Raw genomic sequence first — 1,153,433 nt, 5'->3', positions numbered from 1 at the left:
AGATGATGGATCAATTGAAATATCTAATGTCAGGTACTGCTCTTTTCCTCCTTTCCTTTTTTCTCTTCACTTTTATCAATTGACCTTCTATAACTTATACTAATATAGTGCATTTATATAGTGCTTACTGTGTGCCAGGCACTGTGCTAAGTGTTTTGTACTTATTATCTCATTTGATCCTCACAACAACCTTGTGAGCTAGATGCTAGAATTACCCTATTTTACAGAAGAGGAAATGGAGGCAAATAGCGATGAAGTGACATGCCCAGGGTCATACAGCTAGGAAGTATCTGAGGTTACACTTGAATTCAGGTCTTCCTGAATACAGGATATGCACTCTACTGCGCCACCTAGTTGCTAAAATAAGGAGACTGTTTTCTCTATTCATCATTAATTTCTGATATACTTAAATCATAATACACATAAATGTAGATATTCCTTGTCCCTACTACCTTCTCATTTCTGCCAGCTCTGGAGATTGAAGCAATTTTCCTTCTAGAATTCTAAATAGGAAGGGGAGAAGGGAAAGGAAGGAAACAGACATTTATTAAGCACCAACTAAGTGCCAGGCACTGGGATAAGTACTTTACAAATATCATCAAATATCATTGGATTCTCACAACAACCCTGTGAGGTAGATCCTATTATGAGCCCCATTTTACAGTTCAGGAAACAGTAGTAGACAGAAGTTAAGTGGCTTGCCCAGGGTCACACAGCTAATAAGTATCTGAGGGCAGATTTGAACTCTAGTCTTCCTGACTGTGGACTTAGCACTCTAGCCACAAAACCCCTAGCTGTCTTCATAATAGAATATATTTATTTTTTCACTGACATAATTAAGTTCCTTGAGATCAATAAATGTGCTAGTCTTTGGGAATACAAAGACAAAAGTCAAACAATTCCTGCCCTCAAAAAGCTTATATTCTAATAAAGGAGGCAACATGAATATGTATATATGTATATATACACATATATTATATATACAGAGAGAGAAAGAGAGAACACAAATACATAAAGTGAATAAAAATTAATTTGGAGAGAGAGTGGGCACTAGTATAGTATAGTATAGTATGGTATAGTATAGTATAGTAGGTAACACTTGAGCTGAGTCTTAAGGGAAACCAGAGATTCCAAGAATTAGAAGTGAATATGTCATTCAATCCAGGTATAAGGACTGGCATGGAAATGCAAGATGGGGTATCATATGTCCAGAAAAGTAAATAGGCTCGTTTGACTGGACCATAGAGCACATGGAAGTGAAAATACTTGAGAAGCCTGGGAAAACAGGAAGGGAGCAGGTCATAAAGAGTTTTAAATGTAAAACAGAGTTTATTATCAAGAGTTAAATAGGGAGCCACTGGAGTTTATTGAGTAAGGGAAATGGGAAGGACATAGTCAAACCTGAACTCTCGAAAGTATTTTAAAGTCTAAGTGAAGAGCTGAATTGGAATGGGGAGAGGCTTAGCATAGGGAAACCAAAGGAAGCTATTACAATAGTTCAGGCAAGATCTCTAGTTTCTAAGCACAGTATCTGGCACTTAGTAGATCATTATGGGCAGCTAGTTGGCACCATAGTGCATTGAGTGCCAGTCCTGGAGTCAGGAAGACATCTTCCTGAGATCAAATTTGGCTTCAGACATTTACTAGCTATGTCATTCTGGACCAGTCACTTAACCCTATTTGCCTAAGTTTTCCTATCTGTAAAATGGTCTAGAAAAGGAAATGGCAAACCACTCCAGTATCTTTGCCAAGAAAATCCCAAGGGGGGCAGCTAGGTGGCACAGTGGATAGAGCACTGGCCCTGGATTCAGGAGGACCTTCGTTCAAATCTGGCCTCAGACACTTTACACACTTAGTAGCTGTGTGACCCTGGGTAAGTCACTTAACCCCAATTGCCTCACCAAAAAAAAAAAAAAAAATCCCAAATGGGGTCATGAAGAATTGGACATGATTGAAATGACTGAACAACAAGAGTAGATGATTAATTGCATACTTTTTTTTTTGTTGTTTGATGCAATTGTCCCCTTTATCCCCCCTCAATATACCTCATCCGAGCAGAGAATAGCCTTAACCCAGGAGTTTGGTGATCTCTGCAAAGTTCCCTATAGAATTTCCCCATTTTGTGTAGAAAATTGTCCAAGCTATTACTATTAAGGTCAGTAGCTCTTTGACCAGAAGAATGCTTAAATATGGTTTCAGTCCTCTACCACCCTCATCCATATCCCCAACCAGGATAACATGTTAACATTCCTGTCTAGTGTCCTGATATTTTAGTGTATAAACACAAAAGGGAAAAAGCATCTTCCCTGGCCTTTATATCAGATGATCCAAACCCCTAACCCTAGCCTCCTTTTTTTTTTTTTTTTTTTTTTTGGTGAGGCAATTGGGGTTAAGTGACTTGCCCAGGGTCACACAGCTAGTGAGTGTCAAGCGTCTGAGGCCGAATTTGAACTCAGGTCCTCCTGAATCCAGGGCCGGTGATCTATCCACTGTACCACCTAGCTGCCCCTCTAGCCTCCTTTTAAATTGAAGATTTTTTTTCATGATCTGCCTGAATTGTTTCTTTCAAAAAAGTCAGTTCCCCTACAGAAATTTGTTGCTAAACTCTTTCTCTTCAGGACATTTCTATTTCCCTAAACCAATTTATAATGTGATTTCTCAAAAATTCTTTCCCACTATTTTTGTTTTCCTTTCCATTTTCTTTTAAATTCTAAATTTTGTTTATAGACATGTTCCCCAAAGTTGACTTTTGCCTTTAAAACTTCAATTTATTTCTTCCTATTGCAAGTATCAAAACATAAAAGCTATACATACCTTAGTTAATGCCTCTACCTTTTGAACCCCAAAGAAGTTATCCCCCAAATAATATAACAACTTGTTTAATAGAGTACAAACTTGCTGTATTGTTTTCTTCCATATTTAATCTGGTTTGTAAATTCCCATTACCCCTAAGATATGTACACCATCCTAACTGATACATGTTAGTTTTTGTGATATATAACTTCAAAGTGCCTCTGAAGGCAAGGAAAAGGAATCCACGTGAATAAAAAACAATAAAAGTTGATGGAATTTACAAGTCTAGACCTGAAAGTTATCTGATGTTTCTGGAATGCTTTAATACCATTAATTTTTTAAATGTGTTTCTCTAATTTCTAAGCAATGAAATTTTTTTGTGAGAAATTGCTATAATCTGACAGCTTAAGTATATAAAATCTGATTGGATTAGTTCTCTATGGACAATTATTTGTTAAGTCTTTAGGCATTGAAAATTTTAAACCTTATTTCCATATCTTTTTTTAAATTACACTAGTTTGTCATCAGCAGAACACTGTGAAGTTTCCTAAGGAGACAAGAGCTTCTCTACATGTGAAATTTCTCAGAAAGAAATGTTTTTAATTACATTGGCATTTTAGAGCCTATGCTGGGGGTAGGAGATGACAGCATCTGTAACCCTTATTACAATGTTGTATCTTCTGGTAAACTTGAAATGTTTTCCTACTTTAGAAATCATTTTGTGTTCCATTTTTGCATTTTCATTCTATTTTAGGTTATTGTCACATAGAATCTTTCAAGCTTAAGAAATCTGTGATTAATACGTGCAAGGTGTTTGTTTGTTTTATTGACACCACCTGTAGATATGAGAAGAGAAAGTGCTAAGAGCATGCATGCTGTGTCCTACCTAATAAATTCCCACTATCTACCTTAAATCTCAGGTCTTCTGTTTCTTTCTTTCTTTCTTTCTTCTTTTTTTTGGGGGGTGGAGGTGGGGATGGGGCAATGAGGGTTAAGTGACTTTCCCAGAGTCACACAGCTAGTAGGTATCAAGTGTCTGAGGTTGGATTTGAACTCAGGTCCTCCTGAATCCAGGGCTGGTGTTTTATCCACTATGCCACCTAGCTGCCCCCTGTTTCTTTATTTATTAAATAATTTCTTCCTTACTAGCCAACTCATCCATAATCTGTTTGCATGGTCTTTTAGAATTTTACCAAGTTTCACCAAATTTCCTTCCTAGGTTTAAGGAGGGGAAAGCTTGTCTGTGAATGCAGAAATGCCACCAGAAGATTCAACACTTGTGACATCTCCTACAAACCTCTACTGCCCTTACATCACCCTGCTTATGCCATTTAATATGTGTTTCCTTAAATGATATAAGAAATGATCAAAGTGATGGTTTTGGAGAAACCTGAGAAGACTTTTAAGAACTTATACAGAGTATAAAATGAGCAGCAATATGAGAATAATTTCCATAAAGACATTGCTAAAGATAAACCACCTCAATAGAATAGGAATTCACATCAGCACAATGACCAACCATAATTCCAAAGAACCAATAATGAAGCATGCTACTGGACCTCCTGACAGACAGAAGATGGTTTTCAACATGTAGAATGAGGCATTGTTTTGTACGTGGTCATGAGGCAGTTTGTTTGCTCATAGTACGTATTGGTACAAAAGTGTTTCTCTTTTCATTTTTTTAAGAGAGGGGAGATGGGAAAAAGGGATAATAGATTGTTGTTCATTGAAAAAAGGAAGTGTGACTGCACATGGAAGGAAGGAAGGAAGGCAGGAAGGAGGGAGGGAAAGGAGGGAAGGAAGGAGGAAGGGAAGGAAGAAAAGAATGAAGGAAGGAAGAAGGAGAAACATTTATTAAGCACTTATTTGCTAGGAACTCAGTTACTCTTAGGAAATATTGTTATACCCATTATACAAAAGGAAATGGGTTCAGAGAAAATAAGTGAGTTGCCAATAGTCACAACAGTATTGAGTATGGAAAGTGACCCCAAATTTAGTACCCTCCAGAACAACATGCTGCCTCACAAATTCCAATGTCTTCTGGATCCAAAAAACTTGGATCCATTCCCAGTAGAAAGGAGGTGGATCAGACAATCCCTGATCAAATAGTTTTCCTAAACAACCCAATAATAGAGTATAAAAGGGTTTCCTAAACAACATGATAACATAATTGGGAATTAACCATTGTACAAAAGCAAACAATGAGAAACGGGAAACTACTAGTTATTGACTAGCTGAAGATAAGTCATGCCTATGGTGACCTTTAAAAAGCAATCTGATCCCGGTCTGCAATCAATCAGCTCCAGGGAAAGTGCTGTCAGTTCTGGAAGAAGGACCTAGTTCTTGAGGACAAGCCCTTGGCTCTTGAGGACTTGTTCTTCACCTTTTCTCTTGTGCCTCATCCAGAGTATAGCAAAGAAGAGGGATGGGCTGAATTTTTGCATCACTCCCCCAACAAGAAGCAATAACAGTGACTTGTAGCAGAAGCGCTCAACCACAGTAGTGCTTTCATTCAGCAGGACGTTGCTTTCTGAACCCCAAACTTCTGGGTAGAGGAAGAGCAATTATGAATTTCCTACACAGTGTGATCCTGGAACCAAGCCTTCTATCAGAAAAAAGCTCTCAGGGGCAGCAACAATCTTGAGCATAGCCTCAAATTAATTCCATGTTTAAGAGTACCTAAATTCAGGTAAATTCCAAGCATTGGATCTTCTACCCTAAAGAAAGATTTCCTGATGCATCCTGCTCCTTGGAGAAGGAAGATGAAAGTCCACATCATTCCTGAAAAGCATCCTACTTGAAGTATAAAGCCACAGGCAGTTTCAGGTGAGCCAGAAGCTGAAAACAGCGAAGATTACAGATAATCATCTGAAATGACCTCTGGAGGATGTCTGGCAAAGACTGAAACACCAGGCACAGAGGGAGTGGTAAGAGGGCATCAGTGGCTCTGTGGCCTTACAGTATCAAATGCATGGGTTGCCTCTCCCCATGTGCTCCCTGGCCACAGGCATTCCCTTCATAAATGACTCCCTACCTATGACTTCTATGTGTGATTACTCTCCCCACTAATGTTGGGAATATTTTCAAGATAGTGTTTGGTAGGTTTGTGGGAGGGTTGGTTTTTTTGAAGGGGGGGAGGGAAGTTCATTTTCTTATCAAACCACTTCAGTCAATATCTTTGCTTTGAGATAATTATGTCCTCTGGATGAGTATTGAAAGGCAAACATGCTGATGAGGGCTCATGAGCCATAGTTTTATAGGCATGACCCCATAAAATCTCAACCATGGGGCTGCAGTCCTCCAGAAGATCTATCCTGTGAATCAGAGGGTGTCCATTGAGTACTACACCAGCAACTGAATAAACAGAAGATATGCAATCCACCTATCTTCTTTATTCTTCCTGTTTGGAAAGAAACTTTAGATTCAAGGCCAGTGATGTTTATTGGACAACCAGAGTACAAACAAGGAAAATGTGAACAAACAAGCTAGCAATCATTTCAAAGCAAGAAAAAATTTCTTCTTCCACATGATGAACCAGACAGCATTTGAGGACATCTACCATATCAAATGAGCAGCTAGGTGGTGCAGCGGTTAGAACATCCAGTCTGGAGTCAGGAAAACCTGTGTTCAAATCTGGTCTCAAATACTTACTAGCTGTGTGATCTGGAGGAAGTCACTTTAACCCTCTGCCTCACTTTCCTCATCTATAAAGTAAACTGGAGAAAGAAATTGCAAACCACTCCAGTACCTTTGCCAAGAAAACCCCAAATGGGGTCATGAATAGTTGTGTGATGTTTAAAATCTAAATGTGGGTCCTAACCTGCCCCCCCCAAAGTTTTTGGAGGGGGAATGGATAAAATCACTGATAAATTCAGCAAGAGTTTAGGCTTTTAAGTATTTATTAAAGTGTATTAGAAGTTAGTGAAGAGAGAGTCGGTATAGCCAGAGAGAAACCCTTGCTTTTCCTAGCAGTCCACGTGAAGTCCCTCACCATGCCAAAGTCCTGGACAGAAAGGGGGACCCTCCTGTTCTCCATCTGCCTCCACCAAGCCAGTTCCCAATGAAAAGAGAGAGACTGCTCCATCAAGCCAGCCTCAACTTCCTAGTTCGTGTCTCCCTCCCCAAAAGGGGAGGTCCTTCAAACTGATTGGTTGAGGGTCGTTCCTCCTGCTGACATCAGTAAGTCCACAGCCTCTGAGAACAACACCCCACTCAGGGCCAGCCGGGCATGGTCCGATTTAGTCATTCTAAGTAAGTACTCAGTCAGTTTCTCAGTCTCACCCAATTCAACTAATTCCAAATAAATGTTCAGGTGGGGCCCCTAGACATTCCTGCCAAATCCCATTATTTTATCACATGTGGACACAACTCTCAATAACAAAAATACATATTGTGGGGTGCTTATCATTTTCTAAGTCTTTTCTTTTTCCAGTTACCTCAACCATTTCTCATGTGACATTGTTTGAAAGCCCTAGTTATCTTGTTCATCCTTTCTACCATGTCACTATACCTCTTTAAATTTGATGCCTATAATTAGACAATAGCTTCATATGGTGGCTCATCAACAAAGACTATAGCAGCACTATTATTGTCCTTAATCTTGCGACATTTTTCTATTCAATTCAGCCTAAGGGTGATGTTGTAGGCCTAGCATACCCCAGAAGTTCTCGAGTAAATCAAAGAACCTTCTCCTTGAGAAACTAAATCAAGGACAGACACACCTAACCAATCTCCCCCCACCCCTCTGGGAATAAGTTTTAGGTGGTGGCGCTGATTTTTGTGGCTTGAGGAGGCAGAGATGGCTTGAGAGATCCAGAGCCACCCCTCACCAACTTCCCCCCGCCCACACCATTGGGGGATGGTCCTCCCCCAAGAGGGAAACTTTCCACCGTAGACGATCACACTCATCGGAACCACGATCAGTACCTCTATAAAAAGAATCTGCCTGTCTTCTGCCAAGGAGATAAGTATCTCAGAGTCCACGCTTCTTGCTATACCTTCTCTCCATGGAAGTCCAAGGATTTCTCTACGTGGTTTCTTTCCCAGCACACCTAAATAAACTATTATTTTATTCTAATTGGATTTGTGTGCAAGAAGGGTGTAGATTCTGTAAAGAGGAATTCCTAAGAACCCCTATCTCAAACCCACCTACCCCTTTCACAAACCCCCACCTATTTCCCCCATAACAGTGACATAGGTTAATAATTAGCAGACGTATCTTTGACTTGCAGACTAATAATTTTTTCTCACATGAACTGTTATCAGACCATATCTTTCTCATCCCATACTAAGGCCATTAACTCTATGATTATAATATATGAATTCACTTTTTTTGTTGTGGTTTGTTCAGGCCTATAATTTCATTGGCATAGGAAACACAGAGAAGAAAATTCCTCTACCAATTGTAAATCAGTAACTTGACTATAACTTATAGAAGTAGTTTTGCAAAGTGTGGTCTGCAGACCCCAAGGGGGTGGTCCTCAAAGCCAAAATTATTTTCATAATAATACTAAGATATTATTTGCCTATTAAAATAGCCCTCTCTTTTCCAACTACATATCTATATGAGACTAGATTTTCTTCATAAGATTCAACCAAAAAAACATATCACAATGGATTGAATACAGAAGCAGACATGACATTTATAATAATTATGACATTTATAAAAGCTGGCATTTATATAGTGCTTTAAAGTTTACAAAGCATCTTACATATGTTAATTCATTTGTTAATGTAATGAGTAATTGCTAATAATATTAGCTCGTATGTTAAGATTAAAGAAATTTGCAAAAATATGTAAAACAATGCCATACTTCTCACTAATTTTTTTTTCTGTTTTGGAAAATGTAGTTGTTTTTTTTTTCATAAAATGCTATGTTAACATTTTGTTGCTGTTGTTGTTCAGTTATTTTAGTTCTCTCCATGACTCCATTTGGGGTTTTCTTGGCAAAGATACTGAAGTGATTTATCATTTACTTCTCCAGCTTATTTTACAGATGGGTAACTGAGGCAAACAAGGTTAAGTGACTTGTTCAAGATCACACAGCTGGTAAGTATTTGAAGGCAGATTTGAACTCATGAAGATGAGTCTTCATGAATCTAGGCCCAGAACTCTATCCACTGCACCACCTAACTGCCCTTTATATTACCACACCATGGGTTTATTATTGTTTTGTTTGTTTGTTTGTTTGTTTGTTTGCAGGGCAATGAGGGTTCAGTAACTTGCCCAGGGTCACACAGCTAGTAAGTGACAAGTGTCTGAGGTCAGGATTTGAACTCAGGTCCTCCCTGAATCCAGGGCTGGTGGTTTTATCCACTTCACCACCCCACTACCCCCTATTATTATTTTTAATAAATGAATAAATATTTTTAAATGTATCAGCTTCAATTTCTAATGCTATAAATATCAACAGATATAACCTGTATAAACAAAAGCTCTTTAGAATTGGGGTCCTCAATAATTTGTTTTTGTTTTTGTTTTGCAGGGCAATGGGGGTTAAGTGACTTGCCCAGGGTCACACAGACATGTATAGTGTAAAGTGTCTGAGGCCGGATTTGAACTCAGGTACTCCTGAATCCAGGGCCGGTGCTTTATCCACTGCGCCACCTAGCCGCCCCTGTCCTCAATAATTTTTGAGGTTGTAAAGGGACCCTGATAACAAAAGTTGATAGAACCGCTGACTTAGAGTGTTAAAAAGGTTTCCTGTGGATAGAAGGCACTGGCCCTGGAGTCAGAATACCTGGGTTCAAAGTCCGGCCTCAGGACACTTACATCTTACTAGCTGTGTGACCTGGGCAAGTCACTTAACCCCCAGATTGCCTCACTAAAAAAAAAAAAATAAAAAAGTTTCCTAAGGTACAGCCCAGTCCTTGAACCCAGGGCCTTCCTGACTCTATTGCCTATTCCTCTAGCAGTGTATATTTCGTACCCTCTCATATACTGTATTTTATATTAAAATTCATCTTTTTCAGGTCATTGGAATCTTAATTCTGTCATCCATTTTAATTAGTTACCCTTTTGAGTCACCCACAAATTAGGAAGCCGGCCTTCTGTAAGGGTCCCTTAGTGCCTGACTACCAGGGTTCCACAACCTCTGATACAAGCACACCCAGAAAATAGGGGAGGTGTTGTCATGGATATAATTCTCTCTGACCTTGTGGCACTGAACTGTCACCGTGTCATCCCTTTGGGTCACACCAAAAAGATTTCCCCTGTGGACTACAGAAGCACAAAATGCAGACAACATGGAAAAAAAAACCCTCTACCAGCCGCATGCCTGGATACTCTAGCATACAGAGGGGCTCATGCGTTCCTTCGGTAACACACAGCTCCATCACCAGAGTCTAATGGGCCAGCCTGCAGCTGTTACGTCTTTCTTGCGTTTTCATACATGCCTATAGGAAAATCCAGAGTGGGAGAAAAATCAGAGGCTTTCCTAAGATCTACTGACATGATTCTTGCCTTTCTGGTCCAACAGATCAACTGTTCTGATTGTGGTGATAACATTCACCCCTTACATCTTACACTTCTCACTTCATCAAAGGATCATAGATTTGGTCATCTAGTCCAGCCCCCTTGTTTTGCAGGGTGAGTGAAACTGAGACCCATGAAGTTGAATGATTTGCCCGAGGTCACACAAGTGACAAAGCCCCCCTCCCTGTCTCACCATGTGTTCTAAGATTCTGTGGTTTTGGATATACCTAATAAAGTTGGATCTGAAAAAAATCCTTCTTCTTACCTGTCACACCAGGTTGGTGCTGATTCACTGGCTTCTTTTCAGCCAGAGGTTGCGCATATGTGCATATTTTTACCCTATTTCATTACATCCCTGCCTAGGACTCGTACTTGTTTTCTTTCAAACCTCTTTGCTTTCTTATAGATGGAATCCGCTATAGGAATAGAAGTCCTTGTTTACCTTAAATGGGCCAGTCAAATTAATCCCCTCCCCTGTTTGTACCTTTGGGGGGTCTGCTGGGAGGGAATAAACAACCAACACCTGCACCTTTTCCTTTTCTCAAGGCTTTCTAATCCCGGGCAGAGGCTTGGGTTTTGTTTCAGGCAAGGATTAGATCTGGAGCAATGAAGCACTCGAAGTCTAGGTACAAAAGCAAGCAGGTGCGTTAATGAGATACAAAGGATTATAGTTCTCAAGCATGTGGGACAGTTGTCCATAGTGTGAGAAATGATCATTTGTAACCAATATCTTGGGGAGATTCAGAGCTGCCCCCTTCTTCAAAAGCCCTGACTTTTAGAGGCCCATTTTCTCCATAAGATTGCATTGAATCTCTTAACCTTAGTCAAACCCATCCCAAACTTGCAAGGAATCTAGGGTGGGGAAGCCCATTGTGTTCTGGAGTGGTCTGAGTAGAGATAACTTGGGGGGTGGGGGGGAGGATTCTGGTATAGCCCATTCATTTTAATATAGCCTTCCTCCAAATTGAATTAGATTTGGACTGCTGTTTGATGAACCCACATATTGTTTTAAAGAGGATATAGCTAAGGGGGCAGCTAGCTAGGTGGTACAATGGATAGAGCACTGGCCCTGGAGTCAGAAGGACTGAGTTCAAATACATCCTCAGACCCTTGACACTTATTAGCTGTGTCGACCCTGGGCAAGTCACTTAACCCCAATTGCCTCACCAAAAAAAGGGTGGAAAGACAAAGAGTATATAAGCTGTTAGCCTCACCCCACCATGATTGTCTTTGTTCCTGAGAGAGGGGGCCAATGATCATGCTGGCCTTAATGATTAAATTATCCAGAAACTTTATCTCTCAAATTTTTAATCATCACAATAGGTACAATTGTGAAGACTGATCTGGTGGTCCCAGCTGAAGGCAGAAACTCATATTCCTCCAGATTCTTCTCCTTCTGAGATACCCCAAAGGCTCAAACTTGGACATGGGTGATTCACCTGGGAAGGTTCTTTATTGGTTCCCAGAAGTTGCTTTGCATTGGCCTCCATGCTCAACTCAGTTCCAGGCCTACATCGCCTATCTGATAGTTGTTATGGATGTTGAATGGGAGAACTGCACTGACTGCAGGGCCATTTATGCCATGATGGCAATCAGTGGCCCTGGCCTCCCAGGCTGTGGAGGGTTGGTTGGTGGATAAGTGGGCTAATTGTGGTAGGCTAGGAGTTGAGTTCAATGATTCCTGAAATCTAAAAGCAGCAATTCTACTCCATTTCTATTCTCTGACATTCTAGTAACTATCCAAAAAGGAAATGAGATTATTTAGCAACCTTCTCAAAAGCCATCTGATTAATGACACAATTTAGTATTTTGCTGCAGATCAACTTAATGGTCGACAGTTTCAGAATGTGCATTTTACCCCTTTTGTAAAACTGGGGCAACGTTTGCCTTTCTTTAGTCTCCTTTCTAATTTTCCATGATTGGCATTACAGATTGCCACCAGTAAACACATCTGCCAGTTCTCTTTCAGGGCCCTATATGGACCTGCCTGTTTAATGAAAATCTATTCTGGTCCTAAGTGAAGCTGAGAATTCTAGAATTTCAAAGTTGGAAGAGATCATGGGGTCAGACTCTAAGTCAATTTTACCTGAATAAAGAATCCTCTGTATCACAAAGTCAGAAAGTAAGTGCTTCACACAGTCTTTGAACACCTAAGTGAGAGGAACCTACTTTGTCTAGATGGAGCTTTATTCCCTTCTTGGACATCTATATTTTTTTAGGAAGTTGTTTTTTTCTCTTGTCAAACTTAAAGTTGTCTTTCTTCAACTTTTATCCATTGCTCCTATTTAAGCTTTCTGGGGCTAGTAAAGGACCAACTGATCCTACGATAGCCCATTAAATACTAAAAGATAACAGACATGTCCACCCTAAAGCTTATCTTCTCCAGGCTGAACACCTCCAGTTTTTTCATGTGATCTTCATATTAACATCAAGTTGAAAATTTTCCTCATCCTGGTTGGCTTCCCTGGAATATTCTACCTGCATACCATCTATCACTTTCTCTCTACTCATACAGCCACAACCCTAGTGAACCACCTCACTCCTGGACTATTGTGATAACCTTCTGATTGGCCACCCTACCTCAAATTCCTCCCTGATTATCTCAGTTTTGTTTTAAATGGAAGAAATGAGAAAGGAGGGATACACTGTGATAAGGAGGAAGGAAGAGGAAGAATTGGAAAACAAGGAGACACATGAGGAAGAGCTTTTACAGTCATGGGAAAATGGTGGATTAGTGACACTGAAATCACACTCTCATCTAACTTGTTTCAAAGACAGGTGTGTGTGTGTGTGTGTGTGTGTGTGTGTGTGTGTGTATACACACACACATACAATGTATACATTGTATATACATATATATATTCAATGATAACTACAAATTTACTAAGAACTGGCTGATCCCCTCTTACATGCTCCCCATTCCCAGGCCAATGAAATGCCTGGGGCTAACCAATCTTTGTCAATTCCCAGACTCTTGATCGATATATGGACCTTCCCCCAAGCAAAATAATCCCCCACTTTACTCCCTGGACTTTTTGTTATTATATAAACATTATGTTATTATATAAAAACTACATTAAGTAGTTTCTATTTAGAGTTAAGTAGTGTCTATACTTAACTCAGGAACAGTTCTTTAGTTTTCTTTTGTTACATTAAGTAGTTAGTAGTTTCTGTACTGGAGCAGTCTTTGGTTCCTTTTGGTTCTGTTACTCCTAAAAAACCCTGTCCTTGGTTCCCATCTTTGGTATTCCTAGCTTCTTGCTTTGTGATACCACAAACTATAGTTCCTCTCTTATATCTCCTATATTGTTTCCTTGATTTCCAAGTTAACAACACATATGTGTATGTGTGTGTGTATATATGTACAACATATACACATGCATAAATATATACACATACACCCATTACACATACATGTACAATACTTGAGTATAGAAATCTAACTTACTCAACAGGGGAGTAGGGAGAAGAAAGGGGTAAGAAAAGGGAGAGAGGAAATGAAATGGAGATGTAATTAAGGGTCAGTAGTCAGAAGTAAGACTTTTGAGAAGGGACAGGGTAAAAAGAGAAAGAGAAGGATAAAGAGAAGAAAATTGGATGGAAGGAAACACAATAATCATAACTGTGAATATGAATGAGATGAACTGATCCATAAAACAAAAGTAGAATGTATTAGAAATCAGAAATCAACAATATGTTGTTTACAAGAGACAAGTTTGAAATGGAAAGACACAGAGAATTAATTTAATAATACATTATAATTATATATAATTAATGATATTAATAATAGGATCTATTATGCTTCAACTGAAGTAAAAAAGGGCAGGGGGTAGCAACCATGATCTTAAATGAAGCAAAACCAAAAATAGACAATTAGAGAGAAAAACAGGAAGACTATATTTTTGCTAAAAGTTGTCATAGATAATGAAGCATCTCTCTCTCTTTTTTTTCTTTTCTTTTTTTTTTTTTTTGTGAGGCAGTTGGGATTAAGTGACTTGCTCAGAGTCACACAGCTAGTAAGTAAGTGTCTGAGGTTGGATTTGAACTCAGGTCCTCCTGAAACCAAGGCTGGTGCTTTATCCACTGTGCCACCTAGCTGCCCAGTAATGAAGCAATATCAAAAAACTCTACAGCAAGTTTCTCTGATAAAGGCCTATTTCTCAAATATATAGGGAACTTAGTACAATGTGTAAAAGTAAGAGTCATTCCCCAATTGATAGTCAAAAGATTTGAACAGGCAACTTTCAGAAGAAGAAATCAAAGCTATCTCTAGTCATATAAAAAAATGCTCTAAATCACTAATGATTAGAGAAATGCAAATTAAAACTATTCTGAGGTACCACCTCATACCTATAAGAAATGACAAATGCTGGAAGGGACACAGAAAAATAGGTACACTAATGAATTGTTGTTGGAGTTGTGGACTGGTTCTAACCTTTCTGGAGAACGATTTGGAAGTATGCTCAAAGGGCTATAAAAATGTGCATACCTTTGATTCAGCAATACTACTGCTAGATATATATATATATATATATATATATCTCAAAGAGATCAAAGAAAGAGGAAAAGGACCTATATGAATAAAAATATTTATAACAGCTCTTTTTTTGTCATGGCAAAGAATTGGAAACTGAGGACATGCCCATCAATTGGGGCATCAATTTGATGGTGATAGAATATTATAATGCTATAAGAAATGATAAACAGGATAGTTTCAGAAAAATCTATATAGAAAGACCTGTATCAACTGATTAAAAATGAAGTGAACAGAACCTGGAGATCATGGTAAACAATAACAGCAATATTGTAATAATAATCAGCTGTGAAAGACAGTTACTCTGATCAATGTAATGAACAGACATTCCTTTTGGGGGGGGGGGCAATGAGGATTAAGTGACTTGCCCAGGGACACACAGCTAGTAAATGCTAGGTGTCTGAGGCTGAATTTGAACTCAGATCCTCCTGAATATAGGGCCAATGCTTTATCCACTGTGCCACCCAGCTGCCCCATAAACAGACATTCTTGATGGAAAATTCTATCCATCTCCAAAGAAAGAACTGATGGAATCTGAATCAAAGAATTATTTATTCACTTTATTTTTCTTGCTTTTTGTGACATGGCTGATATGGAAATGTTTTGCATGATTTCACATTGATATCATATTGCTTGCCTTCTCAGAGGATTGGGGAAGGGAGAAAATGTAGAACTCTTTTTTTTTTTTCAAAAAGGACTGTTATAAATAAATAGTAAATAAATAAGAAAAAATAATTAAAATTCTCCCCATTGCAATTCATCTTCCCCTCAGTTGACAAAGTGATTAAGACTAACCATGTCATACTCCACCCTTCCTCTATTCCCACTGGGCTCCCACTCAAACCCCAGTGGTTCCTTATTACCTCCAGGAACAAATATAAAAATCCTCTGTTTGGCTTTGAAAGCCTTTACAACCTGCCCCCTTCCTGCTTTTCTAGTTTTCTTACACTTTACCCCTCCTTTATTCTTCCCTTCCAACCCCAGTATTCTATGATTTTTCATATTATTATTGTTCCTCTTATATATAGATATAATATGATATATGTATACACATACATATACCTATACCTATGCCTTATATATAGATATAATATGATATATTATATGTATACCTATACCTATACACATATATATACATATACATATATACATATGTATATATATGATATAAATATATATAATTGTTCCTCAAACAGGACACTCTATTGCCCAAATCAATCTTTTTCATTGGTTATTTTCCAGGTCTGGCATGCTTGGTCTTCTCACCTTGTTTGGGGGGACTTGATGCCTGAATGGGGTGGGGGAGGTAGCTCGCCCAAAGAAATGACGGCTCATCATGAATCTTGTAAAATAAAAAGAGATTTATTAGGAGAGGAATATATGGCTGGGGAACATATCACCTTGGTGACTGTCCCACTGGAATAAGTGAAGATTGGTCTCTTGTATTTTTACCAGACAAAAGGAAGGGAAGGGCATTACAAAGAACTGGGAGGGAATTACAAAGCAAGAAGAAACCCAAAATAAACTGGGGCCAGATAACAAAGAGGGGGTCTTTGATAATGGGGTATCAGTAGAGTTTGCAACATCCATCCTGATCTTGTCTATAATCTTGCAGACCTTAGCATTGTTCATCAGCATACTGGGGCCATGCCCTACCACACCTAATTCCTGAGATGGGAGAGAACTGTTTTCCCCTTGGCCTAGGGGGTTCGAATCTTTTGGATTTCTTGGGGTACCACTATAACCTCAGCCTCCTGCCTTCCCTGGCTTCCTTCAAGAATTAGCTCAAGTTCTATCTTCTATAGTGCCCTTTCTCATTCCTCCTTTCAAAATCCCACCACCCACCATCCCACCTCACCTACCTACAAGCACAGACACACTGCTACTACTGCTAATACTTTGCCTGAGCTTACCTTCCATTCACATTATGTATAATTTGTTTGTACATTTTTTTCTTTTCTCCACCATGAGAATGGAAGGTCTTTCAGAGTGCAAAACATATTTTTGTCTTTCTTGGTATACTCAATGCTTAGCATAGTGCCTGGCATATAGTAAGCATTTAATAAATGCTTTTCAACTGTCTGATTGACTCTTGAACTTACTAGTGACCCTCCTGAAATGGTGGTGTCCATACCTGAACGTGATACTCTAATTGGGGCCTGACCTCCCTAGTCCTAGACACTGGGCCCATGGAGCCTAATTAACTTTTTCATTGTTATACCATCCTTTCAACTTAAATTGCACTGGTGATGGAGGAAGCAAAAGGGGGTTAACAGATAAACTCAGGCTTGAGTCCTTATCAATAGTACCTAAAAGGGTTAACAGAGAAACTAAGGTTTGTGTTCTTATAGTAACCAAGAAGGTTTGTCTCTATCAACCCTCAGAGACAGGTCACAGAGACCCTAACTGGTAATCAACAATTGAAATGTTTAAATTAGATGACAGGTCACCTAGAAACCAGGCCTAAGTAAAGAGAGATCAAAAACACACAGACACTCTGACCTTGGCAAGTTGAGGTATGTTTTTAGGAACACTCGCAGAAAGGACCAAATGTGTCCTTAGGTTCACCTTGGACACCTAAAAACACACATCCAGGGTAAACATACCAAACTTGGGGGTTGACATAAGCCCCCAGGAACTCCAAATTAGGATAGGCCCTCCCCTGTGCCTCCTTAAGGTGGAGATTAGGATAATGATATGATCAATTTTTTCTAATTAATAAATATACCCATTTTCTCATCTCCTCTGTGGTCACTCACAGTATTGCAATAAACACGGGAAACCGAGTCCACTGAGTCTTGGGATGCTTCATGATCAATTTGATCACCTTAATTCCATCCCATATCACTGGGAGTCCACTAAAACCCATAGATCTTTTTTTCTAAACAAATTGAATACTTAATAAACTTTTGATAATGTTAAAAGTATCAGGATGACAGTGCTTGGTTCTGAATGGTTTGGAAAAAGAGCTCTTGATGGAAAATAAAGCAGCTTTCCTCTGGTCTCCTGTTCTTGTCCTTCAAAGGGAAAGTGATATCCTGAAATATCAACCCCTTGACCTGAACTGGGGAAAAGCCTGAAATGTATAACAGAAAATAAAATCTCACTCCCAAACTCTCAAGAAAAAAGCTGAAGAGAAATGAGAAACAATAAGGAAGAAAATCATTATATTATTTAATAGAAATCCATCAAATTTAGTAGTGCCATTCCTGGACATCTCTATTTATTAGATAAATCTGTCTTGGGGCCAGAGAAAGAATGGGAGTTCTTTCTCATCTTTCCTCTGGAGTAACAGCAAAAGATAGCAGAAAGATTTGTTAACCTCTGAGCCAGGGACACTGGCCCAGAATTTGGGAGGAAGAATGAGACCTTTTATGTATCAAAAAAGTGATTTTTGCCAGGCCAAAATTTAGTAGGAGTGAATGGAAATGACAGAAAGACATCAGTATGAGGAGGATGACAACGATTTTTAAATATATGAAGAATGTAGACGATTTAACTACTAGGATACTACCTAGTTGGCTTCAAAAGAAATTGAAAAACCAATATGTGGAAGTTATAAGAATATAGATTTTTGCTCAATCTACCAACTTCCAAAATATTAGAACTGTCCAAAAATGGAATGAGCCACTTAAAGTGACAGTATTTTTTTTTTTTGTCAGTGGAAATTTTCAAGCCAAGGCTGGATGAGCCTTTGCTAGGGATTTTGCACATAGGATTTGTGATTTGAGTAAGGGGTCGATTAGATGAACTCTAAAGTCACTTCTAATCTAATCCAATTCAACAAGTATTTATTAAGCAGCATCTACTCCATCCCAGATATTGTGCTAAGCACTGGAGATACAAAGTCAAAGTTAAAAATAGTTCTTGACTACAAGATGCTTGTGTTCTTGGCATGTAGAAGTGTTGGGGGGATTTTTAACTTGGATCGGGGGGCTAAATCACCCAAAGAATTGGAGGCTCATCACAGATCTTGTAAAATAAAAAGATTTATTAGGAGAGAGGAATATTTGGCTGGGGGACAGATCACTATGGAAAACTATCCTACTGAAGTAAGAGAAAACCTGGTCTTTTTTATCTTTACAAAACAAAGAAAGGGGAGGGATTTACAAAGCAAGAAAAATGCAAAAACTGGGGCCAGGTAACTAAGAGGGGATCTTTGATGGGGGGGTGGGTATCAGTAGACTATGCAGCATCCATCCATATCCTGCATTATCATCTTGTAGACCTTAGTATTGCTTATCAGCCTACCAGAGTTATGCTCCACCAAACCTTATTCCTGAGATGCTTTTACCTTGGGAAAATTTTAAGGATTCCTTGGGGGTTGGGATCTTTAGGTTTCTTGGGGTCCCACTGCATTCCCACAATAGAAGCACTGCTTAATAAATGCTTCGTGGTTCTACTGGGGATGGGCAGCAATAAGTACAAAATGTATACACAGTAAACGATTTGTGGAGATAAGAGCTAATGACTAAGAGGATTAGGAAAGGACTCTTTTTGAGATGATCCTAGAAAGGCATGACCAGAGATTTAGGTGAGAAGGGAAAGCATTCTTACTATGGGGAATACCAAGTCTGTGATTGAATGTCCTATATCACAAAGAACAAGTAGGCTTGACTAGCTGGAATATAAAAAGCATGAGGGACAGCTAGGTGGTACAGTGGATAGAATGCCTGACCTGGAGTTAGGAAGACTCATCTTCCCCAGTTCAAATCTAGCCTCAGACACTTACTAGCTGTGTGACACTGGACAAGTCATTTAACCTTGTTCTCCTCAGTTTCCTTATCTATAAAATGAGCTAGAGAAGGAAATGGCAAACCATTACAGTATCTTTGCCAAAAAGAAGAAAAAAAAAAACTCAAATGCTGTAATGAACGATTTGGACACAACTGAAACAATGAATACAACAACAAAGGAAGCATGAGGGGGAAATCATGTGAAATATAGTTTGGATGATAGGCTAGAATGAAATTGTGAAGTTTTAAATGGCAAAAGGTGAAGTTTGTTTTTTGTTATATAGGCAAAAAGAAACTAGTTCCACTTTTTTAGCCCTAAGATGGTCTCTGAGCTTTAGGAATTGCAATTTGAAAAGCTATATGAATGAAAACATTAGAGAGAGGGGAAAGACTAATGAAGCAAGGAAATCACTAGGGGGAATATTATGTTTCCGTAGGCAACAGGTTATGAAGGCAATGGTAGTGGAGATCAGGGTGATGAAGAAATGTGTAGGGCAGAATTCAACAACACTTGGCAACAAATTGGATATGACAGAGGGGTAGAGTCAAGAATAAACAATGAAGTGAGGGACTGGAAAGATGATGCTACTTTATACAAAAATAAGGAAGTTAGAAAAAGGGGTGGTTTAGGAAGGAAGATTATTTAATTCCATTTTGAATTTGTTGATTTTCGAGATGCCTATAGAAATCTAAGTGGAGATTCTAACAGGCATTTAGAATATGGTTGAATAAAAAAACTGGTAAAAGTAATGGGAGTTGGATTTGATTGGCTAAAGATGATATATGAAACTATAGGTCCAAATGAAATTACAAACCTAGGATGTCAAGAGACAAGAGAAGAAGTCCCAGGACAGAGTCTTAGGGCTATACCCGCATGGAGTGTTAGTCATGGATGATGATAAAGCAAAGGGAATGGAAAAGGAGTATTGAGACAATCAAAATCACAAGAGAACAGTGTCTCTAAAACTCAGGTAGATGTGTGGGTCCAGTCAATGTGTAGTCAACAATGCCAAATGCTACAAAGCAAACAAGAAGTATAAGGACTGGGGAGGGGAAGCCATTGAATTTAACAATGGTAGGGTTCAAAGATAGGTTGTAAGAAATTAAGAAGCCAACATGAAATGTTAATGAATAAAAGCAATGAGGGTGGACAACCCTTTCTAGAGATGCTAGAAAAGCAAAGGATTTAACAGGTAAAAGCAACAAGTGTAGACAACCCTCTCTAGATTGAAAATTTTAAAGGGAACAATTAGGATAAAAGGGTCAAGCTCCTGAAGAAGACAGGATGGGATCAAGAACCCAAATAGAATGATTGACATTGACAAGGAGAAAAACCACTTCTTCCTCAGAGACTAGAGCAAAGAAAGGGAGCATGGTGATGGTATTAAGGGAATTTAAGGTCGAAAACAAAGGAAAAGAGGAGTACCAACTACAGAGGAACTCACATAAATGAGAAGAGAAGAGGTTTGGAATAGCTCCTGAGTCAATTAGGGAGAAATAAAAGGATTCTCATGCAAAGATGTGGGCCCACTTGAAAATGGATAAGAAATTCATAGCAGACCTAGGGAATATAATTGTATATGATGTGATGCTCAGCAACACAAGATTAGAAATAGAGAAGGCAGATTGTGGGAGTAATCCAGAGCTAGGTTTAGAAAGTAATGAAAGGACAGAGTCAAGAAGTTCAAGGGTAGAAGACTAACCAAAGGGTCAAGCTTGCAAGTGGAGAAAGGAGTGATGGATGGGAGAAGCAGAGACATCACAGTAAGTAGGAAGAGTAGGTTTAGGAGAGGTGAAGCACAGGAAGAGAAGGCAGGATGAGAGGTTATGTATGATCAGACAGAAGAATTTCAAAGTTTTGGACCATAGAAGGATATGGTCCATCCTTTTGTGTGGTTGAGTTGGAGTAAAGTTATAGGTTAGGAGAAGTAGGAGGAGTTTGATAAACTGGGAGGCTAGGAGGGTTGAGAAGAATATCAACTTGAATATTGAAGTATATAATGATAAAGGGAATTTCAGTTCTGAAATTTTGTGATTATATGAAGTGTACTCAATATCAGGACTCCTCTCCAGATCTGATCAATTCAACCTGTCAATGTCCCTCCTACAACAAAACTGACCATTCTACTTGGAATAGATCCTCATCAACTCATTTGTATGTTCATGACACTTAGAGGTGGAAAAGGACCTTACATGTCAAAGAGTCCTAACTCCATTTTTACAAATGAGGAAATTGAAATTTAGAGACATGAAGAGACTTGTCTGAGGTCACACAGAGAAGCAGCAAAGCCAGACCTCAAACCTGGGTCCTCTCAAGTCAAGTCAAGAGGCATTTATTAAGTATCTACTATGTACCAGGCACTGTGCTAAGCACTGAACATACAGAGATAGGGGAAAATAGTCCCTGCCTTCAAAGAGCTCACAAGTATAATAGGAGGAGATGACATGGAAACAATTATATACAAACAAATTATAGAGAGGGGTGTGTGTGTGTGTGTGGTGTGTGTGTGTGTGTAGGCAGAGAAGAAAAAGACAGAGAGAGTAAATTGGAAGCAATCTCAGGAGGGAAGACATTAGGGAATCAGGAAAGGCATCTTGAAGAAAGTGTGTTTTTAGTTGAGACTACATGGAAGCTAGAAAAGCTAAGTTGCAGACAAGGAAGCAAAGTGTCTTAGCATGAAGGATCACCATAAAATATACACAGAGATGGGAAATGGAGAGTCTTGTGGGAGAATCCAGTGTCACTGCATGGTAGAGTCAGTGGCAGGGAGTAAGGTATAAAAATTCTGGAAAGATAGGAAGGGGTTGAGATCCAGTGCTCTCTCCATAATACCATGCTGCTTTTCATTGATTTCATGTTTTAATTTATTGGCCGTACAATAGTCATCTGAAACACTTAATGATCGTTCCCATCAATGAAAGCTAACAGAGCAATAGATCTGACAATTAATGTCTAAGGACTATAAATTTTTGTAAATGTTATAAGAAATTAGCAGTATTACTTGATATTTAAATGCTAATTTTTAGCACTCAGACATTCTCAACCCTTTAACTCTTGTAAGAAATTTCCAGGTACCTTCTTCATTGAGGTATCTTAGCTCCTAATTTGAAATTAGTTATACAGATGCAAATTCCTTAATTTCTTCACAAAAGGAAAGAAAGAAATCAGATGTCTCCTATTCTGACCTTTGCCTTGGCAATAGTTAATTATTGAGTTGGCTAACTTTCCTTTATTGCCCTGCTAAATTTAGTTAGGATTCAGTCTTTTGGGTAAGGTAATACAGTTCAGTGACTGCAGTTTGGGTTCTGGGGATCAGAGCTGGAAGGGACCAGGGAGGCCATCTATGCCAAACCCCTCATTTTAAAGATGAGAAAACTGAGGTCCAGGGAATTTAAATGAATTTTTCAAGGTCACGCAGGTCATAATCATGAAACCCAGGTCTTTGACTCTAAAGCTAGTATTCTTTCCAAGCTTTATTTACCTAGACATAAGACTAACTTGGGTTTGGTAAAAATCCAATCACATTTGTGGCCTGATAGAAAGCTATCATGGAGATACAGCTGGACAGACTGTGTTAAACCTTTCTACCAGTCTTATGTTCCCTACCCTGCCAAACCAACACCACATTCCCTACATTGAAAACTGTATTAGCAATGAGAGACACACCAATGGGTGCATTACTAAATTTGAAGGGTCACTATGCTAATGAGAATCTACCCCACCCATCGTGAGAAGAACTTGCATTGTGGATATTTGTGGATAGAATCATTCTCTTCTATAAGCCCCATTTAAAAAAATAACAATAATAAAGTAAGATAGCAAAAAAAAGAAAAGAAAAGAAAAAGATAAAGCCAAAATTTAGAGGGAAAAAAGAGTATATGCAATTGCAACAGAGGAAATAGAAAGGTAGACCAGTCTTCCTCCAGTGGTGTTTTTCTCTGTGTGTTAGATTGGTCTGATTCCTATTGTTCAGTCTAGCCACCGCCCTGTAGCAATCTTATTCTGAGAAAAGACTGCCACGCCCAGTCATAGGGACAAAGGCAAGGGATATGGGAAGAGTGCAGAGAGACCTGGGCTTTACTTTATTTATAGTTATATGATAAATTGGGCCCCATGACTAGGAAGTGTAAATCAATTGCTATCTCTATAAACAGACACATAAAAAGGGGGCTTAAAATGTATGTCTGTTCCAAATACCATCTGATAAAAAGAGTTCTTTTTCCTAGAAAGAAAGGGTTGTGGCCAAAGGTCTCTCATTTTCAGAAAAGGGAGAATGTCGCCCCCTTTTGTTCAAGAATAAGAGTTGCATGCAGTGCCATGAAACTATATTTGCAGTATTGAATTAGAATAGCTACTTTTAAAAAATTAAAAAGGAATGAATACATTTCTCTAATAAGATATTGGCTAAAATAATAAATGATAGAATCCTAGGATTGGGAAGAGACCTAGAAATCATGTAATCCGACCTCCCACTCAATGAAGGAAACCCTTCTACTTCATTTGAAGCAGGTGGTCACCCAGCCTCTGTGAACAGTTCCTGGAACAGGGATCTCACTGCCTCACAAGGAAACACATTCCAATGTTAGAGAGATCTAATGGTCTTCTAACTTGCATCTAATGATATTCACTCTAACTTCTGGAGCCACACAACTAAGTTACTCCCAACTTCACTCTTCATTCTTTGGATTTCCAGTTCTAGCAAGGAGCTTTCTCCAGGCAATGACATCTGTGCACTCCAGCCCTCTCTGCTCATTGGTGAATCCTTTACCTGGACCACTATATCTTCAGCACTTCTCACTTTCCTGACTTCACTTTTCTGAGTTTCCTGGAGTAGTTAGGTAACACAGTGGAAAGAATGGTGGGCCTGTAATCAGGAAGACCTAAGTTTAAATCTGGCCTCAGACACCTACTAGTTGTCTGACCCTGGACAAGTCATTTAACTTCTTCCTGCTTCAGTTCAGTTTCCTCAGCTGTACAGGGGGGAATAATCATAGCATCTACTCTCTCAGCATTGAGAGGATAAAATGTGACATTATTTGCAAAGCACTTAGCATGACGGCCAGGCACAAAGTAGACACCTTTTTTTTTTTGGTGGGGCAATGAGGGTTAAGTGACTTACCCAGGGTCACACAGCTAGTAAATGTCAAGTGTCTGAGGTCGGATTTGAACTCAGGTCCTCCTGAATCCAGGGCTGGTGCTCTATCCACTGCACCACCTAGCTGCCTCCAAAGTAGACCCTTGTTATATAAATGCTGGTTTTCTTCTTGGGCTACTTAGTTATCCTCCTTCAGTCTGCCCATAGTTTTCTAATTCCTCTTTATGTGTTATCTTGCCAAAATAGAATGTAAGCTCTTTGAGGGTAGGGAATAATTTGGGGGAAGAGGGGGACTTCTATTTGTATGCCCAACATTTAGTACAATTCCTGGCACATAGTGAACTTAATAAATGTATTATCTATCTATCCCATTTTCACATTCATTCAAAATACAACAGATATTTATTAAATATCCTCCCTGTAAAAAGTCCTCTACTGGTGTCCTAGCCCAGTGTCTAATTATGGGGTCTAATAGGCTTTGTCAGGAGACTGAAAATTCTAGGAGGTCTTACTAGGCTGGCAAATCTTCAAACGTGGGTCTGATGAAGGGCTGTCTGTTTGTTATCCACAGAACAGCTTAGCTAAGGTCACTGGCCAGAGAAGCTCATGAAAGTCATCTATTAGAAAAAGGAGTTGTGGTCAGCTTTGGTGGAGAGAAGAGCCATATGATGAAATCTGAGCTTCTTTGAAGCACTAAAGCTTGAAGAATTCACTCTGCTAGGAGCAGGATCAAAACAGAAGAGACATTCTCAGGGCCAAGCTGGGGGTATACATGGTTACCTAACTAAGGTACAGTCTATGCCTTTAAAGCACCTACATGACAGTCTTTCATTTGTTTCTCCCCACCCCAAGTACACATGGGTACATATGGCTGTACACACACACACACACACACACACACACACACACACACACACACAGCTGTTTTCCAGGTTAAAGATTCCCAGTTTCTTCAATCATTCTTCAAATAGCATGATTTCCAGCACCTTCAACATCCAAGTCATCTTCCTTAAGACATACTTCAGCTTGTCAACATCACCTTTAAAATGGTATGCTCAGGGGGCAGCTAGGTGGTCCAGTGGATAAAGCACAGGCCCTGGATTCAGGAGGACTTGAGTCCAAATACAGCTTCAGACACTTCAAACTTACTAGTTGTGTGACCTTGGGCAAGTCACTTGTCCCTCACTGTCCTACTAAAATAAATAAACAAACAAACAAACAAATAATTAAATAAAATGTTACCCCCAGCATCTCTTCTACTTCTTTACAAAGGTGTGGAATGCTGAATATAATACCAGACTTTTTCATGTTAGTTGGGCTTTCTGAACTGTTTCTTTTGTATTCTTTGTTATGGTAGGGGGAAGACGATTTATAATGCATGCCTCCCCCACCACCCATGAACAAAAATGCTGGTCTTTCAACACTGGACAATAGAAAATTCATTGTCACTGGAGTTAGTTAGAGGACCTGGGTTTGAGATGGCTCTTACCTATATAACCTTAGTCAATTCACAAAGCATCCCTGAACCCCAGTTTCCTTATCTATGAAATGAGGGGTGTTGGACTCAATGGCATAAATTGTAAGTTGGACATATCTGGATATATGGATTACTTCTAGGAGTGGTATTGGGTGGTGCCAAGCTAACCATCTTTAATGTCTTACTGGTCCTCAGAAGAAGACCAAAGCAAAATTGTAAAATGGGTGGGTGGAGTTTGGGTTTTTTTATATCTTTCTATCTCCCTCTTTGCCACTGATAAAGGACCTGCTGTAGATATTTAGGGATTGTGGTGATGGGAAATTACCTATATTTTTGAGGGAAGGGGCAATGACTTAAGCAAGAAGATAGTAAGTGATCACCTCATCTGGAATTGTGACAGTAGGATATCAAAGCCCAGCCAACGAGGTGGTGACTATTCCCAACTGACCAAGGGTACAGATCCAGTCTTTCAACTGAAAAATGTCACTGTTCAGGGAATCAGAAGCTAGGTGAAAAAAAACCTAGCAGCATCTTAGAGCATGCCCAGAAGAATTTATATTCCCTGGGCAAGGAATCAATAAAATTTGAGCATTCAACTGGCTCTCCAGGCCTGGTGGGGAGATAATAGGCAGAAAACATGTGGCAAGACCTGGTGAGAGGGTCAAAGGGACTAGTTATACTAGAATAGATATATAGACATAAAGATATATACTTTAGAGCTCTCCAGTCAATCATACATTAGAGGAAAAATATTTTTGTTAGTTCTCTAGTTACCCCATGTGCAAGTAGTGAATACCTTTGTAAGTAAATATGCTTGTGAAACATATTTCACACCTCAAGGTTGGGAATGATGGGTACAAAAAGTTTAATACTGTCAGAGTCTGTGTCTATAACTTCTGCTCAACTATTTCTCTTTCTGACAAAGAGGGTTCTCTGGGAGAAGGGATTTTTCAGGAAATAATTGTGGTACAAAAACTAAAGGCATCAATAAAACTTTAAAAATAAATTCATAAATACTTTGGCTCTGCTAGGAGGAAAAAGAAGGTGGATGCTGGATTAAGGCCTGCGGAGGGCGGCAGCAGCAAGGGGAAGGGAAAAGTCAACCTATTAACATCAAAACGACAAAGCAGGTGTCAAGGCAAAACTAAACACAGGAGCCAGGAGGTGGAATCTCAGGGGGAAAAGCAGAATGAAGATAAGGTTCCTGCTATAGAAAAGAGGCATCATAATCTGGGAGCCCTCCCCAATAGTGGTATAGTAGAGGAATACTGTTCTAGCCAATGTTTTTAACTCAACAGAAAAAAAAAAAAAGCATTTTTTTAAAGGCTTAGAATATGCCGGGCGTTGTGCTAAGGGCTAGAGATGCAAAAATTTAAAAAGAAAGAGAACTTGCTCACATACTTACAGAGGAAGGCAAAACATATAGGGGACAGGGAACCAGGGAAGGGAGTTTTCCTAGGCAAGTCCCTCAGGCTCACAACCTAGGAAGGAGTCATCCGGGATTCCTCTCTATCTCTCACCCTCATATCCAGGCTGTCACCAAGGCCTGTGGATTTCATCTTGAATATGCCCCCTTCTCTCTCATCTGACACTACTACCACTCCATTGCAGGTCCTAATCACTTCACACCTGAATGATTACAATAGCTTGTTAGTAGGTATGCCTGCCTCAAGTCTTTCCTCACTCTAATCCATCTTCCATTCAGCCACTAAAGGGATTTTAGCACAGTGATTTAGTGATTTCTACAGGTCTGATTATGTCATCACCCCTACTCAATAAATTTTTGTAGCTCCCCATTACTTCTAGGATCAAATACAAAATGGTCTGTTTGGCATTCAAAACTATGGTGTTTAGAAGGTTCAGAGTCATAATTTCTGGGTAATTTAATCATTTTATTAATAATGTTAGTATTTTAGTGAGACAATTTAAGTGACTTGCCTAAGGTCACACAGCTAGTAAGTGTTAAGTGTTTGAGGCCGGATTTGAACTCAGGTCCTCCTGACTCAGAGCTGGTACTCTATCCACTGTGCCACCTAGCTGCCCCAATGCTAATATTTTAATAAAAGGATAGTCATTTGGCATTTCTTTCTTAGACCAAAGATAACCATGAGAGAGATGGAAAGGACTTCATAGTTTATATACCCTTCAAAGAGTAGATAGGTGTGTTTACCAGGGTGGGAATCAACACTGATTGATTAACAATTAATGAGAGAATAAATATTACAATGAGATGCTAGACCAGAACTTTGATTAAGCCATTTAGTTCTTAAGATACCCTCCCAACTTTAGGCAATCTATTCAAAGAATTAATGTCCCACCCAAGCCTGAGCAGAACACAACAGCTACCCTACCTGGGTGGGATCTGAACTAGAAAGTTAGTCCAATCTCATTATTAGCAATGTCCTTCAAGAAACTGAACTTTTAAAATCAATACTTTAGAAAACGGGGGAAAACTCTGGATCTCCCCAAATCATTGGTTATTAATAACCATATCTCTCAGAACCCTCCATAACCTAGCCCCCTCCTGCCTTTCCCGGCTTCTTATATCTTACCCCCTTCCATGGACTCTTTGATAGACTGACACTATCATCCTCAGAATGAGGCAAAAGACACTCCATTTCTCAGTTCTGGGCATTTCCTCGGGTTGTCCCCCATGCCTGAAATGCTCTCCCTCTTCCACTCCAACTACCGATCTCCCTGGCTGCCTTTAAGTCCCAATTAAAATCCCACCTCCTACAAGAAGGACCCCATTTCCCCCATTACACCTTTCCTAACCCTTCTTTATTCCTCTGTTAATTATTTCCTATTTATGCAGTTAAGTAACCTGTCCAAAGTCACACATCGAGTCAATGGCAGAGTCTTGGCTAGTATCCAGGACTCCTGACTCTCAGCCTCCTATTCTTTCCATTACACCTTGCTTTCTTGCCAGAGGTAGCAGGTACTACCATGGTCTCCTCCCCTATAGCATGTCTTCCCACCCAGGAGTACCTTCACTATGCTACTTCTCCTTACTTCTGATATGGGGGGAAAGCATGTGGGTCCTTAGGATTCCTCTGTAAAGAATTACACTCTCGTACAAGTCCTATTTAGGAATAAAAGAACAGGTTTATTGGGGTACCAGAGAAACTGGCAGGGAGGAAGGTTTAAAACCACTTTCCTCCCGGACTAGCCTGGGGAACGCCCTTTTATAGGGCTCAGATGGTGTGGATAAAATGTCCCTTGTTGGGTGATGGGTTGGAAGTAGTCTGGAGGTGAGTTGGGGTAGTTTGAAGATGGGTCCTGGGCAATCTGGTAATGGGCGTTAACTCCATCCTGGTGAGTCCAAGCACCTGCTGGTGGGCGGTTTCTGTGTCCCCTTCTGGTGCAGCCACGCCTAACAGGATTGCCTCATAGAGGTGGTGAGGAGGACTGGAATGCAGGGTGTCCTCGAGCTTGCTCAGTTCTATCCCGGTACTGCTTATCTCTTTGGGTGTGTCTTCTGTCCTCTGGTTGAGCTCAAGGAGAAGCTGCCTTGATCTCAAGAGAAAACTCCTGGGGTTTCAAGGAAAAAGTCCCTTGACCTCCTCAGACAACTTCTGGGGGTAACTGGGGCTCATAATACTCCCATAACATTTCTTGTCTTGTGACGCAGTGGAAATTACAGTCATTTTAGAATCAGATGACCTGGATTTGAATCCCGTCTCTGCTGTTTACTGTATGACACTGGGCAGGTCACTTAAGGTTTCTGGGTCTCAATTTCCTTATCTACAAAATTAGAGGACTGGACTAGAGGCCCTTTAAGGTCCCTTTCACCTTTAAATCTATGCTCCTCAGCAGTGATCATTTGCAATTTTTTCTTTAAACCCTGCCTCATAAAAGCCTGAAACCTCTGATTCAAAGGAATTTATGACTAATAGTACAAATTCAGTCACCATAACAAAGATTGAGAGATATATTTTAGGAATGGGAACAGCATTCCTGTATCTACCAGATAAAACTACATAGCCAAAAAATACTTCTTTGATATATTATGTAAATTAACCTAGAAGTATAATACTACCCCCCCTTCCCTCCCAAAACAAAATACCTCCAATAGGTAGTTGATGTTACCCAGATGGCTTGACAAATCTCTAGTTGCTTTCTTTGGTTTTCACTTAAAACTTTAGTAATATAATCTCCTATCTGTCCTCTGTTCCTTTTAATTTGTTGGGCTATGGTCATAAGATCATTGGCTCATAGATTTAAAGCTGGAAAGGATCTTTTTTTTTTTTTTTAAGTGAGGCAATTGGGGTTAAATGACTTGCCCAGGGTCACACAGCTAGTAAGTGTTAAGTGTCTGAGGCCGGATTTGAACTCAGGTACTCCTGACTCCAGGGCCCATGCTCTATCCACTGTACCACCTAGCTGCCCCTAGAAAGGATCTTGATGTGAATAGGTAGCAGAATGGATAGAATGCTAGAGGTAGAGCCAAGAAGATCTGGGTTCAAATCCCGCCTCAGACACCAATTAGATAACTGACAGTAGTCAAGTCTCTCTCAGTCTTATTGTTATCTGTAAGATGATAATAGTTCAAATGAGATAACACATGTAAAACAAGTGTTATATCAAATTTTAAGGTATTACATTTATCCTAGCTATTATTTGTTATTGCTTCATCATTTTTTCAGTCATGTCCAACTCTTGGTGACCCCATTTGGGGTTTTCTTGGCAGAGACACTGGAATGATTTGCCATTTCCTTCTCCAAATCATGTTATAGATGAGGAAACTGAAGCAAACAGGGTTAAGTGATTTGTCCAGGGTCACGCAGCTAGTAAGTGTCTGAAGCCAGAGTTGAACTCAGGAAGATGAGTCTTCCTGATTCCAGGCCCATCACTCTATCCATTGTTCCTCCTAGCTTCCCTTAGCTACTGTTATTGTTGTTGTTGTAGTTGTTAATCTATTCTAATCCTCTCATTTTACAGATGAGGAAACTGAGACCCTAAAAGATTATGCTGCCTGAGATAATTAATAAAAGGTAATAAAATACCTATTAATATAGTTAATAAGTATCAGCATTGGGAATCATACTCTGATGTTGTGCTTTGCTCTTGTGTTTTTCTATGTTGTAGTCTAAGACACCAAGAAACTTTGAGCACCTTTGGAATGATTGATTGATTAACCACAGTGGCTGGTTATGTGTCCTGATACCAATTGACAGCAAGACAAGAGCAGGAGGCTGTCTGGCCTATGCATAAAAAGGCATCAGGGCAAGAGGGACACATTAAAAAGGAAAAATGGCAAGCAGTTACTTAAATGGGAGATGTTTCTGTGTAGAGATGATCTGTGAGACATTTTAAGCAGAAAAAGGTCAGCTGACAACTCAGCAGGCTGGGATCATGAGAATAAGAAAGAAAAGGCAATTATGATCTGGCTTTTAGAAGACAATAAGTTCATCCAGACAGGGAAAGCTAGACACAGTCAGAATTATGTGGACTGTGCTCCAGAAATTACATAAATACACAAACCTAAATAACAAGTGATATTTGTTGTGTAAAGTGTACAAAAGGAGACTGGAAAGGGGAAGGAGGATCCACAAGCCAGTGGACTCTGTGCTCCATGCTCCAGAATAGCTGCTTGAGATCAGGGAAGAAGCTGAGAACAATCCTCTAATTACATACTACTGATGTGTGGTTTTCAGTCATCAAGCATCCTCATTAATGCTCTCTAGACAAGACCAGAGTCAGAGATAACATGGGAGGGTGTAACCGCAGACTGGGGGGGGGGGTGATAATAATTGCAGAAAATAAGCTTGAGAAGGAGAGGAAAGCTGCTCTCAAAGCCAACAAGGATAGGAAAAATCAGGACCTGATACAATGGTGAAAAGTAGGACATCTGCAAAGGGCCAGGTCATCCTGTGGATGTCTAAAGAGTGGAGGCAAATGACAGGAACATAGAAAGAGAAGGCAAAGGTTTTGATAACTGATATGGTAGCAAACATTTGGGATAATTGCTCCAGGGAGGCAGCAAGCCCTGGATTGAGAGCCAGAAGATACAGCACTGAGCATAGTATCTTATACATAGTAAGTGTTTGAAAAATTGCATCGACTGAAAGAGAAGAACTGAGTTCAAATTTAAGGTATGCCACTTAGTATCTGGGTTACACTAAGCAAGCCCATTCATCTCAAGGGCCTCAGTCTCATCATCAGCAAAATGAGAGGGCTAGATTAAATCCTAGGTTTTTCTGGGTCCTTACCAATTTCTTTTTTTTTTGCGCGGGGCAATGGGGGTTAAGTGACTTGCCCAGAGTCACACAGCTACTAAGTGTCAAGTGTCTGAAGCCGGATTTGAACTGGGGTCCTCCCAAATCCAGGGCCGGGGCTTTATCCACTGCGCCACCTAGCTACCCCCCCCCTTACCAATTTCTATCATTGTGTATGTGTGGTCTTTGAGTAATCTTCTGTTGCTAAGTTCCTAAGTCACATGGATTATAGGATATAATAATAATAGCAATAACTAAGACTTTCAACTTTACAAAGGATATATCCATATATATGAGGAAATTATACATTTCTCTCACCAAAATGAGAAAATGATCTCTACATATTTATGTATATTTTAAATTTTATAAACACACATGAGTAAATGTACAGGTATGTGTATATGTACATAAATGTGTGTATTATATATATATTTTTTTTTCTCATTTGATCCTCACAATAACCATGTGAGTTATGTACTATTATCCCCATTTTACAGTTGAGGAAACTGAGATAGAAAGAGGTTAAAGTGACTTGCCTAAGGTCACACAACCAATAAGAGTCTAAGGCAGAATTCAAACTCAGTTCTTCCTTACTCCCAGGTCCATCTCTCTAGCCACTATGCTACCTATTTGCCCATATCTGGCAAGGGCTGAAAGATCATCTGGGAGACCACATTTGAGACTTGCCAAAGGCATTGTAAATACACTGCAATGCCATTCAGATAATGCAATGCATCCAAGGCACTCCAGCCATTCTTGATTAAATGTGAAATCTTCTGGGTCAGCTAGTGATCATCTGTCTCCATGACAATTTGCTCTCTTCTCAAGACCCAAGCTGCACACATCTGGCTAGTGCTGGCCTGCCTCCAGCAGTACAAGTTATATATCTACCTAGAAAAATGCACACTCAAAGTCACTAAAGACAAATTCCTGGCATATCTATTCTCCCTGTAGGGCATCTGACTTGATCTACAAAAAGATGAAGCTCAGCAGTTATCAACTAGTAAGTCTCCTCATCCCCTAAGGATGAGTCTCCAGTGGGTTTGCTACTCATGGTTTGTGAACTGTTATTAGCAATTCATGCCTACTTCTTCACCATAAACACAGCACTCACCAACCTATTGAGAAAGGCAATTTGTTGTTGTTGTTCAGTCATGTTCAACTCTTCATGATCCCATTTGGGGTTTTATTGGCAAAGATACTAGAGCTGTTTGCCATTTCCTTTTCCAGCTCATTTTACAGATGAGAAACTGAGGCAAACAGGGCTAAGTGATTTGCCCAGGGTCACACAGCTAGTAAGTATCTGAAGCTGGGTTAGAATTTAGGAAAATGGGGCAGCTAGGTGGCACAGTGGATAGAGCATTGGCCCTGGAGTCAGGAGGACCTGAGTTCAAATTCGGCCTCAGACACTTAACACTTACTAGCTGTGTGACCCTGGGCAAGTCACTTAACCCCAATTGCCTCACCAAAAACAAAAAACAAAACAAAACAAAAAAAAACCAAAGAACTTAGGAAGATGAATCTTTCTGACTCCAGGCCCAGCACTGCATCCACTGTGTTACCTAGCTGAAAAACAATGTCTTCCAATAATTGCCCTCTTTTCTTTTCTTTTCTTTTCTTTTCTTTTCTTTTCTTTTCTTTTCTTTTCTTTTCTTTTCTTTTTTTTTATAGGGCTTATTTTAGATGAACTCTTTTGGGGGGGAGGGGGAGAAGCTTGCTGCTGAGAGTGACATCTTTCAGCTTACATCAGCAACTCTTTTATTTATTTATTTGGGGGGGGGGGCAATGAGGGTTAAGTGACTTGCTCAAGGTCACTCCAGATTTGAACTCAGGTCCTCCTGAATCCAGGACCAGGACTTTACCCACTGTACCACCTAGCTGTCCCCTAATTGTCCTATTTTCAAAGAATTGTTGTTGTTGTTGATGATGATGGTAATAATAATAAAAACTAACAATATAGCACTTTGAAGTTTACAAAATACTGTTAAATTAATGAAACAATCAATATAGGAGAAAATAAGGTCTTTAATATAAGTGGCAGAGGAACTATAGCCCATGGTATCACAAAGCAAGAAGCTAGGAATACCCGAGGATGGGAACCAAGAACAAGGTTTTTATGGGGTAACAGAACAAAGGGAACCAAAAGACTGCTCCAGTACAGAAAGTACTAACTACTTAATGTCACTGAACCTTTAACAAAAGAAAGTATAGCTGCTACTTAACTCTAAATAGAAACTACTTAATGTAGGTGGATCCTTTTACATAATAACAAAGTCCAGGTGGGGCAATCATTTTGCTTGGGGAAAGGTCCATAATTGATGAAGAGTCTAGAATTGACAAAGCCCCAGGCAATTCACCACCTGGGTAGGGAGACTGGGTGGGAAATCAGTAAGTTCTCATTAAATTTGTAGTTATCAGTACTTTATATAAGTTATATCTTCTTGAACCTCACAATAATTCTGAGAGGTAGGTGTTATTATTATCCCCACTTATAAGTTAGGAAACTGAGGCACACAAGTTAAGTAATTTACCAAGGTTCATCTAGCTAGTAAGGGTTTGAGGCAGTGATCAAACTCAATTCTTTCTAACTTTCAGCTTTCTAGTCACTATGTTACCTATTTGCCTAAATCTAGCAAAAGGTAGAAGATTATCTGGAGTGATTACAAAACCAAATCCTAAAGCATGATTCGATCTCTTAACTTCAAGTCCAGCAATTGGTTCCATATGTCACCCAGCTGCCTCTTGCAACCAACTAGGGAGAATAAATGTATGAATATCAATACGGTACAAGGCAGAGTATAAAAAAGAGCAAAGAAAAGATCATTAAATGCTATAAGAAATATCAATACAGAGGGATCACTCTGTCTTATATACCCACAAATTTATCAGTGGAGGTTTGGGAGCCAAGATGGCAGAGTAGGATGTAAGAAAATAATGGGCTTTGCCAATGCCCAAAGGCCCCAGATTGATTGGATTGACTGAGATTGACTGACTTTGCTGATAAACATACTTAAAGTTAATTCACTTAAAGTTGAGTCAATTGAGAACACACCTGCCTGACTCTGAAGAGGGTATGTTCTCAGAGACTGTGGACTTTGACCTCAACATGAGACCACCCTCAAGTCCAGTGAACCAATAGATTTGGGTGATGCTAGCCAATTAGCTTGAATCAGTATAGAAGGACCACCTCTCCTTGGGAGGCAGAGGAAGCTTGGACTCTCAGTTCATTGCCTGAACAAGCTGGTGGTGGAAGAATTGAGGATGCTAGGCTAGACAGGTTTTTTTCTTGGTTTTCTGGCCCAGGTATTCTCTTTTTCACTAACAAATGCTTAATACCCAAAACTGGTGCTAAAGCTTCTAACTTATAAGTAAACCCTAGCTAGTTTCCCCTACACTTGGGACAGGAATATGGCAACCACACATTAGATTTTAAACATCACAAGGAAGAAACAATACATCTGAGCTCCCTTCTGCAAAATTCCTCCAAACATACCTGAAAAATACTAAACTGAATCCTGATGGGGAAATCCAGAAAAAGATACAGAGAGCTATTTATCCAGCCCAGATAGGCATAGGGAGAGAGACAGAAGTCAGGGGATGCTAAGAACAAGAGCATACTGTGTTTGGAACATTCCAGGGCCTAGGGAGAATCTGTGCATAACAATGGGGAGAATACTGTGATACAGATTGGTGCTAACTGGCAGCTTTGTCATTTACTACTCAGTTCTGAGATGCAGATCCAAGTCAGAGTAAGAAGGGGACCAGTACTCAGCAGTAATATTCCTGGGGCCCAGGGCTAAGAAAGAAAAAAGATCAGTAGCAAACAGCAATGATATGTTCAGCCCCCAATAGCAGAATATCAACTACAGTTCCAGCATTTAGCTCAGCCTGCAGAGAAATAAGCTAGATGGGAATACCAGACCAAAGAGCAGCCTACAGTTCTGTCACTCAGAAATAACAATGATTTTCAGTTAGCCATTAGGGCTAGACTCTAGCTGCAATCCAGTACTACTTAGAACCAAACCCAGGTTAGGAACTTGCAGAGCTCAGACCATAAGAGGAGGTGGGGAGCAGTGTACAACAATCAAATTTTGCACTAGATGCTTAGGGATGTGATGTTTAAAATCTATATTGTGTGATCACCTCAAATTAGAAGCTTCAGCACCAGTCTTTGGGCATTAAACATTTATTAAAGCACACAGGTATTAACATGGAGTTCAGAAAGTTAAGAAAAAGTCTTTCTAGCCTAGAGTTCCAGCCTGGTTGGGTTCTTCCTCAAGTCCTCTGCCACAAGCCTGCTTCAATCAGGAACTCTCCTCCAAACTGATTGTGGAAGCTTTTTATAGGTCTGGAACAGAGGCAGTCCTTACACACTACTTGAAGCTGATTGGTTGGAGTCATCCAAATCCATTGGTTTTGAAGGTATTCTCAAGTTGAGTTCACAGTCTAGCTTCTGAGAACAATACCTTCTTAAGGGCTAGCCAGATGTGATTACAATCCAGTTAACTTGAAGTAGGCTAATCAGCAGTCAATCACTCTCACTTGATTCAATCATTCTAGATTAATCTCCAGGTGGGTCTTTGAGTATTTGCTAAATCCCATTATTTCATCACATTGAGAACTGAAAGATTTCAGGTCCCCACTCTGATCCCGAGATCTTGGAATAGCAATACCCACCCACCCACCCATCCAAAAGCAACAATATTAGTTTATACCTTCTCCCTAGAAATGCTCCTAACATCAAGTCTGAAGTCAAGGAAATAGGTTGAAAGAATAAACAAATGAAAAAAGAACCCCACCATAAAGAGCTATTATGATGGCAAAGAAGCTCAAGACACAAACCAAAAAAAAAAAAAGACTTCAAAATATCTACAAGAAATGCCTCAGAGAAAAATATATCTTGGGCACAAACTCAAGCAGAATTCTTCCTCAAAAAAATATGAAGCAAGACTTTTTTTAAGAGTTAAAAGGGATTTTTTATCATTTAAATGAGAATACTTAAGGAAAAATTTGGAAAAGAAATGAGAGTGCTGGAAGAAAGAATTATATAGGGAATTAACAGTTTAGCATAATGGGGACAAAACCTTGTATAATCAACAAATTCCCTGGAAATTTGAATGGACTAAATAGAAGCCAAAAACTCCAAGAGACAACAACAAAATTTTTTTTTTAAGTCAAAAGACTGAAAAAATAGAAGAAAATGTTCTTATAACAAAAACAATTGCCCTGGAAAACAAAATGAAAAGGAAAGTTTTAAGACTCATTTGACTATCTGAATGCCATGACAAGGGAGAGGGAGGGGGAGGGGAAAGGGGAGAGTGGGAGAGGGAGCCTTGGCAATGGTTGGGAGTGATTTTATATCTTGATGATCTTAAGAGAAGAATGGAAAGAGAGGGGAAGAGAAATGCAATGGGTGGGAAAAGGATGCCATTATCTCACTTAATTACAGTGTGCACACTATACAAGTAAGAAGGAGGAGTTGTGTGAGCAGCTGACACCTCAACCTCACTCTCATCTAAATTAGTTAAAAAGTGAGGAAGTGCATATATATATATATATATGTGTGTATATGTATATATGTATATATATACATATACACACACACACACATAGGGAGTTGGGTATAGAAATATACTTCACTCAACAGAGAATAGAAAGGAAAGGGAAGAAGGGAGAGAGAATTAGAAGGATAGATTAGAGGAGGGATTAATCCTAAGCAAAACAAAACTCAAAGGATGAACAAAAAATATTTTTAGCTCTTTTTGAGGTGACAAAGAATGGGAAACTGAGAGGGTGTCCATAAATTGAGAAATGTGTGAACAAGCTGTGCTCTATAGTTATGTGTGCACGTGTGTGTATGTGTATGTGTGTATCAGATAGGTATAAATATATGTTTGTGTGTATATATATATGTGTATATGTATATATGTGTGTGTGTGTGAGTGTGTGTGTGTGTGTAATGGGATAATGGGGTATGGGGTTTGGGTTCTTAGGAATTCCTCTTTAAAGAATTACACCCTCTTGCACACAAAAGTAGTTAAAATAAGATGGTAGTTTATTTAGGGGCAAGGGAAGGGAAGTGGGGGGAAGGGAAACCATGAAAGAAATCCTTGACTTCTCATGGGGAGATGGGCACAAAGCACGGCTCAGAGGTACCAATCCTCCTCCAGCAGGAGACTGGCAGGTACTTTTATAGAGGACCGATGGGGTGAGGGGTGACCATTGACTGTAGAAAGTTCCTTTAGTGAGGGAGGACCATCCCTCACTGGTGGTAGCTGGGGGAATTGGGTGAGGAGTGAAGGACCATGCCCCACTGGTAGTGACTAGAGGAATTGGGTGAGGGGTCACTATGGATCTCTCTTCAGGACACAAAGGCTGCAGCCACACCCAAATTTATCTCCCCAGGGGTAAGGGAAACCAGAATGAAGGGTGGAAGTCCCAAAGCTAGTTCAGTCCAAACTGGTTCCACTTATCCTTGATGTGCCCCAGAGAACTTCTGGGGTATGCTGCACCCCATGACATATACATACACATTTATGTACCATATATACATGCATACACACCAATGGAACACTATCATGCTATAGGAAATTATGAAAGAGATGGTTTCAAGGGAAACAATGAAGAGACATATGTGATCTGATGCAGAGTGAAGTGAACAGAATCAGAGGAACAATTTATACCATGACAATAATATAGTAAAGACAAACAACCTCCAATCAGCATAATATCCAACTATGATTCCAGAGGACTAATGATGATACAAGCTACCCATCTCCTAATAGAGTGCTGAAAAATTCAGAGTACAGAATGAGACAATTTGTTTTGGAGGTGGCCAGTGCAGACATTTATTTTCCTTGACTATACCTGTTTGCTTTCACACATTATTTATTTATTTTATGTTCTTTTTTAAAATGTTGAGTTTCAAATCCTTTCCCTCCTTCCTACCCTTCTCCCACCTATGCTGAAGGCAAGCAATATGATATCAATTATGCATCTGAAATCATGCAAAACATTTCCATATCAGCCATGTTGCAGGAAAAAAAAGCAAGAAAATAAAGAAAGTGAGAAAATTATACTTCAATTACCCTCAGAGTTCATCAGCCCAATCTCTGGAGGTGGGTAGTATTTTCATCATGACTCCTTTGAAAATTGTCTTGGATCATTGTATTTATCAGAGTAACTAAGTCTTTCATGGTTGATCATCGCTATAATATTGTTGTTACTATGTACAATGATCTCTTGGTTCTGTTACCTTAACTTTGTATCATTTCATATATATTTTCCTGTTTGTTTTTTCTGAAACCATACTGCTCATCATTTCTTATAGTGTAATAGTAATCCATCACAATCATATACCTCAACACAGCCATTCCACAATTAATGAACATCCTTTCAATTTCCAATTCTTTGCCGCCACAAAAAGAACTGCTATAAATAATTTTGTACATATAGGTACTTTTCTTTTTTCTTCTGTCTCTTTGGGATACAGATCTAGTTACTGGTATTTCTGAGTCAAAGAGTATGCACAGTTTTATAGTCCTTTGGGCACTGTTCCAAATTGTTCTCCAGAATGTTTGGACCAGTTCACAACCGCACATTAGTGTCCTTGCTTTTCCACATCCCATCCAGCATTTGTCATTTTCCTTTTCTATCATGATTGTACATGCTTGTAATGGGTTTTTTCCCCTTTGATTCTCAATCCTTTATAGGATTGATCTGGTAGGGTGAGAAGATGGACTTTTCCTGATTATATTATTTTAAAAGACCAGTTACATAGAAAACTGAATACTTATGGTCACATTATCAAAATCACAGAATTAGAATTTATGAATTGGAAGAGAATTCAAATACCATCTTGTACAACCCATTCACAAAAAAATTTTTCATTATAACACATCCAACTAGTGGTCAAGTACTCTCTGGTTTAAGGTCTTCAATAAAGAGAAACAACACCTTGCAGAGATCTATTCCACTTTTGAATAGTTCTAATAGTCACGAAGCTTTTCATTACATTTAGTCTAATTCTGTCTCTTTTCTACTTCCACCATTTGTTTCTTGTTCTTCCCTCTGGAATGTTGCATTTTGGATACATGTCCTAGGAAAAGCAAAAGGATATTTTTACCAGGGATGAAAAAGAACAAGTCAAATCTCTTCTCCACAGGTAGCCCTTCAAATAATTAAAGACAGTTATTATGTCTCCACCATTTTTTCTTCCTTTCTCTGTGGCCAAAAAGTTTCTCTCCCCACCCCCCCCCCACCCCCCCATGAACACAGTGAAGTCGATGATAGACTTTAGCCATAGAGCTAAAGTTGGAAAAAAAAAATAATTCTTAGTGTGGTAGCCAGGGAGAGAATGGAAATATCAGGCAGGGCCACCTTCCTTCATGGCGTTTGGTGGATACTTTTCTTGGCCTTGACAAACCATAAAATCAAAAGTCTTATGTGCAAATGAAACAAAGGCAACGGAGCCTTTAAATGAGCTGCCATGGAATGGCATAGAAAGATAAATGAAGTGATCCCCAAAGAAGCATTCACATTAAGCAGACCTATCCATGCTTGTACTCCAGAAACCAAGGCAACAGATGGATATACATTCTAATTTATGTCAATGACATAATTATCATCTTTGAGCAAGAAGATAGCAATGGAATAACATAGAAACTGTACTAGGATTTTAAGATGAAGGGACTAGGAACCATTACACACTTTCCTGGTATTCAAATAAGAAAGAAAATGGGGGCTAGCTTCAATCAAAAAACAAAACAAAAAAAAAGAGTTGAAAGGTTGAACCTGTTTGGCCTAAGGCCTAAGGGATGCGAAAACAGGCTGTTTGAAACTAAGGCAAGCCTGAACCCAATAAAATATTATTACAGTATATGGACTATAGTAACGTCCTCCTAATTGGTTTCCCTACTTCCAGTCTTTCCCCTCTCTAATTTAGCCGCCTAAATAACTTTTCTAAACAATAAACTGCATCAAGAAGGCCCTGGAAAATTATTATATACCATAAGAAAAACAGATATTGCTGTTGTTGTGGGAATTCTGTGTAGAAAAGTCTTGGCACCAAACCAAAGTAATTAGAATGCAGTGAAAAAAGGAGTGTATAAACATCAAAGAGCCACACATTCAGAGCTGGAAGAAACCATAGCGGCCATCAAGTCCAACCTTTCATTTTTTAGATGAAGAAACTGAGGCCCAGTGGAGTTAAATTACTTGCCTCAGGTCTCTTATAGCTAGTAAATGTCTGGAATGGGATTCAAACCCAGATTTTCCTGACTCTAAGACCAGAGTCCTATCTGCAATATCTTCCAGTCTCGTTGCCTCAATTTACAGATGAGGAACAAGAATAATCTAAGTACCTGTAATGATCTAAGTACCTGTAACATGTCCCTTCACCTACTCATAGTGTCACTGTCCCAAGGCTTCCAACCAAGCATGGGACATTTTGCCTGCATCAGGAGAAAGCAATGTGATTCCAGATTGGTGGAGAGAATGCTAATAGGGTCATGGCATAGTGTAGGGACAAAGCTAGTGTCAGAGCTTCTTGGGAGAGAAGCATGGATGATGACAGAGACTAATCAGAAAAGAGACACATGGATGGAAAATACTCCAAGGAGTGAAAGGAAAAGATTTTGGCAGCTGCAGACATGTAGGGAAAGCTGGCCCCTCAACATGTCCCTGATTTCCAGTTTATCTCCCTAGAGTGGTCAAAGAGAGAACTTCTCCTTGGGTAAGATAAGATCTTCTCTTCCTCTTTTGATTTGAGCTCCCTCTCATCTACAGAGCTCATTCACTTTTATCTCTTTACTTGTACATTTTAACTTGTATAACTTCTCCAATTTCTGTTTGGTGTTTGAAATCTGGCCACAATGTTTATCCCAGTGTCTTCCAGTGCTCAAAAAGGGGTATTAAACTCAAATAGAAATGGGGACCACTAATCTATACATATTGATAACTGCAGTTTACTAAGAACTGACTGATCCACACCTACTCCCCATTCCCAGGCCATTGAATTGCTTGGAGCTAACCAATCTTTGTCAATTCCAGACTCTTGATTGACTTATGGAACTCCCCCCCAAACAAACAATCCCTTCCAAATGATTTCCCACCTTAAATCCAGGACTTTATGTTATTATGTAAAATGATTAATTTACATTAAGGAGCTTCTATTGAGAGTTAAGTAGTTTCTATACATGACTCCAAAGCAGTCTTTTAGTTCCCTTTGTTCTGTTACCCCATATAAACCCTGTCCTTGGTTCCCATCTTTGAATATTCCTACCACCAAGAGCTATTATAGTTCCTCTGCCCCAATTAAAGACCTTTTTTCTCCTATATTGATTGTTTCCTTAATTTCCAGGTTAACAATATAAAAGATGGTGGCAGCTAGGTGGTGCAGTGGATAAGGCACTGGCCCTGGATTCAGTAGTACCTGAGTTCAAATCCGGGCTCAGACACTTGACACTTACTAGCTGTGTGACCCTAGGCAAGACCCATAGCCCCGCAAAAAAAAAACAAAAAACAAACAAACAAACAAACAAATATATATATATATATATATATATATAAAAGATGCAGCTAGGTGGCACAATGGAGAGAGTGCCACGCCTGGAGTCAGGAAGACCTGATTTCAAATCCAGTCTCAAACACTAGCTGGTGTAGCCCTGGGTAAATCATTTAACCCTGTTTGCTTCAGTTTCCTCATTTATAAAATAAGCTAGAGAATGAATAAACTAGCAAACCACTCTAATATCTTTGCCAAGAAAACCCCAAAAGGGGTCACATAGAGTCAGACACAACTGAAAAATGACTAAATAATAACAATCTATATGTAAGAATCCCTGTGGACAGAAAAATTGATTTAGTTTTAAAGTATTATCTATGTAATGCTGTATTTTATTTATTTTGTTAAACATTTCCCAATTACATTTTCTTTTTTCTTTTCTTTTTTTAAAATAAAAGTATTTTATTATTATCCAGTTATCCCAATTATATATATATATATATATATATATTTTTTTTTTTAGTGAGACAATTGGTGTTAAGTGACTTACCCAAGGTCACATAGCTAGTAAGTGTTAAGTGTCTGAGGCTGGATTTGAACTCAGGTCCTCCTGAATCCAGGGCCAGTGCTCTATTCACTGCACCACCTAGCTGCCCCCCAATATATTTTGATATAGTCCTCCAGCACTTCCTGGTTTTGCAAGCTTCCTTTAAGTTCCAACTAAAATCCCATCTTTTCCAGGAAGCCTGTCCTAATCCTTCTTCATTCTGGTACCTTCCCTCTAATTCTAATTTAACCTGTTTTATAGCTTTCTTTGTACATATTCCTTTGTGAGTTGCCTCTAGAGGGCAGGGACTGTCTTTTGCCTCTTTTTGTATCTCCAGAGCTTAGCACACACACTGTTTATTGAATGATTGACTAATCGATGGATTTGGGGCTGCTGACCTCATGTTTGATACCTCTACCCTAGTTCATCACCTCTCCATCTCTAATTTTCAGCCTCTTCTGCCAGCATCTTTCCTAATGATTACAAACATAGGGGGCAAAACACCCAGGATATATATTGTACTTGACAAAGATAGGCCCAACATAGCAGATCTAGTGAACCCCATCTTGTAAGTATCAGACCCAGTGAAAGCCACATGATCACATAACCAGAAAAGATCAAGGGTCTACCAGAAGACAGCCTATCAGAAGGCATCCTAAAGCATTGAAGGTATGAGTTGCCCTTCCACATGTATTCCCCTTGTGGAGACTGCTAATGCATAATCCCTATGCATTCTCCCTCTCCCAACTAATGGTGTGCATATTTGTGAGAGAGTGTGCCCTAGGTTTAGGGAAGGAATGTTCTAGTGGAAATCTTTGTATTATGCTAGTTCATTAAATGCCCTTGCTTTGAACTAACTAGTTTATGGATGGAAAAAAATGAACACATCAGCCTCATGACCCACCCTTTTGAGTTGGGGCAGTACTAAAAAGCACTCTGCACCTGAGGGCCTCACATATGAGAAGGGGGATGCTCTAGTTACTCCATAAACATGGTCTCCCTCAGCCTAAGAAAATGTGCACTTGATCCTGCCATCCCCTCGAGCTATGATGAATAAATAATCTCGAAGTTCCCTTATAATACTAAGATTCTGTGAAATTCATGAACTAAGGCAAAATATAAAACATCTGCTCTAACGTGACTTTAACAACTATTAGACTAGTTTACTATAGATCAAAATGGAGGTCTTTTACCAATCCTTAAGAATAATCAAGAACACATCAAGTTGCCACAAACTTCAAGGACCAACCTACATGTCAAGCATATTTATGTTAAATATTATCTTTCAAGAAACATGCAATATATCAGCATCTGAAGAAACAGGAAGAAGCTATCAGCTATGACTATTGGCTGCCATCAATCAATTTAAAAAGCACTTATTGGGGCAGCTAGATGGCGCAGTGGATAGAGCACCAGCCCTGGAGTCAGGAGTACCTGAGTTCAAATCTGGCCTCAGACACTTAACACTTACTAGCTGTGTGACCCTGGGCAAGTCACTTAACCCCAATTGCCTCACTAAAAAAAAAAAAAAAAAAAAAAAAAAGCACTTATTAAATATCTAATACAAGCACTATGCTGAGAACTGAGGTTAAAATGACAAAATTTAAATTATACATTCCCTTAGGGCTGCTAGGTGGTGCAGATAGAGCCCTGGGCTTAGAATCAGGAAGACCTGATTTCAAATCTGGCCTCAGACATTTACTATCTGTGTGATATTGGGCAAGTCACTTAATCCTGTTTGCCTCAGTTTCCTCATCTGTAAAATGAGCTGGAGAAGGAAATGGCAAATCACTCTAGTAGCTTTGCCAGGAAAACCCCATGGGGTCACAAAGAGTCAGACATGACTGAAATGATTGAACAACAACAAAATGTTCCTTTGAGTAGCTTGCATTCTAATGGATATATATGTGTGTGCAAATACGATAGATAAAGTAGGACAGAGCACACTAGTTGTTTGGAAGGATGATAGAAAGCTTTCTGAACAGAATAGTTTTTGAGCTGAATCTTGAAGGAAACTAGGAATTACAAAAAGTGGAATTGGAGAGAGAGTTCATTCCAAGCATGGAAGGCAGCCAGTGCAAAGGCACGGAAACAGGGGTCAGTAAGGCAATGAGCACTGATTCAGGGCCAGGCATCATGCTAAGCACTGGGGAATACAAAGAATGGTGAAAGTCTCTTCTCTCAAGATGCTCACTGTCTTAGAGAGGATCAGCATGGAAATAACTATGTCCAAAGAAGCTATGTACAAGACCAAGCGGAGATAATCAACAAAGAGAAGGCATGAAAATTAAGAGGGAGGGTGAAAGTCTTCCTGTAGAAGGTGGGATTTTAGCTAGACAGGAGATGGAATGACCTGTGTGTGTAACAACAGTAAGGAAGCCAGCATGGCTTGATCATAGAATAAAAGGAAAGGAGTAAAAAATAGAAAAAGTCTGGAAAGGTATGAAGATGCCAGGTTGTGAGGAGCTTTAAAGGTCAAAGGAGTTTATATTTGACCCTCAAGGCAATAAAGAGACACTGGAGTTTGTTCAGTAGTGGGAGCCACAGGATTGGATTTATGCTTTAGGAAAACCACTTAGGCAGCTATGCAGAATATGGATTAGAGTGGGAAGAAGCATAAGTGATTTAGCCAGATTTGTTCTTACACTTTAACAAAAAGTAGTCTATCACCTCTATAATGTGACTTGAGGCCTCTGAGCTTTTAAACTCTCTCTCCCCCACTTCCACTTTGTCAAGAGATACCTGAAATCCATCATTGGAAATTCATTCCTTTACATTTAATAATAGATGGAATTTATATAGTGCTTTAATGTTTACAAAGTACTTTACATCCATTATCTCATTTGATTCTTATAACAACCCTGTGAGGTAGGTGCTACAGGGATTATTATCAGTTTTTTACAGATAAAACCAAGAGGAGTTAAGTGATAGACATGCAGTCCTCCTAATATCACATCCAGAAACTTTCTACTAGATCACTCTTTCCTTAAGGCATTATTTCTCTTTTTTACATTTATATAAGTGTGTGAAGGCAGGTTTATGAATGTGTGTGTGTGTGTGTGTGTGTGTGTGTGTGTGTGTGTGTAAATCCTGGGAAAGGTTACATATTATAGTTTTGTCTCCAACACTTTAAAGTGAATTAATTTATCTTTACCATTCCTTCTTTTTTTTTTTTTTGGTTTGTTTTTTGTTTGTTTTGTTTTTTTTTAGTGAGGCAATTGGGGTTAAGTGACTTGCCCAGGGTCACACAGCTAGTAAGTGTTAAGTGTCTGAGGCCGGATTTGAACTCAGGTACTCCTGACTCCAGGGCCGGTGCTCTATCTACACCATTCCTTCTTGAAAGCTGAAATATAGGCACTGAAGTAATAGGGATTTTAAGGAAAGAAAAAAAAGATTAATTGTGGATAAAGGCACTCACTGCTCTAGGAGAATAGCTGCCTGGGATCTACAGTGCTCAGGAGAAGCGCAGTGAAGAAACATTTGACTATTTTAAAGTTTTGCTTAGGGAGGGGCCAGACCAGCCCTTCTTCTGCCTAGTGACTTTTGCTTCAACATCTATTAGCATTGCTGAGATTAGCTTTTCTAGTTTTCTGGTAATGCCTGTGCCTGGAAGGAGGTAGAATACCCTCACAAGGGTAGCAGTAGCCAACATGACTAATGGTCCTGGTAGCTCATGGGGAAGATGGCTCTAGAAGAATGAGCTCGAGTATCCATGTTAGGTCTCTTTGAAATTTCTGCCCATTGCTCCTAGTTTTGTCTTCTAGGACCAAACACAACATGACTAATTCCTCTGTCACATGACAGCCTTGTATTTGAGGACAGCTATCACAAGCCTCTTGAGCCTTTTCTTCTCCAGGTTAAACAACATCTCCAGAATGAATGAATGCATGTCTCCTAGTTCCTGTTTAATGACTAATGTCATCCTCTTTCTTCAGTAGCTAACATGAGAATTTTATATCCATAGAGTGTTTATAGAAAACAATCTACCCAGTCTCCATAGGCATATAAGTGAGAAGACAGACATCTCCTTTATCCCACTTAAAGTAATCCATGCTGTGATGGGATTGAGACAATTCCCTATCTGATACTCCTTGAATATCACTATCTCCAGGAGACCTTGCTCTGTGGGACATAGTCATTATAATGAAAAGAGCATTGGATTGGAAGTTAGGAAATACAGTTTTGAATCCTGGCTCTGTTACTTACTACATGTGTGACCTAAACAAGCCATTTCATCTTTCTAGATCTGAATTTTCTTATATATAAATTGAGATTGGACAAGATTGTCTCTAATGTCCCTTCCAGCTCTAAGTTCTATGACAATACAGGTAGCTATGAGTATCCAACATTTTGAGCCAGTTGGCTGCTCCCAGAGGGTACCAGTGGGTGCTCTCAAGTCTGTCTCCTCTGTATAGATCTCCACATGTCCTGGCCTGTCCTTCCAGGGTCTTGGAGGAAGCAGTGTACAGTGGAAATTGTGTTGAATTTGGAGTCAGAGGAGGACCTCCATCTGCTGGAAGAGAGATGAATTGTGGAGAGAAGCATCAGAAAGCAAATGGGGGACAGGTACCATCTGTTGGAGGAGAGATGAACTGCAGGTAACAAAGTTGAGGAGCCGGAAATAGGGACTGGACAAGCAAAAGGATCATCATCAGATGAATGCAAAGACTAACAATGGAGTAATGAAGATAGACAGTGAATGAAGGCATCTAATGAGTGTAGTAACTAGCACCTACTGGGAGCAGAGGAAAGTTGTAGGAAGCTGACCTCCTATGTAGGGAAATAAACATTGACCATTCCCTGCTGTGGCTCTGTTCAAGGCAGTAGTATTATAATCACAAAGGTCACCCAAACAATTTTTTGTTGTTCAGTCATTTCAGTTGTCTGATTCTTTATGACCCCATTTGGGTTTGGGGGGGGTGGCAAAGATACTGGAGTGGTTTGCCATCTCCTTCTCCAGCTCATTTTACAGATGAGGAAACTGAGGCAAACAGTGAAGTGACTTGTCCAGGGTCACATAGCTAGTAAGTGTCTGAGGCCAGATTTGAACTCTGGAAGATGAGCTTTTCTGACTCCAGACACGGCATTCTATCCACTGCGCCACCTAGTTGCCCTTGTACAGACAATGGGAGCAAAGCATTCACTGAAAGATATCATGTTTTCTGTGGTCTTGGTTGTACCTGTCCCCATGAACTTGTAAACGAATCTATTCATTTTGCGGGGCTTCTAGTTTATGCCAAGTGAGGATCCATTGAAGGAGATATACATACAGATGTGATTTTATCCATGGGAACATCATTTTAAAAATGCATAACTGCAGCTTTGCCACTGCCCTCTAATAAACATGGGAGTTTGAGGAGTATTTCTATCTCACTTGAAGCTGAAACCTCTACTATCACTGCCTCCAATTTTCTGTGGCTTTCTTCAGTGTTTCTTGCAGTGCATTTAATAAATGCTTTATAAAAATCCATTCATTGGTTCATTCAAGGAGCTATTGTTTAACCTGGAGAAGAGAAGGCTTAGGATGGACATGTTATCTTCCACTACATACCTGAAAGGTTGTCATGTGACAGAAGAATTAAACTAGAGGTTTAATGGTCCCAGAAGACAAAAGTAGGAACAGAGTGGAAATTTCAAAGAAGTTTAGCAGGGAGGCTCTGGCTCACTCTCCCAGAGCCAGACTACTGCATATGTGTCTCAAGGTTTCAGGAGTAACCCTGAAGAGATGAGATGCTTCCTTCTCTAATTCCATTGACTCAAGACCCCACTGGCTATATCCATTCTCCATTATTAAGGACCTGTGGCTAGCATTTGCTTCCATTTAACAACTCAATATCAATTAGCTATAATAAAGAGAACTTTACTTCACAGACATAGCAAGAACAAACATTCAAATATTTCCCCCTAAATATCTCAGAGCTCTACTTGCTCCTGTACCACCTTAGTCTTTAGGGGAGTAAGTTCAAAACTTAGCTCAGTTCCTATTTAACATTATTCCCATCAAAGTCACATTTAAAGGCGGTATCGAAGTCAGGTGAATACTCATTTCAGCTTTTACTGGCAGGTTGTTCTTTGCTTCTTGAATCAAAGATATTGAACTGGCTACAAAGCTGGCCTACAATGCTCTTCAGACTCACAAGGTCTTGGAAGCTCTATTTCCTTTAGCTAGAAGTGAAAGGTACAAATGCAGAGGCCAAAGAATAAGAACTTCCTTGGGAGCTGGAGGTAAGGCCGTTCACCCTTATAGTATGGTCTATTACCAGATGTCATGGGTGAAGGAGATAATGAGATTCCCTCTGTGCCCAAAGAGCAAGTGAGGCAAAAACAAATAAACAAAGGCATGGCAGATACTAACAGCTCCAGCTATGTAGCCTTTCATAAATGTCTATGTCTGTTCCACATTCTCTCCATGGCAATTCTCTTACATAGCATCATGAGTCTTCTGGAAATAAGTTCTCTAATGTCCTCCATGTGGAATGATTGAATCAGCTGAACAAGCTTATACTAGACTCCCATTACAAAAGAAAACTAAGATTCAGTGTAAGGAAAAACTTCCTAACAATTAGAGCTATCTGGAAGTAAAATAAACTGCCTTGGGAAGCAGTAGGTTCTCCCTGACTGGATAACTTCAAGTAAAGTGGAGATGACCACCTAGCAAGTGTGTGGTCATTGGGATTCCATTCAGGTATAGGTTGGATTGGATGACCTGACAGTTAAGGCCTTCCACATTCACATTCCAGTACATCTTTTCCATCTTATCTCTTTACTTTCACAGAGAGACTCTGTGTTCCAGGCACACTGAACTATTCCCCATTCTCTAATCTTCTCTCCACTTCTACTTTTGTGTAGGTCATCTTTCAGGTCTGATAGGGAACCTTCAAAATATCTGTTTTAATCCCTCCCTTCTTTTAAGGTCTTTCCCAAACAGCATCCCTTTCATGAAACTTTTCATAGTTCCTGTAGTTATAAATCCTATCCCCCTCCTCAAATCTCTCATATCGATGAAACTTTCCTTTGCACTTACTTTGGGGGGGGGGCAATGAGAGTTAAGTGACTTGCCCAGGGCCACACAGCTAATAAGTTTCAAGTGTCTGAGGTCGGATTTGAACTCAGGGAGTCCTGAATCCAGGGCCAGTGCTTTATTTACTGAATCACCTAGCTGCCCATGCACTTACCTTCTAACATTTTTTTATATTTAGCTATGTTTTCCCCTCCATTTTACTTTGGTTGATTGTTGGTTAGTTGTTGTCCTTCATTCTCAAAGAGAACCAAAATGACATCACTACATCGGGGCCAACATACAGTGTGTCTAACTGTGGCTGATCAGACCAATGTGAACTCAGAAGGCTCTACCATAGGTCTGGAATAAATAGTATGTGTAAACATTTGGAGTAAAGACAGCTCTAAATTTGCACATCTCATATTTCTTTTGAGCTACTGAAATTCTGCTTTGCTCATAGAGCACAGTGCTTCTTTCATACAGGAAATTCCATACTGGACAGTCCTGAGCCAGTGTCTCCCATGTCCACAAAAGTTCTTGTACTTTTTGTATGTTTCAACCACAGATGGGAGCTTTGCCTGCTGTGGTAAGTGGGTCAGGGTTGGATGAAGCCGACAATTTTTAGGGCACCTTTTCTAACCCTTTGTGCACACTGGGAGGTAAGCAGTATAGTTCTGTTAAAAGGCTACTCAGAGGGGCAGCTAGATGGCGCAGTGGTAAAGCACCAGCCTTGGATTCAGGAGTACTTGAGTTCAAATCTGGCCTCAGACACTTGACACTTATTAGCTGTGTGACCCTGAGCAAGTCACTTAACCCTCATTGCCCTGCAAAAAAACAAAACAAAACAAAACAAAACAAACAAAAATAGTATAAAAAAAGGCTACTCAGATACCCAGAGGGCTGCCAAATTCCACTACTGCTTCAGTCCAGTGAAAGGACAACCCTATGGCCTGGGTACCTTGTATGCAGGGTTGTGACTACAGCTCCCAGCATATCTGTAGCTGTTGCTCTATCACTTGTCTGTTGCCACAGGACTTTGCAATAGGTAAAAATGATAAAATACTCTAAGCACTCCACAATGCCACTATCGTGGCCATTGGAACAAATTGTTCTCATCTACCTATTTCAACAGAAAAAGTCTTCACATGGTTGAGGTGGATACCCCTGTAATTCTAATATATGTTTTCCCAAATTATAAATCAAAACAATTTTTAAATATTTGGGTTTTAAAAAAAGTTTTGGGGCAGCTAGGTGGTGCAGTGGATAAAGCACCGGCCCTGGAGTCAGGAGGACCTAAGTTCAAAATCTGGCCTCAGACACTTGACACTTACTAGCTGTGTGACCCTGGACAAGTCACTTAACCCCAATTGCCTCACTTAAAAAAAAAATAATGTTAAAAATAAGTAAATAATTAAAAAAAAATTTCAGGGGCAGCTAGGTGGAGCAGTGGATAGAGCACTGGCCCTGGATTCAGGAGGACCTGAGTTCAAATCCGGCCTTAGATACTTAATACTTACTAGCTGTGTGACCCTGGGCAAGTCACTTAACCCCAATTGCCTCACTAAAAAAAAATGTTTTGAGTTTCAAATTCTATCCTTCCTTCCCTCCCTGAGACAGTAAGCAATCAGATATAGGTTATACATGATACCCCCATAACTGAATGATGGCTTTGAGGCCCCTCAGTTTCCCCCAACCTGGATTAGCCCATCTGCCAAGATAGTTTGCTAGGGTGCGGTCCCTGCTACAGCTTCTTAGAGCCACAGGTGAGAGCCACAGAAGAGACACCAAAGGTTGATGAGAAGCCCTCACACCAGAGGTGTTAGTCTTCCCTGAACATCCATACACCCCTAGTTTATTTTAAGATTATTGAGAATGGCTGGTTTTATCATTTTTTAATCAACATTTTGTTTCCAACATCATGTCAAATAGGCAATTGCCAACTACAGCTTATAAGACCTGGTTTTTTCCCTGAGGAAGATTTTCCTCTATATATTCTTTAATAAATAATATTAACAATGTTGCTTCTTCTGTTCAGGTGTCTTTCAGTTATGTATGACTTCATGACCCATTTGGGGTTTTACTGGCAAAGATACTGGAATGGTTTGCCATTTCCTTCTCCAGCTCATTTTATAGATGAAGAAACTGAGGCAAAGAGGGTTGAGTGACTTTCCCAGGGTCATACAACTAGTAAGTGTCTGAAGCCAGATTTGAACTCAGGAAAGTGAGTCTTCCTGACGCCAAGCCTGCCATTCTGTCCACCACACTATCTAGCTGCCTTCTCAAATGAGATAATAATTTCTTGAATTCTGAGTCTGGTTCTCCAAACTACTGATTTAGAGGTTTAGCTCATACCAGCCTCCTCAGGAAAGCCTTTCCACTGAAGTGTACAAAGGGAGGAAGGTAGTTATTCCCATGTGTGGTTTCTCTGCACCCTAGCCTAAAGCATGATTTTCGAGGTACCTAGATGTTGTGGAAAAAAAGCAGAAGTAGTGATGTTCATGGCTCAGTATCCCCTGAAACATATATTACGTTATTACTGCATCACACCTGTTACAACAATTTCCTACCAGCCTTTGAGAAGCACTTAGGAATCTTTGTGAGCTAATGGTCACACAGACCACAGGCTAAGAGCAAAATAATTCTCTGCTTGAAGCAGGAAGAAACTCCCTTCAGGTTGAGAATGCAAAATAGGAGAGGTTAAGCAAGACTTTCTCTCCTTTTTTGGCTCGATGGGAAATAGTGCCTTGTCTGAGAAGGGTACCTTCCTTCTTATCAGTATTTATACTGTGTGAAGCTAATTGTTTACATGTTGTCTTCCTCACAGAATGTAAGCTTTTAGAGGGCAGGAACCATTTGGGGTTTTTTATCCCCCCTTTCTCTGTATCCCCAGTGCTAGCATAATTCCTGGCCCATAGTAAGCACTTAATAAAGGCTTGCTGATTGACCGACTGATTGAAATGAAGCATTATAGTATCTTTCAAAGATGGAAAAGGAAGATGTCTCATTTCCTTCATCTGTAAAATGAGATTGGCCAAGGTAGACATTAAGATCCATTATGGCTCTAAAATACTCCAATTCTGTGACCTGAGCAAATTGTAGCACTTCCTAGGAGGGCAACTAGGTGGCACGGTGGATAGAATTCTGGGCCTGGAGTCAGGAAGACTCATCTTCCTGAGTTCAAATTTGGTCTCAGACACTTACTAGCTGTGTGACCCTGGGCAACCTTTGTTTGCCTCAGTTTCTGCATCTGTAAAAATGAGTATCTTTGCCAAGAAAACCCCAAATAGGGTCAGGAAGAGTTGGACTCGACTAAAATGACTGAACAACAACAAAACACTTCCTAAGTAGGCATGTAATTCTCAGTGAGAACTTTTTGTGGGTCAACTCTTGTTAGCTTCATTGTGGAAACAGTGAAATTGAATTACAAATGGGGACAGCTAGGTGGTGCAGTAGATAAAGCACCAGCCCTGGATTCAGGAGCACTTGAGTTCAAATCTGCCCTCAGACACTTGACACTTAGTAGCTGTGTGACCCTGGGCAAGTCACTTAACCCTCATTGCCCTGAAAAGAAAAAAAAAAGAAATTGAATGACAAATAATGTTATTTAGAATAACCTCAGAGGGGCTAAATTCATGAGCTTAAAGCATATCTCTTTGTACCCTCTAAGGCTTCCTTCCATTACACCCCATTACACCTAAGCATCACACTAAGCTTCTTGTTATGGGTCCTTAATACTTTTCAGAAAGGTCAAAGGTCACCTTTGATGCGAAGTGCAGTGCCAGGTATTGTTACTTATAATATATGCCATTCATTCTTTCAGGACTTTTCGTTTTCTTGTTCTGATTGTGTCAGAAATTCTCTAAAGTACTCTTATTCACACCACCCAACTGCTAGGTTGCTTAGAGCTCTGCATTTACCAGCACTCTATTTTTGCTAATTTTTCTGTCATACTTTTATGACAAGGTTCTTTGGAGTTCACACCATCTACTTGTCACTTAAAAATAGGTGATAGGAGTGACAATGGAATTCATGAATATTAATGCCATAATTTGAAGGAAACATCTCCATTTTATTTGATGGAGATCCCCTTTTGTAGTTTGCCTAAAAAACCACTGTTTACATGAATTGGGGTCCTTTGAGCTTGACTGTGTGTCAGCACTGTGATCCAAACACACCCAAACGAATACGGTCATGATTTTAAATGCCGTAGCTATGTACCCTCAGGTTCCCTGAAGTATTCCTTCGACCCACTAAATCATCATCAAGAACACACATTTACCAAGTATGTACTATGCACAGAGCACTGTGCTAGGCTCAGAGGAAGATACAGAGTTTAGATACATTGTCTGGAATCTCATTATCCTTCAAGAGCTCATCAACTTTGAAACTCAAACCTTCTCAGAACCCCCTGTCCCTGGGGCTCCTCCCTCCCTCTGGTTGGAAAGGGTGGAGGGTGGAGAGTGGAAAGCTCTTCCCAGATCCTCCATTTAAGAAATGTCTTCATTTCCCAACTGGTTGAACTTCCTTGAACGTCATCATACCCAAACCCTGTGCATCCCCCGCCAATATCATTTTCAACTCCTTTTAATACATTGTATTGTGGTCTTCCCTCATTAGATTGTGAGCTCCTTGGAGGCAGGGACTGTCTTTTGCCTTTCTTTGTATCCCCGGCACAGTGCTTGGCACATGGTACCTCCTTATTGACTGACTACTAGGGATTGACTAGGGATTGAGTCTCTATGCTCAAGAAGCCTGCAGTCTAATCACAGGTTAAGACACATATACAGATAGCTATAATACATAATTTCATATGATAAGTGTAACAGATAGTGACAAAATAAAACGTTTGTGAGGACTAAGGTAGAAAGTCACTAAAGAATGGGTTTTCAGGAGGAGATTCATTTGAATTGGACTAAGTGCCACAGCACAGAACATGGCACATAGTAAGCATTTAATAAATGCATTATCTATCTTCTTTTTCTGTCATCTATCTTTATCATCTTTTTGTCTATATGCCTGTCTATCACTTATTTATTGTCAATCTGTCATTTATAATCTATGTCTATCTATCTATCATCTACCTACTAGCTGTGGTTTATCTGTCATCTATTTATCTGCTATTTATCTATCATCTATCTAGATATGATCTATAATCTGTGTTTATCCATCTATATATCTGTCTGTCTCATCTAGCTATCGTTTATCTTTTTTTTTTTTAAGTGAGGCAATTGGAGTTAAGTGACTTGCTCAGGGTCACACAGCTAGTAATTGTCAAGTGTCTGAGGCCAGATTTGAACTCAGGTCCTCCTGAGTCCAGGGCTGGTGCTCTATCCACTGGGCCACCTAGCTGCCCTATCATTTATCTTTAAATTTAACTTAAGGAATAAGATGCAATGTGAGAAATGGCATAGTCTTGGACACAGAGCAGATTTGGGGGACAAGCCTCTAGTCCAGTTTGGTTAAAATGTTGGAGCTGATTGATATGACAGGACTGAAAACAGAAGCTGGTACCAGATGCTGGAGGGCCTTCTCATCATCCCCAATAGTCATTCTCCCAGTGGTAAATTTGAAGAAAGTCTTTCAATTCTCAAGTATTGGTTAGCATCCAGTAGCCCATGACAACCTTGAATTCTGAAGCTGGTTTTCCCATCAGCATCACTTTTACTCTTGGAGTTAATGTGCTTTAGATCTAGAAGAAACTTTAGAGAGCTAGATTAATCTCACACAACCCCTTCATTTTACAGATGTTGTTGGGAAAGGGAAAGTGCCTAGTCTAAGATGGCACAGGTAATAAGGTCCTCTGACTCCAAATTCAAAGCTCTTTCTACTACAGTATGCTGCCTCCTCAAAGAGGAATCACTGTCCTTTGAGCCAGATTCAAACAAAATTTATTATATGTGTTCATCTTTACTGCTTCCCATAAGATCAATTCAGACTCCAAATGCTTCATACTGAATTATATTTTGACAAGGATGCAGCTTAACTATTATGTATTTTTAAAATTCATGTAAATATTTTCTTCTATTATGTTAGCATGCACAAATTAAAAGGAGAGAGGCTACCTAAACTTACATAGAGATCACAAATGTTGATCTCCCCCCAAAATAAAATAAAAGTGTTCATTTAGCATAGTGTCTGGCACATGGGTGTTTAATAAATGTGTTTTGGCTGATTAAAAGATCACATAAGAAAAAATGAACAATTTAGCCTTTTACTTGTCATTTTTTATAAAGAAATATAAAACAATCCATTCAATTGCTTTAAATATTAAGAACAAAATACTAAAATCCAATAAGTATAAGAAATAATAAAAGCTATACTTCAGTTCTATATTATATCCATTTAAGGAAGAGACACAGAAAAGATTACAGCTATAAATACATAGGTACAGAACACCCAGAGAAAACCCAGGATGGGATTTGTAAGGAAAGATAGAAAAAGAGAGAATTTCACAATTGTATATGTATAGATACATACACAGAGGCAGTTAGATGGCACAGTGGATAGAGTGTTGGGCATGGACTCAGGAGGATTCCTCTTTCTGAGTTCAAATCTGGCTTCAGACACTTACTAGCTGTTATGATCCTCGACAATTCACTTAACCCTATTCACCTCAGTTTCTAATCAGTAAAATGACCTGGAGAAGGAAACGACAAACCACTCAAGTATCTTTGCCAAGAAAACCCTAAATGTAGTCTTAAAGATTAAGACTGGATTAAAACAACCAAACAACAACAACAAAAGACACACACACAGACATAAAAATACAAACTAAAAAATAAAAGTAATTTAGACATAGACTTACTCATATAGATGCAGAAAAGATATATGGAAAGATACACATAAACAAATACATAAAACATGAGAATTTCATATCCACATATACAGGATAGAAATATATAAAGACACAATACCATAAAGAAGGACTAAAAAGACAGAAACATACACAGATCCCCAAAGAAACCCACAGAGAAACAAAGAAGCACTGAGGAACACATCACTCAAAAAATATTGAGAAGGAAGCAGAATAACACAGGGAGAACTATTCAGAGAGACAGATACAAGAACTTCATAAGATTAAAAACTCTGTCTTATGACTTTTAGAATATTGGTTTTAAAGCATATTGCAGGGTTTTTTCCAAATGTTGACTAAAACAGAGATAACATGTCCTTGGTAACTGCTCATGGCCAAGTGAAATTATGCCAAAGATCAAAAGCAGTCCAGTGGCCTGAGATTCTCCACTCCTAATCTAGGGGTCAATAATTCAGTATCAAATGAAAGAATTAACTGGTTTTTGATATTTCAAATATATTCCTCCAATACATGATTAGTTTTATTCTTTGTTTAGCTAAAGTCAAGGTTAAGTAAAGAAAAGAAAAGGAACTTTTAAAAACATTATTATAAGGCCTACATATAAGATTTATAGAAGTTACCTCTAAACCACTAAATAAAATCTGTGCCATTCTGACAACTACTAAATTGATCATATCTGGCTCATAACTTTTGTGGGGGTTGTATTATGCTATTGGATTAACAACCCTTGATAGCTTATATATTTCATCTGTAAAAAGGGGATAATAACATTTATTGTCAGCTGATTGTTAAGCAGCTGATGGGCTCACCATATGGTTGATCCAATTTTTTTATTAAAACTGCATCATCAAGAAGCCACCTTAATGTTAAGTTAATTACATCATCTGGGTATAAATCTTATCAAATGGTCATCCATCAACTATTATAAATGATCAAAAACAAATAAAAAATCAACTGAAAGAAAAACCCATCAATCCAGTCATGCTATATAGACACAGCCAAAGTATTGCAAGGATGCACAAATATTTTGAAATATGCTTGAATAATGTGTCCTGACTGCCAGTGAAATTTTTCCAAGCAAATGTTATTGAAAATGTTTGGGCTATTCACAAATGTTTTTGCACACATTCCTAACTAGATAGTTACTGAAGTCTCACAAGACTTTCTGGCCAATGGTAAAACTCATAAGGAAGGAGGGCTGAGTAAATGGAGACCAAAGAGAAGTTAAAAAGCAGAAACAGTTGAGCTGTTAAGATGGTACAAAAATAAGTTCATGTTTCATCACAGCAACCGAAACAAATAGTTCCAACTAAAAACAAACATTTGGACAGTTAGGACGCGCCCAACTAAAATGTTTGTTTGCTGATACTAACATTTTATTTGGCACATATCTGCCAGAGCAGAAGTGGGCAAAAAGGAAGATAAATGCAAACATTTCACAGAAGGCTAAATTACAGTAAATTTATAAGTGCAAAAAAGATGGGAACATTTGTTTACTGAACACAAAGCAAAAATAGATATTTATGGCTTATTTAGAGTACTAACATTCTTACCAGCATAAGATCAGAAGCACAGAAAAAAACCCTAAATATTAATTATGTTAAACATATCTGTAGCTTTTATATTGGCAGTGTGCTATACAGTTCTTTCCAGTTAACTCTCACAGCACTTCTCTAAGATAAGTTGATGACAACCATATTATCTCCTTTTTGCAGATAAAATACACAAACTACTCAATGTTGCCCATTCAATTAGTGCAAGAGCCAGAATTATGATTCATGCTCCTGATTCTCAGGCCTGGTTATCTCATCATTGTTTCATATCCTCACTTAAGGCAGGGACTCATCCTTACCTCTATAGTCTCAGTAATAATTAGTAACATACTTTGCAAGTAATAGTGCCCAGTTAATATTTGTTGTTGAATTGAATCTTATGAATATTGTGTGTCTTAAGATAACACTTCCTCTTTCTTTTGGGGAAGATAATTTGTGGCATTGATATTAAGAAAACAATTATAGGGCATCTAGATGGTGCAGTGGATAAAGCACTGGCCTTGGATTCAGGAGGACCTGAGTTCAAATCCAGCCTCAGACACTTGACACTTCACTAGCTGTGTGACTCTGGGCAAGTCACTTAACCCTCATTGCCCTGCAAAAAAACTAAACTAAACTAAAAAAAAAAAAAGAAAACAATTATACAGGGTAGGGTAGAAATATGAAAAATAGGAGGACCTAGAAAATTAAGACAGGAAATAGAAGTTCAAATTAATCTATTTATCCACTGATTTCTTCAACAAATCTTTGTTGAATATCTATATAAGCTTTGTATTTAACAATACTTAACTGAACTGTTTCCCCCTCAATTCCCCTTCACTATTTATTTTTCTTCTCTGGTCATTGAAAAAGCCTGACTGACATACAGGCAATTGTCATCTTTCTGCTTGTTCCATGTTTCCTAATGAAGAGTTGGTATCACATCTTGTTTTTTTCTCATTCATTCATTCATTCATTCATTTGTATTAATTGGGTACAGGACAACCTTTATTTCATCTCATAGAAAATGTAGAAAATAACTAGCTGATAAACAATCAACAAAATTCTCCTTCTTCTCTGATGGAATCCATTTTTCCACATGGTCCTAAAGTTCTCCAGACTCAGAACCACATTATGGTTTGGAGTCCCTTAAGAAGGAAGCTGAATTTAACTTTAGGCAACTGCTTTTATAGTCATATTAAATGTTATAGTGTCAAAGCACTATAATTTTCAGATTAAATCAATTGAACTTGCATTTATTAAGGGCCTACTATATGTCTTGCCTCCTGCTATGTGCTGGGAATAAAAAGGCAAAAATAAAACAATCTTTGACCTCAGGGAGTTTGCCTACAACTGGGAGAAAATCACATCAACAGATACATTTATGCAAAATATAGTATAGAAATAGAGATAGGGCCTGTGATTTCATTGGTACAGAAACTCCCAGGTAAAACTCCATCTGCCAATGAAGAGATATAAATCTACCATTTATATCCTAATCAGGAAATCTGTTAACTTGTTAGAAGGAAACATCTCTGCCCTCAAGAGCAATATACAAAAGTCTCTTGAGCAGAATAGGAACATAATCTGTTCCATGAAGTAGGTAACAAAGATATTAATTATTATTATTACCACTTTAGAGCAACTGAGGCTCTGAGATGGAAAGGACATATAGTACTATGCATGAATTGGGAAACAAATTCATGGATCTGAATCAAAGCCCAGTGCTCATTTATGAAAGTCCATTGATTTTTTTTTAATTAAGAAAAAAAAGACAAAGTCAGCAGCATACTGGCAGTTAGACTATAGTATACACACACGTAACTTACCTTTGGAAATATGTGTTAAAAAAACAAAAACACTACCTATATAATGCCTTTAAGTACCTATAGGATCAAATTTTATTTTTCCAGGGAGGTAAGAGTAATTAGAAATTGAATTAAATATTCTTAACTCATTCTCTTGTAAAGTCTAAAATTCTAGCTGGAGGGTGGGGGAGTGGGGAGGGGAGCTAGGTGGTACAGTGGATGGAGGACCTGAGTTCGGATCCAGCCTCAGACACTTGACACTTACTGGCTGTGTGACCCTGGGCAAGTCACTTAACCCCTATTGCCCCCCTCCACACAAAAAAAACAACCAAACAAAAACAAACAAATTCTAGCTGTGATGTTTAAAATCTAATGTGTGATTTGACCCCAGTGAGGGTGGGGGTGGGGGTGGTAAACTAGCTAAGATTTACTGATCAATTCAGCCAGAGTTTAGGCTTTTAAATATTTATTAAAGTGTATTAGAAGTTACTGAAGAGATCGAGAGAGGAAAACCCTAGTTTGGATCTATTCGGTATAGCCAGAGAGAAAATCTTGCCTTTCCCTAACAGCCCACATGAAGTTCTCTGCCACCACCCTAAAGTCCAGACAGAAAGACCTCGCTTCTCCGCGGCTTCTCCCAGAAGCCCCCTGTGAAACAGGAAATAGAGCCATCCACACACACAGCTCGAAGTTAATTGGCTGGTAACTTTGATAGACACATGCGTTAGACATAACTTACAGACGCCAATCCAACCTTTGACACCCCAGAAAAGTCACTTCATGCTTTTTCCTCATGGTGGAGCCTCCCTGAAATATCATTCTCAGCAGGTTGGTAGTGCTCTGATTTTCATACCCCATTATTACTAGTTGTGGTGTGTTTGTCTTCTTGTTTTCTCTTTTCAGGGAGGAATGGAGGGACAGATATGACTGTGATTTTACTGATATAGGCAATTTCCAATAAAGAAACTTTTCTCCTTTGATGTAAATATACAATTCAACAATCAATCATTTACTCAACAAGCATTTTTTTTCTCTGACACTACCTAATGGCATATCATAGTTTGAAGAATGGGCATTCTTTTTTTTTTTTTTTTGAGGCAATTGGGGTTAAGTGACTTGCCTAGGGGCCACACAGCTAGTGTTAAATGTCTGAGGTCAGATTTGAACTCAGATCCTCCTGACTCCAGGGCTGGTACTCTATCCACTGTGCCACCTAGCTGCCCCTCAACAAGCATTTATAAGAAAATCCCATGTGCCAAATACTGTGCTAGGCCCTGGGGATACAAATAGAAAAAATGAAACAATCCTTACTCTTAAAGAGCTTACATTTCCATCTGTAATCTGCAGTCTTGTAGGGTTGCTTCTAGAAAGTAAGAAGGTAAGTGACTTGACTAGGGTCATATAGCTAGTATGGATCATTGGCAGGAATTTAACACAGGTCTTCCTGACTCCAGTGGCCAACTCTCTATCCATTAATCTTTTCCTTAATTGGACACTCCCAGAACTGTCATCTACTTTTCTCAAGCTCCTATTGTCATCCTCTCAATATGCTTTCTTTTTTGATTAATGTTTTTCTTCCAGATTTAACTAACACCCCAGAAAGTCCTGACATATTTTTAAGAAGAAGAAAGGACATGTAGTTTAGATGGAATATAGAATTTCTCAGTAACACATATAAGGCATGCATTGAGATATATCAGCATTATACAAACTACCAATGGTGGTGGTGGAGGGTGGTGATTAGATGAGAATAGAATTCTGGAGGAAAAAAAAAGGAATACATAAGTTTCTTTGTTTAAAGATGTTGGACTGTGAACATTAACATTGTATTCAAGGCAACTGGTTTCTATTAAGTATAAGCTACCATATTCTAAATACTTTTATGTCCAAATTGTAGTTTTTCTAGTCAGTTAAGGGTTGTTAGGAAAGGAAAGGAAATATTCTAGTTCAAGAGTCCAATTTCCAAACCACCCACAATACCCCCTTCCCACATTTAATAGACAGCAGGAAGTGCTATTCTCTCCACTGTACACATGAAGAAATTGAAGCTCAGAGGAAGGTAAAGTTATGTGCCCATGATTCCATGCTAGTAAGAACAGAGCTGGGATTCAAATCCAAGTAGACTGGCTCTAAATGTTGTTGATGTTGTTCAGTCATTTCAATCCTATCTGACTCTTCATAACCCCGTTTGGGGTTTTCTTGTCAAAGATATTAAAGTGGTTTGCCATTTCTTTCTCTAGCTCATTTTATAGATGACGAAATGAAAGCAAACAGGACTCAATAAATTGCCCAAGGTCACACAGCTAGGAAGTGTCTGAGGCAAGATTTGAACTCAGGAAGATGAGTCTCTATCCGTTGTGCTACCTAGGTGCCCCTGGGTCCATGTACAGGATTCTTTTAGATGATAGGTCATGGAACTGTAAGAAATCTTAGAGAGCATGTCCAACCCTTTCATCTTACAGATGATGAAACTGAGGCCCAGGAAGTGACTTAAGATACATAGGTATCAAGAAGGGCCAAGATTCTAGATTTTCAGATATTCCAAAATCCAGTATCTATTTGGTGTCAAACTGCCTAGTAGAATTAATAACAATAATGGTATAATATCTTAGAATTTGCAAAATGTCTTATATGCTTTATTTCATTTGATTCTCATAATAACCCTGTGAATTAGGTGCTGTTTTTATTCCCACTTTACAGAGAGGTAAACTGACCTGTCCAAGGTCACACAGATAGCAAGTGATTAAGAGAGGATTTGAAGTCAGGTCTTCCTGACTGACACCTGCATCCACTGTAATACCTCACTACCTAGTATACCATGCTGTCTCCCACTCCTTAAAAAATGCACAAGAGCAAGACATTCTTCACTGATAGACATACAAATAGATAACTAAATAGGACATTAGGGGACCCATCAGCAAAGAAAATGATACTGTCAGTGCTGTCCTCACCACCATTTGTCATTCAGACTAGTACATCTAGTCCTTGTAGTTGGAGCAGAGAAACCCAATCTATAACTTACCATCTTAGAAAATTATCTGACACTCACATTATTAATAGTGTCAGAGGCAGGATTAGAACCTAAGTCTTCCTGAGTCCAAATCCAGTTATCTACTTTCCATGACACATGCTTTTCTCTGTAACTATATCCTTTGCAGACTTTACATTCCCATGCCCTAGTCGAACCTTCAGGAGACCAGAATTCAGCAGGAATGACTGCAAAGTGAAATCACTTCACTCAGGGGCACCTTCTAATGGTGCCTCACTAGAGCTGTGAAACAGAAATATGCAGAGGTCTTCTCCAATATGGTGGCTGAACATAGCACCTGATCAGAGAGAAAGGTTTGCTCCAGTAGAAGACCTAACTCTCCTTGCTGGATACAGCACAGGACTACAGGAGTCATGATGGAAATCAATGCCATAGGTACCTAGGGCTACAAGGTGGTGTCTTCTGGGAGTTCTACATAATTGTGAGTAGACCCTGAGCTGCTAGGAACTAGAGGAACCAAAGTTCTTAATGTCCCAGAAGCCAGAATAATCAGAAGAACAACACTTCAGTGGTCCAGAGTACCAGAGATCCAGAACCGATAAAGAGCCTCCTAACTTAGTCAAGCAAGTATTCTGCATATATTTTGTTATCCAATATCTTGGGATTTGGCCCAGGAATAGACTAGTCCTAAGGACTTGAACATTAACTATTTACTGATGGAGGATACAATTTCAGAAAAACCTTGGAAGATTTGTAAAAACTGATATAGATTGAATTGTGCAGAACCAGAACTAGTTATACAATAACAATAATATTGTCAAAATAAATGACTTTGAAAGGCTTGAGCTCTGATCAATACAATGAACAAGCATACTTTGAGAAGATTCATGAAAAAAACCTATTTTTCTTCCTCTTGTTAGAGAAATGATGGACTCAGGATACAGATTTTGGCATGACCAATGAGGCAATTTCCTCTCCAAGGGGAATGGGGGTGTGGGAGAGAGAAAAAAATAGAATGTTTTTGTTAATTTTTCAAAATAAAATTTAAAAAAAACAAAATTAAGGCCCTTCATTTAAGGTCCCTTATGATTTTATGTTCCTAAGCTCCTGTAATCCAATCATGTCACTCACCTGCTCAAAAATCTTTGTTGTTTTTCAGTCATTTCAGTCATGTCTGACTCTTCATGATCCTATCTCTAGGCTGATGTTTCTCAAATCTAACCATCCAATCCTGTTGTCACTCCCGAATTCTACCCCTGCTTCATCAACTGCTTGGGGGACACCTCTTATTGAATGAATGCCACATAAGAACCTCCAATTAAACAGAACCGATCGTCTTCTTCCTTTAAAGTGCAGTTACTGTACATTTCTCTGTTTCTATGGAGGTCACTACCATCATCTCAGTGGAGTCAAGCTATAAGCCAAGTTTTCACAAAACTGCTGTAGTTTGCTCAGTGAGTGTGATGTACTCCAATGTGAAGAAGCATGTTTATATACAAAGAAACATCCTATACCTTTAAACCTTTTGCTATAGGTAATTCTTTACTTTAGTTTTCTGTACCATCTATCACCTATATCCTTCTTGAGAGCTGCAGCTAATTGTCTCTACTATATATCAGTGACATTTTAAAAGTATACATTATTTATTTATTTAACTGTAAAGTGTTATTGGGGTTTTTTTCTATACTCCCATGTATTATTGTACCATACTAGTTGTTGTCATTGTTGTTTGTCCTTCCTTCTCAAAGATGTCGATGATGTCAAGACTTGCAGTGAATTGTATTTGTGAGATACAGCTGTGCAAAGTGACCAACCTCACTCTCTCCTGTAGAGCCATCTGGATCCACAGGAAAGATATATATCAGGATGATTGGAGATGGCCCCAGATGTTTAAGGCAATTGGGGGTAAGTGACTTGCCCAGGGTCACACATCTACTACTGACTACAGTCATACTACTATTACCATTCAGAATAGAGTGAGCCTTTCCTTTTATCTTGTTGCTTTTCTTTATTAAAGAAACCATATATAGTAAAATGGCATATCTGAATTCAGATATATTTGTTGAAGTACATCTCCCACATCTCACTAATTAAAAATCTATTGCAAGCAGATATAACTCAGCATTTTTTTCTTTCAAGTACAACACCAGCCACTCAAATTTGTAATCTCAAAGCCAACCTGGATGACTCTTTATGTCCAATCAGTATCTGAATATCTCCACAACTTCTGTCTTATCTGTCCCCTTTCATATATATACATTTATAAATTTGTGTGTGTATCTTGATAAATTCTTGTTAACTTGAGTTGAATCAAAGTTGAATGCCTCTTCATCTGTATACTAGTGTGCCCTGTTTTAAACAAGTATCACCTAATAGGGTGAAAGATATAATAGTGATAAATTATTCACTTTTCATGGAATTCTTCCCATTACAGCTGAAAATGCCCTCATAATTATAAAGGATATTGTTTTGTGTTATTTTTAATTAGTACTAAAATTAGGATTGCTATATACTATATTGATATTTAGGATGCTTTTTTGGAATACAGAGGAGAGAGCAATCAGAAGATTGGCAACTTCTTTGATTTGTTTTGGGGCCAGTAGTTCAATAACCTTTCCAGAAATAAATTATGAAAGTTATTACACATGAAAATCCCACAAAACCATAGTGAAGCGTGTGATACTTATCTAAAAGTGGTTTTGAGTTAAGGCCTAAGCATGGGTAATGGTTTGCAGAAATAAGCTGGGGAAAATTCTAATTATTCCTATTTGTCATTATAATAATGACAAAGTCTACGATTTTATTGGTTGTTAATTTTTCTATGTATTTATAATTGTTTTAAATTAGCATTCCAGCTCCTTCATTCTATTAAGCATATGTTGCTCGAATTTGCACATGTCTAGTCTGTTTCAACATTGCTACCTTCATCTGGAAAAGGATAAACTCTTCATTTGCTTTCCTCTGTTGATGGCATCGCATAGATAAAAGTGCGTTTAGAAAATCTTCCCAAAACATTTTCAACTTTAACATTTTCCGTTACCATTTTTAGAAAATGCCCATACTGGAGAGAAGGAACAATAACATGCTATCATTCAGATTTTTACCTACATTAAAAAAAAACCTTAAAGAAATGAATGCTTTTTTTAAAAAGGTATTCACAATTCACAACAACCAAAATGGCTACTTCTGCCAGTTTTAATATTATTTTGTAAAAAGAAGGTCCTCTACAATTTCCCCACAGAATTTTCTTTCTTTAGTGTCCCATTAATTGGCAATCTGTAAACAAGAACAAAATAAAGCAAATGTGAGTACATTGAAGAATAACTGGTGATCACTATACCCCAACATTACTATTTATTCAGTCAGGAGCATTCCCTCCATAAATATTTGTTAAGAACCTAAGCTTATTAAGAGGGGCATGCCTGTCATAGGGGAATGAAGAGGGGCCTTGCTTGTAGCTAGGAAAATCTGGGTTCCAGGCTCTTCTCTGACCAACATTGGATGTGTGACTGAGCAAAATCATTTAGCCACTCAGTGCTTTAGGCCAGGGTTTCTTCAACTTTTTCCACTCACAACCCCTTTTTGCCTGACAAATTTTTACACAGCCCTGGGTGTATAGGTATACAAAATAGGTATAAAACAGGTATATCAATCAAACATTTACTGCCAAATTTTTTGCAACCCCCTCATTCAGTTACTCCACTGACACACAGTTTAAGAAACTTTGCTCTAAGGAACTCTCTGAGACTCTAAAGTGTAAAAAGAAGGTACCCTCATTGGTAAAGAGAGAATTTTCTCATTCTGGAGTTCACTCATACTGGTAAAATCACAAGCCCAGTGATTATCTAAGAACATATTATACACAATTCACTGTAGCTAGACAATAGGGGAAGATAGAATGAAATGTCCCTGCCCCCAAGAGAAATATATTCAGTCTTACTCCAAACAATCTGCTACTGTAATTCCCTAAACTATTATTGCTATAATTCCTTAAACCTCTATCTAAAATAATCATTACTGTATGGCTTATGTGGTTATCCAAAAAATCAGAATATCCATTTAAAATAAGTTTGATGTCAATCCTTTTGTATTAAGTGGGATCTGCTCAAAAGGGCCCACCTTTTACATATTAAAAACAATTAGCCTATCAAGTTATAAGGATATCATTTGCAGGTTTCTATAAAAAGTACTTTTTCCTTATCCATGCCCAATTTGTTCCCTTAAGAATTTCCAATTAAGTAGAAATAAAAGACACTTTGTGATACTGGGCAAATATTTTTGCCATTAGCTAGTAGGAAATTAATAAATTTGTTAATATTATTTTAAGTTGAAATACTATGATTTTGTATTTCTATTTTTTTAAACTTTAATTTAGAGTTCATTGCATGTAACAATTAAGAAACACCAAAATATATTTATGCATTATTTATCAACTTTCTTGGGCTATCTGCTGGGTGATTCATAAGCAATCAACATGATTTTATTGCTGTATTCTGTTTCTTCATTTGTAAAAAGTGAGGCTCTCTAAGTGATCTGGGTGATCTGAAAGCTCCCTTCTAACCTTTAACTTCATAGGTCTCTGTGACTTGCCTTTTTCTGGTCCATTTTAAAACATGCAGCTATTCTTATTCTTACCAGCAGGTGGAACCCTTTAAATTAAGTTTGTTTCTTAGTAAAACCTGGCAATGTGAAAAGCTTTGATTTATTTTCACTTTGAAGAAATCTTTTTTTCTTTGATTTAACGTTTATTTCTAGAATAGAAGATAATGATAGTAGGAGAGCTGGCCATTTCATATCACCCCCAAAAAACCCACATTAATGGATTTCACATCAGTACATTAAATTAAAGGCACAGGAAATTTGTCATAGAATAGCTGTCACTGAGGACATTCTGAAATGAAATTTGTACTTCAAGGAGAAGAATGTCTGAGTTTAAAATCAAGAATAGCCTAACCTCTATGCTATATTTTGCCTGCTCTATAGCCTCAGTTTTGGGAAACATTTTTTAAAATAGGCTGAAAACAGCCTTGTTCTTGATGGAAACGCTGTGAGATTTCCTTAACAGTTATGTTTTAAAAATAAAAAGTAAGGCCTTTATTGTGGGCTTTCGAGTATTGCTATCTACTTCCTACAAAGAAAGTAATGCAGTATTTTATATTTTAAGATTCTGCAATTACCGAGATTACTTGCTACACATATACTGTGTGTACTATACTACAATCATCCTCTTACCTGCCTGGTGGTGTTTTTAACACTGGCAAAATGTAGAATTAGACTATAATAGGCTTGATTCTGTCATATAAGAAAAATGGATCCCAAGCTCTGAGTCAGAAGAGTCCTTAGAGATCATCCAGGCAAACTCCTTTTTTTTTTTTTTTTTTTTTTTTTTTTTTTTTTTTTGCGGGGCAATGGGGATTAAGTGACTTGCCGAGGGTCACACAGCTAGTAAGTGTCAAATGTCTGAGGCCAGATTTGAACTCAGGTACTCTTGAATCCAGGGCCGGTGTTTTATCCACTGTGCTATCTAGCTCCCCTCCTTTTTACAGATGAAGAAACTAAAGCCAAGAGAAGTTAAATAATCTGCTCAAGATGGTATGACTAGTACATACCATAAGCACCATGAACCTAAATCCTCAAAGGAAATGTCTGCCAAGCCCTTTATGACTCTATGCTGATGTGAACTGGTCATATTGTTCTTTTGACTGAACCTATGATTTCATTCATTGCAGGAAATCTCAATGAGGAAAACTTCTACCACTTCAGCTTCTACTACTGGGATTGCTCTGCAACTTTTTGACGCAAAGCATTTATGGAGCACTGAGATGTTAAGTGACTTCCATAGGATGTTACAGCCAGTATGGGTCAGAGGTAGGACAGGATCCCAGGTCTTCCTGGCTCTGAAGCCAGTTTTCTATTCATTATGCCTTCATCATCATTATCACCATTACCACAACAATCATTATTTCATCATTTTGCTTGATGGCATTCAGAGAGAAACAGTCCTGAGATGAGTCATTGTGTGGTTATTAGTCTTCCCCCACCCCAGGCAATCTAGGTTAAATGACTTGCCCAGGGGCACAGTGCCAGTAAGTATATGAGGCTGGATTTCCCACCCTCCTGACTCCAGGGCTGGTCCTCTATCCACTGAACCACTTAGCTGCCCCATTATTCTTTCATATTTAAAGTTCTGGAGGCTACTGAAGAAGCACATAAAGCAACTATATATAAAGATATAGGCAGGATAAATTGAAAATAATCTACACAAGGAAATTAGTGCCATGTACTAGGATTCGGGGAGATGGAAAAGATTTATCAAAGGTGGGATTTTAGCTAGGACTTGAAGGAAGCTAGGACAAGGAGATAAAGGAGAGAATTCCAGGAATGAGGGATAGTCAGTAAAAATACATGGAGTAGAAGAGATGGAATGTCCTATGTAAGGAGCAGCAAGGAGGCCATTGTAATTGGACAATAGAATCCCATAGGGAAGGAAGTTAGGAGAGAATGAGGTACAAAAAGACTGGGAAAATAGGAAAGAAGCAGTTTATGGAAGGCTTTAAATTCCAGAGAATTTTATATTTGATCCTGGGAGATAGTAGGGAGCCACTGGAGTTTATTGAATAGGGAGGTGATCTGGTCAGACATGTGCTTTAGGAAGATCTATTTGAACAGCTGAGTGGAGGATGGATTGGAGTAGGGAAAGACTTGAGGCAAGGAAAGCAATCAGAAGGCTACTGAAATTGTCCAGCCTTGATTTGAAGAGGGATGGTACCAGGTTAGTGGCAATATCAGAGGAGAGAAAGGGGTGTATATGAGAAATGTTATGAGCACAAAATTAAGAGATCTTAGCAACAGATTGGATATTGGGGGGAGGGTAGATGAGAAGGAGTAAGGACTCAAGAATACCTGGGTTGGGAGACTGGATGACTAATACTGTACAATGCTAATTTAATACTATTCTACTCTGTATACATTACAATCCAGCAAAAGTGGGCTATTCACCATTCTGTACATGTGTTGGTCTTGGGAGATTGGGATAATGTAGGAATGGGAGAAGAACAAGGTAAAGATCCTGATTTGGGAGCAATAATTTTTTTCACAGGTCTTACTACTGGTGATAAATGAGAAAGGGAATATGTAGGGGTATCAGAAGGTAGACATTTGTCTAGAGTATTATGAAAACTGCTGGATAAGAAGTCAGCCTGTGGGGCAGCTAGGTGGCGCAGTGGATAGAGCACTGGCCCTGGAGTCAGGAGTACCTGAGTTCAAATCCGGCCTTAGACACTTAATACTTACTAGCTGTGTGACCCTGGGCAAGTCACTTAACCCCAATTGCCTCACTAAAAAAAAAAAATAAGTCAGCCTGTGCAGTAAATGATAGCACTGCAAGAGACTGGTGAACTGTGTGTTACTTGGCATGAGGATTAAATGAAGGGGAGCACAGAGGTTGGAAAGCATGACTGCAGTGGTAAGGACCTACACTAGGATGGTAGCCCTCTCATTTTAAGAGAAGTAACAACATAAACAAGAGATACTATTAAGGTAGAATTGACAGGACTTGGCAACAGGTTGGATATGAGGGTAGGGAAGTAAGAGAGAGTGAGAAATCAAGGATGTCTTGGCTGCCTAGAGAAGATCAAAGTATTTCTATAACATCATTCTCACCATCACCATCACCATCACCACCACCACCACCATCAATCATTTTCAATTCTATCAAGCTACTTTGGCCCTATTCCTAATTCTATACATCTTGCCCTATGAGTCAAATACGACATGCAGTTATATTAACCATATCTTTGTATTGCTAGAAAAATATTTTTGCATGGTTAATGTTATTTATAATAAAAGTCCTCCACCAGAAAGGAAATTTTGGCAAAATGCCAAATGAACATGCTTTCCAAGTCAGTACCAAATATTCCTAATATGATAGAAACATAATCCTTACCTTCAAGGAGTTTATGGTCTAGTTCAGAAGGAAAGACTAATTCATTTTCACTTAAATGTGATAGTTCAAATGGCACAAGGCAGAATATAATTAAGTACCAAACTGTTGACATCTTTCACACAAAAACAAGTACACAGAAAAAGGAAATAAGTGGTGCTAAAAGGGTTTCATGGAAGATGCAGTATTAGAGGTGGGATTTAATGTAAAAATGGGTAACAAAGTAGAATAAGTTAACAAGTTTAGGTATCTTTTTTGTCCCCACAAAGCCTAACACATTGCTGAGTACGTAGTAGGCATTCAGTAAACACTAAACTGATTGATTTAAGTGGCAGTTGTACATTAATTCAGTGTTTTGAAGCTTTAGAATTCAGATAATTTTCTCCAAAATGACTACATTTATTGAAAGAGAACTTCAGCTCACTATTGACAATTAAAACCTGTGGTGTGCTGGAGCCAGCTTGTACTAGATTGAGAAAACTGATTGTTAAATTGTCAGTATGAGCATTTACATCTTGGAAATCAGCAAATTCTATAAACCAGGGCTTGATTCATTATTTTATTGATTGTCTAGATTTAAGAAAGTGATGGAGAAAATGTTAATGATGCAGATTAAACTTAAGAATGTCATGTGTACATTTCTTTTTCTGGAGATCCAGTTGTTGACTATTTCCCAGTACCTCCTTCATTACAATCCCCTAATTCTCAGTTTAATAAGCATTCTTTCTTTCTAAGACCATTATTTAGCTGGTTGATGGCTTAAAGAATAAAGTATAACTCACAAGGAGGTTCTTTGTTCAGTTAACTGACCATTTTCAGTGAGAAATATCAAGTGTATGTTCCATCCAACACCACACTTGGGAAGAATACCAATCTCTTATGGTTCTCAGAGAGCTGCTACCTCAATTCTGAAGTTTTGCCCTTTGGGGGGGGGAAGGAGAGACACAGGGTAGGTGGTCCTCTTGATAGTCTGGAGAGATGTGCTCTGTGAATATTATCTAATTAGAATTTTGGCTCAAGTCTCCACTAACCAGGAAAATTCCCCCTCATCCTTGGTGTGCTATATTTCAATAAACCCTATTCATGAATATATGGCTAAATGGAGTCAATCACACACACACATAAACACACACACATGATGCAACTTATCAAGAAATAAAAGAAATACAATGTAAACATATTAAAGTAACTACTGTAGAAGCTATAGGCCCACCGCTTCTCCTAGACTCAAGTTGCCCATAACCAATTTAAATGTACTCCCTAAATTAGGGTCACTCCCTGCAGCAATTGGAATTAGGACTCCATGGATTTGAGGAGTTTAAAAATGAGGAGGAAATTTATCAGTTTTTCCTACCCATTGCAATTCCTTAATTTGGCAGCAAATGCTTCTCTATATTTTAGTCACTATGTGGTTACCCCAAAGAGTGATTATGTGGAGGGTAAAAGGGAAACTTACATATAAGACTTAGATGACTCAAAAAGGTTTATTGAAAAATATTCTTTTCAGCCAATGAGACAGGAATGGGATAATGCAGGCATCCAAATCTGCATCCAGATTGGAATGAAATAGTTTGACAATTACTCAGACTAGGGTGGTTGCAGCACTTAGAGAAAGAACTTTCCTGTTTTTCCCTTTCTATATAGGAAAAGCCCCATCTCTTATAATTTTCTCCTTATCAGGAGTTCCAGGATGGTAGTCAGTGGGGAACAAGGTGTTATCACTAAATTCTATATCTACTATATTCTATATCTAGATTATGTATTATGTCTGCTCTATTATGCTATTACTCTATTCATATGTCTGCTTTTGGCTCTTTGCGCTCAGTAATTGTTTAAGGCAGATGAGAGTATGGGGCTGGACTGCTCCTTGATTTGTACAAGGTTAGCTAATAAGGGGATTATGAAGGCTCCTATCTGTTAAGTGACATCAGGTTCCATAGAACTCTCTGAGCTTACATGTGAACTATTATTGGAAAAAAGAGATCTACTTATCTGGGTTTTTGTTTTGTTTTTGTTTTTGTTTTTTTAGTGAGGCAATTGGGGTTAAGTGACTTGCCCAGGGTCACACAGCTAGCAAGTGTTAAGTGTCTGAGGCCAGATTTGAACTCAGGTACTCCTGACTCCAGGGCCAGTGCTCTATCCACTGTGCCACCTAGCTGCCCCAACTCATCTGGTTTTAAGAGTAAAAGCAACAGAGAAAAGGACAATTCACATTATAGGACATATAACAAATGATATTGGCGTGAATCTTCCTAGGGAAGTCTGTCTCTTACATTATCCAACAAGTGCTGGAAGAAAAGCTTTGAGTTATTTTCTCAAGTGAAGATTCAAAGGCCTTATATAGGTACTTATGGTGGTTGTTGTTTTTCTCCCTTTGGAGTTGTAAGTGTGAAATGCTAACTCAGATTTCATAAAGGAAGAAAAATAAACTTCCTTTTCACAAAGATCCCAAGAAAGCCTTATTTATTGACATAGTTATATATAAAGTGTGTATGCATATCTAAGTTTGAGAGGTTATTGCAAAACACATGGGGACTGGAGTACTGTACTTACTCCCTTTCCTGTACACAGTTACTGCTTTGGACCAGGTTCAGTCCCAGAAGGAATAGCCTTTAAAGAGAGCTGTCCTCACACTCTTTGGCTCTTTAACCCTAGTCCACCCCCACCCCGGGGGTCTGACTCTTCATGACCACTTTTGGGATTTTCCTGGCAAAGATCCTGGAGTGGCTTGACATTTCTTTCTCCATATCATTTTATAGATGAGGAAATTGAGGCAAGCAGGGTTAAGTGACTTGCTCAGGGTCACACAGCTAATAATTATCTGAGACTGGATTTAAACTCAGATCTTCCTGACTCCAGGATTGGCACTATCTACTGTGCCACCTTGTTGCCATTAGGTCTTCTAAGCATCTTAAATCCCATTAGCTTTCATACTCATATTCTATAGGGAACTATGACAGAATCCATTGGGAAATAGTAATATCAATGATTTTTCCACTCACCAGTCCACCAGTGGCAGAAACCTAAGACCCAACTCTCTAAATGCTTCTTGGTGTGGCTACTCATTGACAAGGTTATATAGTGTACCATTTACTCTTTGCGGCTTGTTTCCTGCCAATAGAATAGTATATGCTAGAGTATTATATAGTATATAATGGTATGGTATGGTATGGTATGGCATGGAATCAGGAAGACATAAATTCAAATCCAGTCTCAGACATTAGCTATGTGATCATGGACAAGTCATTTAATCTCTATTTTCTTCAGTTTTTTCCTCTGTAAAATGAGAGTGAGAATAAAAAGAAATAATATGCCTATCATAAAGCACTTTTCAAACCTTAAAGCACTATATAAATGCTAGCTATTTTGTTATTAATGGTGATGGTGATGGTGGAGGAAGGAGGAGGAAGAGGAAGAGGAAAAGAAGAAGGAAGAGGAGGAAGAGGATAGGGAAGAGAAGGAGGAGAAGTAAGAAAAGGAGAAGGAGGAGGAGGGGGAGGAGGAGGAGGAAGAAGAAGAAGGAGGAGGAGGAGGAGAAGAGGGAGAAGAAGGAGAAGAAGTAAAAGGAGAAGAAGAGTATGAGAGTAGTAGTAGAAAGGGGCAGACAGGGCAGACAGTAAAAGTATTTTGGCTGCCATTTCTCCTTAATCTTTAAATACTAGTCTTCTAATGATACTTTTCACTGCTTTTCTCTGGTTTTAGCCCACACCTCATTAAATTGAGCATTTATATAACCCCTTGATAACTAGGTATGAGGGAAGAGATACCTCCTGCCAGATAACTTCTTTTCCTCCCCTCTATCCAGAGATATAAACACTACACAGTAAGTCTCTTCATTAAGTGAAACTATAAATCTATTTTACAATTAAACTTTTGCTGCACACCTTGAGGTTTCAGTATTCATCTTATGTCACTGTATTGCCATTTGAGGTAATGTATTTAAATGAAAAGTACCTTTAATCATTCCTCTGTGACACACCAAGGATATTTTGAAGATTCACCATGTGAGAATGAACTGCTTAAAATACTTATACCTCAAACTTAAAATTTAAAGTAAAGAAACAGAAAATCTAAATATAAAAACTTTACATTTCATTCAGCCCAAGGTCAACCCTGGGCAAAAAATGTGAAGAAGCATAATGAGTTTATTTCTATAGTCTCTTTATAACTAGAATTTATATAGCATATTAAAGCTTGCAAAGTACTTGGCAAATATTATTTCATTTTATCCTCACAACAATTCTGGGAGGTAGGTGATATTTTTATCCTCATTTTACAGATGAAGAAAATGATAGAAGGGAAAATGACTTGCCAAAGAACATATAAGGAGTCAATGAGTCTGCATTTGAACTCAGGTCTTCCCTGACTTTAGGCTGCTACCTCATTGCCTCTAAATACTATGATTTCATGATCCTAAAGAAGTTATTGATCAGATCTGATGGTATAGTTGCCACCTTGATAACTTGTATAAACAGTGGCTCACATAGGTTTTTATACTCAATATTATCTGCTTGAACTGAGCTGTGAAGGAGAAATACACACAGAGACCACAGTAGCATTTTCAAGCTCACATTAACTTTTTATAGTATATAGAAAATATTATTTTCTACTTTAAACCAGACTTTTTGCATAATTCTAATAATTCTGCAAACTTTAAGAAAAGCAACTATAGTCAATAAACTAATTAAATTATGTTTTTTAATGTGTGGGGGGAAATAGTAGTAGTAGATTTAGTAGTAGTATATAGTATAGTATATAGTACTACCCACATTACTAATATAAGGAGAGTCAAAAGAGAACTTTCTCATAGATTATAACAATTTCATATATATCAGATTTGGTGCCTAAAACTTATTCATAACCTGTTTCTCTAGAAAAAAAGCCCTTTCTGTATTACCTACAAGTTTAATATTTTCAAAGAAAATTACATTTACCATCATAAAAATACAATAGATTAACAGTAATAATGTTTGATTGTCTGACTCAGACCTATATGTCTTCACTTATTCAATCATATTACTGTGTAATACTCATAAATTAAAAGACTTTTAAAGAATTAATAGGACAGTTTGTCCTAGAAGTATTATATGGTATACTGCCCCTGTAATATTTACTGATTTAACTGTTAAAATGAAAATTCAATTCTGTTGTAACATCTTTCCCTTCATGATGCCAACTTATATTTTACAGAGGTATTAGAGTTAGACTTCCTTATAAAGTCCCTCACCTATCTAATATTTTTCTACTTTAACCCTTTCATTAGCTCTAAATTGTTCTCCAAGTGGTTTGTGTGTAATGGTTGTCTGTAATTCAGGGGTGTTCATTTTTTTGTTTGTTTCTTGGATTCCTTCGGCAGTCTGGTGAAGCCTATAGACCCTTTCTCAGGTTAATGTTTTTACATAATTGAAGGAAATGTTAAATCTCAGTTCAAGGTTAGCGGAAATAAAGATGCAATTTTTTCCCATCTTAGTTCACAGACCCTCTGAAATCTGTTCATGAACCCCTTTATGTCTTAAGCCAGGCTAGGAATCCACACATTTATTTTTTTTTTTAATTTTGTGGGGCAATGGGGGTTAAGTGACTTGCCCAAGGTCACACAGCTAGTGTCAAGTGTCTGAGGCCAGATTTGAACTCAGGCACTCCTGAATCCAGGGCCAGTGCTTTATCCACTGCACCATCTAGCTGCCCCAGAATCCACACATTTAACTAGAATACAAACTACTAAAAGGTATAATGCCTTGTAGATGATACTTTTATGACCACAAAATATGCAAAAGTCCTTGGCCTTTTATAGGCTTATCCCTATCTTTGAGCACTTGCTGAAAAAACTGCTTTTATATGACCCACTAGATCTAACACTAATATTTCCTCTCTACTTATAAGGATTGCAGCCAAAATGTAACCAAAGGAAGTGTCATGAAATTAAAAGAAAATCAAAATATAGTAGCTATTGTGCCACAAATTACTGTGTGTAAACGCACACACATAAACACAGCTATGGACATATACAAATATTTATGGTGTATGTATTGCTATTTATATTCACCTGAAGATTTAACTCATGCATATAAAACATATGCTACCACCCCCTCCCGATGCTTTAACCTTTTATCTAACAAAGATCCTATAACAACTGCTTATGGGAACCAAAGGACCTACCATTTTAAAAAATCTTACTTATGATTTTATTGACATAGGGAAGTCCTGATGAAGAAGTATTTTCTACCAAGGCAGATGAGCCCCTAGTCTTTGAGTAGTTCCTACCTAAATAGACTAATTCTCAAAAATCTCTAACCCTAGTTATCAGGTTCTATCCCTTTATTATTAACTGAAGTATTATCACTACCACTCATTCCCCAAAAGCAGGGTTGGTAGGAGTTGGAGGATATAGTAATATTTTTTGTTCCTGTGAATGAAAGGAGACTCTTTCAACATAGGCTGCCATGTTTGTGACATCAATAATTATTATTAATAATATTATTGTTATATTATATAATTATTATATATTATATAATATATTAATATATTATTATATTGTATAATTATTAATAATATAAGGATTGCAGCCAAAATGTAACCAAAGGAAGTGTCATGAAATTAAAAGAAAAACATTTCTAGAGCTCTTATTATACACTAGAACTCAGAACATTTCTTCCCATGGAGACAATGTCATAAAGAATGGTTAGGGTGTTTTGTTTTGAGTTTTTTTGTGGGGAGTATTAATATTGTCCTTCTGTAATGTTATGGGCAAAACAGTCTTCCATAGGTTAGTCCAAAAAAATCTATTCCCCATTTATAGCACTGTTTCTAAGGGAGAGAGCTGGGTAGGTGGCACAATGAATAGAGCACTGGGCCTGGTGTCAGGATGACGCATCTTCCTGAGTTCAATCCTGGCCTCAAACACTGACTAGCTGTGTGACCATAAGTAAGTCACTTAACCCTGTTGTCTCAGTAAAATGAGCTAGATAAGGAAATGGCAAACCACTTGAGTATCTTTGGAAAAAAAAATGGGGTCACAAAGAGTTGAATGTGACTGAAAAGTGACTAAAGAACAGCTTCTAAGGGAAAATCATTGCAAGTTCCAGGAAAATCACAAAACCCATGATTTTGTAAAATATATCCTAATTCAAAGTTAGAAATTTTCTATAATTGAAAGATATATATATTTTATATATAGAATATAATATATAACATCACAGAAAAATATTCAAAATGAGAACAGAAAAATAAATTAATGTCTTTCTGAGTAATATACAAATCTATGTATTTTTATATAGTTGAAGTAACTGTGAAGGCTTAGATAAGAATCTTGAAACATTGACCTTTAAGGTTCAGTGATATCACCCCAGCTGGTGTGATGAAGCTGCACCTGTGAATCAAAGAAATAGATTTAAGTGGCATAGGGTTTCAGAAAAGAAGAGCCAGCTATATTCCTTCATGTTCTGGTACCACAAGAAGTCAAGATACATAGGAGTAAATCAAAATGACCAATTCCTCACCTGATGGAAATACTTTATTGATAATTATACTGACCACTAAAACAGAGAAAGCATAAGTAGAAATAAAATGAACTGCAGGCATGAATATTTACAGGATACAATGGTCCTATGTTATAGCTATGCCATGATAAAATTGGAAAAGTATCTCACCTGTTATATGTAAGAATTTCATGTTCTTTTTTTTATTGGTACCCTCATCTTCAAGTCATACAACATTTTATCAACTAGTTCAGTGTAATCATTTTTTTTTGTTTTTTTGTTGTTGTTGTTGTTTGTTTGTTTGTTTGTTTGTTTTGTTTGGGCAATGTAACGATTGGAATGACGCCACCTGCTGGAGACTTACTGTAGAAGAGTTCCGTCCATGAAGCGAAGGTCTTTGAGGGCAAGACCAGGAGTTTTTTCTTTGGCATCAGGAAGTGACGTTGGCTAGTGGGAGGAAGAAGGAAGAGACTGGAACTCGGTCTCACTCTCTTTCCTGAGGACGCTGGTAGAGAAGGGAGCTAGAAATGTGCTCTCCCTTTAATAGATAGGAATCTAAGCCTTTTCTTTTCTCTTTACCAAATTCTTATTCTCCTTAATAAATGCTTAAAAGTCTAACTTGCTAAAGCTTATAATTTATTGGCGACCACTCATTAGATATTTTAGACAGCTTAGCTAGAATTTTAGCCCTTAACAGCAATGAGGCTTAAGTGGCTTGCCCAAGGTCACACATCTAGTAAGTGTCAAGTGTCTGAGGCCAGATTTGAACTCAGGTCTTCCTGAATCCAGGGCCGGTGCTTTATCCACTGTGCTGCCTCGCTGCCCCAGTGTAATAATTTTTAAAAGCTTCATTTCAAAGCCTAGATTAGATGAAATAAGAGGTGAAATTTAAGAAATACTAAAATCTAAAGAGGAAAAGTTAAAGACCATAAGGTTTTTAAAATGGTCATTTAATGCAGTCTCTGGAAATTTTACTAAGAACAACAAAAACACCACCAATAACCCAAATTGTTTTTGAAAAGAAGATGAGAATGCTTAAACTAGAATTCAGATAAAGCACTTTTAAAGTTTGATGGCATCAATGCAAAAGCAAGGTCTTTATTTGATATAACCATAGTGAGGGCACATATTTTTCCACAGTATTTTCCCCAAATTATACAAACATGTCAGAACCTGAACACAGGAGCATGTATGAACATTTGTAGCTCAGGTGAACCATCAAGAAATACAGCTAAGGTATAAAGAGAGGTATAACGGTATGGAAAGATAACAAGAGAGTTACTGAAGATCTGTGGATAATCATATTAATGTTGACAAAATATTAGGAGACCCCCTGTTTTCTGGAGCTAAGGCCTAGCAGGCAAGCTGTGCACAAAGTTTAACAGGATAACAATCCTTTGCAATCCCTCTCTGGATGATCTCATTCTCTGGGTTAGTCACATAATCATCAGGTATTCTCTGATCAAAGACAAGCACAGGACAAACTCAGAAAGACCTGCAATGAATCAAACTTGTTACATTCTTGCTGTTACCCCTCATTGTCAGGGCTACTGCTCATTGTGCAGCCATTAGTATGAGGATTGAGATCTCCCCACACTGCCTTGGTCTCCCCACTGTGGGCAGGGCCCTGGCATGTGTCTATAGCGTGTCCTTGCTTGCAAGCCTTTTTCCTCACTTTGAAAATCAAACTTCTCTCTAATTCCTGACTCACCTGCTCTTTTCAGCTCTGGCTATTCAGAGGTTAGAAGTCAATATTGTCTAGTTGACAACATCTAGCTGGTACATGCAGCAGAGAATATGAATACCATATTACCCAATTACAGGCAACCTAAAAATGTGGAAGAAAACATGAAAAACCAAAGCATATCAGAAGTTCTAGATTTATTTAATCATCAATTGAAAGGAAAAGTCAAAAGGTTAAGGCAATAAAAATAATCAGGAAAGTACAGGGAACAAAATAAACAATATTTTACTTTATTATAATATTTTTTATAAACTTTACTATAGAAGCTTGAGAAGGAAGGGAGGAAGGAAGGAAGGAAACCCAAGGCATGTGAGGACTCCCTGAGGAAGAAAAATATCAAAAATTTCTGCTTGTCTTTATGGTCCCTTGAAATCCAACACAATGAGAATTCAAGTTAGATCAAATGAGAGAGAAAGCTTGTACATTGTTATTATAATAAATCACAGTATAGTTATGCTAAGGAAGGTGACTGAAACTCTGGCTTTACAAAATTGGTAAGATGCTGAGGTGGATGAGATCCATAAATATTGACTCAAACATTTCACAGTGACACATACATTACCAGAAAAGCATTTAACAGCTTCTTCTCAAATGCAAGCCAAATCTCACCTTTCTTGACAGAAGACATCATGTATCTATTACCAAAAGATGGGAATACCAGCAATACCTTCAAATATAGGCCAATTATGTTGTTTATATACTTTATATTTGTACATTCACAGCTTGTACAGCTAAAAAAAATCTATAAGCACTTAAAAGAAAACACTACATTGGCTGAGGGGCAAAAAATGTGTGCCAAAAAGTCTTGGGGTTATAAAGAGCAATTTATTATTAATTTAGTAATTATTGAACAACAAGTTTCCTGAGAGCAACAGAACATTTGTACTATTTTTGTTGATTACTGGAAAGCACTTAGTTCTGAACTCATGCATGTACTCATTCATGTACTACAAATGTATAACATAGACCCAAGTACGATGAGAATATTACAGGATTCGATGTCAACATGGAAAACTGTTCTCAATTTAAAATATTCTACCAGCACAATAATGTCAAGAACAATTGATATAAAGTAAGCTGTTTTAAAAGGACACAGTTTGAGACCATTATAATTTTATCTAATCTTAAAACCATGACCATTTCTCCAAAATTCCCCTGTTCCTGGCTTTTTGTACTTCAAAACAATGTCTCTGCTGCTGTCTCATCCTGGAATTTCCCTCAGTGCCTAGAGCCTCCTTCCTCTGGAATAGCCTATTATTCCTGTAGCCTACTCCCCCTGGAATATACTTGGTGAATCCTGCCCTGTCCCATCCCATTGGTGAGTTCCTCCTGGAATCTCCATTTTGTGGAGGAGCCCAGACTAGATTCTCTTCATTCTCCTCATGGTTCTGTATCTAATTTTCTAGACTTCAAAATCCTGCCCCTGTTCCAGTTATCTTTTTTGTGTTTTCTTCTTCCATTAGAATGTAAACTCTATCAGGGCAAAAAAATGTTTTTCTTTTTGCTTATATTTGTACCCCCAGTGCTTAGCATGGTATCTGGCAAATAGGGCTTAATAAATACTTTTATTATTCCTTCTATCCTAAATAGCAATAAGTATGGCTTTCACATTAAACAGGAAGTTGAACCAAAATATCTAATTAATCATTTGATATACCTGTATTGCATCAATATATGGCTCTACCAAAACAAATAATAACAACAGTAAAAAACAACACAAACATTAAGTACCACCTTCATTTCATGGAATCTTTTATTAATGATTTTTAAATGTCATTTGGACTTGATGTTTGCCATGAAAAGATAGAGACTAAAGGCTTCAAGCTTGAATTTGAATGTTATATTGAACCAATGGATGGAGTTGACAACTACAAATACCTTGTTCTTCCCCAGGCAATAAACTTCAAGCATTAAGATATCAAGAAGAAGGCTGTGGTTTAAAATGGTAAGATCCTTACTGACATCCTGAAATAAGCTGAATGGGAAGAATACAATTAAAGTATTTAGCACCTACATAATACCAATAGAAGATAGACTACAGAATATTTGGAAAGTATAGTAACAAAAATATGTACAATATTAATAAAACACAGGGTTTATCCAATCAAGAAAACTATAGAAAGATCAATACTTCCTCATCTAAAGGAGCCAGAATATTTATAGACTCTTTTGTAGCACATAAAAAACAGATAAAAATCTACAGAAATATTTTTGAGCCAAAGAGCTATCACTTTACTAAGCAGTGGTAAAGGTTGATAACATGTGTACTGTAGGAGTTGTTGAACATAACCTAAATTTATTTAAATGTATATGAAAATTTTGAAATGGCTAAGATCCATGGACAACACGAACTAAACAAAGAATACATCTACAAAGAAGGATCAGACAAATAACCAAGATATGCAAATTTGTTTGTGGAAAGAGAGGGAGTTTATGATAGGAATTAGGGTCCAGATTATTGCCACATGAAATTAAAAACATCACCCTTAAGGAGCCCAGAATTAGAGATCTCTATAGATTCAGTGAGGAAACAATGCAAACTACAATTCATCAATACAGGCTGAAAAAAATTAATATTAAGTAAATAACTAACAAAACATGACCTAAAATTATTTATGATGTAACAGTCACATATAGACAGACAACAAATCCACATACTGTAAATAATAGACCTCAACATATCCTAAAGAACTCAACCAATGGTCTGTGCTTGAACTATATCATTAACCTAGACACTGTTGTTCATAATCACCCAGACCTAACATTGGTCCATAATAATTTAAGAATAATAGATGTTGCTATGTCAAGCTGCAAGAAACAAAAAGCTTTCAAAATATGCCTATCAGAAGAGGTAAAATCATATGGGGACCCAGTAGGTTGCATATTATTTCTGTTGTGCTGTCTGCTACTGGAATTGTACTAAGAATGCTTTCCATTAATTGACAAAGAATAAGCTCACATTGTAATATCTTTATTCAATTATGAAGAGCAGTTATTTCATTCAATAGTCCATAAAACACTAAATACAAAGGAATAGCATAATAGCAACTTATCCTAGGACCATTTCTATCTGAACTCAATCCCCCAAAATGAAAAGAATGAGAAATATTCTTTTAAAAAAGAAGCAAAGATGATACTTAAAATACCTTGTGTCATATAAGCAAAAAAAATTTGGACATGAGTCTGTCAATGAAAAAACTGTTGCTATGTGCATTAAGACTGGTATTCTGAAATTTTTTAAAAAAGAATGGAAAACCATATTTAAAGCAATTAATACTTATGTAATATGTACATATATACTTTTAGAGACATAATATATACACAAGTTTATATGTGTTTATATATATGTATATACACCTACATACACATATATTAATATAAATATATGCATATGTATGTATGTGCTTTTAGAATTATAAAATAGAGTTGACAGATTTGGGAACTATCCTAACAAAAACTCATACAATATAAATAAAATAAAGCTTCTATCACTGTAAGACAGCTTTGGAAAGATTAATAATTCCTCACAGAAAAGGAGGAGGAGGATTGATAGATATTTTCAGTCCACATAATAAACTGGTTTAAAATGTCCAGAAATAGTATTGGAACAAAAAGAAATCACTTCACCAAACCATAGTAAACATTAAAAAATAAGTGCACACCATTGAATTTGAAATGGCTCTGACCAAGAGTTGGATAAAAAGGTGATGACCACATGAATATAACTAACAATATGTAAACAAAGAAGTGTCAAATTACTCTCATATGGATTCATTTATGAAACAAAGGGATTTATAATGACAATTCAAGAACTTGTCATCACCACAAAAAATTAGAAAAGGGTTATTGTTAAGGTGCTTGGACTTTGTTGACAATGCAGATTATGCAAAAGAAAAAGACAGTAGAAGATGCAACACATTACTTCATATTGCAAAAATAGACCTGCTGAATACCCTACACAACATGATATGTTAGCTAGAATTTTGTGTCAAAAGTTCACTATATTTCATAAACTAATAGACAACATATGCCCATATTACAAATACAGATCTGAAAATTTCTTAAGACTTCAACCAACATGGGGCACTTAGGTGGCACAGTGGATAAAGCACTGGCCCTGGATTCAGGAGGGCCAGAGTTCAAATTTGGCCTCAGACACTTAACACTTACTAGTTGTGTGACCCTAGGCAAGGCACTTTACCCTCATTGCCCTCGTCCCCCCAAAAAAAGACTTCAACAAATAAATTGTATTGCAACTGAACCATTATCACAAACGGAACTATCACCTACAATTGCCCAGATAAACATGAATTGAAAAAAAAATTTTAAACAATATTTAATGGATATCACCACACTTAGTACTTTAACTTCCCAAGCTGCATGGAATAAAAAAAAAAACATCCAAAGTATAGAAACTAAGCAGAAGAAATAAATGGTGTCTCTTCTATGGCTCTAGGCATGTAAGAGAAAGATACATACTATATATAATATTATAATATATATTATTATACTATATATGTATATAATTCTCATTGCCTGGTTTGCTTCTGAAGTTTTCTTTTCTTTTCTTTTTTTTTTTTTTGGCAGGGCAATGGGGGTTAAGTGACTTGCCTAGGGTCACACAGCTATTAAGTGTTAAGTGTCTGAGGCCGGATTTGAACGCAGGTACTCCTGACTCCAGGGCTGGTGCTCTATCCACTGTGCCACCTAGCTGCCCCTGAAGTTTTCTTAAAGATGGATGCTTTCATTTAGTCTAAAGAAGATGAGCTTACATCCCAATTCTTTTATTCAATTACAAAAATTAGTCATTTTATCTACCTGTACAACAGTTGCCAGTTTATTAAGAAAAAAATAATAGCAGAATAATAACTTCTTCCAGGACTATTTCTATCTGAACCTCATAGGAAAAGATGAGAAGTGCAAGCAATCAACAAACATTTAACAACTACTATATGCTAGTCATTGTGCTAAGCCATGGGGACACAAATACAATGAATGAAAGAATTACTACTTGTTAAGTGTTGTTGTTCATCCTTCATTTTTGTTTTTTGGGTTTTTTTTAGTGAGGCAATTGGGGTTAAGTGACTTGCCCAGGGTCACACAGCTAGTAAGTGTGTGTTAAGTGTCTAAGGCTGGATGTGAACTCAGGTACTCCTGACTCCAGGGCCGGTGCTCTATCCACTGTGCCACCTAGCTGCCCCCATCCTTCATTTTTGAAAGGAACCAATGACATCACAGGGTGATGTCTTGACTTACATGTGAATTGGTTTTAAATAAGGCAGAATTGCACAAAGCTATCAACCTCATTCTCTTCCAGAGTCATTAAAGTCCATTGGCAAGACGAATATCAAGATGACTGGGTATGGCCTGGGATGCAATGGATGATATTGGCATCTTGAATATCTGATAAAATTCTAAGTGCTCCTCAGTGCCGGTTTCAGCCACCTTCATGACCACTGGGACAAACTCTTCTCATTCTTCCATTCTGTCAGAAGAAGACTTCACATGCTTTGGTTAGACATCCCCCCAATTCACCAATGGTATTGAGGCCTATCAATTATCCTTAACCTGGGTTAACCCATCTGCCAAGAAGATTTTACCAAGTGTGATCACTGTACACAATAAAGATTCTTGGAGCCAGAGGTGAGATCTGGGTGATAGGTAGACAGCAAAGATGGAAAGGCAGTACTGAAAAGGGCTCAGCAAGTCTTCATACCAGAGATGTTAATCCTCCATGAACACCCCATACACCCCTTGAATGTGCTTAAGTTCTAATAGAGAAGTTTACATGAATAGCAACAATAATAGTTATGTCAATAGTAATACAACAACATAATCATACCACTATAGGATTTGGGGCATCAATCCTTTTTGTAATGACAAAAAGTCAGTTATTTTATCCATTTATTAAAGACCAAAGAATATGAACTATAAAAGGATAATAGGAGGATAAGAACTCATCCTAGGAATATCCCTATCTGAAGTCCATCAAGAAAAATTAAAACTATATAATAATAATAATTTCTATTCATGCAGCAATTATATTGATAGGGGTCTACAAAAATACTTTACCTATACTATTTTATTTGATTCTTACAATAACCTTGTGAAGTAGGTGTTATTATTATCCTTTACAGACATGAACACTGAGACTATGAGACTAAGTAATGGAAGGAGGAAAGAGGCAGCTGCATAGTACAGTAGTTAGAATCCTAGGCCTAGAGTGAAGAAGACCTTAATTCAGTTGTTTGCAAACACTAACTAGCTGTATGATTGTAAGCAACTCATTTAAAGTATTTGCCTCATTTTCTTCAACTGTACAATGGGGATAATAATAGCACCTATCTCCTAGAGTTGTTGTGAGGATCATATGATATAATTTTTGTAAAGAGCTTAGCACATGAGTGAAGTGAGCAGAATCAGAAGAGCACTGTACACAGTATCAACAACATTGTGTGTTGACCAACTGTGATGGACTTGGCTCTTCTCAGCAATACAATGGTCCAAAATAGTTACAAAGGACTCATGATGGAAAATGCTCTCCAAATCCAGAAAAAAAAAAGAACTATGGAATCTAGATGCAGATTGAACCATACTATCTCTATTTTTTTTGTTTTTCTTTTTTGAGGTTTTTCCTTTTTGCTCTGATTCTTCTTGCACAGCATGACTAATGCAGAAATATATTTAATGTGTTTGTACATTTATAACCTATATTGGATTGCTAGCTATCTTGGGGAGGGGAGAGGGAAGGAGAAAAAATTGAAACTAGAAATCTTATAAAAACAAATGTTGCAAACTATTTCTACATGTAACTGGAAAATAATAAAATGCTTTTATGGAAAAAATAAAAACATGCCATCAGCCACAGGAAAAAAAAAAAGACCTTAGCATAGTGCTGCTTAATAAAGGTTTATTTTCTTCCATCCAAATCTGTCACATAACTTATGAATACCTGAGTAAGGATTAAAATCCAGATTTTCCTACTTCCAGTTCTTTATCCACCATGCCTTGTTGCTTCTGCCAATGTCATTCATGGTCCATCGATAAGCTTCCAATTTATAAGCACACTTTCATATGCTCTCTGAAACAGTATTGCTAAAAAAGTTTTTGCACAAACAAAATGCAGCTAAAATGAGAAGAAAAGCATGAAATTGGGAAAAATATTTGCAGCAAGTTTCTCTGATAAATGTTTCTTTTCTAAGATACATAGGAATCTGAGTCTAATTTATAAAAATAAGAGCCATTCTCCAATTAAAACATGGTCAAAAGCTATAAATAGGCAGTTTTCAGAGGAAAAGAATCTAAGCTATGCATTCCCTTGTGGAAAAAAAGTTCTAATTGGTAATAATTAGAGAAATACAAATTAAAATGTCTCTGAGGTACCAACTCACATCCAATAGATTGGCTAAAATGATAAAAAGGGAAAATGGGAAATGCTAAAGGGCATATGGGAAACTACGAGGGACACTAATGTATTGTTGGTATAGCTGTGGACTAGTTTAACCATTTTGGAAAGCAGTTTAGAGTTATGCTGAAAAAGCTATTAAATTGTGCATACCGTTTGGCCTGGAAATGCACTTACTGTATCTATAGCCCAAAGAGATCATAGAAAGAGGAAAGGAACCTATATATACAAAAATATTTATAGCAGTTCTTTTTGTGGTGGCAAAGAATTGGAAACTGAGGGGATGCTTAACAATTGGGGAATAACTGAATAAGTTTTGGTATATGAATACAACGGGATATTATTGTACTATAAGATATGATGAAGGGGTAGTTTCAGAAAAATCTAAGAAGACTTACATGAACTGGTGCAAAGTGAAGTGAGTAGAATCAGAAGAATAATGTATATAGTAATAATGATATTATAAATATAATCAACTTTGAAAGATTTAGTAACTCTGTTCATCACAATGACCAACCAAAATTCCAAATGTCATCTACCTCCAGATAGAGAGTTGATGGAGAGAGAATACAGATTAAAACAAACTTTCTTTTCTTTCTTTTTTAACATTTAAAAAAATTATTTCATGTCTATACATAATTATAGTGAATTCTTTCTTTCTTGCCTTCTGAATGGGTAGAAAGGAAGGGTGGTGGGAGAGAATTTGGAACTAAAAATAAAATAAAATTGATTTTTTAAAAAATGGTAGCGCTGCTTCAGTTGTCTGTTGCCATGCCTAAAACAACTGCTTCCCCTTTAAAGGATGCTGAGGGTGGGTTGGACAAAGTAGCAGCATAGTAGAAAAATCAGATATTTGGGGTGAGTCCTACACACTCCCTCTTTAAAACCAATAGGATTTCTCATCTCACTGAACATGATAAATTCTTTCCCATATACCTCTGCCAATATCTATCCATAACCTTGGACCTCATCTTAAAACTGAAGTAGAGAACTGCTAAGAGTAATTACTCTAAGCAGCATGGCCCTTCATTGAACAGTCATAGGATGATCAATTTAGAGCTAGAAGAGACCTTGGCAGTCATCAAATCCAATTCTATCATTTTACAGAGGGAGAACTGAAGCCTAGAGAGGCTTTAGTGACCCAACGTCATATGACCCAACTCATGTCTCTAACATCCAATCTAGCCTACATTTCATTGTACCATTTCAGGGCTATAGGATTCTGTTCTAGGATTGAACCATAAGTCACTCCTAATGCCTATGTGTCACCTCCTCTTTCTAAAATCTCCAAACTGTCTCATAGTATCTGACGACAGCTTTCTCTTTCAGAGGCATTGCTTTGTCTTAAATGAGGCATGGAAACTTAACCTGATCCTACTAGATAACACCCCTTCAGCAACATTTCTGTTGCATTAATTAACTTAATTAATTAACTTTTCCTTCTGAGTTTCCTCCAATAGATTGCATCTTGACTGTATATGGATGTCTCAGCCACATCTCAGAGGCCAGAGATCTGAAGATCAGTGTGTCCTCAACTGTTTTTTTGTTCTTAGTTATATGTCAGTGTCACTGACTCTGTACTCAGGATCATTAATTCCTCACCTCAGACCTGATGTCATTCCAATGACACCTAGCACAGGGCAATGAGGGTTAAGTGACTTGCCCAGGGTCACACAGCTAGTAAGTGTCAAGTGTCTGAGGTCGGATTTGAACGCAGGTCCTCCTGAATCCAGGGCCAGTGCTTTATCCACTGTGTCACCTAGCTGCCCCCCTTTTTTCCTGTGGTAACTCTTGAAGCATATCATTGATTTCCTAAAAATGTCAGAGAGTTCACCACTGCCTTCACCAAGTGAGTTACAGATCCTGCAGAGCAAGCCAATCCAAAGTTACATGTGCTCTGCTTGTATAAAACATTTTGAAGATCAGTGCTCAGGGTTCCTGTTCTAATTTGAAGGGGTTCATTCAAAAACATATTTTTCTTTCCATTTCAAAATTTAGGGAGATGCATATTATGTTCCATTTGGTTCATTCTATAAAGGAAACTTGGGATATAAATTCTTTAATCGAATTATAATTTAAGGTGCTGCTTCAACAAGTACCCCAAAGATTGAAAACTCTTCCATGTTTTCTCATCTTTCAGTTTTTGATGAGTCCTCCATGAGAATCTGCCAAATGTGTTTGGGATTCTTGTATAGAATATGCTTTAATGTGTTTCAGATACCACTGCAAATTCAAAGCTATCCTTTCATTCATGCTACATTATTCACTCATCTCCTTTTCCAGTCATACATGTTTCTAATAATTTACTTTATATGGATTTAGGCATGAATATATAAAATTTTTACCAAATTATTAAATGGAATTTATTACTACCATAATAAATTTGCTTCAATGAATCTTAGTTACTTATGACAAATAAGATTTAAAGCCTTATTGTCTTCGAGCAAGGGAAAAGGAGAGAATGTGCTACCACCAGAATTATTCAAAAATTACTTAACTAATAGGAAATGATTTTTACCAAATTGTGCATTCAGATTAACAGTAAAGGTATTTTCCCCCTGCTAGATGGAAATACATCGCTTCCCTCTTATTTAAAGGGGCAGCTAGTAGAAACTATGAAACAGTTATCCAATAAGAATTTAAGTTCTAAATCACATGGCAAACATGTATTGAACAAGCCAAACAATTAGGAAAAATTCAACACCTGGGCTTCAAATGGCAACAATTAATATTTAATCATGGCTTCATAAGTACTGGATTGGAATCTTACCTCCTGCCTCAGTTAAGCAAATTAAAAGGGTTTTCAACTATGTTTGAGAGGTAATGGAATAGAAAGAGTTCTGGCATTAGAGTCAAGTAGGACCTGAGTTTAAATTCCCACCTCTCACACTTACTATTAGTGTGACCATAGACAGGTTATTTAACTTGTCTAAAGTTTATTTTCCTTATCTGTTAAATGGAGATAATAATACTTATCTCCCATCATTGTTATAAGAATCATATGAGAAAATGGGTCTCTAAGCACCAGAGGGAATTCATGGACTAGTAATTTTCCACCTACTGGAATAAACTTACTGTGGTTCTCAACTATGTCCAGTTGGTGCCCTCTAGCTAGGCCACAGTTCCTACATTCCATGCTCACCTCCCCCTTCTCTTTAGCATTTATGCTTTTGAAGTATCCATGGGAAAGCTAGCTGTTCCAAAACTCTCAGCAGTTTTTCTTTTCCTCATAGTATGTTGCTTCTGGTTTGCTGTCTTTTTATGAAAGGGAAAGAATATCATTTCAGGATTCTATCTTTCTATATTTAGTCTCAGACACACTTTTGCAAGACTTGTGGAAGATAACACCAGCTCCCTCTCTCTGCTACTGCAGTTCCAACCCAGAGCCCAGCATTAGTGACAAAAATGTCTTTTGTCCCTGAATTGGGGAATTCATCTTCTTCCCTTTTTTTGCTATCTGTGCATTAATTAATACATGAAACAGCCTGGGTCTTTTGTTGGCTTACACTTTATCACAATGTTAATGACTTAAACAGAAGTAAACATTTGGGAAAAGAACAAAGCTTACAAAACCTTGGCTGCCTATCAAACAGCCTGCCAGGGTCAAATGGAAGTAGGAAGTAAGAAAGAGTGAATACAATATATAAATACTTAGTTTCTCCCCTGAGAGAGAAAAAGAGAAAGGGAGAAGGTCATTATCTTTTTCTCCCAAATCAACTAGATCTGGCCTCTTAGATTCAGACTAACTTGTAGTTCATGCTCAGAACATCTCCATTGTCCCTTGTCTTGGACTATCACTCTAATGTACTCTCTATAAGTACATGCTGCCCTGACCTCAGGCAAATCCAAATCTCCTCCCAGCAGCTGTTCATCCCAACTCCTGAAATTTTTCATCTTCATGCCATAGGGTCTTTCCCTCTCTCTCTTTTTTGGAGGTGGAGGTGGAGAGAGTTTATAGGATATTTAGGGAGGACTAGCACCTCTGGTGTGAGGGCTTGCCGAGCCCTTTTCAGGGCTGCTCCTCCACCTTTGGTGTCTAGTTGACATTCAGTTCTTGCCAGTGGCTCTGAGAAGCTGTAATATGCTCAGCAGCCACACCCCAATAAACCAACTCAGCAGGACTAACTCAGGTTGTGGGTAACTGATGAGTTTCAAATCCAGTGGAGGATGTCTATCCTAAACATGTGAAGATTTCCCTTGACAGAATGGGCAAATGAGAACCATTTGTTCCAATGGCCATGAAGAGAGCTGAAGCAGGTACTTAGAAGTACTTAGAGATTGGTTGGACATCGAAGATACCAAGATCATGCACTGAACCAGGGCCATCACCAGTCATCTTGATTTTTGTTTTGTCACTGGACTTCAGTGACTCTGGAAGACTGAGATTGACAACTTTATGCAACTCTGTCTCACTTAAATCTAATTCAGACATGGTCCTCTTCAAAAACAAATGACAAACAACACCACCATAATAAGCTCTTTCTAGTTTAGGGTTAGAGAAGACCCTGTAACTAGGGAATGCTGGGCTAACTACTGAGCCAGGAAGTCATTTCCCTCTCCTGTGTCTTGAGTCTGCCCAATGAGAAACCTTGTAAACCTTAAAGAACAAAACTGAATGTAGCCCCTGTTCCAAAGTTCATGGTATAGAACTCTTTCTTTATTTGTAAAAATGTTATGTCCTGCACTGAGTGAAAGGTGTGTCAGATTTGGCAAAAGCAGGAGAGCTCCAACATTCTTTAGTCTTCAGGAATCTTCAAGCTTCAAGTCACTTCAGGCATTTCTGCCTTCCAGGTTTGAGAGGGAAGCGGTCTATTGGGTCTATTGAAGGGAAAAACTCTGAAAAGACATGAGAGGAGTTGACATTCTCTATCACAACCCTATTCCCAACTTGCTATACTAGAAACTTTGGTGAGGTTCCCCTTGGATGAGATCTAGGACATTCTATCTCTTGACTGAACAGTTACCTTCCTCCCAATGGGAGAGCTTCTTCACTCTGCATTATCTGATATATATGTATATATATATATTTTTCTTATATATGCCATCTCTGATTTTTCTTTTGCTATAATTTACAAAAATGGGTTTCTTTGCTATTCATTATGTGTATTCATTATGGAACTGATATTTGGTAGGAAAAGGGTCAAGGCTTGGATTTAAAGCTTGGTATTCCCCTTCCCAGTAATGACACACCAATCAGATGTTAGCTTGAATCCAATCATATCCCTTAGACTAACCATATTTAGGATATAAATTTAGACTGATACTCCCTCTTTCTGAGCATTGCAGAGTGGTCTAAAGTTCCAACTTCCCACTTTCCCTCCTGGTAGGAATTAAAGTCTCCCTTGGAGAAGAGTGGGGGGAGAAGAGGATAGAGTTGTTTATTCTGCCTCCCTTCAAACCACATAGTGACAGCCTCATGCTACAGGTAGGGGGGACAATCCTTGTCAAACATGAGCCTTGGTACATGTGGGGCTCTATCCTTACATATATAAATATCCAGTATTTACTTTCTGAAGGGAGCAAAAATAACCTTCACTGCCATTTCAGAAAAAGTAGAGGACACAGAATTGTTCATGTAAATCTGTGAAAGATTTTCCTCTGTCAGTCTAAAAATGTCAGAGTTCTTTTTAATGTAGGGAGACTAATACCATGGTATTGGAATGATTGGAATGATGCCACCTGCTGGAGAGCTACTGTAGGAAAGCTCTGCCATGAGGAGAAGGCACCTGAAGGCAAGCCATGAGGCTTTTCTTTGGCAGCAGGAAGTGACATTTGCTGGTGGGAGGAAGAAGGGGCAAGGCTGGCTCTCTCTCTCTCTCTTTTGCCAGAACTCTCGTGGAAAGCAGAGCAGGAGAACTGTAGCTCCCCAAGATAGATAGCTGAATCTAGGACTCTTTCTCTCTCTTCACCAAATACTTATTCTCCTTAATAAATGCTTAAAAGTCTAAACTCTTGATAAAGCTTATAATTTATTGGTGACCACTCATTAGATATTTTAGATAGTATAGCTAGAATTTTATCCCCTTACAGTATTATTACAATAATGAGTAGAGAAGCAGCCACAATTTATGGAGACAGTTTTTCAAGTCAAAACAGAGGTCGAGTAGTTAAAAATTTTAAAACAACAACTTTTCTAACCATAGGTGTACTTTAAATGATTAATTTCTACTTTCTCCATTATTTGACATGTAAAACAGATTTCACAAATTTAGTATTATACATTCACAGTTTGAGAACAAACTATCATCAAATTCACTCTCTTTTCATTTAAAGAGAATAGTGTCTATGTCATTTTTTCCATGGACAGTCTCAAAATTAATCAAACTCTAATTCCATATTTCCAATTGTTTTGAAATGTTTCTACTTGGATGTCAAACTCAACATGTCCAAAACCAAACTCATCATCTTCCCTTCAAAAATAGCTCCCTCTTCCAACTTCTCTGCTTCTATCAGTAGCATCACTATGCTTCCCATTATCTAAGCTCAAAATCTTGGGGTTTTCTTTAGCTTCTCCTTTGATATCTAGATTCATTTTGTCAATAAGTACAAATGAGTGTTCACTCAAAATAAAACTTGGGTTTATTCCTTCCTTTCCATACCCATTGCCACACTCAAATTGAGGTATTCTCACATGCCTAGATAGTTCAAGTAGTCACCCTCCCTGCAGTCTATCCTCAACTTGATATATCTTATTTATGCTACTATTAATTTAAAAGATTAATAATTTTAAAGAGGTAATTTCATATCAATATACCTATATTAAGAAATTAATTGATTCATATCAAATAATGTACAAACTGCTTATTCTAGCTTTCAAGGTCTTCCATAATCTAACCTTACCTTACTGATCCAACATTATCTTCCCAATATCACCCTCTGCTTCAGCTGAACTGATCCCATTCCACAGTATGTACATGATTATTACCACCATGCTCTTCACCTTCCTGTCTCCTACAGGAATGACCTCTCCTCTACTTTCTATCTATTAAAAAAAAAAACCCAAACCAAAAAAACTCCTTATCCTGCTCATGTTAGTGACTCTCTGATTTTATTTCCTATTAGTATTTAATGTACATGTTTTGATATTTGATGATGAACTATATCCTGTCTCCATAATGAGAATGTAAAATATGGGCAGGAATTTTGCTTTATATTTATATATTCTTTTGTATTTCTCTACCATCCTAGGTACATAGTTAAGAGAGACTCAAGAAACACTTGTTGAATTTAAATTTCATTGAATTAGCAGCCAATCCCAAGATTATCTCTAAAACCAATTTTTCTTCTTCCCTGAATATGGCAGTGAATCCACAGATTCTAAGTAATTCCTTAGCCTTCAAAAGATCTCTAGGTATGAGAAATAGCTGGGGGTTTTTCTTCAACATGAAGAAACACTAACAGCCTGCATTAGCTAACTGTATTTACCTAGTCTTAAAGCATTGGTGTCCAAATCTTGATTGTGAAACCCCATTTGTCCCAGAACTTTATCAATCCCCATTGAAGGCTTTCTGACCACAAACATCCTCCTAGACTTCCTGGCAGGATCACTCCTTATTATAAAAATCAAAGGTAGGATGGATTATGCACACCATTTAGCCAGTTCACTCACTGGCTAACAGGGATGTACTGGGGATGCATCTGGAGGGTAATGGCGCTGATATACCAGGAAATTAATAGCTCCAATACTTATTGCAGTAACTTCCAGAAATCCCCTTGCCTGATTTGGAAAATTATCAGCCTACCTTAAGACCCAGATAAGCTTTAAATGTTCTGGAACTTGAATGTCTGCATTTCTGAGTGAGATGCATCAGCAACATAAGTAAGGAATCTTTCTACCCAAAAGTAATGGACATATCTATTGCTTTAAGTACCCATTAGAACAGAGCTTCCCCTAGGATGCTGAGAATACTATTCCATCTACATATTAGATCAAAACAATTTAGCTTTATTCTCTTTTTTCAAATTCAGAAGGAAATGTACAATATGTTCTACCTGGCAAGAAAAGGGTCCAGAATATCAAATCCTTCCTGCATTCTCTTATGAATCTGGGTTTCTATCTAGATAGAGATGCAGAATTAGCCATGCCCACTCTGTCAGAAGCCCCATTCCAGGCTGTGCATGAACTTTCAGGTGGCTACTAGATAAACTGCCAAGTGCTCACTTCTTTACATAAATTGAAATGAGAATATGAGCACAACTTTATACAAAGGCACAAAGTCAATGGGGAGTGTGCCCCTGCCCTCCAGGGAATGCTGGGTGAATGTTTGGTCCTCTCTTCTACCAGTCACAATCATTTTGAAAAATAGTGCTATTAGAACTGCTGCTTTATGCCAGCTACTAAAAGAAGGTAAATCAGGCTTACTACAGGTAACTGTACACAGTAATTCCTCAAGTCTTATTTTTTTTTCTCAAGGCTATGCTGTTTTGACATCCGAAGCTAGCCATCTTTAATGAAAAAGACAAATCAAAGTTCGGTTACCTTAGAAGTATACTATTTAGCAATATTCTCAAATTATACCTCATAGCCTTCATCTTGTACAGAATCTAGACTTTAACCTGAAACTGAAAGAATTTAAAAAGTCTGTGTTGGAAAGAATATTTTTAAATCTCAAAGAGATACAATAAAGTTTCAAGAAGGTGTGTTAGGAGTTCAACTTTCAGCCTGCTTTTTTTTTTCCTTATTAAGAAAAAAGAAACAATCATTTAGGAGGCCTTTCCAACCCCAGAAAGGAATCCTATGTATCATTGCCCACCTGATACAATGCTTCTTTGTTATTCCAAGTATCATTCTTTATCACTGTCATTCTGTCCTTCAAAAAGGATACTATTTCTCTCATTTCATGAAAGGAGTCAGGGAAGGCAGTGTCTCTCTCTGCCCATCTCTCATAAAGCTTGTTTTATTCTCTTTATACCCTCTCAGGGGGAAAAGGAATTATTTTGCTCTTTATCTATGCCCCTTTAAATGAATGTTCAGTGTCAGGAGCTTCTAGCTACTGCTATGTATCTTCTTTTCTTTCTCCCATCGAAGGATGCTATCTGATCTTTCTTGTACTCTAAATCCAAAGAGTATTTTACTCTCAATCTACTGTTTCTCATATTTGAAGTAATTTCATTAGTATCCAAGAGTTATCAAAGTTAAAACATTGCCTGTGTGTCCATAGAAGCAGACAATTCCAACTGCCATCCACTGGCACCATTTCTGAATTATGAATTATTTCTGAATTCACTCATGGGTGAATTGGAAACATGGTAATGCAGATACATTTTGTATTGCTCGTTATGTGGCAGTTTTATGGTTCTAGATTAGGATTATTAGCACATTCAAAGAGTCATTGATGTGATCATAGTTATCTAAATGCTAGTCAAGGAAACTCAATTTTTAATTTCTAGCCAGAAAGAGTCCATTTAACTATTTTTTTTGCCCAATGAAAAACACATTCTTCTTATCTGGTAACTTTGGTTTGATGGTGGAATGAACATTTGATATCCGTGTTATATTAACTCTGCTTCAGCAATTTAGAATTAAGACCCTGCTAGGTGGTACAAGTGCTCAGCTCAGTGGTACAGTGGATAGAGTGTTGTACCTGGAGACAAGATGGGAAGACTCATCTTCCTGAATTCAAATCAGGCCTCAGAAACTTGCTAGCTGTGTGATCCTGGGCATGTCACTTAACTCTGTTGGCCTCATTTTCCTCATCTATAAAATGAGCTGGAGAAGGAAATGGCAAATCACTCCAGTGTTTCTGCCAAGAAAACCCCAAATGGGATCACAAAGAGTCAGACACAACTGAAAATTGAATGAACAACAGAATGGTGATAATATTGGAAAGGAAATGATCAATAGCTACTCCATGTCTGCTTGTAACTTAGCTATTCAATGTTTTCAAGAGGTATACAAAATGGAGAACGTCCTATTTCAAATATAATAAATTCACTCATTCTACATTGCATTATTAAGAATTAACTCTTGTTGATTTTATTCATTCATAACATGGCTTCTACACAAAGGTAATCATCCACAGTGAGGATACTATATAATCTCATTTTTAACTTAGTAATTCTATTAAAAACATTTTTAAAGTCCATATTAATTGACTATTGCTTATTTTTAAGGCTTCCCAATGCAATATGAAATACTCAAATAGCTTGTCAAAAAAGTGCCAAGCATTTCATGAGATATTATGAATGTTCTTTGTCATTTTTATTCCTAGTTTCATTTCTATACTAGATACATTATAGTCTGGGCATTATAAAAATTAACATACAAAATTTTATTTTATTGGAAAGTGTGATGAAATAATGGGATTTAGCAGATACTCAAAGACCCACCTGGAGATTAATCTAGACTGATTGAATCAAGTGAGAGTGATTGACTGCTGATTAGCCTACTTCAAGTTAACTGGATTGTAATCACACCTGGCTATCCTTTAAGAAGGTATTGTTCTCAGAAGCTAGGTCGTGAACTCAACTTAAGAACACCTTCAAAACCAATGGATTTGGATGACTCCAACCAATCAGCTTGAAGCAGTGTGTAAGGACTGCCTCTGTTCCAGACCTATAAAAAGCTTCCACAATCAGCTTGCTAGAGAGTTCCTGATTAAAGCAGGCTCATGGAGGAGGACTTGAGCAAGAACCCAACCAGGCTGGAACTCTAGGCTAGGTAGGACTTCTTTTTCTTAACTTTCTGAACTCCTTGTAAATATCTGTATGCTTTAATAAATGTTTAATGCCCAAAGACTGGTGCTGAAGCTTCTAATTTAAGGCAATCACACAATATAGATTTTAAACATCACAAAAGAAAATAGTGGAGGAAGGAGAAGGTGATAGACATTTTCTGAGGTTATAGGACAGAGAATTTTCTACAAAAGTGTTCTGCTCAAACCTTATTTGAGAGACCAGTTAGACTGAGAGAACCATAAAAGTAGGACCATCTGTTTCAGGCATGATAAAATAGTATTTAACTTTTTTTTTTTCAGGCAGCATTACTTTGCTAAGAAAGTACACTTGGCAATTTTGAGTAAGCTCAGGAAATATGAGAAAATTATTGGGAGAAATTCTAGGCCAGTCATTTTATTAAAAAAAAAAAAACCCACAACCCTTTGTTGTCACTATCATCAACAGCAAGCATTTATTGAGCAACTATTACTTTGAGTAGAGTTTTAAAATCAGTATAATGATTTTGAATTACTTCTATTGCTTCTAGGAAAATTGATCAAGTGAAAAGGAAAGTTCAAATCTTTTTGAACATTTTTTTCCCTTAAAAAACCTCTCCCCCCAAAATAAATCTAAATTGTAAGAAAGTCAAAATTATTGTCAATCATTTAGAATGTCTCTCGAGGTTTACAATGTTATATGTCAATATATTTTTGGAAATGATGATTTATTTGATAAAAATGTCTTGTTCAAATATAGAACACCCTATTATACTATATTTTCAATATGAAAAATATTTCAGATTCCAGAAATATGGTAGCCAAAAAAAGTTTAAATATTGTATCTATGACTATAATCATCATCATCCCATTAATGTATGTAAATACCTATTACTTTAATTAAAAAGCATAGTCCTTATTTCATGATGCTATATTTAAATGTTAACATAATATTTTAGAGAGTTTTGATTGTCTATAAGTAATTAGTTATGCCTGAATAAACTACTAGAATTCTTGAGGATAATAAGCATGTGAACAAAAATTATATTTCTAAAAAAAAAAGTGGTGTTTGGTTTTTTGGGGGTTTTTTGGGGTTTTTTTTACAAACTTTTATACAACTGATAAATCCAGTAATATTGTAGGAAATAAATAAGAGATTGGAATATAGACAGAGAATTGGCTCTGGAGTCAGAGGGCTTAGGTTCAAATCCTACCTCTGATGCTTACTAATTATGTCCTCAGGAATATCATTCAATAGCTTTAGGCCTCAGTTTTCTCATTTGTAAAATAAAGAGATTGAATTTAGATGACCTCTAAGGTTCCCTCCAGTTCAAAATACATGAACCTATGATCTTTTCTTCCCTCTTTATTAGTTTTGGAATACTCTTAATTTTTTATTTTGCTAATTTGATTTATCTGTCTCCCTTTAAATCAATAAAATTAGCTAATTATATGCATTTTAATGTTAGTAAAATTGGATATTTTTATTTTTCTTAATTTTTTTCATTCTTTTCAATCTTTTACATTTTTTTTTGTGTGATTATTCCTTGTGGAACTTTAGGTAGCACAATGGATTAGAGTTCTAGAAGTCAGGAAAACCTAAGATCAAATCTTGCCTCAGTACTTACTAGCTATGTGAACCAGAACAAGTTATTTAGACTATCTATATTTCAGTTACCTTGTTTGTAAAATGGCAATAATAACAGAACCCACTTCCCAAAGTTTTTGTAAGGATAAAATGAGTTAATATTTATGAAAAAAACTTTGCAAAATTTAAAGTATTATATAATGTGAGGCAGCTAGGTTGTGCAGTAGATAAAGCACCCACCCTGGATTCAGGAGGACCTAACTAGCTGTGTGACCCTGGGCAAGTCACTTAACCCTCACTGCCCTGCCCGCCCCCAAAAAAGTATTATATAATGTGAGCTATTGCTATTTTCTAGATATTTTTAGGTGTCTTTTCAGTTCATTGATATTTCTTTCTGTCTTCTGTTGGCATATATGTTTAGAGGAATGATTTTCTCCCTAAGAATCCTTAATCCTTTTTACTTCTTCAAAACTTTTTTTTCTAGTTTTTTGTTTTGTGGTTTGTTTGTTTTTGTTTTTGTTTTTTTGTTTTTAACACATAAGCCCTAAATTTATCTTACTTTATTTCCTTATTGACCCTTAGAAGGATTGGTAAAGGTCAATAATGTCTTCTCCTTTTAGGTAGTGAATACTTGATCATCACTGAGCCCTTTCAAGTTTTTTAAACTTGCTTATCTTTCTAAATATTATTGTCTGACATATTTGCCTTTAGAAGACTTTGCCCAGTTCTAGTTTTCTCAATAGAAATGCTTGTAAGTTTCAAATTCTGTTAAAAATTCTTTTTCCCTCATTGGTTTGTTTTACTTTACAAGATGGATTTGTGGATGAAAGGAATTATTTTATTTGCCTTTCAGTATATCATAGCACCATCTTTTCTTCCATTTCTGTCTTTTTTCTTTTCTAATATTTTTTCTTATTTCTATTTTTTCCATTTCTAATATTAGATTGTGAATATATGATTCTGTCAGGGGTTTCTTGATTCATGAACTATCTCTTCCTCTCTGCTTAAAATTTCGCAGCCCCCTCTCCCTGGCCTAGTGCTCTCTAGTTTGAAAATCAGTCACCTGTGTGTGTTAAATTTGAGGTTTCTTTCTGCTGATAATCTATGGATCCTATTTTAACAATGCCCTATAGTTTTAATACTACTGAATGCTCTTATTTTGTCATTTCTCAAAATATAGAGTTTAAAATTATTTGATTCTTTATGGTTTTTCTAGAAGCCCAGTTATTTCAAAATTGTTTCTCCATTCCTTGTTTCTAGGACAGTTGTTTCTTATAGAATATATCTCATGTGTTCTTTCACTTCTGCTGGTGGTTTTGAATATTCTTTTATATTTCTTGTTTTATTGCATTTTAACATCTATTTCATTCACTCTTAGATGGGGGTATCCACTATCTTTGATAAGGTTTAACAGCTTTAATTCTATGCTGTTTATTTGCCTTTCAGTTATTTCATCAAGAGCTCTAATTCCATTATATATCCATTCCTCTTTCACCTACCCTCAGGGTATTTGGGCTAATCCATTCTCTTTTTAAGGATTATCCTTTTATTCTCTTATAGTATTTTATCCTAGGATTCTCTTAACCCAAAATATTACTTCATTATATTAGGAAGTATCTTATACTTGCTCATTTCTACCATTATTGTTGTTCTTTCTTCTCTATAGAATCTTAATTTCGGAACTTTCCCCTTTTGATCGTTAGAGGGCTGTGACTGAATCATTTCTGATAAGCAACTCTTCTAGAGATGGCTGGTAGAGGTGTGTTTTCCCTATTGTTACTGCCATACTCTTCCTGCCTTTGCAGAAATTTTTGCCACTGCCAATTCCTAGATAAGGAAATTTCACTACTGTCTCTTCATGGTTGCTGTTGGATCCAGGACCTCTTTCATGTGCTTAACTCTTCTCAGCATTCAGGTCTGATTCATCTACTTGATTTCCTCACATATACTTTTTTTCCCTTCATAGGTCCAAATGACAAGAATGTGGCTCAGATATTCAGTAACTTGACCAAACGAAACTGTTCTCTCTGTTCTAGGAGTCAATTATCTTCAAGGAGGAATGAAGGTATCAGTAGATAACCATGTTAAGAGTGTTCCCTTTCCTTATTAAGCAAAGTCCCAGATGAAGTCCTTCTAGGGATATTCCAAATCTATATAGGAGAAATAGTAAAAATTTTCAACAAAGGCCTCAACCTTTACCCTAATCAAGTTAAGCAGACTGTCCTTATCAAAGGGAATATACCAGTCAAAATTGTTCCTAACCTCTGGTCTTCTAATTAAAGGACAGAGTTTTTGCTGGGCATTGCTTGACTTAGAGATTGTCTCATAACCCAAGATTCCAGAGGTCAGTATTGAAATCTATGAGAAAAAAAGAATTTCTGAGTGCTGTGTCTCTTGGCAAGAGATAAGGATTGCACATATGGCAGCTTGTTCTGGGAGTAGCTGCATCAAGAGGAAGAACAAGAATCATGGACTTTGAACTCTGCTATTAAAATTAGTTATTCAAATTATTGCCTTATTAGCAACTCAAGTATCTTTCACTTCTAGGGAAAGTCTTAGTTATATGAAGGTCTTTGTGATGCTCAAGTCCTGTTTAGCAGCCAAAATTTCAGTTCTTTTCTTTTGGAAGTTCAAAAATGGTGAGGTGTTAAATATGGAGACTTAGTACCTTGAGAAAAGTTGGACCCACCAAAAAAAGAATTGTTGTGGGACTGTTGTGAGTTTTTTCCCTTTAAATCTATAAAACTTCTTATGTTACTGAAGTCTTTAGTTTTCTACTTCCCCTACTCAGCAAACATTCTCTTGTAACAAAGATTGTAAAGGAAATAGGGAAAAAAAGAAATTCAGCAAATCCAACTAACATATCACCCATGTTTAACAGTATATGCAATATTTCATATCCAGAGTCCCTTAAAACTCTCTCACTCCACTATCCTAAATGGATTTAGCACTCTGCTATTATAGTGAATTGCTTACATGGTTGCTTTACTGTGTTATGGAGTGCATTTTATCAACTATTCTCTATAGATAAGCTTGGTTATTATTGTAAAATAGACCTCAGTTAACTTTTTTGTCCTTTCTTGTCATATTATTTTAGCCATTAGGTATGTTGTTATTCCAGCTCTGCTATTTCAATCTCCATTAGTTTATATACATCTTCCTATGTTTCTCTGAATCTTCATATTTATTGTGTTTTATGACACAGTATTAGTAAAGATTTTGTATTTCATATAATTCATATAATTTCATATTTCATATAATTAAAGTTATGTACTTTATCTTTTCTGACTTCTATCCTTTGTTTAAGTTGTTCCTCCTAATCGTTGTTTGCTTTAAAAAAAAAAACTACATTCATTATCCTTTTATTTTTTTTAAATCATGAATTTGAGGTTTAAATGAAGCATTCATGGAATTTCTTGTGATATGTGGTATAAGATGCTGCTCTAAAACTTTCTCTTTTTTCACAAACTAATTTCCAGTTTTTTAAAGCAATTCTTATCAAATAAGGACTTCCTCGACAAATTTATATTTTCAGGGTTTTTTTTCCTACACTGGACTGTTGAGAAGTTGTTTATGATTACTGAATATCTAGTTTGTTCCACTGATCTACTTTTCTATATTTTTTAAACAATACCAAAGAGTTTTTTTATGATTGCTGCATTCTAATATATTGTTATCTGTAAGTATAATGCCCTCTCTTTCATTCCTACCTCCCTTTATTTCCATTCAAATTTAACAATTCCTATTTTTTCCCAATTGAATCTAATCATTCCTTTTTCTAACGTACCTCCTTGGTAGTTTGATTAATATAGCACTACATCTATGAATTCACTTAGGAAGTATTAGAATTCTTATTATATTAGCATGAACCAACCATAAGCAAAGACTATTCCTCCAATTATTTAAGTCATTTCTTCAAAGAACATTTTATAATTGTATTACATAAATCATGTTATTTAAATGGTATTTCTTGTTCCATTATTTGTTCTTGAATGTTATTATTGCTATTCAGAAATGTTGAAAATTTACTTTTTATTCTCCTACTTTGCTGAAGCAATTAATTATCTCAATTATTTTCTTTTCTGAAACTCTGATTTACTTTTCTAAGTGCAACACCCTTTCTGGGCTTACTTCCTCCAAACCATAAAATCACTGACAGGTTTCATCTTCATCAAGAAGGCTGCTACTCTTCCCAGCATCCTAGGAACATCACTTTGGGTAGCTATCCTTTTAACCAGTAGCTCATGGGCTTAATTATCAGCCCAGTGGATTCAATTCTTTAGCACATATTCAAATGGCATTAAGATGGTAGTTTAAAAGTATTTCTGTACACTCCCACAAATATACACAGAGTCCATAGGATGAAGAGTAGGTATAAATTATATATACATAGGTAGTGAGACTCATATGTAGGGAACACATATGAACAAGAGAACTTAATTTAGTAACTATATGGTATTCAAGGCTTTTCTTTTCCCCAGAAGATCCTCATGTAGTTCATTATTGGTTGTGAGGTATCAGCTGAGCTGGCTCCTTGAAGGTATCTCAGATAGCAAGGAATAAAGATCTTTGTGAGAAAGGAAGGAAACAAACAAGCATTTCTTTATACCTACTATGTGGTAGGCACTATGCTAAATACTTTACAAATATCACCTCATTTAATCCTCATTGCAACCCTGTAAGATAGGTGCTTTTATTCTCCCCATTTTGTGGTTAAGGAAACTGAGGCAGATGGAGGTTAAGTAAGTTGTCCAGGGTCACACAGTTCATAAGTGTGTGATGGATGTCAGATTTGAATTTGGGTCTTCCTGAGGGCAGGCCTAGAGTCAAGCATGTAAGGTTTGTTAAGTCTACTCGTTGTGCCACCTAGATGCTTCTCAGATGGTCAATCCATTACTGGCCTGGGTCAGGCAGGTTGTTTAGCTGTGGAGCTGACTCTTCATCCATCTCAGCTGGCACTGGGCTGGACTAGGCAATTTGTTTGGCTGTTGTCTATGGTTGCTTCTAAGCACATATAGGCAGAGTGCTTGGTCACTAGATGGCAGCTTTCTGAGTTAGGCTTGACAGATCTTCTCAAGGCATGACATCTCTGATTGAGAAGCTGAATTCTCTTGGCTTTCTCTTTGATAGGCAGTTGCAGTCTTTCACCATCTTTAGCCACTAATTTGGCTGAGTGGTACTGAACTCTCTTTGGAGGGATTGCTAGAATGCTCTTTTTAGCTATATTACTACAGTGCCCTTTGAGCATCCTTAGAATAAGATTGGTAGGAACATCTACTTTGACATCCTCAGAACCTTAGCACTAAGGCTTGTCACCTCTAACAAGAGGTGGGAGAGGTCAAGGATCTCCAGTTCAATAGTCCTTCCTAGATCACAGCAAGTTCCCTAAGCAAGGGTCTCCTCTATTGTTTACAGCAATTATTATCCATTTGGCCAGTATATTGTCCAGACCCTAGTTGAGATCTTATGCAGGTGAGCATCTGGGGACAAAAGTATGAATCCCAACCTTTGTCCCAAAAGTAAGTTCATTGTCTCTCTTGGCTTTTTCATATCAGTTGAGCTATTGATATGGACCCTTTCTAAGGTCTATAATGTTTCTTTGACATCTGAAAGAGCTTCCTCTTTACATTTCTATTTTTTGCCTTTTCTGACAGTCAGCTATGCTAAGAATTTTCCAATTGCATATAATACTAGCTTTTGGTTTCAGTTCCATAAGTTTATCTGGGCATGGTGTCTCATAACAATAATCCTAACTAGCAGGATGCTGAGGCTGGTGGAATGTCTGAGGCATTTGCAAATAATGCAAACTTTTGGTTTTAGATATATGTCTAAGTTTTATCACCAAAAATGGCTTCATATCATTGTCTATAATTTTTAGGGATTTTTACAGAAATTGATATAATCATGTGGTTTTGGTGTTTTTCTTTTTTTTATATCAACTATAAATCCTTATTAAGTGCCTACTTTGCTCCCAAAAACACTGTGCTAAGCACTCTGAATGCAAAAAGAGGTAAAAATATGATTCCTGCCCTACAGGAGCTCATAATCTAATGAAAAAGATAATGAGCAAACAAAAATATATACAAAAAAGCTATATACAGTAAAAAATATGAAATAACAGAGGAAGGCACTATAATTAAGAAGACTGACAAAAGAGTTCCTATAGAATCTAGCTTCTTCAACTGTGGGTTGCAACCCCATATGGGGTCATGTAACTGAAGGTGGGGGTCACAAAAATTTGGCAACACTGAAAGGTTATGTATACCTATTTTATATACTTATTATACCTGGCATTATGTAAACGTTTCTCAGACAAAAAGGGGTCACAAGTGATAAAAGTTTAAGAAGCCTTGCTATAGAAGATGATATTTGAATTGGGAAGTAGAGAAAGTTAGAGAATCCAGTAGGCAGAGAGGAGGAGGGAGAGCATTAAATGTATGGGGGGAAACAGAGAAAATGCCTGGAGCTGAGAAATGAGAGTAATGTTCATGGAACACCAAGGAGGCCAATATCACTAAATCAAAGAGTACATGTCAGGGAATATGGTCAGAGAAAACTGTAAAGGTAGAATGACACTATATTATGAAGGGCTTTGAATGCCAAACAGCACATTTTTGTATTTTGGAAGCCACTGGAGTTATTGAAATGGGAGGTAAAATGGTCATGTAATGGGGAAGAATTTTTATTTCCCTAATGTTACTATTCAGAAGAAATAAAAAGTCGTTCAGATTTAACTTCTTTAACATTTTGTTTTGTTCTATATCTTACTTTTTGTCCTTTTTTCTGTTAGATTTATCCACCTTTGAGAAAGCAACAGCAGTTTCCAATAATTGTGTACTATGTTTTTTAATGCAGTTAACATTTCCTTTATGAAGTTAGATTTCATGTTCCTAGAAGCATATTCATTTACTATTAATATTATTTCATTGTCTATGGTTCCTCTAAACATAATTTAGTTTTGCTGTTTACTCCTCTTGACATTTTGAAATTTTATTTGGGCTTTGTCTGATAGTATGATTTTAACTCCCATTCTTAAACAATCATTTGATTCAGAGTAAAGTTTGTTCAGTACTCTTATTTTTATTGTAAACATGTCTTTATCTCTTAGATGTTTCTTGTATACAACAGTTTGCTGGATTTTGTTGTCTTATTCATTCTACCTCTTCTCTTTCATTTTCTTAGATTGTTTCATTTGTTCCCAGTTAAGGTTATAACTATTAAGCTCATATTTTATTCCCTTTTTAGGCTTGCATTTATTTTGACCCCCTTCATCTTTTAAGTTAATATTTTGTTCCTATGATTAGTTTTGCTTCCACTACTTCATTGTAAATCTATCTTCACAAACTGTTAATCCTATTTCCTTTTATTTATCCTATCCCAAGTTCCTTTAATTTACTTAAGTTGTTAACTTCACTTTCTATCTATCAATGTCTACTATTCATTTTACCTTTCTCTTTCTCTGCCTAACTAAGCATATGGTTAAAAATGCTGTTTTTTGGGCAGCTAGGTGGCACAGTGGGTAGAGCATCAGCCCTGGATTCAAGAGGACCTGAGTTCAAATTCGGCCTCAGACACTTAACACTTACTAGCTGTGTGACTCTGGGCAAGTCACTTAACCCCAATTGCCTCACACACATGCAAAAAAAATTTTTTTTAAATGCTGTTTTTCTTCCTTCCCTCCAAATTCTTGTTTTAAGTAATATTATTTTGCTGTGTTATCTTACAGTAAGTTTTTCTTTGCTTTGTCCTCTTTCATATTTCTCTTCCCTTCTAGACTATTCTGAATTCTCTGCTCTGATTAATGGGCTTTTCTCTTACTTTTCATTATATGCACACACACCGTTTCCTTCATGAACATGAAGATGAACTCTCTCCTCAATCCCATTCCTATATACTTTTGTACAATATAATAAGAACTGCATTTTCATTAAAAAAAAACATTTTATCATTTTTGTATGGCGGTGAGCCCTGGAGTACCATTAACATTAAGGATTTAAAGATGTATATTACATGAAGGACAATGGAATCAGTATATCCAATGATTACTTTAAAAAACTAATAGCACAGGAGGCAAGCTAGATGGCACAGTGGATAAAGCACCAACCCTGGATTCAGGGTAATCTGTGTTCAAATCTGGCCTCAGACACTTGACAGTTACTAGCAGTATGACCCTGGACAAGTCACTTAACCCTCATTGCCCCATTCCCCCCAGAAAACCTAATAGCAAAGCATATCATAAAAAATTGTAAGAAAGATAAGATCAACTGTTTACATATTTAGTCTGAGAAAGATGGACATCCAGAGTATTCTAGTGGTACCCTCATGACACCTGAGTAAAAAGCAAGGAAGGCCTCCAGAATGTTGGGTACTCACTGGGGTGAACTTTGGGGAGGACATGGAAGAGAATTGCATAGGACAGGCAGTCGTATTTTGGTTGCAAACTGCACCTGAATTGATAAGATAACACGTACATTTGAGTATTTCAGAGCATATTTGTAGATCTTACCTCCTCCTTTCTGTTTTCTGTCTGCCTTACTCTTAGACATATCAATTAATTAAGGAGGCAATGTTGAATGGAAGCAGTATTATATAATGGAACCACCCTGGATTCAGAGTTAAATTATACTCTATTCCTTTACCATGAATATTCACCACTCCTAAAGCCTATTTATCATATTATGGTTCTCTGTTGCCCTAATGCAAGATTGTTGATTGCCCTTGAGAATTCACATCTTTTTTCATGGTATGGCATACAGTCTTAGTATATACAACCCTTTCTAATAAAAGGTAGTCTCTCAGTTTTCAAGAATGTTTAAAATGCCTCTCTTTTTTGAAGGCCTATTTTTTTTTTTTGCTGTTATTGATGGTGAGATTCAAGTTTGTATAATGTTATTTAGGATTGCAGATTAATTTCCTTTGCTTTTGGTACTAGTCTATTCCCTTCTCTCCTCTGATTTCTCATGACTACAGTAGAATCCTGGAGTTTTCAAAACGGCATTCCTCCATAATGGAAGGTTGTTTTCCAGGCACTTTACAAAATTTGTTATTGAAATTATGAGATTTAAAAATTTTTAAGTGTAGGGATGTCTATGATCTATGGAATCAATATATTGGTGTTTTATTGTCTTTATCCAAAGTTTAAAATATATTTTTAAATAAATAATTTGCTGAAGCATAACAGGATTTTTAAATTTGTGATGGCCTAGCATTTTTAGAACATCTTTGTCCATTCTTTTCTTCAAGATCAGTGATTTCAGCTTATATAGAATTTATGTGTTCTTTAATTATAGAGCAAAGTCTCCAGCCCCCAGGCCATAGCTATCGATCAATTAATGTGTAACTATTTAATGAATCCCTATTACTGAACCCTTTAATTCTCTCTGGGCTTTTCCCTCAAAGGGTTTACAGGTGTGTGTGTGTGTGTGTGTGTGTGTGTGTGTGTGTGTGTGTGTGTGTGTGTGTGTGTGTGTGTGTTATAAGAACTACACAAATAGCTACAGTATACCATCATACGCGTGAATCAGAGAAAGCAAAGTAAACACATGTACAGAGCAAAATTCTCTACCAAAAAGGGAAATCAAAAACTATTTCCTGGATAAAGTGACATTTGAGCAAGTCCATACATAATGAATAGGAATTCAGTAGGGAAAGGTAATATCTACTAAATGATGGGAAAGGGATTAGATTTTTTTTGCTCTACTCCACTTTTACCCTCTAACCTTCATTTCTGATTTTCCTTTCCATTTTATGTCTTCCACTTCAACAAAGATGTATCAAGTACCAACTGAGAAATAACTTGAAGTATTGGAATGAACACTGGACTTTGAATCAAGATCTGATTTTTAATTCTGTCTCTGACTTGTTAACTGCATGACCATGTTCATGTCAACCTCTCTAAGACTCACTTTTCTCATCTGGAAAATGTGGGTGACAGTATCCATAATACCAATTTCACAACATTGTTGTTTAGGTCATAGGATAATAGACATATAATTGAAAGGGGCATTAGATACCATTTAGTCTAATTCTCTCATTTTATACATTAAAAAAAAACAGGTTGAGAGAAATCAAGTGAGATAACATATGTAAAGCACTTTGTAATCCTTAAAGGCTTATGCAATTATTACTCTGTACAAAATATTTTTGAGGGGGATAAAAGGATTAAATAAAATCATAAGCTAGTGGTTAGATAGGTCTGGAAATGACTACACTATACTTCAACCAAATCACTATAACCATACTACCAAATGATACCCAAAAAGGGAAAACCAAATACTATGTCCCTATTTTGAAAATGCCAAACCCTACACAGGTGAAACAAGATGTATTTTTTTCAGTACTGAAGATAATCTTAGTTTTAAAAAATAGGGAATTGATGGGTGTGAGTTGAATATGATGGGATGATTATCCAAAAAATAAAATTAAGGGGTTAAAAAAAAGAAATGCACAGGAAGAAGAAAGGGAGAGACAGAATGTGGCAAATTATCTGACATAAGAGGCTCAAAAGAGTTTTTACAGTTGAGGGAGAAGATGGGGGACATGGGAAGGAGCATGTGTACCTTACTTTCATTGGGATTTGCTCAAAGAGGGAATAATATACACTCTGTTGGGTACAGAAATCTATCTTACCATACAGGAAAGTAGAAGGTGAAGGAAACAATAGAAAGGGGTGCTGATAAAAGGGAGGGCAGAATTAGAGGAGGTAAAAGTCAAAAGCAAAACACTTTTAAGTAAGGACAGGGTAAAAAGAGAGAGTAGAATAAATAGGGGGAATATCAGATGGAGGGAAATACATAGTAATCATAATTATGAAAAAGGTTTTGCAGCAAGTTTCTCTGATAAAGACCCCATTTCTCTAGTATATAAAGAACTAAGTCAAATTTACAGAAGAAAGATCCATTCTTCAATTGACAAATGATGAAAGGATATGAAAAAACAGTTTTCAGATGAAGTAATAAAGGTTATCTGTAGTTATATAAAATGTTTTAGATTACTATTGATTAGAGAAATGCAAATTAAAACAACTGAACTACCATCCCATACCTATCAGACTGGCTAATAAGACAGAAAAGGAAAATGACAAATATTGAAGATGATGTGGGGAAACTGAGACACTAATGCACTGTTGGAGTTATAAATCGATTCAACCATTCTGTAGAGCAATTAGGAACTATGCCCAAATGTCATATAAAACCCTTTGACCAAGCAATACCACTACTAGGTCTGTATGTGAAAGAGATAAAAATCAAAAAGGAAAAGGACCTATATGTAAATATATATATATATATATATATGGCAGTTATTTTAGTGGTGGCAAAGAATTAGAAATTGAGGGGATGCCTATCATTTGGAGAATGGCTAAAAAAGTTGCATATGATTGTGATAGAATATTATTGTGTTATAAAAAATGATGAATAGGATGCTCTCAGAAAAACCTGGGAAGACTTACATGAACTGATACAAAGTGAAATGAGTAGAACCAGGAGAATATCATATACAGTAAGACCAATATTTAAGACTATCAACTATGAATTACAGCTATTCTCAGCCATCCAATGAAGGACTTATGGTGAAAAATGGTATTTGTCTCCAGAGAAAGAACTGATGAAGTCAGAGATAAAGATAAATATACAGAATATATGTATATCATATATATGCACATATGTATATATATTTCTCATATGGATGTTAAAATATTTTAAAAGTAATTACTTAAGTCAGAAATATTTTTTTTCTTGCCCAATAAAAGGGTACAGGCAGTTTAATAACTCTTTGGGCATAATTCCAGATTGCTCTCCAAAATGGTTGGATTAGTTCACAGTTCTACTAATTAGTGTCCCAATTGTTTCACATCCCCTCACACATTTTTCATTTCCCCCTTCTATCATTTTAACCAATTTGATAAGTGTGAGATAGTATATTAAAAGTTGTTTTAATTTGCATTTCTCTAAATTCTCTAAATCCTTTGGGGGTGGATTGTTTTTCTTTTTAAAATTTTTTTTTTTGGCATTTCAGTTCTAAGCTGTTTTCCTCCTTCACTCCCAACCCCACACTAGAGAAGGCAAACATTTGGCACAGATATAGGTATATCTATATCTATATATATGAAGCTATATAATACATAGTTCCATATATAAGTTCTTTCTCTGGAGGTGGATAACATCTTCCCTCACAGGTCCTTTGTAGTTGATTTGAATATTCATATAACTCAGAATAGCTTGGCCATTTACATTTACTCTCCACATAGTGTTGCTGTTACTGCATACAACATTCTCTTGGTTCTTCTAGTTTCACTCTTCATTATTTTATGCAAATCTTTCCATGTTTTCCTAAAATCCATTTGCTCATCATTTCTTTTGTTTTTCTTTTTTTTTTTTCATCATTTCTTATACCACAGCAGTATTCCCTCACAATCATACACCACACCAACTTATTCAGCCAATCCCCAATTGATGGGCATCCACTCAATTTCCAATTCCTTTCCACCACAAAGAGAGCTGCTATATTTTAGAACATAAAGGTTCTTATCCTTTTTACCCTGATCACCTTGGGAAACAAGAACTAATAGTGATAATTACTGGTCAAATATAGGCATTTTAATAACTCTTTGGGCATAATTCCAGATTGCTCTCCAAAATGGCTGGATCAGTGCACAGTTCCAACAATAGTGTATTAGTGTCCCATTTTTTCACATCCCCTCAAACATTTTTCATTTCCCCTTTCTATCATTTTAGCCAATCTGATAGATGTGAGATTCAAAGTTCTTTTAATTTGCATTACTCTTATGAATAATGGTATAGATTTTTTATATGACTATATAGGGTTTTGATTTCTTCCTCCAAAAACTGCCAGTTCATATTCTTTGACCATTTATCAATTGGGGAATGACTCATATTCTTATAAATTTGACAAAATTCTTTATGTAAGATATGAGGCCTTTATCTAAGAAACTGTATATAAATTTCCCTTCAATTTTCTGCATTCTTTCTAATCTTGGCTACATTGGTTTTGTTTGTACAACCCCTTTTAAATTTAATACAATCAAAATTTCATTTTACATCTCACAATGCCCTCTGTCTCTTGTTTATTTACAAATTTTTCTCCTATCCATAAATCTTATAGGTAACATATTCCATGTTCATCTAATTTATTTGTGATAGTTCACTTTATGTCTAGGTCATGTATCCATTTTGACCTTTTCTTGGTAAATGGTGTAAGATATTAGTCTATACCTAGTTTTGCCAGATCACTTTCCAGTTTTCCCAATAATTCTTTTAATCAAACTGATTTCTTACCCCAAAAGTTTAGATCTTTATGTTTTTCAAACATAAGATCACTATAATCATTTACTACTGTGTATTTTATAAGCACTCTATTCCACTAATCTACCATTCTATTCCTTAGTCAGTACCAGATGGTTTTGATAATTATTGCTTTATAATACAGGTTATGATATAGTACTGCTAGACCTCCTTCCAATGTTTTTTTATTAATTCTTTTAAGAGTCTTGACTTTTTGTTCTTCCAAATCAATTTTATTATTTTTTTTACCTCAATAAAATAATTTTTTGGTAATTTAATTTGGATAGCACTGAATAAGTAGATTAATTCAGGTAGAATTGTCGCTTTATTATATTGATTCAGCTCACCCATGAACAGTTATTATTTCTTCAACTATTTAAATCTGACTTTATCTATAGAAAAAGTATTTTATAATCATGTTCATATACTTCCTGAGTTGTCAGGTTAGGTAGACTCTCAGGTAGTTTATATTTTCTAGTTTTATTTTAAATGAACTATCTCTTACTATCTCTTCTTGTAGGGCTTTGTTGGTGATATATAGAAATGTTCATGATTTATGTGGATTCATTTTATATCCTGCTACTTTGCTAAAACTATAAATTCTTCCAACTAGCTTTTTATTGTAATCTCTAGGATTTTCCAAGCATATCATCATATCATCTGCAAAAAGAGATAGTTTTATTACTTCATTGTCCATTCAGATTCCTTAAATTTCTTTTTCTTCTATTGCTATTGCTAGCATTTCTAGTACAATATTGAGTGATACTATTAATAATGGGTATTCTTGTTTCAATGCTGATCTTATTGGGAAGGTTTCTAGTTTATCTTCATTGCAGATCATGTTTGCTGATGGTTTTAGGAAGACACTTCTTATCATTTTAAGGAAAAATCCACTTATACCTATGCTTTCAAGCATTTGTTGTTGTTTTTTATAGGAATGAGTTTTGTATTTTGTCAAAAGTTTTTTCTGCATCTATATAATTGTGATTTTAAAAATTTTGTTATTAATATAATCAATTATATAAATAGTTTTCCTTATATTGAACCAGCCCTCAATTCCTGGTGTAAAAACCAACCGGTCTTAATGTATAATCTTTGTGACATATTTAGGATTTTTGTATCAATATTAGTGAAATTGGTCTATAATTTTCTTTCTCTGCTTTTGCTCTTCCTGGTTTTTATATCAGCACCATATTTGTTTCATAAAAGGAGTTTAACAGAACTCCTTTGTCTATTATTCCAAATAATTTATTTGATATTGGAATTAGCTGATCTTTAAATGTTTCACAGAATGTACATGTAAATACATCTGGTCCTGATGCTTTTTTCTTAGGAAACTCATTTATGGCCTGTTAAATTTCTTTTTCTAAAATAGGTTTATTTAGATATCCTATTTCCTCATCTATTAATCTGGTCAATTAATATTTTTGTAAGTATTCTTCCATTTCATGTTTACTTTTTTATGTTTCTCCTGATTCTTGTAAGTCAAATTTTCCATTCAATTCTGGTCTTTTCCTCAAGAATAACTGAGTCCTTTAATTTATGAAACATCTATTTTTCCCCTGCAGGATTATACTCAACTTTGCTGAGTAGGTTATTCTTGGTTGTAACCCCAGATCCTTTGCTCTTTGGAATATTATATTCCACACTCTTCATGTTTTTTAAATCTTAAAAATTTTTATTTATACTTTGGAGTTCCAAATTTTATCCCTCCTTCCCTCTGTTCCCTGTCCTCCACCCCTCCCTGAGGCAGTAAGCAATCAGATGTGGGTTATACATATGCAATTATGTAAAACATTGGCATATTAGTCATTCTGTATAAGAAAACATGAATAAAAGAAAAAAATGAAAGTGAAAAATAGCAGGCTTCAGTCTCTGTTCAATCAATATCAGTTCTTTCTTTGGAGGTGGATAGTATGTTTTATCATTATTCCTATGGGATTGTCTTGGATCATTGTATTGCTAAGAATAGTTAAGTCATTCATAGTTCTTCATCAAACAATAGTGCTGTTTCTGTGCACAATGTTCTTTTAGTTCTGCTCACTTCATTATACATCAATTCATACAAGTCTTTTCAGGACTTTCTGATATCATCCTGCTTGTCATTTCTTATAGCACAATAATATTCCATCATCATCACATACCACAGTTTGTTTAGCCATTCCCCAATTGATGGGCATTCCTTTGATTTCCAATTCTTAGCCACCACAAAAAGAGCTGCTATAAATATTTTTGTACAAATAAGTGTTTCTCTTTCTTGGGATGTCTTTTGGATATAAACTTAGCAGTAGTGTTGCCGGATCAAAGGGTATGCACAGTTCTATAGCCCTTTGGGCATAGTTCCAAATTACTGTGCAGAATGGTTGAAATCAGTTCACAACTCCAGCAACAGTAGATTAGCATTCCAGTTTCCCCACATCCTCTCCAACATCCAATATTTTCCTTTTTTATTATGTCACTTACCTTTCAGTTTTTAAATGTAGAAGCTATAAATATTGTGCTATCCTAATTACAGCTCCACAATATTTAAACTGTTTCTTCCCAGTTGCTTGTAACATTTTCTCCTTGACCTGGGAGCTTTGAAACTTAGCTATAATGTTTCTGAGAATTGTCATTTTGGGATCTTTTTCAGGTGGTGATTGGTGAATTTTCTCATTTTCTATTTTGTCCTCCAGTCCTAGAATTTCAGGGCAGTTTTCCTTAATATTTCTTGAAGTATAGTGTCTAGACCCTTTTTCTTATCATACCTTTTTAGATAGTCCAACCATTTTCATATTATCTCTCCTCAGTCTGTTTTCTAGGTCTGTTTTTCTAATGAGATGTTTCATATTCTCTATTTTTTCATATTTTGATTTTAAACATTATTTCTGGATGTCTTATGAAGTCATTACCTTCTCCTTGCCCAATTCTAAATTTTAAGGAGTTATTTTCTTTGGTAAGTTTTAAAAATGTTTTTCCATTTAGTTGAGGTTTTTTTTCATAATTTGATTTAATTACTCTTCTTTTCCCAACTTTTCCTTGTCCTCTCATAATTGAGGGGGTTTTTTTGGTTTTGGTTTTTGCATGGCAATTGGTGTTAAGTGACTTGCCCAGGGTCACACAGCTAGTAAGTGTCAAGTGTCTGAGGCCAGATTTGAACTTAGGTCCTCCTGACTCTAGGGACAGTGCTCTATCCACTGTGCCACCTAGCTGCCCCTCATAATTTGAGTCCTTTTCAAGCTCTTCCAAAAACTCTTTTTGAGCTTCTGATCATTTTATATTTTTCTTTGAAGCTTTATAAAAATCTGCTTTGTCTTCTTCTGAGTTTGAACTCCAGTCTTCCCTATCACCACAGTAGGTATCTATGGTCAGGTTCTTTTTCCATTTTTCACTCATTTTTTTCAAAAGCCTTTTTTTTGGCTGTTAACTTTAGTTTAGAGTCTGGCACTATTCCTGTGGTGCAGGGCATAATGTTTTAGGCTTAAATTTTTTTGTGCTATTGTTTTCTGAGCACTATCTGGGGGCCTTTAACCTCTTGGTTATTTCAGTGTTCTATAATCCAAGTCCAGTTGCTGACACTGCTCCTCTGGCTCACATCTTGTTCTATAATTGACTTCAGGTACTCCTCTATGACCCTGAGCCATGACAAGGGCCCCCAGCACTGCTGCCACCACAATCATTCTTGTTCCCTGCAGTCCCTCAGGTGGCTTCAAGGGTCATCTTGCCCCTCTGCTCTGGAACAGACACCAAGGACTTTACTCTCCTGCAAGTGATCACAACCAGCAGGGCCCCTACCCCTCTGCCACTGTATTCACCAGCATGTATTCACTCCTCCTCTCCCATAGCCTGGAACCATGTCTAGTCAACATACCTGGGCCTCACACCCAGCCTCATTAAAGGGCTCTCATAATCTTAACCTGACTAGCTGCTGGACCCCCACACTTTCTGTGGGGCAAAAGTTCAGGAAGCTAAGGTTACCACTTATACAGCTGTCCCTGGGACTTGCTATTTGTTGACTTATTAGTATCTGCACTTCAATCAGTTCAGACCACCACTTCATGAAGTTACATCTTTTTTAATGTCTTCCCAAGTTGTTTTAGACTGGATGACTATTTTACACTGACTTTTAATTATTTTTGGTGCTCTAAAATTTACTTTGAGGTATTATTTTAAGTTATTTGTGGAAGAATTTGGGAAAGCCAGGTAGTTTCTTGCCTTATTCTACTATCTTTTCTTTGGGAGTGGATATTAATACTATAGGTGATTTTTTCCCCATTCCTTAATATCTTCCTTTCCCTGATTTATCTTGTAAAGTAATTCCTCAGGGGGCAGCTAGGTAGCACAGGGATAAAGCACCGGCTCTGGATTCAGGAGGACCTGAGTTCAAACCCAGCCTCAGACACTTGACTAGCTGTGTGATCTTGGGCAAGTCACTTAACCCTCATTGCCCTGCAAAAAATAAAAATAAAAATAAAGTAATTCCTCAGTGTTGTCAAAATTGTGTCATCTTCATCATAAATTTTGCCAGTATTTACTTATAGCCTATTTAATTTCTCTGACTGCCTTCATTTCCTAAGTGCCATTCCTATTTTTTGGTATAGCACTTCAAGGATTTAAGTATTGAGTTCAAGTGTGGAAATGTGGTGATCTGTTAATGATGGAGAAAACAGGTTGTTATTGAAACTTATTACATTTGATATCTAACATCCTCTTGCTAGTTTCATCTATGAATGATTTTGTAATGAGGTAATTTAGAACTCATGCCATCCTTTAGTTTTTAGACTTTACTTTTGGGTCCAAACTGGTCATTTCATTTACGTAAAATACTCTCCTTGAGAAAACTCTATGAATACAGGTCAGTACTGTTCTATGGTTTGTAGTCTTAGAGAGTCATTTGGGACATGGAAAGGTGAGGTAACTTGCCCAGGGTCACATGGCCAGTATGTCTCAAAAGCACAAACTGGACTTAGATCTTCCTAACTCTCAGTCTGGCCCTCAATCTATTATATTTCTAAATTCCCTAGAATGGTTTTCATTACTTAACTTTTCATGGTTTTATAAGCTGGTACTGCTCATAATTTTCTACCATCCTCCTCCATAGTAATTTGCAAATGAATCTGTATTCAATTTCTTGGCTGACATTTCTCTTCATTTGGCAAAAGCAAGTGTTTTCTGGTTATGGTATTTTCTGGGGTCTTTTGGCTTCCTCCTTATAATGAATGCTTTACATTGGCTAAACCTCCAGGAAGTGGTAATAAATATCTCTAATTACCATTTCCACTTAAAAAAAACCTGTAGCTCATTTGTATAATTCAGAATGAAGCTGGAATAGTTGTTCTAAGCATCTTCTTGTTTTTAGTTTTTACTTAAATTCAGTGTTAATTTTTATCATTTCTCTATCAGGCAGGGCTGACTGCACACAGAAAGTTGACTCTGATATAACTCATACATCAGTAACCAATAATTTTCTTCCTATTGAAATATAGGCTGTGTGTGTGTATGTGTGTGTGTGTGTGATGATTTCTGTGCTTGCCATGGAGAGAGTCCTCTGATTTTCTTCAGGTACCAAGTAGTCATGGAATATAGTAGTGAGGCTTCTGAGTAACCTACAAATTCTCAGCCCAAATCATATTTTTTTGCCATCCTATTTTGTGCTCAAAGGAAATGCTTTGGAATATCTTGTTGAGATTGTTTTGAAATTTTTTGTATTAATTTGAAATGATTTTTCATTAATTTTTACACAGATATTTACTTACCTATGTACACTGTGCATTTCTCCCTGTGGAACATAAGATCCCTGATGGTAGGGAAGATTTTATTTTTATATTTTCATCCCCAGTGCCTTGAGCAGTACCTGGATTATAACAGCTGCTTAATAAATATTAAATTTTGTTGAATTAAAGATTTTTTTTCTACTTCATTCTCTGTAATACATATTTATGCATAAACCAGGTATTTTAATGGTAGACCTTTACATGTGTTTATCATGAGTGGTACAAAATACAATGATTACTCCATGGAATGATGTTTCTCGTTGACTTAGTTTAGATGGACAATGAAAGTAATTCTGTCAATTCCTTTGTTTGTCACTCTGAGGGAGAACTTGCGAGCAATCCTTTCATTTAGTTGCATTTTTCAGGGGGAGAGGTTGTCATAAAGTGATCAGTATTGATGTGGGGCAATTCTTTCAATACATGTTAATTTAGTAGTGATTAGAGAGAGATCTAAAACTTAGAATTATCTGTAGTTAATGTTTATAAACAATAAAAAAAATAGTGTGATTCTTGGTACCTTCCACCCCCCCGCCCCCAGCCCCACCTTTACCACACACATTGGCACTCTACCACTGCCACTGTAGAATTGAAAAGACTGGGGGACCTTGTAGGATGACAGTGTCCCAGGGTTCTCAAATGCTATGCCAAAACATCATAAATTCTCACAGGTCCTATGCTTGAATGTTTTCAGGTACAATTGTGGTAAAAAATGAAAGCTTTTAACTAACATTTAAGAGTTGGCTAAACAATAACTGAAGGACGCCAGTTTTTGAAGGACTGCCCTTTCGGGGAGGAGACCATGAAGAACAGCCATGCACCTGCTGATACTCGGGAGAGTGTGACTGAGCACTCCACTTCTGGGGTGAGAGCTTAAAAGCAAGGAGAGAATGGAAGTGGTCTCGCTCTCGCTCTCTCTCTCACTCTTGCTCTGCACACACATGCTGACTTAGGTTTGACGGTGTGCTCTGGTGATTGGCCCTGGTCCTCAGTAACAGCACGTGCTTGATGCGGTTCTCAGCCTCAGAGGTGGCCTTGGGATTTGGTGAGTTTTATAAGGAATATAGACTAAGCTTAGATCTAAGACTATTTATTTGTATTTCTACTTTCCTATTTCTCTAATCAGCATCACCTTGTTTGTTGGCTAATTAATTCCCAAACAATAAAAGCTAAGTAATCCATCTCTAACTAAAGCTCAGAGGCTTTTTTCTCTTACTTGTCTGGGATATATATATATATATATATATATATATATATATATATATATATGGGAAAGGTTAAAGGGGAGTTTAATGCTCTTATATCCAATTTAAAATCTTAGTTTGGTGACTGAGAAAGGGACCTTAAGGACCCTCCCATCCTCCCTAGTTTGGCCACAAGCCAGCTAATTTGGTGGATTTTCCAAATACCCCCCCCCCCACGGACTTTCCCTTTGCCTAATCCCCCTTAAAGCCTTTAAGCCTCTAAAAGCCTTGTTTTAAAGGGGAAAAGCTAGTCCAGTTTAAAGGGCAAAAATGTTTGAATATCTTGCTTTCCCTTTGACTTTTTTTTATTTTTCTCATTGGAACATGTTGGGGTAGCATACTGTCCCAACTTAAACATCTAACTTACTCAATATTCCTTCATTGTGTTATCGGTTTCCTCCTCATTCACATAGCAAAAAATTTTGGGTATAATGGTATGGATGTGACTATCTCCACTGAGAATGTGTTTAATATTAGTAGAAATTTTATGCCTGCAGTTGAAATAAATTCTAATACCATATTCATGATAGTTCACATAACTATAACTCTCATTATCATTACTATCATTGTTGTAATGTGGAACGAAATTAAAGGTATACCATGTGGCGAGAGAGATGCTAAGATAGCTCCCTCTGCTGGAGATAACCCAGCTTCGGAAACAGATATTGGCCAGTCTTTAGAATCAGATCAGCAGAAACTGCTCCCCCTGCAGGAAGCTATAGAACACAGTAAAAAAGGAGTGCCAATTCAGGTTAAAAAATATAACCCCTTTAAACCAGGTGACTTGAGCACATGGAAATCAATCGTCCCTAGTTTTGAGAAACATCCAAACATTGTAATTTCACAGTTAAGGACTATATTTAATACATATCAACCCACTTGGGCTGATGCTACTTGCCTTATGGAAACTTTACTGTCCCCAACTGAGATTACAGATATTATCTCAGCAGGAAATGCCCTTGTTGAGAAGGGTCAGGCCGTTATGGTGTGACCTCTAAGGGATCCGGAGTGGAATTATAATAATGACAGGGAATTCTAAGAATTAAAAGATGCTAGGGAAACACTTCTGAAGGGAATGGAATTATGCTCTAGAAAACCCAAAAACTGGACAAAATTTATAAGTACATTTCAGGAGGCTAACGAAAGACCAAGCAGATTTTACAATAGGCTTTGTGAGGCCACCAGGCAATATACCAGATTGGATCCAATTGATTTAAGAGATTCTTATATTGTCCTCAACATGTTTATTTGTAATTCACTGCCAGAAATACGCAAATATTTTCTGATGCAATGTCCAGATTGGAGGACCTTCACAGCTGATAGAATTAAGGACCTTGCAAATTATGTCTTTGACTCACATGAGGAAAGTCCAGATGGCCCTAAACAGAGCATTCTGGCGCTGGCAATTCCTAGTCAGCCATCTGAACACCGGAACAAGGGCACTAAGGTGTGTTATTACTGTGAAAAGGAGGGGCATACATTGAGGGAATGTAGGACTTTGAGAAGAAAATTTAATTATAAGCGAAATCAAAATAGAAATAGATCTTTTCGGAGGACCCTATCAGAGGAATACAGAAAGGCAGTACTAGAATAATGGTAACCAAGGTCTCCCTCAGAGGAGGGCACAGGAATAACAGGGCCATGGGGAGGAATGGAACATAGATAATGAAAGCCATATATCCAGATCCAGATTTTTTGAATGCCCTTGTACCAGTCCATTCACCTCCCCAGAGTAAAGAACTGCATGTCACCCTAAAAGTGGGGGAGACATTAAGATTGTCTGCTAGACACAGGAGCTTCTAAATCAGTATTAGTAAGCAAACCAGACCCTGGGTGTAGACCTTTAGGATTTTTGAATGTAGTAGGAGTCTCAGGAAAAGCCCAAAGAGTGGCAAAATTGAACCCTCGCATGGGATCTATAGGGCCCTTAACAGTGGAACATTCATTCTTACTCATGCCTGATGCCCCTGTAAATTTATTAGGTCCTGATCTCCTTTGCAAGCTTAGAGCAACCGTATCTTGTGCTCCAGATGGGGCTGTCTCCCTACAATTGCCAGAGGATACTGTTCATTTATTACCAATTTTACTTACAGAGTTAAGGGGGGACCACCCCCCTCCATTCCACAGTATCCATTGTCTAGGGAAGCAATAGAAGGGATCACCCCTATAATTGAGGACTTGAAAAGCCCAGGGTATTATTATTCCATGTCATCACTCTCCATGCAATACTCCCATTTTGCCAGTTAAAAAACCCAAGCCTGGGCCAGATGGTAAACCTGTTTATCATTTTGTGCAAGATCTTAGAGCAATTAATGATTATGTTATTCCTAGACATGCTATAGTGCCTTCTCCTTCTATGATAGTGTCCTCGATTCCATGCGAGGCTACATGTTTCACAGTGGTAGACCTCTGCTCTGCCTTTTTCTCCATACCAGTACATGAGGACTTTCAATATTTATTTGCTATCAGCCATGCCTGTTACCTTTAAATGGCCTGGTTTTCTGGCCCACCTCAATCTCCCTCACCTTTTCCCCTCCCTATACCTAATTTTTTTTTTAATCCTTTTTGGTTTTGGTTTTGTTTTGGTTTTTGAAAGGCACTGAAAAGACCTGGAATTCACCATACCTTTAAGTTCTTTAAGAGCACAAAAGAGTGCTTAGCAAATCTTTTGCTTTTTATTTTGTTTTTGTTTTTGCTTGTTTTTTGACTTTTGTTTCTTTTGCTTTTCTTTAAAACTCAATTTTGTAAACTAAGTGACTTTTCAAAGACATTTTAAGTATATGTGGGTGAGGCCATTGGGCCTCAGAAGCTACCAAAATTCTTTTTTTATTCTTTCTTTTTGAGAGAACCATGAGTTTCCAATGAGTTTTTTTTCTCTTTTCTCTTTTATGGTATTCTGTTTTTTAAAAAAAGAGGATTATTGAACCCTATTGCTTGATACCTCAATGAACATATTGAATATTGAATCTTGCTAATAGAAGTCTTATTTCTTTTTGATAAATTGATCACCACTTCAAGCATCTGCTATTGTTATACTAGAGAATTCATGTATAAGATGATGTGGTTTACTTGCTAAAAGAAGATTATGTAATAATGTCTAATATAATCAGCTATTTACATTCATTTATATTTATATGTCATTATACTCTGAGTATGGTTTGGAATTATTGTATATATCACTAGTATATTCTCAGTTATGCAGCATAACATGCATTTTTACCATCATACTGTTTTTGGTGAAATTAATATGAGATTTAGGAAGTATGGAAACTGATCATTTCAGAGACTAACTTGCTGTGAACTTTGATGCAGGCTCTGGAGAGAATATATGTGCAACAAAAGGAGAGACAGGTATACGTAAGTCCATGGTTTGCTTATGATGGTGACTATGTAGAGCACAATTACTAGGCACAGCCCAGTTTCATCCTCTCTCCCTCCTAATAACCTAACTTAACTGAACTTATTTTTCTTTTTGTCTCACTCAGTCGAACTCACCTGTGGCCTAGCACAATCACTGGCTGTCTAAGAACCATTAGATATGGTATGATAATCTTTCCATAACATTTTCAGGTGTCATGAACACATACTAAATTTGGCTTTGATCCAGACACATGGTGGTAAAAAGTGTTATAGATTGCATAACTACCTCAATGCTAAGGTTTAGTAAGAATCCAGCTTTCCAGACCAGAGTCCAGAATCCAGTTTTCCAGACCAGAATCCAGCTTCCTCCTGATGACATCTTACCACTTCAAGAAGACAAGAGGGGCAGTTAGGTGGCGCAGTGGATAAAGCACCAGCCCTGGATTCAGGAGTTCCTGAGTTCAAATCCAGCTTCAGACACTTGACACTTACTAGCTGTGTGACCTTGGGCAAGTCACTTAACCCCCATTGCCCCGCAAAAAATAACCCCCCCCCAAAAAAAGAAGACAAGAGAAATCAGAGACTCTATATGAACAGTTTTGTTTTGTTAGTTTTTACTATCTCCTTTCTGTTATTATACGTCATCTGTAACATATACTCTCTGCAGAGGCCCTCCCTTGGCAAGACCAATGTCAAAAAAAAATGTTCATGAGGACAAAAAAAATTGCCCCTCTGGACAAAACTTTCTTCTCTTCCTTTTCTATATTGTTATTAACATATTGTTAGTTAGCATAGGTTATTATATTCTGTTATTTTTGACTGTTTCATCAAGAAAACGTCCCGCTTCTTGAGGAAGCAAAGGGGGGAAATGTGGTAAAAAATGAAAGCTTTTAACTAACATTTAAGAGTTGGCTAAACAATAACAGAAGGACGCCAGTTTTTGAAGGACTGCCCTTTCGGGGAGGAGACCGTGATGAACAGCCATGCGCCTGCTGATACTCGGGAGAGTGTGATTGAGCACTCCACTTCTGGGGTGAGAGCTTAAAAGCAAGGAGAGAATGGAAGTGGTCTCTCTCTCTCTCTCTCTCTCTCTCTCTCTCTCTCGCTCTCGCTCTCGCTCTCGCTCTCGCTCTCGCTCTCGCTCTCGCTCTGCACACACACGCTGACTCAGGTTTGACGGCGTGCTCTGGTGATCGACCCTGGTCCTCAGTAACAGCACATGCTTGACGCGGTTCTCAGCCTCAGAGGTGGCCTTGGGATCTGGTGAGTTTTATAAGGAATATAGACTAAGCTTAGATCTAAGACTATTTATTTGTATTTCTACTTTCCTATTTCTCTAATCAGCATCACCTTGTTTGTTGGCTAATTAAGTCCCAAACAATAAAAGCTAAGTAATCCATCTCTAACTAAAGCTCAGAGGCTTCTTTCTCTTACTAGTCTGGGAGATATATATATATATATATATATATATATATATATATATATATATATATATATATATATATATACATATATATATATATATATATATATATAAGGGAAAGGTTAAAGGGGAGTTTAATGCTCTTATATCCAATTTTAAATCTCACACAATCTTGGTTACAGTATGATTCTACTGTTTGAGGACCAATTTCTTTTTTTTTTTCTTTTTCTTTTTTTGCAGGGCAATGGGGGTTAAGTGACTTGCCCAAGGTCACACAGCTAGTAAGTGTCAAGTGTCTGAGGCCGGATTTGAACTCAGGTACTCCTGAATCCAGGGCCAGTTTTTTATCCACTGCACCACCTAGCTGCCCCTTTGAGGACCAATTTCTAAGAATGGAGCAGGTTAGGTATTAAGTGCTCCAAGTTCGGGGCAATTACAATTTCTTTTTAAAAAAAGTTTAAATAAAATAATTTATTATTCTTCATTTAAAGTTCAATATTTTATTCATTGGATTTGGAAAGTTTCAGAATCACTGATTCTTAGGGAGTTGTAAATCCATGACACAAAAAATGAGTAACTTAATCATGATACAACTAGGTATCTCAAATTAAAAACAAATCTGTCCACCACTCTCCATTCAAAGGGGAGTGTAGACTGCCGTGACTATAAATACTAGCCTCAGATGTACATGGATTAAAGTAAATCAGGGCAAACTCAATTAAAAATCAGGAGTTAGGCTAATGATTTATTGTAAATTGCCTCTCCTTTTTGTCTTTTAAGGAAATTTTTGACTACAGAATTACTCTAGCTTACTTTACATAATTATTCCAGTCCTCCAAATTACATGGGGCAGAGTCAAAGTTGGCAAGGACTTCTGTGGGGTAGAAAGGATGGCCAATACTCTATATACTCCAAAACTTTTTGCAGTTCTCAAAGATAGAATTACTACCTCTTACCTTCCCCTTTCTCCACTCAACCTAACTGAATCCAACCACCTCTTTTAAACAAGTAATCATAGCAGACTTTTAATTAAGTGATTGGTGTTTTAGGGTAAATTCTTTATCCATTTAAAAACTGAGACTTCTAGCTTGGAGGGATCCAGGAAAAGCTGTAGCAAAGCCCAGCACCCCTGACAAATACCTAAGAAATGATGAAGAGAAACAGATGAAACATTCAATAAAACCAAAAGGAAATACCAGTGAGTTCCTTCATCCAGTCCCCAAAGACCCAGACTACTGATGTGGGTAGGACATGGTCCCAGTTCCTCATAGCAGGTGTGGAAGGAGGTAGGGCCTGGCACTAGTATGGTCAGAGAAGATGAGGCTAGGACTCAGCCATGTTATCCAGAACTGTTGCAAAGCATCATATGTGAACTGCAGAAAGGGTAGGGCCTAGTTACTCCATCCAATATTGCAGCAAGGGATAAGGGCTGCTCCTGAAGCAAAATTTTAATATAGAAATTATGGCTAAAGACATGAGTATACAGAAGAAAACTGTTAGTAGAGTAAAATGAATACACAAAATAAAGTATTCGCCCCCTTTTTTGGGGGGTGGGGCAATGAAGGTTAAGTGACTTGCCCAGGGTCACACAGCCAGTAAGTATCAAGTGTCTGAGGCTGATTTTGAACTTAGGTCCTCCTGAATCCAGGGCTGGTGCTTTATCCACTCTGCCACCTAGCTGCACCCTAAAATAAAGTATTTCCAAGATAAAATACCAGGGAAAAAAATTGTCACTATTACAAGAAGAATGCCAGAAAAAAATGTATTAACTCAAAGATCTCCAAAAGTTGATGGAAGAATAAAATTATTACACTTGGAAAAATAATAATAACTTAGAATAGAAGGCAGATAATTTTACGCAAGTAGCAGACACCTTAAAAAACTGAATAGAGCAAACAAATCAATAAGTTAAACTATACAAGAAATATTATAACAAAGTCAAAAGACTGAAAGATGAGAACTTATAAGTTATCTATCAAAGGCAACTGACATGAAAAACTGGAAGAAAAAAGTGAATTTAAAAATCACTGGACCCTAAAAACCACAATCACATAAAAACTAGGATTCAATATTTCAAGAAATCATAACAGACAACTGGAAAGGAAAGTGAAAATAGATCCATTGAAGTCCCTGAGAAGTTATATTTTAAAAGTCACTATATTAAAGGTTGACCATCTATGAGCTACAATTTAGCCTTACCCTTAAGAAAGCAATGGTAAACTTGGTTGGAGCCACTGAATTTTTCAAGTGGATAATGGGCAAAATGGTATAGTGAAAAAAAATGAACTAAGCAGGAGACATGGGACCTAATACCAGCTCACCCACCACTTAAACTTTATTTATTTTGGTTTTATTGAAACTATGTGTATTTGGGTAAGCCACTTAACCCAAGTCTCAGTTTCCTTATATTTAAAATGAATGACTATATTTTCAACTTAACTTTTAGCTCTAGAATAAAAAATTCTATGAAATACTAAATCTGTATAATTGTGATTTTTGAGATTTATTTGCAAGGCTTGTATGTATGAAAGTCCAGAGAGAGAAAAGAAAAAATGGTGAGGTTTTTTTTTTTTTTTCTCAATTACTTTTTATTAATCTAAACTCCGGAAGAAAAAAACTTAAAAAATTTCTCCCCACTCCTTCCTTCACCCCAGGCCTTTAGATTTACATATAAATATACTAAACACAATACTTTTATGAACAAAACAAGTTAGTTCTAATACAATTTTATGGCATAAGGGATATCATTAAGAAAATGAAAAAAGGTCACATTGCAATAGTAAAGTATAATAGCATATACATAGCACAAGTACTCCAGCGGTATCCACAAAATTTAATAAGTCAAAGAGGAAAATCTTGTGGAGATCTCTCATGGAGTAACTATGGAAGCATATGGCCAACAGCTTGTTGTTGTTATTTGTCCTTAGTTCTTGAAGAAGACCATGACATCGGAGAGGTGATTCTGTGACTTGTAGTAAATTGTATTTAAGTGAGGGAGGGCTGTGCAAGGTCACCAACCTCACTCTCTCCTCCAGAGCCATCTGGGTCCAATGGCAAGATACAGATCAGGATGACTGGAGATGGCCCCAGATGTTTAATGTAATTGGGGTTAAGTGACTTGCCCAGGGTCACCCAGCTATTAAGTGTCTGAGATGACATTTGAAGTCAGGTCCTCCCAAATTCAGGAACAGTGCTCTATCCATTGCGCCACCTAGCCATTCCTGGCCAACAGGTACACAGAACGAGAAAGGAATTAATAAAATACAATTTTCCTTGTGGGGAGAAAGGAAGATACCAATGCTGATAAGATCCCAGATCCATTTAAATATCCAAATTTCTAAATTATATTGGTAACATCCCCTCCAGCTTTCCTCACTGCAATCCTGCAAAGTAGATAATCGCTACTGGCTAGGTGGTATAGTGAACAAGACACTGGACTGAAGCCCAAGTTCAAATCTTCCCTCAGAAACTAACAGCATTTTCTCAAGGATCATACAAAAAATATTTATAGCAACTCGTTCTGTGGTAGCCCTGAACTAGAAACTAAAGGGTTCTCCTATTTGAGAATAAACAAATAGTGTTATATTAATGCAATGGAATATTATTCCATAAGAAATGATGAAAGAGACAATTCCAAAGAAAACTAGAAAGAACTTTATGAACTGATGGAAGTAAGAAGAAATAGCACAATTTACACAATGATATTACGAGAAAAGCAACTTTGAAAGACTATAGAACCCTGATCAAAACAATGATAAATCAAGAGTCAAAACACCACTCATTTCCTGATAGAGATGAACTTAAAATGCAGGAGACTTCTTTTTCTCTCAGAACATTTAGCTATGTGATGCAGACTTTGATTTTCTGTTGTTTTTAAATTTGCTTGGCAGAGGAGAGGAGTTAGTGGGAGAGTACTAAGAATATTTAATTGAAAAATTATATATAAAAAAGAATGGTCTTTTTTCAATCTTTGTCCTTCAGAACTCCGTATAACATTTGACATTGTTGATCTCCTTATCTTCCTGGATACACTCTTCTCTATAGATTATTATGACACTGATTTCTCTTGGTTCTCCTACTTATTTGACTGTTGCTTTTCAGTCTCATTTGTGATTATGCATCCATGTTGTGGCCACTAATTACAGTTGACTGCCTAAGTTTCTGTCCTGGGTGGGCCCTCTTCTCATTTCTTTCTACATTGTCTCATTTGGTGATCTTATCAATCACTATGGGATGAACTCTCATCTCTTATTCTCAGATTTATATAGCTGTTCATAGTCTCTCTTCAGAGCTCTAGTCCTGTATCAACATCTAACTGCCTACTGAACATTTTGAACCAGAAATCCCATAGGTGTCTAAAATTCAACATGAATAAAAAGGAACTCACCTTTTTCCCAAAATCACCTTTCTTCTGAACTTCCTTATTTTTTTTCTTTTTCTTTTTTTGCAGGGCAATGGGGGTTAAGTGACTTGCCCAGGCCTGGATTTGAACTCAGGAACTCCTGAATCCAGGGCCGGTGCTTTATCCACTGTGCCACCTAGCTGCCCCTGAACTTCCTTATTACTGCCAAGGGCACTGCCATCTTCCCAGGCTCCTCCTCAGAACCTGTGTCATCCCTGACTTCTCACTGTCATTCATCCCACATATCTAATCAGTTGACAAACCTTGTCCTTTTTTGAGGGGTCCCCATCATAACTGATATAGCTCCCCTTCTCTCCACTCACATAGCCATTACTATCAACCTAGTTCTGTACCCCATCACTTCTGAAACGGACTATTTCAGTAAATAGTTTTCTAATTGTCTCTTAGCCAGCCTCTATTAGCCTCAGTTTCCTCATTTATAAACTGCAGATAATAGCACCTGCCTCACAAGTGAGGATCAAGTGAGATAATATATGCAAAGTACTTTTCAAACCTTAAGCACTCTGAAAATGTCAGTTATTTTCTTTCACTATTACAAGTTGAATCCATTCATACATTTAGAGTTGACACTAGAGATGCCTTCTAATCCAACTGCCTCTTTTTGCAGATGAAAGAGAAAGGGGGGAGGGAATTGGCCAATAAGAGCCCAATCCTGGGATTACGAACAATAGACTCAGTTTGGTGTCAAATCTCTTTAAGTCTTCAGGAGCCTATTTCTGGAAATGCACCATGATGCAGAATAGTGAGGACATGTCTCAGATTGAGAGCATGGTCATACATTCTGTGACTGTTTCATGTCCACTTACTGTCTGGCTGCCTAGCCAGAATGCAGGAAAGGAAAGCAAGGACAAGAAAAATCCAGCTCTCTTCCCTGGTGAATTAGAAACTATTCAAAGCCTTTGCACTGGGGAGCAGACTACTCCCCTCAACTAGGCTGCAAGGTGTCCCTAAACTCATGACACTTTTTCTTTGTTCTTTCTTGATTTTCGGTGAAGGAACACCCTGCCTGAGAGCGAGGCTGGAACCACGGGAGCTTCACAAGATTTGGGGGAACGTCAGAGATGCATTAACTGGAGAGTCCCCAGAGGGGCAGAGGCCGAGTGGTGGTGGTGGTGGGGGGGTTGAGCAGCATCTGCAAGTGAACTGATGGGAGGAACCTCTGTAGCAATCTTTTCCAGTTTGATCCCACTTTCCCCAAGATAGTAGAAAGGGGATGCGTTTCCCATTTACAGGAGGTCTGGGGTGTTTGTATTTCAGTTCTTGCTACTTTTTCCTCAGTAATCACCCCTTTGGAAAGATCTGTGTTAACTACTTTAGCGATGATACCCACTGGTTATATGATACTGGGGAGATATAACTGGCACTGGAAAAATGATATTGGGAGAAACAGGTTATACTGGGGGTGGGGTGAGTCTGATAGAATTAGACAAACCCTCGGGGGTACCCCACAGAATCCTGAGGAAACAGAGTCGGGGAGATGGGAGTCCAGAACCTCTATTTATTATATTAAGTAAACTGAAGCCCACAGAGAAGTGGCTTTGTCCAGTGTCACCCCTGTAAGGGGCAGAGCCCGGCCTGAGGAAGAACGACAAATGTTTGTTTGTGTGTGTGTGTCCCGAAGTATTTTTATAAACTTTTCCCCCTCCTCTCTTTTCTTAAAACGAACTTTCTCGTTTGCGCCTCCCCGGATTCCCGACAGGGGGCGACAAAGGGATGAGGGCGAGCCGGGGTCGCTCGCGCAGAGGCCGTGGAAGGTGACGCCACCTCCTCCTCCCGGGCCCGGGGTGAGGCGAAGGGAGAAAAATTCTCCAAGGTGTCCGACGCTTTCAGCACTACACATAGCTAGTTCCCCTGGCCGCCGCCGCCGCCTGCTCCTCTCCCCCATCCCCCCACAGCAGCTTCCATCCAGTCGCCGCCGCTGCCGCCGCCACCACCACTCTATGTATGGCGACAGCACTTCTCCCCCCGCCCCGTCCCTCCTCACACACAGTTCACCGCGCCAGACGGTGGGTAACCGCCGCCTCCGCTGGGGCTTTCCAGCCCGATAGGACTAGAGTAGCCCCAGACACCTGCCTCTCACTGGCCACTTTCGCTGCCCCTCAGTGCACATCCCCCTTGGCGATTGGTCCTGTGCTCCCGTCCGTCACCGTCAGCCTCCGCCCCGCGTCCTGCCTCCACCGCCGGGTCATTTAAGTTTATCACAAATAAATAAATAAAGGAGGAAATAGAAATGCGTAGAAAGTAAAAGCAGCTGAGAAAAGGATGGGGGGGGGGGTGAGCGTAGGGCGGGGGAAAGATGGGGGAAATAGACAACCAAACTTGATGGTGTCCATTCTGGCCAATCATAGTCCGGTCCCATGCTGTCTGACAGCTTCGCTCAACCAATAACCCCCCGCCTCGGGGATCACTGAACAACGAGATGCGCCTGACCTCTCCAGAGTGGGCGAAGGCGCCTCATGGGGGAAGGTGGAATGAGCCTTGACCAATCCCAGATCAGACTAGTTAAGAGTGACGTCGGTCTGCGCCAATGAGTTTGTGAAATAGCGGATTGGGTCTCTATTTACCCAATAGATGGTGGTAGGGATGAGGAAAGCGACGGCTGAAAGGCGGGGAGATAGCGAGAGGGAGGAGGGAGGAGTAAAAGAGAAGGAGGTAGGAGGAGGGGGGGGGGTGTGCATTTTGTTTATGGGCGTCACCCTCACGCTGGTCCTTCCGTTATCATTGGCTAAGCATGTTCGGAGTGGCATGAAAGCTAGCCCATTGAGGGGAGAAGTGGAGGGTTCTAGTCTTCCAGTGGCCAATGCGTGGTGTTTACTGAAAAAGTAGGGGCGGGGGTGGGAATGGGGGGGGTAGTTTAGGAGTTGAGGAAAGAAGATTAAAGAGCGCGAGGAGGTAACGCCACGAACTCTCATTTGTTGGGGAGTGGGGAGGGGGAGTGGAGAGCGGTCCTTGAGGCACTTTCTTTAGCAAGAGGTGGGGCGCAGGAGGGAGGGAAGGGGATGAGGCGGGGTATGTGAGTGTGTGTGTGAGTGAGTGTGTGTGTTGGTGGGAAAGAGTTGCGGCGGCCTGGGGGGGGGGCCGTTGGGAGAGTGCGCGCGCGCCCCTCACCCCGCCCCCCTCCGCTCCTTGTCCCCCTTCCTCCCTCCTCTGTGCGCTTGGAGCTGCTTCCCGAGGTCGGGAGGGGGGAGGGGCGCTGCCTGCGGGTCTCTAAGAAGAGGGAGGGGTCTTTTTCCCAGCTGCAAACTTGTGGCTTGTTCCTTCTGCTGTACTCCCTGCATCTGGAGCTGCCTGTGAGAAGAAGAGCAGAGAGATGGGGGGAGGGGGAGACCGGGAACTACACCCAGTATCCTGAAATCAAGAGCTGCTAGAAAGTGTCTGCCTTTTTTAATTTTTAAAAAACCCTTCTCCTCCCCTCCGCCTGTGTCCCCCCCCTCCTCTCTCCCTCCCTCCCTCCCTCCCCCCACCCTCTCTCTCCTCCCCCCCCCCCTTCGCCTTCTCCTGGGTTGCACTCAGTCCCTGGAGCGCCTCGCCTTCATAGAACTTGGGTGCGGGAGGGCCCCCCCCCTTTTAAAAAAAAGCAACTGGAACCTCACCAGATAATGGAATCACCAGCCTCGGCTTCGCTTCTACGACTAGAGTGGAATAATAGGTCTTTCCTACTTTATTCTTCTGTATTTGAATCTTTGGAAGGCACACACATATGCATATATATGACAAGTGTATGCAAAATTTGCAATTTTATTACCCGAAATGTGACCTTTTGGAAATTAATACTCTTCTTTTTTCTCTTCCCTTAATACATTTCTAACTATTTATGTCGCTGATTTCTATTCTCTCTCCCCACCCTACACACAAACACAAACACACACACAAATTCATCCCCCCCCCCATCCCCGAAGCTGTTATCCCTTTTAATGATGCTGGGAAAGGCAGGAGGCAAGGATTTTATAAAAAGTTCTATTGATAAACACACTTGCACAAACATATGCTAGGCATACACATAAACTATAAACATAAACGAAAAACACAATATGGCCTACATCGACACTACCTAATGCAGTAATCCATCAATCTCACATGCTGTACAGGGTTGAATGGGGTCAGTCGCCAGATGACAGTTCTCCAGTTTAAAAAAAAAAAGGTGAAGCAGGAAGTGGTTTGGGAGCTTGAAAGTATTACTTTCTTGTGAATCAGTACTGACTCAAGTTGAGCCGAACATATACACAACTACAGTATCATAGAGTTAGAGGTGAAAGGGACCTGAGAATTGATCAAGTCCCTGCCCTTTCCCACCCTACTCCCCTTACCCCCCCCTCCATTTTACAGATGAGGAACTAATTCCTAGAGATCTTAAGGAAGCATTTTTTAAAAAATAATTTTGGTTGCCTAGCTAGTTAAAACTCTCATACATTTTTACAAAAGTTAAGATTTCTCATCAGTATCATTATTTGCTTTCAGCTGAGCAAAGAAAGCCACCAAATTCAACCCTGAATTTTAAATGTTTTCATAGTCTATAATTAATGACTTGCCTTGAATATGACATTTTAAAAAGAATGCTACAAAAAAACACGAGAAGTAAATTTTTGAAATTATTCTCTTAATTTCTTTATGCAATTTAGGATCTGTATAATTTAAAGTATTAAATGTATAACAGTTAAAATTAAAAATACTGAATACTGGCATATATAGATACAAACAAACATTTATAGATGATGAATAAGGTTTTCATAGGGATCTATTTTACATTCTACTTAATCCTAAATATCCTGCGTGTGCTTCAGGGGTCAGGATTTAGTGTTCTCTTTTCATTTTTGCATTACTACTTTAGGTGAAATTATAATTACAGGAGAAAATACAGTTTTAGTGGTCTTAAATGATAGTTTTTGACTTATATTAGTCATACACTTTGAAAGTTTTGATGTTAATTCTTCCCTACCACTCTGCCCTCAAAAATAGTCTTTTCTTTAGAAAACTTGGAACTGTCCTTGGCAAAATTGTTGATCATACACTTCAATCTTCAAGGTTTCAGTCTTAAAATAGTATATTTTCCATTGAATTTTTTATTTATTGTCTGGGAGTGTTATGCCAGGAAAAAAAAATAGGTGAAAGAATGAATTTTGCAGAAGCTTTTTGTTCAGTTAGAGTATTTGGGCAAGTAGGGGTTCTGATGTTAGATTTTATCTCTAAAAAACTATGGAATTCCGTTTCATGTGGAGAACAGGTATCATGTTTTTGAGTATCCATACCCAAAAAGTTCTTGTAGAGGAGACTAGTTTTAGGAGTTAAAAAAGTGGGAATACTTAAAGCCGTTGAGATTGTATTCTAAAACAGTTTTCTAAAATGTGTTTGCCCATCTTATCTGTGCCCAGGAAGAAATCTCTGAACTTAGAGGGACTGGCCAGCTGAGATGCCAGTGCCTGAAGACTGCTACTAATAACAAGAAAATTCAAAATTGCTCATTTTAAAATTAGAAAAGCACTGTTGGGTATTTCAACATATGTTGACTCTATTTGCTGAAGATCAGTATTTAAGGGAAGCAAGGGAAATAAAATACATCTGCCTAGTAGTTGATTTTGAAAATTGAACTGCTGGCTGATGTGTTGCCAATATGCCAATGTCAGGAAGTTAGATATTCTTTTTGAAGCACACAAGTATTTCAACAGTTGGATCTGTTGTTTATGACAGTTTTTGGCAGTAAGGAACATCTTTGGACAAAGTAGTTTAAAATAAGTTATTTCATTCACACAGTCTGAATCTCCAGAAAACCTTCAAGTTAAATCGGACCTCTTGAGAAAAGATTAGAGCAATTGAAAATAATTAGTTTATTTTAATAAAACTGTAGAAACTTCACTTAAGTACATAAAAAGGACTTTAATTGTAAAAATGGATTATGAATGTATGAAATAGAACTACTTCAGTATGAAAATTAATGGAAGAATTCTTTAGAAATCATTTAATTGAGATACCTGGATAAAGCTTAATGAATTAGATCTCTTGATTTTGTGGAATCATTTTCTATGTATATCTGGGGTACCTAGTGGAGTAAGATTTTAGGCAAGTTCTTTGCTTTAGAAAATGCTATTCGAAAAATCTTGAGATTGAAGTTTTACCATTTGCCATGTAGTTTATTCCTTAAATACATCAGCGTTTTATTCTATTAAAGTTTTTAGAATGTCTCAGTAGTTCATTTTGACTGACTGATAGACTTTTATTTATATTTTAATGTGTATTTCAAATGAATAAAATGTTATTTTTATATAAAATTCCTTGTGTCTTGGAATTTACTGTAGAGCCTTGTGGTTTTAATAGAGATACAATTAGAACCAGAATATCATATTTTTCTCATTAGAATTTGTTATTGAAACTTTTTCTGAAAAATTAGGTTCTTAAAAACTTTTCAATGATGGGTTTATCTAGAAAAGATAGAAGCACGTGGTAATTAATTTATAGATGACACTGACTAGAGAGGAGAAAAAGATGAGGCCTTCAAAAATGCTTTGTTATTTAAACTTTTTTTTTAAATTAGAAAAGTATTTGGTACTTCACTGATTTAATAGTCCATTTGTAATTCAGGATGAACATTACAGATGATTGTAGCATCACTATAAATCTAATAATTTACTCTGTAGGTATAAAAATCCCAGTTTTCTATCAGAAAGAAACTTTCTGATGACTTGCATATCAGAGTATATGATTTAATACTAAGTTTGTTGTTTAAAGTATTGTGTGCCCTTTCTAAAGCAGTTCATGGATTTCAAATTTAAGGTTTAATTCTTAACTGTCTTTTTCTGTCACAGTAAATCTTGTTTTGGAAATACTGAGTTACTTAGTTGCATATATTTTCAGCTTTTTGGTTACCTAATTTTATTGCATCTCCCTGCTGTGGAGAACTTGTATTTTTGTACTTATATGAGATCCCTCTTTTTGCAAATTTAGAAGTAATCACTTCTTCCAGAAAGAGTACATATTAATGTAATTTAGAGCATATTGAGATTGCCTCTGGATATATGTATACATTTTCACCAACATCTGAAAGCTATAAATAGGAAGATTTGGGGAAAAAAGACATTCTAACTTTATTGGGATATCTTGATGAAACAGTAGATTTTTTTAAAGCACAAAGTGAAAGAATATTTAGTATATAGTTAAATAGGCACTAGAAACCACTTCTGCCATATATAAAGTTGATTGATCTATATGCATATTAGGAATTAGAAAATAAAAAGAGTTTTCAGTACTGATAAATAATTCAGATCCTGCCCTCTGATCCATGACATGGAATATAGTCAAAATTCCCAGGTGACTTTGTTTAGCTCATTTTATCAGTATTAAGACCTTCATTTGAGCAGTATAAAGATACAATAATTTAATCTTTTAAAAATGTATGATAATGATTCTTTTTTTGGCTAAAATGTTTCTTTGGGATTTTAGAGAGGGGAAAAAAGAGTTAGCCAATAAACTTGCACTCCTCCCCCCTTCCAAAATGAAACCTAAAGGACATAGAACCTAGAATACACTTAATTCATAAAAGATTTTCTAAGAAAGAAAGATTCAGAGGACCCAAGAAAAAATCCTTATGAGATAGAAGTAAAATATTTGTCATTTTAAAAGAATGATAAACTAACAATGGTCAATTTTATTGCATTAATATCACTATTTCTAAGGTAAGTGTAAGAATGTCTAGAATGTATTTCAAATCAATTTTTGGGGTGTTGCTGGCTAGAACACAGTAGTTCCTTTGCCAGAGATACTAGGCTGTGTGAGGGCTAACCATCTGTCAAGTGATACAGACAAAGAAAGGTTTAATAACTAGTCCAAAATTTCCACAAACTTGTTGTGAATTACATTGTCATTTTGTTTTGCCCATCAAATTTTTTGTATTGAATTTGCACTGCAACACACACACACACACACACACACACACACACACCTCTGTTTTATGAATGAACCTTCCTAAATTTAAATAGGGTCATTATGACATGATTTGATATAAAGAAAATATTAAAGTAAATTGGAGTTTTTCATCATGTAAATTGTACAAGTACCCCATTTCCTAGAAATTCTATGAGTAACTATACATTATGAGTTTTGGATGTCTTAATTCTTTTGGTTTAAATGTTCAAACCTTATATTGAAAACCAAATCCTGAGCTGTTTGAAAAAATGTAGCAACAGGAATCCAGATTGCCTGTTTTAGGTACAATATGGTGTGATGTGAAATTGAAACAGCAGATTGGTGAGAAACTTTAGTTTCAAACAAATATAAACTAGTTTGTTTAATGGAGTCATACACAAAACAGTATTCTCTATTGACAGGGCAACATTGTTCAGTAACTTCCTTAGTATAGGAGGTCATTTTTGGGTTTTGGAGTCATAGGTCTGTGTTTCCAAGACATTGTACTAAAAAGGAAACCCTAATATTTCTGATTGTAATGATATACTTAGATATGGCAGGCTTAGGTATTATTTATAGCGGTGCTAATTATATCAGTAAAAATAGCAATATTAATACTGTTGAGTGTCAAAATCCATACTTGACAGCATGAGGTAAACAGAACCATAGTGAAATAAAGCAGCCAGCCTGGCTCTACTGTCAGCTCATGAATATGCACTTCAGGAAAAATATACACAGTTTGGGATTTGGATGTCCTAATTTAATGTTTTTCTTGCTAACTCGGTACCTCTGATTTTGTTTTTAAGTGTTTACTATCCTCAACCCAAAGATAATATTGAGAGGCAATGCCGATTTTTATATTGGAAATTTGTGGTACCTTTTTTCCCCTTGCACTATTATTAGTAAGAGCTACCAGAAATGTACTCATTCATAGCTAAGTGCTTTGCTGTTTATCAGAAACCTTTAATGTAAATGTGTCATCATTTTGGTAATACAGATTACTGTAACAAAAGAAAATTTTAAAAATGTAACAGCTCACCATATTAAAAAAAAATCCAGCAAAAGTGAATCAAGAAAATTTTTCTGGCTTCTTTACATTATTCTAAAATACTTTAATGTTTTCCATATTGTTTTAATTTAAGTGAAAGCTTTAAGTTTGGTATAAAATTGGATTTAGAATGACTAGGAATGAGTAGGAAGTCCTTGGTTCAAATCCCACTACTGACATGTTAGTTGTATGATGATGGGTAAATCATATAACTTCTCTGAGATTCAGTTTCCTCATCTGTAAAATAATTAAGGCTTTTTTAGTTTAGAAGGTTTATAAAGTTTCTTCTAGCTCTAAATATAATTCCTATATTTCCTTAGAGTTTTCATTACTTTTGTCTGATCCTTTTGACAGTACAATAGTTTAATCTTGTTTTAATTGGACAAAACTTTAATATCTCAAGTAGTTTAATTTGGGGGGGAAACTTTTTTTTTAAGTGAGGCAATTGGGGTTAAGTGACTTGCCCAGGGTCACACAGCTAGGAAGTATCAAGTGTCTGAGGCCGGATTTGAACTCAGGTACTCCTGACTCCAGGGCCAGTGCTCTATCCACTACGCCACCTAGCTGCCCCAGGAAACATTTAACATTTCACGATATTCAACAATGGAATACTGATACATTTTTACTTATTTATTGCCATCCAATAAACATATAACTTTGTGTTAAATGTCATGAGAAATATTTGGAACCTCAAGAAACTGTTTCAAGCCATTATGCTTTCACCAGTAATACTTTATAAAAAGTTTTGTTACATCCTCTTTCAAATTTCATACACATACATGTTATGTATAATGTAACCATATAAATAAATGTACTTCCTAGTTCAAAAATAATAGTTCTCTTCAGTTCAGCAAATGCTTATTTGTAGGGTGTTATGCTACGGCTAGGGATACAGTAATAAAATTATTCAGTCCCTGCCCTCTAGAAGTTGAGCATCCAAAAGTTATGTAACATTTACCAAGTCCTATCAATTCTACCTTTGCAGTTCTCCTTTCTTTTCCACTTTTCTGTTTTTACTTACACCATCCTAGTTAAAGGCTTAATTACCATCCACCTGGACTATTCCAGTATTCTACTAATACTGCTTCTTGCCTCTATTATTCTCTTCAACGTATATTTCATTGCTGCTAAAATTATCTTCCTTATACACAGATCTAGCCATGTCACTCCTCTGCTGAGTTATCTTTCCTGGCTTCCTTATTGCATGTACAATTCAAACTCCTGTGCCTGGGATTCAATGCTTTCTATAGTGTGGTGCCCCCTAACCTTTCCAGCTTTATCACATACTTTGCTTTGTTGTTTTTTCTAGGCTCTAGAAAAACTGGACCACATTCTGAACAAGCAGTTATCTTTCCTTCCTCTGTGCCTTTACTTGTGCTGCATAACGTGGCCTACCTGCCGCTACTCACACTTTAAATTCCTGCTCATTTTTTAAAGCCCAACTCCCATGCCAGCAGTTCTGTGAAGCCATCTATGACCTCTACTCTGTTACAATCTTGCCTCTCATAACCTCACAAAGCACTTTTTCATTTTTGTCCTTGCATAATATGTTACATTATAGTTGTCTATCATTCCCCATTAGAATGTAAGCTCCATTAGGACAGAGTTCATCTCATCTATGCTTTGTCCTTAGTATCTAGCGCCTACCATAGTGCTGTATACCCTGTAAACACTTAATGAATATGTGTAGAATGAATGAATATGCATGTCCAAAACTGAGTATGCTATAAGATAGAATGTAATAAGGACAAAGGAAAAATCCAGTGTCACAATGATGTTTTTGACAGAAGTGATGATTTGAGGCAGGGGATCTGTTAGGAAGAAATGTTCAAAATCTATTAAAATCATATATACTGTCACTCAGCCTAAGAGGCTAGATAAGGGCATACTTTTCAGAAAGAATCATCTGGACCATTGGTATAGTTTGTTAGTGTCCTTTTCCCTAAACTCTTCTCTAATCCATATTCCACAAAGTTGCCAAATTGATATTTCTGAAGCATAGTCCTGACCATGTTACCACCTTGTTCAAAATGTCCTTGTGGCTTCCTGTTGCCCCCAGGATAAAATAAAAACTCTTTTTTTTTTTCCCATTTAAAGTTCTTTAAAATCTGGCCTATGTTTCTGGGCTTATTTCACCTTACTCTTTTTCGTACTTTATATATTTTGACCAAAATGGTCAACTCTTTGTTTCTATAACATTCCATTTCCTGCCTCCATGGCTTAGTTCAGCCTATCCCTTAGGCTTGAAATGCTCTTTCTTTTCTTACCTATGCCTCTTGGAACTGTCCTATAAGGCCTAGTTCAAATGTCACCTCCTACTTGAAAGTCATATCTTGATCTTTCCAATTGCTTCTTTTCCCCTATTTACTTTGTATTTACTTTATATGTATTTTCTCTAAATGTGATACTCATCTGTGTTTGGTGTTTCCCTATAGTACAATATAAGCTCCTTTTTACCCTTTCTAGCCTCATTCTCCAAGTAAGTTTGTCATATGGTAGGCTCCTAAATGATTGTTGAATTGAACTAATCTTTTAAAATTTTCTTGGTATATAAGTTTTATCTAAGAAAAAAAAGCTTTTCTGCTATCTTTGAAGAAAAATATAGATAATTTGACTAGGTTGTAGTAGATTATATTTACAAAGAGATTATAACATTTAGTAATTATGATGTGGATTATAATTCATGAAAATATAAAATTAAGAAATGGGGGCAGGCATACCTGGTTCTTTGAATACTTGTTGGGAAGGACCATGATTGGCAGTGGGAAATGGGGCAGCAATCACATTTTAATAAGACAGAGACAAGCAGCAGAAAGTGGTATGGAGGCAGACTCGGGGACAAAGAATGGAATGGTGAAGGAAGGTAGCTTGGGGAAGAGGATGGGAAGGGGAAGAGGCAGATCATCACTCACGTAACCATGGATTAGAGTGGGGAGCACTCAGCAGCATGTTCCCAATGGAGATGGAAGAGTGCTGGAGCCAGAGTGGGGGGAAAGGGCAGGAGTTTGCTGTCCTCTCATAATACAGTTTTTTGGGGAAACAGACTAGCTCCTATCTGTGCCACCTTGTAGTTAGTTCATTAACACATCCAAATCATCCTAAAGTTATTGGTGAAACTTCAAAGTAATCATCTCAAAAGTTATGGGTACTTTTTTTTTTTTTGCTGGGCAATGACAGTTAAGTGACTTGCCCAGGGTCCCACAGCTAGTAAGTGTCAAGTGTCTGAGGTCGGATTTGAACTCAGGTCTTCCTGACTCCAGGGCTGGTGCTTTATCCACAGCACCACCTAGCTGCCCCCTAGACACCTTTTTGATGTTCAGCTGTGGAGGTCTGAATTTTGCATGGAATTTGCATATCATAGGACCAGAAGCCTTGACAAGTAGTGCCTAGAAGGTTTCTCCTGATTCAGCACATAGGCACATTTGAATTTCTGTTTTGGTCAAGAGATGCTAAAGTGAATTTGACTTAAGTGATCTTACTGTTTCCAAGTGTTATATCTAGTACTATGAAATAGGAGGGTCATAATATTTCTTAAAAGCTTCCATGTAATTTGTATGCCTGTACTTAGAGAGTTGCGTCTTTCACTTTAGTTTAGCAAATTTAACAAGCATGAAGCACCATCTATGTGCAGACATAGGTGCTAGGTGATGAGGAAAATTAAACAAAAATTAAGACACAATTCCTGCCCTCATAGAACTTATTGTCTTGCAAGAGGATATGGCAGATATATAATATAAAATAATTTTGTTTAATGCATCAGAAAGGTACAAATGTTACCTGAGGTCCATTTGACAATGTTACTAATAAGTAGGGGAATCAGGGAAGTGTTCTTAGAGAAGACTTGTGTTGGATTTTACATAGGTGACATTTAGATAGCCCTTTGGTTTTGCAGAGCACTTTATGTTCATCTCATTTGATTTTCTTCACCCTATAAAGTAGGTACTTTAGGCATTATTTTCTTATCATTTTGAAGATAAGAAACTGAGATTCAGATAAATGACTTGCCTTGACTTCTTAGATAGTAAATGTTAGAGATCTTCCTAATGTGAAATCCAGTAGACCTTCTATTCTATCACATTGCCAAAATAAGTGGAAGAAACAATATGGAGAATGTTCCAAGCAGGGTGTAGCATGAGGTAGGAGAGTAGTCCCAGTTGTGATACTCACTAATTGTATGATTATGGGCAAAGTCCTTAAAATATCCAAGCTCCATTTTCTTTACCTGTAAAATCAGAATAGTAATACTTGAACTATATACTTCATCAAGTTGTTGGGAAAGCACTTTGTAAAACAAACAAAGCCATGTAGAAATGTCAGCCATCAGTCTAATTTGGCGAATCCCTAAACTAGCCAACAGATAAAGCCAGAAAGGTAGGTAATGCCTATTGGGAGAGCCTTGATTGTCAGAGTCTTTGAATTTTATTTGGTAGGAAATAGAGAGCTGCTGAACTATTTGACCATAGGAGAAACCTTACTAGATCTGTACATAAAGAAGATTATTTAGCAGTTTGAAGGATTGATTGTGGGAAAAGTGAAGGTAAGAAAATATATTAAGAGACTATTATAATAGTTCAGATGATTAGTAATGAAGACCTCTGCTAGGTTGGTACTATTTTTTTTTTTTTTTTGCGGGGCAATGAGGATTAAGTTACCTGCCCAGGGTCACACAGCTAGTGTCAAGTGTCTGAGGCCAGATTTGAACTCAGGTCTTCTTGAATCCAGAGCCAGTGCTTTATCCACTGTGCCACCTAGCTACCCCCAGGTTGGTAATATTGAGAATAGAAGGGGATGAGTGCAAAAGATAAAGGAAAAATTGATAGAACTTGGTGATCAATTGGATATGATAAGCAAAGGAGAGGGAAAGAAATCATTAAGCCTTTTGGATATAGGAGTCCAAGACAGAGAGAAAGGTGGGGGGGAAGGGGAGAGAGAAACACACACAGATGATTGTTGGGAAAAAGGGACACAAGTATTTTTCATGCTTTATTAATAATACCTCCAATTATTGTAATTCATTTTTTCCCCTTAACTACATGCTATAATTGGTTCACATTATCTATTTTTAAGGTGAATGGCTACGAAGAGGGACATTCAGAAAACTGGGAAAAGTTACCAGAAACTTTCATTCCGACACAAATAACCTCTACAGCTGAAGAACACTATAAACTGTAAAATTTTGCCCAGATATTAGTGCTGGCACTTATCTTGAACTTTATAAATGATCTGGGAGATATAGTAAAATCTCCATGTTTAGTTAGTGAAACATCTGACCTATGACCAAATGCAGGGAGAAAGAGGTGGAAGAATTTCAGTATGGCCAAAAGTAAAGAAAAATGACTCCTAATTTGTTAGCCTTGTCCTATCAGTTATCACTGAGGAAGGCATTAATCTTAAGGTCCAGTGTGCTGCTATAGTTAAACTGATAAATACATCCTAAACATTATCAAGAAGGGTAATGGAAAATGAAACAAAACAAAAAACCTGTCGCTATACTAAACTAGAACACTACCTCACCTGAAATATTGTGTTTGTTCTGGTGGTTTTAACTTCCACAAAGGCAGATGTTGGAGAAAATTTGGGGAAGGATAACTAAATATGAAAAGTATGAGATGGAGATGATACTGCTTTGAAAGCAAAAGTTACAAAGATTAGTACCTCAACATAGAAGGACAGAGGCTGAAAGGAGAGCTGATTAAAGTTTATAAGATCATAGGAGGTATGGGTGGGGTGACTAGTATTATGCCATTAGTCCTGTCACTGATATAGAGCCATAAATGCTAAAGAGAAGAAAAGTTCCCCAGTCCTGGAGGGGGCCAATTCTAGTGAGTGAGAATAGGACAGTCAATCAGCAAACATTTATTTGTTGGTATTTAGTCATTTTTCAGTCACTTCTGACTCTTTGTGACCCCTTTTGAGGTTTTCTTGGTAAAGATTATGGAGTGGTTTGCCATTTCCTTTCCAACTCATTTTATATATAAGGAAACTGAGGCAAACAGGATTAAGTGATTTGCCAGGATCACACAGTAAATGTCTGAGGCTGAATTTTGAACTCATAAAGAGGAGTCTTTCTGTCTGCAGGCCTGACACTATGTATTGTGCCACCTAACTGCCCCAAACATTTATTACGTGGCACTGTTCTTGGCTCTAGGGATTCAAAGACAAAATAAATTCCCATAAAAGAGTTCTATCATACATCATATAGGAAATGGAAGTCAAATGAGCAAGTGAGTCAAAACTAAGTAAATAGAGCAACAAAAATACACTTACCATCCCAGAAGTAAGGGGACCTAGAACCTTAAGGGAAACCTACCCAACTGTTCTTTTACTCTTTCTTTGAAAAGAAAAAGTCACAATGCCTGACGATTCAACATCCATAGAAGATCCTAAACAAATTCAGTAAATCCTGTCCAAGTTTTTGCATGCTAGAACTGAGGTACATTTAGGGTAAATAAAAGGAAATGCTATTTAGAGAATTAATTTATGTAGGAAACTTAGAAAAATTGCCATCCCAAGAGATGGTGCAAGTTGAAAATTTATGTTGCTTAATAAAAAGATAAAATTCATTTATGTATGATAAGTTATTAAGGAAAATTAGTTTTATGGATATTTCTCTAATCTTATGAGGTTAATATAAAAACAAACACAAAACAATTTTTTATGCCATTATTAGAGAATCGTGGACCACAGGAATCATCTGGTTTGATAATTCTTAGTTTTTTGTGATTTAAATTATTGGTACTCTTGGTTAAATCAAATCATTAAAAGAGCTGAATGGGGGCAGCTAGGTGGTGCAGTGGATAAAACACTGGTCCTGGATTCAGGAGGACCTGAGTTCAAATCTGGTCTCAGACACTTGACACTTACTAGCTGTGTGACCTTGGGCAAGTTACTTAACCCTAATTGCCCTGCAAAAAAAAACCCAAAAAACAAAAGAGCTGAATGATTCAAAAAATTCATCCTAGGATATTAGTACTTTAAGAATCCGCAAAACTCATTTCCTACTGTCAAATCTGCTCCTTTCCTTAAGTATGTTCGTGGTTCTAATCCAGACATAAGAAAATATCTATCCTTACTAGTGGTATTATTCACACTATTTAATTTATATATTGTTTTAATTTTGGAACCACTTAAACTTTTATTTTCCTTAGCTAATATAATTTATCTTTTAGTTTATTAGAATATAAGGCACCATGTTATAGTGGGAAAAATGTCAGCAGACGCTTAAGTTCATGTCTTATCCCATCTTTGACACTTCATGATGTTGGGAAGTTGTTTTATTTCTCTGAGCTTCAGTTTGGTTTATCTGCAAAATTTGGTTAATAGTACATGCAATAGTATACTAACTCACAGGATGGTTGTGAGGAAACCCTAAAGTGAATGAATATATAAATTATTGCCATTAGAAACACAATTCATCCAATTATACTTTCTTATTTGGCAAATGTTCCCTCATTTCATTCAGTGAAGTATGTGATTCTAAACTACATATTCCTCAACAATTTTAAATGGAATTGTGGCCACTTGTTTCTTATGCAGATTCAGTTTTTTTATAGTTATAATTTCTAAAATATATGTGTATTTAAACCATATATGTCTATTATTAAATAAAATAGACACACATGAACAGTACAACTCAGTAAAACTATGCTAATTTGGATTGTTTTTGACAAAGACCAATCTGAGTTCATGAATGATCTGAATTATAGAATAAGGAAAGGTTTAGCAATTAAATAATTATAAATACTAAGAAGAGATATTTAAGTAGACATTAGTATAGTTAGTAAAATCCATTTATATATGGTCATGTTGTTTTCTTTTGAATAGATTAAACATTATCTTTGCAGTATTTGTTAATTTTTTATTTGCTAAGCAATTCCTTATTCTGTATATGGGAACAGGTAAATAAAACCAGCTTCAATCACATTTTATTCAATTTTGAATCATAGGAATTCAGATTAAAGTTTTAACTGATCAATTCCATAATTATAGATTTTGATCAAAATTATTTTATTTCCCTCTAGTACAATAAACTTCGGATCTATTTGAATAGTACTTTTCCTTTGGCTGGTTGCTGGACTAGCCATACTGCCCTTTTACTATCATCCCATAAAATCTATGTCTTCCTTATAGATATCTAAACGTAATAATATTTCTTCCAGTGACAATATCTGTGCTATTTTTTTAGCTACTTACATTTAGAGTTTCTTTGAAAAATAATTCACTTCACTGATCATTTGGAATACTTCATGTAAATCTATTGCAGAAATATACAGTATGAACTTTTTTCTTTTTATGCAAATTTCAGTTTAGTCATGACACATTTTGCTTTTAAGTTTGACAATACTTTACTAAATTTTTGCTTTGTTGACATCTGGGTACTATTGTGGCACCTACATGCTTATCAACAGCTCTGATGACATTTCAACTCTCCTTATTTACTTTGAAAACTAAACACTTAACTACTTTTCTTCCTTTGTGGAATGTTTGCAAGAAACAGCATTCTCCAGCATTCTGAACTGATGAGATGAGAACAAAATAGTCTTCTTTTTTTTTAATATGGAAAAACTGGACAGTATCTCCCAAAGTAATTGCTGAGCAACTCATTCTTTGGGTCCCTCATCCCACTATACCTGTCACCTCTTCTATATATTGATTGCTCTTTGCATGGAAGGACAAATCAACTACATATTGTAACAATTGGAATGACACCACCTGCTGGAGAGCTACTGTAGGAAAGCTCTGCCATGAGGAGAAGGCGTCTGCGGGCAAGCCATGTGGTCAAGGTCCTTGGCGTCAGGAAGTGACGTTTGCTCGTGGGTGCTGTCTATTAAAGCTACTAGCCAATCAACTTGAGGAGCCTCCCATTTCTGGGAGGAGGACACAAAGTAGAAAGTGGACGCTGGCGGAGTTGTTCTTCCTCTTTTTGTTCCTGACCTCGCCATGGCAGGTCGGATGATGGGGTCTCTTAGAAATAGTTAGATTCTTACCTTTCTCTCTGATCCTAATGCTCTTTAATAAACACTTAAATACTCTTGCTAAAGCTTATAATTTATTGGCGAGACAACTCATTAGATATTTTAGACAGATTAGCTAGAATTTTAGCCCTTACAATATACAACCACAATTTTCTATCATAGATTACTGCTGATTCTTCCAGAGTATTACATGGAATTTCCAGTTTTTACATAAAAAGATATTCATCTGACTTCCTTTAAATTAACAACCCTGTTTTGGGTTTGGTTTCATACTAATGGTTCAGTTTTGTAAATAAAATTCTAAGGAGGTGGTCAGTCTTTAGATACTGCATTTATGGAAAGCCTGCTTTCAGGAGAATATTCATTGATCTGTTTGTACTCTCTCCACTTTGGGCTGCTCTTTGCTGCTCTTTTCCATGCTAAGCAAAAAGGAAAAGTCAGCATATTTCATGCTTCCCACTACCACTATCAGACCCTCCCTCAGTAACCATCGCTCAACAACATTTCTTTTGGTGGTTACTCTGTCCAGATCCTTATTTCTGTCACTGTTTTACCATACACTTTCTTCCCACCCCCATATCTAGTCAGTTGCCAAGTTTTGGTGCAATGGAAAGAATGCTGGATTAGGATTTGGAGGACCGGTTTTGAATACTTTCTACTTTGGACAAATCACTAAATTTCTCTGGACCTCAGTGCCTTCATCTCCAAAATGGGGGTATTGGACTTCATGACATCTAAAGACCTTTTAAATCTAATTCTTTTGACTCTAAATCTACATCTCTTATATCACTCCTCTTCTTCCAACTCAGAGACACTAACATAATGCATGTTCTTTTCACTTCTCACCTTGTAATGGCCTAGTAATTTGTCTTTCTGTTCCTCCTCACTCTCTTCTCTAATCTATCTTCTACATAGCTGACAAAGCTGCCAACATAATCTTCCTAGTACAGGTCTGATTACATCATTTTGTGGTACAAAACCAACAGCAGCATCCTACTACTTATGGGATAAAATACAAACTCCTTAGCTGGGAGCTTAAGGCTCTCCACAATCTGTCTCCAATTTACCTTTCTAGCCTTATGTCGTATTACTCCTTTTCATATTCTCTCTGTGTTCCAGCCATACTGGACTATTAGCTGTTCCTTGAATATAGCTATCTTTCTCTTTCCTCTGCATTCATATTAGCCATCCCAGATCCTTAGATACATTCCTTTGCTATATTTCAAAGTCCTTATGAAGGCTCACTTTTGGAGCTACCTCCTAAATGAAGTCTTTCTTGAGTCCCCTAGTTCTTTACTTAACATTTTCCTTGAATATTTTTCTTTCTTTTTCCCTCTTCCTTTCTTACTTTGCTTTATATCAATCCGTGTGCATATCATCCAGTAAAATGTAAGCTTCTTGAGGGCAAGTGACTCTTTTTTTCCCCCTTTTCTCCAAATGTTTGCACTGACACAAGACCATTCTTAATAAATGTCTATTGAGTTGAGTTTAATTGAATATCGTCCTTAATGCACCTAGATGGCAAAACTATAACTGGGGCATGAATAATATACAGGATTGGCTTTATTTAATTCTGCAGTGCAGGAGGAATGTTTAAGTCTCCAAAAAATGGCATTCCTTTTCATTGAGAAACATACATAATTAGCTGAAATCTTCATTTGTTTATCATTAACTCTGAAGCTATACAACCAGATTTCTAGCCATTTCTAAAACAAAGGATTAATTATAGACTAGCATAATTAAAACTGGTGATTTCATTAAAGCTTACTTGAAATGATTAATAGCTATAGTATATATTTAGGATCTGTATGTCCATGTGGTACCTTTATGAAAAAACACATAGAATAAACATACTGTTTTTGAATAATCAGGAGTGTACTCTGGAGAAAAACTCATTCTTTAGAATATTTGGAATGATGTTTTAGACATAGGCAATGGTATTTAAACAATTCAGCGGGGCAGCTGGGTAGTGCAGTGGATAAAGCAAAGGCCCTGGATTCAGGAAGACCTGAGTTCAAGTTCGGCCTCAGACACTTGACACTTACTAGCTGTGTGACCCTGGGCAAGGCACTTAACCCTCATTGCCCTGCAAAAAAACCAAAACCAAAACAAAAAAGCCCAAACCAATTCAGGTAATCGGTGGTAGTCATACTAACTTTTCTCTTCTAGATCTGTTGTCAAACTTTCTTAAGAAAGTTTACTCTTTCGTGGATAGCTATGGTTTCCTTGAGCTAATTTTGAGTATCCTGTTATCAGAAGTTTGAAATATCCTTTGAACTCTCTAGGTCAGGAGTTATTAATTTTTGTACACTGATTTCTTTGTCTGGTGAATTCTGTGGACTCCTTTTCAGAATAAGGTTTTTAAATGAATAAAATAAAATACATAGTATTACAGAGGAAGCCTAAAGTTAATAATGAAAATAAAGATGAAGTGTTGGTCCATCCAATTTCACAGAATCTCTAATATCTAGCTACAAATTCCGGGAGGGGGCAGCTTTGGACCTCATGTTAAGAACCCTTACTCTAGAGAATACTCTAGCATTTCAGATAAAATTATTATTACACACTAAAAGCAAATGAAATCTAGCAATTTTGAATGCCTATGTTGCCAAGAATATTAACCATAACCACCGAATTCCCTAGTATAATTTCTTGCATGTTTAGAAGTTTATAAACATCTACTGATTTGATTTAATATGTTAGGGGCATGAATAATTGTATATATAGATGGATCTTTGATCTCATTTGGTGTGGCTATCCCCTCCACTGGTACAGTTTGTTTCCTTTCTACATGTTTTCATGTTGTGTGATTATGATGATGATGATTATTATTCTTGTCTTTCTATAAATCAGCGATGGAAAAGTGTACTGGAAGTTTTCATTTAATGTCTTGGGGTACCAATACAGTTCTCACAGTGTGCCCATTTATTATTTCTCATTTTTTCCTACATGATGAACCCACCTAGATTTCTAGTCTCATAGGTTTTTTGTCCAGTCTTATATGACCCATAGTATGGAGACATGTATAGAAAGGAAAAAAATTGTTAGGGCATTAACAGAAAGGAAATGGAAGAAGTCATGTATGAAGGCATACCTTTACATTTCTGTGTTTGTTTCTCTATATATAAAATGGTAATAATATCTGCCTTGCTTATTTCAAAGGGGTTGTTATGAGGATTAAATAATATAATGATGTCAAAGTTACATGAAAACTATAATGCCTATAAAATGCAAAGAATAATGAAAACTTTAAGGTACTCAGATTCACCTTTATGGAAGCCTACAAAAATGAAAATAAATAGAAAAATGAATTTCTCAATAATAGTGGTGTAAAAATTCTAAGATAATATAATGGGATGCATAGGAAGTATATGATCTGGGTTTTTAGAATGTTATTTTCAAAAACGTTTTTTTCCCCTTTCTATCAAAGTAACTTGATTTACTTGATGAACTTTTCTTGCAGGTTAGGAGTATTGTTGCTGTGCATGGAGTTTTGAGCCCTTTTTAGGCGTATGGTCATCATGAGAATCATGAAGTTATGTCTTGACTTAACAAAGAACCTTGAAAACTCCAAGCACTGCCGTGTTTTTTGTTGTTACAGATCAAACTGGCAAACTGTCTCTGTAATTTATAGTGCCAGTATTTTAAATGGTGAATATGGATAAAATAAGCATCTGAAATAGCTAAAACTTTGCCATTCTTGTAGTCATAGACACATTTTCTTTGCCACCTATTCTGCCAAAACATTTTCTTTAATCAAATAATCCTTGAAATGATTTTTACTCTTAATTGCACTGTTGCAAAAGAGTAAACATTTTCATTCTGCAATTTGAAAAGAAGAGATATATCTATCATCTATATCTGTCTAGCTATCTGAGTATGTGGATCATAGTACTGCTTTTGACTTAAAAGCCTTTGACTTTTAAGTGTTTTTCTTATTAAAATATATTGAGCAGTTCAAATCCTTCCTGCAAAATTCTTGCTTCCTTGGTTTTTTGTTGTGTTTTTTTTTTTGTCACCGATACCTTGCCAAACTTCAACCTTGTATTACTCTTACCATCTGCCTCCTCTATTCCTACTCATGTGGTACTGAAAGAAGTCATGAAACCTGATGACTTAGATTTACTATAAATTTATGCTATCTAATATCATCTAGACCTTTCAATAAGTCAGTCATTATATTCCTGCCTAATTGATTCTCTATCACACACACACCCATAGCAGCAGTTTCAGACCTGACTTTCTCTCCTCAAGTTTCTCATACCAATCCCTCTTCCCAACCTCTCAGCAGAGAAATTTGCCTCATACTTTACTGAGAAAATAAAGGTCATTTCTGTTAAGTTTTGTCTTCTTCCTTTGTCTAATCTCAAAACATCTTGAAATCATCCTCCATTCTCTTGGTAATTAATACCACCTCTAATGAAATGGTGGCACTTCTCTTCACCAAGGCAAAACACTCTATTACCTTTTGTCCCATTCTTTCCCATCTCCTGTCATAAACAGTAATTTCCATCCCCTCGTACCCCATCCACCCTTTTCAGTTTTTCCCAGTTTCCATCCTCTGTCCAAACATAGCAAGGTATCCCCAATTCTTTTTGTTTTTTTTTGGTGAGGCAGTTGGGGTTAAGTGACTTGCCCAAGGTCACACAGCTAGTAAGTGTCAAGTGTCTGAGGCCGGATTTGAACTCAGGTACTCCTGACTCCAGGGCTGGTGCTCTATCCACTGCACCACATAGCTGCCCCGGTATCCCCAGTTCTTTAAAGAAAAAGAAAAAAAAAACCCTTTGCTAGACCCTTTTGTCCTCAAGGCAGCATCCTATATCCCTTCTCCCTTTCAAAGCCAAATTCCCAGAACTTCTACTTGCCTCCACTTCTTTTCATTTATTTATTTATTTATTTATCTATCTATCTATCTATCTATCTATTTATTTATTTATTTATTTTGGTGAGGCAATTGGGGTTAAGTGACTTGCCCAGGGTCACACAGCTAGTAAGTGTTAAGTGTCTGAGGTCACATTTGAACTCAGGTCCTCCTGACTCCAGGGCCAGTGCTCTATCCACTGCGCCTCCTAGCTGCCCCCCCCCTTGCCTCCACTGCTAATCACAAAGGATATGAAATAACAATGCCACAAACACTACTGATAAAGGTAAATGAAAATTGGTGTTTATTCCTTGGAAAAGGGAAAGAATCCAGAGTCTTAGAACACTAAGGGATATGAGAAGGAAGACATAGAAGTAAGGTGAAAAAGGAAGTTTGGGTTTTTAATGATTATGTTATGAATTATAAAAGAAAGCAATACAAATAATTTTTTTAAAGTTTCAACCTTTTGCAGTCTGCCTTCTGATCTCATGATTCAACTGAAAATCTGCTCTTCAAAGGTACCATTGATTTCTTAATTGCCAAATCTTGTGGACTTTTCTTAGTCCTCAGTCTTCTTTAGTTCTTGTAGCATTTGATACTTTTTTTTAAATCACTATTCTTGAGGCTCCCCTCTGGGTTTTCATAATAGTGCTGTGTTCTGATTCTCTTCTCAATATCTTTTGCTGGAAATGTTATATATTTATTTATTTATTCCTTTTTTTTTTGTTTTGGCGGGGCAATGGGGGTTAAGTGACTTGCCCAGGGTCACACAGCTAGTAAGTGTCAAGTGTCTGAGGCTGGATTTGAACTCAGGTCCTCCTGAATCCAGGGCTGGTGCTTTATCCACTGCACCACCTAGCTGCTCCCAAGTGTTATCTATTTCATGCCTATTAAATGTGAATGTGCCTCAAACTAACTCTTTCCCTCTCTCTCCCTCCCCCCACACTCCCCCCCCCACATACCAGTTTTCATGCTTTGAATTACTATCTCCATGTAGATGATCTATACATCTAGGTTTAGTTTTCTAAGTGTGGGTCCTATAACACAAATAGCTGCCTTTCATACCTTTAAAACTGGATGTCCCATAGGCAATTCAAATCCAATGTGTCCAAAGTAGAACTCATGATCTTTTCCCCCAAATCTACCCATATTGTGAACTTCCATTTCTGATGAGGGCATCACCAACATTCTAATCTAGGTTTGTACCCTAGAGTAATTCTCTACCTATTACTTTCTTTCTCCTCACATACCTAAAAAAATGTCAAATCTTGATATTTCTACCTCTACAACATTTTTTGCATTTGTCCCCTTGTTTCTACTCTGTCTAATTCATGTTCTCATCATCTCTTACCTGGAATATTACAATAGTCTTCTAGTCATTCTCCCGATTTAAAATCTTTCTTCTCCTATCTATTCTCCATTCATTTGATAAAGGAATTTTTCTAAAGTATGTCTGATTCTATTATTCTCCCACTCAAGAAACTTCAATGGCTACCAGTCATTTATAAGATCAAATATTTAACCCTTCTAGTTGAAGTCTTTATGACCTGTCTTTAACCTACCTTTCCAGCCTTTTTATACATTATTCTTTCCTTCACACTCCTCAGTGAAACCAAGCTGGCTTTCTTGTTATTCCTTGCACATTACTCCCTTTCCTGTCTATACTTTTTTCTTTTTTAAAAGACTAAGTGTTTCTATCTTACCCAACCTGGGTAAGTCCTGGTACCTCTCTGAAAAAAGTACCTTTGATTTGTTCCATTTTCTGACCTGGGCTAGTTCATTCCTCTTTAGGTAACCTTGATGACCCATATTTCCCAGGGGCTCACTATATTAATATAATTACCAAATCACCTCATACTGCAGCATCTGAGAATTCCTAAGCTCAGGAGATCAATCTTAGCTTCTTTCATAGCAGAAATTAAAAGGGTGTACCACCACACTAAACCAGCGTTTTCCTTGTCTGGAATGGCTTCCCTCATAACCTCCATCTTGTAAGAGTCCCTAGTTTTCTTCATAGTTCAGTTTAATTGTCATCTTCTACATGAAACCTTTCTCTAGCTGCTAGTGACCTTTCCTCCTCAATTGCTTTATAATTTATTTTTCATATACTTATATATGTACATGTTGCTTCACTGATGGATTGTAGACTTTGTGAGGGCAAGGTCTGTTCCATGTCTGTCTTCATATCACTGATGCCAGCACAGTGCCTGACATGTAGAGGATTCTTAATAAATACTTATTGATTATGATTATGACATTAATAACAGGGAGCCACCTATTTATTTACATAAGAGAATACATCTATTTACTTCTCCTACATCGAATTACAATTGTATCACTTCAAAAATTATTGTATAGCTTTCTTTTACAATTTACAAATCACAGACTTCCTCTTTCATCTCACTTCTCCAAGACTTCTTCCCCATATTTTCTTGTTTCAAGAATTTGGGTTATACAGAAATGTATTTTCCCCTTCTCCATTAGTTTTATCTGTGTTTGTGACATTATCTGGTTTTTTTACATTCTTTGTTTCCTGATGTCTCCGGATTTTTGCATTGTTATTGAGAATACCTGAAATGGAGATTGTGTTGCTGTAGCCTTTAGTTCTTTCTCCAAAGGGTCAAAGCCTCTCCTTGTATTTCTTAGAATGGGGCCACCCTCTTCTTAGCTCTGCAAATTAGTTCCTGTTTCCATGTGATGAATCCATTTAAATAAAGCAGACATTTGTACTCTTGACTTCCTAGTCAATTAATTATCTTTACTTTGTTGTGAATATGGTTACAGAAATATTCTTTCTTCATTCTTGTTGATATGAACAAAACTCTTTTTAGTATCTGGTCACATACATTTCTGGATTTATATACTACCTATTGCAAATATTCTTATCCCTCAAGAATTTCGTATTTATTTTTCACTCTTATCCTACTGTTAAATCAAATTTGCACCCAAGCCTTTGGGTCAAGGACTGTCATGAAGTAATGAGTGATCTTTGTATTCTGCTTAATACTCCTTCAACTTCTTATAAGTCTGCATAAGAATTACATTCATCTCAAAATATTCTTCTTGTCCATGGTGCATATTGTGTTTGCATCTCCTTTCTTTGCTCTCCTAACATATACCTGTTTGTAGCTTCCTTTAATCTGTTCTTCAGCATATGACCCTGATTATCCTATTCAAAGGTCATTTTATCTTTTTTGTACTTTTAAGAGTACCACTGACACTTAACATGTATGCTGTCAATCTTGTTCTTTTGGTCTGGAATCATTTCCCCCAATTCCAACCTGATTAACAAAAAACAAACAAACAAACAAACAAAAACAACCCTCAATTCTTGAAGCCTTCATATTTGAGGCTTTAAATGTCATCCTTACCTAGACGACCTTTATTAATCTTGCAGTTTGCCAAGTGCCTAAAGAAGACCCCATCCTAGATTCAATCTCGAATGTGTCCTTTAAATTCTATCTTTACCTTGCATCTTTCAGCATTTTACTTACAAGCAAAGTTTCAAATTAGGAAGAAAAAACTTTACTGTTTATCTCTACTAACTACATAAAAAAGATTTTTTTGGATTCTCTAAAAGCAATCTTTTGTGTATCTAAACATTTTATACATATCTTATTCGTGACACCAAAATGCAACTTAGAAAGAGTTAAATATGTTGAAATCTGTAAGCTATCAACAATTTAATGAGTTTACTAAGTCTGTTCATTTTAAGATTTTGAATTTACATAAATTTCTAAATCTAATAATAATATATAGAACATAAACCATTGCCCACAACACTGAAGGTATTATCCCTATCAGCTAGCTCTAATCCTAAATGCAAATTATACCAACAGATCATTCTTCAGGAGTTTATTGATAGCATTAATTAGAGAAGTTGAACCTTATCCCCATAATAAAGCTCTTCAGGACCACGTAATCCTCCAGTACTCTTTTTCTTTATTATTTTCCCTTTCTATTTTTCACATCTACTAGGATTTTTCACAGAACCATGTTGTCTATTTCATAATATTTTAAAATATGCATGATGCCCCTAGTTGAAACTAAACCTATGAGGGGACCTTTTGTTCTACTGAATCAATTCCTTTTTTATGGTTAAAAAGAACCCCAACAATAAGTGCAGTTGGATTCTGTATGCTTTACACTTCTGATCTCTCAGTTATATGATTGTAAAGATATGGTCTGCTATGGAATATCACTTGCAAAAACCTGATTGTTCTTTTACCTTCTGATTATAAATATTAAAGGAGACACAAAGTGGCCAAATATGTGCTTGCCAGAAATTATGCCACTAACATAGAGATCCTCCAGAGAAGGGTCCAAATGAAAGTAGTGTTTCCTATCGATAGCGAGGTATTTAAGAAATTCTTATTTGTGGATGACTTTATATTGATTACATCAGGCATTGCAGAACTACTCAAATGAGATCCAGAATTATGCAAAAGCATTTGGCCTAATTGTTTACATAGGTAAAACTAATTGAACAAAGAATTCTTATTGTCTAGGCTAAGATGCTCAGTTGAATGGACTGCCCTGCAATGTCCATACAACTGATTCATTGGTAAATAAAGAATTGGACAGACAGTGACTATGGAGAATGAATTAGGCCCAGAATTGAGTAAGAGGAAAGCCGGCTAGATTGCATTTGGAAATTTACTTAGTGCTTTTAATGATCCCAAGTTTCTCCCTAATTCAAGGGCCCATCCTTTAAATTTCCATACTTTCAGTGGTGGAATGTTTGCCTATGAAGCATAAAATACCATACTCTCTGAAAGTTACAAGTTGTCTTGAGAACAAAATGCAGGTTGTGAGCAGGCAGAAACATATCAATGGAGAATTGCACAGAAATATTAGTATGGAAATGTGTAATAAGAAAAGGTGGTCCAGTAATGTAGCAAAAATGAGTCATAATTGGTTGATTGCCAGTGTGCTTCAGTGGGGGGGGGCGGGGGGGCGGCGCTGAAAGTGCTTAAAGCACTGTTATATCTGCCTATATTCTTCTCTGTTCCTTCTCTTACAAGTGGTTTTGTGCTGATGTAATTATTTCTCAGTTCAGAGTTGGAATGGAAGGCTGGATAACTCCAACAATCAGTTAGTATTTATTAAGCGTTTGCTATGTGCCAAGAACTGTGCTAAGTACTAGGGATACAAAGAAAGGCAGAAAAATTAAATTAAAATTAAAACAAAAAACCAAACCAGTCCCTGTTCTCAAGAATCTCACAGTTCTACCTCTGTGTGTAATATATTACTATCAGCAATCCTACTTGAACTCTCTTTGCTTTTCCCTTCCAACCAATATGGGTTTAGAGGAGTGTTTATGACAGAGTAAAGGGAATGGAGAGAAAGTAGGTATAGGGTGGAGACTGAAGGAGTAGAATATAGAGTTTGTTTCAAAATGGGAACTCTTTAAAAATTATACTATCATATTCCAGATTAACTCTATTCACCATGATATCAACCATAATCTCTAGCTAACAATTTGCTCCTAATTATACCTGTTTTGTAACTATTATAATATTCTTTTGTAGATTGCATATTTGTCTTATTCGTATTTTAATTTTGAGGTGGGAACAATTTATATTCTTTAATAGTACATTTCTGTGTGCCATGGAGGCATTATATTGAATGTATAAATTATTAATTGACCATTTTGGGGCAACCAAAATACTTTAAATCACCATGATTTTTAAAAGTAATTTTTAAAAAGCCATTAAAAATTCCTTTCTCTCATCAAATATTGACATGTTTTTAAATTACTTCAAATATTGACTAAATTAATATTATAGATTGTTGATGGTTGTTGTCCCTGTTATATAAGAGCTTAGAAGTTAGTTTGTCACTCGTTATTTACAGAAATGAACTGTAATGGTTGCATTATGATATTATAAACATTTATTAGTCAATTTTACTGAAATTTGGATGATTTATTTTAAAAGAAAAATAATTCATCAGTAAAATAAATTAATGTTTTGGTAGCTCATGGATTTATCATGAATGCAATTTAATTTTCTTTTCATAAATTTTACTTTTTCCATTTTACTTGTTTTTATTAATGGGAAATAATGGAAAGCTAGATTATCAAGGACAAAGTAGATTCCTCAGTACACACTAACTCATTAACCAACCTTGCTCCCACCCACAACCTATATCCTCCTGCCCCATGTGTGAATGCATGCATGTGTGTATGTGTTTTTCCCCTTTGTTAAGGTTTATCATATAACTCCAGTCACTTAGTGGTCTAGAAAATGAGGGAATTTCAATACTTATATACCAGAATTTAATCAAACACCTAGAAATGATTCTGGAAATAATTTAGTCTATCACATTATTCACAGTCACAGAACTTTTTCCACTGTGGTCCTAGTGATTCTATAAAGAAGTATAGTAATATCTATTAATGTAAGAAGAGGTTGTATTCCAATGACATGGGCATTATTAGCAACATTATTTGTACTAAAGGTACAAATAATAAGGGAAGATAGGGTACATTCTAGGACATGGATTATTCCCTACTGAACCCCAACAGACTACTTCCCCGTCTTCCTACCCTTCTTCTAGATGAGATAGATTTTGATATTCTTGGCCTCTTGGCTTGCTCTAGGCAGTACTTCCACGACTCTTAAGATGGTTTTAATCTAATTATTTGATCCTGGGAGTGTCTCCTGCCACAGGGGAAAGACCACTGGCTTTGGGTTCAGAGTACCTAGGTTCTAGTTTTGGCCCCACCAGTTATGAGCAATATGAGCAAGTCACTTCCCCTCCCTGAGGCTCAGTTCTCTCATCTGTAAGATAAGGTGGTTGGACTATATAATGATTGGAATGACGCCACCTGCTGAAGACTTACTATAGAAAAGCTCCGCCATGAAGGAAGGTCTTTGAGGGTAGGACCATGCGTCTTTTCTTTGGTGTCAGGAAGTGACGTTTGCTGGTGGGAGGAGGAAGGGGGAGCCGGGCACTCTGCCTTGCTCTTTTTTTCCTGGGGACGCTGGTGGAGAACGGAGCGAGAAATGTGCTCTCCCTTTAATAGATAGATGAATGTAGGCCTTTCTCTCTCTCTTTACCAAATTCTTATTCTCCTTAATAAATGCTTAAAAGTCTAACTCTTGCTAAAGCTTATAATTTATTGGCAACCACTCATTAGATATTTTAGACAGTTTAGCTAGAATTTTAGCCTTTAACAACTAGATGAATTCTAGGATTCCTCTCAGCTCTAAGTATGTTCCACTATGACCCTCCCAGGTATATGAACACCAGGACTCATTCCCTACCTTTGATGTTTGCTTTTTGAAATTAGCAATGAATTTATATTGTAATTAAAAAGGATGGGGAACACCTGTTTGGAAAACTTGACTTGTGGGCCCAGAATTTGAGTTTAGGCCAGTTGCTAAAGCCTCTGGATTTGAAAGTTGTTTGAGTTGGGTCTATCTTGTTGACATGGTCTTCAAAGTTCTTCACATCAGGCTTGAGTCTTATATAATCTTGAGATTGCATCTTTCGATTGTGAGAAGAGGGGAGGAGTAGGTACACTGCAGGTTCTGTTGGATCAAAGACACTGAGGCTATGGCCATCAGGTTCTATAGACCACAACCAAAATGAGCCTGTTGGTCACTAGTGTCTCTGAAGTTCTTGACTGTGTCCATCTTACGTTCAGCAAGTTGAATTCTGAATTCATTTAGTGTAGTTAGTACTAGGAGTCCTACCTTTTAATTTTTTTTTTTGGTGGGGCAATGAGGGTTAAGTGACTTGACCAGGGTCACACAGTTAGTAAGTGCAAAGTGTCTGAGGCTGGATTTGAACTCAGGTCCTCCTGACTACAGGGCTGGTGCTTTATCCACTGTGCTACCTAGCTGCCCCAGAGTCTCACCTTTTTAAAAATAGAACCATTGTTCCCAGATAATTTAGAACATTTTGGAGGATGTTGACTTGTGAAACCTCCATTGAGTTTTAATTCTTTCAGGTGACTAGCAGGTTGATTCTTGGCTTAGGACCATACCCAGCATGTATGCTTCCTATCAGACCTCACCCCCACCAACCCATCCCTGCAAACAGGTGAAATCTTGTAAACACCAAAAGCAATTTTGAAGTTGGCTCCCCATTTCCTTGAAGTAAAACACTGTAACTGAACATTTACCACCTTCTGTAATTTGGCTTCAACCTGGCTTTATGACCTTCACGTATTCTTCATTCCAGCCAACCTGTATTATTAGATGTTTCCTGACCTTTACCTTGCCCTCTTACATCTTAGTGTGTTTGTAGAGAATAAGAATTAGAAGGAAGAAAACTATTCCAACAAGTGGAGGGAATATGTTCCCGACATCCTTATATTCCACTAATTTATTCCATGAGGCTTTATCAGACCCTGTCCCCTAAACTGGAACAGATTTAAATATTTTCTTTCACCTTAAATTTCTTATAACACTTTGTTTGGAGCTCTTTGTACTTACTACATTCTTCCTGGTTTCACACCTCTTTGTGTACTTTTATTATGCCAAAAGCTGCTTGAGGGCAAGGGCTATGTTGACTTTCAGTTTTAACACTTAGACCAGTGTCTTGCTTATAGTGATTACTTAAAACATTTTTGCCTAATTGAATTCATGATGATGTAATATGGAGGTTATTTGGGGACAAATTGTGTGTGTGTGTGTGTGTGTGTGTGTGTGTGTGTGTATACACATATATACATATGTATATATATGAGTGTTATGTCTGATATTTGGTGATTTTAAAACAAAGGTGGAATAGGTGAGGGTGGTGAGAAATACATTGAAAAACCTAAGTCATGGGGGCAGCTAGGTGGCGCAGTGGAAAAAAGAAGTGGCCCTGGATTCAGGAAGACCTGAGTTCAAATCTAGCCTCAGACACTTGACACTTACTAGCTGTATGACCCTGGACAAGTCACGCAAGTCACACACATTGCCCCACAAAAAAAAAAGAAAAGAAAAGAAAAACATAAATCAGGAGTAAGGAATGAGAGTAGCCAACATCTTTTAGGCTACACAGAAGGCTCATACCTATTTATTATGAACACTTTCATCAGAAGACCCCAGCTATGGATAACACTTACAAAATTGAAATTGGTTATATTTTAATGTTTAGCAAATGACATATTGCTGATGTTGGAGTTGTTTCTGAATTGGTTGTTTGTGTTTAGTTAAAACAACGGCTCAGAGGAAATATAGTACAAAGCTAGAAGAAAGAATAAAAATCAGAAAAAAAGACATGACATGAAATTAAAAGATTAATGATGACCTATTTAAATGCATTAAAATGGCATTTGGAAGGAAGAAATTACATATAAACAATATAATAATTTAATGCAGAAATTTAAATAACAAATCAATTTCTATAACAATAACAAAAGTATCAAAAGAGTATTAAAAAAAACCTTAGGAAACTCTGGAATCACTTGCAAATTGGAGAGATATGGTAGTCAAAGGCAAAACTGGAGGACAAAACTAACATGATACAATAATAAGAGGATTGGTCCTAGATTCGGAAGACCTGGATTCAGATCCCTCCTCTGATGCTTACTACTTTTGTCACCTTGAGTGAGTCTGCTAGACTCCATGGCTTCAGTTTTTCTCTCTCTCTCTCTTTTTTTTTTTTGGCAGGGCAATGAGGGTTAAGTGACTTGCCCAGGATCACACAGCTAGTAAGTGTCAGTGTCTCAGGTCAAATTTGAACTCAGGTCCTCCTAAATCCAGGGCCTTTTCTCCATCCACTGAACCACCTAGCTGCCCCAGTTTTCTCATCTATAAAATGAGGGGGTTGGACTAAATACCCTCTAACGTCCCTCTAAAGTCATATGTAGAATTGTGATTCTATGATCCAGTTAAGAAAATAAAATGGTGAAAGACCCTAACCAAGCAAAATCATTCCTAGGGCATTTAAGTTTGAAAAGAGGAATAAAAAGGGAAAGATCTGCAAAGATCTTTACAGTAAGCTTTTTATCACCTATGGACAGTAAAGCCTGAGCACATTTAGGTTCTAAAATTATAGTCTGGGATGTATTTATAGAGGAGGTAGAAATGATAATAAAGAAAATAAAAACAGGAAGAGGAGCTAGATTCAAACAACAATATTCAGATTTGTGTAATTGATTTACACAGCATCTAAAGAAGAGACAGATGCTAAAGGCATGGGAAAAAAGAAATGGTTTGCATTTATTCAAGAAAGGAGAAAAAAGATGATTTTAAGGAATGTCAAACTACTGATATAAGCCTGATTTCATATCTATATAGTAATCTGCACATGCATTTAGGATATACTCAATAAGATCTTAGTAGGAATCAGACAGAATTTTTAAAGTGATATTTCACAGTAGACCAGATCTTTATCATCATGAATTGACTGAAAGATGTAAAGAACACAAGATCTCACAATGATTTTTTTTGTCAGCCATTAAAAATGCATTTGATTTGGTAGATACTAATGACCCCTTAAAGGTCCTCTTATAATAAGGTGTATTCCAAATAGGGATGTGCGCGAGCAATATCATACTGTCTTGTGTCAGCTAATCATATGAATATTTATACCTCACAAGTCAGCCAATGCTATAAATCAGGACTTGAGTTTTTGTTTTGTTGATTGTCCAGATTTATGAATATAATAGAAAAAAAGTTAATGTAGATTAAACCTCAAATTATGTCTCATGTACATTTTTTTTCAGAGACCTGGTTATTAAACATGTACCAGTGCACCCTTGGTGCCATCCAAACAGTCCTGCCTTCTCTACTAGCAGCCCCTTCCAGAAAACTATTTTTCTACTGGACACGGGGATTTTTTCCTCCCTCCAGGTCTATCACTAAAAGCTTTAAAAGTATAGCCTTGGGGGGGGGCAGCTAGGTGGCACAGTGGATAGAGCACCGGCCCTGGAGTCCGGAGTACCTGAGTTCAAATCTGGCCTCAGACATTTAACACTTACTAGCTGTGTGACCCTGGGCAAGTCACTTAACCCCAATTGCCTCACTTAAAAAAAAAAAGTATAGCCTGGAAAGAAACAGGAAAATCGGGAATATTTCTTTCCATTAAGTTGCCAGTATAAAATGAATTATCTGTCCAAGGTTACTACTACAAAGTGTTCTTTGGGCTCTTAATCAGAGACTTACAGAGACCCTACTCTTTATGGGAATTATGATGCCTAGAAAACATATTTTTAACTATAATAATCAAAATATATTTGTGGGTAATTTTATATTTTTTCCAAAGCACTTGCACATATAGTATTTAATTTGGTTTTCTCAATGACCCTGTGACACAGATAGGACAGACAATATAATTCCAGTCTTACAGATGAGAAAACTGAAGCATATCTAGGGTTGCCATGATTTACTCAAGGTCCTGACACTTCTTAGTGATATAGCTGGAAATAAAACCAAGTTTCTTCACTTCCATTCCCAGTATTCTCTCCACCTTGAATCACAGAAAAAAGGATGATTGAGGAGATAGAGGAGGAGAAGGAGTAGTAGTAGTTGTAGTAGCAGAGTTGGAAGGAGGCTCACGTTTTATATTATGAATTTTTTATTCCTGCAGACCCTCCCTTGGCATAGAGTCGGGTTTTGAAGATCGAAGGGGAAAAAGACATTTGTGGGGCAGCTAGGTGGCACAGTGGATAAAGTACCAGCCCTGGATTCAGGAGGACCTGAGTTCAAATCCAGACTCAGACACTTGGAACTTATTAGCTGTGTGACCCTGGGCAAGTCACTTAACCCTCATTGCCCAGCAAAAAAAAGTGACATTCAGGTTTTGAGTGAGATCTATCTGGGAATACTAAAATTCAACTATTTATAGAATGTAATATTCTGTGACTCAGCCATATGATAACCTGAGGTGCATGGTGAGCATAAAGAGGCTGTGACTAGTTATGCAAAAGACTTATGAAGGAGAAATAAAGGCCTATGTATTTTTTATTTTGGAGGAGTTTTATTCTTCATTACATTTTTATTGATATCTTTTGTTTTTATATCACATTTTCCCAATGTATCCTCTCATGCTTTTTCCTTCCAGAGAGCCATTAAGAGAAAGAATAATAAAGAGAAATCATTTCAACAAAACTGTCATACCAAAAAAAAATCTGATAGCATATATGTGTGTGTGTGTGTGTGTGTATGCATTATGTGACACCTGTAGTTCCCCACTTCTGCAAAGAATCTGGAGAAGTGCCTTCTCATATCTCTTATTTGGGGCCAAGCTTAGTCGTTATGTCATGATAACTTAGTATTGATTATTTTGTTGGTGTTGGTTTCTTTTAAAAAAATTTTTTTAATAGGCATTTTCTGTTTCTTATATCAGCATAATATTTCATGTATCTCTTCCCCTTTCCCACCCAGAATGTTATCTTATGTGACAAATAGTACTTTTTAGAGAAGTAAAAGAAGAAAAAAGTCAGTACAACCGATTGATATGTTGAAAGGTCTGAAAACAGTGTATTAATACCTGTGTATTAGCAGTGTGTTAATGCCTGTGGATCCGCTATTTCCATGATGGAGTAGATTGTGGACATCTTCTTATCTCTATTTGAGTCCCACTTGATCTTTATAATTTTGTCACATTTGCTTTTGATTTTCTACTATATTGTTCTTTCCATTTACACCATTGTAGTTATTATATATATTTTATTGTCTCTTATTTTTGCATCAGTTCATTTGGATCTTTCTATCTTTCTCTGTATTCATCATACATGTCATTTCTTAGAGTATGGTAATATTCTATTACATTCATATATCACAGTTTGTTTAGCCATTCCCAATTGATGATCATTTGCTTTATTTCCAGTGTTTAGCAATTACAAAAAGTGTTGCTATTGCTATTTTAGACTATAAGGAGACTTTTTCTTATCATTAGTTTCCTTGGGGAATATGTCCAGAAATAGAGTCTCTGATTCAAAGGGTATGGATATTTTAATACCTTTATTTGCACAATTCCAAATTGTTTTACAAAATGGTTGTACCATTTCATAGCTCCAACAACTTGTTAGTGTGCTTATCTATCCCCAACTCTTCCAGTATCCATTATTGACAGTTTTTGGTCATTTTTGCTAATTTGCAGGGCTTGAGGTCAAGCCTCAGGGTTGTTTTGACATGCATTTCTATTATTATTAGTGATTTTGAGCATTTTTTCATGTAGTTGTGACTACTTTGCAGTTCTCTTTTTTACAAAAGATTCATACCCATTGACCATTTATCTGTTGGGGAATGGTTATTCACGTTATATATGTTTATTGTTTATATATATTGAATACCAAATTTATCAGAGGAATTTGATACAAAGATTTTTTTCCCATTTGACCTCTTACCTTCTTTTCCTAGAAGCATTAATGTTGACTGTGCAGAAGCTTTTCAGTTTCAAGTTCCCTCTTCTGCTGTAAACACAGTCTTATGTTCCTCCAGTTACTTTACTTGAATCTTTGTTTAATGTGGCCCAGTTCCCATTGACGCTCTTCCCCTCACCCCTTATCTGCTCTTCTCATTTGATATTCTTCATTCTTCTTCCCTCTCCTTCAGCTAGTCCAATTCCTTAGTTTTTCATTTTTAAATTCATTTTTGTATCCCTTTCCAAAAAAATTTCTCTTACTGTATTCATTATCCATCTTCTCTTTCTGTTTACTCTAGACCCTAATTCTCTGATTTGTAACCCATATAATTAAATGATCTCTCTCTTTTCTCCATATTCTTCATATAATCAAAACTTCTAAGGTATCCATCTTAGCCCTACACATCTAGGTGCCTCCTACCACTGCCTTTTAGGACTTGCCCCATGGATTCCCCCTTTTCTAATGTGTCTCATTTCCAGAACCATGTGAATTGATTATCCCTTCCACATCATGGAGGTTAGGCGTGTGTCACCCTATGATCTGGAAATTCTGAGTGAAATATTTTGGCCTTCCCTTCACATCAGAGAAGTTGGAATTATTATGATATTAAAAGAGAAAATATGTTGATATCATACAATATTATACATATATTTAATGCTTTAATTTAATTTAATATTAATTAAATTAATATTAATTCTAAACTTTTCCTGTATCTTCTGATGGCCTTTTCTGTGGGTTCTGCAAAACTCCTCCCAAGATCTTAATTTAATTTCTTATGCCAACCCACGATATATCAAAACCACAGTGGGTAAAGTCCAATGTGGAAGGGATAACTGTATTTCAAGTGTCAGAGAGGACACTGCCCCATGGTAAGCCCCCTCCCTAGCCATGCCCCAGATTACACAGCCAACCACTGATATTTATCCTCTTTTGTTGACTTTTTTTCTAATTTGCCTACAAATCTTCTTCCTGTGATCATGCTCTTTTACTTCTACAGGTGCTAATCCTTCCCAATTCCCCCCCACTCCCTTCAAGTTAAGGAAACTTTTCAAGAACCAAATTCCCCAGGCCTCATCCAGTATAAGGTCCTCATCTCCCTTTACCCACAGGAACATTCACCAGTGGAAACCCTTCCCACCTACAAAGCAAGTCATATTTTTCCTTTGTCCCCTCTTTTTAGTCTTCCTTCCCACTCCTATGTAGGCTCTTCTCTTTCTGATACCCCACAGTTATCTTTCCCTCACTGCTAGCCTTTGATTTTATTCTGGCACATCAGTCATTCCTATTTATCCCCCTTTTCTTAATCTCCACCCTGCTTTTTTATACCCTCTAATGTTGTAAAGTAGTCCTGAAAAAGTATTCAAGTATAGGCCATCTATAATATCCCTGTCTACCTTTTTACTGTTACCTTCACCAGATTTCCACCTTCGCCCCTGTCTCCTAGTATACATTTAGAAAGAAATCTCTTATTTGTCTTTCTGTTATCATTCTGTTGAATTTTTTGTTTTTCCCTGCTACATTTATTCACTCCTGCATTTCTGTTGTGTGACCTTGGGCAAGTCACTTAACCCTCATTGCCCCGCCACCCCCCCCAAAAAAGAAATAAACTCTTCAGTTCTAGTTTACTTTCCAAATATGTTTCAGACTCTTTATTGTTGAACATCCATCTTTTGTTTTGTATGGTTAAACTCAGATTTGCAGGAGAGGTCACCCTGAGCTGCCTTCTGAGCTCCATTGCTCTTTGGAACACATTATTCCTTTCCTTCCTCTTTTTTCTAATGGGTGTGGAATGGTCTTGTCTTACTTGAATGTCCTTTCCTTTGTACTGGAAGGTCTCTCTCCTGATTGCTTGCAGAACTTGTTTCTGAATTGAATTGTTAAATTTAACTACTGTATTTTGGAATTTGTAGCCTTTGGTTTTTTTTCTGGAGGTCATCTGTGAATTCTTCTAATTGGAATTTTATTTTCTTTGTTTAGAAGTTGTAGGCAATTTACTTCTATTATTTCCTTCATTATATTGTTAAGTTTTGGGGGTTTTTTGACTTGTAGTGCTATGATCCTTAGGTTGTCTCCACTCATCCTGTCTTCAAGTTCAGGATGTTGTGCTTATGTAGTGAGCATATTTTCTTTTAATGTTATTGGCTTTTTGCTTCTCTTCTTCTGTGTTGTCTTTCACTTCTGTGTATTTGCATTCCTAAACTATTCTCTCTTTTGTGTTTATCATTGTTATTTTTCTCACTTGTCATTGTAGAATCAAATTTTTTTCTATTCTGTTCATAATTTTTCCTGTGTGGGATATAAATTCTGCTCTCATGATTCTCATTTTTTTTCCTCTCTCTCTCTCTCTTTTTTTTTTTTTGGTGAGGCAATTAGGGTTAAGTGACTTACCCAGGGTCACACAGCTAGTAAGTGTCAAGTGTCTGAGGCTGGATTTGAACTCAGGTCCTCCTGACTCCAGGGCCAGTACTCTATCCACTGCTCCACCTAGCTGCCCCAATTCTCATTCTCTTTCAAACCACTCAGACATATCATGTTGTGGTTCCATGTTCTCAAATTCCACAACATCCTCTGTCTCATCAAGGGTTGGAAAATTTTCCTGCATTTTGCAGTATTTATTCACAAATGCCTGAACTTGTTGACTAGATCCAGAGGCCATATTCCCTTCTATTGTAACTGTTTTTTCCTGTTGATTTATTTGTTTATGGTCAAGGTCTTTGAATTATCTTCTTCCTGGATTTTCTGTCCCCCCTCCCCTTTTTTTTTCTTGTCAATCACTTTGACTCTCTCTTGTCTGATTGTGGTTTCCTTATGGTTTGGATCTCAAAGCATCTCAGCCTCTTCCCATACTGGGTGTTCAAGGTTTACCAGTCTTGGTCTCTCTCCTAAGTGGCTTTTGGGTGGTCAGAACTGGCCCTAGTTGGCTGCTATGTTCTTTCCCTTGGACTTGGTAGAGTTCTATACACCTCCTTTCCCCCCATGGTACTCTCTTCTGAGGACCTGCTCACTCCCTCTTTTCCTCTATTGTCTGGCCCAACACCTGCAGTTCTGAGCTTTATGGTACTTGTAGTCTCCAGCAGATTTTTGTTCCTAAGGAGCTGAGCCAAGCTGGCTATCAAGGTCCATGCAAACTTCTGCAGCCTAGAGCTGGGGTCTCTACTGCACAGGAAAGAAGGAGGAAGGACCAGGTTGCCAGGGTTCATTTTGATGTAAGCCTATATTATGTCCTTGGGTCTCCTAATGTGTCCTCACTGCTGATAGTATGAGAGGTTAGAGAGGTGGGGCTGAGTCAGCTCAGAGTCAGTGAGCATCAGTTTCTGTTTTTTGTTTTTTTGTTTTGTTTTTATTTCTTTTGGATTCTGGGTACCCTAGACCATGGAAACAACCGAAAATGCTTTATCTTTGGTGCATAATTTCTGTTTTGGAGAGGTTTCAGAGGTTGTGGGGATCAGAGAAAATTTCTAGTGCACTATCTTGATGCTTATGTTATCTAAAAATGTTCTTGTTCTTCCCATTTGCATTGTTGTAATAACTGTATATTATTTTCGAGATTCTGCTTTCTTTATTTTGCTTCAGTTTGTCTTCTCATGCTTCTTTGTATTCCTTAGATTCATCATTTCTTATAGAACAATAGCCTTCCTTTACATTAATATGCCATAACTTGTTTTTTTGGTTTTGTTTTTGTTTTGTTTGTTTTTTTGTTTTGTTTTGTTTTGTTTTTGGCGGGGCAATGGGGGTTAAGTGACTTGCCCAGGGTCACACAGCTAGTAAGTGTCAAGTGTCTGAGGCCGGATTTGAACTCAGGTACTCCTGATTCCAGGGCTGGTTCTCTATCCACTGCGCCACCTAGCTGCCCCTTTGTTTTGTTTTTTAAGTGAGGCAATTGGGGTTAAGTGACTTGCCCAGGGTCACAAAGCTAGTAAGTGTTAAGTGTCTGAGGCCGGATTTGAACTCAGGTACTCCTGATTCCAGGGCTGGTTCTCTATCCACTGCGCCACCTAGCTGCCCCCATAACTTGTTTAGTCATTCTTCAGTATATGGGCAGTTACATGATTGCAAACACTGGTTTGCTATTTAAAAATATTTTGGTGTTTAAGGGGCTTTTCCTTTTGTTGTTGATCTTGCCGTATATGACATTCTAATCACTTCTAATAATTCCAAGTTGCATTTCAGAGGGGTAGGACCAATTCACAGTTCTCCTAACAATGTATTAGTGATCCTGTCTTTCCACAACTCCACCAACATTGAGTGTTTTGATCTTTTTAAGCTTTTTCAATATTCTGGGTATGATGTGAATTCTTAGAGTTGTTTATGATTTTAATTTATCTTATTATTGATTTGCAATATTTTCTTACATTATCATGAATAGTTTACAATTTTTCTTTTGAACACTCAAAAAAAAATTCTTGGTCCTATTAAAATATGCTATCATTTGCTCATATATTTTAGATAGACTCCTATGACATATTTTTTTCTTTGAACTGCTTCTTTATTCTAGTTGTATAAGTTTTATTTTTGTAAAAACTTTTAAATTTCATGTCATAAAAATTATATGTCCTATCTTTTGTAATCATCTTTGTTTGGATAAAAATTCATCCCCTAGCTCTATCCATGAAATAGATATAGTTCTACTTTTAGTACTGAGGACTTGAATTCATTTTGTAGTTTATTATGTTATGTCATATAAGGTACTAGTCTACATCTAATTTCTGCCAAATTGCTTTCCAGTTTTCTTAGTGATTCTCTTCAAAGAGGAGTTCTTTTCTAGGTAATTTATATTTTGGGGCTTATTAAACACTAGCTTATTGAATTCAATTATTCTTAATCTTCCTTGTTTTATCTGTTCTTTTGATACTTTTTTGGTAACCAATACCAAAAAGTTGTGATTATTGTTGTTTTATAATATGGTTTGAGATCTGGAAGGGCTGTTTCACTTTTATACTCTTTTCATTATTTCCCTTTGTATTTTATATCTTTTTGTCTTCAAAATGGTATTTTGTTATGATTTTGTCTAGCTCTGGAAAATATCTCTTTGTTAGTTTGATTTGTATACTACTAAATTTATATCATTTATGTAGTATTGTCATTTTTACTATCATTTCATGACTCAGCTCTGAACACTTCTGAATATTCTTCTGGCTATTTAACTTTTTTTTTCTTTTAAGAATCATTTCATAATTGTATCCATACATGTATTGATTATACTTTTTTCAGATCATTTCATACTTATTTTAAATATGGTTTCCCCTTCTTTTAGCTTTTCTTGGATTTTGTTATTTTTTCTACATAAATGCTGTTGTGTTTTTGTGTGTTTATTTCATAACTTGCTGCTTTACTGAAGTTATGCTCTCAATTACTTTCTTTGCTGATTCCCTAGAATTTTCTAAGTATGTTATCATGTAATTGATAAATAACAATAGTTTTAGGTCTTCCATGATTATATTTATGTTCTTTTTTTTCTCTTGACTTATTGATATTCTTAGAATTTCTAGAACTCTGTCAAATAACATTTAGGAAAGAAGCATCCTTGTTTTGTGTTTATGTTTAGTGGGAAAGCCTCTTGCATATAATGTTAGGTTTCAATTTTAGATAAAATCTTATTATCATATTAAAAGAGATCCTTCTCTGTGTTTTGTAGGGTTGATAGCATAAATTAATTAACAAGTGTTTATTAAGCACTTTCTGTGTACTTTGTACCATGCATGCTAGGTGCTAGGTATACAACGACAAGTGCAGGTAGTACTTTGTCAAGGGCGAAAGCCTTTATTTTTTATGCCAGTATTCTATGTTGAAGAGTTGGGCTTGTCAGATCGTGAGATTGAGGGATAATTGGTTGCCTACTAGTCCCATTGGATCCTTGTGATATAAGAACATTTTGAAAAATGTCCACAGCATTTGTGTAGATCTCCCTGTGTAACTTTTTGGGAGGAGTTAAATGGAGTTAAATAGAACAGGCAAGAATGCATAGGTTTCAATCTGTATCATTGGAGAAACTACCCATATCAGTGAGATCACAGACCCATTTGAGTATTAAGTATTGTAAGGGAACAAATTCTAAGGGTAGATTTTATCAGGAGTATATAGAATAGATACAGAGTTCAAGTTATATGACTGTTCTTATCATATTCCACTAGTTTTCAGGATCTTTGTTCTGCCACCAGCTATGGTAGTTATAGGTGGATAAAGTTGCTGCCCATAAGCCCTATATTCTTTTCAGGAGTTCCTTTCAGGAGGAGCCATACTTGTATTGATGAGAAAAGTCAGACTTATCATGATATACCTATTTACTCTTTGGCATGAACTAGTATATATCATGGAAGATGGAGAGCATGCAGCTTCACTCCCTCATATACCCACCTCTCCATGAAGATATATCCTATTTATATTGTGACATCCTGGGTTTCCTCAGTAATTGATTATTTGCCACTGCTTCAAATATCTGCTATAACTGCTATCCAAACAGTGAAGCCAAAATCCAGAAAGTTCAAAAATCTCCTGGAATCAACAGAATTAAATACTTGTGTCCATAGTAAGAGGACCACCTGGACTGAGCAGCACTCTTTCACAATCTTTCTTTAGTACCCCACAATATTTTCCCCCATTTGGCCAATTATTTTTTAAGGAATTGTTTTCTTCAGTCAATTTTTGTGCTTCCTTCTCTAAGTTATTGACTCTTTTTCATATTTTTCTTGCATAACTCATTTCTCTCATTTCTTTTCCCATTTTTTTTTTCTACCTCTCTCATCTGACTTTTAAAATTCTTTTTGAGCTCTTTCAAGAAGGCTTTTTGGTCTTGAAACCAATTCATCTTCCCCTTTGAGACTTTACGTATAGGCATTTTCACAGTGTCCTCATCTGAGTTTGTGTTTTGGTTTTGTCTGTCACCATAGAAGCTCTCTATGGTAAGAGTTCTTTTTTGTTTCTTACTCATTTTAGCCTATTTTGTGACTTTTAAAGTTGAGCTCTGCTCCTGGGGCACAGGGGCCACTGTTGCAAACTTCCTGTGCTGGGGGCCAGGGGCTTGATCACTGGCTTTCTGCTCTGAGGCCTCTGGGGCTCACAGATTCCTCACAACTCTGGGCTTGCTCTCTGCCCTGGGATGCCTTGGCCTAGTCACACCTGCTCTAGCTGGCAGTTTGCCCTCTCACCCAGGGCTGGGGACAGGTCTCACAACTGACCTGTTGTGCCACCAGCTTGCTGAGCCAGGACCGAGGGGCCTCAGCTGCTGATCTGTGCTGTGGTTAAGAGCTTCCTGCTGACTTGTCCAGATACCCTCCATTCTGTGCTCCCCTTTCACCCAAGTGAGACAGACCTTTCCTGAAGTCTTCTATTATTTCAAGGTAGAAGATTGATTCTCTCTCTTTTTGTAGGTTCTGTAGCTCCAGAATCCATTTAGAGGCTTGATTTAATCTTGTTTTTGAGAGAAACTTGGGAGAGCTCAGGTAACTTCCTGTTTTCTCTTTGCCATCTTGGCTCTGCCCCACTATTTCACATTCTTTTGTGAACATTCAGAAACAGAAATCTTAGTCAAATATAGAAAGACAGACTTTGTGGAAAATAAAGCATATAAAATAAACGAGTTTGATCCCTGCTCCTATGTGAGAGTTGCAATTTTTTGAAGACAACAGTTAAGTCTTCACTTCACTTTGACATCATGTTATCTTCAGGCTAAGTACCCTCAAACTTTGAACCAGTTCTCTACTGCTATGCTTTTCAGTCCCTGTGCTCTTTAAAGCGCTACTGTCTGAACACTTTCCAGGCTATTAGTGTCTTGACTAAAACATGGCATCCAGAATTGAATACAGGGGCAGCTAGATGGCGCAGTGGATAGAGCACTGGCCCTGGAGTCAAGAGTACCTGAGTTCAAATCCGGCCTCAGACACTTAACACTTACTAGCTGTGTGACCCTGGTCAAGTCACTTAACCCCAACTGCCTCACCCCCCCCCCCCAAAAAAAAACACAAAAAAATCCCCAACAACAACAGAATTGAATACAGTTTTCCAGATATAATCTCCATAGACTATAGTGGGACTCTCATTTGTCCCTATACTATACTATTATAAATGCAAGCTAAAAGCCTTGCATTGGTAATGTGAAGTATTACAGTCAACTCTTGATTATATGCTTATACTCATCATTTCAGGTTTTATTGACAATAAGTACCTACTCTAAGTACTTGGTTTAATGGTTCAACTTCATGTATTTACTTTCCCACAGGAAAGCCATTTGAAATTCAAATACTAAACTACCTCTCTTGCTCCAGGGAAGGTTTTGGAAGAGGCAAATCCTGTATCATTTATATAGAATGGCCTATTCCCAGAATGGTTTGGGAGATGAAAAGGAGGCAAACTAAGGGACAGGTTAGGAAAACTGAACAACATCCTCCTGAGTATGGTATTCACAGTTATTCTTTGTTATCTTTTTCAAAGTAAATTCCCAGAACAGTAGGCATACCTACATTTAAAAGTGAGTTTGGAAACAAAATCCAGAATACAAGTGTAAATTACTTTTGGATTTTCCATACTGCCTCTTTCTTTCATTAATACTAATAATTAAGAGTTCATTGTATTTGACAAAATTCTATACAGAAATATATAGAATCCTATACAGAACTAATGAAGTCATTGGAGGAATAAGTGTGTGCTGCATTGTTTTACAGTTAATTGACTATTCCTATGTGGAACATAAGTAGAGGTTTCTCTATAGAGTTTTACAAATAATACAAAACATGTTTTAAATCATTCCTTTTAGAGTCAGGACCTGATTTCAGATCCTTACTTTTCTTATAACATATATGAACTTTTGTAATTTACTTCACTCCTCTGGGCTTCAGTTACCTTATCCCTAAAATGAGTTTGTTTGTTTGTTTTTTTCTAATTTAGTGTTTTCCCACCATCTATAACAAAATCAGTTGTTGTTGGTTTTTTTAATCTTTTTAAGCACCAGTCTATTAACTGTCTTGAAAAAAGTCAGTAATTTGTTTTAACAAAGGCCTATTAGTCTGCACTTTTTTTTTTTTTTTGGTAATGTGTTGGGGGCGGGGAAATAGTTATTTTAGGTAGAACTAAGGAACTTATAAAAAATTTAGGAAATATTAGGTCAGTAGTTTCGAGTTTATTTCAATCTCTGCATATTTGACCTCAAACATCATAAGTCATGTAAAAGTAGCCCAAGATATTAAATTCCTAAGGTGAACTTCATAATAATGATTTATTTCATAACTCTTTTCATAATTAATACAGGTTTCATTTTGGACAGCATTGGGACTACTAAATTTAAATTGGGACTACTAAAACTGTTCTCTTTACTGACTAGGCATTCATTTTTATCTTCATGTTACCTATCAGTCTGAACCTTGTCAGGGGTATTATTTGTATTATCGAAGCTACAGCCCATTATTTAAAAACATACACACACATATATACATGTATATACTTTGCTACTTTGGAATAAACAAAAAGGAACCCAGCCTCCATTTTGCATTAATGGCAAGCCTAAATTAGTAAATGTTTTTAAGGAAATTAAATTGTATTCATTTTCAATACAGTATACATAACAAAAGAAGATGAAATTGATACAGTTAACATTCAATTACACAAACACTGAGTGCCTCCTGTGTTCAAGGTACTGAGCTAGGCATGGAAGGGACATGCGTACATGCACACACACACCCTGCCTTATAGGAGGTTACATTTAAATGTGGAGTGGGAGGAGGTGGGATTTAACATGTATAGAGTTAAATAATTACAAAATAATTCCTGGAGTTAGAAACCACAAATAACCAGGGGAAGCAGGCAGGAAAAGTCTTATATAGGAGGTAGTAAGTATTTGAGGTGAACCTTGAAAGATGTTAGAGATTCTGAGGGGAACAGGTATAGTATAAGAACCTTCTAGCCATAGGGCCCCCTGTCCAGAGAGATGGAGTCAGAAGGTGAAATATTGTGTATGAGGAACAGCTAATGTGATAGTTTGACTGAAATTGAGAGGGGGTGAGGGATGCAATATAAATAAGACTAGAAATGTAGTTAGGAGGCAAATCGTGCCAAGCTTAGGAGTTTGTATTTAATCCTGGAGAAATTATAACTAAGCAAATTCAGGTACATTAATAAAAACTAAGATTATATACTTTATAAAAGCCTTATTATGTTATTTATTTCAAATTTTCATTTCACCAAAATCTCAAATACTGTACCTAGATTATTATAAATTTTAAATTTATATATTCTCATTAACAAAGTTAATGTACTTGTTCTGAACAAAGTTCTGTACTTGTCTTATATGAGAAATGAAAACTGGAAGGCTGGCGTTTTATGTGGATCTTAGCAGCTTTGTATAGTACATGGTAATTTTTTGAAAACTGTTTTTAAAAGTTTATGACCATAACCCAGGAAACTTAGTGAGGTTGATTTAAGCTTTATAAATAATTAATATGCTCAAGATAGTTTTAAAATCACTTCTATTGCATGATTCCTTATAGTATTTCAATGGGTTGATGTCAAACTGGGATTAGTAAAAGGCTTCAAAACTGCTAGACATATTATTATCATTGCTTCTAGATCTTTACCAACACCAGTTCTTGGCATGATCTTTTTGTTTATTCTCGAATGTTATTTATTTATTGATACCCCAAATTTTCTCATTTCAATGCTTTTTAACTAAAAACATGCTACAATAACTACTTGAAGGTTATAGGAATTATAAATGTCTTTTGTTTTATGCTAAAACATAGCTGAAGTTTAGGCCACTTGCTGTTCATTTATTTTAATCATGAATGAATTAAAAAACATTTATTAAGTACTTACTATGTACCAAGCACTATAAGTGCTAATCATTTTTTAAAAGATATTGACTTTCTTTTTTTTTGCCAGGCTATGAGGGTTAAGTGATTTGCCCAGGGTCACGTGACACAGCTAGTAAGTGTCAAGTGTCTGAGGCTGGATTTGAACTCAGATTCTCCTGAATCCAGGGTTGGTGCTTTATCCACTGCGCCACCTAGCCACCCCCTGGATATTGACTTTCAATAATAAATATATTATCTCCTTTATCCCAACTTGTACAGATATTTGGAGATGGAAGAAAAATGAGTTTCATAAATAAGCTCAGTGTATTAGCAAACAAAAAATCTATTAAAAGCCATCCATTCTTAGTTAAATTAGATCATAACATCATAGGTGTAGAGTTGGAAGGGTTATCAGAGGCCTTCTGGTCCAACAAAAACTCCAAAATATGCTAGGAAGTACAAGATGCTAGAGATTATCTTATCTAAGTCCCTCATTTTACATATGAGGAAACTGATGCAGAGAGTGGCTAAGTGACTAACTCAAATCAAACATGTTGTTAGCAACAGAGCCAGGATTAAACTTGGTCCTCTGTTCTGGCTTGCCTGACTAACTTCCTACTATAGCATGCTGCATCTTTAAAGTAAAACAAACAACAAAAAAGAGGTTTCTATGCTAAGGAAAATGAGTCTTTTATATAGGCATAAATTTGTGTTTGTGAATTTTCCCCCCACCCCATCCAGTCCCCTTTCAGGAACTAGATCTAGTGTACCTATGATGTTCCATGTCTTTCCTTATGGCTGTTAAGGAAAGTGAGCTAGAAGATATAAACTCAAACAAAAATTATTAGTGACTTCATATGCAAACACCTCATCAAGTTATTTACTTAAAGAGGATAGATACTCTCATGAATCAATGCATGATCTAAAGAAATGCATTTCAGGTAGCCTTGGACGAGAGGGGTTTAGGATTTTTATTGCATATGTGTCCTTCTTGTCCTTAGTCTCCTTAATCATAATACCAGCCATCAGATAGTAAGTATTCATGAAATGAGTAAAATGTACCAGGCACTATTTATAGGAGTTGAAGATATAAAGATGGTCACTGCCCTTAAGCATACAGTTCTGTATGTCTTGTATATAGGAGTAAATCTGATTTTTTTTTCTCTTTGTTTGGACTGTAGAAACTCTCTCCATCAATGTAGACCCATATTTTCTGTAACATTGTAGTCTTAGAGAGATGGCTGAGGACACTTAGAAGTTTAGTCACATGCCCATGATCACACAAGCAGTGTATGGCATAGATAGGACCAAGTCCAGGTCTTCCTGACTCTGAATCTAGCCCACTATGCCATGTTTTTTCTCTTTAGGAGTCTAACCTAGAACCTCTTGTATATAAGGAACTTGTAGTGTTGTCTAGTTCATCTTTTTTGGTCTCCAAAATGAAGACCCTAAAACTGTCCCTAAAGAGATGAGAATCCATCTTCTTATTTTTAAAGATCTTCAGAATATGTAGTCCATGTTGTCTTTGTAATTTATTCTAATGCTTAATAATCCGAACAAGAAATTCTTTCACACATATAATCTTCCTACTATAGTTGTAACTAATTTCTTTTTGTAACCTGAGGAGATAAAAAATATATCACCCTACTCCATGTATGATGAAGGTATTGTACAAAATGAACTCTAAAGTCTCTTCTAGTTATGAAATTCTTTGATTATACGATTCAACAATCCCTCATATACTTGATGATATGTCATCCTGTAGCCTTATCTTCTTTTTGATTAGACTATATTGGATATTATTTCACTTCACCTGGCCCTAATAGAGAGATGAATTGAAGTAAATAAGAAGATACTTTTGTACTGTGTAGGGGTACCTGAGAGAAATTATGCCTCATAAACTGTGATTATTTTTAGAACAAATTGGCCATGGCATAGTTAATTAGTAGCTGATCTTTTTTAGTGTGTCTTTTCTTGTATCGATAGCAGATATGCTTAAAATTACTTAAAGCACTTGTGGAGCAATCAGAATCAGATAATAAAATGACAAAAATGCTCAATTGGCCTGTTTTTCAGTTGTACTGAGCCAGCTGGTATCCATACAAACAGAGTGACACGCAGACTTGCCTAAAATGCCCACCTAATGAAGGAATTGGACTAGGTTTTTTCCTAAGAAAGTTTGACTTCTTTTTGGACCCTTTATTGCCCAGAGTTCTCTACTCTACTTTTCCACTTATATAATTTAGAAACTGTTACTGGTTAATGTTTGGAATTCTTGATAATGGGGATAATGTGCAAAATCAGTTTTGAAGTAGGCATAGAAAAGATGAACATGTGTAGAATATCTCAGACTCCTACTGGGGGTCAGAAGGATTTCACCATCCTACCTATCAAAAGAGCTTTGTTAGCAGAAGCTGAAGGGCATCATGGTCCCCAGTTTTCTTTCCTGTTTTGAACAGAGTTCAATTGCTTATTTATCATTTAATTTTTTTCATGCAATCTTTACATATTAAAAAACTGTGTAGTTGGTAAGACAGAAAAGAAAAAGGATATTTCTAGAGCTGGACAGTGCTGAATGTGGAAAAAAGCTTCAAATGATATGGTACTGCAGGAATATTTTAGTAAATACTACAATATTCTTTTTCAAGTTTTCAAAAACATATCTTGACATCTGAAGAAATCAGGTGACTTTTTGTAATCTGAATTGTATAGGGATAGTATTTACCTTGTATGAATATGTCAATAATACTGTGATCCTATAAATATGGGTATTTGCTCTATTGGTACAGATTTCAACCCATCCATGTCTTCTGTTCTTTTCAAATTGTTATCCATGTTATTCCACAGTTTTTATACTCTCTCTCTGTATAAGTATATGTATATGTAGTCTTCATTAAGATCTTCATTCAGTTTTTAAACTTTAAAATTTTTGAAATTTAATTTTAATTTTAATTTTTTTTTGGTGAGGCAATGAGGGTTAAGTGACTTGCCCAGGGTCACACAGCTAGAAAGTGTCAAGGGTCTGAGGCTGGATTTGAACTCAGGTCCTCCTGAATCCAGGGCTGGTGCTTTATCCACTGTGCCATCTAGCTTCCCCCTAAACTTTAAAATTTAAAAAAAAATTTTTTAATTAAAAATTTTAATTAGTATGATTTTAAAGTAGAAAGTAGGTAGAAACTCTCTGTAAAAAGCATTTTAAAACAAATGGATTTTTTTCTGAGGTGATGTGAATTTCAGTTTTACTAGTCACAAGACAGTGTACTTATATCCATTTGTTACAGGATCTTAAATACTGTTTACAAATTATTTCTATGACAGTTATAACCCAAGTTATCAATTTTTTTTTTTTTTGCGGGGCAATGGGGGTTGAGTGACTTGCCCAGGGTCACACAGCTAGTAAGTGTCAAGTGTCTGAGGCTAGATTTGAATTCAGGTACTCCTGAATCCAGGGCCAGTGCTCTATCCACTGCGCCACCTAGCTGCCCCCCAAGTCATCAAATTTTAAAAGGACACAAGGACATTTTGAATATGTCTAGTATATAATATATATGTATATAATGTATATTAAATTCAATAAGCATATATAGAGCATGATTTTAGAAACCAGATGAGAAATAAAGTTTGTATATATATTTTTAAATTATAAAAGTATTTTATTATTTTCCAGTTACATGTAAAGATAATTTTCAACATTTGTTTATATAAGATTTCTAGTTTCAAATTTTTTCCCTCCCCAAGACAGCAAGTAATCTAATATAGGTTATATATGTACAATAACATTAAAGATATTTCTGCATTAATTTTGTATATTTTTTAAAAAATCCATATGTATCCTATTTTTGTGGGATGTCAAGACATTTGTTGGTGAATTTATAGAGGGGATTTCTGTAAAAAGTACAGGTTGATCTAGATCAACCTGTCAAACTCAAATAGAAATGGGGGTCTTTAGAGAGATTCCTATGACGCACATATTGACTTAGTTTTAAAATGTAATATTATCTTTGTTTTATGGTATTTTAACTTATTTTGTTAAATATTTCCCAATTATATTTTAACCTGGTTCAGGCTATTCTTAGGAGTGTTGTGGGCTGATGAGGCCTGTGGGTAGCAAGTTTGACACTTCTGGACTTAGATAGCTTTGAGGTCCTTCCTGACTGAGATTCAGTGATTCTGATACTATGTGACTTTTAAAATGTAAAGACATACTTGAACATAAGTCATCCTGTTAAGAGTTAAAAAGAAGTACTTGTTGAATTGAATAATAATATATTATCATATATCAAGATATTGCTAGTGATTTCTATGATGTTACTTAGTGGAACATGCATTTTGAGTTGTTTTTTCATTAGTGATGATTTAGTCATGTTGTTTCACATGGTCTCCCATGTGACCAGTGGTATGCATATATAAAAGAACTAGCTGAGATTAGGGTATAGTCATAGTATCAGAGGGTTTAGAGCAGGAAGCTAAACCAGGGGTTCATACCTTTGGCATTTTGGTAATTAAAATCTATGGGTCTCCTCTTTTCTTTTCTTTTCTTATCTCTCTCTCAGGGTTGTTTGTTGTTGTTGTTTTTGAGACTGTCTCTGTATCTTGCCAGGTTGGAAGTGCAGTGGACACCCATAAGCCCAACCACATTGATTCATTTTTGAACTGGGCTTGTTGGACCCTCCTTAGGCAGTCTCATAGGGCTTGACTGGTGGAGTAAGGTCAAGGAAGAGGTGTAAGGAGGTAGTTGTGAGGATACAGGTAGTGTGGAGACCCTGGCTATGACAGAGGAGAGGGGTTCAGAGAGGTTCAGAGAGAGAATTTCCATTTAATAGTTTAAATTAGGAGGTGAGGTGATCTGCTGAGTGATTTAAGTTGGGGGTTTTGAATAAAAAGAAAAGGTTTGAGTTAGTTCCAAAGTGGTCTCTTTCTCCACTGAACCTGGCTTGCATCTCTGTTACCTCTGAGATAGTAAGTAGACAATAGAGGGCGGGAAATATTTCAAAGATACTCAACTTGGTTTTCCTCTAGTACTTTTCTATACAGAAAAACAACAACCTAACATAGAAGTGACAGATTTAATTTGGAGAGTGATATACGTGTTTGGATATGGTCAGTATCAATGTAGAATTTTATCTTGCTCAACAATGCATATTTATAATAAGGAGTTTGTCCCATTGGAGGTAGTATGGGAGGGAGAAAAATTAATGCTTGTTTTGTTTTATTTTTTTGTTTTTTCGTTGGGCACTGAGGGTTAAGTGACTTGCCCAGGGTCACACAGCTAGTGTCAACTGTCTGAGTCTGGATTTGAACTCAGGTCCTCCTGAATCCAGGGCTGGTGCTTTATCCAGTGCACCACCTAGCTGCCCCCCAAATTAATGCTTGTTAATTGGAAAATATTATAATTTAAAATTGAAAGCAAAGTAAAGGGAAATACATTTTTCTGATTGGCTACAATTTTGGAATAATAAGGGTTTTTCATTAACAGGCTACAAAAATGCATTGGAATAAACTCATTAAACTCCTGCTTTAAAAATATATGTGAAAGGGGCAGCTAGGTGGCGTAGTGGATAGAGCACCAGCCCTGGAGTCAGGAGTACCTGAGTTCAAATTTGGCCTCAGACACTTAACACTTACTAGCTGTGTGACCCTAGGCAAGTCACTTAACCCCAAATTGCCTCACTTAAAAAAAAAAATATATATATATATATATATATATATGTGAAATATGATACAAACAAAGCAGACTGTAGGTAATATATACAGACAATTAGAATAGGATATCAGTGACATATAAAATACAGTTAATTATAGAAAAAAACATCTACTCAAACAGCATTCAGGAACTTCTTTGCAGGTGGCTGGGAAGGAATAAGCATTTATATCACATCTACTGTGTGTCAATCTATGCTAGGTGTTATTACAAATATCTCATTTAATCCTCACAACAAGTTCTGTGAAGTAGGGGCTATTTTTATCTCCATTTAAAGTGGCTGAAATTGAGGCAATCTTCAAGTTGACTTGCTCAGGGTTACGTGGCTAATAAATGTCTGCAGCCAGATTTGAACTCACAAAGATGAGTCTTCCGTACTCCAGACCCAGTGTTCTATTCACTATGCCAGATGTTCCTTCTATCAGGCAGATAAACATTGTTATACTTTTTGCTTATTTAGCAAACTATAGCACTATAGGATTACTTAAAATCATGATAGAGTTACTTAGGTTTAAAGTTAATTAATTTCCATTTCAATTATATTTGTTTAAGTATTTTCTCTCTTCTACTAAAGTAAATGGTTGTAAGGACCAAGACCTTATCAAATTTGTCTTTGTATCCCCCAAATGTCTAGCCTTTTATGTAATCATTTGATAAAGGATGGGGTAGATATTACCTGTGATTTCATTAGTAGCCCAACCTGCTGGATAAGGAAACTCCATCTACCAGTATTGATGGACACCTTCTCTGCATGTCTTACAGATTTGCCTAAAGCTGTTTTCTAAAACTCAGGTAGATATTGGACCACGAAATAGCACATAAGCATCCCATCAGGCCACATATCTGCTTGGAAAACCACATATTTGCTTAGAGAACTACATATTAACATTGCCTATGTTCTATTGTATTTTTATTTAAAGTTACTTTTTTTTTTTTTGATGAGGCAGTTAGCGTTAAGTGACTTGCCCAGGGTCACACAGCTAGTAAGTGTCAAGGGTCTGAAGCCAGATTTGAATTTAGGTCCTCCCGAATCCAGGGTGGGTGCGTTATCCACTGTGCCACCTAGCTGCCCAATTATTTATTTATTTATTTTTGGCGGGGCTCTGGGGGTTAGGTGATTTGCCCAAGGTCACACAGCTAGTAAGTGTCAAGTGTCTGAGGTCACATTTGAACTCAGGTACTCCTGAATTCTGGGCGGGTGCTTTATCCACTGCCACCTAGCTGCCCCTCCCAGTTACATTTTAATCTGTTTTCCCTCCACTTCCCCCAGGCTAGAGTGTTGAGATTATTTGACCATTGTGTTTGACCCCAGTGGCCTAGAGCAAAACTTCTTAAAGTGGGTTGCCAGCTCATATGAGGTCACATAACTGAATGTGGGGGTCTTGAACAATTTGACAACAGTAAAAAGGTTATGTATATCTGTTTTATATACCTATATACCAGGGGTCATGTAAAAATTTCTTGAGTGAAAAGGGGTAGTGAGTGGAAAAAGTTTAAGAAGCCCTGGTCTACAGCACTAAGAGGTTTAAGGGCCTTGCCCAGGCTTACATAGCCAGGATGTGTTGGAGGTAAGACTTGACCTTAGGCAAGTCTTCTGGGTTTAGATGTCAGTTCTCTATCCACCAATCTAAATTACGTCTCAGTCACTTATTATTACTTTTAAATAAATGAATGACTGAATAAAATTACTACATGATAAAAATAGATTCTTTTGCCTACTTATTTTGTTTTTTACCGTTTTTAGTTTCTTGTTTTCTTTTTTTCTTTCTTTTCTTTCTTTCTTTTTTTTTTTTAGTGAGGCAATTGGGGTCAAGTGACTTACCCAGGGTCACACAGCTAGTAAGTGTTAAGTGTCTGATGCCGGATTTGAACCCAGGTACTCTTGACTCCAGGGCCGGTGCTCTATCCACTGCGCCACCTAGCTGCCCCTCTTGTTTTCTTTTAAGACACTACCTTTTAATTAGTGTATTCAGCAGTGTATCAGATTATGTGGAATAATATTTTATTCTAAAAGAGTAAATTCTTTTTGGGGATAGATTTTGTTAAAATGAAACTGTCTAGGGGCAGCTAGGTGGCGCAGTGGATAGAGCACCGACCCTGGAGTCAGGAGGACCTGAGTTCAAATTCAGCCTCAGACACTTGACACTTACTAGCTTTAAAGTCACTTAGCCTCAATTGCCTCACCAAAAAGAAAAAAAAGAAAAAGAAAATGTCTAGAAAATTATTTAAGTAGGTTGGTATGACTGAGTGACTCCTAGAGAATCATTCATATATTTTATTCTTATTTTAGGCAATAAGCAAATATGTTTGTTTTTAATCCCTTTTAACTATGCCTTGCAATACTACTAGACATTTAATAATCCAATTATAAGCAATCTTTGGGAACCATATAATTATTTAACAAAGGGTTCACCTTTAGTGGACTAGCCAGTTTAATAAACGCACTATAACAGTAGGTAATTAATGTAGATTTTCTATATTGACATTCCATTTGGTGACTGGTTGTCTACTCAGCCCACAAAAATGCAAGTTCATTGGTATAAGATGGGTTTGGAGCAGGGTTGATTCTGGGGTTCTAGGACAAAATAGAATTCTATATTTGACCTGGTAGGAACTTTATACATAGTCCTTTAGTTCTCAGGTTGAGGCAGTGTTTTATTTGGCTATTGTGGTTTTAGAGAATAATCACAGAATTTTAGAGTTATAAGGGATCTTAGAGAAAATTAAGTGTTAACTCATCACCCTCCCTCCCCTTTTTTTTGGGTGAGGCAATTGAGGCTAAGTGACTTGCTCAGGGTCACACACCTAGTAAGTGTCAAGTGTCTGAAGCCAGATTTGAAATCAAGTCCTCCTGATTCCCGGGCTGGTGCTCTATCCACTGCACCACCTAGCTGCCCCCCTCCAATTTTTTTTTAAATAGATGAATTTAAAAAGTTGAGGATAAGGGAGTTGTCTATTTCATTCTAATGCAGTCTAATAAGAATGTTAAAGAAACTACTGTGTGCAAAGAGCACTTAGTAAATATATTTAAAATTAGATCAGTTTTAAAGTATTTACAATACCTACACACACACACACACACACACACACACACACACACACACAGAGGTAGTATGTTTTAACAAATAAGACCTGACCTAGAAGCCAGTAGGAGCTGGGTTCAAGTTCCATGGCTGAAATGTACTATGTGATCCTGGGCAGGTCACTTATCTCTCATTGTCCCAGGCAATTTTCTAATACTTTAAGTTACAAAGAAACACTGGTAGAGGCTTAAGACTTCTCTATATGAATGAAAGTAAAGGTTTAGACCCTATAGTCTATGTACAAAGCATTATGTGAGCGCAGCTGTTCTTAATGTGTGGACTGGTGTCCCCGGTGGGGGGTGGGGGGGGTTCCCAAGGTCCTTTCCAGGGGGTCTGTAAGGTGGAAATTATTTTAATAATATTACTAAGACATTTAATTTCTAATATGGTAAACATTGATAGATATAACCCACATTAAAAAAAAAACATTTTGTGGGGCCCTTTAATCATTTTTAAGAGAAAAGGGATCCTGAAACCAAAAAGTTCTAGAACTGCTATTCTAGGGAATACTAAGGACAAAACAAAAAAATAGTCCTTGGCCTCAAGGAACTTAAAATCTACTAGGGCAGTGATTCTTAATCCTTTCTGTGTCAGGGACTCCTTTGGCAGTAGGCCTAAAGACCCCCTTTCAGAATAAAATGTTACATTGTCTACATTTGTAAAAGAAGGAAATGCTAAATTTCAGTTAGGAATTAGTGAAAATAAAGATGTCCTTTTCCCCCATCTAAGTGTATGGACCCCAGGTTAAAAAACCCTGTGCTAGGGGCAGCTAGGTGGCACAGTGAATAGAGCACGGAGCACCAGCCCTGGAGTCAGGAGGACCTGAGTTCAAATGTGGCCTCAGATACTTGACAATTACTAGCTATGTGACCCTGGGCAAGTCACTTAACCTCAATTGCCTCACCAAAAGAAAAAAAAAAGAAAGACAAAAACAAAAATCCATGTGCTAGAGGGATTCATCATGTAAACATATATAAGTATGTACATGATCATTGGAGGAGGAGGAGGAAGAGAGCTCTAACAACTTGGGGCTCAAGAAAGGACTTCTAGAGGAGATAGCGTTTTATCTGACTTTGAAGCAGCCTAGTGGTTCTAAGAGATGAAGGTAAGGAATGAAATAATTGAGGCACAGGCAAAAGCCTATTCATAGGCACAGAGATGGAGGTGAATACAGAGGGCAGCAAGAAGACCAGTTTGGCAGGCATGGAGAGTGTATGGAGGGGAGTATTATGAAATAGGCCTGTAAATGTAGGTAGGAGCCAGATTAGGAAGGGTTTTCAATACCAAGCTGAGGGGTGTGTATTTTATCCCACAAGCAATAGGGAACACCTGAAAGGTTCTTGAACAGAACAGTAGTGTGCTCGGACTTAGGCGTTAGGGAGATCATTTGGCAGTGTTTTGGAGGATGGATGCAATAGATGTCATGGAAATAAACTTGACAAGACTTAGGAAGTAATTGATTATGGAGAACAAGGAAGGATGTGTTAATGTTTTTGAGGTTTCAAACCTACTTGACTACAAAGATTCTGCTGCTTTGAAAAGAGATGGGGGAATTGGAAGGAGGGGCTCTTTTAGGGGAAAATAGGAGTTTCATTTTGGGCATATTGAAAGTTTGATATGCCTATGAGATAAACAGGCAGAGTGTGTGGTCCTGCAGGCATTTGGTGATGTAGAAATGGAGTTTAGGAGCGAGGAGGATCAGATCTATGGATGAAGAAATCAACCGCAGAGAGAGGACAATCATAAGTGAGTGTAGGGAAAGGTAAAGAAGAGGGCCCAGCATGGTCCCTTAAGAACCATCAGGAGATAGTTAGGAATTTATGTCATAAAAACCCAGAAGAGAGGGATAGTCTCTAGGAGAGGGAGACTGTCAATAACATCAGATGCCACAGAGAGTTCAAGAAGGATCAGAAGTAAGAATAGGCCACGAGATTTATGGCCAAACAGGCAGTTAGTGTTGGAAGCAAGACTAGGTCTTGTGACTTATGTTATAATCGTCTTTATTATTTCATTACCTATTCATATATTGTGATGGGAAATAATTTAATAATGTTATAACTGTACAGTACTCCCACTTAATTGGGGTTTATTGCCTCACTGGTATCACAGTTAATTCAACCCACCACATTCTCAATCTTGGCACTGAAGTATGTATCTTCTCTAGCAAACTCCTGCTAGGACTAAGAAAGTACCACTTATTGTGCTTGGCATCCAGTAATGTGTGCAGATATGGGAGAAGTGTGGAAATGCTCTGCATTTTTCACTAAGCCAAAATATATTTGTTCTTCTCTCTTAAATACAGCTAACTGGTTGCTCTATAGAAAGGTGACGAGCGTTCATGTCTACTGGCATTTTCCTTGACTCCTATTGACAAAAATCAAGTGTCCTCTTATTATCTTTAAGTAATATGTCCTTTAAAAAATTATGACATACAGGTATCTGATGTAAATCAGTCTGGCAAGTTGTAGGGATCTTATGCTTTTAAAATTGGCATCTTTCTCATTACATTTGTACAAAGTTGCAGAGAAACTGCAGGACATCAGTTGGGAAAAAAAAAAAACACAATTGCCAAGCAAAGTATGTACTAAGTTGGTGTGATGCATGCTGGGAGCTTAGGCATCTGAAATGTATTTTGGAAGGGCCATTCTGAAGTCTTGAAGGCAGAAAAAGAAAGGTTTCATTATATTATCTTTAATGCTTTGTTAAATCTGTCCCCCCGTAAGTAACCACTCTTTTAAAAATTTTTCAACAATTTTAACAATCATTTAAGACTCATTTAAATTGTTTTTTTAAAGACTGGATCTTCCCATCCCATCTAGGCACTCATGTGCCCTGTCCCATTCTGATTGGCATGGTTGTTTTTACTTGACCCTTTTCCTACTTGGGCCATTTCCCCTCCTTGGACAACCTTGTGGCCTCATACTCCTTGGGATTTATCATATTCCATATTTAGTGTGGACCCCCAATTGGATTAACCCACTGCGACTCAGAACTCCTGAGCTCAAGATCCTCCAGCCTCAGCCTCCCCAGTAGCTGAGATTATAGGCTTAATGTGCCATCATGGCTGACCTGCCTGTGACTCTTAAGTAAAAAAGGAAAAAAAAAAACCTTAGTATACTGCCACCCCCAATAACTAGTAAAAATTGGGTCTTGTTCAGATCCTGTCTCGCTCTCGAAATATTCCCAGGATGTTCCATATAGTTTATAGCCAAAGGCTACCCATCTGTGTTTCAGTCTAACATATTCATAAAAATAGATAAAATACTATTAATGGGGCCCTATAATTAATAGATGTAAAGAACTTTGTAAGATTTAGGCATGTCAATTCCACCTTTTACCTAATTAATTTTAAAAAGAAAACAATAATAAAGATTTTTTTGTTATAGAAAAGTGCAATTCATTTTTCAAAGCTTAGTAAACAATAACATCTGTGTATAAATGAAACATTTTACGTGTGAGATAAATATACAGTTTTTGTATTTAAGTTTTCTGGTACCTTTTAAAGTTTTAAAAATATAATATTTAAACAGGGCTGATACATTTGTATTTTTACTATAAATATATGTATTCGTATGTATGTATACTTATACACACATATACAGATCTAAGTATATATTTATATTTACACTACCTCCCCACACTGTTTTAGGAAAATTGGACCCCCAATATCCACAGAAAGCAGAACAACTTGTTTTTTCAAAGTCACATCTAAATGACTAAAAACAGTAAATCAGAAATCCATCATAGATGGTGGGCCAAATTACCTAATAATAAAGACCCTGAAGGATGGGGAAGACAGGTTGACACTGAAGCTTATGATGCCATAGCTACCCATTTATCAGTGTGGGGAAATAGGCACCTGTGGGGGTGGGAGAGAGGCTTATACCAACATTATTTCAGCTCTAGTATGTAGAAATGTCAGAAAAAATTGATGGAGAGGACAAACTGAAGAAAACAATTTCTGTTTTGCTTTTATGGAAACTTTATTTATAGGCATTGATTATATTTATTTTTCCTTTCTGGTGAAAAAAAAAGGCATTGGAGAAGGCAAACGGGGTGTGTCGTGGTTGCAGACCTTTATTCTCAGTAACCTTGTCTTACTCGGGATTGGTAGATTTCTTCACTTGTGGGATTTATTTCTGTCCTTGTAACACTGTGTACTTTATGCATTGCACCTGTTCAAGTATAAGCACAGAGCATTGTTTTAAATGTAGAAAGAGACGCTCTGATTGAGGACCCAGAACTGGTACATTACCTGCCTTAGAAAATGTAATTAGATTTTCACTTATAATTTTATACATGGCCTTTGTTTACTGAATAACATTTGCTTTCTTTGTTGTTTTGCTTTAAAAGCGATAAGTCTTGCTATTGTATGAAGAATGTTTCTTGTGTAGCCTCCTTTAAGGATGCTCTGACTTTAAAATCATTACTGGGCTTTTCTCAAAGCAGATTTGTTGACATTCTCTCACATTTTTTATGCTGTATGATTACAAGTCAGATTGCCTATGCATTTACCATTTCTTGCTAATATTAAAAAATGTATTTATGGTAATCACATGTACTGTATGCCAGGGCTGAAACAATGCATTCTTCATCGTGGAGCATAAATAAAAAAGGTGGAGCCAGCTGCTGTTAAACTGTTTATTTGCAAGCAATAATGATATAGAGAATATACCTTTTTACTCTGTTAGTCTGGCAGTACTGAACCTGTTGCTGCATCAGACGAGTTGCATTTTGCTAGATAGGGGAAGGAGGGCTGTCTGCTGTCTGGTAGGAGGGCTTTGTCTGCCTCTCTCTCTCTCTCTCTCTCTCTCTCTCTCTCTCTCTCTCTCTCTCTCTCTCTCTCTCTCTCTCTCTCTCTCTCTCTCCTCCCCTCTCTCTCCTTCTCTGTGTTTTTCTCTCTGTCTCTCTCTCCTCTCACTCGCTTGCTCTGTCTCTGTCTCTCTCTCTCTCTTCCCCCTCCCTCTCTTGCTCTCTCTCCCTTCCCGTCTCTGTGGTTTGTAAGGTAGGTTGCAGTGTGTGTATATACACAACATCAAGAGCAGGAAAATGGACTCATTAGGGAGGCAGGCAGTCATTACCACTCACACTGTACTTCCAGGGAGACACCGATTATGAGAAGAGAAACTCAGTGCTGGGGAACAAGGTAGGCCAGTCAACTTTTCTAAAAAAAAAAAAAACAACATCCTGCTGCCTCCACCCCCATCTTTTATTCCCAGTCCCCATTTCTTTTATTCTTTCTGTCTTGATTTTTATTTTGTTTTTTTGATGTAAGTTTGTGAGACCCATTACTGGCTTAAAATTTGGAACATCTATAGGAGGCCTGCTCTTTACTAATGATCCCCCCCCACATATTTAAGGGTGTGCCCTTGTTATTCAGTTTAATTACTTTAACAATAACTAGAAACAAACCTTTTTTTTTTTTCCTCAGTATAGTAGCAAGTAAATCAGTATCTTTCACTCTTTTAAAACAACCCCCTCCCTGTGTTGGCTAGTCTCTTTGCTTTTCTTGTCTGTTTATGCAATTCCATCTGTCCGTCTATCTATCATGTTCTTACTTATTACTAAGTAGGTTTTGTTAGTAATTTGCCAGTGTTTTAGCTGTAATGCTGGTGTGGTCATTCTTTGTTTTACATCTAAGTTTAAAGTCCATATTTACATTAAAAACATGAAAACAGGTTGAACCCTTTCTGTTCATAATAACATTAGATAACATTGGTAGTAAGGTAAGGGGGTAGAGGTTGAGGGTGGGGTAGAGAGAAAGTAATAATTGTTATCATCCTACAGTCTCCCTTGTGATTTTTATTTATTATTTTTTACATTGAAGGGCTGCATTTATTTTTAAAAGGAACAAGATAATGTTTCCTAACTTTTATTTTATGGATGGACTTTCACATTTATAGGGACATCACTGTGGTCAGTAAGAATGCAAACTTTCTAACAGGCAGTTTCTCTTTAGGACAGCCTTCCTTTTAGTGTATAACTGTTTATTTATGCTTGGGGTGGGGGGGGGATAGGGGACTGGCTGTCTTTTTACAGTCTTGAAGCTATGAAATGTTTCAAGCCATCTTGTGCAACAACTGTAAGTATTCATTTAATGTTTTGAGGCTCCATAATTTGTTATTTCAAACATAGTTTTCAGGTGCTTTCTTTTCCTTCCCCCTCCTCTCTTTACTTTTCTTTTTCTGTTTTTTTTCTTTCTTTCTTTCTTTCTTTCTTCCTTTCTTTTTTTTTTTTTGTAGTGAGAGTTGCATTTCACAGCTGACTGACATTGTTGAAGAGTTTTCCGAGAGCAGTTTTCTTCTCCATTCTAAGGAGTAGTTAAATAGATCCATTTGAAATTGGTCTTTTGGCTGAGTTTGAGACTGGTTTATTAGAAAGTAAAACTGCTACTCAGTTAGTAAAAATTAAGACATATAGTGCGAGCCATAAATGTTTTTGGAGTATCCATGAGCAATTACAGAAAATGGATGCTGATCTGCAGAGATCATCAACAATAAAAATCACCTTTTTCATAGTAAATTATTTATTTAATAGAAAGTGGCATACTTTTTTTTTTTAATTCCATTAGGCCTCTCTGACAACACAAAGAAGTCCATAAAGCAATATTCTTAATCCACCTGGGACTTGAGAGCAGATTCCCCAACACATTCTGCAGGTTCAACTCTAGTGAAATGTTTATTAAAAATCCATTATTCTAGAATGGCAGTGAACTCTTGCTTCCAAAGGCCTCTTTCTTTTTTCTTTTTTCCTTTTCACTGGGACTTTTAACCTGCTCATCTCACATGAACTGTCTCTTAGACTGTCAAGTAAAGACAGTTTGGACCAAAGCAGTAAAACATCCATCAGACAACAGGAGTACTGAGCACGCTCAGTTCAGGTCTGCCCTGTTAGTTTTTACTCAGGTTGAAGGGGTGTATTCTGCAAGTGTTATATTAATGCAGGAGAGACTCGATGGTTTTTCAGACCTTATTCCTGCCATCTTTAACACATAAACCAAAAAATTTGATTAAAACTAATGTGTCAAAAATGCCTATGCACCTGTCATTTTATTTATTCTCAGGATAAGGAAGATTCAGAAACTCTTTTTGTTTTAAAGAAATCTTGCAGTATCCTTTGGTCACACCTTCTCATCCTCTATGTGTCCATGTAGATATGTGTGTTTGTTATATATACACAGGCACAAAAGAAGCCACAGAGAGGTTCCATTTGTTTTACAAAGGACTTTAAAAGCATGTTAATAATATTTATCTAAATCTCAGGCAACCACAAATTAAGAAGGGGAATTGGGGACATTTTTTTCTATATAAACGGAATAGAGGAAAGTAAAAATTACAACTTTATTGTGAGGTAGACTTGACTTTTTAGGCTATGGGCTTTTTTTCTTACCTAGCATTCCAAACTTACAGTTTCTTATGTAACTAAAAATTTTTCCAACAGGAAAAAAAAAAATCTTGGCCTTTCCTGCTGTGTGCTGTCACAATCTAAATGCAGCCGGGACTGGGCAAAACTTAAGACCAGTATACTCTTCTGAATAGGGATTGGGAACACTGAAAGATTCAGCCAGGAGGACTGGAGAGTGTCAGAACAATTCATTAACTAGCCTGGCTGGGTACAGTGGGCTTTTTCTATCGGCACTTGAAATTTGCCTGTTTGGATCCTAAAAGATCTAGATCTTGGTCAGGTCACAGTGTGTTTTATTTTAGTTTTGGAGCAGACAGTTATCTAACACACCCACATGAGGAAATGCTCTAAAGCAGTTATTTCATGCTTTGCCATGCCCTGTAGCTAAAACAATTTTGTACTGAATGATGTGTATGCTTTTTTAACTCCAATGCGATGAAAATCAACCTTGGCTCTTCAGAAAGAACCAAAACATGGGAATATCAGAAAGCATAATTCAAATGCCAGGGAAATACCATTCTAAACCATTTTAGGTGTGTTTTTTTCCCCTTAAGGATGAGAATCACTATGTTTATATTTGATAAAGAAAATGTAGTAATTTCCTAGATTGAATTCATTAGTGTTTTAAATATTGCTGATACTTTTTCCTCTCTACATTTTGCTCCATAGGCCCACATTCATCAAAAGGATAACAGCTGCATACTTTTTTTGAAATGTTAACAAATAAATGGCATTCCTGTTTATTTATCTATTTTTGAATTTTAATGATTAGTTCTTGTGCTAATTAACAAATTCCCGTATTCATAAAAATCTGGCACTTCATAAATATCCAATTGTGTGATTATCTACACATGTTCTGGTTTTCTATAAATATAGAAATTATCAATAGATATGTTCATGAACTTGCTCAAGCCTGAGTGTTGCCCCATTGTGCTACTATACTGGAAGCCAAGTTCTGGCCCTGAGCAAATGTGTTGCCCCAGGGGCTGGCAAGGTGCTTATTAGTCTCATCTGGCTGGTGTCTTTTACTAGTGATCCTTTCTACAAAGCAAGGACTCGTGTTGACATTCTTTTAATGTTCTTGGTCCCTTAGTGTTAGCTACTTGGGACTTAATGGTAGAAGTGATTTGAACTGGGTAGTCTTGGAGGACATCTTAGGAAAGTATTTTTCTGGTCATTATATTGTTTTTCAGTGTAGAATTCCTTGCAGAATTTCTGCATGAGTAAAATAGTATGCCTGTCTTGTTTCTTAAAGTGGTGCAAACAAGTGTCTTATTTAGAAGGATAAATAAGATAGCATTGAAAAGAAAATCTAAATCTTACCTTCTTTATAAGGATATAAATGGTAGTGGACACTGTAATATCAATAGCATAGGAAAAGTTGTAGAAATCAGGCGTTGCTTACACAGGAACAGCCCTTCCTGTGCCACAGCAACCAGCAGGAGCAGTGGGGCATGTGTTTACATGCAAGAGCTATTTCTCTTGAACTAGAAATTAGGCATGTAATACAATATCAAGTGCTTTTTAATAATTGTTCACATTGTTAAAGCCATTTGGGGCATTCTATAGAAATCCTAGGGATTACTTCTAATGCTTGTATATATAACATTCATTGGGCCTAGTTTGATACTTTGCCAAAAACCTTTAGGCAATGTACAGGATTCCTGGCTCTCTAGAATGTCTGAATTTTGTACTTTGCCCATAAACCCACTTTTTTCATGATTCCTGTCATTACCTAAACCATTCTTGGCATTCTGCACAATTCTTAGGGATTATATCTCATGCCTAGGTAAAACATATAATCCAAGACCCTTTCACTACTTTGCCAGAACCCCTTAGGTAATATATAGATCCTAGGAATTGTAGGAAATGCCTGAATTTCAGGCTTTACCTATCACATTAAATAATGCCCACGGCATTGATTAGCAGTGGCAATAAATATTTTTATATAGAGTTATAGTTATATGTAACAATTTCCAGGGCCCCCAAAGTATTTATTCAGGAGATTAAAAGTAAGTAGTTTGAGGAAGTTGTGCTTTCCATCTGGGGCCTGCATGTCCCCTAATGGATTAGTTACCCCCACATTATTCCAGTATGGTTATGGACCTGTATAAAATACACCAAAAGTTTATTTGTAGGCTCTTCTTCTATTAACAGAGGCAGACTGTTGGAATAGGCAAGAAAGGAGGACATACGCCATTCAAATAGTGGCTACTGCTACCAGAGATTGGGACAGGGCTGGTGGATGATGACCTATTTCAGCACTCAAGTGGGGAGGAAATATATTTGGATTTGTTTTAGAAATCTCTACTTCTGGGCTAAGTCTATTGGAGTCTTTACAATTCACTCCAAAGTTATCCTGGCATTTCCCAAATCTCCTGACGTGGAGGCTAAGCTGAAATTCCAGGTCAAGGATGTTTACAGTTCAGTTGATGAGTACAATGCTTCTATCCTAGTTTAAGTTCTCTTTTAGTGGAGTGTAAGGGTAAGACTGGGCATAGGTTATTAGTACAAACTGAAACCTCATATATTTATATGTTACTAATTTCCGAACATTGAGCTTCACCTTTGAGAATTTTGCAGTGGATGGCAATTGTAGTTTTTCTCCTTTTTTGCTAGAAGAAAATTTATTTAAAAATAGGTGTTGTGGGGTCTTTAATGCTAATGTGAAACTTACCAAACTTCTGATTTTAAGAATTTTTTGAAAAGCTTTCTATGCAGAGAAAATTATTAATCTAGGATGTTCTGTTTAATTAAATTAAAACTAATATGTAATAGAATGGCAGAGTTTGTGGGTGGAGCTCACAAAAACTTGAAGGGTATCCAGTAAGTTGATAATAGAGTATAGAAAAAGCAGTGATTTTGAGTATTATGCAATACGATTGAGTTTTGTTACGTATATCAAAAAATTAAATATTATATTAAAATAACCAAGGACTGTTTGATTTTTGTCTTCATATCCTCATGGCCTTCCTTCCACCATGCCTTTTGAAATGAATACATCCTTGTTGAATTGAATTGAATGGAGATATTTATTTTTTAAATTTGAAATATTTTCATTAATTTTAAGTCTAGAAAGGATTTCGTTTTTCGCTAAATAAATCTGGATATTTAATTTCTTTCTTACCTTTTCTTCAACAAATGGTTGCTTTATCATTGCCATAATTATTGTTTGTTGCTAGCAAATAGCTTTTATGTATAGCCTTCTTTCTAGCACTTTAAAATGTAACTGGCAGAAAACTAAAAGGGATGCTATCAGATTGTTCATGTCCTAAATATAACTTAGCAGAAAAATGTTATATAATTTATATAATGCATATGAGCATGCCTAATAAATTTATAGCCATGGTTTGTAACAAACATTCCTTATTTAGATACTAAGAAAATCAAACAGATAAAACAAAAACATTCCTTCTGTTACATTTATGATATGGGACCTAGACCAGGGCTTCTTAAACTTTTTTCCACTCATGTAGTATATAAAATAGTTAAACATAACTTTTTACTGTTGCCAAATTTTTATGACACCCCCCCCCCCACACACACACATTCAGTTATGTGACCCTATATAGTTTGAGGAGATTTGGCCTAGACCAATAAGGTTGTACTGTGACTTCTCTTTTATTGATTTTTTTTTACAGAGTTTTACTGTCTTCAGTAGTAGTAGTAATAGTAGTAGTAGCAGTAGTAGTAGTAATAGTAGTAGTAGTAGTAGTAGTAGCAGCAGCAGCAGCAGCAGCTGACATTTATAAAAGCCCTTTAATAAAAAATTGCAGTTTATAGCTATATACATGATTTCATTTGATCCTTACAATAACTGTGAGGTAAATAAATACTACAGGCATTAAAATCTGTAGTTTACAGATGGGAAAACTTAGAGGGTTGAGCATAACTTGGGGGCAATCCCTAGGTTGTTTAGGTTCAATACTGAAGAAAAATGAGAGATTTAGTGAACATTTAAAAGAAAGAGACCTAGCTAAAGATATAGTCAATAAGGCTAGGCACTGAGCACACCTCAAAGTGATTCAGCTGCCTGAGTTGCCTGTCGTGATTCACCAGCCAACCATGAGAGAGTGCCTCATGGCTTCTTTGTCCTCTGGTGACCAGGAAGTGATGTCAGTGGGCAGAATTTTAAGTTCAATTTAAGTTGGCTTAAGCCAACCAATTCTCAAGGATGGTCTCAATTCCTTTTAAGGAAAACCTAGCCTAACTTGCATGGTGGCAGAGTTATGATATTAGCTACCACAATAGACTAGTAAATGTTGGAGATGGGTCTCCCTTGACTCCAAGCCCAGCATTCCATCCACTAAAATTCTATTTGGTCCACTGAACTTAAACATATTTACAGATGCTTTCCTAGTCTTGTGTTTTTCTTATCTAGTTTTAAGGTAGGGAATAGGTCCTTGGGATAAAAACCTTTTAAAATACTGAGAGGTGTTTGACACTTCTACCTAAGATGTTCTAAAAGGCTTTAAGGGGACAGCATTTAGTATAATGGGGGGCGTGTCTGCTTTTTCTGTTTTTTGGTTTTTGTTTTTTTACATCTTGGCTCTTAGTCATGACCTTGTTCTCAGGATTGTGGTCCCTCTCACTTAACGTTGTTGACCTAGGCCTCTCCATTTCTACCAGATTCCCAGCAACCCTCCTACTTCCACTCTATCCCCCCTCCTGCCTCCCTTCCCTGATTAGCTTTCCCACTACTTGAGTTTTTGTGATTTCCTGACTGCACCCCACCGCCCCTGGCATTCCAAAGCCTCTGGCAGCAGATTTCCCTCACTTATTAGCTAGGTTATTGCTGCCCCCTGGTGTCCCTTGTGGCTCCATAGCAACCTCTTCTCTGATGCTTTCCACCTCAAACCAGTTAACCCAATAATCCTGTGCCTCAGCCCTGATTCACCAAATAAACAAAAGCAGAACAGGAGTAAACTGGGTTCTGGCACAGTTCTTTCTCTTCCTTTCCCCTAAAAGCAACACTGATTCCACACCTTCCTCCCAGAAGTGAGAACAGGAGTCAGAACAAAGAAAAGAAAAGAAAGAAAATAGGACATTGATGATAAAAGTGGTAGTGGTGAGCATCTGAAGCAGTTTTCACCAACTCAGAAGGAAATGGAATATAAAACCCTGGGTAAAAAGAACTGAAATAATTTCCTTTCTCCCTCTTCCCAACCTCTCTATTCCTCTTCCTCTCAATAGAGTAAGAGTGAAAGCATGCACCCAGGGTAAAATTTGGAGAGAGATTCCAGTTACACATCCAAAACAGAGAGCTAGAAAAGGCAAAGAATTGTCAATGCTTTTTTTGTCCACTGCTAGTTTTGCTTCAGGTTGTTTTTGTTTAATTCGCTTAGGTTTTGAACATTAGGTCATATACCTGTTTTCATACTTTTAGTATATACTAGGAAAATGCCATTTTCAGTATTGGGTTGATAGTGATGTTGGTGCATGATGAGAAGAACTAATTGTAGGTGAAATTAAAATAAAGCAATTGGTTCAAATGGATAAATATGTAGATTTTCTTTTTTTTAAAAAACAGAAAACATATTATTGGCATGCAAATAAAAACAATCTTTGTGTCATTTTGGGTGACCTTAAATTTGTCTTCTGTATGTATGTATATGTATGTGTATTACATACATATATATTATACTATAATTTCTTTAAACTACTTACTTATATCAACCCATTCTGCTTTGCTGATCTTATTTTCAAAGACGGTACATTTGAAAAGTATGCCAGAAAGCATGTATGTTACCATTTTTGATATGAGCATATCCTAAAATGTATTATAAAATTTTTAGGAAGTACTATGAAGTAGCTGTGGTATAGTGGCAAGAGCACTGGATTTCGAATTAGAGGATCTGGGTTCAAATTCTGGATCTGTCTTCGGGTAAGTCATTTCCATTTTCTCAGCCTCTAGTGAGACTAAATAAACTAGGTGGTTTCTTCGGTGTCTAAATCCTATGAGAAGCAGTGTTATATAGAATCAGCACTGGCTTGGAGCCAGGAGACCTTGGTTCTGGTCTTGACACTGGATTACTAGCTTTGTAACCTTGAGCTAATCATTTAAAATCCTTCTGATGATTTATTTGTGAAAACTCAAGGTTGGACTAGATGGTCTCTGATGTCTTTTCCAATTGCAAAGTCTTCTGATCCTATTTAAATAAACATGAAGTTAGTCATTGAAATGTTAGGGGTTAAAAGATACCTTAGATTCACCTTGTTCAATACACTTTTTACATATTGAGAAATTAAGGGATAGAAAGGTAACCCAGGATTACACAGCTACTTAATGGCAGTCAATCTTAATCTTCAACCCATAGTTTATCACAAACTAATTTAGGGAACTCTGGGTAGGAGATAATGGAATTTAAAGGGATAAAAATGACCTCTAGTTTTCTATAAAAGTCCTTTCAAGGGGCAGCTAGGTGGCGCAGTGGATAGAGCACAGGCCCTGGAGTCAGGAGTAACTGAGTTCCAATCTGGCCTCAGACACTTAACACTTACTAGCTGTGTGACCCTGGGCAAGTTACTTAACCCCAATTGCCTCACTAAAAAAAAAAAGTCCTTTCATTATTTCTTGGCCTAAGTAGATGTGATACATTGAATTTTTAACATTTCAGCATGTTAGAATCAGAGGATCATATGACTGTAGAACTGGAAGGGATTTTAGTTACTTAACTAACTGCAAGCAGAGCCAGAACTCAAATGCACTTTAACTATTTAAAAAAAATTTTTGAACACAGAACATCAAATAACATGAATATTTCCCTACATGCAAAAGAACAGAGAGATTGTCCATGAAACTGCAAATCTCTATTACTTAGCTTACTTTTCATTATATAAAGTATATAATAAATCGAACATGCAATTTTCAAAACTGTCTTTTTTGTCTATGTTTCCTTCCGGCCTTCCTTCTGTGTTCTTCTATGCATTTAAAAAAATGCTTCAGTGGCCCCCTTTGCCTTCTGTTTCTTTTTCTTTTTTTGTCATTCCTTTTGTTAGTCCCCTTTCCCCTCTTACCTCCTTTACCCCATTTGAAAACAGAAATAAATCCTTTGTAACATATGCATAGCCAAGTATAACAAATGCTCAAATTATCTTTATCTCATTCTGTACCATAAATTCATCACTCATTTTAAAGGAAATGGGTTTAATACTTCCTCAGTTCTCTGGGGTCTAATCCTGGTTGATCATTGCATTGATCAGAATTAAATCTTTCAACGTTTTATAACGCTATTATTGTATAAATTCTTCTCCTGGTTCTACTCCCTTCATTGCATTCAATTCTGCATCAATTCAATTAATCAAGTCTTCTCAGGTTTCTCTGAGATCATTCATCCTTTTTGTCATTTCTTATAATGTAATAATATTCCCTTAGGTTTTTATACTATAATTTGTTCAATAATTCTGCAGTTGGTAAGCATCCCCTCAGTTTGCATTTCTTTGCTATTACAAGAAGAATTATTATAAACATTTTTGCATTTATGGATCCTTTTCCTATTTCTTTGATCTCTTTAGGGTATAGACCTAGTGTTCACATCTCTGGGTCAAAGGGTATAAATACTTTTCTTTTGAAAGAAGATTGTCACTTGTGCAGTATAGACAATTAGTATTTAACGCAGAAGTCAGTTTTTTTGGAACTGGAACGTATCTTAGAAATTATGTACTCCAATCCCCTAATTTTATAAATGAGATGACTGAAACTAAGAGAAACAGTGTGACTTGTGTAAGATCATGCAGGTATTTGATGATAGAGCCAGGAATAGAATCTAGGGCTTTAGAATACAAGCCTGAAAGTTCAGGGTGCATTCCACTGCGTGTATTGCCTCTATCTCTAGAATGACTGTTTTAAGTGCATACTATTAAACTAATGAATGCAGGCAGCAAATACTTATATTTAGATATGTCCCTACACATATACAAAGACATGCATGTACGTATGCATGTATGTGTATATGTGTGTGTCCCCTAGCTTGCTATAAGTGCTAAAGCAACATCTTTCAGGAGATGCACAGACATCTCTGCTGTGGTGCCATTCATTTTTAGATGGCTACTTGACAGAAAGAAAGCCCATTGATTAGATACCTAGTCTAGGACAAATCACTCATTGTCATATACTGTCAATCTTCTTTATGATGAATAATAGAAGAGGAAGAACTTTAGAGCTAATTTTTCTAGCCCTTTTGGGCATAAAAGTGAGTCTCAGAGAGTTCAGTGGTCTAGTGTTACACAGATGGTAGCTGTGTAAAGAACCAGACACAAGTCTTCTGACTCCAGTCCAACATTCCTGCCACTACACACTGTGGTAGAGCAGGGACTAGAACCCAGGTATCCTGACTTACAAAATCCTGTGCTCATTCGGCTGCACTGTGTTGTTACTCCATACCACAGTACCAAAGGATATTTTTTGCATGTAGAGGGAAGTGAATTTGTGAGGAGGTGAAAACATTAAAGATATGGGCTTTTCTAAACAGGAATAATGGCATTTTCATAAAATACCAAAGGATTTATGTTGCTCTTAGGTTGACAAAAATTCTGAAAAATCAGATGAAGGGCAAAGTTATAGAACTGTCATCTTTGTTGTATAAAAGGAACCCTGCTGCCATTTGGGCACTCGCCTTTATAAAAAGCAAATTTTATACCTAAGATGTCCTGGCACGAGAGTGCCACCTTGTGCTCTAATTGCCACCAGTGTAAGCTGTGCTCGGCCCATGTGAAAAAAAGCAAGCTTGCAGAAATTTGGTAGAATTTCACATCTCATTTTGCAAGTATAGATCATGAAAATGGTAGATTTTTACATTCAGTGATTTCCAGTCTCAAGCTTCACTATGACTGTGTTGGAATAAATACTGCATTAAATATAGAATATTTAGTATATTTTGTATTGAAAAGGTAGTGGAATGAGAGGATCACTGTCCTTTAATACCACTCAGTTTATGTTATGAACATATAATTACAGGGACATTATTTAAGACAGTTATGTAGTTAGATGGAGGCAAGGGTACTCGTGGGTCAAAACAAGTTTGAGAAGTTATTGTCATCACCCCTACCATTACTTGGAATGTTTTTGACTAGGTGGAAGAAGGGAAAGGGTAGATGTAGTCATATAAACTAATGCTTCTTTCTACTTCTTTTTTGGAAGAGAAAGAAAAATTTGGGCTAGACAGCATTTAGAACTAGCATAAGGTTTTAAAATAATCCCAATATAACTGCCACATAAGCCTTTTTTTAATGACTGTATTTTTTAGATTGTAAGCTCCTTGAGGACATGAGGATCTAGCAAAGTATCCAATTAAGGCCCAAGATCAACACTTTTTTTAATAAGTTATCTTTACCATTAGTGGTGCCACTCTCCCCTCAAGTCTGCTCGAGACTTTTCTGCTTTCAGCTCCTTTAAAAACCCATTTTCACAAAATGATGGTAACAACCTATGCAAAATAAAATTCAGATGACTAGACACAGTTTGATATTATGCCTTCCTAAGGAGGCAAAAGGCTCAGGCTACAGGAGAGCATCTTATTTTAATATTTGAAAAGATAAGTGATTTCATCATTGTGGTTACTGCCTACCTGAAGCAGACCTCTGCATTTCCATATAGCTTTAGTGGGTGTTCTTCATGAGTTGTGGTGGCATGAAATTTTTTTAATTTTCTAGTGGCTAAACTCCTAGTATTTAGCCTCTCTGTGCACAGCTAGGGCAGATCCATAGTCTGTCACCAGGTTGCATTTGAATTGTTTACAGTTTGGTAATAAAAGCTTTTAGAACTTGCACCAGTGCTCTCAGACATCATGCTGATGAGCTTTTTTTGCATTCCTTAGACACCTATCCTGGCTACAGAGTTTTTCCTCACATCCCCTTGGTTAGACTCAGTACTTCCCTGGGTTTATGGTGAAAGCCAAAGCCACAGCTTGAGGAGAGCATGTGGGTTGTGTGGGGCTGCTTGTTCACTTGCCAGGGGCAGTTTGGTATATACCTCCAATGGCTATCAACACAGATGGTTTATAATAAGAATAGTAGCAGTAATAATAATAACATTAATTTGCATTTTTGCCATCCTATTGCTACAAAGCTCTTTCCCATCCATGGTCTCATTTGAATTCCATAATAATATTGTGAGATGTCGTTATTCCTAGAAAGAGGGATTTATAGTAGAAGAAACTAAAGCTCAGAGAAGTGACTTGACTAAGGTCCTTAGCAGGTAAATGGAACAGGTATGACTCAAACTTCCATCTTATTTCAAATTCAGTGATCTTTTCCTAACATATTACTTACAACTATAGAGTGTTCTTTTTCAGATAACAATTTTTATAGCTTTTTTCCCCTTCGTGTTCGTGGAAGTCATTTCTGAAACCATCTTCTTTTCTCTAAATTTCTTCTATCACACTGAATCATTTACCCTTGAAAGATGATGTAAGGTATAGAAGAATGGTCAGGTTTGCTATTCAGGACACAACAGTGTTCTTTCTAGTCCTGGCTCAGTCACTAACTAGCAGTATTACTGTGGGCAAATCTCTGGGTACTTTGCAGTTTCAAGTCTAAAATGTCAGAGTTGGAATAAATGGTTTCTAAGCTAACTCCATTTTAACATTCTGTGATTCCAGATTGAAAATACTTAGAGTCTTTCTCAGAGGTTTCTCCCTTTTCTTCTAGGTCCCAAGTATGTATTGATTTGGTGTTATCTTTTATATATATATATGATTTTATTCATATATCCTATATTGTATATTTATATATATGAGTTCCATTTGAAAATATATCTATTCAAAACTCTCCTTAAGCAGCACCATAGAGTTTTTTCTGACTCTTCCCAGATGTGAGTGCCCTTCCTAGCCTCAAAATTTAACTTATATATATTTTGCATTTATTGTTTTACATATTTCTTTATATATGTGTTGTTTTTCTTGTTGGAATGCAAGTTCCTTGAGGGTAGGGATTGCTTCACATTTTTTATCCCTAGTGCTAGGCACATAGTAATTAATATTTGATTCATTTGTCATTAAAAATGAACTAAAGGAAGGCTCTGCCAATAACTAGTTCCCATGTGATTTTATACTTCATGTACATTCTGGGCTTCGTTTTCCATGTAAATTTCTTTGTAAATTGAAAAGGTCGTATTACAACTAGATTCCCTTTCAGCCTTAACATTCTATGACTGACATTAAAAAAAAGCACAGTAACAACAGAACAGAAAGCCTATCTCATGCTTTAGTACTAGGTCAATTGGAAACTAATCCCTGCACAAGTCTTCATGAGAATAGCTTCTCTGACCAGAAATCCTGAACTTTAGAGGATCATTAATATTATTGTGGAATTTCCAACATCTTATTAAACCACTTAAAACTGAATGCCACATTTTTAAAGCCTTGAAATCTGCTCTTAAATTTAAGGTAGGGAGGGTGATTTAAAGACAAAACAAAAATTAAAAAATTATTAAAAGTATCTTGAAATTTACATCATTTCCAAAATAAGTTGGTTCTTAATGAATGGTAAGGACGTTGGTGATAAAATAATTATAACTACTCCTGTTTTTATAGTTTTGTTTGCTTTTTGGTACAGACCAGTGATTCCATTGGTTCAGGGAACTCCATGGAAGGAAACTCCCTCTTTCAATGGCAGATGTTGTCCAGTGTGGTCTTAGAGAGCTGCTTGGAGCATTGAAAAGTTCGGGGTCTTGCTCAGTCACATAGTCAGGATGTGGTCAGAGGTGGTGCTCTGACCCAAGTCTTTTTGCTTATGAGGCCAGTTCTCTTTGTTATACCATTGTTTCTGAGACATATCCTGTAGATATAATTATATTCATTATAGAGATGGGAAAACTGAGGACCAGAAGGGTTCATTGGTTTGTCAAAGGATACTTGTATGCTAGATATCAGAGTCTGGAATTTAGTTCATGCATCCTACCTCCAAGTCCAGTGTTATTTCTGATACACTATTTTTCCAGGGCGTTTATAGAAAGTTATAAAAGGCTATCATAGCATTGTTTGGTCCAGAAGACAATCCTATAAGGTAGGTAGTGTGCATATTATGGAGCTGAAGGAATTGAGGCTGTTACATTATTTGCCCAGGGGCACATAGGTAACAACTGGTAGGGCTGTATTTTTTTGTTTTTGATGCTAAAGTCTTCTTATGTCTCCCAGACTGGAAGTTCAGCAGCCACTCATGGGGCTGATCCCACTATTGATATGCTTGGAAACTTTTCTGTTTCTGACTTGGGCTTGTTTGCCTCTCCTTGGTCAGCTTTATGCCCACCTTTTTCTCTCCCCTTCTGCCCCAAACTTGTGTCATACTTAGTGTAGACATCCAAATAGCATAACCTACCGCAGATCAGAACTCCTACCGGCTTCATCCTGCCTGGTAGTGGGGATCACATGTGTGATGGCATGTTTTTCTGGGACTAGAATTTGAATCAAGGTCTCTTGAGTCCAAATCTAGTTTGCTTTCTTTCATTGCACCTCCCAAGGAAAGCATAGATCAAAAATATTTTAATTCATCTTCAAGAGACAATAAGACACATTGAATTTATTATTTTTAAAAATTTTTTTGTGGGGTAGTGAGGGTTAAGTGACTTGCCCAAGGTCATACAGCTAGTAAGTGCCAAGTGTCTGAGGCCAAATTTGAACTCAGGTCCTCCCGAATCCAGGGCTGGTGCTTTATCCACTGCGCCACCTAGCTGCCCCCACATTGAATTTATTATTACAACACCCCTAGAACATTGACAGCAGATATTTTCATGAGAAAAAAAAAAGTTTTAGCTAACAAACATGAAGTCAATAACTGAGTAAGAATTCAAGCCTGTTGTGTTCACACTTTCTACTCACAAGGCATTTATTTGGTAAACATAACCCTTTCAAGGATATATCTTTGATAGTCATTAACAATATCTACTTCTCAAAGAGAAATTTTTCTAGTTATTTTCCAATTTTATGTTTAGTCCTGTGGAAGCAGATCATTGAATTCTATAAATTTAGCACAGTGATGGTCAGGAATTGCTAAGAAACTAATCTTTTAAGTGAATTGCATCTTTTATTTGGTAGCATTGTAGACTCACGGATTTTGAGCCAAAAGGGGACCTTGGTCATCATCTAGTCCAATCCTCTTCAATTTTTGATGAAGACACTAAGTCCTTAGAGAGGTTAAACATCTTGTCCAAGGATACACCCTGCCCTGCCTTGTGGCAGAACTAGGATTTGAACTCAGAAACTCTGACTCTAATAATAGCTCTATTTTAATGATTCTTTGAGGAGTGTAAACAGAGGTATGCTAGTATATGTTTAAAAGCTGACTCTCTGAGGAAAAATATACAAGACACATTTTTACTTTTAATTTCTTGTATTATATAAAGTGAGATAATATTTGTAAAGCATGTAGCATAGTACCTAGCATATTGTAGACACCATATAACTGCTAATTCCCTTCCCCTTCTCCCTTATTAACATTTTCTTCACCACTTTCTTAAATCTAGATAACAGAACAATAAATCAAGGCCTGATCTGTGGTGTTTGCTGATTTCTTATGTATTTCTTATTTATTATTGTTCATACTGAAAATTTAACAATTGCCTCTCTTGAGGAGGTTCAAGCTGGCTCCAGTACATTTTTACTTGTATATGTCCAAAGGCAATGGGTCACAAAATCAGTAACTAGAGGACATATTGTTGTCTACTTTCGCGGTCTTTCAAGTCCATTGGGAAATTGCACCCTATTTTAACTTTCTTCCATGAAGTGAAGCCTTTCTTCTGTGAGCATTCATTCTCCTGAAAGCTTTCAAAGAATAAATGCACACATGTAGAGAAGGTGGTTAGAAAATATGAGATTTGGTCATATATAGGAATCAGAATCTGATTTCAGAGAAGAAGTTACTTAACTTTTAAGCCATGATTTGGATAAATTCAACAGTTTCCTGAATCCCACAGGGAACGTTTGCAGGAGGTGGTATTTACCATGGTCTTTGACTTGCTTATAGGACATTTCTACATTACAACAGTTCCCCATTTTCTTCAGAAACCCCCCATGAAACTACCTTAACATCAAGCCTATTTGGGCCAAATATGGCCTATAATTTATTGCTTACCTCAGTACTTTAAGTCAAAGTCTTTAGTTTTGACTTCAACTTCAGTCTTCTGAAATAACTGAGGAAGAAAGAGCATGTAGGGGTAAGATACCGGTAAGTGAAATAAACCTAAAAGAGCTAAGACAAAGCAGAGAGAAAGGAAGCAATGGTAACAGTACTGTGAGGTATATACTAGAAGACATACTAGACAAGAAATTTTATCAACCAGAAGGTTTTTTTATACCTATTTTTATAAATGGGCAAGCTGAAGTCAAAGGGCAGCTAGGTGGTGTGGTGTATAGAGTGCCAGGTCTGGAGTCAGAAAGACTTGAATTCAAATCCAGCCTCAGATACTTACTAGCTCTGTGACCCTAGGCAAGTCATTTAACCTGGTTTATTTCAGTTTCCCCATCTGTAAAATGATCTGGAGAAGGAAATGACAAACCACTCTAGTATTTTTGTTAAAAACAACCCAAATAATGTCATGAAGAGTTGGACATAACTGAACAACAACAAACAAGTCATTGGAGATGAAATAATTTGACCTAGATTACATAACTAGTTAATGTTGAAGCTGAGATAAGAACCTACGATTTATGACTTTCACTTTGAAAAACTGTCACTTTTTGGGGGTACTTTTACAAATCTGTCACCATGAAGAACAAGAGATTTTTCCTATATTCCAATATAATTATAATGTAATCTCTCTTTATTACTCCCTTTAAATACCAGAAATGTTTACTTTGAACTATAGGAGTTAGAAGCTGCTGCTGGTATAAAGTGACTGTCAGGGACTTTTCTGCTATTGAACACACTTGAAACTAGCTTTCACATGAAGATGATTGTGCAAGTAATCATATTTATTGCCTAATTCCTTCATTCTTTTGGGTCATGTAAACTGTTAAGCTGGGGCTGGGACAAGATAGTTTCAAGCAAATTCAGTATGTCAATAGATACCCTATTGGGAGGCAAATAGGTGGCCCAGTGTATGTATATTGAGCACAGGTTATGGAGTCAGGAAAAAGACAAATTCAAACCTAGCCTCAGACTCTTACTGTGTGACCTGGGCAAATCACTTAACCTATGCCTGACTCAGTTTCCTCAAATGTAAAATGGGGATGATTCTCATAGCACCTCCTTGGAGTTATTGTTAGGATAAAATGATTTCATGTTTGTAAAGTGCTTTGCAAACCTTAAAACATTATATAAATTATTATTATTATTATTTCATCAATATGGATACTTCAACTTTGTAGATTGTAATCCATCTACACCTTATCCTGTGAAATTTTTGTCAAGGCCTTACTCTCCAGTCTCCCAAGGGACTCGACTCTCCCCAATGGCCTAAAGATCTACCATTGGGTCCCTTAACATCATTTAAACTACCCATTTGTTATTCCTTGCTCTAAGGTTGCTTTCTGTAATTGTACATTTCCTGGTAAATCTTTTCTGTCATTTTTTGGGAAGAAAGACATTGTTATTAATTCAAGCAAATTAGCAACAGGAAAAGATGGTAAGGATGGGAAAATGAAAAGCTTGAAAGAATATCTAGAATTTTAGTGTTTTTTTGTCCAAAGCCCAAGGTGATTTATATGGATGATTTTGAAATGAATTTTAACTGGTCTTTTGGATTGATTGTTTTCCTAATTGTTATGTTTTTTTATTTTGATGGGGGGAGGAAATGGGGACTGTGGAACAATTATGACTGGCCTTACAGAGCAGTTTTTACTAGGGCTCTTTTAAATAATCGATTAGGCAGGTTGTTTTAGCCATTTTGTCACCCTTTACAACTTGTGGATAAACATACTTTATCCTGAGCTAAAAGTTAAGATTAAATTCTACTAAAAATCTTCATGTTATTATACTAAGAAACTTCATCAATCCTTTTTTTTCCTCCATTACAGGAGACATCAGATGTACATCAGAATATTTTTTAAATAGACTTCCTATTTCTCAATCCAAATGAGTTATAGGAAATCTGATGATTTCAGTCGTTTATCCTTTAATAAGTAAAAAAGTTAAGCAAAATTCTTTTTTTTTATTTTTAGCTATTTGCTAAATATCATTATTTCACCTCTAATGCCATTTTTAAGGCACTAGAGACTAAACAGATTCAAATAGAATCTGAGCTTTATCTAGTTAACAGAAACTAACAAAATGAATATGCAGCGCAGCTTAAAAATTGATGCTGTCATTACTAGACTTGGTAACAACAGGGCCTAATGCACTAAAGGGTCCTCTAAAGATCCTTTCTATTAGGAATCATTTAAGGGTCATTCAGAGCTCAAAAGCCCCAGTGGGAGCCAGGTATATGCTCTTCATCCTGCTACATCTGCAGCCTTTGTTTCTATTCTGGGAGTGGCAGTTTGAATTAATTGGAACTGGGTGAGGGTGGGCTTCAACATTTTGATTCACCAAATAATTCCTACCTATTCCCACCTAGCAGCTGTGTTTCCTTTGCGGTTCTGCTGCTAGGCTTTGTTACTTTAGTCATAAATTCGATGTTATCAGTTTACACTGGCTTATGCTTAACATTCCTTATGGATTCCTTGAAAGTGTTTCTTCTTTGATATTGTACCTAATTATATAAAAGCAGTCTACAATGTGATACTCAGGGTTTTGTGAGAAGTAGAATTTATATAAGAATTTTTAAAAATTCTAACCAAATTAGCAGTCTCTTAATGAGGAATATATTGCTCAAGACTTAAACCAAACTTTATTTTTAAAGTATTTACAGGAATTTCATGATTGCCTCTCCTAAAGAGTAATTTTTACTTTACTTATATCTTTCCTAATTCTTTGATGGAAAAGAAGAAGCATTAAATAGGGATAACTGTGAACCTAACATAAAACTGTCCATGGAATTCACTAATGGAAGGGGTGATGTCATTATGTAATAAACGTGATTACATTTGAGGGGACATTGACTACTGAAATGAAGAGGGAAGTGCTGTACTTCAGTATTCTACAGGTAGATGTAAATCATACTGGACAACAAGCAAGTTATTTCCATTGTGTATGTGTGTGTTTTATTTTGTTTTCTAAAAGCAAGTGAAGTTTAAGGGGTCTAGTGAAATTGGTATTATCAGGTTGTTTTTTTTTTTTTAAGGGAATTTGGAGTTTTGTGTTTTTGGACGATTGAGTGTAGCAAGATAGAAAACTACACTGTTGATGACCTCTATTGGTAGGACTCATTTTGAACCAGAAATAGGAAAACTGTGGAGAATGGTTGTGCTATAGAGATATGTCTCCTGTAGAGAAACAAAGGTATAAATTTGCTCAGTGTGATAAGGTGAAAGTGCTTACCAAAGAACAAGTAAAAGTTTTTCATCACAATGCCTGAGGCAAACATGGTAGATTAAGATGAAAAATTGATTGTCCTAAATACATAGAACTTTTACTGCTTTTTCAATTATGTGCATATAGGGATTTAAAAAAGAGAGAGAATACTCTGGATATACTTGGCATCGAATGAAGGACTGTCTGAAGGTACAAATCATGATTCTCCTATCTAGAAACAGATACTGTTATTATGTCATTTTCATGAATTTAACAATAGTTCAGACTATGTTATTTCTTCTTAAAACTGATCTTTCTTCTGGTAACATTTTGGTCCCCTAGTGGCTTGAAAGAGTTAATGCAGTTACCGAAAGTGTCCAATTCACTTTCAGGGCATAGTGTTGTGCATGTGGGAGAATCTGGCTTCAGAATATATTTTCACATCCCAAAACCAATTTGGCACAACTTAAAATGTCTGCTAAGGAAAGGTTTCAAAGTGTTATTAGTCCATGCAATTAATACTTCATTTTGTGAGCACCAAATTCTCCCAGTAGTGTTTTGTTTTAAAGAAGAGCCTGGGATTCACAATAACGGGTTTCATTTATCAGAGACATATGGGACTCACCATCTTTGGATATATTTGCGAGACACTTTCACAAAGAACACTCCTTAGGCATCTCACATTTCACGGATTGGAGGGCAATCTGGATGAATATCTTTCTTGGAATTGATGAACCAGCTTTTTCATATGTAGTCTCCAATTTCAGTAATCCTTAAGAAGCTCATAAAAGCCAGGATGGAGTTAGTAAACCTCAGCTTATTAGCCTTCCACAAGAGAAAAGACCATGATTCTTAGATCTGGTTCATATGCCAAGTGTACCTCTATATTAAGATATTTTCATTAAATTTAGATTATTTTGGTGAGATGGTGAGATGAAAGATTGGTCAAATTTGGATTGACTTTGTATGGCAATGTAGACTTTACAGACAACTGATTTAAGAATTTGGGGTTTCTTAGAAATAACAAGTCTGTAAAATATAATGTTAATAACAGGATATATTGGAGAGCAAATAAAAATTGGTTTCTCAATTAGAACTTCCCACTTCCCCAGTTTTTTCAAGTGCTTGATGAAATATACATAGGTCACAATGAATGGACCTGAAACCTAAGAGACTGATAATGGTTCTCATTCGATGTGTATCTGGATTAACTTTTTGTCTTCTCTTTCAAGTTTTATTACCACTGAACTATGTGCTATGTATGCTATGTATGTGTATGCATGTGTGTATATGTGTGTGTGTGTGTGTGTGTGTATATATATGTATATATATATATATATATATAAAATTTACCATAATGGCATTAGAAAAGTAACCAGGGAACATATAGACTAAAATGAAATTGGAACAATAGATACTTGTTGCACAGAGTACATATTTATTCACACCACCACCATACAAGAAGAGATATATGTGTATGTGATTGTGTACATACACATACTTAGTGAAAAGTTAAATGACAATTTGGCTTTTGTGAATCAAATCATATTTTTTACCTTAATTCATAATTTCAGGGACTCTCTTATCTTCTTTTCTGCTGTATCTTCAGTTGCCAGTGGTTCTTAATCTTTTATCTTTAGATTTTTATATCCCTGAACTCTCTGTCAAATGATACGTGCTATGTAAACAAACATTTAAATTCTGATTAATTAAAGGGATCATTTATAATGTGAATAATTATCCCCTTCCACTTATGTAGCTGATTTTTAAGTGGCACATACCTGCATATACTTATTTGATAAATCTGATGTCACCTAGGTCACTTTTATATATTCTAAAATATTTGTATTAAATTTGAAGTGATATTATTCTACTAATAACTATTTGTTTGTACAAAGCCTACATCAGACTCTGTAATACAATAATTTTGTTTGATTATTTGGATAGTGGCTAATCTTGAGCTCTTCTTTATGTAGTCCTACAAATGTATTATTTTTTTAGCTCAAAAACTTTAAAATATTTGAAATATTTTTGTAAGGATTATTATATTTCCAGTATCATAATTACCCAAATCACATTTATTTTTATGTAATGATAAAGGACTTTTCAATACTGCTCAGGCTGAAATGACACTGAAATGATAACATGCCTGTATCATGACAAACTTTATACTGACCCTAAATTCTTTATGATCTATTTCATGATGATCTGATTAGCCTTTACCTCCCCATTGTGTTCACGTTGGCCTGAAGTCGAGGATAAGTGAACACTAAAGAATATGTTACAAATTGCACAGTCTGTGTAACTGTATTGCTATACATGATGTAGGACATCATTGGCATTGAGTAAGCCATCACTACAACATGAATCAACTCAAGCGTTAGTTGTGTATCATGTGGTAATAAGAAGTTTGACATTATGTAGCCTTTGGTGATTTATATTTTTATCTAAACACACACATACATCTGTGTATATCTCATAGATATATTATATATATTTATTTACATATAGATGCATTTCTATGCACATAAGTATATATGTATATACACATACAGTATCACCCTTAGAAGCGTTTAACAAACGTAATTAATTTTCACATCTTTCTTGAGGTGAAGTTTGATTATCCTCTTTTTTACAAATATGGAGAATATGACCTAGGAAGGCCAAATATTTTGTCTAGGGTCAAAGTCATTAACAGAGATGAAAAGAAAAACTTTGTTTTCTGACTCTTGATGTTTTTGATAGGAATTTTAGAACATTTCTCTTAGTAAAGGATTTAGTCTAGTGTTCAATGGAGGCAAGAAGATTAGAGATTGAAAAACTTAGGACTCCATGTGGAGACTATAGATACACTGCATTGTGGATTTAGGATAAACTATGAGCTGTGGAGAGAAGATAGTCAAAATGATAGAAAAAGGGGCTTTAGATATAGAATGGTTATATTTTCCATGAATATGGTTTTGAAAAGGACAGATTATGGATACTGAAGGAAACAGAGAAAGAAAGAACATGGACAAGAGAGATAAAGATTCCTAGCTTTGTACCATTTTTGTTTTAGAGCTGAATAGCATGACTAGTACTTTCTGTAGTATTTTCTGCATAAATAGAATACTTAAATAGTTTGTATGAAGGAGGTATTTTGTTTCCTTGTGAAGTTAAACCTTTTTGGTTTGGGCGTCTGCCATTATTTTTACCCTACAGTAAGGGCAAAGTTTTTATTGTTGAGCTCAAGTTTTTAGATATGTCCATTTTTGTAAACATATATACTTATGAATACACTTTCATCTCTTTTTGTCTCTTTGTATCTGTCTCTTTCTCTCTGTGCCTGCTGCTTGTCTGTTTGCCAGTTTTCTTTGTCTCTTTCTCCTTAACATTGAACCCATCTGTGTAGAAAATAGAATACTTGGCTTCCTCATTTTTTATTTTTTTAAAAATAATTTGTTGTTTTGTTCACTCAACTTATTTTCACCCCAAGAAGAAAACTCCTTCTCCTTATGGCAGAAGGAGTGTTGGATTTTGTATTTAAGAGGTATGCTGCTGCCTTTCTTGTCCGTTTTTCTGTCCATCTGTCTGTTGGTCTCTAATAGGCTTTGCAGTGAGATAGCAGTTTACTATTTGCATGTGTGTGTATATGTGTGTGTGTGAAATTAGCTAATTGGTGTTAGCAGAAATATTTTCACATGTTTTATAAGCAAAGTGAGCAAGGTATATAAATGTAGATATGATCCAGACACACACGCACGCGCTCACGACTGTCACTGCTCATGCATAGGCGCTCAGAAGTAATTAATGTTAATAAGATTTTAATGTGCTTGTGAGATCATAATGAGGAGAAATGAATGCTCTGATTAGGAAAAGGTAACTGTGTGTGTGTTTTGGCTTAGAACAAGATTTCAATTTTTATAAACCGCAATTTTAGAACTTGTTTGTGATTGCATCAATTGGTTTTTATTTTCAAATTAGAGGTCTGTTTAGCCATTTGAATGATTAACCAAATAAATGGGTGAAACCCTGATCATAAGGAAGGGTGCAGATTTTTCATTTGCAAGGCAATGATAGTGTACAGCAAGGAAGTGATCCTGTCTTCTTCCAACATTACATTTTTATATTGCTTTTATCAAAGCCTCTTCAGAAGCTTCTTGTAGAGACAGTAATCATTTTTATAAATGTAGATGCTATCTATATATTGCAGAGACACATAATCAGACAGTGAAACTGTTGTGCCAGAGACACATTTCTGTCTCTCATAAATGGTAAGTCTGCAGTGTCCAGAAAAATCATAAGATACATCACCTTTCTTTAGGTAGTCTAAAATATAAAGCAAACAAGATTTTTTTTCCTAATCTGAATCTTTCCTAAATTTAGAGGCTTGGAATCAGTTGTACTGGGCAAAAAGTATTAAAAGTTAAGAAGAGATGCTCTATCATCATGGACTCATGATTTACAGTCAGTCACTAGTCACTCTCCAGTCTGGCTAAGATCCAGATGGACACCAGGGGTCCTTCTACACAGCAAACCTTCTAAAGAGACTGTCTACAGGGCTTTGACTCACATTTGCATTATTATTATTTTTAATAATAGGATATATCTAAATATCTATTAAGAGCCCTTGCCCTGTAGCACATAGAAATCACTTGTGCATTGAAAAAATATTAGTAATGCTTATATATTAAAGAATTGTAATAGCTTTCTTTTAAATGGTAATTTTAATACTAAAATGCAAACACTGTAAAGAGCTTGTTTGTAACGTGTTTCCTTTGCTGTGGAATTGTTTCTTCAACATTTGGGTAAGATTGGTGTGTGTGGTATGAGGTAAAATGCTGAGGTTTTGAGCTAACTGAATCCAGGAGATACGGGATTTAGGTCCCTTCAGAGTTCAGTTAATGCTTCCCCAGTAGCTTTTTCATAAGGCTTTTCATAGGACTGTAGTGAGAAACATGAAGATAAAAGAACAATTCTGCTATTCTGACTACTGTCTAGGGCTCAGTCCTTGGTTTACTTAATGATCAGGGATGATTATCTGATCAGAAAAACTATTTAAGTTGAATAGTTTCTGGCCTGACTTTTTTGGAAAGGACTTTGAAAGCTGAGTAGAAGGAACAATGGGACTGTGATGAACTTTTAGAAATTGCTGTGTCTTTAAAAAAAACTCAATTTGTCCCTAGGGTAGTGACCTATATTTTGAAAAAAGAGAGGCTGGTTTCTCTCTAGTTGTGTTCCATTCTATGTTGTAGTAATGGGGGGAAGTCTTACTTTTATTTTAAGGGTTGCTGTTGTGTTCTCTTTAGAAAATGATCAAAGTTTTTAAGTAATTTGGATAAAAGGAGAGTTTTTCTTTCCCTTTTGGACTCTTTTTATTCTCTTCAAAATTTTTTTTAGGAATATTCCAAGAATTTCTATAATCAACTTATCTGATCAAGAAAGGGAAATAAAGTAATAAAATACAGAATCATTGATTTTGAGCTCAAAGGTACTTCGTAGTGAATCCTAATACCTTCGTTTTACCAGTGAAGAACCTGAGACTCAGAGATGCTCAATGATCACATAGTTAGTAGTAATTGGCAAAGCAAAGCCAGGATTCAAACTCATGTCCTCTGACTTCAGCTCCAGCACTCTTTGCACTGCACTACCATGTCTTCTTGCATAGAGGGGAACTTGGGTTTGAAAAATGAGCTAGAAGGGATATTAGAAACCATTTAGTTTGAAATCATTTTACAGATGAAGGAGCTGAGAGGCTCAGAGGGCAAGATCACATAGACAGCTAAGTGGTACAAGGGATAGTGTAGTAGACCAGGAATCAGAAAGACCTGAGTTCAAATCCTACCTCAGACACTTCCTAGCTGTGTGATCCTGGGCACACCATTTAATTTCATCTGCCTCAGTTTACTCATTTGAAAATGGGGATAATAGTAGCACTTATCTCTCAAGGGTTGTTGTGAGGATAAAATGAATCAATATTTGTTTCTGTTTTGTGTTTTTTTCTTTTGTTTTTTGTTTTTTTTGGGGTTTTTTTTGCAGGGCAATGCAGGTTAAGTGACTTGCCCAGGGTCACACAGCTAGTAAGTGTCAAGTGTCTGAGGCTGGATTTGAACTCAGGTCCTCCTGAATCCAGGGCCAGTGCTTTATCCACTGCACCACCTAGCTGCCCCCATATTTGTAAAGCACTTTGTGAACCTTAAAGGGCTATGTAAATGCTAGTCGTGGTCGTGGGTCGTTGTCATTAACATCATCATCATCATCACACAAGGAGCATGTTGCAAACCTGGGATTTGAACCTAGGTCTTCTCACTCCAGATCTAAGGTGCTTGTCATTGCATATCTGTGCCTCTTTTTTTCTTTCAATTGAAAAAATAAAGCTGCACTTTTTAAAATAAAAGAATTGGTCATAAATTAGGATTGCTTTAAAGCCAGGAGTAGAAAATGAAGCTTCAAAGTGGATTTTTCTTCCTTTTGTTTATGTCACATAGCAGTGACTTATCCTCCTCCTTTCTTCCCCCTCCAATCCTTCTTTCTCCTCTTTCTTTTCTCTCTTATCTTTCACCTTTAATTTCAGACTTTTTTGTCCTGCTAAATAGTAGCTGGTCCTCAGTAAGAGAGTTCATATATAGGATATAGAAAACCTGAGGTTTGGAGAAAGAAATGACAGTTTCAACAAACTCCATTAAACCTTCACAAGTAATGAGGTCACTATATGAATAAAGAAACCTGTTGATAAACCTCTATGAAAAAAAGGGAAGGAGGATCAGCTTCTCTTGTGGCTCGGTACATCTATTTCCATTACTTTTGCTTTTATTTTTACTATTTCCTACTGGAAGTGTTTATATGGAGCATAAATAGAAGAATATTTCAGTCAACGAGTTTGAATGTTCAAAGCAATACATGGGGATGCACAGACTTCACTACTTATTAATAATACATATTGGATCTAAGCATGTAATTCACTACTCTGAAAACACATCCAAGTATCTTGCTACTTTGCCACATTGCCATTTTAGCATTGTAATTTTTTTTTTTAATTTTTGGTTCACACCTGTGAGCTTTTTAATGTAGGACAATTCCATTGTGGAAAATCTTTCTGTCAAGGTAGATCACTAACTTCTTTGCAGAGGTATTTAAAGAGTTGTCTCGGTTGTTGAAAGTTTAGGTGACTTTTGTGTGGTCACACTGTATATCAGAAGGTAGAACTTAAACCCAGGTCTTGCCGACTCTAAGATCAATCCTAAATCTGGCAGTTAACTATTTGGGTCATGTTCATAAAACAATAGATTTAGAGCCGGAAGAGCCTTTAAGGGTCATCTGATGCTGCACTAACCCCTAACCCACCCACAGTAAGAGTATAAATAACTTGGTAAAAGTCACATGGGTGACTGCTCCTCTGACCCTAAATCCTCCATTTTATGATAACTATGTTTTATTTCACCTAAACTCTTTAGTCTTTTTTTCCCCCCTCAAGAACCTAAACTCTTGGAGAGTCTACTTGTACTTACTGTGGAGTTGCTCTCTTTTTTTCTGGGATTATTTCTTGGGCTTCTCTTAGTTTCTGGTATGTCTTCATGGTGTTGCTTTTCCTCTATTTCCTTATGTGTCTTCTAGCCTTCATTCTCAAATTAGAACTGTGGGCCAGCTCCAACTTCTTCCCCCACTCACTTCTGGGATGGGGTGGTTAGGCTCCAATATTGTCCTCTCTGCAGGGTGGACATGATTGCATCTGTACTGTGGCAGTTGTGAATGGAATGACTTCCTTCTCTGCTTTTCCATTACTGGTCTGGGACATGGAATTGGGCACAGAGCCAGGACCAGGCCACGTGTGCTGCCTCAGTCCTAGGCTTCTGCCTCATTGCCTCTGTAGGCCAATGCATGTGGCCATCTCAGCCCAATCTGTTTTCTTCTCCTTGACCATTCACTAATATCCTACCAGCTTTGATGGCCCCGACAGGCCCTGATTGGACATTTCTGGTTCCTAGTCTCCTGGAGGGCCACAGGTTACTGCTGCCTGTTCTCTTCTCTGGCATAACTACCAAATATCTGAGATGTGACTGATTTCAGACGTCCCAGAGGGCCTGTAACCATGCACACTTGCCCAGGACACCTCAGCTCAGTCTCCTTGTGCAGGTAACCAACTGGTAGCAGGATTTCTCCCCCTGTTTCAGTATCTACATGCCAGCATTGACTTCAGCCACCATTTATCAGAGATCTGTCTGTAATGCCCTTGCTCAGTTTTCCCAAGTTGTCAGATTTGTTCTTATGAAGTTCTTCCCTGGATGGAGAAGCTTAATAGTGTTTCCCTTTGGTTTTATTGATCATTGCTTCCTCTGGAGCCACTTTTCCTGTTTTCTGGGAAATTGGACTTGGCTGTGACCTTTAATAATACCATATTTACTAAAAGTCAGCCAACCCTACTACAGTACCTCCTTTTATAAGCAATATTTTCAGTAATTTGTGAGAAATCTTCATCTGGGATAACTACATTGAGTAATAGTGTTCTTAGAGATAATGCAGATCAGAAGGAATCATGGAGGTGTTATAACAGTATCTATAACCTATTGGCTAATACTTCATTTTAAATCTGTTAAATAGAAATGTTTGTTTTAAAGATCCCAAACAATTGTTAAAATTGTTCAGTGACTTTTAAGCTCCAGCCTTAATTTTCTAGGGAATAATTTTAATTTTTGTAAGCATTACATTAAAAATGCATCAATATATATTGGTGCTAGAACTTGAAGAACAAGAGTTTGGGGAATTTTATAGTAGTGAGATAAGTCTTCCAGTATTTCCATATGCATATACATATATAATATATATGTCATCAATATGCTTATTAATATGCTTAGAATAGTTATAGAGAATATATTTGCAATGCTTATTAATACTTGTGAAATAACAGGTTAATAACATGTCAATATGGAAATCAAGAGAATGGTTTTTCCCCTCCGGTAACCATCTTATGATTAAGAAAGCTTTATTTGTAGTAACAGAAGGATATAAAATAAAAAGCTTGGGTGTTTGTGACTAATATTCTTTAGTCATCCTGGGATTTAAAAATACTTTTATCTCAAAGGAATTGAAGGTACATTTTATTTGACTGTTGAAGACTTCTTTCCACTTAGCATAACACCTTAGCTCAAATTCCCCTTTGTGTTTATTAAAGCATCATTTAAGATTTCACAAATGTTCACCCTATTCCTTTAGAATGAAACCTGAACTTCTTATTTGTACCATTTCAACATCTAATGGTAGGATCTTAGCATACAAATTAGAGTCCTATTTTTGGAAACATAAATAGTTGATTATTAGTCGAGATTTACCTGAATTCAGTTTAGTTTAATGACTAAAAAAAAGAATGATTTTTAAATATTTTATCATTCTCAGGGGAATTAGAATAATATATTTTGTTCTGCCACGTTTGGATAATTTTCAATTATACTTCAGCCATCTTTGACACTCCTTTTCTCTTTCTCATTATGTTTACTTTCCCCTGTGTACTATATATTTTCTTCTCTTTTTCATATAAGCTTTTGTTATTGTTTGTTTCTAAGAAATCTTATCCTTTTGTCTTTGCTACTTATGTTTTAGTACCTCTGTACTTAACTCTTACCCTAATCAGGAAATGGAAAACTGCTCATAGATGTTCCTACCTAGAAGGATTGTTTGACCTCATCAGATATATTCCAGATTTACTTATTGAAATGCTGTAAAAATGGTGGAATCAAGTAAAAATTGGGGAACAAGAAATGTGGGACATCATATATAACACATTGAACCATATGTGTATTTATATGTATACGTATACATACATATATGTATATACAAACATAAATAATTTAATAACAATTCAAGGAGTATTTTCACTTTGAGTTCTTTCAACTCCCCTTCATCATATGGAGTCAATGGTGACAGTCATTTGAAAGGTGAAACCTTGAGTAGGAATCATTTATGTTAGTCTTAAGGGTGCATACAATTGGAACTCATTAATAACACAGCTCTATCATATTTTAAAGTTTATTAAAAAAGCATTGTGAGGTATACAGTAAAAGTATTATTATCATCCTTCTTATGGATGAAGAAACTGAAGCTCAGTGGGGTTGAGTGATTTGCTCATTGTCATAAAGCTTGTAAGTAGCCAATGGACTGATGATTTTAAAAGAAAAAAAGTTAAATAGATGAAAATGTTACTCAGAGATATATTTGAAAGTGGGGGGAATCTACTACTTCTTTGAAAGAGGATATAAAAGTTTGACCTGAAATATTGTGAGTTTAGTATGCCAATATCAAACTGACAGGATAGGAGGTTGTTCTAAATAAGATTTTGTGGGTTTTCCCCCATTTTGATTTTCAATTACTCATACTAAGTTTAATGAAGTTTTATTTAAAGATACCTTATGAATGCATTTCTATCCACATCCTTCAGTCACGATCCCTGATATTCACAAACCTTAAGACATATTCCCTCATATAGCTTCAGGTACAAGAAGTAATACAGAGGCCTCTTACCCCTGGAAAGAAAATAGCAGAATGTAAAATCCTCTAAAACTGCAAATGTGAAACCATAAAAAAACAAAAACAAAACAAGTGCATCCAACTAGAAATCCTGTAATTCATTTTGTCCATAGGGACACTCACACCTAGGTGAATTACAAAGATAAAACCCTAATCTCCTCAAGTTCCTCAATAAAAGAGTATAGTTACTTGCCTCCCTCTCAAAAGAATAGCTTCCTAAGTATTTCAGAATGTCTGCTGACTGCCCTAGTCTCTCTCCCAGGAAGCTTCTTTCTCATCCTTATGGCACATCCCTCTGGCATGCATGACCAGCCACCAGCTAAACCCTGCAGAAGAAGAATTCTTTCATGCCTTTGTCTGATGTGTTTCATTTCCCCAGTTTAGATGATCCTCTCTCTTCTAGGCTGCAGCAGCAGGCATTGTTTGTTTCAATAGGCAGCCTGGATGCACAAGAGTAGTCGTCATCGAGAGGCAAGGTTTCAGGTCTAGCCCCTCTGTGCATGGTACAATGTTAGATCACTTTTCCCTGCTGGATTAGTGGTCGAAAAAGAAAAAGGAAAGCAAACTATACCCAAAGGAATCCAATTAAAGCACTTGAGCTTCAGTGACATCCTCCCTATTGTTACCATAACTTCTCAACCTTATTCTCACCAGTTGAAGAACAGCATATAAACATGGACTTTATTCTTGTTTAAACAGCTATACCACTTAAATTGAAAATTCTCCAATTTTCACCTTTTGGGGAGATTGTTGTATAGGATAGGATAACCATTTTTTTCATATTTAGTACACTTGGGATATTCATACTTTTATATACTATTTCTTCCTCTACCATATCTAGGACAGAAAGAATATAGTGTATTTTATAGAACCTTTCTTATTTAGACCTAAGCACTTTGGTAATAGCTAACATTTATATAGTTCTTACTATTTGCTGGGCTAAGTGCTTCATAATTATCTTATTTGTTCCTCAAAACAATTACCTGGGAGGTAGGTGCTAATGTTATCTCCCTTTTACAGATGAGGAAAACTGAGGCAAAAAGGCTAAGTGATTTGCCCAGGGACACACAGCTAGTAAGTATTTGAGGCTTCATTTGAACTCAGGAAGAGGAGGAGTCTTCCTGATTTGAGACCTAGCACTCTATCCACTGGGCCACCTAGCTGCTGCAGTAGTAGTAGCCAACGTAATCAAAAGATGATCCAAAGTTGTTCATTCATTTTAGGGTTCTCCTTAAAAAAAGCCAATATCCAGGGGCCACTAGGTGGCACAATGGATAAAGCACCGGCCCTGGATTCAGGAGGACCTGAGTTTAAATCCGGTCTCAGACACTTGACACTTACTAATTGTGTGACCCTGGGCAAGTCATTTAACCCTCGTTGCCCTGGAAAAAAATAAATCAATATTGCTGTTGAACTAATTAAATATTAGATTTTTCTATGTCTTGTGATTTTTTAGTGTTGTAAGGGATATTTCAAGTGGTCCTTGTTTGAAGTAGCCTTAAGTCCCAAAGTAAAAAACAAAACAAAACAAAAACCCCAACTTCTTTGGACCCTAGTAGGACATGAAGTTTTGGGCTTGGCTTCTGATTGGTTCTTTATTCCTTTGAGGTCTCTCATTTATTTACTCATTTAATGGACTTTGGTTTTGGGAAGCTCTTAATACTTTATTGTGTTTCTGGTAGGCTTTAGTATCCCATTGGCTTTACTTTTATTGGTGGTAGATTCTGCTTAGATTGTTTTTGTATTCCAGTTAAGGAAGAAAATATAATAGCTTCTTAGTATTTAGACCTAAAAGGAACCTTAAAGAGTATCTAGTCCAAACTTCCCTTATTTTAAAGATGAGAAAACTGAGGCCAAGTGAGTTATTTGGGGTGACTCAGTGGTGGGATTTGAACCTGGTCTTCTGATTCTACTTGAAATGCCTTTCCACTACACCATACCACTCCTATAACTTTTTTTTTTTTTTTTGCTAATTTATATGTTGATTTGATGTCCTTATAAGCCTCTACCAAAATCTATGCTGTCTTTCACTGTAAATTCATTGGGTCAGGAAAATGACTTATAAAGTGTTAGGTTCAATTACTATATTATATGGATAAGTACATATAGTGTAACAAACATTGCCTTATGCATCATTCCTGGCAGCTATTGGGACAACACAGTAATTTGGGATAATGGATTTTTGTGCCTCATGAGACATACAAATAAAAACCCCTATTTGGGTTAGTACTGAGGGTCTGTAATCTCCCCCTCCCCTTTGACCTGCTCCTTCTTTTACTTTTACCATATTTATGGGCAGCATTTAGCTGTCAGTTACCTGTTCTCAGACAATGCTTAGACCTTGAAGGGTGGACATTTCTCCAGATCAGACATGGTTATTAGGGCTTGATCAGAAAAATTGTTTGAGATTCCAGGACTACAACAAATTGGGGTTATAAGATGTAAGGTTTAAGGTGTATTATTGGCAGAGCTGTGTGGGAAAGCTTACACAGCACCTGCCCACGCTAAGTCTAGTTCTAGCCAATGTATTTCTCACTTTAATGAATACTACGATTCACACAATCCTCTCAACATTGTAAATAAAGAACAAACAAAGATAAAGAGACAAAAAAATCGCAAACCAAAAATCTTGTCGCTAACTATAATAGTTGTCTGATAGCAAACCACACTAGGGCTGCTTGTATTGGTAGACAGTGTACTTTGTGCCATCAATCCCAATCCCATTCTGTTCAGTGCTTGATTATGGGTTCTCATTAATGAAATTGCCTACACACAACATTATTTGGCAGAATTAAGCTTTTAGCCAGTAGTTTTTTTTGTCTATTTCATTTTTGAAACTGATGTTTGTACTTTAGCATGCTCTTTACTTAGCTGAAATGTATTGTGCTTGAGCACAATGCAGGGCTTCAGCTTTATATACAAGGCAGCTAGGGAGTGTAGTGGATAGAACACTAGGTCTGAAGTCAGGAGCACCTGAGTTCAAATTTGACTTCAGATATTTATTAGTTGTGTGACTTTAGGAAAGCCATATAACCTTTGTCTCAGTTTTCTCATCTGTAAAATGGCGATGATATTAGCGTCTGCTAATGAGTTATTGTGAGGATCAAATAATGTAATATTTCTAAAGCTCTTATCACAGTGTAGGCTATAGAAGTGGCACTTAGTAGACACTTAGTAAATGCTTGTTCACTTCCCTACAAGAGGCAATACCATCTCCTGATAACTTTTACCCACACCTTCCTCAGTCTGAAAATGAAAATAGTTGTTGGAATGAGAGAAGATACCGTTCTAATTAACCCCCTTTCTCTGCGATGTTAGCAAGAATTCTTCTAAACCTTCAGTAGAGGTCCTGCATGCCAAAGCTCCAGAGAGTTTCTTTAATGATTTAAGACAAATTTATAACTCGATATTGAATATTATAAATTTAAAAATAATAAAGCCTGAAAAAATATGGCTATGGATATAGTAAGTTGTTCAACGGCATGCTTCACATATCAGAATTGTATACTTTCTGTGCTTAGTAGAGAATCTACAATGAATTGGTTCATGCTTTGGTCTTTTTTTTTTTTACAAGGCATTCATTCATTCATTCATTTTTCCAGTGAACAACAATTCTTGATAACTGCTTTTTTTTAAAAAAAATTCTTTTAATCCTTGCTTTATATCATTGGTGTAGCTTTAGTTAGTTATATATTCTTTTCATTAATAGATGTAGTTCTGAGTTCTTTCCTGATGTTTCCCCTCCACTTTCGGAAACCCTTTTGATCTCATTTTTATATTTAAATACTTCAGCAAATCCATGATCTCACTGATATAAGTACTCCCTCGAGCAGTGCAAATTGCAACTTATCCATACCTTTTAAAATCTTTGCTATTCTTTCCCATGTCTTCCTGTAAAGCCTCCATAGGAACAATCCACCTACTGTGCTAGAGTCCTGTATCTAGGCCTTTTGATATTTGATGCATACCTGTGCTTGTAACTCTGGCTGTTGGTGATAGTAACATGACCAACCCCCTTAATTTTCTTCTGGATTATATATTTTTATACCATTAATTAAATGCAAGTTGTCATTGATAATGTGTTTTTGCATTCTTTTGCCTGCTTGTTATGTTGTGTTTTTTAAAAAAATTACATCTATATTATGTTTTACAATTACAGAGTTCTTTAGGTATATTATTTGATTTAATATCCAAACAACCCTGGAGGTAGGTAGTGGAAATAATATATTTACTTTTCAGATTAGGAAATGGAAGTTTAGAGTAGGTAACTAATTTGTCATAATTTATAAATAATGGAGGCAGGACTAAAACTAGGTCTTCTGACACCGAGTCCAGGGCCCTTTCTGCTACATCTTATAATTGTTTCACTTTCTTTTTGTATATCCATTTTAGTCTTTCTACAATTGTAGCTATTTAAGTTTAGCTCTTCCTTTTTACTTCCTAATTTGTCCATTCTAGCTTTTCAAATTGCCTTCCTCAGGTACCTCATTTTCATAGCAGTTATTTCACTTTAAGACAAATGGTGGTCCTTGCTAATGGTTTTTAAAAAATCTCCAAGTAAGTAGCAATCATTTTAGTCTGAGCACTTTAAAAAAAGATGAATGTTGGAGCATCTACCTGTTTTGTTAAATAAAGTGTTTATGAGGTGGTAGGTGTTTTTTTAATACTTTGGTAAAAATCAAAAGGCCTTCTTTCAACACAAGTAGTTTCTGTGAATCAGTCAACAATACACAGACACAGACCGGTATGGGTAGTTATAAAAGAAGTATAATAAAAAATACATTTTCTCAAGGCATTTACAATCTAATAGAAGAAATAAGAAAATACTGTTTGTGTAAAGCACACATAAAAATACATATGTGCTTTATGTTCATACATATATATATCTACATATATATATATATATATCTGCATATATGTCTTAACAGTTATAAACAAATGTTCACAGTTCAGGGTCTTTGGGTAGGGGGGGAAAACCAGTAAGGGTAAAAAAAACCCAACAACCTAAAAGTGTTATTGGAATGTTAGAAGTGACTAGAGCCAAGTTTGCTTAATTTACTAGACTGTAGATTTCATCAGGCATATACCTATTCACACATCTAATACTTTGTATATTCTATAGTACCAACAGTGTTCTGTGCACTTTAGACATTTAATAAATATTTACTGAAGGCATGAATGAATGACTAAATGAATGATAGAATCTTAGCTTTGCTCTTTCATTACCTTTGTCAGTTTGTAAAATAAGGGAGTCCCAGCTGATGGCCTTTCTAAGAAAATTCTTCCCTTTTTAAAGCCTATGAACTTGCAATCCTTCCTTTCTGCTGTGCTGTTCTCTCCTCTTTCACCCCCATTCCAAACTGCTCAGAGTATCCCTCTCTGGTTCCTTATCCATAAAAGCTTCTCCTACATCAATGAATCACAGAATCTTGGAACTGAAACAGGAGGGGAAGAGAGAGAGAGAGAGAGAGAGAGAGAGAGAGAGAGAGAGAGAGAGAGAGTCAGTCTTGAAAAAGACCGTAGTCACTTGAATTTATTCATTTCATCTAGTGCATCCTTCTAGTTACCCCTATGAGTAATACTGAGGCCTTGAAAGGCTAAGTATAAGTAATTTCTTTAGGGTCACAGAATTATACTTTCAACTATGCTACATCAGCCTGCTTATTTAACAAATGAAGGGAACTGAAGCTTTAAGAAGAGTCTGTGACTTTGCCAGGGACATAAAGCTAGTTAATTGTAGAGCTGGGACTTAAAGGAATGTTTTCTTATTCAGACTCCCGTATTCTTCCCACATCACTGTGACTTTGGTATACTTTCCCAGGTCTCCTGATTTTGGGGTTGTTTTTCAGGTATGTAGGGAGGAGAGACAATTCTTTGTCTCAAAGACAGAACACCTGGCTCAGAAGAATTTAGAAAGGAGAACCTTGTCTGGAAGCGCATTACTGACTGGGTTGTGTGGGAAGCATGGGTCCTAAATTTCACCTAATGGAGATGAGCAGAGCTTTCTCCATAGGGTTTCAGGACATCTGGCCAGGTCATATTGAAGAGTGTTTTTCCTTATCCAAATCTTTTTTAAGATTTAATTAGCGGGGCAGCTAGATGGCGCAGTGGATAGAGCACCGGCCCTGGATTCAGGAGTACCTGAGTTCAAATCTGGCCTTAGACACTTAATACTTACTAGCTGTGTGACCCTGGGCAAGTCGCTTAACCCCAATTGCCTCACTAAAAAAAAAAAAAAGATTTAATTAGCTTAAAATTAATATCAAGTTCTCTGACCTCAGATAAGTTTCTAAGACAGTGTTGTGGGCCTATTTGAAATTAGATAGTATAACTTCAGAGTTATACTTTCTCCAGCCTAAGAGTGGGAACAGAAAAAAAAAGTCAGTGTTGGAAGTTACTTAGGTTTGGAGATTGGTCTGGTGGATATAACAGAAGTCAGGTATTATGGATTCTTGGGTATTAAAAAGAATTTTCAAAATGGCTAACTATTTGGTCTAAATTTCATAGAGATTGATAAGTTCAGAAAGGGGCTGATGAACTTAAAACATAGGGAGGAGGACCTGAAGGAATAGTGCTTATAGGATTCAGAGTTGGAAGGGTTTTAGAGATCATGTACCTCCACTTCTTCATCAAGGGTAAGGCCCAGAGAATGACTTGTTGACTTGCCAGTTTGAGTGCACACTGGTCTTTTGACTCTTAAGTGAGAATCTTGTAAGTCAGAATGATCCTTATCTCCACCTATTGGCTTCCTTTAAGTCCGAGATAAAGTTCTATCTTTTGTGGGAAACTTTTCCCAACTCCTCATGATCCTACTGCTTTCCTTATCTTAAATTTGCTATTTATCCTCTATATAGCTTGTTCTTACAAATTTGTTTGCTTGTTGTCTCCCTCATTAGAATGTGAGCTCCTTGAGGGTTTGCCTCTTTTTGTGTACCTAGAGCTAAGTATAGTGTTTGACATATAGTAGATGCTTAATAAATATTTATTGACTCACTGACTATGAAGCTAGAGACTAGGTATAGTAGGTGTGAAGGAATGGAAGAGGTAGATATTAATTAAATAGTGATTATAGAGAAGATGCTTTTAACTATTCCAGGTTTTAGAGGCAATAACCATGGCCCTGGGAGGTAGGTGCTGTTATTATTCCCATTTTACAGTTGGGGGACCCAAGTTAAATAGAGGTTAAGTGACTTGCATAGGATCGTCACATAGCTGGTATCTGAGACCATATTTGGACTGATTTCATCCTGACTCTGGGCCTAGTGTTTTATCTACTACATCACCCAGCTGCTTTAAATGAAAGCCTCTCACTTAAAATTTAATGACACATTAACTGTATATCCTTTACATTGAGAAATATACCTTATTCCCATGTTGTCATATTTTTGAGTTTCCCCAGGAAAATATTTTAGGTAAATTAATCTTAGAGCACTGTAAATCTAGATACTGTTAAGTTTGCTGAGGTCAGTAGTCAGTTTTGACTTGCTGAAGTTCTGATAAAGTTCAAATTAAAAAAAAAATGTTTATAGTGCTTTCTTGATTCCTGATGCCTGACTTTTAATTTGAAATGTCAATCACCATTCACATTTTTAAAAGGGTTTGTAAAAAAAAATAATTATATTGTTAGCAGCAAGCAAAAGAGTAAATATGATGAGACTTTTTTTAGTTAAGGAGATCGCCAGGAACAAGAAGTGAATTTTTAATCATAAAAGCTAACCTTTCTTAAAGAGTTTCTTCCTAAAAAAGGGATTTCCCCAAAATGCTGCTTGTCAATAGCTAGGTTGTTTTTGTTTGTTTGTTTTTCAGTATAAGCTACCATTTGTTGACAATGTTGTTTCTTCAGAGTATCAAAACAACTTTTGTAGAAACAAAAGAATGCAGAGATTTTTTTTTGTCTTAGATTAGGAAATTAGGTTCTCATAGAGTTAGTATCTATAGAAACCCTGAAAGAAAATTGAAAATGAAGGTCTTCTGGATTTTCATTGTATTGATACATTGTTTCCACTATGATCCTACTCTATTGCCACTTGGTGTAGAAGTAATCCTAAATTTTCTCCTCTGCCTATGTGCAGAGTACAAGCTTTGGTAGGTCCTTTAAAAAAGCCTTCAATTATGGGCCTAATGATAGATCTTATTTAAAAATTAGACTTCATAGAGGCTCATCATTATTTTGGCTGTAGGTGATGATTCTTTCAGCCACTAAAATTCTCAAAGGGAAATTACAAAGCCAGTGAAGAGTGTTCCATTCTGAATTGTTGGAAAAAGTACCCTTCCTGAAGAAATCACACATTCTTGCTACAGTGGAGAAGAAAAAGAAGTGACTTGATGCCTTCTTCATAGTAGATGATAAAATTCCTTTAAGTTGAATTGAACTCTAAATGTTTCAGGGATCTGTAGAATTGTAGGTTTGGGGTCTAAGTGTTATCAAGTTTGTGTGAATTGCGATGTCATTTAACTTCTGACTGTCTCAGTTTCTTTATCTATAAAATCGGGGTGGTACAGGTAGATGGTTCAGTGGATAGAATGCTAGGCCTGAAGTCAGGAAGAGTCATGTCCTGAGTTCAAATCAGGCCTGAGACACTTACTAGCTGTGTGACCCTGACCAAGTCACTTAACCCTGTTTGCCTCAGTTCCAACTCATTTGTAAAATGAGCTGGAGAAGGAAATGGCAAACCACTGCCTTTGCCAAGAAAATCCCAGATGGGATCACAAAGAGTCAGACATGACTAAAATGAATGAATGACAACAACAAAAAAGCAGGATAGTAATAGCATCTACCTACAACAACTATAGGGTTGTTGTTAGGATAAATTGAGAGCATATTTGTAAAGCACTTTGCAAACCTTAAAGTGCTCTAAAATGCTAATTATTATTATTGTTACAAATTGAATTTTATATAGTTGAATATGACCACCAGTTAAAGAGGATGACTATTTATCTCATCATGTATGACTAGCATGTAAAAATCTAAGCTAAAAGATATAAATTTGGAGCAATTCTCAGAGCTTGATTGAGTCTACAAAAATAAAACAGATCCCAGTTAAGAAAGGCTGTTGATGGAGGAGAAATGGGACACTGACAGTTTTCTTCTTTTCATTTGGCAAGCTCAGTATATATAAGAAAAATAAATCACGATTCTTTGGGAAAACAAAACAAAACACCAAAATCATAGAATAATGGAATGGTAGAGTTCAAGGGGGCTGAAGAGATATACAATCATGTCTTTATTTTACAAATAAGGAAACAGGTAAAATGATGGGAGGCCAATTCAATATTTTGACTCCCTGTCTGATGTTAATACCTAATTATAGTCCAAGGGATCTCAAAATATAAAACTTTTCTATCAAAAATTTCACATGAAAAGCTTATGCATTTCTATTAAATGCTCTTAACTCTGACTCACTGCCTATTTATCTCTAGCTAATTTAAGATACTTTTTGTTATGATTTGTTAAAAGCTGGAGGTTATACAGTTTAGGACTGAGATTATCTCTAAATTATCAAAAACTTTTTCTTTGCAAAAAACTCAACCAACAAAATAAACAAACATAAAAAAGAACAATCCAGTATCACACTGTCTTCAAAATATAAGTGCCTTTTTGAAGTTTCTAGATTAAAAAAACAAAACAAAACAAAAAAACTAAACCACAAACAAGTTCCTCCTTCCCCACTAATAAATATAAACAAAAAAAGAAGAACATGTTTGGTAAACAAAAATTTTTAGCAGACATCTTTAAACCTACTTGAGAGAGCTTGCAAAACACCAAAGAGTTAGGGAGGAGGTAGGAAAAGGGAAGATTTCTCCTTGAGGGTTTTATTAAGGACAATGTGTATTTTGAGAGGCAGAGGAAAGTATAAATGAGAAGAGGACAGGATTTGTCTCAAAGATTTATTATAATTGATTGCTGCTTATAAAGGTTTCCATTGATAGTGAAGAGGAGGGAGAATGTCCTTTGAAGAGTTGCCCTGTTGTTGCAGCTGCTTGGGCAGGGTTCCTCATACATCAATAGTGCCTTGTGGGAGCTTGTCCTGCTTCCCAAGTTTTTGACTGACATTCTCCAGGCAGGGAAGGGCATAGGGGCTGGCAGAATTGGCTGCAAACATAATAGAAGTATTTGGATCAGTTTTGTGTTGAGAAACTGTGTGTGTGTGTATGTGTGTGTGTGTGAGAGAGAGAGAGAGAGAGAGAGAGAGAGAGAGAGAGAGAGAGAGAGAGAGAAGACTGAACAGTTAATAACAGATGCTATATTATGGTCAGCAAAGTTGAGCTATATAGATTATCACAAAGGAGTGCCTAGATAAGATAATAGATGGATATCTATTTTTTAAAATTTGACACAGGTTTTTTTTTCTTTTTTTGTTCAGTAGTTTTACAAGGGCTGTTTTTTGGGGCCCTCCAGAAAATATGCATAGATGAGACTACACTAAATTTTTTCTATCACAAAAATATGCTTTGATTGGCATTTCCCTGTATTAAAGTGTTGGGGGTTTTTTGGTATTACCATGTATAAACATTTTCAGTTACATGCTAAATATTGCTCTGAAGGAAATCTAAAAATTACTTTCTTGTTTAATAATTAAAGAAACAAACATGAACCCATTCCCAGCTTTGTGTGTTTTTATAGATGAATGATTGCATCTGATTTACTGTCTTAGAATTGTGCAGTTTTTGAGTTGGAAGGGACCTTGGAGAATCTTGGGTTCATTCTGCTTCTAGTTTAAGTGTCAGAAAGTTGTATGGAAGAAGACATAGGAGGACTTTGTGATTCAGATTTGGGGGGTTTGGGAATTATGAAGTCCAGGACTAAAGTTGGGTGTCTAAAGGAGACTCAATCAGATTTATGGCACAATTAATTCCTTACATGACTAAGAAAACTAAAGCTGTGGAAGGGCTAGAACTAACAGAGGAGAAAGATCCAAGTGGAAGAAGAATAAAGGAGAAGAACTTGAGCAGAGAAGAATCTGAGGAGAAAGAACAGGAGAAAGGCTGGAGGGAAATGAGAAGGAATTGAAGTGAAGAAATCAGTTAGGAGGAAGAGGAGGACTTCAAGTAGAAGAGGAAACTCAGAAAATAAGTTAAATAATATAAATTTGTAAGACAATGAAAAAGCTTGATAGATCCTGATAAGGATGGTAGGTTTGGCTGTCAAGTGCTGAGGTAGTGAAGAGCTGCTAATTATTTGAGTGTATTCAAAGACCCCTTCCCCCAGTCCACCCCCAAGCCAGGACAGTTTCCCAAGGGAAATAGCAGGAATGACTAAGGTTTTTTTTCTGTTTCTGTTTTTGTTTTTGGTGGGGCAGTGGGGGTTAAGTGACTTTCCCAGGGTCACGCAGCTAGTAAGTGTCAAGTGTCTGAGGCTGGATTTGAACTCAGGTCCTCCTGAATCCAGGGCCAATGCTTTATCCACTGTGCCACCTAGCTGCCCCACAGGAATGACCAAGTATTGAAGATTTCACTTCCAACAAATATGGAGAGCATGGAGAATTTTCCAGAGTGTAAAATGTTTATATTTCTGTCCTTGTTATTAATATTCACTGGCTGTTATCAGTGGTTAAAGTATAGGTTGTTCTCCTAAAAGGGAAGGGAAAAGGGACTCAGGGAATCAATCTCAGGTTATGTGAACAACAAGATGGAGCAATAGATGTTTTCTCCTATCTCATTACTTCTCAAACTGCTCCAAAACAGAAATTATGTGCCAAAGATAAAGCAGTTTCCACCATTTGAGTATCTAGGACACCCAGAATCCAAAACAATGTTTAAAAAAAAAACATCCATGAACAAGCATTCACTGACCCTGGGCTTACTTAGCACTCCTCCCCTACCTCTCACCCTACATTAGCAGAGCCAAGGACCCAACATAGGCTTACAACAAAACCTACCCTTTTGGGGGTATTCCCTCTTCCTTCTTTCCTTTGCTTTGGAAAGCACAGGTTTCCTGGCTACCAAAGTTTACCTAGGTGGCAACAGACAACCAGTGTAGCTTGCAGTCCTTCAGAAACAAAGTCCTATCACAACCCCAATGCATAAGCAAAGCATGCCTTTGTACTACTGATAGTACCTGTCCAGAGAACTAAGGAACAGAAAAAATATGGCAGGGTACCAGGAAAGGACTGTGCAGTATTCCACCAAGCCTGAGGAGGAGACCACAGCATCTACCTAGGGCCAGTTCTGACCACAAAATTCACTTGAGGCAGAAACCCAAGCTGGACAACTATGAATTGCCACACATGGAAGGAGGCCAAGTTGCTTTGAGATTCTGCCCCCAAGGAAACAACCACCAGAGTAGACAAAGTCCAAACATGAATAAAGAAAAATTAGGGAAAAAGATAAAACTGAAATTACCAAAGACCTCAGGAAGAAGAAAGCTCAAAGACCTTGAACATAAGCAGATGAATCAATAGAGAAAACATTAAAAACAGAAGGAAATATGGCCTCCAGATCTAGGAAATGTATTCAGACATCTATGAATAAATACTGCAAAACAAAGGAAAATGATCCAACACTTGCTTGATGAGACACAGGATCCTTTGGAATGTGAGAAGAACATGGAATCACAACATCTGTTCCTGAGTTGTTCAAAAAAGAAATGAACATTCTGAGAACAGAATTTATGGCCTACACAGCAAAAATAATGGGCAAAATAGAATAACTGGAATTTGTGATGGCAAGTCTCACCAAAGAAACAACAGAGAACAATAGATTGGGAATGCAAATATACAGAAATGAAAGACAACCTAGAAGAGAAGCAAAAAACAATAACATTAAAAGAAAATATGCTTACTATGGAAGCAAAACATAGTGTTTTCAAAGATAAAGTGTGTAGAGACAACTTGAGGACCAAGATCAGTCTCTAAGAAGACTACTGACAAGAACAGAAAGCTTAACGTCACAATATAAGAAATAATAGAAGAGAACTGCCCAGAACTTCTCAACATAGAAAATGAAATACCAATTGAAATAATTCAAAAATTACTTCCAGAAAAAAACCCAAGGCTGCAAACTCTAAGACATATGATGGTTTCATTGAAAAATTTAATTCAGAAACAAGTTTTACAGATTATCAGGAGAAAGATCTTAAAATAAAAAGGAAAGGAAAAAAATTGAATTACACAAGACTAGTCTGTATCCACCAGAAAACATAAGAGGGAAGGGAATAATTTGTGTTCCAAAGGGTAATAGCACTCAGGATACAGTGCAGGGTGACCTGCTCTGCAAATCTGAGCTTTGACATAAATTGAAAGAACTAGAGATTCAATAATAAAGTGGTATTTGAAGAATTTTTAGAAAGAAATCAAGAACTGAAGTGATTATTTGCTTCCCAAACCACAGATATACTGGAGGAGTGAATAAATACAGCAGCAGAGGATAGGAACAGCAACAGAATAACAACAGAGAGACCAGTAAGAAACTTCTTTCCAAGTGTACACAAGGAGGTGGGAGTGAAAGGAGAAGTCTGATGGAGGTAAATGGAGAGAGAGGCATGATACACTATGTACAGAACCTGGTGACATACTGCCTACATATGAATCACTGGTTTTTGTGGGACTATATTACAACACTGGAGGGTACATAAAAGGGGAGGAGAGCAGGGAGATTGAGAGGAATGTGTGTGTTGTTTTTGGGTCATCTCAAGTGTTAGCTATGAGGGAAAGAGTATCCCTTTGTTTTTAGGAAGAGAAGAGCCTACAAGGGAGTAGGTAAGGAGGAAGGGGGAAGGATTGAAAATAAGGGGGAAGAAAGGAGCCATGCTTTGTTGGTGGGAGGGGGTTCCACTGATAAATGCTCCTATGAGTGAAAAGAGATAGTCTGCGAAGGGAGATGGAGATCTAGAGCTGTGTGTTGCCTAGGGGATTTGTTGTTTGAAAAGTCAACTTGTTCTACCTTTGGGGGAGTGGAGTTGGAACTCCTGGGGCAAACTGGTGCCTGGTGGAGTGGGAGAGCATGGACCCAAGGAGGAGATTTTGAGGCAGAGGGGGAAAAAATGTAACCAGGGGAGGGCATAGGTTAATGATAGGCTACATAATGAGGGACATAGATGGGGAGGGGCTCTGCCACGAGGCAGGCAGTGTACTCTCTGACACCTGCAGTAACGGGCACTGTTCTGGGAGTAAGGCACAATAGAAAAAGAGAAACAAAGGGAAAGTTCTACAAGGTAGCTACCAAAATTGCCTAGAAGCAAGAGTCTAGAAAAGATACCTTGGAAGCTTTGAATTGAATAAAGAAAACAAAGAAAAGAGAGAGCCCAGATAATTATAGGGGTCATGAATCAGAAAATTAGGGTCTAGAGTAGATTAGAAAAAAGAATGGATAATGAAGAGAGTGAAAAAAATCTTTTTTTTGGAAAGGTGCCCAAGAAAATGAAATTAAAAAATAAACAATCAACCTAACACATGAACAAGACTGGTTGAAGGAGAGGACAGGAAGGGGGAATCTATTTGACTTACTAAGATGAACAAAAGAGGATATATAACCAGATAAAAGCAAGAGAGGAAAAAGAACTTTATAGTGTTAAGGGGGTAACAAATGAGAGCAGGAGGTCAGGAGTGAAACCAAGAGAGCCAGTTAGAACAAGGTCATCTTAAAAAAGATTAAGGTAAAGTAACTTATGGAATGTAGTACTGAATTTATAGCAAAAGAGGGGGAGATAATAACTTAAAAAACCCCAGTGTTAGAAACAGTTGGAGGAAAATGTAAACCTAACTCCTTTAATTATAAATGTGAATAGGTTAAACACTCCAATAAAACAAAGAAGAGTGATAGAATAAGAAAGCAAACCCCTACAAGCTATTGCTTATAAGAAACATTCAAAAAACAAAAATATACATTAAAATAAAACTAAGGATAGAAAAATTACTATGCATTAAGTGAATCCAAAAATGTAGTAGTTGTAATCATGCTATTTAACAAAGCAAAATGAATATTCAAAAATAAGAAGGAATAAACAAAGAAACTTTATTATGCTGAAAGGAACCATAGACAACAAACCAATATCAGTTATAAACTTATATGCTCCAAATACCTTAATATGAAAATTAATGACAGAAACATATGAGCTAAAATAAGATATAGTAACACAGTGGCAGAAGGCTTCAGTATTCCCCTCTTGATTTTCTACCAGCTTAGCAAAAAGATAAACAAAAGGGTAAATATTGAACTGAACAAATTGCTGGAAAAACTAGAGTTGAAAGACTTATGGCATTTTAAAAACGGGACAGCAAAAGAATATAACACATATGTATGTATTTCTCAGTACTTTATACAACTTTTATAAAAATTGACCCATGTACTTGGAGATAGATATATAATGAACAAATGTAAAATGGCAGAAATTGTAAATACTTCCTTTACAGACCATAATGCAATGAAAATATTAATTCATTTAGGGACCACAAACAAAAGTTATAGATGTAAAATGGAGACTTAAAAATGAGTGGGTCAAATGTAAAATCATAGAAATAATAATTATGCAAGATAAAATGATAATGATAAAACAACAGACCGAAGTTTTCAAGATGGCTAAAGCAGTTTTCAGGGGGAAAACATCATAACTTTACAAACATACCTTAACAGAAGAGAAAAAGAGAAGATTAATGAACTAAATATACATTTAAAGAAATTAAAAAGCTAAAAAATACTTTAAGTAAATAAAAGAGGAGATATTAAAAATTAAATGGAAATAAATTAGAAAGAAAAAATCCATAGAAATGATAAGGTTAAATGTTGGTTCTTTGAAAAGACTAATAAAATTGATAAACCCTCAGTTAATCTGATGAAAAAGAACAGAAAATCAAATCAGTATAATAGCAAATGAGTAAAGTGAGATTCCAACAAGCCAGATGGAATGAAAAGAATCAGAACATATCATGCCCAGTTATATGCTAACAAAATTAAAAACACAAACAAAACCCCCAAAACAAAGGAAATAGAGGAATACCTTCAAAAATATAAAGTACTGTAACAATTGGAATGACACCACCTGCTGGAGACTTACTGTAGCAAAGCTCCGCCATGAGGAGAAGGCTTCTGAGGGCAAGCCATGTGGTCAAGGTCCTTAGCATCGGGAAGTGACGTTTGCTCATGGGTACTGTCTATCAAGCCTACCAACCAATCAACTTGAGGAGCCTCCCATTTCTGGGAGGAGGACACAAAGTAGGAAGCAGATACAGGTGAAGGGGTGCTGGCTCTTTTTGCTTCCTGACCTTGCCATGGTGGGTCCGATGATAGAGTCTCTTAGAAATAGTTAGATTTTTACCTTTCTCTCTGATCCTAATGCTCTTTATTAAATACTTAAACATTTTAAAACTCTTGCTAAAGCATATAATTTATTGGCAACCACTCATTAGATTTTAGATAGTATAGCTAGAATTTTAGCACCTTACAGTACTTATAGTATCAGAAGACCAGAGAGAGATTCAATAATACAATCTCAGAAAATGAAACTGATCTAGCTGTAAAAGAACTATCAAAGAAAAAAACTCCTGGTCTGATGAATTCACACGAGAATTCTATTAAACCAAACCTTTAAGAAATAATGAATACTCATACATCATAAGTTACTCTCAAAAATTGAGAAAGAAAACAACCTACCAGAATCCTTTTACAGACAAATATAGTTCTAATAGTTAAACCATAGAAACATAAAACACAGAAAGAAAACTAAAGGTAATATCATTAATGAATATTGATTGAAATTTTTTTTAAATCCTGTCAAACAAACTACAACAGTTTATACAAGAAATCATTCATTATGATCAACTACATTTTAAATTAGTTAAAAATAAGGAAACTTGGGGAAACCTCTTTATTTGACCAAAACTACTGAGAAAACTATAAATCATTCTGGCAGAAATTAGTCTTAGACCAATACTACACAATTTTGCACAACATATGGCTAAAAATTAGACAATCAATATAATTAACCATATTAAAAACCCAAATGTCCAAAATCATCCACGATCAAAATGCCCACGATCATCTCAACAGATGTAGGAAAAACCTTTGAATGAATACAGTAACCCTTTATGATTTAAACAAACAAAACTTACAAAGTATATATATAAAGAGACTTTTTTCATATCAAAGAAAACATCTCTATAAAATTAAAAGCAAGGATCTTATGTGATGGGGATACACAAGAACCTGTCCAGTACATATGAGAATGAAGAAAGGGTACCCACTCGCTCCACTATTATTTGATATAGTTCTGGAAATGTTTGCAACAGCAGTAAGACAAGAGAAAGATAGTTAAAGAGGAGATATAATGATCCTATTTGCTGACAATATGATAGTATGCTTGGAAAATCCTAGGGAATCACAAAGATACTAATTGAGACAATTAATAGCTTCAGCAGAATTGTAGGCTACAAAATAAATCCTTAAAAATCAAGAGCATTATTATATAATAATAACAAAATACAATAAGCAGTAATAGACAAGGGAATCCCATTCCAAATAACTACAAAATTTCATAAAATATCTGGGGATCAACCTACCAGTACACAAAAAAGTATTGTACAGATTCAATTACAAAGTATTCCTTGTAGAAATAAAGCACAACTTAAATAGCTAGAGGAATATTCAGTTCTTCTGGCTATGCTATGCTAATATAATAAATATGAAAGTACAACCAAAATTAATTTACACTTTTAATACTATACCAGTCAAATCACCACAAGGCTACTTTTTAGAGCTTGGTAGTATAGTAACAAAATTCATTTGGAAAAAATCAAAAGATAGATTAAAGGAATTGTTTTTGTTTTTGTTTTTTGTTTTGTTTTTTTGCTGGGCAATGAGGAGAAGGCCTCTGAGAGCAAGCCATGTGGTCAAGGTCCTTAGGTTCGGGAAGTGACATTTGCTCATGGGTATTGTCTATCAAGCCTACCAGCCAATCAACTTGAGGAGCCTCCCATTTCTGGGAGGAGGACACAAAGTAGGAAGCAGACGCAGGTGAAGGGGTGCTGGCAGCCACATAGCTGCCCCATATTAAAGGAATTGACACATTATGGAGACCCCCAGTTATAGTATGAATTTGCAATCTTCAAAACCACCTGGTATTGGTTGAAAATGAGAAATAGGGGCAGCTAGGTGGCGCAGTGGATAGACCACCGGCCCTGGAGTCAGGAGGACCTGAGTTCAAATCCGGCTTCAGACACTTAACACTTACTAGCTGTGTGACCCTAGGCAAGTCACTTAACCCCAATTGCCTCACCAAAAAAAAAAAAAATGAGAAATAGATCAATGGAAAGGACTAGACAGGGGAGAATCATAAACAATGGAATTCAATAACCTAATGTTTAATAAAGTGGAAAGGACAAATTATCTTAGAAAAAACTCCTTATTTGATCGAAACTACTGAGAAAATTGGAAGCCAGTCTGGCAGAAATTAGGCTTAGACCAACATTTTACACCATATTCCATAATACATTCTCAGTGGATATATAACTTCAATATTAAAAGCATACTACAAAAAATGGTAAGAGGAACATATCATATGCCTCTCATAGCTATGAGTTGAAGATATATTCTTAAACAAACAAAAGATAGAGAAAATTACAAAGATAAAATAGATAACTTTAATAACTTGAAACAAAAGTTTCTGCACAGACAAAATTAATGCACCTAGTATAAGAAAGGAAGTAGTTGGGGGCAGCTAGGTGGCACAGTGGATAGAGCACTGGCCCTGGATTCAGGAGGACCTGAGTTCAAATCCGGGCCTCAGACACTTAACACTTACTAGCTGTGTGACCCTGGGCAAGTCACTTAACCCCAATTGCCTCACCAAAAAAAAAAAAAAAAAGAAAGGAAGTAGTTGAATGGGAAAAATTTCTTTGTATCAAATTTATCTGATAAGGGTTTGGTATCCAAGATATACTCAGTCTCTGTCTCTCTGTCTCTTTCTAACCCAAAGCTATTATTTTTAAACAATATTTTATTTTATTTTTCCAATATCATGTAAAATCTTTTTCAACATTCATTTTTGTAAGATTTTGAATTCTAAATTATTCTCCCTCCTTCCATTCCCTCCCCTCTCCCAAAACCAGCAAGTAATCTGATATAGTTTATACAGTACAGTCATGTTAAATATATTTCTACATTAGACATATTGTGAGAGAAGAATGAAAACAAAAGGAAAAAACCACAAGAAAGAAGAAACAAACTAAAAGAACAACAACAGGGGGCGGCTAGGTGGCGCAGTGGATAAAGCACCGGCCTTGGATTCAGGAGTACCCGAGTTCAAATCCAGCCTCAGACACTTGACTTACTAGCTGTGTGACCCTGGGCAAGTCACTTAACCCCCATTGCCCAGCAGAAAAAAAAAAAGAACAACAACAAAAGTGAAAATAATATGCTTCAATCTATATTCAGATTCTAAAGTTCTTTTTTCTGAATATGGAGAGCATTTTGCATCACAGATCTTTTGTCCTGAATCATTGTATTACTGAGAGGAGCTAAGTCTATCACAGTTGCTCATCGCATAGTGTTTTTGTTATTGTGTACAATGTTCTTTCCAGGTTTTTCTGAAATCTTTTTATCATTTTATCTTTTTTTTTTTTTTTTTGGCGGGGCAGTGAGGGTTAAGTGATTTGCCCAGGGTCACACAGCTAGTAAGTGTCAAGTGTGATTTGAACTCAGGTCCTCCTGAATCCAGGGCCAGTGCTTTATCCATTGAACTACCTAGCTGCCCCCTACTCATCATTTCTCACAGCATAATAGTATTCTATTAAATTCATTTACTACAACTTGTTTAGCCATTCTGCAATGATGGGCATCCCCTCAATTTCCAATTATTTGGCAATATAAAAAGAGAATCTATAAATATTTTTGTACAGGTGGGTTTTCTTCCCTTTTTTATGATCTCTTTGGGATATAGACCTAGTAGTGGTATCGTTGGGTCAAAGGGTATGCACAGTTTTATAGCCTTTTGGGCATGATTCCAAAGTGTTCTCCAGAATGGTTGGATCAATTCACAAATCCAGGAATAATGCATTAATGTTCCAATTTTCCCACATCTCCAAAATTTATCATTTTACTTTTCTGTCATATTAGCCAATTGGACAGGTATGAGGTGGTACCTCAGAGTAATTTTAATTTCCATTTATATAATTTGTAGTGATTGAGAAATTGTTTATCACATCTATAGATAGTTTTAATTTCTTCTAGTCATATACTTTGACCATTTCTCAATTGAAGAATGACTTGTATTCTTATAAATTTGATTCACTTCTCTATATATTTTAGAAATGAGACCTTTATCAGAAACATTGGTTGCAAAAATTGTTTCCCAGTTTTCTGCTTTCCTTCTAATCTTGGTTGCATTAGTTTTGTTTGTGCAGAACCTTTTTAATTTAATGTAATCAAAATGACCCATTTTCCATTTCATAACACTCTCTATCTCATCTTTGGTTATAAATTCTTCCCCTCTCCATTGATGTGAAAAGTAAACTATTTCTTCTTTTTCTAATTTGCCTATGGTATCACTGTAGATCACATACCCATTTTGACTTTATTTTGGTATAAGGTATAAGATGTTTGTCCATGCCTAGTTTCTGCCATACTGTTTTCCAGTTTTCCCAGAAGTTTTTGTCACATAGTGAGTTCTTATCCCTATTCCACTGATCCATTCTATTTCTTAGGGAGTACCAAATAGTTTTGATGGTTGCCACTTTATAATATCGTTTTAAATCTGGTATGGCTCGGCCACCTTCCTTTACATTTTTTTTTCATTAATTCCCTTCATATTCTTGGCATTTTGTTCTTTCAGATGAATTGATATTATTTTTCTAGTTCTATAAACTTTTTTTTGAGAGTTTGATGGGTATGGTACTAAATAAGTAAATTAATTTAGGTAGAGTTTTTATTTTTATTATATTAGCTTAGCCTACCCATGAGCAGTTGATATTTTCCCATTTGTTTAGATCTGATTTTATTTGTGTGAAAAATATTTTGTAATCATGTTCATATAGTTCCTGGGTTTGCCTTGGCAGGTAGATTCTCAAATATTTTATATTGTCTACAGTTATTTCAAATGGAATTTCTCTATCTGTTGCTGCTGGCTGGACTTTGTTGGCCATATAAAGAAATGCTGATGATTTGTGCAGGTTTATTTTATATCCTGCATTTTTGCTAAAGTTGTTAATTGTTTCAAGTAATTTTTAGTTAATTCTTTTGGATTCTCTAAGTATACCATCATATTATCTACAAGGAGTGATAGTTTCTCCTTGCATATTCTATTTCCTTCATTTTCTTTTTCTTCTCTTGATGCTAAAGCTAACATTTCTAGCACAATATTAAATAATGGTGGTGATAATGGACATCCTTGTTTCACCCCTGATCTTACTGGGAACATTTCTAACTTATCACCGTTATATATAATGCTTGCTGTTGGTTTTAGATAGATACTGTTTATCATCTTAAGGAAAGCTCCATTTATTCCCTTGTTCTCTAGTATTTTTAATTAGAAGGGGTGCTGTATTTTGTCAAAAGCTTTCTCTGCATCTTTTGAGATAATCATATAATTGCGGTTAGTTTTGTTATTGATGTGGTCGATTATGTTGATACTTTTCCTAATATTGAACCAGCTCTGAATTCTTCTTATAAATCCCACCTGGTCATAGTGTATTATCTTGGTGATAAATTGCTGTAATCTCTTTGCTAATATTCCACTTAGAATTTTTATATCAATATTCATTAGGGAAATTGATCTATAATTTTCTTTCTGTTTTTGCCCTTCCTGGTTTAGGTATCAGCTCTATATTTGTCTAGTAAAAGGAATTTGGTAGGATTCCTTCTTCACCTGTTTTTCCAAATAGTTTGTATAGTATTGGAATTGTTTTTTAAGTGTTTGGTAGAATTCACCTGTAAACTCATTTGGCTCTGTAGATTTTTTTTTTAGAGAGTTTACTGATGGTTTGTTCAATTTCTTTTTCTAAAATGGGCTTATTCAAGGATTTTATTTCCTCTTATTTTTATCGGGGAAATTTACACTTTTATAAATATTCATCAATTTCATTTAGGTTGTGAAATTTATTGGCATATAGTTGAGCAAAATAGCACCTGGTTATTGCTTTAATTTCCTCTTCATCGGTAGTGAATTCATCCTTTTCACTTTTGATACTGGTAATTTGTTTTTTTTTCTTTATTTTCAATAAAATTAACCAAAGGGTTATCTATTTATTTTTTTCATAAAACCAGCTCTTAGTTTTATTTATTCATTTTATAGTTTTATTACTTTCAATTTTATTAATTTCTCCTTTGATTTTCAGAATTTCTAATTTTGTGTTTATTTGGGAATTTTTTTTTATTTGTTATCTTTCTAGCTTTTTTAGTTGCATGTCCACTTCATTTATCTCTTTTTACTCTATTTTACTCATATAGACATTTAGATATATAAAATTTTCCCTAAGAACTGCTTTGGCTGAATCCCATAAGTTCTTTGGTTTTTTTGTTTTTGGTGAGGCAGTTGGGGTTAAGTGACTTTCCCAGGGTCACACAGCTAGTAAGTGTCAAGTTTCTGAGGCCACATTTGAACTCAGGTCCTCCTGACTTCAAGGCCAGTGCTCTACCCACTGCACCACCTAGCTGCCCCCCATAAGTTTTGATATATTGTTTCATCATTGTCATTCTCTTTAATGAAATTATTGATCATTTCTATGATTTGTTGTTTGACCCACTCATTTTTTAGGATGAGATTATTTAGTTTACAATTAATTTTTGGTTTATCTTTCTATATCCCTTTATTATATGTAGCTTTTATTACATCATGATCTGAACAGGATGCATTTACTATTTCTGCCTTTCTGCATTTGATTGTGAGGTTTTTATACCCTGATAAATAGTCATTTTCTTATGTAGGTGCCATGTATTGCTGAGAAAAGGTATATTCCTTTCTATCCCCATTCAGTTTTCTCCAGAAGTCAATCATATTTATATTTTTTTCTAAAATTCTATTCATCTTATTAACTTCTTTCTTATTTATTTTGTGGTTAGATTTATCTAGTTCTGAGAGGGGGATGTTGAGGTCCCCCAATAGTATGGTTTTTCTGTCTATTTCTTCTTCTAACCCTAATGTCTCTAAGAATTTGGATGCTATATCAATTGGTGCATATAGGTTTAGTATTAATACTACTTCATCGTCTATGGTACCTTTTAGCAAGATGTAGTTTTCTTCCTTATCTCTTTTAATTAGGTCTATTTTTGCTTTTGTTTTGTCTGAGATAAGGATTGCTACCTCTGCTTTTTTTTTTACTTCAGCTGAAGCATGATATATTTTGCTCCAGCAAATTTTTCCCTTTACTCTGTGTGTACCTATCTCCTTCAAATGTGTTTCTTGTAAACAACATATTTTAGGACTCTGTTTTTTAATCCACTCTGCTGTCCTATTCCATTTTATTGGAGTTTTTTTATCTCATTTACATTCAGAGCTATGATTAGTAACTGTGCATTTTCCTCCATCCTATTTTACCCCCTTTTTATACTTTTCCTTTTCTTTTGCTCTCCCTTCTCACCAGTGGTTTGCTTCTGACCATCACCTCCCTCAAAATACTTTCCTATCAGCCCTACCCCCCCCTTTTCTTTCCCCTTTTACTTCCTAGTTTTGCCCTCCTTTTTATCAGTACCCCACCATTTTATTTCCTTCTTTCCTCTCTTACTTCTTTGTAAGGTAAAATAATATTCTATACCCAATTGAGTGTGTATGTTATTCCTTCTTTGAGCCAAAGTATGAGAGTATGCTCACCCCTCCCTTTTTTCTCTCTATTGTAATGGATCTTTTGTGCTTCTTCATGTGTTGTGAATGATGACCCCATTCTGTCCTCCCTTTCCCCTTTTCCCAGCATAATCAATTTTGTCACCCCTTAAGGTTTTTTTTAATATCATCACATCAAAATGAACTTATACCCAGACCCTCTGTCTATGTGTACTATTTCTATCTGCCTTAATAGAGATACAGTTCTCAAGAAGTTACAGGTATCTTCTTTCCATGTAGGAATGTAAACATTTTTTTTTTCAGGGCAATGAGGGTTAAGTGACTTTCCCAGGGTCTCACAGCTAGTAAGTGTCAAGTGTCTGAGGCTGGATTTGAACTCAGGTCCTCCTGAATCTGGGCCTGGTGCTCCATCCACTGCACCACCTAGCTGCCCCCATGGAATGTCAACATTTTAATACTATTGAATAACATGTTTTATTTTGCTTTTTCCTGTTTTACCTTTTTATGCTTCCTTGAGTCTTGTATTTGAAGATTGAATTTTTTGTTCAGTTCTAGACTTTTCATCAGGAAAGTTTTAAAGTCCCCTATTTTCTTGAATGCCCATCTTTTTCCCTTAAAGATTATGATTAATTTTGCTGCGTAGTACATTATTGGTTGTAATCCCCATTCCTTTGCCTTCTGAAATATGATATTTTAAGCCCTCTGTTCCTTTAATGTTGAAGCTGCCAGGTCCTGTGTAATCCTGATTGTTTCTTCTTGATATTTAAATTGTTTCTTTTTTGCTGCTTGCGGTATTTTCTCCTTCACCTCATAATTCTGGAATTTGGCTATGATATTTCTTGGAGTTTTCCTTTTGGGGTCTCTTTTAGGAGGTGATCAGTGGATTCTTTAAATGACTATTTTTTTCTCTCGTTTTAAGATGTTGAGGCAGTTCTCCTTGATAATGTCGTGAAATATGCAGTCCAGGCTCTTTATTTTGATCATGGGCCTCATGTAGTTCAATAATTCTTAAATTGTCCTTCCTGGATCTATTATCTAGGTCTGTTGTTTTTCTAAAGAGATATTTTCCAGTTTCTTCTACTTTTAAATTCTTTTGATTTTGCTTACTGCTTCTTGATGTCCCATTGAGTCATTTGCTTCCATCTGCTCAATTCTGATTCCTAAGGAATTATTTTCCCCTGTCAGCTTTTGCACCTCCTTTTCCATTTGCCCAGTTGTATTTTTTAAGAAGCGATTTTCTTTTTTCCAACCTATTGAATCTGTCTTGTATAATTCTTATATCTTTTCCCAATTTTTCTTCTACATCTCATATTTGATTTATAAAATTCTTTCTGAGCTCTTCCAAGGGCTTTTTGGTCTTGAGACCAATTCCTCTTACCCTTTGAGACTTTACATGTAGGCATTTTGACATTATTGTCTTTTTCTGAGTTTGTGTTTTGGTCTTCCCTGTCACCAGAGTAGCTTTCTACAGTGAGGGTTCTTTTCTGTTTCTTATTCATGTTTTAGCCTTTTTCATGCCTTTTAAAGTTGTGCTCTGCTCCTGGAGTACAGGGTATACTGTTCTAAGCTTCTTTTGCTGGGCCAGGGGCCTGATCACCGGCTTTCTATTCTGATACTTCAGTGGCTTGTGGCTTGCAGCTTGCTCACTGCACTGGCAGATTGCCTTTTGTGTTGAAGCTTGGGCCCTCACACCTGCCCTGCTGTGCCAGTAGTTTGCTGAGCTAGGACTGAGGGTCCTCAGCTGCTGATCTGTGCTTGGCCATGAGCTTTCTGCTGGTCTTCCCAGGCACCCTGTGCTTTCAGCTGTGTTCCTCTTTTACCCAGGTGAGGCAGACCTTTTCTGAAGTCCTTCTAGGAAGCTGGAAGATTGTTTTACTCCATATTTTTGTAGGTTCTGTAGCTCTAGAATCTGGTTAGAGGTTTAATGTAACATTATTTCCAAGGGAAATTTGGGGGAGTTCAGGCAATTTCCTGGCTTCTCTCTGCCGTCTTGACTCTGCCTCCAGTTTTACCTCATAGTTGCTATTATGTGACAGGTTTTCATATAGTCGGCCTCTGATTTAAGATTTACAATCTCAACGCAACTCATTCCACTTTTTAATAGCTCTAATTGTTAGGAAAATTTTCAGGTAAGTGGTGATGAGGGCCCAAACTATGGTTTGTGGCCATGTAAGTAGAGAGATTAATTTTGGTTTTGCCCAACTGTTTGTCTTTGTTTTTATAGAGGGTTCTATGAGAGTTTGGGTTATCAGTACACAATTCTTTTTTTTAAAGCAAAAAACATAAAGCATCAAGACAACATTGAAAGAAAGCATATTATTTGCAAAAGCCTTCCTATATCCTTCTCATACCCCAATGCATGTGTAGATTATTCTCAAAGGTTTTGTACTGATGAGAAAGTAGGCATATAGATTATATGGGCATATGGTTAGTTAATGATATTTCCTAGATTGCCTCTGTATATGTGTATGTGTGTGCATGTATGTGCATTTGTTTATATATGATAAGGACCATCATTTTTTCCCTAAGAGTTTGGTATCCTCTTTCTTTTATGATATCTTGTGACTAGATCCTTCAGTGCCCTTAAAATTTTGTTGTCTCCAACATGGAGCTTTTTTTGTGGGTACTGGGTCTAAGTCTAGATATTCTTCTGACGTTCTTTTGCAGCCTATCAAGCACTGTGATGTTAAAATCAAACATGGTAATGTGATAGCTCAACTGTAGCTCCAACTCAACCCATTTAGATAACTTGTCAACTCCTAAAAATGAGTAAATGGACAAATATGAAGATGCTGCTTCTGACATAACATTTTCTCAAGAAATTTAACCAATGCAAAGCAGTTCTCATAAGGAAGTTAAAAGGATGTAAAAACTTTCTTAGCAACTCTTGACATTACCAAACAAAGATATATAACATCATTGAAAAGTGCAGGTTTGTTTGCAAAACACTATAAAAGAAGATAACAAATGATTATATATCATGACACAAAATAGTGAAGAATATTTAAGGAGAAAAAGAATCTTCAAAGAACTTTTTGATATTTTGAGATTCAACTAAGACAGATTACCTGGACTCTTTTAAAATGAAATTAGTGTTTTTAAAGTGATCTGTTCTCATTGTCAATGATAGGGGAACTGTTAACATTTTCACTTTACTACTTCAGTATCAGTGTTTGGAAATACAGCTATTGCTTGAGAAAATGAAGGACATCTGGGACATGATTATAGTATATAAAGAAAATCCATCATGTAGTGGTTATAAAAATTTTAAAGCATTCATAGATCAATTCCCAAGGTACCTTTTATAGAGAAAACTTACCAGAGGACCAAAAATATCAAGTAGGGCACTTTTACAGAAGAAAAGGTGCTCCCCAAAAGTAATCCATTGACCAATATGTCTGTTTTTTCATCTCTGTAAAATTTAGATGAAAATGACCTATATATTCTTAAAGGCATCTTTGATGAAAATATAGTACAGAAACACAAAAACTTTTGCAATTGAGTGTCTACTGGATTTATTGATTTCTAGAAAGCATTGGAATCAGTTGAGCAAAAGGCACTTTTTTTCGGTGTGGCAATTGGGGTTAAGTGACTTGCCCAGGGTCACATAGCTACTATGTGTCAAGTGTCTGAGGGCAGATTTGAACTCAGGTCCTCCTGAATCCAAGGCAAGTGCTTTATCCATTGCGTCACCTAGCTGCCCCACAAAATGCACTTTTGAAAGTACTCCTCAGACAAGGTATCTCTGCAGAGTATGTCAGAATTATGCAAGGTCCCAAAACAGATATAAGTAGAGACACTTTCTTCTATCTTTGTTCAGTGATTTCTTTGTACTGATGTGAAGTGGGATGTTTAACAGGGAGATCCATATTCATCAGAGGTGTTTGCTAGTGTCAAAAAAGGTGACATGAGCATGGTCATCATAGAAAGGCTGATGATGAGATTCTCCAAAGGCTTCTATTTTCACATGACTTCCAGGCTCCACACACTATCAAGTCTTCTCAGTGAAGTCCACAGCAGTGTGGAAGAGACTATACCTAGGAAGTATACTTTGACCATGCCTCACATGAGAAATTTTGACTCTTGCTAAAACCCACCTACTTTTCAACAAAAATAAAAATAAGTCAAAGAGGAATGGAAAGATAGATGATTCCATTAGAAGGATGATGTATGTCATCTGTTTTTCTTCTTTTTAAATATTTTTTTCCAATTAGAAGTAAATACAATTTTTTTTGGTGAGGCAATTGGGGTTAAGTGACTTGCTCAGGGTCACACAGCTAGTAAATGTTAAGTGTCTGAGGTCGGATTTGAATTCAGGTCCTCCTGACTCCAGGGCCGGTGCTCTATCCACTGCGTCACTCAGCTGCCTCAAAAACAATTTTTAACATTAATTTTTTATGTGTTCCAAATGCTCTCCCAACCTCTCTCCCCTTGCCACTCATTAAGAAGGCAAGCAATTTGATATATAGGTTATACATCTGCAGTCATGCAAAAATATTTCTATATTAGTCATGTTTTGAAAGAAAAGACAGATCCACCAAAAAGCCCAAGAAAAATAAAATTTAAAAAGCATGTTTCGATCTGCACTCAGACTCCATCAGTTCTTTCTCTAGAGGTGGATAGCATTTTTCAACATTAGTTCTTTGGAATTGTTTTTGATCATTGTATTGCTGAGAATAGCTAAATCATTCACACAGTTGATCATCATATAATACTATTGTTTCTGAGCACAGTGTTCTCCTAATTCTGTTCATTTCACTTTGCATCAGTTCATGTAAGTTTTTCCAGGTTTTTCAGAAACCATCCTGCTCATCATTTCTTTTAGCATAGTAGTATCCCGTCACAATCATATACCACAACTTGTTCAGCCATTTTCCAATTGATGGACATACCCTCAACTTCCAATTCTTTGCTTCCACAAAAAGAGCTGCTATAAATATTCCTTGTACATAGAGGTCCTTTTCCTTAGTTTTAAAATCTCTTTGGGATAGAGAGCTAATAGTATTATTGCTGGGTCGAAGGGTAAGCACAATTTTATGGCCCTTTTGGCATAATTCCAGATTGTTCTCCAGAATGGTTGGATCAGTTTACAACTCCACCAGTAGTGCATTAATGTCTCCATTTTCCCACTTCCCTTTCAGCATATGTCATTTTCCATTTCTATCATATTAGCCAATTGGATAGGTGTTAGGTAGTACCTCAGAGTTATTTTAAGTTGCATTTCCCTAATCAATAGTGATTTAGAACATTTTTTAATATAAATATAGATAGCTTTAATTTGTTCTGAAAACTGCCAGTTCATGTCCTTTGACCACTTATCAATTGGGTAATAACTTGTATTCCAATCGATTTGATGCTATATATTTGAGAAATGAGGCCTTCATCAGAGAAACGTGTTATAAAAAATTTCCCCAGTTTTCCTGCTTTCCTTCTAATTTTGGCTGCATTGATTTTGTTTGTCCAAATACTTTTTTATTTAATGTAATCAAATTATCAGTTTTACAACAAGAGCTCTGTATTCTTGTTTGGTAATACATTTTTCCCTTATCCATAGATCTGACAGGTAAATATTCCTTGATCTCCTAAATTGCTTATGGTATCACCCTTTATGTCTAAATCATATGCCCAGATGGATGTTATCTATGAATACTTGCCTGTAAGAATAGTGGCAGATGCTTCAATATTCCAGTGGATCTTGGATCTCATCAGTTTAGGTAATTCTTCCAGTGGTACAGATCACAGTTGGTGCCCAACTTCTGATTGTGTGATTAGTGCCCATGACTTCCCATGAATCTCCCATAGAGAATCTGCCCAACTTGCTAAAGGCCTTTCTTTATGCATTTTAGCCTTTCTGTGAATCTTTTTTAATGGTGGGCTAAAAAAAAGTGATATAACAGATATTAGTAATATATGACTAAGAAAAAGAGGTAGGACAGTCCCATCAAGAATGAAAGACCTTATGTAATCTAAATTATACATTGCTAACCTTAGAAAATAAAAGAATAAGAATATTGCTCATGTGATCTCTAGCAAGGTGGGTAGATCTTATGTATGGTGACTATGGGAGCTATTCACAAAACTTGGTTATTGTGTTTGATAAATATATTTAATAAAAATAATGAAACCTAAATTAAAATAATTATAATCTTTTCTTAATCTGCTCCAGGTATCTGATTACATAAAATACTTGCTATGACCATGTATAGAATTCCTCTTTTAGCTGGTAATTAACTGTGCATTTGTCTTTTTTTACCTATGGATAAAAGAACAGAAAGCAATCAGGTATAATATGTTGATTTTTTTAAGGTAATGGAATTTAAAGGAAGGTTAAATGACATAACTGTTATTTGTCACTACAGAACTTCCTTGAAAAAGCAAATTTTAAAAAAGCATATAGCTTATATTCAATATTGAAACAGTTATGTTTTGCTTATTATGAATAGATCTCTTATTAATTTTATCTAATTTTAAAACATGCATATGTGCCCACAAGTTATATTCTTCTTCACAGTTCTTTGATATCAGTTCGCTTCTTTTTCAATAGTCAGAGGCTTGTAGCCATAGATATGTGAAAAGTAGTGTAAGATATATTTTAATGCTTAAAAACATTAAAATTCTGAATTTTTAATTTTACAGAGGAGATATATAGTGCTGGGAGAAAATGGCCCATGATTATCTCTATAGTGTAAAGAACTAATTTAAACATAATTTAAAATGAAAGTCTCATTTACTTTAAATTGAAACCATTAGTATTTTCTAGGCAAGGTGATGGTTTTTAGCAATACATAGCATACTACCTAGAGAAACAGTAAAACATTTTAAACACCACCTTCCACCCCCTACCTCCCACTGCATTTTGATATACTTTAGCAACATGTATGTTTTCCTCTTCTAGAATTCTATTCTAGATGTTGTGGGCCCCTGACAAATCATTATGTCGCTTAAAATTATGCTTCTGCATTTGTGCTGTGTGCTGGGTAAGTAAGGAATTAAGAAAAAATAGGCAATATAAAGGGTCAGAACTTTTTCCCCCTTTTAAAAAAAATATCAGAATGACTTGTGAATCTATATTTGGGAAATTGTGATTATAGCATGTATTACATGAAGTTATGTAACACATTGGAAGTGTGAATGAAATAATTCTCTTTAAAGATATTTAGGGGAGTTAGAGATAAATGTACATAATAAATACAAAACCAAAGTGAAATTATGTTTATTAACAGCTAAAAGTAATGATTTTGGAGAAAATGTTCCTTTTGGAAATTATATTTAGTTTGGGGGAATAAGGCCAGCAGAAATTAAAACTTTTACCAAAAAACCCACTACTCTTTATGTAAATAAACAAATGTTTTCGACTTTTGGTTAGATTTTTTAAATAAAGAAATTAATTTATTTCCTTTCATTGCCCCAATTTCCCATAGTTTTAGTTTTGTCCTTTTTTCCTTTCCTTTCCTTTCCTTTCCTTCTCCCTCCCTTCCTTCTTTCTTGAAAATTTCCTCATTTTGGGGATAGCATTCTACCAAGTCTACCATGGTACCTCTGATCTATTATCTCAACCAGAAAAATATTATAAGTTATTTTATAAATAAAAAGAACTAACTATTCATTTAAAACTACAATAGCAATAATATTTCTATTTTCTAGGTCAGGTGTGGTGGCCTATCTATAATCCTTGATAATGGGGAGGTTAAGGCTTGTGGATTGCTAGATCTCAAGGAGTTCTGAGTTGAAGAATGGCACAAGCCAATCATGTGTTTTCAATGATTCTGATAACAATTTGGTGAACTTCTGGGAGCAAGGAGTCCCAGGCTGCCTAAGGAGGAATGAATTGATTCAGGTAGGAAGCAACAGGCAAAAGCTCATATGATGATCATACATATTCTCAAAAGAATGAGGAAGAATATGAGGAAAAAGAGAAGGAGAAGAAGGAGGAGAAGAAGAAATCTTATTAATAGTGAAAGCTGAACTTTTACAATGTTAGGTTATAGGGGACAGGTCATGGAAGTAGCTCATCAGATATATACATATATATTTATACATAAGCATATATCACATTTAAATATGCAGTTGAATAGGCTATGTACCACAGGTCCAAAGCTTGTATTCTTTCTTTGCTAACTTATATTGTATAAACTGTTGATGACATTCATTCAAACTTAAAATATCCACGTATAGTATTTTTATTTTTTCAGAGAAACTGTATATTGGCCTAATTTGGCCTACAAAAACATGCTAAACTAACTGATGTTATAGGGAGCAATTTCTCAGGAAACATATTCACCAATTAGTCAATCAATAAACATTTATTAGGCACCTATCTACTATGTGCTAAGCACTGGTTAGCGGTCCATTAAAGAGGGGCAATTAATGTTGAATGGTACTATAACAGGATTGTAATACTTTTCAGTGGGGATTGGTCACACTGCATTATTTGTAGTGCAGAGTTATCTCTTGTCAGAACAACCTTGTGCTTGAATAATATAGTTAGTTGAAAGAGAATTTTGAAAATATTATACAGCTGCCATAACTGGAGGTTATATAGTATCTCTGCTGCATAATTGCTTCAAAGTGTAATTCTCCAAGTTAATTTTGATGGCAAAATTCCATTTCCAGGGAACTATTATAGCCAGGGTGAGAGTAAGAGATAGCACCATGTCCGTTACATATGTACCAGAAACCCCACATTTGGGACAGTCCTATCTAGGGTTCTTAGTGGGTGGTCCAGTTCAAATGGTAAAATCTGTAGGACTACTGACACTTAATGTGCCACTTCCAAATAGGAATATGATGATGATACTTTATGTGATGATGATAATAGCTCAAATTTATAAAATGCTTTTACAATTCACAAAGGGCTTTCCTCACAACCTGGTGAGGTTGAAAGTTCAGGCATTATTATGGTTGTATTATTAGAAGGCTTAGAGACGATCTAGCAATCATGGAGAACTCGCTAATGGAGGGCAGGTGGGAAGGGTGAAAAAAAGTTCTAGAAAACAAAAGAGATTTTTTTTGGTAATTTGGTTAATTTTGGGTTATCCAACTACTTGCTACAGTTTTAGTTTTCACATCATACAAGTTTTAAGAATAGAAGAGAAAATAGGGAGTGGAGAAATGCATGAATCTCATATTGGAATCAGAAAAGAATTAAGAAAACATAAGAAATGATTCTCTCCAGTGTGAATCAAACTTCTCCCACCTCGGCATACCAGGGAAATACTTTGTATTTAGGGCTCCCCAAAGTGAGGAATAAAGGAAGTACTCACTATATAACAAGTCATATATGGATGGGTCATTTATTCCTATACCAAAAAGGAATACTAAATACAAAAGACTCATAAGCACTTATTAGTAGAACAAATTAAACTGCAGTCAGTAACTTAATTTTTAGCTGCTGTCATATTCTAATGTAAGGCTAATATTTAAGTCTCATCAGAACTTAAATCAGTTTTCAGTATGCATTTTACATTTTGCCCTTAACTCGCCGTTGTCCTTGTAACTCTGCTTGTAAGAAACCCAGCCTTGGACTAGTTCTGTTGTTTATGGCTGACCCCCCCCCCCTCCAATGCAGAAATTTCTCCTGTCACTAGTCAGCTCCAATGTGATGGGACCCAAGGTCTCTCTGGGCCTCTTGAATTCACAAGGTCACTTCCCAGTCTCGATATGTCTATCTAAAAGTGCTCATTCTTTTTTTTTTTTAATGTATGAGGTATTTTATTTTTTCCGTTACATGTAAAGATAGTTCTCAACTTTTGTTTATACATGCTTTACAATTTCAGATTTTTCTCCCTCCCTCCCCTCCCTTCCCCCTCCCCTAGACAGCAGGGAATCTGATATAGGTTATATCTATATATCTCTATACATATACATATAGATATATATATATACACATAATAACATTAATCCTATTTCTGCATTAATCCTGTTACAAGAGAAAGAATCAGAGCAGTGATGCAAAACCCCAAAATAGAAAAAAAAAACAACAGCACCCAAAACAAAAGAAATAATATGGTTCAATCAGCATCTATACTCCACAGTTCTTTCTTTCTTTTTTTTTTCTTGGATTTGGAGATCCTCTTCTATCATGAGTTCCCTGGAACTCTTCTGTACCATTGCATTGGTGAGAAGAATATAGTCCGTCACAGTAGGTCAACACTCAATGTTGATGATACTGTGTACAATGTTCTTCTGGTTCTGCTCATCTCACTCATCATCAGCTCACGTAAGACCCTCCAGGTTTCTCTGAACTCTTCCTGCTCATCATTTCTTACAGCTAAAAGTGCTCATTCTTTTTGTCAGAAAATAACATACAGAAGAGGTAAAGGTGGTCCATAGGTCAGGTACAAGTTTGCTTAGGCAGGGCATATGTTCAAGGCCAAATAGAAATCATGTGGGAGAGAGGGTCATTCCCCTTCCTCCATCCAACTCTTAAGAAATAGCTTAAAATGGTCCTCAGGTTTTGAATCTGCAAAATAAAGGCAGAAGAGTGGGTTGATTGTCATCTCACAGGGTAAGTCTCTCAGTAATGAGTCATATATAAATAAAAGCAGACCCCTTGTATTTGATCAGAATAAGGAAGAACTGCTTTGATCATGTTTTATTGAGGAAGAATTCCCTTGCTACATTTGGATGCTTTACCATGTCTTTCCCCCTTTTTCTGTCCAGTCTCAGAGTTCCTTTTTAAAATTCATAAACCCCTTGAGAAAAGACCAGACACAGATATAGATAGATACATTGTTTGCTGTCTGCCTTCATTTTATTTAGAAAAGGCCTGTGGAACTGGACCAAGATTAATTGTAATTCTGTGTTAGACATGGATTTTAAAAAAGAAAAAAAATGGTAAATTTTGAAATGGGAAAATAATAATGATACAAAGTATATTTTAATTCCTCATTTAATATACTTTTCTGAACTTACTTTAGCAGAAAAAATTTCAAAAATATGTCTGGTAGGTTTTTTTTTTTAGTTAAAGCTTTAACTTACTTTAGCAGAAAAAATTTCAAAAATATGTCTGGTAGGTTTTTTTTTTTAGTTAAAGCTTTTAAGGTTGTTTTCCTAAGAGTCCTCTGTATTCTTGGCTTAAGTATGTGTTTTATCTTCTGAGAATCCACATTACATCCACACTGTAGCTGAGAAAAGTACAGTAAATTTTTTTTACCTGTTCACTTGGTGGTAGCCTCTCAATTGGATGAGGACACAGAAGAGAATGTTCCATTCTCTCTTTTCAAACTATACCCCCTTTTTGCAGCACTTTTAGACTCGGGCAGGACACAATAAGGAGACCTCAAAATAGTTAATTCAAGCCTAGATCTGATTTTCATTATAATGATGCAAGTATTTATATAAGACTTTAAGATTTATAAAGTGTTTTACAAATAGTATCTCATTTTATCTTCAATACCCCTAAGAGGTAGTTGTATTATTATTGACATTTTAAAAATGAAGAAACTATGGCTTAGGGAGGAGTTTAAGTGATGTTCCCAGGGTCATATAGCTAATATGTATCTGAGGATGCATTTGAACTTGGGTTCTCTCTGGGCAAGCTATAAGTGGTACAGTGGATAGAGTGCAAGGCCTGGAGTCAGGAAGACTGGAGTTTAGTTCAGGCTTCAGGTACTAGCTATGTCACCTACTTTTTTATAATTCATGTCTCCCATTAGGTCTTTGAAAATGAGATTTTACCTGGTTTTAGTCATTCTCATTACTCTTGGAGAAGGAAATGGCAAGCCACTCCACTGTCTTTGCCAAGAAAACTCCAAATAGGGTCACAAGGAGTCAGACATGACTGAACAACAACAAACTTCCTGGTTCCAAGTGCAGTGCTTTCTCCACTATATCTCCTAGGTGTCATTTGATGACTCATCTGTGTGTGTGTACATAGATATATGTATATATTTTTGCACAAAAGCATAATTTTCAAAAATCCTTGAGACCTGTGTATTGACCTGTTTTATCTTCTAATTGTATATACTTTAGATTGTAAGGCTCACTTAAACTCCAAAGTGATACTAATGGCCAAAATATTTCTTTCTATGGAAACTTTTAATAAGTCATATTTTAAAAACCCTGAGTCAGCCCAGTTTGGGTGTAAATTTTTCCCCCTTTCACATCTTTTCCTCTGCCTTTCAGCTTAACCAAGCAATAGGCTGAAAATATTTTAAGAGCTAACTTCTTGTTTAGAGTGAAATATTCTCAATGCCAGAAAAATATATTAATATTCTTTTGATAAATCAGGACCAGGTTTATACATTTTGTGGATGAGGCACCTGGGTTTGAAGCTTATATACTAATTGATTATCTTAAATAGTTTGAAACCATTGAAAGACTAAATTCTGAAGATTGACTTTTAGCTATAGTGGCCTATAGTTTTTAAAAAAGGACAATTTTTTTAGTATTCTTGCACCAAGTACTGGTATCCCTATGCCTTTTTAAACTCCAACTTTGTCTTCCCATTTGTTCTTTCTTATAATTTAGGCTAAGAAAATGATAAAGTTAAGAAATGCAGATTCCTAAACTGGAACTCTTCTTGTGAAAAAAAAAACACACAATTATTTTAAATCTAAAAATAAAATCCCCACATTGGTTTCCATGTGTGAAAGTTCATATGCAGAATTTGGTCAAAGTAAAATCTAAGTGTGAAGAAGAATTTGATTGAAGGCTAAAAAAATAAGGGGGACTAATTTTCAAAACTTCTAAATTTAGTGGTTTTTGAAAACTTCTGCAACTCAATAAAATCTCATTTTTTAAGAAAATGTTTTTATTTGTGAACTGTTTTTCACATTAATGAAAGTAATTTCATTTCCAAGTAGTATTTTTCTCAAGCCTTAAAAAACCCAGCAAACTACTTTGCTCTCATTTGGTCAGGCTTTACATGCTCTTTGCAGATGGAATTGTAATAAGAATACAAACCCTCACATTAGAAATATTTCTTATATCTAAAACTAGGCAGCAATGTTCTAAAATAGACTTCATACAGAAAAAGCATCATACTTGTTCAAATTTGACCTATGTTCAAAGTAGAATCATTTAAAAGAAAGACTTTTTCGTGTCAGCTTTTCATCTGTGGACTCACATCTGCCTCTTACATTGCAGTTTTTACTCTGCCTGAGCTTGCCACTCACATTGCAATATTGGATGACATAGTTTCTTTCAACTTTACTCATACCTGGCAAAGATTATTAACTGGACAACAGTCACTGTATCTCATGCTCTTAGGGGTGGAGGGAGAAACAACTAGGTTAGAGTTACCTCTTGTCTAATACAAATACTGTGAAAAAAAAATCTTGTTCCCAAATTCCTGCCACAGTCAGTACAGCTGCTTCCTCATAGGAAATTGAGGGAGGGTTCCCTTCTGTTCTACTTAGTAAATTTCTCTCTTTAAGTATTCATTTTAGTGTGTTATTGAGTATCCCATGGCATACTGAAGAAGAGATTTGGCTTTTTTCCCCCCTAAATCATAGCCATTTTGAATTTTTCTAATCCCAAAGCACAAAGCACTGTGATCTTACTAATTACTTGAGCCACAAAATATTAGCTGAAACCCAGGAAATGAAAAGAAGAATTTCTAATGTGAATACACTGATATCAAATCTTCATAAAAATTTCTTCAGGAATGCAAATTCTTTTTGCATTCTATGCATTCCTATGCTTAGTAAAAGATCCACTTTAACAGTCTTAGAAATACAGTCCTAGAAATATATTATCTACCTTCAGCCTTCTCTTTGATTCAGTCTGTCCTATACAGCAGAGGGGTCAATCATGTGGCCTGCAGATGGCATGCTGCCAAAAACACTCCCAAGTATGGCCTGAACCAGATTAAAATGTAATTGGGAATATTTAACAAAATAAATAAAATTAACCAAAACAAAACACAAGAAAATATAGGTAATATTACATTTTGCAAATGAATCAATATGCAGCCACAGGGAACCTTATATATGGTTTAGTGGCTCCATCTCTATTTGAGCTTGACATTACTGCTATATAGGTTAACATATAAAAATTAGTTCTAGAAAACAGTTGGAAACCAGAAAAATGTCAAGAGGAGGAGAGTGACACATTTGGGAAAGAAATTAAATTCTTGGTCATGAATTCATCAGGGATTGTCCATCTAACCATAAATCCTCATCTGTCCCTGGGTTCCAGTTAGTGCCATCTTTCTACATCATCCAGGCATAATGTATGTGCCAGATATGTTGCTGTTTCTAAGGTAGTAGAGTGGATAGAGCTCTGGGCCTGGAGTCAGGAAGACCTCAGTTCAAATGTGGCCTCAGATACTTATTACCTCTGTCACCTCAGGCAAGTCACTTAACTCTGTCTGCCTCAGTTCCTCATCTGTAATAATAAGCGGGAGAAGAAAACGACAAACCACTGAAGAATCTTTGCCAAGAAAACCCCAAATGGGCTCACGAAGAATCAGACATGAGTGAAATATGACTCAACAACACGTTATGCCTCTTTTCTAAAAAGTGCTGGTCTACCAACACATGACCTGCTCTTTTAAAACACATCTCCTATCAATCCTTTAAAATGTGATTTTAACTGGCTTTAGTCATTCTCATTCCTCCAGTACAAGTGTAAGTCTAAAAATCCTTTTTTCACAATCTTTTAAAATTATTATTTTTATAATAATAATAAATATTTTATTTAAAATTTTGAGTTCCAAATTCTATCCCTCCTTCCTTTCCTCCCCTCTCCATTCCCTGAAGTGGTAAGCAGCCAGATATAGGCTATACATGTGCAATTATATAAAACATTACCATATTAATCATTTTGTATAAGAAAACTTGAAAAAATGAAAGAAAGGTAAAATAGCATGCTTCAGTCTGTATTCAGTCAATATCAGTTCTTTCTTAGTAGGTGGATAGTATACTTCAGCATTAATCCTTTGAGACTGTAACAGACCTTTTAACTTAAGGAATTAAGCCACATCTTGAGGTTAAGGAATATTCTCTACCTGAAATTTCAGAGATTGAACTTTCCATGCTTTTCTGAAAATCACTGTATTGTCTCACCAGCTCCTCCCATTCAGTGTGTGGAAAACAAATGACTAATATCTGACATTGACCTATTAGTACTTTGTTAAAGTTACCCAATACTGTTTGCAAAGAACTAGGAATTAAATAAGCAATCACTAAAATTGTAACAGAACAGGTAATGCGGCCACAATACGGTGATCTTTATCATACGATAAGTTGTCAGACAACTACAGATTTTAGCAGATAACCAGATCAAATTTTGTAAAGATCAATAAACATTGGATACCTTGATGCTTTTACTTTAAAGTATATCTCTCTCTTCCTTTCAAAAGAGACTAGAGATCAAGAGTTCTTCACCTGGAGTCCTTGGGTTTGTGGATAGATTACATGGAAAGGGAAAATGCATCTTTTTAAAATCAATCTTTGGTTTCCTTTGTAATCCTGTGTATTTTCTTTTGTGCATTTTAAGACACTATTCTGATAAAGGGTCTGTAGGCTTTATTAGACTGCCACAACTTTATATAATGTTAAGAATCTCTGCTATGTATAATTAAGAGCCCAGTAAATTAGAAACATGAGCAAAAAGAAAAAAAATAATTATATACATTGAATGTACAAATGATAGAATGGCTTTAGGTTGGTGAAAAACTTAAAATGCTAATGATTCTCCATCTTGCTACCTCTAGCAGAAGCAGTATCTATAATATAAACAGATGATCATGGAGAGACAGTATTGCATAGTTGATCAAGGTCACCCTTGGAATCAGGCCCACCTTGGTTTGAGTCTTATTGCTGACATATACTCACTTAACTTCTTTTGGATCTACCTCATTTTTAGAAGTAGCTGCCTAAGAATACATTTCAGAGAAATTGCAGTGTAGCAGTTGCCCACACTGATAAAATCACAGGTTTGTGTCCTGGACCCTTCAGCAATCTTGTAAAGCCTATGGGCCCCTTTTCTCTAACCCCCAAATTCAATAGTACAAAAGATTTAAAGTCTTGTAGACATGGGTACAGTTAGGTAATATTTGTGAAACAGGCTGCAAACCTCAAAACACTATATACAGCTTATCTACTACTTATCTTCACCTGCGCTCTGGTCTAATTGAACTCAAGAGTTTCTTCCAGGTTTTCATAGGCCTAGGTCAGCTTGCATCTTTATACCACTAGGCAGTTTCCTGAGGTGTGTTTGTTGCTTCAGTGATGCTTATTTGGAGTTAAGCATCCAGAATTCTGTACATGGCTTTTCTGAGTTACCATTGATGTCTAGACACAGGTTGTCTAGTTTTCCTAATTAAAGTTTTTTTTTAACCGCTTATTAAAATTCTTTTATCTTGCTTGATTTAAAATTCTAAGGCTTGGCTGTAGTGCAACTGGTGTGTGTGTGTGTGTGTGTGTGTGTGTGTGTGTGAAGACCTTGCAATACCCTTCATAGCAAAATCTGAGTCCTGTCTTTGTTTTCTGCTAATTCAGAAAGAAAAAAAAAGAGACTGTCTTTTTTGTTTCTTGTCAGCCCTTTAAGTACTAAGGTTTTTGGCATCCTTTTCTTTCGCTTCCATGGAGAAAATCATAGCGAGATCACAGTCACCTATATTTTATATTTGCCAGACTGACTTTTCCATTGTAGGCCTTCAGTCAGGATGGAGTTTCAAACTTTGTTTCCAAACTTCCTGTATATTCTGGCTTCCATGCCTCTCCTTTTCCACAAAATAAGATGTCTAAGAAATGTCTATACAGTTACTCCTTCTATAGGAATAAGTGGCTTCAACAGGCTTCCAGTACAGATCAAATTAGTTAGCTCTGAATGGAGAAGTTGCTCTTTTAAAGTTATCATGTACCCTTTTCCACAGACTTAACTTAAGAATACATATTTAGAAAGAGTGCAATATAGTTTTGAAACAGTTTTGTGAAATATTTTTTCTTTTAACTGTGGTCAAGAAAAATCAATTGATCAAAAAACACACGGCCTAGGATTCTGAGCTTGGACCATTCTTCACAGTTTTATACTGTTGTATTATCTTTTATTCTATAACTAAAACCTTGAAAAGTGATTATTTAAAAACAGGAATAGAACCTTCTAATAAAGTCCAAGAAGACAGTATTTTTTACCATTTAGCTCAGTTGAATGATTTGAATTTGTAACTTTTCTTGAAAACTTACTGGAAGACAATTTTGTCATGAGAACATGTCCACTGACCTGTCTTATAAGAAGGATGTTAAAAGCAACCAGCCTTTTGGACTCAGAGTTGGTTATTTTGCCCTGGTTTCTGCAGGCTAGTGACCTCTAAAACTTATTATATTTGAGCCCACTTAATATCCAGTCACCTAATGGAAGCACATTTCTGTCCACGAAACCATTTTGTGCTAATTCAGTACAATTTTTCCCATTTAATATCAATTGACACTAAACTATTTCCTGTCCAATGTCAATTGAAAATCACTGATTTCCTGCTAATACAGCACTTAGTGTCAATTTCTGCATGCTGCACAAGCATTTTTTCAATTAGCAACACCATATAATTTTTTGTTTTTGGTTGTTTGCATGGCCTGTCTATATAGTAGCAATGTGAAACAAAGACACCAGAAGGAGAGAATGATGATTTTACTTCTTCACATTAAGGAACTGAAAAAAAACCTGCCTAACAATTTCATTTTTTAAGCTACAGAAGGTCAAATCATTTATTGGGAAACTTTGCAAGATGTCAAGCTATATAATAGTAAATTGAAGTTAACAGTAAGTGGGGCTTGAGTTTTTGTGAGGTTTGGACATTGCATTTAATAAAGTAAGAACAGCAAAGAGCTACTGTCTACAAAATTTCAAATGAGTGCTTTGAATTTTTATGATTCAAATTCAAGAAATACCTTATAGGAACATCCTGAAATTATGGAAAGAGCCCTATATTTGAAGACAGAGACCTTGGTTTTAATCCTAGGTCTGTTATTTATAACCTCTCTGGGTCCTGGTTTCTCCATCTGAAAAATGGAGTTAGAATACATGATCTCCAAGGTGGTTTCTAGCTCAGTGATCTTATGACTCTATGAACTTCTTAATACAAATTTCTTTAAACTTCAGAAGGTCTATGTTTTCCTTAGTTTGGGTATTATCTGCACTGATGAATGTTCCAAACCCCATCACAACTTCATGAATCTTTTTATGAGTCACTGTCACCCCAAATCAATCAAAAAGTCAATACAAAAATGACAAACCTTCCAATTACAAGCCCTTATAAATTCAGTTGATCTGTTCCTTAGCTTAGAGACAAGAGCAAGAAACTTTTGGACATGGAGAAATTGCATGAAAGATGGACCAGGGAGAATTAATTTTTCCAGATTCTTGTTACTTTCTTCAGGCAGTTTTAAACTGAATGTAGAAGAGAAGTGGAAAAGGTTTCCCAGATAAGAGAGAGAAATGAAAAACAGAGAAAGGAAAGATTATTTGGGAGGAGAGGGATGGTTAGCATTGTCTAATGTAGCAGTTTTTTCTCAGTCCTGATCTTTTTCAGCCTACTTGACAATTAAAGAGAAAACTGATAACTTTGGAGAGAACAGTTTTAGTTGAGTGATTGGTTCAAAAGCCAGTTGCAGAGAGTGAGGACTAAGTTAGGAGAATGAAAGTGGAAGCAACCAGTGTAGACAACTTTTTAAAGGAGCTGTCTTTAAAGGAAGATTAGACTAGATAGAAGACTTTTAGTTGGAGGTGTTCAAGATTAATCACAGGAAAAATATTGGACACAAGGACAGAATTGATATGACCTCAGATGTCCTGATGCAAATGTGCTTATTAGTTGTAAGTAATTAATAAAGTGAACTTGAGATATTACTTCAGGAAGATAAATAGGAGCTCTTACATTTCTTTGAGACTTATTGGTGTAGGATAATGACTGAAATACTGTAATGGAAGTTTGTTCAAAAAGAACAGATTAGATATACTAGTCTGTGGAGTAGTGTTGTATTAGACCTAAGTAGAAGTACATGAATTGGAGTGAGTTGGGGAGAGGTGGGAGAGGGAAAACCATGGTAAAGACTATTTAGATAAGGAGAAAAGAAAGGAGAAACACAAGTGATTTCATGTTGTTTCAGTTTTGGGGGCCCAAATGGAAGAAACTGATGAGGTGGTAGCGTGTTGTTGTTTTTTTAAAACCAGAGGAATTACTTTATTTTTAAAAAAATTTTAATAAATATTTTATTTAGTTTTGAGTTCCAAATTCTGTTCCTTCTTCCCTCCCCCCTCCTCAAGGTGGTAAGCAATCATATACAGGTCTATTCATAGTTTCTACCATACTGTTTTCTAGTTTTGTTAGCAGTTTTTGTCAAATAATGAGTTTTTGTTCCAAAAGCTTAGATCTTTGAGTTTACCATATACTAGATTACTATAGTCATTTACCATAGTATAATTTGCATCTATTCTATTCTGCTGATCCGCTGCTCTATTTCTTAGCCTATACCAAATTATTTTGATAATTTCTGCTTTATAATACAATTTGAGATCTGGTAATGTTAGTGATGAGTTCTTTATATATCATAACCCTATAAAAGGGCAGAATATTGTTATGAATGGGGACTTTCAATTATGTGCAAGAGATGTCTTTCTGCTTAAAACAGCCTCTGATAAATCCTGAAGGTAAGAAATTACCTTCTCTAAGAAATAGAGGAGGTGATGAAAGGAACTACTTTCTAGTTCTGGTATAGTGGAAAGCCCTTTGGTTCTAGAGCACGGGTCAGCAAAATACCATCCACATGCCAACTCTGACCTGTTGCCTGTTTTTGTATGGCCTATGAGCTAAGGATGGTTTTTACATTTTAAAAAATGTTTATTAAAAATGTAAAAATCAGTCTTAGCTTCTGGGCCATACAAAAACAGGCGGTTGTATTTCAAAATGTAAAAAACATTCTTAGCTCTCAGTGCATACAAAAATAGTTGGCAGACCAGATTCAACCTTCAGGCCATAGTCTGGCAACCCCTGCTCTAGGTCACATAATCACAGAATTTGAGAGATGAAATTGACCTCAGTGGCCATCTGGTTCAACCTGTACAAGAAAGGATTTTCCACTATAAACTGCTCTATAAGAGGTCAGAGTCAAGTGGACTTGGGCTTACATCTTTAATACTTTTGTGATCTTGGGCAAATCAATAACCTCATCTGGACTTCAATTTCTTTAACTATTAGATGAGGACATTTGACCAGATGACTTCTGAGGTCTCTTCTATCTCTGGAGTTCAGATACTCTGATCCTAAAGGTAATAATATACTTGGGATTCAATAAGGTATTTACTAAAGTTACTAATCACACACTTATAGACAAGATGGAACAATACAGATTGGATAATTAGGTAGATTTGGAACTGGTTGCATGACTAGGTCCAAAGAACGATAATAAATGAGTCGATGTTAAATTGGATGGAAGTCTCTAATGACCACAAAATAACTAAAGTATTGGATAATTGCTTTGACATCTAATAAGCACTTGTTTCACGTGTCCCCTTGGGTGGTGGTGGAGATGTATCAGTGATTAGGGTAGTCATTGAGTCTAAGTGGTGAGACTTTCCTCCATGAAGAGGAATAGGGTCTGAAGCAGGATCCCAGTGAATGCAAACCAAAGGCTGGCTAGGGAATTTGGTTTTGTCTTTCATGTCACAATGGAGCCAAGTACCGAAGCAGTGATTCGTTGTGGACAGAATGAGAAGAAGGCTAAATACAGGTAGTGTTGGTAACCTCACTGTTGGCTGACTTAATCTGTTTCTTCAACACTTTAATAATCATTTTAGAGTCAACCATATGTACTCTTTGTACTTGCCTAGCAGTGGTGTGTGAACATGATTACAGGTCAGATTGTTTGTAATTCTTCCTGACTCAAATTTGGCATCAATAAGTCTGTGGTCTCTTATATTTTAACATATTGGATTGATCAGAGGAGTCTACCAAGATAAAATTTAATGGGGAAAAATGCAGACCAGTCTTGTTTTGGGGTTAAAAAATCAACCATATAAGTTTAGGATTAGGGAGAGATTAATAGGGAGTAGTTAATTTGAAAAAGATCTGAGTGTTTAATTGTAATGCAAGTTTAATCTCACTCAGTAGCATAAAGTGGCAACCAGAAAACGATAATGCAGTCTCACATCACTGTATTCTGTCCTGGTCAGTCTACATCTGTAATATTAATTTCTGAGAACCACATTTAGGAAGGATTTCGATCCTTTTAGGAGGAACATGTTTCCAGAAGAGGGTGACCACGATAATGAAGGAACTGCCACTACTAGGAGGGGATTAATTGAAGAAATTAGGATGTTTATTTTAGAGAAGACTCCGGGGGAACATGATCACTGTCTTCAAATATTGAAGGCATTGACATATGAAAGGGGGATCAGACTTAGTGATTTACATGTATGTGAAATGAACCTGATTTAGACTCCATTCCCATTTACTTCAAACTCTCACAGTTTCTGTCCTCAGTTTTTTTACATGGCTACAGTATTCCCAATGCTGTACTCACCTATTACAACTTGCATGTGTTTCTAGATTCGTAGATACACCTCTGACTTCCAAATGATATTTCAGTCTTACAGGGACACTCTTTCCTAAATAATGTTGCCAACTCCCTGAAGGATTTGAAAATAGGAGAACCAGGAAGTATTTCTGAAAAATGATTAATATGATTATAGAATTTTAGTGCAGGAAGGGAATGGAAGAATCAGGAAATGTTTCTGAAAGTGATTAATATGATGATAGAATTTTAGTGCTGAAAAAGACTTTAAAGGTCATGAAGTCCAACCCCCTCATTTTATAGATGTGAAAATGAAGAGCTCAGTAGGGTGGCCTTGAGGAAGTGACATTCTCGTTGGGCTTAATTTCCTCTTTTGTAAAATGGATTGAATAAGATAGTCTTTAAGGACACTTCCATTCCTGACATTCTATGATTCTCCGAACAATTTTCAGAAATATTTTCTGAATATATTACTTACCTAAGGAAAAGCCAATGTCTTTGAACAATGAATTCTTAACTAGAAAAAAAAACATTCAAGTATTTCTGAGGACATAGAAGATTCATTATAACAATGGTTTTGTTTTCCTGAGCACCTATCTCTGTGCTTCTGAAAGTACATGGAAGATTGTTAAGAGTAGTTATATCTTTACATCATTCCTGACAGATGGGCAAGAGGTAACTAGAATCATAGAATTTTAAAGTTATAGTAGATCTCACATCTTCTAGTCCATCCTATAAACTGAGCAAGAATTTCTTCTTTGATATAGTCATTAATTTTTTTAAAGTTTGTTTTAAAGGTGGCTGGTAACCACCAGTTTTTGTTATATTTCCTTTATGAACAGATACATACCATTTTTCTATTCTTTCAAATTTTTAATACCAAAGCAGTATAAGATTCTTCTTGAAAGCAAAGTACTATGTTGGATTCTTTGAGTAGAAGCAGCATTGCAAATGGATATTATTTGTCGTATGCTAGGAAGATTCTGACCCCCACCCCCACCCTGGAGGTCTCCTCAATAAGCCTGTCAGAATACTTATAATTACCACTCTTCAAGATTCATTCCTTTATATTTAAGAATTGTGTGTCCATAAGTCTCCTCTAAAATGCAAGTAACTCTGAAAACTGAAATTGTAAACTATTACTGGCTTACACATCTTAGAGCAAATTTTCATTTATAAGGTTGTTGGGGGCTAGGTGGCACAGTGTATAGACCATAATCCCTAGAGTCAGATGGACCTGAGTTTAAATCTGGATTCATACACTTGACACTTACTAGTTGTGTGACCATGGGTAAGTCACTTAACCCCAACTGCCTTGCAGGTATATATATATATACACACACACACACACACACACACACACACACACATATATATATATATATATATATATATATATATATATATATATATATACACACACACATACATACACACACATATACATATATATACATACATACATATATACACACATACATATATGTGTGTGTGTGTGTGTGTGTGTGTGTGTGTGTGTGTATATATATATATATATATATATATATATATATATATATATATATATATATATATATATATATATATATGTTGTCCAGGGTATATCTAACTGAGAAGAGGGCCAGAAAGAAGTTGAGTAATAGAACAGTGACAAATTGATTTGGAGTTATGGTCATTTCTGGGGTAAATTGAATTTGTTGGATTAAATTTGCAAGAGACATTATAGATGTGGGCTAAGTAGGCAGCTTGGTGCAATAGGAGGGCATTGGGTATCTAGGGAAAGTAAAGAACCATAGAAACCTCAATGGGAGGTACTGAATAATAATTATTTAATTCAACAGACGTTTATAAAGTACATACTATATAGGAGGGTTTTTTGGTTGTTATTTAATCTTTGTGTTTTTTGTTTGTTTTTGGTGAGGCAATTGGGGTTAAGTGACTTGCCTAGGGTCACACAGCTAGTAAGTGTCAAGTGTCTGAGACTGGATTTGAACTCAGGTCCTCCTGAATTCAAGGCCAGTGCTTTATCCACTGTGCCACCTAGCTGCCCCTCTTTATTTTTTATAAACCATTTTTATATCTGATTGCTGGCAACAATTCCGTTTTTATAGGATGGGTTTTCCCAAATATTTTGAGGTCTGTATTTGTTGTCTTTTATCCTTGAAAAAAATGAGCTTCTGCTGAATAATTCTACCCACCAGGTATTGCTAGGTATTTGGTAGGTGTTAATTTTTTTTTTTTTTGCAATCTATAGTGATGTGTTGCACATTATTGTTCCCTTGTATAATTTACATTGATCAAAAAAAATGTACATTGATCACTAAATCTAGATTCTTTAAGGATAACCATTCTGTAATTTCTGGTGGCAGTAGACCTGAACTATTATTATAAATCCTAACATTTTTATAAACAAATCAACATGATAGTCATTTGTTCTCTGCTTCTTTGTCAAGATGTTTTTAGCTTAGTTCACATAAATGCCACCCACTGATTTCATTCGATCTTTCAAAAGCTCTATCCTGAGCTTAATCATTTTAAGGTATGTTTGGCAAATCCAAAATTGCATACTTGTTGTCAAACCTTTACCATTGCTTCATGAAATGATACCTGCTTGTTCCAAAAGTATTTCTGTAGATTTTCAATTTATCATGTGCTCTGAGAAACCTTCCTCCTAACCTAATCCCTAACCTAATCTCTTCCTCCTTTTTGGTGAGGAAATGTTCATTTTTTTATAGTAGCCTTAAGATGATGGCCCTATTATTGTTAATATTATATTAGTTTTTGTGAGGATTACTTTCCAAATTTGTTATAGCCCATTTTACAGTTCTGAGAATGTACATTATGCCTGGTATTAGGAATGTGTTAATTGCTTTAAACATGATCTTTTCATTCAGCTTTGATTTCAGGATGCCAGTAAGCCTCTTAATTTATTCAGTCACAGCTTCCTCCTTTATATCTCTAAGCTGGAAGGTTCTTGCCTGATAGAGATCCAGGTATTTGTAGGTATTACCTTCATCTATTGATTCAACATGGCAACTAGATTCAAGCTCAAAGCCTCAATCTCTATCATTACTTAGAATTTTATACTTATTGATTCCAGGGGATATTTTGATATCATTTTTAAAAGATTTCACAAGGTAAAAGGAGCTGTTTAATCTACTTTTGGTGGAGCAATATAACTTTATTATTATAATTATCTTTATGTCTAACCCTATTCTGGGGCAATTCAAGTATTTTCAGTGTGAAAGGGATAGTTTACTTGGAGTCAAGAGACTTGGTTTTGTCACTAAGTGTGTGACTTTGAACAATTCACTTCACTTGTATCAGTATCATTTTCCTTATCTGTAAAGTGAGGGGGTTAGACTAAAATCTCCCTTCCAGCTCTAACATACCCTTTCCTGGGAATAGAGTGACTTTGCTAATCAAATACTCTCTTTTTTCCTCTTTTTCACTTTCTTATTGTGTACATATGTATATGTATACTACATGTATATTTATATAATATGTATATAGATAATCACTTACATATAAGTATATATGGATAGATGGATCACCAATTTTAAGATAATTAGAATTCAGTAAAATGTGTTTAACATTAAAACTGAGCATAATTTAATCTTTAATGATTCCTAAAAGAAAGATAATTCAGGGTCATAATTATTAATATAAATTTTTATTTTACTTAAAAAGCTTATAACATAAGTGCTGGTTACTACAGAGTTCTAACTGATGTGATACTGTACAACAATTTCAGCAACATCTTTTGACCCAAAGGTCAACAGAGGAACCAAACAATATCTAAAACGAAGAGCCTGGTCTAGGTGATCCTTAAGGTCCCTTGTAGCTCTAAATCCGTAATCCTCTTAAAAAAATAAATAGACGAAGAATACCAATCATTTGGACTATGGCATGCAGTATGATGACCAGCACATTTAGTTAGTCCATATTTCTAAGACAAATAGTGCCAACGGATAAATAACTGGGTCCAGAACTAAATAGGAGGAAGAGAACAGGCTGAATTGTATTTGGGAAAAGGCACAGTGTTCTCAATGATGCCATACGGTACTGTGACATACAATATTAACTGTTTACTAAACAAAGATACTTAGTTAAAAAGTTGTTTCAAATCACAGAAGACCATCATCTTTATAGAATCAAAATTGTAGGTAACCTAAAAAGCCAGGGTAGCAACCATGGTGAGCATAAATAGCTAATGTGGTCATTGTTTAACAATAAGCTCTCTAAAAACAATTTATATACCACATACTTTTAAATTTAATCTGCATTACTGACTTATCCTCCATAATTTTCTTAAGTTTAGATAATCAAGAAAGCAACAAATAAGTGCCTTCCTTGTACCATTTGTAGACTTCTGTGATGTAAGCGTTCACTGAAAATTTCACAATCAGCATAAGCAGATTCAAGCTGGCTTCAGCATTCTCACTGCTTACAGTAGTGTTGGCTTTCATGCAGGAACAGGTTTAGAAGCTATTATCCAGGAAATGTATGGTTGAAAAAGGAGGTGATCAGGTAGGGAGAACACAAAGTACTATAAAGTAGCTATGGATTACACTTTGTACTGTTCGAGGAAGTACCTACATAGATAAGATCCTTCATCCTTTGATGTATTGAAAAATAAGGAATTCCTAGGTTCTGCATTTGATCTGGGATTTTGGTAAAATATTTTTAATGAAAGGAAATATTCTGTTCAATTTTCTAGAAGTTACTCTTGAAATTTAAGCCCTTAGAAAAAATTCATGTCTTCTTTAATACTTTCCCCAGAGGGTTATAAGGTAAAACCCAAGGTTCTCTCTCTGTTCACAGAAGTTAATTTTACACAAAGACAAATTCAGTTTTATATCCAAAGGCAATCCCAACTCAAAGACCAGTTATCTAAATACAATTCATACATTTGGCAATCATTCTGTCAGTTAGTAAACATTTATTAAGCACATACCATGTTCCAGGCACTGTGCTAAGTGCTATAGCTACTCAGAAAGGCAAAAAACAGTTTCTGCCTTCAAGAAGTTCATGGTCTAATGGAGGAGATAATATGCAAACTCTGTACAAGTACTTGTGTGTTATAAAAATCAATAGAGGGAAGGCACTAACTTAAGGAGTTGAAAGAATTGGGAAAGGCTTCCTGAGAAGGTGGGACCTGAAGCCAGCCAGGGAAGCCTCAGACAGGTGAGAAGGGAGAGAATTTCAGACATGGGGGTCAACCAGTGAAAAGGCCCAGAGTCAGGAGATGAAATTTCTTGTTTGAGGAACAGTATTTCAGAGTCTACTGGGGAGAGTAAGGTATAGGAAGACTGGAAAGTGGGAGGCGAAGGGAGGGAGGGAGGGAGCAGGTTATAAAGTACTTCGAATGCCACATAGAGGATTTTATATTTGACCCTGGAGCTGATAGGGAGCCACTGGAGCTTACTGAATAAGAAGGGGATGAGCTATACTTTAGCAAGTTGTTTTGACATCTGAGTGGAGAATGTACTGGAACAGGGAGAGACTTGTAGCAGGTAGACCAACTAGCAGGCTATTACAATAGTCCAATTATGTGAAGAAAAGGGTATGTACCAATGTAGTGGTTGTGTAAGAGAAGAGAAGGGAGTGTATTTCAGAGGGATAAGGAAGGTATAATCAAAAAGTCTTTCCAACAGATTGGACATGAGGGATATGTGAAAGAAAGTGAGGAATTAAGCCTGGGTGACTGAGAAAATGGTGGTGCCTTTGACAGTAATAGAGAAGTCAAGGTGAGTAAAAGGTTTGTAGAGAAAGATAATGAGTTCAGTTTTGGACATATAATGTTTGAGATATCTACAGGCCATTCAGTTCACCAGATAGGTAAGAGGAGAAGCATGAGAGAACCCTGGAAAATGGAGTATCAAGGAGAAGAAGGTGATCGACTGTACCAAAGGCAAAAAGAAGTCAAAAAGAAAGAGAATTGAGAAAAGGCATGTTTGATTTTACAAATAAGAGATTTTTACTAATTTTGGAGAGTGCAGTTTTGACTGAATGATGATGATGGAAGCCAGACTGTAGAGAATTAGGAAGAAAGTGAAAGGAAAGAAAGTGAAGTATAGACAGTCTTCTCAAAGAGTTTAGCCTCCAAGGGGAAGAGAGAGATGGAATGATAGCTAATGGAGATGGATGGATCAAATGAGGGTTTTTTGAAGATGGAGGAGACATGAACATGTTTATAAGCAGTAGGGAAGCAGTGAGTAGACAAGGAGAGATTGAAGAAAAATGAAAAAGTGGGACTGATAGGGGGACAGTCTGCTGGAAGAGACAGGTTGTAATAGGATCACTTTTGCAGGTAGAAGGATTTGCAGAAGGCATTTAGGTGATGTGAGTTGATGAGAGAAAAGGGAGGTCCTAGGGAGAACTTATGACCACATTTGGTCATAAAGAGAACCAGGTGAAAGAGTGTGTGTGGGTATATGCAAATCCATCATCACTATTATAAAAATAACTAGAAGCACATGTCTCAAAATGGGTCAGTATCATAATCTCTGCAAATGAAAGGCGACACATTCCCCTCATAGCTGTATGTTTCATGTCTAAGGCCTTTATGCTTTCATCCTTGCTTAGTAGGCATGATACTTAGAACTCATCTGAGTCTTGCTATTTGGGGAAATGCCTGGCAGGGTCTGACACCAACTCTTAGAGACAAGCTGTTGTCCATCGTAAAATAAGACTTGACTATGTGCTGATTTTCCCTCTCTGGAGGATACAAGAATGAGAGAAAGAAACAAGGTCTTTTCTTTTCAGTCCTCCATCTATAGCAGGGATTCCATTTCTTTTGTGTCATGGACCCCTTTGGCAGTCTGGTGAAACCTATGAACCCCTTGTCAGAACAATGTTTTTAACATGCATTAAGTGATTAAATTTAAAAATAAATTTAAATGCACTGCATAGGTAATTATAAAGGAAACATTCTAGTGAAACATATTCACCAAACGTTCAAAACAAAACAAAACAACAACAAAAAATAACTATTCACCCTTTGGAGATCCATAGACTCTAGGTTAAAAACGCCTGTTCTGTAGGTTCAATCCTGTTTATGGTTTAAAAATATGAAGAGAAGGTTTTATGGACCGTTTTCACATAGAATACTTGGCCAATTTCTTTTTTCACATCCTACTTTAAAGATTAGAACATGTCTTTATCTGAAGACTATATATTATTATAAGGTGTGATTTTTATTTACTTACTTCTCTTTGTATGGATGATGACTTTTTGGCTCTCACTAGTCATATTTATCTTTCTAACGAGATAAGTTTCAAGACTTTCCATGGTATTGATGTTTCCATCCAAAAATTTTAATAATGTTCAATTATATATAGACTATGAAATGTATTTACTTTTTTACTTTCTTCTTTTACTATGCAAGGTATATTCTGTCAAATTTTTAACTGGGTTGTTAGGACTCTGAGATTGTGTGGATGTGGATGTCTCTGGTGTATTATAGCACTAGAGACAAAAATTGCCCTTTCCATAATGTAAGCCATCCCTAGACTTCATGCAGAAGATTATTTTTTCTCTATTTTTAATTATATAATATTTAGGTTAATTGTTAATTAAAGTCTCAATATAATGTTATAAAATTAAGTAGGGAATCCAGTTATTTTTATTTTCTTTCAATTTTATTTTTTTAATCATCAGTTTGACAAACCTCAACAAATATGGACACTCCCATATGCAAAGAACAGAAAAAGAGGATTATATATGACAACTTGAATCTCTGTTACAGCTTTTTAAAAAGTATATGTTAAATTTAACATGGTGTTTCCAACACAACTCTGCTTTTCTGTTTCTCCTTCTGAATCTCCGTCTGCTCTCTTCTGTGGATTTTTTTTTTTAGCATTTCAATATTGCTTTTTTCCTTTTCCTTTTTTTAATATTATCATTTCCCTATAAACCTTTCCCCCCACCCCTACCACATGACTTCCTTTCCCCAAATAAACGAAAATCCTGTCTTTCAACAAATAAGTACTGTCAATCAAAACAAATCCACACACTGGCCATTTGTGAAAATATGAGCCTCATCACTTCCAGGCCATTGCCTCTCAGACAAGAATTAGGGAGCATGAATGATCACAATTTTTCTAGAATAGTGATTAATCATCACACTGACCACAGTTTTTAAGTTTTTCAGAGTTTTTTGTTTTTTCATTGCAGTGTTGTAGTAGTATAAGTGGTTCTTCTGGTTCTACTTTCTTCACTCTGCATCAGTTCATATAAATCTCTGGATTTCTTACTCAATGTTTTTCATGGCACTTTACACTTATAAACCATGATTTATTCTATTTTTCCCGATGTATTTCTTAATGGTTCTACTTGTATTTGTTATGAATTTGCTCTCTTTGTCTGGGTTTACTCCTTGGGCTTCTCTTAATCCAAAATAATCACTGGGCTTTGAAAAGATTCAGCAGAACTTTGATATCTTTCCCCACAAATATTTCATGAATTTAAATTCTGAGCTCTTTTTTACTTCATTATTTCAGAGAAATGACATAAATTTGAGACAAAGGAGCTCTTTTTATGACCTGATATTGAATTATTTAGTTCTCAAAGTTTTAAATGAAAAAAGGCTCATATTTATAGACATAAATCAGTCATAGCCAAGTCAACCACAAGTGCAGTGCAGGTTTTATCTTTCTACTATTTTGTTTTTGTTTTCCTTTAGTCAGATTTTAAAATACCTGAAAATAATCAGGCCTTTTAAAAAACTTCCCTTGAGAAATAATTCTGTGGTATATAAAAATCTCCTTACTTTCATATAACAGATCTTTGTGACATAGTATAAAAAATAAAATTGGATCTAGAATCAAAGAGTACTGGTTTGGATTGCTGCTAGATCTTTGCTCCTTAAAATCTCTCATTATCTTGGGCAAATAATTTCCTGGGTCTTAGTTTCTTCATCTGTAAAATCAATCATTTATATTATAGCTTCTTAAACTGTGCATTGTGACCTCATATGGGGTCCTGTAACTGAATGTGGGTGTCCCTGTGGCCTTGGTTCTAAACACACAACACGCGCACTTTGTACTGCACATGCTGTATGGAAGTGGAAAAAATTTATGAAACTTTTTCTACTCACAACCCCTTTTCATCTGAGAAATTTTAGAGACCTTGGGTATATATAAAATAGATATACAAATCAAACATTTACTGCCAAATTTTTCATGACCCCCACATTCAGTTATGGGACCACATATGGAGGTGTGACCCAAAGTTTAAAAAGCTTTGATTTAGATGATCAAATGAGATAACATAAAGTGTGGTTTGCAAACTTTAAAGCACTGTATAAATGGTAACTATTATTATCTTTGGGGTGGCTAGGTGGTACAATGGATAGAGTTCTGGGCCTGGAGTCAGGAAGACTCCTTGAGTTAAAAAATCAGCCTCTCATACACTTAATAGCTGGGTGACCCTGGACAAGTCACTTACCCCTGTTTGCCTCAGTTTCCTCATCTGTAAAATGAGCTGGAGAGGGACATATGGCAAACCACTCTAATATCTCTGCCAAGAAGACCCCAAATGTGGTCATGAAGAGTTGGACATGACTGAAACAACTCAACAACAACAATTATTATTATCTCTAAGATCTCTTAAAATTCTAAATAATAAGCAATTAGACTTCCCTCACTTTACAGTCTGGCCAAGCTGATCTTCTTGCTATTCCTCACACACAAGATTCTATTTCATACCTATTCATTTGGGGGGCTGGCTGTTCCCTATCCCTATAATGCACTCATACCTCTTAGAATGTCTTGTTTCCTTCAACTTTCCAAGTAACCCATTTTACATGAAGCCTTTCCTGATTTCCCAGCTATTAGTAACCTCCCTCAGGAAAACCAACCAACCAACCAAAAAACATTTTTTATCTATCTATCTTAAATGTATATGTATTTTATTAATTGAAAAATACTATTGTACAGGGTGGGCCAAAAGTCACAAAGGGTCTGATGTTTTAATAACTTTTGAAAAATTATTTTCAAATAATTTATACCATTTACAAAATTTTATTTTTCACACATAATGCAAATTCATTTCCTACATATACTGTATATGATGTTATGATATTGTAAATTTTACAGAATGAAGTGATTATCTTCGTGACTTTTGGCCACCCTGTACATTTAGGTAATATATTGCAAAAACATAGCTAATTGCTTGTTAATTATTTTTCTAGGTTCTTTGCTATTACTGTTTTACAATAGCTGCTATTTATAAAAGATTATATATGAGGTTTTCCCAGATGAGCTTAATTTTTGTCATCCCTTCTTTATAGTTCCATACCTAAACTTAAAGTAATTGTTATTCATGATATTGTCTTCTTTTTTCCTTCTAGATTTTTAGTAAACTTATTGATAATGTAGGACCAGATGGGACCTACTTGCAGAACATATTCTCACTCTCCATTTGTTTCCATTTCTAATTCTGATCTTTTAGCTAATGATCATATTCACATTCTAGCCAGTTTAATGCTTTAAGCAAATATTCCCAATACCAGATATTACATTTATATTCTAAACATGCCACTTTTGAAAGATTAAACCCAACATTTTCACCCTTTGTAATCTTTTTTGGAGTCTTTCTAGTATCTAACATGTTAGCTGTCTCCTAACTATATGTTAATTACTCACATTTCTATACTACTTTTGAAAATGCTATCAATTTTTTTGATACATCTATATGGGACATTGAGTAGAATGTCATTATCTTTAAATATTTAATCCACATTCCATTATCTTATGGAATTACAGAATGTTAAAAGGAATAGGGGACCTTAGAGATGACCTGGTCCATTTGCTTCATTTTAGATAAATAAATTGAGGTTTAGAAAGATAAAATGATTTGTCTACATATATATATATATATATATATATATATATATATACATACACATACGTATATATAGATATACGTATATATAGATATGCATGTATATTCATGTTATATATGCATACATATATGCTCATTATTAAATTAAAATACAAACAACTGAGCCCTGAAAGACTCTATTAAAACCCTATTTTGTGTCCAGATCAGGATGGAGAATGGCTGGTGCCATTCCTAACACCCAGGAATGTAGACAGAGAAGGGACATTGGGGTTTTCTGAATCATTAAGAATTTCAAATACTTTTAATTGACCACTTAACAGAATGTCAGAGTAGGTCATTTTATCCATCCAGTCATGAACAAGGACCACATGTCTGACATACCTGACCAGTGGCCCTCTTGTCTTTGCATGAATGCCACTGAGAAAGTCTTCCATTAGAGAAAGGTAGCTCTAATTGTTAGGGAGTTTTTATTTTCATTGAACCTAAATTCATTTCTTTGTAACTTCTATTAATTGCTGTTAGGTCTACTCTCTTGGACCAAGCAGAATGAATCTCTCTCCTTTGTGACAATCCTGCTAATATTTGAAGGTAGCTGTCATGTCCTGTAAAGTCTCGTTCTCAAGGTAAACATTCTAGTAGTAGCAGTAGGCCTCCACCAGTTGCGGATGTACCTTGAAGAGCCACAGGCCACAGTGTGGCTCCTGAGTGACTTATAACCGGAAACTGCCGCATCCCGTGTTGTATCTACCCCATAAGGAGTAGCTGGAGTATCCTCTCCAGGGTGGTGGCCTGGGCAGATCAATATGGAAAACAAGCTGTTGCCCATGCAGCAGGTTTTCCCTCTCCGCGACATTGGTGGATCCAAAGGAGAGGCAGAGCCAATACAGTTTGGCACCAGTGCCACCACAGGAGTTGCCAGAGGGATGTGATGTCCAACATCAAACTGCCTAAGGAACTCCGACTCCTGATTTTTCAATATCCTTTTTGAAATATGACACCCAGAATTGAACACAGCACTCCAAACTGATGTACAGTAGGACCGTAACTTCCCTGCTCTTAGATACTGTGCTTCTACTAATTCAGATAATATTAGCTTCTTGATTGCCACATCATATTCTTCATTCATAATGAGCTTCCAGTGCTCTAAAACTCCCAGACTTTTTTTATAAAGAGTTATCTAGTCAACCTTTCCTCATTTTGTACTAATGAAATTGATTTTTGAAATCAAGTGTAAGGCTTCATATTTATTTCTATTAATTTTCATCTTACTAGATTAATCCCAATATTTTAGCCCATGAAAATCTTTTAGGAGTTTCCCTAGTATCAAACATGTTTGCTGACTCTCTCAGATGTATGTTAATTATTCCTATTTCTATACCAAATGTTATCATATGTGCTAGTGAACTTTTACTCTACATTTAATATTGGCTTAAAAGGTTTAGATGATTTTTTTTTCAGATTTTTGAACTTTATCACAACTTCTTTCTTTTGGTTATCTTCTTTTTGACTATTTTGTTTACTTTGGTCATTGTTTCTGATTTTGTGGTGTTGCCTCATATTTAAGTATGTGTAAGGCAAATCAAATACCTTTAATTTGTAGAGGCATTCTCTGATAAAGGAATATAGTGTTCAGTTTATGAAGGTTCATTTATTCTTACAGATGACTATTGACTCTTTAGTAAATTACCTCCTCTAATGTGCTTGATGGTGTTGTGGGAGTTCAAGGAAATTGAATCTTCTCCTAAAAAGTGAGCAGTCTCATGCTTTTCACTAAGTTCCAAGCTCTGTATATTGAATAGGTCCACATTTGCTCAGCTGGTAAGTGCATGCTGAAGAGGCCAAGGTTAGATTCCCACATGGACCACTTAGTTGCATTCATTCTGTTCCATGGCCACAGAACGAACTGCTGACCTTGGCCAACTATTTTGCAAATGTATGCTGTTGGTCATGAAGGGTACTAGGAGAAAAATTATGGATGTATCAGTGAAAATTAAGCACTACTGCTAGATAAAAGTAACTCAAAACCATGTATTTTTGCTAATGTTGAGTTAATATGTTTTCCTTCTATAATATTTTGACTTATAATTGTAAAGGGACTTACAGATCATCTAGTCCAATCAATATGGAAGTTGAAGCCCAGAAAGATATTTGTCTAAGGTCACAAAGATAGTATATTAGCAAAACTAGGATTCAAACCCAGGTCCTTAGGTTCTAAATCTAATGACTTGTCACTATGCCATTCTGCCTCTGTTTTTATAAATGAATTATGTAAATTATAAAATCATATAACTGGAATAAGAAGGAACCTTAGATATTAATTGGTTGAACCTTTCCCCATAGGTTCAATTATCTTTATGTAGAATAATTTCCATCCCAGGTCTCATTTAACTGATTACCTATTGGATACAACGTATATATTGTATACTCAATATATTCCAAATGGAACAGTTTCTCTCTCGTGCTCATTCTCTGCCTCTTTTTCTCTCTATACATACATATACATATGTATGTGTAATTCTTATTAACAAAACTAAAATGTACCTTTCCTCTTCTATTGTTTCCACCAGTATTATCAAATTCAAATAGCAATGAATCCCCAAGCATGGCATATTGACTTAGAAAACCACAAATTAACATTATCTTGTACTGTGTTTTTATTTATTCAGTTAAACATTTCCCAATTACCTTTTAAACCACTTTAGTCGGCTTGCAGCCAGGATTTTGATAGTTCTTTCCACCATCCTTCCAGTCACATAGGTTCTATACCTTGGCATCATCTTTGAATCTTCACTCTATCCAGTCATTTGCCCAATCTTCTTGTTCTTTCTATTTCCACAAAATCTCTTGTATGCATCCTCTTTTCTCCACTAACAGAGCCACCACCCTAGGCCCTTATTATCTTATGCTTAGCTTATTTCAAAGCCTCCTAATTGGTTTCTCAGTCTCAAGTCTTCCTTCCAGGTAGTTGCCAAAAATTATTTTCCTCAAGTACCCATATGGCCATGTCAGCTCCCTTACTAAGTAAAATGGAAGGTCTTCCTAATCCCTTCAGAATCATATCTAAACTCCTCGTCTGTTCGGCAAATGGCTCCTTCTTAGAACTGTAGGTAGACTCTTCCACACACTGCAGTGTGTTCTACTCCCCTTTCTACATATGAAAATCTCTAATTCCTATCTCTTTGCTTGAGGTGTAAGTGATGCTTGTATTACTTTCTTTTCTAACCATAATTTCTTGAGGTCCTTGACTTTCTTCAAGGATCAGCTAAAATCCTACCTTCTGCAGGAGACCATTTCTGTTTGGTCCTCCCAGCTGCTAATGTCTTCCCATTCAAGTCTGCCTTGCCCTCGCTCTGTAGGTATATTATATACTTATATATGTACATGTCATCTCTTTGAATAAAAGCTCCCCAAGGACAGGGAATGTTTCACTTTTGTCTTTGTATCCCCAGAACTTAATATGGTGCCTGATATGCTTAATAATTAGTTGCTGATTCGTTGGTTGATTCATGGAGAAACAAGTCTAGGGATATAAAGTGATTTGCCCAGGCTACACAGATAACTTGGTGGCAGAGTTAGGACCAGAACTCGGATTTTCTTCCCTGATTTTTGTTGACTCTCTTTTTGAGTTGAAAGCTATTTTCAGTTATAGTTTATTTTTCTTTGTTGTCTGAATGGAAATTATTTTGCCTTCATTCTTTTATTTGAAATTAATTTCTTAAGTCAACACAATTAAAAACAACAAAACCAATAACATTTTATTAAGGAACATACCAGTCATCGATCCCAAACTGTGAGTAGGTTTTGTAATGGAAACAAATGTATGTATATTAGAAATTAACTTGAGTCTGACTATGAAAGTTATATCTCCTTTGGCTTAATACAGACTTGAATCTGAGCCTATGACATTTTAGTTATGGATTAGATGACTGCTAATCAATTTCCATGAAAGGTTTTTCTGTTAACAAGGTCACCACACCCATACTCGTGGAGGTCTGAAACTCTTTACATCTAAGATCCTTGCCAGCAATGACCAGGCAGGCTTGACTTCATTGAATAGCGAAGGGCAGTTTTACTTGCCCTCATGTGCAAGATTTATTCATGGACTATCAGGCAGGTACTATTATTAGCCTCATTTTACAGATGAGAAAATAGGAATCAGACAGAAGTTAATCATTCTGCCCACAGTTATCTAGCTAGAAAGTGAGAAAGGATTCAAACTCAGATCATCTTAGCTTTGGGTCTAGTACTCTTTTCACTTTGTTACCTAACTTGAGACCCTTTACCATTCTAGTTACTCTTCTCTGCATGATTTCTAGTTTCTCATTGTCTTTCCTAAAATGTAGGAACCAGAACCCAACACAATATGTGATCAGACCTACTTATTCCTTTAGGCCAATACCCTCTTATTGTAAACCGAAATCTTATTTTTGACTGTCATATCAGTGTTGACTTACAAAGATATCACACTCTGTTGAAACTCTTGGATCTTTTTCAGACTAACTGCTTTATAACCATGCCTCCCCTATCTATTACTTGTGAAGCTGAGGGTTGTTGTTTTTTGTTGTTTGTTTGCTTTTGTAAACCCAAGTACAATGCTTTCCATTTATTCTTATTCCACTTCATCTTATTCATTTTGGGCCAGTGTTCTAGCTTGTTAAGTTCTTTTTGAATCCCTTTCTTCCCAATTTGTAGCATCTACAAATTTGACTATTAAAAATTACAAATATATCAAGAATTATTCATAAATAACAGTAGAATTCTTAACCAAAATCCTCAAAATATAAGTTATGCAGTTACTTAGGAAAGGAAGATAGCAATGAATACCTCTCCTATGCCTGGTCGATTCTATCTTGAAAGAAGACAACACAGATTTCCTAATTCCTTTAAGACTGAGCCCAAGCACCACCTTTTATGGGATGTGTGAGAATTGGAATGACACCCCTTGCTGGGAGGGACATTGTGAGTTCTGGCCATGAAAAGAAAGCATGTGACTTTAGTATCTGGAAGTGATGCCTGCCACCTGTGGGACCTGTCAATCAAAGTTACCAGCCAATTAGCTTAGAGCTGTGTGTATGTGGAAAGCCCTGTTTCCTGTTTCACAAGAGGTTCTGGGAGAAGCCACTGAGGAGCAGCAGATGCTGGGGTCTCTTAGATAGTTAGATGAAGTTTGCTTTTTACCTCTCTCTCTCTCTCTCTCTCTCTCTCTCTCTCTCTCTCTCTCTTCACTAACTTCTGATGCACTTTAATAAATACTTAAAAGTCTAAACTCTTGCTAAAGCTTCTAATTTAAGGAGACCACTCATTAGATTTTAGACATCATAGCTAGAATTTTAGGCCCTTACAGATGCGTATCCTGACTCCCCCAGACTCTAGTGTCCCCCTTCCCAGAACTACCTTGTATTCATTTTGTATACAGTTTGCACACAATGATATATGTACATGCTATATCTCCATTAGGATGTAAGCTCCTTTTGGCTGAGTACTGTTTGCTTATTCTTTCTTTCCCCAATGATTAGCATAGTCTCTGGCACAGAGAAGGTGCTTAAATAAATGCTTGTAGATTAATTGATTCCTACCAAAGAGAGAGAAAAAAACCTATTGGTAACTCTCCTGTTTGCCAGAACAGACTTCTTTCCTTTGTTGCCCATGGAGAAGGTTAAGAGCCACTACTATTCTCTCCTCCAGAAAAGAATAAAGACAGAGCATAGAGAGCTCTGTCTCCTGCCCATCTGTACAGAAGAAAAGAAAGTGAGAGCAAAGTGAAGCCTCTGTTTAACTAGAAGGAAAGAAAAGAGACTAGAAGAACTGTATATTTAAAGCCTTGCTTATTACTTTCATTCCATTCACTGTTTGTTTCAGGTCATGTTTTTTCTTGCTGTGAACTAGGTCTGCTCTGCTCTTTTCTCTTGACAGTTAGAAACAATTAATTTGTCTTGTTTGTTTAAAGCTCTTTCAGATCTGAATATTTGTGGGTTGTCCCCATTTACCCAAGAAGGAGTCCTGTTCAACCAAAGAGGTCCTCTTGGTTGACAGACATAAAGTCACCTTATCATTGTGGTCATTTTGAGGAGATAGCATCCACTCAGTGTTCTGGCTGAAACCTTGGGGGGTGGCGTGGTGATAGTTATCTACTGCCTTCCAATTCCAAACAGTAGGAGGTGTCAAACTACTGTTAACCAGGTATCAGCTGTTAAACTATGATATTGCCAGGGATGGAGGACAAGCTGGTAGTCTTCTAACAATGGGATCTTTAATTTTTATTTAATTATTACTCTTTCATTATTGAAATAGTTGGAAAGATGTGAATGTATATAGATATATCAGTCTTATGACAAAAACAGAGCTTATTATCCTTTCCCCTTTCCTCTACTAGTTTTACCCCCCCTTTTCTCTCAACACCCTACCCTTTTCTTTCCCCTTTCCTCTCTTATTTTCCTATAGATAAAAGATAAAATTCTGTACCCAAATGAGTGTGTATTTTATTCCCTATTTGAGCCAAATAAGATGAGAGTAAGTGCAAAACAATGCTCACCCCTCCTTTCTTTTCCTCTCTTTTAATAAGTCTTTTGTGCCTCTTCATGTGATATGATTGACCTCATTCTGCTTTCCCTTTCCTCTTCTCCAGTATAATCCTTTTTGGTACCCCTTAACATCAGGATCAACTTATACCCACACCTTCTGTCTGTGTGTTGTGTGTACTCCTTCTATCTGCCTTAATAAAGATAAAGTTCTCAAGAGTTACAAACTTCTTCTTCTGGTGTAGGGATGCAAACATTTTAACCTTATTGAGTAATATGTTTCTGCTCCCCCTTTTTTTAACCTTTTCATGGGTCTTTTGAGTCATGTATTTGTAGATGGAAATTTCTGTTCAGTTCTGGGTTTTCATTAGGAAAGTTTTAAAATCCCCAGTTTCACTGAATGCCCATCTTTTCCCCTGAAAAATTATGGTTAATTTTGCTGGGTAGTACAATCTTGGTTGTAATCCCAATTCCTTTGCCCTCGGAAATACCATATTCCAAGCCTTCTAATCTTTTAATGTTGAGGCTGCCAGGTCCTGTGTAATTCTGATTATTGTTCCTTGACATTTAAATTGTTTCTTTTTGGCTTCTTGTAGTATATTCTCCTTTACTTGATAATTTTGGAATTTAGCTATGACATTCCTTGGAGTTTTCCCTTTGGGGTCTCTTTAAGGAGGCGATAGATCGCTTCTTTCAATGACTACTTTTTCCTCTGGTTGTTAGACATTGGGCCAGTTCTTCTTGATAATGTTGTGAAATATGCTGTCAGGCTCTTTTTTTGATCATGGTCCTCAGGTAGTCCAGTTATTTGTAGGTTGTCCCTCCTGGATCTATTTTCCAGGTCTGTTGTTTTTCTGAAGAGGTATTTTTCCATTTTCTTCTTCTTGTATATTCTTTTGATTATGCTTTACTTCTTCCTGTCGTCTTATTGAATCATTACCTTCCATCTGTCCAATTCTGATTCTTAAGGAATTATTTTCCCCAGTCATCTTTTGTACCTCCTTTTCCATTTGGCCAATTGCATTTTTTAATGAGTTGTTTTCAATGAGGAAAACAATTCAATTTTTGTCCTTTTTCCAAGCTATTGACTCTCTCTTGAATAACTCTCATTTCTTTTCCTGATTTTACTTCTACCTCTCTTATTAGGTTTATAGAATCCCTTTTGAGCTTTTCCAAGAGGGATTTTTGTTTTCAAGACCAATTCTTCCCCATGTAGGTGTTTTATCATTGTTATCCTCTTCTGAGTTTATGTTTTTATCCTCCCTGTCACCATAGTAATTCTCAATGGTGAGGGTTCTTTTTTGTTTTTTATTCATATTTTAGCCTCTTTTGTGCCTTTTAAGGTTGAATTCTGCTCCTGGGGTACAGTGTGCAGTATCCCATGCTTCTTTTGCTAGGGGCCAGAGGCTGAGTCACCAGCTTTCTGCTCTGAGGTGCCAGCAGCTTGCAGCTTGCTCACTGAACTGGAGTGGCCCAGCTTAGTTTGGGCCTGTTGGGTAGCAGATACCCCAGCTGGCAGATTGTTGGAGGCCTCACAACTGGCCTGCTATGCCACTAGCTTGCTGAGTTAGGACTGTGGGTCCTCATCTGCTGATCTATGCTGTAACTAATAGTCTTTTTCTGGCTTGCCAAGACACCCTTTGCACTGAGCTGTGCTCCCCTTTTACCCAGATGAAAGAGACCTTTTCTGAAGATTTTCTAGATCATCTTAAGTTGGAAGATTGTTGCACTCCATTTTTTTTTTTGCAGGTTTTACAGCTCCAGAATCTGTTGAGAGGCTTAATTTAACATTTCTGAGGGAAATTTGGGAGAGCTCAGGCTGCTTCTTGGTTTCACTCTGCCGTCTCAGATCCCACCACCAGAACTCCAGAGCTTATTATCTATTTCCTCCCCTCTACCCCCTCAATGGATAGCCAAAGTTCCATTGCTAGACCTTGTTTCTACCTGCACAGTATTTCTTCCTTCTCTTCACTCCTACAGCCACAAACCTAAGTTCAAACTCTTATAACTTCTAGCCTGGACTGTTGTAATAGCCTTCTAATTGCTTTTTCTTCCTCAAGGCTTTCCACACTCCAATCCATTTTTCAGTGGAAATTCAAACAAAGTAAATTTGAATTTTCTGGAGAGTAGATCTGACCATTATCATTCTTTCTCCCTTACTTCCTCATAGTGATTTCCAGTGTTTCCCCATTACTTCCACAGTCAATTATAAACTCCTCTTTTGGCATTTAATTTAAAGGTCTTCATAACCTGCCCTCTTCCTACTTTTCTGGTCTTCTTACATTTTACAACTTTCTGTGCCCTCTATTATCAATCTACATTGACCTACTTGTAGTTCTTGAACAGAACATTCCATCTGCCTTTTCTTTGTCTTTGTACTAGTTCTCTCCCATGCTTTGATTACCTTTTCCCTCACCTTCACCTGTCTTTTTTCAAAATTCATCTCAGATCCCACCTTCTGTAGAAAGCCTTTTCTCAGTCCTTTCAGCTACTACTGCCTTCCCTCTCATGTTTCCATCCTTCCACTATATCTGTATCTTCTGTGTACCTACTTTATATGTTGTATCCCCCATTAGAATGGGAGCTTCTTTAGATCAGGGACTGTTTTTTCCTTGCTCTGTATCCCCAATTGCTTTTTACATGATACCTGGCACATAGCAAATACTTAATAAATGCTTGTTGATTGATTAATATGAACGTTAATGGAATAGGTAGAAAGTTGCATGAAATTCATACCATCAAGGGAAAATTTTGGTGAGTTTAAAGTACTACTTTCATAATTTTCTCCACTTTCTCAACAAGTTTGAGTAAGCATAATACAAAGGAGAGTGATTTCATTTATGTTATTTATGTACCCAAGCAAAGTAAAAACAAAAGAAAACCCCAAACAAAACTTGCCAATTTTGTTCTTTCTTTCCCTGAAATGGAAGGGGGACAAGAATGTTGAATATCAGGACACTCATTAACTATCACAATTAGCACCAGTTAGCTTGATGTTTTTCCAAGTTAAATGCAAAGACTGGGCTAGACAAATAAGAAAACAAGATAGTATTTGTGGAGGTAGAATGACCAACAAGAAGGAAAAGAGGGCACAGAGCCCACCTAAAAGAAGCTGAAATTTTCAAACGTTTGATTACACGAGGAGACAATTTCAACATAAATAAATTCCCTAGGGACTTATTAATGCTTCAGTAGCATTACAGTAAAATAAAGACACCAGGACAGTTCACTTTAATAGCTTGCTGGCTTGAACCCCAATACATAATGTTCTTGTAATAGTTTATGGGTGACTGCAGTAAATTGGTAGCGAATGTTTTCCATTTTTTGGCTCTTCATATCAGATCTGCTGCTAGAGAACATTGTGTTCTGAGACTATTATAAAAGCAATTGATCTACTTTGGAAGTATGCTCAACAATTTTAATATAATCTTAACTTTTTTCCCTCTCCAGATTGTGAGATTTTTTGCCCTTTGTAGCTGAGGTCAAATTAAATGCTTAACTGGACCTAAGCAGTTGCCTAAATTCATTTGGGTTCCACCCACCTTGACTAACATTCTTTAACCACTGCCTGGGGGGAAAAATAAAAGTCCAGATTTTTTTCAGCTCCTTTGTTGTCCCCAGCTTTTCAGACTGCAGTTGAAATCTGTCCCTGTCTTTCAGGGAATGCTTTTTCATTCAGATAGATTAATTTTGAACCAAAAGAGGCTGTTGATCAAGAAGTAATGAATATGAATACATACATATGCATATAAATGTGATCTTCCTACATACACATAAGTCATATATGTATATGTACAAGCAAACATACATTTATATTCATACATACACAATATATAAATTACATATATTGAATTTAAGATAAGGAATTTTGTTGCAAAAAAAGTTTTTGTGAACAAAATGAAAATTGACGATTGTCTGGTATTTAGTGAACTAAATTGTCTAAATGTGACATGATGAAACGTTTATTGTATAGTATATCTGGGTGTATTTTTTTTATAGTTCGTAAAGCAGCAAATATTCCTAGTGTAGGCACAATAACTCCAAGCCTTCATAGATTGTACAGAAAATCGAAATGGTCTTTCTGATAGCATTACATACATGTAAAAATTGAAGGACATCTAAGAACATTTTTTCTTTTATTCTTTGGTGTGCCAGGAACATTTGTTTCACATAGAGGTTATATTACAAAATTAATGTACTGAGGGTGAAAAGCGAATTTGAAAGAATGCGGAAATAAAGTCTGGATATCTACTAAATGCAGGTGGGAGATGTTTGAAACACATTTATGGCAATAGAACACATGCTTTCCCTAGCAAAGTCCAAGCATCCAGAACAACAGCAGGAGTCAATGTGGTTACAGAAAGCTGCAAAGAGAGAATCCTGAATAAATACAAAGCTCTGAAAAGGTGGCACTGAGACAGTAAATAGAAAAAAACAAAAACTGAGCAGATGAGAGAGGGAAAATGCTAAAGGAAGTTAGAAACAATTATGGAAGCACACCCCCCCCCAAAAAAAAAAAAAAAGAAAAGAAAAAAAAGGAAGGAAGGAAGGAAGGAAGAAAGAAAAAAGAAAGAAAAGGAAAAACCCCAAACCCTCCTAACCCAACAAACAACCAGCCAGGGAAAGTCGAAGCAGAGCAGCCCAGTTGACAGTAAAGGATTTTTAAATTGTATATGCAGTAAGCAAGCAGCATGATTGGAAAATGAAGTATTTGTACTTTACTGTAACAGTTGAAAAGCAAGACACTCGGCAGGCACATCTCTGCACCAGGATTAGTTTCACTCTTCAAATGTATTTTGAAGAGAAAGACTGAAGGCCAAATGTCTCCAGTCATCTGAAGCATGCAAAAAGCCTTCATGTAATAACACTGTTTGTAATATTTCATTGCTTTTACAGACTAAAAATAATTTTAAGTATATGTGATGGGGGAAGGGAGTTTTAACAACCACATCTGTGCATCACTAAAATATGATACTAACAACAGCCAATCAACAGGAGTTCAATTTAGCCTCACTGTTCTAAAAACCATTTCAAAATATTTAGTTAAATGACATGAAAGCAGTTTCGAAGAGCCCACCAAGAGCAAGGTTTCAAATCTTTGCAAATGATAATGAATTCAGATACACATAATGAGAACACTGCAGTCAGGTCTAGACAGATTTAGATAAATTAATGACCCAAGCTAGTTGATGGCAGCTACAATCCTTAACTTTGAGTAAAGGAATTTTTAAAGCAGTTCACTAAAGAAGGATTTGAATATGTTAAATTGAATTGTCTTGTTTGTGAGTTAACTGCCTGGTGGTGGGGGGAGGAGAGGAGTAAATTTAGTGACTTAGCTTGATTATATTTATTAAAATCTTTTTCTGTGCATGAGTATCTGGTAGGTCTACATGCAGATTCATACATACATTGGTATTCATATATGTACACAAATTCATTATATCTGCTTTTTAAAAGCAGTACTGTTAAGATGCCCTTTAAAATTTATATTGTTCATAGAGTCTCTTATCAGACATTCTTATTAAAATAAGAAGCTCTCATATTTTCTTCTGTGAAATAAAATTCCTTTCATACCTAAATAAGCCAGAATATTTTTGAGTGAAAGGGAATGTTCAGTCTTTTAAAACTAAATTAGAAACTTGTGAAATCTTCTAATGTGAAAAGATTAAAAGCCCAAGTGTTTTCAAACAGGAACTCCTTAAAAGTGGGTTCATTTTGCCTGGGTTAATGTACCTTTATCAGTACACAATATAAGCATTTCTCTAAGTTGTATCTTCTTTCTCCCTTCACTACCCACTCCCATTCCTATCCCTAATTAAAACTAATAGGAGGAATGGAACCATTTTGAAAACATGGCTTTGGGGATCAAAATAATTTTTTCACAATGAGGCAGTGATGATTTTAGGTCTTAGTTTTCTTTGGAAGAAGTTTGGAGCAAATTCCAATCATTTAGCCTCCCAAGGCTTAGATTTTTTGCATTTTAAAAAGTTCAAGAGATTCCTGTTTGATTCCTATAAAGTGAGAATCTGGACAGGCAGTAATGAAGACCAACACCACTTGAACTAAACCTGATTTGATTGGCTCTAAGATTCACCATTGATTGAGGTGGTAGTACAGTTTTCAAATTTTATATAATATCACTTTTTATCTAACTTCCGAATAAAGTGAAATAGGAAGGAAGGAATATAGAAACATTTATTAAGGACCTGCTTTGTACCAGGCACTCTGCTAATGTAATGGTGGGAAATGGGGTACAGGTTTGGGTTAGGAGTTGGGGTTCTTAGGAATTCCTCTTTAAAGAATTACACCCTCTTGCACACAAAAGTAGTTAGAATAAGGTGGTAGTTTATTTAGGGGCCAAGGGAAGGGAAGGGGGGAGGGAAGGTAAACCATGACAGAAATCCTTGGACTTCTCATGGGGAGATAGGCACAAAGCACATGGCTCAGAGGTACCAAATCTCCTCGAACAGGAGACTGGAAGGTACTTTTATAGAAAACTGATGGGGGTAGGGGTCACCATTTGACTGTGGAAAGTTCCTTTAGTGAGGGAGGACCATCCCCCACTGGTGGTAGCTGGGGGAATTGGGTGAGGAGTGGAGGACCATCCCCCACTGGTAGTGACTAGAGGAATTGGGTGAGGGGTGGCTATGGATCTCTCTTCAGGACACAAAGGCCACAGCCATACCCAAATTTATCTCCCCAGGGTAAGGGAGACCAGAAAATGAAGGGCAGGAATCAGAAGCTAGCTCTCTAGGCTTTATCTGTCCTCTGGTTTAGTTTCTCAAGGAGAAAGTTCCTTGATGTTTCCCAGAGAACTTCTGGGGTGCTCTGCACCCCATGACACTAAGTACTTTACAAATATTGTCTCTTTTAATTCTTACAACAACCCTAGGAAGTAGGTGCTGTTCTTACTCCTATTTTACAGTTGAGGAAACTGAGGCAAATTAGAGATTAAGTAACTTGCTCAGAGTCACACAGCCAGTATTGGAATTCATATTTGAACTCAGCTCTTCCTGACTCCAGGCTGGTACTATCTACTATGCCACTTCATTGCCCTTTATCTGTAATGCCTTGGATCAGTTACAATAATATTGTTTTTATACATCATTATTATATGTAATAAATAAATTAGACTCACACACATATTGCCTCAGAAGTGAGGTAATGTCTTTTTATTGCAATTTTACAGATGAGGAACCAGAAGCTAAGAAATTTAAATGAGTTTTTCATAATCCCTAGTAAGTGTCAGAACCAGCTGGATTGGAACCTTGGTCTCCTGACTCCATATTCAGTGACCTTTTGACAGCTCCTCAAATGCTGGAATGTCAGTGTGCTTTTATAACTAATATTATAAATTCTTAATCTTGCTTACTCTTAAAATAGAAATCTGAAGACATTTTCCCCACAATATAGATGATTCAAAGATTGCTCACTATGTATTGGCACATTGTATTCATTTGTACATTTCCAGCTTAGTATATGCAGGCAACCCCTAAAACAGTGAGGCTCCAGAGAATTTCTGAGTTCATTTTTATAATGGTACAATTAGTCCATTGTGAAGAAACCTGCTTTCTATTGAGGACTCCCACCAAAAATAATCAATTCAGGGCCACACACAAGAAACAATTAAAAAAAAAATTTAAGTAACCATTAAAAAAAATAAGGTAAGTATGTAGGGTTGGACCACCTTATCTTTAAATAATACAAAAAAGCTGAGTATAGTAGTTAATAAATGAAAATTAATTAATGGAGAACATCAGGCTTTATTCCAGGAACATATGTATTTTAAATCCTTCAATTTCATATCACGGAAATGGAAATAATAGTTTCACTGGCTTTTTGTGATACAAGGTAATGGGATTTTTAAAAAAATAAGCATACCATCACTTATAACCCCAAATAAGTGTTGTCCCCTTCAAAGTAGTTACATCAGGTGACTCTGAACTTATTTGAACAATGCTGCTCAGAACATTTTTGGAACAACTCTGGGAATTGCCTTCAAGGCCTGCAGCACATTCTTTTGAATATCTCCGGTGGTGAAAAATTTTCTTTCTTTGAAAGTGGCTTTGATTTTGGGAAACAACCAAAACTCATTCAGAACCAAGTCTGGCAAATAAGGTAGGTGATCATGCTGATAATATCAGTTCAGTCCAAAAGAGGAGGAAAAAAAAGTCCAGAAAATACCACCACCACAATATGTGACTATAAAGGACTGAAACTGCCTTTCTTATATGGCTCATAACCTGGCTCTGAAATGTTTGTTATTTCTCATATTTTTGAAGATTTTTTTTTAACCCAGTGTGAAGATTTGAGGGAAGATTTTATTTTCCCCTTAGGTTTGTTCTCCTTAGCTAAAATCATCAAGAGACAGCCTTAACTTTGTATTTTTATCAGGACTCTTTCAAAGTGTGTTAACACTTGGTAGGTGAGATGCATTTCAGACTGAAGATTTTACTAGGGGATATCCAAAATGCCAGCTCTATTCCTGTTGGTAAAGTGTGGGATAACACTGTTTTTACTGTAGAAATGACTACAAAGGGACAAAGCTAATTTTTAAAGAAATATAAGAACTTACAGTTTTAGTTTTATGCTTCTTTTATATGCCCACGGTGTCTAAAATTATATTGTATGATGTTAAAATTCTACTTTTCTTCAAGAAGTCTTTTCTGGTCTCCCTTAATGCTAGTGCTTCCCCTCTGAAATCACTTACAATCTACCCAGTATACCTCTCATTTGTATATATTGTTTGTGGTTTGTCTCATCGTTAGACTTTGAGCTCATACTAAGTGCTTTATACATTTTAAAATCCTTTCTGACTGATTATAGATATATAGATATGTACAGACACATATATCTATATAATAGTTGCCCCAAAATGTTTGATCTAGGAGATAAATTGACACTTTTAGTTGGTGAATTTAAAATCAATTTCATTTTGCGAGATTAGCCAAGAAACACTAAGGATGTGATTTAAAGGTGTTTGTAGAACTGGAATTATGTTAGTGTGAGCAAATCATGGAAACTCATTATTTCTGGAAAGGCCTATGACTAGATGGTAAGCTTTCTTAGAGCAGGGGCCATGTCTTATTTATCTTTGCCTTTTCATCAATAAGTAAACCATAGGAAATGTTTAATAAATGTTTATTTTCTGACTCTATGCTCCATGAAGGCAGGTGCTCTGGTCTATCAAAATTTTCCATCTCTCCCAGTGCCTAGCACAGTGTTCTGACACAGAAGAAATAACTTTTTTTTTTGGTATTGAAGGAATGATTTCCCAACACTGGGTTTCTGTATTCTTCTACAGAAGGCTAGGGTTATATGTTTCTTAAGGTTGATTCTGTGCTAATGAAACATTTGTTTTTAGGAGTTGAAAGTCAATTGTTATGCTCTGTGCAAAGTGTTTTGTTGTGGGGTTTTTTTTATCATTCTGAGAAATACCTATGTGATACCATATAAAATTCTATGTCAGTGTATATTTGAGAGGTAGAAAAGGGATTTCAGTTTTTATTCTGAAAAAGATATTGTAACAGTATAGACTGGAAAGTTGTTATTAATCTTCCTAATTAACTTTTTGTCACTGACAAAATTAAATACCACTTCTTCCATGAAGCTTTTCCTGATGTATCAAGTCAGAAATTACCTCTCCCTTCTCTAAACACCTATAGTTCTTACTGACTATATCATCTATAATGAACCTTAACCTATACTTCCCTATATTATAGTTATTTTCATACAAATGGTTATTCCCTTTCTTGAGGGAAAGGCGTATGTCATCTAATAATACTATCTAGCATTTCTATAATATTTTAAGGTTTGCAAGGCACTTTGCAGTATTTCATTTTATCTTGATAACAACCCTGGGATGCAAAGGATATTATTATGCTCTTTTTGCTGATGAGGAAACTGCATCAGAAAAGTTCAATGACTTATCCAGGATCACACAGCTAAAAGGTGTCTGAGGGCTGATTTGAGAGATTTAGTACTCTTTTGAGTATACTCGGCCACCTCATCCCCACACCAATAGCACAGATGTTTGTGAATAATAGGCACTCAATAAATTTTAAAATTAGTGTTTAATTAGAAATGTAGGAAACTAGAGGTATTTTGAGAAAGTGGGGCAGTTGGAAAATACTAAAACTTTCAATTTTCCTTGAATAACAGAGATGTAGTGTAGCAGATTGCTATTAAGTGTAACCTGATTTAACTAAACTTGTTACAGATGGATAAAATAAAGTTAGGGAGGAGATAGGGTATCTGACCTCTAACTTGGTCCCTAAGTCAATATTCCAAATTAATGGATTTTTGAATAAAGGTGACTTACACATTTGTTATGTTACTGATTCTCTTCCTTTTCTTCACTCGCACATTTTAATTTACATTTCTTTACCAAGAGAAAACCTTATCTCTCTTCTTCCACAGGTCATGTTCTGTACCTGTACAAAATATTTGATGTTCAGAGTTTGCCTGAGTTTGGTCTGATTTCTCATTGAAAGAAAATGAGTGAAAAACAAACAAAAGCCTCAATAGAAGTGTAGCGTCTCTCACCTGAGGTACAGAGGCAATTATAATAATACTCAATTTATATAGCATTTGAATTCTGAAATGCTCAAAGTATTTAACATATATTCAATTATCTTTGCAGTATCTGTGAGGTGGCCTGGAAGGAGGTGACATTGTTCCTGTTTTAGAAGATAGAGAAGTGGAAATTGAGGGGTTAAGGGGAGTAGAGAAATCAGAAATGAAGTCAGCCATTCTGTAGGACAGTTCTTTTGTCACTTGGTATATGCACTTCTTCATTCCTGCTTACTTTTTTTTTTCTTTCTGATTGGTTAATTTCCATTCACAAGTTAAGGAAATGAAAAAAAATTAGGAAAAGATAAATAGATCTTTCCCTTGTCAAAAATTTAACAGTGTCTGGCAAATTCCTCAAAGGTATACAGCTATAAGAATAATAGCTGATATTTATATAGTACCAACTGTGTGCCAAGCACTGTGCTAAACACTTTACAAATATTGTTCCATTTGATCCTCACAGCAATCCTGGGAGATAGGTTCTCTTTTATTCCTATTTTGCAGATGAAGAAACTGAGACAAACAGAAGTTAAGGGATTTTCCTGGAGCCACACAGTTAATGAGTATCTGAGGTGGAATTTGAACTCTTGACTCCAGGCCCAGGCTCTGTATACTGTGGCACCATCATATATTACAAACAGAACACTGAGACTCCTGACCAGGACTGCTGGCTAGGACTGAAATCACCCTGAAAGCCCATCTTTTGCCACTGAGGTCTGGCAGGGCTGGATGTGAGCTCCATCCTGTGTGGCAGATGTGCCTGATTTTGGATTCCCACTCTACTACTTCCTACCTGCATGACCTTGGATTTATCATTTAACCTCTCTGGGCCTCTGCTTACCCATCTCTAAAATGAAGGGATTAGATTAGATATACTGTTAAAGCTCCTTCTAACTCACAGGAACTGAAGTTAGTTATTTCTTGATTTTAAGGCTAGTGTTCTTTCAGTTACCCCACAATGTTGTTCGATTGCTAAGAAAGAAGGAAGCAAGCTTTTATGAAGCTCCTACTGCATTTCAGGCACCATGCTGAGTACTTTACAACTCTTATCTTACTTGATCCTTACAATAAAGGTGTTACTATTATCACCTTTTTACAGATAAGGAAACTGAGGCAAGCAATAGCGAAATAAATTGTCTGGAACCACACAAGTACATATTTAAGGCTTTGAACTCAGGTCTTCCTGACTCTGGGCCTGGCACTTTATCTACTATGCCTACCCGCACAGAATTAGAAGAGGGAAAATTACACGGATATGGTCTATTTTGACTTTAACAAGTAATTTGCCAAAATTCCCCACAATATCTAAATGTACAAGACAGTGATATGTGGGCTATAAGAGAGCATTTTTAGATGGATTCACCTCTATCTAATAAATAGAGTAGAGGGGAACATGGCCAGGCCTGTGCTTTAGGAAGGTCACTCTGATAGCTGGGTGAAGGATGGATTGGAGTAGGAGAGAGGCCTGAGTTAGGCAGACTCCAACAGGTTATTGCAGTAGTCTAGATGTGATGTGATGAGGGCCTGTGCCAGAGGAGAGAAGGGGGACTTAAGCAAGAGATGTTACAAAGATAGAAATGGTGAGGCTTGTCAGCTGTTTAGATCAGAGGTGTGAGAGCGAGGAGTCGAGGATGACACCTAGTTTGTGAGCTTGGGTGACTGTGAGAATGGTGGTACCCTCAGCGGTCATTGGGAAGTTAAGAAGAGTGGAGAATTTGGCGGGAATATAATGAATTCAGCTGAAGAGTTTGACATGAGCCTGGCTGGCACTTGGAGATGGAGCCCATAGGGGTGGAGACATCTCCAAGTGGAAAAGTAGTCTGGGGAGTCTAGACTGAGACATGTTTGAAGTGAGTGACTTCACCAGTGGCTTTGGACAAAAGATACTTTCTGGGCCTGTCTGTTCCTAAACTCCTATCAGAGATAATGATACTACCAGGAAGCCAGGTCCATTACAATAAAAGACCCATGCTCCTTTCTGGTTTTAATCTTTATTCCTTCGCTCTTGAAATTTATTGATCTGGTAACCCCTCGTTCTTCTCCTCTGGATTCACATGAAAGACGTCACAGAAACACTGACCTGGAGGCTCCTTGTCTGAACATGGTAACTAGCTGTTAATTCCCTTTGGCAGATGCTGATTGCCCTGGTTGTGGCCAGACCTTGAAGCTGGATTGGAGGTTCCAGCTTTACTTCCTCTCCTGCCTTTGGACCTTGATCATCATAACCCTCCCATTCCTGAGTTCTCATGTCCTCTATTACCTCTTCAGTCTAGGCACTGCTCACAGAATATGACAGTGTCACGACTGAATTGGAAAGAAGGCATCTGACTTATGGATCTCCCTCTGGCAATAGAGGCTTTCTATGTTGTTAGGGTATCCTTGTAGTGGAATTTATGGTCTTTTTATAGGGTGGGAACTTTTCCTAGCTGGTTCTTATTTCTTTAGTCCACATATGACTTATATAACACTGATTTTTATTCACTGCTACTTACTGAAATCTACTGAATCCTCTGATTGAACTTTGATTGATAACTTTGGTGTAACCACAGTACAGAATCTGAATATTAATTTAAATTCGTGAAAGTAATTTAAGGACTCACAGTTCTCTCTCATCTTCTCTTCTTCTCCCCACCCCCTTAGAATTCAGCTAAAATTTATCAACATATTTGTCGGGTTATATGTTGGAATGGAATCATTGGCTTCTGACCTGGGGGCTAAATCTTTATTTCAACTTTTATTAGTTAGAATGTAAGCTCTTTGAAATTAAAGATGGTGCCATTCTTCATATTTGTTTTCCCAAGTCTTGGCACATAGTAGGCACTTAATAAATACGTGTTGATATATTATTGAGTGATTGATTGATGGTATAAACTGTTGTTTCTTCTCACCTATTCCCAGCATGCATAGTACTGCTACCTGTGGTCTTTTATAATAGAGCTCTTGAAAATTGAAGGGTGAAGAATAATTGAAGATATAACAATAACAACAGTAATAATGATTGCTAGCATTTATATATCCTCCTAAGGTTTGCAGAGCACTTTACATGTGTTTTCTCATTTTATCCTTATACCTAAGAGGTAGGTGCCATTATTATTCCCATTTTACAGATGAGGAAACTGAGGCTGATAACAGTTAAGTAACTTACTAAATCTAGGTCCAGCTCTCTGACCACTGTATTATGTAGCAGCCTCCAATGTGGAATGGTAGCTAATCAGATTCTTAATATTTCACTGAATAGTATCCACAACTCAAGGGAACCAAAGTAATTAAGTATCATATAGTAATAATTCATCATTCTCTTTCATTGCATTCTTGTCCTTAATTTTTTCCCCTATTTTCCCTGTTCTTTGTCATTTCTATGTGTCTTTTCTTCTTTGGGTCTGTTGTTATCTTTATCTCTTTTCTCCTTTCTCTGCCTCCCTTCTCTCTCCTTCCCTTCTTTGTCTTTCATTCCCTTTTTTACCTTTCCTTGCTCCTTAACTGTGGCAACTAGGTGGTTGCTTATTAGCTGTATGACCCTGGACAAGTCACTTAACCATTATCTGCCCATCTGAAAATGGGGAGAATACTGGCAAATACCTCCCAGAGTAGTTGTGAGGTTCAAATGAGATAATAGTTATATGGCACTTTGTAAACCTTGAAGTCCTGTATAAATGTTACTTATCATCATTATCATCATTAACTATCCATAAAATGAGATTAAATTATATTTAAACTATTTGTTGTATTTATTGATAAAGTTATATTTTCTTAAACTCAGAATTAATTGAGACATTCCTATTCAGCTATGACTTGAACTAGATGATTTCTAAAGGGGGGCATTTTCAGCTCTGAACTTATGTGATTCTAGATTTCCTTCCCTCTCTGTAAAGAAAATCTCCCTACACAACCCAAAATTTATTCCATAATTTTTATATGAGTCCTTATTGCTCCTTCTTCCTTCCTTCCTCCTATTAGTGGCCTTAAACAGAATAATAATTACTAGCCTTTTCTTTAAGTGATACTTCTATTCATACCACTGTCCATATTCAGGAGATTAAAAGTTTGTTATGGGTTAATAGTAAATTTGGCATGAAATGTTTCAAGTTGCATTCTTCCCCATAAGCATCATTTACTTTTCATACTGGAATAAAGCTTTGGATTTGGCTTTTTTTGGTATGAATTTAGAAGACCAGATATTTTTGACACTTTTTTTACCCCTAAGTGCCCAGAAAACTCCAGGTTCAAAAATGTCACTCAGGAAATAATTTCTTTTTAGGATAGACTACATTTTTTGATACAGATAAAATGAATGCTTGTGACCACGAGGCTCAGTGTGGCCATAAGAAAGCCATTTTTAAAAAATGCAAGGATAGCACTATTTCCAATAGTTGATCCAATGTTCTTTGGCTCCCCTCAGAGACTTGTGACTGCTAAATCTAGTTGCCACACTGAGCAATAGTTACACAATAGTGATTCTGTTTAGCTTTTGGAAATGGAGTCAGAGGACTTCAATTCCTTCTTTTCTTTAATTAAATCAGTTACTTCGAGAATAATTCATTTATGGCTCCATAGCCCTTGAAGCCCTGGCACTAGAAGTGTTGAATCGGTTGGATTAATCATGACCATTGAGTAAAACAGGGACAAAAAGTTTGTGCAAACAATGACACTATCTCTGGTTTTACTCCATGGTCCCTGGCTAATAAACAGGTCTGGTTTTGTTTTAGACATTCAGGATAGGTTAATTATAACCCCTGAATTGGGATAGTTTGGTGTAGGCTAAGAATTTGGTAGGTGCAGGCAGGTGGCACAGTGGAGAAAGTGCCAGGTCTGGAGTCAGGAAGACATCAGTTCAAATCCAATCTAAGACACTTATTGGCTGTGTGACCCTGGGTAAGTCACTTAATCCTGTTTGCCCGTTTCCTCACCAAAAAATGAGCTAGAGAAGGAAATGGCAAGCCACTCCATTATCTTTGACAAGAAAACCCCAAGGGGTCATCAAGAGTCGGATACAACTCAACTGAACAACAACAACATATTTGGTAGATTTCGAAATGTTGCAAATTTAGGAAGCTATTGATAAGTTGCAATCAATTAGGCTCTAAATAGCATTTCAGAATAACAGTTAAGAAAACAACTCAAAATTGTAGTTCAGACAGTTTCTCTCTGGTAAAAGCTTACTTTCAGAATTTTCATAATGCTTTTTTGAGGCATGCAAATGTCCTTAAAACTTAATTACACAATATTAATTCTCTGAAGCCATTCCTGCCTATTGAGAAAAATATGATTTTCAAAATAACTGATAAATATTCAAGAAATGGGATAGGCACATATTATAATTCATATTGTAAAACTTGTCTGTGGACAGATGTACCTGCTACACTAGTGCTATTAGGGTGTATGAAGAATGTAATGTATTTTAAAAAGGAAGCCAGAAAATAGGCCTGCTCTATGGGTTTTAAAGGAACTAAATGATTGTACATATTTGTTCCAGGTTAAATAATAGATGTTATTGTCAGATAAGTATCACATGGTTAGTAACCTTCCATGAAATGACTTTTTTTCAGTGTTGTTTAAAGAAAATGACAACCTCCAAACCACAAATAGGGACATCAAATGAGCAGAGTTATGTTTTAAATAAATATAAGGTTGCAACATAAATTAACAAAGGCCAGAAAATTCAAAGTTGAGGCCAATTTGTTCCATCATATTCTCTTTTCACAATGGCATCAGTTACCATTCAGTGTTATTTTTGTAAAGAGCCCTCTGGCAAGAATATCTACAAATGTTTGGCAACTGAATGCATTCTATAGAAATATTCAAGAAAGAGCTGTAAGAGTCTGAGGGCAGATACAGCCTTAGTGCTTGTATCAGCAGGAGTCCTGGGTTTGGTGGTAAAGTCATCTCAGATTGAAATTTATTTGTTGTTGATGTTGTTTGTCCTTCGTTCCTGAAGAGGACCAGTGACTGAGAGGGAAAGGAAGGGAATGTCACTAAATGCCATTTGTCCCACTTAAAAACAACTGGCATAAATAGCTACCACTATTAATTAGTCAAGAGATAGAGAATGAAGGTGTTTGTGGGAGAATTGTTAGTTACTAGAAATTTGGGATTTCATAGAATAACGGAATGTTAAAGCTGGCAGGAACCTTAGAGATCATCTAATCCCAAACCTTCTTTTTACAGATGAAGGTGCTGAAAACCAGAAAAGTGAAATGATTTGCCAAGGTTGTACAACCAGGTAGTATAGGAAAAGGAAACTAGGATGTGGGTCTCCTGGCCACTATCCTTCCCATGATACTATTATAATCCTAAAGAGATTAAAGAATTGATGTTTTCTGGGGAGAGAAAGAAGGAAAACTATGCATTCAAAACCAAGAAAGAAATTTTATGTTTACTTGATTGTATTTAGTAGGAAAGTACACTTTTGTGGTATGTAGAAATTGATTCATATACCCATTTTATATGGTTTACAAAAATATTATTACGTCTCTCTGCCGTTTTAGAAGCAGCTAGGTAAGTACAATAGATAGAATGCTGGGTCTGGAGTCAAGAATACCTGAGTTGAAATCCATTGTCAGATGCTTCCTAGCTATATGGTCTTGGACAAGTCACTTAATCTCTGCCTCAATTTCCTCAACTATAAAATGGAGTTAATAATAGTACCTGTCTCTCTAGGTTGTTAGGAGGTTCAAATAAGATAATATTTGTAAAGTGCTTAACATAGTGCCTGGCACATAATAGGTACTTAAAATTGCTTGTTTCTTTCCTTCCTTAGTAAAGGTGACACTTCTCTCTCTTGCATCTTCTCTTACCTGCTGTAAGGGGCTAAAATTCTAGCTAGTCTGTCTAAAATATCCAATGAGAGGTCGCCAATAAATTATAAGCTTTAACAAGAGTTAGAATTTTAAGCATTTATTAAGGAGAATAAGAATTTGGTGAAGAGAGAAAGGCCTAGGTTCATCTATCTATCAAAGGGAGAGTGCTTCTTTAGCTCCACTCTCCACCAGAGTCCTCTCGGAAAGAGATGCCAGCCTCGCCCCCTCTTCCTCCCACAAGCAAATGTCACTTCCTGATGCCAAAGAAAAGCCACATGTTTTGCCCTCAGGCACCTTCTCCTCATGGTGGAGCTTTCCTATAGTAAGTCATTCCCAATCGTTACACTGCCTATCACTCTTTCTTAGTTTCCTTTGTTGGTTCATCAGGAGAGTGCATACCACATTAGTTGGTTATGTGAGAAAAGAATCCTTAATAATGAATTTCGAAGAGAAACCCAGAAGTCTTAGTGGTAGCTGCTCCCTCCCCCTCCCTGGAAACCTACGTATCTAATGCTTACTAAACCCCCAAGGCTCTGTATTGGGCCCTTTTCTCTTTTCTTTACATACTTCCCCATCACTATTCCTATTACCTTCCATGAGTACAATATTCATCTCTGTACAGATCATTCCCAAGTACATATCCATTCATAATCTCCATAATGTCTCCCCTGGGTTCATATTGCAGAATCACAGAAATTTAGAATTGAACTAACTTAGCAGACATCTAGTATAAACCACTTCTAAAGAAATACCCACTATTAAGTGGAAAATAATAAGATACTTTTATGGAAAATAAAATAAAATATAAAAATAAAAATAAATACCCACTACAACATATTTTTTTTTTTGGCAGAGCAATGAGGGTTAAGTGACTTGCCCAGGGTCACACAGCTAGTAAGTGTCAAGTGTCTGAGGCCAGATTTGAACTCAGGTTCTCCCTGAATCCAGGGCCTGTGCTTTATCCACTGCGCCCCCAGCTGCCCCCAGCTACAACATATTTCACAAGTTATTCAGCCTCTCTCTGAAAAGCCCCAAGGTTCTTCATCTCCATTTGGAGCCCCCACCATTACCTCAAATTCAACATGGCTAGTTTGTCTTGATCCTGCTTCATCAATTGTATGGTACATCATTCCTTCAGGCATCATTCCTACATCCAGAGGAACTAGCTTACTTATCTTCTCCAAATGACAATCTATCTGCTGCCTTAATATCTTTTCACATGCTATCATCCATGTGGTAAATACCATCCTCTTCTTCATCTATACCACTTGGAATCCCTAGCTTCTTTCTTTGTGGAAACTTTTCTCTGATTCCCTCAGTTTAAAGAAAATATTCTCTTGACTCCTCAATTGATCTTGTATTTACTCCTCTATGCATGAGTTGTATCTACTCTTTTTCACTACAACACTCCCAGCCCTCCCCAACCCCCATGAGTAGAATGTAATGTTGTTGAGGACCAGAACCATTTGTCTTTGTATCCAAGACACTTAACAGTATGTACTCTCACACAGTAGGTGAGAAGCTCCACCCTTATGCCTTTTTGTGGCTTCAAAGTAACCTTGATTCTCAAAGGGCAGGACAATGAGGCACAAGCTCTGGCAAATTCTATTATGCTGGAGAGGCTTGAAATGTGCCAGCAGCAGACTATGCCAGCTCTTTATGGACTAGCACATCTAAATCCTGACAGGCTCATCGCCAGTGGGCTGCCCACTTGGTAATGAATTCTTTGTCCATGGCAACTCATGAAACAAATAAAAATGGCCCTCAGTCCTTCATGATCCCCTTTTGTTGGTGGTATTGTTTTTCAGTTCTTTCAGTCATGTCCCACTCTTTGTGACCCCATTTGGGGTTTTCCTGGCAAAGATACTGGAGTGGTTTGGCTCATTTTACAGATGATGCAACTGAGGCAAACAAGGTTAAAAAACTTAGGGTCAAATAGCTAGTAAGTTTCTGAGGCCAGATTGGAATACAGGTCTTCCTTACTCCAGGCCCAGCACTCTCTTCACTGGGCTACCTAGCTCTCCTTACTCTTGTGCAGTGACAGTAGTAGAGCCATGGAACAGGACCTGAAAGACATGACAAGAATCACAAAGTTTTAAAATCTTATATAAAAATTAACTTGGCTTTTGGTCCTTTTAATATTATTTCCTTGTCTAGGCACATATATGAGTAGATCTTGACATTCTCCCTGCCTATGAAACTAGGAAACAAGACAAAGTTGCAGATAAATCGAGGTATGGTTCATAGGTTCTCTTTGGCAAAGAAAGGAATTGGCAGAAATGGTTTTGTTGTATGTCCAAAGACAGTGAGAAGCATCATTTCATATTTCAGTGGTTATAATAAGCATTTGCAAAAAGACCACCATGGAGATAATTGCAGCTAGTGTGCCAATGTCTCTTGTATAGGAGGAGGTAGAGAAATTTTATAAAGAACTAGATAAGGCCTTCCAAATTAATCAACATATTTTAATACCTTGTAAATTCAATATAAAGTTGGGTTTATCAGAGGACAGCCAAAATGTTTTGAAAACATGATTTAGGAGTAAGAAAAAGAGAAACCAAAGATTTTTAGACTATTAAAAAAAGATTCACACCTACGTGTCATGAAATCTTTCTTCAAGAAGAGAATGATGAGACACTAGACATAGTGTGTACCACATTAAATAACATCTCAAGAAAAATAATTTACAGAGAGGAAGTGACTAGTTACCAGGATTTGGATCATTTTCCAATCAGCTTTCTGATTGTTAGAGCTAAGATACAAAGCAATACCAATTTAGAAGAAAATAAAAATGAGTAGATATGATATGGAATTGAGGTAGTCAACCTAACTTATTTAAGTAGCCTGTCAATGCTAAAAACTGGGAAGTGGGTACAATTACAGACTGACAAAAGTGGTCAATATTTTCTAAGGAGGGTAGCTAGATGGTACAGTTAATAGTGTGCTGGGCTTGAAATCAGGAAGACCATCTTCCTGAGTTCAAATCTGGCCTTACACACTTACTAGTTGTGTGACCCTAGGCAAGTCACTTAACCTTGCTTGCATCATCAGTTTAGATATCTGTAAAATGAGCTTGAGAAGGAAATAGCAAACTACTCCAATATCTTCGCCAAGAAAAACCCAAAATAGGATCACAAAGAGCCAGACATGATTGAAACTACTGAAAAACAACAAAAATTTCCTATGGAAATTTAACTTTTGGGAATCAACTACTACAACCAAAAGACAAAAAGACAATATTGAAAAGGGGCCAGGTGTTTTTTTGGGGGGAGGTGAGGTGGAAGAGGAGTGGGGAATCGAAATAATGAGTTCAGTTTTAATTGTGTTGAGTTTCAAATGCCTTTGAAACATTCAGTTTAAATATCTGATAGATAAAGATAACTCAACAAGACACACACACACAAGGGCTAGATACAAAGATTTGGGAGACATTTGAATAGAGAAGATAATTAAATCCATGTGTACTGATGAGATGAGGTCACCAAGTGAGATAGTGTAGAGAGAGATAATGGAAGAGGGCCCAGAATAGAGCGTTAGAATCCACTTACAGTTTGGGGGTGTGATGGGAATGATGAACCAACAAAAGGATACTGAGAAAGAGCAGTCAGCCAACTAACAGGTAAACCAGAATACCAATGCCAGTGAAGAGAGAGAATGTAGGAGAAAGGAGAAAGTGGTCAGTATTATCTGTTCCTTCAGAGATGATTTTTAAAAAAAGGTCATCAGATTTGAGATGCTTGAACAAAGAGATGAAGTACTTTCAAGAGATGATGCAAATCCAAAATCTCAGTCCTTGTTATCTGACCTATTGGAGAAGCTTCTTAATTGTACTTCCAGCTTCTAGTCCCTCCCATCTCTAATTTATCTTCCCTATAATTACCAAAGTAATTCTTTAAATTCTGAGAATTGTCACTACCCTGCTCAAAATGCTTCAGTGGCTATATTCTTCTTCATGCACTCTACATTTTAGATGAACTGACCTCCTTGCTAGCATTTTATTTACTGCCTTTGTGCCTTTGATAGGTTATTCCTCATGTCTAGAATTATTTCTCATATTATCTCATATCACCCGTACCCTTCCTTCAGAGCTGAGCAAGTCACCTCCTGTGGCATGTCTTGATCCCCTCATTGTTGGTGTTTGATTTCTTTCTCAAGTTATGAGTCTTTTCATTGACTATCTCCATGCTTGGAACTCCCTCCCTCCTCACTTCCATCTTCTGGCTTCCCTGATTTTCTTTAAGGGTCAGATCAAATCTCACCTTCTATAGGAATTTTTTTCTCACCTCCCCACTGCTAGTGATAACTTCTCTCTGAGATAATCTTCCACTTCCTTTCTCTTACCTCCTCTTATAGGTCATGTATGTTTGTTAGATTGAATTGAATTCTGATCCCTTTCCTTTTCCTTCCCCTCCTTTCTTTCCTTCTACTTTTCCCTTCATTTTCCCTTCCCTTTTGCTTTCCTTTTTCCTTTTCCTTCTCCTTTTTCTTTTATCCCTTTCTCTTCCCTTTCCCTCTCCTTTTCTCTTTCCCTTCCTTTTCCCTTTCCCCCTTTCCTTTCTCCCCTTTCCATTTCTTTTTTTTTCCTCCTTCTTACTTCCACCTCACTCTAGCTAGTAGGAAAAAACCATAATTTGGCAGAAATATATTATTTTGTAAAGCTTTTAAAATTCATTTAATGATCACCAAGATTTCTCAAACCCATTTTGATTTCACATTTATTTGTTATTTCATTTAATTTTAATATAGATATTTTGATATCATATATATATATGTATATATATATATGGTTTTTCTTTTGCAATTCTATAAGTTCTCATTATGTTCCAGAAATAAAACTTGAGCAATATTAATGGAGTATTTTATGGTTTAACCTTAAAACATAAAATTAATTTTTTAAATTAAATTTTAAAGTAACTTATAAATACTAGAGTTGAATAAATTTGTTTTTAATCTATGTAGCATTATAATATTAAAATAAAAAAGTATTCTAGTATGATACTAATAGTTAAAAAAATTACAAACTAGAAGGAAAGACCACCTCTCTTTCCCAAAGTCTTGAAGCTAAAGGCTCTTTCTTGGTCATAATTTGTTATTTAAATGTAGACAATGGCAATTTTATTTTTTGGTAATTTCTTAACTTTTCTTTGGTCTCAGTTATACTGGGTAATTTGTGATTTTATATTGACTGTTTGCTACTTATCCTGTGTATATCTTGGCTGTGCATATCTTTATATAATTTAGAATTTTGGATTTTTAAAAAATACAGATTCTGGGGGTGGCTAGGTGGCGCAGTGGATAAAGGACTGGCCCTGGATTCAGTAGTACCTGAGTTCAAATCCGGCCTCAGACACTTGACACTTACTAGCTGTGTGACCCTGGGGAAGTCACTTAACCCCCATTGCCCTGCAAAAAAATAAATAAATAAAATAAATTTGGAAAAAAAAATACAGATTCCTTAAGTTTGAATTTGACAGCTCCACAAAACTATGCAGTTTCCTTTCAGACCTATCACATTTTTGGAACACTGCTAGAATTATAATTGGATAAGATAGAAAAATAAAGACTGATTGCTCAAATGTCTTCTATTGAAAGAAATTTTACTTGTATGAACTTGGGAGAATTTTTGTGAATTTTGATTTGGCAAGGCAAAAAAAAAAGTTAATCACTGGATTTTAGAACTACAAGTGACCTTAGTGGGTAAGAGAGCCAGGACCCCAGAGCTTCTGAGTTCCTGTTCAGTGCCTTTATCATTACACCTTACTGCCCGGTAAGTTGATATGCATGTGCCTCTGTATATATGCTCATTTATTGTACATCCATTTGATCAAGTCAAGTCAATAAGCATTTATTAAGAGCATAATGATATGCTAGTCACCATGCTAGGTGCTAGGGATACAAAGAAAGGCAAAAACAAGAGGCTCTCAGGGAGCTCACAATTTAATGGGAGAGTCAACCTGCAAACAGTTATGTACAGACGAGATATATACAGGATAAAGTGCAAATAGTCAACGTGGACTCAGGAAGGCCTAGCTTCTCATCTTAATTCTGATATTAGCTATGTGACCAATTCGGTTAACTCCTCTAAATATCAGACAAGGCTGTGAGATGCTTGGAATGATATCTAGGAATCTGACTAAACACAGGCGTTTAAGGTAGCTTCAGAGATCACAATTAGGACATAAAAATGAGCATTGTATATCAAAGCCAGCCAAAAAAGACCTCTTGTTTCAATTCTGGGAAGATAGGGTGAGGGAACTTCTTTACTTCCCATATGGGGAATCCCCTGATGAGATTATAGGAAAGCAAATCTTTGTTTCAGGTTCTTATAGAGGCTGTGGATATGCCAGTGGGGTCCTCATTAGGGAGATTTTAATTTCTGCCATCGGGGAATAATTTATTGACTTGATATATTTTGGATACCTTTGGTTGTCTTGGGGTAATGTGGGTCAAAGCCACGCCTTTCTGTTAGGCTTATATTAAGGAGCTAATAGACCATGATGTGCCCTTTTCATCAAGATCAAGAAACAGAAATAGAGAACTTGACACACCAGAAATTTTAAAAAGCTCTGAGATCAGACTTTGGTGTCTAGGGTGGGAAGTTGATTGTACAGGGAGGTAATAACTGCAGTGGTGTAGTATCACTTTTCCATAGAAGTGATTTCTAATTCCCTCTTTAGCTTCAGAGAGGGCAGTCTCTTGCTGCTATATCTTGAACGTCATGTGTAAGAGCATAAGCAATTGCAATGTGTCTCAGTAGCTTCTGTTCCAAGCCTGAGTCCAGGACCTTAGGATCCAGGTAGTGTTGTTAGATTAGCCCAGGCCCTATCTGCTGCCATCTCTTGGGCCAAGAGGCTGTCACCTTAGGATCTGGTTTTTGGTCTGTGCCCAGCTCTCTTTTGAGATCTTACTGAAAAGGGAACACCACAGATCTGTTTGGCCCCATTTGTAATACCTACACAAATGAATGCCTCAAACCCCCAATAGCCCAAACTAACCAACCATCCTGTTACTAACACTTTATTTTTTTTATTTTTTATTTTCATCCATCCATCCATCCATCTATTTTGTGTGAGACAATGAGGGTTAAGTGGAGGGTTAAGTGGCTTGCCCGGGGTCACACAGCTAGTAAGTATCAAGTATTTGAGGTCAGTTTTGAACTCAGGTCCCCCTGACTCCAGGGTTGGTGCTGTATCCACTTTGTAATCTAGCTGCCCCCTGTTACTAACACTTTAAATGATGAATTCAGTTACCTCAACAAGGTGTCTGTGCCCTTTATAGAAAGACATATTTAAAGACCCAAATAAAGCCTCACTTTCCTATAAGCTCACCAACTTGATATGGAAATTTCTCTTTAGCTTCCTGCTGCCTCTCCCCCTGACCTCTGCCCAATACCTGTGAAATTGGCTTCCATATGTAAATGACGAAACTGGCATCCATATGTAACCACCCACATCAGCTGTTTGGTCAGAGAATCTTTTCCTAAATTATAAAGAATATTTGTCACTACCCTTGTTTGGGCTTTTGTCACCTCTAGCTTGGACTTTTGCAATCGCCTGTCTCCAGTATCATGCCTAGATCATTCTACCTTCCACATAGCCTCCAAAGTGATATTCCCATAACTCAGGTCTGATCATGTGGGTCTCCTGCTTAATAAACTCCAGCAGCTTCCTATTACCTTTAGGATCAAATATAAACTCCGCTGTTTGACGTTTAAATCTCTTCACAATGCCTTTGTACTGGTTATCTCCTGTGCTTGGAATTCTGCCCTTGGAAGCCTCATCATTTCAATGCTCATCTCAAGGGATACCTTTTACATGAAACTTCTGATCTCTCAAGCTCTCCCTCCCCCAAATCCCTTGTCTTCACTTTGTTTACATCATGTATAGACTTCTACTTTTCTGTTCTCTTCCCCTTTAGACTATAAGCTCTTTCATGACAGGGAATGTTTCACTTATTGTCTTTATTTTTCCCAGAGCCTAGCACATAGTAAACATTTACTAAATGCTCTTTACTTGATTGATTGATTTGTTTTTATAGGTCTCAGCTGTGAGACTTCAGGAAAACTATAAAGATAGAACCTTATTGATTCATGATGAGTAATTGGTCTGGCAGTCGGCTGTGAAAAGAATTCTGAAATGTTAACAGACAGTTCAGGGTATGTTGCCCTCAGGTTGTTCCTACCTGCTCTAGCACTGTAGTTAGTCAGTTGAAGCTGCCACCTCAAAACAAAATGTCATTTATCTGAGTCCTGGTTCATTGGAAGCATTATTTATATGTCCATATTTCAGGTAACATTTGGTGGGTAGGAGGGTGGAAGTTTGTTATTTGGGAAGATTCATAAGTATTTACTTACTTATCTGCTGGGTTTGTTTCTCACTCTGACAGATTTTCTATACCACAGAATCAAATGTATCAGTAAACATCAGAGATAAAGCCACCATTTTAGGTTTTTCTCTGCTGGTGAGTCAGTTAACTGCCGTGTAAGCAGTGAAAAATGTATGTCTCATGCATTTCCTTATAACACATTCTATTTCTTTACTTATACTGGAGAATATTTTTTGGCTCTCTTCATATTATTGAAATAAACAGTCTCTTTTTCTGTAATTTGCAGACAAATGTTTTTGAGAACAGTGGAAATTTATAGCAGCAGATTTCAAAAAAGTAGTACCTGATGGTATGAAAATAAAACATGACACTTGTCCATGTTGAAACAATTGCTCTTTGCCATCTCCTTTTTCCTGCTCTTAACTCTTGTCTTTTAGTTTTCTGTCAGCTTCCCTCTCATATCAAGGCACTCTTGTAATTATTGCATTTATATACATAGGAGAGTCAATTTGGATTTGGAAGGAATGTCAGAGGTCATCAACTACAACTCCTTCATCTTACAGATGAGGAAACTGAGGCCCACAGAAGTTAAATGATTTGCCCAGGGTCATGTTGAATGTAGCAAGCAGCAGAACCAGGATTCAAATCTAGGTACTCTGGTATCTAATCTAATCTGGCAATCTAATCTGGTATCTAATCTAATTCTTTCTATTGTCTTGGCCTGCTTTGTGTTATATACTCCTCAGTGTCAGGGTTTATATCTTGCTTTTGGATACTCAGTAAATATCTGAAATCACTGGAAGAGACTTTAGAGGTCATCTAGTTTTTATCTGCTCCTCTCTCCTCTCTCCCCCTAATCAAGAATCTCTTTTATATCCTAAGTGACATATTGTTATCCAACCTTTTCCTCCAATAATAAGATTAATGACAATGTATTTTTGGCTACCCTCTTCAGTACCACTTATTTGTTCAATCGTTTTTCAGTTGTGTCCAACTCTTCTTGATCACATTTGGGATTTTCTTGGTAATGACACTGGTGTGTTTTCCTATTTCCTTCTCCAGCTCATTTTACAGATGGGGAAACTAAGGTAAACAGGGTTAGGTGACTTGCCCAGGGTCACACAGCTACTAAGTGTCTGAGGCTGGGTTTGAACTCAGGTCTTCCTGCTTCCAACCCTAGCACTCTATCCACTGTGCCACCTAGCTGCCCCTAACCTTTGAATCTCACCATCATCCATAATTATCCAGCATCTCAGATCTAGAACTCTGAAATTCCCCTCTTGGATTGCAACCTCATATCCTTCCATTTTTCACTGCCCCCTTCTTCCCAAACCCATTTACTTCATTCTCACTCCCTCACCCTCTAGTGAGTCCAACCCTCCCTGCTATCTCAGTCCCTTGCCTGCTTTGGCATCACTTTTCCTTTCTTCACATTCTGGGCCTAATCATCAGCCAGTTCACTCTTTGTCTTTATTGCCACTAATGTGGATCACAGAAACTCTTTGGTCTCCATTTCATTTTACTTGTACCTGATGTGGATTGATCAGGGCTAGCCCAAAAGTTGGTAGCAAATGCAGTCCTTCCTTGTCATATAACTAGAAATTTGTCACTCTGTGATCTAGCCAAATAAAGAAATGGTAAGTTTTGTCACAGCATGGCAATGTTTTCATAAGCTAAAAATGAGTAATTAAGTGTATTTGAGGGAAGAGAGTGAACAGACATCTAACGTTTGCTAAAGCTTTGTCAGTGGCAGAGTCTCTTCTTGCTGCCAAGGAGAAGATGCCCTGGGGCACCAAAAGTAGACTTCTTCAGCAATATCTAATCAGACTGGGTTCACCAATTTGATGCTGTCCTCAGAATCAATTTGCACAACTTAAATGGCCCTGGGAATCAAGGATGCAGGGGTGGGGCAACCTGAAGGCAATTTCACAAACCACCCCATAGGCTGAAGCTTCCAGTGAAAGCAGTTAGCCTGGGGCAACATCTACCAACCTTGGGAACTTGTCCAGTGCTGTGGTCTGATTGATGACTGTCTGTCTCTGCTTGTTACTGCAGAACAGTTGAATCATTTGGGGGTGATTCCACAGCTGGGATGTTCTTATAGGAATTCGTACTTGGGAATTCTGCCTCTGTACTGTCTGGGTGCTCGAGTTACTCTATATATGAGTCTGCCTATCTCCCTATGGGCCAGACCCATTAGAAAATGATTCCTGTACTGGTATTACTATGGGGGAGGGGGTGGTGTGCTAGTTTGTTTTTATCAGTGAATGGAGAGAAAGAACTGGGGAATTGATCTGTGCTGGTTAGGTTGCTACGGGTGATGGCAGTTAATGAGGCCTGACCTCAGACTGAACTAACTAGGTTTTTATATAAAAGCTGGTTTCTGAATCTTCCCTATCTCTAATCTTAAGGGAAGACACTGGGAAGAAGACAGTGTCCTATTAGACTTTTTTTTTTAAGAAAAACATTTGTGAATTATTATGGATTTTAGGAAATAGTCATTGTGTGTTTGGTTTACCTTAAGCAATGATCAGGTCTTGGCTTTATAGCAGGCAGGGGATTAGAGCTCATTTACATTACAGATGAGGAAACAGAGGCCTGGAGCGTCTACTTCTCTGAGGTCACACAGGTGTAGTAAGTATAAGAAATTGGTTTTGACCCCAGGTCCTTTTTTTTTTTTTCCCCCAGGGTCACACAGCTAGTAAGTGTCAAGTGCCCTGAAACCACATTTGAACTCAGGTCCTCCTGAATCCAGGGCCAGTGCTCTATCCCCTGCGCCACCTAGCTGCCCCTGTTCAGTCTCTTTTATAACAGGACTTCAATCCTTTATTACTAATCACTTGGTTTTATCCTAACTTCCATATTTCTCTTTCCCCAATGTCGTTCACAGTATGGTGACTATACCAAAGGAGATGAGTTCAGTCTAGAGTCTGATGAATGTGTATTTAGTTTGAGCCAAAGATCACTGATTCTAACTCTAATTTTCATGAATCAATAACTATGATGCTTAACCATGGTTAGCATTTTTTCCATTAGGCAAATTATATCACCAATTATCTGTGTATTTTTAAATTCAGATGGTCTACATGATACTACGTGTGCTTGGTTGCGTGTCTATATAGTTTCTTTTGTACTTTATCTTCCCTCCCTTATGTACTTACTATATTATATTTTATATTATTATACATATATGGTATTCCCAAAGTCATAGTACAGTTTTAAGATGTTAAAGTTACATATTGTAAACATATTGCATTGATATTCCTATTAGATTGTAAATTTCTTCAGATCTGTATGTTACTCTTTGTATCCTCCCCATTTTCTAATATATGCCTTATATAGACAGTAGGCACTTAAATATTTACTGAATTGACACAGCAACATAGATTGGAATAATCCCTGGTGGAGAATGCTTTATTCCTTTCAGAGTGATAGATAAAACTGCAACAGATCAGGGAAGTACCTCTAATTCCTATCTTCAGTTCAGGGAACCTGACTGCCTTCCAGAAGTACCTAACTGGTGCTTTTTGCTGATACCTAAGCAAAGATGAGAGAGGTTTGCACTTATACTCAAATTTTTGGCACTTCATGATTTGTGCTGTACTAATGTCTATAGGGAAAAATTGGTCCCTCAGAGTACTGAGTAAGTGACTGTCAGCTTGATTGTGTGTGAAAGCTCCTATTCTATCATGTGATTTCATCAGGAACCTGAGATCAGCTAACCTGTGTTCTTTGGGGAACTCGTTCCCACGACATACTGAATACATGGCAAGAGCATTAATATTGGTAATAAAATATTATATACGCACAAGTGAGGCTTGAAGGCTTTATTCTCTGGTTGCATGGTCTATTGTTTCATGAACCTCCCCCACCCCATCAGGAAAAAGAAAGAATCTTCCAGTTATTGTTCTAATGAATCAGTTATTTTGTGGAGCTTTTGAAAATGTTATTTTTTGGACAGATTCCCCACTCCTACCCCTATTGTATAGTTTAGTGGTATGCTTACTGCACTCAGCTTACCTGTGAAGGTCAAGCATTTTGTGAACTCTGAAAGTCTGATCTGTGTTTCCCACAGACAATTATCCAAATGTTCTCATTATTTAGAATGGATATTTTAACCATCTCAAGGTTTATTTTTACTAGCAGTCTCAAGTGTTTTCATTTAGTGAATAGTGAATTCAACTGAACCAGCTTTTAATATTTTTTTAAAATCTCATTTTCTTTCAAAAAATCAAGATTACATTGACATTCCTATGTAAATGAATAGTAAACTTTTTGTTTGTATTGGTTGTAGCTTTAGCGTTTTCATAGAATCCTCGTTGGAGCTACGAAATATTTTGACACAATTGGCCTTCACAATTTATGCAGCCAGAGTAGGTAAAATAGAATTGGATGTCAGAAGTGTAGAATACGATTTATTGGTTATTACAAATTGAAGGGTTGATAAGTTAATGAAAGCTGATTGGCAGTAGAATTTCTTACAGAAACTCCAAGATGGACAATGGAAAATTATATTCTTACTAATTAATAAGTATCATATCCCGAAGATATAGATTAATGAACTATCATTTAAAATCTTTATCAGACTTAAATTTAATTGAATAGTTAGACTGATGGAGATGTGTAATGTCGAACAATGGGAATAAGTATGAAACTGCTGAAAATAGATTGCTATTGATGAAAAGCAGATAAAAGGAGACTTGAAAAATATGAAATCAGAATATCTGGTTAATAAGCATATTAGACTATTAACTCTACATTCTGAATGGAAAGGTTATGAAGACATGGGATTTAAGGGACAAAAGCAGAAAAAAAATTAAAATAAGCATTACTGGTACTAGACTTTCAATATGTCATATACTATCCTCAATATGACACTGGTGGTGTTGGTGGGGATCAATAAACATCTGAGGACAAAGAAATTGTGAACAAGATGAATTTATTACAAAAAAGTCAAGCTCAATAAGTTTAATAAATGTTTAAAATAAAATGACAAAGTTAATAGAGGTAAAGGGAGTAGATTTTTTAAAAACCTCAACAAAGTTTTTTTTGTTCCCTCCAAAATTATAAAATTAATTGCTTTGTTTATGAATAGAGCTAGAAGACTAAAAATGAACCTTTGGGTAAAACTGTAATGTTAAAGAAGGTCTTCAAATTGTATATAGGGACATGTGCTGTAGATTTGTTATTAGACCTAAGGACATTACAGGTTTTTGTTACTATGAATAAATTTTACATTTCACAGTTCAAGGGAACATCTCTCAGTTTGCACTTGAGAGGTCCATGTTGGAAAATGGGAACTGTGCCTTTCTCAGTCCATAATATCAAAATGGTGGCAAAGTATGGTAGAAAGAACATGAGAGGATTTGGGTTCTAATTCTGGCTCTGCCATTTACTACCTTTGTGATTTTGGACTAATTCTATCCTCTGTAAAATAGGAGATTGGATTAGCTGATCTTTAAATTCCTTTTCAGCTCTAAATCTTTGACCTTCTATTGAAAATATCATTCTTTTTCATTATTACAAGTAGAGATGACAAAGACAAATCTGTAGATTTTGAGATGAAATAACAAGTACCAGGTTACTGTTAGTCCTGGTCCAGGAATATGTATGGTATGTTCTGTTTTGATTTGATTCAGACTTATAATTTCATCTGCGTGGGAAATTCCCGGAGAAGAAACTACCTCTCCTGATAAGAATTGGCATCTCCTTGGTATCTTAGGAGCCTTAGCGAGTTGCCGGGGGGTAAAATGACTTGCCAAAGAGTGCCAGAAACAAGACTTGAAACCAGGCCTTCTGTCCACCACTCCATACTGCCTCTGGACATGAACAATGGACATTCTTCCAAATGCTTTGATGTTAGAGAACATTCCAAGCTTTAGAGACCAAACATTCCTTACCCTGGGACTCATTTGAAAAAGTGCCTTTTGTTGAATAGATACTCAATATTTGTTGAATGAATGAATGAATAAGTTAATGTTAAAACATTTATTAGGCATCTACTATGCACCGTGTACTCTGCTTGATGATAGGAACGCAAAGAAAAAATGAAAACTTAAAACCATTCCCTGTTCTTAAGAAGCTTATGGTCCATTAGACATTCATCAGTGAATGATTCTATCCTTATTTCTTGGCCAGAATAATCTTCCCATAAATTTGGTCACGTAACTCTACTGATTAGAAATCTTCAATGACTCCTTAATACCCTTCAAATAAAGTTCAGATTTCTCCATCTCCTATTTATTCAAGGCCCTCTACTACCTGGCATCACCCTACCTTTCCAACTATAATCTAATATTCTTCCCAGAATTTCTTCTGCATTCTAGCCAAACTGCTTAGATTCTTAAAATGCAGCACAGTCTCATCTCTCCGTGTCTTTTCTCAGGTTGTTGACAATGCCTAGAATGCTATCCCAGTCCATCGTTGTCTGTTGAACCCTTTTAAATTCTCTCACATAGCACTTTATTTCCTATTATTTGGCCTTATTACTCATACTAGATTGTAAACTCCTGGAGAGCTTGCATTCTGTCTCTCTCCTAAAGTCTAGGCCATTGCTTTGCACACTGGAAGTACTTAATACATGGTTGTTCCTTGAAATGAATCAATGAATTTCATATGAGGCTAATGCTAGGCTAATAGTTGAGTGTCAAACAGAGTACCTATGAAGAGATATAGGATGAGACTTAGTTTTTAATTTCTTTAGGGCCTTTTATGTTTAATATTTGAGTAGGGAGAATTTTTAATGTATATGTCACTTTGGATATCCTAGTGATTGGGATGTTACTCTCTTTATTTTCTTTATTAATGTTTTTTAAGTAGAGAAATGAGTATACTTTTGTGCTAAAATTGAAGTGGTAAGATGGAACAAATTAGGAGCCTAGCAGAACAAGAAATCAGGAAGAACAAGACACAGACTCCTTTGGGAAAGAAGAGAGTGTGTTCAATTGGTAAATTCCAGAAAGTCTTGAGGATCAGAGGCTAGAGATTTAGATTAGAGAAGGAGACCACTCCTAAAGTTCTATTTCTCTTAAACTATGAAACTGGATGGTATTACTGCAGGATCAGAAGGCCCTAAGGGCTAGGATTAGAAGTAGGGCTCTTGTTATTGTTCTGTTGTTTTTAGTAATTTCAGTCTTGTAGGACTCTTTGTGACCCCATATGAGGTTTTCTTGGGAAAGATACCAGAGCGGTTTGCCATTTCCTTCTCCAGCTTATTTTATAGATGAAGAACTGAGGCAAACAGGGTTAAATGACTTGTCCAGAGTCACACAGCTAGAAAGTGTCTGAGCCCAGATTTGAACTCAGGAAGATGAATCTTCCTCACTTCAGGTCCAGCACTCTGTCCACTGTGCCACATACTTGCCCTTGTAGTAGGGCAGAACAAGAAAAAGAAAAGAGGCTTCTTGGGGTGTCAGACAGAGATGGGCTAAAACTTGTAGTCATAGAGGCATAACAATCAAGACTTCTTTTTGATTTCTCTCCAAAGAGGGCCAACAAACATTTATTAAATACTGTGTTGGCACTGTGTTAATCACTGATTTTATAAATACAAATAAAACCAAAGTTTTTGCCCTCAAGGAGCTTACTTTCCATTTGCAGAAGACAATACACACAATAGAGCTGAAAAAAGGCGGGGCAAGGGAAAGGGCCCTTATGCAGAGCCTAGGATGTTACAATTCAGAAAGTCAGAAGCAAAGCCACATTTGTGCATTTTTTAGTTTACTCCAAGAGACTTTATAGTCATTACATAAAATTTCTATAGCAGTATGTTGAAAGATGGCACCAGAAATATTTGAAAGGCTAAATTCATGAGTGATTTCCCATGAATTGTAGTTTGAAGATGTGATTTTTTTGTAGATTAAATGAAATATTATTTGAAATTGATGTTCCTGAGATGTTGTTGTCATTTTTCAGTCATGTCTGACTCTTCTCAGATGTATTATCTTTAAATATCAAGTTTTTGTTAATTCTTTAAAAAAGACAAAAGAAATTATTCTGAAAAAAGTGTTGAGTATAATAATAATAGCAAATTTTGTCTTGTTAACAGGCTTTGTCATCAGTGGGTGTACCTAGAAATCTAAAGTTTGGTACACTGAGTGCAAGTTCTGTGGTACAACGAGATCGCTGTCACTGGGAACACTCAATCTGTCAGATAGATGGGGATGCCAAGGAAGTTTTCAAATTGCTACAGTTTTAGCCACTGTGTTAACTCTTTTGCCCTCAAATAGATGTATTTTATTTCAAATTAAAATTTTAAAATCACAGATAAGTAATTCCATAATCAGAAGGTAGTCATCTTAGAGCATTCTATATGAAGCTGCTGAGGGATCAGTGGCTTACCATGCCATCAAATAATTTTTTGTCAATATCTGGGTTGTTCCTTAAAACAAAAAATTCTAAGATTTCTCTGCTTTATCAAAAGTGCTTCTGGGGAGGAGGTAGAAGACCCACTCCTATTGGAGGATTCCACGTCTGTATTTTTAATCTAATTTTGGGGGGCATTTTGACCCCTGAAGATTTATGAGGAAGGAGATCCCCTTCTTTAAGTACATAAAAGTCAAGTGCATAAAACTGAAGTCAAATTTACCATCAAATTATGAAACTACTTAGTCAATGCAAAGTGCTCTTAAGTTCTTTTTTATGTTAATGAAATGGTAGACTCATTTAACATATAGAGGCATACATTAAGCCTCATCGATATAATTGAATTAATCAAACATTTGTGGACCTACTGTATATAGAGAAGGATCCTAGGTGCTGAAGGATACACAAACTTTATATAAAGCAAACATAAAGTTTACTTAAAGCTTGGAATCTAGTAGCATGATATACCATACACAACTAATTAGGATTAAAACAATTCATGACAGTCACATGAAAGCACTATATGAAGCTATCAAATTATTTAAAATAAATAGCTAGTTTGATTTCTGTTATAGAAGTAAAGTTTAAGTCAAGTATCTTTTCATATAATTCTTCTCACTGCTGAAGGAACCAGGGATTCAAGAGAATTCTCTTTTTCTTCTCTTAAGAAAAAATACTGAGAACATACGAATAAAAAAGCATTTACTAGGCACTTACTGTGTTCCATCCACTCTGCATAAGTTCTGGGGACTTGGGCACAAACAAGCCAGATGGTCACTGCCCTCAAGAAACTTATATTCTAAAAGGGCAAGATACCACCTATATCATAACCTTGGTCAGCCATATTTTATTTAATCAAAATTTTCATGCATTGATAGTATAGGTGGAGGGTAAATCATGAGAAGACAAATTCATTACTCAATAGTTTCCAACATCTTCTATATTCTGTGGTCTGCTGGTGAATCCTCAGTTAACCAGAAAATCTAATTAATCAGTATTCAAATCACTATTTAATTTTATCTAGTAAGAGCAGATTGGTTGAAATAGCATTTACTTTTCCTTACACCAACCACTCAGTCATTTTGAAAAGGCATACACACTGAAGAAGGAAAATTAAAATTGGAAATTTTGTATATTCCTAATAGACACCTTGCTTTTAAAATTTTATTTTTATTCTTAATTTAAACACCCCAAAAGCAATATTTACACACACACCGACACACATACACCAACACACACACACACACACACACACCCCAGAACACGAAAAGAAATTCCTGCATGAAACTGTGACTATATATATGAAACTATGAATCTCCATTTCAAAATACTTTTCTTTTAAATATAAAATCAACTTTACACATAACTATCAAAACTGTCCTGGTTGCCTGTACTTCCTTCTGAACATCTTTCTGATCCTAGCTGTGAAATTTTCAAAATGTTAAATTACCCTTTCTTTTGGCTTCATAGTTGTAACTCTTCCCATTCCTACCCTAAACCTCCTTAAAAGAAAAGGGGAAAAATATGACATATAATAATAGCTAATAAGAGCTAACATTTATATAGTGTTTACCATGTGCCAGCACTGTGCTAAGCATTTTACAATTATTATCTCATTTGATCCTCACAACAGTCCTGGGAGGTAGGTGCTATTATTATCCCCATTTTACAGTTGAGAAAAGAGAAGCAGGGTCACATAGCTAGTATCTGAAGCTGGATTTGAACTCAGGTCTTTTTCATGACTGGTAGCCTTTTATCAACTGTGCCACCAAAGAAGCACAGCCAAGAAAAATGAATCAACACAGTGGCTGCAGCCAAAAATGGATGCCTCTTTCTCCACCTTGTATCTATCACCCCTCTGTTAGAAAGAGAGTACCATTCTTCATCATCTGAGGACATAGTTGCTCTTGATATTGATCAGAATTCTCAAGTCTTTCAAATTTTTCTTTAAGAAGTTGTTATCTTAGTATAAATCATTTTCCCTGTTTTGTTCATTTCTTTGCCTCAATTTCATACTATCCAGGATTTTCTGGAACCTCTGTCATAATTTCATATGATGCGAAACTATTCCACTACATTCATATTCCACAGTTCAGCCATTTACCAATTGTTCAGTAGGCAATCAAAGGCGCTCCCTTAGAATCTAGTTCTTTTCTACCACCCTTTCCCCCTTTTACAGAATCAGGAAGTTTGTTTTTCTTATGACTATACCCTCCTAGGTATTACCCTCCCGCTTAACTCTCTACCTGCCTCCCCCAATTCTGATTTGTTTCACAACTGAGTTTGATGTACATTTATTAAACACCTACTATTTTCTTGGCACTGTACTATTTTTGCAACAAAATGTGTTGCACTGTTTGTCAGCTTCAGATAAGAATAAGGCTCACTGATGCTCAGTTACTCCATTTCTTTCTACATGTTTATGTATTTTTTTTCATTTACTCCAATGATGAGAAATCTCAAGTTCCACCTCTTTGTTTCTCTTTTCTTCCTAAAATTTAATTTGTATTTGTGGAGGGGGGGAGGGTTATTTAGAGTCTCTTGATTGCATTTCTCATAAAATATTTTACAAGAATTATTCTGTATGTCTTTGTAGGAAGCCTATATTTCATACTTTTAAAACTCAGAAATTTTAGTTGAAAAAGACTGAGTAAATAATTCAGGAATGCATTCTGTTTACCTTTTAATAATTAAGCAGGTTAGACTGTGTATTTTTATAGTCATTGAGTTTTAATTTATTTATTTGTTGGTATGTGCTGATTTTTAAGATTTTCTTTAAGGTGGACTATTGGAAAAATGAAGATAAATAGAATTTAGGAGTACATAAAAAGAGTAAATGACATGGGGGTACTTTAAAAGAATTTGCTTCAAAGAACCCAGGATTTTGTTGGTGTGGATATTCCCAGAGAGTGGGATGGGAAGTGCACCCACCGACCCCTGTAATCGAGATACAAGGAGAAAGGAGGCCAAAGCACTGATTTTATTTCTTTCGAAAGAAAGGTGTACCACACTCACTGGGACAACCAGGCGGTGTGACACACCGAGATTAGGAAACCAAGCAGTTTTTATACTCTTTACAGACATCTATTTTAAGCAAAATGCGGTAATTGGGTTAATACTATATGTTCAGCAATAAGTCTCTCTCCTGGGTCAGAGTGCCCCAACCTCAGGGGTTCAGCCATAGGTTATTTTGCAAAATTTCCTGTTTCAGCAACAATTTATCATATCTACATAATGTCTTGGTGCAGACCCTATGAAACAATTTTTAAGTTGATATGCCTATATTTAGAAAGGGGGATAGTAGCTTCCCGTTATTGCCTCTCTCTAGAGAAAAAAGAGAGAGAGAAATAGGGGGCTTTAAGGGGCTTTAAGACCTTGAGATCAGATTACTAGGCCGAAGGGGGGAGCACTTTCCATCTCAGTGGAGGGTCATATCCCTATATCCCACTCACCACAAACTGCACTGAGCAGCTGCTCAGATTTCATAAATTAGAAGATGACCTTTGAAAGTGTCTATGGCTAAAAAATTGGTCATTCTGAATACCACGTAATGAGGAGCCTTCCAAACTTAGCTAGGATGACCCTGGAATAACAGACACATAGTCCATAAGCAGACAAATGGCTCTTCCACTTTGGTAGGATCTGCTAGATGGCTACTGGCTTCACAGAGTCTTTGAGAAGCCATGCTCACCTCCATGTCATGATGTTACCATGCCAAAGAAGGAATTTGAAGGACAACTTAAGTACATAAGAATAAACTTAAAAAATTTAAAAATTGGACAAAATTTTAAAAAACTGAATAAGTATGTGATATATACTTACATTATATAGAAAGTACTCTCTATATGTTACCTTAATTGTTTCTCTCAACAACCCTGTGATGTCATTGAAGTTGAGGGACATCCCAAAGCTCTGTGGCTGAGGCATGATTCAAACTCAGATCTTCCTGACTCCCAAGAACAGTCTCTTTCTTTCCTGCCTAGGGAATTTCTTCCCTTCTCAATTAAGAAGGGAAAGGAGAAAGTTCAACAGCAAATGTGTCTGTGCTATAAACCTCTTAAGAATTTGATTTGATTTGAGTTTGCTGTGTTACGAGTCCTAGGTTCTAATTGGGTCTAGGACCCTTTTGGAGGAGACTTAAACCCTTGAGTCAATTCTAAAACCTACTTGATTTCCATGTTGTTCTCCATATTAGACATGTCTTAAAGACAGGCTAAATGATTAATTTAGAAAACCTTGAGCTTATAGCCCTGCGATTCAATCAGAACCAAACTAGTTTTTATGGGCAAGAGGTTGGAATATATTTTGTTCACTTCTCTGCTTGGTAACCTATAAGTAGAGTTCTTTTTAGATATTTAGTTTATGTCTCCATTACTTAAATTGCAATTTTAATTTTGAAAAAAATGTATTAAAAAACCCAATGTTTTAAATTTTATCTAGTGAATAAGTATTGTGTATTTCATATCTGGTAGTGAATTATTGGTTTTAGAAATTTTCACTCACCTTGCCTCAGGGCAAAGAAAAGTCCCCATATTTTATATTAATAAGTAACAGCAATAGAAATTATTATCCTTGAGTCACCATCAAGAGAAGCAACCATGATGTAGTACATAGAAGGCCATCCTCAGAGAACCTGGATTCATCCGTCATATATTAGCTGTGTGATTCTGGCATTTAATGTGTCAGTCTCTCTATCTCCCCCTCTCCCCTCCCAATTCCCCATACTGATGAAATTATCCCCCTCTTCCCCCCCCCAAAAGTCAATGTTATTGTACTGTGAGGTTGACCTTTGAACTGTATGTTAAGTACCAATGATTAAAACACATTTGTTTATGCAAGAATGAACAGCATGGTCTTGTTGATGATTGAAATCTTCATCTGTTCATATGGCATGTTTTGTCTCTCTGTAATGCTACTCTCATTTAAATTGATATGTTGTAACTAATGTCTGTTTCAAGGGCATGCTTCCTACTATACAAATATAACACAAGTACCTAAAGTTTTCAACATTTCAAGCTATACTTTTTTTTTATAATTTAATTAATTATGTATGCAGTGAATAGCTTATGAGGTATCTGGATGATACTTGCTACAAGTATTATCTGTTTCTTTTTCATGAGACCTGTTGATCACTGTGATTTGTTTTGTTGTGGTACTTCTTTTGTTTTTTTTCTGGACAATTGGCTGAAGGTTTTCACCAAAAATAGGGGCAGATGGACATTTTCAAATGGATTTCCGAAATGCTGAGGAAACCTAAAATTCTGGCTTCTAAAGGAATTTTCCTGTATATAAAGCAGGCTCCTAACACACAATATTATTCCTTTTAAATGTATTTCATGTATTCACCAAAGTTATGCTTTTGTACTAAAGCTGATCTTGGGGTTTTTTTGTTTTGTTTTTTTGTTTTGCTTTGCGGGGCAATTAGGGTTAAGTGACTTGCCCAGGGTCACACAGCTAGTAAGTGTTAAGTGTCTGAGGCTGGATTTGAACTCAGGTACTCCTGAATCCAGGGCTGGTGCTCTATCCACTGCACCACCTAGCTGCCCCTAAAGCTGATCTTGTAAGCATCAGAACTGCTAAAAGTAGTTATATTTCTATTTGAGTTTTTCTTAATAGGTTATATCTGTGGTCTTACTTTGACAGCTTCATATTTTTATTGTTGTTGTTTTGGTTTGGTTTGGTTTTTTTTGCGGGACAATGAGGGTTAAGTGATTTGCCCCGGGTCACACAGCTAGTAAGTGTCAACTGTCTGAGGTCGGATTCAAACTCAGGTACTCCTGAATCCAGGGCCAGTGCTTTATCCACTGTGCCACCTAGCTGCCCCGAGTATGTGTATTTTTTTTTAATCTTCCAAATTCTTCCATTAAACATGGTACATTGGCACTAACTTGTTAGTGCTTTATTTTTTTTCTGCTTTATTTTTTTCTGTTCTCTTTCTATCCAAAGATGTACTCTGATATGTCATCAGTTTCAGTACAAGTTAGTTTGTAGCACATGTATCATAGCCAAATTACTTTAAAAAAAATCAGATGAGCTAAAGTCATTCACTCTTTCTAATACTGACCTGGGAATTATTGCTTCACAATTTGATATGTTCTGTTTTCCTGGGGTAATACATAGGTTTGTTAGGTGAAGTATTATAATTTCATTATAAAAATGAGGAAGTGTCACTCTCCTTTTATGTCCCTTACTTTGAAATGAAAGAAGCATTTCCTCTATGATATTTTCACCCAGGTAAAATCTTCCCTTTTCTAGTTTACTGCAAAATCTTAGTAGAATCTAAGACAAACTACAGTTCTCCCCAAACAAAGTAAAGCACCTTCCTTAATCTGTTAGTTCAAGAGGATCAATCTTAGCCACTTTGATCAGACCAAAGTTCACCGCATAAACTCTACATCAATATTAAAGTTAGGATTATAAATTCAGGTCCTAGAAGACTTCACCAGGGCTCCCCACCTGGGGCAGGGAATCACTTTACTTGTCCAGAAGACTTACAGTTCTTGCCACTGGTGACTCTCCCCATGATCTTCCTTTGAATCATACAACATTGCTAGATTATGTTTCCAAAAATGGAAAGTGATGCTGCAAAAATCTCAGTAGGCCTTCCAGTGATGCTTCCTTACTGGTAGATTGGGGTGGTGGTGAGGGAGAATTAGGAAAGAGCAAAAGAGACATAGTGCTGAGGGTTGTAGAAGTGTATTCTCAGTAGTTTGGGAGGAAGGAGGACTAAGGTATAGGGAGAAGTGTTGGGAAGTGTCTGTGAAAAAAAAGAAAGAATGGAGAGAAAAATGAGAGTTTGATGTGTATATAGGTTGGGCAGATATTTGACACTTCTGTTTCTCTCTCTGTCTCTCTCTCTCTCTGTCTCTCTCTCTCTCTCTCTCTGTGTCTCTCTCATCTCTCCCATCTTTAGTTATTGTCAAGGATACTAAGTAACATTGGTTACTCCAGCTTTGCCTAGTCATTCCATCTCTTGACTCTGGTCATTTTTATTGGCCGTCCCTTATGCCTGGAATTTTCTTTCGTTTTATCTCTGCCTCCTTGCTTCCTTTAAATCCCAGCTAAAATCCTTCCCTCTAGAAGCCTTTCCCAGTTCCCATTAATGCTATTGCCTTCTCTCTGAATTTATTTCCAATTTATCCTTTATGTGTCTTGCTTGTATATAGTTATTTGTATGTTGTGTCTTCAATTAGACTTTAAGTTCCTTGAGGCCAGGGACTTTTGTCCTTTTTTTGTATCCCTAGTGCCTGGCACATACTAGACACTTAATAAAAGCTTCATGACTGACTGACAGTGTGTGTATGTATCTGTATGTGCAAAGTTAGTGATGTTTGTCTGCATTTTCTTTGTATGTACATATCTACCTATGTATTGATAGTAAACATTTGCATGTATATATGCAGATATATTTGTATATATGTATATGCATGTATACACACACTATGGGATAATAGATCTAAAGCTGGAAGGGCCTTCAGAGACCATGTATGTGTATATGATTACATACATGGATATGTGTTACACATGCCTCTCTTTTAGTTTCCTCATATATGAAATGAGGTTAGATTAGATTCCCTATGGGGGCAGCTAGGTGGCACAGTGGATAAAGCACCGGCCCTGAATTCAGGAGGACCTTAGTTCAAATGTGGCCTCAGACACTTGGCACTCATTAGCTGTGTGACCCTGGGCAAGTCACTTAACCCTCATTGCCCTGCCCCCCCCCCAAAAAAAAGAAAGAAAAAAAATATTAGATTTCCTTTGAAGTGTTTTCTTGTTCTAAATATATGATTCTGTGACTTTTAATGAAATATAGACAAAATATGAAAATAACTGGAAGAGTAATAAAAATGACAACAAATTCATTAGGCTCCTCTGCAGAGAACTGTTAGGTGCTAATGGAGTTATAAGGTTTGTATAAAACACAATCCATGCCACCATGAAGCTTATGATCTTGTATTAGGAGTATACTAAAATAAAAGAGTGTTAAATGATTTATATTGGAATAAAACAGAGAAGGTCTAGCATGGGCTCTCAGGGTTCTGAGTGGCTCAAGTGTTCACTGAAAGGGTAGCTCAGTGAAGACTTCCTAAAAGAAATGCTGTTTGATTTGTGCTTTAAAGAATAGGTAGAAATATAGCAGCATGTATGGGAAGGACATTCCAGGAACATGCCCAGAGGTAGAAAATTGTAGCATAGGCACAGGATATGGCAAAGAGAATACTTTGGTGGAAGCATAGGCTATGTGGAGGAGAGTAGCATGAGATCAGACTAGGGTCTGGAAGCAAGAGGTCAAACCAGAAGAAATTTGAACTTGTTAGGCAACATGGCTTTGAACAGAGGTGTGATGTGGCCATATCTATGCATAATCAAACGCTTTATCAACAAGAATTTATTAAGCTCTTGGCAATAGTGTTCAGTATGGTTTGGGGGGAGAGAGTGAATATAGATTGAAGACCTTGTTCAGAGCATATTATGGTAGTGCAGGCAGGGAGAGGAACTCCATATCATGGAATTAGACACTGTGAGTCTTTGGACTTGAGAGGTGAAAAAAGATGAAAAAAAGGGAAGAGTTAAAGATAACACTGAAATTTCAAACGTGGAAGATACTGTATCTGGGAGGTATTATAGATAGAAATAGTGAAATCGGAAGAAGGGGAAATGTAATAAACATGATTTTGTGAAGGATACATTTAAACAATTATAAATGCATACAAGATGTATACAGAGCATGTAAAAGGTTATCTCAAAGAAGGCTATAGTGGGAGGTGGACCAGCAAAGGCCTCCTCCAGAAGCTGGTATTTGAATTCTGTCACCAAGGAATATAGGGGGGGGCAAGAGGCAGAGGTAAGGAGCGCAGGGTATTCCGGGTATAGGGGACAGCCAGTGCAAAGGGAGATGGAACGTTGTGTATGAGGAATAGAAAGTTAACTAGTGTAGTTGGTCTGTGGACTTCAGGGTTACACAGCTAATGAGTGTCTGAGACTGGATTTGAACTCAGATCTTCTTAACTCCAGTTCCAGCACTTTGCTCTGCCATCTAATTGCCCTCAAGTAAGCAACAGTCAGGATTTCAACTAAGATCCTTGGTCTCCAAACCCAGGATTACTGCTTCTCTGATTGGAGCTTAGAAGAGAGTTTAGGGCTTAATATATTAAGACTCAAAAGTTATCTGAATAAAGGTGATAGTTGAATTTTTTTGAAGGTGAAAAATTTGAGCAGGGGAGAGAGTGTATAGAGGTAAGAAGAGGAGCAAGGGTGGAACCCTGAATGACCTCAGAATTTGGGGAAGATGAAATCCAGGCAAGGAGGCTGGAGGAGGGCTGAGGGTGTCAGGAGAAGTAATAGGAAAGGTAACTCAGAAGCCAATGAAGGAGAGAGTATCCAGTAGGATTGCTGGTCAGCTGGCATCAAAGACTGAAGAGAGGGCAAGGAGAGTGAGAACCACAAGTAAGGTTCCTGGCTTTGCCAATTGGTTGGTCACTGGTGACTTTGGAGAGAGAGAACAGTTTCAGCAGAGGGGTAGGGACAGAACCAGATTGCAAGAGGTTGAGAAGAGAGTGGGTGGTGAGCAAAAACAGTGAGATCTCAAGATTTTAATTGTGTGGATTATGTTGAAGCATATAATTTTCCTTGATTAATTTTAGTGTAGCATATTTTAAAACACTGTAAGGGTAGGTTTATAAGTTTTTAACCAGCTTGTGTTTATGTATATATTTTTCTATTAGTAGAACTGATTTTTGAAAGTTCAGATTGCTTATTCTCTGTGGAGATTATTAGTACACATGATATCAAGGTCTTCACTGAGATTTCATAGCAAATTTAGAGATATCCCTTTCCAAGTCTACAGTGTGCCAACTTCAATTTTTAATCTGAAAGCATTTCCTGGTTAATTCTTCTTAAATTCAAATTCCCTGAAATGTGTCGAAAAGCTGTTTATCAATAGTAAAAGCTCACTGATTCATAATAATTAGGACAAAGACTGTTCTGATTTACATACTTTAAAAAGTAAATGGTCTTTATTATTTTCAAGTACATAAAATAACATGAACAAGCCTAATAGAGTGTTGCCAATTAAAAGTCCTGACGGACAAGCTTTAGGAAGTGGAGATGAAATTCCTTCTAGATTAAGCTCTGAGAGGGCAGGAATATTGTCATATTCATTTTCTTATTTCCCTTTCAAGTGACTAGCATAGTGCCTTGTACTGTTATGCCACAAGCATGAGATAATGTTATTGTTATTTATATAAAATTTGATGCTGCCAAAGTATTTTTTTAAGGGTGCTAGAAGATTACTTTTTCTATTGTGAGATAAACGTTCTCCCTTAAAATATTGTTTATACTATTAATCTGTTAAGCAAATTCTTTATTTCACAGAGAAAGGTAAACTTCAGGTCAACTCAGATCTGAATTATGATGGATTCCAAATTAGTAAAATCCAAATTAATGATGTTTTGCTGTACTGGTATGGTTTTTGCTTTTTCTTTTCTTTCTACCTGGGCAGAGTACAGTTGCAGTGCCCTGTATTCTAATTCTTCGTTTTATATTTTGATGCACATTTGTTCTTCACTTAGGTATTTAAATATATAGGACTTTGTCATTTTCCAAGTAATGAATATTCATTTATCTGTCCACAAATGGCCAGTCTCGTCTCTCTCATGGTTATCAGGTTGTTATGAAAATTCAAGGTAGTATCTTAGCAGATTGCTAAATTTAAGTTGTTTTTTTTTCTTTTTACAGTTTCACAGAAAAAAGTGTTAAGAATTGTTCTTAACCACTTCAGACTCTGGAGAGTGAAGGTAATAATATTCATGAGATATTCTTTATCATATATGAACTTCTTAATGTTATATCATGTTTGGGGTCTTTCATTCATTAGCTCATACCTAACTAGCTTTGGCAAGTTACCCTCGTTGACGATGTCTACTAGCCAGAATAATTATAATATCTATTATAAAGTATTTTAAGGCTTGCAAAGCATTCTCCATATATTATCTAATTTGAGTATCCACTATCACCAAAGGAAGACATTTTACAATATCTTAGTTCAAGTCCAAGTTGAGCATTTCTTAAATCCATTGGAATAGCTCTGTCTTTCTTTTTGTATTCATTAATTTACGACCCATCTACATTTATACCTTATTTCTTTTCATTTAAGTAGAAATGTTGGTATGGAGCCAGAGATGTTCTGGAGTCAGCTCTAACAGGCTTACTCGAAGTGTTTTTAAAATTTTCAGTGTATGCATTTACACCTGGGAAATCAGCAATCAATATAAATCAAGGCTTAATTTATTGTTTGTTGATTGTCTACACTTAAGAAAGAGTTAGTAGGGGCAGCTAGATGGCGCAGTGGATAAAGCACCGGCCCTGGATTGAGGAGGATCTGAGTTCAAATCCGGCCACAGACCCTTGACACTTACTAGCTGTGTGACCCTGGGCAAGTCACTTAACCCTCATTGCCCTGCAAAAACAAAACAAAACAAAAAAACAAGAAAGAGTTAGTAATGAAGAATAAACTTTAAAGTGTGTACATATATTTCCTCCCTCTCCCACACCCCCCATGAAAGCTGGGGGTTTTTCTGAGTACATTCAATTTATTAAAGTTTTAATTTTTCAAAAAATAGGTTCTTTTTTTCCCATCAAAGCTAAGACACTGACATGGGCTCAACAATACATTTTTCAAAAATAATTTTTAGGGAAGCATAAAACAAAGAACAGAGTTGGGTAGATGGAGAAGACAATGTTATTGGTTACAGGGTAGATAGCATTAGGAGAGTGGGGACAACATGATTGGATACAACAAGTAAAGCCAAAGAAAGGCAAATTATGATGTGAAACGGAATAATTTTTCTTTGTTCTGCTGACCCATTTCTCAGAATAATATTTTAAAGGCATAAAGTAAGATACATAAGATTACCAAGAACTATATTTTTCAAAATCTATTTTTTAAAAAATCAAGGACCTTTTAATATCTATCCTATGAACCTCACATTAAGAATCCCTGGATTGCATGATTTCCAAGGTCTTGTCTAGACAGACTATAACATTTTTTACGTTAAGGTTCACCATAGCACCAAGTGCTCACCTTTGAACTCCCAGCTCTACTTGGAATGCTGTGTTGCTAAACACTTTTTAGCTAACCCCCTTATTGCTCTATAAACATTGCTTGAATTCAACCTAAGTGCCATGGAAGACCCAGAGAATGAAGTCATCACCTTAGTGGAGGCTGGTCACCACAAGCTAATCATAATAATAGTAGTTGGGATTTATATAGCACTTTAAGGTTTGCTGAGTGCTTTTACATTCATTATGTCATTTGAGACTCTCAACACCCTTGCTTTGAGTCAGAAAGACAGTGCCAAATCTTCATTGAGCAAAAAGGGAGAGAATTAAAAGCCTTAAGAGAGGGATAGAAGTATTCAGAAAGTAACAAAATGCCCAGTTATATCACTTTAGATCAACTTGAATGGCTACCGTTGACCAGCAGGCCAGAATTTCAGTTAGTAGACATGAGGGTCACAGTAGACTTCTGTAGCTGAATTGTATAGAGAGCTCACTGGGATTGAAGAAGGATCTATAGACAAGAAGAGGATGTAATTACTTTGCTTCTTACATGCATGGTTAGACCTTCTAGCTAGAATAGCATGGAAGGGTAATTTATTATAGAGGAGTAAATCACAGATTACATTGGCGGGGGTGGGGTGGGGGGGAGATCCAACCATCCCTTTTGTGAATATATACACATAAGCATGTGTGAAAGCTTGTTTTTAATTTCTTTACACCAGTGCACACCTCTAACGTTCCATTTAGCAGGGGGATATGCAAATTGTTCCAAATGCAGCAGCAGCAGCCCTTTCACCTGAATGTCAAAACTGTCAGGGAGATTTAAATCAAATTTCCAGAACAGTTTTCTAAACCAGCCAGCCCAAAGATTGAGGTATGGACCCACAGCAAAAATTCCTTTCCTGTACTTCAGAAAAGCTTCTGTGTGTCAACAGGCTAATGTCAGAGTCCTAATTCATCTGCTTTCTAATTTTAACCTTTTAAGGGTTTTATTTTATTTGGATTAATTATGGTATTTTCTACAAATTAATGATAAATGCCTTGATTAATAAAACCAAATGTCAGAGAAAATGACAACTTGATGAAAAATTAATACTCGGCAGTATTTTAAGGTACAGAAGTACTAAGGATGTACACTCCAAGCTCTATCTATACCTCATCAGTTCTGTATGTAGGCAGAAAAAAAATAGCATTGCTCCCCATTTCCCCACCCACTATATATGTAGAGTCTATACTTCCTTCCCTTGCCATCTGTGGCAGGAATAGGACTTTCATTGAGATAATTCTTTTGGATAACAGTGGAGCACACAGAACACCTTTTACTTTTTTATCCTAAAAATTCAAGCTAGTGTATCTTTGGAGTTTGTTTTTAAATGAGGCTATCATTCTAAGAACCATATTGATCAGGTTTTAAAGAAAAAATCCATGCCATAAAGTGTAGTAATTAGTGATCAAATCATTGACTTGTGGATTCTCCATCGTCCATTCAGTTATGCATATTTCAGTTCTTGCATTTTAAAACTATTTAGCAAAATAATAAATCCACATGGAAAGCATAGCCTTTCACAGAAAAAGAGTGTGTGGAAATGAAAAATTTGCTATTTTTGTAAATAGTTTCTTTCAAGGTCTCATTAAATAAACAGCCTAAGATTTGGTTGGAATATAAATATAAAACTGTAACTTGTAGATTTTCTTGAATAATTCTTGGTAGTCAGACAAGCTAAAGTACCTATAAAATGTGTTTAATTTTTAAATGGTGTGAGGGAGGAGAGGAAAAGATACCTTACTTTAAATTCTTATTCCATCTTCACCATTCAGGATGGTACAAGGATGACTTTGGAGTGTGTATGTCCTAAAATTTGAAGACTGCTATTTCTGAAAGATGAATTGAAGACTTGACAAATGTCCTGTTGACCTTGGTTGCTTTACACGACTTTTTTAGGAGGAATATATTTTCTGAAGTATCCCAGTTTAAGCCTACCTAGTACAGAAATATAGTCATGATGGACTCTTTTTTGTTTTGGTTATTGTTTAGTTCTTCAGAGATGAAAAGCTCATAGAATATAGCATCAGTTAAATGAACTCTCTTAGACCATCTGTTCAGGAACTAACATGATGGCCATACCTACCTACCTACCTACCTACCCACCCATCGGCATTGATCCTTGCCAACCAGTGTTAAAATACCTACTTGCTACGATATGCAGAGTAATCCTAGAAAGGGAATATTAGGAGTTTTGTAATGTATAATAAGATAAATTGTGATAAGGGTTTGTCAACATCCTGTAAACACAGTATATGCCAATCCCAAGGGGAAATTTTCATTCATGTAGATTTGTTCCTTATATTTAAAACTGGAGGTGCATTAGGCAGAATGTTCCTTTGGCTTGCTCCTTATTTTACTCTTTTTCTACCTTATTTTGTGTCCAAGCATCCAGTCTGTACTGGCATTGCTGCTTTATGGGAAGAGGGCCACCCCCATTGCTGCCATGGCTACTTACATACCTGCCATGAATAATAGTGTGAGACACTAGTTAATCATTACATTGTAGCTTTGTCTTTTCTTTTGCAGCTGATCACTGCCCAAGGCATGTGGGTAACTGCACTTAGGCTTCTAACACCAAGTTCATCTTTATATTCCCATGCTTGGCTTTATGGACATGCAGGCTATTCCTATGCAAATTTTATTAAATACAGTGTGTGTATCTGTGGGGCTTTCCCCCACCCATTTTGTTTATATGAAACCCCCAATTGTATTACACATCTGCAAATAAGTCAGACCTGTGGGAAGTATATTTTTTTAAAAAGAAAGAAATTATATAATTTGGCTAAGATAGTCATAACCTACTTAGTGCTGTCGATTTTCGTAAGGTTTTTAGTTGGGGTTTTGGTCATTTGGGCTGAGTATTCCAAGAGAATCTCATTTGTTTGCCAAAAGGCCCGTGATTCTATGCAGAGCAAAAAGAAAGAATTAAATTTAAGATCTTCTCTAAGAGAATTTTGCTTGGCAATAAATTTATTGACTCCAGCAAGGAGAACTGCATCAGCTTTGCACAGCTTGAACCTTTTGTTCCAAGGAGTTGAGTTATGGTATTTCAAACCTGATGCTTGGTCTGCTCACAGACAGCAATCAGCTGGTGTTCTTTAGAGAATCTGAGTCTTATTGGAAGTTAAACTGTGACTGCTGGACCCTTACATTTAGAGAGAAGAACTCCATCTCAGTCCTGTGCAGATGCTTCCTCACAGCCTCAGAAATTTACTGGAAATGTTCTATGACTCCTGGGGATTAGATAACAATGAACACCTCTCTTATGATAACCCTTCCACGTATATTTTAGGCATGAATAGATAGTCATTTTGGAAATATTATATTCAGAAAGCTGACTTTTTCTCTCCCAATTTTCCATCACTGACCAAATGTTCAGTAAATATTTGTTGGTTTGATTTGATTATATGAGTCACCTAAAATAACCTTGGCTGCAGGGATCTTGAGAAAGAGTTTTGGCTACTTAAAAGGGCCCTTAAGTGAATTACTGTGTTTTATATGAATAAAAGTTTTAAGGGGGACTAGAAGAAAGTTCCAGACCAATTTTAACTCCTGCGAAGCTAATGTCATGTAATATTAATAAATGCCCCTCAAAATGTCTTTATTTTTCTGGAGATAAATGAATTCAGTGTTTCAACAACTAATAATTGAACCATATTCTCTCTGTATGTGGTTCCTTGGCTTAATGTCACGTACTTTCAGAAACTGTGTTAACCCTTTCATAGTCTTATAGAAGCTGTTTATTCAGTTCATTAAATGGACTCTCATTGGCTTGAAGTAATTGATTCAGATTTCAGAAGTGGTTAACATACAATTCAAGCAGCAATATAAATCTGATTCATTATGGAGTAGTATTCCTTTTCCTAAGATGATGGGGTTCGTTTTTGGGTTTTTGTTTGTTTTTTATCCTTGTCCTATTAGTACTTTGCTGTAGTGAACACCTGGTACACATCTGCAATTCCTATGTAATTTAGAATCCTAGAGACCTCTCTGAGGCCCCAAGGGGACTGAATACTGGTCATAGAGCTAGTATGTGTCAGAAGCAGGACTTTAACCCATGTTTTTCAGACTCCCAAGCTCACCCCATGGGTCTCTTATTCCACAGTGTCCAGGTACCTCTCAGGTTTGTTCACTGCATTATTATAATAGGAAGCTTTAGGTTAGTAGTTGGATAACCTAAACTGCTAAAATGAAGGCCAAAACTTGTGCAAATAATGTAGAATATTTTTATCGCTTTCCTCTGTGTTGCTTCCCCCCTCCCAAATAAGCTGTTCAAATCTATGTGTTATTTAGTGATTGCATAAATGTTTCCATTCCTTTTATTCATTTTTGAGGCATGTCAAATTCGATTTTCCTTTACAAGTAGCATTATTTTAGTGTTGCTCAGCACACCTTAATAGTACTCAGTTAATTCGGGAATCTCAGAATTAGAGAGAATCTGAATTGTGTGGAAACAATATATTTACAGGGATCAAGACAGTGTTATTAATACCTTTGTCAGATTAAACAAGAGTCAAGCAAATAAAAGAGCAGATGGGAAAACCAGAGACATATCAAAACCCAGTATGTGTGGGCTGGCCCAGTGGAATGATGGCAACACATTACAGGGCTAAAGGGAAAACATTAGAGTCAGATTTGGACTATTTTAGCCAGATAAGGGATGTTTTCTCTCTCAAAGTTTTTTGTTAATATATTGTTTCACATACTTTGGTTTCTCATGCACTGATATCATTTGAGAATATAAAAAAATATCCCTGTGTTTCAGGAAAGTCTAGCTTTCCCAGAGAAATCCTTTGGAAGACTCAGGTAATGTAAATGGACAATTTAGTCAAGTATTAGGTAGAGGTAAAAAACATTTCTGAAAATAACTGGGGTGGGGGCCAATGGAAATTTTGTATTTTTTTTACTTTATTTCACTTTCCTTATGTTGATGTACAGATATACACATATTATCAGTTAAATTTAGAGACATGTCTGAAGGTTTTCATTTTGCTTTGCTTTTACTTTTAGAGTGGGCATGGGTAGTTGTCAGAGTTGTTGTAGTCTGAATTTGATTCATGACTAAAACATATGTGACCTTAAGCTAGTCACTTATCTTTTCTATGCCTCAGTCTCCTCTTTTGTAAGATAGGAATAATGATATTTTATCTCTCTCTCTCTTGATTTTTTTTAACAAAAGTGTTTTGTAAATCTTAAAGCAGTATATAAATGGGAGTTATGATTACTTCTTGTTATGTTTATCTAGTACATCCTTAGTAACTAATGATTGTCAAGCTGATTAATTTTTATACTGATATAAATAAAAATAATAATGATTATTAATGGCATAAAGAGTTAGAATAAAGGTTATCCTTTAAGTAAACAGAAGAGCTGTCTCTACAGTAATAGAGAATTCATGACCTTCCTTAGTAACTCTTCTCGAATTTTAATTGACCTAATCATCAAAACATTTTTCTAAGTATTTAAAATAAGCCTCTTTAGTTTCATTTTCAGTCCTTTACTCCTTTCTTTTCCCTTGTGTTTTATGCATTTACATACTTCAACATTTAAAAAGATGTGTTTTCAGGGGGTACTTTTACTCTTTCCATTAATTATGACTGTCCCCCTGTTAACTACCTCATAAATGATCTTTCTGAATTTTTGTGACCAGAAAAAAGCATCCCAAGCCTCAGCATTACGTGGTGGCCAGCCCACAACCCAGATAAGCTGCTGTTCCACATTTAGCTAGGCTCACCCTCAGACAGTAGTCCATCACTGGCCCGTTAAAGAGCTTGGGTTGTTGTTGTTCAGTCATATACAACTCTTTGTGACCCTATTTAGGGTTTTCTTGGCAAAGATATTTGAATGATCTGCCATTTCCTTCTCCAGTTCATTTTACAGATGAGGAAATTGAGACAAACAGGGTTAAGTGACTTGCCCAGGGTCATACAACTAGTATGTGTCTGAAACTGGATTCAAACTCAAATATTCCTGATTTCAGGCCCAGCACTCTACTCATTGTACCACCTAGCTGTCCTGTTAGAGGGCTAAATGCATGCAAGCCATTAGGGGTTAGCAGAATCTGACAGAACCTGTGTTCCATTGCCATAAGACTTTGAAAATCCAGAGGAACCTCTCTAACACCATGAGGCACTAAAGTGGGACTGCAGGTACAGTTACATATCTATTTTGAATCCTTGTCCTACTGTTTGTTCCCAGCGTAACCTTGTACATATCATTCTACCTCTGTGGGTTTTACTTTCCTTACTTGTAAAGAGAAGGGGTGGGGGAGGAGGATTGGACTCTAGTTTCCGTTAGTTATTTAGGTTGGTTATTTAGGAAAGCAAGCAAGGACCTGGCTCTTTTGGTAACTGAAAGGCTCTCTCTTTGATGTCATGTCACCTTTTTGTTTACTTTTTTGGTTACCAAACACCCCCAAATTGTGAGAAAATCTTCAAATGCCTAGAAACTGAAGATGCTGAATTATCTTTTGAAAACTAGCCTTAGATCTTCAGGGGGACCAATTCTTAAACTACTTCATAGAAGTTTTATGGGAAGTTTTAGTGATTAAAAAAAAGTCCCATATCCGTCTTCTTCATGTCATCTGACTGTACATTTCTCATACTTTTCTTTTCATGTTTACCCAGAGGTGAATGCATGGGGAAAAATGGAAGATCCAGCTAAGTTTTATCCTCTCTTCCCTTTGGAAGTGTTTGAAGTTAAAGCCCAACCTTAGGACTCCTGGACCCCCATTGAGTTAGTTCTCTTGTATGTGTAAGCTCTGACACAGAATGGTCCTGAGATAGCTAGCTCTGCCCCAAGATGCCTTTGGCTCAAAGGATGCTGATGCATTCAGGTGAATTTAGGGTCCATCTTAGTGTCTAAGGCAAGTCGGTGGCAAAGGAGGGATGGTCTGATGTTTGGATGACTACGGTGACTTCCTAGGTAGCTACAGTAATACCTGATGATGTTGGAGAGTATGCTACTGATAGACAATAATTAAATCATTACAGCTAGTGCCAGGCACCACATTCCAAAATAATGAATACTCTTAAACTTTTAGAATTATTACTAAAAGTAAAAATTTTATAAGATTATTTTTTATCAGTCCAGAGTTCAGCTTGGATTGAAGCTGCAGAAACAGAAAGGCAGCAGCAGGTGAAGGAAATTTGCATTTTCCTTTCCTGACATTGGACATGTGTGTGGAATATTTTCATCCTCTGATCAGATAGTTCATTATGTTCTTTTTTGGATTCATGCTTTTTTGGCCTTCCAGCCTTGCATGCTCTCTCTGTGGCCTTCCAAGTCATTATGCTGGACTTCAGCTTTAGCCAGTAAAATGGCCATTCCCCACATCAGCTGTCCACTTGGACACACATCCCTTTCACTATTCAAATCATTTGTATTCATACAATGTATAATAGATGGATTTGTCACTTTGCTCACAGATAATCAGTTTTTAAAAGTTATAATTTGAGCTCTGCCCTCTCAAACTGCAGATTACAAGGTTTGACCCAGAAGGTTCATGGTATGGCACAACAATCATTAATTATAGTTTTTAAGGGACATTTCATCAGTGATAAGAGTTAGGTTGTTACAAAAAACAGTTTTAATCTTTTTTCTTTAACTTTGAGGAAAGAATCCTGAGACATGCATATATATGTGCGTTTATTTTTTTAAAGCACATCATAAATAAATAAAAATATATGTATGTGTGTATTTGTGTATGTGCACACACACACACATATGGAGGCAAGTTAGAGAAGTGGAAAAATACTCATCTGGGAGTGAGGAGACAAGTAGACAAGTATTAGGCTCGAGGTTTTGCTGTGCTGACAGCTGAGTCAGTGACCTTGGACCAGTCACTTCAGTCTCTCCATGGCAAAAGGAGAGGATTGGCCTAGGTGACCTCTCAGATCTCTTCTAGCTCTAAAACTATAATTCAAAATTTTTTATATTTTCAAATGTATTTATATAACACATATACATGAAATCAATCATTGAACACACATAGATATTGATATCTGTATCTTTATGTTGAGTTTACCCCCTCTTTAAGGTAAAATGGCCATTTCCTGGCTGATAAGGTAACCTGAAAATTAAAATTACACTAACATCCATTTGTTTTATTTGACTCTTTTACCATTTTCACTAAAATGTTGCTTGTTTTTTTCTATTGTGGCAGTCATGATGCATAGGTGTGCAAATATATACAAAACAGCAAAATTCATAGGAAAAAAAGGCCAAAGTCATAGAAAAACACCAATAGAGCTATGGGTCTTTTGCTGGTTTTATCAGAAATTCACATGGAGGAACTCATTGAGTTTTTCATTATAGAGAAGAATGGGAGTAGGATGAAACCTGTAGATAAATGTCTGCTCACATCTAAAAATAGCTCAGAGTACATAGAAAGTATTCTGTTGACACTGAATAAATGACTCATAATTTTTTGATGATTTCTTAATTTATGAAGCAGTTTTTCTCATTTTTCACTAAATTTCATTCCTCGTTGAGGGCTATATGATTGCCAAGTTCATAATATTAAATCTAAAGCATTAAGGAGAGGCCAGCAAAGAAAAGCATCTGAATAATTCTCTTCAAAAATCTATAACCACCATTTTGTGATTCATGCTTTGAATATTTTAGAAATGGTTGAATGGGTTTTCTCCAAACTTTCAAAATTCTGCAACCGACTGAAAGTAGCATAACACATTTTCATTCAGGAAGTCTGGTAAGTGAGGAAAAAGTCATCAAGCTGATTGGCCATAGAATGAGAGTGACTTTCCACAACTCTAGATGAATAATTACATGAAAGATTTCTGAAAACGACATTTCCTTCCATTGTTTGTAAAAGTGAGAGGCCATGGACTTTTATGAAATGGACTTTTTTGATGTTGTTTTTCTGAACTTTTAAAATTCTTGTTTAAAAGATGGTTCCTCATGAGTGGTAAGATAAAAATGTATATTGGGAAATGCAAATGATATAAAAATAAAAGATATGTGTAAAATTATTTTTTAAAAGATCTAATCCCTTTTAGTTGTATTTTAAAGATTTTCATGATCATTTTGCTACACAGAAGTATCTTTGCTTTAATGGCAGATTTATATAAAGCAGTATAGCCAATATTAGTGTTCCAAACTGTTTTTAGTAGCCATCATAGTGGCTTTTCACCAAAAATTAATTTTTCCAAAATTAATTTTTGTTATACCTTGTCCTTCATGTCTGTGTCTTGTGTTTTGCTTTGCTTCTTCATCTTCCGTGTATTAATTATATTTCCCTGTTTTCCTTTCAATGGTCCAGATTTGCAATTTCATCAGTATAGGGTACCTAGATGGTATAATGGATAACATGTCAGTCCTGTAGTCAGAAAGGCTCCTCTTCATGAGTTCAAATTTGGCCTCAGACACTTACTAGCTCTGTGATCCTGGGCAAATCACTTAACCCTGTTTGCCTCAGTTTCCTTCTGTAAAATGAACTTGGAGAAGTAAGTGGCACACCACTCCTTTATCTTTGCTAAGAAAACCTCAAATGGGGTCACGAAGACTTGAGCATGACTGAAATGACAACAACAGCAACCATATAGGGACCGCCCTTGACAGATGCAGTTCATCAACTTAATTGTAATTTATAACCTTAAGGAATTAGTCCAGTCATTGAAAAATTAAGTGACTTACCTAGAGTCACAAGGCTAGAATGTTTCTAAGGCAGGACTTCAACCCATATTTTCCAGTTCCCAGTGCTGCTTCTCCATACATTTTGTCACTTTGCTTCTCAATTTTCTTATAGCTTTATTGAAGTAGAATGACATGTGCCATTTTACTTAAAATTTATGTTACACTAAATATAACATATTTAACATTTCCCTTTATCATTTTTTCTTGCTTGTGACTTGTTATTTTCTCTTATTATACCATATATTTCCTTCATGTTTTAGTCTTTACCTTTCTTTCCCATGTTAAACTTTCCACCATCTTTTATGTAATGCCAGTTCTATTGTTTGAAATAAGTATTCTGCATAACTATAACCCATATGTGTTACTATAATAATATCTTCCATTTATGATACTAATGATGATGATAATGATAGTTGATATCCCTATGGTACTTTAAGTCAACAAGTATTTATTAAGTGCTTACTACATAACAGGCACTGAGTTTATAAAGGAAGGACAAAAGAGACCCTGTCCTCAAAGAGTTTACAATTAGTGGGGGAGACAATGTACAAATAACTACATACAGATAAGATATGTATGGGATAAATTAGAGATAATCTCCATGGGAAGGCACTTAACATTGAGGAGGACCAGGAAGTACTTCTTGTAGAAGGCATGGACTTAAAGGAAACCAGGGAATTGGGGAGGAAAAAGATGAAGAGGGAGAGAATTTCAGGCGTAGGAGACAGCCAGAAAAAATGCACAGAGTCAGGAGGTGTAGTATCTTGTGTAAAAAACAGCAAGATACCAGGATGATCATAGAGTACACAAAGGGGAGTAAGGTATGAGAAGCCTGGAAAGGTAGGAAGGGACCAGGTTTTGAAGGGTTTTTAGAGCTAAAAAGATTTCCAAAATACTGACATCCCACTTGATTCTTAGGACAGGTAACGCCATACAAGGATTATTATCTACATCACTTTATAATTTTCAAAATACATGCTTTCACATAGGTTTCTTGTTTACTTATCACAATAAACCCCATAAGGTAGTTGGAGGCAAACTGTATTATTATATCCATTATTATAGATGAAGAAAGGGGAGCTCAAAGAGGTTCCTTGCATTGCCTGAGATCATATAGTTAATTACTTTTAGAACTGGGACTAAAATAAAACTCCAGGTCTTCTGACTCAAAAACAAACAAACAAACAAAAAACCCAACCCAAAAAACAAAGGACTTCCCACTATGTCCAGATCACTGTGCTAGACAAACTAAAGTACAGATATTTGTTTTTCCCTCATAAAACACATGTCCGGTGGGGATTGAACCATATCGAAACATTGTGTCTTCCTCAGTGTCTTAAATAGGATTCTTCAGATTGTAGGTACTCAATAAATATTTGTTATTAAACTGAATATTTAAAAACCCTTAAACTACTAATAGCAAAAAATGCCTTTATTTCAGGAAGAAACTTGGAGTTAAGAGAACTTTCAGTTTCTCAAAGACAAAAAACCCACTCTCCTATTCAATTCTGGGCCCAGCCCATTGTTCATTTGCAGTGTCTATAGAAGAGATATTGATAGACAGACAGACATGTTTTACTAGGGGTCCATCAACTTGCATATTATGATATTTACCAGTAGTCTCCTGATCACAGGTGGTGTAGCCCCAGAGAACTCATACCATAGTATGAGTGCTAGTAGTGTGTGATCTATTAGAGGATAGGAAGATGAGTGGCATCCTACCCTCCCCATCATAGCTAATTGTGAGCTTGTTTCCAACACGAGTATACCAGCCTTTTGCCAGTATTTGCTCCATACTTCCCCTCTATTTCCCTCTTACTGCCAGTCTCCTGGGATTACAGTGGGCATTGGTTTATCAGTGTGATTATAACCTGACCTCCACCCAGGAACCTGAAGCAGCTGGGCAGGTGAAATCCCTTGCTTCCTTTCTAAATCACTAATTAGGTGCAGGGCTCTGCCCTTCAGAGAAATGGCCAATGAGAAAGAGTACTTCATTGCCGCCATCCCCTTCTCAATTTCATTGGAAAAAGAGTAAGTAGCACAGGGTGGGTAGACTTTTATGGTTTATGAGTCTGCATCATTGGACTTGTGATGTTCTCTTTCTGCCAAAGCCCACCCCTCTTCTTGGTTTCCCTTGTTATTATCAAGAGCACCATCATCCTTGTAGTCATCCTGTCACTGACTTCAAGTCCTTCTCCTTGACCCTTACCCCCACATATCTGATCAATTTCCACCTGTTGTTTTTACCTCTACAACCTCTTTCACACCTGTGCCCTTCTTTCATTAACATCTTAGTTTAGGCTAATAGCACCTGGGACTTGCCTGGGCTATTGCAATAGCCTCTTATTTGGTCTTCCTGACAGCAGTCCCTTCCCTCTCCCAACAGCTGCTAAACCAATTTTCTTAATGCATAGATTTGAACACATAGTTCCTCTATTCAATAAACTATAGAATCAAATAATATTTTGTCTTCTCATCTTTTAAAAAGTTCTATTTCTGTGTTAGTTCTATGATATACAAGATTATTAGCATAGTACTATATAGATGTATATAAATGACAAGAAAAAATACATATATTGTGGGTATATGTTCAAAAGCTTCTTTCCCCCATTGATAGCGATATGTGATCAAAAATGTTTAGGAACCACTCATCTGTTCTAGATATTCTGCTTTAATTTAGTTCTGTTTCTTTTTTCATGAGGCTTTCCCCCCCCCATTTTTTTCATGTGACTTGCCCAGGGTCACAAGCTAGTAAGTGTCAAATATCTGAGGCCAGATTTGAACTTAGTTCCTCCTGGCTCCAGGGCTGGTGCTCTATCTACTGCTCTACCTAGCTGCCCCTATTTATTTTTTTTCTGTGTAGATGGTTAGGCCAAACTCTTTTGCATGATTATGGATCTCATTTAAGAGGCTCTTCAGTGTGATGGAGTTTGATACAATCAGCACAATTAATCAACTAACAAGCATGTATCAATCAGTCAATCAACACTTTTTTTTTTTTTTTTAGTGAGGCAATTGGGGTTAAGTGACTTGCCCAGAGTCACACAGCTAGTAAGTGTTAAGTGTCTGAGGCCGGATTTGAACTCAGGTCCTCCTGACTCCAGAGCCGGTGCTCTATCCACTGCGCCACCTAGCTACCCAATCAACACTTTTTAAATGCTCACTATGTGATAGGTGCTGGGGATACAAATCCAAAGGATGAAAAAGTTCTGCCCTCAACATTCTACTGGGGGGAAATGCCATCCACAAACAGGATGTCATTCAGGAAATAAAAGCTGACCTTTTTAATACCAATATTCTTCTGGTGATGTTGAATGTCTCTAAGTCATGGAATATCACAGTCTCCAAAGAGTGTAAGTTGAGGGTCACCCAATAGGCAATGTAGAAGCAGATGATGGGTATGATCAGACTGCAACACATTACAAACAAGATATCATCTTAAGAGCACAGGCAAAAAAGAGTAAAGGCAAAGAAATGTGATTGAAGAAGACAGCCAGCCTGCTCATATAATAGGAGTAAGGGATAATGTCCTAGTTGGTACCTCTAACTTCTTCTCCCATCTATTCCCATCACAGCTTCCAGAGTGATCTGTAGTATAGCCCAAACTGGCCTTCTCTCTGTTCCTCACACAATGCACCCAGGTCTCCTGTGCCTTTGCCGTTGCATTGGCTGTCTCACACAGACCTTGGAAAGCACTCTCCCCTCCCGGTGCCTCATAGAATCCTTCACTTCCTTTAAGACTCAGCTCAAGGTCCCCATGTTTGCATGATCCCCTCAATTACTAGTGTCAACCTTCACTAACTTGCACTTCATTACCTTTTACTTATGTATTTATTCTGCAAATACTTTTATGTGTACACTTTATCTCACCTGACAATATATAAGCTCTTGGCCATCATTTTTATCTTTGTGTCACAGCTCCATTTTTATCCTTGGCATTTCAAGAGAAGAGAAGGAACACATTGGGTGGTATTCCTTTGGGTAACCTATGGGAGAACATTTGTTAAATTTGTAAAAGATTAGCACACATGGATGGGGTGGCCCGTTTTCTCCCCCTTTGGTCTGTAAGCTCTTTGAGAATAGGAACTGTTTCTTTGTATAGGCAGTGCTTAGCACAATGCCTGGCACATGTAAAAGGTTTCATAAATGCTTTCTGATTTGATTTGATTTGACATCTATATGCTGTTCAAGGAATATTTGTATTCTTGGAATTACAGACTCTTTATATTAACAAAAGGAAAAGTGCTATATAGGTTTTAATGAGTGATATAGAAGGGGATTAGGAGATGAAACCATTTCTAATATGAAGTGATCAGGGCCAGGCTTCATTGGGTAAACAGCCTTTGGGTTGAGTGTTAAAACGTGGTAAGATTTCAACAGAGATGGGTGATAGGAATAAGTGGAGCAAGAGTTTTCCATGTCATTGGAATAACACATACAAGGGGAAAGCCTGAGCTATATACCCTAGAGGTCACTAGTCTAAAAAAATGATAGGATAGTGCCTGGTTAGGGAAGTCCCTGAATGTTAAATCAAAAAGTTTGGACTTTATTCAGCAGACATTAGGGAGCCATTCTGTGCATAGAGAAAATGAATGCAAGCAGCCCTGGATTCCTGATACAATTCTCTTTCCACCACACAATAGTTTCTGCTTTAGATCTTTTCTTAACCTCAGCTTCTCGAGTGAATCTTGAGAGTTTTGTTTTGTTCTCTATGTTCTTCAGTATTCTCTATTTGTATTATCTTCCCTTTTGATCTTAGTCTCTTAACTGGTCTATAATCTCCATAGGGCAGAAACAACATCTTTTATATCAACATTGTGTCTATGTGTGTCAGTATGTTTTTGTTTTCAGTATATTTACTCACTAAAATAAATATCCTTGTGTTTCTTTTAATGCTCAAATAGTCAACTACATGGTCACATTATTTTATTAGAATATGAGTCCATACATGCATGAGGACGTGTAAATATTTGCAGTTTGTGATTTCATCATGGAATCACTTGAATCATATACTATATATAGAATCATAGATAAAACCTGGAAGGGACCTTAGAGGACACTGATAGCAATTCCCCAATTTAACAAGTAAGGAAACTGAGGCCCAGGGATGTTAAATGTGCTCATGGATACACAACTGGTAAGTGTCTGTGACAGGACTTGGACCCAGGTTTTCCTGACTCCAAGTTCAGCCTCTACCTACTTACTATACCATTCTGAATGAGTAATTCATTATTGTGCCTTCTCTCCATTTTAACAAAATTATTCCATTAAATTCTTTTTTTTTTACTGGTTTCATAGAGGTATAGGATTTAGACCTTTAGGGATCATTTATTCAACTTAGTCATTCTATAGAGGAAGAAACTGAGGCCCATAGAGAATGAGTGACTTGCCTAAGGTCATATAGGTTATAAGGAGGAGAGCCAAGATTTGAACCCTAGTATCCTAACTCCAAGCTATGCTTTTTACATGACTAAAGATATTTTATTTGAAGTGTTTTCTTAAAGAAAAAAGCTCCCTATTTTCATGTAAATTTATGTTGTTTAGTCCTTTTCTGTCCGGTCTGAACCCCATTTGGAGTTTTCTTGGTAAAGATACTGGAGTGGTTTGTCATTTCCTTCTCTAGCTCTTTTCAGAAATGAGGAAAATGAGACAAACAGGGTTAAGTGACTTGCCCAGTGTCACACAGCTATTAAGTGTTTGAGGCTGGTTTTGAACTCAGATCGTCCTTATTCTAGGCAGGACCAGCACTCTATCCACTGTGCCACCTAGATGCTTGGATATATTCATTTGTACTCAATGCAATTTAATAGTTGCCAGCTCTTTATCCAGGTAATGCCAATACCCTCTGCTAGGAATGCACAATGCCGAGATTAGCTTTGGGAGTCTCTGCACCCCCTCTCCAAAGAGGCCATTCCATCTGCTCAGCTCAACCAGCTGTTCTGGATTTCTGATTTTAATGGACCTACAAGCTGGAGTTGAGGTCAGGGACACTGTGAAGTCCTAGGCCAGATTAAGCACATGGTTCAGAGAACACTGATCTTTACTCTAGATCAATCAGTCATTTTAAACTCAAATTTCATATTTGTTTTGAGTTTATAGAACTCCTCTATTTGCAGGACTACTGTTTACATCTTTGTTTCTTTTTCACAAAGCCTTGTTAATCCAGTTACATATGGTATTCTCTGAACAAAGAGACAAAGGGGCACACACTATACCTTGGGGGCAGGGTGCTGTGAGGTGTTGTAAGCAGTTAGGTCCAGCCTATAGGTTTGAGATCCCTGGTCTAGATCATCCTGCCAAGATACACAGGTATAATCAAACTTGATCATCAGTCAGAGGGACAAAAAGTTGGATAATAATAACAACCGGCATTTTTGTAGCTTTTAAAAGTTTGCAAAGAGCTTTATCCATATGTACCATCTCATTTGATCCTTACAACAACCCCATGAACTAGGTGCTGTTGTTATTTCCATTTTAGAGATGATGAAACTGAGGCTAAGAAACCTTAAATGATTTGCCCTGGGGGTCACATGGCAGGATTTGAACCTCACATTTTCCTGACTCCAAGTCTGGCACTCCACTGTGCCACCAATAGATATTAACAAGATGCTCTGTATGTGATTTGACCTTGGAAGAGAGTCAATTACATGCTAAGGAACTTGCGCACTCACCTATCTCCTTCCATGCCTATCCTAACAACACTCCTCAGCTCAACTCCACTGTCAGTGGGACGAGTATCTGTATGAATTGTGGAAGAGATAAGAAGGAAGCAAATGGATGAAGAAGGCCCATGTAGGTATGAATAATTTATAATGGAGAACATTTGTTTGTAAAAACTGTTTTTAGTGTATCAACATTTAGTAGCTTCCTGTTTCTAACTTCTTTATGAAGTCTGATCAATATATCAGGATAGCCACATTGCTAATGTTAAAATTCAAAATGATTTGATTTACTTTGTCATGTCCTTTTAGTTTGAGATTTCAATAACTCACTAAAAAAAAATACACTTTTCTAATCTAGGAATAATGTTCAAAGGAAAGGTCTCAGCTTAAATTAGATTCCATCTTGGAGGAAAGCACATTTCATTAGACAATTAATTAGGAAGACTTCAATAGATAAATTTGAATTCTGACCAGCAATTTCTCATTTATTCCATCCACAGCCTTTAACTGTTATCTGGCCTAGGCTCACATCCCTATCTTTCCTTTTAGAAGAGTAAAGAAATGTAGGTAAAGTGATACATAATGGCATCCTTTCTTGGGGGATTCTCTCTCCATACATAAAAATGGAATATATGTATGTGTGTGTGTTCAAATATTTGAAAGTCAAACTGAAAATGCATTGGTGTGATTTTCTCTGATTGCTGAAGGTGCCATTACTTGAATTTCCTAACATTTCTGCTTATGTGGTATCAACCATGATTTTTGCAATGACACCATTATTTTTCTTTCATTTGTGTGGTCACTAAAATTATATTTAGATTTTGACCCTTTCAAAAGTGAGATCATAATTTACAAATGGCCATGCTTTTATGATCTCTAACAAATAACCATTGAAAGAGTATCTAAACAGTAGAAAGTACTGTACTGATTAAGAAGATAGTTTGAATTAAACAGTTCTCTTTTTAAACATGTTGGTTAGTGTTTCATAGAGAGAGAAATGTTTGCTCCTGAGTTTTTTTCCAAAAGTAAAAATATGGTTAGAGTATACTGATTAAATGCAAAATTGTCACTGAGCAGAAAAAAAATCCTGAAAGTAAGTCTAAACATTCCCATTTATTTGACAAAGCTCATTCAATATTTTACAGACTTCTCAAAATGTGCTAGGCCATGGACTCACTACTAGCCTAATTTTAGAATAATTTCCACTAATTCACTACATTCAAGTCATGGCAAAAACAGATGTGTGGAATAACTGGGCCTCCAAGGTACACTATAGTAGCCTTGAAAATAGTTCTTATAAGTCATGAGACAAAAATTCAGGTTAGCACAAAGGAAAAATTGTATTGACTCCACCTACATTTGTTGGTAATGCCTTTGGTTTTCTAGTCCGATTTGTGGCTATTAGGTCACCTAGTGAATAGAGCAGAGGGCCTGGAGTCTAGAAGATTTACTACCTGAGTGACCCTGATCAATTCACTTGATCTGTCTGTCTCAGTTTCCTTCTCTGTAAATAGGCATAATAATAGCTTCTACATCCCGAGGTTGTCATGAGAATAAAATAAGATAGTTTTTGTAAGGTATTTTGCAAACCTTGAAATGTTGTATAAATGCTAATATTATTTTTATTAAGGGCAGCTGGGTGGCACAATGGATAGAGTTCTGGGCCTGGGTAGGAAGACTTGAGTTCAAATGTGGCCTCAGACACTTATTAGCTGTGTGGCCTTGGCCAAGTCACTCAACCCTGTCTGCCTTAGTTCCTTCATCTGTAAAATGAGCTGGAGAAGGAAATGACAAATCACTCCTGTGTCTTTACCAAGAAAACTTCAAATTGGGTCACAAAAAGTTGGACATGACTGAAATGTCTGAGCAACAACAACAACATTGCTCTTTTTATTAATATCATTATCATTACTTGGGGAATTCACTCACAAACTATTTTTTGTGTGTGAAAATTATGCCAGAAATGGAAAAGTAAAGAAAGATGTACACTGATAATTTTGCTTAGTACCACTTATTATGCACAGCCCTAGCCGCCTCCAAGTTAGAATCCATTACCAGTGGCCTGGGATCCATCTAGAATCTGAGGTTATTAACTTTTCGGGGGGGTGATATAGACCCTTTTGTCAACTTGGTAGAACTTATGGATCCCTTCTTAGAATAATGTTTTTAAGCACACAAAATAAAATACAGAAGATTATAAAGGAAAACAATTATATGGAAATAGGGTAGTCAAAGTGTTTTTTTATAAAAAAGTTCATGGACCCCAGGACCAATCTCCCCACCCCCATCCAGCTTGATAGGTTCAAATGCCAAATTCATTTTTAGCCTCTCCACTCTCTGATTTCTGGTATGCCAGTGCTTGTTTTTATATGTGCATTAATGAAAAACCTAAGTACTGTTCCATATTTAACCCACAGTTTTTGAAACTAAATATTTAAAAAGAAAAGATTGATGAAGGTCTTTTAGTTTAAAGTTAGTCCCCATCATACAAATCCCTGACTTGCGCACATCCCTTTTCTGCTAGCTACTACATTAAAATAACCACTGCTGGCTGAGTGGCCCACAATTTCCCTTCCTTCCATGATGTTATTGGTACTTAGTATTTCCCTCTCTGTGGTGAGTCTGGTATAGAAAGCCCCATCCAAATAATGACTCCAACTCCCTTCCCAGAAAGAAAGTTTTAAGGTTTCACTGGTTTCATGCCATCTCCATTTAAACAGGTGCCTTGCTTGCTTTGCTCCCTAGGAATAGCTTTATAGATTAAAGTGCTGTGTCTACAGTACACAGTAGCACTATTAACATACCAGAATGAGGCCAAGGGAAAACTCATATAGGAGCTACACACCTAAATGCAGTTAGTAAACAGAGACAGTAAGTCTCATTAAGCGTAATTAAACCTAATATTGACTGTAAACTGTTACTTACCTTAAACTTCTCTGTGGAGAGTGAGGAAAGGGATTAACCTAGCAAACTGGGACATTAATTACTACCTATTTCCCATTAAAGTTACCATCAAGAAGGACTATATTCATAAATAAAACATAGTAAGGATTGAGACATGTAAAATATGTAAATTAATTGTTAAAAAAGGGAAAGAAACAGGTAAGTTAGCTGTGAGTGATGCCAGTGCAAGCAAAATACTACTGTGGCTAATTATGATGAAAAAACGTAGGCTGGATCATGGGAGTATAACCTTGGCTTCTGATGGATGAAGGCTGCTTTACAGGAGACTCTAAGGCAGCAGATTACAGTCTTTCATATTTAGCTTCCTTAAACTAACAGAGGATGGTTTGAGGGAAGGATGGAGGGAGGAATAGGAAACAACAAGTTTTCATTTTTTCCCCCAGTCATTAATATCCTCCTTTCTTTCTGAAATTGATGATAATGACTGCTTAAGTGTTGTTTGATTTCTTAGCAGGAAGGTGCATTGCTGGTTTTTGTTCAGTGGCTAGGGTTTGCTAACTAGTCTCCTGCTACTATTTAATAATTTCCTTCTTGGGTGCAATCTGAAGGGTATGTTGTAAAGGAGATAAAAATGTCAGCTAAATTTAAGATCGACTGTTAACTTTTTATATTGTACTGCTGCCCAGAGGGGGGAGGAAGGATCTGGGGAAATAAGAATTTAAAGAGAAAAGCAGAGGAATGTCAATTCAAGCTTACCAATCACACTTTGCATTTCTTCTCTCAAGATCCACATCACAATCATCACCAGCTGTCCAGTTTGCACCAATTCTGGACCTTGGGATCTAACTGCACATTTAGGATTTCTAACTATTGGCAGTTTGGGCTTTCCTTTTGGGCTCCTGATCAGGCCGGAGTCTTGCTTGCCATGCTAATTTTTTTTGTTATTCCTATTAAATCACGTAAGATAATTGGTTATGCATATGAAATGAATGTGTATCTATACATTCCTTTGAATATAGCTTTTAATTTTAGAATTTAAACTCTAATTTAATATGGACTTTGAAAAAAATAAGGTTTAATCATATTATTTTATAGCATCTATGCTAAGCTAACTTGGTAGGAATAATTGAAGGACATGAACCCACTCTCTGCTTCCCCCCTGCTATAAAAACTCCCAAACTGGTTGGATGACAGAGGATGAACAAAAACAGTGAGAGTAGGAGTACTTCTATCCTCTGTTCTTGTAACAATCGTGACATTACGAAATAACCATAACAATGGCACTCTTATTAATCAGACATATTTATACAGAATTAGTGTTGGCTTCTACTCTATATTACCTTTAGTTTTACATGAACTTTTATTATCTCTGCATATCAAAAGAGACATGGTGAATGAACAAAGAAGCCCTGTTATGAGACAAGTATTATTTGACATTTTGGGAAGCTCTTATTATAGGGTTTCCTCCTAAGTGAGGATAACGGGGAGGTTGTCATTAGTTGCACTGTTGCAGACACGGCGGATTTTTAAAAACAGAAATGGATCCCACTTTTTTTCCTTTTTCCCTTTTTTTTTTGGTAAAGATTTATCACCTAAAACAATTAGAATTATTCCAAGACTTCCAACAGAACCACGTCCCACTCAACTCCTTTTTGTTTTTTAAAGTTTTTTATGTGAAAGATTGATAAGAACATATCTTATAATTGTCTTCCTTTCAATTTTCAGAGTTATGTGTAGATTTTTTAATTGAAAAAAATCATAATTTTTTGAGTACTGGCAAATGCACTGATTATAATCAGATTTTAAGGACTGTAGCAGGACCTTAGGTCAGATGCCTGCACAGGAGATGTGCAACAGCCAAGTCAGAGCTGTTGAGGTCTTCTACTGGGCTTGTAGCAATTGTGAATGGGGTTTATGAGTTTGTACAAACTCCCAAACACCATTGAAACTGAAGTATTAGCAATATATTACATATTAGCATCTATTTGTATGTCTTTGTGTCAGCAGGAGGATTCTCTGGCTTACTCTAAGTCTATATAACTGTACCTGGCACAATGTCATACTAACTCAGGTTGTTTTCCATTGTGTAGAGGGCTAGGTGGTGCAGTGGTGAGAGTGCTGGAGTTGGAGTCTGAAGGCCTGGGTTCTAATGTGGACTCAGATACTTAGTAGCTGAATGATTCTTTTTAAGTCATAGAATGTCCCTGGGCCTTATAAAATGAGAGGTTTGGGCTTCATGACCTCTAAGGTCTCTTTTAGCTCTAAATCTGTGATCTATCCTTAGTTGTTTATAATCAAACCTCACCATAACATCTCTTGCCTTGATCATCTAAGAAATAAATCATATATGCTGTAATAAACTGAGCTTGCCCTTGAACTCCAGAAGTGGTAATACCCCCAATGTGTCTTTTTATCATTGTCATGTTATTTACTACCTGTGCATAAAAATGTGCCTCCACTGACATTGTATTGCCTAACATTTTACACTCTGGCTTCAACATGATCACTCAGTTGAAATGCTCTCTCACAAGTTACTGATTTTTTTAATTGCCAAATCCAATGACCTTTTCTTAGCCTTGATCATTCTACAGTACTTGATACTACTGACTCCTCATTCTTCCTACATAATCTTTCCTCTCTGGATTTTTATGACACTTCCCTCTCCTCTCTGGTCATTCCTCAGTCTCTCATGGTAAATGGTAGTCCATGTCTTGCCCTTTAACTCCAAATGTGGCCCCAAAGCAAACATATGAATCTTAGCTCTATAAAACAAGCCAAAGATGCTTTCCTGAGCTGTGGTCCCATACCATTGTCTATTGGAAATTTTAAAGTGCATTTCCCATAAGCATCTCCTGATTTCAATAAAACCAAAACAAATCTCCTTACTTTTATTCCCAATCTTATCCCCTTTCTTAATTTCACCATTTTATGGAGAAGACCTCCCAATTCACAAACTCAGGGTCCCAACATTGGTGGTATACTTGATTCTTCCCTCTTCTTCATTTCAAATTACATTCAGTTGCTAAATCTTATTGTTTCTGTCCCCACATTATCTCTCTCATCCATCCCTTTCTCTCTGCTCATTAACTACCACCCTAATTCAGGCCTTCATCACCTTTCAAATGAACTGTTACAAGAATCAAGACTTATTACACACCATTCCCCTTCTTCTGCCCAACCAGTCGGGCTTTCTAGTGGTCCATCACTCATAACAATCCAAGTCCCATCCTTTTGCCTTTGCATAGACTATATCATATACATAGAATACATTTCTTCCTCACTACCATTCTTTAGAATTCTTAGCTGCCTTCAAAGTTCAAATCTGACCTCTTCCCTGAGGCCTTACTTTATCTTGCAGCTGCTAATGACTCAGTCCTACCTCCTCTCATTATCTAGTATTAACTTTGTATTTACATCTGTATTTATTCAGATGTAAATACAAATATATTATTTCACTCAAAAGAATGTAAACACCATGAGGACCAGGGCAAGTTCATATTTGTATTTAGAACCCTGTAGAACACAGTGCCTTATACATAGAAAGCTCTTAATGAATGCTTGTTTATTGATTGATTAATGTATTAATTTTACAGAGTGAATTCATTTCAATCTTATAATGCCTGTCCTTTTTCCAGTAGCATTTCATTTAATCAGTAACTTAGCTTTTAGATAAAATTTAAATGTGAAGTATAAAATCATTTTGATAATAGGGAGAAAGCTGAGACTTTATGACTCCGAGTATACAATCAACATACTTTTTTTTTCGGGGGGGGGGGTGAGGCAATGAAGGTTAAGTGACTTGCCCAGGGTCACACAGCTATTATCAAGTGTCTGAGGCTGGATTTGAACTCAGGTCTTTCAGAATCCAGGGCTGGTGCTTTGTCCACTGCACCACCTAGCTGCCCCCAAATCAACGTACTTTAAAATTTCTTGAGTAAAAATATAAATATACTAAAAGTTTTTTTTTTTACTGATGGCAAGCATCTTTTTAAAAAATATTAGTGCCTTAATTTAAATTTTTTTCTTACCTCTTTCCTAACTTTTACCATTCAGTTTTGTTTTATACCATTCAGTTTTAAGCACAATTCAAGTATAAATCCCTTTGGTGATGCATGGAGTTGTCTAAAGCACTTAGAATGAACTTAATAAAAGTATGAGTTAGTCTTATTAGAGGTTTGAAATGGTGTAAAAATAATATTAATGTGTTTCCTTGAAACTAATTTAAAAAAGGAACATAGAGTTCTTCCCAAAAAAAGTCACAAGGAATAAGTGTAGGGTTTTACCAAAAGAAAAAAAAATTGAAAAAGAAACAATGAAACTCTAATCAAATCTAAGTCCTTTATAGCATTGAACCAGCAAAAGAGGTCTTGTGACAGGTATGTTACATACTTGCCAGTTTGGGTTCATCATGATTTCCTGTTAACTCCTTTGAGGTTTTGGTTCTGTATAGTTTGAATAGAAAAGAAAACCATAAGAACTACTCAGTTTTGTCAGATTTGGGACTATTTAGCCAAGTGTTTGAGGCTAAACCAAATTAGTAAAAAAAGAATTCTACTACCTGACAAAGATTTTCAAAGTTGTCAGTAAAACTTTAAAGTTAACATGTCCACATCATTTCTTTCTTCTTTTTTTTTTCACTTCATTTCAAAATTTTCAGCATTATTTGATGATCTGCTGGTCTTTACTGAAGGAAATCTGAAATTTTTCCTAGATTTAAACATAGGTCCAAAAAGCCCTTGATGACAAAGCCTACCTAGCTTTCCCCCTATTCAGCACATATTACTAGAATGTGATTTTTTATTTTTAATAGGTGATAACAATTTATAAATTATACTGCTGTGACCTTTAGGACGTTTTGTATGGGACTTCTGGGTTTCCTTTTGCAGTCTTACTTTCTGGTATTGCCACTTTATACTGCCTATTTATAAACTTACTATATTGACTGGGCGGGGGAGGGGGGAGAGGGATGGTGGTCAGGAGGATCAGAACAAAATACAGTTGTAATATAGAACCCAATGCAAATGTTAATGTTTGTAGACATATGTACAAAGATTGAGGTCCCAGGGTAACTCAGGTAACTTGCCTCTTATCTATCCAGGATACTTTTTTTTCCCTCTCTAACTGTAATAAGGAATTGTTTTGCAGAAGATATGATTCTCTATAACAAAAAGATGTGCCTCTTTTCCTCTCCCCTTGACTTCCCCCTCCCTAATTCCCAGTTTCCTTTAATAGCCTGTTATGGATCTGTCATCTAAGGATTTAAACATTTCTTGATTCTAAATTGTAATCGTTAGTCTAAATCAACTCTTGGGATAATGAATTCCAGTAGTACAAGGTCTGTTCCCCATTGTCTCAGCAATTGATTCTAAAGATCTAAGTATGTGCCTAATTCACAACTTTATGGGCAATTGTCCTTGCTTCTTTCCAAAGGTTTACCTTTTCCAGTGTTTCTTTTCTTTTCTTTTCTTTCTTTCTTTCTTTCTTTCTTTCTTTCTTTCTTTCTTTCTTTCTTTCTTTCTTTCTTTCTTTTTTTTTTTTGAGGGCAATGGGGATTAAGTGACTTGCCCAGGGTCACACAACTAGTAAGTATCAAGTGTCTGAGGCCAGATTTGAACTCAGGTACTCCTGAATACAGGGCCAGTGCTTTATCCACTGTGCCACCTAACTTCCCCTGTTTCCTTTGTTTTTAATTCTTTAGATTATAGAATTGAAAAATCTTGATTAAAACATTGGCATATAATTTTTTAGATTGAAACTCCTGGTAAGGAAATACTCTTGAACACTGAAGGTCAGAATTTTCTTACAGTTTATAATATAGAATTATCTGGGGTAGCAGTAAGTAAAGTGACTTGCCCAGGGTCACACAGCCAATATTTGTCAGGACTTGATCTAGTTCTTGACTTAAAGGCTAGGTCTCTAACTGCAATAACAAACTGTCTCTCATTTCCTGTCTTATTCCTGTATTTAATTTGTCTTGGTTGTTATTGTTTTTGTTGCTACTGTTTTGGTCTTTAACTTAGTCCTTTGTAGTTTAAAGAATGTATATACTAGGTATTAACTCTATATTAAAAATCCTCTTAAAGAACTCAGAGACATTATTAGTCAAGCATTATTTGCCCTTGCCCCAAAATGTTGCCTTTTTCTCAGGAAGGTTTTGTGGATTCAGTGCTCATTACAAATTCCATCAGCCTACTAATATGGAAGTAAGACTCACAAATTTTTAGTTCCTATGATCTCCTCTGGAACTCTTCATGTGGAGGGGAGTCATGCTAAAAATCTGGTAGTCCTCTACCAGAAGTGTTAGAATATTAATAATATCAGGTTTGACCAACAATTCTCCAGTTTTACCCTTTAAAAGTATCAGGCGGATGCAATCTAATGTTATTCAATAATTGATCTATCCTGACTTTGTCAGGTCTAAGAAACCCTATGGACTTATCACTCTTTTATTTAGCATCTCATAACTTGTTTCTGTCTCATATATTTCAAAAGACAATTAGGGATAGAAATTACTTATCAATGCAATCTCTTTTTCCTGTTTTAGTCTTAGGTTTACCATTTGTACCATTAAATGGTTTTATAAATTCTGTTGTTAGTATTTTTCCCTGTAATGTAATAAATGAATATTTTTTTTTACTTTATTGTCTCTTGAGCTATATTGAATTCTCCTTGAATTATTTTTTGGCATACTGAATTTCTAGTTTCTGCCTATTTGCCTCATTTCTCCTGTTCTCCTTACGTAATCTTTCTTTGGAAAGATGAGTTTCCCCATGAGATAACTCTTATTTTGTTGGTTAGCCATGCACCCTCTTTTCCCACAATGCTGGATGTTTTTGATTCTCAGCACGCATTTATCCTGGGCCTCTGATATAGTGATTTTGAATAGATTTTTTTACCTTTAAAACTACTCCTTTCAATCTCTGCCCTCTGCACCTCAGCTGATACCTCCATTTTGTCATAGTTCTCTCTTCTAAAATTAACTGTGTGATAGATTTCTTTGGTTTTCCATCTCCTGGAAGAATGGTAAACTTAATATTCATGGAGATATGTGTTTCTTGCTATGCATACAGTCCCCGTCAAGCCTGAGCATTAGCAAACTGTCTGTCTTAGTCCATCTTAGAAACCCTGAGCATTCAGCAGTGATAATACCTGGCTTCGTGTGCCATTGCCAAGTAGTATTCGAAGTAAGCCTGGTCATTACTGTTTAATTGCATGGAGGACCCAATTGCTGATCTATTCCCTGCTCATATTGCTTACCTTTGCCTACTAGGGAGACTGAGTTATCTGTTCCACTGGGGACTGTGACTGTCAAAGAAGGAAGGCAGCTTAGAAGGTAAGAAAAAACTTTGTGTATTTTGATCTCCTATTTACCCCAAATGTTCAATTATGTAGAATCACTTTGGTCCCAAGCTACTTGGAAATGGGAGCATTTACTCTATCTGGGTGAAAAATTTCAATTTTGTATAACCATTCCCATGTCATGTATAAATTCAGTCTTTCCCCGCCTTTGACGTCAAAATGCTTCTAAATAATTATTTTTAAGACATAGAAAAGTAAGTTGATTTGCTAGCATCTTGTTCTTGAGTATGAAAATATCTAAATCTACATGCAACTTCAGTGAGACATCACTTTCACCTTTCTTCATTTTTGGATGTTATTTTATCTGCTGAATCCTGATGAACAGGGTGTCAGAAGAGTCCTTCCTTAGTAATCTATTCTTACAATCATAGAATATAACAACTCTCAGGTCCTTAAAAATATTTTATTGTAATTTTTCTAAGGTTGGGACCATAACTTCTTACATTTATCAGACCTATGCAGTGCCCAGCCATGTGCCATAGAGTAGGTGCTTAGTCAACATAAATTGTTGCTGAAAGTTCCTAGAATGTTGCTGTAAAAAGAGGGAATTTCAGAGCAAGTGTTTTTGCAGTTTTAAGGAAAACATCAAGATCTCATCTCTATGTATTGAAAGGCACAGACATTTGTGTGGAGACACTCAGATTTGGGTAAGTCCATTTTTAGTATAATGTGTGGGGAGTGACATGCGTGGAGCTCCATTAATAGCAGTGTGTGTTGTGTTCTTTTCATTTCTTTTTGTTAGTTAATTTTGTAGCTATTAAAAGTACCAGATGGATGATTGCTGGGAAAGAAAACCCTTTGTAAATGGAAGTATATCAATAACAACATCCCAGAGACACATCTACAAAGTGTGTTTCCACCTTAGCTTGGAAAGTCACCTCCAGAGGAGAATGAGAATATGAGTCTACATAGACCAAAGAACTTATTAAATCTCACTTGGCTTAGAGATCCAGTGGTTCTCTGGTCAAAGTAGTTTTTCTTTACATAGTTTTCCAGAGCTCACCTTCCATTTGGTAATCCCAGATGAGCACATATTTTGAAGGGCCTTAAACTTCAGTGGGAGCAGGATAGGATAACTAATAAATGATAGAGGGATGGATGTTTCTTATCTAGGTTGGTCTAATTCTATTTTAGGCAGAGTCTGGCATCCAAATGTATGAGTATTGGCTAATTTGGGGGGACAAATTTAGGGTTTTCTATTCCCTGACACACTGTTCTTTGAATTTTAAGGGGGAAAATGGGGACTCATTTAATAGGTAAGAAGTTCAGCTATAGGGCCTGGCTGCTGCCATTGTATGTTAGCCTATCATCACCATCATCACCACCACCATCTTGATATATAGTGGAAACACTGGCCATGGTTTAGGCGTGGCATTAGAGTCCTTGGAATCAATGGTATGTCTTTATACATAGTATTTTCTCTCAGGCAAATCATTTTGACAGCTGTTTGGAATATGAATCAGAAGAGGAGAGACTTATGGAAGGATAGTCATTTAGGTGGCTATTGCAGTAGTCCAATCTAAAGGCACTAGAAGGGTGAACTAAGATGATGGCTGTGTGAGCAGAAAGAAAGGGACAGGTGCAAGAGAGGTCCTGGAAATAGAAACTATCAGACTTGGCAAATGATTGGATACATGGGGTGAGGGAGAATAAGGAGGTGAGAATGATCCTGGGGTAGAGAACTTAGGTTATTGAAAGAATGTTGATATCTCTGAAGAAATAGAGCAGTTTGAAGAGGGGTTATTTGGGGAGGTTTTCTTTCAGATGTCTTGAGTTTGTGATGTCTGTGGAGAGGCTAGCGATAGACATACAGGGATGGGAATCCTCTTTATGGAGACAATAATGAGGTCATCTAGAGGATTTATTGAGAGAGACTAGAAGAAGGCCTTAAGATAGTGCACCGCATTCCATTTGCAGGGAGGGGGCATACAGATTATGGACATGTGTAGGAGACTGAGAAGAAACCATCAGACAGAAGAACAAAGAAAGAGTGATACCATGAAATTTTAGAGAAGAGAGTTTCCAGGTGAAGAGAATGGTCAAAGGTGTCAAAATGTAGTATAGCAAGTGCTACAGAGGGATCAAGCAGGATGAGGACTTGTGAAAAGGCCATTATATTTCTCAATTTTGAGGTGACTGGTAACTCTGGAAAGAGCAATTTCAGTGGAATAATGAATTTGGAAGCCAGATGATTAGGAATTATAGAGTGGGAATGTCAAAGTGAGTATTACTGAAGTAAGGGGGAGTCACATATTCATTTCTACTTTTTCAGTGAGGTCCATCTACATATGGGGAAGCAGAACAGGAAAAGAGGCATGTGTTTTTGCCAACACACATTGTTAATTACAAGTCATAGGGAATTGAACACACTACATGTTTTGGTTCCATATCTAGTTTATAAGGGCAGAATAAAGCTAACTACGAATCAATTTATTTTACATGGACTGGCTCAATAACCATAGTTCAGTGTGTTTACAAGTTCTATAGTTGCCGTCTGCCTTCATATCATCAGTTCATGGACAGCTAATTTTTAACCCTTCCTAACCTTCTTCCCCTATTATCTCAAACTCAGAAACCCCCTTGGCAGACTCTCTGAAATATCTGTTTAAACAGTGATCTATGTGCATTTTTTCTAGCTTATGTTTTTTGATGGATTCATCATATACATACAAAGGACAGTATAACTGTTTGGCTGAATAGAGTTGAGCCTTTGATGAGGAGACCAAGTTCTGCTGTGGTGACTCAGTGCTAGGTGCAAAAAAATGTTCCAACTTGTAAATTGGGGATTTTAGTTTTAGGGACTGATTTATCACAATTTCCTTTTCCATTGACTTTAGCTTAAATGCCTAGATTCATATTCAGCATCATCCATAGCAATACCTATTCACCATTAAGCTTTGGTTAATTTCTGGGCACCTCAGTTTCTTCAACTCAAATAGAGAAATACATAAATCAGTAATGTCATGATATTATTTCCTCTAATTCTTATCCATCCCGTGTAACTCTTGTCTATATCCCCCCAATAAGTTTTTGCCACAAAGAATCTACCTTGTTTTCTCAGGGCTATCTTTATTTTCTCTTGACACTGTGAGGAAGCCTGGCTGGCTGTCCATCAGTTATCTTCCACTCTTGCCACGTGACGCAACTAATTTTATTTTTCCCTTATGCATCTCTTTGATAATACTCTTTCTAAACTTTTTCCTTTAATTCCTTCTTTGTAATGCTTTGCAACCTGCTTTGGCCCAACTGCCTTGCCTTTTGAGTCATCCTCAGTTTCAGTTCTTCAGAGATTGCACTGTTCTGTGATTTGTAGTTATGTAATACTTGAGGATTATTGATATTAAAGAAATGGAACTTTATTTCTAGAAGAAGCTTGAGGACATTAATAGAACTCTGCAACTTCCCAAAGGCAATCTAACCTGCTCTCTTTCTGTTCAATTCTGGACCTAGTTCATCATCTGCTTTCCATATCTGTCAAGGATTAGCTAGCTAATATGTGTATACACACACATACACACACACACACACACACACATTGTACAGATATCTGGAGAGCTGCATTTAACTTTCTCTCTGACATGTCATTTATATTTTTAAAGTATGCATTATTTATCTAAATAACTGTGAGGTTTTTTCTATACTCACTTATATTTCTATACCATACCAGTAACATCATTCAGAGTAGAGTAAGCATTTCGTTTTAGAAAAAATGCACATAGAACACTGTTGAAACAGACATCATATTGAGAGTTCTGTTCAACAGACATTTCTGAAACTACCAAAGGGCCTTCTGAGTTTGAGAGGGAATAGAAGAGTGTTAAGAAAGGTTAAAAATTAGATGATATGAAGGCAGAAGGAATAGAGTGGTAAGCAAAGATGACCTGCTTCAGCAAGTATAGAACTTGAAAATACATTGAGCTGTGGTTACAGAGACAACCCATGTCATAAAAAAGTCCATGCATCCACACACGTACATTTCTCTACTAGAGCTTTAGGTTGTCTATTCAGCTACCTACCATAGTCTGTACAATAGGTATTCTTCATCACCTTGGTGTTTCCAATATGAATAGTTGGGCCTAAATCTTTAGATGTTTGTTCTGGGGATGGATATAATTAATGCACTGCCATGAAAAAAAAATCACAATATTTGGAGTATCTTATTATCTCAACTTCAGCTCTGTGCTAATCTCCTCATGGTATTAGTGAACACTTTTAGTAAGAATACCTCTTTCTGTTCCCTTGATATTAGTGAGAAAAGGATCATTGAGCAATGTTATTTTTATTGTTGTAGGAAGGAAATAAAATAGCCAATGAGGAAGCAAAACTATCAAACTTTGCAAATAATATGATGGTATGCTTAGAGAATCAAGTAAAAAAAAAGCACTTGAAGTAATGAACAACTTCAGCAAAGTTGTAAGATATAAAATAAATCCACAAAGTCATCAGCATTTCTGTATAGTACCAACAAATCCCAGCAGCAAGAGATAGAAACAGAAACTCCATTTAAAATAACTACAGACAATATATGTGGGAGTCTATTTGCAGAGACAAACTCAGGAACTATATGAATGCAATTAAAAAACACTTCACACAAATACAGTCAGATCTAAACAATTAGAGAAATATTAATTACTCATAGATAGGCCAAGTTATAGATTAAAAATGACAATTCTACCTAAACTAATTTACTTATTTAGTACCATGCCAAACTATAAAAAAATTATATCATAGAGCTAGAAAAATAATAACAAAATTCATGCGGAAGAACAAAAAGTCAAGAATATCAAGGGAATCCATGAGAAAAAAAAACGTGAAGCAAAGTGGGCTAGCATAACCAGATCTCAAAACTATTACAAAGTAGTAATCATTGGAGTAATCTGGTACTGGCCAAGAAATGTAGTGATGGATCAGTGGAATAGATAAGGTACATAATACACAGTAGGAAAGGACTACAATAATATAGAGTTTGATAAATCTAAATATATAAACTTTGGGGACAAGAACTCACTATTTGACAAAAATTGCTGGGAAAACTAGAAAGCAGTTTGGTAGAAACTAGGTATAGACCAATATAGACAATGTATACCAAGATGAGGTCAAAATAGTTACATGATTTTGATATAAAGGGTAATATTATAAGCTAACTAAGGGAGCATGGAAAATTTTATTTCAGATCTATGGATAAGGCAAAACTGAGTATAATCGTTCAGTGGGAAAATGGCTATTTAATGAAATAAAGGATTTTCAAGCATTCCTGATAAAAGGGGGAAAAAGAGCTCAACAGAAAGTTGGATTTTCAAATACAAGACTCAAGAGAAGCCTAAAAATGTAAACATGTAATCCTAGCTCCTTTGGCTTCTGGAATATCATATTCCACTCTCTCTGCTCCTTTAATGTAGAAGCAGCTAGATCTTGTGTTATTCTAACTGTGACTCCACATTATTTGATTTGTTTCTTTCTGCTTCTTGGAATATTTTCTCCTTGACCTGGAAGTTCTAAAAACTGACTATAGTATTCTTGGGAGTTTTCATTTTGGCATATCTGTCAGGTGGCGATTGGTGGATTCTTTCCATTTCTGTTTTAGACTCATGGTTTACCTTTTTATTTTATCTGTATAGTATAAGATTCTTTGTTCTTTCATGTAATGCTAATTTCTCTTTTATTTTTTGCAAGTAATACATAAAAAGAGGAGGATCCTTTTACCTCTAGACTGCTGTTACTCTCACTCATTCATTATGTCTTGATGATTGAGCTATGTGTTAGCATAGTGCAGCTCTAATATGTTTGGTTACCTCTCTAGCTTTCCCTGCCTGTATGTGTTATGTTTGACTTTTCAGTCGCTCTCAGGGTTAAGCTACTTGAAGTATTAACTATGTAATTCAACAAAGGACTAGGGAGTGATGACTATGCAGAAAAGAGAGTGACATTTATATGGTTGACATTTACTTAATCTATTCCTGTTCTCTTTAATATGCTTGTGTCAGTGGGTATAAGACACAGGATTTTTGTAACTATGGGATTCAATAAAATAAAACTTACATATGCTAGTCTCCTTTCTTATACCTATAACCAAAGATCTTATGGAATTATTGTTTGAACTAGATGAGCAGTTGCCTAATTTATCAAAAAAAGTTTCTTGGCTTATAGCAAAGCAAAGCTACCACATATCAGGTGGTGAGTGGGTTGACTCCACCAGTGACTCTAACCATGATGACTTTTCTGCTGCCTGAACTTGCCATTATTTTACCACCTACATATCAGACCCAGAGGGAGGAAACACTAAACTTTTTAAGCCAGTGTGAACTTGTTTTGAAGGTACAGTTATAGCTAGTTCTGATAATATAGTTTGGATTTAGATATCACCTTTATTTGTACTTTATAATATGATTTATCTTGAATTTATGTATATATATGCACATACACACATATGTACATATATATATATATATATATACATATTCTTCCAAATAAATGTTGTTATTGTTTGTCTAATTATAAAGAGTATTCTCTAGGTAATTTTATCATGGTAGCACTGCATCTATCTAAGCCAAAGAGGCAGCTTTATATGTTTGGGGATATACTAAAGACCTCTTCATTAAGTTCAGGGATAAAGCAGAGATATACAATTTTACCAATACTATATGTTATTGTTTTAGACATTTTGTATAAAGAAATAAGAAAAAAGTGAGTTGTGGAAATAAGCATAAGACTTTTGCAGATGATAATTTATGGAACCATGAAGAGTCAACCAAAATTAACTGAAATAATTAATAATTGTAGCAAAGTTGTATTATATAAAATAAATCCACAAAAATTATCCACATTTTTATATAATGCCTACAAAATATTTCCCCAGAATTCCTATCCAGCAGGAAGAGGTGTAATGAGAAATTCCATTTAAAAAGAACCATAGAATGTCCAAAACCTACCAAGATACACATAGGAAATATATGAACACACCAGCAAGTTATTATTTATAGAAATAGACATAAATAATCAGAATAATATTAATTACTCATGAGTAGACCAAAGCAATATAATATAGTGACAGTTCTACCTAAATTAATTTACTTTTCCAGGGTCATACCAACTAAACTATGAAAAGACTATGTTATATGCCTAGAAAAATAATAATTAAACTTAGCTGGATTAACAAAAGATCAGGAATATGAAGAGAAATAATTTTTTTTAAAAAGGTAGAAGAGAAGGGGGCTTGGAAATACCCAATATCATATCATAACTAGAGCAATGATCACAAAAATTATTTCATGCTGGTTAAAAACAATACAAAACAGGGCCAGCTAAGTGGCACAGTGGATAAGGCACCGTCCCTGGATTCAGTAGAACCTGAGTTCAAATCTGGCCTCAGACACTTGACACTTACTAGCTGTGTGACCCTAGGAAAGTCACTTAACCCCAATTGCCTCACAAGGTAAAAAAAAAGAAATGACAAAAGGGATGATTTCAGAAAAACCTGAGAAGACTTATAGGAACTGTTGAAGAATGAAATGAGCAGAACCAGGAGAGCAATTTAATTTATGTGATATATATGCTATAAATAAAGGAAAACAGTTTCAAAAGCTTCCAAGGAAAATATTAATTGGTCTCAGGCCATAGAGGCACTCAAAAAGGACTTTGAAGATAAAGTTAGAGAGGTATAGGAAAAATTGGAAAGAGAAATGAGGGCGAATGCAGGAAAGACATGAGAAAAAAGTCAACAGCTTGAAAAGTCAAGTTGGCCAAATGGAAAAGGAGGTACAAAAAAAAAATATGATGAGCATGTCACCAGTATGCATTTATCTAAGTCATTGATAGAAATGTTGAATAGCATCAGGCCAAACACAGATCCCTGACATGTGATATGAAACAACTAGCTGATACAGTGTATAGAGTTCTGTGCCTGGATTCAGAAAGCCCCATATTAACATCTGGCTTCAGAGACTTACTAGCTGTGTGACTCTGATTAAGTCACTTATCCTTTTCCTTACTTCACTTATCTGCACAATGGGCATAAAAGCTGCTGTTACCTTCCAGGGTCTTTGTGAGGCTCAATGAAATAATATCTCTGAAGTGTTTTGCACAGTGCTGTTGCATAGTAGGCATTATATAAATATTGGTTATTTTTATGATTATTGTTGTCATTATTACCCCCAGTACATAGGTACTATTTAAATGTTGGCTATAATAATAATTACAATAATTGTTATTATTATCATTATTACCTTTCTATTGGATACATTCTGCCAAACAGATACTGAACCATTACCATAATTAATACTTTTTGAATCAAATTTTTAAAATAATTTTGAATCAATCTCCTTGTATTATCATCTCATTCAGTCATAGGTATATTCTCCACAAGAATACAGAGAGATGCTCTATATCCAAAATCAGAACCATTTCCTTGAACTATAAATTTCATAAACACTATTGACATAGGTTCATCTGACATAACCTGTTCATGTTGAAGTGTGGGGGCCCTTTATACTTTCTACTTCCTTTTTGAAATGTTTACTGACTCTCCCTTTAATGATTCATTCTAGATTTCCCCCAAGTATCAAGGTCAACCTCATTGGTTTTTAGTTTGAAGACTATGTTATTTTCCCTTTTTTGAGAACTAGGACATTCATACTTCTTGAATCAAGTGGTTCTTCATTTGTTCTAAATAGTATTTTAATTATTGCTGATTGTGGCTTAGCATTCTTATCTTTCCATTCTTTCAATATCAAAGGAGGGGATTCATTTGAGCCAGGGGATTTGACTTCCTGAAGAATAGCTGAGTACTTTTTCTTAGCTTGGGTATCATATTTCTCTCAACCATTTTTGGAAGACAACAAGCAAAAGTAAAATTTGAGCACTTCTGCTCTCTTTCTCTCATCATCCTTTCCATCCTAAGCATCAGTCCTGCCCTAAGTCACAGAAGTAAGAATTGTTAGTGATTGAGAGCTATCCAAGGGGATGAGGAAGACCAAACATTTGGGCTACATGCTCGGGGTAGCATTAATTTTGATTGTCATAATGGTCAACTTCTTTATGGGAGATAATTTGGGAAGATGAATTCTACTTTTTGTCTTGAATGATGTTTTCCTTCAGCGCTGCCATATCCTCTTATCAGTATAGTCCAAGATGTAAAAGTGTCAATAGCAAGAACATGGTGCATCTGGTCTACTTCCTCATGGGGATCTGCCAATTTCTTCTATACAAAGATAACTCTTCCATTCCTGTGTGGCAGTTTTCCATCTAGTCCCTTTTGATGCACTCTATTCTTATTCCATCCCCCTGATTTCTTCATTCTTTCCCAGGGTGATTGGCCTCCTTTGGATTTAATGCCAGTTGCCAACCACAGGCTCAACATGCATCTGGTTTGAAAGGTCTTGAGCCTCAGCAGCAGTCTTTAAATTTTGGAGGCCATCAGTTTCAGCTCATGAGCTGCCTGACTTTGTGCCCACCATGATGAGTACCATTACTAATTCACTTACTAGTGTAAGAACCATAGTCAAATGAACAAAGTACCAGGCAGAAATATGACAACAGAGCAAAAAAAAAAGAAGAGAAAGGCAAAGTAAAATATATGAAATGCATTTTAGGTAGATTGCTTGAGTTCTTTTTGTATGGACACACAAGCCCACTCTCTTTGCAGTATTTAGGCTCCTTAGGTGCTGTAAGAAAATACTGACTTCTAGTTCATTAAACTCTTTATGATTTAGAAATGAATAAAATATCATTTTAGGTTTTGATTATTTTTTCCTTTTCGCAAAAATGCATATGAAAATGGATTTTAGGGTTGTCACCTGTGCCCAAATTTATAACACAAGCTTCTTAAGTCCTAATGAGTAGGATTTTTAAAAAGTTTCATTGCTTTCTAAAGTGTTTTCTTTATACTAATTTTTAAAGTAACAAGCCTATGTTCTAAAAGTACGATGAATGATTTGCACCTTCACAGTTAGATCAACAGAACTTCATTTCTGCGATGCTTCATTTCCAATTTGCATCTTAAAAAGGTGTGACCTCCTCCTTTTTCCAGGTCTATGCCTCTGTTGCCATGTGTTTAATCTCCAAGCGATTAGCTTTGCCCCACACCAACAACAGGATTGCCTATGTAAAAGAAGACAAAATGCACTGGTGTATGGTTCCAAAATTTTGATACCTAATCTATTAAAGTAAACAAGGCTTTTTAAAAAAAATGAGCATGTGCACTTTCTTTTAACTCTAATCTGATCAATGGGTGTTTTTTTTTTTTATTGTTTGACTCTCACTTTTTTTGCTAAATAACCTCCAAAGGCATGTTTCTGCCAACTGTACTTTCCTCTCCCCCTCTCTGTATGAGTCAGCCTTGCATTTTTGAATCTAAATTTCTTTCCCCTTCAGGTTTTCACAGTACAAAAAGAGCTTGTTACTGAAACTCATTTGGTTTTGCACAAATCAATTGAGAAAATACATTTGAATTATGAAAAGTCCACCTCCTAGGTGAGAATTTTACAAAAATCTCAAAATCAGGCTGTCAGAAAATACCCAAAGATATTTCCTAAAAGTATGGTAGTTTGCTTTGGTGTTGAAGAAATCTCCTAATTTAGGTAATTACATGCATTCTGAGAACACAAATCATAACTGTAATTTCAGTAAGAAACTATTTTTCTCCATTTTGTGTCTTAAATTGTAATTGCTGTTGTAGAGTGCTGTGAAGCTATGGCCAGACACCAGACCTGAAATGACTGCCTTGAGTGGTGGTTGAATAAATACAAAAATTTAAGTTGAGGTCATAGAAATATGACATCAGTGTTCTTGTATATGTGGTAGTGCTTGATGGAGTGACATATAGTAGAAATAGAATGCTAGATTTAGAGTCAGGCCTAGGGCTCAAAAGCCAGCTCTGCCATTTACTACTACCTTGATGACATGTCCACTGATACCTCTGGGCTTTAGTTTTCTCATTTACAGAGTAAGGAGAGATTTCTTAAGTCTCTTGTAGCTCTAAGTCCATGATACTATGTTAATTCTGTCACTTGTGTACAGAGACTATGCACGGGTCTACATGGTACTTAGGTTGTGTCATGTAAGAGAAGGTACCCTGCGCTATCCTGGGGTTTTTTTGTAGCAAGGCTGAATGGGCCTTTTGGGGATTATCTAGACTGCTTCAGGCTATGTTTTAGTTCATTACTAAAAGGACTCCTTGTTTTAAAATGAAGTTGCAAACCATGAGTGGTCTCTTGGTCTTTCCCTGCCCTCAGATTGGGAATGGGGAGGCTGAGGGAGGGAAGGGAGCTGGGTGCTATATCTGTCCAAAGAAGAACCAGCTTTCTGCTCTGACTTTTGGCTGTGATTTGCTTGTGTTGTAAGTGGTGTTCTCTCTGCTTTGACTTTGCTTTTCAGAGGAGTGGACAGACCTTGCTGCTACCTTCACACGGAGTGTGGACTCAATTATTATTATTTTTTAATCAAAATCAGATTTATTAACATCAGGAATAAAACACAAAAGCAGTAATTCTCTTTTAAAAATAATAATAATAAACATTTTTATTTGAAGTTTTGAGTTCCAAATTCTATCCCTCCTCTCCTCCTCCCCTCTCCCTGAGGCAGTAAGCAATCGGATATAAATTGTACATGTGCAGTTATTTAAAACATTACCATATCAGTCATTTTGTATAAGAAGACTCCAATAAAAGAAAAAAATGAAAGTGAAAAATAGCATGCTTCAGTCTGTTTTCAATCAATATCAGTTCTTCTTTTGGAAGTGGATAGTATATTTCATCATTAGTCCTTTGAGATTATCTTGGATCATTATATTGCTGAGGATAGTAAAGTCTTTCACAGTTCCGTATCAAACAATATTGTTGTCACTATGTACAGCATTATCCTTGTTCTGCTCACTTCACTATACATCAGTTCATATAAGTCTTTCTAAGCCTTTCTGAAATTGTCTTGTTTGATGTATATTCAGGCAGATTTGCAGGCCTGGGTCCCTTCTACTTTTTTCCCTTTTGTATTTCCTCTTCTGAGTAAATTACTTTGACCAGACAGTGCTGAACCAATGTGAAATGTAAAATGCCTGATTTAGCAGTCTTGATGAACTGCTTTATGATCTGTATCACTTATTAGTGCGTGAACCGTAGTCATATTTACAAAGTGCCAGCCTCCCAGATCATTGTAACTGAAGTTGTGCTGAATTGTATTCATATTGCTAATTCAAGCTGTGATTCTTTGTGTGTAGCTTTTCTTTTTGTGCATAAGAATATACTACCTGCCCAGTGCCTAATTCATATCAATGTTACTCTTCTCCTTTGGAAACCCCTTAGACTTGTGAGCCATAATTTACTATAATTAAAATCATCTTCAGGAAATAGAACTGGTGGACTTCTTGAGCTGATGGGTGTGAATACACGAAGCCCCTCTTACCGGTGGCCAGGCTTTTTAGGACTGAACAAGACGAGACTGCATAGCTAAGAATAGGACATGGAAGTTGAAGCGTCCCAGCCCTTAAGAGCTAGAGTTTTCTCAAAGCTAGAGAGTTCTCAATGCTATCTTAATGTGATAGAGTAAAAAATACTAGAGTATTGGTGAGGTAGTATTTATTATCAGCACCAAAAAGTAATATTTGTATTTTCTCTAATCAAAGTGGAACTATGGTAGAATGAAATTGTGGCTGTGCAGAGTACAAGTCTATCCCCAGATAGAGATTCAGCTACTAGGAGGATTTATTATTTTATTTATTATTATTGCTGTTGTTAAACTATTATTATGTTAATTAATTATTAGGATTGATAATGTTAATATCTTTGGTTTGCATGGTACTTGTATAAAAGTGAAATAAAAAAGTAATGGCTAAAGTAAAGAACTAAGACTAACTTATGATAAAGAAACCAAGAAGCCATTGTCCCTGAGGCTTCAGAATTCATTTAAATAGCCTCTTAGATTTCACTTTATTTTTTATCATTCCACCTAAGGAGACCTTTCCATTTATTAAGTTGTTTAGCATTCATTCTTGATGATTCTTCAGATTAATTAAACTCATCCTGTAGGCTTATTAGTAACTCATAATATTAAAAGACAGCATCTGGGGTAGCTAGATGGTACAGTGGATAAAGCACTGGCCCTGAATTCAGGAGGACCCGAATTCAAATCTGGCCTCAGAAACTTGATACTTACTGACTGTGTGACCCTGGGCAAGTCACTTAACCCTCATTGCCCTGCCCCCCCCCAATTTTTAAAAAAGACAACACCTGACTTCATTAAATTCTACATGATGGATTCATGATATATCTTGAGAATGACAGACAGCAAAGAATAATGGAAGAACCATTAAACTAGAGGAGATCCATACTCAAGTCTGAAATCTGTTATTGACTTTCTGGGTAATCTTAGGTAGGTTACTTGTCACTTGTCACTTGTCAACTCAGATGCTGAGATCGAAGATATGTAGGGAATGAACACATTAAATAAGATCAAATGCCATTTCTTAATAGATAAATGGTTAAAGAATATGATAAAACAGTTCTCAGAAGAATTTAAAACTATTAATGACTATGAAAGATCGCTCCAGATCCCTAAATCAAATTAAAACAACTCTGAGATTTCACTACACACCCAGCAAACAGGCAAAGATGAGAAAATGGGGCATAATAAGTATTGTAGGTATTTTGGTACTAATAAATGGATATATCAATGAATTGTTCTAACCATTCTGGAAAATAATTTGGAAGCTAAGAAAGTGGCTAAAATATTCATACCATTTTGCCTAGAGATCCCACTGCTAAGCATTTATCTCAAGGAGGTCAAAGACAGAAAAAAGAGCTCCATATATGTTAAATTGTTCATAGCAGCATTTTTTGTTTTGCCAAAGACCTAGAAACAAATGTCCATTGATTGGGGAGTGGCTAAACAAATGATGGTACGTAAATATGATGGAATATTACTATACCATAAATACAATGAAGTATTCAGATAATCATAACAAGATATAGTTGAAATGCAAGCATGTGAAATAAGTAGACAAAAAGGAAAGCAATATACACCATGACTAGCTCAATGTAAATGGAAAGAATGAAGGCCTTTAAAACTGCTATCCCCTACGACAAATTTTACTCTTGTATGTATTTGATTAATCAAAGATTCAGTTGTTCACTCTGACATTATCAATGTTAGTGTGAATTATATCTGTTGATCTTTGAGATAGCCTATGAATAGAAGCATTGCCATGGTTTCACCTCATATTCGTGGTGCTCTGCTGATAATATCCAAATGCAGTGGTTCTACTTTGAGCACTGGTAAGACTAGGTTATAATACGGAGATCTACACAGATCTGTTTCATTTCACGTGTTTGTTATCCTTTTCTCCTGGTTCACCTACAAATACTTGGGGAAGCATCAGGCTTAATTAATTTTAATATCAAGTGTTCAGCATACTCATTTCCTTTGGCATTTCTCTTTTTTGTTTTGTACAGAGATAACAGTTCATAATTTTACATTATTGGGTCTTATTTCTAATTATTTGCTCTTGTTTCTCAATCCTGAAACATGTTTTTTAAACAAATTTTAACTGTCCTCCATCATATCTGTTTACTTAATGAAGTCACTGAGTAAAAGATTTCTCTGCATGCTTACCCTCCACAACAAACGCTGATAAAAAATAGCAATTGTCTTCTTGGCAATGCGTTTGTTGATGGTCTCTTCTGAGTGTTGCAAGGCCTTTGGGCACTGATGCTGCCGGGTTCTCCCCTCTCAGTATTTGTTCTCAGATTTAGACTTGTGAATCATTCTTTTAGAAGCAGAGTTGCAAAGTGGGAGGGGATCCCAGAGGTCATTTAGTTCAACCTTGACCTAAAAAAGGGATCTCTTCAACAACATATTTCACCAGTAGTTATCTAGTCTTTGTTTCAGAACAAAGCAAGATATAAAACCTAAAGTGAGGCGAGCCTCTTACATCTCAAGCAACCCTATGCACTTTGACATAGCTCTAGTTCCAAAGGTTTTAACCTTTTTTTTTTTTTTCTCCCATTTCATGGTGCCTGTTATCAGTTTGGGGAAACCAGTGATTGGAGCAATGTTTTTAAATGCATAAAATAAAAATGTAGGATTAAAAAGGAATTCAATTATATTGAAGTGTAGGTACCAAAATATTAAACAAAACCAGTTTTGTGAACCCCGGGTTAAGAACCCCTGCTCCAATTATTAGGAAGATAACTTTCTCCTGAATTTTCTTTTTTTCAACTTTCACTTCTCCAAGTTCTTTCCCTAAAACGCCAAGAAGAACAAGAACATTTCTACCTGATGGTCATTTAATCACACTTGTTTATTTTTGTCTTCTGTTTTCATTTTATAATGAGAATGCCAGTCTTGTTGATAACAGTTGCTTTAGTACTGCATCAACTATTTGTATTTGAACAGATATAAGAAGAGTAACAATTTTCCTTTTTTTTTTTTTTTTTTGGCAAGGCTATTGGGGTTAAGTGACTTGCCCAGGGTCACACAGCTAGTAAGTGTCAAGTGTCTGAGGCTGGATTTGAACTCAGGTCCTCCTGACTCCAGGGCCAGTGCTCTATCCACTGTGCTACCTAGCTGCCCCACAACTTTAGTTTTTTGAAATATTTTTATTGTGAATCTATAAACATAAATATTTCAGTGTACAAAGAACAAAAAAGGAGATTGTATATGAATCCATAAATCTTTGTGCAGTTTAAATTTTAAATGCGTATTTATTGATATCTTTTGTTTTTATATCAAGTACATTTTCTACTGTATCCCTTCTTTTACCCCTTCCATTGAGTTATTCTTTATAATAAAGTTTTTTTTAATAGTCCACCTTTTTCATTGATGATTAGGCTTAGGTTTTCAGGGTATGTCATTTTGAATTATAGCTTGAAATCCTTTGCTATTCAGTTCCATTCTGTGTTTTCTGTTGTGGGGTAGAATAATCTTGTGTTATCCAAATTTTCTTTTCTTAATATTTGAAGATCACTCTCCTGAACCCTTAGAGAATTTATAATTTGTCATTGTAATTGTTCAAATTTAACTACTGTTAATATGGTTAATTATATGTTTGTCTTGGAGGCAATTTGTGGATGTTTTTAATTGATTATTTAGGTTTTTTATATTCAGAAATTCTGGGCAGTTATCTTGCATTATTTCCTATATTGTGTTTAGTTTTTTTGATTTGTCATATTCTCCTTGGAGACCTATGATTCCTAAATTGTCTTTCTGCATCAAGGTCAATGGATTTCACCTGTATAGCTCTATATTAGGGTTTTTAAAAAAACAATGTTGTTTCCTTTTACTTCTTTTCTGCCAGGTTGTCCTCTACTTTGGTATGTTTATGTTATTAATCTCTTAATTTTTTTTCTTCTTTGTAGACACTTTACCATGGATAATTTTTTCTTTTCTAATATGCTAATTGAGTTTTTATTTTTGGCATTGAGAGGTACTTACATATATTCATTCTTCTTTTTTTTTTTTTTTTAAGTGAGGCAATTGGAGTTAAGTGACTTGCCCAGGGTCACACAGCTAGTAAGTGTTAAGTGTCTGAGGCCGGACTTGAACTCAGGTCCTCCTGACTCCAGGGCCAGTACTCTATCCACTGCGCCACCTAGCTGTCCCCATATATTCATTCTTAATTTCTTATTTTATAGATTAAATTTTTGTGAACTATTATGGAATTCCTTGTTTGTATTTCATGCTATCTAGGGATTCTGCTATATTTCTTGTTTCTTTAGGCATTGGTCCACTTTCTTTCATCCTGTAATCGTGTAATATTTATTTTAAAAAATTTGTAATATCTTAACACGCAACATCCCTTTTCATTTTAAGATAATCTCTATTGATTTATATACATATTCTATGAGGATTTTTCTTTAAATAATTGCTGTTTTAGATTTTTAGAAAGCACAAAATATTTGTCTGTCACTTACATTTCAACTCTTCTCCCTTTGCTTATGGCTACACTCCCAGGGTTCAACTGCCAAGCTGCTTTTGTCATCTTCCATTATAATAGAGATTTAGGTCTAACCAGCCTAGGCTTCTGACTTGTTTCTTCTTCATTCTCGAAGATGACCACAACATTGGGAGGTGATGTCACAACTTGCAGTGAATTGGATTTAAGTAAGACAGAGCTGTGTAATGTCACCAGCCTTACCCTCTCCTCTACTCTCCTCTCCCTCTCTCTCCCTCCCTCTTCCTTCCTCATCCCTTTGTGGGACTGGGAAAAGTGTCAATCAGGTCTGACTTTTTGTTTGTTTTGTGACTCAGAAATTGACTATTTAAAATATATATATATATATTAAATTTAACTTGGTAGTTAGATAATTACCATGCTTGTGATCCTTTATGAATTCTTTTATTGTTGTCTTCTGCATACTTTGTAAATGTTTTCTTGAGATTCTTTTATTTGCTTCTCTTTCACTACCTATTAATTCCCCCAAACCCCAAATAGAAGTCTTTCCTTATAACTAGTATTGTAAATCAAAAGAAGTTGGCCATGCCTCAAAAACATGTCTCCTGCTGTATTGCTATTCCAGTACCTTTCTTCCAAGAAATCAGTGGCATGTTTCACTGTCTTCTCCCTTTCCTATCATCGTAGAAGTAGTAAAGACTCTGAGGGAATTTTCATTTTTATCTTTTATACATCTGTTACCAGGTGGCTGATCAAGGTTGAGCTTCTTCATAAATAGTTAAGCTATTGTAATCCTTTCCAACTTGGTAGAACCTGCCTGTGCTTTGCTTCCACTGGCAAACTCTTTGTACCCAGTTACATCTATACCAAGATAAGGCATTGGAGTTGCATTTTTGTGTAGGTGACCTATAAGATGAGCATAGAAATACATGTTGATACCAGTACCAACAAACCCCATAGATTTGTTATGAACATCAGAAGAAATAATGTATGTGAAAATATGTTTTTAAGATATAAAAAGGTTATTCAAATGTAAGGTATTATTATTTTATTATTGATGATAGTTTATAACTAGGCCTGGGGTTGTTGAACAGTGTTCATGTATAAAGCACTTTTTTTTTTTTTTAGCTCAGCTGTTCTTTAGCTTACCTGATGATCACATATGAGGGCCATCATTCTAGCCACCATTTTGGGGAACCTTTGTTTTTTTTGTCTTACAGTGGGCCATTACTAAAGGAAGTGTACTTTACTCTGTGGATTTAAAGAGATCAAGTAACATACTTCCTTCCAGTTTCAGTCTGAGCCTTTTAGAAAATTATGTTCCTTAGTCAATATAATGGATTACCAATGAAAGAACAAAATGTCTCCAGTGAATTTCAGTAATTGGGACAGCTTTATGTGCCAATACAGGTTTTCTAAGTTATCTACTGAGGTTTAGAGCATACTTTACTTCCACAGTTAGTAAAGTTAAAATATGTTAATAATAAAGTTTTCTAGTGTCAGATTCCTGTTTTAGGTTTGTCATCCCATTATTATTTTGTGGAATCTTAGAACTTAAAACTACTGTCTAGAAGTTATAATGTCACTATTTAGGTTATCATCCTTTTATTCTTTTTCTATATTCTCATGATTTCTATATATGTTTTGCTTGTATTAGTTTAAAAACTTTTATTTTATATATATATATATTTACTAATTTCACATCAAAATCAATAGGTGTAAACAGAAAAAAATATTCAGTGATCTGATGATATATTTTGGGAAGGCAGATTAGTATTCACTGATAATAAAGAAAGAAAAGTGACACCTTTATTGAATTGATACTAATACAAAAGACACATCTTGGGAATGAATTGCTGAGAGGTACTACAGCTAAAAAAAGTAATAACAATTTAACAGAGAATCCTGAAACACTGACTATACCAAATGAGCTATAGTAGAAAGAACTCTAGGTTAGGATTCAGAAAATTAATTCTGTCTAGCACAGGCTCTGCTAATAATTATCTTTGTGACTTGAAATGGTCATTTTATTTTTCCTCAGCCTCAGTTTTATCATATGTAAAATAAGTAATATATATGATCCCTTCAGTTCTAACTTTCAGTGAATGAATGAATTTTCAACCTCCATTGATTTGATTTGATCATCTGTTTTTTTAGATTATTTTCAATAATCTATTTTTAAAAACGGAACATATTAAAAATAGAAGTTTCCTATTCATGATAAGTAAATTTATTTTTTTCTTTTCAGAAATATAGTGATAAATCCATTTATGTAAAAATCATTATCGAGTCAATAATAATAATGATGATGATACTTAGTGCAGCATTTGCAATGCTTTTTCTTTAAGATAGTTATAGTTTTTTGACAGGTTTCATTCTTTAATACTCACTACACAATGTTAGACTAATAGTGTGGGGCAGGTTTTCATATCCCTATTTTAAACATGACTAAACTAAGGTCAGAGAGATTGTTTTCCCTAAGGCTTCATAGTGAGACATTGGTAAAAGCAAGAGTGGAATCCAGGGCTGCCAGCTCCCTGGCAAGTGCTGTGTAAGCCCCACTGCCTCTCATTATATCTCAATAATTAAAATTTGAAAGAAAAAAATGAATCTTAAGAGCTCTGGGCTGTTATTAATTATTATCTTTTCTATTGGTTATCCCTTTTTTTCTGTACATGATTTTCTTTTTCCCCATTTCTTTTCTTACCCTTTTCCCCTCTTTCTTCCTTGATTTCTTTCTTTTTTTTCCTTTCACTGTATCCTGCTCATCTGGTACTTATTAGGTAATTAAATTATGCACATCCCAATCTGTATATCCCCAAACACACATAGTTAATCAAGAATAAAGCCATTTGTTGTAAATTTACCTCTAGAATGAGTCTTTTATCCTCTAATTCTGAGTATGGATGCCCATTATAATCTTGTAGCCTTTTATATCATGCAAATTCTAATATGTAGGTGGGTCTCCATGTTAGGTATTAGGTGTGAGACTTTTATTTTACTCATTTTAAGACAAAGATTTAAATGTGCTTGTTTAACATTCAACAAGCCCTTAGAGCCATGAGGCCTTGGGGGTAAGAGGTGCTTAAAACCAAATAACAGAGGAGCTGAAGAAGTAATTAGATGCAAGACTGAAAATAGGGCTGAACAAAGAGCGAGCTGATTTGGGAAAGCAAACTGAATTGTGTTCCAGGTATATATAGACCAACTAGATGACAAACATATTTCTTCTTATTTAAATTAAATACTATACAAGAAAGTGCATTTTATTATTTACTGATCTTTTACTTAAAAAAATAAATTTATGGCATTGATCTAGGATTTTAATAAATGAGAATTGATGTTTTGGGTGAGGAATCCAGAAAAAACAAAATGTAGCACACCCTGAAAGCTTCAGTTCGGGTGTATGAAAAAGGACCCGAGAACTTCATTCTTTCCCACACACACACCCACCTTAAAGATTAACCCTCAAACCTAACTACTTAACTACCTTTTTCCTCCAAAGCTTAGAAGAAAAATGAAGGAAGAAAAGAAGCATCTAAGAAAGAAAGGAGGGCAGCGGGATCTGTAAAGGTCATTCATAAGTGATTTCCCCTCCACTCAGTAGAGGTGAAGTGAATTTAACCTCAGAGACTTAAAAGCTCCCACAACTCTCTGGGTCCAGGGAACATGTCAGAAGTCTTCAGTGCAGCTACAGATCAGGGTTTAGTATATTTTACAATGCAGGTTGAGAAGGAAATTTAGTGTGTCTTTCTTCCACAGCCTTTTCTCAGGCATGAATGTGATTCTGGGACCATATCCCAGGATTATGGATGTGGAGAGAGGACAGAGGAGGGTAGAGACTTTTATCCCTTTTTTCCCATTAGTACATTGTCCAAGGTTATTCTACATCTGACCCTTGAACATTTAATAATTGTGGCATTGCCAAGTAAGGGTGGTACAAGTAGGGTCCAATACAAATATCTTATGGTTAGCATTGGCTTGTTTCATTATTTCTAAAATTGTGCACCTAATAAAACTGTATATTTTGCTGAAAGCAAAAACTGCATGAGTGAAAAGAATTACTGACAGACTGGTCAATATGAGTATAGAAATAGAGGTTATTCTTCATTTAGAACTCTGTGAAAAGATTTTTTTAAAAATGCTGAATATGAATAGTAATATAAATATGTTCTTTTTAATGCTTTTAGGAATTCTATTGAAATTTAAGTAATTTACTTGGGAAGCTCTTGGTATTGGAAATATGAACTTTACATTAAAAGTCACCACTTATACCAAAGTTTTACCATTCAAGTTATTTGTACCAGTATAGAAAGGTTACACACCAGAAGTGGAATTATGTGCTTTTAATCATATCTAATCTGTTCTGTTTCAGTGTTTTCTTTGCAGACAAAGCAGGACTCAGTTTGATTTGACCTATGTAATACCAAGAATGATGCTACAGACATGCTTTTGGATTTAATTAATATTGCCTTGGAATGGCTAGGTCTTGGTAGTCTTTTGCACATATGTCTAGCTTTGCTTTCTAGACCGTCAGCTTTGTCAGAGGTATATGTCAATGCAGCTGTGGAGCAAAGTAAAGTATATGTCTTTGCCCAGCTCTGCTCCAGAGCCTAACCTCCAGTACAAAGAATAAGATAGTTAAAGGCAAGCTGTAAACCCTGTATAGCAGCATTGCTATGGCCTGAAACTTCCACCTCCTCAAACACCTGCAGTCTTTCCTTTTTTTCCCTTTACCTGGATTTGGAGCTTTGGTATGTATTAGAAGATTCCTAAAGAAAGAAGGCTGGAAAATTTAAGGGCAATGACCGGTACCTAAATATTCTGTGCTTGCCATTCTTCTAGAACAAAGATTCTTAAACTTGTTCCACTTGTGACCCTTTTTCACCAGAGAAAATTTACATAACCACAGTATATCGGTATATAAAATAGGTGTGTAGAAATCAAACATTTAGTACCAAATTTTTCATGACCTCCACATTCAGTTCCCACTTTAAGAAACTTTGTTCTCACTATACTCTCTTACTTGGGGCCCTTCTCAGTTCTTTTGGATTTCATTACATCTATTCGCACAACTCCTGATCTGTGGATCCAGCCCTATTCTCTCATCTGAGCTTGTGTCCCACATATTACCAACTACTTCTTGGACATGATGAACTGGATGCTCCATAGGCATATCAAACTCAGCATTTCTAAAAAAGCAAGCATCATTTTTCCTCCCTGATCCATCCTCTTCTGAACTTCTCTACTTCTGTTGAGGATGGCACCATTCTTCAGGGACCAAAGTTTAAATTTCATTGGTCATCTTAACTCTTCATTTGCATTCACCCCAAAGGTAGGTGCTGTAGTGGATTGAGTGAACCTGGAGTCAAGGAGATCTACATTTGAAACCAGACTCAAATACTAGCTGTGTGACCCTGAGCAAGTCACTTAATCTTTCAATTTCCTTGTCGGTAAAATGGGGATAAGAATAGCACCTTCCTTACAGGTTCATTATATGAATCAAATGAGATAACATGTAAAATGTTTTGCAGTTTTTAGACCTATAAATGCTAGTTATTATTACCATATCCAATAAGTTGTTCCCCATAATCAATGATTTCATCAATAATCATTAAGTGCCTATTATATACTAGGTTCTGAGGATTCAAGGGAAAAATAACAGTTCTGGCTTTCAAGAAGCTTATGTTCTATAATGCAATAAAAATGATGTTTAGAGCTGTGTAGACCTGTCTCCCATAACAGTTTCTAGTATGAAGAATGTTCCTTATCCCCATATAATTCTAAATGCTAAGAACTCTTAATGTTCCATTTTTTTATCCAGTTCTTTCCTTGTGAATAAGTTTTTATTAATATAAAATCATCTTGTGTCTCTCTCCACAACATCTCTCACATCTTATTATGCCTTCTCTCCACACATCTAGCCACCATCATAGGTGTTCCTTATCAAATCTTATTTGTACTATTTCAGTCATCTTCCCAATTGATCTCCCTGCCTTAGACCTTCTCTCTCTTCAATCCATCATTCACACAGCTATGGAAGTGATTTTTCTAAAGTACAAGTCTTACCATGCCATTCCCCTTTCTAAAATATTCCAGTGCCTTCCTTTTTCTTTAAGGATCAAGTAGCAACTCTTTATTTCAGTATTTAAGCCCTCACAACTACTGCACAGTACTCCCTTTCGTGTGTTATCTGGTCTAATCATAATGACCTTAGAATAGTGCTTGGCACATAGTAGGCACTTCATAAATGCTCATCAACTTGACTCCTTTGAGCACGAGTTGGTCCAATATCACTCCTTACCTCTGCCTTTTAGAAGCCCTTGTTGTCTTCAAGATTCAGTTCATGCTCTACCTTCTACATATATTTTTTTTCTGTGTAGCAGCTCGTATTCTCCAAATTCCCAAATTACCCTGGATCTATTTTGTGTACACTTATGTAAGTATATGTTGCCTCTCTTTTTTGTCTTTGTATCCTTAATGCCCAATAGAGTGCCTGTTAATACTAGGCACTTAATAAATGCTTGTTGATTAGTTGATTGATTTTTATATGCAATGACCACTAAGACTGGAGCCAGTCCTAGGCTTTATGTCATCCAGAGAAATCCTGGCAATTTCTTCCTTATTGTCCCTTTTCAGGTGGTAAGAAAGAGGAGTCAGAGAGGACCTGAGCCTGAAGTTAATTTGGGGTACACACAGAATTTAAAAATCACGAGAGAGAAAGAGGGAGGAAGAGAGGGAGAGAGGGAGAGGGAGAGAGAGAGAGAGAGAGAGAGAGAGAGAGAGAGAGAGAGAGAGAGAGAGAGGGAGAGAGAGAGAGAGAGAGAGAGAGAGAGAGAGAGAGAGAGAGAGAGAGTACATACTTGTGTACCAGGTACTGTGGTAACGTTTGATGATACAAATACAGACAAACCAAAGTCCCTGCCCTCAAGGAGCTTCCAATCTAAAGGGGGAAAATAACACACAGAGGCACCGCAAAGCAGTGGGAGACAGAGGGTACCCATGGTGTCCTGGCAACGTGACTGCAGGAAATAGTGTGGAGCTGGGGGGTAAGGAGAGGAAGAGTGGAGCCTAAGTTTCAGGTGGGGTTGATATGGTTGGAGAGTGAGGCCATGGTGAGAAGACTGCAGGAAGAATCAATAGCTGGGGTTCTCTGATTTGGTGTTATTCCTTCTGTTTTACAATGTGAGAAATCTGGGCAATTGTACAACTTCCCATAAACTGACCCTGATAATAGGGACTGGCTATATACAGACTTTGGTGTTAGAATAGTCCATAGCGCACACAGTGGTGTTAACCACCTCTTGAGAAATGTAGGGTATACTCTTTTTAAGAGCCCTATAACTAGCCTAAAGGAATAATTGTCATTTCCAAAATGCTCAGTTTACTTCAAGGGAATTACCAAAGAGAATCCAGATCAGTAGTAAGGACCCTTTTTGAAGGAATATTTGTAATTTTGAAGGAGGGGGTGGGTGAGAGAAGAATATTTTTACTTAAAAGGCAGAAGAGTCTATTTTGGAAGATACTTTGCATTCATAGATATTTGGGGGAGCAATAAGCTTCTTTGAACTCTGTTGGCCTCTCATTTAACTTGTTAACTGATTTTCAAAATATTGCATTTGCATTCAAGGAAGAATAAGGGAGATTTTCATTATATAATTCATATCCGTAGATTATATTAGGTAGTGCCTTTAGTAAAGAATTTATCTTCTTAAAGGAAAGAGTTAAAATTCCCATTATTGTCATCAGTGTGATTATAGATTAATTCATTCTTACTGCCTTTTCAAAACAAAGTGAAGACAATGATACCTGCTTCCAAACATTTCACACTTAAATAAAATGAATTAAAAAGAGAGCAGTGCCATTGCACACATGGCTATATAAGCAGCCTTTTAGGAATTTGACTATAAACAAGATCTTCTGGTTAATTCTGTCCTCCAGCCTTAAGTTGACTTTAATCCTAAAAGAATTGGCTTCTAGTAGACAATGACCTGTCTGTGATGTTATCTCTTAGAGAAACTTTCAAGATTATCATGGGTACAATGGTATGCCACTGGAATGGCACTATCCAATTTTCCCTAGTTTTCAGAGCAATGTCATAAAGGTCTGTGTAAATGTAAATGTAGGTATACAGAGAAAATTGGTATTTTCAAAATCTTAATGTCTGTTGCTTTTCCTCACGATTCAAAAATCTGGTCCTCATTGCTTAATCCTCAAATGTAATGTGTTTTTAATAGCACCACATATATGGTTCCATTACTGTGAACTTTTGTATAAAAGTACCCCTTTCCAGGGCAGGTATCACCTACCTATCAGTTTATAATTTTCCTGAGAACTCCTTAGTCGTGTGTGCGCGCGCACGCACTCATGCTTTTGCATGTGTTTGTGCTTTTGTGTTCCTCATACCACTACAGTACTTTAGAAGAGTAATAGCATGACAATGATGCTCAGTTGCCTAAATGCTTGAGCTTTAGGAAGTGCTGATGGGTAGTGATGGTTAGTAAACGACCTCACTCTCCTGAAGACTATCCCAAGTGGCCTAGCAAGAAGCATGGGAATTCATGAGGCCTACTTTTATGGAGGTCATCCAGTGTTTCCTCAGATCATGGAGAGCCCAGAAACAAAGCCATTATAAAATTATGGAAGGCTAGAGATGAAGGGGATTTTAGAGCTCATCTAGTTCAATCTCTTAATTTCACAAATAAGGAAACTGAACCTGAGAGAAACAATTTGGCCAAGATTCCATTATGGTTAGTAGCAGCACTGGGACAAGAATGCAGATTTCCTTCTTCCAAGTCTAGTCCTCCTGCCTAGACCACAGTTGAATTAAAACCAGAGATACTCCAAGGAGGCAAAGGTGTGCTATAGTTGACCAAAGTGAAGGACTAAAGTATACCTGATTTAGCCCTAGATTTAAATCAGGATTATAATTATTTTTCAGAATTACTTTGTCAACTGATACATTCCATCAGGTACAAATCCAGAACTTGTACCAGCAGAGGTGTTTTTGAGCCTGTTTTATTCCATAAAAAGCAATGTGCTTTGTTCCATTTTCTCCCTCTTTATTGTGCATGTGCTTGTTTTTAATTTGGAAAAGATCATTTAATTTGGAACTTGATTGTTGCCAGTGCCTTTGATGATTTCTCAAGCGTTGAGATGTGTTTGTGGGTTACTGTAAATCTTCATAGGAAAGGATTTTGGACAAAGAGTCCACCCTTTCCCCCCCTTCACTTCCTCCGCCCTTATGGGTCTGACTAAGCGTTTTGGTCTAGAAACATTTGCCTGGACTAAATTTGACAATTTTTCCATTCTAAAACTTCTGAGAATTTGACATAAATTAGCTTCACTTGTATTCATGCCCATTTGGTTGCACACATTTCTTTAAATTCAGTTCTTACCAAGCCCATCTTGAACTGTGTCTGTGTAGCAACTGGGCATAGCCTTTTGAGGGGAGGACATCTACTTTTGCCTTCTGCTACCTTTCTGCTCCTCTGCTTAAAGTGCTCCTGCTACTATGGTTTCAATCGACCAAGTCTCCTTGTTTCAAAAACCCGCATTTGACACTTTGACTCGGGGTTGCAGTTGTACTTTTAGCAATGCTTTAGAATCCTTTATCCCTAGAATAAAAAAGGAAAACAAACAAAAAACATTGACTATATTTGGAATTGAAATGCAAGATTATAAATATGAAAACTCACATTTATATAGTACTTTGAAAGTTACAAAATAATTTCCTCAGAACAATTTTTTTTATAAGTAGTCTAAGTATTTCCCCAATTTTAGAGATGAGGAAACTGAAGCTTGGGGTTAATTGTCTTATTTCTCTAGAAACTAAATTGTCTAAGGGAAGGGACTCCATTTTTTATTTGTTCTTTTCCCCCTGAAATGCCCAAGACAATGCTAGGCATAGATTAGGATCACTGATCATGGAATCCTAGATCTAGAGCTGGAAAGAACCATAGAGACCAGCTAGTAGAACCCCTTTCATTTTATACAGAAGGAAACTAAGGCTCTGGCATTTTACTTTCCCGAGTTACAGAAGTTATAATCATCAGAGGTGGGATTTGAACTCACACTCCAGAGCTCAGACATGAGTTAAATGGTTAATAAATATTTGTGGAATACTCATCTTGACTCACCACCTAAGTCACTGGGTTCTATATGCTCAGGGTAAGTATGAGTTAGTGATTAAAAATCCCCAAGACAGTGGAGTCATCTTCTCTCATGACTATGTAGAACTAGAAACATCACCCCCTATGAATGACTTACGAAAATCATTGTTAGTCATTTTGTGGCACCAAAGGGAGAGAAAACAAAGTTTCCCTAGCTAGTGAATTGGGAATGTGATATGTACATTGGCAACTATCTGTGAAATGGCAGACTTGGTCTCATATACATTTCTCTTTGTACTGTAGACAATGATATCAGAAGTTGTGGTCATATAAGGACTGTATCAAAACCCTTATGATTCTTTGCTGCATATTTTGCTGGCTGTAGTAGTGGAGAAATCTTTTAGGGTGAAAAAGCCACTGGGTGGAGTGATCTTGAGCAAGAAGGCTGCTGAGGAATGGTGGAGAAAGAAGTCCAGAAAGTCAGGAGTGGAGCCTGGAGAGGAAGTTCAAGTCAATTTTTCTGCATCTTTTTATTGTTGTTGTTGTAATACAGAAAAACAACAAAATCAAAGGAACTACTTGATTCTGATGGCTACATAACAAGATATAGCAATACATGGGAATACAGAAAAGCAGACTCAGTTAAGAACCATCTGATTTTAAAAGATGTAGATAGTCAAAGCAAGATAAAGGTAATGTATATTGTATAGACATATAGAATAGGCTATAAAAAGAAACATCTGATCAAACAGGATACAGTGTACAGGGAGCTTTCTTCATATAAACACTGCTATACTTCTTTCCCTTTCCCAGAATACTACAGTAGTCTTTTGATTGATTAAAACCGAGATGGAATTACTTAAGTTCAAAGTTAATTAAATTCCATTTCAAAAGCAATCAAATCACTTAAATAGTACAGATTTATGTAGAACTTTGCAGTTTATACATTATGCTTATATTATACTCTAGTACCTACACCTATGAAGTAGATAAAGCAAATAGTAGTAGTAGTAAAACCATCTTCATAATTCCCATCTTACAGATGGAAAAATGAGGTTCAGAGAATAATAATCATAATCCAAAGCACTTTTCCTATGTTATCTCATTTGATCCTCACAACAGCCCAGGAGCTATCACCATTACTCTCATTTTGCAGATCATGAAACTGAGGCCAAGAGAAGTTAAGTGACTTGCCTAGGATTATTTATCAAGTGAGTATTTGAGATGGGATTTGAACTCCGGTCTGCCTTACTGCAAGTCCAGTGTTTTATCCACTATGCCATGTAGCTGCCTCTATGAGAACTCCTTGAAAATAGGGATTTTTATTTGCTTTGTTTTTTCCTTTATTTGTCTAATGCTTAACACAGTGCCTGAATATAGTAAGCAATTAACAAATGCTTGTTGACTGACTGACTGACTGACTCTGAGACACAGTGATATACCTGGGACTCAGTTTGGATTCTGACAATAGTGCTCTTTCCATTGCATCACACAACCGATAGCTAACGCTTCTTGCCTCTTCCAAAGTCTTTTGTTCAATTTAACAAGAGACAAAAGGGCATGTGGGTGGGAGATAAGGAAGATGCAGGATTTGAGCTGAAATACTAGAAAGTTTAGGATTTAAAGGTAGAGGATAATTTTAATTAAGGAACTTCCACAAGCTTAACTAAATTAGTCATAGTGATTATTAGCAGAAAAACAACAAAGTGAAAAGAAGGACTCTGAGGAAGCTCTGAATGGACCAGAATTTCTGATCAAGGATGAGTACCCATTCTGCTGATGGATGCAGAGAAGGGTCCTAACCACCACTTGCTATTATCAGGGCCAATAATGAGCAAATGCACAGTTGTCTTTTAAAATTCCCCAGCTAGTGATAGTGAAACACAGATATGCTATTACCTTATCCTAGTTAATAATGAAGTTCACTACTATATTTACCTATGTGAAATCATATGAAAATGTTAAGTCCCTAATAAGTGTCTAATGTCTATTCTACTTGATTTTTCCTCTTACCTATAATTGTAGTGATGATTTCATTTCTATGGGAGGAAGGCTATGTCATTTAAGTGATAAACTAATAGACTAGAAATCTGTTCTACCTGGCTGAGTTCTGTTCCCATTTCCCAAACTACCTCCCATTTACTGCTCTACTCTGACTCACATTTTGTGGCTCATTTTGTAATTCACATTTATGTAGCTTTATAGTTTGTTTTCAATATGCTTCCTTCATGACAACTATGTGAAGTAGGCAGCATAAGTATTATTATTATTATTATTATTGTTGTCATTTCTATTTTATAGATGAGGAACTGAAATTCAAAGCTGTTAAGTTATTTTCTGAACAACACAGAGATAATAAATGTTAGAGATAGGATTCAAACACAGATCTTCTGATTTCTAGTGGAGTGACCTCCCTCACTTTCTTTAAGTCCAGACTAAAATTCCACCTTCTACTGGAAGCCTTCCCCAAACCCTCAACTCCAGTGCCTTCCCTCTGTTAATTATTTCCTGTTTACCCACTATATGGCTTGCTTTGTTTATATTGGTTTGCATGTTGTCTCCCCAATTAGATTATAAGTTCCTTGAGAGCAGAGACTGGCTTTTGCCTCTTTTTGTATTCCCCCAGTGCTTAACACAATACCTGGCACATAGTAGGCACTTAAGACATATTGATAGGGGCAGCTAGGTGGCACAGTGGATAGAGCACCGGCCCTGGAGTCAGGAGGACCTGAGTTCAAAATCTGGCCTCAGACACTTGACACTTACTAGCTGTGTGACCCTGGGCAAGTCACTTAACCCCAATTGCGTCACTTAAAAAAAAAAAAAGAAAGAAAGAAATATTGATTGTCCTTTCCATGATACAGTATTATTTCTCCTGATTATTCCTTCTCCTTTAGATTTATTTGGCAAATGAATGGCTTTTCAGCTATCAATTCTTCCATTTCTTTTGCTTAAAATGTTTCCAAACCACTTCACTTTCTTCTATGAAGTTCTACCAAAAAAAAAAAAAACCTTCCTTCATGAATCCCTATCTACCTCATCTTTCTCTTACCTGTCTCTGCCCCATCTCAAGACCCTGTTAAATGATATCATCTCCATAAATCCTTCGCTGAACTCCTCAGTTGAGATTGATTTCTCCCTTTTTGGAACTCTCATAATACTATTTTTGTACCTCTCTTGTATACTTTATCATGCTTCATTTTGTATTATAATTATTGTCATGTCTTATGTCCCCTCCTAGATTATAAGCTCCTTGAGGGCAGAGGTCTTACCTTATTTATATATGCATCACACTCTTGCTTACAGGGCTTTGCAAATAGTAGAGATGCTTAGTGAATGTTTGTTGAATGAATAAGGAGAAGAGAATGATCTTCAAAAATGACACTTGTTCGACCTTGAGACCTTCAGGAGAATCCCATACCTTGGTGAGGATCTCTTGGGAATCTTTCGCAGCCTCCCTTATTATACATCTCTACTTCCAAAACAGCCCAGGATGCTGTAGAAGTACAGCTTTTGTAGATATAATTCTGCAGTGCCTTACTAACCTAGCAACACTCCCTCTTACTAGCCTTCAGCTAACTAGCTGCCCAGTTGATTTATGGAAAATTTCTTTTTACTTCTTGGATTGTCAAATTCACAGATCTTCATAGTCACTTCCTACATGTGGCTATATGCATCAATGACTGTTTGTCCTTACGGTGTTAGATTCTGACCTGACAATTGTGACAATTGTATTTTAACATTACTAAAGAACAACAGACTTATTTAAGTTGCCTCTGGAAAATATTTTGGAAATATAATTATATTTTTCATCTATGAACAATCAGTTGTTTTAACTTACTTCACTAGCTCTTAGAATTGAAATTAAGAATTAGTCAAGATAAAATGAGATCATCTTTATAAAAATAAGTATTTCCGTAACATATTACTAATTAGTGATTCCCACCCTTCTCTCTGATTAAAGTTTTGGACCCTCACTTAATAGTAGTTGTATTACTAGAAGGTATTGGTCAAGAAGATTCATAAATCTCAAATTAGAAGAGAAAATTGAGACCCAGAAAAAAAGTAACTTGCCCAAAATCATATAGCTAATAAATGTCAAGGGTAGGATTCGAACCCAGTTTCTCTGATTCTTGATTCATTCGATTGTACCATGCTGTTATAAATTCAATTATTAATTTAAACATTAATAATCACAGCAGTATCTAGAGGCAGCACAGTATAGTGGCTAGAGGGCTGGTCTTGTAATCAGAGGCCTGGGTTCAAGTCCTGCCTCTAAAACATATTGAAGTTATTTAGCCCCTCAGTACAGGCAGCTCTCAAAGTTTCAGATATGTGCATCATCAGAAAGTTTTTACATTAGTCTTTCTCTGTAACTTTGAGATTTCCTACTTGATCCTTAATGAAGGTTATGATATACGTGTGATATACGTTTTTTAACCAGCTGAAGGTGCCAAAGCATCAAGTACTTATTAAGCACTGACTGTGTATCAGGCACTGTCCTGTGCATCTGAGGATACAGAGCAAAACGGTCTCTCACCTCAAAAAGCTTCCATACTTAAAGGGACAACGTGTACAAACATAGATAGAGGGAGGACTTACAGATGAGATGGAGGAGGACCAAGAAAGCCCCTGCAGTAGATGACAGCTGAGCATTGAAGAAAACCAGGAATCCAGGAAGTGGAAGAATGATAGAAGAGTATTCCAGGCACACCAGACAGCCAGTGCAGACACATGGAGAGGGAAGATTGAGTGTTGTGGCTGACAGATGTCAAAGATACCTTACAGAAAGCATGGAGGAGACTGGTAAAACAGGAAATGGCCAGGCCGTGAAGACCTTTAGATATCAAACAGAGGAATCCACATTTGTTTCTAGAAGTGATAGGAAACTACTGGAGTTTGTGGATTGGGTATTATGGTCAGACCTGAACTTGGGAAAAAATTACTTTGGGGGCTGTGTGAAGGAAGGGTTGAAGTAGGAAGAGATTTGAGGCAAGGGGACAAAAGGTCTGTTTCCTTATTTATCTTACGGAGTCATACAATGAGATTGACCCTTGGCAATAACTACAAAGCCTTAGGAATCCACTGCCCATGGGTTGGTATCACTGATTTACATAATTAGATTTATTAGCATTTGTTTGTGTTACTGAGCAGTGGTTGTTGCTGTTGTTTAGTCAACCATGTCTAATGCACAAAAAACTCACCAACTTGGTGTTTATGAAGACATTTATGAAAGATGAAAGCAAGGACGTGTTAGATAGAATGAATGCAAAAGCATGGTTTCATTCTGTAAGAATAATGTCAGGAATGCCAAAGCTGAGAGTGAACTGAGGCAGGCAGAGAAAGCCAAAGACAAAGGATGGAGGGGTTTTGGTGCTGTTGCTTTAGCTGTATTGGAGCTTGGTTTTTATTTTGGTTTCCTTTATCGAGGGGAATGATCTTTGGACTGAAGGGACATAACCAAGATGGTTAAGAGGGAGTTGATATCTAAGAAAAATTAGGGAATAATTAGCAGCTAGATGGGCTTCAGGAGTTTGTGTTACTTGGCTCAAATGAGCTATATCCTATGGTACTGAAAGAGTATACTAATGTGACTGCTGAGTCAATGTCCATGATTATTGACTGTATAGAAGTAGAGACGTGCAGATGCATTAGAGGAAGGAAGGAAGGAAGGAAGGAAGGAAGGAAGGAAGGAAGGAAGGAAGGAAGGAAGGAAGGAAGGAAGGAAGGAAGGAAGGAAGGGAACAAGCATTTATCAGTAAGTGCTAAGCACTTTACCAATATTGTCATATTTGATGTCCCAATTTCAGGTGTTGTCCCAGTATTTTAAAAAAGGGGGATCTATTTGCAAACAATTATCCAGAATGATCTTGACCTCAATTTCTGCCAAAATTCTAGAAGGTGTTATGGAACTAATTCTGTTGGACATTTAGAAGTGGAAGTTGTTAGGACAAAGAATCAGCTTGGCTTTTTAAATAACAGGTTATAACAGACTTAACCTTACTTCATTTTTTGACAAGGTACATTACAGTTGCTACTTGATCAAAAGAATGCAGTAGATACGATTTACTCAGATTTTAACCATTTCATAAAGTCTATAATGATGTTTTTTTGTGGCAAAGAAGGAAAGATGTGGACTAGATTCTAATACAATTAAGTGTATTCATAATTAGTTAAAGAAGCCCAATGCATAGTTGATAATGGCTTCATATGCTCCAGTTGCTTCCTGTTGCTTTCAGGATCAATGTTAAAATCCTGTTTGGTTCTTCATAACTTGCTCCCTCCCTGCCTTTCTTGTTGTATTACATTTTGCTCCCTACCATGTGCTCTGTGATCCAGTGACACTGTCTTCCATGCTTTTCCTTGTATAAGACATTCTGTCTCCTGACTCGGGGGCATTTTCCCTGGCTCTCCTCCATTCCTGGAATTCTCTCCTTCCATCTCTCTGCTTCTTGGTTTGCCTGGCTTCTTTCTATTTTCAGCTAAAACCCCACCTTCTATAGGAAACTTTTCTCAGTTTTCTTTAAATTTAGTGCCAAGATTATCTCCAATTTATACTCTGTATGTGTATGTATATGTGCATCATCAGAAAGTTTTTACATGAAATACATCAATCCTATCTATATGCTTATGTGTATTATATGTACATATACATATATACACATATACACACAAACATATATACATATACACAGGATATGAAAAATATATGTGCTTTTCATATACAGTTTTTGGCATATTCTCTCCCCTCCCCCTGAGAGACTGTGAGCTCCTTGAGGGCTTCTTTGTATCCATACTACTTAGTACCATGCCTGGCACAAATTAAAAGCTTAATAAATACTTGTTGACTTGAATTGATGTCAGTTTGGAAAGGAAGTATGAATCTAGTATATCTCTTCAGGAATCTGTGCTTGGCCGAATGCAGTCTTGGGTTTTTATCAGTGACTTGGATAGAGGCCTAGATGTCATGCCTTTTGAATTTTTAGATGCCACAGAAAGCTGAGGAGGATAGTTAAACATATTGGATAACAGAAACAGGATTCAAAAAGATCTTGATAGGGTGGAACACTGGGCCAGATTTGATAAGATTCATTTTAATGGGGATAAATGTAAGGTCTTATACCTGAGTTTAAAAAACCTATCACAAGTAAAATGAAGCAGTTTCCTGAAAGAGGCTGAACAAGAGTTTTAGAGGCCTTCTAGTTCCTTATGAGTGAGCATCATGATATGATAACCTGAATAGGTAAAATGTTCTTTGGTTGCGTTAAGAGAAGCACAGTGTCCAGAAACAAAGAGGTGTTGGGCCTACTCTAGTCTGGTCAGACCCCATTTGAAGTATTGTGATCAGTTCTGAGTACCAGATTTTAAGAAGGAAATTCATAAGCTGGAGAGTATCCAGAGGAATGCAGGTAGGATGACGAGGTCCTTGATGTCAATTTAATTCAATTTAGTAAACCTTTATTAAGTGCCTACCATGTATAGCATGCTGGGTATATATACAAAGATATAACTAAAATCAGTGCTTATTTTCCATGCTCACCTAGGAATGGCCTCCTGTGGGATCTGGCACCTGAGCTGTGCTTTGAAAGAAACTAAGTATCCTGTAAAGTGAAGATCAGGAAGGCATTCATTCCCAACATGGGTGACCCCTTGTACAAAGGGATGGAGGCCAGAGATAAAATGTCATAGACAGAACCCAGCCAGAAGTCCAGTTTGACTGGAATGTATAGTAGCAGAGGGGGAATAATAAGACAGAAAACGTGGAAAGTAGCCAGAATTGAAGGGGGGTGTGTGTGTGTGTGTGTGTGTGTGTGTGTGTGTGTGTGTCTTGGGGGGAAAGAGGGAGAGGAGTGATGTGGTCAGATCTGTGTTGGAGGAACATCATTTTGGCCACTATGTAGAAGATAGTTTGGAGAGGGAGATATTGGAGGCAGGGAAATCCATTTGAATAGGCAATGAATAACTGGTTGAAGAATGTGAGGTGGAAATGTTTAGACTACAGAAGAAAAAGACATGAGTTGAGGGTGGGCTGGGAGGATATGATGGTCATTGTCAAATTTTTGAAGGACTTGTCACTTGGAAGAGGGGCTGTAAGTTTTCTGCTTGACCTCAAAGGGCAGAAGTCAACAAGTTGTCAACAAGCTTTTAGTAAACACTATGTGGCAGATGCTGGGCTAAGCAATGGGAATACAAATATGAGTAGGAACACTAGGTGGAAGTTTCAGAGAGGTGAATTTAGACTTGATGTAAGGAGAAACTTCCTAACAATTAGGGCTATGTAAAAACAGAATGTGTTATTTTAGAATGTTGTAGATAACCCTTCAGTGGAGGTCTTGAGGTAAAGGCTGGATGTCCACTGTGTGGTAGAGAGAAGTCTTTTTCAAATATAAGTTGGATTAGGTGGCTGTTGAGGTCTCTTCCAATCTAAGTTTTATAAGCCTGATTTTATAAAATGTAAAATGAGATAGTAATTTAATTAATTTAAAACTATAGGCCATTAATGCAAGATATGTTAAATTTAAAGATCTTTTCTTAACTGTATCAATCTTGTTTCTTCATATAGGTCTATTGCAGATGTTCTGACATTAGGTTTAGACAATTTAGTTGTTCCCTAGAGTTAATGGTGTTTATGATATGAATCCCTTTTTTATTTTTCCCTCCTTGCCTGCCTTTGATCTGTTTCTATTTCACAAAACCAATAAAGGGAGAACTTTTTCTTCCTCGTTCTGGTAGAAAGATATCTCTTTAAGTATGAAAGGGCAAGTCTAGCATAATCATTCACAGCAATAACCTCAGGAATCAAGTTGTAGAATCTTCTTTGCAATTATATTTCCCTTATTTTTCTCATATTTTGTGTACAACTGAAACTCAGGAGTTTATGTTCCTCCTACAATTTGATATGCAAGATCTTTGTTCCATCAGTGATCATGAACCACAATACTTTAGAAGAGTAACAACATGACAGTGATGCTTAGTTGTTTTTTTTTTCTTTTCTTTTTTCTTTTTCTTTTTTCTTTCTTTTTTCTTTTTTTGGCGAGGCAATTAGGGTTAAGTTACTGGCCCAGGGTCACACAGCTAGTAAGTGTCAAGTGTCTGAGGCTGGATTTGAACTCAGGTCCCCCTGACTCCAGGGCCGGTGCTCTATCCACTGCGCCACCTAGCTGCCCCGATGCTTAGTTTTCTAAAAACTTAGCACAGAGTAGAATCCTCAGTCTTGAACTTGACACCAAAACTTTGGATATTACTTTCTCAGCAGTGGGAGGCCATGAAGGGCCAGATCAAAGCACAGTGGCCAGAGATACTTACTCCCAAAAATGTGTGTAAGCCTGTCCCTACACAGACAGGGGTATGCTGATATAGGGAAAAGAGATTTAAGGCAAACACGGTTGTGCATTTTAGTACCTCTCACTCTTTCTGGCAGCTTTCTTGATCTTATTCAATCTTCTTATAATAGGATAAGTAATGCACAGCTCACCACAGTGATTCATTCTCCTGTGATATCCTAATACTTTCTGTACTGAAGTGACTGGTGTCCCATCCACCACTCTTCATCCTACACAAGCAATGCCATTAGGTCGGGCCACCCTTAAACTTCAGAATTGTAATCAATTACTTTCCTCCCCAAGTTGCTTCCTCAGCAGTAAAATGCTCAGAGGAAACTTTCTTATGAAAATGGAAGAGGAGCAGCTAGGTGGTGCAGTGGATAAAGCATCGGCCCTGGATTGGACCTGAGTTCAAATACGGCCTCAGACACTTGACACTTACTAGCTGTGTGACCCTGGGCAAGTCACTTAACCCTCATTGCCCCACTCCCACCTCCCACAAAAAGAAAATGGAAGAACTGGTGTTCAAAAGACATATTTGAACTGCATTATTTTCCCTAGATGGTAACTGCTTACAATCTGCATTTATAATAGACTCTAATGTTTACAAAATGATGTTCTCACAATAGTTTTTCTCAAGGTTCAATGTTCAGGTGCTACTTTCTTTAGAAAGTCTTCATTCTTCCAGTTGTTCATGGTATGTCCCTTTTTAGATTATTTTATATTTACTTAGATGTGTTTGTTCTATTCTGGGGGAATGTGGGGTCCCTGAGGGCACAGTGCCTTGTATGTAGTAGATACTTAATAAATAACTGTTAAATCAATTTGTTGTTGGAATGAACAGCACATCAAAGTAGGTTGTTCAGATGTCATCCTCCTTATTTTATAGACAAGGGAGCTTTGTGTTCCCATTTGTCCATAGTCACACTGATAGTAAAGAAGGTTCGTGGACCCCCTGAAATCATTCCACAGATTCTCAGGCTAAGAATCCTTTGGCAAGGCTAGAGTCCTTTGAATGCTATCTGTAGAAGGATACATAAAAAGTGCTACTGTCCATAGGGAATTATTAAAGAAGCCATCACACCTTGATCAGATTTCAGCTGAGCAATAATAATCATTTTCTTCTCTTTCATTTCTCAGTTGTTTCAGTTAACTATGACATTTCATTATTGTCCTTCGCTTTTAAAAAAAAATCCAAACAGGGTGGGTGGTATTGTTGTACATGGTGTGTTCAAGCCTGCTGACTCTGACTTCTAAAATGTTTTCATTACCACCATGGGTGTGGTGCTTGTTGCTGGTGCTTTCTAATCTTTGGATATAAAATGTCACACAAGTGTTGCTTGATGTAGCTATTAATATGATTATATGACTGTAGTCAGTTTCAGGGATGCTCTAAGGGCAGCCAGTGGAGCCATATATAACAAGGGCAAGGCATATGAGGTTAGGCTTTTAACTTAGCCTTGTGAAACTGAGGGGCACAAAAAATAGGTAAAACATGGATCTACCACCCCAAACTTCATAACCCTGTGGTAGGGAGGGTATAATTTTAGATCCTTGCCTTGGACATGAAATCAGGTAGGGAAGATGCTGATAGACTGTAACTTTTTAAGGGTTAACAACTCTTTTACACACATTATCTCATTTAATTCTTATAATCATCCTGTGAGGTACTAAGGTATTATCAGCATTTTATACATGAGAAAAATAAGGAATTAACAACTGAGTGTGTATTCTACTCATATAATGCCTATTACCTTTGACAAGCTATCCTTCCCATTTCATGGAATCATTGAATCACACAATTTCAAAGTTAAAATGGAACTTATTGGCTCTCTGTCAAATCTGATCCAAAATGGAATTCCATTCAAACACGCTTGGGCAGCTAGGTGGCACAGTGGATAAAGCACCAGCCCTGGATTCAGGAGTACCTGAGTTCAAATCCGGCCTCAGACACTTAACACTAGCTGTGTGACCCTGGGCAAGTCACTTAACCCTCATTGGCCCGCAAAGAAAACAAAACAAAAACAAACAAACAAACAAAACCCCACAAACAAACAAACAAACAAACACACTTGACAAATAGCCATCTCACAAGCCCCTTACTTGAAGATCCCTAATGGAGGGAAAACTCCCCCCTTGAGGCAGGCAGCTCATTCAATGTAGGAGCAGATGTAAGGTTAGCAAGTTTTTCTTAACACTAATGCTAAATTTACTTCTTTGCCACTTCCACCCTGTTGCTGCTGAACAAGACTAATCTCTCTTCCACATTCCAGCTCCTCACAGACTTGAGGATAAATAGCAGTTCTTATTCACCTGAGTCTTATCCAGGCAAAACATCCTTTCTTCATGTGGTATGGACTCAAGGATCTGCATCCTCCCATTTACCCTCCTCTAGAAGTTTTACAGCTTATCGATGTCCTTCCTAACTGTTGCCCTGAGAACTGAACACAATACTCCATAAAAATGGTGCTTAGCTTGAATTAAAAACAAACAAACAAAATCTTCTGGTTTTCTCCTGTGCTGATGGAAGCATTAATCTCACCAGATAAAAATGGTGCCTGCTGCCCATTCCAGCAAGACACCAGACACATTTTCCGGTCACAGAAAAACCCACTCCTTGTGATACTTCATCCATAAAGGCTAGACTTCTCTTTAGGTGTGGTACAATTTCAGCTGTGTTAATTTTGTTAACCCCAATCTAGGTACCATTTGCAGGAATGCTTAGTTCAGAGGAAACCTCTCACCTCATGGAAATAGGTATGAAGAGAAGCTGAACCATCATTATGTCTAGATGTATTTCGCTTTTTTCTTAGGTGTAATAGAGGCAGTATGGGTGTAGAACAGAATACAGGTGCCTGTTTGCAGCCCACAACACTGGTTCACCAAGTGAGGGGAATCAGATTAAAATGTAATTAGGGCATATTTAACAAGATAAATAAAAATATAATAAAACAGAGAGAACATCATATTTTTTAATTGCCAATGTGCAACCCACAGGGATCCTTATATAGGATTTTTGGCCCCCAACTAATGTAATGTTATTTTTATTCAGTCATTTTTCATCCATATCTGATTCTTCATGACCCCATTTGGGGTTTTCCTGGCAAACATACTGGAGTGGCTTGCCATTTTCTTCTCCAGATCATTTTACAGATGAGGAAATTGTGGCAAACAATTAAGTGACTTGTTCAAAGTCACACTGCTAATAAGTGTCTATGGCTGGATTTGAACTCAGGAAGAAGAGTCTTCTTGACTTCAGGTCTAGCACTCTATCCACTACACTATCAGTATTTATAGGACACAGTTAAGAAGTTTAAAAACAACACCACCTAAACACTTTGTTAATTTTTGTGATGAGCAGGAAACCAATGTTATATGAATTTTATGTTTGCTTTTGCAGTCTTAGTATAACTTTTTGGTAAAGTAAAACCTGAATTGGTTGAATATTTTTCCATATCCCAAAATCTGATATATTACTCTTTCTCAATTAGATCACATAAAGAAAATGAAAAAAAAAGGTAAAAGTAAGCCCAAAGTGCTTTAATTATATTTGGATATGTGGTATAGTGTGATGTTTAAAATCTAAATTGTGGTCGCCTTAAATTAGAAGCTTCTTCACCAGTCTTTGGGCATTAAACATTTATTAAAGCGTACAGGTGTTCAGAAAGTTAAGAAAAAGCCTATCTCCCATAGAGTTCCAGCCTGGTTGGGTTCTTTCTCGAGCTCTCCTCCAGGAGCCTGCTTTAATCAGGAACTCTCCAGCAAGCTGACTGTGGAAGCTTTTTATAGTTCTGGAACAGAGTCGGTCCTTACACACTGCTTCAAGCTGATTGGTTGGCATCATCCAAATCCATTGGTTCTGAAGGTGTTCTCAAGGCGTGATTACAATCCAGTTAACTTGAAGTAGGCTAATCAACAGTTAATCACTCTCACTTGATTCAATCAGTCTAGATTAATCTCCAGGGGGGTCTTTGAGTATCTGCTAAATCCCACTATTTCATCACAATAGGCATAGTATATATAATGATATATTTTTCATGTTTCACTAGAATTTCATCTCCTAGAGAATAGAGTCTTAACCCAGGGTCTGTTTTAAAACTTGTCTTAAGTATATTTTAATAACTGTTTTCATTTTTTAAAACAATAATAATAATAATGAACAACACTTTTATTTAAAGTTTTGAGTTCCAAATTCTATTCCTCCTTCCCTCCATCCCTGAGGCAGTAATCAATCAGATATGGGTTATACATGTGCAGTTATGTAAAACATTACCATATTAATAATTTTGTATAAGAAAACTTCAATAAAAGAAAAAAATGAAAGAAAGTGAAGAATAGCATTCTGCAGTCTGTGTTCAATTAATATCAGTTTTTTTCTTTGGAGGTAGATAGTATGCTTCATCATTAGTCCTTTAGGATTGTCTTGGATTGTTATATTGCTGAGAATAGTTGTCATTCACAGTTCTCACTTCACTATACATCAGTTCATATAAGTTTTTTCAAGCCTTTTTTTTTAATAAAGTATTTTATTTTTTTCATTACATGTAAAGATAGTTCTCAACTTTTGTTTATACAAGCTTTCCAATTTCAGATTTTTCTCCCTCCCTCCCTTCCCTCTCCCCTCCCCTAGACAGCAGTTAATCTGATATAGGTTATATACATACATACATACATACATGTGTGTATATATATATATATACATACATACATACATACATGTGTGTATATATATATATATATACATACATACATAATAACATTAAACATATTTCTGCATCAGTCATGTTATAAGAGAAAAATCAGAGCAATGAGGAAAAACCTCAAAATAGAAAAACAACAGCACCAAAAACAAAAGAAATAGTATGGTTCATTCAGCATCTATACTCCATAGTTCTTTTTTTTTTTTCCTGGATTTAGAGATCCTCTTCCATCATGAGTTCCCTGGAACTCTTCTATACCATTGCATTGGTGAGAAGAATATAGTCCATCACAGTAGATCAATACACAATGTTGATGATACTGTGTACAATGTTCTTCTGGTTCTGCTCATCTCACTCATCATCCAGATTAATTTTGTTATTATTTTTTCTAGCTCTATAAAATAATTTTAGGTAGTCTGATTGATATGGCACTGAATAAGTAAATTAATTTAGGTAGTATTGTCATTTTTACTATATTAGCTCTGCCTATCCATGAGCAATTGATATCTTTCCAATTATTTAGATCTGATTTGATTTGTGTGAAGAGTGTTTGGTACTTGTGTTCATAGGGTTCCTGGGTTTGTCTTGGCGAGTAGACTCCCAAGTATTTTATACTATCTCCTGTTACTTTAAATGGAATTTCTCTTTCTATCTCTTGCTGCTAGACTTTGTTGGTCATGTATAGAAACTCTGATGATTTATGTGGATTTATTTTATAACCTGCTACTTTGCTAAAGTTGTTAATTGTTTCAAGTAATTTTTGAGTTGATTCTCTAGGATTCTTTAAGTATACCATCATATCATCTGCAAAGAGTGATAGTTTTGTTTCCTCCTTGCCTATTCTATTTCCTTTAATTCCTTTTTCTTCTCTGATTGCTAAAGCTAACATTTCTAGTACAATATTAAATAATAGGGGTAATAATGGACATCCCCGTTTCACCCCTGATCTTATTGGGAAGGCCTCTAATTTATCTCCATTGCATATAATGCTTGCTGATGGTTTTAGGTAGATACTGTTTATTATTTTAAGGAAAGCTCCACCTATTCCTAAGCTCTCTAGTGTTTGTATTAGGAATGGGTGCTGTATTTTGTCAAAAGCTTTCTCTGCATCTATTGAGATAATCATGATTTTGGTTAGTTTTCTTATTGATGTGGTTGATTATGTTAATAGTTTTCCTAATGTTGAACCAGCCCTGCATTCCTGGTATAAATCCCACCTGGTCATAGCGTATTATCCTGGTGATCACTTACTTTAATCTCCTTGCTAATATCTCATTTAAGATTTTAGCATCAATATTCATTAGGGAAATTGGTCTATAATTTTCTTTCTTTGTTTTTGCTTTGCCTTCAAGCCTTTCTGAAATGGTCCGGTTTGTCATTTCTTATAGCACAGTAATATTCCATTACCATCATATACCACAGCTCGTTTAGCCATTCCCCAATTGATGGGCATTCCTTTGATTTCCAATTCTTAGCCACCACAAAAAGAGCTGCTATAAATGTTTTTGTACAAATAGGTCTTTTTTTCTTTTTGGGGATGTCTTTGAGATATAAACCTAGCAGTGGTAGTGCTGAATCAAAGGATATGTAAACAGAGATACTTGTTTTAAAAATTCTTTCCCAGTTTTCTGCTTTCCTTATAATCTTAGTTACATTAGTTTTGTTTGTGCAAAATCTTTTTAATTTTATATAATCAAAATTATCTGTTTTACATTTTGTAATGGTCCTAAATTCCTCCTCTGTCCATAACTATGACAGATAAACTATTCCATGCTTTCTTAATTTGCTTATGGTATTACCCTTTAAGTGCAAATCATGTACCCATTTTGACTGTATTTTAGTGTAGTATGTGAGATGTTGCTTTATACCTGGTTTATGCCTTACTTTTTCCAGTTTTCTCAGTGGTTTTTGTCAAATAATGAGTTTTTGTTCCAAAAGCTTGGATTTTGGGGTTTATCATGTACTAGATTACTATAGTGTAATTTGTACCTATTCTATTCAACTCTCCATTTCTTAGTCAGTACCAGGTTGTTTTGAAAATTAATTTATTATAATACAGTTTGAGATCTGGTACTGCTAGACCACTTTCTTTCACATATTTTTCATTGGTTCCCTTGATATCCTTGAGCTTTTGAATAACTATTTTCAATACAATCAGCTTCTGAATTCCTATTTCAGTTTATGTATTTGAAAAAATATTCTGAGGAGAATTCCATAGGCTACAGCAGACCGCCAAAGGATTCTGTGACACAAAAATGGTGAAGAACCCCAGTCTCAGAATGTAATCACATGTTCCTCCAAATAATATTGTAGATGTCCAGTAGATAAAGGACTAATTAAGAAATCAAGTGCATATTATCTTTATTTTAGAGTTAGGTATGAGCTTCTTTAGTATACTTAAACAGATTTTGTACTATTGTTTCCATGTGAATGACTAAAGCAATTTCATTGTTAATAGAAGTTGTATGACTGGAATGTTCTGGAATGTTAGTGGAGGCTTTTAAGTTCTTAGTTATTGGACTTAAGTGTCTAGAAATCACCCTTACATGTACCATTTTGGTTTTTTTTGTTTGTTTGTTTGTTTTTAGTGAGGCAATTGGGGTTAAGTGACTTGCCCAGGGTCACACAGCTAGTAAGTGTTAAGTGTCTGAGACTGGATTTGAACTCAGGTCCTCCTGACTCCAGGGCCGGTGCTCTATCCACTGCGCCACCTAGCTGCCCACACGTACCATTTTAAGAAAGTAGTGGAGAGAATATGCTCCTGTTCTCATTGCTAATCTCCTCAGTGGAGTCTCCGTGTGATTAAATTAATCCATTTCTTTTAAAAGAATTAATTTGTGTTGTTCTACACAGTTTTAAAGAACTATCGCAGTCAAAACAACCAGCCTTACTACTTGTTGTCATCAACTCTCTGGGGTGGGGTGTGTGTGTGTGTGGAGTAGAATGATGCTAATTGATTGACGCTATTTTTCAGTGAATAGGATGATGAAGTATTTCTTTTCCAGAGTTACAGTAGCTTAGATCATTATTTCATCTTTATGAAGTATTATTTCTTTGCTTAATTGTAAATACCTGTTCAATCCAATCACAAGCTCTATGTACTTTTTTTTTTTCATTTTAGTCTTACTGAGTCGCATGCATTTATACCTGCTTCTCTGGCAATTGTCCCAAAGTATGTTTGGGTTGAGGTATTAAACATTATATCTGGTGAGGCTTTAAAACTCCCCTTTGCTCATATCAATCCTTATTTCTATTTGTTCTTGTAATTTAAAGTTAATGAAAATTCTAAGTTTACTTTTATTTTTTGTTGGCTGCCTTACAAGAAAACCTTTATTCCTTACCAGCCTTCCATCTAAACTGAAAGTGGAGTAGGTGAAATAAATCCTAGTGGCTCCGTTTTAGAAAGCAATATTCATGTTGGTATTAGTAAAGCAGCAGTCTTGGAGGAACACCAAAAAAAAAATCCCTTCTGTGGACTTGCTTCTTCCTCCATTGAGTTCACAGGCTCTTCAAATAGTCCCAGTGACTCTTAGTATTTTCATATCACCTATTACAAATATACTTTCTGCAATGTTGCTATTATTATTCACTTTGGTGTATATATGTGTATATATATGGATCACCTAAAGGTCACTTGCAAAGTCCTTCAGGAAAAGGTATTGATGGAAGATGACTTTTCTCTTGTGGCATTACATTCCTTCTATACTTTTCTCCTTGATTTTATGTGAGAGGGGCATTCGTAAAAATAAGGGGAAGGAACTAAACTGCTCTTACCTTTATCTAGCACAGAACATGTGTCAGTTGAAATATGGGTGCCATCTCTGAAAATTATGTTTGATTTTATGATATACCTTGTATATTTCACAGTTTATACTTCGCTTGTCTACACAGATGTATATGTAGAATAACTATATGAAATGTAAATCTGCATTAAATCCATCTTATTAAGTACTACTGTATTACCACTTCCTCTCATAAGTTTGTAAAAAAGAAAAGGATATATTCAAACAGTGGTAAGTAAATGTATAAATATTCACTGTGTCACCTTTACAGAGTGATTTCTAATACTTGATGGGCTATGATATTTAATTACAAAGCATGATATCTTGTCTCTCCACAAGAGAGACAGGAGAGGGCCTGATGGAACACTACTGTTCTTGGATCAAACTATTTCAACAGTGAAGATTAGAAATACTCATTTAATTTCTAACTTTATTTTCTACTAATATTGAGGTGACTCAAGAGCTGACATCATCTGAGGAGTGGTTGCAGATGCTTCTTCGCTGTCTTCCATATGAGAGGACACGTCATGGAGGAAAAAGAAAAGAAAAGAAAAAAAAAAGCCCTCTGTTTTTGCACCTGTTTAAAAATCTCAAATGCTCTTCGGTTCCTGGGCAACAGGCAAGAATCCTGAAAAGCTTGGTTGCACCTGCCCAATTGTTGCTGGCAGCTGGGACTTATGAGTTAGAGCACAAAGCAGCTTGTTAGCAGTTTGCTTGTGTTCAATTACGTGGGTAGTGTATACTGAGCATGAAAGATTCTTACCTGATTTAATCTGTCCTCTGCTGTATTTGCTCACTACAAACTCACTGGTTTTAGCCTCAACAGATATGCCTTCACTTACTGTCTAATGTTTACCAAAAAAGGAATTGATGTCATTGTTCTGAGTTTTAAATATTTTCTTTGTAACTGTGGCCCTATATAGTATATAATACTAACTTCTTTGACCAGTACCTGGGGAGAGTAGCTATCTCCAGATAACTGGGTTGATGATAATTTTGTCCTGGTAGAGGCATTTTGTGTTTGGCTCAGTTTCACCATGCTGGCAACCCCATCATGTGAGGCTGGATGTAGTTATTGATCCATTTAGCTGAACAGATTTGAAAGCATTTGGCTATTAGTGGACACATGGGGCATATTCAGAAAATATAAGTGTATATTGTAAGATGGTTTCTTGTTTTGTGCATGTGTTAGGAGGGGGAAGGAAAAGGGTGCTGGAAGGGTTGTTAGAGAGGGGGAAAACTCAAATAAATGAGAATAGAATAATAATGGTAGGAGACTTAGAGAATAAAATCTAGAGTTAAACTAAACAGACCTCATGAACATGGAAACATTATTTTGTGAAAGGAAGATTTGGAATCTTTGGTTCCCAAACCTTCTAGTCACCTAGTCTTCAATCAGTAAATATTACTTATTAGCATCTCATATTTATTTCCTGATATTTCTACTTTCTGGATATTATTTGTATTATTAAAAAGTATTAATTATCTATTTACTGTATTTGATCTGTGACTTATTTTTGTTGGGGAGAATTATATGGTTTGAGTTTGAAAAAAGATTTGGGGAAATTATATTATTTTCCTTTTTTTTTCAAGATATGGTAGCTTAGAGTGTCTAAAGGACATTGTTCTCTTTACCATTTTGCTTAATGATGTAAAACTTTAGTCTGAGCTGGTGTTTTTTTTTTCTTTTATTGGCCCATTTGATTGTTATTCATAGATCACTCTGATTAATCCGTCAATATGGAAAATGGATATTTATGTAGTCTTGGAGACTATTATTACATGTAATACATCTTGGATGACTTTTTTTTTTGCATTCATGCTACTGATTAGAGATAGATATGGATTATTGGTAAATCTTGTTCTTAAACCAAGAAAGTAAAAAATATCAATCAATCTCTTCTCATTTTTGTCAAGCATTTGCATATTTGTATATTCAGGATTTGAGCCTACCTTCAAATTTGTTTTCATTTTCAAGAACTATTTTAATTTTTTAAAAAGTCATTATATGATTACCATTTTAAAAGACATCAAAAGAACCCTAGACTTTGTGCTTGAACAAGAATCTTGAATCTGACCTCATGTGACCCCAGACAAATCTGTGTATCTATGTGTAGCTCTGTGAAACTGTTTCCTCATTTGCATAATTGAGGCAATCATATATGTACCTCTCAGGGCTTTAAAAAATCTTAAAGTACAATAAAAATGTGAGTTATTGATGTTAGTCTTAATACTCATATTAAGTGGGCAGCTAGGTGGCGCAGTGGATAAAGCACCGACCCTGGATTCAGGAGGACCTGAGTTCAGATTTGAACTCAGACACTTGACACTAGCTGTGTGACCCTTCACAAGTCACTTAACCCTCATTGCACCATCCAAAAAAATACTGATATTAAGTGATTCTCACCTAAAGGTACTCAGGAAATTGTTTACAGAATAGAAACAAGCTTAGATTGTATCTTAGTTGTGTGACCCTCATCAAATTATGGATAGAGACCTCTGTCTCTCTTAGCCACTTCATCTGTAAAATGGGTAGAATAGCACCTAACTCCTGACTTTGTTGTGAACATAAATGTGTTAATATTTGTAAAGTTTTCTGCAAACCTTAAAGTGCTATAAAATGCTCGTCCTTGTCTTCATCATTGTCATCATCATCACCAACAGCACCACCACTGTTACTGCTCTTTCTCCTCTTCTTCCTCACCTTCTTCCTCCTGCTCTGATTCGTTGTTGCTTAACTTACTGGAACATTTTATCTCCATACCACCATCCTGAACATCCTTCCCAAGGAGAAATGAGATGTTGTCAGATTTCTCCCTTGGACAGATAAGGGCATGTTATAAATCTGTTAGTGCACAGTCAGGGAGTGCATAGAAGTAATGAATTTTGTGTTTATAGTACAAATGTTGATTATTTTGGTGCCTTTTCATTGGTTGTTTTTAATTGATCATAAAACAGAAGCAAAATCTTTCAAGGGCAACCATTTCTTTCAGGTATTTCATTCGAATAATGAGTAACTGATAGCTGCTTAAGCAGGACTGTTGTCACATGTACAAATGTACAACATGTGACGATCACGATAGAATGGCACTGACCAGCATGGCCTTTACTCTAAAATATAATAAGAACCCTGACCTTTTAGGCCATCTGATAAGTGGCACTCTTACATAGCTCTAGATTTAGGATATCTTGATACCTTCACCCCATCTCATTCCAGCTGGTAGGAGAGCAATCAAAGAGTGTAACTTTTTTTTTTCAGGGCAATGGGGGTTAAGTGACTTGCCCAGGGTCACACAGCTAGTAAGTGTCAAGTGTCTGAGGCCGGATTTGAACTCAGGTACTCCTGAATCCAGGGCCAGTGCTTTATCCACTGTGCCACCTAGCTGCCCTGGGTGTAACATTTTCTTATGAGCTATGGTGTGAGAAATTAAACTCCATGCCTTTATCAGCTCTTATGTCAGAAATTAAATTGCCAGGCAGTTAGTTGTTAGTATAGGGCTGGTCATTAACTGCTAACACAGTTTTAGTGTGACATTTCAGGAATGGCAACAGGAACCTCCTGGTTATGGGGTTCCAGGACTTAATTGCGCCATCTCTGTGGCTCAGAATTTCCCAGCTGAGCAGGGCCATTTTGAGGCATCTCGCATGAAAAGTCTTATAGAGATCATAGAGAACTGATGCTCATAGTGACTAGGGAATCATTTGCTTACTGTCAGTATACAAATGCACTCTGACTGGATAGCATGTGACTGCCACTTTGTGTTGACATTCAGATGTGTTCACTAACGTGTTCCAATAATGTAGATTCATCTAAATCCAGTGAGTTAAGAACTTTTGAGTTTGGTTGTTGAAGTCATACATGGATTTCTTCATTAAGAGACAAGGGGTGGGTTAAGATTTACACAGCATGTGATTGTGATATGGCTGCAGATATTTCAAATGAGTCCATAAAGACTTTTTGAGGAACCCAGTTCTTTTGAAGTGCTTAAATGCTATTAGGAAATAAGGATCCTGAATAAGCTGCCTAAGCTTGAGCTTATTCAAAATCCTTAGGTTAAAATCTTCCTCAAACCTCTGGCCACCTACTAAAACATTAAGGGTATACATATAAGGGATGATAGAAAGAATTGTAGGGACTGTGGGTATCATCCAGGAAGAGGGTTATTCATGCAATATTCTATCATGGGGGATATCTCTGTAATTCTTTGGATGGGTTGGTGGGACAGAGGGTTTCAGTTTAGTAAGCAGACTGGCTCCTTTGGGAGACATACAATTTTGCACGCTTGATTTTATAGATAGCTTGGGTTATTTAAGACATTTATGTAACAATGCTGGGTACCTTAGGGACCTTAATACATAACTGCATGAGGGTATGGAGGCTTGGTATGATAGTCAGGTTAGATTGACTTCATAGTGAAATGAGTGCTACCTGTGACTGTTGCCTTTGGAGTGACAAGCAAGCAGGCTGACCTCAGCTGCAAAGCCGGGGCCCAATAAAGATTGTTTACCAACCAAGTAAGTTGCTTCAATTTTTATTGACATCAGAAAGAATCATCATTTTCAGTTGAATCTGTTTCTACCACAATACACAATCTCTGTGGTTCATTGAATCTAGTTTGAAGTTAGTAGTTAACTTCTTTTTTCTTTCTTGTTTTAATACCGAGGAGGAAAGCAGTCTGCTAAATGTCTACATGCTCTTTTGTGCTGACTTCCTCCTCAGTAGAAAAGTAGAATGTTTGGTTTTAAATGGGTGGTTTTCTCTTAGTTAACTCTTTTTTAAAATTATTTTAAGTGAGGAATTTGGGGTTAAGTGACTTGCCCAGGGTCACACAGCTAGTAAGTGTTAAGTGTCTGAGGCCAGATTTGAACTCAGGTACTCCTGACTCCAAGACTGGTGCTCTATCCACTGTGCCACCTAGCTGCCCCTCTTCGTTAACTCTTTTTTTTAGGCAATGGGGGTTAAGTGACTTGCCCAGAGTCACACAGCTAGTAAGTGTCAAGTGTCTGAGGCCGGATTTGAACTCAGGTACTCCTGAATCCAGGGCCGGTGCTTTAACCACTGCGCCATCTAGCTGCCCCTCTTCGTTAACTCTTAACCCCATAATTATAATAAATCTTTTTTTCTGCCAAGCTAGATTTATGCTGTAGTAATGTTTTCCTGAAGAAGAGGATACATGGAGTAAGTCATTGTCCTTGGAAGTATATGAACAGCTGTGGGTACCCCTTCTCTGTCTGAAATGCTTGGTTTTGTTGGTGTCAAAAGAAGATTCTTGACAGTGGCAAGACATGAATGAATAATGAAAGTCCCATTTGGGAGTGTGGGTGGGGCACAGGTGGGTATTAATACCATTTTACTATTCAATATGTTGCTTTACAAAATCAAAAGCCAGAAGTGCTTTGGGTATATTTCCTGCTGCCATTGGTGGATGTGTGCCAAAAGGCCTTCCTCTTAACAAGAAAGGTTGACCAGGCTATTTTATACTTAGTCATTGTGACAAACTTCTCTACTTCTGAATTTGCACAGATTGTTGTCTTTGAAGAATTAATATTTAAGCTGTGCTGCATCTAATGAGGTTTTTAAATAGTATGTATGAATACCGAACACAGACATCAAGAGTAGATTCTGGCCGAATTTGTAGAGATGGCTTAAGAGCCAAATCATGTCCCAGTGTCTGCTCTGCTCAGCCCATGTGTTGTCTTTCTCTCTCATTTTTGCTTTGTGTTCTACCATGGAGCTAAATGTTTCTTTCACTTCCTAGCATGAAAGATGGATATTAGGAGGAGTTGGAGTGAAGGGTGGAGAAAGAGATTATCTCTGTTTAACTATATGGAAGTCAATATCTATGTAGATGTCTTGTGGTTAAATTGGATCCAGTATTATTGTTATTTATACCGAGGTAAAGAGCATTATGAATTGGGTGCTTCTTGCACCTGTTTCCCAAATTATAAATGGGAAAAAAAGGCTCATTCTCCACTTTGAAGTGTTAAAGCAGCACTTATTGGTGACCCGATTTTGCTCACAATTCTTTTAACTATAACCCCTGTACTCACTCATCAGGGTCTTTTTCCCCCCACCCTCTGTCTGTATAGCCTGGTTTAAAATTTTTATATATGTACTTTTAAAAAATTGATTAGTTGGAGAGCTGCCCATTCCTCTGTGTTGTATAATAAGGATTTAAAAACTGAACACTGAATTCTGTATAGTGTAATTAAAACTGACCCACATTTGGACCTGAGAACACCAGGACTTAGCCAAACTTGCCATGAGCTGAGTTCTGATGGCAGATGGGAACTAATGAGGACACACTACACTCCAGAATTTCCCAGCTGCTTGGCCCCTTTTTGTACAAACAAGGTTTGGAGCGAAGTCCCGATCCCAAGAGCATGTTCGGTAAATGTGCTGCACCCAGTGTTGTGGGAAATGAGATGACAAAGTCAGGCTGTTTCAAAGTATTTTTTAAGGTCTGAGTTCCCATGGAACTTTAACTACTTAGCTTAGACATGTTCTTTCTCTCTCCTTCCCTCCCATCCCTTTTTTGGCATAACCCCTAATAACATCACATATTCCTATTATTTCTTTTCTCCCTTGAAGTCCTTGGGTTTGAAGTGATCACTCATATAAAGCCTTAGACACTTGAAGGCGGTTATAACTGGGTACTAAGTATCAAGATGGGACTGGGCTCTTTTCAACCTATGGATCTCTTCAACTAGTTTGATGTCCTGGGACCATTCAGGCAGATGTAATTGAATCAGTTTGAAGCAGCTGTAGCTGGCATGTGGTCTCTCAGATTGCTAGCACCTGCTTGTTTTTTTGCAACTCACTAGAGTGAGAGTGTTGCCAAAACCAGCATTGGTCTTGGAGCAGATGAAATACTACAGATCTCTACCCCATTCCCCTTCCAACCTAGCCATCTCATTGCTGGTGTCTGCATTATAAAATTCTTATGCACATACAAGAGCTGGTTAAACTTTTTTCTTCTCTTATTTCCAGTGAAATCCTGATAATTCTCAAAATTAATGAAAGAATTTAAGGTGGATAGGGTATTTTGGGTCTCTCTTATAATTAGACAATCCAGTATCCTATGTTCTGTTCTATCATTTAAACATACACGCCATATTCATTCCTGTTCCAGTATTGTCTTATTAGTACAAAAAACAAACTGAGCTTTTGGGGGGATGATATAATTGTTTTTTCTTTGAAGGAAGGAGACATAGATTGAAATTTATTCCTCCTTTCTAATTCAAACCGAGTATCAACAAATTCTCTTAAATTCCTTATATATATATATATATATATATATGTATATATATATATACTCTCTATTCCTTCTTATACTGTATGTATAAAGAAACACTGTCCTCTAAAAAAATATAATAGCCTAGCATCTTCTCTACTATCTAGTAAAAATCTCAGAAGCAAGAAGGATACCAACTCCATTTTAAGGAGAGATGTTTGTGAATCCTTTCTTTTTTTGTTTTTTTTTTCCCCTTGATTCAAGGCAGCTAAATATCACAATGAATTGAACACTGGGCCTGGAATCAGGAAGACCTTAGTTTAAATTTGGCCTCAGACACTTCCTAGGTTTGTGACTCTGGGAAAGTCACTTAACCTCTGCTTACCTCAGTTTCCTCATCTATAAAACAGGGATACTAAAACTACCTATCTTTCAAGTTTATTGTGAGGATCAAATGAAATAATAATTGTAAAGAGTTTAGCACAGTACCTGAGGGCAGCTAGGTGGCCCAGTGGATAGAGTACTGGGCCTGGAGTCAGGAAGACTCCTCTTCTAGAGTTCAAATGTGGCCTCAGATTCTTACTTGCTGTGTGACTCTGAGCAAGTCACTTAACTGTGTTTGCCACAGTTTCCTCATCTGTAAAATGAGCTGGAGAAGGAAATGGCAAACCACTCCAGTATCTTTGCCAAGAAAACTTTAAACGGGGTCATGAAGAGTAGGACACAACTGCAATGACACAGCAGCAACAATAATACAGTGCCTGCCACAAAGTAAATTCTGTATCAGTTTGAACTTTCATTATATTACAAAATCTTATAGTCTAATTGAAAAGAAAGGGCATACATCTTTTCCTCTCCATCACCTCTATGTCAAGAAGTGGAAAACATGTTTATTATCAGTTCTCTGAAACTGAGATCAGTCATTTTGGTGATCAAAGTTCTTAAGAATTTCAATATTGTTTCTCTTTAAGATGTTGGTGCTTTGTATGTATCTTTCTCCTGCTTTTGCTTACTTCACTCTACCTCAGTTCACATAATTCTTCCCTGGTTTCTCTAAAACCATACCTTGAATCATTTCAGATAGCACAATAGTATTTTATTACATTTATATGCCAAAATTTATTCAGCCATTCCCTAATTTATGAGTTCCTCTTATGTTCCCAGTTCTTTGCCACACACAAAGAGTAGATTCTATTTTTTGTATTAATGAGTCCTTTTCTTTTTTCTTTGATCTGTTGGTGGTATAGGCCTCATCATAACTGGATCAGAGGTCATGCACAGTTTAGATTAAGGTCATGTTAAAAGATTAATTTTTAAAAATGAAATCAACAGTGATATATGCTCAGCATCCTTTGGGGTGGTCAGTAAAGTTTCACAGAGGAGGTGGGTCTTGTGTTGGTTGTAGAAGTAAGGGTATAGGGGATTGGCATTATCAAAGTTGCAGAATAGCCAATGGACATGGAGTGTTTAGGGAGACAATAAATATTTTTTTTGAAGAGCATAAATGGTTTTGAACTAGAAGGAAAATGTTTGAAATTGTATTTAAGAAGACAAGCCTTGAATAATTATATCGGGAGAAAATAAAGGCAAGTCCAGATGAGGTCTCTTAGGGAAGGAAGAGCAGAGGACTAAAAATGGTGCCATTTTAAGACAATGTAGTACAGTGGATAGAATGCTGGCCCTGAAGTAAAGAATATTTGGATTCAAGTTTCAACTCTGAAACATATTGACTGTGTGACCCCAAGTCACCTCATCTCTTAATTCTCTAGTCCAGAGGTATCAAACACATGGTTTTGGGAGTTCCCTCATTTGGGAGTTGTAAATACTAATGAAATTACAAGTCCAGTATCTATTCCTAATAATAGCTTGCATGTATATAGCACTTTAAGGTTTGCAAAGCACTCTATGTATATTTTTTTTCATTTCATATGTAGGTAGTAGAATGGGGAAGATGAACTAGGAGATAGACCAGGTAAAACATGATGAAGGATTCTTCTAACTTTTGGGGGGGGGGCAGGGCAATGAGGGTTAAGTGACTTGCCCAGGGTCACACAGCTAGTAAGTGTCAAGTGTCCAAGGTCGTTTTTGAACTCAGGTCCTGCTGAATCCAGGGCCAGTGATTTATTCACTGCGCCACCTAGCTGTCCCCCTTCCAAATCATTTAAGCCCACTTCTTACCAATACAAACCTTCTGTTCCCGTCAGTCCAGCTCTCTCTCTGTCCAGTATAGTGGGGATAGAAACTAGGTTGTAAGATGTTAAGAGGTATGTAGATAGATAAAGAAATGATAGCAGTGAGAAGTTTTCTGTGGGAGAAAAGGTGATAGAGAAATAGGAAAAAGAGGGATTACAGCAAGATAAATGTTTGAAGGTAGAGAGAAAGGCCCAGTGCTGAAAGGAGTTGAAGATCCCAGGAAGGGAAGAGTGAATGAAGGCAAATGTTCAAAATCAGAGACTGACTCAGGAGAGCTAAGCCACATAAGGCCAGGGATTGACTCATTGATAGCTGTCACTAGCATGTTCAGTGAATCTTTGAAATGATGGATATGATATTTGGCTTCTCATCTTCATCTTTTTTTGAGCAAAAGTTGATTTTCATATCCTTGTAAGTTAATATGTGTCTTCTTCTTTGTAATGACCCTCTATATTTCATTAGATTTATACCTAGCTAATAATAGCTAGCATTTATATAGCATTTTAAGGTTCACAAAGCACTTTATAAATATTATCTCATTTTATCTCTTAGGTACGTACTTTTATAATCCCCATTTTATAAAGTGAGGAGACTGTGGGACAAGGAGTTGTTAAGTGAGTTTCTGAGGCAGGATTTGAATTCAGGTCTTCCTGACTCCAGGTCCAGGGCTCCATTGGCTCTACTACTTAGCTTCCTCAATTTTTAGATACATTTATCTCCATAACTATCAGACAAATAACTGAATATCTTTTATATACTTAACTTACATATTTAATTGTCTTTTTGTGTGTATTATATATATATATATGAACACACACACACACACACACACACACACACACACACACACACACACACACAATCTTGTTGCTTTCCAAAGCATCAAAGTAGCCTGTTATTCAGCACCAGTAAAACTTGGTGATTCATGTATGTGGCCACCTGGCTTTCCAGGAATACAGTGACAGTTCTGTAGTGTTGGCTGTGAAGGGAAATCCTCTACTTTAGCCTCAAATATATCAGCCTTTTTTCTTTTTACTATAAAAAGCTTATTTTAGGGACAAATCTATACTTTAATGTTGTCTTGCTATGTAAATACTTCTTTTTAGGTACTTTCATAATTTTCATAAATTTTGTGGATTCATGCTGTTTATTGAGTATAGCATCACACTTTCCAAAAACAACCAGGAATTCAAGAAACATCTTTTGGCATATTCATCGATAAAAATTACTTATGGGGGACAGCTAGGTGGCACAGTGGATAGAGCACCGGCCCTGGATTCAGGAGTACCTGAGTTCAAATCTGACCTCAGACACTTGACACTTACTAGCTATGTGACCATGGGCAAGTCACTTAACCCCCATTGCCCTAAAAAAATAAAAATAAAAATTATTTATGAGTCATTTTCCCCTCAATAACTGAATTATATAAATATATACACCCATAGTCCCCAGTATTGACTTTATTATACCTATTAGTTTTGTTTTAAAAACTACTCATTTTGGGGCAGCTAGGTGGAGCAGTGGATAAAGCACCGGTCTTGGATTCAGGAGTACCTGAGTTCAAATCCAGCCTCAGACACTTGACACTTACTAGTTGTGTGACCCTGGGCAAGTCACTTAACCCCAACTGCCTCACCAAAAAACAAAAAACAAACAAACAAAAAAAACCTACTCACTTTTTCTTGACTTATTCTGTCTACTAAGTTCATAGTTGGTGAAATTCAAATTTGTTAAATACATACAGTAGACCAAAGGAGCTATAAAGACAAATAATACAGATTCCCTGCCTTCCAGGATTGTGTCTGTCTAGTCTGCTAGAGGGTATGACATGTATACAAATAATTGGAATTCACAATTTTAAAAATGGGTAAGAAAGGTACAAATAAAGTGCTAGGAGAGTTTAGAAAAGGGAGACTTAGTGCTTGTTGCAGCATACCCCTGTGTCCCTTAGACTCAACTTAGAGGCTTCCTTACCTAAGCATCACTCTCTTCAGTTCTTTCAGGACTCTAGCCAGTTATTTTATTCCTTAAGCAACATTCCCTCAGTTAATTTGAGGTATCACTTATTTCTCCAAATAACCCATATCTTTTCATTTTTTTTTCCATCACCATTGCCAATAATTTTTCCATTCACAGCTGACTATGATTAGGGTGGTAAAACTCAAAATATCAGGCCACTGAGGTGAGAGATGAACATATACTTTTATCACGGTTATCTCTCATTTTCAAAAAAAGTTAACAGGAATTTTCTGATGAACAAGAATAGAAAGAAAGAAGGAGGGAAGAAGGAAGAAAAGAAAGAAAGTTACTTTTCTATGGGTTTACATGTGAATCTTAGACTATTACAGTCTCTTGGGAATAAATGTAATGGGCCTTCTAAAAGGCAATAAAGACACCCAGAGCTCCCTCATTATGAATGATGACTTAAATTAATAAAGTGGCATACAACATATCAGGGAGAAATTTCACAAAAAAAGATGGTCATGTAGTGAAAGTAAGAGAGAAGCGATACCTAGCCAACACATGGTTATTGGTGATTATGCACAATAAAGAAGAGATCTACAGGAAGCCCCCCACTATGTTTTTTGGATCTCCTGTGGAGGATTTTACAGGATAAAATAAAAGGCATGAAGAAGTTACATTTTTTGCTGGTGGAAGGAGTACTCATAGCTATGAGATGATGGATCCATTGAAATATTAAGTTTGGAAATCTTACTTCATTGCCTGATTTTGGTATGCAGGTGACTATGGATTCCTGAAGGTTAAGCCAGTTGAGTACACACTTTGCAAAATCCTACCAAACTAGAAAGCCTTTAACCATAGGTCTAGTGATGTATGCCTATCATCCAAGCACCAAATGAGCTAAATTTGGAGACGCCCACTAATATGCTGGCTTCAGGTATATGTTTGTCCATCATAATCCTTGAAAGCCATCTCCTGAGTTATACAGGGGTTGACAGTTCCATCAGTGGGACCCCCACTGATAAAATAACAGCTCCTCAAAGTATTGAAATACGCACCTGAAAGCCCTGTTTTGGTGTCTAATAATGAAGAACTGAGAAGAGAAAGATGATTAGAATGAAAGTAAAGGGAAAATGGTTGGATAATTACAGGTAACCCTGCAAAAGTTCCCTTTTGCTATCTGAGAAGCCTGGAAGCTATCATAGAACAGCTGTTGTTAACATTGTGATTTGACTGCCCAGTGCTGAGTCTCTCACCTTCTTATTGATTCTAGTCCCACCCCACCCCCTAACCCCAACCCCATGCTACAATAGGTAATAGTCTGACCTTTGTATTAATGCTTAAGTCATTATTATAATTTTGCATTTATTGAACACTTATTGTCCTGCTAGATAATATGCAGAACAGTATTCCTCACAATAGAACTCCTGTTGCAAACATGTTTGTAGACCAGAATTAGAATAGGGGGGCTGAATTATTGTATTGTCACTATAGTGACACCAAAATTGAAGAGCTCAATTTTAATCCAAAACTCCTGTTTTCATTACTTAACAAATTCCCCTGAAGGTCATACTTTGAATGAAGTGGGGTTAGGTGAAATTTAAGGGCTGAAATTCTCAAATTTTGTTTCAGAAAAGACTTAAAAATTAGTTTTGTTTCTGAATTTAAATAAGGGACATCCAGAATCTATATTAGATTTTAAAATTTCTTTTTTCTCCCGGTTTATAAAATAAATGATTTCTGCTCCAATTTCTCACTAGGTTTACTTCGCACCAGACTTTGGACTTTCTTTACTAATGGGGAGAATGCAAAGAAGAGTTGCTGCTTATGTTAGTGCTGTAGTGTGTAGATAAAAGGCTGTTTTCTGCAGGCAGTCTTTGGAAATTTAAGGAATTCGTCCTGTTGGAGGGATAAGGGTGGGGCAAAAAAACACAGGTAGAATTCATTACCTGTGCCTTTTGCATTGCCCAACACAATGACCTCCTCTGTCTGGCTTTGCCAGCAGATTTTAACCTGTGAAACCCATTCCGGATTTCATTCCTTTGCTGCTGCCCTTTTAATACCAGTCCTAATTGCCAGTGTGGAAATGGTTGCAAGTATCATAAAACAGCTTTGTTTTTTTAACCTAAGTTTTTTTAGTAAAGAACCTTGAAAAATTTGGATCTTCATCAAAATAGGCTTAAGATTGCATGATTAGTAACCTTCCCCACAAACAACCCTGTATATTTTGTCTGTATCACCACCCCACTGGAGAAGTGAAACATAAAACAGAAATTGTTCTGGCTAATTCAGGCCAAGAAACCTGTTTTTGCACATATGGATATAGATATAATCAGGTGAAAGTGGGTTTTGGCTTGAAATAGAAATATGCATATGTAGAAATATATGCATAAACACATAGATGCATACATATACACGCATATGTATGTATATACATATTTATGAATGAATATATGTATATAAAATAGTCTCAACTTTTCACCCAGCTGTAAACTGTAGTATAAAGCCTACACTTCATTACTGATCTGTGTGCAAGCAATTGGGAAAAAAAACATCAAGCCAAACAATAAAATCATTTATTGCTTTTAGTTTTTTATCTCCCCATGTTAGAGACACACCCACTCACCCACACCAAATTGTTATTTTATTTAGGTCAATCTAATGCCTTGATCAGAAGTTATATGAAACTCCTTTCTGAATATTGCCTCATATGAAATAGGAAATTTGTGAAATATCAATGCTTATGTGAAATCTTGAATGCTGTTTCAGTTACTAATGGCCAGTAATCAGAACAAACATCTTAGGTTAGTAGAAAATGGTCTTGTAAGACCCAGAAAAGAATAGTTTTGCCACTAACATTCTTGGCATTGTTGCAGGGTTCAACATTAGTCAGGCATATGGTTTTTACCATGGGCAGTGATAGTAAAATGACATCATCTACTTTGCCAGCATCCTTATTGCTGGAGCTGCATATATATTGTTTCTGGCATTGAAATGTGAGTTTCTTGAGAGAAGATGCTGGCATATTTTTCTTTTATTCCCAGTGTTCAGTGCAGTGCTTTGGACAGTAGACTAGGAACTGGGCTTGCTATTCCGCTGATTTAAGGAGTATCTAGTAAGGAACTTCCTACCACTGTAAATTGATGCCTTCTCTACAACTAAAACAGGTTATGTCACTTGCTCAGGATCCTAAAGTGTATAATAAATACTTTTTTATTCATTCATGTATACACAATTATTCAAAACCAAGTTATTCCTGATTCCAAGTCTTTCATGCAAAAGTTCTTATAATTCTTAAAATGTTAAATGACAGTATTTAAATGAGCAATATTCACGTATTTAGGTATGTATATACATTCAGTACATAAACAAAACTATATATAAGAGCTGGTATTTATATAAGTGCTTTACAAGTATATATTTATATATACACATATAGATGTATGTGTATGTATATACATCTATATGTATGTATGTATGTATATATCCACACATATGTATATAGACATGGCAGTCAGAGGTCAAATCCAGGATCACACATCTGGTTAATGTGAAAAGCCAGGTTAGTACTCAGGTCTTCTTGGCTCCAGGCCCAACACTCTATCCAGTGCACCACCTCATATGGTATACATGTATATATAGGTATCTATGTATCTTTACATTTAGTGTCAAAGAATGGCCTTATTTAAATGAACAGTGTACCTCTAGCCTATACATAGTACATATATGTAATTCAGTATAGATAATGTATAGATATATAGATATACATATACAGAGAGAGATTGAGAGAACTAGGAAACACATAACTATATCATGTAAAATATGTTTTTGATATGTTTAGATTTTTCAATTATTTGCTCTTAATTTCCTATAATTAATTCTACTTTAAATGTATTGGTTATGCCTATGTGTGAATGCATGACCTTTAAAGCTAAAAGTTATTATTTAAAATAATGAGTTACATGTTGAAGAAAATTGTAGGTAACAAAGGTATCCTAAACTGGAGTTTCACAGTCATTTTGTGTGTTTACAGCAAATTTGCTCTAGGCAAACTTAGAAATTATATCTTTTAAAATATAGAAGAATTCAGCTCAGTATTGTTTTAGGAAATAGTAAAGATTGGAAATCAGTGAACATTCCTTCCATTCTTTTAAAACTTTATAAGTGGAACATTAGAATTATGCTGGCATGATGCTGTAAGTCTGTTGTAACTAAAATCCCACCTTCTACAGGAAGCTTTCCTCAACTCCTTTTAATTCTAGTGCCTTCCACTTCCCATTTATCCTGTACATAGCTTGCTTTGTATATATTTGTTTGCATAATGTCTTCCCCATCAGTTTGTAAGCTCTTTAAGGGCAGGGACTGTCTTTTGCCTCTTTTTGTATCCCTAGGGCTTAACACAGAGCCTGGAACATAGTAGGCACAAACATAAATGTTTGTTGGTCAGGGCTAGGACAAGACCTTCTGTCAAGCTATCACAATGAAAACATGCCTCATTTCAATTCTCATTGATAGAAAACTAGGTCCATTTCCGTTTTTTGTTACCTTCCCCACCCTATTCCACACTAAGCTCCATTGACTCCCTATTACCTCCCGGAGAAAAATATAAAATCCTCTATTTGGCTTTTAAAACTCTTCATAACCTGGCCCTTTCCTTGTTGATTTGACTTGGAAGTATTTTGTTACCAATATTAATAATTTTTAATTGGTGACACAAATCAAATGATGAGCAACAGTATGGCATAATAAAAAAATACACCGGATATGGAACTAGTGAACCCAGGTTTAAAACTAAACTAAGCTTTGCTTCTTAATACTTCTGTAACCTGGAGCAAGTCACTTTAACTACTTCACATATTCGTTTTATCATCTATGGAATAAAGCAATTAAATAAGGTGATCTCCAAAGTCTCTTCTAGCTGTAAACTTATCATCTGAACCCTTATAGTTGGTCAGTTTTCAAAAACATATATCATATTGGTCCATTTTATGCTCTTTGGAAAAATAACAACACTAAGGCTTATTTTTTAATTGGGTTAAAATTACAGATTTGCACCAAGGGTTACAGTCAAAAGAATTGCCCCATGTACCATCTAACTCATGATTTACATTCAATCAGTGAATGAAATAATAGCGCCCCCCCCCACAAAAAAGCAAATGAAAATGCAAAACAATAGCTCACCCTGCCTTACACAACCTTCCTTTAAAGTTAGGAAAGGAAGAGGTTGTGGTTATTGTCTTAAGGTATCACCTTCAAAATTTTCAGAGATAAAACCCAGGAAAAAAATGTTAACAAACTGAGACAGCTAGGTGACATACTGGGTTCAGCATTATACTGGAGTCAGGAAGATGTGAGTTCAAATATAGCCTCAGACTCTTACCAGCTGTATGACTCTGGGCAAATCACTTAGCCTTTCTCATCTTCAGTTACCTCAACTGTAAATTAAGGATAATAAAATGGGATAATAAACCACCTTCAATGGTGGTTGTGAGCAGCAAATGAAATAATATTTGTTAAATGCTTAGCATGGTAGCCCATAGCATTTGCTTAATAAATGTCCGTCTGTCCGTCCTTCCTTCCTTCCTTTCTTCCTTAATAGACTCCTCCCCCAATTCACTGACAGACATGCCCCAATTCTGCACACCTCTCCTCATTGACTCTTAGTAAATTTCTTCATGATCCTATTTTTGTCCTTCCATATTATGTTACAAGACTACTTCTTAAACCTATGACTACTACATGTGATACACTGGCATCTCTTGATCTTAATTTGAGGAAGGCATGGGGGATTAGCTTTTCATTTTTCTTCAGTAAAAATGCACAAAAGGTAAATTTAAATAAAAATCCATCAACTCCCCCTCCCCTGAGGATGACAACTCATATTCTCTTCTGCATTTACATAGTACTTGTTGCCTTAGCATCTAAGTGCTTTATATGAATTTAATTGAATTGTGAGTCATCCTTCTCTACAGTTTAGTAACTACTAAATCTTGCTTGACAGATAAAAATCTGAGGCACAGAAGTATAATCATCATGGCCTCAACCACATAGAAGATATATGGCAAAGTTAAAATTAGAGGTCTCATGTTTAAATGTGCTGACCATCTCACCACCACCCAGGCTTTCTATGAAGGCTTCTGTTTCAAGACATTCCAAATACATTTTCTCATGGTTGTATGCTCCTTGGTACCAAATTGCTCCCCAAAATGGTTGAACTAGTTCAGACTTTATCAGCAGAGCATTAGTGTTCCAATTTTTTCCACATCCCCTCCAGCATTTGCCATTTTCTTCCTTTTCTCTCATGTTAACCAATCTGACAGGTGTGAGGTAATCAGTAGTGATTTAGAGCATTTTTAAAAAGTAACTATTGGTAGCTTTGGTTTCTCCTTCAGAAAGCTTCCTGTTCACAACCTTTGACCATTTATCAACTAGACAATGGCTCTCATTTCTATAAATTTGACTCAGGGGGCAGGTAGATGCCGCAGTGGATACAGCACCGGCCCTGGAGTCAGGAGTACCTGAGTTCAAATCCGGCCTCAGACACTTAACACTTACTAGCTGTGTGACCCTGGGCAAGTCACTTAACCCCAATTGCCTCACTAGCAAAAAAAAAAAAATTGACTCAGTTCCCTATTTCTTTGAAGAATGATGCCTTTATCAAAGAAACATTTTGCAAATTCCCCCCTCCCCCAGTTTCTTCTTTTCCTTCTCATTTTGGATGCATTAGTTTTATTTGTGCAGAAGCTTTTAAATTTCATGTAATCAAAATTAGCTATTTTATTCCCATAATCCCCTCTCTTATTTGGTGATAAATTCTTCCTTTATGCATAGTTCTGACAAGTACATTTTTCTATGCTTCCATAATTTATTTATGTTATTACTCTTATAGGCTGCAACTTTGCTGATGTTGTTCATTGTTTAAACTAGTTTTTTAGTTGATTCTCTAAGTATACTATCATCATTTGCAAAGAGTACTAATTTTGTTTCCTCATTGCCTAGTCTAATTCCTTCTATATCTTTTTCTTGTCTCATTGCTGTAGCTAGCATTTTTAGTAGTTTTCTAGGATCTATAATGGTGTTAAAGGACATCTTTGCTTCACTTTGATCTTATTGGGAAGGCTTCAAGTTTATCTCTGTTAATAGATTATGCTTGCTTCTGGCTTTATACATAGATGCTATTTACCATTTTAAGAAAAACTATTACCAAAAAAACCCCTATTGCTTTCTACTGTATTTTAATAGGAATAGGTGTTGTATTGTGTCAAAGATTTTTTCTGCATTTGTTGATATAATGATATGATTTTTATTGTTATTGTTATTATTATGGCCAATTAGACTGATAGTTTTCCTAATATTGAAATAGCCCTGAATTCTTGGTGTAAATCCCACATGGTCATAGTATATGATCTTTGTGATATATTGTTGTAGTCTCCTTACTCGTATTTTACTTAATTTTTTGCATTGATATTCATTAATGAAATTGGTCTATCATTTTCTTTTTCTGTTTTTGTTTTCCTTAGTTTAGGTATGAAAGCCGTATTTGTGTCATAAAAGGAATTTGGTAGTAATTCTTTATCTATTTTTTCAAATCGCTTATATCATATCCAGATTAATTATTCTTTAAATGTTTGGTGGAATTAATTGGTGAGTCCATTTGGTCCTGGGGTTTTTTTTTCCTTGGGGAGCTCATTGATGGTTTGTCCAATTTCTTATTCTAATATAGCATCATTTAAGTATTCTATTTCCTCTTCTGTTAATCTGGGTGGTTCATATTTTTTGTAAATATTCATCCATTTCACTTAGATTGCTAGTTTTACTGGCATATAATTGGTCACAAAAGCTCCAATTTCATATTCATTGGTGGTGCATTCATGCTTTACGTTTTTGATACTAGAAATTTTCTTTTCTTTTTTTAAATCAAATTAACCAATGATTTATCTATTTGATTGTTTTTCTTCTTAAAACTACCTTCTAGTTTTATTAGTACAACTTTTTAAACTTTCAGTTTTATTAATCTTTTGATTTTCATGGTTTCCATTTTTATTCCATTTGTTATTTTTTCTAGTTTTTTAAATTGCATGCCCAATTCATTCATCTGTTCTATCTTTTATTGATGTGCACATTTAGAGATATAAATTTCCCCCTAAGTACTTCTTTGACTGCATCCCATACATTTTAGTATGTTTTCTCATTGTTGTCCTTCTCTTTAATGAAATTATTAATTGTTTCTATGATTTGTTCTTTGACCCTCCCCCCCACATTCTTTAGGTTTAGATCATTTAGTTTTCAATTAGCTTTTGATCTGTACTTCCATGGCCTTTTGTTAAATATAAGTATGTTCTGAAAAATGTGCATTTGATAGTTTTGCCTTTTTGCATCTGGTTGTGGTTTTTGTGCTGGAACCATGGTCAGATTTTTTCTGAAGGTTCCATGTACAGCTTAAGAAAAGGTATAATACTCTATTCTATTTCATTCAGGTCTCTCTAGAGGTCTATCATGTTGAAATTTTCTAAGATTCTTTTCATCTTCTTGACTTCTTATTTATTTTATGTTTATATTTATCTAGCTCTGAGAGGGGAAGTTAAGGTCCCTCACTGGTATAGTTTTACTGTCTCTTTTATTTTATAATGCATTTAATTTTTCCTTTAAGAATTTGGATGCTGTGCCATTTGGTGCATATATGTTTAGTATTGATATTACTTTATGTTCTTGGTTTCTTTTTAGCAAGAAGTAGTTTCCCTGCTTATCCTTTTTAATTAGTTCTCTTTTTACTTTTGCTTTGTCTGAGATTATGATTGCTACCCCTGCCTTTTTTTCTTCAGTTGAAGCATAAGAGACTGTTTCAGCCTCTTGTTTTAACTCGGTGTGTGTCTCTCCATTTCAAGTGTGTTTCTTGTAAACAACATATTGTTGGATTATGGTTTATAATCCATTCTGCTGTCTGCTTCTGTTTTATCATTGAGTTCATCCCATTCACATTCACAGTTATGATTACTAACTGTGCATTTCCTTCCATCCTATTTTCTGTTTATCCTTCTCTCTCTCCTTTTATCCTTTCCCTTCTTTAAAGTCTATTTTACTTCTGACCACTGCCTTCTTTTATCTTCCCTCCCTTCCTCTTATCACATTTTTCTGCTTCCCTGTAGGATAAGAGAGATTACTAATTGAAGATGGAGATATACTTTTCCATCTTTGAACCAATTTATATCTTAGTGAAGTTCAAGCATTGCGCATCCCTTTACCTCTCACATTTTCCCCTCTACTATAAAAGATCTTCCTGCATGCTTTTTTTATATGAGATAATTTTCCCCATTCTTCCTCTCTCTTCCGCTTTCTCTCAGGGCAACGTTTTTCTTGCCTTTCCATTTTTTTCTACAGAATCTCAACATAATTAACTCACTCCCATAACCTCTATATAGACTCCTTCTAAGTGTCCTAATATGATAGTTTTTAGAAGATACATATATCATCTTCCAGTGTAGAAATGTAAACAGTTTAACTTTATTGAGTCCCTTATGATTTCTCTTTCATGTATACCTTTTTATACTTTTTGAATCTTGTATTTGAAAGACATATTTTCTATTCAGCCCTGGTATTTTCATCAGGAATGCTTGAAAGTCCTCTACTTCATTTAATATCCATTTTTTTCCTTGAAGGAATTTCAGTTTTAGTTTGTTCTTGTTTGTAATACTAGCTCCTTTGCTTTGTAGAATATGATATTCTAAGCCCTGCACTATGATAGCTGCTAAATCTTTTGTTATCCTGACAATGGCTCCATGGTATTTAAATGGGTTCTTTTTTGCTGCTTGAAATATTTTCTCCTTGGTTTGCAACTTCTGGAATTTAGCTATAATATTCCTGGCCATTTTCATTTTGGGATCTCTTCCATGTTGTGATTGTGGATTCTTTCAATATTTATTTTACCCTCTGGTTCTAAGATATTGGGGGTAGTTTTCCCTAAGATTTTCTTGAAATAAGATGTCTAGGCTTTTTCTTTGAGCATGACTTTCAGGTAATCCATTAATTCTTAAATTATAGCTCTGCAGTCTATTTTCCAAGTGTAGAAATATTTTGACTGATTTGCCTTATTTGGGGGGACTAATCTATGGAGGACTAATCTGAGGACTTTTGATTATTTGGCTGACTGTCTATCTGACTGCTATTAATTTAACATGGGCCATTTATAAAGTTCCACCACACTGCTCCACTCCCAAATGGATAAGCAAAATATTAAGAAGCCTCTTAACTAAATAATCAAAGCAGAGTTTATTTATGAGATGCTATTTAAAATTAAGAATACAGGGAAACAAAATGTACAACCTGTCGGCCTCTCTTTTCTCTGTTCCCGTTCCTTCTCATCTGCTGGCCTCCCTATCTTGTCCTTCGGCTCCCTTCTTGCTCTTAGCTTTTTCTCCTTCCCCTGTCTCTTAGTGCTCCAGCCTTTCTAATCTTGTCAGCAGCCCTTAGTCTTGTCTGCCAGCCTCCTCTTCTCTGTTCCTAGTCCTTTAGTCTTCTCCTGCGTCCTTGTAGCCCCCTGTTTAGTCTAAACCCCAGGTCTCTCTCTCTCTCTATATATATATATCTTTCTTTTCTCCACTCAAATCTCGGGGTTTTTTGCATCCACACAACAAGCTAATCCACCAGTCAGGGCTGCAGCTGGGGCTGGGGGGGATGCTTGAGCATCCCGTGCCTCAGCACAGGCTATACCAGAGCCCTGGCCTGGATGAGCCCGGGATCTCTCAGATAGTTCCGCTCAGGGTGGAGGGAGCACTCCAGCTGTCTGACCTGGTGTCTTGTACAGCCCACGGGGCTTTTTGGCTTAGCTGAAGCAGAGGGGGAAGGGCACCAGCACCTCCCACACAGAAGAGACCCTGAGGGCCTAAGGCTTTCTAATCTCAGCCTAAAGGTAGGGTCCCCAAATCAAAATATATTTCCACACAAGTCAATTATTTTTCCAATGAGAAATTTCACATTTTCTTCTACCTTTTCTTTCTTTTATCTTTGTTTTATTGTTTCTTGATGTCTCATAAAGTCATGGAAATTCATGGAATTTCCATTGACCCCATTTTATTTTTAAAAGAATTATTTTCTTTAGTGAGCCTTTGTACCTCTTTTTCCATTTGTTGAATTCTACTTTTTAAGGAGTTATTTTCATCAGTGAATTTTTAAAAAATACTTTTTCCATTTGACCAATTCTGTTTTTCAAGATGTTATTTTCTTCAGTATTTTTGCCTCTTTTACCAAGCTGTTAATTGTCTTTTCATAATTTTCTTCCTTTGCTTTAAGTTCTTTACCTAATTTTCCCCCTACCATTCTTGATTTTTGAAAATAATTTTTTAGCTCTTCCAATAATTTTTTCTCCAATTCACACCTTTTTAATTTGAGGCTTTACTTGTGACCATTTTGACTTCATTGTCTTTTTCTAAGTTTATGTCTCGATCTTCCTTGTTGCCATAGTCGCTTTTTATGGTCAGATTCTTTTTTATTGTTTGCTCATTTTTCAACGCTATTTCTTGATTTTGAACTTTATGTTAATGTTGGTCTCTGTTCCTGGTGTTGGCGGTGGTGGTGCTTGTCTGTCTCAGGCTTCAGAATTTTTTGTACTTCTGTTTTCAGAGATAGTTTTGCGGGTTTGGAAGTTTTCAGGGCTTCTAAGTGGGTGTGATTTGGGGAGAGGTGTGGTTATTGCCATTTTGGTCTGTAAGGACCCCTATCCCTTTGGATGTAATTGTTACTGCCCTTTAGGGCTCTTCCTTTCTTGGGACTGGAAATAATATTGTCCTCAGGAATTTTCATGCCTTGTGGCCAGAAATAATACTGTACCTCAGGGCTTCCACTCCCTCTTTCAAGAAAGTGCTCCTTTCTGCCCTTGAACCCATAAGTGGCAACAGAATTGCCAAACAGCGTCTATTCCTGTGTCCAGTGCTGGTACAGAAATACCCTATAATCCCTTTCTGACCAGTTGTCAGGCCTCCTTACTATCTTTGGCTTGTTAAGTCCCCAAACTGCTGCTGCTTCTGTCTCTCCTACCTGGTTCCACTACTGAGGTTTCATCTACCTGGCCTCTGGGCCAGTCTACTTCCCTGTGTCACAGATCTTCCTTTCCAACCTTCTGTGTTGTCTTGGACAGCAGGAATGTCTCACTCTGACCTTTTGTTGGCTCTGCAACTCCAAACTCTGATCTGGAGGGAAATGTTGGGAATACTCAGCTTTCTCTACTTCACCATCTTGGCTCCTACCCCAGAAGTCCTCAATCACCCTGTTATTGCTAGGTACTGTGCTAAGCTCCAGTGATACAAAGAAAGGCAAAAGACAGTCCCTGTTCTCAAGGAGCTCTGTCTTATGGGGGAAACAACACGCAAACAACTATGTACAAGCAGGATACATAGAAGATAAATGAGAAGTGATCCGTTTCTAGATTTCCAAGGCACTAGAATTACAAGGTATTAAAAAAAAGCTTCCTGTAGAAGGTGGGATTTTAGCTGGGACTTGAAGCCAAGGAAGTCAAAAGGTGGAGATGAGGAGGAACAGTTTGCCAGGCATGGGGACAGCCAGTAAAAATGCCTGGAGCAGGATGGGGGAGACCAGTACCACTGTAGTGTAGTATATGTAGAGGCAGGGAGGAAAGGGCGTGCAAGGCGGAAGAAGACTGAAAAGTTAGGAAGGGGCCAGGTTATAAAGGACTTTGAACAGCAGAGTATTTTATACTTGATCTTGGAGGTGAAGGAAAACTGCTGGTGTTTATTTGAGCAGTGTATGGGGAGTGGGATAGGTGACATGGCCAGACCTATGCAGATCACTTTGACACCTGAATGGAGTCGAGATTGGACTGGGGAGAGACTTGTGCCAGGCACGCCAACTAGCAGATACTTGGAATAGTCTAAGTTTGAAGATATAAGGGCCTGGAACAGGGAGCCACTGCTCAGAGGAGAAAGAGGGCAGATGAGAAAGGTGTTATGGAATGAGAGGATTTGGCAGTAAATTGGCTACGGAGAATGAGATGATGTGGAGAGGTGAGAATGACACAGGTAGAAGGAGTAATGGTGATGAAAATAACAATTCAGACCAGATGATTGCCACCAGAAGTTACAGGATGGTCATCCTTAAGAAGCCCAGACTTAATGATCTAGACATGTCTAGAATTAGGGTTTCATAGATGTAGCGCTGGAACAGACGCTTCCTTCATGCTATAGGTAAGGAAACTGAAGCCACCTTGACAGATGAAGTGATTTGCCTAAGGTCACACATGTAGCAAATGTCAGAGACAAGTTTTGAAATTGAGTTCTCTGATTCCAAACCAATTAATTTTTCCACTGTACTATGCTGCAAAGTACAAGCTGCCTATTTTTTGGGGGGGCGGGGCTGACAGATGACAAACCCCCTACAAAGACAAACTTGAAAATATCCGGGAGAACTATACCATATGGTTCTGGAACCATACCATTTTCACAGGCTGAACTACTGCCCATAACATAGTGGAGAGCATTTTAACTCAATACTAATGTTTTAATAGATGTTGTTATATTAAAGAATCTCCTAGCAACTTGGAATGAAAAACTTTCAAAATATAGAGACCCATCAGAAGAAACCAAACTGATGAAGGAATAAAATAAAGCTTGTACCAGCCTTGTCATCCTGTCTGATACTGGAGTTGTCCCAAAGATGCTTTCAGTGAGCCTATAGAAGATGAGATTACATCTTAATACTTGTATTCAGTAGATGAATTTGCATTATTTTATGCACTTGTGAAATAGTTTGCAAAACATTAAATATGAAAGAATAATAGCAAGATAGCAACTTTTCTAAACTCTATTAAAAAGATAAAAATGAGAGTAACAGTAATATTAATAATAATGATAGCTCAATTATAGCTCTCAGTATTTCTTTAGGATTAACAAGGTACTTCACCCTATATTATTTTATTTGCTCTTCGCCACAGCCCTGTGTGGTATTTGCTTTTATTACCACTATTATTACAAATGAGGAAATTGAGGCTCTAGAAGGTTAAATCACTTGCCAAGGTCACACAGCTAATAAGACTGAGTGAGATTTCAAATACAAGTCCAACGGCCCATCTCCTACACTATGCTACAGCCTGTAGATAGACATGATTTATAAAGGGGAAGGAAACAAGCATTTATGAAGCACCTATGTGCCAGGCCCTGTATTACGCATTTTACGAATGTTATCTCATTTTTTCCTTGCAACAGCCCTAGGAGGGATAGGTTCTATTATTATTCCCATTTTACAGTTGAGGAAACTGATGTAGACAGAGGTTGAGTAACTTATTCAGGGTTACACAGCTAGCAAGTGTCTGAAACAGATTTGAACTCAGGTCTTCTTGATTCCAGGCTCTATCCATGGCACTACCTAGATGCCTAGATAAAATATTTTTCATCATAACAACTTCATCATTACTACAGTAGCAGAAGAGCTATCTATTACAACAAGAAGCCCTGAGCTATTCTTCTTAGCTCCACTCAGAGATTCAGTCTTCCAGCTCTCATAGTTGCATATCAGGAGAGAGAAGCAAGTGCTATCTGGGTAAAAGGTATGGTAGCATTCCTGAGGAGAGATGAGAGTAAATAAGCTGCTCATTTTGACAAACTTCTCCAGGTTTTTCTGCTTTGCTCTGCTGTACCTAGCATGGAAATAAAAGCAATCAAACTGGATGGTTTGATTGTTTTTTATTTGTTTAGTGTTTTTCTCATAATAGCACAAGGTTCAACATAGAACCTCCCAAAGATATGCAGTAATCCTCCCCTAAGAAATGTGCACAAGAAATCTACCACCTCCTTGAAATTCTCAGCCTCAAAAAAGCATAATTACTTCCAAATCTCTACCTAAAATGAAATTATTATTATGACTAAACAAACATTCATGATGGAGCATTGAAGAATTATTGAAATTTTGAAGAAATTTGATTGAATTATCCTCAGCTTAATGCATCTAAATTACCAAAATTACACTTAGAACATTCTTGTTTTCTTTTTGCTAGATGTTATACCCACATCTGATGTCAGTATTGTTGACATAGACTAACACAATAAGGAAGAAAAGTGCAAAGGAAAGTTGCCATCTTATAAAAAAATGAAAATAAGCACTTAAACACCCCCTCCCCCAACTCCTGATATGTCTAAGGTGATAGACCAATGGAAACATTTTTGATTGAAGGAACTGTGAATCTCCCAAGATCTCTCCAGTTCTCACTGATCCACCTGGGATATCTCTGAGCAGTGAGCCAAAGGCTTCCTTGATTCTTATATAATAGGAAATCAAATAGGCCCTTGAGTTCTTACTGTTAACACATTCCTAATGGTCCAGACTTACCTCAAATCATGGTACTAGATTTAGAAAAAAGAACAATATTATTTTGTATTGTTTTGCTTTTTTCTTTTAGATAAAATATAGTCCTAAAAAACATAAGTGATACTTATCATTATTAATGATTTTAACTTCAGTTAATGATAGTGACAAAAATAATACTTTAATTGTCTCTTAAAGCTTACAGTTTTATTTGAAAAATAAAAAGCAATTTTTTCCTTATTCTGTTTCTGCTTCTAAAATCTAGGTTAAACACTGACAAGACATTTTCACCCATATTATTTTCTTTGGTCTTTGTAACAATTTTTTGGTGACTAGTATAAATATTATCATTATCAATTTTACAGATAAGGAAGCAAAAGCCTAGAAAAATTATATCATGTACCTAAGCCAATAAGGAGAGAAACCAGTACTCAAACTCAGGTCTTCTCAGTCTGAATCTACATCTGATTGCAGTAGCATGTCTATATTTCAATGTGTCATTTAGTTGGACCATGCAAATTGTATAAATTCTTACATAGTTACAGTCAAATTGTACTTTTTGAATAATGTCTTCATCCCTAATTTAATAGTAGCATCAAGTCCGATTTAATGCTAAAACCCATCTTCAATAATACTTTATTTCAGCTTCCTAAAAATCTTTTTTCAATTTTTTCTTTGGAAATTAAACAGTTATTCCAAATGAAATCATTGTGTTATATTCACTGCCTATCTAGATGTGAGAAACCGTAGCTATATAAACCTTTGTGATTAAGCTAACAAACAAGATTTCTTAAGAGAAAATACCTTTTTGAAAAATGAACTGAGATTTTGTTTAGAATTCATACCGATTTATACAGGCTCTATTAATGAAGAATGAAATTGGACAGAGAATCAAGTCACAAATGGAGGAAGTGCATTGTCATTCTTAAGCTTCAAGTTCCACCAAAAAAATAAGAACAAATTGAACATATGTTATAATTTTTCAAGATCAATCAATCCATCAGTAAGTATTTATTAAGCAATAACTCTATGCCAAGATTCATGCTAGGTATTGGGAATAGAAGAACAAAACATGGAAGAAACAATCTCTACTGACAAAAGGTGTATAGTCTAAAGGAGGATACAGCAGGTCTATGCAGAAATATATACATAAAAATATAAATTTATGTATATATACATGCTTCTATGTGTATACATATATATTTATAGATATATTGTATGTAATAGTTATGTACATGGTAGGGTGGGAGGGAAGGCACTAGTAACTAGGGTTAAGCAGGAAAGGTTTCATATAGAAAATTATATCTCAGCTACATCTTAAAGGAAGAAAGAGACTCTATAAGATGGAAATAAGAAAAGAGTGCATTCAGGGATAGGATACAGCCAGTGCACAGGCCCTGTGATAGGAGATTGTAGTGTTGAGGGTGAGGAACAGAGAGAAAGCCTGTTTGGCAAGTCTATAGAGTGCAAAGGAGGAGTATTTTACAAGGTGTCAGGAATGATAGGGGATGTGGAAAAGTTGGAATGTTAATTCACTGTTGGTGGAACTATGAATTGATTAAACCATTTGGAGAGCAAATGGTAATTCTGCCAATAGAGTTATAAAATTCTGTATACCCATTGACCCAGCAATACCACTATTTTGTCTGTTTCCCAAGGTGATCAGGGACATAGAAGAACATATATGTTTTAAAATATTTATAGCAGCTCTCTTTTTGGTGGCAAAACCAAAACAAAACCAAAAAACAACAACCTTGGAAATTGAGGGAATGTCCATTAATTGGGGAATGGCTAAACAAGTTGTGGTTCATGATTGTGATGAAATACTACTGTTTCATAAGAAATTATGAGCTAGTTGATTTTAGAAAAAACATGGACAGACTTGTAGGAAATAATGAAGAGTGAAGTAAGCAGAACCAAAAGGATGTTGTATAAAAATAACTACTCAGATAAAGGACCTATGAAGGAAAATGCTATCTGCCTCCAGAGAAAGAACTGATAAACAGAAGTATGCCTAGTATGGTTTTACATATATTTATGAATGTTCATTGTTTGGAAATGGCATAGGCATCCCATTTTACAGACAAGGCATCTAATACCTAGAAAGTGTTATTTGCTCATAGTCAAGTGGGTGGTAGGTAGCAGGGCCTAGATTTGAACACAGATCCTCAGACCCCAAATACAGTGCTCATTCCACTAAAGCATGTCGTTTTTGCCTTCAGAATGTCAGTAACAAAGCATTTTAGCGATTTCAGTTATAGGGATGATCACTTTATGAAGTAGATTTGTTTTGGTCAGAACTATCTGGTTTAGGTTCTTAGTCTAGGAGATCATTGAATTTTAGAGTTGGGAGCTATTTTTGAAATTATCTAATATGTTGTTGTTCAAGTGTTTTCAGTCATAATTGACTCTTTGTGATCCCATTTGAGGTTTTCTTGGCAAAGACATTGGAGTGGTTTGTCATTCTCCAGTTCATTTTACAGATGAGGAAACAGGGTTAGATGACTTGCCTAGGGTCACACAGCTAGTAAATATCTAAGGCCAGATTTGAACTAAGGAAGATGAGTTTTCCTGACTCTTGGTCCAGCACTCTATCTACTATGTCACTTCAGTACCTTTCATCTAGTATAGGAAATTCTTAAATTTTCTAATGTCATGAACCTCTTTGGTGGTCTGATGAAGCTGATTCTAAGGCTCCCTTCTCAGAATGATTTCTTAAATGCATAAAATAAAAGAAGATTGCAAAGAAAATAAATTATTTTGAAATAATTAACAAAATATTTTTTAAGAAGTTCACTGACCCAAGGTTAAAGAGATTTAATACAGTGCCTTCATTTTAAAAATAGTAAATGAGGCCTACAAAGGTCTGGTGTCTACTCATAATTACATGTCTAGTTAAAGACAGAACCAAGAGGACTAGAGCATTTTTAAAAAACCTGATTCCCAGACTGGTTTGCTTTCTCTATATCATTACACCTTCCAGCCATGGGTTGGTATATGCTTATAATAGTTGGGGGAGGTTGAGGATAGAGGATGACTTGAGCTCGAGTTCCAAGCTGTATGTAGTAGGTCTAAAACTGATTGGATATCTATAGGAAGTACTGTATCAAATGATGAACCCCATGGAGTGGAGAGTCACTAGGTTTCTTAAGGAAAGGTGAACTGGACCAGGTTGGCAAAAAGAGCAGGTTAAAGCTTCCATCCTGATCAGCCTTTGCATGGGCCTGTGAATGGCTCCTGTGCTTCCAGCTTGGGTAAGATAAGCAGACCTAGCTTCAAAAAAAGAAGAGAAAAGAAAAGGAATGGAAAGGAAAGGAAAGAAAAGGTAAGAAAAGAAAAGAAAATTCGTAAAAATTAGCTTCAGGAATCAAAGAGTCAACATGAAATTGATTTCACTTCAACAAGATAAGCAAATTCTCTTTTATTGTCCCTATAAAGTTTAGTAAAAGTCAGTCACCCACTAGAAAATATTGAGTCGTGAAGACAGGTGAAGTCTAGCAACCAAGAGGACTAGAGCATTTTTAAAAAACCTGATTCCCAGACTGGAGCCAATTGATCTTTGACATGCGTTAATCGTGATATAGACAAAGCCTCAGAGAGTTTCATACTTAAGAGAATAAATTGTGATATTTTAATACATCCAAACCATGATGAAATCATTGAAAGCGTCATAGAAAGAACAAAACCCCAGAGAGACTATTAACAATTTAGCATTTCCAGTTCACGTGGGAATGCTAATTCTACTTACTGAGAAAAGTACTGAAATTGTATTCATTAGAAGTAAGGCCCTCTAAGTGGAGAAATGTAAAAAGAATGAAATTTGTAATACCATAGATAAAATTAGTATAAAATGCAAAATATTGCAGTAGGTTTGACTATTTAGGTCATAAGTTCATTTCCTTTGAACCTCAGTGATATCTACAGGGAATATATTTTCAAAGTTTAGAAAACAACGCCAGTGTCTTGCTGGGGGTGATAGTGATTATAACAATAGGCTAATATCTGTGTTAGCATCATAAGTACAAGACATATTTAACTGAGACATACATATGTTGATTTAATGGTTAATGAACATTTTCAAATTTTAAGTAATAGTTTTGTTTTTGTCATGGACATGAGATGAATGGACTAGGAGGAAGGAGAGGACACATGACTTTCATGTGGAAAGAGTTAAAAATAATAGAGAGGATGTATATAACTTTTTATGGTTCAGTGGAAAGTTTTGACTTCCATAAGAGAAAAACAGAGAGATTGGAACAGGTGGTAAAACACTTGAAAGTAATAGTCACCTAAGGAATTGATAAAACGCGCTGGTTCACGAGTAAACACCTTCTATAATTTACATGGACAAATAAGCTATATGTACATTTCATCTATTCAGTGCTCTATCTCGGGTATTATCAAAGTTTTCCAGTTTGTCCTGAGGGCAGGCATACCCTGTGCATTTGTAACTTGAGCTAGCAGACATCTTTATTCTAACCCTTTGCATATATGTATTGGTCATGTATGTTGTTCATGCAGGATTTGGGGGAAAGTTTACATTCATCACTGGATATGTTTTGCTTCTCTAGTATCTTGAAACACAGAGTGTGTATATTAACTGACAAATGCACACCTGGAATTTGTTACTTAGTTTTGGAAATTTAATTTAAACATATACACACATATATATGTAATTTCTATACAAAAAAATTTATTTTAATATATGTATAGTTATATAATGTTTAGGGGAAAATCAGATTTAGATTTTTAGCATATATATCTTTCTTTTTGGCCTAATTAACCCAGCAGGTGTGTCTATTTTTGTCACCGTGGTAACATGCTTTGGGTAGGAGGATCTTTACTTCCTCCAACAAAGGTGATGGTGGCTGAGCAAGTATTTCATAAACTAAACAGGAAGAATGCTTCTAAACGTAGAAGTACATATTTTTTAAAAGATTCTGACGACTTTTTTTTTAATGGGGCAATAAGGGTTAAGTGACTTGCCCAGGGTCACACAGCTAGTGTCAAGTGTCTGAGGCTGGATTTGAACTCAGGTCCTCCTGACTCCAGGGCCAGTGCTTTATCCACTGTGCCACCTAGCTGCCCCCTTAAAGAAGATTCTGTACTAAGAATATTGATACCATCCTGTCTGACATGAAAACAAACATTTCTCCTAATGAATATTAATAAAAGAGAACTAATAAGTCTTGAACCAAGAAACAACATTCAAAACTCACTCAGCATCCCTAAGGATCAGTGCCCAGGACCGGGCTTCACATTTTGCAAAACCAGACAGCTATCATAGGCTTGCTGACCTCTGGTAACCTCCCTTTGGGATGTAGCACTTCCCTCCTCTATCTCCAAATATTTGATGATATCTGAGAACTTATCCATGGTTTTGAAAGAGCAACTTGAAGACTGAAATATAAACCAGTACATGCTAGAGTGACTTAGTACTTTTTAATGTACTTAAATAGCTTATATTGCCAATGGTAGATGTTGTTGTCTGATGATTATTCATGATGGCATTTGGGTTAAGAAGCTAGCAGAGTTAGGATTTGCCAATGCCTGTGCATTACTCACTAAAAAATCTCTAATTCAGGCTTTCTTCTCACAAGGTAGAGGATCAGACGTGCCATGGATAACCAGAGAAGAGAGAGAGTATTGTTTATCTGATGACAGTTCCAAATCATATGTGCTTGGGGAAGCTGAGGGCACATAGAGGCTTTGAATATTTCCACTTATCACCAAGTTCATACTTTTTTGTCATTGAAATTCTAATGTTTCACAATCAAATGCATGTATGGGTCCAAATAAGGACAGTAAGATTGGCAAGGGATTAAATAAGTTTCCATTTGGTAAATTTGACAGCTGAGACTTTGAATACACTTGAGAATATATGTGGCTCACACACCTGTGTTCAGCCCACCAACTACCAAGAGCTCTTTGACTGCTTCCATTGGGCCCTGTGACACTGTTCATATATGGGATGTATGTGTGTAAAAAATGTAATCTCCCCAAACTGTAATCTCTCTGAAGATTTCACCCCCTTTTGTGGATAGCAAACATAGATCAATACTATTTAGTAGTTTTAGACCATATAATAATCAGAAACATTCCACAGATTCATCTGGGTGATTTGCTAATGTCCATAGAATAAAAGCAGCACTTTACTTCATATTACAGATGCAGGACGCACACAGTGAAAGCCATACAATTGCCCACTATTGCTAAGCATTATTAAATCTTCTGTGGAACTAGAACCTGGGGTTCAGAAACTCAAGGTTTGAAGGGATCCTATAGATGATATAGTCCAGCCCTAAACTGAAATGTGACTCTTTTCCTTGAAAACTGGTCACTGAGCTTCTGCCTAAAAGATAACCTTTTGTATTATTGGACAGGTACGATGTTAGGACAGTCTTCCTTAGGTTGAGCTGAAAGTTTCATACCTATAATTTCTACCCAATGGTCTGAGTTCTTTCTGGGATTAAGCAGAATAGATCTTATTTGATTGAGAGCTCTTGGCTCTCATGAGAGCCCCCAACTGACATGCTTTGTATCCCCAGAATATAAAACTAAAAGGTACCTTAGTTTTATAGTCCGGTTCTCTCCTACCCCACCCCCATTTTGTAGATGAAGAAACTAAGCCCCACAGAAGTTAAGTGGAAGAGACAATATTTGAACCTAGGTCCTTTGACTCCAAGTTTCCCAACACACTTTTTCTTATTTGTCTTCAAAATGGGGTTTGGGGTGGGGTTAAAAGGCTCAGCATCTCTTTTACCTTTTCTCTGACCACATATACTTCTTTCCTTTCTCAGGATTCCTTTTCACACCAATACCTCATCAGACATAGGGCAGTATTTCTTTCTGTATAGCTAGTTCATATTATAAAGTCATGATGGTTTCAGTGAAATCCATTAGTGTGCTAAGTAAGGGTAAGGGTATTTGTTGTTCACTCGAGAGCAGTATGCCATATTCCATCCTGCCTGTTAGGGAACGAGGCGGGTGGCAGAACAAAATTAGCATTGGAACAGAGCTTTAGCACAGTGGAACCCCAGGTTGTTTCAGGCATAAAACATGGAGCAAAAATATGTGAAGGAATTAAATTCATCAGATCTAATAAAGAAGATGGTATAAGGCTCAGGGAGCTTGGACCCCCAAATTGCCATAACCAGGCTGGGGGAATGGGTCTGTTAAATAGAGCAATGCTGTATCCTTTTTTCATTGTTTGATGAAATCATCTCTCCTCTCTTTTAAGTGGTGTGTTAAAAAACCCTGGTATATTTGAAACAAAGAGCCTACACAGCCACCTAGCTGGTTGGTTTTTATAGTTCCTTTTCTGAGTATTGTCCTTCAATACAATACAGAGCCATTTCTTTGTTCTCACAAGCTAGCAGTTAAATTGTATGTAAATGTATGCAAATTAGATGCTGTCTAATAAAGAGAGTCATTAGATGGAAGAAATATTTAGTTTAGCAAAAAAAGCAGGTGTATTTTGTAAAAGAAATTGTAAGGCTACCAAAAAAAAACCCACCCTCAAACTTTTTGTGGACAGTCATGAAGAAAAATTATTAAAATATACTTTTAAAAGACTTACGTCTTCCTGACCTTTCCTTTGTGCTTATATATATATGTGTGTTTTTAAAATATTTACATATAAAACTAAGGGATTGGCTTCTTTCCCAGAATTACTGGAAGCACCTTCACCAGGAACATTTGGACTTGAATAATCTTCACAACAGCATTTTTTCTTCTTGAATTAAATGAATTGTAAAATGGATGATTGGCTCTGGAACATTGAGTGTTTATTTGGGTTCCTTTTCTTTAGGGTGATAGAAGGGCCTCCAAGGATCTCTGGCATGAAAGCATTTCAATTTCCTTCATCTCACCTTTGCTGATTTAACCTACCCCTCTCCCACTGTATGTCTGATTCTTACTCCATTTTACATTGTACATATTCAGTCATTAACCTTAAGGGAGTTGTGGTTGGGCATGACATCTTTGTACTCCATAGCACTCACTAAGTAACCAACTGGCTTGGCATCCAGTACTTACTGAATAAATGCTTGTTGAATGAACAGAACTTGATTTTTGACTTGGATTTTCCTTTGATTCCTTGTGTCAGAGTTTAAAATCAATAGGAATCCTTTAGGTTTTCTTAGACACCCTCAGAATCTAGAGACATTACCTGGATTTTATCCACCAGAACTAGAGATGAATGCTATCCTTCGAAAAGTTAAATAACAGCAACAAAGTTAAATTACAAGATAGAGTTAAACTTTTAATGAGAGCCCTTCAACACATGTTTGTGTAGGATGAAAAACAAAATTTGGGAGAGGTCCATAATAATATTTTACATTTCTGTGTCCTTTATAGTTCTCAAAGTATTTTCACACCCATTATCTCATATGATCCTCACAAGACCTTGGAGCTAGCTGGTCAGTTATTACATCTGTTTTGCAGATGGGAGGATGAGATGGAGAAAGGTTAAGTAATTTGCTCAAGGTCATGTACTGAGAAAGTTGCAGAGCCAGGAAGGGCCAGAATTCAAGGGTATTTTATTTTATTTTGGTTTAGAAATTTTTATTTTATTTTTTTGCTTCTCCTGGGTTCTTGTTAGTACACCATGTTGCTTCCCAGAATCAACACAGTTGTAAATCAATTTTGAGAGAGGAAGCTGGTTTATTCGTGGCTATTAAAGCTATTTCAAATCCTTCCTGTAGGACTTCGTCCATGATCCTGCTTCTTCTAGCTTAACTAACATAATGGATGGGCAGTGTGATGTAGTGAAGAGAACCAGTCTTGGTGACCTGGATTCAAGTCCTCCCTCTGATACATACCGGTTACATGACACCAGGCTGGACAAGTCACTTAAATCTTGGTCCCCCTCAGGCAATTCTTTAAAACAAAAGTAATAGAAGAGTTAGGCATCCAGGTTTAGACCAAAATAATAATAATAATAATAACAACAATAATAATAAATATCAAGTGTAATATGTGTGTATGGCTGGGAGTGGAAGAGATTTGCATGGGCATGAAATAGATATGGATAGTAACACGATAATGAATCTGCCAACTGAATGTGTTTTTATTTATTTTATTGCTGTTTTCAGAAAAAAATGAAAGTAGTATGTTGTGATTGTATAGAATATGCTAGACTGAACTAATCTTGGAGGTAACCAAAGGGCTGTGGGACTAGCAGCTTTTGATATTATTTAGTGCTTATTATTGTTATTATTATTATTTCTTTTTAATTATGCAAAGTGCTAATCAGTTTGATTATGCACAGTGCTAATCAGGTTAATTATGCAAAGTGCTAATCAGTTCTTCTTGAAGCACATGAGGAGAGCAGAGGTGCTGGCAGTGAATGGCTGCTGGATGGGGGTAGTCACGGCAGTCATTCCTTATTAAGATAGGAGCAGACAAGATAGCAGAGGGATTTTCACCTCCATTAAAAATGAAGAGAGAAGGGGGAAAATACCTTGAACATTGGATGGATTGTGGTTTGGGGATTTTGTTATTTACCCACAGGAAGATTTCCTTCTCCACCCCACCCCAAAGATATTGCATCATTTGGTTGGCTAATCTTTGCAGTAGTTTGAAGGCACTGGCTTGAAACTAAAAAGACAAAACAAATTCTATGGAGTCAGAGAAGCTGAGTATTATGTAGCTGGACAAGTTGTCAAAACAACTTGTTGCAGTTGGCAAGCATCAGTTCCTATGAGACTAGAGAAAGTAGACGCTAATAGACCAATACATTAAAGAGGACATTAAAAAAAAAATTGAAAGAAATAAGAGAGTACCTCCTATATTTAAACAACAACAATAAGTAAACAAACAGGAATGTTTCACCACTGTAGGGTTATTGAAGCAATTATTCTTCTTTCTGAAGACCTGAGGATTCAGATTTGTTGAATTTTAGAATTGGAATGGACTTTAGAGATAGAAAACTGAGGTTAGGCAGGATTAAGAATTTGTCCAAGGTCCAGGCAGCTAGGTGGCACAGTAGATAAAGCACCAGCCCTGGATTCAGGAGGACCTGAGTTCAGACCGGGCCTCAGACGCTTGACACTTATTTACTAGCTGTGTGACCCTGGGCAAGTTACTTAACCCCCATCACCCCCTCCCCCCCCAAAAAAGAATTTGCCCAAGGTCACTGAGCTGCTTAGTAATATAGGCAAACTAGGATCAGGGTCCTGGATCCTGATTTTCAGTTTCTGCTTTTTCTTCTACACAGAAGTGACTGTCTTCTCAACGCTAGTCAGCATTACTACTGAGGAAGATGAGAAGGAATATGATAAGGAACTCATTAAGGTTTATGTAATATAGATCCCAGTTGGAAGAACTCTGTGGCTTCTAAGTCAAGAGTCCATTTTATTCCAAACTAGCAGGGCCCCAGTTACTAAGCTGGGTAACATCCTATGAAGATTAGTTTATAAACAATAAGTTTATATGTTACTGTAGAACAATAGCAGTTTATTTTAAGAAGATAAAATTGGCTTCCAATCGCCTCAAAAATGTCCCTTGTGATTTTTTTTTTACCCTATTCTCTTTAGTGATTTGAGAAGTCGTCATTGAAGTGGTTAGAAACCTACTGTTTCTAATTCATCTAAAGGCCAAAAAACCTTTTAGGTTACTGAGTTTCCTGACTCTTCACATATTTTGTCCAAGTTCTGAGTGTATATGATTTGTGTTCCATTTAATGCCTGGGGCATAAGATTTCTGGGCCCTTCCTAAAAGTTAAGTTCTCTTTTTTTGTTGTAATACACCAAAATCATTTATTTCCTTTAAGAACAACAACAGCAATTTTATCTAAGTACAAACTACTACAACAGCCTGCCCTCCTGAGCTAGAGTTCTGGAATCTGGAGAATATGGGTGAGCATGTTGAAAATGATGAATCCCAGGTGGGCTCAGGCTCTAGGCCCATCAGGAACATCTGATCATGGAATATGACTGTGGAACATCTAATGTAGAAGTCTGTGTCTCTGAGTAAAGAGAAAATTTCCATTTTTAACTTTGTCTCTCAACCAGCTCCAATTTCATTTTAAAATGTAAAAGGATGATTGGGGGGGGTGTTTACAAGGAGAGTCAGGAAAGCAGTTGATTGTTAGAGGATGACACCCACAAATGGAGAAAGTCTGTTGGGGGCCCTTTGAAAATTTGGCTCAAAGAATTCTGTTACAAGCAATCCTTCTGCTCAGCTTTGAGGGAACTGGACTTCAGTAACAAAATATTGTTTGTATGTTTTTCCACCCCAGGAACCTACTGAAAATAAGTATGTTGCCTCTTGGTAAAATAGACCTATTTGTATTCTTTCTTGGTTGACTTTTAAAGATCTTGAGGAGTCTACCAAAACAGCAGTTTGCAATTCCAATTACCTGGTGACCCTGTTTCATGTTTTGGGCATGAAAGAACAGAGAGTAACTACTTGAATGTTAATATAGAAGGTATTGGGAGTCAGTGGAGAATTTCAAGGAAAGGTTGACCAGTAAGAAAAGGTAAATCTGGCAGGACCACTTGATGGGTACTCAACTAATGTAGCGAATCACTTTTTAAACTGGACTGGACCAGTTTTTCTCTTGAAGCAAGGCTTTTAGAGGCATTTAAAGCAAGGGAGATTAGTTAAATGAGGCAGTTGGGGATGGTTAAAAAAAAGTCCACCAGATAAGCTGGTTCGTGGCCAAGCTAGGGGCCGGCTGGTGGGTGGGTTCCTCAGATCCTGGCTTGGCTTGCCAAACTGTGGGGGCCAAATTTAATATATGGAGAGTTAATTGGCTGGCTTGCCGAAATATTGGGGTCCCAGAAATAATGAGGGACCTCTAGGTTCAAAGCTCCCTCCTCTCCGAACTGCCTTTTTAGATATTTCTCCCAGGCCAATACACTAGCTTATTAGCTGGGGAAAAGATTGTGCCATTAAGGCTTACATTACTTTCGATATGTGGTGAACAAAACTTAGATGAAGGTTATAGCTGTGTAGATGAAGAGAATAATGGAACAAAAATCCAGGGCTCTTGGAATTTGCTGTAGGGCACTAATGATAATGCCACCTAAGGATAAACTTTATCTTTAAAAACAAAGCTCTTTATCAATTGAGGAATGGCTAAACAAGCTGTGGTATATGATGGTGATGGAATATTATTGTGCTATAAGAAATGACAAGTAGGATGACTTCAGAAAGGCCTGGAAAGACTTGTAGGAACTGATGTAAAGTGACGTGACCAGAACCAAGAGAACATTGTGCGCAGTGACAGTAATATTGTTTGATGAAGAACTGTGAATGACTTAACTATTCTCAGTAATACAATGATCCGAGACAGTCCCAAAGGACTAATGATGAAGCAGACTATCCACCTCCAAAGAAGGAACTGATATTGATTAAACACAGACTGAAGCAGGCTATTTTTCACTTTCTTTCATTTTTCCCTGTATCCAAGTTTTCTTATACAAAATGACTAATATGGTAATGTTTTACATAATTGCACATGTATAACCTATATCTAATTGCTTATCACCTCAGGGAGGGGGGAAAGGAGGGATAAAATTTGGAACTCAAAACTTTAAATAAAAATGTTTATTATTTTAAAAATTGAAACTAAAACCAAAGCTTTTACTTGGGTGTGCTTATGGGCACCCAGAAATGAATCCCTGCCTCTGGGGAGGCTGAGGCTGATAGGAATTCTCATCTGCAGTTGGGCTATAGCTGATTAGGTGTCCTCACTAAGCCCAGTACCTGTTGGGTGATTCCCAGGTGTAGGGGGGGTTACCTGACTGCCTAGCGATGGACAGACTGACTTGAGTTGGAAGTGGTTTAAATTTTTATGCTAATCATAGGTGTGATTGGACCTGTGAGGGAATGCACTACCAGCTGGAGGGAAATGAAGGGAAATCAGCCTCAAAGATGTGCCTGCAGGTACACACACACACCTAAAATGCAAAGCTCTTGCTTGCCTGGTTCTTGAAAAGTGAGCTATAAAGACCGTTCTGTACTCAGCCAGCCGCTAAGAATATAAGGCTTATTTGTTAATACGTGTCGAGTTTGGGGTTCAAACCATAGACAGACATATATAGAGATATACCATTATATATGTATGTATACCTATGGACATGCACAGATCTATATTTATATTTGTCTATCTATCTAGAGACAAATTATTGAACTTGGTTACTATATCCCAATTTATTTAGCTAACCAATAAGCCTTTTTTCTCTTCCAGTCCTACCTCACTTCATATGCAGACCATTATATGCAGCCTTCCTGGCTGGCTCTCTAGATACAATCCCTCTCAGTTTATACAAAAACTGCTTCCCTTGGGAGCCCCTAGCTCTCTCCTCTGATTGCTCCATCCCTTCTGACTTTTATGTCCCCCATTTTGGGGGTAAAACACTGTTAACCTCTTCTAGCAAAATTACATTGCTTCCAAGGGGCCCTAAGTCACCAATGACCTTGTTTTTCTTCCAAGCATGATAAGAATCCTCTCTTCTTGTAGAATCCTGACCAGAGGGCAGAGTTTTCCAGGACAGCAGGAGCTTGAACAAATCTTCCTGGGGAGGTACAGGGGAATTGGAAGAAGAGGCCTAAGCTAAGGCCTTTTTTTGTTTGTATTTTTAAAAAGTTTATTATTTTCCAATTAACAGTATTTTTAATAATTGGTTCCTCCCATTACCTTCTCACCTCCCCCCTACTGAGCACATTTTAAAAAACAACCCCGCAAATAAATACCTCAATATATAGCTGCAGAGTCCAGTAAAAACAAATTCCCATGAGCCATGTCTGAAATCACATGTCTTTTTTTTTTTTTTTTTTTTTTTTTGCATTGTAACTTCATCACCTCTCTGTTAGGTGGTGAGTTACCTGTTTCATCATCATTTTTTGGATACATGACTCATCATCGTTTTGATCAGAGTTCTAGAGTCTTTCAAAATTGTTTAATCTATATGTGTTGTTCTCCTATTTCTGCTCAACAGCAGTTCATAAAAGTCATCCTCAGCTTCCTCTGAAATTGTCCATTTCATCATTTCTTATGGCACAATAGTATCCATCTTCATTCTATTCCAGAATTTGTTTAGTGATTCCCCAATGACACCCCCTAAATTTTATAATTTTTTGTTACCACAAAAAGAATACTATGAATATGTTTTATACTCAATTCTTTTTTTCTTTCTTTGAGGCATAGGACTGGTAGTGATATAGCAAGACCAAAGGGTATGTACAATTTGCTAAATTTCTGGGGAGAGTTTCAAATTGGTTTCCAGCTCCACAAACAATGCATTAGTATATCTTTTTTTTTTCTCACAGCCCCTCCAACATTTGTCATTTTCCTCTTTTTTCATCTTTGCCTAAGGCCCTTTGAATGATCCTACTTCTCATTCTGACTTCATAGCTTAAATATCCAATTTACATGTAGTTAGCAGATAGACCATATAGAGAAATGTCTACAAGTAAGCCAAAATTTCTTCAGGGTACTTCCATTACACATAATCATGTTTCTCCTGGAAGCAGGCTCTCCAACCTCTTCCATGTGGAGAACTGCATCATCAGCTCTCTTCAAATGCTCATAGGCTCATTGGATAGTCCCTTATTACTTTAGGTTAATTTCTCTGTTTTCTGGACTTCCTGAAGTTATATTAAAATAATCATTTGCACTTTGCCTTCTTTTAATTTCCCAGTTATCATCTCTTTTCTTATGTCTTCTGTGTCAATCTTAAGCCATCAGGCATTATTAGGGTACACATTCCAATTTAGCACAAACACCTTTTCTACGAAAGCAAAAACGGTAGTCTGCTATAATTCTAATATATTTAAGATGATGGGGCCTTTTATCATACCTTTTTGATAAAGGAAAACATGGTGCAATTTAACAATGGAATGAATTCTAAGAAAGGCTGGCTATTAAGGATCCATGCCCAGAGCCTGAGATAATAGCATTATACACATTGTCCCAAGTCCTTGTGCAGATTTAAGCCTTGTTAAAAGCTATTGTTTTTAAGCTATTTAATTGTTATTAAAGCTTAAAATTGCACAAGGACTTTTGAGATACCCTTTATATAGAGGCAGTTTGATAGAGGAAAGAACTGGACTTGAGGCCAAAATACCTGAGTTCAGTATGTAGCTATGTCACACTTACTAGCTGTTTGATTGTCAACAAATCATTTCAGCCCCTCTGGGCTTCAGGCCTTATATTTGATCATCTACAAAATAGAGAGACAAATACTTCCATTAATTATTTCACAAATACTTACCTTTTTGTGTTCCCAGTACATAACATGGTTAGCACGTTTATGCATAAGGGAAGGGAAGGATTGTGATAATTTACAAATATTATATCATTTGGTTCTCACAGCAACCCTACAAGTTGATAGTGTTATTATCCCCATTTTGCATTTCAGGAAACTGAGGCAAACAAATATTAAGGGACTTCCCCAGAGTCACATAGCTAGTAAATGTCTGAGGCCATATTTAAACTCTATTCTTCCTGATTCCAGGCATGTTATTTCATGGGTTAAACTTTTGTTAAATTGCATTAGATTGGTGATTGCAGAAACAGCAGAAAAATAGAGACAGGAGAAGATATAAAGTAATTCTAGGAGTAGAATCCCTTACGGTAAAGTAAATCAGGATAATTGTCCCATGCACCAAGTATTGAGGGTACCTGCCCTATTGAAGTAACTGTTGTCTGGGCTGTGAATCAGAGAGATCACCAGTTGCAATAGGAGTAGGGGCAACCCTACCTGTACCAAGGCATAGTGGTTGCAGGACTGATTTCCTTTCCCAAGTCATATAGTACCCTTTCAAGCCTCATCTTAACTGTGACTTCTTTCCCCCCATCAAGGATGCCTTTGATGTTCATTTGAACCTGATTTTGTCTCATTAAAAATGGAATTTCCCTTAGACAATACCTCGCTGAGCATGGACTTGATTCCAAGTTTGTGTCCTCTTATTTGCTCATCTAATCTAACTTGTTTGTATTTGTCAGATCAAATATGACACTGTCAGTATTCCAACAAGAAAAAATGATTTCTCTTTTTTTTTTTGGGGGGGGGAGGCAATTGGGGTTAGGTGACTTGCCCAGGGTCACACAGCTAGTAAGTGTTAAGTGTCTGAGGCCAGATTTGAACTCAGGTACTCCTGACTCCAGGGCCGGTGCTCTATCCACTGTGCCACCTAGCTGCCCCTAGAAAAATGATTTCTTCCACTATTTAGCCTGATTGTACAGTGAAAAAAACTTCAGGAAATAGGTTGCAAATTAGAAGGGATACTTACCTATAAAATTAGCAGATCTCAAACCGAAACATTTTAGCCTGTTCAGTTATTTGAAATTAGGTTCAGTTGGTATGACCCATTCTTTGGAAACAACACTCCATATGTTGTATATAGAACTTACTATTCTGACTAGTAAATGCACAGTGAATTTGGTGTTGAGATCTACTTTAACTTTTCTCCCAGTACAAGTGATTCCTTGTCTTAAAGGGATGGCATGGCCATGAAAGAATTCTCAGCTGAGGATTGTCAGAGAGAGGGACAGACAGACAGAAAAAGAGGGGAATAGAAGCATAGAGAAGTCAGAGACACAGACAGACCTTCAGCTTAATCTAGAGGGCACTTCACTTATATATATATATATATATATATATATATATATATATATATATATATATATATATGTCTGCTTTGTCTGACATGATAGCAAACTCCTGGCTTTCTGAAGTCAATTGAAAATCCCCATGCCTTTAATGCTCTAATTTTTCATTTCTGCATGTTAGAGCCCAGGCTTCTTCAAGGCTGCACTCCTGTACCAGTTCCTCCCTCCTTCTTCCTTACTTGATCCTTTAGTCCTTAATTTGCTTTCTCTTCTTAAAGAATCATGTGTGTGTATTGAACATCTCTACTCCCCCCCCTCCCCAGCCCCGGAAGAATTTAAGCGTTCTGAAGGCAGAAGCTGGCATTTGGTTTTGTCTTTGTTTCTCCATATTTAACGCAGAGCAGGGTCTTTATAAATGCTTCTTGGCTTGGCTGCTCTCTCTGCGCTGGCATTTTGTACACTGTCAGACAGCTTTCCTACAGAGGCCCTACACTCTTCTTGAGAAAGTATAAGAACTGACTTTATACATAAATTTTCAAATATAAGTTTTGGAATTCTTTTTCTGTCTTCATTTTTGGCATTTAAAAAAAGATGCATTCAACTGCTTTTTCCTTAATAGTATTTATTTTTTTCTGTTTTCAAGAAATGCAATTCCCACTGGATTATGTAACATTAAGCATATGGATACACCAAGACCAGAAAAGCTGTGGCCATCAGGAATAAATATTGGTAATGGCACTGATGGCATTAGGCACATGTTGTTTATGTGAGACAAAAGCAGCCAGCCTTGCATAGTACTGAGATACGGAATTAGCATATATTTTTGTAAAAGATTAAACTGAGACATTTGGTTTGTAAAATGGTGGTCCTTGAAATTTGGCTTCCAGTTTCCACTTAAGAGGAAAAATCTCTAATTCTAGATGATTTTTCCATGATATTTAGCAATGCTTAATCTAGCAACATTTAGTTTCTACAGCAATTAAACATTTTCAAATTACAACTGAATTGCAAAATATATTACTGGCTAGCTTGAGTTAGCTAGCAAAAGCTGGAGACTCTCCCACGTTAAAAAGGCCTAGGGAAAAAGTGGGAGCTTTGATTTTGTTCTTCTCTCGGAATCCTATGCAGTTGTCATTAAAAGGAGAATCCTATATTCTGTAAAAGCATAATGTCTAAGGTTGTGTGGATTCTGATCTCACAATGGAGAACCACAAGGACAATGGTAGCAGAAACTTTTTTGCTGAAATGACTTCAGAAGAAACAAGAAGATGGAACTGGCCACAAGTGGCCAAACATGAGAGCCCGCAGGAGCCCAGAGACACCACATTAAGCTCCTTCTTGGACTGTATCCTGATTGCTAGCTTTGGCCCCATTACCAGATATTACCTGCCCTGCTCCAGATCTTTTTTTGCTCCATAATAGACCTGCCCAATTCTTCTTAATCTTGGCTTTTTTCATGCCAGGATTCTGATGATACCCATCTGCTTGGGAACCTTTTGCCTGAACCCTGCTTGCCTAATCAAAAAGGGTTTAAACAATAGTCACAGGTGCTGACCTCGGATAAGTTGCAGGCATCAGAAAACCTTTCCTTCTTTTTTTTAAATAAAAAAAAATATTAAATCCTTCTGCTTTGCACTTCTCAGTAACTGAGCAAGTAACATTCAGGTACTTTACTGGATTCTCTAGCTAATTTGCTTAGGGTTTACATGAGAGAGAATTAAATTACAAGTAAACCTTTGTGTATTTAAATTCAGTAGAGATAGATTAATCACCCACTAAGGTATCAAACTTTGTGCCAACCCTCATGGAGTTTACATTCTACTGGGGAGATAAAGTATGTAGATAGTAAGTAAATACAAAGTAATTTAAGGTTCACAAGTATATCTACAACTGGCAAAACAAGGGAAAACTTCACAATGGAGGTGGCCCCTGAGGTGGCCTTGAAAGTGATATAAGCACTATGAGAGGTAGAGATGAGGGAGCAAATTCCAGGCATGAGGGATCACTTATAGAACTGACTGTTGAATTTTTACTCTAGTTTGACTTCTTTCAAGAAAGGACATTTTCATTGGGTTTTAAGGGATAGAAAGGAATACAACAGATAAAGTTTAGAAGAGGGGAGGACTTTCTAATCAATCAGCACTTATTAAGCAATTAGTGTGTGCTAGGCAGTGACTGATATGATTAGTCTTAAGAATGGGAAAGTATATATTCTGGGACAAAAAATAATCCCATCTATCATAAGCATAGAGCATGTGGAGAGCAAACAGAGATAAATCTGGAAAGACAGGGGGTTCCAGGCAGAGTGACCAATGGAGATGATTAAGAAAAAGACCTATATAAGTGACATGGTCAGAGCTTTGCTGGCAAGGGTTTAAAGGGTTGTTTAGAAAGAAGAGACAGTGGATGTAAGATATTTTAAGAGACTAGTGAAATATTCTAAGTAAATGGTGATAAACAACTTTCAGTTAAATCCAACCAATCAAATGATGTGCCTGTTATCAGCCTTTTTATTGCTTGGTGAAGGAATATCTTATACAAAAGTACTTCTGTAGTTAGGACACTGTTATAGTAACTTATTATGGGAAAATAATGAGGACCAAGATTAAGAAAATAACAATGAGAGAGGCTAGAAAGGAATGGCTTTTATAGAAAATACACAGTAATTTGTAACTAATTAAAAGGAGATAACTTAAAGTTTTGAAACATTGGTGACTAGAAAAAATGGAGATGCTTATCTTAAAGATGGCAAAGATAGGAAAATAATGAAGACAGAAGAGGAAAGCTGTAAGGGACCAGAGAGACCATGTAGTCTATATCCTACAAAGTAGGACACTGGGGCCCAGGGATGTTGTTACTTCCTTAAGACTACAGTGGAGGGCAGCTAGGTGGTGCAGTGGATAAAGCACCAGCCCTGGATTCAGGAGTACCTGAGTTCAACTATGGCCTCAGTCACTTAGCTTTGTGACCCTGGGCAAGTCACTTAACCCTCATTGCCTCTCCAAAAAAAAAAGACTATAGTGATAACCCTAGTCCTTCAATTTTAGTGAGGTGGTGCAGTGGATAGAGCACTGAGCCTGGAATCAGAAAGACTCATGTTCAAGAGTTCAAATTTGGCCTCAAACACTTAGTGGTTGTGTAACTCTGGGAAAATCACTTAACCCTCTTTGTCTCAGTTTCTCATCTGTAAAATGAGCTGGAGAAGGCAATGGCAAACCATTCCATTATCTTGTCCAAGAATATCCCAAATGGGGTCATGAAGAATCGGACACAAATGAACAACAACTTCTGATTTTAGAGCTAGTATTCTTTTCACCATACTGCACTGAGGAGCAAATTATGAAAGAAAGATGAGTTCAATTTTAGATGGGCTGAACCTGAGGTGCTGACAGGGCATCCAGATCAAGAAGTCCAATCAAGAGATAGAAATATACAACTGGAACTTAAAAGAAATGTCACAGCTGGGACTCTAGATGAACTCATCCCCATAGAGGTAATGATCAAGCATGGGCTTACATTAAATTCTCAAGGGAGACAGCTTGTAGGTGGAAGGGAGGATGGTCAAGTGAAGAACCTTGAAAGACCTTAAATAATGCTGACATCAAGAAAGGAAGAGGAAGAGGAAGAGAAGCTTGAGAAGGAGCAATCAGAGAAGCAGGACCATGAAAACCCTGCAGTGTCCCAAATGACAAAGCAATAGAGAGTGTCCAGTAGAGGAGAACTAAATAGTATTAAATGCTAATGAGAAGTCAAGGAGTGTGAGGACAAAGAAGAGGTCATTGGTGACCTTGAGGAAGTATTTTTCAGTAAAGTAGTAGAGAAGGCACATTTCAGGAGGTCAGAGTAGTGAATGGGGTAGTGGAGAACTGAGAACAGTAATTCTTTCAAGATGTCTTGTTATCTGGAGGAGTTAGTAGTATCAAGGACATTTGTATTAGCATTTTGAGCAAACCTACTTTGAGATCTAGATAGAGCTTGAATCTCTCAAGGCCAGGCTGAAATAGGAAACAGCAGCTCCACTAAACTATTTCTGCTTTTTGCCAAAGGAGAATTAATGTTACCATAATGCTGTATAGATATTTAATCAGAACAACTGTTATTAACCTTAAAATGATCATGGCATTTTTGTTTGCTTAAAAGAAAACTGTTAAGGACATTAAATTAGTTTATTTTTGCTTCCTCCTCCCCTTCTCTCTGTGTGCTGCCTGAGTTGCTGTGATAAGAGTGAAAAAAAGCAACCCAATCTAAACACGTATAGTTTTATGGAAAAAAAAAATTGGAAGAGCCCCATTGCTATAAACTAATGAATGATGACATTTGGTTTAAGAGTTGTTTTGAATGTCTTTTTCCATTGATCATATGCAACTGAGATAAACAAATATCCTGTGTGTGGTACAGGGCCTTGGTCTTGGGCTCCTTTGAGTGTTTGGAGTAAATATAAGACATGTGTATATCTATAATGTATATATAGGTATAATGCCACTTGCTGTTCAGGCATTTTAGTGGGTGTGGTCACATGGTCATAACTTTAATTTCATGTTAAACCTGATGAATTAGCCTCTATGCATCTAAAGGAACAGGATTGATTTATCAGCCTCCTAGCAGGATAAATCCATCCTTTTGTGCCCCAGCTGAAGTAAATGTGGTAAATATTTAAGAAGAGCCTGAACCAATTGTTTAGTGTCCTTTGACTTTCAGGGAATTAAAGAAGTCCTACTGGGATGTCAGTTTCACTAATGTTGAGAGGGATGGTGATTGTGGCAATAATGATGATAAACAATGAGAAAAAACTTTTTAAAGAAAAAATTATGTGTGAAAAAGTATTTCACATGTATTGGAATTCAGTAGACTTCTTTCATTATGTTTTCTCTTTAAAAATCAAATACTCCTATCCTTTCTTTCACAGCTGCTGTTGCATCCTGTTTTCTAGCTTTGATGGCAGGAGAAACACATGTTCTGTGAGTCTCAGACTATAGCCCACTTTTTTTCTTTCACACAGTGTAATTATTGAAGTAATTTGTATTGGCCCACTGCATGATGTTAAGAGACAATGGTTTTTCAGTTAGTGTTTCATAGAATCATACATCTAGAAGTGGGAGGGACCTCAAAGGTCATCTTGTCCAATTTTCTCATTTAATACGAAAAACTGAGGTAGAAGTTGAGTGATTTGCACAAGATATCACAGCTAGTAAGTACTGGAGTCAGGATTTAGACTTTCACCCTGTGACTTCAAGTCTATCACTTTTTCTATTCTACCATATTTTGAATCCTAACTCTCTTTTTTATGGATCCCTCCTAGGAGCAATGCTTTTAAATGTAAAAAGTAAAATGCATAAGATTATAAAGGAAACCAGTTATTAAAATAGAGTCGTCAAAATATTTAGAAAAACACAAATTTATGAACCCCAGGTAAAGGAATCCCCTTGATCTTTAGGACTTTTTATTGTTGTTTGGTTTGGCTTTTTGCCTATGATGCAAGTGTGTTGAGGCAAATTAATGAGCAGAGTGAAAGACCTGCTCTACCACTTCATTCATAATTCCTATAGGAGTTTTAGTTCAAGAAGGGAAGAGCCTACATGCATTCACAAAAGTTATGCCATTTCTGTCACTACCTAGAAGTCTTTCCCTCTTAGTTGGGTTTTAATTTCCCTGATGGTGCCAGACTTCTTCTTTGTTAAGTAAAGGAATTGGTCATCAGAGCTTACTTTAAGGTGAAATAATGAAACTGTCCTAGTTTTTTTTAACACTTTCCCACCTCCCCTTTCATCTTGAGGCCATTCTCTATCTTCCATATGCCTGGTTTCCTCATAGTATACTCAGTTTGCCCAGGGCTCCAAGTGTAGTGCTTTGCCAAATGATATAAACCTGTCTTTTCTCTCTCTTTCTTATGAAAACTTTCCAGTACATTGGTTCATCTCAGTTAACTGTCACTGGGAAAACAAACTAAGGTGTCAATTTACTGCTAACAGTTTAATGTTTAATAGTGAAGAGAGGACAGCTAGGGAAATTGCCTCAATCCAGAGGAATACCTCTCTAATGGTAGGATAGGCTGACAAGGTGTATATATACTTATGGGAAGTGGGAGCCTTCTTAACATCTCTCAAATCACCTTAGGTAGATGATCCTTGCAGTATATCATACTAGAAAAAACACTGAATGTAGAGTTTGAAATCTTGGGTTCAAGCTACACATATGATATTTCTTAAACTTCAGTGACTTTAAGTAAATTGGGATTAATAATACTTGTAATACCTTCTTTCTGAGTTGTTGTGAAGAAAGTGTTGTGTAAACTTTAACTATCTGGTGGTATTGGGAAAGGGATGAAAATGAAGTTGGTAGTGTGTGAAATGGTATATTGGAAGTATATTAATATAGTATAAACATGAGAGGTACTGAGGCACTATCATAGTGGGTAGAGAGCTGGCCTTGGACCTTGGAAGTTGAAGTCTTGCCTTGGTGCAAGAACCATGGATTGGGATGTGATCCTGAATAAGTAACTCTCTCTCAATGTTCTAAGCCTCAGATGTCAAACTTGTGGCCAACTAGATTAAAGTGTATTTGGAAAAAATGTAATACAACATAGAAAATGTTAATTTATGGTATTCTAAGTCAGGATGTGACCTGCAGAGATAAAGTTTTTTGATACAGTTGCCTGTATCAATGAAATTATAAGTCAAAACCCTTATCTCGAATATAAATATAGATGTGACATTAAAATCAAGTACCAAGCTTAGAAGCAATTTTTAAATAGCTTGGGGAGGAGGTGAGAGTTGACCAAGGAAGAGACCATTGTAGGAACAGTGCAGTGGAAACCTAATCATTCCCATTAGAAGTAGTAGAAGACCCACCACTTAGACTGTTTCCCTTGTTCCCCTTTGAGAAACAGTCTTGAAATTCTACAAAATCATCTATAATTTCTCACCATACTACTAAAAGCAGCAAAGAAGGTGAGAAAACTAGAGAATTGTTCTTTCTACATATGTGTTTGTTTTTATTCAGTGTTTGTTTTAGGGTCTAGATACCATGGTGATGGGCAATGGAGAAATAGAGAGTTTAGATGGGTTCAAGTCCTGGCAGTGTTGACTCAGTACTTCATCCTTCTGGTATAGAGAAATTGAGCCACACATGCTTTAGTTTCTTGGTGTAGGAAGGAGGAGGAGGGGGAAATAGTTTTTCAGAACAAAATAAAAACCTAAAATCCTATTTGATCAGTTTGGCTATAAAAGACCTTTTCATACCCTGCCCCCCCGCCCCCCCCCCATAAGTCTCTAGAGAAACTTCTTGACCCTGGGAAAAATCACCTTGAGGGCTTCATCTTCCATTCTACCTTATTGCTCCTCTCTCCTTGCATTTTTATCTAAGTGAAAGGGGTTAAAATGGACATCAAAGAAAAATCTGAAAAGGAAAAGAAGCCTGAACAGTATGGATACGGCAGGAAACTCCCTTCCCTTTGGAAGGGAAGAGAGGCAGTTCCTCCTTTTTGTGTTAAATAAGTCTTAGGTCTTTATTAGCACCTACAGGCAGATTTAGCTCCTTTTCTACCCAGCCAGCAACCTCTCTGAGTCATTGCCCAACTACCCTCCCTGTAGCTTAGTTTAAAGACCCTGAGGCAATTGCCCAATTTACTTTTACCCAGGGAAAATCTAGTTGTCCCTACCTGAATACCTTTGGGAGAAGATAAAAATGTTAGCTAATGTAAACTATCCCCTCTCCTATGGAATAATAGTTTCTTTATTAAGACCTTTGTATTTTCATAATGTTACAAAGATTGCCTTTTTATTTTTTTGGCAGTTGACATGAACAACATTATTTAAAGAAAAAACAGTACTTAGAAAATAGGAGACCAGGAGGAAAAAATGTAATTGAATCTGGAAACCTTTTTTTTTTTTTTTTTTTTTTGCCTTGGCTAAATAAATAAGAGCTGATAAGAGATACAACACAATAAGAGATGGGAAATGCTGAGTGAACTGGTTCAAGCGGACTGTTTTATTTAACTTCATTTCATTTTATTGGATTGAATTGGATAGAGACAATGTCAGTGGACATACACAGGGAGGTTTGTGGTGGAATGCCTGGGGCTGCTGGATCCTTGACATGAGCCTGTATAAACATGAAAAGGAATGTTGAGTAATGCTGAGTATAACATTTGCAATTTTTAGATATGGAATTTCAGTTTTAGGAATGTATAGAGCCAGCAGGTGGAAGCATATCTACCACTGATATCTTGGTTTTTCAGGCAAAAGAAAAGCAAATAGATAATTTTCAGTTTTCTTCTTCTACCTCATCTTCTGACAATACTACTCCCAAACTCCCCTCCACTCTTCTCCTCCCCCCCCCCAAAAAAAAATCTAGGATATTTTCTTAATGCTTTTGAAGGGATTAAGTAGCCCTGCCAATAGGGTCTGATGGCTTTCTCAACATCTAGAAATTACCTGCCATTATTGCTCTATTTTCAAATTCTGTTCATATCACACTGGATAGAGAGAGAAGTGAACACATTTGGACCAAGTACTTTTGAGGGCTGTCAGTGTTTGAGACCAAGGAACCTGAAGTTGCTTTTGAATAATTTACCAACCTGATTGGATCAGAGGGAACTAAGTTCAGAGGTCACTTCCCCAAAAAGACATATTTTGCTTTAGTTGTATCTTTGAGGGACTTCATTTAGAAAGGCTGAGGGAGAGCTTCTGCAAGTCATAGCAGGTGAAGATGCATCATCTGTCTTTGAGGTGTCCTCTGTCCTAGTTAGCCAACATGAAACAAGAACTTAAAACAACAACAATACCACCCTTTCTTTGAATTCTAAGGGCAAGCATGAAATTCCTACAGACATATGACATTTTTGTTAGATTTATTCCTTTAATGTACTAGCTTTACTTTTTTTGTTGTTTTTGAGGCAGTTGGGGTTAAGTGACTTGCCTAGGGTCACACAGCTAGTAAGTGTTAAGTACCTGAGGTCAGATTTGAACTCAGGCCCTCATGACTCCAGGGCTGTTGCTCTATCCACTGCACCACCTAGCTGCACCACTAGCTTTACTTTTGAACTTTTTTGGGGGAGGGCAGGGCAATGAGGGTTAAGTGACTTGCCCAGGGTCACACAGCTAGTGTCAAGTGTCTGAGGTCAGATTTGAACTGAGGTCCTCCTGAATCCAGGGCCGGTGCTTTATCCACTGTGCCACCTAGCTGCCCCTACTTTTGAACTTTTTAAAGAGGATTTTAACTTGTTTTAAGGGTCTCTTATCTTATGTTTGAGCTCCTTCAGAATAGCCTTCCCCCCTTTTTCCTGTCCCAAAGCCTTAATAAATGTTTTTTCATTCATTCATTCATTCATTGACCTGAGCAAAGTCATATTTTTGAGACACATGTTTTTTGAGACTTTATGCGACAGATATTCAACTTTTCATGAAAGGCAGTAATGAAATTTGTTGTTCTATGAAGGAAAATGCAACTTCATTAGGATAGCCAGAACATGATGGTTTGGCCTCAAGCAAAGCCCAGGATGAATCCACAAAGTGCAAAGTGAGGTTGAGGTTTGGCAATTATTAATTTAATTTGATCAATGTCAACAGCTGAACCTGTTAGTTTGGATCCTCCAGAACCCAGTTTGAGGCCTAAATTAACTAATTGGCTTTTCTGTTTACATGGATCAAATTAACTTTATCATTGTTAAATCTCAACAGAATTTTGTATGGCATAGAATAGTATCAGAGATGAATGCTATAGTTGAATCAAAGAAATCACAGGTTAGGAGGAAAGGGTATGGAGTCACTGGGCAGGGGATGGCAGTGGCTGTTCATTTATATGAGTCATTCATTAGTTAAATTCTTGTATCCAGAATCTTTCTCATAATGACATGAAAAGTCTATAAAAAGTTTGTTATCCTTATTTGTAATATAATAGATTTAGAGTTGGAATGGACTTTGGAGGGCATCTAATTCAACATCAATACTATTAAAGTAGATTTCTACTGTTTCATTTCTGGAATAGTATGACATAGGAAAATTAAAACTACAAAAAATCATTTTATCTTAGATGTTTCTTTCTTCCACTTCAATCAGTAATGGTGATGGGGTAGTAGAAAAGAGGAAAAAAGATATGTATGCTTATTGTTTTTTGATTATATAAAATGATTTTACTCAAGAGAACAAATCACAGTTTCAAGGGTGCTCCTCTAACAAGGAGTTTCCTATATTCAAAATCAAAAAGCGAAGTGACTAAGTAAGAGAACTGTTTAATTATCCCTTAATTAGTAAAAACAAGTAAGACTCAAAACAGGGAGATATATATGGGCTACTGGAGTGTCTTCTCCACTGCCACAGAGAAGGTCTTCCATAGGGTCCAGATAAAAGGAAGTGTTCTTTTTTTTTGCAGGTCAATGAGGGTTAAATGACTTGCCCAGAGTCACACAGCTAGCAGGGAAGTGTTCTTAAGAGATATCGAGGTTCTGTTCTTGATTATAGATATTCTTGTTTATAGATGATATTTGATCAATCAATGAACATTTATTTACTACTTACTATGTGTCAGGCACTCTGCTAGGTTCTTGGGAGATGAAGGTAAAAATGAAATGGTCTCTACACTTAAGGAATTGACATTCTATCAGGGGGAGACCTCATGTACATGTGCATATATTGAGTCTGTGTTTATACACATACATATATACATATATTCACACACATATGTATTATATAATAGATAATGTAATATATAGTATAAATTATGTGAGGAGGTCCTATAATGTCTGTATACATAAAAACAAATGTTTGTTGTTTATATAAAATAGATGTACATATTATATATACGTACATATTGTTTACACATACATATGTGTATATATTTTGTATGTTCCTTGGTAAATATACAAATGTGGCTTTGCTGAGGTGATATATATATATATACATATATATATACATATATATATGTAGGTTTGTATATTTACATATGTGTATATGTATATATATATATGCAAAAATATATACAAGATAAATAAAAGGTAATTTGGTGGGGGTGAGGGACAGAGAATTGTAGCAATATTATACCAATTGCCTCAAACCCCAGAGTATTATAGGACCTCCTCAGCAAGATATATGATTAACTAAATGAGAGTGGCCCCAAAGTCTTTACAGGAAAAAAAGTAAACAGACTAACAATACTCATCCAAATTAGACTACAATAAATTAGCTTTAGGATTGACTAGAAGGAAGAAAGAAAACAATTATATTTGGGAAATTTCACAGTGTTGTCATTCATCCCAAACTTTTCCCATATAGAAAAATCCTGTTTCAGAAAACTAGTGTTCTCCTGGTAATGCTGTATGGTTGTAAATTTTAGAACACCATAATGTCCAGGGAATCTGAGTGAATTTGAGTGAAGTAACAGTAATAGAAAGATGAAGGATGGATAAAAGTAGGCTGCAACATATTTCTAATAGTGATCTGGACTAAAAGGCATATATTTAATGTCATCAATGAGATGTATGATTAAAAAAGGGGTATACCACTCACAAAGAGAAAGGAAAGGATCAAAATAGCAATTGGACACCCTGAGTATAACAGTGGTACAGACAAACCCAAAGGAACTGAACCAGAATGTTGGATTTTTGGGAGAACATAGATAAGAATCACAGAGTTCGATATCACTCCAACTTGAACCCAGATGATAGTCAGTACATTTATGAGATCACACTATAAGTTGAATATTGGATTCTTCTAAATGCTCATTGTCTTTCCTCGCTATTTTACATAAAATCATTGAGAGACAATTCTGATAATCTGATGAACTAAGCTTTTAAATTTTGTGTCCTTCCTTGATTTTCCTGTTCTTTATCTATTGTCTCCCCCAGTGGAGTGTAAGCTCCTTGAAAGCATTGACTGTCTTACATTTTCTGTTTGCACCCTGCTATTATTTGACTTAGAGTATAGTCTTAATAAATACTTTTCATTGATCAGTCAATTCGTTCATTCTCCTTAGTGATTCACATTTTGAGCCACATATGTCTTGAAAGACTTTATGTGACAAATATTCAACATTTTATGATGGATTGTAAAGATAGTTGGTGATCTATGCAGGAAAATACAAATTCATGATTAGTGGTGCACCTATTGCTTTTAGTCAAACCGTGTATGAAGCCTTACCTTTAAGACAAGAAACCATCTTCTAGTAAAAACAAAACCAAAACAAAAAACTGAACCACACAAAAAGAACCTGAATAGAAATAGTTAGGAAGAAAAAAATTGTCATTCCAGGCCTTTCTTAGTTTCCCTTAATATTGCTTTTAGACATTTATTTCTGAAAGAGAAAGGCTTTGATACTTTTGTTTTTTAAATAAGAGAAAATATTTTGGTTGAGTCAGGAGCCCTTGGTTCTCTTCCCAGCTTTGCCATAGCCTTGTTATGTGGCCTTGGCAAGTCACGGGCCTTTCTGTGTTTTCCCACCAGAAAATGAAAATATGATTTTTAAAAATGGTTCTAGTTTATAGACAATAAAGCCAAATCTAGTAAGTTAATGTTTTCAAGGTGCTTAGAAATCTCTGGCAGAGAGGTGCTAAGAGAAAATAATAATAATAATAATAGTAATAATAATAACAATAATAATAATACTATTATTTTTATTGCAACCACATTATATTGCTCTAGACATTTGTTTTCTCCACCTTTTCAAAAGCTGCATGTGATAGAAGAAAACCTTCTTAAGTAAATAGATGAAGAATCAACAAAGATCCTATCATCCCACTGCTCTTTGATGTCTATTTCTTTTTTAAAGCAGCTAGGGAGTCACTTTCTTGTAGTAAGTAAATGGCTTCTGAGACCTTATGATTCATCGGTCTGGACAGATGGGTGATTGCATCTTCTTACGTAAGTGACAGGTGGCAGCGCCAGTAGAATGGCATCCAAGGCTCTTCTGATTTCTGTTCCCTTTGCCTCTCTTCCTCAGCTTTTGTTTGCCTTGGAGCAATAAAAGTAACAGTACACTCTCCATTCCAAGAGCAAGGACTTTTTTTGTCAGCTCCATGGTTAACTGAATCTATTATACAGCCTGGCTGAAATGGCAAATAATAAATGTCTCATAGTTCTACACCCCCCCCCAACAAGCTGTTGTTTGGGGATCTAGTTTACTTTCACTGCTCCTGGAATCCTGATTATCAACAGTGATTACTTCATACATTCTCTAGTAGATGAACAGTTGTTATACAGCCAGTGGTGACAGCAAGAGTTGCAAAGAAAATTAATAGAATTTTCAGAATTTAGAAACTCTTAAAATATATTTATTATTTGAGTAAATACGAATTTGGGGGATAAAAGTTGCCTGAGGTCAGTGCATAGGGCTATATAACTTAAGGAGGTTCCTTCCCCCTTCCCTACCTACAACCCTGACTTTACAATAGTAGTAAAAGTTTGATTAATCTAAATGTTCTCATTACAGATGACCAGATACTGGCCTTGTTAAAATTTGACGTATGGAAACTCATTAGTTATATGATCATGGGCATTTCACTTAACTTTGCTGTACCTCAGTTTCCTTACTTGTAAAATTGATATAATGATGCACTGTCTACCCCATTTGATCCTAGGATTTATAATCAGAAAGGAACTTTGGGATCATGTAATCCAATCCAACCTAATCTTGATTTATATATGAAGAAACTAAGACCCAGCGGCATGAAATAATTAGTGAAGAAAGCATTTTGCAAACCTTAAAACCTCTGATAAATGAGTTATTATTGTCACTGTGTTTCAGAAACACTTTTCCAAAAAGGCATGAGAGTGAAGGTTACAAAGTCAGATGAATAACTATCAGTCTGTCTTCCACAATGATTCCAATGAAAGAAGCCTTTTGCCGTGTTTCACCTCTAGAAGAGTGTCTAAATATTAGACTATTTGAAGGTAGAGCAAAACAGAATGGCAAATAATGGTCTTCTGTGGGATAGTTTGCCTCAGTTTGATTGACTGTGTCACCTTGACTTCATTCATACACATCATAAGAGAAATAGTGCTTTTAATTTAACCATGAAAGTCTTAGCGTGTGCTCTCAGAGGAGGGCAATCAGGATGATAGAAGAGACTGGAGACAATAGGATAAATGGGTCCCTTGAAGGATCTGCAGAAATTTGGTTTGGAGTGGAGAGAACTTGGAGAGGGAGTGACATATCTGTGACATATCTCAATTGTATGAGGTGCTGTCTTGTGGAAGAGAGAGTAGACTTATGCTTGGCCCAGAGGTCAGAGCATGGAACTGTATCAGTAGAGCAGGCAGCGTGGCAAATTTGGATTTGATGTGAAGAGAAACTTCTACCAATTAGTGCCATCTAGGTTAGCTTGGGCCACCTTGGAAGGTGATGGTTTCTACCTTAATGGAGATCTTTAAGAAAAGTCACTGTAAGATTCCTTCCAAGGAATATTGGTAGAGGATTCCTCTTCATGTATCATTTGGATCAGATGGTCTCTAAGATGCATTCCAGTTCTGAAATTATGTAATTCTGTGGTTTTCACTCAGGGCACTCTTGCAGAATGTACAGTGTGAAATACTAGAGATATTTTGAGAATATTTGAATATAATTTGGAAGCCAACTGATAGCAACAGATCCCAAGAAACAACCTTGTAAGAAGTAAATTGAGAGCCTCCCACCCCAAATCTTCACTTTGAGTACCTTATGTATATACATTCAGCCCTCCCAAAAATCTACATTATTTTTAACTCATGATTCTGACTCCTTCTCTTGACACATGAAACACTTGTGCTGATAAATTCTTCAGGCAGTTTCTGTATTTTTTAAAGTATTGTTTTGTCTCATTACACAACCTTGAAAGTTTAAAATTGACTGGTTTGCTGTAAGAAGCATTAAGTAAATGCAATCTCTATTCTTAATAACAGTAGCTCAAATTTCATGTGAGATCACACCATTCCTCCAATGTAATTAAGTTTATGGTTTCCTTATATACTTCCGATGTCCATGATGTGCAGTTAATATTGTCTTTCAGACAAGTATGGTGACACCTCAGCAACAATGGTGATGTGGGCTGGTGTCTGTCAACCGTGTGGACACCATAGAGTAAGAAATTGCAAGATATTCTGTTCTAATTTATCTAAAATATTCGTGACAGTTAAGCCTGTTTTACCTTATTTTCTGAAGGATAAAGATCTGAAGAGTTTGAGTGAAAATTAACCCGAGGATCCGAGTGCAAAGCAAAGATAGATGGGGTAGATTGCCTAGACCCTTGTCCTTTGCAGTGGTCATCTAGCATTGCTTGCTGTTGGACTCCAGTTTAAGTTTATAGAAGGGAATTTGTACTTCAGAGTGAGTGTAGGAGCTCCTACAAACAAATGTACCCCATGATTTAGTTTAATATCATAAAAAACCCCACAACAAGTAGAAGCTGCAGGTGCTCCCTTTTACTGTACAATGTAAAAAGAAAATGTAAAATGGACAAGCTTTTGACAATCATGTTCTCTTCATCAAGCTGTTATTGTTATTTTAGTGAGTCCAGTAAAAGGAATTATCTCCAGCTTCTTGTTTTTACTTCTTTGTGTACTTGATGAATACGATTACCATTTTTACCTCATATTTAAGCCCCTCCGTTATAATCCAGTACTCTGCTTAAGAGCCATGACTAGTAGGATCCCCCCACCCCCCTTCCCTGCAACCGTTTTTCAGGAACATGATTGTGTTTTTCAGGAGGTGCAGTGAATGCATTGTTTGCCATTTTCAGCATTGTGCACAAGTGCAAATTGGCCAGGATGATTAAGCTGTAGCTATTAATTATAGATTAGTAGTAAACTACTTTTTTAAAAAAATGAAGACCTCACACTAACCCAAAATAGCATTTGTTTCTGGTAATTGGGCACCATTCTGTTGTATAACAACATATCATATCCCTAGGGGGGAAGAAGTCTGAGTTAAAAAAGAATTATTTTGTTACCTACTATGTATGTCCCCCAGTAGCCCTGGCTTTCCATCCCTCCCTCTGACCAATAAAGAGAAACTGATTCTGTTTCAAAAAGGAACAAAGGAGTTGGCTCAGCACCCTAGTTCTGTGTCTACCAATTCTACCATGACCGAAGAAAGTGGTGGAGAATGGTAGTATGGAGAAGAAGCCAGAGGCATCAGTGCTGCTTTTTTCTCACTTTGGGATTTTTGTGAACCTTGATCATGATGTCCACCCTAGAGGACATGGGGGTGGGGGGTGGGGGGCAAGAGGACAGGATGAAAGGGATGAAAAGAAAGAGAGTGTGTGGTGATTTGGCTGGTGCTGCATAAACATGTATTTTTGCTGTGCCTCTCTCTGTTCTATACTTTATATGTCCCACTGATGAGAGAAATGGTTTGAGATGTAAATTGCTTCACTTTGATTGAACCAGGGAGGAGATGTCATGTTACTCATCTCATTAGCATAGCGCATTGTGCTTCTTTGGTGAATTATGGGACTGTAGCTTTCGAAGGGATTCCATAACCTCCCTCAGTAACCTATTCCCAATTTGTGATAGATAGCCTTCATGGTAAAGGAATGCTTTTTCATATTTCTTTTGTAATTTACACTCATGTCTCCTTATTCTGCAGTAAACCTGAAATGTCCCGGCATAGGGTTACTGAAAAATGAAGTGATTCAAACTTGTTTATTATGTATATTATTTTGGCTTAAATTAGAGGATTATTGTCATTATCTTGTCATAAAACTCACCTAAATGATTGGGGTGGGAGATGATTGGGAAAAAAAAGAACAAGCTATAAGCTATGTTTTCTGAGAATGTCTTATTTTTCTGTGGTTGAGCTGAGCTTCTGGAGTGTCAGCCCTCCTTAAAACTGGCAGGGAGAGACTTGGTGACATTCGAGAGAATATGCCCTATATGAGAAAGTGATAAGTGAATGGAAATTAAAACAAAAGAATTGAAAATAGACCTGCAATCAATCTATCCGGGTATCTCAATAAACCAGGAACGTTTTTTCATAGGAAATTCAGGACAGATATCACAGCCCTGCCATGACAGCCAGGCCTTTTCCCCCTCCCCTTCTATTAAATCTACATTTTGAAGGTGGATGGTGCTGACTCATAAATTAAATTGGAGTAATACATACAGTGTATATATATATTTCTGTCACTTTGTCTCAAATTAAACACGAACCTTCTCCCCTGACAAGATGATAGAAAAGTTAATTGCTCGCCCTGGCTTTAAATTGGAATTTGAATTTGCAAAATGCTAAAGGTTTATGAGATCTAAATCATGAGGAGCTTAAATTACATTCCTGTGATAAAATATTAATAAATCAATTAAAACATAAGCCGAGTATAATATTACTTTTTTGTAGGAACCTTGAACACAATAATTCATTAGGGTGTAGTGCAGTAACAATTATTGTATCTTTTTTAATTTTCTTTTTATTAGTTTTTTTTGATAAATACATCATCAGATAACACACCACATGGTGGATTATCATTACCCCAGTACAGAATCCAGAAACTTCCTTGTACCCCTACATATAGCCCAAGAATATTATCCTGAGCAGAGCTCTCTATCCCTGAGTGATACAGTGTTACTTATCCTCATTGGCATCAGCTGATTCTTTTTTTGGGGGGGTGGGGGGTGGATTTCCATCTTAGGGAACATCTGTGTAATGCCAGCACAGACATTTTGTGGTTTCTGAACTCTCCTTTTAAAGGATGCTGTCAAAAAGGCCCTCTTGCCTGATTTAGAGCACAGCATTTAAGAGCTATTCAGGACCATCTGGCCCGGCCACCTTATTTAATTCAGGAGGAAAGGGACCCAGAAAGATGGAGACTTGTTCAAGGTGACACAGCTGGTTAGTGGAGCAACCAGGACTCAAATTTGTACCTCCTCGCTCATATTCCAGTGCTACTTGTATTAGGTCATGTAGTCTCTTTATAGGAGAAAAATGGTTTGACTAGCCAGCCAGGTGCATGGTAAATAGAGGATTGAACCTGGAGTCTAAGACCTGAGTTCAAATCTTGCCTCATATATGTACTAATTTTGTGACCCTGAACAAGTCACCTGTCACCTCTGTCAGTTTCCTCATCTATAAAATGGGGTTAACAGTAGTACCCAGCTCCCAGGGTTGGTGTGAAGATAACAACAGATGGTATTTATCAAATGTCTTACAAACCTTAAAGCAATATAAAAAGGTTAGTTATAATAGCTATAATAGAGGAAAGGACTAATGGAAAATAGCATGGAGTTTGGTGTTTTATATACTGTTCCCTCCATCCCAATATATTTTTTTCCACTGGGAGCTGGTTCTTTGTTGGCTGACTGAACATCAGTCATTTAGGGACAATTTTCTAAGGGACCCTGTGGCATAAACACATTTCCCTGCAGCTGTCAGGAAGGGGTTCATTTGGCAAAGGGTCTCCTGCCTTCTCCTGCTGTTCCTCAAATGAAGAAGCAACAGTGGGAGCTCTTTGTCTCCTACAGGGTGCTCAGGAAAGCCTCCAATGAGGAGGATGGTAGCCTCCCTCTTCAATTGAGTCTTCATGCAATGGTGGATTGTATCGACTGGCACCAATTTTATTTCAGGCCTCTCTCACTACCACCCTGCCTGAGTCTCACTGATTCCCTTCCCCTGAGTTCCATTTCCTCAAACCTAGATCAGGAACCTTCATGTTTGTTGCTCCCTTGTGTATTTTTAAGTTAAAGACAGCCACTTTGTTACGTCAGCCAGATTTTTCTTCTTAGAAGCTGAATTGATAGACTCTGTGTCATGTTGCTGAATGGGAAGAACTGTGGATTCATAGGCAGCATACCTGGGTTCAAATTCCAATTCTAAGAGCAGCTTTGTAAACAGGCAAGTTATTTAAGCTCTCTGATGATCAGTTTCTTCGTTTATAAAATGGGTATACTACCATCATATGACCTATCTTACAGGGTTTTTGTGAGGAAAGTGCCATGGAAATGATAAAGTACAATATAACTGAACTGTTATGATGATTCCTTTGTTGGATTAAATATCTGCTTGAGTGAGCATCAGAGTCCAAGGCCTCTGAAATGGTCATACATCCTTATGGATTTTCTAAGGTCCCTTTCAGCTTTAACGTTTTCCCATCATTCTGGCTAAGGAGGAGACATTGGTTGGAGACAAGGGGCAGATACCATTCTGTAGACATTCCTCTTGTCATTATCCGATTTCTCCAGTGTCTACTGTACCCTGATCTCCAAGCAACCTAAAGCTTCAGACAAACAAGTGGTACTTCTGTGATCATACCACAAAGGACAGACCCCCATATAAGACATACCTTCTGGGAATCTCATTGGACCAACAGATGTCAGTTAAAGAGAACTTAGAGAAGGAAAGGAACTCCAAACTACCATGATTATAATAGAACTCCTCCCAGCTCTTTATTACAATCATTTTGGCCTTCATCCTGCTCTTTCAGGATGATCTGGGCAAGTCAAGATAATACCAGTGCGTTTTTGCCATCAAAGCCTGTCCCATGATTAATACCCAGTGATTCTTGTAGTCCCCTGCATTGTGCCTGAATTTAGTGGGATCTCTCTTTTCATGATTCTTATAGTAGTCTGCTCAAAAGAATAAAGGATGAGGGGTTTTGAGTTCCAGTCCTAGCTTTCCCTACAGCAGGTAGCATAAGGTTCAGCCAGCCTTCATTTTCTCCTCTGGGAACTATGGATAACAATGTTAATCTATACCATGTTTCAGGGGGGTGTCAGTTAAATGGCTATGAAGTGCTTTGTGAAAACATAAAAGGCTACATAAATGTTGTCTAAGGATAATCGCAGACCAACCATAAATAATCTCAGGCAGCCATGGATAAATTCTGCTTGATTTGAGCTCACAACCCCTCCATACTTGTTATTGCTTTAACGTCGACTTGATTGCAGCCATACTTTATAAATGAAGATATATGCATTCTCTCTAAGAGTCTTAGTATTTAAACTGAGGGGAAGGTATGACAAAGTTGAGATAGAAGAAAGGAAGCTTCTAGACAGATTAAATCCTTGACTGGAGATACTTGAAAAAGGGTGGCTATATTGTTGAATAGGAAAAGTATTGTCTTAGTAGGGTGACATCTCATTTTTCTAGAGGTTTTCTGTTCTACAAGCTATCCAGAACCCAGCTAAGAAATGGGACAGAAGGAAAAGAGACGTAATTGATCTTAAAATGTTTGTGCCCTTCAGCTCTTCATTCAGAGGTTTTTGTTTTTGTTTTTTTAACTTTTATTTTAGACATCACTTCTAATGGACTAGGCATCTGGTTCCCTGACCCACAGCAGATCTGAACCATAAAAACTAGAATGTGTTGAGAGGGAGGCACACTAATGACATCAAAAAGAAGAGCTGAAGGTTTGACATGAATGAGGATTTTTTAAATTAAAAAAAAAAGCAGTATTAAAATACACATAAGAATTAGAATTTAAAAAACAAAGGACTACAGAACCAACCATTCATTGTAGTTACAAATGGCCCTACATATATTCCTAGCACCTTATGTTATCATGGAATTGTAGATTTAAAGCTGGAAGGTACTAAGATAATTGATGTAAATAATGATGCCCCTGAGTAATCAATTATAATAGTAAACTATTTGAATCATAGTTTAATGATTAAAAAATGCTTTGCTCACAATGACCCTATATGGTAGATTTATAGCTTTAGAGGTGGAAGGCACTTTAGAAGTCATTTACTCCAACCGATTCATTTTACAAATGAGGAAACGGAGTCTAACAGAGGTAGTGGGGAGCTGTCTAGTCACATTACCTGGAAGGGCCAGAATCAGGATGTGAAACTGGCTTCTAGACCCTCATTCTCTTAGCTTTGCCCCCCACTGTCTTTATTTTATAGTTTCTACTAAAGAAGTTACAGGATTGCATAAATATATTAGAAAGTCTATCAGAAGTAGTTAAAATTGGGGCAGCTAGGTAGCACAGTAGATAAAGCACCAGCCCTGGATTCAAGAGGACCTGAGTTTAAATCTGACCTCAGACACTTGACACTTACTAGCTGTGTGACCCTGGGAAAGTCACTTACCCCTCATTGCTCTGCGTCCCTCCCCCCCCAAGTTAAAATTTTAAGTATTGACCTTGAATGAGGATAAGCCTTAGAGAGCGTTGTATAGGTCACATTTCTGATGGCACTAAAGAAATGAGCTCTCTCTGTCTTTTCTCTTTCTTTGTTTCTCCCTGTGTCTGTATATCTCTATTTCTGTGTCTCTCTGCATCTCTGCCTCTCTCTGTGTCTCTGCCTCTATCTGTCTTTCCCTCTCAAAAATAGGCACACACTCAGACAAGTTGCTTTACCAATACAGACAACCACCTTTGCTGCAACTTATAGCCTAATAAAGTAGCTTCTCTAACACTATTCTTAACTCTAGGAATCTAACAAACCTCATCTGCCTGTTGTGATAAGAATGGGTGTCAGATAGAACTCCCCACCACATCAGAAACAATAACAAATAGAAAACAAATAAACAGTCTTTACTGCTTACCACTCTGCCATTATAACTTAATTTCTTTTAATTTTGGAGCCATTTTAACTCTGCAGAAGTTCATCTGAGAAAGCTGTTATCAGCTAAATTCTTAACAAAAATGATCAGAATTAGGAGAGAGGAATTAGAAATGAAAGGGAGATTTAGAGTACATTTGGATGTGGGGCAAGGTTTATTAGGAGAGGTCAGACCCTTCACCTTTGTCACAGTTTTTCCTTGGCACCAATTAGGAACATTTTTGCTGCAATTAAATCTAGGAGACCCACTCCAGTATTTTCATTATCTAAAACCATATTACTCATATTTTGATACAGTAAGTTTTATTTGTAAAATTTCAGAAGTAATTTTAAAATTCCCATTTATCCAGAATGCAGACAACCAAACATAATCAAGTAATAAGTATTTTAAGTTTCTTATTCTCGCAGACACATGACAAGAAAACTGATGTGGGGGATTTATTTAAAATAGTAACAAAACTTCTGAGGTATGTGCAACCTAACGTCCCACCTCTTCTGTGTCTGCAGTGATGTACAATGATAATTGGTGTCAATATTAATAACACCAAGACATCTGAAAATCAAGAAAGATTTCCTGAATCATCAAAGTACTTTTTATATAATTTTAATGTAAAATTTATTGTATTTTAATTCATTTAAAATTGATTGTCGGGGCAGCTAGATGGCACAGTGGATAGAGCACTGGCCCTGGAGTCAGGAGGACCTGAGTTCAAATCCGGCCTCAGACACTTAACACTTACTGGCTGTGTGACCCTGGGCAAGTCACTTAACCCCCATTGCCCCACAAAAAAAAAAAAGAAGACTAGATTGATGCACACACACACCAATAGGTTCTAGCTCTTATCTAGAAAGATATAAAGAGAACATATACCTTCTTAAACCATCTTCTAAATTATTTCCTTAACTGATAATATGTCCTTGATCTAGAAGTTTTCCCAATCTTGAGAATTCATGTAACTCATGCCACAACTGTTTCACCATGAAAATGATTCATTAATGAATATCTTAATTGCCTCCTCTGAATCTTTTCTCAGTCCATATCTTCCTTGACCTCTCTTCTCCATTTTTCACTGATGTCTACCCTTTCAAGCTAGATACTCTTTCTGCATTTTTGTGATACTGCTCTTTCCTGGTTCTCTTTGCATCTTTGTAACTACTTCTTCATAGTGTCTGACTGGCTTATCATCCATATCATGCTCCTGAACTGGATGTTCCAGGGTTTTTTTTCCCCTTTTTCTACACTTTTTCCTTTGGTGATATTTAGTTATCATTTCCATATAGATTGCTTACAGATTTACAGATCCAATCCCAGAGATGCAATTCCTAATCATCAGTTGCCTATTATCCTGGAGACATCTCAAACTCAGCATGTCTCAAAAAGAACTCATGACTTTTCCTTCAAAGCCCACCTCTTTTCCAAACTTTCCTCTTTCTGTCAAAGGCATTGCCATTCTTCCAACCTTTTAGGTTTATAACTTCAACAGTCTTCACCTCCTCACTTTCCCTCACCTCCCGTATAATCAGTTGACAAATCTTGGTGGTCTATCTTCCATAGAGTCTTTCACATCTGAACCTTTGTCTCTACAGGCCACTGCCTTAGTTCAGGCTCTCATTACATCTATATAGATCTTTGCAATGTCTTCTTAATTGGTTTCCCTGCCTCTGGTCTATTTTCAATTCATCCCATACTCTTCACTGATGACAAAATGATTTTCTTTAGATATAGATCTGACCATGTCACTCCTCCACTCAATCAATTCCTGTTGCCTTTACAATTAAATATAAGTGCCTCTGTTTGACTGCTAAAGCCCCTTACAACATGACCCTAAACAATTACTTCCCTCCTGCATTCTCCCATACAGCCAAAATGACCTCTTCTCTGTTCTTCATGCGTTACAGTCTAGCTTCTATCCTAGAGCCTTTAGCAAGACAGTCTCTCATTCTTACAACTTACTCCATTCTCACCTGTACTTCAAAATTCCTCTCTTCCTTCAAGACACGGCTCAAGTACCACTTTTTACATGAAGATTTTAACAGGAATTGATTGATCCTTTAACAATGTTCATTATATATGTGTGTGTGTGTGTGTGTGTGTGTGTGTATATATATATATATATATATATCTCAAAGGGAGATTTTGACCCAAAGATTACATAGCTTAAAAATATAACACTCAAGGAGTGCTAGAAAATATTCATAGTAGCTTTGTTTGGTGTCAAAGAACTAGAAATAAATTAGATGCTCATTGATTGTGAAACAGAAAACAAGCTATGGTATGAGAATGTAGTATGTTATGTAGTACATATAAAATGTAGTATGTTATGTAGTACATATAAAATGTAGTACATAATAGCATATAATTATATTGAAAGTAATGAAAAATAAATATGAACAATCCAGAGAAGCATGAAATCCCTTCTCATATGAGCTGATGCAGAGTGAAATAAGCAGAACCATTAAAATAACATATACAATGACTACGCCAAAGTAAGTGTAAAGAACAAAACATCCAAACTGAACACTATATAGTTATAATGATCAAACTTGACCCTAGAGAAGAGTTGAAAAAATGAATGAATTCATTGCACAGTTGGAGAACTAAGAGTGTGGATATTGCATAGTAGTCAGACGTAGTTGATGTATTGGTTAGTTTTGCTGAATTGTTCGTTTTCTTTCCTTCAAAATAAATCTGCTGGAAAGGATGCCTTGCTGAGTAGGAGAGGAGAAAGGGATATATTCATAAATAAATGTGAATTCAAAATTGAAGCCTTAATATAAATATAACATTTGACAAATGATTTAAATGGAGGCCACATAATAATGAACATTGTTAAAGGATCTTAGGATCATAAACTTATAGACAGAAGAATCCCCAAAGGCTATATGAATCTGACTCTGTTTTACAGATGAGAAAAACAAGACCCAGGGAGATTTGGTGACTTTCTCAATTTTTATACAGGTAGTCAGTGTCAGAGGTGGGATTTAAACCACTGTCTGTTGCTTCCAAAGCCAGAGATCTTTTCACTATATCTCTTAGTTATAAAGTGGTACTAACAAGTGACAAGTATTACATCTGTGTTCTCTTTCCCACTTCAAACATCACCAGAAGCACAATTTAACTTATTGACTTTGAGTACCAGGAATCATAACTATTTGGGGGATGGGTTTAATCACACTCTGTGAGTGACCTATGTGATCAGATTAAGTACTCTGCTATTGGGCTTTTGGAATATTTCATCTGCACTTTGTTTTGGGTAAGATGCTAAGAGGGTGTGTTCGAATTTAGAATTAACTTCCTTTGTTATTTTAACAGAGCTGTATTTCATTGAGTTCAAAGCTTTCTGTTTACTTAGATTCTATGTCTTGAGTGATGGGGGAAGTGATTAAATAGAACCGCTGATGAAGCTAGGGCCTGGTAAGGAAATTCTTTCATGATTTATGTGTTTTATGGTGGCCATTGTTGTGGTTTGCTTTCATTTACATATATTTCTATATATGTTTACACACAAAAACTCAAATACTGAAATCATTCTGTGATATCATTGACTTGGGAGTTTGCTCTAACAATGCAAATTTCATGTATGTATATTTCTATAAACATATATATACATATATATATATTTGTAGCAGAACAAGTATTTTACTTATAATAAAAATGTAATTTTAATCCAACACATATTAGGTATTTTAAGTCCCTTGTAAAATTGAAAGGTTATTTGGAAAAGGAATGTTTTGACATTACCACATAATAATTAGGACATTATGAAAGTTCTTTATCCCTAAAGAAAAGTTATTTAATAAAACATCAACAAGGAAGGCAGGAAGACATATTCTTTTTTGTGTTTATCCTAGCATGGAGAGGAGAATGGAAGTGCTAAGAGGTACACTGATTTGCTCTCAGTCACAAAGGAATCTACGTGCCAAAGGCAAAATTCAGGCTCATAATATTGTTCAAGGTTATGTTGAGCCTAATTTTCCCCAGGAATGTAAAGAATTGTAAACAGTTCAGTTGTTCATGGTGCCAAAGGCCAAGCTCCTTTTACCTCAAAAGAAATGTTGATATGTGCTGAATTTCAAAGGGAATGAGTGACAGTGGTGGAACTGATATTTTTCTTTTCTTTCTAAAAGGTTCTACATTGCATGTGTCTTGATTGGCTAATGTGCCCTAATCTAGTTATTTTACGTATTATTTCAGTAGTACCATTCTTACCTAAGCATATTCCAACTTCTAATTTTATATTATTTTTGCATTATTAATTTTTATATTTTACAATCAAATTTAACATTGTTAAAATGGATCAGCCAAGATTATTTGTTTCTGCATGGGCTTTGTATTGGTCTGGTGCCATCTGTGGTTATGAAGGCAAGTGTTCTTCTGGGGCAGAGTAATCAAATCGAAGTTAATGGGGTGACCATCTAAACGGAGCTCTTTGTCATTAAGGTCTACTCTTGTGATAGTAGTCCATTATCATGCTGATTGAATTTTTAGGAAAGTATCCACCTGTGGCCCATGTTGGCAAGGAAGAGGTTTGATTCGGGGTCCATCTTGGCCTGGGAGAAGGAGGAGGTATCTACCCCTGGGCAAGATAGGCCTTTGCTCTGCAGCCAAAGAGTAAACATTTAATGTCAGGTGTAGGTGAGGGGTGATTCAAACATTACTTGGCTCATTTGAGTCCCTAAGAAAAAAAAGCCTCTAAGAGAAGTGACTAAATGTGGAGGGCTGGAAACTGGGAGGATCTATCCTTTAGCAAGGATGCGTCCCAGAAGAGGTTGTAGATCAGTGTTGGGGAAGAGGTCAGGGCAGGCAGCACACAGAGAGGAAACTGGGTGGATGATAAGACCCAATTTTGATACCTTCATAGTTTGTGAGACTGAGAGAATATACATTGAGCCCTTTACTTCCATTTCAGGAATGATTTTCTATTTGGATGGGAGCTATTGTAAGAATTTCCATGTCTGTTGGGGGCATTGAGGTTCTTACAGACTATGGTAAACATGATTTGGCTCACACGCTCTCATAATCAGGCTTACTTGCACCGAAACAGAGATTGCTCTATAGCAGTGCCAGGCCTCTAGCAGTACCAACTGTTAAATAATAAACAGGCCCTGTTTGTTGGCAGCCTGTCCCCCTCCTGCCAACATGGAGTACCCATTTTCTGGGTTTACCTACCTGCATGTGTTCTGAAACACAGAACAGTGTGCGTGTTGTGTGGAGGTAGTGGTGGCACGAAGGCATCAGTCTAAGTCTAATCTGCTTAGTTTATTATTCTCCTAGGACCTCGGGTGATATAGCAAACACGCAGTGCTCTGGCAGCCCTAACAATGGCTGTGCTGTCAGTCTAGATAATATTACAGACTTTTGCATAACGCTTCAGCTAATTGTTTTTCCTCTGTTCATTTTCTCTTCTTCTTCATCTTCTTTCTTTAATTCCTTTAATGATTTTTTTTGTTTTGCTTGGTTGTTCCATGGCCACTTACTCCCTAATCAGCTGTTAGACTTCCCAAAAGAAAAAAAAAGGGGTTTGGATTGATTTAACTTTGGTGGAAGGATGTTTTGGGTTTAATCACATCAGTAGTTAGACCGTCAACATGTATTTACCAGAAGTCCACAGGGTGCATTGCACAGTATTAGGTGCTTAAAGTTAACTTACTGAACCACGCTGTGTTATTGCATTTGTGCCACACATGCCAGGGTGGAGTTGGAGTTCTTCACTGCATTCCAGGTACCAAATACCTATAAGCAGGTGCTGGGGGAGCAATTCAATTAGGAAGGAAGGAAGGAAGGAAGGAAGGAAGGAAGGAAGGAAGGAAGGAAGGAAGGAAGGAAGGAAGGAAGGAAGGAAGGAAGGAAGAAAGGAAGGAAGGAAGGAAGGAAGGGAAAGAGGGAGGAAGGAAACAAAAGCTTTTGGAAAATTATTCTTTGTTTAAGGAGTGTTTTCAATATACTTTTCTTTTTCATCCATTATACAGATTATAAAGCACAGTAACTTCATTTGACTATAGTTCCTTTTTGCTTAGGAGCTCAATAGTCCTACCATTTACTTTCATCTCAATAGTACTGATTAAAGACTCAGATAATTGATGGAACCTGAGAGATAGAATCTAATAAAGTTTGAATAGTTTAAAGCTGTGTACTCAAGTCAAGAAGATTTGTAACCCCTCAGAGATGTTCATTATTACTCCACCCCAGTCTTAATGGAGTTGTCTGATGCCAATAATTGGTGGAGTAGGCATGATTAGGAAAATATTTCTTGGGAGTATGAAGACCAGAGTATAGGCATTGGAATGTTATTGGAAAGTTAATGTTGTTTTTAGAGTGATTAGTAGAATGTGAGAGAGTAACTTAAAACTTGTAATAGTGTCAAAGCTGAGATAATGTGAGTCAGTCAGTCAACACAAATTTATTAGATACTTACTATGTGACAGGTGCTATGCTAAGAATTGGGCGTACAAAGAAAGAAAAAATCTGTTGTCATTAAGGAGCAAACGTCTTACTTAGGAAGAGAATATGCTATAACTGGGTATATAAACTTGTGTCATTTGAAATTATATGGGGGTAACTGTCTCTGTTCTAGGTTTTAGGGAAATTTAAGCTGGGATTTCTAATATATTGCTACTTATAAATTAGAGGCTTTAGCATCAGTTTTGGACATTAAGCATTTATTAAATCATATTAAATGTTAGTAAAGAGCAAGCACATGCCCTCAAAAGTTCAGAAGCCCTACATACCTAGGATAGAGCCAGGAGAGCAGGCCTGGGGCTGCCTCCTTCAGAGTCTCAGGCCAAGGGAGAGTGTCAGAGTGTAAGCTCCCTTCAGTCTGGAGGAGAGGTGGCCCTTACATACTGCTCAAAGCTCATTGGCTAGTATCATTCAAATCTATTGGTTTACGGGACTTGAGGGTGGTCCATGAGCAGTACATGCTGAAGTCAGAGTCCAAAGGACAGACCCTCTGGGGGGAAAGGCTTTCAGGTAGGTGTGGTTTTAATCTCTATTGTCTCTGTTCAGAGTCCAAGGTCTAACTTTACTCACTCTGGGCTGGCCTTAAAAGTGGTCAGGCAGTTAAGGCCTCTGGGATCCCCCAAACCCATTATTTTCTCACATACTATATATAAAGAAGAGATTGAAGGGGACAGCTAGGTGGTGCAATTGATCTAGTGTGGGGCCTGGAGTCAGGAAGATGGGTCTTCCTGAGTTCAAATCTGGCCTCAGACACTTACTAGCTGTGTGACCCTGGGCAAGTTACTTTTTGCCTCAGTTTCCTCATCTGTAAAATGAGCTAGAGAAGGAAATGGCAAACCACTCTGGTGTCTTTGCCAAGAAAACCCCAAATAGGGTCACATAAGAGTCAGACATGACTGAAAAGCAACTTACAACAATACCACTACCACCACCACCACCAACAACAACAACAACAAGATGGAAGAGAATCTCAGAGGGGAAAAGAGTAGCAAATGTAAAGGCTAGGAAAGGTGTCTTACAGAAGATGGGGCTTGAGCTGAGTCCTAAAGGAAGCTAGGAAAACCAAGAGGTAGAAGGATGGGGTAGAACATTTCAGGCATGGGTGAACGGTAGTATGAAAAGTCTCAGAGATGGGAAAGGGAGTGCCCAGTTTGAGGAAGAAGGCCAGTGTGGGTAGAATGTGGACTAGAGTAAAGTATGAAAATAATAGAAATGTAGGAAATATTATGAAGAGTTTAAATAACCAAAAGAGGAGTTGATATTTGATTCTGGATGTTATGGGGAATTATTGGAGCTCAATGAGCAGTTGAGTGGCATCCGTTAAGAAGAATAACCTTGGGGGGCGGCTAGGTGGCGCAGTGGATAAGCACTGACCCTGGATTCAGGAGTACCTGAGTTCAAATCCGGCCTCAGACACTTGACAATTACTAGCTGTGTGACCCTGGGCAGGTCACTTAACCCCCATTGCCCTGCCAAAAAAAAAAAAAAAGAAGAATAACCTTGGAAGCAGCTAGGTGGTATAGTGGATAGAGCACAGCAGGACCTGAGTTCAAATCCGGCTTCAGACATTTGACACTTACTAGCTATGTGACCCTGGGAAAGTCACTTAACCCCCCATTGCCCTGCAGGGGGAAAAAAAGAATAACCTTGTCATCTGAGTGGAGGATGCTCTGTAGTAGGGAGATAGATGCTTGAGGCAAGGTGACCAGCCAGAAAGCTATTTCTGTAGTTCAGAATAGAAGTGACGAGGCCTTAACCTAGGGTTGTAGATGTGTGAATAAAGAGAAGGGGCATAGATAAAAGGTGTGAAGGTAGAAGTGATAAGATTTAATAGTAGATTGGATATGTGGGGTGAGTATTTAAGGATGTCACTGAGGGTATAAGCCTGATTGACTGGAACAATGATATTGCCCCTGACAGTTGCAAGGAAATCCAGAAGAGTGAAAGGTTTTGGGGAAAGATAATGATTTCTGTCTTGGACATGTAGAGTCCATGCAGGTGTTTGTAGATGGTCCTGGCTGTGAATCACTGCTGGTTTTCTGGCCATGCAGATGGAGATCTCTGGACAGTTAGGTATACCAGTAGCGTGAGGCCTTGATTCATGAGAGTATGGGGAAAGAAAAAAATTGGGGCATCATGTAGACACTTTGTGGGCCTTTCTTGAAATTGAATGCCTTCTTATCTGGGTCCCCTCCCCAAAGAGAGATTCCAGCATCTAAGAACAGAGATGCCCGAGCCCTGACAAACACTCTATCTGTGGCTTAGTTCCGAACTCCTGTTATTCTCCTTATCAGAAAAGAGAACACTTTGGGGAGTATAAGTGGACCTGAAGCCAGAGTGTCAGGGGGTGAGTATGATTAGGCCCATGACCCTGTGCTAGGTGCTGTATAAAATAATAATCATGCTTTATGTGTGTTTATCACTTTGCCATTAAAATACTTCTTCATACATTATTATCTCATTTAGTCTCATAACAATCTGGTTGGGGTAGTCAGGGCAGGTATTATTAGCCCTGTTTTAGATACTGAGGACATTGAGGTCTAGGGAGGTTAAAAGACTTGCCCAAAGTTACCCAGCTAATAGGTGGTGGAGGTACAGACTTAACCTAGGTTCTCTGCCTCCAAGAGCAGTGCCTTTTTCCATGACGCATTTATTACTGCTTCAGAACAGGTCGACATAGGCATGAAGCTGAAGAGCTTCTCAACACGGAACACTGATAAGAAAAAGCCTAAGGTGGGGACAAATACAGTGAAGGGAAGAATGAAGATAAAAAGAAAACAAATGTCTTCTTAAGTTTCATGTATAATACTCTGGGCTACTTTCTGGGTAGCTAAGCAGTCTAATCTAACACTTTTGAGTTAAGGGAGAAGAATTCAGGAGGGCAAAGGGAAGGTTATTATTTTACCTAATCTCCCAACAGCACCATAGCTCTGTAATGTTATATAGATTATTATCTTCTCGTAACAATGGGTGCTGACTGGATGCTGTCAATAATCAAGGCTTTGGGGCAAAGCTGCCATTCATCCAACATTCTGCCCCTTGCTGATATGTCCCTAACTTCTTATATCTATAAACAAGTGTTGGTCATGATGTGTCAGTTACATGGCCTCATCCTCAACTATTGGCTTCACCCCTTTTTTTCCAACCCTGTTGTTACAGGGTGTTACCCAAGATCATTTTGAACAAAGGGTTTGGTTGGATTAAGTAATAACATAGTAATATTAAATGCAATGGATACATACATGTATTTCAGAATGAACTGCCTTTATTTCTTTAGCTGATCCTCATGTGAAATGAACTTGAAGCCTCATCTTCATTCTCTCCCTAAATTTCCTTTCTAAAATATGGAGGGCAGAACTAATTCCAGGGCTCCAGATGTTGCACCAGGACAGTCCATAGCAGAGCTACCACTTTCCTTGTACTGAACAGTATATTTCTCTTAATGAAGCCTGTTAAGTTGTGTCTAACTCTTCATGACACCATTTGGGGTTTTCTTGGCAAAGACAGTGGATGGGTTTGCCATTTCCTTTTCCAGCTCATTTTACACATGAGGAAACTGATGTAAACAGGGCGAAGTGATTTGTCTAGGGTCACATAGTTAGGAAGTGTCTACGCTCATATTTAAACTGGGGACTCCTGGACTCCAGACCCAGTACTCTATCCACTGAACCAACTAGCTGCCTTCAATGCAGCCTAAGATACTAATAACTTTTTGATTGCTATATCATGCGATCTTTTAGTCTATTAAGTCCCCCATATTTTTTGAATTGTTATCTAGCCATGCTTTCCTTATTTAGTGCTTTTGATGTTAATTTTTTGAACCAAAGTATAGCATTTATCTTCATAATTTGATCTTGTTAGATATAACCCAACATTATATGCTGCCAAGCACTTTTGGGGTACTGATCCTGTAATCCATTATACTTGCTATCTCTCTTAGCTTTACAATCTATAGATTTGTCAAGGATGCATCTTTGTTTCAGCCGAAGAGTAGTAATAATAGCTAGAATTTATATAGAACTTTGAGATTTGTAATATGTTTTATAAATATTATTTTATTCTCACAACAACCCTGGGAAGTAGGTGTTATTATCCCTCCTTTATAGATAAATAAACTGAAACTGAAGGAGGTTAACTGACATGTCTAGAGTCATACAGCTAGTTAAGTTTCTGAAGCTGCATTAGAACTCAGGTCTTCCTGACTCCAAGTCCAACACTAGAATCAAAGACAAATCTCCTCAGACTTGCTCCAATTTGACTAGTTATTCAATCAGTTTTCCATTTACTTTTCTACCATCTAGCCCACAAATTTCCATTTTGTCTACAAGAATAGAATATAATCTTTAAAAATGTATCAAATAAAAAAATCTAAATATTTAAACTATACATATAGTAGTCCCTTGATATATAACCCTAGTAAACCTTTCAATAAAAGAAAATTAGGTCTGGCTGGTATGAACTGGGTTTTTGTTGTTGTTGTTGTTTTGGTTTTGGGGTTTTTTTTTTGAGGAGCAGTGAGGGTTAAGTGACTTGCCCAGGGTGACACAGCTAGTAAGTATCAACTGTCTGAGGTTAGATTTGAACTCAGGTCCTCCTGAATCCAGAGCTGGTACTTTATCCACCCTGCCACCTAGCTGCCCAGTAGTATGAGCTGTTTTTGATAAGGCCATGCTGTTTATTCATGCTTACCACTCCCCTTTTTAGATGTTTATAAACCATCCTTTTATACATTCTAGAATTTTGCCAAGAATCAAAGTCAAGTTTACTGACCTATATATAGTTTGCAAGTTGTACTCTTTTTTATCTATTGAAAAGCAGGACAAGATATGCCCTTCTAGTCCTGTGGCATCTTTCTTATTCTCCTAAGGTTTTCAACAGTTACTAAGAGAGACCCAATAAATCCATCTGCTTTTTTCTGTAAATATTCTCATTTTGTGGTTTTCTAGGCCTGTAGACTAGAACTTCTTGATACCACCTCCATCCTCTTAGTATCTCTTAGATTTCATCTCCCTAAATATTTCTGACCTGCCCTTTCCAAACCAAAGATCACTCACCTTTTCAGGGAAAACAGAAACAAAATAAGAGCTGGGTTGTTCTTCCTGTTTTCTTTCATATGTTATCATAAATCTATCCATCTCAAAGCAAAGTCCCATCCCTTCCTTAATCCTACTGTTTTCCTTAATAGAATCCTTTACATTGTCCAGATTTACCTCATTTGGGGTTTTAGCATTAATGGCATTCTGCCTCCCAGCCATCTCTATCTCCTCCCTGCCTTCTCCATTCAAGCCTTCCCCATCACAGCTTGGACTCCTACCCTAGAATCACTTAAGATTCTTATTTGGCAGGATTTGCCTTATCTTGCCCAGACATAGGCCTCAAGATCAATTCCTGGTCACCTCCACCCTTACTTTCTCTCTCCTGTCATTGGGTTACCTTTGCTGTCCCCTCCTTAAAACTTAGCTCCTTGAGGGCAAAGACTTGCTTGCTTGTTTGTACTAGAATTTAGTACAGTGCCTGACACATAGTAAGCATTTAATACTCTGTATCTTTCTACCTATCCATTTGTCTGTCTAATTATCTTTATAGGACTGAGTTCATTCTCTGTTCTATTCCTTTGCTTTTATTTTCTAAACATCTTTTTAGAAAATCTAATTTGGCAGATGTTTCCTTTTTATCCACATTACACTCTTCCTTCCTTTTTTTCCTCATTGAAATTATGTTTGCATCTTTGGAATTTTATTCTTGAGAGTTTTATATTCTTCTTGAGCTGACTTCCCCTGTAGAACTTTGAGAATGGCATACTAATTTTGCTTTCTTTGGATTCTCTGAAATTACTCTCCTATAATCTATCATGCATGCCTGGCTTTTCTTTCCTTCTCCATCATTTGCTAAGATGGAGTGGTCACTTCCCTCCAATATTCCTATAGTGTCTGCTTCAGCAACCTGTTGGTTCCTCAGTGATCAGAATTAGATCTAGAATAACAGTTCATTTCCTCCATCTTTTAAAGGATAAAATTCTCATAAATGTAAACCAAAATTTTATTAGTTCCTCTGCTTTTGGCAGAGAGAAACCACTAGCAGATGTCCAGCTAATTGAAATCACCTATTATTTCTATAGTATGCTTCCATGACAGAATTGCCATTTGTTTCATAGACTCCTTGCATTTTTCCTTCTGTCTGGGTGGTCTGTAGTATGCTGTGCCCCATTATTTCTTCTATGTGTAAGTTTGTAGCTTCGGTGTGTTTTTGTCCCCTGAAGACTTTGAACATTCACTATGATGTGATTTCACTTTCACAAAATAATTGTCAATCATAAAGAGTAGGATTTTCTGTCATTAAATGTTTGTGCATCTATAAAAACTTGTATTATAAAGTGTCCCTTTACATACCCCATTATGTGCTATGCTGTACCTTGTCAATGCTTAGTCATGTCTTTTGGTGTGGCTATAAAGGATTATAGATGTCTATCTGTCTCAGTTTCTACAGTTGTGAATAATAGAATATGGGTAATTCCTCCCAGGGTTGCTGTGAGGATCAAATGAGATATTTGTAATGTGATTAGCACATAGTAGACATTTAATAAGTACTTCTTTTCTTTCTTCCTTCCTTCCTATGAAATACATTTTTTTCTGAAATATAAGAATCTCTACAGTATAGCTCTAACTTAGTTTTCAAGCCTTATTTTAACCTATTTCTCTTCAAATACACACAAAAAAATCTATGTTTCAACCACAGGTATGCTGGTAAATGTGCTAATGACTATTGTGGGGGAGGGTGGGGTTGGTATATGTGCATGATACACTTTTAAGTTTAATCTACATTATTAACATTTTCTCTCTCTCACTTTCTTAAGTTTAGACAATTAATATGACAATAGACCAAGCCCTGATTTGTAGTGTTTGCTGATTTCTGATGTGTAAATGGTCATCTTGAAAATTTAATAATCAGGTCTCTTGAGCTGGGTAGAGTTGGCGCCAGCCCATCCCTAGTTCCAGCCCAAATGAACTATTATCTGTTCCCTAATCATGTGCTACTCTTCGGTCCCAGTGCCTTCATTTAGCGTCTCTCCTATATCACTGGTACACTTCCTTACCTCTACTTATTTCAGTCCTTTTCTTCAAAGTCCACCTTACATACTGTCTCTTATGTGAAATCTTCCCTGATTTCCCCAGGTGAAAATAATCTCTTCCTCTTCAAATTTTCTTCTACTATTTTACTTGACTGTCTCCTTTGTTTCTATCACAGTCTACCCTCTTACTATATTAAATCTATATCCAGTCCTCCAAATAGTTTTAATGCTTCTAGAGTTCAGGGCTGATATAGATATCTACATATATGGATATACATCTATACATTTAGTGTAATCATTCTAATCTCAACATCTTTTCATGGTTCCTGATATATCATAGTTACTTGACTCATGTTATATGAATGGGATTGATTAACTGGGTATATAAGTTGGGTCAAAAAGTATTTTTATCCATGGATCCTAGAGGCAGTTATAGAGAGGGAGTTTTAAAAAAAATTAAGCCGCAATAAATATATAGTTTTACGAGGTGGTTGCCACAAATGAAAACACTTATTTGGGTATTTAATACCTAGCATGTTTTAGTTTAAAAGATCAGTTGGATTACTATCTAGTGACACTTTTTATGAGATGAAAATATTTTAGTTACTGTTAGTCTTCAATGTGCATTCAGTTCTTACATCCTAGTCCAGCCATTTATAAAATGCCCTTTGCCTTTCAATACATAAACCCCTATATAGTTTTCTTGAGCCAGTAACTACAAGTTTCCCTTGCATTAGACATATATTTTTATGCAAGTAGCAATCTATTCCTGCCATTGCTGACTTGCTATTCAGATCATCTTGTTTTCAGTCCTCTGCCAAAGCTATTGATGTACCTTTGACATTTGCCAAGAATTATAATGGGAAAAGTTGCTCTAGGGGTCTCTAACCTGTCTGACTTTTTGGTAGAAGGAATTCAAGAGCATTCTAGAACTGCTATAAACTTAAGGCAAGGAAATTAAGCAAATCTTCTGAGGGCAAGCTTACTCCTTCCTACTTCTGTGTTTTTTATTCACACTTTTCTCCTTAGAATCATGTTATTCTTCTCTGCTTACTTACACCACCTCATCCTTAAAATACAGCTGAAGTTTCCCTTACCTTATAAAACAAACCTTCCTTGACTGTTCCAACTTCTGGGTTCTTCAATTGCTTAACTCCTATTGCTTTAATAGTCTTGACCATAAATCTTAGCACTTAATTACTTAATTTGCATTAATCCTGTTTCCCCAGGTGTATTGGAGGTTATCTAAAGGCAGAAACCACAGCTGCTTCTTTTAGAGTCCCCATAGTGCCTGATAAAATTCTGGGTATGCAGTATATGCTCAGTAAGTACTTGCTGATTCATAGAATCAAGTGAAAATATTCCCCTTCAAGTCATTTAATATGCCTTTAGTGGTAGAGTATGAGCTGATCCTTGGTCAGAGTTATCTTCAGATCTGGGTCATGCTGAGTAAATATTTGAATGGAGAACTCCAATGATAGCCCAAAGGGTTAGGTAAAGTTGTGATAGCAACTTCATATGTGGGTAATTGCCTCTGCTTAAAACTTCATTCGTGCCTCATCAGTGAGTAATGGGCACAATACTGTCACTTGGTTGTTACATGAAACACAGCGCCTTACTTCTTTGTCACCATTAATTGATAAGGACACTGCTAGGACAACCTAGTTCACCCAAATTAGTTGTCACAATGCCTAAAGGTCACATTTGCAGGAGAAGTCTGAAGAAAGTTTAGCTAGAAAGTATATCATCAACTAATGAGTCCAAATACAGCACTGAAGAAGAATAAGAAGCTGTTGTAGATTTTCATAAAGATGTTATGTGTTTACAAGATCTTACTTACTATTTTATATATAAGCCAATGTATAATGTAAGAGAAAAGTTTCGGATTTGGAGGCAAAAGACCTAAGTTCAAATTCTGGCTCTCGCAGTTGTGTAAACTCAGTTAAATTTATATTCTTTAAAAAAAAAAAAAAAAGGAAGAAAAGAAAAAGGGAAGGAAGGAGGAAAGGAGGTAGAGAAAGGAAGGGAAGAAGAGAATAAAGGGAAAGAGGGGAGGAAGGAAAAAAGAAAATGAAGGGGACAAGGAAGGAAGGAAAGGAAAAAACAAGGAAGGAAGAAAAGAAAAGAACAATTTTCAGAAAAAATGACAAACCCATCCAACAGTCTTAGGTTATATACAGTGTTATATACCTGTGAATCCTGACCTCTGTGAAGGAGCAAAAAGAGGTTCTTCTTATGTCTCTTCTTCTGGGATGTTTGTTCTTTGTAATTTCACTGCATCCAATTCAGTTTTGTTTGTAGTAGTTTTTCATTTCATTTTCATAATTTTAGTAATTATATATAGTTTCCCTGTTCTGCTTTTACATTTTGAATCAGTTTGTATAAGTTTTTCCATGCTTTCCTATATTTATTTTGTTCCTTATGGCAAAATAACATTCAATTCATTCCTGTATTATAATTTGTTTAACTGTTTTCTAAGAGATATGCATCTACTTTATTTGATATTTTGTTGTAGATAGAACATTTCTTTTGGGGGTATATGTCTAAGTGGAATTACTGAGTTAAAAGTTAGGATCATTTAAATCAGTTTAGTTGCATAATTCTAAATCACTTTGCAAAATGGTTGTACCAATTTATAGCTCTATTAATAATGCATTAATGTACCTGTGTGTCTTCAACATTGCCTATTCCTGCCTTTTTTTCATCTTTGCCAGTTTGCTGAATGTGAAGTGAAACTTCGGGGTCATTTGGATGTTCATTCCATTTATTATTAGTGATATGGAACATTCTTTCATATAGTTATGTTTCTTCTTTTGAGAAATGTTTGTTTATGTCCTTTGACCATTTCTCTATTGGGGAATGGCTTTTGGTCTTACAAACCTGTTAGTTGTCTGTATATATTGGATATCTAACACATTTGATGAAAATATTTTTCTAGTCTTCTGCTTTGCTGCTTATCCCCGATACATTAGTTTTGCCCCAAAGCACTTCATATAATGAAAATTATCTATTTTATGTTTTGTAATTTTTTTATCCTGTGAGTGATCAATAATTCTCTTATCCATAGCTGTAAAAGGCATGTCATCTTCTTTTCCTCAGATTTTTTAATGGTATGTTTGTTAATGTTAAGGTCAAATTTCCAGTTTTAATTTATAGTGGAATATGGTGTAGGATGTTGGTCTAAGCTGATTTCTGCCATACTACCTTTCCATTTTCCCAGTAATTTCTATCAAACAGGGAGTTATTTCCTGGGTAAGTTATGATCTAGGGTTTATCTAACTCTGTTTTTTTTAAAAATTCCATTATTTCTGATTCTCATTTGTCCGTTCTATTCTGTTGATCTTTTTTATTTTTTTGTTTAGTAGCAAATGGTTTCAATGACTAGTTTTATAAAAGATGGTGTGAGGTCTGGAAGAACTGCCTCCCTTTCTGTCAGGACTTTTTTTTTTTCCCCATTAATGTCTAGATTTTTTGTTCCTACAAATGAATTTTGTTATTATTTTATCTAACCCTTTTGGTTGTATGGCTTAGCATTAAATATATAAGTTAAGTCCAGAAATATTGACATTTTATTTTATTGGCACAATTAGGCAAATTTCTTACTCCATCTGGTCCTCAGTTTCCTCAAGAATCAAATGAGGAGGTTGGACTAGGTGGCTTCATTTCTTTCTGGCAATGATTCTGTGATGATCCTATGAATTTACCTAATTTGAAACATCTAAAATTGTCAAGTCCTTATTAAAAATCACAACATATCACCTTGGACTGAATCTGTAAGATTATTGATCTTACTGATGGTACTTTAAAGACTGCTTTGTCCAGTCCTTCCAATTCACAGATGAAGAAACTGAGGCTGTAATAGGTGAAGTGATTTTCCTAAAAGCAAAACATTAAAAGCACACAAGAAGGCAAAGATCATTATGAATATAAAATATAATAAATTATCATTTACATCACACTTTAATGTTTGTAAAGCACTTTACTTGGACCTCATAACAATGCTAGGAAGTAGATGCTATTATTATCCCTATTTTATACATGAGGAAACTGAGACTGAGAGCTTAAGTGACTCACCTAGGGTCACAAAGCCATAAAGTTTCTGAAGTAGAATTTGAACTCAGGTTTTCCTAATTCTAAGATAAGTCTCCCGTACCACCTACCTGTCTCTAATCACATAACTGATATCTGTAAATATATTTATATATAAATATTTATATACATATACATTTTTTATATATAACTCTGGCTGATAGAGTTTTTAAAACCAGAATATGTAATTTGTTTCACCTTTGTCACATAGCCAGTAAATGGCAGAGTCAGAATTTAAAACCAGGTTGGTTGACTGTAAATCCTCTTGTTATGACCAGAAAGAAGCCTTGGAGTCAACATACATGTCTTGAAGATATTTCTGGAAGAAAAGACAGTGCTCTCTGGATAATTACTTTCAACCTTGTATCTCCCCCACCCATCCTCTTGCATTAAGTTCCCAACACCTTCCCAACCCAAGCTCTCAGCATACAGCATTACCTCCAAGTTTACTAAGAAAATCCGGCAGCTCTTTAGTGTTCCCATCTTCTCTACTGTATATGTCAAAATTGCATGTTATCTACCTTTACAGTTGTGAGAAAATAATGTTGAATGCTTTTGTGATTTTTATATATTTTTTTGACATTTGATATGTTTAATAGAAAACATGTATATAGTTACAGTTGACTTCAGTTGTGGGGAAAATGGGATGGCTGAAATAGCACTTAACTAAAATGAATAGTACTGACCTACTTAGAAAAATTAATTATAAAAGAAAAATAATGGATTATAGTTGCAGATAATGGTTTTGGGGACACTGATGGTTGAAACCATCCTGAGGCTTGTTTCTAATTGGTGCAATTAGTGTTTTACAGCATTCAGCAGCTTTGATTTGCAGGGATTTATGTGACTCTTTTGGGGAGATGAGAGATTATTGCTTTGCAATGGAGTTTTATAAAATTTAATGTTAAATTTTGGGGGAGAAAAGTAAGCCCCTGGAATGGAGAACCCATTTATTTTAAATATTGATGACTTTTGGTTTGGGGGCCAAATAGGCTTTTAAAAAAATTAAAGTATAAAAATACATCTACAAATTTAGTACATTAAAAAACCTATTATTACTGAAACTTCCTTTAACATACATCTCTTTTTCAAACCCTGGGCCTATTACTAACTTTTCTTGAATTCTTACAATTTACATTTCATTTCTTGAAACGTATTCATATTTTCAGAGATACTTGGTAGAAAGTCATTGACAAATTAATAAATGCATGAATTAAAATATCCTTAAAATTTGCTAACAAATTAAATCTGGTACACAGACAGTGATGTCCTATATGAGTGATATGTATTGTATACTCTCTTTAGCCGATTGTTAGCTTTACCTCATGGTTGGCCTCACAAAGGGATACATTAGCCTCCAAAGTGATATTATATAGGTGGTATGCTAAGAAGGCCAACCTATCTTCTTTTCCCAGCTGCAGCAATGCCTTGAATTCTACCATTAGTTAGTCACTCCTTTTAATTAAATATTCTTTTCTCCAAGCCCTCTGAATTGTGACAAATAATCTTAGTAATCATGAGCATCATAAGAACTAATTTATCTTTGAGTAAATGAATGAAAAAAATTGAGTTTGCCACATTTCATGGAGTGTGCTAAGTGCTAAAAATACAAATACAAAAGCAAAGAGAGGCACTGCCCCACAATGAGCTTATGTTCTTTTTTTTTCTTTTTTTCTTTTTTTCTTTTTTTTTTTTTTTGCGGGGCAATGGGGGTTAAGTGATTTGCCCAGGGTCACACAGCTAGTAAGTGTCAAGTGTCTGAGGCCGGATTTGAACTCAGGTACTCCTGAATCCGGTGGCCACTGCGCCACCTAGCCCTCCCTGAGCTTATGTTCTAATAGAGTAAGACAACATGCATAGAAGAGTGGTGGTCAGGAAAGGCATATTGGTCATGACAATTATGGTTTGGAAAGTGAAGTCAGTTTCAAAGAACTCATGATAGAAAATATTCTCAACATCCAGAAAAAAGAACTGTGAATTATGAATGCAGATTGAATCATACAATTTCTACTTTTGGACTGTTTTTTAATTTTCCTTCTTGTTTGAGGTTTTTCCTTTGTGCTCTGATTCCTCTTTCACAAGATGACTAATATAGAAATGTGTTTGATGTGAATGTACATATACAACCTATATCAGACTGCTTTCCATCTTGGGGGGGGGGAGAAAAATTTGGAACTAAAAACCCAGTGTAAACAAATGTTGAAAACTATCCTTACATTAATATGTAACTGGAAAATAATTAAAAAAAATTTTTTTAAAAAGCAAAGTCAAAGGAGAGTAGAATGTCACACCTCTTCCAGGAACTATAATAAAGCATATTGGAGGCTAAGTGGTTGGCAAGGCAGTGGAGGAGATGACCACAGAGAAGGGAGTGGAGTGTGGATGAAGCATTCCTGAAATAGTGGGCTAGACCAGGGGGCCCTCACATAGAAGTTTCAGGGAAAAACAAGTTGAAGTCTTCACGCTGAGTTATAGGAGGATGGTCATAGTTATAGAAGAATGAGTGTGGGGAAGGGATAAGGGTCATAGGGAAAAATCAAACAAACCTCCTCTATTTCTTAATTTTGCCCTGTTCTCCCAGAAGTTCCAGAAAGAAGAGCCCATGAAGAAGATGTTAATAATAAGTGCTTAGTATCACTAGAGGTGGATTGATAACACTGAGGAGAGTACAGTAATAATTTATTTTCCTTGAGAAGGCTTTGTTGGTTCCAGAATAATTACTTTACTTAGTATTTTCAATATGCTTTTTATTGTTAGTGTTTAATTCAAATTTCAACAAGCAATATCCTAGTTAATTTATTAATTTCATTCAATTTACACTTTACTACTATTTGTAATATTTCTCCTGTACTCCTCAGAAGAGTGTACAAGAGCGAATTTTCCATCATTTCACTTGAAAAAAAAATGTGACTAGCCCTGGCTACAATCACATTCATCTCATATTAAGGAGAAACTCCAGAATATAAAAATATCTGAACTGTATGATTTCTACATCTTTCCTCTAGGGAAATTTTGTTAAAGCTGCTTAGAAAGAATCATATTTTATTTGCTTGTCAGCCCTAATGTCAGAGATACTTGACAGTTTCCATGCTTGGTATGATTTTGACAACCTTGTTCTCCCTGGTTATGTTGCTATGGCCAGTTTCCTTAAACCAATAATCTGAAGGCTTTAGCTGCTACCATGCTCTGTTCAACACAGTTTTTCTTCTTAAACTACGTCTGTTTGAGGCATAGTTTCTAGCAGTAATCCATAGTAGACCTCAACTTTCTTTCCTTCCATTGTTTATCCAAAGAGAACCAAAATAAGTCTTAAATATAAAACAATAGGAAGATGACTGACATAGTTTCATTGAAAACCAGTTGAGTACTTTTGTTTGAGGAGTCTCTTCTCAAGGTAACAGAAATAGACATTTATATATATGTATATATGTTGATAAATTATATACATACATATACACACGTACAACACATGCATGTATACATATATGCATGCATGTATGTATGCTTTCATTTTTGGTGAAAAGTTAGATAAAATGTCTCTATTCGAGGAGTTTAAGTCCTAATAGAAAGAGACAATACAGAAAGAGAAAATACAATGTGTTGGTAGGAAGATATAACAGCATAGTATGGAGATGGAAGTGAAGTGAAATGGAGACCTGTCTCCAAGCAAGATAAGGTGAAAATCTACCTGTCAGAAACTTGAGACCCAGGGGCAGAATCCAAGGTTGTAAGTAGGAATGAGATAAAGATAATGGCTATAATGTAAGCAGCATGGTAAGAAGGTGTCTTCTTATGTGACTCCTTCCACTTTCAGCCATTTACTAAACCCAGAAGTGGGTTGGATTCTGTGATAAACACTTAGTCATTTTATGAATTTTTAGTTACAGCAGCCCAACCCTTAGTAAATTGATAGATGAAGGAATAGGCTTGGACTCTAAGAAGATGCTTCTGCCTTGCTCTTGAAATGTTGATCATATATTGAGTAAGGGTTGATCTATTCTTTCACTTTCAATCTCTATCTATAGTTCCACATTTATTTTATTTTATTTTTTTTAGGATCTAGAGTAGAGGAGTGGAGTTAATATAGGAGAATAAGAAGTGATAGTCATAGAGTATCTAAGACCAAAGAGATGTAGTCTCTGAAAGGTGTCTCTACTGTTCTCATCATCCAAGCACATGCACAGTATACAGGAACAGACCTGAAAACCAACATAAATATTGTACTCTCCTAATTAAGAATGTATAGTCGGAATAAGAATTAAGCATAGCAGTGGTACCCATAAAATGATTTAACTATCAATTCATCTTCAGACTTCCTGGCTATTCCTGCCCAGGTTGCTTACTTATAAGGTTATTCCCTCTTTTGTGCCAATGAAAAATGTTATAAAATGAGGAGTTAGAGCAAAGAAGAGAGTGTCAGAAATCCTGAGCTTTCCATTCTTGCTCTCTTTGTTTCTGGATGGGTCCCAGCTTGCCCAGTATCCCTGCCATCTCACCAGTCATCCCTTATGTTTACAAACTGTGTCAACACACTCAAATGTAGCTTAAATTCTGGGCTACTGTCATGGTTCCTCTGGGAGTAGATGCAGCCCCTGGCATATTCAGAGAGAGGATCCATCCTTATTTATCTCAGCATCTGGCTGAGTGCCTAGCACTGTGCTTTATGCACACTAAGAATTTAGCAAATAGTTGTTAAACTATTTTTGTGATGTTAAGTAGTAGAGTTTGAACAATTATAAAAAGAAGGCTGAGGCATTATATTTGCATACTTTGTATCCAAGGGGGTCTTAGTGTGATATGAAATAGGAAAAAATTGAGCAAGAAGGGTAATTTTCCATATGCAGGAGAGTCCCAATACAGTCCATGCAGTGTTGAAAAGCATGGTACAAAACCCTATGGCATTTTTCAAAAATGCCAAACCACTGTTGCTTCCTCTCTGAAATTTCCATGCTTTCTACCTCCCAAAAGGGTAAAAAGCAAAATGTTAGTAGAATAAATCAGTCTGTCCCTCAGGCAGCATGAAACATTGGGGTTGTCCATCCCTGCCCTTAAGTTAACCCAATATACACTATTTAACAAGACAAGAAGACAAAAAGGCTGTATTTACAAATTAAGGAAACTTTTACTCACTACTTAATCAGAAAAATCTTAGAAGATAATGCTTTTTTTCCCATCTGGGAGAGGCAGTATGATATGTGGTAGATAGAGTACTAGAGAAAGGAAGAGGCAAGTTCAAATCCTGCCTCTGACACTCCTGGCTCTGTAATAACCCTGGATAACTCAATTAGCCTTTATATACCTCACACAATTCCTTAGGATTTATTTACTAAGGTATAATTGGATTTGTCTGTTGATATTGATAGAGGGAAATACACATGCAGAGAATATCACCAGTGTACAAAGAATATACCAATGTGATACACGTAGATAAAACAAATCTATTTAAATGATCAAAGTAGTGATTCGTTATCAGTACCAACTCTAGGGCCCTGATCTATATAAATAAATATATTGTCAGTAGAGTTTTTAAAAAATGAACAGTTTTGCTGAATGAATGAATAAGAATTTCTATACTGATATAAACCTATGGTTCATGATCCATTTCCAACAGAGTCCCTAAAGAACACATAAACAATTTCAAAAGCACCATCTCTCACCTCTGCATTTTTGTTAGCTATCTCCCATGACTGTAATGTGCTTATTCCTCATCTCCTCCTTTCAGAATTCTCCAAAAATGGACTTTGGTTTGTGCTTGACCCTAGAAGGCAGAACTAAGAGGAAGAGGTAGAAAGTGTAGAGAAGCTCATTTCAGCTCAATGCAATGGAAAACTTTCCCACAATTAGAACTATCTCAAAGTAGAAGTGATTGCCTCAGGAAATAGGGGGTTCCTTGTGAACAACATACTCTTGAATTCTGCTATCCTTTTCCATTTTATGGGTGAATTCATCCCATTCACATTCAGTTATCACTGTTGTGGATTTCTCTCCATCATAATCTCTTCTATTTATCCTTCCTTTTTTACCCCTTTCTTTTCCTTGTCAAAAGTCTATTTTGCTTCTGAACATTGTCTTCCTTAATCCACTTTCCTTTTCCTCATCCCCAAAACAGGTGATTTCCTGTTGGTTGAGGTCTCTCAGTAAGGCTGGATGTCAATATGTTGGTAATGTTGTAAAAGAGCATTCTTATATAGACTAGATGACCTCTAAGGCCTCTTCCAACTTGGAGATTCTTTGATTCTCCCTTTAAGCTTATGGTTCATAAGTGACTTCTTTGGTGAAGTCTTCTTTGATTCAAACTAATCATTCCATCAATCAACAATCATTTTTTTAACACATACTATATGCTGGGCACTGTGAACAAATAGTTCCTGAACTTGGGGAGCTTATAATCTAGTTTGTATAACAGTACACACATATATGTATGTATATACATGTATGTGTGTATGTAGTGGAGTTTGAGTATATCTTCTCATTCCTTCACTTGAGCAAGGTAGAGGTGAGTGGGTAGTAGGAATAATTCTGATTGTGTCTTATCTAGGTATATACACAATAGATAAGAAGATTTGGCAAGAATGGTGAGGGAAGAATCAGGAAAGACTTCATATAGGAGATAGAGGTGAAGGGAAAAAGCATTTATATAATGCCTACTATGTGCCAGGGAATGTGCTAAGTTCCTTACAAATATTATTTCATTTGATCCTCACAACAACCATATGAGGTAAGTGCCGTTACTATCTCCATTTTACAGTTGAAGAAACTGTGGCAAACAGGTTAAATGACTTGTACAAGGTAGCATAATTAGTAAGTAAATAAGGCTGGATTTGAACTCAGGTTTTCCTAACTCCAGATTCAAAATTCTATCTTCTACAGTATGAAAATGGTCTATCATATATGCAAAATATAAGAAGGCTCCTTTGGTTTACCAGAGTATAATGTACATGAACATATAATATTATTGAAAAAGCAAGACAGGGCCAGGTTGAGAAGGACTTTAAATGCCTAACAGAGGAGTTGAAAGTATTCTTTCCCTCTTCGTATTTTTCTTTGGATAGTTTATTTCCTCCTATTACATTCTACTTTATGTTAAGTCATCCATGTCCATGCCTGCTCTTCTTTTTTAGAACATAAACTCCTTTAAGGCAAGGACTGTGTCATTTTTTTATCATTATGTCTCCAGAAGCTAGCACAATGCAGTACACTTGCAGGTACCTTAAAAAATATATACTTCATTTTTCCATAACCACCAAAGTCAACCCACTACGTTGTTGCCTTCTGGCAATATTTATGCCATGCTGCCATCTACCTGTGTACCTTTTCTCTGCCCCCTCCTCTTCCACTTTTTATTTTTAATTGTAGGAACAGAAATTAAATTAGTACTAGGTCTTATGAATCAGGTATTGTCTGGTTCTGCTCACTATCCCTCACTTCCAATCCCAATTTAATCACTGGTCCCTTATGTGTTTTGTCTTCCCTTATTAAAGCGTAAGCTTCTTGAAAGCAAAGACTATCTTCCTTATTATATTTGAATCACTAGCTTAACACAGTGGCATGTAACAAGTACTTAATAAGTATTTTTTTCATTCATTCACTGAAGTGAATTAAATATATCATTCCTGCTTCCCCACCCCATCATATAGCATCATCCCAGTTTTCTAGATTTATTATCTATGGAAATCTCAAATTCCTTTTGCAATCTAGTCATATTTCTAGGCTCTACCAACTCTTTGGATAAATTCTATAAGTCTAACATCTGATTGTGATGTAGAAATTACTTTTTTGGGCAGAGAGAAAGGGGATTCCTAAATTTACCTGTTTTAAGGTTAAAGGTGCTACTTAATTCTTATATTCTTGAGATTTGTAAAGCAACTTTGTATTCACACTGTCAGCACACCCTTTGTGATGAAATAGAGGGATCTTATCCTCTCTGTTTTTGCATTTCCAGGATGTTTAGTTAATCACATATAAGTTGATTTACTGACTGATGTGAATTATTTTAGCTGGGACCTTATCTATCTCTATTTTAGCTTTCATGAGGTGGGACAACTAGATTATCATACAAGATTATGGATTCAGAACTTCATGATTTTTACAAGAATAGGATAACTTTTTGATTTTGTTTTCAGTAACTTTCTTTCTTATATGGCCAAGATTCTGTTGGCCTTCTAGTCCCTAGTAGCAGATTAGGCTTAGGTATGCAGTGACTCTTAGAGTTGTATCTTTACATTTGTTATGTGGTCTAGATTGGTTAGATATAATTTCCTCTAATGGAGGATTTTGAAATCCAGTGGGATAAAATGCATAATAAACACTTTCCATTATAACTTATCATATAAAAAGCATTGTATTTAACCTCAGGATATCTGCATTTAGATACTAGTTCTGCCACTTACTAGTTGTGGGACTTTGGCAGTTCACTTAAGGGAAATGTAAAATGAAGAGATTGGACAAGATGGCCTCTAAGTCCCTTTCCATCTCCAAATTCTATGATATTTATGTTACTGATAGCCCAGGGGCATAGTAGATTCTGAAATTTTTCCCTAAACTTTCATCCTCATTCGAGGTTGTTTGCTCTTTTCTTTCCGTTCAAATGCCATCAAGAGATCTTCCTCAATTTTATTTCCTATGGTTCAGATATCACTACCTGGAAGAGGTTAATGGTACCTATGGACTTGGAAATTGCATTGCGTACCTCCTATTCCCAAGACAATGTAGGTAGAGTCCTTTGTAAATCCTTGAGTTCTGTGTAAATGCCAACTGTTATTAATAACTATTAAGCTGTTATCATCATTCTTTATAGAACTGTTGAACAAAATTAGATTTTAGTTCATCAAAAACCCCCCAATTATATTATAAGCTCCGTGAGGGCAGACACTTTATTTTTTTTTTCTTTCACCAGAGCTTAGCAAAGTACCTGGCATATAGTAGGCACTTACGAAATGTTTATTGTAGTATGTTGATTATATTTGTATTGCAAAATGAATTCCAACACTTATCCCCAGAGTACCATGGTTTCTAATTTTCCAGCTAGTGAAATGCCTATTAATCTCTACCTTTTGTTTCCTGACTTTAAGTTAGATCCTTATCTATTTTTTAAAAATTCACCCAGTCCTATGGTGGCTCTATTTATCTATTTTTAAAATAGCTTTTCGGGGGAGAACCTTGTCAAAGGCTTTTTGAACATCTAAATAAATAACATCCATTGGTCTACATACTTATTTATTCCCCGAAAGAACTCTAGTAGATTAGTTAGGCATGATTTCCCCTAATAGAGTACTTTGAAATCCAGTGGGGGAAAAAACATAATAAATGTACTCTTTTCATTATAATTTATCATCATGTAAATATATTGAAATACAAGATAAACCTTTACTCTCCACTTGATTCAAACTTATTTATTACAGCTTCAGTTTCTAATTACTTCTTTCATTAGGGGTTCATTCATTCACTCATTCATTCATTCATTCATTTAAATTCCTTCACCTTAAAAGTTTGCAGCCTCTTTGATATGGTTTCTTACTGTGCTGTGAAGAGCTTGAGTGGTTCATTAAATTCCTCCCCCCACTTTCCCAAAAACTACAATGAGAATAAGTAGTCAGAATAATTACAGTTACATAGTTACATCAGTCCTGTAAAACAGAGTAATCTGAAGACTCCAGAGAAAATGCTAACAATACCAATAGTGTTTCCTAAAAAGGGAGGGGAAAAGTGTCCAACTTAGTGCCTTAAAGAATAAAGAAAGAAAGCTAAAATGCCATCCAGTCCCCTTCATGAAAAGCTAGTAAAAAAAACTTTAGGCATCCGTGCTCCACCAGCTAAAGACAAACTCTTTAGTCCACTGGAAAATTGAGAAGAGACCCCAGATATAAACCAGATATGAAGCCAAGGGGTCATAGACTGGATTTAAAAATTCTAAGTCCATGCATCACAACTGCTGTGCATTGTGAGATACTTGTATGAACTGGCACATTATTAAATTAAATTGTATTGTATACTGTATTGTATTGTTCTGTCAGATTTTGATATCCTCATTTTAAATAATTCATGGGAAGAAATGATCACTTCATAATGCCACAAACTCACAGCAGGCAAAACTAATTTTACACAATATGAAAACAGATTTTACTTATTTAAAAAGAATATTAAAAAAAACAACTTTTTTGACACCATCTTCTGGGAAATAAATAGAATATTTTATGACAAAAAATCTAAATCCATAAAAGCTGTTCCTTGGAGACCAAGTAAAGAATTAGGAAGATACATTCAAACATCATGGTCAGTGATGTAAGTGTTACCATTGGGGCAGGCAAACCCTGTAGGCAACAATAAAGCAGCATCATGGCTTTACAAAAACCCTCTGGCCTTCTGCAGAATGGGGCCAGTGTGGTATCCAACTTAAAGTATTGTTCTGAGGGCCATTCCATCTCCATTAGTCTTGATATTTTCTCTAAGTAAATAGCAACTATTGTACTTGGAGGCAAACTGGGAATTGTTGCTAGCTTTTCCCAACGAAGACTTCACTTTCAAAGTGGAAAAGTATATTAAGGAGTGACCACAATAATTTTACTCTCATTGTGGCTTAAAGAGTGGTATAAAAATAAGGTGAAAACAATAATAGGAATAAATTTTTTGGAGCAATCAGATACACTTGTCACATAGCTCATAACTCAAAATAACAGGTATCTAGGCTTGCTGAATAGTGCAATAATGACTTGTTAGTTGAGTAAATTGGATGTTGATTTCAGGTGAAGAGTTGTGACATAGGACATGAGTAGATTTGGGTTTAATCTCATATGTGTGGGATGCCCAGCACCCAGGCAGTTTGTGGCATAGTTCTTTAGGACTAGAGTGAGAGATTGTTGAGAGATTAAGACATAAAAAAGAGACAAGGAAAAGAGGGAAAGAAAAGGAGAGGGATGGGGATAATCAAATATTTGAGTGCCAAGGAAGTAGAAACAAATTCTGTCATAATATAATGTTGCTTATTGTATTTTTATGTATAATTGTTTAATTTAAAAACTCTTAGTGACAGTGGGAATGTAAATCTAAGACTAAGAGACCGAGTCACCAGCAGAAGTTTATTATTATCTTTGATAACAGCTGAATTCCAACCTTATTCACAAATTGTAAATTAAAATATGAAAGATTTTTATATGTCCTTAGTGCCATACTAGTAAAATGAAGGGTCTTCCCTTGTTTCTGTTCTAAGATTTTAAGTCAGAAGATAGAAATTTGCTTCAGGCCCAAAGAAAGATGAAAAATTGCAGAAAGTCAGGTTGGCAGAAATAATCATTAATGCCTTTTAATGTTCCAGGGTTTAAAATGCTTCAATATGTAGCTGATGTTAAAATTCAAATAACTAACATATCAAACATCTTGCAAAGGTAGATGTGTCCAGTTGCTTTCTGCTTTTTCATTGTAGCTGATTTGTATATGATGGGATTTCTTAGAAAGGCTGATACCTGCTTTAATTTTAGGGGTATTTCTGTGCACCATCTGCACGTCTTTTTTTTTTTTTTCCAAATTTCAAGCAAGGTTATTCTTACTTACAGTAGCAGTTTCATGAAAGCTTTAACATTTTAATTTCAAGGATGACTATTATGTTTACTATATATGCAAAGATGACTCAACTTTTTGCCCCTGTGGGATACTAACTTGTCGTTTCAGTGACTGAATATAAATTAATATATAAGGGCTAGACAATTTTGTGAAGACCACAAAAGGTTTATCCATCAAGAAAATAGTTGAAAAGATAGTCAAACCAGTTTTAAATGTATTGGAAATCTAATGTTTCTCTCATCTCTTGATTAAAGCTATTTTCCCCCTAAGATTTCCCCAGCATCCAGTCTCCATGATACAAGTAGCTATAGATAGAATAAGAGTCAAACAATCATTTTATACAGAATGGCTTAAAGGTCATACTGATGTTACAAAATTTTATAAGTCCTGAAAACAAGACTTGGGAACTTTCCACCTGCCTGGGCAGATGCTATAAGTCACAGTCCAAAAATAGATTATTGAACTGAAAAAAATATATATTTCTAATGTAAGAGCAGGTGTGAATGTAACTGACTAGAGAAGAAAGTTCATGCATCACCCAAACTCAACAATTAAGTTTGGAAAACACTATAGCTGCCTATGTAAACTATCACCACCTTCTCTGCATGCATGGAGGTGAAACTTAAATATTTGTTTTCAATGCAGGCAATTTTTTTCCATCAAAAAATTAGAAGTTTAGTGGCTCTTTGGAAGAGAACAATTTTTTAAAAAAAATTAGAGAATATGGTTCTGTTCAGTTATTAAATAACAAATTTTTTTTGTCATTTAATTTGGGATGCTTGTTTTTTTTTTTTCCTTTGCCCAATTTTAGAAATTACTTGTGAATGTGTGTGGTTTTATTATTCAGTCTTTTTAGTTGTACCTAAGTGTGACCCCATTTGGGGTTTTCTTGGCAAAGATACTGGAGTGGTGTGGTTTGCATTTCCTTCTCCAGATCATTTAATAGATGAGAAAACTGAGGCAAAAAGGGTTGCGACTTGCTCAGGGTCACACGGCTAGAAAAGTGTATGAGGTAGGATTTGAACTTAGGTCTTCCTGACTCTAGGCCTAGTGCACTGTATCCACTGCCTCCCCTAGCTGCCCCCAAAAGAAAGGGTACTCATATCAAAAGGCCTGTATTCTAGTTTATCTACTCCACTAATTAGCTATGTGACTTTGGGCAAATCATGTAGCCTCTTTGACCTCAGTTTTCTCATCTGTTGAATGAAAGGGTCAGATTAAGGTTTTTTAAGGTCTTTTTCAACTCTGTGATTTTTCACATTGTTAGACCAATAGCCATGTTAAAATTAGGTCTGTAGAACACTGGGCACTGACATATTTAAATCATTTCAAGATTATCTAAATAGTCAACAAAATACAGAACAAAGAATTTTGTAAAGCACATTTTGGCTGGAGAAAAAGACTGTGACATTAGGGATTTGTTCCTGGATTTACCTCATTTGGAGGAATAGGTAGCTGGTTAACACAGCAGATAGGGTACTAGACTTGGAGTCAGGGAGACCAGAGTTCAAATCTGGCATCAAACATTTATAAACTATAACTTTCGGCAAGCCCCCTCAGCTCTATTTGTCTCAGTTTCTTTAACTATAAAATGCAGATAGTATCTTTAAAGTGAACTGAAATAGGAAATGGCAAATGCCTCTATTATCTTTGCGAAGGAACACCTAAATATGGTCATGAAGAGTCAGACAGGACTGAAATGACTTAACCTTACTTACCTCCTTCTGTTATTGTGAGGATCAAATGAAATAAATTTGTAAAGCACTTAGCAATGGAGTGCTATGTAGATGTTCGGTATCATTATCATTATTATTATTATTATGTAAAACTGGCCCTTATGTTTCTCTTTAAAGGCAGCTAGGGGGCACAGTGGATAGATAGAGCACTGCTCTTTGGAGTCAAGAAGACCTGGGTTTAAATCCTACCTCAGATTTGCTAGCTGTGTGACTCAGGGCGGTCACTTTACCTCTGTCTATTCTAATTCCCTAATCTGTACAATGGGAATAGTAATAGGGGTTGTTGTGAAGATAAAGTGAGGTTATATGTGTAAAGCATTTGTGCATACCTGAAAGTGCGTTATAGATGCTCGCTATTATTAAAGGCACTGGAGGTACTAAGTTTGATCTACTCACTAAGAAGTCCAGTCCAATGTGGTTTTTGAGAATGAGCTGCACTAGTGGCTGGTAGAACTCTGCACAGGAGGCCTTTGAATTCTCATCTTAAAATGCATCATTAAGTAACTGAGCCCTGCCTTTCACTCCGGTTATAACATCTTTCATTTCAGAGGAGAGGCCTGGTTCCTGAATCTAAGAAGAGGCTTATTCTCATATGTGAAAATAAAGCTGCTAAGCTGTTAGAAATCTCAGCAGCTTAATATAAATGTTCAGATAAAATGTAGTATTTTAATGATATTCTTCAAATATAATTAATAATAGAAACTTAAGCAGGGCATCCCATGGGGCTAGTATCATAAAATCCCAGAGTAGAACCATAGAATCTTAGAGTTCCAAGGGAATGGTGAGATCATCAGGTCTGCCACCCCCCATCATTTTACAGATGAGGAAACTGATGCCAAGTAAGAATGAGTGACCTACATAAGATCATATATAGAATGAGTGGCTCAACTGACTAGAATCCAGGTTTTCCAACTGATATATATATATATATATATATATATATACACACACACACATATATATATATATATATATACACACATATATATATATATATACACACATATATATATATATATAGAGAGAGAGAGAGAGTTTTTCCATTAAAATACCATCTCCTCCAGTTATATTTTGTTTGAAGTAATTATGCCAATAATATTTGCTGTTGTTTTTATAATTTCAGCCTGCCAGAAAAAATACTTTGACTCCAGAGTTATAGCAAAAATCACCTATAAGACTCTTAACATTAAATCCCAAAGGATAAACCTTTAAAAGAAAAATTAATCAGGGGCAGCTATGTGGCGCAGTGGATAAAGCACTGGCCCTGGATTCAGGAGGACCTGAGTTCAAATCCAGCCTCAGACATTGGCACTAGCTGTGTGACCCTGGGCAAGTCACTTGACCCTCATTGCCCCACCAAAAAAAAAAAAAAAGAAAGAAAGAAAGAAAAATTAATCAAGTGGAGAATCCACATGATCTTTGCATATTCCTGTACATTTAATTCTCATCTGGCTGAGACTTTCCAGGAATATCCCTGTGACACTGTCTATGCCATCCTTCAATCTAAAAGGTGCCATGGTGTTTTTCAGAAAGTTAACCCACCTTGCAAATGTTTCTGTCTTCTGGAGGCCAATTAAATAACAAACATGAATGAAGAATCCTATGGAAAGATCATACTAAACGAGATAGGAATGCTATAAGAAATGGATACTTCCAACCATTCTGGAGAGCAATTTGGAACTATGCCCAAAGGGCTATAAAGCTGACCCAGCAATACCACTATTAGGTCTTTTTTCCCAAAGAGATCATGAAAAAGGGAAAAGGACCCACATGTACAAAAATATTTATAGCTGCTCTTTTTGTAGTGGCAAAGAATTGGAAATTGAGGGGTTGCCTATAAGTTGGGGAATGACTGAACAAGTTGTGGTATATGAATGTAATGGACCACTATTGTGCTATAAGAAATGATGAGCAGGTAGATCTCAGAGACACCTCGAAGCACTTGCATGAATTGATGATGAGTGAGATGAGCAGAACCAGGAGAATATTGTACACACTATCAACAACATTATGTGTTGATTAACTGTGATAGACTTGATTCTTCTCAGCAATATAATGGTCCAAGATAGTTCCAAAGGACTCATGATGGAAAATGTTCTCCAAATCCAGGAAAAAAAAAAAAAAGAACTGTGGCATCTAGATGCAGATTGTACCATACTATTTCTATTGGGTTTTTTGTTGTTGTTGCTTTTCTTTTTTGAGGTTTTTCCTTTTTGCTCTGATTCTTCTCTCATAACATGACTAATGCTTAATGTGATTGTACATATATAACCTATATGAGATTAATTGCTGTCTTGGGGAGGGGGGAGGGAGGGAGAAAAATTTGAAACTAGAAATCTTATAAAAACAAATGTTAAAAACTATCTCTAAATATACCTGGAAAATAATAAAATATTTCTATGAAAAAAAAAAGAAATGTATACTTGCCTAGACACCAGAGTCTCACATTAGTTGAGGTATCATTAGGATCCAGAAAGGTCTTTTCTTGCTAAGAAATTAGGGAGATAGGAGGCAGGGAATTACCACAGGAAATAGAGCATTGGACCTGGAGTCAGGAAGACTACCTGAATTCAGATCCTTCCTCAGACAATTGTTTGCTAGCTGTGCCACCCTGGATAAGTCACTTAACCTTTATGAGCCTCAATTTCCTCATCTGTAACATGAGGGAGTTGGATTTGATGGCCTTCTGGGGTCACAATCCTATCATCCTCAATGCTAGTTGATAAACTGATTGACCAGAGAATGCCTGAATTAGATTCTTGTGAAGGAAGAAAGCCTCCGACTTCTACATCTCATAAGTGAGGAATGGAGAGTTAGTATTTGGAGAGCTGAAACCCAATAGTTTTGAAAAATAAAAGCCATAATGAGAGAACTAGAATTAAATTTTATGTCCAGGACAAGACCAGATGTAAGTTGGGTAGGAAGCAGCAGTCCAAGTTGTAGCCCAATCTAGTTGGATTATATTTCAGTACCTTGCTGCTTTGTTAGTTATGGAAGATGTGCCGTATGCTATTATGGAAGAAGCCCTATTCCCTATTACCCTGACTTGCTTTGTTATAGGTTTCTTGCAGAATATTTAAGAGTTTTAGGTACTCTTGTCAGGGATCAAGAGAAAAATGGGAGGGAAAACAGGAAAAATTTCTTGGAGTTTTATCACTACAGCATAGAGGAGTTTAAAGAAACTTAGAAACCTAGGACAAATAGTAGTTTGGGTAAAAACCCAGTAGATGGTACTTGTTGGCAAAGTGTTGGACAAGCTTGTATGAAAGTGTAAGGATATTACATGACAAGGTGCTATAGAAAGTTGGCATCTTCTTGCTTCCTGGGCCAATGTCCTCAAAGCACTATTTAGCTAAACTAATGCAAATTATCTGGGAGCCAAAAGACTGGGGAAGGAAAGAAATTGACACAGACTGCAGAGAAAACAGGAAATGAGAGTAAAAATACAATTTAAAGTATTGTGCTGTTTTTTCTCCCTGAAGATTGATGCAGACTTCTGCTGTCATTGCTATGACATGGTACGTGGTAGTTGGGGGGAAAATTCAAGTAGATGAAAATTTTTAGCAAATTATGAGTCAATCTTTAAGACTTAATGTGTATATGCAAAATGGAAAGAGTGGTGCCCAAGGGCTACCTAAACCAAATCCCTCTATTTTGACATTGATAGCTCAAGAAGTTCCTCCATCTCCAATTAAGAAGATTTCTGGGGCAGCTAGGTGGTGCAGTAGATAGAGTACTGGCCCTGGAGGTAGGAGTACCTGAGTTCAAATCTGGCCTCAGACACTTGACACTTACTGGCTGTGTGACCCTGGGTAAGTCACTTAACCCCAATTGCCTCACTAAAAAAAAAAAAATAATAATAATAGTAAAGAAGATTTCTAAGGTCTGTTCAATATCTAAAAAATTATAACTTTATGATTATTTGAATATGTTCTTAATAGAAGTGAGGAAAATCTAAAAGAGGAATCTGAAGTCAAGATCTTCTCAGCCTGCTTCTCTTAAACTCTTGGAAATTTCTTTCATGGTGGAGCCCAAGTTAAGTATTTTTGAACAATCTATGCTTCACTGGTGGTAGAGTTGACAAGTTTTAGAAGCCCAATGGCACCCTCTAGTGAAAACTTTTGGAGTAACCCTATGGGGGCTACAACCAGGACTCATGAGTGCCTTAGTAAACTTAAATTAACATGTACCACCTCCTCCACCTAACAAACATCACCACACACCAAAAGAACAAAGGAAGACTTTTCAGTATCCTCTTACCTTCAAAAGGCATATCATACCCCAAAAATAGCTTAGCATTTATAATAGTTTATATTTATTAGCATTCTAAAGTTTGTGGAGTGCTTTACAACTATTATCTCATTTATCCTCATGACTGCCCGGGAAGGTTAGTACTATTATTATTCACGTTTCACAGATTAGGAAACTGAGGGAGACAAAGTTTAAGTGAATTGCCCTGAGTCACCTAGTTAGTAACACTGGATTTGATTTCAGAGCTTCCTGTTTCTAAATCCAGAGCTCTATTCACTGTCTCACCTAACTGTCTAAAAGATGATGGTTCAAGGGTCAAGGAATTCTTTTGGTTTGGTTTGTAACTATGTAGACCTATTTGGAGAAGGGCTTGAATAATAGCCATTAAATACTGCAAGATCTAAATGATGGACATCTTCATAACTTTTGGTCTCTACTTTTAATCCCAGTCTACTATTCTTTTTTTTTTTTTTTTGCTGAGCAATGAGGGTTAAGTGACTTGCCCAGGGTCACACAGCTAGTAAGTGTCAAGGGTCTGAGGCTGGATTTGAACTCAGGTACTCCTGAATCCAGGGCCAGTGCTTTATCTACTGTGCCACCTAGCTGCCCCCCAGTCTACTATTCTTGATCTCCAATAGAGTGTGGAACTGAAAACATTGCCTGACATCAGCATCAGACTAATTAACAGAGAGGAACACATAAAAAAAGGTGGAAAATGGGTTATAGAACTACCCTGTTGCAGCTGACCTTCAACTCTGAAATGACCTTGCAAAGTGAAAATCAGTCAGTCCTGGGTTTTTGCGGGGTAATAGATTTGTTTGTCACTAAGTTCTTTATTCTTTTAACCAATAAGCCAATAGGAATGATGTATCGGTGATACACAATTTATTATGTCAGCTTTATACAGTCGGCATACAGCCTTTGTTAGGTGACTATTGAACAAACTCCTGACCTTTTTCTTGAAGGTAATTTAAATGGGCAAATGAGTAATATAACACTTACTTTGATTGTCACATGTTAAGGAAGCACAATAAATTCTTTCTTGGCAGTATAAGTAGTTGTCTCATAGAATTTTAGAAGGGAAGTACCTAGAGATCATCCAGTTCAGCTGACTCATTTTACACATGGGAAAAAGTTTAAATAACTTGCCCAAGATTATATAACTGGTTAATAGCAGAACTAGGAATAATCCAAGATTTCTGTCTCTTAATTTTGTCCTTTTTCCACTACTTTATCTTTACTGTCAGTGATTTTTTTATCATTAAAGAACCTAAAATATTTTTATTGGTAATAACTTTGGTGAGTGGTCTTAACATCACTCCATATGAGGATTGGTTGAAAGAACTGTGGGTACCTGGATTAGAGAGGTTTTATGAGAGGTAATTAATTTTCTATTTGAAGACCTGCCTGGGGAAGTCACTTAACCCTATTTGCCTCAGTTTCCTCATCTGTAAAATGAGCTGGAGAAAGAAATGGGAAACCACTCCAGTATCTTTGCCAAGAAAACCCCAAATGGGGTCGCATAGAGTCAAATATGAATGAAAAACAATAACTGTGTCTTGGACAAGGGATTATATTAATTCTTCTTGACCCTAGAGGGCCAATTTTGGAGTACTTAGCAGAAATTAGAGAGAGGAAGATATTCAGCACAGTACAAGGAAAAAAAAATCCTAAACTATCCAGAAATCCAGTGGACTGCTTTAAAAATTTGTGGGTTTCCTTCTCATTTGAGATTTTCAAATGAAGGCTGAATGACTGCTCATTGCAGATGTTGCAGAGAGATTCATTGAGGAAAGTCAGGTTGGATCATATGAACATTTGTAACTCTTAAGATTTTATAGGGGCCACTAGGTGAAGCAGTGGATAGAGCACCAACCCTGGAGTCAGGAGGACCTGAGTTCAAATCTGGCCTCAGACACTTGACACTTACTAACTGTGTGACCCTGGGCAAGTCACTTAATCCCAATTGCCTCACCCCTCCCCCCAAAAAAAAAGATTTTTATGTCTCTGTGAAAAAAATATCGGTTGTAACAAATGAGTAAAAATTGAGTTTCACACCTGAATTTAGTTATTGAAATATTTTCTTTACTTCTATACCTTCATTTATTATCCTGGATGATCAGATAACTTTTAAGGTCATTAAGGTTGTTAGGTGTCACAGTGCCAGACTTGGAGTCAAGAAGAACAGAGTTAGAATCCCACTTGAAATTTATTAGCTGTGTGACCCTGGCTAAGTCACTTAACCTCTCTCAGCCTGAATTTCCTCATCTGTAAAAAGAAGATGGTCATAATAGCACCTACTTCCCATAGTGATTGTAAGAATCAATGGAAGTAACATGTAAAGTACTTTGAAAAACTTAACACACTATATGAATACTAGTTGTTGTTATTTTATGTTCAGAGAAAGAAAATTAGTGTTTTGTTAGGAATTATGTTGAATCATGAAATGTGGCTCCACATTACAGTAAATGGGACAGAATTAGGTAATAAATGGGCACTTCCCCTAAAGACCTATTGTCATATACATGACAAGAAGCAATGCAAGTAAAACAGAGAGAGTGATGTTTCTCTAACAAGGGGTGGTAGATACAACCTCCAACTTGATGATGAGAAAAAGAGTCCCTAATGAAGAGCTTCAGAGTCCTGTGTATCTTTAAGGTAATTCACCCATTATGTTCTCTTAAACTTAACATTTTGGAGAAAAACCAATCCACAGCTCAAACTGATTTTCCTGGATCCACTCTGTCCTTATGTGTTTTATATTGAATATATTGATAATTTACAGATATTTGTATACCTATTATGTATTTAAGTAAGGCACTCTGAACATCAACAAGTTAAGTTTGTATACATGACCCTTATTGATGTCAGTATAAATAATTTTTAAAGCACTGTCCTAACAGACAAACTTTCACTTAATTTTCTACCAAGCTGTATTTATATAAGAATTAGTCAACTTCGTAAAACACAGCAAGCATTGGTTGAGAAGAAATGTCATAATTTGAAACATTTTCTCCCAGCTACTCTTCATTCCCTTATTTTTGTTTCTGTATCATTGGCTTTGAACATTAATATTACCAAAGTTATTTTTGTACTTGGTCTTTCATTACTAGCTTTGAGAGAGGCAGCATGGCAGAATAGACTCAGGATATGGATTGAGGACGTAGATCTAACCTCATTTTGAACTTTAAACACACATACACACACAGAACATTTCCATTCACATGCCAGAACATAGAGGATTCTTTATGAAATTGAATCTCTGCTTTTAAAAAAAGACATATATTCTACACGTTACTTTCAAAACTGTCCTATTTGTCTGTGCTTCCTTCTGAACTTCGTCTTTTTTTTTTTTTCTGGGCATTGGGTTAAGTGACTTGCCCAGGGTCACACAGCTTGTAAGTGTGAAGTGTCTGTGGTCAGATTTGAACTCAGGTCTTCTTGTTCTCTTCAGGACATTTTTAAAAAGTATTACAATGACCCTCTTGTTGTTGTCATCACTATTTCTAGCCTTTCCTTTCTCATTCTTTCTCCTTCTCAATTAACTCTGGAAAGGGAAAGTAAACAAACAGCCTTGTAACATATAACTATAGTTAAGCAAAACATATGCACGTAGACAGGTCCAAAAAGATGTCTTTTTCTACACCCTGTGTCCATTACTTCTCTGTCACACCTTGTTGTAAGTCCTCAGGAGACAAAATCGATCGTTGCTTTTATTATGGTTCTTAAGCCTTTTAAAGTTGTTTTTCTTTACATTTTGTCCTTGTATAAATTATCCTGCTGGTTCTGCTTCGTTTAACCTGGTTCAATTCATATTACCCAGGATGCTCTGAAATCATCTCTTTCCTTATTTCCTCTGTGTCTCTATTCTACTTGATTCTCTACTTTCCATTGCATCAGGGTCATTTGGTATATCAGGTCTTCTTTCTTGCTAATATCTTTGTATCTTGCTTCTCAGCTTCCCCCAGTAGTTATGAGGTCACATCTCATCTTTTTGCATTTTAAGATTTGAAAGGACTTTGTCCTGTGCCCCCCTTTTAATAAATAGGTCAGTTTTTATTAAAAAGGTCATATCCTGGGACAGCTAGGTGGCACAGTGGATAGAGCACCGGCCCTGGAGTCAAGAGTACCTGAGTTCAAATCCGGCATCAGACACTTAACACTTACTAGCTGTGTGACCCTGGGCAAGTCACTTAACCCCAATTGCCTCACATACACACACACACACACACACAAAAAAAAGGTCCTATCCTGTTAGTAACAGAATGTTGGCTTCTAATTTTATTCATGTGAACGGTTATTCTTTCCTTCTCTGAGATTAATTGTTCTGATTGAAGCCGAGTTGCTGTGAATTATTGTATTCCCCTCTTATGCCATATAAGTAACAACAATATTAATATTAATACTTTTATCTTATTATTTAGTATTTGTATTATTATCCCCATTTTACAGATGAGGAAAATTGAAGCTAATAGTAGCTACTACTAAGAGTAGTACGTCACACAACTTTTACATGTCTGAGGCAGGATTCAAACTTCGGACTTATTTGAGGGAATAATTCAAAAATAGGGGTGTTTCAATTATTCATTACAAAGAGAGCTTCTTAAGGCATAGTACGGGAATTCAGAATTTTATATGCATACATATACATATATACATACATACATACATACACAAATATGTGTATATAAAGTATATACACATACATGTATGTGTATATAGTTATATATAAAACATTTTATATGTTTTTATATATATGGTAATATATATATGATAATAGATTTTCTTTCATAATAAGGGTCTTTAATTTTTTATTCAAACATTTTATTAAATTGTGGTATAGTATATCTTCCCATAATTCCTGATATCTTATATTGAGAACATTTTTGCCAAATCACTCAAGATGCCCTGTCTGGACCTCTTTCTCTAGCCATGGAGCTAAACACTCAGAGTAACACAGGTCCACATGGTCTCCACCCTACTTCTAGGGAGCGGGACACCCCCTCAGGAGTTATGAGAGAAGCATCATTTCCACAGTGCCTTCTAAATGTACTCCAGCGTAAACATTATGCGGGAACATTTCATTAGCTTTTTGAGAACAATGAGGAAATGTGGAGCATAATAGGCTAATATGTTTAAGTGGCCTTGGTAGAACCCTACTTAACTCAGTGGGATTTTCTGCAACATGCAGAGGTAGGAAACCCTTCCATACATATTTACTGTGTGGGTCTGCCTCCTTCTTTACTGCATGCAGTTTATATCAAAGAGAAATGACTTTCTACCTGTAGTTCTAAAACGGAGAAAACGGTTTCAAAATACAAGTTTTAGAAGAATCAATATTTAGATATGAAGATCAGGGGCCAACTGTGTTAGCTTTTTGGCAATGTGGATTTCAGGCAGCAAAGATGGAGGCCCAGCTAAAATTATAGTACTTATTTTTCTCATTTGGATTTTAAATGCCATTAGAGTTTGAAAAGCCAATGTATTTCCCAGATTTCCTGAAGTAAAGGAAGTCTATAAATCTGGTCTTTGTTTTCATAATTTGTAAATAATAATAATGATGATGGTGGTGGTGATGATAATTTATCTTAGATTGAACTTGCATGTTTACTAGTATTGGGGCTAGATGTCAAGAGACCTGATTCCTAGTCTTATATTTCTGTACCTGTGTTGTCCTGGGAAAGTCACTTCCCTCTGGAGCTTGATTTCCTCTTCTGTGAAATTAGGGGGCAGCACTAATATTCTGTAAACCCCCTTCCAGCTTTGTCATTCTATATTTATACAAGTACAAAGGCAGGTCAAGGGTAAAAAAAATTAAATGATGATTTTATGATCAAATTAGGGTTCTAAGATTCTGTTACTGACTTTTACCATAGCCATGATCAATTTATTTGACCTCTTGGTTCTTTAGATTTCAATTTTTTTAAGTCTCTAAATTTGGAATTTTCCTCCTAGGCATATTTTATTTGTTGGAGCTACTGTGGAGGGTGTAAATTAACTCCATGTTAGTAATAGCTTAAGTCTAAATAGAGATACATGATGGCAGAGTAAAGGTTTCCACTTAGGTGTTGATTTTTTAATGCTGATAAATTGTCACCAAAACTTGTTGAATAGTCAAAATTTTATTAGCATGACATTGGAGTAATGATATAAAAATGCCTCTTGAGTGACAGCTCGAGGGGCTGCAGTGGCATATTTAAACCATTGCGTTTGTTTGTTTCGCTTACTGTCAAACTCCGTCTTGAAAAATACTATCAACTGGTTCTCCTGATAGATGGGATCTGTCTTTCACTTCCAGGATGTGTTTGTAACACAGTGTCTCTTCATTGGTTTCTGGTATATCCATATGCAACATAACAAGTAAACACAAATGTGAAATGCAGCTGTAATTGGTTTCAGCATTCTGCTGACATCATAAAGCAGACATCTTAAAAGAGGCAGCTTGGTCTGCTGCAAAGATCGCTGGACTTGGAGTCAGAAAGACACTGCTTTAATTTCCCAGCTCTGTCACTTGTTAGCTGTGTGATCTAGAAGTATTCACTTTATTTTTATGAGCCTCAGTTTCCAAATCTGTAGATTAAAGTTTATATAGACATGAAGAGAATATTTGGACTCTCTACCTCACAGGATTACTTTATTAAGTAGATAACATTGCATTCAAGTACATTATGATTATTACTGTTATAATAAATCTCAAGATTGACACACAATTTTTACATTATTTCCATTGCCTATGAGTGATAATGGGTATGGGTGGAACAATTTCTCTCTCTCTTTCTCTCTCTCTCTCTCCCCCCATACATACATACATACATACACAATATACATATATTTGTATGTACATATGCACATATTATATACTTATATTATTTTCTATTTTATTAGAGATATTTTCTTAAGCATTCCTATTCACCCCGAATAAAATCATATTTTTTAAAATGTACATCATTATTGAGGGTTAGAATATCTACAAGTCACTTGAACTTGTTTGAAGCTTGCATCCTTCAATAAGTATACCAGGTCTCATGTTCCATTTATGTACACATATAATTAAAAGAACAGCTTTGGTTTAAAAGACAAAAATTGGCAAAAGACTACCACATTATGTCCTCTATTCACTTCTGGTGTTTTGAAAAAAAGACTAAAAATTGACAGAATTGTTTCATATAGAAGTACAGTTCAGATGCATGGATTTATTGTTTTGAATAAATTGCATGGAAGGACTGAGATAAAATTAAATCAACAAATATTTTTACATGCCTACATCTTTTTTGTGAGGGCCTGATTTTTAGCTCTTAAAAATCTCTCACTAGTCCAATAGTCAATATATAACATATATAGCATAGACATATACTTACATACTAAAGTTCTATACTTTTTCATGTTTCATACTACCTTTACTACCTTTTAATGTCTAGCCTAATCATTAAGAGTCTCTGTTAGCACCTAGACTTCTTGGAAAGAGACTCTCCTAGTTAGGTCTGTGCTATTCTAATTTTGGTCTGATAAGCTTGGCCTTTTGATATTACTATAGCCAAGAGTTCTTTGGTTTTTCTTATGACTGCATTTTTCTATGTGAACTTTGAAGTAGAGGTCTCACTGGCTCCTATTACAATCATGGACCATTGATAATGCTGGAGTCCATTTCATAATCAGGGTCTTTATAGGAACTGTTCAGGTATCTGTAGCCAAAATTTCTTCTCATTGTGTTCTACTCCAGGGCAACACATGATGTGCCAGCTGGATATGCTCCCCACATGCCTCAGGTGGCCACATTTCAATGGTGCCTATAGAGCATGGGCCAAATTGTCATTCTGTGTGTTAATCTGTGGGAGAATTCCCATAGAAAATGGGATAAGAGATATTTTCAGGAAACCTCAAAGAGATTAGTTAAATGATTAGGCCAGAACACTGTAAGTCAAGGCATTACATAGGAATCCTATAGCACTGTGTGAGATGAAAGTTTGACTACGAATATTAGTGATAGTAATCCTGAGAATTTTAAAAATAGCTGTTCCTTTAATTCTTCTATGATTTCTACAGGGGGAGTTGCTGTAGCCACTTCCCCTGGTATGTCATAGGCATTTACCTTGATTCACAACCTTCAAAGCAGCTGGTGGAACCAGAGATTTAACTTTAATATGCAGTTTTTTTGCCCTTGAGAAGGTCTTAAGTGAATATAGCAGTCTCCTAGCATTTCTGTTGTCACCTTATGTGGTTGGTCATTTAAGTTACTTCTTGTCTTTGATATCACTAACACACTGTTAGTGAAGGTAAACCTCTCTCACTAAGCTCTTTCTCAGATTGTGGGAGTGGGTTGTTGAACATGAAGCCTGCCCCAGTTCTTAATTCTAGTGTCTTTCCTCTGTTAACTATTTCTTGTTTGTCCTGTACAAAGCTTGCTTTGTATATATCTGTTTGCAAGGCGTCTCCTCCATTGGATTGTAAGCTCCTTGAGGGTGGAGACTGTCTTTTGCCTCTTCTTGTGTCACCAGCACTTAGCAGAGTACCTAGCATATAGTAGGTGCTTAATCAATCTTTATTGATTGATTAAGTGATTTAATGAGCTGACAAGCTACTTTGTTGATCATGAAGAAAAAGAGAGGATAATCACTGAACTACCAGGATATGGTAGAGTAACTCGGTACCAGTGCTTTTCATTTGTTGTAAATATTACTCTTTGTAAGACATAAAATGAGGTAGAGCATTTTAGTTTTTTTTGTCTGTCCTCTGATGAAAGGTGCTGTTTTATCCCCATTTTGTGGATGAGAAAAGTGAAGTTTCACAGAGAGTTTAAATGAAACACAAAAATGTTGCAATATTTACAAAGTATGTGTGAGGAGAAAAACATAAAACAATTGATACTCAGCACAAATAAGATTTTTCAGTATCTAATAACTAACTATAGACATACCACATTCCATGTTCAGAATAAGACAGTATCACCATATTATTTTGTGTAGATTAAATGGTGAACGATATCTTTGTTTTGTAATCTCCAAAAGCCACAGAACACATGGAGTTCAAGGAAGGGAAATGAAAATCTATACAAGTATGGTCTGTAAACGTTTTGATGGAAATCTAATTTGCTTCAGGTGAAAAGGCACACGTTTATTTACAACAATAAATCGACACTAATAGAAAAAATACCATTTCAGTTTGCATGCAAGGGTGTGACAGCATTGGTACTATATAAATTCTAAAGCAATATTTATGCTTAAAATTGAAATATAACTTATTGATACTTTGCCAGTCCAAGGAGTTTTCAAAAAAAGGAAGTTTGAATGAATACTCTCTTGGCCATGGAGGGGAATTGAAGATTCAGTACTCTCCAACAGATGTGAAGCTCTCATACCCTGGCGGAAGGTTCTTCATTTGCTTTGTTCTGCTATCAGATTTTTATAAGAAGTTTGCACAGAGTATTTGTCAGTCACATACTCCTGTGTGTTTGGCCATAGGACAATTTGGATAGTCATATTGACCCCATCTGTAAAGGTTGGCTGTGCCATGACCTTGGCCGGTTGGAAAGCTATTTCAGCAACGTCCACATACAGTATAGTACGTGAAAAAAGGGGACAGATGGTAGGGTCGGCAGCAAGGAGCTTGTTCATTGACATTGATAGAGACCCTTCCTCTTGCCAGAGTGGCTCCATGGACATACTTTGGCAGAGAAGATGAGGCCAAAGCACATGTCTTAATAGATGGTGAGCTGCAGGCAAACTGGAGAGATCCATACTCAGTGAGAGTTTGAGTTTGGCATGAACTGTATCTATCAGCTTGAGTGTCACGTACACTCGATGGATGTGCAGTGGGGCCAGTAAACACCACACTGATGGCAAGGATTGTGTCATAAGGTTCCTGATATGGTGCACATGTTTGAGTGGAGTTGGACATTGAATATCTTGGCGCATGCCAAGCAGCACCAGACTAGAGCGCATTATTCTGCGGTTGAATAGCAGATGGTGAGTGCAGACGTTTGGAGGGTGTGTGTATTGGTGCTGGATGCAGAGCCAGCAAGCTTACTTAGAAGGTTATTGCATATCTTGACTTTGGCAGCTAGTTTTTTTCAAGAGCTCATGAAAAGTTAAAGTCCTATCCAGAGTCATACTCAGAATGCCAGGTGTGGTTGATGTTTCAGATATTTTCTATGGAGTAGTGTGTTTAGCTCATGGTCAGCAGAAATGTTGTGGTAATGGAATGCATTCCTCAATCTATTGGTCACACTCAGTTGAAGGTGCCTTCTCTAGTGTTGACCAAAGTCTGAACATTTCTGAATTTGATGCCAAAACAGATGCCATCAGCACAAGTGAACTTTACTGAGCAAGTGGATAAAAGGTTTGGTAGAGCATTATGGGTATAGGTAAACAGTCCTTTGAGAAGTGATTTGATTTGATTTTTCTTCATATGAAATAACATGTAATGTAAAAATTTTTTAAAAGATCAAACAGAAGTGGGTGTTTCTGATGTAAAAAAAGTTAGGAAATCCATAGTTGCAGGTCTGCAGTAATGCCATTCGAGTAAGGAAAATACTTTTATTGCTATATGATTCTTCCCTCTGGGTATGTGCCATATATAGAGACATAAATAGATGCTTAATAAAAATCTTTTCTGGGGTTGAATGATATAACTATACATAAGGCAGCATTTTACAATAATATAATATTTGTGGTTCAGAAAAATTCAGTTTAAACAAAGACCATGCATAATTGAAATTATTTATTCAGGCATCTAAAGGGAAAGTTTGCAGATTCTGACTAGGAACATCTGGAATAATGCAGAATGCTTCAAAATATGCATATATGTATATGTATGTGTATATATATATATATGGAATCAGGAAAAGATGTAATTTGCAATTCTAGTTTAGAATTTGTTATGCATTATGTCAAATTGCAGTATAATAATGGGGCAACCGTTTTCTTTTTTCTTTTTCTTTTTTTTTTTGTTGGGGCAATGAGTGTTAAGTGACTTACCCAAGGTCACATAGCTAATAAGTGTCATATATGTCTGAGGTCAGATTTGAACTCAGGTACTCCTGAATCCAGGGCCAGTGCTCCACTGTGCCACCTAGCTGCCCCTGGGGGCAACCATTTTCACAACACCTTTGCAGAATGTATATTTCTTTGTATATTTTCTGAAAGTACATTTTAAACCTTATTTTTAAACATTGTATTAGAAAGGTGCTTTCTCAAATTTATATTTGATTTACTACTTAATGAGTTTTCACTTTCTTTACCTCAGTGCTTCAGTGGTTGTTGCAATAATCCAATTTAATTTGTCTTGCTCATTGTCATTTTTATTCTTCTGCTGCTGTTCCATCTCTTATTTTATTCTTTCTAAGGTCTAATTTTGAAAAACCAAAGAAATTTCAAAATACATTTATTAAGGGCCTACTGGTACATAATCATTTGCTCCTCCTCCTCTGGGTTTGAGTCTTACCTTTCTAATGAAATCAATAGCTCTTTATGTGAGCCCTTTGAAAATAGGGCCTGATTTTTTTTGGGGGGGGGGGGAGGGAACTTTCTTTATACCTGCCTCTGCAGGTAAATAGATCATGGAGTAGATAGAGTGTCCAGCCTGGAGTCAAGAAGATTCTGAGTTCAAATCTGGATATGTGACCCTGGGCAAGTCACTTAACCCTGTTTGCCTCAGTTTTCTTGTCTGTAAAATGAGCTGGAGAAGGAAATGGCAAACCACTCCATTATCTCTGCCAAGAACACCCCAAATGGGGTCATGGACACAACTGAAAAACAACTGAATAACAACATGCCCTCAGGGATCATCAACATTTTTTGACCCATAGTGGGTACTTATTAACTGTTTACTGATTGGCTTGAGCTCTTTCTGTCTTAGTTTCTTTATTCCTCACCCTTAAAATGGATTCAGTGGAGATATTGACTTGATTTGATATTGACACTTGCTATGTTTACAGCAGTACAGCAGCTGTAAGGGGACTGTAGTAATGAACTTATGTTGTAATTGGTTTGACCAGACATAAGTAAATAAACTGCCAAATAAGAGTACAAGACAATAGAAGAGATGCTACAAGGTGGTATGGGACTGATTATCAAATGAATTATAGAATTGCTATAGAATAGCAGAATAGAGAGATCACTTTAGAATGCAGAGATATGGACCAACCCTTTCAGTTAATTGATAGTGAACCACAAGGTCCTGAGAAATTATTTACCTATGATTATGCTATACTTTGCTTTATGTAGCCATATCATTTACGTTTTCATACCACTTTCACTCAGTGCACCATTCATTAAGAATTCCACGTATATTTATTATTTCTATTCATTTGTCCTTAGTAGAATCTTCCCATAATGCAGAAATGTGGAATTTCTGTAGTGTTCCAGGTGCTCCAGGCATCAATAACACACATTAAGTGACCAAAAAAACCCTCTCTCTGATGGCCTCTTCCATACCACAGCAGTGAAGATTCCAGCCCATTGAGTTCTGAGACCAGAGGCACTACCCCTACCGATCCCTCTATTAAAACACTTTAATTTCTAAATGGATCTTCTATTTCATCTGTAAAGTAGGACATAGTCCTTAGGTGTGGTTGCAACACCTTAATAAACAAAGTGGGGAAAAAAATATCTTGGGTAAAAAAATTAATAATTTCTCCTTGCAGACAGTTTCTGTGTTCACATCCCTGCTCTTCTGTTACTTCTTGACCTTGGACAAGTCATACCTGTTTTCTTATGTATAAAATAAAAAGGTTGCATCTACTCTAAATTCTTTTATAGATGTAGAAACTGAACCTTAGAGAGGTTGAATGACTTCCACAAGGAGCAAGTGGCAGATCTGGGATTTGAATATAGAGCATCTGACTCGAAAAAAAAAATCCATAGTACCAGTCTTCCCCATTCTAACATTACATCCTATGAAACATTCTAAGGGGGGTTCTAAGCAGGAAGTGGAGTATTGAATATGAGTATTATCAGTCCTATATCAAGAATGCAATTACTCTGTGGCCATCATTCTTAAAATTTTAGTATTCGGTATATCACCTAGCTTTGTGCATTGAAAAAATACTATCACTTAGAAAATTTATATCCCTGTCTCAATATTTAATGACTCTGTTGAATAATGTTGGTCACAGACCACACTACCTATCCCTGTGGAATCTGCTAAATCCCTCTCACCAGTCAGAAGCAATATCATTGATTAAATAACACTTATAGTTTCCTAACTCTGAAGCAGTTTTTATCTGCCATGAAGTTCTAGCCTCTAGCTTCCTGTGCGGTACACTTTGTCTAAGGTCTTGTTAAAATATAAATAAATTATACTCAGCACATTTCCTCTATCTGCCCAACTTGATACTCTATTGAAACAACTGCCCTAATGAAACACACTGATATATTGTTAAGCCAGAATGAGTATGGAAGTTATATGAATATATGGTTGAAGCCTCCTACTTATAGCAGGTTGTATGTGCATTTTTAGTATAATTTTCTGTACTGAAGATCATTTGAGTTGGAGGATGTGATGTAATTCAACAGAGCAAAATTCATAGAAGAGAATAGCCTTCAAATCTAATTGGTATTGGACCCTTGACAACTGAGCATTAAAACTTTATGCCACTTTTCACATTTTAAGCATGAAGACTTTCATCCTCACCATTTTACTGAAGATCTCAGTTACTCAGACTTCCTGACATCTCAGTTTCCCCTTTCCAAATGACTTGTTTTTATTTCATACATGCTTGTTTGTATATACTTTTCTCTCTTAATAGAAAGCAGGTGCTGTTTCACTTCTATGTTCGTATCCCTGGCCCCTAGCACCATTTCTGACATATAGTAGGTGCTTAATAAATGCTTGTTTCTTGGTTGACAACAGAGATGAAGAGCAATGTCCATACATTTTAAAATGGAGAATAACAAAAAAAAATAATTTATCTGTGAAATACATTATTTTCCTTTTTAATACCTGAATTGTCTTGATAATTTTCATTTCCATGGGCTAATTCAGTGGAACTACCTCTAACATTGCTGTTTAAGGAAAGCACTAATGCTCATGTTTCTTTGGGACTTTTTAGGAGACATAATTTCATATAACCATGTCCATGTAACATTGAACAGTGTTGCTTTGGACAGATCCTTTAGTGGTAAGGTTAGTTATGTTCCTTGGGCATATATAAAATGATAGCATAGGAAAACCCCTACAAATGTCCAGGATGCCTGGGGAAAGACAGCTTATGATTAAATATTTGTTAATAAAAACTTATGTGCAGACTGAGAGTTAAACTCAACTTATATTCCACACACTACTTGAATTGTGGGCAATGAGAACATAAGAGAGAATACTTTTCTTCAGATCACTCATTGCACGAGGGCTTGAAAATGGCAAACAGAACAATTTGTGCAAGGATATGAATAGAACGGGAATAATGTTATTCTGTACAGCCACCACCTCTCACCTCTTCAGGGGAAGAAAGTGCTTTAAGATAGATTGGGGCAGCTAGGTGGCTCAATGGATAAAGCACTGGCATTGGATTCAGGAGGACCTGAGATTAAATCCAGCCTCAGACACTTGACACTAGCTGTGTGACCTTGGGCAAGTCACTTAACCCTCATTGCCCCACAAAAATTTTAAAAAAAAAATTAAAGATAGATAGATTGAAAATGTGAGAACTGGTTTAAGGTGCAGTTACATGTTACATGTTGTCAACAGTACCAAATGAACTTCTTTGTCCCAATTTTTTTTTTTAAACTGGAGAAGAGTGCAGAACCCTAGTTGCTTGCTAATTATGTCCTAAAGAGGCTATGTGCACCATCCCAGAAGTGTACTGTAATAGGAATGAAACCACAGGTCAGTAACAAACTTGGATACCATAATCACACAGTTAAAGCTGCATACTGTCTATACCACTAGCAGCTGAAGCCAAAGCAACTAATTGATTCTCTCATTCCCAAAGCCATGAATGTACCTCCTTTCATAAAGAAAAAGTTACATTGTAATTCTGGAGGAATTCTATATGAATAGGTGGAATTACATTTTAAAGGAGTGTATAAATTCCCAAGGATACTTTCTTCAGAATCTGAATTTGGGCTGAATTGTAGATTAATGGATTTCCAGGAAGTATTTAATCACTGATCAAGGTGATATGGGGCTGGGGTAAATCTCCTTGAGAAGCTAAACTGAAAGGATGGACACCTAAGTAAGAGAGGTAAGCCCATTAGGTGTGGCTATTGCCTGAGTTGCTCCAGGGGACAGAGATAACTCTAGAAGTCGGAACTACCACCCCTCATTCAAGCCTTTTCCCTCCCCCAGAACTCTCCATTGTCAGGTGGTCAGGTCAAACTCCACCCACCCCCCCAGTTTCCCAGTGACCTTCTATCCTGACTTGTAGCATCCCTGTTGTTCCAATTCCCAGATTGCTTTTTTTTTTTTAGGAGGCAGTTGGGGTTAAGTGACTTGCCCAGGGTCACACAGCTAGTGTTAAGTGTCTGAGGCTGGATTTGAACTCAGGTCCTCCTGACTCCAGGGCTAGTGCTCTATCCACTTCGCCACCTAGCTGCCCCCCTAGATTGCTTTTAAGAGAAATACAGGGTGGGCAGAGCTAGGTAGTCCAGTGGATAAATCACTGGCCCTGGATTTAGAAGGACCTGAGTTTGATGTGGGCAGGAAATTTGGGGTCCAATCGATCGTGAGTGGTCCCAAAAGAATTACAAGACTCAGTGACTCAGTTTACCAAGTTTTATTGCAATGCTGTGAGTGATCACAGGGAGAGAACCAGAAAAGTGGAAAGGTATCTCTTGAATAGTGAAAGAAAAGACAGTTATATTTATAGTATAGATAAATTGATTATCAGTCTCATTATAATAATCTCTATCTTGGGGAGTTACACGGGAGGTCCTGTCCTATTCATTATAATAGTCTCCACCTAGGGGTTTACAAGGTAGGGCTTATCCTAATTTGGAGTTCCTGGGGGTCCTAAATCAACCCCCCAGGTGGGTACCTTTTTCAGTGGAGGTGTGTTTTGGGGGTTTACACATCATAAGGTGAATCTGGGGACAAATTTGGCCTTTTCTGCACATGTCTCTTTCTGATTCCCATGGCTAGTTTCAAAATATAATCATTTTTCATTAGAATTTCTATAGGATGTCTTTTTCCTTTATTGTTATTTTGACTTGACCTGTTCTGGATGTTGATCACTATGGGTACGAGAATCTAACATAAGTTATCCATTAACTGGGATCTGACTCCCTTTTAGAGCTAATATCTGTATTAGAGCTTGAGTCTTAGGTTTTTCTATTAACCCCTTTTTGCCTCCTACCTCAAGTTCAAATTTTATTTTTTTTTATTTTTTTTTATTTTTTTTGGTGAGGCAATTGGGGTTAAGTGACTTGCCCAGGGTTACACAGCTAGTAAGTGTCTGAGGCCGGATTTGAACTCAGGTGCTCCTGAATCCAGGGCTGGTGCTTATCTACTGCGCCATCTAGCTGCCCCTCAAGTTCAAATTTGACCTCAGACAATTGATACTACCTGTGTGACCCTGGGCAAGTCACTTAACCCTCATTGCCCCCCCCCCAAAAAAAGAGGAGTACAGGAAGCAATAAGACTAAATGAAGTGTAAGCACCATGCCTTTTTAGTCCCACTCTTTGCTACTGGATTAATGACATTTCTAAACTATTAGAAAATTTATACTAATATTTTAAAATTATTTGCACATCAAACACATCAGTCTGTAACCTTCTTTAATAGGAGTTCTTATCTGTGTATATTTGTGTGTGTGTGTGTGAGAGAAACTCCTTTGGCAGGCTGGTGAAGCCTATAAATCACCTTCTCAGAATAACATTTTTAAATGCATAGAATAAAATACAAAGAAATACAAAGGAAACCGATTAAACTGAAATAAAGATGTAATTTGTCCCATTCATATTTATGGACCCCTTGAAATCTAGCCTGAGACCTGTAGATCCCAGGATAAGACACCCAGTTCTACAGATAAACTTAATATAAAGCTTCTACTAATTATAAAGAATTTAGAGGAGGAAGGAATTATGTGTCTCCTGGTCTCTTATTCTCTCTTTGTTACAATTTATGAAAATCTAATCATAATTTGCATATTATTTCCCTCCAGCCTCATCTCTACTCCTGATATTTTCCCTTCTCAGAAGTCTGCTAATCACTCTTAGAAGCCTCTCTTTCTCTGCCTTACTTTATAAAGCATACTTATAGAAATCTTTCCTTGGTATATTTTATTTGGGGTTTGAATATAGCCCTGTATTTCAAGCCCTGGCTGCCTGATCTGGTCATCTTCCTTCCCAGGACAGAAATAGCAGAATGAACCTTTGTTGTCCAAGAATGTGAATATGATCTAATATTTGAAGGCACCTATATCTGAAATTTATCATTCTAAGTGTATATTTCACTGTTTCCTTTATCTCATTTTATAAATTCTTTTTCTTCTTCCTCATGAATTTTGATTAATAGTGTGTGGTTCTGCCACTAATATCCTTCTCATCATGGCATGGAGGTAACCCTGGGACCTTGCTGCTTTTGCCAGTAGAGTGTGTACCTTCTGGCAGGTCTTGCTAAGCTGGAAAGCCTTTGTATGCAAACCTGGTGATGAACTGTGTGACTGTTTTTTGAGGGCCAGACTAGCCAAGTTCAAAGATGTTCATTTCCAGAAGGTTGGCTAGCAAATGCTAAGTTTTTCCAGCAACTAACAAAAACTCTCTATCAAAGTGTGGAGCTGATGATCTGAATTAGTAGAGGCAGGGTTAACCCTGATTAAATCATGGATCCTTAAAATATTGAAATAATGAGGAATTACTGGTTCCTGGGGTTATATGAAGTGGAAGGAGTTTATTTCTACACTGGTAACCCTTGAACCAATCAATCAATCAACAAGTATTTAGTAAGCTCCTACTAAGTGCTAGGCACTTTGCTAGGTACTATGGATACAAGTACATCAAAGATTGAAACATTTCCTATTCATACTAGGCTAGAGGAGAATCTAGACATTCTAATTTATTAGACCAAATGCATTTTCTTGAAAGAGCATTGATAGTGAAGCCAATTTGCTCCCCCTAGAATTCAGAAAAGGAAGCTCCCCTAACAAAAGGAAATGAAAATATTATGAATGGGCCTGTTGTGCTAATAACTCTGCTTCCTCCTTAAAGTGGGTCTGGATAAGTTACCTTTATGTCAAAAACTTAATATAATTATGATATGCTGCTCCTCTGAAATTCCCCATCAGTCCTGTGTTGGATACCTTCCCCTTCTCCCCTTTCAGCTTCCTTTTGTATCTTATTTTCTCTAATTAGTTTGTAAGTTCCTTGAGGACAGGAACTTTGTTTTTTGTATTTGTATTCCCAGCTCTTTGCAGAGTACTTGGCACATAGTAATAATAAATGTTTATTCTCTGACTACTTGGGACAGTGACATCATTAAGATGATGAGATTATTTTAAACCTACTAAATTTGGTGAGGTTCATGTGTTCATTTGTTTATTCCTTGAAGATTGGTAATTACTTAGTTTTATCTTGGCCTTACAACTGCTTATATACTTTAGAAGCACTCCCCCCGCCCCAAACTCAGTGTAGTAACTTTATTTCATCCTTAGTTGTTGATTTTTGCAAGCTTGTCTATGTATGTCCTTTTGGCCTAAATGTTGGTTTTCTATAGTATGTCATATTTGATGTCCCCCTGAAAAGCCTTTAAGAGCTTGTATAAGTGCAGAATGCAGCAACTTACTTGTTAAGGGGCTCTGCCAAAAGAAGCATTCACTGGGGCTTTGTAGTCTACATTGATTACCAAGCTGTCTCCCAATGTATCTCTGGGTGTTGAGTCTAATCCATAAAGACTTGCGTAGTTTGGGCACTACTTAACTCAGTGAATCTTGCCAGTGGTTGAGATTGATAAAAGTGATTTTGCTGCCTGAGTTTCAAATTTGGAAGACTAAGAACCAACCATTATCAGTCTGTTGACAAACATTTATTAAGCACCTACTGTGTGCCAGGTGTCCTAATAGGTATTGATGATACAAAAACACAATCAAAATAATCCTTGCCCTCAGACGGTATACATCATTCCAGGGAAGACACATGTACATTTACAAAAGAGATACATGGCAGTTTTTTTTGAGGAGGAATGTGCTGTAAGTTGGGGGAAGTCACGAAAAGCCCTATGTAGAAGGTAGTACTTCAGGTGACTTTGAAGGAATCTAGGTATTCTAGGAGGTAGAAGAAAGGAAGGAACACTTTCCAGATTTCTGGGACAGCCAGTGTAGAAGAAATCTCATGTTTAGGAAACACTAAGAAAGATTTTATCAGTCATCCTAAATTTGCAAATGTAAATGATACAGGGACATTCTTGAAGAATGTAGTGAATTTACCAGTGCTTCAAATTAAATTCCGATGCCAAAGCGTCTTGTCCATAATTTTACCCTACACCTTCCAGAACACTCCACTTCTCAGATGTCTAGTCTTATAGCTACATAATAACTCAAGGCACTCTACTCAGCTACTTTGAGGCAAAGTTAGTGGCTTTCTCATGAAGAAGCCATTAGAGGAACTGTATGCATATGAAAGAACAACTGGCCCTACTTCCAGGCCCCATCCCTGGGCCAAAATATGTAGTCGCCAACAGCGAGTTGGCTACTGTGTTTTTTGAGTTCTGGCTCAGAATAAGATCCATCTGTTTTGCTCAGTCGTTTGCCCAAGTGCTATAGTAATAGTCCTATTATTATATTCTTATTGTGGTCCTGTTTGAGGGGGTCAAATATAAACAGACTACAGTCCTTATTTTATTAGGTATAGTGTACAGATCAAAAGAATGCTATCACTGGTGATGATGGTGATGATCTGCTTCCCCAGCTGTTCTCAGTTTTCCTTACATTAGACAGCAGACATTAAGAATGAGGCTGTAGTTGTGACCAAGTCTTCTCTCCCAGGGTGACAAGAAAGTGATTTTGAAGTTTCTCTAAGTGAAAAGAGTGAGTGTGAAGAAAAAGAATAAAGAGAAATGAGAATAGAAGAAAATAATGAAGTGAAAGAAGAGAGAGACTAATCAAGGAAAAGGAGGAGAAAGTGGGGAAAATACTTATATTGTACATACTATACATAGAGGTGGCTTTATTAATTTCACCTGAATCAGCAGAGCAATTCAGTAAAACGCTTGGTCAGTTCATTAAAAAAAACTTCAGACAAATTGGTTGATGGACTTAAACTCACTTGTCCTTAGTCAAACCAGTTGTGCGTATAACTGTAGCCTAAGTCATTATCCTTTCTTCTTCTCTGTCCTATTTGGTGGGTCATATTCATTCACCATATTTAATTGGTGAGCAGAACAGTGCCAGCTGGTGATGCAAATTTATCTAGAGGTAGATAATTTTTATGCTTCTGAATCATTTATCAGGGGATTATTGTTATACCATATATTTTCTGAGCCTGAGTTATTTTTGTCAGTTTCTTTTATGAATGTTTTGTTGCCTTATAAGGAAATTTGTGCACTCCCCTCCTCTCATTCAGTTGTCCCTGGTGACGCCTCCATAATTTCTGTCTTCTATACACTGGTACATTTTTAGTTTAATTCAGGCATATGAGAAGCAGGGGGAAAAGTTGAGTTAAAGTCACTGTCAATAATTTAAATGCCCTCACACGGGGACACACACACATACATACATACACACACACACACTTTCTCTCTCTCTCTCTCTCTCTCTCTCTCTCTCACACACACACACACACACACACACAGAAATCTGAACCTCATTCATAGGGTTTGGTGTATGATTGGGTAAAGTTATGTTGTATACACATGCACAGAGACAACATCATATAGTCAATGAAGTCACAGTAAACATACTTTAATATATATTTATTTTTTACTTTAATATATATTTGAAGGGAAAAAGAAAAAATCTGTGAGTAATAAGCATGTTCTCTAATTTAGTTGTCTTAAACATGATTTATGATCATATTCTAATATGTAGTGATAATATGTAATATGTAAAAAAGACATATAACAGAGTACTGCAAAGCATTTGCTTCTTTTAAAAATAAAAGAGAGCTAATAAGATCATTGAGCATTTTTATAGAAAATTGTATTTCCCCCCTAAACATTGACTTATTATTTATTTGGAACCCTAAGTAGTAATGATTTGATTTAGAAACGATTATTTTCTCATTTTTTTTTCTTCATTGGGAAATACTAGAGAAGGGTTAGAGTTAAACACATAAATAATGATATTGAAGTGTACATTTATATTAGTCTTGGATATTTGAAATTTTAAAGTTTTTTTTTAATTTAATAAAAATCAGTGTAGGGGATTATAATTATTTAAACCAGGTAGCCTGATTTAGTTCTTGAATCTCTCTCTGTTCATTCTATGTCTTAGCTCTAAACAACAGTAACTATATATGTTAAAGTTTCATAACATGAATAACATGATATGTGATACCCTAACCAACACTTTGCCAAGCCTAGTTTGGCTCATTAAATGTGTTAGTTTAAATCTACTCCATCTATTGCCTTTGCAGTGGTTTGAGTAAAAAAATTTTCCTGGTTAAAGTTTAAATAATAATTTTACTTCAGTATGTGCTTTCTGATTTTTGTAATTCTTCCTTTTTTTCTGAAAAATAACATTTTTAATAGTCTTTAGGATGTGAATTCCTTGCCTCCTTAAAATGCACCATAAGATAGAATATTTTTGAAATTCAGAAGGATAGATTTTCCAGCCATATCATTATAAAGTCTTTAACACTGAGGTATATTTTGATATTCAGAATTGCCTCTTTTTTCTTTAGATTCTTTTCTTTTCATTACAAAACTACTCCGGGAAGAGGGCTTCTTTTTTTTTTTTTTCCCCTCAAAAAAAAAAAAAGCTACGCTTGACTGATAATGCATTGCTTTGGATGGTGAAACATTATGAAAGTTTAATTTTTAATTAAATCTGAAATACCAATTATAACTGAAAGAGATTTTAACCTGTTTCTTTTCAGACTGCCTGAAGTTACATTTAGAGGCTGAAATCACTGCACCTTAAAAACAAAAAAGATTGAGCTCTACTGCATTCCTGTAAGTAAAAACTTCCTGTACCTTTCTCCTTGTTTCTGTGACTAGCCCCTAACAGATAAAGGCAGTAGTAATAATAGTAGTAGTAGTAGTAGTAGTAGTAACCAGACTTGTATAAACATCTGAATATCCTTTCTTGGATTTATAAGTTTAAGTCATTTCTTTTCTTTTTTGAAAAAAAAAAGTTTGTTGGGCTAAATCTTCAGTGTGTGTTTTTTTAATCAAACCCAAATTGTTGATCTTTTCTGTTGGCTGATTTGAATTGCATTAGGGATGGTATATGGCTTCAGCACAGAGACATGCATTTCCTGTCATCCCATCATTGAAGATGCCTACATTTTGCTATGAAGATAATAGATGGTAGCAGATTTCTGATGACATCAAAGTAGAATCATTTTTCCTTTGTGATGTCATTACAAATTGTTGTCCTTTATTGCAAAGGAGATTGAAAGAAACAGAAAGTTCTTGATGACATCACAATAGAATTCAGCTATCTTGAGGACTTTGGGCAGAACTAAGCAAGATGCATAATTCCCTTGTGTGCGTGTGTTCCCCGTTCTGCTATGAAGCAGTCAAAATAGCACATCTTATGTCTTCCTGTGAGCTACAAGGCTGTCTCTCAGAGCCCCATTGTTCCATAAATGCATGTCAGAGTCTACCACAGTCTGGCCTACCCTTATTTAGCTGCTGTTTTGTCAATGTACTTGGAAGAACAATTAACATTTGGGATTTCAATGTCTGAATAACAGGCAGTGAATAGAACCCTAGCATATAAAAGATTCAGACGCCCAGGGTAAAAGAAAATAGAGAAGCTTAGAGCTGGTGGTGGAGGGGAAGCATTTTAATTTTGTAACGAAAGGTTGTGAAATACTACAATGCAAAGTCAATCTGTTTGTGGTTTTTTTTTTAATTATTTAAGATCATAATGTACAGTTTGGTAATGAAATCCAGAGCTTATGACTTTCTCAAGTAGCATTTTTGTTTTTCTGTATAAAGTGTTAAAATGTTTATAGTTATGTGGAAGTAGTGGTGGTGGTGGCGATGGTGGTGGTCGAAATGATTGGGGGAAGTTATACGGCTAGGGAACCCACTGAAAAACCCCTCTGCTGATTTTTTTTGTTGGTATGCTAGCTGAAGAGTGTAAAGTGGCTATGAGAGAGTCCTGTCCCTTATTAGCAAAGAACAACAAAGGTGATTCAATCCATTTCTGCAATTTTGACTGGTTTCATCAAGTTTGTGCATTACTGGTAGGACAGCTCACTGGATTGTGTGAACCTCCATATTGTGTTTTGATTACTTGCATTGATGGGTCTCTGAATTGGTTAACCTTGTCTGTTAATTCTGGCTAATCTCAGTTTCTGTGGGAAATGAAACACAGACAGCATAGGATCACCACTGTCATGACTTTTGTTTGAAGTAAAGATAGTATACACATTACCTCTACCTTGAGAATCAGAACCTTTGGATACCAGGTAGAAAGTAGGTTTTGCATGATAGGGACCAGCATCTGGAAGAATATAGCCAAAGATATTTTTAATAGAATTTTATTTACCAAAATATATGTAAAAACATGAAAAGTTTTCTCCAAATATACCTTCTCTTCCTGAAATTCAACCACATGTTAACCAACCAGTCTTTCCATTCTCAGTCCCTCTCCACCCATGCTAAGTATTCCCACAAATAGTTTGCACTAGGCCTTGAAGCAGCTCTGACATGTAACTTGTATTTACTGAAGGTAACTTAAATAGGAGTTGCCCTGTATCTCACTACGCATCAGAGCCTGTCATTCAAAAGAAAACGTGTTTGATACCAGTATAGATAGTGTATTTCTAACCAGCAAAGTTTGTTTGGAATGTTAGATTCAAAGAGAAGGGAAATGAGGCAATCATGTGCATAGAGGGGCCAGGGAGAATCTGTGCAATTTCTAAGTTTAATATGTGAAAACTAGGGCCAGTTTCTACACAAATAAAAAGACCACAATATTCCTTGGAAATCAGAACAATAGGACTTCTCCTAGGCTTAGTGTCCTTGCTTCTTAGCATACATCATACCTCCAAATTTTCTACTCAATCAGTAAATTTTCAGTAAGGCCTACTATGTGCCAGGCACTGTACTAAGCTGCTATTAGTTTATTTCCATTACAGTCCTAGGAACCAACCCTTCCCTCTCCACCCCCATTGCTACCACCTTTTGTTACAGTTTATTCAAATTCAAATTGTCATAAACCTTTGCTTTTGGGGCAAAACTGAGATAATAACTCTTAATCTGGCACAAAAAGATCTGAGAACCTCAGATACCTTTCTATTTTAAACATGAGAAAACTTCATGGAAGTCATTTGTTCTAAATTGCTGTATGGCATAACTATAAAAGTGAACTTAGAATCTGAGAGTTAGTTATAGATGCCTGATCTAAGTTATCAGTCACATTGTCCCCCAATTTGTTATGTCTTTGAGGCATGCTGAACTTTAGATGCTAAAACAAAAACAGGTGAATATTCAGCTGATCACATGTAAAGGATTGTTTTTAGAATTGTGATTTCATAGGTATTCCCCTCAACCCCCATCCATTCATTATGACATTGTACATTCACTGGGCCTACATATTACATGGAGGCAAATTTATTTTGTTGACTGATTACCCTTGTCAATGATGTATGAAATGGACAGAAGACCATTAGCAATTTCACTAGTTTAATTGGGCTTACAGGCATAATGAAACCAGTTACCAGAAGAGAGCCAATGTGACAGAGAATTCAGGCTTCCAAAATGTGGGCATCATGCATGGTGAAAGGATGTCAGTGTTGCCAGGGATCATTTCCATCATAGAAAACTTTTCCCCAGCTTTGAAAAAAAAGTTTAAAGAAGCTTTAATATTTCAAATCAAATTACTCACCTAACAATTTCTTTGGGTTTGCCTTTAGTGACTTTTGCCATTTAGTCATATAAGTATTCTCATTAGGGAATGATGGTGCTATTTTAATCTTGAAGATGTAACTTTCTTCCCAAAATTCATTTTCCAATATTTTTACCCTCTTGAACAAACTTCAGTCATTGCATTCAGGAAGTTGGGGGTTGAGTCATTGTGGCAATAGATTGTGTGTGTGTGTGTGTGTGTGTGTGTGTGTGTGTGTGTGTGTGTGGTAATAACAAGTGGGTCTCTAAAACCATGACATCTTCCTCTCTACATAGGGAAGATGGAGAAGAGAGTAGAGATGTAGATAATCAGAGCAGTTTCTGGTGTGATAGCAAATGAAAAAGAATCTTGCATTTTGTTCCAAAGGAGCCTGTATCTGAATCTATATAGTCCTTCCCTGCCTAGATACAGAGTAGTATTATAGTTGTTGTTTGTTCAAGTCTTTTCAGTTGCATCTGACTCTTCATGACCACATTTGGAATTTTCTTGGCAAAGATACTGGAAGTGGTTTGCCACTTCCTTCTCCAGCTCATTTTATAGATGAGGAAACTGAGGCAAACAGAGTCAAATGATTTGCTTAGCATCAAATAACTAGTAAGTGTTGGAGACCAGATTTGAGTTCAGGTATTCCTGACTTCAGTCCCAGTACTCTATCCACTGTTCCACCTAATTGCCCAGTATTATAGAGGGACATGAAAAACCAAGAAGATTAACAACATATGTATACACTTTTGTGATATTATAGTATATGGGATTTTAGATCTAAGACTAGAAGAGTCCTCAGAGGCCCTCCTTATTGTGCAGATAAGGAAACTGAGGACTAGGGAGGTTGAATGACTTGTGTCCAAGGGCACATAGGTAATAAGTGGCAGAGGCAGGATACGAACCCATGTTCTCTGAGTCTAGAGTCTGCCTCTACTATGCCAAGTTATCTCTGCCATCTTGAGATAATGGCAGCACCCCTTTTATTATGTTTTAAAAGTTTTGTGGTGATGTTGGTAGCTCTTAAAAGTAATATCTACCCCCCTTTTCCATGACTGTCAGAAAAAAAAGTTTTACACGTGCAGCAGTGATTTAGAACTCACCTGAATTTTTGACTTGAAGTGATATTGTCCTTTATGCAGAGGCAAGTAAGTTCAATGGAGGAGGTCTGTGAGATCAAATTATTTCATTTCAGTGTTAAAACTTATGTCTTTATTTTTATATTTACCCACATATACATATTATGTTTGATGTATCAGAAAGGGTTAAATTGAAGTGTACTGCCCAAAGTACTTCTGGATTCTAACATTTCTGAAACATTATATCTGTACCGAAAGTGATTAGTTTCTTTTTTAAAAAATATAAATCTTAATGTTCTGTGAGCACAGTTTATGTGAGATTGATTTTGGAAATTTGAAGGAGGTTGTAGGATCTCATCAAAGTCCAGATAATTATAATGGAACAAGCATTAGTTGATTTCTACATAAACACAAATCCACACTTGTATATATAGACCATACATACATGTTTTCCCTTTGGGACATGTATTTGTGTATTCTCTTAGACTAAAGGTTAGTCAAGGTAAAAAAAAAAGAAAAAAAGGAAGAAAAGTAAAAATAGTACATATATTCAGAACATTCATAGCTTTGTGTTAATACTTACTAAGGAAAGTATTATTTCTGAAATGTATTTGGGTTGGTGTCTTTTGAAGCTAGGAAGGGTCTGACACTTCAAAACATACTTTCCCTCTGCCTAAGCTAAAGTAGATCTCTGACAATCTTCCAAGAAAAGGTCAGATGAATTTTATTTCCTCTTAAGTTAATAATTGTTATAATTCCTCTGCTTGGTTAATGGATGTTTTTATATTTTGAATTTTCGTACTTATTGTTTAAAATAGGACTTGGTTCTAGCAAATTCTTTCTTTTAATGATGCCACCATCTATAAGTCTTTCCCAATTTCCCTTGATGCTCATGCTTTCCCTCTATTAATCATTTCCATTTTCCCCCATTTTCCATAGCTTATTTGTACCTGGTCGTTTTCGTGTTGTCTCCCCTCACCCCATTCCCCTCCCCCACTCTCTTGGATTATGAACTCTTGAAAGCAGGGATGGTATTTTGCCTTTTTTTCTATCTCTTTGTGCTTAGCACAGTTGTAGCACACCTGGCACAGAGTAGGCAGTTAAAAAAATGCTTAGTGACTGACAGACTGGTTGACTGTGCCACTTTAGCCTTATTTCCAGTATTGGGATGTTTTATTATATAAGGTGACCTGGGGCCTGAAAGCATAAAATACATTATAAATGAATCATCATTATCATCAGTTCTTATTAATCACTAATAATTCTTTAAAAGGATTTCTGTGTTGAGAGGTCACTAGGCTTGTTTTGTAGTATGACCTAGTATGTTTGAACTCCACAGAGAACAGATATTTGGATTTATTAAGAGAATTATAATTAAATCAATTAAATTGAAAGTTTTTCAAAGTTAACCATAATATTTGAGCTGTCCTACAGTAAAAGTTTATGTGAAGTTGTATCTCCTGTGAATCAATGAGCCAAAGTTAATTCAGCCCATGTGCATATGACATGAGGAACCCAAACACCTTTTTGGTCCAATTGTTAAAATCCCTGCTATTGCTACTTGAGGGCACTCAGGTGAAATAAGGGCAGTTATTAAGCCCAGAAAATGAATCTCACCAGGACTTATATAAAATGTTAACAAGAAGAAATTTTGTGTTTATCAGTTATCTGTTCCTATCTCCTGTTCATCTGGAATATTCAATAGTAAGTAGTTCTCTAATTTTTCTCAAACTTAAGAAAATTGATAGATAGTAATAATGATAATAGTAATATACAATTTATATTACCCTTTGCAAAGCACTTTACAAATATTATTTTAGCTGATTTTCATGAAAATCCCCATTTTATAGATGAGGAAGCTAGGGCAAAAAGCAGTTTAGCTAACTTGCCCAGGGTGACGTGGCTAGTATCAGAGTCAGAGATAGGATCCAAATTCAGAGCTTCCTGACTCCCAGTTTCAGTGCTTTGGTCCTTGTACTCCCTAGCTCCCTACATGAAATATATGTCAGCCAACAAACATGATTAATACTATGTGACAGACATTGTGCTAAGGACTTGTGATGCATAGAAAGAGAAGGGAGTCCCTATCCTCAGAGTTCACTTTCTCATGGGGAAGACAGCATCTAAATAGTATATACATACATGTATCTGTAGTACAGAGTACATGGAAGATGGACAGCTAGGTAGAGCAGTGGATAGAGCACTAGATTTGGATCAGGGAGACTTATCTTCCTGAGTTCAAATCTGGCTTCAGATACTTACTAGCTGTGTGACTCTGGGCAAATTACTTAGCCCTGTTTGCTTCAGTTCCCTCATCTATAAAATGAGCTGGAGAAGGAAATGGCGAACCACTCCATTATGTTTGCCAGGAAAACTGAAAAATGTGGTCACAAAGAGTTGAACATGATCAAAATAACTGACCAAAATAAAAAAAGATGGAAGGTAAAATCAGAGAGAGGAAAGGAACTAGCAGTATAGGAGACTAGTAATGGCTCCCTGCCCATGGTAGAGTTTAAACTGAGTCTTTGGATACTTCACTTGAACTATATAGGCCTGTTTCTTCATCTCTAAACTTAAGTGGTCTGCTATGTCCTGGTGGGTGCAAACAATGAATTACGTAAAATGGTTGCATGTGTTCAAACTTGCATTATTTGAAGTTGTAATTATGCAAAACATGGTAGCCGACTCCAGAATATTGGACATATGTAGTACAATTTTTTTTCTTTTTTTTTTTTAGTGAGGCAATTGGGGTTAAGTGACTTGCCCAGGGTCACACAGCTAGTAAGTGTTAAGTGTCTGAGGCCGGATTTGAACTCAGGTACTCCTGACTCCAGGGCCGGTGCTCTATCCACTGTGCCACCTAGCTGCTCCTGTAGTACAAATTTAAATATTGCAACTGCTTTCATGAGAATTCAATTCATTATTTGCATTAATCAAAACCTGACTGTAGGTTATCTCCAAGAGTCTTGTTAGTTCCAAAATCCTATGATTCTCTAAGTAGCAGCCAGCCAGAAGGACTAATATTTATCCCATTTCTAATCCTGCTTTACTGTATGACATTAGTAAGTTATTTATCTTCTTCATGCTCTAGTTTCTTGTTTGATAAAGTATTGTAGTTAAACTAGCCTTTGTCAGATTTCTGAAGAAAAAAAGATGACAAAGTGCTTTTGACCTTTGAAGAAAGACCCTAATAAACTACTATAATATAACATTTTGGCTGTAAACAACCAGAAACCCTCTCCCTACCACCCAGTCATTGATCATATTAAGTGGAAAAGAGGGATGGTAGAATTGGTCACACCTATAAAATTTTTCACACTGAATCATGTTTGGCCCATGCCATATAACTTTTTTTAATGTGTGATGCTACTTGCTCCATATTCTCATCATCTTAATAATCATACCCATGGTTCCCACCATATAGTACCAGTAATAACATTTGGCTTTACTTAGGTCAACCTTTAAAAAGTGTGTATATGTCCAAGTTCATTAAATATATTATAACAAAAGAAACATTCTATTTTTTCTTAAATCTCTTTGTTTATAAATGGAACAGTGGTCAATTTCTTTTAATATTTTATATATACTGAAGCAATTCTTGGGACTTAATTCTGTTAGACAATCAGTCAACAAGCATTTAGTAAGCACTTATTATGTGCCAACTTGTTCTTGTTATATGGCTGGCCTGCCTCCTTTACTGAACACTTAATGATGCTTTTTATGTGGTATTGCTTGTGTCCAAGCCTTGGACATAATCCTTTAGCCAACTTATCCCTTCCTCCATCCCCCACTGCATGCATCTTTCCAGTGTCTTTTCTGAGATATACAATTTTGATTCCTCAGAGATCATGGCATTTCATGACTTTCAGCCATATACATCACTACAGGTTTATTGGTATTTAAACAAATAGCTTTTGCTTTGGGAAGCAGCTTGGGATCGTTGGAATAGTTGGTCAGCTTCCAAAATTTAATCCAGCCTTCTTACTTCCTCCTGTTTAATTCAGAGTCCACTTCACTGTCCATCTGTAGTACCCATCTAAGTCATATCATAATCTGGACAATTTGTATTTTTCATCTTTATGTAAATTGCTAGACTTATCTCTTTTGAAGGACTATGGATCTCAATGAGGAGGCCCTGTAGTGTTTCTGGATTCAATGCAGTCAACACAATGTTTTCCATAAACAGGAGCATCTGGAGAACCATGCCATCTATAAGAAATCCATGTTCTATTTGGACTTAATGCAGGATATCCTCCATGACACTGGCAAACACCTTTCCTGAGCATATGTTTCCCTTTTTTATGCCTCACTTAATATTGATACTCAGAGGATTGTAGAACAAAGTTGTCTCTGTGGTTGCATTCTCTCAAGAAATTCTGTGTAAACAGAAGCATGAGAGATGCTTTGATGGATGAGAGGCTTTAAAATGTATTTTGCTCTACCAAGTCAAATGCTATTTTGTAAGCAACAAACAATAAAACAAACTTGTATTCTTTACATTTTTGCTTCTTTAAGTAAGAGTTCACCTAAAGGCTCTAATCCACATTCTCTTCTCTTTCTATACTCCGTATTCTTTCCCTTGGTGATTTCATAATCTTTCATGGGTTCAATAATCATTTCTACTGTGCTTATTCCCAGATTAATCCAATCCAATCAGCATTTATTAATAATAAGCACAGCTATATATCTAGCCCCAATCTCTTTTCAGTAGCACGAATTGCCTGTTAAACATTGCCACTTGAATGTCCCATTGGTACTCACACTCAATATACACAATTCTCATGCTCAGTGGGGCCATAATAGGTTCCAAAAGGCATGGAACAGACATCATGCATCCAGTAGAACAGTGGCCATCAAAGGCAATTTCTTCAGGGGAACAGCATCTAGTGGACGCCACACATTCTGTAAAGCAAAATTTGATGAAGATTATAGAGCCAGTAGAGCAGTATCTAACAAAGTCTGGCAGAAGGCCTCACTGGATCTGAAGTATCAAAAACATGCTGCTTCTCCACATGTGAACTATGACCAAGTGTGATCTCCATACATGTGTGTCTTTCATGTATTTACCCTGGTCATGGGATAGTTATGTACATGTACATATATCTGTAGCCATATCCATCCATATATCTTTGCATGCACATACATTTATGTATATATACATATATATGCATGTGTATGTGTTCCCTATGCATGTTCATTTTCCTTGTGGATGATATGCATTATTTATGGAATAGTGCTCCCTAGGTTTATCAAGTAAATGTTTTATTGCTCCTTTAAAAATTATTTTCTTTTCTTAAATACCTTTTCTTTTAATTGTGCCCTTAGACTATCAAAGGTAAACACATTGGTGAGAGCTCATGAGCTCTGGTTTTGAGTAGTAACAGATCCACAGTGTACTTTCAGCCAGAGGTAGCTTTCTCTGGAGAACCCATGTTGGAATTTTGGGATACATCCATGGACAGAAGTGGTCTGTGCTAGATCTGATATAATTTGGATATCAGTGAAGGATCAGTTCTCAAATTATCTGAAAGAGGAATAAATACCAAATACTTAGAAAAAAATATAGTCATTGTTACTATCAAAAAGGTAACTGAAAAAATACCATGAACTATCATCATCCTATTTGTCATCCTTTTTGCAAAAAAAATTATGAGAATAATTTGTGCATATATTTAGTACCTGAATAAAGGTATGAGAAAAGAATAGGCAGGCTTTTGTAAAATGATAACAATTTCATATTGCATCTGTAATCTACTCAGATGAGTAAAAGGTTCAAAGAATACAAGGTGTGTTTATTGTTTGTTGACCATAAAAACCATTTGATTTGATGGAATGCTTATCAATGGTTAAAGGAATATTTGTAGACAGTCTATAAAAATGTGTGGTTCTTAACACCCTGTTTCCTTTTTACTATAAAAGTACAAGCATGCATTCATGAAATGAAAGTGCAATTTCAATTTTAATGGACAGTAAATACCATAATTAAAATAGGAGTTGTTACTTAAACAATTAGTTTTGAAATGGAACTCTAATAAGACCAGAATTGATTAATTTGCTAATTATTTGTTAAGGTTCAGATGATGGCCTTGATTCTGTCTTATACTCTAGTGGAGAGAGGGATGACTAGATGGAAGGCTGGGGAGGGGGGTGGTGCAGAGAGAAATAGAGAGACAGAAACAGAGACAGAGGGAGATTGAGAGATTCCTTCCTCCTGATGGGAAATACCATCAAATATTGAGTACTATGATGTTTTCCCTTGTAGTTGAAACAATTCTGTCTCTAACACTCATAAAGTTTTTCTTCTCTCTTCCACAAAAAGTACTTCCAGGTCTGTGTTGTTTTTTTTTTTTAAACCATCCATCCAAGTCCTGAGGAAGACACCAGTGAAACAGTATTAGAAAAAAGACCTGACAGGTGGGACTTTGCTTTTTGGCAAAGGCTCTGTCATTGCAGGATGTTTCAGTGTCAGTAATATTGATAGCACCCTTAAATCAGAAAGTACATTAACACATCTTTTGAATTGATTGGTGTCCTTGAAGATTTTTTTATAGTCATATAACATTTTGTTAAGAATACCACTGTAGTTCAATGTTCTGTTCTCGTGGAGATTTTGACTGAAGAAACCTTTTGTAAGATGGAAGAAGCTTATCTAATCTTTTCAGGACTGATGAGAAGTAATCAGGAGCCTTGTGACTCTTCTCAGCTGCACATTTTCAGGGAATTAGGGACAGATTTCTCAGGAATGACAATGGGAGTCACACATTAAATTGCTACATACTTGGCTATAAATGCACCCCCTTCATATATTCCTAAATGACAGTTTGATAACACTATCCTCTGATTGCTGACCCAGGGAAGAGTAGGGCATATGGTGCTAAAATTCTTTTAGTGGGTCAGAAAGAAGCGAAGAGTCCATTTTTTCATTTAGTGCCATATTTTCATGTCATAAACAGTCTGAGAGAAAATTTCTATAGGAAAATAATTTGCTGGTTTAGTATATGAGAGAAAAATTGAATTAGTGGGTAGTAATGGAGTATTAGAAGACCTGAATCTAAGTACTTGCTCCCTCACCAATTGGCGGATTCAGCATAGGTGAGTTTCTGAAACATAAGCTGTCCTTTGCTTGTCTTACTTATTTCCATTAATGTTTGTTGGTGATATAATTTCTAGTGCTTTTGTTGTGATCAAGATCATGTGACAGGTCTTTCACCTGATACTAAAGTACACATTTAGTGAATGATCTTACCCTATGACACCTCCAGATTCTCTGCACTATAGAGTAAGAAGAACATTGATGGGTAGCATTGCTTAGAGGCCCCCCTATACCCAGGATCCTTGATGACAATTTGATGCAACCTGTCAGGCCTGAGTAGGGGACAGGAGTAAAGATTTGCAAGGACTTGTCCTTGAACAAAAACTAACACTTCACCGCACTGTGATGTCATCTGATTGATGGCATAGTATTACTAATATCTACATTATAATGTTCATCAGAAAAACAGGGTGGTCTAGACTCTTGTGGACACAACATTAGAATACCTGGCTTAGTCATTTGATAAGCTGTGATTTGTAGACAAGGTATTGGGCATCTCAGTTTCCTTTCTATAAGAGCTAAAGATGCCTTCCTCTCTCTTACTTATCTATTAAAAAGAGAAAGTAAATGATGCACCTGAAGCATTTAGAGTTATTTGCAATAAAAACTCTATAGATAGTGTATTACAGTTAGGTGCTAGAGTTATGTATAAATCACTTTTGCATCTCAAGAGAAAGGTGCTTCATCAGTGAAGTTAGTTATTAGAAATTAGTTTGTTTTTGAGGCAGTGTGTAGAGAAGTGCTATATGGCTGCTAAGTGCTATTCAAAACATGGAAACAAAAATTGAGAAGGAATTCCACTGATACCTATGGGTTTTTTAGATTTATTAAAAATACACCTATGAATTATAATATTACTATTCAGCCTTAAAGGTCATTATTTAGGACTGCTAGAAAACAATGTTAATTACATTGATTTAAGTACTTGTAGTGAAGGCAAATAAAAGATGATCAACCCAACACATTTTTTTAAACCCATGTAGAATGCAGCTGAAAATCCATCCTTGGTCTCCTGTGGTATATGTTTGTGTCTGTGTACACACATGGATGTGTGTACCCACAATAGGAATCCACTCAGTTCACTGGAGACCTTCCTTTGGATCTCTTGACAATGCATAGAAGCCAGTGGTGCATGACAGTGACCCATAGTTTTTACCCTTAGACTTACTACATGACTGACTCTCCTCCTTTCCCTGTCCTACATTCTTCATACTGTTTTGCAGATGTAATTCTTGTTGGAAGTATATTGACCAAAACTTTCATGTAGTTACATCTTCTGTTCTTACCTGAGTTCTCCAATGAAAGTTGGAATCTTTTAGAGATTATGAAGTTATAGATACTGAATCACATCTGAAGTTCGTTACCATTGAGAAGGATAATAACTTATTGATAAAAGCAATAATCTTTATTTCATTCCTACAAACGGTCATTCCATGGAAATATTGAATGAGCCTGGGCCTGGGTAGAAAATTTAAACTTATCTAATTCATATATACTTGTGAAATTTCATTTTGCCATATTATCTTTTATTGAAGGCAGCAATTAATAAAGTAAACAAACCAGTTTAAACAAACATAGTTACTTTACTTTCCAATACTTATAGCTATATTCTAGGAGAGCAGCATGGTTTAGCAGATAAAAAGTCAGCCTTGGAGTCAGGAAAACCTGAATTTGAGCCCCTTCTCTGATACATACTGATTGTGTGACCATGAGTAGGTCACTTAGTCACTTAAATTCTTAGAGCTCTAAATCAGTAATTCTCAAAGTGTTGTTTAGGGTTTCCTTGAGAACTTTTAGGGGATTAATGACATTAAAACTATTTTCAAAATAATATGAGGATATTATTTGCTTCCTCCCTTTTATAACTACATATCTTTGCAAAACCAGATATTCTCCATATGCTTCAACCAAAACAACATATCACAACAAATTCAATGCAGAAACGGATATGAGAATCCAAATGTCTTTTATTAAGCCATTACATCATCAATAATGCAGTCACCTTCTGAATAATCTTATTCTGGGGAAAGATATGTTTGAGCCCAAATTTCTCAACAATTCTGCATTATTGGATTTTTCTTCCTTTTTTTCTGGAAATGTTCATCTTCATTTTTTAAGGCACAGCTATTATCTTGAGAGCCAACATAAGGCTGAAGAGCTCTCTTTACTCTTCATGTGTTAAACAGGGAAGAAGAGAGCAGAACAAGGTCAAGACCTGCCAATATTTCTTCATCTGCTTTTCCTTTTACCATGGTGGAACCTGGAGGCCAAAGATAAGACAATCCAGCTATCTTTCCATCCTTCAGGCAGCAGAATTGAAGAAGTGGCTTCTGAAGGAATGGAGTGAATCAATGCTTCCATGATCCTTTCTGTTGGGTTGTTTAACTCATAGGAAACCTTTAGGGGAACCCACCTCCTCAAATTACCAAATAAATTGTTGTAATTAAATTATTAACATAACACTGATTTGAAAAATTGCTAATAGACTGTTCCTTGTCTAGAGACACTAGATGAAGTTATATCTTGAGCTTTTCATTTAATTGTAAAGATATACTCACTCAGAGGTATAGGCTTAAAATATGCCCATGTTACATATAGAGCCATAACTTTCTGCATAGTCAGGGTGTTTATAATTGTTTTATCATAATTTTAAAAATCATAACCAAGTTAGGTTTAGTTTTATCCATTAGACTTCTAACTTGCTAACTGAAATAAATATTTGGGAAAAATTTGGCAACCAACCAATTCAAGAACTTTATTTTCTTTAGTTTGCAGTGTTACCTATGGACTTAGAGCTAATGGTTATGCTTACAGTAGTATTAAATTTCATAACAAAATGAATTTTGTTATTTGTTATTTTGTGAACCTTCTTAATCTAATAGACTATTGTAAGTCATTCAATAAGTCTTTAAAACTTAAGTTTTTAAATAGATCTATCAGCTGAGAAGTAACTATATCATAGGGACCTTTTCTCAAGTTCTAGCCTTTTTCTTTTTTTTAAGCTAGAGTGAGTCTGTCAGATTGTTATTACTTCTCATTTGGCCTTTCAGTGGTCATGACATACATTATTTACAGTCATCTTCCACTTTCGTATTTGGTTTGAATGGTGGATACTTCATTGTCATTGGATACAATTTAACCTTGCATAAAAGATGCAGGCCCACACCCACACACATTGCTACAAATGCTTTCTTTTCAAACCCAAGCTGATGATATGTATTATTAGCTAGAACTTTTCTCTGTCTCTCATTTTTAATTTGGTGTTTTCTATGATTATGAGTATGAGTCCATGTCACAGATAATCTCTTCTTAGGTATTTTTCTTACACAGAGATATTGTATTCTATTGTGATTATATTTTCTTAGAAAAATTTAGCCTTTTCTATCCTTTCTGAGATTGGCTATTTCCCTCTGGGATTCTCTATTCATTTAGTTTTGTGACTTTTCAACTTTCCCTAATTGTCATTCTCAAAGACATAGAAATCATAATATTCACCTTATTGTTTGTCCTAAATTCTAATAGTGTGTGCATTTATCAATGCAAAATATCTAACATAGATTAACATGTTCTATATAGAAAAAGAATCAACAAATTAGTAAATTATGGCTCTTTACATTTTTACTATAAAGGCTGATTATCTGGGAATTTAAAATAAGATCCTAGTATTTGATTACATGTCATTGTTCAGTCATTTCAGTCATGTCTAATTCTTCAAGACCCTACTTGGGATTTCCTTGGCAAAGATACTGGAGTCGTTTTGCCTTTGCCTTTTCCAGCTCATTTTTCAGATGAACAAAAATGAGGCAGACGGGGTTAAGAGACTGTCTCAGGGTCACACACAGGTAGTAAGTGTCTGAGGCCAGATTTGAATTCAAGAAGACTCATCTTCCTGACTCCAGGCTCCACTTAGCTGCCTCTTGATTATCTGGGCTACAGATTAGTGGGTTGATTATATGTACTAATATATTAAGCCATTGGGTGATCCTCTTCCCTAATATGAAATTCCAGATTCCTAAAACTCAGATTTACCTATGGGACTAGAATTATATTTTCATTCCTTCATGGCAACTGCAATGCAGGCAGAACCTCTTATGTATAACAAAGATTAGTCAATAGAAATGTAAATAGAATATAATAAATGTCATTTTTATACCTTTTCTGGCCTAATATTAATAATATAATACAAATGTTGTTCATACATGTTGGAAGGCATACATATTCACTATCACTTGCAAAGAACCGTCAGTGAATATGATGACTCTGTAAAATTCCACCAGAAATACTCTGGAAATAAAATAGTTCCAAAGTTCATCAGTTCTAGACATGGTGAAAAGTCATGTAGTTTTGATTATTAATCAATCAGTACTTGATTATTAATCAATTAAAAAGTATTTATTTAGTACTTACTATGTGTCTAACACCATGAATTTTTTTTCTTTTTCTTTTACTTTCTTTCTTTCTTTTTTTGATAGGGCCATAAGGCTTAAGTGACTTATCCAGGGTCACACAGCTAGTAAGTGTCAAGTGTCTGAAGACAGATTCGAACTCAGGTCCTCCTGAATCCAAAGCGCCACCCAGTTTGCCCCCAACACTAATATAATTTGAAAAAAGCTTAATCTCCCTCTACCAAAAATATCTCCCATACTGAGTTACCATGGTGTCTGAAATTAATTACCAACACTTATTATTCCTTCAGATTGAGAGATGATGTCTCCAGAAGGCCCCTTTTAAAATATGAACATTTCAAGATCTAAATTTTTTCAAAATTAAGCCAGTAATAGCTATTCATACTTTGTAATAGCATCGATTAATTTATTAATGTAGGAGAGACTTTATTATTATTATTATCTATTAATTATGGGGAGAATTAATTTATTTTGGGGGGAGAAAATGCAAAACAGAGACTAATTTGCAAGAGAGAGGAGGCCTGTGAAGGCAGAGAATTCTTGACTTCATAATACCACATAGTATAATAACCAAGTCCAACTCCATCTAAACTTAAATGAGATATACTACTTAATGCTCTTACTGACAATAAATACGTAGAGTGTAAATGTGTGGCATTTTTGCTCTAAACAGTGGCAATTAAACTTCTGTACCTTCCATATGAGCTAATAAGAGGGACGTGTTGGAGAACATCCATTTTCATAATCATTTTCAAAAGCTGTAGCTGAATGACTGTATAATTCATACAGTCCATCAGTTCATCAGTCCAGTTCCTAGTTGGAGATCACATTGATTAGTCCCCTCCTTTTGCAAATAAAGAAAATGAATTCAAGATGAGTGAAGTAATAACAACAATATCTAGTATTATCTAGCACTTTAAGGTTTGCAAAACAAAAGAAACACATATCATTTTATCCTCCCAACCACCCCAAATGGTAGCCGTTATTATTTTTCACATTTTGTATATGTGAAGAAACTGAGTGTACCAAAGTTAAGTAACTTGCCCATGGTTACAGCCCTAGTTAATACCTGAGACTAGATTTGAACTCAGATCTTTGTGACTCCAGGCTTAGTGCTCTATCTACTGAACCACCAAGCACTTGGCCATGACTCACTGAGGTAATAAGTAGCTGAACAAGACCTAGGAGTCCCTTGAAACTCAGTCCTTAATCTCACTACAATCACCTAATTGCAAGGTGAAAGCTAGCACAAAGAAACTGGAATGTGAATTTTATAACTAGAAAATATTTTCAGGCAACAATAATAATACATCTGTCCTTTCGTAGCTTAGACATCAAATCTTATAGAATGTAGAATAGTCATCCATGATGTTGAAATAAGACAAAGGGATCCTCCCTATAGAAGGATCCAGCTTAACATTTTTTGTTTGTTTGTGCAGGGCAATGAGGGTTAAGTGACTTGCCCAGGGTCACACAGCTTGTAGGTGTGAAGTGTTTGAGGTTGGATTTGAACTCAGGTCCTCCTGAATCCAGCGCCAGTGCTTTATCCACTGTGCCACCTAGCTGCCCCGATCCAGCTTAACATTTATTTTCTCTCTGTTGCCCAGCCTCCACCTTATTTTATCAGTGAAGACTTGTTGATTTGCCTCTTGTTTCTACAACATAGCTTCAGTGCTGTTGAAACAGGATACCTGAAGGGCCTGTAGTATGATACAACTTCAAGATAGTAGAAGAAATGCAGTAAAACTCAATCTATTTTAAGAATGTGAAGAAGAAAATAATCTTGAGGCCTAAAATAAATATTTTATGTCCTTTTTAGTTTCCATATGGAAAGATTATTTTTGGTTCTCCTTTTCTTTCTCTTCTTCTTCTTTGGCTCCACTATTCCCTTAGGAATAATTAATTGTATTTATTCTCTCTGCTCTACTCCTTTGGATGTTCTCGTTCTCTCTCTCTCTCTCTCTCTCTCTCTCTCTCTCTCTCTCTCTCTCTCTCTCTCTCTCTCTCTCTCTCCCCCTCCCTCCCTCCCTCTTTGTCTCTTCCCCCCCCCCCGCTCCATTTACATGTATACCATGACTCTCTATTACATACAACTTGTTTTTAAATTTTTTATTTAAGAAATGTATATAAAAACATAACCCATTAGTTCTAAAGTTTTCCTTCTTATCTATGATGTAAAAGATAGAGTGTTGTAATCAAGACTTAAGATGTGGTCAGAATGACCTGATTTGGAAACCTTCAGATACATTTGATATGTGTAACCTTGAACAAGTCACTTAACCTCTGGCAACCTTATTTTCCTCATCTGTAAAATGGGGATAAAAATAATACCCACCTTGAAGACTTGTTGAGGATCAAAGGAAATACTATGTATAGAGTTTTACAAACATTAAAATACTATATTATTGTTACTATATATTTTTTCTTTCCTCTGAACTTCCCACTGTTTTCCATTGCATTTTATACACATACCCCTATCTGTCTATCCATTCATTCACTCACCCATTCATTCATTTATTTATTTACTTATTCATTTCTCTGAATCCTGTAAGGAAGAGGCCATCATCCATACCATCACTAGCAAAAACTGCTGGATAGTATGGATAGGTAGATAGTATGTTTCATCATTAGGCCTTTAGGATTGTCTTAGATCCTTGTATTGCTGAGAATAGTTAAGTTATTTACAGTTCTTCATTGAACAATATTGCTGTTGCTGTGTACAGTGTTGTTGTACTATTCATTTCACTATACATCAGTTCATCTAAGTCTTTCCAGGTTTTTCTGAAATCATCCTGCTTGTCATTTCTTATAGAACAATAATATTTCATCACCATCATATACCACAACTTTTTTAGCCATTTCCCAATTGATGGGCATCTCTTTGATTTCCAGTTCTTAGCCACCACAAAAAGAGCTGCTATAAATATTTTTTGTATAAATAGGTCCTTTTCTCTTTTTTGCATGTCTTTGGGATGTAAACCTAGCAGTGGTATTGCTGGATCAGAGGTTATGCACAGTTCTATAGCCCTTTGGGCATAGTTCCAAATTGCTCTCCAGAATGGTTGGATAGTTTACAACTCCACCAACAGTGGATTAGCATCCCAGTTTTTCCACATACCCTCCAGCATCCAACATTTTTATTTTTTGTGCATGTATCATATTAGTCACTCTGATAACTGTGAGGTGGTACTCGCAGTTGTCTTACCTGCAGATTTTATGATATTATAGAATTCCATAATTTCCATTATTTAGTATCATTTGTTTTCCTTTTGCTTAACAAAAAATATCCTTTGCAGCACTATAAATCACCTGGGCTATTCATTGTTATTATTATTGGATTCATTAATGATAATGATAATGATAATATATTCACATACTGCTTAAGGTTTACAGAATGGCCTCACAATAGGTAAGGGAAGTATTCAAAGTTGTATTATTTTCAATTTACTGATAAGGCATCTGAGGGTCAACAGGGTTAAGTGATTTGTCCAGATCATTTAACAGTTGAAGCTCAGTCTTCTGCCTCAAGATCTTATAATCTTTATAGTATTTTACCATTTGGTGTCCAAAATTGTCTTAAAATGTGGACGGAGTGTTCAATGCAGGAAGAGGCCCTCATTGAGAGTTATCTTGTTTTCATCATCCCCTTTCAGTAGGTATACTTCATGACAATGTGCCATTGATCTGGAATAGGTTAATGTATTTCCATTTATTCAGTACCTTTATTGTTCACGTATAGCTTATGATAATGATCAAAAACATAATGCAAATTAAAAAATAATAAACTTATTTATCCACAGCATTGAAGAAGACAAGACATGGAGTACTTTATGTGATTGAAAACATTAGAACGCCTTTCTTCTCTGTTCTGGTCTATTTTCCTTTCAACCATACTGAGGTCATTTAAATTGGTCAAATTACTTTTGATGATGATCAGATAAAGAAGTGAATAAGCTGACAAATTAAAAAAAAAAGAATTAAATTTAAAAGTAGAATGAGAGTAAGATGCTGCAGCAACCAAATACTCTATTCCTGTCCATTCCTTTCTATTCTATTCACATAAGGCATTATTTGCGCAGTTTATTCAGGGTCTTACTCCACTGCTTATCCTGCAAAGCCACAGTGTCTCACTAGATGAAATTTAGTGAGATAAATGCCCTATGTGTCTGATCATTTAATATTTCACCCTGTTAGGCCTCTAGCTTGAAGGCAGTTCCAGTTAACTACAACTTTTCATGTAAAAAAATGACAGTTTTTACTTAAGAGTTGAGAAAAGGGAGGACAACATGTTTTCCACTTTAATAACACTGAAATTTTGCTTACTAGTCCAGATTCAGGATGGATTTGACTCCTTCCCTATATGTATATACATTTCAGGAATTTGTTAGTTAGGGGCTATAGGTTATAATTGGGATTTAAAGTGGGGGTGGGGGAAAACAAAAAGACCAATTCAAATCCTGATTTATTAAAATGATGGGAATTGGTGTTGCATATAATTGCTTCCTTTGTGGTTTCTGTGTTGTGTTTGCTCAATTTGCCAGTCCAAACAAGATTTTCCTTCTCTCAGCCCTGTAGATCTAATCTAATAGAAAAGAACAGATTTTTTTTTCTCTGCTTCATATATCATCTCCGTTATCTTGGTGAAGTCACTGCCATTTAGAATAAAAAGGTATATTTGAGCAGAAAAAAATCAATGTGAAATACTGAGGATGAAAAATAAATGTTGAATTATATGTAAAAACAAATTTTAACATTGATTTTTAAAATTTTGTGTTCCAAATTCTCTTCCTCCCTCCCCCCCCCCAGGAGTTCAAGCAATTCAATATGTTATGCACGTGTATAGACTTAACTCTTCTCAGCAATACAATGATTCAAGATAATTCCAAAGGACTCATGATGAAAAATGCTTTCCACATCTAGAAAAAGGAACTGTGGAATCAGATGCAGATTGAACCATACTGTTACTACTTTTGTTTTTTTTTTCTTTTTTGAGGTTTTCCCCTTTTGTTATGATTCTTCTTTCACAACATGACTAATGCAGAAATATATTTATAATGTGATTGTACATATATAACCTATAGCAAATTGCTTGCTGTCTTGTGGAGGGAGGAGGAAAGGGAGGGAAAGAGAAAATTTTGGAACTAGAAATCTTGTAAAAATAAATGTTGAAAACTAAAAAAAAAAAAAAACCAAGAAAAAAATGTTGGGTTTTAATTCACCCTAAAATTCTTAGGTCAAGGCAGTTATATTTTGCCTATACCTTAGACAGTAACTCTAGCATGATGAGAGAGTATGAATGGACAAAACCGACTGGAACATAAGGGTCAGCTATTGACTGATGAAGAGATGCCTACAAAGATCATAGCCAAAAATCTTTATTCCATTTTTGATGCAAGGCCTACATGAAAATGTTGTTCCACAACAAAGCTTGAAGAATATTTAACATGCGGGGGGGAGGTATGTGGGGGAGAAATGATGTCCAAAGTCTCTCTGTCACTTGTGATAAATGAGGAATTTGGCACAAGGTCAAACGTGACATGTCTTAAAGAAGGGCTATCATGTGAAAAGATATTGTGCATAGGTCATATGACAGACAATAGTTGAATGAACAGCTATGATTCCACTATACCTCAAATAAGTCCCTGTAGTGTCACTTTACTACCATGTTCTTATTCTACTTCCTTTCTTAAGGACAGCCTACTCTGTAGCCTAGTTACTATTTGCATGAAATATCAGCATGGCAACAAGGCTGATTCCATTATTGCTAACTGCTAGCTTCTGCATTCTTGTCTCCCTCTACTTCTTACCTCCCCACCTTTTCTGGGGGGAGAGAGTGATTTGATTGGTGTCAGGACCTCCACCAGAGTAGATAGGTGACTGCTCTGTTCCTAAATAGCCTTAGAGCATTGCCCACAGAACTGAGTGATTCACTGACTTGTAGAGTGTCTCACAAACATGATGTGTACGTGTCAGGGACAGAACTTGTACCCAAGTCTTCCAGAATGGCTTTTAGCCCACTAAGCTATATTGCCTCTTCTCCCCACCTTATGCTAGTAATCAGATCTAGGCCTTCTCATTAGACTTCCCTCCGGACCTTGTGTATTTGGGATCCCTTCACCCCTTTTTGAATTTTGATGCTCTTAGTATAAAGAATCTCCCAAGTCTCAGCCCAAAGAGCAGTCAGTATCTGGTAATCAGGTCCCAACCCCATGCTAAACACCACATAGAACTTGCCTCATCATTTGTGCCCATAGTTTGCACAATTCTTTGATTCTCCTGGCTAGGTCCCTTTGCTGCAAATTCTCCTTGTCCATCCAGCACCAGGGCATGACACTATATATAAGACCACATGTGGAAATTCCCTGTATTTAGGTATTAGCCACTATAGAAATTCAAAGAAGCATTTGGACCATTCAAAACCATTAGGATTATTGGCTTGGACTTCAGATAAGCTGGACAAATAAACCAAGGTTCAAATAGAAAGTAATTCCCTTTTCTTTGTCTTTCCAACTAATCAAAATCATCCTCTTTGAAATACTTAATTATCCTGACTGCTTATGCTACTTCCCATTATTTGGGAGTCATTGTAAGCCCCTGCCCTCTACACATACATACAGGCTTCCCTTTTTCATCTCCTATCAGATGGCTAAATCACTTTGGAAAGGTTTTATTATGGGGGAAATGGGGTATGGGTTTGGGTTAGGGGTTGGGGTTCTTAGGAATTCCTCTTTAAAGAATTACACCCTCTAGCACACAAAAACAGTTAGAATAAGGTGGTAGTTTATTTAGGGACAAGGGAAGGGAAGGGTGGGGGGAAGGGAAACCATGAAAGAAATCCTTGGACTTCTCAAGGGGAGATAGGCACAAAGCACGTGACTCAGAGGTACCAATCTCCTCAAGCAGGAGACCGGCAGGTACTTTTATAGGGGGCTGATGGGGGTGGACCATCTGCCTGTGGAAAGTTCCTTTAGTGAGGGAGGACCATCCCCCACTGGTAGTGACTGGAGGAATTGGGTGAAGGATAGCTAAGGATCTCTCTTCAGGACACAAAGGCCGCAGCCACACCCAAATTTATCTCCCCGGGGGTAGGGGAGACCAGAATGAAGCATGGAGATCCAAAGCTAGCTCATTCAATTTGGTTTCACTTATCTCTCTAGGCGTATCTGTCCTCTGGTTTAGCCTCTCAAGGACAAGATTCCTCGGTGTGCCCCAGAGAACTTCTGGGGCGCTCTGCACCCTCAACAGTTTCAAGCCTCTAACTGTACTGAATCTGTGTGTCTCACTTGTAACTATGTATACTTACATGTAACCCATGTCAGATGGAGCATTGGTAAGAATTTAGATAATAAGTTAGAGGATAAGGAACATCATACTTAAGCCTTATTCATTGATATTTTTGAATACGTGAAAAACTTGATCAGGTGTGTGGCAAATAGGAAAAAGTTTCGTTAACTAAAATGCATCATTTAGAGAGGCTACATAGTGTAATGTCTTTCACACATACTGCCTATGTGACAGTGGCAGGTCATCTTAGACAACCATCTGAGAGCCTAAGTTGTATAGCAGGTGCTCATCTTCATTCTTTGAAAAAGTTTCACTTGGAAGCTCCCCACCCCACCCTGCAACCCCAGCCATGGAGTCCCCTCAATCAGAATGTATTCTTTGTTTACATATGGGGTTTAATTCCTGGTATCTTTTTTTCTGTTTCTTCTTACCAAATACAGAGCACCAGGGATTTATTAAAATCCTCCCTCCTTTATTTATAATTTGAACAATGAATGGCCATTTCTTCCTGGAATCCAGGAAGTCTTTGCTTTTTTGTTTGTTTGATTTGTCCTAATTTCACATTGATAAATTTCTCTAAGCTGGTTATGGGTTAATAATGCCATATGTTTCTTGCTAAGTAAAGATGGATACTGCCAAATTCACAGTATTTCAGTCCCATTGTATTAGGCCATCCCTGTGTCAAGATTTGGGTATGGAATAAAAAATGAGCCTGCTAATTAGAGCTGAGGTTCTCTAGAATCTCCCTTGCCTCTTTCCTTCCTTTCCTTCTCTTCCTATGTCTTGCTTTGTTCTTTCTTATCTTTATAAAGTAGTTATTTTGCCTAAAAATAATCCCAAACAAATGTTTCAAAAACATTGTCTTGTAGGAAAACTGTCTCATATGACCATTAAGGCTATCATTGATATAAGGCATTACCTGTGATAAATAAGGACGTCCTTTTTTAAAAAAATCTGCTTACATGCTTCATAGAAAAAATTCAACTCAAAAAAATATATATTTATATATATATATGTAATACACATATGGGAATATGGAGATGCATGTATTGACCCACTCTGATGACCAATGAAGAAGGATTTTATTGAAAAACTCACGCTAGATAAGCCTGTACTTACTGACTAATAACATGGTACATTGATCTACTTCCAAGTCCCGAAAACATTATGGAAAAAACACTAGAAATAGCCCTTATTCCTATAGAAAGTATCCAAGAATACTTAATTTCTTCCCAGAGATGATTTATTTCCAAATTCCAGTGCATCTCAGCAATCTCTGCACCAGAGTAACAATTTTTAACAAATTTATATATTGTAAAGAATCTAGATTTTTCCCTTTATAGAAGCTAAATTCAGGTTAATATAAATGTTTTATTGTTAACAACTTTAAAATACCTTTAGATTTTGTTCCTGTGCTACTTCATACTTTTTTACATAGTCAGCAAAGACGAGTGGCCTAAATATTGCTGGTCTTAAGCTACCAATTATAGATCTCTACTTTGATCATCAGTCAGAACTAGTTATTGAGCACTTGCTGGATATAGAGCCCAATATGAAGAATTGAGAAGTCTAAAACAAAAGAAAAAATTTTTTCTTTGTCCCTTTTAAACTTAAGAAAAATGGATATAATGATGATTAATGTTTATGGATCTCATGGAATGTTAAGAAGATTAAATATTTGAAAAGCAACTGTAAATATATACTACTCTAAATACTTGCTTAATTCTCACAAGGAAGTACTCTAGAGGTTGGTCTAAAATTAGGTTATGCTCCCCCTCTCCCAGTTTGATTTTATAAAACCTGAGTAAAACCTATAATTTGTGGTATTTTTCACTCTATATGTATATATTATCATAATAGGCAGTGTGGTATGATGGCCAAAAAACAAATCTCAGAGTAGAGGAGATCTAGATTCAAATCTTACCTCTGGCATTTATTGGGTATGTGACCTAAGGCAAGTCACAACCTCTTATTGCCCTAGAAAACTTTCTAAGATTATAAAATAAGTTCCAGAATAGTTTTTTGTTTATTTTAGTAGAAGGCATTTCCTCATTTGAAGTTTATGAAACAAATACACACATATCTGTGCATATTTTATACCCATATATACACATGCCCATATGTACATGTCTAGATATGTTTGTATGTTTCAATGTATATATACATGTACATTATAGATATATAGATATGAGAAAGAAATTTAATTTTAGAAATCAATCCGACACATTGGAATAGCCTATAACTAATCCAATATGGTATTGTAAGGGCCAAATTTAGTATGGGAAGAGTTAATTGGGCAACTCGCCTTAATATTGAGATAAGAAAAGAAACAGCCTCTTTCAAAAACACAAAACACAGATTTATTAATGATAACAAGTTTAAACACAAGTGAGAGTAATAGAACTAGAAACAATGTATAAATCTCTGGGGTAAAAAGGCCCCAGGCACCTGAACCTTCCTCCAGCCCAGTCTTCCTCAAAAACAAAACAAACTCTTCACACCCAAAATTTCTAGCTCTAAGGAGAATTATCTTGCAGTCTCTTCTGTTTTTGTCCGAAGGTCAAACACCAGCAGCTCCTCTAATTATCTGCCTTCCTTCCCCATTTCCCTCAGAACCCTCTCTGACTTTTTTTTGGGGGGGGTAAGGCAATTGGGGTTAAGTGACTTGCCCAGGGTCACACAGCTAGTAAGTGTTAAGTGTCTGAGTCCGGATTTGAACTCAGGTACTCCTGAATCCAGAGCTGGTGCTCTATCCACTGTGCCACCTGGCTGCCCCAAACTGGATCTCTTCTTTTTTTTCTTTTTGGTGGGACAGTGGGGGTTAAGTGACTTGCCCAGGGTCACACAGCTAATAAGGTTCAAGTGTCTGAGGTCGGATTTGAACTCAGATCCTCCTGAATCCAAGGCTGGTGCTTTATCCACTGCACCACCTAGCTGCCCTTCTAACTGACTTTTAACTGTATCTAACTCCTAACTGAAATTAACTCAATCTTAACTGACTCTCCCACAGGAACGGAAAGGGCGGTTGTTAGCCATGCTCAGTCTCCAATTGTCTCAGCACACCTACATGGGCTGTCCCCATTATAATCTTGCCAGACCCACATGGGTGTGGGGAAGCTATTAGAGGGACGCTTAGTTACATAGTTTCAATAAAGGTTACATTTTTTTAGCTGTCTGACCATAATAAAGCAAAGGTAGGGCCATGAAAACCCCAAATCACAATTAAATCCCTATAGTATTGATTATTGTTCTAGTGATAAGTGACTTATAAGCATAAAGCCAAATAAAGGACAGGACTTTGAAGGTGGAATTTATCTTGATTATGGTTTCTAAACAGACAGACAAGCTCTTAAAGCTACTCTTAAGCCTTGAGACCTTTCTTTCACTTCAGCTTAATGAATACAAGGTAAAGACACAACAGATAAATAAACACCAGTGACATTCTAATGATTCATGCTCCTCCAATACAAGAACATTTGGAAAACCTGCCAGTTTCTATATTCTCCAGGTACTTTGGATGCCTTGGGATGTTTTCCTTTAGTACAACAGCTTTATTAACCAGTGGTTAATCATTTGTTTAGAAAAAAAATAAAGGGCAGAACCATGTTCTTTCTCATTTTTATTAACCACTGTCCAATGAACGCTTTGGTCCCTGTGAGCAGTACAGGTATAGCAAAAAGGAACCACAACTTCAGACTTACTTATCTACTAGTTTTTAATCTCTCAAAGTGAAAAAGGCTTCATATAGTAGTATAGGTTACCGTAATTGAATGGTGTTTGAAAGTCTATTGTTTAGATGTTTTGAGGAAGCAATTGAATAGAGATTAACAGTTGTCACTTCTAGGTTTCTTTGATCTCCATCTCCTCCCCTCAGGTATCCATGTCTCAATTTCTTGATCTGCAAAATGGATCCAGGCTAATTAAATAGTAGCAATTTTAAGCATAAATAGTTTGGTTGTCGAAGAGTGTTGTGGTTGAAAAATGTCATTGAAATGTTCAGGAATTTTCTTATATTCATTCTTCCCTTCCCCTTTTTGTGACTTTGCTCCTGGAGATTTTTTATGACTGCTATTCACAAAAGTTACTAAATTGGTTTTTACTGCAAACACAGGTACTTTGCCATTGGGCTTTTCCAGACTTAAAAGTTATTGTTTTAATATATCTTTTTAAAAATTTTTATTCTTAGACACTGAATTATCCTTGTGCTAAGCTTTAAAAATAACTTTTCTTCAAATATCTGAAGGAAAGTAGACACCACTGCAGGTAGACTGAAAAATGCAGTGTTTGTAAACATAAATCCCCGCCAAATCAATTGTCACTAACAGTTAATGATGCTAACAATTGATTTGGAGAAAATGGCTGGTGGTACAGTATATGCAGCTATTTTAAAAGAAAAAAATGATAGATTTGTCATGCCTCATAAAATATGCAAACGAGCTTTAGAAAATTGGAGCATTTGCATTCACAATCTGCATTCATCTTTTGTCAAATGCATTTTCTTCTTTTGCTTGTGCATTATGGTTTTCATATTGCTGTATATACAGGTGCCCATAGCAATACCACAGTCAACTCAATGAAGATTTTTCTTCTTAGGCACTGTGGATGTGTACTTCAACCAGAGCACACCATTTCTTTCATGTGCTAACTGCTGCCTTGTGCTTGGGTGGTTTCAGAAGCATACTACACATCTGGCACTTTGCCATATTGTTTGCCTCCGCATTACATTCCTATGTGGACACTTTGCTTCCTTCCCCTCTCTACTGGATTCTCCCCCAACCCCTTTTCACTACAACTACAATCCTCAGGAATAACATGAGATGCCAAGGGATGTGCATTTTCCAACCTCCTATATGGTGTGTGTGTGTGTGTGTGTGTGTGTGTGTGTGTGTGTGTGTGTGTGTAGCAATTTTGACAAACCAAAGTGCTAGACCTTACAGAGACCTAGAATTGTACAAAACTGGCCAGGTCATTGGGCAAAGACTAGAAGGTCAATATTTAAGGAGTGTTTTGGTTTACCATTATCTAATTTCCCTTGTTCAGACTTCTGTATCACATTATCTTCATCTTATTGTGCTTACTTATTGATCCCCACATTCACTTTTCTCAGGGTTCTAATTTTCCACCATTCTGCCTAGGGCAAGGAGAACCCAAGGGTGCAATGGCGTGTTATCTCACTGTCTCACTCCATTCAGAAGGACTAGACTCAGTGGCAGTAGGTCCCGAGTGTTTTCCTTATTCTGCATAATCAAAAGGGGCATCACATCAAGGTGGCTATGGGGAAAACATCTGGAAGAAATAAATTTCCCAGGATCAAAGGGCTCTGTGTGCAGCCCAAAGGGTCCTCAGGGTGCTCCTCAGAGCAAACAAATGATTCTCTTGATGAGTCACTACAACTACTTCCAGCCAAAAGCCCACATGTGTTGTGAGATCTTAAGGAAAAGGGGTGGAGTGGGGGAAAGAGAAGGAAAATCGAAGAAGGCAACAAAAGTGATTTTTAAAAAGGGGGCTTTGCTACATGAATAAAAGAAACCTGAGAGTGATTACAATTCAGTAATCTACCCGCCATCCTCAGCATTACTTCTCTTGAATTGCCAGGGAATAAAATGAAGAATGACACGAAATGTAAAAAAGGGGGGTGGGGGGGGAGAGGCACAAAAAAATAAAGCAACAGAACAACATCCCCTTTGGCATTGACATGCAAACGCTGGCAGTGGCTTTGGAGGGAGAAGCCCAGAAAGGTGTCCTGAACCCCAGCCAGTGGTGTGTTAGCTGGTGAAAAAGTTACTTATGAATCAGTACAGCCATGCTTTGTTCTGCATGAGTGTTTTAATAGAGCGAGTGTAATATAAGGATCAGGTGGGCTCGTGGGAATGGAACAAAAGGTTTTGTAAAATTAAAGCAAAATAATTATACCTCTAGGTGCAAAGCGAGCATACTCCAGCAGTTGATAGCAAGGACTTGCTCAGAATGGAGAAGGGAGGGGGCATTGCTGGAAGTTTTTTTTTCCCCCTACTAACAAAGGCTTTTAATAGGTAACAGTTGTAAGCGTCTTTGAAAGTAATTAATGCACCCACACAAAAATTTATTAAAATGAAAATTTAAGGAATTGTCTAAAATGAATTAATTAACAAAAAAAGAACATCATGTCTTTCTTTTTTTTTTTTAAAGGAGTGAAGGTTAACAGAAGTAGATTTTGTGAGACTGCATTTTAAAATGTTCTTGCTCTAAGACTCTGAATAGCCCTAAAAAGACAGCTTGGAGGATTCAGTAATATGGGCCCCCTATGAAATCCTCATAGGGAAAGAGAATAAAGCAGGCATGAATCTATAGTCTTAGTGAATGGAAGCCATGTCATCTCTGTCCTTGGGATGTAACATAACCCCAAGTTGGTATGTTAGCTGTAAAAAGCTAGGAGTAGAGAGAAGAGTTCAAAAGATTAGGAAAGTTCAGGGCTCCGGCATTCTCATGTGGCCCTCTCATTATGTGGTGTTCTCTCTATCATCCCAGGTCAGTGGGGGACTGTGCTCCCTCCTGGCATGAATGGAAGAAGGTCAAAAGACAGCTTTACATATTCCTCTTAGTGTCTTTACCTCTGCCTATTTTCTGTCTCTACAGGGGAAATAGAACTGGATTTGTCTTGTTTCTCCAGCAATTTTTAATCACTATATTTGTTTTTCTTTCTTATTTTCTTTTGTAGTATTTCATACTGTGATGTAATTACAAAGGAGAATTTGTACACCCTGCTGAAAATTTACCCTTTCCTGCATAGAGCAATTCTGATTAATGACAATCAGTCTTTTTCCAGCATGGTGGTGGTGTTCAAATCTCAAACAAAGTTTGTTCTTTGAACTTCCGTAAATCCCTAAAGGTCATGCCTTCAAACCTTTGTGGAGTGATCATCTGAGAAGTACTTGTTCTCATCATATTTCAGTTAATGAAGCCAGTGTCTGGAGATGCAAAAATATGCTAGAGCGACAAAGAGCTCAGAGTCAGATAGTCAATAAACATTTACTAAGCGCTTATCAATAAATCAATAAGTAAACATTTATTAAGTGCCTGCTATGTGCCAGGCACTGTGTTAAGCATTGGGGATACAAAGAGACAAAAGACTCTGCCCTCAAAGAGCTCACAGTCTTGTAGGAGAGATGATAGATAAACAACTATGGACAAACAAGCTATATCCATTCTGAACAAGATATATTTAAATTAATCAGCAGAGGGAAGAATTAAGATAAATTGGGAAAGGCTGCCTCTAGAAAGTGAGATTTGGATGGAAGCCAAGGTACTGAGATGAAGAGGGAAAGCACTCCATGCATGAGGGACAGCCAGTGAAAATGTCCAGAGTCAGAAGATGAGGGTTATATTAAAAGAAAAGGGTGAAAGAATATGTGGAGGAATGGGGTGTGTGGTAAGGTTTAAGAAAACTGAAAAGATAGGAAGCATTGTGGAGGGCCCTGAATGTTAAGCAAAGTATTTTATATTTGATGTGATAAACACTGGAGTTTATTGAGCAGAAGGGTGGGGTCAAAGATCACTTTGCTGAATGGAGGATGGACTAGAATGGGGAGGAACTTGTATCAGGGAAAACAAACAGCAAGCTACTGCAGGAGTCCAGATGTGAGGTAAGGAAGGCCTGCACCAGGGGGTGGCGGTATCCCAGGAGAGAAGGGGGCATATTTGAGAGATGTTATGAAAGTAAAATCAACACACCTTGGCAACAGATTGGATATGGGGTGTGAGACCCAGTGAGATGTTGATAATGGTATCTTTGTTGTGAGCCTGGGCAGAAATAGGGTCTAATTTCTTGTATGTAGTATATTATATGTCAGTAATTACTGGGTTTTGGAGGAAGTACTCAACAATTCATAGAATGATTGATATTTTTCACCAGCTAAACAACACTAGGCAAGTTTGCATGGACTTTCTTTGTCTTCTTTTCAAGCATTTCCTAAGTGATTTTCTGTCACTATATTGCTTGAAACTACTTTCAGAAAATGTGGTTTGTTCATTCAGACTGGTTGGTTTTAGCAATGCAACAGTATTGTAAAAACTGGTTTCTGAACCTGAGCTTCTGAGGGAGGCTCATGTGAGGCTTGGGAAAGAATACCCAGCTTATAGGTTTAGATATAATCCTCAAGCTATTATCTTCTATCATTCCCTTGGTTATATGGGGAAGAAAATCTACAGTAAGACTGAGGAAGGGATCACATAGGAGCAGTATTAGGCATTTCCCAGTTTTATAACTTTAACAACAGGGAATTTTGTTCCATCACTTTGCTACAGTATTTTGAGGCTGGTCATTATGTGGACCACTGACATTGAAAATATTCCAGTTGTTGTTCAGTAGTTTCTATCAGTTGTGTCCATCTCTTCCACATTTCCTTCTCCAGCACATTTTTTAAAAACAAATGATGAGGGGCAGCTAGGTGGTGCAATGGATAGAGCACTGGCCCTGGAGTCAGGAGGACCTGAGTTCAAATCCGGCCTCAGACACTTAACACTTACTAGCTGTGTGACCCTGGGCAAGTCACTTAACCCCAATTGCCTCACTAAAAAAAAACCAAATGATGAAACTGAGACGAACAGTTATGTGACTTGTCCAGGGTCACATAGCTAATAAATGTCTGAGACCAGATTTGAACTAAGGAAGATGAGTCTTCCTGACTCCAGGCCCAGGGCTATCTGCTGCACCACCTACCTGCCCTAAAATATTCCAAGGCTCAAATATATCCCTTAAAACCCCATCACAGAGAGTGCCAAAAATTGTAAAATTAGATATGCATTTCTTTTCTTCTTTGAGACTTTACATTTTAAGAGTATTTTATTAAATAAAGAGAGTTGATATTATTGATACCAAACTAAACTTAGAGGATGATAAAGTTGTAGGTATCATTGAACTACTGAGGAAAGGGATCTAGGGATCATTATGAGATAGTCTAAAGAATCCTCCAATATGCTTCTGTAGCCAAAAAGGCCAATAAAATGCTAGATATCATAAGGAAAGCCACTAGAAACAAAGCAGAAAAGATTCCATCATTGTAGAAAACCATTTTAGTTTTTGTTTCCAGTTGGTATGTTCCTTCAACTGGGGGAAGTGGTTGCATTTTATTTTATTTTTGATAGTATTTTATTTTATTTTTTCCAATTATATGTAAGGATAGTTTTCAACATTAATTTTTGTAAGATTTTGACTTCCAAATTATTCTCCCTCTCTCCCTTCCCTTTCCCCTCCCAAAGCGAGCAAGCAATCTGATATAGGTTATACATTATAATTATGTTAAACTTATTCCACATTAGTCATGTTGTGAGATAAGAATCAGAACAAAATGGGGGAAAACACAAGAAGAAACAACAACAACCAAAAAAACCAACCACGAAACCTGACAACAAAAGTGAAAATAATATGCTTCAATCTGCATTCAGACTCCATAGTTCTTTTTCTGGATGTGGATAGAGTCTTTTGGCATTGTCTTGGATCATCATATTGCTGAGAAGAGCTAAGTCTGTCACAGTTGATCATTAAACAATGTTATTGATACTGTGTACAATGTTCTCTTGGTTCTGCTAATTTCACTCAGCATCAATTAATTTAAGTCTTTCCAGGTTTTTTTCTGAAATCTGCCTGCTCATCATTTCTTAAGTGCTTGCTTGCATTTTAGCCTCTTCTCTAAATACAGAATAATGGCTTCATCCCAAGCTACTGAATGAAGGAATCAGTTGTAGGATAAGGGGGCCTTGCAGACACACCTGAAATCACAAATGGTCATGTACCCATTTCACTTTCTGCATTAAATGGACCATGCTATTTCCATTAAAACTACATCACGGGGGCAGCTAGATGGTGCAGTGGTTAAAGCACCGGCCCTGGATTCAGGAGTACCTGAGTTCAAATCCGGCCTCAGACACTTGACACTTACTAGCTGTGTGACCCTGGGCAAGTCACTTAACTCCCATTGCCTGCAAAAAAAACAAACAAACAAAAGCTACATCACAGGGGCAGCTAGGTGGCGCAGTGGATAAAGCACTGGCCCTGTATTCAGGAGTACCTGAGTTCAAATCCAGCCTCAGACACTTGACACTTACTAGCTGTGTGCCCCCTTAACCCCCATTGCCCCGCAAAACAAACAAACAAACAAAAAAACCCTACGTTACAGGGGGCAGCTAGGTGACAAAGTGGATAAAGCACCAGCCCTGGATTCAGGAGGACCTGAGTTCAGACCTGGCCCCAGACACTTGATACTTACTAGTTGTGTGACCCCAGGCAAGTCACTTAACCCTCCTTGCCCTACCAAAAAAAAAAAAAAAAACCAAAACCCAACACTACATTACAGGGGCAGCTAGGTGGCACAGTGGATAGAGCACTGGCCCTGGAGTCAGGAGGACTCCAAATTTAGTTCAAATTTAGCTTCAGACCCTTGAAACTTACTAGCTGTGTGACCCTGGGCAAGTCACTTAACCCCAATTGCCTCACCAAAAAAACCCCCACTTTACAGGGGCTACTAGGTGGTGCAGTGGATAAAGCACTGGCTTTGGATTCAGGAGGACCTGAGTTCAAAGCCAGCCTTAGACACTTGACACTTAACTAGCTGTGTGACCCTGGGCAAGTCACTTAACCCTCATTGCCCTGCAAAAAACAAAAATAAAAACACACACACACACAAAACAACTGCATTACAAAAGAAATAGCACTGCACTGAGAGTGAAGAAATAGGGTTTATTTGAGTTCTGCCACTAACTTAATGTGTGATCTGGTTATATATAATTATTCTTTTAAAAATATGAACATAGAAAACATCAACATTTCAGTATGCAAAGAACTTAAAAGAGGATTGTACATGAAACTATGAACTTCTGTTAACAGTTTTTTAAAAAATGTATACTAAATTTAACATAGCCCTAAAAAACTATACAACTTCTCTGTATCCTCTTTGAAATTCCTCCTACTCTCTTCTATGTTTATATTTTAGTATACACTTTTAAACATATACAGATAATTGCAGTGTAGTTAAATTCAAGGTTATTAGAGAGGTAGGACACCAGTAGCTTGGGGGAATCAGGAAAATTTGCATGTAGAAGGTAATGCTTGTGCTGAGTGCGGAAGAAAGAGAGTGATTCTGAGGCAGAAGTAAGAAAGGAGTGCATTTCAAGAGTGAGGGAGAGTCTGTGCAAAGACCCAGGGTTGACAGATGAAGTGTTATGTGTGAAGAACAGAGAGAAGGTCAATTTGGCTAGATCAAGTAATAAACAATATATGAATAAGCAAATGTATACATATGTAATTGTAATTGTGTGCATATTTGTGCATAAATGTATATTTATAAATGTGTATTATATACATATATACATACATATAGACATGTATATACACTCATGTAATTATTATGTATCTATGGCTTACCATACTATCTTTATGAGTTGCACTGAAAACTATTAATCACATGTTGCCAATGTTTTGAGAATGGATTTCTCGGAATATTGTTGGTCCAGTCTCCCATAATGGATACACACAGCCCATACCTAAAACATTTTTAGCTTGAAAGAACCTGACAGAGGGCAAAGTCAGCTACCCTAGCCATCCAGAACCCATGAGCACATCCAGGCCACTAGGAGAGGGCTTCAGTAGAGGTTCTACATATAGTATTAGTAAAATGATTCAGCAATTCAACAAACATTTACCAAATGCTTATCATACACAGAGCATTGTCTTGTGTGTTTATAGAGATTTTAAAAAGCATTTAATAGGTACTGACTACTGCTACTACAACCAGTTAGCGTGTGCGTGTGCACACACACACACACACACATACATACATATATAGTTAGCACTTTAAGATTTGCAAAGTACTTTACATGTTATTTCATTTGATCCTCACATCAACTCAGGGACATAGGTCATATTATTACCCCCATTTTGCATATGAGGAAACTGGCACAGAGCACTTAAAGGACTTTTCCAGAGTCATACAATTAGTAAGTGTCTGAGGCAGGATTTGAACTCAGGCCTTTATACTCCCAATCAGTAAGAGGCTACAGTTAGTAGTCCCTATCTTCAAAGAGCTTACTGTTTAGCTAGTTTTGGAGAAAACATGTAGAAATATAGTTAGATATAAAATTAGTACAAGATGATTTTAAGGGGAGGATACTAGTGATAGGGGATATCAGGAAAGGCCTCATGTTGAAGGTTGGTCCTTAAACTAAAGTGGAGGAAAGAGTACATTTCAGGCATGGGAGACAACCAGTGAAAAGGAATGAAAGTGGAATCTGGATGAAGAACATCAGAAAAGTCGATTTAGCTGGGCATATTGGGCATAGTGGGGAATATTGTATAACTAAGGCTGGAAAGTTAGGTTGAGACCAGATAGTGAATGCCTTTAAATACCAAATAAAAGATTTCCTATTTCTCCCTTGAAGTAATAGGAAGCCAATGATGCATTTTTTTTTTTTGAGTAAGAGAGTATTGTGGTCAGATTCATACTTTAGGAAAATCACTTTGGCATTTGTGTGAAGGATGGATTGAAGAGAGGAGAAATTTAAGCCAGGGAAGTCAGTTCGATGGCTATTGAAATGGTCTAGGTGATGGGTGATAAGGGCCCAGACTATAATGGTGACTATATGACTGGGGAGAAGGAGATGGAAGTGACAGATTTTGTGAAGTTTGAAATGGTAAGATTTGGCAACTGAGTGCCAAACTACACTATGTTTAACCACTTTGCTTTATGTTATATACGTTTATATTGTATTATGTGTGTGTATGTATATATATATATTCATTTTAATTTGTTGTCTTTCTTATTAGACTAAAATTCCTTGGAAATGGGAATTAATTATTTCTTCTTTGTACTTGTATCCTTAGCACCTAGGTATTAATGAATATAATGTATCTGCCTGTTATTAATGAATACTTATTGCTTATTTGCTTGTTTGATATGCCTCTGGGACTTGTTTATCTAAACTTTTACATTGACTAAATTATCCATTTTTTTTGCTAATAACAATATTTTAGTGATTATTGCTTGTTGCAATCTGGCACAAGTAGGTTTCCCTCATTCTTACTTCTCCCCGCTTCCCAATATTTTCTTTGAGATTCTTTGCCTCTTGTTCCTGCACATAAATTCTTTTATAATTTTGTCTGGTTTCATAAAGTAATTCCTTGATTGTTTTAATTGATATAGCACTGTCTGTATATTGGTTTATTTATTATTAGCAAGTCCCAACCATAAACAATAGTATTGTTCCTTTCTACTTTAATTTTATTTACTTTACTAAAGTATCTTTCTACTTTTGTCTTCCTTTATTTTTCATTTTTATTGTAAATTTAACAAACACAAATGTTTCCATATAAAAAAGGAAAAGAGATTGTGCATAAAACTGTAAACTCCTTTTCTGCATACTTTTCAGTTGATATAAATTTAACACAATAGTTAACAAAATTGCCTGCTTGTTTTTATTTCCTTCTGTACTTACTTCTGCATTTTTCTTTGTATTTGTAATGTTTCATTCATGGTTTTATCTCTCTTCTTCTATTCTCTCTCTCTCTCTCTCTCTCTCTCTCTCTCTCTCTCTCTCTCTCTCTCTCTCTCTCTCTCTTTTGCATTAATGTTGCTACCCAGTAATTTAGCACAGAAAAAAACACACACAACTCCTCACCTCAAAATTTTTTTTTCAATCTCTCCAGAAAAAAGTAAACATAACCAAACAAAAATCCACAGGTTTGGTGAGTTTAAAAATGTATGTCTCATTACAAATCTCTAGTCCATCATCTCTATTTGCAAGAGGTGGAAAGCATGATTCATTATCATTCTTTTGAAGTCATTATCGATCATTCCATTGATCAAAATTCTTAAATGTTTCAAGATAATTTTCTAGCATAATATTTCAGGAATTGTATAAATTTTTCTCTTTGTTCTAGTCATTTCACTTTGCATGTTTATATAAGGTTTTTTTCCATGTTTCTCTAAATCCTTATTACTCTTATGACAAAACAAAATTCCATTACAAGTAAATCACACAACTCTCTAAGACTTAAATGCTAAATTATAGACAAGTTGTCATCTGTATTTGTTGAAGTAGTTAGTATAACTTTACAATCATAGTATCTTTTTTCTCTGTTTAGAATTTTATTTTCCAAATTACATGTAAAAACAAATTCTGATATCAATTTTTTAAAACTTTGTATTCCAACTTCTCTTCCTCCCTCCCTTCCCACCCCTACCCCAAGAACTCAAGCAATTCAAAATAAGTTATACGTGAGTAGTCATGGAAAACATCTCCACATTAGCTAGGTTGTAAGAAAAAACAGAAAAAAACCCTTCAGATTAAGGAATTGTCAAAAAAAAATGTTTTTCAATCTGTTTTCAGATACCATCAGTTCTTTCTCTGTAGATGGATTTCAATTTTCATAAGTCCTTCAGAGTTACACTGGCTCATTGCCTTGCTGAAAATAACCGTGTGCTTCCCAGCAGATCATCTTACACTATTGCTGTTCTTTTGTATATAGTACATTTCACTGTGCTTCAGTTCATGTAGCTCTTTCCAGGCTTTTCTGATAGCATCCTTTTCACCATAACTTTTATATAGTACATTAAACTTGACAGCAAATTTTCTTCACAATAGCCCAGCAGAGTACGTACCATACATTTTGCCAGTATAGTCAATCTATTTCCCTCCATCCTATTCCCTTCCCATGATATTTACTCTATTTTCTATCTTCTTTTACCTGTTCATCCTCAAAAGTGTTTTACTGGGGGTAGCTAGGTGGCACAGTGGATAAAGCACCAGCCCTGGATTCAAGAGGACCTGAGTTCAAATCTGGTCTCAGACACTTGACACTAGCTGTATGACCCTGGGCAAATCACTTAACCCTCATTGCTCAGTCCAAAAAAAAAAGTGTTTTACTTCTGACTGCCCCCTCCCCTACTCTGACCTCCCTTCTTTCACCCTTCCCTCTTTATCCTCTTTCCCTCCTACCTTCCCTCCTTGCCACTCTGATGAGATTAAAGTCTTTGAGCTAATTCTGTGTTCTAAATTTTTCTTACTCCTTCCCTCCTCAACCCTCCCCATGAAATCAAGCAATTCAATGTAAGTCATACATGTGCAGTTAGTTATGCAGAACATCTTCACCTTCCTCAAAAGTGTTTTGCTTTTTACTGTCCCCTCCCCCAATCTGCCCTTCCCTCCTTCCCCTCTTCTCCCCCCCCCCATCTCCTTCCCCTCCCACTTTGCCTCAGGGCAAAAATATATTACTATACCCACTTGAGTATGTATGTTATTCTCTCTTTGAGGCAATTCTGATGATAGTAAGGTTCACTCACTCCCCAACTCCTTCCCCCTCTTACCCTCCACTCCATAAGCTTTTTCCTTGTTTCTTTCATGTGAGCTACCTCTCCCCAGTCTACCTCTCACCTCCCCCCTCCCCCAGTGCATTTCTTCTATCCTTCAACCCTATTTTAAAGATGTCATCATGCGTTAGCTAGGTGGCACAGTGGACAAAGCACCAGCCCTGGACCCAGGAGGTCCCGAGCCCAAATCCAGCCCCAGACATAAGATACCCTGCCCTGCTTGCTTCACAAAGAACAAGGATAAACAAAAAATAAATGTTTCACAGATATCATCCCTTCATATTAAGTTCAGACCTGTGCCCTCTGTCTAAGTGTATTCCTTTCAGCTGCCCTAATATTGAGAAAGTTCTTATGAGTTCAAAGTATTGTCTTCTCATGTAGGAATGTAAATAGTTTAATCTTTTAATATCTCTCATGATTTCTTTTTCCTATTTACCTTTTTATGCTTCTCTAGGGTCGTGTATTTGAAAGTCAAATTTTCTATTCAGATCAGGTCTTTTCATCACGAATGCCTGAAAGTTCTCTATTTCTTTGAAGTCCCATTTTTGGGGTTAGCTAGGTGGCACAGTGGATAAAGCACTGGCCCTGGATTCAGGAGGACCTGAGTTCAAATCCGCCCTCAGACATTTGACACTTACCAGCTGTGTGACCCTGGGCAAGTCACTTAACCCTCATTACCCTGCAAAAAAAAGAAAAAAGAAAAAAAGAAAAAGAAAAAAAATGAAGTCCCATTTTTTCCTCTGAAAGATTATACTCAGTTTTCCTGGGTACATGATTGTAGGCTGTAGTCCAGTTCCTTTGCTCGCTGGAATATAATATTCCATGCCTCTGGTCCTTTAATGTAGATGCTGCTAGATCTTGTTTTATCCTTATTGTAGCTCCAAAGTATTTGAATTCCTTTTTTTCTAGCTGCTTGCAATATTTCCTCCTTGACCTGGGAGCTCTGGAATTTGGCTATAATATTCCTGGAGGTTTTCCTTTTGGGATTTCTTTCAGGAGGCGATTGGTGGATTCTTTCCATTTCTATTTTACCTTCTGCTATCTAGAATATAGGACAATTTTCCCCTGACAATCTTTTGGAAGATGCTGTCTAAAACTCTATTTTGGTCATGGTTTTCAGGTAGTCCAATGATTTTCAAATGATCTCTCCTGGATATATTTTCCAGGTCAGCTGTTTTTCCAAGGAGATATTTCATATTGCCCTCTATTTTTTTTATCCATTTGGATTTGTTTTACTGTGTCTTGGTTTCTCATAAAGTCACTAGCTTTCATTTGTTCAGTCCTAATTCTTAGGCAATAATTTTCTTCAGGGAGCTTTGTATCTCCTTTTCCATTTGCCTTTCAAGATGTTAACTTTTTTCTCGTGTCTTGAGAAAAAGGTGGAGAGTTGATATCTGAAGGGATGGAAAGACAGTTGGTGGAGAAGAGTAGTAGAAAGCATTGCAGGGGAAGAAAAACTCTTGATGAATGAAGAAACCTGAGTAAAAAAATTAAACTTTATGTGCCTATTGCTTATTACAGCACCTGGAATGTAGTATTTCATAAATGCTTGATTGATTGATTGAGCAGCCAGAGATAAAGTCTGAGTACCTGCCATATATCCTGATGATGATCTTGAAAGTCAGACAGAATTCTGTCTTTAGAACCACACAACCACACATACACATATATAAGTTGTCTATGTATGAGTGTGCATGTGTGTGTAATGCATCTAACATAGATTTTAAATAATATAATAAGAGGCAGCTAGGTGGCACAGTGGATAGAGCACCAGCCTGGAGTCAGGAGGACCTGAGTTCAAATCTGGCCTCAGACACTTAACACTTCTAGCTGTGTGACCTGGGGCAAGTCACTTAACCCCAATTGCCTCACTAAAATAAAAAATAAACAAAACAAATAAATGTAATAGTTGAATCCCTACAGTAATGCAGTCAATCACATTTTGTTCACCCTCTTAATTTAGATTTTTGAACTAACTTGAGTTCTCTCTCTCTCTCTCTCTCTCTCTCTCTCTCTCTCTCTCTCTCTCTCTCTCTCTCTCTCTCAGCGGGGCAATGAGGGGATAAGTGACTTGCCCAGGGTCACACAGCTAGTAAGTGTCAAGTGTCTGAATCCGGATTTGAACTCAGGTCCTCCTGAATCCAGGGCTGGTGCCCCCTTGAATTCTCATTATTCAGGGCCTAATCTCAATATTAGGTAATACTTTTTTTAGTCACAGCAAATATGTTCATAAACTGTTAAAGCTAGAAGGAGTTCCAAAGATTATGTAGCCTGACTTATTCCTTTTCTGGTATATGATGAGACTAATGTAAATAATCATGTATTTAGATTTTAGCAGAGCATGTGATAAAGTTACTCATGGAAAAGATGGAGAAGCATGAGCTAAATGATAGTACAATAGGATCACTTCAGAAATTTTGGAATCAGCAGACCAAAGGTCATAAATGCTTTTATTTTAACTCAGAAAAATATCTTCACTGGGGCACCCTGAGGATCTGTGCTCAGCTGTTCTGTTTAATAGTTTTAATCAATGACTTGGTTTTTATGGTGACTTAAAAATAAAATTATTAGACATAATACTGAAAGAATAAATGACACAGTAGATTATAGAATCAGAAGCAAACAATCTTGTACAGACTGGAATATTTGGTTAAATCTATTAAGATGAGCTCTAAAATTCTGTGAGAAAAATTAATATAAATTTATGTATGCATATATTTAGGTATGTATGCATATATAGATCAATTTAATAAATATGGTCAACTAATGAGTACATGTAAATATATAAATACTAAATAAATATGTACAACTAATGATCATATGCATGCATATATATGAGTATGTATATATATGTTTAATAAATATAATTCAGTCTTTAATTTAGACTGCCAGGTGGTTACAAGCATTAAAAAATTTTACTAGTACTAAATAATAAGATACACATATGTAATGAAGAGACACAATGGATTATAGAAGCTAATTACATGTAGAATATTTATCTGCATACTAGGTATAGATATATAGATCCATTGGTAAAGAAGAGCTAATTATAACACAAAATATGCACATACATAAGAGAATATGAAAACTTGCTGCTGCTAGAGAATACAGTGTAGGAGAAATAACAAATAGTCCATCCATAATTCCAAACAGATGTCTACTGATCACATCTAGGGGGTGATCAGAGGAGGGAACAAGTGGGTCAGGTGAGGTACATGTAAAAATTCCAAACAAAAAGCATCTTTATTCTTCTTTTTCTGGATTTCCATTCCCTATTTAATGATGATGGTCAGTATTCACCTAAACTATTATGAAGTTTGATAGAATAGTAACACAAACTAAACTCTAATACAAAATCTCTTGAATTATATCACTGAATCAGAAGGGGCTCTTTCCCACACAAAATTATCTTCCTATTCTTTTGGCCTCTAATTGCCATAGACAGTTGCTATCAGAAACTGAGAGATGAAGCAGTCCCTACAGTGTGAACACATGATTTTTTATTAAAATGTACAGAAATAAATGAAAAAAGGAACTCAACAACAGATACATCTTAGTGAAATTCAGACCCATTTTGAATTCTGATGTAGAGCAGAAAGAATCCCTAGGGATATAAATTCCTGTTTTCAGGAATTTTTCACTGGTTTCATTAAGTTGGGTGAAAAGTACCCTATTAACCTAAAAGAGGGTATAGCCCTCTTCTTCCTTTTCTGTTTTCCCCCCAAAATATCTTTTCCCAACAATTCATTTTCCATAGAGAGGAAAGACTTTGAGAAGGGAGCAAAAGGAGATTCCATTCCTCTGGATTTGTGTTGGCAGTTAAAAGTGTTGCTAAGCAGGATTTTCCCTGTTCTCTTTTCATTCTAAGATTTTGAATTTTCCAGTTGAATTGACTTGGCTGTCAAAAGTCAAGCTGATTTTTCCTTCCACTGATTAAATTGATAATGGGTTAAAAATGTTAAGAACAATTAGGTAGAGTAAATTTTTTTTCAAACTACTTAAAAACAAACTTCATAGGAATATTTTAATTTTTTCCCTTCCTCCTTCTGTGAGGGAACAACATTGTATAAATTTGTGAATTCCTATTTCATGAAATGTTTCTTTTTTACTTACCTGCCTTAACTGCATAACCTCACACTGAAAAAAATCCATTCCACTAGTTATTGACTTTTTTAAAAATTGTGGTACAGTCATTTTGCTTTACACAGAATCATTTTAGGCAGCTGATCTTCAAGATAAACTCAATTCTGCTATCTCAGCACTGACCTCATTAATTGGTTCAAAATACAGGGTTACTACCATCCCACAGCTTGGTGTAAGACTTTTATCTTCTCATGTGTTTCCAGTACCTACCCATCACCCGCTGTGGCTCTAACCTTCAACTGGTTGTATATGAGTTACCCTCCCTAATCTTCTCTGCCTTTCCCTTCTTATCTTTGATTCTCCTACTCTCAGTGCGTTCATTCCTATTCTCAGCCTTTTCTTCCATCATGACACCTCCTTTACTATTACCATCATAATAGCCTAAAAACTCCCTATTCTCCCAAAATCTTTTTTTTTTCAAAACTCTGTTCAGATCCCAGAGCTTCAGAAAATCTATCTCAAGTAAGTAGATTTTTTTATACCAACTAATTCTACTAACATCAGAAATTGATATATTTCACATAAGGATACAATCTGCTTATTGAATACATTTGCTTCTAGAGGTTCAGAAGGACCTTATGTAATTTTTTTTATGTTCACTACAGTGTATGTTACTTAATGCCTATTAATTATGGGAATGCTTGTTATCTGCATTGTTGGCAATGATGTATTCTAATAACTAAACTGCAGAAACTAAAGCTTATCCATTCAAAGACCAAAAATTTTAACAGTTTGTTTGTTTGTTTTTGGTTGAGGCAATTGGGGTTAAGTGACTTGTCCAGGGTCACATGGCTAGTATCAAGTGTCTGAGGCCAAATTTGAACTCAGGTACTCCTGAATCCAGGGCTAGTGCTTTATCCACCTGTGGCCACCTAGCTGCCCCTGACAGTATATTTTTAAAAAACCAATCACAATCTTTCTCCTGTATATTACATAGTTTCCTACCTCATTTAAAGTATATGTAGGGCAGCTAGGTGGTGCAATGGATAAAACACCAGCCCTGGATTCAGGAGGACCTGAGTTCAAATCCAGCTTCAGACACTTGACACTTTACTAGCTGTGTGACCCTGGGCAAGTCACTTAACCCTCATTGACCCTCAAAAACAAACAACCAAACTAAAGTATATGTAAAACAATTTAAACTTTAATTGATGACTCAGATTCATCATTATAAAAAATCAGTTCTAAGACAAGCCACACTAGTATATTGTTGGTGGAGGCTTGTGAATCAGTATAAAACATTTGTAAAGCAGTTTAGCATTATGCAAATAAAGTTATTAAGATAATCTATATCCTTTCACCTCAGAGATTCCTCTATGAGACATATGCCCCAAGGAAGACACTGATAAGAAATTCCCTATACACATGAAAATATTAACAGCAACACTTTGTAGAGCAAAGAATTGGAAGCAAAGCAGATGCCTGTCAATTGGGGAATGGCTAAGCACATTGTGATACATAGATGTAATAGAGAATCACTATTCCATAAGAAATGACAAATATGATGTATACCAAAAAGCAGGGAAAGATTTATAGGATCTCATGCAGGCTAAAGTATGCAGAGCTAAGGAAACAGTATACACATTGACTTCAAAAATATAAATAAAAAGGAACAAAAACAAAACAATCAAAAATAATTGTTGCAAAATTACAAAAAAAAAACAAAATTGGCTCCAGAGAAGAGATATGAGAAGATATGTCCACCCCACTCCTTTCCGGGGTAGAAGGCCCACAAGTGTGGTACATTCAATATATTTTCTTTCTTTCTTTTTTTTTTTTTTTGCGGGGCAATGGGGGTTAAGTGACTTGCCCAGGGTCACACAGCTAGTAAATGTCAAGTGTCTGAGGTTGGATTTGAACTCAGGTCCTCCTGAATCCAGGACCAGTGCTTTATCTACTGCGCCACCTAGCTGCCCCCCATTCAACATATTTTCAGACTTTTTAGACTTATTGAGTAGTTTTGATGATTTTTAGAAATCTTTTCTTTTTCCTTTCATTTAAAAAATATTGTTATATGGGATGCTTCTCTTTGGGGCATAAGGGGAGGGATAGTGGGGGAAATTCTGGAGATGTGAAGACAAAAGTCATCAATGAAAATTTACACCACCACGTCCCCCCCAAAAAAGAAAAAAAACCAATTATTATAGTGTGCTATATAATAAAGTAAATCCCTCAGGAGCTTTTTGAGAATGTAAGGCAGTTTACCCCTATGCTAAATGACTCTAGGTAGCTATGCTTTTTCAATGCTTGTGTCTAATTTTTATTGTTCTTCTGTTTCCTCACATCCAGGCAGTCAGCTGTCATATTTTGCTGCTGACAGTCTGTCTGCTCCTAACAGACCTTCCTTCTACTTTGCTGCTTGTACTGTGCCATGGGCTTGGAAACCATCGAACCAAACAAATGGACACTCGATCTTAAATAAGAGTATATATAGATAGAATGAAAACCTGAGGTCTCTCCTATGAGAACAGAATTTGAACTTGAGCTCATAGACTTTGTGACAGCTACTTTAAGTAGAGAACTTTTCCCTGTATTTCTGGGTTCTTGAGTTTTGTTTTTTTTTTTCTATACTTAAGGCTATATAGAAGATATCCTACATAAGAATAGTAGAGACAGGGGTTGGCTAGGTGGCACAGTGGATAAAGCACTGGCCCTGGATTCAGAAGCACCTGAGTTCAAATCCGGCCTCAGACACTTGACACTTACTAGCTGTGTGACGTTGGGCAAATCACTTAACCCCCATTACCCTGAAAAAAAAAAAAAGAATAGTAGAGACATAAGTGACATCTGGATAAGTGATTATGCACCCTACCAAACTTCTAATGCTGCCACCATCAATAAACATTTACTTTATTATGCCAACATTGTTTAGAGATCTGCTCAGCACTGGTAGAGATATAAATTTCGGATAAGACATAGTAGTTGTCCTCAGCAGCTGCCAGCTAAGATAGAAATTGAGGAAATGTATCTATGGGACAGAATTTGGAAACTGGACTCTATCATCTTGTGGTTTTTTGTTTGCTATTGTTAATTTCAGCAACAGCAATCTATGCTCTCAGTAATATGCAAGCTTCTAGCAGACAGGAACTTCGTCACAAGTGTGAGCTATACATTGCCTATCACCTCTTTGCTTTTAAATCCACTACAAACCAAAATAGAATTCACCTTGAGTCTTTCATAGAGCTAGTGGGAGAGGGAGCTTGGACATTTAGTTCTCAACACAGAGTACTTCTCTGAAGAATGAAGGACCCAGTCTTCCATACGGACTGACCTGAAGGCAGTGCTAAATGTGCTGCTAAGGACACTGAACTGGAGCTAAGAGCCAGCCACCCACCAGCGTTCTAATCTTTGCAACTGGAGCCAGCTCTTTGATCCTTGGAGTGCCTCCTGCTGCAGCAAGTTTGCCTGTTTGCCTTGACCCTCTCCATTGACATTACTCCCACCCTAGAGTATAGGATTTAAGAAGGTGGTGGGGGGAGTGGTGGCCAGGGATGGATGGTGAGGGAGGTAGACACTCCAGGCCTTGCCTGTGCCTGTGCCAGGAGGTGAAAGCTACTGAAACAGCTCTGCTTCTAAGAACATGTGTGTAACACTTCTGCCAATTCATTAGAGAGTACATTTTATTCTATATATCATTCAGCAGTCTGCTGAAAAACATTTCCCTTTATTCTGTTTTCTTATTACTTAGGTCATGGATCCACCGTTGATATGTAACTATTTTAAAGCCTCTCAAATAAAAGGCTTATTGCTCAGTATTATTGCATATTCTTCCTTCATAAGTGCCTGCATATTCTTGGAAACATTTACTTTCTCTTCAGTCTTGATTTTTTAAAGCTAATTTCTCTAATCTGTTTGGAATCAACTTTGTGGACTTGATTATAATGTAAATATTTTGTACCTTCTATAGCATTTTTCATTTGAAAGTTTCAATAGAGTTTTTGAGTATTCTCTATTTATTCCAGCACACCCCTTGATGAGGCATGTAAATATTATTAAACTCATTGTATAGCTGAGTAAACAGACACAGAACAGTCGAATAACTTATCCAAAGTCCTACCAGGAGTCTCCATTATATCTACTAGATTTAGGTTTTTAACATCTACCAGGTGAAATGATCAAAGCATTTTATTTGCATCATCTTGATAGTCTCAGCCATGTGGCATAATTTACAAAATGAGAAACTGATATAGGGAGAAGCTATTGAAATTGGGATTTAGAGCAAATCATACAGAAGGCTGTAAAGCAGCTGGTGAAATCTTGGGCCTTTCAGTTCAGTGAACTACCTAAACATAGTTTTTAGGCCAAGTCATATTTCTGTCTCTAAATATATTTCTATTTTCTTATTTGCCATAGTTGAAGAGATTGATCATTAATTCACTGAAAAGGCATTTGACAACAGAGAAACAACTTGAAAAAGTTTTGGGTTTCTTAGCTTCCCAAATCCACTATAACCACATTGAATATTCACCTTTGGAACGGGGACCCCAAATTTCTTGTTAAGAATGAAAAATACTGGGGCAGCTAGGTGGCGCAGTAGATAGAGCACTGGTCCTGGATTCAGGAGAACCTGAGTTCAAATCTGGCCTCGGACACTTGACACTAGCTGTGTGGCCCTGGGCAAGTCACTTAACCCCAATTGCCTCAAAAAAAAAAAAGAAAAATACTAAATTTAAGAAAATTAGCAACTCTCCTTTCTCATCTATCATTATCCTGAGTTTACATATAAAATATCCTTTTTTGTAGGATCAAAGATTTAGAACTGAAAGGGACTTTGGATGCTATGGTGTCCAACCCCCTCATTTTATAGCTGAGGAACCTAAAGCCCAGAGTCACACAGGTAGTATTTGTTTGAGGCAAGATTTGAAGAAGGTCTAAACTGAAATGGAGTTCAGTGCCTTATGCCATACTTTATATGTGTTTGTATGTGACCAAATATGGACTGTACAAGTCACATAAGAAGAATGTTAAATAAAGTATGGCCTATAATTTAGAATGTCTTTTATGTATAACTTTGTTTCTTGAAATTTTCAGTTGATATTTGTTAATCTAAGGAAGAAAAGTTAATAAACATATCAACAAACATAATATAATTTAATAGGGAAAAGCCATGAACTGCACCCTAAATAGCTCCACCCTTAAAGTTGATGTGTGATCTTGGGGAAATTACCTCATTTTCTCAAATACAAAATAAGGGATTTGGACTAGATAATTTCTAAGATCTCTTCCAACTCTAACTTTCTGTGATTCTAGAACTTCCTAACTTGAAGTCTTAGGACTCTTTCAGCTGACTAGGTAAAACCGTTAAATAAAGCTCTAGGGAAGTAGTTCTGTCTTGGGAGGCGAGGACCCAGACAAACCAAATTCTTGCAAAACACTAGCTAAGCTCTGCTGACTCATATCTACTACATTCTGATAGACTATGCACATGAAGAGAGTTATATGGATTTTTCCTGCTCCTGTCTGCCATTAATTAGAATTTTCAGTCAAAAATCAGGGGCTCTCAGAAAAATTGCTTCAGTAACCAGAACAAAGGCCTGTTTTGTTCAAGATAAATAGGAACTCCCCTCGTTGATTGTCTTCCAGCTCTCTTCAGTAGCCTTCACTTCCTTTGTTTTTGTTGGTGGTGGTGTTTTGTAGCACATTCTATCAGTAAGAATGAGTGACTTCCTGCTGCTTCTCTGGCAATTTAAACCCTTTATCGGTCCTACTCCCCAAACCTCTACCTTCCAGAGGAAAAAAACCCTAACATTTATTTAGCACTTTTTAGTATGATGCTTAGCACTTTACAGTTATTGCCTCATATGATCTTCACCACAATCCTGCAAGGTGGTCGTTGTCCTTGTCATCATCACCGTCAAACATCTACATAGCACTTGCTATGCATCACATAGTTAAAGACTTAACAGTTATTATCTCATTTGATCCTCACAAGAACCTCGAGAGGTAGGTATTGTTATTATCCCCATTTTACAGATGAGGAAGCTGAGGCAAACGGTCACACAGCTAGTAAGTGAGTCCAGCTTTGAGTTAAGGTATTCCTCACTCCAAGCTTGCTGCTTCATCTACTGCACCACCTAGCTGCCCCTTAGATTAGTCTCTATATTTATACATATCTCCTCTCCCCTGCCGTAAGTGTTCTTAGCTAGCTGTCATTGTGACAGATATCTGATAAACTAATGTTCTAAGGCTTAATGACTGAAAATAAATTAATTTATTATCCCTACCAGAGTTATTTATATTTTAACAGAGGACAGTGCCTTATGGCAAATGAGTGGACAACTTTATAGGAAAAATCTCCAGCATCCAATTAGGTGAGTGGGGAGATGTTTTTTATTGTTCAAATAATAGCCTTCTCTGCTTATGGGTCAGGGCCAGGCTTTAACCCTGAATACTTTATATGTATCTATATAAATGATCTGAGGTGTCTAGACCAGTTTAAAAAGCTAAATTAACATTGGGTACAGATAGAACTATGTGTTCAGTTCTGTCAGCATAAAATATTGTGGTAGCTTCAAATGACCAGGTCTAGTTAGAAAACTCACAGAACTGGTAATTTTGATATATCTCCCAATATGTTCTATTGTCCTCCTGACAGGTATTATTTAGCAGTGACTCCCAAAGCTGATCTAACTGTGTAGCAGGTTTTCTCTACTTAGCTCAAGAAATGTCTGAAAATATTCTTAAAACTAAATTAATTTTAACTTACTAATTTAATGAAAATTTTAGTACCTTCTTGGAGGGGAAACAAATATAAATAAGACAGTCCTGCAATTCGAAGAGGTTTAAACTTGAGAAGGAAGTTAAGATGTTCACAGATAGCTATGATACAAAATGAGATGGAAATATATGTATAATTGATATATTTTAAAATTTTAATATTTTATTTTATCCCAACTACATGTAAAAACAATTTTAACATTTTTTTTTCAAATTTTGAGTTCCAAATTCTCTCCTTCCCTTTCTTACCCCGCCATTGAGAAGGCAAACAGTATGACATAGGTTATACATGTGTAGTCATGCAAAACACATTTCCATGTAAGTCATGCTGTGAAAGAAAACACAGGCAAAAAAACCCAACAATAAAAATAAAGAAAGTGAAGAAAAAGTGTATTTTATTTGTATTCAGGCTCCACTTGTTCTTTCTCTGGAAAAGGGGCAGCACCTTTCATCATGAGTATAATGGATAGATTTAAAAATTTTGCTTAAAGGCTTTTTTCAGGTTATACAGTACAACCATGTTAAATATATTTCTATATAAGTCATGTTGTAAAAGAAAAATCAGAACAAAAGGGAAAAACCATGAGAAAGGAAAAACAAGACAAAACAAAAAGTGAAGATAGTAAGTCTCCATCTACATTCAGATTCCATCAGTTCTTTCTCTGGATGTGGAAAGTATTTCCATCATGTCTTTGTGTGTGTGTGTGTGTGTGTGTGTGTGTGTGTGTGAGTGTGAGACAGTGGGGGTTAAGTGACTTGCCCAGGGTCACACAGCTAGTAAGAGTCAAGTGTCTGAGTTCAGATTTGAACTCAGGTCCTCCTGAATCCAGAGCCAGTGCTTTATCCACTGCACCACCTAGCTGCCCTGTCTTAGAATTGTCTTAGATCATTGTATGGCTGAGAAGAGCTAAGTCTTTCACAGTTGGTCATCATGCAGTGTTTTAAAGGTTTATTTTTAAATATATTGACACAATAGAAACATTTTGTTCCAATGAATAAGTGCAAAGCATTTATTAAACTCTTTTTATGTGCCACATACCAAGTTAAACTTAGGGAATAGTGAGTGGAGCCTTTGGAGAAAGCAAGGAATAGCATACTTTCTAGAAGCAATGGTGGCATGTTGAGTTTGAAATTCTTGTGGAGCGTCTAGTATGAAATGCCTTGTGACAGTTGGTGGTGTAGAGCTGGAGCTTTGGGGAAAGCATGGGGCTGGATGTATAGATCTGAAAGTCATTTGCTTAGAGATAATAATTAAGCCAGTGAGTGATGACGAGGTTAACAAATGAAAGAATGAAGAGAGCAAAGAGGGCTCTGTACAGCATCTTTGTTTATACTCACAAATAGGGAGTGTAATATGGATAATTCTCCCATAAAGGAGACTATGTAGGCATAGTCAAAAACCAAAGAGAGAACAAATGGGTGTCACAAAAACCTAGAGGGGGGGAGAGAATCTAGAAGAGGGTGTTCAAAACAGTATGAAATGCTTCCTAAAGATTGATAAGGATAAATATTGAGAAAGAACCATTGTATTTGGCAATTAAGAAAGCATTCCAGTATTTGGAGAGGGGTTTCAGCTGAGGGATGGGATGAGAAGCCAGAATGCAGAATGTTGAGTGACTGTATCAACCACAGACTAATACTCTGGTCTAGTCAGGAGGGTTGGATTATGGCAGTGATGCCTGTAATTACTTCAGCCTCCATAGTCCAATTGTCCCTGCACTGAATTTCCCCATACTACTTTGCTTTCTCTCCTCTCTACTGATCATTCTCTGCTACTGCCACTTCTCTTTACTATCAGTGGGGTGGTTTCTCTGTCTCCACTGCTGCTTCTGTGTTGTTCTTTTCTGTCCACATCATATTTCTTTTTTTCTATTATTTCTTGTCTTTCTTTTTTGTTGAGGCTCCTCCCAGGCTTTTCAGTTTTGCATCAGTTGGGCTTGGCTTTGGCATAGGGGCATTAAAAAAAACAAACCACCTTTATATCCTTTCTAGCACAGTCCCTTGTATGTGGTAGGTGCTTAAATGATGTCTTTGCTGGATTGAATTGAGGGTGCCAAGGTCAACCAGTGGGGCAACTCCTTTTTTTCTCCCCTCAGTCAGGTCACAGGCAAAATCTTATCATTCTATAATCTTTGTCTTTAGATCTTCATTAGAAGTCTAGTTGTTGCTTATCTTGGTGATTTTTTTTTCTTTTTTGCTTATTTGTGGGTTTGTAACTCCTCTGGCAGGCTGAAATGATGAAGTATCAGATAGTTCAGTTACTGAGGCATTTACTGGGAAGGAAGAATGATACAGTGAAAAGAACAGTGGCCTGAATGGAAATCATGGCATCTACCTTTGAGCCCTCTTTCTGCTTACAAGAAGACATCCATCTGGGACAATCTGTTTCATCTCCTTTTGTTTCATTCCCATTATCTATAAATGATAGGGCTGGTCCAGATTACCTCTAAGGTCCCTTCCAACCCCTCACATTCTGTGATTTTTTTAAAGTCCAGTGGTAAGTTAGCATCAATAGCCGAATGGAAGTGAGTCTCTATGTGCTGCATATTCTAGTCTGCCTTATCCCTTACAACATAAGGTATGGGGAGTTTCCCTGTTCTTACAGCAGGGATTATCCCCTGTCCTAGAGCAGTTCTTTGTCACAACAGCCATTTTGTGTCAACCCTTGTCACTAACTATTTTTAAAATGAGTAACGACAGAGAGGTTAGGTGTTTTGCCCGGTTCTATATAACAAGCTGGCAACAGAGCTGGCATGCATAACTCACAGCCCTGATTTTCCAGCATTTTCCTCAAACCTACTGAGTGGTGTCGCCTCATTCCCTATTTTCAGCCACAGCAAACTTTTGCAATCCAGAGGCTATCAGAACCCTTTGAAAATGTGAGTCTGATGTCTGTGCTGGCACTAGGAAGGGCCCCCTCAGATAAAATGGAGGAACATATGGCTCCCATCTGAATACAAATTGCTGGACAGAAGATGGTAATTCGACTGAGATGTCCTGTATATTGTAAACTGAGAGAGTGTGATTAGAGGTGTTTATAAACGGCAGCTGAATATGACCCCCTCTCCCTGTTTCCCTTTCCCCCCTCCCGCCCCCGCCAGTTTCCCTTAGCCTGAATCTCAGCCATTGAGTGCCCCAGCCTTGCTTTGCTATTTGTTAAAATGGCCAGTGTGAGGAATTATTAATTAAAGCTAACAAATCACCCTGATGAGCTGTGGCCTGGCATGGCTGAAGGTTGATTGGTGAAAGAGTTCTTCTGTGAAGAAAAGACTTTTTGTGCTCCTGGTGCAGCCAGGGACAGATTACTGAATATGCAAGCTAGAAGAGAAATCACAGGACAAGCCAATTGAGTATTTACTGGCAAATAATTGCTCTCTTAAGCTGTGGCTCTCTTCCTAAATTCTTAACATTCCCGAGGGCTAGAAACACAGAAAAAAAAATGCATCGGTGCAGAGTACATTAAAAAAAAATACGTAGACCAATGTTTCAGGCTTGTGCAGGTAAGGAGTGCCATGCTGTGATTGTGTGTGTGTGTGTGTGTGTGTGTGTGTGTGTGTGTGTGTGTATGTAAAGACTGAGGGAACGAAAGAAAGGTAGGGGAAAAGTAGAGATTTTTATCGGCTGTTTATATCAGCTTGTTGTTTATTGGAATACTTGCTCTGCATACTTCCAAGTTGACGGAAAACTCAGTTTCATTGCAACGTTTACTGTGAAAGTTAGAGGGATGAGAAGGAGGGAGGTCTCCCAGAGTAGCGCTATGAATATCCGTCTAAGAATATGTAAATGTTTGTTTCCAATAATAGGTATAAACTTTTTGGAGATATATTTTAGTTTATCTACGTATATATATTTGTGAAATGATTTTAGAATCCTTTGTTATTCCTGACATTGTTAATTATGTCCCATCTCAGCACTGCCCGAAACACATGTGGGTTCAACTATCACATTTATTTTTAAAAGTAAACACTGTTTTACATCAGCATTGAAGCTGGCCTCATGTAACAATTCTAAAAGGTTATTATACTTTAGGGAGAGTTGCTTGAACCACAGGCTTCTATAATACTAACTAATGTGCTTATTGTCAGCTATCTTTTCTTAAATATTATACTCAGAAAATGACATTTTTAAATGTTCATCAAATGATTGAAATTTATGAACATTCAGAGATGGGGGAAATGGCTTTAGGGGATTTTTCAAGCTAATAAAGTTTTGTTTTATGCAAAAAATTCAGGTATTAAGACTTTAAGATATTTGCTGGTACCGATACTGGAGCTAAGAGCATTTCCATGGCATATACATATACTAAGAATGCATTGGTTATGAATATTCTGCACATACTTGGAAAGGAAAAATACACATATTCTTTCTTAGACAACAGTGTTTTCTAATTGAGAATAATTGGCTGATGAAGCAGTATTTTAAAATAACTGAATAATTTGGAATTTAAACAAAAGAACAAACATAATTTAAACTAAATTAACTAATTAATGATTTCAAGGTGCTTAAATTAAAAAAACAGCTACATGATAGTAATAATAATAGAAATAATAATAATGAAAATTCTGGCAACCACACAGAAGTTAATTAACAGTCAGATGATTCTCTCTCTGAATCTTTGCAGGATCATATTGATTATTATTTTTCTCCTGTTATGTTACATTTTCCAATGTAAAATAGTTTATAATTTTACATTAAATGTAATAAAATGGAATGGTATATCAAAAGAATTGAGGGGATCATATTTAATCTCCACTGGGTCAAAATTAAGCCTTTATATTTCCAGAAGTAGCTTCCCTAAAATCAGCAGAAGTTGCTTGTGAGTTCCAAGGGCAGAATTTGGTCCATTATTTTGAAATAGCAAATGGGGGCACTTAAAGCATATGTTCGGCAACTAAACCATCTGCTTTCATTATTATGAATACCAAAGAATTATGTGGACTTGGAAAGGCTCAAAAAATAGAACCAGAATTCTGTGAAAGATATTTTTAAAATTCCAATTTACTACTTTATATTATAAAAGTCTTTTAGTATTACCCTTGTTAGTGATATCTTTTCTGAGTTCTGTGGGGGCTTTTTAAAAACCTATATATGCATGAAAAAAAACCATGGTTTGTCTACCTTAGTGTCATTCACTACACTGCCCTGGCCATAAGGGGTATGACAGATATCTTGTTATTGATTCAATCTAGTGAACTAAAAAAGTCTCGTCATAAAATGGGTTTTGATTGTCTTGACATCAGTGAAACTTATGGTGAACCGGAGAAACACTATAAAATGGTGACTATTGGAACAAAAATGAGGTCCAGCTGCTGGCTTCTGGACCATCTACAAATGAGTTGCTAGAGACATGCGGAGCCCAGACTAAAGTGCACTTCTGTAGTCCAGCTGTGATGTAATGGAAGCATGAATAAGCTATTGGTTGCCCATGCTGGAAAAAGACAGGCACAATTTGGCAATATTCCCAGGGTGGTACTATAACCCTTTGGTGAGTCAAAGGATATGAGATTCAGAAATTAATGCAAGACCAAGAATCACATTAAGGTCCCACACATAATATTCCTTTAGCACAGAGTGGTCATATAACTACAGATCACTGTGACTATCATCATTAAGAAGATGCCTGGTGCCCAGGTAGAGCTCTTCAGATTTATCAGAATTTTGCTAGAGGCAATTTGAGAATTAGCCAGGTCATAACAAACAGAAACTGGACTAAGCTCTTGATCTAAAATGTAAGCATTCAGCAGTATGATGACATGTCATATAGTCTTGCTCAAAGTAAAATGAAAAAACTTCCTAAGAGAAATTATACAGTGAAAATAAAATTATAGTGTTTGCAAAGTAGATTATTTGATCCAAATATTCTATCCCCCAAAAAGAAGATGTTCAATAGTATACTTGTTGAGTACCTTAATTCAAGACTTATTTTTCAGTCTAGAAACTAAGAAACTAAAAATAATCATCTTAAAATACTTAAATTAGATCCTAAATGAAAAAGTAACGGTCTCATATTCAAAACTTTGATGTCGAAGTCTCATAAATTTTCTCATGCTTGTGCTAACTCAATCCCATGCACAAGCAGATTCATGTGAAACTGGAACATCAAGGTTTTGAATATGAGACTATTATTTCTTTATTACTTCTTAATTTGGTACTTAATTTAGGGATTAGGAGATAGGAGATGGCACTGAGGATGAAGAATAGGCTTTGTAGTTTCAGTAGAGAAGAGGTAGAATGACAACAAGCTGATCACGAGGGAATTTTAGAGTTCATGAACAAGGAAGTAGTACACTTGTGTGTGATGGCAAGATGGAGGGTATGACCATCTCGTTGTGTAGCTGAGGTAGGGTGGAGTAGATCATGTAAAATAAGTAAATTGAGGAACTGAGGACTAATGGTATTTGAGGACATATCAGTATGTATGTTGAAGTCTCCTTGTATAAGGGCCAGAATTGAGGAGGAAAGACTTTGGGCCAGGCACTGAACTCATTAAGGAAAGAAGGGTAGCCTCCCAAGGTATGTAGACAACAGCTATCATAATTTTGATTTGAGTGATAGATATGCATTGAGTGATCCTTCAAGGAGGATAGATTACAGAATGATGATAGTAGAGGTGAGCTTGGGAGTGGTAATGGTGAGCAAAGAGTATTCCAATTCCCCTACTTTGACCAGTAAGTCAGGAAAATGGCCTTATGGTAGCAAGGCAATAGTTTTATACCTCCCTAGTTGAATCACTATCCCACTCATCACAGTTTTCTAAAACCTTTTTATTTCTCAAATCTCCCATAACTTCCTTTTCCCCCACCCTCTCAACTGAGAACCTTCTATTTCAGTGGGGGAAAAAATAAGCCATTTACTGAGAGCTCCCTCTTCTCCCTCCTCATCTTATAACTCAAATACTTTCTGCCATTTTCTCCTCCCTCACTCCCTTCTTACAGAAAGAGATGGCCCTTCCTTCTCCTTGTTAGAGTAAACCCTTCTGTATGCAGAAATGATACCATCTCACCTTGTCTTCAGCAGCAGATTGCTTCCTCTATCATTCCCACTCTCATTTAACTTTAATCTCTCCTGTCTACTGGGTACATCTTATTGTTTACAAACATATCCATCCTTACAAACCCCCATCATAAAAAAACCCCAACCACCCTTCACTTGATCAATCTATCCCCACTAGCTATCATCCCCTATCTCTCCTCCTTTTTATGGCTAAACTCCTTAAGAAGGCAATCTGTAATCAAAGCTTCTGCTTCCCTTCCTCTCATTTTTTTCTCTACATTCTAAATTCTCTTCTCTCATTTAACCTAAAATTGATCTTCAGAGTTATAAATAATCTCTAAATGGCCGAATCTAATGGCTTTTCTCAATCCTCATTCTTCTTGACCTCTCTGCACCCTTTTACTCTGTCGATCTCCCTTTTCTCTGGGATACTTCCTCCCTAGATTTTTATCACACTCCTCCTTCCTGGTTTTTCTCCTACTTATTTGTGACAGATCCATTTGTAGTTCTTTCTCTACATTATTTTTTGTCATGTTTCATGTTGTATTTTTTCCCAACCAAACTCTAAACTTCTTTAGGGCAGAGGACAAATATGCTTTCCTTAAGTTAATTAAAGATTTTTTGTCATTGCCTACTGGATTCAGTGCAAGAGGATTTCCAAATGAGGTCCCTGTCCTTCAGGAGCCAACATTCTAGTCAGTAGAATAAAACTTCTACACACACATAAAAATAAAGAAACCTAGGATATGATTAGTTGCCTTTTGTATGTTCCAGTTAATATTAATACTGCTTCCTGAGGCTACTTTATGCATGAAGAAGAATGATATGTACAAACAAGTACATGTCACTTTGGCCATAAGATTAATTCTACATAACTCAATTACTACTGGAAAAATAAAACATATATAATTGTAGGATGTCAGAGCTGGAAAGGACATTAGTGATTATCTCATTTTATAGATGAGGATGACTTAACCCAACCTCACACCACTTGTTAGTGACAGAACCAGGACTAAAATTTGGTCTTGTGACTGACTACCTCACCAGGACTCTTTATCCTACACCAAAACCATCCTAGCACCCAGTACTGCAGGTTGTGGGTCAATATTGTCATCTTTGTTCTCCCTTTGTGGAAGGGAGAGCACATTAAGAAACTGAGATTTATAGCTAAAAATTAGAGTGGTATGTGGCATAATGGATAATAAATAACTACAGATTGTTTTTCTCATTGTAGATAGAAATGATAATGAAAGCTGCTATTAAAAACTCCTCACATTACACATTTTTAAGCCACTTGGAAGGTCGTCTAGATTTGTGTTATTCAGAAAGTAATTCAAGCTCAACAAATAATTGTTTTCTACTGCTGTTTACTAGAAAAGACTAGGAAAATATTTCTACTCCAAAACTTCTGAGAAATACTTGAATATATATGTCTATTCTTACTTGGCACATGCTAATTAACATGCTAAATTAATAAAGACTATTTTATAAGAAAAATATCGATTTGGCAATCTCATTAGAAGTTCAAGGGCTATTTTTTTCACTTTTCATTTTGTTTCATTTTTTAAGATAATGAAAAGGCAGTGGAACAATAGAAATTTGATTATCCATGGTATTTGGGGGGGTATTTTGACAACATTTTGTGATGACAACAGGAAAACACAAACATTTGCCTTTAAAGGTGTTTTCATAAAGACATTGATTCCAGGTATGCTAATTGAATAAAATAATTTTAACAGTAATTCATATAAACTAGAACTGACCTGATCTTTGTGAGATGCCAATATAACAAAAATCCCAGAGAGTATTGTAAACTTATTTGGGGTTAATGGAACTAAAGAACCCAGACACCACTCCTATCTCACAGTTACAAGTCCTACTGGAAAAGCGGATTGCTTTGGTCAACTTATATATGAATCAGAATATGTGTAGATTGACCCGCAGTTTCAGTAGAATTATGCTTGGAAACTTTTTAAATATTATGAGGGTTTTATTGAAAGTTAGAGTGGTAGCTGCATATGGAATATGGCTGCAAAGAATCACAATATAAAAATAGTTCATTGCTAAATTCTGAATTCTGTTAATGTCACAAACAGTAGGATGTGAAACACAAATGAATTTGTGATGACAGTTGAGTTGCAAGCTGCCTGTTTTTTATATTATTATTATTTAAAGCTTCCCATATTTGGCTTTATATTTTCCTATGTCTTGATTTAACCCATCAATATTTGTATTTTCTACAGTTAGTAACACCGTTGTGCCTGAATGGTTCATTCTTGATAAGAATTGGATTTACAATGCTTCTTCTCCTAGGAATTCTGCTTGCTGGTGTTTGCCTTTACAGTGATATCTAGACTTGTTCATACTTCCTCTCCTAGCCAGGATATGGTGTCTTTCCTTGCTATAATCTTACAAGATTCTCTCTAACATTCTCCATTCAGCTCTTCCTTATGTCTTTCTTTCTTTTTTCTAATGTCTTTCTGCTCTTTCCTTTTTTCAAGCTCCTCTCTTCTGAGTTTTCTCCAGTCTTCATTCATTAGTAGAATATCAAGATGAAATTTCTTCCTTCTGCATGTTGCTGGTAACTTTCCTTTTTTTTCTACGGTCTTTTTTTTTTCAGGATTTATAAATCCTGAATAAATCCTGGATATATCCTTACAATTCTAAGTGTATCTCTTATACTCCTTTAATATCTAAGGTTCTAATTTGCTTTTAATTTTGATTTAATCAAAGCCAAAAATAAACATTTTCATATACAAATTGAAAATATAATAGTTGGCTATGAATTTTTCTTGAGTACAGCTTGCTTTTTAAAAGTATTTAATAAATTCAACATTTTACTTTCAAATCTATCCTGCTTTTCTCTCTTTCCTTCTGAACTTCTTTTTGCTCTTTCCTATGCATTTTTAAAAAATGCTTCAGTGACTTATTTCCTTCTTTTTTTTGTTGCCAATACTATCACTAACTCCCCTTTCCCTTCTAAATCTTTCCCCCAAAGGAAAAAAAAAAAGAAAAGAAACACATGATCCTTATAAAAAAATAAGCATAGTCAACCAAAACAGACCCACACATTTGCTATGTCCAAATTATATGTCTACTGCTGACTGCACCTTGAATCCATATGCCCTCTGAAGCAGTGTTGTTAAACTCGAATAGAAACTGGGGCGACTGACCCCTGCAAAAGGATCCCTGTGGAGGCAAAGTGATTTAGAAAACTACATATTAACATTATCTAGGTTAGCCTATTATCTAATATTTCTATTCCCAGTTACATTTTCTTTTTTTGGGGGGTGAGGCAATTGGGGTTAAATGACTTGCTCAGGGTCACACAGTTAGTAAGCGTTAAGTGTCTGAGGCTGTATTTGAACTCAGGTCCTCCTGGATCCAGGGCCAGTGCTCTATCCACTGCGCCACCTAGCTGCCCCTCCAATTACATTTTAATCTGTTTCGTTGGCACTCAGGAGTATGTGGCCTGTTTGATGCCTCTGCTCTGAAGTAGTCATTGGTTTGTTACACTCAGAGTTCTTGAGTCTTTCAAAGTTGTTTATTATCACCATGTTGCTGTTACTGTGTAAATTGTCCTTGTTGTGCTCATGCCAGATCAGCATTGCCTGGTTTTCTGAAACCATCCCTTTTATCATTTCTTACAGAGCAATTCTATTTCATTACATCCATATACAGGATCTGACTCTAAGTGTTAACTCACAACTGGTATAATGGCATTCTTTTGTAATGTTGGTGTGATGGAGGAGGTATTCTTATGGAGTAGGCAAGACATGTTCTATCAAGCTTTGGCTGCATAACTATATGGGGTAGGGGGGGAGTAGGGTGTCATTATTGAATCTGTGGCCTAGCCAAACTGTTGTCATAACTAGCTGTGTTAAAATTTTAGAAGTTTTCCTATACTGCTATTGTTATTGTTATTATTTAATTTTAATCTAGTTTATAGATTGGAGTAACTGGCTTACCAGTAGTAAGAACCACATAGGTGTAGCCCTCTTCTTTTAGAACTCCCTTTTGGTCTCAGTATACTTTTTTTAGATGTTGTGAAGCAACTGGAATGTACGGCCTAGCCACTTCCAAATGTACTAAAGCCTCCTGTGGCCCTGGTCCACTTTCCTAAGCCGATATCAGCTGTTGGCCTCAGGCAGAAGAATCCAGCTGTCTGTCATTAATGCCTCACACCCCCCCCCCAAGAGTTTTCACAGCCTCATTACCACAATTATTATGTCCAGTATTTTTACTTTAATAGTTCACAATATCTCTGATTTTAGTGGTATGGCTACTCCCTTAACCCATGTAGATAATCTTCATGAACTAGTGTGGCCAAAACACTTTGTCACCTGGTATCCAGCCTTCTGATGAAGAGCCTCTCTGAATTTATTTAGGCTAATAGTCATGCAAGAGACACCAAGTCCATCCACAAAACCCTTCCAGCTTGATCAGCTCAGCCAGATCCTATGTTCTTTTGGCATTGTTTGTTAGAACACTGTGGAGGAAAGTGTGGAAGGGGAATAATTTTTATAAATCACATATTTAAAGTACTTTTTAAAATATAGGTGATAGCATTTTAAAATTGGAAGAACCTGTTGACATCATATCATGATAGCTTTATAGCTGGAAGGTCATCTATTAAAATCCCCTCATTTTACAAATAAGATAGCTAGGTGCCTCAATCACTCATTAGCTGTGTGACCATGGGCAAGTCACTTAAAACTTGTTTGCCTTAATAGGCTGAAAAAGGAAATGGCAAATCACTCCAGAATCTTTGCCAAGAAAACCCCATACAGGGTCACAAAGAGTCAGACACAATTAAACAACTCAACAACAACATTTAATAAATGAGCAAACTAGGGCCTTGAGAAATTAAGTGATTCCTCCAAGGGCAAGAAACCAGTTGTTTACAAAATCTGGATTTGAACCCAGGCCTTCTGATACTAGGACCAGCACACAATTTACTATGCCTAACTGCTTAAAGCATGAATCCACATATGACTAGTGAAGTATGCAGAGGATTAATTGGGTGCCTTTTTAGAGGAGGAGTAACTGAGAGGGGTTAAGTGACCTACCCATCAGTGTCATTTGAGTTATGGCCAAGTGAGAATTCAAGGTGCAAATACTTGATTCATAGGAGGCCTAGTTGTAGGCCCAGTGCCACTGCTGCTGCTTCTATGATTTAAGGCTACAAAATTAACCAGCTGACACACTGAACAGCTATGTGGTACAGTGAATAAAGCACCTGCCTTGGAGTCAGGAAGACCTGAGTTCAAATTTTACCTCAGACACTTAGTAGCTGTGTGACCCTGGGCAAGTCACTTACCCTGTTTGCCTCAGTTTCCTCATCTGTAAAATGAGGATAATAATAGCAGCTACATCCCAAGGTTGTTGTGAGGCTCAAATGAGATGATAATTGTAAAACACTTAACACAGGGCCATAGTAAGTGCTTAGGGACATCCAGATGGCCCAGTGGATAGAGCATTGGCCCTGAAGCTGGGAGGACCTGAGTTCAAATTTGACCTTAGACACTTACTAGCTGTGTGGCCCTGGGCAAGTCAGCCCCAGTTGCCTTAAACATCCAGGACCATCTCCAGTTGTCCTGATAATGTATCTTGCCACTGGACCCAGATGGCTCTGGAGGAGAAAGTGAAACTGGTGACTGCACAGCCTTTCTTCACTTAAATCCAATTCATTGCAAGTCATGACATCTATCATGGTCCTCTTTGAGAACGAAGGACAAATAACAAATGAGTGCTTAATCAGTGTTAGTTGTTGTTGTTGTTGTTGTTGTTGTTGTTACCATCTCCCTAGTGCCAGTAACTTAGGTAGAGATTGGCACAGCCCTTAGGAACTCCTGATAGTGTGTTACTTCATGATATAATTAATTCTAAGTATGTAAGAGAAAAGAATAAATCACTGTTGCCTGAAGCTGCCCTAGCATGTAGGGTGCAGCCTGTCTTGGACTAAATCTGTTACCTAAAAAATGTCAGAGACTGAAAAGTCTTTTGGTACCCTTGATTCTACTATGTTTTTGACATTATAACTACTCACCTGCTCTCTTTCCTTTTGTCTAGCTCTGCCAACCCCAGGCTTTGAGGATCCATGCCAGTGGTAGTTGCTTTTATTAATTATTTTAAAACTTTAAGGTGAAGTTGACATTTCTCTATTCAACATTTGAAAAATGCATAAAATTTAAATAGTCTATTTGTCTAAAAGTTATGGATAAAACTCCATTACAAAAACCAGTTGCTTTCAAAAATAGCCACATAATTTTTTTTTATCAAAGTGAATGACTAGACAAAAACAAAAACAACAAAGTAAATGACTACAAGTTACAATCTTAAGTCAATTTTTTAAAATTCCAAAGTCCCTACAAGTTTTCATATCTTCCAATTAAATGTTTTAACTGGAAAATAAAAGTGAAAATTAACTGCTGCAGACAGCATTAAGAAAGTGATTTATCAGCAAATCTATTCAAACTGAGCTTCCCTTCACTCCCTTACTAGAGCTAAACCTTGTGGTTTCCTCAGATAGAAGATTTTACAGAGATTTGGAAGTCAGTGGGCATTTTATTAGGAAAGATATGGAGAAAGAATTCAACAGTGCAAATGTCTCTGCTCTTGCTCTTTTTGAACTGCTCAACTCAGAAAATGGCTCCTTTTTGGGTGGCCCTTTATACAGTGCTTGATGTTAATTTTTATGTCATATGCAAATAACTCTTGTGAAATGTCCTGCAGTCTTAAGTATCTTTCTATATTTCATTCTGCTAATGTCACAAGTAGTGGGATGTGAAACAAATGAATTGATGACAGTTGAATTACAAACTGCCTGTTTTAAAATTTTTCATTATTCAGAGCTTCCCATATTTGGCTTTATGTTTTCCTGTGTCAATTTAAGACAGCTTAAACATATTTCTAAAATATTTAATTAAGCTCAATTAAATGTTTAAATATTTAAAATGTTTGTATTAATTATAGGTAATTAAACATGTTTAAAGTATATGATTATATGCTATATGATTGTATATAATTAAATATATTTGAACATATTTAAAAGATAAAGACCTATCTTAAACATGTTTTACATATGTACTCTCTAGTTCCAAACCCTTCAGTTCTGCATAAAAATTCACATCTTGCATGTAGTAGTTGTTTAATAAAAGTTGATTGATTGATTGATTGATTGCTCTTTTAAGTTTTTTCAATATCTTTGCTTAGCATGACTTGTAAAGAAAAATAATTTAAAGCTGACAATAGTTTTCTCACAAGTAGCAATTGTTTAAGAAAATGGTTTGAAGTGTAACTAACAACTAATTTTAGAATCATAATTATGGCCATTTCAAGCCATAGAGGATATGGGTTTCAGAAAATGAATAAGGGCAAAAAAGGGGAAAAACCCTCAGGCTATCACAGGTAGAACTTAGAAAGACTTCAGATTGAATCCCTTTCTATGTGCCTATTATCACATTCTAGGGAAAGGTGTTGAAAAATCAGCCAACTCAGACCAGAGCGAAGTGTCCAGACAAGCAGGTCTGTAAATAATTAAAAGAATAAACTAAAGTAGAAAAGCAGGAATGAAAAAAAAACACACACAAAACCAAAAGATTAAGCACTTAAAATGTTATGTGTGTATGAGAAGCATGAAACCCAGGAAAAGAAACAGCTCATTCTTCAAATAGAAGTTACCTTCCATCCCTTACCAGTGACATGGAATTAACATTCTGATAATGGAAATTCTTTGGATAGAAATGGTGGGAAGAATATTGTCTGCAAATGGGCTTCAGTAAGGTATCCAATTGCTCAAGGGAATCTGATCAGCATGCCCTTATTTCTAGAATTGAGTAAACCAAATCAGGATGAATGACACTGGGTTTAATAGTTAACTTTCAAAACTAGGGGCAGGGAGATGCTTTTATACCACAGTCCCAGAGTTCGTTCTGATCTCATTACTCTTCTAAGAACATCCACTGCCTTCCGGGAAGCCAGGCATTTGGTTGAACCCTGAAGATGGAAATATAACCTCTTTCTTCTACACCCTTCTTCAATGCAGGTAGATTGAAACACACTCTGTAAACATAAAGTATTGTTATATTATTATTATTATATTATCATTTTTTCTTATTCTTGTAATTATTGTTTTTGCTCTAGAAATTAGTGAACAATTTGTGACGAAGGCAAGAATCCTTAAATAATTTTGAACAGCATTATTCTCTAAGCTCCACCCAGAAAATGAGTTCAGTTACTTTACATTTGATTTTCTTATATTGAAAGTATTTTTGAAACATAAAGATGCTGTGTCTCCCTCAGGTTTTAATGGCAAAGGGGGGAAAAAGAACAATTACTCAGTTGCCAAGAAGGAAAAATGAGAAGACTGAGTCACTGAATCAAAAAAATCTTAGTATGTTAGAGCAAAAGGGTGCCTTAGTGAGACCTAGTCCAACATCCTCACTTTACTGATGAGGAAACAGAACTATAGGACAGTAGAGTAAGCAACTGTCCAAAGTTATGCTGCTAGATACCTAGTGATGGGCCATGACTGGAGCGAGTCCCTGTGGCTGTATCTCAAAGTTCAATTCAGAAGTTCCATTTCCCTGCTTGGCTGGTGATCTTGTTTTCAGGGAGTCTGTTTTTATCACAGTCCCAAATCATAGCAGTCCTAACAGATCGCCAAGACAATATCCTGCCTCATCTTCCCAGAAAAAAAAAACAGTAACGTATAAATGAGGCAGTGGCATTCCTAATATATAGGCCTTGTATTGTGTACTTAAATCAGATTCAGACCAAGAAAAATGAGGACAAGTACAAGGAACATAACAACTTTATTGAATTCTTGTTAGGGGGTTGGGAACTCGAGATTGAAATGATGTCAATGCCACTTCCAAAAAGAGCAAACCAAATCAGGATTTAACTCTGTGTATATATTTTGGGGGATGGCCAAACATCAATATACTGCTTTGGCCAGACCTCAACATAGTTGCCACTGCTCTTTCAGACAATGCCTTTGTTTTGTCACACAGTGCATAGCTCTGTAAACCTTGGCCTTTCCGGAATTAACTCTTTCTCTGTTAGATCCATCTTTAGCTATTTTTCCTATTTCCAGTGCCTCTTTGCATGCAATCATTGCTTCATGAACGACAGACAGGCCTGTGATTTCTTTATCTGCTGAAGTGAGCAGACAGTAACAGGTTGTGAACACTGTTTTTCCAGTGTTGTTGAAAGATTAGATATATCTCAATGTACATATGAATCTGATGTGTAAAAATGCAAATTCTCTTTTCTCCTCCACATTGGTATAACAACCATTGCTATGGCACCCGAGCACTTTTATTTTTATTATTTCTGTTTATCACTTGATCCTTTTAAAGTGTTTTGTTTTTGTTTTTGTTTTCCAAACAGGGAATATCATAATCATGATCACCCCATTCCCTTGAGCTTTGTTGTTCTGAACCCTTGCATGGAAGAAGTGACAGGCATCTTAATAGTTGTTGCAGACAAATTACAGTAAAAGTAAAGACAGAGTGTAGTTGATGGGAAATGAGAATAGTTTTGAAGGGTGGGGGCACTAGACCAAACCAGATCGGTTCTCATCTGGTACTTGCTTGTACATAGAGAGTGTCAATGTTTAGCTTGCAATAGCTTTTTGCTGTATGACAGAAACATATATGAGCATGAAGACTAAGTAATGAATCAACAAGAATTTATTAAGCCCTCATTATGTGCCAGGTATTGTGCCAGTGCCAGAGATACAAATGTAAACTAAGAAACAACCTTACTTACAAAGAGCTTGTATTCTATTGGGAAGAAACAATAAGGACCTATGCAAATATATAAAGCATAGATATGAAGAGAATAGTAACAAAGGAGTTAAACAAAAGGCAGATAATAAGATCAGCAGGTTCATTTATTTCATTTATTTTAACTACTAGACCATTCAGAAGCAGGGTACTAGGAAGAGGAGGATTGACTGCTTAATTGGTCACAAGTAGAGGGATCTGAAGAATTCTACCTCTCAGGAGAATGCTTGTGATGTCTTACTGCCTCTCAGGCTGCTTCAGCCCGAAATTATAGAAGTCAGCCCTGAAATCCAAAACACTCCCTTTGTCCTTTTGGAGTTGTGAGGGATATAGACTTGTTTAGAAAGAGTTTCGTTGTGAACACAGATTGGTTCGTATTTTACAGTTTGATTGAATTAGCATCAAGTTCACTCTTAAGTTCCTGCTCTATCTCTTAGCATCCCTTTGACTCTAAGACTAATTATATGATCTTTCTGTGATTTAAGTGATGTCTACACCTGCAAAGAGGAGAAAAGAAGCTATAATCCAACTAATTTGAGGGGGTGGAAATACTTTTCCCTTCAGAGAATCATTTTTAGGGTTTTAAGAGCTTCATAGAGACCTTTGAGGTTGTATTTTGAATAGGTTTCCTCAGTTCTTTATTTTACTTCTCACCCACAGCATAGACATGTCCTACGATTGCCTTGAAGCCCTAAGTGAAATAGAAAAAACACCAGTATTTTTGTGAACCTTAATATCCGATAACCCTCAACCCCCCCTTTGCATTTCTAGGTAGATTTTAGCATCAGATTTGAGGGTTGATTACATTATCATAATTCTTACTTAGTGATACTAGTGACAACATTCCTGACCCCTCTCTAGCATGGAGCTTGTGTTAGAAGAGAAGGAAAGCCTTTCCAAGTATAATGACTTTCTATTATATGAGAGTTTTTGAAGCCATGCCTTTAAGATGTAAAGGTGATTCTTCTTGGTGTTCAGCCATCATAGAGTGTGAGCTTGTGTGTCATTGGAGGTCTATAACAAGAACGTAACTGGCAATTAAAAAAAATATATGATTACCTGCATATGTACAATTTCTCCAGATGTTAGTGTTGGGAGGATAGGACAAAGTACTGAGAGTAAAAAGGTCAAGATCATCAAAGTGTAGTAAAAAGGCCATGCTTCCCCAAATCTGAATGTTAGTCCCAATTCTGAAACTAAGTGGCAGTATGACCTTTGGCAAAGTTCACTCTACCACTCTGGGCTTCATATTAATTCTAATCTGTGAAATTAGATAATTATTATTATAATTATTGTTGTTCAGGTGTTTTCAGTTGTGGCCAACTCTTTGTGACCCCATTTGGGGCTTTCTTGGCAAAGATATTGGAGTGGTTCACCATTTCCTTCTTCAACTCATTTCACAGATGAGGAAACTGAGGCAAAGAAAGTTAAGTGACTTGTCCAGGGTCACCCAGCAAGTAAGCGTTTGAGGCCAGATTTGAGCTCAGGAAAATGAGTCTTTCTGACTCCAGGCCTAGCACTCTATGTACTGTACCACCTAACTGCCCTAGGAATAACAATAACAATGACAATGATAAATAAGAATAATAATATACTAGCATTTTATAGTGCTTTAAGATTTATAAAGCAGTTTACATATTTTATCTTGTTTCATCTTCACAACGATCTTGGGAGGTAGACATTATTACCTACATTTATAGATGAGAAAACTGAGGCTGAGTGATTAAGTGACTTTCTTGGCATTACATAGACAATAAGTGTCTGGGTCAGGATTTGAACTCAAGTCTTCCTGATTCTACATCTGGTAATCCAGTGTACCACCTAGCAGGTATTGCTTATTTATACCTTCTTTGAATCTAATATTCATATCTCTGACAAAAGATGAGAATTTGAAGAAATCCTCAGCAACCTGGAAAGGTTATTGGTCTGCAGTTTACTTCATGTGTTATTCACCTTATCTCTGGTATCTTCCTGACTTCTTTTTCCCCCTCAACCCTCCATGCTCCCCTTGTTTTGTCAGGATCAGACATTCTCAGGTTCAATCTATATCTGAAATTTTACAGCTTTTGTTTGTTTGTTTCCTTCCCCTTCCCAGTCTTTCTCAAAACTACAGACATTACAAAGGGAAAATAATAGGATCGCAGAGTTACAGTCAGATAGACCCTAAGAGCACATCTGGTCTACTTCCCTTCCTCATTTTACTAGAAACCAAGGACCAGACAAATGAAATGCTTGTCTTAGGCCACACAGTTAGTATCTGCCTGGAATTTGAACTCAGATCCTCTCACTCTAGCAAATTCTACTCCCCCCTACAACCTCAGAATTGTTGTAGTGAGAATGATGTAGCTAGGGCAGGTTTAAGGGACAAATATTAGAGCTCCATGAACATGTATAAGGCCAGTAGGATAGCAGCCCTAACAGCACTCCACAGATAGATGAGTATTCAATTAAAATGACAATTCTTCTCCCTCTCCCTCTCCCCCTCTGTCTCATGGCTTCCCTAGTTTCCTTCAAAATTCATCTCAAAATCCACTTGCTGCAAAAAGCCCTTCCTGGTTCCCTTCCCACCCTCATTCCTCGACTTGGAGATTATATTGGATTGACAGTATATATTATCTCATATGTACATAGCTGTTTGCATGTTGTCTACCTCATTTAAAACTGAGCCTCTTGAATGCAGGAATGATGTCTTTGTTTTTCTTTGTATACTCATTGTCTGGTATGTAGTAGGCACTTAATAAATGCCTGTTGCCTAACCAACTGACTGAGGACTGTTGCCTCCCTGACCTTTTTTCTAAAATATGGCTGCAGTTCCCTTAGTACTTCTCACTCTTTTTTTTTTTTTTTAGTGAGGCAATTGGGGTTAAGTGACTTGCCCGGGGCTCACACAGCTAGTAAGTGTTAAGTGTCTGAGGTCAGATTTGAACTCAGGTACTCCTGACTCCAGGGCCAGTGCTCTATCCGACTCTTTCTTTTTGTGATTTCTTCCTGTAATTTTCATAGAAGTACTGGGGCATAGGTGAGAACTAGGCAAAATAACTTTTTGAAATATTCATAAATTTCTACATCCTTTTCATCATGTAAACCTGTATTTTCTGGTCTGACCAGTTTTTCAGAATGCTTGAACCTTTTCAGCTTTTGAAGAAATAATACCTCTACAATGCTGGGAAGAGCTTCTGCAGTTGAAACCCAAAATATCTTTGTCAACAGTGTCTCCTTTTCTTTTCAAGTGTTGGTAGCCATTGGAATAAAAGGAGGAACTCCTTTGGGAAAGGATCTTGAGAGTTAGCTACACAAGTTAGCTGTTCTTCTATCTCCCAGGGGTGTCTCTTCACAAGCCTCACTTATACATTACAGACTGTGTACCTGGGTGAGTAGCGAGGAATGATTTGGCTTTTTGTCCAATAAAAGTACAGATGGTTCCATTTTTCTTGACTCATCTCATGGTACACGTTCATCAGATCACATGGCTATTTGGGGATTTTTGTAGCACTAAGTCACTTGCTTGGCTTTGGGGCATATAACAGATGACTCGCCTGGCTTTTAGATTTGTGGATCTTACGCTGGCCCTGGCATGGGGATGGGAAGGACATTTTTTTCCATTAAGCTTTTTCACTGTGTTTTGAAAGGAAAAGTTGAAACAGAGTCCCCACTGAGATTTTAACAAGCTCCATGGTGGTCACCATAGGAAATTGGGAAACAGGAAAATTTTTGGACAGAAGGAGGCCAAAGAGTCTATCTCTGTCTGTCCTCACTTCTGAAATAGCAAATAGACTCCATGATATTCTTTTCATGTAGACATGTCTGCCCTTAGCTTGTCTTATATTTTGGTTTCAATACATGCCATACAATGATATCTGGAATACTGTGGAAACATTGCTGCTGAATGGAATCTAAAACATTGCCAAACCATCCTCAAAGTCCAGAGAATATTCAGTGCCTCCCATCTCCCAGGGCACACTCATAAAAACATAAAGACAGTTTCCATTCAAGCAAAACCATGGGAAGTTTTCATTTGGAAAAGTCTTCTCTAATCATTAGGGAGATGATCAAATGGGAGTCATTATAGAACATGTGTATATCCCAATTCTTTTTTAAAATTTTTATTAGATTTTTTTTTTTCGTGTTTTTACACCATCTTCATTTGGAAACATACCCCTTCTTCCTCTCCTACCCAGAAAACCATATACTGTAACAAAGAATTTTTTAAAAAAGCAAAATAAAATGGCATTTTTTCCATTTAGCACAACTAAGCAACCCATCAATTGGGCCTGATGGGCCCAGTGTTCCACATATATAATGCCCCATAGGGAGACTCGACTTCTCATCTTGCGTTTGGGGCTAAGCTTATAGAGCATTCAATTTTTTTGGTTCTTTCTGTTTATATTTCTGTAGTCATCAAGTATATAATTTTCTGTGTTCTGCAAACTTTACCTCATATCTGTTCATGTGAGTCTTCAAATATTTCTCTGAATTTTTATATTCATAATTTCTTTTGGTACAGTATTATGTCATTATATCTATACCACAACTTATTTAGCCATTCCCCAATTAATGGGCATCTTGTTCATTCAGTAAGCATTACTTAAGTGACTACTATGTATCAAGGGATATGACTGTGCTAGGTGCAGGGTATACAAATCCAAAGAATAAAACATTCCCTACTCACGGGGGAATGCAGCAAGTACAGATATAATGTAGGGGTGTGTATGTATATATTATAACCCCAATTCTCACACACACCCCAAAAACCCTAACCAGGCAAGTTTCTATTTTATGCTAATATCCAATTCTTCACTGCTACTTTGTTGTTGTCATTTTTTTCAGCGGTCTTTGACTCTTGGCAACCCCATTAGAGGTTTTCTTGGTAAAGATACTCGTGTGTTTTGCCATTTCCTTCTCCAGCTCATTTTAAATATGAGAGACTGAGGCAAACCATATTAAATTACTTGTCTAGTTTCACCCAGCTAGTAAGCATCTGAGGCCACATTTGAACTCAGGAAGATGTATCTTTCTGACTCTGGGACAGGCACTCCATCGATGGTGCCACCTAGCTGCTCCTGCCAATACATAAAATGCTGCTATAAGTATTTTGGTGTACATGTGGCTTAATTTCCGTGGTGTATATACCTAGCAGAAGAGTCTAGGTCAAAGAGTATGGGCATTTTAGTCAATGTAATTACAAATCGCCTTCCAGAATAATTTATCAATTCATAGCTCAACCAACAGCAATATATTGTTTGTTCCTGACTTTCCACAACCTCTCCAACATGCACTGACTGTGTCGATCTTTTACAATCTTTTCCAGGTTTCTATACAAGAGATCAGAATTGCTTGTATTTGCATTTATTTTATTATTAATGATTTGGTACAAAATTTCATAAGTTAGTAATGTTTTCATTTTTAAAAAATAAATGTTCATATACTTTGACCACTTGTCTGTTGGGGAATAGTTTTTTTAATCCTAATTTTATGACAAGAAAATAAAATGCAACAAAATGATGACCCATGTAAAGCTGTAAGGGACATCACAGACCATCTGGTCCAACTGTCTCATTTTTACAGTGGAAGAACCTGAGGCCCAGGCTAGTTATGTGGCTTGACCAACACTACACAGGTAGTGAGCAGCAAAAAGGAGATTTGAACCCAAGTCCTTTGACTTGAAAAGTCAGTATTCTTTCCACTGTATCCAGATTCATTGATTTGCACAGTAGATGAGACTTTAGCAGTCATCAGGTCCAGTCTCCCATGTCATGCTGCTGCTGTGTACTTTCTGCAATACACCTCATGGGCTGTCATCTAGTCTTCAGGGTGGGGATGTTATTAATCATAGTAGTCAAATTTTAAAGGACTTGTGAGCCACAGATTGGTGACAAAAGGTCTGATTTCAATAGTGGAGAAGAAATCATATGTCCAATGAGAAGAGAGAAACAGAGAAGTGTATAGTTTGAGAAAAGGTTCCAGAGAAAAGAGAGACAAGAGTACCTCAAAGACTGCAGAGAGAATTGTGTATTTGGACCTAGGAGCCTTTAAAGAGCTTCAATGATTGGTGTAAATGGTCAGTTCAATGTGTTTCATGACTTCCCTGGGGTTACAGTGTGTTGGGAGATTTCTGGGGAAGAGTCCAATAAACAGAGAACCTTTTAAAAAAGGAGTATTATGTTATAATGATACAACTATGACCTAAATGGTACTGAGCAATGAACAGTTTTGAAGGTATTGTTTTGTATTCCCTAATGTCTGATGGTGTTTTCACTGAGAACCCTTACCTTTGGACCTCTCTCTTCTATTCTTACTGAATTTGTACATGTCAGTTTTGAGGGAACCAAGCAAATAGATCAGATCTTTTACTTTGATCAAATTCGGGACTTAATTGGCATCGTGGGATCAATCAGAATAGAGAGTTCTTTACATATTTCAGTTTTGTTTGTCTTCCCTTTGCATATGCCCAGCTGTCTTCACAGAACCAAAATGAAAATGTAATAAATAAAAATAAATGAACAGTCCTATTTAATAAATTCTCACATGTTGCCTTATGAGGTATTTGGTGTCCCCTGATTTAACCTTTCAAAACCCATAAGCCCTGAAAAATAAGCAAAATATGTCCCTATTTACTAAGAAATTTCTATCATATGAAAGAAAATCGCTCTCAATCTTATACCACATATTCCAGCCCCTTGTCATTTTGCATTATAAATAAATAACAAACCAATTTGGCACATGCCCACCGATTAAAAATAAAAGTTGTCAGAGTGAGAGGAGAAAGACAAAAATATGAATTATTAATTATAATATTAAGCAGCACAAAAAAAGCTCAACATGAAATGATATCACCCAAAAAGAGATCTGATGAAAGGAAAAAGAAAAAAAGGACAGTGCAATAGCCTTTATTATAATATAATTTCATTGTCATATTCTTTGTTTACGTAAATACAACTACTGAATATAGCAGATGGGGATACTTATATAATATATATTTGTACATGTAGCTATATGAACTAGTACCTACAAATGCACATGTGATTACCTTATGTAAAGCAGTATTACAAGGTATCTTATAAATATTACCTCATTTGATCTTCCCAACAACATTATGAGGCAGATAGAGCTATTATTATTTCTGTTTTATCAGTGAAGAAACCAAGGTTGAGTGATGTATCTAAAGTTATCTAGCCAGTGAAAGGCAAAAGACCTGGCCTTAGATTCACTGGAGTCACAAACCCAGGTCTTTCAGTTCTTTACATTATACTTCATCATTTAAAAAATCTAACTGCTCTAAGAAACCTTCCCTGATTAATCTGGAACAAGTAACCTTTTGTAAATTCTACATCCATATGACATTAAATCTATTTACAATGCATAATATTTATGGGATGTGTGTTTTTTCATCTCATCTACTTACTAAATGATCGTCTCTTTAGAAAATAGACTTTAACCTATTTTCTGTAAGTCCACTGTTCTTTCCACTATACCACACTGTTTCCCCATAATATATTGACTACAGCAACTCTATTCATGGCCAGTTGATGAAGCAGTAATAGTAATATGACAAAATTAAGGGCTTTTCATTTTTTTAAAAAAGTGAGGCAACTGGGGTTAAGTGACTTGCCCAGGGTCACACAGCTAGTAAGTGTTAAGTGTCTGAGGCTGTATTTTAACTCAGGCCCTCCTGAATCCAGGGCCAGTGCTCTAACTACTGCGCCACCTAGCTGCCCCCATTTTTTTTTTTAAAGAAGCTTCTATAAAATAAAACTTCATTTTTGGGTTAAACATTATAGGAAAACAGTGTTGACTTTCATCTGTCTCTCCTTGTGCATAGTGTCAGATGGTTTTAAGTAGCTACAGATGTATTGACTCAGTTCTTGTTCTTCTTTGTAGTGTATTAAAGTTTGTATTGAGTTAAGATTCTGAAGAGACTAAAGATTATTTTGGTCCACTATTTCTTAGTATTTATCAGGATATAAAGAAATGTCATGACACATCCCTTAGCCTTCACATAGTTGTAACTTGGTTTACAATCCTATTCAGTGGCCTCCTACATATATGTTTACTTCTGGGATAATGTCAAGTTGGGTAATTAGCAGAACTGTCACATAGTTTTCGCTTTTCTTTCTTTTTCTTGTTCACTATGGTAGCAATTTTGACAAACCAAGTTGGAATGTAGATGACCTCTGCCCATCCCCATCCCCACCTCCATCAAGATGAGAATATGAGAGCACACTATACACCAAAGAATCAAATCTTGAGGAATTAAATGTGGTTTTCAGGGAAGGCACATGCTTCTCTAAAAGCAAAGTCAGGCCAGCTGGTTCTAAAAATGAACAAACAAACAGCAATGACCAAAAACAACCCCCCCCAAAAAAATGCACTTATTGGGATACTGATGATAAGATTATCGCGGGGGAAAAACTTACCCCTTTCCCTTCAGCTAGAAATAATAGTAACAATTAATTTCTGTATGATGTTTTAAAGTTTGAAAAGCACAATTTTCATTTGAACCTCACAACAATCCTTCAATGTAGGAATTACAGGTATTACTTTCTCCATTGAAAAGATAAGGTAACTAAGGCCCAGAAAAAGTTATTCTCCCTCTTCATATGTTTGTATCTTATTTTGTATTATACTTCTTAATTTACCTTCTGTATTTTTCTCCCTATGTATAATCTCCTTGAGGACATTGGCTCAGTAACTCTCTTCATCTTATACATTGCCCCATGCTCAGCATAGTTCCTTTTTCATAGGAGGCACTCAATAAATGTTTATTAAGTGGATTTCAAATGAAATTCTTTCAGTTATATTTAATCTTAAAATGGCATTAACTAGTGTTTGTAACTGATTTGTTTTTTCTCAGGCAGAATAACATTTTTTATTTATTATAAAGGGTTTTTAAAAATACTTTTTCTTGTGGGTGGGAGTAGAGATTATATTTGGTTTCAGGAAATGTCTTAGTGTTTTTTGTTTTGTTTTGGAAACAAAGGTAATTCTATGTTACTTCCCTCATTTTGAGTAGTCTCGTGAGAGTTACCATGCCTTATGGGCAGAATTCTTGACTTGTTATTCTCATAAATGTTTAGTCGGTTCTATTTAGTAGGGTTTTTCTCTTGTCAGTATAGAAAGCTTCCTCAACTCATGTTAAGTTTTGCTTGTTCCATTTCAGTTGGTTTTGTTCATCCTGTCTTGATAGTTTATTCTGTCAGGCGTGATGTTACATTACCATCTCAATTTCCTTGGCAGTATTTTTGTTTTCAGCTTTTAAGTGAATTTAGTGCCATGGAAGTTGAAAGGCAGGTCTAGATCCTGGCAAAAAGGCAAGGAGATATCCAGCTCCCTGCCTACTTGCAATACTATAGTGATGGACCAAACTGGTAATACTTGCTTTCAGTGTCAACTTTTGGTTCCATGGCAGCCTCCCTTGGGCTTTGATCATGATTTTTTTATTTAGGTTATTAATGCCACCGAAATGCCCACTTTGATTTTGATTTTTAAGAGTCTCACTGGAGGCAGCTAGGTGGTGCAGTGGATAAAGCACCGGCCCTGGATTCAGAAGTACTTGAGTTCAAATCTGGTCTCAGACACTTGATACTTACTAGCTGTGTGACCCTGGGCAAATCACTTAACCTTCATTGCCCCCCCCCCCAACCACAACTCACTAATCCTTCTTTCTGAATGGTTGGAAAAGAAAGGGGAAGGAAGCTGGGAGAGAGAAAAATAAATGCTAATTTATAATTAATTACAATTACATAATATTAAAAGGATTTGACTTTATTAAAAGCCTATTATTGTATATGGTTACCACCAGTTAGAACAAATCCTATGGCCAAAGACCTTTGCTTTTCATAAAAGTCTTGTGCATGTTCATTGGACATGCAATTGAAACTAAGATCCCATAATACCCAGGTTTCCAGTTTCCCAGCCAGTACTTCTCTTTGGGTGAAGAAACTACTTACCTCCTTACTCTCTAGGAAGGAATGACATATCATTCACTTTGCATTGTTTGCCTGTGGCAAGAAAATAAATGGACATAAATTGAAAATGGAATGAAATTTTTAAAACGGCAAGAAAAATTCAGATATTGTCAGTGATAGAAAAAGGTTGACATCATCATCATCATCTTGGCTTTGATAAGCACCCCCCCCCCATGGACGAGAATCTATGCTGTATACTAAGGTGTTTTTTCTATCGGAGACAAATTCTATTATACGGCATTAAGAGAAACAACAATAAAAAAACCTTTTCTCTTATTATTCATCCTGTTCTTTCACATAATTCCCTTTTGGTCACACGATTGCAGTCACTTCAGCATTAGTCTCTTACCCATATTCTCATCCAGAAGTGACTTCTGCATATCCTGTATTCTACTGGGGCTGCTCATTAAGCTCGGACCTTCCTTGTAAATCATGTAAGTTTCACATCCTTCCAAATCTCACATTTGGGGTTCACTGATTCCCACCACGTACAGCCATTTTGCAGCTGCTGTCATCATCTGCTCTCCTTCTGTTTGATTTATTCTTAATAACTTCCTTTACCACCCAATTTTGGTAACCATTAGTCTCAATGTATTCCTCATAATGTTGAGTTCTTCCTTGAGGAGCTTGTCTTTTGAGCCGAGTTTTGCATTTTGAACCACTGAATATGAGAGAGAAAATACAGTAAGCAGTTAAAAAAATAAGAGCAGATCTACCAAAATAAAGTTTTGCAATCCTATCTGCTGACAAAGGCAGGATTGGGTCTGTATTAGCCAAAGAACATTCTAGAACCAAAGGAAAAGACATTTTATCATTAAGGAATTCATACTACTTATTTGGATGGCCACCAGATTAAGACGCACATAACTTCAGTAAGTAGCAAGTAAATAAAAGGAAGCCATAGAGAAATATGATAATCAAAAGAAAATAGCTTACTTGTGCAAATGTTTAAAATCAGTGATAGTCTTATTTCTTATTTTTTTAAAGAAAGAAAAAAATAAGGCCAGCTTTGTACATTCTTTATAAAACCTTGCAGAAACTCACTGGTGTCTTAACTAATACCCCAGTGTCATGAAGGTTTGAAATGTATTGTCAGGAGAGAATGAGCCTAGGAAATGGAAGACTGATTCTTTTTTGAGGTTTGCCATTTACTTTCTCTGTGATATAAGAGAGTCACTGTGGACCCCTTTTTCAGCCATAAAGATAATCAAACACAAACAGGTTAAGGTAACAGTTGATCGATGTTTGCAAAACCCTTTGAAGCCCTTTGACACAAGGCATTTTGAGTAAATGTAAAATAAATGTGGATGAACAGATTTCATGATGACTCCATAAGTGATACTTGTGAAACAAAGAACTTTCAGATTTGGTGATTCCCTGCTAAATTATGAAACTTATATATTCATTTTAGGTAATCGTACACTTAAAAGCAAAAGTTAAGTTCTATAACAATTAGGTACACAATTTTCTAACTGGCTTTTTTAAAAAATGGAAAATATTTACTTAGCTAATCTTTCAAGAGTAATGATAGATAGTTTTTACTTAACATTTTTTTCTGTGCCCAGAAAATAAGGGACTTTGATGAAATTGAAGTTAGATACAGCGTTAGGTAAAATTTTAACTCTGCTTAACTTTAAGTGGCATATTAAATCGAATTAGGGCCAGACAGTTTACTGTTTACTTGGGAGATGTTTCTCAACAAGCAAAAAGAAACTAAACTTTAGAATAAAACAGTGATTCAAGCTGCAAGATGCTTCCTTAGAGGTCCTCAGATCCATTGTCCCTCGTTTTCCAAATAAGTAAACAGAGACCTAGAGACAAGGTGATTTTTTCCAAGGTCACACAGCTAGTTGAGGGCAAGACTGGGACTGAAATCTTACTGCCAATCCACTGTTCTTTTCACTATAACAGATTTCAACTCAGATTCCTCAGTTTATTTTCTGAACCCAGGCAAAAATGCATAGTGAATGATACAGTATTCCTCAGTAGGGATTAGGTAGGTAAGTAGATGCTTCCTCCAAACAGAAGTACTGAATGAGAAATTGGGAGCCTGGGTGTTATGGGATCTTAGTCGCATTTCCCCTTCCAGTGAACATGCATAAGATTTTTGTGAAATGCAAAGGGCTTTGTCCACAGAATTTGCTCTAAGTGGTGATAACTGTATCCAGTTATAGACTTTTAATAAAGTCAAATCCTTTTAATGTTACATAATTGTGTGACTTCTGACCTACCCATTGTGTAAAAAAGTAATATGCCGGGGGTGGCTAGGTGGCACAGTGGATAAAGCACTAGCCCTGGATTCAGGAGTACCTGAGTTCAAATCTGGCCTCAGACACTTGACACTTACTAGCTGTGTGGTCCTGGGCAAGTCACTTAACTCCCATTGCCTCTCCAAAAAAAAAAAAAACCCCCAAAACAACAACAACAACAACAACAAAGTAATATGCCCCCTTCCACCTTTGCCCAACATCCACAGCTTCACGATGCCATTGAGAACAGATGCAGGTTCCAGTTCTTTGAATTTCCCAAACTGATATTTGCATGGAGATTAAATCAGGACTACCTCCTAGGAACAATCCTGGGGACTCCTTCTGAGGAATTGTGACCTTAAGGGGGTGGAATTTTGATTGTTCCATGCCAGAGTTGGGTGGGGAAAAGAAAAGGACGGGAGAGAAGGGGTACAGAGAAGTTCTGTTCTGCTGATTTGAGTCTGAGACTAGTGGGAAGATTGGGACACACCATCTGCAGTTCTGCAGACTTGGGAGATAGCATGGTGCATGTTGGGCTTTAGTAGAAAAAGTGACTGTTTTATATGCCAAGAACTCTTGGCTAAAATGGCAAAAGTTCCTTATCTGCTGAGCCAGTACTGGCTTAAGTAAAGTGTTGTGAAAGGGAAGTGAGTAGCCCTAGCCATAGTGATGGAAAAGGTGTGTAGGCCATTCATTTGTTCTCTCCATTCACTCATTTATTCATTCATTCATTCATCCTTCAACAAGCATAAATTAATCATCTACTATATACCAAGAAATAGATAGACAAAAGCAAAAGCAGTTGCAGGGACCTTACATTTTCATAGGGGTTGATAGTGGTAGTGGAAATATTATGTAAATAATACAAAATATATAAAATAAAAAGAAAGGTAGATGAAGAGAAATAGTGATTCCTTTTGATTCAATAAGTATTTCTTGGGTGATTATTATATGCCAACCACTAAGATAGACAAAGCCAGAATTGAACCAGGCGAGGGATGGTGATCAGTATCGAGCAGAGATGGTAACATACTCTCTGGTATGATCTGTAGGAATAATCAAGTGAGGAAAGAATTGAGCCCGATGAATATCTGGCTGGAACCTGCCCAGCTTTTGCTTTTACTCTAACTTGTCAGTCTGGTCCAAGAAACCAGGTGGGCCTGACTCCTAGGAAATTATTTGCTCCCCTGCCAAGGGTTCAAATTCAGACTGAGGTAACTGGATACCAAAACAAAACCTATGATCACTTGTCCCTACCTTATAACTATGTGATCAAACCCCCTCAAACTAAGTATAGTTTGACCAATCAAGGACTTTCTGTTGGAACATTACATCTTTTTTGTTATAATTTTCAGAGCATTATTTTAAATTCCCCATCCCATTCCTGTTAGAGCATGAATGTACAATTTATTACTGTTATCAGTGGATCTGGCACTCTCTGTATCGCTCATGTCTGACTGGCCTAGTTTCCCATATTCAGTATGTGATCTCTGGCCCTTCTTAAATATTAATTAGTGTAATTGAACTTCTTCCAGTATTTCTAACCTCAGGCACCTGCATCTCCATGTTTTGTTTTTCTCATCAGCCCCAATACCTGCACTTGAAGTCCAAACCCCCAAGAACTTTTGCTGACTGTCTAAGGTTTGCAGGCTATTCTGGCAGAAGAAGAGAGCCTCCTGGAATAAAACAAAAATACTCTCTTTACCCCCTCCAATAAAGTGCTTTGCATGGAAAGTCTATCATCAGTCTATGCTGATGGAAAATCAGCTAGGATGAATGGGAAAAAAGGAGCATATCCTCCACCAGATGAATAGCTAGAAGTGGAAACATAGGTCACATAAAGTCATGCATAGAGATGAGAACAAAGTATTACCTCATCAGAGTCCATTCTTGTCATCCAGTGTAGGCAGTGACTGGAGGACACCACCTTTTTCCAAAGCCTTCCTCCTCTGCCAGCATTCAGAATGATCTCAGACCGACATTCTGTCTCTGAATGAAATCTGCAATAGCATAGGAACTGCCTCATTCCCTGGAATGAAAACAGCCAAATAAGAAGAGAAGAGCAGCCTGGAAATCTTGGTCAAGAAGTCAAAAAGGGATCAAGATACAGAAAAGGACTTCCAAGTGGAACCATTAAAAAAAAAACAACAAACAACCCTTTGCTACCAGAGAGGGAAGGAAGACAGGCAGAAACATGGCTGTTACTCAGGGCACAGAAAAATCCTTTTCACTAAATATGCATATTTAATATAATAGAACCTCCTTGACTTCTGCAGCCAAGGATCCCAAGGTGACTTCCTGGATAGACCTGTATCTCCTTTGTGGGAGGTTTTGCCTTGTCCCATTGCTTTGCCAAGCCTTTAAATCGCAAAACCAGAAATTTTAAGTATACTGGTGAGATGGAAATATATCCATTTTAAAAACAAAAACAAAAAAATTATACTACCAGTTGAAAAAAAGGAAATGTATAGAAAGAATAAAAATAAAATAATGCTATGGTAGTTTAATCAAGAGGTTTCCAGGTTGGTAGCTGCTGTTTGAGTGTGTTCATAGATGTGTGAGTTTTGAGTCCAGGGCACTGAACAGAAGATTGGTTTCTGTGCAGATTCTGTTTTGTTTCTTAGAAACCCCAATTTGCTATTTGCCATCTCAGTGAGCTTCTGAATAAATATACATTGGTCTCTGATTTTAAAAATCAATATTTTGACATCCGAGGCCATACCGTACAGTGGTCTTTCGGGTTAGTTAGGCTTTTGGCACTTAGCACTCCCTCCCCAACCCCCCACCCAGATACCTTGTGTCAGATACTTTGGTGGAAAAGAAGGCTGACTGTATTGCCATGTAAGCCCATGGCCGGTTAGAGCGTACTTGTATATAAACTCAGTACTTTGACTCTATTACATGCCATGTGAACTCAGCCAATGAAGTTACATATTTATTTCTTTTTCTTACTAACAATGATTATCATATGAAGATGCACATCAATCATAAGGAGTGTGCTCATTTATGCTACACTAATTCAAGGAAGACCTGAAGGTTATCAGTGTCTGTTGTATGTGGCAATGGGAAAAGCCTAGTCTTGTTCTAGTTAGACTGCAGAATAGATGGGAAGAAAGAAGACATGAATATAATGTTTAACTGGAAATGGAACTAGGTACATGCAGTAATTAATAATGCTGCAGCCTTCTTCCAGGCATTAGAGACTTCATGTTGCTCTTCTTTTCTGTGGTCTGACTTGATCAATTGGACCAGAAATTTTAACAAAAAGTAGTTATGCTTCTTATTTTTTTATCCAGTTATATTCCAGGGAACATAGGAAAAGTTGTGTTGTTGTTGTTATTTTTTTTATTTTAATTTTCTTGTATTTTTGGGCTGCTGCCTGGTCTTGAGAACACTGGGATGGATTCACATCCTGTGTAACTATGGGGATCTGGGCCCATAGTGCTTACTATCATTATTTCTGTTGTACTTGCAGTAATTGTTGCTATTATTATTAATTATACTTTGTAATTATACAGTTCCTTATTTTTAAGGAAAGAAAGGATGAGGAAATAAACAAGCTGCTGCTATTGAGAAATTTGGGGAGCTTTTGAACATTTTAAATCTACTTTTGAACTTTTCAACAAAGACTTCTTCATGAATCTTCAAACAAAACAATTTTTGTCAGCCATCCAGAATAAAGGGCTGACTTGGGAGATACTTCCCTTGGAATCATGCATGAGGAAACAGAGCTTCTTGGAAGGTTTTATTTCCTCTTTTTCTGACTTACTCATTTTTCTCCCCGGACAGTTACATTGATATGGAAGTTTATCTCTGGACCAGAGATTTGAAGAAGCAGCATAGCATAGAATAAGAACCCTGTAGTAGGATTAAATTCAAATTACATTAATTTAGCTAGTGAGCTTTGTGAACTGGAAGATATTCCTTAGCCTCTTTGGGCCTCAGTTTCCTCATCTGTAAAGCAGGAAGTTTGGACCAAAATCAGAGATTCTTAAACTTGGGTTTATTCTCTTTTAAAAATATATCTTATGACTATTTCAATGTAATCGGTTGCCTTTACAATCCTATGCATTTTATTTTATGTATTTTAAAAGGTTATTCTAGGAATGGGTCCATAGGCAGACTGCCAAAAAAACCCCAAAAAACCTTTCAACTCTAAAAGTCTATGACTATGTGTGACTACATGAAGCAGTAGAATGTATCCCTCACACCAGAGGAGAAATCATATCCTCATTTTGCTCCTCACCCCCACATCTGTCTGTTTCTGGGATGGGTTTAAAAGATAAGATAATGCCAATGACTTACATTAATATAGATAACACTCTTAGGTTTACAAAGTGCTTTACATACTTTATCTCAGTCAATTATCACAATAAGCATGTAAAAGAGAGGGGAATGTCATTGCCAAATCTGATGGCCTCTTCTCAATCCTCATCCTTCTTGACCTCTGTAGCCTTTGACACTATTGATCACCTTCTTGTTCTATATATTCTTCTCCTGGATGTTCTCTCCTAATTCTTCTCCTACCTGACTGATTACTCCTCAGTCTTCTTTGCTGATTGTTCCTGTAAGTCATATTTACTAACTTCAGGAGTCTCACAAGACTCTGTCCTGTACCTCCTCCTCACTCTGTATTATCTTCCTTGTCAATCTCATCTGCTCCTATGAGTTCAGTTATCCTGTCTGTGTTGATGATTCCCATATCTATATAACTAGCCTTAATCTCTCTCCTGAGCTCCAGTCTTTTATCCCCATAGTCTCTTGGACATCTGGAGCTGGGTGTCCCATAGGCATCTCAAACTCAACATGTTCCAAATAAAGTTCATTATCTTTTCATAAACCATCTTCTCTTCCTGGACACAGTGAGATATTTGTAAAGAGCTTATCCCAGTGCCTGACATATAGCAGGTGCTTAATAAAGGTTTATTTCCATTTTTCCTTCCTTCCCTTCCATACTTCCCTGTTACTGTTGAGGGCATCATCACTCTTACCAAAGACTCAGGCTCCCAACAGTCCTCTTCTGCTCTCACACTCATTCTTTCTATCCATTCTGTTGCCAAGTCTTGTCATTTATGTGCTTACAACATCTCTTGTATCTATTTGTTTCTTCCCATCATACACCCTCGTGAGGGCTCATGGCTGGTCTACTGCAGTAGCCTTCTGTTTGATCTCCCTCGTCTCTGCCCAACTCAGTCTATCCTCCAGTACCCTGCCAAAAGACCTCAAGCAGCACTAAAACAAAAGTCTGATCATGTTAACACCCCTTCTCCCCACTTAACAAGCTCCAGTGGCTCCCTGGGACCTCAAGATCAAATATAAAATATTATGTTCAGCTTTAAAATGCCTTCACAACCTGTTCTCTTCCACCTTTGCTTGTCTTCTTGCACTTTACTCTTCTCCACTTATTCTAGAACAGGCATTCTAGAGAACACAATGGAAGGGCTTGGTGGTGTCTGGTTAAAACTTTGGGTTGAAGAAGTGGAAGATGGGAAGAATGAATCAGGTGGTAAGGATGTGGGGGATGGGATTTAGATGATTTGCAGGGGTTCAGAGTCACTGCAATGTGAAGGGTATGAACAAGTGTGAAATTATTCATCATTGAGTGGAGGGACCACTCCACTAATGCAACATGAGATGGGAGGCATGGGGTCAAATGGTCAGATAGGAGGCCCCTTCATTTTCATCTCTAACTTCATGTGGATATAGAGAATACAGGAAGGGTATCGCATAGGGTGAAAAATAAGAAAGGAGCTCATAGTATTTTCCCTTCTCTACCCTTTGTCTCCTCTACACATTCATGAATCCCTTTATCTTACAGAGGACTGCTAAATTTAACTCAGAGAATGATTGAAAAATTAAGAAGTGAAGCAGTGTGGCATAGTAGGAAGAGAACTGGATTCAGAGTATCTGGATTTTAATTCTAGCTCTGCCCCCTGCAAGCCCTGTAGCATTGAGCTAGTCAATTAACTGGGCAAGCCTCAGTTTCCCTATTTGTAAAATAGGGTAATACTTCTGTTACCTACCATACATGATCATTGTGAGTAAAGAAATTTTGTAAATTGTCAAATGCCGTGTAGGGTGTCCTCAAAATCTTAAAGTGGGGGCAGCTGGGTGGCACAGTGAATAGAGCACCGACCCTGAATTCAGGAGAACCTGAATTCAAATTCGGCCTCAGACACTTAACACTTACTAGCTGTGTGACCCTTGGCAAGTCACTTAACCCCAATTGCCTTGTAAAAAAACAAACAAACAAAAATCTTAAAGTGTTTTAAAACTATTAAAACTGAAGATTTGGAGTACTCTCTATGTACCAATGAAGGTCAAACCATATAGAAGTTACATCAAACCATAGGTGTCTTCTGGCATTCAAGAGTTGTCACAATCTGTCCCCAAACCTATATTTTTAATCTTATTGCCAACTATTTATCCTCCTCTGTTCTAGCCAAACTGGCCAAATCACAGTACTATAAACATGGCTTATGCTTAGCTATATTCATACTGTTTACTTAAAACATACATTTGCTCACACTTGCTGGAAAAATTCCCCTGTTTCCAACCAACCTCTTCAAATATTACTCATCCTTCATAAACCAAACCAAATCCCTCCTATTCTATAAAGCCTTCCCAAATCTTCTACCCTGTAGTAGTATCTCCCCTGTTTACAGTAAATGCCTGTTCATTCTTTTGGTACCACTCATAGACATGTGCTGTATCTAGTTGCATTAAACAATTATTTTCTTTTATTACTTAACTTTCCATGTATTGATGTCTTTCTTCCTAGTTTGTCAGTAAACATTTATTAAGCACCTACTATGCCAGGCCCCAAGTAGATGATAAATTCTTTGAGGGCAGGGGTCATTTTATGCTACTTAAAATTCCTTAAAGCAGCACCTTATTAATAACAAATACTCAGTAAATATTTGCTGATCAGTGATTTGATATTTGATGCCAACCTAGAGACCAGATCTTTGTGAGACTGCTCCTTTTGAGTTCTTTTTGTTGGAATATTTTTGTGATATAGAAATGGAAATGACCCAGTGGATCCAAAGCAGGATACATTTCAGAGACTGGTTTTTAGTACATTAATTTATCAATTTAATTTAGAAAAAAATCACAATTGTGTCTCTCCTCACCACAGGTTATATTTCTCACCAGCTTAGGTGTATGTACTTTGTTAAAGACTTTATTCCAAAATGCTTTTAAAGGGAAGAAAGCTGTTCGAGTTTGTTTAAAGGATTTATTGATCTCCACAAAGCTTTTAAAAATTTTGATAGGATAAAAGCATCAGTTAACAATAAATCTAACTTACACATGCATGCCCATCACACGTGTACTCAGAGATGAGCAGAAGGTCAGATATAGTGTTGGTGACTAAATTATTAATCATTAAGGAAATAGTCATAGTTGACGAAAAACTGGATATTATTCCTAATATTATCATAACTTCCATATTAGACATATTGCTAATGAATACTCATTGAATTGAATTGAACTGAATTGTGTTTGACTGAAATTCGTTGAACTAACTTGTGTGTTGAGAAACAAAGCTGACAGCCTACTTGGAGCCTGGGGATAGTATATCCTTATTTTTAGCATAGTTGTACAAATATTCTTCTAAACTCCTTGGTTTCTTGTTCTTTTTTTTTTAATCCTTAGGAAATAAATGTTTATAAAAGGCATAGGGTCGTTTTTATCCTTGAGTAGTGAGTAGAATGAATGTGACAGTGTGTTGGCGTAAAGGTCTTGTAAATAGCTTAGTTTATAAGCTAAAATCTCTTAGCTATAGAATTATAGTAAAACCTCATTATTTCAGACTCCACTAATTCAGAATCTATGATCCTCTGAAAAGGAGTTAAGCTGAATTTTATTTCTATACTATCAAGAAAGGGTTGGATAAGTAAATTTTTAGTGAAAATGGATTTTCAGGGAAAAGAATTAACTTTTGAATGTTTTTGAGCATTTAAGAAGCATTCATTAACTGATAAATAGGAATATATATATAGTAATTCTACATACTCATACATACATACACACACATACGCATATTTATTTGTGTCTAATTGTAGCCATCTCTAGGGTGGGAGGGGGAAGTAAGAAGAAAAAGAAATTTGCATCATAACTTTATTATATATTTAAAAGGAATAGTAAGTTGTACACAATAGGTTTGCACTTTCATGTGCAATCAATCATCTTTTTATTATACAATAAGTCTTCTTATGCTTCTCTATATTCTAAAACACATTCTTTCTGTTTTTTTTACTTCTTGGGGGTAAGTGCTTAACAATGGAATCTCTTAGTGTAAGAGTATTCATTAACTTTCAAATTTATATGTTATTCTTAAAAACTACTCTATTAAAGATATTAGTAGATAGTATTTTACTAGTATCACTAATTGCAATAAGTAGCATGAAAGTAATCTTTTTTTCCTGGTATAGGGAATGTATAATTTCATTTTTGTAGGAAACTCCTGCTTATGGAAAGGGAAATCTTGCTACCAGTTCATATTAGAAATTGTTCAGACATGTATAGATAATTGACTTGCTTAACTAGTATGTATATAGAGTGGGACTTGAACTTAGTTCTTCTGAATTAGGTCACCTTCTGTTATTCCCATGTTTCTTAATTATTCTATAGTTTTGACTTTTCAGTAAATTCAGGTAGTTTTTTCCCTCTAATTAGTTCATGTTATTGTTTACTCTATGACCTGGCAAAGAATTATAGAATTCATAGGAGACCAGTAAAAATAGTCATAGAATTCATCTAATTCAACCTTCCTTACTTCACAAAGAAAGTGAAGACCATGAAATTGAAGTGACAGTTTCTTAGAAGATCTGGCAGAGCCAGATCTAGACCTCATTATCTTTCCACCTTAATAATGTAAGCAAGGTACTCCCTGCCACCCTTCCTTTGTATTCTAAAGCACTTAGCACAGTGCCTGGTATATAGTAAGCATTTAATAAATGTTTTATTGTTAAAATTTGTGAAAAAGTCATATTTGCTGGCATTTTAGTTCATAGAAACTGAAGAGAAATCAACAGACTATCTCGTCCATTCCCTTGCCTTCAATACAATAAATGTATAATTATCACCATTTTTAATCACAGGAATCTTCATGAATAGATCACTAGAAAAATAAGCATGGTAGACCTCCTTGAATTCATTCTTCTCATAAGCTTGTTAATATGGTCTTCCCCTCGTTACCAGCAAAACCATCTTCACAAAACACATAGTCTTTTTCTTCCTTCTCCCCTGTGGAGAAGATTATTTGAAGGGGCATGAGAAGTTGCTGACACCTTTGAAGTGCTAGCCAACAGCCTATGTCACATGGATGAACTCCTTCCATATTTACCAAAAGATTTTGCATAAAGGGAATTATCAGTTCAGCAATTTGCTGTTTCCCGATCTTATATTTGTAAATCAAATCATTCCTAGACTCCATTTTGGGGTAGCTCCCCACACTATATGGTTCCAAAATTGAATCTTTGTTGAGTGTAATAAATGTGACTTGTATGTATCTCCCAGCTTTTGGAGCTGACAACTTTGATAACTAATTTCTGATCAGCAAGCTAATTTGAGTTCTGCAGGTACTGAGCAGTTGCCTGTTATTTCTGCCATTGTACCCCTCGAATTTCCCTTCTGTACATCTGCCCTGTGTTCCTGATGGCAGGACTTTACCTCTTTCTAGAAAACTTCCCTCCCTATCTTCAAATACCTATGTTTTAGACGCCATCCTCTTTTCAAGAGTTTAGCCTCCTGTTCCAGAAAGACCTTTTGCCCTTTTAAAGGGCATTCTGGAACAAACGGCAGCTTCTTTTTTCTTTTCTTCCATGTCCTCCATAATTCCATCCAGAAAAGTGAGGGGGACTGTATCTCATAGGAGTAAAAAGACTTCTAGAATCCTAGAATTTGGGAGTGAAAAAGGGCTTAAGAAACCATATAGTAAATCTCTATTGGCTTAGAGATGATGAGACAGGGGCCCAGAACAATTGAATGATGTGTTCAAAGTCTTGCAATTAGTTAATTAGTTAGAGGGACAAACCTAGAACCTAGGTCTTCTGACTATGAAACTGGTGCTGTTTCCACTCTACTGCACTGCCTTTATTCATCAACATCACTGTCATCATTATGATCATCATCACAACTAGCATTTATATACACTTACAAAACATTTTACAAATACTAACTCATTTCACCCTCACAATAACCCTCTAAGGCTGGTGCTAGTATTATCCCCATTATACAGAGGAAAAAGTTGAGGCAGGCTGAGGTTAGATGACTGGCCCAGGGTCACACAGCTTGTAAGTAATCCAAGGATGGTCTGAACTCAAGTCTTCCTGATTCCACATCCAGAATTCAATCCACTGTGCCATCTAGCTGCCTGAGTAAGAAAGTAAATAAGCTGCTTTATTTACTTAGTAAATATTGAAAAAGGAATTGGAATTCAGGGTATTTTCTTCCTAGTATAGTATTCTTTCCATTTAACTTTCTTGAAGTTAGTTAACTTACTTGGAATCCTTTTAATTTAAAATAGATAAATAGATAATAATTTGTTTTTGTATCACCTACACTGCCAAATATATCCATCCCCTCTTTACTCCCCACCTAGTCATTTCTTATAATAAATAATTGAAAAAAAAGAAAAAAAGAAAAGTCCACCAACATAAACCAAAAAAGTCAGGCATCTCTAACAGTATATGCAAGGTTTCACACACATAATCTCTGTCCCTCTGCAAAGAAGAGAGGAAGGTATATTTCCTCATACCTTCTTTGGCTTCATATTTGCTCATAATTTTATGCCATTCAGTTTTGTGGTTGTTGTTTCCATTACCTTAGTATATAGTTGGTACATATTTTGCTTTTTGGATTCTCTTTATTTTATTCCATCAATTTATATATTTTTCTTGCTTCTCTGTATTTTTCATAGTCACAATTTTTTACAGTGTAGTGATATTTCATTACATTCATATACCTGAATTTGTTTAACCATTCCCCAATGGAGAGGTATATTCTTTATTTCTTCTTCTTCTCTTCCACAAAAAGTGCTCCTCTGAATATTTTGGTATATATGAGAATTTCTTTATCTTTGATCTCCATGGGATATATACCTAGCAGTGAGGTTTCTGTGTCAAGGAGTATGGACATTTTAGTTACTTTCATGGTTTAATTAGAACTTGCTTTTCATAATGGTTGTACCAATTTTCAGTTCTACCATAGTATATTAACATGCCTGTTTTTCCATAACCTCCCCAACATAAACTATTTTGTCTTTTTGTCACTTTGCCAGTTTTCCGGATGCTAGGTAAATTTTTTTTTATTATTTTTATTTCATTTCTTTTACTATTAGTGACTTGGAAGAGTCATATTTTTGATAATAGTTTGCAATTCTTCTTAGAACTGTTTGTTCATATTCTTTGACTGCTTATCCTTTGGGGATTGGCTTTTGTTCTTAGATATTTGAGCTAATTCTCTATATATCTTGAATATCAGATCCTTAACAGAGATATTTTGTGTAAAGGTCTGTCCTCCTCCCGAGCTCAACGGCTTCCCTTCTTATCCTACTTGTTTGTGTAAAAGCTTTTCAATTTCAAGTAATTGAATAATTTAATTCATTTTTTGTGATCTCACTCCTTTGTTCAGTTAGAAATTCTCCTCTTAGCAAAGCTAGGAACGTAAGTGATATCATTCTCTTCTAGTTTTTTTAATGGTATGACCTTTTATATTCCCCTCTATATATTTAGAGCTAATTATGGTATTTGATGTAAAATATTAGTTTAAACCTAGTTTCTTCTAAATTGTTGTCTGCTTTTCCCATGAGTTTTTGTCAAATAAGCAAATCTTCCTCAAATAATGTATGTTACCAAATTTATCAAACACCCTAATGGGTTCAGGAATCCTTCTAATTTTAAGTTATCTAGTAATCACCTAAAGAATTGCTCATTCATTGAGTCCAGGCAAGTAACTCTTTACCCCTCACTATTATTAGATGGGTCAACTTCACAGTAGAACATTTGATAAATGCTTATAGAATTGTATTGTTATTACTGTCCCAGTCTTTCTGATAGAAATGTACTGTTAGCCCTCACCTTTAGCCCTCCACCTCTCACAAAGAAACCGTGGCATTATTTTTATACAAGGATAACAGAATGAGCTTGTGACCATTTCATCATTCCATTAAGGACTTGCCTATCAGGCCCCATTTTCCTTTCCTTTGCCTGATTTGGGGGGGGGGGGTGTTGATCTTTCACTATAATAGCCAGTACACTGTAAGTATCTAATTCATTACTTTGTAAAGAATTTGAGGATACAGTGAGTATGAAAAGAGCTATTGAAACAAAATTCCTTCTTAAATAAGTGTATTGTGCCTCCCCTGATAAGAATTGGAACCTGTCAGCTACTTGAGAAGCTGCAGCTTGGGCCATCCAACTATTCAAATTGGGACATGTTGATGAAAAGGCAAAAGAAGGGGCAGCCATCAGAGCACGGTGCTAAGTGGAATTGTGGGAAACCATTCATAAAATGTTGTGGGATTTGGGAGAAACTGGTCCTCTTAATGGGCATTTTCCTAATTAAATTTTTTTTTTAAAAGAAAGTAATAGACATGGCAGTATTCACATCAATCTGCATTTCCTTCAGATAAAAATAACAGGGAAGGGTGTAACCTTGCCATGTATCCTGATCTGATGTTATTTTTGCAAGTTAGACAGATGCAGAGCCACCCTCCAGCTAGACACTGGACTAGCCATCAAATCAGGAATCTCCAGGCTCACTCTTCAAATCCTTGTATTAATCGGAATGATAAAGAGCTACCTTTCGATTAATCCTGTCCTGGACTTTAGACGAAAGATACTGCAGTTTAATTACTGAGTGAAATCCACTTTGTCTGATCTGCCAGTCTGTGCTGTAATGTCATAATATAATCAGCATCACCCCCATCTGAAATACGGGGCTGTGAAGTCCAAGGACCTGTTTGATTGGAAGAAATAAAATGATGTTCAAACAACAACCAGCCGCAGTGCTGTAATTACCCAAACCTTGTTTGCATCTGTCTGTCATTCTCCCCATTGGCTTGTCATGACAGCAAGGGAGAAAAGGGAAGGAGAAGGGGTGATTGAAAAAGAGGATGACCTAATGGGTAACAAACGAGGTGTGGGAGGGTAGGGCCAAGCTGTATAAAATCTTAAGGCTAATTAAACTTGGTCTTTCTTTTTAATATATGCCCCATTGGCCGCCACAGTTTCTACAAGTGTAAGCCGAACCATTCTTCTAATGTCTGCCTGCAATTAAAATCATTCTTTAGTTAAGGGTCTATAGTTTTTCATTCCTTTAAATTATTTTTTTCTTTTAAAACTGGCAATGACTTAGCATTTTTCCCTTTCTGTATTCTGATGTAGCTGCTGAAAATGAGAAATAGAAAGAATGTTCCCAGGTTTTAGTGTCTCATAAAGATGCTAGAAACATTGTTGGATTCTCCTAATGGGTTGACATGGATTCGGTTCATTTTCAGAAGCCTTGGGGCCCAGAAAGGTACCCCAGACTTACTGAAGCTTCCTTGACCAGCTGTTAAGTTAAGATTTCCCATAGCTGAAGGCCTTAGGGTTACCTAGAAATGCTCTATAGCAACTTCAAGGCTGTTACCTCATAGACCATTCTACCTACCAGGGCAGGTTGCTCCTGGGCCAATGAAAGAATAAGGTGTGTGTGTGTGTGTGTGTGTCGGTGTGTCTGTGTCTGTTGGGGGGGGGCGGGGCCTGACAGGAGAGATGCAAGGAGGAAAAAAAGGCTGTAATGAAGAAGGAACAATAAAGTTCCCAAAGGCCCATGGTATTGTAGTAAGATCACAGAGGAATTTTTCACCTGTAGGATCTGTATAGTGGTTTTGAAACCTCAGGTTCAAAATCTTTGCTCCATTCTGAATTCTTCCTTTCCTCTAATCCTTATAACCCACCAGTACCTCAAGTGCCACATAATACCAGAACTGCATTGATTATCTCACATCTCCAAACTAGATCCTTTTCCTTACCTCCCTGCCCCTACTAATGAGGGCAATATTCTTCTAGCTACCCTTTCTCCAAACTTCAGGAATCCCTTTGACTACTTGCTTTTTGCCATTGCCATTTAGTCACCAAGTCCTATTGATTTCTTCTCTTGCCATGTCTCTTGAGTTCATCATTTCAATGAAATGTTTTGATGAAGAGAAGAAAGGAGAGTACATTCTGTATAAAGATGGAGGAGTTACATGGATGGGAATAAAGATGATCAATGCGGGGCACAATATAGGGGTAGTTTTTAGGAAATATTAGTTCATCACTTATGTACAAAACAAGTTTGAATAAAAGATAACAAATAGGATGCTTATGAAATCCAACTTTGAGATGATGAGGTCTTGGTATGGTATGATTAGTGAGAAATTTTTCCTCTCTGTGTCTTGTTTTTACAATGGTTTTTCATGTTGTTCCCTAATAAAGGAAATATAGTCTAATGAAGACTATCAGCTCTATGAGAGCTGTTGGAGTTTTTTTGTCTTTCTTTGTATTCCCAGCACTTAGCACAGTACGTGGGGTATAGTAGACACTTAATAATATAGTAGACACTTGTTAACTTGACTAACTTGGTGACTGATTGGCCAGAAGATATAGATTTAGGAATCAGTGGTTTAGTGATGATCATAGGAGTAGATGGGATCTCTAAGGGAGAGAGATCAGAAAGAGAAGTTCTGTCAAAAGCAAGACTGAACAGAAAAGTAAAAGAAAGGGAAGAAGGAATCAATTAGCTTGTAACCCTCTTCCAGAAAATTATAGCTAAATAAATCCTATATACATATGGGAGATGGAATGGCATAGAGGAACACACGTTACTAGCCTGATATAGTAAACTAATGGGATGTCCTGTAGAATGGAAGCTGCTGGGGCAGTTAGGTGGCGCAGTGGATAAAGCACCGGCCCTGGATTCAGGAGTACCTGAGTTCAAATCCGGCCTCAGACACTTGACACTTACTAGCTGTGTGACCCTGGGCAAGTCACTTAACCCCCATTGCCCCGCAAAAAAAAAAAAAAAAAGGAAAAGAAAAGAAAAAAAAAAAGAATGGAAGCTGCTGTGCAGGACATTTGGCCCATAATTATAAATCTGCCCATTTTGCAAATTGCTGTTCAAACCTGACATGAGAAAAGGAAGCTAAACAAACTCCTACCCAAAGTGGCATTTGAATTTAGTATGGGATTTTTAACAAGGCTGTCACGTGACTTTTAAATACATTTCTAACCAATAAGATGAAGTCTCCCTTCATTATGCAGTGGAAAGAATACTGGTCTTGGAGCTGGAAAGGCCTGGATGTCTAGTACTTACTCGTGTGTATGTGGTGTTTTAGTGTTAATTTCCATGTCTTCTAAATAGAGATGATATTATTTATAGTGGACACTCCAGAGATTGGTTGTAAGGTGGTGAAACAATGTATATATATATATATATATTTTTTTTTTTTAACTAGGAAGTTTTTCATTAGCAGCCTTGATTGTTAAGAATTTTAATATGTCTTGAAACACTGCTGACCAAAGAAAGACAGACTTCATGCTGAACCCCCCAAAACAGCCATGTGCCTCATGTGGAACTTGTGTTTAAAAAAAAAAAGACAAAATCCCAACCAGAGCATATTCTTTTGCATGAAACAATTCAACTGCAACATGGCCTTGCTGATATCAGTCCCCTGTTTAGATTATATTGTGTCTCATGAGAAATATTTTTTAAGTCACAGGGTGAATTGCTGAGCAGTTGGTAGCAAGGAACTCAGATTACCCCCAAACTCCAAAAGACTGTGTTGAGTGGGGAGGTAAAGGGGAGGGAAGGGGAATGTGATAGTATTGTAAAAAGCCATACCATAAAAACGTCATTCATGTTTTACTTTGTTTTATTTTAAAATGAAATGAGTGCAGACAGATCAGACTGCATTCCATTTGTTTCGGATGGAAGAGCGGTCCCTCAGGCTCCACATGAGGTTCGGTAACAGAACAGTGTGGGCGAGCCAGCCTTGCGTTCAGTGGCTGTGCACCTGTGGATATAAAGAAACCTTCATTATGCAGTGTTCTTGAAGTCTTCCCCTTTTGTAACCCCCAGATTCCAGAGCCTGTGATTAGTGTGTGCATGTCCATAGTAACTTTATTTTCCATATGACCTGAATGCCCTCCATTTTGAGATTACAGTGATAAGCTACTGCCTCTTTTGACCTCCTTTTTTGTTTTCACTCCATATTCTTACCCACTCCTGGGGTTGGCGTCAAAACACCCTTACTCTAAGATCAAACTCTTCCAGGGAAAAGTGATAAGCAGAAGCAGCAGTGACCATCCCTCCTTTCTGCCCTCTGTATTTTGTCTCTTCCTGCATGTTTGGATTTTAAGGTTAAAGTTTAACTAGTTAGACAACTGTTTACAAAATCGTTCGTTGATAATCAGGGTTAGTGCTTTGCTTTTTTTTTTTTTCCTCCCATGGATTAATAAGATTACTGTTTAACTTAGTAAAACAAGCCATAAAAATAATAAATAAATAAGATGAAAATAAAATCATTAACTCAGTAGCTTCTCTTAAGGGATTTTCATGACCCAAAATGGGTTTCTTGTATGAGTTTGAATGAAGGGAGGAAATGTAAAACTACTCCCACCCAATCTAGGGGATTTAAATCTTCAGTCTTTTATGGCAGGGGCAATGTTGCCAAACAGGGTACAGTCATTTTCCTCTTTCTAGAAATCAAGGTCGTGTCCTTGATTTTATAACTTTTGTATCATCACAACTCATAGATAAATAGCTTAGATTGTATTTTGTAATATATTTAGCTAATTTTCTTCCTTCTTTACCCTGCTATCTTGTTTTCCTTTATGGTGCTCTTGGCCCAGCTCTCTCAATATGCCAGAAGGTATGGACACCCCTCAGGCTTCAGATGAAAGATGACGAATGTTCAGGTGCTACCTCTAAACAGAGCAGAAGCCCCCATTCCTCCCAGTCAATACTAAAGTGTTTCCTTCTGGCAGATGAAGAACATGATGTGTTCCAGAGTGCCTTTTGAGAAACCTTTGTCCTTTGAGGAAGAACAGAAAGATACAGATCAGCTCTAAAAAAACCTTTCCAGATCACCCATTTTAATCAGAGCATTTCTTTTCACTTGGTGGTGGTGGTGGTGGTGGTGGTGGTGGTGGTGTGTGTGTGTGTGTGTGTGTGTGTGTGTTTGTCTTTACTCATAATGTACCTAAAAACATCTGAGTTCATTGTGGCAACAGATGTGTATCATCAAAGGACATTCTAGCAACTCCTGTGGATTGTGATTCTATGAAAATCATGAATCAAAGACGTGATTCTTGATCCTGTAATATAGTGTGTGCATACATGTTACTAGTGCAATAAAGCAAGTTCATGTGACATCTGGAAGAATGGAAGGTGCTATATATGTTTGGCCAATGTTTATAAATCTTCCCATTTTTCAGAATTTGTTGTTGGCTCTGGCTTGAGATAAGCAGAATAAATGAGTAAAACAAGAATAGTATTATGGTATGTGTGTAGGTATTCACACTACCCAAAGACTGAACGAGCAAGAAAACAATTTATTAAGAGTTTACCATTTATCAAACGCTGCTGAGTACTGAAGATACAGACACAAAAGAAAGTTCATATTCTAATAGAGAGAGACAACAACACAGAAGAAGGTTCCATGTGCAAGGTAGATGAAAAGTTGTGCTGGCCACCTATTTCTCCATTTCAGAGTGATTAAAGACCTTCAAAACATGGATATCTTTAAGCTAACCATAACATCATGGGCCATAAGAGAGGTATATAAGCAAAATGTTATATTGCAGAATAAGGACTTGTTTCCTTGAGGGTTTGTTATACTCTCAGTAAATGCTCTCTTTTATGTAGATATGACTTAATAAGTAAAGGAAGATGGGGAAGATAACACTATCATTTTAAATATCCCTCACAGTTCCTCATAGAATGAAAAATCCCCAAGGAATAGCTTTTCTCCTTCCTGCCACAAATTCCCTTTTGTCATCTCTGGTCCACATTTCTTGTATCATTTGTCCACCTTTTCTCCCCCTTCTGGAAGTAGCAGAAACTGTAAACGTCTTTCTCCATGAAACTGTCAGAGCCAGATGGAGTGATGGTGGTAGAAGGTTGAACAGGGGAAGCTGGCCAACCAAAGGTGTTAGCACTTGGTAAAATTAACATACCTACAATTCATAGAAAGTCAGATCCATAATCACAGTGGCCATGGTTGGCAATGGATGTATCCCCTTGGCCATCTTACGACATTTGGGACCCAAGAGCTTTTAAATGGAATAAATAGAGAGGAAAGAACCAGCAGGCAGAGATGGTAAAATGCCAAGTGGAGGATGGGAAAGGAGGTGCATTAAAGGGGCACAAGTGCTGCATAGTGAGGGCCCTGCAGACCAAAAATGATTGTGTTTCTAACGCTATTGATTTTTTTTTCAGCAAGCTGATATTTTCAATCTGGGTGCAGTATGTCTGTGAGTCTACGCACCACTGTCAAGAAGAACTATGATAGTGTCTTAAAAGATTAATAATACCGCTGGTCCTCTGGGAGGCCTGTCTTAATTCACTGGCCTGTTCCCTGGCAGTTACTGTAATTTATCTAGTCTGATTTGCATAGCAAATGGCAATCGGCTGCCATTAGGGAAATGGGCATCATTCTTATTGATCCAGCATGGGCTGGATTTTTATTTAAGGAGAGCTGCAAAATGTTATTAACTTCAGGAGGAAAACTGAAGGGAAAAGAGGTTTTTCCAAAAATATTGTTTTAGAAATGTTCTACCTTTAAAAGGGGGAAGGGCTCAATGGATTGTGTATTTAGGAGAATAGAAGGAGGGAGATCATCTTGTTGTACAGACAGGGACCACATTCCGTTTGTTTTCAGCCTCCTTGTTTATCAGGGGAAAGCCATTTTCATGATTATGAGAAAAAGACATTTTTTCTCCCATAGAAGGAAACAGTCAGCTCTGGCATGTTTAGTTGAATAACTCTGGGAAGATCCCCATAATCACTCAGTCCATTAACAGTCTGTAAAATGGGTTATATCAAATCCAGTAAAGAATCATGAAGTTTAATTAGTGCTTGATTCCCAAGCTGAGATTCCCTGCATGAAAGGTGTTCTAGAAGAATAAAACATTAGAAAGAGTCAAGAGAGAAGAATGTTTAATATTTGGGGCAAGGGGCAGAGGAAGTAGAACATTAGTTATTGCTGTTCAGTCAAGTACAGTCAGAGAAAAAAACTATATTCTGGTTGATAGCATGAAGAAACTATCTCTTCATAATTTTCATTATCCATGATGGGCATTCACAGACTGATAGCCTAGACAATTTACCCTTTAGATTATCCTGTGTAGTGACAAATCCTGCAACACTGAGGCCAGATATTGGCAGCAGTACTGTGGCAAATGTCAGGAAAATTCATCGGGACCTCAGTCTTCAGCCCTCTCATTTTCCTAACAATAACAACAACAACAAAATGCGATAGGGAAGTGCTCCCCCACTCCTCGCCCATCCTCTCCTAGTGATTGTAGCTCTTTTATAGACTAGGAAGGACCCTAGCAAGAGCAAGGGTAAGAAAAGCTGTCAGAAAGGTGGCTGAAAGTAGGACTTATTGCTGGTGAAATTCTTCTTCATTCTACCTCGGGTTGTTATGGAGAGAGCCGATAATGTGCTACAGGAAATGGCCAACTATAGAAGCAATAAAGTAAATGAAAATGACTTAGTGTTTTTTTGAGCGGCAGTACATTGTCTATATGTTGTGAGTTTGCATAAGGGAATTAGTTAATGTGTAGCAGAATGGCGTGTGATGTTAACTTTTTTATTTGCCCTGATGACTATAGTCTCTGATGAATGACTTATTAAGGTTAATAAAGAAAATTTGCTTGTGACTTGTAATGATCAATTTGCTAAATTTAGCATCCCCTTAGCATTGTTGCCTAAGGGGGGAAAAACCACACGTACTCACACATTAATGGCCGACTGGCTATGATTTTTTTTTATAGTGGTGTGAGAACAAACAATGTCTTCTAAATTGTTGGTCTGTCTATCTTTCTGCCTGCCTGGGCAGGAACGTTATGGCTTTCTTAATTCTCCTGTGTGATTTATCATCCTAAATTCATTGTTTTGCATAACTCTGCTCAAAATGAAGAAATGTCATTATTTTGCAGCGAAAAAGTTGTCATTTGCATAATGCCTGCCATTAATTATTGTGAGACTAATGCAGTTGTTGATATTTTTAGGGCACAGTGGTACAGCCTGCACCTTGTATAATGTCATTCTGAAAACATTGGTAGTTAATAGGTGCCACAACATTGCACAAATGGAAAAAAGAAGAAGAAGAAGGGGACACAATGGAACAGGTTGTGATCTTTATTTAGCATTTTTTTTCCTGAAATGCTTGGTGAGGGAAGACTATAAAAGGAAGCGAATAGAGCAGGAAGCTGTGACACCCCGGAGAACAAAGGGATAGAAAAGCAGAGGTTCTCCATTTAGCCTGTGTTTAATATAAGCTAGGTTCTAGTCAGTATAATGGAGAAAGTAAAGCTTCTGTTCAGCTGGATTTATCTAATTGAAATCATGGACAGAAAGTAGGGTTTGGCTTGGAGACCACCAACTAGGGAGAGCCCTTCTTTCGAGATGCCTTTGTTTACCCTAGTAGAAAAGTCTTCTTTTTAGGCAGGCAGTTGACTAGAGTAAAGAACTGGCACCATCATTGATCTCCTAAAGATGACTCAGGATATGATTTGTCAGGTTCAATCTGGTCTATTTCTCTTGCTGTTTTATCTATATATAGGTCCATGGCTTTAATCTGAATGGAAACAGAAAGAAAAAAGCAAATAGCTGCATCTCTGAGAAAGAACATTTCTCTCAGTCGGAACAATAGCACTTAGATCTGCATAGGAGTCTTTGGACCAGGCATCTCCTATTAAGGCTTTCTATTTCACAAGCATATGAAAGTCAGGTATAAAACTTCATTGGAGATTAAGCTCATTATGCTCAGTCTGGGAGGCATAAATATTACAACAGTGGGCAACTGTTGATCTTTTAGTCAAGGGAGCTTAAAAAACACAAACACACATCAATATCACTTTTACTGTTGCCACTGGCTTTATATTCCTATATTCTCAAAATCTTGTTGTTTTTTCCTGATTATTAATTACTTTTAAGTGTAAAAGAAACTGGTCTACAAATGTTGGTGCCAAGATTATTATATTTAGACTGAACAGAGATACTCCAACAGATGACAGTGTCCTTTACTATCTAGCCCTACTGAATTAAAAAAAAATTATATTATGAGTACCATGTTTAAAGTACCATTTTGGAAAGTCTAAAAACTGTCCAGATTATAGGATCATGGACTCTAGACTTGAAAAAGATCTTTTATGTAATATATTACTGCATAGACAGCTTGTTGCCTTAGTGGATAGAGTATTAGGTCTGTAGTCAGGAAGGCCTAAGTTGATATCTTGTGTGAGATACTAACTGGCTGTCTGACCCTGGGTAAGTCTTTTAGCCTCTTCTCTTAGCCTCAGTTTCTTCACCTGGAAAATGGTACTTCACAGGGCTGCTGCGAGAATATAAATATATATATATATATATATGTGTGTGTGTGTGTATACACATATACATAAAGCATATGTATGTATATGTATATATGTGTGTATGTGTATATGTATGTGCATATATATGTATACACACACACACACACATACATAAAGTGTTTTTCAAACCTTAAAGTACCATATAAATGCTAGTGACTGTTATATTACCTCTTGGTTTGTTGATACACAAAAAGATTGACTTGTCCAAGTTTACACAGCATATTCAAGAGCTCAGAACAAGAAGTTCACTTATTTGAAGTCTCTTCCTAATATTCTTACACTCTGTTGGAATCTACTGGGGGCCCCTCTGCCCTTAGCTTTAGACTAGCACTCCTGAGGGCAATGAAGCAAATGTAAAAACACTGGGAACCTAAGTGAACATGACTACTAATGAGATGCAGGCAGCTCCAGGCATTCTCTCTGGTTGTCCCATATGCCTGGAGTGCTCTCCTTCTCCTCCAACTACTGATCTCCTTGGCTTTATTTAAGTTCCAACTAAAATCCCACTTTCTCCAGGAAGCCTTCCACAGTCCTTTAATTTCAGTGCCCTCCCTCTCTTATTTCCTATTTATCCTATATATAGCTTGTGTTGTTGTTGTTGTTGTGGTTGTGGTATTTTCATTCTTGTTTGACTCTTCATGACCCCATTTGGGGTTTTCCTTGGCAAAGATACTGGAGTGGTTTGACATTTCCTTCCCCAGTTCATTTTTCAGGTGAGGAAACTGAGGTAAACAGGGTTAAATGACTTGCCTAGGGTCACACAGCTATTAAATGTCTGAGGCCAGATTTGAACTCAGGAAAATGAGTGTTCCTGACTCCAGGCCTTGCACTCTATTCACTGGGCCAACTAGCTGCCTACATTGTTTTGTATATATTTGTTTGCATGTTGTTTTCTCCATTAGGTTGTAAGCTCCTTGATGGCAGGGACTGTCTTTTGTCTCTTTTTTGTATGCTCCACACTTAGCTCACTGTCTGGAACATATGAGGCACTTAGTAAGTATTTATATGTTGATTGATTAAATATATTTGTGCTTACAGACTGATACTTTTTATTTGAAGGTGGAAGCAATCATTGTAAACACTTTGGAGAGTGCAAGATTTTTCAGACAGTGGCCTAGATTCTCATAGTTATCCTCAACCTACAGACCAGCAGAGGCTCCTACAGAGCTCTTTTTAAAGTCAAGAAGAATGTTGAGGATGAATAAGTTCCCATTACATGGTCCCATCAACCTGGCCTTAATTAGTTCTCTTGGTTGTCCCTCAGCTCTATAAGTAGAAGTGAGGGGCAGCTAGTTGGTACAGTGGCTAGAACACTGGCCCTGAAATTGTCAGGACCTAAGTTCGACTTTCATCTCAGACCAGCTGTGTGACGCTAAGCAATTCCCTTAACCCCAATTGCCTTAAACATCCAGGGCCATCTCCAGTCTTTCTGCCACTGTTCTTGCCACTGGATCCAGATGGCTCTGAAGGAGAAAGTGACCATGCACAGCCCTCCCTCACTTAAATACAATTAAGTGCAAGTCATGACATCACCCTGATGCCATGGTCTTCTTCTAGAACGAAGGACAAACAGCAACAAGGTGAGGGAAATATTTAAATTTTTGCTTTTAGTTTTGTAGTTTTATCTGCATGTATTCACTTCTAGTACACTGTATAAAACATGCATCCTGAGTTAGGAAACTACTAATTCTTTACAGTGACAAAAAATACCATCATAAATTATAGCATTTGGTGGTGTTAAAAACAAAACCAGATAAAATGATGTGGCAGTGGTGGGTTTCCATGGTCTTCCTTTCTCCAACCTTTATCATGGCTGTTTTTTACTCCTCCTTTATTAAAAAGGTAGAAATTTTACTGACCTAAAATTGAAGCCCTTTGAACAGATTTTAAACAAACAGCTCTAAACATACATCCCAGAATCTAGGCAAACAGCCCAGTTGGGGGGGCAAAATGAAAGGGAAAGATAAGGAAAGGGCATTTGGTCTTCATGTGCCATACCCATAAAAATATGAAGAATGATTCCCTTTCCATTTTTCAGTTTTCATCGATACAAATACAGGTATTTATATGAATATATTCATGTATACATATATACACATACATACTAGTAATGCTTGGTTATCCATCAAATAACTATTATTTGTGTTTATGAATATACACTCAGACACACCCTATAATATGAATTTGTTTACAGACCCATTAAATCAGCAATTAACACTAGGATGAACACCACCATTGTAACAAACCAAATTCATAGTTCCTCAAGAGATGTAATCATTTCTTCTATTAATTGGCCCATTTAAAAAAAACTTCTGCATTTTCATGGCATATTTAATAAAAATGCCATTACAAATCCCTTTTTATAATAATATTTATTTATTAAAATATGTCAACTGGCTATAGCAAAGGGCTGACTAGAAAGGTACCTTGATGATCAATAGTCAGTAGCATAGGAAGGTAATAATAAACCATAAATATCAGCTATAATCTGTACACTCTGTAAATAATTCTAAATTTCAAATCTTATACTGAAACAGGGTCTCAATCCATATTTTAGTTGACATGATATTCATCTCCCAGGATCTAATAACCATGCCAGGTTAGCAGTTCTTGATATTCAGTAATTTCTTGCCAAGACTTGTAACTTTTTGGTCTTTTCCTTATTTATCTCTTCATCTTTTAAAGTTGTTAGTATTCATTGGTTGGAGTTTTTTGTTCCTCTCTTCAGGCCAATTATGCCTGTCTTTAAGAGAAAATAAAGGAATACCATATATTTCCTTTAGCTGAAGGCATGGAATTAGGGTGGGAGTCAGAGAAAGGGGATTGAATGCAGCACAGGCCCAGCAGGAAAAACTTTTAGAAAAATCATTTATTCACTGACCTGGATTATAAATTCTCTATTTGTGATCAAGATACTGGTTTGAGGGGCAGCTACGTGGTGCAGTGGATAGAGCACCTGCCCTGGATTCAGGAGGACCTGAGCTCAAATCTGGCCTCAGATGCTTAATGCTTACTAGCTGTGTGACCCCGGGCAAGTCACTTAACCCCAATTGCCTCACTAAAAGAAAAAAAAGATACTGGTTTGAGCATCTTTTGGGTTATGATATTTCAGCTGACATACTTCTGTATACATTGGTTTATGGAAGTCCCAGCTCCATTTTTGGGCCTATTTGTCAGGAAAAACCTGTTCATTTCTATATTATAAGACTATAACATTTTCACTTAAATTTCAGATTTGAATGTATGTCATACAAAGTTGACTTATTATGCAAAATGTGGTACAGAAGAAAGGATACTATATTTAGTTAGGAGATTTGGGGTGAAGAACCATTTCTGCCTCTTAATAGTTTTATGATCTATATCAAGAAATTGAGCCTAACTTTCCACATCTGTAAACTGGGGCTAGTAATACTGAGAGACAGCATTGAATAGTAAGTAGAGAGCATCAGAGTCCAGTAATACCCAGGTTAAAGCATCACCTCTGACATACATTGGCCATATGACCCTAGGAGCAGCTAGGTGGTACAGTAGAGCACTGGCCCTGAAGTTGGGAGGACCTGAGTTCAAATCTTATCTCACTCAGATACTTAATAGCTGTGTGACCCTGGGCAAATCTTGATACATATATCTTGCCACTGGACCCAGATGGGTCTAGAGGAGAGACAGGCTGGTGACTTTGCACAGCCCTCCCTCACTTAAATCCAATTCACTGCAAGTCATTACATCACCCCAATGTCATGGTCGTCTTTGAGAATGAAGGACAAACAACAATATGACCATAGACAATTTAGCTCAATTTTGAATGCCCTGGAAAATTTCTAAGATTATATATTGAAGAATAATGACTGGTCTGCAGTGCTAGAGGGAATTTTCTCACCTATATTCTCAATACAAATGAAATCACTGGTGCTCCCACCCAATTCCTGTCTCTTCTACTCTTCCCCATGAAATGTTGCCTTATTGTTTGTGTACTTCCTAGTAATGAATATGACACCTAGTAATAGGTATTATTGATATTATCCTAGATTTTAGATAATTTTATTTAGAAGATACATTCCTTATCCATGATGAAAATCCTTGTGAGCAAATCCACATGGAAAGGAAGAACATGGGTCAATAAGGTAATCTAGAATAGGCATTTCTCTGTTCAAGAATTTTAGCTTTTTGTGTTAAATTTGTGTTGCCAGTTTAGGTTTTTTATGTATTGGAGAGAGTTTCTATTGACATGTGCACACATTTTTTTTCTTTAGAATGTACACTCTTAGGGGGCAGCTAGATGGCGCAGTGGATAGAGCACTGGCCCTGGATTCAGGAGTACCTGAGTTCAAATCCGGCCTCAGACACTTAACACTTAACTAGCTGTGTAACCCTGGGCAAGTCACTTAACCCCAATTGCCCCACCCAAAAAATAAATAAATAAATAAATAAATAAATAAAATAAAATAATAGAATGTACACTCTTAGATGGCAAATATTATGGCTGTGAAACCTCACTGGGTATAGTGTCTAACTCAAAGTGACATACAAATTGAAGATTATAATTTAGTATCTGTTGAGTGGCTATTGTAAGTGTTGCATAGAAGCACTAGGAGAAATTTTTTAAAAGTATAGGCACAGCTATTAGCATCAAGTACCTTACAATCTAATTAGGAAAATCAGACAAACACACACACACATATATATACACACACATACATACATACATATGTATGTATATATGTATAAAATATTTAAATAACAATATAATTAAGTACAGAAATCAATGCTACACACTACAAATACTGTAGAATTTTAGGAGATTAATATAGATGCAAATTGTTAAGAAAGGCTTCATGAAAGTGTTGGCAATTGAACTAGACCTTGAGATATAGGAAGGATTAGGATAGGAAGGAAAATGGTTTTCTGGGGGAAAGGTGCAGTACAGACTTAATGAATGGCATGGGTAGCGTAGGATATGAACAATACAAATATGTATTCAAGATGCAATGAAACACTCAAATCTGGCCTCAGACACTTGAATCTTACTAGCTGTGTGACCCTGGGCAAGTCACTTAACCCCCATTGACCCCCCCCCAAAAAAAGATGCAATGAAACAGTTGGAACAAAGTATTCATGGAAGGAAATAGTGGAAAATAAGATTTAAAAAGTAAGATTGGGGCAAGGTTGGAGGGCTTTGAATATCAGTCTGATGAATTTATATTTTAATCTGGTGCTGAAATTAAAATCAGTGAAAGAATATTCCATCTCCTGAAACAGCAAAGGTATTTCACACTAGAGACTATAGTTATCTATGTTCAAAAATGAATGCAGAGTTTTAAGTATTTTAAAAGTAGTATTTGGGAGATCCTTTGAAAATAGAAGCATGTATTATATAACTATGGAGTTATTGTGAAGAAATGTGGTAATATTCAGAGTGCTTTCATGGAAGATTTAGAATCCTGAGTTTGGTCATGAGTGAGGGGATAACTCTCAGGAAGCCAAATGGCAAAGATTCTGTGGGGGCAGGGGAAGGAAACAATGAGAAATGAGGAAGATAGGAAAAAATATGCACAAAAGTAGGCACAAAGGAGATAGAGAAGATGATGGGTATCAGAGGGTTACATACCATGTCATTGGTTACATAATGGGTATCAAAGTAAAATAGAATTTCACAGAATGTCAGGATTAAAAGGGATCTCAGAGACCAGATATTCTAACACATCCCTGATGGACGACCTGTTCAGCTACATCTACAAAAAGAAATCACTGTGACTTGCCCTAGAAGATGGCCAGTGAGGAAGGAACCCATTCACTGCCTTCCAAGGCAGCCCATTACACCTTTATAAAGCTCTAAATAGCAGGACGTTTTGGCTTACATCAAGCTTAAATCTGACTGTGTGCAGCAACTAACCATTACTCTGAGTTTTTCCCTTTAGGTTCAAAGAGAATAAATCTAATTCCTCTTCTTGGGACAGTCCTTCAAATACTTCTAAATATGTCTCTCTGAAATCTTCTCTTCTGTAGACTAAACATTTCTAGTTCATTCAGATGATTCTAATGTATGAGGCCTTTCATTATCTTAGTATCATTTCTCTGGTTTATCTTTGGCTTATTAACGTCCTTCCTAAAATATTCTACTATGATCTGACCCAGAAGACAATACCATTAGACTACTATTTCTTTTGTTCTGAACTCTCTTCCTCTCTCAGTACATCATAAAAATTCTTCTTTAGTTGCCATACTATGCCATTCACTAATAGTAAGTTTGTAATCTATTGTATATAAATGTTAGCTCTCATTATTACCTCCCAGATCTTTTCAAATGAATCTAGCCATTTCTCTCTCATGATATACTTAAGAAGTTAAATTTTTGACAACAAATATAGTACTTGACTTTTATTCTTAAATTTAATCTTATTTGATTTAGCCCAGTGTTCTAGTTTGTCAACAACTTCTTGGATACTGATTCTGTCTTGTATTGTGTTAGCTGTCCCACAGAATTTTGTGCTATCTGCATATTTGGTAAACATGCCATCTCTGCTTTTATCCAAGTCATTGACAGGTTGCACTGAATCTAATTAAATATTTATTTGATTCAAATCCAAATAGAAATCGAACAGAGATAGATGTAAAATCTTATAGTTGAGATTGGGAGAAAAAAAAACTTCATAAGTACAAGATGGAGGTGGTGTGTTGGAGAATTTTAGTGGAAGATCAATATGAGACAACACTATGACATGGCAGCCAAACAAGCTAATGTGATCATAACATCGAGAGAGACATGGTGTCTAAAAGCTAAGGTGAGAATAGTTTACTGCATTTTGCTTTGGTCAATCTACTTCAGAAATATTGTGTTCATTTTGGGGACTTCCCTACACTGATGAAATCACATATACAATCAAAATAAGACAAAACAAAACAATCCATTTTTGTTCTTTTAATTTCTTCTTATCCCTGTTTGTTTTATATTTTGTCTCATTTAAAGATAATTGTCTTTGGAAGAGAAAACAGAGAAAGACCAAATAGTAATAGTATTTTTGTTAATAGTTTATACTTACATAAACTATTAAAGTTTGCTAAGAAATTAATCAACATAATATTATTTGATCCTTAGCTATGCTAAAGAAGGCCCAAGACTGATGTTTGGGGGAGATAGGACAATGATAGAGTACACAGAAAAGGCAGAACTGTTCAACTTTTCTTTTTTGACCTTCCATGAAATCTTTCAAATGCATCTCCTCCATCTTGTATTTGTGAGCATTCCTAATCAACCTTTGCTCATACTCTTGACACAAATTTTATAGAACCTTGTCACGCTTGCATAGACCTATAAGCCCTGAGCTGTTTAGCATTTTTATCAGTTATTTGGATGAAGACAAAGAGCAAGCTTACTAAATTTCCATATGACATATATGTACTATATGTATATAGATAGAGAGATCTACACATATAAATATCTACTCTTCTTACCTACCTTTGTTTACCTTCTTTACATGCTTTTTTTTTTTTTGGTGGGGCAGTGAGGGTTAAGTGACTTGCCCAGGGTCACACAGCTAGTAAGTGTAAAGTGTCTGAGGCTGGGTTTGACCTCAGGTCCTCCTAAATCCAGGGCTGGTGCTTTATCTACTTTGCCACCCAGCTGCCCCTACACGCTTTCTTAAAATCTGTTACTTAATGAGTTTATTATTCTCCACTTTAGTTTCTTTTGACAATTTTCCCTTCTTTCCCCCATCTGAATTGCATCCCCATCATTCTTATGTTGTTCCTCCCCACCTCTAGAACCTAGCTCCTGAAGAATTAATTATATGCCATGAGATACAGCCTCTACTTTCTTCAAATCCCTTGACACTTACCATCCTAAAAGGGGGAGTGTCAGACTACATAGATTTCCACTATTTGTCACAAGGAATATGAAGTGGGTAGTCACTTCTCCTTACAGTTCTCATCACTCCTCATTCAGAAGTCTGCTGCTCATTGTTTGTCAGAATTGGGCCAAAATAGTAGTTCACCTTCCTGCTCATTCTACTGAAATTATCATTAAGATAGGACAGCTAGGGGCAGCTAGGTGGCGCAGTGGATAGAGCATTGGCCCTGGAGTCAGGAATACCTGAGTTCAAATCCGGCCTCAGACACTTAATACTTACTAGCTGTGTGACCCTGGGCAAGTCACTTAACCCCAATTGCCTCACTAAAAAAAACAACACAAAAACAAACAAACAAACAAAAAATAAGATAGGACAGCTATGCATTCATTGCTCTACTCTTAACACACATACAGAGAGAGAGAGAGAATGAATGTGAAAGAGTTGGGGGATAAGGGAAAGAGACAGACACAGAGGGACAGAGCTTACAGAGGCAGGAGCAGAGACAGAGTATTCCCAACAGTTATATGACTGAAGTCTTACATCACTGCTGTAGATGTCAAGCCTCTGATTTATTTCTGAAACTTTTAATATTTTTTTCTTTTATTCTCTCTGGGTGGTCTATAATGTACTTTTGGGACAACATTTTCTCTCCTGCTTCATTGATCTATATTTCCATCTTCTTCACCATGCTTTCCTCTTGAGTCAGAGCTAGGGAAAACTGGTGAGATTGGTGAGAGAAATCACTGTAACATTTTAAAAAGCTATGATAAAAAAGTATAAAAGGAGATAATTACAATGATAGGGGGTAGAATTGGGGATGAGAATGCACTCATAATTCATTGAGTGTTGATTGTCAAGCAGTGGAGAGGGCCCAGTTAAATCTTCTTCTTTTTTTTTTTTTAGTGAGGCAGTTGGGGTTAAGTGACTTGCCCAGGGTCACACAGCTAGTAAGTGTTAAGTGTCTGAGACCGAATTTGAACTCAGGTCCTCCTGACTCTGGGGCCAGTGCTCTATCCACTGCGCTACGTAGCTGCCCCCCAGTTAAATCTTGATAGCATGAATTTGTAGTGGAAGAATTCTTTGTTATTTTCTATCTTCCTTCAGGAAGCTCTCCCTGACCTGAAAGTGGAAAGAGTAAAAGGTCACTCCATTGAGGGAGTGAGTCCAGGATTTTGGAAAACACATTATTGAAAAACACTGTTGAGGGGCAGCTAGGTGGTGCAGTGGATAAAGTACGGGCCCTGGATTCAGGAGGACCTGAGTTCAAATCCGACCTCAGATACTTGACACTTACTAGCTGTGTGACCCTGGGCAAGTCACTTAACCCCAATTGCCCCACCAAAAAAAGAAGGAGGAGGAGGAGGAATAAAGAAGAAAAACACTGTTGTATAATGAGAACACAAAATCTGGAATATGAGGACATGGATTTAAATTCCACATTGACAATTATTACTTGTGTAACATTAGATAAGTCATTTAACTTTTCTGGGCCTCAGTTTCCTTACCTGAAAAGGGAGAGGGTTTGATCTTTACACTCCTTTTCAGCTCTAGAAGGAGTCTCTTTTGGTCAGGGCACAGATGATGATATAAGTCTAAAAGTTTAAATGATTACTAGTCACTATGAAGATGTAGAATTTCAGTTCTCCAAAAGGAACAGAGCAATCATTTCAGAGAAATGGGTTGGGATCATCTAAATGCCCTCAATTTAAAAATATTTGACCTGATATTTGGTTTTATTTCATAATTCTAGATCTGTTTAGGCCACTTATTTCTCCATAAACACCATACCTATAATTCCTATAGTTTTCACCATTTGAACAATAATAATAGCTGATATTTATAAAGTATTCTAGAGTTCTGAAAGTACATACATTATTGCATTTGAGCCTCACAGCAACTATAAAGTAGGTACTATAGGTATTATTATTCCATTTTACAGTTGAAGAAACTGAGCATTGAAGGTTAAGCAGCTATCCTGTATTCATGCAGGTTTTAAGTGTCAGAAGTCAGACTTGAATCTATATTCTTGTATTTTCATGTATATAATTATATATATATATGTATATGTACTATACATATAGGATAAGAAAGAACACATACATACATAAATACATATATACACACATCCATATATAATAAATTCTTACCTGATAAATAAGATACCAGGATTTTTTTCCCTATTTACCTCTTTCCCTTTCCTAGATGCATTATTTTTATTCATTCAGAAACTTTCAATTTCATGTAATCAAAATTGTCCATCTTTTATAATTGCATTTATCCCTTATTTGGTTGTGAATCCATTTCATACACATGGCTATGCAATTTATATGTTCATTTCTAATTTTTTATGGTCTGATCTTTAATATTAAGGATACACTTTTAGTTTATTGTGGAATGTTGCATCTTGGTCTAAGCCTAATTTCTGCCAGAAATCAAAAATGGAATTATTTCCTAAATGATTTATATTTGAAGATTTACTGAAAACAGGATTACTAAGTTCCATTATTTCTGATTTTTCCTTGTCTAGTCTAGTCTTTTTCATTAATCTATTTCTCTGTTTTTTTAACCAGTACTAAATGGTCATTGATAACCACTGGCTCTTCATGCCTACCTTTTTCCTATTTCCCTTGATACATTTTGTTATTATTTCATTCACAATAGCTATCATTTATATAGGGCATCTAGATGCATCTTCCTGAGTTCTAATCTGACTTCAGACACTCAATAGCTGTGTGATCCTGTGCAAGTTACTTGAACCCCATTTGTCTCACTTTCCTCATTTGTAAAATGAATTGGAGATTAAATGGAAACTATTCCAATATCTTTGTCAAGAAAAACCCAAATGAGGTCACAAAAAGTCAGAAGTAACTGAAAAGCAAATGAACAGCAAAACATTTATACAGGGCTTTAAAGTTAGCAAAGGTTTTACTAGCATTGCTTCATTTAACATCTCCAGCCCTAGAAAGTATCTGCATTTTAAAGATGAGGAAGCTGAGGCACAGGTAAAGTTACTTACCTAGGATTATACAACTAATAATTGTTGCAGGCTAGATCTGAACTCAGGTCTTAATGACTCCAAGTCCAGAACTCTATCCACTGTACCACCTAGCTCTCTCAGTATCCCTTTGATGGTTTGGTATAGAATTAAATATGTAAAGTAACAATGATAGTACTCTCATTTTTATTTTATTGTCATGGCATAGGAATATTCCTCCAGATATTTAAGTTGTTCTTTATTTCTTTAAGGATTACCTTGTCATTGAATCTATTCAAATATTGAGAATGCTTTGGTAGAATGACTCGGAATTATATGCATTTTGTAGCTATTTTGACTATGTTTCACTTTCTATTGTTGTCTGTTCTTTTGCTTTTTTAGCTCTTTCTATTCTGATAGATTTTGTTACTATCATATGGAAATGAGGGGGGTGGAATTATTTTGTAATCTACAAATTTGGTGAAACAATTATTTCAGTTTCTTTGTTGATTCTCTAGGTTTTTCTAAGTGAACCATTATGTCATCACTAAGTAGGGACAGGAATATTTATATCTTTAATTTGTTTTTCTTGTCGTACTCCCATTGCTAGCATTTCTAGAAATATCAAATAATAGAAGAGTTGTAATGCTTGGTTTAATTCTCAGAAAGCTTCTAATGTATTCTCATAGAAGATAATTTTATTTAAAAAGACATTCTCCATGTCTATACTATAGAAAGGTTTTAGCATAAAGTTTTAATATGTCAAGGGATTTTTGTTTTCTATTTTCTATTTCTATCATATGGTTTGGGAGAGGGGTTCATTCTTGTTTTCATTAATATGATTATGTCTATTTTTTTCTTAATTCTGAACCCTCTTTGTAACTATAGTACAAATACATTTGATCACAATGAATCATTTCTTGTATTAATTGCTGTAGTTTTTTCAAAGTATTTGATTTAACAATTTTAAATTGATATTAATTAATGATATTAGTCTGTAATTCTCCTTGTTCTTCTTTCTGCTTTCCTGGTTTAGGTATTGGGATAATATTTTTCTCATAAAAGCAATTTGGTAGAGTGCATTCTTTCTCCATTTTTGATCATTCTTATAGTATTAATACTGTTTATTAAAAATATGACAGAATTCTCCTGTAAATCTATTAGGACCAGAAGTTTATTTCTTTGAAAGTTTCTCTGTAGCTTGTTCCAATTACTTTTCTAAAATTATATGATATAATATTTCTCTTTGATATTCTTAGTGTGAGTATTTTGTTTTTTGAAGTAATCCTTATTACTTTTGTTCTTATTTTTGTTTGCATGTAACAGTACATAATTGTTTCTGATAATTTAAAATTTTTTTGTGTTCTTATTTTTGTTTGTTTGCAACTGTGCATAGCTGATTCAAATAATTCCTTTAATTGCTTTTATCTTTATTGTTATTCACCATGTTAATTCACTACTTTGTTGATTTGATTTTTTTTTTGCCCTCTTGTTTTTAATCAGAATGGCTAAAGATTTATCAATTTTATTAGTATATTCAAAGAATGAGCTTTTAAAAGTTTTATCTTATTTCCATAGCCCATTTAGTTTCTCCTCTAATTTTCAGTATTCCTTCTTGTGTTTATTCTTTTCATTTTTGTGTGTCTACTTTTTTTAAACTTCAGTATATTATTTGAAGCATATAATTTAAATATTGATATTAGTTTGTTTCCCATGGTTCCTTTCAACATAATGTAATTTCCCTGTTCATTTCTATTTAAATTGTTGATTTATTTTGTCTCACAGAATGGTTATAACTCCTTTTTTTAAATTTACTTGATGCATGGTAAATTTTGTTCCAACCTTTCATTTTTATTTTGCTATTCAACTTGGCACTCTCTTTAATTTCTTTGGGTTATTTTATCCTTTCACATTTAAAATCATGAGAGTTAGATTTATACATTTTCTCCATTTGTGTCTCTATAATTATTTTTTCATTAGATTTTTTTCCTTTCCACTTTTAAATAGTATTTTGTCACCATGATTATTTTTGCTTAATCCAGTCCTATTCCAACAAGTGCTTTTTCCTTACTCTCCTTCTCACCTTCCTGTTTCTCATTCATTTCCCTGGTTTTGTAGTTTTGCCTAGTTTATGGTTTATATTTCTAACTTTACCTCTTTTTTAAAAAAAGTTGTCTAATTCTTCTTTACTCTCCCCACTTTTCCCCCCTTTAAGTTAAGTGATTAATTCAAACCCCCAGCTGACTCTTGCCAACAAATATTTTTTGTTGGTTTCCATTTCTGTGCCTTTCTCCCCCTGAAATATCTTATTTTCTTCTCTTTGTGTTTATCCTAAACTTTTATTTTTTGACTTTGTTCTTTATATTTATTTATTCCTTTTTCAGACACTTTATTTTTCTTATAGAATTAAAAGTTCCTAAAATACCAAATTTGAATTACATCTTAGGAACAATTTCTGTTATTTCCTTGTACATTTTGCCCTATAACCCCATTTTTCTGTTGTGTTGTTTAAAACCTAAATTGTGGGTTCTAATCTGCCCCCCAGTCTTGGGGGGAAACTGGCTAAAATCACTGATAAATTCAGCAAGAGTTTAGGCTTTTAAAGATTTATTACAATTATATTATAAGTTACCGAAGACAAAGAAAGATTGAGAACAGATTCCTTATAGCATGGAAATCCTAGCTTAGATCTAACTTGGTATAGCCAGAGAGAAAGAAAGCAGTTTCCTTTCCTAGCAGCCCACGTGAAATCTCTTACCACCAAGCCGGTGTCCGAACGACTAAGAAGGGCACCTGTTCTCCACCTGCTGCCATGCTCGTTCCTCCTCACCAAAAAAAGGAGTTCTTCTATGAGCAAGAGTCCACTTCCTAGTTCCTCTCTCCCTCCCCCAAAGGAGATGTCCTTCAAGCTGGTTGGTTGAGAGTGGGCTCTTGCTGACGTTAGTAGTACACCAACACATCACTCAGGGCCAGCCAGGTGTGGCCTCCATCCAGTCACCCTTAAGTAGGTACTTGGTTTCTCATTCTCACCCAATTCAAACAATACTGAACCAATCAGGTGGGGCCCCTGGGCATCTGCCAAATTACATTATTTTATCACACTGTTGTGCCTCACCCTTAAAAGGCTCAATTCATATTGGAGGTAAATTAGAATAGAACAGACATTTCCCTGTGTTAGGAATTTCATTATAGCCAAAAATTACTTGATCCAATTCTACCTCCTGCCCGTCCCATGATGATTTCCTTTCCTTTGTCATACAGTGTCCTTTCTGGATCCTTTCTTTTCCATGCTACTAGGTGCCATTTGTCCCCATTAGTTCTACTTGCTCTTTCCCTCAGGCAGAATATTGAAAATATTGCAGGGACCCCATCTTCCATCATGGAATGTCTCTCCTCCATGGGAATGTTCTTCATTGAGATGTCTCACAACTAGTGAATCAAAATTTCCCCTTCTTTCTTTGTTTTAATCCTTCCCTTTGCCACCTCACCCATTATCCTGTAACCCTTCTTATTGGTGAGAAGAAACTGAAGTTATTTCTTCCTTATTGTTTACCATGGACTTAACTAGTTTATACTACATTCTCCTCTATCATCCATCTTTTTTCTCCCTATTTATGCATTCTACCATTCCAAAACTTAGTCCTACAAATTACCTAAAGGGTTGTTACAAAATTTGTTCCATAGTGCTTCAAGAAAAGTCTGCTTCTCTTTTTTTTATTTATCATCTTTCTTTAAATTCTACTTTCACCTTTATCTCTTTGGGAACTTTTACAAAGGAACTGTTTAGTGATCTCTGTTACTCTTTCTTTTCTTTTCTTTTTATCAGATAAGTGACTTTTGCTTATCTTTTAAAAATAGTCTTGGGGGCAGCTAGGTGGTACAGTAGATAAAGCACTGGCACTAGATTCAGGAGGACTTGAGTTCAAATCCGACCTCAGACACTTGGCACTTACTAGCTGTGTGACCCTGGGCAAGTCATTTAACCTTCATTACTCTGCAAAACAAAACAAAATAGTCTCTAGAGATTTTGTAATTTATTTAATTTCCTTTGTGTTACAATATTTATGTAAAGACAATTGTAAACTTTTGGCTGTCTTGCTAGTCACCTTTTGATCTCCCCTCTTGATTTATCTGCTTTTGCTTTAGATTTTTAACTGAGTTTTCTTACTCCTGAGACCCTTGGTGGTTTTTCTCATACATTCCCTTGTTGTTCACTTTCTAACTCTTTCTCTTTGATGTTGGGTTTACCTTCACAGCAGGACCTCAAAACATTCTCACCTTCTTTCCATGTTGAGGAACACTATTCACTTTCCAAAAAACTGCCTGATCTGCATGGATTGATGAAGTTTCTACTGTAGGCATTTTCTGCAGGGATAAAATTCCTGGTGTAGATCAAAAACAAAACAAAAATAAAAACAAAAAATGAGGAAGACCTAAAATATTTCTTATAGAACTGTTCACCTTTTCTGTTGTCAAATAATTTAAATTATAGTAAAACAAAAAAATTAGACTATATAAAGTCTTTTTAAAAAATAAGGTTGTATGTATGTATGTATACCACACACTTGACTCTAAATTGGTTCAAAACAGGGCTGCTACAATTCTTTGCAGTTTGTTCTTTATATTGGACCAATAAGGTAGAGCTAAGTCATATTCCAATGGCCAAATCTTATAAATTTTATCTCCATAATAAGCTTTCATATCATGTCCCCTTCTTTCTATTCACTCAGCTACAACCTTCATCACTTTCCACCTAAATTACTCCGATAACCTTTCTGTTTCCTATTTCTACTCTCTCCCTTTTCTAATCTAGTCATCATGCAGCTACCCAAATGAATTTTTAAAAACACAGGTGTGACCATGTCATTCTCCCACCCAAAAATCTTGCTTTGATGCCTATTCCCTCTGGGATAAAATATGTACCCCTCAGTCTGACATTTAAAGTCCTCTATATTCCAGCTTTATTTTATCCGCCCAGACTTATTTCATCTTAGTCTCCTTCAAACACTCTATATCCCAGAAAAACTGGACTATGAGCTATTTCCCAGTCTAATCATCCATTTCCTGTCTCCCATGCATTTACATTCTCCATCACCATACACATTTATTATAGTCACTTCTCATCTCCCCATCTCAGAGCCCTTCAATAAGACCCAGCTCAGGTGGCACTTCCTCAATAAGCCTTTCCTTGACACTACCATTGCTCCTTTTAAATATGCATTTATTTACCTCTACATGCACTTTATCTTACAAATGGAATACAGTCTCCTTGAGGGCAGTGAATTTTTCATTATTGTTATGGTCCTTACTTTTTAGGATGGTTCCTTCTTTACTCAAAGTAGGTGCTTAACAAGTTTGGAATTAAGACAGGGTTTCCAGAAGTCCTCTCTTGGTATGAAATTGGGATTCCTTCTGTTGTGGGGTGTTTCCACACCTCCCTTCTAGATGATCGGTTACCACTGTCAAATTGACTGCTCTTTGTATTAATAGGTAATATGAAGGCCACACACATAGATATCTGTATTTTATGTGGCAACCACACAAAAACCAATTCTCTATATACAAATAAAACGCAAAAGCATATGTTTGATCTCTTTTGTAAGGTAAGAGATTTGTAATTTCCTCCCCCCACCCTCTTTGGTAGACTTGATGCATATTCATTGAGGCATACAAATCATTTGACTAATCATTCACAGAAGTCAAAGTCCCCATCTCACTCAAGCCTGCTCTCTGAAGGCTTCCTACAACCTCAGACCTAGTGAGAGTTATGTGGGAAATAGTAGCTATATCTTAATGTTTTCTAAATAGTCCATTTGAAAAAGGAGATACATGCACTGTTAGAAGATGCATGATAAATGATATATAGTGCAAATGTAAACAAGCTATTTAATACCATTTTTAAAGCTCAATCCTGAGCTCTTAATTAAAATGTGCATAAAAGAAAACAATGGTGGAACATCTGTGTGTGTTATTGGGACAGCAGGATTTATACTGCATCCTTGGCTTTTTTTTTTTTTGTTTGCTTCTCAGTATGTGTGAACGTGGGAGGGCTTCCTTTCTGCACAGTTACCCATCTGAGCCCAGTAGGGTCCATGTTCCCACCCACCTTCCCTTTGCCATGGTGGTGTCTCCCCTTCCCATTGCTCATGTACTAAATACAGTACTGCATGTTCTGCATTTTCTAAAGAAAACCATGCTTGGCTTTTTTTCAGAGAGCCACCCTTCAACCCAAAGCTTGCCACATGTAGTCTGAATGAAGCCTTGAATAACCTTTTCCATCTTAGTGATTGTACATAGGACTATCTGAGTCTGGTTTTGTCATGGTGAATACTTTGAAAGGATTTTGGAGCCTATGTGCCTGCATTTCTAGTGCCATAACAATATTACCACTTTTTTAGATGTTAACATCAGAAATTGGGAGTAAAGCTTCTATTCTCACTTCTGTCAATAATAGTTAGATTACTTCTGGAAAGCCTTTCTGGGTTTCATTTTTTCCACTTGTAAAATGAGTTCAAGACAAATTAGGGGGTGGAGGTGCTTTCAGCTTTCCAAAATAAATGCTATATTCTAAAATACTTTTATTCCTAGATTAAAAAATATCTTGTTTTTATTTTTTATTTTGTTTAATAAGACTTATTGAACTTTTTTATTTTATATCATAGTCATTTCTGAAAATGTCTTTTCTTGCATTGCACCCTCCCTTGTAACACAGAAAAGTAAAACACTCAATATGCAGACGGTATCTGAAAAAAAAATTTATATAACATTTTGTCCTAATAGTCTTCCAAAACTGTCATGAGTAGGAAGGTATGTTTCATATCTGTTCTCCAGGATAAGTTACTCAGAGTTTGACTGCCTTTTGGTGACCTTATAACTTACATTCTGAATGCAAGCAGAAATTGTTGTATTTTGGGGTTTACATATCAGGTAAACAGTAGGTGCTTAATGAATGTTTGTTGCTCGAGTGAAGACATGTATCCAGTCACTGACAAATTATTCTCCAATAGGAACCTCTCATGTTTTATGTTTTACTACAGATAATTCTGTATCAGTGACACATAATATGATGTACATTAACAACCAAGTCAGCTTTCCTAGGGTGTAAAAAGTACTATAAACTTCTACATCCCTCACAAGTTCCTGAAGCAACTGGCTATTTGGTAGTATTGATCCCCACACTGACCCCCTCCCTATACCTCTTTGTGGTTGGAAAGAGTTAAGTGAAATGTTTTTGATAAATGTTTGCAACTTGTTTTTATTATTTGGATTTAATTCACAAATAAAGAATAATTATCAATTTGTCACAGATGAAAAGCTGCATATATGGATCAGTATACCATCCATTCTTTGGCTTATGGATGCAGTATGCCCCAGGGAGTTTCACAAATCCACATGGTATCCCCAAGTGCTGGATTTTGAATTTGAGTCTGTGAGTTAACTGTACAAAGTGTAAAAATCCTATGGGTTTCGGCAGCCTTCTTATTGGCTAGCAGTCTGAAGAGGTTTGTGTGAGGTCACTTCACCATGTGCATAGAATAACTTGCTCTTAAGAAATCTGTTCCTCACACTCCACCAGTGGCAATGTGCCTTTCTTTTCGGTTTTGGTTTTCTTTAGGGGCCTTGGATTTATGTGCTGCCTCTGGGTCTGTGCATGTGCTGGGGGGTGGGGTGAAGGAGGAGGAAACAGCAGAAAGCTAGTTGGAAGACTAAAAGATGAAGGGTAGATAGTGACATTTTTACACTCCTTCCCCAAATATCTTTTCATCTTCTTCCACTTCCATTTCCAATATTGGCTTAGTGCTAACAAGACTTGGCAATTCTTTGAAGAAAGGTGCTATTGAGGTTTGGTTTTTTTTAATGAAAAAATAACATAATGGACTAGACCATAAATAATAAAGACTTTAAATTTTAAACCAAGTTTCATTTGTGGCAAACTGCTTAGGAGATTTCTATATCTTCTGGTTTCCAGTGTAGGATGCAAGTTTCATACTTGAATTTTGGAAAAAATAATAGAACTCATTTCCTTTTCTGCTGCATCCATTTTTCCCCCTTAGGCCCAAAAGAGCTTCTGTATTTGGTTGGAATCTCCTAGTTGAGATCAGAGGTATTTATAATAGAGTTAGGTTTTAGGGTCAGGGGTGTGTGGAAACCATAAATGTGTGGTGGAAGAAGCAGGCCTTAGAGTCAGATAAACTGGCTTTGCAACTGACAGCTGAGTAACCCTAGACAAGTCCATTTAATTAACTCTCTCAACATCAGTTACTTTTATTACCTACTGCACAGATTTTTTTTGTTATGAAATAATGTAAAAGGCTATATAAATGTGAGCTATCAGGGATGTGCTGGTAAATGTTTAATAATCCTTTCTTCAGAAAACAGATCTACCCATAACATACTTTTATCTGCATTATTAACATTTTCTCCATCACTTTCTTAAGTCTAGACAGTCAACAAAACAAGAAGCAAGCCCTGATTTGTAGTTTGCTAATTTTTAATGTGTAAATGCTCACAATGAAAATTTAACAATCAGCTCTGCAACTAGCTGTGCAAAACCTAGAATATTCCCTAGAGGTGAGAGAGAGGAAAAAGAGGGTCATTTGAAGGCAGGTTGAATAAAGTAGCAGCATTATCTCCCTTCTGCTTAATTAAGGAAGCAAGAAAGGATTCTTTTTGTTTGTTTTGGGATTTTTGGTGGAGGAAACAATTCAATGAGTTCCCAGGATAGTGTACTGAAAAGAGCAGGTACTGAGAATCAAGAGACAAGTTTCAGTACCAGTGAACTGTGTGACTTTGGGCAAGTACCTTCATGTCTCTTCACCTCAGTTTCCTCATTTCTAAAATGAGAGGTTTGCACTACCTGATTTCCTAGCTCCCTTCTAGCTCTAATATTTTATGGCTCTAAGAACTGATTAACTGGGTAGGGTGTTGGTGTGTTTTGAGGTTGTTTTATTTTTCCTGTAAGGGATTTTTTTTTTCCCTTGCAAGAGCAACATCTATGACTACGCAATACAAAAAACATGTAAAAGTCTTTTAGGTCAACAGCCAAGTAAGGCAGACAGGATCTTTGTTGTTAGGATGTACACATCTGTTTACATGTCCATTTATGATCTCTGTATACATATCACATGTCTGAGTCTTTATGCACCTGCATTCTGTTGAAGGAGATGCATAAGCATACATTCATACATATTTTTGTGTGTATGTGTGTTTATATATAACATATATACAGTATGTGTGTATATATATAAATATATGTCTGTGTGTATGAGAAACAGATGCACTGTAGGCAGATAAAGCAGATAAATATAGATCTGAATAGAAGCCTAAGCATATAAATATAGATGTTATATAGTGAAAGCAGGGAGATCAGCACCATTTTATTATTAGTTGTATTCAGTGTAATAAAAGAGTTGAAAATCAGTAGCTGACTTTGAAATGACTGACTGAATGACACTGTCAGATTTCAGAAGACACAGTGTAAGGTAAGAAAACAACCTTTTTGTCCCATTTGAGGAGCAATTAGCAGGAAGATTTGTTAAATTATTTACTTAATGAAACTTTTTAGGTGCTGGGTTTTGCTATGTGTTTAGAGTACAAAAGTGTCACCTTACCTAAAAGTACTGTGAATGGTGTGGGGGAAAGGCACCCACCTCAGGTCTTGGGCAGTCAGTGTTGTCCTGCCTCACAAAGAAGGCATCTAGCCTGAACTCTCTCTCTTTTTCAGAGGTAGTGATTAGCAACTTTCTCTTGTTTCTGAGGATGGACAAATGTGCTAGTGTCAGTCTGAATTCTTTTTCATGAATCCTTCAGAAGTCTTTAGGTAAATACCCTAAGAAGAGAAGTTTGAAAGCACGAGGCAAAAGTCATCATTGTTACATTAGTGTAGAAGAGATGCCTGCTCTTGTGTTTGCTGAGTGTGTTCTGTGAGAGTGTCTATCGGTCTTCCATCTGTTACTCTCATGTCACGTCTGCTTTTGCCAGTCAAAATAGCTTTCTTTCTTTCTTCCTTTCTTTCTTTTTGTGGTTATTTTTAGTCACAGAGGGGTAGGGCATAACCTACTTTTTGGGGTAATATTTTTTTAAATGTTCCAGTTTCTATTTTAGCAATAAGTAGGAACACCGAAGAAACAGGTAGCCACTGTGTGGTCGTTCCCCGCACCCCAACCATTTAAAGGAAATACTTTTGCTTCTTTAGCTTTGTAATAAGAATATCTGAAAAGATTAAAATTTCTGGAAACCCCATTGAAACTGTGAAAATTATCAGAGTTCCTTTTGCTTCTGCACAGTGCCACAAATACAATTAACAAACAGTCTAGGCTTTCTAAGGTTCTCCCCTCTTCCTCTCCCCAACCTACTGGTAATCATTCTGAGTTCCAGGAAGAAGAGGGGAAGGTGACAAGACTAACTTATACCCACTTAGGACCTCAGACCCTCTCTTAGCTCAAATGCTGAGACCAATCCATTTAGCTAGGGCTCTGCTTTGAAGCTGTTCACTAAACTGATTTTAAAATAAACAAAAAATAGCAAAAGAAACAAAAACCACCTTAGTTGCCTTTGTTCCCACGGACTTGCTAAAAAGTTAGAAAATTAGGACAAAGTACAAATACTATACAACACATGAATTTTTTTATATTAATGTTGTGGAAAAATTGCTCTCAAAGGACTGTTCTTTTGTGTATTATTATGGAACAGAATTTCCCTTTTCATGTTTCAGTAGAGCTCTATTAAGTTGGTAAACTACATATATTGTTTTAGAGATGCCTCAAAAATGTTGTTATTCACATAATAGCTCATATGTCTCAAACTAGTATTTACTATACAAAATGGTATATACACAGGTAGTCTTCTTTCAAGTACAATTAGACTATTTTAAAAATAATCATTTGCCCAAAAATTATCTGGAATAAGTTCATATATTGAAAACCTTCATTTTTTGCTCTTTCTTGTTTTTTCTTCCTTCCCAGTTTAATGTTTAGCTTTTGTCAAGTATTCCAATCACTACCAGAAATCTCAATCAATCTCCCTCTCTCTCTCTCTCTCTCTCTTCTCACACACACACACACACACACCACACACACACACTCACACACTCACACATTACACACACACCACTCTTTTTACATACATATACAAAGACAAATTGGAAATTTATTATTGAATTAATCCTCATCTGATTCTATACATATTACGTTTTCTACTTTTATCTAGTATAAATTGTCCTGCTCCTTAAAATAAAGATTGTTTTAAACACATGGAATCTGGTCTGATTTAAAGGTTCCTGGAGATTGAGTTACTTTACTAAGATAAAGAGCATTTAATTTGTTTTCTGAATACGCATTTGTAATATAAAACTATTGCTAAATGTAACACAGCCAGTCTAATCAAGTACTTTCAGGTTTTGCAAAAGCTCACTGAACAAGGCAACTTTCTCTGCCAGGAGTCAGTTACTGTTAACACCGATATTTTAAGGCATATGGGAACTCTTATCTGTTTGGGTTGGAAATAATGGAAGAGTTACCTAGGCTACTACTGTGCTTTTCCTGGCACCTTTTCTTACCCAGCAGTTTTAATGTGTAATTGGGAATCCCATTGTGATGTAGGGTGTATTAGTAGGTAAAATATGGACCCAGACTGTGATATGTAGGATTTTTCCCCTTCATTTTAGAGCTTTACCATCCACACTGATGTGGTGGAAAAGAAAAGGGTTAAGGAAACCTTGGGAAATTTCTTCTCTCTCCATCAAAGTTTTAATGTTTTCTCTGGAAATGTGTGACAACAAGTTGAGAGATGTTTGGACATATTATGGAGGTTCTTTTCACCATTCTGAAGTGAAGGGAAACACTTATCCATATGAGTTAACAATAACGCTCTCCTAGTGAAAGATTATCTATCCCTTTGCTGCCCTGAACAAGGTTATTTCACAAGTTAGGCACTGAATTTCCCTAATAGGGTGCCCTCCTTGTGGGTCCCTGTAAAGCAGGTTCACTTATAAGCACTTTAAATGTGATTTTTTTTCTGGGTCACTTGCATAGAGGTGATTTTAAGTGAACATGGAAAGTAGTGAAGGATTTTGAAGGATTTTTTTTTGAAGAGTTGGGGAGAAAAAATTCTATTCTATGATATTTGGGGATGTATTTAAGCTTAAATCTGATCATTATAGCTGAATTATAAACCCCCAAAGAGTGGGGTTTATAATGGAAACACTGACACAAACTTAATTACAATGATTCTGGCAGCAGTGACCCTAATACCAAGGGACTTCTTTCCCAGTCCAAGTTCCTTCTAATCTCCTCAGACTTCACTTTGTGTCTAACTGTCAATCTTAGTGAATTTATTTTGGTGTTAACTGTTGTGGAAATGAGAGAAATAGGCCAGTGCTATTAATCCACATCACCACCCCAAATTTCTCTCAGTTTTTTGATGCCAGCAGTACCAAAATAGTGGCATCTGGGAAATATGTTTCAAATGGAGGAGAGGAGAGTGGGAGGGAGGAAGGGAGTTTAAAGGAGGGCCATGTGCTTCAATGGGAAGAAAATGGATTCAGAATCAGGAGACTCAGGTGCCAGTCCTACCTCTGCCACTAACATCTGGTGACCCCTGGGAAAGTCATTGTATTTCTTTTAAGTCTTGATTTTCCCATGCTCACAATGGAGGAAATGGAACTAAATGATCTCTTAATTTCTGTAAGAAAAGCCTGGTTTTCTCCCCTTTCCATTTAAACAACTTTTCAGATTTCTGCCCCCACATTTTAATGAATCTATGTTAACAAAAGAAATGGAAATGTTTTACTATCTATAACAATTATGCATTTATCTTTCATATCTATATTTGTGTATTACAAATAAATTTATTTTAAAAAATTTGTAAAGTAAATAACAACTATTCAAAAAGCCTTAGAAAGTAGCCAGTCATGGGTTTTGGTTTTGCTTTTTTAGAGGAGAAATGAATAATAATTAAAGCAATACATGTGTAGAATAGTTTGCAAGTAAAGAATTAAAGAGGCAAGAGAAAATGGGTAAAAGTGAGAAGGTAATATTTAAATTATATGAAGCCTCTCTCAGGGTACAGGAAGAAGGAAAGAAGGAAAAATTGTGTCAGAAGGCAGCTTTAAGTACCTGATAAATTAAATCCAAACTTAAAGCTTCAGATAAGTTAGGCAGTGATTTATTTGCATTATAAAAGGATGTCTTACTTTCCAAAAGGTTTCACCTCAGGCTTTCATTAAATCATCTCCTTTCCCCATAAGATCCTATTGATAAAAACTTTGATGTACAGTAAAGTCCTTCTCTGATTCTTATGGTGAATTTTTCAACCATAGCAACTCACAGACATACTTGCTTTCTCCCTAGTAAAATATAAGTTCCCTAAAGGCAGATATTATTTCTTTTCCCCCCCTCTATATCCTTAGCATCCAGAATACAGGAGGCACTTAAAAATGCTTGTAAATTTAATTCAGTTGATTTAGTAAGGCAATTATTTATGCACTTAGTAAAACTTGTGGTTTCCATCAGTGGTGGGCCCACACACTGGCAACATCATGGCTCTTGAAAGTGAGAGATTTCTACTAAACTTTTTAGGAAGATACATTGTATAAAGCAAGGTACATCTGTTTCCTTCATTCCTATAGCTGCAAGGCAGTCATGTTTATCTGAATAGCTTGGTTAGTTAAAACTTAAAAAACAAACAAAACATTTTAAGCCAAATGCAGATGCATTTAGCCTAGGTAAGCTAGCAAAGGGGTAATTCCATTTTTCAAAGGTAGTTAGTTATACCCTGATCTCAATAAAATAACTGGTTCACAAACCTTAAAACATTCTAGTTCCAATTCATTCTCCAGAGATGCTTTCCTTAAACCTGACATCTTTAATTTAATAGTCCAAATTTTAATGAATATTTCTTTAAAAATAAACCAGAAATTGTGCATTCTTGGTTTCTTTTCTATCAAATTTAATGGGTATAATCTAATCTAAACCCATTGTGTGTTGCCTTTCAACAACAACAAAAACAACATTTTAAATTCCTTTACTAAATGTCCACCTTAAGATGAGCTTTTGCACATATATAACCTATATCTGATTGCTTACCATCTCAGGGAGGAAGAGATAGAATTTGGAACTCAAACTTTAAACAATTAAAATGAATTGCATGATATCTCATTACTTTTCCTACAGAAGTTGTACAGGGAAATTAAAATTAAGTTTCCTCTGCAGGACCCTCAGAAGAGGAAAAAAATAACCAGCAAAACCAATCAATAAATCTGAAAAACCTGAAAATGCATATGAGGTTGCATACCTGTGGGTCTTTCTCCCCTCTTTATAAAGGAGTGAGAAAAGGTGTCTTCTTCTCTCTCTTTTTTGGGGGTCATGTTTCTTTGTAATTTTGCAACATTCACTATGATTGTTTCATGGTGATTACTCTTTCCATGTAAGTTGTTTTAGGCATCATAGCAATTGTCTTCTTATCTCTGCTTACTTTACTTTGTGTCAGTTAATGTAAGTCTTCTAGTGCTTCTCAGTATTTATCATATTTCTTGCTTCTTAACTCATCCATTCATCCGAAAGAGAATCCTCACAATATTGGTGTAATTCTAAAGACTATCTGTCTGTTTTTTCCTTCTTTCCTACCATGACTGACATATTTTTCCTTGATAATATAGTACACCTATGATTAATATTAATACATTTATGTAGTATTTTAAATTGAACAAATCATATATATTTTACAATAGACTCCTGTAATATTATTTTATAGAAGAAGCCATTTTATAGAAGAGAAAACCAGTTCAGAGAAGTTGTGACTTAACCTATGGTCACCGAACTAATAATGTCACTTTTGAGATATATATATATATATATTATCCTTGGAAATATTCTTCCTGATCCCTCTTTACCCTTCCAACATTTTTTTCTTTTCTTTGTCAGCTGCCCTAGAATTGATAATCACCTCTAGACAGATTACTGATAATCCTAGTCTCTAAAAAACTGGGCAAGGTGTTTTCTTAACCATATCATATGTTTTCTTAACTATATTATAGTCATCATAAGTAGACATTTATGTGTGGATACCAAAAATGAAAATTCTTTCAGGGCCTACTTTTCTTATTGAGGACTTTCCTTAGCATAGACAGAATTTGGTGTAGAAGGAAAATCCTGACTGCCTTAAGAAATACTTTCATACTGATTACCTTCAACCCAAGACTTTATACCATCCCTATTAAATTTCATTTGATTAAATATGACCCAATATTTTTGCCTTTCAGAAGTCTTTTGGATCTTGATTCCATAACCTAACAAGGTAGCTATCTCACTCATATTTGTGTCATATGTCAGTTTTATAAGAATGCCAATTTTTACTTCTATCCAAGTGACATAACAGATCTTAACCAGCACAAGGCCACCCCAGATCTTTGAAACAGTCACTGAAAACTCCTATCCAACAAGTTGAAATATAGCTGTTACTCAGTAATCTTTGGGTCGTATTATTCAACCAGTTCTGAATCTGCTGAAGTATTCTATATCCTCGTATCATATCTTTGATATGTCTTTAAAGGGCTATCTTATCTAAGTCAACTGCACCCAACATGCCTCTGATCTATGAAGCCTGGCCTTGGTTAAGCCATGCTAACTCTGTGGTCACTGCTTCCTTTTCTAAATGTTTGCTAATTAAATTTAAGTAATATATTGTATAATCTTCTGGAAATCAAAGGTTAACTTATTGGCATTATCATTTTCAGATATCACATTCTTCCTTTTTTTGAAAACGAAGACAAAACTCCCCCCTTTCCAATCCGCATGCCTGATATGCTCAACCAGTCTCCCTCCCCACCATCTTGGATACAGCCTCCCAAAATACTAACTCCTTTCTTTGTGTCAGTGGCCTTTGCTGTCTATTTTCTTCCAGTTGTATATGTCTTCTGCACATCTCCTTTGAGTCCCTCTTGGACTTAATGGACTAACTTTTAAGAAGTCACCCAGAGGCTTCATCTATAATTTCTCTTGCCTTTTCAGATTCACTCAAAAGCCTCATTCATGCTCCCTGGGGACTGCTTCATTTTTATAGTTTAATGCCTCCCATTGTCCTCTTTTCTGTGATTAGGTCCATGAAAGAACAACTTTGTTGAGTAGGGAAAAGCCTTTGGAAAATAGCTTAAACTTAAATGAATGGTGCTAATAGTTAGAATTTTAGAAGGCAGATGAGAGGCAGTGTGGGATAGTGGCTAGGCAGTGACCTCTGATAGAGGATGCTCTGGGGTTCGTATAATGCCTCTGGAACAATCTGTCCCTGTGATTCTAGGCAACTCAGATAACAGTGCAACAAATTTACCCAAAATTAACTCAGAGAAACTCTTTAAGATGGTAAATTTCATAGCATGTGCCAATCTGTACTGGCAGTGGGAGTTTTTCATCTTGGGAATTCCCTATATGAATAAAAATCACAAGATTAATTTAAAGAAAGTTGGTGGAATTGGAGCTTTCACTCCTCAAATCACACCACAAAAGGATTGCCCAATATCCCCTAAGGCAATTAGCACTCTTTTGTGCTCTGTCAGGCTCCCTTCCATGTTTTGTCCACTTTTCTTTCCTTCTTCCACTTCTTCTTCCTACATTTTCATACCCTTTCCCCTTTCTCTTTTCTTCTCCAATTTGTTTTTTTCTCCTTGCCTTCATTCCTTCACCTCTGTTTTGCTTCCAACATTTCACTGATCTGCAATACCAATTCTGAGATCCATTCATGGCAGTCACTGGTAAAGTAGCTTCTGACACCAGTTTCTTCACTTGGGTGAGAAATGTGGAGATTTTTCCTATACTTTTGGTTGGTCTTTCCTCTTTGTCTAATTGAATTATCATTCTGTACATAATATTCTTCCCCCTTTCTTTCCATTCCAGTTACCCACTGCTCCAATTCAGGCTCGCCTTCCATCTTACTTGAAAACTTACGGCTTTCTGTCCTATAGTCTTCAACCTTCATAATGCTCCTAAAGCCCCACTTTGACCATATTATTTCTTGGCTCCAAAACTTCAGTGTGTCCCCATTGCCTACAGAATAAAGGTTTAAACATTTTTAGCATGGGACCTGGCACATAGTAACTACTTGCTAAAATGCTTTTTAATTGACCAATGACAATGGCATTGAATTCCTTCTACAAGCTGGCGTCAATCTATACTTCTAACCACATCTCTTATGATCCATCCTTCACCCAACCTGAACTGTATAGTGAAACTGAACTTTTCATTGTCCTCAAAACATGCCCTGACTTTTCCTGACTGAATCTTTGTCCATGTGGCACCATCTACAAGAATCCCATCCCTCTCACCTTGTTGACTGAAATTATATACATGCTTCAAAGCTCAGGCCATGTTCCCTTTGCTTTGTGAAACCTTTTCTGATTTCCTCTCCTATCCCCAACCCACCTCCTGTAGCCATGAGTGGTTAGAAGTCATTTTTCCCTTTGCTAGTCCACATAACAGAATTCTTTAGGTTTTATAGCACTTAGATTTATTGATATTGTTAAAACAGGAAGGAAATCTTGGAGGACATCTAGTCCAACTACCTCATTTTACAAAGTCCTCATCATCTGAAACCCAGAGGGTTGAGGTGACTAGGCCCAAATTACAGAATTAACGGCAGAGCTGCGATTTTCCCCCTGATCCTGATTCCAAGACCAGTGCTTCTTTCCACTATACCATAATCTTATCACATTCTAGGGCTGCATTACAAATATTAGTGGCTATTTTACCCTGCCAGTATATAATAAATTTGTCAAGGATTAGGATAGTGCCATACTTCTTTTATATCTCCCACAGTGCCCTATACATAGCAGTTGTTCAGTCAAGTTCTGTCAAATCAGTGAATGCATGGGTGCTTATTCTGTTGTAAATCCATAGGCTTTGAGTGATGATCTGAAGGCTTTCTGATAGAAGTGATTGATACAACAATCACAAAGAGCTGTTTCCCTTTGGGGGAAGAATCCCAATTTGGCAGCAGAAGTTTACACTGTGCTCTATTCTAAAAATCAAAACAAAAACCAAACCCCACCAGCAACAACAACAAAAACCCCCCAAAACAAAAAAACAAAGAATTAATTCCTTTTCTTTTGCCATGTTGGATATGAAATGCAACCTTGAATAAAAGCTATAGTAGGATTAAACAATGGCGATTAAATGTTTACATGCACATGGAACTTAATACAGACCATGTTAAAGCATAGAGACCTCAGTTGTCATTTATAATTATATGGCAGTAGCTATTGACTATCTTAGGAATCCTTCCAATTGTGTCCATTTTTCCTTTTCATAAACAGGTCCTAGACTATATGCCCTTTTTTAACTACATAGAAGAAAAAGAGCAATGTCAACCTTGTCTAGAGATTTCTAAATGTTTCCTTCTTAAAATTTATGACACATTGGGTGAAATGGAACATATTTTCCCTTTGCAACACTGATGACCTTAATAACTCTTTGCGTGGGGGTAGGGGCATCAGCACATCCTCTAGAATGAAAGCCTGGGACTGATTTCCCAGATGAAAGAGCTTAGGTAGATACAAATATACAAATGCACAGAGAGAGAGGAGAGAGGGAGGGGAGGAAGCGGGAGGGGGGAAAGGAGGGAGGGAGGAGGGAGAGAGAGAGAGAGAGAGAGAGAGAGAAGAGAGAGAGGAGAGAGAGAGGAGAGAGAGAGAGAGAGAGAGAGAGAGAAATGGGGCATATGTCAATGACTTACTTGTTAGTGACATTGGTTTCAAATTATTGACACCTCAGTAAGCTTAAAAGATCACCAGCCACACATTAGGAATGAAGTTTTGAAGTATTGGAGTAACTGGTGAAATATGCTTCCCCAAATCAGACCCAGGAAGAATAAGAGTGTGCACGTTGTTCCCGGCATTAGAGTTGTTTCTATAAATGATTCTTTTCTTCCTCCTCCTCTGTCTCTGTTTCTCCCCTTTCTCCTTCTTTTCCTCCCTAGCCCTCCCTCTCCTTTCTTTTTAGTGTTCTGAATTCATTATATGGCGTAGTGTAAATCAATAGTAAACGCTAGCCGCCCACGCTGTACTCAGTTACGCAACATCACATACCCAGTACACAGAGACAAAAAGGGAAAAAGCACACACAGCCTTTACATTCAAAGCTCTTGCATAATTTTACTTTTCTACAGCCAAAAAAAAAAAGGAAATAACAGATGGGGAAACTTACAGTTTTTTTTTTCCCTTTTCTCAGACTTTTGAGAGGGAGTCAGTTAACATCCATGGCCATTTGTAGTTGCCCTAGGCTGCAGCTTAACATCCCATAATTATCAGTGTCTTAACTTGTTTTAAAATAGGACTTTGTGACCCTCCCTGATGAGATGCATTTTCCAGGTAACATAAGACTAAAATTTTCTAAGGTGTTTAAGCCTAACTTGGTTTTTATTTGTTTTATGAAAAATTAACAACATTTAAACTATGAAATGAATTTTTAAAATATACTGAGGGTGGCTGGGTTTTTTTCTTCTTTTTTTGACTTTACTTGAAATGTATCCTGATGGAATATTTGTGTAAAAAGCCAGTTATATAAACGTTGTATTCCTCTTGCTTTTACTTTGGGGACCGTTATAACAGTCTAATGTTCCCTTTTCATGACAAAGTGCATTCAAACCAAGAACTCTTAATGAAAGAGGAAATGTCTCTTATGATACAGCGCAGATATATTTTATTCAATCTTTCAATTGACTTCATCCCTAAACAATGTTTCTATTTAAGATCCTGTAGCTTCTGCAATACTCATTGAGAATTTTCCTGTCACATTGTACTATATTCATGCATACTTTTGGATTCTACACATTATGCCCCTCTTTAAACTTCAAATGGACAATAAAAAACATCTCTTCTCCTTCTTTGCTTCTCTGATGTCCCCCACCCCCACCCCTACCCTGACTCACACCTCCCATTTCTCACTGTAGTAACTCCCTTTACAATTCAAATGGAAACAATGAAATTTGTATGCTGTTCTGGACCCATGTTTATCTGCCTTTCTTTCCTGTTATAATATTTCGTTTCAGTTAACTGACTGGTGTCCACAGGGACCTAGAAATTTGTCTGATAAGGGAGTTCTTAAAAAAAAGTTTCTGCCTGTCCAAATGGATAGAAAATGAGAAAGACCATATCTGCTGAAACTATGTTACATCTGCTGAAACAAAGATCTGAGTCGAGTGGGGTTTTCTAATGGGTTAGCAAAAGGAAGGAAAGAAGGAGGCTGTGATAAAGAGAATGGATGAATTGGATCACTCAATATCAGGAAATCTTAAGGTATCTTGTCTTTTTGTATTTGGGGGTCTGTTTCATCCTCTTATGCCAACCTTTTCTTCCTCACTTTATTTTGTTACATTTTACTTTATTTTATATTATTCATTAGACCAGATTTCCCTTCACCCAGGCTATACTGGTCACTCATGGGCCCCTTCCAAATAATGATATGCACAGAAACTTTGATGTAGTCTCTCCTCCCTCCCCAGTCTGGGCCAGTTTTCCCCTGCTCTGGCTGCCTCCTAGCCCTCTGCTTCCAGGGCTCACAAAATCAGTGCTTGATTTCGTGCAGGCAACAAATTTGCTTTAGCCCGCAGAAGCTCAGAAGTCCTGGGCTCAAGCAGTCCACCAGCCTCAGGCTCCCCAAAAGCAGGGACTATAGGTGTACATCACTACAATCAGTTCTCTTCTGTTTAAAAACCTAAGAAGTTAGTTTCACTATGAAGGTATGAAGTATAGTTTTACTATGAAGGTTTTAGGTTAACCTTTTATTCCTTTCTATTTCAGTCTGAGAGTTTATCTATGATCTCATTGATGCAATCATTCCCCTTATTACCCTGTAAGATTCTTGTCAATCCTCTTTTAGGGACCCTCCAAAGAGTGTCCAATTAATATGCAGGAGGCCATCTTCTATGTCTTGTTAAATTCCATGGGTACCAACCCAGCACTCAAGTTGATGATCTCTTATCCTTCATTCTCATGATATATATTTTTTTTACTTTTTGTACATTTCAGGCAATTTTACATTCCTTTTGATTTTTCTGTGGAATCTGAAGTTTAAAGAAAGCAATTTTATTTTAGGACCTCATTTCATGCTGAAAACAGGGTAAATGTGGTTTTATTTTCAACTATATGATGCTGAGGCGAATTGAGAGGAGTTTGAACCTACTTTTAGGACAAGCCATCATCTAGAAAGTGATGAAAGACTTTGGTGCCATTGATTTTTGCACACTGAAGATGTCAAAAGAACGTATTTTTAACTTATTTAGAACTGACTAATCAAATAAAAGCATCAGATAGCATTTAATGCTTGCATTATCTTCTAGCTATTTGTTGTCATCATCTTATTGTTAGTTTGGGGGGGGTGATATTTTAGTCTCTTGGTAACAGAATATTTAAAGGCCAGATAAATTTGTTTTTGGAAAAATACTGAAACTTGGTCAGAGTAATCCAGTGCTACCTAGGACATTATGTTCTCAACATATATTTTTAATGTCCCCCATCAGTTATTATAGTGAAGTGTTCCAGAACCTGGGGGTGGGGGGGTGGGGGGGGAGGGAGGAAGGCAGAGAAAGACACACAGAGAGTGTGTGTTTGTGACAAACAGCTTAATGCAAATTTATATATGATTATGTACATATGTATAAGATATTGTTCAGATATATGGATATTGGAAACATTATTTCAGTTGTAACATATTAATGTTCTACAACCAAGTATACACAAACATTTTACAGATGTGCACATAGTTGGTACTCATCTCACTTATCCTTAGATGCCCTAGAGGCTTGTCTTCTCCTTCACTCATATAACCCCAGAGGAGTTCTGCAGTTAAATTGTCTGCTCTAATTTTAATATGTGTGTATTGCAAAGAAGATTTAAGAATATTTAGTGAACAGTGAGCAATGTTTCTCTCTCTCCTCCCTTTGTCCACCCCTCACTTTCTCTCTCCCCTCCCGTCCATGCTCTTTCTCCCTCCTTTGCTTTCTTTTCCTCTCTTCCTTCCTCCTTCCCTCCCTCCCTCATGTTTGTCCACATCTGTGATTTTATTAATATAGAGAACTCCTAGCGTAAAAGCTTCCCTCTGTGAATGCAGATCAGTGACTGTTCTACAACTTAGAGTCTTAGCAACTTGCAGGGATAGGGGAGGGGGAGGGGTCAACTGGCACTTAGAGATGAGATAATTTGCTCAGTTTAACAGCCACTATTCTTCAGATGAGGGATCTTAAATTCATGTCTCCCTGTCCCAGGCCTTCAGAAGCCAACTCTCTGTCCACCACATATGCCATGTTACCTCTCAACATTTCTTTTAGCTGTCAGAAATATTAGAAACAGCTGTTAAGAAGATAATTTTTAAAAAGGATTTAACCATTTTTCCAATTCTACTTTGTAATATCTTGCCTTCTCATTGGTTAGTACTCCTGCACATTCCAATCTGTGTTTATGAGCTCAGTTGCCTTTTTAACATCCATTTGTGGCCAACCCATCCCTTTTAGCTTTCATTTTCTGTTGCAAAATCAGCTCTGGGAACGGCAGGCAGCTTCCAGTTTAGCTTTTGTATGGCAAAAGATAACTAGCTGCAGTAGAAATGACTAGAGGGCCACAGATTAGCATTGCCAGGGCAAGAAAGATATTAAGGGACAGTTTTAATCAGTTTCTCTTTTCCCTTGAGGCATTCACAACTCTTAACAGTCCAGTTGTTTGGGCACTGCCAGAAGCTAAAAAGACCCTTGCAATGCTCCCACCAGTACCAGAGTTACTGATTTACCTTTTAAAGGAGGACTTGTTTAAGGTGCACTGCTTTAGTGGCTTGATGAGGGACCTTCTGTGTCTCTCTTGAATACAGAAGAGGAAGAGAAGCAAGCTCCAGTGCAAGGAGAGGCTGTGCTGAGGCAGGATGATAGAGAAGCTAGATCTCTGTACAGCCCAGAAATTTCCCAGAGCAGTTCCATAGAGTAGACACATTGTCTCATCTTATTCCTGGCAGTTGATGCTACTGTGCCTCCCATATTGTCCATGCCAAAGGTAACACAGTTAAGAAGATTACTTCCATTTTCCCCTTTTAGCCATCCTTTAGCAGTCAGTGCTTTTGAGACCTATTTTTTTTAAACACAATTCCCACTTAAAACACAAAACTAAAGAAGCTGCTTCAGTGATCCACATCCAATTTCATATGGAAAACTAAGAGTTTCATAGTACCCCCTGGTCTAAAAATATACTTTCATCCTTTCCCTCAAAACCCCTTTTTATTGTATTATTCAATTATTAAACTTCAAGGTGTCCTTTGTCCTTGGGTAGCCCAGTACTCTGTTAGGGGATCTCAACTTCTAGTTATAGTATAGCTCGAATTTATATAGGTTAACAAAGCTTTACATGTGCTATCTCATTTGATTCTCTCAGTGACCCTGTGAGGTAGATGCTATTATCATCCCTGTGTTATAAGAGAAGAAACTATGAGAGAGGTTAAGTGACTTGTCCAGGGTCACAGAGCTAGTAAATATCAGGGGCAGGTTTTGAATTCAGGTCTTCCTGACTCCATATCAAGAGCTCTATCTACTGTGCCACCTAGCTGCTTACTTACTAACTATACAGAAAAATGTCCTTTTCATAACATTTTGTATAAACCTAGTGGGCAAACATCACTTTTATATGGCCAGTTTGTGATGTCCCATAGGGACTTACCTGTGGCTTCTGGGTAAAGAAACAAGAAGGAAAAACTTCTGCATGATAGACCTCTACTTGTTAGGCAAGCAACATTTTTATTCAGATTATGATATTTAGGGATTTTGTTTTTTCCACAGAAGGAGCTTTTTAAATGTTAATTTTGGGATTGTTTTGTTGCTCTGTGACTACATAAGAGGTCTTGGTTTTAAAAGGTTTCAGTTCACTTGTTCTGCTTCTCTTACATTTAGTTGGCATATAATACTGTACATTCATTTATCCTCATGGAGGCATATAATGCCAGTAACTCACAACTTATGAAACCAGGGGTAAATAATCCATAGCTTGTTCTGCTGCTATTGCCATAATATTTATATCAAGGAGCACAAGTAACAAACACCAACAACAAAAGAAAACCAGTTTGTTTTTATTTATAAAATGTTTAATCAAAAGTACAGTAAGTTCAAATGGAGCTGCAAATCCTGGTGGTTCACAATGGTTTGATTTATGTTTTAAATAGACCATGGATAATTAACCATAAAACAAAACTTTCTCAACTCAAGTTACAGGGAATTGCATAGAGGGTAGGAAGGCATTCACAACTGGTTGCAACTGGTTATAGTTTTTAAAGTTAAACATAGAGGCAGCTAAAGGAGCCAAGTCATTTCTGCGTCCCCAGCTGTGTTTTCACTTCCAAACGAAGCAGCCTTTGCTTGCTATATAGCATGGCCGAAGACGGTGTCCCAAATTGAGAAATAAAAGTATTACTTTCACTCTTGCCACTTTAACCTCCACTTGTAAAAGTTAATACTTGTATAATACTTACCAAAGAATTTTTGTTCATTCAGGGTGCTTCAACAACATTTATTGGTTGTTCTTCACAACGTCCCTCTGGTAAGTAATTATTATTATGCCCATCTAAGAGATGAAAGTATTGAATCTACTGAGAACAAATTCATTTCCTGAGTTTGGTAAAAAATTAGACTATGTACCTGTTTTTAGATCACCACTTAAAAAACTGAATTTCAATAAGTCTGGATTTTTTTTCATTATAATATCTGTTAATTAATGTATACTGAAGCTTGAGGGGTAGAGAGGAAGACATTTACTCTCAAAGAACAGTGCTTTAGTTTTGGAGTATTATCCTACATTTCATAAGAAGAACATTCTAAAATGCCTCTGTCCAGAATGGAAGGGTTTTTTTTAAAGTTTTGACTGAATTTTTATAACTATATGTACATACATGGGTGTAAAATATATGCATATACCTTTCCCCAGGAACATAGGGGCTTTGGCATTGGCCAAAAATAGATAGTTATCGCTACCACATAGTGACTTTCCCCATTGCAAATTTGATATGTTGCAGTTTGGCATAAGAAATTAAATGGAAATTTTGGGGGAGTGTTGTGGAAGCACAAATGACATGCAAAGGCCAACAGATGACACAGAAAAGATTAAAAACTCATAAATTCATAAAATATATCTATAGTATTATATAATATCAACATATTTTATCTTTTAATATCATAAATATACCCAAATTTTACAACAAGGCACTGTAAACACCCCATAAAAGAAAAAAGAAAAAATTTCTTTTCTGATATGAAGGCAGGGCTAAAAAAACATGGGGATTTTCTAGCACAGATTACATATTTGTATATATATATATACATCTATTTGTGTATGCATATATGTGTATGTATGTATGTATGTATGTATGTCATTGGAAACTGATGTGTTAGGTCACAACCGAACAAAGAGTTTAGGAGGTGAGTGGGATGAGATTTATAAGCATTTCCCAAATAATTTGCTCTCAGAACTCCTTTATACTCTTAAATTAAGGAACTTCCCCCAAACATCTCTGTTTATAGGGCTATATCTATCAATATTTACCATATTAGAAATGAAATTTTCCTAATATTATGAAAATAGTTTTGACCTTGCAGATCTGCTGAAAAGATCTTAGGGACCCCTCATGGGTTCCTTGACCACATTTTAAGAAATCACTCAATTTTTATAGTCATTGGTGGAAGTTTTAAAAGTTTTCAAAGGGTTGGTACTATAAACCTCCAAAGAGTCTCAGAATTGTAATAACCAGAAAGCGTGTGTACAGGATCAGGACTGAGGTGTTTTAGCAGAGAAGCATCAAGCCTAATCTAGTCCTGAAATAGCAGAGTGTGTGACAGGTCAGTCAGCACTGAGAAACACTGGCAGTCCTAAGTAGTGTGGGGGCCCAGCTTACCTAATAGCTTACTGTTAATGCCTGGCTCCAGCTAATACTGTTTAGTCCTGAAAATCATTTTCATCCAAAACTCATTGATGATCTCCAAGGCCCTTTCCAGTTTTAAAACTCCATGAAAATTATACTCTTGACTTCACTTTATGTGAATGTACATAAGAAATGAGTACAAAAACAATCTCTTGGAGTAATAAAGATAGATTTATAAACCGGACTTTGCATATCCATTGCCCATAGTCTCTATTTGTCACTCTGTTGCTGTTTCTTATTCTGTTGCACATCTCTCTCTGTCTCTGTATCCATCTATCTAGTGAATTCAGCAACCCTTTAGTTTTTTTGTTGTTGTTGTTGTTGTTTTGTTTTATTATTATTTTTTTTTGCAACAAATATTTATTTTATTTTTCCAGTTACATGTAAGGATAGTTTCAAACATTCATTTTCATAAGTCTTAGAGTTCATCAGTTCTGATGAGTGTAAAATTCATTTACTGCCCTGCTCCTCCCCAATCTCTTCCCCCACTCCATAAGCCCTTTCCTTGTTTCTTTCATGTCGGATTTTACCTCATACTACCTCTGCTCTTCCCCCTCCCCCATTTGCATTCCCATCACCCCTCTATTTAACCCTAAAGATGTCATCATGGGGCAGCTAGGTGACACAGTGGACAAAGCATCCACCCTGGACCCAGGGGGATCTCGGCCAAAACCCAGCCTCAGACACAAGACAATCCACCCACTGCATGACCCCAGATATGTCCCCCAACTCCAATTTTTTATGGTTCTCTAGAGTCTTATTTGAAAGTCAAATTTGCCATTCAATTCAGGTCTTTCATCACAAATACCTGAAAGTCCTCTTTTTTCATTAAAGTCCCATTTTTTCCTCTGAAAGATTATGCTCAATTTTGCTGCGTAGGTGATTCTTGGTTGTAAGTCCAATTCCTTTGCCCTCTGGAATATCATATTCCATGCCCTCCAGTCTTTAATGTAGAAGCTGCTAGATCTTGTGCTATCCTGACTGGGGCTCCATAGTACTTGAATTCTTTCATTTTGGCAGCTTGCAATATTTTCTCCTTGACCTGAGAGCTCTGGAATTTGGCTATAATATTCCTAAGAGTTTTCCTTTGGGATCTCTTTCTGGAGGTGATTGGTGGATTCTTTCAATTTCTATTTTACCTACTGCTTCTAGAATATGAGGGCAATTTTCCCTGATATTTTATTGGAAGATGATGTCTAAGCTCTTTCCTTGATCATGGTTTTCAGGTAGACCAATAATTTTCAAATTATCTCTCCTGGACCTATTTTCCAGGTCAGCAGTTTTTCCAAGAAGATATTTCACATTGCCCTCTATTTTTTTATTCATTTGGATTTGCTTTATTATGTCTTGGTTTCTCACAAAGTCACTAGCTTCCATTTGTTCAATCCTAATTCCTAGGCAATTATTTTCATCAGAGAGCTTTTGTACCTCCTTTTCCATTTGACCATTTGGCTTTTCAAGCTGTTGATTTTTTCTCATGTCTTTTCTGCATCACCCTCATTTCTCTTTCCATTTCTTCCTCTACCTCTCTAATTTTATCTTCAAAGTCCTTTTTGAACACCTCTATGGCCTGAGACCAATTCATATTTTTCTTGGAAGCTTTAGATATAGGGCCCCTGATGTTGACATCTTCCTCTGAGGGTGCCCCTTGATCTTCCTTGTCACTGAAGAAACTTTCTATGATCCTCACCTTTTTCTGTCTGCTCATCTTTCCTTTCTTTTACTTGACTTTTAGCTCCTTAAAGTGGGGCACTGTCTCCAGGCTGCAGTATCCCAAGTTTCAGAAGTCCCAGGTGGTATGATTTAAGGAGGATCAGGTTCTTCCCTTGCCTGGCCTGTTCCCTGGTCGTAGATGACCCCCCAGACCAACTTGCTAATCAACCAGCTTTGTGTGTTGTGATTGTCAGCTCTGATGAGCCTGTGCCCCTCCCCTACCTGGGCCATGGCTACTCAAGCCTACTTCCCGGTTCCCAGCAGGGGTGAAAAACCCAAGTTCTGCCTCAGCACCAGCATAGACCCTTGTAGTCTCCCCCCTGCCTAGGGCTCAGCCCACTCACCAGACTGTGAGCTTAGTTCCAGATGACACTGGCACTTCAGCTGATTCAGAGGCTCTGGGGGTTTCCTTCTCTGGTGAGGCCTTGCTGGGACTTGATCTGTGTCAGGGTGACTGTGGGGTTGGGCCCAACTCCTGTATCAGCACAGCAGCTCCCTCCTTCTGACCTTCCAAGCTGTTCTTGGTTAGAAGATGATTTCACAGGGGGCAGCTAGATGGCACAGTGGTTAGAGCACCGGCCCTGGAGTCAGGAGTACCCGAGTTCAAATCTGGCCTCAGACACTTAACACTTACTAGCCGTGTGACCCTGGGCAAGTCACTTAACCCCTATTGCCTCACTAAAAAAACAAACAAACAAAAAACCCCCCCCAAAACCAAACAAACAAAAAAAAGAAGATGATTTCAGCACATTCTTCTGTGGGTTTTGCTGCTCTGGGCATTTTCCTGTGGTGTTATTTGGATGTTTTTTGGAGTGATCATGTCATGAGTTTGAGAACTCACCACCTTTCCTCCACCATCTTGGCTCCTCAGCAACCCTTTAGGACTGCAACTTCCCAGCCCTAACCCTTTCCCTCCACCTCATGCTTTACTTCTTCTGTTGCCCAGAAAAAGACCTCCCATCAGTATTCTAGGAACCCAAGGGACGTGAATTATGTGGTGGCTTTAATTTGTCACACTCTTTGCATTTAAAAATGGGATTATCATGAAAGGATCCTAATTTCAAAACCCCCTCCAGTTTGCAAAGTGGCCAGCCCCTCCCATTTTTTTCCTCAGTGACAGAAAGGCCTTTATATTTTTGTGAACAGAGAAAATCTTTATTAATATTTCTATTTCCATTCATCTGTGTGTCATTTTTAGGTATGGGTATTAACCCTACAATGACACAAGCTATTCTTTTTTCTGTAGCTGATTTAATAGATTATTGCTTCTAAATGGGAGGGGACTATATCTATATCTATGAAATTCCCATAGAACTTTCAGAAAAAAAAGCAAAACCTTGCAAGTGATAGGTGATTAACAAGCATTTGTTGATTGAATGAATGAAGAAAATACAAATCAGTTTATCTTTAGAGTTTAATTCTGGTTTTTTTTTGGTTTGTTTTTTGGGGGTTTTTTTTGCGGGGCAATGGGGGTTAAGTGATTTGCCCAGGGTCACACAGCTAGTAAGTGTGTGTTAAGTGTCTGAGGCCGGATTTGAACTCAGGTACTCCTGAATCCAGGGCCGGTGCTTCATGCACTGCGCCACCTAGCTGCCCTAGAATTTAATTCTGAAAAGATTCAAGTATGATACAGAGTCAATCAGAGTGTTTCTCTACTAAAAATATTTCTTATTATCTAATGGATGAATTACTTGGGCAGACCTCACCAATATTTCATAAAGCTCTTGGTCACAGTTAGAAGACAAATAAATGTGTTTTGTTGAAAGGAGAGTTACTTCACAAATGTCCTTGTCCCTCACAGACGAAAGAAACTTTCCACCCTACTTACCTTTCAAACCTAAAATTCTCACCGTCAGGTAAATTTACATGGTAATTTATAAAGTTGATCGTAACATAAGAATGATGATCAGAATCATCATTCTTTTTATACCTTGAATGGTAATGTGTTCAAAGTCAATCAACTTGTATACTAAATTTGAATACAAAGATACATAATTCCTCATGGGCAATGCAGTCCAAGAATATAAGTATGGCAAATCATCTATATTCATTTTAAAAATGTATTCATTACACAAATTACTTTATTATGTTGTTGTACTTGGACTTTAGAGCTGGATAGGGCTATTAGTACCATTTGAGGCAGCCAGGTGGAATAATAGATAGGATATTGGGACTTAGGGTCAGGAAGACCTAAATTCAAATCCTGTTTCAGAAACTTATTGGCTGTGTGAACCTGAGCAAGTCACTTACCCTCTCTTAGCTTCAGTTTCAGTTTCCTCATCAGTAAAATGGGAATGATGATAATAGCACATAGCGCTAAGAGTTATTATAAGAATCAAATAAGATAATAAATGTAAAGTACTTTTTAAACCTTAAAGTGCTGTATAAATGTTAGGTATTATTATTAAAGAGGAACAGTGCTCTGGATTTAGTAGGAACTTTAGTAGTACTCTAGTCATTGATTGATTGATTTAGAGTAGTTCAATGTGATGACATAGTGAAGGGGAATTAAGCACCTACTATGTTCCAGGCAATGTCATAAGTACTTTACAAATATTATCTCATTTGATCCTCACAACATTTTACAGTTGAAGAAACTGAAGCAGATAAAGGTTGCCCAGAGTCATAAAGGTAGTGAGTATCCATAGCCAGATTTGAACTCAGGTCTTCTTGACTCCAGGCCCCAAACAGCTCTCTATCTACTGTACCACCTAGGAAGACCTCCATTCAAGCTTTGCCTTTGTCACATACTGGCTAAATGGCTATGAACAAGTCATTAACTCTCAATGCCCCTAAGTAAATCTACGGTTCTACAGGTTTCAGAAGAACTTCCAATATGTACAGGGTAGGGTATTTCACCATACCCATGAAATCACTGGTCTGGACCAAAAACAAAACAAAACAGTAAAAGACAGCAAAGTATAAGTGCCACAGAGAGATACAAACATAATGTTATAGGAGTTCAAAGGAAGGAGAAATTGCTTCTGGATTTTTTTTTCTATGTTCTAGGCCCTATTGATCATTTCTTCACTCCTAAAGTCCTAAACAGCCAGCATTGGAACAGCATTAGCACCTGGGAATTTCTGTAGGCCTTATCATTTTTGTAGAATCTAGGAACTCCTACCAAGATCCCATTTACAACTCTCTGTAGTTCCCCCACCCCCAGATCTTTGGAGGATTCACATACAAGCTAAAGCTAGAGGAAAGAATTTCTTATAAAGGCCTGGGTATTCCCAATATATTGGGGAAGATGTCTCCCCCTCCTCTTTCTTTCTCCCTTATTATTCTCACCCCTTAAGAATGACATGACATAAAGGTACCACCCAGTACTTCTATCTTTCTTATGAAAACTTATGACCCTTATGTCTACATTGAACTAATCTGCATTTGGTAATTTTCATAAATGCTGTCTATACTCTTCATGAGGAAGTCATTGAGGTCTGAACTGTCACTTGTATAAATGGTCAACATTAAATATGAGCATGGCTCTAGGATCAGAACATTCAGAAAGAAATAATTAGTGCCATTTCCTTCTTTCTTCATCATATACCACATATTGCTACCTCAGCTTATCCAAATCTTGGTTGTAGCAGTATTTAAAGTGTGGAGCAAGGTACCAGAGGAGTTAGAAATCCTAGACTATAGCAGAAACAGATGCAACAATAAGCCTAGTAACTTTCCTTTCCCTGATCCTCATCTTTCCCAGTCGGTGTCACTTAGTTGGCCCTTCAAGCTTAAATCCATCCCAGGCCCCAATGCCAGTCTGGCCCATGGACAAGAGAGGCAGCATGAGCCATAGCTCTATGTCTCTATTTAGTCTTGTTTCTAGCCTTGCCCTGACCTTTGCATTTTGTTTCAAGCAACTCGACTTTCTCCATTTCCCCTCTTCAACACATATTTTGTATCCAGTTCCAGAAAAAAAACTTTGTCTGATTTTCCTATCCCCAAGTTCCATTCTTGATGTCCTGCTAGTACCTCAGTCTTATTTACTCCTACCAGTCCTTCTAGGCACTGAAGCCCTACCCTACTAGCTGGATGCTTTTTCCCAAACCTACCTGAATACTGAGCTCTTGTCTACCTGGGCCTTTACCTATTTTCTTCCACAAGGCTACCTGACATTTTTTCCTACTGACCAGCAGGGCCACACTCCAGCTGCCCACCATTGTATCTTCCTGATGCCCAATGGCTTGCCTGCCTAGATCTCCACATCTTTGCCTGCCACCATGTTTTTTCTGATATCCCACCATCCTGTTCAGATCTTCCCTAATTTCTTACCCCATCCCAGCAAGTCTCTCTAGTCTCTATTGTTCTGGCCTTTAACGTTTGATCTATCTATTGGAAATTAATGGGGGAGGAATAAAAGGAGTGAATAAAAAGGATCTGGGGGTGGGAAAATGATCTTAGAAAAAGAATGGTCACTAGGGCTTCTTCCTTTGTTCATGCCTTAATTTATTGCTGCTGGCTATTCTGAGAACAATCTATAAACTGAACAGTGATTTTTAAGCTTAAGGAAGTTAACTGAATCTGTTTTCCTACTTTTATAATGGATAACATAGCTCATCCTTATTTATAAAGAACTTCGAGATCCTCAGATGAGCAACGTTGAATGCAATCTATATTCTTCATAAAGAAACAGTGGATATGGTCACGTACTGGTTAGTTGCCTTTAAGTTCCAGGTCTGTGACTATTCAGAATCAATGGGATATCCAACAGGTATACTCTGCATTCAATCAGAAATTCAGTATGCGAGTAACCATGTAACATACTGTATCAGTATAAACTGAATTTATGTGTTACAAAGGTCTATTTAATCTAAGGAGCACATTTTCCATCGGCCTTGAAAGTGAGTAGCTGGAATATTGATATACCCAACCCTTAGGAAAAAAAGCTTTCTCTCCTTCAATAAATCTCTAGAAAAATATGATAGTTACAATGTGGACATACACAAAATATTTTCAACCAAAGCTGGTAGAGCAAAGCACATGAAAAAAAAAAAGTAATAACATAAGCAATAAAATATCCCAAGAAACCAGAAAGCATCTGTAGAGTTTGCCAGACTAGATGGTGTAAACAATCTGAACCTTTTTCTTTTTGTTCCTCATATTTTTAATCTTCGGAGCATTCTTGTTTCTCCTCATCCATCCTTGACCTGGCATGACTATCATTAAACTGTCAGCAGAAGACCGGCATTTTTATTGGAGGAAAGATGGTGTAAATAGCGAAGAGGGACTGGCGAAGAAGAAATGGGGATGGAAAATTCTGTTGTTCTCTGTCCTCATGGGACTCCAAAGCTTAAACCTATAATGTGTATTATTGATATTAAGAAGAATAATTAGCATTTTGTCATTATCTTAAATCCTTGATTTTAGTAATATTTTGGGGGAATTAAATATATATATATATATATATATATATATATATATATATATATATTTATTCCCCTTTTTGTTCCCTATCCTTTCTTAACCTGTTTTTTCTGTTAGGTAACATTGCTTTTTATGTTGCATACATTTATAATGTCAATATCTATCTAAAGAGAAAAATAGGTTTTCATTTATGTTTTATGCATTATACCCAGGTGAAATGTCAGTGTACAGCAGTAATAATTAACACTCTTTAGATTCTTATGTTTTCCCTTGGACTGGATCCCCATGAGATCTTGAAGATTAGCTAATTTTGTGGTATTAATGACCCTTAGTCTCAGAGCCATAGAAGAGGATTCTTTGGCCTGGAGTAATCCTACCTTACTAGGTTAAATTTTGTCCTGAATTCAGATGACCATTGGATTAGTATTGAAAGAGATTGGTAAAATGAGGAAAGAAGGAGGTTCTCTGCTGAATTGACTTTAGAAACACTCTGATGTTATATTCTTCATTACATAACTTCAGAGGGGAAAAAAAAAATACAGCCATCATGCCAACTACCACACCCAAACCTCATTTCATGAGGAGATAGAGTTTCTAATTCAACCACTTGGAAGGTTTTTTTGCCCACAACATGGTATTGAAATGGGCCTTATAATGGGGACCACTCTCTAACCCAGTCAATGCCCCTTAAAAGAATAGCATATTATTTTCCAGAGGGCAAATTTTGGTACTTCTAAAACTAATCACTTAGGTATTGCCATATAGTTTATAAAATACTTCTTATGAGTCTATAAAGGAGATAAAACAAATATTTCCTGTTTATGGATGAGAAACTGATTCAGAGAAGAAAAATAATTTGTTCAAAATCACATAGCAATCAGAGGCAGACCTGAGCCTTGAACCCAGGTTTTGAATCTAAATTTTTTTTTTTTTAGTGAGGCAACTGGATCACACAGCAAATGTTAAGTGTCTGAGGTTGGATTTGAACTCAGGTACTCCTGACTCCAGGGCCGGTGCTCTATCCACTGCACCATCTAGCTGCCCCTTTGAGTCTAAATTGAATGCTCTTTCTCTTCTAGTGGTATAGGGCCTATGATATACTACACACACACACACACACACACACACACACACACACATGCACACACACCCCTCTGGTAAATTTGAGGATTACCTCCATTAGTATGTGGAACTTTATCTAAATGTATATGTGTTAAATGGTGGTCACTTTATTGTGTATCTCAGAAACATACCAGAGATGGTAATGTGGGTATTCTTGGTTGGGGAATGTGCACCTAGCCAGCCATAGTACCTGAATCAATCCTGGTGATTTATGTTACAACTGAGTCACCCTCATAGTTTGGCATCTTGCAGTCAAGATGACATCCATTTGAATGGACTAGGAGTATCCTCTTCTGTAGTATATGTGGAAGTATGTTAGGTACAAGGGCAAGAAAGTGGGAAAAGGCTACAAATGAAGATGTAAGATCTTTGGAAGAGAAATTTTCTTTTTGCCACTTACATGGTGTCAGCAGAAAATTACTCAAGGAAAATGGAAGGGGAAAACAGGGCTCAGTTGTGGTGAGTGAGAATGGAGAACTTTCTGTTTGGGAGCTGCCTTACTGTGGCACAATATCACAGCAAGAATCAGTAGGGACTTGGTTTTGTTTGACATTGTGCCCTCCTGTGCCACATGGGCACACACATTGAAAGTCTTTTCAAGTCATTTATATTGCATTGGTTTGGATGAAATAGTATGCTACCTACTTCCAATTTTTTTAATGGCCATTCTACAAATCAGTGTAATTCAACTCTAGTATGGGGTCTTCCCCAAATTTGTAGTCTTTACAAATAGTCTTTAGTCATTCAGTTAACAAGCATTTATGAAATGCTTACTATGTGCCAGGCGCTATGCTATACAATACAAGCAGGAAAAAAAGACAGTCCCTGACCTCAGGTAGCTTACATTCTAATTGGGGGGGGGGGCGGGGAGATAACACATACAAGGAAGCTGAACAGTAATGTTAAAAATGAAATTTTACTCTTTAAAGTGTATTCTTATTTGTCTCCAGTGAGTTAACTGGTTAATCATGTCACTGTTTACTTTTTACTTGTACATATTGCAAATAAAATGAGAGAGAGGAAAGCCTGTGGTTATAAAACTATTTAAAGGAGTTAATTACAATGCCAAGACTGTATTTTCTCCAATTTTTCCTGTCCTGTAAAGTTTGATTACACCAGAATCTGCACGCTAGGAAGTACATTTTAGTTTCCCAGGGGAAAAAAATGGACGAGAAGAACAAATCCAGTCCTGTGAAGTAATCTCAAGCAAGTTGGTATAACTACCAGTGTCCAGCGGTTACAGAGTCCAGTGCCCTACTCCTCTCCTAGAAGGGGCTAAATTCCAGAACAGGGAAGAATTGGACAATCTTTGGAAGACTGAAGCAAGCCCTTGAAAGGTCTATCTTTGTCTTGGAGTATTGGATCTAGTTCAGGTTTACTCCGCAGAGAACTCTAGGATCAGATTAAGAAATATAGTCCTTTTAAATATCTAAAGTTCCTTCTTAGTCAGTGTGATCCCACATCCTTTTCTTCTTGCCAGGCCCCTTTATTCCCTCCAAAGCAGTGGGAGGGACTAGGATGAGGCTATGTGTTGTTAGTTTTTTCTTTTTCTTTTTCTTTTTCTTTTTTAACCTGTTTGCAATCACCTAATCCTGGAACAACCACATGCAATCAGTCCTTTACAGGAAGAGATCTCAGTAGTCATTAGGAAGGAACTCAGGAACTCCCAGTTGTCAAAGGGTGCTGATCTTGCCTTTGTCTTTTTTCACAGTTCAGCCTTTGGCGCCTGTCACTAGCAGTCAAATAAGGACAATTTTACCATTCTCTCTTGCTGCTCTAATTTTTTTTTCAGTGCCGGTACATGTATTTGTTATTCTTTATAACCCCCTTTGAAGTTGGAAATCCAAGGGAATCTAAAACCAACCAGATGTTTCTGCTGTTGGAGACAGAAGACAGCAAGGATTAAGTTTAACTAAAACTTGGTCCTAGAAAAAAAATAATTACCGCTAGAAATCATCTTCAGATGCGTTTAATGATTAGATATTTTTATTTTATTTATTAACCAGTCATAGGTGATACCACTTATCAGTTTACCCTAGAGAAAATGTACAAATTATCCAAACAAATAGTATTGGTAGTTTTTCTGGCATATTTCCCTTATGGAGTTTTAGTCCTATTATACTACTGCATATTTCCCTCCCACACTTTTATAGTACAAGTCTTTTTTTTTTTTTTTGGTTGTTGGAGGATCACTACTATGTCACGTTGAGGTTGGAGGCCAATCATGCAGATGGATCCAGACAGTGAAGTCAATGTAGCCGGAGGTTAGGGAGGGGATTAGAGGAGATAGGGCCAAAGTTCTCCAAACTTGGAGTTCAAAAATTTTATCATTCTTCACTAGTGGTGCTTAAGCAAAACTCAGGAAACATAGGGATTGACAACTACCATGACTTGCAAGGTGGGAAAAAGAAAGCATTGTTGACTACCAAAGATTTTGAGATTGCTGAAAATATTGATTTGGAGTAGAGAGCAGGAAACCAGAGTTCAGATTACGAAAACATATAATGAGAGAGAGGTACCTATGAGGAGAAACCTTCTGTGGTCATTTAGGATGGACCTCAAAAGGGGAATATGTATCTATCCTGAGGGAGGGAAAAGCTTTCTGCCCATAGAGTCTGATTCTGGAGAACAGAAAGAACAAGGACCCTGTAGGCTTAAACCCCTGAAGAACTAATAAAAAGCTGTTTGGGAGCTTTGCTCTCCAGTTAAAGTTGCAATGGATTAATTGATTTTCTTTCTCCTTAGTCCTTTCCTCTCAGACTTATAAATCTGAGTTTACCATTTTTTCATATGGAAAACTAAGTACTTGGGAATCCCTAAGCATTTGGTCACCCTTTGCTCAAGGGGTTAAATTTTTGGTAGATCGTCTTTCACCTCACAGGGACTGGATACATGCCACTTGAAGTTTCTGTCACTCCGCCCAGTCTTATTTTTAAATAGAAAATCTGAGTCTTCAATAATTATATTAAGCTTCCTAAGCAGCACATATCAATTGCATATACCATTTTAAGAACTTTTCAGTCCTTTGGAAAAGAAAGGAGAGAGAGAAAGAAAGAGAGAAAGAGAGCGACAGAGAGAAATCACTCAGCAGCTGATTCACTTATTTAAGCAGCTTTCGCCATTTTAAAATATAAAAAAATTCAGGCCCTGGAACATTGGGTGATTTGAATGTTCTGTAAGGAATTGAGAGAAGATAAAAAAAAATTAATGACATGTTCTACATTCAGGGACCTGAGTTTCCAATTTAATCCTGAGGAAAACAGGTTGAAATAAGGGAGTTTTTGGACCCAAACAGTGTCTCTTCTTCCTTTTCATTTATTTATTTTTTTGTCAAAGCAGATGGTATGAAAAGCATTTATATTGGTGTTGCTGCTGACAGAGCTTAACTTAATAATCCAGTACTTGGAACTGGGTGTTTCAATAAAGGAAACACTGTTTGAGAGATTTTCCATTCAAAACAGCATCAAAAGTTTTTAATTAACAGCATCACAAATTAATGTCCTGACTGTAGGCCTTGGTTCCTACTTACCCTGTTACTGGAAGAAAGACCATAAGAGAGAATCATTGTGTATGTTTGTATTTTTTAATGTATTTGTATTTATTTATTGAATCAGAGTCCCAGCTGTACATTGCATTGCAGAAATACAAGACTGAAACCTGGGGAGGATGGTAGCTCATTCCAGCAGTTTCATTTTGTTCAGTGGTTATTGTCCTGAGTTCTTTGTGACTGTAATTGCTTACAAAGTTAGAAATGAGCAATTCTTTGCCAGTCCCTGAAATTTTTGAAATGATGGGGCTTGATACAGTATTAAGCTTGGGATACCCTACTAGTTGACAGAAAACACCAAGCTATGGGCTCCCTTGATCCTCTGGCTTTACCCCCAAACAATTCATACTCCTCTATCTTCCCTTATTCATTGAACAATGATTTTGTTTGGGGACCATTCCTTACAAATAGGTGGTGTCATGTCCAAGGTATTGTAACCATATTTCAGATCTTCAAATTAGGGATGGAAGAGCAGAGAGAGATTAGAGCCAGAGGGTATAGATGAAATTGAGAAAGAAGAGAATAAATAGAGGAGAGAGACAGAAAGGAAAGAACAAAAAGGAAAATAAGTGACATGAGCTTGGAAAGTGGCTCCTACTAGAGTAGTGTGGCACCTTATTCTTTAGTGCTTTTATGAATAACAGAATAGCATATAAATAGCATGCTTATCAGCTTTGAAGATCATGACACAACTGAGAAAGATACCTAAAACCCTGGGTTGGGATTTGAGATGACGTTGACACATTAGAATTTTGGACTAAATTGGATAAGATTAAGCAAATAGTGATAAATGCACATATATTCTTACTCTAGAATTGTTAACTTCACAAATTCAGGATGGAGGAGGGAGATTAACAATCCAGATAGCAATTTGTCTGAAGATCTAGGGGTTTTAGTGAATTGAAAATTCAATAGGAATCAATAATGTGATATTATAGCCAAGAAAAATAATACAATCTTTGACTCCACTGAGAGAAATGGGGTCTGGAAATAGCCTTGCTATACTCTGCCCTGTTCAGCCCACAGATGAACTATTGTGTTTAGTTCTGGAAAGACATCGAGAAGTCTGGAAAGTATCCAGAGGAAGGAAGCTACAATGGTAGAGGGCCAAGAGATCATTCTATAGGAAAATGAGTTGAAGGAACTGTGGATGTCTTGAATAAATAACATTGCCAGGACATGATAACTGCCTGTGGACACAAAAAAGTTCCATCAAGCAATCAAAGGACTACACTTGTTCTATTGATGCCATAGGCTGTGACAGTGGAGAAAGTTGCAAAGAAGAAGTTACATTTGGTGCTGGGGTGGGGGGGAGTATTTCCTAAAAGTTAGAGCTCTCCATAAATCAAATGGCTTGCCTTGATAGGTAGTGAGTTCTCCTTCATTAAAGATCTTCGATCAAAAGGCTAAATGAGTGAGTTATATCATAAAAGAGAGTCCTTTTTCAGCTGTGGGTTAGAAAAGATGGCTGCTAAGGTCCATTTCATTTCTAAAAATTACCCAAGGTTTCTGTCAAAATAATGGGAAAAAAAAGAATTATAAGAAAAGGGTAGACAAAGAAGAGGGAAAGAAAAGGCCAAGATAAGAACAAAAGAGAAGGAAAGGGAAAGTAAGAAAAGTAAGTTTGCGATGGTCACAAATAGCAAACACTGCAGGACTTGAGTTAACAAACAATATGGCTCGTCCCCCAATGGGTTGCTCTAATTCCACTGAAGATTACTAAGACGGTTACCTAAATTTGTTTATTTAGTGCCACAACCAATCAAACTATCAAAAATATTTCATAGATCTAGAAAAAATAATAATGAAATTCATATGAAAGAATAAAAACTCAAGGATATCAAGGGAATCAATGAAATACAATATGAAAGAAGGTGGTCGAGCAATAACAGATCTTAGTGTTAGAAAGCAGTAATTATTAAAACAATAGAGAGATAGATCAGTGAAATAGAATAGGTACAATTACACTATAGTAAATGACTATAGTAATCTAGTATATGATAAACCCCAAAACTCATTAGTTGACAAAAAACTGCTGGGAAAAACTGGAAAACAGTGTAGCAGAAAACTAGGTAATAGACCAACATCTCACACCATATACTAAAATAAGGTCAAATGGATACAGGATTTGCACATAAAGGGTAATACCATAAACAAGTTAAGAGAACATGGAATAGTTTATCTGTCAGATTTATGGACAGGGGAAGAATTTAGGACCAAAGAAGATATAAAGAGCAATATAAAATAGATAATTTTGATTATATAAAATTAAAAGCTTTTGCCAAAAACAAAACCAACGCAACCTTTTAGAAAAGCAGAAAACTGGGAAAGAAATTTTGAAACAGGTATGTCTGATAAAGGCCTCATTTCTCAGATATATAGAGAAATGAGTCAGATTTATAAAAAATACAAGTCATCCCTCAATTGATAAATGGTAAAAGGATATGAACAGGCAGTTTTCAGACAAAGAAATCAAAGCTATCTATAATCATATTCACTTTCTTTTCTTTTTTCTTTTATTCAAGTTTTCTTATACAAAATGACTAATTTGGTAATGTTTTACATAATTGCATATATATAACCTACATATGATTGCTTATTGCCCAGGAAAAGGGGAGAGGAGGGCGGGAAGAAGGGATAGAATTTGGAAATCAAAACTTTAAATAATAATATATATTACCCCCCCAAAAAAAAAAGATTACTATGGCTACAAATGTCTCTTTGAAATTGCCCAGTTATTGTTTTCCTCAATAAATGTTTATATGTTATCTCCACTAGGAAAGTAAAAATCTAGATTTCCTATTTAAATATTATGATAGAACAGGAGCCTTCCCATGAAACAAGTATAGAGAGGGACCCTTATCATTTCCCATCTGGTGGGCCACATGTTCTTTGGTTCTTTTCTAGAGAACATGTGTGACTGAATGGACCCTGTATGTTCTGTCTCCATGACTTGGGAAGCAAGAAAGCATTTCTGCATCTTCCTAAAGTCTTGTAGCAACTGTTCCTCCTCTCTTCCTGGACATGCCCCTATAATGGCCCCTGCTACAGAGGAAAAGAGAAATCAATAAGCAAATCAATTACCAAAGAACAAACATTTATTATTACTGACATGGCATAAAAAGATAAATCAAAAAAGTATATCTTCTCAAGGAGTTTACAGCGTATTATGGGACATAAGGGTGTAAATAAGTAGGTAAATTTTAAATAGCTACAAAATATATGTAAAGGCAATTTGGAAAGGGGTATAGTTGGGGGCTCAGGAAGACTTTTTAAAGATGCTAGGCATTCGAAAGGCAGAGGTTAGGAGGGAATGCATTGAAGGCAGGCATGTTAGCTTGTGTAAAAGTACAAAAATAGGACACAGGCTGCTATGCATGAGAAATATTAAAAGGCCGAATCAATTCGGTTGTTATCATAGAGAGCATCCAGGGTAGTGATATGTAATAAAGCTAAATAACTACATTGGGGTCAGTTTAGGAAGTTATGAATGCCAAAACAGTATTTGGTATGAAGGGAGGTACTGGAGTTTATTAAGACTTGAGCTTTAGGAAAATCATCTGGTAGTCATGTAGAAAGTGGACCAAGTGGAAGGTGAGAATAAAGCAGAGAGTTCTATTAGAAGGTTATTTCAATAGTCCAATTAAAGGTGATGAGAGCCTGGACTATGGTGGTAGGAACTAGGGTACTGGCTATGGGAGTGAAGAGAAGGGGCAAGATGTGAAATTTTTCAGAGAGGTAGACAGAAGAGAATTTGAAATTTATTTGATATGTAGCATAAGAGAGAGTGAGGAGTCACAATGATACCAAGTTTACAAACTTCAGTGACTGGAAGATAAAGGTGCCCTCAACAAAACTAGGAAATTTAGAAAAGGGTTACATTTGAGACCAAAATTGCAATTCTGTTGCTTAAGTTCTAATGAGTTTAAGATTCCTGTAGGATATCCAGTTCAAATGTCCAGTGACCAGTTGGTGATATAGGACTAGAACTCTACAGGAGAGAAGCTGGGGTTGGGTCTCTAGATTTGGGAGTCATACAAGTAAAGATGATAATTAAATACATTAGGTCACCAAGAAATAGTGTAAAGAGAGAGAACAGGGCCAAGGACAGAGTTTTCAGCTAAACCCATAGTTAGGAGGCATGATATGGATGATGATCCAGCAAAGAAGACTGAGAAAGAAAGGTCAGATAGGGAGAGGGAAATCAAGAGAATGCATTGTTATGAAAACTTAGAAGCAAGAGAATCCAAGAGGAGAACGTGGTCAGTAGTGAGTGTAAAATGTTCCAGAGAAGTCAAATCAAGACGGATGAGAACTGAGAAAAAAGGGCATCAGATTTGGAGATTAAGAGATCAGTAATAACTTTGGACAGAGAAAATTTAGTTGAGTGATTGATTAGGTCAGAAGCAGACAGCAAAGGATCGAGAAATGAGAGAAAAGAAATGGAGGCAACAGATATAGACAGATTTTTCCTAGGAGTTGGGCTAAAATAAAGGAGAGATAATGAGAGAAAACATTGAGGATATCTTGGGGTCTAGTGAGAAGGTTTTTAAGAATGTGGAAGATATAGGTGAATGTGGGGGACTCTTACTAACTGCAATAAACTTAAAATGTTTTATGGCTAGTTTAAACATTCTTGACCCTTCCCCCCCACCGCAGGCAATAATTCAGTAAAGTCTTCCATATCCTTTGTTTGAACACAAAAAACAAACTAATCCCTAGACCCCCTCCAATGCAGGGGCGACTTGGGTAGAGTTAACTAGAGCAGGAATTGTTGGTAAATGCAGTGTTTGTGGAACCGCAGAGGTCTTGATAACTTTCTATAAAGATAATTTGTTTATTTTGGAAATCCTGTAATTTAGCTCAGCTCCACATCCTTTCTCTCCTCTCACTGCCTTAATCTGTCTTAAATATGGGTGTGTGCGAGCACATGTATATGCGCTATCTTATGCACACACATACACAAATACACTCACTCCAAAAACACACACACAGTTTAGAATATCCAATAATAGATATAAAGTCATAATTTCAGCAGAAGAGAAAATAACAGGCCTATAGTTGATGCAAATGGATACAAGTTACCAGATTTTGTTCTATAAACCAAGTCCCTTTTCAAACATAAACTGTCGAGCTTAAGTGAAAACCTTTTCTATTCATCAATTTCCTGGGGAAGGGATGGGATTTCCAATCCCAATTTTGGGTGACTTCTTGAAGGAGATAAGATCTAATCTGGGAGAGAAACGGGTGAAATAATTTGAAATCTTAGTCCATCATCTTCCTGTGTGGATTTGGTGGATAAGTCATACTCTGTACATTCTTTCTCACTCAGATTAAATGAGCAGCAGTCAAAAAAAAAAAAGAAGAAGAAGAAGATGAAAATGAAGATGAAGAAGACGGTGGGAGGGGGGGATAATATGTAAGCTTAGGGTGTGAAAGTAGTGAAGAGACAACCTTGCCTGTTTTGCCTTCATGATTGTGAAATCTTTAGAAGTTGACTTTAGGTTATATAAGGAGCTCAAGGCCTTCTCCCCCCTCCCCCCCTGCTTGTTTAAAATGATCTGCTAGAGTTTTTCCACCTTGGTAACTGTCAATTGCCCAGAGTCCTCTAAACTATGGGCTTCTCATCCCCAATCCCAATTTTTGAGCATAGGGTGAGGGTTCCCTGTTTATTGTTTCTCAGGAATAGGTCTAACCCTACATGTCTGAAAGTTTTGTATTTTAATATAGTGAATCATAGTCATAGAGAAAATATTTATGGACTATCTGTATGGTTTACCACTGTGGCTATCTGAATTTATCCTTAACAAGGGACCCTTGTAGCTAGCCTTTATTTTACAGATGAGAGAAAGGTGACGCTTTAGAGAGGTTTAGTGTGATTTGCCCAGGGTCACATAGTAAAAGTCTGAGGGCAGGGTTCATACCTGGTCTTCCTGGCTCCCAGGCCAGCTCTCTATTCACTGTGCCACCTAGTTGTAGCAGTCTTCTCTATTGCCATGACTGGCATGAGACCAGCCTATGAGTGTAATAATGTATATTTTTTTTTTTTTTCTTTCTATTCTGCTTCATGTTTTATCTTAAGCTTTGTTCCTTATAGGTTCAAGTTATTCCCATGAGACCTACCCTTCATTCTTTTGACTCTCTTCCAGGTGGTTGTCTCTATTCTGGAATCTTCCTCCTGTAACTTGATTTGAATGCTGGAGTTGGAGTTGGGTTTTGGCCACAAAAAGCTGTTGGCTTGCCTAGGACTTGCTAGAGAGCCTAAAGCAGGAATGCTTTTTAATGATACTGTTTTCCCTCACCTTAAGTGGCTCCCCCTCAGTGGCCTAGCTGATAAGGTGAATGAGGTTGTAAACCTTTGGAATAGAATCTTTAGGGAAATTAAATAAATTGTAGATGTGAATGCTATTGTAAGAAGTTTGCTGAGGCTTTGTCTCCCAAAGCCTTGCAATGAGATTTATGTGTATGATAGGGAATGTGTTTTTAAAATTAAACTGTTAGAAAAGGAGTGGAAAAAAATACTCTTAAGGTGTATCAGAGGAAAAGAAGGTTCGGACTAAGCAGGAGGAAGCCCCATTTATATTAGGTTATTTGGGAAACAGGACAGTTTTGGTGGTCTTACTATTTGTAGATCGAATGCGAAAGGTTAAATTCTTGATGGATGAGGAACTGGTACCCCTCTGAATTTGGGGAAATGTAGTCCTGGGGAAAAGGCTCACTTGCTTTTGCCCTAGTTACAACTCTGACCTCTGTGCTTTTGATCACACTGTTCCCTATGCCTGGAATTCCTTCTTTCACCTTGCTAGCTCTAAAGATATTCTTCAGCACCTTCTCCTTCCAAGAGACCTCACTTGACCATTTCAATCCACAATAGCCTCACCTTTCTATAAACCCCTTTTTTACTTCTGAAATCTGATACATAATATAACATTTGGTTATTTTCTATCTTGTATTATCCTCTTTGATTGTTTCATGTAGCTATATCCCATTTGCCCTATTAGACTAGAAGCTTCTAGAATATATGCTACATGTTTTTGTAACCCCACAACAAATGTGGGAGTATATGCTGATGCCACCTCCAAAGTTCCTTAGGTCTTTATTCACAGCTTTTAAAGACAGGTTGAGTAACAGTAGAGCAATAAATAATCCCAATTCAACCCATTGATGACAAGAATTCATTCAGAAAGGATGCATATAATTTGGCATGGAAAAAACCATCTCCTATGTAGGCCTTACATATTAGTTAAATAGATGCTACATCTTGTCATCTTATCATATGTGATTATAACATAATATCTTCTTAAGAACTGCTCAAGATTCAAAACTCATGATGAGAAACCTTAAATGCCTAAATATATATTAATAAGCATTTTATATAATTGAACCAGGATTTCCCCAATTCTTCTAATTTCCTTCCCTTCAATTTACCTGAAAGGTGAATAAGAGAAACAAAAAGAGCTAGTACAAACTTTGGCTGAATTAATAAAAATTTACTTCCTGAGGCATGGAGGTAAAAGATTTTGCTATATTCTTCACTGGTTAAACCACATTTATTGAGAAAGACATTGACAAACTAAAATGGGTTCAGAGGAAGATGATGAGGACGATAGTAGGAGGTGAGGAGCGACTCAAAACATATCTTAAAAGTAACTGTTGAAATACCTAGAAAAGTCTAACCCACATAACACTAACCAAAACAGCTGTAAATTGCTTGTATTTATATAAGTTTTATAGTTTACAACATAAAAAGTAAGAAGACCATTTACAGGGGACATGGAAGTTTTCTTTGACTATTTGAAGAGAGATTATTCTGTGCCTGTCCAGAAGGCAGAACTCGGACCAATATTTGACATTTTCAGGGAAGGTTATTTTGGTTGAATATAAGAGAAAACATCCTATTGAATTGTTGAAAGGGGGAATGAACTCCTTCCATAGATAGTGAGTTCTCTATCACTTAGAATTTTCACATTGAACCTGGATGGACAGGTGTTATAAAATAAATATATTCATCAGAAGGAGGTGGAATACATGTCCTGTAGAGGTTCTTTCAACTATATAGACTCTGTTGTTTTAGGAAATGTCATGTTCTTGAAAATTGTATATGTGATGATTACTGACTCCATTATTATTTTAAATTTCAGAGGTCATATTCTCAATCATGTGAGAAACCTTACCTATAATCTCAAGAATGAGATAGTAACTTATTACTCTATTTAAATGTCAATAAATTTGAGCTGGCAATGAGGATGACTCAGGGCTTAGTCTGCTTTGTACATGTTCTTGGGGTAACCAGACCCTTAACTCAAGTATGCCATTTCCCATTTCAGGAGATTATGCTTAACTTTTACAAGATTTGTATGTGCATGTTAATTTTTAAAATAAATTTTAAAAAACACATTTCTCAGAGCTATCCCTACATTGGATGATGATGCCAAGGCACCAGTGAAAAGAGTTTGTCTTTTATAAGATGTCTTTGTTTATTTTAGAGTCAATCCAAACATGTGGGAGAAAGCCATTGATTTTTGCCAATTTGAGAAGAACAAAAACAACCAAAACTTTTGGTTTTAAGTTATGTGACTATTACAAAGGATTGTGCAGGAGGGAAACTATTTTAAGTCAGGTTACCCTCCTCTTCTTTAAAGTAGTTGAAAATCTCTGTCAAGCGTAAAAAAATGTGTATAGGCTAATTGAAGGAGAAATAGCATGCAAATATCTCTTCACTTTAAAATAGAAGCATCTTGTGGATAGGGACATTTGTTCAAAATCTATTGGATAATGAAATGTATTTTTTAAGGAGGAAGGAGTAAAAAAGAATAGGAAGAAGTTAGATTTCCAAAAAATAGACATGGAAAATAATACTCAAAGAGAAGTGTCACATTGCCCAACAGGCAAATATGGTCAGATATTATCAATAAGCAGTTTTCAAAGGAAAAAATCCAACTATCAATAATGATATGAAAATGTGCTCCAAATCACTAATAATTGGAGAAATAAAAATCAAAGGAATTCTGAGATTCCAGCTCACACCCATAAGATTAGCAAAAATAGCAAAAAGAAAGAAAAAAAAGATGATGACTGTGAGGGCTATAGAGTACAGGAACACTGATGTTCTATTGGTGGAGCTTTGAATGAGTGTAATTATTCTGGAAATGAATTTGGAACTATGCTTCAGAAGTCACTAAAATACCTTTTGCCCTAGTGATACCACTTAAAGGTCAGTAGGAGACCAAATAAAGAAAAGAGCCAATATATACCACAAATATATTTCTATCACTTCTTTTTGTAGTGCCATACAATTAGAAACTAAATGTATACTCATCAGTCAAGGAATGCCTAAGTAAATTATGGTATTTGAATGTAATGGAATGCTCATTGCCCTGCAAATATATATATATAATGTAAATTTTTTTTCTTCCCTCCTGCCCACTCTCTTCCCTAGAGATGGCTACCATTAGAAAGAAATAAGTGTATGTGTGTATGTGTATGCACACACATACATATACATGTATATGCACACATATATTATATAAAATTATTTTATATACTAATGTTTATTAGTTTTTTCTCTGGATGCAGGTAACATCTTTCTTCATATGTCCTTTATAGTTAATTTGGGTATTTATAGTAGACAAAATAACTTATTATCTCAAAATCATTCTTAAAATAATATTGCTGTTACTGCATCTTTTTCAAAAAGCACATAGAAGAAACCGGGAAAAAGACTACAACACAGGGTTGAAAGCTACAGTTTGATTTTATTATACACTTGGAAAGAAAAGTAAGAAATATAGATAGTTATATTTATGTATATGTTCATATATGTATATATACATATGTGATCAATGGTTTCATATATAAGCCACATTTTCTGCCCTGATATGTAATATGGGAATATCCATTTTATTTTATATTGATGAAGTTCAGAATAATATTTTTCTAAAGAAGAGTGAAAAATGGAATATGACATTAACTCCTCAGTGGCTCTGGACCAGAGAATATCCATTTCTTTTAATCAAGTATCTTTTTTTCCCACACACACATCCTTACATCCCTCCAAATGTCTTGTTAAGAAATAGAAAAGTAGGGGCACCTAGGTGGCATAGTGGATAGAGCACTGGTGCTGGAGTCAGGAGGGCCTAAGTTCAAATCTGGTCTCAGACACTTGACACTTACTAGCTGTGTGACCCTGGACAAGTCACTTAAACCCAATTGCCTCACCAAAAATATAAAAAGAAAAAAAAAGAAATAGAAAAGTAGGTCAATGGAAAAGAGTAAGCATGTAATTTACAACAGCAAATCAACATAATAACCTTGTATTTGACAAGTGTAAAGACAAGATTTGAGGATAAAAATTCATTATTTGGTAAAAATTTTATTGGGAAAATTGGAAAGCAGTATGGCAGAAACTGGGCATGGACCAATATCTCACACTGTTTACCAAGATAAAGTCAAAATTGGATACATGATCTAGATACAAAGAAAGATTTTACAAGAAAAAAATTTTAAACTCTGAAACATATTACTTATCAATAGGTGAATAATTTATGAATAAACAAGAGATAAAGAGAAAAAATAAATGAAACAGAAATGCATAAGTTTAAGAAAGCTGTACTGCTCTGGTAATGTCACTAGAAATAACCAAAGAGTCAAATGATTGATCATTGTCAAGAAACATTTGTGCAATACACATTGTACTGGGGACACTGTGTTTTGTACTGAAGACACAAAGAGGGAACAGATACTGCCCCTATTCTTGAGAGCTTCCTATATGTACAGTATATATTATAGCATTTATCAAGTGCCAAATGAATATCAACCTGATGAAAAGAAAGATCAGAATTTGTGGGGTCAAGTCTGGATTCTGAATTGCAGGAAGGGAATAAGCATTTATTAAATGCCTATTGTGTGCCAGGACTATGCTAAGCACTTAAAATTTTTTATTTTCATTTATTTATTTATTTTTTTTTTTGGTGAGGCAGTGAGGGTTAAGTGACTTGCCCAGGGTCACACCGCTACTAAGTATCAAGTGGCTGAGGCCTGATTTGAACTCAGGTCCTCTTGAATCCAGGGCCAATGCTTTATCCACTGCGCCATCTAGCTGCCCCAATGCTAAGCACTTTTTACAAATATTTTCTCATTTAATTCTTACAACAACCCTGAAAGTTTGGTGTTATATTATTCACACTTTACAGTTGAGGAAATTGAAGCAAAAATGTTTAAGTAACTAATCCAGGGTCACATAAGCTATAAAGTATATGAATCAAGATTTGAACTCTGGTCTTTATGACTATAGACCCAGTGCTCTATCTACTGCATAAATAGTAGTTTGACTTGAAGTATATCATTTAACCTACTAAGGATTCACTTTTTTATCTATAAAAGGTAGGGTTGTACTATATGATCTCTGAGTCACTTTCCAACTTTACATTCTGTGATTTTGTTAGTTCAGAGGGATGAATAATCACTAAAATCAGGAAAAAGCAAGGATGTCTTCAGAAGGTAGGACTTAAGTGGTACCTTGCAAAAAGACCTTCACATTGTCCATTTGCTACGCCACCCTAACTATAAATGCCTTTACAGTGATTAGAAAAATAAATAGCATTCATGTAGTATTTTAAGATTTGCAAAGCACTTTACAAATATTCTCATTTTATTTTCTCAAGAACTGTAGGAAATAGGTATTATATTATTATTGTCTTTATTTTATAGATGAGGAAACTGAGGAAGATAGAATAACTTGCCCAGTGTTCTAGCACTCTCTCCTCTGTGCCACCAGGCTGCCTCATTCTCATATATAAAGATTTTTCTTTTTAACAAATCCCCATTTAAATGTATACCATAATAATCTCAAAATTGATGCATCAAAGAGTATGCCAACAAAAAAAATAAGAAAATAAGATCATGTACTTTTCACAGCTGTAACTATGGAGATAATTTTAAACAAAATAGGGAATAGAGGGGATCACCCAAAAAAAAAACAAGAAAGAAAAATTCATTTACATGAAATTGTAAAGATTTTACACAATCTAATCGATGCAGCAAAGGTACGAAGGTAAACTGCCAATTAGAAAAAAAATCTATTAAATATTTCTGATAAGGGTCTAATACATGAGATACATAGGGACTCAAATATATAAGACCAATAGCCATTTCCTGATGGATAAATGGTCATTGAGTTGAACCAACATTTCTCCAAAGAATTGTAATCTATTAACAACCATAAGAAAGATTGCTCCAAATAATTGATGAGAAAAAATAAAATGAACTATTCACATTTTTTCATTTCTTATATTGCAGCAATATTTCATTGCATTCATATGGTGGTCCATTTGCTTAACCATTCCCCAATCAATAGGCATCTACTTTGTTCCAATTCTTTGCCACCACAAAAACAGCTGCTTTGAATCTTTTATTATATAGGGGGCATTTACTCCTGACTTTGACTTCCTTCAGTCAGATGTCAAGTACTGAGATCTCTAAGTCAGAGGACATAAACACTTTTTTAGTGTAATTCCAAATAACTTTCCAGAATAGTTGAATCAGTTCGCAGATCCACCAGCAGTGAGTTTAGTGGCCTTGTCTCCTTAAATCACCCCCCCAAAACACACACACAAACACACACAATTTGATTCTCTATATTTGCCAGTTGGGAAGGGGGAGTGGAAAGTGTGAAGTGAAACCTCAGAGTTGTTTTGATGTGCATTTCTCTTTTGTCAAAGACCTGAAGACAAAAACTTGGAAATTGTAAACCAAAGTTCACATGAGGGATGCCCGACATTTGGTTTAGTTCATTAGAGGAAAAGAAATCAATTCAGTGTCTGGTGTCTATGTATGTAGGAATGGGGTGGGGAGAAGAGGGATGGAGAGTACAGTAACTTTATCCATGATGAGAATACGGTAATATTCATTGACAAGGGAACTACAAGGAGCAATTATCCCAAGCTGTGTCTTTCAGACAATGCTGTCACTTTTTCCACTTTGATGAGTACAGCTGGGTGTGTGGTACAAGGACAGGGAATTCCAATTCGGTTTGAAGACCAGAGCTTTGAGTGTAGTTCTGTCCCTGGATGAAGGAGGGGAAAACCAGAAGAATACTTTTCATCTTCTGTAATAGAAATTACCATTGTTGGTACCTGCTGTAATTTTCTCTTTACCAGTGATCCCCAAAGATATGAAGTTTATCATAGATGGTAGTCTATAGCTTTTTCCCTCTTCACAGCTTAGGTGGAAACCAGATATCCATGTAGGAAAGATGAGTGGATTTGAAACTTTATGGTTTTGGGGTTTAGGAGTGGGTATTTTTTTCTACACAAATCACATCTGATACAAGTTGAAGTGTTATCAGTTGCATATCATGCCAGCTTCCTTCAAATACAAACTGATTTATAAGGTTTACCACTTGCTCAAAATTATTATCATCCTTCATTTTCTTGGGTTCTTTGACTTATTATTGACTGTTCTCTTATACTTTTTTACTAATGGGTAGTTTTTTCTAAGATAATGAATGCTACATTTAATATTTTATTATCTTTTGGTAGGCAGCTTGTCTTTCTCACAGGGGCAGTGTGCAAATTATCATCAAATTTTGCAATGTTCTTTGAATTTCATCAATTTGATTATTATCTGGTACTCATTCCTCCCACTCTGCACCTGTTTTCACTCATTCAGATTTTAGTGAAAAAGTGAACCTTTGAGGTTAGCATTTTTCTTGCGTGGTTTCAGTTCAGAGGGGAAACCTGAACAAAGCACTTAACATTTAAAAATTGCCTTTTTTTTTTCCCTTTCACCTGCCATTTCATTCCTTTTCAAAGTACTGAATTGCAAACATTGTTGTGTGGGATTAATGTGTATCTTTACTTTAAGACAAAGTATGTGGGGGCAGCTAGGTGGCACAGCGGATAAAGCACAGGCCCTGGATTCAGGAGGACCTGAGTTCAAATCCAGCCCCAGACACTTGACACTTACTAGCTGTGTGACCCTGGGCAAGTCACTTAACCCCAATTGCCCTGCCCTGCCCCCCCCCAAAAGACAAAGTATGTGTATGTGTGTATACTCTAAAATAACTACACTTAGAATTCTTCACTGAGTCTTGAACCTAGTTTTCTGTGAAAAGACTCTTTTCCCTAATTTTCCAAGAAAACTTTTGGAAAATGAAGAAATAAGCAAAGCCTGTTTAGGTTTTGGCACTTGTTTTGTGGGGTTTTGGTGGGGAGGGAAGACAAAGAGGTGTCTTTTTCAGTATCAGAAATCTATAGCCCTTCAAAACATGGACCTTTCCTACCTTTTTGTTCTTACACCTTCACCTTTCCCCCACACACATGCACACATACATTCTATGACCCAGTAACACTGACCTCATTGTTCCTCGTCCATGACCCTCCATCTCCTGACTCAGGGTATTTTCACTCTGTCATAAAAGTCTGGATTTCTCTCCCTCCTAATCTCTGCCTCTGTCTTCTCTGGCTTCCTTCAGATCCCAGATAAAAACCTCATTTTCTACAAGAAGTTTTTTTTCTGATCCCCCTTAATGCTAGTGTCCTCCTTCTGTTGATTATCTTCCTGTATATGTCTTGTTTCTACATAGTTGTTTGCATTAGATACTGAGCTCTTTAACAATAAGGAATCTCTTTTGCCTTTCTTTGTAGCCCAAGTGCTTACCATAGTGCTTGACACATAATGAGTGCTTAATACATACTTGTTGACTTTATTTAACTATGAGCTTTTTAGTGACGTTGGCTACAACCTTATAGTTTTATATGAATCCATTAACTCATCAGTGTTGCTCTTCCTTTCATCAGTTTAGATTACAACACCTGCACATCATCTTCTTGTTCTAATTGATTCTTTTATACAGCATTCCATAGATGATCTGTTCAACATTCTGGAAGCCTTCCTCTGGTTCTTTGAATGCCTTGGGGTCATGTAAATAATATAAACAAATAATTAAAGAACTGAAGGATCATGCCAGACCAGTCAGTCACTTGAGCCAGCCTTGCTTCTAAGTATGGTCATATGAATGTGTAATGGGGGAAATGGGGTACGGGTTTTGGGGTAAGGGGTGGGGTTCTTAGGAATTCCTCTTTAAAGAATTACACCCTCTTGCATGCAAAAGCAGTTAGAATAAGGTGGTAGTTTATTTAAGGGCAAGGGAAGGGAAGGGTGGGGGAAGGGAAACCATGAAAGAAATCCTTGGTCTTCTCATGGGGAGATAGGCACAAAGCACGTGGCTCAGAGGTACCAATCTCCTCAAGCAGGAGACTGGTTGGTACTTTTATAGAAGACTGATGCGGGGAGGGGTCACCATTTGACTGTGGAAAGTTCCTTTAGTAAGGGAGGACCATCCCCCACTGGTGGTAGCTGGGGGAATTGGGTGAGGAGTGGAGGACCATCCCCCACTGGTAGTGACTAGAGGAATTGGGTGAGGGGTGGCTACAGACCTCTCTTCAGGACACAAAGGCCGAAGCCACACCCAAATTTATCTCCCCAGGGTAAGGGAGACCAGAATGAAGGGCAGGAATCAGAAGCTAGCTCTCTAGGCTTTATCTGTCCTCTGGTTTAGTTTCTCAAGTAGAAAGTTCCTTGATGTTTCCCAGAGAACTTCTGGGGTGCTCTGCACCCCATGACACTAAGTACTTTACAAATATTGTCTCTTTTAATTCTTACAACAACCCTAGGAAGTAGGTGCTGTTCTTACCCCTATTTTACAGTTGAGGAAACTGAGGCAAATTAGAGATTAAGTAACTTGCCCAGAGTCACACAGCCAGTATTGGAATTCATATTTGAGATTGGGTGAAGGGTAGCTAAGGATCCCTCTTCAGGACACAAAGGCTGCAGCCACACCCAAATTTATCTCCCCAGGGTAAGGGAGACCAGAATGAAGGGTGGGAATCCAAAGCTAGCTCAGTCCCATTTGGTTTATCTTATCTCTCTAGGCGTTATCTGTCCTCTGGTTTAGTTTCTCAAGGAGAAGATTCCTTGATGTGCCCCAGAGAACTTCTGCTCTGCACCCCATGACAAATGGAAAAGGAATTTCCAGCCCCATGAGGTTCTCAGTTTTCTAATGTTCCTATTTGGGGTCATATCCCAGTTACTGTCTACAGAATAATGTGGACTCAGTGGAATTTTAGATTGAAAACCCCATTGGATTTCATAAGGTAAAATCAACACCTTGAATTGATCCTTAGAAATAAATGTCACCCACCAGTGGGTAAAAATGTCCTTACTAAACAATCCCAATTTGACTCATATCATAATGATAAATTGAACATGTTGCATAAGTGAAGTGTTTTCATTTTGCAATGTCAGAGCTAGAAGTAATTATAGAGTACATCTGATTGAATCCCCTCACTTTATATGTGAGGAAGCTGAGACCCAGAATAGGAGACTACTCCAGGACTGGAACCCACTTGTTCTGCCTCCAAATAAAGTACTCACCTTGCTACGGGCACTAATTCTCTGTGTAAATTAAGTGATAAAGTGATGTGGGCTAGTTAAGAAGATGACTTTTTCCCCTTCAATTTCTAGCTTTTCTGTATTTGAAACATTAACAGTATCCAATAAATCAGTGGAGAATATAGAATTTTTTTCTCATTTCTACTCTTTGTTTCACTTAGAAATAACAGTTAGGAGGTGCACTGGTGTAAAGTGTTTCTTATAATGGTTCTGCCTTGTCCCTTGGCAGCCTAAAGCTTCTGGCTAATTCAGTGATCAGTTAAATAGTTGAAGTTATTATTATTATAATTATTATTTTACATTTATATAGCACTTTCCTCTGAGGAGCTCAAGGCGTTTTATACACTGTAAATTGCCAAATAGGAATTAATCCTTATATCACCCCTTAGGGTAGGTAAAGCCACATAAATTAAATTATAAAGAAGTCCCACCTGTGTTACTCTACTATGTTCTATCCTCCACCTACCCCCCTTATACACACAACCTATACCAAGTAATAGGATTAAATAGGAAATTGTCATTTCCTACAGGGAATGGTATAGGGAAAAGCCAGAGGTATGTTCATAGGGGAGGTGAGGGTAGTGGTTATGTTCACTTGCTTTGATGCTTTGAGCTTACATGGGAAAGGAATAGAGAAAAAGAAAAAAATGAAAGAGGAAAAGAAAAAGAGAAAAGGGAAAAATCATTTTAAAATTCCATTGTGTGTGTATGTGGGGGGGGGGAGGGAGAGAACGAACATATAATTGTTTCTCTGGCATTTCAAGTTTACACTTGATTCATCTAGATTACATGTTTGTGTTGAGAAGGAACCATATTTCAGGCCCTAGCAGGACAGTATTCACTCTTGTTGGTGCTACAGTTGTCAGGCATGGTTGGGTGGAAGTTGATAAGCTGGTAACATGGCACCCAAGACACCTTCTTACCCTGGAGCAAATGCACCAGTCAGCTCACTCTTTCCCAGCTGGCACCTGATTTGTACTGAGCAATTTCCAGCACTCTGACTCTTCCCACAGAAAGAATCCTCTCTTTAATAGGTGTTGCTACTGAAATAAAACCAGGCTCTGCCAGGAATCCAAGAAAAGCTCATTTAATAAGCTTCCTGTTTATGTGAGAATGCCCTTTATAGGAAGGAATGGGTTCTGCATTTTCATTTGGTATATTTTTTCTTCATCTTTTAGGGAAAATGAAAAATCAAATAGAAAACTACCATGTGCCATTTAACTATTATTTTTTAATCTAGTATCCCATTTGGAATAAACTCATTTTTAAAAGAAAATTAACTTCTATTCAGTTTTCTTCAAGAAACTGGGACAAGGGACCATATGAAAAGCTGCAGACAGACATAGTACAAGTAAAGTCTCTATGGAGTACTGGACTCTTCACTCAGAAGTGTGAGAATACCATGGTAGGTTTGAGAGGAGTTTGTGGGATTCATTTAGGGTTTTCAGAAACCAGACAAACAGACACATGGTAAAAGTCAGTGCTACAAATTCCCACACTCTGCATAAACTCACCACACTTTTCAGTTAGGTGGTACTATAAATTGTATCAAAAAGATTTTCCTTTTCCTAGTTTTCCTTATGTGTCTGTCTTTTAGTTTATTGTGCCTTCTCTAGTCAAAATAAACTTTATGAGTTCTCCTTAATCTCAGGATTGAATAATCACAGAAGTAACAAGCTTGGGGTGACCTTGCTAAGATTTTTTTTATTATAGAGTAACCCTTATATTAATAATTAATTTCATAGAATCATAGAATCTCAGAAGGAAGAAATTTAAGAATCTCTTGGTCAAGAATGGTTTCAGTATATTCTCTCTGTAGCATCCCCAATTTATGGTCATTAAGCTTCCCCTTTAAGATCCCCAATAATGGGAAACTCACAATTTCCTAAAATAATCAATTCAGTCATTGGATAGATACCATTCAATTTTTAGGAAGCTTTTTTTTTCTTATGGCAAGTGAAAATCAGCCATTCTCCCTCTTTCACCCATCAATTCTGATTCAGCTCTCTGGAATTCATCTAATCTTTCTTCTATATGATATCCCTTCAGACACATGAAGATAGCTGTCCTATCTCTACTAATTCTCTTTTCCAGCCTAAAAATCCCACATTTCCTCAACTTTTTTTTGTATGGCTAGGTTCCCTCCCCATCTCTGGATACACTTTGGGTTTTAAATGTCTGTTCTCAAGCAGATCATCTAGAATTCAACATGATACTCTAGACTTGGTCTAACCAAGGGGATATTATCTCCCACTTCTGGTATGTTACTAATATTAATGTAGTCGATGTCACATATTGAGCTTAGGCAGTTAAGTGACACAGTGGATAAAGTGCCAGGCCTGAAGTTAAGAAGAATTGGGTTTAAATCTGTCCTTAGACCCTTACTAATTGGGCGACCCTGGGCAAGTCACTTAACCTCTATTTGCCTCAGTTTTCCCATCTATAAAATGGGGGTAATAAAAGCATCTACCTCCCGGGGTGTTGTAAGGATTGAATGAAATAATAATTGCAAGGGGCTTATCAGTGTTCCTGGCACTATATAAATGTTAGCTTTTAGCTGTTATTGTGGTACACTAAAACCTCAAGGGCTTTTTTCATATAAACTGTTTTCATCTATATCTCCCCAATCTCACACTCATGCTCTTCATTTTTAAAGGAAAGTATAGGACTTTAAAATGTATACCTATTATATTTCATCTTATTATATCACTCAAGTCCCAGTTTTATTATATAACTGCTTAGTAGTTGTTCCCAAGTTGGTGTCATCTGCCATCCATTTATAACATCATCTGAATCACAGAAAAAAAATGCTTGAACAAAACAGACCAAGGACAGACCCCCCTGACACCACGCTAGAAAACACCTTCAAAGTTGCCAGTGAGTCATTAATCACCACTTTCTGAGTTTTGGCTTTCAGCTCATTCTGATTCTATTTAACTTCACTATGATCTTGCTCCTATCTCTCCATCTTGTCCAAAAAGATAATGTGAGAGACTCTGTCAAATGCCTTGCAGAAATTTAGGGATATTTTATCTGTATTGTTTCTTGTTTTGCCTTTCTAGTAAAACTGTTAAAAAAGGAAATTAAATAAGTCTGGCATGTCAAGCCATGCCACCTTTTACTGATGAACATATACATTTTGACTTGCTCACAAGTATCCCTTTAATAATGTGTTCTAGGATTTTCTAGCAATTGAATTCAAGTTCATGAAGGATTGAATACATTTATAATATATATCTAAATATGAAGAATTCATCCTTTTTAATATTTTTCAATACTTTTCGATAATTGGGAAATTTGTTCATTTTTAGTCCTGTTGCATGTTTCTTGTTATCCACACATTTTACTGACAGTGGCTCGGCAATCTTATTCTCATGTTCTTTCAGTACAAGGTATATATAGGTATAGATATATAGATATAGATATAGATACACACACATATTCTCCAGGCCTAGTGACTTGAAGTAATTGAGGGTAGCTAGGATTACTCTTGCCATCTTCTCAATTATCTTGGATTTCAATCTCCATTGACATTTTTTGTTCTATACTTTAGTATTTGAAGATCATCTCCTTAGTAGAGAAGACAGAAACAAAAGAGGAATTAATGAGTGATGCTACCCATTATCCCATCAACCCCCAACTCAAGCTCCAATCCTTTCTTGATCTTTCTGTTGTAGCCTCACACACACACACACACACACACACACACACACACACTTTGTACTTAACATTCATTACAAATTCCAGGCTTCTTTCATAATATTGATGTTACTTATGATAAACCATGAGACTTTCATAACCATTCTTAATCATCAGTCCTTGCTTCCATGTTTTTCTCATGTCACTTAAAATCTGAGTTTGTTAATAAATTTCTTTTATAGTCACTACAGTCTCTTTAGGCCAAGGCTTCTTAAACTCTTTCCCTTTTCACATGAGAAATTTTTAAGCGACTCCGGGTATATAAGTATGTAAAATAGGTACACATAATATTTACTGTTGCCAAATTTTTTCAAACCCCCACATTCAGTTATGTGACCCCATATGGGGTCACAACCCACAGTTTAAGAAACTTTGCTTTACACATTCTTATTTTATCATTGAAATAATTTTTGTTTTTATGGTTATAGTTTCATCCTTAAGAACATCCTGTCTTTATTGAGGTGACTTCTACTATAGAATTTTAGGCCATAGGATCCTTTCTGTAAACTCTTAGTAATCCATTCTAAATAAGACAACACCTAAGTTGAAGATACCACTTTCTTCCAAGGTTTCTGTCCTTTAATTTCTTTTGTTTGTTTGTGTTGTTTTTTTTTAGGCAATGGGGGTTAAGTGACTTGCCCAGAGTCACATAGCTAGTAAGTGTCAAGTGTTTGAGGCCGGATTTGAACTCACGTACTCCTGAATCCAGGGCCGGTGCTTAACCACTGTGCCATCTAGCTGCCCCCTGTCCTTTACTTTCAAGTGAAGTAATCCTACTATTATAGCATTCAGAACTGGAAGGGACCTTAGTCATAATCTAGTCAGCTCTTTTTATTTTACAAATGAAAATCAGGCCCCAAAATATCAAGTGACTTACCCAAGACCACACAGGTGACAAGGGAAGATTAGAATTCAGGATTCTTTCGAATGTAAGAAATCTACTTCCTAATTATTAGTCAGACTCTTGCCAAGAATAGTAGATGCCCACATTACTTTCTCTATCTTCTAAACAGTGATTTCTTTTCCTATGTCTCTTGTGTTCTTGTACTACTACTTGTGAGGGTGAGTACAAATATATGTGGGACTTTAAAGAGGTAGTAGATAAATATCTTTTTTGGGGGGGGGCAGGGCACTGAGGGTTAAGTGACTTGCCCAGGGTCACACAGCTAGTTAAGTGTCAAGTGTCTGAGGCTGGATTTGAACTCAGGCCCTCCTGAATCCAAGGCCAGTGCTTTATCCACTGCGCCACCTAGCTGCCCCCTAGTAGTAGATAAATATCACTACCGAATATCATAAAGAAATTATTTCAAAATAATGCACAACTTTAAATCTATAATCTTTATGTTAAAAATAAGGATATTAGAAAACAATCCATTTGGAGTAATATTTTTAGCAGAAAACAAAAAGGTCTTCTGTGTACTGTTTGTTCATATACCTTTATTTGTGCCAGTTCTAAGATAATTCAGGTCAAGTCTCATTATAACAAACACTATTCCAGCAATTATTTCTGAATATAGCCTGTTATTTCTGCCAAAATTTGGTAAGTGTTTTATAAATAAATGACATTGGAGCAAAAGAATTTGAAGACTTTCTTGAGTTACTTTATGTGGAATGTCTCATGTGTAATAATAATACTAGTTGACTTTGTACAGGACATCAATGTTTACAAAATGCTTTCTTCACAATAACCCTCTACTATGGGTAGTACAATTATTACCAGTCCTATTTTAAAGATGAGAACTGAGGCCCTGAGAGGGTAAGTCACTCACCATAACACAGCTTGCATACGTTTGAGAAAGGATTCAAATCCAGGATTCCTGACTGTAAGGTCAGTGCTACAATTATAGTACCTCACTTGCTTCTATACTGAAAACCATAGTAGGCTATCTGTGAATGAACCAGCCATTTTCCTGAATCACATTTAATCTACAACTTCATTCCCTACCTCCATCCCAACAGACAAGATATTGAAGACCTATCATACATATTTCTGTACTGTATAGATAGACATAGAACATAGAGCTAGAAGGGACCTTAGAGATCTGTTTTAACCCTCACTGATGTTTGGACACTCAATTATATGTTAATCTTGTCTCTCTTAACTAGATTTTAAGCTTCCTGAAAGTAGAGACCCTGGTCTTTTATTCCTTTTTTTTTTTTTAATCACCGGTAGTTAGAAGTTGTGTATTTGTATATTTGTGAAACTGAATTAAATTGAATTGAATTGATAAGGCAGGAACCTAACTTAATTTTAGTCTGGAAATTTCCCTTTAAGGTAAAAGAAGCAGATTGAAGCAAAATGGGAGAAGGGACATGGGGGAGAAAAAAAGGCATTAGTTGCTCAGGAATTAGTAAATTTGCATCCTGGGCACACTTTCACTATGACTGGGCTAATCACTTCACCTCTTGTTTCTTCTCAATGAAGTGAGGATAATAATGCCTGCCTCTGCACCAACTTCACAGGGTACCAAGTGGGAATAAATAAAGGCTATTACAGAGCACTCAGAAAATGGGGAAAGGTAATGAGTTTCTAGTTTTCTGATTTCTCCTTCCTTTTGAATTTTATTTTGGTCAGTGGCAGATGCAGGTGTAATCATTGTACCTGTACCCAGCTCTGGTAATAATGCCCACACCAAACATATACCCAAGTGACAATTGCTGACACCTGCTTTTATTTTGGAACTATGCTCATTGTCTTCAAGAAGACTCCCCAGCAATAAAATGTTACATATTTGTAATCTGGCCATCTCAAACATATCTCATAAATCTAATTTACTTTGGTTTGGAAGGGCCTCATTTCTTCTGCACTGCTTTAGCCCCCTTTCCAGGGTTTGTGTGTTTAACCAATATCCCGTAAGTCCTAACCTTGGAAACACTGCTGAACTAAATGCTTGCAGCATAGTTGTGGCTGGGTTAAATAAATAAATAAATAAATTCCCTACCCACCCTGGAGCACATATTGTTGGTGATTAGCTGAACATGGCTCTTGTATAGAAAGGGTTCTTTAGCTCTGCCCTAGTTAGTATGAGGGCTTCAGAGCACGCAGAGACATTAGAACTGAAGTTTCTAGATCTGTTCAGATAAAAGTATGCAATAACTATTGAAAATACAAAATAGAAAAAAAATTCCAGGCTTCTAGAAAAATAACTTATGACCTTTCTACTGTAGGTTATTTGGATTTTTAAAAAAATAAAATATATAGACAAGTTTGGGGTTTTATTCAGTGGACATCTCTGTCCTTTTTAGTATGAAAAACATTCTAGTTATGCCAATAACAGATTAAATTTCTCAGGAATTCCTATTTCTATCAACCTATCCTCCTTACTCCAATCTTTAGTGTTATATTTGCCTCCTACCTCTTCATCAGTTGCCAAGTTCTGTTGGTTCTAACTCCACACCACCTTAATAGCTTCTTCATCTACCTCATCCTTTGGTTCCCATTGCTGCCAATGTAGTTCAGTTCTTAATTACCACCCAGTGACAGTATTGCAATAGCTTCCTAACTTGTCTCCTGTCCTCTGATCTCTCTCACTCTGATTCAATCCATAACATCATTCCCAGGTTCATCTTCCTTATACATGGATCTAGTCATATTACTCTTCTTCCCAAAATTCTTTCTGTTGTCTACACTGACTCTCTGTTGTCTGCAGAATATAAAACAAACTCCTTATTCTAGTATCCAAGGTCCTCTAGAGCCCAACACCACTCTACCTGTCTACCTTATCTCTTCACTTCCCATCATGTTCTTCTATACTCAAACCAAACCGTATTACTTAATGTCAGCTAATATGTTCTATACTTTGTCTCTATCCCTCAGCCACATTTTTCTTATGAATAATTGAACAAATTAACGAAAAAAGAATTTATTAAGTAGTTATGCTGTGTCAAGTACTGTGTTAATTGCTGGCGATGCAAAAAGAAATTCTGGATTTTCTAGCTATGTTCTCAAGGAGTTCACATTCCAGTAGTGTAAGATAACACATATAGGAGGATGCAGCTGTTTGAAAATCCTCCTCACTTCTGATTCATTTCAATCCAGCAAACATTTATAGAGTGTCTCTTATGTGCAGGGCATTGTATTAGATGCATGAGTTACCAAGACAAAATGTTAAATGATCTCTTTGCTCTCAGAGCCTATTCTTAAGTAGCTCTACAGCTACTGGAATCCAACCCATTCTTTAAGACTCAGCTCAGGGGATGCTTCTTCCATGAAGTTTTCCTCTGCAACTGCCTTCTAATTGTGAGAGAAGTAAACACCTGAGCAGTCCATTTACAAGCTATGAAGTAATCAGCCAAACTTTTGTTTATTCACCATTACAAGCAGGCCCCTTTGTTAGCCTCTTGGGGCCACCTGTGGTGAATGCCAGATAGCTGTGTGAGAAAGAAGGCAGAGGCCCAGGCAGACATCTTCCCATATACGTTAGGTATGTCTATAAAATGCTATTTAAAGGGTGAACGTCAGTCCCTTTGATGTTGATGATCAAGCGTATTTGGCACAGGATGGGATGAACAATAGAGTGTGTTAAAGATGAAGGGTTAGTGTTTGGTTGGAGTGATTCTATAAAAACAGAGAAAATGATTAATATGAGTTTGTGGAAGTATGGTGTTAGTGGTTTTGAGCTGTCATGGCCTATACAAGTGAGGGCAGGGCCAGTGTGGGAGCCCCCACAATACAGGGTTTGTTTCTGGATTTAAGATTTCATAGAAAGAATAGGTTCTGGAGCTGGTAGAGACTGATGAGTTCTTCTGGTACCTCAAGTCCAGAGACTGTATGGGGCTCTGGGCTTCAGAACCTTCCAACACAGAAATACTGACATTTGGGGACTAGTGGAGAAAGAACCCTAACAGATGCAATATCTGACTAGTATAGTATATGTTGAACTCCCAATAGGCTCCACTAAAAAAAAAAAACAAAAAAGAGCTGGGGGTAGGGCAGGGGCAGCAAACCAAAGGTGCAAACCTCAGGCATGAACATAATGAGTAGAAAGTGGTTAAGTGCTTGTCAGTGCATGGAAGTTGAGTCATAGCAGCCATAATTATGACTATCTCATTTCTCCTACTCTGTTTACTCCTGCAACCAAAGGACTGACAAAAGAGACCCTCCTTTTCCCTGGAGACCTACAAATAGGACTGACATCTGTGGTCCTGATCCTCCCGGCAGAATCCATAAGCTGTCATCCAACCTATACAAAAAAGGTACCAGATTTTCTTTGATAAATGGTACTAGGACAATACTCTTACATGTGTCAGTGAAAACAGTGAGACTCTTAATAATCACCAATACTAAAAGATTATTAAAGCTGGAAGGGGCCTGAGAGGCCATATGCCCAGCTCCCTCATTTAACAGAAGAGGAAGTGGAGGACCAGAGACAATGAGTGACTTGTCCAAAGCCACACAGGTATTAAGTGACAGAGAAAATATCCAAAGCCAGATTCCTTCAAACTTCAAATCTAGCACATTTTACTCTGTACAATGCTTAGCAGCTACTAATTATTCATTGCCTTTCATTTAAATATAATGTATATATAAATACAAATATACATGTACATAATTGTATATACTATATGTAATAAATTATATTGCATATACACACGTGTATACATTCTTATGTGCACACACATGTTATATGTACATATGTGAAACATGCGTGTTTATGTGTGTAGCCAGTAGTTGATACTAGGCATGTCTTTTCTCTGTCTTGTACCCATTGAAAACTCCTATTCTAACAAAAAGACTATGCTGTTTTCCATGTGGCTCCATTTGCGACTTAAAATCTTTACAAAACTGTGTAATCTTATTATTACTGATATATGCATACTCTATATATGCATATACACATACAGGCATAAATCTCCCATTTAATGTTAAAAATGCACTTCCTTCATAAGAGCAGACTCTATGAGGTAAGTATAAAAGGAGATCATCCCTAATCCAGCTCATAAATTAGTCATAATCCTGTCTATAACATCTCTAACAAGTATATTGAAGCTATCTATGTTCTACTTTGTTTGAAGACCTCCAGTTGTGGACAATTTACTACCTCTGCAGATGGCCCATTTCCCTTTGTTACAGCTCTAGTAGTTAGGAAGATTCCCCACCCTACCCTTATATTAAACCAGAATCTTTCTCTATAAATTTTACCCATTTCTTCAAGTTCCGCTCTCCCTTCCCCCAGGGCCAAGGACAAGTGTAACCCTTCCATCACATAAGAGCCCTTTAAACACTTGAGTGTTAAATTTTGAACATTTTTCCTCACCCAGTCAGAAAAAGTCTCACCTCCTTTTTCATGCTTGATCCTCTTGTTAACCAATTCAGCTCTTTTGGGGGGAAGGGAAGGGAAAGAAAAGATCATTTATTAAGCCCTTACATGACCCACGTACCATGCTGTGATCTACAACTGCCGTCTTCTGCCTGTATTACTATCCTCTAAGACACCCTGATTTTGAGGTTCAGCTCAAGCATCACCTTCTATGTGAAACCTTTGCTAATCCCTCCAACTGATTGTAGCTTCTATTTCTTTTGTATGTATCTTCTCGTGTGCTTATTGTCCTCCCTGGCTAGACTGCAAGCTCTGTGTCTCCAGTGTTTAGTGCAGCACTTGGCACATAGAGCTGCTTGATAAATGCTTGTTGATTGGCTGATTGACTTATAGTTCACAAAGCATTCTCCTTGAAATGTTCTTCTGTTCTATGTTGTGTAATACTTGTGTGTGTATTTGTGAAAGGGAGAGAGAAAAGGGAAAGGGAGGGAGGGGCTGGAGAGAGAGAGAGAGAGATCTACTCTATTTTACCATAACTTCCTGGAGAGCAGGCACCATGTCTTATTTAATCTTTGTGTCTCCCCTACCACCTTATGCAGTGACTTTCATATTGTAGGGTCCTGGTAAATATTTGTTGTGTTCAAGTAAATTGAAAACCCAATTCACATTTTTAGGCCTTCCTTTAAAGGAAGACTAGAATGACTGGTTAGAGTAAGGTGCAAATTAATCCATTTGCGACGCATGATCTAATTAGCTACCAAAAGGATTTAATAGCACTTATACTTACCCAACAAAGCACATTTTCACAAAGCATAACCATTTGCAAGGTCTTTCCTTAGCACCTTATCCAGATCTGCCAGACTACACATTTGAAGATATGTTTGAACTAAGACAAACTTCAATTAATTGTAGCATTACCACAGAGATGGAGGGTCTTATTGGTGAATGAGCTGGTAACTTAATGTCAGTGTCTCTGGATGCCTGGATATTGACCTCTTCTTTCTGATGCTCATATTATATTCGACCAGTATCTATTTGAAATGGGATAATTAGAAAATCTTGTATGATGCATAGAGATCTCATCAGAAAACCTTCTAAAGAATGTCCTAGGCTCTGTTTAGAATATTAAGCTGCACCGGTAGTTCTCAGTCTCCCTTAATGCTGTTGTGCCATTACAGACACTGAGACATGGCTTGACTGTACATTTTATTATTTTATTTTCATTTATCAGTCTCCTTATTATAGTCTTCTTTCTAACTAGCAGGCTGGGTTGATAAATTGTTGTTGACTCAATAATCAACCCCCCTTTAAGCATTCACTACTATAAAAAGTTGATTAGCTGATATTTAACACTCAGGTGTATGTGGCTATGGAGAAGACCAGCAAAGATTGAAACTAATAGATAAATCCATCTTTGCCTAAAGGCATTAGTAATGTAATCACATAAGCAGAACATGGATCTGCCAGCATCTCTTTTCTTCTTCTCTTCTCTTTCTTTCTTTTTTTTTGGGGGGGGGGGATTATGGGTATGGGTTGGAGAGCAGGTAGAAACCCAAAGGTAGAGAAAGGAAATCACTTGTTAAAAAAATAACAAAAGTCAATTCAACCTAAGGTCTTCTGTCTTTATTCAATTCTAAGTACTCAGGGAAGAGCAAATGCATGTTAGTAAGGTAAAGGGAGTTGCATTTGAAGTCTCCTAAAGTTTAGCTAAGAATGATACAAAGGGAAGGGATTTCTGCTATGTCTATGTTACTTCTCTCTGAGTTTCAGTTTCATTATGTGCATGAAAAGGGTGTTGAAATCAGTGATTTCAAAGGTGCCTCCCAGCTCTAACATTCTGTGATTTTGTTAAAATGGAATGTCTATAAAATGTCTTTCGATTCCTTCCTTCTTCTCTATTCCAATTCCTACTATCTTAGTCTAGGGGCTCATCACAGCACTCCTGTGTAACAGCAGCATCTAAAAGCTGAAAAAAAGGATAAATCTGCGTATTTGTACCATAATATTATCCACTAAAACAGTGCCCCAGACTCACTTCACTACTTTTCTTGTTTTCTCTGAAATAAATCCAAAAGAATATTCAGCCTTGTTCTCTGACTTGTGGGTGGAAATCAGCTTCTCACAAAACTCTCCTGTACCTCAGAAGAGGCAGTGGGAGGTGAAACCCACAGGAGGCATGATTTATCAGAGTGCCCAGTATTGAAACCTAGCTCCTTGCATGCAATGTTCTACTAATACTTTAAATAGACAGCAGTCGCTCCCGGTCAATATTAATACACCAGGGATATTCCCTAGATCCGGATATATCTGCTTATATTCATTTCATCTGCCCTATAGGCCAACCCAGTGTAATGGTGACTTAACTCACTATATCTACTGGATGGCTCTAGTCACAAAACCAAACTTCAGCTTCACATCCCAGCCAGCCATCAACCTAAACCATCTCACCACCTATGCCTGCCACATAGTGCTTAATAAATGCTTTTTCATTTACTCATTCACTTTCTTTTGGAATTTATGGTTCACAATGATATAGTCCAAATATGGGTAGTCTTGGATTGGGCCATTATCAACCTGGGAACTTTCTGGTTCTTACAATTTGAAATTTGAGAGAATAAGCCCATTACCTCCCAAATGTGTTTAATTAAACTAATCTCTTCACCATTCTGAGACCAAGATACCTTTCTTTCTATCAAAGCTATGTATTCTGAAATCTGGAACTTACTTTGCAGTATGAGAAATGTCTTTGGACAGATTCTGGAAAGAGTTGAGGAAGTAAGCAAAAGCCATAAGGACTCTACCTTAAAGTACAGGTAAAGCTTTGAATAAAAGTAAAAGAATCATAGGTGGCTAATGCAGCAACAGATTACAAAGAAATGAGAGTATTTGGGGGGCTTACTAAATAATTTTCATTGATAATCAGATGTTTACTTTAATTTTCTCAAATCCATTGACCTTCAATGAATCCACAAAATGATTTGCTCCATGCTAACTTATCTTAAGGAAATCTAGATTAGGTCCTCTTAGGTCTATCATGTGTTTAAAAAAAAAATCTGATGAGTTTAGTGTCCTAAGAATAGCATAACTTCCATACTGGACTATACCCATCATTTGAATACCAACAGAAGTCAAGGAAGGTATTGTGAGAGGGCATGGTTCTTCTCCCTGATAGTCCCTTATGATTAGATATGCCTTCAACTTCTCTTGCTAACTATATGACAGCCACTCATAAATATGAATTTCAGCCTGAATTCATTTTTCTTTTCTGTCTTTGTTCCTAGGGGTTAAGATAAGCATCTCATAAGTTTTTAAAAACTTTTGTATGAAATAACACTTCTTTTTATTTTCCTAGACTTAACTAAGTTTCCAAAGTTTTCCCTTTATTCCATTATTTGAAGATTTAGTGAATAATTCTGTGTTCTGTGTTCTGTTTAGCCATCCTATTCCTGATTGTATATATTTTAACCCTGTGCCCTCTTGGCTTTCACCTGAAGAGTCCAGTCTATTTCATTTTGTCCTTTTATGGAATTCCTCTTCTCCCCAAATGCCTCCCATAATCCAAGTTGTCCTTGTCTGGACTTAATCTAGTTCTTTTAAAAATCGAATTCTTGAGGTGCAGAAAAAGGACTGTTTGTGCTATTCTAGGTTCAGATGCACACCATTTTAATAGCATTTTATGTTCTGTTTTCAATTCTTTCCTTAACGATGCCCAGCATTTTGTTGCCTTTTTGGCCACAACAGTACATTAAGTCGATGCCCTCAGGGAATAATCTCCAATGAGTCCCAGGTCTCTTTCCTGGATCATGACTCAGAGCTTTTCATTTCGTGTTTATAATTTGGATTTTAAAAATCCAAATGAATGCATTACTTTGCATTTGGGAAAATTAAAACTGGCACCTTTCTACCCATTGACATGTATCATAGTCCTATAGTTTGTTTCTATCACCTTAGCACTTCACTTCCCAGAAGAGTTTCATTGTATCCATAAAACTTAGAGACTTCCTTTTTCACTTCCTTCTCCAGATCATTTATAAAGCTGTTAAGTAAGAATGGCCCTGGCACCAATATCTGAGGGGCCATACTCTTTACATTTCAACACCTAAAGTAATGATCTTTTATCCCTACCATTGTTCCCTAGCTCTAAATCAGTTCTCAGTCCATGTGGTCCATAGCCATTCAACTTCTTGGTTAAACTTTCATTGCTTTATGTACATTAAAAACTCTTCAGTGAGCCAAAGTATCACCATGCTGTTGGCTTAGTTTACCACAATGTTTTATTAGTAGATCTGTTATATTTGCTCCCCACATAGATGCAGGTTTAAAAATGCATTCAATATGTATCCATTGACACTAAGGCAGACTTCCAGGGTTAGGTTTATTCTAATGGTTGACTACACATTGGCAAATTGATACAGTACAATTTTTGTTTCTTAAACTTGAAAAACGTTAATCTTATTCTCCTTCTTGGGAGTTTTATATTTGCTGACCTTCAGTTGCCTAGTTACAGCATTAATCCTAATATCCTGCCTAAGATATAATAAACTTTGTTTCATATACCCATTCACCCATTTTGTTGCTGAAGATTATAGCACTTCTGAAATTTTGCTTATCGACAAGCATAATAATTGTGCAAAATTCCAGGTCTGGCAAGAAGTTATAGGAGGCAGTATATAGCTCCAGGAAACTGCTAAAATGTTCAGATTAATTATCAGGAGTCTAGGGGATATTTATTTTAGAGTTAGCAGAAACTCTGAAATCACTACTAAAATGTCAGGGTAAGGCACTCAATACGACTGGGAAGAAGTGACATGCATTTAAGAAGCAAAATTCTGCTACCTAAAGGTAAGTGAGTGTCGAACAACACAAGCAGGGACAGTACCTATAAAACCTGTGACTGTTACTAATGTCACCCTCAGTGATATTCACTCCATGCCACTGCTGTTCCCTTTCCCTAATTCACATTATAGGCGAGTTTTTGTTTATCCACATGAGTAGACAAGCTCATGAAATGGTCTCAAGCAGCAAATGGTTTTGGAAGCCAGACAAAGTGAACTAATCTCTGGTTTATGAATGTTCTGTGATGCCTAAGGAATGGCTGCATCGACAAACAACTTTAACGAGGAGTAAAGGTTTTGAGGACAGTCCTAGAAATGGACAACCAAGAGGGGAAAAATTACACGATTGGAAAGCAATCTCCATCATCTGAATGAAAGTCATACAAAAGACTGCTTGGAGATACTGAGAGGAGCATTCTAACATATGACAAAGACAGCTGATCAATAGGAAGCTTCACCAGGGAGTATTTTGGACTGCTGGGTGATGCAGTGGTCAGAGCTCTGGGCCTGGACTTATGAAGACCTGAGTTAAAAATCTATCTACAGGGGCAGCTAGGTGGCGCAGTGGATAAAGCACCGGCCCTGGATTCAGGAGTACCTGAGTTCAAATCCGGCCTCAGACACTTGATACTTACTAGCTGTGTGACCCTGGGCAAGTCACTTAACTCCCATTGCCCCACAAAAAAACCCACAAACAAACAAAAAATCTATCTACAGACACTTGCAAATTTTATGACCCTGGGCAAGTCACTTAACCTCTCCTTGCCTCAGTTTCCTCAACTATAAAATGAGGTAATAACAGCCCCCACCTCCCAGAGTTATTGTAAGATCAAAGAAGATTATATTTGTCAAGCACTTAGCACAGTGCCTGGCACATAATAGGCACTTAATAAATTCTTGTTTTTCTTCCTTCTCTATGGCTTTGCCAATAATATCATGGAGAGATTGGGGGTGGCAGTGGGAAAAGTATTCTAACTTTTCCTCTTCTGTGTTGAGTGGCCTTAGAGAAGGTATGTTTTTATCCTTCACTATTAGACCTTGAAGGATTGTGTTGTGTCTTCCCCCCAGATGATGACTCATTAAAATGGGCATAACAATTTTCAAGAGCCTTAGATCATACATAGAGACTAAATTTTGAGGTACAAAATATTATGGATATACTGAAGCATGGTGAATTGGGCCTCAGACACAAATGTGCAAGATCTACCAAGTTTATGGGTCCCAAATGTATTTTTTAACAGAACTAAACGAGCCTGCTTAAGGAGTTTTCTTTATAGTTGATGTTGATACCTTCCCTCTAAAATAATCTCAAACTTATCCTGTATATATCTTGTTTGTCTGTACTACATATGGCTGTTTGCAAGTTGCCCTCCCTTTTAGACTGTGAGCTTCTTAAGAACAGGGACTTTGTTTTTGGTCATTCCTTGTAACCCTAGTGCTTAGCACAGTGTCTAAAACTAATAGGCATTTAATAAATGCTTTTGACAGTGCTTGATTTATGTAGTCTAGATAATCCAGGTGGCATGTTCTGATTTCATCATTAACACTCAGATTTGTGTGGAACAAAAAAAAAAAAATAGCTTCAAGGAAGGTTAAAAAAAAAAAGCTATGGTCCTGCCTGTAGTATTCAGTACCTTTTGTCATAGTGCTTCAGTTACTAATTTCAGTTATTTCCCCTACAATCTTCTTTAGTGTGCACTTTAAGATACAAATGGTAGAGTACTGCTGAAAAAAATCCCATTTCCAACAAAATTTTAAGTGTGTCATTTGAGATTTGAAATAAACTATCCTGTTGTAATTTATCATGTGTACTTTTGCCAAGATTTTTACCCATGGTTACCAGTAATATCATGGAAATGTTCACTGCTTTTGTTTGAAATTCTTTCTTAAAAAATTACACCATCATTTAGTACTCCTTACTTCAAAATTCTCTTGAAGAAAAGCTCATAAGATTTTTTTCAAAGAGAGAAAAAGAAAAGAGAGAGAGAGAAAAAGGGGAGACAGGGGGAAAAAAAGAAAGAAAAAGAGGAAAAAACCTTAAAAAAAAGTTATGCTATGCTAGGCCAGGGTGGGAAATTCCATTGTGGCTGGAAGCCCATGGCAGGTAGAGTGGAATTAATGAAGAAACTGCTGTGTTTTGTGTCTTTCTGTATGTTTTTCCTTTAAAACCAAGAGCGGGCAGGCATCCCATTCGACCTGATGTGACCCAGGCAAATTGCTTCTATATAAAAACAACTGTAGACTTGGAGAATATGAAATGCACTGTATACTTCTTCCAACTGAGGGAAAGGAAAGCCTGAGAAATAGGACGGTCCTGTCAATACTTATTGAGCAAACTATCACTCAAACCTAATGAAGAGAGATCAGAACTTGCTTCCATATGTCAGAGGATTCATTATGAGTTAAACCTCTTTATATAAAATACATATACATACTTTTTTTTTTAGTTTTTAAGGAAGCACTGTTGGTAAAGGGAATATACATTTTTAGGTAGGAGACTTTTTTTTCCTGTGGGAGAACGATAGCAAACAGTACTTTTTAAAAACAGCCCCTTTATAGCCTCAGATAATATTCTGAAAGTAAAGTAGAATATTTAAAAGATCGAAAGAAACATTTTAATTTCTTCTGCAGCCTTGGAAGAACTTAGGAGCAGGGATTCAGGTGTGTCCACTGATATTGCCATTCAGATGTGTTGACTTGGCTTGTGTACTGACAGATTTATTTAAAAAACAAAGTTTTAAAAAAATGCATTGTGTGCTAGTGAAGTCACTTCATAAATCTTTTCCTTTATGAATTATTTTGATCACAAGCCTGTTGTTTAAATCAGTGAAGTACTGTATGCCTTTTAAAAACTGCCTTCTTTTCCAAACTGTCAGTTCAAAAGCCAGCAACTTCCTCTGAACAACATGTAGGGATCAGGAGAGGTAGAGAGAGGGCCGCATGAGTCGAGCTGAAGGACTAAACGAAGGCAATCCAATTCCAGTCTGCTGTGGTCACAGAAAAGGACACATGAGCTTGGACTCGGCCTTCTTACTTTTTTCATAGATGGCCAAATGCAAACTGGTGTTTCTTCTCAGGAAAAGACGGAGAAAGCAGCCTTTGAAGCAGCAGGCCTGTCAGAGGGCGGAAGGTTAGAATTAAATACTCTTCAAGCTGTTGCTGAATAATGAAGGGTAGGGCTTCCTAGCTAGGCAGTTACCACAGCCCTTTGGAGTCTAGAGGACAAATATTACATAATGTGTTACAGAAGTTTTAAATGCTAAGTTAATTACATCTGGCTTAAAAAGTTTGATGAACCAGCACTGCTTACTCTCTGGCGAAGAAAAGGCTGTGATCTACCAAGGGAACTTAGTAGTAGGGAACATCCAGAATATGCGATAGTGAGTGAGTGGTGCCTACCGAGGGTTTGATTTTGGCCAACCCTTGAGAGTGACTGATCTTAAGAAGTGAGTAAGATCATAGATCTAGATCTGAAAGGAACCCTAAGAGATTATATCGTTCAGCCCCATCATTTTACAGATAAAGAAACTGAGGCCCAGAGAAGTTGTGTAACTTTTTCAAGGCATATAACATCAAAAATCACATAACTGACATCTATACATGTATACATCTATAATGTAATAAACATGTTACCATATAGCCAGAGAGAGTAGTATGAGATTACATATATATGTCTCATTGTTATCTCCCCAACTAGTCTATAATCACCCTTTGGTCAACAGTGATGTTTTATACAAATTCTTTTGTATCCTCAAGATTGATAAGCACAGTGCTAAAATCACATAATAGGGGTTCACTGAAAACTAGATGATTGATAAACTTGGTTAACTAACAAAATCAGTCAAATGAAGTAGGTAGTTGGTTCTGGGTGAATTAGGAGAGACTGTTTAGAAAAAAAAAATAGATCTAAGTCCTGAAAAGTGGGAGGATCAGCTACTGAATAAAATGGATGGGTCATTGAATGTCAAAGATTATTTATTTAAGTATCTACATCTTTTGCCTCTTCAAAGGTGCTCTTCATCTTAAAGGGAAAAAAAAGCTGTTGACAGCTATATTTCAATATAATTGGTATTCTTTTTAATCCTATTTATTTTATGCATTGAAAAATATTATCCTGAGGAGGGACCTTTTGCCACATTACTAAAGGGAGTCATGATAAGAGCAAAAGTTAAGTATCCCAAGTCTAGGGCTAGATGAACTTTCCCTGTAAACTTTTCCCTGTTATAACCTCCACAACAGATTGTCTGAGCTTTTAAACCCACTTTCCTGATTTAGTTCATCCTAAAGGTTACTTGTAAATGTGTCTGCTTTGTCTATTGCTTTGGAACCAAGAGGCATTGACTATAAAACAGTGACTGAACTTGACAATGGATTGGCTATCCAAGGTCAAGGAGAATAAAGTGTCAAATGTTACCCCAAGGTGCAGCCAAAGCCAAGACTTTCTATTTCAGCATTTCTTCTTAGCTTTTCCTTCCATAAATGGGGACCTCCCTCAGCAAAAGCTAGAGTCAAAATTTTAATACTTCATTTTTTTTTCATTTGGTCACATATTGAAAGGCCAAACAGTAACCTCTATCTTAGAAAGCAATCTACAATGTCAGGGTTTTTTCTGTTTCTTTATACCACCCACCCAGTGTCTGTTAGAGCTCTTAGTTTATACTGTACTTTTAAATAGTCATAGTTAAGGAAAAGAATAAATGAATACTCAAAAATGAAGGATAAGCAAAATTTTAATTTCTTTTCAAATGAAAGCTCAACACTTGCATGTTGGGTTTTTCTTTCTTTCTTTCGTTCTTTCTTTCTTTTTTTTTTTTTTAGTATAAGCTGGCATTCCAGAAGTGTGACCATATGTCTCAGATTGTAGCTTTACCTTAAACACTTTCATTTTCAAATTATGTAGCTGTCCCCTTGGCTTCCCTCATTTTACCATCCTTTCCTCCCATCCCCAAGGCTAAGGTATGGCCCTAATCTAATTATTCAATGCTGGTGCTCTATTCCAGTATGCAAACTGTTTTCAGCATTCTCTACCTTGCATTCTAAAATCTCAACTAAGCAAGAGCACATTAACCTGGATGAACATCTCTTTTCCTTTTTTCCCCCCAACACATCCTCCAGCCCAGTCTATCAACGCCAGATGGCAACTACATTTTGATACACTGAATATTTACCAAGTCATGTGGTATGCTTTTGAAGTATTTTTTTAAACCCTTTCCACCAAACCAGCTGACTCATCCCTCATTCATTTATTCCTGTGTTTAACATGTTGCAATTTTAGAAACATGACCTCAGCTTTATCAAACTTTTTAGAAATGTTGCATCAGAAGTTACTGGAGGAATAACTGTATCTTGCAACCCAAGGACATCTTATATATTACCTCGCTTCAGGTTCTCAAATAAACTGACTGGTATTCATTGTAAAATTTAATGAAATCTCATCACTGTGTGCATTATTGTGAGTTGACAGTGTGGAAGACAACAGGAGAATGTTTGTATTTAGAAAGTGTTTTAACATTCAGGAAAGTCAGAATTTTTTTTCCCCGGGGGGATAACATAACAATCATGAAATTAGAATTGGGCTTTGTGTCAAGGTCTAAAAGAAATCAGAGTCAACCTGATGAAGATCAGCTAGAAGATCTTAAAGAAATTCAACCTACTCTTTTTTTTTGTTTCTCTTCCCTTTTTTTGGGTCTGGTTATTCATGGGAATCTGTGTTTGTGGGAGTACTTTCAGGCTATTTTCTATGGGCAGATGCTGGTGTTCTTTAGTCTAGTTCTATGGAAAGCAACAGAAGGAAGTACGGATGGATAAAAGGGTTTGGCATTGCTAAATGTGGCTGAGGCCAATACAAATCATGTAGGCCAATTAGAACTCCTGTTGGCTTAATGATCTTTGAAAACTGTTTTAAGTGATTATTTTACATTTTTTATGGATCAGCAGTGAGTCTGCAGGAATGGTATATTGTTTATCTTAAGTCCTGAGAGTTTGGTGCTTTATACATAAAGTGGCTAAGGTGTGTGCCCTCCCCACCATTCCCGGGAAAAACAACAACAACAACACAAAAAACAAAATAAAACCACAAACCAGTAAGGAACTTTGGAGAGATCCAAGCCTATAGAAATCAGAAGGGAGTCTACTACCAGTCTAACAATTTCCCTAATATCCTTTCCCTTAGTATGATTTCCCCCTCCCCCACTGAGATTCCTAGCACACATATTACAGTGTCATACATATGGTAAGAGCCCAATAAATACTTGTTGATTGACTAACTCATTGATTCCTAATAGGGTGAACCCTCAATGCAAAGACTCATATTCAGATATTAGAAAGGACTAGTTAAGTTGAAATAAATAACATCTGGTGGACAGCAACTTTTCAAAACTTATCTCTAGCCTTATCTTAAAATTAATCTTATTTGTTCTAGAAAGTATTTGGTTTCATGGGGAGGAGGGGAGATTTCATGGGAAAAAATGAAAAGCTTAAATGTTAGGTACTATATTTAAGGACTTTGAGTTGGTGGAAGGGAGCCTTTAAGAGACCTTAGACTTGTACCTGCCTTGTACTTGTACTTAAATTCTGAGACAGAATTTTTTGTTGTTATTTTTCTAAATCTGAAAGCAATGAAATTGCATCCAAGTGAAAGTTTTTCTTTATGAAGAATTGACAAAATATTTTGCATTTGTGATTGCTTGAGAGGAAGTATAGCCTATTAGAGATTTCCCAAGAGGTCAAGTAGAATGAGACTTGAGCATATTGTCCCTGTTAACATTGGTGAATTCACTAAAGATTATTAGTGGTTTCTCTAAAAAGGAATATTATAAAATTCCAAGTTACCCAGTTAAAACCAGAGAACTTTCCACTGACCCTTCCATTTTTACAACCCTTTGGTATAATTAGATTCTGAAAAGCTGATATTTCTAGATTTCCTTTTTCCTCTTTGGGTAGTGAGACACATTTGAATGTTTCTAAACCAGTGGGGACTCATCTCATTGAATGGTAACATCTCAAATGCTAAAACATTAATAGTAAAAGTATTTTTTGCCAATATAGTTTTTAGAAATGAATTTTCATTTTGTATACAATATTTTCCCCTTCCCAAAGTTAAGTAATTTTAAAGGAAAAGTAAATTTGGTTTTTCAGTTGGATGAATGCCATGCTTTATCCTTTATTTTCATTTTTGGGGTATATATGAATCGGGATAGATAACTAGAGGTCAGATGTCTAAAGTATTAATCTTTTCAGATTTAATTAACATACGTTATTAAATCCCACATTCTAGTCAAGTGTTTGCAGGTGAGATTTTTTTTTTAATCACCCTTGAGCATCATTTACCTGACCGCAGATTTCTTGGGAAAGCATCAGTTTGGGGATATTTAGTGCTTACTTGTACTATTACATTACCAGGTGCTTCTCTCATTGCTTCCAGGATTGCCTGAGTATGCTTTTGAGTTGAAATGTAATGATACCTTCTCTCCTCTCATCCTTTGGTTATTAAAGTTTCTTCAGACTGGAGTAAAGTAGCTTAGTTTCCTACAGAATTGTTGTGAAAATTAAATTAAACAATGAATTTGTGAAACGTACTTTGTAAAAACATGCAGTGTGGTATGAATATCAATTATTATTATTATTATTATTATTCTATAGGATGGAGGGTTTTCAAATGGTATTTCATTTCTCTGTTCATCTGTTATAATGCTATTTTATACTGTTGATGAAGTCCTAAATCCTGTCTTGTAGGGAGCACCATTTCAGCACTGAACATTTTGTATTCCTGTCTACAGTATTTAAGTATCTGGTACAAGTTCACAAACTCCAGGACAGGGTCAGGAACCATATGTTAATTATCTTTATTCCTGCCCTGATGCACTACACCATATATATATATATATATATATATATATATATATATATATATATATATATATATACACACACACATATATACATATAGATAGATAGATAGATATAAGCTTCTTAATGAATATTTTAGTTGAATAGAATCCAAGTATTTCATGAATGAATTAATAGATGAATTTAAAAGTATGCATTAATCTGAAGTGGTAAAAAAGTAAGACAGTTCATAGTTTGTACTTTCAAAGAATTTCTTTTCTACTAGGGAAAACATATATATGTATATGTATGTATGTGTATATATGTATGTATTAGATTTCAGCTACAAATCAACTAAAAGGGCTGTATAGTCCTTTGGGTTCAGAATTCTGTTGTTGAATCATTTGACAGTGCCAAGAACATTGGTGATAAGAACTTTCTTTTCCAATTCTTAAGCATCTCTGGCTACTTAGGAGGCAGGGGCTGTATTACTAGACGGAACAGTTGCCAGTTCACATTTAGATGATGGCTATGGGAATTGGGCTGGAAGCAGGGATGATGTTTTGCAGAGGAGGACTCTCATTCCTAGCCCTGCTGTAATTACCTGCCCATCAGTGGCAGTTGGTCAGAAGTTGATATTTGTGATGACAAGAATGACAGGTCCCCTGTGCATAGGAATTACTCTCCTTGATGACAGCATCAAGAGGAGTGGCCTGGGAATAAAGCCAGTGGGGCCTGTGGGAGGATAGGTAAAGGGATGGTACTGCTATTCTTAGGCTTATGATCTTTGGTTGTCTTTCTTACGGTCTGTGAGAAGGTGGTAGTCAAGGTGCTGGCAAGGGTTGACTCAGGTTGATGGATGCTGCCTTCTGTCTCTTCTTCCAGTTGTATTACTGGTTAAGCTAGGCTGGCTTGCCTGCTATAATCATGAATGAGTTTTATAAGGGATACCTTATAAATGGGCAGCTAGGTAGCACAGTGGATAAAGTGCAGCACCTGGAATCAGGAGGCCTCATCTTCCTGAATTCAAATTTGACCTTAGTCACTTGCTAGCTGTGTGACTCTGGGCAAGTCACTTAGCCCTGTTTGCCTCAGTTTCCTCATCTGTAAAATGAGCTGAAGAAGGAAATGGCAAATCACTCCAATATCTTTGTCAAGAAAACCTCCCAAAGGGGTCATGAACAATCAGACATGACTAAAACAACTGAACACCAACAACCTTGTAAATATAAGGACAATACTATACTTTTATCTCAGAATTAACTTTTTTAGAATGTTTTAACTTTAGAATTATTAACTTTTCCTTTCTGAAAGGTCTCTTTTCAGTGTATTTGTATAGATTGTAAAATACTCTAGAAAGCAAATAGCTCGTGGTATATATTACACCAAAAGTATCCAAAGAAAGAAATGAAATTGTATTTAATCATTTAGACTAAATCTTTGGTCCTTATTTAATGTCTGACCCTAAGAAATGTTATTGAGCATTGTTTGGAATAGATGGTAATTGTCCCAACCCCCACCCCACCCCATAAAACCTCTTCAATGATTTCTTGTTGTTTTTAGGATAAAATACTGAAGCAAATCTTCAGCCTGGCATTTAAACCCTCTACAATTTGGTTTCCACTCACATTGACAGTCATTTCATATTATTCCCCTTCACCTGCTCTCCATTCTAGTCAAACAGGCCTGCTAGCTGTCCTTCATATATTCTTTGCACAAGTGGTCCCTCATTTCTAGAATGTAATCTCTGCCTTGTGGAATCTCTAGCTTCCTTTACAGCATAGCTCAGATGCCCCTCTTCTAATCAATATCTCTCCTGCACCTTAACTTTCTTTTCCTCTTGAAATTCTATATAGTTTTTCTTAGGGGTATGCTGGAGCCAGCTTTAACAAGCTAACACATTAGAGCTGATTATTAAATTTTCACTTTTGAAATTGGCAAACTTACAAATCAAAGCTTGATTTATTGTTTGTTTTGTTTATTTTAACTATCTAGACTTTAAAGAGTGATGGAGAAGATGTTCATAATGCTGATTAAACTTAAAATTGTGTCGTGGGTACATACTTTCCCCTCAGAAGTCCAGCGTTTAAAACATTTACCAGAACACCCCCCCCCCCAAGTATTGATATATTTTACTTACTTGTGTACATGGTGTCTCACCTCCAGTAGAAGGTAAACTCCTTGGGGATACTAAAATTTCATTTTCATTTTTGCATCCTTAGCATAGTTCCCTGTACAGAGAAGACACTGCATAAATATTTGTGGAATTGACTTGAAAGATCCTCCCTAGCAATGGCGGGGGGGGGGGGGGGGGGGAGGTGTTTTTCCCCCCATACCACAATCCAAGTTATAATACATGAGTATTCCCACCATCTTGCCTCATAATTAGTCAGCAATTTACACTAAGACTAAACTTGGAATTGCATTATAAACTACTGGTTTATGTCTTTAAAATGTTACATTTGACTCAGTCTTTACAAAATGTGCTGCTCATTTTTATTAGACATACACGAAGATATTTTCTGGATCTGTTCTTGTGGTGTGGCACGCAAAGTTCTGGAACGCCAGCTTGCTACTTCTGGTGAATGGTTGGCAAAATTGATATTCTAGATCAAAAAAAAGAATGTGTAGAAATTAAAATGGGCTGTTGACTGAGTGTTGATTGTCAGATCATTTTAGAAGTGGTCTCTGGCTGAATAACTGAGGTGGAATATAGGGCACAGAGTAAGTCTAGGTCAACAAAACTGCTGCATAATATGTGATTTTTAAAGGTACCAGTATAACTTGGAAATAATGTTTAATATACTAAGAGTAGGAATGAGAATAGGGTATACAGGATTTGGGTTCCAGTCCTATGTGTTGCACTCCCTATAAAAATAATTTTGTGTTCCACTTTCTCCTTTAAGAAACTAGTGATATGAAATAAGTCTTTTTATCACTTAGGGTGGTATAAATACAAATATTAAGTGCTTTTAGATCTTTAAATTGAAAACATTATGTAAATTTTTAGGCTAGAACCTTTTTATAGAGCTTGAATTTATAAATGCCCATTTTATATTTCAGCACATGCACACAGTGTGAGGTATAAGTCAGTGCATTGTTGAAGAACAATAAAATAGTTCTCATTTGCAAAAAAAACCAACCTTATTTTATGTTTTATGAAACATTTTCTTTGCAATAATAAAAGTTTACAATCATGTTGTAACCTTTGCCTTGTGTGGGGTTTTGCCAATTATAATATTATTTGTAGGATATCATAATGACACCTGGACTCTTAATTAGACAAGCATTGAGCATTTATTAAGCACTAACTATGTGCCAGGCACTGTGCTAAATGTTGTGGGTACAGTGGGAAAGAAGTTGATGAAATAGTTAGTGGAAAACTATTTTTAAACATTTGTTTCAGTTTCCTCATTTCTTCAGTTGTAAAAAGGAGATAATAATAGTACTGAACTCCAAGGGTTGTTGTGAAAATAAAGCACTTGGCACAATGCCTGGCACACAGTAGGTGCCTAATAAATGTTTGTTTTCTTTTTCCTGCTTTTAGAATTATACCTACATTTTAATTATATGACAGCCAGGTGGCAGAAGTTTGCTATAGCCACAGTCCAAGATATAAGCTATAAGCTATGAAAATAAGCCACATTTGGCCTAACAGTACAAAATGAAGCAGGGCAGACACAAGAGTTTTGTCAAACTAACTTGCTGGTCAAAAACAAACACTCTTTTTCAGTTCCCTAAAAGGCTACTCAACACATGGACATCACCAGATGGTCTATATCAAAATCAGATTGATTATATACTTAGCAGCCAAAGGTGGGGAAGCTCTATACAGTTACAACAAGACCTGGACCTGACTGTAGATCAGATCATGAGCTCCTTATTGCAGAGTTAAGACAAATTGAAGAAAGAAGGGAAAATCATCAGACCTTATAGGTCTGACCTAAATAGCATCTCTTATGGATATGAAGTAGAGGTGATGAGTAGACTTAAGGGATTAGATATTAAAGATAGAGGGTCTAAAGTACTATGGACAGAGATTCACAATATTGTATAGAATGTAGTATAAAAATTTTCAAAGAAAAAAGAGCAAGAAAGCAAAATGGCTGTCCAATAAGGCATTACAAATAGCTGATGAAAAAAAGGAAAGCAAAGGGTAAAAGAGAAAGGGAAAGATAAATCCAATTGAATGTAGAATTCCAGAGAATATTAAGGATAGATAAAAGGTTTTCCTAAATGAACAACACAAAAGAAATAGAAGAAAGCAATAGAATGTGAAAGGTGAGATCCCTTCAAGAAAATTAGAGATATCAAGGGAATAGTTCAGGAAAAAATGGACATGATAAAAAAAAATTGTAGGGATTTAACAGCAAAGAAGATTAAGAAAAAGTGGTAAGAATATGCAAAAGAGCTATTTAAAAAGATCCTAACATCACCAATAACCACAATGATATGGTTACTGATCTAGAGCCAGACATCCTGGAGAATGAAGTCAAGTGGGCCTTAGGAAGCATTGCTAATAATAAGGCTAGTAGAGGTGATAGAATTCCAGCTGAGCTATTTAAAACTCTAAAATATGATACTGTTAAAGTACTGCAATCAGTATGCCAGCAAATTTGGAAAATACAACAGTGGCCACTGGATTGCAAAAGATCAGTTTGCATCCTAATTCTAAAGAAGGACAACACCAAGGAATGTTCATATGACCAAACTCATTTCACATACTAGAAAATTATGCTTAAGACTCTGAAAGCAAGGCTTCAGCAATATGTGAACCAAAAATTACCAGAAGAGCAGGCTGGTTTTCAACGAGGCAAAAGAACTAGAGACCAAATTGCTAACATTCATTGGATGATGGAGAAAGAGATGAACTATAGGAAAACTGAGCACTGCAAAATTGATGGCTTTTGAATGTGGTACTAGAGAAGACTTTTGCGAGTTCTCTGGACAGCAGGGAGGTCAAATCAGTCAATACTTAAAAGAAATTATATCCGTCTGTTCACTGGAAGGCCAAATACTGCAGCTGAAGCTTAAATACTTTGGCCACATAATCAGAAGATGGGATTCCTTGGAAAAGACCCTGGTTTGGGAAAGATTGAAGGGAAAAGGATAAGGGGATGGCAGAGGTGAGATAGGATAGACAGAGTCATGGAAACAATGAACGTAAGCTTGGACAGACTTTGGGACATGGTGGAGGATAGAAGGTGTTGGTGGGCTGTGGTTCATGGGGTCACAAGAGTTGGACATGACTGAACAACAACATGGAGATGAGCTATTTTGCTGAAATAGATTAACATACTTTCCTAAAACTTTTTTATAAGTAAACTAGAGCCTTTTACTAACAACTAAATTTAATCAGACTTTAAATAAACAGTATATTTCAAGCCTGAACTATAAACTAAATGAAATACCAAATATTTATTGACACTTCAAGGTTCTCTGGAAATTTAGAACTATATGGTAAATTTACTAAATTCTGGCATAATTTGATCCAGAGATTCCATATTAAGGATATGTCTGGTATCCTTTGAGGGTAGAGATTCTCTTTTAAATTTTTTTTTTTGTCTTCATATCCCAACCACTAACACCAGTGGCTAGCATATAGTGAGTACTTGATAAATGTGGAATTGAATTGACAAAAGTAAAAGATCCAAATTTACAAAATGTTCATAATAACATTATTTGTGATAACAAAAACCTAGAAACAAAAATGTGTGCCTAATGATTGGGGAATAGATGACTAAGTTATTGTATATGAATAACATGAAACATTACTACATTATAAAGAATAATGAATATGAAAAATGTAGAGAAATATGGGAAGCCTACTATGAAGTGATGCAGAATGAAGAAACATCCCATTGGCTTAATATAAAGTTAAGAGGGAGAGACAACAAAACTCAGGTTACTTAAATCAGTCCATATAGGTACCATACTGTCAAAATTAAAGGACAAATGTTTTTCTTAGCAAAAGATAGTCTACATTTTAGCAAATACATTTTAAAAGAAATTGTTTGGGTGTTGGTTGGGCAGTGTCCATTTTGTAAAAGCAAAATCATTCAGTTATTTAAAAAATAAATAAGATACTTTTGTTTGCATAAAATTGAAATGCTTTTATATGATCAAAATTGATAAGGCTAGGAAAAGAAGGCAAAGAATTTACTGAGGGAAAAATCTTTGCATAAAATATCTTTGGTAATATGTATCTAATATCCAAAAATTTAGGGAATTAACTCAAATATATAGCACCAAGATTCTTGCTCCATTGGATAAGTGGTCTAAGGATATGAACAAACATTTCTCAGAGGAACTATATAAACTTAACAAACATAAGAAAGATTGCTTGAAATCACTAATAATGAAAATATTACAAATTGAAAGAATTCTGAGGTATGACCTCAAACCCAGCAAATGGCAAAAATCACAAATCCTAGTCAATGTCAGAGACACTTCAGGAAGAGAGACATACCAATGTGCTATTGGCGGAGCTATGAATTTGTTCAACCATCTAGGAAAGTAATTTTGAATTATGCTTAAAGTACTAATAAAATGTTTTTATTCTTTGATCCAAAAGCCCATTGTTAGACATACACTTTAAAGAGGTCAAAAATAGAAAGGTTCTATACATTTTGTAGTTTCAAAGAACTGAGGGGGAAAAAGTAGCTGTTCATCAGTGGGAAGTAGTGTTATACAAAGTGTGGCATATAAATATAGTGGAATCCTGCTGTATTGTAAGAAAAAATTAGTATGAAGACCTAAGAGAAGCATGGGAAGACATATGAACTGATGAAGTCAAATAATTGGAACTAGAATAATATATATGATGAGCACTATACATATATTTATATATACATACGTATACATGTGTGTGCATGAAAAAAGGAACAAAAAGCATAACAAAAATAATTTGGAACTCAAAACTTAACAAAAAAACAAATGTTATAAATTGTTTTATAGGTAATTGGGGAAGGAAAATAAGATACTACATATCAAAAAAAATATATATATATAAAACCCAACCCTAAATGCTATGTAATTATAATGATAAAACCTGATCCTAGAGCAGAGTTGAGAAAATATACTTCTCCCTTACTATTTTTTTTTTTTTTTTTGTTTTGTGTGTGGTGTAGGTGGGTGGAGAGAGAGGGGCTAGAGAGAAAAGCAGTTAGGAAGGGAAGAGAAATCTATGGATGTAGAATATTATATCTACTTTTGAGTAGGTTTTTTTTAAAAATGTTTTTCTTGCATTATTTTTTAATTTCTGATATAGAGAATGGCTAATTGTAGAAAAAGAGGAGTGATACATTCAGAAAGAAATGTAATATTTTGTAAAAGGCATCATTAATTTTTTTAAAAATTAGATGACAAAAGGATTAGTATAGGGCAGCTAAGTGGTGCAGTGGATAAAACACCAGCCCTGGATTCAGGAGGACCTGAGTTCAAATCTGACCTCAGACATTTAACACTTACTAGTTGTGTGACCCTGGGCAAGTCACTTAACCCTCACTGCTCTGCCCCCCTCCAAAAAGAATAAAAAAAAAAAAAGGATTAGTATAAAGATAATAACACAAACTATGTCACAGTGTAGTAACTTATCAACTTAATTCCCAAATGTGAGTTCTGAGATGTTAGAGATTATCTAGTTCAGTTTATTGATTTTACAGATAGAAAGATCATCCAAATTTTGTCTTTTCCACCAAAAATCATGCTTTTAGGTCTATTGATAGTTAAAAAGATTGAGACTAAGTGTTTGATTTGTTAATATCTTGGACTCTCAAAATTGACTAAGCTACCAAAATGTTAATTTTTCAACATTTTCAGGTTTGACAGAGCAGTATTTTTAAATTGTTATTTATTGTTATAATAATAATAAAAATAATAAGGTGGAGTAGCAGTATAGCCCAGTAGACAGAAAGTCAGCCTGGGAGTTAGGGAAGACCTCTTTCAGGTCCCACCTCTGACTCTTACTTGAATGTGTGACCCTGAGGAAGTCTCTTGCTTCAGACTACTAAGACAAAAAACAACAGGTAACAATATGCATTGAGAGATGGAATTCCCAATATCCATAAAATCTCAGATCCGGTCTAAACAATAATAATAATACCTAACTTTAAAACAGTGATTTGCATATAAAAGAAAGTTTTTAACAGAAAAATCTCTAGTTTAGAGGAAATTGGAAAGAAGTATTACTCAAGGCCAGGTGAAGAAGAAACTGGAAAGTTTCTATCCCCAACTATATCAAACCTTTCCACTGTAGTTGCAATATTTATAAAGCAAATTTTCAGAACGACCATTTTCAAATGTAAGTACAAATGCACTTGCCTAGAATATCCACGCCTCCACTCTCTTCTATTATTTCATATAAATTAGAGTTGATTATTTTTCCAACTATTTTTTAAACTTTCTTTTTTTTTAAACGATTCAGGCAGTTATATATAGGAAATTAAATAAGAATAAGGCAATGTGAATTGAAGAAAGAACACCAAATTAGGAATCAAAAGATTAGGGCTCTGATATTTGCTCTACCACTAACTTGCTAAGTGACATTGGATAACTTTCTGGCTCTCTTTTTCCTCATTTATAAAATGAATATATTAGACTAGATGAAATTTAAGATTCCTTCATGCCTTGAGTTTCTCCAGTAAGGAGAAAAACAGTGTGAGTATGAAAAGAATAAATAGACTGATAGCAGTGATTTTTGATATATTGTCTTCCATTTTTTCTAATAAAAACTTCACCCTTCAGGAATTCCAGCTCTGGCTTCTATCCTCTTGCTCCCCAAAAAAAAGGAATCTAGCATAAAGGAAGGCTTCCTTTTTGACCAACTGTCCAGAATACTTCTCATCTACATCACACCCTCATTCATTTTGTTCCTTATTTGACATAAAGGAATATTTTTAAAACTCAAAAAACATGAAAATATTTTCAAATGCTATTGCTATTTCTTTTTTTCTTTTTTCTTTCTTTTTTTTTTTTTTTTTGGCGCAGGGCAATGAGGGTTAAGTGACTTGCCCAGGGTCACACAGCTAGTAAGTGTCAAGTGTCTGAGGCCGGATTTGAACTCAGGTGCTCCTGAATCCAGCGCCAGTCCTTTATCCACTGGGGCACCTAGCTGTCCCTGCTATTCATTTTAAAAAGGAAAAAAAAACCCACTGGGAAAAAGTGAAGTTAATGAATTCCCTTTTCAAGATGCTAGTTAGGTTAGCCTTTTTATCTCTTCTTCCTTTTATATACCACACCCAATACTGCTTTGGCCTTCTAGCTTCTACTGAAGGAGGTACTTTCATTCATTTGTGACCTAACAAATATTCATCTTTGCTTGTTACTCTCTCTCTCTCTCTGTGCTCCCAGCTTTTCCCCTCATGAGAATGGACAGATCCCAGCCTCTGTGTAGCTTTGGTGCTTCATGACCTTCATGCGGGCATGTCCAATTTCTAAATAGTTAACCAATATTGAATACCTGAATTAAAGAGAAATGTTTCTGTGCCTGATGAAATTATACCAGGGAAGCCAAATAGCTGAACATAAACTGTGATTTAATGACAGTTCTTTTGGCCTCTCTCAGAAACTGTCCATAACAAAAGTTTACTTACACTTAGTCATTTGTTTAACTTGAGGAGTCACATTACAGCTCTATGACTCAACCTCCCTCTTGCAGGCATTGGGAAAGTAAAAAGAAATAAAATAAAATAAAAATAGCTTTACAGCTTAACAATACCATCCATTGTAAACTACTGCCAGCCAGAGAGATATCAGGAAGTGGCCAGATGGGCCTGATCAGTACATGTTTGTTAATTCCATAAATTTCTCAGATATTTTCAGGCCAATTTCCTGATGAAACAGTGATGACAAAGGAATAGAGCCCTTTGAGGATGAGGAAGATGCTGAGGGTCCTGAATTTAAGTTTCTTTGACAAGAGCTTACATTTATATATAGTGAAGAAAGGGATGAAACACTTTACATATATTATCTCATTGGAACCTCAGAATAGCTCTCTAAGACAGATAGTCCAGATAGCATTTTACACAAGAATAAAGTGGGATATATTCTCTTCTCATCCTTGCTTTTTTTTTTTTTTTTAGTGAGGCAATTGGGGTTAAGTGACTTGTGACTTGCCCAGGGTCACACAGCTAGTAAGTGTTAAGTGTCTGAGGCTGGATTTGAACTCAGGTACTCCTGACTACAGGCCCAGAGCTCTGTCCACTGTGCCACTTAAAAGCCACACCCTAATCCATCAGCACTACCTCTAGATTCCTGAGGGACTGGGTCTTAGTAGCAAGGCCCAGAGGACCAGTAGAAGTGGACAGGTGTGTGGAGATGGCTGCCTAAATGCTTATGTCCTCCTTATTTGTAAATGGATTGTATTCTCACTGTCAACCCCTCTAGATTATAAACTCCTTGTGGGAAAGGCCCGTGGGTGTGTTGTTTTGTTTTGTTTGTTTCTAACCTCCCAGAACCCAGCACCATGTACTTTAGAAGCACAAAATGATTGCTGAGTTGAATTTTTGTTAAATGTATAAAGTACTTGAAGCTGCATAGAAGAGGACAACTGCAAATTTGTAATCTCTCCTTTTGACATCTAAAAGCCCTGTTAGTTTTATTTACTTAGAAGTTGTGGAGCAAAATGCCACAGCTTCAGGTTGTGCTATTAAATTAGTCTAATTCAACCAATTCTATTTTGGGATTGTAATTGATTATTCAGTAACAACTAAAAACCACATGCTGGCTAATTTCCAGTGTCTGCGGAGGAAGACAAATTATAAAATGTATGAATTATCTTTCTGGATACGTTCTCATTCCCACAGCTAAATGTTAATTGGTTTAAATGATGTAATAGTATGCCTTGATCACAGGTGTTGTCATATGAGATTGCAATACGACCTTGTGCTCTCTCTCTTTTCAAATGCAAGACTTGAGAAGTTTATTTGTGAAATTCAAACAGTTCCATTCCTTAATGACCACTAATGTCCATAATTAAGGTACAGAATGTTTTTAAAAATAGATAACATCTTTGTTTAAATGTAAACTGAGAAAAGTTCATGCCTTTGGCAATTACATAGAATCAATGTAAACTAGAAAGGACCTTAGAAATCATCCAATCCACCCCCTTCATTTTATAGTTGAGCAAAGTGAAACCTTGAGTGATTAAGTAACCAACCCTGGGAGCCACCAACAATATGTTCTTTCCTATGTAGCTGAGATACAGACTTAGACTTCAGAAGATGTGTGACCTTATCAGTAGGGTGATTTCTTTAGCAACTTAAGTTATAACAACTCTTGTTACTCCCATGAGTTCCTGTGGCCAAACAAGTTAATCAGTTGGTGGCCAACCTTTAAGCCTCTCTGAATTGAGCCAGGCTGGTCCTTTCATGACAGAAACAAAGTCCCTCAATGTTCCAGTTCTCAAAGCCTTTCGATTTTGGCTCTGTCAGAGGTGGGGCATAGCCTTTGAGACCCTGGGACCCACACACCACAATGAAACACAGGATTAGGATTTTAGTGGGGGAAATGGGAATTATTTTAGTTACTGTGATAATCTTCTTTGGCTTTTTCTTCTTTGCAATTTAGTTATGTCTCACTCTCATTCCAGTTTTCATTGGTTCCTCATTACCAAAGTGTCAGGTCCTATCTGCAATCTGCAATCAACTGCCTTCTTTCTTTTTTTCCCTGCCACCTGAGCCATATTTCTTTCCACTTTTAGTTCTTGTGTTTCCAATTTTCAATCTCTTTGACTCCCAAAATAGAATTATTTGTCAACAGTCATAGGATCATCTTTTTTAAAGCAAGAAGGAACCTTGGACATCACTACATCCAACCTCTTCATTTTACAGATGAGGAAACTAAGCAAGAGAAAGGTAAATTTCTCAAGGTCACATAGGGAGTAAATGTTAGAGCTAAGACAGGATGCCCTGTCCTTTAACTCTAAACCCTGCTTTTTCCATGGTACCACACCAATTGTGAGACTACTGAGAATGTTTGTCGAAGTTCCAGTTAAGCCTTTCTGGTGTCTTACCTGATTCTTTCCAGGTAGAAGTATGCAGGAAGCAACTTAAACGGGCTTTTGAGAGTTAATTATTAGGTTTTCAATGTGAGCCTTTACACACTTTGGAAATGCTACAAATTTGGGTTTGACTTATTGTTTTGTTGATTGTGTAGACTTATAAAAGTGATGGAGAAAATGTCGGTAAAGAATATGCAACTTAAAAATGTATTGTTGGGGCAGCTAAGTGGTGCAGTGGATAAAGCACCAGCCCTGGATTCAGGAGGACCTAAGTTCAAATCTGGCCTCAGACCCTTGACACTTACTAGCTGTGTGACCCTGGGCAAGTCACTTAACCCCAATTGCCTCACCAAAAAAAAAAAATGTATTGTGCACACGTTTTTTTCTAGAGGGCCAGTTATTAACCACTTGCCATAACACTGCTGTTTGATTAGGGTCTATTAATCAATCCCTTGGTCAATCAGTGTATCTTAATTGCCCAGATTATTCTTTTTAAAAAAGTATTTTATTATTTTCCAGTTACATGTAGAGATAGTTTTCAACATTTGTTTATATAAGATTTCCAATTTCAAATTTTTCTCCCTCCCTCTCCCCCTTCCCTAGACAGAAGGTAATCTGATATAGGTTATATGTATATATATATATATATATATATATATATATATATATATATATACACAATAACATCAAGCACATTTCTGCATTAGTCATGTTATATGAGAAGAATCAGAGCAAAAAGGAAAAACCTCAAAAAAGAAAAATAACAGCACCAAAAACAAAAGAAATAGTATGATCCAATCAGCATCCATATTCCACAGTTCTTTTTTTTTCCTGGATTTGGAGAGCCTTTTCCATCATGTGTCCTTTGGAACTTTCTTGTACCGTTGTATTGGTGAGAAGAATCTAGTCTATCACAGTTGATCAACACATAATGTTGATGATACTGTGTACAATGTACTTCTGGTTCTGCTCATCTCACTCATCATCAGTTCATGCAAGTCCTTCCAGGTTTCTCTGAACTCCTCCTACTCATCGTTTCTTACAGCACAGTGGAATTCCATTACATTCATATACCACAACTTGTTCAGCCATTCCCCAATTGATGGGCAACCCCTCAATTTCCAATTCCTTGCCACCACAAAAAGAGCAGCTATAAATATTTTTGTACATGTGGGTCCTTTTCCCTTTTTATGATCTCTTTGGGAAAAAGACCCAAAAGTGGTATTGTTGGGTCAAAGGGTATGCACAGCTTTATAGACCGTTGGACATAATTCCAAATTGCTCTCCAGAATGGTTGGATCAGTTCACAGCTCCACCAACAATGCATTAGTGTTCCAATTTTTCCACAGCTTCTCCAACATTTATTATTTTCCTTTTTTGTCATATTAGCCAATCTGATAGGTGTAAGGTAGTACCTCGGAATTGTTTTTAATTTGCATCTCTCTAATCAATAGTGATTTAGAACATTTTTTTTTCATATGAGAATAGATAGCTTTGATTTCTTCATCAGAAAACTGCCTGTTCATATCCTTTGACCATTTCTCAATTGGGGAATAATTTGGGTTCTTATAAATTTGATTTAGTTCCCTATATATTTTATTTTGTTTGTTTTTTTTGCGGGGCAATGGGGGTTAAGTGACTTGCCCAGGGTCACACAGCTAGTAAGTGTTAAGTGTCTGAGGCTGGATTTGAACTCGGGTACTCCTGAATCCAGGGCCAGCGCTTTAACCACTGTGCCATCTAGCTGCCCCCAGTTCCCTATATATTTTAGAAATGAAGCCTTTATCAGAAGTACTGGCCATAAAAATTGTTTCCTAGCTTTCTGCATCCCTTCTAATTTTGGATGCACTGCTTCTTTTTGTACAAAACATTTTTAATTTAATGTAATCAAAATCATCCATTTTGCATTTTATAATATTCTCTGTCTCTTGTTTGGTCAGAAACTGTCCTCCTTTCCAAAGATCTGAAAGGTAAACTATTTCTTCCTCTCCTAATTTACCTATGGTATCACCTCTTATGTCTAAATCATGTACCCATTTTGGCCTTATTTTAGTATAAGGTGTAAGATGTTGGTCTATGCCTAATTTATGCCATACTATCCAGATTATTCTTTTTTTTTTTTTTTTTTGCGGGGCAATTGGGGTTAAGTGACTTGCTCAGGGTCGCACAGCTAGTAAGTGTTAAGTGTCTGAGGCCAGATTTGAACTCAGGTACTCCTGAATCCAGGGCCGGTTCTCCATCTACTGCACCACCTGGCTGGCCCTATCCAGATTATTCTTGATAAAGGAGGGGGGAACAATTGTGGTGGGCATTGGTGAGGTGAGAAGATAATATGATCATCAGCTTTAGGGACTAAAAATACAAAGGACCTTAAAGCTCAGATGGTCAAGCTCCTCATTTAATAAGGATACTCAGGCCCAGATAAATGAAGAATCTTTCCCAATATTATAGCATTACTAAGAAGCAGAGCTGGTATTTGAACTTCAGCCCTCTGAACACAAATCCCATGGTTTCTCCATTATGTCACATGTGGCAAGAAGTGGGTATAATATGGGGGAATGTTGTAAGGGACCTCATGTTCATGCAGTTTGTCTTCTCCGTAGAAGTACACTTGAATATGTATATTATACTTGGAAATTAATTGTGTATTGTATTTATATCAATTAGAAAGAAAATTGATGATGATGATGTCACTTCATCATTTGCAAAGCGCTATACAAATTTTATCTCATTTTTCCTCATACCAATTCTGGGAAGGAGGTGCTTTATTTACAAATAAAGAAACTGAGAATGAGAGATAAAGTGACTTATCCTAAATAAGTACTTGGATTTGAACTCAGGTCTTCCTTTCTCCAGGCCCAGCACTCTATCTACTATACCATCTAGTTGGCTTCCCTGCTATTGTTATGGTCTCCAGATTATTTAGCAGTGAGGAAAACTTTTCTAGAGTTACACGGCAGCTGGCAGCTTGCCCTTGATACATTAATTCTTGTTCACCACTCCACCAGAATAAATGAAAATGGCCAACAAGTACAAAAAAGGATATTTAGCCTTTCATATCTTTATTTGTTTTGCAATGAAATTTGTCACGGTGAATACATTTCAGAAGAGAGTTATTTTCTTTCTATACAACAAATTTTCCATTTCTTTTTTGCCTGCATCAACACATATTCCATGACTGTACAGGACAGGTTCTTCATGAAATAAGAGTACTTAAAAAACAACAACAGGGGCGGAGCCAAGATGGCGGAGGAAAGACATTGAGCTCACTGGGCTCCTGATACAATAACCCCAAAAATAGCAATAAAAGAACTCTTGGGGCAGAAAAACACACAAAAATACGGGCTGAGAGTTTTCTCCAGCTATAGATAGATTTCAGGGGGCCGTGCTGGGCCATGAATAAAGCCTAACCCCACAATCGGGCCGACACACCAAATACCCGCCAGAGGAATTTGCCCCAGTGCCTCTGCGGCTGCAGCACCGGCATCTTCTGGAACCCCCCAGCGCGGTGGGACTGAACGGCTGGCCTGGCGGGGGGAGGAGTAAGTGAAGGGGTCCCAGTGGATTAAGTGGAAGGATTTGACTGTCCCACCCCAGCGGGCAACCAGGAAGAAATCCTGAGCAGCGGGAGACCCAGGTGGGGGAGGGGAGCAGGGGAGCAGTCTCATCGGAAGCCGAGAACCACACCACAGAAAGCTTTGCTGGTTGGTTTCTTAGTAAATAGGCCTGAGGTTATCTCCGGACCTGAGAACAGGCCAGGTGAGATTAAAGCCTGTCCCCCCTCAACCCGAAACACCTGGGACCCTCTGAAGCTGAGAACAGGAGTGGAGCCAAGAAGCAGCCCCACTCCTGCCGCCCCCACCCCGCAGTGGAGAGTTTAAAATCAAATGAAAGCGAGGCCAGGCAGACTGAGAAGAAGCCCAACCATCCCCCAGGCCACGCTGTAGCTTGAACAGTGTGTTCTGGAAGCAGTGCCACACTTAAAGAAGGAATTAAAAGCCAAGAAATAGTAAGATAGGATGAGCAGGCAAAGAAAGCAGAAGACCATTGAAAACTTCTTTGGGGATAAGGCAGACCACAATACAACCTCAGAAGAAGAAGATAATAATGGGGTCAAAGCTCCAACATCCAAAGCTTCCAAGAAAAATATGAACTGGTCTCAGGCCATGGAAGCTCTCAAAAGGGACTTTGAAGAGAAAGTAGGAGAGATAGAAAGAAGATGTAGAGAAAAAGAGGAAAGAATGGAAAGGGAAATGAAAGCAATGAAGGAGAGTCATGAGAAAAAAGTCAACAGTTTGAAAAGCCAAATGGAAAAGGAGATTAAAAAACTGTCTGATGAAAATAACTGCCTAAGAATTAGGATTGAACAAATGGAAGTTAGTGACTTTATGAGAAACCAAGACACAGTAAAGCAAATCCAATTGAATGAAAAAATAGAGGGCAGTGTGAAATATCTCCTTAGAAAAACGGCTGACCTAGAAAATAAATCTAGGAGAGAGAATTTGAAAATCATTGGACTACCTGAAAACCATGACCAAAACAAAAACTTAGACACCATCCTCCAAGAGATTGTGAGGGAAAATTGCCCTGATATTCTAGAAGCAGAAGCTAAAATAGAAATTGAAAGAATCCACCAATCACCTCCTGAAAGAGATCCCAAAAGGAAAACCTCCAGGAATATTATAGCCAAATTCCAGAACTCCCAGGTCAAGGAGAAACTACTGCAAGCAGCTAGAAAAAAGGAATTCAAATACTGTGGAACTCCAATAAGGATAAAGCAAGATCTAGCAGCTTCTACATTAAAGGACCGAAGGGCATGGAATATGATATTCCAGAGGGCAAAGGAACTGGGACTTCAGCCAAAAATCACGTACACAGCAAAATTGAGTATAATTTTTCAGAGGCAAAAATGGGATTTCCATGAGAAAGAGGTCTTTCAAGCATTTGTGATGAAAAGACCTGAACTGAATAGAAAATTTGACTTTCAAATACAAGATCCTGGAGAAGCATAAAAAGGTAAACAGGAAAAAGACTTCATGAGGGATATTAAAAGATCAAACTGTTTACATTCCTACATGGGAAGATAATACTTTAAAATCATAAGAACTATCTCAGTAAGAAATTCATGGACAGCTGGGTGGTGCAGTGGATGGAGCGCCAGCCCTGGACTCAGGAGAACCTAGGTTCAGGTGTGACCTTGGACACTTGACAGTTGATGGCTGTGTGACCCTGGGCAGGTCGCTTGACCCCGGTTGCCTCACCAAAAAACAAAACAAAACAAAACAAAAATTCTTCACAAGAAATTCACAGAAGACAGGGCTGAACTGAATATGAAGGGATGATATCTGTAAAGCATTTATGTTTTGTTCTTTGTGGGGCAGATGAGGAGGGGTGTCTTATGTTTGGGGCTGGATTTGAGCTTGGGGGCCTCCTGGGTCCAGGGCTGGTGCTTTGTCCGCTGTGCCACCTAGCTAATCCATGATGACATCATTAAAATAGGGTTGAGGTGTAGGAGGAATAAACTGGGGGAGGGAGAAGGGGAGAGATGGTCTGGGGAGAGGTATTTCACATGAAGGAAACAAGAAGAAAGCTTATGGAGGAGAGTAGAAGAGGGGGGAGGAGTTGGGGAGTGAGTGAACCTTAATATCATTAGAATTGGCCCAAAGAAGAACTAACATACATACTCAAGTAGGTATAGTAACATACTTTTGCCCTGGAGGGAGGGAGAAAAGGGGGGGGGGGGGAGGGAAGGAGGAGAGGGCAGATTTGGGGAGAGAGCAGTAAAAAGCAAAACACTTTCAAAGAAGATGAAGATGTTCTGCATTACTGCACCAGTATGACATATTGAATTGCTTGATCTCATAGGAAGGGTTGAGGAGGGAGGGAGGAAGAAAAATTTAGAACACAGAATTAGCTCAGGGACCTTGATCTCATTGGAGTGGGCTCATGGAGGGAATAGCTTTCATACCCAATTGGGAGGAGCAATCTATTTAACCCTGCAGGAAAATAGGAGGGGAAGAGGACAAGGAAGGAAGGGTAAAAAAAAAGGGAGTGCAGAGCGAGGGAGAGGATAGTCAGAAGTAAGGCACCTATGAGGAGGAATAGGTAAAAAGAAGATAGAATAAATGTCATGGGAAGGGAGTGGGATGGAGGGAAATAGTTATGATGATTGACTATAATGGCAAAATGTATGGTACCTACTTTGCTGGGCTTTTGTGAAGAAGATTCTCTGTCAAGCTTAAGGTTGATATAGAGGTTGTGATGAACAGGATGCTATGGGGAAAACCTGGAGAGACCTACATGAGCTGAAGCCGACTGAAATGTACTGTATACAAAATAACAGCAATAGTGGGGGATGATCTGCTGGGAAGCATGTGGTTGTTTTCAGCAAGGCAATGATCCAATGTAACCCTGAGGGACTTATGAAGATTGCAGCCCATCTGCAGAGAAAGAACTGATAGTATCTGAAAACAGATGGAAACACATGTTAAATTTTTTTTTTCATTTCCTCTTTGACAATTCTTTAATCTGAAGTTCTGGGTTTTTTGACTGTTTTCTCTCACAACTAGCTAATATGGGAATGTTTCCATGACTACTCATGTATAACTTATTTTGAATTGATTGAGTTCTTGTGGGTGAAGGATGGAAATGGAGGGGGGGAAGAGAAGTTGGAACACAATGTTTTTTAAAAATTGGTGTTAAAATTTTGTTTTTACATATATTTTGGAAAATAAAATTCTATTCAGATTAAAAAAAAAAGAAATGCAAATCGAACTACTCTGAGGTACCACCTCACACCTATCCAATTAATTAATATGACAAAAAAGGAGAATGATTAAAAAAAAACAACAACAACAATAAGAGCAGGAAATACCAGCTTAATTAACACCTGAAGAGGGGGTAGAGACCTAAACAATGAAAAGTCACTCCTGCACCCAACCATCACAAGACACACTAAGTGCTCCCTTAATATGCATGTTTAAACCATATGTGTCCCTCTAATAGTTTGCAAATGTATTTAACCTCAGGAAAACTAAAATTAGCTTTCTTTTTGGCGGGAAAAAATGACTGGCCTTCCTTATAATGAAGATTTCACTGTTTCTTTTCCAGTTTTTAAGTGAGATGCTTTATAAGGCCTAGAACATTTAAATGTAAAAGTCCTCTATTTTTCACCTTTACTGAGATTTTAAAGGCTATAAAGAAAGCATGAATCAATGAAAACTTCATTGATTCAAATTCTAGAACCTGAGTGTCCCATTCAACATGGCATGTGCTGAGGCACACAAGATGGTGGAGTGGACAGTCAGTCAAAAGACATTTATTAGACATTTATTGTGTACCAGACACTGTGCTAAGAGCTGGGAATAAAAAGAAAAGCAAAAACTGTTCTTGCCAGCTAGAGATATGCTATAGCTATTGTAGTCTATGCTATTTTACTTGGTTGTTGTTGAGTTGTTTCAGTCACATCCTACTCTTTGTGACCCCATTTGGGGTTTTCTTGGCAAAAATACTAGAATGATTTGCCCATTCCTTTTCCAGCTCATTTTACAGATGAGGAACTAAGGCAAACAGAGTTTAGTGACTTGCCCAGGGTCACACAGCTAGTAAGAGTCTCATGCTAGATTTGAATTCAGGAGCTCCTGACTCCAAGGCCAGTGCTCTATCCACTGTACCATCTTGCTACTCATGTTACTTGGTACATATATACATACCAAGTAAAGTAGCATAGACAGAAAAGAGAAGAGGAAGCAAGACAGAACCTTGGGGGACACCTAGGGTTAGCAGCCATGACCAGGATGAAAATCCAACAAAGAAGCCTCAATAAGGAGGGATCACACAGGTAAGAGTAGAACCAGGAGAGAGGAATGTAATGAAAACCAAGAAAGGAAAAATTATACAAGAGAAAATAGTGACCAATAGGGTCTAATGGTTCAGAGATATCAAGAATGATGAAAATGGAGAAAAGACCATAAGATCTGGCAATAAAGAAGTAATTGGTAACTTTGAAGAAAGTTTCAGTTGAATGATAAGGTTGGAAGCCAGATTGCAGAGGGTTCAGAAGAGAATAAATGGAAATCATCTACTATAGGTGAAGAGTTTAACCATGAAGGGATTGAGGAGGGGGAAGAGACAAACAAGCCATGTTTCTTATGATATTTTAACTTAGGTGTTAGTAAGCATTGATGCTGTTTGCTTTTGTGTAGCAAACTCTTAGCACTCAAGGGGGCATTACAAAAAAGCCTGAGAATAAGCAAATCTTATGATCATTGTATTTTGAAAATGCTTATACTGAGGGACACAAATCAGTTATGCAAAAATTTCTTCATTCTGCTTTTTCCCAGCCTATAGGAAGGAGGACAAGGATTCAATAGCAAGAGACTGAGTTGAAATAGAGAAGCTACACCAAGGAGACTGAGTTGATCTGGGGAAAGAAAAGGTTTATAGGCTTCCCAACTGCTCAAAATAGTTTTGTCTCAAGCATCACCCATCTATGGCAACAATTTTCACTGGCACACAGGCTGATATACTGACTCTGGGGGAAAATGCAAAATAGACAAAATTTGTCTTTCTCCCTTTATCTCTTTTCTTCCTGACCCTCCCTTCAATGCCTTCTTTTTCTTGCTGTAGACACCATTAACTTCATATTGACCTCTAGCTATCACAAACACAGTACCCATCCCACTCAGACGTGCACTCTCCCTCCTTCTGGGAGATAAGGATGTGACCTGTGATTTCATTGATACAAAGAACTTCTGGATGAGTAAAGTCCCTCTGTCAATGCAGGTCTGCTATTTCTGTGCAATTTATAGTCTTAGAGAGTTGCCTGAGCAACAGAGAGGTTAAATGATTTTCCTGGTGTCAGAGATGAGACTTGAACTGAGGTCTTCCTAGACTGGAGAAGTTCTCTACTCATTATGCCCCTTTTCGTACTGTGACCCAACCAAAATTCTTTCCCCAAGCATTGAATTAGGCTAGGAGTTCTTAACATGGGGAACATGTTATATATGTTATATATTTGCATATATGTATTTATATATACATATGAATGTATATTATATATTGATAAGAATCTAAATATGTTGGTATACATATTGTATTATAAATCTATATCATATATAAGATACATATCTTACATATGAGAGATTATAGAATGTAATATAAAATAAATCATATCAACTATATATTATACTATATTACATAGTAACTGTATTTCAGTATAATTGTATTCCTTTGTTACCTATTTTTAAAATGTTAGCAATTTTAAAATGATATTTTAAGAAGGGGTCCATAGACTTCACAAAACTACCAAAGGGGTCCATAACACAAAAAAGGTTTTGTGAGATATCTGTAGATCTGATTATCTGGTCAAAGTAAGGTAGCATTGAGTATTGATTCTTTCCCACTACAAAGTCATTTGCATTTTCAAAAAAGACCCACATGAATCGCTGGTGTGTGAAGTGTAAGCTTACTGCCTCCCACTTCCCACCAAGTACTGGAACATTGGGCTTTCTGGTGCTCTTAACTTGTCCTAGGTAACCACCCCCTTTCAGGCCTTGGTCTGCTAGAAAGTAAAGTGTCTAGAATCATCATCTGGAAGGCCAAGCATGGTGGTAAATATTTTTACAAATATTATCTCATTTGGTCCTCACAACAACCCTTTCAGGTAGGTACTGTTATTATCCCCACTTTACATTTGAGGAAACTAAGAAAAACAGAGGGCTAGTTGACTTGCCCAGAATCACACAGCTGCCAAGTATCTGAGGCTGGCTTTGAAATGACATGATTCCAGACAGAGAGCTTTATCCACTCTATCACCAGCAGACTCTCACAAAGTATTCCTCCCCATCCCTAGTCTGTTCTTAATCTTTACATACTAAATTATGGGGGGGAATAGTCAACTACTAGAGGGAAAGTATGGATTGATATAATTGTTCAAAACCAAAAAACTCAAATGCAGAGAAGACATAATTGAAAAATCTTTGATCCTTCAGAGGTACCAGTTTGAGCCAAGTAGAACAGAAATCATTACCAAATAGATTCTATATTTACTTGTTTACTTATTTGCAAGCATTTCACCCAGGATTTCCTATTGTTAGCTAAAAATGTTATATAGAATGAACTTTGAACAATAAACAAAATGCCCCCAAACAACCAATTCAGTGAATAATTTAGATCATTTGATTGACTTTCTGGTAGTGCACAAAACTGGGTAACACTTTTCAATCACTTGTACTGGTATTGTGAAGCTATAATAGTTTTGGAGCAAAAACCAGATTTGGGGGTTGGAAGACAATACGGGAAAGGGTTTAAACAGTCAAAAGTAGAAAAGAGAAAGGAAGAGACCAATAGGGATAATGGAGTATCTAAGAAACAGGGAGGAGAATGGAGATAAAATTTCTCTGCTTCATAACCCCCATGAGACTCCATTTTTTTCAGAAATCTCTATATCTTCTTACTAGTATGAAAACAACTGGAAACCATGGGAGCTGCTGATAGACCTAGAGCCCTGAAATCAAAATGGAAGCTCTTCGGTTACTGATTTTGATGAACCTAATCTTTCTACTGGCAATCTCTGTGGGCTGTAATTTCCCGTGTGCAGGTCCTTGGAAATAAGCCAACAGTTTTGTGCTGAGTCTAAGACAGGTTAAAATATTTCCAGGTTACAAATGTCTAGGTAGCCCATTAACATGTCCTTGTGGCATAAAACCAATGTTATCAAATAAAACAAATGTCTTTATTAAAAAAAATTAATGCTAGGGTTGATATAGAAAGGTTAAATAACTGACTTTGTTGTTCCCTTCTTCCTAATTCAAAAAACCCTGGAACATAAGAAGGCAAAAATACCAAAACAAAGAAACAAATAAAACCCCCAAGATCCCCTATAGATAGTGGCTTAGTAGTAGGTGGCACAGTGGATAGATCCCTGGGCCTAGAATCAGAAAGACCTAAGTTCAAATGAAGCCTCAGATCCTTGCTGCCTACCCTAGGCAAGTCACAACATCTTTCTACCTCAGTTTTCTCAACCTTAAAATGGGAATCATCACACATAGTGGCAAGACTAGTGTACTAGGCAATTCCCAGGTTTCAGATGAGGTTCTATCTTTAGTTATAGGGGGAGTTTCCTAGTACAAGTCTTCACAATATCAATGAAATCATAGGCCCATTTCCTATCCTACCTAAAGACAAATGATTATCATTATTACTGCTAATGGACACTAATCTTGGAACCAGTTTCTCCCACTAACTGTGACCCTGGGCATGTCACTTTATCTCCATGGCTCTAAATTTCCTCATATGTAAAATGAGTAGGTTGGACAAGTTGATCTCTCAAGAGATCACTGCCAGCCTAAGCATTCCATGACTCTATAAGTAGCATCTTATTTTTAGCTCATAGGACATAGCTACAAATATAACATTGAACTCACCCCAGGCAGAAGCCTAAAACACTAATCAGTACTCTCTAAATTTTAAACTAGTTTAAGTTCATGTGATGTAAGCCTGAATGTCACATAGCTGCAAATGAAACCCTATGGGCATAGAATTGTAAAACAAATTGATTCAATAGTTTCCACTAGGAGTTCTGCAGAGTACCACTGGATGCCTTCTACCCATATACTGTGCAAAACATGGCCCATTGATGGGTACAAGTTCAATTCCAATTTAGGAGGAAGAGTGCCCCCTGCTGCATATCCCCTGTGTGCTAGTTTCCCCATGCCAAGCCTGGCCAGACTCAGTCCAGAATTCTGAGACCACTGACTCAGATGAAATAAATAACTGTAACCCCCGCTCCCCCACCAAGTGTCATGTACAATATCCCCAAGTAAAATATAACTGTCATACTGTTACGAGTCCCTGAGTTAGGAATGTGATAACCAAAATTTGAAATGTTATGAAAGTTAAATTGTTTAAGAAGGTATTTTTTTCTTTACAATTTACCAATATAAAATAACACATTGGAAGTCTCTTAAACTAGCCATTGATAAAGGAGTAAAACTGCTTAAGAAATCTATTCCCATGTCCAAGAGCTAACTATTTCATAGTGTTCAGCTCTGTTTAATTTTGGAAGGTTTGCAGAACAAGTCTTGAAAATGGATTTTGCTTAAAGTAAAGTGAGTGGGTGATTTTTCACAAGAGAACATTGACATCCATGTTCTTGCATCCTTCTTTCAAGACTGTAAAATGACTTGCTGAAAAGGAGACCACAGGATACCAGCTTGATTTCTAAAGCTGTCTGAGGAAGCATTTTCCTGTGAGATCCAAAGGTGCTAGATGCAAGTGAAGAAAGAGTTAAAAAAAATAAATCTTTTATGAAATTCTCTTCACTCACAACCTAATTCAGGCAGGGCAGAGTTTTCAAGTGAGCATCAAGTTAACGTGAGCACAAATGAGTACTTTGGTTCCTGACCTAATCGGGAATATGTCCATCTGATTTCCCCCCACCGACTAATAAACCCCATCTCTGTCCTATACACTCTCTCTCTCTCTCTCTCTCTCTCTCTCTCTCTCTCTCTCTCTCTCTCTCTCTCTCTCTCTCTCTCTCTCTCTCTCTCTCTCTCCCTCCCTCCCTCTCTCCCTCCCCCCCCTCCCTTTCTCTACCATGTGGGAGCCTGAAGTGGTGAAATCACTGCTAGGAGAGGGGAACACAGAACAAACAAAATACTAATGAAACTTTTGTGGAGCTGTTCATATAAAAGGATACAAGATGGGTTACATAATGCAGCCCTTTGTTTGTCAAGTCCCTGACAGAAGTGTTCAGCACCACAGAAAGCTGCCCACCAAAGTCCTGACTAACCCCAGGCAATTTTGAGCCATTTTCCCCCTACCTCCTGCCATGATTATTCTGGCTACTGATTAAATTACACCTTATATTTAAGGTCACTATCCTAAAATGACCCCATCAGCCATTTTCTTCTCTCTTTAACAACTCAACATGTAATGTTGGGCAAGGTTGGGGAGGAAAAAAAAAAGGCTTTTGTCCTGACTGATGGAGTCTTTTCTCCAAAAGCAAATGTTGTAATAACTTCCTCACTCTTGGGTTCAAACCTCAGGTGAAAGATTTGGGAAGCTAATTAGCACGAGAAGGAGTCTAGGTCCTTTGGTGAGTCACAGTCAGGCTACCACCTAAGGGACAGAGAAAATGTCTTGTTCCCACTGGCATTTGACAAGTACTGTTTCCTCACTTTGTATTTTTAAAGGAGCTGGTACTGCCTAGCATGTCTTCTTCATACTTCTGTGGATTTAACAGAAACATTGCTAATAGCATTTTCCTGCTTAAAACATTAATCTTTGTGAGACTTCATCTAATGTGCTGCCTCTCAGTGAAAAGAATTTTTTTTTCTTTGTGTTTTGGAAAGCAATTTAAAGTTTGTTGTTATTGTGAATAGAAACTGAAGGACAGGTTATAATGGTTTCTGGTTATATGGTTTCCTATTTTAAACTCAAATTTCACTTTCACCACTCTGTTTGAATCATGGGATCATGTATTTAGAGCTAGAAGGGAACTTAGAAAGCATTACTCCAATTGTCTCACTTTATAGATTAAAAAACAGTCCTTGAAAAAGGAAGTTCATGCCAGAGGTGTGCTGGAGCCAGCTCGAGCCCCACAGTTAAATTTTTTTTTTTTTGCATGAGTATATCATTTTTCAGTATGGATATTTATACCTTGGAAATCCACAACAGCCACAAATCAAGGCTTGATTTTGTTGTTCTTTGTCCTTCCTTCTTAAAGAGGACCTTGACATTGCGTGAAGGCAAAACTTTTAGTTAATTTGATTTAAATGAGAACTGTGAAAGGTCACCAACCTCACTCTCTCCTTCAGAGCCATCTGGGTCCAGTGGCAAGATATACATCAGGACATCTGAAGATGGCCTCATATGTTTAAGACAACTGGGGTCAAGTGACTTGCCCAGAGTCACACAGCTACTAAATGTCTGAGGTGCGGTTTGAACTCACTTTCTCCTGACTCCAGAGTCAGTGCCTTATCCACTGCACCACTAGCTGCACCCAAGGCTTGATTTATTGTGTTGTTGATTATCTAGCTTTAAGAAAGTGATGAAAAAATTGTAATCATGCAGATTAAACTTTAAAATATTTTGTGCCTACTTGGGAGGAGGTACCCCACCTTCCCAGAGCCAGTTGTTAAACATTTATCAGCACACCCTGCCCTTGTCCAAGAAAATAGCAAACTCAAAATTCAAACCCATATCCTTTAACTTTAAAGTGCCATAAAAATGTAATCTGATATTATTCACATGCAAATTTCTACCTTGCTACATGCATCTAAGTGGTAAATTCATTATGTATGGGAAATGCCTAATGAACCTAAATTTCTTAATGTGTAAAAATGATGATTTTAGATTAAATGCTACCCTGAGGCATTCTGTTATCCAAATGGCTTGGATTAGTCCTTTCTTGAGGGTTATCTTTATAGGTGCCCATTTAAATAGGTACCTTTGATCAGTAATTAGTAAAAGGTTTCTAATACAGAAAGGATCAGAACAATAATCAAGTGACCCCTCCACACTTCCTTACTGTATCTGTCTTTCTCTTCCCTTTGTTTCCCTCTTACCTGTTTGTCCCTTCACCATTAATGTATACTCCTTACCTTTCCAGGCTTCTGTGTAATTGCATTCTCTCAGGCTGTCTCCCATGCCTGCAGTGTTCTCCCTCTTCTGCTCCACTAGTGACCAACTAAGTCCCATCTAAAATCCTGTTTTCTACAAGAAGCCTTCCCAAAATTCTCTTAATTCTAGTGATTTCCCTGTGTTAAATGATTTGCTATTTATCCTTTATATAGCCAGCTTTGTATATATTTGTTTGCATGTTGTCTCTCGCATCAGATTGTAAGCTCCTAAAGGTCAGGGAACTATCTTTTGCCTCTTTTTGTATCCCCAGCTCTTCGCACAGCGCCTGGAATACAGTTGGCACTTACTAAATGTTTATTGATTGATTGATTTTTTTTTTTTTTACTTTGCCAAGGAGCTTCTCTGTGGGCAAGGAGTCAAACTTGCACTAAACAATTTTTATAATATGGCCCATATTTTCTTTAGATTTTATATAAATCTGTGGCTCAAAGGGACTCCAGAGGTCCCCCTCATTTTGCAGGTGAGGAAACTGGGGTCTAGAAGAGTAAAATAATCTGCCCACACTTTGGCCTTCCAAATCCAAATATAGTACTTAGTACTCACTATAGCACACTACCTCCATCCCCTCTAACAGGAGTTCCCAATCCCTAGATATGGATCTCTTCTTACACCTCAAAGCATTAATTGGTAGATCTGAGCAGGGACTTTCCCTCTCTGGGTCTGGGTTTCTTGCCCTGTGAAGTGAAATAGTTGACTTGTTTTTGTATGTCCCCAGCTTTGAATGGGTTTTATATGTTTAAATAAAGTTTTATTGTAATTAAATATATTTTTTAAATCATTCTTATCTCATGGGAGGTACAAAAACAGGCATAGGGGAATATATCCCTGGGGATATAATTTGCCAACTCCTAGATTAGGTGAACTCTAGTGTCCAGTAGTATCCTGGTAAATGTTAAACAACTTGGGGTGGGGGGGGCGGTATTAAACTCTGGGGAGAGAAAAATGTATACACACACAAAACTTTTAAGTTTAGTCTACATTAACATTTTCTCTACTACTTTCTTTTGTTGTTCAGTCATTCAGTCATATCTGACATTTTGTTACCCCATTTTGGGTTTTCCTGGCAAAGATATGGAGTGGTTTGCCATTTCCTTCTCTAGCTCATTTTACAGATGAGGAAACTGAGGCAGACAGAGTTAATTCACTTGCCCATGATCATTTGGGCTAGCAAATGTCTGAGGCCACATTTGAACTCAAGTCCTCATGACTCCAGAGCCATCATTCTATCCACTGGGCCACTTAACTGTCCCAAGAAAGAGACTAGGGCTCAGTAAATAGGTCTGAGAATTATTTACTTAGAGATGATAATTGAACCCATGGGAGATAATGTGCTCACTAAGTGAGGGAACATAGGGAAAAAAAGGGAAAAAAAGAGAGCCTGGGACAGAGCTTTAGGAGAAACCTACAGTTAAAGGGTATGCCAACGATGAAGTTTCAGCAAAATAGATTGAGAAGGCGCAGTCAGACAAGAAGCAAGAGAATCAAGACAAGTAAGAGTCATGAAAATAGAGACAGGAGAAAATATTCAGGAGAAGACTATGGGCAACAATATTAAATGCTGCAGAGTCAAAAAGGTTGAGAACTAAGGCTTGCCATTAGATTTGGCAGTTAAGAGACCATTGGTAATTTTGGAGAGAACAGATTCATCTGAATGGTGTTGTTGGAAGCCAGATTTCAGAGAGTTTTTAGAAGAGAGGGAAAGGAGAAGCAGCAGAAAATCAGAATTTTTAACATAGAATGTCTATTATGAAAATAGTTTCTCTTATGATGTAAATGAAAAAGAAAAGGACTTTAATTATATTTGTAAGCCTTTAAGGTAGTCAGAAAAAAAGCAGTTTGACATCCTTGTTATTTGGGAGATGGACAACCAGTTGTCAAAGCATCAATGCATACAGTTAGCACTTATGTAACCCCCTTGAAAGGAGATTCCCCTCCCCTACCATAGATCTATGTATTTTTCAGGTAAACAAAAAGGTGAGGCAGGCCTCAGTTTTTCTCCCTTGGGAACTCAAAATTCAAATTCTTGATACTGTTTAGTAGTAGTAACAGGAAGAGGAAATTGTAGGTTTGATGCATTAAATTCAGAAGTATGAATCCCTTTTCATTTCAAGTTTCTTACATTATACTTTTTCCCTGAGGCCTTCATTTTAGTTTCAAATATGCACCTTGTACTGACTGATAAGTACAGTAATATTTAAGATGTAGGAGCTAAATAACATGATGACATCTAGTATACCTACCTGTGTAGTTTACCAGTGGCCCAATGTAATGAGAATCTGATTTCAGCTTTTTCTTTTTTAAAGACTCTAATGTTACTGCTTTGACCTGGGGTCCTCTGAGTTATACTTGAATATGTCAAAGATTTACGTTTTCTCTGTTAAGAGTCCCTCCATCAACACAGATCTCAACCTCTCTATTCCTTTGAGTGTAGCCATGGCCCAAAATTCTATCATCCTGTGGCCAACTTAGTAATAAGCTATTTAAAGACAGAAAACATACCAGGCCTGTATACAAAGCCTTTGCACATTGCCAGAGCCTGTATTTAGCTGGCATAGCCTTCAAGAACCCAAGGTCAATTCCATGTTACAGTGAAGCAACAAAGGAAGCCCATGATGAATGACTGTAAGTAATCTGAACTGAAGAGGTGTATGGTATTTTGTTTTTGCCTTAAGCATTTTAGACTGGACAGTGTAAAAATCACTAGTGCTTATCATTACAAGCTCAACACACTTAAAACCCCTAACTGGGGGGCTATGGACCTATCTGTCCGTCAGTGACAGAGCTCTAGGAACAACCAAACAAAAAAGGTCCTATAAAAATGTTGGTGTATGACCTTGTTCATATCACTTCACTTCTCCCTATTTGTAAAATGAAGAATGTGAGCTAGGTGATCTCAGAGACCCTTTAATACTCTAAAATTCCTATTCTGTGATTCTTCAAATGCAAGATATGCCTGGTGAAGCTTTGTACCAAGGACTGGCAATAATTCTGTTGTGTCTGAATGAAGGAGCAAGATTTTCCCACAACTTTAATAAGGTTGGTAAAGGTCCCTTCATTGGCTAGTAGCACAGCTCCAGGATGCCTTTCCCAACTCCTATTGGCCCTGGTAGTCTCAGTCCTACCTGGGCTCCACAGTTTATGTTGAGGAGATGAAGAGGATGCTTTTCTGATGCTGTACTTCACCAGCCCCAACCAGTAGCTCCCCCCCCCCAACCTTACATAACTATTAGGTGATTTTAATTAGTCAGCCAGGCTTAACTAGCATTTAGAAAAGGGTATTTCCTAAGGTGGTATGGTAAAAAGAGTGGGTACAAAATATTCCCCAAAATATCTGGGTAACACTTTTCTACTGGTGGGTTACAGTGGGTTTTAGCTCACGCATCAGTCAATCAATAAACATTTATATATGCCTACCGAAGACTAGGCACTGAGCTAAGTAAGAGCTAGGAATATCAAGAAAGGCTCACAGTATAATGGGGGAAACAACAAGCAAATACATATGTACTAACAAGCTATAGACAAGGATAAATAGGAAATAATAAACGGGAAAGACACTAAAATAAAGACTTAGAAGAACAGACGTCTGAGATGGAAACATTGGGAACCTTGGGGTGGTGGATCTTTCTAGCTTGAGATTTTTAATAGAAAACTGGAAGAAAAGTGGGCACTGCCTGAGGTGTACTCTAGATTTGGGGTGAGCAGACTTTAAGGGGTTCAGAGAAGAGTTACAAAGCATCCCATGGCCTAAAATTCTAGACACGGAAAAACAATTATGTTGAGAATGAAAATGCAAAGTTGCCTGAAGAGAGTGATAATCATCAAGGAGTAAAAATGTTAAATTAATAGCATTTTATTAATTTTTTTACTGAAAGTTCTCTCCTTTGTAGGATACTCATGAAACTCCCCTTATGCATGATGTAGTATTGTCTGTTTTTTCTGGGCTCCTTATAGAGTCACAAAGCTGCTTTGCCTCAATGTCTCTTTTGTGCTCTCACCCTTGTGTAGGCATTGTATCAGCCATTCCAGGACTAGGGCATCTATGGGAAATCCCAAATCTCCTAAGCGTTTGACCATTCACAAGGTTCTTCTCTGTTCAGAAGCGTGAGGAGAGGGGAGAGGAGATCAAGACAGAAGCTGAGGCCCACATTCCTTCTACCTCTACTCCCCCCCAACCCCGTCATCCCCAACCTAACTTCCCCAGCTAGTCCTCAGGGGTTTGGGTTAAGGCTTTCCCCATCAAGCTTCCAGACATTTAAATCCTCAATTTTGAACAATCTTACTGGTTTTATACAAGCCCCACAGGATATGGCCAAATCCCTCAACCAGTCTGAACAAGTTGAAATGCCTTTGATTGATGGCTTGATTCAGTGAAGGTATTTGGGTCTTGTTCATATCTAGTTCACATCTTGATTGACTGATTCAATTGATATGGGTTCTCTACTGATAAAAGTACCAGGCACAAGCAGGGGAAATGCCAATAATAATAGTGATAACTAGCATTTACAAAGCATTTTGCAGCTTTCAATACATTTTACAAATACTTTGTAAGTATTTGTAAGAGAAAGACACTATTATCCTTACTTTATAGATGAGAAGACTGAGGCAGATGGAGATTAAATGACTTGCCCAGGGTCATACAGCTAGTCTCAGGCTGAATTTGACTTTGGTCTCCCTGACTCTAGGTCCAGTGCTGTCTCCACCGTCCTACCAACTGGCTAATTCTCTGAAACTAGGTTATTTCTTTTCCGGGCTTTAAGAGTGATGAATGCCACCTGGACTATGGCTTTCATGGTGCTATTTAATTAAGGTGCGTGACTTTCATTCCTAGTATTTTAAAACCTGTAAGCAATTGCCATCTCATTCATCACTGCATGGAGAGAGGACAAATGTTGTTATTCTTAAGCTAAGGCGCACAGAGATTATGTGATCTCCCCAAATTATATAATGAGTCAGTAAGTGAGTCAAGAATAGAACCTGGGAACTCTGACTGAGAAGCTTAACCCACTATTCCTATTCTTTGTAGTGCCTTCTTTTAGCAAGCTATTGAGATATATGTTCTGCACTTGGTCCTGCCTTATCCCTTACCCGTTTCAGTTTAAGAGTACATGGTTTAAGATGTATTAATTAGGAGGCAAAATGATCAAAGGAAAACATAAATCGAATATGAGGTGACAGTAAAGGGATGTGGGTGAGACTAATAGCGACACAAGGTCATTGATTTAAATGGAAATTGAGAACAAAGGTAAAAAGAGGTAGAGACAGCATTAAGCTCTCCCAGAAGCAATTAGGCCTATGTATAGTAGACTATAATGTACTTTAATTCATATCCCACCCTAATAACCTTCCAGGCTTATCACCCTAGAAATTTAGCTTAGTGTCCTACTTGCTGAAATTCACCCAGCCCCGTTTTAAGAGGTAGTCAGACCACAGAAAGAAAATTTACAGTACTCCTTTTGACAGTTGCGAAAGCAAACCTCTATAAATTTGTGCCTCACTTCCACCCCTCTCCCCTTCCCATTCTTTACACCTTCCTCCCTATGACATTTCTTCATTTGGTGAACGCTGAACTTTGTGCAGGGCTTTGCATTTGGGGCTCCATAGGATACTGGTTGAATAGGACACAGCCCCTTTCCTAAAGAAGCTTATAGTCTATTTGGGGAGATGACATGTACACAAACAACTACAGTACAAGGGCACTATGGGATTAGTGTATGAGAGGGACAAACGAAGTGTTATACAGGGGGGCAGGATGAAGGAGGAAAAGATGAAATGAAGATGGCAACAATGCCATAGCCGTGTCTGGTTTCAATAGTGCCACACTCCTGAGTTAGAAGCATTCCATCAAAAGCCAGTGAAGAATGTGGGACCTGCATGTTTGAATGTTTAAACAGGTGCACACTGCACTGATCTGGCTAAAGAAAGACAGTCTCCTCCTCCCCCTAGAATATGTCCCCGATGCTGAGGGGGGAGGGACGTGTGCCAGCTTCAAATAAGGGAGCTGTGCTAAAAGATGGCTTAGGTGATTCCTTAAGTCTTACTACTACCTCACGGCTGAACCACCTGCCTCCCCCTCCTCTCTATTCTTATGGAGAAATTGATTTAATAGATTCAAGATATTATTAAATAAATTACATATTAATGTTATATGTCCTCTTTGAATCCAAGTGGCAATACAATAGAATTTCATTTTATAAATAACACCTTTCCTGCTAACACCACAGGGCACAGTACAATAGAATCAAAATAGAACACAAATGCCGTAATCAAATACAGACCCCAGGAAGGCTGATTAAAAAGGCATGCGCTAGTAAGAACAACTGACAGGGTAAGTATAGTGGGTCACAGGAGAAAAGCCCACTGAACACAAGGGCACAGTCAAGTAGAATGGATGTGCTAGTCCATTTCACAGTTGCTCACTGACCCAAATGCCATCCCCTCATTTTGTTTTTAGGCATAGCATAGGGTCCCCTCATTCTTTCACAGTCATCAGAGACAACACTCACAAAAGAAACTCTCAAAGACAACCTGCAGCTGTAGTAAATGACTACAATGTGACCTGAATCAAATGGAAAAAAAGCTTGCCTTGTTTGATACAACCACTGGCTTGGAGGTTATTTTCAAATTGGTAAGCCTGGATGGCACCATTTAATTTGCCTGTGGCAGAATTTGGAAATGTGCCAGGTCTCTTTATGCTACCTTTCTACCTTTTGTTGTTCTTCAGTCATTCCAGTCATATTCTACTCTTCATGTCCCCATTTGGAGTTTTCTTGGCAAAGAAGCTGGAGTAGTTTGCCATTTCCTTCTCCAACTCATTTTTTACAGATGAAGAAACTGAGGCAAACAGGGTTAAGTGACTTGCCATGTGTCACAGAACTAGGAAGTATATGAGGCCAAATTTGAACTAAGGTCTTCCTGACTCTAGGCCTGGTGCTGTATCCACTGTGCCACCTAGTTGTTATCTTTAACCCCTTCTTTTCACGTGCCCCCCTCCCTACTTCAGTGTCCTTATCCCCACTTCAGGCATCTAACTGTCCTCAGTGTTCTCTCCCGTTTTTTCCCCTATCAAAAGCTGTTTTTCAGGAAAGGAACTGACACTAGTCATTTATGCTCTAGTGTAATAGTTCTCAAAATGTGGATAAGGTACCCAAGATCAAAACAATTTTTATAATAATATTAATATGTTTTCATTTCTACCACAGATGATCCACATAAATAAAAGCTCTTTGGAGAGTTGTCAATAATTCTTAAGAGGGTAAAGTGATCCTGAGACCAAAAAGTTTAAGAACTGTTGTTCTAGGAATGAATTTAAATGCTTGCATTGCCTTGTATGGAGGGAGTATTTTAAGATCTAGGGGTATTCTTGAGGTTCTTGGAATTGTGGACATGTATCTAAGGACAGTACTACCAGTGATCAGTGTATACCTTACAGAGTAGAGCAAAGTTGATTCATCTTCTGCATTTTTTAGGATGTTGCCTTGACATGTAACATGGGAGAAAGAAAATTAAAATGAAATCGCATTAGTCCTATTAAAGATATGTAAATTTTCATGAGATGGAAATGATAAACCAGACATAGTACTGAACATCTGTTATACATATTTACTTGTGTGAAATAAAATCTTTCAGATAAGGAACCAAGAAAGTAAGTAATTACAGGGGGACAAATATTGATTTTCAGAGACAGTGAAAAGGGAACTATTGATAACTGAGTCAGGTTCCACCCCCCCCCCATCCCTGTTTATCTGTTTATAGCTTTGAGTCTCTTGTGTTGCCTTTTTTAAGGGAAGAAATAATTATATTAATAATTTAGGGTTACAAAGCACTGTCATATCCATTATCTCATTTTATTCTCACAGCAGCTCTGTGACGTAGGTATAGAAAATGAATGCTAGAGCTGAGAGGGATTTTAGAGATCATCTCGTCTAATCTCCTTATTTTATATATTAGGCAACTGAAGCTGAGAAAGGGAAGCAATTTCCGGAGAGTTACACAGTACATTAATAGTGAATCAGGGACCAGAACCCAGGTCTCATGACTTCCAGTTCAGTTCTCGTTCTGCTCTACAGCACTGCCTTCCCATTTTATAGAGGAAACTGAGGCTCAGAGACATTGAGTGGCATGGTCACAGCTTGGAAGTGGTGGAACAAGGTGACTGGAACTCAGGGGTTTTCTAACTCCTAAGTCTAAGTGTTCTTTCCATTATGCCAGGGTAGGTGCTTCTCATACATGAACTACTAGCTATCACATAATTGTAAGTCATTGTGTAGCATTTGTGTATATCCATTTTTTAATTTCTAAAATGGGAATGGCTGCATGAAAGAGTACAGACAGCACTGTTATTGCTTATTCTTGTGATCTTAGAGGGGGAAGGCACTGCGTAAATGCAAGTGGCCTGGGGTTTTTTGTTTTGTTTTCTTTTAGTGAACTCTTCTGTTCACTTCTGGTCAAATCTGTTTGCCTGCACAGACAAGGCAGTAAAAATGAGTAACACAGGACTAGCCACACTGAATGGAGTTCACCAAAGTGAATTGTTCATCTGAATCTGTGAATAACCAAATATTCCTATGAAAGGGTGCTAAACCAATCTGGATTCCTTGGGAAATAAGGACAGAGGGAATGGTGACTGACTTCTATGTGATTTCGATTAACATTGACATTATTTCCCCAAGTAGAAGCCTTGCTAATAAAATGCTCAAGACTTTCTGAGAAATGACAATTGTACTATAAGGTCCTGAATTGAGGAAATATTAATGGGGTTTTCATGTTTTACTTCTGTGAACCTTTAAAGTTCAAAGTTCTTTAAATTCCATTATATTTCATTGGAAATATGTTCTGTGATGGCATGCCAGCTATACCCCACCCCCCAATAATTTTTTTGACTTGAAGGTATATTCTTTTTTTTCTTTTTTTAGAAGGTATATTCTTATGTAATAATACTATAGTATAATTAGTATAAACTTTTGTGTCCTGAGAGCCATTGTAGCTTAAACTTGACCAGTTACCTTTGATACTAGAACATAATAGCTAAAATTTCTATAGTGCTTACTCTGTACCAGGCACTGTGCTCATAAACACTTTACAGTTATTATCTCATTTGATCTTCACAACAACCCTGGGACATAGGGGCTAATATTTTCCCCATAGAAGTTAAGTGATTTTCCCAGTCACAGAGCTAATTTGTGTCTGAGCTGGATTTGAACTCCTGGCCTGGGGCACTATACACTGTGTCACTTAGCTGCCTAATATAGCATATTTATTGGTTGGTATTTCTTCTCTGCTCTTCTCATTCTCCAAAATAAGATCTGAAGAAGCAATCTCTAAGGAGATCTCCCAGCACATATAGTATATAAAAGAAAATTGCTGCCAATTGATGACTTTCCCTTAATTAAATATGAGCAAACTAGCCGAATGCTGAAGAACAAATTACCAGAGCCATTATGTCAACAACCTACCGAAAAACCAACAACCTTCCTTTCTCCAAAGCAGGCTGCTGTTTAGAAGGCAGATGAAATATTAAAAGCTTCGGCAGTGAAAAGAGAGAAGAGAAATGAGTCCTACATCAGAAGTTATTAGTAACATGTGAAAAGAAATGCTGAAAAATGGCAGTTACCAAATTAAAACTGGGAAACGGGGCACAAATGGGAGATTTCAAAAAGTTTGGAGGGAAATAAATGACAGATTGTCCTCCTGGCTCTTCTTACTGTGCAATTCGAAAGCCCACTTGGAGATTGATGATGGAGGTGAAACAAGAATTGCATCAGTGCCAGTGCCGTCCTCAGATCTGTAGTCAGGAGTGTCTGTGATGATGACCAGGATCGATTGGAAAAAGGAGCTGAGAGATGGTAGCCTTTGTTAGCACTATCTCAATGGGAAAATCTGGAGGCTCTCATTATGAAAGACTTTCTCTCATTTGTGAATTGGCCCCTTTGCTCCACTTTTGTATTATGAGCTTCCTTGGTGCTGGAGCAACATTAAACACCCTATATTGGAAAGCCATTATGGTTAAACTCTTTAAATTTGAAGGGTCTATCTGGGTGTTATTAGTGTATGTGAGTCAAAATACACAGGAAAGAAAAAGAAGAGAGAGAAGGAAAGAGAGAGGAGGGAGAAATGAGAGAGAGAGAGAGAGAGAGAGAGAGAGAGAGAGAGAGAGAGAGAGAGAGAGAGAATCATCTCCAAGTCACTGACAGACACACAAAATCCATTGTTAAAGAAACTTAGCCACTGGAAATTAAAGGCAAAGCAATAAGCATAGAGCAGTGTGGTTAAAGGGTTGTGGCAGGGGAGAGAGAAGAGTTTAGGCATCTATATACTCCTCTTATTGTTGTTATTTGTCCTTCATTCTCTGAGGATCATGACATTGGGAGGTGATGAATTGCTATGAATTGGATTTAAATGAGGAAGGGCTGTGCAGAGTCATCAGCCTCACTATTTCCTCAAGAGCCATCTGGGTGTGATGGCAAGATAAACATCAGGATGGCTGGAGTTGGCCCCAGATATTTGAGGCACTCAGGGTTAAGTGACTTGCCCAGGGTCATACAGCTCCAGGTGTCTGAGGCCTGATTTGAATTCAGGTCCTTCTGACTCCAGGGCCAGTGCTCTATCTACACCACCTAGCTGCCCTGTTCCTTATGTTGTGACTCACTGAATAGCCCTGTATGAGGATTTTTTGCTTTTATTTTGCTTCTCCTAAAATGAATATGAACAAAGACTGGACTTGTGATTTCATTGGCAGAAGGACCTCCCTGGCTGAGGACACTCCTTATACACATATAAGTTGTCACCTCTTCCATTGATATTCCTAGAGTTGCCTAAATCGCTGATTGGTTTAGTTGACTTGCCCAAGGTCACTCAAGTTGTATGTTGTCAGAGGCAGGACTTGAATTAACTTCTTCTTGGTTCATGCAGCAGCTCTCTGTTCTCCATAGATACAACCTCTCTGCCGCACTCCTTCACAAATAAAATGATGAATATGTGATCTAAGAGGTTTTTCTTTATTTTTTTTTAAAGTAAATTTGATGTGTTTGGATAAATTGGTTATAAATGTGCAAGTGATTGGTTTCATTAGTTGGCTTGTTGGTTGTAAGTGCTGAGGTGGTTATTATCACTTAAATAAGCCTTATTTTCCCTTTCCATCATCTCAGGAAACTATACTACCACCTTAAAAGTCATGGGAAAGGGGCAGCTAGATGGCGCAGTGGATAAAGCACTGGCCCTGGATTCAGGAGGACCTGAGTTCAAGTCTGACCTCAGACACTTGACACTAGCTGTGTGACCTGGGCAAATCACTTAATCCTCATTGCCCTGCCCTAAAAAAAAGTCATCCAGGGAAGGTCAGTCTACTGGTTGCTTTTATAAAGGCAAGAACTTGAATCATCTAACCCTGTCTAACCTATTCAAACCTGTGCAGGGCTTATGACATGGAACATGAAACATGGTCTTCAATCTGTGGGATGCAAAATTGATCAGTAGCTGAAATGTTTCCCCTTACGTGGAAAACCAGAGTAGTTCAAAGTATGCCATGAACATAAAGGAACCATGAGAAAAAGATCTGTTAATGTGATCCCTGGTAAAGTAATGGTGAAAACATTAGAGAGAAAATTGTTGTTGTTGTTTTTCCCTAAAAAGAGCAGCTAAAAATGAAAGAATTAAAATACATGATGAAAATTGCAGATTGGAATGGTTTGCATGAAAAGTGATCATATTTAGAAGATGGCTCACAAGAGGGTCAGCATAGAGTTGGAAATAAGGGCCAACCTGAAATCAGAGAATATAATAAATGACCAAGTCTAATCAAATTTCCCTGCCCCTATCCTTCCACTACCACTGTTCTACAAAGTCAGTTAGCCAAGCAGACTGACTAAACTAACCTCAAGTTAAGAGGGACCACTATTGTGGGAGGCATCATGGAGAGTGTATCCGGATTTGATTGCATAATGATAACTGCTGGGTGTCAGCATTCATCAGCCAGATGATCAGACCTACAATTAATCAATTAGGTTGGTATGATCCTTTGGACCAAGTTTTCCCTCTTAATGAAGGCCATCATGTACTGCTTAACTGATGTTGCTTTTATCATTTTACCTTTAGAGAAGTTCTTCAAATTTTTTTTTTTAAGGTCTCAAGGTTTGGAACATTTGGGGAGAGGACATAAGTTACTTTAACATAATAAATATTCCAAATTGGATCAGTTTGCTGGGATAGTATTTTTACCAAGCTTCCACTGGAACATGCCTGGTTTTTCACCTTTACCTATTAAAAAAAAGGTTGAATCTTGTCAACTTCTCTGAGACAGTTTCACTCACCATAGGGCTATGTGAATTTTTTTAAAATTATTTTTATATATTGAGGTGGCAGAGGAATGTATTACTATTCAATTTGGGGGGCAGGGGAGAGTTAGCACTACTAATATACCAGAAGAATTAATGAATAAATATTGAACCTTACTTCCGTTGAAGAAAATCATAAAAGTAAATATATGCCGTTTTTTAAAAACCAATCCAGGTCTGAGCCTTTCTCAAAGTTCTATCAGTACCCCTCTTTTTTCTAACAGAGTTGTTCCCTGCTGCTCGCATCATATCAGTTAGGAACTACTCTTCATTTTTTTTCCCCCTGCAGCTCCTTCACATCTCATGTGAGAGGGGATTAGGTGACATCATCTTGACCTGTGATATCCTCTAGTGTTCCAGAGCAGGCCCTTCCATCCAGGCTGGGTTTTTTTTGTTTGTTTTTTGTTTTTTGTTTTTTCTGATTCACTTCTTTTCTGACCTAAAACACCCCTGCTATTCCAGTCCTTGGCCTTCATGTACAGAGACTGCTGACTCATACTGAACTGTGCCAAACTGTGCAGTAGTGTAATGATGTGGACAAGAGTCGAAAGACTAGAATGAGATCACCAAACTCATTTCACTTGTTGCTTACGGTACAGTCCAGCATGAGCTGTAAATGTAGGGACCCCAGCCTTCTGAGCAGAAAGGGTAAGTAGACTCAACACCGTATACAGAGTACCACTGAGTCCCTCACCAGCAGTGGCGGGCCGGGTGTGGGAGGCTAGCTTTATCATGTTGGTGCTACAGCATTCCAATTCATCTAGAGTTTTCCTTTGTCCTCCCTTCTTCCTCTCTTTTCCTTCCTCTCTCCCTCCCCCCTCCCATTCCCTAAACTTCCTTTCTGAAAATGTCTGAATTGTACAGCAATGATCCAGGCAGAAATTAAATTTTGCTAATAAGCTGCCGCCGCAAGAAATCCTGGAACAGTGACATTGTTGAAATTGCTCAGTTTAGTTTGTCTACTGGGAACTCAGATGAATTTCCCAACAAAATTTGAGGGTGGGGTGAGGAGGGACTAAGATTCTCTTGATTTTTTTTCTTCTCCTTTTCTTCTTTCTTTTCTGAGGAGGTAGTTTCAGGAGACATGGCTGCATTCTGGTGTGGTATAAAGTTTTCCGTCAGGAGACAATAATGTACATTCCTCTGGCAGGACGGGATGGATTTTTTTGTTTCTTTTGCTGTTGTTTATTTATAAGACATTTCCTCTCGGTTAGTGGAAGTTAGATCGTAAGAGGCTCCAGTGATTTTCCTTCCACCTCCCCTCCCTAATTTCTGTGCCTCAGCACTCTGGAACACTGTGAACTCTACAAACTAATCAGAGCAGGGAGCTTAACAGCCAGCCAGGCCTCTACACTCTCAGGAGACTGTGATCTGATTCTCATTCGTCACCCTTTGGATCAGGAACCACAGTCCTGGTGAGTGGTGAGGTTCCAGAATTTGATATATCAAGGATTCTATTCTTGGTGTGTCTCTGAGGCAAGGAGGAAATAAAGGATTTTTGTGTTTTGTTTTGATTTTTTTAAGAGGAAAAAAAACACACAACCAAACAATCAAATGTGAAGATGAAGATTGTATTCGCACAGCTGAGACTACTTTTGTGATCGCCAGGGCAATGGCAGATCCTTAAAATCATGCTCAGGATGAACCTGCATGCGTAGGTTTCAGGCTGCCTCTGATGGATGTCATCCTTGACATCACTAACAAGATGCTTACAGGAGACAGGAGGACTAGGTGAGTGTAGTGGTTGGGGTTCGGGAGAGTGAGGAGTGGGATTAATTCTTCACTTGGACTTTTTCTCTGCCAACTTTTCTTGTCTCTGTGTTCTAAGTATTTATATATGTTCTGAATACCTGATTGCCCAGCCAAGCAGAAAAAGGAAATCTACAGTGAATTAATAGGACTTCACAGGATTGTGAAGAAAGCATTTTGTAAACCTTAAAGCCCTCTATGGTATAAAGTAAGCTATGAAAAGAATACTGTTCTTACGAAGGCCATCTTTGCAAGTAAAAATAACCAAGTGGTTTAACATGCTAGGGTGTTGTGTTATTTTCACCCCTTGGGGGTGGTGGTGGAGTGAACTCTCCCTTCTTTCATTTTTCCCCTTGTATTCGTGGTATTAAGCAGAAGGAAAAAGAGACCGTGCTATGATTTAAGAATAGTTTTGTTTATACATATGGGAAATTATCCCCCTTGCAATGGAGTATCATGCCCCTTTCATGAAGGCCTGGTGTGCAAGATTCTTATGAAGTGTGGTTTGAGAACTGATGAAGTAGAATAAGGATGAATATTGTCATTTTTGGTTTTTTACTAGCAGAGACACTAGAGAGATTAAACCACATAGACTCTTCTATTCCTTCTTTGTCCTTTCTAATAGTTTAGACCCTCCCCAGAAGGAGAAATTAGTCTGAAATATGTGTTTGCAGTGGACCCTAGCCATCCATGTTGCCACTGAGTTTGTCTCCCAGAGATATTTGATCTCCCTGTGTTGTTTTCTGTCCAGTCCAATTTCAAGGATCCGGCATATTCTCAACTATGAGGAACAGGAAGAGAATAAGACATGGTGGCAGTGAAAGCATTTGACTGTTGTGGTAGCATCTGAACTAAATTGCTGTTTGGAGGAAGGGAATCTTTGATGTCTCCAATATGGTTCTCATAGGCTAAAGTTTCCCAGAACCACAGCCCAGCCTGAAGGGGCACTTAACTCGATGTTCTTAGATATTTGAAAATAGATGTCATCTTATTGTTTTATTTGTCCTTACTATTGGCCAATATAACCCTTTCCTCCTAAGAGCTAAAAAAAAAAATGCCTTAGAAATAGTTATACACAGAACCAGATGCATACTGTATACGCCTGTGGTGTATGTACAGTTAATTTCCAGAATCCTGGAGTAATCTAACCTTCTCTGTTTCAGCTTAACTTTGGAATGTAGTTCATTTGGACTGTGTGAGTATAGGTATACTTTGTATAGCATATCCCTGATATATGATGTGTATTGTCATCAATGATACTATTAAGGGGCCATATTAATAGAGTACTTTAAAGTTTACAAGGAGGCAGCTAAGTGGTGCAGTGGATAAAGCACCAGCCTTGGATTCAGGAGGACCTGAGTTCAAATCCGGCCTCAGACACTTGACACTTACTAGCTGTGTGACTCTGGGCAAGTCACTTAACCCTAATTGTCTCACCAAAAACAAACAAACAAAAAAAGGTTTACAAAATGCCCATTTAACAACTCTATAAGGTAGGCAATTGAAGAGGTATTGGCTTCTCTGTTTTATGGCTGAAGAAACTGAGGCACCAAAGGTCTAGGTGACTTGCCCACAGGTGCCTGCCGAGTGCAAGAACTGAGACTCTAACTGATTTTTCTGACTCCAAGATCTACTGTGTTTCCAATAAACTTTGTTGTTTCACGGTAACGTTTTTTGATTTGTTCAAACCAGTCTCCACTGTTACATGACAAAACCCTTCTATAACACTGTTACATTTGTGACATTGACCCTATGGAACAAAATTATCTTGCTTAATATCAGGTTTATAGACCCAATAGACAACCTTAGGCAGGGTGTGCCTGAACTCCCACTGGGTTTTAAATATGGGAAAGCAACAAAGATATTTTTAATTAACTATGTTGTTTACTGAGTAAAAAAGCCTTAATGGGAGAACAAGTTAAAAATAAGAAAAATATTATTTAAAACAATACCACTTGTCCTATACCCAGCAGTATCAAGTCCTGCCCAGGGGCTTGTGCCTGCCTCTGTCAACACTCAGACTTTACTGGTTTCCTAGATGAAAGGGACTTCAGTCTCTGGTAGAGCTGATCCAGAATGTGCAAATAGTACCATGTGGATTACAAGCCAGAGCTGTAACCTTTTTAAAGTGGGTTATTGTTTAATTCTCTTAACACTTATTGGGTATTTTTTTATGAGCATCTTTAAACACAAATTAAAGAAATACAAAATGTCTGACAGTATGCCTCTGGAGATGCCAACCAAAATAGGATCTGCTCACAAAGATTCTCCAAGTGCAAGAATTGGGAGCTCTACATGACCCCACAATTCTGTAAGAAAATAGAATAAGGCATATGTGACATAAAAGGCCAGTCAGTATACAGTATCATATGCTTCATTAGAAATTCCAGACACCAACAAAGGCCTTTCAATTCAAATGCACGTCTTATTGATTAAGAAGCTGTTTTTGAGGCACTGGGCCTAAGCGTACAATCAACTTAGGTTGGCTTTACCTGGACCTATGCAACAGATTCCTCAGTGACCCCTATGGGGATAAGGCAAAGAGTGCTGAAGTTGGAGTCAGAAAACTTCGGTTAGTTTCTCCATTCTATTGCTTCCTAACTATGTAATCTTGGTGAAAGTACTTATATTTTCTAGGTATCTAGTTCCTCATCCATAAAACTGGAATAATGATGTTTGCTTTACTGAGCTTCTAGTTTTGTTATGAGGAACAAATGGGACATATGAACTCAAAAGTATAAAGCTCTATAGATTATAAAGCAATTATACATAATTTACTATTATTGGTTCAATAATTGAAGGATTTTAATCTATGTGTAGAATATAAAGAAGTAACCCAGCATAGTGGATAGAGATGTGGTCTCCAAGCCAAGAAGAGCTGGGTTCAAGTCCTATCCCTGACACATACTTACTGGGAAAGTCTGACAGTCATTCACGTTGTCAGTGCTCTGGGAAACTCTCTACAATTATAGGTTGCAGAGGTGCCAACATGCATTAGTGGAGGGAATTCCATCATCCCTAGGGTTTACTGTACCATGGAAACCACAGGCTCAATGCCAGTCCTGTAAAAAGTATACATTATAAAGCTCAGTTTGGTTGTTCATTGTCATTTCCATTATATTTTAATTGTTATTTGAATTATATTTTTCAATCATCGAGCATTTTTTTCTCCCTCTTACCTCCTTCCTACTCCCTAACAACAACAAAATTAAAACAGAAAACAAAAACCTTGTAACAAATGAACAAACCAAATCCAAAAATGTTGGTCTCATTCTACATATTAGGCCATTATCTCTCTGTCAGAGAGTGGGTAGTCTTCTTTTTTTTGTTGTTTGTTTGTTTTTGTTGTTGTTGTTGTTTTTTGTGGGGCAATGGGGCTTAAGTGACTTGCCCAAGGTCACACAGCTAGTAAGTGTCAAGTGTCTGAGGCTGGATTTGAACTCAGGAACTCCTGAATCCAGGGCTGGTGCTTTATCCACTGCGCCACCTACCCGCCCCTGGGTAGTCTTCTTTATCATCAGTCCTCAAAAATCATAGTTAGTCACTATGTTGATCAGAGTTCTTAAGTCTTTTAAAATTATTCATTTTTATAATAGTGATGCATTACTATAAATTCTTCTTTTGGTTCTGCTCTTTTCACTGCATCAGTTCATACAAATCTTCTCCAATTTCTTGCGAAATCATCTTTTGTTTCCTTTCTTACAGCACGATGGTATTCCATGTTAGTCATGTACCATAATTTGTTCATTCATTCCCCAATTAGCAGGCACCACACCCCACCTTAGTTTCCAATTCTTTGTTACTACAAAAATAGCTGCCATTAGTATTTTGTACATATGGGTCATTTTCCTCTTTCTTTGATCTCTTTGGGTTATAGGCCTAGTAGTGGTATTAAATCAAAGGGAATGTATAGTTTAATTACTATGGCAAAGTTCCAAATTGCTTTTCAGAATGGCTATACCAAAAATTGCATCAATGTGCCTGTTTTTCCCCAGCCCCTCCAACATTTATCATTTTCGCTTTTTGTCAGTTTTTACCATTATGATAGGTGTGAGATTGCTTTACTTTTCATTTCTCTAATTATTAATGATTTGGAACCTTTTATATGGATAGATGTTAAGGGCTAAAATTCTAGCTAGTCTGTCTAAAATATCTAATGAGTGGTCACCAATAAATTATAAGCTTTAGCAAGAGTTAGGCTTTTAAGCATTTATTAAGGAGAATAAGAATTTGGTAAAGAGAGAGAGAAAGGCCTACATTCATCAATCTATTAAAGGGAGAGAGCATTCCTAGCTCCGCTCTCCACCAGAGTCCAAAGGAAAGAGAGAGAGGCAGAGCACCTGGCTCTCCCTTCCTCCTCCCACCAGCAAATGTCACTTCCTGACGCCAAAGAAAAGACTCATGGTCCTGCCCTCAAAGACCTTCCTTTCATGGCAGAGCTTTTCTACAGTAAGTCTCCAGCAGGTAGCATCATTCCAATCGTTACAGTGAGATAAATTAGATTTCTTCCCTTAAGAACTGCCTGTTCATATTCTTTGACCATTTATCAATTAGCTAATGTCTTTTATAAATTTAAATCAGTTACTCATATATCTTAGAAATAAAACTTTTATCAGGGAAACTTGCTACAAATATTTTCCCTAATTCATTTCGGGAGTGTTATCTGCCACATGTTTGACTCCTCTGATGTGGGACTATGTGTGTACAGGATAGGGAAAGGTAGTACACCTATGGTTTCAATGGCATAGAGAATTCTCAGGGGAAGAAAAGCCCTCAATCAATGCAGGTCAGAACCTTCTTTTCAATTTATACTCTTATAATTGTAGAAAGTTTTCTAGATCACTGAGAGGTTAAGCAACTTGTTCATGATCATACAGCCAAGATGTGTTAGTCATGACTTGAATTTAGGTCTTCCCAGCTTCTATCCTAGCTCTCTATACACTACATTATGCCATCTTTTATGACTGTAAGTGTATGTATGTAAAATTATGCATATACATATGTGCATAGCTATATATGTGTGCATGCACATGTGTGTATATATTCCGGGCCACATATAGACATGTATTTGCTATTGTTCACTTCTTTTAGTGGTATCCAACTTTTGGTGAGCCCATTTGGAGTTTTCTTGGTAAAGCTATTGGAGTGCTTTGCATTTCTTTCTCCAACTTATTTTACAGCTGAGGAAACTTAGGCAAACAGGGGTAAGTGACTTGCCCAAGGTCACAGAACAGGGTCAGTTAATGTCTGAGGCTGGATTTGAATTTAGGTCTTCCTGACTCCAGGCCCAGTGTTCTATCCACTATGCCAGCTAACTGTTCATACAGGTATGTATTTATATATGTGTGTGTGTGTGTGTATATATATATATATGTACACATATATATCCATATATATGTAACCCTAGAGCATATATACATATTTAAAAATATTTTTGTAAATAGTATTTTATTTTTTCCAATTACCTATAAAGATAGTTTTCAACATTCATTTTTTATAAGATTTTGAGTTTCAAATTTTTTCTCCCTTCCTCCCTTTCCTTTTACCCTCCCCAGAATGGTAGGCAATCTGATATACGTTATACATGTGCAATCATATAAACATATTTCCACATTAGTCATGTTGCAAAAGAAGAAACAGAACAAAAGGGAAAAGCTACCAAAAAAACCCACAAAAAAGGTAAAAAATAGTATGCTTCAATCTGCATTCAGACTCCATAGTTCTTTCTCTGGATATGAATAGAATTTTCCATCATGAGTCTTTTGGAATTCTCTTGGGTCATTGTATTGCTGAGAAGAGCTATGTCAATCATAGTTGATCATCATACAATGTTGTTGTTACTGTGTATAGTATTCTGGTTCTGCTCATTTCACTTAGCATCAGTTCATGTAAGTCCACATTTTTCTGAAATCCTCCCATTCATCATTTCTTATAGTATAATAGTATTCCATTACATTTATATATTATACGTTGTTCAGCCATTGCCCAATTAATGGGCATTCCCTCAGTTTCCAATTCTTTTCCACTACACATGTAAATATTTTGATGGAGCCCTGGTCTCATCATATTGGATACTTCCCTCACTAATTTCTCTATGCTCTGTCATCCTGCCTAGATTTTTCCATAGCTCTTATCAGAACAATGAAGGGCTTCACTCACTCACTACATGACTGGTCCACATCCTTTACTGGTCATACATGTACTTGATTATGAATGTTATACTACTTCTTGTAAGTAAGTCATGATGCTTCAGTATATTTATATCTAGCATTTATCTTCATTCCTCAATAAATAAGGATGAGCACTCCATCAGCTAGGCAAGCTTTGCATTTGCCCTCCGTAAAAACTTTGTGAACATTGAAGATAACAAAACTTTAAGTGACATTGCTTCTTCTCATGCTGACATAATAGAAATTTGGCATATATAAGCAATATTTATAAAGATGTCAATGTGGCTAATACTATTCTCAGAGCATTTAGTTGATGCTTAGTGAATGATTTTGAACTGAATTGAATTCTCTCCAACCAAACATTATTTGTTGGCATAGCAACTTAATTCCAGCAGAAAATGAATTACCACATGTGCAAAATTGTTAGAAATTGAATGGAAAGATATTAAACTTTGTTTTACTACCTTTAAAAATATAGATATTTTCATTTAATATTCTATTGCAATGAAAAGCACATGAGTAAATTTAATATTTAGTCACCATTTTTATGACAGTTATTTTTAATTTATTCTTCATGTTCTAGCTAAAATTACAATTCCTCCAAGAAGTCCTTTCTTGATCACCCCAGTGGAAAGTTCTCTATCCCTTTTCAATACTTATTTTTATCATTCATGTTTGCCAGTTACAAAACTCTAATCTACTTCCATACATTATAGTTGCATATGTACCATCATAGTAATAATAGCTCAGATTTATGTAATAATTTACAAAGTGTTTTCTTCACAACAATCCCATGAGATAAGTAGGGGAAATTTAATAATACTTATATGATTAATTGTAGCACTTATACATTACATATATATAAAGTACTTCTATTTCATATATGTTAGTACATGTGTGACATACATGCATATATTACATATGTATAACCTCATAATATACTTTTCTATTATATGCAAAAATATATATTTTATTAGAGGAGGAACTGAGGACCTAAGTAACTTGACCCAAATCACATAGCTGTTAGGTATTAGAATTAAGGCTTGAATCCAAGTCTTTTGACTCAGTGCTGTTACATCATAACTTGAGGAAGGCAGGAACCTGTGTCTTATGTTTTTTGTGTTACCTTCAGTGCCTGCCACAAAAATTTGCCCATAATAGACATTCAGTATTTATGTGTTTGTTGAATGAAATGATAAGTGAGTACCCTTGTTGTTCAGTGAGCAACACACATTTTGCTCATTTTAATGGAAGTAGTATTTCCAAAGGGAAACTCCTTCTTCTGAGCCTGCCCTTGTAGATCTGATTATATCAATACACTTACCTGGTTAATAATATTCCCCATACATCTATTGAACATAGTATGTTCAACAACCAGCACCTGTCAGCTTTCTGAGTGACCATATATCTTTGGACCAATAATAGCACCCCCGTTCACTTTCAGATGTTTGTAATAAGGTCTATGAATTCTGGGTTTATATTGCTAAAATTGACTCAAATAAGTATTTAGCTGTGTGACCCTTATTAAGTCTCTTAACTTCTCTTGGCCTCAGTTTATCTATCTGTAAAATGGGAATGACAATAGCACTTACCTCACAGGTTGTGAGAATCAAATAGCACATATAAAGCACTTTGCAAACCTTAAATATGTTATTATTGTTATATGTTTATTATTATTATTATCATCATCATCATCTTCTGTTTTAATCACAGAGATGGTGAAAAGCCAAGAGGTTTTCTGTCTACAACAGATTTTGAAAAATTAGAGTCTCTTCTGTCCATTAGGCAAATCATAGGGTTAGGGTTCACATCCTGATTGACTGATTCTATTGATATGCCTTCTCTCTTGATAAAGGTACTGTAAGGGGCTAAAATTCTAGCTAGTCTGTCTAAAATCTAATGAGTGGTCACCAATAAATTATAAGCTTTAGCAAGAGTTAGACTTTTAAGCATTTATTAAGGAGAATAAGAATTTGGTGAAGAGAAAGGGACAGGCCTAGATTCATCTATCTATTAAAGGGAGAGAGCATTCCTAGCTCTGCTCTCTGACGCCGTCCACACGAAAGAGAGAGAGTCAGAGTGCCAGCCTCCCCCTTCTTCCTCCCACAAGCAAACATCACTTCCTGATGCCAAAGAAAAGACACATGGTTTTGCCCTCAGAGACCTTCTCCTTATGTTGGAGCTTTCTTACAGTAAGTCTCCAGCAGGTAGCGTCATTCCAATCATTACAGTACCAGGAATAAGGTGGGTGGGGTGATTGTCAATACTGGTAATTATGGATGTGGGGAAGTATATGAATGGAAGTTGTGGATGACCTGTGCATTTATAGCATCAGACAAGAGTGGGCCAGATAGGTAGTACATTAAAAAATGAAGAATTCAGGGGGAAACCAGCTAGTTACATGGTCTGAATGAGTACTAATTTAAAACCCTATTAGGGACCCAAAAAAAAATAACTGAGTAAAACCATTTACAACTGTTTCTCATGGGCAAGTTCAAAAAAAGATCGGCTTAGTCAGAAATATTTCAAAATATTTTGCATTAAGAAACAGCTCTGTCTGTGAACTACCATCAGAGCTCTGGATACTACAGAGATCTAGTAACTTCCTCAGCCTGAGGGGCTCTCTACTAAGTTACTGGTATTTTTGTTCTACCTTTAAATAGTACTTCAGAATTCTTCAAATTCTTCTCAAAATGACTGGCAAACGCAGGAAGTAACTGTGTACACCAGTGGTGTCAAACTCAAATAGAAATGGGTGCCATTAAACATTAAATTAAACCATAGGTAAGGATCCCTGCAGATCCCATATTGACTTAGAAAACTACATATTAACATTATCTGTGTTCTATATTATTTTCATTTATTGTGTTAAATATTTTCAAATTACATTTTAATGTAGTTCAGGCTACATTCAGGAATGAAAGCTACATTTCTGACACTTCTACTCTATACTATGTAGGCAGTCATAATGTTGTATATATTTTACTGAAATTAACTCTTCATTATTTATGGTCAACAGTAGGCAATTGACTGTATTTACTGAACATGAATTAGGTACCAGCTCTATACAGGGAATTGTGCTAATGTTATTGTACTGAGGACTGCGGGGATTCAGAGATAAATATGTAGAAATCCTCAAACCCAAGCAGCTTACAATCTAATAGAGAGCATTTGAGGAATGCTCCCAGGATCACTGAACTTAGAGCTGGAAGGGACTTCATGTACTGTCTGGTCCAACCCATTCACAAACAGAATCCTCACTAGAGCATGACCAGAAAGTAATAACAGTCTCTACCTGAAGATCTCCAAGGACAAACAGCCCACCACCTCTAATGGCAGCTCAGTTGCCTTTTGACAACTCTAATTGTTAGGAAGTTTTTACTGACCTCAAGCCTGAAGTCACCTCCTTGTAACTTATACCCATTGCTCCAGTCCATCCTTCCAGATTAGACAGACATCTCTTTGGACAAGTGAAGACAACTATCCTCCCCCTCACTGAATCTTCTTTTGTCCTTCCTAAATGTGCCTGATCCTATGCCTCAAGCACTTCATCAGCCTGGTTTTCCTTCTCTAGTCACTCTTTACTTTATAAATGTCCTTCTTCAATCCTAGGGCCCACAACTGAGTCCAGTATTCCAGAGTCTGATGAGGGTAGAGGACAGCGGGCTAAACATTTAGAATTAGGGAGTGATACTGGGGGGACCAGGCATTTGATAAGTAGTTGAGCAAATCATTACACATATAACTGTAATATGAGATACAGGGTGGCATCTACTTATACTCTCCCAACTACATTTTATTTTTTTTAAGTAATAAACATTTTTATTTATAGTTTTGGGTTCCAATTTTTATCCCTCCTTCCCTCCCTCCACTCCCCCCTACCTGTGGTGGTAAACAATCAGATATAGGTTATACATGTACAATTATGTAAAACATTACCATATTAGTCATTTTGTACAAGAAAACTTGAATGAAAGAAAAAATGAAAGAAAGTGAATATAGCATGCTTTAGTCTGTGTTCCATCAATATCAGTTCTTTCTTTGGAGGTGGATAGTATGTTACATCAATAGTCCTTTGGGATGGTCTTAGATCATTGTATTGTTGAGAAAAGTTAAGTCTTTCACAGTTCTTCATCAAACAGTATTGTAGTAATCTCAGTAACAATAATCTAAATAACAGTAATTCCAACCTCTTCTACTAAACTTTTTTCTTTATCGGAGCTATTAATCTATAATAATAAGAATGATCTATAGCAGAATTTGCTGATTTGATATTACTTTCTTATTTTTCCCTGTGAATTAAAGCAAATTAAATTCCTAAAAAATAAGCAACCAGAAGGAGAAAGGGAAGCAAAGGATATGGATAATTCACAAAATGGATAGTCAGGCCTTCAATAGTTGAAAGTTAACTGTATGTAGAAATGTCAGGGTAAATTTGTTTTCACTCCGGTATATGTTTTCATACCTATAACCATTGACATGTGGAGGATATCTCCATTAGAGAAATGTTGGCACTAAAAAACCCCTTCACCCTTATGATGAAAATGCAACATTCACCTTCAACCTCATTCTGGCAAGATCTGTATTATAACGCCCTCTCGGGCAGTCTCATACAAACATCTCTAAAGGGCAAAATTACATTGATGCGTGATTTACTTTTGAAAATGAGAAATTAGAAGGAAAAGGCCTTTTTAGTGTGTGTGAAAAGCACCGAATAAGGTAAGAAAGGAAATTCAAATAAAAGGTATTAGAACCTTTCAGCTCCTGCTAATTGAAGCCATTTGCCTCTCTGACTGGGAGGGACCTCGTCAGTCACAGATGGGAAAGCAGACACTTAACATAGGATACAGTAATGGCCAAAAGATAGAGGATTCTTTCACTGAGGCTATTTCTACTTTTTAGCGGCAGTAGAAAAAGCACTGTACTTGGAATAAAAAGATAAAAGTGATCAGGATTCTTTACCCAGCCTTACTACTTCTACTTTGTGTGACCTTGAGCAAATCAGTTACCCTCTGTAGGTTGGTTTCCTTATCTGTAAAATGGGGAGAATAATGTTCATCTTACCAAATTCAAAAGGTTGTTGTAGGAATTAAATCAAATGATGGATGGAGAGATCACTTTGCAAATATAACATGGTAAGAATTTTTGCTGCTTTGCTACTACCACCACTATTCCTGCTTCTCCTCCTCCTCTTCCTCTTCTTCCTCCTCCTTCTCCTCCTCCTCCTCCTCCTCATAATAATAATAATAATAATAATAATACCACCACCACCACAACAACTACTGTCATCACTGGAAACAGTGGAGACAACAAAAGCATAATAGAGACAAAGTTAGGATAATCTATCTTCACATTCTACTCCCTGACTTTAACTAAATGGGTGACCCTGAGGAAGTCACTTAACTTATATGTATGTGAGAGCCAAATCCCTTGGCTTATCTTCTGAGTAATAAACAGCTGGAATCTTCATTCATAGGTGGAAAGAGTTCCCGATGTAGGTGTTCCCCACATTAAGGAAATCACAGATTCTTCATATATTCTCAAAGGTTTTAGAAATACTGCTACTTTTTCATTAAGAATCTGTGTTTGCATCCATCTACCTCTGCTGATTTTTTTGAGTTAATATAACTGACAGGAAAAATGTGTATCTCATCACCAAGACACCAGCCTTCTGGCAGTGAACCCTCTGAATCCAGTGAAACTGGTCTTTACAGATTAGACACACAGACCCTTATTCAAAATCTTGCCTACTTGGGAAAACCTTCCATGCTTTATGCTTCCCTGACGAAGCCCAGGTTCATGTTCTGTGCCTTGATGAAGTAGATCACAGTTTTAGCAAAGAATAATTGTTGTTTTTGTTCATATTATTAACATTACCAGTTTTGGAGCTTTGCCTGTCGATAAGGATGAAACGCCAGTGCCCAAGAGCCATGGTAAAGGCGCTTTAGAATGTACTCTCTGTTTTGTTACCTGTTGGGGGAGGTAACCCAGGCCTCACTCAGGACAGTCTCCTGGATTCATTTTTCCTGGACACACGTTTCTGGTTTCTCTAATGCTGCATGTGTACGCTCCAGTGTTAGCATGGGTTCAAGCTATTGGCAAAACAAGGCAGGTGTAAATTATGGTAGAATTGAAATCGATAGCGCTTAGTAGCTCTGGAGTGCCCAGTTCACATCAGGGCGTGCGTCTGAGTTCACTGAAACATAGCTATCAAGTGCACCCTGAGTCATTAGATGTGTTATCCAGTGAATAACAGCATAATGATATTTTAGTAGAGCAGTCTTATGATAAACTCTGCTTTAGTGAAACTCCATATACAGAGCAATTTCTTCTGGCCGTGTATATTGCATGGCAAAGAAAGGATATCCTGCTGCGTATCAGAAGGCTGTAATTTCATTTAGGGGTTCTATTGACATCGTAAACTGCAAGAGCAGAGCTCAAGTGGCTATTTAAGTCATAGGAACTTCAAGCTAAAATTACTGCCTAGTCATAATCGCCACCTCCAGAGTCCGCCTGCCTGACTATATGTATGGGCTTTATGTTTCTATCTCTGTGTCTATAAATACTCAATCACTCGGGGGCTGGGGTGATAAGCTGCTTTGAAATATGACAGGTATCTGTCACCTTTGCAACTGGTGCAGATTTAGTGGCTAAAAAGGCAGGCCATTTCCTGAAGGTCAAGCGCTAAATGAGGTGAGAAACTCCACACCTGTTAAGTTACTTAAAGAAATTCTTCCCTCACTTCCAGTTCAAGGGACATTCAGCTAGGGAAAAGAAAAAGGGAGTCTTCTAGGGCCAACTCACAGATGAAAAAGTGTTACCATCCTAGCCGATGGAGTTGCAAAATTAGCCACTGCTGCTCCACTCCCCACACCTCCACTTACCCTTGGGATGATAATGGTACTTGTATGGCAGTGTTCTCGTATGGTGACATATTGCTTCAGGTACTCATGATAGTTATTTTCCCAAGACTAGAGGAGGTGAGGGTGGGGGTGGGGGGCAAAGTGCCTACCACATAAGGCTGGGATCCTTCACTATTTGTGTGTCTTGAACCTCTTTGGCAGTCTAATAAAGCCCTTCTCACAAGAATGTTTTTAAATGCATAAAATAAAATACATATGATTATAAAAGAAACCAATTCTAATGAAATATAGTTACCAAAATATTTTTTAAACCAGTCCATCGACCCCAGGTTAAGAACCCCTGATAGAGAGACAAACTGAGGAGAAAGAGCTGAGTCAGACATGAGAAAAGGAATCATAATTGAGTCAAATGCCACACTGTAGGGAAAATTAGATTTATATCAAATTGAAAACTGTAACTATCAAATGCACATTTTATGGTCAGCTGATGCTTTGGGATTGGCTCCAGCTGGCGAGCACAGGCAAATTCCATTCTAAGGTTTCACCCCAGCTTCAGTGAAAATTGCAAGCTCATGCCCTAAGTTAGCAAATAATTTTTTTCAGAATAATAAAAGTTACAAGCCAGTCTCCTTTAATCATGCTGGTACTGATGTTTTATTTGGAGATTTAAAAAAATATCCCTCTCACCCTCTCACCCCCCCCCCCCCCAATCTTTGGAGGCATTCAAGCCATCTATACAATCTGAGGTGTAAATCTCAGGTGAATCTTCAGGTCTCATAAAATCACAATAATAGTACAAATTTCATATTTGTAGTGTGTCTCATACAATAAAAGTGCTTTGCAGACATTGTCTCATTAATCTTTGTGACACCCTGCTGAGAAAGGCAGAAAATAGCATTACCCCATGTTACATTGGTAGAAACAGAGGCATAGAGTGGTTAAGCGACGGGCCCAAGGTTATAAAGTAGGTCAGTGTCTGGAAGAGACTAAAATCTTTAATTTCCTGATCCCCCTGCCTTATGCTGTAATCCTCCCTCATATTGCTTCTCAGTCACTTAAATAGTGCAATTAAAAACAAAAATCTAAAAGAGACCTATTTATTTTCACTATCTGATTTGTCATTTCGGTACATTCATTATTATTATTTTCCTGTTACCTGTGTAATTCTTCAGCAGGGGCCCCATCCAGTAGTTATCTGAAAGCTGTTCTGTCTCCTGAAATAGGGAGTGCTTCAGGTGTCTGCAAGAGGCCATGGCTGTGGTTCTTGGAAAGCTCACTGCTCTTGCAAGAGGCCACTCAAATTACCATGAAAATATATTCCTATCCACAGGTAATTTCTGAAAATGCTAAGTGAATATAGAGAGGTTGAACTCTCAAGCAGAGGCCTCCTCATGCTGGCGTGCAGGTAATACTCAACTCCCCAAGGCTGTGATAAAGTCCTGGGAGCTCTGGAAGCTTTCCAAGCAAAGAGAGATTTGAGTAGAGGCCTAGAAACAAACTGTGTGTCTTTCATCCTAGGATTGTACTAGCTAAGTATTAGGAAGCTTAGGTAGGTAGGTGGGTCAGTGGATAGAATGTTGAATCTGGAGTCAGAAGAGCCGAATTCAAATCCTACCTCAGATCCATATTATTTTTGTAGCCCTGGACAAATCATTTAACCTTTTGGCTTCATTTTTCTCATCTGTAAAATGAGGGTAATAATAATAGTACCTACTTTGCAGGGTTGTTGTGAAGATTAAATCAGATAATGTATGGAAAGCATTTTGCAAACTTTAAAGCATTATATAATGCTAGCTATCATCATTATCCCTAAAGGGATATGCCCTCGCTAATTAATATTTCGACCATGACAATTCATAAAACACCAGAAGAGTGGCACTCTCATTTTCGAGGAAGAAGTACTTATACCCTTGAAATAATAGTTTTTGTTAATTATCAAAGGATCAATAATTGGCTTAGATCAGCTTTTCTGTTCCTCTCCAGATATGTTCCTGCCCTATAACTATTATCTGTGAAAGACTTCCTCATGCCCCGCCCCTTGCCTTTGCATTATACTTCTTTCCATTTGAAGTACCTAATTGCCATAACTGTGGACTCAACTCCACCCACTTGTTAACTCTTTTTTCTAGTCTTAAGATGTATCATGAGGAAATCAGGATATTAATTGGCTTAGTATTGTATTCCGTCTTTCTTATGATTCCTCCCAACAAATAATAATAATTTTTAAAAATAGATATTCTCTTGGTGACTGTGTTTTGACTCCATTGCTGAGACATGGTTGAATTCTGGCTCTACTGCTTAGTCATTCTCTAGCTGGGTTTTTCATCTTTTTTCTGCAGTGGCTTCCAGGATGAATTCTCTGCTTTTCTATCCCAAGATTATTGCTTTAGATCCTTGGTACTAACTGCCTGATTTCACAGATGCTAACCTCTGCTTTTCGCCTGCCCAACACTACATAAACATTCTGGTTCCCTAGATGCTATGCTATTTCCAACTTTCTGGTCCAAACTTCAGTCACAGTTTGTTCTTTGTGTGTGGCTTGGACCTCTATACAGGGTGTCCCAAAGGTCTTCCATCTTATATATATAGCATGGACATTCCTTTGAGTCCCTTCTCACTCAAAGCTTGGGAATCCTGGGCTACTCTGAAGCCTCGAGATATTGAAGACTTCCTGGAGTAGTGGTTAGGTAACACAGCTACCCTTGGGATTCATTCTGGGTGTGGTCTAACTCCCCATACTTGGACCAATTCCAGAGCTTTTCAAGGATGCTGATCATCACAGGGGGCTTCATGGAGTCCTAACATTCAGTCCTAGCAATCTTTACCCTCTTAATATTCCCTGAAGGGTCAATGAAATTCCATTAACAACCCTAGAATTCCTCTCCCTGTCCTCTTACATCCCTCCAGTGGGAGGGACCATCGCCACATCTCTTGAATTGTTCTAACTCCAGAGTAAACTTCCATTTTTAGTCATTTGCCATCTTGTCTTGCAAGAGCTGCACCTCTGCCTCTTGGAACTATTTTTTGCATATTAGTAGATACACCTTCCTTACTCCAAGGCATCTAGACCCTGTGATCCCTGGAATAATGTCTAGCTTGTCAGTTACACCCAAGGCCTGGACCACCCCTTAATGGTCTCTAATGGATATAGTACCTCTGCTAACTGTACCTCCTCAAATACCATCACTATCAAGCCAGACCTAAGGCAACATGAGTTTCTGCCAACCCTTCATGCCCAAACTGATTTTCCCAAACATAACTTAGTTATTTAACAGATACATTCCAGTGAAGATAATATAAAATGATTCTGGTTTTGCTATTTACTTCCACTATGTAATGACTGATGTCATCTCATAGAAAAAGAAAATATCCTGGTATATTGAATTGGAAACTTGAAATAGGTTAAGATGGCAGTCAGTCTTGTGACATTCTAAGAATACTTTCCTATGCCTTTTTTGGAGATGTTTGTTAAAGCAATTAGCTTTTCCTTTGTGGCTCTTCATTAGCTCTTCCATCTCCCCACTGTTAACAGACACTGCCACCTCACTCCATATTATAATACTTGGATCTTTCACTTGGGGAGGTCTTTCTTTCATGCAGATAGCAGAATTTCACTGTCATCCCTTCCTCCTTTTGCCTGAATATGTATGATGTTTAAAAGCTACATTTCAGCCCCACGTGCCACTCCTTTTTTAAATTTTATTTTATTTTTGCAGGGCAATGAGGGTTAAGTGAATTGCCCAGGGTCACACAGCTAGTAAGTGTCAAGTGTCTGAGGCCAGATTTGAACTCAGGTCCTCCTGAATCCAGGGCTGGTGCTCTATCCACTGTGCCACCTAACTACCCCCTGCCACTTCTAACAATACCACTAATCCTACTATGACCATTAATGATAATTTACATTAGCATAGCACTTTATCCTTTTTTCCCCTATATTGTCTCATTTGGGCCTTTTAACAACATTATAAGGAAGTCAATCAGGTTAGATGTTATTATTACCATTTGAAAAATTAATAAATTGAGACTTGGGTTAAATAATAGTAATAGCTAGCATTTATAATATGTTAAGGTTGATAAATCATTTTACAAATATTATCTCATTTGGTCCTCACAACAACCCAAAGAGACTGGTGCTATTATTATCTTAATTTTCTAGATGAGAAAACTGAGGCAGGGCAGAGGTTAAATGACTTGCCCAGGGTCACATTGCTAAGCCTTCTTAATTCCAGGTCCTATACTCTATCCACCTCACTGTCCTCCCTGACTCCCCATATACCTGTAATGTACACATACAGGTTCATACAACTAGTTTGTAGCAGATCTGAGTCTCAAGCCCAGGAAGCTTATACAATATCTAGCATGTTACGCTACGTGTAGTAAGTACTTAGCAACTGTTTGTTGAGTCGAATTGATCTAAAAATGACTCAAGTTTAAGGATCATATTGCATAAAATATTATGGTAGTCAAGGAGTTTAGCTGGCTGAAGGGCTTCACTGAGTGAGATAGGCCTGGGCAAAAATTGGATGAAGTGAAAGGATATGAAGTGAGGTAATATATCTGACAGTTTTAAAGCAGGCTGTGAAGACTGATCTCTCCTTCCTTCCTCAACCCTTTTTGGCCTGTAATAGGACAAAATCCCAGGAATTTGAAGTAGGGGGGCTGGAATGATCAAGACAGAGTTGTTATTCATTGAATGCTTTGGGAGGGGATAATTATAAAGATGTGTAGTTACTGCTCCTTTGTATCCACATTACTCATAGAACCACAGAATTTTAGTGGCCATGTAGTCAAAACCATAGCTGAAAGAGAAGGTCCCCTACAACACATGCAACAAATGGTTATCCAGCTTTTCTATGAAGAGCACTAGTGAGAGGTAACCACCGGACCCTTGCAGGAGGCCTGTTCCAGTTCTGGATCACTCTCATTTTCAGTAAGCTTTTCCTATGATCAGGTCTAAACTTATCTCTGCATCTTCCATTCATTGCCCTTACTTGCAGAAGACATCTAATCTGTCTTCCACATGTCGCCCCTACAGATCCATGAAACAGAACTCATGTACCCACTGAGACTTCTCCAGGCTAAATGTGCCCAGTTCCTTCAATTAATCCACTTAGTTCTGGCTGTTGCACATCTCTAGGCTTGGGGCATTTTATCTGGCTGTCCCTCACAGTACCCAGAATGTTCTCCTTCTTCAGTTCCACCTGCTGACTTTCCTGACTTTCTATAAGTTCCAGCTAAAATCCCATCTTTTACAGGAAGCTTTTCCCAAACTCTCTTAGTTCTAGTGCCTTCCCTCTGTTAATTATTCCAACAGAATAGAATAGAATAATATAACACAACACAATACAGTAACACAACACACTATATGTGTTTACATATACATACACGTACATACATTTGTTTGCATGTTCTCTCTCCCATTAGATTGTAAACTCCTTGAGGGCAGCAACTATCTTTTCCCTCTTTCGTATATCCAGCATTTAACACAGTGCCTGGCACATAGCAGGAGCTTAATAGATAATTATTGATTGATTAATTGAACATGAACTTAGGCCCTTTGCCATTATGGAGGCTCCTTTCTAAATATTCTCAAGCTTATCAATGTTGTACCGAGGACTGAAACCATACTCCAGATACTGTCTGACTAGAGCAGGGAACGGCAGCAGCAGCACATTCATCTTATTCCTATGCCTCTCATAACTTATATCTAGAAACTTGGTCGTGGTAAAGAAAAGTGAGCTTACTGACTCTAGACTCTGGAAATCCATCCAGTGAGGCCATTCCATTATCTACCTGCCATGTATTCCCCACTCCCCTCTGTACCTCCCTTGAACAAAATCGCTGTCCCTGGTCATCTCTTCCTTAAGTTCCTTAAGATCAGAGCTTGTCTCTTTTTTCAACCTTTCAACCCTTAGCACGGTGTCTAACACAAAAATATTATTTAATAGATCCTTTTTCATTAATTTATTCACTCATCTAATCTCAATCAACCAACAAACATTTATTAGCACATACGGAGTTCCAGGTCATCTGTGTTAGGTGCTAAGAATACAGGTACAAAGAATGAGGCATTCCCTACTCTCTGAAACTTCTCTCCTGATGAGAAATAATGGGTGTAGACGTGTATGTGTACAGGTATATACAGATATTTTTATATATTATATTATAAATTTACTTTATACTTATAATATATATATTTCCTGAATATATACAGCATAAATAAAAAGTGAATAAATACCATTCTATACAAAATAGTTAAATACAAGCTAATTTGGGAAGGAGGATACTAGTGACTGAGGGGATCAAGAAAGGCTTACTGGAGAAGATTGTACCTGCAGTGTCCTGTAAAGGAAGTGAGGAACTCTACAAGGCAGATCTAAAGAGGAAATACATTCCAGGACTGTGGGACAGCCAACCATTCGATGAATGATGGAGCATTAGCATTCTGTGTGGGGAACAGAGAGAAAAGCCAGTCTGGCTGGAAAGAAGAGCATAAGAAGGGAAGTAATGTCCGATGAGTCTGGAAGGTTAGATTGTGGCCAGCTTGTGAGGGACTTTAAAAATTAGACAGAAGAGTATCTATTTTATTTTAGAGGCAATAGAGGGAGCCAATGGAATTGAACAAAGAGGGGAATAACACAGTCAGATCCATGCTTAAGAAAAATTACTTTGGTAGCAGTGTGTTAGTTGGACTGGAGTGAGAGAAGAGGCGTGAGGCAGGGAAACCAGTTAGAAGCATGTTGTAATGATCTAGGTGAAAGGTGATAAGGGCGTGAACTAAGGTGGCAGCTGTGTGACTGGATTCTTCCTTAAAAGCTACTGGAGAATTTCAGTCTCCCTTGAGCTTCATATACAAAGTTGTCAGTTGAGAAATGAGAAATACTGCCTTCCTTCTACACTCCTTCTTCTTCTTTTTTTTTTTTGCAGGGCAATGGGGGTTAAGTGACTTGCCCAGGATCACACAGCTAGTACGTGTCAAGTATCTGAGGTCGGATTTGAACTCAGGTACTCCTGAATCCAGGGCTGGTGCTTTATCCACTGCGCCACCTAGCTGCCCCTCTACACTCCTTCTTCTACTCACCCTTTCCCATTCCCAGGCTCGTCAATTCTTGGGATGATTTCAGCTTTTTCTTCTTCTTTTTTTTCTAAATAGTGAGGAAGGCCAAAATGAAAGTAATGTCCCAGACTGTTAAATCTACTGGCCTTACTATTCAAGGGAGCAGTAGTTAAGTGAAGAATATTTGAGAAATTAAACAAACAAGCTTGAGGCCTATAGGCCTTTGGTGAAATGACTTGTGTGTTCCACCCAGATACTGGGGTCAAGACTTGCATATTGATGCATCTCTTTGCCCATTTGTGAGTAAGGGGTCTCACCCCATTAGTGTGTAAATGTGTTATCCCACCGTAAGCTATTATGCATTCTCTGTAGGTCTGTGTGAGTGAGCTGTAGATATACATAAATATGTACTTGCCAACAGATCTGTGTTTTTATATGCCTGTCAGAAAAGAGCAGACAGGGTGTGCAGCTCTTTGATTTTTTTGATAGGCAAGAACCAGAGGTCAGGGCAGTGCTAAGACTGTTATTGCTACTGGTGATGCTGCTGTTGCTGTTAGTAGCTTTATAATGTGTGTCCTGAAGGTGGTTGGATGGCAGTTTGTCACCCATTGTTGCGTTCCAACTGGGAGGTGAGTTGGATCACTGACACAATAAAGAGTTCCTGGCACTTGTAGCTTTGATGGTTCGGCTTCTTGCTTGAGAGTTTTACTCCACAGGCTATTTACATCTGTCATCTTTTGGTAGTTCTCCTGTTTGTGCCTACTTGTCTCCCCACCCCTGTCATATTGCTTAATCTGGGTAGGCTGCCCAAGTACTGTGTCAACAGTACCCCATTCTGCTGTCCATCCCTCTTTGTTGAGCTAATACCTAGTGGTCATCTTTTCCCAGGAGAAAAAAATAATGTGAACTACCATTCTAAGGGAAATGGCCTCATCAATCCTTGCTGTTTTTTGGTGATAGTGCAGTTATACATTTTGGGCATTTGTACGGGAGAGGCCACAAATGCAACTTCATCAACCAACTATAATTATTGTGCTCAGTACTGTGCTAGATACCAAGGGGGGAGAAGAAAGTAAGACCAGGCCCCTTCTCTTTAGAGCTTACATGCTAGCGGAGTGGGGATGCAGACAACACAGGCAAAAATAACTACAGTGCAAGACAGAACAAGGTGAGTGAATAGGGAAGATACACATAGAGTGCTATGATTGATCTAAGAAAAGAAAAATCATTTGCTGAAGGGCAGGGCCCAAGAAAGAACAGAGAAGGGGATAGGATTCTGAGCTGGAAGGGACCTTAGCAATATCATTTATTTCACTGGTGCCCATTTATTAGTTGCAAATGAACCCCTTTGGAGTTCACTATGGTGGTCCATTTGGTTCACACTAAAAAATCCTTTAATAGTGGTGCCTGAACAAGTAAACAACTGCTTATGAATATTATTGTTCTTGAAAAGGTTTTGTGGAATAAAAAACATCTGGACTGATTATAGTTGAACTTCCTTATTTTACAAATGAGGAAACTGAGGCTTAGAGGTTTTCCTTGGATTTAGAGTTAAATATTATAGCTATATGGGGGGAAAGGAGGAAACTGAGTTAAAGCACTGTAGAGACTTGGTCATGATTGCATAGATAGAAAGTAGCACCTAAAATTTGAACCCAGGTTGCCTAAATATTACTTCCACATTCTTCACTGCATCAGGGAGGGGCCAACATTTGTGTGCAGATCATAGAATCATAGTTTTAGAGTTAGAAGGGGCCCTAACAGTGACATAGTTCTTCATTTTTAGATAAGAAAACTGAGCCCAGAGAGGTTAAGCAACTTATCTCAGGTCACACAGATTGTAAATAAAGGAGGTAGGTTTTGAATTGGGGCCCTCTGACTCCAAATTCAAGACTATTTCTGAACTATTTTGACAGGAGACTGATTTCATCATGTAGCGATGTGGGAGGAAGGTTGGGAAAGCAGTGGACAAGTATTGAGAACAGTAAATTGACAAATTTAACTGGAATATAGAATACTTGGGAGGGCTGTGTGAAATAAGACTGCCAGAGGAAGGTGGATACTAGATTATGTGGGACCTTAATGGTCATGCTAATAAGTGTTCTGTGGATTTGAATAATTTTCCACCAAGATATAGGTAATGCTGAATTAAGTTTAAAGTTAGCTTTTATCTCACTGTGTGGGGCAGAGAATTGAATTCCTGTTTTTTAACTTTGGCCCTTTATGCTATCAGTTTATCCTGATAGTGTTAATTAATTGTGCACTTCTTTGTTTAACTCCAGCACAACCACAATTCGGATCAAATCTAGTCATTTCCAGTCCTTCTCATGCAGACAGGGGGCCTGTAGCATTTCTTCCCACAAAACTTAATTTTTTCCTCCAGATCTTAAGGACATTTTCCAAGGTCTTGGAACATTGCTTAAGAAACATCATAGTCATTTACTCTTCCATTTATTTAATAAGTCAAACTGAAAAACAAACAAAAAACAAGCTAACAAAACCACCATGTGGCCAAGATCACGGTATGGCCGTATTCTACCTTTGGGCATTTCCAGAAGACATGAAACAGGCATAGAAAAGCATAAAATAGGTAAATTTTGGTCTATTTTGTTTTAACAAAGATATTCTTTGGGGGGAAAATGGCTCCACTTTAAAAAAGGAGCCCATGTATAAAGACTTATTTCTGTCAAAGAAGTAGAAGACAGATGCTTCACTCAACAAGATAGTGGATGGGCTTAAAATGTGGAATTTTTAAATCCTGTTTTATTTTGTTTGATGTGCTATATTTTTAATTCAGAGCATATCTAGGAAGCAAAAAGGGCAGACTGATGTCTGAAGATCTCCTCTGTCAGGATAGAAAATTAGACATTTGATCAACCAGACTAACTAAATAGTGGAAAGAGAAGAATAGAAAGACCTATATGATTGATGGACGATGACTGAACCAGTAGTGGCTTTTTTTTTCTTTTTAGAATTAGGAATTGATCCTCAGACAGTTGTGGATAGGCATTTGTATACAAGTGGGCTATCTGGGGACGCTGCTTGACTCTTTGCTGTTGCTGATTATGAAATATACCTATAACATAATTTTAAAATAAAAGTAGAGGTAAATAGTCTATGTTAAAACATGTACCTGCTTAAATAGTATAATGAAAACATTAACATTAGGCATTTGATTAGGAATATACAATTCTCTGGGTTGCCATGTGCAAAGAAGCAATTTCTCTCTTTTGGAGTGATAGCTGTTTGTGGAGGTAAACTGTTTCTACCTGAGCCTCTACCAGGTCATCAATATACCAAACATATCTTGAGAACTTAGACTGGCCTATGGAGAAGCTCAACTTGATCAGTCATAAGTCAAAAACCTTCTCCATCTCCATGGCTTGAATGAATTTCAAATGAGGCAGGGAGCAGCCTCCCTTGTTAAGAGTTTCATTGTTAGGATCCTTATAACCTCCCTTTCTTGTTCCCTCAGTTCTATCCCCCTCATTCCCTTGATGATTGCAGAGCTTTGGGATAAATTTCTCCATAATTTGCAGAAATATATTTTTGGAAAGAAATTGAGGAACAATTTATTTCAAAATAATCAACTATTTGGTACAAAGGTTTTCAACTTTCAACATTTTTTTAGAAGTCATTAATTGATCTTCTGATTATTGTAGGAACACTTTAATTACCTTTTTACCTTCTAAAAATTATTTTTTATTCTAAGCTTAACAAACACCAAATAAAATAGACATTCCACATATATAGATCAGAGAGAGGGGATTGTACATAGAGCTGTAGATATCTAGTATATACAGCTTTCTTTTCTTTTTGAACACTTGATCTTTGCCAAAAGGCTCAATTCAGCCTATGACTTTCAAAGCTGTCCTGCTTGTCTGTGATTCTTTCTGAATTTCCTTCTGTTCTCTTATATGCATTTTAAACACATTGTCCAATTAATATTTTTTTAATGCCTTTTCTTTTCTTTCTCTTTTTTTTGTCCTATTCCTATTCCCCATTTCCTACGTATCCCAAATTAGAAGGGAAAAATAATTTTTTTAAAAAAAGTCCTTGTAAGAAATACGCATATTGGGGGCAGCTAGGTGGCACAGTGGATAAAGCGCTGGCCTTGGATTCAGGAGGACCTGAGTTCAAATCCGGCCTCAGACGCTTGACACTTACTAGCTGTGTGACCCTGGGCAAGTCACTTAACCCTCACTGCCCCACCAAAAAAAGAAAGAAAGAAAGAAAGAAATATGCATATCAAGGAAAACAAATATCCACATTGGCCAGGTCTGAAAATGTATGTCTGATTCTACATCTTGAGTCTATCACCTGTCTGTCAGGAGCTGAGTAGGATGCTTCATTATCAGTCCTCTGCCATCATGGTTGGTCATTGCACTTATCAGAGATTTTGTCTTTTTAATGTAGTTGTATAAATTGTTCTCCTAGTTCTGCTTAATTTATTCTGCATCAGTTTATGCAAGTCTTCTCACTTTTTCAGAAACTATCCATTTGATCACTTCTTAATAATATAATACTTTCAACTCTATTAATATACCATAACTTGTTTAACCATTTCCCAATTGATTGGAACCCTCAATTCTTTGCTATAACCCAAATAACTCATAGGGAGACAGCTCCTGTGCAGAATAGTACACCTGTCCCCAACTGCCAACCAGCTAGTGCTCATAGGGTGATTAAACCAGCATATCTGAAGTGGCAAGGCACCCTCAGAGAAAGGATGGGAGGTAGCATGTGCCAGACAAGTCAAACTACCACCAGTACCTGGACCACCATTTCTCCCCAGACCTTGATGCAGACAGCTTAGGACCTGAACCCAAGAGCCTTGGGAATAGCAATGCTCTAGGATAGTGCCATTCAGCTATCATAAACAGCCCCTATGCAGAGAGGCAGCCTGGCAACTGTCCCTGCAGGTGCTATAGCCACAAGTGTTGAAGACCTAGAAGAGAAAGATTGTGGTTTTTTCCACCGAAGTCCAAAGGTTATGTCCAGTGGTTCAAAACTTAATATGATTTTATCAGTAGAAACTTAATATGGTTTTGTCAGTTGAAATGGCATTAAAGAGCCATTAACATCAGCTTTGCAGTTATACCCTAAGGACCATAGGACTTTTCCATCTGACTTTCAGATGAAACTTTCCAGAAGTGTTATCTCCTCCATTAAGGTGTGAGCTTCTTGAGAGCAAGGAATGACTTGCTTTTCTGTTTGTTTTCCCAGCACCCAGTATAGTGCTTTGCACATGATTACTGTTTAATAGAGGCTTCATTTATTCATTTATAAACATTTTGCTATGTATGGATCCTTCTCTTCTTTCTTTGATCTCTCTAGAAATCTCTTCACTTTGTCTATTTTTACTTATAATAAACATAATGTAAAATTATATGTGCCTTTATGTTTAAACAAAAGAGACAGCATAGTATAAGGAAGAGAAAATTGGACTAGAAGTTGAGACCTGGCTTCTAATCATGGCTCTGCCATTATTTCTATGACCTTAGGTTAGTCATTCAGTCTCTCTTGGTCTTAATTCATCATCCAAAAAAATGAGGAGCTGTTGCATGATATAAATTCCAGCTTCAAAATTCTATAAAAAATAAAGCATTTTCCCCATAAAATGACCGGGGAACCCTGTCATATGAGATGATCTTTGTCTTTGATGGAGATGAGTTCTAATTCAGACATAGCCATGAGTATTAAATTTATTCTTCTTCATTTAATTCTGTATGCCTCTGGAACAAAGCTGAGGGATAATTTGGTTCAAGAAAATTACCTCTTTGAGAAAGTGGTTGTCCACTTCCAATTTTTTAGTAGGATCTAGGAGGGGAACCTTTAGTAAGAAAGGCCTTGTACCATGGGGGGAGCACCTTAAGAACTAACATGTGCCACCAAATTGCTGAGCCCTCATCAAATACTGTAGTTCCTAAGATGCTGCTATCAAGGCTAAAAGACTCTCTTGTAAGCTTCTCTACTGAATGCTTCCATACCTGTGAGGAGCCAGCAGTACTAAAGCATTGGAGGAGGGATGAGGTACATTGGCCCTGAAGACAACAATAATGGCTATATCTCAGCACTGCCAAGAAGCCCTATGGTAACTAACTTGGAAGATGGAACAGAAGAATAGAAAGGGTAAAAAAGCTTTTTTCAGTGATTTGAAGGGATTATCTTCAGAGCAGAGGTAGGGAACTTTTTTTTTTATTTAACTACCTTGTCAGCTCAGCATGCCTGCAGTTTAAACACAAGTGTGACAGTTGGCCTGTGCACTCTTTCACACTTCAGAGACACTCTTGGTTTCCTTCTCTCCTTCCATTTTAGCAGTGGGCAGCCCTGCAACCTTTTGATCAGACTGACTTTGCACATTATATGACTGAACTCAGGGATGCCAAACATCCTTGAGGAAGTTGACATTTGTGTACTTTGAAAGGAAAAAAAAAGAAAAGTGAATCCCAACTGCTTCCTCCTGCCCATTTGATTAAGAGAGCATAAGTCAGCAGGAGAGGTGCTACTTTTAACAAGCAGGGGTGTGCAGCAACTGATTGGTATCTTTCTTTGAAAAAAATAGAAAAGATTGATGTTAAACAACACTAATCAGAGTTGATTACAGGGACTGAATGAATTCATTGATGGGAAGGATTCATGGTTCCAGAGACAACAAAAGAGATTAGATAATTGTCAAGGGAACAGCATATGGGATAATATATGAAGTTAGACTTAATACCCTAGCTAGGTAGTGCAGTGGATAGAGTGATAGGCCTGGAGTCGATAAGACTCACATGACCTCAGACACTTACCAGCTCTGTGATCCTGGACAAGTCACTTAACCCTGTTTGCCTCGGCTTCCTCATTTGTAAAATAACTGGAAAAGGAAAAAGCAAAGCCCTTCAGGAGCTTTGACAAGAAAACCCCAAATGGAGTCACAAAGTCTAGGGTTGTCAAGATAAAATACAATATTTGCAAATTTCAAAGCCCAATTTTAAATGCCAGCTATCATCATCATAATCATTTGTGGATCAATGCCTCTGGTTATTTAATCCTTCTTTGGGACTGTCCCATATGTGTAACATCTTCAATATAGTTATTGTTTATAAATGTATGGACCTGTCATAGGAGTGAACTGGATGTGGGCCATATGTCTAGCCTAGGCTTTTACGTATGTTTAAGGAACCTATTAATGCAGTTGTATTTTCTTCACAAATCACAACCAATGGCTTCAGTCATTAATAGTGGTAGCAGTGGCAAGTACCCTGAAAATAAAATATTTAGCAAGTGTGTCTAGGCATACACTCCTTCTACTTGTGTCTTCTTGACAAAGTGTGAGGTCCCTAGACAAGATATGACTCTCCTCTGTCCCTTGCCCTCTTTGTCCCACTGATGAAATCTGTTTTGGTTCTGATTCAAGTACCTCATTCACACAACTGATCTCTGACCTTTAATGAAGTTGGATGGAAGAGAGAGACATGAACTCAGTTCCCTGGAGAGAGGCATGTGCATCCACAGGGCCCTTGCAGGGAACTACATCATTCCCTAGGAAAGAACCAAACCAGTGCCCAATGGAGACATGAAAGAAGGAAACCCTGCCATATGGAGACAAAAGGAGGGAACATACAGCACGAGCTGACATAGTGTGGAGAAGCACCAATGGCCTATCCCTTCCCCTGTGCTGTAAATCATAAGGAGTCCCAAAGGCAGACAGGACCTACCAGAGGAAAAGGCTGCTCGACTCCTCAGCAACTCTGAACTATTTCTCTTTTCATGAGTCTTACTCAGGGAGTTCTAGGAGTCTGGAAGACTGTGTATTTCACTATAGGAAAAACAAGTGGTCTTGAATGTTTATAGGCTCAGAAGTGAACCAGTTTTGATTCTCATGGGGTCCAATAAAACCTGGCCTGTGTATAGGCAAGTGTTATGTTAATCAGAGTGCTCGAATGGTTGCTCGGGCCACTTAAAGAGACAGAAGTTGGGAAAAACCCTGAAGATAGGGGGTGGTAAGCCACAAAGGTAACTATTAAGACCTTCCAGATCAAACCTAATTCATGTAAGGTCTGAGCCTGTTGGGCCATGTGGGACACATATACACACTCACACACACACACACACACAAACACATACAGTTCTAAGTATTTGATCCAAATTCTTTCATCATCTTCAGTGAATTAATTTTGTTTCACCTTGGATGGATTGTATTATCCAAGAATAAAGTATTATGTTTAGGTGCCAAACTGCAAAGAGAAATGATCATTGCTAAAAAGTCTTTGTATGTGAGGGAGGTGATCAGAGAAAAATGACTTAAATATTTCTCCATCCCAACCCCTGTTACTTAAGAATGACCCTGAACCATACCCCCCACATACTGTCCAGCTATTGCACAAGGATTTGGGTAGAAAGAGGAAAAGACTGACTCAACGTGCCAAACTTGGCCCACTCAGTCCCCCAAACCATGGTCCCTACTTAGGGTATAGAGAAGATGTTCCATAGTCATTCACTTCCATAGTCCAAATGACCATCTAAAGCATACTAACTATCCATCCATCTCCTTATCCAATGCTAGTTATTCCACTATTTCAGATCCAATGGTCCGAGGGAATAATCCCCTCTAATGGTTGTGGAGAAGCACGGGAAGCCCCAGGTCTACCCTCCTTGCCCTCTTCACCTTTATTTTCTAGACTATTAGGACTGTTTCCTTCCCTCAATTCTCTATTACCATAACGGTAAAGTTACCTTTACAATGACCCACCTATCCTGACCCCTCTCTTTATAAATTCATCAAGCATCATTTCCAGCCCCACTGATTAGATTCATAGTCCTTGTGCCCTTATCAGGTTATCACAGGCTTCAGGGGGTTTATCCCTTTAACTATTGCTCTTTCTTAACCACAAGTGCTTTGTGGAATTGTATCAATCAAGGATCAGTTCTAGGACAGTGAAATAGAGGGAATACAGATATACTTGCAAGTGGTTTCTTTACTGGGGCATAAGTTTTTACAATGTGCCAGGCACTGTGTCAAGTACTGGAAATACAAGGAAGGGAAAATGTTATCCCTGCCCTGATGAGGAAGACAGCGTGCAAATAAGTGTATATACAGTATGTGTGTGTGTATATACACATAGAGATTGATGATAGATAATCTTCTTTACAGTGATGATTATTGAACCCATGGAAGCTGATGAGACAGCCAGGAAAGAATGTGTAGAGAAAGAGAAGAAGGCACGGGACAGAGCCTTGGGGTGAACCCGAGTTCAGATAGGGATAGACCTCTCAGGCAGCTACCCAAGGATGAACAGTAAATATAGCTTCCAATGGTCTTGTTCCTCAACAAAGACATGCCATGTAACCACAGATAGAGGCACTTAGCTTGGAACTTGTGGTTCCACCAGGTCTGCAAAACCCAATGGGAGTAGGAAGGGTGGCTCTCATAAACTCCTCAAGAGAGTTTGGAGTCAGGGTATCAGACCTTGTACAAGCCTCAGTTTCCTTACATATAAGTAAGGGGTTGGACTAGATGGTGATTAAAGTGCCTTCCAGCTTGAAAGCTAATAGTCCTAGAGAACAGATTTCATTTCTAGTGCCGGGCAGAGCAAGAAAAGGTGTCTCTAGCCACCTTTGCTGTTTCGGGTTCTAGAAGCAATTGAGTACTTAATACTGGAGTTCTCACTGTTTCTCATTAATATTATGACTGTGAATAAGTTACTTATCCTCTTTTGATCTCAGTTTTCAATCTCTATGGAATAAGGGGATTGATCTCTAAAGTTCTCTCTAGTTCTAAACTTATAGGACTATAGAATGCTCTTAGCCTAGGAAACTCGACGGTCACTCTTCATTAATGCTACTTCTATTTTCCAGATGTTTCCTGTGACCTTCAGTATCATTTCCAGTTTGTCACTGAACATAGGTTTAGTCATCAACTAACAATGGATTAGGCAATGTGCATCTAGAAAAAAATCCATAAAATATAGATTTGAGCCCCAGTTTTGCTACTTACTAGTTTTGTGAATGTGAATAATTTACTTCAGCTCTTTGGGCCTCAGTTTGTCCTATAAAATGAAGATAATATCATTTGCTCTATTTCTATTATGAAATTGTTGTAAAAAAATCAAATAGTATATCAACAAGGATTTTACTAAATACTTAACATGTTCTAAAGGCTATACTGGGCAGGTGATGCAGTGGATAGAGTGCTGAGCTTGAAGTCAGGAAGACTCATCTTGGCAAGTCACTTAACCCTGTTTGCTTCAGTTTCCTCATCTGTAAAATGAGCTGGAGAAAGAAATGGTAAACCACTCCAGTATCTTTGCTAAGAAAACGTCGAATGGGATCATGAAAAGTTGGACATGACTGAAAAACTGAATAATAACAATAATAAAGAGCTGTATTAGGTTGTAGGAATACCAAAACAAAAAGGAAATCATCCTCATCCTTATAGAATTTACATAGAGAAAAAGGAATCAGAGGGGGAGCAATTAGCTATTAACACGTAGGGGGATCAAGAAAGGCTTCTCTATTAAGAGAAGCCGGTGCATAAACTGAGCTTTAAAGGAAACCAGGGGTTCTAAGTGGTAGAGGTGAGAAGATGGTCCTTTCCAGACATGAGGGACCACCTGTGCCAAAGAATAGGGGCAGGAGATGGAGTGATATATGATGTATTGATTTGAAATAAATATCAAGTATAACTTGAAATTCCAGTTTGACTGTAATGTAGAATAATAGAAGTTAGAAGGGTGATCGTATAAATAAATTTCTAGAAAGGTAGATAAGAGCCAAGGCTTTTAAATGCTCACCTGAACATTTTTGTTTTTATCCCAAAGGTAAGTAAGGGCACTGTGGAAGATTGTTGAGGAGGTAGAATGAAATGAGCAGATCAGTGTTTTAGAAATATCAGTTTAGAGGCAGTGTGGAGGATGAATTTGAAATGGGAGAAACTGGAAACAAAGAGATTAATTAAGATGCAGCAGTCTGGCCTAGAGTGGAGGAGAATCTGAACTAAGAAGCCATGGGAGTGGAGTGAAGGGGATGGTTAGGTAATGTGAAGTTATCATTGGAAAGACTTGGCAACTGATTAGATATGGTAAGTAAAGAAATGGGAAGCGTCAATAATGGTGATGATGATGGTGCAGAAGAAGAATTTCTCCTTTTATGCCTTTGGCTTTCTTCACTTTTCTGGGTGTTTGAAACTAAAAGGTTGATTGTGCCAAAGCAAAGGTGGGAATTCTCAGATCGTTGCAACCCCACAGAGCATCTGATTCTCTTGGGGTTTTTTTCAATTCTGAATAAACAACCTAAAGTTAAGAAGGGCTAAAGAAGGGCTACCAACACCTGTATTTTTTTATTTGGAAAGGCATGCGTTAGGATGTTGGTTTGTTGGTTTGTTGTTTTTTGGGCCGACATTCATTCATTCATTCATTCTTTTACTATAACTATAACTATAACAATTTAAAAGGAGACCTATGGAGCCTTCTATTAAAGTATGAACTCATAGCCTATCAAGATTCTCTAGAATGCCTAATTAATTAAATCAAGTGAATGTCCCAACCTAGAAAGAGGAACTCTTGCCCAGTTAGGGTCAGTGAATGGTGCAAGGTTGCAGAACAATTGGTGCAGCAAAGAAAATGGGAACCAGATTTAGGAAATCTAAGCCTTGCCCTTTGCTCCAACTCTTAGATTATAAGAGGTTGATTTTGTCTATACCTATTGGAAATTTCAAGTACCTAGCACAGAATTAGTAGGTCAAGTTTTTATTACTTTTAAATATTAATTATATTACTTAACTTATAAAACCAAAGTATTTTCTATGATTATTAGGACAGTAGATGTTTTGTACAGCTGCAAAGTTTCCTATTAATAACAAGTTGTTTATAAGTGCCTCATCCCTAGGAGCTCAAAGTACTTGACAGACATTATCATTAATCCTTGTAACATCTACAGAGGGTAAGAAGAAGGTGCTTATTATTTTACAGATAGTGAAACTAAGACCTGAGGAAATAAAGCATTTTGCCAAAATCACCCAGTAAGCCAATAATATAAATAGCCCAGAATACATCAGATCTTCCAATTTTCAGGCCATTGTTTTCTCAAGTGTAACAAAATATCTTGCATAGACTGTGTGCAAGACTGTGGTAGCCCAAATCCAGAGCACATCGCCTCTATAAATTTAGTAAATACTGCATTTCTTGAAAAATTGCTCTGTTCTTATAACATATATGTGGCATGGTACACAGTGATAGGGCATATAAAAAATCATCCCTGCCCCTTGGGGAGCTTATTTAACAAATATATAGTACTTGTTTACTATATGAAAAGAACCATACCAGGGGCTAGAGAGGCTAAGATAAGAATATCGCTACCCTTCCTTCAAGAAATGTGCAGTCATATATAGGGTGAAGGAAGATGGAAGGAGAATATAGAATACATGTACATATAGAGAAGTCAAAGAAAATGCTATGAGGGGAAGAGGTGACTGCTACTTGGGAGGTTTGAGGAAGGCTTCAAAGTAGGTGCAGGATGCTAACTGGACCTTCAGGAAAGAGGATTTCAGTAAAGATGTAAGGAGAGTCACTTCTGAGCAAAGGAAACCACTTTTTTTTTTTCGGGGCAATGGGGGTTAAGTGACTTGCCCAAGGTCACACAGCTAGTAAGTGTCAAGTGTCTGAGGCCGGATTTGAACTCAGGTACTCCTGAATCCAAGGCCGATGCTTTATCGGCGCTGCCTTTTTTTTTTTTTTTTTTTTTTTTAGGAAACCACTTTTGCAAACCCATGATAGGGCAAGATGAGATCAAGGAATTATAGATTGTCCAGTTTGGCTAAAGGTTAAAGGATTTTAAGTGGTATAGTATTAAATAAAGCTGAAAAGGTAGTTTGGAACCAGATTTTGGAGGGTACCAAATGTCAGTCTAAGAAGTATGTGTTTTATTCAGTAGACAATAAGGATACAATTAAGCTTTTTAAACAGATGCCTATACTGTAGTCGAATTATTTTGACAGAATAATGAAGGATGGACTGGAAAGAGGAAGAGACAGGAAGCTGAGAGACAGACAGAGTTTATTACTACACCTTGGGCTAAAGGTAGTGCTGTTTTTGGACTAAGGTAATAGAAAGTGGGAGATGTGATGAGATATATTTCAGAGTTGAATTGCTGGGTCTTGAAAACTGATTGGATGTGGAGATGCAAAAGAAAGGGGGGAAATCAAATAAGACTGAGGTTTTATATCTGAGTGACTGAGAAAAGGGTGATGCTATCAATAGAAGCAGCAGGTGATGATCTTGGGGAAAAATATTCTGTTTTGAACATGTTGAGTTGGAGATCTTAGCAGAGATCTTAACATAGGTCTAGCATATGCTTGAAAATGTGGAACATAAGCTTAGGGGAGAGATGGGATTGGAGATGAGCTTTGGGAATCATCTGCAGAGGTCATAACTGCAACCAGGATAATCAATGAGATTACCAAGGTATGGGATAGTGGGGTGGTGATGGGGGTTGAGCAAGGGAGCAAGAGAGACAGGGAGACAGAGAGAGGGAGGAGGAGGAGAGGAGTGGAAAAGAAAAGAGAAGGAGAAGAGAAAGAAGAGGGTCAAAGACGGAAAATGTCTCCACTTGGGAGTTTGGAGGAAATTAAGGGAAAGGGACGTAGGCGGAAAGAACCAAGTCCCAGAAACCAAGGAAGAAGAACATTTCAAGAAGGTTCTTATTTCTTTGTCTCATCTTCAATGCTATTTTCCTCCCCTGGGTAGACACCATGTGAGAGTTGAAGGACTTTAATCTAGTAATGTCACCTTTGATTCAAATTCTTTAAATCTGTTTGGTTCAGCACTAAAATCTCATTGTGCCTAAAAAGCAACATATGCACAGAGACCAAGAATGAAAACATGCTCCTCTGCCATGAAATTTTTCCTTTTAACCTGCCTCATTCTTCCTGTATGTGAAATAGGGAAAATGATACCTGCTCTTGGGCGATATTGAAAGTGAATGAGATACATTTTGAAGAGTACTTTGAGCTGAGGCAAATTATTTTATATAAGTAGACTATAATATTTTAAAATTATATTGCTTTACCTTCCTTTATTTTATCTTTTCTCAAAGAACTGCTATTTCAGGATGTCACATGAGTCCAAATATAGGCCACAGTTTTTCCCCAATTCTGCCTCATCTAAAACCTGAGTACAGATAGCAATTGGGGTTCTTTTTCAGTGTATGCCTATGTATGTTTTGAAGATATCATATTTAAAAGAGTAGCCAAAATTTAGGATCCTTTATTTTCAAAACAATATGGCATATTAAAGCTCCGTATCTTTGCTATAACTTCTTAAAAAGAATATTTAACACAGAAAATCCTGTAAAATTATACATGATATCTAGGACCACAGAATAATATGATTTCAAGATCAGAAGGGGCTTTAGAGTTCATCTAGCCTAATTCCTTCATTTCCTAAATGAGGAAACTGAGGGCTCAGAGTGGTTAGGTGACTTACCCAAGTTTTAGTACCTTGGAGGTGGGGGAGGGAGGGCACAGGTGATGTTTTCCTCATTTTCCTCTAAAGCAGTCAAGTGCTTCAAAAGAGAAAATAAATTTATGAGTGGTTTTGGGGTTTTACTTGAGTGGTTTGCCATTTCCTTTTCCACCTCATTTTACAGATGAGGAAACTGAGGCAAACAGAAACTTGCCCAGGGTTACACAAATAGTGTCTGAGACCAGATTTGAATTCAGATCTGCCTGATTCCATGCCAAGGACTTTATGCACTGCACCACCTAGCTGCCAATGTCATCAGAGACCTGAACAAAAAAAAAATAGGTTAGAAATCAACCAATCACTAAGCATTTATTGTGCCTACTGTGTGCCAGGAACTCTTCTAGGCACTAGGGATACCAAGACAGAAATGAAATGGCATCTACCCTTGAGGACCTTACATTCTATCAGGGTCGACAATGTATCTAGGTATGCACAATGTAAATACAAATTAATTAGGCAAGTGGAGAGAAGTTTTGGGAACAGGTCACAAGCCTAGATAGAGATATGAAATAATAATGGCAAGAGATTCAATTATCTGGACGTTTCTTTCTGCTCCAAGTAAAGCATCTAATAATTGCTTGACTTGTCTTGATGATTATTTTAAACTCAAAAATTAGAAGAAACAAAGTATCTCCTATTCTAGATTTCTTACCTGCAAGAAGGAAATAGTTGCCAAGTGATGGAAATAATGAGAATATTGGGAAGATGTGATTATCTTAAAATTTTTAAACAGAATTTGCAGTAGAAGAGTCATAAGGAAAGTCCATCATAATTTGACTGCTATGTGGATTCACGGAAGACTTACTACCCATTAAAATTTTTAAAAGTGCTATACTGAGTGGGGAAAGCTGTGTAATTTGAATGAATGTACCTATTGACTTCTGCTTTTGCCTACTCCTGATGAAGAAAGGAGGTAGTAGTGGCAGTGGAGGGAGTCAGTGACCATCAGAAGCACATGTGCATTCTTATTCTGGTATCCACAAGGGAGCATGGGATTTGATATGGTGTGAAAAGGAGCCACTTGGTAGACCCAGGTTTATCTGTTTTAAAGCTTTGATGTAATCATAACACCATTTGCTATGGTCAGAAGAGAAAAATTATCATGTCAGACGTTTAATATCCCAAATAGGATTTCCCGCAACCTTACTTTGCATTGTGAATTTAGAGCATGCCCACGAAAAACAGATAAGTCTACCTGAAAGACTTACTCAGCTTGACATAGTAGCTTGCTTCAGGAGACTTTACATTCTAGATACCTATAATTTTATGTTTCCACTTGAACTCAGTAGAATGTAAAGCTCACTGAAGGTAAGAACTATTTCATTTTTGCATTTATTTATATAGTGCTTTAAGGTTTGCAAAGCACTGTAGAGATGTTATTTCATTTGATCCTTACAATAACCCTATGAGGTAGGTGCTATAAATGAGGAAACTGAAGCTGAAAGGTTAGGTGACTTTCCCAGGGTCACCTAAATAGATGTCTGGGGAAGGATTCAAATTTTCATCTTCCCGACTCTTAAGTCCAGTATTCTGTCCATTGTGCCATCTAGCTACCCATTTTTGTCTTCATAACCCCTTTGCCTATTTTAATACCTTACACATACTAAGTGCTTAATATATGTTTATTGAATTCACTTGATTAATAGTATCTTAATATTTATAGTTGTAAGGGACCTTAAAAAAATCTGATCCCCATTTTATAGATGAGGAGACTCATGCCTTAAGAAGTTCAGTGACTTACCTGAAATCATCCAGATAGGGGACAGTGCCAGAATTCAAAGCAAGGTCTTCTGACTCCAAATCCAGAAGTCTTTTTGTTATACCCCTAGAACCTCCCATTAAAATAAGAGCATGATTTTTAGAAGTCAGATTTCTCCATAGCAGGAAACTTTAATCTTTCCTCTTTCTCTTTCTCTTTGAAAATATATATAAAAAGGAATACTCTAGGGGCAGCCAGGTGGTACAGTGGATAAAGCACTGGCCCTGGATTCAGGAAGACCTGAGTTCAAATCCGGCCTCAGACACTTGACACTTAGTAGCTGTGTGACCCTGGGCAAGTCACTTAACCCTCTTGCCCAGCAAAAAAAAAAAAAAAAAGGAATACACTAAATAAACCTTATGAAAAACATTTCCTAAAAACCAAAACTCCTTTTTAAAATTTGGTCTGGGAGGAAGCTTGTTCTCTAAGTTCTTGCTCATAGCCACTAAAAGTTCATTTACCTAGGAGATAGAAATCTAGAACACTGAAAATAATTTTGACTAAAGATGGATAATTTTCTAGTAAAAAGGGAAGTGGAAGTCCACTGGACACTTTGTTGGTACAAGTTAGAGATTTGTACTCAGTGTAGTTTTTTTGGTTTTTTGTTGTGTTTTGTTTTTTTTTTTTTGGTTTTGCAGGACAGTAGGGGTTAAGTGACTTGCCCAGGGTCACACAGCTAGTAAGTGTTAAGTGTCTGAGGTCGGATTTGAACTCAGGTACTCCTGAATCCAGGGCCGGTGCTTTATCCACTGTGCCACCTAGCTGCCCCCTCAATGTAGTTTTAAGCAACATAAAGAAATGTGTTTATTGAAAGTAGTACAATTGTTCTGTATAAAATGAGAAAAAAATTTTTAGCATTCACAGCTAAGCTGCCCATTAAGCTGGGAAATAGGGTTACTTTTAATGATACAGCATATCAGAGTCAGAAGAAGCTGCCCTCAGCAGATGGGTGATATTAAAAAAAAATACAAAACCTCAATTGCATTTGAAATACTTGAAGTTCTTCATGACGTCCACTGAAAGCTTGGTGGTCCTTTTTAGGGCAGTACCTCATTTCTGGCATTTAGTATCCAGTTATTTTGCATGGTATCCTTTTCTGTCACAGAAAGGAGGAAGGGGAAGAAAGGTTATGAATCCTAGAAGCGGTTAAACATCCCATGCCCAATCCCACTAGGTGTCATTGCATTCAGTGGGAATCTAGGTGGAAGGTGTTGGTGGGCAACTGAGGACAAATCAGCCAGCCAGAAATTAACATCTCCACCTCTGTGAAGAAGAGTATAGATGGAACATGAATCCATGAATCCTAACGTATCTTGAAAGGAGATTATGAAGATGATTTTTTTTCTATGAACCTGCACTATTATGCATTTATTTGGAGGCCCCTAGATGGTGTAGTAGTGAGAGTATGAGGTTTGAAGTCAAGGAGATATGAATTCAAATGTGGCCTCAGACACTTACTAGCTCTGTCACCTTGGGCAAGTCACAAACCTTTTTACCCCAGTTTCTTTATCTGTAAAATGGGGGCATTATTACCACCTTTCTACAGGGGTCATTGTGAAGCTCAAATGAGAAGCTCAGATATTTTTAAAATGTTTGGGGGGGGGCAGCTAGGTGTCGCAGTGGATAAAGCACTGGCCCTGGATTCAGGAGTACCTGAGTTCAAATCTGGCCTCAGACACTTGACACTTACTAGCTGTGTGACCCTGGGCAAGTCACTTAACCTTCATTGTCCTGCAAAAAAAAAAAAAAAGCTTAGCATAATGCCTGGCACATAGCAGACACTCTGTAAATGTTAGCTTATTGTTATTAATATTATCTTAATTTATCTTGGAAAATAATTAAGCATTATACTATGCATCATGATGGCTCTCATCTGTTTAGTCTTTTATATTGAAGATTTTTCATCACAACAACCCTATGAAGTAAGCAGTACAACTACTAATATCCCTATTTTATTGTTGATAAAACTGAGCCTGAGAAGATGAAGTGACCTGCCCCAAATCATACAGCCAGAATTTGAACTCAGATCTTCTGACTCTAAATTCAGTGTTTTTTCCTATCCCATGGGTCAGGTAACTGGTAAAATGGCCAGAGTGCTATGTTTGTCATCAGGAAGACCTGTGTTCAAATCCAACCTCACATACTTCTCAACAGTATGCCCCTGAGCAAGTCACTTAACTTCTCTCTGGCTCAGTTTCCTCAGCTGTAAAATGGAGAAAATAATAGCAATTCCTTTACATGATTGTGAGGATAAAATGATATAATATTTGTTGCATGGTGCCTGGCACACGGTAAGCACTTCATAAATGTTTCTTCCATTCCTCTCAATAACACGAATGCCATTTATGTGGTGGCAATATTTTGGATAGAAATAATTTGTTAAAGCTCTGCTCTTAAGAAATCATTGAAGGAGACTGCATTGTAGCACCATGGAAGATATTGAGATGACTTTATACCTTTTAATGGCAACCTTGCTCCCTTTGAAAAGACTCAGGAATTGAGCTTGAGTGGTGAGATGCCATGTGCTTTCATGTGGCTACAGTGGAAATTCTTCCCCCCTCCTCTTTTTTTCTCATTCTGTTTCTCAGTCTCTGTTCCTTTCTTTCCCCCTCTTTCTCCCAGTTTCATGAAAATTCATTTATCTGTGACATTTAAAGACTCTGTCTGAGAGGTGTCTAGAGCTGAGGCCGGCTGCGTACATCAATAGTTTCTTACAATCTGGCACTCTGTCAATATTTGGGGGCCTCAGTAACAGCACTTAGATGCAGTGTCTGCCAGCCGACACGCTCTTAGTGTCTCAGTAATGAGTTTGAATGAATGGATATTAGTACGTCAGATCCTCTTACAACAGGGAATGCTTTGGAGACAGTTTATAGGTGCCTTGATTTTTCCTCTTGGCATTTCCTGTTTATTTGATGTCATTTGTATATGGATGAAATCATAGGGATCTTCAAAACAGTTTTTCCTAGAGCCAGAGGTAAAGAGGATCTTTGCACAATCCAGATCTGGGAGAATCCACCTGAGTAATGAGAATTTCTTTAATTGTATTAATTGGGCTCTCTTTTTGTTTGCTTTAGAGGGATAGGATAAAAAACACTGGGTGCCATTTTGTGGAAGCAGGGTTTATTTTCTGTAAGGTCTTTCAGCATTTTTTCATAAGGTCTCCAAAGCTCATGTGTAATAGATATGGGAGGTGGTTGAAGGTAATCTTTTAGTGGGGGTGGAAACTAGTGTTTCTATGGGATACTGCTACTTATTAGCATCCTCTTTTCATATTTCCAAATTCTCCTGGATTATCTTTTCTTGCTTGTAGATGAGATGACTTGCTAATAAAATAACCACTCTAAATAATGAAGGCCAAGAAAAGTGATTGCAGTGGAACAAGATTAGGGTAGACACCTTTCTTATTCTAATATTTCTTATTCCATGGTTGCCATCCCCTCTAAACCATTAATTTAGTGCTCCCTCTGGGAATGGGGTAATTCTGGAATCTAACATTCAGTGGAACAGAGGATGTTATTGAGAGTTTTCCATACTCCTGGGGTGTGAATCCAACCAGGGATGAGTCAAGAAGATCCAACAAACAGAAGGGAAATGGAGATGGTTCTAGGAGTGGCTTGGGCATTCCGTTTATCCAAAAGCCCAGCCTCTGAACCCCCAGGAACTTTAAACCAGAGGCCACCACCCAGTGAGCCAGGACTGACTCTTCTACTCACTAGTTCCTCCCATGTCACCTTTCCAATGCCAGCTCTCTGGCTCTCTCAGGTGGGATTTTCCAGTTAGACCTTCAGAATTTAAAGACTTTTTCTCTCCCTTCTTGCCATCTGGCAGCCTCTTTATAGACCCCAGAAGGCTCTACAGTTGCTCATCCTATGACCTAGAAGAACTCTTCAGTCTGGCAGTTAAGGAATCATAGTGTCATAGATCTAGAGCTCAAAGGTCATCTTAATTCACCCCCTCAATTTATACATAAGAAGGCTGAGGCCCAGAAAAGTCATGCTGGGCAAACATCTGTGATTTGAGCTTAATAATGATAGCAACAGCAACAGCAACAACAACAACAATAAGAATAGTATTTATGTCGAACTTTAAGATTTGTGATGTGCTCTACAAATAAAATCTCATTTTATCCTCACAACAAGACCTGCGAGGTGGGTGCTATTGTGATTCCCATTTTAGCGATGAGGAAACTGAGGCAGAAAGAGGTTAAATGACTTGCCCTGGGTCACATAGCTAGTAAGTATCTAAGGCTGGATTTGAATTCAGTCCTTTCTGATATTTATTCTAGCCCTCTGCCTAGAGATCTCTGTTCTGGGACTCCAAGCTCAGCCCTCCAAATTCAGTCCTCTCATTCTCTCTTACCACACTACCTCTGCAGCTTCAGGAGCTCTAGAGATGAAGGTACTTTGGGATTTTTTTTTTTTTTTGCGCTTTATAGCTATAGCTTTCTCAAAATCTGAGAGGTCATCTGATGAAATAAAAAGGACATATCTAAGATATGTTTTTTTAAATTTCTAGAAGTCAGTATGTTTTTGAACCTAATGATTTTTAAACTAAATTATACATTAATATGATTAGTAGAGGCCTCTTTGGGAATGCTCCATGAGTCCAGAGGTGTCATGGATGTGAAGAGTTGTGTCTCAAGGGCCCCAGTCACCTTAAATGATCTGGCTTGTTCAGGATTAGGCTCACAAATTCCGATTGGTTAAAGAAAATGGGTAAAAGGAGAGAGAAGATAAAGGAAGAAAAAAACCTATACACAGACACACATTTTTAAATGATATATATCAAAGTATTTCTGTCTCTCTCTGTCTTTGTCTCTCTCTCTGTCTCTCTCTCTCTCTGTGTCTCTTTCTCTCTCTGTCTCTTTCCCCCATCCCACTTTTCTTTCTGTCTCTTTCTCTCACCTGCCTCTCTCTGGAAAGGTCAGGGTCTTGGAAACCAGTGGCAATTTAGAATCAGTCAGCAAGGAATATAGTGATTGAAATAGGAACAAGAGCATTTTCTTTTCTTAGGCATGACTTCTGAAATCCTTTGGGATTATTTGCAATGTGATGGGCTGCCATTTTTCCATTCTCTTTTTATTGATACTAAAAGGTCCACTTGACTAAGGCAGAAGAAGTTCAGGTTATACCTCCTGGAGACCTCAAATACTTCTTTAGTTCTTCTCTTTCAGTTTAGATTATTAAAATAGAGTCAAGTAAAAAAGTGTGGGGGAAAACTATGGGACAAAGATGATGCGAGAATGTATCAAGTTTTTCTACTTCAGGAGAAGCATATGCATTGACTCTTCAGCTTTTTCTACCCTTTCTACTATAAATGAAGTAAAATCAACTGTTATTGTGAAGATGCATTTAGTTAATGCCAATTTGATGTCACAGTTATACACTTACATACCCCTGTGTGTGTATGTGTATATGTGTGTGTGTTTATATATATATATATATATATATATATATATATATATATATATATATATATGTATATATATCAGAATATGTATCTCTCTGGTAGATATCAGAAAGTAAAGGACAACTACTGGAAAGATATCTATTCCAGTCCATGGTTTTCAATTACAATGACAATTTTATCCCAGAATCCTTTTTTTTTTTTGGTCAAAACATTCTCACATTTGTTCTCAGGCAAGGAGCAATTTTATAGAGAAATTCTCACAAAAGGTCCACTTGGCTGCTTTTAACTCCAAAGAACCCCAAGTAGAGGTGTAATGATCAGAATTTTTCTGTTTCTTTTTAGTACTCAGTTCAAGAGAACCATTTAAACACAATCTAATACTAAATTTATAATGCATATAGCCCTGATTGGGTGTCCCTGCCTTTGTTCTCTCTGGAGAAATCACTTAAGAAGTTTTTTCTACAAAATTATAAAAGCAAATATATTTGAATTTCTTCACATGTCATATTGACCCAGCAGATAATTTAACCAAGCAATGTGGAGTCAAAGATCAGGCATCTCTCTATTAGGGAAGAATGTTGAATTGTACTGTGTTACTACCCCGGAAGTACAGACTGCATGGGTAGACTGAGGTAGAGAAAATATATATGAGTTTATGAATTGCTGATATTCTTCTGTAAGATTGTATTGCCTTTTTAGAGGAATTATTTTTTCTTATGGAATATAATTTATAATAGATTAACAATTTAGCATATGTGAATAATAAGCCAACACTAAGAAATATATATTCATAAATACATGGAAACTCAGAATATTACCCAACTAATCTATTCATTACAATCTAGCATGATTGCAGTTGTGCAAGGCAGTATGGTAGATAGAGATCCTGCTTCAGAGGCAGGAAGACCTGGGTTCAAATTCTGCCTCCGCTGCCTACTGGCTGTGTGATCCTGGGTAAGACACTTAACCTTCCAGTTCTCTAGACCAGAAGTGTCACACTCGTGGTCTGAACCACAGAATTCCCGAGTGGGGTCAGAACCAGATTAAAATGTAATTCATAAATAAATAAAATGACAATATTCGATATTATAAATATTATTTAAAATAATATAATTATACTTAAATAAATAAAATGCAGTGTACCATAATATTAATTTATGGTTTCCTAAGGCAATATGCCCCCATGGGGATCTGTTCCTCTTTGAGTTTTATACTGCTGCTCTAGGCAACTAAGCATACAAACTGAAGAGAAGGTACAGACCTTCATTAGTAGAGGAAGTCTCCTCACCTGAGTTTCCAAGTGAAATCACATTTCTAGTCCCTATGGTTATGATTGCAGCCACATGTTAGCAGATCTCATTTTTCAGTGGGAGAAATCCATAAACTTGGCTTAAAAACACTTTTAAGAGATCAGGATACTAAGCAATAACCGTTATGATGTAAAGAAGACAAACTGACAGACTAATCTAATCTTCTATGAAGGAATGGTGGTCCTGATGAAGTAAGGGGAAGAGATAGATACAGCCTAATTAGACACACACTAATAAGGCTTTTGATTCTGCCTTACACAACAATAAAATGGATCATAGAACTATTTGGAGGATGTACAACAGCTGGAGAGTTGTACTCAAGGAATTGTTATTAGCAGATCATCATCCACATGGGAGAAGCTATTAACCACGTTTCTCAGGAATTAGTCTTCATTGTTATTTAACTTATTCCCTTCATGATCCAGATCGGTGATTTCTACCTTTGAGTTAGGAACATTCCAGGGAATTAGGAATTAACAGACCTGGTGTTGCCATCTTATAAAAACAAAATTCATCTGAATTCAAAGGATGATAGTTGGAGCTGGAAGAAACCCTAGAAGACTGTCTATTCCAGCCCTTTCATTTTATAGATAAGGAAACTGAGGCCCAGAGAGGGTAAGTGAATGTCCAAAAATGACATGGTGAAAATCAAGATTTGAATTCAGATCCATTCACCCCATACTTGGTGTTCCTTATAATTACTACTTTGGGGACGGCTAGGTGGTGCAGTGGATAAAGCACCGGCCCTGGATTCAGGAATACTTGAGTTCAAGTCCGGCCTCAGACACTTGACACTTACTGGCTGTGTGACCCTGGGCAGGTCACTTGACCCCAATTGCCTCACTTAAAAAAAATTATATATATATATAATTACTACTTTGCCTCTCACAATAAGAAATATGGCTCCTATAGCATTTGGAGGGGGAGGAGGCCAGGAGTGTTGCAAAAACTGAATAAAAAACAACAGTGTATTCGAGTTCCAAAAAGTTGGAAATCACCAATCTTGATGGTGGAATAGAAAGCATGCTTAGGAAGGCTCCTGACAGTATGTGTTTAGGAAGGAAACTGAACAAATCACTTTAGTAGAGGCAAGGATCAGAATGCAGCATGAATTCAGAGTGATTTGGAGATATGGTCAGAAACCAAAGGAATGGGTTTTTGTCAAGGATGAATTCTTTACAGTATGCCAAAAAGAAGAAAAACAGACTTTACAAATGAAATTTAATTTATTGAAGCATGCTCTCAATGAAAAATTCTATATACAAAGCTTTCCGTTTAAAATTCATATACAGAGACACACATCGATGTGTTTATCTCTATGTAAATATATACATGTATATGAAAGAGCACAAACACATGGAAAAGACAAATTTGTGTATATGTATGTATATATGTACAAATATTTATACAGTCATACACTCAGTGTCCCAAAAGTCTTAGGGCTGTTTTAAGCTTTAATTTTGGAGAACACACACACACACATATATACATATATATATATATATGTATATACACACCCACACATACATATAGTCACACATGTATATATAAACACTGGACATACACTATATATACATATCTATATATATCCATCTGTGTATATATGTATGTCTATGCATGTGTGTGTGTGTATATATATATAATACACACACACACACACACGCACACATTTATACACACATATATAAACTTTACTCAATCTTTACTTTTTCCATGTTTACCTTCTTTTCCTGTTAGACTATAAGTGCCTAAGGGGACAGATATGTCTTTACTCCCATTTTTAAAAAGCTTTTCATAAGACCTCCCACCATTTTTTGAACATTATAGGTAAGCATTTGCACATTTTCTTAACTGACTAGGAGATGAAAACTACTGGCTTAGATGAAAGTGTGACAAAAATGTATTTAGGAGTTGTAGGTGTCCCAGGATAGCAAAAAGAGAACTAGAGAAATGATCAGGAAACCTGGGTTCTGGTCACCGAGTGGCCTTGGGCACAGTTTTGTGCAGCTATAAAATAAGGGGGTTGCTTTCTTAAGGTCCCTTGTGGCTCCAACCTGCTATGATTGTATGAGTCCAAAATGCAGTACTTACCTAGAAGTGCATCTTTATATAGCAGTGTATAGAGAAAGAAACAGAATTTAAGAACAATGAGGTAAATGGGAAAGTTGTTTTCATAACAGGTGGTGGGTAATTGGCACTTGAGTTTTAAATTCACATTTGAAACCTTGTCATATTATACTTACATGTCCTTTAATTTATTAACCATCATTGACCAACCCATATTCCCCACCATGCACTGCACTGATTATTAGTCTGCATACACATTGAATTTGGATTCTTTTTTTGGTTTATAAAATTTTCGTAACACTGAAAACCCAGACATCCCAAGGTTGACCTCTGCACCCCATAGTACCTAACAGTGTCTTTTCAATAGGCTTTTCAATAAAGGTTGAATGAATAAATGAAATGAAAGTACTATAGTATACATAGACTAGAAAAAGAAAGTATATGACTTCAAAATGTATGTTCCATTGTCAAACTTCAAATTAATGGGAATGATAATGAAGATAGGGATCAGGTTGAAATCTACAAGAAGAAAAAAAAAACTAATGTTAAATATTGTTTGAAACGTTAGCTAAATTCCCTATTAATTCTCCCTCTCTCCTAGGGGTGTATGTGTGTGTGTGTGTGTACATAAACATAGACATAGACATACATGTATACATATATATGTGTGTGTGTGTGTGTGTGTATACATATTTATCCGTATTTGCTACTGGGTAAGGGTATAGGTCTGTAGTCACAACTATAGCCCTAAGAATCTGCTGTATAGCACTATGTACTTCTACTTTTGATTCTTTTCCAAAAATATGAAACCAAATGTGTGTTGGTGGTATTTATCAAGGCAAGAGAAATTTTAAGAGGAAGGAGCCATGGAGAGCAATTAGAGAACCGTACTGAGAGTTGAAAGGATTACAGATCCTTTACCTTACACATAGGTCTTGTTTTAGCAAAAGGATAGAACCCAATACCTTAATGATTAATGAAAAATCTGAGGTCTCTGAACTTGAATGTCTCCTTTTACTTCTGAGAATGGGGAATTGGGTTCAGAGTATTTAGTGGAAAAAGGTCAAAAGCCATTCAATAACAACCTCTTTGGGTATATTCATGTATACAAATAGCCTGTTATGTCATTTTGAAAGACAAGGGCAGCTAGGCGGTACAGTGGATAAGGCACTGGCTCTGGAGTCAGGAGGACCTAAGTTCAAATCTCACCTCAGACACTTACTAGCTTTGTGACCCTGGGCAAATCACTTAACCCCAATTCCCTTAAATATCTGGGGCCATCTCCAATCGTCCTGGTGTATATGTTGTCACTGGACCCAGATGGCTCTGGAGGAGAGAGTGAGGTTGGTGACCTTGCATAGCCTCACTTAAATCCAGTTCAGTGCAAGTCATGACATCACCCAGATGTCATGGTCCTCTTAGAGAATGAGGGATAACCAACAACATTTTGATAATTTGGGGATATGGTATAGGAACTAAAGAAGTAAACTCAACATTTAGTGGTTTGGTGTGATTTTTTAAAAATGGAAAATTAACAAAAATGTAGAGTTTACATGAGGTAAATTTTTCTTGGTTGGTATTATGAATATACTCATGAGGGTTCATGAACTTTTCTTTCTTTTTTTAACTATTTCAATAGAATTAATTTCTTTTACAATCTTATATATTTTATTTTATGCTTTAAAAACATTATTCTCAGAGAGGGTCCATTGGCTTCATCAGACTATCCTAGGAGTTTTTGACACATTAAAAAAGGTTAGGTATACTAGATGGATTTAAGTTCAGTCATAAATACCATATAGATAGCATGTAACTTTTTCTTTGGCACTTACAAAATGACTTGAAGCATCATGTGCATATTGTAAAGTAGAAATCAACTCAATCCATGGCATCTTGGGCATGTGTATTTTTTTCAAGACAGAGGAGTTTACTGCATCCTCTTCACCATTTAGATTTGCATAGCTCAGTTACCATATAAAGGGGACTCATTTGCAAAGCTGTCATTAGAAAAAAAAAAGCAAATGATGGAACAAAGGACACATTCTCCAAAAAGTTAGAAATTTCCACTGTTTCAAGTGATCCTTGTAACCATAAGAAAGATGCCTTCCCTTTGCCCCACCTAAAAAAGAAGAGCTGACAAGTGAAAGGAATTCTCCCTGGAGGTTACACTGGAGCAAAGAGTAGGGTAAACTGAAGGCTCTACACAAGACCAGGGAGAAAAAAGTTGGCAGGGATGTAAGGAGATGCCGCCAAAAGTTCTCCATTTACAGTACAGAGATGGGTGATTATGTTAGAACCACTTTGACCACTTCCCTAGTGTATTAAAGCAAGAATAGGTCAGGCCAGGGAAAAGGAATAACATCTTGATGAGCCTTTCCTTTCCCAGAGGCTTAAAGAACATGGAAACACAGCCTGATCCAAGTTTTTCTTCCTGGATCCTCTCCCCCATTTAAAAAAAAAATCATGACTTCCATTTTCCTTGTTTCCAGATCAAAATGTTAACATTATGTTACATACACACACACACACACATATGTATGTGTATATATATATATATATACATATATATATATATATACACATATAACAAAATGTTATACAGTGCAAAGGGTCTCTGAGTTTATAGAATCATTGCTTCTATTTCATTGACTTTTATAAATCCACAATTACTTATATCAAGCTCTGCCTAATTTTGCATTATAATGTTCCTTGTGTGGGTGGATTTCCCTTCTTTCTCCACACCTTATCCTGTGCCCCAACAAATATTTAAGATATGTGGTTTTCCCTCCCCATAGAAAGGTCTCATCTTTCAGCTTTAGGAACTCCTGCTGGAACATTCCCTGAGAATCACCCTTAGATTTGTTTGTAAAATTACATCCACACATTTGGACAACAATGCCTAATAAAAATCTTAAGACCAGCTTGCATTTATAGAGCACTGGTTTGGGACACTAAACACATTCTAGATCTCTTATATCAAGAATTTTCACACCATCCAGGTCAGGTGGATTGGGAACAGGTATTATTATCTTCATTGTACAGAAAAGGAAACTAACACCCAAGAGATAAAAGTGATTTGCCCAAAGTCTCTCAGTGAATCCATGATGGGTCTAAGAATAGAATCCTGGATTCTTCATTCTAACTTTGTTGGTGTGTCTCAATTTCCTACAGAAAAAAGTGACCTAGCAGAGATGATCCCACACTTTAATTTTATCATGTGATATCATTATTTTACTATTCAGTTAAGTGCTTTCTGAATTTGGATTGCTTGGCTTGGAAGCCAATAATGTCCTCTGGTGACTTATCTCTGCTGATTATTTCCAGTGTATACTGTATATATCTTGTTTGAATGTTGTTGTTCTCATGTTGTCTCCTCTACTAGATGGGGGATTTCTTGAGAGCTAGGGTTATTCTTTTTATTTCTATTGCCTTGCCACACCCAGAACTTAACACAGTGCCTGATCTCTCCTTGATAGTCCATCATAGTCCCTTAATAATAAAACCATAAAATATTGAGTTGTAAACGATCTCAGATGTTGTCTAGTGCAACTTCCTTTTTCCCTGACAGGAATTCCCTTTGTAATGTCCCTGACAAGTGATCATTCAGTCTCTGTTTATCTCCATTGAAGGGGAACTCACCACCTCAGGAGACAGACCCCTCAACTTTGCAACAGATCATAGGGAAATTTTTCCATCTTTTGAGCCAAAATCTGCTTCATTGAAACTTCCCATTGGCTTTAGCTCTTCCCTCTGGAACTACATGGAATAAGTCTCTTATCTGCTGTATATAACAGACTTTTGGATACTTGAAGACACCTATCACACTCTCTCCAAGTCTTCTGTTCCTTACACTAATCATATCCAGCTCTTTCAACTAATCTTCACATTCCTTTGCTTCAGAAATTCAAAGTATCCATCTTGAAAGCTGAACATGAACCATTGATAACATCATCAAGCTTTGCTAATAGTGAATAACTCCATGTTCCTACATGCATGCCGCGTGGCAGTGGATCCCTATGGGAACTGAAGCAGAAGAGCAAGTTGTTTTACTCTGGTCCACCATCTTACTCTTGGCTTGTGACGGTCATTCTCTTACCCTAGAGGAAAAGCCTCTCCTACTTCACACTCTTTAATCCCTATGATACCATTTTATGATGCCACAGCCAACCCATTCTTTTTCAACAAGCAAACAGGACTTTGGTGCAAGACTATGGTCACAAAGATAAATCCTTGCTCCCTAATTCTCTTCAAAGTAAAGAATTCTAAACATGGAGGAACCATCTCTCCTTAATGGGAGCCAGAAATCCTGTAAGTGCTTGAAATGGCATTCACAAGTCTGAATGGTAAACAGACAAAAACAGGAGCGTACCAGTTGCACAAATGACTTGCTTGTCACAAACTTGTCATTGCAGTAATCTAACATTTCTTTCACAGAGTGAGATGGAAAGTATGGAACAAACAGGCCCTGCTGACGTTTTGGCTCTGCTAAGCCTTCCTCCGAGCTAAAGCATCTGCAGCATCTCCCTGTTCTAGACCCTTTATCTGCTGAAGTTATAGCTGATATTGTACATGTCACAGAAATGTTTGACTATTGCATTAACAAGTTGATGACAAGTAAGTTATTCCTGCTACCGAAATACTCCCATTTTTAGCAGTCTACCATTTTGACCTTCATTTTATTAAACATGTTGGCAATATACCCTAACAGAACAGAACACTAGTGAGACACCAGGATTTTTTGCCCCAGGCCTTGTTCATATCACTACAGCCTCTACAGATACACAACTGCTGCCTCTCTATGACATAAGAGCATTGAAACCCTAGACATAGAATTTTCCCAAAATATGGAAGTTAGCTTGTAGAAGCAAAGTATGGCAAACCATAGAGGACAATCATGGGACGACTTTTTGGGTTTGGGCAAAGTGAACATGTTGTCTCTGTCTCACAGCCTCTTGTAAGCATGGTAGCATCCTGACAGCAAAGCTATATGCTGGGAAAATTGAACAGGGATCATATATAAGCTTAAACAAAATGTAGTGGGGTTAGGCTGCCAGTTTGTAAAGTAACTGGTGTTGGCTCTCTTCCTCGACCTTCTCCCCACCAAAGGCATATAATCTTCACCACCACAATACTCTCATCTCTTTTTGTTCCCATTTGTGCTTTGTCTCTTCATCATCTTCCTCACCTGGAGCAGAGATATTTCAGGAATATCTCTCTGTCCTCATCCTGTTTCACCTCCATCATCAATATTGTGCTATGGATTAGCCAGCAGGGAGGGCTCACACACCACAATCTCTTCATTCTATTTCTGTAACCCTCCTCCTGTCAACTTTGTCAAGAGGAGCCAGCGCCCAGACCTTGGTATTCACTGACGGGGGCATTTCATGGACTTTAGACTTATCAGGAGGCAGAATAATAACCAGTAATAAAAAGCTTTGTTTGCTGCACTCCTGAATATGCCATCCCCCTGATTCCTCACGTATATGTGTATTAAAGAGTAAAGAACAATAAAACTTTACTCCTTAAGACACTGACCATTAAGGAAAACCAAACTTCTCTTCCTTATGGGTGTCAGGTGACCTGTATTCTTTCTAGCTCCATTCTGCCTTTTTGTGTACCCAGTTATAATGTCCTTGTCTATCCCTGGATCAGACCTCTGGCATGAAAAATCTTGCATTATCAGACTTATTTTCTGGATTATGCCCAGGGGCTTTTAAATGAAAGAGTTTTGTGTCTTAAAAAGATTATCATTATTCAATGAAAACCCAAAAGTCTTGCCAGAACTCTAGTGGGTCTTAACTTTCTTTCAGAGCTGGCAAATTGACTGTAGTACTGTCTGGCAGATGAAATACTTTGTTCCTATTATCCCCAATATCTCACCATGCAATCTACACCTTCGCTTCAGTAGGACGTGTACTTCAGAGGAACAGGTGGGAAGGGTTTACTGGCTATTCTTTTTGTGAGAAGGAGGGGCCCTCTGCTTTATAATTTCAAGGGGAAAAGGAGGAAAGAGTGGCATGTGACTCCACTTCTGTGTGTGAGCAAGAGAAAACATTTAAACAGAAAGAGGAGGTCATATAGAACTACATTTAATAACATGCAACTGAGTTTGCTGCTTTAATGTCAGGAGGAGAGTGACATAGTTTTTTTCCTTTTCTCCTGCTCCTGGGAGTCTAAATGGCAAAGAAGGAAGAAGCCTTAATTTACTTTACAAAAAAATGGAAGTTATTTTGAAAGAAGTTGTTTTAACAAATATTATAGCACAAGCAGTATCAATATTGCGTACTCTCTGCAGGGTCCCATCCCTGGAGATAGTCAATCTGTGGTATGGGGGGTTTGTTATTGTTACTTTGCTTTATTTAAAGAGAGGGAAGAGTGGAAATGTGCAACCCTATGTAGCTTCCATTGAATTTAATTAGGATCATAGAATCTTCAAGATGAAAAGGACCTTTAAAAATCATCTTGTTGAGGGATTCTTAAACTGGAAGATAAATTTCAGGAGGTCAATGAATTTGGATGTGAAAAAATTACATCTTTATTTTCATTAGCTTTTAACCGAAATTTAATGTTTATTTCTATCATTGTTATTGTTGGTGATATTATTATTATTATTATTATTATTATTATTATTATTATTATTATTATTATTGAGACTAGATCTCCCTATTTCACCTGGGCTTGAAGAGCACTGGTCATTCATAAGTTCAGTCTTACCATTGATCTGTATGGAAGCTTTAACATGCTCAATTTTTCCACTGTGGGTTGTTTCCCCTTTCCTTAGGCAGCCTGATGACCATCTCCCCCCAGGGGCTCACCAGATTAGTGCTGGACTTAGTGGGGGCACCCAATTACCTTTCATCCTACTTCAGTTGACAATCCCTGAAGTCATGCAGTCCACCAGCTTTAGTTTCCCCGTAGCAAAGATCAGTCATGTGACAATACATCTGATCCATTCCTTTCAATTATTAAAAAAAAATATTCTGATGAGGAGTCCATAGACATTCACTGGACCCTCCAAGGGGTCCACGAGACTAAAAAAGTTAAGAACTATCGATCTAATCAAACTCTTTCATTTTACTGATAAAAATACTGGAGTCCAGAGAGGTCATGGCTTTGGTTGGGACCAAATATCCCATAGCATATGTATGACACAGCCTGTCCTAGAATCTGGCTTTCCTTATTCCTAAGCCAATTCTTTGTCTACTATAGCAAGCTGCCCTCTTGCAGTTCACATTTATTATCTCTTTCTTTTAATAAAGTAATTTCCATAATGTTAATTTACCTTCAGATGATTAAGTACTATTAATCAGGACATAACTGATAGGTCCTGTCAGTTTTATTAGTTAGGACTGATATGCTGGGGAATGCACTTTAAAAAAAAAAAAATCTCAGAGCTATTTCTTCAGTCACATTTTTATTTGATTGGTTCTCTGAATTTTTCTTATTTCTCAACAAATTTTCTTCCCTTGCCAGCTTTCAAAAAATTGTTTGCTATATTTTATATTTAGTTTGGTACCTGAAAAACACGTTTTGGTTTTGGGTTTTCTGATGGGTCTATTCCTTTAACGGAAATTCATTTAAGTGGGTCATATTATAGCATTCTTGGGTATTTTTTAAAAGCCTTTTTATCAGATTAGAAGGAGCCTGTTTTTTATTCCCACTTTAGTCATTTTGAGCTGGTCCTTGTAATTGTTAGTTTCATGAAAACCGTTGATTAAGTCAAAACATCAACTTTTTTATTTGTTTGTTTTGGTTCTTCTTGGCTAATGCAAGGGGGGGAAAGCATTTACCTTTTTTCAGTTATGGTAATTATATACTCTGTTTTTCATTTATGCAAAACTTAATTTGTATGGGTTTTTTTGTTTCTTTTCTCTCCTTATTTTTGCATTTTCCAAACATCTGTACCATTGGCTGATGGTGAGAGCAGCAGAGGCTGGCATTTTTCCCCCACGTTGTGAGAGAAAGAGAATTGGCTGGAATGAAACCTTGCTTTCCATATGGTCAACTTGAAATGCAGCATTGAAAAGGTATCGTTTCATTTTCTTTCCTGAAACCAGAGGTGAAAACCACAAGCAAACAGAAATATTGGTGCCAAACCACCTGTTGATTTGCACTAGGAGAAAAAAAAAGCCCTTGGCAGCACATTTTTTTTTTACCTTATCTAGTTGAAAAGGCTAAATGGATATCTGGGTCTCCATAGCATCTGTCTGTACACAAACATCAGCTATATAAGCTGATACATTAGCCCCTTACCTGAGAAGACCCTTGCTTAGTTAATACTCAGTCAGTATAAGACTGAAGCCCTATTTACTCCTTTCACAAATATGCCATCAGGTAAATTTGCATAGGAACCGACTGGCTCCTGCAAAATTGAGTATTTTGTGAGATGATAGTATAGGAAGCAGATAAAATAATGCTATTACTTTCCTACATGTGGCTCAGTTTTAGCTAAGAAGAAACTGCATCAAAGTGACCCATAACCATAGTTGTGACTAATGCATGGTCCCATGACATCCAATCAACTCAGTTGGCAAAGTAGTCAATTCAGTAAAAGAATGGGTCAAACCAGTCATATGGCATCATATTTACAAAACTGGAAAAGGAATAGAAGAGTGCTGCACTCCAAATCCCAGGTCTACTTTGAATGTCCCTTTCTGTTGACATTGGGCAGGTCATTTTCTTAGTGACTTCAACTATGTCTATAGATCATCACAATTTTTCGGGTGAGAGGAGGGATGGTGTCCCAGACCTGTGAATCCATTGGTTTTGGGAAACTCCTGGTGTGTAAATTACTTCCACCATGTAGATCAGTAACTCCTGTAACTTATAGTCTTAGGGAAGTTGTGTGGGGCACTAAAAGATTAAAGAACTTGTCCATAGTAGCCACACAGCTCATATATTCCCAAGGCAGGACTTGATCCCAGGTCTTTACTCCCAAGGCCAAATCTCTGTTCAGTTTTACATGCTGCCTCTCTATATCATGTAACCAAAGCTACAATATGCAATGACTTTGGGCTGGTGAGTAATGGAGGGGGCAGGGGAGGGGTGCAGGGGAGGAGCAGGGAAGGGAGGCAGTTTGATCTACCTGATTCTATTGGTAAGATAACAAAAATTATTGGAATTAAATTGATCACCTGCAAAAGAATTATTTGAAGACTAGTCATTAGGACAACTGGAAGAAAAAGGAAGGACAAACTGTTAACACTGAATTCAAGCAAGCCAAGTACAGTGAGCTCCTACTGTATGTATGCTTGGGAAATTTGGGGAAATGATGAAGATAATACAGACTCCTGGAATGCTTTGATAGAATAACTATAAAATGATCTGAGGTTATTTAGGGAGAAAATGATGAATGACATTGATTTGTGATATCATATTTTATTGCTGCTTGTAGTTCCTGCCTTTTTTTGCCTCTGAAGTTTCTTGAATTAACTCTATCTAGCAATTGCCTTCTGTCTGGACTTAGTTATAATAACCTTGATCATGTACTTGTGTGTATGTGGCATTGAGACACTGATTTTACTTCATCTGCTTGAGTCTGAATGTTATGGAATAGTTGTTTGTTTGTTTTTGCTAGGTGGACCTTCAGCTCTAAGCAATGTTTCTTTAGAAAGGAGATTATTATCTTGGGACGGAAGTGTGCATGCTATTGATATGCATTCATGTGGTGAGAATGGATATGCCTTGTCTAGTGTAGAATTATATCAAGGGACCAATTCTTCGTCGGTAGGAATGATATTTCATGTGCTCTGAAATAATAATGAAATGTGGGTTTTCAACACTATCAAAATGGAAGTAAGCAATGCCAGGATTAAGATTTATTTACAAGACCTCTTACAATTTCTCACTGCTTTATCCATTAGGCTACCCTGCCTTGAAATTGTATGGCACAGAAATAACCTGATGGGTCTTTACTTTCTGATGTTAGATAACAAAGTTAAACTCTGTTTATAAGCTCAACCAACACACATTGGCTATTTTAAATGTGACAAGGATAACTAAAGTGATTAATTATGCATTAATAAGCGCTGCATTTCCTTAGAATTACTGACCACCTGGGAGCAACTGATGGTCCAAGTAAAGAAGCCTAGCCAGTTGTTAATCTCCAGGAAATTTCTTATGTCAAGGCCATCATCACAACTCTAAACTGAACTGTTATCCACCATTTAGAATTAGATGTATTGAGAGGTGATGTTGCTAAATTTTATTCCAGTTTCAGTAGGTTTAGGCACATGATTACTTGGTTATTACTTCACATGGCTCAAGAGTGGTTAAGGAGTAAATTTCCTACTACACAGACTTCACTTGAAAACTGACTTCAAAATACTATTTAGTATAGGAATTTTTAAAACCTTAGAGAATTTATTTTTGGTTGGCTTTTATAATTATGTGAATAAATTGATTTGAATTAATTGCTATGAAAACTTAAAACTTCATGATTTGAGCTAGTTTTGAGACTGTAAACTTGGGGGAGGGGATTTAACTTCATAGATGCCACTATTTCCATTTCTATAGGTTTTTGTTTGTTTTGCTTTGGTTTTGAGGGGGACAGCCATTGCCAGACTGGTAGACCAGGAGAATTCTTCTTATATAGTTTACTTGATTTTTGCAAAACATTTGACAAAATTGCTTGTGCTATTCTTGGTAAAGTTGGAGAAATATGGGCTATCAGTGGTGTCAACATTTCCCAATTACATTCTGGTCTTAATTTAATATTAATTTTTAATTTAAATTTGGGTCACACTCGGAAGTTTGGGGAGCTGAGGGACACAAGTTTGCCATCTTTGAATTGAGAGGACAGTAAGGTGAATCCGGAACTCATTGAGTAAGAGGACACAGAGGACAATGTGGGCTTAGAAGGAAATCTCTCATGAGGTAAAACAGCCCTAAGTTCTGTATTTGGCCTTATGCTATTTAACAGTTTTATCAATGAAGGTCTGGATGATATGCCTTTCTTATTTACATATGGAGTGACAGTTAACATACTAGGTGACAGAATCAGAAGCCAAAAAGATATCAGCAGGGTAGAATGTGGGGTCAAATACAATAATTTACAATTTAATAAGGATGATGTTACATCTTATACTTGAGTTTAAAAATAAATTTTACATGAATGAAATGGGGGAGGTATGGCTAGACTTCCCAGTTCATCCAAAAAAGTATTAGAAATATTAGTAAATTTCAAATTTAACATGATTCAGCAATGTGCTGTGACAGCCCAGAAAACTAATGCAATGTTGGAATATATTAATAGAGGTGTCCAGGACAAGGAGAGTGATGAGACTGCTCACTGTAGTCTGCTCTGATCAGACCACAACTGGAATATTTTGTGCTGTTCTGGGGACCATATTTTAGGAAGAAAATTGATAAACTGGAGAATGTCCAATGAGGGGCAGCTAGAATGGTAAAGTGTTCACCTGAGGATCCATTGAAAGCAGAGATGTTTAATCTACTTTAGAGGCCTGGGATTGGGGAGTGGCAGGAGGAGGAGGGGGGTGAAAACATGAAAGTTGCCTTCAAAGCCATCTATATAGAAAAGGACTTAGACTTGTTCTTCTTGATCTAGCAACATTACTAGGAGCAATGGCTGGAAACTGCAAGAGGAAAACTTAGACTCAATGTAAAGGGGGGAAAAACCCTTTCTAACAATTAGAACTATTCAAAATGGAAAAAGCTATTTTAGGGTGTTGTGAGATAAAATCACTGGAAGTCTTCAAGCAAACACTTGATGACCACTTCCTGATGTTGTAAAAGGGATTGGTACTTAGCTATAGTTTATGTACCTAATGATCATCATCTAATGATAGTATCTGAGATCTTTTCCATTTCTGAGATTTAATGATTCTGTTAAATGAGTCACATATCTCCAGACCAACTCCTCTCAATCATTCTATATTCCAAATACTTCATCCAATGTGATCTCCCAGCAGGAAACATCCATGGGTAGCATGCCAGTGCTATCCCACTCAACAAGCATGGTAAAAGTGGGCACTTAAGTTGGATTTGTTCTTCAAAAAACTGGGGAGGCTGTTTGGATTCCCTGTCACCTAAAGAATAAAAGGTCCAGCCTATGTGGGAACATCTTTCTAACCACCTTTCTCATTCACCACAGCCAGTCACAATGGTAAATGCAGAAGTGGAGGGGAGTAGACATTTTATTTGAATCTATATTTTTATTGTTTTGGGATTTGTTTTGTTTTGTTTTTTTTGCAGGGCAGTAAGGATTAAGTGACTTGCCCAGGGTCACACAGCTAGTAAGTGTCAAGTGTCTGAGGTCAGATTTGAACTCAGGTCCTCCTGAATCCAGGGCCGGTGCTTTATCCACTGTGCCACCTAGCTGCTCCATGAATCTATCTTTTTAAACCTCGGAATTCTATTCGTTTTTATCCTTTGTTTTTAGTAAAGTCATTTTTATTGCATTTGACAGTGAATTGATATCTCCTTGCTTTCCAACCCTGAGCCTGAAGCACTAGGTTGCCCTCGATTAGGACTATCTTTGAAAAAAATAATATGTCTGTTGGAAGAATAATTAATATAGCCCATAGCCAGTTCTCTATTGTCCACAGGTAGATTAGCCATTGCATAATATTAGTGCTTCCCTGACTTCCCCTTGCTCGAGCACTGGCTTTGCAGCCAGATGTCCTGGGCTTGAAACCTTGCCCTGCATCACTTTTGGGTCAGTCCCTTCTCTACTGTGGGTCTCAGTACCCTTGTAAGTAAAATCATAGAATTGAACTAGAAGATGTCTAAGGGATTATCTACCTCTAAAGTTTTTTATCCTACTCAACATAATTTTGCCCCTATACCCTATTCCATAAGTTGGTGTGTACTCAAGCAAAACAAATTAATTGTAATACTAGTCTAAACCAAACATAATTATGAAAGTAGTTCTTCATCACCTAGAGGCAGCGAGGTCACACTGGACCTAGAGTTAGGAAGACCTGAGTTCAAATTTGGCATCAGACACTTGCTAACTGTGTGATCCTGGACAAGTCACTTCACCCCTGCCTGCCTCACTTTCCTCATCTGTGAAATGGGGATCATAATAGCATATACCTCTCAGGGTTGTTGTGAACTAATGTTTGTAAAGCAGTTGACACAGTGCCTGGTGCATAAGCCACAGAAGCAAGATTGAACCCTACCTAGTCTTCCTGCTCAAAACCCAGTGTAGTAGAAACACCATGCCACACTTCTTATTATGGCAACTCTATGTATTTAAAATAGACCTAAGTGGATATCACATTGTGGATAACTAATATAGCCCTCTGAGTCCTCTGATACCATGAGGCCATCATCTGCTTAGATGACTTAGTTTGATTCCTACCCATGTTTCCTCAATGACCCATCCCCATTTTTGGCAATGATTACACATTAAGGAAGATACCCCAAAATGGTATAAGGTTCTCTCTTCCTACAAGAAATAACACCCCTGTAATCTTTTAAGCTAGATTTCAGGTACTTCCTATTGCCATGTTGACATATGAAAGCATTTCCAGAAGGTCCTTGATTTTTTTCCTCCAAATATTTACTCAAATGTATATTAGTTCTCTGAGAAGGATATTTATCTGCCTAGGATATGGTGGAAATCTGAGTAGCTATGGTCCAGTAGAAGTCAAGGTTTAGACTTTCACTGGAAAACCTTTTTTTAAATGAGGAAAAGCTTGTTCAAAACAAATATTGCATCCTAAGAAACAAGCACTTACCCTGGGGAGATACTACTTAATTGTGCTGAAAATTGTGAGGTTTTTTAATGTGTCTTGTTTGCAGGTTGTTTTTAGATAAACTGTATTAAAAGTATACATAGAAGTTTCTTTAAAAATAACTTGATTACTTAGTCTATCATAGATAAACTCTCAAGTCATTCTTTTTCTCTAAGTCTAATAGTTGTACTTGTGTTATCTAATTATCAATAATTAGCATTATCAGTAATAATACCTCATATTTATATAGCGTCTTAAGGTTTAACTTCCTCCTCATATCTCTTTGAAAAAAGTAGTGAAAGTACTATTGCACCCATTTTACAGATGAGGCAATGGAAGCACAAGCCTGACCTGCTTAGGGTTAGTGAATCTCATGTTTGAGCCAAGACTTTCAGCCTCACATTTTCTAAAATTAGTACAACTTTGCAGAGGCTAGAATTAATTGGTGGTACTGAAGGATGTATTTATAAGGGCAAAGATTTTACTATGTGTCTAAGAAATCACATTAGATTGTGCTGAAGTACCTATCTTGGTATCTCTAGCTTATGGTACAAATGTCTGTGGAGGGGAGAAGACAATCTTCATACATAGATAACTGAAACTAGAGATAAGAGAGAAATCCTGGCAAAACGTTTTGATAAACCTGAGGAAGGAGAGATAGTTTACAGGTGTAGGAGGGCAAGGATTGGAGAGATGGCTTCTGACTTGGACCTTAATGGAAAAGAGAAGCTACAATGGTAGAGGACAGGGGAAGGCCAATATAGAATGGAAGACTGTGTTAGCAAATGCATGGAATAGAGAGAATGAAAATATAGGTTGCATAACTAGTGTAGCTGGCCTTGATCATCTGGATAAACCCTTTATATTGAGTATAACTGGCTCCAGATTGGAATATGGTTTGATGGACTTGCACAAAATAATGAAGAGTGAAATGAGCAGAACCAAGAAAACATTGTATACAGTAATAGCAATATTGTTTTAAGAATAACTTTGAGTGAATAAGTTATTTTGTCTATCATAAATACCCAAATTAATTATGAAGGCCATATGAAGAAAGGCACTGTCTGCATCTAAAGAAAGAACTAGTAGAAGTATGTAGAGAGTAATTTTACATATATATTTATACATACCTATTTATGTCTAATGCTACCTATCTTGTGTTCGGGGGAAGAAAAAAAATTCATAAGTTTGTTGTATATTTTAAAAGAATAGCAAGTTGTGCATAATAGATTTGTAGTTTCCTGTACAATCATCTTTCTATTGCACTGTTATGAAAATTTTGCTTTATTCCATAAAACAAAAAATAAAAACATCCTTACAGTTTTTCTCAACTGCCACTTGTGCACTCTTCAGCTCATGAAATCATTCTTATGGATCCTTTCTTTCACAATCTTCTGCTAATATAGTCACAACATGGACTCTCTTCTCATAAGGTTCTTCTTTCATCCCTGCCTCATGATGTAATGATGATTATGCCGAGAACACATGACTCGGAGTCCAAAGACCTGGGGTTTGGCAGCTGCTTTAGATGCTGACTATCTTTGTGACCTTAGAGGAATCACCTCACTTCCTCATCAGTAAGAAGGGTATAATAATACTTACACCAACTTCCTTACAAGGTAGTTGTGAGGAACACACATTGTAAACCTTGAAGTATAAAGTAAATGTTATTAATATTGTCATTATTTTCATGGCAGAAATAGAAGGCTACAATAGAGTTTTTCTATACTGAAGGTATAAAATCCCCTGTGACTAGTTCCTCTCCAAACAAAAGGAGATAATATTCTGTTGTATTCTTAAAGAAGAGTGATTCCTATCTCAGTATTTCCTGCAGTTAATCAATTATTAAACAGTTATTTGAGTAACACTTCCAGGCAAACATGACCACTCTCCAGCCATAGTTCTTGTCCTTGATGTGCTTCCTCTTCTGTGTTCATGTCAATCCCTGTTCCTGGTTTGGACTACCCCATCCCTATCAACACATGTTGAAATCTGTGTCTTCTTCTCTTCCTCCAGATGCCATCTTCTATATATAGCCTTGCCTAACATATTTTTTTTTGCCTAGACCCACTTCTTTGTACCAATCATATGCTCTCTTTATTGCCATTCACCATGTATATATCCCTCTAAGAGACTGTAAGCTCCTCCTCTATACCATTCTAATTTTAATGTTATGTGGTACTGGAACAAGCAGAAGCTCAGGCTCTCTGAGGGCAAGCTCCATGACATTATATTCCTAGCAGTTGGCACAATATCTTGAACATAGTAAGTGCTTAACAAATAGTTGTTGAATAGAATTGAAGACCTCTACTATGTATCAAGCACCATGCTGGCCTCCATGTATGTTTGCAAAAGGAATTTGAAAGTGTGCAGTATATAGTTGGGGAGACAAGATGTATAACAAAGAAATAGTACAAAATAATACTGTGTATAAACAATAATAAATTTTATGGTACTGACTACAGGTGCCACAGAAGTTCAGAAGAAGGAGTGCTATAGTGGTCAGGGTCAGCTTCACAGGGAAAGTGGGATTTTAATTGTGCTTGAGGAGATGAGCAGGTTTTAGAAGAACCAAGAAGAAGGGAATAAGAGTTATAAATGAGCAAGCATAGAAATAGTAGTATATGCAGTATGTTTAGGAGATGGTGAATAGCAAATGGATTTATTCTGAGGTAATGGTACATAAAGTAGAGATAAATAATAGGTATTTAGTAGGAATACAAAGACAAAAAATAAAATCCCCAAATGAGCAGCAGTAATTCTGAAAAATTAACCCAAAACTTTATTATAAGATTCTAGCTGAGAAAGGAAATGATTACCTAAAATGGACATAGAAATGAATTAGAAAAAAATTAGTTGGCTTTCAGCTTACCAAGATTCCAAAACATTTGGGATGTGGGCTGTCATTTTCCCCACCTGCTGGTGACAGTAATCCATGTCACAACCCCATGAAAAATGTTAATGACAAAATGAGCTCAATATATCTCCAAACAGAGAGTGTTCTGTCCCTGGCCATTTTAAGTCGCTACTGTCTAAAATCTGGTACCTCTCCTTGGCGGCATCTTTAACATAACATGCCCTCAGTTTGAAGTTTATAGGATAATTCTTTTACTTTATAAGATAAAATCCAAGTGCAAACTATATGCAGGGACACCAGTCTCATAACTTGATAAAGCTGAATATGGTTCTTAATTATTAGGACTCCTGACAGGTCAGCATACTCATCCTTTTACTCCCAACCCTTGAGATCACTAAGTATTTCTTTTCAAATTCTCACTTGGTTCTAGATTGAAAGTCATTTCTTTGAAGCCACTTGGTCTTAATGGTCATAGTGGTTCTAGCCACTCTTAGGTTTCTCTCAGTATCCTTTTGTCAAGTTTTTTCTTCCCCAAGCTTTTTCTGTCAGCCTGAATTTGTTTGAGATGACTAAAAGGGCTCTTTCCTACTTTCAAGCTCTTTCTGGCTGATCTACCTCAGGTCAATTAACATACTCTTTTTGGGGGACCATCAAATCTTCTCCAGCCTGCATCAAATCATGCTACTTTCTGATCCCAGTTCTCTCAATAGGCACCTTTTCTGCATTGTCTCCTTCCTCTGTTGCCCCCAGATTAAAAACCTTTATTGGTGAAAGGAAGGAAGAAGAGAAATCACTTTCATTTTCTGGTCTCATTGTCTTCTTGCCTGTCAGTCACTTCTGACATTAACATTCTTAGAACCTACATTTACATACACATGAGGTCATCTTTCAGTCTACAATAAAAGGAGGTCACATGTGATACAATCCACTATAAATTAAGGTAGGGGACCAGGTCTTTACAATCTAATAGAAAGCATTCTCAGCTAAGCTGTTTTCATTTGTTTTTAATTTCTAAATTTTTCTGCATGTAAAATGTGATAGTCTAATAATAACATTTTGAGTAATTGAAACAGATGAAAATGAAGCACAGGGCATAGTCAGTATGTCAATGTATAATCACTTGCAACATTTTATTAATAAATATAAAATAATAATAATGATCTAGTGTATTAAGCAGCCATCTCAAGAACAGAATCTGGGCTGCTCTCTGTAAGAATGAATAAACATAACAACTTACTTGGCTCTGTACCCAGATTACCCAAAAAAAGAAACCCAGTTGGGTGCCAAAAAGAGTGAACCAGATAAAGTTTGATGGGCTCAAAATATTCACACATTTTAGCTTGCCCCTTTTCTGACAAAACTTTATAAATGAAGAGATAATCTTCTTAAAAATCCAAATCCTCTGGTCCAGCCAATAGCATAGTGCTTATGTTTTTAGAGGATCTGGAAAACAATTTACTGTAGGTCCCTGAAATTAGTATTTGTAAAATAGGCTAAGAAAGAAGGACTTTAGTTTCTTCTATATCACACATGTACATATGTGTGCCTACCAACCAATAATATATTATTAAGTAAACTATATCAAAAGTTTACATTCAAGTTTCTTTAAAATAACTTTATTACTTAGTTTATCATGGATGAACTCTCAAGCCATTCTTTTTCTGAAAGTCTTCTTCTGCAAACCCTTGTAGGCCTAAGTGAGTATGTTAACATTTTATAAAAATGCTAACAATAGCTCATATTTATGTGGCATCTTAAGGTTGCCTTTCCTTCTCACATCTCTTTTTACATAAATTGTTGTTCAGTCGTTTCAGTCACATCCAACTCCTCATGACCCCATTTGGGGTTTTCTTGGCAGATATTGGAGTGGTTTGCCATTTCGTTCTCTGGTTCATCTTACAGAAAAGGAAACTGAGGCAAATAGAGGTAAGTGACTTACTCAGGGTCACACAGCTAGTAAGTATTTGAGGCCAGATTTCAACTCAGGAAGATGAGTCTTCCTGACTCCAGGCCCAGTATTCTATTTACTGTGCCACCTAGCTGTCCCTTTTGAGATAAGTAATGCCAGTATTATACTCATTTTACAAATGAGGCAATGGAAGCACCACAAAGCAGTGAAACAACTTGCTGAAGGTCAGTTAAACTTGTGTTTGAGACAGGATTCTAACCTCAAGTCTTCTCAGACCAGTCTATTGTGCCATATTGCAGAGGCTAGAATTGGTGGTACTAGAGGGTGTATTTAAAAGAGCAAAGATCTTACTGTGTGTCTAAGTGATAACAACTCCAGTTCATTCTTAATTGAGAATTACCACAATGCTACAGCTACCTTACTCTTTCTACTTCCATGCATAGGTAGCTTTTACTGATGAGTTGAGAGGGACATAAGAAGTTCCCTGCCTCTGGATATAGGAGTGCAAAGTAGAAACTTGATAAAGGGAACAGGCAATGGAGAAAGCTCTTAGTAACAACAGTAAATTAAGTGTTATTTTATGTTGTTAGAACTAATAATTCATAATCATAATAACATTAATCATAATAAGTATATAAATCAGCATACTTTTATGTTGCTTACATATAATAAGGCTTACAAAATATTTCCCTCACACAGGCATGTAAGTTATGTACTATAATGATGATTATTCCTATTTTATTAATGGAAAAGAGGAAGTACAGTATGACTGATAGAGAGTTGGCTTTGGAGCAAGGAAAAAGTACGTCCTAGAACCATCTCTAACAAGTAATGGCTTTGTAATCCTGAGCAAATCACTTAACCTTTCAGTTCTCTACATAGAGCTAAGATTTAGGTTGAAAGCAACTAAGGTTGCTGACCTTCATTTGAGAGAGAGGAGTTTGCTCACCCAGAAATTCTCTGTCAAAGAAATCACAAATCCAGTTCTTATTCTTATCTTTTTACAAATGGAAAAATCCAGACTTTGAGGGGTTAAGTCACTTGCCAAAGCTAGGCCACATAGCTACTAAGTTTTGGGATCAAGAATAGAGCCCAGGTCTTCTTAATTCTGAGTTCAGCACTGAAGCCACTGCACTCCAAATCAGTCCATATGTTTGAGTTGACTTATCAGTGTGCTAGGTGATACAGTGGATGGAGTGCTGGAAATGAAGTCAGGAAGACTTATCTCCCTGAGTTCAAATCTGTCCTCAGGCTCTTTCTTACTATCTGTGTGACCCTGGGCAAGTCACTTAACCCTATTTGTCTAAGTTTCCTCATCTGTAAAATGAGCTGGAGAAGGAAATGGCAAACTACTCCCGTATCCTTGCCAAGAAAACCCTAAATGGGGTCACAAACAGTCAGACATGACCAAAAGAACAGAACAACAACAATCAATGACCCTGAAGTTTATCAAAGTGTTTTTTAAGTTAACTCTTTATGAGCATTTCTATCTGTATTTCTTTGAACCAGCACAATTGAAGTACAAAGTGTTAAATGTCTCCCTAGTCTTAGTCAATGCATTTGCACATTGAAGTAATTATGATGCATTTAAAAGCATTCTGTTTGCAATGCTTTGTTCTCCATTTCCTACAAATCAAATTACCAAGAGGGAGATTTGATTTTGACATCATTTCGAAAATATTTTCTTTTTCTTTTTTTAATTTCCTTGGTATTAAATTTTTACAAAGTTCAAAAAACAACCAACTGTGACTAAATTCATAAAGCAAAACAAAAAGTCCAAAGTAAAAGAAAATGAGAAACAGGATAGGGCAACATACAGTAGAACAATGTAAATCATACCTCACAAATATAGTTGTAATAACACACCTTATCCATGTCTGATCCATTAATAACAAATGCTTATTCAGATAACAAATGCCTTATTCTTTTACTTTGATTGAGAGCCCCAAATTCAAATTATTCCTCTTTGTCCAAATGAATGTGAAAAGGAAGCCAGATCTGCTGAGAGAAATCCCAACCATCTCCTGTTTTCATTATACTGTATCTTTTGAAATAAATGAATGTAGAGAAAGAATGTGAGCTTTTATTTTTTTTTTTCCTGCTTGCTAAGAAGACATAAAGGCAAAGTGTTGGTGTTGATTTTTTAACTCTTTTAGAAACTTCTGAGATCACATTGGAACAAGTATGGTTGATAGTTGCTGAGATTTAGAAGGAAAAAAACATTTGAATTTCTTTTTTTTTTTTTTTTTGGTGGGGCAATGAGGGTTAAGTGACTTGCCCAGAGCCACACAGCTAGTAAGTGTCAAGTATCTGAGGTCGGATTTGAACTCAGGTCCTCCTGAATCCAGGGCTGGTGCTCTATCCACTGCGCCACCTAGCTGCCCCCTTGAATTCTTGAAAAAATACAGAATAATATCCAAGACCAAGAATATGAAATTGATTTTCCCAGTGGCTGATTGTTAATAGACCCCCATGCCTAAAACAGTGCCAATCATGTTGACTGCATGACCGACCTAGATTGTAACTACTCTATCTTGCTCCTAAACAAAGCACTTAGCAGCCTGATTCCTTGGATTCTTCACCTTTAAATGGGAGCGAGAGAAAGAAAAAACATGAATATAGTGCCTACTATGTGCCAGACACATTTTCTATAAATTATCTCATTTGTTTCTCACAACAACCAAGACAGGGATATTATTATCCCCATTTTACAGTTGAAGAGACTCAAAATGAGAGTAAATAATGGCAAGTAAAATGCCTGGATCTTCTTTTAAAAACCTTCCATTCCCAACGTTATTGTCAGAACTCTAGACAAATAAGTTTCTGTGGGCAGTGGTGGTTTTTTAACTGAAACTTCCCTGGTATTTTGAGATTCTTGGATGACGTATTTCATTAATACAATTTCCTCTACCAAACATTTTTAAATTCAAAAGGAATAGGACATCTCTGGTTTACATCGACTAGTGTAATTCCGCACCCCCCACCCCCACCCCCAGGCATTTTATCTCTATTTCAAGTTTGGGATAAGGTTGAGAAATGTGTTTTTGGATAAAGGATAAGGAAAAAATAGATTTTTTAAAAAGCACTTATTATTGTTATTGTTGCTGTTGTTATTGTCCAGACCAGTTTTTTTCATGAGGTAGGGAATTCACAGTGAGGTAGGGAGCTCCCTTCTACAAAAGCATGTAGGCACCTTCTCTTAAATTCAGAGTCTAAGACAGTTGCCTAGGGCACTAAAAAGTTAAGCAACTCACCCAAGGTTACACATTTATGTTAGATGCAAGGCTTGAATCCATATCATCCTGACCCTGAAACTGACTTCCTATCCACTATATCACACTGCCTTACACAAGCACTTATATCACACAAAAGTACAAAACTGTGAGCTCAGGAAGAGACATGGAAAGAGAAGAGTCCATAAATGTCTCATTATAAACCTTGCAAAATGGGGCAGCTAGGTGGCGCAGTGGATAGAGCACCGGCCCTGGAGTCAGGAGTACCTGAGTTCAAATCCGGCCTCAGACACTTAACACTTACTGGCTGTGTGACCCTTGGCAAGTCACTTAACACCAATTGCCTCACTAAAAAAAAAAAAAAACCCTTGCAAAATGATAAATAACCTTTTATCCTGACATATGTATATATGCATATATATATATATATATACACATATATACATATTAAAAATGTAAAATTCCTTTATTCAGAGCCATATTTATATTCTCTTGATCTAATTCAACCTCACCTACCTGTAATTCCATGATTTTAAAGATACATCTCTTTGAATTAAGACATTAAGTTTTCAGGAAACCACTCAATGATGATGACGATGGTGGTGGTGGTGGTGGTGGTAAGAACTCACATTTTAAAATTTCACAAAACCTTTCCCTCATCACACCAGAGTAGAGTTGACAGTACCACTGTTATTATCCCTATTTCAGAATGAGGGATCCGAGGTACAGACAAGTGGATTCCCTAGGGCTCTTGCTATGGGTGAAATGGATTAAGAAGCTAGATGGCATTTAGAGAAAGGTAACCAAAATGGTGAATGGCTTTAAGTATGTGTCATATGAAGATTGGTTGAAGGAAGTTAGAATGTTTAGCCTCTAGAAAAGAGTACTGAAGAAGTTGGGGGTAAGAGAGCTGTCTTCAACTATTTAAAGGACTGCCATGTGGGAAATAAATTAGACTTTTTTGGAGGGAGGAGCCCAAAATGAAAAACAAAGAGCATGGGGAAGAAGTAGAAAAAAGGAAAATTTAGGCATGATTCCCGGAAAAACTTCCTAGTAATTAGAATTATCAAAAAGTCAAATAAGCTCCATAAGAAAGCAATGGTTTGACCCTCACTGAAGGCCTTCAAAAAGGGGCTTGATGACCTTTTGTCAAATACATTATAATGAATAATCCTTTTAGGTATGTGTTGGATATCCACTGAGGTCTCTTCTGATTCTAAAATTCTATGATTTTTTTTTTAAGTAGAAAGCATCAGAACTGGGATATAAACTAAGGTCTCTTAAAATCTAAACACTGATTCTGAGGATAATCACAATAAGGTGTTTTCCACAATAATGAGTCATTAGTTTATCTGGGAGCAGAGTCCCCAAAGAATGGGACTCAGGACAGGTCTGTGTTAATGGGGAAAGTTACAGGAATAGATCTGAACAGGAGATGATGAGATGAGAAACTTGTAGTAGGGTCTCTGGGAAATGCAGGGGGCAGTATGAAAATACTGGCAAGTATGGAATGGGGAAGAGGTGAAAAGAGATGTAATATGGAAGACAGTGATAATTTCACTCTTTATTTAATGAAGGGGAATGGAATAAGCATTTGCTAAATACTTTCTGTGTACCAACCACTTTGCTAAGTATTTTGGAAATTTTATGTTGCCTTTGAGGTAGATACTATTATGATTTCCATTTTACAGATGAGGAAATTGAGAAAGACACAGGTTAAATGACTTGCCCAGAGTCACACAGCTAGTAAGTGTGTGAAGTTGAATTTGAACTCATGTCTTATTATTTCCTGTTTGTTATTCCTTCACGTAAGTCAGAGGACTTAGTTTCAAATCTCACTTCTGGTGCTTCCTAACTGTGTGACCCTGAGCAAGTCATTTATTCTCTCTGGGCCTGAGTTTCCTCACCTGTAAAATGAGGGGGTTGGACTGGATGTTCTCTGGGGTCTCATCTCACTCTAAATCTATGATTCAAGTACTCTAATGAAAAAGAGTTTTGCTTAGACTATTCACATTCTGCTAATCATAAAATGACAGCATCATAGATTGAAAGCTAAAAGGGACCTTAGGAGGCCATTGAGCCATGCCACATGACTTATTTACACAGCCAAATAATGACCAGAATTCCTTGAACTATGTTAAGTCTCAGTAAAGGAGAAATAAAGTACATCATAGGCAAACATAGTTTCCATCCACCTAAAGAGTGAACAAATTATTTATGGGCTGCTAATGGTCAAGTAAACTGGCATACCAGGAATTTTTACAAATATTTTTTCATGTTTTATTGAATCTGTAGTGGACTGTTATAAATACTCAAATTAATTATAAAGGACATATAAAGAAAGACACTCCCTGCATCCAGAACTATTAAATAGAAGTATGAATTGAATAATTTTATATACATATACATATTTATGTTTGTGTCTAATGGTAGCCATCTTTAGGGTAGGGAATGGGGGGAGGGAAGAAGAAAAAAAATTACATGATAATTTTGTTGTATATTTGAAAGGAATAGCAAGTTGTGCATAGTAGATTTGCAGTTTCATATGCAATCATCTTTTTTATTGTACTATGTTATGGACAAAAAAACTATAAAGGATATATGAAGAAAGACACTATCTACATCCAGAGAAAGAACCAATAAATAGAAGTATGTATAGAATAATTTTACATATATATGTACCTATTTGTGTCTAATGGTAGCCATCTTGGGGGGAGGGAAGAAAAAAAAGAAATTTACATGATCATTTTGCTGTATATTTAAATGGAATAGCAAATTGTGCATAGTAGATTTGCAGTTTCATGTACAATCATCTTTTTTATTGTACTCTTATGGAAATGCTGGTTTTATTCCATAAATTCAAAATAAAATTTTAAAAAATCTATAGTGGATAATTTAAAGATTAACTATGCATATCAGTTATTAGGTATTATATAATATAATTAATTCTAAATTTTATACAATAATTTTCACACAAATCTACTGGTCATGTAGGCTATTCTGCTGGAAACATTTCCTTTAATTGGACACTTGGTTAAAGCTTTCCAAACTTAGCCTTTTGCATGGATGGAAGAATCTTCAGGGCAGGCATCAGTTTTCATCATGCTTCCCCCCCCCCCCTTTCCTAGAGCAGTCTCAGTGCTTTACAGCATAAAAAAGGACATTTCACTGATTGTACAGTAATGATGCTAACAGAAAGTGCTGCTAATCAATAGCTCATACATAACTCAACCTAGAGAGAATGAAGCATTGGTTAGGATGCTGAGATTATCTTTAATTCTTTTGAGAATGCCATGAGAAACAGGACCAGTGATTTGGGCTTAGCCTCTCCTTAGAAGGGTGACACCTTTAACAGCTCTGCACATGCTGCAACCACCCTGCAGTGTCAAGTCTTGGGTCTGAGCCCAGTGCTGGTGTGGAGTTTGAACCCATGGCATCCTGGCCCAGAGCCAAGTGCTATCAATGGAACCCCACTGACACCTTTAGTTATTCTTCCTAGATTAGGATAGTAATTTACTTGTCTCTTTGATTTCAAGTGTCTGGTTTTGTTTCCAGATGCCTCCCAGCTCATCCGTATTCCAATGGTTTCAAAAGGCTTTAACCTCACTGGTTCTTTCCTTTGTCAGCTCCATTTGGTGAACACAGGAAAAATACAGTGAGACTGGAGAGAGACAACAAGGGGGTTGTTGTGTCATTTGGAGAACACATAGTGATGGGCTGGCAAGACCTGAGGATTAAATAAAAGAAGTATTAATTTTCAGCATCTATATTACCCTATAGAAAATTGGGGTGAGGTATAGGAAGTAATGTGTAAGACAACACAGTGAAACATGTTATTAAATAGATTATTCTGTAAAAACTCTTGAGTTGGCTGAAATCCCCAACCCCCTAAAATGGTTTTGTAATGCTAAAATGGGAAGGGGAAAAGGAATAGAAATTTTATCCCAATGCCAATAAAGTAGCAGCCCCTAGAATTTTAACATGGAGCAAGTTTGGAAAAGGAATGTTGTGGTGTCATTTCCTATTTAAAAGGACTCATATAGCACGATTTATTGATTTTAACACACTTTTCCCCCTAGGACACTATAGACATATAATTATCAGAAATGCCCGTTATTAGCACTACCACGAGTGCAAGAATCAGACCAGGGGAAAGAGACACATAGGACACTGCAAGCAAGCATCAAATGGGGGAGATAGTCATATGGTAACACGTGCAGCTATAACTTCAGGCAAATACACACACAGCACCCTGTGTAGCCATTGCTCTGAGAAAATACACACAGCACCCTATGCAGCCATCACACATCAGGAAAATACACACATGACACCCCTATGCAGCCATCACACCAGGCAAAAACACAGACATAAAATGCTAAGTCAATAGGAATACACAGCTCATAAAAGCCTACTGGAATAGATCACATCACAGCCAGGTACATCTGTTCTCAGCACTAACCATTATCGTTAGCTTAAAATGCTTAAAATCACTGAGCATCCTCAGGTCTAGGGACAGATTATTCCAAGAAGAATCTGCTAAATAGATTTAGCAATGCAGTGAAAGGGGACCTCTACTACATTAAAGTGATGCATTTTGCATCTCAAAGGCTGTCGACTCTATTTAGAGGAACAGTCTGATTGAAGAACAATGCTCTAGGATGGGGTAGCAATTTTTCTAGCACTGTCTAAATCTGCAGACAATTTCTATCCCAACTCGAGTAGAGCATACAGCTTTGAATGGGCAGCTATCAGTTTGAGGGGATGATGAGTAATGTAAGAGGAATCAAAAGTAGCTTTTATCCTGTGTCACAAGGTAAGACACATCCTGTTTTAAACCGGAAATCTCAGGTGGTGTGTCAAATGTAAGTGTCTCAGTGAGGTCAGACTTCAAGCCATCCGTTTTATAGAAATAAGTAGAAACTGCAGTTCTTACTTCACAGAGTTGTCTCAGGGAGGCCAGTGAGAATAAAGAAACCACCAACCTCTTCTTGTGCCAGCAGTTTCTCTTTATCTCCCTGTCTTAGTCTGTGATGTTATCCTGTGTGACACCAGGGTTACCACACTGTGAGAGAAACTCAAGGTGGCCTTATGATGAGTGGTCCAAAAAAATTCTATAGAAAGGGCTCATGCTCTCACCTAATGTGTTTCAATTACAGTGGCGTTTTGCATTGCTGCTGAGTGAGAGAAGTCCTCAACTGGCTTGTTAGAAATGATTTACACTAGAACTCTAGGAAAAAAAGGATGTGTGTAGCTGATACTTTGAAAGGGGAGAGAGAAGGTGGAAGTGTCAGACCAAATGAATCTGATCTGAGCAGGTTTCTAAAAACAAAAAAGTATGTGTTGTTGGTAATTACCCCTCTCATTTGGATGGAGTGAAGCAACAGAAAACTGCAGCATTCTTTTTGCTCTGGATGAAAGCAGATTTACAGGAGAGGCCAGGTGTTTCTTCTGTGCCCACACACCAGAACTAGGGGGACAAGTCATGTTGTGAAAAAAGAACTAAGACTTCAGCTTGTGTGTGTGTGTGTGTGTGTGTGTGTGTTTGTGTGTGTGTGTTTTCAAATTCAGTAGAAAGGATTTTGTTGGGGTTAGAAAAGCCTTTTCTGTAAAACAATGCAGTAATGACATGAGGTAATTACATGGTTACTGAGATACACCGCATGCTATACCAAAGAAACTGCATGATACCTACATGGTAACTGTGTAGTAACTCTCGTTATCACCACCATATTATCTCCTGATACCTATATAATTAGTTCTTGTCATCCCGGCACACTGAAAGTAGCCTGCTTCAGTTACTCTGGTAGAAAAATAAACTTTTTGCGAGGGGTGGGGGGAAGCTAATGAAGAAAGTTGCCAAGAACAGATATTTTGTAATCTGTGCTAAATCTCTGCTGGAAAACATGAACAGTAACGAAGCCGAGAAGACAGTAAAAGAAATTCGGGGCAAGGTGCCAGACGCCCAGACGGAAGGAGAATGTGGACCAAAAGATTGCGACAATCGGGTAATTATGGTTTATGAATTTCAGCTTTAATCTGTAGTTCAGTGAGTCCTGATTAAATATCTGTTAAACACAATTAAAGTTTGTTTTTGTATTTCACCGTCTTGATCAGAATAATTAGAGACTGCGTGTTTCATGTCAAAAGTAGCAAGAGGAATTTTAGTGAATGAACATCGTTTTTAAAAGCCATTTGTAGCACCAGCTGTTGGCATTATTTTATATTTTAGTGTTATCAGCATAAAGATGGTCCTCTGGATGCTGAACAGTTTCCAGCAGGACAAGGATGTTAACGCTGCTACTGTGGGCCTATGGTGGTGATGCTTAAATGATTAAGTGCTAATATTGGTTTCAGGAAGGGGAAAGGGGTAACTGTGGGTCAGAGGACAGGACTATATTTTAGGGAAGGGCAGAAAGGAAGTGGCATCCAAATTAAGCTGCTGATTGAGAGAGTTTCTGGAGGTACAGACGTTATGTCATACTTGAATGTTCAGTATAGATTGCTTGGACCAGTTATGTATAAGGAATGATGGGAAGGAGGAAGGAGAAGGGGCAGGATGACATATATTTGGGACTTTCTTGCAGTAGTTCACCAGAAAATTTTAGTCTTATATCGCTAGAGTTGCTATAAGGTGCTGAAGTGACATACCCAACAAAACATTCTAAAGCCAGAGGCTATGTCATGAACTCTGTAAAAGGGACACATCTGAATCTGTTATGGGGGCATTTAAGAGCAAGGGAAGGGGATAGCATGAGGATCCTGTGAGGAAGCTGCCATCTTATTTCCACAGAAAGGCATCTGAAGGAGAGTGGCTTGTGAGTTGCCATTTATTTCCTTTAAAGGAACTATTTACTAAAGTTTGTCTTAATGAGTAATAATGGCTGACCCTTACATAATACATTACAAATACTGATACTTATAGTAACCATGTGAGAGAGATACTACTATTATTTTCATTCTGCGAATGAGAAAACTGAGGCTTAGGCAGGTTAAGTGGACTTGTTCATGGTTATGTAAAAGATAGAATTCTAACGTGGCTTTTCCTGGCTCTGTTCATTCATTCCTCCATCCCTGGAATGATCTTACCCCTCCTCTCTGCCTCCTGACTTCCCTAACTTCCTTGAAGTCACAGCTTAAGTCTCATTTTCTACAGGAAGTCTTTCCCAATCTCCCTTAATACTAGTGCCTTCCCTCTTTAAATTACTTCCTATTTATCCTGCCTATAGCTTGTTGGTGCATGTTTGTTTGCTCATTGTCTCACTTGTTAGATTGTGAGCTCCTTGAGGGCAGGGACTGTCTTGCCTTTCTTTGTATCACTAGCATTTAGCACCATGACTGGCACGTAGTAGGTGCTTAATGAATGTTTATTGATTGATTGACACCTCTTTGCCTTTCTAATTATAAAAGAGACTGCATGTTTCCTGGTTCATGTCAAAAAGAAGCAAAAGGAAATATAGTCATTATTTCTAAGTGTGGTACAATCTATACATAAATAGGAGAATATTCCAACATAACAGAGTGCTACTTGAAGTTTGAATGCCCAAAATATTATGATCCTCAAATATTCACTAAGGAATTGTGGTTTCTTTGAAAGACCATGCCTATATGAACTCATTCTTCTAAAATCTAGTATCCAAACTTGATTAAACCTTAATTTAATCCTTGTTGGCCCTTGTGAAATCTCTTGCGGTTGTATGGGTAGTGCATAAATTATGAAAGTTTGTATGTTAAGAATTCAAAGACAGAATAGTAAGCTCATGGTCATATCACCTTCAACCACCTACTTGCAACAGTGCCTGAATGACTAGTTGTTTTGGAATGGAGAAAGAGATTTTGGGTTGTTTCAATTAAGATACATAGTTGTACCAGATGTCAAAGAAAGTCTATTTAGCACACTTGCTACAAGAGCTGAATCTTTTAATATAGAAAAAGGATAAATAGTATTTGAATTCCACCAGCCATGTAGCCCCCTCTGGGTCCCAGGATACTTGATTTGAAGATATAGCACTAAATAACAATAGCAGAGAACTTTACCATTATGACAAAGAATCATGATTGAGTGAACCACTTCCCTTTCTTGTCTACCCCATGTTAACCTGACTAAAGCAAAAAATCCACTGGGAAAGCAACAGTTAGACATCTTGACCCAATTACTCCATAGGCATCTTAAATTCAGTGTATCCAAAACCAAAATGTCCCCCTAATCACATCTTTCTAGCTTCCCATATTCTGTCAAGTGTATCATCATTTTTCAGTCATCTTGATTCATAGCCTAAGCTTTATTTTCTATTCTGTCACTCTCACTCCCCAAAATCTCCATTTAAGAAGGGAGTTCAGCTCAGATCATCACATTTCTCACTTAATTGTTCTACTGTGGGTCTTCTCTGTCTTTTCTACCATTCCCCTATACCCTTTGCAGATTTCTTTTGTGAATTCTGTTCCTCTATAAGATTATAAGCTCCTTGAGGGCAGGGATTGTCATTATTGTATTTTAATCAATCAATCAGTAAACAATTATCAAAGAACTTCTGTATGCCAGGCACTATGCTAAATCCTTGGGTTACAAAAAGATGCAAAAGACAGGAGCTTATAATTTAATGGGGGAGGCAACATGCAAAAAATATATATACAAGGCAAACTACATATAGGAAAAATAGAAAATAATGAACAGAAGAGAAACTAGAATTACGAGTGGTTGGGGAAGGCTTCCCAGTAAAAGATGGGATTTTAGTTGGCATTTAACAGAAGCCAGGGGTGTCAACAGGCAAAGCAGAGAAGGAAAAGTGCCCCAGGCACAGAGGACAGCCAGAGAAAATGCTGCATACTGAAACATGGACTGTCTTGTTTGTCAAACATCCAGAAGACCAGTGTCACTGTATCAAAGAATACATGTTGAAGAGTAAGGTATAAGGAAACTAGAAAAGTAGGAGGGGGAATAGGTCATGAAGGGTTTCGAATGAGAGCATTTTGTATTTGATCCTGGAGGCAATAAGGAGCCACTGGCTAAACAAGATGAAATTAAGTGGGGAGGACTTGAGGCATAGAGATCCACCAGCTGAATATTGGAATTATCCAGGCTAACAGTAATGAGAGCCTGCTCTAGAATGAAGGAAGAGAGGAGCTGTATTCAAGAGATGTTGCAAAGGTTTTTACCTAATTCAATATGCCATAGCACCACACTGGATATGGGACATGAGAGAGAGAGAGAGAGAGAGAGAGAGAGAGAGAGAGAGAGAGAGAGAGAGAGAGAGTGTGAGGAGTCTAGGCTGACTCCTAGATTGGAAGCCTGAGGGACTCAGAGGAAAGCATTGTTTTCTGCAGTAAGAGAGAAGGTAAAGGGCCGGGGGTGGGGGGGAGGGGGGTGTTAGGACAAAAGATAAGGAGTTCCATTTTGGCCAATGAGTTTCAGATATCTGTTGGACATCAATTGGAGATGTAGGAAAGATAATTGAAGATGTAATAGATTTAACAATCATCAGCATAAAGATGGCTATTAAATCCATGGGAGCTGATGAGATCACAGAGTTACACAGTATGGAGGGAAAAGAGAAAAAGGCCCATGACCAAACCCTGAGGGACACTTGTGGTTGGAGGGCATGGTCCAGATTCCAGCAGAGGAAACAGGAGTGGTCCAATGGATGAGAAAAGGGAGAGAGCAGGATCCCAAAAACCTAAAGGAAGAGAGTATCCAGGAGGAGGGGATAGTCAACAGTGTTAAAGACTGAAGGGGGGTCAAGGATATTGAGAAAAGACCCTTGAATTTGGAAACTAATAGATCATTAGTAAGGTTGGAGAGGGCAGTTTCAGTGGAATGATCTGGTTGGAAGCTAGATTGTAAGGGGATAAGAAGAAAGGGGGAGGAGAGAAAGTGGAGGCCCTTATTGGAGGCCTTTTAAAGAAATCTACCTACAGGAGGGATATAGGATGATAGCTAGCAAGCCAGCAGGGAGGGAAGGTTCAGATGAGAAAATTCTTTTTCACAGTGGGGAGATGTGAGCATGTTTAGGAAGTAGGAGATCATCCAGTGGAGAGAAAGAATAAAAATAAGTGGAAAAGTATGAATGACAGAGGGGTCAATCTGTTGGAAGAAACAGTATGGATTTGAACAAATAGAGAGGTCAGCCTTGGTATGGAGTAAGGGCACCTCATCATGTGAAACAGATATAAAGGAGGAGAGAGTGGCAGAAGGCATCTAAGTGATAAGGAGATAGGAGGGAGCCCCTTTGGAGAATGGGATAGTGAGTTGATAAGGGAAGTATAGTAGCATTGCCTAGCACCAGTGAAGGGCTGTAATTGTCTACCCAGCACTTCCCCTAGTACCTGGCACATAGTAAGTGCTTAATAAATGTTTATTGATGGATTGATCGTTCACCCCCTCATATCTAGTAAGTTGCCAAGTTATGTCAATTTCACTTTCACAAAAATCTTTCACATTTTTCCTCTCTTTTCTCCTCATACCACAACCACGGTAGAGTTCAAGCCCTCATCAGCTCCCACCCAGAATATAGCAATAGCCTCCTGATTGGTATCTGTCCATCTAGCCTCTCCTGTCTCAAATCTATCCTCCACACAATAGCTGAATTGATATTACTAAAACACGGGTCTAATCATGTCACTCTTCTGCTCAAGAAGGTCCATTAATTTCTTTGCCTTTAGGATAAAAATACAAACTCCTCTATTTAGATTTTAAAGCCCTTTATATTCTGGCACCAGCTCCCGTTCCATGCTGATTACACACTACACCCCCTCATGCCTTCTATGTTTCAGCTAAACTGGTCTGCTTGCTGCTCACCATGCATGGCATTGTGTTCCCCCAGTTCCTAGCACAGTGCCATGCCCATAGGAGGCTCCTAAAAATGCTTGTGGATAAGCAGAGGGAGTTTTCTCATGGGGAGTTCCCTATACTAATGAAATATTGATCTTGGCAAATATTAGAAACATATGAGTCTGTATCTGTATATGAAGAATATGAGATACATAGATATATTGTATGTATGTATATGTATGTTAACATAAGACATAGAAAACATCTGCTGTAAGATGCAGAATACAAAATATTAATTAGCTACTCATCAATTAATCATTCCAAAGAAATATTAGTTGATCCCTCCCTGACTAGGCACAGATGCTAATGAGTCAGTCTAAGTACATGATTTTATTTGTCTCAAAGAGCCTCTCAACTTTAAGGCTTGCTATTTTGTCTACCATGTGGAGTAAGGAGGATATCTGCACACAACGGGGTCTATGTGCTGTCCTTCACTAAAAATATGAAATAGATGAAGACATAACAAACAGGAAGTCAAACATGATGCTTTAGAACCAACATATGAGGCTATTGAATTTGTAATGAATGAGATCAAATGCCTGCTAAGAAGAAACACCCTTGGTAGGTATATATCTCAGATGTTATTTGGAATGGGATTGAGGTTGCCAGTATACAGAACTACTTGGGGAAATAATGCACAGAGAAACCCATGGAGATTGAATCAGTCAGCTGATATATTTGCATGCAGACAAATAACTCCACTGAATTTCCACCAGACAGGAGAGTACTTGTACCACTCAATGAAAAGTAACAGGTTCATTAGCAATTCGCATGAAAATAAATATACCCATTGATTATTTATTTATTTTTGCTGGGCAATGGGGATTAAGTGACTTGTCCAGGGTCACACAGCTAATAAGTGTCAAGTGTCTGAGGCCAGATTTGAACTCAGGTCCTCCTGAATCCAGGGCCGGTGCATTATCTACTGCACCACCTAGCTGCCCCTATGCCCATTGATTATTAAGAGGAGACCCAGAAGATCTCATAAACATTTTGGCCTCCTCTCTGACAATTCGTCCCAGTGGTTCTCAGGACAATCTAATGTGGTAGTTCCAACCTGAAAATCAGATCTTAACTCTTTTCTCAGAGTATGTGAAATAATACAATCTTTCTTAATCACTGGATGAGAAAACTATTGTATCAACTGCCTTCTGTACATTAAAGAAAAAGGTAATTTCACAAAGGAACACAGAAACACTGTATCAAAGCTGGCAAGGAGAAACTTAAAGATTATATGTACATATATATATATATTTTTCTCTATATACTGGCCACCTGATCCCCTATTATCAAGGGTGTTTTGTTTTGTTTTTGTGGTTTTTTGTTTTACTGCCAGGGCCATAGTAGCATAGTTAAAATCACAAAAAGACTCTTCTCAGCAAATACCCCAAAACAGAATAACTGTTCTGTTTGCTTTGCTTTTCCATAGTTGTAGGCTAATAGTTGAATGCCCCCTTATCCAATTCCTTTCTTATCCATGCAAATAAGCCTGACTTTCATGAACTCTGCAAAGACAGAATCCTTAGTAATTTCCTCCATAAGATAGAGTTAAGCACTGAGAAAGACTGTGTTCTACTCCACATAGTGTCCATAGTTCAGATGCAATTAATAAAATTAACTTTACCTATTTTATTCACTCCCTTTCAATAAGGAGTTCTTAATCTGAGTTATGTAACCTTATTTATTTGTTTTTAATATATTTTGATAGTTGTATTTCAATATAACTGGTTTCCTTTGTAATATTTTGAACATTGGGCAGCTAGGTGGCAGAGTAAATAGAACACCAAGCCTAGAGTCAGGAATACCTGAGTTCCAATCCATCCTCAGATACTCACTAGCTGTGTGACCCTGGCCAAATAATTTAACTGTTTGCTTCAGTTTCCTCATCTGTAAAATGATCTGGAGAAGGAAATGGCAAACCACAAATGGGGGGGGGGGTGTCACAAAGAGTTGCACACAACTGAACAACTATGAATTTGATTTTATACATTTAGAAAACATTCTGAATAGGATTCTGTAAGTTTCACTACACACTACCAGAAGAATTCATGACACAAAAATGGTTAGGAACCCTTTAAACCATTGTTAAAACTTATAAACCAGAACATTTAAAGTCTGCCCAAAAGAGTTAAGAATACGTTTAGGGTCAAGAGGTAGAGAATATTATGAAATGCAAAATGGATGATTTTTATTACATTAAATTAAAAAGGTTTTGTACAAACAGAAGCAATGCAGCCAAAATTAGAAGGCAGGCAGGAAGCTGGGAAACAATTTTTATAGCAAGTATTTCTGATAAAGGCCTAATTTCTAAAATATATCAGGAACTAAATCAAATTTATAATAATCCAAGTCATTCCCCAATTGAGAAATGGTCAAAGGATATGAACAGGCAGTTTTCTGATGAATAAATCAAAGCTATCTATTGCCATGTGGAAAAAATGCTCTAAATCACTATTGATTAGAGAAATGAAAAGTAAAACAACTCTGAGGTACCACCTCACACCTATCAAATTGACTAATATGACAAAAAAGGAAAATGATAAATGTTGGAGAAGCTGTGGAAAATTGGAACACTGATGCATTATTGGTGGAGCTGTGAACTGATCCAACCATTCTGGAGAGCAATATGGAACTATGCCCAAAGGGCTATAAAGCTGTGCATACCCTTTGACCCAGTAATACCACTATTAGGTTTTTTTCCTAAAGAGATCATAAAAAAGGGAAAAGGACCCACATGTACAAAAATATTTATAGCTGCTCTCTTTGTGGTAGCAAGGAATTGGAAATTGAGGGGATGCCCATCAACTGGGGAATGGCTGAACAAGTTGTGGTATATGAATGTAATGGAATACTATTGTGCTGTAAGAAACAATGAGCAGGCACATTTCAGAGAAACCTGGAAGGAATTACAGCAACTGATGCTGAGTGAGATGAGCAGAACCAGGAGAACATTGTACACAGTATCAACAACATTGTGTGTTGATCAACTGTAATAGACTTGACTCTTCTCAGCAATAAAATGGTCCAAGATAGTTCCAAAGGACTCATGATGGAAAATGCTATCCAAATCCATAAAAAAAAGAACTGTGGCATCTAGATGCAGATTGAACCATACTATTTCTATTTTTGTTTTGTTTTTCTTTTTTGAGGTTTTTCCCTTTTGGTCTGATTCTTCTTTCACAGCATGACCAATGCAGAAATATGTTTAATGAGATCATACATATACAACCTATATCATATTTCTTGCTGTCTTGAGGGGAGGGGAGGGGAGGGAGAAAAATTTGAAACTAGAAATCTTGTAAAAATAAATGTTGAAAACTATCTCTACATATAACTAGAAAATAATAAAATACTTTTATGATTTAAAAAAATAAGTTTAGGGTTTTAATGAACTTCAGACTCAGTAGAAGTCAACAGTATGACATAACAACCATAAGCTCCCCTCCCCCCAAAACAAAACCCCAACTAACTAATGAGATTTTAGGATGCATTAAGAAAGGTATAATATCCAAGACATTAGAAGTGATAGTCCCACTGTACACTGCCCTAGTCAGAATGCCGCTAAGGAACTTTTTTCAGTTCTAGTGTTATATTTTGAACTGAATGAACATAAACAAGATGGAGAACATCTAGGAGATGGTGACCAGGGTGTTGAGGAGCCTGGACATAGTGTACTCCTTGATTAAAAGGACTGAAGATATACAGCCTGGAAAAGAGAAATGTCATAGGGAGACAGTAGCTATCTTCAATTTTTTTTGGGGGGGGGGTGCCAGGGCAATGAAGGTTAAGTGACTTGCCCAGGGTCACACAGCTAGTAAGTGTCAAGTGTCTGAGGCCAGATTTGAATTCAGGTTCTCCTGAATCTAGGGCCAGTGCTCTATCCACTGTGCCACCTAGCTGCCCCCGTATCTTCAAATTTTTTAACAGCTGTCTTATGAAAGAGAGCTTAGACTGGCTTTGCCAAGCCCCAGAGGTAAGTAATAGGTAGAAGTTACAGAGAAACACAGTTAGGGTGGATGTAAAGACAAAGTTCTTAACATTTTTTAGTTGAGAAACTGAGGCCCAGAAGGACTACACAAATAGTAAGTAGCACATTTAAGATTTAAACCCGGAGATCCTTTAACTCCAAATGCAATATATTTTCCACCATATCCTATGGAAAATAAAAGGTATTCCTATGAGCAAGCACCCATGGATTTCTGTAGTATTAAAATTCAGCCCAAATCAATAAACAGTTTTTAAGTTCCTACTATTAAGACACTGTGCTAGGCCCTGGGGATACAAACCAAAAAGAAAGAGAGTTTCTGCCCTTAAGGTGCTTACAATCTAGTGGAAGCAGACAATATACAAAAGGGAGCTGAAAAGGGGTGGGCATGATGTTCCATGGAGCCAAAACCAAATAGAGCCACTTATGGAAAATGAAGTTACCCAGAAAGTCCTGAGCCTTCTATATAGGAAGGCTTTGGGAGGAGTTTAATGCTCCAGCCTCCAGGCCTCTAATCAAAGAGGAAAAGCAACTGGTATTTAGTACCAGTTGTTTCTGCTTATTTCAAGAATTGTCTTGGTGGTTAGAAAGTTAGCAAAAGCAAACTTGGTTTGGTCCCCTCTGTAAAAGTAGAGGTCAATATAAAACTATCGAAGTAGTTGAGGAGACATGGCCTATGACAGTTGTTAATCTTAGTATCATGGGATTTAGAACTGAAGAGTTAGTAAGTTGTCTGCAGAAACTTAGCTGTCTTGTTTGTACCAACCAGTTTTGCAAAGGTTAGCCAAAACTTTGCTTTCCTTTATTTCCTCTTACAGAAGAGCATACAAAACATGGTTTTCCCGTTTAATCCTGCTGAGAAAAAAAAATGAAAATTACTAACTTCTAATACTGCTACTGAAATAATCAACAAAAAGGAACAATTTTGTGGTTTGATTGCTTTGCAGAAACAGTATCAAAGGAAGATATGGTAGGCATTTGTTAGTGGAATTACATATAGTAGTGAACATACTATTTGAACTTTAGTGAGACATGAATTGTTGTTCTAAAAAATTAGTTCATTTTTTATATTATCACTGTCACCTTGTTGAAATCCTTAAATGGGTGGTAAATCACTATAAGTGCTACTGGAAAGATGTCCTTTGGAGCTATAAGAGTTTGTTGGTAATTATGGGTCAGCAATTCTGGGTCTAGTTACCATGTTCATGAATGACCTGGAAGAATATATTAATAATATATTAATGAAATTCATAGATTATACTAATTGGGGAAGTACTGCAATTATGTTGAAAGATACACCAAGTAGAAAATCACTTTAAAGCTTAGTCAGTGGAAGAGAGGAACTTGAAAGGAGACACTGGCAATGAGACTATAAGGTATTGCTATAAGGTAGGTGCTAAAATAGATAAGAAATTCAGGTTTACAGTGAATGTCAAATGGACCAATGTGATTTTGTATTTCATAATCAGAGTCACTGTTTCACAAATAAGGAGGTCATGATTCCTGTAGTGATAACATTCCTGAAATGTACTGACATGGTGGATTAGGTCATAAATACTCCCATTGTATGTACCCAAAATAATTAGGGAAATTCAAGTAATACATAAAGAAGAACAATAAAAACTAAATTCTTACTGAATTGATGGCCAAATCATTGGTCCCTAGCAATGGAAGACAGAAGAGGCTATATGTTCACCTACTTCCTTACCCTTGCTTCTCCTTCTCTAGCTGGCCAGTGCTGTTTTAAAAGCTTCTACCTCCTTTCATGGTGCACTTCTCAGTACTCAAACACTCCTCACTCTAGGGAGTCTGGGAAGGGTATATACAATCTGAGTTATTTTCTCCAGATTTCAAGCACTCATAAATACCAGTACTATCCGCACCACCTCAAACTCCCTTTTATTAATTCTTTTTAATTTTATCTTCAATTTATGGAATAAAGCAAACATTTCAATAACACAATACAATTAAAAAGTGAGTTGTACAGGAACCTGCAAATCTACTATGGACAACTTGCTATTCCTTCCAAATATACAACAAAATGATTATGTATTTTTTTCTTCCTTCCCTCTCCCAGAGCTGGCTACCAATAGACACAAATATATACACATATATGTAAAATGATTCTGTACATGCTTCTGTTTATCACTTCTTTCTCTGGATATAGATAGTGTCTTTCTTCATATGTCCTTTATAATTTTTTCCATAACATAGTATAATGAAAAAGGTGACTGCACAGGAAACTGTAAGTCTGTTATGCACAACTTGCTATTCCTTTCAAATATGCAACAAAATTATCTTGGAAATTTCTTTTTTTTTTTCTCCCCTTCCCCCACCTCCCACCTAGAGATGGCTACCATTAGACACAAATAGGTGCGTGTGTATATATGTGTGTGTATGTATGTATATGTATATATGTATGTAAAATTATTCTATACATACTTCTATCCGTTATTTCTCTGGATGCAGAGTGTCTTTCTTCATATGTCCTTTATAGTTAACTTGGGTATTTATAATCAAAACAACTTATTCAGTCAGTCATTTTTAAAACAATATTGCTGTTACTGTATACAATGTTCTCTTGGTTCTGCTCATTTCAATCTTCATTATTTAGTGCAAGTCTTTCCATGTTTTTTTCTAAAATTATTGAGGTCATCATTTCTTACAGCACAGTGGTATTCCATCACAATCATTTGCCACAACTTGTTCTTCCATTCTCCAATTGATGGGCATCCCTATAATTTCCAGTTCTTTGCCACCACAAAGAGAGCTACTATACACATTTTAGAAACATAGGTTCTTTTCATTTTCCCCTAATTATCTTCATAAATAGACCAAGTAGTGACATTGCTTTGTCAAAGATGCCCAAACCCCAGTGCATTTCTGTAGAAAAGATAATCAGGTATTCTAATATCTCTAAGCTTGTGACACAATGTCTTCTAGTAGCCATCACTAAATTAGATTGACATTTCTTGCTGCTACTTCCCATTGCAAATAGTCTCTGTTGACCAATAAGTACCTTTTCTTTTTAGTCATCTTCTATTATGCTCCCCACCTTCAAATGGATTTCTCCCTCTACACTGGGATATCAGTACTTCTCAATTTATTTATTTCACGTGCATATTTCATTAACTATTGTGATCTGTATAATTGTTATATAATTTTTTCAATGAGAAGTCTTGCCTCTTGAGATACTTTAAACATGGAAAGTATGGGTTACTACTACTAATAATAATAGCAAACATTTATATGGCACTTTAAGATTTGCAAATCTCACATATTCTCTCATTGGATCCTTAAAACAACTCTATGCTTTTATTATCCTCATTTTTGTAGATAAGGAAACTTGGGATGAAAGATGTTAAATGATTTGCCCTGAATCACACATCTAGGAAATATCTGAGGGTAGGATTTAAACTCAGGTCTTACTGATTACAAGTTAAGCATTTTATCCAATACACAGAGTTCTGCACTGGGAAGTTGATGGAGAGTCAACCCAACCTAGAACTCTATTAATTCAAAGCTTTCTCCTATCCTCAATTATCTTGCTAGGGATTTTTCTTGAAATTGAGTTGTTCACTATTAGTAAGAAGTGAGGTTTCCTTATGTATTTTCCTTTAGCCAGTTGGCCCACATCCCCACCATGCAGGTTAAAAAGTTTATATGAGGAAATAAAAGTGTTTGGTGAATGGGCCCAAATATTACTCTCCAAAGAGTAAATTAAGATTTATCTCTGGTTTCTTGCTGCCCCTACTTCACCCTTATCACAAACAAAATTATTATCTGGGAAAAGAAAAGAATTGCTAAATCATTCTTACAAGAAAACAACAGTCATTTAAATTTGTAAATGAAATCAAGGTTAGTGGTGAAAGGATTGCACTGAACTTAAAAATCAAAGATAATGTTAGAAAATAACATCAAAGGCATATCAAAAATATGGTGGCCTTTCTAGAAGCTACAAGCCCTGCAGACACAGCACCTCTACTAGAGCTATGGGAGAAGGGATCAAAGGAGCAATCACATGAGAATATTCAACCTAAAAAGGATATCTGCAAAGAGCTGATGAAGGGACATGTTTTAGATAAAACTTTTATAGTGTTGAAACATTTTCTAAAGTGTGAACAATCTATATAGAACAAGTGATCAGATCTCCCTATAGAAATACCAACTAAAAGCAGATGAAATCCAGAGGGTAAGAATAAAAGGTCAGTATAGGATTAGATTCAGAGGGCAACCGCATGGACTGAAGATAGAGAAACTTTAAAATATCGGGGCTCAGGGGGCAGCTAGATGGCACAGTGGTTAAAGCACTGGCCCTGGATTCAGGGGTACCTGAGTTCAAATCCAGCCTCAGACACTTAACACTTACTAGCTGTGTGACCCTGGGCAAGTCACTTAACCCCCATTGCCCCACCAAAAAAAAAATATCGGGGCTCTCCTTTTTGTGACTGCTTATAAGTGTTTTTAGAACATCTGAAGAAAAGAAGGGCATAGGGAGAAAACAAATAGCCAATTCTTCCCACATCATGCTTATTCTGATGAAAAAATTGGTGTTTGTATTGGATAGAGAGATGTGGTTTCCTTCAATTGATAAGAGGAGAGGTAGAGAAGGGATTTAGAGGAAACAGTGTTTTTTGTTATCTCCTGATGCATTTTTGAATGACTCTGATCCAGCATTCAGTATCAAGCTGCTTAAATCTATCCAACTGACTAGTCAAAACCTAAAGCTCACCTGTTTAGGACAATTAAAGTCAGCAGGGTCTGTGGCTCCCTCACCCAGTCTTATTCTAAGAGGTGTAAACAGCCACTTGTAATTTAGTGAGTAAGTGCAGGTCTTTCATAATGCACACACCATCCCCACTGAAAACGGATCAATTTCTTTACTTGGCAGTGGCATTCTTAAGGCCTCTATGGAGCATTATCCCATGCCTGAGGGTCATTAGTCTTCCATAGAAGTACTGACAGTTGTGATGAATGGCAGTACCTGGGAAGAAGACTGTTTGGATGTTTAAACAGATTACATTTTCCCTTATAGAGCAGTAAACATTAGATCACATCTTGGACCATCTACCTGTGTGGATAGTCAGGATAGATTCAGGGCAACTCAAGTATGAACTGGAAAGGATTGTTTCTAATGGGTAAGTGGGGCTAGTCTGTGCACATTGTCACTGATATCATGTGTGACATAAAACAGTGGGTGATAGCCACATGCCTCTGCTGAGTTGCTTGGCTGTCAACAGGCACGATAGTCCGTCCATCACTATTATCTACAACAAGACTCATTACCTGCCAGCCAGTAAACATCCCATTTACACCATCTGCAATGAATTAAAAAGTGACGAAAAGAATCAGGATCAGTTTGACTTGCAGTGTGATTGTCAAATTCATTTTCATCTCTGGAAGCCCTTCAGTTCTTAGAAAGGGGAAGATTTGGGGGGTTATGGGGGTAGGAACATGATGAAGATGATTTCTTAGACAGAAACAGCCTGGCAGTGGCAGATCCTGGCAAATGTCAGACTTTTCACCAGGGATATTCCAAATTCCAAATACAATGCCTTTACTGATTCCCATTTCCCCCCATGTACCCTTACTTTGGTGGTAGTGGTATGGGAGTGCTAGGACTTACTGTTTGATGTTCCTGAATTGATGTCGACTACAGTGAGAAATAATTCATAAAAATGTATGTTTCAGCACAGACTCTGAGGCAGAGCTGTATGCAAGGAGGAAATGATGATTAGTTTCTAATTTACACGTGCAGTGATCTCTTTGGCATGTGTGAATCCTGCTTCCTAGGCTAATGTTCTCTGTGATGGTTCCCTTCCTGTAACAGTTGCTGGGGACATTGAAGAAGGTACAGTGATCTATTGACACTTGAGCAGATCTAATTTATATACAAACAAACTCTATGTCTGACTGGATTGCCTGTGTTCTGTAATCCCATGGAGTAGATGTAAGAAGCACAAAATCAAGCGGGCTCTCGTGCCCAGACCTCATTTTAGACAGCAGTGGGATTTGACATCCATTCATACACATCAGTTTATATTAGCAGAACCTCCTATTTTTCAGTCTTCCTTTCTCCTCATGGAATATTCCATAAATAAGAAGACAACTCTCATTCTTTCCCTCAAGATGGGGGTACTCAGAGCTGCCCAAAGAGATACAGTGAGAAAAGAGAGTGATTCTGTAATTTCTATAATGAGGCTATTGAATGAAGGCACGCCCCTTTGAAAGTAGCCTGATCTACACAATACGATTTCACTCCTCAAAATATATCTTTTTACTCCCACAAATTGCCCTTATGGAAATAACATAAAGAGAAGATTCTGCATTATCTCATATCCTTGCAGAGAAATGGACAAGTGCTATGGGAAAGCTTTGTTGCTTTTAATCTTCTCTGGCACCCCTTGCCATCAATATTTCATTGAAGGAGCCCTTAGTTGTCTTGAAAAAGGCACTCTGGTGAGAGACAAAGGGAAAGCCGAGAAAGTGATGACCTATTCTGGTAAGGGTTGTGTGTGTTTTGTTCTTGTTGTTCTTGTTTGGTTTTTGGTTTGGTTTTGTTCTGTTGGGGGTTTTTTATTTGCTTGCTCATTTGCCCAAAGGCCACATGACCTCGATCCTAAACATTTTGACAGGAAGAGAGACAAAATCATGCTAGGAAAGTTGTAAATGCCTCTTAAGATATTCCACGTATTCCAGTACCACCAGTTGGAATCTGAGCTTATCTCCTTATGTATTCATCTTTTATGTTTGCAAGGGAAAAGACCCAGGTTTCTTTATGGAAGCTTTCATACAGCTGGTAACTTCAACCAGGTCAAAACAAGGAAGAGAAATGTCATTTTGTGGGTAACAAGGAAGCTATTTTGCAGAACCTCAAAAAGGGGTAAGGAGGAGGAGTTGGGGAATAAGTTTTATTCTCCATTCCTCTTCCCACCTGCCCTATCCCCTAGAGGCTTTTTGTGCAATGCATTAATTCCACTGGGGAAACAATTAATTGCTGATGGTGCCACAAAACTGGAGGAACTTACACTTTTCTTCTCCAGAAATAAAATCCGATTATACTGGAGGCAATTCAGTCCAGAAGAGCATGTTTTCAAATTTCATTTTCAAACTGTAGACAAGGGATAGGATGGATGTTCCATTCAACACTGCAGGTGAGTTCATCTGCTCACTTACAGCATCCATTTCTGCTTAGCTGGATCTGCCCAATCCATCAGGAAGATTGGGTTAGAAAAACGATAATCCATCTTCTCAGCATCAAGAAAGGAGGAATCATCAGTGCATTTGAGTTGTAAACTGTTTTGCCTAGACACAGCAGAGCAAAAAAAAGAAAAAGGTCTGCTCACATTAATTCATTGTAGACAAAGGAATTAGTTACTGGGGGGATACTATAGTAGTAAGTGATGAGGAAGGTTGAGTTATGTACTGTAATTTTTAGTTATAATGGGCTTTTTTAAAAGAATATTTAATATTTTTATGTAATGTCACACATCAGTGCAGATTAAACAATTACACTGATGAATAAAGTTAGCTGTCTTTATTTACATCTTTAATTTATACAGAAAAGAAAGTGGCAGTCACAAAAGTTAAATTTTTTTCTGAATGTCTTCTGGGTAAGACCTGGGTTATGTTACTTGCCAAGTTAAAATGACCCATTTAGTACAGGAGCATCTCTCCCAGTTACCCTACTGGCATTACATTATACATCTGTACCAATGAAAAAAACCCAGATTTGAGGAAACTGAAGACATTTCTTGGTGTGAACCCAGAAGTCTCAGTGTAATTTTATTGCCTTCATTGTCCTATACTACTTTCTGTGTTAATAGATTACAGTGTATAGTAAGGCAACTAGGTGGCAAAGTAGATAATATGCCAGGCCTGGAATAAGGAAAATTCATTTTCCTGAGTTCAAATCTGACCTCAATCTCAGATAATTCCTAGCTAAGTAACACTGGACAAGTTGCCTAACCCTGTTTTCCTTAGTACCCTCACATATAAAATGAGCTGGAGAAGGAAATATCAAACCACGCCAGTATTTTTGCCAGGAAAACCCCCAAAAGGGTCTCAAAGAGTAGGACATGACTGAAAATTACTAAATGGCATCAAAAATATATAGTAAGGGGCAGCTAGGTGGCACAGTGGATAGAGCACCAGTCCTGGAGTCAGGAGTACCTGAGTTCAAGTCTGGCCTCAGACACTTGACACTTACTAGCTGTGTGACCCTGGGCAAGTCACTTAACCCCAATTGCCTCACTTAAAAAAATATATAGTAAGTATAAAAATATCAAAGTCAAAAAATATGACATAAGAGGACAGTAAAGTTTCCATACTCTCTCACCTTCCCCCTTTACTGACCCCAATTTCTGAACTGCAGCCTTTGGGAGAATTTCCATCATCAGGATTGAGCAAGTAGAGGACCTTTGTATTTGGATACCTGGTCTTTCTGTCAAGCTTTATTTCCTCTTTCTAAAAACAGTTATTAAAAAAAAAAAGATGAATCCAATGGTCTAGTACAGCAGCCAGTGGCCGCATCTGCACTGAGGAGATTTTCTGTGGGAGCTCCCAAAGCTCATAACCATGGAGTGAGCCATAATTATACTGTTTAGAAATCCATGTCAGGAAATAAAATCCCTTTGGGCATTAAATATTTCCCCAATAATTTGGTGATGGCAGGAAGAGGGCTCTAGGAACATTTTACAAAGTATCTGTAACATCTCCACTGCTCTGACAGCTCTGGAGCAGAATTGCGCAATGGAAAGCCCTTGTTTGGTTGGGAAGCAAGGGGGAATCTACAGAACCAAACGATGCTATTAGCCTTGGCATCCCAATGATTTTAGAAGCCTCAGTTTGTTAACCTCGAATACTTTCTTAGGATGACCTGGGAACATTTCTTAGCTGCTAAAGACTATGAAAATCTATATGTGCTGTCTGATAATGAACAAATAATTGAGGGTCCCAAAGTTTTTAGTTTTTAAATTATAGATTTATTACCATTTATAATATAGTCAACCACATGAAAATTTTAGAAACACAAGAATTCTTGCATAACTTGGGTTCTGTGAGCTTTGATTCTCTGAGGGCCATACTGACAAATTAGCAAGAACATCTGGGCCACATCTAGGGTGTGCCTATACACATCTACCATCCAACTTCAAAAGCACCATGCTTTATAGTCTGGACAAATCTTCCACATTAATTATAATGTGGTGAGTGACAACTTTGCTCAGAGGAATTTTTTTTTTAATTGCAATTGTGCCATATAGCCATGGTCTGAATAGAAAGAATTATCTTTAGGAAGAGGGTGCTTTGTTGGGTTCAAAGTTCTTCTTCATAAGTGTGAATAGGAAAATCTGTGCCAGTAAGATTTAAAATGTTCAGTTTTGCATAGAGCAAGGTAGACTGAATCCTACATGCTAGTCAGAAAGCATCTCATGTCTTCAAGGTGGAAAAAAAGAGAGAGAGAGAGAGTGGATGGGTTTCAGAATCTTACAGGCCAAGGCTCACTTGTTTGTAGAAATACAAATTTTGTTGCCTTATCAACATCCTTACCCCATGCATCCATGTTTTTTCTGTAATCACAGGTAATCTGAGGATCTAGGCATCTAAGAGATAACTTTTAAGTCACTGAGGGAAAAGCAGAGCAAGCCTGCAAACTAATAAAATAAGAAAGCAGGAAGCGGGCTAGAAAATATGAAATTGTAATTCTTTTCTGAAAGAATGAAGAAAAGTCTTTTGCAAGGCTATTTACAATAAGCATTGCTCAGAACACTGAAACAACACACACATTGTCCTCAAGTCTTGCTCCATAAGCAAAGAGGAAATAGATTTGAAGAATGGCAGGCTTGTTGGGCGTCGTGTTTACTCAAAACTACAGACAAATCAACTTGCAATTTGGACTTTAACCAACCAACAGTCAATGTGGCTCAGCTTGATACATTTTATACATAAGGTTAGCTCCTCTGCAAGCCATGAATCCAACTATAAAACCTGTGAATACAACCATGTCGACAATCATAGCTGTGAAGAGGTTTTGCTTACATGAGGGAAGTAGGAATAGGGGAGGTAAGAAGGCAAAAAGAGAGGATATGGAGAAAATACAAGGATAAGAGAGCTAGACAATGAGACATGGAGAGAGAAGGGAAGAAAAGATACTATAGAATAAAAAGAAAGGAGAGAGGAGGGACATGGGAGGAAGTGAGAAGCAGAAATAGAATGAAACAAATAGAGGGATAGCCTATCTTTTAGGCCCTCAGGCAAAAAGACATCATGTTACTGAATCTAAGATTATAGGAGTAACTCCTAGATCACATGCAGACTAATAATAGCATCACTATAGAAAAAAAAATCAGTACCATGTTTTGAAACCAACACTGACTATAGCTTTCAAGGAAAATATATTCTTAGCCATGATGGTCAGAGAAATGGTGATAGAGAAGGGTTCAAAAGGGGATAATAGGAAGTAAATCATTCATGTCATGAATTAGTGTACATTAGCCAAGGGTCAGGAAAAAAAATTCTTTTTTACGCTGTAATAATGCATAGTTAGGTCTTTCGTGTAGTTGTACTACCTTCTCTTGTAGATAATACTAATTGCCAAATAGAAAAAATAATACCCTTATCTATAACTCTTGTGTTGTTTTTTTTAAAACATCTTTTACCTTGAGACATTTCTCAAAAAACACATCATTGGGGGCAGCTAGGTGGCACAGTGGATAAAGCACTGGCCCTGGATTCAGGAGGACCTGAGTTCAAAGCCGGCCTCAGACACTTGACACTTACTGGCTGTGTGACCCTGGGCAAGTCACTTAACCCTCACTGCCTTGCCCCCCCCCAAAAAAACCCCACATCATTAAAATTCCTCCAAAGTTCCTTTTCTGAAAACAATTAAAACCCCCTAATAGCAAGACTACAACTAATAGTACATGTCAATTTCCACTTCTGTTGTCTATTGATTGTTAAATGAAAGGGAGTATATTTTAACTTCTATAATTTGGTACCAACATTGTCAATTGTCTTTGATCTGAGTTTGTTGCCTTTTTAGAGGCAGCTAGGCAGTACAGTGGACAGAACACTGAGCCTCTGATTATGGTTGATGGTTCCAGACCTGGGGTAGGAGGAAGGAAGGGGAAAGTTGGAGGAAAGGTTATTGGTGAAGAAGCTGTAGAGAAGACAGTTGGAGATAAGAAAGTGTATGTACATATATGTGTGTGTGTATAAATTTTATATTTATGCTATATATATATATGTGTATGTATGTTGTTTCCCTCATTTGCATGTAATTCATTGTTATTAGAGATTATCTCATTCTTTCTTCTTATCCTCACTTCTTAATCACTGTTGAGTTTGGTTTTTTGGTTGTCCTTGTTGTTTTACCTTCAATCAAGTCATATTATGTTACCTCTAAATAATATATCTAGATCACTTCAGGTTTAGGTTTTGTTGTTATTTCTGTTTGTTTTTGCTTGAAATAATCCAGTCACCCTCTCCATTCTTCTAGAGTCACACACACCCTCTTTTTTTCAACTCATACCCAGATCTTTTGTTGATAGTAAACATTTTTATTCTTACCCTCATCTAAGAGCATAGTTTATGTGCTCTTCAATCCCTTTATCTGTTTCCATTACTTTTATCCATTGCTCTTTGAATTCAATAAATACTCATTAATAGACAACACTTTCATCCTTCTTACACTATGTAAACATTTAGCCATTAGACTTTTCATGCTATATGGATTTATCTTTATTAAGTTCCTTTTCTTTACTGAGTCTGCATTTTAAAAACTGAAATTTCTTCTTTTTTCTGATGGAATAATTAAAAGCTTATGATCCTGTTGAAGAGTCATCCTTTCCCCTCTCCTCACAACATGTGAGGAAATCAACTTTGCAGGAGAGGTGTCGTTGGGTACAAGGCAATCAATATATTTTGCTTCTGACTATCATATTCCAGTGTTTTCTTTCATTCATTTTTGTTAGAATTAACCCTTAATAACTTGAACTACCATTCCTTGACTTATTAACTACCTCACCCTGAATGGTTTTGAGATTCTTTCTCTGATGTTGAATTCCTGGAACTTAGTGACTAGATTTCTGATTGACTTAAACTTAGGATTCTTCTTTGAAGGAAAAGAGTGTGTGTAAAATATATGTGCTTTGCCTTCTATTTCCAACACTTCTACATACTTTTATGATTTTTAAAAATATGGTATACAGGATCTTTTTGTCATCACGTTTTTCTGAGACAATGATTCTCAAATAGTTTCACTGAGCTCTGTCTTCAAGGTATGTTGCTTTGGTTTTTAAGGACCTTAAGTATTCGTCACATTTTTTTTTTCATTTTGTTATATTCATTGTTTCATCCCTGCATTTTTTATCCTATATATGGCATTCCCTTTTTTAGAGTATCCTCTCTTTTATTCAGATATTCCTGTTTATTTATTTATTTATTTATTTATTTATTTATTTTTTTGCGGGGCAGTGGGGCTTAAGTGACTTGCCCAGGGTCACACAGCTAGTAAGTGTCAAGTGTTTGAGGCCAGCTTTGAACTCAGGTACTCCTGAATCCAGGGCCAGTGCTTTATCCACTGCGCCACCTAGCTGCCCCTATTCCTATTTATTTTAAACTCTATTTTCTTGTTTACCTTTTCAAAACCTTTTTGAAGCTCTACAATTCTCCTTATTTTTATGTCATTTCATTACATTTCTAAATTACTCTGGATCTTCTGATTATATAGTTGTTACTGTACCCCTTTCTTCTGGAGAGTTTTCCTCAATTTAGTATTTATTTCTCATGTAAGAGTCTCTTTTATAGTTTATTTAGTTTTTCAGTCTATTTGTTGGATTTTTTGTTACATATTTCTTGAGAACATTTCTTTATTTTCATTTGGTTTTGCTACAGTTGTTCGTTAATTTTATTTGGTGCATTTCTTTGCTGTTTTGAGGTAATAAAGGGAAATTGGGATGTATACCACCAATCACTTAGGCATCTTGATGGAAGTCCCTGTGACTTTTTTTCTTTAGAGCAGGTTTTTATTTGGGATATTATTTTTCTGTTTTTAACATACATATCTTCAGAATTATGTTCATCTTGTTGATAAAACAAATAGACCCAAAGGAAATTATATGAGAGCTACAGTGCAGGAGACTTATATGCTGCTAGAGTTGGGAAGAGCCTTGAGAGATCTGTATAAGCTAATGTTATTTGATCCTAGAACCTACCAGGCTCACTTTACTGGCAGAAATAGTTTTAAATAGTCATAAAAAGTGTATGAAACTAAAGGCGCAAAGTCATCATGGGATACTCCAAAGTGGTGTTAACAGAACCGGGATACTGAAGCATCTCTCCCATTAGACTGTCAGCTCCTTGAGAGCAGGGACTATCTTTTTAGGGGGGAGAGTGGGAAAGAGGTATTTTTTTTCTTTGATATTCAGCACAGTGCCTGGCACATAATAGGTGCTTAATGAATGCTAATTGATGGATACAGGAAACCCTGAAGGAGTGCACATAACTGGCTGTCTCATCTGCCTTCTCTCAAAGGGCAGCATGCAAGGAGAGCACCGAGATGCATAGAGAAAGACCTGAAATCCCTCTTCCTACCCCACCTCACCATGACCAGCGGAAGTCACTTCCCCCTCCTTCTCTTCATTTCTTTAGAGTGTAGGTCTTTTCACATCCAAAATCAAATGTTACATTGCTTCTCACATTTGTAATATACTAGAGAACCTGGAAAACCTACTTGGAGCAGAAATGCTAGAAGGAAATGAGAACACTTTCCCAGAGCAAATAGCTATGTTTATTCCCTTCTCCCCTCTGCCATCCCTACTGTGCTAACATAAGGAATTAGTAGGGAGAGGTGGAATCATTTGCTGAGTTCAGTCTGACCTTAATCAATAATAAACATAAGCTATTATGGTACTTGTTCACAGGACTGTGCAAAATGAGCCTGGCCTTCAGTTCAATTCCAAAGCAAATGGGTGTCCATGGTACAATTGAATATATTTTTGGCAGCACAAACCACAAAGCCAAAATGAGTAAGACATATTCTATGAATGCTTCTGAAAGATATTCCTTTCAGAAAACGGTGATGACATTGTCTTGAGGGGAGAACAAAGTCTGCTTTATCAAAACTTAATTGGGGGCGGCTAGGTGGCTCAGTGGATAAAGCACTGGCCCTGGATTCAGGAGGACCTGAGTTCAAATCCGGCCTCAGACACTTGACACGTACTAGCTGTGTGATCCTGGGCAGGTCACTTAACCCCCATTGCCCTGCAAAAAAACAAACTAAAAAAACTTAATTGAACATTTATTAAGTACCTACTATATGCTAGTCTATCATCTGGCACTTTATATCACACAAAGAGAAAAAACTAAATATCATCTATTGAGAAGGAGATTACATCCTAAGTCAATGGTGTCAGACTCAGGTAGAAATAGGCAAATTAATATTATCTATGTTGTATTGTATTGGCGTTTTTGTTGTTGATTTTAACATTTCCCAGTTATATTTTAAGCTGGTTCTGGCACTGGGAAGTTTTGCAGGCCAAGTTTGATACCTCTGTTCTATGCCTATCTTGGTCACCATTCCCAAGTAAAGGCAGGAACGATATGTATTTATTTAAAGCAATAAAAGAACATTCATTTCAATTACTAGTAGAAACAAGAAGAGAAATCTGTCATTTTACCTGAGATGGTACTTAACTGGAAAGCATAAACTTGCTCATTTTGGTGATCCAGTAATTGAAAGGAGTGGCGCTGTGTGGTAACGGGATAACCTTGGAATGAAAAGGTCTGGGATCTTGTGTGACCCTCAGGGAGTCACTATACCTCTCAATGCCTCAGCTATCATCTATTAGTAGCATCTCTTAATAAACAGCTGTCATCCACTTGGGTAGAGAGAATTCTTTCACTGAGAATTCCCTATACTGATGAAATCCAGGACTAGTCCAAGAATTGGAAAGTGAAAAATTAATATTAAAAATTTAATGTACTTTTAAAATATCTTTACAATACAGTGTAAGTTATTTCCTATAAAGAGATTAAAAACAATTTCTTTCATAACATCCTATAAAACTTACATATAGTAGGGTCTCGATAAATATTTGTTTGAATCAAATGAATGAATACGTGTTACAAACCTCATAGAATCCCAGCTATCAAGAGCTGGAAGGCATTATAAAAATCATCTAACTCAGATCCTTCATTTGACAAATGAAAGTGAGACTCAGAGGGGTTAAGTGACTTGCCTGATGTTATAGGGCTAATTAGGGAGCTAAGTGGCCGAGAACAAAAAGCTGGGCAGACCTGTCCTCAGACATACCCAAAGGCCTCACACACTTATTAACTGTGTGACTCTGGGTAAGTCACTTACCTTCTCTGTGCCTTCATTTCCTTTTCTATAAAATGCAGATTACAGGAGCACCTACCTCCCAGGGTTGTAAGGATAAAATGAGATAATAACTGTAAATCACTTTGCATGTATTATAGCACCATCTAAACAAAAGTTATTATCACCATCACCATCATCGTTGTTGTTGTTGTTATTATTATTATTATCAGAGCTGGGACTTGAAATCAGGCCACTGATTCCTGTCCACTATAATTTGTTCTTCTTTATGCTACTTTTTTGGGCAGCTAGGTGGTGCATTGGATAGAACACCAGGCTTGGAGTCAGGAAAACTCATTTTCCTAAGTTCAAATTCAGCCTCTGACACTTCCTAGCTGTATAACCCTGGGCAAGTCTCTTCATCCTATTTTCCCCAGTTTCTTTGTCTATAAAATGAGCTGGAGAAGGAAATTGCAAACCATTCCAATATCTTTGCCAAGAAAACCCCAAATGGGGTCATAAAGAGTCAGACATAGGGGCAGCTAGGTGGCACATTGGATAAAGCACTGGCCCTGGATTCAGGAGGACCTGAGTTCAAATCCAGCCTCAGACACTTGACACTAGAGCTGTGTGACATTGGGCAAGTCACTTAACTCTCATTGCACTGCCAAAAAAAAAGTCAGACACAACTGAAACAACTGAACAATAAACGCTACCTTTTCTTGTAAGATTAGAAAAACAAAGGGTCATGGGACAACGCTAAAAGGACACTGCATTTAGGCCAGTAACTCAATGTGACCATTGCTAAGTTTATTCACCCTTTCTTAGTCACATCCCTTCTAGCATTAAAATTCTGTTATAATATTCTTTTCAGACCACATGTCACCAGTTATCTGCAGGACATCTTTACTTGGATACCTCAGAGTCAATTGGATTTGTCTTTTTAGACTGAATCTGTGATTTTATCAGTGAAGGAAACTTCTGATGTGAGACCAACCTCCTAACCCCCATAATGCAATGGCTCTGTAACTTTAGTTTCATTATGTTGCTTGGGGTGACTTGATCATAGTCACATAGTTAATATGTATTAGAGGTAAGGTCTGAATCCAGCTCTTCTTTGACTCTAAGATTGACCCTCTGGCCACTGAAGAGCACTGCCAGAACAATGGCTAAAACTTAGACAAATGATTTCTGTTTCCATTTCTCATTACTGTTAATGAATCCACTATGGTTCCGTGGTCTCAAAACACTGGAGTTATTTTCACCTCCTTTTTCTTTTATAGCTTCCACCTCCAATCAGTCTGTCTTTTAAGTTCTGCCAGTCCTTTCCCCAGAAATATCTCTTGAATTTTTTTCCTTCCTTTCCTTTTTTTTACTTTAATAATCTCATTTTAAAACTTTTATTTTAGTTAAATTAAAAAGCATTCCCTCCCTTCCACCTCCCCCAATTGAGAAAGGGAAAAAATATTTGTAACAAATGTGCATAGTTAAGCAAAACAAATTCCTGTATTGTCCATATCTAAAAAGGAATATCTCCTTCAGCATCTTGAGTCAGTCATCTCTTTGTTGGGAGGTAGACTGCACGTTTCATCTAGAATCATGGTTTGTCATTGTTCTTGTTTTTTGAAGTTGTTTCTTCCTGTTGTTGTATATATTGTTTTCTTGGTTCTTCTCATTTTACTTGTATCAGTTTATCAACTCCTCCTAGGTTTCTCTCAACCTGTTTCTTTCATTTGTTTCTTATGGAATAAGAAATAGAATAATATTACATTATTTTTATATACCATAATGTTTTCTGTCATTCTGAAACTGATTGGCATTCCCATAGTTTCCAATTCTTTGCTAGAAAAGAGCTGTTATAAAAACATCTTTGTAAATATGGGTATTTTTCCTCCTTGATCTCTTTTAGTATATACGTTGGTGTGCTGGAACTAGCTCATACCATCTTGCAAGAGCCCATTGTTAAGTTTTCAATGTGAATATTATATACCTTTGAAGTTGGCAAATGCTACAGTTAAGGCCTTGATTGATTGTTTTGTTGACTGTCTAGACTTAAGAAAGTGATGGAAGAAATATTAAACTTGCAAGTGTGTCATTCATGCATTTTCCCCCCAGATAGCCAGTTGCTGAACATTTATCAACACATCCATGGGTATAGGCATAGTAATAGAATCACTAGGTCAAAGGCTATGTATAATTTATTGACTTTGGGGGGTAGAGTTCCAAATTGGTTTCTAGAATGGCTCTACTAGTTCACAGCTTGACCAATCATTACTTCACGTCTCTCTTCAAGCACCTTTATCGTCTCTAACTCTGCAAATCCCAGTCATCACCTGCAGAATGGTAAGAGCAATGGCCCGTATAGATTTCAAGTTTCTTTATATCTTCACACAAATTAACTGTGTGACAGTGTTTACCCTGTGAGCAGTGAACCTCTGTTGACTATTTTCCTCTGTCTTTAACTCTTCTCCCCCACCTCCAACCTTCCAGACAAGCTGATCTGCATTACCAGCCCATACATATTGCTGATGTACTGGATAGAGCATTGGGCTGGGAATCAAGAAGACCCATCTTTGTAAGTTCAAAGCAGGCCTCAGATACTTACTAGCTGTGTGACCCTAGGCAAGTCATTTAACTCCATTTGCTTCAGTTTCTTCATCTGTAAAATAAGCTGGAGAAGGAAATGGCAAACTGTTCCAGTATCTTTACCAAGAAAACCCCAAATGGGGTCAGGTAGAATTGACACGACTCAAGAACAAATATACTACTTGCTTTTTTTTTCTTTCTATATGCCCTTGTTCATTCTATCAATCATATAGACTGCTGGATTTGAAATCAGGATGACTTGAGTTAATATCCTGCCTCAGATAACCACCTAGCCATGTGAGAGTATTTTAACTTCTCTCAGCCTCAGTTTAGTTTCGTTCTTTGTAAAATGGGGATAATAATAACACTTATCTCTCAGAGTTTTTGTGAGATTAAATTATACATATATGTGTGTATTTATGTGTGTGTGTATATATATATATTCACATACACATTGATATAACATAGATAAAGCATATAAGTATGTTTATGTATACACATGTGTGTGCATATATATAGTCATATATGCATACATAGTACTTTGCTTTGTATAAATGTTAGCTATTATTACCATCCAGATGTTCAACACCTTCTTCAAAATCCCAACAAAAGCTGACATCCAATGATCATCTGGACTCAAGGTTCTCTCTGAGAAAGAAAGTGGGCAAGAGAGAACAAGTGTGACTCAGTTCACAAAGACAAGACTAGTTCCAAACACACCCACACCCACACCCACCATTTTATAACATACAAAATGTACCACTTAACTCCAGTTGGGACAACTCAATATATGAAAAGTATCAGTGAATCAGCAGGGAGACAGAGCCATCAAGGTTCTCCTTGGACCAAAGTTCTGGAAGTATCCACTCCAAAGTTGAAGTTCACTCTTAGAGTCTTGAAGGGAGGGCCATTATGGAAGAAAAGCTGTTTCTCTGTTCTTTAGCATAACTAATAAAATGCAGCTGCAAAGCGGAGATGGCTTTCACTGTCAGAGAAGACAGGTTTAAATTTTATGTTTTACTTCAAAGAAAGTATCTCTCAATACACATGGAAGAGCTATTTTGCATTGAATTCAAGAACTACCATATAAGGTAACCTGTATAAGGGATTTGGAGATGGGATCATCTGAAAAGATGGCAGATATTATGGACTTCCAAGAATAGTGAATCCCCTGTCCAGTTAGGTTTGTGGAGGAACAGAGGAAGTTCTGATAAAGTAAATGTATGTTGTCTAGCTTTATTTCCCCTACTGAGATTTATGTAGGGAATGGAGAATAGCTTTGAAAAGGGGGCATTTTTTGATCATGCTCTAATGAAACCAGAAGCTGCATATGTACACAGAGTCCACTGTATCTCTGAACCCTAATACCTTAATCCTTTATCTTCTGTTAAAACATGAAAGCACATGAGAAAGACTGTCAGTCTTTCAGAAGAAGCCAGTATCAACATGGAGTTTATTCTTCTGTTTGATTAGATGTAAGCTTTGCCAAAGGAATGGACCACATATAAGGTACACAAGAGGGAACACAGGGCAATAGATGTAGAGCTGAAAGGGACATTAGAGGGTCATCTAGACCAACACTCTAGTTATAAACAGAAGACAAAACTGAGGCCCAGGGAAGGCATTGCTGGTCTAGGTTTTAGACACCAAATCCTATTTTCTCATTGATTTGCATTATAAATTTGGAGATGGCACATCATAATTTTATGATATGCTTTAATGGCAGTGCTTCCTATCATTTTAGCTTTCTGTTTCTTGGTCCCCTCCTCATGTAGTTACTGATCTATAAAGACTTAAATGCAGTAAGGGAAATGGTAGTTAAAGATACCCTTTGTGAATAATTTTTCTGGAAAAAATCTTGAATAACTCTTTAATTATTTTGATTTGTGTCTCCTGTGTCCCAGGGGCACATTAATAGAAAGAATTAAATTATAATGATCAGTTCCCTAAGGATGCCTGTTGAGTTGATGCTTGTGTTCTATACCTTTTGCATTTGGTACTACTGACTTTTTTTTTGATGGAAGTAGGTGTCATAGTGGCTGATGTGGTGAGTGTGGAGTTAGGAAATGTGAGACTAAAATTGGATATTAGATCATAAATCTACCCTACTTAACCTTTCCCTTAATATATCTCCCAGACTAGTAAAATGGAAGAAGCTTCTGGTTTTCTAGATAGACCTTTTATTGTATGGTAGTCACAAGGTGATGTTGATTAGAAGGATAGGAAAGTAGAAATACAATACAAATTGTCTTAAGTCTAGGCTTAGTCTATATTCTATACTCACCAAAAGTGGAAGGCCACCTTTGGGGCGAGAGACCGAGTCAAGCGCATGCTGTTAACCGAGAGCAGGGCCAAGTCAAACTCCAGTCCCCGTCTGTCTGTGCAGCACAGCCAGGAGACCAGCGGAGCAGGAAAAAAGCCCCACTTCCGTTCTCTCCTTGCCTTTTAAGCTCGCACCCCGGAAGTCGAGTGCTCAGCAGGCAATCTGGCCTGCGTCGCAGGCGGGCTGGTGTGTGTAGCTCATGCTGTTGGTCTCCTCCCTAAAAGGGTGGTCCTAAAAAAAACCTGGCATCTCTCCATTATCTAACCGACTGTTAAAATTTTTTACCACAGAAAACTAGTTAGAATCTTGGCTCAGACACTTACAAGATAGATGACCATGTGTAAGTCATTTTACATTCATTAGAACATAAGCTCCTTGAGATCAGGTCTTGTTTTGTTTGTTTGTTTACCATTCTTTGTGTCCCCAGTGTTTAGAGCAATGCCTGGCATTTACTGAAGTTTTGGCTTAATAAATGCATGTTGACTAACAATCTTTCTCAGCCTTGGTTTCTTCATTCCTGATCTATAAATGGATAAAATGGAGTTGTTATAATAATAGCACCCACCTCACAGCATTGCTTTGAGGCTCAAAAGAGATTACATAAACATAGACAGACAGACGGAAAGATAGATAAGTAAACAAATATATATATATATAAAATCTCATTTTATATGTGTGTGTGTGTACACATGTATATTATTTATATACATACAATGCTTTACAAACCTTAAAGAACTAGATAAATGTTTACTGTTTTTTAGGAAGTTGCTTAAGCTGTCAAACAGTTGTTATTATTCTGTGACTTCTCATTCTCTCAGAGATCAATTTGTGTGAAAAGTTTGATGAGAAAGACTTCAGTTACTTTTATGTCATGCAGTTGGTTTTCTTTGTTTTTGGTTTTTTCTTGACACTTGAAGCTTAAAAACATGGCTTTGTCTTAAAACTACAAACAATTTTATTCTGAATATGGACTGGCACTGTTGACAAGCTTAAAGGAAGCAAGTTTTCAAATGCAGAAAGGTAGAGTTTAAAATAGTTGTATTTGCATATATAATAATAATGTACATGTAGATAACAAAGTGCCTTCACATAGATAACTGCTTTTGATCTCCAAAGTAACTCTGTGGGGTAGGTAGTACAGTTATTATTATCCCCATTTTGCAGATGATGGAGTTGAAGCTTGTAAGTTTCCCTGACCTTAGCAAACATCAAATAGCTAGGATATAGCAGATCCAGAATAAGAATTCTTCCTTGACTGATTGATTCCCTTTCCAGAACATTATGTTGCCTTTTCATTTAACCTACTGATTTTACAACAATAGTTCTTAATCTTTTTAAAAAATTTTTAACATCATGGATCCTTTCTTCTGGCAGTCCTGATGAAGCCAGTAGACCCCTTCTTATAATGACTTGATGCCTGCCTTCATGACTGAAGGAAATGCTAAATTTCAATCAAAAGTTAGTAAAATAAAGATGTATTTCACAGGCTCCATGAAATCTATCTTGATCCCAAATTAAGAACTCCCAGTTTGGAAGAGTATATTATTTTTTTTATAAATAGCATTTTGTTTTTTCCAATTACATGTAAAGTAATTTTTCAGTGTTCATTTTTATAAGATTTTGAGTTCCAAATTGTTATCCCCTCTTCCCTCCCCAAGATTGCAAGCAATCTGATATAGGTCATGCATGCACAATCATATCATGTGATTTTAATAGGTGACAACATGTGTATCCCTGATTCAGTCAAAACTAATGGCAAAGCAGGTAATCTAAGTATTCTCTAGGATTACCTTGGTGAAGTAAGTTAGCTCTTTTATGGCATGAGGTTTGAAAGCTAAAATTTTTCCACACATGAGTGAGCACTTTGTTCCTTGACCTTATCATAGGATCAGTCCCATTATTGATTTGGGTTTATATTAACTAATGGTTTGGCAATCATTAGTGAGTTGGTTTCCAGCAACATCTTTGTTTGCCTGAATATCATTCCTTGAATTTCACAGCTGAGAAAGATGGAATTCAAAGAAGATAAGGAACTTGACCTATGTCCCACAGAGGATCATAAATGAAATTTAGATCATTGGATTGGAACTATTATTCCTCTGAGAGGTGTTGAGTTTAGTAATCTACCCACAAGTCATTTTGTCCATTGAAGGTATCTATCTGCTATTGATTTAAAGAAGCTAAGGTCATGTGTACCTGTATGCCCTAAATACTTAATGTACCCAGCATAGATTTTGGATCTTTCCTTCAGTCAAGTCCGTTCCTTATGTCATCTTCGCTGGAGCAATAATCCACTAGTCTTTAAAATGAAAATATTAAGCAATCAGTATTTAGATGTGTGAGGGAGGTGGGCTGTGTTGTTTGTATGGGTAGGTTTTTACCTAATACTAAAACCTGAGCTAGTTAGTACTGGGATTAATATCTGGAATGTGGGTGAGAGGGAAGCATGTGGAATACATGTATCTTTTGCGCATCCCTCTGAGAGAACTCAAACAGGATTACTATGGACAGGGGAAAAACAATTTCCTTTTCTTTTTTAGTCCAATAAGGTGACTCAACAGATTTCAAATGCAATCCTTCTATCCTTCCCCTCCCCTCCTCCAACCATCACCCATTTAATTCCTGGCTGGAATGGATTTCTCACAAATGAGGATAATCCTGCCTTTGCTGTTTACTCACTTGGTTACCTTTCTGTGCTCAGCACTGTCCATAGCAGGCTTTGCTGCCGTTATTTCTTCTTGCCAGAACGTACTTAGGAGTTTTTATTATAGTTATGGTTCAGGTGGCACTTTCACTCTAAGCCCTTATTTTCTGTGATTTATAACTTCCCCCCCTAAATTGCCTTTTGGACTGGAATTTCTCAAGCACATTTTCAGTTTAGGCATGAGCGTTTCATAAAGTTTGACGAAAATGTCGGGCGCAGGAGCCCGGTTTCCCTGGAAGAGTTGAGTTAACTCAGCTGCTGCCAGAGTCTCCTCTGGCCACCTCACTAAAGGAGCAGGCCCTTGATGTGGCTTCTTGGAAGAGATTTCAAGTTTTTTGTTTTGTTTTGTTTTGTTTTAAAGAGAGACTGGACTTTCAGAAGTGTGCTGTATATTTGCTGAATTAAACAAAGTTTTTCATTTCAGAAAATTTAAAACAAAAAACAAACACGAACTGAGCAGAACTCTCAGAATAAAAAGTTCTTAATCCACAGTAGTCAAGGGTTGGGGATATGCATGACTGCTGGGGCTTTCCTAGAACAAACCAGCCCCAGTCATAGACATATTGAAGTGCCAAGAGACTGAACTATCTTCCCAGTCAAGGAAGAGGACCAGTTCATAGCCAGAGGTGAGGGTGTGGTGAGATAGCAGGGGAAATGAACTGCTCATTGCAAGGAACTGAGGAAATCCAGTCCTGGGTACCTCTTGGCAAGCCATAAAGGTAACTGGTTAATGGGGGGCAAGAGAGAAAGTTTTCACTGTAATCCAATAACTTAAAGCAGGAAGGAGAGGGGGAACCATACTTTTTTTTTTTAAATGGAGCTATATTGCAGGCAGCTCTTGTCAAACTTCATGCCAAGTAGAATCTCAAACTATTGAGTTTTCTCCTTTCTCTATAACTGTAGCATGGGATATTTAAATTAGCTGTGTGTTATACCCAGCCATGTAAGGATTACTGTAGAGCTGACATATGCAAGAGCAGGGAATGGCACTAAGAACCTTAACTTTGAATTTTCTGACTTTTCTGCAATTAGAGCCTTAACCTTAACATTGCATTAACTTAGCTTTTTTGCATTTAATTATAGATATTGGGTGAAAGCCATAAAAGTTAATATTTTAAGTCTTTGCTAATGGTTGTAATTGAATTTTTTTGTATTATTGTTTGCTATGATAATCAAAAGGACATTTAACCTGGACAGGAAATGAATCTGGGACTCTAGAGATTAGTGTCAAATCTGCTAATGTACTGTCCTAATGTTCCCTGGAATCCTAGGTTATCTGATACTATATTCGAGAGCTTTGTAGGTAAAGAGAGTCACTGAATAATGCCTGATGATTCAATATACCTTTTTGGATTGTCATGAGAGCACCAATTCTCAGTATTCAGTATGTGATAGACTTTAAGCCAATGTAAAAATATGAAAAGACATAAAGAGGTTGACAGTCAACATAAGAAGTTATCAACAATCCCACTTTGGAGTGCCTAATTTTAAAATAGTATCTTTTATCTATATACCACCTCAGTTCTTTCAAAGCGCTTTGGCTTATATTATCTAATTTGTTCCTCTCGGTGGTTGAGAGAAGTAAGCAGAGCTCATTACCACCAGAAATTCAGGCTCAGCTAGCAGTTAATTCATAGGCCAATTAAATGGCTTGAGTTTTCTAACTCCAAGTACAGTTCAAGTTCATATGAAAAATGTTAAGCTTCTGTTATAGTTCTTTTGAGGGGACATTTGTTATTTGAAGTCAGTTCCAGTGTTTGGGGGGAATGGGACAGAAAAGGTATTAGCTGAAGTGAAGATGGCACTGTACGTTGGAATAGCTATTTATTCATCTAACAAACATACATAAAACACCTTCCATATGCAATGTACTGAGTAAGGTCCTTGATTAGTTACTTGAGATCATCTACAGAAGATGAAATGATGAATGGGTGTGTTAATAGGTACAGAGGTGAACTGGATTGGAACAAAACAGTCAGTTTGTCATGACTCCCATATTTGTACTCTTTAGCGAGGATACCAAAAGACTACATATGCTGTTTGGATGGACATATAAAATTCAAATGGATTATTTTTCAGATAGATTTAACTTGTTGTGAGGTTGCAACCTGAATGTAATGGTCCCCAAATTTTCTTTATATTTCTGTCATTGATTGTTCAAATAAACAATTCACTCTTGATTCTTTTCCAGACCCATTATTGAGATGGATAATGGAATTCTCTACCTAGATATATCATGCTAATTAATATATGTTGTATTCTTGAAATAATGAAGAGAAAACAATTAAAATAATAGGTACTATTATTAAGACCAAAAAACATCCATAGCATAAGTTGAATGGAAATCTTGAAAAGAAATAAGGAAATAAATAAAACAGCTTCACACACATCAATAATAGTATGATGTAGTGGTCAGAACATTCAATTAGGGGTCAGAAAAGTTAGACTCATTCTGGCTTCACCATTTTATAAACTATGTGACTTCGAGGAGTAGTTACTTAACCTTGTTGAGTCTCAGTTTACATAAATAAAATGAAAATAATAACAGCTATCCTGCCTACCTAAAATAGTTATGAGGATAAAATGAGATATTATGTGTGACAGAGCTTTGAAAACTATCAAGTGCCATGCAACAATAGGATAGAATGTTAGAACTGGAAGAAACCTTCCAGTGATGATCAAGAATAATCATCTATTCCTTCCCCTTCATTTTATTTTTTTTTTATTTTTTTATTTTTTTTGCAGGCAACGGGGGTAAAGTGACTTGCCCACGGTCACACAGCTAGTAAGTGTCAAGTGTCTGAGGCCGGATTTGAACTCAGGTACTCCTGAATCCGGGGCCGGTGCTTAACCACTGCGCCATCTAGCTGCCCCCCCCTTCATTTTAAAGATGAAGAAATTGAGGCACAGAGATGTGAAGAAACTCAGTTAATGACAGAGCCAGGATCTGAACCCATGTATCTTCATGGTTCCTATTTCAGTTCCCCATTAAGCCATCTGATTCTTCAGCACATCAAGGGTCTATTATTTAATTGGTATGGGTAATTCATTCTCCATTGACAAAAATTAAAGTTCCTCTGTAGATGGTCTTCCTGAATTACTACAGTGAAAGAGTCTATCACTCCATGTCAGGGCTCATCATGAGCCCCTCCATTCTTAGCAAGATTGGTCCTCAGATGACAGGAATACAGTGCATTGTGAGCTCTTATTGGAAACCTTGATGGATGGGTAAAATCAACCAGAGGCACAATTTAGCTTTCAAGAACCTAAAGTTAGTGAAATAGATGATGAGATATTATTACTATCCTCACAGAGTAAATAAAGAATCTGAACAATTAATCCAAAAGCATTTTTTTTTACCATAAAAGTGTTCACTTACTTGTTGTAAAGCTGAGCCTGGGAACATACATTTTATATTATCATTGTCCTAATTATTTCATTAATTTTGACCATATAGACATGACAAGTTTTGACCAAATACTGGCAGAGCAAATCCCACTCTTCAAAGTTGGTTCAAGATCTTCCAAAGGTAGAAGAGAGGAACTGAAAATTAGACAGAAAGGACAGTTGTATGTTTAAAATGAGAAGATGAAAAAGGAAGAGAGATTGTGCTTCTCCAAATGTCAGAATTTAAAATGCTAATAAAATCCAATAAATAAGGCACTTACCATGACTGTAACAACTAGCAAAGGTTAGCATGAACAGGGACTGGGAACCACTGAAAGTGCTAAGGGATAACAATCAATATAGAAACTATTGGTAGATTTAGTCTTATTAGCATATGTTCAAGTGATGCAGGATGGTTCTTGCCTATATTGAACCTGGTTGTAATGGTGATTTACAGGGGACTTTTCCCTTTAAAGAATAGATTATTTCATAACTGTGCTTTCTTGCATTTATAGAAGTTACTTTTGAATCAAAGCGAGAAAATGTTCTTGGGTGATTTAACTCAAATATTCTGAATAAGATGACGAAATGTTCAGACAAAAGCAGGACCTGTTTCTACAGATCTCAGACAGAGAGCAGAATCTTCAAACATGTGTATCTTGCACTTAATTTAAACTGCGTGGTTGGTTACCTAGCTCTTTGGCAATTCAGTATAAAGTTTTATTACTGTGAAATAGAATAGGGTAGGGATTTATGTCACACAGAAATGAATTTCCATGGATGGGAACACACATGAAATAATTTAGGAAAGCAGGGTGTCAAATGAAAATTTAAGATGTTTGAGTGTGTGGTAAAGAAGGAAGGAGCAAAAGAGGGAATTTTTTGTAATAAATAATAAATATATCATACCAGAAAGAGAGGGTCATTGCCACCATAGGAAGTTCATTACCAACACTGAAGAAATGTGCTACAATATGGCAAACTGAGATAACAGATTAGATGTAGTTCTTTTAAAATTTTATACAAATATATATATATAGTGCATATATACATACACATATATATATAAAACTCAGAGAAAAAAAGCCCCGAGTTATATTTATCTTAAGCTATATTTAAATGTATTGTAATATAGTAATATTAAAACATTTTGTTATTTGATTACATTATATCATCTATAATAATATACAATTGATTTTATTATATTATAAACTATATTATGCATATAGTTTAAGGAGAGTATAATTGGGTTTTTTTGTTTGTTTGTTTTTCGGGGCAATGGGGGTTAAGTGACTTGCCCAAGGTCACACAGCTAGTAAGTGTCAAGTGTCTGAGGCCGGATTTGAACTCAGGAACTCCTGAATCCAAGGCCGGTGCTTTATCCACTGCGCCACCTAGCCGCCCCAGGAGAGTATAATTGAAAGGGCTTTGTTTCTTTTTGTGTTCCTCCCCCTACCCTAAGGGGTGGGGGATAGGGAGAAAACAAAGGGAAAAAGGGATAGAGTAACCAAAAAAAAAGGAAAAAAGAAAGTCACTGAAGTATATTTTATTTTATTATCTTTAGTGGAGAGAAAAGAACAGAAAGAAGGACCAGACAAGCAAGACAGCTTTGAAAACTATGGGTTGATCTTATATATGTAAAAAGGAAAGCAAGTTGTACATATTAGAGACCTGAAGTTTCAAGTACAAGGCTCCTTTTTATTTTCTGTTATGTATATGTTCATTCTATTTGGTGTTTAAGTTTAGCATGAAAATAAAAATTAATAAAACAGGAAAGCATAGCACTATGTAAAAGAAAAAGTGAGATATTATAAACATACCTAATAGGGAAAGAGATGCACAGAGCTTGTGTTTCTGTCAGTTTAGCCATTAGAAAGTTAAACCTTTCCTTTGCAGACATTATAGAAAGAATATCAGAGTGGCTACTATCATTTCTTTGCAAAAATCCTTCATTTCTATCAATACAGTTTTGTTTCAAAGCATTTGCAATGGTCAGGAATGGAACATGAGAATAGTTTCTCTTCTTGTCTTATGTTGAGAGGTGATGTGATTCTGCCATGATGGAAGGTAGGAATATCTTAATTTTGTGACTTGAAATATTGTCACCCATTTTATGTGCTAGTATGGAAACCTTCATGACAGTAAATCTCTAGCATAATAATAAATCTGAGATTTGCATCTCAGCAAGAGTCCATGTTTTTATATTAACTAGTCATACTTCTCAAGTCTTCAAACTTTGGATAAAAGATAATCATGAAAGATGAGAAAACTCTTAAGAGACATTGAACATATCTATTCCTAATACACAGAGAGGCAGTGTTGTTATAACAGAAAGAACACTGGATTTGGAATCTGGGACCGAGTTTGAATGTTACTCTCCTCACCTGTGTGAACATAATCAAGTCAGTTCATTTCTCTTAATCTTAGTTCATTCATCTAGAAAACAAAGAGGGGCTGATCTCTAGCCGTGGCATTAGAAGGTTAGCTTGTAAACTGAGTGATTGGGCAAGGAGGATGGAATGAGTTAAACAAGCTTTGGGAATTTAAAATTCAGGTTCAGTTAGTTGGAGAAACATTTACATTGGCCCTTCTCTAACCTCAGTCAGACTACCATAATCAACATATTTCAGAGAGTACATAAACTAGTCATAATTTTTGAATCCTGAAATAGGCTGGAAATAAACTCTAATTTTCTTTCTAGGGGTATAGGTCCTTTTTGTTTTCATTTTCTGTATTATACTTACATAAGACTGGGCATTTAAGGTTGTGTCTCTAGAGACACAAATAAAGGGGAGAATTGAAACAGGTATCCTTATATGCCAAGGGGGAAAACATTTCCACTTCAATTATCTGGTTATTGTGGATCAAAGTAATTTGAAGTCAAAATTACTGGATAATTGCCTTATTTCTTTATGCATATAGACACCACCTAGAAATTGACCCATGTTCAAGTCAGTTCAAGGTTTTTTTTTCTTCTGTCACGATTACTATATCACTAAGCTATCCCTTGGACTTCAAAATGTTGATCCACTTCAGTCATTAAGATGACTGAAGTAACCTGATTCCGTCTTAAAGACTAAATCATATCAGCCAAGTAGCAATATGATTGATTGCTTAGTGTTCAGCCCAATTAGACTAAAAGGGGTTGATTTGGTGTCCCCACACTAACATGACTTTAGTAGTTAGAGCAGCTTTGAAGTTGCAAGTTTAAAATTCCTTACTGCAAAAATGAGTGCCATCACTTTGAAAGTAGAAGAAAGTGAAGATTATTTTTTTATAAACCATCATGCTGCCTTCCATACAGTTCAGGAGAACTTGACTTTTAATGTACTGTTATCAGTGAGCCAAAGGTAAGATCACATTACTTAACCCTCTGTTTCTTCTCTATACCCTGTCCCTTTTCCTCTTTCCCCTTGCAGACCTAACCTGTGACAAAATACATACAAAACTGTACATGACCTTATTTTGAGGCCCATGAAGTGGCATATTTTCTAGTCAGGTCATCATATTCATTCTTCTCTATCAGTCTATAAATCAATAAGTATTTGCCTTGCCAGCCACTGTGCTAGGCACTGAGGATACATGTACAAAGAAACAATCTCTACTTACAGTGAATTTGCATCACAGTGGAGAAGACAAGTACATATAAATGTATAGCATAAATATAAAACTAATATGTACATTTTTATCTTTTTTGATGGAGTTCTGATAGAAATAGTCCTATGACAAATCACTATCATGCTTTTATATCTAATGTTCTGCAGACAGCTGGATAAAATGACCACTTTTATAATGTAACTAAAGCATTGTGATATACATTCATCTTCTGAAGTATCTTTGAGGCAACTACAATTTTCAAGAGGATCACAGAGATAGAATATACATTGTCCTTTTCCAACATGGTTTTGAATTTTTTTCAATAGTTCTCCTTTTTTCAATAGTTCTCAAAGCTTTTCTTTCCATGTAACTTGGAGATTATGAGTACTTGGATCAATGTTTTGTCCAGATGATTGTGGACAAAAGTTTTGTCTGACAGTGCTCCAGTTCTAGTAGAGCTTATCTGTTGAATTCTCAAGGATATTTTGAGTTCTCTATTTTGCAGCCCCGGGATTTGTTCTCTGTTAGTTTGTGAAAGATAGGAAGCTTCTCATGTATAATTCTAGCCACCATGGTGGGTATTCAGTAAGGTCTATATTTTTATAACCTGAAGCATCATGTTGCACATTTTTAGCTGTTTCCTTGAATAATCTAGATTGATCAGTAATTCCATATTCTGTCAGTAATTTCTGATGTCAGTAACCTAGTCCTGAAATGTCATCCTAAACCTCTCTCCTATAAACAAATATATGTGGCTCAACATTTGTTTGGTATTTTGTTGACATATTGTTGATCGAATTCATATTGCCCATTGAGAGGTTCTTGTCCATTGTTGGATGTTAGCTGTTTCATGTATTCTGTCTGAAAAGAAACCTCTTTCTGTTATGTTTGACAAATATAATGGTATGTACCCATAGGTCAGCCTTTACTTGTTCAGTGAAGTAATGGCTGCTTGTTCTAAAAATAGTTCTGTAAGATTTTGAACAATTTAGCATGTACTCAGAGAATATCTAATAATTTTACTTCCTCCTTTTTGATGAGGAAGTATTCATCTGTCCATAGTGGCCATATGATAATGCTCTCCGTGCTATCTTGGTATTATTGGGTTTGGTTTTTTTTTAAGCATGTTTTACCTATCTGGCTTGGCCCATCTTACCGTCACTAGAGTATTATGTTACAAAAGCTTTTATGTAATTCTTGATGTCTCTAAATTTATACCTAACATTTGAACTTTGACTTCAAAGAAGGCCATTAAATTTCTTAGCATACATAGACATAGCATTCTTTGTAATAGCTTTATGTTCACTGTCTCTTACCTGGAGGAAACCATGGTATTTGTAGGTATTTCCTTCTTCCATTGGTTCGGTGTGACCTCTGCCTTGAATCTCATAGCTTTTAGTCTGGATCTTCCCTTGATATCCATTAAGAATTTTATACTTAGGTTCAAGTAATATGTTGATAGCATTGAATAAAGAATCCATGAAGAGGAGATGTTTCATGTATTTTTGAGTAGAGCCATATAATTATTGTTATCATTGTACATGAAATGATTAATTAAATATCTTGATACAACTTCTATAACTTGGAAGCCATACTTAGCTCTATTTAGGAAAGATTATGACAGTTTTAGGTTAGATACAACCATAAGAGACTTAAACTACTGTCTTAAAAGATCGACACATTTTTATCAATTGTTCTTGACATTATAGCATTGGTATCATCTTTTAATAATGGTTTTCTACATAAAAATCAAATTTCTAATGTCACTACTTCACTATGCATGTGTTTATTTATTTATCTATCTATTTATTTATTTATTGTGGGATATTGGGGGTTAAGTGACTTGCCCAGGGTCACACAGCTAGTAAGTGTCAAGTGTCTGAGGCCAGATTTGAACTCAGGTACTCCTGAATCCATAGCTGATGCTCTATCCACTGTGCCACCTATCTGCCCCCTACATGTGTTTATTTTATATATTTGGAGTATTTGAATAAGCCACAAGTGTGGAACTGAATCAAAGGCTTTGTGATATTCAACAAAGGCACTATAAATATTTATGGCATTTGGGGGCAGCTTATTTAATTATCAAATTAATCACGAGTTATTTTATAACCCTTAGACATTTTAAGCATATTCCTTTTGCTCCTTAACTTTCCTGTAAATATTTATAGACTATTTTTAGTTATACAACTGGTTAATGCTTTATATAATGTAATCAATCAATCAGCTAATGAATAAGCATTTATTCAATGTCAAGCATTGTATTAAGCCCACAAGATACCAAAAATAAAAGAATCTCTGCCCTCAAGAAACTTATATTCTAGTGAGGGGCGATAACATGTACATAAATAGGCATATAAGAGATATAGAGAGAAGGTATAAAAGGTAGGAAATATAGGAAATAGGCTTATTGCAGAAAGTAGCTTTGGGGCTGATTCTTAAAGCAAGCCAGGGATTCGAAGAGGTGGGGATGAGGAGGGAGAGCATTCCAGGCTATGGGACAGCCCAAGCAAATACGCAGAGATGGGAAATAGAATGTCATATATGAGGAATAGCAAACAGGCCAGGATGGTTGGACTAAGGAATATTTAGAAGGGAGAAATATATGTAAGAACACTGAAAAGATAGGAAAGATTCAGGTTGTGAAGAGATGTTAATGCCAGAATTTATATTTGATTCTAGCAATAATAGGGAGTCACTGGAGTTTATTGAGTAGGAAGGCAACATTGTCTCTTTGGCAGATGATTGGTGGATGGAATTGAGTTGAGAAGAAATTATGGCAGAGTGACCAGTTAGGACTGCAGTAGTCCAAGCAGGAATTGATAAGGGCCTAATCTAGAGGGATATCTGTATAACTAGAGAAAAGAAGATGTAAACAAGAGAAATTGTGGAGGAAGAAAGTACAAGACTAAGAAAATAATTTGCATATGTTGGATAAAGAAAAGTGAGGAATTTAGAAAAGGTCATGTACCTGGATAATTGGAAGGAAGTTAGTGCCTTAGACAGATATAGGGAGTTTGTAAAAAAGGAGTAAATTTGAGGGCAAGGAACAGCTAGATAGCGCAGTGGATAAAGCACTAACCCTGAATTCAGGAGGACCTGAGTTCAAATCCTGCCTTAGACACTTGCCACTTATTAGCTGTGTGACCCTGGGCAAGTAAGTCACTTAACCTTAATTGCCCCACAAAAACAAAAACAAAACAAACAAAAAAAAAAACCATAAATTTTAGGGCAGAAGGAAATGGGTTCTTTTTCAGGCATGTTGAGTTTGAGATACCTGAGGGGCATCCAGTTCAAAATGCCTAACAGGCAGCTGATGATGTGAAACTAGAGCTCAAGAGAGACTCAAGCTGTATATATAGCTCCTGGAGTCATCGACATAGAGGTAATAATTGAGCCCAGGAGAGCAGATGAGCTCACCAAACAAAACAGTATATTGAGAAAAGAGAATAGGGCCTAGTATAGAGAGCACTGGAATACACTCACAGTCACTGGCATGACACGGATTTGTTGTGGTTCAGTCGTTTTCAGTCATGTCCAATTCTTCATGACCCCATTTGGGGTATTCTTGGCAAAGATACTGGAACAGTTTGTCATCTTCTACAGCTCATTGTACAGATGAGGAAACTGAGGTAAATAAGATTGAGTGGTATACCACTAAAGATATTCAGAAGAAACAGTCAAGTAGGAGAGCTCAGGAAACAGGATCACAAAAACCCAGAAAGAAGAGAGCATAAAGGAAGAAAAAGTGAGCCACGGCATCTATTGCAGCAGCAAGTCAAGAAGGATGAGGATGAAGAAAAAGTCATAAAAGTTTCTTTTTGAAGTTTGTAGCCACCATCCCATAAACCATAGCACAATAGAAATCTGATAAAGATTTGTGACTCCTCCCTGCCCCCAGCTCTAGTCTCTCTCACTCTGTCTCTTAATCTATCACTCCCTCAAGTATCATTGTATTTTTCTGAGTAATTTATTGAATTCTACAATATATTTTGGGGATAGGGTGGGTAAAGAAGATAGTGTGTATAGTATATTCAGCTAGCTTGTGAGTGCACTAAAAAGTTATAGTTGTCATAAGACCTTTCTGCTGCAGGAAGAAAAAAGCATGTTATTTCCAACTGTCAGTGGCAAAGGCATCATTGTCACCTTCTGTGCAGGTGGGACAAGATGGAAAATGTAGGGATATGAGGGGCAAATCTGTTATCACCTTTTAAAACGTCTAAACTCAACTACATAGTGGTAGCAAAACTATACACAAAAAAGATTGAAGGCTGAAATAATTCACTGCATGCCCTATCCACAACACAGGTATATTTTTCAGTGTCACCGTTAGCAAAAAGATCATTAGACCAAGCCTTTCTACACAAATTCTCCAGCAATATTTTCCAATGCTGTTGGCAGGTCTTCTGATAGAACCAGTGCTTTGGGTAGCCATGAAAACATGACCTCTACATAAATGTCAGCTGTCATGGTTATTATAATAAAATATCTTCAGTACCTAGCATAGTCATAGCACATAGCAAGCACTTAATAAACATTTTTGGATGAATGAGTGAGTGAATGAATTAAATGAGTATTGCCATGTTATATTACCATGTCTATAAAAGTCATAACATACTTGGCAAGTTTTTTATTCAAGTAATGCAGTTTTCCTTACCTATGAAGTAAGTGACCAATTCATTCTCCCTAATGTGGTTAGGAATTATCTATGCATTTGATAATCTTACCAGATTTTAGTTTTCCTTTATACCTAATGGTGTGGCCCTTTCTATTAATTCTTTTTTGGGGGGGGGGCGGGGCAATTGGGGTTAAGTGACTTGCCCAGGATCACACAGCTAGTAAGTGTTAAGTGTCTGGGGCAAGATTTGAACTCAGGTCCTCCTGAATCCAGGGCCGGTGCTCTATCCACTGTGCCACCTAGCTGCCCTTCTATTAATTCTTTATGGTAAGGTACCAAAATTCTTAAATTTTATTCTGTAGATAAATGTCTTTTTTTCTTTTATCAGTGAATGATTTAGACATGAAGCAGTACAAACACAGTCCATTAGACTGTGAGCTCCCTGAAGGCAGGGACTGTCTTTTGCTTTTCTTTGTATCCCCTGTGCTTCCAACAGTGGCTGGTACATAGTTGGTGCTTGATAAATGCTTATTGGCTGACTGAAATATTCAGAGTGAGAACAGATGATATAAATATGACTGTTGTTATTTTTTACTCCAAATAAAAAGATACACTCTATGAATCTGAGTGCTATGGATATAAATTGAGTTTGGTATTTTTCCACTACTGTAAAAAAGTAATTGGCAAGGCATCTTAAATGTATATCAGAACAGGTCACAGCTTTTATACTAAAATAAATGCTTATAGAATTCATTGTCTTGAGTAAGCAATTATAAATAATCTCATAGGATATGCTCTATTTTTAAAATAATCAAATAAATTCTCAGAAGACAAAAAAAGTATATTTGGCATTTAAGTAAAAAAATCCTTCTTTAGCACAGGGTATCCAAGATCATAATAGCTAATGTTTATATGACATTTTAAGGTTTACAAAATGCTTTACATAAGCTCTTTCATTTGATCCTCAAGTGGGAAATGTTGAATGACTTCCCCATTGTCATACAACTATAAGCATCAGAGACCAGAATTGAACCCAAGGATCTCCTAACCCCAATTGTAGCAATCCTTTCTACTACCCCATGACTTGATTTGCAGGCATTCTCTTAAAATAGACATCTAGAAGTTTCCTAAAATAATATATGAAAATGAACATTGTGTTCTACAGAACTGAGATTTTCTCCTAAATACACTTTTGTTTGTATTTGTGGGACCTAATTGCCATATAATATTTTAAAAAGCAACCCTAAATGACAGTTTCTAATGTTTGAACATTTCTTCTTTTCATTGTCCCTCTAAAACCTCCCTGCTCAAATCCATGAAAAGATGATCTCATTTATATACAGCATGGGTTACAGTCTCAGAAAGATGTACTCTTTCCTTCAGACCATAGTTTTCCTTAGTTCAAGAATAGAGCAATGCCCATTTACTCCCAGACAGTTTGGAAATCCCCAGATGTTTTGGTAACCCCTGTCAGGTTCAGTAACTTTCTTCTAACACCCTAAAAATCATGAAAAGTTATTGAAATTTTCTAGAGACTAAGACCGTTAATGAATATGGATGCAAAAATCCTAAGTAAAAGATTAGGTAAAAGATTACAATAATATATTACAAACTATACATTATAACCAAGTAGGATTTATGTCAGAAATGCAGGCATGGTTTAACATAATTGATTATATCAATAATAAAAGCAAAAAAATCATATGACTATCAGTAGGTGCAGAAAAAGTTTTTGATAAAGTATAATACTCATTTTTATCAAAAAGACTTGGAAGTATAGGTATAAATGGATTTTTCTTTAAAATGATAAAAAGCATTTACCTCAAACCATCAGCAAGCATTATTTGTAAAGGGGATAAGCTAGAAACCTTCCAAGTAAGATGAGGTGTGAAACAAAACTGTCACCAGTATTTTTTAATATTGTATTGGAAATCCTAGCAATAAGAGAAGAAAAAATAGAAGGAATAAAAATAGGAAATGAAGTAATAAAACTATCTCTTTTTGCAGATGATATGATGATTTACTTGGAAAAAACTCAACTAAAAAGTTAGGCAAAACAATTAATAAGTGTAGCAAAGTAGCAGGATATAAAGTAAATCCACATTAACATTTCTATATATCACAAACAAAACCCTGTAGGGGTAGTAAGAGATACCCTATTTAAAATAACTCTCGGGGAAGCTAGATGGTGCAGTGGATAAAGCACCGGCCTTGGATTTGGGAGGACCTGAATTCAAATCCAGCCTCAGACACTTGACTTACACAACTTACTAGCTGTGTAACCCTGGGCAAATCACTTAACCCCAGTTGCCTCACCAAAAAATAAAATAAAATAAAATAACTCTAGATAGCATAAAATACCTGGAAGTATACCTTCAAAAGAAAAATCTAGGAAGTATATGAACAAAATTATTTTTAAAAACCTTTTATATGAATAAAATCAGAGGTAAATCATAGGAGCAATATTATTTATTCATGGGTAGGCAAGGTTAATATAATAAAAATGACAATTTTACCTAAACAGATTTATATATTCAATGACATCCCAACTAAAGTACCAAAAAATATTTTAACTGAAGTAAAAAAAATAATAACAATCCATTTGGAAGAACAAAACATCAAAAATATCAAAGGAAGTAATAAAAAATGTAAAGGAAGGAGGCTTGGCAGCACCAGACCCTAAATTATATTACAAGGTTGTAATCGTCAAAACTATCTGGTACTTGTTAAGAAATAGAAAGGTAGTTCAGTGGAACAGAGTAAACATACAATTTACAGTAGCAAATGACTATAATAACCTTGTGTTTGACAAGTGTAAAGTTTGGGGGATAAGAATTCATTATTTGGTAAAGATTGTTGGGAAAGCTAGAAAGAATTCTGGCAGAAATTGGGCATAGACCAATATTTTACACCATTTACCAAGATAAGGGCAAAATGGATACATGACAGATATAAAGAGAAATGCTATAAGAAAATTTGAAGAACATGGAACATATAACCTATCATGGATAGGTAAACAATTTGTGAATAAGAAAGCAGTGTGAATTATAAAATGTATAATTTCTATTACAATAAAAAGGTTTTTGTACAAATAACACAAATGTAGCCAAAATCAAAAGGAAAGCAGAAAATTAGGGGTGGGGCAAGGGTGGGATTTATAAACAGCTTCTCAAATAAAGGTCTCATATCTTTTTTTTTTTTCCTTTTTGCGGGGCAATGAGGGTTAAGTGACTTGCCCAGGGTCACACAGCTAGTAAGTGTCAAGTGTCTGAGGCTGGATTTGAACTCAGGTACTCCTGAATCCAGGACCGGTGCTTTATTCTTTGAGCCACCTAGCTGCCCCTCATATCTTAAATATATAAAATCCATAAGAAAGAGCGGCAGCTAGGTGGCACAGTGGATAAAGTACCGGCCCTGGATTCAGGAGTACCTGAGTTCAAAGCCAGCCTCAGACACTTGACACATACTAGCTGTGTGACCCTGGGCAAGTCACTTAACCCCCATTGCCCCGCCAAAAAAAAAAAATCTATAAGAAAGAGTCATTCCCCAAATGACAAATGATCAAAGAATATGAATAGGCAGTTTTCCAATGAAGAAATCAAAACTGCTTATAGGCATGTGAAAAAATGCTCTAAATTATTATTGATTAGAGAAATGCAAATTAAAACAACCTTGAGATATCATTTTATACCTATCAGATTGGCTAAAATGATTTAAGGGGGAAGCAACAAATGTTGGAGAGGATGTGGAAAAATTGGGACACTTTATTTGCTGTTGGTGAAACTGTGAACTGATCCAACCATTTTGGACAGCAATCTGGAATTATGCGCAGCTAGTTATAAAATCGTGTCTACCCTTTGACCCAACAATACCAATATAAGGTCTCTTTCCCAAGGTGATTAGGAAAAAAGGAAAGGAATGTATACGTCCTAAATATTTATAGTAGCTCTCTCTATGGTGGCAAAGAACTGGAAATTGAGGAGATACCCATCAATTGGGGAATGGCTGAATAAGTTGTGATATATGATTGTGATGGAATACTGTTGTGCTATAAGAAATGATGACCTGGTTCATTTCAGAAAAACATGGAAAGACTTGCATGAAATAATGAAGAGTAAAATGAGCATTGTACATAGTAAGAGCAATATTTTTCTAAAAACAACACTGAATGACTAGGTCATTTTGACTATTATAAATATCCAAATTAACTACAAAGGACCTATAAAGGAAGACACTCTCTGCATCCAGAGAAAGAACTGATAAATAGAAGTATATATAGAATGATTTTACGTGTGTGTGTGTGTGTGTGTGTGTGTGTGTATACACATATTTTTGTCTAATGGTAGCCATTTCTAAGGCAGTATGTAGAGGGAAGGAAAAAAGGGGAGAAAAGAAATTTACGTGATAACTTTATTATATATTTAAAAGGAAAAGCAAGTTTACATAACAGATTTGCAGTTTCATGTGCCGTCATCTTTTTTTTTTTTTTTTTATTGAGGCAATTGGGGTTAAGTGACTTGCCCAGGGTCACACAGCTAGTAAGTGTTAAGTGTCTCAGGCCGGACGTCATCTTTTTTTTATTCTACTATGTTATGAAAATGCTTGTTTTATTTCTTAAGATCAGATTAAAATAAACAAAGTCTGAAAAAATAGAAACAAAAATCTAACATTTGGACCAACTAGACTTGAAATTATCAGTTCATATTTAAATCTAAAGCAGTAGGGTAAATTCAAATAGAAATGAGGGCCATTAAACATACATAAAGATGCCTGCAGGCTACGTATTCACTTGGACAACCACATATTAATATTATTTGTGTTTTATTTATTTTGTTAAATATTTCCTAGTTACATTTTAATCTGATTTAGGTGGCACTTGGGAGTGTTATGGACTGCGTATTTGACACCCATGATCCTTCCAAGTGATTAATCATGCCTTTGACATGCAAGTTATTTGATGACAGTACTTTTACCAGTCTCAAGATATACCTGCATAGTGATCTTTTGAAGTGTTTCAGGTATTGTGAAACCTATCAGGCAGCATCACTTCCAGGATTGGTCTAGACCAGGGGTACTAGAAATACCATATGGCACCAAAATAGTGCCATGGCCTCATGGCCCAAACAGACTTTGGGCCTGCCATCTAGTGGCCATTGAAATAACAAGTCAGCTTAAAAATCCTCACATCTATGCTAGGTAGGCACTTGAAAAATCAAATCTAAAATGTGACTCATATATAGATAAATATGGTAGTACTCCATCCCACTAAGTCCTGTCCCCTCTTCCAACATTAGCACCTACTGACTCCTTCATTTGAGCTTTGTCAATCAGAACATTTGTCATTTTCACAAGAAAAACAGATTTCTCCCACAAAATGACACTTTTCCCACCTGGAAGAAGGGGAAAAATAAGTAGCCATTCATTCTGTTCTTTAACAATTAATTTATTATATGTTTTTAATATTCTTTTCTTTTAAAATTTTTATTTCTAAATTCTCTCCCACCCCTACCCCACCCACTTAGAAGGCAAGCAAAATGATATCAATTATACATATGAAATCATGCAAAAACATTTCCATATTAGCCATATTGCAAAAAAGAAAAAAGCAACAAAAAAATAAAAACAGCAAGAAAGTTATATTTCAATTTGCACTTAGAGTTCATCAGTTCTTTCTCTGGAGGTGGATAGCATTTTTTCATCACAAGTCCTTGGTAATTGTCTTGGATTGTTGTGTTGATCAGTGTAACCAAGGCTTTCATAGTTGATCATCCTTACGACACTGTTGTTACTGTGTACAATGATCTTCTGGGTTTTTTTTTTATTTCTTTTTATCAGTTCATGTAGAAATTCCCATTTTTTCTTAAACCATCCCCTCATCATTTCTTTTTTTAATAAAGTATTTAATTTTTTCCTGTTACATGTAAAGATAGTTCTCAACTTTTGTTTATACAAGCTTTCCAATTTCAGATTTTTCTCCCTCCCTCCCCTGCTCATCATTTCTTATAGCACAGTAGTACTCAATCACAATCATATGCCACAACTTATTTAGCCATTCTCCAAGTTAATGAATATCTTCTCAATTTCCAATTCTTTTTCATGGCAAAAAAGAGCTGTTATAAATATCTGTATACATATAATTCCTTCTCCATTTTCCTTTGATCTCTTCAGGGTATTGCTGGGTCAGAGGGTTCGCAGAGTTTTACAGCCCTTTAAGCATGGTTTCAAATTGTTCTCTGAAATGACTGTACTATTTCATAATTCCACTAACAGTTTATTAGTATAACTACTTTCCCTAAACCCTTACAGTATTTGTCATTTTTGATAGGTGTGATATGCATTTCTCTAATCACTAGTGATTTAGAACATTTTTTCATATGACTCTAGATGGCTTTGATTTCTTCTGAAAGCTGCCTGTTCATACCCTTTGACCAGCTATCAATTGGGGAATGACTTATTTTTATAAATTTCACTCAGTTCCCTATGTATTTGAGTATTGAGGCCTTTATCAGAAAAATTTGCTAGACAATTTTTGATATTACTTCATTGTATATGATACCTTTTAGCAAAATGTTGTTTCCCTGATTATCTCTTTAACTAGCTCAATTTTTGCTTTTTACTTTGTCTAAGATCATGATGACCACTCTTGCCTTTTTTACTTCAGTTGAAACATAATAGATTATGCTCCAGCCATTTATTTTCATTCTGTGTGTGTCCTTCTGTTTCCAGTGTGTCTCTTGTAAGCATCATATTGTCAGATTCTGGTTTCTAATCCATTCTGCTATCAACTTTCATTTTATGGTGAGCTCATACCATTCACATTCATAGTTATGATTAATAACTGTATTTCCTTCCATTCTAATTCCGTCTTCTCTCTCTCTCTCTCTCTCTCTGATTCCCTTAATCTACGTTCCTTTTTATCTCTCCCTCAAAAAAACTCTTATTCCCTTCCCCTCCTATTTTCCTATTGTATCAGATAGATTTCTGTACCCAACTGTGTGTGCATATATAGATATTAGATATATACACATAAATATAAATGTATATTCTTCCCTCTATGAACCAATTCCAATGAGAATGAGCTCAGTTCAAGCACTGGCTGCCACCATCATCCCACTATAAAAGCTCTTCCTTCCATGCTACTTTTATGTGAGAAAAATGTCCACATTCTATTTCTTTCTTCCCCCCTTACCCAGTATATCCCTCTTTCTCACTCTTTCATTTTTCTTTTAGTTTTGGAGATCATCCCAGTATAATCTACTCTTACTTATAACCTCTGTCTATATAGACTCCTTCTAACTACCCTAATAATGATAAAGTTCTTAGGAGTTAAAAGTGCTGTCTTCCCACAGAGGAATGTAAAGAGTTTAAATGTATTAAGTATTTTATGATTTCACTCTCATGTTAACTTTTTATGCTTCTCTTGAAGCATATTCTATTTTATTCAAGCATATTCTCTTCTGCTCTGGTCATTTCATTAGGAATGTTTGAAAGTCCTCTATTCATTAATGTCCATTTTTTTCCACTAAAGAATCGTACTCAGTTTTGCTGGGTAGGTTATTCTTAGTTGCAATCCTGGCTTCTTTGCCTTTTGGAATATTGTATTTTAATTCTTCGACTCCTTTGACACGAAAGCTGCTAAATCTTGTGTGATCCTGACTGTGACATCACAGTATTTGAGTTATTTCTTTCTCACTGCTTGAAATATTTTCTTCTTGATGTAAGAGCTATGCAATTTGACTACAATATTCCTGGTAGTTTTCAGCTTAGGAATCTCTTGAAGGAGGTGATTTGTGGATTCTTTCAGTTTCTATTTTACCTTCTGGATCTAAGATATTAGGGCAGTTTTCTTTGATAATTTCTTGAATTATAATGTGTAGGCTCTTTTTTTTGTTTTTGATCATGGCTTTCATGGTAATTCTTAAATTATCTTTCCTTGTTCTGTTTTCCAAATTAGTTGTTTTTCCAATGAGAAATTTCACATTTTCATTTATTTTAAAATTATTTTGAGGGGCAGCTAGGTGGCGCAGTGGATAAAGCACTGGCCTTGGATTCAGGAGGACCTGAGTTTGAATCTGGCCTCGGACACTTGACACTTACTAGCTGTGTGACCCTGGGCAAGTCACTTGACCCTCATTGCCCCGCAAAAAAAACAACCCACAAAAAAACTTTAAAATTATTTTGATTTTATTTTATTGTTTCTTAATATCTTATGGAGTCATTAGCTTCTACTTGCCCAATTCTAATTGTTAAGGAATTATATTTTCATTTTTCTTTTATACTTCCTTTTTCCATTTGGCCTATTTGGCTTTTTAAGGAAGGTGTAATTTTCCTCAGTATTTTTGTGCCTCTTTTACAAAAAGCTATTACAGCTTTTACAAAGCTATTAATTCTCTTAATTTTCTTGCATCACTCTCATTTCTTTCCCCAATTTTCCTCTACCACTTTTAGCTCTTTCTTTCATTCTTCCAGGAATTCTTGTTGGACTTGTGTCCAATTAGTATTTTTCTTTGAGGTTTAGTTGTTTTTGTTTTCATATTGTTGTCATTTTCTGAGTTTGTGTCTTACACTTCCCTGCTACCACAGTAGCTTTGTTTTTGTTTTTGTTTTTGTTTTTTTTGGCGGGGCAATGGGGGTTAAGTGACTTGCCCAGGGTCACACAGCTAGTAAGTGTCAAGTGTCTGAGGCCGGATTTGAACTCAGGTACTCCTGAATCCAGGGCCGATGCTTTAACCACTGAGCCACCTAGCCGCCCCCTACAGTAGCTTTTTTATGTTCATATTTTTGTTTTTTGTTGGTTTTTTTGCTGTTTGCTCATTTTTCCAGACTATTTCTTAACTTGAATTTTATATTAAAGTTGGGTTCTGCTCACCTTGGGGTGGGGAGGCACCATCTTATGCCTCTTTCAGATTTTTTCATGTTTCTGTTTCCAGAGCTAGTTCTGGAGGCTCTTCAAGTTTTTGATGCTTCAAAAGTGATATGATCCTAGGAGAGGTGTAGTTAGTGTTCTTTTGTTCTGTGCTCTCTTCTTTATCCAAGAAGGGCCCCTACTACTCTGCAGCAACAAGTGCTAATGCTCCTCCTGGCCCTGCAACTGTGACCAGGTCTCCTACTCTCCTGCAGACACAAAAATTATTGCTCCTTTTTATTTTGGAACTGTGACCAGGTCCTTTGCTCTCTTGCAACCACAAATGCTAAAGCTCCTTTTGGCCTTGGAACTCTTCCCCTGCTCACATGTGATGGAACATGAGCACTCGTCTCCACACTGGAACTGCAACCCAGAACTGCATATAGGCAAGAGAATTGCTAGTCAGTGCTGACTGTACCCAGGGCTGGAAAAGGGTTTCCTATAATATCTTTCTAACCAGTTGTCCAAAACCCCTTTTTGTCACTGGACTAAGAGCTGCCAAAGAAGCTGTTGCTACTACTGAGGCTGCCTCCAAGGCCCACCACCACCATTATGGTTGCCACATGTACTCCAGTGTCACAGACCTTTCCTGCTGACCTCTTAAATTATCTTAGGCTGGAAAAAATCTCTCACCCTGACTTGTTGTTAACTTTGCCATTCCAAAATTCCATTTGAGGTGTCAAAGTTGTTTGAAGGGGAATGTTGGGAGAGTTCAACTGGGTTGCCTCTCTAATGCCTCTACAGCCATTCATTCTTTTTTAAAATAATTAATTAATTAATTAATTAATTAATTTGGGGGGCAGGGCAGTAGGGGTTAAGTGACTTGCCCAGGGTCACACAGCTAGTAAGTCAAGTGCCTGAGGCCGGATTTGAACTCAGATCCTCCTGAATCCAGGGCTGGTGCTTTATCCACTGCACTACTTAGCTGCCATTCATTCTTACAGAGAAAGAGGTTAGGGAAGGAAGGAGACTGGAAGACAGTGAAGCAGAAAGAGAGAGACAAAGAGACCGACCAAGGGGAGGAAGTTGGTAAGAAAGGGAAAAAACATAAGATATTTTTACTCACATATTTTGTCAAACAACCATACTTATGAGGACAGTTCTTATAAAATATATGTCCGTTAGAGATAGCCTCTTATTTGGAAGCTTTTACTATGATCCACCATCCAACTCTATTGTTGTAATTGTCTTTCCCCCTATACAAACCTCATGGGCAGTTGATCTGTTACATAATGTAGGAAGAAGAACAATGTACTAATGAATTAACTTGGCAATGATTTATCTGAATATAGGTTTCCTAGTGCAGGTGTGTTACTGTAGCAAAGTCTGGTACGAGGTTGGTTTTGCATCAGCATTTCTATCATAATCCTTGTATATTCAGGGGTTTATGAGTCTGATATAAAAATTCACATTGGACTATTATTGTTACTTATTATTTGTGCAGAAACATGAACATACCTAGCATCACCCAATATGTGAACTATGCCAGACAGTTTCCAGCCCAAAGAGACCTCATGGTGCAACTCATAATCAGGTCCTGAAAATGCAAGACAAAATGAAAACAGATGGGTGAATAATACTTATTCAATACCTTAAATATAGCACTCAGTGGGTGCAGGTGGATCTTCAGATGTTTTTTGAAAGAAGAGAGTGAATATCTTGGCATTATGTCATTTATTCATAAATATTATAAATTTTATATTACTTAGAAAACTATTCCAAGTGTGCAGGAAGGTTTGAAAGAAGGTGTGAAGTTTGGTGTGTCCCCAAAGGAAACAAAGGGTAAGTCTGGAGAGAAATAAGGGTTGAACACTGAAAGAGAAAATGAAATGAAGAAGAAAAGGGGGCCAAGATAGAGAAAGAACAAAGCCACTAAAACATTTGAGATCAAAGGGAAAAGAAAAAAGAAATTATTTTTTTTAAAGCACTGAGATTTTAAGGAGGAAGAAACCAAGATACTGACTGAGATGAAGATTGTGGCATTTAGCTGACATCTCTATTTTGCACTTATTATGCATTATTTTGAATTATAATTCTCTGTGTACATGTCATATCCCTCTCCTAGACTGTAAATTCCATGAGGAAAGGAGATTGGTACCTCAGAGCCACGTGCTTTGTGCCTTTCTCCCCAAGAGAAGTTCAAGGATTTCTCTTGGTTTCCCTTCCCTTCCCCCCCACCCTTCCCTTCTCTTGCCCCTAAATAAACTACCATCTTATTCTAAAAAAAAAAAAAAAATTCCATGAGGAAAGGGACCAAATCTTATCTAAAAAAAGCATATAGGGGCAGCTAGATGGCGCAGTGGATAAACACCGGCCCTGGACCAGGAGTACCTGAGTTCAAATCCGGCATCAGACACTTAACACTTACTAGCTGTGTGACCCTGGGCAAGTCACTTAACCCCAATTGCCTCACTTAAAAAAAAAGCATATAGATAGTACAGTGCTCTGCAACCAGTAGGTGCTTAATAAATGTTGGTTTAAATTCATTTCATTCAATTGGCAACACCATCCTGGGTTTGATAGTATAATCAGGAGGATTCAGGAATGGGGGTGGAAAGACAAAACAAAACAAAAGAATAAATCAAACATGAAAGTAAAATGCAGTAGCCTGATATTTAGTCTTAAGGGGAGAAGGATGACAGATATTGAGGATGTTATAATCCAAGAAGCTATATAGGATTTAAAAGCATAAGAAAATGAAATAAGAAACAGGTTTGCAAGAGTGGCAGCCAGGGAAGAGAGTGGGTCCATAGTCACTAAAATCACTACAGACTGTATTTATCAAACCTCTCCTCTTGCCCAATGTTGTGCCAAGTGCTATGGGAAATAAAAGGAGAGAAGTATGAGAAATGGAGCCTAATTCCAAAGAATTTAGTTAAGGAGATAAAACTTAATATGTTGAGGCATTGAGGAAACAATAGAAGGTATTAGCATAGTAACTAGGGGACCCTAGTATAACCGTGGAGGCTACTGAAGCAGCTTCACTTAGTCCCTTGCCCTCTGTGGCTCCGCTAAGGCCTTTCCAGGTACCTTTACTGACATCATATATAATTCCCTCTTTGAAGTCCATCCTATGCCCCTATTCTTGTTTTGTGTGTGTGTGTGTGTGTGTGTGTGTGTGTGTGTGTGTGTGTGTGTGTGTGTGGCAGTTGGGGTCAAGTGACTTGCCCAGGGTCACACAGCTAGTAAGTGTCAAATGTCTGAGGCTGCATTTGAACTCAGGTCCTTCTGACTCCAGGGCTGGTGCTTTTATCCACTGTGCCACCCAGCTGCCCTCCTGTACTCCTATTCTTAAGGTCCATTTGTCATCTGCCAGCCATTTGTCTATGTTTGCTACCTCAAAATGGCATGTTATCCCAATTTCAGACAGTTATTTATTTGTGTGTGTAGGTAGGGTACTAGTAATGCCTACTAGTATTGGTAACTACTAGATGGATATGAAGTATAAGTAATTTGGAATAGGCGGGGAGGGAATAAATGCCATTTGATATATTGGAAGAGATGTGAACTTCATAGTTTCATGGGAAAAGCACTATATTCAGAATCAGAAGATCTAGGTGTGAATCCTGGCTCTCCTGCTTACTATTTAATTTCCTCATCCACAGAAAGAGGGAATTGGACTACATTGTCCTTAAAACATTGTTCACTTCTAAATGCTATTATTCTGTGAATCAGTAGGAGCTAGACAAGCTCTTTGTGTTGGTTGGTTTTCACCAGACATGCCAGAGAGGTCTTGACCGCTTCTGGGGAGAGATGGTGAGGAGAGAGATATAATAATAACTGCAAGTTTGGAAGGCAGCCAGAGAGGAGACGGGAGTAGGTAAGAGTGCTTTGTGAGTAATTTTACCATCATCCTACTGCAGACATACCTTGAAGATACTATGCATTTGGTTCCAGACCAGCAAAATAAAGTGAATATTATAATAAAGGGAGTCATACAAAATTTTTGGTTTCCCAGTGCATAATAAAAGATATTTTACACTATACTATAGTCTATTAAGTGTGCAGTAGTATTATGTCTTTTAAAATGTACATACTTTAATTTAAAAATACTTTATTGCTAAAAAATGCTAACCATCATCTGAGCCTTCAACTAGTCTTAATATTTGTGGGGGTGGAGGGTCATGCCTCAGTGTTGATGGCTGTTGACTGATCAGGATTCTGGTTGCTTAAGGGCAACCTGTAGAAATTTCTTAAAAGAAGACAACAATGGGGGCAGCTAGGTGGCGCAGTGGATAGAGCACTGGCCCTGGAGTCAGGAGTACTTGAGTTCAAATCCAGCCTCAGACACTTAATGCTTACTAGCTGTGTGACCCTGGGCAAGTCACTTAACCCTAATTGCCTCACTAAAAAAAAAAAAATTAATTAAAAAATTTTTTAAAAAGAAGGCAACAATAAAGTTTGTTGCTTTGAGTGACTTTTCCTTTCACTTGAACACTTAGAGGCCATTGTAAGGTTATTAACTGGCCTAATTTCAATATTGTGTCTCGTGAATAGGAGAGCCCACAGGGAGGGAGAAAGCCAGTCAGTGGAGCATTCAGAACACACACAATATTTATCAATTAAGTTTACTATCTTATATGGGTGCAGATCATGGTGCCTAAAACAATTACAATAGTAACATCAAAGGTCATTGATCACAGATCACCATAATGGATATAATAATAATGGAAAAGTTTGAAATATTGTGAGAAATACCAAAATGTGATGCAGAGACACAATGTGAATACGTAGCATTGAAAAAATGGCACCAATAGATTTGCTTGACAATAAAGCGAGGCTCAATAAAACAAGGTCTGCCTGTACATAGAAGCAGCACATAGCAGGGTTATATTAGAAGAGAGGGTGATTACAATTGTAGTGACTGTAAAAGTTGCCATAATCTTGTTTTAAAGCCAATTTAGTTCACCAATGAGAACTGATTGTATGACAGCTTCCTGCATATCCAAAAGGCTGTGACCAGGAGCATTCTCTTCCATGTAATCTATGTAATCTCTTCTATGGGTAATCAATACTATATTATACTAGTGTGTTCCTCTATTCATTTGTGTAGGAAGGGAAAAAAGCATTTTATTAAACACCTACTATGTGCCAGGCACTGCGCTGTGTGCCTTACAAATATTATCTCATTTGATCCTCATAAGAGCCCTGTGAGGTAAGTGTGGTTATTATCTCTATTTTGTGGTTGAGCAAACTGAGGCATACAGAATTACTGGCTTGCCCTGGGGCACCCAATTTGGAAGTGTTTGAAGGCAGATTTGAGCTCAGGTCTTCTTGACTCTGGGCCCAGTGCTCCATCCATGTAGAGCAGTAACATAGAATAATATGAGATAGAGAAAAGCCAGAGATGTTGGACTTGATTCACTGGGCAATAGGGAGTCATTTCACATTCTTGAGCAGTGGAACAATATGACGATGGCAATATTTTAGGAAGATTAAGCTAACAGCTATATATAGTTGGTTTTTATGGAAGTGTGATTAAAGATAGAAGGCTGCTATAGTCATCTACATGAGCATGGCTGAGAAAGGCTATAGAACCAATGAAAATAGAGAAAGAAATGGGACAAAGTATGAATCTCAGAGAAATATTCTGAAGGAAAAAATAATTTGCTGATACTATATATCAAGGGTGAAAGAGATGAAAAAGCTAAAGATGACCATAATTTCCAGTCTGGCAGACTTAGGTGATGGAAGTCTGTTAGGAAGAATTGGCAAATTGGGAAGCAAATCAAGAGAATGCAATTCAGAAAGCAAGGTCACATGTACCACTGCTTAAAAGTCATCATTTGAAAGAGATACTGGTAATGAAGGTGTTGGGTTCATTTTCAAAAGAGGATAAAAGCTCCAATTTTAGAGTGTAAGACGAGGCAGTCTTCATCATGGAAGTAATAATGGAATCAGTGACCCTGAAGAGATGAACGAACTAAACTAGACTGAAAGATCAGAGGAGACAGTGGAGTAACATGCAGTGGCCTCTAGAGGAAAAGGCCTCAGAGAAAGGAGGCTAGGTCCTATGGATTAGTTATCAAATTACTTCAGGAGGTGAGAAGTATGGTTAAAAACCTTATAGCAAAGATTCTTCTCTATCAATCATTTCAGTTCTTCCTTGTTGGGAAACACAATTTATATACATATGCATGTATATGTGTATGTGTATTTTTGTTGTTCAGTCACGACCAACTCTTCATGACCCCATCTGGGATTTTCTTGGCAAAGATACTGGAGCGGTTTGCCATTTCTTTTTCCAGTTCATTTTGCAGAGGAAAAAACTGAGGCAAACAGGGTTAGGTGATTTGCCCAGGGTCACACAGCTAGGAAGTGTCTGAGTTCATGGTTGAACTCAGGTCTTTCTGACTTCAGGCCTGACACTGTACCAAATGTGTGTGTGTGTGCGCATGTGTATAATATATGTGGTATGTATGTATGTATGTATGTATAATACAAAATGTGGTTTTTCAGCATATTCACCATAACTCATCATGAAAGAATCTTCAGCTTATACAAAATTCATTTCTAAAGGAAGAACACTTTTTTGAGACCTTATTCAGGATGATGAATAAGAAATCTCTCTGCAACAGCAGCAAAGAGATTTAAGTGCCCATTTATGTATGATGCTATACAAAACAAATTTAAAGATCTAGATCTTGACCTCAGAGAAGGCATGCTCCTTCCTTGATAGTAAGATAAAATATCGTGACTGGATTTCCCTCTGTTCTCTATGTGCAGCCCATCTTTACCCTGCTCTTTACCCCAATATATACTTCCTCCAGCTTTTCTGTATAAAAGGCTGCTATTCAGCACTGGCCACTTTACATTGCAGGCACAGTATAGCTTATATAATTTGTTTTCCTCAAAAGTTGTATGTAAGACAAATTGTTGCAAATGTGATCATATTTCTAAACAACTAGTGGAGCTTGCTCTTTAAGGTGCCCTCTCTGTAACGGGGCCCTCTGCAATGTGAATAATCACATTTAATTAATTAATTAATAATCACCATTTATTTTTCTGCACCACGTGGATTTTCCCTAGGCCTGAAGACTTCATTTGGCATGGTGACACATGACCCCTTCAGATGTCCCAATGAGAAGGAAGTCTTATGTATTCTCTTAAGGGAAAACGAGGCACAAATATTCTGAATAACTTCTGGAAGGTCAGACTATGTCTGAGTCTGCAGTGGAGCTCAAGGGGGACATGAAATTATTTTACTTTATGCCTCTTGTTTCTCCTTTTATGCCCTATTTAAACATTTTCTTTATTTCCTCCTTCCTATTTCTGCTTTTAGTAGTGACTTGCAAAAACCCCCAAAAGCCATAACCCCACTTTATTCTGCCTACTTTGTTGTCCTGCATTTGGAATCCTCCTGAGAGAATCCCTCTCCCAGTTCAGTGCTGATGCTGTTTTCATGGTGGTGGTTGTGTTTTCCATAGCTCTGAATTTCAAAATCCTGTGATCTTTGGGGGCTTCTCTTTGCAAAGCCTCTTTATTGGCATTCTCACTTTCTGGCTTCTCATCTTTCTCCCTCCAAAAAAGCTTCTGCAAAGATGCATCTTCCCCACCAATCATGCTGCTGCTGCGATCGTGTATCCAGTCTCTATGGTAACTGGGACACATGCCACACAAAACTAAGATTACTGGAGCAACCAACATAGTGGGAGAATCGACACATGCACTTTTCTGTCACTGCAGGAGTTCTTCATTGAAACAGGGATCAAACACTAGTCTTTCAAGATCCTGAGAAAGTAAGGTAACAGCAGGAAATTCCAAGAAAACCAGGATAAATGGTAATCGTCTCCAGGGAAGTCTGTTGGTTTTTTGTTAGGTTTTTCTTTGTTGTTGACTTTAACATGGAACAACTAAAACAGTGTCCAGGACCCTGACCAGAGACACCTGGAGAAAATGGTTGGGAGTGGAGAAAAGAAATTCCCTCACTCAACTTATCCATTCTCAAGATAAGTTCTTATTTTTATTTTATTCTATTTTATTTTTGTGTAGAATCCCAATACCTTTTGAAATGTACTATGCCAAAATCGCTTAGCCAGAAGAACTGTTTCTGTGGAGCTATCAGTACAGACCTCCTTCAGGGTGTTTCCAGCAGAAAGCAACTGTGCTTTGACTGAGTCTAAGGAGGATAGTGGGAACTGATAAGTGTCCTTGAGAAAGTCCTAGAGTTGGGACAGGCGGTCAAGAGCAACCCTGCAGAAAGCCTGGAGTCCAGTCAGGTATTCTTCTGTTCTTTTTCTGCAAGGGCTGACTCTCTGACCACCAGAGAGATGAGGGAGAATGAGGCCCTAAAATAGTTTGTAATTCAGGTGACAAAAAAGGACTTTGAGAAGAACTGGATTCATCCTAGCCAAATTAAACTCCCAGTCTCTTCCACATAGCATAAAAGAAAATGCATGAAGCCAACTGAGGTCCAAAAAAAGAAAAGAAAAAAAAAGTTCATATTTGAAGACTTTTTTTAGTTGACGAACCTCAAAAACGGCTGATTTAAAAATGAAACTTGGCAAGTGATTAGTTCATATGTTTTAGTTTATAATATGTTTTAATCATTTGGGGTGTTTTCAAAACAAATGGTGAGATTAGGGGTTTTTTTCCATCTATTTTTGGCCACTTTCCTCTGGAGAGCCCTTCTCTGGTGTTTAGCTTTGGTGCTCTTAGTATATTCAAAGAATGCTTTTAAGTATTTATTCTACTGGGGCTTTGTGTGTATGGATGAAAAAGCATAAGGGTATAAGGCGGGTTGTTCTTAATCACAGACGACTTGCTCTAACCCTATCAGTAGTGGAGGTTTGATATGGAGCCCAGGCAACAGTGCTCTTTCCTAAGTATTTCAAATCTGTGCCATGTCCAGATGATTTCATTTCCCACATCATGAGGTAGCTCTGACACCAGATCATACATGCTTCTGTTCTCCAACCCCTGAATCAAGAGGACTGCAGGCATTTGGGAAGTGAGGCCTGGGATGGTATGGTTTCCTTTTTCTACAAATCATCCTAAAATGTTTTTGTTTCTCATTCCAGAAACACACTTGGGACAAAGAGTCTATAGGTCTAGGAAACACTGGATCTTTCATTCATTCATTTGTTCAAAAAGCTTTGATTCTTTTTTTTTTTTTTTTGCAAGGCAATGAGGATTAAGTGACTTGCCCAGGGTCACATAGCTAGTGAATGTCAAGTGTCTGAGTCCGAATTTGAACTCAGGTCCTCCTGAATCCAGGGTCAGTGCTTTATCCACTATGCCACCTAGCTGCCCCCAAGCTTTGATTCTGGAGTCCCAACTCTCCCACTTATTTATTTTATCTCCTCTCTGAGTCTCAGTTTCCTCATCTGCAAAATGAAAGGATTGGATTATGTTACCCAAAGGGTCCTTCCAGCTTGATAGTTTTCTGGATAAGGGAAGGAGCGATGTAAAGGGCTAACAGGGAAGACAGAAGTTAAAAAGAAAGGAAAACAGGCAGCTAGGTGGCTCAGTGGATAAAGCACCGGCCCTGGATTCAGGAGGAGCTAAGTTCAAATCAGACCTCAGACACTTGACACTCACTAGCTGTGTGACCCTGGGCAAGTCACTTAACCCTCATTGCCCAGCAAAAAAAGAAAAGAAAAAGAAAAGAAAGGAAAACATGGTAAAGATAAACACAGTCATAAAACATTTATTAAACCCCGCCCCCCTCTGTCCAAAGCACTCTGCTAAATGCTAGGTAGGGGACACCAAGTCAAAGATGACTTGATGTGTATCTGCATGAGGTTTACAGTCTGATAAAGGATAAGACTGAGAGAAAACATTACATGAGGAGTTGGTTAGAAAAAAAAGTGCAGGGAACTGAGAGCTTCATTAGTACTAGGGGATCAGGAAAGGCTTCATGTAGAATATGGCATCTGAGCTACATTTTCAAGAATGGGCTAGTAAATCAGTGGGTGAAGAGAGAGAGAAGACATTCTAGTGGCAGGAAGCAACACGAGCAAACGCATGGAGGAGAGAAAGCACAAGGATTGTTTGGGAGGCAGAGAATAATTCAATTTGACTTGGATATAGAATGCATGGAGATGCATAATATGGTATAAGGATGGAAAGGCAAATTGGCACCAGTTTGTGGAGGGAATACATGAAAGGCATCTTTTACAAAAGTGAGAAAGGGAGATGTGATATTAAGTTCAATCTAAATACCTCAGTTATTTTAGAAGAATGTAGGCCCTGTTTCCAAAGCCATATTTAATGGATCTCTCTCTATCCTAACAGTCAAGCAACTTGCACATACTTTTGCTACTTCAACAACTTGTATTTAAATTTTTTTCAGCTTCCACATCTGTAATGTGCTGCTAATACCATTCTTGTACTTTCTCCACAATCACATTGGTGATCTTTGAAAAACTAGGGGTTGGAAATGTTCCTGACATTGTGTCAGAAGACAGTTTTACAATTTACAAAATACTACTCTATTACAGAAGATTATGCATTTCTTTAGAAAATAGTACTTTCTACCCATGGCATAACTGTCTATATTTGCTTATGTTGAAGACCCAGCCCTCATTTTTTTCTTGCCAGACATCTAGAGGAAATGGTTTATTAATTAGGAGTATATATAATCATATGATGGGATCCACTTATGCTACAAAATATGGTACCATTTACATGCATAGAAAAAGGAGAGGAATAAAAGCAAAACTATGAAGAAAGATGACCCTGTCTACTATTTCTGCACATAAGGTTATTGGCCTAGCACTCAGTATTAGACATGATCTTTTCCCTCCCATAAGACAAGAAGTTGCAGTACAAAAAATTGAAGAAGCAAACTGAAACATGAAGAGGTACCCATAGAGTTAAGGGGAAAAGTACAGGTCTAACAACTCAGGCTATTTTCCAGACATTAGTGTGTCCCTAAATATTAGAGTGTCCCTTCATGCACATCTCCTGTCCCTTCCAATTTGGCAGACTTTCTCTTTCCCTGGCCTTAAAGGGGCGGGGGGCATCATTTAAAAATATACTACTAGAGAATTCAGGTTAGAAAAGAGACAGAATCTGAAGGTCTGGGTTTCACTCCCAGCCTTGCCACTAATTTAAAATTACTATCATTGTCATGTTAAAAATATTTGTAGTGAACTTAAAAAACCTTGGGGAAAGGGTGTTATTTGTTCATGAAAGTACACAAAATGGGAGCCTTCCATGGGGTAATGTTTGGTATCTTTGGCTGGGGCAAATTATTTCCTTTTGCATTTGACAAGAAAAACAAAGAGAGGTGGCCTAAAGCAATGGGTCACTCTTGGAGACTGGGGACTCAGTTACATCTGGGTTCAAGTTCAGCATCAGTCACTTAGTAACTATGGCACTTGAGTTAACCTCTTAATGGGCTAGTTAATTCACTGAAACTATAGAGAAGAGTTGCTGAGCTGCATCATCAGTGAAGGTATTGTCCCACTAAGAAGTGCCTATCCTGATTAAATCACAAGACCAACCTAAAACAAAATAAAAATTATTTTCCTTTCTCTTCCTTAAGATTTTCCACATATCCTCTTAGATGTAAGTCAGCATACTGTAGTAACAAAAGAATGGAATTAGTTATAAAGCCTAGATAATGAGGCTCATCTCTGCTGTTTGCCAGCTATGTGACCTTGGGCAAATAACTTTTTCTCCCTAGGCCTCAGATCCCTTAACTGTAAAATGAGGGAACTAGACTAGATGAACTCAAAAGTGTAACTTCCAATTTTAATATCATATTATTTGTGTTCTCCAGGTGGCCATGAGAAAAATTAGGACATGGCTGGGGATCCCAGAAACCTTCCCTTTTAGCATACTTTGTCCTTCTCCTGTTCTATCTGCTTACCTACTTGGGTGCCCCATGCTCTTGTCTTTGCCTATCTCATCAACTGAGCTGACAGATTAATTCACAAGGTGCTGGTGACTTAATGTCTCTCCCTACAACTCTTCAGGGCATTCACATTTTTAAGAGGACTGAGTGAAGAGCAAAATGCTTAACCACAAAGATCAAATCTGTGATAGTAGAATTTCCAACCTTGTAGCCCATGGGAGGGGGAGATATTTGTGGTCATGGGAAGAATCTTTTCCTCCCCAAATCACAGATATTCCACTATTGAACTGATAATCTGTGATGTGCAGATATATACTGACATGATCTCCTTGTGTCAGGATAGCAAAAGAACAAACCATATAACTCCCCATAGAGAGTCCATGCTCCAGTTATTCTTTATTTGCTTGAGTGGCTCTTTAGGAACTTAATATAGTTTTATGTGGCCTTATGAACAGTTATAAAGATTTCTAAGCTTATTGGTTGATCTGTTAGTCAAATTTATCTTTATTGTGATAGAAAATATAAATAAAATTGGGGAAATGTTTTGATTCTATGCTTCATGATTGTCGGTTATACCCTTCTCACCCCCATACTGCATAACACATAATACCAGTTCTTTGTAAATGCAGTTGTATGTGTATTTTTCCCTCTGAGCTTGATACATCTATTTCTAGCAAGGCTGAAAGCCAGCTGGTTCCAGAGATTAACATGACTAGACATAACATAAATTTTTTAAATCTCCAAAGTCCTACTTTTTAGTTATTGGTCTCATCAGCTATAGGATGCTGCTTCTTTTCCACAAAGGTCTATAAGACCATAGGATATGCTTCCCACTTGATCTTATTTGTGACTCACTCTTCCTTAAAGTAGTACCTTGGTACTCTCTCTTCCTCCTTTTTTCTTTTCTCCTGTGTCTTGCTCCTTTGTCTCAGTGTTCTATTCCATCTCTCTTCTTTTTTTCTTCTCCCTCTTTCTGTATTTCCTTTTGCCCCCTTTACCTTGCTTCTTTCTAATGTTTTAAAAAATGTTTTTTTTCATAATCCCTTTTTAGATCAGTCATTTCAACTTTGTGTTTTTTCTTTCATCTGTAAAATTAATACAAGATTAAAAAGATTGATGATATTTTTTAGACATTATCTAAAGAATGGGTAGGAAATCTCTCTTGCTAGAATCACTCACCAGGCTCTCTCTTCTCTCTATTTATACATATATCATATACCTACACAAATATAAGACAGTTTTAGTTGGGCATTTGATTTTTAGGGTTTTTCCCCAAGAAAAATAATAAATGTTCCATTAAAAAATTAAGAATAGGAATGAACCATACTATTTCTTTTGGTTTTGGTGCTGTTGTTTTTTTCTATTTTGAGGTTTTTCATCATTGCTCTGATTTTTTCTCTTATAACATGACTGATGCAGAAATAGGATTAATGTTATTATGTATATATGTGTGTGTGTGTGTGTGTGTATGTGTATAACCTATATCAGATTACCTGCTGTCTAGGGGAGGGGGGAGGGAGGGAGAAAAATCTGAAATTACAAAGCTTGTATAAACAAAAGTTGAGAACTATCTTTACATGTAACAGAAAAAATAAAATACTTTACTAATATAAAAAAATTAAGAATAGGAGTTTAAAACTTCATTCAATAAATACCAGATATCATAGTTTGATATAAAGACTACATTAGTTCTGTATTTTGGCCAGTTAAGTGAAAGCCAGATATAGAAGGCAATGAAGGGGACAGCCATAGTGTAGTGGAAAGATTACTGGATTTGGTGTCATGGAATCTGGACTGGCTTACTTCTTGTGTTACCTTGATCAATTCACCTTCTGGACTTCAGTTTTCTCATTTATAAGGTGAGAGTGTTGAACTAGATGGTCTCTGAGGTCCTTTTCATCTGTGTGTGTGAGAGAGACAGAGAGAGAATATTTAGCATCCACACTTTCCCAGCTTCATTTATGCAGCCTCCTCCTTATGATACTTTTCCCTGTATCCCCACTACCCATTAACCTAAATCATCCCATTCTGTTACCTCATCTTCTCCAAGTTGCTCAGGCCCGAGGTCCCTCCTTAAGTTCCTTAGGACACATCTCTTAGGTCCAGTCCACCACCTCAGTGTCTCATCCTCTTACTCACTACCCCACCCAAATCTCCCATCCTACTAGCCTGTGTCCATTATTTACCAGTCTCAGTCTTGAAAGAATAACCAGATTTAGGATGCCTTACATCTGGAAGTTTTAACATATGCCTGTAATTGTAATGGTTGGTCTTTACTGTGTGGCCTAGGGGAGGTCTACTGACAGTTAATTTTAGAAAATTTACTGTGTACCAGATGAAATTAAGCCAAAGACCAGAGTTTCTTCACTTATAGTCTAAGGAACTGTGGCACTAGGAAAGAAACTGACTTCACCATGAGGCCATCGATTAAAACACAATGGAAATCAGCAAGAACTCAAAGCTATAAAATGAATTTCTAAAGGAAAAGACTCTTAAGTTTTTTAAATGGCTCCAGCTGGATCACTTCACTGGCAGAGGGCTGAATCAGGTGGAGGGCAAAATGGGAAACCATGTCAAGTATAATCTTTGGGAGTTGGGGAATGCATCAAGGCAAGCTTCCCTAATAATTTGGTTCTATGATGGTTTCAGACAGTGAAGAGTCCAACCAGCATTCCTTAGTGTGACTCAAGGTCCCTTTTGGACTGGGTCTCACAACTAGGACTAGGAATCCATGCATCAGTGATACAGTATTAAGACAGGTTCTTATCTTGAAAATGATATCAAGAGTGGCTGTCTGGGGGCAGCTAGGTGGCGCAGTAAAGCACTGGCCCTGGATTTAGGAGAACCTGAATTCAAATCTGGCCTCAGACACTTGACACTTACTAGCTGTGTGACCCTGAGCAAGTCACTTAATCTTCATTGTCCTGACCCCCCCCCCAAAAAAAGAGTGGCTGTCTGATATAATTCCACAGAGAAGGCTACCTAAATGTATCTTATGTTCTGAAAAATGATAAATAAACAAATGGAAAATTTCAGGACCTCAGAATGAACTGATTTTTACAATGAAGGCAGCCTCAGACTGGAACAGTAGTAAAAAGTCCACCTGGGTATCTGGCTAAAGAGAACAAAGTGCTGAATGTTAAGCTAAAGTTTCCAGTAAGTAAGGAGGTATGTGTGTTTATGAAAACCTAATGCTATAACCTGAGTGCATATGACTATGCTTCAGTACAGAAGGGGGCAGAGAAGGAAGAGAAAGAGCTAGATGGAGGAACTGGTGAGGAATGAAGAATCATTCAATCAACAAGTATTTTTAAGAGTCCATTGTAAGCCATATTCTATGCTACATGCTGGAGATACAAAAGACAAAAGTGAAATGAACCCTGCTTTCAAGGAGTTTACATTCTCTTGGGGGAGACAACATGGACACATCTAAGTATATTTAGCCTAAATGCAAGGTAATTTAAGTAAGCAGGGCACTAGCAGTTGGAGGACTCTATAGAAGTGATATGTGAGCCAAGTCTTGAAGGAAGTGAGGGATTCTATGAAACAGAGGTAAGAAGGAAGCACTTTCTAGGTCTAGAGACAGCCCGTGTGAAGCACAGAGATGGAAAAATGGAGCATCATATGTGAAAAACAGCAAGAAGGCAAGTTTGGCTGGAATGTAGAGTTTGGGAAAGAATACTGCATACCCAGATGATGAGGTAGATTGAGGCCATCTTGGGAAAGACTTTAAAACCAAATGAAGAAAATTCTGTTTGATCCGGAGGCAACCAAGCAAGCCCTGGAGTTTGTTGAGTAGGGAAATGACATGATCAAATTTGTGCTTAAGGAGAATCACTTTGGAAGTTTTCTGGAAGATGTAGTGGAGATAGACTTAAAATAGGAAGATCAATTAGAAAGCCGTTATTAACAGTCTGAGTCAGAAGTAAAGAAGTGATAAGGGTCTGAATTGAGTAGTGGCTATATGAGTGGGAAGAAGGGACCAGACGTGATCAATATCACTGATGTAGAAATGGCATGACTTGGCACCTGATCACATGTGTGATAAGGGAGAATGAAGTATGAAGGATAAATCCAAAGTTGCAAACCTGGGCTACTAGAAGGATGGTGGTGCCCTTGGCAGAATTAGGTAAATTTGGAAGAGAATTTAGAGGGAAAGATAATATATTTCCTTTTCAACATGTTGAGTTTGAGTTGCCTACAAGACATCTAGATCAAAATGTCCAATAAGTAGTTGGAAGGTGTAAGACAAACTCAAAAGAGATGAGGGCTAAATAAATAGATTAGGGGGCAGCTAGGTGGCGCAGTGGATAGAGCACCGGCCCTGGAGTCAGGAGTACCTGAGTTCAGATCTGGCCTCAGACACTTAACACTTACTGGCTGTGTGACCCTGGGCAAGTCACTTAACCCCAATTGCCTGACTAAAAAATGATAAAATAAAAAATAAAATAAAATAAATAGATTAGACAGTCATATCTGTAGATTTGATCTTTAAATTCATGGAGGGGATGAGATCACCAAGTGAGAGAGAGTAGACACAGAAGAGAAAAGATCCCAGATAATCTTGGGGAACACTCACAGTGAGGGAATGTAATATGGATAATTAGCAACTGAGACTTAGGAGAGGTCAGACAAATGCAAGTAGAACCAAGTAAGAAGAATGTTCTGAATGCCCAGAGAAGAGAGAGTATGCAGGAGAAGAATATGGCTAGCAGTATTTCAAAGAGGCCAAGGAGGATGAATATTGGGGAGGGAAAATCAGATTTGGCAATTAAGAGATCACTACAAACGTTGGAGAAACAATTTCATTTGTGATGATATTGGAAGCCATACTGAAACTATTACCTAGTGTGATAAAATAGGAAAATAAAAACAAAAGTTCCTACCTTTAAGAAGCTTACATTCTATGAGTGAAATACTATAGAGGTAGATAAGTAAATTAAAAAATATATACAAAGTAATTTCAAGACAGGAGGTCGCACCTGGGCTGTGCCTTATAGGGAGGTGCACTGGAGAGAGGACCCTATAAATTGATTAAGGAAGAAAAATAAAACCATCACAGTGAATAATGACTAATGTAGGGATGCAGAATGCTTAAATAACAATTCTCTGCTTTCATTCTACTAGCATAGAGATATAAACAGGACAAGTAAATTTTGAATTCATTAAATTTTTCCTTCACTATTTATAAAAGATAAAAAACTGCTTTTTTAAAAGAAAGGATTGATTGGTGTCATGAACGTATTATTTTGCTTCTGTTTATGGAAGATAATAAGAGTATTAACATGGAGGTGGAATAATGCTGTTTTTAATTCCATCACCACTGTTTATATAAGGTTTGTTTTGGTAAAAAAAAAAAGAAAAAAGTTTAAGAAGGGAAAAATCGGGAGAGAATACTTCCTGCTATGTACATGCATTAAATTCTTCCACTTCTGTTTGTAAATCATATTGGGGGGGGGGGGTGAAGAGGGAGAATGTTTAGCAAGTTGAGGAATCAAATCTCTTTATAGCTTGTTCATTATCATAAGCTTAGATAGCCAAGTTCAGCTTGGTATTTTGGTCTATCTGTGATTCAATTAGTACAGATACTCCATGAACTAATGCAAATCACAACTCCTCCACACTTTAGTAGATGATCATCTAAGTTGTCATGGCCAAAAACTTTCATAACTGGGGGGTCAGTCTTCTGGTGAAAAGCACTTCCAAGCTTATAGATGCTGATTCCTACTCACTCTTTCTCTCTGTCTTTCTGTCTGTCTATATGACTCTTTCTCTCCCCTCTCTCCCTCCCTCTCTCTCTCTCTCTCTCTCTCTCTCTCACACACACACACACACACACACACACACACACACACACACACCATTGCTAGAGCCACATTCAAAGCATTTCCCAATTTGGAAGATCAGCAAGAACTTGGGTTCTTCTAGTATCATGTTCAAGAAGCCAGGGTTATCTCATTGCCTGGATGTGGAAAAAAGTAGAATTTTAGTGGAGTTTTTGCGTTTTAAAAATTTTGAAATATCAAAGAGGGCCACTTAAAAGCTACAAAGATAGAAGAGACTGAGTCCAGTAAGTCCTTTCCTAAAAGAGAACAGCTCACTTCTATAAATTAGTCAGATTACAGAACCCTGGAGGTGATGAGCCCATGGTGTGGTAGTGTAAAATTTGGAAGACATATTTCAAAATATCTGGAATTTTTTTCCAAGGCAGTACAGTATAATTTCTGTCCAAGGAAAAGCCTGTCTCCTATCATTCATGGAAAATCTGAGGTATACTTCACGGAAGTTAAGACTCATTATGCAGTCTAAAAACTGGAACTCAGTTCAGAAAATTTATCACTTTCATACCTGAAAGGTTTGAAAAATGGGAAGATTAAGAACCAGAGGTGACCTTAGTGATCATTTTACCAATGAGTTCAAGAGAGGTGAAGTGACCTCCTTAAGGTCAACCAAATAGTAAGAGAGCTAGAATTCAAACACAGAATTCAGTGCTCTTTTCAGCAGGTATCCTTGGATAAAAAGATGCAAGAACAACAAAGGTGAGATCAGATTCAACTCTAAATCCAGGTGGTCGTAGTTGGATGAATGAAGTAAATGAGGAAGCATTTATTAAGGGCTTACTGTGTACCTTGATGAAAACTAAGAATTCTAAGAATTGGAGGGATGAGAAGAGAGAGGGAGTGCATTCTAATCATGAGAGCTTGCCTATGCACTCAGAAGAGGTGGGGATGATAGGCCAATTTCAGGGTGCAACAGGAGGGGAACAAGCATTTATTAAGCAACTACTATGTGTCAGACACTATGCTAAGTACTTTACAAATATTATCTCATTTGATCCTCATGTCAAGTGAGGTAAGTCAGTTTGACCAGAATGTAAAGACAAGTCAGGTAGGTGGCACAGTGGAGCGTACCAGGACTGCAGTCAGGAAGATCTGAGTTCAAATCCAGCCTCAGATACTTACTAGCTATGTGACTCTGGACAAGTCACTTAATCCTCTTTTTCTCAGTTTCCTCATCTGTAAAGTGAGCTGGAGAAGGAAATGGCAAACTACTCCAGTATCTTTACCAAGAAAACCCTAAATGGAGTCACAATGAGTAGGATACAACTGAAAACAACTAAACAGCACAACAACCAAAGTCAAATCAATAAGCACCTCAGATGTGCCAAGCACGTGGCTAAATGCTAGAGATACAGAATGTGTAAAGAGGAGTGTTATGAAGTCAGTCATAAAAGTTAGGTGGGAGACTTATTGGGAAGGTCTTTAAATGCCAGGCTGAGATTTTTTATCCTGAAGGCAATAAGGAGCTGGTGAAGATGGCATGGTCAGACCTGTGTCTTTCAGACTGTCGATTTGGTATGTGTGTTGGAAACAGCTTAGAGAGAGGAAGCGGGGAGACCAATTAGGAGACTATTTGCAGGAGTCCAAAGAGAAATGATGAGGGCCCGAAATGCACATGCTGTATGTAGCTGGTGGATTGTATCCAAGAGAAGCTTGGCTGGTGGTAGTGAACCTATTATGGCTTCTGCTTCTGAAGGGCTTGGGAAGAGCTGTTACAGACACAATTTCATGTGCTTTATCCAAGACAGTTTTAAATTACAGATGAATACTAAAGAATTTTGTAATCCAAAATTTGGATTATGATTATGATTATGATTATGATTGTCTACCCTAAATGTTATAGGATTCCTGAGCATTTAAAGAGTTTTCTTCAAATTTCCTAACAACTACTCCATAGAGAGGAGAGGATAAAAGTTCAGAGTGTGTGTGTGTGTGTGTGTGTGTGTGTCTGTCTGTCTGTCTGTCTGTCTGTGAGTGTGTGGTGTGCCTGGGTACTACAAAAGTGAATCCACATGTGTTTTAAGGAAAGGAAGGGATCCGATAGTTTGATTAGATCTGTCATTCAGAAGGGGTCATTTTCTTATCCAATCTTGCATAAAACTTTTAAAATTTTAGGGCTTCTCCTAGTAGTTCTGAAGGAAACAGCCTTGAATTCTTCTTAGTATACACCAGTGATGACAGACTCTTAATACCTGTTGTCACTTTTGCTGGTTCCTACCAGGACCTGGGAGTTGCCTATCTCCATTTGTCAGGCCAGGGTATAATTCCATGATTTATCCCATAAAGATTTTCAACAGAACCTTACACTTACTGTCTAAATTAATGATGTTCTCTTCTTTTTGCCTTGACAAAAACCACTCTACACTGTATACATTATGTTAAAGGTTTTTTTTTTTTGTTTTTTTCCTAGTGTGTGGACATATTCTATAAAAAGGTTTTTCAGTTCCATCATTTTGACAAGCTGATTCCATTAAATCACCCACCATCATCATGTTCCGTTTTTTTTTAAAGTTGGAAAACAGTGATCATCTCAGAATTTACAAGGCATTTGCTTAAAAAAAAAGATCTGGAAAAACTTCAGCCTATCCTTTGGAATGGTAGAAAGATCAATTGCATCACCCTTCTCTTTAGCCTTCTCTGAAAGATGATCAAAACAGAAAAGGGGGCTGTCCTGAGTTTTCAGCTAAATGGTGTGTGTGTGTGTGTGTGTGTGTGTGTGTGTGTGTGCATGTGCATGCACACGCGCGTTTACTGCTCTAGACATAGATAAAATTTCTTCTTCTGTACTTACTATTGTTTCCTTTGCCTTAAAATGTGAACCCCAAGCATTTGGAGAAATGGGCTGAAACTTTCATTTGAGTATCTTTTGGGTACCACTGAATTCCCCCAAAAGGCTATTTAGTAACTTTTTCAGGCACTCTTTCTTTTTCGAATTCTAACAGACATAATCATGTCTTGCCCCACGTCAAGCACTGGTTATGTTCAGATATTTTGTTTTCATGATTGAGAGGAAAGCGTGACTGTGTCCTTTAAAGAAGACACGGTAAATGAGCAAAATACTCACTATGGGGTTAATTAGTATTAGTATTATTAGAAGGTGGGTCACTTCTTCAGAACCGACACATTCAGGAAGCACCATCTCTATACAACCTTATAAAATAAAAGGAAAGGTATTAAACATTAGACTCCAGGGCCTAAATTAATTGTCTTTAGAAATGAGAAAGGAACCCTCTTGTGTTATGAGTGCTTTAGACTACAAGTACTTTGGACAAAGTCAAATGGGCTTCCCCTGAAGTAGCAGGTATTGGCAATTTTCATTGACTGGAAATTAAATAAATTAATGGTCTGAAAATAGCCTGGAAGATATTGTGTCCTTCACCTACTCTCTTTTAACCTCAAATTGTTTCATCCATTTTGTGTCTTGTTTTTAAAATTCTCTTCTTTATGCTTTAATGCAGTTTCTTATAATATGAGGGAATCCTTTATAGGTTCCTCATCTTGTTTCATAGCTACCTACTTCTTATCCTTTGCTCAGACAGTCATGGATTTTGCAGCCGGTTGAAAACAGCTCTTCCATGATATGACCTGAAAGATTCCTACTAGGTAGCTGAATAGCTTAATTCATTCCTTTAATGGAAGGTGAAGGAGTAGGCAGGAGGCATTATTATAACCTAGTTCATTGATAGATGAATACAATAATATGTGTATTTATAGGAAAACCTCACTGGTATGTAGTTTGTAGGGTAGGAAAAAATAATATATTTACATAGAAAAGAATATTTTTAAACAGTTGATAATAAAGAGCCTGGAACCAAAAGAAGATAATTGTAAAAGAAGGGGGGAAAGATTTTAATGAAGAATATGCTAATAAAGTTTCACTGTAAACTAAATATGTTCTTGATGCTTCCATAAAACTCATAATTCTTATTAGGATAAATCAAATGCACATAGGAAGGATGACAAAAATAGAGACAAAACTGTCCATGACTTTTGAGGGGAAAAGAAAAATTATTCACTGTTTATTATTGAGCCACAGGCACAATTGTTCGTCTGAGTCACCAGAGCAAGTGAGTGCTCATCTAGTGCAATCCTAAGGGCCATTTGTCCGAGCCCCCTTCCCTAAAATTTTATCACTGTCTACCATAGTACCTGATACTCAACCATTAAAGATTCATTCCTTTGGGCAGAGTCTAAATACCGATTTTTGTGCCAGAGACAATTCAGTAGCTCACCTGGGCTGTCCACACAGAAGGAAGAAGAACTTTGAACAAATTCTTCTACGGAGATGCTAAATTCAGACTTTTCTATGCTGTTGAAGCCATGTACATGCTGTCAGTGCCCTTTAAATTTGGGCATCCAGGAACAAAGTCTTGGTCACCCTACCTAAGGTAGGACCCAAAGCTTCATCTTTAAAGGTTTATTAGGAGTTCTTTATTTTAAAAAATGTAAATACTTCTACAAAGAATAACATAGAATCCTATGTAAAATGAAAGCAAATGAAAATCTTTTATTCTCATATAATTCTGTAGAAAATTCATTGACTATAAACTGACAAGTTGGAAAGGGAAGAGAGTAAAGTGAAACATAAGAGGGAAGGTGGGAGGAAACCCAATTTATAGATTTGCCAAGGACCAAGCCTGTTTAGGGTTACGTTATTTTCTTTTTCTTAAACTCAGTGATAGATGGGTGGAACAAAAGAATGAAGTTGGGAGGGTGGGGAGAACAGATGAACTTTACTAACTCTTACTGACACAAGCTATCAGTTTCCTATGCCACAAATCCTCAAACTTCAAATTGCAGACTAGCCTAGCATCTTTACTGTTCCATTCTTTCCTGTCATTTAAAACAGCAAAAGCAATGGCTACATGTTCAGACCATTATCCTACTTGGGTTGTTAGAGTTAGCTTAATGCTGACTTTATTTTCTGTAGTGGTACTGAACAAAATGTTTCTTTTTCGAAAGGTCTCAGACCTCTATCCTCCCAACTCCTAATCACAGTAATAACCAACCTCAAGGAGTCATTAGTGAAGACTCGAACAATATCCTATAACAAGTCAGCTATGAAGAAATTGGCATAGTTTATCTCTTTGATTCATGTTCTTATGAAAATAATGGGTTGCAAAAGAAAGCCTACATTTCTTTTTCTGCACAAAATCTTTATGAGGTACATTGGGACTGATTCTATCTAACGAAGGTTGAATAACACTGCAAAAGTCTTTAATAGCCAAAGCCCAGCTTTAGAAATAACTTTCTTTTGTAATGTGGTACCAATTTGTGTGTGTGTGTGTGTGTGTGTGTGTATGTGTGTGTGAAGACTCCTCATGTTGACTCTTCCATGAACTTCCTGTTGATGGGTGCATCTAAATGATTTATATGAGTTAGCCACATGGTATAATGGCTAGAATATTAGATTTGGAGTCAGGAAAAGCTAGGTTCAGTTTTTACTTCTAATCCTTGCCATCTGTGTAACCATGGATAACTCATTTATTCTCTCTGAGGTCAGTCTCTTCATCTGGAAAATGGGGATAATGATACCTGTAATACCACAGAATTACAGTGAGACTCAAATGAGATATCATATGCAAATCACTATATAAATCACTATTGTTATGATAAAAATTGGGGGCATAGAATGGACTCAGTTGCTATTTAGGTAATATAATATGCTTTTAAAAAGCTGATTCAGTTTTAGATTGATCATTACCAAGGGATTGGCAGCTGGATTTCCTCATTACTATAAAAATAGACCTAGGAGAAATTTTTAGGAAGTTTTGTGTTCATTTCAATGTTTGAATTGAAAGCACACATTATGAACTACTTTCTGGGTTCCAACAAATTAATTTGTATTTCATGTCAATTTTATAATGATAAGAAGTCAGCATACACATACATAGATACATAGATATATACATATAGAATGTGTGTATATGTTATATATCTACATATAAAACATATGTATTCCTTTAAAGCTTTCAAAGCACATTAGATACAATACCACTTTTCTTCCTCACACTAACCCCATAAAGTGGTCTTATAGGTGAGTATTCTTAATTTTACAGATGAGGAAACTATGACTCATAAAGGTTAAATGATAACAAAATCACAAATCTATTATGTATTAGAGGTAGGATTGGAACCCAGGTCATCCTTACTCCAGGTCTTAAACTCTGTGCCCTACTGCTGCCTCATAATATATCTGAAATATTAAGTCACATTTATGAGACATGAAGGAATTAACTTTTATGCTGTTATACTCTGAATAATCATATTAAAATTGCACTTACTTCCCTCTAGAGGATATTCTGTTCAATTATGTCTGTGTGGTATGTGTCTCAACAAACTGAATACATAGGTAAGCTCAGTATACATTTTAAATTTAAGTGAACTTGGCCAGCTTCTCTTCTCCCTCTATACTATTTCACCTGGTGAACTGGGAACTGATCATCTCTATGCTAATGATTCTCTAATCTATTTATCTAACCCCAACCTCTCTGCTGACCATCAGTCTCACATCTCCAACTGCCAATTGCACATCTCAAACTGGATATCAAAGTCGACATCTTAAACTCAGTGTGTCCAAAAATGAACTCATCTTTCTCCCCAAACTCTACTCTCTTCTAGACTTGCCTATTACTGTTGAGGGAACCACCATCTTCCCAGTCATTTAGACTCACAACCTAGATATTATCCTTAATTCCTCACTCTTTCACTCCTCTGATCTGATCTGTTGCTAAGAACTGTTCATAACTTCTATCACATTTGCCCCACTTCTCTCCTCTGACACTTCCACCAGCCTGATGCAGGTCCTCATCACTTCATGCCTAATCCCTGGCAATAGCCTGCTGGTTGGTCTTCTTGCCACAAATCTCTCCCCACTCCAGTCCATCCTGCATCCAGCTATTAAAGTGATATTCCTAGGGGCAGCTAGGTGGCACAGTGGATAGAGTACCGGCCCTGGATTCAGGAGTACCCTGAGTTCAAATCTCACCTCAGACACTTAACACTTACTAGCTGTGTGACCCTGGGCAAGTCACTTAACCCCAATTGCCTCACTAAAAAAAAAAAAAGTGATATTCCTAAACTCCTTCATCCTGACCATGTCACACCCTTCCTGAATAAACTCTTGTGCCTCCCTATCAAGATCAAATATAAAATCCTTGGGTGTTCAAAGCCCTTCATAATTTGCCTTACCTCCCCTACCTTCTCAGACTTCTTATACCTTATACCACACCTCTCCCCCACCATGTGGTCTTCGATTCAGTGGCATTGCTGTTTTGATGTTCCTTGTACCAGACACTATATTTCTTGACTCCAGGTATTTTCCCTGGCTGCCTCCCTATGCCTGGAATGCTCTCCCTTCCTCATCTCCATCTCCTGGCTTCTCTGACTTCCCTCAGGTCCCAGCTAAGCCCCACCTTCTACAGGAAATCTTTCCTGATCCCTCTGAATTCTAGTGTTTTCCTTCTGGTGATTATTGACAATTTATCCTTGATATAACTTGTTTGTGCAGAGTTATTTTCATTTGCTCTCCCCCATTAAATTGAACGCTACTTGGAAGCAGGGACTGTCTTTTGCTTTTCCTTACATCCCCACCACTTAGCAAAATGCCTGGAACATACTAGATGTTTAGTAAATGTTTGACTGATGCTACCACCAAAAAAAATTCTAACGCAAGTACTGTAGTTTGTATTTTTCTCTACTTTGCTTCTGTTATAGATGATAAGGATCATGGTTATATGATTCATATTGATATAATGCTTTAAGGTATACAAATAATTTTCCTCATTAAGGCCATTTTACGGATGAGGAAACTTTGGCCTAGAGAATTGGCACAGCTTCCACATAGTTAATATCTGGGAAATTTCAGACCTGAAATTTTAACTCTAGTCTCGGTATTATAAGTATTTCAGAAACAAGTTGCTAAAAGAGGCCTCAATGGATCAAGTTCATTCTCCTAACTTGTAACAGTAACCCATGATTGTGCCATCGAAGGCATATAAGACCACAGCTTTCAAAGCTCTCCAGAGAAATTCTACTTCCTTCTTTGATGGCTTCTTAGATTGTTTGCCACTTTGCCCATTAGAAAATTCTTCCTTCTGTCTTTCCTAAGTCCCTCACAATATAGTTTAATATTATTTTATCCTCCTTAGAAATTTAACAAGTGAGCATTAGCATCTTTACATTAACCTCTTTGTAATCTCAGATCAATATCAAGATATATCTCAAACTCTCTCTTCCCCAAGCTAATTAATCCCAGTTTTTATAAATTTTGATTTTTGTTATCATGGTTATCATATCTTCCTAGACTATAACAATAGAATATTATTGACCAATCACTGTACTTTATGACAGAGGAGGAAGATATTAGTTTTCCTTTTCCATTACAATGATATTGAAACGGCCATAGTTGTTTTGTTTTGATTTTTAGTATTTATCTGTTCATTTAATGGTGGAGTTGAAATTTGTTCCAAAAAATCAACTGATTCATGGTAGTGGCTAGAGCAGAGAATAAAGAACATAAGTATTATTAAGTTTGAAAGTTATCTTACCTTGTTTCCTTAAAATTCTTTTAAAGTGATTTATCCTTTATCTTCAAATAATACCATAGACTATCCCTAACTTTAACCTCATATCTGTCAGGTTTTCTCCCTTAATCCCTGTAACCTTTTCCCATTGGTGAGTTCCTCTCAGAGCTTCCATTTTGAGAAAGGGCCCCGACCAGTCATCCTTCATTCTTTATACTTTGTCACTGTGCACCTATGCACGAAGTCCTCCTCCTTCCATTTTTCAACTTCCTTTCATATGCTGTCATCTTTATTCTTTGGAGTTTGTCACCCTGCTTCAACTGCCTTCTCCCTCTTTTCCCATTGGTAAGTTCCTCCTGGAACCTACATTTTAAAGAAGTAGCTGCCTATCAATCTCCATACTTTGCACCATACTTCTGTGAAAGAAACTCCCCTCCCTCCTAGATATATGTGTTGTCTGTCTCCATGAGAATATAAGCTCCTTGAGGGCAGGGTCTGTCTTTCTTTTTGTTTGTATTAGTATTCTGAGAACTTACCATAGTTCCTGGAACATAGTAAGCACTTGATAAATGCTTGTTGACTTGACTTAATATTTTTTATTCTACTACCTGCATTCTGTTGAATATATGTAGGAGTGTGTATATTAGTGTGTATTAGATAAATTTCTCTAAGACAAGTGCTGTGATCCTGTTGTTATCCTTAGATAGTCCAAGACAGAGAATCCTATGTACCTTAATCAGTCCTATCTGAAGAAGCAGATAGTCAATATAACATCCTTCCTCCTTGGTAGAATTGTAATTCTTCCATAACTAAAGGGAAGCAACCTGATTCTATACACCTAAAAAATGACATCCATAATTAATTAAAACTTCTATGGGGGCAGATAGATGGTGCAGTGGATAGAGCACCAGCGCTGGATTCAGTAGTACCTGAGTTCAAATCCGGCCTCAGACACTTAACACTTACTAGCTATGTCACCCTGGGCAAGTCACTTAACCCCAATTGCCTCACTTAAAAAAAAAAAAAGAAAAAAGAAAACTGCTATGGATTCCCCTTCTTATATCTGTGCCCTCCATCATTTTCACATCTGCCTAATTATTAGTTTGAATATTATGTTGTATTACCATCCCAAAGAGCCAACTGTAGAATATTGCCCCAGAATGGACACAGCCTTGTTGTATTCAGTGGCAGTCAATATGAGCGATGAGGCACATTTATATTTAGCCCTGTATTTTTATTTATAGTAGATGCCGCAACATCTACAAGAATAATTGAGTCATTTCAGCACATACAGTCCCTTAGTCATGCCATTTTCATGCATTATATCTAAAAAGGCAAAGTTCCTAGTACCTCACACCTTCTGCCACAAGTACAGTGGAATAGCTGTAGAGGTATTTGCAGGATGAGATCTAACCGCCTCCTTCAGAAGTTTGTGGCCCTCATCTTTTCCTAATACCTTTTACCACTGATTCACACTTGCCAGCACCAAACAGGTGAGGCCCAGACACTATCATACTGCTCTAAAAGGGTGGGAAAAACTCCAATTTCAAAGAGAGGTGGCAAGTGGCAAGTGTAGAAGGAGAAGCAGAAGGGCCAGGGATACTTAAAAAAAAAGTGACTCCTAGAACTACCCTGTAAACTTGGTATTTGAATTCTTGCTCTAATTATGCTTTATTTTCACCTTTTTTCCCTCATCCCTTTTAGGTTATAGCAGTCCTTTAAAGTTCTTTAAACTGCCTCTTTAGGAAGGATGGGCCATTTTGTTATTACATGGTCTTTCTTCTCATGGGGTAGAAGTATATTGTCATATTGCAGTTTAGAAAAATTGGCTGCAAAAAGTATAGCATTCACATACACTCTCCACCTTATAACTGATGAAGAAATAAATGGAAATGTAAAAAAGGGGTTAGGAAGAGTCAGTAAAATGGAAATCAAGGAACTAGCATGCATGTTATCTATCTGTATAGCTCCATTACCTCGCTCTCTAATTTAAATCACTAAACTTGATGCCAGGTTTAAAAAAATGAGGAATTAAAATTGCCAAATTCAGGATACATCAAATGTCATTAAATCTAGCAGAAAATTTTTTGAATCTGTCAGATCAAAGAAATCATGTATCCAGGATAAAGATGGAATATCAATTGACAGGAACCTAGGAAGCTGGCACTTATTCTGAGAGACATATGAATCTAAAAATCCAATAATGCCTCATCCTTTGAAAACATGGGAAGCTAGAAAGGTATTAGGAAAACCAACAAGGTAAAAATCCTCATCCCACTATTTGGAATTGCTCCCACATCAGAATTAACAAAGTACTTTTAGCACAGAAGAAATGTTCAAATATATTGAATCACTTCTTATATCAAAATTGTTGTTGACCTCTCCCAATGGAAGCAAAGCTATGATCCTGCCTAATTTAAAGAAGAGTAGAATAAAAGAAAATGGTCAGCAACAATATTGAAGTTTTGTTGTTGTTGTTTTGAAAGGATCATCCCATGGCCTCTGTCATGCCATCCATATCCTTCAAAAAGAAGGTGAAGAAACTTTGAATTAGTGCTTAATACTTCAACTGTGTCATCAGGGTGATAGCATGTTAGTTTTCTGATTGATTCATGATGTTGTACCATATCTTTTTCACAATAAAAGAGAAAAAATTAGTGGGTTATAATTACCTAATAAATTGACTAACTTCCTACTTTTTGATTTAGCAAAGTGTTACAATATTCATCAGTTCATCATATGTTGGGACCATAGCTTTTGAGGTGAAAAGAACTTTAGGGGTCATCCAATCCAACTCTCTCATTTTACAGATGAGTAAACCAAAACCCCGAGTTATTCCCCACATAGCTGTAATGATGAAGCATAATAATATATGCCATTTTCTGAAAAGATCCTGCACTTCAATATGGTCTAGTCTGGTACTTAATGAATTGGGATGAGAATCAAAATATCTGGACTTCATTTCTAACTGCCAAAAACCTTTTTTGTTATGTACCTCATGCTTTTCACCACAGAGCTGAGATAAAGATAGCTCCCCCTTAGCTCACAAACACAAAAATTAGAAGATTAATTTGATCCACTATACTCTCCCACCCTCATTTTATTTATTTTTTTCTGAAAAAAGTATTTTATTTTTTCCAGTTACATGTAAAAATAGTTCTCAACATTTGTTTATATAAGCTTTCCAATTTCAGATTTTTCTCCCTCTCCCCTCCCCTAGACAGCAGATAATCTGATATAGGTTTTATATATACATATACATATATATACATAATAACATTAAACATATTTCTGCATTAGTCATATTATAAGAGAAGAATCAGACCAATGAGGAAAAACTTCAAAATAGAAAAACAGCACCAAAAGCAAAAGAAATAGTATGGTTCAATCAGCATCTCTACTCCACAGTTCTTTTTTTTCTGGATTTGGAGATTCCCCTTCCATCATGGGTCCCCTGGAACTCTTCTGTACCATTGCATTGGTGAGAAGAATCTAGTCCATCACAGTAGATCAACACACAATGTTGATGATACTGTGTACAATGTTCTTCTGGCTCTGCTCATCTCACTCATCATTTCATGCAAGTCCTTCCAGGTTTCTCTGAATTCCTCCTGCTCATCGTTTCTTACAGCACAATAGAATTCCATTACATTCATATACCACAACTTGTTCAGCCATTCCCCAATTGATGGGCAACCCCTCAATTTCCAATTCCTTGCCACCACAAAAAGAGCAGCTATAAATATTTTTTACATGTGGTTCTTTTCCCTTTTCCCACCCTCATTTTAAAAGAAGCAAATTGACCTGCATAATACCATACAGCTCCAGATGAGGCGGAATGGTCAGTAGAAAAAAAAAAGATTCACCTCATGTATTCATAAGGAACTCAGACACAGGATATGTTCTTAGTATGCTAAACCCTTCTTTAGGGCCATGGCTAAGACCAAGAAAAAGAGGGCATTTTTTTACAGTGGCATTTCCCTGCCCTCTCCTTATCTCATTCCCTAATTTTCCTAGTAGAGCCCACCTCTCTACACATTGAATACTGATTCTTAGAAGAAGGTTCTTGGAGCCTCATTTGGAATCAACAGCAGCTAGCCTTCTGTGGTAGAGAACAGTTCAGCATGTGTCAGGTCCTATGATGGAGCAGCATTATGATAGGTGTTCAGAATTTAGACCAAAAAAAAAAAAAAGAATCAGGCCCTTCTTTCAGGCACCTTTGTGCTTATGTGAACAAATACCAAACTATCTACTAGAGGAAGTGTTAAAAGGAAGGAATTGGGTTTTCCTTTCATCTACCCTGTGAAACACCCAGTATCTTAAGGGAAGAACTAAATTAAGTTAAAATCACAACTATAAAAGTACTTTGAGGGGCAGCTAGATGGCGCAGTGGTAAAGCACCAGCCCTGGATTCAGGAGTACCTGAGTTCAAATCCAGCCTCAGACACTTAACACTTACTAGCTGTGTGACCCTGGGCAAGTCACTTAACCCCAATTGCCTCACTAAGGGGGAAAAAAAAAACAATTAAAAAAAAAAAGTACTTTGAGTTCCTTGGAGTTAATGACTATGTAGTAATTTACCTGTATAAGTAATAGACCTAAAATTAGAGGTTACCTCCACAATGACCTCTCAGTAGTGCTTAATGTGGTGATAACTAGGTGGCTCGGTGGATAAAGCACTGTGCCTAGTGTCAGAAGACCTGAGTTCAAATCTAGCCTCAGACACTTACTAGCTTTGTGACCCTGGACCACTTAGCCTCTGTTTGCCTTAATACACTGGAGAAGGAAATGGCAAACCACTCCATTATCTTTGCCAAGAAAACCCCATGGACAGTATTAGCATGGTCAATGGGGTCAGGAGGAGTCAGACAGGACTAAACAACAACACGTGCTTAATGTATTAAATCATGACAATTCTCCAGTCTTTTGAGTGATATCAGGGCCTTGGGACTTAATATGCTTCATGTAAATATTTTTAGTCTTTTGTGAACCTATCATAGATTCTTCTTAGGATTCTAGATGAAAAAGACTTGAAGACATATAAGGTGAATATCACTTAGGAGAAAAGGGCACATATCAATAAAATAACAATTTGACCTGTAGAAAAATAAATCTATGTAGATTAATACTTGCTCTCAAAATTGCATACTAGATTGTAATTCAATCAAGGAGTAGGGGTCTTCTGACGTTTATGAACATTTATGAATAGTATAAGAACTCTGAGATTAAATTTTAGCCTTACTATTCAATTTGAGATCATGTATTATTGTTATTCATTAATATATAAAGACAACAATTATATCCAGTAAAATCCCCAATTTAATTTGGCTGTAATTTGTCTTAGACAGTGGCATACATACTGTGATCTTTCTCTCCATCTCAGATTCATATCACTCATGGCCTTTGTCATTTGAAGTCCAGAAAGAATAATATTTTGCATTCTAGCCTTCGGATGTGCTGGGTCAACTTAGGGACCATTTATCCTGTTACAGCCTGACAGCATTTGAACTTTAACTCTGAATTATTCACTTTTTTGAATATATGCTCATTAAAATTTGAAGAAAAAAATTATTGTTATTTTACATATTCAGCACCACAAAATATCAGTAGCACTAAACATGGGTAATGGTAACTATAAGATATGTTAAAGAAAATTACTGGATTTATAATGGAGGATTTAATAGAAAATTAGCAGATCTGATTCTTTTCCTTCCTGCAGGAGAGGGAACCACAAGCTCATACTAGAGTCAGAAACCTAAGTCATCTTAAAGACCAACCTCTTTTTACATCATGAAATATGGGAGTTGGAAGGGATCATCAGGATTGTTTAGTCTAGCTCTTTCTCTTCTGATAAGAAAACAGAAGCCCTAAGAGGTAAAATGACTTGTCCAAAGTCATGAAGAAACGAGGCTAGAGACAGAAATAACTGTCCCCTGTGAATCATTTATGCCCAAGCTGTTTTATTGAAAGATCTCATTAAACCCATTTCTGAAAACATTTTGGAAGTATTTTCACATTGGCAGACATTTTAATTTAGACTTCATATTATTATTATGAATATTCTTTTCAAGACCTTAGTCTTCTGTAGGAATCGGTCATGTGATGTTTTTTATAAAATATATTTCATTTTTCTGGAGGATTCTTATTGCTACTGATAGAGCACTCATAAAGCACGTTTTTTAGGAACTGCTTTCTCCTGGATTACCCATTCCTCTGATCAGGTGATATTGTCCTTCTTTTAAGTGATTTTTTTTTTTGCTTGAATTCTTCTAAAATAGCTTTATGACAGAGCTTCTGAAACACTTTTTTTTTGGTTTGCTAAGGTACTTGGGTCTTCTACCATCTTAATTACATCCTTTTAAGGAACAGGCCAAGAAGAATCAATCACCAAGTCAGCATTAAGGTTGACTGATGATATATTTGAGAGATACTGAGAGAAAAAAACAACCCTCTTCCCTGTAGCTAACTAGCTAGTGTTTATTTATAGCACTTTATACTTTACAAAGTGCTTTACAAATATTATTCACAACATCTCTGGGAGGCACTATTATTATCCCTATTTTTCAGCTAAAGGAACAAAGAAGAGGAGAAATTAAGTGACGTGCACAGGGTCACACAGCTAGTAAGTGTCTGAGGCTATATTTTAACTCAGGTCTTCCTGATTCCAGGTCTAGCAGTCTATCCACTGTAGCACCTAGCTGACTTTTCCTGATATCTGGAATTCCACCCTTAAATATGTGTTCATTTGAGTTAGACATTGATTTCTTTCTTTTAAAAACTTAAATACTCCCATATAAGGCAACACATTAAGTTTCTGACCTTGATATGTATAATATCAGATCATCTCTTCAGATTAGTAGGAGGGGAGGGAGGCCTATCTAGATTAAAAATTTGGTAACCGAGGGGAGGAAGGAATACAGACAGAAAGAAAGAAGATGCTGAAAACAACTTTTCTCACTACAATTGTTTTTGGGGCTACTGTCTTCTTCCAGGTTTCCTGTGTGGTTCATCTTACCCTTAGAAAAGACAAAATTAATCAAGGTTTGACCCTTGTCAGGTTTGATGTTCTCTCTTTCCTTGGTTAACCAATTGATCATGAATGACAGTGATACTTTCTCATATTTTCGATCATTCTTCTGAGAGAGATCAGAGTATCAGAATCCACATAGAAAATGGCAGTGCTCTCTTTGACAATGAGTACCCTGTCAGTCACCATAGCAGGAGGCCTGCCCCTTTGGAAACTCCTTCCCTGAAGCAGCATCCTCTGTTCTCTTTGTGCTGCAGGTGACAAACTACATGGGCTCCTACTGGTTGTCCTTTAGGAACGACCAGATTCCCTGCTGGAGCCAAGCTTGCTTTTCTTCTTTTCACCATATCATTTGCTTTATTTTTTAACAGTTTCATTTTTCCTTTTGTTTTCTCAGCTCAACAGTCAATCCTTCGTCTGTCCCTGAAGGGTCTCATCCTCTCCTCTTCTGTAAGTAAATCCGTTTTATCACCTTCCAGGGAAGAGTCTGATTTGAAAAATGATCATTCATTTTTATGTTTACTAGTTGACTTTGCTGCAGGTTCATAACATAATAGTGGGTCTATTTATCATTTTCTTTATTTTTGGAGATGATGCCCCTGACCAACATTGTTGTCTGAGTCTAGTTGGAAAGACCCTTTCTGTTTTGTCTTTCAGGCTGATAGCAGTGGCTGTTTGTAAAACCTATTGCTGCATAGGAATGCAGTTGACATTGCTCAGAAACTGACAACAGTTTTGATTTTTGTCCTGCTATACCAATCAATCAACAAGTTCTCACTGGGCCTCACTGAAGTGCTAAGCACTCTGTCCAACATTCATTAATTTTAACTTCTGGCCAAAGTTTGCAACTCTTTCTCCCAGGCTTCTTAATACCTATCAGCAGTTAGCATAATACATTTATTTTTATGGAAGAGTATAAAGCCCCCCCAAAAAAAAAAAAAACTCCTTAGGACTGTGTTTGCAGTATGGAATCTCTCTCTTTTTAAAATAAATTGGATTTCAGTTAGAAACTATAAGGAAACATTTTCATGATTTAAGCCCTAACCTAAGAAGCCCTGAATAGGACTGTGCTAACTTTCACTTTTAGCTGCCTCAACAGTGAGAAGAATCTCTCTAAGGTCATTGGTAGGAGCTTTGGAGCCCCAGGAATCCTGCCATTCAGCTATAAACCATAGCCCCCGGGTAAGGAGTCTTCCTGCTGGTGATGACACCCACTCAGATAAACCTGCTGGGTTAAGCGACAGTCAGCATCCTTCTGACTGAGCATCTCACTCTCCTGTGGCCACTCTCCCTGGTCCACAACAATAAAAAGCTTTATTCCATTCCCAGCCCTGGGGTATTCCTTATGCTCTAGCCATTTGCACAGAAAGAGGGTCCTTCTGGCCCTTTCTGCAAATGTTCCTGGCAGATGCATGCAGGCAGATCGAGGGAAGTAGAAGTCTCCAAAGAATATGCAGTGGGTGAAGCCTAATCTGACATTTATTTGACAGAGAAAAGAGATTGATTAAAGTCCCATAAGACCTGTGCCATGCATTATGCATTTATACAGCAGGGGTGGTTCCTACCTGCCCCTGACAAGCCTTGTTATTCTCACTTGTAGTGCTGATAGAGAGGGTCTATTAATGCTTTGGAGGGTATATGTGTGCATGCATACAGTTTACACTCAGTGCCTCAGCCTTGCTCTCTTTGGGTTACCTAATGCTGCACACTGCTTATATTCGGACTGGCAAATCATTTTTTGTCACCGTTCTTTTAAGGAAAAACAGTTCACATAACAGCTTTGTGTTAGAAAAAGCATTAATCCTCCCATCACCAGGCATGAGTCAGCACGGTGCTCTCCTGGATGCACTGCCCTGGTTAATAATGACGTCAGGGCTCCAGGGCAGCCTCACACACATGAGCCACCAGCACCAGGGTCTGGAGACCTATAAGCGAAAAGACAAAATTGAGGAGGAGAATTTTGAAGGGAAAACATAATTGAAAGATGCACTCTGAAATTCTTTCTGTCTTACATCAGTTTCTAGTGGGGGCACTTCTGAAGCCAGATAGTGCTTACCTTCCAAGAATGTGAGAAGAGGAGTAGGGAGGAGAATGAGGGAGGAAAGGAGGGAACAATAGTCTAGAGAGAACTTGCAGCCCTTCCACCCCAGCTGCCTCCCCAAGGTGGGCTTTTTGATCATTTAGATAGTTCCAAAGCATGATTCTATTCCTTTTTCAGTGGGGTAAATAGAATCCAGATGTTCTTTTGGGTTTCTGATAGCACTGCTGTACACAAGTGCCCTATATAAATAGCTGATAACTGCAATGATGTCACCCCAGTGCCTCATCCAAAACAGAAGAAAGTGCCTTGGGAACTGGTCAGAAAATTAGGCTCTGAAGTGTTCCTAACTTGCCTTTCATTCACAGTAAGATAACATCGGCTCCTTCTGCCTCTTTCCTCTCTTTGAATAAGCCCCTATATCCTAGACTTCTATCCCAGGCCTTGCATTGAGTCCAGGATCCAATTCCAGATTTTGACCCTGGCTTTTAATTAGGCCTGACTATGTGCTGAATTCTCCAGGTGCTTCTACTCCATTGCTCTGATCCCAAGTGGAATTTCCTTTGTACTTTTTTAGGCATAGACAAAGAAAAGAATACTCGGTTACAACAGTAGCTTTCAGCCCTTAAAGGCTTATAAACCACTTTACATATCTTAGCTCTTTTGGTCCTCAGAACATCCCTTCGAGGATGTGGTTGATGAGAACGGCTCACATGTATGTAGTGATTTACAATTTATAAAGTACTTGTCACATAAAATTCCCAGGAATTGGTACAAGTATCATTTCCCTCAGTTTACAGATGAGAAAAGTTAAGACTCAGACTGGTAAAGTGGCTTGCCTGTTGACATTTAACAAGTGTCAGACCTAGTACTCAAACCCAGATGTCCTGGCTTCCCAACTGCTGGTGTGTGTGTATCTGTGTGTATACACATACACATGTATGTGCTGACATTATATTTATGCTTTATATATTTGTATATATACTTGTTCTCTCTCCAATTAGGATATAAACGTATTATGAGGAGGAATTGTGGTACAGCTAGGTGGTACAGTGGAGAGAGCACCGGCCCTGAAGTCAGGAGTACCCGAGTTCAAATCTGGCCTCAGACACTTGACACTTACTAGGTGTGTGACTCTGGGCAAGTCACTTAACCCTCATTGCCCTGCCAAAAAAAAAGAGGAGGAATTGTTTCATTCTTTATACCTGTACTCCCAACACCTAGCACAAGGCCTGGCACATAGTAGGTGCTTGTTGACTAATTGTTCCAGTAGTGAAAAATAGTGCTAGACCTTAAGAAAGACGAAATCTGGGTTAAAATCCTACCTCTGATGCCAACTTATCTGGGTGACCAACGAGTAAGCCACTTCAGCTCTTCAGCCTCAGTTTCCTCTGCTATGAAATAGGGATAACAATACCTGATGTATCTATCATGCATGATTTGTTGTGAGAGTCCAATGAGAAAATATATAAAGTGATTTATTTGCACAACTTAAAGCACGATGTAAATGTCAAATATTGTTATTCTACTATACTATGCTGCCAAATCTACCTCCAGTCATGGTGTCCTGAAGCAAATGACTTGGACATCCAGTTTGTGCAACCCAGCCCTTTCTATGTGTGGGATTTCTGCAACCCAGATTTATTTATTTGGGCTCTAGTCATCACCTTTCAGGACAAGGAAAGTAATATGATATTATTCGTAAGTGAAGAAATGAAAAAGGATGATTCCCCACTCCAATAGGATTCTCCATTAAACACACACACACATCCCTAGTTTCACCCAGCATGTGTTCCTCCCTCCTGCTGTCACCTCTGTCAATAACAAGGCCAGCGACAACAGGCAACAAACAACCTACACTGTTGTAACTACTGTTGCTACAGTATTTTCAGGCCTCTAGCTCTCTTTCTTTCGGTACCAAGTGCTTGTAACAAAGCCTCCAAAAAACTTGAAGACAGCTCCTGCTCTCTTGCTATACTGTTTGCTGGTTTGGCTTGCTTTGTTGTTCTTATCATCCACATGTACTTTGCAACAATGTGTATTCACACATTGCAGATAGGCTACTAAGCTTAGTATGATCCACAAAAGTCACAGCCTTTATCCTTTAAGACAGTGCTGTCAAACTCAAATAGAAATGGGGACCACTAACCCATCCATAAAAATACCCAAGGGAGGGGGAGGGCCTGATGTTGACTTAGAAAAATATATATTAATATTATCTATGTTTTCATGTATTTTTATTTGTTTTGTTAAGTATTTCACCATTAGAATTTAATCTAGTTTGGGCCACAGAACTAGGCCTCATGTTTGACACCTCTGCTGTCAGAGATGAATTGATGTTATGTTTGCCTGATCAGAGTGGACATGAAGAAATGGTTGTCTCAGCTTCTGAGTTGGTGGTTCTCCTGAAAGGTGAATGTTGCATAACGGGAGGCTGTAACATTTGGACGAGAATGGAATCAGGGAAAACAGAGTTTGCCCCATCTTTTTTCTTACTCTTGAACAGCAAGTAGCCATCTTTATTCATATGTAATGGAGCATAATCTCTTAATATTGTTCCCCTACAGTCAATTACTCCCCAAATTTCCCATAATTTCCCCATTGCTGTCTTTTTCAGAGCAAAAGTTCCACACCACCAAACTGACTCTTAACTTGTACACAGTCATGAATTGACAAAAATTCAAAAATATTCATTTCTTCTCACTCTATCAGGGTTCATCATAAATGTGCTTTTCTCTAGTTCACTTTGAGCTGACAAGACAATGTTAAGAAAATTCTCAATAGCTTATGCCGCATTTACCATATTCTCTTTTGCATGTGTGTATTGGGAGTAGGGAGAGGGAAGTTAGTGTGTGTGTGTGTGTGTGTGTGTGTGTGTGTGTGTTTGAAGGAGCCATTCCTTGGCTCTCTGAAAAATGGACTTAGTAGATGAACAAGAGGACTAGTAGGAACCTAATGTAGACCTAGGTTCTCCTAGTGACCCTAGTGCAGTTACATAGCCTGGTAATCAGATGGTCAATTATATGTTTGTCAAAACACAGTGGGCCAAATTCCAGGCCGCCAGCTTTGGTGGCCCAGCTTCTGCCAACCAAATGTCATCTGGGAACACGCAACACTGGGCACTGTGAAAGAGTTTGAAATAGACCATGCTGAAGCCAACCCACTGCCAGTCTTACAACACCAATATGGCATGCACAGCCGGGCCCCATATTTCTGAGCTTAGGAATTCACTGTACCAGACACATGGGGTCAGATGGGTTTATGTTTCTAGGCCAACATTCCCTGCTTTGAATACTATGATTTACTCCTCAATAATTTCTAAGGGTTTTTCCCCATGTTATACCTCTGTGGATAACACCTTGGTCATGATGGTTAAGAGAACCTTGTAAGCATCTCTTAGGAGAATAAATAAATTTCCCTTGACAATGTCAGTAATTCTGATACAGGGATTCCGATACTCAGTAGACTACATTTAAAGGTCTATAGCTTTTAAAATATCAGGAACCACCTTGGCAACTTGCAAAAAGCAGAAGGGCTTTACTTATTTTATAAAATCATTTGCATATACCTGCATAAATAATGCTCCCACCTGTACTTTTATGCATTTAGGTTGAATAAAATAAATTCTGTCATCTTTAAAATGCCCGTTGCCATTCACTGCCCAGGCACCATCCTTTGTTTCCCATGTCTTCAATTTTTAATGTGGTTATAGTTCTAAAACTTTTTCAATTCCTGGACCACTTGAGACAAAGAACCCCACAGACTTACCTACCCTGGTACCACTTCTTGCAGCCTCCCTACCTACCAGGCAACAACAAGTTCCATAAACTACAGAAGGTGAGGGGGAGGGAGGGGATAGAAAGAAGACAGACAGCATCATAGATTAAACACAGAGATAAAAGAGATCCATATTCCACACAGATACTATACAGTCACAGACAGACACCCTTTTCTCTCTGTTTACCCTTTGTAATCCCTATCAGTCCTTGCCACTCTGACTCAGGACATGCTGAGCATTATTGGAGAAATTCATGAAGCCATTTGACTGAGTCCACCACAGACTAATGCTGTGCACTCTCAATTGGGTTCTGCTGACTGTACAATAATCTTTTAATTTATCTCTTAGTGATTCCCTGTCACATTTCCAAACCTTAGCCTTTCTCTTCAGTCCCCCAACACTATACCCCAACACCCTTTTTTCTCATCAGATAATAATATCTTGTAATTTACAAAGAAGATTTGGGGTCACCTAAAATTAACTTCCTCAGCTTTCCTTCTCCACTCATGTAAACCTATTTTCTCCTTTCCCTCTAGTCAGGGAGAAAGAAGTGACCCTTTTTCTTGCCAAGATGAACCCCACTTATAATTTCAACCTATCCTGTCTTCCCTGGAACCTTGCTCCATCAATCATTCATATTCTTTCCCATTTTTTGAAGGAAAAAAAATCTGTGTTTCCATCTATGCCCTGAGTTTATCAGTTCTCTATCTGGAAGTGGCTAGCATGCTTCATCCTGTCTTTTAGGATTGTAGGTGGGCAGTGTGTTCTTCAGAATGCCTAAGTCTTCCAAAGTTATTATCATCACAATATTGCTATTGTTGGTTAAATTGTTCTAATGGTTCTGCTCACTTTATTTTGCATTAGTTCGAACAAGTCTTCCAGGGTTTGTCTGAAACCTTCTCCTTCTATATTTGTTATACATACAGTAGTATTCCATCAACATTCATCATATAGCATAATTTGTCAGCCATTTCCCAATTGATGGGCATCCCTTCAGTTCCCAATTCTTTGCCACTACAAAAGAACTATAAATATTTCTGTGCAAGTGGATCATTTTCTTCTTCCTTAAATATATATATTTGAGCATATATGCTTATCTACACAGTCTGAGTAGCAGGATTGCCTCTCATTTTTAATTTCCCATTCTCCACTGGCACCTTCTTCTCCACCTATAAACATGCTCAAGATTCTACCATCCTTCCCCCCCTCTCTATATAATAATGTATTAATTATATATTAAACATATAAATATAACACCTATATTTATATGTATATATACACATACACATACATTTAAGATGGTAGAATATGAGAATGTTTGTGAGACAAGCCACTTGACTGAGAAAATAATGTTGACATCCAGAGAGAGAGGAAAGTTGAAAGAAGCAGCATATTGGGGTGGGATTGAGTTCAATTTGGGACATGTGTTTGAAGACTGAAGAATAGTGAAAAAAAACTTGATTAAGTTATAAATTTGGGGATTGTTGATGTAAAGGTAGTTTTGTTTTGGTTTTTTGGTTGTTTTTTGTTTTTTTGATGAGGCAATTGGGGTTAAGTGACTTTCCCAGGGTCACACAGCTAGTAAGTGTCAAGGGTCTGAGGCCAGATTTGAACTCAGGTCCTCCTGATTCCAGGGCCAGTGCTCTATCCACTGTGCCACCTAGCTGCCCCCATAAAGGTAGTTTTAGACTATCTCCTGAATAGATTTCTCTTTCAAAAACCTGACACTTTAGGAATATCCACAAATGGGAAGAACTCGTGAAAAAGACTAATGGGGGGGGCAGCTAGATGGCTTAACCCCCATTGCCCACCCCCCCAAAAAAAAGAGAAAGAAAAGAAAAAGACTAGATTTCTCTGTCAGAAAATTGACATACTTTAGGGATACCCACTAAAAAAGAAGAACTGGTGAAAGACTAATAAGGAGAGGTCGGAGAGGTAGGTGGAGAATTATGGTCATACATAGTCACCCATGCCCATGTTCACATAGGTACTATTAGAGCTAGGATTTGAACCCAAGTCCTCTGACCCAAATCCAATGTTTTTTTCCTAATGTGCCACTCTACCTCAAGTCCAGATTGACCAAAGATTAGAAAAATGAGGTCATTCTGTTCATAGCCTACTTAAATACATGATGTTAGTCTCTGCTATCTACCTCTTGACAAATTATGATCATTTAGGAACATTTGGGCTCTCTATTTTGCATGGCTAATACTGGTGGCATGTGAATTTTTGCTTTAGTTTCCCTTAAATTAGAAGATAATATTTTTAAAAATACAACAGACCGCGCTGAGCTGAGACAGGGAACAGAATATAGAGAACAGTCTACAGAGAATCAGCTCTGTTAGTCAAGAAAAGAAATTCCCCTTTGAAATGTCTCCATACTGGGTAGATAGTAAAAGGAAGACAAGGGTCATGAAGGATGAAAGGATGTAGTGAGGTTGTGATGTGTACACAGCTGTCCTAAGGGACCAGCAAGATGAGCTAGGGGGAGGATCCAGGGACCTTCTCCTCTAGCCTAACCTGCCCATTACCAACATGCCAGTAGATACTTGAGGGAACAGCATGAGCAGGCTTTGGGGAATCTTTTTCTTATCTTGTTCCAACTTCTGTTTCCCAATTTCCATCAGGCATTAAGATTGCCACTCTCAGCTGGATACTGACCCTCACTCCCATCTCCACTGCTATCTGAGGTAACCCACAGTCTCACTTCTACTCTTGCCCTAAGACCCACTATTTCCTTCCAGATCGTCATTAGCTAACCATGAGTCTGGCCACTGCCCTCCAAGGTCCATAGGGCCTTATCATCTGCCCTGCTGCTTTATCCTAAGGACCACCTGGCCTTACCATTTGCCCGAGAGCCTGCCCTACCATCTTATTGTCTCCAACCTAATTATAATGTGAGCTCCTTGAGAGCACGGACTGCCTTATTTTTTTTATCTCTGGCCTCACCTCTTAGTGCAGTCTTTGGTACATAGTAAACATTTGATAAATTCCTTTTTCATTCCGTTGGCGAGATCACATATCCCTTGTGCATTAAGGCATAATAATTGCTCTATATAGGGTGTAGCTGCACAGGTTTAGGACTGTAAAACACATCTTTGCTGCATAATGGTTTGATTACATGTGCATGTATTACACACACACACACACACACACACATATGAATCTATGTGACTTTTTTTTTTTTTGCAAGACAATGAGGGTTAAGTTACTTGCCCAGGGTCACACAGCTAGTAAGTGTCAAGTGTCTGAGGCCAGATTTGAACTCAGGCCCTCCTGAATCCAGGGCTGGTGCTTTATCCACTGTGCCACCTAAATGCCCCCATGTGATTGTTTTCAAAACTACTTCCAACAGTGTCAACCCATCCTTGTCTGTCCATCCTTTACAAATCTTGTTCATGTCACCGCTTAAGTTTGTCCCTAGTGTTCACACAGTGTGCTAGAGGCAAAGGTATGCCCACAAACAAATGTTTAACTACTTATGCTCAAAAACAAAACAAAAAACGCACAAACAACACACTTTATTAGGTTTAATCTATATCATTAACATTTTATCCATCATTTTCTCAAGACTAGACAATCAACAAAATAATAAATCAAGCCCTAATTTATAATTTCTGAAGCGTAAATGCTCACACTGAAAATTTAACCATCAGCCCTCATGAAGTAGTTCAAGGCAGCTCTAGTATATCCCTAGCTGGAGGCCTTTCCCACCCTGATATCTCAAAGATCCCAGTGGAGCATTCTGGATCATCACCTATCCTCCCTCACCACGTGAACAACCTGTTGCTTCTTCCTATCATTCATTTCGTTAATGACACCTTTTATTCTTATTCTTCTTGAAGGTTCTTAATTGATTGCAGCCTGCTCACAGCCACAATGTACCTATTCCCCTCATTTTTACATATTCGGAAATTGTTGTGTTGCAATTTTCCCACACTATATAAAATATCAATATAATTTTATTGTGACACAATTAGAACTTTCAAAAAGTAGAATAGGTTGCCTTGAGTAGTAGTGTATTCTCCGTCATCAAGATCTCCAAGAGGTTGGATGGCCATTTAAGGATTTATAGGGGAGATTCTTGTTCACAAATTCAGATCATAGGAAGTTCTGTTCAGATTAACTCTAGTTCCTGCCAGTCTTTTGAAGACCCAAAGTTCCTTCCTTGTGAGAACCTGTGCTGCTAGCATCTGCCAACTGAATAGTCCTATGTGATATACCATAGGGCTATGTACCCCCATATCATAAGTGCAAAAGATGTTCTAGCAGGGTAGGATACATCCAGGGGAAAAGGGACACTTCTTATTTCCAGATGAACTCCACTTATATTCAGATTTGTTCTTAGCATTTAGGGCAGGATGTAATGGCATCTTCATTTATGGACAATCAGGCATTCTGCACTATTCTCTTTGGTATGCTATACCAGATTACTTCACCCAGTACTAGATATCAGATGCATTATGAACCTTACAGCCAATGAACTGCTCTATTGTATAGCTATTTAAGAAATGTTCAGACTTAGGGGCAGCTAGATGATGCAGTGGCACGGGCCTTGGATTCAGGAGGACCTGAGTTCAAATCCGGCCTCAGACACTTGCCACTTACTAGCTGTGTGACCCTGGACAAGTCTCTTTTTTTTTTTTTTAGTGAGGCAATTGGGGTTAAGTGACTTGCCCAGGGCCACACAGCTAGTAAGTGTTAAGTGTCTGAGGCTGGATTTGAACCCAGGTACTCCTGACTCCAGGGCCAGTGCTCTATCCACTGCGCCACCTAGCTGCCCCTGGACAAGTCTCTTAACCTTCATTGCCTTGCAAAAAAAAAACAAAAACAAAAATAAAAGATCACTGACAAGAAATGTTCAGACTTAAGGGGAACTTGAAGCAGTCAATTGAAATTCTCTAGCTAAAATTTGTCCAGGAGGGTGAATAATCCCTACTCCCTATGAACAATGTATTAGGATTTTTAAGTGGTTGTTACAGCCTTGATCTCATCTTTTTATTCCAGGGGCAATGTTTTCTAAAGTCTTTCTGGGCTTCCATTTAAGTGCCATTCTAGGATTCTGCCTCTTTTTAGATATCTCACTACTAAACACAGCCCTCCTTGTGAGCACAGTCAGAAAAACAGCACAAATCAGTGCACTTGCAGGGTCACTAGTGTATTATTCTGGTGTTTATGCTAGTGAGATGTGTTTCCTCCCCATTGGGGAAAAAATAAGCATTTTAAAAAACCAAACCAATGCTTCACTCACATGAAGAGAAAAATGATCATCTGAGCTCTGCCATCAGACTCCAGAATCAGTAAATTATTGGGAAGGAAAAAATATACACTGGCAACATTGCCTAATCCCTGTCTCCAGGGCAGAATTGACACTGTTCTTCTACCAGATGTAGATAGAGATGGATGTTCTCATAAATAAAGTGCTAGAGGCCATGTCATCAATGTCCTCCACCTTTTCCTCTATCTCCCTGACTCCTATGTGTATTACTGTACACTTAATGAAATGGAATGTTTTTCAGCAACTTCAGGGAATATAAAAGACGCTAGAGAAGTAGAAATGCCACAATGACAGGAACAACCACAGCTCCTACTTTAGAGACTGTGACAGCAGAGCCTTGGATGTTTCTGAAGGATAGCAAGCATCTGCATCCTCTGAGCATTTTCCCAGAGACCTACAGTGGGGTAGAAATCTCGTGATAAATTCATGCTTTCAGGCAGAGACGTTCATATGGTAGGTAGCATTAAAATGAGTCATTTGCAAAGAATCAGGGAGTGAATAGGCCCAAGGGCAGTCTTCTTCCCATTTTGGGGGAGGAGAAATTTATAATCCTACAAAGAGGTCAAGCTAGAAAGGAAAGTAATGTCTGCCATAAATCCTAGAACACTGTCCAGGAAGGAAGAGGACCAGGGAGGAGAGAAGCTAAAGAGCCCGGGGATCATCCTTTACGACAGCTAAGAACTATGGAGAGGAGCTGGTCTGCCCTACTAGAAGGATTGCTTTTCTCCACTTGAGCTGTCAAACACCCGTGAGGATGTGGTTATGAACCACATCTTTAGTACCACCAGTGGTATTGTTATGGACCAAAGCATCCTGCTTAGTGCACCCAATGCTCGGAGTGCCGAGTGCCCCACTTTCTTAATGATGCTCTTGGAAAACTTCTCATTTTATACACCTGCCTCTGGATTATACACCTCATTCAAAAAGACCAAGTGGGGACACAGTAATGATGATTAACGTTGAATGTTAATTAACCCTGTGAGTGTTTCTCATATTCCTTCTTTTTCCCCCAAACCATGCAAAGTCAAAAAAACAACATATATACCATCTCTCAGGTCTAGGCATTTTCTCTGGCTGTTCCTCAGGTCTAGAAAACTCTCCCTCCTCAACTCTACCTACTGCCATCCCTGGTTTCATTTAAGTTTCAACTAAAATCCTCTTTTTCAGAAAGCTTTTCCTAACCCCTCTTAATTTGAATGTTAATTATTTCTTATTTATCTTGTATATAGCTTGCTTTGCATGTATTTGTTTGCATGTTATCTCTCTTATTAGATTATAAGCTTCTTGAGGGCACGGAATGTCTTTTACATCTTTTTGTATCCCCTGAACTTAGCACAGTGCCTAGCAGCATACTGGGCATTCAATAAATGCTTATTGATTGTTTGATATTACACAACCATCCATCTGTAAAGCTTCAAGAAAGCATTGTTTTATTTGAGGACTAGTAAAAGCATTTGGTAAAGACTTAACATCTACAATTCTGAGAAGAAAAAAAGCAAGGTTTTTCTTCTCTAGCCTTTCCTTTTATCTTTATTTTTTCTGATATCTGTTTTTTTCCCTTGTTCCTCCTAATGTGTCATTGAATACAAATCATATATACTTACCCTGACCCCAGGAATTCCTTTTCTGATAACTAGTTTTAGTGGGCCAATCTGCATACCATGTTTGGGTGGGCTAAACTGGGTTACACCTTCATTTCCTCCTTAAAATAATAACCACCTCTCATTTAAAACCATACCTAGCTCTAATTAAACCCAGTCTTTGCTTACAAAAAAACAGGCGTCCTATATAACACATGGAGTAAAAATCCTAGCCAAACTCTGCCCTTTAAGTTTTGGCCTTACAGATAAACAAGGATCTGAGGAAGAAAAAGATCACTGTCACAGGTTTGTGGGTGTAGTGTGGTGTAGTGTGGTATGTGTGTATTTGTGTGTAGCCTTCTAAAATAAGGCCCATTTCCCTAGGTTTTCTCTTTTCCTTGCTTTTTCCTGTCATCAGCACCCTGCTTAACTAATGGCCTCTATATTAGCTATTCAGCTAATTCTCTTGCTGTCCTGTACCACATATGTGGTAATCAATTGATTTTATAGCATGTCCAAAGACTATTTTCTTTAAAATACAGGAACGCTTGACCATAAAACATCAGCACACCATCCACTTACTAATTGTGATGAATAAAGACCAGCATCTCCTTTCCATCCATAATCACAAATGAGCCTTATACCCAGGATATCCATAGGACAAAAAAAAAAAGCTGACCCATCTGTCCACAATCAGATGTATTTCTGTCCCCTTGCAATCACTCTGGAATCAAAGTGAAGGAAAAGCAAACTCCATAAAAGTGTAAATACCATCATGATATGTCCTTGTAGCCTTCAAGAATATGAATTACAATGAAGGAAAGAGCAAGTGAAACATTATTGATCAATGTTATTTCAGTGTTACATAGGAAGAATCCCCAATTAACAAAGGAATACAGCCAGAAGTCCTCAAAGAATCACTTGTTTCAGTTTGAAGATCAAGAATCCCTTTGGTGGTATTCTTGTCCTTTCCTTCCCAGCAAGTGGAAGACTAAGTTTGCATTCAAATTCACTGAATATATACTTACTATGAATCATAGTATGATACATGACTATTAGGCCACTGTGTAAACCACCCTCTCTTTATTATTCTTGGGAATTATATGGTATGTAGTCACACAATCACAAAAGCATCAAGTCGAAAGGGACCTCAGAGGCTGTGTCTAGTTCAACCTACACTCAAACACAAATCCTATAACATTTACTCTAAGTGGTCCTCCTTTGCTGGAAAGTCAGTCAATAACCCAGGTACTATAAGAACTGGGATTATAAAGGCAAAAGACATTCTCTAATGAGAAGGAACTGACTAAATTCTAAAGCCATCCATTCATCCTATTTTTGAGTAAGCCTAAATTAGCATCTTTTCAACCTCCCCTTATTGTTCCAATCATTAATGTTTGGAGTGCAAACAGAACAAATCTGCTAGATCACCATCTTTCAAGTGTCCAAGATAGCTGCCATGTTTCCCACCCACAAATACAGTAAAATAAGTATGAGTTTCTTCAGCCAGTCCTCATTTGGCATTATTTAAGGCCCTTCACCATCATAGTTATGATCTTCCGGGTGCTCTCTACCTTATCAATGTCCTTCTTAAAATGGGGTGGGCAGACTGAAACACAGTATTAGAGATGTGATTTGATTAGGGGAGAGTCTAGAAGATCTATCCTGCCTCCTTAGTTCTGGACACCGTGCCTCTCTTAATGTAGCCTGAAGTTACATTAGCTTTCTTTCTTTTTTTTGTTTGTTAAATGCAAAAGGTTCCCTGTGATCATGTGGTATATGATGAGTAAGAAGCAACCCCTTTTTTGCCCTCCCCATCATCCCAGTGCCTAGAACCTACCACCCAAGCACTGTTTCCCACACAGGAGAAAGAGACCACAAGTATGATTAGTTTTAAGGTTTAAAATAGTATTAGAGCAAGGAACCATTTTGGAATTTAGTAACTAGTTACTAAATGTTTATTAAGCACCTGCTACAATTGTGGTAAGTGCTAGGGATGCAAATACCTTGAGGGCAGCCCTGCCCTCAAGGAGTTTATAATTTAATGAAATTTTACTTTTCCCCTGGAACTACCTGAATGAGAATTTAGCAAAAAGAACCTGAGGAAAGAGATAAAACTGTTGCATGACCCAAGAAAGATCTGATCATTCACTGAAAGGGTTCCTTCCTTCCTTAAATGCCATCAAGCACTGCTATGTATTAGGTATTATGGGTGAGATAAAACCTTGATCTAAAGGAGTTTATAATCTGATGTAGCAAATAAACTAGGTGACTCAGGGAATGAAGCAGTATGCCTAGAGTGAGGAAAACCTGAGTTCAACTCCAACCCCATATAATTAATAACTACATGACCCTGGGCAAGTCACTTAACCCTGTTTGCTTCAGTTTCTTCACCTATAAAATGAGTTAAGAAGAACATAGCAAACTACTTCAGGATCTCTGCCAAGAAAACCTCAAATGGGGTCACAAAGAATCAGACATGACTGAACAATTAACAACAACATGCATACATATCATATGTCTAGGGGCAGCTAGGTGGCACAGTGGATAAAGCATTGGCCCTGGATTCAGGAGGACTTGAGTTTAAATCTGGTCTCAGATATTTGACACTTACTAGCTGTGTGACCCTAGGCAAGTCACTTAACCCTCATTGCCCCGCAAAAAGACAAAAAAAGAAAAGAAACATATCAAATGTCTGTATCATATATGTGTGTGTGCATGTGTGTATATAGTTATATGTTAGAATTGATAAATGAATGAGAATGCAAACTAATTAACAAGGCTTTAGACACTTACCAGCTGTGCAACCCTGAGCAAGTCACTTAACCTCAATTGCATGCAAAAAAAAAAATAAATTAATGGATGGATACATTACTTAAGACATTTACTCAGCACTTACTATGTGCCTTCAAACACTGTGCTAAGAGCTAAGAATACAAATATAAAAGCAAAGGAGGCTCCTTGCCTCAAGGAAAGGGCAGCTATGGTGCACAGTGGATAGTTATTCCCCCATTATAATGTTTGGTTCTTGAGGGCAGAGACTGTCTTTCTGCCTTGCTTAGTATTTCTAGGATTATTAGAGTACCTGGTATATAGAACATGCCTAATAGATGCTTATTAATGACTAATGGGGGCAGCTAGGTGGTACAGTATATAAAAGGCCAGACCTAGAATCTGGAAGATTACTCTTCCTGAGTTCAAATCTGTCCTCAGACACTTACTGGCTGTGCGACCCTGGGCAAGTCACTTAATCCTGTTTGCCTCAAGTTTCCTCATCTGTAAAATAAGCTGAAAAGGGAAATGGAAAACCACTCCAGTATCTTTGCCATGAAAATGCCAAGTGGTGTCATTAAGAGTCAGACACAACTAAAACAAGTGAACAACAAACCCTCAAGGAACTTATATTCTAATGGAAGATATAACACACTTAGGGAAGTCGTGATCAAGGAAGTGAACTTTGAAGAGTTAAGGGAAGGGAATGGGGCCATCAAGGACTAGACTGACAAGCCCCATATAGGAAGAATGGGAGAACTAATTTGATAACAGTTCATTATTTCAGATCTAGGGGAAGGAGCAGGAAAGGGCCTTTTGCTGAGAGAGTTGGAGGGTGGTGGCCAGAGAGAAGAGAGGGAAGCACAATATTACTACCAATCACTAATGAAGGGAATGTGGCCCTGGGGTAAAAGTATTACCAGAATTTGGTGTCTGATGTGGACTGCAAAGGGATGAGTAAGGACCTATAATGAATAGCTGATGTGTATATGATATTTTACATACATAAAAGATCCTATATAATTCTCACAATAATCTCCCATGGTAGCCTCCAAATTCCATTCCAACTTTAAATCTATGGTCTTATGATCACATGAAGTAGGGCAAGAAAAGTATTATTGTTATCATTTCACTGAGGAAGTTAAAGCTCAGAGAGGTTACATGACCAAGGTCATAAAGATAGCAAATAATAGAACTAGGCTCAAGGAACCTGAAAGAATTAGAACTTAAAATCCAATTCTTTCCAGATTATCAAGAATTTTTCAGAATACCATGATGGTTCAGAGGAAAACAAGATCATTTTCAACTGGGGAAACTAAGAGAAACTTCATGGAGGAGATGGTTCTTGAGCTTAGTTTTGAAATGATATGTAAAATATCATCAATCAGAGATGGCAGGCAAAGGGCATCATGGTAGGGAGAGAACAGTATAAGCAAAGATACAGAGGCAGAAGAAAACTGAATACATTTGAAATAACCAGTTTGTTGGGTTTTACTTTGTTTAAATTTTAAACTCTTTATTTTAAACTATATTTTAACATTCATTTAAAAAATTTTTGAGTTCCAAATTCTCTCTCCTTCTAGTCCCTCCCTCACCTATAGAGAAAGCAAGCAATATGATATGAAGTATCCATGTGAAGTGATACAAAACACATTTCCATACTGGCTATGTTTAAAAAAAAACAAACAAGAAAAATAAAGTGAAAAAAGTATGCCTCAAATCTGCACCAAGAATTTGTCAGTTCTGTCTCTGGAGATAGCATTTTTCATCATGAGTCCATTAGAGTAACTAAGTCTTTCACAGTTAATTATTGTTACAATATTGCTGTTACTGTGTGCAGTATTCTCCTAGTTCTGCTCACTTCATTTTGCATCAGTTCATATGGGTCTTTCTATGCTTTTCTGAAACCATCACCCTTGTCATTTCTTACAGGACAATAGTAGAACAAGCAATTTAACTAGAATATAGCATCACAGTTCTAGAGCTATAAGAGTCCTCAAAGTATATCAACCTCTTTTTACAGATAAGTAATGAAGTGGACCTCAGTAACTTGTCCATGAGCAGAAGTGGGATTTAAACTCAGTTCCTCTGATTTCAGCATCATCATGTGTTCCATTATTCCAGTCATCCTTCATATAAGGTACATGAAGGTAAAGAGTGAGATATAAGGCTCAGAACATAGATTGGGCCCAGATTATGGGCTTGGCTATCCACAGTTTGGATTTTATTCAGTACACAGTAGAATTGAAGCAAAAGGCATGAGTGACATGGTCAGGTTTATCAGTCACTTCTTTTCTACAAATCAACTGAGGGGTGGAGCTGTTCCTCAGACTGGAAACAGGAAGTAAGTGGGTAGCCCAACGCAGGCAATACAATGTAAGAAGCCTATACTAAATGCTTACTTACTAGTCCGTCAGTTAAAATAGATTAAGCAGCTGTTATGTGCCATACACTGTGCTAAATGCAGGAGATACAATTATAAGCCAAAAGAAAAAAAAAACAAGTGGCTGCCCCTGTCTTCAAGAAACTTACATTTTTAAGGGGACAGGAATATTCCCAGGTGATGAAACAAAGGTGTTGAGGGAAGTACCAGAGCGACCTGCAGTTGATGCATGGTATCAGAGTCAGGAAAGTCAGAAGCAAATCCAGGAGAGGAAAAGGAAGCAAATATTTTGAAACAGAAGAGGTAATGAGTGTTTGAAATAGGGGGAAAGAAACAAGAGCTAGATGCTTCATAAGCTCTGCTTTATATCTGCTAAACTTTAGTTAAGTAATGATGTTACAGCTTTACTCTGAAAACTTGACCTTTTTGTAAGAATATGGATTTTTTTAGGGGGAGGCAGCAAGATGTTTGATTCTCTTTAAATGCTTAGTAAAATTTAGTTTTTTTAAAAAGTCCTCTAATTTAGCTGTAACTGAGCAGAAGGAAAGAAAAAACACAGTACAGATAGATAGGGAACAACAGTAGCATCAGGCCAGCCAGCCCCAGAGTCTACGGAAAGCCAACAGAGGTGGATCAGATAGTGAGGGAGGAAAATATTGGACCACTTTGCAGTTTTAAAAGTACTTTTCTTTCAGTACTCTGTGAAGTACACAGTCAAGTATTACTATCCCCATTTTACAGATTAGAAACAGGCTCAGAGAGGCTAACTGACTTGCAGCCAGCAATAGAACTCAAATTCACATCCAGTTCTTGTGACTACAAGCCCCACAATTCTTTTCACTAGACAATTATATCAACCAGAAGGGTCAGAGTTGGGCCAACTGGGTATGTTATTATCCTCTCCCCACCTCCACTTGGGCCATCCCTCACAGCTGCATTAGCCCTATCTTTCATTTCTTTTCTCAGAAATAAACATTTGAAAACACAGGCACAACCTGGACTCTCGGTGTTGTTAGGCTATTATTCCTAGATTGGCTTTAGCCATGCATGGTCTGGAGTTATAGTTCCTTTAAACATACATGCATACTGTTAAAAAATTAATTATTATAACTAATCTAACCCAGAAAATTATATATATAATTGGATTTATGAAAAATTATGATTATATGAAAAATGATAAATTTAGAAAAATTCTAATTGGGCCGTAAGTCCCTTCGTGGTCGCCATTCAAATGTTGAAATATTTTTGAATTGACTAGCCTAATTTGGGGGGCTGAAGCTGACTGGAGGACTAATCTGGGGACTGTTGACTACTTGGCTATCTGACTTCATTAATTTAATGTGGGCCGTTTATAAAGTTCCACCACACTGCTCCCAAACTGATAGACTAAAGATTAAGAAGCCTCTTAACCAAATAATCAAAGCAGAGTTTATTTAAGAGATACTATTTAAAATTAGGAATACAGGGAAATAAAGTGTACAACCTGACTGCTTTCCTGTGGTCTCTTTCCACTGCGTCTCTTGCATCTCTTTTGTCTCTCTTTCGCACCTGCTGCTCTTCGAACTTCTTGAATACAATAAGGGCCTTAGCCGCCTCCGGCCTCAGGGCACGTTACACTTTCCCTGGTTTGTATTAAGGCCTGTAACCTTGTCAGACCCGGCTCTCCTTTTCCCAACCGAACTCTCCTCCTTCCTTGTCTGGGCTCCCCTCTAGTCAGCTTCTCTCCTAGTCCGTCCCCCCTCCTTTTCCTTCCTAGTCCAGTCTCCCTCTAGTCTCCTTCCTTGCTCCGTCTCCCAGGTCTATATATACCTTCTCTTCTCTCCACTCAAATCTCGGGGCTTCCTTCGCCCCCACAGACCAAGCTAATCCGCCAGCCAGAGCTGTGGCTGGGAGGGGGTGCGCTCCAAGTTTCACGTGCCCCAGTACAGGCTATCCAGGATCTGCTCCGGTCAGAGGGAGCTGGGGGCTTCCCCCCCCCCCAGCTGTCTGACCTGGCGTCTTGTATAGCCCACGGGGCTTTTTCACTCAGCTGAAGCTGAGGAGGAGGGGGGAGACCCTGAGGGCCTAAGGCTTTCTAATCTCAGCCCAAAGGTAGGGTCCCCAAATCAAAATAAATTTCCACAATACACACACACACACAATTTATATATGTAAGTAAAGGGGAGGGGTTGGGTCAATCAGGGTAGTTTGCTTAATAGATGTGTTACAAATCTGCTTATAATAGGGCCCTCTGTGTTCCAGGAGAAATATTTCTGGAGTTCTCCAGACACCCACAACATTTGCAGGGTGTACATTTAATATGTTTTAGCTTTACTGCCTGAAGATAGAATCAGGGACATCTACCTGCACATGAGAGTGCTTTGGCGCTTGCATTTGCAGAACCTTAATGTATGTATCAGTAATGAAAATCTTAATTAAGAAAGCTGCATCATTGTCCATGAACACTCGTTTTTTTCCCCCTGCAAAGCCCTTTGTGTATTGCAGCATATACCTGGTCCAGACAGACAGAGCCCTGGAAGAGCTTGTCTGGCAGATCTTTTCCTGATTATTAACAGCTAGCGAATGACAAAGTCTCGCTCTCCTTTTGTCTTGATGCAGGGGCTCAGAACAGCGGAGCACACAATGTACTGTAGGGTTTGTTTGTGTGTGTGGTGTGCTTTTTTTTTTTTTAACTTGCTTTTATTACACTGGTGAGTTTAAAAATCCGACAGTGTTGATCAAAACTAATTTAGGTAACTTCGAGTTGCCAAAACATAAGCAGATGCATATTTACACATACACTCTCAGAGAAATGTAATTTTCCATATAGAAACAATGAACAAACATAGGAGGGCCCAATTTTTATCAGCCCACCTGTGTTTATAGTATTTTCCCCCCAAAACACTTGAGGGTATGCAGTCTCCCCTATTTGTGTGTTCTGAATAATGACTTTTTACTTAAGTGCCAATTTGCACATGGTACTTTGTCATTTCGGTGGATGGTGATCTGCTTTGGATAACAGAATGACTTTATGCAAACAACTAAATGTACCCATAAAAATTGGGGGACTAATTAAAGTCTTTTGAAAAAAATTGGCCCCTTTTTTGTTTGCAAAACAATCCCACAGTTCTGATAATAAGAAATTGTGTTCAATACACAAAAGTTAGTCTATTTAAAACTTTCCTGCTCCCAAAAGCCCAAATCATCCCCTGATCCTGGATAGGGAATCACCTGGATGGTGAACACAACTGACCCTAAAGAATGTCAACTTCTCTCTAACTGTGTACCACAAGCACTTAGCATTTAGTAAGTCTTTATGAGACACTGACATTCTAGAGGGGACCCATAAATTAATTTTGAGCTCTTATTGGCACTGTAACATTTTCTAGAAGACAAGGGGAATCCACACTAAAAGAAGTATGCATTGGTCCCTGTCTGCTGGTAAATGCACAGAGTTCTGTGAATGCATACATTCTGCAGAGTCTGAAAGCAAGCTTCCATGCCGACTCTGATAAAAAGCAGGAGGAAGGTTTTATTTATTAGCTTTGGTTTTAGAAGTTCACATGTTGTAAGGACATTAGTTCATTTGTTTGTGCAACACCATTATGAGCTAAGTAAGGGTCTGTTCCCTGACCACCTGTGCCAACAGAAAAGCTGTATCTATCTTGCTTCTCTGTGTTATAAAGGACATTGTGGAGCTGATGTTGTTATGGGTACCTTCTTTTTGAAAAGCATGGCTATTCTAAAAAACTCAGTTGTACAAATTACTTTTATTTGGAGATTTTTTTTCCGGAGCACTGTACAAATTACTTTAAAAAAAAAAAAACCCTCCAGGAACAGTTTATCCAAAATAGTCGGGGGGGCGGCTAGGTGGCGCAGTGGATAAAGCACTGGCCCTGGATTCGGGAGTACCTGAGTTCAAATCCGGCCTCAGACACTTGACACTAGCTGTGCGACCCTGGGCAAGTCACTTAACCCCCATTGCCCCGCAAAAAACCCCCAAAACAAACCAAACCAAAATAGTCAGAAGAGGATGGCAAGAGATACAGTTGAAGTCTTGCATTGGTGTAAGGGGGGGTGCTGCAATTCAGAGACTAAATTTGCTGAAAGATCTCTGATTTAAAAAACATCAGGTTCCACTCTTGTCATTACATCTAAGACAACAGTGAAGCCAGTGGTCTGGTTGTTCCTATATCAGTGTCAAACAGCACCTTTAAACACACACACACACACACACACACACACACACACATATGCACATTATGTGGCTTTAGTTATTTTGGATATTGAATTTTTTTTAATTATGGGAGGCTCTGGCCCCTCTCTAATAGTAAAAAGTAGTAGCTAGTGGCCAGTTAGTTTTGAGATTTTGTATCTTTTTTTCTTAAATAATTGGTGAATATTAAGCTTTTTAAAAGGTCCTAATTCTTGCCCCAAATTTAAAGACCTTTTCTATGATAGGCTTCAAGATGGGTTTCTTGAATTTATCTCTTTTTCTCCAAGTCCCCTATTCTCAGGGGTGCTCTGGAGCTAGCTCAAATCAACTCCCAAGAGTTGATTGTTGAACATTGACACCTTGGGAATCTGCAAATGCTACAAATGAGGGGTGGGCTTATTATTTTGCTAATGTCTAGACTTGAAAAAGTGACAGAGAAAATGTTAACCATCCAGATTAAACTAAAAATTGTGGGGAGTAAATCTCTCCTTACCTCAGAGCTGGTTGTTAAACATTCACCAATTCATTCTCATTCTCTCTCTCTCTCCTCCCCCCTTCCCGCCATTATACTTACCTAGGACTTTGTGTGGGAAGAGATGTGGTTGTGCTTTGGTGGAGGGGGAGGAGAAAGGGCTATGGATTCTTAATAATTGTCTCTTCACCTAAATTGTAAACTTTCCTCAGCTTTTTTTGCACCTAGGTCAGAGGATTCTAAATTGACCCAGCATCTACTGCTCAGTTCTGTTTAGTTGGAACTCTGTTCCAGAATCATCTGATTTCTGATCTCCAGCTATTCAAACCCTATTTCCCTGTAAAATGTGTAAACAAATAGGGCAATTGTTGGAACTTAAGAAGCTTGAGACTGGAATGTGAGACAGATGAAGGTAATTTTGCATTCACCCTTCTTGATGAAGGAAACATTGGCCATTCGCTTAAAACTGAAGGCTGATCAGACTCCTTTTTTAAATGGCTAGTTCTGTCTGTTTTAGTGTTACTCACATTTTGCTTCTCTGACTATATCAGTCATGTGCTTTCCCATTCCTGTGCCAGATAGCATGGGTTGTACCAACTGTGGCAGCACAGACAAACCAAAAAGTCAGGAAGGTTTAGTATTGCCACAGAAGTCCTGTGGAACAGGAGGGAGAAGTACTGAAAGCTTGCCATGAGGGTGTTCTTCAGATCAAATCTGGCCAATCTTCTCTTTCACATAGAAATAAGCTTTGGGAATCAAACAAGCCAAAGGCATGCACCCCTGAAACTCCTCAAAGTCACATCTGCATGAATGCTTAATAAGAAAAGTAATGGGCAGGGTGCTGTTTTAAAAAACATACAACTTCCTTATTTCAAAATTCAATATCCTCAAATGTGGCAGCGGCATTAGTCTATATGCAAGACTTTGTACATGACTAGGTTTACGTTTTGAAACAAACATGTTTTTGAGTTTTATCCAGATACAAAAAAAGCATCTGAAAAATTTAACAGCTGAAAAACACTTTTTCCTTGCTGGGAAAACTCAAACCTTCCTTAACGGGGCTTTATGCAAGTTAGGGGGAGAAAATCACTTCTGTGCTGAGAACTACTATGAGAAATCTCAGCATGAAAGGTTGTTGGATTTTTTTTCTTCAGAGAGCTACAACTTGATCATTGGTTTTATAGAATGATGCCACAATCTGCTCGTGCATTGGAGTGAAAAAGTATAATCTGATTTCAAAGGAAACTCCAATAAATGTTGGGGGATGGTGACAGGAGCTCCTTAAAACTATGATACAGTGTCTAAAAGTTGAGAACACCATTTCCCCCATCAAAGTACAGAAGCCTTTGGAAGCTCAGGCAGTCGATCGGTAACTGAAACACCCACTGGTATTTCTTTTATCATCATCTCTCCCCATGTCTTCCTTTAGCTTGGAATATCTCATGAGGGAAGCATGGCTCCCTTATGTTGTCATGAACCTCGTTTCCTATTTGTTTCAGGGCTTCAGTAAATGATCTGTTACCTGCCACCATGACCCATGTACATTTGCCGGGCAGTTGTTCAAATCAAAACAAATGATGTGACCGTATTTCCAGAAAACCGAAATGTTTTCAAGATGGCAGAGTATTAGAAACACAAATAGACACGTCCATGTAATTGTATGTTTATACCGGACACATATGTTCAGGCAACAGAAGAGAAAAAGCTAGAGGACACAAATATGGAAATACAGCCTGTTTGAACATGTCCCGCGCATACACCCAGCAGTGTACATATGCAGGAGTGACTCTGTAAACATACACAGACACACACACTTCTTTTGTATTCTCCTGGGGCATGAATTAATCTTACAGTAACATACCGGCTACTTTTAGAGCATATGGTCTTGGTCATGGAAGCCCAAATGGGAACATGGTGGGGGGACAAGACGGAAGAAGGAAGAGACAACAGCAATGTGCCGCCATTATTCCATAGGAGAATTTGATGGAGAGAAGCCCTTCCTTGAAGAAAGACTCACATCCTTCAAGACCTACTCAGTAAATTTTTTCAGCACCTTCTGTGCTCCAAATTGAGGCAGTTTGCATCATGTTTCAGTATAACTGAGTAACAGGCTGGCAAATTCCCTGCTTTTCTATTCACCGACATCCAAAATAGAACTCACAAAAACTCCCTCCTCCACCCCACCCCACCCCCAAAAAACACCCCACTGTGCCCCCCCCCAGGGAGGAACAGACCAAAAAAACCAGTAAATAGAGCCAGCCCTTGAAAGACGAATTCCCAGCTGTAACTGTAGCACTTTGCTCCGTACTGTGAGCCTGCTAGAGCTGGCACATTTTTAATAATACAGATGCATAAATGCAGCCGTCTAGAAGTAGAACTGTTGCAACATCCCCTTTTCTGTGCTTTGACTCCCTGGTGTCTACAGTATGTCTTACAGGGTTGGCCTGCTCACGCACAGAATGAAAGAATTGATTTAAAACCTTTCTCTTCTTGTCTTATTGGGACCTTTCATTATTATGTATCCCTCCAATATTTGCACAAGGTCATTTTTACCAGACTTTCCTTTTCACTGATCAGAATTCCCCGACTTCTTCTCAGTTTCCATATGTCATTCTCACCTATATACACATACATACACACATTCATAAATACTCAAAACCTCGAAGTGAAAGTTATGAGTATATTTTTGTTAGATTCTCTAAAGAGCAATTTCATTTGTTGATATTGGGTTCTCTTAAGGTGAACATAAAAGTTTATCAACCTAACAGGTAAACATTGGTCAAAGCCAGGCTGGATATTAACCTTTATAGACAATGAAAGATGCATTTTTAAAAGGGCACCTTCCCTTTTTGAGTACCCTCTTTTTGCATCTAAAATTATTTCCCAGAACCAAATTTAATAAATGAATAATACTGACCTTGATTGTGTGGCATACAAGGGTAAAAAAAAAATGTAATTAAAGGTCAGGTGAATCTGACAAACTAGAGGCCATGGGGTACTGTCCTCAAAGCTATCTATAAACTTGCTATAGAGAATAAACATATTGAAAGAAAAAGACAGTAAAGCTGCTGTGTTTCAAAATGAAGTCTTGGCCTTTGTTAAGATATCAGTCTCTGCCTTGTTAAACTTTCCCTGAATGTTTTATTTTGTTTTGTTTTTTAGAAGTAGAATAGAAATAAATTTAATATGCCCAGGAACAGACCCGATTTGTTTTAGCACTTTCTATTCTCTTATTAGTTTCTTCCCCCTTCATCTATTTCTGTAAACTCTTCTACCCTTGTTCTAGCCCCCAGTTATCCAGGTTATTCCATCAATTAGGCCTGCTTCTCTGGCCACATAGGATATTGCACAATTTTCTGGTCACTCACAGGATCAAAGGGACTCAGCAACTAGAGTGCTGGACCTGGAGTCTGGGGGAAAAAAGAATTCAAATTTGTCCTAATACGTTTACTAACTGGGTGACCCGAAATAAGTACTTTAGCCTCTCCCATCTAGCTGGTAGTAATCTTAGAACACTGTGTGAAACATTGATGTGCTCATCTTATTCTAATTTGTATTCCTTTTATTTGTTTACCCTACTTTATCTCCATATATTAAATGATAAGCTTTTTTTAGGGTAGAGGACATTTGTCTTTGTATCTTCCCCCAATGCATCACAGCCTTATGAATGCTGAATGAATGTTTAGGAAACGAAAGGAAAAAAGGAAGGAAGGAAGGATAGATGGATGGATAGATGGATTGGACCTGGTACCTATTCTCTGATAGGACTAATCTGATAAATTAATTTGTACTGGAGATGTTAATGGGTGATAATAGCATTATACTTGCTTGTAGATGTTTATTATATATACTGCCTCACAGGTGAGTTTTGAGGAAAAATTCAAAACACAAAAATATGAGCTATTATTATTATTGCTCATTTGACATAATATATTTACATAATCATTATTATTCATAATAATCATAGCCCACATTTTAATAGCACTCTGCTATTTACAAATTGCTTTTTTCATAACAAATCTAGCTATAAATTCTGTTATATTCGTTAATAGTCACATTATTTTATAGTCATACCTCATCTATGGGTGTGCATAAGTTTGCATGTGTGAATGGAAAGAGGAAAAGTGAGAGGAGGGTAGGTTCTTATTTATTCAATATTGTCAGAGAATGAAGTATTCCACTTAAGTAAACTTTTTAGGTAATTGAAGTTCACCTCTTCAAGTGCCAAGGATTACTTTACTTTAACCAGTTTTTATGGAAATATCTCTAAAAATATATTGGTCACTGAGTTGTTTAGCAAGCATTAAGTGCCTATTATGTGCCAGTCCCTGACAAATACAACAAATACAGCAAACAACCCATCCCTGCTCTCTAGAAGCCCACAACGTAATGTGGGAGAGAGGCATGTGAACTATGTACAAATAAGATATATGCAGGACGAAGAGGAGCTAAATCTCAGAAAGAAGTCACTAAAATTAAGGAGGATTGAGAAAAACTTCTTGCAAAAGGTGGTATTAACCAGGAGGTAGAAATGTGGATAGAAAGATTTTCTCCTGCCTTATCAAACAAAGGATATTTAATATTTATCTGTGTATTGATGATCAAGGTAAAATATGTATCCATCTTTTATTGTAATTTATTATAATACTGTGACGCTCTTAGGGGCAGCTAAATGGCACAGTGGATAGAGCACCGGCCCTGGAGTCAGGAGTACCTGAGTTCAAATCCGGCCTCAGACACTTAACACTTACTAGCTGTGTGACCCTAGGCAAGTCACTTAACCCCAATTGCCTCACTAAAAAATAAAATAAAATAAAATAAAATACTGTGACGCTCTTAAGACCTGTAGATATAGAGAGCAATTTGTCCCTGCACAAAATAAACCCAGAATTCTGTACTGAGTTCTTGCATCTTTCTTTTACTACTTTTCTGTCTCTTCTTTTTAACACTGAAGCATTGGTTATCATTTTGTTGTTTAAAATACATTTTATTGATTTCTTCTGTCCTTCATTATATCTCAGTCATTGGAGGGAACCCTCTCCCCTCATTGAACCCTCCTTTGTGAAAAGAAAGCCAATTAAGCAAAATAAATACTTGACTCAATAACTGCATTTAACAATGTATATAGAATTCTTCCCTGCTAATCCCCTGCCTCTCTCTCCACCACAAGAAGGGGCCTATGTTTTATTTTATCAATTTTTCAATTATTCAGTACCTTTTAGTGATCTCTTTGGTTACAATTGTAGTCATTGTGAGTGTTGTTCTTTTGTTTCTGCTTCTTTCACTCTGCATCTGTTCATAGACACCTTCACTTGCTTTTCAGAATTCCTCAATTTGATCATTTCTTTATCAGATATTATTTTCCATTATACTCATATATAAATTTTTTCCAGTCATTTCTCAATTGATGGGCACTTGCCTTGCTTCCTGTTCTTTGTTATCACAAAAGAAAGCAGCTATAAATATGTTAGTATGTATTAGATTTTGTTTCTGCCTTTGACTTCCCTAGAATAAAAGGTACAGTTTAGTTACTTTCCTTGCTCCATTCCAAATTGACATACAAGAGAGCTGAACCAATTCGCAGCTCTACTACCATTATATTGTTGTTCAGCTATCATTTCTTATTCTTTGGCTATCATTTCTTCTTGTTGTCAGTGTGTTTATCCCTAGCAGCCTTCTCTGATGTATAATGGAGAACAGTAAGCCAAGTTTGTTAGAATTGAGTGTAAACAAAGAGTAAATGTCCTCAGAGTGAGAACTGGAGAGATTCTACCAATAATAAAGTGTATTGACTTGGTGAGGTCCAATTGAACTGCTCAGAAGCCTGTTATTTTTAATTTGATTTTACTTTTCTTTTGGCTCTTGACTGTATCCTATTTGCTAGTTGTGTGATCTGAAAATAAGTAAGGTGGTGTTGTATATCAGTAGTTGAAAGGGGCCTCAGAGTTCATAAAGTGCACCCCTCTAAGTTTATAAATGAGGAAAAGTGAGGTCTAGGGAAATTGTGTCAAGGTCATACAGTGAGCTTGAAATTAAGTGTCAATCTCACATCAGACATAGGATTTGAACTAAGGTCCGCTGACCCCAAAGTCAGCCATCACTTTTCCCAAAGCAGCAAATTGCCTCTTGGGCAAACAAAAGTTGTGATTTTCAGATATTGGAACCAATTTTTGTGTGTAGTTTGTGAGAAGAATCTCATTCTTGTGTGTTTCAATCATTTTTCAGTCATGTCCAGCTCTTTGTGGGTCTTCTTAGCAAAGATACTGGAGTGGCTTGCCATTGCCTTCTTAAGCTCATTATACAAATGTGGAAACTCAGGCAGAGTTAAATTACTTGTCCAGGGTCACAGAGCCAGTAAGTGTCCAAGGATAGAGTTGAACTCAGGAAAAATGAGTCTTCCTGACTCTAGGCCTGGCACTCTATCCACTGTACCACCTAGTTACCCCTATTCTTGTGTGTAAGTGTACTTTTTTCTGAGCCTAAAAAAAGTAGGAAAATAAATCATAAACACAAAATGATTGTTGAATTAATAATTCACCTGAAACCAAATACTCCCCCTCCTCCACCTTAGGAGAAAAATAAGATTAATTTTTTTGTGAATTTCTTAATTTAAAGTTTACCTGAAAAACACTGTTATTTAGAAGTTTCCTGTAGTGCTATAAAAATGTGAAAGATAATTTGTGTCGTGCATGTGCATGCACATGTGTATGTGTCCGTAGAGAATGCAACAGAATAAAATGAAGAAACAGAGACATAAAAGGGACAGAGAAATAAATGTATGTATTATATGTATAGGTGCTCTGTGCCATAGCTAAGAAATTGGGAACTCTCCAGATATTGTGGGAACCAGCTATGTCTGTGCATTGTAGTCAATTTTGAGATTCTAATTGGACATAGTGGGTTTGTTGGTCCATGTGCTGCCTCACAAGTTGTACCTGCCAGTATATATAAGCATTTCAGAAATGCCTCTGAACAGACTTGATGTAGGACTAGAGTGGATGAAAGAGTCTACTGAGATGCCAGTGGGGGCAGGTGAGGCTCTCTTTAATGGGTTGTTCTTTAACACACCCTCTTCTTTTTGTTCCATTTTCACCATACATTGTATAATTTAACATTTTCAGTGCATTTATTATTACCGGAAAAAAAATGTTTTATAGCAGACCCGTAATGGCAATGCTCTAGAAGTCCAAGGAATTGGAAAAAGCCTGAGAATACAGTTCAGTGCCATACATATAATAAAGAATGATAGGAAGAAAATGGGTGATCCCTGCACCTGTCTCTTCATCCTCGACCCCTTTCTCCTTTTCTTATCTTTTTTTCCTCCCAGAAGAATGTATTAGGGAAGATGAAGGGTCTTGGATAGGCTGGACTATGGAAGACTGAACTGAATTCAGAAAAGCTGAGATTTGCAGTTTTCTAAACCACTTCAAATATTTTATTCATTCATTCAATAAAAATCATTGCAGTCCTACTGTGTACAAGGCCAGGTGCATAATTCTGAGATCAATAAACCATAACAGTTGTCAGTAACATGCTGGCTACCGTTAAAACTGTAGATTAAACTGAAGAGTAGACAAAATTTGCCCTTCTCCACATTTATGAACCCATTTCTTTTCTCCTACCTCCTTTTTTCTGCCAGCCCCCCTTGGTGACCCACACCCCCTCCAAGCATATCTCTCCTTCAGCTCCAAAATTCCCTCTGCCTCCAGTTAAAATTCATCCATTTCCTTGAGTACTCAGCTAATTGTTGATCTGAATACCTGATTAAAGTAATTTTTATACAAAGGTGTGAATGAGGCTTAAGTCCCACAGGGGCATTTGAATTTTAAAAGAAAAGCTTATTAACCCAAGTGATTATCTAATTGTAGAAAGGGGGTGGGTAGGAGATATTTTTGATAAGCAGGCTGATCCTGTAGAAAAAAGGACTAGAGTTGGAGCCTGTAGAACTAGAGGAAGTCTATCAAGTGTATAATCTGACAGGAAGTAAAATACATGGAGTTAACATTCAACCCAGCACTATCCACCTCCACAACCTTCTCTCCCACTCCCCCCCCCCCTCCACTCGCCAATCCTTAATAACCTGTTTGAAGTGGCCCTGTACCCTACAGTGCTCAGTTACATGAAGAGTACTTGATGGAGGAAAGGGGTTGACATAGTGAACTCAAAAATTACGAATCTACAAATATAAACTTCTCTATAAACACTCTGAATTCCTCAATCAACAAGCATTTGTGGAAGGACTATGTGCCGGGCAATGCCTCACAGTGCCCCATAGGATAGTTTCTTATTGTCAGCCTGGTTAACAGTTCAGGAAACTTAGCCAAGGAGCAGTTCAATGGGGCATAAAATAAAGACACTGGTTTAAAAAAAAAAAACAAACAACAAATAAACAACTAAGCCTAGGCCGAAGGTAAATCTTCTTCCTGAACCTGTCTCTGCACTTTCCACCTAGCACCATGAGCCTGTAGTCCTTTCTGTTACTCTGAATATTTGAAATCAAGACTCTGTGTAGGCAATTCTTTAAGTTGAGGAAAGGTGAACTCTACAATTGTTAGGTGGTTTGGGGTATAACTAAGGTTGTGCTCTCTCTGAAAACTGAAGGAACTGAAGAAGAAAACAAATTACAAAGGGAAAGATAGTATTGCCTTGACAATCTAGATTAAGGTTATTCTCCAAAGTGAAGAGGGAACAGAAAAAAACCTTGTGAAATTCTAAAAGAGAAGCCCTGCATTTTAAAAAGAGAAAGTTAGCTTTTCTATAAACCTAGAAAATGGGAATATAGAGATTTCTACATTCACATTTCTAACAGATTTGTTAAGTAAGCATATCCAAATATCCAGGTGGATATACAATATAAGTCCTTTGTTCTCATTGGTGTGATGGGGTTCCTAAGAAGGAAATTAGGTGTTTGGTTTCTAATGTAATTTTCCTATAAGGAGTATTGAAATAAAAGCCTTTTGTTAGTTACTTTGTAAAGGAGATATAAAGCTGTCTGTTGTGATGTCATAAGAAGTTAGTGCTTTAAATTTTGTGGACAAATAGGGAGGCGCTTAGTGAAACCTCACACACAAAAGACTTGTATCTAGTACTTTCTTTAAGTGCTTAATTTTCAAGAAGCTGAAAAACAATTAAGTACAAAGCTCATCTGTACTAATCAAATACGTTAGTCAAGTACAGATGATATGTTTTGCTGTAGGGTTTTGTTGTTATGTCGTTTTTTTAATGACTCAGTACTTTTGACCTCAGTTTCATATATTTTGTTAATTTATGGTGAATAGAATAAAGATAGTTTTTAAAAGTGAAAATGAGTCTCAAGCCAATGAGTTTCCAAATTGTGATGATATTTCCAATGGCAAATGAAATAACATGGTCTCTAAGCAGTTGGTGAGCCAGGAGAATTTGAACATGATGGGGGGGGGCATTTATAAGTAGTGTTATAATTAAGGGTCTGTTGATTCTTCAGTTTAAATGCCATTGTTGAAAGATTTTTAACTCAGATGTCAAAGTCTGTGGCCAGCCAAAATTTGGCATGCTAGAACTTAGCCCAGAGAAACATTATGTTCTACAAATTTAAAAACCAAAACCTGTTAAGAACAGAAATGTTGGGATTGGGTTGATTCCTTATGAATCAGAACCAGAATGTCACCAAATAACAACCTCCTCTTTGCAAAGGGAAGCAAGTAACGCAGGTGGGTGCTAATAGCTAGTGTTTGTTTACGGGAAGGATTAAGGGGAAATTAATATTTAACCCTGTAAAATGTACCTTTCCATAAGATGTTATATTTTTAAAGCATTTTTCATTTAAGATCTCAAAACATTTTAAATATCTCTGCTAATTAATCCCTAAAACATTCATGGGAGCTAAATGAAGAAGAGTTATCAGCACCATTTCTAGACTTGGAAATTAAGGCACATTTTCTCCTAGTTGGACTAGAAGCAAACTCAAATCTCCATCTAAAGTTATAGACATTAAATGAAGATGAGGATTAAGGACACCACTATCATTTTTCCTTTAGTACTTGATATAGTCTAGTAGAAAGAGTCCTGGATTTAGAGTCAAGGGGTTTAGGTTTGAAACCTGAATCTGCTTCTTACCATGTATGTGGCCTTGATCAAACCTCTTTTCCTTTTGGGACTCCAATTTCCTCATTTAAAAGAAAATGGGGGGGGGGCGGCTAGGTGGCGCAGTGGATAAAGCACTGGCCCTGGATTCAGGAGTTCCTGAGTTCAAATCCGGCCTCAGACACTTGACACTTACTAGCTGTGTGACCTTGGGCAAGTCACTTAAGCCCCATTGCCCTGCCAAAAAAAAAAAAAAAAGAAAAAGAAAATGGGGGGCAGCTAGGTGGCGCAGTGGATAGCGCACTAGCCCTGAATTCAGGAGGACCTGAGTTCAAATACGGCCTCAGACACTTAACACTCACTAGCTGTGTGACCCTGGGCAAGTCACTTAAACCCAATTGCCTCACATAAAATTAAATTAAATTAAAAAAAAAAAGAAAGAAAATGGGAGTTGAGTTAGATGATCTCTAAGGTCTCATCCATCTCTGACATTCTATAAATAAAAAAACTCCCAAGGTAACTTCTTTTTTATGTTGTTGTTTGTTGTTGTTGTTGTTGTTTTTTAGGACCTCTTCCACAATTAATTATTTGTTCCATTGTGGACCCAACTGTCATGGGGAAAATGAGGTACGGGTTTTGGGATAGGGGATAGGGGTAGGGACAGGGGTAGGGGTTTGGGGTCCTTAGGAATTCCTCTTTAAAGAATTACACCCTCTTGCACAAAAAAGCAATTAGAATAAGATGGTAATTTATTTCATGGCTGAGGAAGGGAAAGGGAAGAAAGGGAAACCATGAAAGAAGTCCTTGGACTTCTTGGCACAGAGAGAGTGGCTCTGAAATACCAATCTCCTTGAGCAGGAGACAGGCAGGTACTTTTATAGAGGACTGATGGGAATGACCATCTGACTGTGGAAAGTTCCTTTAGTGTGGGAGGACCATCCCCCACTGGTGGTGGCTAGGAGGAATTGGGTGAGGGGTGGCTGCAGATTTCTCACAAACCATCTTCTCAGGAAGCAGCCACACCTAATCTTATCGCCCCAGGGTTGAGGGAGACTAGAATTGGGGAGGGGGGGGGGAGTGTCTGGAGCTAGCTCAGTCAGATCTGGTTCCACTTATATCTCTAGGCTTGTCTGTCCTCTGGTTTAGTTTCTCAAGGAGAAGAGAACTTCTGGGGTGCTATAGGCCCATAACATGTTGAAATACTTCCTAATGTTCTTTGTAATACATTATTTGAATTCTGGGCAGTTAGGTGGCATTGTAGATAGAGTGCTGAGCCTGGAGTCAGGAAAACTCATCTCCCTGAGTTCCTATCCTGCCTCATATGCTTTCTAGATACGTGACCCTGGGCAAGTCATTTGACCCCATTTGCCTCAGTTTCCTCATCTGTAAAATAAGCTGGAGAAGGAAATGGCAAACCACTCCAGTATCTTTGCCAAGAAAACTCCAAAAGGGGTCACAAAGTGTTGAAAACGGCTGAGCATTTCAGTTCTATTTTCTTACTATTTCAAAAAAGACCAATTTCCTAATAGACCTTTTTCTACTTTACTTTTATCAATACCAATATGACTGGGAACCTCTTCTCTTTATTTGTCCATTTTATCCTAATTAAGGTGTTTTCTTACCTAGGGAGGTAACATGTTAACTTGGACAATACACTAACATGGAATATCTGACTGGCTTATTGAGATCTATTAGTAGTCACTTAGCCAAGTCTTTTGGGACTGGGTCAAAAGACAGGAAAGGTTTAATGAGAGAACAAGTAGAGAAAGATTAGCACTTGCTGCCTAGAACGGGTAAGGAACTATGATGGGGTTCCTAGTTAGCCAGTGAGCAGAGGAGTAGCCTCAAAGAAAATTAAAGAATGCTATGAGGAGGACATGGAAAGTGCCAAGGTCAAACCTTGTTTAGATAAATAGATGTTTGGCCTAATTGCTGTGATCTGGGTGTTAGAATATCTGTCCTGTAGAACTAGTACTCATAATCATCCTAAGTATTTGGAGAGGGCCTCCACCTTGTCATTCCCGATGGGATACCACTGGAAAATATGCTACTTGGTTACACCTATCCCTGTCCTTGGCAGCTCCAAATTTTTTTCTCAATAGTGTATTCTAAACTTTTTATATTCAACTGAATTTGGAAGAATGGATGGCATTGTTCCAGGAAAACTGTTACAGTGCAAGCTTATAATGTAAAAGTATTAATAATTTAATCCACTATTGAAATGTTAAAATATGTAGCAATTAATATGTACCAAGCCTAATAGAGAACAAATACCTACCTAACTGTGGTTAAATCACTTAATCTAGAACAAACTTACCAGTCAAACCAGTTTTTTTTTAAAATGAAATACTTACACCTATGGAAACAATTAACTGTACTATAACCCACAGGCTTTATAGTAGAAAATTTAAAGAGAGTGTCCCTAAATTCCCTCATTCTGTTCTATTTGGAAACCCCTTCCCTTGATAGCAGTTTGCTTTTTGGTAATACAAGTGGAACTGGAGGCTGTGGATGAGTGCAAGGAGATATGGGGACCATAGAAGTAGATTTTTAAAACCATCTTATGTATGCTTGGACATTTGGAATTGAAAGAAAAAGAGCAGAATAACATACCATGTATTTAACACTATTCTTATAGTACTGTGATGTGGCACTTAATGCTCCAGGGGCCCTAGAGCAAGTGTTACAAATGCAGCCAAAGCTCTCATGAAAATGAGCCTCTTAGCAGTGTGTGTGAGCTGGTCTGCAATGGCCTTAGGAAATCCCCCCAGCTATTCCCGTCCTTTTTATCCACTACATTTTCTGACTTAAAGGGAAACCTCACCTCCTTGACCAGAAATGAGCAGGTATTTACTTTGTTATCCTGTTTGATATTTATTCATTTATTTCATCTTAATCATTCATTTTCCACTTTCCACTAGACTTATTCATCTTTCTTGGTGTGACTTTAAGAATGTATATTTATGCGCAAGTACATATTTATGATTGTGACAATTTTACATGCGAGTTCGTTTAACTTAAAGTATTTTCAGCTACATTTCTAGTACCTAGCACTCCACTCCCACCATATCTGTTATATAGCTTGGCTTGACTTGACACATTAGATGCATTCCTGAAAAATGTTTCATGCAAAGTGAATATTTCTATATAGAATATTGTTTTGCATTGACTTCCATTATATTTGTGGACATATGTTCCCATAAGGGGAAAAATTATCTAATCCGTAATAAAGATTAGATATATGATATTTCATAGGTTCATAGAATATCTGTGCTAGAAGGAGCTTCAAATCCAAACCTTACCTGAAGAGGAATCTGTTATATAAATTTATATATGAAGAGTTAAATAACAGTACACTTTATTAAAAGATATAATCAGTCAACACATATTTATTAAGGACCTTTTATATGCCAGATACTGGTCATATAGTGAAAAGAACACCAACACTGGAGTCAGTGGGCCTGGGCACACATTCTCCCTTTGACCCTTGCTACTTGAGTGACCTTTGAGCAGTTAGGTTAACCTCCTTGGGCCTCAGTTTTCTCATCTATAAAATGAAGAAGTTGGATTGGATAGCTTCTGATGTCCCTTCTTGCTCTAGGTCCATGAGCCTTTAAGATACTTTTGCAAAAAATAAAACAATTCCTAATCAAGGAATTTTTATTCTAATGAGAGACAATATAAGTATATACAGAATAAATACAAGTAAATAAGAAATTATCTATAAAGTAGTTTGAGAAGAAATACACCAGCAGTTGTAGAGAATCAGGAACAGCTTTGAATAGAAACATCATTACTTGAGTTGCCACCTGAAGGAAGAGAGGGATTACAGAAGCAAGGAGGGAAAAACTGTATTCCAGTATAAAAACATAAAGAGAGAAGATGGAATGCTGAGTGGGAGGAACAGAAAAGCCAGTTTATGGAGATCAAATAGTGCAATAGGGAGAGTAATATATAATAAGGCTGGAAAGGTAGGCTGGAGCCAAGTTAGGAAGAGTTTTAAAATCCATACAGAGTTTAGATTTAATGCCAGAGATAATAGTGAGACACTGGAGTGTACTGAGTAAGTAAATAACATATCTGAGCTTAAGGAAAATATCTTTAACCACATGATATGGATTGGAATAGGGGGAGACTTGGGGCAGAGAGATAAATTAGGAAAGCATTGGGATAATCTAGAGGTGATGAGTATCTGAACCAAGATAGTATCTGTGTTAAGTAGAGAGAAGGGACTAGATGCATGAGACGTAATAGAAATAAAAATGGCAAGATTTAGATATGTGGCGTTAGGAAGAATGAGGAGCTGGAAATAATACCAAGGTTAAGAGCCAGGGAGACTGGAAGAATGGTGGTGCCTTTGACAGAAACAGGACAGTTTGGAATAGAGTTGGATTTGGAGGAAAAGAAAGTGGGTTCTCATTGTGAAGTGCTAAATTTGAGATGCCTACAATGCAGCGCACTGTCATCAGAATGTTCAACAGGCAATGGACGATGTGAGCTGGTGCTCAGAAAAGAAACTAGGGCTGGATACATACATCTGTCAGTCATCTACATAAAGTAATGATCAAAACCATAGGTGTTTAAGAGGCCTACCAAAAGAGAAAATGTAGAGAGAGAAGATAAGAGGACCCTGGGCAGAATCTTGCAAAGCACTGAGAATTAGGAGGCATGATGTGGATGAGAAACTAGCAAAGGAGACAGAAGAGCATTTAGACAGTTTAGAATAGAACCAGAACTACATAGCATCATGAAAATCTAAAAAGGAGAATACGACTAAGAGGAGAGCGTGACCAATAGTGTCAAATACAGCACATAGGTCAAAAAGAATGAAGACTAAGACAGGACCATCAGATTTGGCAACCCTACACTCATTGGAGAGAACAGTTGAGTAATGAAGTAAGTTGAGTAATGAAGTCAGAAGTCAGACTGCAAAGGGTTGAAAAGTGAGGTAGAGGCGAGGAAAAGGAGGCAATGAGCACAAACAGCTTTTTCTAGGAGTTTGGCTGAAAAGGGAGGACAGCTAAAAGATAATAGCTAGAGGGAAGTAGTAAGGCCTAGCGCAGGATTTTTAAGACTGATAAAGATTTGGGCATCTTTGAAAGCCTTAGTGAAGGAAGCAGTAGGGAGATGCTGAAGATTTAGAAAGAGGAAGGAGGGAATATTGAAGATGCAGACTGCTAGAGAAGAGAGGAAGGAATGGGATTGAGGACACATGTAGACACTGGCCCACCTTGTTGTCAGAGACTGGGAGAAAGGTGGGAGGGGGTAGAGTGGGGATGATGTCAGAGAGTTATGAAATGAAAAGGAGAGAAGATGGAGCTTTCATTGATGGCTTCAGTTTTCTCAATAAAGTAAGAAAGAAGATTCTCCACTTTGGTTGGGGGGTCAGGGAGAGGAAGGGAAAGCTTGACAACAGAACATAAAGTTTAGTAAAGCATCTGTGGAAAGTAAGATAGGGATTCAATTAAGGAGGAATAAATGATTGCCTTGACAACATGAAGGCCTACTTGAAGTTGGATGTCATGAATTTACAATATGCCAAATTTTATGATTTCCTCAAACTTCCAAAGTCCATGAGTGTGAGCAGTGGAGGTGCATGGTGAGAGCAACCCAGGGCTGAAGTTTGGTGAGGGATGCATAATTGTAGGACAAGAAAGTGAGGAATTGGAGAATAGAAGCCAGTGTAGAATTGAACTGGCCAACTATAGGGTCAATGAAGGGTAATGATCTGAAAAAAAATGTTAAGGGGTAGAAGGCCTATAGGTCATAATGAGGGTTGAAGAAGAATATTTTTATTCAGGATGAGGCACAGCAAGAGATGGAATGATAAGATGTTATAGTCATTGAGAGGAACAGCAGCATAGAACTGAAATATTTGTAGATAATGGTGAGATCCATAATTTGTCTATGTGTGTGGCTGAGGTGGATTAAGTCATAGAACATATAATTTAGAAATCTTGAGCAATTAAGAAGTTAGGGAGTTGAGCTAGTATCATTATGAATATTCACATCCCCGGGTATAAGGGCAGAAGTTAAGGAAAAGGAAAAGACAAGGAGCCAAGAGAATTCCTTGAGATAGTAGGGAAGATTACCTAGGAGCCATAAAGTGTATGGTAACCACTGTAATCTAATATGAGTAGAAAATTTGAATAGAATGAACTTCTAGAAACTTGTTTATTAGTTGATAGCATTAAAGGGAAAGTCTGAAAGTGGCAGTGAGTAAACCAAGTCTTCCTCTAGGGTCAGTGTGTTGGAAGTTTTAAATGAAGATATTGCCAATACTGAAGAGTATGGTCAAAGATACAGTAGTGTCAGTGGGGAGTCAGATCTGAATGGCAGCCATTATTTGGAAGGACTGTGATAAAACAATGTCCATAATTAAGGGATTTTATTCATTATGGAATGGGAATTTCAAAGGGCACCATGACAAGAGTAGAAACTGTCAGAGTAAGACATGAGTATAGTAAGTTTGAGGAAGATGGGGATGAGAGAATATGAGGTTGCTATTGAGCCAATTTTCTATAAGGCTAGTGATTCAAGTAATCCAGGGATAGATAATGAAACATATGTTTTGAGATTGTTAACCATGGTGTAGTAGATTGTAGGAAAATAATAATGCTTCTAGTCAAAAAAAGGTATTTATTGCTGGGCTAGGGACAAGTATATTAGGCTTTAGTCTTTCCTGCTTGCTCTTTCTGTGTGGAAGGCAGGGAGAAGGAGGCAGGAGGAATACTGACTGACTTGAGACTTGGGCCTGGAATATTATCAACACAGTCATAATTAATTGGGGCATTATTCCTTCAGACTATTCAGCCCAACTTGATATTATATGCTGATGAAGTTTACATTAAGAAATAATAATTTGCATGGCAATTGTAAAGGTATAACTATCATAACTATCAACAAATATTGGAAAGGGGACAGCTAGCTGGCATGTGGCTAAAGTGCTAGGCCTGGAGTCAAGAAGACCTGAATTCAAATCCAGCCTCAGATACTTACTATCTGTGTGACTCTGGGCAAGTCACCCCTGATTGTCTCAATTTCATCATCTGTAAAAATGAGCTGGAAAAGTAAATGGCAAACCACTCCAATATTTTTAACCAAGAAAACCCCAAAAATGGGATCATGAAGAGTCGGACATGATTGAAACAATTGAACAACAACAATATTGAAAAGACCAATAGTCTTTTTCTTCCTTGAGCATTTGTTGACTTAATGACCAATTGATAGGAAAGAGGTTCTAAGTTCTTAATACCTAATTAGAAAAAATATTTCTAATATTGAATGCCCCGGCATGTGTCTTTGAAGATATTTTCCTCTGTAGCTCCAGCTTTGATGGATATTGAGAAAGATCTCATATATAAATTTGTTCTCTGCTGTGCTATATTAAACATATTAGTCTGATTTAACCTTCCCTGAGTAAAAATGTATACAGTGAGGCTGAAATCTACAAAATTATAACAGATTCACCAGTAGTTTTCTTCTTCAGTATATAGCTGATATATCATCATATCGGTATATCATTCATAAAGTGCATGATTGGAAGAGGCAAACCCATAATTTATTGAGAATAAGAGATGACAGCCAAATGACTTGGTTACTGGACTGGTACTCAGGAAATATAAAAAGACCTACAGGAAGGCCTTCTAACATGTTGAGTAAATCATCTGTGGAAAACCTGTGGGATAACATGGACTCGAATTACACAAGATGAGAAGGTGCACATTAATTATAATAAGCACCAACAAAGGGAATTCTCACATTGATGAGATCTAATAACGTCCTAAAATCTATAGCCAGTGCCCCTTCTGTATTTCCTTAGGGTCATATGGGCCAACTGAGAGATCAAGAAGGCTATTTATGTAAAATAATATATTTATCAACACCTTGTTCTTGATTCTGTCAAAGGTTTATGTGCCTGGGAAATATACATTAAACTAAATAACAAACTTGACCTAGATTGTGATGGCAAAGCTCAAATGTGTAGGATTATGACACCCAACTAAAGATTTTTATAATATGCTTCCACAGTACATTTAAACAGTATTCTTTGGAAATTCCTGCCTTCATAGTAGATAAATGGCAAACACTGGGGTGGGTGGGGGGAGGGTGGGTAGTTGCACATTAGTTACACGGTCTGTGCCTACCACCACAGATGAAGACTTATAAAGTATAGAATGATAAAACCACTGTATTTAGTTGGCTGCAACTTCTGAGAGGGAAATTTCTATTCAGGTACCTTCATAGTTTTTTTTTCCTTCTACATAGAGAGAACTGAGAAAAGGATATAAGATTTCAAAAACGCTATTATCATTACTATCAAGAGAAAAAGCAAGATTCAACTATAGCAAATTCATGTTTTTATTGGTGGCATGATCTTGGTTTTCTAACCTGTACCAGCTACTGTATAACATAGAAAGACATGAATTCTCAACATCTTACTGTCATTTTAGGGTCCATCACAGACGTATACTTGATTTCTACCATTTGGCAGAAAAAAGGATAAGTGAAAAGGTCTTCAGAATTTATATTCTGTATTTGAAATCAACTACATGCTTGTATTCTGAAAGTGATAAGTAGCTAAGGTTGCCATGAATTTCAGTTACCTAGAAAGCCAAGAAAATTCTAACTCTATCCTATGGTTTAGTCTGGCTGTATCAGAGCAGTTTCTATAATAACCAAGTTGTATTTAATCTATTAAATGACCTTGCAGAAATTGGATGTAGGACTTCATTTCTAATCCTCTAATTAATAGGAACAGCACTATCCAGAGAGTCAGAAGACCTGGATTCTAGGCCTAAATCTGCCATTAACTTTTTCTGTCTGACCTTTAGTCTCATCTCTAAAAGGAAGGACTGGACAGATGAACTCTAAAGATCCTTCTGGCTCTAATGTTTTAAGAATCTGTGATTGAAAGTCTTCAAATTCAAAGAACTACAAGCTTCATTATAGATATTTCAGTAACTTGTTCTTCAGTAAATTTCTATACACTTATGACTGTACCTTAAAAAATACATATAGAAGACATAAAATGATGAGAGTGTGCTTTGCAGAAACAGCACAACCTTGTGAATTGATGGAAATATTTGTTATGTAAACTCTATAAAGAGCAAAGATTTTTACTGTCCAGATAGAATCCAAACTTTCTTATTAGCATGCTGTCCAACATGAATTCATGCTCAAAAACAAAAATACAGAATTAAGTGAGCCAGTACAAGTTACAGGAAACTAACAAAAAGACTACAGTGCTTACTCATCATCAAGATTAGTTATGGACCCAACACGTTGAGTTTTTTGAGCACTTTAATCTAGGAGACATATTTAGTATGAAATGTCAAGGCAAGAACAACCAACAGCTTGGACTTAGGTCATAGATGGCTGACCTCTGTGAACAGAGAAGCAAGCTAGACCTACTTCCATCACCATTTTGCTGTATAGGATATATTCAGCAAGTGAGTGATGGCAGGCTACTTTATAAACTACATGGGCTTATATAGTAGTAGGCTTCCACCAGTCGTGGACGACTTATATACCACACAGTATTCTAAAACAGAGCAGCCTTAGCACAAAAGAAAATTCTTAAGGCCAGACTGAAGTATTAAGTAGTCTTAAGCAACATATTATAGCTAAGAGTGATGAGAGGCAATAGCCAAAAAACAAGCAACTACATACATATCAGTAACAGACAGACCTTTTGGAATGAAGATATTGTTCAGGAGACTATACCAACCATTCAGCTATCATCTTCAAAGGGAGAACATTCTTCCACCTGTAAAGGCTTTCACACATCATTAATTTCATCATTTCATTATGATTTAAGACATTTTCCTTCTTATTAGAAAGAAATTAAACCCAAGATAGGAAAGAAGACGAGATATAGTGAGTTCACTTCTCTGGTCAAAATGAATTAAATTTAATTAAATTTTCATTCAAAAGCATTTCCTGAACACCTACTATGTATTAGGAAAGATGATAGAAGTTTTGAAGGGATTCAAAGATGAGTAAGTTACAGTCCCTGAGATTGAGAACCTGCAAATGAGGACCTTAACATCTATTAAGGCAGATGACAAGTATAGTTTTTCAATACTTTTAGAATCTATTATTTTGTTGGTGTGCATATATCACAACCCCTGAGTGCCTTCATAGACAGTCATTGAGAGCTGCTGTTGCCAAAAACTTCATTACCCTCTGATTAGTCAGGTAAATAACAAATGGCTCTAAACTTAGTTCAACTGATCCCTGGACAGCCCATCTGTCATTGGATCCATACTCCAATCCTTTCCAGCTTGACAACAACTTCCAGAGGTGATGCTGGCATAGCCTTTGAGAGTCTAAGGTCACATTCATGTTACAATAAATCAGTAGGACTTTAATGGCAAAAATTCAAAACAGTTATAATAATACAAAGTAGAATGTGAGAAATACCATAAGAGAAGTACAAAGTGCTGTGAAATATAGAAAAAGGAGAGTATATTTTAGTAGCCTTGAATGATGGGCCAAAATCAACAAAATTTAACAGTGGTAAATATCAAGTCCTGTAACTAGCTTAAAAATAGCAATAATCACTACAGAGGCCTGACTTTTTTAAGGGCTATATTTTTATTTTCAATTAAACATTTTCCTTCCCCACTGGGGGAAAAATATAAAAGATACTTGTAACAAATACACTTGATCAAACAAAACAGATTTCTATATTCGCTGCTTCCAAATATGTATCTCATCTTGCTTATCAGTCTATCACCTCTATGTCATGAGGTGGGCAGCATTCTTTATCACTGGGCCTCTGGAATCATGGTTGATCACTGGATTGATCAGGACTGTCATTTGGAAGGAAAATTAGACCTAATTCTGCCTGATCCTAAAAGTAGAACTATAATCTACTGATAGTAGAAGTGACAGGACAGGAGGGAGGAAGAAAGAACAGGAGCGGAAAGGAGAGGAGAGAGGAAGGAATGCCCTTAAAATAAATAAGCCAGGAAAAACAAGTCCATATATTGTCCATGTCCAAAAAAATGTGTATCCCCTTCTGCATTTTGAGTTCATCACTTCTCTTGTCACCAAAAGAAGTGCTTTAACAGTAAAGCATGTTATGTCATGCTTTGAATTATGGCACTTTATTATATGGTGGATAGCATGCTTCATCCTGAGCCCTCTTGATTTATACTTGGCCTTTGCACTGGTCAGAATTCTTAAGCCTTTAAAAATTAATTTTTCTTCAAATTGTTAATATACACACATGTATATGTTGTTCTACTGATTTTGTTCACTTCACTCTACACTGTTCATATGTCTTTACAGGTTTGTCTGAAAATAACACTTTTGTAATTTCTTACAGAGCAATAATATTCCTCTGTAGTAACAGAACACAATTTGTTCAGCCATTCCCCAGTTGATTGCTTTCCATAATAACTAATAAGGACCAATTTATAGCTCCACCAAAAGTACATTAGTGTGGCTGTTTTCCCACAGTCCCTCCAACAACTGCCATTTTCCTTTTGTCATTTTTGTCAATCCGATGGATGTAAAGTAGAACTTTAGGGTCATTTTAATTTACATTTCTGTACTTGAGGCAGTTGAATTTAAAAACATCTTAAGTCACTTCCAGCTCTAAGAACCAATTAAATATACTAGATTATTTTATATGTTGTTACATGTATTTATATATATATATATTGCATATGTACATATAGTGCTATACCTATGGTCCATTTGAATTAAAGGTGAGGAACTATTTTATGACATAATAAAGACAATTCTGGTAGTCATTTATGTACCAGCTTTCTTTGTACTCATGTAAAGTTTTCCTTTAAATTTATAAATTAGGATCCAGGAAGACCTGACTCAATAGTCATTCTAAGGAGTATGTCCAAAAGGGAAATTATAGCTGCCAATAATAATTCTTTTTACCACTTAGCTCTTCTATGTACTACCTAATAATATCACTTGGTTTTAAATTTCAATTTGCCAGATTTAGCATAGTAGTCTACCCCCTTTTACATATTGGAAGATTGATCCTGGGAGGGACTAAATTGAAATTCTTTGTGTGTAAGCCAAGAGGGTCAATTGTTCTTGCCTCGAACTAGTATACCACAATAGGGGTATGTGATTCTGGACAAAAAATGAAACATGCCAAACACAGACTTTGCTCCTAGGAGCTTTAGGGTCTCGTGGTATAAATTATATGTTTGTGAATAATACCATACAGAACAATCAAAGGGTAACTAACAGTCTTATCAGGAGAGCCAAAGAAGTGGAAGAGGGGTTGGTATTCATTAATTGGGAGCTTGTTCCAGGTAAAAGGGATATGGGTGTTGGTACTGAGAGGGAGATTGGAATAGGATGATGCTAAATCTCCTTAGAGCGTTAGGGAATCATCTCAGAAATACCAAGTTTACGAGATAATTTACAGAGGGTTGGAAGGAATCATTTGAATGAAGTGCATATGAAGAAAGGCTTTCAGAGTTAAACCAAAAAAGGTACTTCAAAAATAAAGCAAATCATGCCATATTTTGAATTACAGCATTTTATTGTTATGTGCAGAGTAGGAATTTTCAACTAAAGATGAGATTTTAATAAGCCTCATTCATAGTAAATAAATTAACCCTACATTCTCCTCCTTATGGTATTTCCTTTATTTTCTGATTTGATCCTGCAGACTTTTATTAGAAAAGATAAATAACTCATGCTTTCCCCTGGTTGTAAATAAGCATTTCTGCTCTTCAACAAAATAGCTATCTCATGATCCTGTGTTAGAATTCCTCAGTTTTTTCTTCAGGGAAAAGTTTGAGAGGCTCCCTAAAGATTCTAATGCTATGGTTTAGGCTATGCAATGCCAGAATGGCTAGTCAAAGACAGGGAAGTAACTCAATCTTTTAAATGTTTTGTCTACCTGACAACAAACATCTGGATGATTGACTGAATTTTTCACTTTCCTACCATATGTTTGGCATAATTTAGGTAGTCTCTGTTTTAGAGGGCCAGTGTGTTTGTCTGTTGAAGGGATTGGATTATTTTTGTTTATAATCTTTACCAAAATTTCCTAATTAGGCATGTTAAACTGGGCTTCCTTTTCCATTTCTTTTGTAGTAATAAGAGTACTAAGTAAGGAAGAAATAGGTTTCCAAGCAAGCTGGATTAATAAAATGTTATGAAAATCATGAGGTGAATAGTTCTTCAGTTCTGGGCCTATTCTTGACTTCCTGCTCTAAGGATCTATAGTTTTTAGTGCTTATTTTTGTACTAGAAGCCATATACAGTACTAAAAGGAAACCAGCTTACCAGGAGATCATAAGCTCTTGAGATATCTGCCCATTAGAAGAAACAAGACAAGAATGTTGCCCCCAAGGAAATGGCTTAGAAATATGTTCATTTAATAAATGATTAACAAAATCTTAGATTTAAATAGTTACTTTTTCTTTCATTTCCACATATTCTCAATAATTATGCAAGCTTCAGACATGATTGTGTATATGTGTGTGTTATACATATGCTTTGAAAATGTACACAAACATTTATGACAGGAAGTGAAGAATGCCATATTCAGGGAAAAATGAAAGAGACGTGATGTAATTATCCAAACTGGAATTAAGCCAACTAATAACCCATATGTTAACTCTACCCTCGTAGTGCTAAAAATACCATCAAATATATAACTGCCCTGAGTGATCACGGCCATCCCTTTTTGCTATTCATTTTTTCAGCAGTAGCAGCAGCAGAGTACCCTATATATTGGGTCACACAGTTAGGCAATTGAAGAGCAAGATACTACTTGGTGATTCAACAAAATATTTACTATTATTTCTTAAAACTGAAATTAAAATACTATGGATGGCAGATGTGATCCTTGAAGTTTTAGGCTCAAGCATTCTTGAGTTCTGAATTTTGTAATTCTCTCGTCTCACCCTTTCCAACAGAGTTCTATTTATGTATCCAGTTCCTACTTTGTTAATGGCGAACAAGTATAAAGCTGTACTTCTTTAAATGTCGCATCCACCTGGAATCTTAGTGGTCTGGATATGCATTTGCAGCAAAACTCTAACCTATTATATTCTCTGTTGAAGCTACATCAAGATTTAGGTTGCATCTACCCAACATCAGAACAAATGCTTTAACTGATTTTTGCTGTTCTTCAGAATCAATTGAATTTTGCTTTAGTCACGTTGCTTTAGTCATGTCACTTCCACCGTGGAATATATTGATTTGCTCATAATCTACATTGCTATGACTTTTACTCTTCCTAGATTATTTGCCCTTTAAGCATATTCTTAGTGACCCTTCTTTTCTGTTTTCCCCCTTCTTCCCTTATTGAGAAACAATTTAGTTGTTGCAGCATTTCTGAGAGACACTTCTTTCTTTATATGTACCATAATTCTTGTCCTAGGAAAAGGAACTTAATCTTTCCAATTTCTAATAACACCAGATGACCCACTTTCTTTACTAAAGCAAGTTGTACCTTGTAAACCCTCTCCTCCATGCTCCCACCTCTTTTTAAAATTGGGCCTTTAGTTAGCTATTCTCAGGAAGAGGATCCCTACCAAAAAAACTGTCACACAGACCAAAGAAGATAACTTTAAAATCACGGGCAGATAACACTTCTGCTATTGCCATTCTATTGGATTTTTAGCAACTGAAGTATAAGAAAAGTTGCCCACAGCTAGTCTTCCAGGTACACAATCTTCTCATCAGTGATTTAAGACTAAAAGATTATCTCTTTCACCCTATAATAATCCTATACTTTAGAAGTTAGAAGTTAGCCTGTGTGAGAAATCCATATCTCTTCAAATGATGACATAGTAGATGTTCATAGAATGGATTATGAACCCTGAGTGAGGCTGTTATACATTCATTCACAAACCTTGGCCCTTCTGGAATGGGATGGAAGTTGTACATCTTTGAAAGTAATAAGGTTCTTTGGTCTTACTGATTTGCTCCAGAACATGACTCGTGATGCTTAATTCCTTACCACCAACATCCAAATAAAAAGAAAATCATTACATTCAACTATTTTGACATCTTGAAGTGAGGGAAAAGACCTCACTTTGGGGGCTAATTTGCAGGATTGATAAACTCTTTCTGAACAACTGTCCAATTATTTTAGAGGCAAGGGTGGTTTTCCCTTACCTTTTTTGTCTTGCAGGTTTGAGAATTTCAGAGAATAAAGTGACAAACTGGGAAAAGCACTGAAGTGGGAGTTAGTAGAGCGGTTCTAGACTAGACTCATTAAATGGTTTTGTTTCTTTGGTTAAGTTACTTCATTTCTCTGTACCTGTTTCCTCATCAATAAAATGCAGGGATTAAATGATATCATTTCTAAGGTGCCTTTCCCTCTAACATCCTTTGTAATGCCTTAAATGTCTCCAGTGTCTGCCATGAAGCATTTTGCCTGCACTGTTTGTCACTAGGATTAATCCATTTTACCTGCACCTTGGAGTGCAACCAGTGAATGGTGGAATGAATAGATTGGCACCTTTTATTCCATCAGAACTTTTGCCTTTTTAGACACGAGTATACTGTATCTGAAATCTGTCTGCCTGCCCACAGAATTTGTCTCAGATAGCTGACCGTAGCATCCATCTACCTCTAAGATCTAGATTCAGTATCAGTCTGTACCTGTCTTGTCTCTGCAGCATCTGTCTGGTAGACTCCACCATCGTTAATAAACTTTCATATATTCCCTGTATTCCTTTATACATTTGCACCTGCACATAAACATCTCTGGTTCATAAAAGAAAAGGAGGAAATTCCATCTTTTAGAGAGGGCCTCTATATAATGCCATTTGTATTTGTACTTTTTGTTTGGTTGTAAGTTTTAATAGTTCCCCCTTTGAGGATTTGTCAGTACGAGCAGTATTGCTTATCAGAACACACCAACAGTCTTTTTGTAATATTCGCTTTTCCCCTTTGGTTCAGCCGAGCCTGCTGACAGATCATTCAAATTCAATTGTTTTATGTCTAAGCCGAACAGCTAATTAAAGTAGGGATGATTAACCTGACTGGCAGTCTCTCTCTCTCTCTCTCTCTCTCTCTCTCTCTCTCACTCGCTCTCTCTCGCTCTCCTTTTTCTCTCTCCCTCCCTCCTCCTGTTCCAATCAGTCTTTTTTCTCACACTCTCCTTCCTTCTCCTTCTCTCTCTCCGTCTCTCTCTCTCTCTCTCTCTCTCTCTCTCCCCGTCTCTCTCTCTCTCTCTCTCTCTCTCTCTCTCTCTCTCTCTCTCTCTCTCTCTCTCTCTCTCTCTCCCCCTCCGTCTCTCTCCCTCTCCCTCTCTCTCCCTCTCTCCCTCTCCCTCTCACCCCCCCTGTCTCTTGCTCTACTGTTTTTTTTTTTCCTCTCTCTCTCCTAAACGTGGTCTGCTTGCTGATGGCAGAATGGCACTCGGAGATTTGTGCATTGTGTCTGGTTTCCTACGGGCAGGCTGACCCAGTGCCTCCAGGGACTTATCAATAGACCACTCAGAAGAGACAGAGACAGGAGAAAGGAGGAGGGGTGGGGGGAGAGAGAGAGAATCAATATCAAGAATAGAAGGAGCTCCGAAGCCATTTTTTTTTTAAAGAAGTATCGGGACTTGGGAGAGGGTGACAAAGAAGGTTTTTCAAAGAGGCAGTGGAGGAGGTTCTAATAAATTTGGAAGGAAACAGTTCCCTGTCTTGGGAAAAGGAGAACTCCTGACTGATTAGCATTCACACCAGGTATGAGATGTTCGCTACCCCTTATCACCATGTCGCAACCGAGATGGAAGCGGTTGGTTTTTTTTTTTTTGGGGGGGGGGTCGACGGACGGGGAGGGGAGAGACATAGCTTATATTTTGCAATGTTTGTTGTTGGGGGCTGTAGGGGGACGGGAGGAAAAAGCTATGGGCATTTATGTGATGGGAGCAGGAAGAATGGAAGCAGTGCGGGGGGGGGGGAAGAAGAGTATGGAATATGTTACTGTCTCCCCAGCCTTTGTGCACCCCCGGGGGGTTATCCAAGTTCATTTCTAGCAGGTGGATTGAGAAGGGAGTTACTTAACGCTTGACCGCCAGTTTTGAAAAAAAAAAGAAAAGAAAAAAAAGCTGCTTCCTATGTCTATTAAAGGAAGCTCCAATTCTCTCTCTCTCTCTCTCTCTCTCTCTCTCTCTCTCTCTCTCTCTCTCTCTCTCTCTCTCTCTCTCTCCCTCTCCCTCTCTCCCTCTCCCTCTCCCTCTCTCTCCCTCTCCCTCTCCCTCTCCCCTCTCTCTCTCTCTCTCTCCCTCTCTCTTTCCCCACTCTCCCCCTCCCTATTCCTCTCTCCCCCTCTCTTCTCCCTCTCTCTCCCTTTTTTTTCCTCCTAACCAGACAGCGGGAGGGTTTCTGGCTCCCAGCCAGCCCAAAAGCCTCTAAGTGTTTTGCACTTGTTTCAGGGAGTCGCTGCCCGGGGATTTTTCAGCATTTTCACTAGAGAACAAAGAGTTCTTTACAAAAGAAAGGGGGTGGGGGGTGAGGGGGGGAGTGAGCTTAATGTCTGATATATGTTTTTCTATTTTTATTAGTTTTTTTCCTTAAAAGACCCAGGAACAGAACATTGGCTCTATAGAGACACAAAGACATTCAGTTATCTTCCCTCCTTCCCCCCTAAAATATGTAAAATTTGTAAAGGGGGGGGAGATCAGTTGACTTTTTATATTGCTTATTTCTCGTATAATCTCTCCAAATCCGACTGTTCGTATGCTGAGTTTATGCTATTTTTAATCTCACAATAAAAGTTGTTCAGGATGTAGCTCCTCTCACCCCTATATCACTGCTTCACCTCTCTGCCTTCCCTGATTCTCCAGAATATTGTGGAGGAAAAGAAAAGCTACACAGAAAATCAAGTCATAGGGGAGAGAGCATCTCCCACTTTCTGCCACTTAGGTAAAAAGTTTATCATATATTAAGGTATATGGGTTCCCAAAATTCAGAAGGGGAGCATATCCATTCATTCATATCAGTTTTTCTGCCCATTTGCTTAAAGGGCATCACTTGTTCAGTGTATCCGTTTTTTTAAGGTAGGAGATGGGGTATTTTTATTTTAGTTTCTGCCTAATTACCTAAATGGCAACACTCCTCTGGAGAGACTGCTTTCTTTATTCTTAATATGACTACTTCTGTACGGGTTTCAAAATAGTTATGTTTGGTTTTAGATTTATACTTCTATCCATTTAGTTTTTTAATATTTCTTCAATGTACTATTTTCACTTGTAGCAAACAGACCAGCTCAATTTACAAATTAATACTCTAGCAATGAAAAAACATGCTGAAATTTTAATCATATACATTATGTATGTGGAAAAATATGGCCACAATTCCATACTCAGTATGTTTTGTATATCTGTACTTATTACTGAGGTTCGCATTTCTACATTGTTTAATCGCAAACTCAAGAAAATCTTACTTTTCTAAGTCTTCCTTATATATTGCCTCTATTTGCCATTTTAAAATATTTTAAAGTATATAATAGACACATAATAATAAAAAAGTCATACATGTCATATACTTCTATATCCTAAACATATGTTATATGAAATAATGTAACTATAGATAACAATTTTGCCATGCAGAAAGCAGTTATGACAGTTGTTTTCAAGATACCAAAACTCTTTTTTCCTCCTTCCATGCATTGAAAATGTATTAACATCCCTGGAGAGATGGACCAAGAATGGAGGAAAAATATAAACATATTTTTACACATTTATATAATGCATTTATATAACTCTTTCTTGGGAATCTAATGCATTACATTGCATAGTGAAATGCATAGTCAGAATATCCTTCTGATTGGGAAGTGTGAGTGTCTTAAGAGTTACTTGATAAGGAGGAGTCTTTGGGGGAAACTTTAGTGTGTGTATATTCATTGACTCAGTAATGACCCTCAGAGAGAACGAAAGAGATAGGTGGCCAGTGTTAGGAGTTTAAAGGCATTAGAATTGGGAGAACTTTGGGAAAAATCTAAAATTTCCCCCCTGTGGCTTGCTTTTAGAGCTGTGATTTTTTTTTTCAGGACTCTAGGAGAATAAACAGTTCTGTCACCTTCAGACTTTATATTTATATCTATATATACATGTCTCTCTCTATATATAATACACACACATATATATATGTATATTATATATTTTTACATATATGTGGTTTTTAAAAACTGTTTGCTGTGCTTTTATTTTTTTGTTAAGGAGTTGGGGGGAAGCACTTTTCAAAGAAAGTCAACAAAGCAGAGAGAAGAGTCGGATTGTAAAGTTTCACATTTGGAGGCAAGAGTTCTTTTTCCCCCCTGAAACTCTTTTGTTGCTCTAGGCTGCTAAGCTTGCTTTAAAAAAAAATGTGACCAGAGGGTCAAGAAAAAGGGGTAAGGGAGAGAGTTGGTACTTAGAACTCCACAGACTCGATCTCAACTAAAAGGTATCTTCCATCAGCTGTCCCTATTGCCAGAAGTACATTGAAAGATGATAGCTGTCTTTCTGGGATTCTTCATGGACCTGACCTGAGAGTAACACATTCACAGTAGAAGAGAAAAGCGAGAGAGAGAGAGAGAGAGAGAGAGAGAGAGAGAGAGAGAGAGAGAGAGAGAGAGAGAGAGAGAGAGAGAGAGAGAGAGAGAGAGAGAGAGAGAATGAGGAAAGAAAAGCTCTTTGAGCAGGAACACACTGGCTCTTTCTTCCTGTAGGCAATCCGCTCCAGTTCTTGGCGACGTGTCCTGCACTATCAGATATCATATGACTTTTTATTTGGACTCCTTTTAGGAGAATGGCCTGTTAGGATTCTGTTTGTTTTCTTTTATTTAATTTCCTTCTCCCCATACCCGCTAGTTGTGTATGTCCTTATGTACATGTGTGTGTGAGTGCATTTTCTTTATCTTCTCTGTTTTTTTTTGTTTTGTGTGCTGATGTTTCATTTAAGGAAAAAGCTTTAATTATTTCAATATTCTGTTTTAATCATCTGCTGTAAAGAAATGCCAATTTTAGACTTTTTCAGTCCATTTTTAAACACATCCATCATCAAGCTGCATTTCTAAAATCCCTTTTATATTATCTCTGTCCCATGCCCTCCACTTAACAACTCTCTTTCTCGTCAGCATTCATAGTGGAATAAGTTAGCAAACACCTGTGTCGGGTTGCAAGGACTTTCAGGGTATAATCAACTTTTTCCAACCTATCCAGCCTTACTTTCACTTTTACGAACTTTTTAGAAATTTATTATTTTTTTTTGCCTCATCCGCTAAACCTGAAAGCCTCATGGATAGTGAGTAATCTGTCTGCTGGGCTTTTCTGTGTCCAGATGAGCTCCACTGAAAATTAAGGCAGCTGCTGAAATTCTTCCAGTGACTTAAGAATTAGGTAAGAGATTCAGATAAGCACTGTGATGTCTACTGGTCAGGCAAGGTTTGTAGATAGAAGGTAAAATGAAATGTTTATGGCTGCTAATGGAGAAATGGGAGAGGAATTTGGAGTCAGGAATGACACATATTCCTACTGCAATTAGTAATCTAAAACCTTCTTTTATAAAAATTTTATTTTTATAACCTGCTGTTTAGCTAATTGATATGTGATTGTATTCCCCACTATACCTACTATTAAAAATGAATGAACTGTGCTGAAATTATTGTTCGGTTCCTTGAAATTTTCCATGTGCTTTTTTCCCCAAAAAAAATTTACAAAATTTAAATTTCAACTTGGAAAAAAAATTTCTAGATGAAAATCTCACTGTGTCCACATTAACTACAAATAGGAGAATATGTTTGTAGTTGTATAAGGCGTCATTTTTGTGTGACGACAACAACAGTATTTCAATTAAATTTGAGATGAATATTTTCTTCTCTGAGCCCAGAATTTGTAGCTCCTTGGAACTTTCTTTAAAATGATCTTTTTCTGGGTTGAAATTTTTTATACATTATCTTAGCCAGAAGTAAAATGTTGAAACTTCAAAGAAAATACACTGGATCCTCTTTAGGAATATCCAAAAGAAGGTAGGGGATAACTTGTTTATTGTTTAGTTAAATTTTTTTCAGACCCTCTTTGGAGCAACAGAAAACTCAAAAACAGCTTTGTCCCCAAACGTTAACCTGGCATAGTTTAGAATGTTAGTTTTGCCTCGATTGAAGAAATTTGTTTTTGAAAAATGTTATTTTTTTTTCAATTGTCTGCTGAGCATGCGCTGTATGTGACTTTATTCATAGTTTTTAACACACTCCAAAGTGCAATGTTCTGAATGGCCACAGGTAAGGCTGTTGGTTTGTATGAGCCTTCTCAGAGCTACTCAGTTTTCCAGTAAGGAGAAGGGAGAGAGCTGAGGTTTAAAGCTGGACACCCTCCTAGATACCATATAGCAAAAGTATATTCCCCTATTAAAGCTTGCACGTTATACTTAGGGTAAGTACTGTTCAACTTTCCTTTTGTATAGAAGTAACCTCCGTTAACTTTAAAACTTGGTGTTAGCACAGTAGGCAAGGACTTTTTTAAACTAAATAATATAATCAACTCAGATAGGAATTTTGCAGATTTTTTAAAAAGACATCTATTGCAAATAAATTTGGGGAGACAGGAATGTGTCATTGAAGTGGCAGAAGCTATGTGCTTAACAGAGCAGAGATGTGCTAGTCTGAACATGCCTGATCTCATCTGGAATTGAAAGCTTAAATCTAGGTGGGCCTGCAGAATACCAGAATAGGAACACATGTATCTTTTGTGTAACCTTTTTTTTCCCCCCCGGCCAGGAATCCAAAAGGGCTCTCTAAGACAAAAGAAGCAGGTTTCCCTCTGGCTCAATATGTAGCCTGGCTGTTTTTGGAGACCTGCATTCTCCATTTATTTTTTTTGTTGGAATATATACTTTACTATTAGTAATTTTAAATAAGTTTTCATTTTTCAAAATGCCTTATCTCTATTAACTCCATTTGCTATTTCCTCACTTGGTTACATTCTCAAATTTTGCGCTGCCCCTATCAGTCATTGCAATTTAAAAAAATTTATCCTCGCCAGAATGTACTCATTCATTAGCTATCATATTATAATTATGACAGAAATAGAGGTTTTGTGCTCATATCCCCTTTTCAGGTATTTATAAGTTTCCAAACAAATTACCTTTTGAGGTGAGATTTCTCATACTTGTTCTCAACTGAAGGGTAAAGTTGCCTTAAAGCTTAAAGAAAAAGCCAATTAGCCGTTTTTTGAGGAATGAACAATTTAATAAGTGGAAATTGAGTTTTTGACAAAATATTATAAGAATGCAATATTTTAATATTTTTTTCTTTTAACGCTTTAAAATGAGTCAAAAATTGCAAGTCAAAACCAGAAAATGGATAGGTTAAACCTGAAATTTGAATCACAGTTTTAAATTAATTGAGTCAAAGGTTTGATTCCCTAACAACCATAGCACCTGACATTAATACCTTAAGGAGGTATGGTTTATTTGAATAAACATTTGCTTATGTTTATTTATATATTCTTTTTATTACCTAAAACAGGGCATGGTTATTATTTATGTCCAACTTTATATTTTGTTGATTTTTGCTCAATTAAAAACATCCATACCATTGCATTCATATAGATTTTTGTATACATGGGCAAATATTTTTGAGCTGTATAAAATCTAGTAATTTATTTTTATTTCAGTTTATAATGTATGCTTATGATCTTCATATGTGTCCACATTCTAAACCTATCTGTTGATAATATGTTCACCTTCAATAGAGTTTGGATTTTTCCAGTCACTCTGTTAATATGTTTGAGATCTTTCCTTAAATCAACTAGAAGTCATTTTCATTTTTTATTTGAGTTAAATCTTTAGTTTTCTTTAAAAAAAAAACACCTCTAAATTCATCATCTAGAAAGCCCTCAAAAAAGTGAGAAATTATTTCTACTTTGCTACTCCCTTGATCAACCCTTTACCCCCATCACAACTACCCTCCTTCAAGATGTTGTGATGACTTTTTAATACCCTCCCTCATTTTTTGTTGTTTGTGATTCTTTTTTTTTTTTTTGGCTTGCTGAAGCATATCCCCATAATCTTCAGAAGCCATAGCAAATTCCCAGTGTCACAACAACACTGTCCAGCTGGAGAGAACAAAATAAATCCGCAGACTACATACTTAACTTAGAGAGTATCCAAGCTAGCAGCTCTTCTCTCCTCCTATTAGCCTTACCTGGATTGCTTAGCCACTAAGAGATGTACCAAGTCTGGAAGTTTCTCTTCCTTCACAAACCTACTTGCTCCCTTTGCTCCCCAAACAAAAGCAACCCCATCTCAGTGTTTTCTAATATCTAAATATGAAAAGCTTTGTGTTGGAGGCATTAGGGTAGGGGGGAGGAGAAGGAGAACGACCTTTGAGAAAAGAATGCATAGTACTGGCAACTTACCCAAAATAGCATGAGGCTCAAAGTCTTAGTGTGTGGTTGACCCACCTTTCACTATAATCTTTTCATACCTTACCAATTAGGCGGGGTTAGAACTTGTTTGTAGCTGAGGGTAGGTAATTGGCAATACTTAGATACTAAGAGTGATTTAACTAATTCAGCAGGTGGAGCTCTTCCCCCTAAGTCTTTATTTAAACTGATGTCCCATTCTGGTTTTAGAGAGTTCTGTGCTTTGGGGTGTGTCATCTTTAAAACATAACTTGTTTCTTAGGCAGTTATGGTCTGAGATTTCTTGGTAGTTTTTCTAAGAAATGATGTATATATATAACATGATATCCTAGATATGAAGAAAAGAGGTGATTATATTATGTCTATTCTAAATTTCTCTTTATATTTAATGGTACTATGTAGTATTAATTAAAACCTGGAAGTAGCTTCATTGGGAGGTGGGGGTGGAACAGGGGAATCACAGCTAAAATAGCAGATTTGTAGAGCCATCAAAGTTGTGTTTCCTAAAAATGATCAAGGATATCTGTGCTATATATGACTTCTATTTGATTATGCAATACACTCTTCATCCTGCTTTAATATATTGTTTCATTATAGTTAGCCTATAGTACCTAGCAGTAAAGAAACAAGTTCTGGTCATGATAATGCAGTGGAGGTAAAAGCAGCTGAGATGGGTTAGGTTCATTTATGGGAACTAAACTATTTTCAGCAATAATTCAAAAGTATGTTTCCCATCAATTCCACTTTTTAAATATACCTTATGTTACTTAAATCTGATAAAAAAAACTCCTACAAAATTGAAATTGCTAGTTGTTTATTTCAAAATTAATTGATAATGATAATTACCAAGAAATTTCCTGCTATCGTTTTATCTTCCTCAGAATAAGTTTGATCATGTCTTTTCCTAATGCTGCAAGGGAAATATGTATTATATATGTGAAATATATATATATATATATATATATAGTATGTAATAAATTATCTTCTTTAGTAGAATCTCTTCTCACAGATTGGAGGTATTACTGAACATCTCTTGTTAAATCTTGATAAGATCACTTGGCCAAAGTAGAACTAGGGTTGGCTTGAATACAGAAAGAAATAGCATTTTTAAAGGACTTGGATTTCCTTTGCATACCACGTGTCTGATTCTGATCCAGTCCAGGGAAATAAGGAGGATGAGACGAAATTATTCCTAAGCAGCCGCCGTAGGCCAAACACTGAAACAATGCCAACCTGGACCAATCAGGCTGGCCTTTCGGAAGATACATGCTTTTGTTCAACACTTCCATGAAGGGGGCAGAGGGAATAGGGGGCAGGAAGCCCTTGAAATTACATTTGTATGGATGACTTCTCTCTAATTTGAATGAAGTCCATGGAAGTAAACTCAAAGATTTTCATTCTTTTTTTTTTCAACATAAAATGCTGCATTTTCTTGTCCAGCTAAAGATCTTTGAATGTTGTACTCTGACATCTTTTGAACAAAACTATCCTTTCACATTTAAACAAGTAAAAAAAAGCTCATAGGGACCAAATACTAAAATTGATGGAAACTCAAAATCAATTCCAAACCCATTTCTGGCATGATGAGAATAACATTTGTGCTGTGTTTAAAGCAGTTTAAAACAAGAAAAATGATAAAATGATCAATATACTTAGGGCCAAAAATAACCAGGAGAGAACAATCTGTAATCTACTCCCAGACCTGAAACCCAACACTTTTGATTAAAACTGAAAATAAATGAATTGTATCTTTAGCAAAGTATTGTTTTAAATCCGAAAATGTGAACAGCAACAAAGATATTTCTTTTTTCCATGTCCCTAGAGTTTAGCCAAATGAATCCCCCTGTATTTATAACATCAGAATTTGTTAGGTTATGCCTTTATTTCATGGCCACACACAAAGAACAATATTTAAGGAAAATACATAATGTCAAACTGGCATCTACCTTGCCCTTCTGCAGCCTTTATAATCTTGGGGGATAATGGGCTTTAGCCACAGTAGGAAGAATATTTTTCAGGCTGTTTGAAAAAGACAATGGAAACAGAATGCTCCTTGGCCACTGTAGAAGAGTTTTAATATCTCTTTGAGAACAAGCTTGAGCCTACCTAACACCAAATTTTAAACATGCAGATATGTATACACATGTACACCAAAGGCCAAGTTTGGGTAGGATAAAAGGCTAAAAGAATTTGAACTCAATGTTTAAGAACAGCTCAAAGCCTCTACCCAGGTTGAGACCAGAGAAGGCATATGATTTTGAGCCAGCGAATAGTTTGCTGCAAATTTCCCTGAGTTAGCTGACTGGTAAATTCTTTACTATCTAGATAGAATGAAACTCCTTCTGGATGGAAAAAAAAACCCTCACTAAAAGATGCATTGGGGAAGCACTTTTAATTTAGTTGAAGCAAAGGTACAGGATGGTAGGGTACCAATTTTGAAAAGGAAAGATATGTATTTCTTGCTATAAACAAATGAGAGAAAAACACTGTGAAAGAGTATTAAATGATATTAAAATTTCAACCTACTTAAGGATAGAATAAAAGGTAGTACTTGTAGGTAGAATTAATCCGACTGGAAAAGTCACTCCTAGAGGATATAGCATCATGGGAAGGGAAGAAGACCAAGAGTCCTTGATGCAAGCATTGGTCATCATTCACTTTGACGTGTGGCCTTGGGAAAAGCACACAATCTGTTTGGGCCTCTGTTGACTCTTGTAAAATGAGGAACTTAAAGTAGATGATTTCCAAAATCTCCTTTGGTCCTAAAGTTTGGTGATTCTGTATGATAACAATAGTGTGAGTTTGGATTTTTCAGTATAAAAATAATAGTAAAGAACTACACATTTGTTTACAAAGTTTGTGTGTTTTTTATTAGTATACCAGTTTGCTGACTGTTAGTTTTAAGTTTATTAGATCTGTCTTGAACAGAGACTTAAGTCCTAACATTGAGTTGCAGTTTTGGGGCCAGGAGAACTTTCATGAGTTTATCTACTTTAACTCCCTCGTTTTATACTTGAGGAAGCTGGGAGCCAGAGAGGTTAAATTACTTACCTTAGTCATGTAGCTACTTAGTAGCAGGGTCTGGAAAGAACCTAGGTCTCCTGACTATAAGGGCAATGTTCTCTCTAAGTCTCTACATTATTGTCCCTTGTCTTAACACCTGAGTATAAAGGGGGCCAGTGTTTAAGAAAAAATTAAGAAAGTAAAGGAAAAGGACAGTCACCTATTTTCCTGCTATGATCTGTGCCTAAAAAGAATGAATGATAAGGCTACTAAGGATATGAAGAACTGAAATCTCAAGGGAAAGAAAGGATATTTGGTAAGATGAGGCAAGGCGGCCCACTAGTTCACCTACTAGCCATTTTAGCAACTCAACAGAAATGAGATACTTGTTCCCTACCTAGAATTCCTTTCAGGTCATGTTTGCTCTTCTTATCTGCCCCAAGACAACCTAGAAAAATATATGTCACATAGTGAACTGATCATTAGTTGGATTAGGAGATGATTTCTTATCATGCAGCCTTTTTTCTTGTTGCATTATATTTTATCCCAAAGGCAAAATACATGGATCAGATGTGATCAGAGGGGCTTGGTCCATACATCTAGAGATTTCAGAGTTTAGTCCAATCTGAAGTAGTCCAGGTATTCCGTTATGAGGACCTATCAACCTATGGCTGGGAGGTGCTAGTGCCAATGCCCTGACTTATACACATCACAAATGCAGCATTTATAGCTCATTGATACCTAATAATAGGTGGTTTGTTTCAACTATCAATACAATCATATCCTCTCAGCTCCATATTTATACCCAGTACCATCACAAAGACTGTCCTTGTATAGATTCCAGATGGTTCATTTAATTGTTCTGGTTAATATGCATAATAAGCTCATTTGACTGTATCCTTCGTCAAATACTTTCAATTGGGATGTCAGGTCAAGATTTTTTATTTAATGTTTATTGAGTCTACTCTATGATGTTTGATTGCTTCTTAACTTTAGACTTTCCTTTTTGCTGCATGTGTTTGAGGACATCTGAGTCCTTTCTGTGATTGTCCTCAGATTTTCTTTGGATATTTAGATGGAAATTAGATGTGTTTTGCATGAATTTCCTCCTTTCTGGAATTATTTTTAATGTCAGATTTATCCTCATTTTCAAGAGTTTTAGGGCATTGGGTATTGGTCAGGCTAAATTGAGTGTGGGGTTTTTGGTTTATATTAGAAAATTCTTTGGTCACTATGAATTGTTTTTCTACAGTCCTAAACTCCACATCTATAGCAATAAGAATGTCTCAAATTGAAAATGATAAATCAGTTTGTGTGTGTTTAGTCATTTTTCAATCTTGTCTGACTCCTTGTGACCCCTTTTGGGATTTTCTTGGCAAAGATACTGGAGTGGTTGTCATTTCCTTCTCCAGCTCATTTTACAAATGAGGAAATTGAGGTAAACAGGGTTAAATGACTAGTCTGGGATCACACAGCTAGTAAGTATCGGAGGCCAGATTTTGAATTCAGGTCTTTCTGACTCCAGGTCCAGCACTCTATCCACTGCACCACCTAGCTTAGGGATTGTAAAAGTAGAAATATAAAGCATAAAAGCATATGTTACTTCTTCAAAAAGGAATACTACAAAGTGGAACTTTAATAAGTTTATATTTAACTGGTCCTCTGTGGTTACAGTAAGGGATGACAAATCTAAAAGATAAATGATATATGAAAAGGGTTCAGGGAAAACAAGGGGATGTCAACAAAAGTATTTGCTGAAAGTATGAATAGGAATACACAGATGGAGTTTCATTAGGTATTGGTCCTGTCCCTTTGGGAGAATAGCAGGTAGTTGAGAGGAGAACAAGGGTCAGAGTTGGGTTTAGGACTCCAATAATAGAGTTTTGACTTTGCAAGACTAATGGTGTTGGCATCAAGAAAAGAAAGTTTTGCAAATTTCTGCGTGTGCACTTGCTGTTACTGGTGTTCCTGGTGGGTGGCTGAATCATCCTGATGGCATTCAACAGGAACCAGCTGCTGAGAATATTAAAATGCAAGCATTTATTCCTCTAGAGAGACAGTAGCATCTGCAAAGTTTTCCTATCTTGATAGTACAGATAATCCCAAAGAGTATTCTCTAGTAGTTTTAACTCTATTCATTTATGCATTTTTTTATCTTTATCTTCAGGATCTCAAACTCTTCTAGAAAGAGCTCCATGCCAAGTTGCAGAGGCAGAATGTGAGCACTTTCGTTAAGGATATGTTAGTGTCCCCTGTAGGTTTCTTTTTGAGATGTATCTCATAATGGGAGAATATAGTATTTACCCCAAATCTTTGTTGAAAGAAAGTTCAGCTTATGCTCAACTGGAACCAATGACCTCCAGCTCTGCAAGGACAATTATTTATAAGGTCTTAGTTGACTCATCTGAAGATGGCTTCCAGAACTTTTCTTACTTCTCACTTGTAAAATTAGCACAATTTCATTGTTTCAGTTGCTTTCTTTGTCTGGAACTGACAACATGATATGTGTTTGTATGTATTTATGTGGGCATGTGTGGGTATATGTGTGAGGGGTAGGAGTATTGTTGGACTCACTAACCTACCAGGTCTTTTCCATCTCTAATATCTATGAATAATGTATTGAATTGATGGGAAAAATGTTGAATATGTTCATTATGAATTATACTCACTGGTGTGTTGCCTAGCATATAAAAGAGCAAAGCAGTTGCAGCATAACTAGTTCCTTACAATAAATGTACTGGTACGACAGAGCTCTGGATCTCTTCCTATTCCACTGTGTGTCATCCCCAAACATCGTGCTGTACATGACTGACAACTGCAGACTCAACACCTGATAGGATGACAACTAGCCAACGTTCTGACAGAATCTTGTATAGGCCAAGACAGGGCCTGGAAACCTTCCTCAAGCAAGTTTATTGATGACTTTTATTGTGATGTGACAGGGTCAGGGAAGCTTCTCATGGCACATTAGGTTCTAAACAGAAGAGGCTTTCCTGAGGTTACTGATAACTTCCTTATGGAGAATCACTGAAACCAATCAAATAGTGGGTGCCACACAAATATTCTCATGCCAGAGGGTTTACAGAGGCTGCAGGATGTCATCAATAGAAGTTTGTTGTACTCTTGTCCATAATTAGAAAGTTATAATATGACACCACCAGTTCAGTGGAGGGGAGGAGGAGCAGCATAGGTAATAGAAAGCAATTGGTTTGTCATTACCTTGTTCTTTCATTACACCACTTGATTTCTTTTACAACAGGTTTGCCTTCCTATTTATGTTCTTGCTTAGGATAACTTAAAAATAAGGTTGTGTTTCCTGAGCATGCAACAATTAACTTTAAGTAATTTAGATGTCTACTATGGCTGGCAAAGAGAAGACAAAATCTTGGCTTTTTAAATATCCCATACATAATCTGTAAAGTAGAGTTGACTATAATACCAAAATTGCATTCGGTTTTGCCCTGCCTAAAAGACTATTTAATACCATGTATGTCCTCTGAGTTAATTTATCCAAAATAAGATAGTATAATCAAAGATCTAAGAACTAAGGCTATACATTCCCTGTGTATTGCTAAAGAACCATTCCAAATTAAGCAGCCTTTCCTAAAAAAAAAAATAAGACATTAAAAAAATTTTTAAAGGAAGATTTTTTTCCCCTTACTTTGTTACTCTGGAGAACAATGCGATGGCAATAGGTTTCCTCATAAAGAAAGTCTTGCTTTTCATTGCCATTAGAAGTAGGGGAGTCATAGGATCATCATTCTGAAAGCAGAAATGAATTGAAAGACTATCTAGTCCATACCTCTCATTAAACAGATAAGAAAACTGAGACCTGGAGAAATTAAGTGGCTCCCTCAAGGTTGTTGAGTGACTAGAAGAATCAGGATTCAAGTATAAGTGACTCCTTATACAGTATGTTTCAAAACCACCTCTCTCTGTTTTGTTTTGTTTTCACAGTGGAAAACCAATTGCTCTTTTAAAAAGCTTCCCTATTTTTACTTACAACTCTAAATTCTAGTGGTTAGATGCTTTACTCATACTTCCTGTAGAGCTAACAGTCACTGGAATCCATGAAGAACAGCTTTAAACCCTTAGAGACACCACATTTAGCAGAGTTTGTAGGCAGTCTTAAGGATCTTAAAGAAGCCATCTTAGGTTAGGTACCCATGTTATGCAGCTTGTAAGGGTGAGCCATACTAATAGCATCCAGAAGAGGTAGTGGTACCAACACGCATTTAGCCAGACATCTTTCCCAGTTTCATCATACTCTGGAAGTGAAGCTGCATATATTTGTTAAGCGGATAAAGTATTGCTACTTTCCCACTAACTTCATAGGGATGGTTTTTTTGTTTTTTGTTGTTTTTTTTTTTTTGTGAGGCAATTGGGGTTAAGTGACTTGCCCAGGGTCACACAGCTAGTAAGTGTTAAGTGTCTGAGGCCGGATTTGAACTCAGGTACTCCTGACTCCAGGGCCGGTGCTCTATCCACTGCGCCATCTAGCTGCCCCCATAGAGATATTTTAAATATTGTGTACAGAGAAATACATGTGTCCCATGCCTAAATAATGCAAATATTATTATGTAATAGTTAAGATTAATTAACAGATTAGTGAACTAGGCTTTTGTTTACACTTTAATTGTGAAGTGTAGTCATGTTAATTTAAGATATATGGTATGCCTGCAAAGACTTCATAGTTTCTTTAAAAGATAAGATTTTGGGGCAGCTAGATGGCGCAGTGGATAGAGCACCGGCCCTGGAGTCAGGAGTACCTGAGTTCAAATCCGGCCTCAGACACTTAACACTTACTAGCTGTGTGACCCTGGGCAAGTCACTTAACCCCAATTGCCTCACTAAAAAAAAAAAAGATAAGATTTTGTTTAATTTAACCAAGTTTGTGTTTACAATCATGGACACTAGTGGCTTGGATCAAGGAAGAGTATTCTATTTTTTAAAAATAAATTATTTGCTTTGACAATAGAAACCTAAAAAGAACCCTAATTCAAGAGAATATAAATTGATCTAGTAACAATGTGTAATTCTTGATGAAAAAGAAAATTAATGGTAACAGAAGTAATCTCTTCATTGGGTATACAAATAGTAGGAGGAAAAGATATAACACAGCAAATTCATTCAATTAACCAATTTTTCAGCATTTATCTATCTATCTATCTATTTATTTATTTATTTATTTTTGCGGGGCAATGGGGGTGAAGTGACTTGCCCAGGGTCACACAGCTAGTAAGTGTCAAGTGTCTGAGGCCGGATTTGAACTCAGGTACTCCTGAATCCAGGGCCAGCGTTTTAACCTCAGCATGCATTTATTAAACACTTGCTGTGTATCAAGTACCATGCTAGGTGCTGGGAATACCGTTACAAAGAATGAAGACTTCAAGTGTGCCTGAATTGCTCAAAATCTTTGAGGGGGGTACCAGTTGTGTTACTATTATGATTATGCAACTAGTAGTGGTCATTTCATCTCTTATTTTCCCAGTTATTTCTACACTACTAGCATGGTCACACATACACACACACAGAATGAAATGGTAATGTTGAGAAGGCAGGTGAATGGGAAAAATGCAATTTTGTCAAGATGACCATTAGCCTTTTAATAGCTACTTTCTTACCCATTCTAAGCATTCAGGTCAGAGGAACTTAGATCTAACAGAATGAAGTCATAGCTTGAAATTAGAATAATAAATTCTGCCTCTTAGAAAAGAATAGGTATAGAGTGCTGTCAGTGGAACAAGTGAATTTCTCCTGAGCTATGACCTGGTTATCCTGTTTCCTCTTATTTTTTTCAAACTGAAAATAGTTATTGTGGTTAATTCAGCTATACATTGGAGTCCACTGACCTCAGCTACATCTATCATAGTCTCCCTTCCCTTGCATCTTATTGACCTTTTGTTGTTTCCTATATTACTAGGCTCTTTTAATCCTTTCAACAAAGTTTGAGCATTTGCTTATGTTGGGGAGACCTGGCAACTGAGAATCCTTAGAAGTGAAGGAGGTTTGAATTTGTGACATACTATTCAGATCTTATCTTTATATTTATAGGTCTTTTAAAAAATACTTTTAAAATAGGCTTTAAAAAAAGAAAGAAAGAATATGAAGAAAGAAAAATATCTCCTGTAAGCCAAACAGTCCTTTTTTTAAACCAATTTTACTCCTATCATACAAGTTCTCTGATGAAATCAAAGTAGCTAATTACCTGGTTTGCTATGAAAATTCTGCATAAATCTCTTTAGGTTGATTTTAGTCTACATAGTGTTATCTCAAAGAACAATTTTTTTTTTTTTTTTGGTGAGGCAATTGGGGTTAAGTGACTTGCCCAGGGTCACACAGCTAGTAAGTGTGTAAAGTGTCTGAGGTCAGATTTGAACTCAGGTCCTCCTGAATCCAGGGCCAGTGCTCTATCCACTGCGCCACCTAGCTGCCCCAAGAACAATTTTTTTTAAAGATCCCGATCTCTTCTCCCCATTCTTCCAACATCTACACTTAGGTGATCCCAATCTAGTCAAGTTTCTGGAACAGCAATTTGATCTTTGAAGCAGCCAGAGGACATAGTGGTTAGAGGGCTGAATTTGGAGTCAGGAAGACCTGTGGTCTGATCCTGATTCTGCCACTGACTAGAGGTATTCATCTCCAAGAGATTTGGATGTTTTCATAGACTGTGAACTCAGGACCTGTCCAAAGATGTGGAGCCTGAAAACAGTAATCTTCAAATTCAGTAAGAGAGGCCTAGTGTTGAGGACTAAGGTAGTAATAGACATAATGCCAGTCGACTCTTCCCGGGTCAGACTACATCCAAACTGGGTCCTGGGCACCATATTTTAGGAACTGGTAACTGGAGAGTGTTCAGAAAAGGATCAGTCGGATTTCAAAATCTTACCCTATGGAGCTGGGGATGTTTACTGTGGAGAAGGGAAGAGGGGGAGTATGTAAAAGCTATCTTCAAGCATTTGAAAGATTCTCATGTGGAAGAGAGAGCACAGAGCTAGGAACAATACATGAAGGTTTCAGAAAGACAGATTCAGGCTTTATGTATGGAAAAATTCTCTATTTAAATGAGGGGAGCTATCTGGAAGGAGAATGGATTGCCTCAGGAAGTCATGGCTTGTCAAGTGGAATCTGTAGGACTTTCCAGCTTGGAGAGTCTGTGACACATTTATGAAAAACCTGAAGTATGAGGAATATTCTGTATTGACTCTCAAAGCACTGGATTAAAATATCTTTACATCCCTCAACAAATAGGTAGATAATTTACTTTTGAACCCTGAAGACTACGAAACTTTGCCAGACAGCTCTGACTTGACTTCCCTTTCATGGATAGCCACCAGTGCCACTACTGGCTGCTTTTTATCTTTGACAATTCAGAGACATCTGTTCACCTTCTTGAATTGGAATCCAGAGCTCTTTGCATTTACCTTTGATATAACATGAGCCAATCAGTTCTGAGTTACCATCTCTTCTAGTTGTGCCATAAAACATTTAGAATAGAGGTAGCCTTATGTATTCCTGGGGAGAAACATTCTAACACTCCTTACAAATAGGGGTAACTACATAGTACCTACCAAAAAAAATGTAGTGAGCAGAATCAGACAGTCAATAAATTACTCATTCAATAAACATTTATTAAGTACCTACTAAGTGGAGGTAAGGAAGAGTCAATAGAAGTAAAGAGAAAAGCATTTGTTAAATACCTACTATGTGCAAGGTACTCTACTAAGCCTTTCTAACTATTAACTCATTTGATTTTCACAACCCTGGGAGGGAAGTGCTATTATTATCGCCCATTTACAGTTAAGGGAACTAAGACAGAAATTAAGTGTCTTGCCCAAGGTCACACAGTTAATAAATGTCGAAGGCCAAATTTGAACTCTGGTCTTCCTGACTTCAGGCACAGCACTCCAACCACTGTGCTGCCTAGTTGCCTCCTAGGCTTAGGAGATAAGCACAAATATGACAGGAATCTGATCTACTTTTACTTAGCAGAAAGGATCTTTTTCTTTATCTTATACTTTTTCCTTTCTTTCCTTTCTCTTCTCTCCTTCTTCTGGGGATTGAGTAAGAGAGGGAAAATAGGGAAACACAGATGAACTGGAAAGGGTTTAATGGAGAAAAGAAGCCTGACTAAGTTGAACCCAGGTAACCTGAAGTTTTCTTTCAAACAAGTCCTGACATCCCAGTTCAGTTATGACAAGAAGTAATACAAAAAAATGCCAAAAGCAGCAGCACAAAAGTGGGTTTTCTGTGGCACATTAGCCCCCGTCAGGGGCCCTAAATCTGCACAGCAGCCTCACCATTCTTTTCCAGCACCTTAGATCTTAGGGCCTTCTTCATGTTTACCTACATCAAAAGTCCTACCAGTGAACAACTCAGTTTCCACATTTCAAAATTACCAATATGTCCCCACACTATCTAAACTTCTAACTGAGGTGATTCAGCTATTTATTGATCTGATCAAAATAATAAAGTATGAGAAGCATATTGGCCTAAACTCTGATAAATTGGTTTGCATCCCCATGTAGAAGCTTATTCAAGTGCAAATGCATTTATTAAATTCCTACTATGTGTCATGAACTATGTTGGAGATACAAAAAAAAGGGCAGCAACAATCCCTGCTCTCAAGGAACCCACAGCCTAATGAAGAAGACAACTCACACACACACACACACACACACACACACACACACACACACACACTATAAACTGGAAATAATTTTAGAGGGAAGGCACTGTCATCAAAGTTGCTAACAGAAATGGTTCTCCATTTGGTGGAATCCTAGGAGAAGGCTATAGATTGTGTGTGTGTGTGTGTGTGTGTTTGTGTGTGTGTGTGTGCGTGTGCACACCCACATCTATAGGTACTCCTTCAGAAGGATCTCCTCATGCTTCTTGCCAACTTCAGGGCCCAAATCAGTTTACTAGGGAGCAAAATTAAAGAGAGTTTGTCACCACTATTTAGTGTATAACTGCCCACTATCCACTGATGTGTCTTACATCCTCTGTAAGTAGTTCAGCACCCTCGAAGGAATCAGTAAAAACAAAGTCATCATCCTTCGGGCACAAGGTGTCAGAGATGTAGCAAATATCCATTCCCCAGGGATGATGCATCCCCCAAAGTACAGCTCTGCCACAAAGTGAAGAAGGACAGAAATCACTTCCCCATCAGTTTAATTTTCTCTCTCCCTCCTTTGTTAAAATGAGAAGACAAACTATCTGCAATTTGAACAGCCTGGGGGAAATCTTGGCCAACCAAGAGCCACATTGGCGGGGCTATGAAAGTAGGAAATACAAGCTAAAAACACTGCTTTGCTGTAACATGAAGAACATCTCTGCAGAACTCTAAGTATTTTGTAATCTGGGATGATCCGTAATAATTATTACCCTCATTTTACAGATGAGGCTTGGGAGACTTGGAGGTGAAATTAGTTTTTCCAGGTCACCCAACTGAGTGGCAGAGCTAAGCTGAAAACTTTGGGGCCTCTGGGTTTCTTTTAAGAAAGACTGTCTTTCAGCATAATAAGTTCATGTGAACTCCTCAGAGGGGATGTGGATACCCAAGCCAGCCTCTCCACTGTTCCCTTTTGGTCATTTCCTGATTACTAGTTCCTCCATCAGTCTTTGAGAGAGAAAGTTATCACCAGAATCAAAGGGAGACTATAGAGCATTAGGGGAACATTAGCAGCTATTGAAAAGACATTTTGACCTATTTCTGTAGTTATCAATTTAATAGTATTTGCTGCCAGGAAATGTACCAATCATGGGAGGGAGGTTGGATTGCACCAGCATCTCTTTCTCAAGAGACCTCCAGTTACAGGAGGGTGGTAATTCTAGTTAATAAAAGGGTGAACTTTAAACACGTTTTAACTAAATCAAATTGTAGCGGGAAATATCTTATTACTGACGTTCAAGCCGACTCACAGCTGGTAACATTAGTCACTATATAGGCCCCAAAATCAGACTTTTCAGTATTTTCAGAAGAGTTTCTGACAATGACAGAGTTCCCAGGACAACTTATTATGTGGGAAGGAGAGATTTTGAGCTAATGTTGGAGCCAGCATTAAATTAAAAAAAATTTTTTTTCCCTTTCAGGACTTTTTATAAGCATTTCAGGTAATCAAGCAATCAAGCAACGTGTAACCTGAGCTGAGTTGTAGATGGTTGTTACTGAGCCACCCATGGCCATGAGTTTTCTCATTCCTACTCTCTTAATGGCACAGTAGTGGATGAGACACATTTTCATTTGGTTATCTGGAAGTTGTATGAAATGATTCCCAATAGCTGTGCCATGAAGAAGCATCCAGAAACAAGCAGGAACCTCTATCCTGCTCACTCTTGTGACATCAGCCTGGGACACCAGAATAATGCTAGAAGCAATTAGATATCACAGTGTGTTGTCCATGGTTTCTTTCACTTAGTCATTTTTAACACATTGTCATTGTAGCAAACAAATTCACTTCCCTACCTCCTCAGATAGAGTAGGGCTACTGTATGACCCCATTCTTATGGTTCATACAGGGGCACCATAGGATAGTTTAGACCATGACATAACCAGGTTGTTCTGGTTCTTTCAGAAACCAAATGCTCTTGGGATAAATCCAGTCCAGACCCATGTTAAAATGAAAGCTGTGCACAATGAGTTGTTTTGCCCCAGAGGCTCAATTGTGTTTAGAAGTTTACTCTTGTTTACTTCGGCCCCTTTCTAGTCAGCTAATTTGGAATAGAAGAGGTGGTCTGATACCTTTTTCTGTACTGGATTCTTCTCAACGTTTTTTCCATGTGCCTAAATCTCTTTTTTTCAGAGAGATTAATTCTGATTTGGTTCGCCTACACTTTTTGAAGTTCTAAAAGCTTTCCATTGTGGCCAGATCGTCTCAAATACAGTATTTGGGAATGGAAAAAGAAAACTCTGCCCAAATGTAAGCATCACTGAATCAAAGAAAGGTTTTTTTTTTAAGATTGCATTCTTTTAGGATCCAGACAACCTTGAATCCTTTACAAAAGCACATCAGTAATTCCATCCTGTCTCTTAAAAAGACACATACATACACACACACACACACACACATGCATACACCAAGTACACTGGAGTCCTATTCCTGACAGAGCACTGCTAGAGTATCCAAATGGAATAACAAATGAACGAGAGGGTGATTGTGTAGATAGAACAGAGGCCTAGATATCTGGACGTCCACATTCTTTTCCCCACTGTTTAATGGGGACTTACCTTTTTGTGTGAGTCATATTATTTCTACCCTTCCCTTTACTACTTCTATAAAGTACAGATTTCTGACTTTCTCCTTATGGGACTACTGTGAAAATTTACTTGTCCTTCTTTTGAAAAGTGCTATAATATTTCTTTTTAAGGGATTAAATATTCTTGGGCCAAGTATTTCCTTTAGTAGGAAGGATGAAGCACTCAACTCCAACTTAGAGTAGCAATTCTCATCAGCAAAGAAAAAGGAGAATGAATGAAAGGTTCAACTTTCCACATAGGTAAAGGAAGAATGTAATATATATATAAAATTACAATACAAACTTCTAACATGGTAATAGCGATCTAAATTTCTAGCACTGATGAAGAATGACTGACTCTCACTATGGCATCTAGCTGTCCACTCCTGAATATCAATTTTCACTTGACAGAAAACTTTCCTTTTTTAGACACCCATATGGTACCATACTGCCTTCTTACATTGGGGTTATTTATGTATGTGCCTCATATGTGTAAACTAGATAAATACCTGTCTCTTCTTCTTCATCATAGGGCTGTTCTAAGTTTGAATAAGACAATGTCTGCATAAAGTGCTATTAGCTCTGGGGGTAAAACACATCATCAATCATGGCATCTGATTGAAGGGCCTTTACCAGTCTAGAATACAGAATTTTTCCCCTTGATATTTTCTGAGCTTATTCATTTCCCTGAGAAGCAATACATTCATTACCTTTGAGCCTTTTGCTTAGGCCAAATGAGCTATGTGATGGCTACATTTTCTGTGCCCTTGGTCTAAATGGAATGTTCCCCATACTATACATAAAATGGGTCTACCTAACCAGAAATTATTCTAAATATGATCCATAAGGAAATAGCTGAAGCAGATCGTCTTAGTCCTAGGGCTGTATGAGCTGAAAAAAACTAGAGAAAAGATTACATTAATGTCTCCAATACGTTTTCCCAGAAGTTCTGTTTCTCTGTGTCTGTCTCTGTCTGTACCTCTCTGTCTTTGTTTCTTTCTCTCTCTCTCCTTCCTTCTTTCTCTTACACACACACACACACACACACACACACACACACACACCCCACAATCCACATTCTTCTCCCAGATGTGTGATAGGGTCATATTTACTATCACCCTAATAAAATGACCAAAAGCAAATGTCATAGGTTGTAGGATGCAGGGGCATGTGGTGTGCACGTTAGGGATGTGAAAGGCATATCACACACCTGCCTCTTGGCTGGGGTAGGCCATCTTGACTGTGCCTTGCCACAAGTTAGCATTTTGAATGAGCAATTGCCATTCTGTTGTTTTCTTCTCAACACATGGTGTTCAAAAACAGTTAAAAGAAAACTGTACCCATTTGCTCATCCCAGAAATCTGAAATTTCACAGGAGCGTGCCAAATTAATTTTCACATAATATCGTCTGAGCTTGTTCGTTGCACTGAGAAAACGATGCTTCACTTTTTGAACTCTTGGTGTCTTGGTCTGAGGTAAATGGGTGCAGTTTCTCTTTAAATGGCATTAAACATATCAAAGCAGGATTATATCTGTCACTGTCTTTTTTTTTTCTAATGGAATCAAAATCCTTCAGGGAGTGTCCCAAATCCACATTAATGTCTTTGAGTGCTAATGTTTCCACTGGGACTTTTACATTAGCAAAATACAAGTGTGTTTGTTCTCTCTGCTGTCTGTATAAGTAGACAGCTGCACGTCAGTTATTCTACCTGAACTGGACTTCCACTTAGTCAATGTCAGGATTGGAGATGAGGCCAGGTCATTCTTGGTACTCATGGGCCCATTTCTGTCCATCCTTCAGCCAAGCTGCAGTGGTACAATAAAAGAAAAAACTGACATGAAATATTGTTTCTAATATCTAAGAATCTGTGGAACTGATTCCACATCAGTGGAATCATGTATTTCATCCAGAAAAACTAAACTTCGTTGGGTCTAATTTCAGAAGTAGGCTCTAAGTTCCCAGTCTGCAAAGGGTCTAATTAAATACTCCCTCTAAATTTCACCCTCTGTTCAGATCCTGAAAGGAAAACCAAGGGATTGAGAACCATAGTATTCCTTCATAGCATATTAGGAATCACTACCCATAGCAGACCCTTTGGGGAGTTGTTTTTATTTTTATTTTCTCTACAATTGGGTCTCCAAAGATTGACCTCCTTGTTGCTAGAGGTTGAAATTCTAATTCCTGATAATCCCCTTCATGCTTTGTTTCAACAAAGCCATTCAAAGTGGTGTTTTGTCAACTCTTGATTATCCACACAAATAGAACAGTGCCATTGAAAATCCAAAATAGCACAGAATCCCTATATCATTATATTCAACTTTATGGTGCATTTTTACTTTCATTCAAATATGTTCTGGGAATGAAAATTGTAGTGTGCTTTTTAATTTATTATTTTTTTAAATTTAGGATCCAGAAGAACTCTAATTCCCCTATTCAACCTCCCTGCCCCCTATTTCCTACCAAAGATAAGGGGTATCTCAGAGCCAGAGCTTCAGACTGACTTAGCTATCTGCTGTATACTCTCTCTCTCTGTCTGACTCAGTGCCTTAAGTAGAAGGGAGTCATCCTCCAGGACTCTTTTTGGCCATCTTAATTCTATTCCCTACCTGAATGTGGGAGCAAGTTGCTCAGGAGCATCTCTGCTCCATTTTTACAAACTTGTCCTTAATTTTCCCTTCTTCTTTTTGTAGACCCCTGTTTCTCCTCCATTTCCTTCTTCCATCCTTCCACTGGGACTGTTTCCTCATCTGCAAAATCAAGGGCTTGTATTTAATGGACACCAAGGTCCCTTCCAGGTTGAAATGTATTGTCTTATGATTTTATTTTCCCTTCCTTAGACTCTTCCTTAAATCTGCAGATGGATGGAAGACATGGTTATGATGGAGAAGTTCCACCTAAAATTCTAGTATAAATATAGGGGAGAAATTAAGCGTTTTAATTTAAAATATCTTTCTGGGTATTTGAAATTTCATATGGGAAGTAAATCTCCATCTTTTAATCATCTAGCTTTCACTGGTGTTCAGATCTCGTAAATACAAAAGCATACATACAGTCAGCCTTTGAGGGAGGATTTGAATTCAAGTCTTCCCAATTCCAGGTGTAGCACTTGATCCGCGGTAAAAACCTACCTGCCTCTAGTTTTTGAGTATTCTCTTTCTCCTCAAATCATCTTATATTTATTTTATGGATTTACATGTTTTCTTTACCAGTAGAATGTAAACTCCTTGAAGACAGAAACTTTGTCAATATGTCTTATGGCATAGGCCAAATGCACCAAAAAGACATTCCTAAGACACTGGAGGAAGTGATGTCAAAGCATGTCCTGAAGTGAAAAGTGGGTTGAAACAAGTAGACTCCCAGAAAGCCAGTGCTCAAAGGCTAAAATGAGAATGAAACATGCCCTGCACACTTTCCAAGAAGATTAGAATGTCAGCCCATTTTTCAGCATCAGGTTTGTGCCCCCATGTCAATCAAAGTTTTATTATGGATTCTTCATTCTGTCACACTTTCAGGCCTTTGTCTAAACTGAGTTTTTCTGTCAGGTTAGAAATAATCCTAATGCAGCAGTGCACCACCTGATTGTAAATTCCTTGAGTCCAGGGACAATGTTTGATACATCTTTGTGTCCATAATGTAGTGATATCTACTTAGTCAGTATTTGAGTGATTGATTGAAAGAATGGATGAAGTGAGTCCTTGACAACCAATGAAATACCATGACAGCAGGTGATATGTTGTTTTAGTAAGAGAGGGTTTTAGAGAACTTGATATCATTGGATTCATTCTTGCCAGGCTATCCCTTCTAGGAGATAAAACTCAATCTGTCCACCAAAGACCTCACAAAACATTTACAACCTCAAACAAATAAATAAATAAATAAATATAAATATATATATATATATATATATATATATATATATAAATATATATATATATATATATACACACACACACACACACACATATACATTTACACAAAGAATAATAATTAGCTGCGTGACCTTTGACAAGTCATTTTACCTCAAGAGGACTTAGGTATTTATACTTAATGATTCTTCTAGATCCAATACACTATGATTCTACTGGGATGTGAGGGGAGTTCACCCTACGATGAGAAATTAGAGGTATTTTGGAGAAGCTTGCCATTCCTTATAATTTACTGTTCTATTCCCTACTCCCAAACCCGTGCAGATTCACAAATGGAAGCTATAAGGGAAAGGGGGTAAAAGGTTTGTTCTTGCCTTTGAAAGTCTTTTAGACCAGCCATTCTAACAGGAAACTTTTTCTTTCAAATACTTATCATTTAGACACAAGGACTCAACATGGTAGGGATTGGCCTTGACAGCTGGACCCCCCAGAAGTACTTCTCCTAGCTCAGGCTTTCCAATAGGAGAATAATTCTCACCCAATTCATTCTTTCTGGTCTCATTAAGAGTGTCTCTCTTATTTAGTGGAAATCTGGTCTGCCAAGCCCCTTGCTCTAGCTTTATAGTTCTTTTTCTTGATTCATTAGTTAGACTTGATCTTAATGAGACGGACTACTTTAATCTCACCATTTCAAGGGAAGAGAGATGTTATTGGTGTGTGTGTGTGTGTGTGTGTGTGTGTGTGTGTGTAAATGAATACCTGCATGTTTATGGAGTGTGCTAAGGCCATAGAGTCTGATGGTTCCCCCATCATGAAAATGAGTTTTAGAGAGATTTCATTAATATGCTGATTTTGTACATGAGTAAGAGTGAGCTGCCAAGATAGTACAGTACTTCTGAGTTCTGCATTACCCCCTCCTCTTTTTCCTTTTCTTTTTATAAAAGGAAAAAGACCCTAAGTTGTGCCCTTTGGATTATCCTGTTATATTCTTACATTTGAATTTCAAAATCCTCTTTAAGTGAACAGTTCTGAAAGTCTCCATTACGACAGCTGCCTTTGGGTGTGCCACTGGTGGCTTTATGGCTCTGGGTACTTCTTTTTTTCAGCTCTTTGTGAACATTACAAGGCCCTGCCCTCTCTCTGAATTGCACTGGCATTCAAACAATAGTCTCCCCCCTCCTCATCTCATTTGGTTGATTCTTGATTACAGAAATGAGTACTTTGCCTCTTGCCTTACCTCTACTCACATTCTTAGATAAAAAGGAGGGGGGAGAGAGAAGGAGTTTTTACATTAATATATTAAGACAAAAAAAATGAGTTGGATGAAACAAGTACTGGTGTAGTCAATTTGATAAGTACTAGGGGAATGCCCCAGTCAGATGGAACAGAATCTTTATATTGGAGATAATATGTTTGTACTTGACCATGTATTGGTTGAAAGAGGCAAGTCCTGCCTGTTGAGGTAAAGGGAAAATATGATTGTTGCCCTGTCCCTATCAGGGATCTCCTCTTCTTCAGTCAGAATTCCAAGTGTGCTTTGGTTTAATTAATCCATTAAGGTCTATCTTGACCCTAGTCAGTAATGATCGAGGGGCTCACCGGAGCCATCTAGAATGGGAGAAATTAGATGGATAATGATTTTTGTGCTGATGATGTGTTCTCTCTTTTTATATAGTTGATCCCACGAGAGACATATTTCTTTGGTGTATTCGTGCTGATGCTCTCAAGACACATATATTACCAAGAAATAAATCAAGACTGTGATACTTTCCATTCCCTAGTTCTTGGTGCATAAATTTGGCATTTTATAACCAAAGCTACTTTGGCACTTTAAAACCAAGACAAAAATCAAAAAGCCTTTGAACAGTCAGAGGAGTGGATAGAGCTCAGAAGTCACATGTTTTCTGGACTGCTTCAGCTCTACATTTGAGAATTAATATTGGTTTTTCTTCTTTTAATAGTACCAATCATAGAATGCAAACAGATTTAGCATTAGGAAAAGGTGTACCAACAAGGATATTGCAATGGAACTGATACTGTGGCCAAGGACTGAGTATGCATCTAACTGTAGAAACAAATAGGGTTTCTTTGAATGATATTCCTCACATAAGAACAACTGGATTTGACAGTTGACTATGTATGGGGAGCAAAAGCCAGATGAGTACTGAAGGTTTATCAGAAGGTTTGGGACTTGGAAGTGAGTACAGGATCCATAGTATGCTAGAAGTTAAGTAGTGCCAAAGTTTATGGGATGAAAAATCTTTCTTCACTGTGTGGGAATTTGAGATAATAACAAGACATCTAATTGGAAGTATTGTGAGGATAGCATAAGACTTGGCAGTAGATAGTGCTAGAGGTCAGAAGCAGAGAGACAAGATTTGGGAGTCATCTTCCTATAACTTATAGGAGAAACTATGAGGAAATGAAACACTCAGGTGTGTGGGTGTAAAGGGAAAAGAGTAGGAGGCCTAAGATAAAGCCTTGGAGAATTTCAGTATTTTAAAAATAATAATAAACATTTTTATTTAAAGTTTTGAGTTTCAAATTCTATCCATCCTTGCCCCCTTCCCCTCTCCCTCCCTGAGGCAGTAAGCAAACAGATATAGGTTATACATGTGCAATTATGCAAAACATTACCATATTAGTGATTTTATATAAGAAAACTTGAATAAAAGGAAAAAATGAAAGAAAGTGGAAAATAGCAAGTTTCAGTCCAGTCAATATCAGTTCTTTCTCTGGAGGTGGATAGTATGCTTTATCATCAGTCCTTTGGGATTGTCTTAGATCATTGTATTGCTGAGAATAGTTAAGTCATTCACAGTTCTACATCAAACAATATTGTTGTCACTGTGCACAACGTTCTCCTGGTTCACTTCACTATACATCAGTTCATATACATCTTTCCAGGCCTTTCAGAAATCATCCTGTTTGTCATTTCTTATAGCACCATAATATTCCATCGCAATCATATACCACAGCTTGTTTAGCCATTCCCCAATTGATGGGCATTCCTTTGATTTCCAATTCTTAGCCACCACAAAGAGAACTGCTATAAATATTTTTGTACAAATAGGTCTTTTTCTCTTTTGGGGGATGTCTTTGGGATATAAATCTAGCAATGGTATCGCTGGATGAAAGGGTATACACAGTTTTATAGTCCTTTGGGCATATTTCTAAATAGCTCTCCAGAATGGTTGGATCTATTCACAACTCCACCAACGGTGGATTAGCATCCCAGTTTCCCATATCCCTCCAACATCCAATATTTTCCTTTTGTGTTATATTTACCATTCTGATAGGTGTGAGGTGATAGCTCAGAGATGTTTTATTTTGCATTTTTCTGATCAGTAGTGATTTAGAACATTTTATGATATGGCTATAAATAGCTTTGATTTCTTTGTCTGAAAACTAGCCTGTTCATGTCCTTTGACCATTTATCAGTTGGAGAAGAATATCAGTATTGAGAAGGCAAGGAGAAGAAAAGCCAGGGAGGGAAATACTGAAGGCAAAATTTAAGAAAAGTCAGCTGGTTTTTGACAGTGTCAAGAATTACAAGTGATCACTTAAAGACAGTTTTGCAAGTATGGATGCATATGTGTGTGTGTACATATGTCTCTGTATGCATATATATATATATATATATATACACATGTGTATATATGCACACATATTGACACCTATCTTATATTAATAAATTACTATCATGAACCTCCATAGTTCCACAAATATTTACCAGTATTTGGTCCTTAAAGAAGATTCCAGGATCCAATGAATCATCTGTAGAATTAAAAAGATTCATATTAAGCATGGGCCTGGTTGATGAAAAATGCTGGAATACAAGGGCCGTCTCTGCATTACAGTGAGGTACTAGATTAGGACTTGAGTGAGGAGGTCTACATATTAGGTTGTTTTAAATTAGAACATGTCTGTTTTACGATGGCAAGGCGGGGTGGAGTGGAACAGTATGCCATGGAGGAAAGGGTGTGAGCTGGGAGTCATAGTCCCTGAATCCTAATCCCTCCTTTGCCATTTACTACCTGTATGCCCTTTTCATTTTAATCTCTGGACTTTGTCTTCATCCTATGTAAAATAAGGAGTTTGGGATTAGATGCCCTCTAAGATACTTTCAAGCTCCAGATCTATAATCCACTGAAATGAAAAACCTTGAAGACAGACACTTGAGTCCTTCGTTCTCACCTTCTGAACCAGTTGTTGGTTCTGTGACTTTCCTAGTCAAATGATGTTGTTCAAAAAATATAGAAATAAAATTCCTCAAGGCCATAACTGAAATCTAGAGAGCATGTTGTACTTTGTTTTCCTAGACATTTTTAAGTGGTTTCTGATTCTCTAGCCCTTATCTAAACATAGCTGCTAGGTTTTGCTTGAGTAAGAACCATAAACTTGAGCCCATCCATAATAACTAAAATTGTAGGATCTCGGGGAGGAAAAAATACTATGTGACTGTGACACATTGAAGGGGGGCTCCCTAGAATAATGTGATTCATGTCTTTTAGGAATAGAGCTTTGCTCCCATATTAATACATTCTGGAAATTGCTCAAGAGGCAGCTCTGGCATTAGAATAGCAACTTTCAAAGCCGTGAACGTCAGCACTTCTATTTCTCCTTCTTCTTGGCGTACATTACATGAAACTGGGAGGACTAATTGGCTAAATGAAGGGACTCAGTGTCGCAGAGTTGAAATTCTGGCATATAAATGGAGAAAGGGGGGGACGGAGGTTTTGCATGCATATCTTTATGGCCTCCCTTTGTGAATTATCATAAAAGAACTGGATCTGCCCTATGTTCCATTCCCCGGTGAGATGAGTTGGGGTGGGAAGTACATGGCACTGAAATTCAGTATGCTTTGTATGTGTGATTACTTGTCTGTGTGTGCATCTCTTCCACTCCCAAATTGTATGTTTGCCTAAGGATGTTGAATAACACATTGTTTTAAGAGATGTGCCCCCTGAATTTAGGTTGTTAAATGGCAATTATAATATGATGGTGTACAGGACTGAATATTATTGCAAAGCAAAAAAAATCAATAAATGGGATGTTCAAAAACAAATAAAAGGAATATATTGCCTGTTTTGCAGGTGTTCAATTCATATCCTTGACCCCTGCTATGCAGTTGTAAAGACTGATCAATAAGGGTCCAAGCATTTCATAAGGCACTGGATCCCTTTGATAATAGTTGAATTTTTGTATAAGAAGCTACACATTTTATGTAAAAGTATTTCAAGATGAACCCTACCATTCTTTGTCAAGTTTTCATGTTTTATTAAAAACTTAACATGGAACATAAATAAAATCAACTAAATTTTCTTAGTAACTATTTACATTTAATTTAATTAATAATTTCAGTGCATAACATATACTACTTTTTGGTCATTCCATTTACGTCGTCAGTATTCTTTCTCTGTATATTCTTATATACACTTAGTATGTTTTCCATTCCACTGGTTCTGCTTTTATTATTGTGCATTATTTCATAAAAGTCTTTCTAAGTTTCTTTGTACGCTTCTTTCTTGTTGATGTTCATTACATTATAATATTGTTTTATTAATGTAACACAATGTGTTTCACCATTCCTCTACTATTGGACATTCAGTCCTATAATTCTTATGTAAAATGTCTACTTTATAGAGACACGAAAGATTGAAAGTGACCATAAGAGGTAATCTAGACCATTCTCCTACATTCTAATAGTATTATCCCTAATTCAGGGAAGCTAGGTTGCACAGTGGATGGAGTCAGGAAGACTTATCTTCCTGAGTTCATATCTGGTCTTAATAACTATGTGATCCTAGACAAGTCACTTACTCCTGTTTTCCTTAGTTTCCTCATCTGTAAAATGAGCTAGAGAAGGAAATGGCAAACCACACTAATATCTTTGCCAAGAAAACCCCATAATTGAGTCACTAAGAGTTGGACACGACTGAAATGACTAAGCAACAAAACTCTCTAAAAAATACAGGCAGATAGTAACTTGTTTTATTTTTTGAAAACCTAGGAAAAGAGATTTGTACAACCTCTTTCAATAAAACATTTCCTTAAACATCATCAGAAGGGTCATCTCTTTAAGTAATTCAAATATTTCATACTTTTTATTTAAGCCTGTTGCTTTCTGTTCTGTCTGGAATGTAGTCATAACACATCTGAGCCCCAGTCCCTGTATGCTTGAAACAATCAACCAATCACCAAGCAATTATTAAGCCTTTACACAGAGCCAAGCATTGGGGATACAAAGTGAAACAGCTTGCCCTCAGGGAGCCTATATCTTAACAGAGTAGACAGCATATCATATGTGCGTGTGCATGTGTGTGTGTGTGTGTGTGAATGCATATCCAAAACAAATTCTAAGAGAGAAAGTAATCTTGTATGTGAAGTTATAAACTGGGGAACCAGAAAAAGCCTCCTGCCTAATATGCCATCTGATATGATTCTTGAAGGGAAACAGAAATTCCAAAGGTAGAAAGAGCATTCCAGTAATGATATTTAGCCAGTGCAAAAGCATCGGAGATAGAATATGCTGCATTGTGTGAAGAATGGCAAGTAGGCTGGTATGACTAAACTGTAAAGTGTGATCAGTGGTACATTGATAAATGTTTAACAACTGTGAATGGTTATAATATTGATAAATATTTAACAACTGGCTCTCCAAAAAAAGTATGCAGAACACTTCTAATTTAATCTGAATTATTAATATTTTTCTGTCACTTTTTAAAGTCTAGATAGTCAACCAAACAATAAATCAAGTTCTGATTTGTAGTGTTTTCTGATTTCTGAGGTATAGAGGCTCACACTGAAAAGTGTGGCTGTTAGTAATGGGTACTTAATAACATAGAAAAGGATAAGGTGGTGGAGAAAATTCCAGAGGAGCTTATATTTGACTCTAGAGCAGGGGTTCCTAACCTTTCTTTCTATCCTGGGCACCTTTGGTATTCTGGTGAAACCCATGAATTCCTTAGGATAATGTTTTCAAATGCATAAAATAATGTACAGAGGATTTCAGAGGAAACCAATTATATTGAAATACTGTTACCAAATATTTAGAAGGAAAAAAAAGTTCATGAACCCCAGGCTAAGGACTTCTATTCTAGAAGTAATAGGGGATTAATTGAATAAAAAGATGAGATGGTCAGACTCTATCAGAATTCTTGGTCTAAATGTAGAGATTTAGGGGAAAATACTTTGCACTTTATTATTTAAGTCCTCTTTCAGTCAGTCTTCTCTTGCTTAAAAGCAATTTTTCAGTTCCTTTGACTTTTCTTCTGAGCAATTGTTTACCAGTACTTATACCTCTCATCTGAAACCTATCCAAGCTCTTCACATTCTTCTTAACTGTTGAATTTTGAACCCCAATGTTGACATAAAACATTGGGTGATTTTAGTTTCCCCATTTCTTTTTAGATTTTTGTTCCTTTGTTTTTGAAATAGATTTCAGTACTTGCTGAGACTCAATATTAGTGCTGAGACAAAATCATAGGACTTGCTATGGTCTGTAAAGCAAATACCACACTTACTAAGTAAATTGTTAAATTGTTGATTATTAAGAAAATCATTTGGAACCACTGGGTACCATTGTGTGAATACTTAGTGATTGGAGGCAGTGGCAGAAAAATTGTCTTGGTGACTCAAATACAAAGCTAGGTAAAAAAAAATACATATTAATAAAACCAAATCTGAAGGAACAAAATTGTATTTAAAGAGGAGATTCAAGAATTTTTGCCTTTAGTCACAGAATGAGCTACTTGAAGGCAGGCAGGTACCCTATCTTACTGATTTTTTGTATCTTTTACAGTGGCTCTCAAAGTGCCTAGCTCATTCATCATAGGTTTTCAATAAATATGTATTGAATTGAAGAAACGTCTTTCAAAGTAGGAGAATGGATGATTAAATAGAGCTAGATTCATATACATAAATGAAAGGAGTTTGTTTTTTTAAATATGCAGCCTTCCATATGTGTTCTCATACTCATCTCATTGCATTTTGGGAGGTAAGAAGAGATGAAAGCATTTTACTCATTTTACAACAGAGAAACTGAAACTCAATTTTAAGCACCTTTCTTGGTGCTGCTCAGTGGTGGCATCAAAACTAGGACTATTATCCAGTGTCTACTATACCCCTTGGCTTTAAAGCTGAGAAAACCTCAAGCCAAGAGTATATAGTGGGTGGCCTCTATTCATTTTAAAATCTGGACTATTTTTTTTTTGCAGGGCAATGGGAGTTAAGTGACTTGCCCAGGGTCACACAGCTAGTAAGTGTCAAGTGTCTGAGGCTGGATTTGGATTCAGGTACTCCTGAATCCAGGGCCAGTGCTTTATCCACTGTGCCACCTAGCCGCCCCCTGGACTCATTTTTAAATAAAATTTCTAATCTTAAGTTTTTCTAGAGATTTCAAAAAAAGAGGCAAGATTAAAAAAAAAACTTCAGGCAGTGAAATATCTTTTTTTACTCCATTTTCATTAGCTAGATTACCAGAAAATTCACATTCCATGTCAAACCACCAAGAGGTAGGTAAACAAGTTTTTGGCCATGCTTTGGGAAGAGACATATTCACAAAACTTGACTTATTACCTTGTCTTCTTAACATGACAGATAAAAATGGCTTATTCAAGTTGTAGCAGGTTATTGTATCAGATCTCACTCAGAGGCCACTAAGTTTGCTGATCTTTGACATTAGAGATTTTGTAGCAACAGTTGCGAAAAGAACCTTTACAGTTTGTCATCTTGAATCAGCTGCCAAGTGTATTCTGAATCCCACTGTGACAAATCTTCAAGAATGTGGGATCAGGAAGCATCACTGTGCATGTGCAGTAATATAATGGTATAAATAAAATGTCAGTTTCCCATTTCCATCCCCTTCTTACCCTGCTGTAATGCCTGAGGGAGAGAGAACTGATTTAGATAAAATAAAGATTTCCTTAGACTTCATTAATTTCTGATGCCCAACACATTTGGAAAGGTGTGTAGCACCACTGCGAGGTGAGACACAATGTAGTCAAATCACTTGTGGGTAATCAAAGCTTACTACCAGCTTTGTTTTCTTTGGTATTAATTCTGCAGAGGACTGACCAGAGATTTAAGCAGAAATAAAGGGCAAGGAGGAACAGATAAAGTGACACATCCAGATGAGGTGCATTGGGGGGGGGGGGAATGTGATATTTTCAACAGGAATTTACCAACTGTAGAAAGCTTTATTTTGTTTTGTTTCAGCAAGTCAAACCCTGATTATAACTAAAATGACAACTCTGTTCACCAGAAAATTAGCATTCAGTAAGTTTCTGCTTTTGAGTATGTTCTGCTGTAAGTCTGAATCAGGAGTGCATTTTTATGTCTGGGCTATAAACCCCCCCATAAGAGTTGGTGGAGAAAATAGAATGCCTTATAACTATAACCTACACCTACAAGCAAGCTTGAAACTCTGTTAGCCCAGCTATTAACATCAGGAGGACAAACTGTTTCTTCCCTTGATACAAAAACTGTTAGACTGCATCATGACCCAGTACCAAAATTTTTTGAATCTCTCCACTTTACAAAACGTCGGCTCATTGCTGCAGTCTGGAGTGAAGCTGTTTACAGCTCTGTGCTAAGTGGAAAGTTCAAATCAATTATTGTCCATTAGAGTTTAGGTATAACTGATGAAATATCCCCAGAGGAGTGTTGTAAATGTATCAAGACGTCCTTCCCCATTACAGAAATGGGGACGCATAGTGAATTACTTACCTTCTCTCTTACCCTTAATGCCTCTGAAATGCTGCTGGGCAGACAGAGCTTATCTCGTCTTGCTAGGACATAAGTAAGGACTTCACCACACTATGTGTATGTATGGTAAACCAGAAAAATGCCAGGTACCAAAACACCTTGTCTCCAACTTCCCATGTGTTTCACTAGACTTTTTTTACCTTGATATGAGAGCCAAGAAGCAAAATATTGAAGGAAAACACTGTAAACCAATTAAAATTACAACTGAGATATTCCAAATGTAGGCCCCAACAGTAGAGTTCCTTTAAAAAATGAATGACAATTTTTTGCTCAGCAAACCAAATATTAAATTCATGCATCCATTTTTCTTTTTTTTTTTTAACTGAAAGAGCTGTACAATTAAAGGCCAAATAATGGATGCCAGGAACCTCATTCTCAGCACTGTCACTTAACATCGAGGTTCAGCAGGGCAGGAAGGAGAAAAGGCAGTTACAACAAGCCCGTTAGTAATGAGATGTGAGAGGAACAACAATAATTTCTCAGGAAATGTTGTACAGCTACACATAAAGGTGTCTCTGGCCTATCTAGGAGAAAATTGAGGGAAAGGAGAGAGTCTGATGTGTGAGGGACCATGACAGAAGATGGAAGGTAGGCCCTTGACTTCTTTTTATTTTATTTTATTTTATTTTATTTTATTTTATTTTATTTATTTTTTGCAGGGCAATGGGGGTTGTGACTTGCCCAGGGTTCACACGCTAGTGTCAAGTGTCTGAGGCTGGATTTTGAGCTCAGGTACTCCTGAATCCAGGGCCAGTGCTTTATCCACTGCGCCACCTTACTGCCCGACTTCTTTTTAAAAGTTGCCTCTAAATTGCTCTCCTTCTCCAGTTCTGGCCCAGTGCAATCATCATGTCAGTGAGTTTCAAATACATGGTTGCTCATCTTGTTATGGAAGTCTTGGTATTATTCCTGAGAGTCCTGTTGTTGCTTTTTTCCCCCAAAGACCAGAGAACAGACAGAGAAAGGTAAAGAGACATCCTCCTCCCATATCAACTTCTCCATTCTTCATGTGCTCAGGTGGGCAAGATGCTTCTTTGTTGAAAGCTGACCCTGTTCAGCACCAGTGACTGCCCTGTGGTAGGCAACAGGGCACAAAACTAACCTGAATGTCAGTCATAAAGAGGATAAAAAGCATCTTTAAAATGCAACATTGATTGTGTGTGTGTGTGTGTTCATTATTCCTTTAACACCAAAGATAACAACATGGATGTTTCTTCTCACTAACAGCTCTGTCCGTGGTACTAAGTAGTAAATTGGCTTTATTTCTTCTCTGGGGCCCATATTGTTTTCCTCCAACTCTGTTGTGTATTCCAGACATCTATCTATAGAGATGCTAATCACTGTACTGTAAATCTACTTAGGATGAAAGCACAGCCTTCAAGATATTTGAGTCAGAATTTCTCAGGGATTACCCAGATAACAGAAGATAGCATGTTCCTTTTACCTCATCATGTATCAAGTTATTCTACTGCATTTTTTCAAGTTGGTAGGAAAGATGTCCTCTGGTGTCCATCTCTTCATTTCTAAACCATTATTGCCTTTCAAAAACAGTATTTTCTATAGAGGTTTCATCTAATTAGAAAATACTGTGTCCCATGCCATATTTTGGGTGCAGTAACCATTAACCACATAGCATCACTAGGATTCAATAGCCACAACATTTAAAGACCAACTCAGATTGTCTCCCACTTACCCTGTTAGTCACTACACAATCCGGTAGCATTGGGCTATTGAACCCATTATATATGGTAGGCATTTCCTTCTCTTTGCAATTGTTCTTCTACTACCTGAACTTTCCAGGTATTTTGGCATACTATTCAGATTGATCGCTGCCGCCATGACTTTTAGTAGGGTTACTTTCTTTATAGAGTTTGAAATTTAAATTGAATTTCAAAGAATCTAGTTATTTCAAGTGGATTGATAAATCTTACATAGTAGGCACTTGTTAAATCTTTATGGCATGGATTTTAATTGAATTCTGCAAGAAGATTGGTAGTAGCCAAATGGAGTTATTGTCAAATTTACCATATGACTTAAGTGGTGCATAGTTCTAGCAAAAGTCTAGGCCCAAATATTTTTGTGGAAGGGGCACAGCACAACAAGATTCGTGTATGGAAGAGTAACCTAAATTTGGCTGTAGTTGAAGACACACCCACACAGGCAATTTGTATCTAGGTTCATTTTCCTGCTGCTTTTGTTTAATAGGATAGATTTCATGTGAATCTCCTTTCCCAAATCATTTCCTCTCTTCTACTGGTCATATTTCCCCTCTCTTTTCTGAGGCATTGTACCTCCATCATACTAATATTTAGATGTCTCACCTCAGTAATAATTTCACCATGTAACAGAGAAGATTTTGTCTTTCCTTCCTCAGGTCCATGAATACAGCACTAAATTCTATCCATTCTTTCCTAACATACTGCACTTGGAACTCCTATATTTGCCCTGATTTAAAGGGTGTTACTGACTTTCATGTTTCTTCTTGCCATTATTTATGTATTGGTTAATTTCCTGAGACTTTATTAATTTTCATTTTCAAAAGAAAAGTTAGTATATTTCAAGCCAGAGAGGTTTCTTTCTTAAAATTTCCAGGGGACTGGTATTTTTAATGTCATATGAGGACAACATTACACAATGGATCTTTGGCAGGGATACACAGAAATGAATACCGTGTGCGAAGAAACATTAAATGGCAGCCTTAATTACAGAGTTTCACTCTGTTTTTTTAAAATGCCCTTCAGTTTTACGATTCGATGGGGAAATGCGTCAACACGGTTATTTTCTTCCTACCCTAGGTTATTAAGGATTGATCTAGCCCAAGCCACGAGAGCCTGTTAGATCATTCTGATCAGATAGGTCTAACATTTCACCCACTAGAGGGCAGTGGTGACACACATCCTCACCAAGCAATATGTGCAGCATATGGTTGATGTGGAAACAGAGTAGCCATAGCTTTTGTGTGTGTACGAAAAATTACCATTACTCTGCTGCTTCACTTATAATTATATTGGAAGTAAACATTAATTCACAGACGGGGCTGTGCATATTTTATTTCAACATACCCCACTAGTGTTTTGTCTATTCTAGCTTTAAAATGCCCTGAGTACTAAAACTTCCACGACTTCCCCCGGGAGGCAATGTAAAAGCCCAACTGTTTTTTACCGCCTGAAATTTATATTTGTATTCAGTCTAAAATCCCCTTTCTTCAGCTTCACTTCAGTTTCTGTTCTTAGTTCCATTATTCCCAGTAATAAACCTTTGTCTCAGGCTAATTAGTCAGTCTCCCTCTGAATTAAATCCATGAGTGCCATTTACAGAGGGCTGGGAAAACCTAGCACTTCAATAGTACCCGTCATCACAGTGTTTGGATGATTTGGAAAACTCAAGGGGATGTCCCTGGAGTTCAAGTGCCAAAAGAGTTTTCCCTGAGTTCCAAATGTACTGATGCCTATAAAGTCACCAGTCTTGGGACTACATCTATGCATGCTGATATAAGTGTTCAGAAGTTAGCATAATGCACATCAATGCCAAACATCACTTTGAGCATTGGCTTGTATGAACATTAAAGTATGCTGTACTGTGCAAAGTTAGAAACAAATCACTTGCTGACTCCCCCTCAGCCCTAAGGCAAACAGTCCTTCAGGTTTGTAATCATGGGCATCTTTATACCTATTTATGTAGAACAGGAAATGGCACTGCATTACCCCCCAAGGAGGAAGGTAACCCTGTATTAATCTCATTATTGAACCATTTCAAGTTGGTTTTAGTTTATGTTATTGCACCTCTAATTCACTCAGAATGATAGGACCTCTGCATACTGCACATGCCACAGGATAGGGGCAATTTCAGAAATTAAATGGGAAGAGAAGCTAGAGTTTGCATGTGAGATAATGGTTAGCATGATCAGTTCCTTGGCATATGTTTAACTTGTTTAGCATCCATGGGGAAGGGTGGTAGGAATCCAAGCCAAGAAAGTTCCTTTAAGGCTAGTACTCACAATTAAGCAGTTGTTAAAAGTCCTTTTTTCCTTTACCTTAGAGACAAGGCAAGATTTTCTGCTCTATTGGGTATGTTCAGCTGGAAGAATTTCTTTAGGGCTGACCTGTTCACTGAGACAAATTTCCAGACAGACACATATGCAAACAACGGCTGTTTCTCTGCAGGCAAGGCAAAGCATTGGACTTTGCAAAAATTCTAGAAACTGCACTGGCATTTTTGCAACCCAACTACTGGGCTTGTGTAGTATCCTAATCTCCAGAATGTTTACAAATAATGTTCTTTGTCAGCTTTTTAAAAATCCAGAATGTGGTTTTAAAGATCTTCTTTCCAAAGGAAACCAAGAAAGAAAAGTACAAAACTTTCATCAAAGAAATCCACATAACACTGTAGTCCAGGCTTTCTTTTTAGAAAATGAGCTTCAGATTTACAATTTATGTCACCTGTAGTAAAAGCCATGAGGCTATTTTGTATGGAAGTAATTAAGTGCAAATGTTCAGCAGCCATTTTGTGTGTGTGTGTGTGTGTGTGTGTGTGCGTGTGCGCGCGTGCGCGTGTTTTTGTTTGTTTCCTTCAAAATACCAGAGGTGATTAGACCATATTATGGACTAATTACTTATTTAATTTATTTAAGTTGAAACGGGTTTTTGAATTATACAAGGGCAAAAACAAGAACTCATTAATCCATTTGAACATCATTGAAAAGAACAAAACAAAGAAGTTAACACATTTGTTTTATTACAATACACCAGTATTTTTTAACACTGATGATAATCCAAGTGGTCAAAACATCTGTATTTATTAAAAAATAAAATAAAATAAAACAGAGACTTCCTTTTCTTTCTTCTACTTCTCCTCCTCCTCTTCTTCTTTCACTCTCCTCCATGCCACTCCCTTCTCCTTTTCTATCCCCTCTTCCGCTGATCCATTCATTGATATGAGGCAGTCCTAAGGAAATTACCAAAAGTGAAGATACAAATCTTGGAATGTCTTCTTTAAGCCTGGTTTCCTATGGAAAGCGTAAAAAAGCTCTTCAAACACAGTCAAATACAGTAAATAAATAACCTAAAACACTCAATATTTTCTTAAATTTGGAATTAAACCACAGTCTTTCTGGGACTTGGGATTCTGAACACCAAGTTTCAGACTGGAGCATATTTTGGTATTTTGATGGTTGAGTTATAACCTCCTGAAAAAGAGGGAGTGATTGTGTACAGTAAGGACAGCTGCCCACTGAACTACAACTGAGCTGCTAAAATAAAACCTGTGTTGACCTATGACTATTGACCAGGAGATGTGAAACCTGGATACCATAAAGAGAAGCACTGTCTCAACTTTGTGGTTTCATTTTCTACATCTCAACATGCACTCTCCCAGATTCTAGGGACAGTGGGACAGTGGGACAGTGGGGCAAAGAGCCATTCTGGACCACAAAAATGACTGCAGATATGAGGAGTTAACAGAGGGTGGCACAGGACCACCAGAGCTAAAGATCAGATAGAAATGAGAAGACTGTGGCCCAAACTCTGCCAGATATAACTGGGCATTAACTGATAGAGGCTGTATAGAATCTGCTTTCTTTTTGGTTAATATCACAGTAATCTTGCTGAAGAATGCACGTGCCTTGACATCACCAAATACTTAAGAAACAGTTTGGATTGTTTTTAAGTCTTTTTTATTGGACATTTTTATGTTCATTTTAGTATAAGCCTCATTTTGGAGAGCCAGTTAGCATTTTCAGAGTACCTGACTGTTAAGGGCTGCGGCCACTGACTTACCCTTAGACTGGGACATTATCTTACTCTCAGAGATGCAGCATCACAGCCTTATATCCCTGAGAGCTCTCTGGTTATGCGCACAATGGTCAGAAATGCATACAGAGCACTTCAGGAAGAAAAAATGCCACAGTTCCTTATTGAGGCTAGTTTTGGTTTTGTGTCATTGTATACCTAGCACTGGGCAGCTAGGTGACCCAGTGGATGGAGTTCTGGACTTGGAGTTAGGAAGATTCATCTTCCAGAGTTCAAATCTGGCCTCAGTCACCTACTAGCTGTGTGACCCTGGACAAGTCACTTAACCCTGTTTCCTTCAGTACCTCATCTTTAAAATGAGTTGGAGAAGCAAATGGCAAACCACTCTGGTATCTTTGCCAAGAAAACCCCAAATGAGGTCACAAAGAGTCAAACATGACTGAAAAACTATTGAACAATGATCCCCAGCACCTAGCTCAGAGCTGTGCACCTAGAACATGCTTAATAAATGTTTGTTTATTGAATTAAAGGCAAGCGAATACATACAATATCACATAGGCAGGGACAAATCCAAGGCTCCAGCTTCAGGGTCCATGCTGGATCAGCCATTCCCTCAGTGTCACTGGCCTCTTCTTCACTTCTTCACTCTGCCAAACCTATAGGACTTCACAGGCCAGTCTTCCCCCAAAAATATAGCATCAGCTTTCCTTTCTGTCTTATTTGCTTAGGCTATGCCAGCTAACTGTAACCTTAGAGTAGATATTCAGGTAAGATCGGACTATATAACTCATCCCAGTTGTTCTCGACAGATCCAGCAAGGCAGAAACATCTGGAGGGAGTTTCCAATGCAAAGGCATATAATTTCCCTTTAAATCACTGGGTATCTCACACATGGGGAAAGTTTCCTACCCGTTTTCTAAAACAAAGATGTTTTAATGCTTGATAGGTAACTAATTGCTTTGCACAGTGACTGGGATATATAGATAGGGGGATGGATGGATGGATGGATGGATGGATGGATGGATGGATGGATGGATGGATGGATGGATGGATGGATGAAGAGAGATACAGACAGAACTTAATAAAAAATTGTTGTTGTTACTAGTAAGACTTAGAGCTGGAAAGAACTAGCCCAAAGCTCTTATATTATAGGGAACTGAGGCTCAGAGTGAGGTTATATGAGACTTGTCCAAGGTCGCTTGAGTAATGAGTTGCAGAGCTCTGAAGTGGGAGCATTGTTTTGTTTTTATCTCTGATTTGGTTTTCCCATGCACAAAACAGAAACAGAAGTATCTACAATTTACTGTATTGTAAATGCCTTAAAGGACAGGAATGATGTCCTATATTCTCTGATTCTCTTATCTTCCATATTCCTCAATGGCATTCACACAGGACTTAGAACATAGTAAGTTTTGAATATCAACACACACACACACACACACACACACATACACACACACACACCTATACACAAGCAGAGTTCTGAAGGTTTTAAGATAGTTTTTTGCAACAAACCTATGGAACAGGTAGGCATAAGTACAGAGTGGGCCAAAAGTCATAAAGGGACTTCAATATTTAATAACTCCTTTATTTTTCATTTTTAATCTATAATACCATAGCATTATATACACCACATACAGGAGAGGATAGATAGATAGATAGATAGATGGATAGATAGATAGATTTCCTATATATGTGTGTGTATACATATAGGAAATAAAGAAAAACATTTTCAAGAAGTTATTAAGACACCAGACCCTTTCGTGACTTTTAGCCCTCGCTATTTTATAGCTAAAGAGTCTGAGTTCATAGGGATTAAATGACTGGGCAAAGTCTATTCATGCAGAACCAGGGTTCAAACCCAGGCCTCTTGGCTCTGAGCTCACCACTCTTATTACTATGTTTGCCCCACTAACAAGGCAACTTAATCCTATAATATAAACCTCTAGCAGTGATTCTAGTTTTAGTGGAAGTGATAAAAGGAGGCCAGGAAGCACCCCTACCCCTCAGCTGGTTGGCAATATAACTTCCTTCCCTGCTAGATATGTGTTTTAGATTGTTGTCCCCACCCGCTCTCCATGCCCAATGGTACTAATAGTATGAGACCTCCAGTGTCTCTGACCCAGACTTTCATAACCTTGATTAGGTAGAAAGTGGAAAAAAAGCATCAGGGTCCCTATGGATAAGAAAACATTTTTCACAGGACATTATGAGATCCTAACATGCAACAACATTATTCTTTAAGAGAAATATGTATGTTGATCGTGGTAGTACATGCCTGTAGTTCCTTCTGGTGGGGAAGCTGCAGCTGGTGGATTGCTTGAGTTCGGGAGTTCTGAGCTGCAGTAGGGCTAAAGCTGATTGATTGTCCACGCTAGGTCTGACACAAATATAGTGAGCCACCTGGAGCTCTAATTAGAGAAGGAGAGAAATAGAATAGGGGAGGGATGGGGAAGGGCAGGAAAATAAAGGGAGAGGAGAGAAGAAGAGAAGGGATGTGTGGAGTGTGACCAGCATACCTAAAAAACCAGAACAAAATGACTCAACACTATGTCACACCTTGGCCATGTCAGAACTATTATTAAGCTGTCAGTTTGCACCCACTTGTTTGGTTTGCCCTCCATTTCCTTAATCCCTTGTCTTGTCTTGAAATTCTTCAGTTTGGTTCCTTCTTCTGTGTGTTTAGCCACTTTATTCTCTCCATGATCCAGCTCCTACTCCCACCATTGGCACAAAACCCTCCAGGTCCTGACCCTCTGGTTTATAATTGCTCTATGCCAAACTCTGGCCATGACCCTGCCTTTTCTTATTATTTCCCTCAACTATACCTCATACACACCTACCTCCACTCCCATACCTCAGGAACCTCTGGGCTGAATTTAGAGCTGGGAGAAACCTGGGTTTCCAGTGATCAATACTTTCCTGAATACTTTAATCCATGATACTTTAATCAGTCATTAAACAAATATTTCTTGAGCACCTACTATGTGTACACTGTGGTAGTGACACATTGATATGGCAGTACTTTGGTCATCTGTGATTGTGTGGACATGGGAACTCCTCCCCATTTAGCTCACAACCCCTTTTTTATAAATTGACAAGACTTGGAGAGTTGTGTGAGACTCAGAGACTTGCCCATATTTACACATGTGGGTGAGATTTGAATTCAGGTGCCTGATGCCATGTTCATCACTCTATCCATTATGTCGTTTTGCCTTTTCATAGTAGTGATACAAAAAACCCCTAAACTAAATAGTCATAGGGTCATAGAATAAAAGAAGGGAACTCACTGATCATCTAATTTAATCCCTTCTTTTTTTAGATGAGCAAACTCAGGCTACACTCAAGGAAATTCTATCCTGTCAGTGGTATAGAAAATGCATACAGATAGGAGAATACAAGACAGGTAGTGATGGCAGCAAGAATATGATCAGGCAAAATACTCTAGGAAAAATTGAAAAAGGAAAGAACTCTAAACTGGAAGGAATCAAGGAACACTTCACTCATGTTTGAAACCTCCCTTGGCAAGTGTTACTGATTCTACCTTCACAGTATCTCTCCCCTGCATCCTCCTCTCTCCATCTATCACCTCTCCCCTAAGTTTCAGCCCTGCATCACCTATTACTTATTGGGCATTTCAAACTGGATGTCTCTAGGAGAAATATCTCAGACTCAACAACTGAATTCATTATCTTTCACCAAACCCCCCCCTTTTTTTTGGTGAGGCAGTTGGGGTTAAATGACTTGCCCAGGATCACACAGTTAGTAAGTGTCAAATGTCTGAGGCCGAATTTACTCAGGTCTTCCTGATTCCAGGGCCAGTGCTCTATCCACTGGGCCACCTAGCTGCCCCAAACCCTCCCCTTTTCCAAACTTACAATTACAATGACATCCTCCTAGGCTCCCAGGTTTGTAACCTCACCCCACATACATGATCAGTTGCCAAATCTTGCCATCTCTACCTTCACATTTTCTCTCACATCTAACATCTCTTTTGTACTCACACAGCTACCACCATAGTTCAGACCCTGGTTGATCTCCTTTCACCTAGGCTGCTGTGACAGCCTCCTTATTGGTTTCTACTTCTTAAAATCCCTTGTTTCCTTCAAGACTCAACTTAAACTAATCCTCCTACATGAGGCCTTGATGTATTCTCCCAGTTGTTAGTATCCTACCCTCCCCCAATGAGCAACCCATGCCCCAGTAGAATGTTCCTTAAGGACAGAAATTTTTTCACTTCTGTTTGTTATTTCTATAACACACCCTCATTCTTCCCCCAAAACAGTACCTGGCTCATAATGGGTGCTTAATTAAATTTTTGTTGAATGAACAAATGAGGAATGAATGAATGAGTTAATTAATTAATGGCTTGAGTTGAACTTTAAAGAGTGCAGCTATACCTGGAGTCAAGAAGACCTGAAATCAGATCCACCCTCAGACAGTTATTGGCTGCATGATCCCTGGTTAAGTCATTTAACTTCTGTCTGCCTCAGTTTCCTTAACTATAAAGTAGGGATGATAATAATAGCACTTACTTCCAAGTGATCAAGTGAAATATTATTTGTACAGCATTTAGCACAGTGCCTAGCATATAGCAGGAGCTTAATCAGTGTTTATTTCCTTCACTCCATTCCTAAAGGCAGAGATGAAGAAATGATATATTGGAAATATGGGGTATAGCTTGTGTAAATTAATGGATAAGGGTGATGGAATGTCAAGTTTGGGACAAATTTAACTGGAATTTCAAGCATATAAAGGGTAGTATCATGACATAAGGCTAGAGAGGTACCCTACATTCTAAGCTAAGAAATTTGGTTTTTATCCTACAAATGCTGAAGATTTTGTCGAAGGAGAGTGACACGGAAAATTGTGCCTTCTGAGTTTATTTTGGCATCCATATTAAGAATTAATTTTGAAGAGGAGAGATTGGAAGCAGGGAGGCCAATTCTGACCTTGTTGACATTAACATATAGGATGCTGCCCCCCCCCCCCCCACACACACACATATGATTTTGGAACTAAGAGACAACGTAGCCCAACTCCTTTGTATTACAGCTATGTAAAATGAGGCCCCAAAGGAGTCAGTGACTTACCCAGAATCACACACCTTGTTAAAGACAGAGCCATGACTAAAAGGTGGGCCTCCTCATTTACATTCTAAAAATCTTTTCTCCCATAGCACATTGCTTCTCATTATACTCTCCCTCCTCCTGGATTCCAAAATGTTGTGACATGAACAAAGGTAATCCCAAAATTATTAGTATTACTAAAGCAAAATTCTAACCAACTGAACTAACTAGATATACATGGAGTTCTTCAGCAGAAAGTTGTTATGACAGAACAGATTGACTTGATCATAAATAGTAGCCACACATCTGTCCAGAGGGTTTAGATAGTGCCCAGGCACATTGCTTAGAAGTGTTTTTTTCTAGGTGCATCATCTACCCTGAGGAGTTTTCCTGTGAATGTGGGGAATCAGAGGAAACTCTTTCCTCTTCTTTATTTTCCCCTCTTGTTAGTTGTCAGTTATATGAGTAAGGAAATGTTTGGCACAGCTTTAAAAAGAAAATAATAAACATTTAGGGGGCAGCTAGGTGGAGCAGTGGATAAAGCACCGGCCCTGGATTCAGGAGGACCTGAGTTCAAATCTGGCCTCAGATACTTGACAGTTACTAGTTGTGTGACCCTGGGCAAGTCAACTTAACCCTCATTGCCCCGCCCCCTCCCAAATCATTCTAAATAATAACAAATATTTTTATTTAAAATTTTGAGTTCCAAATTCTATCCTTCCTTCCGCCCCTCTCCTCTCCCATCCCTAAGGCAGTAAGCAATCAGATAGAGGTTATACATGTGACACAGCTTTAGAGGGCCACTACACACGTATCTTGATGTCACCGCTCTCACTGAGACTGCTGTGGTACTGATGGCAGGCTAGATGTGGAATCTGGAAAGACGGGGCATCCAAAAGTGACCATGGTAATCCTTAACTACAAGGCCTCGTTTTCTTCATCTTTAAAATGGAGACAATAATACTTGTAATCCCTATCTCACAGAGTTATTGGAAGGAGAAAGACGTGTTAAAAATCTCAAAACACGGTAAACACAAACTAATGTTTAGATATAACCGGGCTTAAAATGACGCCATTTGAATTTATGCTTTGGGGGCGCCGTTTCAGTGTTTAAAGGCCGCAAAGACCCCTCAATCTTTCATGTGTCAATGACAGTCATTAGTAAGCAGGGAGTCTCCAGAGGGATATTGAGGAAGCTGTCAGCTGCCAATCACAGCAGTAACCCATAAGGCTACACTCTGGTTTTAATTCTGGAGAAGGGAATGGAACCCTGGGGAAAGGAACACAAATCTTCATCTTTCTTACACTGAGGGTATTGTAATTTGGACTCTAATAATAATCATAGCTAGTTCCCAATCATTTTGTAAATGTAAACAATGGCCTTCAAATTGAGTGAAACCAGACCCATTTTACAAGAGAATAATTGAGGCACCAAAATGTAATGACTTATTCAAGCTTAAAAATAATTCATTACGGTAGCAAGGAATTGGAAGTTGAGGGGGTGCCCATCAATTGGGGAATGACTGGACAAGTTGTGGTATATGAATACAATGGAATACTATTGTGCTGTAAGAAATGATGAGCAGGAAGAGTTCAGAGAAACCTGGAGGGTCTTACGTGAGCTGATGATGAGTGAGATGAGCAAAACCAGAAGAACATTGTACACAGTATCATCAACATTGAGTGTTGACCTACTGTGATGGACTATATTCTTCTCACCAATTCAATGGTACAGAAGAGTTCCAGGGAACTCATGATAGAAGAGGATCTCCAAATCCAGGAAAAAAAAAAAAAAGAACTGTGGAGTATAGATGCTGATTGAACCATATTATTTCTTTTGTTTTGGTTGCTGTTGTTATTTTTTTCTATTTTGAGGTTTTGCATCACTGCTCTGATTTTTTCTCTTGTAACAGGATTAATGCAGAGATAGGATTGATGTTATTATGTGTATATATATATGTGTGTTTATATATGTATATGTATAGAGATATATAGATGTAACCTATATCAGATTGCCTGCTGTCTGGGGGAGGGGGGAGGGAGGGGAGGGAGGGAGAAAAATCTGAAATTGTAGAGCTTGTATGGGCAGAGGTTGGGAACTATCTTTACATGTGGCGGAAAAAATAAAATACCTTATATATTAAAAATAAAAAAAAATTTTTTTAAAAAGGATAAAAAAAAAATAATTCATTACCAGGGCAGCTAGGTGGCTCAGTGGATAAAGCACCGGCCCTGGATTCAAGAGGACCTGAGTTCAAATCCGGACTCAAACACTTGACACTTACTAACTGTGTGACCCTGGGCAAGTCACTTAACCCTCATTGTCCCACAAAAAAATTATAATAATTCATTACCTCCTTTTCGAAAGGAATTTAAGCCCAGTTCTGAAGAACTGTATCTTGTTTAAGATGAACAAATCACTACCACAGCCCGTGACACAGTGTTTTCATACCATGAAAACCTCACACACCTTAATTCAAATGCCTTTCAATGTATGGAGAAATACAAGCTTGTTAGGCTTGATGGGTGACCCTACAATGTTTCTCCTCTTCTCCCCCCCCCCTTTTTTTTTTACTTAGTTATTGTTGAGTCTGGTTCCTCTGCCGTATATGTATGTATATGTTTATATATACATATTCACACACATTCTGTGTGTGTGTTGTGTGTAAATATACTTATGTGTTTATATATATATACATATATATATATATAATTATCATTGGAAAGAAAAGAGAATTGATTTCTGTAGACGTGACTCCTACTGAAGCATATTAAGGCTCTAGGACTGGATGTTGCCTGTATGGGTCATTTGGCTAGCAAAAACAGAGGCAGGCAGCAGCAGCTTAAAGTCAATGATCACTTTCATACAATTATAAAGTAATTCATAGCTTCATACAGAATCATTTGACAAAAATTGTCTAGTATTTTTGAAGGATTAAAATGTTTTGTTTGATCCCTATTGTTCAGTCATTTCAGTTATGTCCAACTCTTCATGACCCCATTTGGGGTTTTCTTGGCAAAGATGCTAGAGTAAAGATGAGGAAACTAAGGCAAACAGGGTTAAGTAACTTGCCCAGGGTCACATAGCTAGTAAGTATCTGAGGCTGTTTTTGAATTTAGGTCTTCCTGACTCCAGGCACAGGAGTCTATCCACTGAGCCCCTATCTTCCCTTTCATCCTTATTAATGAAAGACAAAAAGCTAGACATGTGCAATTAGTTGGTTAGCTGGGAATTCTAAAGTTCATAACTAAGGCTGTACTACCCAAGAAAATTTTAGAGAGTTCCGATGATCCCAAACTTCAGAGTTTTGACCTAAGGTCAAATTCAGCCTCAAACACTTACTAGCTGTGTGAACCTGGGCAAGTAATTTAACCTTTGTCTCAATTTCCTCATCTGTAAAAATGGAAATAATAATAGCATTTACCTCACTTGGTTATTTTAAGGATCAAGTGAGATAATAGTTGTAGTAAAGTGCCTAGCACAATGCCTGGTACACATTAAGTGCTATATAAATGTTAGTTGCTGTCATTATTATTTTTTTACTATTATCTCTGGTAACAACAGGCTTGATACACTCTGTTGCTGCAATAACAGACCGCCTTAATGATATCATGTGTCTACGACTTCTATGCCATACTTCCCTCAGAAGATCTAGCAAAATGGCCTGTGTCTTTATTCTTTGCCTAAAGAAGAAGAGGTCACTGTCTACTGACCATCTTAGCAGCCAGCTGTCTGTCTGCCTGGTCAGGGCAATCCTACCTCCTTTCCCCATTTATGTTTCACAAAATGACCCCTTGGTTTGATATTCAGCAAGCCAAATCTTGGCCTACAGGGGCAGCTGCAAAGCAGAATTAAGATATGTAAGGCTGAGCTTTTCATGGAACATGAGGAGTGCTGTTGTAGGAGACAGAAAATCAAGGCCCACAAGTCATTTCTGGCCACATAATGACAAACGTCATCTGCTAGGTCAGTTCTTGGCTTCTCTGAATGTAAGACAGATCAGCGCCTCCCTGAGTCAGACCACTTACACTAAAGTGAAGCTAGAAGGACTTTTCTCCCATTTTTTCTGCAATCAGTTCTTGATGAAGGATAGAGTAACAATCTAAAGAATACTTGTGATTGTGATGGATTGGAGAATAGAGGATAAAACAAGGAGGAAAGGTTAAGAGTAGATCTAGAAAGAGACAGAAAGGGGCAGGAAGTACTAGGCCAGGGGGACCATTTGGACACACAAATGATGCATGGTTTTTGATGGTACTGAAAGACATATTTTAGAATGCCTTCGCTGTCTTTCCTGATGCTAGTCTAAGAGGTTAAGACTCAGACTCTCAAATCCAATTCAAATCTACCCAATAAGGATTTATTAACTACCTAAAATGTTCAAGTCTCTAGCCATATAAAGACCAAAAAAAGTTCCTGATATACCCCAGCATGTACTCAAACATATAAATACAAGGTAATTTGACAATTTGGGTACAAGGAAAAGCTTCTTATAGGAAAGAGGTGACACCTGAGCTTAGCCTAGAAGGAGACGAAAGATTCTATGAGAGCTACATGAAAGAATTCTCCAGGTCACTAGTAATAAGAGAGATACAAAACAAAATCAACTTGAAATGTACCTCATACCCTGCAAAGTGGCAAAAATGACAACAATTATGAATAACCACAGTCAATGTTGAGGGGGGGAAGGTTGTAGTAAGATAAGCACACTAATAGCTTGTTTGTGGAGCTATGAAATGGTACAACCATTGTAAAAAAACAATTTGTAATCATGTAACTAAAATTCTCATGTGACTAAAATTCTCATAGCCTCTTAACCAAAAATTCCATTACTGGACCTACACCAAAAGGAAGCCATCAATCTGAAAAAAGTCCGCATGTACTCTAAAATATTTAGAGTAGCACTTTTTGTTATAGCTAAGAATTAGAAACAAAGTAGATGCCCATCAACTGGAGAATGGCCTATAAAATTATGGTTTATGAATATGAGGGACTATTACTGTGCTATAAGAAATTATGTATATGATGAATACAGAGAAAGTATGCAAAGATCTATATGAGCTATTACAGGCCAAAGTTAGCAGAGCCAGGAAAACAATATACACAGTAACTACAACATGAATGGAAATAAGTGTCACACACCAAAAAATTAAAAGTCAATGTAACCAAATTATCAAGATGAAGCAGAACTTGAAGAGATATGAGAATACACCCCCCACCTCACCCTTCCATGAAGGTGGGTGGTCCATGGGGGCAGGGCGTTATACATTTCATATGTTTTCAAACCTTTTCAGTTTATCAATCAGTTGTGCTGACATTTTTATTTCCTCTCTTAAAAATACTCTTATATGGGATGGGAGGAGAAGGGAGGGGAAGGGAGAGAGATACATGGGGATATTATGGTGACATAAGATACAGAAGATATCAGCAAAAACTATGAGAAAGAGGTGAAGAGAAAGTATTTTACAAAATACTTTGGGAATGGCCTACAAAGACATGGAAATGAGATAAGAAATGCTCAATTTTGGGAAGGCTAGTTGGGTGGAATATTTCTGGAAAGTTAGGTAGGATTCAGATTGTGGAAGGCATTGAATTCGAGACTGAAGAGTTTGTATTTTATTTTAGAGGGGAGGGGTAGCCATTTAACACTTTTTAAGCTAAGGAGTGATATGGATAGGCCTTTGTCTTTGGAACATGATATTAACAGCTGTAAGATAGGGCAGAGGAAAAAACACCATGCAGGGAGACCATCAGGAAGCTGTTGTAAGAGGTGGTGAGGGCCTGCACTGGGATCATCATTGCATAGAGAGGAAATACATATAAGAGTTATAGAGGTAGAATTGATGACAATTGGCAACTGTTTTGATGTGAGGGTAAAAGGGAAGAAAGAGACATAAATTACTGAGAAAGCAAGCTTGAGTGACTTGGGGAAATGGTGGTGCCTTGTACAGTAATAGATTAGTTTAGGAGAATTTAGGGGAGACAGAATGAATGGAAAAAACACCTTACTAAGTGCCCACTCTGTTCTGCTTTAGACATGTTGAGTTTGAAGACCCAATGGGATATTTAAGTAGAGATGTCTGGAAGGCAGGTGAAGTATGGGACTGGAGTTCAGGAAAGTAGAGCTGATGTACAAATCTGATCATTCTCAAAGTAGAACCGATGAGATCACCAAGAAAACAGGATAGAAAGAGAAGAATATTCAGGGCAGGACCTTGTGGGACACAAACACTTGGGATGGGAGATAATATTCCCCCCCCCCAAAAAAAAGGCACATAGAAGGAACAGACAGGCAAGTAAGAGGAGAACCAGCAAAAATCTGTGCAATACAACAGATACAGAAAAAGCCTTTGACAAAATACAGCACTCATTCCTATTAAAAACAAGATAGAGCATAGAAATAAATGGAACTTACCTTAAAATAATAAGTAATAATTATCTAAAACCATCAGCTAACATTATCTGTAATGGGGATAAGCTAGAAACCTTCCCAATAAGATCAGGGAAGAAGCAAGGATGCCCATTATCACCTTTTGTTTAATATTGTACTAGAAATGTTAGCTGTAGCAATAAGAGAAATGAATGAAATTAAAGGAATTAGAATAGGTAATGAGGAAACAAAACTATAACTCTTTGCAGATGATATGATGTTATACTTAGAAAATCTTAGTGAATCAACTAAAAAAACTACTTGAAATTATTAACAACTTCAGCAAAGCTGCCAGATACAAAATAAACCCACATAAATCATCAGCATTTCTATATATTACCAACAAAGTCCAGCAGCAACAGAAAGAGAAATTCCTTTTAAAATAACTGTAGACAATATAAATACTTGGGCATCTACCTGCCAAGACAAACATAAGAACTCTATGTTTTTGTTTTTGTTTTTTTGTGGGGCAGTTAAGTGACTTGCTCAGGGTCACACAGCTAGTAAGTGTCAAGTGTCTGAGGCCAGATTTTAGCTCAGGTCCTCCTGAATCCAGGGCCAGTGCTTCATCTACTGCACCACCTAGCTGCCCTACATAGGAACTATATGAACAGAACTATAAAATACTTTTTACACAAATAAAGTCAGATCTAAACAACTGGGAAAATATTAATTGCTCATGGGTAGGCCAATACAATATAATAAAAATGACAATCATATCTAACTTAATCTATTTATTTAGTGCCATACCAATCAAACTTCAAAAATATTTTATAGATCTAGAAAAAATAATAACAAAATCATCTGGAAGAACAAAAGCTCAAGGGTATCAAGAGAATCAATGAAAAAAATACAAAAGAAGGTGGTCTAGCAGTACCAGATCTCAAACTGTATTATAAAGTAGTAATTATCAAAACATTCTGGTAAGAATGGCTAAGAAACAGAAGTGGATCAGTGGAATAGAATACGTACAAATTGTACTATATTAAATAACTATAGTAATCTAGTATATGATAAACCCAAAGATCTAAACTTTTGGAACAAAAACTCATCATTTGACAAAAGCTACTGGTAAAACTAGAAAACAGGTATAGAGCAATATTTCACACCATTTAGGGCGCATTCCTAAAGACCTACTCTATGGCGAGTTAGCCTCAGGCCAAAGACTGGCTAGACGCCCCCAGCTTCGCTACAGAGATGTATGCAAGGGAGACTTGAGGGCTCTGGGAATAGACACCGGCAGCTGGGAGGAGATGGCCAAGGACCACGCGATGGAGTTCAGTACTCAGGAGCAGCTTGCGCCCGCAGCTGAGATGGGGCTTCAAGCTCGGGAGGAAGAAAAACAAATGAGACGCAGGAACCGATGGGCAACAGAGCGGGCAGTTTTCCAATGTCCTCGTTGTGGCAGGAGCTGCGGCTCCTATATTGGACTGCACAGCCACACTGTGGCCTGTGGCTCCTCAAGGCGCTGATCCATGGTCGTCTGCGACTGGTGGAAGCCTACTACTATTAAAATAAGGTCAAAATGGGCACATGATTTACACATAAAAGATAGTACCATAAGCAAAGTAAAAGAGCATGAAATAGTTCATCTGTCAGATTTATTGGCAGGGGAAGAATGTAGGACCAAAGAAGATATAGAGAGCAATACAAAATGTAAAATAGGTAATTTTGATTATATAAAATTAAAAGGCATTTGCATAAACAAAACCAATGCAATCAAAATTATAAGGAAAATAGAAAACTGAGAAAGAATGTTTGAAACAATTATCTCTGATAAAGACCTCATTTCTCAAATACATAGAGAACTGAGTCAAATTTATAAAAATACAAGTCATTCCTCAATTGATAAATGGTCAAGAGTTGTGAACAGGAAGTTTTCAGACAAAGAAATCAAAGATATCTATAGCCATGTGATAAAATGTTCTAAATCACTATTGATCAGAGAAATGCAAATTAAAACAACTCTGGGGTATCACATCAGAGTGGCAAATATAACAAAAAAGGAAAATATTGGGTGTTGGAGGGGATATGGGGAAACTGAGATGCTAATCCACTATTGGTGGAGTTGTAAATGGATCCAACCATTCTGGAGAGCTATTTGGAACTATGCCCAAAGGATTATAAAACTGCATACTTTTTGATCCAGAAATAACGCTGCTAGGTTTATATCTCAAAGACATCCCCCAAAAGAGAAAAAGACCTATTTGTACAAAAACATTTATAGCAGCTTTTTTTTTTTTTTTTGCGGTGGCTAAGAATTGGAAATCAAAGGAATGTCCATCAATTGGGGAATGAATAAACAAGCTGTGGTAATATGATTGCAATGGAATATTATGGTGTTATAAGAAACGGGAAACAGGATGATTTCTGAAAGGCCTGGAAAGATGTATATGAACTGATGTACAGTGAAGTGAGCAGAACCAGGAGAACATTGTGCAGTGACAGCAATATTGTTTGATGCAGAACTGTGAATGACCTAACTATTTTCAGCAACACAATTATCCAAGACAATCCCAAAGAACTAATGATGAAGCATACTGTCCACCTCTAGAGAATGAACTGATATTGATTGAACACAAACTGAAGCGTACTATTTTTTTCTTTCATTTTTTTCTTTTGTTTGTTTTCTTATACAAAATAACTAATGTGGTAATGTTTTACATAATTGCTCATGTATAACCTATGGCTGATTGCTTACTGCCTCAAGGAAGGGGGAGGACAGGAAGGGAAGGATGGATAGAATTTGGAACTAAAAACTTTAAATACAGATGTTTATTATAAAAAAAAAAATCAGTGCAACAAGAACCAGATAAGAAAAGAGTATTCAGGAGATGGAGGTTGTTGAGTTTCAAAAGCTGAAGACAAGTAGGATAAGGAGTGAGAACAGAACATCAGATTTATCTGTTAAGTTTGGAAAGAGAAATTTCATTGAAATGGTAAGGTAGGGGGCAGCTAGGTGGCGCAGTGGATAAAGCACCGGTGCTGGATTCAGGAGGACCTGAGTTCAAAGCCAGCCTCAGACACTTGACACTTACTTGCTGTGTGACCCTGGGCAAGTCACTTAACCCCCATTGCCCCACAAAAAAAAAAAAAAAGAAAAGAAATGGTAAGGTAAAAATATGCCTCAAGAACAATGCATTGTTCATGTACAGGTATGATGTATTTGAGGGCTGGAATAAGTTGTACAGGGACCCTGGGCAAGTCACTTAGTTGCTGTTTGCCTCAGTTTCCTTATCTGTAAAATGTGAATAATAATGGGATCTACTTCCCAGGGTTGTTGTGAGGATCAAATGAGATAATATTTGTAGAGTGTTTTGTGAAATAGCCTGATACACAGTAGGCCTTCTATCAATTCTAGTTATTTTTGTTGTTGTTGTTATTAAACAGAACAGGGCCCCTGGCTCCATATGATCCATGCAAGTGTTTGAATGGAGTTTGGTGTATGTATCATAGGCCTCAGCATTCTTCATTTCTTAGACCCAAGTTGGTAAGGGAGAGTGGGGGTTATCATCAGGTGGAAGGTAGGGACAAGCGCTTTATGGTTTTCAAGGGTCCATTGGGGGAACTAACTTTGAACATAGGTCACAGATGAAAAGAGGACTTCCTTCTACTTTTCTTGGAGTCACATGCAAAAGTCAGTACAAGTTCAAGGACAAAAAGGCTGATATCTACTAGGTGGCTTAAGTGAAGGTGGAAGGACTTTTCTCCCATTCTTTCTGCAATCAGTTCTTGATGACAGATTGAGTAACAATCTAAAGATTACATGTGATTGTGATGGGTTAGAAAAGAGAAGATAAAAGAAAGGAGGAAAGATTAATAGTAGTTCTAGAAAGGGGCAGGAAGTGCTAGGCCAGAGGGACCATTTGGACACATAAAGGGTTTAGTATTACTTCTTTGGGAAGTTTTTATTACTTACTGTATAAAGTTGTACTTGTCATTTGACCATTAATATACTCTTTCAAGGCCCAAGAATGACAAGTTTAAATTTACTGGGCTTTGGTGTGTAAGTTTATGTGTGCTTTGGTGAGCAAAATTCACCCAATCTGTGTCCTCATTACTCTCTAGACTTAAGCCTCATGCTTCTTAGTCTTTGATTTTACCACCTAAAGTGTCATGATCTTATTAGTTTGTCTTCCTGCAAAACTCCAGCCTTCATCTCAATCCCTGAAATAATTTGAATTATTATTGAACCTTTTACTGCTCTAGTGTATCTTTTTTGAGACTTGATGAGAGTACACAGTGTTCCAAATGCAAATATAATATTGCTTTGTACTGGAGAAGTTGTGATATTAAGAATCACAAAGCCCTTTGTAAAGCCTAAAGTGCCATATAAATGTCAATTATTATTGTTGTTGTCATAACGCAGATTGATGAAATCAGACCAGTTGCTTTGTAATTGTACATTTTTATTTGGGTAAAGTGTCATCCTCATAAATGAGCGTGGGAACAACTAAACTATAGGGACCAGGGAGAGGGGGCTTTAAGAGCTGTGTGATCATGACAAAGAACCAGATGTGGAGAAAAGATTTAAAGGAAAGCCAAGATGTTGAGAAGCTGGAGAACTAATGCAGTTTGATCTAAATGGGAAAACATAAATTTCAAAGTCCAGGAAAACAACAAGCAAGCGTGTTAGGTGGCTGCCAAGGGATGGGATTTTGACTTAGAACTTAGTTGTGCCTTTATCCCAATCAGAAAGGATCCAGTGCCCCCCAAAGATTGGAAACAGGACAGCAAGGAAGCCTGGGAGGAAAATAGTGTGAAGTGAAAAGCTAAGTTTAAGTGTCTGTGGCCAACTGGACTTCAGGACCTGGCCAAATACCTGTAAATTTTATTATCTACATGTACATTGTTGTCAAGCACTACTACTGTCACAAAATAAATTTAGAACTCTAAATACATGTAAAATTGAGTACCTATATATATACATAGTTGCCAAGATTAGTGAAGTAGATTTTGAACTGGCAGAGTGGAGAGAATTCATCTGGAATGATACAGTAGGGGACAATGGGAATGTTCACGTTCTAAATCCCTTTATCCTTTAGGTGATAATGGCAGAAATAATCATCAGATATAAGGGAGCCTTCAGTTTGAGGGTGCTCTTTGAAGTTTTATCACAGGCTTTTCCATTTTGTTTCCAGTATCCTAGCAGTTTGTCTGCTTTTTTTGTCTGCCTCAGCATTTATTAGTCAATAGCCTCAGGGAAGATACTACAGTAATTCCTACATCCCTTTCCTGGGTCATAACTAATAATGCAGAGTCATATTGCTATAGATTGTATTAATTTTTCCCAAGATGAATTACATAGAGTGGCCCATTTTCAAAACAATCTTCTATTTTTCCAAGTGCTCCTACCCTCAAGAGTTCCTCCTGCCCTTTATCCCTATCAATCAGCTTGGTGTTTTATTGCCATCTTGAAAAGCTGGGTGTTACCAGTTCACTTAGAAATTTTACTGTGTTCTCCTTTTTCAATATAATTTATAAAAATGTGAAAAAATATATTGGGCCAACCATTGATCTTTGAGGTATTCTATCCTGGGAAGTGTTTGTTTATACCTACTTTCTGTTTCTTGTCTTTAGGCCAGTTCCCTATGTAGAATAAAATAACACCCCATTCCCATCAAAAGTTGACTCTTAGGCTTTAGTCTTTTTTAATAAACCAAGTGCTATTCGTACCTTATTTTTCCTTCTCTTACTGCTCTCCTATCAGAAAAACATAACAAAAGACTAAACTGAACTAAGAAAACACCTTAACTGGGTTACAATCATTCACTTCCAACTCTTTTATCCATTACACCCCTGTCTCTCAGTGTCATTTGCAGTGTCTTTTTTTTCTAACTGAATAAATTAAATATGAAAGAGAAGGACTAATGTAATTCAAATAAACATGTTAATGACCCCATTTTTCCATTTGGTAACTAGACCGGATATGGTGGAATGCCAGTTTTTTTGTTGGTGTGTTTTTTTTTTTTCCCTGAGCCTGTAATTTAAAACTTTCAACAAGGACATGTTTTTTCCCTTTTATTTCTACCCTCTACCCCCACTCTTTTTCTTTCTTTAATCCACTTCTTACAGTCCAGTTAGCTTTTGGAGCATATAAACTGCCCTGATTGTAGACTAGCATGAGGTGCAGGGCTGGTTGGGGGGGGGGGGAGGCAGACATGTGCTTTATCTCTATAGGTTATATCTTAGGTTTAGTTGGTCCTTATTCTGTTTAGGCTCTTTAAGAGCTTATGGATGTGGGTTAACAGTAGCATTTTAAATTCTCATTTCTAGACATCTACTGTTCCCTCTTTGCTCCTCCATACCCCACTCCAATCCCTTATTAGACAGTACTTCAGGGCTTCTGATTAGCCAAAGAAGAGCTGTGTGAGGGGGCTTTGTTTTGTTTTTAACCCTAAAAGTACCCCTCATCACTACAGTAAAGGGAAGAACAGTGAAAGTGTATCATCTAGTAGAAGTCACTCAACTCTTCCTTGAAGTTTGAGTTAGTAATTAACTTTCCCATTATTACCCTTCTATCTTAGGCCTCCCATTTACACACACACAAATGCACATGCACACATGCACACGCACATGTGCATACATGTGTGTGAATGCACATATTATACAAAACCAGTATTCTCCAGAGTAATAATTTGCTATCTCCTCCACTAAATTAGTTATCTCTTGGCTATATTGCCTGCCTTTTCTCCAGTGTATAATTACTCAGTTCTCTTTCCCCCATCCCCCACCCCCTAGAAAATTCATGTCCATGTGACATGTTGCCTAGTAGAAGATGTTTTTCTTCTTTATTCACCTCTTGCTATATTCCCAGTGTTTAAAGAAGATATGAAAACACTAAGTTTCCTCCCATTTACCTTAAGGGAAAGATAGAGGGAATAAGGGGGTCCTGCCCTTTTGACTTCCTTTTTGTTTTTATTCTGAAGACTATGGATCATCTTTATGTCCAATTAGTTATTCTTTAAGAGTCACTATGCTTAATCTGATACTTAATTTTACAACTTCTTCCCTCATTCTCTTTATATATAATTTCTTTTTTAACCCTCCTTAATCAAGTCCACTCCTATTTGGTTGTTTGTTTGTTTGTTTAGGGAGATAATTAGGGTTAAGTGATTTGCCCAGGGTCACACAGCTAGTAAATGTCAGAGGTCAAATTTGAACTCAGGTCCTCTTGATTCCAGATCTGGTGCTCTATCCACTGTGCCACCTAGCTGCCCCTAAGTCCACTCCTGTTTAGTCTCTTTTCCTGAAATTTTCCTGGAATTTCTAAATTTCAGTTCTACTTCTGGATATCACTGGATACCTCTTCATCTCTACTGTGGCAAGGATTCAAATAAAGGGGAAGAAAATGCTCCTTTTTAAGTTTAATGGAGCAATATCATCACCATCATCATCATTATTTTTGTAGGGCAATGAGGGTTTAAGTGACTTGCCCAGGGTCACACAGCTAGTAAGTATCAAATGTCTGAGGCCGCATTTTAACTCAGGTCCTCCTGAATCCAGGGCCAGCACTTTATCCACTGTGCCACCTAGCTGCCCCAAGCAATATCATTATTAAAGCAAGAAGGATTCCCTTTAGAATGGGTTTGACTTTTCCCATATTGAGATCTCAAACACCCTACATCTATAGCAAAATTGCAGCTGTAAGAGTAATCCCATTGATATTCCTTGCCTTGCACAAAAGAATCTCATAGTTGGAAGAGAACTTGTAATAATTCCATGGATCTGTGGTTTCACTGATGTCTATACTCATTGGAGAGTCCAGTGGTTAAAATTACTGTCCATCCATAGCTATTCATCTTGTGCTTTTATTGTCTATAAATCCTCCACTGAGACCTTCCCTACATGCTGAGAACCTTACAAAACCTTTTGAAATTGAGTGGATAGCAGTGGAATACATAAGTTCTATAACTTTTGTCTTCACTACATGAATGTTCCACAACTTTTTCCATTTATCTCTAATGTTATGCTGCTTTTCCTGCTCAAATTTTGGGTGTTGGTATAATGTTGCCTTTTCACGCCCATTTTACACTTCTTTGATACCCTTCTGATGTCACCTCAACTTAAATTCTTCAGATATTGTGGTGGTCTTTGACTTAAAAGTTATACGGAATCACTAGGAGAATACTGTTGTTGTAAAGATGGCCCTTTATTTTAGAATCTTTGTGTTGTTAAAAGAACTTTGCAGTTTACCAAAGTCAATCCAATCTGTTCTAGTCCTTTTCAGTTGTTGGTCCAATTCATCATGACTTTGCAGTCTGTCTAAGGTAGATATGCTGATGGACAATCATTTGTCCATCAAACTATGTAACATAGTCTGGACAATACAAAATCTTTATCCACTTGGTTTTTCCTGTGTGAATAGTTAAACCAAATACTTTTGAGTGATTATGAATCTCATCTATAGGCTACACAGTTGTCTATGGCTTAGTGTAATCAATCATCTGCCCACTAGAACATCTGGAGGACCTTAATAATTTTGAAAATTCTGCTCCAATCTGTGCTTTGTATACTAAGCATGCTCCATGAGAGTGACAAGCACCATTATTGAGCATATGTCTCCTTATTTTTTGACTGACTTAAAAAGAATAATCAGAGCGTTGTCGAACTATCTATGTTGCTACATCTTTTGTGGAATCTTATATGATTTTAATAAATGCATGAAGGACACCATGTTGGAGGAGAGCCTTTAAAGTGGCATTTTGCTCTACCAAGTCAAATGGTTTTTGCAGTCAACAAACAGTAAATTCAATGAGACTTTCTATTCTCTACACCTTTCAATCAACTGTATGACTGAAGAGATGACCTGCAAATGATAGCACATCATTTGCAAAAATCAGACTGTTATCTTTTCATGCCTCCATTAAAGTTGCCCTCAACACATATGTAGTCTATTTTGCTAAAGATTTTATAGAGATGAAAATGAGGACAGATGTACAACATTCTCTCATTTCTTTTTTCTTAGCATTTGATATCCTCCCTTCTTTCAAACATCTTGAGAATCAGTCCCTTAATATCCTTAAAACTGTGTCCCGGGACAGCTAGATGGGCACAGTAGATAAAGCACTGACCCTGGATTCAGGAGGACCTGAGTTCAAATTTGACTTCAGACACTTGACACTTACTAGCTGTGTGACCCCTGGGCAAGTCACTTAACCCTCATTGCCCCGCCCAAAAACCCCCCCCCCAAAACTGTGTCCCTCCAGCATAGACCATCTCTGCATGCTTGATCTTGTCCAGCTGTTTTTCCCATCCTTTTTTTTTTCCTTTAGTCCCATTTCTACTTGCTCTTGTAGCATCAGGAATACCAATATTAAAGTCAGAATGTTGTGGCTCCACTGAATTTGATGGAGGAATTTATTATAGAAAGCTATACAGATCTATTTTTAAAGTTAGTTGTTCATTGTGTTCCTTGCAGGTTAATCCTTAAGAGTCTTTAGATGATTCTGACTTGGATGAGTCTCACCAAATTTTCTATAAACTTTGTTTCCCCTTCTCTTTTTTATTAAATGATACTGCATATAATCCTTCATCATCTTCTACCCTAAAACTTTACAGATGAATTTATATTCTAACCTGGTATTGGCCTTGGCTACCATTTCTCTCTGCTTGGCAAGCAGATCTAGCTAAGACAATTTCTAGGTTCACCATGGCTCCAGATTTCCATTTGGTAACTCCCTTAGGAAATTGTGATAGTCTGCATTCATGACTGTTAGCCATCTTTCAGCATGAAGAACTTGCTTAAAGAGGTCACATTAGATTTATCCCAGCTACATACCATCTCTTCTCATTTTAAATTATTCTCATTTGGTATTGATTTTGACCTCTGATTTAGTAAATTGATGGTCCAAGTATACATAGACAGTATTATTCTAAAATTACTCCCTTGTTAGTAATTAGTCATTTCTTGTCTGTTAGAATATAATCAGTTACAATATTTGTTATATTCTGTGCTCTCTGTGTCCAATGCTTCCCACTTCCCTTCTTGAAGAAAGTATTCATGATGTGTAAATGTGACACTCTTGCACAGCCTACAAGGCTTGAGAGTCTATCCTTTTTATTCTAGAACCATGTTTTCCATTCATTTTTACTCACAGTATTAAAATATACTTGATTTACTTTATAGAATTTTTCTACCACCTCATTTTTGCAATGGGTATTAGTATAAAACCTGCATTTACCTTCCTGGTGGTTTTTCCAAAAGGGATTATTATGAGTAATGAAATGCTGACTACGCACATGTCTCATGAAATGATCTTTCTTATTGCCCCTTATTCACCAGTAAACCAACTCTCTGAATACTTCTATTTTCCTCTACAGGGAGAATCTGTGAATCACCTTTTTAAGTAAAACTTCCTTTTTTTTCTTCTGGTTTGATATCTATCGAGAGTGTTGAGATTAATTTGATTTGATTCAGTTCCCCATTGATATGCCCATTTTTTTTGTTTTCTGGACAAGGATCTCACATTTAGAATACCAATTACAAAGATAATATTTATGGATTATTCGCTCCCTTTGTTGCCTCTGCCATCACTTAATAAGCAGATGGGGACCACATATTTTGGTTTCATAGGTTGACATGCCCAACAACTCATAACCTGGTGGCCAGACCACTAGTGGCAAACCACCCTTAATTAGATCAACAATCTTCAGAAAAGGGACATAATTCTGTTGCCAGACAGAAGCCTTAGATTTCATCTAATTTCACCCTTCTCAGAAATTCAAATTCTCTCTACAGTATCCCTCACATCTTAAGGGGTCATCTAGCTTTTACATGTTTACCTCCAGTGATGAGTATCTCACCACTTTAAAAGATAGCCTTGGGGCAGCTAGGTGGTGCAGTGGACAAAGCACTGGCCTTGGATTCAGGAAGACCTGAGTTCAAATCCAGCCTCAGACACTTGACACTTAACTAGCTGTGTCACCCTGGCAAGTCACTTAACCCTCATTGCCCTGCAAAAAAAACAAACCACAAACAAACAAACAAAAGATAGCCTGTTCTATTTTAAGACCACTCTGATTGTTAGGAAGTATCATTTTATATTGATCCAAAAATCTACTTCTAAATACCTTCTACTCGTTGACCCTAGTTATACCCTCAAAGAGCTGAAAAAAAGATACATGTCATTCCTCTTCCACGGGATAGCTCTTCAGATATTTGAAGATGTCAATTATGTACTCACTTTGTCTTTTCTTCTTTGGATTAAACATCTCTCATTCCTTCGATTGATCTTTTTAAAACATTCTTTCAAATTAACTTTATACATTGCAGCCTGTTAGTAGCTTATGAAATTGCCTTTTCTAGGGAAACAGCTCCTATATTGTATGGTTGAGTCTATATTTTAGAAACCTGGAAAAGTTGCTACCAAGTTTGTTTTCCCTAGTCAAGCAAGATCCATTTGAAGTTTTTTGTTTTTTGTTTTTCCTTTTTCCTCTCTTGCTTATCAGTCTCTTCAGAAAAAACATTTGACTGAGAGTGAAGAGATGTGGTTTTAGCCCTTGCTCTGTCACTCATTTGCTGTGGGACCTTAAGTCATTCACCTTCTCTAGGCCTCAGTTTCCTACTTTGCAAAATGAGTTGGTTGAACTAATTGATCTCCACAGATTCCTTTCCAACTCTAATATTCTTTGATTCTGAGACTTTTCTATGCCCAATTCAGCACCCTTTCCTTCTTGGAGGACTATTTGAGGGATCTCAATGCTGTATCATCCTATGTGCAATTACCATATATGCTTGTTGTTCAGTCGTGTCCAACTCTTTGTGACACTGTGGAGCCATAGCACACTAGTACTGTCCATGGCATTTTCTTGGCAAGGATATTGAAGTGGCTTGCCATTTCCATCTCCGGTGAATTAAGGCAAACAGAAGTTAAGTGACTTGCCCCAGGTCACACAGGTAGTAAGCAAGGCCAGATTTGAACTCAGGTCTTCCTAACTTCAGGCCCAGTGCTCTATCCATTGAGCCACCTAGCTGCCTCTAATTACTCTATATAAATATCCTTCTCTATTTTATTTCCCAGTCCAGTGTAGCCTGATACAATATTTAGGTACTTAGCCTCTCTTTCTCAAGCATACAAAGTTTAGGAAACATTAGAGTTCTCATCAAATGCATAAATGGGACTTTCACTATTGAGGTTACTTCCCTTCTTTACTTTAGAAGTAATAGAGAATTAGGAGCTCAGCATTTTCAAGAATTATGTTTTGTGTGATCTGTTAAAGATTCCTTTTCATAATTAAGGGCCTAAGATAATTTATAGGCTTCAGTACTCCCAGGATTAGATTTTTATACAATTTTGTAAGAGGGAAGTTTATAAGATGCAAGCCCCCAGATTGTGCCATGATGATTAGAAATTCTGATGTGGCTGTGGCCATAATGTCCAGATAAACTATAATGTTAATTTTCAAAATTAATGAGCTTTGTCATGCTATCTATGACCTTTGGTGCTCCTCTCTTTCTTTTATGGTTAGTCTTCAGTTCTTCCTGCAGTGTTGCCTTTAGCCAGGAATATACCATTTTAGATCAGTGGGGTGTTAGAATGAGCCTAGTACAGTCAGCAACAGTTAAGCCAAAATTGATTGGCTATTTCTGAAAAAAGGGATGGAAAATTGCTCTTTTAATGTAGGTAAATCAAATTGTGCCTGCTTGCTTTCCACCTGTAGCTCAGTGCATGCAAACGCATTCTGATTGATGGTAGGATTTCTTTGTCCTTTTTTTCATGTTCAGCCTCTTGTGGTAAAGCACTGGGATATCTTCAGAGCTAAGTTTTTTGCACTCAAGTGAGAAGGCTCTTGCTCCCTTTTTCTCTTACTTTCTGTCTCAAAAAAAATAAAAAGCTAGTTCTCCCCTTTTCCCTTTCTCCCTCCTGACTAGCAGGTTTGACTAAAAGTGGAATGTATTCAACCTTTTTTAATCTTTTTGTTTTTTCCTGCCATGAAGTCATGTCTGACTGTGACATCACAGTGTGTTGCATTGGGCAGTCTTGTGATGTATAAAAGAGTGGATCATAATTGGGTTAACAAAGGAGTAGCAGGCCCTGAATGGTAGAAGTGCACATCATTATCACATTAGGCATCTCTCTGTGATTAGCTATATAAGAAAAGCTGGGTCAGGGTTGGAAGGAGTTCCTGTTTTGAAAGGAGATTTATTGCTTTTTTCCTTTCTTAAAATGTTAATAACCAGTGAAATTAGAAAATTTTATATAAAAAAATGAAATGGGGTCCTAGCTATATATATATATATATATATATATATGTATGTATGTATGTATACACACACACACACACACACACACACATTTTTTTTCTTTTTTTTCTTTTGTAGAGCCAGAAAGGGGGGAAATGTAGAGGCAGCCTTGGTCTATAACATTGATTTGTGGCCAACAAAGGAAATGTCTACTTATAAGACACAAATCAATGCATCCAGACTGTGAAAGTGCAAACAGAGATGTGAGAAAATTATTCAATCGTTAGTCTTCTTTGGAATTTTTTTAAAATGGAGTCATTCTGGTTTTTATAATACCCAGAAGTGAATAACTAAAGATGAAGATGGAGGTAGTAGAAACTAGCTCTATGTTCATCAAGGTTCACATTGAAGGGGAGAAGAAAAGTCAAGGGGTATTCTGAGATTCTGAAAAGACAAGAATTATTGTGAATGAATTTCAGCACTCACTGGACATCTTTCTACTGTTGATATCTAAGTTGTCGGAATGATATAAGACCTTGGTCCTTTATGCCTGAGCACTGAGTAGCCTCAGTGGCTTTGTCAGAGTGAGTGAATCTTTTGCTAAATTTTCTAGATTTATCAAACATATCCTGATATCTATTAATAAAACTTGGGTTTATGGGCAGCTAGGCGGTACAGTGGATAAAGCACTGGCCCTGGATTCAAGAAGACCTGAGTTCAAATACAGCCTCAGGCACTTGACACTTACTAGCTGTGTGACCTTGGGCAAGTCACTTAACCCTCATTTCCCCCGCAAAAATAAAAAAAAAGGTGGGTTTAGTACTTACATAGAACTCTCCATTTTCAAATCATTTTAAGGAAAATTAATTACTCTAATAAGCCAAATTGTCCTGTGGGAAAACTTAAGTTCCTAACTTTAGGAACCCAGAAATATACAATAGAGGCTCCCTCATTCAAATTCCTTGAGAGTGGGGCCAAGAGGAAAAGAAGCTCATCTGAATTAGTAAAAAGTATGAATCATGATATTTTTAAAGAAAGGCAGTTTGGGTATTTTTCAGTATATGCAGTCACTTAAACTGAGATAACAAAAATAGTAAGATCTTAATAAATGCTTTATGATCTCTCTCTCTCTCTCTCTCTCTCTCTCTCTCTCTCTCTTTTTGTGGGGCAGTGGGGTTAAGTGACTTTGCCCAGGGTCACACAGCTAGTAAGTGTCAAGCATCTGAGGCCAGGTTTGAACTCAGGTATTCCCGAATTCAGGGCCAGTGCTTTATCCACTGTGCCACCTAGCTGCCTCCGCTTTATGATCTCTAAAAGGTGTTTTTGTAAGGCCCATATGGACCAAAATATTTGAAATATTTTTTTGCTTTCATGAGGAACTGCAAACAAAGGGGTACCAATTAATTGGGGAATGGCTGAATAAATTGAGACATACGAATGTGATGGAATATTATTGTACCTTAAGAAATGATAAAGGGGATGAATTCAGAGGAACTTGGGAAGACATAGAAGAACTGAAGCCCAGTGAAATGAGCAGGATTAGTAGAATAATTTATACAATGAGCAAAATATTGCGAAGAAAAGCAACTTGGAAAGACTTAACTGTGGTCAATGCAACGACCAATCACAGCTACAGAACACTGATGATAATGCATGTTTCCACTCTACTTGGCAGGGAAGTGATGGCCTGGAGGTGTAGATATTTTCAGACAAGACTAATATGTGAATTTGTTTTGCTTTGCTATATTTATTCGTTATAAGGGGGGGACTTTCATTGTTGGTAGGGAAAGTTATGGGGAGGGGAGTAGGGTAGAGTGATAGTGATGCAAAACAGAAATAAATAATGAAAAGAATTTAAATGAAACTTTAGGTTCCGAAGGGAAAACAGACAAGTAGGCTAGTATTAATACTACCATGTTTAAATCAACATATACTTTTAAAAATATAACCTGTACATGATTTGAGATTCATATATTTATACCCAATTCTTTTTCCTGTTCTTTGTCCATCAAAGTGTTGATGTGTGTACAGTTCATAATAAAAAAGGAGAAAATTTTGAACTTTTTAAAAAAGTGCTTTCTTTAAAACCCAGATCCTATTCAATGGATAGGGAAAGTAAGGCTAAGAGAATTTTACTACCATGATCAATGCATTTGCTTTTGTTACTTTGGTGAAGAAAATCACCCAAGTTCTTTCTACCTCACCTTGAAAATGTGTTAGATCCTTACTTCTCAATTTAACCTCATTAGTTACATTGCTTAAGGAAATTAAGAGAATGGAAAATAAATGGATCACACTGACACATCCCTCCCAAGCAAAGTGATGGGGAATTTATCTTTGAGCAACATCACTTAAAATAATAGCATTTGCCAACTTACACCAAGAAAAAAAAAAAGCTTGATTTCTAACATAGTCATTCTTAGGTTATTCAGAGGTCAGTCTTCCAGCAAGTTTAACCCTCTAGAATCGTTTCCAACAAGGAAATAAGTTGGAAAAGACCTTTTAGCACACAGAATAATTGTCTCACTACCCTCTTACACAAGCTTGGCATTTTTTTTTTTGAGCTTTGATCATCTAATTGAGCCTTATTTGATATACAAGTCACATAGTTTTGCTGTCTGGTTACATGCCTCACAGCGAACCAGAGAGACAACATAGCATAGTTGATGTGTATTAAGGGATAGTGAAAAAATACAATGGACTAGAAATCAGGAGGTATAGATTCTAGGCTGAGTTCTGACACTATCTTAATGTGTGACTCTGAGGAAATTCCCTCGTATTTCTGAGCCTCAGTTTCCTCACCTGTAAAATGAGGAAAGTGGATTAAATTATTTCTAAAGTCCTTTCTTATTCTAATGTATGACGAATCTAACTAGATGAAGTATTCTAACCATAGTTTTAGAGCTGAAAGTTACCTTAGAGATTATCTAAACTGACCCCATTATTTTATAAGTAAGAAAACAGACCTAGAATAGATAGGCACAGTGAGTACAATGAAAAGTGATTGTTAACAGTCTGACAGCCAAGGAGAGACAGAAACTAAAGACATCAACCTGTATTGCCACATAGTCCAAGAATGAATATTCATTACAGTGACCCTAAACTATTGAGAGACAGTTAAATTATTCTCTTAATGCTTGATGTTCAAAAATGCAGGGAAGTGTGAAGTATATTTTACAAAATTTTCCATCTAAAATGGTCAAAATAAAAAAAAATTAGGGTGCTTAAAGAGATGAATTGCAGTTATCTAGAAAACTCACTTATGTGGAACATCTCAATCTCTGGTGAAACTAGATAAATGTGATGTTACTGTAATTTAGCTTTTAGTGTTGGCTGAGATAAGTTGCATTTTTTTTTCTTATAAGGAAAAAAAGCCTTTCACTTTGGAATTTGGGATTTCTTGGTAGTTTAAAAAAAACTAAAACTTTAGTGGGGAGAACCTTTTACCAGTGAACATTTTTTTGTTTTAAGTCTTTATAATAAAAATGTCCTGTCAACAATCATAGTTATATAATGTATGTTGTCATCTGGAGTAAAGAACAGTTGCTCATACTTAGTTGTTTTACTTTGTAATGCGTCATTATAAGTGACCAAAAACATCGTACAGGAAGTTGTTTGTATGCTTTTTCATTGCTTATGCAACTTCCAAGCAAAAAATGTTCTTGAGACCAGATGGTAAAAAAAAAACTCCCATCAATTGCAAGTACCATTCTCCAGATGCATTGATGTTTCTTGTCTTCTTGAAGTCACTTCAAATACATTTGTATACCCAACCCTAATTCTCGCTAACTCTTTCCTTTCAGCCAGAGCCAGTTTTAGTGGCCAGAGCTTGGGGCAAAAATGTTTAATCACTGTACCCACTCAGGTCTAGTTAGACTAAAATATAGCAGCTGCCACATAATTTGTCATTGGAGAGGTTAATTCTATTTTCTTTTGTACTGTAGACAAAGTGACGTATGGCAAGTCACCAGGCTATGATATGGGTGGTGTATTGGGGGGACCCAGCTTTTTATTCAGGAATAGATTTATATCTTACAAGCTTTCCCTTTGCATAAGATGACATAGGGGCAGCATACTTTATATTTCTGCACATCAGTTCAAAAGTTTGATTGTTTTAGGGTTTTATTTTGTTTTTACATGGGAATCACGTGAACTGAAGATAAGTGCCTTTCTTCAAAAATGTCTTTAGTAAGTAAAAATGAAAATATTAAGGGGCAGCTAGGTGGCGCAGTGGATAAAGCACCAGCCCTGAATTCAGGAATACCTGAGTTCAAATCCGGCCTCAGACACTTGACACGTACTAGCTGTGTGACCCTGGGCAAGTCACTTAACCCACATTGCCCTGCCAAAAAAAAATTTTTTTTTTAAAAGAGAAAATACTATATCTACATGAAATGTGGAAAATGTCCCTTTGTATGTTTTTAAAGCTTCCAAAGCCATCTCCAAGTCTCAGCGAACTTCAGCCTAGACAGAATTTCCTTGGAAAGCAGTCATTCACAGGGGTCTAGAGTTAGTTTTAAAACAGACTGCTCTTTCTCTCTAATCCCTACTAACTATTGCACCTTTTAGGATGTGGTGAATTTTGCCAAAACACCACTGTCTATTTAATGGAGGAAATATATTGACCACATATTTAAAATATTATTCCCAAGCCTTCTGTAAATACATGCGTGCAGAACAATCCCAAAGTCTTAGTGCAAGTTAAAACCTACTTTTCAATGCATTGACCTACTTCTTATTATTGGAACAAGTTGTCCTGTATTGGAGCCTGTAGGCCAAAGGCTGCCCATAGAATCTATCTTTTCCCAGAAGATGTGTTATCTTCCATTATCTTTTCTCTCAGAACTAAAATCTAGAAAATTTTAGCCATGAAAATTGTTAAATGTCTTTATGGCATAATTTATTACTATGTTTAGTTTAAACGTTCTTCTTTTGGAAGATTCATTTGCCCTTCATCTTTAACCAAAATTCTTTGGAAACCTTGGAATTTCGGCCATGCCAAAGTGTTCCTATTTGTATGTAACTTATCTTTTAGCCATGATGTAGGATACCTTTCCATGCAATTATAGCCCTCATTCAGAATTACTGAAATAAAAATGACCTGGGTCTGCTCTAAAGGATCATTAGAATTTGAAAATATCAGATCTCATGGAACTTTTAGTCTAATTTTATAGATCAGGAAACTGAGGCCCAAAGAACCCATTTCTTTAGGTTTATTGGGGTTTTTTTACTCCTGATCTAGCTACCAGTGTAACTTTGATAGACATTTTCTTTAATTTTTACCCTCCACATTGGTTTGGAGTTAATAATCACCTTTTAGCAATTTTGTGAATGAGCAACTGGCTTCCGGTAAAGGAAGGTCAGCCTTACTACAGCAAAATGTTGCTATAGATGATCCATTTATTTTGTCATTTTATCACTTTATGTCTTCCCTTTTCAACGTGACCATTATCCAATGCTCTATTCATCTAGACCTCATAATATTCTCCCTGACTCATTCTAAAAATTTATCATTGTGGAAGATAATAATGGCCTCAAACCCTATCAGTAGGCATTTAATAATGGCAAAGAACTCAAACTCCCATCTCCCACCACTGGATCTAACAGTGCCCCACAAGCAAGCCAATGTGACTCCAAAACCTGGTGCCTGAAAGAAATGAAGTCAAATATAAATGAAACCATGGTGTATAAAAGTAAAAATGATAATAAAAATGGAAATTGCTATTTACCGCATCATACTGTGTATCCTTAACCTACTTGGGCTAATCATTTAAATCAGATTAATTTATTGATTGATCAGTATAGAAAGGATGATGCCTTTTATATGGAGTCATAAAAAAGTTGCAGGATCTAATGAAAGAAGGGAGCTTTTTTACAAAGCTGCCATCTTCATGGAAGCTAAGATTCCTCTTGAGAACTCCCATGATTTAAATTTCAGAGTCTGGATATAATGGCACCTTAGGCATTCAGTGAATCTCAGAATCATGATGCCAGGAGAAGTAGTGGTATTTGCTGGGATCCAGTTGTAGTTTAAGGACTGTATTGGTCAGAAGGAAGTGGAAAGGCAGAAGATGTAGTGATAGTATCATGGTGCTGTTCCTCTTTTTGTAGAAGGGTGTGGCTGCTTCAGAAGATATAAAGCCAATTCACTTTCAAGTCACCCCAATTTTAACTGGAGCAAGAATTTATAGTAGCCAACTATTTTCTTTCCATCCCTCTTCTTCTCTTCTTTCTTTCGTTTTTTCTTCTTTCCTTTCTATCTCTCCTCTCTCTCCCTGTCTCTCTTCCTCCCTACTTCCTCCCTCTCTGCTTTCTGCTTTCTCCTTGTTTCCTCCTTCTCTCCCCCCCCTCTCTTTCCTACATGAGCAAACTGATGTAGCAGTCTTTCAGTCAACAGTTATTTAGTGAGCATTTGCTGAAAACTATGCTAGGATATAAACTCATCTAAGACATGAATCTTAGGAGCCCACAATATCAATGAGGACATAAAACCAATACGTGAAACAAGTGGACAACACATAACATTAGATGAGTTGAATTATATGGTATAGTCTTTAAAAAGGGATTCAGAAAATGAGATCAAGGGCCAGCATAGTCAGAGAAGGCTTCACAGAGATGAGACTTGATATAGGGGAATGTGAGGGTGGGTAGGATTTGGATAGGTAGAGAGAAAAAGGGGAAGGTATTACAGTTGAAAAAAATAATGTGGGGCAGCTAGGTGGCACAGTGGATAGAGCACCGGCCCTGGAGTCAGGAGTACCTGGGTTCAAATCTGACCTCAGACACTTAACACTTACTACCTGTGTGACCCTGGACAAGTCACTTAACCCCAATTGCCTCAATAAAAGAAAAAAGAGAAAAAAAAGAAAATAATGTAAGCAAAATCACAGATGGAAAGAATGATCAAGTCACAGGTGAAAAGAGTTGTCTATGTGTATGTCTTTTATCTGTATAATTCATATAATTTATTCTGTTATCCGGTATGCCAGGCTCTGTGACTTCTGGACTTTAAGGAAACAATGAACTGAGAAAGAACTTTAGAACTATCTGCATTTTGAAATAGATGATAAATACCCAACTGTTAGCATGATTTTGAAAAGGACAACAGCAATACAAAATATTTCCTTGGTCATAAAATTTGTTTAGACATTTCTTGTGTTGCAAAGGGTTAAAAAAAACACCAATCTTTCCAGAGATCAAAATGTTTTCTCATCCTAATTGTAATCAAGTAAATGACTCAAACAGAGCCACATATTTGCAGTTTCATACTTGCCAGGACTTTATTTCTTTATGAAGACAAGAGCTTGGAGGAAAAATATCTAAGATTTAGACTTAGAAGTGACCCAGTCTAATACACTGGCACACATGTTGGGACTAAATAAAATATAGAACAAAAACCATTCTGTTCATTCATCCTTATATAGTTGTTTCACAGCCATTTCAGAATTACTATACTGTCATAAGGAAAACAACCCTAAGCCTGATTTAAGAAAGAGTTGCAAAGGAGGAGAGAATGGATTTTCTCTTTTCTACATCACCTCTGAAGTGAAAAATAGAAATGAGTTGAATATTTATTAAGTGGCTGTTTGAACAAAGTGTTCTATATACTGTATAAAAGCTAATTAATATTAATTAATACTTGATACTAAAGGAGAGGCAGATGTAGTTGATATGTTGGTTGGTTTTGCTGAACTGATTTTTTTCCCTCCTTTTAAAATCTTTGTTACAAGGGAGGGTTCACTGGGTAGAGAAGAGGTAGGGAGATACTTTGAAATAAATATCATATTAAACAAAACACACTAGAAAAAAAATCCTAAATTGCCAGGTACCCTATCCCCTAGAAGTTTAAATCTAAAGCAGACCAGATAGTCTAGGAATAAGAAAGATGTTTTAGGAAAATCTTAGAGAGGAAAAAAATTTTAGACATAATTTGCTTTACTGTTTGGAGATGTTATATTTTTATATGGTTGAACTACAGAATTCTAAAAGCTAGTAAAAATGGATGTAGGTAAAAATGATGAGAGAAATAGGAGTAGAAAAGGCATATTTGAATAAGTTTTCACAATTATACGCTTAGTGCCCTGCATACACAGGAAAGCCTATCAAATTAACATATCAGGTAGTTTTAATCACACTGCATAAAAAAAATGGCCAGTCATCTTGTTATTCCATTATTTCATTTCTTTTTTTCATTGGTTTGTTGGGACTAAATAAAGTATGGGATAGAAACCATTCTGCTCATTCATCCTTATATAGTTGTTTCAGAGCCATTTCAGAACTACTATATATTGTCACAAGGAAATAAACCCCATGGCCACATGTATCACCAAGTAATATATACTTTTTGCCGATAGGGTGCATAAAATTGTACTCTGTGCCCCAGTATTGTTTAGTTCATTGCCAAAGGAAGATCATGATGAGAGCTATGTATAGCAAGCGTCATTCAGGGACATGAAAACATGAGATCCAAGCTTGAGGTGATGTGTGTAGTTTGCCAACCCATATGTGTTTATCATTATCACGTTGTCAGCTTCGATCCACAAGTAATGGTATTTCTATAATGTAGAACAAAACAATAATCTACTTCTGGGCGGTAAAAGTGCCCCAGTGAATCCCAGTTGATCTGCCAACACTCACTGCTGCGCTTGAGTTGGTTGACAGGTGTGCCCTGAAATTTTAGGTAAACATAGCTGCTGCACAGAAGCACAAGCCATTCATTGCCTGTTGGTTGAGGCTGAAAGGGGAGAGAACAAACCTTCTCACCTTCTACAAATAGTTGCTCTCTTCACAACAGTCACAATAGTTCAAGGAGAAGGTCATATGAGAAAGGAATTGTGCAGGCTATAGTTAACTGCTCTCTTTGAGTCAACCAGTACCACTGGTTGAGAGACATTAGTCACTGTACTTTGCACATAAAATAAGCCAAAAATGCTAGCAGAACATGCTACTTTCCAGGGTACTACTTTACTTATATCCTTACTTGGACTCATTTAATGATTGGTACCTTCACTGGTAGACATTTGGTTTCTTTTAAAGGGAAAGACAATTGAGTTTAGACCTGTGATTTTGACCATTTATAGAACTTCAGGTAAGGCAAATCCCTCCAATGATACAGATTGGCAACTCCTCTGTCCATTATATGTCCTTGAATTTATAGTCTTAAAATTTTGCCTGAGGTACTGATAGGTTAAGGGAGTTGCCCATGATCACACAACAGCAAGCATCAAAGATAAAACTTGAACCCACCCACATCTTCCTGATTCCAAGGAAAGCCTCTATCCATTATACCACACTGCCTCTTATTTACATAGTTACATAGCAGAAAGATTTTTCTATATTTATTTAAGTCTACGTCCATATTATATGAATCAGAACTGGGCATAATGATGTTTTGAGGAATATTTTAGTCATGCCTTGCTACATGCTTCCAATAGTGAAGTCTCCCTTAAAATTGCCTCCTGTGTAATCATTAGTTAAGCACTGTGGACTACTCAGAGAGAATGTTTGCAGTCCTTTGAAAGAGGAATGATTGTAATTTATTTTCTCTGCTTCCTGTTTTTCTTTTTCCTTTCTTCTCTTTTCTTTTCTCATCATCTGTTTATAATCTTCCTGGTCATGTATTTGAGAAACCAATAACCTTTCCCACTTCAAAAGGAAGCATTAAGTTCTGTTCTCAAGGAACTGATTAGCTCTCTTGACAAAGAGTTATCACCATGCTAGATCCCAGAACAACTGAATTTTACTAAAACTATCTCAGTTACTTAATGTCACCAAATCGGGCATGGAAAAGGTGAGCATGGACTAGTTATATAGCCTTTCAACTAGTTTGGCTAGCAAAATAAATACATGGTTTTGTGTTTGCATCTACAATCCATCTTATGGCATACCATGTAGGTAAAACAGTAGGGAATTAAGAAGTCTTTATCACATGTGACTATGTGGTAGACTCACACTGTACTTTTTCATGAGCTACTCATTTCTATTCATTATCTTTCCCTTTGATTTTCTAAGAGTGAATACTGAAATAGTACTGCCTAAAGACATTTTATTTAGGATGAAGGGGATCAAGCAATATATAGATATTTGTATGAAAAACCTGCATGATTTCTTTCCTTCAATCTCTTTGATTTATTGGTCAGCCCCCTTCACTAATTTTACCTCACCCAAATGGGTATTTCCAATGGAAATAATATCTCCTTAATTTTTGAAGGTACTCTCTCCACTTGTTCTGTTGTTACACTTGGTTTGAGTCCTCTTAATGAGTGTCTTAGTGGACATCATGTCTGAAAGAATGCATTGCTCAAGAGAAAAAAGAAGTCCTAATAATAGAGAGTTTTCTCTCTGGAAGTAAAGAGCTCAGGTGAATGAGCAGTACAGAATCATGTAAAATAGAACTTAATAGTACTATTTTCGATTGCATCCTGGATACAAGAAATTTCTGTAATTACTATAGCCAAGAAGCTTTGAAGCATTATCTCTGGACAAGCGAAGGGGAAAAGGTTAGTGAGTACCTACAGAAATTAGGCCACACTTGTGAAAACTGTGATATATCCAGTGAAACTCATCCTCTGTCCTTCTGGTATGAGGTTTTGCTAGGGTAATGGAGTGTTATAGAGACTGTCTATTAGTGCTTATTGGGTCATCCGTCATTTCACACTGCTGAAAAAGAAGTGTGCTTATTCCTCATATTGTTAGCTAGCCCAGTTAGAAATATCAGTCATCATGCAACTCATGATTTATCCAATACATTCAAAAATATAAGCAAACTCAAGCCCTCCTGTCCCCTTTGCCTGCCCTCTGAGTCTCCTCCTTGTCTGGCTGACTGTGTACACTAAGGCTTTGAGAGTAGAGTGTGTGTGTGTGTGTGTGTGTGTGTGTGTGTGTGTGTGTGCGCGCGCGCGCGCGCGTCTGGGAGGTAGACAGATTCCCTACCTGGAAATGGCTTGCTATTATTAGACATTCAGTTACCAGGGGTTATGTAAGACAATTGAAGCTCTGTTTTTTAACAGAGACATGATTCATACTGCTTGTAGTAACAGTAACCACCTCCAAACGAGACAGAAACCAGACACAGACAAAGGCTGGAGAAATCGATGCCGGCTTAGTACAGCCATTCTCTTGATACCTTCTGCTTCTCAATCAGGGCACTTAGGTTATCAGAAGAAGAGGTTACTGCTAATTCTGAATCTCTTGTGTCTCCTGGGGTTGCTAGGTGGTTTCATGTGCATTTGTGGTTTTCATAGGAGAAAACTAGGCCTTGAGAAACTGGGATGTCTTATCACAGACAGCTTTCTCTACACTAATCCCCTGATTCTTTTTGGCACATTGGTCACACATGGGCTAGCCTATGACTGTCACTAGCATTTCTGCTCTGAACTCTCAGTGGCTCCTTCTGAGAGAAGTTGGAACTGAAATAAAATATTTGACTCAGCTACACAAATAACTTTCCTCCAGTGATGCTATATATCAGCATACTGGAAGAGGTGAAGTTGGAATGTGATTTGATTTTGTGCCAGTACTTTTTTTTAATAGCATCTCTAGAAACCTGAATGAAACTAGCATGGCTGTCAGTTCCCCCAAAGCCTGAGCAGTTTCATAATTCCCTCCAATGACTCCTGATGGAGGAAGTAAATACTAAGAAGTCATGGTCTATCCCTAGTAATACTCATATAGTAAATCTTTGGATCTAAATTTGATCATCTAGAATAGGGGTTGGCAAACTATGGCCTGCAGGCTGAAATTGATACACAGTTTTTACATAACCTGCAAACTAAGAATGGTTTTTACATTTTTAAATAGCAGTTTTATCATATTTTAAAATGTTTATATATATATATATATATATATTCAGCTCCCAGGCAGCATAGAAATAGACAACAGGCCAGATTTGGCTCTAAGGTTGTGTTTTGCTCACCCCTGATCTAGAATCACGAGGTCTTAGAGGTGACAGGTACCTTAGAGACCATCTATTCTACACCACACAGGTGAAGAAACTAAGAGATTAACTAGAGATATTAAGACCACACGGTGAGAAATGAAGGAAGGAAGGGAGTAAAGGAAAGGAAGGAAGAAAAAACCTACTATGTGCCAAACACTGTTAACCACTTTACAGATATCTCATCTGATCCTCCCAACAGCCCTAAGAAGTAGGTGCTGTTATGATCCTCATTTTACAGTTGAGGAAACTGAGGCAGACAAAGGTTAAATGTCTTTCCCAGCTAATAGGTCTTCCAGCTTCTGGGTTCAGTACTCTATCTACTGCAATGCCTAGTTGCTGAATTTAGACCCTGGTCTTCTAACTTCCAGGGCCCAGTAAGCTTTATCCATGATTTCTTACATAGTTTGCTTTATAACTGTTATGACTGGGTCTTGACAGTGACGGTCATCAATGTTCCAATAATGTCTGTTCGTCTTTGCTGCTAAAGAAGGAAAAAAAAACAGATGTAAGAATACAAAAAGGTTTTGAAGAAAGGTTCTCAGAACCATGAAATGGAGCATGTTGTCGATCTGTGGACTTGGAATCAAAAAGAACTGAGTTCAGTTTCTACACTTGGCAAATTCTCCTCCTGTGGGAAATAGAGTCACAAGTAAGTCACTTAACCTCTCTGAGCCACAGTTCCCTTGTCTGTAAAAATCAGAGGACTGGATTATATGGATTCAGAAGTCCCTTTTAGCTCTAAATTTGTGATCTTGTAAGCATTCAGAAAATAGCTGATAATCTTGTCTCAGTAGCCTTCACCCTTCAGTTTCACTCTCCCAAGATTTAAAAAGTACCAAAAGTCATCTCTAAGGCGTGCAGGTGGGCAACAAAAATGAACAAGCTAATAACATCCTAAAAGCCCAAGTTGAAAAAGGAATGGTTCTTTCTTTCTAATAATAACTATGACTATAATAAGCTGTTGTGAATAGTATTAAAGTCACAGAGAATTTTATATTCACAGCATACTTTGCTATTATCTTGCTTATTTTATGTCATAGCTATGCAAGCTGTATAACTGTATTAACATAGACATATAAAAACATTTTCATTTATAAATTAACTTTATAATGCTATCTTGTATTTATATAGTACTTTGTATCCAAGAAAGTATCAAAGTACTTTCTAGACCAGACTCAATGCAAATATTTCCTCTTCTCTTTAAACATGAAAGGCATTTATTGCTATACTTTTAGGGAGTAGAATATAGACTCTTCACTCCTGTATTGTTATTTCAGGAGAAAAATTCTCTTGACTGGGCATAAAAGCAATCCAATTTTTGGCCCCAGCTCTACCAGCACTATTACCAAGTTTAATGAACCCAGGCTTATTAGTGAACATTTCACTTAGCAGACTTAGTTCCCCTTAATATCTGCTTGTAGCACACTAACCTGATGTAACTAATTATATCTCCTCCTGTGATGTTGTGATGGAGAAGGTTAAGCAGGAAGAAATTGAGTTTTAGGGTTTCATATCGCATCCATTTATATCAATGGCAGGTCAAAGTTAATTTTATCTCTATCAACAAATAACCCTTGAATAATTGCTATGTACTAGGTGTTGTGCTGGGCACTGAGGAGAAAAGAAACATTTGCCCTCAAGAAGCTGATAATTTGGTAGGTGAGATAATACCTGTTCATAAAAGATAAATAACAATAAGTAGTGTGTGCTCAGTGACAGGAGTTCAGACAATACGTGAGATGGGAGTTCCAGGAAGGGGGATAATCATTAAAAACTCAGGCTGGACTTGAAAGGAAGGACTGAGATAAGTAAGGGGGAAGGGACATTGTATGAGAGAGTGTAATAGGAAAGATATAGCACTCATTGCTTCCACTTACCCTCTTCTCACACACTTCACAATCCTATGAAATCTGTCTTCCAAGTTTTTTGCTCAACTGGAATTGCTGTCTCCAGTGTTACTAACAATATCTTCTTTTTTTCTAACAATATCTTATTTGGAAAATCTATTAATATTTCCTCAGTCCTTATCCTTCTTTACTTCTCTGCTGCATTTGACACTTATCCACTCTTTCTTCACTGACACTCATGCACATGGACAGGGAGGGCTCTGAGGTTTTGTTTTTGTTTTTTGCTTTTTTGGCATTGCTCTCCTTTTCTTGATTCTCCTCCAATCTATCTTACCACTCCTTGGTCTCCTGCACTCTATCAAGCGTATCGCTACTCTTGACTCAGTGTATTCCAAGGCACTGTCTCAAAACACGTTCTCTCTCTCTCTCTCTCTCTCTCTCTCTCTCTCTCTCTCTCTCTCTCTCTCTCTCTCTCTCTCTCTCTCTCTCCCACTCCCTCTCCCTCTCCCTCTCCCTCTCTCCCTCTCCCTCTCCCTCTTTCCCTCTCCCTCTCTCCCTCTCTCCCTCTCTCCCTCCCTCCCTCTCCTTGCCTCCCTCTCTCTCCTTCCCTCCCTCACTCCCCCCTCTTCCTCTCCCCACCTCTCACCTTTGTTTCTCCTCAAATATACCCCATTTCCATCACTACCCTTCTAGTTATCTGAGTTTCCTGCTAAGGAGTCATTCCCAGATCTACTCAGTTTTGCTTCATATATTCATTACATTGTCCGGTCTTTTCATTTTCTACCTCTACAACATCTCTTGCATCTTCTCCCTTCTCTTCATTTACACAGCTACTACTTTAATTTAGGCCCTTATGACCTCTACATGGACTGTTACAATAGATTCCTAATTGGTTTTCCTGCCTGCAATGGGAAGAGACTTTGGTTCATCTATGAACCTTGAACCTCATTCTCTCTCCAATCCAGGCCATTCTCCACATGGGCACCAAGGTGATTTTCCTAAAGTACAGATATGATCATGTCATTTTACTTCTAGGATGAAATATAAACTTCTGATATTTAAAGCCTTTCACATCCTAGCCTCAACCTACCTGTCCAACTTTGTGTACACCTTTCCTCTTCATACACATTAATACTTCATCACCTCATGCTATAACAGGTAGCCTGCTGATAGCTCTCCCTACCTAGAGTTTCTCCCCATTTACATCCATCTTGATTGATCTTGATTGGAAGATTAGGAAGATCTTGATTGATTTTCCTAAAGCACAACTCTGACTGCATTCTCCTCCTATTCGTTCAACTCCAGTGATTCCTCTTGCCTTAAGAATCAAATATAAAAGACCTCTGTTTGGTTTTTAAAGACCTCCATAACGACTATGATACATCCTTGCTATTCCTCTCACCAGACTCTCCGTCTCCCAGCTCCAGGCACTTTCACTTGCTGTCCCACATGCCCAGAAATCTCTCCCTCCTCATCCCTGGCTCCTGCCTTTCCTGGCTTCTTTAAAGTCTTAACTAAAGTCTCACCTTCTGCAAGAAGCCTTTCTCAGAATCCCTTAGTGCTAGTGCCTTCCCTCCTGATATTATCTCCAATTTATAATGTCTGTAGCTTGTTTGTAAATAGTTATTTGCATGTTGCGCCGCCCCCCCCGCCATTGAACTATAAGGTCCTTGAGATCCAGAACTGTCTTTCGTCTTTCTTTGTATCTTTGATGCCTAGCAATTACTCAACACATAGTAGGTTTTTAATAAATGCTGTTTGAATGATTTATAGTGAGGAAAATGAGCAGGTTACGTAAGAGTGAAAGTGTGTAGAAAATTGCAGGTTGTGATTAGAAAGGGCATGACCTTAAAGGTCTTAAAGCAATTAAGCCCAAATGTGGCAGTGCCAGTTGGGTGTCTGAAGTAGAGTGGATATAAATAAAGGCCATTGGAAGAGAGGAGGACAAAGAATTGTGAGGTATGATGATCAAATGGATTATTACTATAGATGCTGAATGAAGGAACTGTGTCTTACACAACTTCATTGACCTCATAGCACCTAGCACAGCTAAAAAAAAGATGTGTTGAGGTCAGTAAGTGACAGAGGCAAGATTCAAACCCAGATCTCCTGACCTCAAATTCCATGGTTTTTCACAGTGTACCAGGAGGGGTCTACATCATTAGGAGAAAAGCTATATCCTTCAGAAACTGAGCCTATGTTAGAACTAGTACTGTAGAATTATGGAACATCAGGACTTATGGAAAAATTCTTAGACAAAAACAACTAGAATAAGCAAAACGTTGTGGAAGAGATGTTTAACTACCTAAAGCACTTTTAAACACCATAGAATCAATGGAACCCAAAAGCTTACTTGATATTAAAAAATGACCTTGTTTCCAAAAAAACAAAAATTGACTTTATCAATACTTGATAAATTTAAGAATTCTAATACATGTACTAATAGTAGCAGAGGTTTGTGCATTATCAAAATGGAATAAAATTAACAGATTTAACTTAACAAACACTGGGAATATCATTCACCCTTCTGTTTGTAGGACCTTTCTGATGGTACCCTAGACACCAGATGCTTATGTGAGTATGAACCAGCTAGCTAACTAAAACCTAAAAAGTTTTTTTTTAATTCCTAGTGGAGATAGAGAGTTGAAGAAAAGGCTCCTGAATAGTGTAGCAGGAATGTGAGAACCACAAGATGGTGTTTGTGTTTATATCACAGTGTAATGAAGGTGTTGTTATAATGGATCAGAAAGTTGGAATTTCTTAAATAAATGTATAAATTAACTTAAGGTAACCAATTAACATATTAAACGTCAAAAGATTCCATCTTTAGGGAAAATTAACTAGTTAACTTAAGATTGGTTCCCAGGGATGTACTTTTTTTCCTTGTTCATTGAGGAGCTGTTATCTTCAGATCATTTTCTTTTTTTCTTTTTCTCCCCTGTCCCAAATACCTTCATTAGGTTCTGTTGCACATGAAGAATTTTAGAGGTTGAAGGCACCTTAAAAATTATCTAGATCACTCCCCTCAATTTCAAGTTGGAGAAATTGAGACACAGAGAGTGGGGTTTCTGCTTTTACTCTGCCTTTTCTTTACCTCTTCCCTTTCCCTAAACACACCACTACCACCACCATCACCATCTTTTCTGTTAGATCTTTGAACCTCACTCTTGATCCCAAAATTTCTAGCTGGCAAAGGAAGAATCAGTGAGCTTTATTATGTAATATACCTCCATCACTGCTTCCCTATGGGCAGCTAGGTGGCACAGAGGAGAAATTGCTTGACCTAGCATCAGAAAGACCTGAGCTCAAATCCAGTCTCAGAGACTTAGTATCTATATGATTCTGGGCAAATCATTTAACTTCTGTTTACCTGCGTTTTCCTCAGTATAAAATGGGAATGATGATAATAAGAGCACCTACCTTCCAGGGTGGTTGTGAGGATCAAATGAGATAATAATTGTAAAATGCATAGCACAGTGCCTAGCACATGGTAGGTACTTAATAAATACTCATTTCCTTCTTTCTACCACCAAATTCACCACATTTTGGATAAGAGTAGAGAACTGGGGCAAATTTAAATTTGTTGGGAGTCCTTTCTACTAGTTGTTACTGTTCTGAGGCAATTAAGGTTAGTAAAGCTCATTTGAACTCCTCAGGGGAAAGGGGCTATTTGAATTTTTACCAGATAATTATTCTTAAAAATAACAATAATGTTAAAAATTGGAGCTTTACATGTTAGAGGCACTGTCATTCTAAATTTCCAGAGGGGGGGGAAACCTCCAAGGATCTGGATTTTTCTATTTTCCTACATTAATGTGATGTGTGCCAGAAACCCCTTTAATTCTCTCCCCTGACTGGGACCTTGATAATGTTATGTTTCACCCTGTTTGGACTTCTGACCAAGTTATTATGTTTAGATCATTCTTCCTGAAAACATCAATCAATAGATCATCATGTTTCAAAACTTTGTCATTTGTAGGAATATGTGTTATTTCTATTTAGAAGGGAGAAAGAATGTTTCCCCTAAGAATCTGCCTCTCAGTAATTTCCACATTTCTTGAACATGGCAAAAACCATTTTCGTTTCCTGGGGTGAAAACAAGTTAAAATTAAAACCCAGGTTCAAAAACTTCAAATCAACTAGTTTTTTCCCCTCTCTCTGTCATTCAATGATTTGCCAAGTATTGTTGTTTCTATTGCTACTATACTGGCCCTCCTTTCCACTCCCACAGCTATTATCCTAGTTCACACCCTCATTACTTCTCTATATTCTTATAAAAAACCTCCTAAGGGTCTCCCTTCAGTCTCTCCAATTTAACCTTTAAAAAAAAAAAACCTGCTGTCAAAATAAACTGGGCCAAAAAGTGTTGTTTTTTAAATCTCTGTATCCTGAGTACCTTCCATAGTCCTTTTCACATTTTCTAACATTCAAATGGACATATAACTTCATCATGGTAGTTGCTCCCTCTAATAATGCAAATCACAACCCATCCATTTATCTTTGTCTTCCCATGCTAGCCAAGGGTGGCCAGCCAGCATTCTGGGGTCCTTCTTCTATTTCTCTAGTAATTGTAAGGATACCAGGGAAAGGTGCAGCCTATACACCAGTTATCCCTTGGACTTATCATGTGATCAGACCATCCTTTCCCCCCCCCTCATACATTCAATAATCTCCTTTATAGTGTTTCCTAAATTCTTGTTTATGGTGTGTTTCAGATGACTCACACCCATCTTTCCATTGCCCTATGGGTGATCCTTAATTTTAATTTTTTTGAGACTATAGTGCTCCATGATTGATTACCAGAAGAATATTAGCATTAAAAAAGAGGATTCTTTATTTCAGTGAGAAGCTTGACATGTTAACAAAAAACTTTATACTTTCCCAAAGGCAATCCAGACTGCCCTCCTCCTTCTGTCCAGTTCTGGGCTGAACTCATACATTTATGTTGTCTGTACAAGGGGTATGTTTGGGCTGTGTGTATGTGTATGTGTGTGTGTGTGTGTGTGTGTGTGTGTGTACACACACTGGTAGACAAGCTGTACATTCAATTGCATATCATAGTCTGAACAATAGACATTCCTTATCCACTTTTTTTTCTCCTGGCCAGATAGGCCAAATCAAATGCCCTACAGTGTTTCAGGGCTTGATACAGACAGCACAAAGTCATTTGCAAACAGGAGCATCTGGCAGACCTCACCATCTATAGGGCATTCCTCCTTGGCATAACTCTACACTGGATCACCCCCATCACAGTGGTGAATGCTTTTGGCAAACATACATCTCTCTGTTTTATGCCTCATTGATATTAATCATCAGAGGGTTATTAAACAATATGAACTCTGCATTACAAAGAATCTTGTGTAATTTTGACATATGCATAAGAAACATCTTTTTGGAAGATGGCCTTTAAAGCATTGTTTTGCTCTCCCAAATCCCATTTTCTTTTTTAAAATAGTCAATAAACAATAAGCCCAGTAGGATTTTCTGCCTTCTACATCTTTCAGTGAATTGTTTGGTGGGAAAAGTGTGATGTACTATGGAATATTATCTATGAAAGCCTCCCTTCCCCGTTTTGATACCCTCATCAAAGATGTCCTTGATGTATGGGTAGGTCATAAACATTTTATATAGACAGGAAAGTAGGCATTTGGGTCAGTAGATAGTGATGGTCTCTCAGCCACTTTTTTGGTTGATAATAAAGTCCCATAATAATATTAAAGTCCCTTCCCATGCCTTTGATATCTCCCCTTCCTTCAGATACCTTGTGAATTGATCACTAAATGAATTCAAAATTATGTTGCCTACAGTATAGATATCCTCTGCATATACATGGCCTAGTCTACTTTTCCCATCATTATTTTCTATTTATTTGTTTATTTTTATTTTTATTTTTTGCAGGGCAGTGAGGGTTAAGTGACTTGCCCTGGGTCACACAGCTAGTAAGTGTAAAGTGCTTGAGGCCAGATTTGAACTCAGGTCCTCCTGAATCCATGGCCAGTGCTTTATCCACCCATCATTATTTTCTTCAGTGTCATTTCCACTTCCTCTATAAGCATATCTAAGACTGTAATGTCAGAGTCCAATTGTAGTGGCTTCACTGTCCTTGATGAGGGTAAAAAGAGCTTAATGAAAAATGTATATCTTTTATTTGTTTATTGTCTTCCTTTCAGTTTAATTCTTAAATGCCCTCCAAATGATTTTGATTAGTTGGTCTCTAAGCTTTCTTTAAAATGGTTCTTCCCTCCATTTGTTCCTTTCTGTCTTATGAGGAAATATTTTTATAATTAATTGCCCTCCCTCGTTTTCCATAAGATTTTACAAACACGTTTATATTCTATACCTGTGCAACCATTGGTTCCCCAGTCTCTCCATTTGGCAAATTAACTGTTTTGACTAAGAAATTGATAGGCTTATATTTATGCTGTTTAATCCACAATGGTTAAACTTCTATATGAAATGATGGTAATTGGTGAGCATCATCCTTTCCTCCATATAGTTCCCATTTTTCTGCAACGATAATTTGCTAATAAAATGCAGTTGGAGTGGTTTTAATTGTATATCATGTCTTTTTTCTCATTTTTATTCTTCTATATTTGCATTAATTTTTATCTTTGCCCTAACAAGTCATGAAAAATCACTGAGTCACTTCCTGTTTGTTAAAATATATTCAGTTTGTTTTTATTTTTTGATGATGTCAGTCAAAAAGCACTTATTAAGCACTTATTATATGGCAAGTACTATGCTAATCACTGGGAATGCAAAGGTTAAAACAGTTCTTACACTCTCCTCTCTGTGTCTAATACCTTCCAGTTCTTTCCTCAGAGTATCTATAATGTACAGGGCCAAGGCTCTTTATTGTCTATAAGTATTTTGAATCCTATTTTTTACTCATAAATCACATTTTCCAACATATTTTTCATTGGCCTTGCCTATTTCCACCATTGAAGTCAGTGAGTATCAAAATATATGTTAATTTAATTTGGAAGGTTTTACAGAGTTCTTCCTATAATTTCCTTACTTTTTCATCCTCTCCAAGAGAAACTGCATTTATTTTCAGGGTGGCATTTTTTGTAATCACTTATCATGAGCAGTGCAATAAAAACCAAAAGTCACATGAAGTACTGTTTCCCATTGCCTTTGGATACAAAATAAAACTAACTCTAGTAACTCCTTTCTTTACCTCTCCAAGGAGAACCTGTGAACCATCTTTCCATTTACCTACAACTTCCTTCTGTCTTCTAGTTTTGGTGAGAATGTCAAGATTGATAAAATTCAGTTCTTCTGGTAATAGGCCCTTTCATTAATAACTAGACAAAAGCTATCATTAAAATACTAGCAGTTGGAGCAACTAGGTGGTACAGTGGATAAAGCACCGGCCCTGGATTCAGGAGGACCTGAGTTTAAATCTGACCTCAGACACTTGACACTAGCTGTGTGACCCAGGGCAAGTCACTTAACCCTCATTGCCCTGCCAAAAAAAAAGAATACTAGCAGCTACATCAGATGTTGATATTTAAAGCATTCTACCCCCTTCTCTGCCAGTCTGTCCCTGTCACTGCAGGTCTGGAAGGGGACTGACAACAAGGGGCCTGAGATATAGTCTCAGGCTCTCCTGGGCAACCACATATTCTCACTACCATGAATTTACAGCCACCATGGCCACTTGCAATCAGCAAGGCAAACAGGAAGAAAATGCTCCTGCAACGCTTGCTGGAATTAAAAGGGAGAGATGCATTCCAAAACAGGTAGAACCCCAAAGACAATGAGATGTAGTAATCTTTCTGTAGCTCTTAGAGTCTATTGAAAGGGGCAACTTTTCCTTTTTCATTTGCCAATTATACTTTTCCTACCACTCTCACAAGGACCAAAGGGAGCAGTCAGGAGCCACTTTGTTGTACATGGGGCCAGAGGTTGTGGCCCACAAGAAGGGAACAGGGTGCATGCTTAGTCCCTTGGGAAGTGTAACAGACCAAGATATCATAGCAGGGCACTCCTGGTTACCCCAGTTATACATGGTCTATGGGTTACTTCACTTTTCTGCTTTCTGTAGACCTCTCAGATGATCATAGATTTCCATGATGAAATAAGCTTTAGGAGAAATGACCTATAATATGTACTGCCTCCAGCATCATCAAGAATCTTACCAGCCGTGTTCCAATAGCAGATACCTTATTACTGCTGATGATGTAAGAGACAGAGAAAAAAACAGCTGGATTTCCAGATTCCAGGGAGAATCTGTGGTGCTGGCAGCCAGAAAAAATTATCTTTTGACTTACAAACTGAGCACATTGGATATGGAAGTCACTGAAAGAGAATAAATAAGAAACCCCATGAAGTCATTACAACAGAGTCACTTTTCAGAGTGTAACCGTACTTTAAGCAATAAAACATGACAGACCATGCAGTAGTTCTGATTAATACACACCTCAGGTGTGTACTAAGGCTGAGGCAGGAAGGGAAATATGGGACTGAGAAGAGGTAGGTCACCATTTGCACAAGGGGAAAAGAAGATCATAGCCGCAGGAAGCAGGGTTGAGAGAGAGAATGACTTGATTAAAAGATGGGAAGGCCATCATTCAGTGTAATTATAAAATGTACGATTTAAATTGAATCTTAGATATTTTAAAATCTACATTTATTTAATTATGCAGCAGATTTATATGCTTCCTTTTGGTTTTCATCTGAATATATTAGACATATCGATCGATAATTTTCTTTATTAATGTAGTTGCTAGAAGAAAAAAGAAAGAAGTTCTGACTTTATGATGCACTGTTGATAGCCTGTCAAGACATGTGACAGGATTATCAAGAACAATGAAGGACTCTTGAATCTAGTTTGCTTATTTGTGTAGTTGCAGGAATATTGCTGGGTTGTTTGTTTTTTTTTTTTAATTCATCATGTGAATAGCAAAGTTCTACCCACAAAGCCTTGAGTCTTCTATTAATAGTTCTAGGTCTTCTTTTCTGGTGACTCATGGTGCTCACCTGGGAATGGTAAATGAAGTCTTTTAGTACAGAACCCTCGTTCCTCCAGAAAGATTGATTTTTCTTGATTGGTGAATACTTTATTTCAAGGGACTGTTTTACTCTCCTTTCATGGACGTTCAGAGGCAGGGGAACAGTTTCACTGGGCATCTCTTCTTTAAGGTTGTTAGGGGAAGAAGATTAGTCTAGGGAGAAGGGGAAAGCTGGAATTCATTCTGAGTTGTTACCTGATTTTTTTTCAAGGCAATTGGTAACATGCGAATGTATGAAAGCTCAGAGAAGGAATAAGAGTTGAATGGTAAGAGAGATAATGATGATGAGTTAACCAGATTGCAAACAACTTTCCTAAGCTGGAAAAGCTGTATATGGAATAATTTTCATTTTTAAAGAGTTTTGCCACAGATCTGTCTAATAGAAGTTTCTCAGAGGCTCTGGGCCTTCTTTAAGAGAAAACTTCATTGAGGATTGTAGTCCTGGGCCAGCAGCTTCTCAAAGGCTTGAGAAATTCCTTGATTCTGATTCAGTCATCTTCCCAAATGTATTGAGGTCTTAATACAATCTTCATTTTTATTTTAAAATCACTAGTTGTGTTAGTGCTAGAAATTTGTAAATCAGAGTTTACTTGTCCATGCCCAAAACTTTTTTATTTATTTTTAATTATCAATCAATAAATATTTATTAAGTGCCTACTACAATCAATTCATTTTGCTTAAGATTATGGCTGTTTTATTTATTATTTGGGAGAGAGACATGAAATAAGTCCCTGGTCTCTTCTTAGATAACCTATCTTTCCTTTCAGCCATTGAACCATACCCTCTCTCCAGTCTGATTGGTCTGATTTGTTCATTATAGAGAAGTACCTTCAAGAGATGAACAGTTTATTCGTGGATATTTGAAGATTACTGAGATCTCTCAGATCTTAGTAAGTAGTAGGTTTGCTACTATTTTCACTCTTCACTTATCTAATATATTGGCCTGGAGACCAATTATTATTATAGTGACAAGATGTTAATGACTTCTCATGCCATATGGATGGTTTGAAAAGAAAATTTGAAAATGAAATTTGAAAGACATGATTCCCCATTTTATCATTTTCTCCCCCTCCTCAGTGTTCAATAATATAAAAAGCAGACAATAAGCCTCCTAACCATATCCTTATTATCTTTTTCCCAGTACAGATGCAGCCGCTTTCTATTCCCTGCCCCAATGAACATCTGCACTAGGCCCCAGCCTTGGAGTGATTTACCTGAAGAGTAACGCCATTTATCTGAAAACTACTGTGAGTACCTTCTGCCTTATGTGAAAGGCTTTTTGATTCATTGTATTTTTAAAAAAGGAAACAGCTATTGCAGTTGCAAATACAGGTAAAATTTCAGATTGCTATTTACCTGGGGTATAATTTTTGTTTAAAGGCAACTGAAATTGGGCCCCCAGTTTTGCACAGTTTTGTTGTTATTATTGTTTCTAGGCCCTGTGAGTTGTGTTTTGTGTGGTTGCACACCCTTCGACTCTGATATCTGTTCCTTACAAGGCAAAGAGGTTGGAACTCTGAATACCTCATATGTTTAGGGGCTCCTTTGCTTGGTAACCTTGACTCACCCTGTGACTGTGGCTGCTCTTGCCAGATGTTTGCTTCGTGACCTAGCTCTGGGGCACTCTGTTCAGATCTCAAAGCATCTTGCCATTTCACACTGTATGTCCTAGTCAAATATGTGTGCCTTGCCTTGTGTTTAACATGATTATCTGAGTGGGATCTTCATGCCCTATGCTCGACCTAAACAATTCTTCTGTTTGGAGACTCTTTGGGGTTCTGTGCTACTCAGGCCAGATCTCTGTGCATTCAAATTCAGGGTTCAGCCAAACAGTGAACATTTATTAAGCTCCTTCTTTGTGCTAGGCACTGTGCTAGGTGATGGAGATATAAAGAAAAAAAAGTCAAATAATCTCCTACTCTCAGGGAGTTTACATTCCATTAGAGGAGACAATATGCAGGTATATACATATGATATGTATATATGTGCATGTAATAAATACAAGGTAGTTAACTACATGGTATTTTGGAGGGAGGACACTAGTAACTGAGAAAATCAGGAAGGGCTTTATGTAGAAGCTGGTGCTTGGGCAGCATCTTGAAGGAAATCAGATATTTCATGAAGTAGAGATAAGGAGGAATTACCTTGTAGGCATGGAATGGGGAATGGCCAGTAGAAAGACATAGAGATGGGAGAAGTGTCATCTGGAAGAAAGAGAGGAGGCCAGTTTGATCATGGAAAGGGGAATAATGGATGATGAGACTGTAAAGATACATTGGTATGAGGATGTGAAGAGTTTTAAAAACCAGACAAAGGATTTTATATTTAATCATAGACACAATGGGGAACCACTAGAGTATATTTAGTAGAAGAGTAAACATGGTCATATCTAGAGTAGAAGATGGATTGGAGAGACAAGCTGTCCTTGCCAGATAGATAGATTATAGATACACACACATATATACATGACATACATATATATTTTGTAATACCTCAGTTTAATCATTTTAGATCTCTCCCTTCTCTGTTGCTTATATAGGAGGAATGATGATATTAGAGAGGAGATGAATGCTATACCTACAGAAAAAATGCCTCTGAAAGATTGATATAAAGTATTCATTAAATATTGCTAAAAATAGCAGATGAATATCTGATTTTTTTACTAGAAAAGCCAGAAGCTTGAATTATTTAAAAGCTAGGCATGCAGACTAACATAATTAGCAATTTCAGAAAAACCCAGTTGTTGTCATTTTAAAATTTTTACTATATGGTATGAGGCAGGTAGCATTCTACATAATTTTCTCTTCCCGTAACTGAAGACTCTTTGGAATACAAACTCAAGGGGGATGAGCAATCCATTTTGTATCTTTAACACTACACATATCACCTGAGAAATAGTCTTTGCTAACTGAGGAATGGATGGGCCTCTGATACTCAGTTTAGGCATATCATAAGTTCCTAAAGGAGAGCAGAAATACCCAAACTCTTCTCTTGTTATAATTCCTTAACATACTGATGATTTTAAAGGATTGAAAACTAAAAAGATGGCAGAAGATCAGAGATGGGATTTCTGCATGCCATTCCCAGGTAGCTTTTTAGTAAAATGCCTCATTTTGTTCCTAAGGGTATAAAGAGATAAGATTACTTGATTAGTTCCCAGAAAAGGGATGCTTTTTTCTGGGTTTCCTATGTGGCATGACTAAGCTTCTACAAGTGATACAGTTGCATTAGAACAGTTTGAGGGGTTTAGGAGGCACAGGGAGGGACGGGCATCTCATGAGTTCTAACTCCACCTGCTAATAAAAATCCTTGTCTGTACTATCAATTAGTCATTTATTCCACATATATTAAAACTCTACTGCACCAGGCACTGTGCTAAGCCCAAGGGATACAAAAAGAGGCCCCTGTCACCAAGGAACTTTCAATCTAATGGAAAAGACAACATAGAAACAAATATATACAAAGCAAACTATATATGAGATTGATAAGAAAAAATTAACAGAGAGAAGGCAATAGAGTTAACTCCGAAGACAGGACTGTGGAAAAAAAAGATAGGACTGTGTCATAGTGTTCCTATTCCCCAAAGGATGCAGAGGTAGAACCCTACTATATTTAAGTAAATAGTTCTCACATGTTGTAACACATACAGTGGGTATTCTGTGGTTTTACCACTCCTGGAGAACAGAGTAGGTAGATGGATGATAAAGAGCTCTGATTCTGTTCTGTTTTGTTGTGACCTTCCAGAAAGAAGAAAATTAACTTATCTTTCAAAACTAATCCATAATTTTTAAGGACTGAGAGCATAAAACTCATATAGTCCGATACAACAAATATTTATTAAGCACCAACTGTATATAGAGTGTTCTATGGGGTTCCAGGGAAGATGACAAATAAGATTTAATTCCTTCCCCAGTGAGCTTACAGTGAAATAAGAAATCAACCCAGGTAACTCTAATAAATACAAAGTATTAATGCATGATATAAAAGTTTCAGTGTAAAGTGCTATGTGAGATCTGGAGGTCAGGCTATTTCCAGTGGGCAAAAAAAAAAATGTCATAAATGGATGTGAGAGCACTAGATTTAGTCTTTAAAGGGAAATACTTGGGCAGCTAGGTGGAGCAGTGGATAGAGCACCGGCCCTGGAGTCAGGAGGACCTGAGTTCAAATTTGACCTCAGACACTTAACACTTACTAGCTGTGTGATCCTGGGCAAGTCACTTAACCCCAATTGCCTCACCAAAAAAAAAAAAACCCAAAAACTAAGAAAGCACAAGTGAGAGTTTATTTTTGATGGTCAGCCCTTTGCATCTGAGCTTGATAGGGTTTCTATATTACAAACAAGCTATTTATAAAGTTCCTGACCCTCAGATTCAGGGAGGTGCCTTCTCAATATCAGTAGGCATTGCTAATATAGAAAGCAGAAGAAATGACAATTATAAAGAAATATGGTAAAGAGTTGAAAATAGAAATGTTATCCCAGAACTGTGTCTATTGCTACTATAATAATAACCCTTTTGTATCTTCTTCAGGTTAAAATGTTCTATACAGTTCACCAATTATATTTTGGAATGATGCAAGTTTGTAAATACCACAAGGGGAGAGCCCATGTCTTTTGCAACCTTTGTATCTCCCCCAGCACCTAGCAGAGTGTTTTACATGTAGGAGACAATTAACAAATGTTTATTGAATTTAAAATTAAAATGAAATCTTAAGTGTTGAAGATCAGAATTCCCAAGTCTAGTTTTGTGTATCTCCCTTACTAACAATCCCAGTATGTCTTCAGTTATCTTAAATGTGGTCCAGAAATTCTCAAAAACAATTTGAAAAGGGGGGCAGCTAGGTGGCACAGTGGATAAAGCACCGGCCGTGGATTCAGGAGGACCTGAGTTCAAATCCAGCCTCAAACACTTGACACTAGCTGTTTGACCCTGGGCAAGTCACTTAACCCTTCTTGCCCCACAAAAACAAAAAAAAAAGCCACTTGGAAAAGAGAGATAGGACAGTCTAGAGGTTGGGGATTGGGCGGCTAAGGTTGCCATCCCCAAAACCTTGGATGTGAATTTGTCCAAATGGACATAATTTGTCAGTGACCGAATAATTACTCTCTGGTGGCTGATCAGAATTAGACTGAATACTTCACATCTAACTAGTCTGGTAAGTTGAGTATGGGTTAATTCGTATGAGAGAAAGAGCTGGAACTCACAGGAGAGAGCACATGGGAAAGAGAACACCTTCTCTTCACAGACCCTAGAGAGCGAGAAGAGCTCACAGAGATAAAATATTTATTTCCCATATGTTGGCAAAAATGTGTTGCCATTATTGTATATGCACACTAAGTATGAAAGCTTGTGAAATGTATACATAAAATGTTACAAATGTGGCTGATTTCCACGTACATTACTTTCTCAATATCCAGTATTTCTTCAAGAATCTTAGGCATAATTTCCAATGTGCATATGATAGGGACAGAGTTAGGAAAAGTCAGTCAGTAGCATGCACTGCCTTAAATCTCTACTGAGTTTGAGCAAGAAACTTAACAGCTTCTGTCAGGAGAGAGTTAAAATCCATTTGGGGCCTGCAAGCTAACTCAGCTGCCAGTCACCTAAAAACAAATCCTTGAAGTAGCCTCTTTTTCAGAACAGAAATGTGTGCAGTGGGAAGATGAAAAATGTTTTGTTCTGTTTGGGCATTTGGAGGACATTTGGTCCAGACTGACCGTTGAAAGGCAGGTGCCTGAAGCCACATATTTTTTTTTATTTTAAAATGTAGTGCTCAGCCAATGTGGTTGGAGGAAATGCACAATGATTGGCCTGTAGTCTGTGGATGTGTGCAGGATACACCCAGTTTTGCTTTGCATATATTTACGAAACATCTGCCCTTTTCTTGTTCTTAAATCCCTCCCTCCACCCTTTCCCCCCTTTCCCCTGGTTGGTTTTTGTTGTTATTGGCTTGTTTAACTTTTTCATTTGGGCTTTCCTTTTCCAGTTGAACAGCGACTTCGTCAGGGTGTGTAATTTTTACACTTATGGTGAAAGAGAAAGGAAAAAAGCAAAGAGAGAACGAGATGTGAGAGAGAGACAGAGAGAGACAGAGAGACAGAGAGACAGACAGAGAGAAAGAGAGAAAGAAGAAAGAAAGAAAACCAAGGCAAGGAAAGAGGTAAGAGAGAGGAAGAAAGAGAAAGGTAGAAAGGAGAAAGGGAGGGAAGGAAGGAAGGAAGGAAGGAAGGAAGGAAGGAAGGAAGGAAGGAAGGAAGGAAGGAAGGAAGGAAGGAAGGAAGGAAGGAAGGAAGGAAGGAAGGAAGGAAGGAAGGAAGGAAGGAAGGAAGGAAGGAAGGAAGGAAGGGAGGAAGGGAGGAAGAGAGGGAGGGAGGGAGGAAGGAAGGAAGGAAGGAAGGAAGGAAGGAAGGAAGGAAGGAAGGAAGGAAGGGAGGGAGGGAGGGAGGGGGAGAGGGGAGCTAGGGAGGGAGGGACAGAGAAAGATCAGAGAGCTTGGCAAACTAACTAACCTTTGGCATGGTGACCAGGAGGAAGATTCTAGTTGGGATTTTGTCTCCCTGAAATTCAGCTTAGAGTCAGCTTGTATGCTGCTGCCCTCTAAAGGCTCCTAAGAAGAATTAAACAGCTACAAGAATTTGAGACTGGCTGTCATGCCCTCCAATTTGCCAGATTTTTGCAATTTAAATATATATATATATATATATATATATATAAACTCAGGTTGACATTTTTGCTTGGTAAGTTAGTTGGGCATTATGTCATTTGACAGACTCCATAGGGTCTAATTGACCCACCTGTGTCTTTCTGACCTTTGAATTGTACTGTTTCAAATATGTCTTTGATACTTTCATGTGTCTCAAATATAGAATATTGAGGTCAAAAGAAAAAATTGGGGGGGCAGCTAGGTGGCGCAGTGGATAGAGCACCGGCCCTGGATTCAGGAGTACCTGAGTTCAAATCTGGCCTCAGACACTTAACACTTACTAGCTGTGTGACCCTGGGCAAGTCACTTAACCCCAATTGCCTCACTAAAAAAAAAAAAAAAAGAAAGAAAAGAAAAAATTGGAAGAGGTCAGATCAGAGTTATTCTCAGGGAAAGCCTTTTTGCAGTAGAGAGAGGAAAATAGTACCATGCTAGAAGGGTAGGTGTGGAGCAAGGTGAAAAGAAATGGTAACTAAAAGAACAAATATTAAAGTGTTTCTGTTTTGTCTAACAGAAATAACCCCAATATTCCAATGCTGTTGAATGTTCCCCCAAAGTAGATCAAGTCTCTTCAGTGACAACATAAGAAAGTCTGTGGTGCAAGATATCTGGCAGGAAGTATTATCAATGTAAGGGGGATGGGTGGGAAGTGAGGGCATTTATACAGAGGGAAAAGTAATTTTTATTTTTAAAAGGAGTGATGTTTTATGTTGTTCATCATGCCTTTGTTTCAGGAAAAGTTTTATTCTCTCTTCATGAACCACATAAGCTTAGTCACAAAACCTGAGTTTGAATCCCAGCTCCACCATATTTACTACTTCAATGACATTGAACAAGTCATTCGAGCCCTTTGGACCTCCATTTCCCCAACTGTAAAGTGAAGGGACTGGATTAGGTACACTCGAAGGTCCCTTTCAGATCTAGAACTAGGATGTGAAATCAGGATAGGGTGTGGTCTGGCTAAAGTGGAAATGAACATATTTATCTTTCTAATAAAATAGTGTCCTCAGTCCTCGGGTACTAAATAGAAGTGAAAAGTAGACTGCATGTGTTGCTTATCTAGTCGTAGTTAGCTCTTTGGTACCTCCCTGACAAAATGCCCTTCCCAGGTTCAGACAGAGCAACCAGTCAGAGTAGGGAAGCTGCTTTTGAATAGGAATGACCCTGAATTAGAATTCAGTCTCTGACTTCTTTTACAATTGATTCTCATTAGAGCCTGTCTTAAAGTCTGTGTACTCAAATCATATGATAGAAAAACTTGGTTTCACCTGTACTGCTTTGTTCTCCATCCAAAAGCCTGTCTGCCTACCTCCCTTTTATTCTGGTACTGACCCTTCTATTTCTGCCTCATTCCCTATGAAGATGCTCAATTCCGCCACCTGTTGAACCAGAAACATAACATGCCAGGTCTTAATATCTCTACATTGTAAATGCTTTAGCATATGAAATTTAAATCCCCATTGCAACAAATATCATTACAGAACATTCCATATAACAAATCTGTTCCCATACCCTTAGAAACAACATACTTGGTTGATCTCATTACAACAAATTTGAAACAATAAATAATCCTTCTACTCACCATCCATGGAAGACTGTAACAAAGGATTGTTTATGTGTGTTGTTTCGATTATAAGTTGAGAAAATACCTGAGCCAAACTGACCTATAACTGAGCTCCTTATATTTTTCTCCTGACATCAAATAACAGTTATCCTACAACTTCCCTCAGCCTTTCCAAATGCATCCCAGGCATCTAAATAAACAAAGCCCACCTAAATTCTTCAACCACCCCAAGAATAGATTATCACCCAAAGAAATCCTTAAGGGGATGGGAGTTAAGGTGTTCCTTCACCTACTTCATTTACTTACTTTTTCACCAGTTCATCTACTGATTCACTACAGAGTAGCTGCTAAATATTCTGCTTCATTTGAGGCCTGAGAACCAGGGATTTGCTTTCAAGTCATGTATTTGGTTTTAAAAATCAATACCGCAAATAATTTGAGTATCCATAGGCTATGTTTCACAAGGGAAGTTTGCATGTTTTTAATCACACTGACTATTGCTGGGTAGATGGCTATAACTGTAAAAAACCTTCACTGGTATTTTTCCAGACCATGTTAGAACTATTATGAAAAAGGATGTGTTCTTGGATAATGTCAGCCATACGAAGCTCAACTTGTCTAAAGTACTGGGACAGGGTCTTTTTTATGCAGTCAGCAGAGACCAAATGTGGAGCTGCTTGCTTGGCCCATATGCTTTAATGTGTTCCCAGTTAGGCCATTACTGGAGGGGAAAAAACAAGGATCAGCTTGTTTCAAAACAAGGGACATACAGGACCTCCTGTCTCTCTCCCCCACCCCCCCATCCCCTTCAGAAAAAAAAAAATCAAGTTATCTTTAACAGATTCTAAAAATGCCTTTTCCCAAATATGCAGTCAGTTCCTTCAAAGGACCCTTTGTTTATTTTCAGGAAGAAACCCAAGACAGCTGAAAACCAGAAGGCATCTGAGGAGAATGAGATTACTCAGCCGAGTGGATGCAGCGCCAAGCCAGGCCTTCCCTGCCTGAACTTTGAAGCTGTTCCGTCTCCAGACTCAGACCTCATCCACTCAACACATTCACTGACAAACTCACACGCTCACACCGGGTCATCTGATTGTGAGTACACCAATTCAGTGACAGTATCTTATGTGGTACTTAGAACAGTGTATTTCTTCTGACTTAACTGGATTGCAGCAGACTGTTTCCATTTGTCAACATGGTTTTCCCTCCCACCATTTTAATTGAGGGCTCCACTGATATTTAAACCATCATTATATAAATGAGGTGACCAGACCATTGATCATAAAAGGTTGTTTAAGTGAAAAAGACATTTACTTTCAGTCTATAAACTTAGAAAATAAGTTGTACTGTTACTTTTTAGTTATTCTTTTCTAGTGTCCCTGTGCACTAGAAAACCCTACTTCCCTCACTGCTAGTGCATTGTGGACCATAGAAGTTCAGTAAGACCCAAGGATACTTCCATTTTGGAAGGGTATGAAGCATCTCAGATGCCCATCAGTTATTGGAATGCCATATTGTTTATCTAAATCTTTCTCTTGACAATTTTTAATTGATTTTGAAGTGGTTAAAGGATAGCATAAACTTAACAGAAGAAAAGGAAATGGTTTCCAAGAATTCAGAAACCACCCAGACTTCACTTAAACCAATAAGAATTCAGGTTAAAAATATTTTTTAATTAAAAAAAATGCCTGAGGGCTAAATTTGGAAGTGGGCAGCCTAATGAGCTCTTCCCTATTGAAATCACTTCATTGCTGTTTATTTTTGCTGTCTTCCCACTGATCTGGGAGCCACTTCTCCAAATTCTATTTTAAGAAAGTTGATAAATCACGTTTAGGAGATTTTTTTTCTTTTCTGGAACCTTACGCAGTGCCTGAAAGGAGAAACAAATATGTAAGACAATGGAAAGGAGGCAGTGTAGAATGTCTTTGGGGTTTAGTCCCAAAGAAAATTCTTTTCAGTTTCAAGATATAGATCCTGGATCTATGTGTTTAAAGAATATTTAATAACGGGCAAAGAACTGGCAGATATGCCTCCCAGTGAAACAAATAAAAAAGCATTATTTTCAATCAAGGATGCCATTAATCCCATTCACAAGGATCAAAGTGTTAGTGAGAAAATGAGACTCTCAATCTCCCATCGATAGCTCCCTAACAGTACAGATATAAAACTATGCAAAAGACCTCCACAAAGAAGCCAAAAGTTGGATGAGCTTAACATCTTCCTTGCCTATTCATCCAGCCCCTCTGGGTAGAGGGTAAAACTAACAGGCAAAGAATTGGTGAAAGAAGCTTGTAATCTTCTTGCCTCGGCCAAGGAAACTTAGCAACTTTTTTAACTTTATTTTTTTCAGTTAATGAAAATCCACATTATTTCTCTCCTCCTCCTAACCCAACTCCTCTCCCTTAAAAAAAAAGAAAGAAAAACAAAGCCCTTGTAACAAATATGTATAATCAAGAAAAACAGATTATCCCACCAGCCAGGTCCAAAAATACATGTCTGAATGTGTACCATGGTCATCGCCTCTCTGTCAGGAGCGCAGTCACCAAGTGATACTGGAAAATAGTAGGAAGGGGAGAAGTAACTTGATAATCAAATCTGCACATACTTTGAAGTCTGTGAGATCAGCTGCCTTCTTTGTAAAGATGCCTAGGGGAGGGGATAAGCATTTATTAAGCACATGCTATATGCCAGGCTCTGTTAAGTGATTTCCACATGCTATCTCCTTTGATTCTCACCAGTAACTCTAGGTGTTCAGTTGTTTCAGTCTCTGATTCTTTGTGACCTTCAGGATTCTTGGGTTTTCTTGGCAGATACTGGAGTGTTTTGCCATTTCCTTCTCCAGCTCATTTTACAAATGAGGAAACTGAGACAGACAGGGTGAAGTGACTTGCCCAAGGTCACATAGCTAATGTCTGGGGCCATATTTGAACTTGAGCCTTCCTGACTCCAGATTCAGGCATACCACTTAGATGCCTTTAGGAGTCTAGAGACAGGAATATTGGTTTATGGTCCAGTGTACTGGAAAGGACAGCCCTTTGGCCTGGCAGTTTCCATCCGTGTGGTAATTACAGTAATGATTGGAAAACAACACGGCATCGTGCCCCTGGACATATGTACAAACTCTTCTTATCTCCCAGAAAGGTGGCAGACCACTGAGTATGGAGCCTAGCGCTTTCCCACACTGAACTTCATGACTTGGCTCCCTTCCATAGTCTTAGGGGAACAATAACAGATAGCAGTTTTAACCCAGACCTGCCACTAGAAAAAAAAAATGTTTTGATAAATAGAAATACACTTATCTTATTTAACATTGTGCTTTACCATACATATCTTTTTGAACCCCAAGGATTGCCATTATCCTAAAATGTGCACAAAGAGGCTCCTCAACATCAGCTGGAATGATGTGAACTTGGGGTTCTTGATACAACAGTATCTCACTAATTCAAAAGAAGTGAGTGGATTTCTGCCCAATGGGATGCCTGACAAAAGTAGAGGGTGTAGAAGAGGGGGACAAAGAAGGAATCTCCATCTTTTCATGGGGTTCTTTTTGTTATTTATTTTCAAGATAGATTCTATCCCTCTGTTCCAACCTGCTCTTTTGTTTGGTTTTAGTTTTCTCTAGAAAAATATATTTAGGTTCTAGTTTGTCCTGCTTTGAGACTCAAAATCAAATTGAAAATTGTTTTGGGAAATATTCACAGAAATCTGTCCATTTGAAGATTTTCTGAGTCAGGAGGGAAGAGAGGTTTATTTTAAGTAGTTAAAGTTTTTGTATAGTCTGCATACATTCAAGAGTTGTGTTTTCCTTCTCAAATGTTATTCTTGCTATAGGACAATTTAAAATCTTAATTTCTTTAAGGTAAAGGCTTCAGTTCCCATTTATAACTAACAAATTTGGGGCATTTAAAAATAGTGCCCTTGACATGTTAGTCTCCTTAACTTCAGAAACATTCACTAGGGTGTGGTGTTCTGAGCATTCACAGGTTACTGAATTTTTATAGCACCTTTCTATTTGTCATGTGTTTGACAATATTATTCTTAGTTGTTCCTTATAATATCCTTTTCCTGTCAGTCAGTATCATTCTTCCCAATTTACAGATGAAAAAACTGAGAAAATTGACACCCAGCTTGATGTAATGACTTAGGACTAGGGTAATGAAGCAAGTTTATTAGTTTTATCTGGGAGCACCTGATTGCTTCTCTCTGTGCCGTGCTCCAGATCGTACCCCATCCTGTCAGAATCTGCCATTGATCACCAAAAGGGTCAGGCATGAAAATGTGAATAGATTACTCCTAACCCTTCACCGCAACTGAAAAAACAATGCAAAGCACAGGACCTGTCAATTAAAAGCATAAATTTTTTACAAAGTGATCAAAAGATTATCACAGCAAAAAGATGACAAATCTGAGCTGCCAAGTTCTCAACCTGTCATTTAGCTCACTAAACCATTCTCAGTTCTGCAGTAATCCCAATAATACTTAAAAGGGAGGACCAAAAATCAAAAGAAATGTTGCTGAGAAGTGCTTTTCTTAAGTGAAGTTAACATCCCTTCTGAAATTTTTACCAATTTTCAACACACTTCCTAATGTACTTGTCCCTCAGTGAGCACCCTGAACTGCATCTAAACTCTCCTCCTGCTCATAGGTTTCAAAAACTTAACTATATAAACAAATTCAAATTATAATAATGTACAGTGCAGTGATGTACTTTTGTTACACACAGATAGGAAAGCCACAGATGTTTGAGACTGAGCAGATTTAAACTCAAAATGGAGAACCTGAGCTGGGGTGGTGCTGTCATTAAATGTTTCAACAGAGCTATTAAGCCCAGAGCATTAATAAGCAGAAAATGCTCACTGTTTGAGAAGACCGCCTTGTTTCTGTGTCAAGTTTAGACAAACTACAGAAACATGCATCTATAACAGAACTTTCAAATAGGAATCTGGACAAGAAGAGCCAATTCTTCTTTACGTTGCTACTCTAAGATGCCCTGGTTGGTAGAGTTCCTGCTCTCAGACAAATTATATCCTCTGTATCTGTGAGTTATTTACTTTCCAGTATTTTACTCTGTCCACATCAGACTTTCTCATTTCTGTGTCCTTGCCAAAATGTACTTACACATTAGCAGTTTTTTGTTTTTTATTTTTAATTTAACCTTTACACATTAACAAACTGTTGTGTAGGTGGGTTTAACTTTAGCTCTGGAGATAGTATGATTTCACTGTAGCTTTATACTGTAGAGAAGATTATGGTAAGCTCTTGATTTTCTCTCTCCTCATTGGTGCCCACCAGCCTTCCTCCCCTCCCCCCCCCAAGCCAATACTTCTGCCTCGCTAATCCATTCCCTGTGTTTAAAATTTTTAGTACTTTGTTCATTTTGAACTTTTTAAAGCATTCTTTTTTTTGTAGAAGAAAACAAAGAGGATTTTTTTTTATGGCAAACTCCATTAATGCCACATTAAGGCTGACATTTTAATTACACAAAAGTCAGGAAATGCAAAGTTTGGGTTCCCACAGCAACAGTAACTGTCCCCTTGAGTGTCTGCATCACAGCAGAGTCTTTCATTCTAGGATTACACAACATTGGTCATAGGGACATTGTTTCTTACAGTGTATATGTAGAATAGCGCACTCTCTCTCTCTGTGTCTTTCTTTCTGTGTCTGTCTCCTCTCTGTCTGTCTTTTTCTCTGTCTCCCTTTCTCTTTCTGCCTTTCTCTTTGTTTCTCTTTGTCTCTCTGCTTTCTCTCCCTTTCTCTCTGTTTCTCTTTGTCTCTCTGCTTTCTCTCCCTTTCTCTCTTGTCTCTCTCCTTTTCTCTTTTTCTCCCTTTCTCTGTTCTTTCTCTCTCTGTGTCTCTGTCTCTCTGTATGTCTTTCTTTCTGTGTGTGTGTGTATGTGTGTATGCATGCATGTCTATCTGTCTCTCTATCTCTCTCTATCTTTCTGTCTCTCTGTCTTTCCTTCCCCCTCTCTGCCTTTCTGTCTCTCTTCCTCCCCCTCTCTTTCCCTCTGTTTCTGTCTCTTTCTCAACTATAATTGAGGGTCTGAGCCTTTCGCATACCCCACCCAAAACAACATGGATATATGTTCTATCACAAAGACTACTGCACTGTGTGTGCCCACGGACAGAATTAAAGTTGCTGCGGGAACATTAACTCTGATTTCTGGACTTCCGTGCCAGTCACATTTAAACCATAATGCTTTAATTTTTGGCATGCACTAAATGTGCATTTCATGTACACAGACAGAAAGAAGCATAAAATGTATTTTAAAGAGCAATTAATTACTAACTTTGTGATTAAAAAACATTTGGTGCATGTTCCTTACCATTTAGCATCAGCTGCTGGTCTTAGCCAGGCCTAATAGATGACATACTGTGTCTCATCCTGTATCTCAGATGTACTTACTGTATGTTCCTATTCCTCTAGATAATTAATTCCTTGGTAAAGCAGTAGGGGAAAAACAAAATGGAAGGAATATGCAAGCATGTAAATAGGGTAAAGGATATTTTGAAGGAAATGATTCACTTCTGCAAATAAGCCCCCTTATTCTCTGAATTAAAGAGCCAGGCAATCTGATGAGTGGGTGTACACAAAGGTTTCTGACCACCCTATAACATATGGTCCAGAGTCATAAGACCTTCCCCAAAGCAAATTTCCATATGAGTATTGGGTATGTCCACTGAAGAAGCGATTTGGTCGTATAATGCATCTTCAGGTTCAAGGGATACTTTGGCTATATTTCAGTATAATTTTAAAAACAAAAACAGTTTATAAGAATAAGGTGAGTTGAAGACTCTACCAATAAACTTTACAAAAACAACAGACTTTAGAAAACCAGTCTTTTCTCCTGTAATTTTGCCTCTTGGTGGGTTGACTGTAAATTAATCTCATTCATGTTGGGAAAGAATATTATTTGGAATAACTACATGAAAAAATGTTTACAAGGCAAAGGAATTGATAAAAGTACACAACAGAATTGCATCGTGACTGAGAATATATCTATATGCCAGAGAATATAATCAAAACTGAAGAATAGGAAGGTAGAACAGAATGATTTCACTAAAAGGAAAAACCTTCACTAAAAGGCTTAAGTGTGAGCCTTAGGGGGAAAGGGAGAGGGTTAGAAACAAATCAAGAATTTGAAACTCTATTGGACCTATATCTTTAAAATATCTCTTGGCACATATCACTTTTTGTTAGGTTTTATTACATATGGTATTTAATATTTAAGAAAGAGACTGCACTCTCACAGGGCATACAGATCTCTGATTTGCTTTTACTTGGGCTGTCTGCATGTGCGAATATATTTCTTTATGAGTGAAAACTGCTCAAGCAAGTTTGAAAGGCCTTTTTGGCAAGTTTGACTGTGTGTATTGAGAAAGTCACAAACTATATGGCTGATTCAGTAGAAAATCTTCCATAACCTTTCCTAAGCACCTGCTCACATGAATAGGTTGAGTTTTGTGCTGGAGGTGTTCAAAGACAGTATTTACAACTATAGATCTATGTTTGGAGGATGCCAAAAAATAAGTAGGTTTTTGGCAAAAAACAAAACAAAAACACAACCTTATAAATGTTCAAATGTATAATCAAACAAAAGCTTCATTTGGATTCAAATGCATGTATCTCAGCAGATGTGTCTAAACTAACTGGAATCCCAAAGGAACAGCTGAACTGGATTTTGGTATGTCTTGATAGCTGAAAGAGTTATTCTTAGACTTTGGAAGGACAAAAATGGTCCATCTGTGAAGTACTGTAATAGAGACATGGCAAAAAACAGCATCCTCTAAAAGAGTTTATTTATGGAATTCAGGACAAGTTGGACAATTCTAAAAAACACTTGGGGTTCACACTAATTTATTGTAACCAAACTAGAATGGCATAAGCTACTTGATGACAGGTAAATCCTTTTCCTCTCCATATCATGGCCATTAGCTATGTGATCAAACTGTTCCCCACCCCCCCCAAGAATCCCATATATCTATTATTCTGCTATACATAAAGAACCAGGGATTTGCCTTTTTACCTCTAGTGGTTAGCTAAAGTTTTCTTTAATTAATTAATTAAACATTTTTGTTTTATATCCCCTTCTTGTGTTTTCACTTCTTTAAAACTGATTTCCCCCCTATTTGTAATTTTTCATTGTACTTCCTCATGGAAGAGTTTCTACACATTGCCTGGTGTTTTGTACATACTAAGCATTCAGTAAGTAGTTGTGATGTCATTTCAGAAGCCCCAACAAAGTATCTTTCTTTGGATCATTCTCTATTTTTTTATCTCATGCATTCTCATCACATCCATTTGGGGGGAGGGAAATAGGAGGTGAAGAAGAAGGAAGAAGGAGATAAACATTTATATAGTACCTACTATGCGCCAGGCACTGTGCTAAGCACTTTATAAATATTAACTCCTCTGATCCTCACAACAACCCTGAGAAATCATTGCTGTTATTATCCCTATTTTACAGTTGAAGAAACTGAGGCAGACAGAAGGTAAGTGACTTTCCCAGGGTCACATTGCTAGTAAGTGTCTGAGACTGGATTTAAACTCAGGCCTTCCTGACTCCAAGACCAGCACTCTATGCACTGTGCCACATAGCTATGAGAGCATCGTTCTTCTTAAAACCTCATTGCTATTAAATTTGTCATAATCTCCCTCTTGACATAAAACTTGATCTCTTCTTATTGTACCCTGATTAAGATGATTGCTATTAGTTAGTGGTTTCTCCCCAGTTACTTCCTTCACTGATACCTGGTTATCTGTCTGTCATACAGGGAGCTAGAATGACCTTCTTCTTAGCACTTTCAAGCCTTGGCTCAGACAGTTTATATTTGAGGATACTTTCCCCCTGTGGTTATTCTGCTAGCTATGGCCAATACAAAGCTTTTTTGCTTATCCCACTTTAAAAAAAATGGCCAAATAAATAGTAGTAGGAATTTTAACATTTTATAGGTGCTCTCTGCCATCGTGTATTTAGAGAAGACAGGACAGCTCTGATGATGACAGACTGAAGTGTTGTTCTACAGATATCACCAGAGGAATTGTCAAAATGAAAACAACCTGGACTTAAAAAAGAACAGCCACCTATAGATGCCGCAATAGAATCTCAGGTTTGGAAGAGATTTCTGACCCACCCCATACCTGAACTCTCCCACCAACATACTCCTTGCATTTAGCTAGTCTGGTTTTTTGTTTTCTTAGAGAGTTCCTTCCCCCCAAAAAACCCTCTAGTTTTAAAGTTGATTTATCATTGCCTGGCACCCTATGCAGCCACCCTTAGTTATTCCCCTTAACATTTATAATCATGTAGTGATGACTATTTTCTTCTTAAAATGGTTGATAACTCTATTTTTAGGGTCCTATTCCTCATCTTGCCATTTTATCTCTTACTATAGTGTATCTTTAATTCTTATCTGCAGCTGCTAGTGACAATTTCATATGTGCTTCCTCTGCCCGTGGCAAATTTCATTATACAAAATTAGCGCTCCTCCATATCTGTCAGTAATTTCCACAACCAAATTTAAATAATCCTCCACACACACATACATCTACTAGTGCCCTCAGGGCTATATCTTCTAGGTAGAATAAAGAACATGCTTGTAGATTTTTTAATGTGGTCCTTCTTTCTACCAGTTTTCAAGAAGGTCCCATCCACAAATCTCTCTCATATGAGTCACCATTATTAATACACTGACACTTCACCAGCAAGTTGTTTCCTTTCTGCCTTTCTGAGTCCTTAATCATCATTTTCCATAATGATTGCATACTGTTTTCTTACTATCTCTCATCTTTTTATGGAAATTATATTTCTAAGGCAAAGGTGCAGCCCGGAGACCATTCACTCAGAAAACATGTATTAAATATTCCCTAGGTAGTAGGAAAGATACTGAAGAAGTAGGAAAGACTGTCCCAACGCGGAGCTTGCTGACCAGTTGTGAAGACAATCTAGAGAACAAAAGCAAATGAAAGATGACATAGTCCAAAGGGGCAAGGAACAGAAAAGTAAGCAAGTGAGACTTGTGGGGAGGAGTTAGTAAAGAAAGGCTTCCTGGAGAAGCCTTGGATCTGGGACTTGAGGAACACATGTGATCTGTGTTGATGGAGAGTATGAGAGAGAAAGTGAAGAGGGCAGCATGAAGAAAAATTGTCACAAGTGAAATGTGTTGGGGTTGAAGCCAAGTAGACTGATGTGGCTGGAACAAAGGAATCACATTGGAGAATAACGAATGATCAGTAGGCATTAGGATTTAATAAGACAAGTGATTTCATCTGTCTAGACCAGGGCACTCAGACCCTATTATTACTCAAAAAAAGCAATCCAGAGAATGTCAATAACTACCAGCCCTTATATCTATCTTCTCCACTCTAAAATTTCTTGAGAATAATCTACATATGGTTGAGGACATCCTTGATGTAGGTTTGAGAATAGAGCAGGGAGTATTTTACAAATGGGGTCCTTTAGCAGACCAGTCCTAGTATAACTGATTAAAAGGTGTGGCAAGATCTTATTGCACTGGTTATTTGTTGACCTTAAAAAAGTATTTGTTTTGGTAGAACAAAACACTGCCTTAAAAGCTTTCCTCCAACTGGGTGTCTCCCTTGTATATCAAAATCATACTAGATTCCTTGAGAAAACTAACAGATACAGCTTTGTTCAACAGTCCTCTAATACAATCACAGCATAAAATAGGAAGCCATATACCTACCAAAAATGGTTGCCACTTTCACGGAGGATGCCTATCATGCAATCCAAATAGAAGAGGGATTCCCTCTACATATGTTAGGGTGACGTCGTGCTGGCTCCTATTTGTACATAATGGTGAGCTGATGGCATGAAGACAACATTACAGAGTCTGCTTTTTAGCATTTAAAGACCTTCACAATATGGCCCCAGCCTATCTCTTCAGATATTACTCACCTTCAAGCTTTCTGCAGACCTCTAATGTAGCTTTCTTGTTGTTCTTCACATGTGACATTCTGTCTCCAGGCTGTCACCCATACATAGATTTCCCTTTGTGCTCCCTCTCTTCGAACCTCCCTGGCTTCCAACAAAACTCAGCTCAAAAAGCCTCTTTTGATCCCCCTTGATTCTAATGCCTTCTCTCAAAATTACAGTATGTATATTTTGTATATATTCTGATTTCCTTCGATCAGTACATGTACATCTGTCCCTGATAGAATATAAGCATCTTGAGGACAAGGACTTTTGTTTCTTTGTATTCCCAATTCCTAGTACAGTGCTGGCACATATTAGATGCTTAATAAATGATTGTTAATCAGTTAAAATTGATTGAAGGCCCCCCCATCTCCAAAAAGTTAAAGCTGATGGTCATCCAAAGGGCAGTGGTGGGTGTGAGTAAACATATTACCAAAAATATTTTTCATAAAGAATGTCGTCAGAGAACTATGTAATTGGAGGGAAAAAAAGATGAGCCGACTATATATATATCTCAAGAGCAAAGTAAAACTTGGATTGTCTTGTGCTGCATTGTCATACACACAATGTCAGGAAAACTGGAGTGGAGGTCCCCAGCATGTTGTGTAGACTCACTGTGGAGGATTTACAGGCAAGGTGAGCAGGCATGGATGATGTTCAGTATGTGTTGTGGAGAGGACACATAATGAGATTATAGGACCTACAAAGCTTTGTGGTATCAAAGGAAAGACCAAGGCAGATGGGAAGTGTCCATAAGCTAGAAACCTTTCTGGTTGAACCCCTAAATGTTAGCAATACATTGGTCAAGCTTGAGATGGTAAGATTACCATTTAAGTAATTATATTTGTGTAATGATTTAGATCATATTTCAGTGGGCTATATACTAGCCATTCACGTTCAGTGCAGAGATGGCAGATGACAATTGAAATCAAAATAATTTGGAGAAACCATTGGTTTCTGAGCCCTATTACTAATGGGGGTTGTATCTAACGATAACCTTCAGTGCTATTCAACTTAATAACATGGTTGTCTCTTCCCAACCAAAAGGATGTAAACTTTTTCTCCAGGGAAATCTGTTGTGCTCCATTTTTAAAACATCACACATTTTAATCATAAATAATACCTGTGTAATTTGCCTTACTATTTCAGTTGAGCTACCATCTTGTTGGTCATTGTGGCTACTCCTTCCAGTGGTACAGATTTCAGTTCATCCATGCTTTCTCAACTTGTTCAGGTCTTATCCATGACCTCCCATACAAACTCCACAGAGCTTCCACCCAGTGCTCTAAGGACCTTTCCTCTAGGTTTCTTCAAATTTACATGTATACTATAGCAGCATGTGGCCTGACCAACTGTTATTCCTCGTTCTCACTACATGACCAGACTACCTTCTTTCTCAATCATATATTTCTTTAATAATAATTTGTACACAATTTCTTTTGGCAAACACACCTACCATATGTCTCTCTGCCTTTTGGAAGCCCTATAATTTTTATTATTTTCAGGTAATGGTGTTCCATGATTTATGGCCACATAGCATTACTGGACAAATACCGGTGTTAGAAAAATGGGGGGGGGGGCAGCTAGATGGTGCAGTGGATAAGCACCGGCCCTGGATTCAGGAGTACCTGAGTTCAAATCCGGCCTCAGACACTTACTAGCTGTGTGACCCTGGGCAAGTCACTTAACCCCAATTGCCTCACCAAAAATAAATTAATTAATTAATTTAATTAAATAGAAAAATGGGGTTTTGTTTCAGGGAGAAGCATGAGATGAAGAGTGTTGGGCACTTTTCCAATGACAATACAGTCAGCTCTTTTCTACCAGTTCAGTTCAGACCTCAGCTTATAATTTCTCTGCAGTGTTTGTTCAAAATATGTGTCTTGATGGACCAGTTCAATAGTTTGTCCACCCAGTTGCTTAATATATTCTTGCAAACAAGAGTTCTTCATCCACTTGGTTTTTACTGTTTGGATTATTAAACCAAATGCTTTTTATTGTTTGTGAATCTCATTTACAAGGCTCTGTAATTTTCCATGATTTGATGCAATCAGCATCTGCAAACATAATTTCCTATCTTTGTTTTCTCTAGTGCCATTTCTGCTTCCTCATGTAGCACATGTTAGAATCCAAATGCAGAGACTTTGCTGTTGCTGATGTAGAAATTAGTTTGTTATAGAAATGTTGACAGACCTCTTCCACGTCTCGTCTGTTTGTTGTCCTTCCAGTTTCATCTTTAAATGCTCTTGGGGTGGTCTGGCATAATTGGGTCTCATGACAAGGTTTCTGTATTGTTGTTTTCCTCTCTTTTGCTTCTTTCTATTTCATGAGGTGACATTGTTGTTAATCTTCTATGATCCTCCTACGTAATATTTTGAAAATACTTTTATATTCTAAGCAGCTATTGCCTTGGGTTGTCATATTTCTCTGTTTGGCAAAGCGATCAAGTGTTTTTCTTTTTCCTTTTTTTTTTAAAAAAAACTAGCTGAGGTGGCTTTTCTAGGCTCTTTTGACCTTCTTTACTACAGTAAAAATTGCTTTACTTCAGTTCAACTTCTATAGGAGAGCGTGATTGAAGGAACTTACAATCTAATGGAGGAGACAACCTGCAAACAAATCAATACAAAGCAAGCTATATAAAGGATAAATAGGAAATAATTAACAGAGGGAAGGCATAGAAATTAAGAGGGGTTGAGGAAAGCTTCCTGTAGAAGGTAAGATTATGAATATGTGACAATTAAATATGTGTCACAGAATAGCTTGTTCAATCAGAGATATGCAGTCACCCCTTCATAGGCAAAGTGAATTAGTGAATGATCAGACTGAGTTGAAATCTGATTTGGCCTGGATGCACAGGCATACTTTACTTGTTATTTGTAACATGGTTAGGCACTTCGGCAACATTGTCAACATTTTCTAGCATCACTCTCTTCAGGGGCATCAGATATTCTTTTTTTTCCACCTAATTTCAGAATTTCATGGGGCTACAATAATCATGGCCCCTTGAAGTAACTAGCACTGGTTAAGCATTGAAAAGGATTCCTTAGTAAACTTTTGATTCCAAATTAATGAAACCTATATGAAGACACTGAAGAGAGAGTAGAATATGGGATGAGTTTTTTTATAGGGAAGGTATTCTCTTTCAGTGAGATATTTGTGTCCTAAAGTATGTAGATTAAGATGTGACCTTAGTTTTCATAAGAATTCATGGCTTTGATTTTTAGTGTTTACTTGCCAGTTCCCTAAGAAATGCTAAAAGTTTATTTCATCTTAAGTAAACCCAGTATATTAAAGTGTATATTTGCAAAACATTTTAGAAGATAATTCATTTACCAAAGATTCTTCATTCAATAGCAACAAAAACAAAATTCAAATGACAAACTCCTCTAGTATATTCAAATTGTGATTCAATTTACAATAATTTAATTTACTAAGGAATACAGAATCATAAATTTAGAGCTAGAAGCAACCTTAGTCCAAACCCCTCATTTTACAGTTATGGAAACTGAGGCCTAGAGTTGTCTTTTTTCTGGAATGCATACTTCAGAAAGCGGGGCATGTGTATATTACCTTATCTAATTAATTTTACTTTTGAAATGTTTAGTGTTGTGGAAAAGGAGTTGGGATTTTGTCCTCTATTCATAGTTCTACAAAAGAGCTATGAAGAAGTTCCTAAAGTCTGATACTGATATAAATCAAGCTTGCAGAGATCCAAGAAGCTGATCAGTTGTGAAGCACAAAATTCAAGACGCCATGAATGAGATAAAGCAGCTTTCTCTCTCTTTTAGAGTCTAACCTGTTTTTCTGACTTTGTTGCAATTACAACCAATTACCATACCAAGTATAAGGTGGTGTTTTTATTTGTAGATGGATTATGTAGGGCATGGGAGCTCTTAGGAAAAAAAAGTTTTAGAACCATTAATTAATTGAAAGAACATTGGGTTAGGAATCAAGTCCTAGAATATAGTGTTATGCTCTACCAGTAACTATGTGACATTGAACAAGTTATTTCAATGCATCATACCTTATTTTCTTTATCTGTAAAAAGGGCAAAATAATGCATGGCCCCAATTTCACTATTATTGTGAAATTAGAAATGAAATAATAATATAAAAGCACTTTGAAGAAAAGTGACTAATTATATATATATATACATATACATATACATATACATATACATATATTTATTTGTTTTTCATTACCCATTGCTCTATTTGTAGCATAAATTTAGCTTCCTTTTAGCTAGTTGGAATAATTAATGATAGTACCATACTTTGATATGACACTCATTATTTTAATAATCTTATTGTCTTCTTAAGAGAAGCTCATAGACATTCACTCACTTATTCTCACAGCCCCTCCTATATAACAGGTAGATAATAGGTTTTGATCCAGTCTCCAAGAAATTGAATTAAATGCTTTGCTTTCTTGTTTTCCAAAGTAATCATGATCTCCTGGGTTCTGATTGTAGAAACTTTGGCCTTTTTTCACATTCATGCCTTTTGTAATCTTACTCCAATTAACATTCTCACTAGATTTTTTTAAATCCCCCAGAATATGTGCCTTTTCAGAGCCTAATCTTTTTTTTTAAGTACCATGGTCTTTGAACCCCCTTTCTGAAATGCCTAACTCAAGTAGAATGTTAGCCATTCACTACTGAGCCCATGTGTTGTTCTGCCATGTTCTTTCAGTTCCTTCCTGTCACTAGGCATCTGTAAATTCAACATATTTTTCCTCAAATTTGTAGTTAATGTGTTTCTTGGGGATTTATTACTCTCCTTAATGGTTAAAAGCATTCCTAAGCATGCTACAGACCCATAGACTGTGGCACATAGACACATACTGTCTGTGGCTTAGTATTGCCTCAGTATTGTGATCTGGAGCCAACTAAATTAAATGCTATTTTGATATCCTATTAAATTATTTGTAAAGCTATATAAAAGGAAAAAAATACCTCACTGCTACTGGAAGGTGTATAAAGCTCCATATGGAAGAGCTTTTGAATATGAATGTTTATAATCTTCTAAATACACAGTATTTCACAGTAGATGTCAAAATGTACCTTGAAGAGTTTCTCCATTTTCTTATCTCCCAAAATAATTTCTTTCTTTGTTCCCATTCACTTATCCTGTGTGTTTGAGCCAGGTTTGTGTTACCAATTTCATACCAGGAACTAACACAACATTTAATCAACGTATACAGAGTTGGCAAGAAACATAATGAGGCATAGGTCTGGTCCTACATGAAGAGTCAAAAAGATCTGAGTAATCAGCCTAATTTCACAATTCATTCTTTGCTGTATAGCCTTGGTGGGCCTTACCACATCTTTCTATCTATGTCTTAGTTTTCTCATGTAAGATGAGGAAATTGTTTTAGTCCACACTTTAAGGATCTGTAATTGAATCAGCATTTGGAACTCTTAGTGTAGAAACTCTCTATACCCAATGCAGACTGCAACCAGTCTTGGACTTAGTAGAAGACATAAAGAGTTGCTTGAGTTACACAGCAGAGGCATGATTTGAACCCAGGTCTTCTTAACTCAGACCAGCCTTTGTCCACCATGCAGTGCTGCTAAATTTTTGCCAAAATCTCAAAACAGCTTTTGCTGTCTGAAAATCAAATGGGTTGCCTTATGAGTTAAGAAGTCCGACTATATGAATTCTGATGTGCTATTATTCTTTGATTCTGTGACTTAAAAGAATGTTATGCATCTTAGCCACCAGATGGCATTGGTGAGCAAGGAAGGCTAAATTGACAATCATTTGAGCCAGACCTATATAGGCTTTCCCAGACAATGTACTTTACTCCATTCCATGGGTGGAACTTTCCAAGTATCTCTCCCCTCAGAGGTATGGATTTTCCCCTTCAAGTAGTATGCTTTCTCCTTCCATCATGAGGGTGTGGCTGTCTTTCTATTTCTACACGCCAAATGGCCTCAGACATTGAAGGAAGGAAGGGAGGAAGGGAGGAAGGGAGGAAGGGAGGAAGGGGAGGGGAGGGGAGGGGAGGGGAGGGGAGGGGGAGGGGGAGGGAAGGGAAGGGAAGGGAAGGGAAGGGAAGGGAAGGGAAGGGAAGGGAAGGGAAGGGAAGGGAAGGGAAGGGAAGGGAAGGGAAGGGAAGGGAAGGGAAGGGAAGGGAAGGGAAGGGAAGGGAAGGGAAGGGAAGGGAATTGCACTTGCCCACTTGCAGTTTTAAAAACTGTATCTGAGTTTTTCTGATATTTGTATAGGTTTTCTGGCCTAATACCAAGACAGAATCTCTTACATCATCCTTGTGGACAAGATAGAGTTGTGATAGTTGATAATACAGTCAAGTGGATTTATATATGGTTGAATGACCAGACCCAAAGAGTAATAATTAATAAACCTATATTATCTTAGAAGGTAGGATTTAATAGAGTCTCAGGGAATCTGTCTTAGATCCTACACTGTTTAGTCTTTTTTATTAGTCAGTTGGATACAATTACATGTAATGTGCTTATATTTTGTAGATGACACAGAACCAAGCAATATAACTAAATACACAGGATGAAAGGGTCAAGATCCAAAAAGACATTATCAGAATAGAATGGCAGATTGAATCTAATGATGGAACTCAATAGTGATCAACGAAGAGTCATGTACATACACACACACATTCACACTCACAAACTTTAGAGGTACAAGATTGGTGAAGTATGGCGAGATAGCAGTTTATCTGAAAAAGAACAGGAAGTTTTACTGGACTTTGAACTCTATATATAGAGTCAGGAATGTGACATGATAGTCAAAAAGTTAAAGGGATCTTAGGTTGCATTAATAGAATGTCCAGAATCATCTAGATGATAGTCTGTACCCTCCCTGGTCAGACTTCATCTGGAACATGTGTCTTTCACTTTGGGGTGCCACATTCTAGGAAAGACATTGATAAGCTAGGCAATTTTAAGAAGAGGAGCCAAGATAGTGAAGGGTCTTATGATCATGATGTTGAAAGAACTGAGGCCTAAAAAGAAAAAAAATATTTAGGAGAGAAATAAAAATTATCTTCTAGAATTAAAAGATCTTTATTGTGGAAAAGGAATAATTTGTTCTGCTCAACTTCATAGGACAGAACCAGGGAGCAATGAGAGGAAACCACACAAAGGCAGCTAACAATTAGAGTTATTTATAAATGTAGTGAACTACCTGGGCAATAGTGGGCTCCCCTTCACTTGACATCTCCAAGGAAAGAATGGATGGCCATTTGTTGGAGATGCTGAGGATGGGGATTCTCAATAAGTTATGAGTAGGAACTGAGATCAGCTTGGCCTCTGAGGTCCCCTTCAACATTGAGGTTCTATGAATCCATCTTTCTAAAAGGAAAAAAAATTAATTGGAATTGGAAAATGCTATAAAAATATAAGGTGTAGATCTGTGTTTAAAAGACTAGGCATATTTATAGTTCCAAGGGGCTATCCTCTAGAAATGTATATGGGGGCTAGGATGGATATACATCTCCCTGAGAAAATGTAGTGGATCTCTGCATGCCCATTTAGCTCAAAAACCAGAAACCCTTTGTTATATTAACCATTCATTTTAATTTCTAGGGAGGCGTTACAAGTAAATTACAAACAGCTTGTGGGAAGGCATCATATAAACATGCTTGTTTTGTACTGGTATCTATTAGTTATCAACTCAGTTCCATTGTAAAGTAGCTATGTGTCTCAATGAGGCAGCTAGGTGGTGCAATGGATAGAGCACTGGACCTAGAGTCAGAAAGACCTGAATTCAAACCCAACCTCAGACTCTTATTAGCTGTGTGACCTTGGATAAGACATTTTAATGTCTTTTTGCCTCAGTTTCATCAACTATAAAATGGTGAATAAAATGAGGTAATTCTTGTAAAGCGCATATTAGGCACTTAATAAAAGCTTGTTTCCATCCTTCAATAACATAATCTTGACAACTCAAATAATAACGAAACTAGAAGCTATTGACCTTTTAGAGAGCAAGTGTGGCCTCCCTTAGTTCTTTTGAGTCTTATTCCCATTGAAATTATATGATACTTTCAGGATATTCTAAATATTTGAAATCAAAACTGGAGTTGACTTTTCCTGATTCTACAGCAACTGGTTGCCAGTTTTCATTGATTTTGCTTCTAAGTATAAGGTGCTGTAGAAAGGAGTATGAAATCTGGTGTCCTTAGACATAGATAAATGTTGGCTCTGCCACTCCCTAACTGTGTGACTAAGCAGGTCACTTAGCCTTTCTTGATCCCAGTTTTCTCATCTGTAAAATGACCAGATGACCTATAAAAGTTCTTTCCAGCTATGATCTGCTGGATATAGAAATTAAGCTTGACATTTGGGGCTTTTAATGATAATTGGAGGTGGAGAAATGGAATAAAAAATGTGTAGCCAAAATAATTTCAAACCACACATTTTGAGCATAACTAAAAAGAAAAGTCAAAGCTTTAAATAAAGAATTAATGAGTCACAATTTCTACATTTCATGTAAGGTTTTCTTTGAATTACATATTTATAGTTACTCTATGGAATCAAAAGAAACAGATTAGTATAGAGAAAATACTGTCCTACCATGGGTGTGTATAAGCAACAGAATTCTGATGAGTAGACATTCTGGATGAGACATTCCACCATGAAGAGACCTTTAAAGTGAAAGGGGAAGCCTTTATCCCTGTTTTCCTCAGAACTACGCCTTGACTAAAGAAAGAACACTTTCTTCAAGACATCTTTTGAGCAAAAATTCCAAAGAAACAGCTTTGGAGGAAATATAGGGTAAGGACAAATTCTTTCATGTTCCTCATATGCTGTGCTAAATTACAATATACATTTTGCCCCAGAAGGATGGGCAGGAGAAGAAGGAACAGAGTAAGAAGGTAGTGTATTCATGAGCCATCCCCTTTTGCAAATGTACATACTGAGCCAGGAGATCCAAAGTTGTTTGGCAAATTTCTTCATTCAGCAATCCTACAAAGTGAAGTATATTACAGATACCCCCTGGTTGTTATGCTTACAAAACAAAATAGCTTTCTGTTGGATGTAGACTGCTACATATTTTGATTCTAGTAGCAATATGGCAGGGTTAAGGTCAACTTGTGTAGTGTAATCTGGTGCCTGTTTTCGATAGTTATCACAGAAATAGATACTTATTTCAAGATGCTTAAACAGATGATTAGGTGAAAACTCCAACAAACCTTGAGGCATCAGAAAGTAAAGGTTTTCCCACTCCCGCCCCCTAACTCTGTAGCATCCCCTACTGTTCTCAGGATCCCCACAAGCTTATCCATGTTTCAGCCTTTCCATGGCGGTAATTTGTGACTGGAAAATAAATAATACAAATGATAGTCAGTCTACTCAAGAGACATTGTTCATGAAATTTACCACCTCTGTCACACAGTCCCAGACAATCGACAGAATAGTGTAAAGTGCTTATCAGTATACCTGGACCAGGGAATCAAAAGTTTGACAAGGGTATTTGAATTTTTATGCTGAAAGGAGAGTGAATTTCAAATCTGTTGTATTTCTAGAAGCACAAGGTAGAGAGAAACATTGAAATACTACTTTCTGCTTAAATGAATAGACAACTAAACATGAAGGGATGAGCTTACTACTCCAGGATTCTTAGCACACTGAAAAAGAAAGCTAATTTTTTTAACTGGTTTGCCTTCCCTTCACATGATTTCATATTCACTCAGCACCAGTTGCCATCTGCTACTAGCTGGTTTATATGCTTGGGCAAAGTACTAGAGCAGGGTGGGCAAGAGAAGGAAGATTCAGGGAGGGAAGAAAGGAGACACTTGCACAGCTAATGAGCTCCTTTGTGTTAGAGACTAGGTTTCAGGACATCAGTACTTTAAGAACAATACACTAGTGTCTCTTAAACTAGACTAGGCGCCCAGTATATCAGATAAGAATGGTACACTGGTATTTGGCCTACTGTACTTCAAGAAGGCATAGAGGAGAAAAGGTGGGTAAAATTGAAAGGCATATGGGATGGGAGGGGGGAATCAGTGGTTGCAAACTACATTCAGTAGAGTTCTACCAATTGGGACTATATAGTAGTATAGTACTCCAAGAATGAACCCACTAATTAAAATATCATATAATATTGTGATGGACCTGTAAATCCCAAAGATAAAAGGATAATAACAAAATAGATCTCTAGATGTGTTGTTTCTGAGAATTGGCATAGAATTGCAATATATAACAATAAGTAGACCCATGAGGTGAGATTAAAAAAAAAACTATAAATGACCAGTGCAGGATGTGGAAGAAATGGGTTTATAATCGTGATTTTAAAAAAAGAAAGAAGCAGCTACTGAGCTATAATGATGACTTCATGGAACAAAGGTTTTCTGCGAAGCTACTGGGTCTATGGAACCTCTTTGAAATCTAATTACATTGCTCAGAAGTTTTTTGTTTGTTTGTTTGGTTTTTTTACTATTGTTATCTGAGCATGTGTAAGACTAAAGTATTGCCTTTTATGGATCATTTGTGTACTGAAGTTACCTTCCAAACAATAATAGTTGTACTATATGTGTCCTGCATCACAGTTGATGAAACCTTTGAAACAAATCAGCAGGTTGGTTCTCTGTGACATTTGGAAATGAGTGCTGTCACACCTTCAGCAGCATTGCACTTCAGATTTGAGAAATTAGTATTGGAACCGGAGGTGGGGGGTGGGAGGGGGAATCCTTGTCACACAAGGCAATTAGCTTATAAAAGGTATACTCAGATACAAAATTAGCAAGTTTTGCAGATGTGGGCTATGCTCTACAGCCAAGAGTCAGGGACTAAAACTGTCAGATTTGAACCCTAAGGGTAGTTGTACAACTTTATAGCCTGAACAGAGTCTACCACAGTGCTCAGTGCATGGTAGATGCTCAGTAAATTTGTTATTAAATGAATAGAAAGCCTTCGTCTCAATTTGAGTGTTTCACTCTGCTTGCCTACCATCTGGGACTAGTCACATAATTGTGACTCAACAATAATTATACTATTAGTAATGCCTTAAGACTTTGTCTTCCTAGGATCTCAGAATGCTTCCATGTCCTATCTTATTCATTGCCATAACATCTCTATGAAGCAAGAGATCTCCATTTTTACAGATGGGTTACAGAGCAGTGACTCAAATCTGTTTCCAAAGCTTGGATGATTAATAGTTATTATACTGACCTAACTCAAAACAGAGTTTTTTAGGTTATATAGGGTTTCTGAGGCATGAGAATATATTATCCTCATTGTGAATATCATTATTTTAGTTTGCTCTCCAGGATTATGATCAAACTCTGTTTCTTTTTTCTTTTTTAATAAAGACCTGTGATTTTACAGGTGTGCAGAACTCCCAGGGTGGAAATTTCCTTCACTAATGCAGATCAGCTAGTCTATGACTTAGAGTTTTAGAAAGTTGTCTGAAGCACAAAGGGTTTATTTGTTCACGTTCACCTGGCTAGCTCACGTCAGAGACAGGACTTGAACTCACTTTTTCCAGACTGTACAGCTGACCTTTTAGCCACCACAACTATCTGCCTGCCTCTCTTAAAAAGATTCTGATAAATAACTTTTTAAAATACTTGATATTCTCTTTTCCTTCAAAAATAAATTTAAATCCTTTCTTTTATTCTATGCTCATCTCTGCTAACTCTATGAGCAGAGACTCAAAATTATATGCCAGTTTAAAAGAAAAAAGAATGAGGTCCTATTCTAATATTGTGGTCACTAGCACTTCCTTTGGGTAAAAAGGATTTAAAAGTCATGTCTGACCCTTGCAGATGTTACTTTTCAATAACAACAACAAAAAAGCATTACTTGTGGTATCTACGAGTTCTGTACAGGGCTAGTATCTAAATCATTGCTTGATTATGGATTTAGCAATACATTTGTAAAAGGCAAAAAGACAACCTATTTCTTCTCTCTTCCTCAGTGGACATTATGGAAAAATTGCTTATTTACTTTGTAAATGAGGACACCCAGTGGCCATAGAGTGAAAATAGAATGAGAATTTCTGCTTGTAGTAATCCAAAGATATTTATTCATAATGATATCACGACTAATCTGTGACAATTTCTATAGCACCTGTAAACATAACACAAGCTCACTTATATTCATATTTATATGGAGATAAGTAAAGTAATAGTAAGAAAGCACCTTCTTGTCCTTGATGGATTAATTTTCTTTGGTCCAGATGAACATCATCATGGGATACTGAAACAACTCGCAGATATGATTGTTGAGCCATGGTCATTGATATTTGAAAGGTTACAGAAAACAAAAGTGGTACCACGAACTGGAGGGGAAGTTGTCCCAATGATCAAAATAGGAAAAGATACTCAATTGTACAAATGTTAAGCCAGGGAGCTTGACTTTGATGCCTATGAAAACTATAGAATTAAAGAGATGGTTAATATAACATTTAGAAAAGGAGGGAATTCTTAAGAAAGCCAGCATGGGGGCAGCTAGGTGGCGCAATGGAAAGAGCACAGACCCTGGAGTCAGGAGTACCTGAGTTCAAATCCAGCCTCAGACACTTAACACTTACTAGCTGTGTGACCCTGGGCAAGTCATTTAACCCCAATTGCCTCACTAAGAAAAAAAAAAAAAAAAAGAAAGCCAGCATGGCTTCATTAACAACATATAATCTTTGTTAATAAGTATATCAAGAGATTACTATAGATCAAAGAATTTTAGCAGAACGTTTGATTTTTAAAATCATACCATTATGGAAAAGGGTGAAGCAATATGGTCTCTAAATGATAATAGTTAGATAGACTTTGATACCGCAGAATGGACAGACTCAAAAATAGCCAGTAAAGGTTCAAGATCACCTGGACAAAAGATCTCTAGTAGGGTGCCCCAGCCATCTAGGCTTGACCCTGCACCATTTAGCATGTTTATCACTGACTTAGATAAAAGCATAAATGCTGTAGTTAGCCAGATATGCATATGACACAAAGCTAGATGGCATAGTGAACATACTTCATGACAAAGGCAGGATCTAAAACATCTTGACACGGTAGAACATTGGACTAAATCTAATGCATTGAAATGTACCAGGGATGAATGTTAAGTCTTGTGTGGGTTCAGAAGCTCCCATGTACAAGTACATGATGGAGGAGGTGGCCGTGGTTAGACAACTTATCTGAAAAGAATTTTGTGGACTACTAACTCAATATAAGTCACCAAGATGATATGGCAGCCAGAAAAGCTAATGCAATCTTGAACTGCATTTAAAAAAAACACAATTCACTAATATTAAAGAATGAAAATAATATGAATAATAATAACATTTATATAGGCCCCTGCTATGTTCCAGGCATCCTAAATAAAGTGATAGTACCTCTGTACTCTGCCCTCATCAGAACTGTGTTAAGTTCTAGATATCACCATTTGGGACAGATATTGATAAGCTGGAAAGAATTTATAAGAGGACAACGAGGAGAGTAGAGTTTTTAGTCCCATGTCATGAAAATCAATTGAAAGAAATGGGAATATTTAACCTGGCCAAGACAAGACTCAGTAGGAATGTGGTAGCTGTTTTCAAATGTTTGAAGGGCTGTCATGTGGAAGAGGGATCAGAATTATCCTATTTGCCTCTAGTGGATAGAATTAGGAGCAATGGATAGAAATTACAAAGAGCCCTCTTTAGGCTTGTTTTTAGGGGAAATTTTCCTGACAGAGAACTCTTCAAAAGGGAAATGGGCTGCCTTGAAAGAGAGTTAGTTCCCTGCCACTAGAAATATTCAAGCAAAAGCTGAATGTCCACTTATCAGGTATATTATAGTGGGGATATGTTTGCAAGCATGTGGATTAAACCAGATGACTACTGAGGTCCCTTCTCCCTTGAAAATTCTGTGGTTCTGTATGATGGGAGGTCTTCATCAACCGCTTTCACATCACTTCTCTCCCCACTTTGGGTAACAAGGACCAGCTCAGCTTAAACCTCCAATGAATTGTCAGCTGGCAGTAGTACATTGAACTTTTCTGTCAAAAGGGATGGATTTGGGGGAATGGGGATAATGATGATATATGAACCCTCTGCTCCAGTAGATATTCATTGATGCAAGCATTTTATAGAAACGCAGCTTTGAACAAATTGAAAAAAACAGCTTTAAAACTAAAATTCATACTGAATAAATAACTGAAAGATGTTATTGCAGGGGGTAGTGGAATAAGAACAGGAGAAGATTTAAAAAACTGTGTTGCCCACCAGTCTGGGGTTGTTGCATGGACTTTGAAGACGTCAAAAGAGGCTATGACTCAGAGAAAACGTAAAGTTTGAATCTTAATCAACTTTGGGTACAGCAGAAAATTAATTTCATATTTATTGAGCATCTACTAAATAGAACCAAATTACATTCTATGGGACAAATATATTTGCATATATATACATATGTATATATGTACATGAACACCTACATAGCACAATTCCTAAATTAAAGAAGTTGATGCTTGATGCTCTCGTTTTCCATAACAATTTACATAGAAGAAACAATTAAAGGCCAAGGCACGTGATATAGACAATAAGTACATTGGGAAATCAGTTTAGGGTAGAGTCATCAGAGGAAGCTTCACAGAGAAGACCGGATTCAATTTGGGCCTTGAAGAATGGACAGGTTTGGGATGAATGGAGAGAAATGGGGAGAGCAGCTAAGGAAAGGAAAGTAAAATGAGAAGAGGTTGTAAAGAAAGACTATGAAGAATATGTGTAGAAGACAGCAAACTGAATGATTGGAGTACAGCTAAAAGTTCATCTAATTCAATCCAACAAGTGTTTATTAAATATCCACGAAGCACAAAGCATTGTACTAGGTATTGGAGATCGAATACAAAGCAAGCGTTCCCTGGGGTGGGGTTGGGGGACATGTATACCAATAGGTAAGTTAAAAGTAAGATTGTTTTGTATGGTCAAATGATTAGACTGCTAACAACCGTACTTATGAAAACACATATGCCTGATCTCTATCTGCATTTCATTGTATGTATGTCTACAGAAAGATGGTAAACAATCTTTTCCTCCATATTAGTGGGCCGTATGATGGAAGCCCCTACATGTCGTTTTACCCATTTACTGTGCTGCCAACTATTATCTGCAATATTTTGCTAGAATTTTACCTCATCCCTGCACTAATGAAAGAAGCCCTTCCCAAAAGAAGCTTTGTCCCTGTTTGTGTAACCTAACTGCCTTTCAGACATCTCAAACTGGATGTGCAGTAGACATCTTAAATTCAATATATCCAAAACCAAATTCATTCATCTTTTCCCCAAAACCCTCCCCTACTTTCTGCCTCTTACTGTAGAGGGCAACACCATCCTCCCAGTCTCTCAGGCCTAACGCCTAGGTGTTTTCCTCAACTCTTCACTATCTCCCATCCCCCTATCCAATCTGTTGGCAAGGCCTCTGATTTCCTCTCTCTCTCTCTCTCTCTCTCTGCAGGGCAGTGAGGGTTGTTAAGTGACTTGCCCAGGGTCACACAATTAGTAAGTGTCAAGTGTCTGAGCTCAGATTTGAACTCTGGTCCTCCTGAATCCAGGGCCGGTGCTTTATCCACTGTGCCACCTAGCTGCCCCAGGACCATACTTTTTGACCCAGTGATACCTGCCTCCTTGCTGTTCTGTGAACAAGACACTCAACCTCTCAGCTCCAGGCATTTCTCTGAGAGTCCCTTATGCCTGTAATTCTCTCCCTCTCCATCACTTCCTCTTGGCTTTCCTGGCTTCCTTCAAGTCTCAACTAAAAACTTCAGGAAGCCTTCCCCAACCTCTTTAATTCCAGTGTCTGCCTGCCTTTAATTATTTCCTAATTATTTTGTATCTAGTTTATACATGTTTGTTTGTTGTCTCCCCCAATAGACTGTGAGCCCCTCAAGGACAGGGACTGTCTTTTGACTCTTTGCTATTCCCAGCACTTAGCATGGCATCTAACATATAATAAGAGTTTAATCAAGGTTTCTTGACTAACTGACTTCCTAGACTGACAACTATAATTTAAAAAAAAACACCTTAATTTGGATCCCAGTATATCTTTTTGTGTGTGTGTGAGGCAATTGGGTTTAAGTGACTTGCCTAGGGTCACACAGCTGGTAAGTGTCAAGTGTCTGAGGCCGGATTTGAACTCAGGTCCTCCTGACTCCAGGGCTTCTGCTCTATCTACTATACCACCTAGCTGCCCCTGGATCCCATTATATCTTACCTTTGTATGTGGCTGGTTTAGAAAAGCAGGCGCCTATTACCTAATGACTCCATGAGCCCTGAGCAGTTCTTTTTCTTGTCGTGTAGAACTTCTTTACACTTGAAGCCAATTGTCATTATGAACCAATACTGTGTCTCCCTTAGAACAATGGAATGCCCTCTTCTTGATGAATAGAAATCTTCTTCCAGAACCTGGACAATTATACATTGGAGGGATTTTTTTAAAGCCATAAATAGGACAGAATGAGGAGAAAAAGAATTTATTCATTATGAATCTGAAAACACTCTTCAAAAAGCTATTTATGACAACAATAAAAAGAAACGCAAAGGAAGTTCTGCCTATTGGGATATTCCACAATTAATTTAACTAGAAAGCTTACTTTATTTAAATAAAAATCCATGGGGTTCTGTTTTATCATTATTTGAAGGCCAGATAAAAAAATTTCCATTTGTAAGTAAAAGAATAAGTTGTATTCCTGCCTATAGATTCCATCATTAGCAGGTAAGATTTAACCCAAAGAATCTTCATTCCTAATACGCTTTGGGCTAATATAAGATTTTTGTTAAAAGTTCATTTTCCATTCAGATATGACTGTGATGATTTAAAGCTATTTAGAGAGAACAGATGTACCAAGAATTCTTGAAGTGATTGTGTAAAAGACATCATCCTCTTAATTTCCCTTAAAGTAAAATAAAGGGCCATCACTGACTTTATACTCGATGACACAAATCGTTCTTGAAAGCCTTATTTGAGCCTAAGTTCAAATTGCATAACTTGTAGTGTGAATTTAAGTTGATCGTTTTTGTTCATTTCTGTAGTCCCACCCACGGATGCAGCATATCTGGGGGTTTTTTGTTCCCCAGATTTATTGAACAAAGGAAAAGGTTACAATAGGGCATCAGCTAAATTTGTAAGGAAAGAGCTTTAGAAAAATCAAAATCCCCCAAAGAAGCATCTCAAAAGGTTTACAAGATAAGGAGATTTAAAGACATCAACCTCAGATTTCATTGACTTCTCTCCTTCATCCCAGCAGGTCCTACTCCCTCCAGAAGAAGCCATTTCATTTAAACATTAGGAGGAGGGCATCTATAGCCATTCTTCAGTATGTTGTCTGGCGCCATAGCTATCAGATACTTTTGTGCACAGTTAAAACAGAGCTCTCAAATTCTAGTAGAAGAGGGCAAAGGAAGCTTTTGAACTCACGGCATTTTATTCCTCTGCATAAAGGCATCCCATGAGAATCCATGGTTCTAAGGATAAAATTCCCATCTCTATGCAGTGTATACAACCAAAAAAAAAATCCCATCTTATAGAATCAGAGAATCTTAGTGCTAGGAGATACATCAGAGATCATCATCTTGACCAACCCCCTTATTTTGTACAACACTGAATACATAATAGTCAAATACTCACCGACAGATTAATGTACATTTCAAACAAGAAAGGTTGTGAGGCTGTCATTTGTCTTTGTTAATAGTAGACTCTGGTTGGAATAAGACAAGGCTACTTCACATACATAAGGAAAAGGATGACTATCTTAAGAGACAAAGTAAACCTTACAGCCAGAAAGTTTTCCCTCAGTCTAAAATTTCTCCCCCACAGGACTATGTTAGTGCCTTGAAATCTGAACACAGAGATTCCTGAAATGTGACCATTAGAGGTGTTCCATTATGACCTGTTGTCTCAGCAAGAGCAAGGCCCTGAAGGAAGGGTGTCTCAAACTTCTGATTTTTCATGGGATGAGTGGAAGAGGGGAAGAAAGAGATGAGGAAGAGCACAGGCTCAAATCAGAGCTCCACAGGGCGAGGCCCTGCTCATTCAAGGAACAGACAAAGGTTAAAGTCTGTCGAAATAGGATAAGAAAGTTCAGAAAAGAGGGATCTCATTTCGTTTATTGACATTTTTGCCCCAGTTCAACCCTGTTTGCTTTATCCCTCAAATATAATTAAATTTATGGCATAAGAAATGCCAAAAATGGAGGAAAGATGGTCTTGGGTTCCCTGCTGGAAATATTTCAGGATATTCAAATCATTCATCGGTAAATTAAAATGTTTTGTCACCTAGATTGCAGAGATAAGATTTATACAGTTTCTAAATTTTATCTAATGTTCTGATAATGATGTTGAAAAGACATGGGGTCCCCCCCCCAAAAAAAAGGGAAAGGTGGGGGGAGGATAAGCATTATATAGATCCTACAGTCTGCAGCATTGCACTTTACAAAAAGTATTCTCATTTGATTCTCACAGCAACTCTGTGGTAGATCCTATTATTATCCTCATTTGCAGATGGGAAACTAAGGTAGAAAGAAATTAAGACTTTCCCAGAGCTACACACAGCTAGTAAGTGTCTGAGAGAGGATTTGACTGCAAGTCTTCTGACTCCAGGTCCAGTGCTCTATCTTCTGTGCCAACTAGATGCCTCAATAGTAAGTAGAAAGTTATCTCCCCTTTACCTATACATCTTCTAGAGGCAGCTAGGTAACAATACATAGAACACTGGACTTGGAGTCAGGAAGACACAAATTCAAATCCTAACTCTGACACTGGCTGTGTGTGGCCCTGGGCAAGTCCCTTACCTGCTATCAGCCTCAGTTTCCTCATCTGTAAAATGGAGATGTTAATAGTACCTACTTAGCAAGGTTATTGTGAGAATAAGAACAGATAATGTGTGAAGAGTTTTGCAAACTTTGAAGTATTATATACATTTATCTAAAATTATTAGTTTTTATTATCACTATTTGTTTGGTTTTTTTTTTTAGTGAGGCAATTGGGGTTAAGTGACTTGCCCAAGGTCACACAGCTAGTAAGTGTTAAGTGTCTGAGGCTGGATTTGAACTCAAGTACTCCTGAATCCAGGGCCGGTACTCTATCCACTGCGCCACCTAGCTGCCCCTTATTATCACTATTAACTGACAAAATGGCATCTGCTTAGAGTGCATCCGATACAAAGAAAACCTTGACAAGTAATGGTATGTTTCATCTGTATAAATTGGATCATGCTTTATGCCAGGAATGCAAGTGAAAGCCTTTCAGCTAACAATATTCTTGTGGTGGGTTCTAAGTTTCTCTTCCTTTCTTTAAACCATCTGTCTCCTGCTTTCTATCTCTGCCTTTCTCCTGTGTCAAGATAATGGAATGTGACCTGTCTCTTTCTTTGCCCTCTCTTCTCCATAGTTCTCTCGAAAAGTGTTTTACCTCTTCAGCCAAGGTAATGACCTCTCATCTTAAAGAAGTGGTGTGTTGTACAGAATAGACCATATATATAGACCCCAAAATGAGAAAAGAAAAAAATGCCCTACACACACAAATATATGTATGTGCATACACTGAAAGATGGAGAAAGAATAAAGAATTAATAGAAATCTTAACAACAGATTTGGAATGAATAAAAAGTCTAGACTGGATTCAAACTGATACAGTATTATCAGCTTAATTTAAATAAATGTGAAGTAAGTCCACTTACTTCTTCAACAGCAGCAATCTTAGTCACAAGGCCAAGAAAAAGAAAATATCAGTTTTGGTTACAAAGGTTAGAAAAATGTAGTTTACAGGGTAAATTTGCTTATATCTCAATATATATATATATATATATATATATATATATATATAATCAACTAACTCCATGAAAAGAGAAGACAAGTATCACATTACAGTGTGGCTGTAACAGTAATAGCACATCTAGCTTCACATACTGTTAAACAGAGTAGTCAGTAGTCAGAGTAGTAACAAGTTTTACCCATCTAAAATGGTCATTGTGATGGTGTTTGTATTTGATGTAGTACTTGAAGGACACTGATGCTTTAGTTAAACAGTCTTGCTGTGCCTAAAATATCCATTGCCTGGAAGCAATACTTTAGTTATGTGCCCTCTAAACCTAGCTCTGCTGGCCCTCATAAATCAATACACAGCCCTTCACTGGGCCTATACTTGAAGGCTTGATCATTCAATCAGCATGCATTAATACCATGTGCCAGACATGATGCTAAGTGTTAAATATGCAGATTTAAAAGCAATAAGGGCCTATCCTTAGAGAGCTTTGATTCCAATGGGGGAAAGAACAGGTACATAAATAATTAATTCTGCTATTATTTAGTTGTATCTGACTCTGTGACCCCCTTTGGGGCTTTCTCGGCAATGACACTGGAGTGGCTTGCCATTTCATTCTCCAGCTCATTTTACAGATGAGGAAACTAAGGCAAAAGGGTTAAGTGATTTGTGCAGGGTCACACAGCTCCTAAGTGTCTGAGACCAGATTTGTACTCATGAAGATGAATCTTCCTAACTTCAAACCTGGCACTCTTTCCACTGTGCCTCCCATCTGCCCTAGGACCTAACAAAACTGATGCTGTACTGACATGGCCACCTTCACAATATTGGCTTCGGGTTAGGATTTTCTGGATGATCATGATAATCCAACAAAAGCAGGTGCTAATTCTATTTCCCACACTTACAGGTTTATAAACTGTGGGCCAAGCATGCCATGTTGAAATTTTACTTGCTTTTCATATAAGTCATTTGGACTAACCCTGTTCATTTGACCAGATTCATCTTGGTTATTATTTTGGTAATTTCTGTTTCCTGCCAAATCACCAGGTCTCCAAATTCCCATCTCCCTTCCCACTACATCAGGCTTGTACTAGTCTCATTTTATACAGCCATTTGGTCTCCTGGCTGGGAATAGACCGGATTTCACACCTAATTAAAAGAGATTGTTATTGCCTGCTGTTTCCTTTCTTCATCCTTTTTCCTTACACCCATCAGCATTTTATTCTCATGCTAAGTCCTGTCCTTGTTGGACACCCACAGCTTAAGGACCAGCAGGGAGCGAGGTTCCTATAAAACAGCAAACCAAGCCCTCCATCACCTATTTCACAACAACAAAACTTTCCCTTCAATTTCAAACCCTTTCTATATTCTGCCTCCTCTTCCTAGATGAATTCCATTCGTGTTTCTGGTGAGTGGCACTGCAGTCTGATCTATATTTTTACTCTGTTGAAAAGACATGGGTCCCCCCCCCCAAAAAAAAAAAACCCAGAACTTTTATCTTAGCATTTTTTTTACTTTGCTACCAATTCTGCGTTCATACTACTCCCTTTGCTCCCTTCATAGAAAACTGCTTTTTTTTTCAAATGCACATAATCCATGTAAAGTTGTGAGGTTTTGTAGGGTTGAGGCTTTTTTCCCCCCTGAATGGTCCAAATGCCTATTCACTGCCAATCTAAGAAAGAATAGGGTTTGAATTTTCACACCATTCCTTCCTATACAGTTCCTTGAATACCCATCCAATCAAGATTTGTTTTCAATGGGGAGAAAACCTCCTACAGTAGACTATTTCAAATTGATTCCATTGGAATCTATACATTAATGTTCATTGGGTGAAAACGAAGCATTTCACAAAAGCCCTGTGCCCAGCATTACTGTCACAAAAACTATTTTCCCACTGTATTCCAGTTAAATAGGAAAGAAAGCCTGGGAACAGATCAAGACAGCACTGTTCCCTTGCCTTGGGCATTGTATGCTGTAGGCAGGAGATGGTGCTGAATGATGGGGCATGTTTCCCCAGTCTTATTTCTACTAAAAATCGGCAAAAGGTGATCCACCTCTTTGTCTGCAGGGGTTTTTTTTCCTATAAAAGCAACAGGTATTGAAGGTTTCTACCTAAGACAAATGGCAGGTTGGTTACTTTCTGACTTAAGTCCCTGGTCTCCAAATTCTCAACTCTAGTTCAGCATGGCATTTAACTTACTTCTCCATTTGATAGGTTATAGAATTGGCTTCTGTCTGGCTACACCAAGGTACCAGGTCCTCTGACACTTCCTGGTTTGGGAGTCAGAAGACCTGAATTCAAGTCACAGACCAAGATTTACCAGCTGTGTGACCTTAGGAAATCACTTGTCTTCCTGTTCTTAATCTCTCTTTGTAAATGTGGAAAATGTAAGGGCAGCTAAGGAGATACAGTGGACAGAGCTCTGGGCTCTGTCAGGTCAGAAAGACCTGAGTTCAAATCCAATATCTGACACTTACTATGTGACTCTGGGCAAGTCACTTAACCTTTGTCCACCTTGTTTTCCTTTAACTGCAAAATGAGGATCATAATAGCACCTACCTTACAAGGTGGTTGTGAGGATCAAAGGAGATAATATTCATAAAAGTACTTTAACAAAATAAATGCCTGTTCCCTTCCTTCCCAGCCCCCAGTAGTATTCATACTACTCTTCTTCTAGGATGATTGGGAGGAAAACACTTTGTGAAGTGCTCAGAAATGAGTCATTAATAATAGCTAATTGTTCAGTCAAGCTAAAGACTGAAAGAGTACTAGCTCTGGTCATAGGATCTCAGTTCAAGTCTTACCTCTGATGAATCTACTGTGTGAGAGACATTGGGCAAGTCACTTAATTTCCTTTGCCCTTAATGTCCTCATCTGGGAAGATAGGACTAGATGGCCTTTGAAGTCTCTTTCAGCTCTAGATCTCTGATTCTGTGTGGTTTTCACAAAACTGACCAATTATTTAGCTAAATGGACCCTACTTGTGAGGGTAGAAATCCACTCTCACAAACTAGTTGTTTTGGAGAGGATGGGTGTCATGTATCATAGTATTATAGAAATAGAAGGGACATTAAAGACTAGTCCACCCTGTCATTTAACATATAAGGAAACTGAGGCAAACAGAGGATTTGAGCCTCAGTCTTCTGAGCACTGGGCTTGGAATCAGAAACTCATTTCTTGAGTTCAAATACAGCGTCAGACACTTACTAGCTCTGTGACCCTGGGCAAGCCACTTAACCCTCTTTGCCTCAGTTTCCTCATCTGTAAAATGAGCTGAAGAAGAAAATGTCAAGCCACTCTCATATCTCCACCAAGAAAACCCCAAATGGGATCATGAGTCAAATACCACTGAAATGACTGAAAAACAACTTCTGATTCCAAATCGAATAATCTATCTAATGCTCCATAATCTGTGAGTCAGTCTACTGGTATCTGTTCTCAGCTACAGGAACAGCTCTCACAACTTCATTCTCTCTCCTAAGACCCTTGAAAGTAAATATGTATGAGGTTTCATAGGGAGGGCAGTACCTGGTTTTATTCCTTTTTTTTATTACAAATATAGCTTGTCCTCAGAACTGTTCCTAACTGGTAAGAAATAGGGAGCTGATTCCTTTATTATATACCAGCCACCTCTGGTTGTAAGTTAAATAAATAATGTGTTAGAGGAGCATTTAAAGATCAACAGTCTTCCAGACCCTGTCAGTCAGTCAACAAGCACTTATTATGTACTAAGCACTGTGCTAAGTGCTGTTCTTATGTCTTTATGTCTATCATTCAGTGGCCTTTCTTTGCTGAAAATCAGTATACCTTTATGCCACCATCTCCTCATCCTTATTATTCTCATCTACCACCAGTTGACTAAGCATCTGCTTCAGGTTCTTCCTTTACTTCATAGGGTTATTGTGAGGTTCAGATAATATAACTATAAAGTGGTTAGCTCAGTGCCTGGCACATAGTAGGTGCTTAATAAATGCTTATTTCCTTCACACACAAGCCCTTCCTCTCCACTCCGTCCTCTATGACCATCTTTGAGGATTTAGGTACTCATGGTGATGATCCTCTAAAATATTAAACATTTAATTCCTAATCTTCTTAAGGTCTAATTGACTCCTCAGATCATGATAACCTCATATTAACATGGCACTGAATGATAACACCTTCAAGATTCTGGACTTTGAAATTCCACCTCTCCTATGTGGCCTCTAGTCACTAGACTGCTCCATATTCTCCCATTTTATCTCCTCTGGTCTGCTTGCCTCTATACTAAACCTTTATTCTGTGACCCCCTACTTTAATCTTTTACTCGCTACCATGTCAGAAACACACATATACCCATACACAGACACATTCACATTCACATATGCATACACACACACTGACCTTCTATTACTCCCAAATTATTAATCTTTATCTCTAAGTAACCCCAGCCATATAATTTCTAGGCATTGTTGTTGTTGTTGTAGGGGAGGCACTAGTAGCTGGGGATTCTGGAAAAGCTTTGTGGAAAGGGAGGTACTAGAGCTAATCTTTGAAGGAAACTAGGGGTCTTAAGAGGTCAAGATGAGGAAAGATTGCATTCCAAGAGGGGAATAATGTTTAATAAGGAGCCAGGTTGTGATGGTGTTTAAATTCCAAACTGAAGAATTTGTATTTGATCCTAAAAGTAACAGAGCCACTGGAATGTATTGATCAGGGAATGACATGGTGAGACCTGTGCATTAGGAAAATCATTTTGATAGTTACGTGGCATACAGATGACTTCCATTTGTGTTTCTGATTAGATGTTGTAACACTATCATTGCCACCACCAGTTTGCCTTCTGAAAACACTGGCTGAGTCAGATAAAAGGGACCAGACAGATAATAATCTTGTGTGTAAATTATCTGTGTCCTCTGTAAAGAAAACAGCAGCTTCCGCAAGGTCATGAGTCCTGTTTCTAGCCCTCTCTCTCTACTGCCATCATCCAGGGATGAACAGCATGTAGATCAGTGTGGTTCAGGCCTTCATCATCTCTCACCTGGACCCTTACAATAGCTTCCTATTTGGTCTCCCTGCCTCAAGTCTCTCCCCACTCCAATCTACTGGCTGTACGGCTGCCAAAGTGATTTTTCTAAAGCCATTTCTGACCACGTCTCTCTCCCCTATCCTTCATTCAGTAAAAAAAAAAAAAAATAAGTGGTCTCCATGATTTCTTAGATAAAATATAAAATCATGGGGCAGCTAGGTGGCACAGTGGATAGAGCACCGGTCCTGGAGTCAGGAGTACCTGAGTTCAAATCTGTCCTCAGACACTTAACACTTACTAGCTGTATAACCCTGGGCAAGTTACTTAACCCCAATTGCCTCACTAAAAAAAAAAAAATATATATATATATATATATATATACACACACACACACACACACACACACACACACACACACACACACACACACATATATATATAATCACAACACTTAAAGGCCATTCCTACATCTCCAGTCATCTTCCACATGACGCCACTCCACACACCCTATGGAACAGCCAGCCACACCAGCCTACTTGCTGTTCCTCACAGATGATGCTCATCTCCCTTCTCCTTCTGGTTCTGGCTGCCCTTGGGAGTGTTAGGGAACACATGCAGCCCACGGGCCACTTGTTTGACACCTCTGTGGTAAACAATTAATAAGTGGTTTCTCATTCAGTCATCATTAGCATAATTGTGGTAACAGAATCACTTCCCAGGGTCAGCATTGCTATTTTCTGACCTTTCAGGCACTCATTTCCCATTAGGCCTCAGAGAACTTAAACTATTCCCTGAAGAACCTCACATAAGGCATCAGAGACAGCAGGCATATGTAGATATGTAGTGGAGGCAGAGGGTTGTCACTTTCTTGAGTTGATTGAAGCTGGCTTGCCTTCTATAACCTATTCCTCAGCTGAGAAACATTTAGTTTAACCTAAAAGTGAATTTCATTTTCTCAGGGATTTTGCATAAATGGTAGGGAAGGTTTTGTTCATTTAATTAAATTAATACATGAGAGATATTTGAAAGTTTGAGTTGTTGGATTCATTTTTGTCTGTGAGTAAAATAAAGGGATAGGGAATCTGGGCTGGGGGGGGGGGGAAGCAGTTGAGGACTACAGCTGCTATACCAGAACATGGACTCTGGATCCAAAATATGCAGGTCCTTGTTAGCCCAGAAGTTTAAACAACATTCAAAATCTTCACATAAGGGGCAGCTAGATGGCACAGTGGATAGAGCACCGGCCCTGGAGTCAGGAGAACCTGAGTTCAAATCTGGCCTCAGACACTTAACACTTACTAGCTTTGTGACCCTGGGCAAGTCACTTAACCCCAATTGCCTCGCCAAAAAAAAAATCTTGACATAATAGGTTGCCTTCTCTATGCTCTATATAGTCCATGAAAGCATGTCCAGGACATTGCTTCTATGCCACTGATTATGCCACGTGGTATAGTCATGGGTGGAACAGGCATTACCCCAAATCTAGAGGCTGAACAAGAAAGAGATCCAAGTCAGCTCTAATAAATGCCTTTGTGTTGTCTGTTTTGCTATGCTACAGGTGACATCAGTTGCAAGGGGATGACCGAGCGCATTCACAGCATCAACCTTCACAACTTCAGCAATTCCGTGCTCGAGACCCTCAACGAGCAGCGCAACCGTGGCCACTTCTGTGACGTGACGGTCCGTATCCACGGGAGCATGCTGCGTGCCCACCGTTGCGTGCTGGCCGCTGGCAGCCCCTTCTTCCAGGATAAGCTATTGCTGGGCTATAGTGACATTGAGATCCCCTCCGTGGTGTCAGTTCAGTCTGTACAAAAACTCATCGATTTCATGTACAGTGGGGTGCTACGGGTGTCCCAGTCAGAAGCCCTGCAGATACTCACAGCTGCCAGCATCCTCCAGATCAAGACCGTGATCGATGAGTGCACACGGATTGTTTCACAGAACGTTGGTGATATCTACCCGGTGATTCAGGACTCTGGCCAGGAAACACCCAGGGGGACCCCTGAGTCGGGCACCTCAGGGCAGAGCAGTGACACAGAATCTGGCTACCTACAAAGTCATTCCCAGCACAGTGTAGACAGGATCTACTCGGCCCTCTATGCGTGCTCCATGCAGAATGGCAGTGGGGAGCGCTCCTTCTACAGCGGAGCTGTGGTCAGCCATCATGAGACGGCCCTTGGGCTGCCCAGAGATCACCACATGGAAGACCCCAGCTGGATCACCCGGATCCATGAACGTTCACAACAGATGGAGCGGTATCTCTCCACCACTCCAGAGACCACCCACTGCAGAAAGCAGCCACGCCCTGTCCGGATCCAGACCCTGGTGGGGAACATTCACATTAAGCAAGAGATGGAGGATGACTATGACTACTATGGCCAGCAGAGGGTGCAGATCCTGGAACGCAATGAGTCCGAGGAGTGCACGGAAGACACGGATCAGGCAGAAGGCACCGAGAGCGAGCCCAAGGGGGAGAGCTTTGACTCGGGGGTCAGCTCCTCCATCGGCACCGAACCTGACTCTGTCGAACAGCAGTTCATTGCTGGGATTGGCCGAGAGGGTCAGCCAGAGCCTCCTCAGACCGAGCCAAGTGATCTCCCCACAGAAGGTAGTCAGCAGCAGCAGCAACCGCAGCAGCAGCAGCAGCAGCAGCAGCTAGATGCCAACTCCTCTTCCCCAGAGAGGAGCAATGATGTGGAGATGGACAGTACCGTGCTCACGGTTAGCAACAGCACTGAAAAAGGAGTCTTGCAGCCTTCGGTCAACACATCAATTGCCCAACCATTGCCAAGTACCCAGCTCTATCTACGCCAGACAGAAACCCTCACCAGCAACCTGAGGATGCCCCTGACCTTGACCAGCAACACACAGGTCATTGGCACAGCCGGCAACACCTACCTGCCGGCCCTCTTCACTACACAGACCGCAGGCAGTGGCCCCAAGCCTTTCCTCTTCAGCCTGCCCCAGCCCTTAGCAGGCCAGCAGACCCAGTTTGTGACAGTGTCCCAGCCTGGCCTGTCAACTTTTACTGCCCAGCTGCCAGCCCCACAGCCCCTGGCCCCATCTGCAGGCCACAGCACAGCCAGTGGGCAGGGGGAAAAAAAGCCTTATGAGTGCACTCTCTGCAACAAGACTTTCACCGCCAAACAGAACTACGTTAAGCACATGTTCGTACACACAGGTGAGTGTCAGCCCTCCAGGGTGGGAGACAGACAAGAGAGGGGGAAGGCAGAGGTCAGAGAGGTTAAAGACCAGTCATTGTTCTGACCAGACCCAAGTTTTTCTCCTAAGTCCTTGCCATTCAGGATCACTGATGCAGAGGACCTGATTACCTGTGTTGCCAACTGGTCAATCTGCCCTGAAAAGGCACGAATGCAATTCATTTTTGAAGCAGCCTCTTAAGGAGAGGTAGACATAGTCTACCCTGAAATATGTTGTGTTTCCTAGAATACAGAAGAGTGATATTTTAATGTGCTTCTTTCTTAGAAGATTGTAACTTCAAAGTTAACCCTACACATGTAGGCCCAGAGGGTAGCCACCTATATGGTATGGCTTTAGAAGCTATCATAAGTTTTTACCTGTTTAGAAATATTTACCCTTAATGCTGACAACTGGTCATGGCTTTCATGTTGTCTGAATCAAGCTTTGGGGTTGAGTCATTAGCTCCAGAAGATTCCTGTTAAAATGGAGATATGGGAGGCATAACACGTCTGTGTCAATACGAAGGAACACAAATGAATTTAAATTCGCTAGCTGTGACCTAGCAGGACTCTAGGGGACCAGCTACAAAACAGGTACGTTTTAAATGGTGACGGTGATGAGTTGTCATGGAGGGAGAGATCAGGATCCAGGAAGCACCATGAGGAAAAAACTAGATAACTTGGAAGAGAGTCCTAAATGTCATAGTGACAATGAAAATGAATGGAAGGTTCATAACTAAGGAAGAACTTTACAACTCTGTCAATAGTTAATCCCACGTGGTTTGTTAATGCCTCCAAGTGTAATCACACCAAAAAGCATTAAAGTAGACCATGCAAGCATCAGCATCGAAGGATCCTTGAAGCATTCAGTGAGGTTCACTTTTCCCTTTCAGCCACCCCTAGCCCCTAGCAGGCCAAGTACACCACAGGTCCCTGGTACTTGGAGGAGTCATGAACACTGGTTGTCACCTGAGCCTCGCCCAGAAAAATTTGCCTGTTCACTACCGGCTGTTCCCAGATAAAGCGATGCCTGGTGTAGCTGTTTTGTCTGTCACAGTATTTCTTGAGAAAGAAAATATCTCTCTAACTCAATTTAGTTTCAAATGGAGTGTTTTCAAAGATAACCCCCTTTCTTACATTCTATATTAAGTCCAAAAGATTTTTTCTACTGGCCTAGGAAAATCAAATGCGTAATCTCTTGGGACCATATTTTCAAAATAACCATTAAATTGTCACCCACAAAGTTCTGGCATACTACTGAAAGCCTACATATTGGTCTCTTTTCATATTTCTCCATTGCAGATTCTTTGGTTAACCCCAAATGACCATATATTTGTTCATGCAAAATCTAGGGTTGCTTTGCAAATTTGCATGCTGGGTATAAAGGCTAGTGGTCAGTTTCCAACATCGAGCTTCAGTTTGTAGTAGAGAAAGAAATTGTATTGTTCTCTGTTGTTCATGTAAGACTAGAACAGTGACTCTCAAAATGTTTTCGACAAACATCTTTGAACTGTGAAAGATCCTCCAGGTAGTCTTCAGTTTGGACTCTTGGGTTTCCAATAAGACCAGTTATCAAATAATAATTTACTACCTCTACCTCCTTCAAAAGACTAGTAAGAAACAGGAAGAAACAGCAGCATCCTATTCATTCTGGAATTCTTATAGGTAGCAATTGAAATAGGGTGGTATACATAGCCTGTCAGCTCTTTTGCCTTACTTGAAGAGTTCATTATCTTTAAAAAAAAAAAGTACACTTTTCATCCAAATCTTCAAGACCAAAACAGAAAGGATTCACCTAGGTCCCCTTGTCTTTCTTCAGTTATAACACACCAGAGTTCTCTCTGCTCCCTTGGAAAAGTCAGTCAGTCATGCACATTTATTAAGTGCCTGCTATGTGCCAGGCACTATGTTAAGTGGGGGGAGAGGAGGGTTACAAAGAAAGTTTGAAAAAGAGCAGCTGTTCTCAAAAAGCTCAGAATATAATAGGGAGGAGTAAAGCAAAGGGGATCCCAACACTAAAGAAACCCAGAAGGAACAACAGAAAACCTAAGACATCCAATATCTGCTACAAAAAGGTTACAAAAAAAGCATTGAGGCTAATTCTGTGTGAGGCTTGTGGAGTCTTTTTCATTACTTTATAGTCACATATCACATATTATTTAACGCATATATAATAAATCATTGTTAGTAATAAAAGACTCCTTTTATAAATTGCTTTTTGACAAGTGCTTTATAAACATTATGTCATTTGATCATTTAAAAACCCTGCATAGTAGGTACCAGCAGTATTATCATCTCCATTTTACAGATGAAGAAATTTATGTTCAGAAAAACTTAGTGACTTGCCCAGAATCAGCCAGTTGGCAACCTAGACTCATGACTTCAGTTATAGAGTTCATTCCATGAGTTCATGCTGCCTTTTTCAATTATTAAAAATTGTTTAACAAGATCCATTGCTATCTTTAAGCATAGGTGTGACAGATATCCTGAAATATTGCAAGACTGTGAATCCAAAAGAGAATTCTATGATCTATGGCCTAATAAAAAGTGTTGGTGGCTCCTATGTGGAGGACTCACACATATTTCTCAAAAGGAAGAGCTTAGCACTTGTGGGAAATACATCCTAGCAGTTCTAGCCCTGAGCTTCAAAGTTAAAAAAAAAAATGTTTATTTAAAACCACACATTATATGCATTGTCTTTCCTTCATTCCACCCCTTTGTGAATAGGCTTTTGACATCTCTTTTTCTTCTCTTAGCTCCTTGCTAAATACAGATGGTTGGTCAAGATACTAATGTTGAGATAGGGAACAAGGGAGAAAACCAGTGTTTATTAATTGCCTATTATTTGCCAGGTACTGTGCTGAGCTCTTTACAAATACTATCTTAAATTGAATCAGATCAGATGAGATCTTCACACTTCTGGGAGATAGGTTATTGTTATGCCCATTTTTATTTTTTCCATTATCATTATTATCCCCATTTTACAGTTGAGGAAACTGAGGCAGGCAAAGGTTAAGTGACTTGCTCAAGGGCACACAGTTGGTAAATGTCCAAGAATGGATTTGAACTCAGGTCTTTGTGAGTACAGGTCCAGCACTCTAGCTCCTAAACCATCTAGATGATATCTGTGCATTTGTGAAGTGTAGAGCTGAAATGGACCTTAGGGATCACCTATTCTCAACACCCTCTTTTTACAGATGAGGAAACTGAGCCTGCAATTATTAAGTGGCTTACTCAACCAAAGTCACAGAGAATTTAATGAGATCCAAAATAATCAGGTTTTACTATAGAATGAAAATGAAATTTTAAATGGCATCTTTTCATCTATTGAGAAACCTTCTGGAGTTTCTGGATTCCTTCAAGCTTCACAATTACATGACGTTATTGAAATAACTAGAAGGTATCTACTCAGTAGTGAAAAATCTCTGGAATTTGTGACTGATTACATTGGTTCTTCAGATTTGCCTGGACACTTCTTTTATAACCAAGAATTTTTTTCCTCTTTTAATAAATTTTTATGTTTATTGAATATCTTCCTAGAAAAGAAAAGAAAATCCTTTACCTAACTATCCTCCATCCATTAGCAAACCATGGTAGGAATCTACTTATACCCTATAGGCATTTCTCAAGCTCATTCATCATTGGCCAGAAAAACCAAGAGTGTAAATAAATCAGAATCACAAAAAATTGTTTGAAGATGAGAGATTTAGAGAAGAATAAAAAATAACACAAACTATCCTATCATCCCAACACATTAGGATGACCCAATTTTTTCCACTTTTTCCAGAAAACTGTTGTCACCACTAAAAGAACAGTATAAACAATGGAGAAAGAAAATGGAGGGTCTTTTTCTTCTCAAAGACAACTAATGTAGCTTCCTGAGGGTATCTTTTTCTTTCTTGGCTTCTACCAAACTGCCTCTCCTATCACTCCCAGACACTTCTGGAATTTTTATGTTAGGATTACAGACTTAGTGTTTGCTCTACTTTGACTTTCGGTCTGTATCAGATATGGGCCAAAGGAGGAATAACAATTTATGTTAAGAAAAAAAAGACATCAGGGCAGCTAGGTGGCGCAGTGGATAGAGCACTGGCCCTGGAGTCAGGGGGACCTGAGTTCAAATGCAGCTTGGCCTCAGACACTTGATACTGATTAACTGTAAGACCTGGGACAAGTCACTTTAATTGCCTCACCAAAAAAAAAAAAAAAAGAAAGAAAGAAAGAAAAAGAAATAAACACACACACATATTTTTTTAAGACATCTTCCCGCCCCCCCCCCCATCACAGTTGTCACCATATCCCTTTAAGTCATACATCCCTAGCTGGATTTAAAAAGAAAAGATAGAAGGGGGCAGGTAGGTGGTGCAGTGGATAGAGCACTGGCCCTGGATTCAGGAGGACCTGAGTTCAAATCTGGCCTCAGACCCTTGACACTTACTAGCTGTGTGACCCTGGGCAAGTCACTTCACCCCAATTGCCTCACCCCCCTCCCCCCAAAAAAAAGATAGAAGGAGGGATAGATGTTGATAGGAAAAAATTGTCCAGATCTTCCAGAGGAATGTCAGAAATACAAGTGAGCAAAGCCCAGAGCCTCACTTGAGTATATGTTACTGTAGTCCCATCTTTAAGAATACCAGATCTCAGGCACTGTACCTACCAAGCCGACAGAAGAGGATATGGGCATCAAAAAGGCATATAAAAGCATATTCATGTAAGCCAAAGTAAAGAATCACAGACTTAGGGGCAGCTAGATGGCGCAGTGGATAGAGCACCAGCCCTGGAGTCAGGAGTAATTGAGTTCAAATCTGGCCTCAGACACTTAATACTTACTAGCTGTGTGACCCTGGGCAAGTCACTTAACCCCAATTGCCTCACTTAAAAAAAAAAAAAGAATCACAGACTTGAAGAGTTAGACAGGTCCTCAGTTACCAGTTAGTCCATCTATTGAGAAAAGGAATCCTACACCATATGCCTAATAAGTGATCATTCAGCCTTTCCTTAAAGGCCTCCATTGAGGGGGGCCCACTATTTCTGAGACAGCACATTCATTCCCTTTGGAGATCATTCTAATCGTAGGGCTTAATGTAAAGGAAAAACTTAATCAGTTGAATATAATGTATAGGGCAAATCCTGAATCTTATCTCAATTTGGCATGGGCTCTAAAATTAAAGTTTTCTTTTGAGTGATGCCCTGGATCTGCTAAAGTTTATAACTTGGATGACAGGTGTGCTCCTCTGAGAGTATGGGTTTATCCTCTCTCTGAGGGTTCATGCCATAATAACTATCACCTTAGGACACACAATTCTCATTTGGATACACAGCTTCTCAAAGCACCCTAGTATATATATATCACATGGGTAAGCCAAAAGGAAGGACTAGGACCCATCTAATCTGTTTTCTAAAGTAGGAGCCACACAAATGCATACACCTCTTCAATGAAGAGTCTCTAAGAACTGGCATTCAATGCTGTCATGTAACTAAACTGTGTGTATCACCCTTCCTTTTGTGGTTGTTCTTGTATTTGATTTTAGCCTTAGAAACCCAGGGAGAGGACTAGGTCAGAACCAGGGAAATCAGCTAGGTGGCATAGTGCTGGGCATGGAGTCAGGAAGATTCATATTTGTGGGTTCAAATCTGGCCTCAGATACTTACTAGCTCTGTGACACTGAGCAAGTCACTTAACCCGTTTGCCTCCATTTTCTCACGTGTAAAATTAGCTGGAGAAGGAAATAGCAAACCACTCCAATATCTTTACAAAAAAAAAAAAAAACCTCAAGATAGGGTCACGAAGAGTTGGACATTACAGAAAACAACTAAACAACAGCAAGAAGAGAAATTGTGGTCCAACAATAAAGATTCACCTCTGACTTTTAGCCAAGACCATAAATGGTGGTGACACTCCTTATAGAGTGCAGACTATCTTTTGACTGGCACAAAGGCTTGTATTTTTATTAAAATGTAGAATTCACAGAAAGACACCATCATGGGTGTTAAGCCTTTTACATTGGCCTAGACCACTTAACACTTGTCGAGTGGGATCTCTAATGGTAATTTTCTTTTTGCTGCCCCATTTAACTCAATCCAAATAGGGTTGTCAAATTAAAAAAGAAGAAGAAGAAAAGTGGATCATTGAAGTGTCTGTCTGTTCTTAATACTCATAAAAGAACAAGGCCAGAAAGAATCACAGACAAACAGGACAACTTTGCAAATTATGTATAGAGGTTATTATATGCTTCAAAAAAAGCAGGCATTTTATAATATTTATAATTTCACGTTCAGGCTTCTTCAGTTCTGTTACATACATGAAAATGCTGATTTTATTTGGTGTTTATTAAGTCTAAAATTTAAAAATTTTTAATTTGAGATTAGAAATTTTTTAAAAATTCAGTGGTGATTCTTCCACGTTCTAGTCTTGTTACAAGGCTTGCCTTCCCAAAATCTCCCTGTAGAAGACATGGAACAAAATTACCTATATCCATTTAATATTAGTGAAGAACATTGAAGAGAAAATTAGATGTAGACTCAGAAGGCCTGGATTCAAATCTTTGCTTTGCTTCTTAATAACCTGTGTGAACTTGATAAGCCACGTAATCTCACTAATCCTGTTTTCTCCTCTGTAACAATGAGGGGATCAAACTGGACAGTGTCTAAGCTCTAAATCTGTTATCTTTGGACAAGTCACTTAAGTGACCGAGCATCCATCCATTTCCTTCTATGCAAAATGAAAGCATTGAACTTCATGACCAAGGTCCTTTCCAGTCCCAAGATCCTTGGAGCATTCACACATGCTACCTGGTATTATAGTTACTTTATACACATATCTTGTCTCCTCTACTAGATTGTAAATTCCCTGAGGGAAGGAATTGTGATTTGTACATCTTTGTGTACCCCTCAAAATACCTTACAGTCATTCCTTGAACAGGGAAAGGACTGGATAAACATTTGTTGATAGGAAAGAAAAGGAGGAAGAAGGGAAAGAGGGCCAAATGTTCCATTGATGCAGTTCATTCACTTCCAAAGAAGTGAGACATTTCCTCCCTCAGAGTCATATGTTCAGTGTAGGCTAGAACCAGTTAAGAGTAACATATGCCTTGCATATTTGTATATACAAATGTGCATATTTGTATATTCCAAGGAGCTAAACATATTTTAGATACTTCATCTCATTAGCTCCTTACCTAGATGTGTAATTGAGAAATAACAAGTAATGGTAATAAGTTGCTATTCAAGACGGATGTAACTCTGCCACCAAATCTTTTCAGGTAAATCCTAGTTGTAAGTGTCAGTTTTGTGGAAAATTTATATTTTAGTAAAGACCTAAGCTTCAAATTGCATGGATGCAATGAAAATGTTGGCATACTTAATAGTGTGATTTAACTAAAGACATTATATGTAAATCCATTCTACTGTCTATTCCTCTTTTATCTCTTCCACTTTTATTAAAGAGAGAACATATTACATAGATATCCATATTCCCACTGATATTTTCTTCATGAACAAAAACAGTCTTCTTAACGTATAGAAGTTTTCCTTTCCTTACAATTCATAACATCACTTGCCAAATGGTAAGACACTCGCCAATTGCATGGAATAGAGGATGGTCAATCATGAGAGCATAAGATCATCTACTTAGAACCGGAGGGGATCTTAGAGACCATCTGACCCAGCTTTCTTGTTTTACAGATGAGGAAACTGAGGCTCAGAGAGGTTAAATGACTTGTTCAAAATCATATAGGTAGTACATGAGGCAGGATTTGAACCTGGGTCCCCAGATTCCAAATCTAGTTCTTAGAGTAGCATTGTCCTAATGTTCTTTCATGTCTAGCCAGAGCTCTCCTCCTTCATTTATCTTACACCTGCTTGTCCATGTTCCAAAACCCAAAATGCAGAGGAGTAGGTTAAAGCTAGTCTGCTTTTGATGTTGATAGAACTTCTTGTCAAGTCATTTCAGTTGTTTGCAACTCTTCATAACCCCATATTTTAGGTTTTCTTGGCAAAGATCCTGGATTGGTTTGCCATTTCCTTCTCCAGATCATTTTACCTACGAGGAAACAGAGGAAAATAGTGACTTGCCCAGAATCACACAGCTAGTAAATGTCTGAGGCCAGATTTGAAATCACAAATACTAGTCTTCCTGACTCCAGGCCTGGCACTCTATCCATTGCACCACCTAGCCTGCACATTTCCCAGGCTTATATAAGGTGAAGTACCTGCCATAGAGCAATACTGAGCCAATTTTTTAAAAAATATGTTTCTCATTCCTGTCTTTTAGTAGTAATGGGAAGAAGGAGGTAGCAAAGATAACCAGGGGGGAAAATATGGTAAGAAAAACTAGGTGTCAAAGTCAGAGCTAGAGCTGGAGGCAAAGGTTCAAGTCTATTTGTTTGTTTTTCCTGAATCACTATTTCTTCCTAATGAGATCATGAAATACCATGAATCAATCTTTTAAAAAAGACATTCCTACTATTGATAATCATAACATAAGATCTCTGTCTAGAAAAGAATATGGCAGATATACACTAAAAAATAACAGCAATTATAGGCTTCACTCAAGTTTTATAAAATATAAATGGGTGAGTATAATAAAGCCTATATTCAGACCAAAAGAATATTTATAAAACTATTAGAAACAAGCCTTTTTTCCCCCTCTACTTAAGTGGTCATTTTGCCTGTTAGTCCAAGAAGCTTTGATGGTTCAGCAATATGGTCCATTAATAACTTCTTAGCTATTGTAATGGATCCATGGCCTCATTAATGTACATACTCCCTCTAGCAGTGAAGAGGATAACCTTTCCACGCTTTCTGATTTCATGTCATTCTTTCCAATTCCCTCTGAAAACTTTCCATAGAACCACCACTGAATGTCCAGGAGATTACTCCTCTCTTCTTTTATTATCTCTGGGGCGACATTGTAGGATTCAGATTTTCCATATGTCATTCTCACTGTCAAAACTTCATAATAATAGTGGCATCATAAGACAGCACTTCAAAGAACTATGATTTTATCAGCATGGGTGCCACATATAGCAGATAGAACAGAGCTCTCTAAGTTACTATGGCAAAAATTCACCCTTCTGTAGCTGAACTGGTGATGAGCCTCTCTTCCCTTTGCTGGGCTTGGTCCTCAGGTGAAATACATTATTGCTGTATCCATGCTCAGAAGTTCTCTATTTTGGTACAACCTTATAGGTTTTGCATTTCAGTGGCTCAGGGATACCCTCATACCACATTATGGAATCAGAGATGAGCTTTGGTTGTGCAATAAGAATGCAATTATATAAATAATGGCATCATTATGTTATAATAATCATTTTAATATGGCAATAACAGAATATAAATGCTATAATTCCCTTCATGAACGTGCTGCCTTTGTAGCAGGTAGGTGCCACCACTGATAAAGTCAGGAAGACCTGAATTTAGATATAACTTCATACACTCACTAGCTACAGAATGAGGATGATAATAGCACCCACTTGCCAAGGTGGTTGTGAGGATCAAATGAGATCATATTTGTAAAGTCCTCAGCACAGTGCCTGGCACACAGCAAGTGTTTAATTTATACTTCTTAAATTTATTAACACTGTAAACTATTTGACTATTAACTTTTAGAACCGGTGTAGAAAACAGAAAGTTAAAGGTTAATGGACTTTAAAGTTGATCTAATTCCTTCTCTCCCCACCCCACCCCCATTTTATAGTTGAGGAAATTGAGGTCCTGAGGAAGAATGTAGGCATTTTGTGCAACAAAAATAGTTATAAAAATGTTAATAAGAGATGAGAGATTGACCTTCCATTTGAGACTCATGTGTCTCCAATCCCCAAGTCTTGTTATAGCCCTGGTCTAAAGTCATTGAGGAGGTATGGTGATATTATACAAATCACGAAGTAATGCCTTGCATTTATGAAGTATGTTTTGCAGACTGCTAGAAAGGGCAAGGAAAGAGTGACATGAAATTTAGAAATTGGGAAATAAACCTGGATTTTTACCTTGGTGCTATTATTAACTTAATTGGTGGCCTTGTAAGACTTCCTTCTCTTCCCATCATTAAATAGTGATAGAGCAAAGTTATCAAACAGGCCACAATACTTCAGTACAGCCTGAACCAGATTAAAATGTTACTGATAGGGGCAGCTAGGTGGCGCAGTGGATAGAGCACCGACCCTGGAGTCAGGAGTACCTGAGTTCAAATATGACCTCAGACACTTAACACTTACTAGCAATGTGATCCTGGGCAAGTCACTTAACCCCAATTGCCTCACTTTAAAAAAAAAATGTTATTGATAGGGGCAGCTAGGTGACGCAGTGGATAGAGCACTGGTCCTGGATTCAGGAGGACCTGAATTCAAATCCAGCCTCAGACACTTAACACTTACTAGCTGTGTGACCCTGGGCAAGTCACTTAACCCCAATTGCCTCACTAAAAAAAACAAAAAAAAACCAAGTTATTGATAAATATTTAACAATAAATTAAAATAAAACAGAGATAGCTTCATTACCCCTTAAAACTATGTGAATATGCAGCCCAGTAGAGATCCTCAAGTATGGAGTAATGGCCCTCATTTCTATGAGGTAGATCCAGGACTCTAAAGGCCAGGATTCAAGTCTTATCTCTGGCACATATTGGCCATGTGACCCTGGGCTGGCCACTTCACTTTTCAGTGCTCCCAGGTAATTGCAGAGAAGGTGCTAATATAAATTGATGAGTAGGTTCCTTATCAGGAGCCATTACACAGATAAAATCACCGGTCCAGTCCCCACCCCTCCAAAAACAACAACAACAACAAACAGGACTCATTAGAGAACTGTGAGGGGGAAAATAATGAAATAAAATAAGTGAAGCTCACTGAGGTTCTTGGGAGAAAATTCTTAAATTCAAAGTATTTTGTATTGTTGTTGAAGCTGTGAATACTTTAAACTAATGATGTTGGTGATTAGCTTTCCTTTGTGTAGCAGCCCCAAAATGAAGACTTTCCCACAAGAACAAACTGAGTCAGAAATGGGTTCAGGATAGAGCACCAGTACCTGGGGAGTTAGATGGAGGGGACCTTACAATTACTTCCTTCTCAAGTTTTTAAACACTTTATTAATGTAGAACATGATTGAAAGCCCATCAGCCTATCTATGCCCCCTGCCCTGCTGAGTATCTCTAAGATAATAGCCCCTTTGGAGTTGGGAGGAGCTTTGTAAAGTTCAGAGGAACTGGGAAATGGGGCCACTGTTGGTGCTAAACATTTTCAGAACTGCAGTCAAATCATCATTACCTACATTCAGATTACAGGCACACACAAGGGCCTACCTCCTGCGCTACTGCCCAGACAGCCCTGTGGCCGCCTTTCCTGACTCATCACATTCTCTGGCTGGCTTTCTCCTCCTCCTTTTCCCACCTGTCACCTTATAAAGCCTTAGTCTGTTTCCATTCTCATCTAAGTTTCCTTATTATCTTGGTATATAACAGGTTCCAGCTTCCTTTACAATCCTCTTTACTAACCTCTTAATTGTCCCAGATTAACATAACAGCCTGCCACCAAGAAGAGTCCAGTGATTCTCCCAAGCATTCTCTTAGACAATCATGTGATGTTCCTTAAGGGGCTTGTAAGAAACTCACCTAAAAGAAGTATTGTTTGTTGAGTCGGGAACACTGAACCCAGCTATTCAGCGTCTGGGTGTCACTATCTTAAGTGGATTTGAACTGGAGAGTTTAGCCTATGGGAAGCCCCAGCAGAAGCAGCTGAGCTAGACAGTCTCCTCTTCTGTCTTCTAATGCAAAAACACCTTTTATCTGTCAGTCAAAAGGCATAATACATATTACATTCTTTCTAGCTGTCTTGCCATTGCTCTTTGTTCCAAGATAAGGAATTGAAAAGTGGCTATTTGGAGGATTGGGAATCAAAGAGGCTGCAGGATAGTATCAAATTCATCACTCCCACCCCTCCAACTGCCTTCAAGCTCCTATTTTTCTTTTTCCTATTTGGGCTTTCCATCTATAAGATTTCGTTGCCCCTCTGGCATTAAAGAAATATTCTAAGCCTATGATTTGGTGTTTTGTTTTATTCATGCTAATGTTATTTTCCATTAGTATATATAATTGAGACTAAACTATATCATGAACTCTCAATTACTGTATCTGCATGTGGATTATCTACTTTGTAGATTATTTGAAGCAACCTTTTCAAGGCCAAGTTAGCTTTCTCCTAAACCCCAGATCATTTATTGAATGTTTTCCTCCACTAAGAAATGTAGACAAATACTAACCCAAGCCAAACATAATTAGTCCAAAAAATCATATGACACATTTTAAGGTCAAACATGTGTTTTGTCTTTGGATCACCCACACCTTTGTCTCCTTCCATCATACCAAATATTTGATAGGCAACTATTTTCATAGTCTAGGTACTCAGTTCTTTGGGCTTTCTCCCCACAATAAGTCATGAATGTCTCAAATGTATTTTGTGGTTCTGTCATGGGGCGCAGAGCACCCCAGAATTTCTCTGGGGCACACCGAGGAATCTTCTCCTTGAGAAACTAAACCAGAGGACAGATAACGCCTAGAGGAACCAAATCGGACTGAGCTAGTTTGGGATTCCTACCCTTCATTCTGGTCTCCCTTATCCTAGGGAGATAAATTTGGGTGTGGCTTCGGCCTTTGTGTTCTGAAGAGGGAACCACAGCCACCCCTCACCCAGTTCCCCCAGCTACCACTAGTGGGGGATGGTCCTTTCTCACTAAAGGAACTTTTCATGGGCAGATGGTCCACCCCCATCAGTCCTCTATAAAAGTACCTTCCAGTCTCCTGTTCGAGGAGATTTGGTACCTCTGAGCCATGTGCTTTATGCCAAATTTCCCCATGAAAAGTCCAAGGATTTCTTTCATGGTTTCCCTCCCCCCACCCTTCCCTTCCCTTGGCCCTAAATAAACTATCACCTTATTCTAACTACGTTTTGTGTGCAAGAGGGTGTAATTCTTTAAAGAGGAATTCCCAAGAACCCCAACCCCAACCTGTACCCCATTTTCCCACCATATCATCTCTTTATAACAAAGCCAACTTAATCATTTCTCCCTTTTAGGCATATACCTAGAAAATTAGTCTACCTCCATTTTCCCATTTCTCTATTACTTTGGCCTACAATTAGAAAAGTTCTTCTCCCTCAAAGCAAGTTCCTTATGGCTTTTTCAGGTTAAATTTTTTGAAGGGTCTGGACTTTTGATTTTCCTTGGCATAAGAAACTCCTTCTGTCAATGCAGATGGATACCTGATGCCAGTTTTGAACTCAGGTCTTCCTGACTGCAAGTCCAGCCCTCTATCCACTGCACCAGCCATTTGTCCTTTGGTAGTCTCAGATAAAACATCTTAAGTAAAAGTAAAACTATCCCTTCCAAAAACATTTGCTTAAGTAGGCATGGCTCAAAGCTGCAGTATCCTTAACTATCTTAGCAAGAGATGGTGCTTAGTCACCAAATTGAAAAGGCACTGAGGTTGGTACAGCTTTTTGAAGTTCTCAAACCCATTAAATTTTTTAAAAAGACTTCTCTTAAAACCTGTTTCATTTTAGCTAGTAGAGTTCAGGCTCATAAAGAGTAGGCAGGAGGAAAAGAAATTTGTGGAGATGAAAAGATGAGAGGCCAAAACATTTAGCAATTGCTAAAGTAAAAAAAATTAAAAGATGGTTAAAAGTGTTTAAAAATTATTTGAATGAGTTCCACCTCAGACAACCACCAAATATCTCAGAAAAACAATTAACTTGTTATTAAAGAAACCCTTTATCTTTAAGATTTGTCATTTTTACAAAGCATCCTCAGAATAATATAAGAAAGAATAGAGTTCAACCAGGGAACTTATTCATTAAGTGTGCCTTGGAATATAGGCTGAATTTAAAAGTAAATGTCTTGCCTTTGATGTTTAAAATAGATGGTAGAATTATATTCCTGGAGGAGTTAATGGAAGACTCAAACATTTAGAAAAAGCACTGTAAATTATAGACTGGTATATCTAGTGTATATGTGTGTGCACACACATGTATGTATATGGATATATACATATATCCATACACATACATACACATGTGTGTGTGTATAATCCCATCCAGGAAACATTTAAGTGACCATCACATGCCAGGCACCATAAAGCTGCCCTCAACGAGCTTACCATCGAGAGGAAGAGAACATACAAAATTTTTTAAAATTTATGTTAAATTATTATCAGTCTTTTCTGCTAATAAGGCAAAGATGTAAATAATGCATTCTAGAAAGATTTCTGACCAACACAGTTAAAATAATGTTTTGGTGTTTAAAAAGATACCCACATTTCTGCTACCCAAAGTGACTCATTCCTTGAATGCTTCAGATAGCCACAGTTTTCTCTAGATTTTTTTCCCCTTTCCTTATATTTATAGTTTTGGGGCAAGTGCTTATGAAAATCACCCAGCCAAGATTACTGTACTGAAAATATGTCCTCTTAAGAAGTCTCTGTAGTTTTTAGTTTTTTAGTTTTTAGCTACAGGTAAACCTTTGAAATCTCTCTGCAAGAGGGTACCTTATAACTTTCAATTAGAAGAGTTATTTGGGGCAAGGAATTGTAAAACACTAATGCTACCAGAAAATGAGTTCATTTCAATAAAAGCTTTTTTCTGAATAAGAGGGGATCAGACCTTGCCAACTAATGGAGATCCATAAACAAGTTAGATGGGTTTTTTTGTTGGGTTTTTTTTTTGGGGGGGGGTAGAGTAAATGTTTTTTTTGATGGTTCTTTTCTCTCATTTTCTTCCTCTCCTGCTCTGTCTCGCTCTCTTGCTTGCTTGCTGTCTCTTCTCAATGGACAGGTGAGAAGCCCCACCAATGCAGCATCTGTTGGCGTTCCTTCTCCTTAAAGGATTACCTTATCAAGCACATGGTGACACACACAGGCGTGAGGGCCTACCAGTGCAGTATCTGCAACAAGCGCTTCACCCAGAAGAGCTCCCTCAATGTCCACATGCGGCTCCACCGAGGGGAGAAGTCCTACGAGTGCTACATCTGCAAGAAGAAGTTCTCCCACAAGACCCTGCTAGAGCGCCACGTGGCCCTGCACAGTGCCAGCAATGGCACCCCACCCACTGGCACGGGTCCTGGTGCCAGAGCCGGCCCCACTGGGGTGGTGGCCTGCACGGAGGGGACCACTTACGTCTGCTCCGTCTGCCCAGCGAAGTTTGACCAAATCGAGCACTTCAACGACCACATGAGGATGCATGTGTCTGATGGATAAGTAGTATCTTTCTCTCTTTCTTATGAACAAAACAAAACAAAACAAAACAAAAAAAAAGCTATGGCACTAGAATTTAAGAAATGTTTTGGTTTCATTTTTACTTTTTTTGTTTTTGTTTTTGTTTTTGTTTCGTTTCATTTTCTACTACATGAAGAACTGTTTTTTGCCTGCTGGTACATTACATTTCCGGAGGCTGGGTGAATAATAGTTTTCCCAATCTCCCTTGGATGGTGGCCTTAAGGCCCGGTAGTGCTTCAGGAGGTCCACTGGTTGGATCTCTAGCTACTGGCCTCTAAATACAACCCTTCTTTACAAAAAATTTTTTAAAAAATTAAAAAAAATTTTTTTTCACTTGTGAAGAGCACTACAAAAAAAATATATAACAAAATCTAAAAGGCCTACTGTCTTTAAGTACACCGCTTGCAGTGTTTCAGAGGACATTTTCATAATTCTGGCCGTTTGGACTTCACAGTATCCAGTTAAAACTGTGGAATATCACTTCTGGTTTTGAAACCCCAGAGAAAAGGCCCTGCTGGTTTCCACCCACCACATTGTCTGCTTTCACAAAAGGGCTGTGGGGGTGGGAAGGGAGTGTGGGTTGGGTGGTGTGGGAATCTCTGCAGGGTGGGAAAGGCTGATTACAGGCTCTCCTCCTGGATTCTACTCCAGTCCACGATCCTTGGCCCTCCTCTTCATCCCCCCCTTTCAGCAGAAGCCAGGAAGACTTGGACAGCCAACAAGCAACAGTGGCTATCGTATTTATTCTGTGTGTCTTCTTTCGCTGAGCCAGGGCCTCAGCACAATCAAAAGGGACTTTCATGAAAGGCAGGAATACAAATAAAACAAAGATATCAGAGGTTTGCACCTATGGTTCTAGGTACAAGACAAGGATTATTTCCCACAATCTCTGCAAAAAAAAAAAAAAAAGTTGTGTCAGGATATATTCTTGTGGAAGAGGAAAAGAAAGAAATGGAGGGAGGGGGAATAATAACAGAGTTCTTGAGACTTTTTTAATTCAAAATTTTATAGAGGGGCAAAAGTGACGTTTACCAGATAGAATGCTGATTTTTTTAATATATTTACAACAGTATTTGTGTAAAAAAGAAAACAAAAAAAAGTGAGATTGTTAAAAGTAATTTGGTTTTTTTTTTCATTTTGGTTTTGCATACACTGCCACTAATCCCTTCTCTTTTATTTCTCATATTATAAATATATATAGATATATAATTTTTTTTTGTAAATCAAGACTGTTAGGGTTTAGCTAAACTGCTTCTGGATAGAAAGGAAAAAAAGGCAACTAAAGATATTTGAAAGAGAGTGAGGAAGGATTTTTTTTCATCTTTTTAAAAAAATTTTTTCTTCATTTTTATTATTTTAAGTATTGCCTGGGTTGATGGGGGCCTTTTGTGGTCAGCCACCCCTGCTGTTATTTGAACTGCTGCTTTTGTATGTTGATGTATAATTCTCCTTTGACCTATAGCAAGCTAAAGATGCTCCACTTTTTGTTTTGTTTTGTTTCCAATTGTTCCATCTTGAATTCTTTTCCTTTCTGGGAAGGGAGTTTATTCATTCAGAAAGACTTCTCCAAAAGTTCATTGAGATTTTGTCATTCTAAAGTTTCTAGTTATTTTTCCTCTTTTCCTTTATTAGATTCAGATGGTTTGGAGGGCTTGACCATTAGAAATTTCCTCTTTTCCTTTTTTTTTTTTTTTTTGGTGGTCATCTGGGAGGAGTTCACAGTCTTCTCCTATCTCATCCCTTTTCCAGAGATCTCATCCCTCTCAAGAGGTAGCTCATGAAGGCATCATTGGAAGAACCCAATCCCACACTAAGAAGCATCAATGCCAAAATGACCTTTCTCTCTTCTAAATGTCGCTGTTTCATTATTCCCACTGATCCAGGCTGTCAAACAAAAAAGATCCCAATCTAAATGGTGTTGTCTTTCCTTAGACCCTGTTCTTTCCCAGTAATCCAGGAAGGCTGTGGAAACTTTCTCCATCCCCTGTGCTGAATGATTTGCATTCAGCTACAGAGCACCATATACCACTTTTTACTTCTAGCTAGGATTTCTCTCCTCTCTGCTTACAGAAATTATGTGGTAGAGGTTTCTCATTTGTGAAGTGTTATCATGAAGGAATTCCAATTCAAGCAGAGTAATCCTTAAACCAAACTGAAACTTTCAAGTGGTTCCATTGCTGGGAGTGATGTAGCATCTGTTAAGGAGAAGTAGGTTTTTAGGCAAAGCAGAAGCACCAAACCAAATTATACAGAGACAGTTAAGAGAACCTTCATAAAGCCTAACAGTTTTAAAGCCTCTTTGTATTTTCATTCAGCTTCCCTTCAAGTTTTCATGCCCAAATATTTTATTTACAAAAATTCTGTGGCCTACCAGAAAAAAAAATCTTCTAAATGGCATCTCTATAATGACTAAATTAATTTTACTTATACATTTTTAACATTTGGTACCCTGGATGTTTCCCCAAAAGGTGTTTCTTGAAGCAACTGCAGTATGAATGACATCTGTTCCAACTCTGCAGTCTTTATAAATTTAGTGGGCAGTTTGCTTAAGGTATGACTATAGACTTGGGTCCCCAATGGTCTTTATAAGGATCCAGTTCATCTCAACTTCTCAGAGGACCACTGTCAAATACGTGTACATTTCACTTTATTTAAATAATAATAGAATGCTGCCTTGGACTTTTTGGATAGGAAATGTCTCTAATCAATGATGAAAAATGTTGTTATTACACATAACCCTTTATGTTTTTTGCTTACTGCCAATAGAGGGAAGAGAAGTTAATTAATCAATTATGTTTCTGAAATTATGTTGATATCTAGAAAAATCATTTAGCCCATGAGATTAAAAGAAAGACTGACAAATTAAGAAAGTACAGGACCTTTGAAGAGAAGGGGCCATGAAGTAAGTTACTTAGCACAGGTTATAAACAAAATATGCAAAAGGGTCTCTAAACATTTGCATGGTATTTGATGACAGCACAATGATGAATATAGAAACAACATTCTCTCCTGTAGAGCTGATCTATGGGGTAGTTTCAGGCCATGATTCAACCTTCAGCTTCCCAAATTTAAAGAAAACCCAACAGACAAGACTAATTTGCCATACTGCAAAGCCAAGCAGATAGTTCAAAATACACCTAGAATTTCTTCTCAGGCTTGAAGTCCCAAATGTTCAGCCTTCCCTGTCTCTTATTTTAAAAAAGGAATAGACTAGAAGGTGCCCTTGGAGTTCTCAGTGGGCTGATACCACATAGGGCACAGCCCTTTAGTGGATCAGGTGGTAGGTAAGAGGCAGTACACCATCTTTATACCTCTGCTGATGTAGGTTTCTAATAAATGTCTTCTCCAGAACTTCTCCTATCCTACAATAATCAATGCCCTCTCCATGAAAGAGGGAACATATATTTGAACAGCAGATCTTTGTTTGTCGGGAAGATAGAGGATGCTTTGGGTACAGAACCTTACTGCACCAGTCTCTTAAATAAGCTGCCTCCTGAATGGATTCAGATTATAAAAAACAAAGGCAAAGAGCCTCATGAGGAAAGGCTTTTTAGTTCTTTAATTTCATTCCAAACAACTAATCCTCTTGTCTTAGTGCTTCATGTCCATCTGTGGACATGTCCACCTGTGGACTATGAAGTATTAAGAACCTTTTCTCTCTCTCTCTCTCTCTCTCTCTCTCTCTCTCTCTCTCTCTCTCTCTCTCTCTCTCTCTCTCTCTCTCAGCCACTAAAATCAAGAACTTACCTGGGACTGAATCCCATAGGTTAAGGTTCCCTTTGATCAAGTTCAGAAAGCCAGACCCTATATGGGAAGAAAAAACACACTTTCTTTTTCTCTTTTCTTTTCCTTTTTTTTTAATGATTGAATCTGGCAATAGCTAAATTCACCCAGCAAGAAAAAGGTGATAGATGCATTTTATAAAGATTAATACTTCTAAACTCTACAAAGCTGGCCCATCAAAATAACATTGGATCATTTCCTTTACAAATCATTGCTAATACTTAGATGAACACTCTCCAAATAGTCCAAAATGTGTAATCCAAACATGTATAGGAGTCTTTTTGCTAGGAAAGAGAACTTGAAACAGAATTTGGGGGGGGGGGGCGCAATGGGGGTTAAGTGACTTGCCCAGGGTCACACAGCTAGTAAGTGTCAAGTGTCTGAGGCTGGATTTGAACCCAGGTATTCCTGACTCCAGGGCCAGTGCTTTATCCACTGGGCCACCTAGCCGCCCCTTGAAACAGAATTTAATACAAATCTATAGATGAGGAAGAATTTATGGAATGAACCTAAAGGCACCTTAAGTAGAATTAAATGCCTATTGAAATGACTACTTATTTTTTTTCCTATTTATTTTAACTAAATTTAAAACTTTAAGTCCTATAAGTTCTTTCCTTCTTCAACATAGCCTCTTAAGTGTACATACTGGTATACATGCAACTGAAAGACCATCTTTTCCCTCTCTCCCCATGTTAGTACCATAGCAGCTCCTGTTCTAGAAGATTTGGTGCTTGAATGATTGGCATAGTTTAAAAGTTACCCTTGTTTTATTTCATATTGCCTCTGTGCTCCTTGAGGGCAAAGAATAAGCCCTTCCCTAGACAGTGGAAATATGGTAATGCCCTCAGAAATCTTGGATAGGCCCATACTTGAGTTTTACATACCAATGCCTCTATCTATTTGCACTACAATCTGACAGGCCTCTCCTACCAAGTGCCCTCAGCTCCCCCTACTCCATCCCCACTATCTGTGGTCTCCCTTCTCGGAGCAGAAATGAAGCCTGCCCCATCCTTAACAAATTCCTTCATATTACTGAGTAGCCATGGTCAAGGTGGCTATTTGCTGAAGGCTTCTTCATAATGTTCCCAACCCCTGCTTTAGGAAAGAAGGATTCTCAGCCCAGGATTTCTATCTAGGTGATCACTGCCTGCCCAGGTCTTCCTCTTCACTATTTTAAAGATTATAAAGATGGAATTCTGCAGAGAAGGTACCCAATCACCTTGCTACATATACCCAAAGCAGATAGCAACAAAACAATGTTGCACCAGCTTTTTGTACAGGAGTCCATTTGGAACGTGATGAGATTATGGAGACCAAAGGAGGCCTTGCCTCTGTAGGCGACCTGGATCATAAGAGAAATTTTGTAATAGATTTTTTAAAGTTAGCAACAAGTTGAGAGATTGTGGGGGGTGGGGGGGAATGGAAGAGGGATTAAAGATGTCTCAAAATGTGGCCAACATCCAGAAATAATTCAACTTTTTATTCTATAGAGACTAAAAAGAAAGAAAAAACCTTTACAGAAAGAACTGGAAAGTTTGGCAGAAAGTCCTTAAAAAGATATCTTGGCATTTCCAGATGTAATGGATTTTTATTAGTTGACTTCTGGCTCTGAAAAGCCACATTACTCACCTGAAAAGTATTGCACTTAAAAGAAATGGGGGAGGGGGAGGGAGAGGAGGGTAAGGCAGAGGAACAGACCCAGAACACACACACTGAGATGGAACTTTAAAGAGAACGGTAAAGAAATTCAAGGTAGACCTAATCTCCAAAGTTCTGAACTGGTCCTCCAAATTTACCATATTGCAGCATGAAGTCCTATATGGATCCTAGGCATCTCTCTGGAAACATAACCGCCTCCCCCTTCCTTTCTTCGTTTTCTTTAAAGAAAAGGGCTGTTTTTCCCTAGTTCCCAGGAAAACAGGTTTTTTTGGTGCAAGCTTTCAAAAGCCAATCTCCACCCTGGTGCTTAGGCAAGAAAGAGAATATTATCCTGGCTGGGAATAGCACTGCTCAAGAGATCAGGGCATGTTGAGATTCCCAAGTATAAATGTGCCAGTTTTGACATTGCCTATATATCCATAAGAAAGTCAAAGCTTTAGCAACTCAGTGTTCATGCAAACACTGTCTATTAAAAAAAAAATTACCTACCTAAAGCATGGTTTCTAATCACTGGATGGTTTATAAAAATGAGTTTGTTTTTAGGATCTCAAAAGAATTGTTTTAGTTTGAAATTGAACATCATATCCATTTCTAGAAGTCAGATTGTGTCTGTCTACCATGGGCAACAGCAGGTCCTAGAGCTTGGGTTTTTATAGTGGATTACTTTGTTTTTGTCCATCTGTCATGGTAAGCAGGGCCATTGCCAATGATTTCATTATGAGGACTGTGCCTTCCTGAGTGTGAGATCACTTCTTGTTCAGATGGAGAAATAGCATAGCACTGGATTGAACTAAATAGAACTATAGCCCTCACCAATCAAATGTTCTTCCATTCCAACAGTTTCTTTAGTATCCCCGAGTTGTTATAGAAAATAGCTATTTTGATTCCAAAACCCTAGTTGAAGTGACTTTAATTAGAATGTCTTCTCAAAAAAACCGACACAGCATAGGGTTAGTTGCCTTAAGCCAGAAAGTCCTGGGACAGGGAACTGAAGATAAAAGTTGGGAGATGTTTGGGGTGAGGTCAAAGAAGGGAGGGAGCATCTTCTTCTTTGCAATCTTTCATTATTATAAAATACCATTTTTCTGGAGCATAAGATTGATGGGGAAGCCTAGAGGGGAAAGAAATGCAAAGAAGAGGCAAAAAACTGCTGAGGTCATCAAGCCGACAGAAAGTAATTGTTATCACTCTGGAGAAGCTGCTTTGGGAAAGAGTTCATCTTGGCTGTGTCAGTGATGATAGCGCAGGTTCAAGGTAGGAAAAAAGTCTGGTTGGTGGTCTGAATATTGGTTCTTTATAAGGATTGGATAACGTTCTCTCTGTCCTATGTCAGGACAGGTTCAAGGTAGAAAAAGTCCAGCAGTTGGTGTGAATAGCATCTTTCTATAAAACAAACATCAAAGATGTCTCTTAGTAGCCAACTTCGGTCAGTGTTTCCTTTAAAAAACAAAAACAAAAACCAAAAAACATCTCCACAGAAAGCGGCAATGTCCCACTCAGCACATACTTTTGAACATTCTACCCTCAAACTTTAGTCTGTGACTGTTTTAAAAACAAAACCCCATCACTCTGAAATCAGTAATGGCATGGCATGAGCTGCAGGCCCTAAGTAAAAGATGAGGGATCTCATCCTCTGCTGTAGATCAAGCCTGGTGTTAGTGAGTATTCACCCCAATGAGGCTATAAAAGTCCCTAACAACCTTATTTCAGATTTAGAGGCTTCCTTTGTTCAAAAATGTTCCACAAAGACCCTAAATCTGTTGAACACACAGAGTAAATGACCCAAATATAAGTCCTATACAATTTTAAAGCTCTAAAAGATTTTAGAAAGCACCTAGTCCAACCCCATCATTTTACAGACAAACTAGGGCTTTTAGAGGGAAGATGACTTGCCCAAGGTCACATATCTAGTTAGTCTATTAGAGCCAAGGCCTAAACTTGGACCTCCTGACTCCCCAGTTCATATCTCTCTCTTCCTGTTGGAATAAGAATTCATTATTGCCCAAGAAAAAAATTGTACTTCGTGTGCAGATTCTAATGAAAAGAAAGATTTCACCCACTCCAAAATGTCACAACTGCTATCAAGGAATGTTTATAATCGAGTGTACCTGGTACATTTACCCTACTTTTGTATGGTGCTTTTAAACTGTATTCCACTTTCCTCTTCCTTAGTAACAACCAAACATACTCTGAAATCTCTAGTTATGAGGCAAAGGTCTCACAGATATAAGAATGCTTCTGCTCATTTGCCTTAGCTAGTAGCAACAGTGCCGTCCAATGTCCCTGATGATGCTTTGTGGTACTTGGAAGAAGCCCAAACCATGGCAAGTATATAGTACAGTTATATGTATCTTGATCATAACGAACTTGAATGTCTTCATGTGAAGTATTTCGATGCACTTCACTGAAATCATACACTTCCCCCAGGGTCTTTCTCTCTCCCCACATGTATGCGTGTGTACACTGGTCATCTGTGTATTTGTGTGCACATTTTGTGGTACACACCAAGGCACAAGCCTAGATGCTCCAGAATGGTTGCAGTGCCCCTTCAGGGGTAGGGAGCCCCCTCAGGCTTCCAGAACTGCTCTGCTCATCTCACACACACACCACACACTGTTTCACCAGCTTGTGAATATTTGTGCTGTCGGCCTTTCCGAGGAAACAACAATCACCTGCTTCTTCTGTTGGCTTTTGTAAAGCTGTGGGAGATGGGAGAAACAAAGGCAGCTTGTTGGAGCCACAGAAAACCCACAGTAACAGGCTGTTTCCTTCAGGGGAAAGTAGAACAGAAGTATTAAGTTGGCAGACCAGCAAGGAGTGAGCAGCCCTAAAGAGCACACCATCTCTACAAGAGTGAAAGGGAGCACTGGGCAGAGAAGGCTCATGACACGTGGGCCCAAGCCACCCTATGTCTAAAATATGCCCTATCCTTTTCCTCTGTGCACACATGTGCATACACACAGACATACATCATCTTCCCAGACAAAAACCTACTGATGATGCCTCCTGCATCTGCAATGAATTTCAGTAATCCACAAGCTGTGTCTCCTGAAACTGGTGTGGCCTCTGCCAAAGTCTTTCCAGGAGTGAGTTGTCGACTATGTCTAATAGACCACTGAACTGTCAGGGAGAACAGTTTTGTTATCTCTGAGAGTAGTATACATGGATAGCTCATGCATATTTCCATCTTTAAAATAGGATGCCATCCTGGCTTGTCACATTGTACAGTCTTGGGTAGTTGACTTTGAAAGCATGTGACGTGGAAGCAGTAGGTACCGATTTCTCACTCCTGTGTTCTTCACTTACTAGATAGTTTATTTTTATTACATGTAGATTATTCTTTGTTTTACAGAATCCAGAGAGTGTTTTCTTTCCTCTTTTTTTGGGGGGGGGGGGTGACTCTTCTCCTTTCTCATTAAATAAGGCTACATATGGTTGCAGCTTTTTGTTGTTCTTAAAATGTATATTGTCTTTCTATATCCAGAAGAAGTCTGTGACTGTAACCATAGGTATTTCTTTTTACTGGAAAAAATATAACAGAGATTTTTTTAATTATTATTAACAGTACTAGTGACTTTGTGGAAGATGAGTTACTATTTAGCTATGCTTACTTAAGTACAGTACACTACATTGCAGTATTTCTGAAACCTAGAACATACACATTATATATAACAACTCTATATCAAAATATATATATTACAGTATATTCATTTTAACTTTTGAATATGCCTATGATCATGAGTTGATAGACGAACACTTCTTTGCATTTATCATTCATCACCAACCTGCTGCAGTTAATTTGGTGCATTTAATAATTGTTACTGGCTCTAGTTTGGTTTTTTTATATTATTATCAGCTTCAGTATTGTCTATACAGGATTGTAGATTTTTTAAGATCAGAATTTTAGCAAAACATAGGAAAGTGAAAACTTTTTTTGGAAACATAGTATTAGGCTAATACCGAAGAGGATCATGTTCATGAAAGATCCTGTTGAGCTGACCCCTCTCAGTTTCTGAAGAACAAAAGAAGTGTATGTGTGTGTGTGTGTGTGTTTGTATGTTGTGTGTGTGAAATATCTGTGATCTCACCTCTCTTTCATGTCCATTTATTTTCCTTAAAAATTCTAATCAAGAAACTAGTTACTCATTACATAATCTAACCAACAAGAGCTATTCCATTAAAAACTGTTTTCAAAAGACCTCTGTTTTATGAAGTATAAAGTCAGTTACATTATCCCATTTATATTTGCAAACATTCACTGTGATAATGGTTCTTTAAGGGGTTGCATTTTCAGAAGCTCATAGTCATTTTAAGTAACTATTCCTCACAATCTCCCCCCTTGAGGTAGGTACAGCAATCTGAATTCCAATCTGCTGAAAGAAACACTGAAGCAAGGGGTTTTAAATGACTTTTCCAAACTTACAGGTAGAGATAGAATTGACTGGTACTCCAGTTAGCATAGTATGTTTCTTTAGCCAATGAAATCCATAAACTCGTTGGCTGTGGTAGAACCTGGCCCACAATTTCCCTTTGCAATTTGACAGGTGAGATTTTGCTGCCTTTCATCATATATTAGAGAATACTAAAACTGGATCGGATTCAGAAATCACATATTTCCATGTTCCTGTCCAAACAGAGAGGGTTTGCTTCAAGATTTCTACATCCCCCCCCCCAAAAATAATCCCGGTGATCACTCCCTGAGAAACCAAGTGGAGTGTCTAACAATTTTCATTGTCAGAAAAATCTTGTGTCTATAATCAGGTCCCATGTGATGTCAATTAATATCATTTTCTCCTGCTTTATCTTCACTGTGGCAATGAAATTAGCTGGGTTATATACCTGTAAAGTTCCCTCAGCCTCCCCCTCCTTTTGAAAGAATAACCCCAGTTCTTTCCTCTTTCCAGACAGTTTTTTAATTTTTAATATCACTTTGTGGCTCTTCTCAAAGCTATCTTCATCCCCCCTTCAATCCCACCGAATTTTGAAACCTTTTATGGTTAGGGAGGTATAAGTACTGAGGACAATGACAGAATTCCAAATCTGTTTCACCTTTTTTTTCTTATTGTTACTTCCTTAATTTATGCCTGCGGTCTCTAGGAATGATTTACCTTTCCTAGACTGTCCTTCAGCAGAAAAAAAAAAACCAATCCTAATTCTGATGAAGTATCAATCAATCCATAACCCTAAATGTTTTTTCCTCTACTCCTGTCTCATTTGTACCCACCTTTAACTCCCAATTAAAACTAAAGCACTTTGAGGTGAGTGTGCTACAGAAGCAGGTAAGCTTCAAATTGGAGGCATGGTGAATATTAACTTCAGCTATCTTTAGATATAAATTTATCAATATCCAGTGAGAGTGGGAGGATCGATCACATTTGAACATGGTCAGGTGAACTGGTTTAGATCATTTATTCCTTTTCATCCTCATAATCAAAAGGGAACGAAATTATTTTTTTCTTTAGATAACATACAAGTTCACTTGGGTGGCAAGAGACTATTTCTGAGAGAAAAATGATTGTGTTTATTATGGTCATAATCATTATTAGAGATTTCAGCTCCTGCTCTTTTTCCCTAAACAAATGAAACCTTCCACAGATAATAGGCTTCCACAACTTAAACTCCATGAGGGTAATAGAAGGATTTGTATTCCAAAATGATCTTGATCAATCTTAAGCCTCCATAAGCCCTTTATAAACAAGCCATCAGTAATCAGATATATTTTAGAAGGATACAACAACTCTTTCATGTTACAAAAGATTTGTTTTGAACAGTGGAGCAGTAACTAACTGGCAAACAAAAAAAGTTCTCGTAGCCTCCCAAAGTGCCTAATTTGCACCCAGACATGAGCTTCAACACCGACTGAAAACTGACTAGTCATATAATTTGTAAGAAACTTGACGAAGTCATGTGATCTATACTACCCTCATAATTAAACACTTTCTGGGCCATTATTACAGAGTTTGATATCCAAGTAAAGCTTATATACCCAGTGATCCCCATCTCTCTGATCACAATAACCATGATCCATCTCCATTTTGCAGATTTCAAAGTGCTTTTTGATAGATACATTGCTAGGTTTTTAGTGTTTTGCCATTTACCCTTTGCCGTTCAAAGCATTCTGCGAAAATTATCTCCTTTTCCCCACAAACATGTGGAACAAGTGTGATGATTCCCTTTTGCAGATGAGAAAACTGAAGCTCAAAGAGATTGAATAAGTTTCCCAAAGTAACAAGATCTTTAGAGCCAGAGACAGGATTAGAACACAGGACTTCTGATGTCCAGGATTCTTGCCTGAACTATGCCATTCAGACTCTCAGATTTCATAAGGATTTTCTATGTGTTTGTGTGTGTTTGTGAATGTGTATGACTGCACTGCATGATTTTGAATAGGCTAAGAGGCTCTATTTTTTTCCAAATAAAAACCAGAAAGTCCAAAAAGAATAGTAGGATGGAGAAGATGCTGGAGGTGTTTGCAAGCAATCAAACTTTCTTTGAATTTCATAAATGTTTCTGCGTTTGCCCTGAAGCTTGAGGCAGATTTTTTTTTTTCATCAAACCAGTTTATAAACTTGACCTGCAGAGAGGCATAGAAGGGGATTAATAGAAGAGTTTTGCTGCCACGATCCAAAGAACCACACAGCAACAGATAATTCACCATTTTCCTTATTTTTGTGGCCTTATAAACTACCACTCTTACTTAGCATGAAGATAAAAACAAGACCTCCCATCTTCTTCCTCCCTCCACACACAGTGTTATACTGTGAACCCAAACACCTGTATTTCTCACAGGACATTTTTTTCTGAATAAATAAAAAAATCTTTCCTGAAAATCACCCCAAACATGACAAAAGCATCTGTCTTAGAAAGTCATACATATAAAGAGATTTTGTTTTTATAGGGCCTCTACTGAGCCGGGTAATCAGAATTACTTCAGGGTAAGTTAAAGGAATTAGTCTATCCACTCCTCTCTGAACTAAGGATCAGGATTTCCTATCATAATCTCTGTCTTGTTCTCAAATTAAGTGTCTAGGTCACATTTTTTTTGGTAGAAAGAGGCATAATTCCAAGCTGTAACTTTATGATTGCCTAGGTGCTGTTTTATACTGGTAGTAGCAGGAGCATTTGGCCTTAACAGTAACTGTATAGCAATGAAAGAAAATATTCTTCAACAAGATAGTTTATATTTAGTAGAGTAGGAGATTTCTTTTTCCTTTTCTCTTCATAATGTGCTTGCTTTTTTGACAGTTCATTTCAAAAAGTCTGCAGTTCATTTCACTAATATATAGTTTTAGAATTTGAAAATATAGGCTTGAAAATAATCTGGAAAAGAGGCTGATAGAAAACCAGTTTATTTTTCATACTGGTCTTTCAGAATACGTGTGCACAGAATGCAATTCCTTCAAAGAAAGTGAAACTAACAAAGTAACTAGACCAGCAAATACCACTTTACATAGAAAAAGAGTTATTTGCTCTCTGTAAATCTTAATTGAAGTCAATTTTTTTTCCTTAATTTTTCTTTTGTTTTCCTCCTAGAGAATCTAAAAGTGATGGACCTTGTGCCAAGTATTTGGGCAGTTCTTTCTTTCTTTTTTTTTTTTTCCTCTGCCCCTTCTTCTCAAGTGACTCAAAGTTTTAAAATCTGGGGATTCAATACTGACTACAAATGGACACTGAACTCATATTGAAATGTCCTGCCATTTGCCATTGATTGCTCTCATGGTTTAAAACCTTCCATTTTACAGAGGAGCCATCAACAAAATCTCATCCCTCTTTGCATAACAGCACTTGTTGCTGGCCAGAAAAGGATTTTCCTCAGAAATAGTTTGAGATTGAGCTAAGAAAAATAAAAAACTTTCCTTACAAAACAAGGCAACCAAAATTGACAGGTCCTACACCATTGAATTGTAGGTAGTTATTGAGGAGGGAGACTGGGATTTGCACTATACACACAGGACATATATTTCCAATATTTCCTTCCCCTGTTAATTAAATTCTAATGCAAGAAACCTAGGAAATAAAAAAAAAAAGCTACTTACAAAACTTCAGAACAATCATCGAGGCTATAATTTGACCTTAAATGAGTAGGCTCCTGTGTTTTGAGGGATTTCTCTATCACTTCGGGTTTATATTTCTATAAATTCATAATCTGTTTTTCAACATCACCTTAATTCAACAAATATTTATTAACCATGGACTATATGCAAGGTACTGTACTACACTACAAGAATACAAAGATGAAAACAAGTTTGGATTTTAGCATAACTGAAGTTTCAATGTACCTAGCAACACAAAAGCAAAGAAAATCAGAGAAATATGAAATTACTTGAGTACTCCAATGCCAGTTTTCAGATGTATCCCAATACTTCATCCATGAGAGATAACCTCATTTTACATTCAGAGTCAGTGTTGTATCACATGAGTGAGGTAACCTTGCATATCTGTGATTTAAGATATCCCTCAGTCCTATCAAAGCCTACCAGAGAGATCTTCAGAAACAAATAGCACTATCTTAAGTTAGTTTTTTATGTAACTCAAAAAAGGAAAATAAATGTGAGTGATGTTTTGACTTCCATGTACTGTATAGGGAGTCTGTACATCAGGAGCAAGATACAGAGAAGACTGAAGTAAGTTGGTAACTTAAATTTGATATGAGATTTGGCTGTAGACTGTAAAGGGTTTTGAAAAGTTCCCAAGAACTGGGAAGATGTGAGAAAACAAAGCAAGTCTCTATTTAATCACATTCTTCCTTGGGTAAAACCTCTTGAGGGAGTCAGGCCTGCCAAATTCACTCACCAGATTCCTAAGAATTTGGGCAAAATAATTCCAGCTTCTCTAATCCTATTCATTTGAATCCCAACCATCCTTGAATAACCTGATGAGATAGAAATCAAGAAGGGGTTGGTATACATTTAACTTATATTACTCTTTGTATTACTGTTGGAAGAGTTTGAGTTTTCAAAGTGGTTGAAAGTCATGTCCTTTAGTAATCTGCATTTTGCCAACCAAATGCAGAAAGCATTGGCAGTATGGAAGAATCATTGGTAACCTAGTAGCTTTCAGTTGTCCAGGTACTTTGGTCATATTCTGTGGTGGCATATAACTACTCTGCTTGCAAACAACTTCCTGATTCTCTTTAGATCACAACATATACTTGTGTACATTCACATACATGGTAGCAGATTCACATTCAGACTTTGACAAAATATTTTGTCTTTCAGCCAAGAAGCTTATTAACCACCTACTTGTGCTAGGCAGTGGACATATGAATACCAAAATGCTCAGAAAGGTTTTATTTTTACCGTGGGGTTTCACAAATGGACTATTGAAGACTTTCAATTATAAAACTATTCTCCAAAATCACTGAATATTCCATATCCTCCCCACCTCCATTCAAGCTTATTCTTGCTTGGGTTAGCCCAGGAAGGTGTCTTAATATGAATGTTTTCCACAAAAGAAGTAGTGCACTGCAGATTAATTTTAATTTAATAATCTAATCTGATATTTAATTGTTGTTTCTTTTTCTTTGTGATTTTTATTTTGGTAACATTGAACTGCTTACAACAAGCTTCAAACTGTTACCCAAAAAAGAGGCCTTGAGAATCAGTGTGTGCGTGTGTGCGTGTGTGTGTGTGTGTGTGTGTGTGTGTCTGTGTGTCTGTGTAGAAAGAAAGAAAAGGTGAGAAGGAAAGAAACTAAGGGGGTAGTGGAATGGGAGAGTGATCGAAAGAGATAAGACAGCTATTGGTGTGTTTATCTGTGTTGTTGGGATGGCTGCTGGCTGTTGCCATTGAGGAAGAATTGATTGCACTATTCCGAAATCAGATCAGAACCATCACCGTTAAGTTTAGAGGGAACAGGAGAGCTTTATCTTTTTTCTGTGCTCATGCCCCTTTGTACGGGAGCCATTTGACATGATGAAAACCATTATATAAAACCACTACTGACCTTTGTAATTCACGTCTGTTTCCTTTTAGCACCCCTGGTTTCAACAACTGCTTCCCTTACTTTCTGCCCTTGGGTTTAATATAGAATAGGACTGGTGATGTACATTAGTTATTACTTTTCTCCTTTGAGTAGAAATAGACAGGGCCATGAAAGAGACAACCCAAAACATATCGGGTGAAGACTGAATCTCCATCCTTTGTTGGCACTGGTATCCTTGAGTAAGAGCTGGTTGGAGCTGTGCTTTTGGTCTGGGATAGAGTGTTTTATTTTTGCACTAAGCATGACTGCACTGCATTGCACTACTGAAATGTAATTGTGCCAGGAAAGGAAGGGAGGACAGAGACATGAAAAAGAAAGAGGGAAGAGAAAATGGAATTCTGTCACAAAGACAATGGACCATTTCCATTGTGCCTGGTTCTGGGCAGGATGAAAGATGGATCTGTAGAGTCTTTACTGCCAGTTGATCAGACTCTGAGAGAATTTCAGTGACATGACCCCGTGATTTTCAAGCAAGCTCTGTCATGGGAATGGAAGACATTTAAAGTGAAAGTGATTTCAAGGTTTTCTAAATCTTTTTTTTTTCCAGTTAAGCTTTTACTAAAGGCTGAGATGGGCTAAAGGGAGCTAAACAATGTAAAACTGAAAATCCCAATCTTAGGCTGTACTACAAAGCCAATTCTCCAATGCACATTCCAGTGGGGCAGAGAAGAGCAGTCTGTTATCCCTAAAGGCAAACCTGCCCGTTTTGTGAATGCCCCATGAGCCTGAGCATGCTCCCTCTGCTCCATTATAGAACCATAGATCAGGCTAACCAAAGAGGAAGGCCACGCATGTAGTGAAGAAGTATTTCTTTAAAAGGACAGTGAAGGGAATGGTGCAATAAACACTGCAAATAAGTGTTACGAGCAGTTTATTTTGAGAACTAAGCAAACCTTGTTGGGGGTGGGGAGGGTAGAAAAGAGGAAGGGACAGAATGGAAGTTTTACTGATTGATGAAATAGAGAATGTTATTAAAGAAATTAATCACAAGAAAATGAGCAGTACTGAGAAGTTTAAGATTGGGGTTTCTATACTTCAAAGCAAAACATAGAAGTCATCAGTTTGGCAGATATTCAGTGGATGTGGACCCCAGGAAATGAAAATAAGTTATTTCAAGGGTAGTAGAAAAAAAAAAAAAAGAATGAAGGTGCTGAAAGAATACAGCAGAGGCTAAAGATTGATGTTTGCAGTACAGTAAGAGAATGTTTAAATGGCAATGTTGAACTATTCTGAAAAATGTTCTTTGTTGAAGGATTCAAACTGGAAACCTTTCTCTGTTATGGCCTCTCTTTCCTCAAATTGCAGAAATTGGTTCTAGTCCCTCCCTCCTTCTGTTAATAACATCCTTGTCTATTACCCTCTGTAGAAAAAAAAGATTGTAAATTTTTCTGGTCTTTTAGGTGTTACACACACACACACACACACACACACACACACACACACAGAAAACAAAGAAGGGAATATCCCTTCAGAGAAGAACGCAAAAGCTAAACTAAGTACTCTAAGCTGTAGGCTTGTCTCCATTTCACATCAGGAACCCTAAAAACCTGCACTCTTAACAGGCACACAGAAAAACGTCTGTTGGGTGAGCTTTAAGGGTGGTGAGAATAAAGTTGTAGAAAGAAAGAAACTGACCTTTTTTTGTCTATACACATTAGTTGTCTTAGCCTACTTGAGGCTTTTGGAAAGCAGCTTCTTCCATAGCTGGTGTCTATCTGCTCCAGTTCTGCAATGCACAGCTTTCTGTCACCAAATATCTGAATTTCCATAGGCCAAGCCAAAAATAATTTTTTCAAAAACTCTTAATGTCATAGGTTCAAAAGATGTGTTTTGGTAGTCAAGAAATCACACTTCACTTTTCATCCTGTTCCCAGTGTCATTAAGAAAAAAAAAAAATTCTAATCCAGGGAGCCACTGAACTGCCTTCTTGACTTCCTAGGCAGGTCAGAAGAAAAACAACAACAAAGGAGCATCCCCATGTGCTATCTTCTTCCATCAGAGGCATTAGGTAGAGACTTATGGTTATTTCCATGAAAAAAGGCCAAGTTCATTCTTTTGGAAGTTATAAAAATGATAGTGAGCAAGTATAGTCAAGGTTATTGGTCTGTATTGTTAGCAGCAGTCGCCCATGGGAGAGGGGTGATAATGGTCAAATATTTTATTGGCCACTGAGTTCATTTATTCATGAAACCGATTGTGTTAAGGCTATTGTTTTTTATTATTATTATTATTATTATTATCTTGGGGGAGGGGTTTAAAATGTCCGTACCTGTGGCATCAAAAATACTTGGAGGATGATACGGACCTGCTGTGATAGTGCCTTTCCTGTTGTGGTGAATGCTAGAATTGTAACTTTGTTTGCTTATACTAATTTGGACTGTTAGCCCCTGTTCTTTACGGAAGTTTGAGAGTATGGCCTCCAGCTAGATGAGGATGTAGTCTCCTGCTCCTGGAAAGCTGTGATTAGATGACATTTGCACTAGATTCTAATATGTGTTACCCCCTAGAGGAAGTGAATGAGAGAAGAACCAAGGGTAATTTGATATGAGAATAAGAAGCCAAAAGGAGTATGAATAATTGATGCCACTGATTTTCCCCCCTTCTTTTCCTGGAAAGAGAAACACACTGTGGCCCTCTTTCACTGTTGCTTCTCCCTCACACTAAAAGGCTATGGTGAACTAACCATCAGCCAGGGCTAGTAAATGTTCCTAGGGACTTCATCTATCCTTGTTGCCTAAGCTTTGTTGTGACTCTATTTTTCTTCTCAGTTGTCGGCAGCTTCATGGACATACCATGAAGTGACATCCCCTTCCCTGAGCTGCATAGCACCTCAGGAGTCCAAAAGTGAGCCACTGCCAGTGTGTTTTATTTTAACTCCGTGAATACTTTTGATATCTTTGCTCAGAAGAGGGATTAGATGCTCCTCTAGGTGACACTGTGAAAGATGTGTACAGGCAGTAGGAAGCCAGCATATTGAAGCAAACAAGTGGTGGGGTCCCTGCCAAAAGGATGTCTGCTTCTTTCTCTCTCCTTACTTCCCTCCCCAGTCCCACCTTCACTCCAAATTAGGGTAGGTAGTCTTGCATGCTTTTTTCAAATAATTTCTTTGGTTTCTCTTGAGGAGTGGGCTGGAAAGTCCTCCAAAAGCTGAGACAGGTGCCGTCTGCATCTCCCTCTGACTAGCCAGTTTTCTTGCATACTTGCCCAGGTGGCCTTGACCAGTCACTTAAGATAACCTGGAAGCTTTCGCTAGACCAAACTGCCTGTCCATTTTGTATGATCTTGCCTCGCGCTCCCCAGTTGAATTGGACTGATGCTATTAGGAGGTGGATCCATTTGAACCCTAAGCAATTATGCATTGTTATTGGATGCTGCAGTCCTAGGGCTTAGTTTGTCAGGAGTTTGTATTATCCAAAAGCATCTCTTTTGCATCTTTTTCTTTCAGTTCACTCTGTTGCCCTGATTATGATTTTTATTATATTTGTTTTATTTTTTTAGTAGATTACATTTTATGTCTATTTTAGTAGTATCTCTTTTTTCCCATGGATACTGTACTAACCTATTACTTAAATATAATTTTGTTTTATTAATATGTAATTCTACTGTAGACCAAAAATATGAAGACAAAATTTGTTTCAGATTAAAGATATAAAAAAAAATCTAGTGAGTAAAAGATAGAGTTGAAGGAAAAGGCAAGAAAAGCAGTGGTTAATCATGTTAAGTTAGAAATCTAAGAGTAGCCTTACCTATTTCTTAACCAATGCTTATCAGTTAGTATTTTATTGTTTTCAGCGCATTCACGCTTGTATCCTATTATCCTGGTTTGTTTGTTTTGTTTTTCTTTGATGTTCATGAGGTTGCACGTTGTGTTGTTGACAATGCCCGATTTTTATTGTATTGTACTTTTATCAGTCATTTCCTTTGGAAGGATGGGGAAAATATGTTGTTTTTTTATTAATTTTTTTAAATGCACTGGAAAAAAAAATTGGACACACTTCACTGTTTGAAAAGCAAAACAACAACAACAAAATGAGGTTTAAAAAAACAGCAACCAAATAAGCAACAGAACAGGCTAAGAGAAATCCCGTCTTGTATTGAACACATGTCCAAAGTACTCTCTCACAGGAAAATAAAAACCAATAAAAGAAAGAAGAAACAATTGTCAGCCACAACAAAGAAAAGAAAACCAGCAAAGCCTGGGTTTAGGTGGCTTCAGAATTAGTCGGGATGGGGAGAAGGGGGAAGGACAGAGCCAGTGAGTCTCTTCCCTCAACTTTTATATTTTGATATCTTCAAGAAAGTAGTGCACATACACCTTCCCTTCCTTGGAGTCCTGTCTGACTTTTCAGCTTCCTACTTCTCCCTTACAAGTGGTTCCCAATTGGTAGTGATTTCAAACCTTAGCAGGGGAAGGAAGCCATCAACGTGCCAGTGCTGGAGAATGTGTTGGAACCTACTTGGTCTCCTTTCTTTATGGTCACTAGGTGCCAACTGAGCCAGTTAACTCCATTTAAACAAATAGCAAAAAAGAAGGTAATTTTAATTGCTACCAGAAAGGTGACATTTCAGTAGCACACTAGGATTTTTCTTAGCCTGTTGGCTTTCATTTGCTTAATGTTTGCTGATTTTTTTTTTTAAGGGTAGGGGTGTGAGTGGATGTAATTTCACAATCCTGATACAGTAATTGTTTTGCATCTTCCATGTTTTATGCAAAAACAGACATTTAAATCAATAAATAATTGTGCCCTAGACTGAAAGGTAATGTTTAGGAAAGGAAAAAAATTGTTGGGATTTTTTCTACATTTTTTTGTGAAGAATCTTTTTTGGAAAGGAAGGATACATATTTTTGTTGTGTGATATTTTCTATTTTTGAATGCATTTTATTGGTACAAGACTGTTTTTTTGGTGAAGACATTATTTAAAAAAAAAAAAGAAAAAAAACTTAATCGAAAAGTTTGCCCTTAAGGATATGCTGCAGTTTTGAGGTTTAAAAAAAAAACTGATTCAAGATGCGTGTTAAAGTTGGGATTATATTGTTGTTTTTTGTAATTGTTACAAGAAGAAGTTTGTACCCACTGCTGTTTATTTTGTTTCAGATGAGTAAGTAAAGGGATTGTTCTTGTTTTATTCTTTTTTTTTTTTTAAAAGCTATTTATGAAATGTCAAAAACACTGGACTGTGAGTTTAAGTGTGGAAGCATTTTACCACCCTGTGTCTTCAACTAATTGTTGCGACCCCTTTTTCTCTTCCCCCCACCTCAGCCTTGCCAAATGAAAGAAATACAACAGTTGTCAGAGGATAGAAGCCACCAGACTAGGTGGGAGGGATTGAGGGTGGGGAGGCATGATCTTGGCTTTAACATTTCATGGTTTGAAAAAAGTTGAAAAAAACCAAAGGCAAAGTTGTTTTTGAAATTCTCTTGTCCATAGCTCTATTTTTTTTTTTTTGGTACAATACACCCTCACCTCTCCACCTTACCATGTAACATTCCACACAGAGAATACCAGATAATGAGAAAAGATATCCTACAGCTATCCAGAGGTAATAACATATCCAAGCAACACAAAACATGGTGGGCCTGAGAATTGAGGTTTCATAAAGTTGTCTGTAAATGGAATCTCAGTTTACTCAGTGCCCAAATCATACTTTCCTAGCTCAAAAAAAGGTTCACCAGTGAAGCCATTCATGAGCCTCATGCCTTTGTAGTTCTTTTCTAAGGCCCTTCTGTCATCACTGCTCTCCAAGAAAATTTTGCTTCCACTCCCTTCCTGGTCTTTCTCACCTTCCTTGGATGGTGAGAGACTCTGATGAGAGAACTAGAACAGTACAATGGAAAAACGGCAGTGGCCACTGGGGAAATGAGCACAAGGGGTGATCAGAGCACAAGGGAATCCCCCTCTGAATGATGGTCACCTGCTTTGACCGGTGATGGACATGGCAAGGCCCACAGATCGTAAGATCTTTGGCTGGCTCTGTGGATTTTCAGTTAACTTATTCACTGTGAAGGTGGAGAGCTTTGAGGTTGTTTTTGATAGCTTTTCCATATTTTTTCAACTTTGAAAAAGTAATTTCAAAAAAAAAGAGTAAAACTGTGATATTTTTAGAAGTCATTTGGATGGAGGGAAGAGAAAAAGGGAATATCAAGAACTGTAACAACAAACTGGAGATATTTAACTGGGACACTTTCTAGACTAAAGATAAACCAATTTCATTCTGGACCCAAAAGCAGCCAAATCTTGAGACTGTCAAACTGAGAGAAGGCTGAAGAGCGGCCTTCATTTTCTCCTCTCTCCTTTTTCTCCTTCTGAATGTTCACTTTTATTCTCTTCTTCTCACTATTCCAGTTGGGTGACTGCTCCAATACTCTGAACCCTGTGAGTGCGCGCGCACACACACACACACACACACACACACACACACACACACACACACACACACACACACACCCCACACTTATACTTCTGCTTAATAGTCTTGGGCCTCTCTTAGGACTGAATAAAATCATGTGCCTTCTTTTTTTTTTCCTTGTATAGCTAGACTAACTTCTTCCTCCCTGAAATATATAAAAACAGAGGATGCAGTTCAAATGTTAGTGCTAGACTCTGGGATCATTTGAGAAGGATTTTTATTTAGTCCTTTCCCCTACACATCACACACAGACACCCTCTCCTACAGAGACTTATCTCTTCTACACAAAAGTCCTTACATTTTTTCTGCTTGCTTTTTGTTTTGTTTTGTTTTGTTTTTTGGTTCTCTTCCTTCCCTTGAATCACTTAATAGCACCCTGTGGTACAACTTTGGTCATTGTGAGATCACACCATGGACAGTTTCCATGAAAATCTATAGCCTTATCCAAACAGTTACACCCCACTAAGCTGGCAACCCAACATCTAAAAATTTATTCCATGCTGGGGTTTTTTTTTCTATTCCTTTCACATTTCTGTTCACCTAGTATCAACTATTTTAAGGCCTTCCTATTGTAGTAGTCCAATGAAAAAAGGTTGCAATAATTGTTTTTCTAGGCTTTTTGTCTAGGGAATCAAATTCATCTTAATGAGTTGCTCCCCGTGATATAAATCAGTCCATTTTTACCTTCTGCACCTGCCAGATTTTCTTATATACTTGACATAACTTTTGCCAAGTGTCTTTGTACTTTCTTTCCTTGAATTATGAGGTTAGAGTCCATGTGTTGAGGGCAGGGTGTCCAGTTAATAAAGACTGATGTTAATAATTCAGGGAAGATAGATGACTTTCTTCTCTGTGAAAATTGGCCTGCCATTAAGACTGTCCTAAAATTGAAAAAGGTGTAGAGATGTCCTAGTTAATAGGTTGAAGTGTTGATCTTGGCATTATTCACAGGGTGAATCAACCACCGATTCCTTCCAATTTCCAAATTTCTCACACTATAGTGGAAAGGGGAGTGATAGAATGCTTTAAAGCAGACCTTTTCTTCCCTCTCCATCTGTTTCCCCAAGACATACAGTTATTCACCTTTCAAATCATAACTTTAGTTTTTCTAATCTCTAGGCCCAGAAATACTGTCTCTTGATAATAATATGTTGGTGCAAAACAAAATCTTAACTCAGCCCATCTTTAGCTTCAAAGGTGGAAGAAGAGATTATGAGCCACATTCTTTTGACCACACACAACAGATAATTCAGTCCCTTTGGGCATTTCTGGTCACCAGTAAACAAATAATGTGCCAGCATTAGAGGTAATTTTGAAATTTCAATTTCAGAGAATCATAGAATTTTACAGAAAAAACCCCCAACACAACAAAACATGAGCAGTGGCAATCAGCCACATACTCCCTGAATGGTGCATTGTGGGGTGGGGGTGGGGGTGGGGGTGTTTGTGTCTGCATTTAGGGTGCACTTCTAAAGGTCTTGGTGCTGAAGGACCTCAATTTCCTTTTGGAGACTGCATTTTGACATTTAAAATACATACACACACACACACACACACACACACACAGTATCAATGCAATATGAGAGGCTCCATGAAATGGGGTTTTGCATCTTTTTGTAACATTTTGATTTCTCTGGTGCCTTATTCCTTACAGATGCTGGCACTCACATAGGCATAGGGCAAGAACACAGAAGAGAAGTATGTGAGGGACGGAGCATGTCAGGGGCCATAGGGAGGACAGCATCAGCCAGGGAAGGTGGAAGAAGATTTTTGAGTTGCGGCTGAGAAGAGAATGTACAGCCACTTTCAAAATAAAAGCTGATCTTCCTAAACAGAAACCTACAAGAAAAAAACCCTTTTCCTCACCTTTCCTCTTCCCTCCTTTCTCAGTCTTTCTGCAGAGGTGCTGCTTGGTCCCAGGAGTCCAGATTGCCCAATGGCAGCCCACCCCCGGGGCACAAGCCTGACACTGCCACTTCTGCCATTGGCATTGGAAAACACAAGCCTTTCGTGTTTGGGGGCTCATGCCTGGCAGAATTTCACACCCAAAATGTTTTCTGAGGGATCAGTGGATTCCAGTTATTTTTGAGTTAAATGCACTTTAAACAAACAAACAAAGCAAAACTCCAGACTGTTTAAAATACACAGGGGAGAGGGAGGGCAAGGAGAAGAGAAGAAGAGAAATGTATGCTCATGTCTGAACCCAGTTCAGTTTATCTCCAGTTCAAACAATATTTACACTATATTATGTAAAAATATGTACACACTTCCTCCATAGACCCACATATATAGTGTGTATATATTGCACATACATACGTGTTTATTGGTGCATATATGTCTATATGCACATTTCAGACCCAGATACTACACAGACAGCAGTAGAGGAAATGAGGTTGGACTCTTGAAACAGAACACACACACACAAAAAACAGCCACTTGCAGTGACTTTGGTCATTTCTGTATGTTCACAAGGAATGGATTGTAATGGAAAAAAGGAAAAAAAAAAAGGAACAGCATTATGGAAAGAATGGGCGAAAACATCTTGGTCCAATGGGAATGCAGTAAAGTTCTATACCATTTCATCAGTTCTCACTTTCTGTCATTTTTGCTTTCATTTTCAAAAAAAATTGGTTATGTAAGGGGGAAAAAATAAAAGGTAAACTTAAATGAACCACAACAAATAAAACAGCAACTACAGTGAAAGTTATCTATGGAAGATGTCAGAAATCTCAAAACTCTTGACCTGACTCAGAACTACCACGTGCAAACCAATACTCTTTTAATGTTTGAAATTAAAAGTGAAAAAAAAAAAACTTTTTGAAGCACCTTAACGTGGCCATCCATTCCAGGAGTGGGTGCCACATTTTTCTTTGAGCACCTTACTGACGTGTTATGCTATCTGCTGTCTTTCTGTTACCTGTTGGCTGAGTGGCTGGCTCTTCACATATACATGCTCAGGCCAAAGGGCTGGGCATGTGTGTCCATAATGAAGTTTACTGTGGTAACTGCTGAAAGGTGAACCTGTTTCCTGATTGTCCCCACCACTGCATTGTGATAGGATTCGAAGAAACCCCATTCCCTGCACAGAAATGTTTCTTATCACACTGTATCTTATTATGGAAAGGAATATGGTCCCTTTTTTAGCAATTGCTACTGTACACACACATTCACACACACACACACACACACACACACACCATTATGTATGCTGAGACCCATTTGTATGTCTTGTGCGAAATAGAAAATTGTTTTGCACCCATCCACCTTCGCATACACATCCCAGTGGTATATTCAGTGTCTGTGTGGGTGTCAGTGTTTCTGCCAGTGTTTCTGCAGTTTCCATTCCCAGAGCATATTTCGAACTGAGGGCAATTATTCTAACCAGCCTCTGTCTTTTCAGGCAGAAGATGCAATTGAACTTTGGGGAAGAATTGAAAGAGAACTTTAGCCCCAAGAGCTTTCAAGACATATTTCAGTGGCCTTCTCAGGTCATTGTACCCAGGCAAGGGAAGGGAAGGAAGACTGCTTTTTTCAGTCCGTGTACTGGTGTAGTCACATACACATGTACACAAACAACACACACACATCCATCCATAAATACGTACGTGGTTTGGGATGAGAAGGTCAATAGTTTTGAGGGGGAGTTTGTTCCTTTTTTTTCTCTCATTATACTCTTAAATGGTTGTCAGTTATCAAAACAAACAAACAAACAGCAAATTTTTTTTAAAAAAAAAACCTTGCATACGCCTTTTCTATCAAGTGCTTTAAAATATAGAATAAATACACACATCCTGCCAGTTTTTTCTTACAGTGACAGTATCCTTACCTGCCATTTAATATTAGCCTCGTATTTTTCTCACATATATTTACCTGTGACTTGTATTTGTTATTTAAACAGGAAAAAAGTCAAAAAAAAAAAAGAAAAATTAACTGTAGCGCTTCATTATACTATTATATTATTATTATTATTGTGACATTTTGGAATACTGTGAAGTTTTATCTCTTGCATATACTTTATACGGAAGTATTACGCCTTAAAAATACGGAAATAAATTTTACAAGGTTTCTGTTTTGTGTGGAAGAGTAATTGATGTTGCTAAGAATGATGTTTGTTTTTTTGGGTTTTTTTGTTGTTTTTTTTTAAATGTTACCAGCACTTTTTTTGTAAGTTTCACTTTCCGAGGTATTGTACAAGTTCACACTGTTTGTGAAGTTTGAATATGAAGGAATAATTAAAAAAAAAACAAAACCTCTTTCCCTGGTTTTCTATTGTGTCTTCTTTATGTGATGGTAATTTTTTTGTGTGTTAGCCAATTGTCCAACATAAATCAGTTAAAATTCAACATTCACATACATGTGCACAGCACTGTATTTACACTGTGGGAAAGACATAGGGAGTATAAAACATGTCTTGTGCCTTCAAGGGGCTTACAATTTAATTGGGAAAATAAGGCAAATGTGCAGTAAATTACAATGAAACACACAAGCAGGTTAAAGATAATGTGTAAACTAGAAGGGCTGAGGGATAAAAAGCAAGGAAATTATCTGTGAGGGGTCAGGTCAGGGAAAGTTTCTTGGAAGAAGTGAGCTTGAATAAAGCAGTGAGCATAAATTGGCAATCAGGAAGTTATTCCAGCCAAGGAGAACATAAGGAAAAGCATGGAGACCGATGAGCAAGGAATATAAAGGGGAAGATAATAAGATCAAACTAATTGAAAAGGAGGGGCTCTGATGAGAACTACTGAGAGATGAGGCTGTGGAGGCCAATGATGGGGGCCTTGAATATCAGACTTTGGAGTTAATATTCCATATAGTAGAAACAGTAAACCATTGTATGATCTTGATCAAGATTGAGTTAGGGCAACAAAACAGCAGTATTTGAGAGAAAAATAATCTTAGCAATTCTAAATTGGCTACACTGGAATGGGGGAAATATGAGTTTAAGAGGAAGGAAAGAAACAAGTATTTATCATGCCCTTGCTATGTGCTAACTACTTTATATGATCTCACTGGATCTTTATAACAACCCTGGGAAAAAGGTGCTATTATTATCCCTATTTTCCAGATGAAGAAACAGGTGGTGAAGTGACTTGCCCAGGGTCACACAGTAGTAAGCAACTGAGACCAGATTTGAATTCAGGTCTTCCTGACTCTAGGCCCAGTTCTCTATCCACTGGACCTCTTTTGATGGCCTCCAAGAAGCCATCACTCAATTCTTGATTGATTCTTTTGCCCTCTATATTCAAGAACAATGTAGTTCCCACCTGAAAGTCACAGTCATGATCACTTCATCCCATCTAAAGCTTTCTCTATGAAGGTAACTGAAAGAATAAATAAATACCTGGATGCCACAGGTAAAACTGCTTATTTTAAAAATCCATTCAAAATGCCCATTTGGGGGGCAGCTAGGTGGTGCAGTGGATAAAGCTACCAGCCCTGGATTCTGAAAGACCTGAGTTCAAATATGGCCTCAGACACTTGACACTAGCTGTATGACCCTAAGAAAGTCACTTAACCCTCATTGCCCCACCAAAAAAAAATGCCCATTCAATAAATAGCAAATGCCAGCAGTGTCTGGAACAATACCCCAAATATTGAAAGTGATGTGAGACTTAAATAAAACCCAGTCCCTGCTCTCACAGAGTTTATATTCTAGTGGGAGATACAACACAAAGCCAACTCAAATGCAAAATGTCATATGATAAGATTAATGGTGAGAACATGTAAGTGCTAGGAGATAGATAGATTCAGGGATATATTTTCCCTCTATTTCTGGGGTGATGTTATGCTGCAGACCTATGGCCATCAAGCCTGCTGAGCTGGACAGCTTTCCCTGATGTCTGATTTCCTACAACAATTACTTTTGAAACCCTTGGAAATCTTTGGGGTTGTGGACAGTAGGAAACAAAATAACAGGTCTCTAATGCATCACCTGGGGGAGGGGAGGGGAATTACTTCCTTTGAGTCCTTGGGTATCAGGACCCATAAAACTTTACACAGTGTTAGAGCTGTCTTTAGAGATCATCGAGTCTGATTTCCTCCTTTTTACAGATGAGGAATGAGACCCCCAAAAGTGAAATAACTATTTAGCCTCATATTTGTATTACTTGATGTTGCCAGACTCACATAGATTATATTTTAAGGCTCAGTTGACTATCTGAACTTAACCAGAAACTGTTTAAATAGACACCTTCTACCCTGTAGGCCAGGAAAATAAGATTGTACCACACAGGAAGTAAAGTTATAGGTGATTGCCTATGATGGCCACAAAGGAACAAGATTGTGGTTGGCGCCAAAAAATATAAGCTATCTGGTGGAGGCACAAAGAAAATACCTAGGGATTCCTGAATTGGTCCAGTTTCCCATGTAGCTATCGTTATGTCAGTTTCCATTTCTGCCACATATTTATTCAACTTCCATATGCATACTACGGGAATAATTTTCTAAGCTATGCAAACTATAGGGATCTGCCTTATTGATCCCTTTTTTGCCACACTCCCAGAAACCTCTTGCTTAAAATTCTCTTTTGCACCTTTATTTTGTATATGTACAAATATACATATATATTATAATACATGTAATGCATGCCATCCACAATTCATACCTCTCATATAAGGCACATGGACACCTCAATCTCTTTGTGGGTTACTCATTCCATTCTGCCCCCACACAGGCAAATCTACATTCCCAGAGAAAAACCACTACCACAAGGTTACATTCAAGCTCTCTCAAGTCCTAGAGGTCATTCTGGTTTTTTGTGTATTTTTTTTCAGGGCAATGAGGGTTAAGTGACTTGCCCAGGGTCACACAAGCTAGTAAGTGTCATGTGTCTGAGGCCTGATTTGAACTCAGGTCCTCCTCAATCTAAGGCTGATGCTTTCTCTATTGCACCACCTAGCTGCCCCTGGTCATTCTGTTTTGAAAGGAGAAGGGGAGAAATATATTCATTCTACTCACTACTTTAGGTCTCAAGTCCCAACCAATGTGTTTACATTTACACAAAACCAGGCACTCATATCGATTACACACTTAGATCTTAAACATTTATTTATCAGTAAGCAAAAGAAATAGGAATGATATCACAGGAACACCTATATTAAATCAAACATAGTAATAATATATACATTACAATCCATACCTGCTTCATATTCTCCCATCAATGTACTTGGTATTTGTTGGAGAGAGTGGCCACATTTTTACAGAAACCTGTCAGAGAAAATTTCTCTCTCTCTCTCTCTTTCTCTCTCTCTCTCTCTCTCTCTCCCTCGCTCTCTCCCTCCCTCTCCCCCTCTCTCCCTTCTTCCCTCCCTCCCTCTCTCTACTTCCCTCCCTCCCTCCCTCTCTCTCTCCCCCTTTCATTTCTTTATATTTTATTGTTAGTTTCAAATTTTCTCCTTTCACCCACTGAGAAGGAAAGAAGTATGATACCTATTATACATATGAAGTCATGCAAAACATATTTCCACAGTTGCCATGCTGAGGAGAAAAAATAAAAAATAATGAAAAAATATGCTTCAATTTTTACTCAGTATCCATCCAATCTCTACCTGGAGGTGGATAGTATTTTTTTATCATTAGTTCTTTGAAACTGTCATGGAACTGACTCTCTTTAGCACAATTCTGAAACCTATCCTTTTATCTCTGTCTATCTTTGTCTCCTCTCTCTCTCTCTCTGTGTCTCTCTGTCTCTCTATCTCTATCTCTCATCTTGCTGCATTCAGACTGTAGGTGGATTCTCTGCAACTGACCCCATCTTAGCTTATGATTAAATAATCAAAAAAATTCACAGCAGAAGATAGACTTGTGGCCCTTCAAAAACCATCTAACAGTCCTCTACATAATTGATGACTTGTATGTAGTTTTAGGGAAACATATGTTGTCACCAACAAAATCCCCTTGTTGAATTCAGTCATCATTCTGAAGTATCTCCTTTATGCTCAGAAGTACTACGTACCGCATGGAGAGAGGAAAGGGAAATCGATCGAGAGTTTCCCAGGATACAGAGGTCTTAATCTTGTTCTTGAATTGACTTCCACAAGGAAAGCAGGGAACAGGTATGGGAGAATCAGAGGCCCCAAGAGACCAACAGGGTAAGGCGGTGTGTCTTCCAGAACTATTTGAGCCAAGAGAAAAGGCTCACCAGAGGCAATCTAAAAAGTTGATCATCATATTAAGTCAACCAAAGGCAGTTGGCAAAGCAGCTTGGGTCCCATCTGAAGCTCTTTCTCTACCTCCTGTATTCTGGAGCAGGAAGCTAGTCATTTACTTATCCACCACTCACTTCCTGCTTCCACCAACCCCCAACATGAAAGAGAGAATGCATGGGAAACATCTCACAAAAAAGTAGGAAATAGTTCTTCTCCCCTCCCCCATCTTGTTGGGGATACAAGGAACAAGAAGAGGAAATAAATGCAAGTCAACGTCGAATCAAGTGTTTGACTTGTGGCGAAATCTATGTGTTTTCAGAGTTCAGAGTGAGGGAAACAGCCTTGCTGGATAGAATTAATCCAGGAAGACATCATTCAAGAGTTGATCTAATATTGGGCCTTGAGAAGAAATGTAGGATTTGGATTGGTGAAGATTAATCAGTAGGGCATTTTACAAGTAGGGGATGAGAGAGCAAGAAAGATGGGGAAAGGAATGGTTTAAGCAAACGCTCAGAGGAAGGGATGAGTATGTTTTGAGAGGCAGTTTGAAAACCATCTTGACTGAATCAGCCAATAAGTTCCAGTGATCTCTTGGTGACCTCTTAGTGAATTTATTCATTTCTTCATGACATCATCCCTGATATCCCACAGACTCACCTGACTCTAGAAAGTAAAAGGGAGAATGGGGGATTTTCAAAAAATTACTAGATTTGTCCCAATTTCACCCCCAGGAATTTTCATGATTCATTAATAATGTCAGTAAGCTTTTTACTTCTTGATCTTTCTTCAATAATAGCAACAAAGTGGTCCTTAATGGTCCTTTAGAAATATCTGCTGGGGGATAATTCATTCATTTATTCAACAAGAATTTAACACTTACTACCTTATGTTACAGGTGGTACAATTAGCTCTGGAGATCCAAAGACCAAAAAATAGGCCCTGCTCTCAAGGATCATACATTCCACTAGATAATGAAATGGTGTATGTCCTTGTATGCCCCACAGAAAACTCTGATGACTTAAATTCTAAATGAACTTACCACCCCCTTCCAGAGTAACAGAAGATCCATCTTCATAGTTTCCCCCTTTATAATTCAGGGAAAACTCATAATGTTGGACTTGTCCTTGATGGACCCTTATGAAATCACTAATTTCTCCTTCCCCTCCATAAATAAATTCTTCATAATGTGGATGAACTCTTGGAAATTGCTGAAGAACAAAGTAAATCTTATGATGCACCATTTGCTCCTGTGTGAAACCTATAAACTTTAGTTACATCTGTTTGTCTCTAGAAAATTTTCAAAGAATTAATTTTTACTTCCAAACATTAATGTTCATCCTTGGTTCTCAAAAAGGACCAATGACATCAAGAGGGTTATGTCTTGACTTTCTAGAGAACAAGATTTAAGTGAGTCAGAGCTGTGCAAAGTTATTAGTCTCATTCCAGTCATCAGAGTCCAGCAGCAAGACATAGATCAGGATGACTGGAGATGACCCCAGATGCAGTGGGAGACCTTTGCCTTTTTAAGCTAAGGTCTTTCCCAGATCTGTTTGTCTGAGGCAACACCCATTCATTGCCTTTTTTTTGGGGGGGGGCAGGGCAATGAGGGTTAAGTGACTTTCCCAGGGTCACACAGCTAGTAAGTGTCAAGTGTCTGAGGCAGGATTTGAACTCAGGTCCTCTTGAATCCAGGGCCTGTGCTTTATCCACTGTGCCACCTAGCTGCCCCATTGGCTCTTATTTTAAATGAGGACTAAAGGCAAATAAAGTTCAGAGGGAGAGGATTCCTGCTTATCTCCCCTCCATCATTCTTACTCATCTCCCATTACCCCTATAAGATATTTATAAGACCCCAGGTTCATAAAATTGAACTTTTCTACCAAATTCCCTATTTGGAAAACAATTTGCAGATGCTCTCTCCTTACCTCCCAGGAGGTGATTTATATACCTATTCACTTAGCAAAAAAAAAAAAAAAAAAAAAGGCAACATAGCATGGAAGCAGACTTGGAATCAGGACCCCTAGCTTAAAATTCCACTTCAAACATTTACTAGCCATATGTCTTCTGTTTCATTAAAGGACTCATCCCTTCACACCTTTCTATTCTTCTTATGCCTCATACTTGCAGACTCTGCAATCCAGTAACACTGGTCTCCTTGCCATTCCTTGAAAACACTCCATCTCCTCACTCAGTGTTTCCACTACCTTTCCCTCATACCTGAAATTCTCTTCTGCCTCATCTCAGTCTCCTAGCATCTCTGGATCCCTTTAAGGCTCAGCTAAAGTCCCACCTTTCACAAGAAGTCTTTCCTAGTCCCCCTTAATGCTCAGGTCCTCCTAGTGTTGATTATTTCCAGTTTATCCTGTATGTGTCTTGTTTGCATATTAGTTTGCATGCTATCTTTCCCATTAGTCTGTGAGCTCTTTGAGGATTTGAGGATTTGCATTTCATGGTGTCTTCATCACTTAGCATAGTGCCTGACACACAGTAGGCACTTAACAAATGCAAATTGACTGACTAGATTATCTCTGAGAACCCCTCTAAACTCTAACTCTACGGTCCTAAATGTATAAAGCACCTTAAAAGCTTTAAAGTGTTATATGCATGTCATCTTATGTCATAGCATATAACTCATAAACCCTACTCCCAGAAAGCCCTTCCAATATTTTTCCAGTGGGCTCCTGGCTTTGTTTCCAAGTATTCATGACTTCACCATTGTTCCAACAAGAAAATAGGAGGTCTGTGTGACTTCTTCCCTAATTGATCAATCTCAGGTATGCTGTCTTTTCTTACCTTAATTTTTAATCTCTCTCTCTGTAAAATAGAAAGGAGGATGGGGGATTGATGTGGCCACCAAAACTATTCTAGTATTTATTTATCGAACCCTTGGCTCTATAACATTTTTCTGTACCCCATTCAGAGAAATGAAAGAAAGAATTAAGCAGCACATAACCTTCCAGAGAAAATTACTCTTTCCCTTTGTCAAGAATAGATGTAATTGTAGTCAGAATCTGAGAAACAGTCAGAGAGAGACTCCACTTGTCTTCAAGGAGCAGAATGGGTTTCTTTCTGGTAGACAGGTACATCTATTGCTGCTGCTGGTGGTGGTGTTTTATTGTTATTTTTCATCCTAATAGCAACATGCCGTCTCCTGACTGGATTTCCAACCTCAGGAGGTCCATTTTTATTATTTTCTAATTCCCAAAAGTATTTTTAATACTTCCCAATTTAGATGTCACCAATATTTCTTACCATGGCACTTTTCCCTCTTTACCCCCTTCCAGACTTTGAACAAAAAAACAGGAACCAATCCACGGCAGCTAAACCCAACCATATGTTTCCCCTTAACACTTAATGCTGCTGCTTGTTGGTACCTTTTTGTTAATGCCTTTTTATCAGTTTCCAATTCCTGTAACCATGTTCTCAGCCATACCAATGTGAACAAACTGCAAGTAAAATGTCATGAGAAGCTACAGCAAAAGAAAGAAAGAAAGGAAAAAAAAGAAAAGAAAAGAAATGGAGCTTCACATTTACCCAACCTTTCTTCCAGGGATTGTGTACTTCTTTTTATTTTTTATTTATTTTATTTATTTTTTTGCTTGGGGCAGTGAGGGTTAAGTGACTTGCCCAGGGTCACACAGCTAGTAAGTGTCAAGTGTCTGAGGCCAGATTTGAACTTAGGTCCTCCTGACTCCAGGGCTGGTGTGAATTGTGTACTTCTTAACAGATATTAGGTCAGTCTTGACTATCAGCAGGTAATAACAGTAGCTGGCATTTCTATTGTACATTAGGGTTTGAAAATATGTTTTACAAATATTATCTCATTTTATACTCATGACAACTCTAGGAGGTAGGGTCAATTATTATCCCCATTTTATAGATGAGGAAGCTGAGGCTTAGAGAGGTTAAATGATTTGTCCAAGGTCACACACTAGTGTCTGAGATCACATTTGAACTCAGGTCTTCACTGTGCTACCTAGCTGCCCAACAAGTAATGAGGTCCTTGTTGTACAGATAAGGAAACTGAGGCACATTTAAGGGTTGGTAATGACTTGATAAGAAAGCATAAAAGAAGCAAGAGTTAAGTTGATTCTCTGCTTAATTCTGCTGAAATAGTAGTGACACATCAATACTATATTATAATCACTTGCAAGATGAAGCCTCACATCACTTTTTTTTTTCTTCAATTCCTCTGTTCATGAGAAAAATATCACTCACACATAAACCAAATCTCACTGGCAATCTCCTCTGAGAGATGGAAAGAGAAAGGATAATAGCCCTTTCAAGTTCAGGTTGAATGGCAGTCAAACAGACCTGAGCTGCTCAGATGACATCCAGATACCAGCACAAATGGAGATGTGGATTGAAGAAAAGAAATAAGATACTTTTTTTGGGACCGAGTGAAAGTCCATATTTTTAAATGCAGATTTTAAATTTGAAAACGTAGATTTTATTTAGAGGTTCTTGGAAAAGAGGAGTCACATGTGTTCATCATTGTCAAAGAAGGAGCTGTCTAAATTATATAAATAACCTTTCCTTTGGATTTCCTGAGCACACACTGCAGGAAGGAGTATAGAAAAATCCATTTTGAGGGTCACTTATAGTCTCCAAAATAGGTTAGGCTAACAGGGGAAAATGCTTGAAATCTATGAAATAATGAACTATGGATATACACACAATAAACAATGCTGATTTGATTGATCATACCTTTTCATCTTGTGCAATTCTTGTCCATGTTGTTTTTAAGTCATATTCCAGTTGTATTCCACTCTCCATGATCCCATTTGGGGTTTTCATGGCAGAGATACTGAAGTGGTTTGCCATTTCCTTCTCCAGTTCATTTTACAAATGAAGAAACTGAGGCAAACAGGGTTAAGTGACTTGCCCAGGGTCACACAGGTAGTCTAAGGCCAAATTTCAACTCATGAGAATGAGTCTTTTTTACTCCAGGTCAGCACTCTATCCTAGCTGCCCCAGTTTTTGTCCATGTGCTCTCATAAATATTCCATAGATCTACCTAGCATGGCAGGGCCTTTGTCTGGATTTTTACAGACTTTGTGAGTCCAATACAGCACTTGGGCCTTCCATGTGATATGCCTAGCTATCACTACATGACCAGCCTACCTCATTTTCTTTATATTTCCTTGGCAATATGCTTCACTCCACTTCTGCGTGACTGTAAGCCCCAGTACACCATCAATTCAAAACATTTGCAATTGCACAGGATCCAAAGGGATCAGAGGTTCATGGATGAAGAAGTGAATGAGGCCATAGAGATCAACTAGCATAGCACCTTGATAAAATATTAGGAGACCCCCTGGATTTTCAGAGGTAAGGCCCAGTGGGTCAGCTGTGCCCTGAGCTTGGCCGGGCAACAATCCTTTGGGATCACTCTCTGGATGATCTCACCCTCTGGCTAGTCACATAATTCACTAGGTGTTCTCTGAGCTGGACAAGCATAGGACAAACTTGGAAAGTCCACATTCTTGCTGTTATCCCTCAATGTCAGGGCTACAGTTCACTGGGCAGTCACTACTATAAGTATTGAGATCTCCCAACACTGCCTCAGGTCTCCCCACTAGGGCTGGGACCCCAGCACGTGTCCTTGCTTGCAAGCCATTTTCCTGACTTTGAAAAGGAAACTTCTCTTTAATTCCTGACTCTCCTGTCTCTAGCCTGCTTTGTTTCGCTCTGGCCATTTGTTAGTTAGAGGCTGGTTCCACCCAGCTGACACCCTCATTTCACAAATGAGCAGCCTGAGTCCAAGTGAGGTAAGTGACTTGTCCAAAGTCACAGAAGTGGGTGACAAGGAGGGGGGGCAACTAGGTGGCACAGTGTATAAACCACCAGCCCTGGATTCAGGAGAATCTGAGTTCAAATCCGGTCTCAGACACTTGACATTTACTAGCTGTGTGACCCTGGGCAAGTCACTTAACCCTCATTGCACCGCAAAAACAAAAACAAGCAAAAAAACCTGGCTCACCAAGGGGAAAATACAAGCTGAAACCTCCCCTATGTGTTGTCTCCCCTATTAGAAGGGGAGCTCCTTGAGAACAAGCACGATCTCACTTTCTATTTGTATTCCCAACACTCAACACTTAGCTCCGTGCTTTGTACATAGTGAGCACTTCATATTTTGTGAATTCATTAATTCATCTTCTTGTCATTTATCTTGTCACCAATCCCTTCTACCTTCTGCTATGGAGATGACCATTAAATCAATGCTACCATTGCTTCTGGAAAGGACATGTCAGCCACCTCCTGTATGTCTCCACTCACTATCCAAAGTACTTCCTCCTTGACCACCATCTGTCCCATATTAAAATATATGCTCCTTGAAGGCAAAGGTCATCTCACTTTTGTATTTGTGTTGCCAGCACCCGGCATAAGAGCTGACCCATGGTAAGGCTCAGTAAGTGTTTTTCATTCATGCATCCTCTTAATAAAATGTTTGTTGGTGATGATGGTCCTCAAGTATTTGATGATTTCCCAATAACAACCTCTGTTTCTGAAATAATGTCTCAGAAACAACAAAGAGAATTCAATTTGGGGGGCTTTCTACCCCAATGTCTACTGAGGCTAATAAGAAGCCTCACAATGGATGGGCAAGAGCGGGGTGGGATGGGGGGGGGGACGGGGGGGGGGGTCAACAACGATCATCTTTGTCCATGGTCAAACCCACAGCCATTTGTCATAATGAAATTGACTTCTCAATTTTCTCTACTCAGTCAGCTGACCGCTTTCCCACCCATCAACTTCCCCAAAAATGACACAGACAAAACGTTAATTCAAGTGGAGGTTATTCATACACATACACATATAGACAGAACACAAGGGCTGTTTTGCCAAGCACTTTTAAGGGATTATCTTGTCTCTACTGGTAAGTTAAAGCCACTCAGATTTCTATAACTAAGAACATTAAAATATTCATGAGATTGTTCTATGTCATGTTCTTGTTGATAATCTTGACTGGTGGTCATTGGTGTGGCTTCTAGTTGAAGACACCTACCAGGAGAACTCAGGCTCAACTCATTCTGTTTGAAGGGACTTCTTCCCATGAGGCCGTAATCTGCTGAATTGGTCCTGAAAGTTTTTCTCTGTAAAAACAAAAACAAAATACAATCCCAACCCCAAACTGAGTATCTGGGAGATTTGGACCTAAATTTTTCATCATTCTTCAGTTTACATAATTTTAGATGCTGTTTTTCTGTGGTTTTTCTCTTCTTAGTCACTTTCTCATTTCTCTTTCCTCCCTCTCTGAATCTCTTCTTTCTTTCTTCTATCTCGGGGGAAAAAGAGAAAAATTTCTATTTTTTCCTCTTTTATTTCTCTTTATCTCTCTCCTTTCTCCTGTCTGTCAAATGAAAGAGTTGGACTAGAGGACTTCTTCTTAGGCACCTTGAAGCTCCAAGTCGATGAGCCTTCCAATTCTACATCTTGATTCTAAGTTTGTGTATGCATATGGGGAAGGCAGTAGGGGAGGTATGTTCACTGGTTTGCAGTTTGGGGCCTGACCACAAATCTGAGAGGCAGAGTTGAAGACAACAACAGGTTTTGAAACAATCTACTACAACTAACAATAAATCGATACTTGCTCTTTGAAGGGGTGCTGTTATTATGATTTGTCCTTTATAGCCATCCTTTCACACTCAAATAATTATCATTGTATATTCTAATACAAAACAATAGAGTATAGATACAAGGGGTCAAACTCTTGGCCCCCTCAGCAAGTTACCCACAAAATTCCCAAGGGCAGCCAGGACTAGATTAAATTGTAATCAAGAAATGTTTAACAAATTTAAAAAATAAAACAATACAATATAGATAATGTTAATTTGTGGTTTTCTAAGTCAATATTCAGAGGTGGCTAGGTGTCCCAGTGGATAGTGCTAGGCCTGGAGTCAGGAAGTCCTGAGTTCAAATGTGAACTCAGACACTTACCAGCTGTGTAAAATTCTGTTTGTGTTAATCCACTGGAGAAGAAAATGGCAAACCACTTCAGTATCTTTGCCAAGAAAACCCTAAGGACAGCATTAGCATTGGTCCACCTTATTAATTTTGTCTACCTTTGTTCAGGCAGGTTTGCTAGCAGTGTTGTACAGTATTGAATCAGGAAACATGGATTTGAATACTGGTATGACATTTACTAAGTGTGCAAGTCACTCAACTTTTCTCAACCTTGGCTTTCTCATTCATAAAATGGGAATAATAATGGAATCATAGTGTCCACCTCATAGGGTTGTTATAAGAAAATTGATTTATAAACTTTAAAATATTTTATAGTTGTGACTCTAAAACTACACTAAGACTTTTGGGACACCCTATATATTTGAAACAGATTGTCCTCCATTATTCAGCCAACACCTGTTTTAGAGATAGTCATTCAAAGGATGGGTTTAGCTGCATTGAAAATTAACACAATTTAATATTTATAATCTTCAGGGTAAAAGGTCAAGACCATATGCTCAAAATGCAAATGTATATGCAGAAAGGATGTGATATCATAAGTAATTCCAGTGGCAGTACTACTGTGCTGCCCAGAATCTACTCCAGCTTAAATCTACTCCAGCTTAAATAAAAACAACCCAAACCCTCCTAACCAAAGGTGCTTATTAAATATTGGAAGGTAGACACTCAGTTTTCACAAAGGTACTTTTATGAATAAGCATTTGTCTTTTTTTTTTAACCCTTTGGTGAGGAGATTGGAGTTAAGTGACTTGCCCAGGGTCACACAGCTAGTAAGTGTCAAGTGTATGAGGCCAGATTTGAACTCAGGTCCTCCTGAATCAAGGGCCAATGCTTTATCCACTGTGCCATCTAGCTGCCCAGCATTTGTCTTTAGCTCCCATACAACTCCTGGCTACCTGAGGGAAGTACAGAAAAGGAGACAAGCTTTACAAGGTTCAGAGGTATCATGACTAAAGAGGAGCAGCCAGGAAGAACTGAGCAAGACTGGAAAGATGAGAGATGTGCAATGTGGTCCTTTCTGGAGGATACTCAGGGAGAGGAGAGAGAGACAGTAAAGATGACCCTGGTTCCTTAAACACTTTAAAGAGGAGGAAGAAGCTCACTGCTTCCTAACTAATTTTTGATTTAGTTAGCATTATTTTCATAGAAAATCTCTGAACGGGGCAGCTAGGTGGTGCAGTGGATAAAGCACTGGCCCTGTATTCAGGAGTACATGAGTTCAAGTCCGGCCTCAGACACTTAACATTTACTAGCTGTGTGACCCTGGGCAAGTCACTTAACCCCAATTGCCTCACCAAAAAAAGGAAAAAAAATTTTAAAAAGAAAAAAAAATCTCTGAACCTTAGAGTTGGAAAGGATCTCAAAAATCAAATCCAGCATACATGTGAACAGGATATCCTAGTCTACATATCCCCAACAATAGTTCCATTCAGTCACTTACTGAAAAGCTCCAACTATAAGCGATTCACTATTTTCCAGGATGGCTCATTACACTTTTGGACAGTTCTGAATGTGAGGAAGTTCATCTTTATGTTATGTCAAAATCTGCCTCTCTCCAAGGTCCATCTTTAATGACTCACCTGAAAGTCCTGCTCCTACTTCTGACCTCTGAAGTATGACAGGATAAGTCCCTTCTATATAACACATATTCAAAACACTTGAAGATAGCTATAATTTTCCTCTCTCCTCCTCACTTCTCTGCAAAATCTTCTCTTTTTATGTCTTCAAAAGGGATTAGTTTAAGGTAAAGTCATAAAGGTCCCATGACTTCCATGCACCCTGTTGAATCTCACTTTTTGACCCCTTGAGCCCTTTCCATACATTTCAGACCAATCCATAAAGTGTGCTAAGGGTCAGCATGACTTCCCTCATTGAAATGGAAACATCTCAAAGATATGGAGCTAGGGTTATCCCTCCCAGAATTATGATCCGTAAATCAGGTACATTTACCTTGGCACCCAAGATCACCAACATGATGACTGTTGCAGCAATGAGTATTATCCCTGAGACCATGACGCCAAAAGATATGCTTGAATGGGAGCTGTCCAGTGCCTCTGCTGCTGAAAGGAGGCAAAAAGGTATAAGCTGGCAGTCATAGAGCAATGGAGTCTAGTATCCCTACAAGTTCGTAGAAACAGTCTCAGAAATTAACACCAAGGGCACCTCTCTCTGCACCTGCGGAAGCCAGAATCTTTAAGTCAGTTTAGGAAGACATCATGGCCTATAATTGTGTGGGATTTGAGGGAGGATAGTGTTCTTACTGACGAGAATTAAACTCCAGTGGTTCCCTATTACCTGTAAGATTAAATACAAGGAAAAAAAAAAGAAAAAAAGAGGCATTTAGGGGGCAGCTAGGTGGCACAGTGGATAAAGCACCAGCCCTGGAGTCAGGAGGACCTGAGTTCAAAGCCAGCCTCCGACACTTGACAATTACTAGCTGTATGACCCTGGGCAAGTCACTTAATCCCAATTGCCTCACCAAAAAAAAGATTTAACTACAAGAGTCTTTGGCATTTAAAGGCTCTTCACAGCATTACCCCTTCTTATCTTTCCAGCCTTCTTCTACTTTACACATGTTCTACGATCTGGCCATACTGGCCTATTTACCATTCCTCACATGAAACTACATCTCCCATCTCTGTGCCTATGTCCTGGATGTTTCCTATACCTGGGATATTCTGGGACACCAAATATTCACTATTTACTGGATTTATCCTTGGATTTCTTCAATACTTAACTCAAATATCACCTTCTTCAGGAAGCCTTTCACACTCCTCTCCCTAGCCCCAGCTGCTTAAAGGGAAAATGCCCCCTAAGATTACTTTCTACTCTATATGTATCTTTTAGGTTCTTATTTGTGACCCTCATTAAAATATAAACTGCTTGGGGCAGCTAGGTGGAGCAGTGGATAGAGCACTGGCCCTGGAGTCAGGAGTACCTGAGTTCAAATCTGGCCTCAGACACTTAACACTTACTAGCTGTGTGACCCTGGGCAAGTCACTTAACCCCAATTGCCTCACTAAAAAAAAAAGAAAGAAAGAAAAAAGAAAAGAAAAGAAAAAAATATATAAACTGCTTGAGGGAAGGGACTGTTTACTTTGCACCTCCAGTGTTTTGAACAGTTCCTGGCACATAGTAAGTACTTGATAAATGTTTTTTCTTTGATTCTTTATTCATTTTAACATTATTTTTGTTGCGAACTTAACAATCATAAACAAATGGAAACATTTTGTTATTCAAAGAACTAAAGAGGATTTCTTACTAAACAAAATTAAAATTAGAAAGGAGAAAAGAGTAACTTAATAATGCCTTTTCCAGGGTCACTTAATTTAAAAGTCCCTTGGACATGCTAGATTGAAGTATAGTGGACTTTATTGAGGAAAAGACTTTGGAGGAGACTCATGTTGCCTCAATAGCTGTGGACACTGCAGTACACAAAGTGAGTGTGGAGAAAAACCAGGGATGCAAACCATGGTACATGTAAAAGGTGAGTTTAACTGAATTCTGCAATTGCCATAGGGCAACTAAGTCTTTTTGAAGGTAGAAAATATCCTACCTAAGATGTTATCTGAGTGTCTGATGGTTTCTGACCATCAGACTGAAAATAATATGCTATGAGATGGTGGATTTTCACCTGGAGGGCCATGAACAGTGGCATTCTCCTAGAAATGGAAGATGAACTGTAAACCCCATGAGACATGACGTTAGAGGAGAAAATAGAGAGCCAGATGATCTCTTTCAGGATTAGATGGGCAGGCTTAATGATGACAGGAGGGATGTCACAGAGGAGTGAATGATCCATATTGATGAAGACATTTTCTACCACCAGAATTGCATCATACGTTGGGGACTGGGGCATATCTACAATGAAGTCCAGTGTAACCACCCCCAGAAACAGAATAGGCTTGGTAGAGGTAGCAATAATCCTAATGACTTCTCCATGGACTCCTTGGACTAGGGGAATACCTTATAAGATTAGTTATCCCAGCAGGCATCTTTTTCTAACTGTGGTCGTCAAAGAGTATAGGTAATTATATGTATGACTTTTAAAATACTCACTTAAAAAAAAGAATGTAAGCCCTTATAAGTTGGATTATATCATTCTTTATATTTGTATCTCCAATGCCTAAAACAGTATCTGGCACACAGTAAACACTTTAAAAATGCTTGCTGATGACTTGGGGGGGGGGGAATGAGTGTTAAGTGACTTGCCCAGGTCACACAGCCAGTGAGTGTTAGTGTCTGAGGCCGGATTTGAACTCGGGTCCTCCTGAATCCAGGGCCCATGCTCTATCCACTGTGTGATTGACTTATAAAAAAATACCCACAGGGGCTGCTAGATGGAGCAGTGGATAGAGCACGGCCCTGGAGTCAGAGTACTTGAGTTCAAATCCAGCCTCAGACACTTAACACTTACTGGCTGTGTGACCCTGGCACAGTCACTTAACCCCAATTGCCCTCCCAAAATAAATAAACAAACAACTAAAATAAATAAATAAAATACCCACATAGTGAACATGATGTGCTTCTTATGAGGTCTTGCCAGGGCCTAGCTTAGTGACACAAGCAGATGTAGAAGAGACACTAGAGATTGACTTTCCTTCAGATGCAGTTCTCACACAGTAGTTTAAAAGGATATCTAGTAAGGGGCAGCTAGGTGGCACAGTGGATAGAGCACTGGCCCTGGAGTCAGGAGTACCTGAGTTCAAATCCGGCCTCAGACACTTAACACTTGCTAGCTGTGTGACCCTGGGCAAGTCACTTAACCCCCATTGCCTCACTTAAAAAAACAAAACAAAAAACAAAAGGATATCTAGTGTAGGTATTGGCATTGAGTGTCTGCTGCTGAGTCAGATATAGTATTGATGCTTGAAGATAAAGTCTGTAAAGGGCAGTTAGGGGTTACAATAGTGTACTCATCTTCCTGAGTTCAAATCCCACCTCAGACACTTACTAGCTGTGTGGCCCTGTTTGCCTCAGTTTCTTCATCTGTAAAATGAGCTGGAGAAGGAAATGGTAAATCATTTGAGTAGAATTTCAAAAGGGGTCACAAAGTGTTGACACGACTGAAAAATGGCCATACAACAGAAAGTATTTAAAGGTTGAACCTTCTTTCCTGATTGTTGATTACTGTGGTCTGACCCCATTTCATGAGATGTCTAGCCTTACTTGCTCCGGTCTTAGCTCTACTCTTCATTTCTCCATACTTCACTCTGTGACAAGCGGACTTCTCCACCCTGAAGATGTCTCTTACCTGAAACCCTCCCTTTTCGTTAGTGAGTGTCTGACCCCACACCACCATCTCATGAGCTGTCCATACCATACTTCATTAGCTCCCTACCATTCTACTTCCCAGCTCCTCCTTATGTGTTGTCTTTCTCCATTCGTATGTAAGTTCCTTGGCACATGGAGTCTTTTTCATATGTATTATATCTCCAGTGCTTACAAAGTGAACCCAGTAAATGGTCTACATTTCTGCAGGATGTAATCCTAACAGTTTACAAGTTATTTTTCCGGGCAGCTAGGTGGCACAGTGGATAATGCACTGGCCCTGGATTCAGGAGGACCTGAGTTCAAATTTGACCTCAGACACTTGACACTTACTAGCTGTGTGACCCTAGACAAGTCACTTAATCCTCATTGCTCCACAAAAAATCAAAAACAAAAGATCACTGACAAGGAATGTTCAGACTTAAGGGGAACTTAAAGCAGTCAATTGATATTCTCTAGCTAGGTAGTCACTGGCACTTACTGAGCAGCAGGGTGACATGATTAACACTATATTCTAGAAAAATCTCCTTGGAAGCTGAGTGGATGATGGATTGGAAAGGGGAGGACCTTGAGGCAGAAAAACAGAAAGCTATTCCAAGAGCCAGGTGGTGATGAGAAACTGAAAAGTGATTGTGACTGTATCAATCAGTCAATAGACATTTTTTAAAGTGTCTAATATGTGAAGACAGTCCCCGCCCTCAAAGAGCTTACAATCTAATAGAAATGAGAAATTAGAGGCTTTTAGTATAGGAAATTTTCTCCAGGACTTTAGCCAAAAAAGGAAGAGAAATAAGATGATAGCTAATGAAAATGGTAAGATCAAGTAAAGATTTTTAAAGGATAGAGACAAATAGGCATATATGTAGGCAGCAGGCAAGAGGCCAGTGGATACGGAGAGACTGAAGATAAGAGAGGATGTTGCTAGGGAGTAGATAGTGAGAAATTAAAGATAAGAGGGTATGATAGTGGGGGGCAATCTGCTGGAGAAAGGAGAAGGGAGGAGGATCAGGGGAGAGGGGTGGCTTTGGCAAAGGAGGAGATAATGAAGAAAGATGACTCAATGGTGTGAGATGAGGTGGAGGAAGAGGTAAGGGTACCTCTCAGCAAATAGTCTTGATTTGGGGAGGGGGTAAAAAAATAGGAGACAACGTCTTTGACTGAGGATGGAGGGAGGGATTGTCCTGGGAAGGCTTAAGGAAAGATGAGAATGTTTAGAACAGCTGTTGTGGAGACAGGGATATTTAATGAGCTGGGGAGGAATAGAATGTTCGTCCTGTTGCATTGAGGGTCCAGTGGGAATTAAAGAGCAGAAATTTGTATTCAACACAATCAACACAGTTCCATCATTTCCTTCAGCTCCACTCAGCAGTTCATGAATAGGAGAAAAGAAGTCAGGTGGTGGAAGTAAACCAGGTTTGGAATGCCATATTGATCTTAGGACAAGGGGGCAAAAGGTTCAAGAACAGGCAATAGAGTAGAGTTGAATTGGGATCAAGTTAGTGAAAAGAGTGGAGGTAATGGAGAGCACAGTGAGAATAAAGAACGGGGTCATTAGTCATTAAGTATAGGGGGAAATGCGATAATAAAACATTATGACCAAATGAAAAGGATTTCAGACTTCATCAATAAGGAAGTGGAACACTTGTAGATGATTACAAGATTAAGGATAATGGATAGAACACTGGCCCTGGAGTCAGGAGGACCTGAGTTCAAACCCTGCCTCAGACACTTAACACTTACTAGCTGTGTGACCCTAGGCAAGTCACTTAACCCCAATTGCCTCAGAAAAACCCCAACAACAACAACAAGATTAAGGATAAGACTATGTCTGTGTATAGCTAAGGGGAAGGATAGGAACTGAATAGATTAAGGAAATGAGAAGTTGGGTATTTGAGGAAGTATCAATGTGATATAGTGGGAAAATGGGGTACGGGTTGGGGTTGGGGTTCTTGGGAATTCC

General features: G+C 37.2%; 2 protein-coding genes across 3 annotated transcripts in view; one reads left to right on the top strand and one right to left on the bottom strand.

Moving 5' to 3' along the window:
* Window positions 1–190,393: 190,393 nt before the first annotated feature.
* Window positions 190,394–1,118,918, top strand: ZBTB20 (zinc finger and BTB domain containing 20). 2 transcript variants are annotated; one of them, XM_043993192.1, is made up of 13 exons: window positions 190,394–190,632; window positions 198,686–198,774; window positions 328,036–328,094; window positions 355,895–355,957; window positions 448,946–448,997; window positions 522,625–522,700; window positions 657,603–657,648; window positions 803,640–803,739; window positions 909,253–909,305; window positions 1,047,018–1,047,118; window positions 1,055,045–1,055,232; window positions 1,091,353–1,092,978; window positions 1,107,814–1,118,918. In XM_043993192.1, exons 12-13 carry the CDS (start codon window positions 1,091,373–1,091,375, stop codon window positions 1,108,233–1,108,235), a joined length of 2,028 nt encoding a protein of 675 aa, XP_043849127.1. In that variant the 5' UTR covers window positions 190,394–190,632; window positions 198,686–198,774; window positions 328,036–328,094; window positions 355,895–355,957; window positions 448,946–448,997; window positions 522,625–522,700; window positions 657,603–657,648; window positions 803,640–803,739; window positions 909,253–909,305; window positions 1,047,018–1,047,118; window positions 1,055,045–1,055,232; window positions 1,091,353–1,091,372; the 3' UTR covers window positions 1,108,236–1,118,918. The 2 variants fall into 2 exon arrangements, with proteins under 2 accessions (XP_043849127.1, XP_043849128.1); XM_043993193.1 differs by lacking the exons at window positions 190,394–190,632; window positions 198,686–198,774; window positions 328,036–328,094; ... (4 more) ...; window positions 803,640–803,739; window positions 909,253–909,305 and adding an exon at window positions 957,734–958,098 and having other exon boundaries at window positions 1,047,013–1,047,118.
* Window positions 1,118,919–1,145,077: 26,159 nt separating this feature from the next.
* Window positions 1,145,078–1,153,433, bottom strand: part of TIGIT (T cell immunoreceptor with Ig and ITIM domains) — a 17,287-nt gene continuing 8,931 nt past the window's right edge. Inside the window, 2 exon segments of the mRNA XM_043993497.1 lie at window positions 1,145,078–1,145,331; window positions 1,148,153–1,148,262. Coding sequence (XP_043849432.1) covers window positions 1,145,098–1,145,331; window positions 1,148,153–1,148,262 — 344 coding nt within the window. The 3' untranslated portion in view covers window positions 1,145,078–1,145,097.

The sequence above is a fragment of the Dromiciops gliroides genome, chromosome 3 (assembly GCF_019393635.1).
Source record: "Dromiciops gliroides isolate mDroGli1 chromosome 3, mDroGli1.pri, whole genome shotgun sequence".
NCBI classification, from domain to species: domain Eukaryota; kingdom Metazoa; phylum Chordata; class Mammalia; order Microbiotheria; family Microbiotheriidae; genus Dromiciops; species Dromiciops gliroides.
The sequence above is the reverse complement of the archived record's forward strand: the minus strand, read 5'-3'. Positions and strand labels throughout refer to the sequence as shown.

Bases quoted from the DNA above. Each gene is read 5' to 3' on its own strand.
- ZBTB20 (XM_043993192.1), top strand. From the start codon at position 1,091,373: ATGACCGAGCGCATTCACAGCATCAACCTTCACAACTTCAGCAATTCC. The intron at 1,092,979-1,107,813 runs GTGAGTGTCAGC...CTCAATGGACAG, and splicing joins GCACATGTTCGTACACACAG to GTGAGAAGCCCCACCAATGC.